General features: G+C 36.3%; 1 protein-coding gene, 6 long non-coding RNA genes and 1 pseudogene across 10 annotated transcripts; 2 read left to right on the forward strand and 6 right to left on the reverse strand.

Annotated features, from left to right (window-relative positions):
• Nucleotides 1–238: 238 nt before the first annotated feature.
• On the reverse strand, nucleotides 239–37,285 carry LOC149919879 (uncharacterized). Its single transcript, XR_016458744.1, has 3 exons — nucleotides 37,132–37,285; nucleotides 36,932–37,022; nucleotides 239–322 (listed from the first exon to the last, which is right to left on the reverse strand). It is a non-coding gene; the product is annotated as an uncharacterized LOC149919879 (long non-coding RNA).
• A 38,727-nt stretch (nucleotides 37,286–76,012) lies between these two features.
• Nucleotides 76,013–82,213, forward strand: LOC149919880 (uncharacterized). The gene is made up of 3 exons (XR_016463731.1): nucleotides 76,013–76,097; nucleotides 76,231–76,294; nucleotides 82,041–82,213. It is a non-coding gene; the product is annotated as an uncharacterized LOC149919880 (long non-coding RNA).
• A 145,791-nt stretch (nucleotides 82,214–228,004) lies between these two features.
• LOC149919881 (uncharacterized) lies at nucleotides 228,005–233,457 on the reverse strand. Its single transcript, XR_016463733.1, has 3 exons — nucleotides 233,419–233,457; nucleotides 232,622–232,775; nucleotides 228,005–228,853 (listed from the first exon to the last, which is right to left on the reverse strand). It is a non-coding gene; the product is annotated as an uncharacterized LOC149919881 (long non-coding RNA).
• A 96,867-nt stretch (nucleotides 233,458–330,324) lies between these two features.
• On the reverse strand, nucleotides 330,325–957,650 carry CADM2 (cell adhesion molecule 2). 4 transcript variants are annotated; one of them, XM_090120985.1, is made up of 11 exons: nucleotides 957,519–957,649; nucleotides 560,005–560,031; nucleotides 510,399–510,548; nucleotides 453,016–453,168; nucleotides 450,420–450,557; nucleotides 444,012–444,182; nucleotides 424,008–424,098; nucleotides 395,507–395,685; nucleotides 376,971–377,090; nucleotides 335,305–335,430; nucleotides 330,327–333,745 (listed from the first exon to the last, which is right to left on the reverse strand). In XM_090120985.1, the coding sequence occupies exons 1-11, from the start codon at nucleotides 957,577–957,579 to the stop codon at nucleotides 333,627–333,629; spliced, it is 1,335 nt and encodes a 444-aa protein (XP_089977111.1). In that variant the 5' UTR covers nucleotides 957,580–957,649; the 3' UTR covers nucleotides 330,327–333,626. The 4 variants fall into 4 exon arrangements, with proteins under 4 accessions (XP_089977117.1, XP_089977120.1, XP_089977111.1 ...); XM_090120991.1 differs by lacking the exon at nucleotides 376,971–377,090 and having other exon boundaries at nucleotides 330,325–333,745; XM_090120994.1 differs by lacking the exon at nucleotides 335,305–335,430 and having other exon boundaries at nucleotides 330,326–333,745.
• On the reverse strand, nucleotides 648,353–679,733 carry LOC149919882 (uncharacterized). The gene is made up of 4 exons (XR_016458746.1): nucleotides 679,419–679,733; nucleotides 671,619–671,676; nucleotides 649,536–649,622; nucleotides 648,353–648,520 (listed from the first exon to the last, which is right to left on the reverse strand). It is a non-coding gene; the product is annotated as an uncharacterized LOC149919882 (long non-coding RNA).
• LOC149919883 (snRNA-activating protein complex subunit 5-like) lies at nucleotides 851,501–851,869 on the reverse strand (annotated as a pseudogene).
• A 51,561-nt stretch (nucleotides 957,651–1,009,211) lies between the features above and the next one.
• LOC149919884 (uncharacterized) lies at nucleotides 1,009,212–1,024,018 on the reverse strand. The gene is made up of 3 exons (XR_016463734.1): nucleotides 1,023,956–1,024,018; nucleotides 1,009,844–1,010,038; nucleotides 1,009,212–1,009,708 (listed from the first exon to the last, which is right to left on the reverse strand). It is a non-coding gene; the product is annotated as an uncharacterized LOC149919884 (long non-coding RNA).
• Nucleotides 1,024,019–1,089,513: 65,495 nt separating this feature from the next.
• Nucleotides 1,089,514–1,098,418, forward strand: LOC149919885 (uncharacterized). The gene is made up of 3 exons (XR_016463735.1): nucleotides 1,089,514–1,089,569; nucleotides 1,090,881–1,091,127; nucleotides 1,098,227–1,098,418. It is a non-coding gene; the product is annotated as an uncharacterized LOC149919885 (long non-coding RNA).
• The last annotated feature ends 55,015 nt before the right edge of the window (nucleotides 1,098,419–1,153,433 follow it).

Consider the following 1,153,433-nt stretch of genomic DNA (forward strand, 5'->3'; position numbering starts at 1 on the left):
TCTGAGAAATATATTCCAAATGGAAACTCCACAAGCTGCAGAACTACTACTTTTCTTCATTCTTTTCTTTTGGGTTTGCTTTTGTGGAGAAGTTAATTCCTTCTCTCTGACAGACAGATTCCTGCTCTACATAAGTAAGGTGGTGTGCAGCAGTAGCATCCCTCTTGTGCTTCTTTTCTTCTTGGCTTTTTCATCAAGGGAGTATGTGGGAATCAGTCTTGTGCTCTTTCCCATGGCTCTTTTCCATTTTCAGATTGTGTAGTGCCTACAGAAGGGTGACTGGGGAAGGTGGGCTGCTCCATTCCCTGTCTGGCTGGATGAGCTGGAAGAGAAAGGAGGTATTACAGTCTAAAACCAGAAATGTTATGCCCATATGCTTCCTCCCTTGATTAGTTGTTCTTTCCCAAACTGATCTTGACAATGAGTATGGACATGGATGTGATTCTACCTTTTTTAAGCTGGAACTTTTCACTCAAGTTCGTGACGCACTGGAGCAGGTTTTTCAGAGGGGTTGTGGATGCCCCATCCCTGAAGGCATTCAAGGTCAGGTTGTATGTGGCTCTGGGCAGCCAGGTCTAGTGGTTGGCAACCCTCCCCACTGCAGGGGGGTTGAAATTAGATGCAAGCCATTCTGTGAATTTGTCTTTAGGAGGCTACCCACCCTGTCTGAGCTTGAGCAGTTTTTGTTTGTTTGTTTTTTGACTGCTCCGCACCATCTGAAGAAGGATACTCAGTTTTTCCTTCAAAGATTTTATTTCCATTCCAACCTACCCCCACCACCCACCTGCAGGCAACTGGCATGAGAAAAACATCCCGTTCTCTAATATACCAGCTGTCCTTGCTTTAGAAACATTGCCTCATTCATCTTCAGACTGGTCTTTGCTGTGGAGTGAACACTTTAGGAGTATAGAGTTAGGTCTTCCTTCTTTGGAAATGTGAGATTTGCTGTTGTTGACTTCAGTAGAAGCGGGCTTTTACTCCTTGTGCATCTTAAAATCAATTCAGGAAAGTTTCATGCAGTGAATATATTTGCACTGGATCTGCCAGCCTTATTACTGATGGAGTTTTAGATAAACATAGGGATGTTTGAAAATATTTTGTGTATGTAAATATGTAAAATATGCAAAACAAAGCTAACAGCTGTGGGGTGTATTCATTGCTCACGTGAGAAGGATTTATGTAATGTTATTTTTCCATCATCCCCTCTTTATTTAAGCATCTGCATCTGTTCCAAGATAATCACTTCTCTGTGATTCCCATTGGGCAAGTTGGGAGGAGGCTGGCTGCGTCTGTGTGATACCATAAGGACTGCCTGAACTTCTGCAAATAACCTCATACTTCATTGTGAAGACTCCTTTCTACAAAGCAAGGAAGCATATGTACTGAAGGCAGCATGCAGCAGTTACTGCAATAGAGGTGGGACAAATGATGGGCCTGAATGAACTTGGCCACTCAAGAGTGGTAATGTAAGGCATAGGCACAGCACAGGACGTTTGCAGCCATCCTTGAGTACTTCATAATGAGCATGACAAAAGCATTAGTCACCACTGTATGAGTCTTAATTTCCTGAACTGAATCTGTTGCTTAGGAAAGGGTGACAATTCTGCAGCCTCAAGATCTTTATTTAGCCAGAGGGAGCTGAGACCTACGTATGCATGAGATCCTGCAGAAGGCTTCGAGAGCACTGCAGTAGGAAGTCACCCAGAACAAGCTCAGTCCATAGCATTAGTAGACCCTTCACATTTATGCATTTTTATTACACAGTGTGTTTCTTTTTAGACATCCTTTCAGAGAGGGTAATTCATCCTCCATGCACAGTGAGACTCTGCTTCGCTCCTGAGTACATCAAAACAGCATGCTCTGTGTGGCTTAGCCACCTATTGTTTTAATGATATTTTTCCAACCTCATCCTTGCTCTTGTTTTCTATTTCCACTTCTTCAAGAGCAGGCTTTTAAACTCCTGGCTGCTTGGTGATGGGAGTATCCTGGCTCTGTATCACACAATTAGTATCTGAGTGCACAGTGAATTCAACCTGTCTGCAAGCTTGGACTCATGTATTTTGGAGGATGCAAAACAAATGCATGCTCCATGTTTTTGCTTGGTGGTCCCAATCACAGCAAATGGAAGCGCTTGGCATGAGCTGCAGACCTGAGTAATGGGCAAAGTGAAAGTGGAACACCATTCAGCAGGAGTCCAGAAGACATCCTGGCTCTCAGAAAAAGCTGCATTTACTCTAGCAAAGGAAACAGTGTAGTGCATTCTCCAGAGATTAATTACTTTTCTTCTTCCATGCTGCCAGTTAACCTAGGTTTCCCAATTGCATGATCAAGGAGAATCTAAGCATGGTTCTGTTTACTCCAGGTCCTTTTGCCTTGCTGACGAAGACATTTTTGTGTGGGTAGGCTTGAAGAGATTTTCTTACTTCCAGAACTTTCTCATGCCAGATACAGCATTCCCCTTCTAACCTTTACATAATTTACAGACTTTCTAAAGACTCAGTCATCCTGTAAAGGGCATTTTACTTCCTAGGAAAAATCACAGTGATAAATTTAATGATCTGCTTACTTTGAATGGAACTAACCTTTATACATGCATTTTTTTATATAGGATTTATTATGTGACTGGCATCTCCTTAGACTTACCAGAACAAAACCATTTATTCATGATCCTACCGCCATCAGTTATCTTCATTAGATAGATAGATAGACATACAGATAGATAGATAGATAGACAGATGGATTTATGAGATCATAGAAACACAGAATGATAGAATGGCTTATGTCAGAAGGGACCTTAAAGACCATCAAACTCTGACACCCTGCCGTGAGCAGGGTGCCACCCACCAGATCAAGCTGCCCAGAGTGCTATCCAAACCAGCGCTGAACACCTCCAGGGATGGGACATCCACAGCTTATCTGGGCAGAGAGATTAGGAACCTCATCTCAGTCTTACTTCTGTACTCATGCAAAACAACAACAACAACAACAACAACAAAAACCCAACTTAATGAGGATAAGACTCTAGCAATCTATAGCATTTTATGATATCTTTGTGCTATATTTTCCTAGTTTAAAAAGTGACAGGTTCATTAGCTCTTGCTTCTTCAACTCTTGTCTCACATGACATCTCCTAGAGATTCTACCACCCATTTTTCCTATCAATAAGTGGAAATCGCTGCCAGCCTGGATGGTACAGCAAAGTCTTTGAGGCAACTGTTAAAGCTCATTACTTAAAAAGGAAGAGACAGTATTCTGTGGCTCATAAGCTCTGTAGTTATTTTTTTCTTCTTGTTTCATGTGATGGAGAAGTTGTTTCTTTTTCTTTAAAACTAGATGCAAAATGACAAGAACAATACATGGGCTGAACCAGACCCTGAACTTCTTACTGTCCTCACCACTGCAATGCCTATTTGTTGTCTTAAAAGGATGGCATTTCATTCCTCACTCCAAACATAATAAATGAAAAGTAGTTTCTTTCAGTTGTTTTTTGTTCATGATGTGCACTTGTCATCAAATCTGGACAATTACTGAAACCATTTGAGTGTATGCTTAGCTGCAGTAGCTGCTGTTCTTCATGAACAAACTCAGCATTCAAAGTGTGTGCTTACAAAGCAGTGTTTGCAGTGTGAAAGTTTGGTAATAAAAAGGGAATTATGTTGATCTTATTATTTTGATTTGAAATATAATGAAGCATAGAGGAACACTGCAACTGAGTAACAAGATGTAAACTTCAAGCTGCAAATTTGGCCATTCAGTAATGATTCCCCTCTAGTATTTCAGATTGTATTTCAATGCTTCTTAAAAAAAGTTCTCCTTTGTAGATAAAAAAGTAAATGTTATCCATGACATACATTGCTGATTACTTTTCACATGGCTTTTTGCTGGTTTGAGAGGAAGTAAAGAGAACCCAGATCAACCAGTATCAGAATCTCCAGTTATCCCCTATACAGCTTCACTGCGAGGTCTCTTCTGCAAATCTCAGACCTGTTATTTTCTCAATAAGCAATCACTATAATTTCATCTCAGCTGGAACACTATTTCTCCTTCCCCCCCCCCCCCTTTGATGGGTCAGATTTAAGCCATCTGCAGGCAGATGGAAAGGAAAAGTGGAATTATTGTTTTCACCAAAAATTTTTGCAGCTGTCAGGGTGTGTTTGACACAAGCCTCATGGCTGAAAACAAAGACAGGACACTTTGTCCCGGCTGGATATCAGAGAGGATAAGAACTCTTCATGGCTAGCTCTTGGAGAACTAGGGGCTAAATGAGGTAAACAAGAACATTACTTAGCCATACACTAAGGCTTTCCAGAAGGAATTATTCACTGACTTATGTACTGCTTTTGCTGAGCTCCAGTGAGACCCTATCGGTTTTGGCATGAGGTGGTAACTCTAAATTAAAGTCACAATATATCATAGAAACCACCGTTTTGAGAAAGGCATACCACATGGCAGAGGCTGAAACCATCAATTCCAGTACCTGTCATTACATATTGCTTTTATAATTCAAATAATTCATGGCCCTATCATTAGTAACTGCAGACAATGAGAAAGGGATTAGAGGAGCTTTCTAGGAGGGACACCATGAGGTATGACTCAAACCCTCCCAGTGTGGACTAGAAGATTACTTCACCTCTGTGTCCAAACACTGCTGGCTCCTAGGTCATACCAGCTTCTTGTGAAATCAGGCCTTTCTGAAGGAGCATGAAAGTCTACATGAAAACCAGATCCATTACTGGAGCTCGTCTTCAAGAAGTGTAGACAAGTTTCCAACTGTGCTACAGAGCTGATCTTGCACACTTGTAGGTGTTTTTGAATGTAGGATTGAGACACTTCATTGGCAATGTGATATTTCTCACCACAAGGCCCATCTGATATAATTTCTTTACCACTTGATGGAAGAACTTGCTTTCATTTTGTGTCTGTGTTTTAACTACTTGAATATTGTATTATTAACATGATCTAAGATAGTTAACATCAAAATGTTGTCGTTTTCATCATGAGTCTTGAGAGTGATAATCCTGTGAATTCATCATGAGATCTACTTTTTTTGTTCTGAAGTGACAAATGTGTATAATCTCAGTCTCCCAGAGCTGACACTGTCTTGTTGGTATATATTCATGTTGTATTTTTCCTCCAAATACTCTACCTTTATATATCTGCAGGCAAAATGTGCTTAAACTAAACTAGAACTGAGAGAATAAGAGATTCAGGAACTCTGAGCTATTATCTGTCATTAAGTCATGAACTCTTGCGGTGCACAAATTTTGAGTCGCACTTTTGATATTCTGTGGTTACTGACTATGCTGTAAAATAGCTCAGATTGAAAGAATTTTGGAAACGGTTCATTATCTGGTTCAGAAGATGTTGCTTCACACTGATCTTGGATCAAGGTAAGACAGGTTCATGCTGCTACAGTTTAATTTGGCTAGCTTGAAGGTAAGGAAAACCCTGAAGATGTTCCAATTCCTTTTCTTCACTCATTTTTGGAGATCAGAATTTTAAATTCAACAAGAAAACAAAGAAATCAGAAAGCTATTGGAAACATCTCCATAGAGATCCCTAAAAAGGAAGGTCACAAAGAATAGATACACATCCTATTCATGCCACTCATTAATCCAGCAAGTGTGCTGTTGGAAATAGTTGCAAAGTTCTAGTGCATCAAAACTGACTTTCACAAAGAGAATTTCTACTATTTCTGCACTTGATATACAGTGCTTGGACATGTACGATGAAAGCCTTAGCAAGAGGATGTAATAGGCCGTGTTCCCAACCAGGTATTTTGCAGCCATTTACACCTGCACAAAATGGGTGTGAAGTGTTCCCATTCAGAACTGATGATGGTCATTCGCATCCACTTAGCAGGGCTGTAAAAGACCGTGGAAGTATCCAGAAAAGGGAAAACCAGGCCCAGCATCCTGGTGGAGCTGGAAGCCAGATCAGAGGACAAGTCAGGAGTGCCACTGCACTGTGCCTGATTTCTGAAGTGAGCAGTTCTCTGAAGAAAAAAAGCAGCAAATGATGTATGCTTATTCATTTCTACTTATAGCTGTCTTTGCATATGGGAAAGAGATGATACTAAATATCATCAAAGGTCTAAAGCTGCCCTACTCTCCCAGTGCCATCCATATTCATGCAGCTTGCTGCTGTATGCCAGATCTAAGTGCAGGTCACTCACTCACTTGGGTCTCTGAGGTGCTGTATCTGAAGTAATCCCTGTATCTCCTTTTGGAAAAGGACCCTAACGGGCTTAAATAAGAAGAGAACCTTATTTGGAACTAAGAAAGGTAATGGTACTGGAGATGATAAATGCATTACAGAGCTCTGACTGAATCCATCCAAAAGCAGTTAGTATGTGGGATACAAATGCAACCTATAGTTACTGCAAACAGCTCTTAGTCTCTTGTCTCTTGGGAAAAATACACAGATTTATGTGACTCCTGCAAATGGTCAGGTGTAGAAGTGTGAAGTTCTATCACTGGTGTGGATCTACTCCTTAACCATATTTATTTAGCTCCATACTGCTGCCCCAGCTGTACTTTCTAAAATTTGAATGAGAATGATAAAACAGATTATAGCTCTTCCCAATTTCTGCAGGCTGCTTTAGTAGGGGAAGCACTGACACATTTTCAAAAGATATTTAGCAAAAAGATCATCCAATCTATTCTTTCTTTGCAACTAAAGAAGTATTCTAATACCAACACATTATCCAAAAGCAGCACCACCATTGACTGGCTGGTTTTTGTGCGTCAGAGACCTGCAGCAGTTGTTCTTTCTTAGTACACAATTGAATGTGACACTGCTATGCAAACAGTAGTGATATAAGGACTTGAGGGAAACACTGATTGAAAATCACAGTATAATGGGTGTCTCTCCATTTCTGTTGTTGTTCATGATTGGATGAATGTATTATTTTGTGTACTCCAGTGCAAACTAAAATAGCTTAGCTAACTGATTAAAGGTCCAGATAATAGTTTAGAAATTTCAGCTAGGCAGAATATGTCATAAAATCATGTCATAGAATGGCCTGGGTTGAAAAGGATCCCGAAGATCATCTAGTTTGAACCCTCCTGCCATGGGCAGGGTGGCCAACCTCTAGAGCCACATCCAGCCTGGGATATCATTGGCCAAGTAGAAGAAGTGTTAAGGTACTTTACCACGTTTCATCACCTCCCTGCTGACAAAAATAAAAACTCAGGTAGGTCATCCCTATTTAACCACTAAAACTTTGCATAGTTTGTATGGGTTGCTCTAGAGCACTGAAATCAGTGAAGCAAATGCCATTGATCTGAGTGGATGTTGTGTTTTCATTACATCTGTTCCTAGAACTGAGGAAGTGTTTTGAGGTATGGTCACTAGTTACATATATGGCTTTAGTTTCCTTACTGAGGGAATCATGCAGTATTTGTGCGTTGCTTTTTTTCCCTCAACTCCTCTGTGAATTTTCTAGTGAAGTCTGCACTTGAACTGAACTCTTCAATAGGTGCACTCTTTTTACCAGGTTGGATGCACAATAACAGGTGCACTTCAGAGAGTGGATCTGGGAGCACCAAGTCTCCTTGAGTAAAATTGTTTTGCTATTTATTTCACTAAGGTCCTAGGCTATTGTTTGTTTGTTTGTTTTCTATATTTGTTCTTGTGAACTGTGCAAATCATATTGTGAACAATGCGTGCATTCAGTTCTTTATGTTGGTACAAACTGCCTTCTGCATGCAATCATAGCTGCAAGGAGCTGGGAGGACAGGGAGGTCCCCCTGCTGTCAGCAGGCAGGTGACTGCAGACTGCACACAGAGTTGCTGTGCCCCTGTGAAACAGATATCTCCCTGGAAAACGTTGTAATGGGAAAGGCAACGACTGATAACATTAATTATGGAGATAGGAGTTTTAAACCAAACAAGCAAATTGAAATCCTGAGACAGATTGTTCAGAATTTACCTATGTCGATTTCTGTGTAGATGGCTGTAATTGTAACCACTGGGCACATCCTGGGCAACAGCTTGGCTGTTACATTTGGAGGCAATTATTAAACAGTTTTGTTAATTACAAGCTAATTTCCCCTAAAGCAGCTTATGCTTGAAGCTTCTGTGATTCAAATGTGAGATGACCCCATAATTATTTTATTCAATTGATATTGGTTGAAACTAATTATCATACAAAAGTCAAATTAGTTTTAATTAGAGAACCATTACCAGAACAATTCTAATTAGTATTAAGGGTGCAAGAGTTTTCAGCGATACCGAACAGTTAAGTGAGAAGTAACTGTATGAACCACTTTGAAGGCAAATAACTTTGGATAGAATATACCTGCAGAGGTTTGGTCTTATTTTTTTCCAAGTGCCAGAAGCTTTAATTGTAAACCTACCCTTAAAGACAATACAATAGATCTGATAAACTACTTTGAAGATTCCTGTGCCTTTCTTTTGCTTTCATGGTGCACTAGTAAAGAAGTCTGCTTTTCTCTCTCATAACAGAGAAGCTAAAATTTAGCTAATTTTTCTCAGTTATACAGGCAAGGTCTCATTCACAGCAGGGTAATTTTCTGCAGCTGTTTATGGACTGGCCATGAACAGCTGATCTCATCTGAAAAAGTCAAGCTGGGAAACGAGGGAAAAATGTTGAGCAGGAGGTGGAATGAGTAATAGTGTAACTTACTGTGAAACTGGTCATTCAAGAAAGCTGTGTGTTTTACCCACGTCTTCTTTGCAAGTGCTGTTTGGTTTGCTATTCACTTTTTGTTTTAACATGATAGTTTTAGCAATGTGGAATTAATACATCAGTGCTATTATGACCATCTTGTGATCTCAGATGTGACCCTTAAAAGAATCACAGAATGGTTGGGGTTGGAAGGGACCTCAAAGCCCACCCACCCCCAACCCCCAGCCATGGCAGGGCTGCCCCCCACCAGCTCAGGCTGCCCAGGGCCCATCCAACCTGGCCTTGAATGCATCCTGGGATGGGACATCAGCAGCTTCTCTGGACAGCTGTGCCACCGCCTCACTGCCCTCTGAATGAAGAATTTCCTCCTAACTTCTAACCTAAATCTCCCCTCTTTTAGTTTAAAGCCATTCTCCCTTGTCCTGTCACTATCAGGCCATGTAAAAAGTTGATGCCGCTATGGCTTTTCAACTAGAATACTCCTTGACAAGTTTTAAGATTTCAGAAAAGATTTCTAAATTCCTATTATAAAATCAGAAATATTCATTAGAGCAATTTCAAGGATACATCCTCCAGTATTGTTACTAGGTTGTTAAAAATATGTTCCTAACTGTAAAGAATTTAATATCATGTGGCTGTTTCATATTTCTGTGACTCCAGACAGTGAATGTCATTCACCACCACAGTTGCAGAAATAAATATATATGGATTTTGGTGACAAAGGAAATACAATGAGGATAAATTGAGCAACTGAATGCCTATTCAATACTAAAAACCAGTGGCCAAATGAATCAGTTGTATCACCAATTAGACTGTCTCAACTTCTACAGACATATTGTGAATTGTAGCAAGTACATAGAATGTTCCCCTCATCTTTCTTGTATTAAAACTACTGACAACAGCTTTATATGCCTTGAAAAGGACATTGTTATCAATTCTCATTACAAGACATTCAAGGATGCATTCTTGTGTTTAAACAAAATGGAGAAAGAAATCCAGTGGAACGCAAAATCACTGACACGCTAGCAGGCAGAAAATGTTAGCAGAAAAATTTTATCAAACAGATCAATGCAGTTAGTTCTAGAAGGGAAAGGACCTGAATGTAAATGGTAATACACTTGTAGTGTATTCATATTTTTTTTTCCATGCTCAGTTCATCATCTAAACTTAGGGGAATTGTACAGCTAATATGTTGTTTTAAATGCAATAAATACACAGCTAAATGACTGCATTTATGCACAGGCCTTTGGCTGAATTTCAGACTTTTAACGAAGGTAGAGGTAAACTGCAAAGCAAATAAGCAGCCACCCAGCCAATAAAAGGAACATCCCCTATCAGCATGTATGTTTATAAATCCTAAATTAAAAGGAGTCATTTGGATACAGAGCCAAAACAACTCTTGTGCTGTGTGTGAACACAGAAGTGGTTCTGCTTGAACCACCTCCCTTTGATGTTACAGACATGCAACATCAGAAACGACCCTTCCTCTGGCTGTGCAGCTGTCACTGAGCATTGCTTCTGGATGCAGGGATATGGAAATAAAAAAATGCCTGTGCAAAGCTAGCATTCTTCAACTCTTAACTAAATCTGTAGATGTTGTCTGTGGAAAAGCATTGTCTGTGCAATCTCAAAACAGGGTAATGAATTGCCAGATTTTGTGGGGTGAATTCAGACCAGCAACGAACCTGAAAACATTAGAAAACCTTATCTGTTCTCACCTGACTGAGATTTAACATCACATGGTATATTTATACAAAGGAAATGCGGTTCTATTTGAAATGTGAACAAAATGATGATGAAAAAAAGCAAGGCAGAGATGCTATAGTAGCAGATGATATGCAGCAGAGCCGAAAAAAATGCCTAATTTATTTTACTACAGGAAAAAAAAAAAAAAAGGCCAAATGCAGTTGCATGGAAGTGAGAGAAAGAACCCCATTAACCTCTGTACAGCTGGATGAAACCTTCAATTAGTGTCACTAATTTTCTTGGTGGATCATGTTCTAGATCTCTTCCTGTACATCGTTAAGCTTTTTCAGCTGCATACTGCTTTATGTAACAATGATGGTGCTCAGCGTTTTGTCTCATTATTTCTTTTTTATTTTTATTTGATTGTATTTTAAGTATGGGAGATGTCACTGAATCCAAGAATAAAGTAATGTAATAAGAGTGGATGAGCTTGGATCCGTGCCTTGAAAACCTGTTCTCTGAATGCTGTGGGAATTAGTCAGATCCTTTCGTGCAAATGTAGATAGAGCTACTGGCTCTGGATTGAGTTCGAACTTCTGGAAATCAGAATATTTTCATTTGTTATCAGGAACTCATGCTAAGATTTGTTACAGGTTTTTATGTGTATAAAAAACCAAAGGGTATAATTGGAAAAAAAAAAAAAACAAAAAAAAAAAACAGAAAGGAAATGCTGTCTGACAAATGGATCTCTAATTTTTGTTTATATACTATGAATACAGTTTAAAAAATGTTGCTCTGTCTAAAGGGGTCTATATTCCTCATAGAAAAAAAAAAGGTAATTAATGACAAAAATAGGTTTATGTAACATTACTGATCTGCCATTAGCTTTTATAAGTTACTTCCTTTTTTCAGGGTCCAATTGGTGGCCTGTTGGGAGCCCTGAACACTGAGCTGTCAAAGCAATCCCCCTTTATTTGTTTTATTATTCATTTTTCCCCTATTTTTTACTTTCTCGTCACATTCCTATATAATTAGACAGATGATTACAGTAACACAGTACCATCTGTTTGAAGCTTAATACTATTTAAGTGTTACCATCCCTTTATTTAAAGGTACTGGGACATATGGGAATCATAAGCCATTTCTCTCTCTCCTTGCTCTGCTAAACTAGATGTTTGTATTCAGATGCCAAGCCCATGTTTGAAGAAAGATGGAAAAGAAATAATATTTCTAAAATAACCTGTAATAGCTCCAGCTCATCTGTCCCATTCATGCAAGTCCAGTTCCCTTCTTTCTCCAGTTCTTTGCTGACATTATTTCTCCAGGCACAGAAAAGTGACAACAATGCAGAAAGAGATTGGTGCAGGTTTCTCAGCCTTAAGCCTCAGTTAATGGCAATAAAAAGAATAATAACAGTAATAAAGATTTTCTTGGACTGCTGTTTTTCTTGAGAAACTCCTCGAAGCAGCAGATGTATCCCTTCTAGCCGGGGCTGCACCACTGCCCAGGCAGCTACTGGAACTAATTTCTCTCCCAGGATTCAGATTTTCTGCAGAAAAATTTGCTGTCTATTTTCAGACATGTATTTTCTCACTTCTCCTGTATTGTTTTAAAAGGAAAGTTTATATAAAAGACCAAAAACACAAGAAAGCAAAATACAGCGGTAAGTAATTTAAAGATATCAAAACATTATTGCCAAACTGACACTGTGCAATATTACTCAGAAATGTGCAGAGTTATTCCAGGGATTAAACTGACCACAGAGCCTGCATTCCTCGTTGTTCAGAGCTAGCTTTCTGCCAAAGCACTTTAAGACTTTGGCATCTTTTGCTTTCATGTAACCAGGATTTGGGTCCTATAGTTTTATCCCCTCCACTCAGAGCTCTGTTCAGTGAAATCCCTGGGCTTTGCTTTCAGTGTTTATGACGGATGGGAGGAATGTGCAGAGGAAAGCGTGAAGGAAGAAGGAAGCCAAGGACAATGGTGTATTTGCTATTGCAGTGTAACAGGGTTCCTCCTGGCACTGGTCTATAGCAATGTCTACCAGCAGATCAACAAGGGATGTGCTTAGTGCCTGTCAGACACCAATGCTCCTACTGTTTCACCAGCCAGCAGAATGTCTCTGTGCTTGGAACTGAACAACCTGGGTGCTTGTTGGGTGACCCTGAGGAAACCACCCCAGCCCGGCAGCATCGCAGCATGCTCAGCTCAGTGCTGAGGGCAGGCAGCAGGTGCAGTGGCTCTGTGTCAGCCGGGCATCTTGCCTGGTCTCCAAAATGACTTTTGCTTCAACTGGAGATTAAAAAATCTCCTTGAGTGAGCTCTGTGTTTTGGTTTCTTTTTTTAGGATTGTGAAGCTGTGGCCAGTCTCCTTTTAAATATGGAATGAAAATCAGCATAATGACTGATGCTCCCCTTGCTGTACTTTGCAGAAAGTTCAACATTGTGCCTGTTCTCAGAGGTACTTGAGTCCATGCTATACAACTGGAATTAGTTCATTTAAATTCTAGTGAAGAATTATTGTATCAACAATTGTTCTGTAAATGTTAGTAACAAAGCTCTGAGGAAAAGAAAGGAGAAATACAACATGGCAGAAAAATCCTGGTTAATTTAGAAAAATCTTGTATCATGTTTTATCAAGAGCATTTTCAACAGAACATTATGAATGGATACTCAGCTTCGTAAAAGATGAAGTGCTTTTTCCTTTCTTTTTCCCCCATTCCTTTTTATTTTTTCTCTTCTCACTCCCCTACTACATTCAGTTTTGGAAATGAATCCATTCCAACAGGCTGATCCTTTTTTGATGTTGAGTCAGTGAACAACTGAGCTATTTCACACTTGGGAAGCCAAATTTTGTCTCCTATTGCACATGCTCAAGCCTAAATTTGGGCCTCAGATGTTTCAGCAGAGACAAGATTACTGCAGGCACAGGGTGTAGAAATTTACACTGAAGCTCATGTAGATATGCTAGCAAGATAATGATTTCCAGGATGGGAAATCATTTCACCTTTAATGAAAAATGTTGGAGAAAGAAACACGCTTAAAAAAATGAAACAAATGAAACAAAACCACTGAAACAAAAGATATGGTTTTAATCCTTAAGGAGGCTAAAGGGAACGTTAAAGTTAAGCTCTTCCTTTTGCAAGGCCAACCAAGTCTCTGGCATAAATCAGAGAAGCATATGGAATGCTCTACTTACTGTTTTTGGTCACCAGTGACACTCCTTTGCTCTGCTTTGTCCTGATGCTCTGTGGTCCTCCAAAGAGGGTGACACAGTGATCTTACTGCTGTTTAAGATGAAAGTCTCCTGCTCTGACTCCACTGTGACAGAGGTAGGGAAATTCACTGTGATCAGAGCCAGATCAGTACTTACTCTCCCAAAACAATATACACAAGAGCTCTGAGATTAAGGTAACTCTTAAAATACGTATTATACTTTTATGCGCTATTGGATTTTAGCTGTAAACTGAATACCTTAAAGCTATATTTTTTACTGGTGCAGTCTCTTTAATACTGGCATTAAAATGAGACTGTAGAGACAAACAAAGCTGCTGTTTTATGCTTAACAGTTGCTCGTCCGTGGCCTTAAGCAGAGGAAAATACTCTCATGATGTGCTGGGTAAGATGCTGAGATGAGTCCTATTCTCCATCTGCATGAAGTGACTCCTACAAGGTAGTGTTCAGTGATGGGTGAGTAGCTGGACTTCAGTGTTAAAAAACAATAAAAAATAAAAATTTACCTTTGGCAGCTCTGAATTTCTCCTACATACATTTTTTTTTTTAACCGCAGCTTCCCTGCTAGCAATAAGATGGTGACATGCTGATATAATTAAAACCAGTTGGCTGACTATGAAGTGAATATATTAACTAGTATAGTGCAAGACAAGAGATGTTCTGAGGAAGCTTTTCTCATTTAATTGTTGCACTAATTATAAAGCAACCTACCAAAAAAAGCTAGAAGTATTTTTCGGTATTGAAGTTTCACCTTACTTCAGCATCAGACTGAGAGCTGTGGAGATTTAGTTTGGGTTCTTTTAATTGTGCTAAAAGATACATATTGTGTATGGAAATTGTTGCTATTAAGGATTAAAAATCTAAAGAACAAACTGTAGGTTGCGAAGAGCGTTGCTGTGTTCTTGTTTTTTGTTGGTTGGTTTTGGTTTTCTTTTTTTTACAGGGACTAGAAGGATGATGGTGCCAGAGAAATGCAAGAGCTGCTATTTAAGACTCTGTCCACTTCCTTTTTAAAACATAAAAATCCTTATTTTGAGAATATGTAAATTCAGTACCACACAAGTTCGTGAAGGACAGTGCTTGGAGTGTTAATATCAGCTTATTAAAAATAAGCAGACTGCATGCTCTCCCTAATGCTGCCTTCTAGAATTGCATTCTGGCACCTTTTAGTGTGAAGTGGAGTGAAAACTATAACCAGCTATTCAACACTATGAATGCAAGGAGGTGAGATGCCAAAACAGAAGCGAAAGGCCGTATGATTTGTGAAGCTATTTTGATTAAGATATCCAATGACTCCTTGTGAGTAAGTTTACAAAACAAGGGCCCATATGTATGGCACTGATAAAGTGGCTTAAGGCATGCCCAGTCTTCATAGTGAATAAATTTCTTCCAGCTTGGTGTATGATACAGAAGTTACTCATACTTGTTGAGCACTTCTCTGCATATAGATGGAAAATAACCATGAGATAATAACACTCTGTGGCATCCTGCTCATTTTCATGACAGAAGTTGCTATTTACCAGTATAAATTGCTTCATACTTCTCTTGAAAAAAGGTATTTCTTTTTCTAGAAAACAAATGGGATACACTGAGTTTAACTCATTAGATGCATGTAAGGTGTGAAAATGACCATAACAAAGCCAGGGCTCTGCAGGATTTGACATGCAGACCAGCATTACTGGTGTCAGGTGGAAAATACAGGTGGACTTTGGCCTGCACTGAGCTCTCAGTGCTTTAGCTATTTGTACTTGAAACTACCTGGCTAAATTTGATACCAACATAACCTGTGGGTGCACCTGTTTATTGGTGGGCAGCGGTTGGCTAGTGAGCGAAAACGGAACTTTCAATTTTACTTGGATTGTGCTCTGGTCATAATTCAGAAATGTTTTCTTGTATGCCTTACTCTGAATGCTGTGGAAATGTTATATTCTTGATGATAAAATCTAGCATGAGGCTCTTATCAGACTTCTGAAGAGACAGAAATGCAGCTCTTCCATTTCAAAGGTATTTGGAATTTTCCATGGATTAGCTTTGGTCTCACAACTGTCTATTTAAAAGATCAGTATGTTTTCTTCTCTGTACTTCTTAGCATGAGACAGGCTCATAACACAATATATTTTAACCATGAGACGAAAGAAAAAGACCACTTCTGCTAAGCCACAAGCATTTTGTACAGAGAGATGTTTTGATTCATCTTCCTTCATCCATCCCAGACTATAATTTTCTTTACTGCAAGATCCATAGGACTGTGCACAACATGTGTGTATTTCTGGCTCATTATTTCAAAACACTCTTTATAGCTTATAGAAGGCAATTTTGAATTTTAGCAGAGGAGGGAGAAGAGACAAGTACTTGGAAATAATCACAGTACACATCCAGTAAATGTTCCTGCTCAAAATATCAGAGATGGCTAGCTTTAGCCAAAAAGACCCACAGAGTCTTGGATGAGGACATGGAGCATAGTTACTTCAGTTTTTCACATCGTTTTTGGCTTGTAAATTATTTCATGAGGCATCAGCAAAATAAATAAATAAATAGATAAATAAATAAATAAATAGATAGATAGATAAATAATAATAAAAAATACCTATACCTGGATTACTTTTACTTACATCTTTTGTATGTATGATAAGAATGAAGCAATCATATACCTGCAGCCTAAGACTGCAGGGAGGGAGAGTCCAATGCCTTGAACCGTTTACCTTGTTCCTGAGGCTGCTGCATAGACTTAGGGCTAAAAGTGACTTCAACGAGCAAGGCTGTACTGGCAATTCTGCCTACCCATCTGTCTGTCTTTCCTACTTCCGAAAGACAGTGCTATCATTTCCCTGAATGGATATGATTATCCACCTTGCCTAATCTTTGTATATACCCAATGGTTATAATTCATTTGCAAAATTCTTTCCTTATTTTGAGAACAAACTGTGTAAGTTGTGTGATGGAAGAGGAACAGTATACATGTTTGATTGTACTGGCATATAGAGAGCAGAATGTGATGAGTGTCTCTCATCCTTAGACTCATCACATCTGTCTCTAACTATAGAGATGTGGGGTGGGGTGACAGAAGTGATTTGTTCTCTAGTTTCACAAGTGTGAATAGTTAAATGGAGGGCCTAATCCTTCTTAAAATATGTCCACTGTCACAAAGCAAGTGGACAGTTTGTAAGGGTGGTTAACTTCATTTATAACTGTCCTAAATCTTTTTATGCAACTGAAGAGTATTACGCTCTTAATGTCAGAATGGGACTGGAAGTGGAAGACAGCTGGAAATCAAGTCAATTGTAGGTGGCACAGCGTACATCCAGAAGGCAGAGGTAGCATCGGCAGTTCAAGGTTATGTGAAATATTTTGGATACTTGCCAATTATTTCTCGTGTAGTTAATAGCTTTCTTAATATTCTGGCTTTCTGGATTAGCAGAGAGAGCTTGCAAATGGAAGCCTAAGAGCTCTGTGTGCATGCTCACGGGTGATAGGCACAAATTAGAAGGGCTGTGGGAAAGGACCTCCTTCACGTACAGCTGTTGTGCCATGTGCATGGCTGTGTTGGGAGGGGGAAGGCAGGTGGTTTTCTGATCAATACTGTTATACTTGTCCAAGCAACCTTGTGGATGCAGTTATGAATTACACCCCCTTCACATAATATGAATTTATGCCTCTATCCCCTCAGGAGAATTGGACTGCAGTGAATTATACTTGCATAGCTACAGTATGGTTCAAATTATGTGAGCAGACAAGACTTATTTCCAGTTCTTAATGAAACAACAAGGACAGATCCAAAGACTGTCAAAATTAATGGCAGGATTCCTGTGGGCTGCATTAATTCAAGAACCACCTAAGAGGCCACTCTATCGCATAGAAAAAAATAATAATACAATTTTCTATGACTCTTGGTCATAGAATTTATATTTTCTCCCAGACTAGTGGTGAGGACCCCTATTATTACTTCAGGATGTGGCTCAGGTTCTGGTATTGGATATGAGTTCTTTGAAAATGTAATTAGGAAATGTATCACTTCAGCATTATCACTGTAAACATATGTCACTGTAATATAGCATTGTTATGAAATAAATATCTGATATTCTGGAAATATGGAAAATACAATTTGTTTTCAGAATGGAAGAAAGGCTACATTGCCTCCAGATCACAAAAATACTGCTGCTGAAAGCATGCTTTCACTGAATTCTAGAGTCAGAGGGACCTTGGCCATCTATACAGTGGTATGAGTGTACTTGACTGTTGGATATACGATGTATGAAAATGGCGACAACTATGTGACTGCCTAACAAAGGGCAGAATTTCTGGCTCTCCTTGAGAAATAACGTTGTCCTTCTCCCTGCCAGTCCTGCAGTTTTTTGAAAAACATCTGTGGAGCTTGCCTTTATGCAGTATTTTGTGTTACTTGTGTGCACTTTTGGGAACATCCTTTCTTGTTGTGTCCCAGTGGAAAAAAATATATAACACTGCTATTAGTGCAAAACATTCCATATAGTTTTCCTCAGAATTTATATTTTCTGTTTCAAACTCTTCCAGAGGAAAAGAGGGCATTGATTCTGTCAGAAGTCAATGATCTTTCCATGGGCTTAGAGACTTATGTGAATCTCAATACTTCTTAGGTTTAGAAGTTGAAAATATGCTTGTTAGTTGCTTGATCCAAGACACAGTCTGCTCAAACCCATGTGTTGATAGCCGCTTTACTTGACCTAGAGTTTCTTTCTGCTATGTGCCACCCTAGATTTCCTGCTCTCTGCCTGTTTTTGTGCTAGACCCTGATGTAGCTATTGTTTTGTTTCCCAGGGACATGGTTCTGCCTCATCTCTGCCCTGCTGACAGCTGATCTTCCTCTGGAAAATGCTAATTTGTTCAAACAAAAGCAGGTAGAGGAGATGAGCTTGAGACTTTTGTTGTTGTTTTCATAGCACTTTAACTGAAATGTTTTTTGTTTGCCCCAAATATACTTTCATCATTTCTTCAGTTCTACATTTTATAAATTTGTTTTTATTTGAAAAAGTAGAATTCAGGCAAAATTGTATCTTCTTTTGTCTGAACTGGTGTTTGAGGCCAGAAGAAGTATTTTCAGAATTCCCCTTTATATGAAATCAGTTTCCTTTCAGTCTAAATCCACAGAAATGTCCAGTGTCAAAGTGCAATTAATGCACATCAACTTCTAGACACTTTTCTCTGAAAGTCATTTGTCTGGTGCCATGGTGATCTAACTTTAACTGAGGTAACAGCCTAGATGAGATTATGCAGAGACCAGTGTTTGAGGTAAATAGTACACTCCACAATGCAGGTGTTGCCATGACGATTGTTGGCTCCCGCAGCTTAGACAAGGTTCACTGAAATGACGTGCTCCTGTCCAACCTAGAGCTCAGGTGAACACTGAGGATAGATATGGTCTGTAGAAGGTCTGAGGCAACTGCTGTACTGCCTTCTGATCTCCTGCACTTTGTTGTTGAGTCTGTGCTGCAAAACTTCAGTACCAATGCAGTGTAAATCCCAGCTACTAAAGCAATATAGTGTCCTCCGGTAAAGCTGCAACTAGGGTGCAGCATCCTGCTGAGAGATAGAAGATTAAAGCACCAAAAATTGAATCTGTTCTATACTGGGCAGCACTTCAACTGACTGTGGTCCTGGATCCTTTGTGATGCCTGAGAACCAGCTTTTCTAGATGTGAGATCTTGCCAGTGCCTTGAATCCAGGCCTGCTTCCCCTACTTACTTTACCTTGCACCATTCTGACTGAGGAGTAAGAGGCCCAAAAATGAAGGATGATGGCAACTTTATCCCTGCTTCAATCTGACACCAGACACAACATTCTGGGGAAGGGCAGATGTGATGACAGCATTCTTTAGCCTGGAAAAGACTTTAAATGCAACCATGTCTTTTCTCATGCATCTTACACTTACATTTGAAGTGCCAGTTATCACTCACTGTATAAACAGCTTGCTGGCTCCCATTATGCCCTCTGAACTAGAACTGTGCAGCCCATCTCCAATTCCTGCCCTCCTTGAAGTACAAGCATAATAAGGTTCTCAGTTCTGCACACAGCAATTAGATGTCCAAAATGTTTCTTCCTCTGTTCAGGTAGGTTTCTTAAAATGTAGGCTTGGAGCTCGTTACTTGTAGTAGTTGTCTTTTCCTTAGCAATAGTATTTAATATAGCCTTGGGGATAGGATATTCATCGTTCAAATTTACAAGCAAAAACTCATAAGAAAACTCTTCTCTGTAAGCAGATGGAGTATGTGGATAACCTGTATTTTCGTACTGCAGCCTATGCCTAAGGGTGGGAGGAGAAACTATTTTAAAGCTAGATATTATTTCCCTATATTACACACATTAAAAAAGTACATATGCATCTAACTGAATACAACATTCACCACCTTGTCTAGCAAGTTTGGCTTTCCTTAACTGTTCCTCTGTTCTTTTTGCTATTTCAAAGCAAGTATGCATGAGGTTAAATCATAGAATCATAAACTGGTTTGGATTGGAAGGAACCTCAAGTATCAAGTTCCAACATCCTTGCCAGCCACTAGATCAAGCACTTGACCGTATTGCCCAGAGCCCCATCCAACCTGGCCTTAAACATCTCCAGTGGTGGGGCATCTGCATTTTCTCTGAGCAACTTGTTCCAGCATCTCACCTCTCTCTCAGTAAAACAACTGTCCACCCTACATCTAATCTAAATCTGTCTTCCTTTGTTTAAAACTATTCCCCCTGTCCTATCACTATCTCCCTGTGAAAAAAGTTGATTTCTCTCATGTTTATAAACTCCCTTTAAATATGGAAGGCCACAATGAGAACTCCCCACAGTCTTCTCTTCTCCAGGCTGAGAAAATATGAGAGTTCTAGGTAGATATTCCTTCCTTCCACTTGTTATGGTCTTTAACTTCTTCAGAACAACATTACAGTGTTAACAAGAACTGTAATTCAACCAGACAGCCAGTCACCTAAAAATTCTGTTCAGCATCTTGTCTTTACTATGATGGCATCTGAGAGCTCTCTATAACTAAAAAAGGTTCAGAAGACTTTTGTTAGTCAAGATAAAGTTAATACAGTCAATAAAGTTTAATTGTTATTTCTTTCCAGAGGGAAGTTACAGAGATAGTTGTTTACCTGACTACTTAGTTTTAAGACCCACGTATATGTGTCTGTACAGAATAGGGAAAATTGAATGCCTTAGATTGCTGTCATTTGGGGTTCAGCTAATACTGAATTATATGGGTTTTAGCCTGAACCTGAGAAAAATGAAGTACTTATATTCAAGAGATACGAGTGCCTAATAGAGCTGCTGGTAGAAAATGAAAATGCAGTGTAAGACTTAAATGTACAGATAAACATGAGCCTAATCTTAAAGGCTGTTACTGAAGGAGCAGAACTAAGCCTCAGCTTTCCTTTGCAGAACCTGAGATTCTGGCAGTTCTTGTAGGTTGCTTACTTCTAATTCAGATTAATTCCAGATCCCTAATCTTGCAAAGAAAGGACAAAAAATGGTGTAATTGGAGTCAGATCATCAGCAGTGAGGAGATGATGGACTCTGAAGTGCAATATCTGTTACAGGCAATGCAGCATATGAATCAATATGGAATGCAAGTCTTGAACTTGTGTCCTCTCCTTGAGAATCTCTTAATGCATGCCTTTAACCATTGGAGACAGTTCTGTAGCAACTGCATCCCAGAAATGACACTGTCTTTTGCTTGCAAGCATAACTCTTCTTGCGTGGGTTTAATTCCGGCCAACAGTTTGCAGTGTGATGAGCTCAACCTGGCAGCCATGGGTAATAGCAACTAAACTCTGACCCAAGTTACTGAAGAATTCCAGTAATATCCTTGAATCACCATTCAAACTCTTCTCCATTTTCCCCAGTGACCACAGTAAAGAAGCTTATGAAAGAAAGAATAAATTGGGGTTTCATTCCATGGCTCTGTGTGAAGCCATACTAGAGTAAGGTGGGCATACAAATGACTATTTCCTCCTCCTGCCAAGGAAATAACATTGTTCTTGTAATACTCAGCTACTACACCTCAGTAGTGTAAGAGTGGTTCATCGTGAAAATAGAAGAATAGCCTAAAACTGCCGTTTGGTTCATATGTTTTTGTAGCAGTCACTATCATCACACTTGGCATTCTGTTCCAGAGATTAATTACTTTGTTGGCTGCCCAGATTCTAGTCTAAATTTAGACAGCAACCTTGCTGCTGCAGAAATGACTCCAATCCTAGAAGCAAGTCTTTGCCACCTTCATTCCTGTTGACTCATACTTTGTAATACCTAGGAATGACTCTGAATGAAGAAATTCATTGAAATAGACTTGTCAGTACATTTGAAGTGCTGTTGGCATTCTCTGCCCCAGAAAAGTGAAGGAAATAGTAGCTTTCATTAAAATGGGAAGCTCATTTATCAATTACTGCAGCTTAAAGCAAGTCATTAATTCTCCTAGCATCACTAGGAGGAGGACCAGCAGCTTTTCCTTGTTTGGTTTGATAGGGATTATGGTAATCATACCCATACAGAAGGAAGCAAAAAACAAGAGGTGACTCTGCCTTTACTGGGATAGATCTTGATGATGATTTTATTCTTATATTCTTGGATGACATTGCTTCCCTTATTCAGGGAGATAACACTAACATGCAGTAAAGTAGTCTTATTTCATTGATAATGACTCCCCAGTATATTATGAGATTTGCAGGCTGATCTCCTCTCCCCTACCCCAGCACAATTCACAAATCCTTTTTAATATATATAAAAAACAACAACAACAACAACAACAACAAAACTCACTTTACTAGCAGGCAATTCTTAGTAGGTTCATCAAAGAATAACTTATTTTTTTCTTCTCTGACTCACTGTAACCACACAGACAGAAAGATGGTTTGAGGTTCTGATTGTGCCATCTTGAACAAATTATGGATCTTTCCCTACTTCATAAGAAAAGACCACAGTGATTTTAGTGACATACCACATGGACCTAAAACTTCTTTAACTTGATCTAGAGTTTGATATATTTTGGCAAACCAGGCATCTGTATGAATGAACTGCAGAATTCATCTTTATATTGATTCCACTGGTAGGTGGAAAAGAGGTTTCCAATGCTATTTCACTTTTGAGTTATTTAAAATAAGTAAGATAAATACTCTTCAGGGGAAAATTAGTATTGGAAAGTGTCTGAAAGTCTTCAGGAGATGATATACATTTGCACTATCTTTGATAACAGGTATTCCCTTGGTCGCATACAAATTGTACTGATGTGTTTTTTTTTTTTTTCTTTTTCGATGATTGAATTTTGTGGATAGATGACCTCATTATACAGTTCAACAAAACAAAGGACTTACCTGGAAACTTTGTATTATTCCAGACCTCAATTCTACCAGATTAATATGGGACTTAGAATGTCATGTGAAATTTTTATTACCTCAGATAAAAGAATCTTTACAGAATGATAAAGAATTTACTTTCACTTTAACACTTTGTTAACATGATATCAAGACTCGCAGGAGACTAAAGGTCAAAGGTGACTTCTGTTTATAATATTCTTGCAGTTATGTATCAAGATAATGGAGAAACTGATGATTGGAGTTTAGCCAGTGAGTGCATGTTTAAGTTTAATGCAAAGTGTATATTTGTGTATATGAAATTTGACTTATTATGGAGAATGAAAACATTAACATGATTATTCTATGGAAAAGCATTTTTCAATCATATTGATAAGTTAACATGGATTTTCTGACTTCAGAATTAGTTTTGATTGCATCATTGATGAGTTGTAGAAACCAAAAGTTGTGGATCAAAAACTGATAAAGACATGTAAAGCATCAAAAAAAGTTCTTTTTTATTATTGCTTTTCTTGCAGCTGCATGATTTTCATGAGGAGAAAGCCCTTTCCAACTCAAACCATTCTATGATTCTGTGAGATGTTTGTAGTTCTATAATGTCACTAAATCACATGTAAAGGGAATTAAAACAACTGTGTAGTATCATTATGTAGTATGTAGTATCATTATATGTCAGGACCTTCTCACAAGATTGTGATTCACCATAATTTCATCTATTATTTCTTGAAAAATAGGAATTCTGTATTTCTAATTCATCTAAGCTTGATATAAGGTATTCTTAAATTGTCTTATTTTCAATAAAATTAATCTTTAGAATAATTAAAGATGAATTTCAAGGTTCATTTATCTGTTCAATCTACTCTCTCATTGGAGGAACTGTTAAAATAGCACATATATGTACTTAACCAGAGCACCTCAAGAAATCTGTATTTAGCATCCCCACAGTGTTCAATAGGCTTTTCCTTTTTTTTCCAGTTGACTAGCCTACATCATGCAATGATTTTGCTCTTTGACAGTCTTCAGGACTTACAAGATTTTCCCCGAATATGAGAGTTTCTTATTAACAGCTCTTATCTTCTTGCCAGATCTGGACACCAGCAGTGAAACCTCCCAATAATCCAGTGCAGCAAATAAGAACAGCTGTCAGAGTAAAAATAACTGATTTTTTTTTTTTTCTTTTTTCATATATATTAGAGTGTTCTCACATATTCTTGCAATTATCTCTCATACATTATTTCCAATAATTTAGTATTCATTTCTCCTTTATACTTATTACCTCTTCAGTCATTTAATTTAAATGCAACATGTTCAGTGACAGATTTGGTTAAAGTCATTCATTCCAAAAGACAAATTGGAAAACAAGAACTTAGTACTTATGAGGATTTGGGATTAGAAGATATGGACGCTTGTGAGACTCAGAAGAGGCCATTTCATGTTACCAGATGTGTTAAAATAACAATCTCAAAGATGTTTATTTAAGAATCAAAGTTAGTTCATTATTTTGGGTTTGCTTTAGTAAGTAGTACTTAGAGCAAACCAGTCTGCTTATTTTGACTGAAGTATTCAACTTTTCTCTCTCCTTGTGAGAGAACAGAAGGTAATCATGCTGCAATAATGCCAAGCAAGGTCAACCAAAATGCTTTCAGAGGGACTTTGCTATGTAGAATATTTTGGAATGTGAGTGTAGCCAATATTTACTTTCAACTTGAAAAGTGCCCGTCCTCAACCAAATACTTACACAGATAATTATAAATACAGCAAAAATATAAATAATGACAAATCCTTTCAGACTAAGCCAGATTCCAAAACCTAAGAAACCAACAAGAAGACAGAAGTCTTCCAGCAGTTGTATGACTTGCTTTGTTTTTATGCAGTTTTTTTCCTGCCTGAAAGTAACCACAGGTAAAGATGTTTTCCAGGATTTCTTGAAAGTTAAAAGGATTTTGTGTAAGCCTGAGATGGCTAGGGAGAGCATAAGTTGTGGGTTACACAGAATGGATCACCACTGCCTAATAATTCTTTCTCTGCAGTTTGGAAGCTGATAACGTGAGTAGTCCTGCTTGATTGAACTGCAACAATAACTCAAAGGTAGTTTTACAGGCTGCTAAGGCTTAGACCACATTGGTCACAGAAAGCAAAACTGGCCACTCAAATATTTAAGGTATGCTTTTTTCCCTTGGACTAACTGCCTACGTCAACCTAACCTTCCTGAGAGTTTAGGACAGGAAAGGGTCCTCCAAATGTAACTTGACGAAGATTACCTCTCACTGCCACACTGGAGTGGAGAGAGTCTACGCTCAAATGACAAAATTTGAAGATCCAGCAAACAGTCTTTGGAACAAAGCACCAACCCTGGTGTAAACTATTTAATTCAAGACATATGAAATACATCCTTCAGCATTGATATTTTCTCCCAGTTTCCGTGGAGATGGGTGATCTAGCTTCTGATTTTTAACAACAAATCTTCTGGAGAGAGAGTAGCATAAATGAAAATGCACAATAACTTATCTCTTTTATTGAGTAAAAATATATTAAACATTCCCTGTTCTTGAGATGAATTCAAGAGACCACACTGATGATAAACCAATTCTGACAATGTCTGTTTCTGCAATTTTGAAGTTGCAGCAAATGACTAACTTTCTTTCATGAAAGGAAGATGCAAAAAATTACATATTATGTTTGTCTCTGCTGAAGTCATTGATGTTGCTCTTAGTGAACTCAACAAACTTCACAGCCATCAGAGCAGACCTTTTTTACCCAGACTGTGACCAAGGGGATCCCATGCAATATATCAGAGGATGAACATAATGCTGTTTTAGCGTGTCTTAGCTCTCAAACAAACAATAGCAATGCCTATTTGAGTTAAGATGGAGGGTCCATGTCCGGATTGCGAAAGTTCCCTTTAGTTGTGGAAACATTGAAATCATGAAATCACTCTGACATTGTCACTTGTTGACTTCCTACATACTTTTGGTATTCAGCAATAATACATAACAAAAATATGTTTCATGATTGTAAGTTGAAACAAATGTGCATTATAGGTAGACTTTTCAATCTCGATTTCTTGTTCTTTCTTAGTAAATGTCCAACTGTCCTTAACCTTTCTCAACCAGACAAGCCACAAATTGTTTTTTACCACTGCATTTGGGGTGATAATTATTGGTGAGTGCAAAGTGTAAATCACTTCATGTCATTTCCAGTAACTCAATCTTTTGTGTCTACTGTGACAATCAAAGTGGTTATAGAGCTTGGAGTGGCTTGGCGTTGTTTTTTTGTTTGTTTGTTTCTTTGTTTCTTTGTTTTATTTATTTACTTGTTTTTCTAAAATCAATTATTACAAGTCTACTTGAGTTTGCAGGAATAGAGGCAAGCATGCTCATGGGTTTTCTCCCGGACTCTGATACTGTTGAGAATCTTCATTAGAGATGGTGGGTATCTGATGCATGAACCTGGGCTTGAAATACAGGAATTAATTGTGCAGAAAAGTCATTATCAGGATTAAGTCCGGTGAAAAAGTAAGTCTAAAATGAGATTTTATTTATTTTATAAGCTAAGGCATAACTATAACAAGCTTGCGGTTCATAAAGTTTCTCTGTATGACCAAGCAGTGAGTTCGGCCTGGGAAGCCTGGAAGAAAGCCAGGGCTCTGCAGTCTGTTGTATACTTCAACATCAACTACAGCATTGTGGCATGTTTTTGCCTGCAGAAAGTCACCAAGGACAAATTGTCTATTTTCATATTTAGTCTTAATCATCCTCATGTAACATTTTTTTATTGATTCATTCTGTGCATGAAGCAAGGGACTGCTTCTTGACATGAAAGACAGAAATCAAAACAGTGGAATGACAAGAACTTGTTTACCTGCATCAGAAAGATGAGACGGTGGTTGTGGGGAAACAGCTCTCGCTCTCCTAAGAAAGTGATAGAAAGATTTTCTTTTTCAGCCAGTGAGATCATTCTTCTATTGTGAGTCTATGTCTACTTGGAGACATGAACCTTCCTCTAGTTCCATAAGGTGCAGAAAAAAAGAAAAACATAACTGCGTACTCCAGTTCTCACTATTCCTGAGCTGTGTTGTGTGAAATCAAAATTTTCCAACCAAGGAGAAACATGAGTTCAGCATTCAGAAGGAAGTACCTGCCAAATTTGAAGCTTTAAAAAAGAGAGAAGGGGAGGGAAGGGGAGCTGATTTATTCCAGCTCAAAGAATTTGACTGCATATAACAGCTGGACAATCTATTATTTTTTACACGTGGACAGCCTCAGAAGTGTTCAGAAATAATCATGCAGCTTGAGCATGCAATGAGTATCAGAAAATTTACCCAAAACAGTAAAGGAGGAAGGGAAGATACAAGTCTTTTTAATGCAGTCTAGCCCGAAAATAGTGTCACAAATAGTTACCACATGGCAGCAGTGGTAAACTAATGCTTGGGGACAGCAATTACAAACATCACAGTAACCTCTGACAGGTGCCAAATGAAATCTCTAAGTCAACATCTGCCCTGAGAGGCTGTATATACCCAAAAGGAATATTCCCTCTTGTGCTCTTATCTCTCATTCCATTCTCTTCTACCTGCCAACAGCTGTGAAGGCTGGCAAGCTGCCTAGAAGGCTCTGCAAATTTTAAAATAAAGAGGCGTGTTAATTTGGGAAGATTTCTTCAAATCTGTAGTAGGTGAATGGCATGCCATAATTCTGCCTAAGTCATCGTCTTCTTGTGAAGAGCTCCTCTTTCAAAACATATGCATACTGGAACACATCTATTGTGCCAAGGCTGTTTTTTTCTCTTTCCCAGGTTAACTCTCTGGGGTATCCTCTGATCAGATGCTGGCAGTGTACCTTGATTGTACCTATAAACTGATTTAATGTTGTTTAATGTTAATTTTCAGGCACATGAACCTTTTGACCATATTGGTATGCAGTAGTTTTACAAAGGCAGGAGTAACTACTCTCATTTTGAAGAATACTTCTGGAGTCAGAGAAGATGCAGTTAGTGTAGGAATGACAGTCTTAGCAAGCAAGAAGTCCTCTGGGCACAATTTAGACAGACTTGACATTATTCTAACCTATAGTATAGGAAGATAAAATGTCTTCCAGCTGCCTGCTGGATCTGGAAGTAAGAAACATCAGCAGTCTTCCCCTGTGAGGCCCTGCAGAAACTATATGCAGTAGCAGAAAGAACTGCTTAATTTTAAAGGAACAAAGTCTCGGCATTTTTAGAAAAGTTTTAGAAATTAATTGCTTTGGTTTTGATGTTCAGAAGAGAGAGAGTCATGGAAGCCCTTTGAAAAAAGGAAAAGGGTTCGTGTGGGCCTCAGTTTAGTTTTCCAAAATTTCATCATCTGCCAGGGAGGTCTATGCAAGATTGCAGACCCAAGGGAACAACAAACCTAGTTAGCTTAAACTGTTTTTTCTGCCAGCTCACTAAGACAAGTGGGAAGTCCAAGGTTTGTAATCTCTATTTTTTTTTTTTCTAGAATTAAGTTGCTTAGTGTTTGTTTGCTAGTTCAGTCCCCCCCTTCATGCCTCACAATCATTTAATAGGAAAACCAAGGATAAAATGTTGCCTTTCCTCTCTTCTTAAAATACCCCCAAACAAGTACAGAACAGAGCAGAGCGAAATAACCCCAGTGACCACTAGCCAAAACTCGCAAGTAGTATGTGCATATCTGAAATAGTTGGTGCACTCGCATAGGAAATCGCTGGATATTTTACACCTCTTGCAGCGGTTTAGTAACTGGCTGTGGAAGCTCATTCCCCACTTGAGAAAGTCATGAATTATACAGTTTTTACATCTGTTGAGCATGTTGTGCTTCTCAATCATCCAACTATACTGAGCCCTAAGTTTTCAGCCTTCACAATGAGATCACTGTTTTCAAGCACGTTCTAGTGGCATTTTGTCAAGCCATGTGTGTTTTCAAGATGGGGGCAGGGAGGGAGGAACAAAAGTATGCTGCCGTTTCTCAGGATTACAATCTACTTTTCAGCCTACATAGAACTGTAACTGACCCATCAACAAAAAATATTCTTTGTTTACTACTTCTTCTCCCCCTTGAAATGGTATTCCTGTTGTGGAGAAGAGGGCATAAAGGAGGAATGAGTCCTTCACTTTGGATTTAAATTTCCGTTTGTCTAAAAACAAACAAAAAAAGCAGAACACCAAGAACCAAAAAAATAAAACACAAAAAAGTCAGTCATTCTTAATCTCATCCTTAATCCCCCTTTTAAAATGTATATCACTCTGTGAAAACTCATTTTTGCTCCAGCTGTGTAGTGTTTTGAGTAAATCTCAGCTATTAAAAAAAGGCTGATGATGAGAACACTATCGTGAACTTTAAGAGAGATTTAATATTTTAATTTTGCTTAGGTGTAGGGATGAAAAAACTGCATATAAAAATTAGCAAATTTTGAATCAAAGTACTGAAAATTTGTGATAGCACTAGACAGATTCCATGGAGCTCAGCATGCACAGCTTGGGAAGGGGTAAAGACAGAAAACCTCTGTAAGGATCATCCATTGTTTATCTACTGCAGTAAAGGGAAACGTAGAAATTAATTTATCTTGAGTCACCCAAGACTCCTTGAGATCCCTACAGCTGTACAATTCACAGACAGATACTAATTCTTTGCACTAAATGGAAGTGACGTAGTATTTTTTGTTACTTTTCCAGGGATGATCACTCATTCCTTAAAGAGTGATTGGCTGTAGTAACATTATTTGTCAATATTCAGATGTAAAGAATGCAATTGTAATATATGTGATGAACATTAACTACTGAACTGCAGAGATGCAGCTTGATCTTTTACACATCTCTTGTACTTGGTTTTTGTATTTGAACAAATCTTGTATAACTTACACTGTTGGAAGAGAAGGAATAGGCATTCCCATACAAATTGATAACAAGCATGGCACTGTGGAAAGGCACTGAATGTTACAGCCTCCTGTAAGATAAGCCAAGCTAGCAGTTTGATCAAAAATATTTCTTGCTGAGAAACTCAGCATGTGAAGAAAACCCCTTTAAAAGCAAAGCTCGTCTAAAACACTTAGTCCAGCAGTGCTTAATTCAGGTAGTCTATGTGCCTGTAATTCACAAGAGTTCCCCATCCAGTGGGTACATGGGACCAGCTGGGCCCAGCTGGGCTGTGGGTGTGTGAAGAGGGAAAGGCAACACTGAGACCTCCTGCCTCTTGGGCAGATGTGGCACCCAGCCGCCCTGTCAGCTTTCCTTGCTACACAGAGGTGAGGGAAGAAAGGACAAACCATGGCTGAGGACACCTCTAACCTGCTGGACAGTGCCGCCATTTTCCCTAAGGCCTCAATAGCATATTCTAGCTGAGGTCAGCAATACTTCAATGAAATTTTTGAGATGTTCCATCACGAGTTGTCTGTACCTTGCTTGTGATCGCAGCACAGTGGTAATCAATGCTGCAAAGGTATGCCAGATTTTGTCACTGTCACATAGGGGCTGCCTGTCTCCAACATGGTGTGGGGTTGGCTCCCACAGGATGCCATGATGTCAGTAGGATGCTTATAACCATGCTGCTGATCTGTGGTACCTCAAACTATCTTTGCCTGCAGAGCAAGAAAGCCCACAGTAGCAGTCTCCTCAGATGTACTAGGGAGCAGCGACTTTTTACTCATCATTTATGTAATCGTGTAAGAAAGCGATAGACTAAGGTGCTGGCAAAACTCTTCAGGGATAGTATGGTTGTGGTTACAGTCAGTAAAAATAGTTGTCTATCTGTAGCTATGTGCAAGCTGAAAGTTGCTTATATCTAAGTTAAATAAGCAAAGAATACCTTACCACAAAGGAGACAATGCTGATGTCTCCACTGGTTCCAGCTGCTGCAGCTAAATCCTCTCAGTATTATTTGTGCTTTCTCTCTCCTCTCCTCTCCTCTCCTCTCCTCTCCTCTCCTCTCCTCTCCTCTCCTCTCCTCTCCTCTCCTCTCCTCTCCTCTCCTCTCCTCTCCTCTCCTCTCCTCTCCTCTCCTCTCCTCTCCTCTCCTCTCCTCTCCTCTCCTCTCCTCTCCTCTCCTCTCCTCTCCTCTCCTCTCCTCTCCTCTCCTCTCCACAAAATGCACACCTTGGATTTTGAATACAGTTACTTGCATATAAATTTTGGGTATGTAAGCTCACCATTTCATTTTGGTCAAACTTTAATACCTGTGGATGCCTCTGCTCTTTCTGTTTAGATAATAAAATTTGGTGTTCCTGATACACCTATAGGCTATACCCTGATTTTGGTATGATTTCTTTATTCTGCTGCAAAATATCTTATGTGACTAGCTTTGCCAGGAGCCAGAAATGCTATGAAAAAAATATTTTAAAAGTACTATGTGATAGCTTTACTACCTAGCATATAAAAACTAAATGTAATCTGAAGTGTAAAAATCAAAGTTGGCTGAAAAAAAATCTGAAAGAGGGTGAAAAGCGTCAAATATGTTGTTCACTGCACATAGCCCAGCCACTTTTTGATTTTATAGTATTTACACTGAGCTCAGTCATGACAAGAGTTAAGAAAAAGGATGAACACTCAAGAGGGGGGGAGCCTGTGGGCTAATATTAGCTGCACTGTTTAGTTTCAGGACACTGTCACAAAGAGGATGAGAAGCCGAAATATCTTTGGTATTACCACTTGCATGTTAAATGGGATTCCCCCCTTGAAGATATTTTTGCATTGTCAGAGGAAGGAAATGGCAGCTGCGAAGTTGCGCTCCACTCGTGCAGACCGCAGAGCCCACCCCGCCCCCCTGGAAATTCATGCCAGATGCAGGAAAGAATGAGCAAGGGTTTCAAAGTGGACACTCAGCATATGGAAAGGAATAGTTTAGCAGCTAGAAAGTCTTGGATAATTTCAACAGGTCTCAACACTGAAGCAGTTTTTCAGAAAATCTGCTCTGAGGCTCTCAGTAGTACAAAATAAAGACCTATAAGTCTCCTAGTGTTCATGGAAACCGAGTTTAAAACTGGCTTGCTGAAAGGTCTTTTAAAATATGCTGTCTGCATGCTTGCTGTGAAGCAAAAGTAGTATATGTTAGATTTTGAGGATCAGTGAACTGTAGTAACAAAGTACCCATAAGAAAGCGAGGTTTGTGAGCAGGCCAAGTGAGACAACCAAGTCATTTCTAGCTCTGGTCCGGAAGGTACCTAGACTCCTCGGCTCAAAGCCATAGCTGTTGTAACCAGAGTTGATTAGAAAATGGTAAGCATTTTCCATAAGACAGACAAAATCAAGAAATGTTTTGTTTAAAAATATTAACAGAAAGAATCAACTAAAACAGCTGAGAACCCAGAATTCCAGTTATATTTTCCAATTTTTTTGAAATGTTTTGATAAAATCTTGGCTTTCAGAAACATGCATGAAATATTTTGGACTCACTTAGCCATAGACAAAAATGGATAATTTGAACAAAACACAATGTCTCCAGAAGTATCCATTTCAGAAAGAGAGGCCTTTTCCTTCTTTTGCTGAAAAATGTTTTGATTGAAAAAATGTGACCTTCTATGTTTATTGGGCTAAGTATAGAAGTGAACACAGGACATCTTGGCTCTTCCATGAGCACTTCTAATGAATTGGTTTGCTCTGTCCCCTGCTCAAGAGCTTAACCACCAAGTGAATGGTGTGCTGCACAGCCAGAAGTAGATCTTATTTAAGCCGAAGATAAAGAAATGAGTCAGGTGTGTAAGGAGCTGAAGAAAGAACAAGGTTAGATCTGGCGAGAAAGAAGATTTTTCTTCAGTTCAGAAGTAAATTACATGAAGAAACGAGAGAAATAAAACAAGGTCGCATGCCTGTAAGAAGACATGTACTTGCTGGTCCCTGAGCCTCAGTAATAAATTTGTGTTCTTTGGTCCTCCACCACAGCCATCTTTTATTGCCCTAATTTCTTGACTTAGTAACAGATAAACAATTTTAATGACATGGTACTAGGGATATTTTTTGAAGAGCTTTTCATATTTTATGCCTTCCAGTGTTGTAGTAAATTGCAGTTATTTTGGCACAGCTGCTGCCTTCTCCAAGTATGCTTGTGGTGTCAAGGTAGGCTGCATGTTCAAATCTGAAGGTTGGGTCACAGAGCTCCTGCCATCGGTAGTACAGTTGTTTTTTTCTTGTACAATGTGCTATACGTCAGAACTGCATGTAAGTAGAAATATACTATCCAATTGTAAATAGGGACATTTATTCTTGTATTTGGTGTTGCCTGTGTATCATGGCTATACTTTATATCTGTTCCGCACACAATATAGAAAACTATATTAGGAGTACCTCCCTTCTTGGGTTTCCCAGCTGGAAGCAATAAATCTTTTTTCTGTAAACTATACCCAGGCATTCCTGGGCACTTAAAATCAGGAGAGTGCTGCAGCTCTCTGTTCTCACAATGGGCCTTGGTAGAAAATACACTTCTGTTTTTCTTATTTGGTAAAGACAAGGACTGCCTTTTTGAAAGCCACATACAAATATTTTGGTGCTGTAGCTTGTTGGGGATTACACTTTCAAGTTATTTCACATAAACATAAAGAAAGATATTCTTTTAGTCCAATATCAAGGCTCCTAAGCTATTATCTTAATGATAGAAAATGATACACAGCCTGGGAAAATCATTATTGCCTGTCCTGGTCAGAATACATATTTAAATACATTAGTAGGCACTGAACTTTCAAACTAGGCTGCTAAATCATGTTCTTCTGCCAGTTGTTAATTTGTGTTGTACTTGGTAAAAAAATTTTCAGCACCTCCTGGGAGGTGGGTCATTCCTTTTTTGCAGTTATGCAATTTGCATATTGCAATAACTGCAATTTTCATTTGAGGAAGTTCAGTTCTGTGATGTCAAGTTGTGGAAATAAGTAATACAAGTGATATACTGCTTTGCAACAAGTATACTTCCTAGAGGCAGAACTTTAAGGGCATGAGATGCACAGTTCTCTTTTTAGCAGTGTCTGCTTTCAGTTGAGCCCATTCCTTTCAAGTCTTGTTTCTTCCACATCTTTTCAAATTCCCACCTTTTTTCCTTAGAGTCATAAATGTGATGGAATACAGAATTAAGGGATACAAAGAAACATGTTTGTTTTTTTTTTTCTTTTCTTCTGAACGATTTTCACTCTACAAGGTCTTGACACTAGAGGTAGGCCTACCAAATCTTTTCCAGATAGTGGAGCAGCAATGTCTTACAATTATATTTCATTAGATCTTGCTTACTTGACCCTCAGATTCAGAGGACAAGGCACCAATGGCATTGAAATTTAGTATAGGTGAGGTCTAGATATCAAGAGTGTATTTTACCAGTGGCATCTAAATTTAAATTGTTCCATTAAAAAAAACAAAAAACAAAAAACAAAAAACAAAAAACAAAAAGACACAACACAACAACAAAAACATTAAAAAAATCCCAAACTTGTTACTCTTTTTAGTTTTTCACTTTTTTTTTCTCTCTTTTTTTCTTAGTATTTTTAAGTTCAAAAACTTAATACCTTTTGCAGAAAAAACAATAAATCCCACATTATTACAATAGCAAAAACACCATGTCTTTTATAATGGAACACCTATTCAGGATATCAGTGGGTTTGATGAGCCGTTCGTAAAAGCATAAACAGAAAAAAGAGAACTGTGCTTATCATTTATAGGAACACCTCTCAGATAAATTACAAATAAGGGTAGTGCTGATGCTGCATTCCATTTCAGTCACTCCTACCAAGCATATAGGAAAGGATGTTCAGCATGTTCATGATCTGGATTAAATCAGGAAGGTCATTCAAAGACAGATTTAGATCTAAGGAGAACTATGACTTAGTAAATTCACTTTATTCTGGCCTGTGATACAGTAACTGCTTTATAAAAAGTGTCACTGGAAGGACTTCTGAATGCTGCTGCTCAGAAAATGAAGTTCTTTGGGGTTTCCTGCTGAAAGGAGTGCCCACCTATTTTTGTCAAATTGCTTTAAAGAAAAATTATTGCAAACTGAAGTCTTGTAGACCATTTATATTAAAAGCATGAATTCTTAAAAAGATTATCTTTTCTATACTCTTTCTCCTGACTTCAAAATAAGGAGAAAATCCCAGTCATACAGCACAACAAATTCTCTAGGAAGGAAAAAGTTTCTGTAGAAAATGTGGTCTTATTTACTTTTAATTGCTTGAAATAATGGAAGTGGTGGAGGAGAGACATTGTTTTCAACAGGCTTTAGCATTACATTGGCTTATAGAGATACTTACCATTTAATGGAAGGTCTGTTCTGAAAGGTATTCTATGTGATACTACAAAACCAATAAAAACACATTTCCCATAAAACCAAATGAAAACAAAAGCCTGACCTCCAAAAAAAGCCAAAAGGTTTATTTTAGTCATTAATGGGAAGAAAGCCGAGTGCCATAATCTGTTTTGGGATTTTACCTAATTTACCTGTAATTTCTCCCCTCCGTACATCCCCCAAGATTCTGTTTCCAGGATGCTTGAAAAATATGACAAATGAGGCCAGGCACAGGGCAGACTACTTCTTCATACTCTGCCTACAGAGTTACCACTCTGTGTTACTGCACTGTGCATTACAAAATCAAATCTCAGGTAGTTAGCTGAGCTATCACTATAATCCCCCATGGCACAGGTATTATCCAGATGGAGCATTGTAAAGGCCAAGATCTTGGTACAAACTTGTTCCTCTTACTTCAGAATGTTTCTAAGCATTCCTGTTTCTACATCTGTATTAATGTCCCATGTATAATTTCTGTGTGAGGTCTGGTACTCAAGTCTTTCACTTCATATGACCCAAACAGGAGCTAGAGAACTACTATGAATAACAGGGCCCTTTTCCACAGTAAGGACATTCCATTAACATTCAGAACAGGCTTTCTAACTTTCTAACCTCTGTAATTATTCTCTAAGCACAAGTAGATTGCCATAAAAAATTGCCGAAGTCATGGATATTTTGAGTTTTTGTCATATACTGTGCTGTTAAATCTGCCATAGAAGGAAAACTAAAATTCTGCATCCAGAACTGTAGGAAGTTTGGGGTGAAAGATGGATTAAGCTTGCTTAGTTTGATAAGAGCTTTCTTTTCTTTTTATCCTTTTGGATACACACATGTTCTCACATATGCCCTATGAGTACTGAAAGCAGAGCCAAAAAATAAAGTGGTAGTAGTTATTCTGCCTTTTTTTTTTTTTTCCTGACAAAATTAAAACTGTTCAGTCATGCACATGCTTACACAAGATGTTACTGTTTTATTTTAGCTCCTCATTGTAGAATTACCTTATCTCTGATAGACAGTCCATAGGTATTGAATTTCAAGCTTGCTTATGGAGATGATATCAGTCACCAATATTAGAGGATTGATCTAGGAATTAGGTGATGCAAACCTATATCAAAGCAGGTGGCAACTTGCTGATATTTGTCATTTCTGACTTACGAAGCAAAGAATCTATGAACAGTAGTAACATTAAATGTCTGGCTTCAATTCTAAATTTGGCTGCAAGAAAACTCATTTACACTTAGGTTTTAGATATGTCAATCTTTGCCTTTTCTCTGTCTACAAGCTGTAGACATCTGCGTAACTAAAAGTTAACATTGTATTGTTAGAAATTAAATATCTTCATCAGTTTACTGGCTTACTCTGCTGTCACATTGATTTGTAAACATCCTGATCTTCTAAAGAAGACCCCTCCAGAGGAAACAAGGGGACGTCAGTCCCTCACCCTCATGAGAGTATGCTCATGTCTTCTGTATTAAGTCCTAACTGATATTCACCCAAGAATATCAGACTACCTCAGAGTTTCTATAGGATTCATCAGGCTTAGTTCATACCTAAACAGACTTTGGTCTTAAAAAGGTTAGTTTTAAGAACTATACTGTATCACCTAGACATTCTTCAACCAGCTTTTGCAATATCTTTGTCAGTTGAGTACTGGTGAGCAACAAGAAGCACATTACAGCTGTCAACTTCTTGGGCCAATATAGCAAGACATAGTGAGACATTTTTCTGAAGTACACTGAAAATATAACTTTCTTATCATATCTGTTGACTGAACTGTAACTTACATGTTTTAATTAAGCATCAGATAGTTTGCTGTTTGCTCCTAGTATATACATCTGTCAACAATATCTCCACATCAGCATGTGTATATATATCCTTTGGGGAAAAAAAAAAAAAAGATATTTAAAAAAACTATTAAAAAAAACAGACATAAGCAAACAAACAAATACCAAAACAAAATAACAAGAAAAAATTACAGTCCTACCTTTGCTGAGACTGAATTTACTGAGGAGTGAAACTCAATAATCAATAGCAACAGAAAACACTGAGTGGGGGAAAGTCATTATGTATATCCTAAGAGGAATAATGAAATATGCCCAGCTTATATAGTTAATCTTCTCTGTAGGCTGCTCTGCAAATTTAAGGAAGATTAAATTTCAGATACGCTGTTTCTTGTTTTTTCTGGCAACAATGAACTTCAACTGGGGAGGAGAGGGGGGGGGGGGGAAGGGAAAGGCTGAGGGAATGAGAGGCTGAGAAGGGAGAAAGAGCCACAGTAAAGTGTCTGCTGTCCATGTAGTTTTGCCAGACTGCTGTCTCAATTGAGAGCTGTGATCGAGATTTATTGGGCTTAAAATATGAAACAGACCTTTCATGTTGGAATTCCAAATATCTTCTTAAGCAGTTGTGAGTACCACCAAATGCTTAAAGGCAACACACCAAAGTTTAAACCCACACAATAGTTTCTTCTCTCTTGTGAACCAGCAGATTGTAGAAATCTTTTTCCATCTTCTAAGTTTTGGACTTGGGAAAGAGTATGTTGGATGTTATCATCATCATCTGAAAATCACTTTGTTTTTTATATTAGATTTTGGCTCAGATGGTCAAGATTGCTAATATTTGAACATGTGCATTGAATGGGCAAGTTTATCACTTAAGTTAATAAAGAAAATACTTGAATGTGTGCAAGATGTTTGCATCTTAGTAGCACATTTTATTAAGCTTTTAGCAGGAAGAGCTTGAAAAAGATCTAGACTACTTGTTTCATGCCATTTTGCCAGCCTCCTGTTCCTATGTTATGCCAACAGCTACACTGTACAGAAAAAATAGAGCTGTGTGCCTGAAGAACAAAATCAGAGCTAACATTTTCTCTGTGGGTCTTGGAAGATAAAGAGCAAAATGCAAAGCTTGCCTCTTCTTACTGCTTTTCTATCATCATGTTTTGTAAAAATATGCATGAGTACTCCTTCGGATTTTTTTAAGAGTTGCAGAAATGAGAATATATTGGACTGTCCATGTGCATGACAACATTGGTGCTGAGTTCTGGTCAGGATGCCAATCTGTTAGCAATTACATTGAATTTTTGGTATCAAATCAATGGGTTTGCTTATGTCAGATTATAATTATTGAGTGGAATTCAAACAGGCAATTGGAGCTTGGGTGGTTGTTTTTTTTTTTTTTAATTGCTTACCTGAAGTGTTTCTTCAGTAGCAATTCTATCAATATGTAGACCAAATGATTTATTGTCAATTTCACATGCACTCAAGGGCTTTGTTTTCACTAGCTGTCCCAGTGGCACTAGGTATATGAGAGAGTATGAGGGTGCGTGTGTTTTCTCCATATTTTTCTTTCCTTCACAAAGATTGAAAGGGATTGTAATGAGTAGGAAAGTATTTACCTCTGCTGACTGCTATGATACTTAAGATTCATCACCTGAGTAGAATTCCTTTTTTTAATAGTGCTATACTTCAGCTGTGCTCATGTGGCTTTCATACCCCTTTTAATTGCCAGCTTTTCAGATCTTTTTTTCCAGACTTTTCAGATCTGCAGTCTAGGAAATTAGGTTGTGTTCCGTTTGCTTCTGTAAACTAATATGGATGCAGAATCTCACAGCTTTTTCACATGTAATTCTGTTGTTAATTCCTGAAGTAAACAACATTGACACATTTTCTTGGTTTAAAAAGATATCTGGAAGATCACTGATATATTATTCAGAACATTCCTAGCTTGAGCTCAGAGGACTTCACATGCAAGACAAGGATAATTCAGAAGTGCCCTGTTTCTCTTATGCATTAGAATCACGTGCCAAGAATGTGGAACACTGTTGTCCAGTAGATTGCTTTGCCTTTATGGAAAAGTGATGAGCTGAATTTAGGTTTGCTTAAAAGGGCATGAGATGTGTTTAGCTGAAGGATGATGCTACTTGTGTTGCTGACTAAATTCTGTGAATGATCCTTCACTTCGAAGTTCACTTGCCACCAACTGCTCCAGAGCCTGGATTTGTTAACATTCCAGGCATGCTGAAGAGCTCATAATTTACACAGTCTTTTGACTTGGAATGGGTTGAAGAGTGATGAAGATTGAATGGGGTCATTATAATTATTGTTTATTTTATGAAGTCGTACATTTCTTGTAGTTTAGATAGTCTTCATCAGGCAGGTAATTTTTGGTTTCACATTGTGAACTTTATTCTTTTTCTTTAGTTGCAGTTGTCGGGCCAGACTTAGTGCTAAAAGCACTGTCCTTAATAATTAGACAAAACATTTCCATTGTAATACGTACATTTTGTCTTGTTGATTGTAATTTGTATTTAAGTCATATTATTAATTTATCTGTTCTTTTCCAAAACAAGTGCATGGTTTTTATATAATCCACTTTGCATGCTGTTTCTTTCAGGCTACAGAAAAACAACTGCTTAATAGTCAACAGATTTGATGAGAATAGAGAAATCATGAAAATCCCAACCCCTAATGATTGTTCTATGGATGTTACGGGAATGGAGAAATGTGAGTTCTCCATTCATAACAAGTTCTGTAAATGTGCTGTATTCTTTATGCACCATCAGTGGACTTAATATAAATGTTCGCATAAGAAAACTACAAGGAAAATAAATAAATGTGGAAAAACCCTGGTGTTTTTGATTCACTCTTGAATTTTGTATGTGCAACAGAATAGACAATGGTCTAATTATTGGTCCAAACTCTTAGGTCTGGAATATTGAACATACTTTGGAAACATTGCATTCCCCTATGCAGTGACCCCAATCCACTTTTCATTTCTTGTATAATGTATGCTGCATTGCACTATAGCTCTGCAGTGGTCTGACATTTGCATTGGCAGCAGTAGGATTCCTGGATATAGGAGGAATGACAATAGCCAGTGTGGAAAGGAATGGCTGACAGTCAAGACACTAAACAGATGTAAAATATCTTGTCATTCTTCTTAACAGCTGTCAGTCACAGGCTCTTACTAAACAAGACACCCCTGAGGGTGAGAGCTAGCTACTCTTGTCTTGCTGTCTTCATAGAAGATTCCCAACAGGATGCATGGTGAGACAGCTTACCTGGGAAATCCAAGCTTATGTAATCTATATATTTTAAATGAGTCTAAAAACAAAGAAGCATGGAAAGCTGGTGCTCCTTTTCCCGAGAAGGCTAGTTGGCACTGACAGCCTCACTGGAGAACAGGGTACAAGAGAATTAGCATTCAATTTGTATCAGTTCCCATTGGGGTCAGACCAACCCATGCTATCCCATAAGCTTGCAGCAGTTAGAGTAACACAGATGTGTCTGTTCTGAAGGCCAAAACAAAGACTTGTTATGCTTTTTTTTTGCTTTTTTTTTTTTTCCCCTTTTCCCTCCAATGGGTTTACAATGGTCTCTGTTGTCTGGTTTTGTCTCAGTACTCCTTGATTGACAGTACCCTGGGAGATGTCACTGTCCTTGCTCCATGCATTGTAATGGCCTAGTGTACCAGTGTTCTTCAGGACCTTCATTCCCCTCTTTTTTTCAGGTGTTACAAATGTCTGTCAGTGCACCACAATGACGACCTCTTGTTGAGCTTACGTGTCTGATGCTCTATCAGTCAGTGTCTGAGGGAGATGCAGGAGAGCAAACTTTAGGTAGTGACATGAATAGAGGGCAAAGAAATAGGGCAACTTTATTATGGACTGTCATCAGAAAGTAGCATGTGTGGAATGTCAATTTAATAATAGAATTGACAGCTTTTTTCTTGTTTCTGTAATGCCACAAGTGTTTCTTTGACAGCTTAAAAAATAGGTCCTTTGTAACAGTAAGTGAGTGGCACAACATACATTTGCGAATGCCCTGCATAATTGAGATTCCCCCAAATGCCACTGCCATAAGACTGGTCCCAAGAATCCTTCAGTATTGACTAGGGGTAGTGATGTATGGAGATCTGGTGAACATGAGCAATGTTACCTCTCTGTCAGTAAGGAGATTCTGAATCAAAGAAAACCTATGTATCATGATAAAAGTTGCTAAAGAACTGGTTTTAGGTTTTTGAATTTCTAATGTTTTTCCTTTTTCTGTCAAAAATTATTAAGACAAAAGCTTCTACTCACTCATCATAGAAAAACATTAACATGTAGGGAAAAACTAGAATGTCCATAATGATTTCATTTTTCAATCAAAAAGTGAAAGAAAAAAAAAGAAATTTACATGATCTTTCTCTTGATTTCTCATGTCTGGAAAGAAATTTCAACTAGCATCTCTGTTTTTGTGATCATGAGTACAGCTGTTTTAAAAAGCAAGGCATATTGTCTAGGGAATAATATCACTCCTCTACAAGCTGCAAACAGAAGAATAAATTAGAAATGTCTCTTTTTAATGTGTTCTTTTCAGTGTAGAATTTGACATGAATTATCTTAACAGAGAGCAAGGCATATTTCATAAATTGTTTGCAATTGTATGATGATAAAGTTCAAGATATTTTTTATTACATCTTTAAAATGACAAATAAACACGACAAATGTATTCAAATGTCAACAAAGCAAATTTTCTTCTTCTTATAAGGAATGGTTTCATTCTAATAGACATAAGATAACTGAACAGAGTACAAAATGGAACAAAATGAAAACTGTGAAATCTGTATGTTGGAAAGGGATATTTACTCCTTTTCCAAATGAATATACTAGATCATACAAGATCGTTCATCTTGACTTAGAATTTTTTACCAAGGTTAAAATTAATCTAGCCACTGAAGATTTCCAAAAGGAAACAGAAAACATCACAACTATTAAAAATATGAGAGATACAGAAAACGTGATTCACCAGATTATGGCAAGAAACCAGTAGTTATTCTACTAGAGCAGACAATCTACTCTAAAGAGCATATACATGATGATGATGGTGATGATGGTGACTTATGACAGACACGTACATAGATGATGCCTCTTGACTTAATTTACCTCTTTAATTCATTAAGTTTGAACGGCTTATTTTCTTGGAAATTTGAGGAGAGCCATCCATGTAGTTTTAACTTATTAACCATAGAATCATAGAATGGCTTGTTTTGAAAAGGACATCAAAGATCATCTAGCTTCAACCCCCCTGCCATGGGCAGAGTTGCCAACCACTAGACCAGGCTGCCCAGAGCCACATTCAGCCTGGGTTTGAATGCATCCAGGGTTGGGGCATCCACAAACTCTCTGGGTAACCTGTTCCAGTGCATTACACCTCTGAGTGATTTACCTATAATCATTTTCTAAAATACACTGACAAATATATGGTAAAAATATAACTAGTCAAGGAAGAAAATCATGTTTTTTGGCAGTTGTCACATTAGTAAAATTGGTTCTATTTCATAGATGGAATAGGTTGAAATTAAAAGAAATAAATTTGAGGTGAGCACATTGAGATCGAGGTCCTTTATATCTCCACATAACAAAGCTAAGGAAGAAATCCTTTTATTGCTTGTGATGAGTTCAGAAAAAAATGTAATACATTATTATGAAAACATTTGTAGTTTGAATGAAAATTCACTTGGCAGGAACAGCAAAATATCTGTGAGTTTTCCTCCTGTGGATATTTTTTGAGGAAAACAACAACTTGTCTCTGTTATGACGTGGTCCCATTTCTCAAATGCCAGACACACATACTCTAGATCAGAATGTTTTGTAAATTTTTGATTTTGAATTAAGTAGTGCTTGGGCTTAAGACAGAAAAATAAGAAAGGAATCTTTCAAGGTCTCCGTTGTGCAACAAGTTAATAATAGGTGTCTTTTCGTTCTTGTGTCAAGGTTTCATGCATTACGAAAAAGAAGTCATCCATTATCTAGTTCCCAGAGGCTAACATGAATACTCTTATTTTTCTGATTCTTTCATTTCTTATAATTTAAGATTAGAACATCAGTGCACTTGCTAAATGTAAACCTCATTTTTCCCCTTTTAAACATTCAGTAACTTTTAAGTGAAAGCTTAAGTCAGACAAGCTTATTTCAGAAAAAAAGGCATAGCATTACAGTGCTGTCACTACTAGGATCTGAACCACGGCCAGTTTAGGCAATATTATATCATTGGAATTAAATTGGTTTCCTGTCCCCTTCAGAGAAAGCCTTTTAAAAAGAGAGAGAAAGAAAAAGGAGGAGAAGAAAACAGTATTCTTCTTGTTTGACTTTTCAAATGTGTGGCCCGTCACTCTCATTACGCAAAGCATGTTTCTTTATTTGGGCTTATAGAGCTTCTAATTGAATGTTGTTTCTTGCATAGTCTTTATGGGTGACAATGTAAACCCAAACCCAATGAGAATCTTATGTAGCACTTAATGAGAAACCCATCTCAACTGTAGCTGCAGTAGAAGGGGAAAAATATTCTCAGAAAAGTTTTTGTTCTTCAAAGACTGTAGCCAGAGTAGATGAGCAAAGTATTAGACCCCTCAGAGCTGTGCCCAAGAAACCAAAAAAAAAAAACCAAAAACAAACCACCCCACCAGGAAATGACAGTCTCTTCAGAGGCTTTTTCCTGGGCCGTAAAAGTTGGTATAGAGTGTTTTTATAAGACTAATCTGCATATACTGCAATCTTCTCTTGCCAGACTGTTAATATCAAAATGTCCTGTGCTATGTGGATGGGTATAAATGTTTGCCAAATCCTTTTTTTTTTTCTTTTTTTTTTTAATTAAAAATTAAATTTAAGAAAATTAATTAAAAAAAAAAAAAAGAAAAAAAAAGGAAAAAAGAAAACAGAATGTAAAAAGACTGGGAAAAGAAAGAAAAGGAGCATGAATTAAGTTTTGGATGTGATCACACTAGGGGGCCTGTAACACAGATAGTCCAGCCTTTACATAAGCCTATATGTGTTCACAAAAAAATGGGTCAATGAGAAACTAAGAGCACATTTTTAAGACTTTTAGCCTGGTTCCTGTGTGCAAACAGGAAAAAAATTAGACTTTATTAAAAAAAAAAGTCTCACAAAGTAATTTTGTCCGTATCTAGCCTTGAGACAAGATTTCAGCCAGCTTGACCTCACAGTCAAATTAGACTGGTGGTCTCAATGTGACACCTAATTAGTTTTCCTCACCTTGCCATTATACCGTCTGCAGTTTGGCATGATCTCCTACTTCTCCTCAGGAGACCCCATGTTGTGCAACACAGAGGCTAATATGAGCTGGGAGAGGAACCTCAGCTGGACTGCTAGGGAAAGTTTATAGAGACTGTTGACACTCAGCCACCGTCATCAGTCTCATATTTTCACCATTAAACTGAAGAATAACTAATGAAAACTAAACTGTAGTTTAGCTTCACTGAAATGGAGCACACTGTGCAACATTTGCGGTGCCTTGTGGAAGTTGAACTCCAAACGAACTACAGAAAGCTTCCAGGATATGGCTGTTCCCCAGGCATCCGTTTGCTCTGTGACTAGCTGGTTGCTGGACTCCTAACAACTGCTAATTGGTAATGATACTACAACAAGCACAGCAGAGAGGATGTTTGTAAAGCTCTTCGAAAATGCTGTTAAAGACACTACAGACTGAAGTACAGAGCATCCCAATTCACAGATTGTTTTTGCACATTTTACCTTTGGGGAGAAAGCAAGTTTTTTCAGACTAAAAATAGCTTTCATATTCCTATTTCTTGAGATTTATTTTATTTTAACATTATCACTATGTTTTAAATTCTCGAGAGTACAATCAGAGCTTTTGCTGAAAAATTCTTTTAAAATATTTGAAAGTCATACGTGGCCAAAATGTTAACAGTTGTCACTTCAATGACATAAATTCCATATACTGAATTAAAGGAAAAATTTTGAATCCTTTTCAAGTAGAGAGAGGTTTCTGTAAGCTAACATTTAGGAGAAATATAATACAGACTTCAGGCACAGGATGAGGTGATGATGATTGAAAGTGGTTGGAAAATAGGAGAAAAATTCACCTGAACCAGCACAGTAAGCAAAACAGCCCAAGAAAGACTGACAAATGTAGCCAACAACTAGTAAAGAAGGTACTATTCCTTATCCATCCAGTCCTTCCTTCCCAATAACAAGACCTGGGAGTCACTCCTGTTGATTGCAGACATCAATTTATCTTGAGAGGAAAAATACTTTTGGTCTTTTCTTTTGCCCTTAAGGAGATCTTTACTGAGTTCTGCAGAAAAAACCTATGCCTCGAAGAAAGTCATGCTCAATTTCCCCTTAATCTTCTAGGCAAACCTGAATTCAGCTCTGCCTAACCTTACAAAATATATCTCCTTTGTGCAGTTTCTGCTATTACACCCGTCATATCCTTTTTTTCTCCCATATATTTCATTTCATTTTCTCTTGCTGATATCTCCATTCAGGTCCAACCATTTCTACTAAATGTGAGAAACAGCTGATTAAAGGTTGTATGCCAAGTTGCTAAACCCTGTTGGCATGACTTCTTATCCCAGTTGTATGAGAAAAGAGCAGTCTGATGTCACACATCACTGTCTTCACACAAGTAAAAAGCTTGGGTAAGATAGATCAGCCCTTTCAAAAATACTTCTCAAATTCATAAACTCACCAAGCCCACACTCCACCTCAAGAAATCCCTTCATGCCTTTCAAATCCCTCAGATTAGGGTATTTGAATATGTTCAGTTACAGGACCCTGTTTGGCAGCCAGTAATCACTATGTGCAAGGCTCCTACTGTCATCAAAATCATTGCTCACAGTCTGGCGCTAACACTGGGACTAACACTGGCAAGTATTGAGTTATTTGTGCTTGGTTTGCCAGAGTGTTTGCAGAACTCTCCTCTATTTTTCCCCTCCTCGTTTAATACCCTAGGCCCTATAGTGCACTGGGGGTAATTCCAGCTGCACTGGAGTGGGAAATTGTACTTAACATGAAGAGGGCCAAGCCGCCTTTGCCACTGACATGCTGGGGAGCACTGTGCCTCTTCCCTAGTACCCTCCTGCTTCAGAAGCAGCTGGTGAGCAGATCACGGATGAGAGCAATCAGTGTAACATATGAAGTTACAGAGCAGGAGAGTGTCTGCTTTGCTGCACTGCAAGTGCTAAATGCCAGGATGACTTTCGGGAGGAGGAGGGAGGATATACTTAAGGTGGTACTAGCCAAGGAAGTCTCCTGCACAACGCCTATGATTTGATACAGATTTTTCTTGCATCAGATTCTGTAGTGATAGATGCTCATCATCTCTGACCAGCACTACTACTGCAGACCTCTACCTTATTGTGAATGCTAACACTTCTGTGGAATTGCATGGAGGTATAAAACCAACTATGTGTGAGTAAAGGGTTTTACAAAAGCAATGACTTTTTAATTTTAAGACACTGATGTAAAACTTCTCTCTCTGTGAAGTATGACTTTTTATTACTGTAGTGAAAGAATTTTCCCATCATTTTTAAAGTATTTGTAAGGAGCTTGCTTATGTCCCTGTGAACTAATGAATGCAGCAGCAACAGACTAATGTTGACAAGGGGTGACGTGAGGGTTAAAGAGTAAAACTGAGGTTCCAAATTTAGATATCTGGTACCTTGTTGCTGCCAAAAGACTGTCTCCTTGTTTCCTTTCAGCTGGTGCTGGTGCTCATCTCACTCCCTGATGAGTGCTGTGGTTCTTTGCTTTAAACCAAGAGAAACTTATTTTTCCTGAGTACTGTTTTATTTTCTCACAGTGTGAAGTGTTCAAGAAATAGCCAGGATGAATTTGAGAGAAGAGATGGCATCCTGAAAAGAAAATCATGCAGGATGTGGGTGATATCAATCGCAGAAAGAAGTTGCTTAATAGAAAATCATTTTCTGAAGTAGATTTTTTCTTAGTGACACTCTCACTTGTTGAAAAGCAAAAATAAAGTAGCCACATTTGCAACTTCACCTTAAGTGCCTTAACTTAGGTTACAGAAGGGCACCAGTGATTGAATAGAATGGATTTCAGGCTGGATTCAAGTTCTTAAGAGTGACTGCAGGCCACGCCTAAAGAATCATTCTTCCTCCCTGTCCTAAGGTCTCACTCTGTTTCGTTAGCCTGAATGCCATAAAAGGAGACAACAGGAAGAGAGAATTTTCTCAACACTATTATAGTGCCATTAAATACACACGCTAACAAACATGCTCAGTTTCTTCTACAGTATTGACTCACCAAGTATTACAGTAGAAAATAGTCATGTATCACATGGGCTGCTATGAAAAGCAGGAAAGAATGTGATTGTGCAATTGAAGTGTATGTACTAAAGAACTTTGTGTGGAGAGCTAAGTTAGAATTACGTATAAAACAATTATTTATCCATTCCTGACTTCAATTCCTTGGTTGTCTAAGCAAACATTTTCACTGATAGAAGCTGGTGGGGTTTTTGACTGTTTATTTGTTTATTAGTTTATTTCTCATGTAAAATGCCAAGTTGCAGGTTGTTTGTGATAATTTACTGTATTCTTTGCAAAATATATGGATGCCCCATCCTTGGAGGCATTCAAGACCAGGTTGGATGGGATCCTGGGCAACATGATCTAAAGGGTGGCAAACCTGCCCATGGCAGGGGGTTGGGACCAGGTGGACTTTAAGGTTTCTTCCATTCTAAGCTATGATTCTGTGATATCATTTCATTCATCAACCTAATTCTTGACTTTCATTATAGCTCTTTACATAGAAAAAGTAAATTTTATGCATAGTAAAAGTTATAGTCAATTTTAAAACTTCTTATCCAAAAGGTTCATTTTGGGTGAATTTTTTTTGTATTTTGGAAGGAAGGAACCTGCTCTGAGTCCATCTGTTTGGAAATAAACACCCTCTTTAGTAACTAATAATCAGCAGATTCTACTATAACAGAGTTATTTCTCACTTAAAACAAAAAACGATGTCTGAAGTACAATTTTTCTTAGCAATATTGTCATTTGCTAATAGGCAAAAAGAAAACATTTAAGTGATTTTAGATGAATCTCATGTTCACCTAACAAAAACTTGAGCTCAGCCATCTGCAGGAAAAGGCCATTATAATTCAAGTTTCTATAAACATGCTGTGATGACAGGAGTTTTAATACTGCACCTGAAGGAAAAAGATAGTGTACAAATGTAATGCACCTGCTGGCTTGGGTGTTTATATGATCAGCTAAGCAGGAGCTCTTAATACTTCCCCGCAGATCTCTGCCAGTGGGCCTGCTATAAATCCCTCCACAGCCAGACAAGTTGGCCTTTATTTTTTCATATTGCTCTGGGCATCTCACATGACATTCCCAAAAAAGGAATTGTACTACAAGCCTGCTCTGATTGCTAGTAATGACTTAACTGCAGAGGAATTATAACAGTATGAATAACAGTGGTTTGCACTGTGAATGCCTAAGCTACTCCAAAAATGCCAGAGCAACCAATATAATGAGCTTCTTACTCGTAACTTTGAAATGGAAGAGAAATCAGGGCACTTTACAACTGCTGCTAATCTGTAAATACTGATTGTTCATTCAAGAGCAGGAAGCAAAAACAAATGGAAAGCAAATAATAGTATTAGTTGTAACGGAGTACAATGGAAACAAAATTATGCAAACCATTAAATTAAATATAGAGGAAAGAAGATAAAATTTCCCCCTTGTTTATAACAGGTAATCTGAGTGAGTGCTTTATCAGTGAAAAGTTTCTCTGTGTGCACATATCTTACTAAACTGAATTAGATTTCTCACTCTTAGCTAGAAATAAGCCAACACAGTTTGTATATGAATTAGTTTGTGAGCTGCCTAGGTACAGAATAATCTTAATAGTTTTGCCTTGCATCTTGTTCAAACTGGTCTTTATGTATGGCTGTACTCATGAACTGTTGGTAGAGAATAGATGCAGAGCATCTATCTAACAGATTTCTAATAAAACATACCAATAAAATAATATAGGTCTGAAATATTTCAAAAAGCAACAAACAAAAGAAATCAATTTAACACATAGGTTAGCAAAGCTCTAGGATTACATATTAAATAAGAGGGTACTTAAAAATAGGCACCAACTCTCAGTGTTTGTTAATAGAAAAAGCTGCGAATTGATAACGTATCTACACGGGACGTGTGAGGAGGGCAACCCAAACAGAAAATCAAGAGTAGGGAGGGAAACCTCATCTTAAGCTCAGTAATTCACAACCAATTTCTACCACATCCTCGGCATGATTTAAACAAGTTCTTTGGGAGGCCTTCATTTTGCAATTGCTACTGTGCTGCTAATGAGTAAAGCATGGTTTTCCTAGGTATGGCTGATGCTGCCTGCCAGTGCTGGGGAAATATGGAGCTGGTGCCTAGACAGACTGGTTAACATTATGGAATGCAGAGAGTGCATTTGTTGGAAAGACTCTGCATGGGGATCTGAAGAAATTCAGAGTTTGTTGTAGTAGTACATTTTCTTAGTCTTGAAGGAGGAAGTTATGTTGGGTGAAAATAGTGATGGACATTGCTTGTGTCTGCCTCAAATGGTGAACTTGACCTTTTTGGCAGAGGATCCTGTGCCAAAATTAGCAGGTGTTTCAGATGTTTCTCTGTAGCATGGCAGAGGGGTGCCTCATCCAAATGAACAAGCTAATGTGGGTAGCATGGGTCCTGAGATACAGCAAGTTAGCCAGTGCAATCTACCCACAGGAAAGCTTAATTGCTGCTTCTTTTGTGGGTAACTTCTGATGATGTAGCACTTTGTGTAGTCCTGGTGGCACAGTGCCTATCATGCTATTGTGGAGCACTTTTCAGCGCAGACCTTTGCCACAAACAGCTTTGGTATTTGGAGCTACAGTGAGAGACCAAAAGAATTCCTTCTTTCGTGCTATAAAAACCTTCATTCCTTCCTTTGGGCAAAGCAGGCTGGATTTCTCGTCTGAATTCTCTGACTTAGTTCTGCAATTTGCCAAAAAGTCTGCCTCCCTGGAAAAGAGCAGTTACCACTAATTGTTTTGCCTGAGAATTTGTCTTTTGAGTTGTCAACCAAAGCTGCCTTCTGGCAGCTGAAATGGTTGCCATAGTTCTAGACAAAATGAAAATGTTATTCAGTGAGGCATCTGCATCAAAGGGAGAAGCAATGGAAATATCAGTCAGCAAAACTTGTGATGTTCTGCCTGGGAGGAGCAGCTTCTCAGTACTTTGCACCATTGCAAGAATAATGCTTGCAAAGAAGATGAGACTCTGAGAGTTGGCAATGGATTCACAATTCCATATAAGGAAGTATTCCATTTTTCAGTTTTCATTTTACTCAAAATAAAGCATGCCTTAGGCTAGAATCACTGTTTTCTCATCTACTTGGCTACCTGAGCAGTAACATAAAGAAAGATCAATAACTCCTAATTTAGGCATTAACCTGTGAAAGATTCTCTCTTTTGAGATCTGATCAAATCATCTAAAAAGAGGTTTATGAGGGAAAAAGAAAGCATGCAAATCTAGGTGATTGTGTGCTGCTGTACATAGTACTCATTTGGACAAAAGTAAAAGCAGGAAAATGTCCTCAGAATGTGATGGTCTGAATTATACTCTAGTCTTGAATAGGGAGACTCCTTTACCATGCTGGGCAGTTTGGTTTAACAAAAAAGCACAACTGATCTCTTTGGCTGAAATTGAGATGGCCCTTTTCTGATATCCTTGTGTTTGAAGCAATGGCGAGGCATCGTTCACCAAACAGAGGTGAAAGTTGAATGACACAATTATTAAAAATAAAAGGTTATGATTAAAATTACACATTTGCACAGAAATAAAGCTCTTCTGGCATTGGTTATAAGTACTCAGAAGGGCTCAGGAGAAACAGAGGTGATAATGTAAATCCTTGTGTAACCTACAGATCTGCATAGCAAAAAAAGGTGGAGCTCACTGATGAATAATTAGTATCTCTTATGTGTGAAAAGAGGTCATTTTTTTATGTAAGTGTGCATTTTTAATACATATATTTACAATCATAAACATGAACATATACATAACATATTCGTGAAAGTAAATCTTGATTTTACTGTAGGCCCCCCTCTAAAGTAACTTCAGCCCTTTTGGGTATATTGAGCCCCAGCTAATTGAAAATTGGTATGGCAGATATATTAGAAGACAATTTGGAAATCTCTCTTCTTTGTGGTACAACGTGTTCTTTATTAAATAAGAGACTTTGGTGTAAGCAAACAGCAGGACAAGGGGAAATGGTTTTAAGCTGAGGGAAGGGAGATATAGGTTGGATGTCAGGGGGAAATTCTTTACGGAGAGAGTGGTGAGGTACTGGAACAGGCTGCCCAGGGAGGTTGTGGATGCCCCGTCCCTGGAGGTGTTCAAAGCCAGATTGGATGGGGCCCTGGGCAGTCTGGTCTAGCATTAGGTGGAATGGTGGTGGCCCTGCATGTGGCAGGGGGGTTGGAGATTCATGATCCTTGAGGTCCCTTCCAACCCTGGCAATTCTGTGATTCTGTGATTCTGTAAGAACTTAGTATGAGATTTCTCTGATGTACAGATACTGCTGATGTATCAGCTTGGGCCTTGATTTCAGAAATTGCTGTTGTTTGGGGAGCTGTCTTTTAAAAAAATCCCAATTGACTGCTGAGAATTTTGAAAACAGTTGCCATATTATATACAGTAATTCAATCATTTTTTCTATAAGTAATGGAGACATTACTGAAATGGAAAAGCTTAAGAAATGGTAATGTTATCAACATTAAAAAGTAATTCAGAGATGAGAAACAGAAGCTGAATTTGCATTGGTATTATTATTATTATTATTTTAGACACAAAGGAAGACTAACTGAAGCACTTACTTTGTTTTCTGGTGATCTGATTCCTAATGGCTCACACAAAAAGCATGTTTCCAAGTATTTTACTCTTAGAAAAAATACTGAGTAGTGTAGTGTAAATTGATTCTTGATATAACTGGTCTTAAGAGAATATTACAATACTGTGGTTTTTTTTTTTGTAATGTACAGATATAATCAGGGGTATAATTGATGCAGTGAGCATACCTCAGGAGCTCCACCTTCTTTATATTATTCAGAAATCACTGAGGTGTGTGAAATGAGAAGTCAATATTCTTATACCAGCACTTCTTAGGCAAGCTCAAACCTGAGCTCTTTGGCTGATCGGTCAAAAAGTTTGGACTTGGATCCCAAAGCTGGCACAGAAATTTTGCTGGGGCAAGTTTAGGTTGCTCTTCCCTCAAGTGCCTCAGAGGACCAGTTGCACATGAGCCAGGTGAAGTCTTGTGAAGCAGTGGTGTGAATCGTGCTGGCATGGGAAAGAGAAGTAAAAGTTCCTACCAAAGTCTGGGAAAGTAGTCCTTGCACTTATTGAGAGAGATGTCTATGTCTTACAGTGTGCATTCCTGGCAAGCCCCATGACAAACTCAAATGGTAGCACTCAGTGAGCCTAGTAAAACTTGGTTATGGCTCCAGGAATCCTGTTGAGTTGGCTGAGTCTAGCTTCAAGGTGAACTCAAGTTGCTCCTGGTCCTGTACAGGGTTGTGAAAACCTTTAGTGCTGAAAATTCCTCCATATCTTTGGGCAACTTGCTCTGGTGCTGAATAACCCTTCTTGACTTCAGTAATTGTCCAGGTTTGTATTTGCAGAACATGAACTTAGTTATGCCACTTCCAAAATATGAAGTAATTAACAGTGTTGCTGACCTGGTGCCTCGTGAATATTTCACTAAGTCTTCAGCCCTGGGCTGCACTCTCTATCTTGCTGTGACATATCATTTGAAGCACATGGAGATACGTCAGAATTTTTGACTAGAGGGCAGACTGCTTAGTAAATATGATGATGTGCATTCGCACGAATAAGCAAGCCTTCTACCATGCAGTTTCTACGGTCAAGGAAATATCCATTGTAATTTTTCAGTGTATGTAGATAACGTGATATAAATATTTTTTACTACAACCAGTTATATAAAACTGAATTAAACAAGGAAAAATAAGTTTGTGGTATTTTGTTCATTCCTTTTTCGTGCATCACTAATGTGATAAGTGTTTCTATCTCAGGAATTTTTCTGATTGTTTTCTTTTAACAATAGGAATTGTGTGGAGTGCAGTCACAGATAATTTGCATTTGAGTTTTTCAATTTACATTCTTTAGAGTCCCTGGGCAATAGTGAGATGCAAAGTCTTGTTATACTGTTGGCTTTATTATCCAGCCCATGATTCACAGGAAAATGTTGCAATGACCTCTTGCACCAGCAACTAATTCTTCTAAAAGATGAAAGTTATTTCTTCTCCTGGCACAGATATCAGAATCTGCCTTCAAAGAATGATATGGCATTAATACTACAAGCTGCCCAACACTTCTAAAGGAGTAAAAGCGGCAAGACCATTTTTTCAAGTGTATACACAAGCCAGCTGTATTTTTTTTTTTATCCTGTGCTTCAGAGGCAGAACAGTTTCCTCCTGCTACTCAGACACAGCACATGTTAGCAATAAGTGAATCATATTTAAGATGGAGAAGAGAAGAAAAACAACTCTGACCAGAAGATCGACCCAACTCCCACATCAAAATTAACCTACAAAAAACTTGGATTCATTCAGAAAACCTTTCACAACTATGCTGGCTGCTCTTAACACAGAAGTGCGCAAGTACTTATTCCGTTCTGTATTGTGGACCTTAAATGACCAGTTGGATAGAGAAGTGCTATTTCTGCTGCCATGAACATTACTGTCCTCTAATTCTCTTCTGAACTACACTGCTGAGATTACTTCTCCTGGATGTTTTTCTTAAGTACCTGCTCCAGAATGTCACTTTTTGTTTCTGTGAATTTCTGGACAAAATTAATTAATCTACTAAGTCCATTAGGTAATATTTTTTAGCTTACATTAATATTCCACTTCTTTGGTATTTTTACTTCATCAGCAACAATTTCATCTTAGTGGGAATTGTGAATCACTCTGTTATAACAGTGATCTGAATGGTTTACACCTATGCATAGTTTTGCACAAATTTCCTTGTGGTTCAGTTATCCTGTATATGCATTGAAGAACTTGCCAATATTTTATACTTTTCTATTTCTGATTTTTCACAATTGTCCTTTCACAGTAATACATCAGTGGTGCGTTCACCATATTTAAGGACAAATGATATTCCTTCTTTATCTATTTTGATTATTGAACATGGGTTTGTAAGAAATGTTCTTGTCACCTGCTACGTCAGTGATCTTTGATTTCATATTTTACTTCACTTTAGTTATGAGTCCAGTCCTCAGGGTCATTCAGACATTTTTGTATGATATTTCAATGACTTACTCTTTGCAAATCGACAGCATTTTTGGGCATATTGCAGAATTTTTATTCTACAATCATCTTTCATTAAATAATTTACGTCTATTTTTATGGAGTTTCACCCATAACTTTCTTCCCTGCTAGTAGTTTCCTAGTCCGTAAATACCATTGTCATTTTTCATTTAGTAAGGTTCGTAGACTCTTTTGCAGTTTTTCTGCTTGTTACCATTTTAATGAATGTACACATATTGACAAATATTGCACCTGTTTAGTCAAATAAAATGTGCTAAACAAATGCTGAAATTAAACAACTCCTTTGTTGGGAAAACTGAAATTTTAAGAAAAAAGAATTTGTTTATCCAAGACATCTTCAGTGAATGGATGCTGCATTTTCTCCCTTTTTCTTATTCATGTCTGTTTCTACTTATGTCCTCCAAAACTTGTTCATAGCCCCTGGATATTACTGAACACAGATTAATGGGTCTCTTCTCTTTTCTTTTTATTTACAGGTAATTTAGATCCTTATTATTCTTCAGCTACCTTATTTTGATATCTTTTAGAGCCAATGCATCTTCAAATGTTACAGGTCTTATAGGACCCGTAATTTTGAGTATAAAGGCTTTCAGTATTCTGAGAAAGAAATTACCCACTTCTTCTAATTTGAATGTACTGGGTAAATATTTTTGGAAATGCATTCCTGTACTACAAGTAATGACTTCACATTTTATTAGCTGGTGATCTTCCATTCTCATTCAAAGTTACTTGATTGAAAATGTCCTGAGGCAAATGTTTGTCTAACCTGAAAATTAGACATAATGAGGAAATTTATCTTCTTTTTACATACCATTTTTTCCATCTACAGTCTTTATAACTATTTCTGTCATCTTCTCTCTCTCTTTTTTTTTTTTCTTCTTTTTTTTTTTTTTTTCTTTTTTCTTTTTGGGAATATGTTTGGTCCTGCATTCTCTTCATACAAGGATGTGGCAAAGCCACTGATCTACCCTCTCTCATCTAATTAAGTTATTATATCTTTCCTTGGGATCATTTTTATAAGCATTTTTTTCTTAGAGGTCTATGCTGCCTTTGAAAATTGTGACTGAAGTAGTATTATCTCAACCTAAAACATTGTTGCCTTAGTGGATGTCCAAAGATATCTGTCTATTACACCAAAGCATTTCTGGGCATTCTATGACTTACATTTGCTCTTCGCAATACATAGAGAAAGCAAATGTATTTTCATTGCAGAATTTTAACAATTGTCTCTACCCTCTCTAATTTTGTGGGTAGTTTGAAAAGTCATTTATTTTTAGAATAGTTTCATATATTTAAAGCATTTCTGACCTAGTGTAGGGAATCCTTACTTCTATAGTTCCTTATTCTCAGAGGGTCTCAGTGTGGCAAAATAGTAATGCTTAAAGGTTTCTGCATCTAAAGATTTAATTAACTGCTCATAAGGGGAGAGGTAAGAAAAAGTGACAAGACTTTCTTCATAAATCATGTGTTCTGTACCAGTAATAATTTTTGGACCTATTCTTTATGATGCTTCAATTACTTCTTGTAATGTGATGCTGAAAACTATGAATTCCAACACAGAATAAAATGGTAGGATAGCAGCACAATTCTGTTTACATATCCCAGCTTTCTTTTTGTTTTGTTTTGTTTTGTTTTGTTTGCTTTCATCAGGTTATCTGCTCTTATCCCAGGTCAACTTCAGCAAAGTTTCTTTCTGATCATTTTCTCATCCTGTCTTGTGCACTTGCTCATCCTTGCCCTAATACAGAACTCTGTGATTTACCTTTGAAGGAATTCTTGTACTGTATCCTGAAGAGTTTTTTTTCTTAGACTGCTTTCTGCAGTTTGCGTGATCCTTTTGAGTACTACTTGTATCTCTTTGCATTTGAAGTCCTTGCCAGTGTGGTCCCGTTTCCAAACTGACTAAAACCACTGTCTCTCCTCATTCAGGATTCTACAGAAGACTTGCAGCAGTATCAAATCCAAAACATTTCCTGGCACAACCTTTCTCCCTTTCCTTCCATTTAGAAAATAAATCACTGATAACGCCTGTAACTAACTTTAGAGTAAGGGAGCTGATCCAAAAGTAATGGCTCCTGTTTTATTATGTTGGCCCATGACATCAGAGGCGGATGTTGGTGGTATGGTAGTAGAGGCTGAACCTTCCCACCAGGATCCCATTACATATTGTTTCCATGTGACAGATGGCAGCAGAGGGGCAGTCTGACAGAATAGTGTCTGTCATGGAAGCGTGTATGGAACAAAGTTGTGTCATAGAATTCCTCTATGAGGAAAAAGTTGCACTTACTGACATTCACTGATGCTTGCTGAATATTTATAAAGACCAAACAGTGGACAGTAGCACAGTGAAGGCTGGACTGCACAGGCAATATTTTTCCAGTAATGACACCATAAGAGCAGCTGTGAAACAGTGGGTCATCTCCACTGGTGCAGATTTTTATGAGTGTGGCATGTAAGTTCATGTTCATCACTGGCAAATGCTAATGATAGCAACTGTGTTGAAAAAAAAAAAAAACACACAAAAAACCAGTATTTTGTAGCTGAGAATTTGCTCTATCAATGCTCTATCAAATATTGTTATTGTGCTCTTTGTAACCATTGTAGTTTCCATGGAAATAAATAGAGACATTACTTCTGAAGCAACCTACATATATGTACAATTTTGAACCTGCCACACAGCCCTACTTCCTGATAAGGATCATCATCCAGGACATTGTTATGTCTTACTAAAATCAAGATATGATGTTCACCTGCAGTGAGGTAGCTAATGAATGTGGGTGCCAGGAGACCTTCAGATGAGGACATTACTCTTTCAGATGAGGACACTACTTCTTGGCTGAACACAGGCCAATTTAGATCTCCCTGCTGCAGTGGAGCACTAAAATTACATGCTTTTTAAGTTAATGATAAAGAAAACTGTTCACCCTTCCACACTCACTTCTGCTGCAGGTGGAAAAAGTCTTTAAAAGACATCATTTTCGTCCTGTTTTTGAAAAATAAGTTAATATTTCATGACCTTCTTTCTCTTTGGAGCTGCATTTAGCCTACTAGTTCCCTTAGGGAGACCAAAGCAATACAGAGTGAAGCTGAGATCTTGCCTCACAGAGGTTCCTCAGTAAAGTCGTTAAGGGGAAAAACTCAAGATCCTTAGATCTACAAAAGCAAAGGGTTTGTTTTCAGTTAGATTCAAAGGCTCACACTGTAAGCAATCAGTAAATGGCAAACACAACTTTGTGCACTGCTCTGTAACTGCAAATCTGGCACTTCCTGCTCCTCATAGCAGCACTCATCAAAGTAGTGCTAATGAGAGAATTAATCTCATGTGATTAGGAGCAAAGTATGAATGATGTAATGAAAGTACTGGTGAGCATCTGATTGTCTGGAGATGGGAGGAGAACTAGGGAAGGAAATTGTCACATCTTGTCAGACTTGCCACTATCTTTGGCTTCCCTTGTCTCTGCTTGTTTTGCTCTCACATAAGCTGAGTTTCTGGCTGTGAAACATTGACAAAGCTGAAGAACAAGGAAGGTGTCAGATCGCTCTGCTTTGAGTAGAGCTGTGCCTCCTGCCCTCACGTCCTTGTCAGACCCAAAGTCTCTGCCTATGTATGGGTATATGATGATGGCCCTGACCAGCAGGTGTTTTCTTATGTTCCCAACATGAAGTGTCAACATTGAATGAGACAAAGTCTGATCTAAGGGCCACTGTGCTCACTACTGCCTTGGTGTTGTTAAAGCTGAATTTTGCTCATTGGCTTTCTGTTGCTTCATGGAGAAAATTGAACTTCCGCAGCCACATTTATTGGTATGGCCTCTAAAACTGCATGACATCTTATAGCCAAACAACTAACAGGCTAGTGGAGGCAAACTTGAGAAACAGTACCAGAGAGAACCCAAATCAGCCAGGAAAGTCCTGAGGTCTTCTTCACAAAATCTTATGTTTTTGAAGAAAATCCCTTTCCCCCCACCCCCCTTTCTTTTTCCTTTAGTCAATCTTTAAAAGTGAGAGAAAGGTATGAAAAATCATAGCCCAGGCTAATTTTGCATTGCACTTAGCACAGTCTTTTAACTTGGGTGAAAATTCAAAAAAAGAATTCCTCTATCTCCAAGCTCTCCCATCAGCAGAGCACTCACAATACCACAGCAGAGCCCTGTCATAGGCTGTCTGTGGGCTGGCTTGATCTGTGATTACAGAAGTCTGATTCCTGCAAAGATTTTTTGGCTTCATACATCACTTACTGCATGTTGGGGGTAGATATTTTCTGTGCTGTAACAAAAGAGAGCTTGTTTACTTTGTGCCTTTTCTCCTATATAACTTGAAAATTGTGCTAATCGTGCTCCTAGAAACAAAAAGTTATCACTTAAATATTTAAATAAGTAGTGGTATCAAGCAGTCTGGCTCCACGCTCTCCATCTAATGAATTACTGACTTATTGAAGATTTTTTCTGGATATTTTTTCTCAAATCTTGCTTGAAAAATGTATCTAAATTTATTTTTGTGTTCTGTTGAGGCAAAATAAATTGAATACCATTTTATTATTATTTTTTTTGTAACCAGATAAGTTCTATTAATGTTGATTAACATCTGATGCCTGATGAAGGTGTAATTCCTGGGAGAGTAATCCTTTTTGCTGTGAACAGCAGTTGTGAAAGAAAGGAAAATGTACCGACTGACAAAGGGATTGAAATAATTAAAAGAGGACGAATAAATCACCAATTCTAGGAAACACGGGCAGAGGATTATGTTTGTTCATTACTCGTTCTTTTTTATTTTTAACTCAAATTAGGGAACAACTTTTTTTCTGTACAACATTTAGTGCTGTGGCCTGGGCTTTCTTATTGAAATATGCATAAATACCAGAGCTCTAATGAGACTTCTCAATAAGAATCTGTGGTATTCCAGTGTTCCAGTTAAAAAATGTGAACATCAATGACACATACTTTTCAACTGGGTCACTGTTCAGTTTTTATGTTTAATTTTATTTATTTATTTATTTGTTTTTTTTTTTTTTTTTTTTTTTTTTTTTCTTTTGCCATCAATTCTTTTAAATTGTTGCCTTTTGGACAATTTGAGCTTTGTGAAACTACTTTGTGTAAAGTGAAACTGAAATCAAGCTGGAAAAAAAAAAAAATGAGATTAGACACTAGATGTTAATTACAGTGCTGGAATGCTGTTGCAGATTGGGTTTCCTTGAACACAGAGCATGTTTGTCACCACACACATTGCACATTCACAAACAACAGATGCAAAAAGCAACTATTCCAAGAGATAAGTTTCTATTTTTCAGTAATTAGACTTTGTCACCTTTGCTTACAATAACTCTTGTACCCCTCAGCACATAATCACACCATCAATGTGCAGCTTTAGTTAACGTGTCCTGCCACCTCGTGGACAAATAGTAATAGGTTCTTTTTTCCATTCGAGTCATAATACCAAATGAAGTGCAGCATCCGCACATATCCATCATTTTGATGTGAAACGATTAGCAACTTGTAAGCATACACTAGTTAGCAGGATTCCGTAAATTAAATTTTTTTTCGCCTCAAATCTTCTTTCAAAACCCAGAGTTAAACAGCAAACAGTAATACTAAATGTTTTTTACCCATGTGAAAGTAGAATCTCTCAACACAAGCTTTTTGAGTCCTAAATCACAATTCTCAAGCCAAAATAGTTCTACCTTTTGCTGATATAAAAATAAGAGAGCAGTGACATAGATCTTGTGCAGCCTTTGTAATAAAAATCTTGAACATGTGAATACTTAGATTTTGAAGCGCGTCATTGGCTATCCTTGCCCTAACATTAGGCACTGCTTTTTTAAATGGGTAAATGTTGTGGTTAACTGCTGTAAAGTAAATAGAAAGTGCTGCGGAGGGGTAAAAGGCTATGTAGATTTAATGACTGCTACTGCAGACTTAGTTTTGCAGTTTGTGATGTTCATGTACACTTAGAACTTTGTGATGTTCAACAAAGCCAAGTGCATGGCTTTGCACCTGGGTAGTGGCAACCTCCATTACCAATACAAGCTGGATGATGGAGGGACAGAGCACAAGGACCTGGGAGTACTGGTAGATGGCAAGCTGGACATGAACCAATAATTTGCTCTTGCTGCCCAGAAAGCCAACTGTATCCACAGACTGCATCAAAAGATGTGTGGCCAGCAGGGTGAAGGAGGTGATCCTGCTGCGCTAATCTGAGCTGGTAAGACCTTACTTGGAGTGCTGAAACCAGATGTGAAATCCTCAGTACAGGAGAAATGTAGACGTGTTGGAGCACATCCAGAGAAGGGCCACAAAAATGACCCCAGGGATGGAACCCCTCCCCTACAAGGACAGGCTGAGAGAGCTGGGGCTGTTCAGCTCCAAGAAGGGAAGGCTCCCAGGAGGCCTGAGAGCAGACTTTCAGTATCTACAGGAGGCCTGAGAGTGGCGTTTCAGTTTCTACAGGACTGTAAGAAGGAGTGGACAGACTCTTTAGCAGGGTCTGTGGTGATAGAATAAGGGGAAATGGTTTCAAAGTTAAAGTGGGGAGAATTGGACTGCATAAAAGGAAGAAGTCTATTATAATAAGGGCAGTGAGACACTGTAACAGGTTGCCCAGAGCGGTGGTGGATGCCCCATCCCTGGGGATATCCAAGTTCAGGCTTGATGAGGCTCAGAACAACATATTCTAGTTGTAGTTGTTTCTGTTCATTGCAGGGGAGTTGGACTAGATGACCTTTAAATATCCCTTCCCACTCAAACAGTTCTTTGGCTCTCTAATTGTAGATGCAGGGATGCTTTCCACCTTCAAATTAACCACCATGTTTGAATGCTGGTTCTTTAAGTAGCATGCAAAATGGGCGTTCATAGATCTCTGCAAGCTCTAAAAAGCAACTTAGTTTCCTTCCTAAGAAACCCGAGAAGCTATTAACACCTCCTTTAACTCAATTTGCAACTAAAGTAATCAGTGATCCACTGTGTTCTGAAGTAACCACAGAAAATAAATAACCTCTATTCCATGTGCCTCTGCACCTTCACACCTTTCATTTTGAATCTACCTTAATGAATTTATTTTCCCGGATTACTACATGCATTTTGTTTTTAAATTTTAAATTTCTTAGCATAGTGTCTTAAGTTGAATTAAGATTTTCAGTCTGTGTCTTTAATGCTATTATACTTCAGAAAGGCAGTGTATTGTTTTGGTTCATATCTGCCAAAAGGCTTTCACATTCACCAGTATGTTTCCATGTAGTTTAGAAATCATACTTGCCAGTATTTGCCTACCACTATCTAATGAATTGATAAAAGTACTTTTCTTCATAGAACCATAGAATCATAGAATTGCTCAGGTTGGAAAAGACCTTAAGGATCATCAGGTTCAACCACAACCTAACCATACTTCCCTAACTCTAACAAGACTCTGATAAATCATGTCCCTGAGCAAAACAAAACAACAACAACAACCACCACCACCACATTTGGATGTGATACTCAGGAATGTGGTGTTCATAATCTTCTGTAACATTTTATTGGTACATGTATTCTTCATTTTCATTGGCCATGGCTTTGCCTCTTGTGAATGATTCAGTTAAATTGGAAATGGAAATATTCAAAGGAACCAATATAACAACTGTGTTTTTTAACTCAAGACATAATGTTATCTTAAAATTCCTTCATCAAGCCTTTAATTTATATTTGAACTAAACTCTTCCTCAGAGTAAAATAGCCAGTGCATAGCTTTCTTTAGCCCTGTGCCCCAGTAATTGACGAGCTTTGCTTTGAAGCTACAGCTACAGCAGTTAGTATCTATTACTGAGGTGGGAATTAAATGGTAGAAACCAGGATACATGGAAACAGTAGATTTACCTCCTAAAATTGTTTTTCTTGGAGGAATTAAGTACTGTGTCAACTCAGGTTACATGTGAGCAACAAGTCACTAAAAAAGAAAAGGTAGAAGTTATTCTTACAAGACATTGCCAAAGTGAACTGTTATGACAAAACTGGGTCTGGTTTTGAGCTAACCTGAAGTTTTAATTTCTTTTTCAATAAGCAGAGAAAGAAAATAACTTATTTTTGTTATATTCATCATTAGGAAAGTGACTCCACATTTTTCCAGTTTCTATAGCATGTAACAGTTGTGTATGTGGAACAACAGCTGCCTACCAATACGATCAGCCAGCTTGGAGGTGTGCTACAGTTTCAGAAATACTGCTTTAGAGAACTTTTCAGTTCTTAAGTCTCAATAGATTTGTTGGCAAGCTTTGGTGTCAAGGACTCTATTAGAACAGAGAGAGTTTAACCCAAAGATTTATGATTCAGGCAATTAAAACATATGAGTAAAATGCATGAGCAAAGATACTAAACAGAAAGTATAGCCTTTATAAAGCATTTCTAAAAGAAAACCAACTTGGAAACACAAAATGGAAATACTGGGTCTGTTCTTTTCTGACCAAGAGACAGAGATAGCTGCTGTGGTGGGAAAAAAAAGCACAGAAAAAATACTAGTTGGCACAAAATCAGAAAGGATTCTGACTAAGTTGAAAACTGATCTCAGATTTTGATTTTTATACTGATGTTTCCATATCAGGAACCTCCCAACCTGCCACAAGGAAGCTCAAACACTTTACAACTCCTGCCTTGGCATAACATTCTTTAAAGAGCTTTTCTTCTTCCTAAGATTAGCATCTGAGTGAAGCAGTCCCCAACACAGACAAGAGGAAAAGGTCCTATTCTAGATTTCATGGGGATTTTAGCTGGGAATCACAGAATCACAGAATCGTAGGGGTTGGAAGGGACCTCCAGAGATCATCAAGTCCAACCCCCCTGCCAAAGCAGGATCCCTACACCAGGTCGCACAGGTCGGCGTCCAGGCGGGTCTTGAATATCTCCAGAGAAGGAGACTCCACAACCTCCCTGGGCAGCCTGTTCCAGTGCTCCGTCACCCTCACCGTAAAGAAGTTCTTGCGCACATTGGTGCAGAACTTCCTATGCTCCAGCTTCTGGCTGTTCCCCCTTGTTCTGTCTCCACACACTGCTGAAAACAGTCTGGCCTCACCACTCTGCCCCCCACCCCCACACCTTAGATATTTATAGACCTGGAAGTACTGTACTGAGAATGATTCAGTTCTATAATTCAAAATCAGAATTGTAGATTCAAAACCTACAATTCTCTCTACATGAGTATTAAGAATTATCACATTACTGTAAGTTGTTAACACAAAATGAATTGAGGATTTAACAGCACAGAGTAATCGGAGCTTTTGTGGAGTTGAAGGGACAAAATGACCCCTGAGGGGCTAAGAAGTACCTTGAAATATTTGCATTTCTTTTTAAAAATGCATTTTTTTCTTCACTGCAATATAAAATAATTTTTTAATATATTAAAAAAAAAAAAAAAAAAAAAAAAAAAAAAGTTGTTCTCTTTAGGTTAAGCCTTTTATATGCCAATGCAGAAATAAATAGATGAGATATTTGAAATATGCTGGATTACTTGACATTTTATTATTATTATTATTTTAGACGGCGAAGAAAAGTTGAGACAAGGAGGAAATAGAAGAGTTCTCAAATTGAGGGGCACTCAATTTTTTTTTTTATCAACTGGAAGTCACTTTTCTCTCTGGAAAAAGAACTTCTGTGCTCATTCCCTGCCAATCTGCAGAGATGTGATGTGAAAATAGCGTGCACCACCACTGTGCCTCTCTCTCTCCCTTTGAGTCTGTGTTCCAAACATCTACAGACATTGTGCTGAAAATTTATATTGTTGAGCTGTAGCTGTACTGAAGAGACCAGGACTTGAAAATTGGTTCCAGTTTCCATGGAGGCTAATATACTTATGCACCTCCATCTTTCAGAATTTAAGTTCTCTCACCTCAGATAAAATGTATTGGTTTGGTGAACTGCATTCCAAAAGCTTGCAGGTGCAGAACTGAAGTGTAATGAGAGAGCATGTGCACTTTTCTAACATGCATAAGGGCTTGTTATTTGTAGCATTATCTATCACTATGTAAAGTTTGTGTTAACCAGTGAAGAGGAAAATAGGGAAAATATTATGTGCAGTTGAGTATTTGTAATATTTTATTGGGACTTATGTCCTGGAAAGAGCTGCTTGACATCACTGTTACAATATGTGAGATTTGGCATTCTTTATTCGTATTGAAAGCATAGAAACCAAGACAGATTTCCTTAAAAAAAAAACTCTGATTTGCGAATCAATAAAAATGCTCAAATGAAGAAGCTGTTCAGATTAGGATTTACTTTCTGAATAGGAAGTTACTATCTGCAGTTGCTTCAAGCATTCTTTTTAATATACTGCAGATTCACATTTAAATATTTATTGACTGGTATTGTCTACATCTGCCTCCTTCTTCTGTTTTGCAAATATATTTGTGGTGTTCAGTGTGCAACTAAGAAAGAAAAATCATTCCATACTTTTGCAAATAGAATATTTGCACATTTCCTGTAGAGATTAATGCCAAAGTTATATGTTGCATTGGTTATCAAAATGTATAGCTTTGTTTAGAAGAATTTCAAAGGTGTTCAACTCTGGACTGGAGACGTTCCACATTAATATATGTACAGATACTGTCAGTTGCTTATAGGTTTTTGATATTTTTTAGTGTATGTGTCAATTAAGAACTTCAGTGAAACCAGAACAACAACATGATAGTGTCTGTATCGCTTCAGTTAAGTGTAGTTAAAATAGTATACATTTTAGCTGGAGATAACTAGGATGTCTTGGCTGTCAAAGCCCACTGAACTGTAAATGAAATACACAAATCTCTTATGTTCCTTTGCATTCTTTCACCTAATGAGAATTAAAAAAATAGCTACAGTGAAACTAGATGTTTTGTTGCAAAGAAGATCAGTGAAAAAGCAAAAGCATCTCAGTTGAAGGAAAAGAAGAATACAAATGCAAAATGCACTACACGTTTCCTCCCTTTGTAAATGTACAAGCACCCACTGAGGGCACTGCTTTGAAATGAGTATAGGAGGCCAGTGCTTCTCTGTGCATGTGTGGGTGCACAGGAACTCCCCATTCAGAAGACTCTGGAATGTGTAGAAGGACAAAACTCATAACAGCCAGAAATTGTAAGTTTGTTTCTACCATGCTCTACATATCAGCTATAATTTATTACTGTTTTTCTATTAGTTATCCAGAGTGGGCGTTATCAAACATAATTTCTCTGGATACCACCAAAGTGTTCAGTAACAAGCTGCAGCCCAGCTATTGGGCTTTTTACTTTTACATTTTGCGGTACAGAGTTAAATTTGACTTTGAAATGCTGATCTCACACAGTGTGTGCTGAAATGCTGCAAACCAGGCAACTGCTCTTGCCGTGAAGAAATGTTTCATTTGGAGAGTACTGTAGCTATGTGGGGGCTGCTGAGCCACCTATGCTGCAGATGTAGCAATCCAGATGAAGAAGGAAAGACACCAAAGATTGTTTATTCATATATGGCTAGTGTTCGAGGGATCACCAGGCTAAGCTTTCCAGTGTAAGGGGTGTGTGAAGCTATCCCAAGCCCCAGTTTCAAAATAAAAACATGAGAAGGATGAGATGGGTCCAGGTGAGTACTGTGAGAACTGGATAAATGAGTAAGAAGAGGAATGTGGCTTATGAGATGTTAGATGTGCAAGATGTAATTCACTGTGTGCCCAGCAGCTTTTAGGTGGTGGCTGCTCTGGGAGTAACTTAAAGAAGGGCAGTATGGTTCCTTTCTCTGTGCTTCCATGCAGCACCATGAAATCTGAGGCACATTAACAGAGTGGGAGGAGATGACAAGCAGAGGTTAAATTACTGTTAAGGTGGGTCGCGGGGCCTCGGCAGCCTGTCTGGCCTGTCTCATCACATCTGTCTTGGGAATTGCCTCCCAGCACAGGACAGCCCTGGCCCAGGTCCTGTGGCCACATCTGGTGAGGGCTGGACTGTGGCTGACTCTACTCACTGTCTGCTATCCATCCTAGCTCACCTTGCTGGGTCTGTGAGATGGATCTTTTCATGGGAAGAGGAACTGTACCCACACTGCAGCCCTCCACTACAATACCCTCACTGCTCTTTGTTGGGCATTTGGTCAATTTTTTCTATGTCATAACTTATATTTTAATAAGAATGTTCTATTTCCAGAATCTAAGGAAAAAAAAAAAAAAAGACCAAGGATTGGTTTGTCATAGATGAGATAGATGAGAACAGAATGCTTTTTTGTTTATCATTTTCCAATATTTGTTTAAATGTTCATTTTTTTCCTAGTCTACTCGCTTTGAAGAGTGATATGCCTCCAACTTTTTCTATTTTTTATTTTATTTTTGCTTCTTCCATTTAGGCTCAAAAGAGTTTCTCTTTATTGTACCTAACAATGAGATCTATAATAGAAATTATCAAGTTGTTGTGCACACAGCCTTCAGCCTCGTTCATTCTTTCATCCCCACCTGAGCCTGAGCAATACAAGTATCCTGCCTTTTCAGTACAATTTAATGAAAAATAATCTCGGTGTACTATGGATAGACCTAAGATCTGCAGGAGCAGAAGAGAGATGAAAGGACAGATAAATAACAAGAAGCAAAAAGAAGAGAAGAGCCAGAGGGTAAGAGCCACATCCACCTGACTCACATTTCTCCTTCTTGATTGCAAGAGAGAAGGTGCAGCTGGCAGGGGCAGAGTGACAGTGATGTGTTGCTGCCCCCTTAGTAGCTACAGTTTGAATACCTTTTCACCATCTAGGGCATGACCATCCAGGGCTGGAGAGCTGCAGGCCATGCTTGGGCAACCCATTTTCCTTGCCCGGACAGAGTGTGCCTTCAATGGCCTCAGTCTGAGCTTTGAACTTCAGCCTGTGCATGGCTGATAGGAAGGAGGTGATTATTTTTCCCTTTCATGCTCCTCATCTGCAGCAGCTGTAATCATCACTTCTCTCATCCTCTTTTGTGCAGCAGCATCTGGTTGACTTTATGCCTACATTTTCTCTTAAAGTTCATTCTTCTCTTCTTTGAGGGTGGTCTCTGTGACCAGCAGAAAAAGAAGATGGATTCCTTTGTCCTTTTGAGCATGTGCTTGGTTAGGAATCCCCAATGTGAATGGGTTGTAGCACAAACACTTTGATTGCCAGCCTAAGCAATCTTGGAAACATCTTTTCTCTTTAATGAAGTTGTAAGTCAGTACATGCAGCAGGTATCCTCATTTTATTCATCATTATGCTCCATACAATCAAACTGAGAGAGACAGATTTTCTAATTAAAAGAGAGACTATATATTTATCTGTTGCCAGGCTGTTAGATAAACGTGCTCTGGATGCAGTTAGTCTCATCTATCAGCAGAATTTGATGAATCCCTCTTTCCATTAGCTATCTTGAGTGTGAATGGATTATTGCACTTTTCTAGCAAGCAGCTTAATTTTATTGTTGTATTACATTCCCTACTTAGCATAAAAAGTGAGTAACTGAACAACATTAAAAAAAGCTGAGAACTCTCATCAGTAGCTGTGGGGGAGTATTTTCGTTCCTTACATGTAAAGGATGCCATGTATATGAAATCATGTGTAAATGTTCAGATTTTTTTTTTTTCCATAAAGCAAACTCTTCTAAGCACTAGCTTCAACTGCCACTATACTTCATTGATGAAGAAAAGTCCTAGAAGCAAAGTAATTTCAGAAATAGACAATGAATGCCTTCTCTCCTAATATAATAAGCCATTTACTAAAAGCAAATCACCAACAGCTTGCTATTTTGCAGCAAACGGAGGCGTAACATAACCTTTGTGGTACTGATTTGTTCTTCTGGGTGCAGCCTAGAAGGGAAAATAGTTCCTGAGAAATCTGTTAGAACTATCTATCTTTGTCTTTAAAAGTTGATCTAAGATTATAGATCCCAAAGTTTTCTAGCTTGTAGCTAAATATTAAACAAATAATTGGTTTTGTGTGACGTGTAGTAATTAGCTAAAGATCATCTGTGAAGAATTTCATATGTCAAAATATGTTTTTGATGTGATCAAATAACTTAGGATGAGTAACAACTAATTTTGGCTTTTATTTTTCTGCTTATGGAATGCAAATGGCCAGATCACAGCTTAATTTAATTTTGTTGTTAGCGGCATCTGATAAATTTCATAGATTATTATAACTGCCCTTAGTTTGTTGATTTTCAAAGACAATCCAGTGAAAGGATTATTCTGTACATTATCCCTAGATATCTACTATTTGTTGCTGTTAGAGGTTGCATGTTGAATGGGGAACTCTTTGGTCTGGCCTGGTATGACTGTTCTTCTATTCTTGGATGGCTATGAACGCTGTACATTGTGCAGTGGCTAGATAGATGTGCCAGTATTTCTGATTCAAATAGTCATGCATAATATTTTACAGTTTGGTCTGCATGGGACATTGAAAGTTGCATTTTGTGAATAATTCTTGTTGTAAAATTAAATAGGCACATTTTTTTCTTTCTTTAAATTTCCTTTACTTTAATAGCTGTCTCTATAGATCCAACACACCTGGCAGAAGAGCTACAATTTTTAGGGAGGCTTTTACTCTAGGGTTCCCCAACCCAATTTCTGTTTTTAAATATTTTTCTCCCCCCACTTCTCTTCCTCTCCTTCCCTTCCCCCCCCCTCCCCCGAACCCCCCCCCCCAAAAAAAAAAAGCGAGGATGGATGTGACAATTTAAGCATTACTCAGAATGGTAATTCTGGTGCCAAGTGAACTGGATATATGGATTTTCCCACTCAGAACAGATCCTTTTTCATATGAGATAAATTTTCTCACTCTTCTTTACAGGGAGTGTTTGTGTACCTATTAAATGAGGTGTCCAATAGTAACTTGTCACCAGGGAGAAAAGATGAATAAAAAATACATTTGCTTGTAAAATATTTCAGTTCTTGGAAGAGAGAATATGGAGATTCCACTTTTTAATGAGCAGTCCCTTATACCTATGCTGATTTTACTGGCATTAATAAAGTTCTGTTTGGCATAAGAATATCTGTTTGCACAAATCCCTTTCCAAGGATTCTGTTTTGAGAGCTGGTTATTTCTGTAGAAAAGGAAGAAGGAAGGAAAAGGAGTTAGTGGCTTTTGGACCAGATCAGCTGTTCAGATAGTATCAAATTCACAAAGTCTAATTTGAACAGATGTTGTCTGGCTAAGAGTGAGAAAAAATGCTGTAAAGTACTCATTTTTTCCTTGATTCTCTCATTCTTCCTCTCTCTTTTTCTTTGCCCACCCCCCTCCTTTTTTTTTCTTTTTTCTTTTTTCTTTTTTTTTTTTTTTCTTTTTTTTTTTGGTCAGACACGTCCTTCAAGGGCCATACATTAACACATTGCCCTAATTACTCTCATAGTCCCATTACTGAAACATATGGAGTAAGTCACTCTGCCATATGCATGATTACAGATGAACATGTTATGGAATTCCTAGACTGTAATTACGACTGAGGAAGGTTAGAAGAATATTGGCTGCAAGTGTCCTTGGAGGCTATATATTGCAAGCACTGAGTCAAGAATAGCTATCATCACATCTGTATACTCTTCTGCCAGCACAGGCAATTTCTTACTGACTCAAATTAGTACACAATTGAATGATGTCTTAGTGGCAATAAGCAACAAGAAAGAAGAATAGTCTGAAGGAGCTAACTTAAAAGTCCCATTTTTGGGTGCCGCAGAAAAAGCTGACAGCACACATCCATAATACTAACCATGTTCTGTCATTTGTGTGTCTGCGAATGTGATTCAGATGGTCAAAACATGCTAAAGAAATACCTGAATTCCACTCCTAGTTTTGGCACTAGCCCCAGATGTCACAATTTGGTCCAGATCCACTGGTGAATGTAGTAGTAGTTGTGCTGTGCATTGCTACAGTTAATTTTCAGACAGTCATTTCCAGGAGAGGAATTCACAAGCCCTATTTGAGTGCTGAAGCTGTCTATGCAGTTTACTGGGAAAGGTACTTGCCACTAAGACTCCTTATGGTAGCCAGGCCTCTGACTAGACAACATGCTTCAGAGAGCTGGTGGTAAGTGCAGGAGAGGCTGACTGTGTAGCTTGTGGTTGAAAGAAAGATGGTCTGCATGTAATATCTGCTTATTGAAGATATCTGTGTATTGAAGATACATTTCCAAAATATCTCAAATAGGTGGCCTGTGGCTGCTGATGTTGGAGTGTGGTTTCTGTGATTCTGTGATTCTGTGATTCTAATGCTAAGGTGACTATGTCTCCTGTTCTGTGACTGTGTGAAAATTTACCTCCAGTCAGAGCAGAAGTACGGGAAGTGCTGGTGCCACTATACTACTGCAAGATATTTCTGTCTGGTTGCTTGGTGAATATTTCAGCTCCACAGAGAACCAGTGCTTCAGGAGGCCTTGTTAATAAACCTTTCTCTAGGGCAGCAGCCAATGGTGAACTTACCCTGGGCTAGGGATGGTGGAGAATTCAAGATTACAAGAAGTGAGACCTCCAATTTATTTTTAAACTTATTTTTAAGTTGCCCATAGTTGCTGTGAGCTTGTTTCAGTGGCTGTTAGGAAGTTGTAGTCCAAGCAGAGCAGGCTTGAAGAGCAAAACAGTTGGTGCTGAGGAGTCAGTAGTCACACTGACTACTGTGTTGTTGTTTTGGGGATTTCACTTCTGACTAGCACCGATCTGGCCCTGTGTTGTTAGCTTGTTAGCAGCTGGAGATCATCAGTTGTATACCTGATCTTCATCTTTTGAGCCAGGTTCATTTAAAAGTGATCCGGTACGTGCGTGTATTTATGCTATGACCAGCCCATGATGAAGTAGGAATGAAGTACTTTAAGTGGGGATCATTTAAAAAAGTCATTCCTCCTCTGGACTAAAAAGTTTTTTTACTCACAGCAAAGTATGGCCATCAGACACTTTCCTAGGTGTGAGGTAAGACTCCTGCATGACTCTATTAATGCAAATAGATTCTTACAGTACCATAGCTTCTTCAGCATTTAAACTACACCTGGATTTCACACCAGAATCGCTTGAAATAAGTGACATTTTCAGTACATCATTGCTTCTCTGGGATGTGGTTCTTACAAACTCCATGCTTTGCTTTACTTGTCTAGAGAGAACACATAGAATCATAGAATGTTTTTTGTTGGAGGGTACCTCAAAGCCCACCCACTCCCAGCCCACTGCCATAGGCAGGTCTGCTTCCAACCAGATCAGGCTCCCCAGAGTCCCATCAGTTTTTCCTTGAACACCCCCACAGCTTCACTGGGCAGCCTGTACCAGTGCCTCACCACCTTCTAAGTGAAAAATTTCTTCCTAACATCTAAGTACATATGATGCCATTCTTTTATCCTCCTCTCCATCTCTTGCGAGCTTTTTTTTTTTTTTTTCTGGGGTGGGAATATCAACACTGTACAGAGGAACAGACCCTCTCCCTACCATCCATTGTAAAAATACTATGGTTCAAAGCTGCAGTACTTTTCTTAAGGTTCAACATAGGAGATGAATATCCTTCCAGCAAGAAAATCTGAATGACTGGTGTTACTAAACTGCTTTCAGTCACCAGTTTCTGTTGTGGCAGATTGCCAGTAGGTGATGATACAATGTTTATGCATGCTGAGATTCAAGGAATTTCTTTGCTGAGAACTAAACAGTTAGGGGGATATATCCTGTTCCACTCCATCAGTTTAAAAAGAATGAAGAAACAATGGCAATATTTTTTTCCATGATAGATCCACTCTCCTGCACTGTAAACCAAAAGTTTAAAATCTAATTCCTGCACTGCTAAAAAAAAATTAACAGCATTTCAGGAAATTAGGAGAACATTAAACCAGTTTTCTTGTTGCTTCAGAAGGCACTGAAGGCAGCGGCTCATCCATATTGCCTGCACATGTAGGTAGACACAATTTTCCATCACCTTGTTTCTAGCTATGCTGCAGCACATCTCACTCATGCTTGCTGGCTGGTCTGCCCATCAAACTCTGCAACATCATTGTGCCCAAATTTACCTCCACAGTTCAACTGTTTCTCTGCTTGGATACCTACTAAAGCTCTATCATTTGCCTCCCCACAAAGTAGGATTTCTCTCTTGCCTTCCTTTTCACTTGCAGTATTTCTTTCTTACAGCTCTATGCTTCCTTGCTCCAAATCCAATATCTGGATCAGGAATTGTGAGGCAACGTTGTCTGTGTTCCTCTAGCATGCTGTTTACTGGAAAAACCTAGGGAATTAAGAATTCAGCTATACAGAAAGAAAAGTAATAGTAATTCTTTTGAAGATGCTGACCCTATGGCTCAAGGCTTCCCAAAGGTAGCTATCTACAAACAATTTTGGTGGAAGCATGCAGCTGACCTATAAGAGCTTAAATACCTCCTATAGTAGCAAAAGCTATTGTTTCAGTAAGTTTTGAGTCAGATAAGGATCTGCTGTTGTTACTACTTATCACTCTGAAATCATGCATGTACCATTCTGTTCATCACACATTAAATAAACAGAGATAAGGCAGAGTTACAGGAAACATCTACAGCAGTGAACTGAAATGATTACTTGTGTTGATGAACACACACACACACACACACAAAAGAACCCAAACAATTTCATAAGTTTCTAAAAGTTTGACTTTTGTCTTTTTCTTCTTTTTCCCCACTAATGTAGACCCAATCCTCCTTTATAATTTAAGTACTTGTGTAATTTAAATACTTTAATTTGGCACTTCTTAATCCCATCAGCTTCCCTAGCTCAAAATCCAGGAAGTAATTGCATTTCATATGAGGAAGATGCTACCACAGATACTTTATCCCAGGAACACAAGTGCAGTTACCTCCTCCCCTCATGTTCGTTTTGGCGCTGAGTTGATAAAAATCTTGGCACAAGGGCTGGTTCTTTTGATGGGGTAGATGTCAATATCTTTCTCAGAAGCTGACATGTGCAATGCTCTGAGGATTATAGCTCATGAGCTGCTGCAAAACTCAGCTGGTCTGTACTTTGAGCAAATAATTCCTTTTATTTGGCAGGCTTTAAAAAATAGAAAGAGAGAGAAGGGGAAATAGAGGCCATCAGACTGTTCCCAAACAAGAACATTCAGAATGGTAACAAAAAAATGTTGCTGCTGTGTTACATAACCATTAGAATCACTTACCATCAAAGGTCAAAAGCATTAACCACATGTTGGCAACATTTATAAATAGACTCTCTATGGAGCTTTACCTAAAGTGGAATGGATGAAACATTTTGACTCAGGAAGAACAATTAGAACCAGTAGGATCTTTTAATGTCATAGCTGCATTAGGCAAGATGCATGAATGTTGGTACTCACAGTCATAGAAAAATAGGCGGTTTTACTACCTATAGAGTCTGAAATAGAATACAATTTCAGCTTGACTCCTGGAAGGCCACGGGATGGCTGGCCCCATTGTGGCTGTGTAAGTGTAGGAAAGCGTAAAGAGATTTTTTTTTATCCTCAGCAAGACCATTCAAGAAGTACTGCAGCTCTTGCCATCACTAATGGGTGGAGAGGTACACAATGTATCCTCATTGATGAAGTGACCCAAGAGTGACTGGGAGCCTCTGCACAAATGGTGATCATCAGTGGAATCAAGACTGTATTCTCCCAGAACTTACGGTACATGCATTTTGAACATACCCTTTATAATATTTATCATCACGTGCTGGGTTAAAAATGTTTGCCAAACATTCAGAAATGAGAAAATCATAAAATTAGGATTGCTTTGGGCACATTCATTTGTTCCATTTCATACTCAATTCCTATTTGGCCAGTATTAATTATATGAGTACAGATGTGGTTTTTTGTTTTTTTTTTTTTATTATTTTTTTCCCACAGAGGTAGAATGGTCTGGGCTGTTGTTTGGGGGGAAAAGATAAGACCATTTACAGTTTCTGAAGTATCTGGGTTCCAAAGCAGTTTGTCCTAGTGACCAGACAAAAACTGGTCAGTAGAACAAACCGCTTATGAATCCAGGTACTGCAAGCCTCTCTTGACTGTCTAGATTGATTTGTTGATAATGGGAGTAGAGCTGATATCTCTGTCAAGGTCAATGGCTCTATTACATGCTAGAAAAAATGACCACTTTTGGCTTACCTGGGCAAAAGATGGAAGGCAAACTCAGCTCTGTCTCTACAAAAAAAAAAAAAAAAAAGACAATTTGGATTGCAGTTTCTTCATTTTGGACAGGAAAAGTAATATGACAGTTCTCCTAAACATTCCCCTTCTCAGTTATTCTTCGTAATATTTTTGGTGATAAATCCTTTGAGGAGGGAACACAGTCATTCCTGGCTCTGCATTTGCCTGTCACAATTAAATAGTGAGAGGACAGAAGGAAACTCCTTAGAGAGTCATTCTTGGAGGTACTGAAGGTTTTTTACAGTGAGGAGGACAAGAAATAAGCCATAAATACAAATGTAAACTTGTAACTATCTGAATACTTTAAGTAAGTCAGATAATTTTAAAGAAAAGATATCAGTATAACAAAAACAACAAAAGCAAGTGTAGAGTCTTGCACCTAGGGAGGAATAATTGCATGCACCGGTACAGGTTGGGGGATGACCTGCTGGAGAGGAGCTCTGCAGAGAGGGACCTGGGTGTCCTGGTGGACGACAGGTTGGCCATGAGCCAGCAGTGTGCACTTGTGGCCAAAAAGGCCAATGGCATTCTGGGGTGCATTAAAAGCAGCGTGGCCAGCAGGTCGAGGGAGGTGATCCTCCCCCTCTACTCTGCCCTGGTAAGGCCTCATCTGGAGTACTGTGTCCAGTTCTGGGCTCCTCAGTACAAAAAAGACAGGGATCTCTTGGAAAGAGTCCAGCGGAGAGCCACAAAGATGGTGAAGGGCCTGGAGCATCTCCCCTATGAGGAAAGGCTAAGTGATCTGGGTCTGTTTAGCCTTGAGAAGAGAAGACTGAGAGGGGACCTGATCCAGGTCTATAAATATTTGAGGTGTGGGGGGCAAAGTGGCGAGGCCAGACTGTTTTCAGCAGTGTGCGGAGACAGGACAAGGGGAGATGGCCAGAAGCTGGAGCATAGGAAGTTCCGCACCAATGTGCACAAGAACTTCTTTACGGTGAGGGTGACGGAGCACTGGAACAGGCTGCCCAGGGAGGTTGTGGAGTCTCCTTCTCTGGAGATATTCAAGACCCGCCTGGACGCCTACTTGTGCGACCTGGTGTAGGGATCCTGCTTTGGCAGGGGGGTTGGACTTGATGATCTCTGGAGGTCCCTTCCAACCCCTACGATTCTGTGATTCTGTGATTCTGTGATTCAGTATGGAAATCATTGTTCTTCTACTTTTTCAGGTTTGGAGGAGGCTACAAGTTTCTATTTTCTGTACTTCTGCTGGTAAAAAGGCAAATTCCTGATCAAGGCATGGTTGAGACCTTGTGAATTCATGTGTGAAAAATGACCTGGTACTGGAAATGTAGAAATTTTCAGTTTATTCCTTTACCTGCTTCCTTTAATTCCAGTAATATGGATCAATAAACAAGATCAGAAAGTAGGAGATGGTAGGGGAGTGCACACACTTACTTTATGCCAGCACTTGATTTGCCTTAATTTGCTTAAGCGTTCCTCCTGAAGACAAGAAATTGCAAATTGAATTTAAAAATAATCGTAATCACTCTGGGAGCATAGTGATTACCTTTTGATTACCAGAGAGGAAGCACAGTGGGTTATCAGGTGAAACAGTTCTCAAGCTTATTCATGAAGCAGGTGCTTTCTAGACTATTTGCATAAATGCCAGCAGCTCCCCTTAGAGACTGTGATTTACTTATAGCCACCAGGTGTCTCCTGGATGTCTGTTTTATTTTATTTTGTTTTATTTTATTTTATTTTATTTTATTTGTCTCTCTCCTTTCTATCTTCCTTTGTGTCCCTCCACCACCATAAAGGTAGGACATTTGACCCCCTTAGGCAGTACTCTGTAGACTGCCAGTTGTGTTTCCCAGCTTCTAAGATCTGTGAGGAACTGGAAGCTGCCTCAAGTCTACTTGGTGATAGTGCACCCTCTCTGTGTTCCCCTAGCACCAGATATCCTCACCAATGAAACAAAGGCAAGAGTAAATGTTTGGACGAATGAGAGTTGCAGGTAAGTAAATACAGACTATGTTAAGCACAGGTTTGATCTCTTCATCATTCTAATGAAATCTCAAGTACAGTATGGTCTTTTAAGTGTTAAGTGGTTTTGATAGCTGATGATTAGTTTGCAGAAATGTACCTGAAACTTCAAAATCTTCTCAGTTCTGGATAGCTTTATAATACTTCTTGTTGTTGTACTTCAGCATCATACTTGAATTCATCTGTCATTTTTGCTATTTTTTGCAATTCAGAGTATTTCCAGGCTTTTACTATTCTAAGTTTCTAGTCACGTTTACTTTGTACTTTCATTTAAATTCTCTCAGCAACTTCCTGCTTACGTAGTCTAATCCATTTTTTAGTGTTATTAAAACTACTTCAGATTTATATTTGAAGGGTGAGTCCCACTTCTCTTGCTTTTCCTTTCCCTTTTGAAGGTTCTGGAGTCACTGGAATGATGTAGCCTTGTAGCTAATGCATTTTTAACACACACAGATTCATCTGTTTCGATGCAATTATAAAATTAAAATAGACAGGACGCAACTGACAGTCTTTATTTATTTTTTCAGCTATAGGTTACAGACAGACTTTAAATGTAAGGAGTGGAATACAGCCTAGAACAGGTGCTTTTATGTGTGAAAACCATTTTAAGGAGGTTAATGTCTTCTGAGAATTCCTTACTTTTCATTACTTTTGAGGCAATGCTTTCAAAAGAGCTAATTAGTTTGCTTGCCAAACTTGAGAAACTTAAGAGGATTCTGCTTTTTCAGAAAGTATGGAGAATCTGTATTCTGAAAATGAGTCATTGAAAATGGGTTTTATGAAATCTTTCAAAAAATGGAGTTTGCATTTGGATCACTGATCCCTTGTAAAAATATGATTTTTCTATATCTGTGAATACCGACATTCATGCATCTTGCCTTCTGCAGTTGTCTTTGTTCAGATTTCAGAAGTATTTCACTAAGGGTTTCCTGATTACTTACATTGTTAAGGCAAGTGATGAACTATTCAACCTGTATCGATAAGCTCAAACTTATCTACTACCAGGAGAATTACTTAGAGTAACATAGTCTTCTGAATCATGCATCCATTATGATGTTACAACACAACGAGACAGAACGAGCTTGAAAATTTCATAAAAGCTATTAATTTCAATTTGTTTTGAATTGAAAAAAACATGCAAAACAAACATACTCAATTTAACTCGTATAAGCAATGTTAGCATTTAATTAGAATATGAGGATAAATTGATGGGCTGTTATTTTCCAGATTTCCATCAAATCTTACTAATCTAGGAGCAAGAACTCATAGCAGCCACTGAATAAAATAAGGTACTAAATTTAAAATATGACCCCATGTGTATTAGTATAATTAAAGCATCAAACTTTAAAATGCAATTATCAAGTAATAGGAATGCCATGCATCTATAATGCTAGAATTTCCTTAAAGCACATTAAGGACATGCAACGCTCAGCAGATTCCTAACTACTATTTAATTACCCTTACATTTATTGCTGCAGTGTATGGAAAACATACACATTTGCCTAAGCACAGGGAACATTAAGAGATTTCCTTTTGTAGTTTTATTACAGATAGAATTAAAAATCCTCTGTATAACTTGCTCAGCGATAAACTAATGAAAACACTTGCAAATATACACTTTAAAACTGTCATTTGAATACTTTATTAACACCCTCATGCATGCGTCTGTGTTGCTCTTATAAAAGTTCACTGGTGTTTTTGTAGTCACCCACCTGTTGTCTTTTCAAAGAAAACTGTAACTTGAATATATTTGTCCTCTTGACAGGATCTCCATTCTAATTAGTTTTGCAGTTTTTAAATAGGTGATTTGAATTTTCAGAGCACTCTATTCCCTTTCATGTGAATACTGTGGGGCTTTGAGTTTATTAAGGGTCTGACTTTTCTGCAAATATATCTAAAGCTTTAAAAGGAGTTTTATGTTGGAGACTTAGGATTTTTTTAATTGCATTTTTTTTTTTTCCTCAGCTGTCTCTCTAATAGTCTCTAACTATGTGGAAAATAAATGGAAATTCAGTGCTTCACGTGCATAGCCTTTAAAACAAGCAATGGGTACTTTTCAGCAAACGTAATTTAAGATGTCTCTCTAGTGTGAGATTCTTTTCTTTGTCAAATATTTGTATCCCACAGACCAGCTGTTCCATACTGTTCTGAAAGCAGAAAAGAAAATACAAGGTCTGTTCTGAAAGTAATGCCTCCTTTTTTATTCTGCTGGCCCTCAACATCAGAGGTGGATGTTGGAGGCATGGCAGTAGAGGTTGAACCTTCCTGCCGGTATCTCATTACATGTCGTTGCCATGTGACAGATTGCAGCAGTGGGGCAGTCTGACACAATGGCATCTGACATTCAAGTATGTATGAAGCAAAGGTGTGTCATGGAATTCTTTCATGCAAAAAAAAAAAAAAAAATAGAGCCCATCGACGTCCATGAGCATTTGCCGAATCTTTATAGGGACCAAACAGTGAATGTGAGCACAGTGAGGTGTTGGGTGATGTGTTTCAGCAGTGGTAACCATGGGTCACCTCTGCTGATGCAGATTTTCATGAGTATGGTATGCAGGTTCTCACCTCTGATGAAAATCATAGCTTATGGTGGTGAATATTGAGAAATACTGTTTTGTAGCAGAGAATTTTCTCTGTCAAATAGTGCTATTGTGTTTTATATATCTATTGTAGTTTCCATGAAAATAAATAGGAGACATTACTTTTGGAGCAATCTACATAAAATAATGTTTCCAGAACAACTGCATCTGCAAGCATCCCATGTGGTTCCTTTCTCTTTAGTCCCCTTTGGTGCATTTAAGACAACCTATGGATGGCTTGCTTGAGTGTGACTGGTACTGGGTCAGGAGAGGTGGGATGTGTGTGTCTCATGCTGCATAAGGAGCATCCTGTTTGAACGTAGGTGTAACGTTTCAGGGTCCCCTCGTGCTGATGTTTGCATCTTGTCTAAAGGGAAGCCTTTTGGCAATTGCTAAAAGCATTTTAATTTCTCATATTCTCAATCTGGATGTGTCTGTAACAGTATTGTTTACAATGGAAAGGTGGCCAATCTTGATATGTTTAGGAAAGAGTTGTAAAAGTCCTTACTGCAGGAAGATCAAAGAAAATTAAAGGATTAGCAGAAAAAGAAGAAACAGAAAAACAGAGAAAAATCCAAACAACAAAACAATAACAACAAAAAGAACTAGAAAGAAACAACTAATAAAGCAATAGAGGGACATGAATATTGCTAAGGGGGTTTTATTTATTTATATTATTATTATTATAATAGAAAAGAATAACTGTATCTGGGGAAAGGAATTTGCAGCCATAAACCATAATTCCCTTGAACTTCTTCTTAAATCAGCTCTCTCTGCTCTATACTCTCTCCACTTGAAACAGAGACGGGAGAAAGTAGGAGGCTGAGCTATTTCCTTCAGCGCAAGACCAGAGATTCTCTGAGTTGTTGGCCTTAGCCTTTGGAGCCCTCTCTGTGCTCTCTGGGACAGCATAAGACATTATTTTCAAGAGACAAGAGGCTCATGTCTTTCTGTAGAGCTTTTTCTTTTATCCCTGATCCTGTGGAGAAGATGTGTTCAAAAGCTTATGCTGGTCCAAGAGTAGTGACAAAATTAATGGCAGAGAGCCTGCAACAAGCGTGCTGTTTGAGTGCAGACATTGTGAACTGGCACAGTAAATGAGAATGGAAGAAAAATTTCTCCAAAGAGCAGTCAGTCAGGAGTTCATTTTATTTTTGTCTACATTCAATAGGCTGATGAGCACAATTAACAGCTGCTTCACTGGAAACTTTCATTCTGTTATTTCCTTCATCTCAGACATGGAATCATTTGATAATTATTTTTATATGCTAACTTTCACATCATCAACCATTATTCCCATGCTTACACAGGAATGACTAAGAAATAATAGTAAGCACAAGTCATTGTTTTTAACTCTTTCCTTGCCATGCACTTTTTATATTATTGTAGTGATTTTACTCCACCAGGCTGAGATGTGTATTCTAACTTCCCTAGTACAAAAGAGTGTGTATCTGATTTAATACATCAGCCAGAAAAGATAGGTGATGCATTTACTGCTGTTCAGAAAATAGATTCTGCATGGAATTAACAGCTAGAAAAACAGGTCTCAGTTATTTCCAAGAGCACTAAGATTGCCCTCAGCTTGGCATGAGATAACTAAAGCACAGAAATCTATCAGACTGCTGTCTGACCTTGGACAACTTGGATTGTTTCTTCTGCTTCTTGACTGTTTGCCTACTGCTGCACCACATTAACTCTGTGTGAAAACATTTCTGCACTTGTTTGTACAACTTCTGTTTTGCTTAGGGTCTTCAGTTAACATAGATATGCCTCATTTAAAAACAAAACTGCGGAGCATTCCACCTGTTTCCTTCCAAATTGTACAGGACTAAATAGCTTTGCTTGATAGAAAGTATAGTCCTGTGGTTTGGATTAAAATTATTTTCAGTTTCAGTAGTCATAACAGGTGGCATCAGGAGATATTTCCTTGGGAACTGCTTCTTCAGCCTTCTATTGCAAAAGTTGCGTTAGGTCATCTTATAATCTGAAAGCCAATAGAAGTGAATCTGAATTAATCCAATCATAATGGGCTTGTCAATTGTGATTATATCTGATTTTAATGATAGCTTGCACATGGATAGAAATTAATGAGTAATATTTGTGTGTTAGGAATTCACTTAGATTAGTAATCTATATTCTTCATGTCCAAAAAGCAACAGTACTTCTAGTGAGTGCAAGAGGACAGTAAGCTCTTGGCAGAATCACAGAATGGTTGAGTTTGAAAGGGGACTTAGGAGGTCATCTGGCCCAACCTCTGCTCAAGCAGAAACACTTACAGTAGGTTGCTCATGCCTATGTCCAAGCAACTTTGGAATATGTCCAAGGAGGAAACCTCACAACATCTCTGGGCAATGTGTGCCAGTGCTCTGTCACACTCACAACAAGCTGCTTCCAGATATTTAGACAATACCTTTTGTGTTTCAGATTTTGTCCTTTACCTCTTGTCCTGGCACTGGGTAACGCTGAAAAGAGTCTGGCTGCATCTTTTTTGCCCTCTCTCTGTAGGTATTGATACACATAATAAATAAGATCCTCTTAAGCTGCTTCTTCGTCAGGCTGAGCAGTTCCAACATGCAAATAGTCTTACATCAGAAATATGCCACCACTGGGAATAGACTTCTCTTCTTGAACCATGTCCTCATAGCATCAGACAATTGGAAAGGACTTCTGTCATCAACACCTCCATTGTCTCCAACAAAATCCTAATGAGTGCCAAGTGCTGAGACATGAAGTCCTGCTATCACTTTCTCCTGATTTTCTCCCTCTCTCTCTCTCTCTTTTTTTTTTTTTTTTTTTTTTTTCATATTTCTTTATGCATTGTGTATTTCTTCTCTTCATTTTGCTGTCCTTGAAGCTTGGATTATAGGCAGACTTTATTGCTTTCCTTGTTTTCCTTGTAGCCAGGATTGTTTTGCAGTGCATTAGAAAATCTGCCATTACATAGGCTGCTCATGGAATGCTATAATAGTCTGACTTGTTAAGGTTTGTCAAATCTCAGTTTGACAGGTAAGAACTTGTGCTGGGAACCTGCCACTCTGATAGTTAGTGAGAGAGTGTCAGGAACAGAAGCTGCTATATTTTTTTTTAATTTTTGTTTTTTCAATCTCAATAACTCTTTTGTTTTCCACCCTTTTGCAGCTTGCTTTGTCTTTGGGAAAGGAAGATCAAGCTATCACAGAAACAACAGTAGGAACAACAATTCCAGCTCAAGTCAACATCTGTTTTTCTTTACCATCAAAAGGCCTGTTATTTCCCTTGTTAGCACCCTCTGATAGATTTGCTGAACAGCATTTTTGTGTGTTAAAACTCTGGTGGCCAAAGAGAAAAGGAATAACAGAAACTTACATAATTAAATAGAGTTTTTATTTCTTAAACTTTCACCTGTCTTTCCTTCTGTTCTTATTTTTTTTAATGTTGTTGCAGCTATCATTTATGAAGATTATTATTCTATGGGTGTTTGCCCTACAATTAAGAAGGACCTCCAGAGTCCCCTTTCAAACTCAACCATTCTGTGATTCTGCCAATAGCTTACTGTCCTCTTGCATTCTTGAAATTTCAGATCAATGAAAGAGTTTAATATTGTCCAATAGCAAGATAACATTAACATTTTTTACTCTCTTGGTCCATTTTTTGAGCATTACAAAGCGGAGGTTAGATCCAGATTTCCTTTAAAACAAACAAACAAAAATGTCTCCAACCCAGCATAAGACAAATGGTAGAAAATAAACACTGAAAATCCCATTATATATAAAGGTCTTTTTTTTTTTTTTGCTACAAAGCCTGCTGCCCCCACCAGGATTGACATTAAAAATAATGTAAATATAAAAAATATAGCTCTGTTGGGCTTTTGAAAGATGTTTTGGGAAAGAATGTGATTTTGGGAAAGTTTGGGTAGTTTTGGGTCCTGTTACAATAATGCAGAGCATTTCATAATTTTTAGACTCTATCTCATTGCATGTGTCCAGATAAATTTGGGCCTCTAAATGAGTTTAAAATCATGATGTCAATAGAAATCTATTGAGATTAAAATGTCTTCTGTTTCTTTAAGCCTGTGGAGAAGACATAAAAGGGAGACTGTAGGTTTTACAGCCACTGCAAGTTTTATAATGAAAAATTCTCAGCTGAAATTGACTCAGCTCAGCTTTACTAGTAAGTAAAACAGCATTAGCTCACATTTGCTAAAAGGCCACGTGAGTTGGCCCCAAAGTGTCATTCATTGTATGTTTGAAAAGTCCTGGCACAGGGAAGCCCATCCGGCCATGGCCTTTAGACACAACCTCTGTCTTCAGCTACGGCAACTTTGCCTTCCTTTGAGGTACATCTTCTCAGGGAATGGGAGAGTATCTTGAGAATACCTTACCATAACCAGGCTCTTTTCAAAGGTGAGATGAAGCTTTTCTGCAGAACCTGGAAGGGATTATTTCTTATGAACCTTTCACTTCATTCTGCAGTGACAGTGACTCACCATTTCACAAAGACACTTCATGCAAATCATACAGCAGGTTTAATTTCCTAGTAAGAAGTAATTTGCACATAGCAAGAGTAGCACATAAGTATTTTCAGTATTCTTTTTCTGAAGTGAGTTGGGCAGAATCCGATACGTGTCATTTTAGAACATGTTTGAAAATGTCACTGTTGCTGGTGATTAGGGAAAGGGATGATAAAGTTCTGTGGCTTCCTCAGAGATAGACGATTTCTTTGGGGCTGAGAGGAATAAGTGAACTATAAATATATACTAAACACATGATTTCATGAGGGGCTCTAGTTACATGAGGGAAAATACAAATCTAGTGGAAGGTGAGACAGCAAGATATCCCTGAATCACTTAGGAACCAAGAATAACAAGCCAGAGGGAATATAGAAAAGGACAATAAAATCATTTGAAGGATGGAGAAAAAAATTAGTTTTAGTTTCCTAAGAAAAGCCAACTGGATAGTGATACGGTACCTGAAAGCCACATGAGAACAAATGCCTGGAAGTGGAAGCTAGGGAACTCTCTTAGAAGCACACCACTGCAAGCAGTGTAACAGAAACTTCATCCATCCTAGTGAACTTTTGAGGGGATGTGAATTCAAAGCAGCTCTGAATGACAAAATCCCAGACGGCATGATCACTTAAGCTAGAAAACTTCTCTGAAGACTGTTGTCATTAGACATTGAGCAGTTCAGAATGTTTAACAGTGTGTTCACAGTCCAGAAGTACAATTACTCATTAACATCAAGTCTGTCAGTATACAAATGCGATTTTAAAAAATTATAAAAAATTAAAGAAGTATGTAAACTCCAGATGGCAGCAAGGCCTTCTAAATATATTCAACATACAAGCATAAAGTTGTATTTTTTGAAGTGATGATGACAACCTTTCAGACATTGTGTCTGAGCCTTGAACAGTGACTAGCAGAATATTTGAAAGAGTGTAATTTTGAATCTGAATTAAACAACACAAATCAGCATATAGTTAGCTGTCCTTTTTACGGCGTGCAGGGGTAACATTATGACTACGGAGTGACATCTAGTGGATACGACGCTAAATACCAGCATCTCAAAGGCATTGAATGCCTCTTGAAATACGTCAAGAGTTGAAGTGATGGCAAAGTGACCATAGAATAGAAATATTTTACGTTGTAGCAATATGTAGATAACAAGGAAAGGAGAGAGAACCCAGCTCTTCAAGAAAACAGAAACTTTAGCAACTCTTAAATGTGTCAGATTTAGGATATAACACAAAATCAAGGGTGGATTTATTAACCTTTTTTGGACTCCTTATTCCAATGTAAAATAAACATATTACTTGCTGCATGTTTTGGTTTACCTACTGTACTTTCATATAATCATTTTAATCCGTGTACGTATTCCCTTTGCTAGCCTCCTTAATAGAAATCACAGACTGTCACATAGCATCTCCTATACTGAGGAGGGATTTCTGATGTGTTTTGGAGGGATATTTTTCTCTTTCAGTGTAACTTCTTAATTATACGCTTAGGAAAACTCAGTATAAACTTATCCTTGAGGCTTACTGGCTACAGTAAGTCTGGAGTTGACATTTTAGCTTGCTTTACAGTCAGTTGATGACAATATAGATTTTCTTGGAGTTTGTTGAAGAAGAATATTTTAAATGCTTGCTTGACTAAGCTCCCTCTTTGGAAACATACTTTACTGAGAAGACTACATTTCAAAAATTGAGATAGGAAGACTTCCTTTTTTGAAACTAAAAGAGCAAAAAATGTCAAGTGAAAGTCCTTCTTTTCTAAGGCTGTGATTTGTCAGATACCATTTTCTTGACTTTACTGCATATTAAGCATGTAATCACATACTCCATGAGACTTTCACATTGTCCACAAACTCCTGCCAGGTTTCCACAGTACCCTCCAAACACCTTTGAAACTTCCAGATTTTAATATTTTTTTACCAAAATTTTTAAATATAAACTCAATATTCTGCACATCTACTGTACACAGTTTAGATAAGTCTGGATATGACAAAAGTGACATTCCATTCATAAGCTAAATTCAGAAGTTGCTGACATGGGTTGTCAGGGCAAGTGGAGAGTAATGTGTTTTCATTATTCTTGAGTCCTTACACAAAAAATATGTATAGTTAGAATCTTAAGATAAAATATTTTCATCTATTTAAAATGTTAAATAGATACTGTCTATAAATAATAGACTAAATTTAGAGGATAAAGTGCAGAGCAGTCAGTGGTTATATACTGAGTTTTGTAGTTGACTGTTTTCTGTAATAAATTAGATTATAGAGATGGATGCTGCTTTCAATTTTGAGGTTTGGCATAAATGTAACTTCATCTGTACCCGCTAGCCAATCTTATCTTTATCCTTTCCTCTCACACCTTAGCCCCCTAAAAGTCCAGTAAGACTTTTGTTGCAGAGACTGAAGTTGTTCCAAGATGTGTCCCTACCGGAGATGCTGCTCAACATCTTGCGCACTCCCACCTCTATCTAAAATCTCATGACTTCTTGGCACAGTCAGAAGGGGAAGTTGGAGCTGGAGCAGTCACTGCTCCTGCTCAAACCAGAGCCAAAATGGTTCAGTCTTGTGGCAGGTGGCTTGCAAAAATGCAGCCATCTGGTAGCAAATTTTCAAATAAATGTTCACAAGCCACTGCACATTCCTACCAATGAGCATGTCACACTGCAGCAGTGCTTCATCCATAATGATCTATTAATACTGGGAAATCTATACCATATATCCATAAAAGGATGAGGAGCAGGTTGTAGGAAAGGATTAATTAGCTTTTATATTAAAACTCTTCACCCTTCCACAAGCTGGAAAACAGTGATGGCCTATTTCCAAAAAGGTTATTATTTCATTTTCTCCTTTCTTTCCATATGTCTGCACTGTATTTGCACATGGATAGACCTCTTCATAATAATTGCTGGTCTTTCAGTGGCATCTTGTATGTGTGTGTAGGCTGGGGCTAAGCTCCTATTTTAAAATAAACTAAGTTTTTAAGACTCAAGAATGCTTTCTCTGTCATCACACATTATGTTCAGGTTTACTAAAAAAATGAACTGGATAACCTAATCTATTTTTTTTTTTTGTTATTTTTTTTACTAATAAACTAATTCCACCAGGACTAAATTTACTTTTCTCGTTCAGTCACAAAATTTAAAATAAAATATTCCTGATTCAGTGATTCTGTATTATAGGCAACTTTTCTTTTCACGGACATTTGCGTTGTCAAGTTGTGAGGAGGGCTTATGACCCAATGTTGAGCTGCTTCCCCACTGTGGGATGAATTAGTGTCATATTCTATTTTATTCAAATGATGTACAAAAATCACATGCTTGTGCTGCCAATTCTTGAAATTTTATCATCTGTTTTTTTTTTTTTTTTTTAAATGGCTCTTGTTTACATTCAACCCACTTCTTGTAGAGATGATATTTTTAATTTTTAGGGTGTAAATTTGTGATCATTTCAGAGGAAAAGCTTGAAAACTGTTTGAGTTTCCTGATATTCCTAAGTGAGGAAGACAATAGGCAGAGCCTTTTCTTCTGATTCAGCCTGGGGAGAGGCAGGCAGACAGCAAATGTGGCTAATGTGTTTTGAGGGGCTTTACCTGACTTCACTAGAAACTTGCTGAGACCCAAGGCTACAGCAGAAGCTGCATAAAACATTTTGTGCTATTGCACTGCTAGCACTGAGCAGCAGAGGGCTTTGTGGGAGAGGATTTTCAAGGAGCTGAGCTCTCACACAACGCTTGCTGCTGTTGTAGCTGAAACTGTCTTGCAGTTTTAGTGACAGGTTAAGCATGGGAGAATGAATTTACCCTTTTAATTCAGTTATACATCTATCTCTCAACTTAACTTCACACACTATGCTCTCTTTCTCCTTTTTTTTCATTCCAGCCCTCAACTCCAGTCTAAAAACCGGCACACGTCTTGCGACATTTTTGCTGAAGCAGATACTTCTGGGGGGGAAACAAGGCATGCTGTGCCTCACAGAGGTAGGCAGCACTTCTGAGGGTGGCCCAGCTGTGACCAGCAGCCCCTGTCAGCTCGCAGGTTTCAAATTGGTATTGCTGCATCAGCTGCAAGCAGAGCTGTTGCATGCAGACAGGCCTCCACATGAACAGTAGGAACTTCCCAAGGAGTAATAAAAAACACCAATAAAAATGCTGTTGCTACAAGCCAGGGTGGCTGAGTGCTAACGGCTTCATTTGAGCCTCATATACTGAGAACATGGAACTTGATATAAGATTAAAAAGTGCAGCCAGAAGGCAAGGTGTGCTTAGGGCTTGGAGCCATGTTTGTACAGAGCTGGCTCGGAGCTGGCTCAAATCTGAATCTGTTTAAAGCTGTCCTTATTCTGAAGAACTCTTTTTGTGGTCCTGACCAAGTGTATGCTAACACACTAACAACATTTAGTTCCCAGAAACAGCCCAAGGAAAAACAGTGAGTCTGAATGAGCCTTGTTGGAAGGTTAGGATTTTGTGCCGCTGCTGCTGTTTTCATGACCAGTCTGAAAACTGGCTGTGATTTTTAAACATCTCCGTTTAGCAGATTGGGCAGGTGTGGACACAAGGTTTCTCACTCCTGGAATTGTGCACTTTTCCTGCTGCCACATGCTAATACAAGCATGCTGTCATCCTCGGAATGGAAAGGTGAGAGAAGTCCTGTTTCACGGCAATTTTATAGGAAGGGATTTTTTTTTATAACAGTTTTCTGAAATAGAGGTTGTTAACTTTGCAAGTACTCGAAGTCTAAAAGGTTTGGGCATCTTTATTTATTTGTTTATTTTAAGGATCAATATCTCATCTACTTCAGATGCTATTAGGCTCATACTAGCAAAAAATTTTCCACTCCAAATCTGTTCTTTTTTTTTTTTTTTCTCTGTGCAGTACAGAGAAATACAGTAGTTTTAATACAGTAGCTCTACTTTCAGCTATTTAGCTGAAATTAGCTATTGATAGTTCAGGGTTAAATAAAAAAAAAAAGGATTTTTTTTTTAAACTGGTTCTGGATCTACCGTACCTATGGTATTAAGTGCTGTCTCAGACCGCACTTGAAAAATTAGTTGGCTACTCAGTCAGAGAGCACAAATTTGTGAAGGCAAAAGCTTCTAAAAGGCCTTTAGAAGTGGAAAAAACAATGTCTTTTTTTTTTTTTTTTTTTTTTTAGGTAGAGTTTGGGAAGCACCAGGTGATCTACAAAATCATTTCCACAATCTACTAAATTCACTGTACTAAGTTCACATTCTGTATCTTTGTGAACAAGTGTGAGGAAACTCCCATCCTTCAAAATAACCCTTGCAGGGGAAGTCCTTTGCTGTGTCATATCATACTACCTATAAATAAAATGGTCATTAAGATGTTCGGTTATTCAGTGCTGATTTTAACTAATCTACCTTTTGTTCAAAATGTCCCATTAACAGCAACTTTACTCAGAAATAGCATTGCATTTCATGGTATTTAAATGCTTTCTTTTGTAGATATCCTGACACACACATGAACAAGACGTGTTAAGAAAAATGCTCCACAGCACAAATGTCGGAGTGATAGATAATGCAGTGTTGAGGTTGTGTCATGGTGGCACTTCCTTTATTATCAGAATCTTGACCTACATCTGTGATTGCGACAAATCATCTGTTGCTTGTCTGAGAAGAAGGGGTCACTCTTGAAAAACAGAAAACACGATTAATCCAAAATTCATGGGGGCACAGAAGTTTAAATTCCTCCTCTATTTCAACCTCATTATCTCTAGGCAAGTCTGCTCTTTCACAGAATGGAAGGTTCTTGTGGAACTTTAGTTCCAAAAGTCAAGTGAAAGCCACCCCATTCAACAGCACATGTGAATATTAAAAAGCATAAATATAATCCTCCCTGAGAAGGTCAGAAATGTTTTTCTTAGTTATTATTAAATAGTACTTTCTAGGGCTTATATATACGTTTTATGGTACATTTTATCTTTCATCTGCAGAGTGAAATTTTTCCCTTTTAGCTATGTTTTACAGCATTATAATGATCATTTTAATTTAGTGAAAGTAATAGTGAAACAAGATAGTTCTATGAAACCTGAAAATGAGACACAGATAAAAGTTAACAATGCTTATTTTATTTTATGCAAAGAATTTTGTAGCAAAGTTCTTTCATTTTGGTATATTTCATACTGGCAACATTCAAATAATGAAAAAAAACAAAACAAAAACAAAAACAATTGACAAACTGAACGAAAAAAAACAGAGCTATTTTTTGTTTGTTCAGTGTAAAGAGCTACGAACCAAACAGGCTTATATTCTCAGCATTCATGGTTATTACAATAAACAGTTTGGAAGTCTTTAAACATGCATGTCATAAGGACAGGAAGACTAAGAGGATTTCAAGCTGAGCTAAATCCAAGTGTTGTGGTCCATAGAAGAATTGAGTTGTGCATGTGAGTTATCTCAGTGACTTCACCAGGGTTTATTCACATGCACAAAGCTGCTAACAGAAAAAGAACATTTGCACATCTGGAGCCACACTTACTTCTTCCCTACAGGGGGAGTTAGAAAAAAGTTCATAACCTTAACTGTGGCTGTACAATGTGCCAAAAGGAAAAATGTGTTATTTGCAGACTGATCAATGATAATAAATCATAACAAGAAAATCAATTGTTTCTCTGAATCAGGATTAAGAACAAGAATTACTTGCAAAAAAAAAAAAAAAAAAAAAAAAGCCACAAGCAAGGAAGAAGTGCAAACAGCATAAGCAGATGAACAAATTAACATCAAGCATTATAACGTCCTTCCCAGTTTCCAACAGGCAGCAAATAGAGATACAGAAATAACATAGGAACAAGTTTTTCTGTCTCAAGTCTCTCCAATATTTAAATTAGACTCATAAATTAAATTAGACATGTTTTTCTATACTAGCTGGTGTTAAAATCGAATACTGTTTACTGGTCATATGAATGTATTACCCAATTCCTTTTGTGGCTTCACTAGTGGTCATTAGTTTGTTTTAGGCATACGCGGTGGGATTTTTACACAAAAGCTATTTAAAACATATACCTTTCCCTATAAAGTTCAACAACTGAAATAGCATTTTGTATGTACAATCTGCCAGAATTTCTTTTAAGATTAATATTCAGAAAATTTACAAGCCTTTGAGGTAAAAATATGGAATTATAATTAACAAAAATGAGACTAGTCATTGTTTTGGGGAAAGAGTATACTTGTACATTTAAATTTTATTAGTAGTGTTCTAGTATCCATTCCTACTCTCTGTGTCTCTACTTTGATCAGCTTATTGATAAATGGTTTGTCATTCTAACTGCTTTCTTCCATTTAAAATGGTAGAGAATAGAAAAAAATTACAAATATTACTTCAGTATAGACTGTTTTGAGAACACTTGACAATATGACTTATGACTATACAATATTCAGTGTATAAACTGTTTAGATTTGAAAAAACTTCATATATGCTTCGCTTCAAATATCCTGTGAATAAGTTCTCATTAGGAAATCACATAAGGGTATGTAGCTATTTAAAAAAATAGAGTCTGCAAGGTCTAGATGGCTGTTAGTTCCCACTGAGAGCTCCAGAATGTTGTGTAAGAATAGATTTCAACAATACAAGATGATCATGTGAAAAATCCCTAGGCAATCTCTGGTTATTAGCATAGCTTCCTCACATCTATGTTGCTGACTTTCTGGATGATTGGGAAAGTTCAAGTATGTGTTTCTAATGAAGATTTTAAAAAATAAACCCAAAGAAGCACCTTACTTGCTTGGTTATGTTTCCTTTCCCTTGCCTTCCCCTTCCCCTCACCCTTTGTTTGTTTGTTTGTTTGTTTGTTTTACTTTAATTTTTACTTTTACCAGAACAAAAGGCAAGTCAAGTTGTGGGGTCTTTTTTACTCTTCTGGTAATGAACATCACGGAGAATCCAGGGAATGTCTGCAGTGAGATCTTACAATGTAATTAGTATGCCAATTTGCCAATATGAGATATTGGCAAAGATACTATTTATCTTCATAATTTATTATTCAGTGAAATTAAACAGGTTTCCGCAATGCCAAGTCAAAGATTTACCTGGTGTTAGAATAAGAACATTGAGTGCAAGAGGGCCCATCTTAGAAAACCCATGCCAAACCACAGGCACACTCTTAGCCCAGAGAAAATGGTTTTAAACATAGAACTTTCTATTTCATTTTTTATCCTGCTTTGTTCAGGTTCATGTAATGATTTCATCAGCATTGTTTCTAGAGTGCAGTAAGTCACTACAAAGCTATCACTGTGATTCTTTTTCTCTCACTTCCCAGTGGAAAAAAAACCCACACACATCAGTATTCATTCAAGTATTTTATTTTTGAAAGTACTTGAGTTTATTTTTATTTGTTCTAAAACGTATGTATGATTGTGTATTTATGTGAGAGAATGCAAGTTCAAAGATAATTCTGGCTTGCATAAACAGCACTAGATGGTGCTGTGAAGAAAACAATCTGAGCTAGGTCTCAGCAGTCTAACCTGACTGCTGAGATGTGTATAGATGCATTTGTAAGCTGCTCTATAAAGTAGATGGACTCTGTTGTTTAGGATTGCTCTAGTTTCTCTCCCTTAGAATTGAAAAGTGGTGAGAACCATCACCTGGTGAGTACCCAGTAAAACAGTGGAAAAATGTAGATGTCATGCATAACATTTACCTCAGTCACAGATAGCCACTGAAGTATGTGCTCAGGATGTAGGACTGGATTTGAAAAACTAGGAAGACTAGAGCAGAGACTGAAACAGAGATCTGTTGTAGCCAGAGATTCAGAGCACTGTTCTGAACTAATTAAGGTGTCAAGTTTTCCCTAGCCCGTGGCACCTACAGTTGTTGCTGAAAGAGAGTTTCACTTTGAGAGGAAAAGTACACTTCCATCCACTGTTTTTCTGCATTCTTGATCTGATCATCTTATCACATGTGACAAAGAACTTGCCAGCCCCCAGGTTTTGTCTCCTTTTGTGATTTTTCCTTTGTTTCAGATCTCAGTGCGGAGCATAACCAGAGGAAAAGTTCTGGAAATGCAACTGCAGGTATTATTGCCATGTAGGCTAATCTGTTTCTGAGGGCTTTGATGTTGAGTGCACACTTTTTGGGCTGGAACAATGCATCTGAATCATGAAAACTGTCCAGTCCAGTGCTTGCTGGTGATATCCATACATCCCATACAACCACTGTTGTATTTCCAACTAGCTGAGTCCTGAATTAAAGTAGTTTTGCCCCAGGACAAATGGTGCATTATCTTATTACCTGAGAAACGAGGCCAGCCTTGCAAAAGATCTGTGCAAAACCCTTCTGCATTGTATTAGACATTTCCTGTGGCATCACTGGCTTCCTCATCACCCCTCTGTCTCAATTTATTCAGAGCAAGATTCTTCTCCCTAGCTGCTTGGGTCTACTGTTGGAGCTTAGATCTATGAAAATGGATTCAAGTCATTTTATTTTATGTTAGTGTTACTCTTAAACTTCAAAAGGCGTAATTTATTTGACCATTTTTATGGTTTTCCCATTTATTTTTAAAACACTTCTAAACACAGAAGATATACAGAAAGGCACTTAAATGTCTGGTGAGTGGTTTTTTTAAGTTAAAATGATAGTATTTTAATACTTCACATGCAATGATCTCTTTGTAAAGTTTTCATAATGTCAGAGAAGTTTATAGAGTAAATTAGTTTGACTTCACTCAGAGTGCTAACATTTATAAATCTACAGTGCTGCCTTTCTGAATATATTTACTGCTGCAGAGAGGAAGGGGGGATCAAAGGGCTCTAACACTTATTTCTGCCATCATTTCTCATCTTCAGCACAGTTTGAGTTTTGTATACATAGCAGTTTCCTGCTCCAGAGATGCCAGAAATTATCTGGATCCTGTTTATATGGCATTAGAATAAGATATGGACAAACCTGCAGAAGTCTAGGTACTGCATATATTAAGTATTCATGGCCCATGTAAGTCACGAATTCAAAATCACTTGCAGATTTATTGTATGCTGTATTTTGCAGTGTGGGAATGGAAATGAAACTAGAATCTGTCTTTTCTGAGTGCATTTTTTCTCCGTGTATTATTCTAACCTTAATAGTAACACAGAAGAGAAATGAATTGTTCAGTGTTAGTGACCAAAAGCATCAAAACACATAGGAAAAACATCTAAATATAAAAGATCAGCAAAGTAATGGCAACAGTAATTTCTGGTTTAGCATGGGCTTGATGTCTTGAAATGCTAAGTTCCCAGATCTCAGAAGATTTGAGTTCTTATTGTATCACAATGATGAAATGCTGAACTCCCCAACAACTTGCCCTTTCTCCCCTCAGCAAGGAGAGAATCTACTTTTGAATTTGCTAGCAGCATTGCCTACTCTGGGGTACAGCAATTTGTAAAGCTCCACCAAACTGAATCATATGATCTCAGGAGAACTTAATGGTTTTGACAAGATTTTGATGTGACTCCTAGAATTTCAACTCATCCCATTCCTCTTCCCCCTAGAAAAGAAAATGACAAATAGAAAAACCCAGTTGTTTCCTCTCAAAATGCTGTATTTCTAAACCATAGCACATTTGTTTCTTGGTGTGGATTTCATAATTTTGAATATTTGGAAGCTGTAGTACAATGAAGATCACATCCTGTCTCAACACTTTGCTATGTACTTGAGTGAACCACCACCACAGTAAGCTGAAAAATCACAAATGCTGTATTTCTGGGTGAGATGGAGGTGGAATGGAGAATTTGCTACCCCATCATGCCTGGCTTCATTGCTACAGATACTGCCGAGTTTCTCCTTGCCTGTGTTGCAGCTCCCAGGCTCCATCAAATTGTCTGATTAGCCACAGATGGAGAAGGACTTCTTAGAAAGTGTGTTCAGAAGCTGGAGACTTTTATGGGAATCACAACTACTAAATTATCTACCATGCAGACTTCGTTGTTCTTCTCAAAGTCAGGGAAACAATGTTCTGAAGTGATTTTAAAGCTCTATCTTCTATTTTGATAGCTTCCAGAGTTAGCTGGAATAGAAATAATGTAATCAGTTACACACATACCAGTTAAAATTGTACTGTTGCAGGTAGCTGTTAAATAAATACTATATGCTTTCTTCTGATCATCTTCTGCCTTTGTAATTTCTAACTGTAATTTTCATGCCTTCAATCAAAAGAAAACTTGTAAAAAAAAAATAAACAAACAGTAAATACTTGTGAAAAACAGTCATGTTTCAGAAAGTCACTGCGCATATGTCTGGGGAAGTGGGAATTTCATTTTCAAACACTGATCCATGGGCAGGTTTCTGTGCAATCTGGCATTATCAGAGAGTAAAGAGAGATTTCAGGTGCCGTGTCACACAACTACATTTCTTTACTTATAGAAGTACACCAAAATTCTCAAAATTATGGCATATATAGGCAGCCTACCACCTTCTGCAGTTCTGTAGATGCCAGTGTAGAAGGCAGAAGTAGACATGTTAATACTCATAAAGTAGGAAACAAATGGCTTTGTAAAAGAAATTTGCAACGTGTAAGGAAATAAACTAATACAATTTAAAAACTATATCAAGGTGGGATTTTGTTCCTTCCTTTTTCTATCTTTTTTATTGTCTAGGTTAAATTTTAACAAGTAATTTAGTAAAGCATTTGTATTTTATTCATTACTGCATTATGATCCTATCACCAGTGTTACATTTATTATTGTTGTTATTACTATTATTATTATTATATTCCTTTATCTTCACGACCACACAGTGCAGCTTCTGGAAAATACTGGAATGCTAGCATTGCACCACCAGCAAAATTTATACATGGAACTGTGACTAATGTCTGAACTATTTCTCTCTGCACCACGTAACTCTTTAGTATCAGTTGCTTTTCTACTTTATGTTACAATTTTATTTCTACCCACTAATAATTTAAAACTGTTTCTACTAACATCATTAAATGCATACTGAATTATGCAGCTGGTGTCTGAGATCACCTGCATTCTCACTTTAATGTTTCACTGGCTCTTCTTACAACATCAACCTATTTCCAAGGAGGAAGTGTAAAATATTTACTTGTAAACTCAAATGGAATGTTCTCTAATGTAGACAATGAAAGAAGGAGGAAAAAATGTTCATACTACATAAGAACATTTATAAGAATGTATCTGGACAGTAATACAGAAGAAAGAATGAAACTGCTAAAATATAAGACTTAATAATACCAGAATTGGAATTTAGTTTTGAAAAAGTGTTTTTCAGTCTCCTGGTATCAGAAAATAGTTACCAAGCAACAACATAGATATTGGTAATGCGTGCAGAGCTACTCAAATAAAAAATATTCAAACCACTGTCATTATCAGGGGAGATATGTTATTGCTGAATTCATAACATTTGGTATCCGGACATTTTCATGCTCTACACTATGAGATAAAATCTGCTTTTCTTGAAGAAGGTGCCTTTATGTTACTTCTATTAGTCAGATTAAGCTTGCAGGTACAAGCCACCATCTGCCATAGTTCCACCTGTATTCTGCCTGTATTAGTAGAGGACACAAACCACTGAAGGGGAGATAGATGGTGAATATATACAGTTTGTGCACCTTGTGTCAGAAAAGGAAGAGGAGTAGGGTTTTTTTTTTTTTTTCCTTTTTTTTTTCTTTTTTTTCTTTTTTTCTTTTTTCCTGAGAATGCTTTCACAATGATTGGCACAGGATTTCAGCAAGAGTCTTTGTGTTGAATTGTCCAGTCACTCTTCAGGAAAATAGCAAATAAGTGGATTAGATACAGAATTACCTCCTTTTACTTAGAGGCAGTCTACATTTTGGAAGAAGCAGAATAGGTAGCAAAATTGCTAAGAGTGTGTGTTGTAACCTGGCTGCAGCTTGGAAGAGTCATGATGCAGAGCCAGGGATTATTGTTCCCTTGCTGTGTGGCTTTGAGCAGATTCACCCAACATGCTGCAGATTGAGTCAAATTATTGGGAAAAATAATAATTCTTAGGTTGGCTGCAGAATATTCCAGAGCTCCTGAAAGCAGAGAGCTGAACTAAATGCCTCCTCCAGCCCTCAGAAAATAACCCTTATCTCTATTTCATACAGATGTCTTCAGTTGGAACCCAGCTAGTCAGAACAATAGACTCTCATTTCAGTACTGTAGTGAGCAACGGTATATAGGGGACACACTATAGGCAGACAGTGATGATAGTTCCAGCACAACACAACCACATCAATTAGTGAGGTCCTGGTAAGTCCAGCCTAAGGAAAATCCATGACAGCTCTTTCAGAAAGGAGATATGATTCTGAAACAAATTTGTTTCCAAATTCCTCATAAAAAGGTAAAAAAGAGAGACTTTGCATGTTCTTATGAAGGAGCACAGTTAAATGCAAGTTATCAAATTCTCTTCCAGGATAAAACAGGACAGTGAGGCCCTGCAAATTTTGCTTGTCTGCTTGGTCCAGATGGGGAAATGGTTCTGAGGTCTGTGATAGAAGGAAGATGAAGTGAGAGGAATTCAGGGAAGAGCTATACTAAATTGATTGCTGTTGGAAGATCTGATTTACAGCAATCATAACCAATCTTCTCAACCTGTGTGCCAAATATGTTGTTCAAAAAATGGGGAGTAGAAGGGTCTGAACAACTCTCTGCACTTCTCTGAGCAGCAAAAGGAGAGCATTAACTTGTGAGTTTTGGAGCACCCTATTTCCAGCTGGTGCCTGACCCTGTAGAAGTTAGTATCTGCTGCAAATGAGAAAAGCTTGAGCTTGGGCTGAATCAGCAAGTTGGGACTAGCTGTCAGTTCTCAGCTTCTGGGGTAGGCAGCCATGAAAGTCAGGCGGAGGAGGGAGTATCTTTATCTGCTGCATGCATTATCTTGATTCAAGCACAGCAAATGAAGCAACCCAGGCTGCTCTATTAATTTATGAAGTACAAAAGAACAGCCAGCAGGAAATGGGTATTTGCTTTCCAACCTCTCTCACCTGTGTGGGTGAAGGAAAATGGCAAAGCCCAGTACCTTTCTGTCCCTCTTTTAAATTCGGGCTGAAAGAGATGCTTTGAGAACTTCTTTTCAGAGGATAGCAACGCCTCTCATTCTTAATGCAAATGCCTGTGAGGGCCACAGTTTAGATCTTCAAGGGCCCCGTGCTGTTAGCAATTAAAAGGTTCTGATAAACATGAAGGTGATCGCTTATCACAGCCATCTCTCTTCACAGGCTGCGGTAAGTGTATCCCTCTTAGAGGATGATAAACACGCTAAGCTGCCGATTACAATTTTTAAAGGCAAACCCAGTGACAGAAAAAGCCACACTGCCGATCTTATCTTGTATAGAAGCTACATGCTGTATGTGCCTATCTGCTTATAGCGTAGATAGAAAATTATTTGTTGCAGTATTTGTATCCAATTTAATTTAAGATGAAAAATCGGTGAGGGGGTGAGGGAGGCAGGACCCGCTCCATTTACAGCTCTTAAAAATAGCATGTGAAGCCAGAAACTCATATAAAACGGAGTTAGCCATCATCCACACGCAATGCATTTCCAAACAGAGGATATTTACAGTACTTCCCAATTATGTTCAGTTCACTGCAGCAGGTGACCCCAATTTCTTTGAAAAATCTTTATAACAGTTCTTTTCAGAAAACCTGCATGGGGTGCTGAGAATAAAAGTCAAGGCCATGGAGTTACGGTTACTTGGGCTTCCTTTAAATAAAAGTGTGTGTATGACATGACCAGGGAGGGAGCTGGAGGACAAAGACGTGACACCAGCGTGTCAGCATTAAAAGCTTATGGCAAAGCAAGTTGAAGATTACCAAAATGAAATTTTGAGATGTCTGTTGCATTATCCACACAGAAAGCCTACACCTTGTCTTTATTTCTTTCTATGATTGCTCCCATACCTCTGTGGCTGCAGTGGGTTGGCACAGCCGCATGGGATGATGATGCCCTGGAGGCCCCAGCATCGGACAGGTTGAACCTAGTGGCTCAAAAGACCTCACACACAGCATGGAGGCCCATGATTGTCCCAATGGCAGTGACCAGGCCTCGTGGCTCTTATCATGGATGTTTTGGTTCCTGCCTGGCAAGTCTATATTTGCCAGGTGTACTAGGTACTGTGTAACCTAGTACATACGTGCCTCCAAGTAGGTTTTGTGGTATGGTCCTTGACATGGTTTGAGCTGTAGCAGCATGGGTTTTGTGCTGCCTGTGTCGACTGGGTATTTTTTAGCTGCATATCTAAGACTGGGCTCGCGTGTACACTTTCATGGGCTTTTTCAGCACAATGCAATTTACAACATGACTGGTTTTAGTTAATATTTATTTTAGTGGTATTGGCTTTCAAAGTAACACAAATGACACAAAGTAACACAGAGGATGCAGATGAAAGTTGCTGATGACACTGTGAGGAGATATCAGAGAAAAGAGCATCAGGCTGTCATGGGGGGAACACTTCATGACCTCAGGGGAAAGACTAATAGAAGTAGAATTAAATTTTATAGCCCTTATTATAAATGATCTTGGGCTTGGGGACTATTACCACTTTTTTTGTGTTTTACTGGGACTTTGTTAGCTAGGGATGACTGACACTGAGAAGGATTTGGGTGTATTGGTCATGGGACAACTGAGAGCCAGTGGTGCTGTGAAAAGGCAATGGCAAGCCAAAAATGTCTATGACAGGGTATTTTCAGTAGAGATGAGGGAGACCTCATGCCACTTTACAAGGTACTGTTGAGATCTCGTCTGCAATACTATCTCCAATTTTAATCATCCATATCTAAGAAAGATTAATTAAAATGGGAACAGTTTGCAGGGGAAGGCTAGGAGGTGTCTGAAAATTGAGAAAAAAGAGTTGAAAATCACCATGCTGGAGGAAAAAATCAAGCTGAATTGGAGTATGTCTTATTCATTACTGTAGCTCTCTCTCTCTCTCTCTCTTTTTTTTTTTTTTTTATCTTGCTGTAGCACTGGACTTATAAATGCTAGATAAACAAAATACAATTTGTTTTACAACAGAGAATGTATCCTCTATCAATTTGCAATAAAAAAAAAATTGTGAGTAGCTTTGAGCTGAAATGACCTATTTAAATTGGATTCTGAAGTTATAGTTTAGCCATCAGCTTGAAGTTTGTTGTAATGTGGGCCTGAGAACCTGAAATTATTTCCAGTGGTCCATAAATCCCTTTAAGGAATTTGGAAGAGTGCACAGGAATGGCTCCCAAGCCAGTAGAATTTAATGAAAATGGAAGAAAAAAAAAAGGCAGAAAAAAAGAAGAATTTATGTATTTTCATAGCGTCCTTAATTCATTGTTACATCTACTAGAACATATATTATACTCATACAACCATGAGTGTATTTCATCATCCTTGCTACACCACCACATGCTTTCTGGCTAATTTATCCTGTTTTTACTGCTCTCCACATGAATGCCACCTGCACGGTATGGCAGGCTCATGCTATGTGACCTGAAGCTGGAACAAAGCATCTTGGTCATAAACTGAAAACAAGCAGAAGCCAAAATTTCACAGCTGTTTTCTCTTTCACCCTTTGTCCTGGGTCTCTATGGGGACCTGGAGCTGAGGGATGGCATAAAAGCGGGCAATCAGTGGTGTGCCCAAATCACATCCCAGCTGCCCTGTTGTCAGTGCAGGACCTGGACCACTCATGACAATGCCATCCATCCTTGTCCTGATGTCATTCAACTCCTTCAGAGATGATCTGGAGACATGTCAGTGGGTGATCACATCTTTCATTCTGTTACAACCAGCAAGCTGGAGGGAATTGAATAGTTGCAGCTGACTCAGTGTTATTTCTGATCATTTTCCATGAATGGGATGAGAAGGGACAGCCTCTAAGGATGGTTGCATTTGTTTTCTTCTTTGCAGCTGTTCACAGGAAAAGTGATTTTTTACTTTTTGCTTAGAGATTTTATGCTCAATTCTAAAAACTGCTACACTTCCTCTTTTTTTTTTTTTTTTGTATTAGTCTGTTTACAATAAGATAAGCAAAGGATGTTAAGTTCAAGAAAATTGTTACATTTTCTTTGAAGTTGTTTGATTCCCTCAGGTTTATGTCTTCCCTTTCAAGCCAGAAGCACTGAACATTAGTGATCTTGTGAGATGCATTACTGTTGCCTGTTCTTTTCACATATTGCCATATACTCTGATTTAGGCAAAGAAATACTGCTTAATGGAAATTATTAGATGAATTAAAGTTCTGAAGTACTGTTTTATTTAATAAGTAATATGGAACAAACACATTCCTAAAGGCATCTCAGGGCAGGAAGCATGCTATAGACTTTGAGTTAGTACTTTGTATGCTGCTTTCCTCTGCCCTTTTTCCCAAAAGACCCTCAGAGTCTCTCCTTGTTTACAAAACCTGAAGTGCATCAGCCACTTGACTAAAATTTGATTATTCTGATTGTGGGACAGGTGTAGACGTGATCATGTACAAGAAGAATCTGTATACAAAATAGGATATAACACAGGAATTATTTTCTATCTTGTCATCCTCCCAAATTCTTACCCAGCATTACTGGATGTTGTGGAGGTGTAAGATTACCTGTGTTTTTACCAGTTAACAGATGTTTTAGGGGAGAGTCAGGTTGGATATTAGAAAAAAATTCTACTCATGAAGAGAGGTGAGGCATTGGCACAGGATGCCTAGGGAAGTAGTGGAGTCACTGTCCCTGGGGGTGATCAAGAGCTGTGTGGATGTGGCACTGAGGGTTGTGGAGAGTGGACATGGAGGGGATGGACTGGTGGTTAGGCTGGGTGATCTTAGTGGTCTTTTCTGACCTTAATGATTATATGTTTCTATTCTATGATATCCTGTTCTACAATGAAGAATGGAGGATGGTCAAACAATCCGCCCCTATCTCCATGTGGGACACAAGTCATATCTTAGGTTACACTTCACCTGCCGAAGCCAACATCACTGTTCGAGACAAAAAAAAGTTTCCACACATTAGCTAGGTGATGCAAATAAATATTTGCACTGAGCATCAGTGTGCATAAGTCTAGGAACCACCTGCTGCAACCTTTTGTAAAATATGTTTTGAGACTAAAACACCAAATGGTATACAGATGCTAATCAGCTAAAACCATCAATATCTGTTTTCTGAGCTCAGATACAGCGCAGTATTTTGGATACAGCACAAACTGACAGACAATATTATTGTCAAACCAAGAAACTATCAGGTCATGCTTTAATTCTTCTCAGTTGTCCAGGGAGTTTATTTAATCTCCACTGCAAAGGGAGAATTCACAGATATATCTAGCTGAGGCAGAAGGGATGTTGTAAAGGCGTATTTAATGGCATGTTGTTAAGATTTTATCCTGCCTGCATGTGAGCTTGGAATTATGGAAGGTGCAGCCATTCTTTTGCCACAGCAAAGAAGATTTTTTTTTAACATAGTTTGCGATCTGTAATACATAATCTTTACTGCAGATAGCATCCCGAAGATTACAGGTTTTATGTATTTCTTGGTCAATTTGAACTCCTATTTTACAGCCTGTGAAAATACCTATGTGCACTTTTGTATGTCAGCCAAGGGTGTTTGTACTTGCAGGAGTAACTACTTTTTGTCCCATTGCTTTGGGAGCACTGGGAGACTTTATGTAGTGTTCAAATCTGAAGCTTTCCTGTATGAACCATCCTCAGATTCTCTACTAAAACATGGTTTCCCTCTTCAGAAGTACCAAGAGCTGATTAGAATTGAGAATGGGTTTGTTGTCTCTGCCAGCTTTGTGCAGTTCAGACACTATCCTGGAATTGAGCTGTGAGATTTTGAAAGATTCAGCCTCAAATTGAAAAACTTGGCTATTGATATTAAGAAAAGTGCATGTTCTTTTGGGAGTTAGCACCGACTACACTAAAAGCAGGTAGTTTTTACTAGCTAGTTTTGTAGAAGGTCCCTGCAGGAATGCTACTTGTTCCTTTGCAGAAAAAAATTGCTCTGAGTATTGAAAATGGAACCCTTTTTTGTGCAGATTTGTCATCCAGCGTACAAATAGGATGGTCTGGTGCAATTTAAAACTTCTTAGAGGAAGTACTTCTTTGCTGTTTTTGTTCTTTGTTATGCTGGTCTGTGACATAAGCTCATGGGCATTTCTGTCCTAAAATGAAATTAATATCAAATGTTAAAACATACTTGAAAATCTCTTTCTGCAGTGCTATATTCTGGCTCAATTGTTTCCGCTTCCTCAAATATCCTTCTCTTCTGCCACAATGCTATGTAGGAGCTGTTTGTTCTCAGCTACAAGTTATTTCAAATTCTTCTGTTACATCAAGTGTAGAGTTTTACCATCTCCTTGAAACTGAAAATAGTGATAATTTGGTAGGACAAAAATGATGGATCAGTCATGCAAGTTGCCAGTAACTTGATTCCGCTATGAGCTGTGAGTGAAACCTGATGTTCAAACACTTGTTATTGATCTGCTGTGGTTTCTCTTCTGATTAAATGCCAGTCATATCCTACTAAAGCTGGACAAATCCAGTGTGTCTTTGTTGTACTGCCTATTGCTCTTCATATAATATGTTGTCATTACTGCTAAGATTGAGGCACTCATGGTTGCACACATCCATTCCACTGACCCACATCTGTCGTGCAAAAAAACCTTCTGCTAACAACTAAGTTTAAACCCATATAAGTATTGCAATTAAACCCATATAGGTATTGCATATTGTTTTCCTTTTGGATAAGCTAAGCAACATAATTATACTCTGACCTCTGAATGACTTTGATGTCTTGATGTCATTCTTCTTTCTAGAACCCTTCTTTCTGAGAAACTTCCTGCAAACAAAGAAACAATTTTCAGTCTGAGGGTGCAGCTTATGTTTACAGGACTGAGGCAACTGTGAACAAAGTAAAAACAGCACTGCATTGAAAAATTAATATTGAATATGTCTCAAAGTGACATTTCATGCAATATGAAACAGTAGAAGAATCAGAATAGTTACTCAGATACACTTCACATATACATGAAGTGATATCATCAACACTCCAGCTAACATTGTGATCATTACACTTTTCACAATGAAGAAGGTTTCCATCTGGCTTTAAAAGACAAATGGTGTTTTCAGGGTTTTTAAAGAGAATTTGATGGAAAAACAAATACAGGGTTAATATTATTGCTTGATTAATTACTTCAGTTGCTACTAAATTATGTATTTTGAGTAAATTTTTATTTTCTTGGGTATTTTTCCTCAAATTTGGACACTCACACTGATGTAGGGGAGTTAGACTAGATAACTTTTAAAAGTCCCTTCCAACTCAAATGAGTCAATGATTTTATGATTGTATGTCAATCTGGTTTTGGCTTCTCCCTCCACCACCATACAAATTGTGGCAGGGGTAGCAAAAATCACCATTTCTTGAAGGTTGTGAGTTAGCATTTTTATTGTCTAGATTTGCATATTTTTTAAGCCTCTAATAAAACATCAAAAGTAGGATGGGCAAGCTGTTGTCGCTACTTCTCAGCCACAGGACAAAGCCACTGCTTACATTTCCCGACTATATTAATGTCTGTTTCAAAGTAGCTATGCCATCGAGCCAAATTAACCAAGTCTCACTAACCCAGTAGCACAGTTACCACTGTAACTTAATTCTGCAGATGGCTAGCAAAAATTTCAACTACTAAATCTAGATGTACAAAACAGATAACTTAGCAGATCTCATCCCCTGTTGCTCAAAAAATCACAGTTTCTTATTGTTTAAAATTAAAGAGAAAAAAATCAGCTCATATTCACAATGTCTTTATGTAAGTCATGTCATCATCTCAGGCACAAATTAGTTTGCTTACATCTCTGAAAAGCCTCCAATCTCAAGGATTAGTATGCAAACCAGGTGAAAATTCAGCACTTGCAGACAGCACTCTCCTGGGGTAGTCAAGCCCAACAAAAGCCAAGTGCATTTGAGGAGTACTTTCAGACTACCAGAAAGAGCAGCATTAGAGCTGGCTGAGACAAAGTCAACTCCGATACTGCATTTGTTAAGCTCTCTACTGTGTAAGCAAAAATAGACTACAACTGATGACAGGGCTCTCATACTGGCTTGTTTCTCAAATCCTTGTGCTAGAGGGAAAAGAAAAGAACAAGGCAGAGAATACTGTTGACAGTTTTGATACATAATACTGCAAAAGCTGTCCCTAGCTTTTGCGTAATCACTTTTGCCTTTAAATGTATGATTTAGCTATGAGTGATCACCCTAGCCACTAACATTGCCTTCATAAACTCACTGAAAAGCAAATTAACCTTTTCTCTTCAGAACGATCTTTCCTATTAATATGAAAATCAATTCAATCCTGTTTGCTTTGGTTATTCCGGCCTGACTACACTTCCTGGGCTCAATAGCAAGTAGTTACTCCCTTAAATGAAATTGATTTTAAGAACTAATTAAAAAATCTCTATCATATAGCAAGTGATGATCTGGAAAGCCTTTATTACTTCATCTGTGGTTTCTAATTGCAAAACATAATATTTAGTTATTGCCCTGATTCTCTCTTCCTGACCTTGGGCTAAATCCACAGGTGGAGGTCACCAGTGCAGTTTAATAGGAACTCGAGCTCCTATGCACCTCCTAACTGGTTGCATACCTAGCCCTTAATGTTTTCAGGGATATTTTTAAGGTCATTTTCCCAATTCATGCTTTTATCAGGACCAAACTTCTCATTTCAGGTCATAAATATTATTTAGCACCTGTTCACAAGTGGCATGCATGAAATCAGACTCTCACAGGCCTTTTATCACTCAGGGAAAAAAATCACCCAAAGAAGAAAAGTCCACAAAGATCAAAGGAACAAAATTAGTGTTCATTTGAAAAATAGAGGTAATAGAATATGAGTGTTATACGGGTATGGACATGCAAGGTAATACGAAAGGTTACATAGGATTTTTCTTTGTTCTTACTTTCCTGTTTGCATAGCAGATGCAAAAGAGTATTTTTCTTCTGCTTGTCACGTCTTGTGTCCCTATACAAAGAATTTCATCACCCTACTTTATGCTATTGCATCATCTCTCTCACAAAAAGGCAAATACGGTTAGCGGAAAACCATTTCTTCTTTCTATGATCTCATTTTTTTTTCTAGACTAAGTGATATAGTTTTGGTTCTCCTCCCCACACTGCAATCAATGCAAAATCCTCTTTAGTGAGAAAACTGCAGAGCAAAAGGCAGCTACATGTGGTTTCACTAAGGAACGGGCCTTACAAAATTAAAATGCACACAGACTTCTGATAGCAGCAAAATAATTAAATCTGCTGTAAAACACTGACTCATGTGGTACCTTAGCAAAATGTCAAATTTCATGGTGGCATAGAATCAATTCTGTCCCCAGGCTCTCGGGAGTGTTGTTTTAGGCTCTTTGAAGGAGATTGAAGTATATGTTTTTTAGGACACTTTCAGATACATATAAAAGAGGAAAAGAAGAAAGCTGAGAGCCTGTGGCAAAGGCTGAAGGTTCCTGCAATAGGAAACAGTAAGGAGAGCTCTGCTGCAGAACTCCTGCCTACCTGCAGGTTCAGGGACAGGGTCCAAAACCACATCCAAAACCACAGCCGCAACTCTGGGACACCCTGACTGATTAGTGTCCTAATTTTGGAGTTGCCAGTACACTGTGTGCAACCTTTTCACATCCCCATAGGTATATGAAAGGCCGATCTGTTCCTTAATGGATCACAGCAAAGCTCACATCATCTAGGACACAGAGAAAAAAAGCTTTCTTCAAACGGCGCACGCAAGATCTGTAGGGTTTTTGTAGGGTACATAGAGGACAGAGAGGTAACAGCTATTTTCTTTTAAAGCATGGCCAAAGGAGGAGGAGGACCCACTTCTTACACAACAGCCTTGCTGTGTGGGCAGACACCTCATGGAAAGGAAAATGAGTGCAACTCCCAGCACCATTTCAGTGCTTTATATGCTTTACAGCAAAAGAAATTAGATAAACAACCTTAAAAGTGAAGGACCTTGTCTTTGCTTCTGGCCCAGTATATCTTCTGCAGCACTTTCTCCATTACCCTTCATATATTCAACTCTTTCTTACAAAGGGAAACATGAGGTCTCTTCTCATTCCCTGAGAAGAATTCCTACATTACAAAGCCTGAAAAATATAGTATGCTGCAGAAGGGTAATTGTCAGAGCTCCCTTCCCAGTTCCCAGGGAGGAATTCTCCACTACAGCGTACAAGTGTGCTTCCATAGGCTGCAAGCACTAAATTCTGCTGCCAAGGACATGTGGAAATTGTGAGGAGAGACAAGTACATGTGCACATCTGGATCTATTAACCAGAGCTGCTGCAAAGGTAGTGCGACCTGTCTTATTAGGAGGTAGGCCCATGACATCAGAGGCAGATGTTGGTAGTACGGCAGTAGAGATGGAATCTTCTCACCAGTATTCCATTACATGTTGCTGCTGTGTGACAAATGGCAGCAGAGGGGCAGCCTGATGAAGTGCTATCTGTCATGGAAGTGCATCTGAAGAAAAGATGTGTCATTGAGATCATACATGTGGAGAACATTGCACCCACTGACATTCATTGAAGCTTGCTGAATGTCTGTGGAGACCAAACAGTGGATGTAAGTACAGTGAGGCAGTATATGGTGTGTTTCAATAGTGGTTACAGTGATAATGGGTCATCGCTGCTGGTGCAGATGTTTATGAGTGAGGCGTGCAGGCTCTTGTTCATCACTGTGAAAACACAGAGCTAATGGTGGTATTGAAAAACAGTGCTTTGTAGCAGAGAATTTTCTCTAACCAATATTGTTACTGTTCTCTGTGTATCTGTTGTAATTTCCATGAAAATAAATAGGATACATTGCTTTCAGAGGGAGCTACATAGCTGTCACCTGAAAAAAAAGACCATCAATTTACTGCTTTAAAAGAAATTATTACTTTTTTTTTTTTTTTTTTTTTTTTTCCCAGTGTGTATATTTATGAAAGGAACACACAATTCTTTCCAGAAGTATAATTTTAGTATCCATGACCATATTGCTGACCTCTTATCTTCTTGTTCTACCACTCGTGGTGTGCTGTAGGTTAATGTCACTCTAACAGCCATATAGAGCAGTACAAGCTTAGCACAAGATTTGAGGTATTTTTATGTTCTTTATGCTCCCTAAATATGTACTCTGTTTTTCTGAGGTTGTTTCCCAAGATAAAGCAGTTAATATGAGTCAGTATGAGTCTTTCAGGGATGAGCCAAACTTGACTCATTGACTCATCATCCTCACATCCTACAGTATTAAGACGTGGTATTCATCTCCTCACTGAAATTCTGTAGCATTTTGAGGTTCCTTTCAGGGTTTTTTCAGACATCTATGATAGCCTTGCTAAAATCAGCTCACTATGAACCTCCTTTTAAAAACACACTCGGCTTCATTTCTAATTACTTTACTCCAATTCAGTCCTATGTTATTAAGAATGCCTGCACATCACCTTTGCCCTCTTAAATTGAAAGACCTCATTCAAGCTTTCAAAGTACTTAGCATCCCCCGTGTAGAGTGGTAAAGAGGGTGAAATGGAATATATTATGAAATGTCACACAAAGTGCAAATTGGATGAACAATTGGTGAACTAATAATAAGGTTGCAGCACTATTTCTTCAGAAACCTTTAATTTTGACATCAATAGGCATCATATGTATCTCAGTGTGAAATAATGTTATAGCTTTGGTTAGTCTTATGATAGCAAAGCTTAGAAAACAAAATAAAGACGTCTAAGGCACTATTAATGGAACAATTACAGCTGCAGACAAAAATGCACTGAAGTTAGGATAAGAAATGTTACATTAGCTAATATATTTTATGCTTTTATATTGTATTCTATGGGAGACTTGAAATCTGGATCGAGTTACAAAAGTACTGAATGACTACAAGCAATACAGTAGGTGCATTTATCTCCCTCTGCCTCTGTAGTCAATGAAGAGGCAGAAGCCCCATTTTGCTGCTCCGGATAGCCCACTTTCACAAGGCAAAAGTTAGCCTGTGTGGATTAATCCTTCTAGCTCCCCACACATTAATTTTCTGGATAGTTTAATGCCATTACAACTAATCTTCACTATTTCAATTCCTGATATTTTCACGTGAACAGCAAAAAGCCTTATTTTGCACTAACATGAGCTCTTGCTCATATCTTCCTGCACTGTTGTTGGTGGTTTGTTTTGTTTATGGCTTTTTGTTTTATTTTACTTTGTTTTGGTTTTGAGAGAAAAAGAATGGGGATATTGTCTGAATTTAATAGCACTTCAGCTTTGTAGGCCTTAGAACAGCATCCATCAATAAAATTAAGCATGTACTTAATTGATTTTTGGAATATGGATGGATTTAAGCACATGCTTAAATGCCTTGCTCATTTGAGGCCCTAATGGTCCGTGCAAACTTAAAAGTTCACATCTCATTGAGACAGATGGAATGCATAATCGTAAATTCATCAGGACAGAAGCTGCTGCTCACAGTTTATAGACAGCACCTTTCACTATTGTTCTCCCTCTCTGGCTGGGTTGTCTAGATCTTGCCATAGTAAAACAGCAGCTGCAGAATAATAACTGGTATTTCTCACTCTGATCAGTTCAAGTTTCAATTTTACTTCACTATTATTATTTGCACTTCTATAACTCCTTCTTTCCAAAGTATTTGATAGCATGATGTTTGTGTGTTTGCCACAGAGTAATATTTTTCAATGAAAACTTGTAATTTACAAAATTAGCAGAAATCATATGGAAGTGAAAAAAAAAAAGTAAACAGAAGTATTACTTAGAACCATTGAATCCACCAACTATACCATGTCTGTAGACTGTCTTTCTTAGGCATGAATTTAAGACAACTTTTGTAATGTTCTAAGGCAATAAGTTCTGTCTCTCACAAGACTTGCTTGTACGAAGGGACTTGGCAAAAATACCATATTCTTGGTAATGTCAGCAAAGCCCTAAAGATATTCCTACTGTAAACTGTGTTCTGATAGCGTGATCATTTTCAGCACTATTCCTTTGTGATCTGAACTGATGGTTAAGTGATATCAATCTCCATTGCCATTCCCATTCATGGTTTTACTGTTTGCAACTTTCTCCATGCTTATGCTATGTATTAATGGTAGCAAGAAATGAGAAATTTAGAGGAAGCTCCCATATGAATACCAAAGTGGTCATTGTATTGATTTGGGAGGTTGGGGAGCACTACTTTGTTTCTTCCTTTCCATCTTTCCTGTTATATTTTCTGTGTGACACAGCGACAGGAGCAGATTTGCAGCACAGAGCTGCTAATGCAGAAGGGTCCGTTCCGGATGTTCTGCTCCCATCTGTTATACAGTACAGTTGCTCTTCTGCATATCCTGGGATGATGCATGAGGAGTCATAAAAATTGTGGTTCTTAGGCTGGGAATGCTCTGACAAGAAGTTTGAAGGTAGGAACTTATAAGTGTCTTAAAAACTCTTTGTTTTATTCTTATTTATTCTCATTCATTTAGCCAATTTATATTGTTTTTTGCTTGGACAAAATTGTTGCAATGGCTAGTGCTGAATACCATGCAGCAAGCTGCTAACTAACCACTGAAACAAACCTATCCATGGGCAGAAGCCCAGCAAAGACCACCAAGATACAGACTTGAGTCTTGGTTGTCTATGTGTTTTTCCGGCATCTGATGACTGAGGTTATGATTCAGTACAAAATCGGTATATTCTATGATGTCTTATTCCTGTGTCGACCAGAAAAAAAATGTGGGAAACGATCAAAAAGCTTTTTTCAGAAGGAAAGGGGAATGGGCAAAAGTGCAGTGTTTGAATAAAAACCACAAACCCATATGCCATTCCTTAGGAAATAAGCTACAACATTTCATTAAATCTAATGGTGGTGAATGCATGCTGGATACTCCAGCAACAAGGTTTGAACATGTGATATTTTTTAAAGTAGAGCACACATAGCAGAGCATACATAAAGTAGAGCATAACAGTCCCAATAGTGGTTGTCTTTGATTACACAGGCTTTGCACTTACTAACTTTTTCTTCTCTGAGTATATCAGAGATTCTAGGTTTGTTTTGAAGCATGTGAGATGATGGAATTAAAATTGCTAGAGGCATGAAGCATTGTCTAGAGAAGTGAGAGCCAGAAAATATAATTTCTTGTCCTTTCTGACAAATTCCACTAACCTATACAACTGATGTTATATAACTATTTTGTTATAACTACAATACAAAATTTTGCAGTAGATGACAAAAGAAAACAAGGTACTTAAGTACAAAAATTCTTACAGTGCTGAAATTCATGTTTACAATAAAAGCCTAAAGAAGATAAGTCTGTTTCATATCTTTAAGAAAGGTGAAAATATATGCAGGAAATTTCTGTGATCATGTTGATCTGTAATGCAGTGTTGCAAATGCTGGTAACAGACCATAAGCTTTGCAGCAAGCTTGCAGGATGTCAGGACTTGCTCCATCTGAACTTCCCTTGACCTCATGCAGCCTTGTGTTAGTTGGGTTAGTTGTGCCAGCAATTTCTCAAACTGATTAGATCTTCATGTCCAGCTTGCATTGCTTTTGTTTCTCTCTGTATGGTACTGCCCCTGTTTCATCACTCTAGCAGAGAGATATAGCACAGACAAACAACAGACTGGCAAGGTAATGGTGGCCTGGAGAAGGGTGCAGGGTGAAGGAGAACAGGCATTGGGTGATAAGATGTGAGACACAGGCTTGGCATCAGAGACCCTTTGGCTATAAAAAACTCACCTGTGATGAGTTAAGGAAATGCAGACCTAGAAACAGACAAAAGGTTTTTAGGATTGCAAAGCAAACAGAAACTAGTGTTTAATGTGTGCAGATCGAATTTATACAGTAAATTTAGATATAAAGTGGAGTTGCAGAACTGTGAAATAAAGCTAGGTGTAAGTGTGTGTTAGGAAACTTGAAAGTGAACCTCAGTAAAGACGTGAGCGTAATATTTTGGCAACAGACTCTAAATGCCAGTAACTCACTAGTAACACCAACACTGAGTTGAAATCCCTGTCATCAGCACTAGGATAAGCAGCAAAAAGATGAGCTTAACGTTAGGAAAAGGGGTTGAAATTAAGTGTGTGTGTAAAAATAGAGCTGTATTACTTTTATTATTACTGAAACATTTTCTGCATAGATGTATTCTTTCTATAAAAATTATATCTTGGCTAATAATGATCCTTGGACTAGACTGTTAGGGTTTCAACTATAGTAATCATAAAACTTTGGCCTTATGTTTAAGCCACACTTCCTCCTTACCCGTAAGCAAGATTTTGAAGTACCTCAGGAAGGAATTTTAAAAGCATGCAGTTCTTTCACTCTAGCAGAAAACAGAATAGTAAGATCCTGTGGTCAGAAATTAATGTGAATGAAACAATTAAATCGTATTTCTTATATGCTGCCAGCAATAATAAACAAATATAAAAATAAAAAGCAAACTGCAAAAAGGAAAATGGTCTTAATAGAGGAAATAGTAATGAGGAATTCAGGATTTCACTGTAGGAGTTTGTTTTGGCAGTGTCTTTTTGCCAATGGCAAGCTTCAGGCAAGAGGGAAATAATGTTCTATAGCTCACGGAAATAGTCTGCCCTCCCTTACTTCTACATTTGCCAGGGTGTTGTTGCTACATGGCTGGTAGCACTGTCAGGCTCCCTGTTTATGCTCCCACAAGCTCTTCAAAAGAAGCAGCACTTGTTTGGGCTCATGGAGGTTTTCCATTAGGAGAGCGGAGGGGGAGATCATCTACATTCTTCTTCACTCTCACTTGAGCTCAGAAAAAACAGCTCTGTGCAATGTTCACTGAAAGACCTTGGCTTTTCAGGGGCTGTGAAAGCTGTACATAAAATGAATTTTTACTACCAAAATGGATCTTGTTATTTGGAGTGTTTTAGGCTACAAAACAGCAAGTAACTGTTCTTTGAAGAGGCTTTTTAAGAACATGGGATAGAAGCAAAAAGGTTGCTTTAATTTATGCTTTCATAATATCAAGAATGTAAGGAAATATATTTTAAATAAGAATTGACATAGCAGACCTCTATGATAACAGCTTATATTGAAGGAAATCATTCTTATTCAATATATTTCTCAAGGCTCATAAAAGATAGCAATAACAAACAACGTTATGCAGTATGTGGGAAATTCTATTTACTTAAAATGCTTTCTGCTTTTATTATTATCCAGGCTCATTCCTTCAGTGAAAGTTCTGATTGCAGCTTGAGCAATGTGTATGATCTCATTACAACACAGCTGTATTAGAAAATCTGATACTGATAGTTCCAACAATGGCACCTTTCTCTTATTATCTGTCACTTGGCTGCAACAAGAACTGTGCAAATTTCCTGCCATCAAATTCTGGCAGGTGGCTGGAAACCAATCTAATATGCTGTACTTATCCCACATACACTCTATTGCATGGAAAAAAAACCCACCACGTTCAATATCCTGACATTGGCCAGTTTGGAGCACAGGCTGAAGTATGGGCAATGTTTGGTAATGAACAGGTTTATGTGATACTGGGGAGTATGTGTCTCATCATGTAAGCCATAATGAGGACACGCATCAACATGAATCTTTTGACAATTACACTCTCAGGTAGTTCGCCAAAAGCTTTCATCTTTGTTGATTTTTAACAATCACTTCACTTAAAAATCACTTCTTATCTCTTCATCACTTTTCTACCGTACTTTCACATCCAAGGCCATCTAGATTTTGCCTTTGGAGGGTGACACAGTGCACTTAGCTCTGCGGGATCACAAATAGCCAAGCTATATACTCCTAGGTTTTGGTGTTGTGAAAGAGAGCAAAGAAGGAAAGGCTTTCTCTTCTTTGTTCTTGTGCAGCTGTCCTCTGATGTTTCAACTCAATTCCTTAGCTATCCTCTACTTTTGTAGGATTTGACCATACTGACAACTATAACAGGTGATGCTGGGATTACTGCTCACAGTCCCTGCACCAAAACAGCCAAGCAATAGAAAGTGAATCCTTCCTGTCAACTCCGGGCTAATGGTTTTGTGGCCTCCTAAAGTAAGATTTATTACAGAAAATATCCCAAAATCTCGCACACAATAAAACAAGATAACAGTCTGAGTAGGGAATCTCTGAACCTAGAAGGTGAGCAATAAAAACACATTAAAAGCTGGAAAACCAATATACTTCTTGGGAAGAACATGTCCTTTTCTTCATGCTTTCTTTCATACTTACCAACTTTCAATATTTATGTGCTTGAAAGTGTCTTGTCCCCTTTCTTTTTGCTGTCTTTAAGGTGGTCATTTTCTTTCTGTTATTTCTGAAACTTGCCATTGACCTACCCTCTCTTGCAGGCAGCCTCTTTTCTTTTCAGGAGTCCTCCAAACCCAAATCTTCAGGTTAATCCTTGCCTCCCCCCCTCCCACAACTTGTCCTGCCTTTTAGATAGATCAGGATTCTGGCTTGCATGGGTGTTCTAAGAGTAGGCATTATTTTCCCTGCTCCTTTTTAGAATGTTTCCAAACTTTCAAATCTTCTATCCTATTTCACTCAATTCCTATAATGATATAGTATCACATAAATACAATATACCATTTTATAAGTGCCTTCTTAGGAGCTACAGTCACGTTAAGCAGCCTGGACTGCTCTACCAATCTGTGGCAAAGGCAGGCCAAACCCTGCCTGAAAGGAGCACTCCATGAAGTCCCCATATCCTATATTTTTCTGATTCCATAACATACTTTTTGCTTGTTTGTCTATGAGTTGATGATAAATCTTGGTAGAAGCACTATGTGGGAAACACTGGGTAGTATTTATTGCCAACTCAGTTTACAGACCTGATGAAATAGATAATTTCCATTTTGAGAATGTTAACATTTTTTCTGAAAGATCAAAGGTATTACAACAATGTTGTTAAAGATGAATGCTTTATTTTTGTTTATGAATGCACATCCTGATGAATTCCTGTCAGTAGCTAAATACTTTAATTACACTATGAATTAATAAAATAATGAATTTTGTATGTTTTCTGGAAGGTCTTTCTTGTTGCTGATTGCCAGCCTTCTCTGTGGAATGAATCCTTCTGCCTGAGGTTGTTACAGTCTTCACAGCTGACATCTCAAAGTAGCCTATTTATTTGGGAAGTAAAACAGATTTAATGAGCCGTGGGAAACACATGATTTTTCAGAAGTGACCATAATGATAATGGTTCATAGATAATAACAGGCTATTTACCTGTGCCTGAATTGCTTTAAATTTATTTCCTTCAGACAATTTCCTAACCTAAGCTAGAGTAACAATATGATAGAGCCATAGGTCCACAAGCAATTTGTTAATTAAAGTTAATGTTGCGTATTGAGCAGTCACATTAAGATCATAGGTCTTTTCAAAGAAAGCCCAGTCAGCTATCCAAACCATTCTCTGGGTTTAACTAACTTAAGAGATTAAGTTCTTTTTTCTTCAGTTGCCTACAATCCTCTCAGTGGATGTACAGATTCATAATTGGCATATATTGAGGATTATCCATTCTCCTCTGTAAGATGCAAATCTTGTCTCTGTTGACATCTAAATTATTGGACTGATGTACTTACCTAAGGGAGTAAGAAATTCCTTTAGTTCTCATATAAGCTAATTTAGGTTTGCATATGACCTGCTCAAGTAGGATGGATCAGATCAATGGATGATTACCAGCGACAGAGTCTACAATGAAGATTTCCCTGCAGGCCAAAAAATTCCTGTCCAGAAATTACCGAATTGCAGGAGCAAAGAGAAAATGGACAGTAGCTTGATCTCACTTAGGTAAAAATTTAAGCTGATATACAATATGACAGTAATTGCAGAGTTAACGTGTATACATGCATGTTCTTCAGTACATCAGTATGTAATGAAGAAAAAATCTGGAATAGGGAATTAATTCAGTCAAGGCAGTTAGATATACAAGGTATTTTCTGTGAAGTCTGGATACTTAAATCCAAGAACACAACTTAAAAAAACCTTATTTAACTTTCCTGACATCTGAAAGGCTAAGGTCCCTGATGCACCCAATCAAGCTCTGAAGTGACAACAGCAACATCTCTGTCCTGCCATCTGTTTATGTACAAGAATGGGCCAAGGCTGCTTTCTCTTGATTCCAGAACAGTACTGTAATTTCCTTTAATATCCATAACTTCAAGACACTTTTCTCACTGCTCTACAAAACTGAATTCTGTCTTCTGTCACTCCACATCTGCCCCCAAATCATATGGCTTTGTAAGACACTAATTAGCAATTGCTCCTCCTCAGAGGGTAGATTTGGGTGTCCAAGCCTGTGAGACCAAATCTAAGTTAGAGAAGCCCAGTGTCACTGGCTTTCTTTGAGCAGGCAGAATCTAAGCCTGGGAGATCATTCAAGTGCTTTAATAAACAGTACTTAAAGTCTTGATTTAATTATGCTGTTGAGCTTGGATATTATTTATTTTAACATGTTTATCTGCTATAAATATAAAAATACATTATATCATTTTTAGAAAAAAAAAAAACAAAAAACAACAAACCCAAAACACTTGCATTTCAAAATAAACAAAAGAACCTACATGGCAGAATACGTATGTAAAATGTTGTTAAAAGAGATTTTTGGCATTTGTGTAATTAAAATAGAGATAGAGAAGAGAGCTGCAGTGATAATTTCCAATGAACCAAGTAATTCACATAACTTTTTCACATGCATCCCATATCTTTGACAGGGTATGTACTGCATCTTCTGTAAGTGGGGAGTTTTGAGATGTGCAACATTTCCAGTGTAACAACATATCAGTTTCAGGTTGTGATGAGAAAAAATTGCTTTCAAATATCATAGGTTCAAAAGTGTAACTGAAATTTTGAAGTATTAGTTTCACATTCTGTCTAAGAAAAACTGGAGAAGGAGAAACAGAATGAAGTCTGAGGACAAAATTCCAATAAAAATAAGCTATCTATCTAACCAGACACATGGTATTATATATATCTGTATAATATTGTGTGCATGACAAATATGGTAGCAGAGCACTAAGGCTGCATGGTTAGACCATTAAAAATTTGGAAACAGTCAAATTAAGGTTGCTCACTGTGTTGCTGTGTTGCTTAAAACAAAATCTTTATAAATACAGAAAATATTTTTTTATACAACCTCAGGAAAATTGAAAAGTTGTTTCTTCCTCTAAGGTTTTGTGGATTTTCATTATTGCAGTGGTTCTGACATGGATACTCAAGCTGGTTTTTAGTCTTTTGTACCATTCAGGTGGCACAGAGATGCCATAAACCAGACATCATCACTACACTTCAGCTTCCCTCTGTATCTCCTTCAGCTGTGTCTGATTATAGATACTTTTCTTATGCCTCCCTCCTTCTGTTATTTCTGCATATTTATGTAAGAAGAAACACAGCATTATAGCTTCAGAAATGGGGAAAAAAAGCAAGCAAGGACCTTCCTCCATCATTGCTCCTATGTGCAATAAGGATGCAACAGCATTTCCTTCAAGTCTTTGTATGATTTGCCCCCATTCGTCTCTAAGGTCAGGGTGAAGAACCACCAAACCCAGGAAAGTGGATCTAAGTCTAACTTTTATTTTATACCAGTCATGGTTCTATTATATCTCCCACTCTCCACCCACAGACACACCATGTCCCCACATCCTCTGTCTTGAAGAACTGCTGAGTGTGCAGAAAACTACCACTTCTCACCTGAATTTTGAGGTGGCCTTCTCGGCTCAACACTGTTAACCAGTGAAACAGCTCCACAGCTACAACACAGCTAGAAGTCTGTCTATCTGCAAACGCAACCACTTGTTAAATAAGTAAGTTTTAACTGTTACACTGGATTTTTAACTGACAAAAACTGTGCTCTCTGAACATGGCACCTTGAATTTTCATATTAGTGACTTGTATTGGGCCCTCAGTTGCCTTTCTCAAAAAAGTACACATTATCACAAATTCTGTACCACAGAAAAGAGGACCAGTCTATTGCACTCTTAAAAAAGATAAAAATGAGGTAAGGTAAATAAGTAAAACTACATCTACTCCAAAACCTTTAACACTCATTCAAGGCTACTATTGCAGATGGACTGACAACAGAGTTGTTCTAATACAGACACTGATGCTACAAACAGCAATCTAACTGTGGGAATCCAAATAATTGCTGGAGCACCTTAAGGAGAGACAAAAACATTTGTGATAAATTGGAAAATATTCAATACCTTCATGTTCCAAATTGTCAGTTAGCCTGGTGGATAAAAGCATAGCTGCATCCCTTTCATTTCCAGTTAGAGAGTGGGCAGACTCCCTGATTTGGATGCAGTTAATAACTTTACTAGCTCCAGAAGATTGTCAGCACCTGGTAGAGAGAACTGCCCTCATACGTTAAACTGCAGAGCAGGACATGGGTGCTCTTTCATTCACTGTATTATTAAATCAGCAGGGTTCTCTTACAGCATCTTCACTCACTGTTTAGGCTAGTTTGGAAGTCTTGACACTGAGGCACATGGGGAGCATCCCTGGTGATGTTCTGCACGCTCATGAACCACAGCAGAGAAGCAGGGACGGACAGAGATGTGTTCAGATACTTGCAAATCAAAGGCATTTGTATGCCTTCGTTGTTTCTGCTGGAAATTTCTTATTCCCATACTAGTTTTTTTCAGAACTGAGGCTTCAGCATTAGCTTGATTCTTACATGTTCTCTGTAATGGGTGTGCAGAGGATTCAAACCACTTTACTGCATGGCTGACTAAGAGACTAAGGCAGAAGGGGCACAGTATAGACTGTTAACATGAGGTGGAAGCAACAGAGAAAAAAAACATTCTCATATCTTTTCAGATTCTATTTCCTTCTGGAGGGTAACATAAAATTCTTATCCAGAGTGATGGTTTTAAAGCTGAAGAAATGCAACAAAAATTCTGTAATGCAGCTCCCTGATCATTTTCCTTTAAAAACCTGAGCTCAGCTTAATAGATTTCTATTATCAAGTTGTGTTATGACAAATAAAAAAACATAGCATGTTAAAACATTAGAGTGAGATCAGAAAACTATCTGAAACAAACAAACAAAAAAAAGGTTTAATCAGAAGAGTCAGCAACTCCAGCAATTTTGTTACAAATAGCTCAATTATGCTGTATAATTCCCATGATTGCCACAGACCTCATTGATTATTCACAATGGAACTGCATTAGGATACTGATAACAAGATGTTTATTTTAATAACTGTTCTTTCTGTAGATGTACTAGTTTGCAAAAGCATTAGGTTAAGAGTGCTTCAGTTAAGTGACTCCTGACTGAATTTAACATAATAAGGAGGACAGATGGGCTTTCAACTCCGTAGCAACAATAAAGAAAACAAGACACTACTGGAGCACAGATCTTTGCACGCTGTTCTTTTTGCAAATGCAATGTACTGTTTTTCAGCACATTAGCTATTTCTGGTTAGGATAGTTATATCACATAAAGAACTAAGAGTTTGAATCAATAAAGGTTAGACACATTTGACACTTACGTTAAGCAGCAGCTTACCCTGGAAAGAACAATTTTCCATGTTTCTTTAACACCTACTGTAATAAAAGGAATTGCACTGAAAACAAGATAATAGGTACCTCCAGCAAGAGTTTGCAGAGCCTGGCCTAAAATTAGTGATGAAAATAATGGGTTTTGATTTTTACTACTGCTTCCATGAGAAATTAAATTCCCCCTACCTGTTCCTATTTCTCATATCCACTTTGCAGGCAAATATCCTTTCCCTTTATTGCCACCATAATATCACTTAGATGAGCACATTTCAATATGTGAGCTATTACCTAGTGTAGAAAGCTCTCCTGAGAATCCAGCTGCAAGTCCACTTCTATGCTCAAAGTCATTATCGCTCTGTCTGGATCCAAAGGCATTTGTAACATCTACAAACCACTTCAGCAGCTGAAATTTAAAAATCCATTTCAAATACAAAGGTACTGTAATCTGTACAAAATGATTAGATTTCACACAACTACTGAACTATTTTGACAATTTAGTCCTTAAAAATCTGTACCAATAACTATATTGCAAATACAGAAGCGTCAGCACAGCACGATGCAAGTCTCTGATCTCAAGTTAATCTTTAAAAATAAAATGACCTAGAAAGAATTTATTTGGCTTCTTATGTAGCTGAAGGTTTTGTATTACATTCTGCAGATGGGAAAGGCCTAGAGAGTATTTTGTATTTCTCATTGTCATTTCTGTTGAGCCATCCATTACTCTCATTAATCTTACAATAGAGTCTGCCCAGCATCCTCCTGTGTAAGCAAAACTGCCCTATTGGGAAGCCTGCATGGGATGTATGGTATAACTTCCAAAATTTGGGCCAATGCATCACACATGATATATATGAAATTTTTTCCAGAGAGCTTTAGAAGCCTTAGCCCCAGGGAGAGTCTCTCAGTGAAGCTTTGGGAGAGCCCTTTGGAAAGCATCCTCAGTTTCCTTTTCCTATCATCCTTGCTGAGTCTCTGTTGGAGGTTGAGGAAATCCATAATTTTCCATGCCCAACCCTTTGAATTCTGTTGGCCTCAATGCTGCTCTACAGACCTGCTCTTTTCTGGATGCAACACAGTGGCGTGTGAGTGACTGTGAAGGGAGCATCTCAAAGGATGAGCCTGGGATTCTCCATCACCATTCATCTGGCTTATTCATTGCATCTGTCCTCTAGACAACACAGGCCCACCCCTACTATTCACAGGTGCTTTCAGTCCAGATGTAATATTACTTCCTGGCAGGAAAATGATCATAGAATCATAGAATGTTTTGGGTTGGAAGGGACATTTAAGACCACCTAGTTCCAACCTCCTGCTATAGGCAGGGTCACCTCCCTCTATACCAGGTTACTCAAAGTCCCAACCAGCCTGGCCTTAATGCTTCCAAGGAGAGGATATCCGAACCTTGCTGGCCAGCCTATTCCAGCGTCTCACCACTTTCACAGTAAAGAATTTCTTCCTAGTATCTGCTCTAAATCTAGCCTCTTCCAGTTGAAAGGCATCTTCTCTCATCTTGTCGCTACTTGACCTTACAAAAAGTCTGTCCTATTGTACAAGTGATTGATACATTTGCAAGGAAAAAGTGGATGGAGCTATAGAAAAGTCTTTTTGAAGTATAATTCATGCATAGGTATATACGTGTATGTATATGGGTATGGATATGGATGTATAATAAAAGAAATTAGAGAAAATGCTGCTTTTATATACTCACATCTGACAAATGAAAGAAATGTGTCACGTTTATGTCTGTTGTGTTAATAGAAAAAGGGTTATAATGAGATTCTTCTGATTATTGCAATATGTCCTGCTTTCACATGAAAGGAATTATGCCAAACATGTAATGAATATATTTGAGTGGGTGCTTAGTGACTTTGAACCAAGTTATCTGTCCTGCTTTGCAAATACAAGCTATGATGAAGGGAAATTTTCTTTTCTTATCTTTTCTTCAGGACAGAAAAAAAGGTTCCCACTAAAGTTTAGAGTAGTTCTTCTTAGACAAAGACCAAGGAATTAAACTGTACAAGGACCAATTCAGGTTCATGATATCTGTTTTAAGAACCATGATGAAAACCTTATTCATTTCTATAGAGATTTTCAGTCACAATTTTTTTTTAATTTTAAATCTTAAACTTCAAGAGATTCCCAAGAGACTCGAAGTTAACATTCATTGTAGAATATAAAACATACATAAAATGTTTATTTTTATTAATTTTAATTTAAAATAATTATCTATATTTTAAATATGTTACTTTCCTATTATAGCAGACAAAAAAAGAACCCTCTATTTTTTGTATAATTCTGTTTAATGTCATCTGCTTTTTTCTTTCTGAAGATTGGAACATTTCCTCCGATTTTCCCACACACAGATTTGTCCTTAACTCTACGCAAAATCTCTTTCTTTTTTTCAAGAAGGTGTAATGATAATTTTCAGGAAAAGGCATAATCTGAAAAACTGTCAGTCTTCCATTAAGTATTAAAGATTAAAGATCATTTAGAAAATAAGTGAGAGGGAGTATTTAAAGAAAAGAAAACTGCACTATTTTGTTAAATATCACTTTTCTGCTCTTGGTGTCTAGTTTTTTCTTCATGTTTCTACACAGACTTAAGCTGGTTGGATACTCCTCCTCTCCTCCACTTCTGTTATTGGAGCAATAAGTCCCTTATCAGGGATATAAGGACAATAATAATACTCTGTTATACCACACAGTCCAAATTTCAATTACTAAGATATGGAAATAGAAATTCTATCTTTACACCCAAAGCAGACCTCATTTTTATAATCTTTAACTGTTTATTTCCTAAAATTTCTCTTTGCCTGAAATTGGCACTTGCTTCCTCAGATACGTTTCTCAGCCCTTCTGTCCTCTGTTCTTTGTTTTATGGCTCTTGCAGACGTTGCTTAAGCAAACACTTTAACAGGAGGAAATTTGCCTTCCGTGCCCCAAATGAATAAAATAAAAAGGTGAAGGAAATCTAGGCTTGCCTCTCCTGTTTTCTTTATACCACAGCCTGATTGCAAGACAGATTTAAGCGTATAAAATCAGGGAATAAAATAGCTCTTGAAGAGCAGGAAAAAGCACAATTTGTTGTTCATAAAATATCAGAACACTAAACACATATTTGTCCTTGAAGAAAGAAAGAGAGAGCAGAAAAAGACTGGATGGAATTCAGGAGGTTGAGTTCAAATTTTCTTTTGATTTTCAAGTTTGCCTGAAATGGAGTTTGACTCTCAGTGCTGCTGACATTGCATAACGTGAAACCATCAGTGAGGTTTAGATGAAACCTAAGTAAACAGCAGAGGATTTCATGCTGTTCTAATACAGACCCATGTGAAAGCACAACTGTTCAGAAAAGTATGTAATATACTTCAAGTATGTAGGCCTACAAAGCTCGAGAGGCATCACTGCAACAGTTCTAGCTGAATGACTTCTAATTTGACACTGAAGAGGCAACCTACCAAGTAATAGCTATGAAAACTGCACAGGGACAATAATTCAATGCAGTAGCTGTGTTTTAAGCACAAGGAGAGCTGCTGTGTATTAGTGCTAACCTTAACACAAAGCTTGCCTTGCTATCAGATGATTATTCAGTTTTTTAACATGTGTGATCCAAACAAAACAGGAATCATAGAACATGTTGTAAAGTAAGCATGGACATCTTTGGTTCACCACAATGCATACAATAAAACAGAAAATAGAAACATCTGCAGTGGGAAAAGTACTGTGAATAATAAAATAATTTTCACACAGATCACCGCCAAACCACACCAGATCACACTGGAGAGGTAAATTCCTGGCCAAGGAATCATTATTAAATCCCTGTCCCATTATAAACATAGATCATTCTTCCCATATAACACTTACCTATTCAAAGAAATGCTTGAGTAATAGTCTATCACCACAATAGCTCAAATATAAAAGCAAGTTTTATGTTTGTTTTCCAGTGATAAAATAGATTTCAGCAGTATCAGCCCAAGACAGAGCAGGAAATAAAAATCTTACCTGGCACAAATTCCTCTAGACCCCATGAATCTAAAGGCAGACATTAAGGAGAACTGTAATTTATTGGTGCTGTTCTGCACTGCTATGCATAAGACGCATAGTTAATTCCCAGCCCTTTGCTCTGCAGAGACCAAGAGCTCTTAAACTAAGATGTCTCATCACTTCAGTAATGACATCTCTGGAGATCTCCAGTGTCGGGTGGATGGGCTACAAAATCTGAGGCAGTGACTGATTCTGCCTTTCTTAGTCCAAATGCAATTTCCTGAAAATAAGAACACAAGAGGCTGCTGCAACATGATGTTACCAAAATTCTTAAACATATGTTTAATAATGAATGTGTGAGATGTATTAATCATCTTTGCCCCTCTGGTTTTGAGAAGTCCTTTGATAAAAACATAGCACAGGGGTAATAAATTAAGAGGCAGAAAAATCTTGCATGCTTTGCGTAAAGAAAGTGAAAGACATAAAGGACAGGAAAACACCACAGAGATACAGAGAAAGCCGTAGATACCTTGCAGTATAATCAGTTTACTAATCCAGTCATCAGTCAGGACTAATAAGAGCTGAGTATTTTTATTCTGCAGTGCTTCAAATCTGGGTCAGTCAAAAAAAAAAACAAAAAACCTCTGCATCTCGTAACCGCCTGATTTCTCCAGTAGAGGGAGGCATTGTCAACGCAGTCAGCTCTCAAAAGCAGGAATGCAGCAACTGGTGGTTAAAGAGACTGAAATCCACCCAGCAGTGTTGCCCACTTTGTTTCTAACAGAATCACTTTAAACACGACGAAATTTCACAAATCCTCAATACTTCTGTAAGCCAAACAAGATCATATTTATGATGGCTTGGCAGTAAAATCTCTGACCTGTCCTGAGTTCTATGATATTTTGCCTATAATATTTTGATGTCCAGAGAAGGTTAAAAAAACTATTTGGAGAAATGGCAAGCTGCTTCCAGGCTGTAATGTTCACACCCTTTTGCAGAAGCTGCACACATGTCTATGGAACCAGGGAACAATGTGAGAACAATCCCCAACATCACTAGCATGGAGAAATTCCCAACAAGCAGGCGCTTATGCATCCACAAGAAACGTACACAGTTGGTGATATTTGTCAGAGAGCCAGAGCCAGTGATGGCCACCAAGCACAGTCCTCTCCCTAAGCAAATGTCCAAGAAGAGGGAGGGAGGAGATGCAGCGGTATCGCTGTCCTGGGAGCATGGACATGGGAGCAGCATGCAATGCATATGCTGCTCCCACGTCCAATTTCCATGTATTTTGTCATTTTTCTTGAAATAGCTCTTTGTCTGAGGAAGTTTTGTTTAGGTCATGTGGAAGACATCAAAGGTTTTCCCAGACCTGACAGATGTTCAGCCACACAAAGTCTCTCCCAAGTGCCCATGCCTTTCAGTTTTGTCATCTCTTGGTTTTGGCTGTGACACAGGTGTTCTCTGAGATACTCGGGGTTTCTATAGCTGTGCTGGGTAGCTGTGCTCAGTCAGCTTGAAGTTTTCAGGATTTGCTTGCCAGATCTACTGAGAATGAACTCCTTGTGTGATACGTTCCTGAAATTTAATCTTCATTGCTCATGCTGACCAAGTACTTGGCAAATGTGTATGTATGTACATGCCTGGGAAAACCTTATAGATGTAGATGCATGTAAAGAAGAGAGTAAGCAGTGATTGGGTTATAGCAGTGAAAAGAATGCTTTAAAGGATATTTGCCCTGGAGGAAAGAAACAAGTGCAATGACTTCCCCATATTTTCCCATACACTGTACTGTGCTTGAAGACATAAACTTGGTCATTAGTGTGCAAGCCACTCTCCCACCTGCATATCTTTGCCATCACATACATTCTATTATAAATAACAGTTACACCTTGCTTTTGTGGCAGAATTGAGACTAAAAACTCATAAAATCAGCCAGCGCTGTGCAAACAGCTTCAGCCCCTGCAATCAATACTTTATGGATAAGTTGATGCGTGCACTCTGAAGAAAATGAAACAAAATGCACCATGTCAGTTTACATAATCCAAGAGCCGATAGCTTTCATTTTCTGAGCCACCAAAACAAAGATATAAAGTAAGGAGATTCAGAGGCTAGAGTTTAGCGGAGGTATATTTTGCATAACTTTTCCCAAAAAATCTCAAACCTTTTTAAAGCAGGGGAGGAAACAACTAAGAGTGTCATACCATTTCATACACAGGCTGAAAAAAATTGTGTAGATTGGGGAAAATACTGCATAAACACCCTTCTTTCAGTATTATTGTGGCTGTGACAGATAAGTCACTGAAAAGCAAAAGCATTCAGTTTCTGTCATCTGAATTTACCTCAGGACTTCAATTTTCAACTTCATTTAAGTTTCTGAAACAAACACACACACACACAAACATATACAAACAAAGAAAACCCCAAACAAAAACTCATCCAAATACATGAATACATAAATACATAAATAAATAAGAGCAATACTCCTAGAACTTCAGATAACCAGTGTAAAGCCCAGATGGTAAGAGTGTGGTCTCACAGTTCCCTGTTCACCTTGCCTTTTTTGTCTTTGTGTTTCATACACATGTGTGAACATAAAAAGTTTCTATGAGAAAAACTCTATGAGAGATCAACAGGATTCTTAGTTTAAGCACCACGACTTTCACTTGCATGATGGCTTCCATGATTCCTGCCACCTTCAGGTGATGGTGATTATTCATCCAAAAATGCACGCTGTCACTCTTCTGTGTATGGCTGGATGTGCAAAAACTTATGGCAAATCTGGAAAATATTGGCTTGTATTATGCAGTGAGTCGTTTCCTATTCATGTTTGTTCCAGCCCTTTGATCATCTTTGTGGCCCTCCAGATCCCTCCAACAACTCCACATCCTCCCTGTACTGAGGGTCCCAGGCTTGGACACAGTACTCTGGATGGGATCGTATGAGGGGGACAATCCCCTCCCTCTCCCTACTGGCCTCCCCTCTTTTGATGCAGCCCATAACACAGTTGGCCTTCTGGACTACAGGTGCACACTCCTGGCTCATGTCCAGCTTTTCATCTATCAGGACTCCCAAGTCCTTGGCATGGCTGCTCTTAAGGAGTTCTTATCCAGTTCTGTAGATTATTGATACTCTTTTTTTTTTTAAACCAGGGAATCGATGTAAACCCCTAAGCTCTTCTGCAATATGTTTTTGGAAAACACTTTTAGCATGGTGAGTGCCCAAGACATTTAATGAGATGGAACTTATCATCTGGGGGATATAGTGAGTGCAGTGACCCTGCCAGGAAAGAGAAGTGAAGAGTCTGCTTGGAAGGTCCATCGTTAAAACCCACTGAACTAAAGGGTTGAGAAAGAAGAAAGTGTCTCACTGTAAAATGGAGATGTCAAAACTGACAAGGAGAAGTCAAAACAGACTGTCACTGCAATCAACACTGTACCAAACATTCAAGAACAGACTGTTGCTGGGACTGGCTAAGAACAAAACACATGTTACATCTTCCCTGTTTTCATCTCCCTCCACGATACTTTGTCACCTCACTTTAGTCTTCCTTGCATTTTTCTTCACAGTGTTTTCCTGAAGCCTTTTCCTCATCCTGGGCTACTAATCTGTGGGATGATATACCCAGGAGAAGAAGATTTTTCCTGCTGAGGCAGTCAGCTGCCTTTTTGTTCTTGCTCTGTCTGTTCTTCCATCCTCACCGAACTTCTCTAAAACATACAGGGCAAAGGATAATAAAGAAGCACTGATAGAGGGAGAAGTATAAGTGAAGTCATTGCCCAATGTAGAAGAAGTCTCAAGATACAGCATCCTTAGATGGGAAAACTATCAGAGTTAGGTTTTAGAAGAAGCGTCTTCCCTGCTGACAGCACCATGAGGGAAACCTTCAGGGCAGAATTGTAAAAACAGAGATTGTCCTGACCTCTGTCCAGCCTTGCATGGTGCTCAGCATGACAGAGCAGGAAAAAAAATATTATACCGAGTCAGACACAAAGACACATCACATTGTAGCAGAGTTGAAATTGCTCCTCCTGATTTTTCTGTGGTTCCAGATAACAAGAACTGGGATACTGCATTGAAAATGACTACAAGAAAAATTTGAAAACAGAGAGAACTCAGAAAAGACCAACAAAATAATTAAGAGGCTGGAGGGATTTACCTATGAGGAAGATTAAAAGAACTAAATAAATATGAAGAGTTTGGCTAAGCGATAACTAAGGAGAGGCATGCTAACCATCTTCAAATATTTGACTGGCATACACACAAGGGAGAGAAAGGAATTACTTAGCATGAAACAAGCAGGTATTTCAGGGAGTAATGGGATGAACTTTAAGAAATGGAAAATTGAGGCAAAATTTAAAGCAAATCCTCTTGACAATGAATTCTAATAGTCTGTGGAAAACATACCAGCACATGTGCAAGAGGGAACAGTGCTGCCTTGATAAGAAAGGGAACTTAAATGACTTGCTGGGCCTTTCTAATGTCAAATATTTATGATTCTATAATTAAATATTGTTAAATTTAATGGCATGTGCCATTTTTTTCCCCAACAAAATCTGACTATTGCTTCAAGTCAGAAGTGCGGAATTATTTCCTTACTAAATGTGTTGTATTTTAACTAATGAGTTCCTCTAGAACAAACTAGGTAGGTCTCTCTCTTTTTTAAATCTAAACTCAATTTATGTTAATACATTTATCTCCTTTTCAAATGATGTCTATCTGCCTCTACTAGAGACACATAAATCCTTCTTTATGCAAGGCAAGTATGCATACTTATAACTCCATGGGTTAGTACTTGAAGCTGGTCAGCCTCATGTTGAATGTCTACTGTGATCAAGGGAACTGATGCTGCAAACCCAGAGGAGCACAGAAGCACTTCTCACTATAAGGAAGAGCTGCATTCTACAGAGAAAAAAGAATATGCTGTACTGGCAGCTCAGAGATGCTTGCAGAGCTTTGAACCTAGAATGTATCCATTTGAAAAGCTTCACATTGTTGCTTAACCCTGTGCCGCTACACAACTTATGAAACATAAACAGGTGTTTATATGCATTCGGTGCCCATGCTTCCAGCTAGCATCACAGCTATTGTATCACAAACTACCTCAGTGTTACATTGGCAACTTCCTCATTTTCATGCACATCTGTTTGTGCCAGCATACACTCCAAAATATCTCTTAAAATGTATACATATTTAGGTTGTGATCAGAACAGTCACTTTGAGGATGCAAGTCAGTTGCTTTCATCTGTCTCACATGGCTTGGGCTGCCTGAGGTAGCTATATAAGACAGTCCTGTCACTTCTATGTTGTCATTTTTGCTGATATTCTACCATTTGATGTGCTACATGCACTGGTCCCCAAGAGTTTAATTCTTCATGAATTATTATATAAATATACATATTTCACTCAGGTAACAGTGCTGTTCACTTCCCAAATTGAAAAGGCATCTGTGACATGTAATGTTTTTGAGATACTTTCTTTTTGTATTACAATTCTAGACAATTTACCTAAGGTGTTTCAACAATTTGTGACACTCATATTCATTTTATTCTTTCTTGCTTACTTAAAGCTCAATTTTATTACATGTTCTGGACTTCAACTCCACTCAAGGCAGCAAATAATAACGAATTAGGATGTGGGGAAAGCAATGCTTACAAAACTTGCTGGTGTAGCACAGCATGCAGGGCTTCACTGCGAGAGATGCAAAGTGTCTCTCTCTATCCCCTCACTTAGTCCCCTCTTCATTACCTGTCACAAAAGTGCTACAGGTTTGTGAGCCTGGTGTACAGACTGTGTATCGGAGTGCTGGGCCACCTCTGAGATTGGACAGTGTGAGAGGTTAGGTATTTATTTCCAGTGTGAGTGAATCCTCTGAGTAAGATCCTGGGTGCTAGCATTACAATGTTCTGAACACTAATTACCAGAAAGCTATTTGCTGAATCTTTGCACTTTTAAGATAACACTGCAGCAATCAAGCTGAAGTAGGATAATTAAACAAACGGCTCTCTTCTCTCCCCTCTCCCCCCCCAGTAACTCTATAGCACTGCCTATCATTTCTCAGCACAGAACTGCTAAGTTGCGGGTGGCTGAAATGAAAGCTCAATTTGCTCAGTGCATTTGACAGCAGGTATGACTTCAGTGAGACTTCCTCACAAGGAATAGCCACAGGGAGCCTGGGCTGCTCGAGCAGATAGTTTGGCACTGGGCTGTCACCAGTCAGAAGTAGGTGAAAATGCTGTAGGGAAAGGAAGGGAAGAAAGGAAGGAAAGATTTGTCCCCTGCCTCCCAAAGCAAGAACAGTCATTGCTTCCATTGTGAAACAAAAGGATTGTGAATCCAGCATTGGCAGCAATGCTAAATATCTTGAAGGATCTACACATTTATGGTGCAAGAACCGGATTGCTCCTTGTCAGAACTTCTGTAGCTTTCTAATAAATTGCCCAAAGCAGTAAGTAATGCAGTGATAGCATGCTACTGACAGCTCTTCGTTAAGCTGCATCAAGCTTTAGCCATCAGTTTCCCACACAGTCCTCTCTTTACAGCTTTTATTAAAACAGCTTCTGAGACCCTTTGTACAAGTGGGATTGCCCTTTCACTTCTTGACACCAAAAGCAAAAGTCCTTCTCCAGGTCTGGATTTGTCAGCAACTGATAGCTTTCCAGCTCTGTAGAGCATATATTGCAGTGAATTTATGTATTACCAAGAAAGAGAGAGAAAAGATCTTGCTTTTTAAGATTAACAAGGATCAAACAAAGCTTGTGAGGTCTGAATACGATTTGTTCAGGGTTCTGTATAGAAACCTTCTTAGTTTTGCATGCAGTTTCACCTTCCATGGTGAGGCTTATTTTCACTTTCTTAACTGACTTCACTGTAATTAAATGGCTCCCAATTGGTAGTCCACATTTTTGTCTTCTTAATTTTAGGCCATAATTCCTTCTTGCACATGCAAAGCCTCTGGGAGAACAAAACCAAACCAAAGCCCATATCTCATCCTCCTTATATTATTCAGTTTCTCACACACAGAAAATCAAGAAAAAATAACTAACAGCTTCCTTCTCATCTTTCCTACAGGCTGTTTACTAAACTTTTTCATCAATGAGATTTCTCCAAACTTTTATGTGGTGACTACTGTTGCTCATCTTTTCAGTTTATTGATTGTTTTCATAGCTTAGACACTGCTCAGAGAATAAATAAATAAATAAATAAATAAATAAAACTGCCATAAAATGAGAAGACTTCTTTCTCAGGCTTCTGGACTGTACATCAGGCAGTCTGCATATCTACCATACAGAGCTACAAGTAATTTTTGTATTTCTTTTCACACTGAATTTCTGTTGAGTGGGAAACAAAATACATGCTTCTGGAGATGCACAAAACAAAATAGCAGACTACTCATGCATAGAGAGCAAATTACTTTTGGATAGAATAAGAATGTTACAGTCCAGAATTGATGTGGTTTTCATGTTATCTTAAAGAATAATGTTAAATCTTTCCTCTCTACATTTTTTAAAATTGAAATAAGAAATAACTTTGCACCACTGAGTTACTCCTGGATTCAGGAACATTTCCACACTCTGTGTCTCCTAGCAGAGCTGCTGGCTTACCTCTGTGAAGGTAATTTCCCTGTGACAGCTGTGAGATAGCATCTATAGATTGTTCTGAAAAATGTAACTTTCCATTAGGAGCTGAGGTGACAATTCTGTAGCAATCAGAACTCTTTGATAAACGTTTAGTTCTGTTTTCTCCACGCAGGTGAGACTCTGCCACAGCGCTGGGAACATTTGCTGGGCTGGAGGTAGCTATATTTCTTGTAGCTACTGGAAATCTATATAGTGACAGTTGCTAACAGGTGTAACAACGATCAGAACAGTAACAGACTTTTAAGTATACTGTTAAGGATATCTCATCTCACAGTGAAGATCTCATCTCCTTACTACCTTACTGCTCAGGCATGGCTGGGGAGGTCTGGTGAAGGACAAAGGGATATGCTGCAGTTGCACTAGAAGAAGTGCTGCAGCAAATTTTTCTGTATATCAGAGCAACTCCTCTTCACTGTGACTCTCTGTGGTTTGGCAGTATGCTGAAATTTTGGCTTACTTTCATGTGTGACCAAAGGTTCCCCTTGGCAAGCAGCTTAGCTTGAGAGGGGGGAAACTCTGGAGCAGATATTAGCAACAAGTTGAAACCCATATGGCACTACTAAGGCAATGCAGAATCAGTGGAAGAGGAAACTACTATTTACTTCTAATGAAATCCTCACTTGATGTGATGGATGTGTTTTTGTCATAACCAACCTAACTCTTCTTTTGTAACAAAGGAGGCATTGCGTTTCACTGAGCCAGCTGTCATTTTGGTATTTCCTTTTTAATCCTTAGGTATACCATGACATCAATACTCTCTTTAAAAAGAGGGATTGCAAATGTTGTAATTTCTATTATTCCTCTGCTGCTGCTTTTTGCAGAGCAGCTGATTTTCATTCCAGGGATGGTGTACAGAACAGCCCACTAGATGACACAAGAGGCAGCTATCTGAAAAGGACTGGGAAAGGATTTGGGCTTTCTGTTCTAATAATTGCAAGTGCCAGTAACAGGACAAGGGGAGAGACTCAAACATAAATAAATTAATTAGCAAGGACATTATTTATATACTGGGAATTCCTAGTTTGCATGGTGTCTGCACTAATAACCCACGGACAAATCACCTCCCCTTGCTGTAACACCTCAGGGAGGGGGCCAGGAGTGAAAGACAACTACAGGCTCCCATCTAAAGGCAAAAGTATAAGAAGCAGCTTGAAAATCTGCAGGGAAAGACCTGCAGGTTCATAAAGGGCAGATCAATCCATGTGGACACCTGCCCCTCACAACATCCTCTCTGGCTCCTGGCTACATTTCTTCCAGTGTGATAATATCATCAGGGCTGTGATACCTTTGTATTTGGGCACTGCAAGGTTACTTTTATTCCAATGCAAAGAAACACAGGTGAATGTGAAACTTCTTTGGGAAAAAGAAAAAAAAGACTGAATTTCTGGAGGTCGAAGAAAACTAAGATTCTCTTCCTTACTTCTGTAACCTTTGTGAGCGCAATCTGGCTGTCATGCACCATGTTAAAATGGATGAAGATAAACCTATAATAAGGACCTTTTCCACTCTGCAATCTAGCATATCTGGACTGGGTTCTTAACTATTAACTGGTAAAACACCAAAATTGCCAGGGGAACCTAAATTCCTATTCCCAGTTCATAAGAACTGATCCTTTTTATCACGGTGCTCAGTTGGATACTTTTTAAACAAAGAAGAATGAGGAAGATATAAGAGCTCTTCAGTGTCTTTGCTTGACATTCAGTTTTTACAATGTGTATCATAAGATCCTGACCTTTAGCCTTTTGTTAAGAAAAATGCAAAAACAGGATACCCATTAAACATTTGACTTTTATGACACTCTTTCCCTATGAGTACTGTGTTCCTCCTGTACTGCTGAGTCATTCCAGAGCTCAGTACTGTACATAAGAGCACACAAGCTTTTCTTGGGAGGTTAGATTCATCTGATATTTTGTAAAGAAATATATTTTCTTCTTTATGCACTTCATTCTCTCTGATTGACCCATGAACATATAGAAGCACACCGTAAATTTTTCGTGTGTGGCTGCAATGGTGATAGCTGAGGATGATACGAAACTATGAAATTAAAACAGAAAGAGGTTTATGGTTCTAAAATTCACAGTACTTTAAAGAACCTGAAGGTTTAAAAAAAGAAAAGGAAAAAACCCACAACTTCCCACAACATGTCTTAAAGACAAACATACAATTTATGATACATGATAATTACTTCTCTGTTTGAGATGTTCAGGTTTTCTTCCCATTTTAATTTCACATACTGGATAATGAGTATTGTCTGCATTGAAACAGGGGTAATGGCTCTGTGGCAGGAGAATGGTTACTTGATTATTGTACAATAACATTTGTGTCACTTCTCTATGCATGACTCAACTACAGGTGTGCAGAGGAGTAAAACTGAAAGGCCAGAATATTAAGTTCAAGAAAAAAAATAGAGAAAAGGAGGAAAGGAGGAAGGGAAGAAGGGAGAGAGACAGAGGGAGAGAGAGAGGAAGGAGGGAAGGAGGGAAGGAGAGAAGGAGGGAAGGAGGGAAGGAGGGAAGGAGGGAAGGAAGGAAGGAGGGAAGGAGAGAAGGAGGGAAGGAGGGAAGGAGGGAAGGAGGGAAGGAGGGAAGGAGGGAAGGAGGGAAGGAGGGAAGGAGGGAAGGAGGGAAGGAAGGAGGGAAAGAGGGAAAGAGGGAAGGAAGGAAGGAAGGAAGGAAGGAAGGAAGGAAGGAAGGAAGGAAGGAAGGAAGGAAGGAAGGAAGGAAGGAAGGAAGGAAGGAAGGAAAGAAGAGACTGGGATTAACTATCTCTTAAAAAACAAAAAGTAAAATAGAGAGGATCCCTAAACATTATTGGTAGGTCAGAAAATAGTACTGCAATCATTTTTCCAAGGGTAAATGCACATCTCCAGTCACAGTAAAGTCACAGCCTAGAACAATAACAACCAATGATCCCAGCCAAACCTGAAAAATAATTTCCTGCATGTTCAGAAGAGGAAATAAAAATCCCCCAAATCATAACAGCCAATAATATCTGTAACACAGTCTCATATGTTGTGGAATCTGAAGAACATTTAAATACAATATTATCATCCTATTATTGGAAAATAGAATTTCTATAATTCATTAGGATATTATGAATTTCAGCGCACTGAAAATTAGTTTGAATTTAAGCTACAAATCAGCTCAGTCATGAACTAATTCACAATGCATAGATAAAAACTAAAGAGGAAAAACAAATTGTACAGAATCCTCCAAGAATGAATATGGGATTTTTCTGAGTTCAAACTCCAATAACACCACTATCAACTGAGTCTTCAATTAACCTCTGACATTCCACCTAAATATTTTAAACATTGAGAAGCATGCAAATACAGACTTCAATTAAACACCAATTTCATTCAGTGGACTATTTGTGCGAATAACATGAAAAATTATGTAGCCAACTCAGTACTTCTATAAACACCAAGAGATGAGGTGGGGAAGACTGACAAAATTGAGGATCAGCATCCTGATTCCTTTCTCAGGTAGAGATTAAGAACTTGTTTACACAGGGGACTGAGGACTTCGTTCACATTCACTCAAAGCTTGGTTTCTGCATGTTCAGGTGACCTGCATTCACACAGCAAAAATCTTATCATGCATTAACTGCTGAGATACAATATATTCTGCGCTCCTTTTGGAACAGTAGTGGATTCAGAGTGCATTAAGTGAAAGCACACTAATACCCACTGGGTGCAGCTGAGCGATGCTGCCTGGAGAACTGCCAAGCACTCCTGCAGGGCTCAGCCCCGTGTGCCCATCCTGCCCCTGTCTGTCCCCGTCAGATGCTGCAGCCTGAGTGAATGTGAGCATGCAGCTGGGGTGAGACCTTGGCTGGTGGTAAATGCAAATTGGAGGTCGCATTGGCGCTGCCTTAATTAATAGAACTGTGCTCTGGCACAAGACCGTTGTTTGCCTCGAGTGGGTGATCCTCTGGAAGCAGAGGGGTGAAGGTTCATGCTGCTTTGTGATGAATATGGCAACAGGGACAGCTTTTCAGAGGGCTCATTTGCCAGCGGGTCAAAGCTGGGGTTGCCTGCCATTCTGAACTGCAGCAGGGTGCCAGCATGAACATTTTTACATCCCTGGAGTAAAACCTTCGTCTTGTTAGCATCAGCAATGTGTGATGTGAGCTTTTGACTTATTTTTTCCTTGATTTTTCTTTTGACTTTTAACTTTTAAATTTCTCCTTTTAGATATGCCCAATAACGAATGTTTTGATATACTGTCAGGACCTGTTTTTTCCTTCTATCTGCTGGAGACTTGGATCCATTTGAATTTTAACCTTTCCTCTTGTGCTGAATGCAGTGACTGTGGCAGAGAAAAAGCTATTCAGGCTCACTGCTGGTTGTGTACATTTAAAATTCCTTGCTCCCAATCTGACTGTCAAACAGGCATTTGTATACATTTGCACAAACTGCTTCTCCTCCATGCTGATAACTCTTTACCCCAAATGTTCAGAAGGACAGATATTTTCCCTGTTCCATCCCAGGTGTACCACTAAAAAGAAACAACTGGTGTGACTATGGTTTGTTGCTGCTCAGCTATCTGTTATATCAGTTACCTGTTCCCCCTTTCTCTTCTGCTCGCTGACACCTTTTTTTTTTCTTTTTTTTTTTCCCCTACTCTTTTTTTTTTCCTCCCACTCCTCTTCTTGGGCTTCTCTTGTCAGAAAAGATCCTCTTTCCACTGTACTCTCAAAATGGTGACTGACAGCTCCTTCCTTTTGATGTAAAAAATACAAAACAAAATGATTAACACTGTCATCCCACTCCCCAGAAGAAAAAAAGCACTGTTAATAGAAGTGCACTTACTGTGCACAGTGAAAACTAAGAATAGTGTTAATTACTATATCCTAATTAATGGGGTACAGCAATGTTCTTATTTTAATCAATGAGTTTTGAAGTTCCAGCTTTCATGATACGTAATGAAGCACATTTTGAAGTACTCAATCATTGAGTGTTATAGCATATTTTATAGGCTTTTCCTTTCTCAATTACAAAGGGCAGAATTTCTGCAGCAGAAACATATCTTTGAGGCTTTATTTTTCTTTATTTTTCCTTTTTTTTTTTTTTTTTTTTTTTTTTTTTTCCCAAGATAAAACTTAGCAGAGAAGCTGTAAATCAGCTCTGCATAAGAAATGCAAAGCTATGGTGAGCAGTGAGGCAGCAGGCTGAGGACACTCTTAACCCTTCCTCTTCTGAGCATTTGCTTCAAAACACTGTATGTACTTTCTGCCTATCCTCAGGAGGTATGAAATGGATTTTGCCATGCAACTACTGCAAGGTGGGGAGTAGCAGGAGAATTTATGGCAACATGTAGCTTAAAGGCTGCAAGCTTTTCCTTCCATGTTTCTGTGAATTAATTGCCTCAAACAGTTGCACCGTACTATTTCTTTCTTACAGTAAACTTGTCTGGTTTCCTTCAGAAATGAGGTTTATACAAGAAAGCTCTCTGTGTATCTGTATGTCTCTGTGTCTTCCAATACCTTTTGAAATAATGGGAGAGTTTCAGCCACATTTGACAAAGTACATCGATTTTCAAGTATATGATGCTTCAGGAAGCTTTGGGAAAATGTGTGACTGAGTAGAAAAGAGAAATGCGCTGAAACAGAAGTAGGGATTGCTCAGCCCACAGCCTCTTTGGCAGCCAAGAGTCACTGACTGACTGGGGATGCACTACATGCATCTGCAAAGTCTTGGTGGCAATACATTTCTTAATAAGAATGCACAGAGGAGAGGGTTCACTGAAGTTGAGGTGCAGATGGGAATTGTAGAATTACAGAGACATAGAATTATTTGAGTTGGAAGGGACCCTTAAAGGCCATCCAGTCCAACTCCCCACAATGATCAGGGACACCCACAGTTCCCCCAGGTGCTCACGGCTCCATCCAGCCTGACCTCGAGGGATGGGACATCCACCACTCTCTGAGCAACCCGTTCCAGTGCCTCACCACCCTTACTGTAACAAATTTCTTCCATATATTAAGTCTAAATCTCCCCACTTTTAATTTGAAACCACTTCCCCTTGTCCGATCACAACAGACCCCGCTAAAGAATCTGTTTTCTTCCTTCTTATAACTTTACTTTAGATACTGACAGGCAGCTATATGGTCTCCCCAGTGCCTTCTCTTCTCCAGGCTGAACAGTCCCAACTCTTATATGGCATATAAGGGATCTAGAGAAGACCCAAAGACATTACTGTGATGTAAAGTGTGTGGGAGAAGTGACTGCAGGAGAGTTACGGGTTTAGTGTAAATGTTGGAAAGGTGAAGGGATGCAGGGCACAGACTTGTAGGAAGCCTGAGTTTCATTTCTACTCATTTATAGAGAACAACATGTTGAGTGTAACGTGCAATTTTGCACAGTTTATTGAAGTAGTATTTAAGTGATTACATCTTCTTACTTGTATTTTGCAAAAATAAAGATTTGTTTTATTCATCTGAGATATTTTTTTTTTACGAGTCTCATAATATGAGCTACATACTTCAGATTTTTCATGGCTCAATAGACTAAGTTTAAAATAAAATGAGATAACAGTGGGAATATAACCACTCTGTGCACACAAGGAAAGCAGCATTTCACCGCTTTTAAAGGTCTTTGTTCGATACCCCTGAGATTTCCATATATCCCTGAAGTTTTCACAGAATAGTCTGATGATTCCTTAAGAAATAATATAGTTGTTTATGGAAGAACAACACAAGAAAATGCTGCATGAAAAAAGGAGGCAACAGCCCCTTTAATTTGATTTAAATGATAATTTGAATGAATTTGAAACAATAACAATGACCACCACTATTTATTCTCCATACAGGATAAAAAAGATGTCCCTGATCCAGAGCAAATGTGACTTTGGAGAGAGAGAGATTTTCTCCATTTGTCTGCTCTCTTTTACATTTTCTTAGCTGTACAAACTGTGGCATGCAATTACAAGAGAAGGACAGGTACTGCCCAGCAGCTGGTAGCCTACTTACAGCACATCTGCCCTCAGCTTCCAAAACCTTCTATCATCCTCCAGTTACTTAGATGATAGTTAAATTGTCCTTCCTCGTTATTTTTATTATTTAGGAAAAGGCAAGAGAAAACAGGTTCTCCCAGGATAAAAACTGTGGCATCTCTATTAATATGATTACAGTGGTGAGAACACTGCTATCTGTTTCACTGAAGAAAATAGGTATGACTTAGCAGCAAGCAGCGCATCTTGTGCTTTTGCTAATAGGGCTGCAGTGATATTGATAAACTTGTCATTGTAATAATGTACAAGGCCTCAAGCGTTACAAAAGCTGGTCTGATTCTAAGCTCTGAATTGCAGAGCAGAAGCCAGCAGACAGCAAGATATCAAATACAATCCCCTCCCTCCCCAGTCCCTAATCTAACACCTACTGGCAAAGACAGCAATGCTGGACACTTATCAGACTCTCCAAAGGGGCAGACCTAGGAATGACTATATGTGATTTTGGTCCTAGAATTGCAGTTGCACAGAGGTAAGGTTCACAGCAGACATTAAAAAAAAAAAAAGACTTCACAATGCTTATCACCTACACACACACAAAATAGAACACTGTGGTAGGAAGGTGGAAGCAAACTCAGTGAGATATACTGCAGCACTGAATATGCAACTGAAGGGGGGAGGGGGGGTTCAGGCTTTTGTGCAAATAAACAGCTCACATAGGCAGGTCTGGGAGAAGCTCTTTCAGCTGATATTCACTGTCAACTGTTGATTTCAGAGCATCATCCCCTTTCTAGTTTTAAACCTATCTGCACTGTGATTTTTCTTCCACTATTCTGTACCTGCATTTGTTCATTGTTGGAGACCATCATCTAATCACTAGAAATAATAATAAACACAAGGATTAAAATAGCATGACTCTGTAACCTGTCAATTTGAATTAGGTTAAAAAGAAGTGTTCAAGATAGGTTAAAAGCTATTAGATGAAAGTCAAACTCTTCCCAAGAGATTGCCCCTACACTCTAGAGAAGAGAGAGCCAACTAACCTATCCAAATGAGGAACTGACTCTTATCTAGTAGCTAATATCACAAAATTTCTTTGTTTCTGCCAGCTTGATAGGGAGATCCCATTACATTCCACAGGGTCCAGATGTAATCAAAGTATTTTTAATTTTTTCTTATAAGTCAGTCCTCTCAGCAATCGCATTATTACATTTCTTTGAATTCCCTTCCAGCTGGTCTGCAAAAGACTGGTAAAAGGCTGTCCAGTCTCACACATGGTCTTCAAAGGGCCAGCTCCCTTTCACAGCAGAGAGGCCTGAAGGCATTCAGTAAGAAACACCGAGCATCTTGCAGGATCAGCCATTTTTCATTTCCCATTTCTCAAAAAAAAAACAAAACAACAACAACAAAAACCAAGGAGACAATGATTGTTGCGCCTTCCCAAATAAAGGTATGTCAGTTCTTCATTTCCAGATGAATAAAAACCTAAAAACTAAAAAGAAAATAAAATTCAAAAGTGATTCTTTTGCTGTGATTTGCTGCACTGCAGATTCACATCTAATTTTCTGCCAATATTACCCACTCAGTCTCTTTCAACATTGCTGTTTTCTAAATTTTTCCTCCCACTGAATCTGTATGTTTGATTAATGTTTTCCCAGATGTCTGAACCTGGGGAAAAAAGCACTTTCAGTCTCATTTTGTTAAGTGCTAGGAATCTCTTTGATGATCCATAACTAATTTTACTGTACTTGTCACAAAGCAGATGTGTGGTGATAGTCCCCTAAGCATGCTGCATTCAATCATTACAAATGTCAGTGTTTTCCTTTCTTTCGTTCTTTCCCCCTTTTTAATGTTTATTTCTCATTAATAATTAACCATCATGGTTTATCATATTCTCTTTCACTAGCTTAGTGAACATATTTGGCACATGCGTTACACAGTTAGTCCTCCCACATTTTATTCCTATCTTTTGTCTTTTCCCCCTTAAGAGATACCAGCTTAAGATGCAGTCAAGTTTCAGGAATGGAACAAGTCTCCATTATGGCTACTACAGAACGAAGTATGTAGCAGTCATATGCATTTATACTCCTATTTCTAATTCACCTGAAAGATTTTTGCATTCAAAGGATGAAGAATCTTTAAACATTAAAAAGAGGAACTATTAAAATGAAAGACTGTGAACAATTCCCTCTTAAACAAGGTATATTCTGTTATCTCTAACTCAGCATCCATAATTGCAATAGCTTTAAAGCTCACTTTTATTTCAACCTACTCTGGTGGAAAGGTAGAAATCACCTCTGAATTGTGCCTCTTATTTCAGATAAGCTTCAGCTATAACAAAAACAGAGAGATGACTGATGTTATTGAATCTGACAAGTGGAGGAATTCATGGAACTATCTAAAAAGAAGCAATCCCTTTGTGACTGTACAGAAACTGCTACCGTTTAGCATCGCAGAGTAGCTGAGGCTGGAAGGCATCTCTGGAGGCTCTCTAGTCCAAACTCTGCTCAAAGTGTGGTTACCTAGAGCAGGTTGCTCAGGGCCATGTCCAGTTGGGCTCCAGTGATGGTGACTTCACATACTCTCTGGGCTACTGGTGCCAATATAGTCACTCACACAGTAAAATAAATGCTTTGCTTTTTTTTTTTTTTTTTTTTTTTTTTTTTTTTTATTCGTTATATTGTATTTCAGTTTTATTGCTTTTAAATATCACACCTCACTACATTGGCAAAACAGGGTGATTTCAGCAGGAAGAATAAATCAGACACAATTATGCATCTGCCTTTCTGCAGAAGTTGTCGAAGTGCAGTTGTAACACAGGCTAGATTATTGTGCTACTGGATGCATCTAAGTCTTTTTGGAACAAAAGTAATATCCTTTTCATTGTTGTGCATATGACAAATAGACAAGCTATATAGAGAAGTAATGGGATTATTTGCCAGTGGAAGTTGCATACAGAAGCCACAGAATAATTTTCATTATAGCAATGTCACTAGGTATTAAAACAGAAATTACAGTATTGTTCTCATTCCATCTTCTAAAACCATGGGAGAACTAGGTTGTTTGTTTTTTATTTTAAGATTTCATTTTAGTCTATATGAGATATTTGCATGTGTGTGTGGGGGAGAGGTACATGCACGTTATCCCTTTGAAGACTACACTAAGTGTAAACATAGATGAAATTTGTGTTTACTTTTCAAAAAATGAACATTGAAGAATCCTTCAGAGATTTATGGTGTAAAGTTCAAGCAGAAGTATTGTTCTGACTACGAAAAATACAGTTAATATATTTTAAGATGGCACTCAGACAATTGCAAAACTGAAATTCCAAGAACTTCAATGCTGTCACAGACACTGCTTCTAGTCCCTTCTTCAGAAAGTCCTTAGTGGCTAGCCAGACATCAGTGTAATTCTTATTCAAACCCATTCATGTAAGGGAAGGTTCTCCTTCATTTAAGGCTGACGATACATGGAACAAGTGACCTTCTAGCTAACAAAGGGAATTGAACCTAAATTTTTGTCAAGGGTCATGGTTCTGAACTTCCACAAGTAGAGTGCTTTGGACAGAACTTTTGTAATAAATGCCCACAGGTCCTACCTGGTCAGAGTAGACTGAGCTGTTTCTCTGTGCAAGGCCTGTATGAGTTAGCAGCTTGCTACCTACTGGGTGATAATAACGCTTACTTTCATCATGTACAAAATCTTATCTTGCCATGGCTTGCAAAGCGATGTATAAACTGGAGAACTGCAGTCTTTCCAGCCCTTGGGTGATTTCTTAATCCCACATTTGGGTCATACAACAATGCTTTCCTAAGAATAACAATTCTTCAAAGGGAGGGAGCTAGGGACTACCAGCTGCAGTCCCTCATCTGTATGATAGGTCAGGAGCTGGACTCCAAAACATACCATAATGTGTACCTGTTACTCAGTCTAGACACGGCAAATAGCTGGAAATGAGTAATTGGTGTAATGGGCGATTTAATTTTGGCAGATAAGGTTGGTGCTCTGACAGGAACACAGGTATCATCTTCAGCCTGGAGGTTTGTCAGGTACAGGATAGAGTTTCTCTTCCAAACAAGAAAGCCAAGTCCACAAAGAGCCAAGTGGCTAGATCAAATGTGCTACTTTGACTTGGCGTTTATAACATTGTTTAAAATCTTTCTCACCTAGTTAAAGCATTTTATCCTTCTGATATAAAATGGGATGACTGCTGATGTCTCAAAAATTATGTGCTGTGATGGGAAAAAAAAAAGATAAATACTCTCTTGTTCATTCCATTTTGCTCTAAGCCTTTTTTTTTTTTTTTTTTTTTTTTTGACACATACACCAAAAAAAAAAAAAAAAAAAAATCTAGAAAGAAAGAAAGAAAGAAAGAAAGAAAGAAAGAAAGAAAGAAAGAAAGAAAGTTAGAAACAGAACGTATTTCCTTTTTTTTAAAAAAAAAACCAACAACCAAAAAAACCCAGCAAACAACAACAAAAGAAAACATTGGATTTGACAGTGGGTGGGAAGTGATGACTTATGCATTGTCACAATGTTGAAGCTCATCAGGCTGGAAGGATGCTGTGCCATGTGCTCCCAGAGAAGTGAGTAGCATGAGGGAGGGATGGGGAGAGAACAAGGTGCTGTTTCTTGGATGAGAGCTTCTGTGAGCTTCCAGAAGAGAGTAAATTCAGATGTTCAGCTGGCAGCAGTTGGTGCTGAGGGAAGAGCCCTGGCTCAGTTCCCTGTTGGGTGCAGGGAACAGTTTCCCTCCATCTGTTAGGAGCCTCTGATTAGACGAGGTAGGTTAAATCTTTTTTCCCTCTTCTCCCCCTTCCACCAGTTGTGAAATCACTTATTTGTGTTGCTGGAAGCAAAGAGAAGAGAAATGAAACCACAAAGCTGTGCAGGGCTTTGTGTGCACTCGGCGGGCTGCAGAGGCTGGGAGGAGATTATTAGAGTGATTGAAGATTGATGGAAGTGATAAGATAGGTGAAAGGGTACTGAAGGAAGCAAAAAATGATACATTTACTTGATGGGATATCTTAAATTTTTCTGCCAGACTGTCTTGTTTGCAATCTGCTTAATATTTGCTCTTACCTTATAAAGAATAATGGTGGCTTATTGTACATTTTCTAAAATAGTTTTCAGAAAGGAAAACTTCATATTTACCAGTGTATGAATTGTACAGGGAAGGAGGGGTTGCTGTGCATTTTCTGTGTGTCAATAAGACCTGTCTCGAGGCCATGCTGAAGTAAAATCAACTGCATCATCTTACAGTGATATTTTCTACCTATAGGCAACTTCCTATCTGACTGCAACAACTATTAAGTTGGGATTGTTTGGGACTGGAAATACAGGCCTGTACTAGCTCTCCAGGCAGCAAATCACTGCCATTGCTCTCATCAAGCTCTGGTAGATTTTAGAGAACAAAACAGACACATGATTACATAAGTTAAAAAAAATAACAATAATAATAAAATAAATAAAATTAAAAAGAAACCCAGGGAAAAGCCATTCAGAAAAACCCCCAAACAGGCCCAAAGACCAAATCTGAAATCGGGGGAAAAAAAAAACAAAAAAAAAAGATTAATTCTGAAGCCAAGGATGAAACTTCCTCTCTCTTCACTCTTCACCTTCTGTGACCAATATCCTTGCATTCCTCACCTCTTCTGCTGTGATATCAATCCCTTTCCTGCGAGGGTGTTAAGCCACATCTTGCACCAGTGCAACAGCTGCTCTATTTGTGTAATAGCCCCATGTAAATTCTCCAATACTAGGGTGGCCAAAAATGTTAAAAAAGATAATTCTAAGCATCTCACATCTCTTCCTTGAGTGGCGCCTCTGCTTTGCCAAAACCTCAGATTGCAGAGTCTGTTTGCTTTATCCAGATATCATCACAAAGGAAAATGACAGCAGTCACATTTTTCAAGAGTGATAATGAATATTGTGATGTGGATTCTGTCTCAATCATTACACCAGCAGCTTTCCCTCTGGGAGACATACAGAAGATTAGACTGTGACTATACAAGGCTCAGATAAAGTGGTTACTTTTTCTAAAGTCAAATTTGCAAGTTTATTACAGGAAGTTGCAAATTTACTTGACCAGAAATCAAAAGGTGCATTTTCTGCCTACGTTAGAATGGGGAAAGAGGCACTACTATAAAGTCAAACACTGTTTTCCTAGTAAGTCACCCCCCTCCTCACAGGATTGGAAAAGCAAGATGGCCATTTTCAAACACTCTCTTTTATAACCCAAACTAGCTAATCTACATCTCATTATACGTATATCCCACAGTACTTTATTCCATTGATTACACATCAGTACATTTACATTTACATCACTTCCACATTAACAGCAGCAGTAAGTCACAGTGACCTTACAAATATCTTGTCAAAGCCTTTTGTGTCAAAACAGCCCAACCTCAGAAGCACACTATCAAAACACCCTCATCACTTGATGTCAAAACAGCTTCATCACAGGGTCTAAGCACATTCAGATCCAAAAAATTAACATATCAAGGCTTTATTGCCTTAATATTCAAGTTACAAACAAAAACCTAATGTCTTCCCTGTGAAAAGAAAATTGTTCCTACTCTCATTTCCCACTGCCAATTAGTAAAGTTCTAATCCACAGGGGTGTCTCAGGAGCAATTTTTTTCTGACTGTACTGTTACAGTGACCGATATTGTTATTTAGTCAGACTTGCAAAAATGGCTGGAAGATGCTTTTAGCATCTTAGCATTTTAGTAATCATGAAGTCAGAAAAATTCCTAGCTAGATACTACCACGTGGTTCTGGACATTTCCCCATTGCTTTTTATTTACCTCATTCAGTTTTCAGGTCAAATATTTCTTAGTGTTCAGTTTCACTGTGACTAAATGACTAGGGAAAGGAAAAGCATACAAAGCATACATTAACTTCTTTTTCTTCTTCTTCTTCTTTTTTTTTTTCTTCTTTTTTTCTTCTTCTTCTTTTTCTTCTTTTTTCAGTTTGAAGGAAATTAAAGAAATCTCCTAAGATTAAATCTACATAGGGAGAATCGCCTCTCTTGACCCGCTTGCCATTCTCTTTTTAATGTACCTCAGGTTAACACTGGCTTTCCTGTCCACAAAAGCACTCTTCTGGTTCATGGCCAACTTGTTGTCCACTGTATCATCAGCAAACTTGCTGCACTCAATCCCTTTGTCCAGGTCACTGATGAAGATGGACCCAGTGTTGACTCCTAGGGATCACTGCTATTTAGAGGCATCCAGCCAGACTCTGCACCACTGATCAAGACACACTGAACATTGCCAGTCAGCCAATTCCAAGTCTGCTTCACTGTTCACTCATCCATTCCACACTTACAGAATCACAGAATCATAGAATCACCAAGGTTAGAAAAGACCTCTAAGGTCATCCAGTGCTTCTGTTCACCTACCACCAATATTTCCCACTATACCATGTCCCTCAATACAACATTCAAACATTTCTTGAATACCTCCAGGGACAATGACACCACCACCTCCCTGGACAGCCCATTCCAGCACCTGACCACTTTCTTGGGAAAGTATTTCCTAACATCCAACCTGAATCTCCCCTGACTCAACTTGAGGCCATTCCCTCTCATCCTATTGATAGTTAAATGGAAGAAGAGGCTGACTCCCACCTCACCACAACCTCCCCCAGGCAGCTGTAGACAGCAATAATGTATCCCCCAATCCTATTGTCCAGACTGAACAATCCCATCTCCCTCAGCCACTCCTCGTAAGGACTGTGTTCCAGACCTCACCAGCTTCGTTGTACTTCTCTGTAAATTCTCCCAGGCCTTGATGTCTTCTTGTCATGAGGTGTCCAAAACCAAACACAGGACTCGAGGTGTGGCTTCAAAAGTGCTGAGTACAGAGGTACAATTACTTCCCTGCTCCTGCTGGCTATACTATTTCTGATGCAAGCCAGCATGCCATTGGCCTTCTTGGCCATCTGGGCACATTGCTGGCTCATCTTCAGCTGAGCACTGACCAATACTTCCAGATCCATTTCCTCTACACAGCCTTCCAAACACTCTGCCCCAAACCTGTAGCATTGCCTGGAGTTGTTATGGCCAAAGTGCAAGACCCAGCAATTGATCATGTTGAACTTCATCCCATTGGCCTTGGCCAAGCTATTCAGGCTTCCAGATCTCTTATAGGGCTGTCCTACCCCCAGGCAGATCAACACTTCCTGCCAGCTTGGTGTCATCTGCAAATTTACTGAGGATGTAGTCAATGCCTGCATCCAGGTCATCAATAAAGATACTGAACATGAGAGGCCTCAGTACTGGCCCCTGGAGAACACCACTGGTGACTGGTTGCCAGATGGATTTAAGTCCATTCACCACAAATTTTCACCACACTTCTAAGTGTATTTGCAAGGATGCTATGGGAGACAATGTCAAAAGCCTTGCTAATCTCAAGGTACACAACATTCACTGCTCTCCCCTCATCTACCCAGTCAGTCACAGCACCATAGAAGGCTACTAAATTGGCCAAGTATGATTTTCTTTTGGTGAATTGGTGTTGACTACTCCTGATGACCTTCTTTTCTTCCATTTGCTTGGAAATAGCATCCAGAATAAGTTGCTCTATCATCTTCCCAGGGGTGTAGATGAGATTCTGTCCTCTAGTTTCCTGGATTCTTTTTTTTTTTTTTTTGAAGTCTGGAGTGACCTTAGATTTCCTTCATTCCTCAGGCACCTCTCTCATTTTTCATGAGCTTTCAAAGATGACAGAGAGAGATTTGACAATCACTTCTGTCAGCTCCCTTAGCACTTGTGGATGCACCACATGGATTTGTGTGTACTGAGTTTGTCTTGATAATCTCTAAATAGATCCTCCTTGATCAAGGTCAAGTTTTCCTTTCTACAGACTCTCTACCATCAGGGTATGGGACTCTTGAAGGCAAGCCTTAGCAATAAAGACTGAAGTAAATAAGGCATTCAGAAACTTTGTGTTTTTAGAGTCCTCTGTTACCACCTCATTCAGAAGTGGGCTCACATTTTCCTTAGACTTTGTTTTGTTATTAATACACTTGAAGAAGCTCTTCTTATTATCCTTTACTTTCTTTGACAGATTTAATTACAGGTAGGCTTTAACCTTTCTTGTGGCATCCCTGTATACCCAGACAATATTCCTTTATTCCTTCCACGTGTCAAGATCTTTTTTCCACATTCTGTAAACTTCCTTCTTCCATTTCAGTTTTTACATGAGTTCCTTGTTCATCCATGCAGGTCTCCTGCCACCTTTGCCTGACACTTAGGGATGCGCTGCTCTTGAACAGTGTCATGTTAGAATAGGAGGTCGTGTTAGAATATTGATCAGTTTTCTTAATCTCCCATACCTGCCATTGCTTTAACTCATGGGATACCTTCAGTTAGGTCCAAAAAGTTGTCACACTTGGCTCTTCTGTAGTCCAATCTTCTCCCACATCTTCCATGCAAGATCCCAAACTCCAGCATATCATGGTCTTTGTAGCCAAGGGTGTCCCCAGTCTTCACATTACCAATTGGTCCTTCTTTGTGCATCCAGCAGCACATCTCTCCTCACTGGCTCCTCAAACTAATGCATAATGATGCAGTGCTAATCCCAACTATAATGACACTCCATTTCTGCTTTGTGAGTTGGGTATTTACAAAGTAGGTTTTTAGGGACAGAGCTAATCTCAGGATATCACTTAAGTATGAATGTACATAACATCAAAATATAAATGCAGTCAGGACAACAATTTTTAGTGTATTCTTGAGTAAAGACATGCATAAACCATTATCTGAAAATGCAATAATAGAGTAAGCTAGTCTGGAATGTCAGCACTGCAAACATTCATGTTCAGGCAACACTCACAATTTCAGTCAATAACTTTCATAATAGGTAAAACTTTCAAATATAGAATATATAAATATAAATCAGCCTGTTCCATTCTGTCCACTTTTATTTTTCAGGATGTTAGCTAACAGACAAAGCAATTAAATTTATAAGCAAAAAGAAGTTCATCAGCAATCTGCTCATGCCTAACCTTGTAGAAAAGACACTGTGTCACACCCATTTATACTATCACAGGAACTCTTACATTTTACTCTGTTTCCAACATGAGTCATTTCTGTGGCAGAACAGATATCGTGAATTCAGATTGATTGTATCAGCAGTGGAACAAATCAGAAACAGCAGTAGCAAATATATAGAAATAGACCTGGTTGGTATATTACCCGGTTGGTTATCCCAAGAAAAAGCAAGCAGGGACATGATACATACCTTGATCTTGTATGCTTTCTTTTTAATTTTTTCAGATTTGATTCCCGCATAAAGTCTTTACTATAATTCCCTCAGTACAATAGATATTACCTCTATCCAAAATGAGAAGACTTTTGCACAATTCATGAAGGTGTAGAAAAACAATTAACTTTCATACAATTTGTGCCTTTGATTTATACTTAACTATGTTTTAAAGGCTTGTTACATTTATTCATACTGTTTCTTTCGTTTTCCAAAAAGTAAAATACTGATTTTCAATCTGTATTCTGGGAACTAATGTCAGTATTTCAGTGATCAGCTTCATAGTAGTGAAAACTCTTAAGATTTATTCTTTTCAATTTCATCTGCTTCTCCAAGTTCTTCACTGAAAACGAGGTGCTCAAAACCAATTTAAAGTCAAGATTTGTCTGGTAGAAACTTCTGCTGCCTGAGAGCTGGAGAGGAAATAGAAGCTGTCTTTGTGGGTTGATGTGACTCCGGGCAATTAGATGAAGTGACACACATATGTAAAACAAGAATATATGGAGAAAGAAAAACATCAAGGGGGTCTACTATTGCAAGAGAGAACAGAAAAATAAGTGAAATGGTAGGGTGAATAGTCAAAAGAAAGATATGTATGAAGGAACAGAAAGAGCTACTGGGGCCCATTTACTCCCACATAACTTTGTTTGACTTCATCTCCATTACCCACAGTAACAGGGACAGAGCAGGGAGACTTGAACAGGCTTGACATAGAGGGTAGGAGTAGAGGCAGCTGCTTCTGTAGGGCTGCATTTGTAGTGAGATCCTCCATCAAGGCAGACAAAACTGTTTGTGTTGGTGAAGGAATACACAGCCCTAGTGCTGTGGGACATCCCAGAGAAGTGCTGTGAGAAAGGCTGCCTCAACTGGACAAAAATTCATTTATTAAGAGATCCAATTTAGTCTGGAAATATTAGGGATAGTAGAGGAAGGAACTTGCTTGAATTTTACTTAATCATCTAAAATTTCAGAAAATTTACTGTAGAAATATCATTATCCTCCCCACCTCAGGGCTGCTACCCTAAACTGAAGATTTCAGCATGGTGACAGTCATCCTATAATAACTCTGAAATGGCTGTAGCAACTCCTGCTTCACAGTGATATACCAGAGTGGAGAAAACCCTTGAGATAAGAGAGATTCACGGCAGGAAGGAGGCTGTGAAAATGAAGAAGTATTTCCTACATTCCTATAATTTGTGGTACAAATGACTTCCACCAAAATGTATTCCAAATAGTTGAGCGACTCTATACACAGGGCACCTGAATGTTGCCCAGTGCATATATCAGTGCTGACACAAACCACCTTAAAACTAATTTTCCAGCTAGAGGTCAGCTGCCTCAAAGGAGCATGATAATCACAGTGGCTGAGGAAGTAGAAAATGACTCTCAAAATAAACGAGCTTTCAAGATCCAGTTCAGATATATCATTGTAAATTACAATTGCTCCTTGATTTGATCATTAAACTGGTAGCATAACCAAGAAACTTAGCACCATCCCTCTGACAGTTCTACTGGTATGCCAAGTATGGAAAGCAACAGTCAAGTACTTTTTGGTGATTAATATTGTAGCAAAGCCTTATCTGCAGCAGAAGATAATTCCAGTACAGTATAGAAGTAGTAAAATTGTAGTAAAATGGCATAAAATAGGGAAATTCTCTTATTTAAAGTTGAGGAGAGCATCACATTTTGCACAGTGTTGTTATGAAAAGAGCTGTTTGCTATTCCCACTAATGAAACTCAGTATGAATCATAGAATCATAGAATCTTAGAATTGCTTAGGTTGAAGAAGACCTTTAAGATCCTCATCCACATTATTTCTTTGTGACAGTCCCGGATAGAGAGAACTGGACCTGTGTGTATCACTTTCTAAGAGCCAGCCATCCTGACACCTCTTTATAGACCCCAGAACCTAGCTGTCCCAAAGTACTGGCAATGGCAGCAGGGTGCAAGAATAAACTGTTTGAACTGAAATAGCATGGGAAAACAAACAAACCAATCACACAAAATCTGAAATACAGAACACGTTTCAGTAACATTTGGCTATCATCTTAGCTTTTGCAGGCAATTTCTCTTCTAGTTCAACATTTTAGCTGAACCTGCTTAAGTCTTCAGAGACTGCACTGACAAGCAGAAAGTCTAATTACCATGTTTAGTTTGCTCTTTTTAGCATGCTCTGCAGGCCTTGTCATCATTTCACTGTGAAAAGAAGGTGATCCTTTTTTCCTTTTAGCAAGTTTTTCACTACCACTCTTGTTAAAGTAATGCTACACCAGAGATTCCTTTGATTGTTTGGCTATGTTAAAATTGCCATTAATGCCATTCTCCTTTGAAACTCCTTCCTGTGGGTTTAGTTTTGTACATCTGTTGGATAACTTTATTTGCTTTTTCATTTGTTTACTATCACACACAGGAAAAGCATACATAAATCAAATGCTTTGTCCCTCAGGCTTCACTTGTCTTGTCTTTCTTTATGCTGTATCCAAAATTTCTATAAAACCTGATAAGTAATAATCCTATAAAGACATGAGAGAGGAATGTGGTACAGTGACAAATCACTGAGAATTGGATGTAAAAATATTTTTGAAAAAGAGGAATTCTCATTATAGTTAATTTCTTCTTTATTTCTTCTGCTAACATGAAGAATTTTCAATAGTTTTTATTTACATAATCACAAACTTCTGAAATAAAATCTCCTGCACTGCAGTAAGGATGGATAAAATTTGCTATAAATATAAAAGCACTAGATGTATCTATCACTTCCATAATAATCTCTTGTCTTTACTAAAGAGGTATCTTGATAAGCACTGGCACTAGCATTAGCAGCAGACAAAGATCATCATGAAGCAAATGCCTTGCTACAAAAAAATGGAGAAAAGTTTTCTAATTGTAGATTATTTCAGGTCACATATGAGTGGGTACTGAACTGCAGTATGCAAAATATTTGAATATTCACAGAAAAAAAATGTATGATGATTAATATTATGGAAAGAGAGAAGACAAAACTACCGAACTTTTAAGAATATGAAGTGAGGAAGATGGAACATAAGAAGCACTGAAATAACGTTCCATTTTCTTCTGTGAAATCAAAAGATCAATGGCCTAAACATGCTGACAGCCATCAGCTAGTCTATGGCAATAGGGAAAAACATGAGATGGGAGCTGGATTTTTTTACAACAGCAAAATGTCTTATAATTATATAGACCCTTTCAGTTCAACCAGCTTACTCCTGGATCTGTATTCTCTAGTGTCTCTACTTTTTTTGTCATGTTTGTAGACATTTTTTTTCCCTACCCCAAGCATTTTTTTCTGAAATGCAACAGATTTTCTTTTCCCTTTTCTTTTTCTGGTGTTTGCATGTTTCCTGGCTGTACAATCCCAGACCAAATCAGCTTCATCTTTCACGGAGCACTGTGATGATGATAGCATATGACCTAAAAATCACAAAGCAGATATGACAGTAGTGACTTTGTTGTCACTTGGGATAACAGTAATAAACCTTGCAGAATCATGGTAGATACGATAGTCTGCTTTCTGTGACATTAAACAAGCACACAATGTTGATCAGCTCATTCCTCTTTGTCGCTGTGGTTTAAGATTAAGGACTCATGCAAAGGCATTAAAGCCTCTACTGGAAGTTATGAGAATAACGGTTTTTCAAGTCAAACATCTTTGATAAAGACATTTATGTTTGAGTCACTGTAAAAGCTTAACTCAAGCTTCCACAACTACTGCTTCACTCCTAAGTCTGTACACCCTGAGAAAAGTACTTGAATATTGAACCAAAAAAGTTGTAGTGTCTGATGATATATTACAAAGCATACATAAACAAATGAATGCAATGAGAAGCTTCTGAGTGCAACAGAAACTCTGAGAAATCAGCATCCTTGGCCAAGCATTCTTGCATATTTTCACTGAAATATTTGCAAATACTTTTCCCTGCTTTATGTATGTTCTTTTACCACTGTTATTTCTGGATTTGCTGATTTGGTATTTGTGCTTGGAGCACTTGATTAGTCATCCAGTGGTCAACAACAGTAGAAATAAAGTGTCAAATACTCAGAAAGACTTGTGTGCATGTGTAGATATCTTTAATAGCTGAAACCTTTTTTGAAAACACTAATCTTCAAAGATTCACTTACTATTCAGTGGCTGCATTCATGTGACTACATTTTTAAGCAAAGGAGTTCATTCTTTATTTTGATGTAGGATCAGTCCTGTTTTTTTATCTAAGCCTTATCACTTGTCATGTAGTAAAGCTGACAGGTTGACAAAGAAGACTTTAGGGCTAAAAAACTTTGTCTGTTCCCCATTCTGACTTCCCCAAAACAGCAAATGTCACTGACATTTGTTTAAAACAGGAAGAGATCAAACACATATAGGATATTTGAAATAACAAGCCATAAGAAAAAAAACAAAAACAAACTATGTAGTACTTACAGAAAAGAATGGCGATTCAGCTGGGATGACGCTGTGTTGTTTGCAAGTACAGTTACCCTGAGAGCTATGGTACCTTTCACAGAAAGGAACAAGGAAGTGTGCATCTGTGAACCATTTCAGACTTTAAGAAATGAAGAAAGAAATGTTAAAGAGACTGATATATAAAAACAACAGAGAGAATGCTTCTCAGATCTTGCCATCTTCTCCCTTCCCCCCCTCTTCCAGGTTGGACTCAGTAGCAGCAGAAGTTGCACAAAGTGCTCTTCCATCATCGTTGCAATGGCTGCAGTATAGGCACTGGCTAGTTCAATCCCACAAGTTCAATCAGAGAGCAGAACTGGAGCTCTCTGAAAAGATCTTTCCTTTGGAAAAGAGACACAAAATCAGGAAGTGGGGAGGCTGTCAGCAAGTAGCAAGGCATGTCTCCTTTGTAAGGCTGTGACTGATCCATGTTCTCAGAAGACAAGCAATCACAGTTTAGCAAAATCTGAGGCTGTTTCAAACTCTCCATATAGACAAATGCAGTGAAAATGGAAAAGGAATGTGCATCACTCAACCTGTGTTTTGTATCTTCTAGATAACTGTGAAACTCAGTGAAATGCAGTGCATGCATCAAAAGCTTTGATGGTAGTCTTTTCTCATATTCAACAATGAGAATGGGGGAAAAAGGCCTGAAAGTGTGACTGCAAGGGAGAAATTTCCCTCCCGGTACAAAGTGCAGTGATGGTGAAATACGTGAAAGGAATTAAATCACTATTTCATTCCATCAATGGAGACCAGTGGTTGTCTTTCTGAAAATTTACCTTATTCTGTTCTGGGATGTTTCTATCTGTGCACACAGAGTACAAAGGTAGGTGGCTTTAATGGAAGGAAAACATAACATCATCTATAATGTCATCCGTGATCTTAAGAGTTGCCTTCAAACAGGAGGGTTGATATAAAGGAGCTAATGGATCCATTCTACTACACATAAAGGGAGTGGAGGACATTACGGCTGCTAGGCTCTCTGTGTTTGCCTGGCAGACTGACTTTCAAGGTCCAATTTTTCTGCACTCTATGTCATTTGAAGGTAGACTATAAATACCAGCTTATCAGAAGTTAACAGAAGTTTTACTATTGACTTTGATGGCACCAAGATTTCATAAATATGGTTGTTGTTTTTTCAGTTGACTGAAGTGTTATTTTTGCTTCAAAATGGTACCTTGAGGTTGGTACCTGCAATCCATAAGATCATATACAGCATATTGCTTTTAATTGCTAGCCAGACACTGCCAGTTCCACATCATGTCAATGACCAGAGAAATAAGTTCTGATACAGCTAGTTATTGTGCACAGATCATAAATGCATTCAATATGGCAGGATATTATAGGAGAGGGAATGTGTTTCATTGGGCAAACTGCTATAGTTGGAAAAGTGTTTGTGTTTTGATCCATACAAGCCCTTCTTCGGCTCTGATGAAAGCAGGTATTTTTCATATTGAAAGAACAATACTACAGCTGTGTACAAGACCATAGCACATGGAAGTGCATTCAGGAATATGTTACCATCAAACAGTAGAATAAATGAATCACTGAAGTTCTGTTGGAAGAATAACCAGTGTAAAATAAGCTTGTTTAATAGCTTCACAATCAGAGAAGCCTCAGACTGAAGTCTGTGAGCTGAAAATGGGTGACCATCTTAAACAGAGACTACATATGAGAAAGATTAACCATTAAATTACTGGCTGCTGGGAGGTGCAGTTTGCAGATCACAGACTTCAAGTTATTGGAACTTTCTTTTACAAACAGGCAGAGGTTGAGACAGAGGTGAGTTGGTTGCTACTAGCCCCAGTTAGCTCCAATCCCCCAAGAAAATTGCCCGGAGTGCCAAGGACTGAGAGGCTCTTGGCAGCAGCAATCAATATGATGCAGTACTTCTTTGATTGCTAGACAAAAGTTCAGTGATTAAACTTCAGAATCTCAGAAGCAAATGTTTTAGAAATTTTGATCGTGTGAAAAAGGATTAACTAGAAAAAACGCATTAAATTTAAATAAGACAAGGACTGGGAAGTGGGCTGGAATGTTTCTAAGCAAACTTACAGGCAACTCATTTATTTGTGTGGGGGAAATGTTTAAAGAGTCACAATTTAATTACTAAGCCACAATTTATGCTAAGCATTCTTTATGCTCATAATGCATGTAGCACTTGAATTCATTTGACATCAACATCAATTTCTGAAAATGCTCATATTCCCAATTGCTTTCAAACTGGAAGTGGAGAATTTATTACATTACTTATGCTATGCTTTAATATTATATTTGTACATCTGTATCTACCATCTTTTCTTCCTTACATTTCAATGGGGTCTCAATTATTTTAAAGTGCTTTCCTAACTTTTACTAAATCAAGGAGAATTATCTACAACCTCTAAACCCAGAACAAAGTAATTTAACCTGGTGGTTTCATCACCCATACCACACATTTCAGATCTACTTATTTCTCATTTGTTTGCCCTGAAACTATCTCATAAGGAGAATGGCAATTTCAAGAAAGCAATAAAATAACAATCATATCAAGAGTAAAAATTAAAATTTCAGTCTGTGCATGGCATAGAAGCATTATAATGCTCGATAGTGTCATTTGATTATATTGTAAAGTAATTATACTTAGATTTTTTCCACTTTCTTACCTTCCTAATATGCTGCTGATATCAATTTTGTGGCAAGAGTATATAATTGTATATACACATAACAACAGAAATGATAACATTTGTAACTGATAAGATGCCAATACAAAATCAAACATGATTTCCTACAAACTCAGGCTGAAAACACTATTTGGATCTATGTGAATAAATCCACTGGAATCCACAGGAAAATTTTAGCCCCACTATAGGAATCTATTTTGTTTTCACTATCAGATCCTAGTGTCAATTCTTGCCAGCACTTTGGGGGTTCCTTTAGGATCTTTTTATTTCATATTCATTGATTTCAGTGCTTCTTGGATTTTATCACTTACTGTAAAATTTCAACTAATTTTTTGGGTGCTTTGAGACCTTTAGATTGAGGATTGGGGATTTTCAGATGAATCGGTTTAGCAGTTTTTAGAGACAGGATAAGAGTTGCCTTCTGTTGGACTGAGAATTTCTAACATTCATTTGTTCTGCAGAAAAAGTTTGGCAAAGTGGCAGTATTAGCAGATGGTGTGGAGTGGGACAAGAGACAGTCACCATCATGTCATGAATCTTTCTATGTTGTTTCCATGAAAAAAGACTCATAGCCAGCTGAGCTGCAATATCCAAAAATCTCAGTTTGTATACATTCAATGAGCAGTTGTGAAGAAGAAAAGAAGCAAAGGTGAGCAAAGAGAAGAAGACAATAAAGGAGACTGGAAGCACAGGAAGCCTTTAGAAGTGACAGATTTTGGGTAACAGTAGAAGACACTGAAGGAATCTAGCATTAGTATGGTACACATAAAAGATCTACATATTGATGATTCTTCTAGTAATTTTCTTAAAGCCTTTTTTATAGGTAATAAGAATGAGGAAACGAGAGGAGTTATGAAAAGATATACTGAGTTAACTACTCTAATGAAGACATTAGTGAGATCTTGTTTTACAGCCAGAATCTTTTTTTTTTCTTACACACAAAGTAATGAGGCTTTCTGCATGGCAAAAATAACAGCCCTAAAAACACAGAATGACTCCTAATAAAAAGTAAGCCATCTTGCTTAAGTTGGAAGGAGATCGCCTCTGCTGTGCCTGAGTATCTGATGATCATCCTCACTCAGCATGTGGGGAATCCCCATGCTATTCAGTGTATCTCATGAAGCATCTTTGCTCTAGATGCAGAGGGACTGGGAGCTCCTGAAAGCAATCTTGGGATCAGTGCAAATGTCTCTTTTTCTGGGCTCTGTACTTCTGTCCAGTAAACTGTCATCAGGAATCCTCACATCTTAACTGCAGTAAACATTGTCAGGAAGGAGATATGACAACCAGCATCAAAAACCTTGGAAATAGACACTGAAAGATTTTCTCAGCTGCTACAACAAATATAAACACTCAGACCTCTGGAAACAGAAATCATGATGCAGGGACCAGCCTTGTCAGCTTGACAGTAGTGAAGAACTAACTGCCTGGGGGAATGGAACAGATCCTCTCAGCAGCCTCTCTCTAAGCTGTTTGTAGAACTGGAAACCAAGCATCTGAAAGATGCAGACAGCATTACACTGCTTTTTCTACTTCATTCCCTACAGTACCCCAGAAGACATCCTATGATGTTCTTACATGCACAAACACCAATCCCCCTAAAAAAACTCATTGAAGACACAAGTGTAGCCACACAGGATTGAAAGGCAAAGATTATCAGAGACAAGATTATTCCATAACACCCATCCTTGAAGTCAAAAAGTCGTGGCATAATAGGAAGAATGCCTAGTGTGCATTCATTATTGTACAAGCCCAAACTGCACAATTCCATCTTGGTATTTTCTGTCAGTTTTGTTGTGAGGTTTTATGATTACATAATCTGCTAAGATCATGCTAAAACTAGATGTTCAACTAAATTAATAAAGTGTTCTTTTGAACCAGAAGTTTTCCATTGCTAATTTCTGCTGCTTCTTTTCTCTTATACAATTTTACCAAAAACTAATTCTTTGTAAATTCCATTAAAACAGTGTTCAGTGAGGTTATTGAAAGTGTTTCAACATTAGCAATATCACAGTTATAGGCTTTACAATTATTCCAATATTATGACTGTGAAACAGATTCAGGTAGACCAGAATAACTGTGAAAGAGACTAAATGGTTGCCAACAGTAGTTTAAAATTTGTTTTAATGGAATTATCTGTGATTTTGTTTGTGGAAGATAACATTAAAAACATACAAGAAAAAGATAAACATTAACATGATTTAATTTCATGGTATTTATGATTGTACGTCTTTGCAATTGTTGATATTAATACCCAGGAGGTCTGAGTTCCCATAGACTGAAATGATCTACAATGATTTATGGCAGCTGTTAACATCATAGCACTAAATTCCTACCTGGATTTCAGTTCAAAACTTGACTCAGTGTCATAACTTTGGTAACTCATATCCATGGCTTAATTCATTTTCTGATATCATGTTAGTGTCTTATTGTCCTTACTTCTCTGTGGCAAAGCAATCATATGTTCAAAAAGAAACTGAAATGGTGTTATCAAGAACAACTATCCTAGAATTTTTTCCAATTTGTATAGAAAGTAATTTTGATACCCTGCTTTGACAGAAGCAATAATGTTTTATTGTACAATTTCACCTACAGATGCTGTCAAAGAACAACATTCCACCATGTGGACTCAAACATTTCTCTTGAAATAAAACCATCTGATTTCAATGGAACTTGATTTTGCATAAGACAAAATTCAACATCTATAAAGGTATCAAAATATGGCCTAGACTCATTACCCACATCTCTTAAACCTCAGTAAAACAATGAGATACCCAGATTCACAGCTAACACCTGAAATGACATTCCTATCTTAACCCATGTTGTCTCTCCGAAAGTTAGTAATAACATGCATGGCATGTCACCAGGCCCTGAAATGCAGTCACAGTAGTTTGAATTTTCAGAAGAAATATCTGTCTTTGCTCTATTTTATTCCCCCCATGGTTCAAAGCCAGTTTCTTAAAATAGTGTTTAATATGTTTTTAGAGATATAATAAAAATATATTGACTAAGAGACCAAGGACAAGTGCTAGTTCTTTCCCTAGCATGTTCTTCTCTTTCTTAAAAGTTTGTATAAGAATGTTTTTTCTTTTCAATCTCACATTTAAATAAATAAATAATCTCAATTATCCTGGAAACCATCAAACAGCCTTTTCTGCTTAATGGGAGTTCCTTCCTTAATTATACCTATCAACAGAGTCTATGAAGTATTTTAGGATGCCTTCTATATTTATGCTGTCATGTACTGTCTTTCACTCAGCTGAATTAATAATAACAGCAACGTCTAACTTAAATATATAAAACATGAAATATGAGTAATGAGGGATAATTTTGTTATTATATAAATTTGAATCCTACAGATACAGGGCATGTAATAAGAACATATTTTACTGATTGCATAAAGTACTCCTACACTATGCAATTCCACTCATAAAGTATTTCTGAATATTTTTATAGAAAAGACATGAAATTAGCCATGATTCCATGGGTACTTCAAAGACTGTCATAATTTTTTTCTACAGCAATTTTCCGTGTTTACACTATTATTTAATACAGCACAAGTAAGTATGTGACACAGCATGATCATGTCTGTAATTCAAAAGCTTGGGCTTCCTATTGCATTGCTGTACTGATTGTGGAAAAACAAAAGACCACCAAGTGCCAAATTTTGTATTAGTTAAGATTATGTCCAAAATTATTTCTGAAGAGAACAGAGACAATGACTTCCACTTAAGAATAAGATTCTTATTAGCTCAGAAATCCTAGAAATCCCTAAAAGAAAAAAACTATTTGAAACTGTTTCTTTGATTCAATGATATAACCTATATAAAAGGGCTTGTAAATCAAAAAGCTCTCATGTACAAGGGCTACTCTGAAAGTTATGCCTCTTATTTTATTATGTCAGCCTATGGCAGATGTTGGTGGTATGGCAATACTGATGCCCAGTTGGTAGGAAAATACTGTATATTTGAACTTGCTAGTGTTGGAGAAGACAAGCCTTTCTTTTTGTAGATGGGAGCCTGTTCGAAAGTTAAAAAATGACATCAGCTCTTCTAGTTGCAGTTTCGATAGAAGTGCTCATCACTGCTGCGATTACGAAGGCAGTGCACTGAATTTGCCCAGCAGAACACACTTTTCAGAGCGTAGAAAATGGTCTCAAGGCATGAAATTGTTGCCATTAGCTCAGGCATGATGGCTGTGCTACTGGGTGTATACATTAGCAGAATTTGAACAACTTTGATGATAAAAGTTTGGACTTTATGGACTTAATGGGGATTTATGGATAGATTGAAGGTTGCAAGTGTTTTACATTGCACTTGGGAGTGTTTATGAGGGTCACTGTCACCAAGCAAAATATATTTTTTCAAAAATTATGAACAGTCTCAGATTAAAAGAAAAAAATGAGCTTATCTTTGAGGAAATCCACATTTTAAAACATTTTGTCATGATATAACTTTAGTGAAGAAGTATAATTCCTCTGAATGTATTAAGATGCTTCCTTCTTTATATTGGTTTAAAATGTGAGAGAACTGTAGTCATGTTCTATAAGGTTATCCCTTTTTAAATGTGTCAAGATATACACAACAAGAAGTCAAACTGTATTTTAATAAGCATTCTTTAATGTATATGTGCATATGTGTACTACAAAATACCTGTACAAAACTTATACATATGTGTGTATCTGTGCTGAAAAACAGAACTGTAAGCAAATACATATATCTAGAAAACAGTTGTGTTGGCAGTAAAATAGCAAATCTCATAGACAAATGCACAATTACAAAATATAAGCAACACCATAAAAAGAAAAGAAGAAATAAAACCAGCTCAATTATTGCTAAGAAATTTTTGAAATGAGATGTAAGTATAATTTGATGAATGTTTTCAACTTTGACAAAAACAATTGAAATCACTTTTCAAATTAACCTCATAGCAAAAAATAACCCACAATCTTAAGATGCAGATTTCAGTGGCATCTAACAAAAAGCCTGAGATATATTGGCCACTCAATACCTTTAATTTGGTGGGAAAGTAAGTCAAGGCAGCCCTCACTTCTGCTGTACTACGTTAGTCACAGCAGTCACAGAAGGGAATATTTTGAGTACCTGTGATCAAGCCTGATCACTAATCCAACTAGCTGGGATCAGTGATTAGTTAGGTTATTTTTCAAAGATTTGGATTCCTTTTGTTTTGGGTCGATTCATTTTTTTTTGTTTGATTGAAGAATTAACAAGATTAAGTAATTAATACACTTGAGATTCAGAATGAACTTTTGATGTAAAGAAAATGATCTGAGGTCTTGTTTTCACAGAATCATAGAATGGCTTGGGTTTTAAAAGTCATTCTTTCACTGCTCCACAAATGGCATTCTGTGAGTGATTGCAGAAGAAAATCATTAAAAGGTTGCACATCATCCAGGACACTTTCTGCCCCTTCTCTTTGATTCAGACGTACACTGGCAAACAATTCAAAGATAACACTTGGGAGGTGCACATTACAGTGATGGATCTCTGGAGAGGCAAAGAGAAAAATGAAGGTTGAAAAAAGGAGATGAGAAACACAAAGAACCAAAAAAATTTCAGGTTGACTCTGCTGTCAGTCAAATGAAAGAGAAGGGGCAATTCGAGCTAGGGCAAGCTCAAAGCCAAAGATGAACAATTAGAAGTTATCTCTGTGACAGAAATAAACACAGACTAATTTTGATTCACCCAATTGTTTGGGTTTTATTGCTTTTTTATAGACAACAGCTTTCTCCCTGTTCTGGTGATATTCTGTTAGCATAAGTAGCATAACTTCTTGATCACACAAAGAGCATGCATTTAATGTATTATATCCAAATTGTGTCCTGAAATTTTTAAATCTGAGAAATAAGAAGCAAATAAGAAAGTTTTCTATTCATTTAGGATCTATTAGACATAATCTCTTAATACCTCAAAAGGCCTATTTAACTTCAGCTACAACTACCACTAATTAGTGTTCTGCAGTACTTGATATGATTTCAGAGAAAAAAAGTTTCCACAAACCAGCTTATTAAAATTGTGATGCTAGCTCACTTCAAACTGCTTCCTGTATGAATGCTGGGAGCACCTGTGGGATGGGAGTGGTAAAGTTGCAGTAAATGGAGTAAAAAAAGTAGATGCATCAAAGAAAACACATTCGTTTTCAAAAGGGTGAGTTCATGGTACAGTTTCCACAACTTCCATGGCTGGAAATGGCACAAGTAGGAAAGATCTCTTGCTTCACCTCCACTAATTAGATGACATTTTCTATGTAGATTTCCTGTGGTGACAGAGCAAACATTATTTCAAGCTGTATTCTTGGGATTACCTGACTTAAATGCATAAAACTATTTTTTATCTGTGACTGCACGTAGCATACCTTGCACAATCTTCACCACAAAATGTTTTATGCTGGATGAAAGAGGCTGAAAGTAACATGTGAAATTCATAAATACATGCTGTTACAATGAAATGTAGGCTGAAAGCTATATTTACTTCAAAGTGTCTAAATAACTTTTATAAGATGCTCAAATAATCTCCCCAAGACAAAAAACAAAAAACAAAAAACAACACAAAAAAAAAACAACAACAAAAACAAAAACATCATATCCTGGCCCTCCAAAATGAAGACTGATGCTAAAAAAAAAAAGATACCTGAAGATAGACTTTGCCCTAGAGGAGCTGTGATACTCTAGCATGATCAGATTGATGGTGGAAGCATCTCAAATTCATTTTATACCTGCTGCACTGGGAAAATCTAAAGTGAAAGATTTCATTAAAACATTAGCATAAAAACTGTTCAATTAATCTGTGAACTTGTATTCGCAATTATCTGAATTTGGAATATTATTTGACATTGCATATGGGTGTCAAATACTTGCAGACTGAACTTCATTGCAAATAACTATCAACCCCAGCTTGCAGCTATGACAAGCTTATACTTGAATAATTTCATAAGTATACATATGGCTTAACTATACCTTTGTGTGTGTAGATCCTGATGCATTTTTAAGAAAGTGCATATAAACTTTAATTCAGATTTTCTTTTTCTGCATTTGATCACATCTTCACAAAAGCACAGCATATGTTTTCAGGCGGAAAGTGAAGTTGTCCATATGTCCAGTGACAGAATATATAAAATGCTTGCATTATATATATGTGTGTAAGAAAGGAACCTGTGGTATTTTTAGGTAGGATTATTGCAGTTGGTCTTACGAAATCCCAGGTGTTTTTTTTTTGTTTAGTAGACAATCCCTAGAAACTCCTTAGTGCAAGATCTCCCTGATTTTAAATGTATGAACCAGACATGAATTTGGATACAGTTCCCTTGACTGAATCAAGACTAGAACTGACTCCACTGTACCACTTGCATAACGGCACTACTTTCAGGATTTGTTTGCTACACTTAATGTCCCTGAAAAATAATAAACACTCAATGAAATATGACTCCAAATAAAACTGTATTGGTGATTTAGATATTGACCAGAAGGCTGGAGCACCTCCCCTAGGAAGACAGGCTGAGGGAGCTGAGCTTGTTCAGCCAGGAGAAGAAAAAGTTGTGGGGAGACCTAACTGAAGCCTTCCAGTATTTGAAAGGGGATTATAAAAAGGAGAGGAATCAACTTTTTACACGGGTAAACAGTGACAGGACAAGGGGGAATGGTTTTAACCTCAAGGAGAGAAGGTTTAGATTGGATGTCAGGGGGAAGTTCTTTACAGAGAGTGGTGAGGTGCTGGAACAGGCTGTCCAGAGAGGTTGTGGATGCTCCATCCCTGGAGGTGTTCAAGGCCAGGTTGGATGGGGCCATGGATAGCCTGGTCTAGCACCAGATCTGGAGGTTGGTGGCCCTGTCTGTGGCAGGGTTTTGGAACCTAATGATCCTTGGGGTCTCTTCCAGCTGAAGATATTCTATAATTCTTTGATTCTATGGTTTCCTTAACCTGGAAATATCACCCTTTGATGTGAGCTCGGAGATGCTTATCATCCCTGTACATGAATCTGCCACTGCAAAACCTAGAAAGTAGGGAAGGTTAAGCCCAAAAGCTTAAGGGACTTTCTACATTGTTGCCTTATTTTTCTTCTTGCTCCCTGAGGAAATCTCTCACCAGCTGTATTCTCTGGCCAATAGTGGGACCTCTGGTGTACATTTTTTTCATGTTAAAAAGTGAAAATGTCAAGAAGAATAGATGAATGTTTTTTGTTTGTTTGCTTGTTTGTTTGTTTTTTTGAAATAAATGTAGCCTTTCCTCCTTACCTTTTCTGGAACAAAAGTATGGATACACTTCCTTTTGATTACCATATTGAAGTAAGTATGGCAAGAGACTGCTGGTAACTTGATGTGGATTTTCAAAGTAGATCCTTTAAACTGCTGGTGGTTGGATTACATTTTTAAGAAGTAGATGGCAAATTCCAGCCTAAGTCTTTCTCCTGCTTCTAAAGCCTTTAAGTGTATATGGACTTGTATCAGAAAAAGTGCAGCCAGCAGGAGCAGAGAGGTGATTGTATCCCAGTTCATTGCTCAGGTGAGATCACATCTTGAATACTCCGTACAGTTTTGGGCCTCTCACTATAAGAAAGACATTGAAGCCCTGGATTCTGTTCAGAGAAAGGCACTGGAGCTGGTAAAGATACTGGAGCACAAGTCTTATGGGGAGAGGCTAAGGGAACTGGAATGGTTCAGTCTGGAGAAGAGGAGGCTTAGGGGAGACCATATTTCTCTCTACAACTGCTGGAAAAGAGATTGTGACAAGGTGGAGGTCAGTCTTTTCTCCCAGATAACAGTTGTAGGATGAGAGGGAATGGCCTGACATTGTGGCAGGGGAGATTCAGGTTGGATATTATAAAAAACTTCTCCAAAAGAGTGGTCAGGCTCGAGGTACCCAGGGAAATGGTTGAGTCACCATACCTGGAGGTGTTCAAGAAATATGTATGTGTTGTACTAAGAAACATAGTTTAGTGCAGAAATATTGGTGGTAAGTGGGTGGTTGGATTAGATGGTCTTGTAGGTCTTTGCAGCCTTAATGATACTCTTATGATTCTATTATTAACATGATATTTGTTGCAACTGTATGTTAGTAATACATCATTTGGGATTAAAGACATACGATCTTATCTCTTAGGATTAATTTTTCTTTGAGTGGTATTTTTTTTAACCTAGTTTGCATAAAATAAAAAGAACAAAAGCTAAAAATAGAGATCCAACAAATATAAAGGATTCCTAAAAAGCAGACAACTATGACTGATTTATTTACCTGACATCCCTTTATGGCTCCACCAATAAAAGAAAGCATATTTTTCTAAAGTTTTTTGCTTTTATTTTAATTATTTTATATCGTCATAAAATGATTCATTTTCAACAGATACTGACATTCTAATATTCCACATCCTATTGATTCTAAATTGTTATTTAAACAGATATAAAGAGGAAGGAAAATTCAACAGAGACATGCAATAAAAACTTCTCTACAGAATCAGGTAAATCATAGTTTGCAAAATCATTTTCTCCTCTAACAGAGTCAAAAATGGCTATTATACTTTAAGGTTGCTGCGTTTTATCTAATTTATTCTTCCATTCCCTAAGCCTAAGCAGTTTTCTCAAATGTTCCACAGTCCATCATATGTTGCATCTATTTTCCGTATGAGAGAAATCGTCTTGATTTCCATAACAAAACAGTAACACTTTGTGCTATTGTGATAACAAGACTGCAACAACCTGAGATATCCACTTGCATTTCCATCTCTGCCTTCGTGCCTAGTAAAGAGATTTCATCAGCACTATCCTAATCCAGTAAGCTAGGACTGAAGTGCTTGACAAACAGTATATTATGAATTAACAATACTATTCACAGGATAATATTTTCTGCATAGAAGGTCCTCTTCTTGCATCAATAACATTTTATATCAGAAAGCTATGACAACTGATCATGAAGAATATGACTACTATTTACCTAGACATGAATCGTCTAAGCAATTTGTTCAGATATAAAATCCAGGAGTTTTCCTTGGTATTACAGAGAGGAAAGGGGTAAGTGGGCTAGCAAAGTGGTTATTTTCTTTGGTATTTCATTGAAGTGCAGGCTTTTTGATGTGAATTGCACTTCTTCCCAAAATGGCCATCTCTATCATATTCCTCAGACCTCTCCTCTTTAGGCTGTCTGCCTACACAGAAATTCCCCCTCTTTTACTTATTTTTTCCACTAAAGTTTCCATCCTCCAAAACATCAGTAACTTCTTAGGAACATCAAGTCACTTGGCAGGCTAATTGCTTTTCTACTAGAAGAAGTTATCTAGTGAATAAACTATTTTCTATAGTAATTACAGAATGACCCTAGGGCAGAATGCATAAAACACTAAAACTCAGTAAGAAGGCAGATCTCTGTTATCGTAAAAGAATAAATCTCCTCCAATGTCAATGAGATCATATCTGTTTTGATGGACAGATAATTTGTCTTGCATTAGTAGGCTGCTCTTGAATGCTTTACGTGTCTTTTTAGGAAGTATTTCTGTATGAACTCTCACTGTAGGAATACAGTTATATCTTTCCAACCTCCAAGGTTATGATGACTAATGCATTCTCAGAACCAATTGTTACAAATTTACTTTAAAGCCATTCAAATCATACTCTCCATCAACATATGAAGCAGTCTTATCTCTTTCATTTTGAGTATATTTCCCATCTCCAGAGGGTAAAGAATTTAACTTTCCTTCCTCAGTCAATAGCAAATATATGCTCACCTTATTGTCTCTATTAAAATCTTCAGGTGCAGTTACATTGAAAAAAAAGTTGTTCTCATTTTCACAAATGCATTTAAAGATGAAATTTCTCTGTGTCCACTGCTACTGGGACAAGGATTTTAAAGTTCCAAGGGATATAACAATCTGTGGCTTGTAGCTTGTATGCTGCTTGCAGCAGTATGAAGTGATAGCCATTACTGGTCATGTGAGGTCATTAAAATGAAAGGATTAAAAAAAAAAAAAAAGTCTTTTACACTAATAAAGTCTATAATTTATGTGCTAGGTAGTGAACAAATAAGTAATATATGCATTTTTTTTTTAAGGATAGCATCCCGATGAGCTTCTAACCTACTTCTTCTGCTTCCTTTCATTTTCCCTTTCATTTTTCCTTTTTTTTTTTTTTTTTTTTTTGGAGGAAGAAGTTAGATGTAAAGGCTTTAAACAATTAGCCATAAGGTCAGTGCAGGACACATACCTGAAGAAAAGACAGGAACATGCTTTTATGTCTCACTCTTTGTTTGGTATGGAGCATGTATTGTTTAACGATATTTGTTTAATCAACTAATTCACAGTTTCTTTTTTTTTTTTACTCCTTGTAGTTATTTTGTCCACGAGAAAAACAATGCTGTATTTTATATAGGCTGCCATTAACTCCAACGGTGCCCTGAGAGAAAACAGCAACTGCAAATAGGGAGCTAAAGTCAGAGTTGTTAAGGTGATTATGGCAAGAGGGCTTAATCCATAAACTTATCTTCACAGCAAGGGGTGAAGGCCGCAGGGATAAAGTTGGTCAGATGTCTCAGTGAGGTGCCCTGGAAGAAACCCTGCACGTTGTCAACAATACCTTTAGCTTTGAAATTACAAGAAGTTCTTCTCTGGACTGTTCTTATTTTAAAAAGTCCTAGGAAAAAAAACATCACCTTGCAAGATAAGCTTTGACAGTGATGGATCTCAAAGTCCATGTCAAACAAATAATGAACTTCTATCTCCAGAAAAAAGTAGGTATGTGAAAATACTATAAGCAGAAACAAAGATATATTTGAGAGTTCCTACTTATAAACAATCAAATCAGCTCTTTGAAGAAATAGTAACCAGAGACTGTTCACTGAGATACATGTACTGACGATGCCATCGCACCTCATTTTTAAAAAGACAGAAGAACTGTCATGGCAGATCCAGCTGTTCACTATTCACCTTGATACACTTTTTAAGTAGTAAAAGCACAAATTATAAACAAGACCCATGGCAGTACACTAAAGTTAAGCCAAGAACTAATTGAATCTTGTATATATATAAATATTAAAAAGAAAATTTAAGCTAATTTGTACACACGTTCAAATCTGTCTCCATCAAATTATGGATTCAAAATTATAACTTGAACATAATAAGTAGAATCTCAGATTTTTCCTAATGTCACAGAAAAGGAAATAGTAGTGCTCCTTGGTGCTGCTTGTTCCAACTGAATCTTGAAAAAATGTAGTAGTTCCTAATTATCGAGATTAATGTAGATCATTGTCAATTCTGAGGTCAGCTTCCTCACTTGCTGCTTCTCTAATAAAAGTCTAAAAATAAGCCTAATTCCTTTACATTCAGCTTCTTTCTACTCCTCAAGCCAGGTGATACTCAATTAGTTTTAACTGCATCATATGTGATTTAATTTGAAAGATGTCTCTAGTATAGACTTTATTTTGATTTTAAATCCGGATTCTGTTTTTATGTGACAAAATTACCATGGATTTTACTGTGTTTTTTCTTGTGTTTCCTAAAGTTTTCATTTACAAGTAGTTTCAGAAGTCACTGTCAACTTCCTGGAAGAAAAGTATCAATCTGCTATGGCTCTAAACTGATCTTTTTGTTTAGTTGTTTATACTTCCCAATTGTTTTCACATAAATCTACAGAAAAATACTACTACAATCACCAGAAACAAAAGGGTGTTCATAACACAGCTAACATTACTAAACATAAAAAGCAAAGCTTTGCTATGACTTGAAAAATACTGAGTGAGAAGAGAGACTTGACAGGTTATCCAGAAAGTCAATTCTGTAAGGAAGAAAAATCAGGGTAGATGGACTTCAGCTCTTCCTGAGAATTAGTGGTTTCTTCTATTGAAAAGGTAAGTACACTTACCTCAAGAGTGTGACTGCCCTTAGCTGTGAAGGTAAAACTCACTGAAAAATTTGGCTGTAAACATTAAGGTCAATGGCAGTAACAAGAAGCCTCAAAAAGTGCTCACCAGAAATTCTGATGAGCCGTTGAAGGAAGCATGTTTCCATTGCTTCATATTACCATATTGTAATGTCAATATCATCTTTATCAAACTCAATCAGCATGCACATAGATTTGTTGTTCATTATCCTAAGATCACCTTTTAATTTCCAAGTGCTTTATGATTCTTATTATTTTGCAATGACAATGTTTTGAAATGTAGGCAGTGGAGAATTTCTTATTTTCATTTGGATTACTAAGAGAATTCAATAACAAATAATAACTTTATGATATAAATATAAATCTATTAAAAATATCTCATTTTGAAACAAAGAAAGATAATAATCTTCCAAGTTTTGAGGTATGATAGGTAGCTTTTTTTTTTTTTTCAGGTATATGAGCCCATAGATCAGCACCCGAATTTCTAAGCAGACTTCTTTTTTTTTCACCCAGGACACTGAAGTTCACTTTAGAAGAGTAACTAATTCTTCAATTTTCATTATCAAAAAAAAAAAAAAAAAAGAAAAAATCAAAGTGGTCAGTGGGTACTTATATTTAACATTCAGTTAAATCTGAATATTAAATGTTAAATCTAAATTTGTGAGTTTAGAAGTAAAATACTTTTGAAATTTTTATTCATATTTTTTTTCCTGTACTTCCATATCTTATTTTGTAGCCTTCCTTCTCTGATATTCTTTCTTTTTTATATTTGCTTTTCCAGTTTTGGGTGGTTAATTTGCAGTAAAAAAAAATAGCAAGATCTCCATAGAATATCAGAGAAAAAGAAGGTGGCCTTTTACAGTTTTTATGTCTATGATGTCAGATGACACCAAAGTGCCAGGACATAAAGTAATTAACATTATGTCGTTGCCAATTAGCCTAACAGCTTCTCAGAGAATGGACTCCTGATTTATCAAAAAGCAAGTAAAGAATTTAACCCGTATTCTAGTTATTTCTCTAGCTGTCTAGAAGTAATTCCTAATTTTTATCCTTCTCTCAAAGAATTTTTAGCCAATAAGTGAAGAGCATTGAGAGACTAAGAGTTACTGCAGTCAATTATGTTAAAAATGTTATGCATGGCAGTGAAAATACATTTTAAATACAGAATGCATGCTTTGAGCAATTGTAGCTGAGATAGCACATGATTTGTGATGTCTCATTAAATTGGCAACTTCTTAGACAAGAGAGAGTAATTTGAATTAATATATTATGAGTTATAATCTGAAGTAATTGGTTATATTGCCATTCAGTTACAGTGATTCTGAATGAACTAAAATTAGAAACATAGGTTATTTGTAGGGACAGCCAAAAGTGAATTTCAAGAGAAATGATTATGCAACAAATCACTTGAACTTATTGAGAAACTGTGTGCATGTGCATAGAAGAAAGAAAATTTGTGTTACCAGTAATTGGGAATCTTTTGGTACACTAGCAATTAACATTTTTATAGTCTTCCAAGTATCCAGTATATACTGTCTTTTTGAAATTTCATTGATTAACTTTTTCTTGTAGAAAAGACCAACTGACTTGTAAGGATGTGGACTGAAGAAATCTATCCCCATAAGCATATGCTCTGAAAATCAGAATTGCAGTGATTTAATATATTCCTTCTGACTAGTCACATGAGAGTTGCATCAATTCTGCACAATGCATTTCTATGCAGACTTATTCTTGCTATTGTTGAACGTGGAACATAGCGTGAACAGCAGAGTATAACAGAAAAGGTTTCCTTATCTGTCTGAAAAGCTATGTTTTTATCTACATCTGTATGCAGAAATGTATTTAAGGACTAACCTGTGTCTGGGGTCAACACAAAGCAAGGTATTCAGGCACATTTTCCAAAACACATTTTCATTTATTTTTTCTTGGTTTCATTATTGCCTGAAATCACAAACTTCAGAAACAGTGTCATAGATATTGTAATTTCTTATGCCCTGTATGTTTGTGCTGTCACTTATTTATTCTAAGAATTTCCAATCTGTAGAAAATTTATGTGCAATGTATTAAATTCCTGAGATACATAGGAAAAATAATTGTTATTTTAACTGAATTGTTAAATGATTTCCTAGGACAAGTGTCTCTCAGAATTAAAGTCACACAACTTTTATTTAGAAAAACATCTGTAGCATTTTATATTGTAAGCTAAAGAAGGAAGCTTATACCCAATGAGGATGGATTCACTGAAGCTGTTGGAGTGCAAGGGAGAAATATGCTTTTGAAAAAAAAAAAAAAAAAAAAAAAGTAAGTAATTTATTTAAAGTAACAACAGCTAATGAGAAATGAAAATTTGAAAAAATGCCTAGAGAGGAGAAGAGGATCACAGAATGGTAATGCTTCCAAAAACCTGTATATAAGTTGTTTTTAAGTCTCAAAAGGCTGAAGCTGAAGCAGACAAGATGAGCCTAAATATAAATGCATACACAGCCTCAGCTGTGCTCACAAACCATTACCTTGCATCCCTACATTCTTGTAATACAGAAATATTTTTAAATGTCTCTGCACAAATCTAATATCTGTTTTAGGGAGAAAAGTTTGTTGACTTTTTTTCTTTTTTCTTTTATTTCTTTCACCAATAGTGTTAATTTTATCAATGCTCCAGTTTGTTTTGCTTTGCAAGAGAGATTCCTCACTAAAACACTGCTTCCTGCACTCTCAACACGAGGAGTTCCCTGGAACTATATGGGAGGTCACGGAATTATATTTTTTTAAATCTTTCCCTCTTTCATAATATTATTTTCTCCATCTGGCCACATGTAAGTTAAATATTTTCTCTCAGGTCTTTCACTGTCTCCTCATTTCTTTCCTTTTCCATTCTTCCACTTCAATTTTCAGTGATATGGCTTCACTCTCTGCATTTCCCTCCATGCTCTCTTTCTTTGCTACTCCATCTTCCCATTTATTAAAAATCAAGACAGGTGCAATGTACCCCCACAAGAATTCATTTCTCACCCATCCTGGATCTCTAATAGCTATTTCCACCAGTGACTTATTTCTGTGCTGAAATCTTCTTCTGTTAATAGTTCCACTGAATGTAGTGCATCCACACACTTGGGTGAAGTTAATGAAAGACATTCTGAAGCATTCACTGGATGAGAACCTGGTGTTTTTTTTTGCAGGAATACTCAGCATATATTCAACTCACTACTTAAATACCAGGGAGGCCTCTCACAACAGGCTTTGTTGGACTGAAGTGATGTGCAGATCTGTCTCTGGCCCTCTTTGTTGACCGAGAAAAATCATAGGAAGAATAGAGCTCTGAACTGTGTCTGACCATGTTGGAGGGACAAGTGATAATGATTAAAAATATCCTTGGACAAAAGCTGTGATGGCTAATTCAGAAAACTGAATGTTTCTTTACTGAAATAATGAAAAGTTCAAAAAATTATAGAAGTATCTAATATTTCTCAGATCTGTGCACTTGTGACACAGTTTTATAGTAGAAATGTAAAAAAGGAGGGATATTTTTTGCCCTTGAGAATAATAGTATGATTATAACAAGACAATTTCAGATCTATTGAATATTTTAAACTATTCACTTTCATGTGTTTCATTAACTTTAGGATGGAAATGAAAAGAAGGCTCCTTCATGTTGTTTTTCATACAGTTCCGCTACATTATTAAGCAATGATGCCAAGCTGTTCACCAGGATTGCTGCTAGCAGGCTTGAACAGCTCCTGCCAAGTGTGATTAATGCAGATCAAACAGAGTTTATTCAGCAGAAGAGATTGGCAGATAACATTTATCATCTCTTGAGAAAGTTGGGATTTCCAGACTGATGTCAGACTTGTGAACTTAAAGGCTGAAGGATGATTGGACACATATAGTTTGCATATCCTTTAGAAGAAAGGTGCATCCATTTTGATTAGCTTGGAAACCTGAAGAGAACTGCATTTACATGTGAAACCTCTTCCAGTGATTAACTTCGTTTTTAAAAGAACAAAGCCTATAGAAGTTCTTATCAGGGATTATAATTCCTCTTTTCATAAGCATCGGAACTGTTAAACTATGTGTTTCTCTCCAGTGGAGTGGCCTGCTACTGGCCAAAACATCATCCTCAGATTATGTGTAGGTGGGAGACTAAGGCAGCCTGGATTTAATTCCTAAATTTGCCTTGTTACCTGCAGCAATCGGGTAATCCTACTATTTTTTGCCCTACTTGATAGAAACTTTTCAGTAGCCCTGGTCACAGAGGAAGGCTGAAATACAAAACAGCAGCTTGATGTCTTAGAAGAACACCTTTTAAAATAACAAGAAGATTTTAATGAGGAAAGTGAAAGGTGTGTAGTCTTTATCTTTGTCAAAAGTCATTATCTTCAGGTCAGTTTTATGGATGCTGGACAATTCAAAAGCTGTGTTGAGAAACTCATTCTCTTTCTAAGATCTATTCATGACCTCGAAACTCTAACATAAACCTGTGCACAAAGATATTCTTAGCATTGTGGTTTTCCACTTCCTCCTCCTTTCACAGCCAATAATAGCAGTCAGCATAAGAATTTCCAACACATAGAAACAACTTACTAACTGTAGTCAGCTAATGTTTGAGAGACCTTGTACTGAATCACCTATTCTGAAGCAGCCAAAAGCTCATTACTACCAGATGAATCATGGCCCAGGGTTAAGCCATCTCATCCTGGGGTAGTTATTGACCTGCTAAGCTGTTTTGGGCACAAAGATCTTTGCTTCCCTCCCATTTCAGCAGCATACTGACTTCACATATTCTGCCAGAATATGTATTTCTCTGCACTAACTCCTTTTTGATATAATCTTGACCTGAAGCCTCTGTTTCTCATCACATAGGCATTCACTTGAAAGTGCTCCCAAGGCTCCAACCTATAAAGTTTTTTTCCTTACAGAAAGGATATTTCAGGAAAACAGCAATAATATCTTAGAACAAGCAGTTTCTCTTCTATATAGGAAAAATAAACAGGCAGAGGTCTATTTGCTTATCTCACTGTATAAGCATTTTCAGCAGTTTTAGGTAGTAGTACTCTCAGCCTGTTTCCTTGGTATGATTGAGGCTGTGCGTTAGATTTTCCACTCCTAAAAGAAAAGCTTTAAAAAGTAACTTTTTTTAACTTTTTTTTTTCCTGAAACATATTTCGAATTTCAATAAATTGAAGAAACACTTTCTTGCTTTTGATAACTCACATTCATATTGATAACACAAGTTTACAAACTCTCTCTCAGATATTAGTCCTAATAACATTCTTCAGATTCTTGTCCTGAGCAGTAGCTTTGGCAAAGAAGCTTTGTTATATCCAAAAGCAAAGAGCAATTTGAAATGAACATAACAATAAAACCCAACAGTCTAACATATATAATCAGACACTGGAATTTGTGCCTCTGCTCATCTGGCAGATGTTCTGAAGTGTGCGCCTGTGACTATCAGAGCTTAGGCTTCTCTTCCATTTGCAAATGATCATTTCTGCATTTGATGTTATTTGTATGCCAGATCCCTCTGGGAAATGGCAATATGTTCCCCTTAGTTTTAGACTTCACTAGCCCAGTATATTTTTAAAGTGAAAGTAATTTTGTGTTTTGACCAGAGAGGTAATGCAGCTGTGCCAAATCTCTCTTTGGGATTGTTTGCAGACAGCTTAGTCTTGAATTACTGCTAGACAATCTCATCTCTAAGATCATTTTATAACCTTCCACAGTGTCATGCCCAGAAATTCGCAGTCCTTGTCCTTTTCTTACACCTGCATGGCAGCAACTGTAGGTTGTTGGTTTGGCAATGCCACAGTTACAGAAGCTGTAGAGTTCATAATTCTGTTTTACTTCTTCAAACACTTTTCAGCACCAGGTGTGATGTTATTTTCCTTCAGGAGCCCAGAAGAGAATAATGCCAGTCCTGTGCAATACAGCAGCTGTTTCTACCTCTTTCTTGCGAGGTTCTTTTAAAGATTCCAGATGATATCTCTCCTTTTCAGCTCCCTGCAATGTCAGAGGAGAAATTCTTCAGCTCACTTCTCCTCTGGCAAATATCCACTGCTCTGCTGTCCCCCTGTAACACAGCTGGCTGCCATGCTGTAGCTGTAGGCTCTTCTGATTTATATTTCAAGATACAACTGGAATCAAGATGCTTTAAGAATTTCCAGAAGCACAGGCAAAATCGCTATTGCCATTTGAACACAGGGTCAAGAGACATGTTCCCGTTCTTGGCAGGAACAACTCAGAAAAAGGAATGGAGCCATGTCTCATCATGCATGCCTTTGTATCAACCACCATCCCCACTTTGCCCCAGCCAACCCTCACCACATCACTTCAGCAGCTATGCGAGAGTCAGGATTCTGCTAGAGGCCCACCAACCACAGAGGAGGCAATGAGACCATACATGATTATTTGGCTCTTTTTTGCTCACTCCCACCCTGGAAACCTGCCTTATTTGTCTGCAACTACCACAAAATCAAGAAACAAGCCCTCCCCCTCCCTTTCATCACTAAGCCTACTGTAGCGAGGACTGGCTGCAGTCCCTTCTGATGATAAACTTGCACTGGAACACAATTCAAACCTTCATAATCTCCCATATCAGATTCTCATACCATTAATGCCACCAGTGCTGTGACCTTTTAGCAAGATATCAGGCACTAGCAGCAGGTTCAGAATTGCAAACTTTAATTAAAACGGTATTTTAAAATAAAACTCAGTTTAGATGCACTGATAAGTGATTTTCACCATGTGAAATTTCAGAGTGCTTTGCTGAGAGAAAAAATCATTGTAAGCTTCCTAGTAATTTCTAGTCTAGCTGGGTTTCAAGGACAATTTTATTAAAAATGAGCAGAGCTATATGGAATAAACCTTTTGCAGTTGTTATGGCCACCTGTGCTACTTCCCATCCCAATCCACCATGGGACACAGTACAGCTAATTTTTCTGCTTCCTAGAAAGGAAATGGAGTTGCTACAGTTTTGGAATATAGGACTAACATACACATTCTTCTGTGCAGAAATGCTGGAGCTGGCAGAGGTTCTACCTGAACATATTTAAGAGTTCTTTCACCATGCAGAACAGTATAAAAGTCCAGATAAAATCATTAAAAGCTCTGAGTGGACATAAAAGTAAGGAACACCAAGAGAAAAATAAAACTGAGTTCCTAGCTGAAGTGCAGAGCACTGACTGTACAGAAAAGGTCTCACAGGAGACAAACTTAATGGATTACTGTTAATAAACATTACAGTTTATTAAACAGTTTATAAAACAAACAACAGGATGGCACTCATCTGAGCTGAAACACAAACAAGGAAATTATGACTCTCGAGGCTTACTCACCACAGATAAATTACTTCCTGCTCTCTCCTCAGCCCTAGGTCTAAGTTTTATGAAAACACTAATTACTCCCAACTCATGTCTTTAACCACAAATGAGTCAGTGAAAAAGAAAAAGAACCATAAAAGCATACACCAGCTTGATTGGGTCCCTGTGGATCAGCTAATTTGGGCTGTGGCCATGTCTTCAATTTCTATGGGATAGACCCTTACTCTTTGCCACAAACAAAACCTACATGGCTGCTTCTTTCTCACACAAGAAGCACAAGACTAGTTAGGGGAGAAACTTGGCAAGCTGAAAAAGCTGAAGGTACAGGAGACAATTATAATTAATGTATACTGGTAATTTTCATGCTGTGTCCTCTCCATGGTGGGAATGTCACAAGCTGTCTAATTAGAGGCTGTTTTTTTCATCTCCTCTTTACATTTCTCAGAAAACAGAACACTTCACAGTCTGCATAGCTAGATTTTGTAGAATCTGGCTGCAGGAGAAGCCTAATAATAATACTAAGATGAAGAAGGCGACCTATTTCAGACATAACATTCTGGAGCAACAACTAGAGGTCACAACTGGTGTGAATCTGCATGAAATTGCATTAGGAATAAATGAATTGTCTTTTTGCCCAGACTCCCCAGACTAATAAATACATTAACACACATGACTGTCACAGTCACATCCTAGTATTAAACCATGCAATGGTCATCTTTACTGGCTGCTGAAAATTCAGATCAAACATTACTGCCCACTGCACTTAAGACAGAGGTTTTAATTTTGATTTCAAATCCTACTTTGACTGTTGCCAGTAGATTTGTGTCTAAAAAGATGCCCTGGCACTGATAGGAGAATGGGTAGAGGTCTTCCTTGTATTTGCTCAGAGCTTGTGCAAAAGATAGTAAGGAACACTTAATTACTAAAAGCTTTGTAGTTCAATTTGTTGCATAAATTTTTACTAAAATCTTTAAATCTTAATTCCTAGTCTGCAAAATCTAATGCTAAAAGTGCAACAGTATCTATTGATTTATTCAAATAAAATACATACTTATCTGGCAACAATTTGTGAGCTTTTAAAGATGAACACCTGGAAGTCTTTGAGGTGTTGTATCTTATACTTGGGGGAGATTCAACAAAAACCTTGACAGCACAGTCATCTTTTATGAAGGGGAAAGACTAGTCATGAGCAGTTCACAGGAATAATACTCCAGTGGGCACCAGTCTCAATTTCATGTGAGTCCCTGTACCTGTGTGTAGGTGTTGCAGCCTATAGCTAGTGAATAAGAAGAATTTAAGTAAGATATTCAGCACAGTAATCCACAGAAAAATGCAGTTAGTTATACAGTATTTAAATTTCAACCTGAGGATTTAGGAACGTGTTGTGAGCAACTACTTTTGACTGAAGTTAAACAGTGTAACTATTAATCAGGTTACTGAGCATTTAATCCTTCTGCACAGCAGCGTATTTTTTAATACTGCTCTAAAGGTACTATATACCTTCTTTCCAACCTATTCACTAGCTGTAATTGGGATTAGAAGTTATGAGATCAGCTTTGCTTTGCCTCATAGATGACTAACAAATTTGCTGAGACATAGGTTCACTGTTCTCACATGGATCACTGCTCCACAGACCACTAGTTTTTGATGACAAACTTTTAATTTTCAACCATTAAACAGAAAAGGAAATTTGGGATGTAACAAATTACCTGGCATCTAAACAATGTTGAAGTAGCCCATTAGGAGTGCCTTTAAAGAGTGAAACAGCACATTAGTTTTAAATTGTAAAGTTCAGTCAATGGAGTGATAAAGTTTAGATCTGAAATATTTTATTGAACTATAGGAAGGACAGCACAATGAAATGTGTTTATAGTGAACAAGACTAGAATGGAAATTCATTTTTAGGCATTGAAGAACCCTCTATGTCCTCTCTTTTCCCTCACTGAAAGCAAACGAAAATACTGAAGCATACTGTAAAGTTTAATTGCAGATATATAATTGATTTGTTCATAAAGTTGACCTAATTAACTGATTTCACTGTGCTTTAAACTATGTGGGCATCCTGAAATAAAACATTTCACCATGATGATATTGCATTACTTTATGAATTGTTATTATTATGAATTATTCTTTCTAGACTTCTGCTCTATGAGTATTTTCCAACTTAAATAAATCTGGGAAGCAATCTTAGGGAGGAAGATTTCAATAAAGAGGAAATGCATCTGCACAGATATTATTTGGGGTAGGAGCTATGTAAAGGTAATCACTTTGCACTTGAAAACCAAGGAAAAACTAAAACAAACATTGTTCTGAAACATTTACTAGCATGTATCAAGGGAGGTTCAGATTGGATATTTGGAACAGGCTGCCCAGGTGGTTGAGTCATCATTTCTGGAGGTGTTCAAGAAACATCTAGATGTTGTGCCAAGGGGCATGGTTTGGTGGAAAAATATTGAACGGTTAGACCTAGGTGAATTGGAGGTCCTTTCCAATTTTGGTGTTTCTATGATTCAGTGTGGTTCATCCTTGCTTGCTGTCCTCCCTGCTTAGAATTTCTCTATTCCACACCTCCACGGCTCTCAACAGAAATCTCTTGTATTCTTCTCCACTTTTAACCTATATTGCAGTTTCTTGGGTAGTCACACAATTTTCCTGTACCAGTGATCCTAAAAGATCCTAAAAGAAGAGGCTTGAATAGAGAAGAATGCGAGTTTTTGTTTAAAAATAAATAACAAGATAAATAAGGAGTTCATATTGCCTGCAGAGACAATGAGAATAAGCTATACCTTTATGTTTTCTAATGCATGGAGGTGGATGGCTGACTATCAGGGGGGTGAGTTTGCAGAAAACCTGAGGGACACCAAGAAGATGAGAGATAAGTGGAGAAGGAAGCAGATAAATTAAAGGATAAAAAATATCAGGAATGATATGGAAAGAATCCCAAGGAACAAATATCAGGAATGATATGGAAAGAATCCCAAGGAACAAGAGGGAGTCAATGGGAAGGGAAAAAGGATTAAGGAAATTCATACATTTTATTATTTCATACCTTTTATTTGGCCACCCCATCTTAGCTCTCTTTAAATAATTCCACTTTGATCACAATGATAGCTAGAGATTCACCAATTTAGCTAGGTAATATTTGGAAAAACAGGGCTCATTACAGATGTATCAGAGACCTCTGTGCATTTTTATTACTCAAGAAAATTGCATCATTCCAAAGACATCGCATTCACTCATATTCTGACAGAATAAACATATGATAGGAAGAAAACTGCCAACTTGGAAGTCCTCGTGAACTCCTCCTACATGATTTTTGTTAAGACTACTACTTCTCAAGAACACAGAAAGTTACTGCCATGTTAAAATGAAGAAGCTTACTTGGCTTTACAACTCTTAAACACAAAGAAAATGAATACTATTACTCATTTTCCTTCTTTTATTGTAGCTGGATAATTTATTTATTGACCTCGTAATCATTCACCAAAAAAAAATTAAAATCTACAATTATTGGAGTAATCAATTCATTTCATTAACAACAAACAGCACTGTTCATTTCAGATACTCAATACATGTGTTTACCTATCCAGAATTTAACTAAAACAACAATAGCAACAACAAACTTAAATGAGCAAAAAGCCACAATTATGTCACCTGTGACTATGACTGAGTAATTAATAATAAGTTCTGATATGTGCCAAAATGTCCCCAGAAACATCAAGAGAATGCAGATACAACTTGTCCTGGGTGGTTGACTTATCATCTTGAGTTATGAAACACTTCACAAGTGAAGGCCATAAAAATGTAATCAAAAGGATATAATTATAAAAAGTAATCTGGTTCCTCACTCTTTCTGTGGGGATTATCCTACTTACTATGTGTAAGAAAGGTGCTGTGGCGGCCAGTGCTGCTGAATTAGTGCAAAGGAATTAAATTCCTTTAATACAAGAAAAATATTATTTAAACATTTCTTTAGGATTGATGATAGAGATAGATTGATAGATTTGATTGCGTTTCAAATCTATGAAGAATAAAACTAATAGTCTAAATTCTGGCCTCCAACTAACAGTTAGATAAAGAGGAGAATGTAAACCTGAAAGATCACAGAGCATCATTGCTATACAAGCAGTCAATACTGTTTTACAACATTTTAGAAATTGAAAGAAGATTAAAACATCAATTTACTAAGATTATTGTGTGCAATCTAAACAAACAAAAAACCCAAAACAAACAAACACAACAACAAAATAACAAAAAACATCTACCTTGAATGAGAAATTAGTCTGTCATAATATTAGGAGAATAATGCCGAGGTACAACAAAACAATACCGACTGAATCAATGATCTCTCCAGTTTCCATTTGAACAAACCAAGCATTTTGAAGGAAGGCATAAAAATTTTCTTCTCTAGAAGCATCAAACCATATGTATTTACATTACTAAATGTAGAAACCAGTACACCATCTAACTGTTTCTTTTTATACTTGCCTCTGTATCAGATTCTCTCCTTATTCATCCAAAGGCAATGAGTGCCAAAGTCAGTTTAGTTCTATGACAAACAAGTGTATAAATGTAGGATGTCTTATTCTTCTATTTTACTAGGTAGGACACTTGTTTGCCCTCCAACTCACTTTTTTTTTTTCACACTCTTTTTTTAGAAGTCATGAAAGCTACAATGTTATTGAGTTGAATGGTCAATATTTTTTTCAGAGCATTAACTTTTTTTTTTTTTTTTTTTCTGTGTTACTAGTACTGCTTTCTTTCCATACAGAACTTACAAGTTCTGTTTCTGCCTTCACAGTCACATCACAATAAGTATAAGCATAGTCTTCTCAAAAAAAGGCATCAGCAAGGAATGGCAAAGTACCCAGTCTCAGCAGGGAAGTATTTCTCCATTTCTCCCTCTCTGCAATCAAAATTTTTAGTAGTACTGTGTGGGAGAAGTGAGATACTGCACTGATATTTTCCCAAATAATATCAGAGATGTAGGAGAATGATGGTAACAGACATGCTGTGGTGATACACTTGCTGTGCTGTTTTCCAGTGAACCTTAGAATGGTTGCATATATTCGAGCAGTTTGACAGTGTGTTATGTTGGGACTGGGTTACTGTGAACTTGGGTACCAGATCAACTTTCTATTAGTATTGTAATATCTAAAACCAGTCTACTGGAAGATACTGCACAAGTGGTAGAGAAATTGCAACTGAGATAGAGAGTTGTAGTTCCAGAACAGATGCAAAAATGAGAGAGGATTAATGCATCAGTAGTCAACTAAAATTTGGGATATAGAAATAGGATATTTCTTGTATTACCCTAGGGGAATCTCATTTTTGGCTAAGGCAAGGATGTCTCATCCCTGTGTGTTTACCCATCCACTTTAGAGTGTTGCCAGCCAGGCTTGGAAAACACAAATGCTAAACTTACCTGTGGTGTGCATGGTATTTGCATTTTAAATAGAAATCTTGGGTCAAATAAGAAATTTTTCTTCATTGTGCTAATTTATGTCCTCAGTGAAAGTATTTTTCAACAAAATATATTTTGATAGCAACTACAGATATTTCAGCAAAATATCAGCGAAAGCACCAAAAAAAATCAGTGAAATGTGGCAAGCCATTGGTTTGTGAGAGTCACAGTACAAGCAACTTATTTAATAACACAAAATTTCCAGAGATCTCCTCCAACCTTTATGATTCTGTGTCTCTGTGACTCTACGGACTGGTCAAAAAAAGCCAAATCTTTCCTTGAGCTTGGAGAAATGCCCCTAATCCAATTTCTTTGTGAGAATTCTCATTTATTGTAATTCTTAATATATTTCATGCAAGCTGCAGTGGGTCTTGTATAGTGTTCTTTTATACCTAACATGAGGCTATATGTCAACTTCTAAGGTAGCCCAGTGGGAAATGCAGCTTACAAGAAATCTTCCCTATAACAAATACATTTCACAAGGATTTAGGGTCAACTGACTAATATAAGGCATTGGAGAATGTAATTTACTGCATAAGTCTTTAGAGGTCGAAACTGACAACATTATTAATTGTACTATCAAAGAACTCAACTATATAAGCAATATAAACATCACCAAGTACTAAGTAAGGAAGAAGAAGGTTTCATCCACTATCTATTCATGTGTCATCTTGACAGGACAGGTAATGCTTCCAGGATAGCCTGCCAGGCCATCATCTGTGTTTATAACACTTTTAATTCCTTCACACACACATTTTAGCATCGTGCATTAAAATTTGGCTGTTCAGCTTTAAAGAAACTCATCTACTACACAGTGGTGTTGTCTCATCTGAGTTAAAACCATATGGTCTTTCCTTACGGATAATAAGTTGTACTGTCAGGAGGACAATCATATGCAGAGTGAAGTTACACATTCTTTTTGTGAAGTCTCTTAAAACTAACTTGGATATCAATTTAAGCCCAGTAGGTTAAAACATCTGTAGGAAATTACAATGGTAATCAATTGTTTTGGATAATGCTGTTGCCAATCCCAATGCTACTGTTAAAAAACTAATTCTTCGCAAAGAGAAGCAGAACACTAAAATGAATTATGTAACAAAACTACTAATGTATAAAAATAGAATCCAGAAAATAATTATTTTTAAATATTTTGAGTAGAAATCCAGTAAGTTAAACCAAGGTAGTACCGGTATACCAGGAAAATATGTACAAAATGAACACTTGACACTCATATCTCATATTCAAAGAGCATGAGTTTTGTCCATTTGAAAAATGTCCATATTCAGGAATATAGAATAGTTTTATTTGTACCCAACATTAATCCAGTCAAAAATGTCAGGAGAAAGTACATTCTGCCTTTCATGCTTTAAACCAGAGACCTGTACTTCCCTACTATGTCAGTTGCAATTTAAAATTCAACCCAAAGAATAATGCATCTCTGAGGTAGATTTCTTTCCAGCCTTTGAATAAGTGTTTGAATAAATAACTCCTTAAGCTGATTAAATTCCTTGTCTAAGAATCATAAATGCAGATACTTTCATGTCAATTGCAATTCAAGTTCATATACTGACGCATTTGCCAACCTTGAAACTTAATAGTGTAAAAATAATGTTAGGAAACATTTAGATGAAATGTCTTGTTTCAACCTGTTATAAAATAAATAATGATGTCTCACAGGCTTGTAAGAAAACTAACCTAGGAATCATATCTTTCTTTGTCTGCTGTAGGAGATGCCTAAGGAATGTGAAACGATACTGGTCTCAGTAACCTCCCTGGCTGTCAAATCTTACACTACACAAGACTAATAGCTCTTCTATAAAGCATCTCTCTTAGCAACACTCTGCAAATCCAAAAGCTCAGGACATCAACTTTTTAATGGAAAAGTGATAAAGTTTCACTAACATTGATAAGCTGTATTTTGATCCAGGAGCAGGACACAGGACTCATCAGCACCCAGATTATAAAGATAATGCATGAGGAGACCTACAGCTTGGTTATAAGGAAAGTATTTAACATAAGTTAAATATTGACTATATTAAATATTTAACTTAAGTATTTAACTTAGTTTTATAGGGTTGTGGAAATTTGCAGCCATGGCCTACAGATTTGCTCCAGTGTTGTTTCTCTGTTGAAAACACAACAGAAGGTACAAAGAGCCATAGAATTTGTGTTAGCTCTCTAAATTTAAGGTGGAGTCATCATTCCACGGTTCGTGTGCCATAAGAGGTGCAATACACTCTCAGCTGTGGCAGATCTCATGTCTTAAACAGAGGAAGAATTATAAACTAGTGTGATACTGCCAGAAGACAAATCTGTACAGCAAAAAAAAAAAAAAAAATCAACCAAATAACCAACATGAAAAATTTCCAGTTGGGATGACACTCAGTGATTAAAATTCTGCACAGAAGCACAAATTTAACAGATGCCCGAAGGCCTGGCATTGCACAGTACAAGGCTTGCCTCATATGTGGCTGATGCAGCTTCAGAAAAATAAAATTTTAAGAGCAAAAAGCCCACAAAGAGAGCAGCCAGGGCCTCACCTGCATCATTTTTTGAAGTATCTTCAAAAGTAACTTGAAATTTTGTTGTAAATTGATTAAATTCTTATCAAGAACAAAAATCTTAGAATTTCAACATACAAAATAAAATCTAATGCATTCTGATGACATGAAATTCCAGTTTACAGGAAGCAGAAATGAAGTAAAAGAATAAACCAGCACTGATGTTCACAGCAATGACCCAGAAAAAGTAAATAGAAATTGATGGGACTCTACCTTTATGTAAAGGATTTGAGAAGGTACTCAGTAATATATCAATTTAGAACACATTTTCAACAGTCACATTTAAAAAAATTTTTGCTTGCAAGTGATGAGATTTTTCTGTAACTGGATACCTGCCCAAAGTAGAATTTTGCTAACTATGATCTACAAATACTGCCAACAATTTGCTGTAAGACTTGAAAAAAAAAAAAACCAAAAACATGAAAGTGTGATTGCTAGTAAAAACAGTGATTAGACAGTGCATGCTCAAATGGAGCACATACTTTGACTGGAAGGAAAAACAGTTGTTCTGTCTCGACTGAGCATGCAAGATGTAAGGTTTGTGTTGTCAATGTCTCCTTTTTTAGCTTCTGTGATACCAATAGTAACATATTAGCTAGAAGCACTACCGAGATCAAAACTTTATATTATTTGTTCACGTATTAAAAATTATGCTCTTCACTCACTCTGTCATCTAAACATAAGCTCATTAAATCACCAGAGCACACATAGTCTCTCCAGTGAAGGGGACAACACTCAAACATAGTGCTCATTGGCTGCTCAAATGTCTTTCAGACATTTGAAAACTAACAGCTTGAAGAATTTGTAAGAGATGTGTGAAGAATTCTCATGAGGACTGCAACCCGTTCAAAGAGAAGACAAGGACTTGTTAAGTGATCCAGCTTTTCTTATAAACTCATATTTCGTTTCAATAGCTTCATGCAATTCAGAGGCTATCACCAACACTCCTATACTTCATTGCTTTGCCTGTACTGTAGAGTCATTAATTGAAGACGTCCTGATAGTTTTTTAATTTCTCTTCCATCTAATCTCATAGCTGATCTTCCATGGTGTTACTGTGTCTTTTCAGAAATCACTGATTACTTTTATCTGTATTGGATTTTTGGAGGAAATTATATTCATAGATTGGTCATTTTTGAGCATTAAGGAAAAGAAAAATGTTCACAACAGTGCAGCTTTCATTCACTAAGGTGAAGGATGCTTGGGCATTACAACACAAAACAAAACCAAAAAAAGTAAGATACTTTCCATTGCAACTCACTGTATGAAACTACTTTAGCAGGGGTGGGACTCAATGTCCAGAGGTTGCTTCCAATCACTACAGTTCTGTGATAATGATAATATTTTTGAAGGATTTCCAGACCTGTGTCATGGGATACTTCTCAGTAATACATAAAATTTAGACTATGTGATTCTGACTTGAAACAAGAAAACCGCTGAAAAATGAGACCGAAACAGATATTCAGTCTCTGAATGACTTTGAATATCTCTTACAGAATGGTTCTATACTAGCATTTAAGCACAGATCAGCAACATGCTTCTGATTTTCCTGTTTGTTCCTGTTTATTTTTGTTTGCATCACAAAATAGTCTCTGAGTGCATAAACTGAATTCATTTCAAATTAAGATAACTTTCAAGATGTACTTCGTGCTCTCACCTGAGATGCTTCAGCCTTTACTGGGTGCTCAGTCCATGGGATCAGTGGAGAGCTAGTCCAAAACAAAACCTAGGAATGCCTACTCTTTGTTTGCGAGATCTTCAGTATCATCTGCTTTTCTACATAGATCTTCTCTATTGTGTAGCACATCTTGTGACAGACAACTTTGGAAAAGCCTGTAATATTCTATAGTGTCTAAATATAACTTCAGAGAAATATGAGCAGCTCACAGTTGTATTTTGAATACAATCCAGCCTATAAATACATATAAATTAGACATCATTGGCCAGAATCATTCAGGATTACCAAGGAAAATATGAAATTATGCATTTAATTCTGAAATAATTGGTGGATTATATAAGGACAGCACAATAGAAATCAGTGGAGTTAAAATTGACTAAGCCATCTGTGAACTTGGCTTACAGACTCATTTTGCTAGAGGATATTGGAAATAAAATTGCAATGCACTGATTACCTGCTTTTAAAGTTCCCTATAAATACACTGACTATGGCAATGATGCTATATGCTTAAGCAATTAGTTAGTCCATATACACTAGTAAAATAAAACATTATCGCTCATCTCTAGCCCATTATAATTGTAAAATAGTGGTTTACCCTGAGAAAAACACTAGGTTAAGAACTCTTGCCAAGTTGCATGTATTTTAACTACTCACATAATTTCTTCATGTGACCTATTTTGGATCACTACCTCTTTCAACAACCTTTTTCAGTAATCCTAAACAAACCTATTCATCATTAAACTTCAGGATCATCAAAATTTATATTAAGTCTTTATTTTGTACATTCTTAAATTTGTAATCTTTTGCAATATTAATTTGTATGTTAATCATTTAAGATATAGAAAAGAGATGCAATTTTTTTTTTTTTTTGCAAAAAATTCTGAGACTGATGTCTTGGTCACCATCAGAATTAAACAGCAAAGTTAAAAATAAGTAATTTTCTGTCTCTTATTGCTAGTAGATAGATAGTGCAGACAGAAACATACTGTGGATTCCATTACATTTGTAATGCCACTGAAAAATAATGAGCGTTATGTTAGCATTCCTGGCACTCCAGGCTCTTGAAACTGCATTAGTTATTTTCATTGAAAGAAATGCAGTGACTAATTTTCTGCAACTGAAGATTCTAATATTATCTTGTGGATCCAGATAGCTCCTTCCTCTCTCCCTTATATTTTGTAAGCCAGAATGTTCTCAGTCTTTTCCATGTTTGGTTTCCAAACCTTCATAGTGCCTGTGATGTTTCAAATGCATAGCTTCCATTCCATAGGGCCAGATTGCCTTGCCAGGCTGAAGGGCCAGAGTAAACACATTTCCAATTTCAAAGCTGCTTGTTTTAGTAATTCTAGACAGAGAGGCTCTGAAATCAGTATACACTCATTTTTCTGTTTACTGAAAGGCTGTTTCAACTCTGAATTATTCCCATAGCATTTAACTTGACAGAGTCCACAGGTGTACCATAATGTCTAACAAGGAACCAGAAAGAGGGACTCCAAATATCTACTGACGAAAAAAATAAAATCAGCACCCAGTATTCAGCATTCCTGAAACAACACAGACTTCATTCCACTTAAGAGAGAGCTCCTGCTACTATCATTACTTTATTGGAGCATAGGGGAACATATCATCTCTAAGGTTATTTTGACAAGAAAATTGAAAGGAAAAGGAGGTTTTAAACTATGTAGAATGTTGTTAACTTTGACTCTAATTAACTTTTATATGAAAAAAGCTTTCAAACTGAAGGATGTTTTAGAACTTTGGTGATTTTTCATTATTGCTGAAAAGTAAATTCAACTTGAAGGTGCCTTGGGTTACATATTTTGGTCACAAATTTTTTGTGCCTTGTCACAAGTACTCTGAGATAAAATCATTACTGTCTTATCTGCATTAGAGTGGCATCTATAAGACTCAGATGAGATCAAATCTCTATCGTGTAGCTAGGTATTTTATAAGCATTCTTCTACCCCATTAATGAAATGCAAATAATGAGAAAAGGAATAAGACGAAGATTTGGTAAACCAGTTCCTTTGAGTCACAAAGGGTGCGCATTTCCTGCCTTGCAATTGGTCTCAGAGTGGATTCATGCGTGTTGTACTACCTATGACCTATGTTCTGGGGGTTCACACAGTCAGGAAGAACATATTGTAAATATGTTAAATACTAAGTAAATACTAAGGCATCTACTACAAGACGATTGAATCCTTGTAGGAGGAGCTGGTGGCAAAGTCATTCAAATACTGCGGATTTCACACTTTAAGTATTTCATTGGCTTTCACTTTAAGGCTCCAGTCTCAAAAACATGCTGGAGGGCATCTTCCTGCTTAATTTATTGTCAGAAGAATCCAGCTTGTGTGCCTTGAGGCTGCTTCATGGTGCAAACCAAAGCCATAATGTAAGTAACCAAGTGAGGATTTGACTGGAAAGCACACTTTTGATTCAGACTGCAACACTAACATATACACATTTGTTGTGTCACTCTAAGAAGAGTTTTCCCTGCTCTACCAGTCAACCTCATGGCATTACATAGTGCCACCTGCATGGCACAAAGCAGTACACTCTGGACATCTGATCAGGGCTTCCCATTTAACAAGCTTTAAGACTCCAGAAAGGCCTGCAGCTTAAAATGGGCTTGTATCCAAGTGACTTGGATTTTAGTGTTTTTTACATTAACCATCTATTTCTGGGAGAACAGCCAGAATGAATAAACCCAGACCCCCTAGTAGCCCAATGACTTACTATCCAAAGTACATTTTCCTTCTTGGTCAATATATACTCCACAGAAATGGTTACAATAGCTCAATAACTTTAGCATTACAAATGGGGTGAATTCACTCCCTTTCCAACATTTTTCAATTATTTTAAGTTCCTGAAAGCAGCTATATTTTAAAGCTACTGATATGAAATCTTCAGTGGGATCACTAGCCTTATAAAACTTATTATGTAATACAAGGTAATTTAATTCTCCAGGTAATTCATGTGTGACTCACAATTTTTATTTTCTCTTTATAATTTCTTCTCTCATCAGGAAAGTAAGTTTTGTGGGTATATCATATATCATTTTTTAAATAACAAATTTTATTGTTTGTTATCTGATACCATGTTCATTATTTTAAATAAGACTAGGGAATCAAAAACTATAGGAAAATAAAAGTGTCATGTACTTCTAATCAATAAAAAGAAAGTTTATTAGGTGCATAAACATTTATAAATAAGTGCTAAATTAGAATTTTGGGAAATGCTGTTTTTTCCATGTGTTTTGTGTGGATTGAAAAAGTCTGATTTCTTACGTGGTAATCAAGGGCAGAGATAGCGCACATATTTGCATGTTCAGGGTACATTTCCCTTTGAGCAGGTCCACACAGGTTTTCTTCAAACAAATTACTTTTTACTTTCAGCTGAACCTGAAGTTTTTGACCATCTGAGTGGGAATTCTGGATGACCCAAAATGCCAAACAAATACCACTATAGAACTGGAATCAATTTAGAGCAAATATGCTCTGAGTCCAGCATATATTGGATACAATGGATGCCACACATTAAATCCAACAGGTTCTGGGATTGCTAGGCTCAGTAGATGCACAGCCTGGTAGGTTTGAACACATTTTGAAGTTTGTAGGTAGAAAAAGAGAGAACGTCACCAAAGAGTATTTCAAACTGTGTTCTTTGTCTTCTGGGAAAGGTGTTTTCGTAGTAAGTGGCAGGTACCAGATTCTCTTGCTTTCAATGCCAGAAACAGTTCAATTTGTCTTGAATAATTTACTAGTAACTGAATCAGGAAAGGGAGGGAGAAAGCCAGAGTGGATATTATTCTTTACCCTAGTGGTAATGGAAAATAAATTGAGGAGAGTATGTCCAACACGGCCTGACATCTTTACTGTAAGAAAGCACTAAGTAGATTTGCACAGACACAATGAATTTGGCCACACAGGTGAGACAGGGGAGGAAATCTTTCTTTGTGGTCACAACACAATTAATGACAGCTGAGTTCTTATCAGGATTAGATATTGAAGTACATTCACAAATCTCATATCTGAGCAGTTTTTCTCATAATAGTACAGTATTCCAATGAGCTCTGCAATGTGTTGTGGATTGTTTTTGTCTTTTTTTTTTTTTCCTGGATGGAAGTTTAAATTGCCCAGGCATCTTGCGCTTATAGAAATAAAAGTGAACAAGGGAAGTAAATACGTTGAGGAGTCCAGCCCCAACTCACCCAAAAGCATAGGAAGTTTCTATACCTGGTACAGAGCACTGAGCTCAAGTGTCCTAAATTTCAAATTGGAGCTTAAACAGCAGAACAGAATGCTGGATAAATCTTAGCTGGATATACAGATAAATAAAAACCCAGCAATAAACAAAAACAATTCAGATGGTGTAAGAAAAATCCAGTGAAACTAAAGAATTTATGTCAGGCACCTGATAGCTTATTAGATTGCATATTAAATAAATTGCATAATTTCCTGCTGTGTGTGGATTTCCTGCTGGCATTCTTGGAGCACTTAAAGGCAAATGGAATGAAATTTAAATTAGGCACATATAATGAAAGCGTGGAAGCACTATTTCAATCTGTATTTATTTTAGCATAAACATAAGCATTTTTCTAACTATTATATTGAACGAATTTGTTTCCCTAAAAATGAGTTGCTGGCTTCCCAGGGACATTTTGAGGTTGACCAAAAGGTCTAACTGTATTGGTTGTGTTTCTCTATTACATCCTTTCAGTTAATCCTACATCTGAAACAAATTAATATTGAAGGAACAGTAAGAATATCAGTGGAAAAAACAACATGCAAACAAACAAACTAGAGAAAAATGTTAGGCCAGTTGTCCTTCCAGTTTTCAGAGTTATGTGAAAATTGAGATGCGTATAAGTGCCCATTGTACTCCATGTATTTATAAAAGCCAGCAACCCGCATGTCCTAAATACAAGGAGGAAACTACAGATCTTTTTAGTTTTTCTTGTGTCACACTGCATCTCTATGAGATGACCACAAAGTTTGGCCACCATCGAAACTGTCTGAGGACTAGGTTCTAGACTGTATTTCAGCCTCTGCTGAAACAAAGCTGCAGTAGTTGATCTGTTGAATGGGGTTTAATGTGTCATGCTTTACTCTGAGTTGTTATCAGAGGTCTTCAAATTTTATTCCACAGCCCGTTTAAGACACTTATGTAAACTCATTCTGAATTTGACTCTTCTCACTACTTTCTTTCATAGATCATAAGGCTCAAAGCTTCTCTGCTACAAGTTCAGGTTTGGTTTTCTTCTAGAAATCCTTCAAGCAAACTGAATTTAATAGCATAGCAAAAACCTTTGAAGGAGTCATTTACTGGCAAGTGAGCATGACGTGGAGACAGGAATTAATGAAAGGTCACAGAAAGTTGGAAAGCAGTACGTGTGTACTAACAGTAGTGTAGTAACATTGTGAGGCTGTGTGGCAAAAAAGGACTTCACACGAATAAGATGGAGCCATAGTGTTACTGGGTAAATGAGATGGATTTCAGTTCTGCAGCAGTTGTGGAGGAAACATAACACAGTGGGAAACAGAGACTTTGTAGAAAGTCCTAGCTTGGGAATTTCACCTTTAACTTTTGTTACTCTGCCTTCCTGTACGTATAGTCACAACAACCTTATCCCAGTCTCTTGCTTACTGCTTCTGTTCAGCTTGAGGCAGGGGCAGCAGTACAAAGCAGAGACTTTGGGCAATTAATACCATGCTATGTTCAGCATGTTGCTTCCACTGGAGAGAACTGTAGAAGTAAATCCATGCTGACCTACATGTCTTCCAACATAAGCAGAGCATCCTTCCTATGCCTCCCAAAACAGAAACCTATGTTTCCTATACCTTTTGCTGGCTTTGCTCCCAGACGTAAGCTCCAACTTCCACAAATAGATTTGCAGCAATCAGTGTGACTACTCATGTGAGTAATGGCTCACAGCTGGATGCAAACAGTCATGAGCTCCCTACATTTTCAGTTTTTGAATTTTAGTATTTTTCTTGCATGTGTTGTTTGGGTTTTTTTTTTCTTTCACAGAGAAATTGGATAAGTAAATTGCTTTTCCTAATCTCCTCTATGTTTAGGATCAAAAATGATCAGCACAGTAAGACAAATAAGGAATTTTATTAAAGTTATCCCAATGCTATTGCAAATCATAGCTTTTTTGTGGTTATTTTATCAAGCTCTTTTGCTTGATACTGTCTTTAGAGGCCTTAACCCCTCTTCTATGATTTCAAAGAACCCCAGTTTCACTAAATTCAATTGAGGTGTTCAGAGTTCATCCATGAATGCTAAGATTTTTTTGTGAGAATACTCTGAATTCATTTTTCACCCAGACATCCCATTGCTGGGAGTTTGTGGGTTGAGATATGCAGTAATAATCCCTAATGACAGTGTACTTATCAGAAGTGACTAGAAGAAATTGATGTTATTTCCTTAGATTGTTTTATCTCAATAAATCCAAACAGAAACAACAACAACAACAAAAAATAAAGACAGGAATCTCAGGAGGGAAAAAAAGAGAATTTTTTTCCTAAGGAGATGATTATTACATGCCTATGCCTACAGTGTGAGACAGGCTTTCATAAAGTGTTCAATGTCCAGACATTACTTCTGCAAAAATGTGGTCTGGATCTTCAGAGAACTTAAACTGCATGACACTGGCTACTGAATTTATGTCTTAAAATCCTTCAGGTTCTCTTGAAAGCTCAACTTAGTAAAGAGGCAATACCATCCTTTGAAAATCCTTGCACTCCCTAGGAAATGTCACAAAACTCACTTCTCAGAAAGATGTTGCAAAGCACTTCTTCTCTGATCCTTAAAACAGTGAATTTTTAAACAAAAAGTCTTTCAACTGAAATCTAGATGAAAATATAAAACAAATATCTGACTTTTTTAGTGCATTTCTTCTGTAGTCCTTTTTACTTACTGCTTTATGATTTATGTCTATATAATCATCTCTCCAACCTCCTTTTCCTGAAGCTACTTCTGTACTATCTGTGGATTGCATAGGTCATTATCCCTACTGCTGTTCCTTCCTTGCAATTACTAAAATACTTTGTCCCAATCTCCCTGCTCATCTCCTCTCTCTGCCTTCAGGCCAAGTTCAGCTTCCTTTCTTGCTGCAGCTATAGCAAGGCAATACTCCTTTTTTTCATGCTCTCCCTCTTCATCTGTATAAAAGACTTCCTCCAACCGTGACTGACCTCTCCTTCTTGATAGTCTCTTCTGTACCTGATATTCAGTGAAGGACAAATATCACCTAAAGAGAGAAGAGTGAAGAAAGCCACAAAGGTTACACAGCACAAAGGCCATACACCTTAATTTTTTTCAATATGAAGAAATATTTTTCCTAGTGTCTCCTATGTCTGTGGCTACTTAATTCTAGGTAAAATCTGCTTCTTTTATTTGTAAATTTTGTAGCATCAAAGCTCAAGTAAATAATTGTATGTGAAGATTTGTTTAAGACAATACAACTACAAAACTTGAAAGGCATAGAGACAACATTTCAACTGTTTTCTCTTGCCACAGATGTTTAAGAAACTGGATTTTGGGGAAATCTAGTATTAAGGTGGTGACTGTTAGGTCAGTACAGCAGAGAGATGACTAACTGGAAGTCTTACAACAATCAGAAGAGGAAACAGCTTTGACGAGAACTGTATCTCACCAGCTAGAGGAAGAGGCATGTCACATATTGTAAACTTGCATTTGCTGCACATAGCAATCTCACAACATAATGAATAGGCAGGAGCAGGCACACTGGCAATATAACATCTCCCTTCATACAAAGGCTGTCTGTAAATATTAAGATTTTGGATGGAGAGATAAGGAAGAACAAACTGCTAAGATCTGTCCACTGCCTCACCGGAAAATGACTTACCACTGCTGGGAGTACCTAAAAGAGTGCACAGAGAATATAAACACACACATGCAAATATCAATTGTATCTGTAAACCTAAGTCATTTTCTCTGGGCTGTTGGTTTTTACCTCATTTTGTTCAGACACAGCAAATAGATGTGTCAGCTTTTTGTTGGTTCAGTAACAGAGAAAAGTCTCTAGAATCCGATTATCCCAATTCTTATAAAGTCTGCAGTTATTTAAAAGCAAGTAGTTGGGAGATTTAGCTTTGCTTCAGAAATCAAGTAATCCTATTGTTCCCCAATAAATATGGCATGAGTCACATCACTACAACAATCCCTCCACATTCCAGTCTTAATTATCACAAAATTAAGAAAAGAGTTAAATACACCTTACTGCGAGAAAATGAATATTTCTGGTTCCTGCTGCTACATAAAATGGCAGAGAATTCCTCCCAATGTAAACCAGATCAGTTTACTAATACAACTGTCCCTTGAAAGTGTTAGTCAATCATTTTTCATTTCACCATTTATTTACAACCTGTTAAATCCACAGACTAATTTTACAATAAAAAAGTGACTGCTACTTCTTTATCAATAGGGATTCCTGTGAGCTTCCAGCCTTTCCTAGCATTTGACAAGAAATTCATTACAATAATGAAGCACTATAGCTACAGCTCTGCTAAAAAAAAAAAAAAAAAGTTTTTGTTTTTTAACAAAGTTATCACAATTGCCTCCCATTTGAACCAATTTTTCATGAGCGTCACAACAATTTTTTACCTGCAATCATTTATTTCACGAATGAAATTACATGACTGTGTATTACCTGAATGCTGAGGGGGTCCCATTACTTTGGAGGACACATCCTGCTGAGACTAATATACAAATGGATGGGCAAGTAGTAGTCACTCCAGAGCATTTGCATGCATATCTACCACATCATCCAGCAGGCACATTCAGGCCTGAAGATGCTGGTACAACTGTGCCAGTTCTGGGAGCTCTGGTCCAGGTCCAGCAGAGCAGAAAGGAGTGACTATTTCAATCAAGTACTGAGGGAGACAGTTTACTGGTTTTCAGAGGAAAGAGTTGGTAGTAGTTAGGTGACTGGCAGGTCTAGCAAGGGCAGTCAATCCATCAGCTGGGACTCCAGTCATAAGAATAGACTTGGATTCATAATGGTATTCACTTGTTCAAGAGGTTGGATGAGGGGAGACCTAAGTCTGCAGGTGAATACTCAATTTCTATTCAGAAGACCCTATTTTTGACAGGTTTTATGGAAAAGACATGTTTGTCTTATTTTAATGAAGTTTCCACCTCAGTAAATCAGCGTAGTTTAGGAAACATCTTATTAAAATCAGGTTCTGTTTCTGAATATATCCAAAGCTCTTCCTAACAACCTTGAGTTGCATGCAGTTCCTTGTTTTCTTAGCTCATTCTGCAATATCTTACCTACAAAACACTTCAGAAAAAAAGTATTTATGTGTAAAACATGCCAGCAAAAATCAATGCATAAGTGATAGAGAAAGAATTCTGACTACTGCCTGCATTAACTACAACACACAAAATTTAACCAGCAGAGCTTGAATTCAATAAAAAAAATACATATTAAAAATTAAAAATAGCAAGTGCAGAAAATTGAATTGAATCAGGGCTGTCCTACCACCAGGGAAAGCATGTGGAAAATGTTTTATTGTAGAGAAGAGTCCAGCCGATATTGACCAATACCCCCCTGACTTACTCTAAAACATTTGTTGCATTAAAAACAACCCCTAGAAGCAGCGATTTATTTCTGAATTCCCCGGGTGAGCAGAAAGACGCAAAGGTCCTAAATCTGCTGACTAAGATAAATTGCAACTTGTTATATATTTAACAAATGATAATGCAAAATGCAGGAAAATATACAGAGAAACAGCAGATAGCAATGGAACTGAGTACATGACCTGCCTGAGAAGTTACTGCACGCAGCCGAAGAGCAGATAGAACTGCAGACAAATTCCCTCAGCTTTCTCTCCCTACAGAAATAATCTACTATTAAGAGACCATATATTTCCCCCTGAAAGTGAATCCTTCAACTGTGCAACAATGTTGACTGGGAAATCGCTACTACAGTATGAGAGAGAAATTATTTTTAAAAGAAGAGTATAGATTAGAAGAAAGAAATGTGCTGAATTTCACTTTTTAAGAACCCAAGAGGGAAAAAAATATATATTAGGAAATAATAATAATAAAAAAAAGCAGAAAATATCAGAAGAATAAGCAAATGATTATTAATATACACACCTCCTCCTGTACAATGGCTGGTTGCTGCAGGGTGCCTTATTTAATACACAGAAGCCAATGTTGGCCAGAATTTAAGATAGGATATAATGGACAAGTGGTGTAGTAGGATACAGCAATTCCTGTGGTCTTATTTTGTAGACAAGTGCAGTTAACCATGGTTTGGGTTTTTGTTGTTGTTGTTGTTTTTTATATCTCTTCATGTGTTTCTTTCTGCACATAATGACTGACAAAGCATCTTATCAAAATGTCACTGCAAGCCTCTGGCAGACCAGGTCCTACCTTGAGCCAGAGCTCAGCAGCCAAGCAGTAAGTGATAAGCTACAAGAGCATCTCATAGAGTAATGTAGATGGGAAAAAAACAGAATCTGCGACTGCCTTGCAATCACTTGTCTTCAATTTGCTCACTTCTCCTGCTTCCACGCTCTCCAAAAAGGAACTCTATGTACCAAGGCCTCCCTCTATCCATTTAAGGAAACAGCTAAGAAAAGAACTTAGAATTAAAAACTTAGATCTCCAACATGGAAACTGGCATAATGAATTGAGAGGACATATTAAAAGGGGAACTTACTGATGGTAGCTAGGAAATAAGACAGTTTAGCTGGAAAAAAAGTCATGATTATGTATTAATTATCCTCTCCTACTGATACTCCTACACACACTTATTGTTGCACTGTTTCTACTGCACTACCATCGTGTGGTGCACAAACACTAGGAATGAAAATCATTCTACAGAGGATTCAATGTGCTGTTTTTAAATACAGAGCTCCACAGTTTCCATTGCAAGGTAAGGATGATATCATTAAAAAAAAAAAACTACCAAGACCACACACACAGACAAAAAAAAAAAAAACAACCTAAAAACAACCAAAATCCAAAGCTAATCAAAGACAAAGGGGAAGGTTTAGGTTAGATATTAGGAGGAAGTTTTTCACACAGAGGGTGGTGACACACTGGAACAGGTTGCCCAAGGAGGTTGTGGATGCCCCATCCCTGAAGGCATTCAAGGCCAGGCTGGATGTGACTCTGGGCAGCCTGGTCTGCTGGTTGGTGACTCTACACATAGCAGGGGGCTTCAAACTAGATGATCATTGTGGTCCTTTCCAACCCAAGCCATTCTATGATTCTATGATGATTCTATGATCTCACAATGACAACTGGCTTCACCACCTGGGATGAAAGGAAAAAATAAAGATCACGACTATTTTCATGAAGAGACAATCTTTTTCCAGGGACAGGTTTCACTCTCTATCACCAGAATACCTCTAATCTTGCATATAACTGAAACTTCTGCCTGTGCGAAAAAGTTCTTACATTTTCCTTCTTCAGAGAGCCAGCCTTTACACTACCTCAAAGCTGTAGACTTGTTTAAAGGAAAAAAGGCCAGCAGAACAATCAAGTGTTAAGATGATGCTGTGTCTTTTCCCTTTTAGAAGTGAGGACACCTGTTTTTCTCCTGAACAAATTTGCACACATTAGGTAGGACTTACATCATTTTTGAGGTTGCTTACTCTGAGTAAGTCTTGGTTTATTGAGGAATAATTTCAGGAACAAGCATAATCAGAACTGAGACACAACACGATCATTTATTCTTTCTAAGGCCTAAAACATGAGGCTTCAAGAAAAAAAAAAAAAAAAAAAAATCTGAAATATAGAATCATGTACTGATTTCTTCATTTTTCTTCAAATTTTTTTTCTAACTCTGCTGGGAAATTGCAGATGGAAAGGGGATTCAGACAGTTCATTTAGGAGAAATAAAGTTAAACAGAACAAAAACCAACAAATGAACAACAAAAAAATCCACTATCTACTCTTAATGGCTAGATAGATATTGGCACTGACTTAGAAGAATGTGTGCTATTAATACTTTTTAAAATTTTTATCTTTTACTAACTGATGTACTATTTTTTAATGCTAAAATAAAGACTACTTTTGTCTAGTTTAAGTTCTGTGATGTCTCCATTTAGGTTAGTATATTGGCAGATGGGAATATTCTCTCCTACTATGATTTGTATTCAATGAGGACAGTGACCCACCCATCAGACAGCTAATGGTGCAGCCAGACGTGAATCACATATCTCAATTTCTTACAAGCTCTGTGCTGTAATGACCTGCTGCTATTCTCCTGAAAGATCTGCAGAAACTCTTCTGGTACTCATTCCAGGACAGATCTACATGACATGTAGGTACAGAAAAACATTAAAGGGCAAGATACCTCCACCTAATGCCTTAGTTTTGGTGCACAGCTGTGTTTCACTGAGCACTGAGGAATGTGAAAGCTCTGTATCACAAGCTTTGTTTTTCAATGACATGACTAACAGCAGTGTCTATCAGCCCTTGGCCGTGTAACGCACAGTAGTGATGCTGTAGCCCACCTACAACCTCCCAACAGATTTGTCAGGATGGCTGGCAAATAGAGCAGACACAAGTTGAGGTGAATATGGGGAAAGAGAAAAAAGTGTGCAAAGAGGCAGTCTCCTCTCAGTCCACAATAAATCCACTTGGAGATACCACTTGATATGTCCTTTCTGGATGTTTAAGAATCCTGTATTTCATACCAGACATCAATTTGGGGAAAGGCAGAGAAAAACTAATTCGCTGTTACTCAGGACAGCTATTACAGTATTGCATGTTTGGAGATAATCTACAGAAAAGCAGCTGACCTGCTAGCAGTGTGATACTTGAAATCAACAGAAAGAAAGGCAACCACAACACTCCAGAAAATTCTGAGCAACAAGAAAAAAATGAGAGTTTTGAAGTAAGATTGATCCCAATTTTTATTTTTATTTTTTTTATTTTTATTTTTATTTTTATTTTTATTTTTATTTTTATTTTTATTTTTATAGCACTGTACAGCCAAACAGATTTCACTGCTACCCATATCTTGTTTATAGATGAGTCATTGTGCTGACAAGTACTTCCTTTCCTATCTGCATCATTTTATTTATCTTTGCCAATATCTGTGATACGTTCTGATCAGTCCCAACAAATTGATCAAATAACAGATTGTGAAAAATAATCTACAGCTAATGAGAGATGATAAAATCTTTTCTTTTTCTTTTTTTTTCATTCTCTTTTCTTTAAACATTTAAAACCAGCACCTACAACAAGATTTCTTGTGCTTTATCCAAAATGCCAGATACTTGCTACCTTTAGCAATATGCTAAGAAAAAATTCATTATTTATAGGATATGACATAGCATTTCTTACATTCCTGTTTCAGTCTTTGATCTCTCCTGACAATTTATTTTAAAGAATTTTGCTATCTTAAAAGGATATAATTGGAACAAGTTTTCCCTTCAAAAAAGATTTAAAAAAAAAAAAAAAAAAAAAGAGGGAGAAAAGAAATGCTGAAATATCATTTATATTCTTTTCAGGTTTTGAAACAAGTTCACATTTAAAAGACAAGATATATTTATATTTGTTTTCTTCCCCTTTAGCAGCAAACCACTAATGAATTTTTTACGGTACCTTTATTACAGCATGTTCCTGTGAACTGCTCCTTTTAGTCTTTTGATGATCCATGATCCAATGAAGAAGCCCAATATGTCACCTTAGTGTCACCTCAAGTCGTGATTGCAGGGCATTTTCTATTTGTCTATACATGCTGGGTGCTCACTGTAAATGTCCTGTGTACTTGTTGCCTGTTGATAAGCACAACCAGTATCTCTATGTGCCTACCTCTTGGGTGATCCAGTGCCCCAGAATGCACAGAAGTGAAGTTACTCTGTATGATAAGATGCACCTGAACATGATACAATTAGCTTTTTTTCTAAACCAAAGGATTTTCTCAATATTCCTAAAATATCCACCTGTTTGAAAACACCCATTCAATAAGTATCCATTCGATAAGTATGTAAAACAGTATTTGAAGACAGCAGAAAGGAGATATGGAGCTAACTGAAGTGAACAAGAAAATAACGTTGGTTGGTGCGGGCATCTGCACAGGGAAAAAAGATACCTCAGGACCTAAGAAACAAACAGCAAGTAATGTCACTATTCTGGCATTACTGGCAATGCCTGCCTAACTTTTGGCCAGGAAAGGTGCAATGTAGACTAGAGTCTGAAGCAGAGAGCAAGTTAAGTTTGGCAGTGGAACAACAGTGTTTTACATCACCAGAAGACTTGTAGTCAAGCTAATGCCAGTCACTGGGGAATCAGTTACAGGTCAGAAAATATACAAAGAAAAGGACTGTAATTCAAGTATGTGCAGCCAATCCTTGTATTTTGCCACAGAACATCAGAAGGAAATAGCTTCCTGAAGAGCAGTGTAGTTAGAGATAGGGCCCATATCCTAATGAGACTTTCTGCTTTGACTACATAAATAGGAGACTTGTTAATTTTCTTCTGCTTTGTAAGAGTCTGTTTCACTCAAAATTGGTGTTAGCTGGTTAAAGACAGCATGTAACAATGTTTACATCACGAGAAACATATACCATTTCCAGAATATACAAGCAGGGATCTTTCTTCTGGATTACATTCTCCACATTTCTCGGACTGCAATAGCTTCCCTCATTTTGGGGTCCATAAAAAAGATATCTAGCTGCTTGAAAAAGAGAGCTAATATTTGAGAGCATGCACAGATAAAATTTAATATACTTTTAGTATCTTGAAAGGATGCGAGAATGTATCACAAGTCAGATTGATGCTAGCAAAGATAATGTTTCTATTTTTATTGCTATGTATGGCATATTGAATCATCTCTCTAAGCTAAGGTGAATATTACCAGCAGAGGTTAAAGGAACACTGGCATTAGAAAATGTGATTGCTAAATTTTCAGTATCCATGTATAAGTGCAGTTATGAAAGCCTACCAAAGATGCTTAGATGAGAGGCCCCACAAAATTTTTAGCAGTATGTCTGACTACAGAATTGCCTGCTTTTTGACCAAGTGATAGCTAGACAATTGCAATTGAGTAACATATAAACTAGTAATATGAACTGTTTTGGAGGGAAGAATGCAGTTTGGACATCTACTGTCTTCTTTTATCAAATAGAAACATCAGAAGAAGAGTTAGCACAAGCTCTTCACAACAAATAGGGAAAGGGCAATACATTTTGTAGCTACTCTTTCATGACATCCCTGGGAAGAACACAGTGCTTGTATAGCCTGATTTAGGGATAAAAGGACGGCCACAGGTCTTCTTGATTTATTACCGGCATACATTTCAAATAGAGAAGGTTTCTAGCCATGTGTGTATGTCAGAGTAATATACAGCCTCCAAAAAGTGTTGAGATAATGGTTTTTGTTGTTTCTAGTCTGAGATAATCTACAGTACCGTGATACGAATTCTTAGAGTGACAGAATGTTTTGGTACCTTGACATCCTTCCCTCTCAAGCCTACAAAACATTTTTTCACAAGCAGCCTGTGGGCATTACAGATCCTCTAACTCTTGGTCAGTCATTCAGGAAGTACAGAGGTTACCCTCTTGCCAGCCAAATCTGCTAGAGAAAACAACTATTACTAATTAATTGGTGGAGGGAAAGATCGATCTCTAGCTTCCTTAACTCTTTTCCAAGAAATTATGCAGACTAGTGAAGGCTTTCTGGTGTTTTAGGGAATGTGCCAACAAAGGAAGCCCTAGGAAGGCCATACTTACAGAGGAAAAAAAAGGCTTCTTAAGGGGTCTCAGGTTGCCAGTGTAGGAACAGAGAGGCAAACATCACTAAATTAGTTACTCCAGACAGTGCTAGTTACAATTAAAGTAAGGAAGGTAGAAGCTACAAGCAGCTGAAGTGCATGTGGGTCTCTCTGTCGTTTAGGTATCTGCATGAATGCCCAAAAGAACAAAGATACTGGATACAGGAAGATCTTTCATCAGGATAGAAAAAATAGAACCATTATTCCTGGAAACCTCAGGAAAATATTTTTCAGCAATTCTTGGAAGAAAGCTGGTTTTTTTATTATTATTATTTTTATCAAGGAGCACAAAAAGGACATCTCTGTACAGATCAACACAACCAACCCACAAGGAAAGATGAGCTGTCCCTTTGCAAGACAAAAGAAATCAGAAGTCATGAATCAAATACACAGCTATTCTATTTGCTCCTTAGCCCTTGTGAAAATACACTATAATTGTAGAACATTTAAACCGGCAAAACTGGGTTTGTAAAGGAAACTACAGCCTTATGCATTTTCTACATATCCTATGAACTAAAGATTTATGAGAATTTATTTTTAAGAGCTGGGATGTCTGACAATCATCACTGCTGTTTGCAATGTGTATTTTTATTCAGTCTTTTTTATTTTGGTTGCATACCTAAATTTGTAGATTTTAATTTGCTGCCAAGATCTGCATTTTCTGATAATGCCACTTTATGACAGTTGAATATTAAGTTGTGGTTGGATTTTTAGAAGTGGTAGATAATGAATAGCTCTTTTTCTATTTCTAGGTTTTTAAATGAAGAACTTGTTTTAAAAATCCATTCTTTTGTCTTATGAACGTTAATTAAACACTTTTTTATTTTTTAAGGAAAAAGGGGTTAAAAATGAAAAGAATTGGAAAACTGTATATGTATTATCTCAGCTCTGACTTCCTACTATATTGGACATGTTCTTCCCCATATTCAATCCTGCTAAATTTCAGAACACTACAAATGTCTAACAGAACCTCAAATAGATCTCATGTATCTCCTCATCCTGGCATCTGTTGAGTTTATCTTTGTGTGGTACATTTTGTGTATTTACAGCTACATCCAAGAGGTGTACTCTTTCTTTTGCATGTGCAAATGTACATATTGTTACACATAACTTACTACATGCACACAAACACCTTGCAGCACTTCTTCCTTTGTCCAAATACTTAGGAGATCAGTGGGAAGTTAGCAGATGCTATCCTGATCTCCCCTGCCTGTTGTCTGGCCCGATTTGACTATTATTTCTGCAACTCTCTTGACTTGAATATCTGTATTTTCATTTTTGCTTTGTGAGGATGCCTGTTTAGCACCTGAAACCAATGCAGGGAGTAGGGTTTCATTCAAGTGTCAGAAAAACAATAGGATTAACCCCCTTTAAATTTGCACATGGGTGCATACAAGCCTGAAAAATATGAACTGATATTGTTTAGTGGAATAGGGTAGGAAATAAGAATTAGTGCTTGGATAATGTTTTCATTACAAGCAACTATAGAGCTCTCTACCAAAGGAAAATGTTTGATTTTGGGAACAAACTGTGTATTCAAAATAGGAAAGGCAGAAGGCCTTCTCTTGATGAGTTTAAGCATTTAGTGACACACTCTTTCTTCTTTTGTGCTCACCCTGATTAGTCTGTCACTCCCTTTATATTCCTATTGTAAGTGAAAGGGCAAAACGTGAGCTGTGCAGTAGCAAGTCAGATGGCAAAACACAGTCTGCAGTAAGCCACAAAAAAATACGATACCCAAAAAGGAAACAAAATTATTGGTATGACAGTGAAGCAAACTGACACTGCATAATCAAATGGTAGGATACAAATATTTAATTAATTAAAAAGAAAAGGAAAAAGAAAAAGAAAAAGAAAAAGAAAAAGAAAAAGAAAAAGAAAAAGAAAAAGAAAAAGAAAAAGAAAAAGAAAAAGAAAAAGAAAAAGAAAAAGAAAAAGAAAAAGAAAAAGAAAAAGAAAAAGAAAAAGAAAAAGAAAAAAGGAAAAAGGAAAAAGGAAAAAGGAAAAAGGAAAAAGGAAAAAGGAAAAAGAAAAAAGAAAAAGAAAAAAGAAAAAAGAAAAAAGAATAGGAAGGGAGATACTGAGGTTATTACACTTATTTCGACTCCATTATTTTGCTGCACCTTCCCAGTATATGATTTATTTGTTGCTTTTTAGAAGCTGTGGTAAAAAGAATGGGTAACTAACCTGAATTTTATCACTGTAAGAAACCTACTTCATATGACATAAAAAGTCCTGACTACCTCTTTCCTAACTCCAGGAGTATAAACAGTTTACAAACCTTCTCCACTCTGAAAAGTGTATTTCCAGTGCTGAATGTCTGTTTTAAGCACACAAAGCAACTGTGCCCTGCTCCTTCACCATAGGGATTTAACATACTTTAGCTTTTATAAAGAAAGAATTCTGCAGAATCACTTAAGCTGAAAAGCCACTTGCCTGAGCACCCTTCCACCTCTCCCCCCAGGATCCATTATGATGTCACTGGATTTAAATTGATGGATGTGACAACACTGTGAATATTCAGATAGTGGGGTGAATTTAAGTAATTTTTAAAGCTCACTCCAAGCAATCCTATTTAAATGTGAGTGTAAAATCAGGTTACACTTACACTAAATAAAGCTGTGGAATACTGCTATATTTTTAAGTGCCATAAGGATGGGATGCCGGCATGGCATCACAGGGAATGGTAAATTCTTAATGTGCTGAATTGGTAACATCATTTCTAAAGGTTGGGAGGAAGTGATATGAAAGACTGAAAAGCTTTAAAGGACACAGCTGCAAAGCCAGCTACTGCATATCCTTGAGATGTTCCTACAAGGACTCTGTGATGTACAATGCCAAAGGAAGAGAGATCTATGGAGTCTGTTGAGACAAGGTACCTCTGTCAACGTTAATAAGAAGCGAGGTTATCTCACTGCTATGTTTGGGTCAGAAAAACACTGAAGTTTCTCAGAAGACACATGACTAAAGAGATAATGAAGTAACTGAAGAGCTACCACTTTCCCCATAATCTTTCCCCAGAATAAGAAGATTAATGATAAAATGATAAATGGCCTCACAGTCTAAAGGAAGTGAAAGATCCTTTTTTTCTTTTTCCCTTCTCTGTTTTTCTTGCTTAGAATTCAGACACTATTTTAAGAGTCTGGAGAACTCTCTTGATCTCACTGAGAATGTCATTTTTATGGATATGTGCAGTGCCCAAGCACTTTAAAGTACACAGTTTTTAAAAATATCAGTAAAGTAAGAGCAAACAAGTCATTCCAAAGCCTACACGTCTATAGGAATGTACTAAAAATTTGCTGAGAACTTAGGACTCTCTGAGTTAGACCTGCACAGCTCAACCCTGAAAAAAGCCTCTCCTAATGGCTTCATGTGCTTTACCTTGATATCTCTACCCAACCTCATCTGGCTTGACAGTGATTTTTTTTTTTCTCTGAGCCACGGGGATGACAGCACAGGGCACAGAAGTAGATAGTCAAACTGGTGCTTGGATTATCAGTAAATGAACAATAAACAGCTATTTTGCTCCCCTTCACAAAACAAACATAGCAGCGAAGGGACTGAAGTCCTGACAGACATGAGCAAGCATATCTGTCACATTAAAACAGCCCTTTTCAACTACCACAACTCAAGTTCCCTTTCTTAATGGCATAGACTTGATAGATTTGATGGACTCAATATACCTACTGTTCCTCTTCCTTCCTGAACCTTCCTGTTCACCTGCTTTCTATCGGGTGAAGAGTCAGAAATGCATTCTTTTGCATCAGCCACATACAGTTTTGTTTTGCTTTCCTTTAGATCAGAAGGATAGATACTTTAAAATCATAGAATCAGGCTGGAAAAGACCTTAAAGATCATCGAGTCCAACCATGACCTAACCATACTACCCTAACTCTAACAACCCACCACTAAAACATGTCCCTGAGCACCACATCCAATTGTTTTTTAAACACATCCGGGAATGGTGACTCAGCCACCTCCCTGGGGAGCCTATTCCAGTGCTTAACAGCCCTTTCTGTAAAGAAGTGTTTCCTGATATCCAACCTATGCCTCCTCTGATGCAACCTGAGGCCATTTCCCTTCATCCTGTCACCTGTCACCAGTGAGAAGAGACCAACCCCGCTCTCACTATAAGCACCTTTCAGAGAGAGCAATAAGGTCTCCCCTCAGCCTCCTTTTCCCAGACTAAACAGTCCCAGTTCCTTCAGTCTCTCCTCGTAGGGCACATTCTCCAAGACCTTCACAAGCCTTGTTGCCCTTCTTTGGACCTGCTTCAGCATCTCAATGTCCTTTCTGTACTGAACTGAACACTGTACTGAACACAGTATTTGAGGTGAGGCCTCACCAGTGCCAAGTACAGGGGCAGGATGACTTCCCTAGTCCTGCTCACCACACCATTCCTGATACAAGCCAGATGCCATTGGCCTTCTTGGCCACTTGGGCACACTGCTGGCTCATATTCAACTGACTGTCCATCAGTATGCCAAGGTCCCTTTCCATCAGGCAGCTTTCTGGCCACTCCTCCTGAAGCCTGCAGGGTTGCCTGAGGTTGTTGTGACCAAAATGCACGACCAGACACTTGGCCCTATTGAAACTCATACGGTTAACCTTGGCCCATTAATCCAATCTATCCAGGTCCCTCTGTAGTGCCTTTCTCCCCTCAGGCAGATCAACACTCCTTTTCAACTTGTGTTGTCTGCAAACTTAGTGAGGTTGCACTCAATCCCCTCATCATGATTGTTAATAAAGATGTTGAATAGAAGCAGCCCCAGTAGTGAGCTCTGGGGTACACTGGTCATGACTGGCTGCCAACTCCATTGACCACAACTCTTTGGTCCTGGCCATCCAGCCAGTGTTTCACCCAGCAGAGTGTACACCCATCCAAACCATGGGCAGCCAGCTTCTCCACGAGAATACTTTCTATGTTGTTCAGATAATATAACCTGAAGTTCTGACTTGGCCTCCTGACTGAAACGGTTCCTTTAACACAATCCAAAAGACAGATTGTTTTTTTTTCAAATAGGATCTAAATCAAATTAACATTTGACTGGTATTCCATTTCTACCCACTGCAACTGAACTCATCCTTCAAAACCCATGAGCACTCTGTAAGATTTCTACATAATAGAACATGTCTACAAAGAAAAACAAAGTTGTAATTACAATAAGAGCCAACATAATTCTCAGTAGTCATATTTGGCTAGTACAGTGACAGTTACATAGCGCTGATTATGTGTATTTCATCATCCAGTGGCAGCCGAAGTAGGTACAGAAGTGTGTTTGCAGGCATATACCACTTCACACTTTAGGTAAAGCCTGTCAGCGTGTCAAAGGCTGATCTAGTACCTCCTGAATGCCTTCTGTGTCTCCTAAAATTTCAGAAGAAGAAATTTAATTCCTCCTCTTTTAAAGCAGAAAGAAATAAAAAGTTTGCCTGAAAACAATTTGATGTATATAAAGTAGAAATACTTATTTCTTCTCCATAAATGATCTGTCCTTTATTATTCTTGTTTTCCAGGTGAGTTTGACCTGGCACGTTGTTCCTTGTCACATTTTTCCTTCCTATCTCACTCTAAATTGTCAGTACCCATTTTCTATATGTCAGCAGAAATTTATCTGGAAATTTTAAACACCTGGGAAAGATAAGATTAAATATTTCACTTTCTTAATTTCCTACCAGAGCTGTTATATCACCTTTTGCATTAAATTCGGAACGATTCCACTTAGCTAAAGTCCTTCTGAACTCTTTCCCATTCCAAAGCCCTCATTCTGTTCCTGCATCTTCCAATAAATTGAATTTACTCTGCCTCAGCTATAGAACACTAGAACCTGTGGGTTCTCCCCATAAAGGTAGAGATGAGATCCATCTTTTTCTTCCATCCACAATTTTTTTTTTTTCTTTAACAAATAACATCACGTGTTTATCTGAATCTCCTTTTTTCATTTTTTAGGCTATGCAATTTCAATTTAGTTCTTGCTCCCGGATAATTGTTGCTAGAGAACTAGTCATACTAGTAAGTTTCCTGTAGGGTACCTCTGGCTAATCCAGATCTTTCTTTAAGAGACAGCCCCAATTTCAATGTAGTTCTTTAGCCCTGAGGCCCTTGAATCTTTATCAAAATGGAGAAGAATGGAAAGATTACCTCAAGTGCTTTGCTGCCTCCCAGTATGATATTTGGATTCACTACAGCAGTATGACATTTTTAACTCATGACTCATATGTATTAGCTCGTGGTTCAGTACAACCCCTGACCCTTTTCTGTACAACAGCTTCCTAGCCAGCTGCTCCTCATTCCTTATTTATGCAGCTGATTCAGCTTGCCTACATGAAGTACCACCTTCTTGCCCCTATTCCATTTCAGCTCATCTTCCCCAGGTTGTCAAGATCATTTTGAATTCTGCTCATGTCTGCCAGTAAATTCAGCCTCCAATCTCTCAGCTTGCTAATGTTTTAAGGATGGTGGTCACTAATGAACAGAGAGCAGTTCAGGGCAGTTTGATACATCTCTCTATTTTGATAGGGAAACAGTGATAATTGTCTTTTGTGTAGAAATTTCAAATAGTTTTGCATGCACCTTGTCACAGATCTTTGCAGACAATGCTTCCTTTACTTTCAAGGACATTAGGAGGGACAGGATCAAAAGACTAGCCTAAGTCAAGACACAGGGGATTCAGCACTTCTCTGACATACAGTAGAAGTTATTTCTGTACAATATTTCCTCCATAAGATCTGTTCTGTCACTGTTTGTCTTCACATTATCTTTCAAGTGCTTAAAATAACAGTTGGAAAACCTTTGGTCTAATCTCTTTCTAAAAATTTTGTTATCTGATACATCAGTATTACACCAGTTCCTTCAATTTTTAATGATAAGCATCTTGGTTGGATGGGGCCATGGGTAGCCTGATCTGGCAGCCCTGCCTACAGCAGAGGTTTGTAAGTGGATGGGCTTAAATGTCCCTTTCCACCATTCTGTCCATTCTGCAATTCTATAATTCTATTTTGGTATCCCTTCTGATGTCTGCCATCATTGAAAACTCCACATGACCTATAGCTGGATTCAGATCTTGGGTACTCAATGTGTATTTGATGAGAGGGAGATTAATGGCAAGTTTGATTTATGTAGGGGAACTAAATAAACAAGTCACCATATTTTGAGTCTAGATTTTCAGTTATAATAGGAAATGAAAAAAAAATCTTTCTGTATTTCTTGATGATTTTTTTTTTTTAATTAAAAAATAACAACAACAACAAAGAAGCAAACAACAAATTTGAAGAGTAAAGCATCACAGCCTACGTTTCTAAATTTGGCCCAAATTAATTTTCTGTTTCCCCCTGGAAACAAAAAGTAGTATTTTTCAGAAAATCTACTCTTAAAAGAAATCAGCAGTAACTTTTTTTTCTGAATTGCACAGTATCAGCACACATAGCTTAATACATCATGGATCCACAGTACATTCCAGGCCAATCAAAGCAACTTTGCTCAAAATGTGATTTTCAGTGTTTGTGAGAGTAGGTTATTGGTTAAACAGATGGGGGAAGAGGGGAACAAAGTGAGCTTTTGAAGTTATGAGATCATAGAAAATTTATTCTGATGGTCGAATCAAGGGACTTGAAAGCTGGTGATAAAAAAAGGATTTTGCAATTTCTTATGTCTAGTTAAATTTGTACCTATTCAGGACATAGCCCTTATATATTGCAGCTGGAAAACCTGTAAGACATCCAAGGTTACTCTGCAGCAAGGCAACTTCCCCATCTTGTAATAAATTTAAACCAAAAGGCCCCCTAAGATATCAAGTCTGAAACTGAAATTGCCTTCTGTCTCACAGGTTAAGGAAAAGCAAATGATCCTTCTAAAACAAGGGAGATTGCAAACCAGGTGCTCAGGAGTCACTCTATGACGATATATAAAAACTGATGTCAAAAGGAATATTCTTATTTTTGTCTCCATTTATAATTTATATTCACTATAAAACATCACATAGAATATAAGAAAAAATATCTTAGAAGTTTTGTGATTCAGAAATTATAGCACCAAAAAGTAACTAAAAGATAGAAGTGACTAAGCAGAGGGTCACAGAGAAATAAATCAGCTTTTTGGGTAGGATCTGTCATGTAGCATACTGGCTTAATGTGGACTATCACAAGTCTTTGCATCTAAAGGCCTTCCTGGTGATCAGCTGTGAGCTCTGTGCCAGCACAGGTGGACTGCTTGGGGAAAGTGTTAGGAACATTGCCCCTTGCCCCCTAGATGCTTTGATTTCAGATCTACCAGTCTAATTTCTTGTCTCGGTTAAAAGCAAAAAGAGCCTGCTTTTGTTAACAGTTTAACATGCTAACGACTGTTGTTGTCTAACCTATCATCCAAAAATAGAGATATTCAAAAAAATATTTCTAATTTCGAAATTGCTGATACATACTAATGAGCATGTATGTCAAAAGTATGGGTAATTAAGGGGCTCCTTTACACTAATAGAATTTCGGCACTGAAATATCACTACAGATTTTTAAATAAATCTGTGGAGATATGTATCTCTCTTTTATCACTTCGACAGTTTTACTGCCAAATATTCCAACCACTTAAAAAGTCAAAGTTACAAAGTTATTTATCCGCACACATCCCCATCAACAGCGTCAGAAACACGTGTACAGTCTGGGCATCTGTCCTTTCCAAAAACCAAAGATAAATTTCCTAATTTGTCAGAAGGAGTTACATTTCTGGCTAGGGAAGGAAATATTTTTAGCCAAGGAATTCTTGCTGCTGACCACAACTTCACCAGACTTACACTAAAGGTAGAACAACAATAATGATAAAACTCAGTAACACATAAAAACTTGTAAAACAGCAACAGTGGTGCTTTTGCCATTTTTACGAGGCACTAATCTAGTTGCTTCATAAGGAAGCAGATTATTGTATCATAAAACAGTACAATGGAACTATGCTATAATGACTCTAGCAGGTACAGCAGCAGTAGCACTGGAGCCACTTTCTTCACAAATTGTATGATAAAGGATGACACACAAATATAAAATCAATCTAAACTTCATTTGATTGTAGTTTCAATCTTATCAGGACAGAAAAAGATCACAAGACAATATGAAGGAGCAAAGACAACCTATAAAAAAAAGACCAAGTGATGCTTTCAGCTGCCTAACTATAAAAATATATCAACAGATGATCAGCACACTAAAGGTATTCACAAAATTCATATAAAGCAACAGTTTTAAAAGCAAATCATCAACTATTCAATAGCAAAGAGTTAAATAGTGGAATGAAATGTCTTTAAACTAAAGGAAGGAGGATTTAGGTTAGATGTTAGGAAGAAATTCTTCACTCAGAAGGCAGTGAGGCACTGACACAGTGCCCAGAGAAGTTGTGAATGCCCCATCCCTGGAGGTGCTCAAGACCAGGTTGGATGGGCCCTGGGAAGCCTGAGCTGGTGGAAGTTTTTCCTGCCCACAGCAGAGAGGCTAGAATTAGGAACGATTAGGTGGAATTGTTCCAACCTGAACGATTATAGTAGTTAAATAAACACAAGTACCCCTTCAGAAACTGTAATTTATATCATAACAGTTTCATTTCTCCGTATGGAAAAATAATAAAAACATGACTTCTAAGTTACTATATTACACATTTTATGCCAGCTTAGTAAAAGAGCCAAAATGAGAATTTTGTTTGATGGTATGTTTTTGCTGCTTTGTGTCATTAATTATAAAGCAGTAATTATACATACATTATCTTATATATTCAAATAACAGGAATACCAACAGAATAAGACTCAGTATTCCCATTATTGGCAGTGCAAAGGTTATTAAACAATCTACAATTGCCACAGGTACATAGCTCACTCTAGAAGTAATACCTCCTATTTATTTGCATAGAACCTACAACAGGTACAAACACTATTTGATAGAGAAAATTCTCAGCTACAAAGCATTATTTTTCAACACCAGTGATGAATAAGAGCCTGCATGCCACACTTATACAAATCTGCACCAGCAGAGATGACTGGTGTCACTGTTGCCACTGCTGAAACACACCACCCATTATCTCACTGTGTTCACATGCATTCTTCAATCTCCATAGACTTTCAGGAAGTGTCAGTGTATGTCAATGGGTGTAATTTTTTTCCCTGTGGAGGTATTCAGTTCCACACCTTTGTTTCCTATGTACTTCCATGTCAGATGTTATTCTGTTAGACTGTCCCTCTGCTGTCATCTGTTAAATGGCAAGAAAATTTAATGGAATATTGCTGGGAAGGTTCATTCTGTACTGCCATTCCACTAGCATCCATCTCTGACATTGCGGGCCAAAATAAAATAGGAGTCATTACATTGAGAGCAGCCCTCATATTTACTGATGGCCTGACCAGTGCTCAAAAGTCCACTGGATGCCTTTCTTTATTAGGTACAAGTATGATCTCATCGTATTGCCTTTATTTTACTGTGATTTTGAGTTTAAAAAGCACGGGCAAAGATCTGCTTTTATTTCACTACTGCAATGGTATGCAGCAATATGTAATCCAGGTCTGCAACTGCAGTGCCTCTGTTCTATACACCACTGCAGTTCTAATAATAATCTGAAACATTTCTTTTAAACATCCCCTATGATATCCATTACAGTGCACAATAACAAGCCATAATTGAGTACATTCACTCTCCATCTCTCCAAAAGTCTAAACTATTATTTGTGTTCTGGAATTAAGATTTCTTTTCTTTTAGGAGAACAAATAACAGTTTTTGTTCTGAAGAGTCTGTGAACAAACTGACATCTATGTTCTGCAGATTTCTATTGTATCTTTTCATAATGCAACCCTACTCTGGAAATGGCTTACTGTGATACACATATTCTATCCACACACCTGCCCCAGGAACTGGGTGTAGCAGAGCCTGGAGTTTCACATGGTATTCAGGATCTCACAGGCATTCCCGACGCTGCCTCTGTTAGTAAGAAAAGCAGGCAAGGCCATCACTAGTTGAAAATGTTTATGTATTTGTCTGTGTTTATGTACATGTATATGTGTATTTAAGTACTTATACACATCTGTATAGATGAATAGATAAACACTTCATTTTGTTTCTCTCTACTGTAACCAGCATGCTCCATGAGCTTATGACTACCATGCTTGCTTTCAGCTAATCCAGTTACATCTGTTCACCACTGTCTCCCCTCCTTATACAGTCTGTTTCCGTCTTTTGTCATAGATTTTTTTTTAATAGTGTCATGAAATTGTTTCAATGAGTGACTTGAAACAGAAATCAAGATAGAATTAGATTACAGATGTTTGCAAGCTTTGCAAGCCACATCAGAACCGTGGCTTGCAGAGAAAATCAAGATCCTGTTCTATGAATGGGCTTTGAATATTAAGTAGATTTGATCAAGGCTTCAATGAACTGATGTTAACAGTAATGCTAAATAGTGATGCCCTGATAAGGTTAGGAAAAGTAAGGCAGCTTAATTTAAAACTTGTCTTGGTAACATGCAGAAGACCTAGTGGAACAGGGCAAAATGTGTGAGGAATGCAAAGGCCAAACATGTTTGGATGTCAAGATGCATACATCCACTAGAACAAGAAATGCACATAAAGAAATTTATGTTAGTGAGTCAAACTACAGTTAAAATTATGCGTGTCATAAATTACTAAAACAGTACCAAAATGTCTTCAGGTTGAATATTGTTCAAGACTCTTTCTTTCTCTCATCCCTTTTTAATGTTCCTTCTGCTTCAGTAATAATAATATATATTCAGTATATAATAATATAAATAATGGAAGTAAGTATCCATGGACAGGGCAGCACAATGGTATTGCACAAATTCGCAGCAACCAGACAGTTGTCTAGCAGCAGGATGAACTGACACAGAAGCAAAGTTATCCTACTTTTATGTAAATTCTATCTTTGAACTGCATGCATCTGGCAGAGCATATTTTATTGTGTTCACTGGGTTTTCATTACACCCCTTGTCATTTGCTGAAAGGTATTTTAACTTCATTTAAATCTCCTTCTGCCTCGGAAATGTCAATAAATGTCATTGTTATCATCAGTTTTGTCCTGGGTCAGCTTTTCTGAGTTTTCTGTCTTTAGATTTGATTAAAATTGGGAAATAAATAGTGAATAACATATTGATTGCAGACTGGAAAAGGCTGCAGATAATTTATTATCTGGTGAGCATGATGTCAAGTTTTTTCCTACTAGAATCTTTAGCTTAACAAAATTCTATCTGATGGGAAAGTAGGTTTTGTAACTATTCTTTAACATTAAGTAGTTTTACAAATCTTTGTTTAGTCATCTATAGACCATAAATCAAGTTAAGATCGATGCTAGATACCCCATACTGTTAGTTCAGCAAAGATCTTAAGAAAGAAGTATTAGAGATCATTAAAGCTGAAGTAAAAATTCCTCACTTATAGGAAAAAAAAAAAAAAAAGAAGAAAGAAAGAAAAATAAAAAAAGAAAAATAGCAAACACTCTGTGAACACTAATCTAAAATATAATTCACTGTATTAGCAGTGATTTCATTATATTGCTTTATCCAACTATACAGGAGTAAGTATTTGGATCTATATATCCTAAATTGACATTTTGTCATTCTCCAATACTGCTTCACTGGCCGAGAGAATGAAAACTTAAAATGCCAACATAAACTTCAGTATTCTTCATCATACCAATGCAACTTCATGAATCTTTCTGCTTTCAAGCCTTTTCATGAGTAGGAATATCTGAGCATAACACCGGTGATGATTTAGAAGCAGCAAAATGAGACAAAAGTATCTATGACATCAGTAAGATTCTTCAGTCTTTCTTGTTTATCTCTTAAAGAGTATCTATTCTAACAGCCATTTAATCTACAGAAGCCTGTGCAAAACCTTAACAGTTTTTGCCTTTAACTGCAACCATGAGAATCCCTCTCCTCATAACAATCATATGCCCCTTATCACTAATGGCAGTGGGAACCATCCTTAGAGAAAATCATGCTCTGATGTCTGCAGGGCCAAAGTTTTCTGAGCACAGTATTTGCCAAAGTGGGCTGCCATCCACTTGAGGAAGCTCAGGTCTATGCTTGATTCGTAAGTGATGGCACTAGGTATTACTGAGAACAAACAGTAATCAGAAAATAATATATATGGTGGGCTGAAGATAATCTGGAGATAATCTTGTCCAACCCACAGTGTTGTTGTTGCAGGACACCTCAGGTTAGCAATTGTTATGCCATAGAGTCAGTAAGAAATGGTTGAAAACTAGCAGACATAAGAAGAGTATTACCAGTAGATGCTGTCAGCGGAAACTGGGCCCTAGTCAAAAACCTTTATTTACCTCCCTCTCCCCAGAATCACAGTAACTGCTTTGTGTCTTACAGAGTGGGTGCCAATGCATGCCTCCTTAATATCAGAGGGGAATTGTATGGCACTGTTCCAGAAATATCTTAGGCACTCAGTGCCTTGCATCATCTCTGAGTGCTTGGCAATCTTTAATCTGCTCATTCTGGAAGGCAAAGAAGAGTCACATTCCACATTTTGAGAAATAACACTTTAGATCATATAAGACCATTAGATGAGTAGGTTAAACAAGGCTTTGTAATTACTACAGCATCAAATTAAAGAGATGTCTGAATAATTCAGTTATCTAGAGTGGATAGACATGGTTCCCTGTACAGCAGATGCAGAAGAGTAGCAATATGTAAACATTCGATTTATCAAGAGGCACAGCTTAGATAAATTATTCCCTACAGAGAAGTTATAGTGTCTGCTACTACTTCTTTGCTAGTTGTACAAGTACTGTGCAATAATAATGTCATTTAAGAAGTATAGATGAACAATACTAAACAACATTGATTTATACAAATAATATCTCTAATAAAAACTGATGTGTGTCTCTAGCTGCTGATCACATTTTGCTTGCACCTCTGAAGTCATAAAAATTGCCACTCTGAAGTGACACCGTCAGTCAAACTACATATTAGTGGATAATTAGTAGTAATGCAATGTAAGCCATTCTAGCCAAATTAGGAGGCCTGGATTCAGTACCTCTGGAGAAGTTAGGATAAAAACTGTGTGGTGAAATATATGTGGTAAAATATTAGGAGATTTAATTATCTTAATGCTGTCTTCTGAGCATTTATAAACAATAAACATGTTTTCATCCACATTATTATTATTTTTTGTGCAGTTGGAGAAATAGGTTATAATTTATTACAAGAAAGAAATCTAATGTAAAAAGGAAACTGGCCAGTCCTCACTGATAAGAAATAGAAACAGACTGTCTACAGACAAGATGACTTCGTATAAAGTATTGAGCAACATTAAATTTGTTCTCTGTTCTATTCATTTGTAATATAAAGGAGTCATGGTGCACTTGCTAAGAACCCAGATGGTTGCACTGCTCTTCAACTATTGCTTTTTTTTTTTTACAAATGTATAAATGGAAACATAAAGCATGTAAGAAAAATAGCCCAGATTTGAGCAGAATGACAAACAGAGCATGGAATGAAAGAACCACCATGCTTTCATTTTAAGCTGAACCATTGCATTACCTTGTGAACCTCAGTTTTCAACCTCCTTCCCTCTGTATCCTTCTTCTCCAGTAAACTGCTAATGGCACTGCTTTTAAAGAAGAAATGGTCTCTTACTTCAGCTGCAGTTCTTTTGGAAAAAATTCTATACAAATAAATAAAAGATAAATATTATAAAAAGAATTCTGTTTCTTGCCCCATACTATTTAGACAGCGTCAATGACTCAAACAACGAAAGAATACTCATTGTCAGTTACAATCAACAGGAAAAAATAAACTCATGAGAGTTATTTAACACAGATACTTGTGACTCTTCTCCCTGCATTTCTAGCCAAGCTAGAAAGGGATTTTAAGAGCATCTAAGAGATTTCAGCAACACAACAAATGTCACTTAATACTAATGGGTTTTTTGTTCTAAGTCACTTTTCACTGTCCTTGTTAAGTCCAAGGCATTCTTTTTACCAGATTTGTACCCAGACTACTAATGTCTGCAGCATTTTCTAAGGTACAATTAGATTTAGTATCTTCCTTCATTGCCCAAATATTAATAGTTTCCAGCTATTAAGTCCACATACACCAATTTCATGCCTGACCACTCACATGTCAACTTCTACGAGAACAAAACCTCATCAGTAGTAGCAATATATTTGTCTAACAAATACAGAGCATGATTACTAGATCTTAATTTTCATGGAATTCACATATATCTTTAACTGCTACAAACCAGCGTAAGATATAATTGAAAAGATAAGGAAAGAAACATCTAGGGATAACAGATTTTTATGTAAGTATTATTGTTATGTATCTTTATCGCAGCTTCTGATTTGCTCCATTGTTGTGCTTCAGGCAACGACAAACCTTTTCACCTTAACAACAGTCAGTGGGCTGTTTGAAATACTATGTGGAAGAGGGGTGGTGTGTACATGTAATTTTTTTTGTGTGATTTCCCACTGCACCTACTTAGTGATGATACCGTGACACCCTATGGAAGGAGCAGCATCCGTATCTTAAACTGTAACTATGTACCCCTTCAGAGCTGGAATAAATTTGTTTCCCACATTCCCAGTCCTCTACTAATGCCTGCTGCTGACACAGAAGCAATGTCCAATCAACTGGCTGAGGAAAGTGTTGACAGACTCCAGAGATGCTTCTCTGGCCCTGCTGCGATGAGAGGGCAAAAGGAGAAGAAACAGAGTCCATTAACAACTTGAGGGGGATGTCAAGGGATTAAATATTGTTCTGAGTTGCAGTATGAAAAGTAGAATGAGTCAGAGCTCCAGCTGATCCACTGGGAGAAGAGGAGCTGTAAAGATGAACAGGAGGAAGAGGCTGCAGAGTTAAGGTGAGCAAATGATATTGCAGAGGAAGAGTGGAATCCTGGGTCAGCCTAAACCTTCATGCACAGCCAATAAAAAAGAAAATGTAGCTGAGCTGTCTCACACATACCCTCTCCTGTGGCACTTGAAGAGTGCAATTTACACTCTTGCACTGTCCACCATGACTAGCAACACAGAAGGACTGATCAGGGATGCACAGTCTCCTTTTCTCTCAGAGCCCATTGCCAGTGGCACAGCACCTTTCCTGTAAGAAAAGGCAGAGCCAGCAGGGGATGAGTGTTGTATGGTTAACTTAGCTGCTTGGCTGAGCAGCAAAGTCACAAGCTAGTTCCTTGTGAGTATTTGAAGCTTGAAGTTCATGTCAGGAGAGGGATCTGGCCAGTCTTTCCTCAGGCAGGCTGGCTTCTGGGCTCTGAGATGTAGCAGTGAGCAAAAGAACTTTCCTTACACACTTCATTATAACTGAACATCTGCTTCCTAACACTTCACCACCTTCCAGTCCCCTCTGTGCTTTCCTTTCATTTTCATTCCAGTCCCCTCATGCTATCATTCACTAAACCACCACCACCTTCTTCAGAGAAGTTGCAATCTAGAAAACACTAATGCATCTCTGAACACTGCAAAGACAGCTCAAAATAATCCACATTAATCAAGCAGAGAAAAATCCACCACATTTGAACTGCCTTAGTGAATATCACAGAGTATAGAACAAAAGAAATGTTTAATTACTCTGTCACTAAGGCTTATGCAGCCCTACCCACATTCTCCTCATCCCACTATGATGGTAATAATCAAGATAATCAGGAAGTTGGTGTTTATAAATCAATTAATACATCAATTAATGTAATGCTTAATGTGCTGCCTAAACCAGCTATTATTGGCAGTACATGTCGGTTAATTGTTTCCTTCGTACACTGCTGGCTCAGTGGGAATGTATTGGCAGAAGGTATCTTTTGTGCTTGCTTTGCTGATATTGAGAATGATGCTGGACTCTTGCACTTCTGGGAATCACCATGTCTTCCTTTTTCACTGTCTGAAGGAAAAAATATTGCTCCGAGACTTTCTACCTTGAGTGAAGGGTGCAGCACATTTCTTTGCAACTCAAGATATCTAATCAAGGACATTGCATTTCAAACTGTGTCATACCTGGCCCCCAGTCTTAAGGTCTGCTGGGGGACTGCATAAGGTATGGTATCAGCATACAGATTGATGCTATAGGCTGCAGGATATATCAGGCTTATCAGTAGGGATCCTGCACATTTCTAATAGTGTTAGATGTATATTTTGTAAAATAGCTGTGAATAATTACTGCCTCTTTTCTTCCTAACACAGAAACACAACACAAATCAGAAATTAACGTTAGAGGGGTGACCAAAAGTAACAGAAAAAAATAACATCACAGTAAGCTAGGGGACTTAATGAACTCCTGCCTACCAGTCTGCTATTTTAGTCATATTGCTTTACACAAATTTTTCCATCAGAACACAAAACATCTACTTACCAGAGCAAACTTATTTGTTTTGAAACTCAACAATATACTTTGTAGAATTCTACCAGTGCTATAAGAACTCATCTTGCCTTTTCTCCACTGATGCAAAGTCAAGCGACCTGAAAAAAACTATTGTAAGGAAAATTTTTCACACGACCACATGCTTGATTCTTTAGTACACATTAAGTACAGGCCTTGCATTAAAATGGCACATGATGACTTACCTGCTCAGGTCAAAGCAAAGAACTTGGGAGGTAAAATATGAGGACTAGAGTTTCAGCTCAGGATTGAACTATGATACTATGAAAAAAATACACTGTTAAAATAAAGATAGTACATTATTCTGCTATGAGAGGATATTATGGAATAGCAATCAAGTTTTATTTCTACTTAGCAACATAATTTTTATAGTTAAATTATATTACTTTAAGCATATGTCATGGGCATTCTATACAATTAGAGTGCAATAAATCAAAGTAATTTACTACTATATTATATGTAGGTGCTTATGTGAGTGCGCATTATCTTCAACATGCTATAACAAGTTTTGTGCTTCTGTACATGCAAAAAATGTATAATTGTACATAGAAATAATTTGCCTGCTTTTAATTTCAAAGTATTTGAGTATTCACACACATCTTAAAAGGGCTTAAGTCTTTATGAACACGTCTTCAATAAGAATAGCAAATCAGAAACAAATAATCAGCGTAAGAGCAATAACAGCATATTAGTGCTGAACAATCTCCACAAACAAGAGAAAAAATTTAAAAAAGAAAATTAAATACAGATAATAAGTAAAACTGATCAAGCCACAAATTCTCCACGTGTGGAAAAAATAACTAGCCACTATCACATAAAGTATTAACACTGAACAACATATCTATTAACATGACACTGAAGAAGACAAATGCATTCTGAAATGTATTAGAAAATACAAATGAGAAAAAAGAAATTCTGGAGCTGTGAAAATAGTGGTGAATATGGAATGGATGATGCTTTCAAAGACACTCAGTGTTGACTGAGCACTTCTTCAAATGAATAGAAAAAAAGCTCTCAGTATCTAAGGGAGCTGAGCCAGTTTGGTGCTCAATACCTTTGAAAATCTCTCTCTGTAGCATACAGACCTAAGCAGTTTTTGAACTTGAAAAATCCTGACTAATTCCATGCATTTCCACTATCCACAGTCATGGATATTCAGTACTGATAGAGCATGTAGCGCACACAGCCATAAATAGTGTAAACTTATCATCAATGGACTTCATGGAAGAAAATTCCCCAGATCTGGAGATTTAGCTGATATTCAAATGCACTAAAGTATTGGAAGAGATACTGGATGTAATTTGCTCAGTGACTGCCACAGTTTACGGCTGTCAACGGTTTATGGACTGGTTCAGCCCGGTTCCATGACTAGAGGGGCAGAGAGATTTTGCAAAATCCATGCCTCCAGAAAAGGGAAACAGGGGACACCAAAATAATTAAAAACAGCAGCAATGATCTGAGGAGAAAACAAACTAATTTACTAAATATAGTATCAGAATGCAAGATAACACATTATAATACAATATAATTAGAATTGAAGTTAATAAATCAATATAATGAGAGAGGGTGTCCGAAAGGTGGATAGACTTCACCATAACACTGAGGTGAGATGTGCAGTCCAGTTGAGCAGCAGAGAAACGAAGATGAGCCGATGAAGAAGAGTGCATCAGGTGACCTTGCCAGGAGTTATATCTCCTCTCTGACCGCAAAGTCCCCTGGGGACTTCTCTTCTCTTCTGGACAGGTACCTGGAACTGGAGCATTAACACCTTAACTCCAAGTGCATTACATGATGTTATGATGTGGACAACCAAAAATCTTAAAACCATGACAGCCACCCAGCCGATACACAGAGGGCATACTTCTGGACAGGAACAAGAGAGAGTGCTAGCAGTGCTACGTTGAAAAAGGATAAATGAAATTTGCCAAATAGTTGAGAAATTAGAAAAAGGCATAGAACTAGAACTATTCCCAACAAATGGAAAAAGTGACAACAGTAACCAGGATTAAAGGGAAAAGAGAATGGAAATAAATCACAGAATTATAGAATCAAGGAATGGTTTAGGTTGGAAGGGACATTTAAAATCATCTAGTTCCAACCCCTCTGTTATAGGCAGAGACACGTCCCACTAGACCAGATTGCTCAAAGCTCCATCCAGCCCAGCCTCAAACACTTTCAGGGAGGGGGCATCAAGAACCTCTCTGGGCAGCCTGCTTCAGTATCTTACCACCTCCACAGAAAAGAATTTCTTTCTAATATCTGCTCTAATTCTACCCCATTCCAGTTTAAAGTCATTTCCCCTTTTCCTGTTACTACATGCCCTTATAAAAAGACCCTCCCCAGCTTTCCTGTAGGCCCCCTTCAAATATTGCAAGAATTGCCATTCTGAGATACTGACAGCGGATATCACTAAGTCAGTCATTAGCAGAAATACAGAATGACAAAGGAACTGGAGCTGTTTAGTCTGGGGAAGAGGTGGCTGAGGGGAGACCTTATTGCTCACTCTGAAAGGCGATTACAGTGAGAATGGGGCTGGTCTCTTCTCACTGGTGACAGGTGACAGGATGAGGGGAAATGGCCTCAAGTTGCACCAGAGGAGGTTTAGGTTGGATATCAGGAAACACTCCTTCATAGAAAGGATTGCTAAGCACTGGAATAGGCTCCCCAGGGAAGTGGTTGAGTCACCATCCCTGGATGGTTAAAAACTGTTTGGATGTGGTGCTCAAGGACACGATTTAGCAGAGGGTGGTTAGATTGTGGTTAGATAATCTTGAAGGTCTTTTCCAATCTGAGCAACTCTGTGATTCTAAGATTCTATGACATCATTCATTTTGCCACTCTGGAACTAAAATCAACACATAAATACAAACATAAAGAATGAGACAATCAGATGTGGTCTTAAAAATATTAAGAAATAGAATGCTGTAATTAGCCAAGTGGTAAGAGATGAGATAAACATTAAAAAATAAAGTGATTTATATGCTCATCTGAGAAAGCCTCTCAATAATGAGGACAAAAAAAGAGAACCATGCTGAAAATAGATGTGTTAGTTATACACATGAGAGATTTTCAGAGTCATGGAACATTACAATGCCTCCTTCTAGAAGAAGATATGCTCCAAATCCATCACGAGGAAATGTGATGTGAAATGGTGAAATAATATTTTTGGTAGAGTCTAGAAGACAGAAAGACAGAAAGATAGAATAGCAGACAACACTTTCCATGAACAAGAGCTATTCAACCTGTCTTCACAATTGACTGCTCAGATATGAGATCTTCAAAAAACAATTCTATTAAAATCGATTGAGATAATTGTATATGGTTAAATGTTGAGGAGATTGCAATTTTTCAGAAAAAAGAAAAAAATCACACCCACTCTGCCTGTAGCATTGCTTGGATTGCTGTGGCCAAAGTGCAGGACCCGGCATTAGGTCTTGTTGAACCACATCCCATTGACTTCAGCCCAGCTATCCAGCCTGTCCAGATCCCATTTACGGAGACCAAACAGTGGACATGAGCACAGTGAGGGAGTGGGTGGTACAGCAGCAACAACAAAGTGAATCACCTCCAGTGGTGCACAACACGTTGTCTCTTGTTAATAGTGGTAAAAATCTATAGCTCATGGTTGTGCCTATGTTGAAAAATAGTGTTTCGTAGCTGAGAATTTGGTCTATCAAATAGTGTTATTCTGCTCCTTGTATCTGTTGCAGTTTCCATGGAAATAAATGGCAGGCATTATTTACAGAGGTACCTATGTACAATCATTGTCACTGAGAGAAACACGTCTTGTTTGTTTTGTTTTCAGTCTCATTATTTGTATGTCTCTGAGTGTTTCTTCATAAGGAAGAAATACAGAAATAAGAACTTTCTCTGTATTTTTTATTATCTGCCATTGTAACAAGTGTTCTGGTCATGTTAATTAAAAGCCTTTTCAATATCTACTTTCCCTCACAAAGAGTGTTAACCTAGCATACACACATCATCATCTTTGCTTCAGAATTGGATAAGCTGTGCTCATACAACTTTTACTCCTTCTCATTTGTTTAACACTACTTTTGTCCCCTAAGTGGTTAAGGCCAATGATCATCATATATCAATCCAGCAAAGTTGAAAAAGAGAAGAAAATGCAAAGGATCCTTGAACAATCTCAAACGTTTTAGCACGATCCTTATTCTTAAGCTTCCTTGCTGATTTCCTATGCAATAGATGTAAGATTTTTATGCTATTCATAGCTTGTTTCCTACAATACTTGAATGACAGCATATCTTAAGTGCTATGTCTGCAAAATGTAAGCCACAAAGTGTTTTTCAAGTAATCATGAAATCTAAAGTCAGTTGCTTACCCTGACTGAATAATGAGTTCTAGAGTGCTTTTGTATATTTAACATTGTGATTTTCTATTTGATCTCAAATGCTACATTTAAAAGTATCCTAATCTTGGAGTCCTATAGCTTGTCTTGAAACTTTATCAAGTGGACCTTCCACAAAACATACACACATATATGGACACACCACATATTCTTCTTTTTTTCCCTTTTGTTGATCATTAGACCCCTTTATGACACTTTCTACCAATTATCACAGCTATGACCTATGCTTTGGATAGTTCATTTTTGTAAATAGTCACGATCTAGATAAAGTTGTGAGATTTTCAGTCTATTTAATCTAACTAGTAAGCAAGAATGAGAAAAGTCTCCTCTGCAATTTTACGCATTCCAGAGTACTTAGCTTAAGGTATATGCCACTATAAAAAACAAAATTGCCTGTGATTCAAAATTAAATCAGCTCTAACAATGACAAATTATTTGCTTTTAAAGAATAAGGAGCATATCAAAAACACTGTAAAATCAGGGTAGCAAAATACATGTTTCAAACTTTTCACTCTGCTTCTTTTTTTAATGATAATGAGTTGATTGACATACTCCCCAGAGGGGCAGACTTCTGATAATATCAACTGCAGCTGAGCAGATTCTTTTGCTAACTACCTGAAATTGCTGAAACATGTCAGGTATTTCTTTGCTGGTGCTGACAGTAATGAATACCTGGTTTTACACAGTTTCAGCCACATGGGGGAATCACATTTTACTGTCTTCAGTTTTCAGCTGGTAATCTCATACATGAGCATATTTAATAACCACTTGACTTGTACCAGAACACCCACTAATATCTTATCAACTGCACATTTTGGAATCTTTCACTTGAGCACTTCACAGGTAGGGGGTAAATTGCAAGGATTTACCTTCTAAAGGTTTATCTGAAGTACTGTTACCCCCTGCTTGCATGTCTCTCTGCCCATGCAATATCATAGACCTAGAATTACAGAATCTATCATAAATCTTAATTTTTCTTGGCTTTCTCATGGGAATAGTAAACATCTCCCTGGAGAAAATGAACGTCTTTTCTTCCTCTTCACCACCATGACACTCCTGCTTCCCCTTTCCACCATCCACTCTCTTCCCCAATAAATAAAACAATAAAAACTCACAGTATTTTTTTGTGGCTAAACCTGGACATCTTGCTGCTGAAGTTTTCACAGTTACTACCAAAGAGCTGCCAAACCAAGCTTGGCAACTTTCAGTGACATATGTACCATTTCATAACATGGATGGATCACTGAAACCGTAGGCATTTCTTCATCACAAAGAACTGTAACAACATTTACAACAGTTTTCATGGGATGTAGGATACTGATGATATTTTCAGCTCTTTTCAAATCACCTTTAAAGAAATTATGATGTCCTGACCCATTTTGACAGTACTGTGGCACTAATAGCTGATTGTTGCTCTATCTAGATAACATGTCACAACATTGTTGGAACATCTGTTATCGATTTACATTGGGAAGCAGCCAACAGGAGCTGCTTTTTTTTTTTTCTGTTTTTTTTTTGTTTGTTTGTTTGTTTTTTTCCCCAGCACAGTACTTATAGTGTAGATGTCTTGGAAAAATAATGCAAACATCGTTCAGCTAGTTCACATTTCATCCCATTTCAGTGACTGAACTGGAAGTGTATGTAAAGCATCTAATATGAGAGGACAGCTCCGCTTCTTTAATCACAGTCAACGTGTTAACTGTGTTATCTATAGTAACAGATGGGTTCTGACAATACTGTTTCCAATCTTACAGACACAAAACACTAGTCAGCACATGAGTAAGGTTCTGATCATTCTGTTATTGGAATGATCTGACTTGTTAAACTCTCTCTTTTGCAACACAAAGTCTTGATCTGATGTTAGATAGCTTTGAAATATTTTGTTATTGTCAGTCAAGATACCATGTCCCTAGAGGTTATAAAAGATACATCAGACATTTCTGATGCGCTTTGGCCTTTGATTTCTCCACAGACTCATAAAAACATTTGCAACTGGCTCCTCCTGGGAATGTAACACTTGGACTGAATGTTATGTATAAGCATCCAAATGCTTTCTTTCAACCACTGAACATAGAAGCAAACACAATAAAGGATTTGTCTTCTTTGTTATCAACTTCATTCCACAGTTCACCCCTAAACCCTGGTATCCTGCTTTTCCAGATGGTATACAAGTCAATTCAGTTCTAGGATCTTTGTTGAAGTCATCAATTTTCAGCAAACCAAAACTGAGTTGTTCCAAATAATTCCCTCCATGGACAGTTGCCCATATGTACTGTAGATTAGACTGCGCTGGTTTGTTTTCTTTCACTTTATGTAGTCTTCTATCACATCAATATTCTTCATATCAATACTATCACAGCATCTTCCGTATACTAAAATCTTTCTATACTTTTGTGTTCCAGATCATGTACTACAGCCCTTAAGCTCTCACAGTAGAAAAAACAACAACAACAACAACAACAACAACAACCAAAAAAAAAAAAACCAAAAACAACTTGCTTGACTGTCTTTTGTACATTTAAATTAGGCAAAAAGCCACTCCCATAAAAATAGCTTTGCTAAAGATATAAAGGTTGGGTCAAGAGAAGGTCTGGATCAAGTTCCATGTGGTGTTGAGATACCTTTAAATTGTGTGGATGCAAGTCATTCTGTACCATTTTGTTTGGAGCCAGCATTACCTCCTATAATTAAAGAACTTAGCAATGCAAATATAATCAAACACAACAGTAGATTCTACAGTGTGGCCACATGATGATTTCAGTTTCTCTTACATCAACATTAGATTGGCTGTCTATGTGGATTTGCACTGTCTTTCTACTTTGGGATTCACCAGCTGTCTACAGTCTGCCTTTCAAAGCGATTTCACATTTTTCCCTTTGGAGACATCATTACTATATTGCTGGCTTTAGAACTCACGTTGCAGTAGCAAGCACTGTGTATTGTCTCATCATAATCTGTGCTTTGAATGTTGCTGCATGCAAAACTAAAATATTTGCATTGTTAAAATTGAAAAGATGCCATGAAATTTTGAATTGTTACCTCAATTAGTTTCACTTAAACCACTTTTTTCATTTGTCCATTGCAGAGGCATATACATACTGAAGGGATGCTCCTCATGATGAGAAACTTAAGGGTCATTTCTAGAAGAGAGAGGCAATGGGATCTGAGGTCTCCCGGAATACTTTTGACAGAGAATATGGAATGAGTTTTGATCACCTATGAGACAGCAGGGCATTTTGGGGATGATGAACTGCTCAGCTGGTAGAGGAAGGAAATAAAAGATAATGATATCCGGTTTAGCATGCGCACAATTCAGCCCTCCTTCTCTCAGCAAGAGCCAGTGCATTCAATAGGTTAAGCACCTAATCAAGTACTTCATTGTGTAATGTAAAGAGTGAATGAGTTCTCTGAAGATAGTAAAGCTATACATGTTTTAGTAATTATAAAAAAGGAAAAGAAGCTTTGTGTTTTAGGATTTCCTAACTTTTCACTCCATAAAACTGTTCTTCCTTTTTAATTACTAGAAAAGCATCACATTACTCCATACAGAGCTTCAAGATCTACCAATTCTTCATAGCAGAAAATATTGAAATGTGTAAACATAAGACGTTTTCATAGGATAATACAGTCATTTATGTTGGAGAAGATCTTCAAGATCACCAAGTCCAACTATTAACCTGACCTACCAAGTCCCACCACATAAACCACATCCCCTAAGTACCACATCCATGCATTTGATAAGTATCTCATTATCAACGTGCTCCTGTCCCTTCTCTCACTTAAATATTACTCATTTTTCAAGACACATAATATGTAGTATGTTATAATACCGCATAACAAGTAGAGTGGTCTCCTTACATGAAGAACAAGTATCTACACCTGTAATTGATTCCTTTTAACAACGGTATATTGAGCAGAAACAAAACTTCTACACAGATTATGTGTTACATTCCAGAAAATACCTTAGAGATGAACACATTATAGGAAGAAACCACCTTTTTCCTGGTGCAGTGTTTTTAAGAGTGTTGTGTCACTGACTTTTGAATTAATTAGAATCAGTAAATTTACCAAGTAAAAACACGAACATGTACACCTCAGCTAATGACTTGAACCATGGTATAATCCATTAGATGACCTTTGTTCTCTTTTGCTTCATTTTCACCTTTTACTATCATGGAATTTTTTTGCATACATTTGAGTGCAAAACCTACTTTTTCATCATCACGTGTGGTTTAGAAAAGATTATGATTGTAAAGAACACTTTATATTTGTATCTAAAATTGTTCAAATGACAATTCTATCTATTTCTGGAAGGAAATTTAATTTATGCAGCTTTCTAAGTGACCCATAAGAAATTGCATGTCTATTAGAATTATCAAATTCTCAAATATTCATTATCAAATAGAATTACAATAATGGCTGCATACAAAGACTTTTCTTTGCCTAGAAATGAATATAGAAACATCTGGAAAAAAATCCTTTGCTTCACATTTGTTAAAACAATTTAACTTCTTGTAGAACTCAAATTTAAGAAGAGCTGTCACTCGCATGAACTTGATTTCTATGCAGACCTCTAGATGGCACTGTGATTCAGTTATCGCACCACTTTCTGTTTCATTCCCTCCCACTCCCATAGATGTTAAAAGCATTGAGTACTCCTTGTCTGGAACAAGAATTTACTGTTTAAAGTCAGTATTACGCTGAATTGTTTATATTCTTATTGTATGCAATTTCCTGCTGATATTTCAATATTGCCTATCATATTACAATTTTAAATAAAGATAATCTTGCAGCAGAAAAAAAATGTCACTCACTTGTTTGGTTTCGTTGTTGTTGTTTTAAATGACTGGTAAGTTTTTCTGTGGTTACTTGACTATCCACAGGAAAATGGCAAAATTGAAAGCTGGTAGTTAACAGGAATCATCAAAGACAGACAAAATAAACCTCTCCTTGGCACTGATAGATTATTTGTTTGCAAAAGAGGAAACGAGGGTATGAGGAGAAAATACAATTTTAATAGCAGGTTACTTGAGTGCACTGCAGCAAGGAATTTGAGTGTAAGGCAAAATTGCATATTGTTTCACTTGGCTTCCACATACTTTCCTGTCATGCTAATGAGGAAAATGTCTTTAAAACATCAACAGAGAAATATGAGTTTGTACCAGAGAATTAGATTTTGGAGGCAAGGTCATAAAATTTAGGTCATACAGTCCATTGCACAGAGCAGTGCTGATAAATTCTGATGGAGGTGGCAATCAGGATGAAAGGAAAATAAGGAATTAAAGAAAACAATAGTTTTCACGTGTCTCTAATGCACTAAGCAGCTTCCATACTCAGGCAAGCAAACAAACAAACACACACATAATTTAAAACAAAATGCAACCTGCAGTGTAATAGCCATTTATCCAAATGCTCTGAAATGAAAGGTAGTGTTCAGATGCTTTCTATTTTGATAAATGTCACATATATGAAACCTAGGAGTATCATCTATGGAACCAGAAAAAACAGGATAATCAGATGAGACTAACATACACTTAAAGATCTTTGAGAAAAACTAATTCATCATATTACAGACTGTAGGATTTGCAGAATTTACAGGTCTTTACTTAACAATATTGTGCCAGAGCCATTATACAAATACCAATTTCTAGAATTTAAATCTGAATTAAGATCCTGTGTAGAATCTAGTCCTGTGTTCTGCAAAAGTATTTTCCTTGTACAAGCTTCTATTTTAGTCTTATAATCTGGGCCCTACAATCTTAAGCATATGTTGAAATAGGAGGAGCGATGCACCTCTAGCTAGAACTGCTGGGAAAAAAAAAAAAAAAAGTAAAAGCATGACATTTTCAGTTATTAAAGGCAATTCTTGTTTAAAAATTCTTAAAATTATTTGCTTCATATTAAGTAGAAAAGAGACACAAAATGCAAGGAATTGCAATATGCTCACTATTGACATGCTGGTAGTGGGAACAAGCAGAACAACATGCCTGTTAAAGCCTGATGGGATCTAAAAACTCAGCATTATGATGGGGTTTAGCATGACAAAAAATGAATGCTATCAACCTGGCCACAGGAGATTACCCAGCTCAGGACTGTGCAATATATAGTCTCAGTCTCCTTCCTTGTCAAAAAACACCAAATTGTCTGAATTGTCTTTTAAAACTTTTTTTCCTTTCTTTTTCCCTTACAAAGATTAATCATTTTTATCTAAGTATCCCATCCTGCATGCATTTTTTTTTTTCTTTTCTTCTTGCAGGATCTGTTTGTTTATGCAAAACAATAGCTTATTCCACAGTCAACCCTACCCAGCATATATTGCTGTTTTCATCAGCCTCCAGTCCTCCTAAGAGTTCAATAGTTCTTGTAGTCTTTCCTAATGCTTCAGAATCCCTTTTGGAATTCTTCTCTAAACTTATGACATGTTCTTCACTCAGAGATAATCTTCTCTGCAGACTTTCACTTATAATTCACTGTGACCCTTTCAAGTTCCACAGAAGGTTGGTATCTTCTGCCTATGAAGATACCTATCCTCAATATTCTACTGAACTAAGATATGACATAAACTCATCTCCTATATGTGGAAAACAGTCTGGTGATATCATGAAACTGTTACTCTTTTCCCAGGCATCTTCATATTCGGGCCTCCCTTTCTTTCATGAAACAACAGCTTGAACAGGCAGACTGATCTTCAACTTCCATTGTTCCTAAAATGTAGAAGGTTTACTGTTGCAGTAAGCACGTGCTAAAAAAAAAATAAATAAATAAAAAAAATCAAGCTGCCAAAACACCACACCACCAAAAATTGTATCACCATCTCCATGTGAAGACAACATAAAATATAATTTATTGCCAGCGCATTTTAAAAGGAAAGCAAAGGCCAAAACCTCAAAGTTGTGTTATAACAGGCCAAAGTCAGAGGCAGACCCATTGACTCTCTCTGCCTTGCTCATTTCTCAGGGAGCAATTTTGACAGAAAGTTCTGACTCACTGTAGAAGGTGTTATTCATCATAACTTTAAGAAGGAAAATGAGGACCCAGTTAGAATCAAGTGTCTGATTTGCATGCCTAATGTGTGATAGTTTATATTTTAAGTTATTAATGAGTATGCTGATCTGAAGAAAGAAATTTGCTAAATATTTAATGTTTAACAAGCTTTGGTTAAACAAACTGGAACAGAGGAAATTTCTGAAGTTGCAACCACAGCAATTTTATGTTATAGTTTTATGTCAGTATTCATATACATGCTGAAGACATTTGGAAAACTAAACCATGTGAAGATCTTACATTTCTATAGTATCTTTAATTCAAAAGAGTGCCAAAGTATTTAACAAACTGCAGTCAAGGATCGTTTCTCCCATCATTAAAATGCAGATATGGATGCAATGAATTTCCCAAGCTCTTTAGAAATACAGAGGATCACTGCACAAGAGTACAGAAAAAGAATAAAGAATGCTGCAAGTTCAGAGACTTGATATCAATGGGAATTTAATCCTTGATGTTTGTGAACTCATACTAGCACGTCTGTAACTCTGGTCCCCACACAATTAAAGAAAATGCGATCTATAATAAACTGAGGAGACTGAAAGCAACTAATCAAAGAGGTAGGATAGTACGGTTAGCCTAAAATCATTTTGAAAAGCAGGATGAGACTGAACTTACATTCCTTTATTGAAATACAGCATCTCAGTAGCAGACAGTCTGTGGTTTTGGGCACGACTAAGATATTGACTCATAAATAGTCCTCCAAAACAACGATAGTTATCAACTCATTAACAAAACTTTGGTTTTCCTGGCTGTCCTCTTATCTACATAAATCAGTCCAAAAGTAACACCTCCTACTTATTTCCACAGAAACTATAACGGATACATAGAACACAATAACACTATTTGATCTAGAAAATTCTCAGCTACAAAACATTGCTTTTTAACAAAGTCACTACCATGAGCTACTTATTTTTCTCAGCTATAAACAAGAGCCTGCATGCTAACTCATAGAAATCTGCACCTGTGGAGATGACCCACTCTTGCAGTCACCACTGCTGAAACATCACCCACCATCTCACTGTGTTCACATCCACTATTTGGTTCCCATAAAAGTTCAGCAAGCATCAGTGAATGTCAGTGGGTGCAGTTTTTCCCACTTCCACTTTTTGGAGGAATTCATTTCCACACTTTTGCTCCATACATACTCCCATGTCAGACGCCATTCTGTCAGACTGCCCCTCTGCTGCCATCTGTCACATAACACGTAACAGAATATTGGTGGGAAGGTTCAACTCCACTGTCAAACCACCAATACCTGCCTCTGACATGGGCCAGCATAACAGGGGAGGCATTACTTTCAGAGTAGCCATCATATGTATTCATCCCCAAAGCCCACTGCTTTAGATTGTGAGATTTGATGGGACTACGTGCCTAAGATTTTGGAGCATGAACACTGCTGCCGTATAGTGGCAACCACAGTCCTAGAATCCTTGAGCATTATCCTTCCAGTCAGCTGGAAAACAAAGAGAAATAGGGCAAAGCAGGGATGAATATTCACAAATCACTATTCAGGAGTTTTCCTGAATTTCTCTTGATTTTGTTAAGTATTTAATTTGGTTTTACCTTTTGCCGTTTGAGGAATTTTTTTATCTTCACTGAACAATGTTGCATTCTGTGATTCCTTTTTTAAAGCCACACAAACAAACCAATAACAAAGATAAAGTAAAAGCACCCACTTCTTCAATCCTTGCCTTGAGAAAGGCTGACAGGGAATCAGGTGGAATGCAGTCCTCCACAATGCACTTCTGATTCCAATTTGATTCACTCTATTTTTAGTCATGTAGAGCTATCCTATCTTCTTAGCACTGCATCCACATCAGCTTACACACTTTGCTACACGATGCTCAAACTGAAAAACTCCTGTGCAACTCCTGGAGCACTGACCACATCCTTGAACACTTCTGAAGAATATTAGTCTTCTGAAGAATATTAGGTCATAACATCAGGTTACATTCTTATCATCTTTTCCTAGCATCTTAAATCTTATTCTCTGTGCTGCACTCTGTGTAAACCCTCCCCCCCACCCCCCTAGTGGGAAAAAACTCCACCCTCCTGTCTCAGCACGGGTAAGCAATAGCATTACTTTTTCAGCTCTCCTAGGAGAGGTGGAAATTCAGCCTCATCAGATAAATCTCCCCTTCAAGTCCTTTAACCACAACACTTCTCCAAAAAGAAGTGGCCCTGGCAGACACCTGTGGATATGCACACAGATGTAGCCCAGTTCTCATATCTCATCAATAAAATGCAGATAACAGGAATGTTCCATTCTATTCAAATTCTGTGAAGATATTCACAGTAGAGAAGAGGAATTGCACAGGTAACTTGTTAAAGGAGGTTAGGGGATCACATAATATGGTAAAGAAAGAAATACAGTGTTCCTTCTTTCTAACTTCCTGTCTTTTTCCAACAGGAAATGCTCAGGCTAGCATCCATGAGAGAAGAGGAGAAAGTAGCTAGCCAACATGAAAAGTACTCCCTCTTAAACATATCTCCATTTAACTCTAAACTGAAGCATCCTTGTACAGTTTATATTACATAGATGTTAGATAAGAATGAATTGACCCTACACTTACTCTTCTTAGAAATAATAAAAATAAGCAAACTTTTGTCTAGCAAAATGTGAAAACAAAAAAATTCTTTTCCCATCTGCAAATATGACTATTTTGTCCTTTGCGCAAGAAAAGAAAGACATACTTGTGTATATAATTCCACTTCTTGTTTCCAGGAAGAAAAACCAAACACAATGTGTACTTTCATGTACAGCTTTCTCAAGTGTGTGGTAGCAAACACAGTTACACACACATTTCCAGTGGTACACCAATGTTCATTATTGAAACCAAAGCTCCCCTGAAGAAGACAAACAGTTCACTTAGACAGCCTCTGCTGAAATTTCTCTGGATGACTTATTTTTCATAAACCAAGGCCTCTGGTACTAATAGATAATGTCTGAGCTTTTTAAATGGAGGATTTTCATCATTCTTAATTAGCTGAATTGTATTAGATCAGTCATCTTTAGTAATTCTGTATACTGTATATTAAAATTGAAAGTAAAACAATCAGAATGGAAAATACCAACATACTTCCAATTGCTACCTTGATAGACTTCTTTTGTTTTTACTTTTTAAATCTACCACCTAACACAACTGACTGATCACAAACAAGTCCTCTTCTCAGAGTTGAAAGTACACAATTTGAACTTCAAAAAGTGCTTACTGATGTTGGAGCTTGATCTTTAAGCAACATTTCTTCAGCATGCCAGTGATATGGTACAATTAGTTCCTCATCAAAAAGAAATACAGCATCTCAGAATTCAAGTTTTATTATTTCAAGGGTCTGATTTAACACCCTGCATACCTAAACACCGCCTGGGAATTGGGATGGAATACACTACATTGGGATCTATCCTTTTTATTAAAAACACATTATACCTTAAGGGAAGTATGTTTTTCTGTAGGGATTGCTTCACAATTTAATTACAGCAGGCTATCCTCTCATTTTACGAGATCCATCCGAGCTCAGGAACCACAGTGTGATTTATGTCAGCATATCCTGCTCTATCAGAGCACAATGGGTAGCTGTGTGCTGTTCAGAAAAAAAAATAGTATGGTTAGCAAAAATTCTTTGGACAGACTGCAGAAATGACAGTACACTCTTGCCTCCACAAGGTAATGTACATCACACCCCTAACAAACTGTTACACACTAGAAACATTTCAGAAACATGTGCTAGCTACAGGAATATAGCACCTCACTATATCTTTTTTTCCTATATAAGCCAAGCAATAGTATTAAATTTCCAGGTTGGCTTTTTTCTTTCCTTTTTCCCAGGACCATATTTAAAAAAGGAGAAGTGATATAGATGCCTCCAGAACAAACCATCCTTTTGACATCTTTAAAAGGAATTTAAAAACTAGAAGTATTTAAGAACTTGTAAAAAGTTGTATAATATAATAATCATATTCTCACACAGATGCACTCAAACAGGGTTTAAATATTGTTGAATAAACTAGCCCAGTCAAGGAAGTTCAAGCCTATTGCTGTACTCCACTAAGAACAGAAAACAGAATTTGATCTCAGAGGGAGAGGGGGCCCTTCAAAAATAGGAACAAAGTTTGGCATTGCACTTCTACTCAGAACAGCAAGTACAGCTGAAAATCCTTTATATCTATGGAACCTATGAAAGGGAGCTGACTATGTAAATATGTAAGTCATAAGATCAAACATACACAGAGGAAAAAAGGGACTGGCTGTGGGTTGGCCGCCGCCGCCACCGACAACAGCAGCAGCAGCAGCAGCAGCAGCAGCAGCAGCAGCAGCAGCAGCAGCAGCAGCAGCAACAACAACAACAACAACAACAACAACAACAACAACAACAACAACAACAACAACAACAACAACAACAACACAGTCTCTACCCAGAGATGCTGCTAACCCTTAAATGAGAGTGTGGAGGGTTGGATCTTGGCTCCACCCCTTTCAGTCACTCAGGTGCACTGCTTCACCTGAGCTCCCTAGGTTAGCCATGCCTTCTCATCTGGTGCTCAATCATTGGTTCAGGCTGTGCTGGGATCATCAAAATGTATGAATATATCAGTTCTTTTGATTTTCCTTTAAACAAATTTCCAGACTAAATGTTTTTGAGGACAAGAATAAAAACTGACCATCATGCAAACACATGAGACAGAGAGAGTAAATGTAAAAACAACATCAAAAATTAATTCTTTTGAGGTATTCTCAAGATTTTTGAATACTTGTGTTATGTAAAACTACTCTTTACTTCCCTAGTTTTCAGTTATTTTTACTACCAGGCCTTCATATGATAGTCTTATGTCCAGAAAGAATCATACTTCATTCTTTGATACACAAGGAGGTACTCTCCTACACTCTCATTTTTCTCAAATAGAGCACCAAGCTTGCAAAATATGATGCCTTAGAACATATTTCTTCTCATTACTGAACATTTCTGACAGTATTTAAGTATGAACTGAGGAAGAAGAGAAAGCTAGCTCCACTGAATCTGGCTTTATAGAACAACTAGGGGCATAGTAGGCTGCTGTATTGCTAGTACTGGTATAACCAGTGAACAAGTACAGAAGAGCAGTAGAGAACAACAAGAAAGCTGAAAGGAAACCTCTTTCATACATTCCCCAGTGCATGAAAGGCACAAAGAGTTCCAGAGTCTTTTGTCATTGGGATGCTATTTAGAGGGAAGAATCCATGTTCTTTATCAAGTACAGAAGTTGTGACTGCGCTTACTTGAACAATATATCAGGTTAATACTCTCTTCATCTGCATATACATCACCTAAAAAACATGCATAACGGCCACAGGCAATCTGGCAAACTTTTAAAGTGATCCTCAAAAACAAGATTAGTTCCTATGACAAGTTCCTATACTTCCATTCTTGCAGCAATAGCATCACTACTCTATATTTGTCTATGGGGGGTATTTGATCTGGAATCTGGTCTCCAAGCAATTAAACTGAAAGAGGGAAAAACTATGGGGAAATTGCACACACAAAAAGGGAAGGATTGTATCTGAGCAGCTGTGTTGGAATCATAGGTGCTGAGTTACAGGCTACTATCAGTGAGGCCTGTGACATGGGATTGCTGTGGGCAAAGACCATGAAATGATTTATAATTTAGTTAAACTTGCATTATTAAAAAGGGCCTCTGTCTCTTTTGAAAGATATTTGTGCCTGTCAGTCATTCTCTTGATTTTACAAGGCACTGGCCTAGTTGGAGACCAAGTTATTAAAAAATAATCTTTTTTGTTGTTGTAGTTATTGAACTGATGCTATCAAAAGGACTCTATGATTTACAGCACCTGTCTCTAGGGAGACTTTAATCCATATTTTTTTCATCTCTCCCCTTGATGCACATTTAAATTTACCACTCAATGAGATTCCTTTTTTCTCCTTCCTTGTTTGAATTCAGATGCTCTACTCTATTCTTCCTATACCAATATAAGATGGAACTTATGCTTTAGTATGTATCTTTATTTCCTCTCTGTTTTTTTTTTTTGTGTGTGTGTGTGTTTTGCACTTTGGCAATGAATTATATGTCAACCTGGAAACACACACACACACACAAAGACTGGTTGCACAGTCTCTTGTGTTTTCTGGAGCTTTGAAAGCAATAATCAAATGCTCAGGGCAGTAATTCTGTCTAGTTTCCTTTTGCCTTGAAATGAAAACTAACCGCGAAAAGGTCACATGCACCATGTAGTGGGTCATGGTGTCCTCATAGCTGTATTTGCAATAAGGAGAGTAAGGTCTGCCACTGGAAAAAGTGCAAATCTAGCAGCATAGTGGAATTAACACAAAAACTAATCCTATGAAGAGGAAAGTTTTATTAGTCAGCCTGCCTATGATGATTGCTTGCTGTTTGGGAGCCCAGCAAATATCTGCACAGTATCATGTCAAATGTTGGCTTCTTAAAGCTAGCTCAGGACATGTAATGCTGATCTGTTGTTCTGCCCAGAGAACCTCAAAATACCTTGAATGTACATACCCCATATGTCTTCAGCCTAAGGGCTAGACATGGAATAGAACAAACCATCTGCAATCAGGTTGCCCCAAGAGCATAGCAGGACACTAATATTCAGATCAGGGAATAGAATTCCCACAGCTTCAAATCTTGGAGACCTCCACTACCACATTTTAAGGAGGAGAAAGATACATGAGAAGCTCAGAGAGAATTGTTGTCTTTCACAAAGACAGTCAGATAAGAGTCAGAGACCTCCTGAGCACAGTGAAGCAGGCTGCCCAGAGAAGTGCTGATTAACAACATTTTATTCTACAAGAGGCAGCCATTCCTGGCTCCTAGTTTCTGATGAGTTTCTTTACCTGGGCAGATAGTGCCTTCCCTAGCAAATTTTGGCCTGTTCTTCTGCTCAAGACTGTGGTTCTCAGTAAGTCAGTAACTATATCCTCTCCCCTTTTCCCTGATTGGCAGCCTTGCTAGCTGGCCACATACTCGCCAATCAAATGGGAAAACAGAAGAAAAGATACTAGACATGATTCACAAAGTTTCTAGCTTTATGCTCAAATTATACTCCTTTCAAGCAGTATTCAAAACACCAATCTTATCCCAGTGTCTTGTAAAGGAAGATGTGTGGAGACCACCAAGTATTAAAAGGAGACATGCTATATGTTTTTAAGAACTAAATAGGGGAATGGGATGATCAGTTACTATTTCATACAGACAAAGAGAGTCAACTTTCAGCTTGTTTTTGTGATATCATTCTACCAGTGTCTTTACACTACCTTAGACTTTAAAATCAGCAATCAATGTGCATGATAGGTAACAGCAGGTGCTGTAGTATTTAGGCATACACCTAATTAATTGGTTCCCAAGCCATGTAAGCAGTTTCACAGTGTTATACATTATAGAAGATTCTTGAAACTAGTCAGTGCAACAGCAGGTATGCAGTTAAGCCTCATGTACTTGTGTACAAACACAGCTACTCAGCAATACCTCAGTACAGCTCTAGATAAAGTTGAGATATTCACATTCAGCATAAAGAAGCATTTATTTCAAGGCAGTGACTCCTCTGATTCAGTTTCTGTCGCTGAGAATGAATCAAATAATTTCTTATAGTGACAATTCTTTCCTTGGATGATAAGTGGGATCTAGAAAACTAGCAGAGATCTATGTATTGTAGATATCTGAAATTAGATGATGTGAAGCTATAATCTTTCCCAGCTTCCTACATACTCAATGGAGAAAGGCACGCATGTTATAAAAAGTCTCCAAGTTAGGCTTGCACGCTGCCAAGCACAAGTAAATATTTCTGAGAGAAAATATTCCAGGCCATATAAACAAAATGAAAGAAGTCTTTTTGGAAGAAAACAAAACAAAACAAAAAAAACATTACGGGAAGAAATACGGTAAAACTAACAAAGCACTGTGCCAAGTCTTAGGAAGTTCCTTAGGAAACATTTTTCACGACAATCTCATACTTTTGCTGTAGTGCCATATCTCTTTAAATGCTGCTGACTTAAAGGCAAGCCTAAAATATTAACATGAAAAGAAATCCCAGCAGTTACTGCCACATCAAAAATTAACCCTGTACATTCCTAGATTTAGACTTTTAAAGTCAATTATATTGAGTAGAAAAAAAAAATGATTCAACTCTAAGATTTGGTTTTTAATCTATTTTACATTGTTGCAAAACATAACAATATCCTGAGAAGCAAAGACAAAAACTTAAATGTCACTTCTTTCATGGGAATGCTTAACCAATAAGCTGTATAGTCATACTCCTGTCATTCTCTTTTTCTCTGTGACCCAAATCTTAAAATCTTTTCAGAAAATTCTGAAAATTGAAAGAGGTTCACTATGAAGAATGCAGCATAGTTTACTTCCAAAGCAGCTCATAATAATCTCCTCAAGGAGATGGGAAATACAGAATAGATTTTGTTCAGGCTGAGAGGGATTGAAATTCTTCTCTATCTAGTGCAAGTTCTAGAAAAGATATTTCCCAGTTTTCTTCACTCATGTATTACTGCAGCAAGAATCATAACCACTGGCAGATCTGCAAAAAGGTTCAAGAGATGACACTTGTACCCTATAATCTCCTACCCACCTTCCTTTTTACACCTCCTGTCAGGATATCTTTCCATGATAACTGAAACCCCAGACTCATGCAAAGTCTTGCAGCTCAACCCAGTGCCACCCTCTGAAGTGGGAGGTCCCCATACCCGTTGGAGAAACTATAGAGTGAGATGCTACTTTAGCACACAGCAGCAGCCCACCAGCAGCCTATCAGCACTTCAGGTTGAACTGCCACTCAGGTATCGCTGCTTCCAACAGCAGCCCTCACTTCATAGGATAGACAAAAAACTGCATGATAAGCCTATGTGAAGGGGCTCTGGGTCATGTGAAAGGGAAGTTTATGCACACAGGAATATACTTCCACACTCATTAACCCAGTGCAAAGGTTCTCAATAATGTCTACAGTTTAGTAAAGAGAAAATGGTAAAAATAACAGGAGAGAGGGAGAAAATGAAAAGTCAACAAAAATTGGGCTTTGGCTTCATTGGTAAGAAGGGAGCCCTATTACCCTCCAAGTAAAATGGAGACATCATCTTTCTTTTGGGGTGAGTGAGTACACAGAGAGTGAGGGGTTGAGGAGGGTGGGAAGGTTAACACTGATGTCTTCCCTGCCACTCTTTCTTCCATCCTATTCATACTTGAGGGAATGCTTCCATTAATACATGTCCATAGAAGCTACCCAAGGAAGCAAGCCAGACTGTTCCCCAGCAGGAACTGCCTTTAACAAAGGAACATCATTTCCTTGCTTCAGGGTTATTTTAATGTGAAGTTGAACAGAATACAGTAGCTGTTTTGGTTAAAAAGCCTAAGTGGACTAAAAGCATGAGAAAAGACCAGAGAAAGATTTCTGTCTCCTCACTTGGCCTAAAAATGTCTGTCTGCTTTTCAGCTTCATTGTCCATTTTAGATACCATTGTCTGTGTCTGAGTTATTAATAGAGATTGGGTTCGAGATGGGAGCAGAATCTATATTTCTTCTCCTTGCATAAGGTAGCCAAGAATTCCTCTTCAATTCCAGTTACTCCATAGCAACAGCTTCAATATGCCGATGTCATCCTATAATTTAAATGTAGAAAATTTCAATTTAGCAGAATCCAGTAGAGTTTAATAAATACTTTTACTGGGAAAATTCAGAAAGCTGTGCAAAGACAACATGGAAGAATAACTACTTAGATCATAAACATTATTTTTGCATACCTAAAAGACATGGTTGATGTTATCTGCCACTGTATGACTTGTATAATGACTCCAAGCCTGATTTGAAATATCCTTCACGTTAGCACTGCTCCAATGACTTCCATAAACTGTATGTGTATGAAAGAAACATCAACTCTTCTCCCAGGTCATTCTTAAGTTTTACTTTACGTAAATGATGACTTCTACTCAGTATTGTGTAAATATATTTACCTTGACATTTGTGACAGCAGACAGAAATCACGTCACTGCCAACTCCAGACCATTATAATTCATTGTTTTGATTGAACAGTGTGATTTGTCTACCTTCCCTCACTGTATGAGCATGGCTGAGTGCCAGCTGAACCACAATGATGCCCAAGACCCAGAGAGATTATGTGGGTAAAGCACACACTGCAGCTGTGATGATATCCAGGAAGGGGCTGGCTCATGCTGAGAGTCACTTCTGCCACACATTAATTCAGCAGAATAAACAAATTTTTCTTTATCTCAAGCGCTCTCAGCCTGGTGTTTTTACAGAGATTTGGAGTTGTTTCTTGTTTGTTTTTTGTTTGTTTGCTTGTTTTGTTTTGTTTTTGTTTTTATGGTGGTGTGAGGTGCCTTTTCAAAAAGAAAAAAAAAAAAAGTTGACTTAAAAGGCCTTACTACATCATCTCTAGAAATGTCATTTGCAACAAAAAAGAAGAAAACCTTGCACTGTCAGACCAAATGTGTAAAGCTGTTTCATACAAACACTGCATCTTTTAAAACTTCTGAAAAGTCTAATTTTCATTTCCCATTCTTTACTATACAACAATGTACTCACACTGTGCTTTGAACATGCTGTTGCTTCCACATTGCTACAGATCATGGCCAGAGTAAACCCTATCAGACACATAAATTACACCATAGATACTAAATAAAATGAAAGCAAAGGGATGCTGAGTACAACAGCTACAGCGTACAAAGGAGGCTGACACACTGCTAATCAGAAACCATGGGAATCTTTCTACTGACTACAAGTGGCTATTGGTGTTTCTGAGCCAGAAGGCAAAAAGGAAACTATATACAGAGTAACACAGTATTAGAAATCTGTGCAAGATAAAACTACTAGCATTTATATTAAAAAAAAAAAAAAAAAAAAAAAAAAAAAAAAAGACTATATCAGGAAAAGAATTTCACTGGAGGACTGTCATATAAATGTTGGACTTCTTTCAGAAATGAATGTTCGCCACACTTGACTGAAATATGATATTCTTTTGAATACAGCTGTGATGTTATAGGACTTCTATTTTGATTAAATATCTAAAGAACAGAAAAGGAATGCATGCAAAATAATAATTGAAAATATAGAAAGACAAAGACTTTGAAATGTAAAATAATAGTTGAAAATTCATCAAGAAGTAATCTCCATATTGGATAAACTATGAAGATCTCAAGTAAAAGCATGCAAGCTTCTGTTTTCACTAAGATAAGAAGAATGACTCATGATCTCTACCAATGTATTGTGCAGAAAGGGCATCTCAGTAGCCATGTACTTGTAAAGCACAAACGTAGGAGAATATTTTAATTAATAATAAGCACAGAGACTCCTTCAAGAGGACAACTCATTTCTCACACCTATGTCTTAAAGTTATGTTACACCACTATCAAGTCTTTAAAGAATTGACATGCTCTAGTGGGACACAAGGTTCCTACATTATAAAATGTACCTCTGGGGACACCCTTTTACAACAATTTTAACAACATCTATTCATGACTTGTACAATGGCATAAAAGTATTCATATCTTTAGGCAGAAAGGTTAGTGGACAGCAAGGGAAATTACGAGATTGTTAAAGAATAAAATTAAGCTCTTGGATAAATAATATTGGCCCATTGGTGTATATTTTAAGACAAACAAAAATTCAGTAATACCTGAATAATTGGATTGCTGGATTTATGTTTGACACTGAAATGCTCAACCTTGAAAACAATGAGTCATGTGAAGATGAGGTCATGGAGCATGAACATACCACTGTTAAAAGACCTATTTAAATCTTTGGAGGTACAAAGAAATGAGTGATCTCAGTGTGGGTAGGACAGTTGTTGAAACTGATATACATAGTTTTAAGAGCATACTCTACAGCAGATGTAAAAGTTTAAAACCTATCAAAAGAAAGATGTGTGGGATGTCTGACTGTCTTTCATATTCATTGACTTTTAGAAAGATTAAGTTCTTTCAACTTTTATGAAAACAATTAAGGATAGGGATCTTGGTGAAGATCCTGCCAAAAGCATGCAATACAGGTTCAAGCTACTGCAGGCTTCCAATAACTCATTCCATGAGAACACTTGTTTCACAAATTGGTGAAATGTTTAAGTTAAGGGATGTGCAGGTAGTTGGACCAGATGCTGGAGAGCTGTCTTGATTTCTAGCTTAGACTCAGAAGGACTGAGTTCTCTTGAAGCAGCATAAATAATTTGGTGTCAGAACCTGTCCACTACAGTCTCCCGAATTTTAAGTGGTGCAAGTTTTCAAAGTTCTTCTTTTTTAAAAAAAAGAATAATTACATCTTTGTAGTTTATTTCCTAACACTCAAAATATTCTAAAGGATTTGGAACAATTTTACATAATTTTGGGGGGGATTTGGATGTATCCAAAACAACAAATAAAAAATTAACTTCTTGGGAAAGTTAAATGGCTTTTTGAAAAATTAAAAATTTCTACACATTCCTCAATCATTGTCTATAGAGTTCACACATGACTGAGGAATCCAACAGAGGCAAAAATGTGTGGGATTTATAAGTTACACTAAAGAGTATTTTAGGGGAAAATAAAATATTTCCTTGTTTTTTATTCACTCAGAAAAATGTTCGGATTTTTAATAATTGCAAAGATCATTTTTTACTCTTCTCTATTATCCATAACAATAGAACATTGTTTGAAGCTTTTTCTTTACCAATGGCTTTCTTGTATTAAATGCACACAGTGGTTTATTACAAGAGAACTGCTCATTAGTTAGTGAATTAGTAAGAACTGCTAAACTGTTGGCAATGATCACAGGAGCATTTGTGCTTTTGTTATAACAGAGTTAAAGATACTGGATACAGGGAAAATGGAATAAATAAGGATCAATATGTTAAATCTTTGAGAAGCTCCTAGGCTGGTGTATGATCTCAGTGTTAGAAAAATATTATAACTGTTTCCGACTGTGTAGACTGGGGCTTATTTATAACAGTTTCAGCTTATGTAGGCCGGGACTCGCTTTAGTGGAGAGAAGGGAATTTTTGGAAGAGAGGAATTCCCACAAAGTTATGGCTGATTCCCATTCAACATTAGGCACATAATTTATCTGACAGCATTTCTTTTTGCCTTACAATATGTATGTACTGTTTTCTGAAATTATACTAGTGTACTTGAGTTACTGTTATAAATATTATCAAAGCTTGTTTCTCCGCTTCATTTTCCAGTCATTTTTCAATTACATGAGAAGCAAGTTGAAGTCAATTTTAAGAACAACTACTAAGCCTGAAATTATTTTTTTAAGAGCTTCAAGTCTGAATTCTATACAAGTCAATCTGAAAGTAACACCTCCTGTTTATTTTCATGGAAACTACAAGAGATGCAGAAAGCACAACAACACTATTTGATAGAAAAAATTCTCAGCTATGAAGCACTGTTTTTCAACATAGTCACCACCATTAGCTGAGTGTTTTTGCCATCAAGGAAAAAAGCCTGCATGCCACGCTCATAATAATCTGCACCATTAGAGGTGATCCACTGTTGCTGTCACCACTGCTGAAAGTCACCACTCACTGCCTCACTGTGCTCACATCCACTGTTTGGTCTCCACAAATGTTGATGAGTGTCAATGGGTGCATTTTTTTCCACGCAGAGGAATTCAATTACACACCGTTTCTTTGTACTTCGATGTCAGATGCCATTGTGTCAGACTGCCCCTCTGCTGTAATCTGTCACACAGCCACAAAATATAAGAGTATTGGTGGGAAAGTTCAATCTCTGCTGTCATACCACCAACATCCACAACTAACATAATGGGCCAACATAATAAAACAGGAGGCATTACTTTCAGAGCAGCCTTCATATTTTCTAGATGTGGAAAAATGTATTATCTTTTTTTCGGTTGAAGTCTAAACACTCCAATCCTCTACCTCTCTCTTTGCAACTGATAAGGAACACAGTGTACTCCAAGCATTCTAATTACAACAGCAATCTTTATCCACACCTTAGTAAAAGGAAACTTAGATTATTACTCAATGATCTCAGGTATAATCTCCAGCTGAGAAAGAAATGGCAATATTTTGGGGACAATCTAGATTTGCCCAATTGTTCATAGAAAAATAATATTTGGAAGGAAGAGAATCTTGCTTGGTTGGCCTTAGATTTCTTAAAATTAGTCTCTAGTATTTTATGGGGAGCCATAGTAATACAGTCAATATACAAAATACATTTAAATTTTTAAGATTATATGCAGGTGAGATTGAGACAAGAGAAGCAGATGTTTCATTTCCTATGAAAGGGAATCTTTTCTAACTCAAATTTAACACTGAAGGTGTATAAATACATACATACATACATACATACATACATACATATATATATATATATATATTTTTTAGAAGTGAGATAAAATACAAATATACCAGGTTTTCATCAGCTCATGCTCCAGGAAAGATTACTGGCAATGAGTGGCCTATCCCAATCATCAGAGTGAGTGAAGGTGACATGTGAAATTCCTCTTCTTCCACCCCTCTTCCTCTGCCATGCCTCCAAAAATTTAGGTCAGTATGAACATTTAATTTGTTTTGTTTTGTTTTGTTTTGTTTTTCCTGGAGTAGTTGGTGAGCAGCTTCCTCTGAAACCTGTTGAGAGTCTGGGCAGGAGATCACATTTGAGCACTGAGTCAGTATCATTAGTGAAGCCTCAGAACTTGATTTTCACAGTTGCAGGTCATCCCCAAACCACCTGGATTCTGCTAGACAAAAGAGCAAGAGACCTGAGGCCATACTTCAGCTGAGCACACCTTCTACACCTATGAAGTGCTGTTTGTCAAGCTGTAGAGCCAATAGAGTCCTTTTTAGATGAACTATAGTACTATCTCTGTTTGCTGTCAGTTCTCTGAATTCCTCATTATCTACACATGAAATCCAATGGGTGCCTAATGCCAGCTTAAACTACAAATCAGCACTTAACCCACACAGAATATGTAGGTGTCCTGAACATACACAAACACAGCATTATAAGCAAGCATCAGTGTATGCTGCTGTGTGCTATTATACTTTACCACTTACCTCAGTTAATTGCAAAGAAAGTTAGGTAGCAGAGAAAACTATTTTTCTGAGTAGAAATTGACAGCCTGTCTGCTGCTGGCCCTGTAAAAGCATCACCAGTTGCACTATTCATCTTCCAGACAGAAGCACCTTTTCCAAGTATTTTAATTAATTCTTGTACTTCATATTCTTTGGGAGCTTTTGGAGTGCTCTGCTAACTGGAATAAATGTGAAATGACCTTATTCTTTAACATAACCTTGTAAGAGGACTTTTCATTGAATAGGGACTCATTCCTACTCCTGTATATAAAGTTCCAATGCACGTTACTCCCCTGGGTCTCTCTCCAAGCTGCATTTCAGCTCTTATCTCTTGAATAGCAGAGGACCGGGGTAGAATTACTCTCTGTGAAATATCTGTATTTCTTCTGATTTTAAATCATTCACAGATGCTCCCATTAATTATATCTTCAAAATATATTCCTAAGGTTAGCCTGCAGAAATGCAGCTTACGCACATACATGAAGCTTCCCTTTACCTATAAAATAAAATAAAACCAATAAAATGCTGTATCTTGTACCATGTTAGCAGTTAACTAATGGACACTTCACTGACTAACTGCCTTGAGAGCGATTCTTCTTCTATCTCTGCTTCTTTTCCTTCCCTCTGTGTTTTACCTCATTTAAATTTTGCTTCTTTCTAAGCAGATTAACTTTAATCCTCTTCTGTTATTTGTGCCAGTGTGTGCATGAAAGAGGCCCATAAATTGTTTTGCTCTGGTACCCCAGTTTTCTCCCTACTTTTCCTTCCTGACAACTCCGGGGTTCTTTATAGTATCATTACAAATGGAAAAACCCAGGAATCTTTGCCACCGATACTTTAGAAAGCAGAAAATGCATGATCTTTGTGACCTTAGCCTACAAACAGCTGTATTTTCTAGACATACCTTAATGCTCATTTCCAGGTAATATTCTAATGCTACTTTGCTTTCCTTGTCAGAACAGAGGTGCCCTGATAAGAATTAACTGACACAGTTAAGGGTAACTAAAGCCTCTGTAGATCCATTTACAAAACTCATAATGCTGGCAGTAACCACCAAGCACATAAGCATAACACAAACCAAAATCAAGTAACATGTCACTTACTTACCTATTCCACATCAGAGAACTGTATAGATAATCTTTAGTCTGTGCACTGAGAATGATATTCATTGACTGTCTCTAGCATGGGACTCATAACTTAAAGAATGTCAAAAAATAAGATAAATATGCCTGTTTTTCAAGATGAAATTTTCTTCTGTGTTTGACAGTATAGACCTGTGAGTACTCATCTACATCCCAAAGCCAGGATTTTGACATACCTGGGTGCACACTAATCAGTGTATCCAAAATGAGTAATTGATGCCACTCTTTAGTCATTAAAAGTTTATGAAATCATATTTCTTTGAGTAAATTCTCTATTCACAGGCTTGCAAAGTATCTTTCCTCATTTTTTTTTTTGTAAGGGAACAAGAAAAGTAAATGAACATACTAGGCAAATCTCAGACTGTGATTGTAGAGGCATTTGTGTCTGGATTGAAGAAAACATCTGGTTTTCAGACTTAGCCATTCAGATCAGGTAAGACTCACTAATTTGATTCATAGTCAAAAGCCTGAATGACTGAGCCTGGCTGATATGTTGTTCTGAAGCATGTCAGCATTAGATAAATGAGTTAGGTGCTGTTGCCATGTCCACTCTCTTCCTTTTCCTCATTAGCAGTGTTGCTTCCAAGATCTTTAGGCTAGCTCTTTGTCCTCAGAAGGGATAGGCCAATCTTCTTTCACATTTCTCCCAGTTTTTTTTCTCTGTCCACTAATACGGGAGCCTTTGTACTTCCACAACCTCACCTCATCTCTGGACTCCATGAATTCTTCTCATCTTCTCCATTCCCCATCTGTAATCAAAATCACAAGACAGAATTTCATTTGCTCTTCTGAGAAATCTTGAACAAGTTCTAAAACAAAAACACAATTCAATATTCCATTTTTAAATATTGCCCAAAACATGAAACAATGGGAAAGCCTGAACAATACAATGACCTCAATACACACTATATATCTTAGAAAAAAAGTATTTTGCAGAGTTGTAAGACGTGCTTAATAATTATTCAGTTACGATAAGAAATGAATTTAACTTGGACAATATTTATCCTGTTTTTATCTCTTTTGTTTTGTTTTGTTTTGTTTGCTTTGTTTGTTTTTCTTGTAGCTTTTTTTTTTTCTTCAGTGTGCAACATGATGGGTAAGCAGCAAAGAGAAAACGGTTCACTTTCACACTACTGAATTTTTACACAGTCTGCAAAATATTCAGATTTCCATACATTAGTTCCTGTGGGGGATCTTGTCTGGAATCCTTCATGTTAATAGAAATCGTAGGTGATTCCGTGAGCCTCATTTGCTGGATAATTTCTATATTCCATTTCATTTAAAGTTTTTTTGTTTTTTTTTTTTACACAGATTTCAATTAATAAGAAATCAGGTGATGAGATTTCTAGGTATCTTTCACTAGCTCTGCTATACATTAAAAACAAACAACAACAACAAAACCAACAAATACCAGCTAAAAGCTATTCTGTATGTTTGATGAAAGAATTAAATTTGTCTTCAGAATCTGTCAACAGATTATTGGAAAAATCATTGTAATTATATTATAACCCACTGGACATCCCAAATATTCATAGTTAATAACAAAGTAAAAGAGTTTTCTGAAAAACATATAAACTCTCTTAAAAAACACCTTAGAAAGAGCAGGGGAAAATAAAATACTTAAACAGTGGGTTTGGGGTTATTATAAGATATTCTTCAAAGAGGCTAAGCCTCTCTAAAAAAAAAATATTCTAAATGACCTGCACAATATAAACATGGAACAAAAACTAATAAGTCATTCCTACAACATATGAGGTACAAGAAGGCAACAAAAATCTTTGTGAGCAATTAATAATAAGGATATAAAAAATACTCTCAGAGAAGGTGAGAGTATATCAGAGATGACTTTTTTTTTTTTTTTTTTTTTTTTTATTTAAATACTATTATAAACAGTTTACTATTATTCACTATATTATTGGAGAGATTCTTGTGCTGGAATTCTTCTGCCTGAGAGACTTGTCAGAGGATCGAGCTGAAATTGAAATAATTATAGAAAATATAATAACACATATGGACAAAATGAAGAGTAGGTGCACACTAGGACCAGATGGTGTCCACCCAGGAGTTCCAAGAGTGCTTGAGGATGAAGAAGATAAATGGTGAATAAGTTCCTGACTAACCTGGTATCTGGAGATAAAAAATATGGTAATAAAAATAAATAAATGAAAATATGATAAAAATAAAATACATCAAGCAACCAAACAAACGGATAATTAAAGACAGAAAATGGATTCTAAAGAGCTAGTCAAAACTAGAGTAAACATAATGTACTGGAAAAAGCCAATGTGGCTGCTTGAAGGTGAAGCATAGCCTTGAAAGCACATTAGAATTCTCAGTGTTGGATTTCAACACTGATGTAGATACAGACTAACGGTTTGGTATAAAATATTTGGCTTTCCAAAAAGTTTTCAACAAATTCTTTCCCTAATAGTTTTTGAAGAACTAGACTGCCATCTGCAAGGGAAAAAAATCCTGGCTAGATAATTGGATAAATGACAGGAAAAAAGAACATAGATATAATATGACCAGGTCTCAAGCAGAGAAAGAAAACCATCAGTGGATTTTCACTGGGACCCCTGTTGTTTTATATAGACATAAATATAACCTCACAAAGGGGGGTGAGTAAGAAGCTGACAAAGTTTGCTGACAATATTGACTTATTAAAGTAGAAAGGACAAGAGTCATGAAAAATTCCACAGGTATCTTATGAGACTAAGACTCTAAGAAACAAAATGTCAGGTGCTGCTCAATATAAGTAAAAGTGCAGTTAGTCAAATGGAAGAAATATAATCTCAACTCTATGTTCAAAGTGATGGTATTACAGCTTCAGAGTATGATTTTTGGATTATGACTGAAAATTCCATGAGAACAGCTGCTCACTACCCAATAGTAGTTGAAAAAGACAAATCATGTTAAAAACTCTTGCAAAATTAATAGAGAATAAAATAAAAATGGAGAATTTTGTTAGGCTGTCATATAAATCCATGATACATCCATATCTTAAATGTTGTGTATTCCTTGCTCTCCAAAAGGATAAAATAGCATAAAGTACACACAAAAAATGACAAGGAAATCAAAAGTCTAGGACAGCTTTTGTACAAGGAGGAACTAAACTGATAAGCTCTGGCGTGGAAATGAAATGACTGAGGAGTACATGAGAAAAATTTACAAAATTATAACTAATATAAAAAGAGTGAATAAGGATCATAGAATAGCTTGAGTTGGAATGGATCTTAAAAATCATCAAGTTCCAATCCCCTGCCATGGGCAGGGATGCCCCCCACCAGGTCCCAGGTCTGCTTTTTTTTTTTTTTTCCTATATCACAATGGTGATTTTGTATGCCAAAAAGAAAGGAAATGGTCAAATAAAATATTTATATTGAATAGATTTCACACTGCAGAGCCTTGGATTTGGCAATAGGCATTACAAATCATGAACAATATAGAGGATACAAAATTTAATTAACATAGCTAAAGATGGAAAAGAAAGCACACTGATATATGTAATATGGCTCTCAGCTTCAATATTCAGCAATAAAATAACAAGCAAATGCCTCTAAACCAATCTGAAATGAGGGAAAAACAGAAGCAACATAGTTGGAAGGTTATATTTCAAAATATAATTAGTGTCAGAATATTTCAGAACCACTAAAAGCAAATAAGTCACCAAGTTCAATACAAAGGGAAGTACAAATGACAAAGCTGTAATTTACTGAAGGAAACATACCTCATTATTTTTATTATTTAAATCTAATCATCATCAGATTAATTTAGATGAAATGAAATGAAGGTAAAGTACTACATCTTCATATTGCATAATAATTGGTGTCAAAGAAATTTTAATTTACTGGAAAAAATCCCTTCCGTGCAATTATAGAGAAAAAAAAACCCAAAAAACTATTATGTATATTAAATAGCTCTTGTTGTAAAATATAGCTCTCAAAAGATTAGCCATGATTTAAATGAGTGGACACAACGTAATTTTCTATGTTCTCCCTTTGTGAAATTAAAGAAGACTGAAAAAGCCCTATGTGAGTAAATACAGTAAGAATATTGAACATACAATAATTTATTTATATCTGCACATTAAGAGAGCTCTTTGCCAATGCTACATTTTGCTGTCTTAAAGACAGAAATGAATTAAAAAAATAAAAATAATAATAAAAAATAATAAAAAAAGCATATTCCAGCTCCACTGCCAGGGGTAATGCTCACTTTCAATCAGAATCCAAATATTTCCACAATGTTCCCATAAAGCTGCAACACTAAGTGTTGCCAATATGTCATTTATATGACTGAGCAAAAAATAAGTACTTCCTCCCTTTGGCTGTGATATACAAAGTGGCAACACTACCAAGCTCATGCAAGCCTCTGAACATGAAGAAGAAATACCAACATTGGCACACATGGCAATTTTCAGCGCTCCCAGGTCAACTTCCTCTTCAGAAACTTCAGAGGCACTTCAAAAAGCCTTTCAGGAATAGTGATGATACTGACAGTTTTCTCTCAAATGCTACAGGTAGAGAGTGGCATATGTGTAAATGTTCTGTGGCTCGTTCAGGAGAAAATGTCTCTTGTCTAGAAACAAGTGTGGTGATAGGAAGAGAGATCAAGAGACTAGGAATGCTAGCCAGAAAATGTGCCATTCCTCCACAGTCTTTCAGCTATTTTGTTGCAACAGAGCTGTACAGAAAAATGTTAACATGTAAGTGCGAAAATAACAACATAAGCTTCATATTGTTTTGCCCCTTCCAAATTCAGGCTCAGCTGGAGCTCTTTGCACAGTCAGACCAGTTGTTGTTTTATCCAAACCAGTTCATCCATCCCTAATCAAGATGCTAGCAACCAGCTGTGTTGATCCTCTTGCATTCAGTGCACAGCATTTCTGTGCTCTGCAGAAAAAACACCTCACTTTAGACTATGCTCAGTCAAGAGTGTTTTTTCCATCAGGAATCCACAGGTGCAAGCTCTCTGGCTTCGGCTTTGCTCCACATGAAAGCTAATTGCAAAGCCCTTGGATGACCATTTAGACCTGAGCCTCTTAACCTCTGCACTGCTGAGAATAAGCACTGTATTCAGCACTACAGTGCAGAGCAGGGGCAAACTCACCTAATTGCCCCTCTACACTTCCTCCTATAATGACATCTCACAATACACTGCTCTCTCCTTGGCTCTCAACCTGCAGTCTTCCTATTGACTACTCTGTCCTACCTCACCAAGATGAAGAAGATAACCAAATGATTTATTGCAAACTCCTGTCTTTCTCTTCCTACATTCCTGGGTTGCTTTCTGTATTGCTTCCTGTCTTGAGTTTTCAGTCATGTTATCTAAAAGGAAAGGCATTAGCAATTGGGAAGAAGGTAGGATACAACTTCACTAGCACTGTATTGTCAGCTATGTGAGTATTATAAGGAGCTCAGTCAAATGGGGATTGGTACCTATAGCAGAAACATAGAACATGCGAGAGTTGGCTGATAGCTGTCAAACACAGTATGTTCCAGAATCATGGTGATTTATCATGTAGGCACAGTGTGCCTACCATTCAGTTCAGATAACTGTATTTATCTACTGCTAATCGGGATGAAAAGATGCACAGGCTTATGATGAATACACCCCTCCCATCCACTCTCATTTAGGCTAAGCGAGGACTCTAGAGTTAATGGACTACCTGGAGCCACATAATAGTAGAATTCTATCATGGAATGTAAATCTCTTCAGTGGCAGTATTGGGTTTTGCCTTGCTCTTGTGGCTATGCAATCCTAGGCAGAAAAGGAAAACGTATACTCCTTTAAGCAACTGCTAAAAGGATCCTTTTCTAGTTGGTGTCAGCAGGTATGACAGTAAAAGGTGACTGTGCCCTCATGACTCTTTCAATTACAAAAGCAGAGGAAAAACATTCACAACAAGGTCTTTGCAAGGACCAACGCCATAGAAGTAAAAAAATTCTGCTTTTCACAGTTACATTGTTGTAAAATTTGCTAAAACAAGCATACTCTTTTTTATCACTTAATAAGAAAAAACAAGATCATAACCAAAAAGAAGTAAATAGGGATCTGGATGTGAGTGTATGTATGACATATATATAATACAGTCAATTTTGTTAAACAACAATGGACTCATTCTCTCTCTTTTTTTTTTTTTTTTTTTTTCAGTATTAACAAAATAAGCCAGGAGATAACCTTGTCCAGGAAACAATCTGATGAAGAGCCTTCTCACAGTACTCACAGTGTTATGAGCTCTGTTAAGAAATCCTGTGGTAGCCCCAGTAAAATGATGCAGTGCATAAATTTAGTGAGGAAGGTTGAAGGAATGAGAAACTAGGCAACCACTAAGCTGTCTTGGGGGCTACAGATCCTCCAAAAGCAACAAGCCTTTCTTTTTTATTACTTTTTTTTTTTTTTTTTTTCCCCCTGAAGCAGAGCCTACATTGACCATACAATTGGGTTTGATTTATCTAAACATCATTCAGATATCTCTAGCAACCAAGCATCCACTGCCCTTGAATGAGGGCTGTGTCACTTGCAGAACTGACAAAATCCATGGGAGTGTCTGAAGCCATTCTCAAAGCCTAGGGTCCTCCAGCAATTACACTGTGATAAGGAATCATATCTTGTAAACGTCAGCCCCAAGTAACTGAACACAGTTCAGTTGTGACAATGTTTGTTTTCTCCACCATAATTTTTCAGACAATGTCATACCCTGTTTACACACATCACAGAAGCTTTGTAAAGACTTAATTTTAATTGATATTTTACTGTTCTAGGATAACTCAACACTTATTCAAATAATGTATGTGCATATGATTTTGTAATAAAATATACAAATTCATCCATTAAAGCATTGACTCTTCCTAAATTCAGTCTCAGATGTATTTAAGAGTAGGTATACCACTAAAGTGTACTTATGGACAGAAAGATGCAGTTCGATCTCCATCCATCTAAAATGGCCATTAATTATTTCTTAGAACCCCCATCCCCTACAATTACTATTTGGTTAAACACTACATGCTTGCACTTTGGAAATAGTTTTATTTCCTTTTTCTTTAGGCTAAAATCTGATTTCACAGTCACTTTAGTGCATTACCAGCAGGTGGAGGAATGGTAAAGCAAATACATGCTCCAGATATTTATTTTTTAAATGGCCATTTTTAATATATTTTGCCAAGATTTGCATAAACCAGTTTGATATGCCAAAAAATCCTATGCATAAACAGAGATTACATACGTTCACACACTTAAAAGCAAACACTAAAGGCCCATATTTAATACCTGAGACAAGAAGCCCTTTTCTATCTTAAGTCTATCATTCTACGTGGTTTTCTCCAATTTCTACATACTGACTAATACATAATTTTCAAATTGTGCTATAAGCCTAAAATCCTACATTTCCATCACTTGAAAATGAACTGATCAATGCCCAAAAGCAGTAAAGACTCTCTGGCAAGCTCTGCTTTGGTATTAAGGTCAGTTGAGATTTGAGAGACAGCTTTGGTTAATAGTGTTGTGACCTTGCCAACCTGCAGTTGTGTAGTATACCCAAAGCCTTCACTGTACTGGATAGGAGCAGAGTTAGCAAGACCTTTTTCCTATGTCAGCATGGAGTGGTAGCTGTTGTGGATGGATTCACTCATGTAAAGAAAAAGTTTATATGAATGCAGCAGTTATTCTTCCTCCTCTGCACTGCACAAAACTCTATTAGCTACTCTCCTGAACTTCAGATAGCACTAGCACCTTCCAAGTCATTCATGTAAGCAACAAAACAGAATCTTAACAAGCACAGAACAGGTCAACATCTCCACAACGTCTTTGTCTCCAATGGCATCAATTTGAAGCTCAAGTTTATGATGCTCTTGTATGTGCTATCAAAATGTAGAAACTTTATAGATATGCTCTGAAAGGAATATCATTTGGACTACAGGCTGCAGTCTTTGTTCAGGCAAAATTCCTATCGAAGTCAGCTGCTTTTCTTTCTTTCTTTCTTTCTTTTATTTTTTTTTTTTTCCCCCCCCTGATATAACACTCAGCCACTCAGTGCAAGCAATCCCCTCAGTCACTATAAGAAGAAAAAATGATCAGTTAGTATTAATAGACTTATTGACTCACTGCATTTAGATAAGGAGGGCTGTGATGCATTTCTGCACAGATATATCGAACTGATGTCTGAAGCATGATGAAGCTGATGCTTTTCTGAAAATCAGTGTTAATTTTGGAAGTAAAAAGGCTGAAACTGAGTTTCACTTGTGTGCAAGACTAAAAAAACATAGTCAGGTTATCACTATCTTTCTTTAGCTATGAGATTTGCAAGAAAAAAAGATAAATGCAGGAGCTTCAGTTTGCTCCTAGTGATCATATTAAATTGCAAATACCAACACAAAGGGAAAAAAAAAAGGGCAAGGTTTCTCCTGTAAAATTAATATGAGCCTAAAGAACTGTAAATATCAGTCTTAGTATATGCGCTAGTGAAGTATAGGTAAGATTATTTCCCCTATCACCATTTGTTCTAAGGAGCTATGTAGAGATTATTAATATTAAAGAAAATCCTTCTCCCCACTAAATCCACAAGTTTAAAAAAACATTTTCTCATATCCATCTGAAAATACCAAATCCGTCTGTACTACCTTCTTGGTGTTCTTCAAGATCATAATGATTTTACTGTGATTTTGTTTGTAAATTACTTCTGATTCATTTGGGATTTTGTCCTTTCTGTGTGCAGTACGTTCAGTAAGAAATATCTATGCTCTTTCCCCTGCCAATACAAACACTGCAGATGATCATCTTCTCTACCTCCCTATTTTTCTCTAGCAGAAAGGGGGAAGCACAGAATAACAGATATTTCAAACTAACCACATATTTACTGTCAGACAAAATATAGTCATATCCCTGAAAACAAACATAACCTCAACTTACAGCAGGGAAAGTGAGTGAGAAAAAAATGAATATAAAATATACCACAATCATTCAATAAAGAGAGCTGTAAGATTAACCAAGTCATGAATTAGCATGATCTCAAGAGATCAAGCTCATAATACTTGACATGTTTTGACACGTATGAAAAGGTTAAATGAGTTTTAAAGCTGAGAAAGAAAGAAATATTTCACAGAGCTGTTGCCTAATTAGGACTGTATTCTTAAGGTTGCTATGCACCCTCTGCAGCTTTTGCAGTCTCATCACCCATCCTTCATTTCAGGAAGAGTCACAGCCAGGGAGCACCTTGCACAAGACACAAGGCAGCCTGCAGCATCAGCCCTGTTTGTTAATCGACTGTGCAGAACATAAGGGTTCCCACAAAAGCCAAGGCAGCACAGGCAAGTGTGAGGCTGCAAGAGTGGGCTATGACAGAAGTGGCTCTGCTGAATGTGGTAAGCATGCCCTTTTCTCAACTCACACAACTCACAGCTCACCCTAGTTCAGACACTCCTTGTGTTCCCCCTTACTAGTTGATATGTTGGCTGTTTATTTGACCTCAAATCAATGCAGTAAAAGGTATGACTGTCTAGTAAGAGATTAAAAAAAAAAAAAAAAAAAAAAAAAACCCCAAAAACTATGTTTTTTTTAGTAGCTGAGTGCATGAGATTAAGTTCACATCCAATCTTTTGAAAAGAAGGAAGGGGTAGGGGGCAAGCTGGTAACTCTTGCACATATTCTTCTTTTGCTTTGCGTCTCACACATCTGGCAGGAAAGGACCTACTACCTAAATTTCAGACTTACCTTTTCCAAAAGAGACAAAAATTGCTTTCTTCTAGAGTCCTGGTTTCTGTCTTAGTCAGGACCAAAACTGATTTCTACAGAGGCTTTTATGTCTTCCTCAGGAGGACTTCAGACTGAACAAGAATTTCACCAATTTTCAAAATGATTGCTTGCCATTATACAAATATTACAGAACAAAACACCAAGACAGAGAGACAATATTCTGGCAAAAATCGTTTCACTTCTCCAATTTTTTAATTAGTCAATGTTATCATATTTCTCCTCTCATCTTTTTTTAAATTTCCTCCATTTTTAAGCTAGCCCAGTTGGGTTATTCACAGATGGTTTGGACAAGGGCATTGAACCTTCACTGCAGTTTTCATTCTAGTCACAAGGAATCCTACCCATGAAAAAATAAATCCTGTAAAGTTCATAGAATATTCTCCACTGATGACAAAAAAAGACAAAGCAGACCAATTTTGCACTCATCCTTAATGTGACTATACAGTTTTCATTTAGGAGTCAGCTTGTCATTCACAATTATCCACAGTTTAGGGTTGGGAGGTCTAACATGAGGGGTTAGCGGATGATCTTCCATATGAAATTGCCCTTTTGATACATTTCCCAAGGTTTCAGAGTATAGAGCCCCTTAGCATAAATCTTCATTGATGCTGCCTAGTAACCTCCCACTGGTGTTAGCCAGGTAGAACTGCATCCTACTTCTCTCCATTTTGTTTTGTATCATTTTACATGTTACTCTCCAAGCTCAGAGCAATGGCAGAGAGTTTGGAAAGCAAAAGCAAAAGGGAAGTGGATCTTAGTCAGACAGATTTGCTATAAGGCAGAAAACAAGGGCAAGTTTGGAAGATCTAGACAGAAAGTGAGACAATAGAAAGTAAAGTGGTGGCAGAGGGGAATGAACAGAAACCAGAGCACTTCTAAGAACTTGAAAACACTGCAGGTGAAATCCAGTATTTAGCTGAAATGTTTTGTTTTCTTAAAAGAACTGCAAAAACAGAGATCTGCATGCGAATATTAGATTCATTGATTAATTCAGATTGGAAATGACTTTGGAATGCCGTCTATTCCAACCTCTTGTTCAAAGCAGGATCAGTGATGAATCTGGACTAGAAAGAAGTATTTGTTCACTCAATTCATCTGTGAACAGTCATGTAATGAATACTGTCTCTTCAATCAAGTGTCCCAGAATGAGAAAATATATATATATATCACCTACTAAAATAGCTCGACATCCAGAAGGTAAAGAATGTATCTAGCAATAACTAACAAAGGTATTCATTACACTATCACTTCAAAGCACAGCTTTCACATGTTAGCAGCAGCCTTGTTACAGTTATGCCTTATCTGCATTAGCACTAAATCTCAAGCAACCTGCAGAAAAATGAACTGCAGTAATGCTTCAGTGGTAGAGGATCAGAGGAAACCTAAAGAAAGATGTGAAGAATATCTTTAGAGTCTTCCTAAATTTTCCATACAGAAGTGCAAAACATGCTACAGTAAGAAATAAGATCCCCACAGAGTTCATGTAGATGTGAGTTCTAAAACTGTGTGCTAGGAACCAGAGGATTTGTTCATTATTAAATTTGTATTGTGTTTACCTGTGTAGTATGAGATTGAGGAACTTAATTGCATTCTATGTCCTTGCCCTCTGACCTTCTTTGTTAATTACATTTAAGAATTAGATGCATCAATTTCTCTTATTTCCTTAGGACTGAGACAGTTATTAATTCCTAGTAAGCTTGCTTTTTCCATCTGCAGAAGGTTATATTTTCTTTTCATTGCATGCACAGTACTCCCAGAAGCTTTTAATTTGCATATATTGAAGATTACTTCACACACTTAACACTTCCAAAATAAACTTGCTTAGAGCCACCATGTGGCAGCACTCTGAGGATTAATCTCACAGTCTGAAATGATAATATCTATAAAAATTACCAAGGTAAGGAACATATTTATAGATAGAGAGAGAGACAGATAGGTAGATGGATGGACGGATTGATAGATGTGCATATGCATGTGTATGTGTATGAGGAGTATGGCCGCCTGGTAGCTTCACTGAAGTTCCTTTCTTAAAGTGTTAAATTGGTCTTGAACATATTTCCCGCTCTCTCTCCTCCAAAGCTGCTCTCATCATGTCTTATGGCTTAGTTTCCAACAAAGATGAGGTTCTTTACTGAATAAGTGGAGATTTTTTTTTTTTTTTTTTTTTTTTTATCTTTGAGAATGGTTCTTTTTATTTCAGATGGGATATTAATTGAAATTACATTCTACTCCCATCCTCACCTAGTAGCTTAATAGTCATCACATTGCACAAATTATTTTTAATACCTTGAAAAATTCATTAAGTGAACAAAAGATCCTGACATAAGTCATAAGATTTTTTTTTCCTCTAAAGTGAAGTTAATAAAAAAGAACTCCAGAATATTAAGGTCTAAATTTTAAGCCACCTTTCTTCCTATTTTAAAGAAGGGTCTTTCTGCTTATTTTCACCAAATTTAAACACTAAGCTCTGACCAAAGATAATCATTAAACCAGAGGGTTTTATCATGCATGAAAAGGAGATTTTTCAAAACCAGCCTATTTCTTTTGTAAGTGACTGAGAACTGAAGAAAGCATTAGCCCTCTTCTCAGATTTCAAGTAGGGCAAGGGTCACAATTTAAGAGAACTTCCATACTCAAAAAAAAAAAAAAAAAAAAAAGACTCTGACGTGTAGGCAAATAAGACTGGATAGAGAGGGATAAAAAAAGGTATTTCCTGAGTGGTGACAGTAGAAGCATCATGCCCTGCTGGAGCACGCGGAAGTGCTGGAAGCTGAAAAACACGTTGATGTTACAAGCACAGTTCATTTTCTCTAGACTGTCAAGCATGAAGAACATTTCCTGTCATCCACAAAGTTCATGACAGATCTCCAGTGCTATGATATACAGTTGGCATTATGTCTGCATGTGCTACATCTCCTCACACCCAATGAGTCAGAATTATCAGGTTGGTCCATAAATAAGAAAATTCCTTCTCACTTTTGTTTCAATTTCTCTGACCATCCCACTCCAAAGAGACATGGAAACTGAAAAAAAAAAAAAAAAAATGACATGATAGCTTATTGTTTTTCTATACAGTTGGAGATTACAGAAACATGGATTTAGGATGATAGATAATTTCTGTTCTGTGATTACCCTTATAAACAGAGTAATGTACAGATCTCTTTATTCTCCTACAGATGTCTTCTTCAAGTCTTTCCCAGCACAGAAAAACACCTTAATTCAGTTTCCAGCTTTCTGGTCTGTAATGCTTCCTGTGCTGATGAAAGCTTGTGTGCAGAAATGGATCATTACACTAAGCATGTTAATTGGGAAGGAATCAGCAAAAACTCAAAAGAATTTTTTTAATTGGAAACAACAAATTGGAGTGTGCTGCAACATAGAATACTGACATTATCTTGGAGAATGATTTCTGAATAAAGTTAAACTGAGAGAAAGATCAGTGACATGCCTCATATGGGTTCCCCCATACACCTGTGGTGTGGTTTTGTTGGGGTTATTTCATTAGGGCCCTTACTCTGAGCTGGCCCAATCAGGCACTAGCCAGACCTGGGACCTCTGGCAGGCCAGTGGACAGCAGGGGTGTGTCTGACTCCAGTCACTGTCCCTACCCTGGCCAAGGGCTTCAGTACAGGGCCAGTCACGGGGAAGGACCCATACTGTCCTGCAGTACCTGTCACACACCCTCAGGCCTCCAATCAGTGCAGCTGGCACAGTCACATTTTGTGCACTGTTCAAACACACTGTAGCTCAAAGCCATCTGTGGAATTACCAACATCTGGAATTTAATCCAAGTCTAGGCTTAGCAGATTTGTAAGCAAAAGAAAAATACTACTGTTTTCAGAAAAAGTTGTCTCCCTTTACAGTTGAATCCAGTTTTACACAAAGTGCATGTATCCAAACGTGAACAAGCTCATCAAGGTATTTATTTTCAATTCACCTGGTATTTCCAAAAGTCATATCAATAGCCAGGAAACAACAGAATATCCCACAGATGGACATAAATAAGACATTATTTATCATACCCATTATATCACTTTCAATACCACTTTTCTTAATTTGCTCTGGTATCATCTAATCTAATGGACTGGTGTGTAAAATTACCCTTTCCAAGAATTCAAGAGCAAATATAACAAAAAACAGCTCATTCTTCTCAAAACAATGTGATCTAAATACATGCTTGACTTAAACACAAGTGGGACTGCACATATGTTTAAGTGGCATTTTATGTTCATTGGCACCCTTGGTAGCTCTCCAAGTTTCATGGGCCTATGCTTGTTTGTCTGTATACAACTGAAGTGGCTGGAAGACTAAACAAATCAAAAAATATCTGAAACTTCTCCTTCTTTGTTGTATTTAATTTCAACAAAAAGCTCAACTTAAAGTTAAGTAAGCCTTTAATCATTATAATTGTTGGCTGATTTTGACATTGTTGTGAAAATTCTTCTACAGCACATCATATTAAAGGATCATCCATATTCAGGCTTTTATCCAACACTGTTAAATGAGCCTATCTTGCCATAAAATGTTAATTAACAAAACCCCAGTTTTTAACGTGGTAACATCTCATATATGGACCAGAGGTAATGAAATACATAATGCATTGTAGGATCTTGCTAATGGCTGTTTCCAACTGGCAGCAAAAATAGCAAGTACTGGCAGTGAATAGTTGATAGATGCATAGGAAGAAATACTGCAAAATGTAGTACTTCCCTAGGGTTTATAAAGAAGTTACTGAGTAAAATAATGCAGTCTAATAAAGAACAACTTTTCTTCACTGACAGCTTCTTTCCAGAAATTTTCAAAGTACATATATTCTTCTGCTTAAATCTATATGTTTACAATAAATAGAAAAATCATTCTACAAAGCTTTTTAAAAGTATGACAAATATAAAAGGACTTTAAACACTGTTTGACTGTTGCACATATATTTCACATTGCAGGAAACACCTAACAACCTCCTCAGTGTGATGAACATTAATTAAATTCTTGGCCCTTCTACATAAATTGCTCTCAAAGTAATGCCTCCTGTTTATTCGCACAGATCAGAATAACACTATCTGATAAAGCAAATTCTCAGCTACAAAACACTTTTTTGCAATATAATCATCATCATCATTAGCTATTCACTTTTGCCAGTGATGAACAGGAGTCTGCATGCCACACTAGTACAAATCTGCAGCAGTGGAGATGACCTACTGCCACTATCACCACTGCTAAAACATATCACCTGACTCTGGCTGATAGCGGTGACACCGTGTCTCATCACCAGTACAGATGTTATCTGGGGAACTGTTCCCACCAGCTTTGTGTTGTTTCAACAGGTCCTGAAACAATTACACACAGTTTTCCTTCTGTTCCTTCTGTTCCTGTGTGAGCATTTGTACGATCCACCTGGCATGAATTTTGTTTCCTGATATTCAGGTCTGGTCATAATCCATCAATTCATGCAGATAAGCTGACTGAAACACTCTTCATTTCATAGTGTGACAGGTATGCATGGGCATCTGGAGCATGGCTTGTCTTTCATGCCACTGTTGTCATTGCTGAAACACATTACCCACCACCTCACTGTGCTCCACTGTTTGGTCTCCAGAAACATTCAGTTAAGTGTCTATGAATGGGATTGAATGCCATTTTTTTCTTCATGAAGGAATTAAATTCCACACCTTTGCTTCATACACATTTTCATGTCAGATGCCAATTTATCAAACTGTTCCTGCTGCCATCTGTTGCATGGTCATAAAATGTAACAGAATGTTCAACCTCTACTGCCACAATGCCAACATCCACACCTGACGTTGTGGGTCATCAAAATACAGTAGGAGGCAATACTTTCAGAGCAACCCTTTTACTATGTCTATCAATTACTGTATAATGCCATGATCATATTTTGGCTGAAGGAATTCACTACTGTTTTAACCTAAAACAAATTTCAGCATGTTGGTGTGCAGACAACAACAACTGCTAAAAGCTCAAATTGAAGAAATTCTCAATAATCTAAAACATTTCATAAAAGAAAATCAGTCTGGAGCTAGTGGTTCAAGTAGAGAAGATAATAAAAACCAATTTGGAAATTGGTACAACAACATATCAATTAACAAATGAATAAACAATTATAGGTCTTTATCACTCGAGACCTCTGGGTTTTTTATTTTGGTTCGGGATTGTTTTTGGAATTCATTTATAGGTGACATCATCAATTTTGTAGTTGGAGGCCTCAACGCTTAGGTTAGGTATTGCATAGTGTAACCAGAATCGTCTTTACCTTTGGCATTTACTGCACTTGGTCTTTAATTCAAACAGGGTTGTTAAAGATTAAAAGGAAAACAAATGGTCTTTTAAAGCCAGATAAGCTAAATTATTACAAATTATACATGTCTCAGTTCAAAATCATTAATAGCTCTCAGAGTAAAAGATTAAAAGACAAAAATAACCTAATTAGAAAGGATTTACAGTAGGGAGTTGAATTGTTTGTGCTCAGAGCAAGGCAACCTTGGATCTGAAGTACAAGACACTTAATGCACAGGCATGATGATGATCAGGAATGTTAAGTAATATAGCTCTTCCATAAACCAGTCACTTCTGTATGAAAAATTGTGGAGAACAACTTAGATATGGTATCTTGTTATCTGAAAATTTATCCTGCATTCCATTCTCTGAACAAAAGGAATGGTTAATTATGAGTTTGCAAATCCTGCTTCCAATATACCTGCACTGTATAAAGCAGCAAATTTCAACAGCAATTGTAAACTAAAACATGTATATTTATAAGCAAACCTTACATTACACATGTGAAAAGAATACTGAATAAAAGGTAGGTATACTACTGGGGTTGGATGATTTCTTAGCCATCAGCAGTGAAGCTGCAAAATAATTTAAACTGAACTGAGCACTCAAGGGTAAACTCAGCTTTCAGTTATCCATGTGTAATGCCAATGATTTGCATTCAAGAAACTGCGGGTAGAATTTGGCCTCGAGGAAGCAGCCTGTGTTAGTGCCATAACCCTTGTTTTACAGGGAGTACAACATTTGGCCCAAGGGAGAAATACACCTCTTGTAAACCAGGTAAGCAAATGGTCACAAACCTGCTCAAGACATTAACTGCATAAATCAGAAATAATTTCATTTCCATTTAAAAGAAAAGTAATACTGTATGAAAGAAATCTGTGTTCATTTGTTCTGATGCTGATCTTAAAGATTTTGGATTGCACTCCTTGGATGAGTGACCCATGTCTGTCTTCTTCACTCAAGTTCATTTACAATTTATGTATTAGATGCTAGTAGTTGTAATCTAAAGAAATTATTGCTAGACATAACTGTAGAGATAAAATTCTCTAGCAATCTTCTTCACACAAGCACAGCTACAAGGATATTTTGCACTTAAAAAGAGCCCATCTTGCACATTAAACCATGATGGTGAACAACTTTTACTCAGTAACAATGGTATTCTCCATATGATCATCATCAGTCTACCAGTAATGTCTTTTAATTTAAAATTATTTAAATGCAACACTGTGAAAAAGGAAAACCTTGGGTAGTAGTTAATAATATCTTCAATGTTGATGCATTAAATTATCAATGCTGTAAAGTATTTAGGATAATTTTTTAAATTTATTGCAAGATTGTCTATACTTTGTTGTTGCCTATGCTTTCACCATTATTATTCAGATTTGCATTTTCATAGGTACAAAGAGTCATTTCCAGCCCAGTTTACTCTAAATGCATAGTGTTAAGAAAATTAAAGCCTTGTGAGGAAGGCTGAAGAATCTCAGTGCACTATTTCCCCTTGCCTACTGCTAAGTGGCAGAACAACCTACTGATCAGAGGACAGCCAAGCCACATTAAATCTATTGTGTTTTTTATTTTTGGTTCTTGCCAGAAGGCACTCTATGAAGATGACATCAGTTGCTTTATCTAAGTGAACTAAGTGCTTCAGGAATGAGTAACAGAAATATCCCCATGGGCATCCTTGCCCTGCTAGCATATTGCCTAAACTTCCAGCTTGAAATTTAACTGGTCTCACTGTATTTATCATGTTAAATACAGGTGAAATGCTTATCTAATTATGCTACTACTTCCTCTTTATTTCCTCTGGTTAAATCAACTGTAAAAATTAGTTAAAATTCATTCCTTAGTTATTTTTTCTAACACTCCTAGCCTGTTCAAGCATATGACTTAACTGTCACAAGAATTTCATACAACTATAAATGCTGTTGTGCATATTTGTCATCTTCTCCAAGACTTCCTTATTTACCACCCAGGCTTTAGGTGCTAACAAAAGGCATGAGTCAGGAATCCATTGTAAACAAAAGCAGGACTGCAAAGAGGTTCTGAAGAGGTGTTAAATCAGCATAAAAACAGTAAAAATGAATCTAAAAATGCTACAATTATTTTTAGAAAATTTTTGGGCAGCAAATAAGTGGATGTTCTATCTGAATAAAGATGAAATATTAAAATAAAATAAAATAAAGTTAAATAAAATAAAATAAAATTTCAGTGGTACCTCTGGGACCACAGCTATATTGCAAAAAATGCAATATACAAAATTGCAAAATAACAATATTGCAAAATACATCAGTTCTATTGTCATGCTAGAGAAATAACAATAGAATGTTTTCAAGTTAAACTGAAAAGGCCTCCAAAATGTTTCCGTTGCAGTAGTTTTAATATTTGTGTCAATACGTTCATGAATGACTGAACTTAGGGTAAACAGATATGAAGACTACATTTCAAATTCAAAAGCGATGCTCAAAAAGAAATAAATTCTGCATAAGATTTCAGTCTTAGAGGCTAAGTAGCTGTATATCCTCCTGCTAAGATCATTTCTCAAGCCAACTGCATATCTTGCTTTCAAACTTAAAGTACAAATAAAATATGTTTTAATTAATTCAAATCATAACCATCCAGTCCCTGAGAACTGAGGAAGCATTAATTTTTCTTGTCTATTCAAAAGTTATAATATTCTCATTTGAAGGAGATGCATCATTTGTGGAGACTATCTATTCCCCATCTTGTTCATCGTTCAAGAGCATGTACATTTTTCCTATTTCACTCATCAAAATGCACAGATTACCATGCATGCCATGTAATGCATTTTTGTGATACAAAAATCTACCATCAAGAGCTCTCTTCTACTAAAATGCTTTAATAAGAAGTTATCTTTGTACTTACAAACACTTTTTAATAGTTTTTTTTGTCATTTGTAACTGATGCAACCCTACATGCTTCACCATATAAACAGTGAAAAACAGCTTGAAATAAGAAGAGGCTCCATCTTGCCAGGAGCCTCATTTAGTGCATGGAACTGATCCCTGTGCAATTAAAAGTAAATTTAGCCATTGACGTTTCTTCAAGGAGGTAAGAGGATTCATCCACTTCTTGCATAGGGCAGTAAGAAAACAATATTCTGTTCTGCATCTGTCCTGAGGGCCTGGTCCAGAGGGGAATTTCTGGTTGGGAGGGAAGCAGGGCGTCTTCTGTCTTTGGTGACACTTCACTTCACCAGCTTCCTTGCTCAGCAACCTAGAGTAGACAGAGCTGAGCTACAGGAGCTCACAGGCAGCGGAGCTGTCCAGCTTACAGCTAGTGGGAGTACCTTGGTCCTGTCGACTGGCTCACTTGGGTGCCTGCAGAGCAGAAGGTTGCTGAAGATTACTGTGTTTTTCAGGTGGGCTGTTATTTTTCTGTTCCAGCCATTGGTACTTAAATTATAATTAAGTATGAGACAAATCACTTCAAGACGAAAAAAGAGAGCTGTATATCACTTTTATTTAATACAATAAATACGATTAAAAGGAACTATTGCTGTCTCTCTTAGTATTCCCTCATATATATCAGCTGTCATTTCTTGAGGTTTAAAGTGCTTGAATAATAAACCTGCACAGAATTGAATTACTTCAGTAGCAAGTTGATTAGTTCCCACATCCAATAAAATGTCTGTGGTATCTCATATATTTGGCATTTAATGTTGTAATTAATAAGTCTTGATCATGTGCCTCTTACAGCCACAGGTCAGTGACAACAGTGACATTCCCTTTCTCAGCAGGAAATTGAGCCTCCAAGACACTTTCCTGAGACACTTTCAATTATGATAAATTGTCAGATTTGCTTCAGTCATTTTGAAAACTACTTCATGTATATCTTCCCAGGTAAAAGCAGCACTAAAATCTAAAGAATCTTTTTTTATATTATTTTTATTTTTTTTCTTAATGCAAATCACATATGAAGGAGTATTTCAGATTTTTTAGGGTCATTATACATTCTCAAATGAAAGACATGTTTTGAAATGAACTGATCTCAATAATGTATCTTTCCAACTTAATGTAACACTTCGAATAGGGGGCCAGGCACTAAATGACTTTAAATCTGTGTAGCTCCATTGATTTCAATGGGTACATGTTCAATTTATTCCACACAGGGATTTGTCTCTTTAAATTAATATGTTTTAAATGGCAATGTTGGAAAAGCGCTTCTACTCCTTTTCTTTTTAATGATGTACAGAAGAGATGTTCAGTTTCTTTCCTTTACACTTTAGTGTAGTAAATACCGGGATCCCATTTTCCCTCTTATGTGAGTTCCAGCCAGAGTTTTGGTATGGAAGTTTTCCATATTCATGTTGATGGTATGAAGGACATATGTGTGTGGGACAGAGAGAGGTAGTTTCATAAGTTTTCAGCTAAAAGCACACGAGATCTGGTCTAGACAAAAGGTTGGGGAAAAAGGAAAACAAAAAAATTAACAATGTTGCAAAAGCAACATTACTATATTTCTTCTTTGATGCTCACATTAAAGGCACAGTGATTTTTGCATTTGCGAGGCTGTCAAAACCACCCTGCATACAGAAATGCAGTTTTTAAATGTTCCATGCATACTGAAAAATTGAAAATACAGAAATAAAAGTAGTGCTGCTGATTTCTCAACTGGAAGCAAGAGTGAAAGATTTAAATAAGAAGGGGGATAAGATGTTGCATTTAACCACCCTGATGCTTATGCTAAGTGACAGGGCAAAGGGAGAAGTGGGAGTGCATGAGGGAAGGGGAGAGGGGTGGAGAAAGCATTCTTAATGTTTGCTTCCCTTACTTAGATGTTTGTTCAGTTACACTCTCTGACCAAGAAATGTTGCCTCTGAGCCGAAGACAAACACTTGACAATTCTCTAATTATCAACCTGGCTGTACATACTCAGTATTTACAGTCCCACATTGCTGTTCATCTATGTAATATTGGCAAGGCTGGCTTTCAGACATCATTGCTTAGACTCCAAGATATTATTCATTTTAAGAAGTAACATAGTTTGGGTCCTTTTCCATTTCTGTCCTAGTTTTATTTTAGTCTTCAGGGAGTGTCTTTATAAAAGTTTTCTTTCTCTACAGTCACAAGGACTAGAATCTTATTTCAGCCAAAGCTGAATTTTTCATACATTCATGTGTCTGGGAGAGCTGGGATGTAAAGAGAAAAAGAAATATGAAATATCATAAGACCTGCTGTTACTGCAGTAAACAGTCAGAATTTATAAGAAGGCATGATACAACATAAAATAGTCATACTTCCCTGAAATAGAAGAATCTCCTAAGCTTCAGAAAGCACATTAGTCTTATAAGTTTTGCAGACTAAAATCTTATGATAAAAAGTTTAGAGTTTTGTCCAAAATCATAGTCAATTTTTTTTTTAAAAAAAAAAAGACTTGGAACTAGAGGTCTTCAGGCTTATCACCTGCTGACCAGGAGTGAAAATGCTGTCTCTACCTCTCAGCTTTTTACTTCAGACATGGAGTCAATATTCCCTGAAGAAATAGTATCTGTTACTTGTTTTAGGAGGCTGCAGCTGGTGCTGGAGACAGCACACACTGAGAAATGGCAAGTGAGGAAATTCAGAGCCTTGTAGCAGAAACTGTTACTAATCCCCTGCACAGTTTTGAGGCACCTTCACACACATCTTCCTTTTTATGTCAACACCATGCAGCAGAGAATGATGTGAAGACTTCTCAGTTAGCACTCAGTGACACCAGTAGCCCTAGATGGCACAAGCTTAGACTGGATATACCACCTCAGGTACAACTGCAATCAATCAATGCTCCAAACACTGTACCTAAGTGGAAAAAAAAAAAAAAAAAAAAAAAAAACAACAACACATAGCTATACCGCTTCTGAGCACCAGGTAAGAGAAATAGTAACCCCCACCTCTTCTGACTTTGGAATTATCTCAAGCAGAGAACAGTTAAGTCTTCAGTCCTGTACCTCACAAGATGCCTCTCGTGCAGAAGCATGTGCATTACAAGTAAGATTTACGTATAAATTCATTTTGGACCAAACGTTGTTACTACTAATTTCTCATGTTTTTAGTATACACACAAATCAAAGGCAATCCTTGCATCTTCTGGTCTCAGAACCTTTTCTACATTAAATATAGTATACAGAGAAATTTGATCTGCCAATGATCTCCAATGAAAAATTTACTTGTTTTGAGAGTGTTTAAGACGTCCTCCCACTGCCTCTGGATTTTATAGAGCGCTTTCCATTGCTGCAGAGATGTAATCATTGTACTTCATAAGTATAAACAGTCATTCATTTAGCAAATTAAGTAAATAAATAAAAAGTAAATTGGTTTCAGCTGCTGAAAGACTTTTGAAAGAATATTTTTATTACATATTAGTAAGATTCAGAACATTTGTAGCAGAGTGAAGCCAAATACCTCCTGAGATGATCACTTATTAAATTAACAAGTTAAGAACACGGACATAAACATTAAGCAATTCTGAAGAAATTAATAACAAAAAACATTTAAAAGGACAATTACTAAAAATAATTTAAAAGGGAATGAGAAAAGCATGACAGACTGGATGCAATATGAACAGAATATAAAGAGATGCAAAAGATGACAAAAACATAGAACAATGGCATAGAAAACATTTACTATAATAATAGAAAAGCAGCAAGACACAGCAGCTGAATCTTCTTTTCCATCAGGATTTTTTAAGGTAAATGACCTGACTGTGATGCCAACATCCCACAATTTTGATTCGAGGCAATTGCACCCAAAGGTTTTTATGGCTTTAAGGAATTCCTATCATTTGGGTTCATAACATGGAATCATAAAATTATTCAGATTGGAAAAAAAAAATCAGATCATCAAGTCCAACCATCAACTAACACTACCACATCCACATGCTGCTTTCTGATCTTTATGATTCTCAAAAAAGTCATATCATAATCTGTGTTGATATCTCTTGTTTCCGTATCTCTTGTTTCTAATACATGGGAAATCATTTTTTCATGTTACAAACTACTAAGTAGAAGTACTAAGTTAGTTACTAAGAAGTAACTAAGAGGCTCTCCATCTTCTAAATCTCTAAATGCATTGGTTACTTGTTCAAGATAGAGAGAGAGAGAGAGAAAGTGAGATAGAAAGAAAGAAAACAAAAAACAAAAAAAGCACCACAAGTGAGATGATTTATTGAAAACAAGGAAAGCAGAGACTACACACAAGTTCCTGTTCCACCTAAATCAGAGACCAAGCTGTTGCATCCAGACTAGTCCACTAACTTAAAAATCACAAGGTTTAAAAGAAATGTGGAAATCAGCTGCTTAAGAAGATGAGCAATCATAATCCTTCCTGATTTTGCATGGGCATCATGCTTTCATACATAAAAAGCCTTGTATCATTCAGGTACACATATTTTTCACAACAAACTTTGCCTACATAAAGTCATTTTACACCCTTTTTGTCCATCAGAGATATCTAGATCACATCAATCTTCACTTACTGTTATTCTATAAAAACCCTGACTCATCTCCTATTCATCTCACTTGTCTGACTCACTATCTAGCAGGGACTGGGAATTTTACTGTGACAAGCATATTCAGTGGAAATCAAAGTGTCTTGCATAACTAGGTTTCTTTATACAGGAAAATATCTACTATGTCAATGTTTTATGTTTTCTTCTTCAGGATATAAGGAGGATTTGTTTGGAAGACATTAATCTCAACCAAAACAGCACTGCCTTTTTAAACCAGATCATGACAGTTCATCTGGGGGAAATATCCACCACTACTTTGTATCCCTCCTTTCATAATTCAACTTTTCCTTGTAGACACTCTTGTTGAACTGCATCTGCATTTATATCCCATGGCCTCCCACCTAGTTAAACTGTTAAACATGCCATTTGAGTCACAAAACTACAGTGCCTGTAGATGAAGTGCGAGGATGTAGCTTGAGCCCAAAATCAAACCAGAGGAGACTAAGAGCTGAATTTCAGTTTTCACAAGGTGCCATGGTCCCACTCAGGTTGGACATTATACTGTGCCAGCCTAAAACCTTTTGAAAGTTCAAGCTTTGGGGTCTTGTTTGTCTTATTTCAAGAAAAAAAAATTATTTTCTCTTTCTCCGAATCAAGGGTGAAATGAAATGTCAAAATAACAGATTTTCAAGCCCTTCCACAGCACTTATTTACTATCCAATTCTCTTGCCTCTCACATTCATGAGGCTCCATAACACATCTGCTCTTTTCTGTCCCTTCTGCCTCCCAGTCCCTCCATTCACTTCTGTCACCCACCTAACTTTCACTTCCCAGCAGGGTGCTGTAGGGGGATGAAGGAGTTGTAGTCAGCAACTGCAGCTGCTCTTCAGCTAGATTTATGGTTCCAACTCTAAGATAGAGTTACAGACCTCAGCCACAGCTTGCTGGGACTGAAGGGAAAGCTGTTCTCCCCCAGAGATCTGAGATTATTACAGCTAAGGAGATGGAGCAAAAGGCAGCACATTAGAGGTACTCACTTGGCAGGGAAGCAGATGTCCTACGGGCCTATCCTCAGCTGGTTGCAGCACCATGAGAAACTAGCACTAAGAAGAAGCAGGAAGGGTGAAGTAATTGCTGATCTTTACAAGCTTTATGTAAAATACCATTCATAATGGTGATGACAATCACTTTCTGCACACAGGCACAAAGGGCTTTTTCTTCTGAGGCACTTTGACAGTTAGGCAGGAAGAGAGGTGGCTAGTGGAAGTAAATTGTCAGCGATCTGTCACCAAAGAGCAGATTGCTTTTCCCCTCCTGAATTTTCCCTCCTGAGTTAAGATTAGTCTCTATTGAAACCTATTGTTCTCTTCATTATCAGCCAGCACCTACAAAGATGATTTTTTTTTTATCAGATCTCTCTAAATGACTGCTTGAAACTCAAATCATTCTGACCTTAGGAAGAGGTGGGACTACTGTTGCCAAACAGTGAAGAACAAAGTGTGCTGTAGAACAAAGTTCCATAACAAAAAATCATTAAAACCATTTTTCTGCATGCAGGCTGCTCTAGTGCAAATTAAACCCAATGCAATCAGAAGAGAATTAAGGCCAATAAAATTATTGTGAATAAAGTACTAGTCTTAAAAATACTTCGATTTGTCTATATTTAGCTTCATGTGCAATAGCAGAAATTAATCTGAGAAGATTCTGTTACACACAAAATACTGCAGAGTACCAGGAGTTTCTGAAAGCAGGGGGAAGTCTCCTCTGTTTTATTTGACTTTATTTTGATAATCGCTCTGCTGTTTACCTAGGTATAATGTCAACTTCTTTGCAGAATACTAAGATCCATGTGGAAAACAGAAATGTCTGCTAATTATTTCCTCCTCAAAGCAAACAAAAGAATGAAATGTCTTGTATAATTGAATTTGAAAAATGCCAGGAAAGTTTGTTCTCTTTACAATCAAAGTTAAGCAAATTATTTTGGAGAAGGCTAAAATGGGGAGGGAGATCTTAAGTTTCCATTTAGTTTCCAGGTGCACACAATTTTTGTCTTTAGTTGTCACAAGGCAGCCTTTCTAAAACAGGTTACAATAAATAGATGAAAAAAGCAAAGCTTCTGTCACAGGAGCTCTGCCTTTTTTCCTGTATTTGTGCAGTGCCCAGAACACTGAAGCTCTGGCTTCTAAGCAGATATAAATAAAGATGGAAGAAAGTGAAAGAATAATATGAGAGAAATCAAATAGATGGGTAACTTGAAAGAAGAAATAAAAACTGAATTTAAGCCGTTTAACCCTTACTTTTCTAGCATTTTATGTCACCTTACAAAGGAAGCTGTTTTTCTAAAAGTCAGCAACATTTACAACAGTTTTCTTTATAGCACTTCAAAGACAGAAGCAATGAAACAGTGTATGTATATATGCTGTATATATATACATACCAGTCACACTCTAATGTAATAGCTCAGTTTTCCTCCATGTACTGTGTCTCACTTTCACACAGTGGTGTCCATGTGAGCCCTGAGTTAATATTAAATGCTGAAGTTCAACATATTGAACTTCTCTAAGCATCGAGAAGGCATCTTGTTGTTTGTTCTCAGTAGGTAGCATCTCAGTCACACATATCAATTTATAAGATTGAGAAACTCAGAATACCTACTTAATCTTTAGTATAGGAATGATAGCAACATGCTGCAGGAGATGTCTGTGCTGGTGGCCACTGAGCAGCTGCTTACTAGCCCCAGCTTGCTGACCTCCACAAACACTCTTAATGAACAGACCCTGTAAAGATGAATCAGACTCTTGTAGCATGGCACAGATGGGTTACACCTTTCAGCAAAAAGTTGATGCTCTTATCCATTTTAACAACAGCAAAATGCTGGCAGTTTTTCTGAATTGGAAAACTCCAATCACAGCAATAGCTTTATCTTGAAAATGATCTGCTAACTATGGAAGCAGGTCTTAACAAGCAAGCCTAGCCAGCTCTTTTGCAGAGGCATTTGCATGGCATATGTGACAAATAAATGCAATTCTTAGGCATGGATCTGCGTAACCAATGAACCAAAAAGTGAAGGAGGGAAAAGGAAATAGTACTAACTTCATTTGCATTCAATAGAGAATATTATGAATTGATACAATACAGGAGAGCAATTACCATCTGGCCAGAGTTGTATTTGTTCCACTTGATATGATCAAAGGATAGACATGTAAAAATTTTGTGTGTATTGGATTAGTACTTTCCAGTTGGAGACAGCAGAGAGAATTAATGGGAAAGATGTGCTCATACTTCTTATTGCAATATGTTAATTGGCATTTTTGGTTTTGTCATCTTTTATCTATTTTGTTAAAATCATAACATGAAAACAAAGACAAGAGAACGAAAAATACTCACCTTTGAGCGATCTACGGATATTTTTGTGAAGGTATGGCAAGAGGACTTTTCCAGGTAACTGTATCAATACTCATAAGAAATGAGAGAACTACAAATAATCTGGCATTGTGGTTTTACAACATCATGGCATCTCATTGAAAAATGCAAATGTACAGGAGGAATGAGAAAAGGAGGCACTAATATCTCTGCACAAGATGACTGGAAATGTACAGAAAGAAAAGTTTGAAGTGTCACAGTGATATTTTTGGGGCTTAGAGTTTTTTGTTTTGTTTTGTTTTTCTGCACAAGAGCCTGGAGAGGTCGGTACAATTGTCCATGTGATCTGGAAAAATTGACATGAGGTTCCAATGGAGCTATTCCAAAATCATCCATGTGCAAAGAAAGCATCTGTGTTCTGTTTTCACTAGACTATGCTAGTAAACTAGGTGCCAGAGAAAGGAAAAGCCGCAGCGTCATATTGCATTGAAGACAACAAGGCTATTCTAGAAGAAAGGAAGCCTGATATTAGTTCGTGTTATAATCAGAACAAATCAAGCATAGCTAATTTGGATCACCTAACCAGGCTTTATACACACAAGAGGAAAATCTGGTGGCAGCAAATGGAAATATTGTGATGTGATGTGCCGAATAGCTACATTTATCATGTATCATTCAGAGTTCCCAAGCTCAAATTCTGCAGTGTCCTATGATTGCTAATTGTTTCTGTAGAAATAGTCAACAACTTAGCTAAACAGATCACAGTCCAAGAGCTTTACAAGCTGCAGCTTTTGTTGGATTTCAGACATTTCAATCATAGGATGGAAATGCCAATCTACTTGCAGCTGCTGCACTTGTTGAACTGCACAGATCAACAAAGATTTGACAGTCACTTGCATCCAGACAGCAGTGACAGAACAGTGAAGATGTCTACCAAGGTGTCATATAAGTTGTTATCCTGAACATACATAGATAAAAATGAAATTTGTTGTAGAAATACAAAACCAGTACACATACACAATCAACACTACATTACAATAGTAGCAATACAACATTCAACATACACAGTCACAAAATCCGCTATAAAAACGTAAGAGAGAAGAAAAAGGTTTCTGCATTGATCCAAGATCAGAACAAAGAGAATATGCCCATTATTCTGGCCCTAGAATTGGCAACAAAATAACCTATACAGAGAAAGAAATGAAGACAGACAAAGAAAAAATTAGAGAAGAAGGTGATAAATGGAAGAAAAAGGAAACCACACAACTTCAAGCTTAGGAAGCTTAACAAATGTCTTTGCATTTTCTATATTTACCAAGCAAAAACCACTGAAAATTTGAGATGAGAAAACTGCTGATTTGAGCATAGGAAGTGTATTAGAGGGCTAAATAGACTGAAAGAAACAGTAGAAGCAGCTAGGAAAAAAAAAAAAATCACTAAAATATACAAGGAGCGCTGCTAAGAACTCCTAAATGGAGTTGGAAGCTTAAGCTGATGGCCACAGCACAAAGGCCTTAATTCACATTTATTGACACAAGTCTTAAATTCTGAGTGGTGGAGGCTCAGATCATGCCTGGCTCTATTGAAATTAGCAGCACCAGCCTTAGAATTCTGACCAGTCGGTGAATGGTGCTTTTCCCACTGAATTACTAAGCCAATGACCCACCATTGTGTCAGGGGCAGGGAGGGGTTGTTGCTGATGGAAGACGTGTGTTTGGATTAAGAAATCCAGTAATTTTTCCTCAAAATGGATATACTGGAGCAAGCACTCTGGCTAAGTGCAAATACTATTGCATTCTATCTACCTCAATTTGCCCTGTGGTTTTAATTGAAAGCTATGATGTTTACAGCCCAACCTAAAATGCTGAGTAAGTCTGTCCTGCACTGCTAGACAGCTGCTGTGTTATGGCCCAGAGGTAAGTGATGAAGTGATCCCTTTCTATCCAGCACTGGCTATTTCACTTGGGTACAGCATGTCTTACTTAATGCTTGTAAAGCACTTGGAGATCCTTAAACGAAAGGCATAAGAGCACAAAATAACATCATCATTAGCTGTAAGGGCCACTGCAGAGCAATGGAAAATATTCCTTTTCCCTGTCCATCTGGGGTTTTGCACACTGCCTAAGCAACACTCCTATTCCCTGCCAGCTCGGAGAGCAAGAGATCAAATCTATGCCTCTGGCATAATAGTGCAGAGTGCTAATTACAGAACTACCATAAAACATCTGCTGTAATGCATAACTATAACTCTTTGGCATGCACAAATACAGCACCTAGATGCTTGGAGCATATTTCTGTATGTAAACCCCATGAACCAGAGTGTAAGCAGTTCCCAAATGAGTTTTGTCGTAGTTGATGGGAGACAGAAGAGAATAGAAAGGCACCAGCCCATCTTGCACTCCATCCATGCAAAGGAATTGCAGACGTGACCTGTACATTTAGAGAAAGGCAGAAGCAAAGCCATTAAAGCTGCCAGTCATCAAAGCTGCCACCTATCCACTCCCAAATCAAGGTGAACTACCTAAAATGGAAGAAGGGCTGTATTTAAAAGCATACTGGTAGGCACTTTCCTCTCATGGTTCAGGGAACTGATAATTAACTATCTGCAAGACACCAGGAAGCTTTCCTTCACGATTAGTGGCATGGGAGATGTTAGGCTTGAAAACTAGTTTTCTCCAAAACATAGTCTCTTCAAGATTTCCCATGATAATAGATGGTTTCCTAGTGCTTCCTCATTGCCAGCGCAGAACTGTGCCTAAATGGGATATCTTTGCTCCATGAAAGCAATGACAGACTCAAAGAGATACTAATAATGAAAATAAAGGCTCTGTTCATCCACATTTGGAAAGGGATAATTCTCATTTGTGCCTTGAATGAGCAGCTGCTGACTGTAAGGAACAAGAATACTCATACACTTAATATTACACTTCATTGTTTTCAAGTTTGGAAAGATATAGATACTATCCTTCAAACATGATTCTTTATCTTATGCAATGTGGGATGGTCTGTCTGAAAACTCATTGCATGTCACAGAATCACAGAATCGTAGGCATTGTAAGGGACCTCTGGAGATCATCTTGTCCAACTCCCTGCTAATGCTGATCCCAAAGAGCAGGTTGCACCAGAAAGTGTAAGCAAACAACCTGCTGTGATAGGAGCACTTGTTATAAAAATCAAGCTTAATGTAAAAATAGCCATCAATTGGTATTTCATCCCAATCATAATAGGCAATAAACTGTTTCTTTAAGTTTCAAACAGTGTAAACAGTTCACAGAGGATGGATTATTGTGGAGACAATAAGCACGTGCAATTATTATTTTACCAAATACATCACCATTGCAAAGGAAAATCACCAAATGATGGAGAGTGACTGAGGCCCAGGCTGGTGCCTGGATACATGCAGCCATGGAATATGAAGCCACTGACCAAGGGGTTGTGGCTTCAGTGAGAAATGACTGATCTTGATGACACTCACATGTAAATTCAGGCACCAGCAGAGACAAACATGGACTCGTGCCTGAACTCTAGTTGAGCAAAGAATACTTGCATTGGTAAATAAATGTAGCTTTCCAGCATGTTTCTACAGCCTGAATCAGTACGGTCTCAAACAAATTAGGTTCTATCTTTGCAACCAAAAAAAAAAAAAAGTTGTAACATTAACAAAGGGAAGCTTGAATAAACATAGACAAAAATGGTAAAATATAAATGTATTTTTCTAGGAGGGTGTTACTGGCAATTCTCGAACGCTTCCCGGTTGATTCTGCTTCCCCCAAAGGTCCTTTCCTTTTGTCTTTTAATACCAGAATTCATGGGATTCAATTGACTATAGTGCTGTCTTGCCTAAATCAACCTAGCATGAAAAAAGCCAAGAGAAAAAAAAATATTTTAAAAGGTGTCACTTCCATAAGAGCCAGAGATAAAGAGATGTATTGTTTCTGTCCCTACCACTGACCCAATTCTCTTGAAGATTGCATATGATGGTGCATGTGTGTACGTGAGTAAAACAAGAAAGGAAAGTGATCTTCCATTGGTAAGTATATATAGAAAATACATTTGGAAATTGTCAATTTGGACTGTATAGATTCGCAGATGTAACTATATGACTTATTATTTTTTAAATTATAAGGTTTGTTCCAGATGAAAGAATACATAAACAATAAAAATAATACCATGTATGATGTCTGAGTTAGAATTGAAAAAAAAAGGGAAATTTTTGTTTAAAGTGCCTTGTAGGATCTCTGCTTAGTTATGTGATGCTAAACTGTGAAGGCCCTGGACCATGCTTTGTCTGAGGTCTTTGGTATTCTCTCAGACAGAAGGAATTTATCAAAGCCTGCAGAAACTACATATGCAGCTTGACACTTAACTCTGTGAGGTGCTGAGTATTAAGAGAGGTCAGTACATTTTCTCAAATGATTTTTCAGATTTTTTTTCCATTACAAGGTATAGAGACAGCAATTAAAATGGTGATTGTTTTAAATACAAATCTTTCCAGGATATTCTGGTAAATAGAAAGCAATTTGAGACAGACGGTAAAAATGTCAGGATTATCTATTCCGAGAAAAGGACGGATCAAAAAGTACAAGGAAATTAAAATACTGAATTTTATGAAGGAGGCTTATATATTCAGAGAACTAGTAGACCATAGCCTCATAGGGAGGAGATGAACATAAAGAAATTCTGAGAGCTACCAGTTCCTTAAATAAATTAAACAAGGCCACAAAAGCAAACTAGCCCAGTGTAAAGGAGGAAGAGAAAATTTAATTAAATCTCTGTTGACTAAATCACAAGCCCTCCATTGACATCCTTTAGAGGAAGACACACTCGATGACTAAGGATGGGAACAACAGAATAGCACTAGTATATATGGGCAACATGAATCATAGCTAACTTAGATATTAGGTTAGATGCTAGGTGGAAATTTTTTAGTCAGAGGGTGGTGAGGCACAGGCACAGGTTGCCCAGAGGGGTTGTGGATGCCCCATCTCTGGAGACATTTAAGGCCCTGGGCAGTTTGATCTGATGGGGGGCAGATAGCTGGGACTGGGTGGTCTTTAAAGACCCATCCAACTCAAACCATTCTGTAATTCTATGACTTTCATTTGCAAAGAATGTGGACGATAACAAGAAAATATCCCAGAAGTATACTAATGTGAATAAGACCTAGACAAAACAAACAACAACAACAAAAACCCACAAAACTTCTTATATAGAGAGGAAAATCTAGTGATTGAGGATGCCTGGAGAGCTGAAGAACTATATACCAGTCTTCTCTGGCTTCAGTCTTTACTATAAAAATGATGAACAATTGAGGTCAGTAGCAAAAGGATAGAGTAGGGAAGATACAGATCAGAAAGACCTAGTGTTTGTTTACAGACTGCATGAGTCTGATAAACTTCATTTGGGGGAACTTAAAATATTTGAAATTTCCTTCACATTAATGGCTGATTTTCAGAATGTCTAGAAAACTGGCCCAACTCCAGAAAACTGGAAATGATATAATATAGCATGTATTTTTGAGACAGGAAAGGGAAGAGGTAGAAATTGTACATCAGCCCATCTTAACCTAGTCCCTAAATACTATCACAGTAATCAAACAACTTTCCAGTACTATCAAGAAAACAAGGACACTAGAAATTCTGAAGAACTAGTTGCATCAAATCTATACAATTTTTTTTGATAGTGAGATAACAGTTCTTCCAACCTTAAGCGTTCTCAGAGGAGATCACTAAACATGCCCTTGTGCTGCTTTTGAGGAAATAAGAGGCACCGGTTTAAGGAAAGCATTCTAGATCAATACAAGCAAAGTTTACTGGACTTCACAGTACTTATCTGTTACTCATACTTCCATTAGTTGTTTGAGTGATGGAACAGGAACAGAACTAGTGTCTGGAAAATTATCTTCTTGCATATTGGGGGGCTATTTTCTCTGTCTCTCTCTCTCCTTTTCTCTCTCTCTCTTTTTTTTTTTTTTTTTCTGGGAGAGGAATGTCATTCCATCTGTTCAGCTACAGTTTGGAAAAATGATGGTTGCACGAATACAGTCTGCAGAACAAACAGCTAGAAAGCTTCTACAGAAAAATATTTGGTATTACAGGGGATCACAGAAAGAGCATGAATCAACAGTGTCATTCTCTGGCAAAAAGTGACCATTGAAACAGGATTATAGATAGCAACATAAACTGTATTGCTTCTGTGTTTCATAGCACTCATCTATTTTGCTGCAGTAATGGGTTCAGCTTTGGGTACTGCCCACCAGAAACCTGTGGGTTGCACACAGAGACTCCCAAGGATCAGAGGTGTAAGATGCACAACATACAAGGAATGGCTGAAGAAATTTAGATTGCTAACTGTGAAAGATCTTGAGAATATTAAAAAATTCTGCAGGGGGAGAAAGAATAATTTATCCTCCATGTCCATGAAGGAGAGAACCAGAAATAATAGGCTAAAACTGCTCTCAAGCCAATCCACTTTCCATCATCAGAAGTTTTTAAGAACAGGCAAGATAAGTATTTTTCAGGAAATGCAGATAAAGTTTGTTTTCTCATTTTCTTCTCTGTCTTCCATTACGGCATCCTGAAATCCATTTTAACCTTATGAAGTAAGTATCTTGTCCATTCAAAACTTTTACTGTATTTCCTTTTGCTATCCTTAAAGAACATGGTGGAAATACTTTTGAGAAGATTATATTTTTTGATTGCTACTCTAATTAGTATGATTGGCAGATATGTCTAAGACAGTATTTGCAGGAACCAAAATTTCATCCATGGCCTTGTAGTGGTAAGAGTTTCCATTTCTAGTGTGATGTCTAGTTTTAAAAAAACAAAACTTTTTTAAAAAAGGAAAAAAGATAGTATACTTCTTGATGCATTGACCTCACCAACCTTAGAATTCATCCTGTTCCTTACAAAGATTAGTCTTTTCACCTCCTGTGAGAAACGATCTGTTTTCTGTGTCTGGGAGTAATATATAACCAACAGCATTAATTGGTTTTCTTGTTATTGTATTTTCTCCTGGGTTCCATCCTATGGCAATCTCCCTACAATTCTGACTATCTCATGTAGTCACAGAAGCATTGTCTAAGCGGGAGCATATTCACTCTTTCCTATCATGTATGTTGAATTAATAATAATATAAAATCACTCATGGAGAAACTGGAAACCAGTCCATTCTACCTACCTGTGACCTGGAAAAAAGAAAACAAAATCAAACTAAATGTACAAGGAATGGGAAAGGAAAAGAAAAAAGAAAAAAAAAAAAAACACAACAAAACACTGATCAGGACAAAAACTCCTCTATCACACCTGCCATAATCTCCAGCCCTCAGTTTACTCCAAAGCCCTAAACAAATGAAAAAAAAAAAAAAAAATAAAAGGCACGCCAAAATTCTGCTCAAGTCTAGAAAGGAATTCCAAACAAACCACACACACAAATGGAGAGTAGACAGGTTAGATGATAGAATATCAAAATCTCAAACATCTGTAATTTTTTTGAATGAGTGAATATTCCTCCTTGACTCAAAAGAAAAGAGGATGCATCATCAAAACAGTAATGCCATTCTAATGAACCCAGTTTCCCAGCCTTGTTCCTACAGAAAAGAAAGAGGAAAGGCAAGCAGTGCCAAAAGAGCTGCCACCGCTGCTGGCTCCCTGGCATCACCTCCTCACAGCTCAGCACAGCCCCCTCTGTCAGCACATTGCAGCCTCTCTTCCCAAGGGCTGTGTGATCTCTGGCAGTCTGGGCACTGCACACAGACTGGGTAGCAGCTGAAAGAGCCCAATAGCTTTGGAACAGCCAATTTGACAAGCAAACAAAACCAAAATCTCTCTTGCTTCTTACAACACGAGCTGCTTACAAGGCTGGAAGCCTTCCTTTGAATTTTGCTTTTAAGTCTTACTCTGAACTTTTTGAAAGAAGGAAACATTGCTTTCCCCTACCATCATATTTGCATTCCTTCAGTATACAGGCAGATTATTATTATTATTATTATTATTAACATTTTAATTACATGTAGTGCTTTTTTTTTTTTTTTTTTTTTTTTTTTTTTTAATTGGTTTTAAATTTTGCACTCACAGTTTCTGAATATCAACACAATTTTATATTACTAACATACTGGTCTGTATAATTTTCCTTTCTCTCTCTCTCCCCTTCCCATCTTCCTCCCCTCCAGGTTGGCTTAATACACGCTGATCAACATCTACATCTCAGGAGATTTTATCTGATCCAAAATATTTCTTAAGTGAAAAGAAAATCTGAAGTCTTCTAAGAAGAACAGGGTTAGCTCTCTGCACAAGAATGAATACCTTTCATATAAGAGACAATACTGTATATATGTGCTTTCAAATTCCTGAATTTAAGCGTTCTGGACAAATTTTTCACATGCAGTGCTTTCACAGAAATTGAAGAGAATATACCATCAGTAACATTAGCATAAAACATCTTCCAGTTCCCATCTGCCCCAAACATTTTGTTTTGACAAAATAAATATTTTACAGTGGATGAATACATGACATTCTAAAATAACAAAAAACCTAAGCACAGCAAATTTGTAAGTGCAAATCTTCCTTTCAGCTACATCATTGTAAAAATCTTCCAAGGCACTTGAACTTCAACAAAAACAACAACAAAAAAAATTGAACTTGTATAAAAATGAACTGTTTGGTGATGAAGTGTGATATGACGAAACTGTCAGCTATTTAAAAGCTTTAGCTTAAAGCTGGAGCATGTGCAAAAGTACTGAAAAAAGATAGCATGTCCAGTTCATCTTTACAGTTACAAATGTAGTAGACGAATTTGAAAATCTGCCAAACCTACAGTGTCAAGCAGCTTTCAGGTATGTACAGTAGCCATTTTAGCCATATAAGATGACTCCAGGATGGTGCTGACTATTAGCAAACTCCTTGTTCTTCCTGTCGTTGAAAGACAGGTATATAGGAAAAGGTCCTGAAAAAGATGCAGTCCTACATTATGAAGAGTTTCTGCTCCAAGTCATTAAATAACAAAACATCTGACCATCTCTTCCAGTAAGGGCAAAGCAATCATCAGTATTCCAGAATCTGTGTCTCCTGCCCCTCAAATCCTATGCTCTACACTGGCTCTACGCTGAGGATGTCTCTGCTGGAAAGAGAACTCTGCTTTTTTGTTTTACTGTACCTCACGGCATCTTACAGCACAAAGAGGCCATTGGAACACAAAGACATTAAGAAAAACAGCAGGACAGCAACGGTACTGACAACAGGACTGGGATGAGATAACATGAAAATCTGCAAAACCAGTGAGATGTGGTGGAACAGCTCTGGCAATTGCTGACAGAAGAATGTATTTGCTGAAAAGATATGCTTGCTGAAACAGTGAGTGACAAGATTGCCAAGGAGAATTAGATGGCTAGGTCACTGGCCAAACATCAGGAAAGTTTAATGGCTATAAGATTACGCATGACTAATGCTGAGATGGGAATGGAAATTGCTCAAGAGGAACAGTGTTAAACTAGCAGGAAATTAGGGAAGACAGCAATGGCATACACCTGTTCAAGTTGGAGATTCAAAAAAAATCAGCTAACCATTTATTACTTTCTATAAAAGATGTATCCGAATGATAACCCAAAGGTACTCAGATTAAAATCAATTTGAGATGAGTTTCTCATCTCACGAAACTCAGTAGACAAGAAGAAAGAGATGAAGATTAATCTGACTGCTTTGAGAGTGTGGAAGTATTAAACAGAAAAGGGAGATCAAGAAAAATCAAACTGCATCTGAAACAGCCTCTATCCATCTTTGGTATAAGCCACTATTAGTTCTGCCAATGTCAGCGTACACTGGCTGTGGTGCTACGTTGGTTCTCACTGCCCTATAAAGAGTCCATCAGTCAGGCTCTTCCAGCAGACACTTGGTGTAAGAAAGAAGCAGAGGTTCTGGTCTAACTGCAAAAATTATGCATATCAGAGACAGCAAATACAGAAAGGACCTGTACTTACCCTGAGAAAGAGTAAGGCTTTGAGCTGAGAACTGTGATTTTTCTAGAGGTGGTTTGCTTTGTTAACCTCCAAGTGACGGAAATAGTGGGAGATAGCAAGAAAAAAAAAATCAGTTGAATCAGCTCAAGGAAATATGACAAGAAATCAGAATTAAGATGAAATGTGACAAGGAAGTTTTCACAGCAAGGGAAAAACTAGGAAAGGAGAAGATGCAAATAGGAACTGACAGCAAGAAACTGCTTGGGATCGTAAATGAGCTCAGTGGAAGGAAGCATGGCACTTGCTAGGCTGGAACCACTAAATTATGGGATTACACACCCAGAACTCAGCACAGCAGCATTTTCTCTCAGCCGCCCAAGCAGCAGATTTATTATATCATACAGCTCTCTGCCTTTCCCAGTCTGTCCTTGTAAAAGCATTGAAGTCAATGCTGAATGGGAAATTAACCAACCTCTCTCTTGTCTCTTCATTTCTCATTAAATTATTGAGAAAATGTAAATGTTATTTTCTCCCTCTCTGTCTCTCTTCACCAGTTGTTGACATGCCAAGAGCTAAAAGGGAGAAGATTTAATTCAGAGCTTTGTGCTTACCCTTCAGAAGCCAGCGGCCTTCACAGGTGCTCACAAGAACTATTGAAACTGCAGCACTTCTGCTTTCAACTAGTGCTGTGACCCATGTCCATAAGACACAAAGGAAGAAATTAAAATGAAAGGCAACAGGGTGCTTATGAAAACATTTATTCCCAGGTTTCAATAGTATTCTATGATAAATTCATATAAGGTCAAACCTTTCCTAGGACAATTTCATAGAACTCCAAAACAGAAACTCTTGGAACAAAGAAATCCACAGGGCTGTAGACAGTTGCTCCGCATGACTCATGCAAAACTTTGGCAAGTTCTTCTGTCTTTGTTGTTTTCATGATGGTAGGAAGAAGGGGGAGGAGGGGATTATCTTACTCAGCCTTCCATAGATTATGTTGTTCCAGACTTTTTAGTTAGTGTGATTCTCAGAATATTGAAATTGTCTAAAGACAGAAAGGAGGACAGCTTTTTTTTTATGGCCAAGATTATGAAAAGATGTAAAGGAGATACTCCTTTCATGAAAGACAATGGCTGCACTCACCTACCCTTTTTCTTATTTCTCTCTGTATTTATTCACAGAAATAAAAAGTTTGGACACCATCTGCATGCTTTTGTTTTATTCAGCCAAGAAGAAAGGTTTCTGACAGGTTTCACTCAGCTGGTTACTTCCATTTTCTTCAAGGTGGGACCATACATGTAGGCATGTAATTTGGGACAAAGCATTCTCATCTATTTATCCCTCTAAGAAATTTATGATGCATTCATTGTCACGACTCTTGGCCTCAAAACTGAATTTTGTGTGATGCCCTGACTTCCCCATGTCTTTTCCTTGGAGGATCACATGCCATTTTTTAGGTAAAAATCTGATCCTTCCCAAAGCAAATTTCAATTCCTAAAAAAAAACCAAAACAAAACAAAAGAGATCTGATTTATTGGAATGGTGTTTAAAACAACCACAGGGCAGATTTCTACAGCAACCTGGCTTTTAGTAGATATGGCACTTGGCTCTGTTCTCTCTTTTCCTGTGCAGAGTGCTTGAAACATTGCCATATATGCTACGGCAAATTACACTTCTTGTTTCACAGTTTTTCAGAGTGAAGTATCCTCACTCCAAATTTAGCAGAAGCAAACCTGCAGGCACAGTAGAACCAGCGCTACTGCCTCTATGGAGATAGAGGGTCCCAGATCCACCAGGGCAAGGCACACTATATCAATTTTAGGGTTTGTGGTCCCAGATGACACGTGACCCTCTACCATTACATCTCTATTCATCACTCTGATAGCAAACCACTGCCAAGGATACCGTGTTTTTTTTTTTAATAAAAACCTCAAAGTCCAGCTTGCCAGCTCTATAGAGATTCTGAAAAATACAGCCTGGCAGAGACTAAATCCTGCTGATCTGGCTCAGCAGAGAAGTTCCCAAGGCGTTGGAGTGGGAACTTCTTTAGTTTGAGGGTTACAGAACACTGAAACAAGCTGTCTAGAGAGTTTGCGGAGCCTCCTTCTCTGGAGATATTCAAAACCCGCTTGGACATTTTTCTGTGCAAGCCACTCCAGGGAACTGTTTTAGTGTAGGATTCAACTAGATCATCTCTAGAGATTGCTTCCAACCCCTATCATTCTGCACAATTCTGTGTAAGGGGCAGCAGAGAACACATAATCAGGTGATACAGATATCTATATTAGCTACCTACTGTATACAGTCTGGCAAAGAGGAAAAGAAAACTTCAATTTTTCTTCTGTTTCTATTCCCTTCAAATTTATTTTATCTTTTGTTTCCTTTCCTATTCTGAAACTCTTAAATAATCATAAATCACTCTTGAAGAGCGAGATCCTTTACCTTTGCACAGAATACGTATAGTGCAGGTTGTTTTCCTATGCAGCTGGAGGCATCCACTTATAAGTGTAAGAGTGGCTCTTTCTCCTCAGATAGGCAGTTCTAAGCCAATAATCTAACAAAGAGAAATATTTTTTTTTGTTTATTTGAGAAGTTATTCCCCATGTTTCATCACATATTCATGATACTCTATAGGAACAACTAATCCTGCCCCAGAGAACCTAATAACGAATTCACAGTTCTCTCTCTTCCCAGGAATTTCACACTAGTTATTATGGAAAAATATATTAAGAGCTAAATAGGGTCAATTTGAGGAAAAACGCTCTTTCTTCTGCCTATGTACCCTTTTCTACTTCATGGGCAAAATATATGTATTCCCATCTCCTGATTTCTGTGAAGAGAAGTAATACAGAAGAGAAATGGAGTCTGTGGGATGAACTAAGCCAGGCTTTTCCCATCTGTGCTGCAGAGGGGCTGCTACACTGAAGAGTGAGGGGCTACAGAAAAAAGTTTACCAGCAAGTATCTGCTTGGTCTCTGCTCCCCCTCCATCTACTTGCACACCAGATGTGAGAACTTCTCCCCACAAACACCCACAGAAAGCCCTTATCCATGTGGAAAGAGGAGCAGCACATCTGCAAGTGGCAAGAGAGGGAATCCTGACAGGAAAGAAGAGACTGAGGGCAGGGAAGGGACTTCCAAGATACAGAAAGAAGGATGGGCAGAATGAAAGTAAAGGGAAAATTGGGTGAGAATAAGGTTCTAAAAAAGAAATGGTGAGATTTGGGAGAAGAAAATAAGACAAGTCATACCTACACCAACAAATCATGAAACTGTTTAGGAAAGTTGAAGGCCTTTCTCCACTCCCAATTCCCACTTAAAAAAAAAATAAAAATAAAAATATCCAGGAGAAAACATCAGTATATGAGGTATAGAATAGGAACAAACTAAAGTAGGGCTAAAACATGTATTTTGTAAAGAGGGTTGCAAAAAATAACATGTATGAGTTGTCCAGTGTTCTTTTACCTACTGATTGCACATAACGCAAGTTACTTAATGTTTAAAAGCATTTCAGCCAACACAGTTTGTGACAGCAAATGTTATCTGCATTAAGGTCAGACAACACTAACAGTAGCTAGCCAGTTGCAATCATGCAATGGATAAGACTTCATGTGTTTGAAACAGTGACTTGAAAATGCTTGAATGTAACGTGGTGGAAACCTTCATACTTTTCCTGTAGGTTAAAGAGCTACATATAGTTGTAGAAGAGAGTATATTTTATAACTGGGGAAAAGAAAATCAACAGAAATAAATGCACTGCACCAATTGACAAGGAAAGAGCCAGTGATCTCATATATCTGGACTTCAGTAAGGCCTTCAACACAGTACCCCACATCATCCTTCTCTCCAAATTGGAAAGATATGGATTTGATGGGTGGACAGTTCAGTGGATGAAGAACTGGCTGCAGGATCAAGTCCAGAGAGTGGTGGTCAACGACTCAATATCTGGATGAAGATTAGTGATGAGTGTTGTCCCCCCAGGGGTCGGTGTTAGGACCGATACTCTTTAATGTCTTCATCAATGACATTGACAGACCGGTAGAGCACACCCTCAGCACGTTTGTTGATGACACGAAGCTGTGGGGTGCAGCCAATACACCAGAGGAACAGGAACAGAGAAGGACCTAGACAGGCTTAAGCAGTGGGCCCAAGTAAACCTAATGAGGTTCAACATATCCAAATGCAAGATCTTGCACCTGTGTCAAGGCAAACCTCACTGCCAATACAAGCTGGGGAATAAAAGGATTGAACATAGCCTGGCCAAAAAAGACCTGAGGATACTGGTGGATGACAGGGTGGACATGAGAAGCAATGGGCCCTCATAGCCCAGAAAGCCAACCATATATACTCAACTACATCAAAAGAAGCATGGACAACAGGTTGAGGGAGGTAATAATCCTGTACCTCTACTGACTGCTGGTGAGGCCTCACCTGAAGTACTGCATCCAGTGGAGTCCTTGGTACAGGAAAGACATGGATCTGTTGGAGAGTATCCAAAGGTGTTCCAAGGGATGGAACACCTCTCCTATAAGAACAGGCTGAGAGAGCTGGGTCTGTTCAGCTTGAAAAGGAGAAGGCTGCAAGGTGACCTGATAGTATTTTTTCGGTATGTAAGGGAGAGCTACAGGGAAGATGTGGACAGAATCTTTGGCAGGTCTGTGGTGACAGGACAAGGAGAAATGGTTTCAAGCTTAAAGAGGGTAGATTTAGCTTGGATGTAAAGGAAAGGTCTTTTACAGTGAGTGTTGTGAGACACTGGAACAGGTGCCTAGAGATGTGGTTGATGCCCTGTCCCAGGAGCAACCAGATTTAGCTGTGGATGTCCCTGTTCATTGCAGGGGAGCTGGACTAGATGACCTTTAAAGGTCCCTTCCAACTTTAAGGATTCTATGATTCTAAATTTTTTTTAGAATCATAATTTAGAATTTTTGTTAATTTCCCAAATATGCTCTTTTTTTTTTTTTTTTTTTTAAATAAAGAGTTAATATGACAATAAATATTTTCTGCTTTTAGTCAGACTTGATTTTGTCTCAGTTGTACAGTCACACACTGGAAATAATTCTGAAGCTACCTAATTAGTATGTTCAAAAAGAGCCTACTTACCAACTGCCCCTTTTGCTTCCCCTCTTCAACTCACTGATGAAAGAAGCTGAGCCAACAAAAGTTGGAAAAAAAGTCTGCAATTTACTATTATGTGATAGCAATAAATTCATTCCCTGTCCAAGCAAGACGGATGAGCAATAATTCACAGAACTGTCTAGTTCACAGTCATTCCTGAACCTTCTTGGTCATACAGTATTTCAAGCTATCCCTAAAATGCAGTTCTTATTCTCGAACATTCAGATAGATGACAAGGATACTTTCTTGAACTGAGATATGTATGTTGATTTCTTGCATCAGGTTACTTAATATGATGCCCTATACATTCTAACTAGCAACAGGTGTGATGTGACTGAGATGTAAGATGTAACTAAAGAGATTATTGAGCGGATATGTATCTTTGCATTATTTTGAAGTTTTAAGCATTATTTTATGCTTATCTGCACAATAAGCAAAATCAAATGTGAAAAAGTAGCAAGATTCATCTCATTGCTATAAAGAACACTTGACTTTTTTTCTTATTTGTTCAGTTTGTGATTCAAAATTCTGTCTCAAATTTATACTTTTTTTCCCAAATGAAAACTGTTGTATTAACTACATACACAGAGGGATGGAGGAGATGGGAGAGAAACTCTAGAAGTTAACACAATTGCAATTAGAAGTGCTAAGAAGAACCAAAGTAATTAGTCCTCACAACTAGTTAATGTGTACAGTAGTAATTTTCTACATAATATTTGGTATGCAGTACAAGAGTTTGCTAATGCTTCACAATAATTTTAAAATATGAAAATTTATACTGAGGTGACAAATAAGAGTGTTCCATGACTTTTGTCCTCAGATTAGAGATACCTTATTTGTTTTCAGTGACATGAGAAATGATAATGGCTCCTGAAAAACTGATATTGTTTATCATGTCTCAAGTCCACCTTTCTCTCTTTTCTGCTACTTTTAATACAAAAGCTAAACATAAAATTGCATCAAATCATGTATTAAAGGCTTAGCTTAAACCTTAAGATCAGTATAGTTGACATAACTCTTGATAAGTCTTTAAATGGGAGCAGAGCAATGCATATTAACCAACAGGCTTGGATCTTGTATTCAGATTATAAATTACTTCAAGGTACAGTCACATATAAAGTGCACTAACATTTGACCTGCAAATAATAAAGGCATGAAGACTTATTGTTCAAAATCAGTTTCAAGAGCAAACATAGCAGTTGTCATCTTGCAAGACAAAAGTAGAAAAACTGGTACATTTAGCGTGCAAAATCTCCTGTGCTGAATCTGTGAAAAATTATGCTTTTCATTCACCTTTCCACGTTTAGAAAGAGTATTCCAAGCATATCAGTGCTGACAGAGAAGATGAGTACAGTAGAGCCATATATGAAAGACCTACATGCTACAGAAATTCTAGGGCCTGGCATTTCCTTTTGGTAGAAATATGGCAAATCCAAACAAAATGCTAGGCAATTTAATTTGCAGCTAAGTGATCTGAATTCACCTAAATAAAAAAACTTTATTGATATACTTGGCAGACTCTGCGAACATCACAGTAACACAAAAGCAAGACCAAAAGTTATCTTAAATTCAGAACATAGCAAACTCAATCTAAATAGTAGTTCATTCCGCTTTTATGTGTTTTGTACCTTTTTTTGCCTGCTCTTTGCTTTTCTAAACACCTATGAGACACAGAGCAAATATGTAGAAATGAAAGCCAGAACTTGATTTGAGGAACTCTCCTTTGGTTACAAGCCTTGAGGATTGCATCCAGCCAGTAGCCCCCAGCACCAAGTATTATGACAGTCTGCACAGATTAAATTTTGGCTAATTTATCTTTTCTCTAAAGTAGCATCTGGGCAGTATTTAATTCATTCTACTAGCCTAACAATGACAATAATTTGTATGTTCTCATCCTGTGTCTGCTCCTGAATGTTTCTACAGTATATATACCTCTAGAAAGAAAGATGTATTCTGCTGTAACACCTTGAAAGAGGATTTGGAAAAAAAAGGGTTAGGAATGAACCTTGCTTACAAATATACAAGTTGCCCAAAGAGGTTGTGGATGCCCCATCCCTGGAGGCATTCAAGGCCAGGCTGGATGTGGCTCTGGGCAGCCTGGTCTGCTGGTTGGCAACCCTGCACATAACAGGGGAGTTGAAAATAGATGAACATTGTGGTCCTTTTCAACCCAGGCCATTCTATAATTCTATGATGATTGTGTGTGCTTTTTTGTTGGTGTTTTTGGTTGTTTTTGGTTGTTGTTGTTTTGTTTTGTTTTTGTTTTTTTCCTCACAAGATAAGAATACAGATCTAGCAGAAAAACCATCTTTCAGCTCCACCAGTGCAAGGTCTTCACTACCACTATCATATACATACAATAAAAGAAAGTCAATCACAAATTTTAATATTTCAGTTTTGTCCCATAATTACAAGATTACTAGAACGCATCGTTCTCCATCAGGTCATTCCATGAATTTATAGAGGCAGGGAAGTAACATTAATTCAAAAAATGTCAACTTTGTCTAGGCAGAACCTTCTCATTACTCTGTACACACACAAAATAAGCAACAGGTAGAATCAGTTTGCCATATTATGAGCACCGAGGCCTGGACTTCAAAAAATAAAAAAAAGCTGTGAATTTCTGTTAGTGAACATCCCTGTGAGGAAAGACACCACTTCCTATTTCTTTATTTTCCGTATTCAGGATAACAAGCAAAGCTGAAAAAAGTGGCCAAGCTAATGGTAACAGGGATTTGTCCATTAAGGTATATAGATGCTAGGGTAAAAGCACAGAGACATTTTTGTTTTTCCAAACAGTCATGGCATATAATCTTTAAAAGCAATCCATATATCACAGTTGCCTGGAGTCAATATGACACCTTTATCACTGGCACTTGCTTGAAGTCAGCAAGACAATGGATACATTGAAAGACCAATCATGACTCTAACTTCTTAGAAAGAGAAAAATATATATACAAAAAAAAGGTAACAACATTTTTCCATAAAGCCCAACATCAAAATTAAATTATTCGGCTATTACCAATAAAAATATCAATTATCAAAATGTCAAAAAGTAGAAAAGAAACAAAAACATGCCACAAAAGTAGCAGTATTACTTACACTTTTCTCTACAGCGCTTGCATAGACAAACATGGAATTCCAGAAACAAAATCACTCACAGGTAACATATACACAGCTGCAATGCAATTAGTTCCCACCACCAACTGATGCCCTGCAACCCCCAAGCATTGCCACCCCCAGCCAATTGCTTGCCTCACAACAGCCTTCTTTGTGGTGCCACATGGCACAGAATGACACCCAGCCTCATCCTGACTCTGTTCTGGCCCTGCCCCACCAGCTGCCCCACTCCACCATGGTAGCGGCTCTGCCCTGCCAAGCAGCCCAGCCCTGCCCCAGGCATGCTTTCATCAGTCAGCAACAGCCAAACATTTGTTCACTCCTTATTCCACACCATTTACATCATGTCCAGGTCCTACACTTTCCCATACATGCCTATTAATTACACAGATATCACCCCTCTATATCGTGCATGGAATTCATTTAGTCTGTCATTTGGGCTTCATCTGTTGCAACAGTCCCTCAGAGCAGGAGAGATTATGCACAGTGCTGGATTGGCGCACGCTGGAGTAAGTTCTGGTTCTATCAGAATATATTCTTTTATCTGAGTGGTCCTTATTGTAGTACCACTGGTAATTGTTTTTTCTCACCCAGCACCAAATCCCCTTGAGGCACACACCAAAATCATCATCCTTCCAAATTACCCACTGAGTGCACACAGGTCTTCGAGTAAAAGCAATCTCACAGATAGGATTGCTTCTGACTGAGGCAAGAATAAGTCAGACTGTCTTGCCCAGCATGTTTTACATGTGCACAACAGCAGCTCCATCTCCTTCTACAGCGTTTAACAGTTTTGACTGGGTAGGACCAGCTTGTTTGCCAGATCCTTGAGTATCAACTAATCAGATGACTTTTTCTAAATGTGTAATCTCTATGTTTGAACATTCCAAAACTCACTGTGGAGGTTTTAACAGTCCATTGTATTGATCAATTTTCCCGAGGTTGGTGTGTTATGGGGGATGTGATATACCCACTCAATGCTGTGCTCTTTGGCCCAGCTGTCTATGAGGTCATTTCAGAAATGAGTCCCATTATCTGACTCACTTCTTTCTCGGGTGTCAAGTCACCACAAGACTTGACAAGATGAAGTCAAGTATAGCTAACATAATACGTGCTGCAGGAAAAATGGCAATGCGGTACATAGTAATAATTGTACATACATGGTAACTCCAGAATCAGAAGTTCCTGAATCCATAATTCTACAAAAAATAACTTTTCAAAATGTTTTTCTGCTACACACTACCTCATTGTGCTTTCTTTTTAAATTATAATTAAAAGTCCTTCGTAGTTTAAAATTTATTATTTATACTTGATAAAGAGACATACTGAAGATCACTAAACTTGTAATTCCAGTTGAGGGTGATAGTTACAGTTTTTTAGAAAAACATCTGTGCAATTGAATTTATTCTTGTGATTTCTTGAGAAGTTACATATCAGGGTTTAATAATATGGAATTAGATTATACAGCTTGAAAAAAAGAAAAAAAAAAATCTTATTTTGAGCGTTTATTTTTGTCATTGCCTAAGTTGTGTAAGAATTACATCAGTTGTAAAAACAATGTTGTGATAGCTATATGAGATTTCATAAACTGAGTGAAAAAAAAAAAAAAAAAAAAGGAGGGGAAAACAGGGTTATGAGCCTCTTCATCAACCTTAGGTATTTTCATTTGCTCTCTTTTCCTTATTGTGAGTTGCTGGGAATTGCCCAAATGTGAATGACCACTGACAAGTCTTTGTAACTGAAAACAGCAAGAGCACAGAGTACCCCAGTCATCTTTCCTACTGAAGATGCTTGTGAATGCTGATAAAAAAACTACTTCAGTCTCTCTTCACCAGTGCAGCACAGAACAATAATCAGTGGAATTATCTCACCCTTAATTCTTACATAGCTAATGCCATTCCACATACTCCCATGATTTTCAGGAGAGATCTAACACCAGCCAAAAAAAAAACAAAAACCACAAAACAAAAACAAACAAACAAAAAAAGAGCGGGCAGATCATGGAATGAACATGTAGCTGGAAGAAAATTAAAATATTACTCATTTACACTTACAGAGATCAGGAGGATACTTCAGAAGAAAAAGCTTGATGTTGGGTTTTACACACATTTCATAGAGGCACAGCTCTCTGCCAAATCAACAAAATCACAGAATGGCCAGGGTTGGAAGGAACCTCAGGAATCATGAATCTCCAACCCCCTGCCATATGCAGGGCCAGCAACCTCCACATTTAGCACTAGACCAGGATGCCCAGGGCCCCATCCAACCTGGCCTTGAACACCTGCAGGGACGGGGTATCCACAACCTCTCTGGGCAGCCTGTTCCAGCACCTCACCACTCTCTGTAAAGAACTTCCCTCTGACATCCTATCTACATCTTCCCTCCTTCAACTTAAAACCATCTCCCCTTGTCCTGCTGTTATCTATCCTTTCAAAGAGTTGACTCCACTCCTGTTTGTAGGCTCCCTGTATGGTGTCACCCCGCAGCCTCCTTTTCTCCAGGCTGAACAAGTCCAGCTCCCTCAGCCAGTCTCTGTAGGGGAGATGCTCTAGTCCCCTGATCATCTTTGTGGCTCTCCTCCAGATCTGGACACAAAATAAAGTCCAGGAATAAGAAAGAATTTTTATGCTCAATTATTACAAGTTTTTGCCAGAAAGGATCTCCACACACTTGTATTCAGAGTCAGCTCACAAGGACTTTTCTGCTATTCTCAAATCTCAGTGATGTCCAGGCTGCTGCACAGACTTCTCCATATCCTAGCTTATTCTCTGCTGCTTGTGTTTTTGGCAGAATTTGAAATTCTGAGAAAATAACCAAACCCTCTTAGAATAGTGAGGGCTCTAGGGGCTGACAAGATGCCCCTGACAAAGCAGAGTAGGAACACCCTGGTTGAACTGGTAAATCATGAGTCTAGACACATACAGGATTGAGAACCGACAAGAGAGAAATCACCAATATACAAGGCTGGATTCAGGACAGACAAAGACAGACTGGAGCTGAAACTTCTGGGAATTGAGCAGAGGAAAAAAGAGGGGGATCTAAAGGTATATCAGTAACAGAATTAAGAGATAGGAAAATGTGAACCTGCTGCCAAATGGAGAAGTGACCCATGTAAGAGAAACGCAGAAAAGGCCAGGATGTTTAATGCCTCCTTTGCATCAGTCTTTACTGAGGTCTGCTCTCAGGTCCCTGTCCGTTTGTCAGCTAACAAATCTTTGGGAGGAACTACCAGAAACAAGGCTAAAAATACGAGATATTGAGTAAGCCATATACATGTTGGTACTGGACAAAGCATACCCAAGCACACTGGCCAGCATCATCATTAGGGCTCTTTAATCATATTCAAAAGGCTGCAGGGACTCACGTGGTCCCCAAAGGGTAGAAGAAAGCAAACATTATCACTGTCATAAAAGCAAGCAAAAAACACACACATACAACCTGTAACCAAACTTTCTCTTCCTCACCCCTCCCCCCCAAAAAACTACCTAGAAAAGCAAGACTAGGATTCAGGGAAACATGAGCTATTCAGGCCAGGGAAAATTATTTGACTTGTTTTCATAAAGACATACCTATGCATGCGAAGGGCAGGAAGGTGACTGGGAACAGCCAGTAAAGATACACAAAATTAGGTATGAGCATAATTATGTCTGAGTGGATTATGTCATCCACTTTTATTTCTAGAGACTTCCATCATTGGACAGATAAATTAAAGTGATTGGGACTGAGCAGAAGATGCACAGCAAGGTGTGAAAAACTAACTAGACTTTTAGGGCTAACAGCTCAAAATCTGAAGGTTAATTTATTTATTTATTGAGAGGAGAGGCAGTATGTGGTGATTGTTTTATGTTTTTGTTTATTTGTTTCATTTCAGTGACTGGTATTTCTTAGGGTTTGATGGTAGAGTGAATGGTGTTAGCCATCTTCACCTGTGAGTTGGTTGATGGGGCAAGTTCCCCACCCTCAAGAAGTTTGTGGATCGCAACAGTCAGCAGTAGGGGAAGAGGGTGACACCAAAGCTGTCCTGTCACCCAGAGAGGCAATGACAAACTGAGAGAAAGGGTCAGAAGAAAAACTTAGGAGTTTTAACAAGAGCAACTAGAAATCTACATCTGAAACAGAATAATACTAAGCAACAGTACAGGCTGGTGGCTGGCTTTCCATCAGAGACAGCTTATATTAGTTACACCATAGTAGCTAATACCTCTTCCATTTACTATCAATAAAAACAGGCCTCCTTCATATACCACTTCCAACTTTTCATTCAGTTCTCCCACCTAAAAATAAGTTGCAGTAATCTGATTAGATGTCAGAAGGAAAACAAATATCAGAAAGAAAATCTGTCGTAAGACAGACTAGAAGTAACTGGAGCAATACATTTCATTGGTTTTCTTCCTCACCTTAATTCTGAGACTGGTCATCTGAACTAGTCAGAACAGAAATGGGGACAAAAAAAATCTCATGACCCATGATGACCAGAAAAACAGTGAACAAGACATGAATGAAACGTTTATCAGAAGTCAAAGAGTAGGTTGATACCCTATTTGAAAATGAGTCCTTTCGTACAATAAACTATTGACACCATTACTTTTATAGCTTGTCATTTGTATTAGACACTGTATGGATGTCCTTTACTTTTCATCTGAAAATGCTTACTCAACTTTGAAATTTAAAGAAGAGAGAATGGGCTGACCAGCTTACCTAAGCTCAAATAGAACATTTCAACTGAAACCCACAAGTTCATACCTACACTGCACTGAATTTTGCACGCGAAACAGATTGAGTTCATGTTCTGTAAGTTTATCATAAAGCAGAGCCAGCATCAAAGTAAGAAGTGCCCAGCTTCCTTTTCACTGTGTAGTGGGTTTCATTTTCAAATACAGTGCATAATCAAATTTAAAAATGGATGGTGTCAGAATTTTTTGTAAAATACAAATTTACTCACAAAATTTCCACTATAGGGAGGAAAAATAATAATAATCACTCATTTTTCTTGCTTTCGAAAAGTCTGTTATAAGACTTCTTAGAATTCAGTTCCATAAAATTTTAATGTTTTTTTTGCTTTTCGCTAGGAAATTTGAATTGGAACTGCTGGGAAGACAAATAATAATAATAATAATAATAATAATAAAATAAAATAAAATAAAAAATCCCAAACAAAACTACTAAATTTTGTAAATGATTCTGCTACTAAAAATATTTTTAAAGTATCCTCCATCTCAAGTAGCTACTGCTTTCTAATTATTTACAGAGTGTTCAAGGTTCAGATCACTATCTACATTTGAATCAGTTCATCCAATCAGATAAACCAACACAGTGCCGAGCCAATAAAGCCAAGAGAGTTTATGGGTGCTGGGGGCTTTTTCTTCCAGTGTATCAATCAGAAAAAATACACTTTTTTCCTAATTACCTCCAGAGGCTTGGCCATGCCTGCACAAGCTGTATGTCAATACCATTCAGTAATGTCAGTTGGTCAAGTAGAGCAAGAAGGGAGGGATGGAACCACACTGAGGCCTGTTGACTGCCCTTCCTCCCCCCCCTCCCAACAGAGATTCCTCATACCCTCACACCCTCACCAGCAGCAGCTGGCAGGGCAGGTGCATGTGCTGCAGTGCATACCCTCCACCATCAGCCATGACCATCACTCCATTACCTCTCATTCCCCTCCATCAGCAGCGGAAACAGACACCTAGTATCTCATGCTATTACATGGTGGTGCAACTATAGGAGTAAGGCAGGAGAGGAAAGGAAGAGCAAACTGCATTTGCCCAGCAGACCCTCTCCTGTTATCCAGGGAGGAGGCAGTCCCTCAAGATGTTACCATTCCCCTTTTCTGCCCCGATGACTTGCACTATGAGTCAGCTACAGCTGTTCTCTCTGTGCTAATGCCCAAGGACCATTGCAAGAAGCATCAGTGATGCTTTGCACAGGGACCTGAACATCCACGTGGTCACCAGGTGCAGTCACATAGACACTGCTCAAGCTCCTAGGATCCTGTAGCTCAAGCTCCTAGGATCCAGGAATCCACCAAATGACAGCAAGCTCATCTTTTCTGGAGTACCAGCCACATTATTTTTTACCCTGAGTAGATTCAGCAGGTTTTCCCCTTCATTATTTGTAGCTTCTCAATCAAGTCCTTGGATTTAACTTAGCAGAAGAAAATCTTGTTTTTCCTTTTAGGAACAAATTTCAGTTGAATTTTTTTTTTTTTTTTTTTTTTTTTTTTTTTTTTGTAATGCACATTAACCAGTATAAAGCATATGCAGGCCTCAGAGACCTTCAGTATGACTCTTGCAGTGAAAAGTTACGTGCTGGTTGAGACAGGCTTTTCTAGTGCAAAACCATACATCCAATTGATGGGCAGCACAACCAGCTCTCCTCAGAAGTCCAATTCCTTTCAGCCTGTTTATATTTAATTTCATATGCGTAGGGCCAAGTCGTATTATTTTAAGCTTCAATTACTCACATCAATTCTCATTCACTTAGTCAAATGGTACTTTTAACAAGAAGAAGGCTTACAGTCCAGGACACGCAGTGAATATGTAAAGAGCAGAATCAGCCTGAGCAAAAACCATGAAAACAATTGAGAAAACACTGCAGCCTCCTTGTTGTGCATTCAGAATAGGAGTTAACAATGGAGCAACTAAAAATGCTCCCATAGTACTGCAGTTACAAGCAAGCACACAAGTTAGGAGAGCTCCAATGCTGCCAGGCCGCTAACACAGAAGCAGCAGTGTGAAACATGCTTTTAAGATTCACAGCAGGTCAAATACTTGCTCGGTGACCACACTGCTTCCTGGCATGACCCAGAAACAACTTCTAAGACCAGAGTCTATGCAGCCAAAGCTATGTTTACTGTATGATATCTTGGCCACTCTTGCTTCAGGTCCTCACCTCTGCTTTCATTTCTCGACCTAAGGAATCAGACTTTGTCAGTAATAGGACTTCTGAGAGCTTGCTTTCAGATGACTGAAAATCCAAAACCAACCTTCCTGATTTGTTTCTTTGGTACAATATTCCCACTTCAACTCCTGACAAAGCTCCCCTCCCACGACACGCAAGGTTTTTATGCATACATTTTTCCAAAGCATCTTACTCCCATACATTAATAAGGCATTACTCCCAGATCTGTAGTTGCTGTAGGTTTTGTTTTTTGCTGTTCACAAGCTAATTGTACACAGATTTCCAGCCAAGCACTACTGTTAGCTTACTTTTCTCCACCTAGGTGGTTTAGAACTGATAGGGGTTGTGCCATGTCTACCACATTATCATGCTCAAAGTGCATTACAATTACTCGGCTAAAACATTAATGTTAGCATATATAGCTAGTAATCCCTCATAATATATTGTAGAATTAACAAACAACACGTAATGTGGGAATGTTTTCTTTTTTTTTTTTTCTTTTCCTGGTTCTTTTCACCCTCAAGGTGTTACAATTAATTACAACAGTGCTTTTTGTTTTGCAGAGTATTATTACAATTAATGATGACTAGGTAGATAATTTTGTTAGGCTCCCATTTTCTTGCTTAGGGGTATCACTTTCACTCTAAAGTGTTGATTGTTCCTTATCTAACTTTGAAAATGAGATTAGATACATTTAAAATGATGTTTCTTGTATTGTCTAACTATGTAGATTTATATGGTAATTTAAGATCTGATAAGCTATGAGTGGCATAAGACTGTAATAAAGTAATCACAGCAGCTGACACATTGGAGAGAATTAAATTGAGTCTTGCTTCAAAAGAAAGAGACAAAAATATGTACCACTACCCGCTGGGGAGCAGAGTGCTGGGGGAAACATTTAGGGCTAGAGAGTCATTACTTAACTTACACGCAGCGCTCTCATTTTCTCTGCATGACTGGACAGGTGCATCCATTATGTGTTATTTCAGGAAGAAGAATAAAGGAAATAAATGGTCAAATACCAGGAGCTGCCTAGAATGAGATTGAATCTGAGGTTTTTTAAGATGAGACTTGGATTACAGGCTTCTCCCAGTGTAGTTCTCTTTACATACTTTTGCACTGGTACAGGTGGGAGAATAATGAGGTAAGAATGACCCCAATCTAGTGGGTGCAGTTTCTTCTAGAAGAAACCCTAATTCCTCTTGCAGGTGTGGCAAAGCAACAGAAAGCAAACAAAAACAAACATTCACTTTTATATTTTGATTTTAAGGCAGTTTCTTAACCAAATATATATAGAAATTTAGTTACACATAAGAATTCTGTTGGTATACATGAAAGGGAACCAAGAAGTGGGTTTCATCAGAAAGGCAATAGGAGAGTGGAAGCTAAAGATACAGCCTAAAGCATGCTACGAGACATATCAGTTAGAACTGTAATCCTTGCACCCTGGAAATACAACCAAGGAGCCTGCAAAGCCTATAGCAGGGACTGCTCTAAATAGGCCTGGACAGTGCAGAATCATCAGGACATCACCTGATGATACTCAATAAGCTTTTTTTTTTTTTTTTCTCTCTCAGTAAAAGATATAGACCCCTCTTCTGCCTATCTCAGGAATTCAGAGAAAACCAGCTCTGATTACAGCCCTTTTTCATGCAGTAGCCTATGCCATAGCCAAAGCATATAATTAGGAGGACAGACTGGGGAAAGTTTTAGTCAAAATGTATAACCTTCCTGGAATGTTTGTTATGGGAGGCTTAGAAAACATATATTAGGATAGCACAGGATAGGATGGACTGTACCTTAAATGAATATAGTTTTTATCACGGGGGAGAAAAAGGAAATGCAGATACACATGTCAAGCCACTGCACATTCAAGAGCAGCTGAGTCTCACCGTGAAAAGCAGAGTTATTTGTGATCTACTTGTTTTAGTTATAAAATCCATATTTTATCACCAAGTTGCGATGAAACACTGTTATGACCACTGTTCCTGCAGATATAACATTCAATGTTAGGCTCTACCATCAGGCAGCTAAACCACAATACAAAACACATCCTTTTTCTGGTTGCACAGCCTGATTAACTATCTGAAATAAGAAGTACAAGACCTGAGTGAAGGTAAATGGAGGTGGTCCTTTGCTCTGGAACAAGGTCATGCCCTGCTAGCAAGCAGAACTCTCATGGGAAAGAAGAGGTACAATACTCCTTTGCTTTTAGAAGATAGTTTTATAGTGCCTTCCACTCTCCTTTTCTCTCCTGAAGTCCTATGCATGCCTGAAATAATTAAGGAAGGAGTTACTGAACTGTGGAGGAGTATGTGCTCTCCATCTGTTGTAACCGAAACAAAAATTTAGCAAGTATCTCAAACACATCAGGAGATTTTTTTTTTATTATTTTATTTATTTATTTTTTTTAAGAAGAAATAAACAAAGTGTCTCGTCTGAGGTTGTTTCCTTAGTTAGCCAGAGTTTTGGGGTATGAACAGCTTCTCTTAAAAAGAGCTAATACTTTTTCCAGAATAAATATTGGCTCTAACAGCTCAGATCTGTCACTGAAAGATTTGTTTGCAAGACATTTTATTCTTGGCTTTCCTATACACTACATCCTCTTAGTCTAAGTTGCTAGCTCAACTGTGCTTCTGCCCCAAGAAGCAATCTCCCTGCCTTATTCTGCTTTTTTTCGTCTGTCCACCTTCTGCTTTGCCCACTGCACACCACATCCTTTCAGACAGCCCTGCTGTTACTTGGGGTGTCCTTCATCTCTTCTTCAACCCCTCCAAAAACTATCCCCGCAATACAGGGCACTGCAGCCAGGCCAGTGACAGCAACAGGTGCCTGCCTCCCACTCCTGTCTCTTCCCAAAATATAAACTGAAGAGTGAGAAAATAAAAGCAATATCCTCCCTCATAGAGCCAAATAGACTGTGAGCAGGCAAAAGATAAAATACTTCGAGCAGAAAACCCTAAATTAAAAAGAAAATGTTACCCAGAAAGGGATAAGCTTCACTTCTTAAATCACTTAATGCCTCCCCTGAAGTCATAGATCTACTACAGGCCAGGGAAGCCAAATCTGGTCTGTTCCCAGAGATGAAGGCAAGGCGGAGCACTGCAGGCAGGACTCAGCTTTCTTTTGTGCCCTTTCATCTCTAGCAATCCTTGTTTCTCATCTGACACATCTCGGCTACAGTGCTTTTAATACCAGAGAATTCATGCAGAAATTTTCAGCATCAGACCCATACTAACAGTTACAATGGTTTTTGTGAAATTCATTTCTTCCCTGCCCAGTCAAACTCTTTAGCAGTATCAGTTAAATAAAACTGCATAAACCAAATACATAAATCAACCGTTTCACTGTAATTCACCTTGGAATACTTAAAGTGTCACTATGATCTCATACTGCTCTAACTCAGCCAAGAAGCAAGTAGAACCTGGTAATAAAATGCCCTTTTTCTAAGGTGCACATAGACCATTTCTGTGTAACTAAGAGCAAAAAATGTTGCATCCCTTCTTTTGGCAAACTATCAGCTAGGCAAGATACTTAAACTAACCAAGCAACGTATACTAACACCACATGCTTGAGAGCATTCATAATCATGCAAATATCTTTGGCCCACTGACTGAGTTTCCGCAAATGAACAATTAGTTTCTCCTCTATAAATTTTAATAAGCATAGGGCAAGCCATCTATGCTGTAGCTGCTAGCTTTCTCCTCATTATTACAGAGAAACCCATTTGGCATTTGTCAGCTTTCCCTGTATACATCTTTAGAAGAAAATTGTTCTTGGTATTCATCAACTTCCTTTTTAATATATTGTCATAAACAAAAACATGTATTCACTGCTCCTCATACTTCTCTGTGGGACTTGAGAAGCTTTGCTTGGCAGTTATCATACTTCAGGATATCTTTCATAAGCAAATCACCTCCCATTCATCAGCTTTATGTGGATCTATTATAAAAAGGAAGCGTTTGCTTCAGTTTTCACTTTTTTGCAGACAGATGAAACCTCATTATAGGTCCAAGGATGAGCAACTCTAAATGCATAAACTCATAACCAATTAGCATTATGGGGAGATCTTCTCTACTTTGAAAACACAATTTGTGCAAGTAGCAAGGGGAAATTTTCCTGCAATTGTTAATTATAGTGGGTAATTAGGACTATTAATCTTACTAACTTTTTCTACTAAATTACTGCAGTTCCTCAGGAACAAATATCTATGGTCTTTTGGGAAAAAAAAAAAAAAAAAAAAAAAAAAGAAAAAGTGTTCCAGTCTTGAATAAAACAGAACAAGTGAAGTATGGAAAGTGCATTCTATACACTCACTACAAGCTATAAGTAATGGAGGGAAACAGAGCCCAATTCAAGCATCTGGATCAGAGAAAGTAATTTAAATAGCATCCATAGCAGGGCACTATGAACCTCTTTACTGCTTTCGCATACACACTTGTCTGCTTAGTTGATGCAGAGACAGACAAAAGCAACAGGTAATGAGGCATAAAAAATTCCTTCTTTTAATCAGGGTGGGGAGGAATCTGTTGCATAAATAGGCTATACAATGCCTTTAGATCTGTTACTGTTGCACTGGCATGAGGTTCCCAGTAATAAAACGATGACTGTCACTGAACCCCACTGCTAGTTTTCAAGCGGCCCACCAATGGATCTTTTCATACATGCAAAGGACTACTGCAGTAGCCAAAAGCAAAACATTTTTGACTTTTTCAATACAAGCCTTGTACCTCAGTAATGCTCAGCACCTTACAGAAGCACACAAACTTTTTCTGTTACAAGCACCTTTTTCCTTCCTACACCTTCCCTAGAAAGCCCTCTACGAGAATTCTATTAGCTGGCTCAGAATGCAATATGCCAGATGCATAGAGAATATGACAGCAGAAACTCACTGATTTACTGAATCAAAAAAGTCTGTTATAACAAAGGGAAGTTTTCGACTGCTAACATACAGTATGTTTCTATGTTAACACACAACATAGTATGGATGGCAGAGACACATAATGTGGCTCCATAGTTAAAGAAGATGACCATGAAACAAGTTTAGGCACTGGCACTGACCACCCAAGACTAGTAGTTTCCTAGCTCTTTTCCCTGACTATATTTTGACTACTTCTTCTATTCCCCTCCATCACAGTACATAAGCGCATCTAGAGATACAGCTCACTCCAGAGATTATATAGATGATATTTCACAGGTTTTGGAATTTACCAACAACCAACATACACATTTGTTTGTTACTAATCCAGAAGGTTCATGACAATGGACAATCTCTGCTGGCTGAAACAAAGTCTTTGACAACATACAAGATATTTCAAACTGAGAAAAGCACAATATATTACAAAATATATTGTATGGGAGATTCAAGGTATTCCCAGGTTCAAGGACCACTTAAGAGTAGATTAGTCCCATCTGCTCCTGCAGTCTGGACTGCTTCATACCACAGCCTGAAGGACTGGTCCACGGGGTGAAGGATATACCACAGGGTGAAGGACTAGTCCATTTAACTCAGCACTGTAGATGTAGCATGTACACTTATATACCATCAGGGTGATGGTGACTATTCACCTCTAGATGTGCCTGGTATTTTACAGATGCATATTAAGCCTGAGTTCAATCTCTAAGGGTTTACACTCTGAAAAGCACTAAAGTTTTCAAACAGAATCCAAATAGTCCTGAGGCTATTTAATTTTCCTTTCAAGCTGTTGTGGATTTATACTTAGGCCCCTTCTTAAAGGACCATTTTTGACCCAATGGCCCATGATGGTTTCTTCAAAATAAGCTTCAGTCTATCAGTCAACTTCTGTTTAGTTCACAGATCATTGATACAATAGGATTTAACAGCTGCTCAGGAGCAATCATAGTCTCTCATGTCAGTCTGGTTGCCAGGGGTATACAACAAATGTCAAAAGTCTTCAAGAATAATTTTAATTGTTATTTACTGACCACACAAAAGGTGTAAGCCTTTATGCCTTTAACTTTTTCTCCAATGGGTAAAGTCAAAATACCCTTCAACCTGAGAATTAGAGCTGCCAGAACAAATTGGTCAACACAGTATACATCAGATATATTCTTAAGCTGTAGGAGCTTAACAGCACATTTACTCAATAAATCCCTGTTCTTTTTACTCCTATAAAATAAAACTAGCCAAACTTCAGCAAGTTGAAAGGGGAATACTTTTTATTAAGACTTCATATATCCTCTTTTACTTTAGGTAAATTTTTACAACTATAAAATGAAAGTTTGAAATTTCAAGAGTAAAAAAAATATTGGGTTATGCTGAATATTTATAGGAAGACAACATAATTTGTGAGGCCAGATGTATCATTCAACACATGAAGTAAAAATAATTACATAATTACTAGAAAGGGGATAACAAGTACAAGTAAAAGAAAATAAAAAGAAATCCTTGAGGATCCCAAATTGTAGCCCTGTAATTCAGCCCTCACAAGGCACTTAAACTTGTAGGTCACTGTATTAATGTAATTAAGATCATGCTTCTAAACTGCCTAAATTTTAATTTTGCATATAACTTAGAATATCAACAAAGCAAGAGCTCAGCTTGAGCAGTTAGTTGAGTTTGACACTTGCCAAGTGGTCAAACAGGATCCTATGCCACAAAGAAAGTATCTACTGTCCCGTATACTCGGACTGCGTCTGCCTCTCTTCCCTCCACAGACAGAAATCTTTACCTCTGCTATCTGACGGCTTTGTACATCCACTTCATTGTCACTTGGGATGTGGATATATCCCCCAGGCTCCTTCTGCTACTGGTGCAAAGAAAATAAGAATTGTACATGCAGAGCCAGATGAAGAAAAACAGGAGTATGGGTCACTGTGGAAGAGGCACAAGAGTGACAAAACTGAGGAAGTGTCCTGACTGACAAAGGGCAGTCTGGATCCAAACAACATACATGATGAGAAGGGCAAAGCTTGCACGTTCTTGCTCAGGTACTGTGGCAGTTAGGAGAGGCACAGAGAAGGGCTGAACATGGAAACAAGGCAACAGCTATCTTCCCCCTGTTGATAGGCAACATTCACTTTTGTCTATGTTGCTAAGAAGCCCTGAAATATTAAAAGCAGATGTAGCCTCCTATTTCTTTACAAAAAAAAGAGAAGAGGCTGAGAGGAAGAGATGCATTAGACTAATGGATAAAACATGAGGAATGCTTGCTTCCTACATGCTTCCTTCCTACATGCTTCCTACATTCAAAAAATAAAGAAATCTGTTGTTAGCCTGAGAAGTGTCCTAAGCACTAGGCTTATAGCTAGGTGTAGGCTGAACTTGTGATATAAGTTGGAATATAAAACTTGGAATCAAGGCAGCAGGGAAATGATTACAAACAAGCAGTACTCTGTCCTGTAATGCCAACTGATGATAATTGTACGTGTACAGCCCACGTGTATTTGGCAGTGTTTGCAGCAGAAAGACTATATTTAGGAAATATTAAAACAAATTGCCTATAATTCACATACCACATTCAGGAAACACTTTCCCACAGTCTGAAATGACTTTTTTTTTCTGTACTATTGGATGATAGAGGAAAAGAAGCTCAAAGGAAGGATAACGATTAGAGCTGCATTCATGTAGAGGATAAGCAACAGTGTTCATTTTCTCAGACAAAGTTGACAATTAATACTACAAGATGGTAAGGGAGTGATATCATCCTCTCCTTCCACATCATCATCTGGTAGATGTCTTTTAGAGTAAGAGAACTCTTATCTGAGGGCTGTAAACTAACTGTTTGCATAAGACTTGGTTTGCATAAGAATTATCACTCTTGCTTCCTCAGGTGTGCATAGAGCACAGAAAGCTGGGATATAAGGCTTGCCATGTCATCTAAGGTTTTCATTTGCTAGTAAAAGGCAGCTGCTTGTCCAACATGTCAGTTTCAAGAGGCTCCAAAATACAAAGTTGGATGCGTACATCCTACTGAAAAGTAGGCAATCCTGCCCTTTTATCTACACAGGCACCCACCACAGGACTCTAAGTATAGATCTGAGGAGAGGAGAAAATGCTTCATTTTCAGACATATTAGTTAGGTAATTATTTTAACTCTCAGTTCATTCATTTCTGAAGGAAAATATTTTGGAAATTCAGATCATTGCTGGGAGATAGTACCCCTTGAAGAGAAAGTGAAGATTAATCAGGCAGCTAGGCCAATTTATTAAGTAGAAACTGCAAGCTCAGTCAACTTTGTCTCAGAAGAATAATATGAATTGGAGGCCAAGAAAGAGAAAGTAGACTGGGAAATTTTACAGGAAGGCAAAATATGGAACACATCTTGAAAAGTCTACTGTTAAACTCATGATACAAAAGAGTTAACTAACAAATCTGAACAAAAAAATCTTAAAGCCAGTATTTCCCCTGTTGAAAGGACTGAGAAGTCTAGCCCTCACTCTCAAAGGAAAGAAAGTCAAGACAGTGTCTGAGCAGTCATTGAGAACTGGGAAAGAGCTTCAACCTGCTTCAAAACATGTAACCTAAAAAGAAGATATTGGATATTAAAAAAATTGTGTGAGGTTCTAGCAAGTTTCTCAAATGTTTGTTCATGTAGTTAGACTGCCACAGATGTATTACAGAGGGTAAGCTATATTAATGGACCTGTTTTCTTCTCCAAAGTCAGAAAACCTGGGAAGATACATATGTATATGCCTCTATGAAATGTAGGTCTTCAAAATAAACTGGTCTCCCACTCATTTTTCAGCTAGATGTTTTATCAGAAATGTACTTATGTATCCCTGCAAAATTAACAGGATGCTCTCATCATCCTATGTTTACAACTCTATTTCTCCAGAGAATTCCTAAGGAGAGGTGCCTGACTCTCACACCAGTCCTTTATTCTGCACTAGTCACTGAACTCAGCAGGCAGAAAACAGCTCTGATTAAGCTATTTGTATTCCTTAGAGGTTTCCTACTGCCTGGGCTCACTTTGCAGTCCTCTAACACCCAACAAGAATGGCTGAACAACTGAAAATAGTCCTGGCTGTTATATGTCATTATGATATAATGATTGTCTTATGAGCACAGAACAGCAGCGTGCATTTAACTTGAGCTGCAAAGACTTGGCCTCGCTCTTTGTTATGCTAGTCTACCAGAAACAGTCGAGTAGGTTTAAAGAGCTGACATACAGACAGAAATCCCCAGCAGGATATCAAGTCCTCAGCTCTCCCAGTTTACGTGTATCTGTTTCCTCCTTTAAACTCACCCTCAGCTTTCAGAGATTCCTAGCAATTGAAGACATTTCATTAGGCTTTACAGCACAAAACAGTTCCTAAATGTGTAACACTTGAGCTGGAGGAGACAAGGAAGCAGAAAGAATAAGTTTCTCTCTGAACAGAGATGGATCTAGGCATTGTATACAATGGTAATAAAGACAAATAAAGACATGAAGCATCTAAACAGCCAAATGACATGCTTGGAACTTACTTTTCAGAATGTCACAGTTCCCTCATAAGTATTTTTCATCAAATTTAGAAGTATTTCTAGCTCATTTACATACACAGTTATCTTCAACCCTGTTACCCATGACAATGAGAAAAACAGAAATAACACAAGTAAATGCAGTCAAGAGGCTTCTAAAGTAAACCAGCAAGTAAAGAATTGCTTAGTGTTCTGGTATAAGGATATGGTAAAAATGTAATTTTCTATCTTCTTATTTAATTTACAGGCCCATCATGAGAGAATTTAATCAGTAAAACAAGCAAATATGGTAATTCCTTTAAGTGGATGAGGAAGAGCATGTCACTTCATAAAGTGCTCTGTTTAACTAGTTTGAAAATACAAATTTGAATTTCTAAGATGTATTTTCTTCATTCCTTCCTTTTTTTTTTTTTTTTTAAAAAAAAAGAACAAATATTACTTAAACTCCAAATATATTTAGGGCAATAGCTAGTTCTGCAATCAATTAAAGCAAACTTTGGGTCAGAGTGCAGGATATAGAGACCTACAGCCATGACAAACACATCGTTAGGTTTTCCTGCAATACTTTTCAAAGGAGTTTTCACATGCGTCTTTAGAGTCATTATTTCTTAAACACTACAGACACTAGCATCAGCTTAAAGCCTGCTGTTCATACATCTTCCTTTTTTTCTGTCTGTTCTTTCTCTTAACGTGCTATCTTCTTCAAAGAAAGTTCTCACACTTCAAAATCCTCTCATCAGCAAAGCACTCTCATGCTCCTCCTTCAAATTTTTCCATATAACCTACATTTCACTAAGACTGACAGTGCTCTAAACGCTGTCAGCATCACACCCTATCTTACAGTCTTGCTCTTATCTTTTGTTTCATATTCATCTAAAAATCAGCTTCTTGATTGCTTTGGATTTCAAGTTGCCTCGCTGTCCTCCTTCATCTTGAATCATTCACAAGTCCAAGCACTTCCCATCCTTATTGGTTAATCTGAAGAAGCTATGGGGCTACCTTAAGATGGCCAGAAGAACAGCTGAAGTTACTTTACCAGTGAAGGAGGAATCAGCTGAGCACGTAACATTCCAGCTCCAAGTTTTCCACTCCAGTGGGCTGCATGCCTGCCATAAGACTGGTTACATGTCATTTGGAAGTAGTTCAAGGTTAGCCTGTGTTCTTCCACTTTCAGAATGCTATCTTGACAGAGTTGTGAATCTGCTTTAATTTACTTATATTTTCAAAAGCTAACAACTTTTAGTAAGTTACTTACATGATGAATACTCACAAGTATATTGTCCTTAAAATTAGACACTCTGAACAGTAATAAATATAACCATTAAGTCTCAGCAAGAAAAGATCCAAGCATGGCACATGAATGGAGACTGCAGAAAACAAGATGGTCTGTGATATATGTGAGGAACATTTTTAAATCTATAACATGAGAATAGAGCCAAGAATAGATATTCAAAACTAAATATAAAATAGAGTTCAGACAAAAAAAAAAAAAAAAAAAAAAAAAAGAAAGATAAAAGTCATTTTTGATGCAGTAATATGTTAAGCTTTTTAATAAATAAAAAACTCTTTGGTGCTAATTATATGAAGTTAATGGAACTTCACTGTCAAAATATTAAAATTAACTCACAGCAGGAGTGTCAACTATCTGAAATATACACCTCTCTACTGCTTTTGAAGTATCAGTATATACCAGTACGCTTTCTAATTGACAATTTTTTTAAAATATAGAAATCTTCATAAACATAAAATGAACCAATTTAAAGCCTTGAAGGTCTTTGCACTAAAGTGCTGTTGAGATAAAAAGCATATCTGAAATACTGAGAGTACAGGTTTTTAGAGAGGGCACCTCTAAGAAACTATTTAAATAATTTTTGCTTAGTGATTTTCCACTGAAGGAAGAAAAAGCCATATTACACTGGGCCATGCATGCAGATGAGGCACTGGAACAAGCAACAGCTGCCTTTAATCACACTGCAATTTTCTCATGGTTACAACATGGAGAGGTTCTGACATGAAGTGGCAACAGCCATGTTACTCCCAGTGTATCTTGCTGGAAGAATTGCAGAGCTGTGGTGCTGGAATGAGGCCTCCCTACCTTAACTGCTCCTAACCAGATGCTTCCTACACAGACCTGCAGAAGTAGCAACTGAAGCCCTCACATTAGCACTGTTGGAATATTTCATCCCGAGGGGGACCTCCAGGCCAGAGGGCTGTGAGCATTTCATGACATTGAGGTGATATGGGCAAATGAAAGCAAAAAATCTGTGTTTCCATCATTCATAAATTGGGATTCATAAGGAAGAAGCCACTGCATGGCATCAAAGGAAAAATATATTTCTAAATACATATTAGAAACTAAAGAACACCATTTCTTTTTTATTAAAAGGCACAACAAAGGCAATAAAAAAAAAGGAGAGAGATAAATGGAACATGCTGTTTGGAGAGCAACTGGAACGTTTTTGCATAGCAGTGAGGATTACCTCTTCAAAGAAACTGGGCAGTGAAAAGCATCAGCAGCCCCCTGCCAGAACACAGACACCCTGGTTTCCTGCTTGATGTTCAGCTCACACAGTGTCTCACGAGATAAAATTTAAAGCCTCAGCCCTCAAGAACTGCAATCTCTGAATCCTGAATCTATCCACAGCTGTGCTTTAACAAAGATCATCTGCCCTGCTGTGGATGAGCATTCTCCAGTATGCCTCAAGCACAAAGTGTTGGGACATCTTGGAAGCTGATCCAAAAATACAAGCTTGTCATCATTTTCCTAGAGAACACAACACTAACAAGGGATGCTTTAAGAAGATTCTAACAATTGCATCTGTATTTGAAGCTTTATGTCCCCGTATTTATCCCACTTTCCTGTACCTGTTTCCCCTCTTTAATCACCTACCCTAAGCAAAGGCCTGTTTCTACAGCTCAGAGACTTCAGCTTCTCACTGTTTTGAGGAGTTATGAATCTGCAAATCGATTTTAATATAAATACTGTAGCACGGCACAGAGGTAAGAACAGCTAATCAAGGCACTACATTTGAAATTAGAAGTTACTGATCCTAAAAGATAAAGTCAAGAAAGTTATGGTTTAACATTCTCTTTGATCTGTATATGACTTTGTTTTTTAATTTGCCTAAGCTTGAAAAAGTTGGACAAGGAAGAGAAGGTTTTATGAGAAAATTATTTCACATTGATCTAATTTAATTTGAGAGTTCTGAAAAGCATTACCTTCTATAGTATAGATCTGTCTCTTTTAGAATTCTGTACACAGGGTTTAACACAAAGTAAGAAAAAATATTACTTTTTATATTCATGTTGTCCTTGGATCATGATGTTATACATTAGATGTGTCTCACTAAAAGTGACAATGCTTTGAACAAGATCAGTAATTAAAACCTTGCAGCTGCAAAATTTACACCTAAAATTAACTCTGTAGTTAAGAGTTCTGAAAGGAATAAATGAGAGATGGACTGCTGTGGAACAGCAGTAACACAACTCCTTGAGACATGTTACAGACATTACATAAGAGATCTAGATAGTACATAACACTCTCCTGAGTATTTTCAATGCCATATCAAGCAAAGAACAGACAGTAGCTTTGCAAATAGCCCTCAGGTCAGAAGGATTCTGACATCTATCTGTGCAGGCAACGGTGCAACTCTATTCTATTCCTTGTATCCAAGCCCATGTCACAGAGCCTCAGGACCAACAGAGGGATTTGATGTTGAGACAAAGGACCCTCCAGCAGACTGCATTCTAGCTCACAGACCCTGGCAACAGCATCCCTTTCTCACTGCTTCACCACTAGCCCTGAGCACCGGTCAGCACAATAAGCTGGGTTGGCTTCCCGTCCAAGGGACATTGAGAATTCTTGTCATGTTTCCTATCTCCCAGACACAGAATATTTCTGTTTTCTTTTGACCAGTTTCCTTCAGCTGGGCTGATTCATTCCTCAAGGGAGTTAGGATAAAATAGCTGAAATAATGGAATAAAGTAACAGGAAGTGGCCAACGAGTCATTATGGGGTGCTGACTCAGCATCCCATATCAGTTGCCCCCAGGTTACTGTAGAAGCTGTAACTCCACAGCTGGGTGCTTCATGCTTTTTTATTTTGTACCTTTACAGAGGACATAACTAACCTGGTATTTTTAATTATTCTTTCATTCTTTTTACGGACTAATGCGAGCACAAACATTAAGGTGAACATTAAGAAGGTACAATCTGATAGCAATGACCCTTGATCTCTTTTCCTCTTTCAGCCTTCCAAATAAAGAGCACATTATAATGTGTATTGTGTGCAGTTGTTGTGTTGTTTGCTTCTGGTTTTTTTTTTTTTTTTTTTTTTTTTTTTAAGAGCCAGTAAAAGTCCCACAGCCACATTAAAGGTCCCACGGTGCCTCTTGTTGGAAGAGAACACAGGCTTTTTGTGCTTCCTTCAGCCAGGAACTCCTCCCCCAGGACAAGGTACTAAGTACCTGCCAGCTGTCTTCCATCTACCAGAGGGAACTCAATGTTTTTTTCTAACGAAGGCCATCACATACATCTGAGCTGTTAATTCAAACAGGCACTTCTTTGATGAAATGACGCAACTCTGTGAGGTAGAAATGGGCTAATAAATGTGAAAATGAATCTTCCAATAATAATATGCCAGTGTCAAGTGACAAAACAGCTGAAGCGCAGTTCTGACCCCTCCTTAGTACTCGTGATATTCTCTTAAAATCTGAGCAGAGGAAAAAATATTTGAAGTCTGGCCCTACCATTTCTATTTTTAGAAGGCTACACAACAATATTCTGACGCCCCCTGAGGTACCTAATGGTTCAACAGCCCTGGACAGCAAGGTTCTGCCTCCTTTCTAAGGCGCACAAATCCATAAACCTTCATTGACCTGTAGTGTTAGTATATTCCTGCCTGCAGCCCTTTTTTTCTGCTGCGTTAGAAAGCCTGATGAGACTGCTTATTGAATTTCTTCCTTTCAACATCAAAGATACTGGCCATGCTCTCCAATTATTTAATAGATTCTGCTACAGTGGAGAACACTGATTCATTTTCACTAGAGATAGCCAGTCATTGTAAAGAGCAATTATATATAATAACAGCATAGTGGTTCTCAAATGTTCTTTTATCAAACACACAGTCCAGTGATTACTGAGACGGGCAGTGATCTGATATTGATAATAAAACTTTATGTCTTTGGTGTTAGTTTTACCAAAATAGCACTGATTTTGCTTTGCAGACCTCAGGGCTCAGAAAGCAGTGGGACTGTTTGGGCTGCATTTTGTTTTGACTGTTACATTTATTCCATGGTCATCCCTTAAAAGCCTCACTAAAAGGTCTCCAATTCATGTTTTCCTGCTCAGCAGTGCAATCCAGAGGAATGACACAAGGGAAAGGGAGATGCTGAGTTCTGAAGCCAGTTCTGTCAATGGGCAGCCTCAAGCAAGGCGCTTTGTCTCAGTGTTTCCATCCGTAAAATGCAGAGTGTAAAACTTTCCTACTTAACTGCACACAAATGCTGAAGATCAATTTGTTAATGGCTAAGCATTCACACTGTGCACAGTCCTTTACAGATATAATATGTCCTAAAAATACTAAACCTTTTTGCCTTAATCCACAGATGACTTTCCAGGTCTACAGATTAAAGCATTTTCTTAAATTTTCCCTGAAATAAAAATTCAGAAAGAGCCATTTACTAAACCATGTCTCTCAATGACTCTGATCTGTCAAGTCCTCTACTTGACTATTGTGCTATAATTGAAAGCCAAAATATAGTCATGAGTTTTATAAGGCCTGCTTGACTTTGAATCACCAGTTGTGAAGAGTAAAATGAGAGTACCCACCTTCCCCACGTTGTTTTTGAACCCATTCAAATTGACAAAGGCTTCAGTGATGATCATGCATTTTTTGGGAAGGTTTTATACCCCAGCTGTCAGTAAGCACAGCATCTATGGTTCCTGCTTAAGAGAGCTATTATGTCTCGCAGGCAGTTTTCATTCACTTCACATAATCACTTACTTGGACAACACAGCTAACACACCATTTTTTATGTCCTGTCCATTCTCATCTGTAGTGCTAAAACAGACACAAGTTTCCCCTGACATGGTCCTTCCCTGTTCTGTGATTACATCCCAGCAGGATGTGGCTGTTTGCTTGCTGTGTAGGTTACTAGCACAGTTCCTGATGGACCAGGAACCACAGCTATCACAGATTTTAACAGGGAATAACAAGCCAGAGCTTTTCTGGAAAGAACATAAGGATGGACAGGCATCCTCATTCAGTCACATTATTTCAGAACTCACACTCAGGTTGGAGCCTGGAGCACCACATGGTCTACATGCTGAGTATTGTCTGACCTTCAGGCTGAAATTGATCAAATCACTCATGAATCCAGACAGTTTGGACAGTGCAGGGAAAGGACCCAACATACACTTTTATCCTTCCTGTAATGGCAGCAAGGTTATAGGGGGGAGATTCAGTCTGAATCTGCAATCTCTGCACAAAATCCAGCCCCTCGCACCACGGAAGTTCTAGGCATAACCAAAAGATGCCAGTACCCATGGTGGAACACTGCATGAGCTCAGGGTCTCAGGGAGTACAGGGATGCTGCAGTGCTGTCAGTTGCAGTTTTCTCCAACTGTCATTTCAGCTCTACATCATCCTCAGTTTGGGCAAAGTAACCAGCATAGCTTACCTGTTACTATGAACTGCTCCAGCCCTACCTTTTAATCAGAATTCATACTCTGCAAAAGCTAGAGCCTGCAGCTAACAGATATAGCAAATTACATATCATTAAACAGAATATTCTGTGTGGGTTTTCACGGTACCTGTTTTCCACTGCTCCCCAGTCACACACCATTCCTCTTCATGGGCACTGTGGAGCACATATGGAGCACCCACAGCAGCTGTAAGGGCAGCTGGGGAGTGTATGTGTGAAGGGGGGTTCAGGGGGAAAGGAGCTGTGCTTAGCCACATGGTCTCCTTACTTCATATTTAACTCCACAGCCATTTTCTTCCATGCCAGGCAGCTGTGAGGCTTTGTTAATACACTGCCTGAAATCTATTTTCATCTAGCATTCAAAACATGACTGTAAGTGGTTTATTGTTGTCATGCTTTTAGATTACTTTAACTTTAGGAGCACTGCCTTTCTCCTCTTCATTTTTCCTGGCAATACACACTGCTTCTCTTCCGTGTAGGGTGAAAGATGTATAGACTGCTAGTTGTCAGTGCTTGCAAGTAGCCATTTAAAAGCAGATATTTTTTGTCAGCGTTTTTATTTGTGAAGCCTCTATGACAGATTTGGAAATTGAAGCCCTTGATTTATCTCCAGGCTGCAAACTAGGCAGAAGCAAGGACACCGGGAGCCTTAGGAACAAAATTACAAACATGTCATTACCTCCTTTAATCTGCTCTTGTTTCTGTGAAATTGCTCCAGACAACCCCAAAAATCCATGAGCTTTTACAACAGGAGGAAAAAAAAAACTCTTTTCAAGCTATTTTCCACTCATATTATTTGAGGCTACTTGCTGTTAACTTGTGTAAAAGCAAAGGTTAGTAAATATACTTTTGCGTAATATTTGTAGGAAACTAAGCCAACAAAACTGATCAATATACAAAGCATTCATGTCTAGGTATGCTTTTTTATTATTTCTGAAATTTTGTTTGACCCAAGGATGAAACCAGTAGCAAGTCACACTTGCATTCAGTTCAGGCCATACTTGGCATAACACAATGCAACATCTGGCACATTGAAGCCATGACTGACAGACTCCAATCAAGATCTGCATGATGGAAGTAGCAGGGGTTATTGTAAAGCGGAAGCAAGAGGCATCAGAGGAGCAGTAGTGAGGAATGTGGCAAAAAGCCTAATTCCCCCTTGCCTGTGCAACCCTTTTCTGTCATCTCTTCCTTTTCTACTGCACTGTAAATCTATACAGAATTTAGAACAATGAATAAATACCTGTGTTTGTATTGTTATCCACAGGACAACATCCATGGATGACTGGAAGTGCAGAGCAGAGGAGCTGAGGGATGGCCTGATGGGATCTGCAGCCCTTCATGGGGGGAGCAGAGGGGCTTTCTGTGACAGCGACAGGGCCCAAGGGAACGGCATGGAGCTTTTTGTCAGGGGAGGGGCAGCTGGGGGTTAGGGACAGGTTCTGCATCAGAGGGTGGTCAGGCCTTGAAAAGGGCTGTCCAGGGCAGTGGGCAAGGTCCTAAGCTGCCAGAGTTCAAAAAATGTCGGGACAACAGCCTCAGCAACAAGTGACCTGTTTTTTGAGTAGGTCCTGCGTGGAGCCAGGGGTTGGACTCAGTGATCTTTACAGGTTCCTTCCAACTTGGGATATTCTATGAATCTGTGAGATCTCATTTCAGATCAGATCTGGAAGAAAGCCATTCTGCCTAGGCCTACTCAGAGCCCATATCATCCAGCACCTGTGCGACTAGTGCATAGCTAAAACAAAAGCAGTGCTTGGGAAGAGGAGGAGTGTTATTTCCCCTCCTTTTTCAGGTGATTTGACTTTGCAGAAGAAATGACAGGTCGCTAGCTGTTAACCTGAAATATTCTCATCATCACTGACCCAATAAAGCTGTAATCTTATTCCTCCTAGAGCTGGTAGTGGTGACAAACATGCCCTGAAGCAAATGTGAGTGCCTGCAGAGCCATACCACTTTACAGGAGAGCACTTGCTCCAGAACTGAGAATGCTGACACTGGGGACCATGCAACCCCATTACCCTTCCTGGTAAATCTGCTGCTTGACCTGCTTTCTGGAGGAGGTTCAGGTAGAAGGCTCCAGTACTGGGCCCAAATGAATTGTTGATTTATTATAGGCTCAGTTGATTTGGCAAAGCTCCAGAGAGGAGTGGAAGTTCAGACAAATTTTTGTTTGTAAGCATTTCCTACCTAAAGTAAAATATCTAACTTTACTCGTTGATTTTTTTTTTTCTTTTTTCTTTTCTCTAAAACACGCCTGTTGTCAATGGGCTGAAGATCATGTTTCAGGCAGTTAGATCCACCCACACAGAGCTAAGACAGAGCTCCAGTTTCTTCTCCAGGAAGCAGGCACTAAAGGTCACATCAAAGCACATAACTTTAATCCTTACACACCTTTACCAGTCCATTCCTTTCTGTTCAGACTTATTTCTGCTACATGAAACCACTACCTAACTATTGTCACAAGCCTCTTTTGAAAATAAAAGCAGTAATCTGTCAGAAAATTTGGATGCCATATCAAATGCAGTTTAGCTGTACTCACTGCCATGTTACCGTTGTCATTTTTCAGAGGTGTGATCATAGAAGTGCTGGAAGTGAGGATAGAGCCTATTAGATAAGAAGGCAGAGGCCGAAACTGAAGACAAACAACTACCAGAAAGCACCTAAATATACACTATTGATGTAAAAGCAAAAAAGACACAGGGCTGAGTTAAGTTTAAAGAAAGAAAGCTCTGAAAGCTATCATGAGTAGAACTTTAAAGAGGAAGCTACTTATAGAAGTGCAAAATAAAGTACAATGTACTTCCTCCCCTCCTGCTCTCCCATGCCTCCTGATTAGAGAGGTGAGTAGAGCAGTAGCTGAGGTCAATGACAGATCACTCTATGGTAAAGGTAAGGCCATGTGTCCCCATCCCAGAAGTCTATCAGCTTAAATAAGAGTGATGGGCAAAGTCTGTGAGGAGGCAAGGCAAGGCAAGGGGAGGACTAAATCTTTACTAGAGAAAAGTTGCTCACACTGTGACTTCCTCTCTTAAAAAACAAAACAAAACAAGTTGCTGTTATCAGAAGGCTAAACTTCTTTTGGAAATTTAAATCAGTAACAGAATCAACCCAAGAAAGAAAGAAGTTAATCATTGAGGATTAACAGAAGTCTGATTATTAGCCAATTGGGCTATCCTAATGATGTTTGCTATTACTAGGTACTTAGGTTGGAAGCTGTCTTCCCACATGAAATTGGTCTTTGTGATGAGTGAATCAATTTGCTTCATAACTTGACCATAACAATGTAGAATTCTAACTGAAAATTACTGTTTTAATGTTTTGACTTATGGCATAAATACTCCTTATTGCACAATATTCAGTCTTGCATAATAACTGTGTGTGGAATTTCACTACGGGTGCATAATTTCATCATTTATATGCCATTCTGTATTATTAGGAACAGGTAAATTTAAAATGTATTATTACATAGCCTCCACTTTAGTGGAGATCATTTTAGATAAATACCACAGACAGTAATTGCAGTGCCTGTTGTTAAAATGAAGTGTTCATCTGTTGAAATATATGGATTATGGATGCAGTGGAAATGTTCTCCTGTAAGTGAGATCAGAATCATGTCCACAGTATGGAAAGATCACTGAATCTGACTTTTTTTATTCTAGAACTTGTGATTGACAGACTACCTTATTACACTACTTTTTTTATTTTATTTTTTTTTTTTCATCCTTAACTTTAAGAATATCTAATGAAATTAATCATAGCCTGGAGGAGACAGTTTGAAACCTGAGAAGAATTAGATTTGTCAGTGCAAGCTTTACAACTCACTTGGACTAATTTGCTACTGGCAAATATATCACTGTCATATACTTCTGTAAACTTCGCGTTTGCAGTCTTTTGAACTAACCATACAAGCTAAAGCATTGAAGTCTAAGAGAGTGATAGAAGTGTTGATGCAAGGTTTCTAACTCTGCAGTAGTTCCAGTAGAGATGTATTGTTATACTCCCACGTCTTCTAATAATACTCATTGTTTCACTCATATCAGAAATGCAGAAGGAATAGGAAAAAAAAAAGTTTGACTGTTTCTAAACAAAGCAAAGAGCAGCTAAAGTGAAAAAATAGAGAAAGTGAATTGTACAGGAACATATATAGTGCGTAACTGGGTTGTATATTAGCATGATGAAAAATCTTTGCATCATAAAGATTATTATTAATTGGTTTACACATTACTTCATGTCTCTTGAATGGACAAAAAGGGCTGTATTACAGTATACCCAGACTATACAAGCATTTTATAAGAGAAAAACAAAAGTTAGGAGAAAATCTCCAGCAGTTTCTGCCATTTCAGAACTTGCCACTACTGTCAGTTCCCTGTAAGTTATTGATTTCTATTTGAAACAAATAGCAGGAACAATATCTATGCTATTAAAACTCCTGCACTAAAGCAAAACCTTAATTATGACTTCATATTCTCTTGAGTCAAGATATCGACACATCTGACTGTCACACAGCCTATCTGAAACCAAAGTTGTTTTGCTTTTACGTTGCTGAAGGTGCAGTATAAAGACACTAATATTGCTTGATTTTTCTGTTTCAAGATTCAGAGATACCTGCTCATTTCCAGACTGGGTACTGTAGTTCCAACTATATCAGATATTTGAACTGAGATTATTGGTAAATGTAGTAGATCCTGCTGAATTCAATTAATTTCTACATCAGTGGCTGTTGCAGTTGTTTGCTTTCCTGATATTGTATTAACACAAAGTCAGTTCTAAAAGGATTTGTAAGATGTGCTAAACTAACAGAGTGGTAACAGGTAAGGGCTAATTTTTAAAAAGAAAGTCTCAAAGTGCTTTGAAAAGTTGCCTTAAATATTAACTTTATTTTCTAGATGGGAAACTGAGACATGGAAAGGGTATGATACTAGCTGAAAAAAACAAAACCCAGTAAAACCTAGGAGTCCTGAGACTGCTTTTGCTTATGTCAATTAAAGAGCTTTAGGGAGGAACTCTCCTAAAAAATAACTTCTCCCCTCAAAAAAAAACAGACTGACCCCAAAAGTCTGTGTATCTAGAGAGGGATGGGAAGATTTTTTAGAGAAGCCTAGGCACTTGAATAAGTATATTTAGAGACATCAGTACATATATCTCAAACAAATTTTGAGGTCAAATTGGATGTCAATCTGTATTCTAGAGAAAAGATGCTATGGGATTTTTGATTAACAAGAGGTATGGGCACTTGAGTAAGTGAGGTAACCTTCGGCATTACCCATCACAGAACAGTCCCCTCTGAGATGCCGTTTTGCATTATGTATTTCATCTGGATTCATTACAGTAGGAAATTATAAGAAATCTAAGTATTTACAGATTGTACTTGCAATTTTTTTAATTATTTATTTTTTATTTTTAAGCAAAACTTTTCAGTCCATTATAATCCTTTGTTTCTTACCATTTTTCTTGATTTTTGAGTATCGGGTATTTCCTGAAGTGTTACATGGTACATACCAATTTACACTACAATAAGGGCATATTACAAGGCTAAGAGATGTCCTCAAGAATTTGGTACGTTTTTATTTTCAGAGTATGGCAAAAGAGAGATTATGATCAAAGGGACCTTTTACATGTCTTACAGAGACACTTTTGCATTCAGTTTAAAGTCTTTCTCAAAAGAACTGCTGCTGTAATTCACATCAGCCTTCCAGATGAAGCTGTTAGAGTAGTCCCATAACACAAGACTTGGCTGGATCCTGGTGGCAGCTCTTTGTCAGCCAAGGAGTTGGTTTTTCACAGCAAACTGTGCAGTTGAGTGGTTGTGTTGCCAGCAAAAAATAGGGGAATGTGAGGGACGTGGGTTATTCACACTGTGCTGGGCACTGTGTTCTTTAGAAATCAGTCATACGCTCCATATTCTTGGAGCTTAGCAGAGTTACTGAGAGCAGCTTTGCTTTTATATGGACATTTAATTTCCAGACCTTTTCCTGTGTTCCTACAACTCTCTCATGTAACTAGTTCTCAGCAGTATCTGCTCATGATTTTCCTCTGTCACATTAGCCAAATCCTCCTGTAGTCTATCATGAAGCATCCCATGAATCCCAGTCAAGATATAGGACTTTAGAGGGAAAAAAAAAAAAACAAAAAAAACCCCCACACTCAGTCCCCCTACTATTTTTCCTTCCCAGTTTTAATTGAATATTTTCTAACTCAAAACAGGGACACTTCACTAGCAATATGACTGTGCCAGACACTCATCCTTCCCAGTATTATCCCTCTTCCAATTTCTGAGCATCTGCTTATACACAAGCTGTATGGCTGTCTCTGCATCTTGAAAGAAGTCAGTGCATTTAAATGCCACTAATTTTTTTTCTAGGGTAGAAAAGACATGGGATAGTCAGAAGGACTGAAATGTTTCTTGCAGTTTCTTTCAGATGGCTCTGATGCTCCCTAACAAGAACTTTGACTTAAGAAGTTATTCAAAAGTGTGTGTGTGTGTGTGTGTGGAGGAAGGGGGTGGGGGAGGGATGGAAGGGGGGCAGGGAAGTAGAAAGGGAAGCAAAAAAAGAAAAAGCCTGTATGAAAGCTTTCCTTTCCCAGAACAACACTACATCCATCCCTTTGCAAAAGCAATAATTGGGTTCTATATTTATGTCCATCTGTATCAGGAGTAATTTGGCGGAAGTGCAAGGAGTTAGCCTGCTTTTAAAATGAGCTAGCTTTAATAGAAGTCATATTTATTTCTGTGACTCTCTTCACTTTGTTTCATACATATGTGATGTTTATCAAATCATTGCTGGTTCTTTATTAGAAAAAATAAATCAGACCATAAATAAGCTCACTTGTTAGTGACATGGGGCAGCAAGGGTTGTCCTTTATCTTCATATACAATGATCGCAGTTTCTACAGAATAGTTCATTTCCATTTGCAAGAGATTTTTACGACTTTCACAATGAACTTGTGGCTCATGAAATTCTGACATCGATCCCCTCTCCTTTCTTTCAGTTAAATGTAACAAATTTCATTGCCTTGTTGTAAAGGAGATTATTTCTGGGAAGGCAATTCCTACCCTAGATACATAAGAAGGTGAAAGATTTCCAAGTTTTGTCTCTTGAGCATATTAATAATGCACTGAGGTTTAGCTTCTTTCAGTATGAATTTAATGGAAGGGTATTAGAGTTTTTCTTAGCTAATAAAGAAGTGAGGATGACTGAGAGTCACTGTCTCTCATTCTTTTTGGCAAGCACCAGATTAAGTGGGTGGCAGCTGATGACAAAGGCTGTGACTGCACTTGCCATTTTCTTGTGAGAGCTGAAGCAGAGCCCTGGCCTGAGGTAATTGCTGCTGAGTTCCAGCATGGTTAGGGAGGAGAATTGTGCAGATGTAAATATTTATATCAAATATGATAGTTCTAATTGGAGCTACACCCCAGAAGAATAGGAAGGGCTTAGACAGTGCCATCATTTTCCATTACTTAAGGGAGGTGGTGGTGTCTCTTGTGGCTGTAGGAACCTTAAGCAATTGACTTCTGCTTTATGGTCTGCTACATATTTTATGCTGAAGGCACTGCTTGTAGGCAGCTACTCTCTCCTGGACTCCTTACTTCAGTGCATGTTTTTAGTGGTACCTTTTGATCAGTTTGAATGCCACCTGTGAGTGACAGTGAAAATGCCTCCTGCCAGGAACCTGATGTGGTCCTCAGTCCCAGCTCTGGGAACTTTAAGGCATATCAGCAACACTTGAATGTCAGTCTGCCCTCATCTTCTCTTTCAGTGGTCTTTCTCTGTCTCCACCTTTGTTTTTAAATTTCTGTTTAATTTCTTTCCTATATCTTTTAGTCATCTTAACTGAATCTTCGCCCCCATTCCCCTTTATGATGCTCATAGTGCCAGGTGAGGCAGTCTTCCTGACACTACTTTCCCTCATTCTTCTCATATTTCTTGTTCTTCCCCATCACACTCAGCAGATATAGTTCTCTCCCTGCTGTTCCCAGTTCCACACAGGAACAGTTACTTGTTAGTTTTGTGTGTTAAAGGGAGGTACTGTACTGTCTGTTTTTGCACTACAAAAAGGCAGAATGGTCATGATTCATTTCCCGAATGAAAACTCAGACTCAAGGCCCCAGTGGAATTGAAACTAGCCACACTGTATTTCCCTCCTACTGAAAAGAAATAAAAAATAATGCTGGCAGAGAGAGTGATTTGGTGGTTGAATCACACACTGATCTGGTGCTCCTGCTGACACTGGCACTCTGTCAAGCTGCAGAGCAGCGAAGGAGCAGTGGCACAACCAACAGCTGCCTTCTCACCCTGGGGGCAGCAAATCAGGGACTGATGGTAAAGCTCTTTGCCACTTGAATGACTATGGCCTAGTTGTACTGAGAATAGCAGGCAAACTCAAAATGTTTTCCTGTAAAATTCACTGTATATATTCGTGCCTCCTTTAGGCTGAATATATCTTTTGGTGAAAAACGTTCAACAAAAATTGTTAATCAATGAGTAAACCTAGACTTAGTTTACTTGTGCTACACAAAATATCAGCACCAGATGTACAGATTTAAAATAAACATTAAAAACAGAAAGCTGTGTCCTGAGAGAATACAGTAGATATAAAATCATGAGCTTGGAACAGCAGAACAAGCTGGAGCTACCTACTTGGTAAGAATCAGGCATAGAAGAATACATGAAATAAGTATTGTGTTTGTGTATGTATGTCTATACAACTGTGCCCCTCTCCTGTATATTTGTAAGCTTGTGTGAGCTAAAAAAATGAAACCTCCAAATTGCAACAGTACTAATTTCATACAGAACCACAATGCTGCGTTCACGTTTCACTAACCTGTGTTATGAAATGTGAACAGACTTCTTACGCTCTCTTAACCGCTTGTCAGAGGAGAAGCTTATGATGTGTAAATGAATCTCTGTAATGACCTACTGACCTTCTTCCCTTCTACTCAGTGAAATGATGTAGTGCTCAAAGAGGATTTCAACTGCTGCAGGAGGGTTGTAGTAAATGAGGAAGGTGCATGAGGCACCCAGAGAATGGGTGTGGGAAATCTTACCTCAGCCTTGCAACAGTCCAGTGCCACAGGATTACTTCTCACCTGCAGCAGCTTCAGTATCCACGTGCAGACAGCCAGATGTGCAGCATTCATCTGCTAGCTGAAAGAAGAGGGCACCAGTCTTAATTGGAAAACAATATTAATGGGTTGCGAAGTCGGTGTGGAAGGCCCACAACACACCCAAACTGATGCAGTTATGTTTCTAACCTCCAAACAGAAGCACTGCTGCCCTCCTCTACTGCGGCAGACATGACCTTTGTTTACCAGCTTGAGGCAACAGAGACATCTGAAGGTGGTGACAATTCTTCGTCTGTGGCACTTCTCACGGAGCCTACAGTAGAACAATGAAGAAAACTACTGCTGGCCATGAAAAATACCTTGAAGCACCCTCATAGGGGTGGCAAATTTGGCTGCATTTTCTTAGCAAGCTCAGCCTGCTCCCCCGTGGTTGGCTTCCTACATTTATAGAATTTAGTCTGAGGTCCTGATCTTCATTTTGAAGGCCCTCACAGGCCAGATTTGGGAGCAGCTGAGAGACTCCCTAGAGCTCTTAAGTGTAAATTACCATCAGTAATTTAATTCCTCCAGTACAATGAGGATTTTACAAGAACATCCTAAAATCAGAACATAGAATCCCACAGGAAGAAAGGACCATCACAAAGGGCACTATTTCTTCTCCAAGTGCTTTTTATAATCTACACTTCTTATGTAAACATAGGGGAGAATGAAAATAAATGAATAAATAAGACACAATGCTTCATTGCACATGTAGTCCTCCATGGGGAGCAGATGAGAAAATAAATATGACAGCTCTTAGTCATGTTGCTTGCTGCTGTTCTGTAGGGTAATCTCACTCTACGTTAGTGAGTGCAATATAATGATGTGCTTTAACTGAATCGTATCATGGCAAGTGCACTTCTTTCTCCCAGAAAGAGTAAAAATGCAGTGGAGCAATTACAGAATTATAAGAAATATTTTCTTTTACCTGAGCCAAAGCTGGCTACTGTTCTGACACAAAACCAAAAGCCTTTGCACAATGTGTACTTTCTAATTCTCTGTACTTTCTGTTCAATTTCATTTGTCCAGGCCCAAATCCTGATTTTCTTATTCCTTCTTCTCTTTGTATCTTACATATTCCTGCATGTCTAGAAGCTCAATCAGCCTAAAGCCCCTTGCAATTGCAAGCACTGCCTGTTTGCCGTACATTGGCATCAGTGTTTGGAAAATGTTTCTCACTGTACGGTAGTTCTGTGATTCTTCTGCTGGTTGAACCAGATTCTTCTAGCACTTTATGCAGCTGAAGCTCTAGAATTGAATACAGACTGAAAAGAAGAGACTCAGCATGACAGGTTCCCCTTTGGTCCTAAACCTGGAGAGGGTCAAACCTGTTTCCCAAGCTATTGGCATGTGCACAGCTTTGCCTCCTCTCCCTGTGTACTCCCTTTCCCCAGCCAGCTGCACGACTTGGAGGACGTGCTCCCTCACAATACACTGAGCAGGGACACTTGCTATTCTCACCAGCTGACATTAGTGCTAATTTCCTGTAAGATGCTACAGAATAAAGAAGAGGGTTCTTTCTAAAAATCTTTCCGGCTTGCTTAAAAACACTCTCTGTCTTCTTTTTTTTTTTTTTTTCTTTTTTTTTTTTTCCTCCATGCAGCTTGCAGAATCAATAAAGCCCTTGCCTCTTAGTCTTGAGCAGCAGAGGAGCTATTGCGACCAACTCAGCAGGAGCAATAGCTCGGGTAAGTAAGTAGCCCAGAGCTAATCAAAAGTGCCCTCCTGTGGCTTGAGATGCTGCCAAGTGCTTGAAGGAGAACCAGAAGGCAATGTAGCATGACTCTTTTGTCAAGCAAGGAACCATCTTCATTATCTTCCCTTGATTATCTCTAAATTTCGCTAATTGTACTTACCTTTACCTTGCACTTACCAACATAGCTTGACAGAGTGTTGCTCTGTAACATTACTTCTGAAGGTTGTGTATCTTTATATAGATGCTTGATAACTATGAAAAGAGGGAAGTAAACTTTTTTTTTTTGCATCCATGTGTAATGTGATGGTCTAGCACAGAGAGACTGTGTATACAATTAAATTGTTCTCAGTATTCCATGAAATTTCAAGCAATCTTTACAGGTTTGCTTTATTTTTTAATCATGTTTGTTTCCATTTATATTATTCTGAGTGAAAAACAAAGCAAAACAAAACAACAGACAAAAAATAAAGCTGTATTTTCATCTCTATACTGTGAGGTATATAGAAGGCAGGTAATTTATTGCCTTTAATAAAAATATTTTTATGTATATGAAATGTCTGGAGACATCCAAGATGTCCTGTTCACTGCAGGGGAATTGGACCAGATGGCCTTTAAAAGGTCCCTTCCAACTCAAGCAATTCTATGGCCCTATGATTCTAGGAAACAAATGTAAAGATCTTGTTTTTTTTTAAAGAGAATCATTCAAGGGACATAGTAGATTAAAATAATCACAGTAAGTATCCTACTGAGGCAGGAAAAGACAGAGTAAAATGCAGTTACTTTTCTTGGAATGTTTAGTTGATGAATGTGAAAAGGACAGTGCTAAAAGGATAACAGCTTGAACACATAAATGTATAAACATGGTGGTAGATTGTGTCATTTTGTAGATGATGTCTTTTTCTTTGGGTACAATGCAGAATTTCAGCACGCTTTGTTTCAATTAATGGTGAAATGACCCTGACGATCATCTTGTATTCTCCACAGTTGTTGTATTTAAAAAAACATGCTATTGCACATTTATAAATTCCTTAAGGAAACATATTTTGATTTAGAAAAAAAAAGAAACTAAGAACAAATCTGCTGAATGCAACAAGTCTGTACATTTCTTAAATGAATGCCTAGTTTAGGTCATAGAAAAGATACGCCATCAAAGATGCACAACAGCACCAGGATAGAGAAACTGTATAGAGAAACCAGCTTCCCACTTTGTATCTGGAACTTGTTTCTTTTAACAAGGACTCGTCAGAATTTCCTCTTCCCAATTATATTTGCTTATCTTCCTTTGACCCCAGTGGTCTTTTGCTCTTTAAATAAATTAAAATCAATTAAAGGTGGTAAGTGGTATAGAAAACCTTGGATGAATTTTCTAGCTCCTTCAAGATTGCTGAGCCACCATTTAAGTCCCACAGCCTTAAATGCTTTTTCAGTACTTGACCTCTTCAGAAGCATGAGTTTCTTCTATAGTGAAGACAGCATTCAAAAGTTACGTATCAGTCAAAAGGAACATATAGCGATATATAGTAAATAGTTTCTAAACATTAAATAAAACAATTGAATTTGTAATTATCTGTAAAATACCAATGTCTCCTAGATTACTTTCTTAGACAATTTACGTAATCTCAGAATTAATAGTTAAAGAAGTATGTAACAGTTCTATTAGAAACAGCAAAATTGGCTCAGTGAACAGTCCTTGTGTAAAGCCACTGGTCTAAATCAACTCCACTGCCAATCTGGCAAGCACAAAGAAATACACTAAATGAATATTAAATGAATAGACAATTCAGAAATGTCCAACAGATAACTAAAATTGAAATTTTATTTTTTTTCAATAATATTCATCAGACATTTTTCTGACAAGACTTTTCTGAAAGATGAAGTGCAAATGGGAACCCTGTAAGAATGTTTAGAGGAATTGTACATGACATTTTTTAAGCGCCACTAAGTACACATTGAATACTTTGTAAGTATATAGGCATAGCAACATGCAAGTGTCATGTACCTAACATTACAATATGCATTTTGTCTGCTTGAGGTTATTAATGAAGAAATTAAATGAAGTAAATGTGACTCCACCATCAGTGCAATATGTTTAATTCCCAGGGGTTTGTTTTCAAGGTTATGGTTTTATTTTTGAACCATTCAAATGTATTCTTTCACAGGCATAAGCTGCCAGCATAAGAGCAGTGGACACTGGACTTCCCTGGAGAATACACTTAGGCTGACTGAATAGATAAAGTTGTCCCAGTCCTTTACAAATTGTATCTTACTATTTATTCTAGGAAAATTCCTACTGAACTGAACTTTTTTTTTTTTTTTTTTTTTTTTTTTTTTTTGTAGCTATAAAGTATCTATACTCAGAGTAAAGGATGCACAAGGAATGCTTTGTCATTCTATTGTAAAGGAACTAAAGAGCAACTCAAATGTGCATTAACAACTCAAGCCTTATTCTTTTGAGATCAATAGGCGTACTGTATCTGACTTTTATGGAAGCAGAACATATAAGAACCCAGTAATCCACGAGTTCGCTCTCTTGGCTTACTGCTGAAGATGAAGCAGATGACTGTAGGTTATATTTGCATATTTCTATGGATGCTGTACAGGGGTGTAAGGAAATCTGCTTTCACTGAAAAAAGACAGCATGAGCAACTGTGCATTTACTAGCTTTAAACAATATGCATAGAAAGGAGGGAAAGAGGAAGTACTAAAGAATTCAGTTCAGCAGTTAAAGACTTTTCCACTCTTAGCAAACAATGGTAACAGTTAATGATTATCATTATTATTATTATTTTTTAATTTATAAAAACCCTCCTTTTGAATGTATTATGAAGACCCTTCAATAGTTTTGCTGTAGAAGAAGACTAAGAAAAGAGTATGTTTAGAAGCAAATAGTATATGTTTTCCTCAGCATTATGCATAAGGGCAGCATAAGGCTTCATGTATTTGTGCTGAAATGTGCAATCAGAGCTCACACAGGAAACACTTCTGGTTTAACCCTGAACACACAGATAATACTGAAGTGCTGACCCCAAAAGGCTTGGTTTTGCAACTGAACTCTTAAAAAAGATGAAAATAAAAATCTTTGAACATTTTTGCAATGGTAACACAGACTGCTCCTAAAAAGAGCCTCTAAAAGAGGAGAGACTTTGTTTTCTACCTCCTTTCCAATCAGACTGCTGCTTCTAGCCCAACAGAGAATAAATTACTCAAGACATGGAACACGGAGAGCAGATCTATCATAAACACAGACATCATTAAGAATGTTTTGCCATCTACTGAGAGGCATCCTGCTACAGGAAATCCCTAGAAATGCAGTCAGTGTGTTGGCTCTACACCATCTTCTGTCTGTACGTAAATACATTAAACAGTGCTGAAGAAAATGGACACAGCTTGGAAACAAGGTGATTCCTAGACATGGGAATAATTCTCTAAAGGGTTGCTGGAAGCACACAAAGCTTAAAGCATCCGAGAACGTGGAGTGATACAGAAGTGTGCTGTTAAACCATGTTTATACCTTTATTTCCTCCTGAGTTAAAGCAAGTGCAGAGTGCTGGGTTAGATTCACCGACAGCAGGAAGGAACTGTGCTAGCCCTCTGTCAGTGCTAATAGACAATGCTCACTTGTGTTGGAATTACTAGGTCAGACCCATTCTGAAAAACCATGTAGGGCACCGTTAGGAATTTCCACTTCTGATGAGTTTCTACTCTGCTCTGTTGACATCAAATGTAGCTCTGCCTATTTCATTTTCTCTTATTGTTTGCAATAGTCCTTCCCTGTCCAACATGCATTGAGTGTTTTTAATGTAAACATGCTCTTAAAATATGTTGAAATAAGTAAGAGACATGCCGGAATATCTCAACAATAGTGGTATTGCATATTTAATTCAAAAGCTTGCATGTGCTTTAAAAAGTTTCTCTTCAAAACTGCATGCCTTTTACTGGAAAGGAATTGTATAGAAGTTGGATTGCATGCCATTGTCTAGTACTGACTAAATATTGATATGGTATAGCAGTTCATTTTTAAGCTGTTTGGGATGAACCCCCAGCCAGTGTAAATTGGCCCACATTTAAGGCAATAGAGTGAAGCTGATTTATACCAGCTGAGGCTGTGTCCTTGTGCCCTATTATAATCCCAAAGAATCCCAAAGTTGGCAAAGAATAGGGCAAGTATTACCAACCTAGGCATTATTTCTTTCTATTTTTAGCAGAAAAACAAAATTACAATCATCTTATTTCAAAACTACATCAAAGACTCAGTAGTAATTTAAAATGTATACAAATATCTCATAGCTAGTATTCAGACTAAGAGGTAGATGTCATATTCAAGGAATAGTATAACGTGGAAAAATGCTAATGGCAGTTGCTAAATACATCTATTTGCCTATTACATATGACACAAAGGAGAATTATAACAAATGGCAGCTAAAAATAACAAAAAAAGGCTTACAATACCCTTTTCTTCTTTTGCTATACTATGTTATCTGTCTTTCAGTGCATTCCCTCTGGTGGGGTCTGATAGAAAAGTGGCAAGAATTAGAAGGATCACTAATACAAAACTGCATGTTTACAAAACATCAACTTTATCACTAAAGGCATCCTCCATGCTTTGATGGAAGCATTTGGTACTTACAATTTAAGACTGCCTGGCATTACTGAGCAAGTGGTGGAAATTCCAGGTGAGGTGATTCAGCAAACTAGGGGTCAGGAGAATGCAGTTCTCTCTTTCTCTTTTGTTCCTGCTAAAAATACCAGGGCATATGGCAGCATATTTCAAAATCTTAACATACTAGGCTCCCTCGAGGACAGAAAAAAAGAAAAAACTTGTGCTGTTGAGCCTGAAATAGATTACTGAACAGTGTTGCCAGACACAAAGAATGCTGGCAGCAAAGCCGTCAGCACAGTCAGTGTCTACCTTTGCCTAAAGGTGTTTCAGTTATACTTAATGGGCCTTAAAGAGATAGAAATTAAAGCTAGTAAGAATAATGAGGAGTATAAGCATTTTTATAAATTATTTGTCATTGAAGGTAGAGGAATTACACATATTGCATTAAGATATCTGCTGCTTGTATATGTACCTTCCTGGTTTTCCTTGTGACTGTTAGGGGTTGTCCCCCTGCTTGAAATAATCAAAATGCATATTATAATTACACGGTTTTCCAAAATCCATACACAGCAAGTACAAGATACTTACATGTAAATACACTATATTTACCTATATTTTTGCATAGTTTTTAGTGTGTACTTTGTGCCACTTAATAAAAGCATTACTCGCATATTTTTGTTTTGTTTTTCTCTATTCTACAGCTTATTCAATTAAAGTAGAAGTAGCTGGATTTTGGTATGTTCATCACAGATTACCAGTTCCTTGGAGTGTAGAGATCAGACACTTGGAGGAGTCTGGATAAGCGGTGGGGAAAGCTGCAGTGTGAGCATGACGTTTTAAATCACCTCCTTAATTAAGAAATATTGTATCAGATTAACAGTGCTAATTTAATAAACTTACCTTTAATTTGAATGGAATTATAAAGGTAAGAACTCTGTTTTCCTTTTGGTAACACTTTACAATAAGTGGCACTAAATTACACTATAACGGCTATGTTACAGGGAAGTACATGTATCTACGCTGTAACTGTTGAAAGAGCTACTGTACATGTGCGTACATGGTAACTTCAGTGCTGTTACAATCATGAATTACATAATTACAGATGATTCTGTCCTTTCTTTTCATTGAAATAGTTATATATATATATAGAGAGTATACTGTCATGAAAATACACAAGATGTTAACTTTCATGTCTTATTTAGAAAAGTTGGTTTTCTCCACAAATTCCTTTATAGAGGGAGTCTCAGTGCAAGATGAACCACTCCTAAGAAATGTGAAAGCTTTTTAACGTGTTCTAGCTTAAAATTCTGAGCCTCAAAATTCAACATCAGGTTCCCTAAACTGTTTCTTGATTTGTCTGATGATGCTAAAAGAGTGTGAGGATGCACCCCTTGTCTTCTGATGCACAGCTTTCTTGTCCAAATCATGAGAATGTTCTTCAAACATTAGAAAAAAAAAAAAATATTAAAAAAAAAAAAATACATTTAAAAGTGTAGAAATAATCAGCAACCAACATTGTAAACAGTACACTGGCAGAAACTAGCTACCTGGTTTTGAGAAAACTACTCTGCATGGGCGTGAGGGAGAGGATGTCACACATATTTTGGCTAATGTCTTCCCATTCAGAGCCTCCATTTTATGCATTTGCTGGGTACCTTGCAACGTCTTCAAAGTGATCTTTCAGAATGGGATCTTGACTAAAGGAAACAGAAAACTGGTTTAAAAACCAGCCTACTGAATATCATTAGCTTTGAGCCATGGTTTTGCTTACAAAAGAGAATGATGCCTCTTCACACTTGGTACAGTAATTTCAACCTGTGAGGACTAGATAGGCTTGTAAAGTGCTACCCAGTCAGAATTTGCCATTTATGGCTGCTTGTTTTGGTTTTTACACCTGCTTTGCACAGAAGTAAGTGACATCACAAGGTACAAGATAATGGAAGATCAACTGCATTAAAAATCAGCACATATGAGAAGTTTTAATTGGAAACCAATGAAATAATGCATTTCAACAGTCCAATTCATATCTTTTTTTTTTTTTTTCTTTTTTTGCAAAGTTCAAATGCTGTTTTTATGCTGCTGGAGAAAATGATTCAAAACAGCTTCCCCAAAAACAATCCTGCTTTTGAAGGTCCTGCCTGACCTTGGTTGGGCAACGGTTCAAGTAACAACTCTACTATTCAAACAAGGTGGAGTGAGGAAGAATAAAAAAGGCATAAATATCATGCTTGTGGGGAATTCCACTTGAGCAAATAAGGCCCTTGTCCAGGGAAGCACTTCTTTTTATGCGTAAGAATAGTGCCTTACAGTTCAATGGAACTTTTCCCATGCCTGTCACTGAGTGCGTGCTTAGATGCTTAGTTCAGTTGGGCCCCAGGTACTGAAATGAAACCTTGCAGTGTGTGACACTGTATTGTGGCTGATGGGAGTTACAGTTGTGGCAAGAATCCATATTTTTGGTACTAAACTGAATGACTTCCTTTGCCAGCCTTTTGTGTATGTTTTGAAAGACATGAATATCTTGTAAACCTATACTAGTTTTCAATGTGTCTAGTAGCACCTACCTGGTTCTCTCAAACTACCATATTATATTAACATATTATTGCATTTTTCCACAGATGGGTATGGAGTGAACTGTAAAAACAAGCATGCAATCACATCAATGCAGACTAATTTCTTTAAAATGTCATACTGTATATGATTTATTATGTTAACACTCAACCACATCATATTATTTATGTCTGTATATTTTGAAAAAAAGTGCTGCTTGATTGACGTCACCCTTTTTTCTTGAAATTAACAAGATAAATGCTTCAACAAAAACAATTAAAATACTCTAGTATTGTCCTTAAAAGGTTTATACTCTTTTGATAAATAATCTGACACAGCACCTTTATCTTCCATTTTTCCATACCACATGATGTCATATTCCAAACTCTCCCTTTCCCACACAAAAATAAAATCCCAGGAGAAAGTCCTTTACAGTAGACCATCATGCTTTTAGGCTTCACAAACAAGTACAGCAACCAGAGAGAAATATTCTTTTGTCAAAGGTGCAAAACTCAGGAGTACAACAAACTCCATCTAGACTAACTTGCATTCTCCAGTGTAGAATCATTACTAAGAGCTGTTATGGCAACCTTGTTACTTCATTGGAAGAGGAAATAAGCCAATGGGCTTACAGTGTTTTGTTGTCGCAGTTAAGAGCATGTGTTTTTCAGCTGTCAATTACACAAAAAAATTCAGAAATAATCCAAACAGAGACTTTCACTGTGGAGCTAAAAGCATGGCAGGAATTCTCTATCATTCACGGTGACATAAGTTTGTACCTCACAAAATGCATAGACAGGAATTTAATATAAAGAATTAGTCCATTTACTGTATACACAAAACATATATCTTTTGTTTTAACATTTCTATTTTTTTTTTTAACTTTTCTCTTTTTTTCTTTTTTTTTTTTTCTTTTTTTTTTCTTTTTTGGCAAACCAACATAGAGAAGCAGCTCTGGAACTGCCAAATTAAAAACTGAGAATTTTTGCAACTCAATAGTATTTTTAAGGATTGTAATCAAATGTGGTTGTAATTTAAAACCTGAGGCTGTGCACTGGTTGTTAGCATAAAACTACCTTTCCATATAACATTGTGCTTCCATTGTATAACAAAGAAAAAACTAACAAGAACTAGAAAAGTTTGCTGCTGAACAGTGCTAGGACATACAGACAAAAAAAATACTTATACATGTTACCTACTCAGAATATTTATTTGAGTTATATCTAAAGGGATATAATGGACATTAGAAAATGCCTACTTATGACTGACTTAGCTACTGCCAAAAAAGTTAAATATGTATCAAACAATGTTTAATTGAATTTATTATATGCACTATATACATATACTAAAATGTCTTGCAGTCATGCCCCATGAACGCTTCAAATTTGAGTAGGCAGGTGAGTCCATGTAAAGCAAATAAATTACAAAAACAGAAATTACTCACACACAAAAAAATCTCTAATCTTTGTAATCCCAAAAAAGCAGTAGAGTGGAAGGACAAATTTGTTTCAAATGAAGCACTATTATCTAAATTTGCAGAATCAGTTTAGCTGTTCAGCATGATTTTACCACTGAAACATGGCACTGCTGTCAAGGTACCACTTAAAACATAATAAAGCAAAGCAAAACAAAAAATTTAGTGGATTGATAGTTGTTTTTTTTTTCCACCAAATCCAAGCACACAAAAAACTATTCTACAAAGACTTCTGTTTGTATTTCCTAGGGCATATGTCTCAAAAACAAGTTGCTTTTTTTAATTATAGACATGTATAAAACATTCTTTGTAAACCTCTAGTCTTAGACTTAACATTTTATGTAAGTAAATTAGGTCCTTACCTAATAGTATTTGTTATGAATATTGTTCTATGACATACTAGTAGGGGTCATGGTAAAAGAAACTGAAAAAGAAGAAAGCTGTATAACATTTAAAAATGTAGAAAACTTGAATTAAGATGATGATTAACATTGTTAAGGCTGTATATTCAAGCACTGTATGTTAAAAGAGCAGTGGATATGAATTTTAGGCAATAAGAAATGTCCTGCTTTATACATGATGCTGTAATTATAGAATGGGGATGTCAAGAGCTGATTGTTGGTATAAACTGGCTACTTAGAGAAGGTATACAAGTTAATAAAGATAGCAGAAGATGGCAGAAATGAAGTCTGAAAAATGATAGCCAGTTTTCTCCAGCATTCAGCCTGATAAGTAGAACTCCAAGATTCTAGTTCTGTATCTAAATGAAATACTCTTTTTTCTCCTCTGCATTGACTTGGCTGCCTTCTGCATTGATAATGGCTGTGTCGGCATCAGGTGCATCTTCAGCTCCTTTTGCTTCGTTTGTTAAATATGTTCCTATAGGAATCAGTACAACAGAAAAAAAAAAAAAAAAAAAAAAAAAAGAGAGAGAGAAAGAAAAAAGATTAGTTTTTTTTTTTAGCTTTACATTGTATTATAGGAAGTACATTTCTAACAGTACTCCAATTGCTTCATGAATGGACAGATACGTTTACAGTTTTAGTATGAATGATACTGGAAGGTTCAGCTTTCTACTTTGTCTATGAAATATCTGTAGTATTAACACTGGTAATCCACATGCAAAAATTCACATCCACTCATAGTGAATTAAGGAAATACCTTAAGAAACGACCACTTTTTATGTAACTGCAGTAGCACACAATATATTTTGTAATTATAGAATAAATGATAAAATCTTGGTTATTTCATGGAACAACTATTCACAAAAATCAAATCAACTTTGAAGACTTAAATATTCATAAATGCTTAAAAAAAAAAAAAAAAAAAAAAACACTTATTTTTTGTACTTCTTTTCCACATGATCTTACCTACACTTTAATTTTACTGAATTGTATTACAGTCGTTTCTAGGAATTACAAAACTGAGGTAGTTTCACTAACTAAATCCATTCATATTATAGTAGCACACATTTTTATGATCAGGAAATGAATAAAAAGGATTGACCTCAACAACCACCTGTCCCTTTGTGAAAAGTGTAATTTATGTTGGCATAAGATTCATATGCTTTTGTTCAGAAATGAAAAACAAAAGAGACACATTTCCACTGGTTTATTTTTCCCCTATATGGTCCAATCAAATTAAAATGTTATTTGCATCAGCTGATATCTGCTAGCCATATGATTATCCTACTTAAATGATTTAACGAGTTAACACCAATGCTAATCCTTTTTTCTAGTCTTTTTTTTTTTGGTGAGGAAAAGCAAATCAACTGGGTTTTAACAACTGGTCTGCAAGCTATTCAGAGGTTAAATCTCACAAAATGATTTTGGAATTAACTAGGTCAAAATGGGATCACAGAGAGGCTTAGTCAGAAGTCAGTGTCACTCCATCCCTCTTATCTCTGTTGGTGGTGGGTATTCAAAATGAAAGGAATAGAATTCTTAAGGTGAAACCTCTGCATAAAGTAAAGCTTGACCCAGGAATGAAACTCTTATTCTGGTGGGACTGTTAGCAAAAGAGCTATTGATCTGAAATTTCACAATCAGTATTTAAAATTATCTTTTTAGTGCACGTAAGAAGTATCAGCACAAGAAAAATCTTGTGTATGTATATAAACATTCATTTGTTGACTTGACATACTACTAGTTAATACTACAAGATTATGTAATCAAGTGTCTAGAGCTAAAGGCTAAAATCAAGGGTCACTCTAAATCAATGATTTGTGACACGAACACATAACTAGACATCCTTTGCCTTAGTTGGTCCACTGAAAAACTGGACAAAAATCCAAGGACTTCACTCATGATTAGGATGTGAATGGAGATTTCTTGTCCAAATCATTCATCAGATGGGGGAAGGTGAAAGGGAAAAGCATTCCCAAGTGAAACCATGCCTTGCTTCCAAAAGGGACAGAAGTTCCACTAAATCTATCCTACCTTTATGTCTTGCCAGGTATCGACCAAGGAGAATTATAGAACATAGCGTTACAAAGACAACTACAGCCACTATTCCTCCTATTAGAGCGTGGTCAGGTCCGGTCTGTCCAGCCAAAGCATTTGGATCTACAGGGAGAAACAAAAACCAAAAGTGGTCCTACACAGAAAAAAGTGACAGGAAAAAATCACAACACCAAGTTTTACACTGATCATCCTGAAAATAGGGCATTTCCCTCTTTAATATTTAGCATGGTTATTCCCACTTTTACTACCCATATCTTATCAACAACACAGCGCCGCTTGTATTCCCAGACTGTCAAAGCCCTGAGGACATCACAGTTATGAAAAATATTACCTTCTTCTTCTTTGGCAGAGGTTATTAAATGGGAAAGGTTTCTGGTTTTGTCCTCGTCATTTTACAACTGAAAACCTGGCCACAGCTATTTATAGAAGGAAAAACAAGGAACTGAGAATTGGGGATCAGATAGCATCAGCAGAATAGTGTCTGCATAATACATAATTTATAGACCTGATTCTCAGTGGGGAACCCTTATATATTCTCTTCCTCTCATTCCTATCCTATTGCACCAGAAATAAAAAGGCAGATAAAGTGCAGCCTTGCGAAGTCCCTCTGCACATGGCTGAGTCTGCATGAATTTGGTCAGATAAAGGTATCGGGCAACCTGAAAGATCATCATTCATTTTCAAGCCTTGGTTTGAGAATTTACTGTGAATACTCAATTAGCACCCAAATGGAACAAGCTATAATATATTCAACAGTGTATTCTCAGGTCCATTTTACTAACTCTGGACCAGGTGCTACGATGAATGCTGTCAGATTTGAGCTGGTCACCTGTCTGGTGCTTTGTGAATGTTGCAAAGAACACTGAGAAATGACACTATTTAGGAGTGGGTAATTCTCTGGAACTTTTGAACAATGAATGAGCAATCTCTGTCTGCAGAATACGCAAAAGGAAGAAAATATTCCATTGAAGAGTCATGTTAAGATTTCTATTTTGATGAAAGCGCTTCAGCTACATGGTAATAGTAATTCTCTCAAGATGCTATTAGCATGTTCTCTATGTTGCTGTCAGTCTACACACACTGTTTCAAGGGCATTTCCCTTGTAGCAGCCATTTATATTCTACAAATAGTTTGCAAACAATTTCTTTTTGCAAAACAGAAAGGCAGGAAAAATATTTACAGATAAAAGAAGGCTACCCTGCAAAGATGATTAAAGTGCCTCTGATAATGCTTAGGAAGTGTGATTGTGTGACACCACAATTACATTCTGCTGACCAAGATCACTGTTTAATGGTGAGATGCATTTATATATCTAGATACACATGTACGTATAAACATAGCATTATTTAGATGAAATGAAAGATGCATGCTTTCTCCTCTCTTTGCAAAACGTCAGCCACATGGAAACCCAAAGTTTGCTGGAGCACACAGCAGTACAGGTCATGGTGATAGATACCATTTTGCTCTTTACAGTCACTGAACCTTGAAGCACAGCTTCCTCCCCTGCTGCTGCCTTCAGAATTCCCAGCTGTTTGTCTTCTGGCTACTAAGAGGACTTAGGGAATAATGGCCACAGCACTTCTGCAGACATCACAGCAAACTAGTTAGGGGGCCTAGAAACACATTATAAAGTCCACTGTCCCTGCCCCTTCTCCATCCTTATGAAAATTCTGGTTCGCTATGTTGAGGAGGGGGGATCAGTTCAAAAGGCCATCGGTTCTATTTTGGTGATCAAGGACCCTCATCTTTGTGTGCCAGCAGCCTTGCGGGGAAAGGCAGGAGGGCTGAAATCTCATCCTGCCAGAGCCACAGCTTGGGGCCCACAGCCATCCTTCCCCAGGCCTTGCAGAGGCTCTGCTTTCAACAGCACTTAGAAGGTAGTGATTACTCACTTGAGAAAATGGAAGGTGACAGCTTGCTGCAGGACTTTCAGTCTGCTTGAGCCATCTAGCAAATTTCTCCTTCTGTGGTGCCTGTGGCAAAGTTGCTGTAAACCTGCTTCCAGCAGCAGAAAGCAGCACCAACTTTGGTACTCAGGAGGAGCAATGTCCCTAACTGCTGTACGTAATCTGCAGATGATGCTCTTCCCCAAAACCTGGGCAGGAGCAGGATGAATTTGTTTTGCCACTGATATACTCATATACTTGCGAATATAGTAGCATGAAAATTAACAAGTGAAAGGCAATATTTTGAGGGATAATATCCTTCCTGATGCAGAGTATAATCCAGAGAAGGACTAGCATGGCACTTCATCCAGAGGTATTTTTTGAAAAGCTGATTGCAGCATACAAGCTCAATACCCAGATTTACACATCACTCTTAGGTGAGCTTTAATAAGCACTACAGACAGAAATTGTCACATAATGGTAATCACAATACATTGAGGTGAATATGCCTGTGTTTTCGTCCTCAAGTGCTTTCCAGTATGTAGGTCCTTCCTTTAGCATACCTAATACAGTGGATTGCTTATGAAGATTAATGAGATTCTATTGTTCCTAAAGGTTGACATTTTTAACCTTAAATTTAATTTTAGTTTTTCATTAGAATGCAAAAAATAGTATTGTATTGCCGTTAAGAAAGAACTTTATGTTTCTCAATCTTGGTAAGAATATATTGATAAATATTGTCACAAAAATCTATTCACAAAGAAAATGTGTATGAACTACTTTCATTATCAAGATGCCTACAAAAGAAGATCCAGGGAACTACAGGCCAGTCAGTCTCACCTCTGTGTCTGGCAAGACTGAAGCAGATTCTCCTGAAGGCCCTACTAAGGCACATGGAAAATAAATACGAGGTGATTTGTGGTGACCAACATGGTTTCACCAAGGTCAAGACATGTCTGACAAACATGGTGATCTTTTATGATGGAAGTATGGTGGATAAAGGAAGGGCAACTAACATCATCTATCTGGATTTGGGCAAAGTGTTTGACACTGTCTTGCACAACATTCTGGTCACCAAATCGGAGAAAAATGGATTGGATGAATGGACTACTTGCTGAATAAGGAAGGAATTGGCTGGATGGCTGCACTCAGAGTGAGTGATCAGGAAATGGCTTGGTGTCCAATTGGAAACTGGTTATGAGTGGTGTTCCTCAGGGATCAGTACTGGGACTGATGCTATTTAATGACTTTGTAGGCTGCATGGACAATGGGATTGAGTGCACCATAGCAATTTGCAGATGGAACCAAGCTGAGTGATGCAGTTGACATGCCAGAGAGAAGGGATGCTATCCAGAGGGACCTGGACAGGCTTATGCCAACCTCATGAAGTTTGACACAGGAAACTACAAAATCCTGCAACTCAGCTGGGGCAATCCCAAGTACAGACAGAGTCTGGGTGGAGAAAGGCTTGAGAGCAGCCCCGAGGAGAAGGATTTGGGGGTCTTAGTTGATGAAAGACTCAACATGATTTGGCAATGTGCACTTGCAGTCCAAAAGGCCAATTGTATCCTGGGTTGCATCAAGAGAAGTGTGCCAGCAGGTTGAGCGATGACCCAACCCCTCTACTCTGCTCTCATGAGTACTGTGTCCAGTTCTGGAGCCCCTAAGACAAGAAAGATATGACCCAGTTGGAGCAGGTCCAGAGGAGGGGCATGAAGATGATAAGAGGGCAGTAGCATCTCTCCTATGAGGACAGGCTGAGAGTTTGTGCTCTTCAGTCTGGAGAAGAGAAGGCTCCAAGAGGACCTCTTAGCAGCCTTCCTGCAGTACCTGCAGGGGGCCTACAGGAAAACTGGGGAGAGACTTTTTATAAGGGCGCATAATGACAGAAGGAGAGAAAATGTTCTTTTTAGTGCAAGTGGGTAGATTTAGACTAGCTGTTAGGAAGAAAATCCTTACTGTGAAGGTGGTGAGATACTGGAACAGGATGCCAAGTGAGGTTGTGAATGCCCCTTCCCAGGAGGTATTCAGGGTCAAGCTAGAGGGGGCTTTGAGCAAACTGGTCTAGTGGGAAGTGTTCCTGCCTATAGCAGGGGGGTTGGAGCTAGATAATCTTAAAGGCCCCTTTCAACCCAAACCATTCTATGATTCAGTGATTATTACCAACTGAAAAAATAACCATTTTAAAAGAAAAAAATGAAAGGAAGGAATGGATGGAAGGGAAAGAACTGGAGAAAGATCCATAAGCATCCTTTCATAGCAAAATGAAAACCTGCACAATATAAACAATGCTATGAGCAGGAAGAGCTTCTCATAGAAATTTTCTCCTCATTGAAAAATAATGTTAACATTAAATATAAATATGCTCTACATTATGCATGCTGTGTAATGCACTATACATTTGCCATTCATTAACTGACCTAAGCCCCATGACTGAATTATAGATCTGGAACTATCTACCATCTCATAAATAATTACTGTGTCAAAATGTTCTTGAACAGTAGCCGAAAGACAGAAAAACAGGGGTTTGGAAAATATGCCATTTGTATTTTAGATATTTATACAGTGACCATATACAATCTTCCAAGCTCTCTAGGCATTTTTATTACCATCTCCCTTCAGGGAGGATGCCCTTTATTATCTTCAATGAGTTTTACCTGGTCTTAGCCTGCCACACTCATAAGTCCAGTAAATAATGTCTTAATTATGCAATTGTGCAATAAATACTTATAATCAAGGGAAGAAATAAAAAAGGGATTAATTTGTTAGACTGTTTTCTACTGCAAAAGCACAATAAACTAAAATAGTAATTGCCTGAGACACAGAAATTCAAAGATCTTAATTAGTCTAGATCTTCAAAGATCCGTTCTTTTACCGTTTATTTTACTCTTTGACTCTTGGACTAAAGAAATCTCATAGCAAGACAATGCCAGTAAAGCCGAGGAGTCTTTTTTGTTTGTTTCTGTCCTAAATTTAGGAAGTACTTTCAAAATACTGATTGCTGATACAGTGACATTTTCAGCTTCTGGGATTTACTCATTACTGTTTGTTCACAGAGTTACAGAAATAACATACTTAAAATGAGTAAGAGGAAAGTAATAGATCATTCATTAAGAAGTGAAACACACTGGATAAGCCTTTACACCTATTAAATAAAGAAATAAGTGCATTTTCTAACTGAATGACTAAGTTCCAGTGTAGAATATTTTTATGTGATTTCACACATTAGCTAAGCAGAGAAATGCTGAAACAGTTTTTCATGCTTTTGCATAAAGTATATGGTAATTATTCATCTAATTTCATTTTCTTCCTGCATAAGTTTCCTTTTTATTTATGCACAGTTGACTTGACTGAGCAGGCTGCAGGAAGGGGTCACATAACCCTTTTCCAAGCAATGGGAGAAAAAGAGCTGTGTATGCTAAAATGGTAGCATATTTTGGGGAATATGCTCAAGTAGTCCTCTTTATTGTAAAGCTTAATTTTTGGCTCTGGTGATGAACTAAAAAAGTTACACAAAAATCACTTTTACTGTGACATGCTCAGCTTTTAGGGATCTAAAGTAATCATTTGTTTTGACCATTTATACTAAAAGAAAAATTGGAAATAAAGGCCATAATTTGCTCCAGAGCTTAAAATGCCTTCTCAAAATGAAGACAAATTAATCAGACATTATTTGAAAATAACTGTTCCTTAAGGCTGGGAAAAGAAAGGGATGTCCCACTTCTTACAAGTGCTGAAACCCCCAGCCTACAGTCACTTTTACTGATTTCATGAATAATCCATTACTTAGGCAAAATAGAACTGTTCCAGCAAGAAATCCTGGGGTGTAGCACCAAGTCACAATTTATGTGGCATCAAAATCTCTTCAAGTAATTCCTTCTTCTTTCCTCAATTTCAAGGGCCTGTTATCATTCCCAGTACAATTTGCAAAGCATTCATACTTTGGACAAAGACACTGTTTAAAGGGCCTGGCACAAAATCAGATCAATAAAGCAATGTGCATTTGGGGGTGAGAAGACCCAAAAAGCACAAAAGGGAACCCCACTTTGTCCTATTTGAAGAGTTTTGAATTTCTGCAAATGAAGAAAGGTAGGGTGAGAATGTGTGGTGGAAAGCAGTGAAAGCTTCTGGAGAAAATCTAGCAAGGAACCACATCTAAATGTATGAATACTTTTAAGTGCCTTTGTGAAATAAAATGCAAAAATTACAGGAAGCAAGTAATGGACAGGACTCTTTACTTCTTCCTTTTGAATTTTGAGAAGTTCAGCAGTGAATATAAGCTAAATTAGAAATATTCCCCTTCACTAAGCTATATTTCAGCTGAGCTTCCTAAAGAAAGAGAGCTTTTGTGATCATGCTCTTTCATTCTCTTCAAATTGCTTACTTAGGAACCATGGATCAATTACAACCAATTTTAAGAGACAGTATAGATCTCAAGATCATTGTTTTCCTGTAACTATCCTGAAAGAACAGGCTGCCGCAGGAGCTCAGACCTCATTAGGTATCAGAGAACCTGCAGGAAGGATGCCTTTAGAAAAACCCTAATAGAGACAAAAAGCTTCATACAAAATCTGTGCCCTGAGATCAATTTTTCAATAAAGGTTTCTCCCCATTGTGATTTCTTTGGCATATAATAAAGCACAAGTCCCTTTTGAAGCTTTTCACACCGTTAGGAGACATTTGTAACACCTCAACTCTTCCCCCAGTGCCTTCTTGTCTCATAATCGGTCAGCTCATGCTGCAGCATTTAGATAATTCAGTTTAAAAGTCAGTCAACAAAAAAAAAAAAAAAAAAAAAAAAAAAAAAAAAAAAAACCTAAGGAATTTACTCACAAATATGGATAGTAGTAGATAGGACTGGGTTGACAGCTGACAAGGTGTTTGATTTAGGAATAGTAGCTGTGGTGCTGTCTGTGATAAGTGCTCGTGAGGAAATTTTACCCATTTTAGCATCTTCATTTGGGCACCCCACAGCTCAATTTTCCCTTCCTGGCCTGGAGTGCTGAAACAGGTACTTTTAATCTCATTTTGTAATACGCCACTAACTACTAAAATACATGTACTTGAAACTTGTGAAAGTATTGTTAAGGAGGAAAAGAAAGTTTCTAAACCCTCATTTAAATTGCAAAGAGTAGCTGCCCAAAGGGGTTGGTAGTGAAATTTCTTGAAAATGTGTTTTGTTATTAACCAGTTCTGAACTTAAAATATGTGACAGCCTTCCTTTTACTTCAGTGCCTGAAGCAAAGAAGAACAAAACAGAGTGCTAATATGCAGCATATATAAACTGCTGTTTTAATAGGAGAACATCATCAACCATAGAGAAGACAGACAGAAAAAAAGCTTACTTGTAAACCTTCAAAAGAATTGATAGCCTTTTCTTCTGGTATTACTGCAGTAGCACATTTGTCACATTTTGCCTCTAAGTGTTTTTTCTTTCTTTCTTTTTTTTTTTTTCCCCACAGCATTGAATTATATATACATTCCTATTAAGAAGAGCCCACATCCCAGAAGGATAAAAGCCCCACTAATGTGTCAACAGATGAATCTACAGTTCCCTTTGAGAGCTCATGTTGTTCTCATGAATCTAAGATTTCTTTCAGTGAAGGTAAAAAATCACATATTCTGATGTGCATTTGTGAGTAAGGGACCCTTGTCCAAGGTAAATAAAAATATTACCCATATCTATTACTATTTTTTTTTCTTTCGATGCTAATAAGAGAGCTGTATGTCTACACTGGATACGAAATGAAAAGTTTAATATTTTCTAGGGTCCTTAGAGCCTCGTTCCAGATTTTCTGCCTTGTCTTTTGTTTCATTGACACAGTTATTCAAAGCTTTTTTTTTCTTTTCTTTTTTCTTTTTTCTTTTTCTTTTTTCTTTCTTTTTTAATGGTTCTTTAAAAGCTCCAGCTTTCTGAAGGGAACACTTCCTCTAATTAGAGCACACAACAGACTTCTCTTATTGAGATTATATTTTTGTCCTTCAATAAACTCATTAATTGTTTTGGACCTTGCCTTAGAAAAACAAACAAAAAAACTAATATCTGCAAATTTTTCATCTTACTTTTTGTAGAGAATAATGAAGAGCAGAAATACTTGCAGACTATAACTTTTGGCTACCGAGGAAGGAGGATGTAAGGAAACAGAAAACTGGCATAAATGACTGTAAAACTTCTGTTAAGCCTCTCTTCCTGAGTGAGTTATATGTAGGCTGCAGCACAACAGCCAGGTGATGGATTAACTCTGCTTCCAGCGTTTCAATTTTCATCTTCTTCTGATGTTCCCGAATGCTCAGTGTCTCCCTCCATTGCACAAACAAAGCAAAGCAGACTGAAGTTTGGAAACTACAGCCTATTAGACATGAAAAAAAAAAAAAAAAAAAAAAAAAAAAGGCAAGCCAACCCTACATAGAAAGTCAAGATGCGTGACTTCCTATTTTCTGAGAAAAACTGCATTTTGTGTCATCTTTCCTCTAATGACTTTCCATCAATAAGCATAGGAGGATCTCTGCTCTTTTTTGTTTTCTTCATCAACAATAAAGGACAGACACCAGCTGGAGTAGGTGTGCATATGTATGCACAACTCCTTTTCTTGACACCAGAAGTTAATTATCTATATAAATAATGAATAATTTCCTAATTAACACAGAGACTGGAGATGCCAGTGAACTCTCCTGCTCCCGTTCTTGTAGTACCTTATAGCTGTGGCTTTTGGTCACTTCCTACAGATTTCAGCTTGCCAAGTAGAACATGCAGATAAATGTCTATGTGGGAAGGGGAGTGTGTGTGTATGCTCAGCAGGTTCTGAGCTCAGGTACCTCTTGCTGCCATATGGTCTCTTCCAGTCTTATCATTTGCAGACAATGAGAAAGCCATGCCTTGTCACTACAACTACACATCACAAACTGTGATGAGTTTGTTTAAAGATGATCCTTCAAAGCATTTAAGAAAGTAATTCTGCTAGCCAGTAGCTTCTGGAAAGCAGTATAATCTTTTCCACAGTGACTTTTTTTTGCCACTTTGTTTTTATGTTTATGTACAGACTCCCTCACAAATTGCTTTTCAGGATTAATCAGTACCACTGTATAGCTCAAATAAAACCCTCTACCTCAGTTAAACAGGGCAAGGAAGATGAACTTTCAGCTAAGGAATGATATTTAACAAATGGAGAACTTCAGTAAAGCGTCGGTAGAGAGGAAGCTGTTCCCAATGGCAGAAGCTAGAGGGGAGAAGACTTCCTCACCAGTAAGCAGAGAAGCAGAATTAAAGCTAGCAGAAAGCATCCATGGTTGTATAAGGAACAGAGAAGCACGAGTGGGTCCACAGTTGCACAAGGTATGGTGGATTTAATCCATTCAGGAAAGTTTTCAAAACAAGAAAGGCAGTTTTAATTTAATTGAAGAACAGTTCTAATTAAAACTTACTCCATACTGGAAGAATACCTATTGTTCAAATTAATTCTTTATGCTGGTCATACTAAGTTTTATTTACCAAATCAGATTAGAATAATTATAAACCTATAACAACATCAAAACACCTCAGTAAACCAGCCACTTACAGCCAGAATCTGTCACCTTAGTCATGCTGAAGAGCAATTTAATCTGCCATGAGACTACTCAGTATGAATAATTGCAACAGAATTTCCTCTTCGGCAGTTAATAGCATATTTTATCTGTCAATATATCTCTAGAAGATTAGCCAGGCATACTTGTGGTTATGGTAACTGATTCAAGGAAGGCTGTTGACTGGCCCAGCTCATCTCAGATATAGAGAGGTGAGAAACATTAGTGGAGACAGCCTGTTGCAATTCTAAGTAACAGAAGAGTAAATTATTGAGAGGAAGGTGAGTACTCCTGTTAACATTTAAGGCATCTTTTATGGCCATTTTAATTAGGGCATAAAATCCTATGTAAATTCTTTGGAATAATGACAACCTCCATTTGTGGAGTTTCTGTCCAAGCAATAAAACTATCTTCAATTTGTTGGAATTTTTGCCAGTGGTTCAATTGAATGCCATCCATTCTTTATGCCAACTCTTTACTAATGGAAAGAACAATATTTTCTTCATTTAATAATGACATGGTTGGTGGAATTCAATATCTTAACCAAATTTTCCCCTGGGAACATTAAGACTTTGTTGTTTTCAGAAGCCTTAAAGTTAAATACCATCCAGCTATTAGTAAGAGATTGTTTGCTTCTACTGCCATTGATTGGTAGTGGATTTGTTATGAATAAGGTCAATCTTTGCTTTCCTAGAGTACTTTTGTATTCATAAAAAAATTATGCTGTGCTAGTTTTGGTTTATGGGGCTATTTTTTTGAACTCAGCAGCATGTATTCATTTCTAGCAGCACACACAGTCTCTGTTGTCAGCACTGCTAGCTGCAATACATGCGGATTCTACCATGGGGGTCATATCCACACTAGTATGCAACTGACAGATTCATTTCCTACCATCTCTGGAGACAGCCACAAGGACTGAAAAATTCAGAGGTCCAGTGTAATTACTATGTATATTTCAGATTAAATAAATGCGATAAAAGCCTCCATCTGGCTGTTGATCAAACGTGCAAAGGCAGGCTGATTTTCAGTGACATATTACAATATGTCTCTTGTAACAGTCCCAAATGCCATCCTGTAAATTACTTACATTTGGGATTACTTCACTATGGCAGACAGAAATATTACTCACTGCTTAAGTGCTGCCTATTGGGAGTATGGGAGACATGGGCTAATCTTAAAGTTGTTAAGCAAGGCATTAAGAAATAATGGGGCCATGTTTATTTTACTAAATGGTGATTATGCTCACACTATTTGAAGATGGCAAACCCAATTTAATAGCAGCCTGAGCTGGACTCTTGATGTTGAAAAGCCATAAAAAGTCTGAAACCTGGGAAATAAATGTAAGCGGTGTGCAGGAACAGTTCCTGAGGAGAACTTTTTAAAAGCAGAACAAAACACATCAACAACTTCAAATTATGTGCCATCTGTTGACAAAATGGAGGCCTCTTTCTAGACAGAAACTCTGAGATTCAATGACTGTTGATAAGGAAAATCTCGAGCAGCTACCCAACAAAGAAATAGAACTTTCAAGAGAAAAATTGAAAGTGATACTTCCATTTCTCCTGGAGGTTGTAGTTGGAGCATGGAGAACCATCACCATGTTACTGAAAGTTTTTTAGAGAGATTATGGTAAGAAAGAAAAGCTGGAAAAAAGCAGGATTTTTTATTTATTTATTTAAGTATTAAATTAAATTAAATTAAGATTATTTATTTAAGTAATCGTGGTACGAAGGTCTGTTCATTTTTATGACTTACAGCTCCTTGAGGTTTACATCTCTCAGAACAACAAAAAAATTAATTCAGAATTGAAAATGTCATTGCTCAACTTAAAAGAAAAATCCTCTCCCCTAGTCAAACTATAGGTATTTCTTGTTGGCAGGATTATGCTTGTCCTCACTGAACATCCATTCTGTTCATTAAGTGTACCAGGACACTGAATAACAATGGCTGTTTACCAAGGACAGCTTTGGCCCTCCAAATTCCTGTTGGAAAGCCCAGAATAACAACACCTTCACAATACAGTGGTAAAAACTGATTTTCCTCCAGCCACTTATCTGGAAAAAAAATACTTGGAAGCATTCACAAACCTAATAAGCACTTTCTAGTATTTTTGACTCTAGAAACATTCTCCTTATCTCCTATTTGATGACTCCAAGAAGTAACTTCCTTCCTTTTCCAGTTTGGTTCTCATTCTATTTTAACTGCATGAGAGTTTCCTTTTACTCTGAATTGTCTCATCAGCCCACATCACTCAGCATCCAATTCTACTTAACTGAAGTAGTTCATTAAATGCCATTGCCTCTCAAAAGGTCTCTAAGAACTTAGTCCTCCCTTTATGAAAGCACAAACACGGAACGTGAATGAAAACAAGAAGGTTCCACACAAAGCTGTGTCTATTACTACTCTCCCAAGTGTCATTGGCTGGCAGCTTTTCATTGTCTCTTTCCTTCTTCCCTTCCTTCCTTTTTTCCTCGTCTTTTCCCTTTACATTACATCCATGCCAGGGATGCAATATTCCTCTCTGAAGCATTCTTTGAGCTTAAACTGATGAAAAATAAAGACGCACTCCTAAAAAAGAGATTCTGATCATTATGACATATTCGATGCAGTCAGCAAAATGTTCGTTACGACCATCTCAGTAATACCTGTAACAATCTCAATCTTGATACAAAACTAGCAGATATTACATGGAGATGAAAATTAGAGATTCATTCTGAAAGGTCAAGCAGGTATAAACCCTTTACACTTACTTAAGAATAAAACTTTATAAGAATTTTAAAACTTTAGCGAGCTGCTCCTCCTTCAGCAGAGGTGAGATTCATGAATTCGTGACAGCTTCTCTGCCACCAGGACAGCTGGTTCTGGCTCAGCTGTGGCCTCCAACCTGCGGTGCTGGGCAACCCGTAATCAGAGAGCCCCTTGCTGGCAGCAGCCTCTCATCAAAGCCCTGCTCATGCCACCTGGGCCAAGCAGGCAGCATGTGGCCTGTTCCTGCAAAATCTCTTTCCTTACTTAAGGTGGAAAGTTGGTATTTGTTTCCTTTCTTAAATGTATGCAGTTCAGAAACTCATGACATGTTAGGCTTCATCAGCCTGATGATTGTGCAGCCTGCTCAGAATTGTGAGCTGTCCATCCAGAACACCTACTGGTGGTGCACTTCAAGAGGAAGACTTATTTTTCCAGTGATAGGCATGAAAAATGCAGATTTAAATCCTTACCGTGCAACAAATTTGCACAAACTTTGACAAGGTGTTTTCTTTAGCTGTACCTCTGTTTCCCTAAAATAACATGAGACTCAAAGAATAAAGAATGATTTTGACTCATAGAATGATTCACAGAACAAAGAATGATCTTGAGGTACTGCAGTAGTAGCAATGAGGCAGGCACTTGACTTGTCCTTAGAAGCAATATCCTATATTTTGAAACATTTGAAATGTATTTCTGTGGCTTTAGTTTTTACTAAGCTTCTGTTGGATATATTTTTATCTTGAGATAAAAGGAAATCAAGCATCTATTATGACATATTGCAATAATGAAGAAGTTAATGGCTGGATCTCTTTATTTCAAACAGATGAGACTGAATAAGATTACCTTAGACAGATACATTTCTAGATGTGATTCACATCAGGTAATTGATGGAAAAAAAAAAAAAAAAACATAAATATGGAAATAAGCCGGAAATAGTATGAAACAACTTCCAGATTATGGGAACAAACACAGAAATATTAGAGATGTTGTTAAACACTCTTAAACAGACATGAATGAACCCTTGGTTTCATAAATAATATTGAATTTAATAGGAAAAGTTGTTCCATTTTAGCTCTAGAATCACTGAAGTTGCAAGTCAGCTAATACAAGAGTTTAGTGGAGAATTAATGTTTAGAAAAATGAACAGCTACAGCCTCCTGTCTTCAGTTTTGCTTTTTCATCCAAATAATATCCAATATTTCATCAGTACCAATATTTTTTTGCAATATAATCAAACTTAGAAAATCATGATTAGAACTTTGTTATATTTATTTATGCCAAATTCTTAAATTCTTAAGGAACGTTTAAAGGTTAGTTCCTTTACCATTATGTCAATCAAATTCAGCAATGCATTTTGTACATTAAAATTTAATGAAGTGAGCATCTAGCATCTAGCTGTCAAGGTTTCAGTGAATGGTATTACAAGCTAATTCTACCATTTCCGTGATAACTGAGCAACAAAAAGCTATCAAAACAATCACAATGAAATGTCATACAATGTCATTGTTTTAAAATTGTGCATTTACAGCAACAACAATTTTTCTTAATAACTGCAGTAATTGTTCAAGCATACCAACATTAGATATTTCAAAGGATGTTTGTGTCTTTCATTGCTGCCATAGGGTTTATGTAGTTAAATATTCATACTCCTATAAACTAGTATTATTTCAAATACTATAAAGGCTCCGCAAATACAGAAGTTGCTATAATACATTTCACACATGTTAAGCATAAAAATCCTGGTACACAAAAATAAAAATGATCACCAAACTCAGCCTCTGCAGAGGTAAACTAGTTAGTGGATGTCTGCAGTTAAGAAAGTAAGGGTCACCATGGTCACTGGGATCTGGAGCACACAGTGCATGATCTTTGTTCAGCTTTACAAAGGGAAAGGTAGAGGAGGAAACATTATCAGCTGCTATCCAGAAGGAGAAAAGAAGATCAAGCCAAATTCCAACTAGATATTAATAAACCTTTTCAAAACAAGGAGGTTCACAAACTGGGGTTGTGTGGTCTCCAAACTGGATGTACATAAAACTGACATGAAGGAGGCCCTGAACAACCTAATATACATCTAGGCTTGGCTTGGATCAAACAATCTCAAGAAGACTCCCCTACTGTATTTAATTCTAAGATTCTAAGAAATGGGTGACAGGCTACTAAAACTCAAATACATGGAAAAAAAAAATTGATAAAGAGCTTTTCTGTATTTCTGCATCTTAATAGGAACATAGAGTTAACTAGCAACTTGCAGATGGATGCTAAATTTTTATTATTGCTTTAAGATGTTCCATTCTGTCTGTGTTGTTTTACATTGTTGCCATCACTTTTATATCCATACTGTCAAAAATTCAAGAGGCTCTCCAATTACTTTTCTCCTGCCTCCTAGTAATTGACACACTTGAATAAAGGAGCAAGTATTCACATAAACTCTTAGAAACGATAACACAGAAAGTAGCTCTGTTTTGGCAGAGGAAAACCCTATATGATAGGGTTATATGAAAGGGCCTTGTCTTCCCCTTATAATTTATTTTTCTTGGAACAATAAAAAACAGGGTCATAAAAGCCTTCCTGAAAAAAAAAAGAATATTCCATACTAGAATATTTCAGATAATATTTTATGAAGCATTATACATAATAACAATGTCAAAGATCACCACATTGTTCCAATGGGCTTTCCATTAAATTATGTTTACAATTACAGAGAGGTGAGATTTGCAAAGAAATGAACTGACATTTCAGCTTTCTGTGGCAACTACTGTATTTTCAGTTTGAGGATTTCAATTTTTTGGCCAACTTGGCAAAACTAGCGTGACCCTGCTTTTCCAGGTATAACTAGGCTTATTTATAGCAAGGTCAGTTCATTTGAAATCTCTCATACCTCTTTACTCTCTAGAGAAATTGTTATGCAAGTAAAGCTCTGGATGGTGTTGTTTCTCTGTAGTAGCAGGGGGTAAGAACCAGCAACCACAGAAATTGCTTTTCAGACTGTCAGACTTGATATTCAATGCACAAAACATTTCATAGATAAAAATATACTGCTGCTTATCTCCATGTAATAACACTGAGCATGCATCTTTCAAAGAATTCCGTAGGCCCCAAACAGCAGGGATTCAGAGACGGGGCTACCACACTGAAGCTCTCATCTAGCAACATGACAACTAAATACATGGTCTCAAATCTTCTCCAGAAACCTGGGAGATGAAATCCTACTGCAACAATTCTCTCACACCCCAAATGCCCCCAAATTCAGTGGAAAAACATTGTGGAGCGCATCCAGCATCTCTTCTCTTCCTGCTTACTGCAGTCCCTTCCTCTTCGATAATTTGACTCCAGGAGAGGAAAATTTCTCAGAAAATCTGCCAGCGTCAGAATATTTAGCTGTATTTCCAAGAGTTTTCTGCCCTACACAGCTCTACCACTGTCCTTTAACAGCATTACATTTTCATGAAAGAAGCTCATACACACCTTCATCAAGGTGTAATTTAAAAGTGCAACTAGCTGAGTATAAATCCTGCTGCTGCCTTGCTACTATGTTATCGTTATTTCCTGTTACTGCTTTGGAAGTAAAGCACAAGTTCTCCTTATCCCAGCAGTAACTTCCATGAGACTGCTTGCATTTTTTCATTTTAATGTTATTGTGTACTCAGGATGAGATCCAGATGCATATTTAAATATCTTTAATGCATCTTAGGACAACTTCAAGCAACAAAGTCTTGAAATAATGATCACAAAGGTATAGCTTAAACCACTTAAAGGAGAAGAGAGAAAAACGTGTCCCTGACAAACACATCCTTGGATAACTAACGTGCTGTACTGTCAATGCCTAGAGGCACCACTGTTTTGGCTGAACTGATCATCTGGGTACCTGCTTCCGTCATAAAGTTGTTTTAAATTCACAAAGAAGGTGTCTCTAGCCTAAGTTGCCTCAGGGCTCAAATGATTTGTTTTACTTCAAGAATGTTAAATACACACTTGAAAACACTGAATTCAAATCAAATTGCACTAAGAACAGACAATTTTATTCAAGATGCAACATGAAGAGGAGAAGAATCATCATGTTTCACTGAGGCTATTGAGGTTAGCAGGGAATAATAGGGGAGTTTTAGCTTAGATGTTAGATGAAAATTCTTTACTCAGAGAGTGGTGAGGCACTGGCACAGGCTGTCCAGAGAAGCTGTGGTGCCCCATCCCTGGCGGTGCTCAAAGCCAGGTTGGATGGGGCCCTGGGCAGCCTGAGCTGGGGACAGCTGCCCATGGCAGGGAGTTGGGGTTGGATGGGCTTTAAAGCTCCTTCCAATCCAAACCATCCTGTGATTCTATGAATATTAAAATAAATACAATTCTGGCATGCATGAAAGAGGTTGAAATCAACCTCATACTACGAGAACTACCTTCACAGTATCAGACACAAATGAAGTCAAATCCCTAGAAGATGACAGGCATGTTATCTGAGAGGTATGGTTTGTGACCTTTATTTCAGAAAATACCAGTTTTGATCAGAACTGGCTTGGAGCATAGGTACACTGAATACATGAGTTATTGCACCAAAAGAACAGCTTGAAATGCTCATGTCAGTACTGACTTCTTCTGTACCCGGCTACCCAATAGCAAGCTCTGAATGTCAGAGTGCCTCTTCTTGGCCTGGTTATCTGTTGACTTGGTATCTCTAGAACAACAAGTTGCTCCTGTGCAAAAAACCCATGAGATAGATGCAATGGTACCTCCCTTGTCTCCTCTTTCTTTCATCCATGAGCAAGTGTATGCTGACCAGCAAACTGTATGGACTGGCCTTAGGTATGGTCAAAATGTTCAAGCACCTCTAATGAGATACCAACTACTTTCAATTGCATAGTTCTTCAACAATACCTCTTCTGTGAATGAACTAGGATGTCATATTTGAATACATCATATACGAAGGACATGATAAAATATTCTGCAGCTTTCTGTAATGATCAGTTTGACTTCTGACTATACATTAAATTAAATGAAAAGGCTCAATAAAAATATATATAAATATATAACACATATATTTTTATATAAATATGTACGCAAACACATCTTCTGTCTCTTCAGAGATGGAGAATGTTGGCACTCTGACTGATTAGAACAAAGTGCTTTTATGCACATTTGAATTTAGTTGATAGGGTATATTAGTCATGTTCATGATTATTTAGTTTAAACAACTAATTTTTAGCATCATATGATAGTAACTTATAGTTTATTGATTAATTTTATACACTATTTAAATTTTTATGGGAATATATGAAAGAAGAACTGTGCATGTGAAATCTTGTAAAGTTTTCTTGTAAACACTGATATTTTGCTGATGTTAATTTCTTGTTATTAAAAGAATATCTAGATGCACTATGAAGACAGTTAAATGTGTATTGCATTGTCTGACGTTGCTTAAATCTGTCCTAGCTAACACATTTGTTCTTTCAGACTCCATTTACCTGCACAGTGATAATCAGACAAATTACTGTAGGATTTTTTAGCCAGATTCCTGTCATTTCACAGATCAGATTCAGAGAAAAGAAATTGAGTTATTCACCTTTTCCTGAAAACAACAACAACAACAAAACCTGCCCAGAGAAAACAGTGGTTTTAATTTTCCATTATGTCCATTAAGAACCATGCCAGCCAACCCTTTAAATAAATGCTGTTATGATTGAGTCTCTCATCAGAGACTTAACCATGAACAGTCAGATTTGGGTATGCTTCATGCTTGTTTTACTCAAGGATCTGAGGGTGCAGCCCTCAATTTGAAATGTGCATAGTGCCTAATGGGATCTGAGGGTGCAGCCTCAGATCCCATTAGACACTATGCACATTTCAAATTTTAAAATATTTTAAACAACTTAAAGCTACTACTAATTGTTGTTGGCAGACAGATGTTTCTTGGGCAATACAGACTACTTCTGGGACTTTCTTTGTGTGCAGGCTGGCCAAAGACAGAATCCAGTCTAAAAAAGTACTGAACAAGTATTTATCTCATACACATACTTATTTCCTGATATGAGTATAGTTAAGTATATCACCAAGAAGATTTCTTGAGTCAAGTCCGTAATCTTTAATGGAAGTTGGTCACCTCATCACAGAGCAGAAAACAAACTCAAGGAAGTAGATGTAGTCTGGCTGGGAATAACAGCCGTTGTGCTGGTACAAATGTAGTGGCCATGCTCAAGCAGTAGAATTTCAGGAATTGTAATATTTGGAATTTCAAATTGCATATTTTGGTACAAGATGTGCTTTACTTTTTATAGGTGGGATTTTTTAGAGATCAGTCAAGCTTTATAATCAGCTGTTACAGAAAACCTATTTTAACATGTTGACATGTAAAATGTAGTATTAAAAACTTGATCTGGTTAATCCATAGACTCATACATAGACAAGAATACAAAAAAGAATCAGAGTTCAAATTACGCCAGCAGTAATATGGATAGGGTTCCTTAAGTGAAATAGCACCCAGTATGGGAACTTCACAGTACTGTCCCTCAAAGAAGCAACAATGTGTAAGGGATCCATGCCACATCAAAAATTCAGACTCAGAGGCTGTTAAAAGAGAACAAAATGAATGTTGTGAAATGATCCAATACAGCACTTTGACATGTCTCATCTTCTGAGGAAGCATGAAAAATGGTGTCTGCGTAGCTGACAACAGCATTTCGATATCAGATCTCCTTTTTTTTTGTGGTAGAACCTGTGTGAAACAAGCAGCTGTGGATCAAAACCAAAACAGTCTTCCAAAGAGCTACAAGAAAGACCTAAGACATAAAAGGACTGATAATTATAACAGAACATAATGAGCTGAGTGTAATTGATGGTGAGTCGAACTGTTCCTTTAAATCAAAAAATCAGATGTCATTTTGAACATTTTTAGGGAGAGATATTTCAGTACTAATATTTTAATATTGTTTTTACACTTAAATTATACAGGAACTCTTTATTCCTAGAACACCCTGAAAACTAGATGACTCATTTCAATAGGTTACACCTCGTGAAACATTTTAAACAAACTTGAAAATCAATTGTACGGAAAGACATGTTAAGCAGAATGTGGAAATTTTAGAAAAAAAAACAAATGTATGTTATTCTTTACATCTCTGTGTGCATGTATACAAATACATGGATGATATATTTTAAGAAATTTCAAAGAACAGAACAGATTGAAAAGTATGGAAAAAGGAACAAAGAATCTGCACTATGAACATAAGCCCTTTCTTTCAATTTTTCCCATTCATTCACTTGGTTATTAAACAGTGTTCACCAATAGAAATACATCCACACTCTTTGATTTGTGGAACCTTCTATATATCTGAACGCTTTAAAATTCAATGGAAAGGGTTTTTCTGTCTTTGGATGAAATTACTGGTACCATGAAGAAGTACTGGATATATATGTTCTGGGCATGTAGTAGGGATGGGGAAAGGCATATTTTCAGAGATTCCTTAAAAGAATAATGAATTAAAATTAATCTGCTGTTTTCTTAGTGATTGCTTTTACTTCTAGTAGCAGGAGTTGGAGTATCAGATATATATTTCATTTACATCTGTTTCCATCATTCAAGGAAGTTAGAATTAGTGTTATAATCTCATCTTATGCGTGCTTTCTCCAAGTCCTGTCATTTTACATGTAATTTAAAAGAAATTATAAGAATTTATTGAAATAATGCTAGGAATTAAGATACATCTTTGGATTTCACTTTCATCCTTTTCTATTCTTACGGCATTATCTGCTTGTATATCTCTTGTGTTTGTTTGGTTTTCAACATGCACGCTACCAAGGGAGAGACCGGGCTTTAGGAATGTTCCTGATTCCTTAGCATGCAAAATGCTGCGTCTCTTGCCCACACTGCAAATGTTGTCTCCTCTGAGTAGGGAACCAGAGCTAAGTTTTTCCCTCTTCATCAGCAAAAACAGTGAAAATAGCTGGGGCACAACTGAGCTTCATATTCTGCTTCATATTTGGCATGTTTTCCCAATTGTTCAAGCCAGAATAACAGCGAATGCTCTAGTAGTATGATTAACAAAAACCAGATCACAAACAATACATAATTTTGGATTTTTTTTTTTTCCTTTTCTTTCCCCCCTGTTAGTTACTGCTTTCTTGTTGCTGAATTCCTTTTGTTTTCAAAGAACCTCATTTTCTGTCCATTGAAGCAAAACTGAAGAAAAGAAGTGAGAAAATGCTGGGGCAGCTAGGCAGGTAAAATCCTTGTAAATCCTACTCTGAACAGTTTAATATTCTGAATCCCTGCTTCAGGGAGATGAAAACCCTGTCAGCATGCTCTGAGTTGCACTGATGTCTGAGTAGGAAGAGTTTACTGTAGATTTGGAAGCTTGACTTTCAAAAAGGGAAAGAAAGGGAATAAAATTAAGATTCTTCTGCTATGCTGAAGCTTTCTACAACACAAGCCTCACTGATAAACAAAAATATAAACACACAAAATTTAGAAGCATTAGAAGTGGTCACAAGCTGCTGAAGGTCTTCATTTAATTAGTATTCAAACTACTAGTGAACCATCTAGCTCATTTTGATTCATTATGAAGCATTACTGGAGAAACAGAAAAATAACATAATTCCTAATGATTAAGACTGCCATTATGCATATTTGTATAGGCATCAAATTCTTTTCAAGTTGCTGGTACCAAGCCAGGATTCCAATCTCTGCTTCAAGCAGGCAAGAGACTCTGCTGAAATTAAACTTTAACATTCCCACTGCAAACAAAAAAAATGCCTTCAGAGTGCATACTTGGTTCAATCGGTTGAATATCTATATGGAGTAGAGACTTCTCTGGACTTAACTAGTGGAATAGAAGTGTGGTAATATGCCACTATGTACCTCTTAACATACTTAATGTACCTTAAGTATTATTCCAATTGTAGCACTATATTAATCTGTGACATCACATTTCTTTTTCTTTAGCAAAAGAAGACATAATTAGGACACACATAATGCATAGGTCAGGAAGCAGCTCAATACCTTCCTTGCCCATCCATCTCAGCTTTTCAGAACAAACCAATCCTGAATATTTCCCCACCTACTCAATATATCATGCGCAGTATTTCATACATGGAATTACTAGGTTACACTCACAGGACTAGGGCACTGTAAGCTACTGCTATTTGACAGCCTTCAGTGATGTGTAGAAGCAAGGAACCTGATCAGGATTTGTAGAAACAGGTCATTCTGTTGAAAATGTCTACATTAATTATTCACTTCTACCTGATGATGACGCTCTAGTTCTTTCCAGTGATTCTTCACTCATTCATGAACAGGAGAGCATTGACTACGGAGACTAAAATGCAGCTGCTCTACAATTTTCAGGGCTAAAAGCTGCTGCTTCTGATTCATGACTGCATGTGAATTAACTGTACGTGCTCCTGGGAGTAGGGTGGACTGAACAGGATATGTGTCTTCTTAGCAAATAGAGTCTAATATCCAGCACTTCAGTAAAACTAGAAACAGAAAAATAGCATGCTAATAAGTCAACTGCAACAAATACATTGCTGCTCTGTATTAGGGAGTACAGCTTGAGACCAGGAGAGGAACATGCCTCTTCTTGGTCTTTGTGGAAAGTACCAGAATACTGCTTGACCAGGTTACTATTTTCAAGTACTCATTCATTAGAGGCAATAAGATATAAGAGCTTTGTGGATGCATCCCAGGTCTGAAAAACATCACCTTTTCTGTGTGATTTCTGTAACTTTCAATGAGCAGCAGAACTGTAATAAAATAGTTTTATTATATGGTCTTCCCAGAAGCACTCCTGGACATGAAGTCTGAATTTTACTCACATCACCAGAAGGAAAAGAGACAGAGAAGAGTCTCTAACTACATAGTTCATTCTCCCATTCAAACCAAAAAGACAAACTAGAAAAAAAGTAAAAAAAAACAAATGAATTAGTAGCTTTTGTTCACTATATAAGATTGCAATATTTATGGCTTGACTTGTGGATTTTATAACTTCTGAATATAGAAACATGGGGATTTTTGGTGGAAAAAAAACTGCATATGTATGAATACCCATAATGTACTCCTTGTTCACACAAATATATAAATCTGTACTGTACTTCAACTTGTAACCCTCTCCATATGCTTTATTTCTGTATTCTACCATGTTACAACATAGGGCTTTCTGGCTTTTCTTGCTTTTTGGTTAACTGTGGGACAACTACTGCTATTACAACCTTGAACCTCCATAACACACCTCTTTACCAATACATGGTATTGAAGACATACAGATCTCAAATGGAAAACCATTATAATTTCCTTCAGAGCAGTAAGAGTCAAAACCGATGAGCACACGCAGTGTAACACTATGATTTTTTCTTACCAATGAAAATTATAAAGCGTGTAAATGCCCTTTTCATCTGTAATGTATATTTGTGTTACTAGGAAGGAGGAAAACTTTTAACTTGTTTTTTACGATTTTATAATTCCCTTGAAACTGTACGACTTAGCAAAAAAGAGTCTGAATTTGTAATTCATTTTGTTAAAACATGTTACATTACAATTATTCACAGAAATAATGGTGGAATTGAGCTGCACTCTCAAGCATTTCTGTTTCTCTCATGATGATTAGACTTTCACTGGGCTTGCAAATAAAATCTCAGATTTAGGGGTAAAACATGCAAATTCTGTAAAAAAATACTGACTTTATTCAAAGACATCCTCCAGGAAAGCATAAAGCACTTTACTGTTATACAAGTGCACGCATAATAAGTTGCCCATTCACTTTTACATTTTCAGCATTGAAGCCTAATTAAAATCCACTGTGGAGCCATAAAAAAAAAAAAAAAAAAAAAAAAAAAACCAAAAAACAAAAAACCCAGCATTTTCAGTGGCAAAGAGTTCCAGGATTTTGCTTTCAAAAAGCCTTCAGAGTTTACCCTGTCCTAGCCTTTAAATTCAGCAGGGTGGATAAATGTAACCATGTAACAATAATTCTTTGAAACTGTAGAGTATATTAAATAATTTGCCCGTACTCATTAATTGCCAGACAAACTCTAACTGAAACTATAACTGCTTTTTCTTTCTCAGACCATAAGAAAGCAATGGTTTTGGTTTTGAGTTCCTTACAAATAATGCCCTGAAATCACGTGCACATTTTCCAGGTACAGCTAGATCCACAGAAAGCAGGAAAACCAAAATGTTCTCATATGGCATGAAGATGTTTTAAAATGAATATATTCCAGCTTACTTTTCTTCACACTGCATCAAAAAATAGTCATGTCATCAAATATCTTAGTGAATAATCTATTCGTCATAAAGGCACTGTATAGTTTAACAGCTGTTTTTAAAAATAATTAAAACTAAGGTTTGTAATTGGCATGTTTTTCTTCATCCAAATGATGATCAATGCGAAGTTAGTATTTTTTTTTTTCCTGTGCAGAAAGATCTTATAACATAGGAATAGCTGTAGTAGATCAGAAAACAACATTGTCTAGAGAAGTTTCCTTTATATTCAGATGAAAAATACAATACATAAAGTTCCCTTGTTCACCCAGCCATTTTCTGAGTCCATGGTCTAGAAACTTTCTGCATTGGTGACTGTATTCACATCATTCACTTTTTTCATGTCATTTCTAATTTATGAACCTCTACCATCTCCCCTTCCAGCTATCTCATTTCCAAGCTGAAGACTGCTAGTCTGTTTAATCTTTCCTAACACAGAAACCATTTTCAAACAGCAGTCATCCTTCTCACTTTCTCTTTTTCATTCCATTCAGATCTTTTTGATGGCAGATAACCAAAACTTCACACAGTATGTCAGATGCGGAGACACAACATTAACCATGTAAGGCACACTGTAAGATGCACCCCTTAAGATTTGATGCAACATCAGCAACGACTGCTATTTGTCTTTCTGCTCCTTGTGTGCCCACATTCTACTTGCCTTGTGGTGTGGTCACTGAATCCTAATGTGTTTTCAAAGTACTGGCTAATGCCTCCAACACCTCCTTAAGGAGTACCATCACCAGTTAACTTCGACCTTACATTCACTTTACAGGTTTGTACAGCTAAGTTGATTTTCTAGAAGAGCTTGCATTTATTTACTGCATTATTGTCATTAGATATTTCTGCAACTGCACATTATGACTACGCAAAATCTCTAAATTACTTGGAAGTCCCATGCTGATAACTGTCAGCCTTTTGGTTCAGAATCTCTGCGTGCACAGCCTCAACCCGTCTTTCCTCCTCCTCCCTCTTAGCAATCATCCTTTCTCTCCCAGGAAAAGTGGAAGACAGCGCACAGCAAAGAGCACAACACGTTGAATGACAACACTGACAGCACTGGAGGGAACTATGACTTTTGGTACTCCAGTAGAATCACTGAAGAATCACAGAATCATAAAATATCCCAAGATGAAAGTTCCCACAAGGATCACTGACTCCCAGTGCCACGCAGGATCACCCAAAATCCAAACTCTATGTCCGAGAGTGGTGTCCTAATGCTTCTTGAACTCTGGCACTTGAGGCCATGCCCACTGCCCTGGGCAGTCCGTTCCATGCCCACCACTCTCTGGTGCAGCACCTGTCCCAACCCCCAGCTGCCCCTCCCCTGACACAGCTCCATGCTGTTTCTTCAGGCCCTGTCGCTGTCACACAGAGCAGACCTCAGTGCTGCCCCTCCGCTCCCTGTGAGGGGCTGCAGCCACCATGAGGCCTCCCTTCAGCTGCTCTGCTCTGGGATGAACACACCAGAGGACTTCAGCTGTTCCTCATACACCTTGCCCTCCACACCCTGCCCCACCTTTATAGCCCTCCTTTGGATGCTCTGTAATAGTTTTATCTCATTTTTGTACAATGTTACCCAAAAATGCACACAATACTCAAGGTGAGGCCACACCAGTGCAGTGTAGAGTGGGACAATCAGAACCACTTAATGTAATAAATGGAAGACTTTTGTGCTATTCACAGTCCTAAAATTTCTCAAGCTGTTTTGCAAGTCGCATGAAAAAAAAAAAAAAAAAAAAACAACTGTGCAGGAGTGGAAGAGGTGATTTTCTCCTCTATATGTGAAGGAAAAAAATATGGGTAACGTCTGGTAGATTCCTATAAATACTTTTGCATTGAAAATGATGAAACTATCAGTATGGAATAGTGATTTCAAAGGCTATGTGAATTGATAGGTAATCACGTATTTTTGTGATGTACTTTTGCTACATAAATGATCTATGAAATGGGAATGGGGACCGTTCAGCATACGAGTTCGTATTTCTAATTTATTTTAAATTTCTAACATAAAAATGAAGTCATACTACCCGTGCCTAGTATCAGGAATATTTAACATTATCTACAGAATTACTACAGATGTTCAGATATACATTCTGAAAACAAGCACAAATTTGAAGACCTGTTACATTTTCTTACTTTCAAGCATGTTTTACAGACACTTCAGACAGAAATTGGGTCTTATCTTAAAATTCACACCTTATCAAAGTTGTGAAGTGTTACATAAAATAAGCAAACAGAGTAACTGCTTGATAAGTGCATAACAATATAAAAGCTGTAAACTTATTGTGAAAATTATTTATCTGTAATAGCACAGACTGAGTGCTAAGAAAACAAGCAAATATACCAAAAAGCATATTTTTAGTTCTACTTGCTTCAGAATGTAAGGAATGAGTTAGAAAAATGAATAAATATCAAGTGAATTGAATGTTCAATTATGAATATTTTGCAGTGCCTGCTCCACAATTGGCCAAGTAAATTTTCTTAAATATAGTTGAAAGAATGAGCTTATCCCTAGTGTAAAACACGGTCCTGATCTCCCAAAGACTTCAGACAGCTTCACTGATTTCAGCAGAATTGTTCATAAAGTGCACTAAGTATGTGTGCAAGCCTTTGCAGGATTAGGCTCGCATCTGCAGCCAGAGTAATGACGTTTGTTCAGAAGACATAAATGGCAGCTCACAGGAAGACATCTATGCTAATAACACACTCTCTGATGATTTAGTCAAAAACTAATTTCATTAAAATGAAATTGTAATATACGTTTAATGCCATGTAAAATTGATGAAAACTTCCAAGATTTCAGAACAGGCCTGAAAAAAGTGTACCATCTACAAAGTTTAGACTGAATAACACACTGCTACTTCTGCAAGCCCCATTCTTTCCAATGCTTTTCACCTACTAAGTATGTAAGTAATGCTTCCAATGCAGCACTGCTCTGCTGCTGATATATTCTTTTGTTTCTGATTGCTGAAAAGCTAGCTGCAGAATACAAACAGGATGAGTTCACTTTCCTGAAATAGCTGGTGGTCAATATGGCACTTTACGGCAATTGTTACAATCTAAAAAAAACACTTTTTTTTTTTCCTTTTTTTTTTTTTTCTGGCACTACATATTCTTATTTCTGTATTTCCCCTGCATTTTTACATTCATCCAAACCTAAATGCACACATTTCAGTAAGATATAGACAATTCGAAGACAGCAGTTAATGCTGGTGTAATATCAGAGGATAAAACTGATATCTTCAAAAATGATGAAATAATCATTTTATTGAAAATGGTCAAATAATTAAAAATTAAATAAAGAACTGGAACTTTTGACAGAAAATAAAGAACATTAATTTTCCTGATAATTATCTCTGATTCCAAGTGATTTACGAGGTTCGCTACAAAAATAAATAATTTGCATTAGTTTAGACCAAGATCTGAAGTTTTGGTTCATCTTCAGACTTGATAAGGCTGATTTCAGTAGTGCTTTGAACTGACAGTGATTAACTATGAGGACATCTGACTGTTGTTTGTATTTCTTCCTTTGCTAGAAAGCTAAGAGTTAGCATCCTGTTAATACTGCAATTTGAATAAAACAACTTCACCTTTTTTAAGAGTTGTCATTTGAACACGGTATAAACGATCAGTCTTCAGCCCTTAAAAAGAGAATTCATAGCTTGGTTGGAAGCATGAAAGCATTAAATAGCCATACATATGTATATATGTAAGATTTATATAAAAATAACAAATCTAGCAACGGATGGGGAACATGATTTTAACACTTAAATATTTTGGGGCGTTTTGTTGTTTTTGTTGTTGTTTGTTGTATTTTTTTTTGTTTGGTTTTTAATATCATATTAACTTATAACTTATTTGGAGCTGAAAATAACCTAGATTTTCACAGATGATACTAAACATAAAATGTTGATCTCTTTCTGTGAGTTCTAGTTGAACAGCAGGTATTTAAATATCAACAACAATCTGCTGTGTCTTCTATGATATAAATCTTAAGGATGAGTTAATGCCAATTCTAAGACTTTCAGCAAAAAGAGCAATTCAGTTCTAGGCATATCTAAAATACTTTCCCAAGTAAATTACTTCCGTTCCAAAATCAGGTATTCAATAATAAAAGCAACATTAATAAATGTATAATAAAAATACTCAAAGTCTGGTAGCTAAAGGTATGGCTGAATTGACATCTGTAAATAATCAATATTCAATTTGGAAAGGTTATTATACACAGAAAATTTTCACAAATATGAAGCCACTTCTTTCTTCTCAGTTCTCCAGCTTTGTTTGTCCCATTGCCTTCCACAACCATCTGTTTGACCACAGACATACATGTTCCGTTCTAGACATAAGGGATTTTAAACACTCATCAAAGGTTTCCTTCATTTCTCCACTGAAATCTGTGAAAGCATGAAGGATTAGCAGTACCATTCTGCAGCCATCAAGTCAAAAGAGATGAAGAGTTTAAGATACGTACAATACTGCACAGCCCTAACCAGATGATCCCCAAAGAAATAAATGCAATATTATATCACAGAATCAAAGAATCCAAGAATAATAGAATGGCTTGGAAGGAATGGAATATGTTGGAAGGGACCTCAAAGATCATCTAGTTCCAACCCTCTATTGTGGACTACCAACCACTAAATCAGGCATTAGATCAGAATCCCAAGTCCCACCTAACCTGATGTTTAAAGCTCATACTAATTCATGCATTGAGCTGAAAAGGAATGATTTAGGCTTGTGCTTGAATATAGTATTAAGCACAAATGCTGCCATGAATCCACCATAAATTCAGAGAATATTTCACAAAATGCTTTAATATGTTAGGGTTTTATAAGTTGTTCAGGTAGACTAGAAACTGAGACACAAATGAACAGGTTTAATATATTTTAACTCAAGTGTATTTTAAACAGTAAAAATAAATACATAAAAAATCATTATAGTATTTGAGCAGGAATAACATCCAAAACTTTAGAATCTACTCATCATGTTCTGCCTTCAGAACAGATGGATTTCATCTTTTTTTATTTTTTATCACAAGACAAACTTGAAAATGACTTTTACATTGACCCATGCATTGCCTGTATTACAATTTTTTTTTTTTTTTCTGTTAGCATGCAGAAGTGGTATTTTCTATAAAAGGCTTTGTACTCTAATTTTCATGATGTTCTTAATTTCTCCATTACACTGAAAATTTTCCCAAGAGCAAGATGCTTTGCACTGCATATAACTGATATATTTTATTAGAGTGCTGAAAGCAACCACATTCTTTAGTGAATTTCTTTTGAGTATGAATTATTTTCCTGATTGTTTTATTGGTTGATAAGGATTCAGAATTATGTGAAAACCCTACATTTCACTCACATTTCATAATAAACATAGAGAAGAACTTCCTGCATTGAAAATACAAACTAAATTCCCTGAGTGCCATAACAACTATTTGAAACAAATTTTGCCACATAAATAATTTGGTTAGAACTAGCAGACACTACTCAAATGTAGTACAAAGCAAAAAAAAAAAGTGTACATTTCAATCACACAAAAAACAATTAGCACATTTCCCCACAGTCATACTATAATACGATAAGAATAACAAAAAAGTCTCACAGGGATTGGCAATCCCCTCACAAATTACTTGGCACAAGGTCATGCAGTGCAGAGAGCCAAACAGATTGAAATTAAAGACTAATTTCTTCCTAGCATTACTAAGTCTGGAAATATTGGAAACTGATGCTTCAGAGATGAACTGGAAGGATAGGACTCTGGAATTAAGCAACATGTAGAAGCTCAAATGACCCAGAGTTCCTAGTGCTTTGTAAAGCACTCAGGTGTTCTAAAAAAAATAGAAGATCATCTGACACTTTGGTGTCCATATGCAAAAGCATCTCAGCATGGACACTACCAAAATTGCACTGTAGTGGATAAACAAGATCAGGATTAATGGCAGGAATTGTGCCAAAGAGTCTGAAAATATTCCCAAGAATGCAATTCTGCCCAGGAACACAGTCAGTTCCCACACTGGGCACAGTAATTGAGTAAAACTCAAACGTAAACATTAGAAATATTTCTTTTCAGTCGCTACTGAAACTACACCCAAATAAAATTAAAAAAAAAGAAAAAAAAAAAAAGAAAAGAAAAAGAAAAAAGTGATGTCTTCCCATTAGAATCTTCTACAATCACTTTCTCTAACAAACTGATATAGTTGTAAAAACTGGCTACAATCAACTTATATTCAGGGACGTAGTCAAAAGTCAAGTTAAAGACTGATAGGGCCCTTGGAATCCATTAAAATTAACGTAGTCTCTTCTCTGTAGGATGCTGAAAGCAGTTCATGACCTTTTGTGTATACTGTAGAGACTTGTTAGCCATAAGAAAAGAAGTACACACAATAAATAGAATGGCTTCCTTAAATTGCCAATCTTGGGGATGTTTCCTTTTTTTTTTCTTTTTTTTTCTTCTTCTGTCCTATCATAACACATTCCCACAAAGATTTATATCCTGGCCTTTGTTGCCCTGGTTCCTTGCCTCTTAGCCTTTATGCTGGAAAAGGAAATTGTACATTAACGTAAATTGCTACTCCTGATAGTTTTTTTTTTTCCTTGACTGATGGTTTTCTATTACAGACTTGCAAGAATTCAGCCTGGAAAGAAATCCAAGCATCTTGATTGAAAGGATTTGATACATTCTTTTCAAATTCATACTATCTAAATCACAGCAGGATGACTTGTAATCAAAGTTTTTCAAAAAGAGCATAAATTTAGGGAAAAGGAAAAGGGCATTCAACCCATTGCAAGTCATCTTGGTTAACACAGTTCCTCCAGAATAGTATCTCCCTTCTTCTTTAACGACCCCAGTGCCTCCAATTCCAAACTTGGCTCAGTATGCTATTGAAAAATTGTATTTCTCTTTGAGTGAAAAGTACTTCCTCATGTTGGTTCTGAATTTCATTTTTTCAGTCACTTCCATTTGTGCTTTCCCATTCAGTCTTTTATACTCAGCCAAACAGTGAGTCAAGTGTTATTGAATAAGGTTTTCTACCTTGTATTTATCAGAGTAGATGAATTTGTAATTCTCTCTTTCTCAATTTTCTAAGGAAAAAAAAGAACTGTGAAATGAAATAAGCTGTGATTAGACCATTTATGATACTCTCTACTTCAAACCAGACTTCCCTTCTGCTTCTCTGCTTCTTTCCTAAATAAGTGTTTTAAGATAATCTTTTAAATCATCAGTCTTCAATTAAAACAAAAACAAAAACAAAAAACAAAACCACTTTTTTTTTGTTTTAATTCTGTTGACTCTGCTTTTCTGCAGCCAGTGTGACAGATGCACTGCAGGAAAATACCAGCCTCTAAAGATTTTTGTCTTAAAGTAGTAGTACTATAGCAATATACTTTATGTACTTCTAATTTCTCTTTCTCTCTCAATTGTAACAAGAAATATATTCTTAAACTATTGTCTGAAGCACAGTGTAGCTAAAAGTCATGCACCACTTCTAGCTCCAGCAGCCTTGCAGCAAGCCTTGCCCTTCAGTTTTTTCACAAGGTGCCTGGAAATATGCAATACACTTAGCATTCTGCCCTGAAAACATTTCTCTGGTGTGCTACTCAGCCATTTTGATATTGTATGTGCTTGTAGACATCATACACACAACTCAGCCTCAATGATGGCCACTGTACTCAGTTTTGACCATGGTGTGGTTTCCAAAGGTGACACATAACTAACATCCAAAATCTCTAATGACACAAAAAAGAGTGTGGTTAGACATTTGACTTTGATGCTCTGAAAAGTGTTGAAGTATTATCTTTAAGATTCCCTTTTTTTATCTTCATTGTCTGAATAATCTCACTTTGTATATGCTTTTATGTTGATAGTTTAGAAATCAGGTAAAACATAAAATTTATTATGGGCACATAAATTCATTTTTAAATTTAAGAAAACAGAGGAACACATTCTGACGTAACTTTATCGGCAAAAATTAATAGGTCAGATTAAATCATCTCCAAAGTCACTTTGTGTGGATTTCACTTTTATTTTATTGTTCTGGGGAATGCTGTAGCTTCCACTCTTACCAAGGTCATTTTTCATCCAACAAACTTAATATAATTAGTATCAATTCTGTATTTTGTGAAGCTCGCACTGGAAGTTATTAACTGTGTTTCAAGTGGTGTGTCAGAGAAAGCAAGGGCAGAGAGTAATCTTTTCAGCTTCAAAGGCACAGTTGATGACTTTAGTTCACTGGTTAGTGAAAAAGACGTGCATTTTTTATTAAAGGTGTTGGCAATAAATCTGAAACTAGAAGCATTTTTCTCTCTTTTCCTTTCCTTTCTTCATTTTTACACCTTGTCAGCACTGTTTCAGTCTTTTTTAACATCCCACATGACCCTGGAACAGTTGCTTTAGTTGCCCTTCCTGTTAACTGCAATGATGCCCAGTTGTATAATTCTGCTTTTACCCATTAAGCATTTCATCAGGTATCCTCACAGCACAGAACTCACCAAAATCTGCCTTACTCAGTAACTTCAGAAAAAAGACCTCCATGTCTGCTGTCATTATCTTTACACACCATGGAAATCTCTCCTTAAGAAAAAATAAATCTGAAATTATGTTAGACTTGTGCTTTGACATAAATACAGCAAAAACAAAACATATTCAACAGAAACTATTTGCTAATCTTTCTCCCTGCTAAAATGAATGTACTACATTTCCCTTAAAAGGTACACTTGACTATGCAGATGCCTTTACAGCAAACTAAATTAACCAGAAGTCTTAATAAGCTTGTAAAGATCAGAGTTGATCCTTTTGAATAAAATTTGAAGTACATTTGCAGAGTTTTCTTTACACTTACATTCACTTCTGAGAAATCTTTTTTTTTTTTTTTTTTCTCCTGAAGAAAGGTTTAACAAGAACCAACGCACGGCTGTTAACATCAGAGAAATTTAAGTGAGAAACAACAATCCATTTTGTAACAATGAGGATAGCTAACTGCTGAAGAGAAACATCAAGGGAAAATGTGGATTCCATTTTTTTTTTAGGTCTTAAATTAAGTCTAGATATGTTCTGGTGAACATTCTTTAACAAAATAAAGGTTTCTGATCCCCATTATAAAACCTATATGAGTGGAAACTACACAAGGTTTTAGGTTGACTGACCTAGTGGCTCCCTCTGGACTTAGCAGATCACAGATCTTAATCTATGAATAACTTATTAAGCTGCATACAGTCTGACTGAATATTAATGAGATTCCGTGTATGTAAGGTACTGCTGTGGTTTAATCTATCAGGTAGCTAAGCACTACACAGTCATTTGCTTTCTCATCCCTCTCCCAGTGGGATGGGGAGAGAATTAGGAATAAAACAAAGTAGAACATGTGGGTTGAGATAAAAAAATAAAGAGGAAAAAAAAAAAAAAAAAAAAGGATAATAGTTATAATAATAATACATATATACACAAAATAAGTGATGCACAAAGCAATTGCACACCACCCACCAGACAGTCTCTGAGCAGTGGCTGCCTGCCCAGCCAACTCTTGCCATTTTCAAGTCACACAGTATGGTATATCCTTTTGGCCAGTTTCAGTCAACTGTCCAAGTTCTGTTCCCCCACCAACTCCTTATGCCCATCCCACTAGCCCCCTCACTGTCAGGACATAGAAGCTGAGAAACTAAAATGTCCTTGGCTTTGCACTGCACTGTTCAGCAACAACTAAAACATCAGTGTGTTATCGACAAAGTTTTTCTCCTATAGCCAAAACATAGCATCATACCAGTGACTGTGAACAAAATCAGCCCAGTCACAGCTGAAACCAGGATAGGTGCTACAAACAAGAAAGGCTCCTGTTGAAGAAATTATTCACAGATTTGCTCCAAACCTCACAACCACCTGTCAACTAGGCAGGATAAACTCACTTAATCAATTTGCAAGCCGAACTGTTTGTAGAGCTGTAAATACTTGATGCCAAAATTCTCTTGTAATCAATGGAATTCTTGCTCTTAAAGTAGCAGGTATGAGGCAAAAATATCTACAAATAAACTATTTTGGAAGTAACAAGGTTACTGGAGTATGGAAACTTACAAGCATTGCTGGAGTATGATGTTTGTATGAATAATGTAGCTTTTGTGCCTCATTTACATCTGACTGCTGAAAATAACTACACATTCATAAAATGTAGGAAATGTTATGACTGCGATCAATTCTCATTTAGAGCTCAAATGAAAATAGCCAATAAGGCTGCAATCCTCAGTATGTATGGTCTTTGATGTTACACTTTATGCTGAGGTTTAATACTGATGCCTTCAGTCTTTTACAGGCAGCTTTTCGAGAGGCCTGTGCCTCCTTGCTACACATGGAGCGCCAACACCCTGCAGTTGGTAGCACCTAAGGTGAAAGCTCGGGATGAATTCTGAGCCGAGGATTTTCTTTGCAGAAAGCAAGCATCCTTCCAACAGAAGGGACTCTTAATTTGGAAAATCTCTAGAACTGTTAGCTTACAATAGAGACTGTCAGATTGCATAATTCATATGCAGTAGGGAAAAAAAAGCAGCGTGATCAGAGCTCAGGTTGGGAATGTTTGAATTTCTGACGCATTGCTGAAGCCTCTTAGGAGCTCAGCTATATAATGGAATCTTTATCAGACCATCAACCAATTGTGATACTTATCTGAACGCTGTTGCATTTTGGGTTAAGTGATAATCCATCAAGGCTGGAAATCACTATGTACTTTTTAAGTTGCATACTTCATTACTGCAAGCTGACAGCTGGATAGATTTGTTAGCACTAGAAATATTTGTTCCAGACACAAAGAACAGGTTCCTAATATATAATATTATGATATTTCCTTTCTCTCACATCTCCACTGTGCCCATTTTGTAATTTATGTCTCATGTTTATGATGTTCATTTACATGGCAAACTGTCAACAGTATGAAATCTTTCTATTTGTGCTAGAATGCAACAGTCTCACTTCGGGAATAATATGACCAAATAACAATGACATAAATCTTCATCTTTATCATGCTAACTGTTAAGCAGAGAAAATAGCAACTTTCTACATTCCAGACGTTTTTGTTTTAGTTTGTCTAAAAACTGAAACTAAAGCAAAAACCCATAAACCCATATATTTCATGGCAAACAAGGAAACTAGCATAATGTGGATTCATGTTGGCAGAATTTTCGTTTGTGGCCAGGTTCCTTTAGTGCAGTGTGCACTGAACAGAGGATTAGTCTTAGATTGATATCACAACTATAAAGCCTATTTTAACATTGTTTGAGAAATGGGACTTCCACACAGAAAGTTTTGTTTTGATTTTGGTCTGCTCACAATATAATCATCAGAATATTTCCATTTTTTAGCATGAAGTAATAGTGGGGGTTCACATTTAAATTCACACTGCACAAAAGGGTACCACCATTCATAGCTGCAGTCTAAGGCTAATTATTGCCCCATTTTCCTATCTGCTGTAAGCCACAAAAAATATCTATCTTCTTCGGATGCAACAGCATCCAAAATTTCTAGTCTTTTTCTAAAGAAAAAGATACAGCCTCTGGCTTGAAGCTATCATGTATTTGGTCAAAGATTATCACACGTGAGCAAGTATACATGAAGGTTATGTACACCACGTCCAGGGTGGTGTAGGAGGACTGGGGTAGCTGCTGCCTGTGGGGACTTGTGCCAGAGCAGTCTGCTCCTGAAGGATGGACGCTGCTGTATGGAGCCATGCTGGAGCAGAGCTTGAAGAACTCCATCTTGTGGGAAACTCACATGGGATCAGTTCAGGAAGGAGGGAATCCACACCATCACTACAGAGAATGACCGTGAAGGAGCAACAGAAATGAAACTTTATATGGATTGACCACAGCCCTTGCTCCCTATTCCCCTGTGCCAGGTGAGGAGAAGAGGTAGAAAAGGACGGATGGGGAATGGTGTTTTTTGTTTCCTTTTAGTTCTCACTGCTCAAGCCTGTTACTAGCAACAGACAATAAATTACATTGATCTCCCTGTGCTAAGTCTAAATTGCTCACAACAGCAAGTGGTAAGAGATCTCCCTGTCCTTATCTCAACCCATGAGCCTTTTTTTCAGCATATTTTCTCCATTTGCTCTTATGAGAATGAGAAAACAGTGTGGTGGATTTTAGCTAGCCATCAGTGTGAACTACCCAAATCAACTTATTTCAGATTTTGCCCTCTTGCTCTCTTGGTACAATGCTTTGGGTTTCTCCAGGTTTTCTCCTCCCTGTTGCACAGAAGCCCAGAATTCAGCCAAAGAGCCAAATGTTTGCTGATGAGTTGAGGCTGTACACAAACACAGCTGTGGAGTTTTCCTTCCAGTACCAGAACACTCAGAAGCAGAGGGAAAGAAAAGGAAAAGGAAGAGGAAAAGCAGGCAAACAGTGTTAAGTCACTGTGTCTCCCATCCACACTTGCTGGCTAGTAGTGAACCTTGGGAGACAAGGCACAATTTCTCCCCAGTCTACTCCACTGTCTTTGACCATAGAAATACCAAGGAATGGAGAGACACTTTCTATTTATGGTCCCTCCATCATTTGGTTGGAGATACTTGTTAGGGAAGGTTTCCCAGCTACTGATCTGTAGCCTGTTGACGTTTCTTCTGGGTAAGAAATACTAGTTCTTATCAGAGAGCGCTCTGAATGTCTCAAGACTTAGGTAAACAGGCTTATAAAATAAGTTTGGGCTTTCATCGTGGTCTAAATGAAGACATCCTAAATAGTGGGGTAACAAGCAGAATGAAAAATTGATCCAATGAAAGAAGTCATTATAATATCAAGATATAGCAGTTCTTGCAAAAGAAGAGGTAAAGGCTGGAACGTCTGATGGGGAGAAAGATAGTCTAAACTATCCAGAGTCTTGCTTTGAACGCCAAATTGTTTGATCGACTGGGGAGTCCAGAAGTTGCATAAATCAGTAAAAGATTATTATAAGAGAAAGGAAAACAAAAAAGAAGAAATAAAAACCTGGAAAGTTGTAATTTTGTTATCTGGTTTGAGTAAGAACAGGCACATATTAGCTTTTATGATGCTCCTACAGCTATAAAGTATAAAGCAACAAGCTTTTAGCATGCTGTCATACAAAACTGCTTTTAACATTAGACTTTGGTTTTATTTACTATCAGAGTTGAATGCAAGTAATTGTAAACACCTATACCTAAGATATAACTATTCTTGTCTTCCTTACCTGCTACATATCTTTGGTCCCTTCTGTATGTTTTTCTTGCTTTGCTGTTTCTTTCTCTGTTCATATTGCAAAGCACCAAGCTATGAGGGTTGCTCCAAAAGTAATGCCTCCTATTTAAGAATGTTGGCCCAGGACATCAGAGGCAGATATTGATGGTATAGACAGTAGAGGTTGAACTCTTTGACCAATATTCAGCTACATTATGTTGCTGTGCAATAGATGGCACCAAAGGAGCACTCTGATAAAGGGGCTTCTAATGTGGAAGTGTATATGAAGCAAAGGTGTTTCACTGAATTCCTCCATATGGAAAGAATGGCACCCACTAACATTCATCGACACTTCCTGAATGTTTATGGAGACCAATGAGGAGTGGCACAGTGAGGGGTGGGTGGTGCATTTCAGCAGTGGCAACAGAGACATGAAATATAATCCACTTTTCAGAATGCCATGCACAGCTGTCACACTATGAAATGAAGAGCATCTCAGTCAGCTCACCTTCAGAAGCCTGCTAAAGGTGGTGACTATATTGAGAAATAGTGTACTACAGCTGAGAATTCACTCCATCCAATAGCATTATTGTGCTCTTAGTAATGCTTCTGTTTCCATTGAAATATACAGAGGTCACAGGTCACTACTTTAGGAGTAACCTACGTATCTTAATCAGATTATGTGAAAGAAAAATTGTCACAAGAAAAAACTGGCAATGCTCAAAATTCTCTTGATATGAAAAGAACTAGAGAATATAAATACTGTCCAAGTAATTCATGCATTTTAACTGCCTACAATGAAACAACTAATTGGGTCTTTTTCCTTCTTTTCTCTCATGAAGACTACAGAAATGGGACAAAAAGAAGGTTATTTTCTTGCTGGGATTGTTGTCATCTACACTATTAAATGGAAAAATTCACATTTTCAATTTATTGTAGTATATCAAAATAATCGCAGTCTCAAATCTTTTATTAATCCACCATTAACTATTCTTCTAAATTTAGTTCTCCATATATCCTTTAAGAAAGCTTTCTTACCAAAATGGTAAAAGCAAAGATTAAAATAAAACAGTGATTTAACAATGATTATTTATTTATTTTTAAGTTTATACATGAATATGTATGTTAATTGACTTTGTGAACAACCTGACTATTAAATCAACTTTTTGACTTTGTAGAGCAGCTGTCTGGGAGCAACCTCATATCTCTGTTATGAGCAATGTTTTTGGAGATGTTTTTAGAGACTGCTATATAAAGCTGTGAACATTCTGGCACAGTCATTACAGAAATGAGTCAGTTGAGACTGACTCACTCAGATAAATGGAACAGAACTGAGTGGATCTATCTTTCGAGTTTGGAATGCTCTTGCAATGTGACTTTTACACCTATTAGTGTGTGTAGCGGGGGACAGTGGAGAATGTCAAAAATAAGTCAAAATTGAGTTTTATAACCTCTGATTATTATTATATATATATATTTTTCTTGTCAGGAAAGAGATTTAAATAAACAAAAATCTTGGGGAAGATCTTGGGGAAGAGGGGAATGATTAACATAATGGCAAGCCTATGTGAGGGTCTTGTGTACAATCGTGTGTTTAAAGACAGTGCACAAGCTTTTATGCTTTTATCTTCTGTGAACCCATAAACATGAAGAGTTGTTATGAGTGGAGGTGGCTTCTATACTGTTAACTATACTCTCTCTTCACCTATAGGACTTCAAAGGGTGGACACAGAATCATCTATAACTTTATATTAACAAAGGATTTCCACAGTAGAGGGATCCCTCTTTCCACAACTAGGTGAAAAAACCTCAATTTTCTTTGCCTCTTCCCATTAATAAAAACAGAATAGTAATATGCATCCACACAGAGCTTTAATGTTACATAAAAGCCTGATGAGAAGGAGACTACCTATACTATGCTTCTTTAGACCCCTGAATTGTTTCTACTAATACATTTTATTCTGATTTTGTTGTGCATTCCTCAGCATGGTTTTTAGGCTTTAAGATACCCTTGACAAATACATAAAAAACAATAGTCTTCTCTGACATCAAATTTTGTTTAGACTTTTGAGTTAGTAGGTAATGTACCATTAAAAGAATAATTAATTCCTGAAGGACTGAACATAAAAGCAAGCATACGTTTGTCTGAGAAAGTGAAAAGTTTGACTAAAGAAAATGTTTATGAATTATCATACTATTATCCAACTGGATCAGTAACTTTTTCTGCTGTTTACTAAACTCCATGCAAATTGAGAAAGGGATGGGTCACACAGTTCCAGAAATAACTGATGATGGTTTGGTTTTTTTTTTCCAATTAATTCAGGCTTTTGGTAATGAGAAGGCACAATCATCATAATGTAAAATGCCATAGATTTAAAGGCTCGCTGAGATCCTTATATCCTGCAGTATATTTCTGTAATGGCATTTCCTGTGACTAGATGTAACATTCCTCAAGGTGGACTGTGTAAGAGTCTTGCAGAACATAGGAATGTCCTGTAAAATTTACCTAAGGTGATTCATAAGTATCTCATAATAATTTTAGAATAGTAGTAATGAAATCTACTCAGCAAGAATATTATATCAGCTACTGGAAGTCCAGTTGAAAGATATCTCAGATATTAGAAATCCATTTTAAAGACTTTATTAATCTATATGTTGCAACCGTATGATGTAAACTTCTGTTTCTTTAAAGTATGATCAAATAAGAAATAAGAAACTAAGGTATAGAGAAATGCTACTTCTAACCTACCTGGAAGCAAAGTAATATATATATATATATATATATATATATATATGTATATATATATATATATATAAGTTCTGTAGGTTGAAAGTATATTTAGCTTCCCAACTTCATGACTTTATGAAGTCCTTCAAGTCAGAACTCTTACTGGAATATGAAGCAGAAGCAACACAGGAAAATATGATTACATGGTATTTTTTTTTTCAGTCAGAAAGAGATAAAACTGAAAACTTGACCCTCGCATCATTTGTTGCAGGTTTGTGAACATTATTTATGAGTCCAAGAGTGGGGGGGGGGTGACAAGACCTAAGGAGAGTATCTTGTCCATTTCCCTCTGTCATTAGCATAAAGCACTTTTAAAGAAATCAAGTTTGATGAAAGTAAATCTAGAAGTTAGACATCTACACTGCGCCACTGCCTCCTCTACACTTAAAAGTTTCCCCACTAAATGTCTTTGCCACTAATTCAGAGGACTCATTTGCCTGATTGAATCTGGAACATAACTCTTCCAAAACTTTCAAACTTCCTTTCAAATACAAGTTGTTCAAGAAACAGCTTTCCTAAAACCCTTTGTCCCTCAGATTGTTTCAAACTCAAGGAACTGATAGATAAGATCTCTTGGTCAGACAATCTCATCTTCTCAGTCATTTTGCTGCATTCCATTTCTAAGAGAATTGCTGATTTTTTAGTGATTGATCACATTCTTCTGATTTCCTTCTTCTTTCACTTTCTCTTAAATAGTATCCCTTTGTCACTGTAGCACTAAATTGCACGCTTTACAATATGTAGTAGAACAGAAGCCTGGAAGAGTGTCTTCCAGCTATTCTTTTTATTGCAGGGCATGCATATGGTGAAAATGAACACTTGAGAGTAGTGGAAAATGAAGTCCTAACTGAAAATTGTGAAGGAACAGAATAACTGAATCACATTGGTACACTAAATGTGCAAGCATATCAGAGACACAGGTTAGTTATGATCACATGACATTTTCACAGAACAAAACAATCAAGGACAGCAAACACCAACATGGAACACCAAGCACTTTGTCCTTGCAGAATACAAGCTCCCAGAAAGCTGGGAAGCTTCTGCTGCATGACTCAAAACACTCTCTTTAAAGATACGATCATCTTAGTCATTCAGTTCCTTATCCAGAACCATTCCTCTTACTATTACTTAGCCCTTGGAGCACATTACTATTTTCCATGGTCTCTCCACCTTTTATTTTTATTTTTCTATTATATCATTCTTTTCCTTTTTGCTTTTCACTACACCCTAATTAATATTAAAGCTTAAAAACAATGTCAGGCTTGACATCAGTTTATCACATGAAGACCACACTATTAACATATAAATAATCTATGGAGGTGGGAACTGGATAATCTGATACTGTCACAGCCTTTATACAATGCTATTTAGTTCAGCTTATTCTTACAAGTTAGGTTGGTCACTGCAACTGCCTCATAACGATGCTCGCAGAAAGAAAAAATTTTAACAGTCTTCACTTCCTTGGGATAGTTGTAGCATCATGTGAATATGGCACTGCAAAAACTGAATATGATTTCCTCTCTCCTTGCACGATGAAAGCCATCTACTGATCACACAGGAACCGTCTGCCATTTCACATATGTAAGAGATAATATTAACTATTCCTTAACCCTAAGATGATAACCTGTGAAACCTTGCAGACACAACTTCACTGTTGAACAGTTCCTGTTCAACACTGAATATAACCATAAAATTAAGCTTTCACTCATAACAAAGCAAAGCAATACTAGAATCATTAAAAAAACCCACACAGAACAACAACTTACATTAGGAACACCTTTAATTCCAAAAGAGTGACAAAAATTATGAAATATGATGCCTCTTTGTTGCCAAGCAGGATTGCATCAACAGTAATTCCAATGCAAAGACACTTATCTTGTTTTAAACACTAGCACCCAAAATAACCAGTCTTAAAAGGTCATGTTTATTTAAAAATAGCTTGCTTGCATTTTACATTCAAGTTAATTTACTAACCTCAAAAAAATTAAATGCAAATGTATACAAATAATTTAAGCATCCTGTCAAAGTTCACATACATACTGCTAACGCAATTAAGTACTCAAGGTCAAAAGTAATTTTTCTTAACCATGAGCCATCACCACATGGATAATTCTATTAAATTTATTTTGAACTAAAATGTTTGAAGTCTCTCTTTAGCAATTTCTATTCTTTTTTAAAAACCAAACCTATAATTTCCTATTTATAATGTGTTTTTCAGGCCATAACAAAGAAGCATACCGTACCTCTGGTGCTGATGGCTGTTGCCGATGTGGTTGTGCTGGCTGTTAAGGCTACAGTGGTTGTGACTGTTGCAGTGGTAAGGGAGGGGATGACAGTAGTGGGAAGCAAAGTGTTGAAAACATCTGGTGAGTGGAAAAAAAATATAAAATAAAATCATATCATGCATACAAAGGAGAACCATAATAGTGGTTTAATTTGTAAATACAAGTATGTCAAAAATGATTAAATTAAAACATGATAAACACAAATTATTACAGGTACAACAGTGGTACCTTTAAATTCTTGACATTATATCACTCTCAATTTTTTATAGTCAGTGTGCTAGCAAACAGAATTTAAAATACTGTTAAAACAACCACGTTTCCATAGATCTGGAGAGTGAATGCTTAAGTGACAAGAATCCATTTCTTCACTGAGCCATTTTAAATGTCTCATACAGTAGAAACCATATACAGATGAAACATGCTGTGTCAGAGTGGGAGATGAAACAACAACACCATCATGCTAAAATAAACACACACATGTTAACAAGAAATGGCTGTATGTTAAAACACCCACTTTCAGACAGACTCAATGGACGGAAAAAGGGGAGAAAATGCTACTAACTATAAGAGCTGCTTTTTCCGGATTGCTTTTCTTCTTCCCACACACTTGTTTAAGACACAGTTGTCTGCTAAGATCTAGAGCAGAGTATATTTCAAAATCTTTACCCTAATTAGTAGGCAGTCATCTTGCAATCATCCTTAATACATACATGTTATCATTAATATATAGCTTAGAACTGAAAAATCAGAAAAGTCAATTATATTACTGTTAAAAGGTAAGTATACAAGTCAGAGAAGATGCAAGGCCCGGATGACAGCATCCTACAAAACCCTTCAGCTTCTGATCAAATACAGGTATGCCAAGCACAGGCAGCTGCCACTTCATTCCAGAGGAACCAGCAAACTGTTGCAAAATGCTCCTGTACAGAGCAGAACATAACCAGATGTACAGATAGAAAATACTTTGATTACACTGCCAAAAGCAATCAAGACCAGTATCACTTTGCTTATAAGGTGATTGCAGGTTTTAAAGAACAAACAAAAGGAAGCCCTGAAGAGAAATACAGAAAAACACTTCTGTGAGGAAGTAAAAAGCATCTGACAATTTTCAGATTATTTATACCACAGCTTTAAAAGGAAAGGACTAGTTTCTTATCAATTGATGGTAAGCAAGCCATTCCACACTGATTTCGGGAAAAAAAAAAAAAACACAACCATTTCTGAAGGGTGCTATTCAATGCAATGCAATAAAGGAGAACAAACCTGACCCATGATCTATCTTCCCTTGCTGTGGAAGGAAATGCAATTTCCTTCTGAGTACCATCAGTTCTGACTAAAATTAATGGAAGCTAAAGCAGCTCAGCCCTTTACAGTACTGGGCCCAACAGAAGACATTTCAGAGACAGGGTTCGTGTGTTCAGCACAGCATAATTATTCCCTTAAGACTTCAAATTATAATGTTTGCCTTATTTTCATGATGGATGACAGATTACTTTGCCACTTTAAAAGTTTCCTTGTCAGTTAATATCTATGAGTCACCTGTATTATAACTCTGTATTATTCTGGTTTCGATGAACACCAGCATTATCCCCTCCAGAACCTATACCTGTGGGATTTCCCTCCTGGAAACCTTCAGAAAATGGCATGAGATCTGTCTTTTGTCTGCCGTACACTGATATTTACATCTGTTCTGCAGTATGAAATATTAGAAACCAGAAAAATTAAAACGGGTTTTTCAAAAAAGGCAGTGTAGCCACATTAATCATCAGGAAGAACTGCCATGCTACCTGGAATGTGAGTACCACGATAATTAAACAGAACGGAATTAAACAATCATTAGAAATAAATTAACATTTAAAAAAAAGATATGTCATATGTACTGATCTATGCAACTTCTTTTCATAAAGGGAAACTCCTTAGATAAATATCTGTTAAAAATGAAGCCAACATGGCAACAAAAATGCCTTCTTCATAAGGATAGTACATCCTTATTTAGTAGAAAAGCTTTACTAATCAGCCTTGTACATAACAGCTAATTAATGTGACATATTTCCCATAATTATATTTCTTAAATATGTTACTTAATATTTTGCAACGGTGATTCAGTTGCAACCGACAAATTATGGTTTTATGATACAATTTTTTGTTCTACACACACACTGTCTACCTAGTTTGCCACACACCAGATTACATGAGTCCCTGGTGAATTTAGCAGCTCACTGTTTTCCAGTTTCTATTCTAATTGAAATATTTCCAACAAGATTTATTACATTAAAAGAAAGCCTATGTAGGAAACTGAGACTGGTTAACAAGAAATAGAAGATACAAGTATTTTAACACAGATATAGTAGGTTTATCTTTTCTGATCACACCAAGAGCAGCAAAAATTTATGCTGATTGAAGTCACTAACTCTGATGCAAAGCATCAATGTGGCAGCTTGTCAGAAATCTCAAAGAAAAACATGTTTCCTCAGAAGAAACATAAATGCAAAGAATAGGACTGGCTTTGCTTCTTTCTTACCAGAGAAAGGAGAAATTCACTATGCAAATGACTGCAGCTGATTTGCTTTGTTCATAGCATTACAGCTACTTGCTCTCAATAACCACAGAACAAGACAGGAACCAAAATCAGCCAGGTGAGCCCAAAGAAATCTAAGTTTAATGGTATCTATCCTTTAATGATGAGTGTGTCATGGGAAAGTACACATAAAGTGACAAAATAGCTAACTGCCTTACCATCAACAGATTTTGGAACTCTTGCATCACTTTCTATCCTTAAAATCTATTTGGGGCAGCCTAAGCCTCAATGAAAATTAGTATTCTAAATAGCCCTTGAGTACCACATTCATGTAATGTCCTTATTTGGGTCTACCAGTCCTATTGAGTCTCTGTCACAGAAAGAATCTTTTTCAGTTTTTCTAGGAAGATTTATGGGTTCCTGAGAAAACCTTAATGTTTTTGCCTTGAAAATGTGTGTTTTTTTTTTTTTTTTTTTTGCTTGTTTGTTTCTTGCATGAGAGAATGCAGAACATGGGCCTCAAAAGAAAGAATAATAATCTGCAACCTTCATTTTCTCCTTATTTACTGAAGATGTGGGAAGTAAGTGAGTTTGGTAGCTCCAAAAATCAGACTGCAAAAATAAACTGTAAAAGAGTTATATATAAACAAAAGTTATATATAAAATACAAACAGAGCACAGGCTTCTGTTTATGGCATATGAATCTGTCAGTATTTTAAGTATCCATATAAATGTCAGAAAAAGGTATTACTATTTGACTATTTCTGGTTCTATACTTTCTTTTTTTGGCAGTATTTTCACTTTGGGGCACACTTACCATGCTTCCAGTGAAGCAGATCCCTGCATTACCCACATCTTTCTCTTTAGCAGTTACTGAGAAACATACTATTAAAAGGGCTACATAGCTTTGATCTCACCTTGATCTCTCTGTCAAGAAGTATCTCAATAACATGGATTTGAGAACTTCTGTCCAGCAAATGTGTGTAGCAGAGATATTTAATTCTATTTTCTGGCCTTGCAGTTTCTGAATCTGGTTGCACAGAATGTTCAGCCAAAAACAAATTTTTGTTTATGACTTTCATGCCCCTAAATACTGAGGATTGCTATGACCATGGGACCACGTAGAGTGGAACTTTTTAATTCAGGTAGCCATACCCAAACCAATGCACCAGATCGTTGTTTCCATAATACTTAAGTATTAATCCTCATCTTCCTGTGAAGCAGAAAATAGCCATAGTTTGCAGGTGGGGAACCAAAGAGGACAGAAAAGCCATGTTAGATATATAAATCAAACAATACTTGCCACTGTTAGTTTAGAAATCTCTCTACTATAAGGAATGTTTAGTGTAACATATTCTATTGAAAATTCACTAATGGTAATATAATAAACATGGTGCTCATCACCTTACTATCCCTGAAATACAAACAATTCACAGAGAACTAATTGTTTCCATTAAAGTTTCTGAAAACAGAAAAAGGATTAGATATCATGCAGGAGACAATAAGAGACTCTATACTCAATACTTTTTCATGAATGTTCCCTCAGGTTACACGAGACAACTGGATTTTCAATGAAAGATGGTTCAGTGGATGCAGAGAGAAGCACGGAGAGTGTTTTAAGGATGTTCTTCATGGAATGCTATAATATGTTAGCATGATTTTAGGCCACACTAACAGTGGCAAGGTGAAGGCAGACAGCAGGTAATCTGACAGCTGATTGTGAATGGAGAGTAAAGAAAGGAGGAGAATGTACTGCTTGGCTTGTTTAGGAGGCTGCTCTTTAGGAGAAGCACAAATACAATCACAAATACAATCTGCTTATGAGTGGGGCACAATAGTGCTGTACAAGGCTAGTTCACAACACTGTCCAGACCTGCCCAGTCATAATTTTGTTCTTGCCTCTCCTTTTCTCTTGAATTGATGCTGCACTCATTTTAATCTAACAGAAGACATTCACCCATTTAACTGCAAGGAGCCTGGACACTTTACTCTCACTGCAGATTTGGACCTAAACACTTTTACTCTCCATTTCCAAATAAATGAGAAATGGTTCTCTTTGGTTCAGTAGGCTTACATGAAACACAGATCTGACCTATTGAGAATATTTGACTCGTTTTGGAAAAAAAAAAAACACCAAACCGATAAACTGAAATGACTGAGCACAATTCAGACAACAATGGCTGCAGTTCATAAAAATGTAAAGGTTTTTGTTTCAAGCTTGACAAAGTCTGACATAAAAATTAAAGGCCAGACTGATAATGATGAATGGCCTGTGCTGTATTTTTACTAAGAGTGAAAGAAATTTTAAGTGCTAAACTGAACTGAGTGATGACCTACCTGGGAAACAACCTCACTACTCTGCACAAAATTTAATCAGTCTGTGGTATGTAGTACTAAATAATTTAGCAACGTTTTAAATTCAAAGGGAGCTGCATTTAGAGTTGCTCCCAGAAAATGGGATTGAACAAAGGGATAATTCAGCTTGAATATCATGTGCCAATATCTTCTTAGCACTTTAGACTAAATGATCATGAAGCCTTGCAGACATGAGGTCAAGGGGTTCTCTTTACTAATTGATTCAGATTTATGAAACTCTGAAATGGCAATTATGTGCTTGACATTTTTGCTAGCAAATCAGATGTCATTAAAAAATATCCAAAACCTTTTAATAAAAGCCTCATGTAGATCTAGATCCCTAGCTAAAACAATTAGAGACTAGTGGTGGATGAGTTCATAATGCAAGATACACAGCTGGGCTAAAATGGCCAAGCAGCTTTGGAAGGATAGAAAGTAAATTCACATAGCACCATTATTCTGAGGTGTTTAATGGGCCGGTAGATCATATTAAATGTTGGAGCTCATTAAAGGTTTGATTTAACATATTTTGGTCACCTAGTAAGAGAAGAAAAACAAGTGTTAAGAAGAAAAACAAGTGTTAAAAGATACCAGAGTTTCATTACCAGTTCTCTACCTTCTTATAGAACCTGTAACAGCTTTTTTCCAATTTTGAAAGCAACAGATTTCAGTAGCAAATGAGGGACAACAATGTATTTAAAAGACGACAATGACTTCTTCCTTTTCAAGAGTCAAGTAAGTAAATGCTATTTGCATAAATTTTATCCTCAGGAAATTAGAAATAGAAGAATAGAAGACAAAGAACCAAATCCACTTCAATGTTAATACTCAGTAATGGCAGCATGGTATCACCCAAAATTGCTTAAAAGTTTGTCCTTTAATGTGATGACCTTATACTACACAATGGCAGAAGAGCTTAGGACAAAACTAAAAGCATGATAAATATCAGAAAATGAGGATTAGTAGGAAGCTGACATTGAACTACAAAGTGAAAGTTAACTGTCCTTGTTTGTCATAACTGTCAGAAAACAAAGGAGTTAGAACTCTCAAGCAAGTGACAAGAAAGAAGCAAAGGGAAGAAAGTGCCTTAATACAGTAGGTAGGACATGGGATGAGACAAGTTCTCATGCCCGAGGGCAGTGGTCAGCTCTATGACTTCCCTCTGCCCCCAGGTGCAGATGTCAAGCTCAGGTCTGCTCTCACCACATGCAGTGTCCTCATAAGCTGCTGGCCTGGTTCTTGTTCCCTGCCCACACTGCCCCTGAATTGAAGCTTGAGGAGCATATTCCAAAGTTCTACCAACATCCCAAACTGTAAACAAAAGCCATTGCTTCACAGACACACAGTGCTATGGAGTATTAAGTCTCTCTGACAATCCTGATAGGCCTGTGGGCACTCTCCACAGGCAGCCAGTGCCACCATTGGCAGGTAACAACCTGGAGAGCCTGGCCAGAACAGCAGCTTTCTTCCACTGCTCCTTCTGAGGGGCATAGGACAGCTCTGAGTAGCATTTCATATTTTTTAAAAAAAGTTTTATCTGGCTAGCAAAACATGACCTTTATGCACAGCACAGATGTTGCTACAAACATGGCTTTGTCACCTGGAAAGCAAAGTACAGTATGTTACACTGACAGTTGCATACAAGTACCACAGGAATAATGAACCACAGGAAAACATCTAACCTGAATATTTAAGTGTTGTGCTAGTGACTGATAACTTATAAAATGAAGCCCTTAGTTCTTACTGTAGAGATCATTCTGCTTCCCATATAACTCCAAAGAATTTGCTATCAACAGAAACTCTCTAGCTGCAGCTCCCTTAGAAAGGTTTGCAATAGAAGGTCTGCAGTGCTGGACTCTTAATGGTCCATCACTGTCACTGTTTGCCACCATTCTAGTCATCTGAAGAGCTCATTGTTCTTGCTCTTTCTGACATAAAAGAATGAAAGGTGACACAATGTAGTATCTCACAATATATCTAGCTATTGCTGTTCACTTTTGGTGGGGCAGCTTATATGAATTATATCTTTTGTACCAGAGAAAGCAAATAGGTTGTAATGCTGTACTTCTTAATTCCTACTTGTGCTAAATCCAGCTGATATACAGAGAACATAAAAGGATACATTTGACAAGATAACTACTTGTTCTGATGAGTAGATATTGAAGATTACCTTAACAAGGAAAATCTAAACTCTCAAGTGGGTGAACTCTTCAATACTGAAGAATTTGTTTTCAAGTGCTCTACTTTACTAGTTTTACTTTATTAATGGTTATTAGCATAAAATGTACCTCTGAGGACATATCAAGACAAGTATTCCACAGAAAAATTAATCTCCCATGTTCTGGAGTCACACAAATACAATATTTTAGACTACTATAAATGTATACTCTGAAAGAACTACTCTTTCCCAAATTACATTTTGCCACTTGTGAAAAAAAATCCTTTCAATTTTATAGTGGTAACATTAATATAAGCAGATTATTTTATTTAAAGGAGCTATTTTATCTTGAATAAAATCTCATCTTTCTAATTGAAATAGTTGCAAATAATGCACTGAGCACAATAGTGAAGCTTGTGCAGTTTACCTGAAAGAATGTAAGTAAAATCAGCAGAACAAGGAGTAGGCCACGGAAAAGAGTTTTGTAATTTGATATTCTAAACAAAAACAACAGTTTTAAAGAACTGTTCAAGTCTGCAGACTCAAAAGTAGTAGCTTATAAAAGTGCATATAGATGCATCTTGATTTTGTTCATAACTCTTCATAAACAAATATATATACACTAAAGAATGGAACTCTGCCTTGAGTTTCTGTAAGATCCTTACTTAGATGTAACAGAAAAAAAATTAGGGAAAAGAAGGTAGCATCATTCTCATTCCACAGCTAGGGAAATGAACACAATTAAGTAGAATATCTTATATCTCACAGTTCTCTGGTCATGATTAGGGAGTTCAGAATGGATCTCCTCAGTCCCACCGCAATTTTCTACTGAAACAAACTCATTCAAAAGGAGAAAAGAAAATAAAACCTCTTAAAATTGCAACTGTCCTTACACCTGAATCACCAATTTCACTGCATTCAAGACAAAATGTTAATACAAAAGTCACCAACCACCAGTTTGATTTGTCCCAGTAGCACGGCATTCTATCATTATTGGTATGATATTCCAGGCCCATTGCCACTGCAATGTTAAAATGTAAAAATACATTTTTATTCTTTTAAGGTAAATAGAAAGCCATATTTCCTTGTTTCCCCAAGCTGAGAAATAGAAGTATTCAAAATTAAATGAAATAAAGTACCAGCATCTGGCCCTTGAAAATCTATAAAGAAAAACTAATATACAACAAATTCAGACACCAGCAGCCTTTAACAAAGATGACAGTTCTGTCAGAATGACATCTGACTCTGTACAAAATAAAATAAAAAATAAAAAAAACTCAGGCAAAATAGCACTAGGAAGAAAAAAAGAGGTCAAGGAGAATTCTCTAAAATTTCCCTCACAGGGAGTCAAGTGTTGAGACTAAATGGAGGTAAATAGATTGCTGATCTCTTTTATTATGGTAGCTGCTTTCACTTCTCGGAGAAATTCCAGACAAATCACTGAAATTGCTTAAACAACACAAAACTCACTGCAATAATTTTAAGGTTAGTAAAAAGGCATCAGATAGAATGCTATTTATTTTAAATTACTTTATTTCAAAAATCAGAGGGGTCCAACATTAATCTGAAATGCTTTGTCACAGTATGATAGCTATATCCCATTGAAAATCAGCTTGGGGAAGTTAATGGCATCTTTGGAACAAAATATAGTTTACTGCAGTTCTTTGCACTCTTTTTGATTAATAAACTTTTTTCTCACATTCTTATTACCATAATGAACTACCTGCAAGAAAAAGGTCCTATCTTTTTAGTTGTCAATCTTTATGCTCTTCTCTCTTTTTTTTTTTTTTTTCCTGAAAGAGTACTGCTCATGTAGTTGAATTCTCCCATGATGCTAGCTTCACTATAATGAAAGCTGGGACACATGCAATACAGTCAAGACTTGTTCTTATTGTAATTATACAGCTTTCATTGATGTAGGCAGGTTATTTGATACCTTCACTAGCAAGCCATCAAATAAGACAGTTCTATAGTTCCATTCCAGTGAAATACTGCAGTATTTGTTATAAAGAAAACCTGGTCATATCCCCTTATTTATTGAAAAAAAAAACAACCAAACAACAACAAAAAAAACTTACAAATCAATGTAAAGAGATTTCTGTTCCTGCCTGTGAATGATGAAAGCCATCCAGAGCTCTCCTCATTCAAGCAGTAAATGAACATTGTTAGCCTCATTTCTCCTTGCTTCCTACCTATCGAGGATTAAGAAATGTGGAGAAAACAAAAAAACAAAACAAACCAGAAACCATGGAGGGAGAAACCAATCCACTACTGCTATGACCCATAGAAATATCTAAAGAAAAGAAAGAGTTTACCCTGCCAAGTTCTTTTCCTGTCCTTCCTCCTCTCCTTTGGTTTGGTTTCCTCTTCACTTGCTGTGAGAATGTGGGTAGTTTCAACTGAAAGACATACCCTCTTCAGGCATGAAGTTACCAAGCAAAAGTAAGGTTTTTCTTCAAGGGTGTATTTGGGGACTAATTAAGTTTTGTGGATACAGGTGAAGGAAAGGTAAAGGAAATGCAGGCTAGAATATAAAGTAGATAAAGAAAAAAAGAAATAAAATCGTTAATTCTTCTACCTCCAAGCCTTCTATTAGAAGAAAAATGACCTAGACTGAAAATTTTTGGACCAATTCTTTCTACAAATGACAGCTTATCTAACATCATAACATGAATTCCATCAGAAGTATCAGATACTTAGAGATCTATTCACAGATACTTGCCTGTACATTTCACCAAAAGGTATTTAAAGCTTTCTTTATTCTTGTAAGGTAACAACAGCCTCTTACAAGAAGTCATGTTACTGTGAAATCCTCAGACAGCATTGGATGTTCCAACCAACATTATCAGTTTTAGTAGATACGCATTCATACTTGCAAGCAATATTCATTTTTCTATTGCCTGAGAATGGTTTTGAGATATACCCTTACTGCTTTCCTGTCTACTGCTTGTGTCTCTTCCACTTTCTGTGTGAGTCATATAGAAAGATAAATGTAACACACTTTCTTGAAAGCCGTGAAAAATGTGGTGAATCCTTAGGAAAAAGGTCAAAGCAATTCACAGTAACCCATAACAAGACTGAAGTTTCAATGAAGAAAGTCTGTGTCATGATTTAGCAATAAATTAGTATGAACTTAATTACAAAGGAAAGAAAAAAAATGCTGTGTTAGATCAAGAATTCAAAAACGAAGAGCTAGAAAAAATAGTTTATGATTTCAGGTTAGAAGTTTCCTTTTTAAGGGACGAAGTAAAGCTATTTCTCTCCCACCACAAATTAAAACTGAAGTTAAGCTGTGAAGAAAGACATTTTAGGGAATCTGAAATTTTATCCAGGAAAATTTCACTTCCTTGCCAGTTTGATCAGTCTTTTAGCTGGAAGAATACTGAAAAGAAAGGGAAAAATAACCACCTTATTTATTCAGAGAAAAATAGTAATAGAATGCTGAAAGAAATATGAATTGAATATTTTTTTCTTCATACAGATTTTTTTTTATGATTTTTATTTATATAGGAATGTGAGGTAAACTACAGAAAAATATTTTTTAATTATTAAAATTATGAATAACAAAAATACAATAATCAGAAGAAATGATTAATAATAGAAAACTAAATGTATTAGAAATATTAATGGTTTGAGATAAGCAAGTTCAAGACTGTTTACTTCTCTGAGCTTGTCTTTCATATCTGATCAAAGACCTGAGATACTGAAATTCTCATCGCTCTCTAGCAAAAATGCAACATTTTAACAAAAGTTTTTCTGAACTTCCTTCACCAGTAAGGTGCATGCACAGGGTGCTATAAGCAGTTTCCCTGAAGCAGTTATATCTGTCCTCCTTTGCTCAGAGCCAATGTTCTGTGCTACTTCCCCAAAATTTGTAATCTGTTAGAACACAAGGTACTGATGTATCACCAGGCTATAATCATCAATTGGTATTAAAGTATTATCACTATGTACCATTTCATTTCTCAAATTAAGTGAAATGATGAGCAATTTATTCTCAAAAGAAAGGTAAATTATAGAACCACCATATCAGAATGAGAGACAAAAGACCATTATCTGCATTCCACATGGCACACAGTGGTACAAGAAGGATTATCATTTGAAAATTGCAGTTACTTCAATAATTTCATTTTGTGGGTTTGATTTTTTTTTCTTTTGCTGTTGTCATAGGTGGTTTGGTTTTTCTGTGCATAATAAATGATCTTGCTGGAAACAGAAAATCATTAACAACTGTTTAATTTCATTTGAGTCTGATGAAGTCATTCTGTTAACAGTCTTATTTTCTTCATGAAGCCAGTATATGACATTCACAGATATGGTAATCTATGCAGTCTAATTTCTCACCCAAAAAATTTTGACTTAAGTGAAGTTCAAGAACACTAGAGGCAGGCAATAGCAAAGCTTGAAATCCAGAAAAAAATGAGAGCAATCTGTGATAAAAACAAAATTGACAATAGTATTTGAGAAGTACGCTCCAATAAAGATTATTTAAGAGTTCTGTTTGAAAAAGAGTACCATATCTAGCATGTGTAGTTAAACAAGTACTTCAGTGTAGATGCTCTACCCATATACAAGCAACCAAATAATTAATTCTGTGGATATCGTGTGTGGAGAGGAACCTTCATTACCATTCAGAACTTGTATGCAATATTTTCCTTTTCAGAAACCACAGAGGGAGTCCAAATCAAGAACTATCACATTAGCCAATTATACATGTACATAGAAAATTACATTTCTTCAGGTACTGTGTATTAAAGACATGATCCAAACCTACAGTTTATTAAATAAGCACATTGATAACTTCTATTCAAATAGGAGCTATATGTGTTTTAATTTAGTCAGTGCTGAAGAAAGCTACCTCCATAAGGGAAAAAAAAAAGCAGGACAAATTCGCTTTACGTAAAGTGAAATACTTTGGATTCAGCAATTTCTGTAAGTTTTCCATTTTAAAAAGAAATCAAATTATCTAACAAAAAATTACTATTTTAAAACTTTTATTTAATCAAAACCAGTATTTTAATGTAAAACCGTAGAAGTGTTAAACACATTCTCCAAATGCATTACTGTGGTTTGGAATGTTATTTTATTGACCTTTACAAAATAATTTTGAGCTTATCTGAAAGAAAAGAAAAATTGTATCTTATTTTTCTGAAGTCACTATAAATGAAGAAATATCAGTTCACACAGCTCAACTATAGACCCTACTGTGCAAGAATTTATCAACAAAAAGCAATTTCAAAGTAGCTGCCTTGTGAGTGTTCAGGGATAATAGCTGGCCAATTCATCCATAAAATTAAGCCAACATTTCCACCATGAGTTTCTTGACACACTTTTCATACCTAAAAACATCAAATAAACATTATGCTTCTTAAGTCCAATAATAAAACCTACATTACACAAAGATTTCTTAATTCATCTGATTGTGCAGCATTCAAACAAACCATTCTTATAGATCCAAGCCACTCGTTTCAGCACTGCTCAGTGCTGAAAGAAGTTTGGAGAAGTTAATTTTAACATTGCAATGCTGACTCAATATGACGCTTTCACTTTAGAATGTTGATGTACATGCAAAAATCAAAGTAGTTTAACATAATTTGAAGGGCTACACTTTGCAGAATATCACATGAATAAAATTACCTCAGTGCTGCTACCTTTAGCAGAGGATTCTTATCAAGTTAGTTTCTCAGAATTGCCAGAATGCAGTCTAATTTCTCTAGCCTCAGCTTTTTCCACAAAAACTGAGAAAAACTAAAGACAGTTTGGGGGAAAAGGAAGGCTAATGTGGGACTATCAACGCTTATTTTCGAGATGGAAGAAGTCTTCAAGAGCATCCCTTTGTTTATTTTTCCTATGAAAGCTCAAATTCCTCTGCCAGTGAGTTGTCTTTATTTTTACTTTTTAAAAGATGAAAATAGGAAAGACTGTTCTTTTCACCTCTGTTTTAAGGACTCAGAACTGAGACACCCACTTTCTTTTCATTCAAACACATAAAAAAATCTCAAAACTAAAAAGTATAGATATTCGCATGCACAGAATTTCAAATGAAGTCTTAAGTGGTCTTTCGAGACTCATTTTCTTGATATGCCTTGATTGCTGTGGGAGTAAAGTTAGTTTTTAGTAAAAACACTCTCTATTGTAGCTTTACAGGCTATTATTGCTCCATTACATCACAAGTCTGCTCAATTCTCTTTTCAGAAGCACAAGCTTTGTTCAGTCAAAGGGTAGGATTTTCCCACAGGCAAGGAAAGTCTCTTCACTGAAATGTTTCTGTAAGTGAGATGTTTCATCTCAGGAGCCATAAAGAAAGCAACTTTAGAAAGTGTCCAGCCACCTCAGTATCTATAATCTTGACACCAAAATGGAGAACAACTAATTTAATTTTGAGCCTGCTGCTCCATATGGATGTCTCCCATTCATTTCTGTCCTGCCCACCTCTCTCTACTATGCACTGAATTTAATTTTTTAATTTTTTGAAACATGTTTATGAGAAAAAGGTGTCCAAAAACAGTCTACAAGATTTATCAGAGGCTTGTAGTGAAAATATTTGCAAACCAGGAGATCTATGGCCTGACATCTTCAGTTTTCAAAGAAAAGGAAAAAAAGTCATACCTTCTCAGACATATTCCAAATTACTTCAGACTCAGTGTTTACTTCCAGAGTGAGAGGTGTGCACAACTGAGTTATGTAAATAAAGGGAGGGGCTTCTATGAGAACTTCAAAACAGAAATAAATTTTAATAAATATGATAGTGGGCAAAATATAAAGGAGTTTAGAGCAGATAGATGTATTGGAGTTTGATTTCAGATGTGTTTTGGATTCCACAGTTTTTACTAATCTGAAAAGAAACTTGCATAGGAAAAGAAGTTCAAAGTGCTGTAATTATTGGTGGCCTCATACTTTATAACTGGAAGTGTACTGGATTTGAAGGAAGGAAAGGAGGTGATGGTAAGAGAGATGAGAAAACACCATCAGAATGCAAACATGATCAGCCATAACAGTAACATTTCCAATACTTACAGCACAAACAGCAAAAGATGCCAAGTAGATTGGAAAGTTAAGAAATGAAGAGCTCAGCCAACAGGTTTAAACAAACAAAAGAGAGCACTTCCCTCAAAAGCCATAATTCAATTCAGAAACTTGTTGCCATAGGTTACTGTAAAAAGCTAAGATAAATGTTTTGAAATGGGACTGGACATGCACATGGAGGATAAATAATCACAGTCCAGAAGAGAGGTAGAGGGGAATTTTTAGTTCAGCATATTGTAGGAGATTTTATGTTTGAAATTATGTTTCAAAATATTAACAAGGATATAACTCAGTCGCCTTTATTTGCAGAAAAATATTTTGTCCACAAAAAAATAAATAAAATTTAGAGTCTGAAGTCAAGGGAATATGCTAAGCCACTTCTCATTCAGCAGAAATATTGAGTTCCTGGCTCAATCTTTTTCTACTTTATAACTGACAATCCACAGCAGCTTATTCTTGTCAGTTACTATATTTCGTTGGTAGACCACTGATGTATGCCACAATATTGCTCTTAGTATTTATCTTAATGGACTACATGGCTTTAAATTAGTAAATCAGGACATTTCACCCTGGTAGCTCATTTCAAACATCTCTCAGCTTGAAAGGTCTCAGTTCTCAAAAGCTGCCCCTCCCATTGAGAATATCTCTCAGTGATGTGGACTTCTGTCACCTACTCACTACGGTGCTGAACTAGGCTTTCAATAGTGACATCCAGAGGTCACGAGTTACATACACAGCAGCTGTTTCTTTAGTTTGAGTGTGAGGGACCACATCCTCTCTCAACTCTATCTATATCACTGCACATATTACCTAAGCTTTGCCAGTAGAATCTATGTTTTTGAGCTGAGCACCATGAGTTTCAGAGCTAGCTCTGTTTACTGATGATTAATGATTAGTATTTGGACAAAGGTAAAAAAAATCTTAATAAATTAGAAAAGAGTGAAAATTGCCAGCAGCCTATTACCAAGGGAAGGATGTAATATATCTAACCAGAACGCACACTTCTAAAGCACTAAGCTTACCAATTAGAATACAAAAATGACAACAGCTACAGGCATTAAAGCATGTGACTTTGCTACTGCAAGAGAGAAATGTTTTAACATACTACATCTTGCCTTTGCACTGCTGCCTATAAACTCTGAATTTGTGTCCACCTTCCCCCTTCAAGAAATGTTTTCTTGACACTATTAATAACTGAAGAAAAATGAAAGTAGCAGCTGTGTTGATTCAGCAAGGCAGCATGAGTGTGCTCAATAGTCAATGCCTTTTACCTGATTTAAATACATTTGTTTTCTTTGATTTCTTTAATTACAATACAAATCTAAAAAAGATTCTTATGTTATCAGATGGTATTTATATTATACATTGCCATTTATCTGCTTATAGGAATATGGATTTCCACTGCCATCATTTAACATCAAAATACTATTACATCATTGTCATTTACAGTGGAAATAATACTTTTCTCTACAATATTTTGACTAGGTTGGCAAAGGCATGAAACACTTTTCTTTATATATATAAATTTTCCTTACTCTTTATCTCTAATTATGATAAATGACATCTTTCATTTTTAGGTAAGCTTCTATCCACACTAGAGCTGTCTAAATCTGTTCTGAGTTAGGAAGATAACTTCAGGAATTGCGGGAATTAGTAGACAGAGTCTCACTGAGAGGATATAAATTGGGGAAAAAAGAAATAGAAGCCATATGAAACTTTTGAACCCCTAATGAACAGAAGAAAGAAAAGCTGGAGAAGTGGAAAAAATGTAGATGGAATCACAATTTGAATGGTAAAAAAGTTATTAATCAGATTACACTCCTCTGATCCTGTAGAGTCATTGATGTCCCTTGCCTTCTCACACCAGCTTGCCTGGAAAAAGTGAAACAGCGACAGTACCTCCCTAAACTTGGGCAAGTGATTATCATTCTCTCTCTCCATCACTGTACCTTCTCTGTGCTGAAGATTATACTAGAAAATCTGTTAGCTGTTTAACACTGTGGCATTGGACTTCCAGAGGTTTCATGAAGGGCAGTGGGCTAGGTCTCTTTTTCCTAGACCTTACTTCCTTGACTTGCAACATGAAAGAAGAGAGATTTTCTCCACATACAGATTTCTTCCCCCTCCTTTCCCACATTTTTACAAATATCCCTCCCCTTATGTCTGGCATGTACCTGTATTAGATACCAAAGACTCAAGGTAGGAAGGCATGTTCATATGATACATCAGCTGTATCAGAAGGAGCAGATCCGATAAGTTATAAGTCAGGCACAGGGGAAGTGATGGCAAATCAAAGGATGCTCCAGGATATATTTTGGAAGATACAGAGAAAATACATCCTCTATTAAAAAAAAAAAGCATCTCAGAGAATGCTAAAAAAACAGTTTTGCTGGCAGAAAAAAGAGAGAAGGAGAGACAGCAAGAATGATAATAATGAATTGCTTTGAGAGGATTAGGTTCCACTAGGGACATTCAGAAATCCAATGAACTAAAGAAAGGATAAGACAGTCTAAATTGATCTATACAACCAATTGTGGTACAATTCATAAAATAATTATGTCAGTCTCTTCTGTGTTTAAAACGAACATAAAAACTCAGAAATGCAGTAAGTTGTTAAGCACTAAACACCAATACATACTCTGTCACGCTACTTTCATTGTTACAGTAATCTAGGAAGCACCTGACATTTATCTTCTGCAGTTTTAACACCAGAATTGAAGAAATGCAATTAGGAAAACGACAGTACTCATAACAGAAAAGGTCAGCAGTGTTCAAGCTAAACCTGATGACATGCCTAATGTGTTGCCATACAACAGAATGCCTTCCTCATAATGAATAACTTTACAGATTGCCATGAAATTGTTGCAAGATAATGAGATCAACAGGGGGCATACCACTACATGAAAGAAACATAGGGGATTGTGAAATAGTCCTTGATTAGCGTATATTGCAAAGTCAGCACTTATGAAAAATTTACTATTGCCAAACACTATGTTTTCAAAAATTATCATATAAATAGAGTACAAAACACAAATGATAGAAATTTCTGTTATTTGGTAAGCAAGGAAGACATTACTTTATTCAAGGCAGCGCACTTTGTGAATGCAGCCAAAAACCAATATATCACAACATCTGGAATGCAAAAGAATTTTTTTTTTCCAGTACTCAGTGAAAGTAGAGATTAGGGGGGTTTAGTTTTTCTGTTTGTCTTTAATAGAGAAATACTCACACAGCAGTACGGGCTCTGTGCTCCTCATGTAAAGACCTCCTCCTTACTTCTGTCATTAATGTTACATAAACTAATACTGAACTTAAGAGAAATGAAAAGTAATCTAAGGAGTTCTTTTGACAAATAACATTTCATCAACAGCCATAAGGAAGTAGCTCATTACTGAAAGCTGAAAGTAGCATTTATTATAACTTTTATGCCAAATACCAGTAGTTAGATTAAGTCTGCAGTAAAAAAAATATTTTTGAGAGCTTGCAAACTCTAAGAAACATATATTTCTTACACCCAAGGTCATTATGAGCTGAATAAAGCTTACATAGTTTCCATTCCTATTTTCAGACTACAATCTGCGTTAGATTGTTTTGCTTCATTTTTCTCATAGTTATAAAAAAGTTGTTTTCATGTAAGAAATAGGGGAAAACAGTACCGTGGTAAAGTATAGTGGAGCTTTCACCTCTTTATTCATTTAAGTTAAAATTCAAACATTTTCTAGGAATTAGTACGTATATATCCGTGATAAGACAAACTTTATACTTTGAGACTGCTAGATTTGCACTGTAAAGCCATACTAAACTTAAATACTAACATTTTATTATAGTTTCTCCTATATCTGAGTTATATCAAACAATTTCATGATTAATATAAAAGCCTGCTGGTTTTTAACATGACACATACCATTGCCTAATTAAACAATGAAAATAAATAAATTACAATTTAATGGGAGCCTTCTGATTTAAGAGTTTCATTGGACGACAGATTGTGAATTTAGTACAGAACATATTTTTGAGGATTGATTATAAAAATAAGTCAGATGCTGATGATCAGCTAACATGGATAAGCAGTAGCAAGCTGTAACTTGTGCATTTTGCCTTGTATTTCCAATTTTCCCTTCATATGTACTTCTGTAACCACCTTAGCTATACATTATGCGTGAGGCAAGTTTTTATATAACAGTACCCAACATACTGCAAAATATTTTTACAGATGCTTACACTGATGAATATATTTTGTTTAAACTTTACAAAGAGAGGCATCCGGTGGAAGGAAATAGACACACACACTACAACTAGAGGATAACATCAATAAAAATGCAATTACACTTTTAGCTTTTTCCTGCTATTCTTGCGTTAATGATCATAAGCAACCAATTTTCCTCAAATGCTACAAATGTCTAACATGCACCAAAGAACTAAAGAGAATGCACTTACCATGTACTATCAGAACATATTCTGTGCTGTTTCGGCCAATTGGGTTTTTTGCTTCACATCGATATGTGCCATTGTCTGTTTTGTTTAGGAAACTGATGCTGAGGACTCTGCCGTTGACAACCATTCGCTCTGGATCTGGTAGTTCTCCACCATCCTTTGTCCACAATACTGGTTCTGGCCTGTTGGATCCAAGGTGAGACTTTCATTCAGATACATGAAGTGTGTATATATACAACACATATTGGAAACATGACTAATGGCTAATACCCTGCTACTAAAGAAATTACAATTTGAGTTACTGGATATAATGAGAACTTATTACAACCCACCCACTAGATGGAAACTACTAAACAAAGGGAAGGAACAGGCAGGAAAGGAAGAGGAACAAAAAGGGAAACAGAACAGTATTGGAAAATTCCCTCAATAAATAAAAAAATAGCAATTTTTTAAAAAAGAACTTGTGAGGTTTCAGGGCACACAGTTCAGCAAGACATTTGATCAGCAACGTTTCTGTGTGATGAGCAGTGTGGTCCTGTGCAGCTGACAGGCATCAGAAATCCTGTGAGCAGGCTGAGGTAGATATAAGTGGTTTGCAAATGGATTCTTAAATTATTTAGGCTATTCACATTACGAGTGTACTTGAATGTACTGGGTGTTTTTCCTGAAGCAGGCATATCAGTCACAAAGTAGCACATCTTACATACAATCTAAATTTGTTTCTGTTGCTGTACTTGGACAAATCCCGTCCCTTTCTTCACCCATCCTGCATCCTTCCATTGCATAATTGCTTGTTACAAGCATTATCACAAGCAATGTAAGATTTGAATTAAAATCCTGCATTTCCTTTCAGTGAAAACTTTCCTCTTGTAACTGGTCACCCCAAATCAGACCAGAGGCAAAGCACTGATAACCCCCAGCCAAGTTAAGGACACAATAGAGAAGAGAACCGATCATACTTATAGATTCCCCTAGATCTTCCAAGCAGTTGCAGTCAACTGCAGTTCTAGACTTGCAATATATATGGTAGCAGAATCTAACACAATATTTGCCTTATGAAAGTATTCAATTTTATGACTAAATAATAAAATAAAATATAAAAGTCTTTCATAAAGTCAGCAAATGCCTAGTTAGCTGCTAGTATTACCGAAGAAATACTTAATTTGCTTATTTATTTATTAAATATGAGTGTTAAAAACTTAAATATCTAAGCAGAGATATTTTCTTAAAATGTGGCCTTACACACAGAACAATAGTTCTAATGACACCAGTTAAAATAAGTATATTTTAAATAATACAACGTATAAACAAAGTGATGTTTTCTGAAGGTAATTTGCTGCTATCTATCTTATTTTTTATTTTCTTTACTTTCTATTTGGTAGGAATACTCTACCTTCTATGTCTCTTGAAAAGGAATGGTCTCACCAGTGAGAAGTACAGAGGGACAAACACTTCCCTAGCCAGGGAATATCACAACATTCATAGAATTTTAAACTGAAGATTAAGAAACTTGCTGTAAAGTGCCTTATCTATCCCTAACTGTAAATTTGTCATAGTACTCTTCCTAATGTTCTTTCAAGCACTGTGTCTAAATACACATACACTCAAAATACATGCCTCCTTTGTGCTTAACACTAGCAAGGAATCTAGATGTCCACAATGTTGCAGAATTGTCCCACATAATTACAATGTGATTTGCTTTGATTTATTAAGGTGGATGTGTTCAATTTTTTGAAGAAAACTCCTCACTGTTCCCCATGTACCACTCTACTGTGAATCTGTAATCCCAAGAGTGGAAATTCTGGAATTTTTCTGCTATAATGCAAGCCATCACCTCCATAAGTGGCATGTTAAAGCAACTTCTGTGCAGTGGAAATATAAGAAACTTAGAATTTAAATTGAACTTGGATTGCATGTCCTAGGGTAAAACCCATAGGATAACAAATAATAGGAAAAGGAGCCTTAGATCTAAATTATTCAGAGAGCTTTGTTACATCTTAACGTACCAATTGCAGTCCTACACAGAGTAGTTAGAGCAGCAGATGTACATACACTGGCAGTGGTGGGGAAGCTGTTAATTAACAGAACCAGCCCCTTTGGCTCAGCAGCAGAGCCATCCCTGGGCAGCCAGCCCATGGTCAGCACATCACGGTGGCTGGGCACAGCCCTCACTCCATCTCACCACTCTCCAGGAGGATGGTGCCTAAAGCAGAAATGCTGTCACAGCCATGAAATTAAATCTTGCCTTTGCTGCTGGGAAGCTTTGAGACACTCTGGTCTAAACAATTCATTAGTCAGGCAGAAGTGAGTTAAGAAGATGAGACATGCTCAAGCACCCAGGCCAGTGTGCTGCTACTGACAGCAACAACTGGAGTGGCTGCCTAGGGAAAGCAAGGGAGTGTGGTGACTGCCAGTAGCCCATTCCCTCTGTGCTCCTCTGGCATCAGCAATCACCCCATCAGGGGTGCTGGATGGTGCATCTCTTGCACTCTTTAGTATCTATGCAGTATTTAGACTGTTGCCGATGAATTTGTTTAACTTCTTGCTGAATCTGCTTATGCTGTCTGTCAACCCAGCCTTCCGTGGCAATAAATTCAAAAAAAAAATCCCTACCTGCTGTACAAAAATATATCTACTTTTCTGTCTTATACTGATCTCTAAGCAGCTGCAATGACCATTGCAGTATATGGTAACAGTTCTGCACATTATAACCTTGTTATGAGTTATGATAGACCTTATTTAGTAGGCATTCCTTGTTCTCCTTCTATCCTTCTGTATTTGTTTGAATTTGATAATGTCTGAGATTATGGACAGAAAAAAAAAAAATCACAAGAAAACAAGGCAGACTGTAAATTAGGAGCATACTGGCCATTCCCTGGTAAGTGCTTTAGCACCTTAATTGTTAAAAGCCCAAATGCAGGTGAAACATTGATGGGGAAGCTACCCTTCCCTATCACAAAGCATGCTGAAATGAAAGTTTTTCACAGGTAATCCTATTTAAATATGCTCCTGGCTGTACATTCAGAGGTTCATTCTTCACTCAACATTCTGGCTCAGTTAGGGGATATTTAGGTCGAAAGGTCTAAAACATCAGGCAAACACATATACTCCTAATACTGCACATTCCTCTCTCCCGAATACATCTCTATTAAAGAATTTCCATTTTTCTTCATTCACTAAAGCACTGTCATGATGAGGATCGGAACAAACAGGGTAGCTCTATGTCTTACATTTGTGATTACTTCAAGTCGAATAACACAAATTTATCCCCCACTTTTCCTGACTTCATTGAAGAAAATATTTTAAAGACAGCTCAAATGTGACAGGCCATACTAGTTCTTTGACTAGCATGTATGGTTTTTACTAATTTGGCTTTGCATGTAGATTCCCACAGTGACACAATCAGAACTGCAATACTCTCAAAGAAGCCATAGATACTAAATATGAGCATACTAAAAATACCTTAATTGTGATCAACGACTACTTTGCCTGCCATCTTAAATGAATTTGAAATCTACAGTTTATCTGAAAAACTTCAAAGCAAGCTTAGATTTTGATGTAATTTATATTTAAGATGATGATCATGAAGATGATCAGAGGACTGGAGGACCTCTCCTACAAAGACAAACTGAGAGAATTGGCTTGTTTAACTTGGGCAAGAGAAGACTGGAGAGATTTCATTGAAGCCTTCCAGTACATAAAGGGAGCTTACAGGTGGAAGGAGAGTGACATTTTACATGCTCTGATAGTGATAGAACAAGGGAAAATGGCTTTAAACTAACAGAAGGGAGATCTAGGTTAGTTCTTAGGAAGAAATTATTCACTCAGAGGGCAGTGAGGCCCTGGCACAGGCTGCCAAGAGAAGCTGTGGACACCTATGAACCTCCCTTCTAACAATATCTTAATATATAAAAATTATATTTAACTTAGTCTTCATTTAGGAATGATACATTGATTTTATGCATCACCTCTTCTTTCTGAATACAGGAAACTTAATCAACACAATCCATTTTTCTTTTTTTCTTTTTTTTTAAACATAGAAAGGTCAAAATGTTCTTCACTAAGACCTTGATCTCAAACTTAGATAACTTGCCAGCCTGTAATACTACTAGAGATAACCTTTTGATATCTTTAAGATATGAAAAGCATCAAACAAAAAAAACCAAAACAAAACAAAAAATGCCAGCTGTTCACATACTTGATCTCACTGAGCATATTAACATCCATCTGGGTATCTAAGCATTTTGTCAAGACTTTGTAGCCAATGTGGATAAAAATAGGAAAGACAGAAGGATTTGAATAACACTAATGAGACAAGTGAATTCACTGTTTTGAGTATGGCTCTCTTGAATACCATCTTTTAATTCTCCAAGCAGGGGTATGCTTCTTTTTCTCTGCAGTTCCTAAAAAACAAGTACTAGTGAAAATGTTTAAATGAATAATGGAAAAGGCATCACTGCTTTCACCAATGCATTTTTGTCAAAATGCTAGTGTAATGTTCCAAGTCACCTAAGGAAACAGTTGCTTCATTAACTTGACTGTATGGAGTCAATCTCAATTGAGAATCTGGATTTTTAGATTTATCAGTTAATCATCCAGTTGAAAGTTTAAATCTTGAGGGAACTTTTTGTTTGTATAAAGCCTCACTCTTGATGAGTCATATTAGGATGAGCTGGTTTGGGAACATTTCATCTATCAGAAACATCAATACCCACTCTCTAGCCTTTCATAAGAGGCTTGGATAAATGGTTTTTATTTTATCAGATAAAAACTTTTTATTATTTTGTAGTTTTGCAGAGCTTGACTAACCCTCGGAGAGCATTTTTCTCCTCAAAAGAATTAGTCAAAAATGTCCTAAGTATCTTTTAAAAGGTTCTCTTTTTATTAGGAAGGCAACTTTAAAATATGAATTAGCTATTATATTGGTCTATACCTTTCCCTTTCAAGCATCTTAGAAGACGCAGCTTAGCTTAAAAACATTTATGATGCCCTATATCAGTTATACCAGTGTTTTTAAAGTGACTAAGAAGTAAATTACCAACATATGTTAAAAATGAAGTGGATATTTCTACTTTTTACTATAAAGATTCGTGAGGAATTTACAGCTATAAATACAACAGGAACAACAAGAAATGTTGAAGATACTTGCAGTATATTATGCTTTTGAAAAAGCTGCTTAAATTTAAAGAGGCTAGGAGTTTCAAAAGGCATTAGTTTACAATTAAAAAAAAAGAAAAAATACATAGTAGAAAAGAGAAGAAAAAACAAATCAAAACAAAGAAAACCACCCCTCACCTCTTATCTTCTGTTCTGGTTATAGATAAAGCCTGTCTTTTACCCATCGAAAATGCATTGAAGTGACAGAACTCACCACCTATAAGTTTCCTTGAATAAAACAGTTCTCTCACTTTCAGACTGGATCTTCAGGTTACAGTTGCTAACCACATTGATAGGATGGGCTAAATTTACAGCTGAAAATGCTTACCCTAAACAAGCCTATGGCAGTAACTGATTACAGTGACTCAGGAAGAATCTTTCCAAAGCATAGGTGTTTTTTCCTGTTACTGAGACAGGAAGCATAGATTGCTCTGAGGGAAATGATTTTTTAATATTTTTCAATACCTATTTTTTAACCTTTCCTTACAACTATTTTTTAAGGTTCAATTCAGGACAGTAAATACGTACCTTCAGCTGTAAGAATATGAATGTTCTCCTTCTGCAACAACTATCTTTTTGGATATGTCTCCCAGTCATCAGGCTGATTCTCCTTCATCCTTTAGTATCCTCATAGTGCAGGACTCCCTTTTACATTTGGGAGATTGTCTTTCTCACAGTGGTGAGACAGATTGACAAGAGAAATTATGTGAAATCAGAAGATACCTTATCAGTGAATTGCAACAGAAATATCCCTTGTATTCTCTTACTGTAAGCTGCAGGGAGGCAAGAGATGTACAAAAAGATTGCCTCAAAAACAGCCTCTATGAGGAAGATGACACAGGAATGTAGTCCAGAATTTCATTTCAAAGAACTCAATAGCCACGTAGCAATAGCTACGTGAAGGCAAACGTAGAGGAGTCCCTTAAGCTTGTTCCTGAAATACCATCCTCCATAAGATAAGCTAAATTTTAAATGTGTGCTGAAGGAGAGGGCATCAAATTGGTGTGCTCTCTGCTATGAGTGATCCACTATCCTTCCAAGATTCATACTGAAGTGAAAAAACAGTTCAGAGACATATAATTAATAATCAGTAGCCACAAGGTACGTGCTGAAGAAGCAACATTTGTCAGGGTTAGATTGGTAATGTTAGCTTGTTCAGCTTTGGAGAAAATGCAAAATCAAAGAGCTCACAAATGTGTAATATGGCCAAAGGGGCAATGTTAGAAAAAGTTTCATCATGATACTGTGCTATACATCAAAACTGAGGTCAAATAAGCAAATTTTCTCAGTAGTGGAATACACAGGAACTCACTACCAAGGTATCTGATAACTATTTATTTAATTGATTTCTTATGCCCCCAGTACTACAGCATGCAAACAGGCAACTTGGAATAAATGCATTAAATCAAACTGTGCACAGTTAGTTGCTATCTCCATTCTTTGCCCCAAGTACTTCTAACTGTACTCACAGTTAGGCAAACACTTAACTAAAAATGAATCATCTTAAAAACAGTTCTTGTTACAAAGATTCTAAGAAAATACTGTAATCATTCAGGTTATATGTTTTGTCTTGCCCATTTCTACAGTGCTTTTCCTAATGCCAGTAATTTCTTCTAAGGCTTTTATCTGCTCTCGTTTATTCAACAGAATGAATCTACTTTTTGTCTTAGAGATATTAAACTCACCTTGCAGTAAAATTATCACTGCATGACATAAAAATAACATGCTAACCTCCTACAAACATCACTAGTCTTTAAAGAATGCAGACAGTGTGCTGCTTCTTTTTTTTAGAGGGATCTCTATGGAAAGCTTTGTGTGCTCATAATAAACTGGAGAAAAAAAAATCATTTTAAGCAAGGTTGTCCTCTTGTTTTAGGAAGAAAAGACTATTGATTTTGTGCTTTTTAACTTGACTTATTATTTCATTCTGCATTGCTTTCCTTCCTCTTCTATTAGAAGCAACACAATATGAGGTTAGGCTTGATTGTCAAATGTGCAAGAGAAGCCAGTTCTGGCTGCAGATCTACTTCCCTCACAGCCCACTCTTTCTTAGGCCAGCATAAGTACCTGCAGATACAATACTGATCTACCTTTTCTTTTTACTGCAAAGACTCTCAGAAAGTCATCTTGGCTAATTTAAATTAATAAACTGATATATGGATTTGAAGTTATTTGCTAAAATGTACTCTTTAAAAGAAAAGGCTTTTTTTCTACCCCTGTTAACATAAGAAATAGAAATCTTTTTTGCAAAGTCCATAGTTTTTATAAATCACATGGCTCTCCTGTAGAGCGAACAAACTCAAAATGTATGTCTTATGGAGCCTAATTACACCTAAATAGAAATTAACTATAAACTCCTGAACTATTGACAAAAGGTCTTAGCTGCGTGCCAGGGTATAAAGATAGATCAGGATTGACAAGCACCTGCTATTGCTTAAGTTTTAGAGTTCATGCTGCTTATTTAAATTATTCATCCTGTGTTTTCTCATAATCAGGTGACTTCTTACATTTTCTATTACCTGAGATTCTTCAGTGATGATCCTGTCTGCAAAAAGTTTTTGAATACACTGTACTGAGAAACATTTCCATAAGGTACTGTACCACAGTATTCCTTATTTCCTGATTCTAGAACTTCCACGACACACAAGCACCAGTTCAGACTGCACCAGTTAACTCCATGATACCAGTAAACTATGTAAAAGAATTAAGTTCCTAGACATCAAACGTAATGTGAAAGCTGAAGTGGATGGAGCTCTTTATGACTGATATGAATAGCATTATTTTATTCATCGATCAGTGAACAACTGTTCATGTTTGAACCAAAAACAAACCCAGTACTACCATAATGACTCAACAATTCCAAAATGAATAAACACTGAGTGTGACAATGCAAAAATCTGAGAAAAGGGAATGTTAAGTTTTCACTCACCTCACCTTCTGTTACTGTTTATCAACAAACCACACACACACACAAAAAAATCTGTTTCCTGGTAAAGTGTTAAACACAGAATTATATTTAAACTTACTTTGAGGATCAACATCATTAAGAACAATAGTTCTCCAGTTTCTATGATTGTTGCCTATTTCAGCTAACATTTTTTGTAGTAACACACAATCTTAATATTCTATATCACATATTTACAGCAAGTTCTAGAGAAGACAAATCTTTCAAGTACTCCACATATCTGATCTTCTCAACCTAGTGTAGGTTCAGACATCTGTGTTTCAGGATAAGCTGCAGAAAAATATTTTTAACTCTCATGGAAGCGTAAAGTGTATTTTAGCTTTTTGTAGCTGTTTTAAGTATGCTTAATTGCTTACTGATTGCCAGTCTTATTTTGGTACAAAGAAATCTCTGAATCATTTCAGATTTCATTTTGAAGTTTGTGCATTAAAGGAAGAAATAAATCCAAATAATATTCATATAACATACTTTAATTTTACCACTTGTATGAATATAATACTAAAAGAAAAATATCTGTTTATTCTTTTGAGTAACTATACTCTCCAGTTTGAGTCTCATCATTAAGCCTCAGAAATCTTTCATCTCTTCATTGTTTTAAGATGTACTTTGTGACACTGAGTATTCCCTCAAGTATACCTGCAGCAGTTTTCCAAACCTGATGCTTTCTCTACAGCTTTTTTTTTCATCCAAAATGCTTTTCAAGTTTTGCTTTGCTTTTAAATCTTAAGGCACTTCAGACGCTTTGCAAGGTTTCCTACAGTCCTGAATTGTTTATTGGTGCTATTGTTAATGGTATCCAACCAACTTGATAATGCCTTTAAGGGAAGAACTTCTTCATCAGATTAAGTACTACATCTTGCAGCTAATTTTCTTCAAGGAATTCAAAGCTGTGGTGGTTTAACCCAGGTAGACAGCTCAGTGCCTCACAGTTAGCTGCTCACCTGCTATCCATCGCAACACTCCTTCAGTGGGATAGGGAAAAAGAAAGGAGTAAAAGCAAGAAAACATATGGATTAAGGTATTTCTTTTCCCTAGTAACTGAAGAACTAGGAGAGGGTTAAAAAAAACAAACCACCAAGCAGTGTCAATCACTACCTCCCATGGCCAGATTGATACCCAACTGCCTTCCCTAAACCCTCTATTTCCCTTTTTATTTAATGCTGAGAATATTATGTGGCATGGTGTTATCTCTTTGGTTGGTTTGAGTCATCTGCTTGGCTGTGTTCCACATCCTATCCCAAGCTCTCACACATCCCCTAATTACTCACTGGGGGAGAGTTACAAAGAGAGGCACTGCACAGCCTATGTTCAGCCACAGCTAACACACAAATGCACTCCTGTGCTACCAACATTGTTTTGATCCCAGATCTAAACCCTACAGGGTGCTTTGGTGAGAATTGCTCCATCCCAGCCAGATCCAATACAACATCTCACTGCCATTGCTACAAGGTTTTCTTGCCTTTCCTTTTTTCTCTTTGATATTTACAACCAACCACAATTTCTTAAGCCTATTAGGCACTGCCAGTGTTCTGGTGTGACTGTACTTACAGCTGGAGCTCTTAAAACTGTATTCTTTATGGACGTTCAGGCTGGTTTCATAGAAACAGTTGCACTACTTCAGATTTGTGTATGAGGCACGTACCTCACATGTACATCATGTTTAGCTGCCTACAGCAGCTTTTGTTCACACACTGTTCGGATATTGTCAGCAGGCTCTTGGAGCAAAAAGGTTTCACACTGGAGCTGTATGCTCAATTTTGTACAACTACAAACATTTAAAGTGAGAAAAGAAGAAAAATGCTTGTACTTACATTCACCACCTTTCCAACACATTTGAAGATTAAAAACATTGCACACTTTCTAAGGGACTGATCTTCTCCAGATTTTACTTTGGCATTCACCTCCGCTAATTTTCCAGTCGGAATGTTGGAGCTATCCTACAAGCACTGTAGATGTGTTAATGCTATTTCATAGAGGAGAACAGTAATTGCCTCCAGCAACCTGGGCCATACACTGCCCATTACATCACCTCATCTTTTGCTTCTCCACTTTTTTCATCTGTCCCCCATATTTGCAAAATATTTCATCTACTTGTAAACTTTGGGTGTCTCATTCCACCCCCACTCCACTTTTTTGCTTCCTCCAAATCTGACCTACTTCCCAAAAACGAGGCTGTACATTTCTATTAATTTATACTTTCCTATGTCTTGAAACTTTTCTATATCCTGTTGGTAACCAATCCTATTAAAGGCAATTTTTTTTTTTTTTCCTGAATGACTTTATTTCTACCTCTAAGCAGTTAAGTAAACACAAAAGAGAGAAGGAAGCTGCCAAATTTTCAAACTTTCTGCAACAAAATATCACTTGGGAGCAAACGGGCCTGAAGAATAGAGGCACAGTGATGTAGTCCATAAACAAAAAGGTAAATCTTTTTCCAAATGCACCATGCAAAGGTCAGGGAATAAGCACCAGCTTCATTCAGTTCTATTCTGAAAGAAATGTGGATATTTTAATGCATTTTTAGTACTTCAAATCAAAATAAACAGTATTTTAGACTACATTTTTAGTAGTCAATTCTAAACCACACTGTTTTATACGGATATTAAAGTCTTATGCTTAAAACATCTCAAGTTCAGAGAAAGAACTATACGCTTTACAGCTTACAAACAGCTTTCATTAAAAGTGCATTTTAAAACCTTCTGCCTATAGAAAACAATGTCTCTGGTACATATGGTTATACTGTTCATTTTGTGTTGTCAGTTTTATAAATAATTTATATTTCCTTTAAATTTTAACCAGTCCTCTCCAGAATTCTAACATCTCTTTCAGAAAGTTTCCTGAGGCTAAAATGGCAAAGAGAGGTGTAAGTCAGTACAGCAGTGGGAAAGAAAAGAAAATACATTAAGAGTCTCATGTTATAAATCCTGCCTTACTTTCAGGGGAACGGAGACATTGCAGAAGTGGGTTGGGACTACTGCCACTGTCAGCTCACTGGCACTAGCTCAAGGACAAATACCAGGAAATACTTTGCAGAGAATATCCGTGGGCTGGCTTGGACTCGAACAGAGATCAGATAAGGTGCTTTCCAATTTTTTATAAGATAGCATAGATGCTGCTTTTGTATCAAAAGTAAAGGCCTGCTATGGGCAGATTGCACAAGAACAAGCTGTTCAGGTGCAAGCAATATATTATAGCAGCTCTCACAAGTAATGGATAAGATATCCCTAATAACATATCAATAATTAGAGTCTGGTGACAGCCTTGCTTCCAAGAGATTGTCTGAGTGAAGGGGGAGAAATTGTTTCCATCAGGTGCATCGCCCTTACTGCTGCAGGCAGCTGGGGGAAGGCAGCCTCATGAAACTGCAGCCTGGTAGCTTCACACAGTGAGAAAGCAAGGTCCACTGAATGGTAACATTACTCCAACTGGGGAATGGGTACATGATGAAGTAGAGAAAAAGCTTTTGTCAAAAAAAACAGAGCTAGAACTACTCTGTCTCAGTGCTGAGCACATCTCTGATGTAGTCCCCTTCCCCAGTTGTGCCTGGGATTGGTGCCATTTATTGATGTGTGAATTAGAAAGTCAAATCCCTTTCCTTTCAGATTTATTATCTAAGATCTACACTCAGATAAGGGGGAAAAAGAAAGGAGAAACTATACAGAGATAAGTGAATATAAAGAATAATTCTCACACCTTGTTTAAATGTTTTACTGCTGTTCTGAGAGGCTTTTTCTTTTCCATCAGAGTATAGCTGAGATGATAAATGGCACATAAGAATATCATTCACATGAAAAAGCATTGATTAAACACAGAAATCTTAATGACCTGATTTCACTATAATTCTAGTTCTATAGGTTTCTAATTATGCATTCAAACTGCTAAATCTTTGTGCTTTTTATACTGCTGTTTACACCTTGTTGATTCCTTCTTAACCTTTAAGAGCTATTGAGAAATTAGTAGATTATTCTTTTTCATCAGCTATAAGTAAAGCATAATGATGAGAACAAAGGATGATAGAAACTGCAGTGGATTAAATGGACAATAACAAAAAAAAATATTTCAAAGACATGTAAATGTCAGTAGTATTAAGATAATATAGTGCTCAAGTGGATGCATCAGAATGGCAGCTGAAAATTACTAGGATTAACCAAGAACTATGCTCTTAATGCTAATGAAGTACTGCTGGGGATAGGAAAGCAGCAGCACAGCATAATGGCAGGATGTGCACACCTTAGTTACTATGCATTTCACAGAACACAGGAAAATAACACCCTCTTATCTGGTATGTCTTCAGATCATTTTCTAACATTGTGTTTTTCATAAAAGTTTCTAAGTATACTGCATACATGCAACAAGAGCTGCGGAAAATTCCAATTATTCAGAAGTAACAAAGAGACTCACCATGACTAATTTTAAATGCTTTCTACATTTTCATACTGTATAACTAAATAAGAGTACATTTTGTAAAATCAGCTTGGCTTACAGACAAAGAATAGGATAGCTCAACCCAAAGTGCCAGATTTTATGCTATTTGATAGGTAACGTTGTAGACTGCAAGGAAGAAATGGGAGGTAGCTTCTTTTACGCCATGTTTTCAAGTTCCTTTTTTTCTTTTTCTTTAATCAGTGTTACATCTGTTAGTGATATTTCCACAGCCAGTTGATGCCAGAAGAATATATAAAAATATTGATGAGCAAGGATTATGAGCTTTTTTTTTTTTCCTTTGATGATTCAGGATTTTAGACTGCTTTGATATTTCAGGCTGAGATACTTAGAGCTATTCAAATGCCTAACTTGCAATGTTTTCAGTAAGAGCTGTGTACCGATACTTGTAAGAAACGATGTCTCTGCAAGACAAGTAAGCTGAGAAATCTCATCTAAGAAACACCACCTGCATTTTTGGGCTAGGGTCAAATACTTGCTGGCACAAGAATCAAAGGGGAAAATGAAGAGTGGCTGATTCACTTCCACCTTTTTCATTATGTAAACAGATGAAAATCTGATTCAGAATTCCTTGCTCAACCAAATATGACTTCTTTAAAATCTTGTGGCTATTGATGTGAGACAGAGTCAAGGAGAAGCCTCATTAAACTAAAAATTCCTTCATGCATTTGAAATGCAGCAACAACACAGAGAGCTGATAAAAGTACTAGCGCTGCAACTTGAATGACAAGCAAGTACTATGAAAAGTCTTCAGTACCAACCCTCGTTAACCAAAGCTACGCAATTCTTGACTTTCAGTGCACGTCAAAACATTGCTCACCATGAAGTTTGGGAGATGTAGCAGAAGATTCCCTTTTCATCAGGTAAAAAACCTTTAATAATGTCTTAGTTTCAGTTGGGATGGAATTGTTTCCTTCAGAGTGTCTGGTATGATGCTAGATTTTAGTTCTAGGAGAAAAACAGTGTTGATAACACACTGACATTTATAGTTGCTGCTAAGCAGTGTTGTACAGAACCAAAGCCATTCTCAGCAAAAGGTCCAGAGCACTGGAAGGGAACCAAACAAGGACAGCTAACTTAAACTGGCTAAAGGGATATTCATACCATATGACATCATGTGAAAGGAGAGTTTTGAAAGGAGTGTGGGAGTTCACCTCTCTTCCACTGCCCAGGGGGCTAGCTGGGCATCATTTTGTGTAGTGATGAGCAATTTCTTGTGCATTACTTGCAATATATGTTCACACATATGTATATGAAGTCATAACTATTACCTTTTTCCTTCTTTATCCTAGTAAATATATATATATATTTATCTCAACCCATAAGTTCTACTTTATTCTTTTCCAATTCTCTCCCCCATCCCTCTGGGAAAGAGGGGGGAATGAGTGAACCACTTTGTGGTGCTCAGCCATCTGCTGACTCAATCCACAAGAAATATCTAGCAGTACCTATGATGTTTCTATGATCTTTTTTGAAACTGGATTCTTCTCAACAAAAAAAATGTTTTGGTAGAACAGTTACAGTAACACCAAAAGGAAGGACTATACATGGTAAGATTTTTGTACCCGAGTTATACTTTTTTCCTGAGTGTCAAAAAACTCTAGAAGAAAGCTTATATTGAAATACACTGTATTGTAGGGAGGCCCTTCAGAAGGATCTAGATAAGCTGGATAGCAGGGCTGACGTGAATAGTATGAGGTTCAACAAGATCTCATGCCAGGTCCTGCACTTTGGCCACAATAACCCCCATGCAGCGCTATAGGCTTGGAGATGAGTGGCTGGATGACTGTGAAGAGGAAAGGGACCTGGGGGTGTTGATTGATGCTCAGCTGAACATGAGCCGACAGTGTGCCAAGAGGGCCAGCAGCATCCTAGCCTGCATTAGAAATAGTGTGGCCAGCAGGAGCAGAGAGGTAATAATCCCCCTGTACTCAGCAGTGGTGAGGCTGCACCTCAAGTATTGTGTTCAGTTTTGGACCCCTCAATACAAAAAAAGACATTGAGGCCCTGGAACATGTCCAGAGAAGGGCAACAAAACTAGTGAGGGGTCTGGAGCACAAGTCTTATGAAGAGCATCTGATGGAGCTGGGATTGGTTAGTCTGGAGAAGAGGCTCAGGGGAGACCTCATCACACTCTACAACTTCCTGAAGGAGGTTGTGATGAGGAGGGGTTTGGCCTCTTCTCCCAGCCAACAGACAGGACCTGAGGAAAAGGCCACAAGTTATACCAGAGGAGGTTTAGGTTAGACATAAGGAAGAACTTTTTCTCTCAGAGAGTGGCCAGGCACTGGAATGGCCTGCCCAGGGAGGTGGTGGAGTCACCATCCCCAGCAGTATTCAAGAGGCATCCGGATGAGGAGCTATGAGATATGGTTTAGTGCTTGTGGTAGCAATGGTAGTGGGAGGAACGGTTGGACTAGGTGATCTTGCAGGTCATTTCCAACCTTGCAATTCTATGATTCTATGATAAATAATGAAATACTTCATGCCTTCAAGAGAATATAATGAAATCTTAATACTAATACAATAATACATTAGGAACTTACGATTACTTATATTTCAGAGCTGAGTCCTATACTGTGGCCTGTGTCAATTTCTTTCATGTCTAAAAATGACTTACAAAACAGCAATACAATAAAAAATGGTATTTACTTACAGTAGTTTTTCTTTTCCCAAACATATCATCTCCATACAGAAGGAAGTGCTTGAGTTCACGCAAACTTCTCTCACACTAAAAATCATCCATTAGCACCTCCACAGTAATAATTTTAGCACTGTAAAGAAGATATCCTCAAGTTCTCAGTGGGATCCAGCTCTATTAGCATCTAGTCCTAGCTACCCACAGTAAACACAAAGCTTAACAGCACAGAAACAGCTGTACTGGATCAGGCAGCCCAGTGCCTTATCTCCAGCACCAGGGACAAGCAGTTGTCTAGGGAGCAGATCAAGCACAGGTGTTGCCTCTGCCAGCAAACTTCCAACATACGGCTATCTCAGGCACTTCTGACACCAACCACAGAGTAAACCATGATGATTTTCCATTCTGTGAATTTATCCATTTTACTGTTGAATTACCATATTTTACCACTTCTTGTATCCATTGACTACAAATTCTGGAATTCTACCTGTCACTGTGTGAAGAATGACTACCATGCTTTGCTATAAAACTGGTTGTTACTAGCTTAATTTAGCCCTCAGTGTTTCTATTTGAAGAGAGAATGAACCAACAATATCGTTCAACTATTTCTATATAAAACTTACATTTTTGTAAACCTCTAATATTTTTTTCAAGTGACCACCACCTTGTACATTTTTTGTGCCATTCATAGAATGGCACATACCCAGAATGTTAAGAATGGATTTCCCTTACAAAAAAAATTGTGGTTTTTCTCTTTTTTTTTTTTTTTTAGGTTATCTACTAATTCCAGCTTTTCTTAAATACTTAAAATTTCTTAAATTTTCTTACTATTATCAAGTCCAGATGCCATTTCTACAGACTTGCACATTCTAGGACCTCTCCTGAATCCATTTTGTCCCACATTAGCACAGTGACTTTAATCATGAAGCTTCTTGTCACTAATGGTAATTCATCTATTTCATCCCGAAGTCCTTTGAACACCCAAGTGAAACCATCCGGCCCCACTGATTTCCTGTTTCTGTTCACTTCATCCATTTCTTCCACATTCTCCTATACAGTGCATTTAAGAACTTTCTAATGAGCACCTCAGAATAAAAGGGAGATAGTCTGTAATATACCCATTTTCTTTCACAGTAAATATTGATACAGTGAATTCATGAATTCGAGTTCCTCTTGTATCTTAATTCTTCACTGATCATACAAATGAACACTCTCTCTCCTTGATACATTTCAAGGAAGAATAGCTAATACTTTTAATTATCTTTGCTAGGTGCTCCTCACAATTTTTCTTTTTTCCTTTTTTTCTCTTCTGTTGAGATCTCCACCAGCTAAAACCCAGTACATTCACCACTGTTTCTTAGCTAGATCATTCCTTGATGTGTAGAGCTCTGGAGTCATTGCTCAGCCTCTCAGCTACCTGTAGCAGATTCTTACATGAGGGACAAACCATGAACGCAGCTACAGTACTTTATTATCAGTTTCCTCCTACCTATGGTTCAGCACCCTTCCTGCATACCACTTTTACTCTCCTGTGAAAGACTGTATCCCAGATGCGATCATTCTTGCAGTCTTTTAATATAATTTTGGAAACAGTTTACAGTGGTACGTTAAATACCAAGCCTCATATCTGGAGATTTGGGTTTTCACTAGGCAAGCCGAAGTCTGAAAAATATCGGACAATTTCCTCGCAAGGAAAAGACAGAGTAAGAAGGAAAAGAAAAATATTTAAATTTCCACTGTTAATGAAAGGTACTAAAATACTCGTTCTCTTACCCATTTCTTTCCAGCCATATCGGTTACGACCATAATCTCATTTACCTTATCATCTCAATTTGTTCCAGGACTATGTTCATACACTAAAAGTTGTACATTTTGACACCTAAAAAAGTTATTGGGATACTTTTCTATCCTTTCTTTTGCAGCCTTCAGCAACTGCACTAATTAGCTGGGTGTATAATCAATGAATGTACAGATGTTAGTTACAGTTATGAAACATACCAGAGAGTTTAGCTATAGAGTTACTATACCAAAACAGAATAGATAGAATGTTTACCCATATCCTGGGCTCACCATGAAACTCCAGAGAAGGGGATCTCTAAAAGAGAAGCTTTCCCCTTGGTAGTCAACTCTTAAATGGGTTTAGGAGAGGTGGAGCCAGGCTCCACCCCTTCTGGCAGCACAGATGAATTGCCTTCACCTGTGCTCCCATGGCTGACTCATTGCTCACCTCAGGTGATCAATCAGAGGTTCAGGATGTGATTCAGCAGTTCCCATATACTGGGCTAATGCCAAAAAAAGTTCTGCGTGGGAAGATACATACACTTCCTCTATCCATACAAATACAATTCCAAACTGAGATGAATTTATGAATGAAAGGTTTCCAAATACAAAGAAGAAATGAAAAAGATATAGATTAAAAGAAAATCTGAATTTGATATTGAATTGTCCTTTTCATGTTCTTGATGTGACCATTTCCATTCCTGTGGAAGTATGGTGTTTTATTTGACTAGCTTACAGCACACACTCTTTCTCAGGGAGCTGTGCTGCTCTAAATATGAGGGGGGAACGCATGATCTGATGTTCTCCATGATGCTGCGTGTTTCAGATCGCATCTGCTATAGGGAGAATAAGCTCTGTTTCTGCAGTTATGTAAGAGAGCAAAATACTCTGACTATGATTTGCACCAATGGAAATTAACTAACATTTTTTCTTGTGTTCTGTGTCTGATGGATGTTCATTTGTAACTGTAGCTAATCTCTTATTTACTGAAATTATCATAGCATCTCCCAAAATATTTTCTCTCATTTTAACTTCCAGTCTAGCACTGAATTACAATTACACATGCTGTATTTCAACTTTACTGTCTTCTATGGACCTCTTTTATTTTAGGATGTGTTCATATTGTACACAACTCCATCAGCTGCTCTTTGCTAGGCATTCAACTAAAAGAGAAAAGAAAAATTATTTCAAAAGGCATTTGCATGCAAAATGGATTTAATGAGCACTAAAAATGCTGCATTTTATTGTTTTTCACAATGTACTATCTATCTGCAACATTTTTTTGTGTAAACACTGCAGAAACAGGATGTTTAATAAAGAGAAAAAGCAATGATTGAATTGAGCCTATTATGTAATGTGATTATTTTACAGAATGCTAAAGGGGAAGTTCTTTTGCACTGTAAGAGGTTTTATTTTAAAGTGTAATTTTTAGTCAGGCACTAATTCTCCCACCTGTTTCTTTTTGTGTCACACTTTTTGTTACACCAGTAGGAGGTCCCAGTTGTGAAGTGAAGATACAGCTTCTCAGACTATCAGGATATTTAACATAAAGTGAAATTTAATCTATTATGTATACATGCTGTAACTCAGCAAAAATGTTACCTACTTCTTACTATGTTATCTACTACACCACAGCACAATTACATGGAGGAATATTGGTGTATAAGGTTTCAAGCTGAATGTTTACATAATCCTTTAAAATAATTGGCTTTTTGTTGCAAAGACAAACTACCTATCTGGAAAGCTTCAGTATGCAGATTTTTCTTTACAGTTTATATCATAATCTTCATCAGATTTTAGAATATTTTCTGGAAATCGAATACTCAGTCAACACAGCATATAAAAGATGTTTACTAAATCAAGGCAGGAGATACCATTATGATGAACTGCTTTATAAAGACAATTATTTAAAAATTGGCCAACTATCCAAAGAAAGCAATTACATTAGTGATAGTAAAATCCTGGCCAATGATGTCAATTTTGGCTTTAACAGATATTTGGACTGGCATCAGTGACTATTAACTGGAATTATTTAAAAAATGGAGTGGGCATTGAACTTGGATACTGAAAAAATTCACCATTAATAACAGTTATGCATATTATGATTTACAAAACCGACCTATGTCACGTTATGTCATTATCTAATGTTGCAAATAAAATGTATTTTCTCCATACATTTCCCACTTAAAAAGCTCTGAAATGTATTGTTTAATTTTGATAAGTTTTCTTAAATGTATCCACTGCTGCCTGTGCGGGTAGAGAAAAATTATGCTTAACTCATCTGTAATGTTTCAGTGCAGTTTTTGAAAGAATCTTACAAGTTTGGTTCATAAGAAATTTCTGTGTGGTTGACAATGACCATGGGATACAGAATGATTAACATTAGCTGACACAGTTTATATGGCATCAGATCAAATTAAAAGTAGACCGTTTATGAGTTAATAATCACCTACTAAAATATAATCAGTTCCTCTTGCAGAAATACCATTTCACACTTTTCCAAACAACAACGAAAAAAGAATATATGAAGAGCCTAAATACAAAGATGTAATACAATGTGCTGTTAGAACAGTGTAAAGAAAATTTTCAAGAAACAAGAACAATGCATGAAAGACAGAGATGGGATAAAGAAACTTGTATTTGTTGGAGACAGACTTTATCAAATTGCTGAATAAGCTAAGTCTGAAGAAGATAACTTAAGCAGAAAGGAGAGATGAATTTCAGCAGAAAATCCATAAGCAGAAAGACAAGAATAGTAGAGCATGTGCCATCTTGAGAGTTGTTCCACAAAGGGCTGAGAACTGTGAGCAGGGGTTATTATCTTTATCCAAGCCTACAACAACAGACGATATTTTATCACATATGAAAGTGCATATTTAAAAATATATTTACAGAATTGCACTCAAAGCTGTGTGTGATATGTGTCACCGGAAACTTAGCTGTAAACTTCCAGCATGTGGAAGGCATAATCTTGAGAAAAAAAGTATACCTCAGTTGCTGAGAGGTATTAGAGATCCATGCTAGTTATGGGATCAAGGTAAAGGAGGCTAGGTAGAGTTCCTCTTTGTTAAAAACTTACTGATTATGACAAAATTCTCAACCATCCACTTTTCTGCCTAAGGCAGAGGCTGCCAAATCTGAACATAAAACAATGAAAGTCCAGTATCCAACTTTATTTTTTATCCTGACATACTTTATTTCAGTTGTAATGACCCTTTCCAAAGAAGCATGGAAACAGAACTTCAGAATTTGATATTCTTATGTACAAATTTCTTAAATTTAAAGGAGAAATACTTCAATACCATATCCATATTTTATTAGAATAATATTTCATTTTGGATATGGACAAATTCATCCAATTTTCCAAATCATTAATACAGACTAAGCATGCAGCTTGGGATGTAGATTCATTTTGCAAGGCAATTTATAAATACAGAAACATGCATGCTTTTCCAGATTCATTACGGTTAGGTCATACAGGAACAGTTGCTACCAGCATTTCCTTCTAGGCTGCTAGGTATTCATACCCCAGATAGTACTCTGCAATAAATAAAATTTATGCAGAAAATGAAATAATTTCTTTCAGTACCTCCATCTCATCTTAAGCTGTGAAAAGTCTATCATGTCAAAGTAGGAAAGAAAGAATTGTGCACAGGTGAAAATCTGGCCATTATATTACTGAATTAGCATCTAACCCTGTTATGAAAATGTACTTGCAAATCAATATTGTCAAACTGTTTACACCAAAATGTTAACACGTGAATGGCAAAAGGTTTCTGCTATTTTCTGCATGTCTGATTTCAGACTCTTGGGCATAGATTTGTAGATGTGCTCAGAACATAGTGTTACGATTCTAACCAATGATGAGCTACCTTCTATGTTACATCAAATGCTCTTGGGAAAATGGAGACTGTGTTCAGCATTAGACATTAAAAATATGTAATCTTTTTCATTGGTTTTGATCATAGGATTTTTTCTGCTTCAGTTCCCAGCTGTAAATTGGAGGCAATTGAATGTACACAGGTCTGATAAAAATAAACATTTAATTATTTGCTAAGTTCTCAGATACTATGGAGAAGAAACAAATGAACTCCTATGAAGAAGACATTTTAATTCTGCAATCTGAGGACATGTATCAAATAAAACCTGAATCATACGGATTATTCATAACTACTAGATTGCAGAAGTCAGGAATTCTCTTCAAAGGCTCATATATCCTGCACATAATGTCAAAAGTTTCAGGAAACCAAATATGATGACATTTCTTATACTGTAAGGAAAGTCAGGAAATTTAAATGTTTCACTTCAAGCAGTTTTAAAAATTTCTTCCTTAGATTTAGAGGCGTTTCTGTTTTGTGTTAGTTTGAACTAAGGCAACTATTCTGAGGAAGGAAGACATTTTCTACTCTTCCTACTCTCCTTGAGACCACAACAAATGATCTATGAATATCTTGGTAATTTTCTAGCTAGCAAACACCGAAAACTCTGAAAAAATGACTACATCTGTAAGCAATCTTGATGTTAGTAAGTTTTTGGTTATGGTCTGCAATAGTATCCTTGTAGCCAATGGCCATGGCCAATACAAGTCAACTATATGCATGTACTACTTGAAAGGTGATAAACCATTTGGACCATTGGGCTGTAGGGTGGCTGGTTACAAGTAGTCTTCTTTAGGAGTTTTTCCTAGGTGTTATGTTTAATTGTTTAATATTGGAGATCTGGCTAAGGAGTTGGAAAGTGCTCCAATTAAGATTGTCATTGACACCTAACAGGAATTGTATTCAGTATACTTGAGGGGAGGAGTCAGCATTTAATGGACCTCTGCAGCCTACAGGAACAAGCCAACAGCTTCCTCAAGACAGGAAGGGACATTCAGCAAGGACAGATGCAGATTCTAGAACCTGAGATGAAAAAGCCATGAGGGGTCCTAGGCTATGAGCCAGCATGAATCCAAGCTCTGCTGGTTTTGGTTTCTTTCTTAACTATTCACTATGTTTTCTCTTCACCTAGATCTCTACCAGATCACTCTCAAGTGAAACAGCCTTTCTCTGGGGTCACTGAAAGAATGGAGTCGTGTATTTCTCTGTTATTCTAAGTAGGTCTTTGCATCAGACTTTGCAAAATGTTTCTCTCATTCACTGGAATCTTTTTAAAATGGATGTTAGAAAAGACAGAACTCTCATTTCCTTTTCTGTGGCGATATCATACATACAAGCATTAGAGTGTTTCAAATTCAATTATTTGGTGTGTCCTCATTATGAAAAGTGATGAATTTTTCTGATAGTACAAAGTTTATTTGACTGCATTTTAGATTACAGGGTATATGAAATATTGGTGTTTATTCCTGATTGCGATTTTCTCTGTAGCTTTTTCATGACCTTACAAATAATATTATTCTAATGATGGATACAAATGTGAGTCTTTCCCTGAAATACAAATCTTATTTATTTCAGCAAGGCCAGATATTCTCTTTACATTAATCAGCCAATATATAATGATTCTCTTGACATGCATGGAATGGGAAGACCTATTCCTTCTGCACACAGGAGACAGATAACTGCCATGACCTGATTATTCTATTATACTTAGAAGTCATTTCTAAAACGGCACTAGGGGAAAAAGAAAAGAAAAGAAAAAAAAAAGAAAAAAAAAAAAAAAAAGCCCTCAATTCATGCATGCTTTGGAGAAAGCAATGACTAAGAATACTAATAGAATACTAATATTGAACCTTTCTACCACTTGGGGCACTTTTGAGTTAACTTCTGGAGTCAGTAGACCATACTGTTCAGATGTAATGTTGTGTAGAAGCTACAACTTGTGACAAGAAAAAAAACACTGCCCTTTAAAACCTTTTTAAGCACAGACAACAGTGTGAATGATCATTTCATTCTTCAGTTTTTTTTTTTTTTTTTACAGCTATTTTTATTTGAATATATTCAAAATATTGTCAGACAATAGGACTACAGAAAATTCTAAACATTGCATATGAGTTCATCAGAACGATATTTGTGATTTCTAGAGCTTAATTAAATATTCTTCTTTGGAAAATAAACATAACCTAGATAAAACTATATTATGCTTAAAAAAAGAAAGAAAGAAAAAAAGGGATGCTGATATTTTACAGATGTATCAAGCAAGATTTTTTACCAAAATATTATAGCTTGACAACTTTTTGGGGATTCATTTAAAAATTTTGAACTAGATAAAACAGCTGTAAGGACTGAGAAATATTAACTTTCATTTGCTCTGAAACTATACAGTAGTACCTCTCTTACAGAGAGAAATGCTCTTGAATAGTAGTGTCAACTATAAGGTGACATCTGCAGTTTTGACCTAAGTTACACAGAGAAATTTCTAAATACTTTCATCTGTAATTGCCAAAAATGTTATTATTATTAAAATTGTCAATCAGCTGAACAAACCAATAACTAAGTCTTGCATTTCTACAGTGAGTTTTGTTTATAAACTCTGCTTAAAAACAATCTGTGGTAAACTGATGAGTATGTTTCTTTTTTCTTTCCACCATCAGAAAATTTTAATTGAGAATGTCAACTCTTTATACATATAATATTCTAAACACTAGACTTCCACGGCTGCCCATAACTGATGCCACAAGTACTATATTAGCTAGACCAGAACATCATCAAATCTAGAGGTCTGCAACCGCAGTTGCAACTTAAACTTTTCAGAAAACACTCAAGTTTTGATACTGGGTCCTGCAAGCAGTGAACTTAGCCAGAGTTGCAAGCAGAAATAAGAGAGATCTTTTCAGAGGCACTGTGTGAGGAAGTCTCACTATCTCACCATTCCCATTCTGACACTGTGAGCAGTAATTTCATCCACACCATGTGAGATTGGTGTAATGAAACATGTCACATCAGAACCCCCAGGGGCAAACTCAAGGAGTGATGGAACTTGCAGGAACCCCCTCAGCACCTCTGAGGCATCTGACCTCTGCTTGAAACTGCCTCATCCACAACACATATTCCAGAGGGAACTGTCGCAGAACATATAACAATCTGTGTGACACTTCAGTAATCCCTCTCACAGTCTGCCTCTGCAAAACCACTGCAGAACAGGCAAGAAAACTAGCCCACTTTTTTTATAAACTCTACTATAATATCATAATCATGTAATAACTATAGAATACATATAACAGTAATACACAGTAATACAATGTTTACCCAGAATTCTGTCTCCAAAGTAATTCTCTAATATTAATAAGCACTGGACCCTGATCAGAAGCAAGGTTGACTTCATCCTCACAGTAATGAACAGACATGAGAAGTCAGCAGTTACTGAAATTGCACCTCTCCTCTTTGGTGATCACATGTTGCTTTACTGGATCATTCAGAATGGCTCTCCTGTCTTTCATCTTCCTCTACACCCTCTCACACACAGACTCCTACTCTTCTCCCCATTACATCACTCTCAGAAGTCCTGTTCCAACAATGCTGTATCTGCTTAAAGACCAAAAATGCCAGATGACACAAATCTATTCTTAAACAACCAGCAAACTTGGAGTTTGGGATAATTCCACACGTTCAAGTGTCTGAGGCTTCCAAAACTGTGGCCATCCGCTGGTCAGGACAAATTTTCATAATGTCTTAGGAGGACTTTCCTTCTCCAATTCTCACAACTTGTTGTTCCCCACCTCTCTGATAAATATCTGGAGGATGTTCTGGAAGGGCAATTGATTTCTCAGAGATGTCACTTTAAACAATAAACAATAAGTGAGGTAGGGCTTTTCCTCAGGACTGTGTAGCTTTGAATAAGAGGATAGGTATCTGATGCACATAATTTGAGGGATAGAATCAGTGCAAAGAAAGGTACGGGGACAGGTAGGATGTGGCACCCTCCAGCTTTCGCTTCATTCTGCCATTCTCTTTTAGGAAAGGAGTACTCTGCAGCAGCCATCAGTATCGTGAATGTCACCACAGCCACAAGCCACAACCCTGCTTTATTCTTTTGCCATTTTCATCTCTAACATCATTCTTATGAAAACTGAATAATGAGAAGTAACAGTAGTAAGCATTAATTTACTGGTATGAGTCACTGCCACCTACAAGAAACAGAAGAGCTGTCAGAAGGCAGTTGATAGAAGTTCACTCATGATGTATAAATGTCTATGATGGACTGAAGCCGGCTTTGAGCTCTCCATGAAGTCCACTGTTCATCACTAATCTTCTGAGAGACATAGTTGGACTCTATGGACCTCTCCAATTTCTTGCCAGAAGGTAAGAAGGAAGGCTGGGAGTATGACATTACTGTTTCTCATGCTAAGCAACTGGAAACTGCTCTCATGAGAATGCTTATTTATTACTGCTCTGTGCAGTGAAAGACTGACCTAATGAAGCAGTACAGAATTGCTGATGTTGGCAGTTCTTGTGGTACGAACAATTTGAACTGCATTTATGAGAACAAAATATTTGTGCCCCAAAGGCTACCACACAGAGGTGCCCTGGCTTGATAGTTCTATGGTGTAATTTTTATTTGGCTCACCTCTCAAAAGCACAGATAGCATTTTCAGTTGATTCACTTATGGTTACAACTAAGTTTTCTTTTAAATGAAAATTAAAAATAAAATAAAATAAAATATCTGTAGGCATCTCAATAGAATCTCCATTCTAATTATTGTTTCTTTTACTAGTATCTCCAAATGGTAACATATAAGAAATATCTATAATATTGACGTATTAATAAAAAATCCTGTATGTCAGGCTAAAACATAAAAGTTTCCTAGGCTTTTTACTTCCTACAGAAATTACTAAGAAAAACTGGTGTCTTGACGAAAACCAAGTAACCAAACTTGTTTGTTTTTTTTTTAACAGTCTAGTATTTTTAGCATGTGAAAGCAATTTCAATGAAGACTAGGAAAAAAGTGGTTTTAAGTAATAGATAAAGAGTAGTATGCATCTAAAAAAAATAAACAAAGATATACAGTTTTGTATATATAGGTATCTACACTTAGACTCCTAGCTTTGGCATCTCAAAATACAGAGATATGTAGGTTGATCTGAAAGTAATGCCTCCTATTTATTTCTATGCAAACTAGAACAGATACAAGGAACGCAATAACACTATTGGATATAGAACATTTTCAGCTACAGTATGCTATTTTTCATCACAGTCATCACCAGTAGCTATGTGCTTTTGCCAGAGATGAACAAGAGCCTGCACAATGTGCTCTTAACAATCTGCACTGTTGAAGGTGTCACACTGTCACTGTTACCACTTTTGAAATGCACCACCCGCTGCCTCACTGTGCTCACATCCAGTATTTGGTCTCCAGAAACATTCAGCAAGTGTCAATGAATTCAATGATCATTTCTTCCTCATGGAGGAATTCAATGATACACCTTCGCTCCATATGCATTTCCATGTCAGATGCCATTTTGTCAGACTGCCCCTCTGCTGCCATCTGTCACATGGCAACAACATGGAATGAAATTTTGATAGGAAGGTTCAACCACTACTGCCATGCCACCAACATCTGCCTCTGATGTTGTGAGACAACATAATAAAATAGGAGGCATTACTTTCAGAGCAGCCCTCATAGTCATCTGAGTCAGATGTCTAAATTCTATGCAATCACTGGAGAGATAAGAGCAGTTCAGATGTAGATATCTAATAATACAAATTTTTAATGACAGTTGAGATCATTTCTATACTCTAAAATTCTGAGATGTCTCTTCTAATATTCATAAGTGTGTGAAACTGCAGGAGCAGAACACTTAGTTGTTACTATTTCCAACAGCCCTCACCAACTCCATCCACCCGTCCAACTATCCAGATATCTATCTCACAAAACTAGAAAGTTCAAAAAGAAGAAGTATAGCCTCCAAGCTTTCTTAGGGTGTTAAGACGCCAGATATGAAGGGCCAAACTGGCTGTCCCCCGAAACAAACAACAGTTAATTAAAATTTTGTAATGACTGCCTTATTTCTAAGTTTTTAACCTTATGGTGAATGTTAAATGAATAGTGAAAATCAAGCACCTGGAGCTAGAAACCCCAAAGTCAATGTGTTAAATGGAGATCTCTGCATGTAGCTGTCACCGGTTATGTTATGTAGTAAATACAGAGATGAGGAAAATCCTAAAAACTAGCCAGTTTAGCCAGTTGTGTATTCAAAGCAATCAGTGCTGATCTTTTTCCTAAAATTAAACACTTGTACATCTTTTGCTGAAATTGAAAGCAACAGGGGCAGGGACTCTGCACCCTGTGATACCTAAGGGAATGCTCGAGGGTAAATTTATTCTCCTTCAAATATATTCTAATTGCAAGATGCAGTTGCACCTGAATTTTGTGAGATACATACAAAGGTATCTCAAAAGCATATAGTAATTCAGAAGGTATAATTCAGGTACACTGATGACCAGTTGCATCGAGCACCATTTAAGATTCATATGAAGTAACACTATCACCCTCGTCTAAAGTAGGGTAGAAGCATGATCTAGTTGCAGTGCTAATCAGCTCAGGAGGAGTTACTTAAAAACAATACAGGCTTGTAATACATAAAAATACTTAGATAATTTAGATGATGCCTAACTAAATTAAGAGGTTATCAAAAGAAAAATGAGCATAAATGCTTAACGTCATCTGAAGATGACTTTGGGTTACTATGTCAAACAATTCTATTAAATCATTAAAATTGCAAAAAGGAGAAATTCTGCCTTTTGCTACATGGATTTCAATACGTAATTTTCACCTTTTTTTTTATTATTGCACTACTAGTTTAAAGGCCATTCTAAAATTCTAAAATTGCTTGTTACCCTTTCATGTAACACTACATATTGATTTTTTAAGCAGTAGGTTCGTATTCAAGAAACTTGATTCATATTAATTTAATTCTAACCAACTTGATTATTTATGTTTCTTCATGGGTAAGTATACAGCAGTTTACTGGATACAATTAAAAAAAAAAAAAAAAAAAGAGGTTTAAAAGAGATTTAAATAGTAGCTTTTGTGCAAGAGTCAATCTCTGCAGATATGTCCTTAAAAATATTGGTAGCAAAGATGCTTGTTTCCAAGTAAACAATTCATATTCTCAGACCGGGCTACATCTTTTAAAATTCCAGCAGAAATCAGTAGCCAATTTGCACATATCATTACACTTCAAATTTCCTTGTAAATGGCAGTGAAAGTGTCCAGAAAGTTAAATATATTTTCTCTTAGGCTAGTTGATGTGGGATGATTTTCATGAGACATTTTCTCTCTTATCATCAGTTCAATGATGTAAACAGTGGCTGATTAAAGCTTGACTCCTTTCTGGTTGATATACCTGACTGAAAAAAAATATATATCTCACAGCTGGAATTCTTCCTGAAAACTAAAATAAATGACAAAGTAAAAGACTGATGTTCTATAGATACTTAATGAAGACAGGCTTCAAGGGTTTTCTATGGCAGACATTACAGTACACCCCAGGACGAGACAAAAAGAGCATATTTCTGAAGCTGAAGATTGCAATCACAGCAGAATAAAGAAAATAAGAAAACACATTACTTGTTAAATCACTTACACTGGTTTTCCTTTGGATTCACAAGTCAAAATTATAGATTGTCCTTCTTCAGGCCACGAATTAGAAGAAATGATTTTCACTAAAGGTGTATCTAGAAAGAAAACAGACATCTTGTTGATATACATGTTGATATACATAGATTTATTATCTACTAGTACATTATTCTCCATTATTCTCTGCTTACAAGACTACACGCTAGATTTAATTTAGACTTGTATATGCTTTTATTTGAACACTTGCATAATTTTAATTGTCCTCAAGAAGGCAACAAAATTGACCAATGGAACTAAAACTATAAATTTTTATATTCCAAGGAAACACAGATAAAAAGCTTGTGTTTACTCCAAGGAAATAACTTTTTTTTTCTTTCTATGTTCAGTTCAAATGCTCCCTAGGAGTGTTCTGAAGTATAATATCTAACGGTGAAATAAAAAATATTGACAATGAATAGCAAATACTCTGGGCAATTGTTTCTTTGTCTATTTATAGGTAGATACGATGGAATGCTGCTATTAAGGGTATGGTACAATAATATACATTTTAATAAGAACAGTTTTATGTTTGCAAAAGCTTGAAACCATAATAAGAAAGCTACAATAGGCTTCCAGATAAAATACTTTGTTATGGGCATTTTACAGGATATTATTTCTAAAATGCAATAATGTTGTCCCTGAAACAGAACTACTTTTTTTTTTTTTTTTGCATTTGACTTTTTTTTTTTTTTTTCAAAAAGAATGTTCAAATACCAATGAAAAGCTCCATAGAAAAATTTGCAATCTGTCCAAAAATCTTATAAGTATTATAATCCATTACTCCCATGAAATGTAATTAATTTATAATTGTGACTTCAAAACAATATAAAATAAAAAACTGTGAATTAAGCCTGAATAAAATATTTGTAGTAAATCTTTAACTTGGTTTGCAAGGATACACCCTCACAAAGAAAATATTTTATATTAACTAAAGGGGACCTATTTTAAGGAGAAACAAGGCCATATAGAAAGAAACATTTACATACATAGTATTTTTTCCTTAAGAAAAGGAAAAAAAAAGATCAAAGTCATAGTAAGGAAATCTTTCATACTCAACAGGAAAATACAACCGTTTGTTTCCTGTATGGTTTCCTAACATAACACTTCATCTATGCTACAAAAGCATTTACCCTGAAAATCTAGGTTTATCCTTTATTTATTTTAACCTTTATTTCATCCAATTTGCAATTCCTATTGTTTTAGTAGTAGGGTAGCAGGGAGAACACAGATACCCTGTTATCAAGAAAATATGAAAGGCAAGACAGCATGACACTACAAAATCAAACAAAATGTGATATGCTGTTACGGTATTATTTCTTATTGCGATGTTAACAGTTCTATTAAATACTAAATGTTATAAACAACTTAAAATGGCAAAAACTTTTTTCTATCTTTGGTTTTCATTTTTGACGTATCACAATGTATCAATATGGTACAAGACAAGAAAAGGGGCTTAGTCTACACTTGTCATAATTCCACTGAAAGCACTGTCAGCATCATTTAGATTTCAGCTGCTCTAACCTTACACCAGAAGCAAATCTTTTTCAAAAGTTTGGCTTTGTTATGAACCCTGGAAACCATTTTGCAGGTGACTAATCCCACGCAGGTAACGCAGGCGTTTGCTTCACTTTTAGAACATGCTTATGGCACTGATCTCAAGTGCCTATAAAAATCAGGACATCAAGTACTTCTGCAATATTAGTGGTGTTGTAGGAGATGAATATATTGCCCTCTTGCCTATGCACTGGACCAGAGGAACAAATTAGTATCAAACAGCAATATGTAAAGACTTTAACTGAAGTATTGAGACAACTAATGCAATGAGACCAAGACATTTCCAGAAAAACCTGAAAGGGAACTAAACTTTTATGTAAGTAATCATGATTGCTGCAAGTGAAGAAAGGAATTAAAGGCTCAACTAGTTAGCATTACTGGTTTATATTGAAAAGATGATCAGCATTTCACACATTACTGTAAATGACCCAAACAGAGAGGGGATTTCAAACAATTAAACTTGTATTTGCATGGATCAGTGTTGTGCTGTTTTCCCTTACTCAAAGTTCCCATTCCTGATTTATTCAGTGCTCCAGATAATGCCCTGTTCTTCATGCGCCTGTAAAGAGAGCTTACTAACAGGACAAGAAAGGTCTTATGTTTCTAAAACACTGTAAGATAATATGAGAAATAATATTCTTTTGTGCTTTCCCTGCTTATTTACTTGTATGTTAACTGTTTGTTCCTTTAAAACAGAAAACACAGAAATTAATCCAACGCATAGCTTTTAGGAAAGCTTACAATTCAGAACTTCTGTATTTTATTATCAATCCTCTAAAAAAAAAATAGTTGATAGTCTATTTTCATAGAATCATAGAATCATTGAAGGCCTAGGTTGAAAAGGATCTCAAAGATCATCTAATTTCAACCCCCCTCCTATGTTCAGGGTCGCCCAGGCTGCCCAGAGCCACATCCAGTCTTCTGAGTGTTTCATTCTGAGTGTTAGTCTTTCCACTTGTATTTTTATGCTTTCCTTGATTTCTCTCCAGAATTAAAGCATGTACTTACTTCCTCAAAACTAACCTAAAAATGCTATTTTAACAAATATAAAGATTGCCTGCTGACTTGAGGTATTTCCAGAACATAAAATGCTCTGTTATAAAATATTTCCTCCTGTTAGGACCACTTGTTTTTGAACCATTTGATGTCTGAATGTACTTTATCAGTACACCAGGCTTTAAACTGTCACACCCATAATTATTAATCATAGCAATATGAATATTACCTCACCTTCAGAAAACACTTCTACCACCAGGAAACAAAATCCAAAATAAATAAATAAAAACAGTAAGAAAGAGAAACTGTAGTATAATACAAGATGAAGGCTTATTTTCAGATATGTTTGTCAGGTTTTTATTTGTAGGTATGTTAAAAAAAAAAAAAAAGAAAAAAAAAAAAAAGAAATCTCCTTTTGTACTTAAATTAAACAATTGAAGGAGTTCAAGAGTTATACTGTGGGTCAGATCTTCCACTGCTTCTTCACTACGTCAGTAGAAGCAGCATCCCAATTTACTTCATTCAAACCTTAGAGAAATTTAATAATTTGCATCTTCTTTTCAGGATTTGGTCCAGTAAGTTAGTATAATTAAAATACTGTAGACTGGTATTTAAAGCAGAATTCTAGGAATTATGACTAAAACTTCTTCCCAATACTCGTAAATATGGATTTATTCTGAGCTCTAAGGACATTATGGAGTAGAAAAATATTTCAAAAAGACTAGATATTGGGAAACCATGCTCTAAGAGAAAATGCATTTTATGTGAGTGTAGATCACAAAGCCAGCCTTCAGAGTAAAACAACTTGTTTCAATTCTCAGTGACTCGTTTATTCATGTGTAACTCCGACAGTGTGAAAGCTGTTTGGCCCTCTAGTCTTGATTTTGAATAATGAGGTACTTATGAGCTGCAATTGATAGCACCAGTGTGAACTGAGACTCAAACATATCTTTAGACATATGGCAAGATATCTTCTACCTCGTATGTGCCAAGAATCTGCCCTTTTGCTAGAAATAAGAGTATAACACTGATTATCGATAAAACTAAGAGATGTAATTTTTAGATACAGCCTTTCTTCTTTCAGACCAAAGGCAAAAGTTTCACTGAGTGATTCTTTTTCTTTTTTTTTTTTTTTTTTTTTTCCAGGATCCGAGCACATCTCTTTGCACAAAACCATAGAAGCCATTTCAAAGCTTTGAGAATACTTGTCTATTTTTTAATCAAGCAATATAACCTTTACTCACTCACATACAAAATCAGTGGATGCATGTGAAAAACTGATTTCAGTTATTCAGGTAATTAATGTTATCTGATATATAAAGAAATTAAATGCTTTAAGCACAAAATTTTTGTTTTCCTCTTAGCAGCAATTAATGGCAAGTTTAATATCTTACAGAACTGTTTTAATGATTGATTTCATCTCATTGAAAGTTTTTCAAAATAAAGGTGGTTCTTATCACTCACCAGACCTTTACAGTTAATCAGATCTCCAATGTTTAAATGTTTTGTTTGTGTTTTTTAATTCAAAATGCACTTGATATTTTTGCATTGCTTGAAGTAAGAAAAGAAAAATTAATTTGCTAAAGCTGTTATAAAGTTGCAAGCAGGTTTAAATATTTTCATATAAATTATTTCATATAAAGTTTTTCATATATGATCACATAGAATCCACCTGAATATTTCTGTCTAATAAAGCATCTGTGTAAGTCCTTGACAATCACAGGGTAAATGCAGAAACTGAATGCATAAAAGAAAGTAAATTTGTTTAAGATCATAAAGCAGGTCAACAAGTGAATGGGAGAATGAATCCTTAATAGCTCCTTTTTGCTCCCAAGATAATTAGAAATAATTTCGCCAGGTTTTGCTATGTAACTTCAGAAGTCCTTGGTTCCTCTGTCCTTAACAAGCTGGACTATCAGAGCTTCTGTGGATACTTTTTTCATGAAACTTCCAGCTACTGGGTGAGTAACTGCAATGATGCATGATCTCTATTCATCCTTAGGCATTAATCAGCAAAAGGTGTGTGGGAATGACCAGATTTCAGAAGAAAAATCATTTTGTAAAAGGGCAACATGATACTAATATGGTAACTATGCTATGACATCAAATAGTCTCTCCCTACTGCAACAATCTTTAGTTAATGAAATTACAATCTTAGAAAAGAACACTTCTTTTCTTGCCTAATGTTACAATCTGAGGAATACATTTATAGTGATGCTTTGAGGCTTTTAAGAAATGACTACTGAAAGGTAAATTCAGGAGTAGAAAATTTAGTGATCTCCTGGTCATCAGAATTAGAATAATTCTAGAAATACATCAACTCAAGATGCATGCATCACAGTTCTTTACTAGAGAACATTGGGATATATATGTTTTATCGTAATATAAGGAATACTTGCCACTACAGTTCAGTACACATTTTGTTAAGAGGCAAATCACACTGCTTAAAGCTTAGCTTTCCCTGTGCTTTCAGTGAGAGGAGGATTATCAGAAAAAGTCTTAGTGGTTCTTCTCCGCAGAAACTGTATTATACAAAAGTACTGTGTAGATCCAAGTCAAGACTCCTGATTCTCTGCTAAATCACAAAATAAATTTCATTTATTTATTTATTTTTAATAAGTGCAATAACTTAAGAATAAATTTAAGCCTGATTCCCCCTAAAATCTTTCAATGTGTCTAACATTTCACAGAATCACACAGAATCACATTTCAGGAAGTAGAACAGAAAAATTGTATTTCCTTCTTCTTACTTAGAGAGACAGTATTACTATTCCCTGAAGCATAGCCCAGCAGAATACTTATTTGACACTAATTCAGTGATTAGAACGTTCATCCCTTCAGAGTTTGGATAGAGTTTGCTCTGAGTCAAAGTACACACTGACTTCTGCATTGATTTCCCATGCAATAGCAGGTGTCCACCAGGTATTGAAAGGTTTCTCTTCCACTCTGGTTTTGAACTAAGATTTCTCTTAGAATATGAAAATGTTTTCTTTTTTTCTCACCTAAACCAAACTTGCTTGGACAAATCATGAATTTCTGACACATTATGAAGGAAAATTCTTAACTCATTCCTATTCACAAGTTACAATTCCACAAGTAACTCAGTGCAGTGCCATTGCCCCTATTTATAATCAGTGCCAATATAACAATAACTATGCCATTCATTTAACATACATTACAAATAAAAAGTTTCTGAAGTTAGATTAGGATGCTCCTAAAAAGAAAAATCCATACAACTTTAACATTCCCTATATAATTCCTAGGATACTTAACTGAAAGTTTTGTCAGTGCTTAGCATCAAGGGTCTCTGGTAAATCCATTCTCAGGCTTTAAGTAACATTTTACTGAAATGTATTCAAAAGCCTTTCAGCCAGAGCCATGGAATGTGCTTTTAACTTATCAAAGATGGCAAAATCTTCAACATTTAAACAATTCTAAACAGTAATAAATAAATAAATAAAATAAATAAAATAAATAAGAAAATGTTAAATGCAACCAGGATGCCAGAAGCCCAAAATTAAGAATACCTTTTCCAAACTGGTGATATAGATATATTAAGCTAGGCCATTTATATTTGCGTGTTATCGTTTCCTGTAGAGTATAGTGCATTTTCAAATACTTGGGTGTTTGTACGTGTCTATTGCAAGAAATATAGATTTTTTTATTACACCATTCTCTTTTACAAAAGAAAATGGTGTAATAGAAAATTCTGGATGATCAAAACGTTAATGACAATCTCCTGTAATATTGTCCATTAATGGTTCTGCAAGTTATATAACAATTTTGTATAATGTCTGGGCCTTCTCTTTCTAACTGCCTTCCATTTTTCTGTTGGGATGATAGCAATCCAATAATAAGTAAAGGCTACTTGTTGCTCAAGTAACAATCAATACCTGAAAGTCGGTTCATTTTGCTCTATAGAAAAGGGTGAGAATATCAAGAAAAAATCACATTTCTCCTGTTTTCCACTGTTGTTGCTTAATAAGAGAATGTATTTTTTTTCTGGCCTTTAGGAAATTGAAAGACTTGGCACAGAAAAATTGCCACATTTGGTGACAGTAACATATAAGTTTCAATACATATAAAGTGCAGAGAAAAGATTAATAATCTGAATTATTTTAGTTTACGGTTCTTTGGGGGTTCTAAAAGAAAACTCCATCTGTGAGATTCCTTCCTCTATGTATACTATACATCAGTGTGATATATACTGCCTACATTTTTCTTAGAAAATACAGGGGATTTTGTGTTTATTTTTCACACTGTTTGAACTTGGAAGAGTGGCCAGTACCAAAGGAGCCAGACATAATTAGAATAGTAGAAAGAACGGGGAAAAGCAGGCACAGTATTTCAAACACTATTTGCCAATAAAAATGCACACCTCCACACAATATAATACTAAAACAAACATTAATAAGCCTCCAAAGTGATTCTCTCCTATCTGATTACTTTCCATGCAAGCAAATTATCAGGCGCCTATTTCAAAAACAGAGCAAATGCAATCCTTTTCCTCTTCATGTTCTAAATAATTGAAAACAGCCCATTAACATCATTTGACCTTAGGCTTCCACTGGAATACTTTGATTCTGATACGTGTTTTCTTTGAAGGTAATTCTCTCTCTGTAGTTCATGCTGTTATGAACGTCTCTTCATCTGCACTAAGTATCTGAGTTTATTGTAAAGAAATCTGTGATCCTTGTTAGACTTACTGTTTGTGTGCAAATTCTGTTAGGAGTAATAGGAAAGACACCAGTACAGAGAGGGAAGAATAAATCAAGTGGGTTTGTCAGAGAAAGTGAGGTGCCCATAATACATCAGGATGTGCTACACATGCTATTCAAATCCTTCCTTCCAAAATATTAATACTGACTTCTTATTTAAGCTCTTACAATGCTTTGCTGTTTTTAATTGCCATTTTTTTTTTTTTTTTACAAGAAGCTATTTTATCCAATACACAGAGATTTAAAAAGCCTTAAAACTGCTACTAACAAAAAAAGCTTTGTTTAACAATGTAATTCTGCAGTTGATCCATTAATATGAAATATGCTGTTGTATCCATATGAGAAGACAGCTACGCTTTTGTAACAGAGCTGTGCTTCCCACTGTGATCAGCGAGGTTACCATGAATGCCAGATTTTACTTTCATGGACCCTAAGCAACACAAGGAATCTGTCTTATTAACTTCTCTCCAGTTCAGAGGATATTCTCTTAAACTCTAGGCAGTCCATAGTAAAAAGCACAGTGTGACAGGGCCCTAGCTATGGCATAACGTCCATGTCATGGATGGCAGATCATTTGATAGAGGCACTGGAAGGATTTTTTCATCTCCTCTAGAGAAATTTTGTTGCAATTTCTAAGAGTAACAGGAGGATTCTCACCTGCTGAACAAATGGGTGGTGCTTTTTTGCCATATATGAAATTCTGCTTTGGTTGGCAAGTCTTGCTGCAGTTTTCTCGTCTTTCCCTAACCTGCTGCAATATTTTTAACAAGAGTCTCAAAGAGCAACACATCCCACCCAGCTGCATAGGCTGGTTTCTCACTGAGGGCTACTGTATAAAGCTGTCTGCATAGCCAGCAATTGCTACTTTCCAAGAAAACTCACATACTTCCCTCGTTATCAAAAGGGATCAAAATGTATTAGCCCCTCCACCTTCCTGCTCTTGCCCACAGGCTGTTCCCAGACCATTCCAACAATCATGTAACTGTGTGAATTGGTATCTTCTGCATGGGTGTGTAATACTAAGCTTTACTCACCCTTCTTTATTTGTTTATTTACCCTGCTGTTCACTTTCTTTTTTCTTTTTTTTTTTTTTTTCTTTTTTTTTTTTTCCCACATTGAATAAAGGGCTAATTTTTTATATTGTTAAAATTGTAAAAGTAGTTGAGCATGAGCAATGGGAAAGATGTGGGGTACCTCAATTGCAACCCAAGGAGCCTGCTGGTTGGTCCAAGGAACCACATCCTAGAAACCATCCTAGAAACTGAATCAGGATGACATACAGTCTTCGTGCCCACGACCACTGGGACAACCACCAGAAGGCACCATGCATGTGTAGAAGCATTAATTAGGGGTGGAATTCAGGACATAGAATGGGCATGGTATATTGTAATGAATTCCCAGAAGTAATTGTAATAACCACTTCTTGTCTTAGAAATACTATGAATATGCATGTATTCCTTCTATAAATAAAGATGTTTACCTGCTTTTGACATGCAGGCTAGGAAGGGGCTACCCCCACCTGCACCCGGCATGCTCACAGTACTGAATACAAATATACCTTTTTTATAACTGCTTTGTGGTTATAGAGTGTGATTCCGCAAGTCAACACTAACCACCATTTCCTCTGTGCCAGAGTCCAAATTAATATGATGGATTCATTACAAGACACTTTTCTTCCTATAGGTTTAACTAAATTATGAGCTACCAACAGCATGTCTTTACATTAGTGATATTTAATGAAATTGAAAACTTCAATTTCTCTGATATTTTATTGTGTCAGTGAAAAACAACACTTCTGTGGTGCTATCATTTTTTAAAATGTTATAAAAATCTAACAGTACGATAATAAAAGATTATTGCTACCTGGTAATAAATGATTGCCAGATGATAAGATTTTCAAAGATTTCCATGAGAGACTAATTCATTTCCGTTATACCTCATTTGTCTTTCTCTTTTTTCCATACAGCATGCTTGTGAAAAAACACAGCCTTCTTCATTTTTTCCGTAGTGCTTTCTCTATAATTTCCTTGGATCCTTTCTATAATTCCCAGATGCAAAAATAAAATAAGCACGCACCTCTGAAGATGATGATGATTCTTTGATTTACTAATTTATTAGCACTGGAGTAAGCTTAAGGTATCCTTTTTTAAGAAAATGTGAGATAATCATTTTCATATACAGATGGCAATTACAAAACTTTTTAAAAATTTTGCATTTCTACACAATTTTTATTCCCATTTCTAAAAACCCTAAGCAATTAGGCTTAGAAAGAGAGAAGTTTAAAGTAATTTTCAAGGACAAACCACTCTAGTATGTACAAAAATAAACATCAAATTGGCTATCCCAAATGAGATCTGAAGGAAGGGAGAGGAGTATTCTAATCAGCTCTGTGAAAGCGTTCACCATTTTTAATAGCTTTTACACTTACCAGCTGCTTGCATCCTACAGCTGTGATTTCAGCAGTCCTTCAAATTGGGCTTCTCGTGTAAATGACAAGCATGGCTTCTGCTTGTGCCCTGTTGCTTTGTAATAGGTACTCATAAGGCAAGAGTGAATTGATAAACTTTGGTAAATTACACTGGGAGGTACACTAACTTCAATGTTCTGCTTCATAATATGATAAATGACTTATTACTTAAAGAGATGAGAGAAAAAGTATTTTATGGCTGACATTATTTTATTAGTAGTATCTGTGGGGGATGCAATCTAGATCAAATAACTATGTCACGGCATTTCAATAAATGTGCTCAAGAACACTGTAAAATTAAGCTTTATGACATTTTTTGAAGTACTTTAAAAGCTACAGTCAAGCAGAACCAGAACCACCATATGGTCTCTTTGTTAGCTGAGATTGTTTGATGACTACTATATCATCCGTTCTCTCGTCTCTTTCAATTTAGTTTAAATGATGCTTGTTGAAGAAAAAAGGAGTAACAGTTTGCATCAGGAGACTATAAAAGCACTCTCTTGGATGCAGAACAACAGGCCAAATGCCAGCGTGGGGGAAAAAAAAGCTTGATCAGTGAAATATTGCTTCCTGACACTTGTAATTCATGAGTGCCTAAACTCAAGCACCAACCTGGCAGGAAACCCTTTAAGCTACTAATTCTGTGAACACTGATTATCTGGTACTTTGTTTAAAATATTCATAGTACCTGTTTCAACATCTCAGCTGTCAATCAGGTACACCACCAAAACTCTACAGTTCCTATCTGTTTCATTTAAAACTTTTTACTTCCTCTTGTAATTCAGTGTGTTCACTGTCATTCTTATACGCTTTGTGGTTGGCTTTGAATAGAGAGAAAAATGTGACTATAACATTGGCTATAATGGGAGATGCTGCTGAATTAAGTGGTAGAAAGAGTGGCACTGTCACTGTGTTCCAGATGCATGCCAGTATTGAAGATAATTAACACTACCTGTGTATCTCTCCAGAATAGGAAAACAGGGTCACTGTTTTTACAATAATCTTTTAAATCCCATACAAATGTGAACGATATGGTAGAAATAAGAGTCTTTGGCAAATCCGTTCCGTTTTGTTCAGTGAACTCCAATGATGAAGCTTAGTTAAACAGCATTTATCTTTTTAAATTATTTCTGTCACACCACTTCCTAAGATCAAACAATCTCCATTTTGCTTACCTCTTCGGATGTGTACATCTGTTCCTCTTAACATCCTCACTGCCTTTCTTTGTGCCCCTTCCAATTTAATCATATTTAATTTTTTTCTTTCTCATTTTTGCCGTGTCACTTAAACATAGAAAAGGAAAAAGCCAGAGGAAAAAACACCCTTCTGCCTATATCATGCGTGTCTGACTCATTGCACAACCTTTCAATGTAACTTTGTCTTCTGCATCTTCAGTTTCTTTTGCTTAAGGCCTTCAGCCTTCTGTTGTGTCTAACTTATCTTGAATATTGCTGGAGAACTGCAGCACATGCAAAGTTACTGAAGAAGTAAGTAAGAGCTTTGGATGCTCAGCATAATTCAAGCTTCTGTGATCCATACCAGACAGCAGGCACTATGAAAGTTTAATCTATAGAAAAATCACCAGGGCATGACAATATGACTTGTTTCTTGTAAATACATATCTTGCTTTTCAGAAGAGTGAGCTTCTCTCCTTTAGGAGGTCCGACTAACTATTTCTATACATATTTTCCTTCAAACTGTTTCACCTGATTGCTAGTCAGTAATTTTGGAAATAAACAGCCCTTTAAACTGTTCTATCGGGAAGGACTCCTTTGTCCTTCAGTAACTAGGTTCATGGCTTACAGTGACAAGAGTTGTAAGGTGGAGTTTGATCTATAGAGATCCTGTAATTTTTAGTCTCCTCCTAAGCTGAATCCATGAAAGACTACCAAGACTAGGCCAGAGAAAAAAATGAAGATGATATTTTAAACATGCTTTTGGGGCAGCATGGGGCTTAGCTGATCTTAGTCAAGTAATTAAAAAATTCTTTCAGAACCTGGGATCTCATTTGGAGCTTCTCAGAAACTGAACTGTAGTCATTCAGTCACTCAATCATTATTATCTTGTTAGGGCTACACTATATAAAGTAGTTGTAAAAAATATATTTAAGAACTCACTTTCTAGCAGATAAATAATTTAGTTTTTAACTGCTTCACAATAATTTGGATTAGAAGCTTCAAAAATCTGTCAATTGGTTTTGGAGTACTGCTACTGGGCTGTAGGTTAATATGTCAAGAAACTACCTCCTTAAGGATTATTCTTCTGAAAAGCAATTATATTTAAAATTCATATCCTACTTTTAACATTATTAACATTTCCTTCCAAAATTCCTTTGTAGTCTCCTTCAGTCCTCCTTTAAACATGCATCCAAAGAGTAACCTGCCCACAACATATTATGTTTCCATGCAGAACATACAAGTGACTCATTGAATTTTCCTATTATAGATTTTAGAGAGAAATAAATTCTATTGGATTATATTCCACTTGTAAACATAAACTTCCAGATGGGAAAGGTCAGGATAGTACATTAACCCTTTGAACTAGATACCCCCTTTGAAAGATTAAAGTTTGGCAGTAAATGGACCCACAAGTTTTTGAATTACTTTGCATTTAAATAATGGATTTCTTATTTTCATCCATCATTAACCTAATTGATCTCATTTAAAAATGCAAATTGTGGCACTGAACTTTCATGTTCACTGGTATTATTCTTTACTGTTTACTGTAACTATCCCTTATGTTTCATTTGTTTCAAGCACTCATTAATACAAAAAGCTCAAACAAGATAATTTTGCTTATTAACACAGTGTTGACATAATTATTGAGCTAAATAATTAAATAGAATAACTTATTATTTACTTTTCATTCAATATGAAGAGGTATACATGTAGTGACAGCTATATCTTTTAATTTGCATTATTATGATTACTATTTTTAAAACTGCCTCTTACACTGGGAAATACCAAAATTTCAGTCCTTTAAGGGAGAAAGAATGAAAGCTGGTCACTGCTGTATAGAAATAACATTGAGCTATACTGTCCATACTAACATCTAAATTGTCATTTAGGGGGAAAAATAACACAGTTTGGGGAAAGCATCAGAAGAGCATCTCAATACAAGTGAGTCTTGTACAAAGACTAAATTTGTCTCAGAAGAACAGGGAGTCAACTGTAAAATCTCAAAATTCAGGAATCTATAAGAATATCTTGACTGAAACAGAAAAACAAGAACATCACTTGAATAGCTGGCCTCTAAAGAACTGGAGTGCCTTTTGCGAGAGACCATCCCTTTCTGTCAGAAAGATGGATCAGACTCAGGTAGCCATGCAAGAAAAGCCATGCTTTTTCTCTTTGTGCTTCTAAAGGATTTAAAAAAAAAGAACACATAACCTAAACTTGTTTTGTTCCTAGAGTTTAAGAATCTTGAAGAAAAAAAGTGCTGCACCCAAGAAAAAAGCAATTCTGTTTCTTCAATTGGAAATTTTCTCAGCTTTGTGCTCTGTCCCTTTGTCATTTGTTACGAGTGCAATAGTCATACTCGAGAACATCCTGCTGCATCTGTATAATCACGTAATTCTTGACAGGCTTAAGCTTGAGATATTGGCTACCTTCTACAAGTTCCACTGATCTCTGAAGTATCACAGTTTCCAAACATTCTAACTGCTCTAAGACAAAATGGTTCTAGTAAGAAAGCAAATCATGCTAAATTATAACAGCAAACTGCAAAACCCTGAACGTGCAAATCTCAAGGCAGTTCTTTCTTCTATAGTTCTGGAGAATCACGCCCTTAGAAAATCCAGGTCTTTTTGCTGCCTGAGAAGTTACAGAAGAACTGTGTGCTTTAAATCATTAACTAAAGATATAGCGAGATAAACATTTGTTCTGATGGCAAAGTCAAAACAATTTCCAGCACTCCAGCTGTCTTCACTCCTGTCTCAACATCTATTTGTACTTCCTTGAGCTGGCTTAATATTTTGGGGGCCTGTTACTACAAAAATACAGCAAGCCCGTGGTTGAGGAAGTTACCCTGAAAGGTCACCCAAGATATTTAAAGATGTAACTAGCTTATTAGAATTAAATACTAAGCTTTAAGGAAGCCATATATTTTTACTATATATGACACTATTCTCATGTGGAACAGTATTTTCAGCATTCTCTGTAGACAGATGGTCTGACAATCTATGTATGACCATTTTGTTATGTTTTAAAAAATAACACTATATTTTGTATGGTACTAAATAGGTTGCTCTGAAATTAATGCCTCCTATTCATTTCCATGCAAACTACATTGGAGACAGGATGCTCTTGTGAAAATCTGCACCAGCAGAGGTGACCTGCTGTCACCACTACTGAAACACATCACCTGCAGCCTCACTGTGCTCACATCCAGTGTATGTTCTCCAGAAACATTCAGCAAGCATCGACGAATGCCAGTGGGATCTGTTTTTCCCATGTGGAGGAATTCAATGACACAGCTTTGCTCCATACGCACTTCCATGTCAGACGCCATTTTGTGAGACTGTTCCTCTGCTGCTATCTTTCACATGGCAACAACATGTAATGGAATATTGGTGGGAAGGTTCAGCCTCTACCACTCCACCACCATCTGCCTCTGATGTGATGGGCCAGTATAATAACATAGGCTGCTTTCAGAGCAGCCCTTGTATATTATTGTCTATTAAAATATATAATTCATATCTTATATTTGCACATAACACCTTTCTTTCTGAACATGAAACTATAGAAATGGCGTGTTCAAAAAAAAAAAAAAAAAAAATCGAAATCAGTGAAGTAAAAATAATGGTCTGAACTCTCTTTGTGGCACCAGGTAACCTAGGTCTGATAAAAGCATTCTGCCTTACACCTGGCAGAAATTCTAACACCATCCTGTTGTCAGAGAAACCTCCATTTGTAGATACACCGCAAATCACAGTAATACACTGTTGTTGAACACACACACACCATTTTCTACACGGCTGCACAAGTGAAATGCTAATTTGCTTATCTGTAGTCTCCTGCATTTGAAGTGCTTTGTTTATTTAATAAAAAATCGATAAGCGTATTTCCCAGACAATAGTCAACAATTGCTTGGAATTGTTGCCAAATTTTCAAGTCAAGTTCAGATGCTCATTGCAAAAGAATCTAATAAAAACCCACCAAATAAACAGCTTATCACAAAAACATTGTTGGAATAGCCAGTAGAAGCAAGCTAGCTGATGGCTATAGACTTGTCAGATTGACAATTCACTGCACATCTGTGTCTGCCAATATAGAATTTACTCAAAATTGCCTCTCTAGACACTTCTTTACATAACACATATTTAGCTTATTAGTGCTGTCATTTGGGAGTGTGGTCAGCTTTTGAACAGAATTTCCCTCTGTCCGTTAGCACAGATCACATCACAGCTGCCATTTTAGAATCACGATGATTAGGTTTGAAGTTCAAATGATTTGATTTCACTTTAAAGCTTCAGAAGCAGCCTCTGGGGCAGGCTTACACAATTAATTTTTTCTGAGGTCTGCTGGGTAATTTACTGTAGACAGAGAATTTTTATGAAGGTAAGGTAATTACCACTGGGTAATTTTATGGCACTCTGTTCAGTATGAAGCAACATGTTGGCTGCCTTCTGCTTGGATAAAACCTGGAGGAAAATGAAGATGCTGCCTCTGATAATCATTGCTTGTCTGACACATAGAAGAAAGATGAACAGAGTTCACTCACTTCCCAGTTCTGTATCAGAAGTTGTATTTGCCCTCAAAGTGTCTTTTCAGGGTGTGCGTGAGGACTTTGGGTATACAATCCTGTAAATATTATCATGAGAATCTTTCAAAACTGAAGTACTGCACATGTGTTTCCTTAATGCAGGAGTGAAGAACGCATTCTTATTTTAGTTAAAATGCAGAAGTAAACAGTGAAGCAAAACATTCCTCTGAGATTTGTATTTATCACTTACAAGAAGCAGCTCCTAATAATCAGTGGCAGCTAGGCTGACAAGCAAACTTCAGAGCAAAGCCGCGGGGGATACAAGTCTATTTTGGGTTTACTATTGACAGTAAGGGTCAGAGGAAAAATAAACTCAGCAAGCAGTGTCATGCTACCACAAACCTCTGCTGGCCAAGCAGAAACTAAATTATGGCTGAACCTTTCAGCACAAAAGAAACAATTGGGCTATTGAGCTGCCCTGCAGTGCACAGAGCATGACACAGAGATGAGCAGGATTAAGCACAAGTGAGACATAAATTACTGATAAAAAAAAAGCTTAAATGGTTGGAGGAGGTAATTATTTCAGTCTGGAGTGGGGTACAACATGCTTACCCAAATAGCATGGATATTATATTAAGATCTAATGTCTGACAAATTGATTTGGAAAGCCCTGAGAAAACAAGAATTGATCACAGTCTATGTTAAGATATCCTTATTTTGCTCAATGTATAAGTAATATACTTATCTCCAGTTTCGGACTTCACCACTAAAAAAAAAAATAAAAAAAATTCAGAAATTTGTTTTATTACATACATATACACATATATGGTGCATAATGTGATATGTATGTATGTGTGTATTAAAAAGCAACAATGCTTTTTTCTTAAAATTTTAGTTCTGGGTCTTATTTCATGTACTTATTTCATAATACTACTGGTGAAAGTTGAAACTGTACTGATATCACTTGATGGTATTACTGGCTTTAGTATTAACTTTACTTCCTATTAAAGCTGATGATAAAAGCAGCTGTGTGGATTCATAATCATCTCTATCTACATCTCTGTGGACTCATTACAAAGATCTGTTTCATACAGACTCATTGCCCAGGATAGATGTAATACTATTCTGTCATTCACTAGTTATAAATAAAAAGCTGTCATTTCAAGCATTTTGTTGCTTTCTTATTTCTTACCTATTGTTCACTGGATGCAAACACAGTCCTGAAATTACTGATATCCTTTTGTTTTTCTTTGCTTTGCTTTTAGTATTTTGATGAAGCGATGTGTGTTTTGTCCATTGTCAGCAGATTTTATCTATCTGTTTTTTACTCTCAGGTATAATCATTGAGGACAGAAAACAACAAAATTAGCCAGACAATTTATTATTGCTCTTTTTTTTTAACTGGGATGATACCCTGATAAGGAGTACCAATGTAACAGACACAATTCTTCAGATTTTAGGAAAATGTTTAAAAAACAAACAAGTGCAGTTCAATTGGATGTATTCTTTCCCTGCCAAACTGATGTCTAGCTGTGCCATTCTGTTTCACTTGTTTAAGGTACTACTCCAACTCTCTTTGCTCATTTGAAATACCCCTGGGACATTTGGAACAAGTGCCCTTTGGAGCAATGCCACACTACTTGTTTCTGATTTTAGGTGAGATGATTTTCAGAACTACAGGATGTTGAATTAACAGATTCTCGTGACTTTTCTCTTGGGGTCCTGTAATTCATCTGTTTTGTCAGTGCTATTTTTGAACTGTTGTCAGCTGGCATTGAGGATGTATTGGACCAGCCCCATAATGAGTGTTCTGTGAGCATCACTCTCATTAATACAAATACAATGTCTCTTCTAAGTTCGTAGTCCTATGAATTGATGGATAAAAGTCAGCAGCTTTCAGTGACTGTAGTAATAACAGATATGATTGTGAGCAATATCAGACAGATAAGCAGGAGAATAAAATTAAGGAGCCTGATTTCAGTGCTGTGTATTCCTTTCAGAGTCTTTGTGATTGCTGTAGTAAATCATCCTCCTGCACTTTTTTCCTTCAAGGTTCTCTGCTGAGCAACATCATTAATTCCCTGGAACTCATTCTCTTTTCCAAAAATTTTCTTAAAAACTTTATCTCAAGTAAGACTGTTGGATACGTTGACTGTGAAGTTGTATGTGGTAAGGAAAAGGACAATAGACTGTCCCCTGTTTGCAATAAGAAAATATTGCTTTTAAGATTGCACATGGTCTTTCCACAATCTCTTATGAACCTAAGCATATTTTGGCATATTTCTCACTTATGTTTTGACATATAATGACACTTTCTACAAGTGCTGGAGAGTATAAAATTGGTTGGTGGAAAATTAATGAAGCAAAGAGAAAGGATCAAGAATAATTACTTGTATCTTGTAGCTTCTGGTAAATTGGTGGTCCGAGGGGGAAAAACAGTAAATAAAGCACATCAGTGACAGTAAATACTCTGTCCAGTTTGTCCTTGTTGGAGAACTTCAGTGAATGTGCAGAAAAGGAAGAAGGGTCTTGTTCAGAAAATGAAACAATACGTAAATTGTTGTTGTTTAGCAAGGTAGTGTCTTGTTGCCTGGGGAGCAAAGGGATAAGTGACATATCCAGACTTTTTGTGTCTGAGAGGCAACAGAAAGTCTTTGCCTTGTTGTTGCTTTTACATCAATCACATTACATGGTGATGCAGTTTAAACCTCTTATAGCAGCCTGTTTTTTTATATCATAGTATGGCTTGGATTAGAAAGGACATTAAAGCCCACCCAACCCCCTGCCTGCAGGGCTGCCCCCCATCACCTCAGACTGTTCAGGGCCCATCCAAACTGACCTTGAGTGCCTCCAGGGATGGGGGCAGCTTTTCTGGGCAGCTGAGCCAATGCCTCATCACCCTCTGAGAAAAGAATTTGCCCCTAACATCTGACCTAAATCTCCCTCCTTTTAGTTTAAAATCAGTCCCCCTTGCCTACTGTTTAAAAAAATCTCCCACTTTCTTATAGGCCCCATTTAAATACCCCACAGCCTTCTCCAGGCTGAAAAAGCCCCATTTCCTCAGCCTTTCTTCAGCACAGGAGAGGTGCTTCAGACCTCTGGTCATCGTTGTGGCCTTGTAGTACCAACATTTTGAACAGGACATTGAAGGAAGAGAAAGCAATTTGGAAGTGAAGGCGTGGGTCATACCAGAGGATGATGGTGATGGGATTTAGAATTCAGAGAAATAGATGTTAAGGATTCATCTCTCTAGTACAGATGCCATCTGAACATTTTAGGGGAGGCAGGTGTTTAATAGTCATTGGTAAAGAAAGGCTTTGATCTCCATCAGGAAAATGATGCATAGGATGCATCAGAAAACAGTTATTTTCAGTACACATTACTTACGGGTACTAATCCACATCTGCTTCATTTCAGATGTTAAGCAGATGGCATTTTTAGCAATGCTGTCAGCTTCTATGTATGGAGTGCCTTCTCAACTACCACATTTTACATGTTTTAGATACTTACAGAACTATTTCCCTGTTCAGAAACAAGTTATACAAGCCAGCAAACCTTGACATTGTGTCTTGGGAACTAGCTGCTGTTACTGACAACTTGTCTGCTTCATGGATAAATGTTTATAATACATTCCTTTGCTTACATTTACACAAGAAACAGACCTGTGAAACCTTTCACTTGATCTGGTAATATTTTGCAGATGGCAAACAAACACTGGTGTTCTGCAAAACAGTACACATAACAGTAGACAGAAGAATGGTGATTACAGTTCAAGTGAATATGTAAATGTCACTTGGTGGTGAAAAGGTGTTCTCCTGAGTTCCTCATAGTTTATAAAAGTGAAGAAAGTGAATCAAAGGACATGACTTCAGACTACAGTACACAGACACATAGGTAGGCTTATTCAACTTTGAATATGCCCAAATTTTGAGCTTAAGGCTGGCATAGCAATAGGTATCAGTATATTAATTTAAGGACCAATATATTAGTTTAGCAAAAGGAATCAGTGAGTGCTAGTTCTAAAACTTTCCAGTTTAGCTTTGTTTGGTGTGTGAGCAGCCTTGTTTTTCTCAGTGATCCTGCTTCATCTTTGCATCCACCAGGTACCAGGACTTCTTTCTTGGATTTTACATATATTGTTTTGAGTTGTAGTGCATCAAGACAGAAAGTTGCTCATTATGGCACAACAAGCAATGGAAATTTGCCAAATTGGGGAAAAACAGTAAAGGTTGGCCAAAAGGCACTGTGATAAACTGCCATGATCTTGATATTAAAACTTACTTTGACATTACTACAGTGATAAATGAAGAAGACAAATGCACTTCCTCTTTACTATTTGTAAAGAAAACCAGGAACTTAACTCAGTAATCTTTTCAGTTATTTCTGAAATAAAATTTTTAAAAAAAGAGGTTGGCTAAAAGAAAAGTATTATCAATACCTACTGTTCTCAGAAAATTTTAAAGATTTCCTACAGTAGAAACTCTGAAACAAAACAAAACTGTAAAAGCAAGCAAGTATAATGTATATTACTTACAGTGTATTTCTAGAACCTGCATTGCTATTTGAGGTGTAGCATTTAGGGACTCATGATCTACTCTGCAGCTTACAACTGCACCATCATCATTGCGATCCGCAAGGAAATCCAGTGTGCTGCTGACTGTGAATGTTTTACGATTTGCATCTTCTTCTTTTAAATATTTAACATCTGAAAGAAAAAATAAACATTTTTGTTCCCAATATTTTCAGAAAGAAATAGTCCAACATTAAACTGCAACATTTATCGATCAAACTTATTAAAAAAAAATAAATACATTTCATGTACTTATTGGCCTCTTTAAAACATAAGTAATTAAATTGTAGCTATTCTACTCTTTTCTTCCATTGTCAGAGCAGAAGATGTACACTGAAGATGAAAATTCAAGATCAGTCACTTGGTACTGCACTCAGAGGGCAATTGCTTTCACCATTCTCTCATGTTTAGGTCCAAATCTGATACAAACCGCAGTTCATTAGAAAAGTGTAGTCTACTCCCACCCTCACTTCCCTAATATATTCACAGTGTCGCTAAATGTTAAATATTCTACATCTATCTTTGATAGTAATGCAATACATGCATATCACTGAATCCATGCAAACAAAGGGTTGCATACATCAAACTCATGCTTACTTTATTCATTGTTTATTCTGTTTTTTGGCTAGAATCATACTAATTTATTAATTAAACTAAACCAAAGTATATATATATCAAAGTTGATGAACAAATAGAGATAGTATTACTAAATTATAATATTATAGTACCTTACAGTATTTAGTGGGATGTACAGATGCATCCCAAGAACACTGGAAATAAAATTACTTCAAAGATACCTTCCACTCAGTGCTTTTTATCATTGCTCATTGGCTTACTCTTTCAGAACAGAGCCCATTGAAAATCTGTGCCAGTTTTTCAATCCAGATACTACTGTGTTGGGATCCTACAACCATGATTAAGAAGAATTCAATTCAGCCCAAAGTTAAGGTTTAGACACAGTAAGTTTCACCGTAGGACATACAAGTTACATTAGAACTGGAGAACCAAAAGACTAAATTTATTTTATAAAGTTATTTTTATTATTAATAATAACTTTTCTTACATACATATTAGAACTGGTTTACTCGGTCCCCAATTATTTATAGTAGTTATTGGTATGTTTATTTCAGCAAAATCATAAGCTTGCTATACTGATTTATTACAAGGAAGGATTTAAAAGATATATGTACAAATACATAAACATATACACGAAATTACACTGAGATTGCATACATCCTCTGTGTCCTACAGAAATGAAAACACGAGAGGTTTCAGCTTTATAAAATATGTTAAATCCCATTAGAGAAGAATATGACCTAAATAAAATTTGCATTAAATATCCATATTAGAAAGCAAATATTAAATGGCTTAAGCTACCTGTTTTTAGATAAAAATATATCTGATATCAGAAAGATGTTCTTTTTCATCGTCTCTGGCTAAATGAAGACACCACATTTCTACTTTTTTCCTAAGACAAAATCATTTATTGCATACAAACATTTTTCTGCCTCTTGGTTGCTAAACTTTAAGAGATTTCAAATTTCTGACAAGGTGACCATCAGTATTTAGGGATAAGAAGATAAGAGAAATACTGGTCAGGGCTAAAGCAAAGTTATTATAATCAAACAACACATTTCTTCATTAGGTTTTGAGGCATATAATTGAGATTTTGTTCAAAGAGGTAAGTATGAAATTCAATAACAAGCACCTACACAGATTGCTTTATGTTTCTAAGTAATGTATACATTAAATTTCTTATTGACTTTACGAGGACAGAAAGCTCCTGAGAGTTCAACAACTTTCATTTCAGTGAGAAGCTGTGGACATTTAATCCTTCACAAAAACAAAACCAGTTGATTTCCTAGGCAGGTGTTTAGAAGTCTTTCCTTAGACACCTCTTATTTAGAGGGTAAAACACTTAATTCTCTCTAGTAAAAAAGATGGTGCTAATACTGTTGCAGTTTACATCGTTATCAACAGAAATACTTAGCTTTCCCACTTGATCAGCTGTATCTTCTTGGATGTTTCTTCATAGCAAAAGAAAGGTATGATTGTAATACATGTTAACAACGTAAGCCCTTCTGAAAAGAAACAGCAGTGGAGATCAGGTAGTGGGCATGTAATCCCACACTAGCTTTCAAAATATTTACCCAGGCTTTTCACAGAATTCGTAAATATGTCCTATGCAGGCTGCCTTTTAACTTACTTTTCTTACTACTCCTGTCAGCTTAAAAAAGGCTTAAAAATGTCCATTAACAAAGGAACTTTGTCTGGAAATCACTATAATCAAAGGATTTGGGGGATACCTAAACAGAAAGTAGTTTTACGGAAATGGAACTGGAGGTATTGAGTACCAGTTGAACATTAGTCAACAGTGTGCCTTTACAGAGTTGAGAGTTAAAAAAGGATTGCCCTGTAGTAACAGTAATACAGCAAGCAAGAAGAAATTATTATTCTCCTTTATTTAGTATGTTTGCAGCTGCATCTAGAATAATCAGACAAAATTTGGACTTTCCAGTATAGAAAAGATGTGAATTAACTGGATTACAATGAGAAGTTGGAGACAATTGGGTTTGTTCAACCTGATGAATAGAAGACAAACTACTGTCTTGAATTTCTTAAGAAAAATCCAGAGCCTTCTCGGAGCTGTACAACAACAACTGAGGGGCAATGAAAACAAATTACGACAAGACAAATTATGATCATGTTTCATGAAATTATGAAAACTCTTCCTAGTAAGGTATTTCAATTACTTGAAACTTCTATCCCAGACTAACTGTGGAAACTGTCCTTGGAGATTTTTCAAAATCAAATCAGATAAGACATTAAGGAATCTGATATAACCTTCAAAAAGAGGTTGGGCCACACCAACTATGGGGACCATCTATGACTATCAGACAGGCATACAAACAGATACCCTCATATTAACTATTAATTCTAGTTTATAGCTCACAAGTACAGATGTTTGATGGTGAAAATAATAAACAGAAGTAAAATGGTATCTATCATTCATTGTTTATTGTCATTTATAAGAGTGCGTACATAAAACATTCCTATAGAAGCACCAATCTTATAAAAAGATCATTTTGCTTTTTTAAAAAGGCAAATATAGTTCTTATTTACATTTGACATCAAGTTCTACCGTGAAACAGCTTTTCTATCTAAAAAAAAAAAAAATCATCCTTCACTTAGAGGTTAATTAAGACAAAATACTGGATGTCTTTCAGAATACTTACTGTATGTTAAAATGTATAAACTTATTCAAAATATCTTAATTTGTTTCAACAAAATCAATTGACATTATCTTATATATTTTTAAGCCTCAATTTCCTAGGAAAAAAAATCCTTTAAAAATATTCCTGGAATATGAAAGATATATTTCATATAATATTGTTGAAATTAGCTGTAACAAGTTTTGTTGGAAAAAAAATAAAAATAAAAATTGCATATTTATCTTCTCGTACATTTCTGCTTTTAATAATCTCCTAAAATGTCACCAGAATGCTAGAACTCAGATTGCTTTGTTAATTTGGTTCACATGAGACAGAACACTAAAATAAAAGACACAGTACTCAATGCTTTGCACTCAGTCTTATTACTAGCACTTAATGCATGAAACAGTATTCTTTTACCACATGATGATTCCTTTTTTTGAGTAATAGCAATGGAGGTACAATTTTAGAATGGCTTTTTCCCCTTTGGTGCAACTCTGAACTCAATGCATCATTTATATTCTTTTGCACCATGTATAATACACTGTAACACGATTGGATTTACTGGTGCTAGACAGACGAACTCCTAACCTTTAATGTCATCTGCATTAGCATATAATTTCGTATCTATTTTCTCAGATTTATCATTTCACCTTTTACAGTGCACAAAGCTAATGTAAGTTCTGCTGATGCCACTGCAAACTGGTTAGGTTATTTTATTTCTAACCTTTGCAAAATGGCAATGTGATCTTCAGAAGATCTGAAAAGCTAAACTGAAATGAATGTGCTTTCCTCTCATTTCTGTTTTTTTTTTTTTACTTTTACCATTCTTCTTCACATAACCTTTGTCCCTCCTCTACCCTCTCTTAAGATTAAAAAAAAAAAGGCCCTTTAGAAACTGTTGAGAAGAGCAAATTAGCTATAAAGACAAATGACTGAACTGATGTTTGGCTTCAATTACATGTCAGCTGAAAGAAAGGCAAAGTTCTTATACCAGATTTGAAAATATAGCAATTTCTTCAAATTTGCCAGTAAGAAAGGTATTCTGTGTTTCCTCATTTTCTTTCCCTGTTAAGAGTATTCAAATATATTTCAAATAATTTCAGCCTAAGCTTCCTGTCTCCAATAAAACTTTGATTTTCATCAGAAACCTAAAGACACTTCTCAAAAGGACTGCATTCCTCAGACAACGGATTACCACCACCTTTTAAATCAGCTTTGGTTGTGGTAAACAATAATAAAGGCAGATTAACTAATTCTTTAATTAATGCTGCAACTTTGTTTGAGGCAATAATTTCAGCTAACAAAATTCACAATGTCAGACAAATATGAGACAAAGCTGATCACAGAATCACAGATTTGCATGGGTTGGAACGGACTTCAAGAAATCATTGAATCCAATCCTCCTGCTAAAGCAGGTTCCCTACAATAGATCACACAGGTAGGGTCCAAGAGGGTCTTGAATATCTCCATAAAAGTAGACTCCACAGCTTCTCTGGAAAACCTGTTCCAGTGCTCCATTACCCTTACAGAACAGAAGTTCTTCCTCATGCTAGTATGGAATTGCCTATGTTCAAGTTTTAGGCTATTACTCCTTGTCTTATTGCTACATACCACTGAGAAGATCCTGGCCTCGTTCATTTTTCTCTCACCTCCCTTTAGATATTTATAAATATTTATCAGATTCCCCCCTCAGTCTTCATTTTCCAAGGCTTACCAGAATGAGGTTACTCAGTCTTTCCTCTCATGGGAGATGCTCCAGCACTTCATCATCTTTATGGCCCTCTGCTGGACCTCTTCTAGGAGATCCCTGAGTTTTTTGAACTGTGGAGGCCAGAATAGGATACAGTATTCTAAATGTGGCCTCACCAGGGCAGAGTAGAAGAGAAGGATCATCTCCCTTGACTTGCTGACCACACTCTTTAATGCATCCCAGGATACTGTTGGCATTCTTGGCAACAAGAGCACACTGCTAGCTTACTGCCAACCTGTTCTCCACCAGGACACCCAGGTGCTTCTCTGCAGAGCTCCTCTCCAGCAAATCATCACCTGACCTGTACTGATGCATGCATTTATTCCTCTCCAGGAGCAAGACTATACTAAAATGTGGTATTTTGTGTGTGTTTTTGTTTTCATAAATGGCTATGCAGAAATATTACATTTCATATCATATACTGATTTGGTCTTGTAATAGAATAAATAGACATGACTTGAATAAAAGGCAAGACCTTATAATTTTTATTGAAATACTCTATAACAGGCAGCCTTCTTTTATAGAAAGCTTTCTCCACCCATTCACCAGAAAGGATTTTAAAACTGTCTTGTGTTTTACAAAAATATGGAAGGGAAAGCAACTTTTGAATAATGAACAAAAAAGGGAAAGAGAAGACAGAAAAGAAATACGTAGCTTTCATAAGTGACTATTTCCTATTTTACTGGACACTCAAAGAACAATAGTTGCTTTGGTTTTAGTCACCTAAAGACTTTTCAGTTACAGTTCACTTTTTCCAACCCTCCAGTCCCTGTGAAATCTGCCTCATACCCTTCTAAGTATTCCTCCCTCTCTTCAGTCCTGCAGACATTCAGCATTCTTGTCACAGCTGCAGATTTCCAGTTTTGTAACTGGGGCTTTCTCAGTGGCTAAAACTTGACCCTTCCTCGCCTGAGCAGGCTCTGTATCTCCCCTATGGGAAATACAATATCTCGTCTGCTCCAGACAGCTCTTTCTCAGCCAGTCATTTTACTTAAAGAAGCATAACATGAAACTAATAATTGATCAGATATGACATATGTCATATCACAAAAGCAAAAAAGAAAGGAAAAGATAAAATATCTGGAGTGAGTGTCATGGCTGTGACAATATTAATTCCACAAGACATTTCTCTATAAAACATCTACTTCAAGTTAAATACGCTAAACAGATTTCAGAGCAATTACAAACATCAGTTTTTACTATTGGAAAAGAAAAATAAAATAGTGGTTATGTGGCCACTAGTGTCACTTAGAATCAATTCCTTAACTACATCACTACTTAACTATCACTAATTCATTTGACTGTTGAGTATTAAACACTTTTTTACAAGCATGAATTAAAAACATAACTGTAAATTATGCATAGTTTCCCAAAGTGTACCAAATTTCACAAAAGTCCGTTAAATACCTTTAACTTCTTTGTCATTCTTGAACCATCTGATATCAGCTGCTGGCTTGCTACCAGATGTCTTGCAAGTTAGCTGCATTCTCTCGCCTTCCATAACTGGTGAAGTAAAACCAGTAATTTGTGGCTTCTCAGGAACACCTAACAAGCAAACGAACAAAATGTATCTGATATGTTCAACTGTTACCATAAATATATGATCACCTTAGAGTTCACTTCTTCATGTACTCTAAATTCTGTAAATGGAATTAGTAGTTTATTGTCTTTTATGAAAATTGAATGCTAGTGTTTTCTATTGTAAATAAACTATTAATAAAAACACAGAACTTACCCAGTTTTTTAAGGAAAATGGATAATTTGTATCTTAGAACCTATTCTATCTATAAATATTCTGCAAGCACTTTATAAGATTTAAACTTCTCTGCACAATAAAGAAAATGTTGAAGTACACTGGAAGCACATTGGAACTAAAACTCTGAAAATAAAAAAATACCTGGCAAAAACCAGAGAACTGATTTAAGTTGAGAACAGACGTTTAAGCATGAATTATGAAACTTTAGTACAAAATTCAGGGAAAAAGGAGGATGACAACAAACATATAAGTTATGTTATTTTCAGAGAACCAATAATAAGAAAAAAAAAAGTACAATTACAAATCCATTGGTTATTGAGAATTCTTTAGCTGAATCCAAGGTCTTTGGAAGAGGTCTTAGGATCATGAAATAGCATACACATCATAATAAATTTTGAAATAGTTATTTTTCAATGAACCATGAAAGATTATAAATAAATTTATGAGTAGCATTTACAAAAATGTCATTGCTATATGTATAAATCCATTTGACTTTGGAAAATACAAGAATAATTTCCTTTAAAATGATACTGAAGATTGTAATTTTAAGATGTCTGAAAATGTCACTGTTAAAACTCACATCCGAAGCACTTTGATGCATTCATACTAATGGCAAGGTAAATGGATTAGTCACAGCACCTGATCTTGTAACCTGCATTTCACAATTTGGTTCATTTTCATCACTTTTCTAAAATGACAGATTATGTACATAAAAACCAAGCAGCAGTACATATCACAAAATACATCTCTGTAATAAATCTACTCCTCTCTTTAGAACACAAAATGGTGTCTACCATAATACCTTGACACTTAAATCTTTTAATCCATATCAGAGCAGTCAACAAAGAGTTTATTAGTACATAAAAAGATGGTTTATCTGATTAAAAAGATGAAATATTTTCCTATGGAAAAAAGTCCCATTCTCAGATGGAAAGAGTTTCAAGAGCTTAAAATATTGCTTTGAAACAGAAAATTACAATTCTAGAATATAAATAAATAAATAAATAAATAAATAAATAAATAAATACCAGAAAACAGGCATCTTAGACATTTTATCTTTCCTTCTTGAAACTAAAGTAGCTGATGGCAGGAAAATTTCATTAACCCCTTCTCACCCTCCTCAAATTGAAGATAAAACTAAATGAACTGTGAAAAATCAAGTTAACTCTGGTTAATAAAAAATGATGAGATGTTTTTTCTGTCTTTGTAACACCTTTCTATGTTTTTCTGTCATTTACAAGTTTGAACTGGTCCACTCATCTGTTCTTTAGATCATGCGATGCCTCTCTATTGAAAAGCAGATTAACCTCACGCAGATGTTACTCCAGCATATTCTGTTTTGAGAGGATATTTTTCATCCTCAATGGCAAATTTCTAAAGATTTTTGTAAAATGGTCTCATGTGGACTGAAATGGAGACATATTTCAGATCATATACACAAAAGCAATTCCCTGTCTAGATTAATGTGAATATTACTGGTGCAGAGAACATCTTACATCAGTCCTATTAAATTCAACTGTTTGCCTGTCTACATATAAAAATAAAACAACAAGAAAGAAAGAGTATAGTTGAGGGATATAAAAGGGAGAAAAGCATTAAAATCAGTCTCTATAATCATATCTCTTAGGTACTGATTTTGGTTTCAATAAACTCTAGCCATTTCAGCTGATTGAGCTACTGAAATTTGTCGAATTATGTAAAGCTTCAAATAGAAACTTTATTTCCTGGGCACCTCTAGAAATCCATCGCTTTTCTATGTATATCTATAACCTATGGGGAAAACAGTAGAGCATTTAGAAGATAAAGCATAAAAGAATAGCAAACTGAGTGAAAATATGCACTTTATAGACAAAAAGCAGAAACCAGAATGAGCCAAGCAAAGGCAATGCGAAGGAAAAACTATAAAGCTCTAAAGCCCGTTTTGATTTCAGGCTGATTTCTTCCCTTTTGATTTCTAAAGTACATTGTTAGGAGATGAACGTACACACTTTCTTCACATTTCTGGTGCTTGGGATGTAGAAGTTATGAAGCACTCCTATTGTGCCATTTGTGTACTTCCTAATTCATTATCCTGTCCCAAATAGTAAGAGGCACTTTTTTTTTCAGCGTAGCCATATTAAAAAATTAACTTCAGGGACTCGAGATATTTACATGGCTCTTCTGTAAAACTTCAGACGAGTTCATTCGTATCATTATTTGCCAATGCTTGCTTCTTTAACATGAGCACACTCAGTTATTTATACTTACCAAGAACGGTAAGAAAAGCCTTGGAGGTTTTGACAGGCATAGTAAATAAAGAGCAGGTGTACTGCCCTTCATCTGACAGAGACACATCGCTGACACTGATACTCAGTTCATGCCATGAAGCTCGAACCAGCTCAATTCTGTTGTCCCGTAGAGCTGAAAAAAATATATATATATAAGGTAAAAAAAAAAAACAGCCCATTAATAAAGCTTGGCTTGTTATATAGGAGACTTTTTTTTATCCTAGGGAAGTTACACCCAAGAATACAGTGGTACAAACAGTTGTCTTAACACATAGTTGTTTTCTCTGTGGAAAAAAGCACAAGGATTTAGCAAGTTTCTGAATACTGAACCTATTTACTCCTAATGTATGTAAACCTAAAAACCTAAGGGACTTAACAGTTACATTTGGTCAAACTCTGAAAAACCAATGTTATGACTCATTTCTGCCATCTAATAGCTTAGTGCAGTGCTTAGATAACTCCTCTCCAAAAGCATTTTTTTTTTTTTTCCCAAGAATTTACATGCTTGAGTGAATCTTGAGAATTCTGTTTCATCTAGTAACAAACTACATTTTCAAATAAGAGATCTAGTGCTGCTTAGGTTGCCTACAGATTTCTCTCTTGTCTTATTACTACTGAGTTTGAATTAATAAGTGAGTTTTCCTGAAGACTGTTAGAGCATTTCTGTTTATGAATATATTCAAAATTCTACATGCATTTGAAACACATCTTATGGTTTGAGGTAGTTGAATATAGTGGTCTTACTTTTTTATGACAGCTAAAAATCTGACCTATCAGAAAATCATTCATAACAAAATTCTATTTGCATGAAGCCATCAAAGGAAGAGTAAGAGGTAGATCAATTCAAAATGACACTTTAGCTAACACTTTAAAATCTTACATATTTTAAAACATGTATTTAGATTAACCCACATTTTCTATTTATGAGCAACCAAAACATCCAACTATTTAATTTCTTTAGAATAATGCTATTTCAGGAATCCACATATATTAATTTTTGTTGTTGTTGTTTTTTTCTTCAGTACAGGAACTACTATCAGAGTTAAGTAAGCACTGTAATTCTCCTATGTGAACAAAGCCTCTGTAACTTGGAAAGCACTGTTAGGTTCAAATCTTTGGATTGACATGTTTCACTCTTCAGTGAGTCTATTTTTATAGTAAGCCTCTGAAAGTTCAAGTAAAAGTGAACTATTGTAATTACCAGGAGAGCTTTGCTTTGATTTGTGAGAACCACCAAGATGCTCAGTTCCTAATTCTGTTCTCACTCTACTCTTTCAAAAGTCCCAAAGGCTTTGAATTTGTTTCAGCTACCATTTATATCTGTCCAGTGAGAAAAACGAAGCTTTACTGTGGTTTGTTTGCTACTAAATCTGGATGTTTCTGACCCATCACAAGACTCCCTAAGTACTGTCAACACAGGAAGATTTACACCAAAATAAGCAGCTACAGAGAAGATTCAGCAAAAATGTCACTTAAATTGATCATCTTCTAAGGCTACTCTTCAGGTTTCTTTACAATGACTTCAAGACAAATTTATTGGTTATTTCAGGGTAGGTCAGCTAAAGCTTGACTTTCTTCAGGGTCTGATGACCGAAAGGCAACAGCTTAAGTAGACCTGACATACAAGCATGCCATGTGTTTCTCTAAGGCACATCAAAGAGACTGAGATTGTGTGCAATGGACACATTCTAAACATATCTGAGATATATTCTGTCCCTCCATAGAAAAAGCAAATAATTATTTAATATGTAATAGTAAATGCATATAATAATGAAAATTAGGTGCAACATCAAACAAACAAACAAACAAGCAAAAAAAAAAAAAAAAAAGTCCCAATATGAAAAGCTATATCAGCTTTTAAATCAGCATGTTAGCAATATTAACAGGGAAACATGCTCAAGAAAGTACACGGAAGCAAGCTCCTACCAATGCAGAACAGCAGGCAAAGTCGATGACTGTGGCTTTACTAGCCAAACATCCTCACAACAGTAAAGTTCTTGCTGTCTTTGAAGAAATAGGAAGAGACTCAGAATTCGTCTGATATTATTACAATTCTTGTCAGATGAAAACTGAGCTGTCATAAGAATGGTCGTTTATTTCATATTAGTGATCTTTCAGAAAAAAATATTTTCAAAATGCCTCAGTGCTTCCAAATATTTTGATTCCCACACCCATCATTTGGAAAACAAAATAGAAAACTAAAGAAAACAACAAAACCTCAGAACAAAACAAGTACCTCAGTATGCCATAACTTCAAAGTTGTGACTTCTGTCTCCCAAGAAAAAAACCGTGCAAAAATAATGCAGTATATAATCTTACACTGTACTGCATTTTGACAACTGCCATTGTCTCTGATAAAGATTCATTGTTGAAATATTTTGCTACAGATGGGGCAATGTGAAGAATCTCATGCACTAAAAAGAATTATAATTAACCACAGCGTAAGATAATGCCAGAAGGAAACTACTTTATCCTACTGATATAGACAAAAAGCAACAACTGAAATACAAACTAACTGCATGAAGTATACTCCTGCAGCTACCCTCATTTCCTCCCCTCCACAGCTTTTTAACCTTTGTGCAACTTGAAATCATCAGCTCAATCAATTTTCTGGAAAACCAGTAAAAACAACCACTGATGGAGAGCTGAGATCAGAAATACTCTGCTTCATCCCAGAATGAAATTTATTGAAGGCATGGGGGGAAAGAAGAGTTTTCTAATGGAAATAGATTGTAGAGCAAGCCAATGAAAAAAAAACTTTTCCACTTTCACTTAGACAAGGCTAGCACTTACATGGCGATTTTTTACATTCTTATTTTCAAACTTTATTATTTATACCTTTATCAACAGCTATATATTCCTTTATATCTGTGCAAAAAGCCACAGATTTGTCCTGTGAAATTGAAAGCTGTGGTAGATACCAGAATTGGTTTCTTTCCATTTTCTCTCCAGTACTTTTTGCTGACAGAGTAAAGACACTGACTGGAGAAAAGGAGACAGCAAAACTGTAGTCCTGACTCTGGTGCTCTGGGTCAGAAGGAATCTTCTGGGAAAGGGTGACTGCTCCCTAGTAGAGCAGGTGATTGAGCACTGAAGCACTGGAGAAGCCTGCAGCACTGCTAGCTGCCAGCCAGCACATAATGAGTGGTGCAATGAGTGGTGCCTCTTGTGAGGCAGAGAGTAAATCCTTGCCAAGTCTGGCTGATGGAGCAAAGAAGCCTGTGGAGTTTGAATAGAAGCAATCTACTTGGAAGAATCAACTGGAAAGCAAAAGCTTGATGGAAGAAACACACTCTTCAAGGAGCTACTGGAAATGAAGAAGATTTGTTTACTATTCTCTATTCAAAAAATTTCCGCAGATCTGACCCCTAAGTTTTTTATAAGCTTTTTAATTCCTCTTTCTTTGAAGTCAGAATTGCCCTGAACTGGGCAATTTCACCAGTTTCAAGCTAACTCAAGGATATGCCATAGAGGAAATACAGTATTAAAAAGTAAAATACGAAATGCTCTCCTTTATTCAGTCAGCTGCTGAAAACAAAAAGTAGAACTTCATGAATCTGTAATTTGATTCATACTAACACAGATTCATGCTTCCTGAAATGTTCAAGCATTGTTCAGTACATATGACAATAAATAATTCCTAGCTTCTCCAAAGAAATTACCAGTAAACAACAGGCTTATGTTTAAGCATCTCATGCAGCTACCATGCTGTTCTGAAGCAACACGGTTTATACCTCAACTTTTTATGAAGGTTATACTAATAGCCACAGTTTTATTCCACGGTAGTTTCAGAGTACTATTGATTAGACATATGGCAGTAGTGACAAGAGAGCCTAGGTTTGGATAGAAAAGAGTTTCGTCCCTAACGACCCTACATACTCTCTGCTCACTTGATTTGCATCCTCCTTTCCAACCTCACTGCTACCTCTGCCTGCTCTTTCAGAACCTTTCCTGGAAGCACTTCCTTTTTAATCTATTTCACTCTGTAAGAAGCCCAGCAGACCTTGTAGGTCTTTTCTTGGGGATCTCCATCCGTATTCTAGAATTGTCATCTTCTTGACTATTCTTATCTCTCTTTGCATGATTCAGGGATGCTAGAATAGTAAATAAAAAGAATATGTATTTGATTTCTGTTATGACACGCTTGCTCAAAACAGTAATAAAGAATACCACCGCTGGCATCTCCTGCCTGCTCTCTTATGTTGCAAGAGCTCACAAAAATGCAGCAACAAATGTAATTGCGTAAGTTCCAATATGCCCTAAGTCCATTATTTCATTTTTCTGTAATTTTCAGGCAAATATGATGTAATTAATTTGAAAGGTATGAAGTAATTATGCATAAAATACTTGTTCATAAGCAGACACACTTCATTTACTTTACCTGTCATTCTCTCTTTCTCTGCAAAAGATTTCCTTTCAGAATGTTTTCTGACTCAGAAACAAGCAACCCTGATAATTTGCATAGTTTAGCTTATTTTGAGTAAAATATACAGTTGCATATTTCAGCTGCATTAATTAGCAATTGTTGAGGCTGGTGACCATTGGAGAAAACTGATCTCCTAGTTCAGTCACAGAAAACTGTATTTTATTTTTTGGCACAAAGTAATAAAGTGATCATATGTAACAATGCAGTGAAAACTTGTGGTAGGAATTAAATAAAAGAGATAAAAGAATTTTAGAAATTTACACTATCATGGAAGAAATACCCACATATCCCACACTAAGGAAAAGGACAGTTGGATATGTTACAATTGCTGGAGTGCGGTATCTCTAATCTTATTTCTCTAATGCAACTACATCTTATTAGTGTTTAGAGTCAAATATTTGAAGAATGGGAAAAAAATAAACAACAAAATCCCTGAATCCTCCAGAGTAATTTGCAGATGTTTTGACAATTCTAACTTGACATCTGCTGCCATCCTGGGATTCACTCAACAACATTTTCTTCCTTATGTTAGAGCTGATCTGTCTGTCATGGGAATAATGTAGCTGCTAGTTGGGACCAGAAGGATTCCTCATACTCTGCAGGTCATGCCAGAAATTTAATACTTATGAAACTGAAGTAATTCCTCTGATTTTTAAAATCCAACTTGCTGAATGCAAGAACATCAGCAGTGCTGAAAGAGATTTCAAGGGATATATAATCCATTTAATTTGCTTCTGGATATAATTGAAAAGGCCTTTTGCTTTGTTCCTAATGAAAGCAATATACCAAAATGCAATAGAGAGGATCTACAGCACTTGCCAATAGCTGTACATTAAAATATGTCAGGTCACAGACAACCACCAACACTATCATGAAAACAAAGAAATAAATAAAAGAGGAGAAGGGAAGTAAATGAAAACAAAACCACAACTACAATTGTTAAATGAGTCACTAATCTGAATCAAGTTTTCTCAGCTCTTCTGAAAAACCTACCTTCTACCTTCTAATCTGAATCAAGTTTTCTTGAGCTCTTCTCAAACCACTTTCCTTGTATTTCTTTAAAAAGATTAATGTACTCATTAGTCAGTTGCTGTATTAACAGCTTGTCCATTTCTTAACTGGTATACAGTTTTTCTATTGATGACTAATTTATCTAGTCATTACTTGCACGGTATCTGATTTGATATTTAAAATATTCTCAATTATTCGCATGTGGAAAGAAAACACTGTTGCTTCCTCTTTCATTTCCAGTGAGGCAGTCTGATTACTTTCATACAAGGAGAAACAGAAGTAGCAGTGCGGATAGTTAGAAATCGCACACTTTCTACTTCCATTTCTTCTTGCAGTAAGGTCATTTTTACTTACCACTGGAAATGAGCACTGAAGTTTCACTTTTGTGAAACTACCACTTTTGCTCTTATTACTAGTTGGTCACAGTTCCGACAGAGTCCACAGGTCAGAAAGAAATGTGATTTTCTCTTAATTAGTCTGCAGACCTGATAGATTTCAGCACCAGGATAGAAACATTGAAATTGCATCTATTTTCACAGATAATGCTGTAGCAGAGAAAAGAATATGGTAACACATTGGAAGTTTTTATATAACCTATTAAATTTGTTTATATATGTACTAGTTGGAAACCATTAAAGTCAACATCATTTTTAAGTTAAATAATAAGAAATAAAATCTGAGAGTCACAATAGTTGGGTGTATCTTTGACTAATTGGCTGTGGATCACTATTCTGGTCAATTTGCAGATATATGTTGATTTTTTTTCTCTCATCATTACAGTGATTAGTAACAATGCTCAGTTCAAAAAGGCATTCCAAGCAGCATCTTCCACATCCATGTTACATATATATGCTGTGGATAATTCAACTTCACTGAATTTTCCAACCCATTTGTGTACTCACTGAACAAATTCAGAGTTTCATTGAATTTTACAGCAGGTGCTTGGTAGGTTTTTCAAATGGAAGAATAACTTAATCCTTGGAAATTAGTTTTACTTTCATACCCTGCATTCATATTTATCTTTGAACCTTGCTGAAGACCTTGGTAGCCAAAAAGAAGAAAGAATGGGGTCAGTAGAAACATTCTTCTTTTACCATTACCTCATATGGTCATCTTCCAGAATTCAGCTGCTATGACTGTTTCATGCTCTGTTTTTGCAATCTAATACGAAATGTCCAGATTATTTTCAGCTGAGAAGTGCTTCTAAATTAGTTGACTAGCTTATTTAGAGACCACTGCTTAACAGAATGCTTTTGACATTTTATATTTTTCAGATTTTTTGTACATTGTGTAATGCATATCTCAATAAGTAGAGAAAACCTCCTTCATTATTAGAGCTGTTGACAGTTTCACTAACAGAGGCATCTTATCCGTACTTGCTTACTTCCCTGAAAAAGCCAAAGAATTGGCGACCCAGAACTGACTTTTTATAGTCACCTCTGGTGACACTTGTGCACTATCTTCTCATTATCCATTATTTACGTCAGTTTGCTGCATTTAAAGAAAAAGCTTATATCCTTATGAGGAAAATCCAAACAGCAATGTAATTTCTTCAGTGAAATAATAACAATTCTCAGCTTCCTGCATAAAACTGAGTTTGCTGAAGATGAAAATGGTTTAAGGTGACTTACAAGGACTTATAATCTTGAGAACATCTGCTACTCTTGGTTTCGCCAACTGTAACCAACTGAAAATAGAAGGCCTGGACAATTATATGCCCTTCATGTGTGGAATAAATCCTTGTTTGCCAGATCTTCTGCACTGAGTTACATTTTCTTTCACAGTTCATTTTATATATTCTGTTCAGTTTCTCTTTCTCAGAACATTCAAGTAACATGGCAATATACTGAGAGATCAGAACTTTCCTTCTATGGTGTTTACAATGCCCATTTCTGGTATCAAAGAGACAATGTACTTACGTTCTGCTTGTCTTTCCAGAAACACAAGGATAATATTTACTCTTTTATGTGCTCTGAGGATTGCTTCACTTTCAAATACAAAATTTAAGTATCAAATTATTCCAAAATGTACAGGCTTTGAACTATGAAGGTGTTTTATCATATTGGAAAAATGTTCAAGTGTACCTCCAAAAAATAAAACCAAAATTACATTAGTCAGAATGAAATGCTTTCTTACAAGGTCTCCTTATCTGGTTTCTTCTGAAATGGAGAATAACAAAACCTTCTATTATAATAATGGAACTGGATATGTGCCACAGAATGATAGCCGAGAAAATCTTTAAAAATTATACTTCTCAAATATGCAGCTGCAAAAATTAGAACTGCAAAATCATGGGGCAAGGTTAAAGGTGGTCACAGTTAAAATAAATGAGATTCAACAGATATAAGTAATTGATGGAAATGATAATCTTATAAACCAAGTTGGAGACTGATAATTTAAAATCAGTAATGCAGGAAAGAGGTTTTAAGGATTACAAAGAAAATTATTTAACTATATGTTCAAATGCAGAACCACTCTAAAAAGATGAATCCTATTCTGGATTGTACTGATAATGTCAATTATGATAAAAATACAAAATAATGCTACGATAGTCCAAAACTACATATACCATATCATGTCATATATTTTAAATTACAGATAGGTACAGGCTCTCAGCGGGGGAGGTAATTTCTGAAGGTCTACCAATGGAATAGTGCTTAAGTAATATAATTAAAGTGAAAATAATATAATGGAGAACTGTAATAATAGTCTACACCTATTCAATAAAACATGAATAGGAGTCGGAAAACTAATTTATTTTTCTATAATTTTAGAGTAATTCTGAAAACACAAAACAGTGTATTTCAGACAAATGATGCTATTAAAGTACAAAGAGTAAAGACTAATATTCTTGCAAACTACAACAAAGATACACAGATATCCAAACTTTTTCTTTTGTGAAAAACAGACCAGGGGATTTTTTCTCATGCTACTAAAGTTGATATTAGTTATTTTGTCAACAGTACTTAAATGATTGCTGATGAAAAAAGTGTTAAGCTTGACCAGGTATTGAAAACTGTCTAGCTAAATAACATAGAGCTTTACCAAGACAGTCTACATGTTTTAAAGAATATCAGTTACAGCATACTCACTTTTTTTCCTTCAAGAGACTGACTTTTTATAGTCACCTCTGGTGACCCTTGTGCACTGTCTTCTCTCAGCTTTAGATACAAAATATCTTATAAGTCAGGGAACTCAGAAAAACTTGGCTAAATTTTACATACTCAGCCTGAAATCCAATCTCTGAAAATTTGTCCATGTGCAACATGTGGTCCATGAGTGTCAGTAGTTGGTCATGTCTAAAGAGAGTTGTAGAACTGAATAAAACCAACAGCTTTGCTGACTCACCATCTAAGTTAATGATTACAATTTTTTTTTTTTTAATTTATTTTTATTTATTGAATGAGCAATATCTGTGGTAAAGTCAAATTTATAGTACTGCTTCATATTTATTGGAAAGTCACAGTCTTTTAATTTCTAAAGGGTGTGGCTGTGTGCAAACATATTTGGCAGAATTTAGAAAGACTTTCTCACTTACTAATGATGGAAATATGAGAACAGCTATAAGATAATCTTGTTATATTTCTGCACTTCCAGATCATTCACGTAGGTAAATAAATTAACATCATCTTTCCTGAAGCAGATGGCTATATTGGCTAGAAATGCAGTAGAAATAGTTACTCTTCCTAACTATTTTAAGAACTACTTAAACTCCTGCTGCAATCAGTGGAGCAAGATAGTTTCTCCAGAGGCCAATTAAGAACAGGTCACTGCCTTGAAAATATTACAGAGTCTGAGCAAAACAACAAAGAAATCATCAATGACGGATGATTGTATCTGCAATCAATCTAGCAATTGATTTCAGTACTACTGCAGAGTCAAATCCTAATACCTATGTCAACACTGAAGATTAGTGGTGATTCACAGATCTCACTATTGAGGGAACTGAAATATGGAACAAACTACCAGGAAATATCTGGGATGAGACTGGTGCAATTCCAACAAGGACTATCAGAAAGCTCTTTGGTGGTTTTAACAGCTTTTAGATAGAGCTCTTTGAAGTTTGATGATGTCTTTCAAATAGAGAGAATCTGCCTCTGAACCTGACTACACAGATGCTTCCTCTTTTGTGGGATTTGTGTACAGATGCAGGTTTGCTAAGTAGATCATTCATGAGGAATACTGTTGGAAACACTGATGGAAACACTGATAATTAAGGGATTGGAACATCTCCATTATATGGATAAGCTGAGAGAGATGGAACTACTTAGCATGAAGAAGAGGCAAATCATGAGCTTATTCCAAATTAATAAATAATAATAATAATAAAAAGTATCTGTCAGAACAACTTTCTAGATCCCTAATTTTCTGAGTGATGTTCTGTAATTGGACATAGAGAACAAGGTTAGACTAAGAGAAATTCACAGTTCCCTTCGAACATGAAAGATTCTGGTTTTTTTGTGATTTTTTTTTTTTTTTTTTGTAATGAATCTGCATATCAGAAAATTTAAGAATGTGACAAATCCAGAAACACCAACAACAAATCTCTCGTAGATATTCACAAACATTGCTCTTCTTTAGCTTTTCCTAAGTAATTTTTCTTTCAGGGAGGCTTCTGATTGGCATTCCTCAGAATAAACAATAAATAATAACTTAAAGTTATGTAGCTAGAAAATTCCACTTAATCTTCATACTTGCAAGTGGTAAATAGCAATACCGGTTCCCATGTTGCACTTTTCTTAACTGGTATATTTAGAAGACTCACTAAGAAATCTCCATAACTAACCTGTCTCCAATTCATGACTGTCATATAAAAGAAAGCATTGAGTACTAACAAAGAAATTGCAAGCTGTTTAATGTTGACTGCTTTTTGTGTCTACCTTTAACAGACAGAAAATAACCCAAATATTGGAGATGCAATCTTAAAAACAATTTATTTATTTACCATGTGATATTTAATTGTATGTAAAGGATCAAGAATGACTTCCAAATCTGCCTCTTTAGTTGCCTTTAGACATGGCAGAGGAGGTATTTGGCCTTCAGAGAAGTGAATGTAACTAAACTATTTCTTAGGCTTATCAACAAAGTAATTGCACATTTAGATTATAATGTTTGCAGCATCAAATGTAATACATAGTGCTGCAGTAACAATTCACAACAGGGGATACATGAATATGTTCAGTATGTAGGCTATAATAGCACATTTTTAATAAGACTGTCTCCTTGATTCTTTTTTTTTTTATTTTGGGATGCAGATGACTGGGATGGGGCAAGAAAACACGAGGCAGCAAGTTGACTGGGCTTATCACCAGAGCTTTAAACTAGATTTGATGGGGAAAGGAGATGTACTGCTGAATGACAGAAAAGGGACAGAGAACTACCCCTTTAGGAAGCAGTGGGGGAAGATCTCAGATTCTTCCAGAGGAATTTGGGAGGACTCCTCCAAGAAAGTAATATTGCCAACAGACCAGGGGAAATGCACCAATGCACATAGCTTGGGCAATAAGAAGGAAGAAATCAAAACCATGGTGCAATTAGAAAACAATGACCTAATTGCTATTATGGAAACATGGGGAACAAATTGCACAGCTGGAATACTATGACTGAGAGCTGTAATCTTTTCAGCAGGGATGGGGAGGGCAAGAGGAGTGGGGCAGGTGTCCTTTATGTTAAGAAGCAGATAGATTGGGAAGTGTTACCTCTGAGCCATCACCAGGTTGAGACCTTGTGTTTAAACATTAAGGAACAGATCAATAAGGGACATCTGGCGGTGTCACAGAGTTAAAACCCCTTCCTTCTATAAGAGCAGAGCAAGTCAGAGACCACCTCATGAGGTTGACTGTGTACAAGTCCATGGGGCCACATAACAAACACCCCAGGGTCCTGAAGAAACTGTCTGATGTGATTGCCAAGCCACTCTCCATCATATTTGAATAGTCATGGCTGCCAGGCAAAGTCCCTGGTGACTGGGAAATGGGAAAAATCACTCTTCCATTTTCAAGAAAGGGACAAAGATAGATCTGGGGAACTACAGACCAGAGAACAGTGGTAAGGCACAGGCCCAGGCTGCCCAGAGAAGCTGTAGGTACCACATCCCTGGAGGTGCTCAAGGCTTGATTGGATGGGGCCTTGGGCAACCTGATCTGGTGGAGGGCAGCTCTACCCATAGAAGGGGCTAGAAGAAGATGCTCTTTAAGGTATCTTCCAACCCCAGCCATTTTATGATTATGTGATTCTCTCTCATCTCTCTTAACTTCAGAGCCGATTTGCTTAACTCCTTTTTATCTAGCATTCAAGTACTTTGTCATGTTATCCAACTCAATTTTAAGGAGTATTTGTCCCTACACCTCAATTTCTTTTCCCATCTTTTTCAACTCCTGGAAGACTCAATAGTTCTGAAAATTTTCCAGCAATTAAATCCACTTCCTCTGGTACAAGATAATAGCACAATCATTTTCAATAAAAATAAGTTTTTTTCTTCTGTTTTTCATTTTTGCTTGCAAATTGTGTTGGCCAAATTTGATGCATTTGTAAGATCTTACCCTTCAGTAATCAGTCTGTTGTTTCATTCTTCAACAAAAACCTAGCAAAATAAATTCAATATTTTCTTTTCCCAGTATCAGCATTTAGTATACTCTGCAAATCAAAAGTACTGAAAGTATTTTTCCTGACTCATTAATCCTTTCCTTTCCTTGTTCTTTATTCCTTCTACTCTTCACTTCTTTCTTTTCCTTTGAAATCTTTCCTGACTACATACTTAAGTGGGTGCTGCCTATTTTTGTAATAAGCTTTCACTCCATTTGTTTCTCCATTTACTCTCTTCCTCCTTTCACCACCGATTTTTCATTCATAGAAACACCTACTGGCATCCCTCTTAGAAACACTTTTCCCATTTTCTACAGAAAAGAGTTCTGTTTCCTCTGTGTAATATATAACATCCCTATGAGCTTGAGGTCACTGAAAGAAAATAGAAAATAAGAATGGGCTAAATGAATTGAGTATTAAATGTACACCAGGACTACTGACTTGTAACTCTTTAAAAGAAAAGAGTATGCAAAAGGAATTTATTTATTTGCTGATGCATTAGAGACATTGAAATAAGGTTGATCGTAGATGATTTTAGAGGTCTTTTCCAATCTTAAAGTTTCTGTGATTCTATGAAAAGTAATTTATATGTTTGCATTTCCTAATATAAACTTCAAAGCACACTTCATTTCTCTTTAGCAGAAATGTAAAAATGAACAACTGCAAATTTAAATTACGTTACACTTATTAGCATCATGGGCTTTTTTTAGGTAGAGTATCACCAACAGGTGGAGAGTGGTGACATTTCCTCCCTACTCAGCCCTGGTACTAAAGTACTATGTCCAGTTTTGTCTAGAGGAGTTGTAGAGTCTGTGTTCTTTGAGGTATTCAAAACCCAACAGGACATGCTCTGACATAACCTGTTCTGGCTATCCCTGCTTTAGCAAGATGATACCTCGTAATAAATTCAGAGCAATTAATTCAAACTCATTAGCAAACTAATATTCTGTGCAGGAAAGGTCATTTTTCCTAGGTAAGCAGGACATCTGGAGCCTAAAAGTGGAGTCTCAACAATCCACAAGTACACCACCTTGAGGAGGTGTACTGTACCCTGTTAGGATTGATAATATAGGCACCATAGCAAGGACAAATGCTGATTAGAAACTTAGTCAACATCCATGTTTTTGGAAATAAGTTCTTGATCAAATATGGGACCTGGCCTACATAACATATGACCTTTCTCCTAGATAACACCTCCCAGTGGAACTTCACGACTACCAAAGACCACCCTCGCAAGAATCCTACATTAACACATCATGTATTATTAGATTTTAATATGCATAAAAATTCTAGGAACAAGCAGGCACTTCATGGAAATTGTATGAATATGCTCACATTAAAATGTATGAAGTCTGTATGCTTTAGGTCCTGGCTGTGCATTCTAGGAGGAGCGATCTCCCATATACCCACTGCTGCAATAAAGTAATGTCAGCTTTCAAATCTGTCATTCACGCTAGTGAGTTTGATTCTTAGATTTTGGTGACAAGGGGAGCTGGACTAGATGATCTCCAGAGATTCCTTCCAACCTCAGAAATTTGGTGAATCTCTGATTAATACTGATTTTACCTATATTGTAATACTGCATGAAAAAAATCCTCCAAGCATTCCTCTTCTCTTTGGATTTGATAAGTTCTTATTATTAGCAACTAATGTCCAGAACAGTGATGTGCTGAACTGTATCAAATACAACTGTTCTATGTCTATTAGCCCATAGAGATAATTCTGATATTGTTAAAATCTTGACAGATTAACATGATCCCCTTTAGAAATGAGCACTGCTATGAGTAAGTCCTCTCATAAATATGCATTTTCTAAGGACATCAAAGAATTTTAAAATCTTTGATTGGTTACATCAGTGTAAATGTTTCTATTTAGAACAAGAGAAAGGGAGGAGCGGGAGAGAAAGGAGCCTTCCATTTGTTCTTGTACACAAGTAATTGCATGCTCCTGAGTCATGTTTTGTGTGGCTGTGATCTGTTCTCAGCTGTTTTGCCAATAGGATACCACAAGCTTGTGCCACCCCACTCCCAACCGCTCTCCATACTCCTCCTCCTCCTCCCCCCCAAAAAACCAAACCAAACCAAACCAAACCAAACCAAAACAAAACAAAAAAAAACCTTTTCCATAAACTCTGAATTAGAGTATAATGACCAGAAATTAATGACAGATTTGTTTGGAATCACTGGCAACTTAGTTCTTCGGTGTTATGAAACAGCCCAACAAATTACTGCTATACCTAGGGTTAATTTCCTCACTGAGAAAGGATGTACTATCAGACAAAAATTTAAAATGTTTTCTCTTCTGACCAAGATCCCTATGGTGTTATCAGGATTGAGCTGGAGGCATTAAATTCTATTTAAGAAAACCTCACATGGATAATCATTAGTTCTATTATATAGTTATTAAAGGCATAGTCAAGGAGTATCTGCATATGCTAACTTACTCAGTATGCTTTTGAGCTCTCTATGCTTGACATACAAGAACCATACTGGATTACTTCATTTACAAGTCCACTCTGAGTGCAGAAAAGAAAATATTAAATCATACAGTACTTATAAAACCTTCACTTAAAAATATGAATTTTGAAATAATGCTAATTTGCTGAAAAAAACGCTTAGAGCCAGTATTCACTGCAGATTTATTTTCTTAAGCTGAATCCTGGAAAGGATCACCAGAAAGTCACAGGTTAAAAAAAAAAAGAGAGGGGAAACAAAAGAAATCCCCTACCACTTCCATTATCAAAATTAATTAATTAATTGTAAGAATCATCAACAGAGCACTCAAACAGAAAAGTACAACCCTTTCAATAGAAATATACTGACAAATTTCACTTTACAGTCAGGCAGAGGAGGGTAATCTGAGCTATATGGTTGAATAACTCAAAGGTACAGTAAAGTCCTGTAAGAGACCACAGGGAAACTCCTACTGTAAAATCTAGATTATGAGCTTTACACCAGTAATTAGCAGAGTTTGCAACCAGGTTGAGCTCCAGGGAAAGAAGACAAAATGAAATCCTCATAAGCAAATCTGTCTTTCTAAATCTACCACCAGTCACAAAACATTAAGTGCATTAAAGCCAAGAAGAGGCGAAAAAAAACAGCCTTTGTCTCCTGACTAGCACTTCGGAGGATGAAGTTCCTTGGAGACTGCTTATATTCAGAGAAAGTAGAAGGGGGTGTGAAGACTGTGTACCTTACTGTGGCTGTCTAGATCCCAGACAGACAGCTACAAATGAGCCTAGATGAAACATAACTGACTGAGACAGACAAAGGAGGACAGGAATGATGATTACAATACTCTGCAATGTGAATTGCTATAGCCAAAGTGATGTCCTAAATTATTCTATGAATGTAGTCGCTGATCATCCATTTTAAAATTAAAGATATATTGTTCCTTGTGAAAATGAAATCAAGGACTCTACTCCGAGCTCTCCCATTACGGAACAAATCAGATAACGTAAATCAAGTGTCATCTTGTACAGTGATCTCCGCAGGAATAAATTTGGCAGCTGAGTCAGACATGTCAAAAAGCACCAAAACCATACCAGGAAGCTCACTGGCACTCTGAACTGTTATTTCGTCTTTGATATTTCTGTCAATTTATTAAGGAACAATACCTAGCTGTTTCTGTGGACAAACTTACCACATAAATCTATAGCAAACATCAGAAACATGAATCCTTATGCCTAAGGAAAACCTCTGGGCTCTGCTGAATCCTTCAATTACGCAATGACAGATACCTGGAAGAGTTGTTCAGCTTAAGTCTTTCAGGACCTACAAATACCTATGGGCAACTGCCTGAATTCTACTGTGTCATTTAACTGCCTGGATGCCAAAACTATGTGTCTACATCAGTGCAATTCACAAACAAGGTGGTCCTCCATCTATCTCACCAACCCACTAGGTGTTGCTTCTTTCACAAGAGGTGCAGGCAATTGTGGTTCCCCAAAACCTGCATATGCACTGTCATCTCAAAACTCTGATTAGAGAGCCCTGCTTAGAAGCAGGAGACTCCATAATTTCCAATTCATTCGACTACCTATATAACCTGGTTACTGGTTGTTTGGGCATATGCCTCTTTTGAAAGCATCCTACTTTGTATGAATATGCCCTATATACATATAAATATATATTAATCAAAGTAAATACTTGAACAATATTATTTCCTTCCTAGTAGATCATTAAGTAAATATCTTTTTTTTTCTTCTGCTATGTATTGTGAATATTTGAAGTGGAATAACTTCATTAAGTAAATGCATCAGCAAAGCCCATTAAGAAATCACAGTGGCCAGATGATTAGGGAGTTCTCTGAGAAGTCTGACCAAACCAGACATGAACAAAGGTTCATATTAGAGTCTGAGGTAGTTAAAAACCTTGTCTCTCCCTGATCCATTCCATTAAATGGTGACTGCTCAAACTACCTGGTTACTTGCTATACCAAGTAGCCTTCCCTCCTATTCTTCCATTTCTGTCTGTTTTGCTGTGAGGAAGATCTGACTTTGTTCAAATGGCATCTCTTAGAGAGAAGTGGAGAAACACAAGAAATAATAAATGCCACTTGAAGCTTTTCTTCCAGGCTCTACTACTTCTCATCAAGATTTCTTAATAGCTTACATATCTTTCTCTTCAGCTTGCTGTCTTTGGAGGGCCTCACTCTAATTTGTCTTGCTCTTTCCAGACATTTCTAAAGCAGCTTAAAAGGGTAATTCAAGGCAGACATTTCCAATAGGTACTCATGTCTTTTGGTGGAGCCAATGTCTTTTTGTTGTTGCTTCCCTAGTGGGGAAAGCCTGCAGTTTCCATTAAACAATAATATGCCACTACAAAAAAGCCAAGTTTTGACACTTCAACTTCCCATCATGCCTACTGGACTCTTTTCAGAAACCAAACACTAAGTAGAATTTATCATATAATAAATAATACAATCAAAGCTAGATACCGGACACTAGCTATCAATGCATAGTAATGCATAGTGTCAAAATCTATACAGCTTTAGAAGAGAGAAGTACATAATAAATCTACTTAAATGAAGTGTTTTTAAAATCTTTCAAAGTTCTCATTCCTTGCAACATTGATGCATAGGATGTTGCAATGTAAGAAGTATGAGAAGTTCTACATAGCCCAGAACTGGTCAACTGAAGAAGACGCTTCAGTATATTTTGCTGTACAGGCAAAAAGGATCACATTTCCATGGTTGAAGTTAAAGACATCTCTCAGTCTGAAAAATAGATTCTAGTAACTTCAACAATATACAACCAATACTGGGTATGTGTATCAACTCAGAAGAAAAAATGAGGAAAACAATCATTAAGACAAACAGCAGACTAAACTAAACCTGACAGGCTTGAGTGATGACATAATACCCTCTTACTCTTGATGGTGACATAAAAATGCCAAAGGACACGAAGCTGTCAGTCCTGTTGTTTATCTTCTATCTTAGACTAATAAAAGGAGGTTGGTGATTGACAGAGCAGACATGGGCGCGATCCTAGGCATACAGTTTGCACTCTGTTTGAAATACATATTGATGGTTTTAAAGGTGGCTTATTTGTTATTGACTTTTTTCTGTATTACCTTTGTGGTCTTTCTCAAACTTTAGAAACAACTTTTTTAAAGCTAACATTTCTGTTTTAAATTCACAATCAGTAATTTTAATTGCTGATACTGCAATGCCCTAGTAATTTATTAAAAGAATCAGCTTCTGGACAAGTGTCAAACTTAGTTAAAAACAAAACTAAGTTTTGCATAACCCCTTAGGTACTATCACAGTGAATAATGAAATATTATTAAACTTTTTTATTTTTAGCTCTCTCAGAAAACAAAGTCTGAATGCATCTTGCTATATCAGCTCCTATCTACTAAAAATGGAAAATGACAGAGGTCTCCATAGACCATACTACTGAGCAGCATCCTTTAATTCTAGTATATTAACCTTACAAGGCAGTCAGAACTCCAAAGGAAGAGAACAATGAACAGTTTATATGGTGAAGCATTGTTGAAAACAAGCATCTTATTCAGTTATTGTCCAAGTTACCCTATAGGAAATAGCTGATAGAAAAGGCTGTGAAATGAACCAAATATCTTTGAGAATTCTGTCGAGTAATTCAATGGATAAGTCTGTGTTATTAAAAACACGGGAGACAATGTTTTCAAAAACTTTCCCTAAAGAAATATATGTGTGCAAGGTGAATGAGTAAAATCTCAAATAATTCTTCTTTATTACTGAAGAACCTCATACAATAGAAGAGGCTAACCTATAGAGCCAGACTGTGTTGCAGTTCATTTCTTTCTCTGGAGCAGTTGCACAGGCTTGTGCTAGCAAGGTATATCTTTAAGACTTCCAAGAGATATCTTCTCTTCTAATATACATGATAATAAGAGCATTCAGTCCCTGATTCACTCTTCCTCTCACACAGAAACTACAACTGAAGAGCAGTATGTGCACTTCCTACTGAGAATGGTCTGCTCCCCTGCAAAGCACTGAATGTACTGCTGAGAAATACATGACCTTCTTCTGCTTTGGAATCTGATTTGTTGTTTGACCTTGTCTGCAGGCACTTCAGTTCCCTGAGCCCAAGATTTCTAACCCTACACAGTGGCAATGACTTTTCCTTCAGTCTAACACTTGTTGTAAAGCGTTATTATGGGAAAGGCAAAGTGCCCAAGAAAGATCAGAATGGATTGGAAAACATTCGCTTATGAATATAGACACAGAAATACAAATAAGCTGAGTTTTAACAGATCAATTAATCTCTCAGTTGCAGTGCTTTGGGGCAGTGGCAACAGGGAGATAGGAAGAAAGTGTTTGGCTAGAACAGCTGAAGTGAGCAGACTTTAACTACTCTGTTACTCCCATCACTGCATGTCCGTGTATTTACTACCATGGAGCTTAAGATGGAAGTCTCTGTTCTGAACTCCTCACTGACTGCAGAGCAGTGCAGTGCCCCTTCCCTCTCACAGGGATTTGGACAGATGAAAAATATATTTATCAAGTTTCAGCAAAACAATTTGCTTTATGGTTGAGCTTTGACAGTAACACTGGCCATTGCAACACAGCAATTCATGACATGAGAGATAATCAGAAAACTCCCCTCTCATTCCTGTCACACAACTGCGTTATAATGAAGTTATGTATATTATAGTAAGATGTTCTGGTGTGCACCACTGTGTTACTGGCATGGTACTCCTGCTGTTAAAGTCATTTTTCTTCGACATCATGTCCTAGTACCTGAATCCCTCCAAAGCTCAGAAATGCACGCTCTATCATGTCTTACTACTCAACCAATGTAGAAAAGCTGTCAGTCAGTGAACTCAGCAGCAACACAGTGCAGAAGAAACAGTCTAGGAGGTTTCTGGAGTATAACTGGAGGATAACTTCCTGATGCAGCTGGTGAGAGAGCCCATGAGACGAGCTGCCCTTTTAGACCTGCTGTTCACAGAGAAGGTCTGGTGGGAGAAGTGGAGGTTGGGGGCTGTTTTGGACAGAGTGGCCATTAAATGGTAGCATTCTCAATTCTGGTGGAGCCAGGAGGGGAAACAGAAAAACTGCTACCCTGGATTTCTGGAGGGCGGACTTTGAATTGTTCAGAAGACTAGTAGGGGGAACACCCTGGGATTCAGTCTTAGAGAATAAAGGGGTCCAAGATGGCTGGTCGTTCTTCAAGAAGGAAGTCTTAAAGGCGCAAGAGCTGGCTGTCCCCCCAAGCTGCAAAATGAGCCGGCAGGGAAGAAGACTGGCATGGATGAATAGGGAGCTATTCTTTGAATAGGGAGGCTCCAGGAGAAAAAGAGGACCTACGTCCTGTGGAAGAAGGGATGGGCAACTCAGAAAGAATACAAAGAAGTTGTTAAGATATGCAGAGAGAAAATCAGAAAAGCAAAAGCCCAGCTTGAACTCAACCTGTCCGCTGGGGTAAAAAGGAACAAGAAACTCTTTTACAAATATATCAACGGTAAGAGGAGGACCAAGGAGAAACTTCATTCTTTGCTGGATGAGGATGGGAATGTGATCATCGAGGATAAGGAAAAGGCAGAGGTTCTGAATGCCTTCTTTACATCTGTCTTTAAAAGTCACACCAGTTATCCTCTCTGACCTGGTAGTCTCGACTGGTTAGCAGACAAAAACTCCCATGATTCAGGAGGACATGGTCAGAGACCTCCTACTCCAACTGGACTGCCACAAGTCCATAGGGCCAGATGAGATTTACCTGAGAGTGCTGAGGGAACTGGCGGAGGTGATAGCTGAGCTGCTTGCCATTATCTATCAGTGCTCCTTATTGACTGGTGAGGTCCCAGAAAACTGAAGGCTTGCCAGTGTGACTCCCATCTACAAGCAGGGTTGTAAGGAGGATCTGGAGAGCTACTGGCCTGTTAGCCTGATCTCGGTGCCAGGGAAGGTTATGGGGCAGATTGTCTTGAGGGAGGTCAGAGTATGTGCGGGACAACCAGGAGATCAGGCCTAGCCAGCAGGGGTTCATGAAGGGCAGGTCCTGCTTGACTGACTTGATTTCCTTCTATGATCTAGTGACCCATCTGGTGGATGAGGGAAAGGCTGTTGATGTAGTCTACCTAGACTTCAGCAAAGCCTTTGACACTGTCTCCCACAGTATTCTCCTGCAGAAGTTGGCAGTCCGTTGCTTGGACAGGTACGCTCTTGGCTGGATAAAAAACTGGCTAGAGGGCTGGGCCCAGAAAGTGGTAGTGAATGGAACTAAATCCAGCTGGCAACAGGTCACAAGTAGTGTTCTCCAGGGGTCAGTGCTGGGGTCTGTCCTCTTCAATATTTTTATTGATGACCTGGATGAGAGCATTGAGTGCACCCTCAGTAAGTTTGCAGATGACACCAAATTGGCTGGAAGTGTCAATCAGCTGGGGGTAGCGAGGCCCTACAGAGGGATCTGGACAGGCTGGTTAGCTGGCCTGAAGCCAATGGGATGCGGTTCAACAAGACCTAATGCCGGGTCCTGCACTTTGGCCACAACAACCTCAGCCAGTGTTTCAGCCATCGTATCCCCAGGGCAGGATATGAGTAAAATATGTAAATGAAATACATGAGTGAAATAAAAGTGTTGGTTTTTTTGTTTGTTTGTTTGTTTTCTGTTTTGTTTTTTTATTGTTATTTACTGAAGTTTGCATTAGCTGAACAGCTGCTCCCTGCTGCAGCACTGCTGTTGGCCTTCTTAAAGAGATCAGTACCTTTTACCAGTACATCCCTAGAGATTTTATATAGAATTCATTGCATGTTCATATGAAAGTATACCCTTATTTTGTTTTAATATTTTGTTCAGAAAATATGGACTTCTTTCTAGTGTTAATGGTGTTAATCCTCTGATAACATTGTAATATTTCAGCCTGATATATTTAAAGCAGCAATATGACATATTTACTGTCACTTCAGCATATAGCCAAAATATCACGTTGTTATTCCTCTATCCATGACACAGTACATATTGAAAATCAGCAACAATAAAAATGAAGGTATTTAAACAAATTTATGGTTTCAAGGACAGCCTAAAAATACTGTAAGACGGCCTTAAGTACTGTGTTTTTAACACCCCAATGTCAGCCTCCTGTCAAAGCAGCTCTATTCTGACTATGAAAAAAATGATCTTGACTGAACTCAGTCAGAACTCCTCAGATGTAATTCCAGCTCTAAAATGGTCATAGCTGAAAACACATTCTCAGATGACATGTAATTAGTTTAATTTCTACATTAAAACTATAAGTGCTTTGCCAAAGTAATACCCTTACAACATTATGATAGTAAATGTAAATTATATTCAGTCATAAGCAACACCATGAAAAAAACCAAACTGATTCTGAGAAGGAAATAGTTCTTAATTGAACTAAAGGACTTAGAGAGAAAAAAAAAAAAAAAAAAAAAAAAAAAGATAGAAATAAGAGGTCTAGTAGGGAGGAATCAGCAATGCATACCTCATAATGGATACAAAGTTGTTTTGTTTTTTTTCTTGGTAAAGTTTTCACCTTCTATTCCTACTTCAGAAATGCAGATGATGGTTACCAGAAGAACAGAGATACTGAGTTCATGAACAGGTAACAGAATCATTAACAATATCCTACAATTTAAATCAAATAAATTAACAATACCAAACTCTAATTGGAAAAGCAATGCAACCATTTTCACTCATTTTTTCTCATCTATATCTTGTTTTTTAACAGGTCAAAATAGAAAGACAGAAGACAAAATAAAATTAAGCATACCTAACAGGCTAGCAAAGTTATATTTTTTCTAATAATAGCTTGTTGCAGTTTCCACACGCTCCAGACTGTGGTACACCAGGGCATATCTAGATATTTTTCAGTGGTCTGTGCTACAGATTAGCATAGTGCTGTCAAAACTGACCAACCCTGCCATACTTGGTGAAACAGCCATCCCCTGCTTCCCACTCATAGCAGTAACACCTCATATACTCGCAGTCCCAGAGAACAGTTTGTTTGAACAGTTTGGACAGGCTTAGCATGTGAAATCTCTAAAATTATGAGAAGGTATTACTGACTTTGAAGGAACATCACCTGAAAAGCAATTTAGCACCACAGAGACATTGTTGTCTATCCAAAACAGGAACTAACTCCTCAACCATCTCTCTGGATGCCCCAGAGACATCCAAGGTCAGACTGAATGGGGCTCTGAATACTTGATGAAACTGTAGGTATCCCCATTCATTGCAGGGGAGTTGGACTGGATGGCCTTTAATGGTCCCTTCCAACTCAAATGATTCTGTGATTCTAAGATCCCCTATGGAAACAGAAGGCAGATACCCTTTGCAAGTGCAGGATCTCACTGAACACAGGCTGAGTGCCACTAGGGGAGGCTGAACTAAAAAGAAAGCTAGGATTTCTTCTGTATTCAGAAGTTAAGCAGAAACAGAATATAAAACACAAAGAAAATGCAAATATAATTCTTGGTAGTCAGCTCTTGAACTGATGACCTTACCGTCAAAGCAAAGCACCACAAAGTGTGCATTATATTAAAGAATAGCGTAATAGTTATCCTACAGGTGATTCTGCAGTGGACAAGTTGGTACCATCAGACCTAGCATGCACTTAAAGGCAAAGTGCAGGGGTATCTGAAACATGTACATCTGCATTAGCTGGGCTCAGCAGCAGGAATGTTAGAAAAGTGATGCAGCTATACCACTCCAGGGACCCATGCTGGTATTTCTGCACGGTAGTTCGCTTCCTGCATCTCTTGTCAGTATCTCTGCATATTGATTGAGGTATAGATATTCTGCAAGACATCTTGCTAGGTTTTTGTTAGTGTTCAGTGATCTAAAAGTAGCTTGTTTACCTAACACAACTGTGCTGAAATTGACTGTGAGAAATTTCCAGGTTTTTTCCTATCTACTGAGCTGAATCTGATTTTACTGGTGCATTGATTATGTCTGATCTCTCCCTCCCCTTCCCTCCCCCCCCCCAAAAAAAGGGACAAAAGTGATAATTCTTGTAATTAATAAAGTATACCTTTCACATTAATGAAAAGGACAATGATAGGCCATTTGATCAGTCTGTACTGTTCACCTAATAAAATACTCTATGTTTAAGCAGTTAAGCAGTTAAGCAGTTATCCTGTGCTCATTATTGCTGTGCATCATACTGGGAGCTGTAGTTCCTAGAATAAATTCTCTTTACTGCAGAGAATTAAAAGTGGGTCTTCAATCCTATTTTATCTTTCCACTTATAAAGTTATTTTCTATTTTCATTGCAAGATGATGTTATTATTGTTAATCGGAATACCAGAGTCAATCCACCATAAAATACTGTTTGGCACAGAGATCATATATAATGTATAAAGTTAATTACTTTTCAAAAGGGAAATAAAAAAAAAAATCTGTGAAATAATAGATCTCGTACTGACCTGACATGAGCTGATTACTGCTATGCTGGAGCTCAGACATGGTTGTGCTTTACAAAACTTCTAACAGACATACTCAGGTTACCTACTGTAACCATTCTAGAATTAGTGCTGTTACAACAGGTGTCTTTTAACCTTCAAGCATTAGATCTGAGGAAGAGTAGGACTAGTGAGAGCCCTTTAAAACTGACATTAGCGATTTACAGTGAAACACTTTCCCAGTTAAGACAGCATCTGTCACTATTATTCACACTGAGAAGTGTCTTAATCGGCAGGAAGCCCCACTGCAATCAATTACCAGGCAATTCCAGACTGTGATAGCCTTCAGTCCAAGAGAGCCACAATTTGACTCAGAGGGATGCCTTCATTCACCTCCTGCTCTAAACAGAAGAACATGGTACTTCAGAAAACTATTTTAAAGGACTCACAGACAATCCCTTTTTCCATCAGAACCATGGCAGGTGTCTTTGTGTATAATTTTGCCCTTCTTATCCTAAGTTAGTCTAGCTCATAGAGAAGCTGAGATGGGTCACGTAGCCATTTACTTATAAAATGATGGTAAGAGAAGCCTATGTAGCTCTTCATGCAGCCAAGATTATGTTCTCCTTTTTTGAGACAAAAGAAAATGGAAAACATACTAAGAGGACTGCATTATTTTTCCTAAGGGCATCATAAGGGCATCATAATTATGAGTTGTAGTTAGGCTAACTGATGAACAATGAGAATTTGCAAGATCTACATAGTTTGTACCTAAAACAGAGACTTGTGCAATGCAAATCTGCAGGGCTGCTGTAGCAGACAGTACAGATTTAGAAGCAAAAATCGATGGTAAACGTATCACATCATGTTGTGTCCAACTACAAGGCACAGTAGACATGGTATCTCTCAGATGGGTTTGTAAATGCATTTAAAACTCTTCAAGTATTAGGAGGTGTACCAAACAACTTGGTTTTTTTGAAATTACTTTCATGACTTCCACAGTTCAAATTAATTATGCAGAGGTAGATTAAACTACAATATTTTCACTGAATTGGAAGTTAGTGACATAAATCCTTCATCAATAATCTTAGGGTAGTCCTGTTCTGTTCCAATCAAATTTATGCTGCTCAAAACTTTTGAGCTACTTACTCCATGAATAATGCTATTATTTCTCCCTTTCTGTGACTTGTATACCATTTCAGATTTGATAAATCAAGTCCTAAAAATTTTATGATTATTTCTGTTGTTGCAAGATTCCTTTCCACATGCTGTTTTCCTGCCTTATGTTTTCATTTATTTTTCCTTTCTTACATTGCTATACTTCATAAATACACTTTGTCTACAGAGTTGTACTAGTCTGGTTTTTATGCTGTCCCTTTTGGTATTCAAGTTCTTTTATTCCTTTTGTTTTCCACTTTGTCTTTCTTCACATCTCTGTATTGTTATAGTGTGCTGAAGTATGCAGTAGGAGTGAAGCTACTATGCATTATAAAGAGGATATCTGGATGTAAGGGGGAAGGAATAGCCACTAATCTTGGTTCAGATTTGTTTTCTTAGAGTAACAGATATTTACTCAATCGTGATTCTAATATGTAATTATAACTAGAGATGAGTATTGTTTCATTTGCCTTCTTTTTCTACTAATCATTGCAAGATTTGTAAACTCCTTCCTGCACAATGATGTCCACGACTTACACACTCTTCTAAATAAACTGCAGACTGCTATTTGAGCACCACAGTGACAGACACATTACGAGATAAGATAGCATAAAGGGAACTAAACAGTAAATTACTTCACATGATTTTTGAGACACATGCATTAAACATTAAATATATTTGAAGAACACATAATTTGTCATCTCTCAGCTCCCCTGTCTCTTTCTCCTCATATTTTCATGTGCTTTTTTATTTCAATACTTTGAAAATAGGAATTAATTAAAATATGCTTTAATAGACACTCAATCAGCCAGAATTTAAGCTGCACACTTTCAGATATTAATCAGCTTTTCCTTTCATGTCATAAGAGTGTTATGGAGCAATGGATTCTTGCCACGTTGCCGACATGAGATGCAAACAGCGATGACATGGTAAGCGAAGACTGTCAATTCCCTGCTCCACTTGGAAATATGTAACTGGTAGGTCCACATTAATGTTTATACTCCTCTTTAAAGATCTAGCTGTTACTTTAATTGTTTCCTAAAACCACTTAATTTTCAGAATTTATAAAACCAATAATTATCTATTTGGCAACTAGAATGGGGGTGAATCACTGTGAGGCAGATCTTTTACTGAACATTTTCTACCTCCTGGTTTTCTCCTGCCCCTCCCTTTTGACCCCAAACATACTTCAGTTCTAGGCTGTCCATTAAATAATTTGTGTACATGGAACAGGTAGAAAAGAAATGAAGACTGAATGACAAGTAATTCAGTTATATTTAGCTGTGATTTCATAATTACAAATAAAGTTTTTGTTAAAGCTTTTGTTCTATTTTTTAATAATACTACATCAGAGGTATAATTCCACAATCCATACTTAAGCAAGTAATAGTTATCCTACAATTAAAAAAAAATGTTTCTTAATCAGCTTCCATTTATTTTTCAATTATTAGTTTTTATATTTCAACAACAAGCTCTCAAATATTATTCTTCTGATGATCATTAATTTGTTAGTTATGAATCTATCATTCCATCAGCATGCAAAATAACTCACAGACAAATCCCAGTTCTCTTCTGTAGTTACACATTTAATTCATGAGAACTGCACATTCTTTTGAATTGTTCTTGTTTCCTTGTGAAGTTTTAGTATATTAAACACAAGACAAAAAGCATTACCTGTAACAAAGTCATAAGTAAATAATAAGCTCCTGCATCCTTTCTTTACATTTATAAAACTCTTATTAACAAATGAGACCTTTAATTTACTGAGATGTATCAAACATGAAAATTACATCTTGCATCATAACACAGTATCTTTGAAATATTCTTGGCCAATCATATCAGATTGTTCTCACTGACTCAATCAGGAATAATTTAATCAGAAATAAATTAAGACTTCCTCTATTAGAGTAAAAATAAACATTTTATTCATTTTCATTCCCTTAAAACATTTTCTTGTCTTCACAATCACATAAAAATTGATGGGCTCAGCAGGTCTTCTGGTAAAGTGATGCATTTTCAGCTGATCCTTTAGTCTGTTTTCCTATGTTCACAGCATACAATACATTATGTATGATAATGGATGCCTTTTTGGTTGATGGTATTGAGATTGTACAAAATGACCAACTAATAATGTCTCTCTCACTGTAACTATGTATATGTATACACATATATGTATACACAGTAGTTCTTTGTTCCAGCTAACATAACTAAAATGAGAACTATTTTCTTGGAAGAACTTTACATTTAGCCTAAGCAAGAATAAAAGTTTTCCTAAAAGCAAAGTGAGTTTGACAACAGAACAGTCTCTCAGAGCAGTGCAAAAAAGAATCACACACACTTTTGTTGATAATTTTCAAAATTAAACTGAATAAAATACTATACCCAAAAAGAAAAATTTTGAACCAGAAAGAAGGTGATCTTCAAAGAATTGAGAGGCTTTTTATCTTTTACCTGAGTATCAAAATGTTAAATTTGCATGGGCAAAGTCTTTAGTCCAACCAAACCTCATAAGGCTGCCTTGCAATGGCATTAAAAGAAAAAAAAACAACAACAACTTGGTTACACCTTTGTCTAGCTTCAGCTTAGGCTGCAGTTGGCCTAATATCATCAAAAAAAGTTAATCAATACAATATGCTTTTTCTTGGGCTTAAGGTTCTTTAAAATAAGACACTGCAAAAAAATGGTATAATTTATACAAAAAAGGTGCAGCTAAGAATCAATAGTCATTCTCACAGATGAAATGTATAGCTGCCTCAGGTCATACAAAATATGGTTACAGCAATCTGCATCAGACTCCTGGATGGTCTATTACAAACATCTATTACATAAACGCAAGAATGAGGAGCAGCCTTGGATGTGATTAAAGAAAACACTGGAACCACAGAACACTGAATGATCTGCTGTCCTCTAAAATCCTTTTGTGAAGAAACAGTCTTGATTCACTGTGTCAGCAAAAACTGTCAAATGAATGACACACTTGGGCATCAAGCATTCATGCTTCACGTTGCCAAATGAAAAAAGAAGATGAAAAAGTCCATCTCAATACATTCAACTCTTTCCCTAATGGTTTCTATAATGATAAGTATTATGCATCAAGCAGATGGGAGAAGTGAAATAGAGGTGACATTTGAAGCATATGTTAGCATCTCCTCATTCTCTTGTATGAAGCGCTCTACAAAGTAGGAGAAACAATGAATTCTTTTCATATTCCCTAAATCTATTTTTTATGTGAGAAATTGCTTTTCATACAATTACTCTAAGTGAGCAGCTTAATTGCTTGCAAAGACCATGACAGTTGGGATGAAGAAGTTCCTAGTCCTTTCCTAGCTTCAATATAATCCCTTTAGCAAGCAAGCTGGATGTTTGGCCCATGTCTCAAAACATTTCCCGAGGAATAAGGAGTTCAAGGTCCAGAAATGTGTAACATTTCACTGGTGCAAAATCTTCAGAGAACTTCTTAGTCTTGTTTCATTCAAGTTCTACATCTTCACCATTTTAATGCACTGAGTGGTACCAAGTATGGATGTGTGACTGATCTATCTATTTATGAATCCCTTTGATAATGTTTTTGCTAATAACAACTGTGACAACAAAAATCTGAGTAAATTCACTCATGACAGTGGCATTTTACATGCACAGCATTCAGTAAAACCTCCACATTCCTCGTAGTCTTCATATTTCCTCACTGATACCAGCTACTCCAAAAAATTAATTCAAAGATGTGATAGATGCATTTTAAAAGGAGGTTAAAGAGAGCATCTGCACTTGGTTTATTTGGAAAATGCTAATTCAGATTACTACCACAAATACTATACTAGAATTATATGCCAAAAGAAGAGTATATTGTTAAAACTGTACTTAACTGTTGAGGGATCTCCTTGGATATTTGCTAATCTCTAAATAGGCTAATCTTCAGATGAGAAACAGGACGTTCTTTTGAGCCACACAATTCTCACATTGATAGGATGTAGACATCTGAGAGTATATTTCCAACTTGAGGTTGGGATATGCAGAGATGCTTCATGTGCAAACTGCTCAGTATAGAAAAAACAAAAATGAAAGGGACATTTTTTTCCATGACCAGCTTTTAATACTGCAGCATCCTTGCCTTGGACCAAAACAGAACTTTCAGAAAGCACTATAAGAGTTCATATATGCTTAGGAAGAGGTGCCATATAAGCTGGTGCCATCATTTTGGCAATGTTAGTTGACTTACTTTTCATGCTCCTGTTAAGTTTCACTTTGGTGGCTTTTTAAGAATTAATCAAGTGGATTAAGATATTTTCTGAGTTACCTTCAAAAAGGAAAATCTTATTGCAATTCAAATTACTATTGGGCTGTTTGTGTATTTATTAAGGGGACAGAATAGTTGAATATATATTTTACTACCAGAGCTCTTTTTTTTTTGGTAAAACTGTAATTGTGGCTAAGCTTTACAAACCCAGATGTTAGGAGCTCACTTAAATTCAATACAGAGGATAAATGAGGGTGCCAAGTGCTAGAATAAGAGAGATAAATAAAATATTCCTATTTTATCTGTATTTAGAAGTAGATATTTCTGTTGATATAATGGCTGCTTTTGTCATAAAGCCATAATGAATCACACAGATTTTACTGATCCATTACACAAAAGTTGTTAAAATCATACAAAAAATTGAAGTCATTGTTTCTGAGTGTATCCAGGGCTAACATTTTCAACTGATGTACATTAGTACAATTCATGCAATGAAAAAGCTTTGGAAGAACCTGTTAAATAGTCTTCATTCTTAATCTGAGTCAACTGGGAAGCAGGCATTTTGACAGTTATTTCATAGCAGAGGCTAAGTCCCAGCCAGCTATGTCATTCTTTCTAGGTGCATCATACAAACATTTACTCATGTGAATGATACCTCATTATCATTGTAAGAACATGAAAATATGAGTATAAACTTGAAATATTAAAGTTCTAAAAAAATCCTATTTTCTCTCCAAAGATGATAACTAAGTCACAAAATCCTTTACAATCCCAGGGAAATAGTCTTTTGTCATTGCTAGCATAGATTTGTCTCCTTTTAGCACTCCAAATCCTGAAAGTGACAACAGCCATCACAGATATGACAGAAGGATGTAATAAAAGAGGAACAAATTATAAACAACACTCAGTAAAGCTGAGCAATAGTAGAATTATAGCAACAAATTCAAATTTAAGAAATAAACCTCTCAAATATCTTTTGTAAGTTGTGTTACATTCTTGTTTAGACTTTAGTAAGTTTTAGTGACAAATCACATGGAAATATGTATTGCATCAAAATAAAGTGATCAATTTAATTATGAAGCTCTTATTTGTTTAAAATACAAGAATGCTAACACATTGTTCTGCTTATATAGAATCATAAACTGGCTTGGGTTGGAAGGAACCTCAAAGCCCACCCAACCCCAACCTCTGCTGTGGGCAGGCTGATCCCCACCAGCTCAGGCTGCCCAGACCATCCATCCCAGCCTTGAGTGCCTCCAGGGATGGGACATCCATAGCTTCTCTGGGTGGCCTGTGCCATGGCCTCCCGGCCCTCAGTAACAAAATTCCCTGACATCTATCTAAATCTCCCCTCCTTGAGTTTGAAACCATTCCCTGTTGCCCTGTCACTATCTAATCATGTAAAGTGGTGATAAAATGAAAAACAGTAATAAGAATTTCAATCCTTAACATTGCTACTGTGCATCAGAGTGGACTGCAAATGCAAGAATAATTTACGTATTTAGGTAGTCCAAGGCATAAATCATCATGAAGATGTTTTTATCACATACTGAAAGGTAATCAAATGTCACTGTCTATCAGTATAAGAATATTGTAAGATGAGTTGAAAGGACAGGCAAGCATCTCCAAACCATTTAGAAAACTGAACAAACAAAAAAAAAAACCTTGCAGTGATTTACACTTGCAGAGATAGAAACTCCTGTTAGTTGCAGCTTTTATTCATAGAATTTAACACGGTCACAATCTATGTATGGCAGTGCCTAGTGGGACATTTATCTTTTTAACAATTTCTGTTCTAATTATCAGTATTATCAGAGATGGTGTTTTTTATCACGACAGCATGTAACATAAAATGAAACAAAAAAAGCAAGTATTAATAAGGCTTCACAGAATAAAGTGGGGAGGTTTAACAGAAGTTTAATAAACTTCTTTTTGGGAGTAGAAAATATTGGGTATAGTGCATTTCAGCCCTGCCAGTAAGTGCATGCTATTCTCACGTGGCTTCCACAACTGGAATGTAGGAATTGAAGGGTATAAACTCTTCAGGAAAAGACAGGCAGGGGGAAAGGGAAGGGGGTGTTGCCTTCTACATCAATGACCAGCTGGAGTCCATGGTGCTCCACCATGGGGATAGATGAGGAGCTGACAGAGAGCTCATGGGTTAGGGTTAAAGGGAAGGCAGGGGAAGGAAACATCATTGTGGAGATCTGCTACGGGCCACCTGATCAGGAAGACTGAGTGAATGAAGCTCCGTATAAACAGATAGGAGTAGCTTCACGTTTACAAAACATGGTCCTCATGGGGGACTTCAACCACCCCGTTATCTGTTGGAGGAACAACAGAGCAGGGCACCAGAAACTGAAGAAGTTCCTGGAATGTGTTGATGATAACTTTCAAGTGGTACTGGAATCCATGAGAAAAGATGCTATGCTGGAGCATGTCCTCTCCAACAAGGAGGGGCTGGGAAGTAATGTGAAGCTCAAAGGCAGCCTTGGCTCCAGTAACCACAAAATGGTGGTGTTCAAGATCCTTAGCATGCTCTGGATTTTAGGGCAGCAGACTTCAAACTCTTCAGGGAACTGGTTGGCAAGGTGATATGGGAGAAAGCCCTGGAAGGAAGTCCCAAAAAACCTGATCAGAATTTAAGTGCCATCTCCTCCAAGCCCAGAAGCAGTGCATCCTGTGAGAAAGGAAGGCAGGCAAGAATGCCAGGAGGCCTCTGTGTATCAACAAGGAGCTCCTAGACTTACTTTAGCACAAAAAGAAAGTATATAGGAGATGAAAGCAGGAATGGGTTACCTGAGAGGACTACAGAGAAGTTGTCCAAGCATCCAGGGATTGGGTCAGGAAAGCTAAAACCCAGTCAGAATTAAATCTAGACAGGGACATAAAGGGGAACAAGAGGAAATTCTACATGTATATCAGTGATAAATCTGAAATCACAGAACTACAAGGTTTGGAAGGGATTTTAAGAAATCATTGAGTCAAATCTTCCTGCTAAAGCAGGCACCCTACAAAAGATTGCAAAGGTAGCTGTCCAGATAGATCTTGAATATTTCCATAGAAGGAGACTCCACAACCTCTCTAGGCAACCTTTTTTAATTCTCCATCATTCTTACCATAAAGAAATTCTTCCACATGTTAGTATGGAACTTCCTATGTTCAAGTTTTAGGCTATTACTCCTCATCCTATCTCTATACACCACCAAGAAATGCCTTTTCCCCAGGCTGAACAGATCCAGATTACTCAGCCTTTCCTCATATGAGAGATGCTCCAGGCCCTTTATTATCTTTGTGGCCTTCCTTTTAGGACATCCCTGTCTTCTTTGAACTGGGTAGGCCAGAACTGAACATGGTATTCTAAACGTGGCCTTATCAGGGCAGAGTAGAGGGGGAGGATCAACTCTCTCAACCTGCTGGCCATCTTTTTGTTAATGCATCCCAGGATACCATTGGCCTTCTTGGCCACAGGGGCACACTGCTGGCTCATGACCAACCTGTTGTCCAGCAGGACACCCACGTCCTTCTCTACAGAGCTTCTCTCCAGCAGGTCAGCCCTTAACCTGTACTGATGCATGCAGTTATTCCTCCCAGAGTGCAAGACTCTACACTGGACCTTGTTCAACATCATATGGTTCCTCCATGCCCAACTCTCCAGTCTGTCCAAGTCTTTTTGAATAGCAGCACAGCCCTCAGGTGTGTCAGCCACTCCTCTCAACTAAACAAGACTGGACCCTTGGGGAGCACCACTAGTTACAGGCTTCCAAAAAGACTGCACTGATGGCGTCAAACTTCTGAGCTCTACCAGTTATCCTGTTCTCAATCCACCTCACCGTCAACTCATCTATTTCATACTTTCTAAGTTTCATAGCAAGGATGATGTGGGAGACAGAGTCAAATACCTTGTTGAAGTCAAGCATACAACATCCACTGCTCTTCCCCCATGTACCCAGGCAGTGATCACATTATAGAATGCTACCAGATTGGTCAAGCATGATTTCCCTTTTCTGAGTCCATGTTGATTACTACTAATAATTTTCTCTTCTAATTGCTTGGAGATGGCCTCAAGATCAAGTTGTTCCATCACCTTTCAAGGGATGGAGTTGGGGCGGTCTGGCCTACCATTTCCCAGATCCTCCTTGCACAGAAATAACATTGACTATCCTCCAGTCTTGAGTCACATCTACAATTCACAAAGACCTTTCAAAGATGATGGAGACTGGTAGTAACAGTAGTAAAATCAATTATTTTAAGTCTTGCTGACACTTTCTAGGAGGAACAAATATTGAAACTATTTAAGAAGAGAACTTTCAAAAAAAAGCCTGATCTATCTCATTAATATCTCACTTTTAATAATGATAATAAACATAATATCTATCTCATTTTTAAATGACAGCATATTTCTCAATGAAAAATATTGCTATTGTCATTCCTGCTGATGCGACAAATTTAACTAACTCTGTTTCCTCTATATTCTGCATCCCCGAGTACAAAGATATCATGTGCTGATTTAGGGATATCACCAGAATTTTTTCAAATCAAGTTTTTTTTTCTTTTCCTTTAACAAGAAGCAGCACCAAAGCATTAATGTTAAGTGAAAGTTTAAAACTACTCATACAAGTAACCACAGATTGCAGCACTAAGAATCTAAACTGTGAGAACTGGCCTGAGGCTGGCAATTGCTGCTACCACAGTTTTGGCTGAATAAGCTATCATTTGACCCTAAGGCACCTGTCCAGCTAAAACATATCAAGGAATGGATGACAACAGCTATTTCAGCAGTATTTGCAGGGACAAGAACACATCAATAGTCAACAATGAAAGTAATAAAAAAGGTTAAACTTTCCATTACAAATAAAAACCAAGAAAATCTCTCTGATCCCTTTTGTAGAAGAAATGTGTGTAATGCCAATGCTTAGAGGTAGAGGGAGAAAAATAAACTCCACACATTATGATCAGTCAAGGTAAAAAGGATGCCACTATTATCCTCAGGAACAGTCTTCAGTAAAATAAGTACATCTCAGTTGTTGTCTTTTTTTTTTTTTTTTTTTCCCAAATATTTTTGCCACTGTATTTACAGTTGATTTGAGTTATTCTTATCTCATGTTATTACCCATCTAAAGCATGCAGGATAAACTTCCATGGCAGTCCATATTTATTTAACCTTCAACATAACTGTCCCTGTGCACAAACTTTGGAATGAAACCTGGAAAATATTCTACACAGACATATGGCTGTAACAGGGTAGGTAGGCAAGCTGTGATCTTAGATCTTATGACAGTTCTACTTCTTAACTAAAGGACATGCTAATGCAGACACTAACAGAAGACAGGGTAGATGCACCATAATCTGGACATATGTTAGCAGTGGGTAATTAATAAATGGAACATACTGGATTTGGCTTGCTGTTTTGTCTGTGCTCCATGAAGCTGATTTTACATAAGTTGAAAATCAACATAACTACTTCTACTCTCAAACCAACTGTTATTAAAACCATAAGTATACTTGTCCAAAGTAGAACACTTGATCAAAGATTTTTTTTTTTTTTTTTTTTGGTGTGTATACTTTTCGAGTAGTATAAACAAGAACAGCCTGTAGTCTCTCTTTCTTTCCATTTGTTACCCTGTTTTAGGAGAATAAAAGAAAACTAATAATCTCCAAATACAAAGCATGTGCCTTGAACATCTAAATATTATTACTAAATATTACTACTTAATTATTACTAAATATTACTTAATTTGTTACTACCAAACATGGCTTTAACCATTCACCTGGTTTGTTTGCATGTCTCCTGTAAATTTCTTTTCCCCTTGGGAAAGTAAATAAATAAATAAATACATAAATTCAACAAACTATAGTCAAATGCACAGTACAACTGAGAATGATAACATTGGTTCTAAACGCATATAAAGAAAAACATCTCTGTTATGATAAGTAACTATAACATTTAACATACAGTGCAAACTCATATGAAGAGATGCAATTAATAAATTTATCATACTTCAAATTAATATTGCTACAAATTATGTTCTCAATTTCATTATCAAAGGAGAATTTGTGTGATGTGTAGGCAAACCATCCTCTGTGTAAAAGACAGCATGCTGTGTCTGGTCATGCGGCTAGTGATGCCATTTAGCAAGGAATTGAAAAAAGTAAAAAATAAGTTAAAAGATGCAGTGACCAAGTCTGGAAATCTTACTGATGAAAAGTGACTAGATTTCAAAAAGGCTGCAGTTCAGAAACCATCATTCAGCACTGGCACCAGCATATATAAAGAGCTAGGAATCTGGAGTTAGAATGTGTAAAAATGAATTTCAGACACATTCTTAGGTGTCTTTTGGCTTCTGCTCTTTTTTTGCGTGTTTTGTTTTTGTTGTTGTTTGTTTTTTGTATTTTGTTTTAGTTTCACTTTGTTATTTACAGATTTGCTGCCTTTTTTTTTTTTTTTTTCTAAGCAAGTTGTTAGCTAACTCTAGAAGAACATACACTGCTATCAAGCACCATGGAAGTCACTCCCACACATCTGATTACCTCCACACTTGATTCATAGGAGTGTTGCTAGACATGCACTGTAAGCTACTGTGAAAAATCCATTCATTTCTAAGACAGGTGTTTACTACAAACTACTCTTGAAATATGGAAGCTAAAGAAGCTCACTAAATTTTATGGTAATAGTATAACTTCCAGAATAACACTTTAAATATTGGAAATTAGAAAAGGGTAGGTATTGTACAAAAGAAGTCAACTACTTAAAATACTGGCAATAACTTTATATGTGGTATTGCTAAGGAAAAGACTATGATCGAAACTCATAAACAAAAGAGACATTACTTATAAATTCTCATATGTGGAATAAAGAATATATCCTTTCCAACTCATCTACAGAAATTCTGAAAACACTTTTTTAGGGAAGCAAAATGGTATTTTTACACTGGCTACAGGTTATCCAAATATATACACTTTCCAGTTGAATAAAGCAAAATGATCTCAAAGACAATTTCTAGGAAAATAACAATTACAATTTGCTTTGGTTGTTACACAAATACCTAAAACTATGTCTTTAACCTAGGATCATTGTACACTTAAAAAGAGGAGAAGATCATGCCCTCAAACGTGCAATAGGTACATAAGGAGAAGCAGAGGTAGGAGATAGGAAAACTTAGGGCCTCTAAGCTTCTTCGAGCAGAACCTGAGAAAGATTAATGTCCCTATTTCCACAAGTGGTTGTCAAAATGATATTCACAAGTGAACAGTGTCTCCCTAGACATCTTGAGAGGTAAGTATTTCTAAATGTCTCTCTAATCCCCACCCTGATGCTGAAAAAACATTAAGATTCCTTGGGGTCCCTTCCAAACCAAGCCATTCTACGGCTATATGATTATGAGCATTCACTCTCTCTGGATCATAATTTTATGAGGGACAAGCACAAGACTACTTGTTACTGAAACAAACAATATACATTTTCTTAAAGAAGTGAAGCTCTAACTGGCTTGTACCTGATGGATAATTATAAACATGGATTTTGATTATTTTAGGAAGATGACATTGTATACTAAAGTAGGATTATTTTTTATTTTTTATTTTTTTTTACCACTGACAGTGTTTGAACAAGTAAAATGTTACAGAAGTATAGATGAGCACTACCATTACTTTTATTAAAACTAAAAATAGAGACACAAAATATGTATACTTCTTGCAAAATTCTTGCTCTTGTATTAGAGTTTGGTTAGTCAGAAAATTTTAACTTAACTTGATACTGGATAGACTTAGCTGCTCTAACTAATTCAGAGATTCAGGACATGAACTGAAGTTGGGGTCAGGAGTTGGACATGATCATCCTTGTGGGTTCCTTCTAATTCAAGATATTCTGTGACTCCATGAAGTAGAAATGTATTCATTTTGTAAGTTTCTAGCAGAAATTCTAGATATCTAAAATTCACTTAAATGCTCTTCTATGGGCCTGTTTACGTCTTAAACAATCAGCTGCTTGGGTATATCTCCTCTCTCAGTAACCAGGTATTTCTGGGAATTATACTCCACCTTGTTTACCAAAAGAAGCCCATGACAGAGAGAGGATTTTTATAAATTCTAACCCAGTACATTGAGCATATTATTCTATTTCTGTCAGTTTCCCCCTCCAAGCTAGTTTCTACCCCCACAGTATCTTACTGACAAATCATTCCTTGAGGCATTCTTTCCTCATTCCTCAGTTCTTTCCCCAGATATGGCTTCTCTCTCCTCTGTCTTTTTGAACTCTCCATCTTCTTTTTACAGAAAGAAGCAGTGCACTGAGATCTCAGCCCCTGATGTTCTCTGAGGAGCTTTCTGAACTTATTATTCAAAATCTTGAGTCCTATAAAAATCTTCAGTGAAAACAAACAATATTGAAGAGTATGACAAGGAGTACAGAGACTTCCCAGTGATGGCAAATGTGAGATAAAGATAACATGTTTCCATCAGACAATGAGTTAAATGGAGTCTGGAAACTGCAACATTTTACTTAAAAATAATGAATAAGGAAAACCAAAGACCTACTTGCAAGTCTTCACACTCAAGAAAATAGACTTTTGCCTTAATAACACACAGTCTGTGTTCCAAGTAGCTTAGAAGCAATGTTGAATTTAAGGTTCATAACATGTTATTGTTTAGATCAGAACTGAAGAATTCAGATCCTAATGTACTGTAAAAAAGCACCGTAAGTTATGCCATTATGCAAAGCCCATTGCTGACCTTTCTATCACATACCACATTTGCTATTGCACCATGGTGAGATAGGTTCAATGATCAGAGATTCTAATATCTCTTTGAATCATCAACATCAGAATCTCTGATTCAGAAGTATATTCTGAGAAAGGAGGTGTGGGGGAGTTCCTTTAAGAAGAACAAGCAAAATAAAGTGAGCAAAGCACAAAACTAATTAAACTTGATGCAACAACAACAACAACAAAAAAGCATTTTTATGCAATTTATTAAAGAGAAAAAGCTGTGAAATTAACAGCAATCAAAAACTAATTAAAGTTGATGCAATAGGAGCAGCCAAAGAATGCCTGATAACATTTATTGAACCAAAGAAACATGGCCGTCAAGTTAAAAGAAATCAACTAAACTCTGTTTTTGAATAGTAACGCAAAGATAATTATTCTCTGGGTGACACTTACAGAATAAGTTTCAAGTCATTACCTCAACAGACAAAAGGACTGACATGCTGTGTTAAACTGCCTGTGAAAAAAAGGGTCTTAATACAGAAACTTTGTAAATAATTCCTCAGTCTTGCATATAAACAAAAATGACTCATCAGTAACACAATGCACTATTCTTGTTGTATCAGTTACTTCTATAAACTAGTATTTGACATTCAGGAGAATACCTTGTCTAACAGGGCACTTATAAGCCAGAGACTCTGGGTGTTTTCATCCTTACTCAGAAACTCGTTGCCTCGGTACCTCCAGGCAAGTAATTAACATTTAAGAGTGCATTTGTTTTACGATTATGATGCAAAACTCAATTCCTGATGTCAAGCATCATTTAAGTTGGCCAGTTGCCAGAAATTCTTTTCTTTTAGGTTTTGGGGTAAATAATGAAGTGAGCTGTCCATAGTTGAGCATTCGTACCATGGTCTCTGCTTTAGAAAAATAATTTAAATAAAAATAGTTGTTAGCAAAGTGTATAATAACAATAAACAGTTAAATGCTTTTGTTTTTGTTTTTGTTTTCCAAAAGATCACTTTAAAAGTTCAATGTTTAATGAAAAATCCAAGTCTTTTGTGAGTAAAAGTAACTATTTCTTACATAAAACTGTTCACAATTTTCAGTTCTAACTTCCAGTGGGTCAGGCTAAGTAGCAAAGACTGTCATAGCCAAATGAAAATTGAAATATTGAGGAAGCATTATCTTTGACAAAGAAGCAAATTTCCCTGTCAGAATTTCTCTAAAGCATTTTGTGGCTCCTGTAGGAACTGGGTCAAATTCCAGTCTGCTGAGTTTCATTTACAGCACAACACCTTTATTTTGGAATCACAGTTAAAAAACAGTTCAAAGAATTCATAGAATCATAGAATCATAGAATGGCCTGGGTTTAAAGTGACCACAATGATCATCTAGTTTTAACCCCCCTGCTATGTGCAGGGTCACTAACCACTTGACCAGGCTGCCCAGAGCCACATCCAGCCTGGCCTTGAATGCATCCAAGATTGAGCATCCACAACCTCCGTGTGTAACTTGTTCCAGTGTATCACAGACAATCTCCAACATGACCATCTTACTACTAAATCACAAACATAAAGCTTCTATTCACAAATAAATTTCTATTTATCTTAATAAAAACATGTTATCATAGACAAAAATACCACAGTTTCCAAGAAAACTGCTAGATTTATTTTATTTAATCTCGCAATTAGACTCTCTTCAGATGAAACATAAAGTTTTCTAGAACTCATTTTAATACTTTTAAATTCCACTTCCTGTTCCAGGAAAAGAAAAACCTACTCTATATAAAAAATGATCACTGAAGTCCACCATCACATTCTAAAGAGATGCACCTTGGTATTACTGATAAGCCTAGGGAAGACTTCCATGTTACACTACTCCACTTCTTCGTAAACATAGGGTTTTTTCTAAACATTAAAAAGTTAGTCTGCTTAATGTTGTTGAATTTCTTTCATAGTACATTTTTACTTCCAGATTAGTTTTAGCAATGAGAGAGACCCTCATTACATGTATGACCTTTCCGAACTACTTTTTACAAAAATGCTCATGCCCTTACATGATCAGAATACCCATTTATTAGTCTGATCAGAATTTGCTTACTGCTACCAAATGATATTTTTCTTCTTCATTTTGTCTTCCTTATATCAAATGAAGATTGAAATTCCTCTTTTTTTTTTGGGGGGGGGAATAAATGATAGCTTGCAGTGCACACTTGCTTATATTTACTTCAACAGATGGTCAATAACACTCCATCTGAGCTGCAGTAAAGAGAATGCTTTCTTTCTTGTATATTACGGACTTCTGTAGGCTGGTGTAGAACTTCATTGCTCCTAAAATCAGGGGGCGAGACTAACTTTTTAAGTAAGTATATCCTAGAGAAATGAAAAGTGTTTTATCTGTTTAAACCAAGTCACATCTTGTCCCGTAGTGGACAAAAAATGTCTACAAATGTTTGGTTTTTTTTTTGTTTTTTTTTTTTAAGTTCTAGCCATTCCTTACTTTTTATGTCAGTCTTTCAGCAAAAAGTTAATCAAACCTGAACTCTCACAAAGTTATACTGTTTGCACCACAGTAATTAATTTGTTCCTTTTATAAATACTCTCAGCTTTCTTCTCAGTCCTTTTCTACTGGGTAGTGAAAAAATGTTAACTTCCTCCTGGCATTAAGCTGCACGTGCGCTGACTAGCTGCCTTATTTTCCCATCTCAACTGCTCAGTTGTTCTCTGCCTCTCTGACTGGATAACTGAATTCTACCTGACTACTTTTCTTTTTTTTTTGCAGTAGCTGTATAAATTTAAGTCCTTTTCCTACTCCAAATACCCCTGAATTTATTTATATTTGGGACTCACACTTCCTGTAAAATAGGTAGAGACTGGAAAACAGATTCAAATATCAGTGAGGGAGCATTTGGAAGAAAGAGAGTTAACCAGTGCTGCAATCATATAAGCTACTACTCATTAGGAATATTGGCTAAAACTGATTCAGCTTTCAGATTAAATGCATACATGCTCAGAAAATTATGGAAAAACCCTGAAAACAACACACCGACAGTCTGCAGCTTGTAGGAACATAATTTGAAATTCTGAAGTTTCCTAGATCGTACTATTGTCAGTATCACATAAATTATAGCAATTCAATTTCTAACAGCCTCTATTCTGGGCCTATTAAATTTTTACAAATAGGTCTCCTTCATGTCATGCACATACAGTGAGATGCAAGGCCCCTTTTATCACACAGTTAAGCAGCGGTAATGGGGAGATGGCTGGGTGACATACTGCTCTCAGGCATGGAGAGTAATTTCCACATTTTAGAGTAAGAAATTAATCCTTATCGCCTCTATTACATTTTGAAGGACGATTCTGATCTGCTGCGCCTTAATCAGTTTGACATTAAAAATATCTGTTTATTGTTGGTAGTTAAAAGATATAAAAAGAAATAGGAACTCTCTACAGTATATGAGTGACTGAATATCTTTCTTGAAAATTGTTATAAAGTGGATAAAATGAGTAAGTACATTTTCATTTCATTGCCATCTGCTCTTTTCTTTTGCTACTCTGTCTCATGGCTGAGAATATAAGCATAGATGTAGGCTATTTGACTGTCTAGAGGAAAGAAGATTCTGTCACAACCCGAAAGAGATAATCTATACTAATAGGAGTGTGATTTGTTTTCCATCAAAATGAGTTTATTACTGACCAGTGTGAAAAGCATTTTTTTGGGAAGCTGCAATACACTGATAGATTGTATAGGGACCCTTTAACTAACTTCATTACAAATTGACAGCATCATTGCCAGAGTATTTTGTTAAACACAGATGAACTGCCTCTTAAATTCTTCAGCAGTAAGGCTGACATTTTTTGGACAGTAAATCCTCTCATTTTTGAAAAAGAAATGATATACGCTGTAGAACACATCGATCTGGAGGATGAGTCCAAGCTCATCCAGGCTTAAAAAACTGGGAAATAGCACAAGATGACCTGACTTGCATTAGCTTTTCTGAATTCTTCTACAGGCTCTCAGAAGAACTGGCTCAAACAGAATATGATAGGAAAGAGTTTATGGCTGTCATCAGGAGCTTCAGCATTGTGTGCTGATGTGGCATTGCATCATTTTGTGGCGATGAACTCCAGTTTGATTAGCAGAGACAGAACAGAAAGCATTATGCTCAGAATGGACACTTCTTACATGCCTTTAAATGGAATACAGTTAGATGTAAAATAATCTGAGTAATGGAGGAGGCAGTTTGCAAGTTTAGGTAAAGTATGTTTTTCTGTTTACCACGCTTTCACCCAGGTGAAAGAATGCACCTCCCTATTATGCTCAAAACTGAAACTAATCTTGATTTTGAAAAAAAAAATATTATTTAAAAAGAGAGTGATTTTGCAGAAATCTGCAATATGCTTATTATCTAGTAGTGATTTCCTCAAAGGTTAGGAGTAAAAGAGTTCAGCAAAAGAAAAAGGTATTAAAACAAAGATATACCTTGTCTCCTTCCCTCCTATTTTAGAGCAGAGATGTGACCAAGGCCCTAGTTTTTCATGAGCTAAGAAATAGATAGTTAAAGGATTTTTAAGCTGCATCATTTCTTGCTCCTCTGTTGGTGCTACTTTCGTTCTGGAAATAAGCAAAAAGAAAGCTACATATGTCCCAGTGAAGAAGCAGCAGCTATCTTTTCTTCTGCTTCTAGGAAATTAATAGCACCAGAAAATGACACAGGAGTCTGAAATGATGTGGCTATAGTACTTTCAGATTTTTTTCACAGCACTAAGTAATGCTATATAGCATCACGGTGCCTTATATCCCTTCACTATCTACAGGCACACATTCATAGATGTGTCCCAGCCCTCAATGAATGTGATGGAATAGGAAACTGAGCTCATAGCTCTCAAGCCCATGAGTTTAAGCTTCCTCCTGCAAGAGGTAGCTGTTGCTCTGATAGTAAGTAAACGCTTGCCAGAGGGTTAGGATTTTGTGTGGCATCATTCTGCTAAGAGCTGTGCTACAAAACAAATTGCTCTGTTGGCATTTTGCTCTGTGGTGCCACAGTTCACACCCCACTACTACTTCTCAGGTGATTTAAATTCACAGTTGCAACCAACTACAGATAAACTTAGACACACAAACATGATTCTTGAAACAGAATTTTTCACTATTCCAACACACTACACCAAGCATGGGTATGTTCTCTCCATATAAGGAGATAAACCCAAAATCTATACTAATTTTTGTTTGCCATTTGAAACTAGGCAATACAGACAAAAATGCAAATGATGTTTTGTAAGTAATGTGGGCAGGTGAGCTGATGTCTTCTATGTTGATAAAAACATGTTTATTGAAACATACACTAACTCATTTCCATTTTCTTTGTTTATTTTAAGAACAAATCTAATTATGCTGAGAGGATGGTTATGGAATGTATTAATTTTAAAATACATTTCCATGTCACATACAAAAAGCTAAACTGAAAATAAATGCTTTAAAGAAACACTTTTTTTTTTTTTTTTTTTTTTTTTTTTTTTTTTTAATTATGCTAGGCTACTTATCTCCAAAAAATTCTTAAAAAAAAAAAAAAAATAATCAGGTTCGATAGTTGATGCTGGATTTGCAAAAGGAAATTTTCAAAACAGTGATATTTCCTTCTCAGCAAGTCCAGATCTCACTCCATTTAGATTTGGAAGCAGGTTAGCTTTAAAAAGAAATGAAGAATTCATTATTAGCACCCATCAACTTCAATAAATGTTTGCAGACTATGAAGGCATATTTATGTTTGAAAGATGAACAATGGCAAAATGCCTTGATGACTAAGGATACCTTTTACAGAAGGTGAGGCTACAGAAAGCTGGTGCTTTCCTTCAGATTCTCTCGATCCTCATTGTGTAAGATGGTGCCTTTTCACAAACTTTTACAGGTGTAATTTCAGATGTAATTCCTCCATTGGCTGACAGATCAGGCAAGCATCATTAACCTGAAGCATGAAGCCCTGATATTTGTTTAAAATATGATTTGTACAATGACCAGTAAAGAACAAAACACACAGGGAGGATCTTTGACAGAATGAGGAAGTCTCAAATGCTTTACAAAGGAACTACTACAGAGAGGCTGACAAAGGTAGCCTAATAAGAGCACCACAGACTGTGCATAACAGTATGCTGAGAGATTTCAAAGCTCCTATTTGCCTCAGCACTAAGGTGGTTCTTCCAGTTGAAGGCAAGAACAATTTCAGTATGATACAGTACACTGACAAACAGAAAGAATAAATATATCCTCCCTCCCAGCCCTATCCTAACAGAAGCTGAAATCAGCTTCTGCAGAAAGACAGCAATATGAAATGCAAAAAACTGACCAGGCAGCATGAAAGCACCATGCATTGCAAGAAAGAAAATGCTAAGCAATTTTTGAAGTGTTAATAAGGAGAAGCTGAAGACTTCAACGGGCCTGAAAAAAATACTCATTCACAATCCTGGCTTATCTTCACAGGGAGAAAATTCCATATGTGAGTCAGTTGCTAAGAAAGCTCTGAGTAATGCACATACAAGTCTGACTTTTTAAGTTGACATTTCTACTTTTCCAGGGGATAAGAGCTGTCAGAAGAGTTCCCTAGGTAGACCAGAGGATTGCAGAGAAGTATTATTCTGTAGGAGTCAAAGCATTGTGGCATAAGTACTTTGATGGAATTAGCAGTGGTGAATTAGGAAATAGCCTCATACTCTGTTCCTAGCACTAAAAATTACTGTTCCCATGGCAGAACCAGAACAAAGGAAAGAATCAGAAGGAAACCAGCTGCAGATTTTCTGATAGAGCAAAAGAGTACATTTCCTTCTGCTGATGATTTCACATTGCCATTAAATAACATCTGGCAGTGGGGCAGAACATATAACTACAGACAATATAATTGTAAACATTGCTATTAGATTTGTCAAGAGCTCAGTTGTTAGAGTCCTTAAGCTATCTTCATTCCTTGCCTGATTTTATCACAAGATGTGCCTATAATAAACATTTATTATGCAAAACTTAAAAATGATCAATAATTTCTGATAATAATAATGCTTGATAAATCTTATCAAGTACATCAGAAGAATTTGCTGTGCATCTGTATGAAATCAAAATAGGGACTACATAAAATTTTTCTATACACTTGGAAAAAAAAGGTCTTTAAAGATAGCGTTTGGCATGGGTTAATCACCTCTTTCATTAGAGAAAGGAATACATACTGAGAACATCTTTCTGCCATCTGACTAAGCAATGAGCCAATACAATTGTAAATCTTCCATAAATTCCCCATGGTTCACCTCTACAGAGGCAATTCTTTACTTCTCAGATCCTATCCATTTTCAGATGATCATTGCACTAACTGTATACAAAAACTTTATATCATGCTGTTAAAAGAAATGGAATGTGACAGTTCTGTGATTCTCCTTAGAAACACTTACCAATTAAGAGACTGAATTATTCTTATATATTTTTAATTTTTAATATAATAACAATAACAACTGAAACTTTTATTCTAGTACATACAGTGCAGTGGTTCATCTTCTAATGTTCTAGTGTCTGATATAATGTATTTTATCTGTAACTGAGGTAAACATGATTTTAGAGTACTACTCTATCCCAAAATCTAAAACTATGAATATAAATTCCAACTCATTGGAATGTTTCTTAATTTGAATAAAACAGATTTTAAGTCTTGTCTGCACTTTTTCATACTATTTCCAAGCATTAGAAGTACTAGTTCTGTGTAATACTTACCCATATTACAGAGAGCTTTATGCAAGTTCGATCAAGTTTGACATATTCATTTAACACAGTTCAATTCAGGCAAGTTTTTCCTCTGTGTTAGTAGTAAGCAGAACAACCATGATATTAAAATAGAAATGATGGGATTTGCACTGAGACAACATAATGATTTCATTCAAGTTGGGAAAAATAGAGATGACAGCCACTTTACTTTCAGGCTGCAAAATAGACCAAAAAGGTCTGAAAGATATCAGAAGGGAGAACATGCCTTCTATGAAATCAAATAAAGAAATACAGAAGTGCTAAGACTGTACCTCGTGATGCACATTTTATAAACCAAACTTTTGTTCACTGATGTAAACCGAATCACCACCGGATAATCTGTATGCGAAGAATGATCTAGTAAGGTGGCATTGTATTTTTTCCTATAAATGTTATTTCAGATAACAAGAAATTCTATTTAAGTTGGTTTTTCTTCTATTTAACACACATTTGAGCTGTCAGTGTAGTTACATAGTATTATTCTCTTAGGCTGCCACTGGGTAATAATGCTAAAGATAGAAATAAAATAATAACAGCCTGTGACAGGTTACATTTAAAATGGTTGATCAGACTGATCAATGGGACATTGCTTTTAAAGCTAAATTCAGGTGCAAAGAAGGAAAAGATAACTGTTGAGCTCCACAGTTTGCTCATATCTCACTGAACTGGAAGGCATTTGGGATGCAGCCTCAGTCTTAATGCAGCTGCCACATACAGAAAAATCCTCCTTTTCTTCTCATATTCCATAACATAAATGCACATCTGCCTTTCTCTTCCAAAAATAATTCTCTTAGCATCTACACCCTTTTAGAATCTATGTTAGTCTAAACTCATAGCTGGTTTTCATGTTAAATTTCAAAAGCTTTTTTATTTTTTCGTGTGACTATTCTGTATTTTTAAACAGCATTCTGAACACTCTGTAATATTTTACAATTAATATATAGACAAGCATTATCAGTTGCCACAGATTAGTTGTTACAAGTGATTTTTATATTTTTATAACACCTGTTAACATGCCTTGAACTCTCTTGCACCACTGGTTTTCTGTTGTTTGTTTTGTTTTCTTCTCCATTTACACAATTGCCTATTGGTTTTGTGTTTCCTCAAGCTCCTTTTATCCAGAGTACAAACCTCTGAAAGTAATCTCATTCTAGTTGATTCAGTTCTCGTTTCTGTTCAATTTAAAGTTATTTTCTCTGGCTCACAGCAGAACATCACACGGTCTCTCTCACGGAGTTATTGAGGATTTTCACCCCGTATCAGCAGCTCATCAGCAATTACTTTTCTGCACACACATCCTTAAAGATCTGGGACATGATGATTTGTTACACTTTCTGTGCCGAAACAATCATGAAGGAAGTTCCTTAAACAAGTTTCTACCAAGAAGGGAACAGAGAGATGAGCATTTTTTATATTAAGCAGTACTTGATAGACTTTCATTTTCATCCCAGAAACTGACAATAACACTTTTATGTTCATACACAATGAAAGCATACATTTACTGCTCCTATTTCAATGTAGTTGGATATATTCAAATAATTAGATTGCTGGACGTGAGCAGTCTTTAACATAGGTATAGAATATATAGAATCATAGAGTGGTTTGGCTTGAAAGGGATGGTAAAGAGCATCATGGCCTTGAATCATCTGCCTTTTTGATAGGCTTCATAACATCTAATGTTTGATGTGTTAAACTGTAGTTTGATTCTCACTTTCAATGGAAATTTAAAGGCTTACTATTTTTGATGATAGAACGGGTTTTGTGCAAAATTAATCTTCTGCGTTCATTTTCTTTATTTCTACAAAGAACACTTTATCCTAAACAAAATTGGGGTTTTCTTCCTTCATATCACCCGGTAACTCTTGACAAGGGCATATTTTTATTGTGATTTAACATAATAGTTTTCTATTTTACTTAAGCATTCTATTTTATTTTACTTTAAACACTAAATACTCCAGACTTTTAACATTATGTTTTTCTAGCATGGCTTAAGGTGAATCTGTAGTAATATCTTCTCCAGATTTAGGTTAAAGAGAAGCAAACCCATGCTACCAGAGGAAAAAAAGACCGAAGCTGTCTTACCCTTTACTAAGCCTGAAAATAGAAATAAGGAAACAACAGAAATAAGGAAAACACACTGCAGAGACATCCATACTCACTTTGTGGCAATTAGGCCTAACTCAGAAAGAATTTAACTGCCTTAGTTTATAAACTGTTAAATCCTTCTAATATTGAATGGACTTGCCAGCATGGATCACAGGCAGCTTGGGGACTTGCCCCATCACTTCTGACTGAGTAATTTGGATTGTCCATTCAATCTGGCAAGCCAAGAGCCTTCATCATTTCAGAGAACCTGTTATTTCAGGATTCAGTGGATTCAGGCCCACAGGTACAATCATGTTATCAAATCAGCTTCTGGGATGGGTTTGGAATCCAAGTGAGTCACGTATGGCTAATCCAGACTGATAGACAATGTTTTTCCTATTCTTTTATTTTTTTTCCTACACAGCAGTCACTGTCTTTCAGTCATATACTTTGGCAGTTTCCTCTCCCCCCCCCTAGTCACTCGGGTAATTCACTAAAAATATGTTGTTGAATCACTCTTCTGGACTACATTTCTCTTGAACTACTGTTTTTATTCCCTCAGCAGTTGCTGACTGATAGTTAACCTCTACCTTAAGCCTTCAAAATGCAGTTGAAATGGCACTCACTGTACCACTTGCTAATAGTCTATGGTTGCTGTGATAACATTACATTCATTTCGTGTTTCTGTCTCAAAGCCTTTGGATTTATTGTTTCCAGTATCAATAGTCAATGTGTTGTGGAATCAGATTTTATACATGTTAAGCTATATGCATATTTATAAGACACAAGTCAGTAGCTAAAATATTTTTTTCAGCTGACCTAATTTTCTTTGAGGAACCTTGTAGAATCTGGACAGACCTGCCAGCAACAAACATCTTAGCTAGCACAACTGCTACCCAGATGTTTGTTCATGGCTGTACACTTCACACACTGTGCGTTGCAGACACCGTCATGTTTTCAGAGGGTTCTATTTCATCCTTAAAGGAGTTTTTTTTTATCCAGATGCAAAGCCAAGAATGCACTTGTGTTTGGATATTTTTATATTTTTATATGGAACATATCACTTCTTCCTGTGCTGCACATACCTGAATGTTCTATGATTGCCTCTCCACTCTAATATTTTTAAAATATTTTTCTACTTTTCTCCTAAAGCATTGTCTGCTTCTTTATAATCTGATACAGCATTTCTAAGTACTCAAACTTCTTCAACTTTTTCCACTGCTGCTGTTTTCATTTGAGAAGCACCACTTTTACCAGCTCTGCAAATATCAGCTGTTCTTTGCAATGTCAGTTCCTTCCCCCCCCCCCCCCCCCCCTACAAAGTTAAGTTTTCTTGGATCTAGCAATCATTTACACAACAAAACATTCACGTTCTGGTCTGTTTGGTAGTTCTCTCATCGCTATTGTACCGAAGATGTGATATAACAATCAGTACTCTTGCTTGTCACATAGTTTCTTTTTGAAAAAAAAACACACATCAAATAAACAAACAACAACAACAACATCAAAAACCACCAAGAAACTAACTAAAAACACCTTTGCTTTCCCTAAGGAACAATGTTCACTGTGATTAAAAACAAAATGCCTTTTACTGCCTACCATCATGTTCTTTATGATATACAATGTTGAGCTCTGCTGCTCCTGGATCTACTGCCCTTCACTGAGAACCTATTCTCCCTCTTGTCCTTCTCTGCACTCCAATTGTTCCTCAGTATCATTTCCTCTAAGAATTGTCTGAAAGAAAACAATGGGTTCAGAATTTATTGTAATATACCATTAGCGCAGAGAGGTCAGCTATAAGAAATTTCTCTTTACATTCTTTATTTTGACTCCCTTCTATATACTTCCTGAAAAATAAAAATTAAATATATATATACATATATATATATATATATATATATAATGCTTTATATATTTAAATAATGCTTTAAGAGATTCTTTTCCATTTAAAACAAAAATAGCCACCAGCCTGAGTATTACAAAGCTTCCTGACAGGGTAAGCTTAGCAGTGTCATCACAACTATCGCCTCACTTCAGCATATTCCAATGTATTGCATCAGCTTCATTCTCCATTTAGCCTGAGTGCTAGCAAACTTAATTTCTGCACATACTCACATTTCAGCACAATATAATGCAAACTCCCACACTTTCTAACTATCTCTACAATATGCTCATTTACGCTCTTAATACTGCTAAGAAAATGAAAAAATAAATGCTGTAAGTGGGAGTAGTTTCACTAATTTATTACAATGAAATAATATTCTAATGCATTGTAATACATTTTTAAGTGAAATTTTCATACTCATAAAGACAATAACTGTCAAGATATTTTAACAGACTCCTGCTCCCTTTTATCAAGCTATCTTTTTTAAAATGCATGAACAAAAGCATTTGGGTTTTCAGAAGTGGCTGGTTTGATACCTCGTTTTTTGAGGATCAAGTGAGACATCTCTTGTTCTCAGAAGCTCTAAAGAGAACTCTTTTATTTTCTTCTTCTTCCTCCCCCTCCCTCCTCCCCCCCCTCTCCCCCCATATAGTAAGCGACTATTATTGAAGATCATTTAAACCTTTTTCTTAACCACAGTTCAGAGGTAAAGCATACTGGTTTTTACCAGAATGGAGTCAGTTTTCTCCATAGCAATCCATATGATGCACTGGTTCAGACGTGAGCCTGCAGTAATGTTGATAACACACCGGTGTTTTGGCTGTTTCTGAGCAGTGTCTGTATAGTGCCTTCTCTGTTTCTTACTCTGGCCTCTCCCAGGGAGGTGGCCAGTAGGCTGTGATGGGACACAGCCAGGACAGCTGAGCAGAACTGACCCAAAATATACTCCATGGCCTGCAAAATATAACTGTGGATCTGACAGATCTGACTAATATATAACATTAACCTCAGTCACAAATCTTGGAAGAACTATTCTAAAAGATTATCATGGAAAGCTCCCTATGAAAAGATCTTCCTCCTCTAAACCGGATTTCTATCTGCTATAATTTTGGCTTTGAATACTAGAAACTTGTCAAATGTTATAAATATTTAAAGCTATTGCTACTCAGATCAGGAAAAAAAAGAAAAAAAAAAGAAAGAAAATCCATTCCCTCTGCATCTCTTACGTACAATTATTAAGTCATAGTTTGACAACTGTCTAAATAGTTTTCTTGGTTGTTTCTTTGTTTGTTTGCCTTTTTACAGTGCTTTTCAGTCTTTATCACAGGTTTACTAGAAGGTATTACTTCACTAAGTGAGTCTATTAAATTTTAAGTAGCCATGAATCTTTAATTTCTATGTGTATCCTAGAATGGAGTTCAGCTGGGTCATCAACTACTATCTGATCCCCTTTCTACTCTATTATGCAACAGGTAACAGAGCATGTGAAGGTAGAGACAGAAGTTCATTCATCATTGCTGCCTGATCTCACATTACTTAATTGCTAATACTCAGTTCTCCAAATAACAGCCTGATAGCCTCCCTGTTTGTCTAACTAATCTAGAACATATATTTCCTACTTTTCTCTCTATTACTAAAAAAAAACCCACTATTTTCTTTGGTTCTTTGTTTTGTCTGAGCTGACTCCTCTCTGAGGATTGTTTGTTTACATGTATACCTACATGTGAAATTCAACTGCTTACAAAAATTGTAAAATTCCATTCTGGAAGTTCAGCATTTCTCCCCTTTCCCCCCCATTCCCCCCTTTCAATAAGCATTCTCAAATGATTCTTCTTTTTTGTATAGATCAGTATCCAAGGCTGACTCATCCCACAGTGGCATAAAATGGGGTTATACTTAAATTCAATATCTGGAATCTGGCTTCCACAAAACAAGTCAATGTAAACTAGAAAGAATAGCATGACTACAACATGAGGGAGACAGGATTTTAACCCCAGGAAATGCCACAGTACTTATATCATTTCTATTATTATTCAGTTTTGATAGTGCCATAGTAAGAATTAAAGATCTCTGCAGTGATGACTCCCTCTAAGCTGACTTATGTGGTCTGTAGTTAAAATTCCATGCCTTGTGCACTGTGAGTTTCTGAGTCTCTCTAGAAATGTCTTTATATTGGGGGGGGAAGAAAAAAAAGAAGAAGAAGAAAAAAAAAAGGGCCAGGAGTTGCTTTCTGGAGCCAAAAGACATGATGCTTTTATCAGACACATGTCCTACCTCTAAAGTGCCCCTTCAGTTCTAACATAACACTGCCAGCCCTGAGAGGGCACAACTGCAGAACCTTTCAAGCAGGTACTATACCCAAATGCATCCCTGCAAGTTCATCTGTGGCATTGTGCCTATCAGTGAAGCTCAGGGGAGATCCGCAAGTACAGTGCCCTCTCATAACCCTTCTCTAGCACACAAGTGTCTTTGAAAGCTTTCAAGGCGATGGGGAGTTAAACAAATGCCAAGCACTCTTACATGTAACATAATCAAAGGTCATCTGAAGAAACATATTCTGCTGCTGAAGGATGAATAATCCTGAGGTTGGAATATGCTTTCTAATGTTTTTTTAGTAAAACATGAAAATGCTACTACTTGATGAAAGCATAAGGGAAATGTGCTGATCTTTGATTAGCATCAGGCATATGTCTCATCAAAATACGGTGTGTCAGTCTGAGGCAAGCTTATCATGATCAATGTCAACACAGGTAATTTCACTATGGACAGACTTCCAAATTCCCTGCTAAGGTAAAGAGCAGGTACACTTTCATTTGTCTGACTAAACAAAATTTTTAGGTATACACAGTGTTCTGTTTCTCTTCCTTCTCTTTAGTCTGATTGCTCATTTTTATACTGATAAGTTTAAACAACTTTGGCACCAACAGCCATTGTTTAGCTGTACACGTCTGCTTTGCAACTCAATAACCCACTCCATATGTATCTATAATCCCTACTGAAAGGGAAGGTGAAGACTGTTCCAGCAAGCTAACTGAAAATTCTTTTAAGTCTTCTCTTTACCTGCCATCTATGCCTCCATGTTACCACCTTTTTGTTACACATATTTATTTATATTTGTCTCTTTGCATTTATTGCTCACTCCTTATGAAATACCACAAGTGAATCTAAAATAAAATGACCTATATTCATTTAAAATCAAATCCTCCAGTTCTACATTGTTGCTCATTGTTCTTCTTCCAAAGGCAGGTATATAATTATAGCTACTTTGGTGCATGAAATGGTACAGAGATTTCTATGGTAATTACTCATTTTAATTGAAAATTGTGTAGGGAAAAACATATTTCATGTGAAGCACGAAATTTGCATTTGTTTCTCAATAATCTAAACTTGTTCAGAGTGAACTCATATCTTTAAAATTCGGTCCAAGGGGTATGGTGGGAAACTGAGAACAGTTGCAGGAATTTGCTGAGCTCATTAAAAAATAAGATTTTTTACAATGGATATGCAACATCCTTGAAGCTACAAGTTAGAGAAAGCAGAAAAAAATAAGTACAAGAAAGAACAACAAAGAGACAGCATGCTGAATAAGAGGGGCCATCATTGACACCAAATCCACAAGATCAAACATTTGTATTTCCAAGTACTTTAGCTAGCATAAATTAAAATAATACATTTAATACATTTTAGAGTGCAAAAATCAGACTTGGAGAGAAGCTACTGTCTTATCTTGCTTTGCTTAAAAAATAAAGTTATAAACTCTTTCCCAATAGCAGGCATGATACACGTGTTCTTTTTCAGGATATCCACACCAATTTTTGTGAGGAGGAATACATTTAAATTCTAATTAAGAGAAAACCTGTGAAACTCAAGGAGTTTGCACAGTTCTTTCTCCTGCTGGACATCTGTTTTCTTATATTCCAGTATCATGTTCTTCTGAACAAAAGAGGTCAGACAGTTTTTATTTTTATTTTTTTTTGCAAAGGCAATCTGCAATAACATAATAATTAATATGAGAAGTAAACTAGGACTTGAGGAAAAAAAGGCCTTTTATTTGTTGCTCTGGCCTAATGTCACTTTTCCTAAGACGTGTCCTAGAAATGCAACAAAAGTAGAAGAAAAAGAAAATATTGCATTTCTCCTCCCTACAGGCTACTCCATCCCCATCACCACAATGAGTCAAGCACATTTTAAGCTTGAACTTAGAACAAATCACATATTTCAGGTGGTGAGGACCAGTAAATAACCACTGAATCAGTTTCATATGCACAATATTTTCTGAAAGAAGACTCCACTCGTCATTTACTATTATTATTTCAAGATTGCATAGGCTAAGGGAGAAAATGTCTCAAAGTTATATATAGTCTCTGACTCTTTCATAAATATTAAATAAGTATTAAATTGCTGAAAAGGTAGGGAGGGAGGTGTTTCTTTCCAACAAAATATCTTTCTAACCAAGCAAAATCTGTGCTTTAAAACATGCCTGCATGGCAGTACAAGAGGCAAAAGAATAAATTAGGAAGTAGCTTTTGGTTTTAGTGTAGTTGGCACTTCCATGTGTAGAACATGTAAAACAGGAAAAGGAAGAATATGACTTCTAACTTTGAAGTCAATGATTGCATCACAGTTCAGAACACAAAATTGCACAGTGATGACTTTTACAGTATATGTAATCTGTTTTTAATAAAGTGGAGACTAACAATAAATCCCTTGTCAAAAGGCACGGGGACTTGGAAGCAGACTTTCCCTCTCTCTGAACAGAGGACTCTGCTGGCAGTTAGCTTTATTTTCGTCAGAAAATGTTTTGCAAGATAGGGAAAGCAATTTATACGACAAAGAAGTATGAATGTCCCATCAAGAACAATCTAGCAGAGGAGAGCTTTTCACTGTACAATTTCCTCTATTTTTGGAACCTATTTTGCCATATCCTGACAGCGGTTACCTCCCTCTTCTACTGCTGTAGTTAGGACTTTCTTTTGATGTTTACTTGACTTCCTTCATTTACTACAAGATTCATAATTGTTAAAGTACAGAGCAATCAAAGTAACTTTAATCTGATTTATTTTATGCTTTCTTGTAAGAAAATAACACTTTCTTAAAAGAAAATAACTCATTAGAAGATTGTAAAATTAAAGGCATGTGATTCTGATTTTGTTCAGACTACAGTAATATCTCTAATGGATATAAATGGAGCTGCTCTAATGTTCTTCTTAGGTTTTCTATACAGAATTTAACCCAGAATCCTCAGGCTCCTACTCAAAAGTTTTCATGAATTTTCAGCTTGAGAAACACAAGTATTAACTAGCAGTTCTCTCAGTGCTGAAGGGAGAAGTAAGACCTTAAGTTTAGTTTTGGTTAACCCTAGGAGACAGGTTTGAAAAGACCCTAGCTGAGGCACTGCTTTCAATAAATTAAATGTAATGACTAGATCTAGCAGAAAGCTGCTTTTTATAGCCAAATTGTATGCCTGACTGAGACAAGTAGATAAAGCAAAAAAGAATGAGAAAGTTTTTACAGTTGCATTTGCCATCATTTACTGACAAAATCAAGATTTCAGAGTTGTAAATATTTCTCATCATTTTGTATCAATAAAGCAAGTATCACTATGTAAGGGAAATATCTTTCTTATTCACAAAAAACATATAAATCCGCACACAATAAAAACACCAATGAGAAGTTCAAATCCCATTTTCAGAAATGACAGAATGTTTTCTTTATGAGACTTGGATGTACTTCTCAGTGCCCTATGTATATCCAAGTTTGGAGAAGTCACACCAAGATTTCAATTTTTTTCCTATGTATGAAGGATTAAACAACTGCTATTGAAGGACCTAGACTTGATCATGTTAGATCTTCTCCAGTCTCATATCCAGCCTCCAGTCTCCAGTTCAGCAGACCCCCTACAAAAAATGATTTGAATCCTAGCATATTCCTCAATGTCTTGAGACAAGTTCATTATACAGTACAGTCTTTTAGATTTACACACTTCAGCTCCTCGCATTTCCAATGGGCTGCACAGATAGTGACTATATACTTAATATTACTGCTTGCCATTCAAATTCTGCTGCTTTAATTCTTTGTATTAAAAAGTAACACAAGCTTAAATTATTCTTTGTAAAATTAGAGATCTAGCTAAAGTATACAGAAAATTAAATTTGCATCAAAATGCCTACACAGTTAGAACTAAACTATTTGCATTTCTCTCCCATCTTTCTCCACATCCTTTAAAATGCCACTTAATTATAAAAGGTATAAATTTTACAAGTATCGGTGTGCTCTACCAATAAACAAGTTCTCTCAGTTCTTAGTTTTGCAGACATTATTAACCGATTCCGAATCACTAACTATTGAAGAAAAAATAAAGTTCTCAATTTAAGTAAAGGTTATAGGATTAGACTTATGGCACTTAAGTTTGCACCTTATACGCCTTTCACCTTCAAGTCTACATTCAAAAGGTACTTATGATTTCAAATAAATTGCAAATCAAATGATTACACGCTACAGGAAATTAGATAAAAAGAGAAAGAAACCACTTCAACACTGTAAAGAGATTCTATTCAGCTATTATATTAATAGCAAAAATCCATATTTTGATTGCAGCTTCTGCAGGTATAAAATGACAGGTTTTAGACTCTGCTTTCATTCAAGCACATAGATTCACACAGCATTTTAAGTCCTGCAGTGTGTTGTAAAGTGTTGCAATTATTTAGCAAGGCATTTGGACAGCATTTCTTTCATTTTAAACAGATAGACAACTGCACTTCTCATGGCATGTTCAAGAATACATAGCATCTTTCAGAACAAACACAAGGAGTAGAATAAAGTATAAAAAACTGTTCTACTGTTAAACGTCCATATCACTAAGATTTACACCAAAATTTTTTGCATTTTTGAAGTGATGCTTCTATTACGTGCAACTTTTGTTTAAATATCTTCATCTAATGTTATCTTTAGGTGTTTTACGTAAAATATAATGCTTCACATTTTCAGATAATGACAAACGTCTTGGAAATATACTGTATTACAGTGATAAACCCTTCTTTTTCTAAGGTATGAGCACTTTCTGGTACTTTTTCCTAAGTTAACTAAGATTAAAATATTGTGCATGGCATATTTGGAAAAGAGTACACGGAATAAAAATAAATTTTGATAATCTTTTACAGTAAGAATGTGTATCACAGCAACTGCATACTACACTAACAAAAAAATGAAGCTTCATTACACCTGAAGCAGGTGATTTTATGTATACATAAGTATACACACATATATATACATGAAGACAAAATAATAAAATCAAGTTAAAGGTTTATGAACTAATCCTTGTCAGTCTTATCATTCATAAATACTCTTTAAAGATATTTTGTAACAAAGTTTTCCAAATCAGCTTGCACTAAGAATTTCATATATTATCTTCCCTTAATAACAACATAACATTTTATACAAAAGGAAGAAATACAATGAAACATGTTTACCCATGAGAAAAACAGATATTATTTCATAATTACAGTTGAAAACACATATTCCTAGCATATATTCCTATTCTTTCAACATTACATATTCCTGCTCTTACAACATTACATTACAATTACAATTCTGTCTTAAAAAAAAAACAAAAACTGCTGCAGAACCATGAGTTCTGGAAATAATTTACCTTTCTTGTCGTCGAAGTACAATGTCTGTTGAGCTGGATTTGACCACTGGAGGGAGGTGTTATCGTTTTGATCGACCCTGCAGGTCAAATTTGCTGTTCCCCCTTCAACAACTGTGACATTCTGTGTAAGTGGAAACTGCCCTTGGCTACCTGAGGAGGGATGGGAGGGAAGCAGAAGGGAAGAAAAAGAGGAAAAAACAAAAGATTTCAGTTGTAGAACTGAATTTATTGCAACAACTTCACACAGGTGACAGTGTAAACTATATTCTTCAAGAAGTATAATACAAAAAACTGGAGAAAAAAATAAATAAGCAATATATTCTCTGCAGAAATGAAACAGAAAAATGAATTTAAGAAATAGTGATATTATTTTTCTATTTTTTCCCCTGTATGTGATATGATTTAGCTTCAGAGAAGTAGCCTACAATCTTCATTTTCTCAGACACACATACAAATCCAGATGTCCACGATATGAATCCACATAGGGCTCACATGGTGCAGACGCATACAGATCTCTCAGTAGAGATAATACTGTTAAAATGCTCTTGAAAACACCACTGAAAACATAATGTAAAAATCAACATAGCTTTTTTTAAACAGACAGGGTAGCCTAGAATCCCTGTTTCATTTTATGCTTTTTGAAGAACTCATGGGATGATGTTTTTTCTGTCAAGTTTGGAATGCTGTTGGAGAAAAACATAGTGTGAATCTAATACCAGATATATCCTCTGTTGAGAGAATATAACCTGAACATATATGAAAATGGAAGCAATGATGTAGTAGCTCTCTTTCACATCTGTGAGTCTATCCCAAAGCATTATGAATCACATTAAGTGTTTGCTGAGAAGTCACCGGGAAAATTTCCAAATACCTCTATACAATATACAGTATACAATATACAGTATCAGCCAGGTTCTTGAATCACAAGCATTTTCAATGGCATAGTTAGTTTGAAGTGCTGCTTTGCGTATTGCGAAAATATCACCCCTAGCCAAACAGTACATTCTGACAAGAATAGCACAAGGGAGCACAGTAAAAATGTGAGACGTCTTCTTTTTTTCTTTTTCATAGGGATGGGGAAAGAAAAGGTCCTCAATAATAAGCAAGAAAAATAATTATCTGAGAGAGATGCTTAATCTGTGCAAGGATACAATGCAAAAATAGTGCAATAGACTAAATCAAACACATACTTCTTTCTTTTATACAGGACCTATTAATACAAGACATGCTCAAGGTTAGCTAAGTATGCTAGAATAAGAAATATTACAAGATTGGCACTCAAGTGGAATGCGTCAGAAGTGAAAAATCCCCCCTACAGTCCTAGAGGAGTGAATATAAACATAAGCATGTTGAAAAAACTATTGTACATGTTGTACAATAGGTACAATAACACATAAAACTATTGTCTAGTATACAGATTTTCAGATGACCACAGTAAGGAATTACTAAATAAGATTAACTACACTTCTATTTGATCTGCTACTGTAGCAAAAATAAATAAATAAATAAAAATACAGTTCTAGTAAGGTTTTGATAACTGTTCATTTTCCTATGCAAAATGATTTTGTTGGCCTTAGACCTCGTGTATGAGTACCAACAAAAGCTCTTAGTATTCTGATAATCCAACAACCTTCATAAGTAGTTTCTTTGAAAAAAAAACAACCAACCAACAAAACAAAAAAAACAACTCTTCTACTGCTGAAGTGCATATAATCTAAAAAAAAAAAAAAAAAAGAAATGGAGGATTTCAAGATCCTTAGACCAGCGAGTATGACATACAGCAAGTTCACTACCCTAGACTTCAGGAGAGCTGACTTCAGCCTCTTCAGGGATCTGCTTGATAGTGTTAAATAAGATAAAGTCCTGGAGGGAAAAATGGTCCAAGAAGGCTGAGTAATATTCATGAGTCACCTCCTCGAAGCTCAAGAGCAATGCATCCCAACAAAGAGGAAGTTATGCGTAAACACTGTAAGACCTGTATCAATGAACAAGGAGCTTCTAAACAAACCGAAATACAAAAAGAAAGCCTACAGAGAGTGGAAGCAAGGACAGGTAGCCTGGGAGGAATACAGAGATATAGTCTGAGCAGCCTGTGATCAGGTTAGAAAAGCTAAAGCCCTGATTGATAGAATAAAATCTGGTCAGAGACATCAAGGACAACAAAAACAGGCTTCTGTAAGTACATCAATGATAGAAGAAAAGCGTGGGACCTCTCCGTGAGACCTGGTTAGTTGGGATATGAAGAAAGCTGAGATTCTGAAGGATTTTTTCCTGTCTTCACCACTAAGTGTCCTAGCCACACCACCCAAGTTGCAGATGTCAAAAGCTGGGACTGGGACAGTGAAAAACTGTCCACTGCAGAAGATCAGGTTCAAGACCACCTATGGACCCTGAAGGTGCATATGTACGTGGGACTTGATGAAATGAATCCATGGGTCCTAGGGGAATGGATGAAGTTGCTAAGTCAATGTTCATCATATTTAAGAAGCCGTGACAACACAGTGAAGTTTCCAGTGAGTGGAAACAGGAACCCTCAAATTTTAAAAAAGATAAAGATCAAAGACCTGGGGAGTACAGGTCAATCAGTCTCATCTCAGTTCCCAGCAAGATCATGGAGTAGATCCTCCTGGAAATGATGCTAGGAGAATACTGGTGAAAGCCAATACAGTTTCACTAAAGGCAAATTGTTTCTGACAAGTTTGGTGATGTTCTATGATGAGCTTACCCAATTACTCTTCCCTTATTCAGCATTGCTGAATAAGGGAAGAGTAATTGATATCATCTACTTGGCCTTGTAGAAAGCATTTCACACTGTCCCATAAGACATCCTTATTAGTAAACTGGAGAAACATGGACTTGATGGATGGACTACTTGATGGATAGCCAATTAGCTGGATGGTCACACATAAAGCACTAAGCTCAACAGCTTGATGTCCAGGTGGAGACCAGTAACAGAGAGTATTGGAACAAATGCTATTTTATATCTTTGTTGACGACATGGATGACTGGACTAAATGCACCCTCATCAAATTTCCTCACTAAGCTCTGTGGTGTGATCAACATGCTGGAAGTAATGGATGCCATTCAGAGGAACCTAGACAGGCTTGAGAGGTGGGTCTTCGTGAACCTCATGAAGTTCAACAAGATCAAGTGTAAGGTCCTGCACTGGAGTTGGGGCAATCCCAGGCACAAATATAGGCTGGGTAATGAGTGATTGAGAGCAGCCCTGAGAAGGACTTGTGAGTGCTGGTTGTTGAAAAGCTCACCATGAACCAGTAATCTGCACATGCAGCCCAGAAAGCCATCTGTATCCCAAACTGCTTTAAAAGAAGCATATCTAGCTGGTCACTGGAATTGATTGTCCACCTCTACTATGCTCTCATGAGACCCCACCTACAGTACTGAGGTTAGGTCTGGGACCTCCAATGTAAGAAGGACATGGATCTGTTGAGGAATGTCTTAGAGCAGGGACATGAGGATGATCAGAGGCCTAAGGTACCTCCGCTACAAAGTCAGGCTGAGAGAGATGGGATTATTCAAGCTGGAGAAGAGAAGGCTTTGGGTAGACTTTATAGCAACCTTCCAGTATCCATAGGGAGAGTATCCAAGGGAGAGGAACTTTTTACAAGGGCATGTAGTGGTAGAACAGGACATTATGGCTTTAAACTTTAGATTTAGATTAAATATAAGAAAATATAAGAAAAAAATATAAGAAAATATAAGAAAAAAATTCTACACTATGAGCGTAGTAAGACATTGGAACAGGTTGCTAGTACAAGTTATGGATGTCTCAACCATGGAAGTGTTCAAGTTCAGGTTGGATGGAGTTTCGAACAATTTGGTGTAGTGGCAGGTGTCCCTGCCCATGGTGGGAGAGTTGAAATCATATGATTGTTAAGATTCCTTCCAACCCAAATTATTCTATCATTCTGTGATCCCAACTAATAAATTTATAAATATAATTTATTTTTGTAATTTTAAAGAAAAACACTTCCATGTCTTAGAAAGGTTTTCCATCAAAATGCCAAACCTGAATATCATGTATAAGAAAATACAAATTGAATTTTAATATAAATACCATCTTCCTGTAGATGTCTAAGTGCAAAATTTACTGTTTACTTATGTTCTTCGTAAGAGGGTATTTACTATTAACAAGACAACAAATACAGTAAATAAAAAATATGAAGTATTGCAAATACCTTGTCTATATTAAATGCTGCAAAAAATAAATGCCAAAATTCTCTTAACATCTTCTGCGTCTGACACTTCATTAATCAAATGCTGCTTCTTGAAAACCACACATTGAGAAATGCTTGATGAGTTAAAAAATCATAAACAAGAGTGGAAAAAAACAAAAAAACAAAACAAAACAAAACAGAAGAGATTTGTCATTTTCTTTCATTTCTTCTCTTTCAACTCCAGTGTGTCAAGGAATCTCAAGATATTGCATAAATTGCTTATTGCTTAAATTAGAATTTTAAAAATCCAGAAAAAATGCACACAGCCTGTTATTACTTCCACTAAATTATAAGATCTTACCAAAGAAATAACCTTCTAAAGTATGAGCTGCATATAAGAGGCTATGGAGGCTAAAATAGGTTTTGCATATAAAAAGCATTAAACAGAGCCTAGCACCAATGAAATCTGAATCAGTGACTGTGATTTACATTTAACTATCTTCCGTTCGTATTTTTTAATAAAGAACCAATGTAATGATTCAGAAACCTATTAATATGATTTGGGAAATCGTCCTAGGATTATCCTACATCCTCTTTTTGATATTATAGTTCCTACAGTGAACATCTCAACGTATATGCGATCTCTTATTTACTAATTATGGTCATGTCATAGCCTTATTGACCAGAACTGTACTTAGAGTGTAAATTATGCTGCTTGGCCACTTAAGTGGCCCTGGATCTGAAAGAGGTCTGGAAATTTTTTTTTCCTCTTACTACTGTATTGAGTGCTGATGTTTTAGAAATTAATCAAATAAAATTAATAGAGCATGCAAAAGTCAAAGCAAAGAATTCCCCCTATCCCTTATCAATACAGAAAGTACATGGATCTGTAGAAGATGCATATAGTTTGATTGGAAGCCTGCAGTGGAATAAGAGATATAAAGAAAATGAGCCAATAATTGTGGAAATTAGCTTAAGAGGAAGAAAGGAAGACTGTGTGCAAGATAGAAAAATAGAAAAAGCAAGACCAAAAGAATGAGTACTTCACATCTCTTAAACAAGACCGAAACTTCTAGTAAATTATGGGAAAACTAAGACAAAAAACATTTAGGAGATTTACTTTTTTGCTTATACCAGCATCTCGCTTGGGTTACTGAGAGACCTCTGGGACAAGAGAAAAGGTTTATAAAAGCCCATAAGCAGGTAAATAAATGTTACAGAAAGCATGAGGCCATTTAAAATAGTATTAAATGTGGCTTTTAACCACTGAGCTCTGGTCCTGGAATGACTCAATAGCTTATAGGAGAAGTTTGATTTCTATTAAGCAGGTAGTATATGCCCAGGAAGCACAGAAGAGAAGCTGTCAGCCCTTGCAGGTTACTCAGCATGATGAAAAACCCTTTACCATCATTGAAGCATACAAGGTTTTCCCAGCTATCTCTAAGTACCACCATCCAGCAATGGGGGCAGCAGCTTCTGCAGCAGCACATTAACCCATGGCTGGTGGCCATCAACTGGAATCAGAACATCATTTCCAATGGGACTTGCTTTGGAAAACATCATCATACCTAGGATACCCTGTTACCATTGCAAAAAAAAAAAAAACAAACCACTCATATCCTGTAGAACTGAGCATGATAGTTCTGACCCATACAAATAGTCCCATTAAATCAAGAGTGCTTAGTGGTGAGCTTTCAGGAGGAAGGCAGGTATGACTGAGGGCAGATTATTCAGATTCAACAAAGCTGATATGTTGAAAGAAACACAAATTTCATCATTTCAAGATATGGAAATTACCTCTGTGGTTCTCTAGTATGGAAATTTTATAATATTTAATAATGAATTTTAAACTTTGCCTTAACTTCTTCCTTAAAACTGCAGCAGACATTGAATGAGAAAACAACCTTTAAGAAAAACATTCCACCTTTAAGAAGTCTAGCAAGGGAAATCCCAGTGGCACCTTTGGTAACTTATTTTAGTGAGTAACAGTCATCACTGTTTAAATGGAAAAAAAAAAAAAAAAAAAAAAAACCCACGTTTTTCTGGTAGTCTGAATTAGTCTTACTGCAGCACTGAGCATCCATGGGCTCTTGTTACATCATCTTCCCTGCTCTGAAGAGCCCTCTATTATCAAATTTCTCTTTCTTTCGCTGGTACTTACAGATTATGATCATATCACCCATTAACCTTATCTTTGATAAGCTAAATAAATTGAGCTCCTAAGTCTTGCTGTAGAAATCACATTTTTCTAATCCTTTAATTAGTCTGTGCTTCTCTGTGTCCTCTTCTATTTTTCATCTTTTTTTTTTTTTTTCTGAAATGTGGCTCCCAGACCTGGAGACCCCAGTGTAGTGGTCACAGAAGCAACAGATACAAAGGTCTTACTTCTTCTTTACCAGCCCTTCACAGTTTTGTTTATATACCTATGAGAAGCCCTTTGGCCCTGGGTGACTGCCTGTCTACCACGATGCTAGTACTATTCCTCAGATACTGCTCCCCATTCTGCTTCTGCTACCTCCTCTCGTAGTTCCTACATGCATGTCCTTATGCTTCACACCACACTGAAACATGCATCTCTGAGCTAAGTGCTCTTCGTTATTTCATACATCCACAGTTGCTGTGGCACTGGCAATTTTACTGGCAACAATTTTGTTTCCCAGGGTGTTTCTAAAAACCAACTCTGAAAAACATAAGAATAGTACAGTACCACCTGCTTTTTTTCCCTGTGAAGTAAAGCACTGAGACTTCTTACTTATCATTACATGTTTGTTTGCTGTTTTTTTTTTTCCAAGCAGTTCTTATCTGCTTAATGCTCTTAATGCTTATAAGATTGGTTTTGAATAAGTTTTGTTTATTAATATGTCGTGTTATTTATTGCTGTCTTTAAAAACAAAAATGTTGAGGAGAGCTGGTTATTCTTCAAGGATGCCTTCCTGAGAGCGCAAGAACTCTCCGTCCCTCTGAACAAGAAAGTGGGCAAAGGAGGAAGGAAGCCAACGTGGCTCGGTAAGGACCTGCTAGGTGTGCTGAGGGCAAAGAAAGATGCGTACAAGCTCTGGAAACAAGGGTGTGTCACCTGGGAAGAATACAGGGATGCCGTCCAAACTTGCAGATGTGGGATCAGGAAAGCCAAGGCGCAGGCGGAACTGAACTTGGTGAGGGACATGAAAAACAATAGGAAGACTTTCTACAGGTACATTAGCCAGAAGAGACAGGCCAAAGCGAGTGTACCTCCTTTGGTAAATGTAAAAGGAGAACTGGCTTCAACAGATGAAGAAAAGGCTGAGGTACTGAACGAGCTCTTTGCCTCAGTCTTCACTGGCGGCCAGGATTCCAGTACTTCTCACGTCCCTGAGCCCTGCATCCCTAAACCTCTGGGTGGGGACCGGGGGGGTAAATCCCCCCCTGCTGTGAGGACAGAGCAGGTTTGAGATCGCCTCATGAGACTGAATGTGTACAAGTCTATGGGGCCAGATGGTGTGCATCCCAGGGTTCTGAAGGAGCTGGCTGAGGTGGTTGCTGAGCCGCTCTCCATCATATTTGAAAAGTCGTGGCTGTCAGGTGAGGTCCCGGATGACTGGAGGAAGGGTCACGTCACTCCCATTTACAAGAAAGGGAGCAAGGAGGACCCTGGGAACTACAGACCAGTGAGTCTCACCTCTGTGCCTGGGAAGATCATGGAACAGATCGTCCTGGACAACATGCTTGATCACATGAGGAAAGGGCATGTGATCCGTGACAGCCAGCATGGCTTCACCAGAGGAAGGTCATGCTTGACCAATCTGGTGGCCTTTTATGATGGAGTGACAGCATCAGTGGACAAGGGAAAGGCGACCGATGCCATTTACCTGGACTTGAACAAGGCCTTTGACATGGTCCCCCACCACATCCTTATCTCCAAATTGGAGGCATGTGGATTTGATTGGTGGACTACTCAATGGATAAGAAACTGGTTGAAAGGCTGCAGGCAGAGGGTGGTCATCAATGGCTCTATGTCCAGGTGGAGGCCAGTAACGAGCGGCGTCCCCCAGGGGTCTGTCTTGGGACCGGTGCTCTTTAACATCTTTATCAATGACATTGACTGCACCCTCGAGTGCACCCTCAGCAAGTTTGCTGATGACACCAAGCTGAGTGGTGTGGTTGACACAGTGGAAGGAAGGGATGCCATTCAAAGGAACCTCAAGAGGCTGGAAAGGTGGGCCCGGGTGAACCTGATGAGGTTCAACACGGCAAAGTGCAGAGTTTTGCACTTGGGCCGGAGGAATCCCAGGCATCCATACAGACTGGAAGGAGCGGTCCTTGAGAGCAGCCCTGTGGAGAAGGACCTGGGCATCTTGATAGATGAAAAACTTAATATGAGCCAGCAGTGTGTCCTTGCGGCTCAGAAGGCAAATGCTATCCTGGGCTCCATGGCTCCATCAGAGGAGGGGTGGCCAGCAGGGACAGGGAGGTGATTGTTCCCCTCCACTCTGCTCTTGTGAGGCCCCATCTGGAATACTGCATCCAAGTGTGGAGTCCTCAGTACAAAAAAGACAGAGAGCTGTTGGAGAGGGTCGAGAGGAGGGCCATGAAGATGATCAGGGGACTGGAGCACCTCCCCTATGAAGACAGGCTGAGGGAGCTGGGCTTGTTCAGCCTGGAGAAAAGAAGGCTGTGGGGTGACCTCATTGCATTTCAATACCTAAAGGAAGCCTACAGAGGGGAGGGGAATCAAATCTTTGGAAGGGTAGATAACACAGGACGAGGGGAAATAGTTTTAAGTTGAGGGAGGGGAGATTTAGGTTGGACGTCAGGGGGAAATTCTTTCCAGAGAGTGGTGAGGTGCTGGAACAGGCTGCCCAGAGAGGTTGTGGATGCCCCGTCCCTGGAAGTGTTCAAGGCCAGATTGGATGGGGCCCTAGGCAGCCTGGTCTAGCATTAAATAAGGAGGTTGGTGGCCCTACATGTGGCAGGGGGGCTGGAGCTTCATGATCCTTGAGGTCCCTTCCAACCCTGGCCATTCTGTGATTTCTGTGATTCTGTTATTTCAAGTCAAATGCCTTACAGAAGTCAAAACATTTTAAAGATTACGGTTACATGTTTCCAGGCATAACTATAACTTGCAAAATCATCTAAGTATTGAATTAGTCCAATATTAATTGAAAAATGTTTACAAAAACAAGTTGAAAATAAATTCATTCTTAAAGAAGCTTTTTTTTTTTTTTAATAGCAGATAATGATAAAAGTTTCTCTAAAGGCAGCAAATCTAGCCTTCATATTTCCTTTAATGCTGGTGATTACACTAAGACATAATCCCATAAAACTAACAGAAATCTCAGACTTCAAAACCTGATTTATATTCCTAAATCTACTACTGACCTGACTCAGGACCTCGGGTAATTCATTTAACCTGTGTCTTGCTACTCACTCTACACAAAATAAATATTGATGCTTGTTCAACTTGTAAAATATTTCAATTAAAAAATGATACTTTTTTTTTTTTTTAATGTTTTCACTTTTTCTTATCTGACTACATATCATACTGCTGCAGTACAGAGAAATCTACTTATATAAGGAACAGGAGCTTTTTATAGAAATAAACTTCATTATTTTATTTCAACTTAAAGGATGAAAACTTGTAGTACTTCACCGCTTATATTTTTTAAATCACATGTAACTTCTCATTTGTGCTTACATACTGTTAATTAGCACTTCTATATTCATTCTTGTTCTACAAATGATTGAGGGTCTCCCCACCAAAACATAACTCCTCTACAGGGAGAAGTTCCTATTATATGAAAGGTAATTTCAAAAAAGCCCAAATGCCTATATTTGCAGATTCATTTATTTATTTTAAATATTCAATGTGCCAATTTGGAACATAGTCAAGAAGTAACATCAGAAAGATTACGTGGATTCCCAAGAATTTTAATAAGAATTCCAAACCCGAAGTATGAATCCAAGTCTGTCTAAATTTCTTTAACTTCTAGGTTGGACTGAGCAATGACACAAACATAAATTCTTGCATTATACTTACTTTATCTTGTTGAAAAAACAAAACTGATAATGACAGTAACAAAACCACAGTTGTATTAATAGGAAGCCATATTGAACAGGAACATTCTTTACTCCAGCACAATTTCTACATGCTCAACAAATGAAAAGAAAGAAATAAAGAACTTGGCATATGACTTAATAATAGTTAATTATAAGGTAAATTTCAACCTCCAGTAGAAAATTTCTAAGCACTTCCCACGCTACTCATCAGTGCAGTCAGCACTTCCCAAATATATCACCTTTCAGATTGTATTGTGCTATCTGAACAAACTGAGAGTTTTTATTTGCCTCTCACCAGATGGCCCCCGCCATGAAGCAACTCAGCAACTCTATTCTTTGAACACAAGCAGTTAGGATGCTATACTCCACTGCAGGAGTCTCAGCATCATATTACACAACAGAAATTCCTTATTTCAGGTTAAAGTTATGGAAAGGATGTTGGAATTTGGTATTTGTTCTATAGATAGGTACTGAGACTTGCTATACAACTGTCATATGGGATTACATGATGATAAAAATACCCAGGCTGGCAAAGGCCAGGGTTCTCTTGAAAGAAGGCATCCACAAGTACTCTAGAGTTTTGCTGCCTGTCAGGTTTTAAAAAATGTAGAAAAAAGCATGGAGCTGAGCAGTGTCAGGAAAACAGGAATTATCCCTTGTTAGCTGGGAGAAATTTAAGGTGAAAGTGGGTTGTAAACTCAGAATGAAAAGGTAAGATGGGTCAGGGGAGACAGTATGAATGTTAAGTCTTTCACATAAAATTTATTTTGGACTAATCAGAAATCCCTCCTCAAATGCTACATACTAAGTGTTTAATGGACATTTTATTTTTATAAACATTGAGAAAATACAGAAATGTAAAATTATATGTATTCTTCTGAACAAAGCTTTTTAGATAAATTCAGTGCAATTTAATTTTTACTTTATCATTAACTAAGTTGAATGAAGTAATGGAATCACTTCAAAAAGAGAGTGTCATCTAGATATCATTGTCATCATGCTGTATGTCTCTTCACATTTTAGGAAGCTTTGTTAGTAAAACTGTTGTGCCTAGATGGAGCTATAGTTAAGTATATTCCACTACAGGTTGCTGCATGGAAGACCAGCATTGTGTTCTTGTTGAATAGACAGGTTCATATCTCATTAGCCACAAGCTGTTTCTAGTCAAGAAAGGCTTTTTTCACCCCCAAATCATGGCTCAATTGCTTTTACAGATTTTTAAAACTGATTTTATCTCAGTATGTGACAAGACCATGGGTGGCAAAATAATAAACAAGTTTGGAAATATTTGCCTTGTGAGTTCATCTCATGTTTATCTGTTTATATTTTGGGGTGGGTTTTTTGTACTTTTTGCAATTAAAATGAAAGCTATTTAATGAGTTTAACACTTCAGTTTGATGGTTAGGTTATATCTCTAATCCATTTACCAGGCTAATTATAAATGTCATTTGGTGGCTATAAACACCAAGAAAACAGATTTTTCTCTTTATTTTTGTGTGTGCAGAGGTCTGTTTTTGCAGGAAACAATTATAAATTAAGAGCTTTGCAGTATCAGTACAGCATGCTTTGCCTATTCATTTCGCTATTTTTTCAGACAGCCATAAAAAGAAACGTGTGCAGAATGAGAGGAGGGAGCAAACAAGAGGTGACAACAGTGAGTTAGTAACCTTCTGGCACACTGACTCTACCTCCTCCTACAAACCTGGCTGCCCAACATCCCAGTGAGGCAAATGAAGTTTATCAGCATATGTGACAGGAAGAATAAAGCTTACAGTTTTATTTAATCGCACACAGAAAAAAGAGATGAAATAAGAAAAACATGAATCTCTTCTATTCTATATACTATTTTCCCAAGCATAATTTGCTACACAGACTTTGACTAGGTAGCCTTTAGAAATTTTCTTCTTAATAGCAGTAACTTAGTCCTATATCTGGATTGCACGTGTATTTTTGAATTCATCCCCAGAAAGAATGCCCTGAAACATTGTTTAAGAAAGAAACAGAGAGGGGGAAAAAAAAAAGAAAAAAAAAAAAAAAAAAAAGTGTGCTCTGGTAACTATTACATGCTCCAGTAACAAAACCTCTTGCAGAGAAAATTAGAGCTAATGAGAGCACCGCAGAAACTTACTACAGAATGAGAGGTTTAGGAGAAAGGGAAAAGAAACAAGTCAGAAAATAACTGTTCCTTCAAAACTTTGTGTTTGAGGTCATTATGGTTTTTTTTTTTTTTGGATTTTTCAGCAATTACTAAAACAATCCAAAGGACAAGAGCACACTGGGATAGCCACTGATTTCAGGCTATAGAACTTACATTACATAGCAGAAATACACAAAGAGTAGCCCTTTGTTACTTCCCTCACTTCTTAAGTCTCAGGTATATTTTTCTCCAATAGCAGCTAACTCAGAATACAATTGATTTGGTTTATATTACAATGAAATAGTTTGCAGATTAAAAAAAAATAATTAGAAAACTACATATTTAAGTACTATCGTTCCATAAACAGAAAAATGGGTGTGTGTGAGAGAGAGAAGGAAATAGAAAACATGCACTTCAGTGTTTTTTCCTAGCAGCTGTGCAGAAATGTCTATTATTTTTAACTCTCCTCATGACTATTGCCATTGTATTATTTGCTTATGGAGAAGAATATTTATTGATTTGTTATTTTTTGAAAAGGGGAAAAGGCATTTCCCTTCACCACTTTAAATTACTGATGGGAGTTGCAAGCCTAAAAATAATTAAAGTGAACTTCATCTTCCCACGGCTGTGATAGCACAATGCTGAACATTATGCTTCTCATAAGTGCAAATATGGCTTAGAGCTTAGTGCTGCACTTTGCTTTGAAGTGCTATGCATAACTTTTTTGTGTTTCTGCAAACTGTAAAGCTCTTTTTTCTCTAAAAGCAGGTAGGTATCCAACCCCAAGTGAAAGAATGAGGAAAAGGCATTTTATTTCTTTGAGGATCTGGGCCACATTTCAGTTCTGTCTCCACATTTCAGTTCTGAATGTGTAAAATGAGAATAACAGCATTTTCTTACTTCCCATCAATGTTCCATGGAGAAAATGCGCCAAAAAAATTATTCAGAACCCAGATGATAGGGTAATGGAAGAAAAAACAGGTAGATATAATGGTGACAAATACACCTATGCATTCAACCCTATCAAATCTACAATTTGCTACATATTAAGAACATACTATGTGCTTTCTTCTCCTCCCCCCAAGCCTAAGCAATTCATCACTAAGCAATTTATCAGTACTTTCTACAGATAACACAACAAAAAAGTACAGAAGATCACTTCTCATTAAAGTCTGCCCAGAACATCTGTTGGTCTAGGTCAATGTCAAATGTTGTCAACTTCATATCATTGACACACTTGGTCATTTATGCTCCCAAAGTACCCTTTCATGAATACATTTTAGTACTTAAAGACAGGCTGAGCACAAAGGTACAACTTATATTGACAGAACTGAGGTCATGACTTAGAGGCCTCATCTGGAGTACTGTGTCCAATTCGGGCTCCCCAGTACAAAAAAGACAGGGATCTCTTGGAAAGAGTCCAGTGGAGGGCCACAAAGATGGTGAAGGGCCTGGAGCATCTCCCCTATGAAGAAAGGCTATGTGAACTGGGTCTGTTTAGCCTTGAGAAAGGACTGAGAGGGGACCTGATCCAGGTCTATAAATATCTAAGGTGTGGGGGCATAGTGGCGAGGCCAGACTGTTTTCAGTAGTATGTGGAGACACGACAAGGGGAAATGGCAAGAAACTGCAACATAGAAAGTTCTGTACAAATGTGCACAAGAACTTCTTTACGGTGAGGTGACAGAGCACTGGAACAGGCTGCCCAGGGAGGTTGTGGAGTCTCCTTCTCTGGAGATATTCAAGACCCACCTGGATGCCTACTTGTATGACCTGGTGTAGGGAACCTGCTTTGGCAGGGGGGTTGGACTCGATGATCTCTGGAGGTCCCTTCCAACCCCTACGATTCTGTGATTCAGTGATTCTGTGTTTTCAGAAACAGCAGAATACATAAGGGGCTTTAAGGACAAAGTTAAATCCATAGTTTTTAATATAAAGAATGCTAACAGGGTAAGATCATAACTATGCAATTTCTACAATGAGCAGTGGAACTAACATATATTAGAAATTTAATATACATGGAAATATACATGAAGTTCAAGCAATATTAGCCCAACTTAAAGAGTGGCTTTTGCAGAGAATGGAGGAAACCTTCTATCTCACTCAGCTTAGTCTTTCCTCCTGAAAAACATCATACAGTTAAAATAATGGTCAAGCAGCCTGTGCAGCTCATTTTTGCAGTGCCACAGCTTCATATTTCAGTTCAGCATCAAAAGTGGTTAATACAAGCATTTCTAAAGCTGGCTTGATACCATTATTTGGGGTCCTGTGTTAAAAATCGACTACGTTACTGGAACATAGCATCTTGAGATAGCCCCCTGCCTAAGCACTGCTTTCTGTCTTCTGATGAACTGCTTACATACAACAAACAATTGAAAGTATGAAATACTCCAGCTTTAAATACCCTTACATCTTGAAAAGCCTCCATAGAAGAAAAGGTGGGCAAAAGTACTAAGTGACAATTTAAAGCAAAAGGTCACATTCAGGTATGTGGATATTTTTTATTACATGAAGTGGTAAGGATTTTTATACTAGTTTATTATTTAAAATGTTTCTGTCACAATATGTTTCAAGGACAAGATCTTGAGAAGCAATATATCCCGTTTTAGAATGAGTGGTTACATTTTATCTGGCCAGCAATGCTGCATATGTAGTGATATCATTAATAGATTTGCATAAACTGAGAATGTTCATGTATGTATTTTCATGAAAAACAATATTCAGGTAACATTGGTCTTTAGGATATTACCTTACCAGAATGATGGAGTACTTTATTTCACACTATGTCAGTGACCTGATTAATAGCCAAGTGGCAGAACTGCTGTGATTAGCCTCCGTTTCAGGTAAACCATAGCCTCATGCAACCATACAGAGCCTTAAACAGGCTCCCCATGCTAGAGTAACTGACAGTGGTCCACTGGCAGCAGTGGTGGGATGGGTTTTGTGCAAAAGATCTCCAAGTAGGTTATTTTTGAGAAAAGCTGCATGTGGGAGGACAATGAATCTGAATAGTTAACACAAAGGAGTTACAAAAGAAATAACTTAATGTTGTTGATTTTTCTAAGGCTATTTTAACAATACTGGGACTGCCCACATCCAGCATCCCATCAGTGAGCCAGCAATTCTGAAGTGCGTGCATCAAAAAGATTTCTGACACCAACCTTATTCTGACACACAATGGAACAATATGACAACCAAGTTTAAACGTCATGGGAACACATATATGCATACTGTCAGACAAAAAGTAAAGCACACAGCTACACATACTATCTAACTTTACATTGGGAGTTCTTCATACATCACATCATTATGCAGATGTTTAGCAATGATAAAATTCTGTAATTTAAAATATTCTGCCTGTGTGATTTGAACAAAATGTGTTAATAGATGACCCATTAGCAAGTACTTATAGCAGTCCTAAAAGTAACTGTAAGTAAATGCAATCTGAAGTGCACCACATTACACATCTTCCATCCTCTCTCCATGCGATAACTCATTGCAAGCAACAGGTGTCTGGCACTGTGATGGAATGACACAGCAGCTGACCCTCTTGAAGTCCACTGAAATTCCAGAAGTGCAAAACAAACAGAAAACAAATCAAAATGAACACAGCTGTGTTAGTGCATTCCAACCTGGCACAGCAAGGTTCCAGCTCTGGGAGATGGACACAAGGCCTAAATGAGCATCTTGTGTGACAACTTTCCTTTCTAGTTCTCCACATTCAAAATACCCAGAAAATGCAGATAAGCACTGAAAGACTTTTATGGTTACCCGAATATATTGCAAATCTCATCTGTTCTTTAAAATGTGCAATTAACACATAAAAGTTCTTTTTATTTAAAAAAGAGTAATAAAAAAAAGAAACCAAGACTTACTTATAATGAGATATGTGGGTCTGAAAATATATTTTCATATTCTAATAATAAATCTCTCCATATCTAGAAATTGAGGAGTACCGTAAGGCAATGCACAAAGTTTACAACAATATCAACCATTCCTCTTTTTTAGGAATGTGCCATCCAGAAGCAGCTTCACAGGTGATGAAAAATATCAAACTATCAACCACATTTCTCCAAAATCATAAATGAGGGTATTGAATCTTCTTCAGAGAAGAAATTGCCAGAAAGATTAAAAAGACGTGCAACTTCAAGAATGCCCAGAAAATTAATTATAGCCTCAAAAAAGCCCTTTATCTTTCTGGAATGCTCTCTGAAAGGTTGATCATCAGACCAACAGATTTCTATCTCTCTCCTTGCAACAAAAATACTTGAAAGGCCAGTAATCTAAGAAGTGAGAAAACTACAGTCATTCAGAGATGTTCACAAGAAGACAAAATCACTCACTTAATCCTAGATTGAGATATCAGCGTAAATCAAGTGGAAAATATCACACAGCTATTTGGACTCTTCAGGATTAGTATGAAGATTCAGCCTACTTAGGATAATGCAGGCTTTGGTCGTGATGTCAATTTTTTTTCTTTTTTTTTTCTTTTTTTTTTCCCCCTCTTTCTATGCACTCCTTCAATTTCATTTGTTTTTACCAAGAGGAGATGCAGCTTCATTGCAGCATCATTTTGTATGTGCTATTCTTTCAAAGCATACTAGTATGGGTACATTGAAAACTACAAATACCGACCTACGGAGCACACGACAAAAACAGCTAATGCATTTAAGCTGTAAATGAATCCACAGGTTAGCTCTTCAAACCAGTGTTTCATCTTTTCCATGAATTAAAAATCTTATGTGGGCTATTAAGTATTAATAACTGCAATGCCTGGTCAAACTGTCCACTGGACATTATCAGCCATTATTGGATTTTACATACTGTGCTCGTGTTACTTAAGCTTCCTTACACCTGAGCAGTGCTTAGTTCTGTCTCAGGTAAGTGTCCATCCACAGGCAGCACGTATTACCCTTTCATTCAAGTCAGAAGCTGATCTGCTTGCAGAACCTGTGCTGACAGATACTTCAGCAGAGTAATCACAGCTTTTTGCCCTTCCTATTAAAACCTTGGCTGAAATACTCTGGGCACATATTAAAGTTTCTAACCTTAATATTGGTGAAGATATTTTTGTTGGAAAAAATAATGCCTTGCAAAGACTGAAACTACCAAGAATTCAGAAGTAATTTAGAACATTGTTCTGGCTAAGGGAAAAGTAGAAGTAGATTAAAAATAGTAAAAATATTATTTTTTCCCAAAGCATCAAGAGCAAACTTTTGGTTGATAAAAGATAAAATAATTTAGAAAAAAATAAAAATAAATCATTTCAGTGAAAGAGAATTACACAACAAAGAAAGAATGGCATGAAATCTGATTATTTTCTCCATTTTGTCACAACCATTTCCTTGCTTCCATCTCTGAGACATTTCAAACTGATTGAAAAAAAAAAAAAAAAAAAAAAGCTCTCCAATTACTAACTCAGCAAAACAAAACAAAAAGGATCTCTCCAGTAGTTGTTGTTCTCTCTCTATCCTTAAAATAGATAATGGAGTTTGAAGTCCCATGTTCAGGTGCACCATCTGGCAGGACATTATTTTTGTTCAGCTATCTGCCTTCTCTTTTCAACCAAACTTTCCACCTGAGCAGAACATAATCAAGGTTTAAAATCATGCCGCTTTTAGCTTTGTCTCACTGAAATTTCATCTGAGAGAGCTAAAAAGCAATAGAAGATGCAGCTATACAAGTCAGCTCCAAGCAGTTCTGTACTTCACACAAATTTTAACCTCAAAGAGTATTCAGGAAACTGATGTGGATTCCCCAAAACCATAACAAAACTGAACTGCTTTGCCTTATTTATACATACTGTTGCAAGAACTCACTTAGCACTTTAAACCTCTTGTGTTGAAACAGCAGCTGAAATGTCTCACTGTAAAATGCAGTCAGGAGAATGTGAAAATGAAGAGTTCTATGTTTGTATTATTACGTGCATACATAAAAGCTTTTATTCTTGTTAAAATATAATATTCCTGTTCGCAAATAAGTACGCAAAGAAACAGGAGGTGGTAACAAAGAACAGTGATACAGACATCAATAAAAATATATTTTTTTCCTGTGGATTTACCTTCTTTCTACTTCAGACTGTGTATTTGAATTACAATGGAACAGAATACTTAAACACTGATCTTACTGCCTCCTCTTTTGGAAACCAATCTGAACAAAAGTCACCTATCACTGCATTTGTACATTAAATAAATCTTTGCCATACGCACTCAACTTCACAAATCTGTTCAGCTTCCTTCAGATTATAAGTAATCCTCAAATACAAAAAAAAAAAAGAAAAAGCAAAGGTAGAAAAAACTGATTTTGGTCAGAGACGCTAAATGCAATGTTATGTTTAGCTGTGTTGATAACCAGATTACAGGATTTTTTTTTTTCCTTGAAATACTCCGTATTTGTAAATATTAAAGTATTCTAGAAGTAAACAGTGATCAATACAAAGAATTCAGATACTTAAGTTCCACCAATTTAATATGGCCAAATTAAACTTTCAAATTAAATTCCCTTAACAACAAGCCTATTTACTGCATAATTTATTATGAAAAAGAGGGAGGATAAGAGGCAGTACTGTCTTAAAGGTGGGAAATATAGTCCCTTCATGTGGTTTTGACATTAACAACTTTCTGTTGATCACTACATAGGAGCATCCCAGCCAAGTTGGAACTTTTAATGGAAAAAACAGTTCCAATTTTCACAGAAGAAAAAAAAAAAAGTCTGGATAATCAGTATAGCCTGAATAATCAAGAGTTTTCCTATTTTCCTATTATAATCATTTGTGTATTCATGGAGTTTTCCTCAGAGATGTTTTTACCCATCATGTCAATATTTACATTCTCTGCTCTTTCACTCTACTTGCAGTTGGGACTAGACCTCTGAAATACAGCTCAGACAATGAAACAACAGTTTCAAAACTTAGTACTTTTTTTTTTTTTCCTTTCTCAGTTTAGACATTAAGTTAACACCAGAAATTCCATCCTGAGAGTTACTTTTGAGTTTGTGTAGCACAAAAAAAACCCTACAAAATTAATTATGACACACTTCATTTGAAGGTACCAGAACACTGGCTAGATGACTAGAATTACAGAGATGAAAGGCAAATTGCACAAGGCAAGGATGTACATACTCCTTTGTCCTTCATCACTGCTGTTTCAATATTTAGCCTTTTTCTCTCTTGTGTATTCTGATGGTGAATGGCTGATTCCCTTCCAACACTATGATTTGTATTTCATAAAGATGGAATTAGGCTTCTTGCGGCGCAAGATTTTGAGTGAAGAGAAACTTTTCTCAAGTGACTGATTTCCGTTAAATTTCATCTGGGAACCATGTGATTTACTTCTATTAGAAGACATTAGAAGATTAGGATTACATCTTGTTACTCTTTCAAGTACCTGCTCCATAATGAGTCTTGTACGCTGATCAGTTGTAGATATGACTCCAATTTTGTGCAATTTAGGTATCATTTTATATAAAACTACACAAGACTTTGGTGTTCTTTGAAATAAATCACTCTACTGACTTTTTCTTTTCTTCCCTATGGTCTATGAAATATCTATTGATATGGCAGCACTGATCTGCAGCAAATCTCCCTGCTGGTTTGGGCCAGCAAGCTGCTCATGAATCTAGCAGATGTTTCAGTTGTCTAGGCCAATGGAAACCTTATGGACCCTTTTTTCTTCATCTCCTCCCAAGAGCAAATATTAGTATGGCAGATAGCTGGATGTGTGCCATGTAGCAAAAAAGACAGGAAAAGGACTTTGCTATGCATGGTGCTGTATACTGATTGTAATATTTTTCTGGTTCCCTCTAAGGGATTTATTTACAAATGCCACACTCCTCATATACAGTCAGACAATAACTTGTTTTCTTGTTTATTTGTTATTGTTTGTTTTTAAAGATACCCCTTGACTACCAGAAAAATACATTCAAATATTGTGCACTGTTTTTGCCAATACAAATTTACAAGTGGCTCAATGTCAGGGCAATCTGCATTCAGCATTACCACTTATAGACTGCAAAGAATATCTCAAGAAAAACTATTAAGGCAATTTAGGCACATAAAGAACGCCAATTTTTCATTAAGTTTCATTAAGTGGAAATGATGTCTGAATTCTCTAGCTGCCTTCAAAAATAGCTACACAGAACATCTTATTTATTTTTTTATCACCTGACCTCCCTTTCACTCTAGATGCAAGGAATAGTCTTTTTGTCTCTGAAGTGTGTATTCTAGGATCTATTTCTTATTCTGTTGTGACCTTTGGATCCTTTTCATTTTTGAGAACTCAACATAGGGTCTGTGATTTCCAGTGGTCTTTGAATAAAAAGCCTCAACCTCATTGCAGCCTTTAAGTATTTAAAAGGGGATTATAAAAAGGAGGAGAATCAACTTTTTCCAAGGATAGACAGTGGTAGGACAAAGGGGAATAGTTTTAAGCTCAAAGAGAGAATATTTAGATTGGATGTTGGAGAAGTTCTTTACACAGAGAGCACTGAAGTGCTGCCCAGAGAGATTGTGGATGCTCTGTCCCTGGAGGTGTTTAAAGCCAGGTTGTATGAGGCCCTGGGCAGCCTAGTCTAGTATTAAATGTGGAGGCTGGTGGCCCTGCCTGTAGCAGTGGGGTTGGAACTTGATGATCCTTGGGGTCCCTTCCAACCCAAGCCATTCTATGATTCTATGATTCCTGCATTTTACATAATAGATTTAAACTAAAATGATTTTTGTCAGGATTAGATCACAACATTTTTTTTCTCATGACCAAAGAGAAAGAGTGCCAATGTACACACATATTTAAAAAGGAAGCAAGGAAAGTGGCTGTTGAGTAAACACAAGCCAGGATAAGAGTACAGTTCAGCTGGAGGTTTGCTTGCTGAATGACAAACATCTCTGGAATAAACTTTAATCTAGATAGTATGGGTGTTAGTACCTAAAATGACATGTCCACACAGTTATTACATGAACTAGAGCCATATATACACGTCTAAATGAAAACAAGACTCCAAGTTGATCATGCAATACTGCAATGAGAGTCTGGAAGGAGAAAAATGACTTAGCAAGTGAAAATAAGGAATCCTCCCTTTGAGGGCGCAAGCAGCAGCAACAGCCATAAAAGGAGCAACCCAAAGGTGTGCTATTTCCTTAATCACCCTAAAGGATGAAACAATAGAAAAACTAAAAAAAAAAAAATGTTAATATGTAATTAGGAAAAGCAAAGAAAAGTAGAATTCCTAAATTCCATCTATTATTGCAGAACTGTCAGTTTAGCAGCCTGGAAATTTGTGAGCTGCATAATCGTATGCAACATTTATGCGACTCTTCTTGCAGTTGATTCTACTGAATGTTTGTTAATTATATTAGTACTGAGTGTTTATGGGTTTTCGCTGTAAGAAGAAAAGGAAAACAGAACAAGTATGAATGGAAATGCTTTAAAATATACTAAAATTTAATTTTTGAAAATTATTTATATATGGACTTGCCCATACTCCAGAGAAAGGGGAAAAAAAAGAGAAAATCTTCATTTTAGTGCAGGAGTTCATTGCATGCAAGAGGAAAATAATTCATAAAATTGAAGAAATTAACAGCTTCAGCCTAGATTTTATTTTATTTTTTAAAGCTCATCAGTTGCCACAACTAGCCTAAACAGATACATACTCTTATTAAAGAAATACAAATGTCAAAGACCATATTTGCGTATTTGCAGAGCAGGAGGGGAGGAGGAAACAACAAAAAAAACATCTGCTGCACTGATTGAAACAACCTTTTTTTTTTCTGGATAGTATAATGCTTCTCAGAGTTGAAGAAATGAAAAAGCAATACATAATATTGTATATATTATATGTATACATAATATGAATGTAAATGCATTTGTTTCAAGGTGGAGTAATACATAGTAAGCATTATATTTAAAATAAGTTTTTAAAACACATCCAATTGACTCTCAGGATTAGGTCTCCAGTGAGAGAGACCTAAAGAGAATCATGTATTCTATATCTGAGTAAAGTAAGTCAATTCTTTCTAGCTGGTCTTTGGTTTTGTTGTTTTTAGTTCATTTTTTTAACCTAAAACAGCTGAAAATAAAACATGCATATTTCTAGATCTTGTTGCCTGTTTATATCCAACTCTTCCTCCTTCTTTTTGCTCAAAGCATCTCTTTCTTGGCTTTCAACTACGTGGCACCTAGAATGTCTGCCTGAAAGACTCTGAATGACAGGAATCTCAGAGGCAAATTCTTCTTTGCAGAGTTCCTTTGTACTAGATATCAAGACCACTGTATTCTCAGGACTATGCATGTATTTGTTCATGCTGCCAAAGCAAATAAGCAAGCACACAGTACACTACATGTTTTATTAACATAGTTACTGCACATTTTATACCCACATATCTATGTGTGTGCTGCACAGACAGGCCCCTTGACTGCAGCCATTATGGAGTAGCTGGTTTTGATCCTAAGCAGTTAGGCTAGGCACGTAAAGACTTGGAAGTTGTTTCATTTGGGAGGGGAAGCTGATGACAGAGTGGGGATTTTCTGTGATGAAATCCTACCAATCTGAAAAGAGAGCACAAAGTTCTATTTCCCAGGGCACAGAACACATGAAACAACAGAAAAGGTGACTTTGCCAAGATTCAAAACTTTTCTCAGTCAATACTCTGTCTCAAAGCCTCTGTCACACTTAGATTTTTTTTTTCAGCCTATACAAAACTGCTTGCTCAGTGCATTCCCTTCAGAACAGACTGCTGGCAGCAGCTAATTGCTACTCTACCAAGCCCTACAAAAACTCATTTATGCTGTTTCTCCATTTTTGACTAAGAGAAGGCATAACCACCTCCACGCTATACTGTCATCTGCAGTATATTTTTTGGCTTTACTGATATTCCTGATCTTTCACAGAACAACATACACAAAATCATCTCAACTAAATGCCATGAGTAAACTGAATTCCATCACCACTATATACCATGTCTTTCCCCTGGGCCAGGTAGCTGTCGGGTAGAGACAACCATCGTATTAGACACTGATCTAATGCTTTTTCTAAACTATCTCAAGTTCAACAGTTATGTATCCGCATTTCAAGAAGATACAGAAAGAAGATATACCTTTAAAAAACTAGCTTTTCTATAGGATTGTATCTTTTGATGTTACAAGTGCAGTTTTACTCACTTTGGGATGTTGTTCCTTCTGCACAACTCTAATAATCAGAAGTAAGAATGATAGAGAAAGAAACAAAGAAATCTTTAGCATTATGCACTCTATAATAAGGCTCAGTGAGTTCTCCTGTGCAACACAGAATTAGTCCTTTACATGTTTATATAAATCTTTCCTACTGCATTCATTGGACTTTCCATTCTTCAGTTCTCTGAGAACATCTGCTGAAAACGGACTTATTAGCCAACTAGAGTCAATATAAGTCAGACAAAAGGCAGGAGAAATCTAGCATGCTAAATAATTAAATCCTAAGAAAAATAAAAATAAAAATCAAGAAAATAATAAAAAAAAGATTTGGTCTATTCAATTAATTTGATCCATAATTAAATCAACTCACCTAATTTAGATATTCTTCCATTTATAATTTCTGCCATTAAAAAAAAGCAGCTGCCTTGAAGTCTTTTACCAAACATCTTTATGTGACAGATCATCAGGCTACTAGTTTACCTTACTATTTCATGGATAGCAGTTTCTGGAAGATCTCTGCTTCTTTTCCCTAGATGCTCGTATTCCTTTCCAAGCTCTGGTTACTATGCCCTGTGTGATGCTTCAATAGTTAGGCTGATCTGACCTTGGACTAGATCTATGAAATGATCCAATTTAAACTGTCTTAAGCTGGCTGGCAACCCTTCAGCAGAATCAGTAGGTGGTGGACAGACAAAATGTGAGAAGAACTCTTACATCGACCTATAGGAGAGAAAACCTGCACCAAATCACATTCTCACATGCAAGAGAAACCTATATGTAAACAACATACAGCAAATATGCAGTGAAGATGCTATTGTAAAAGATGACTGAATACTGAGCCTGAGAGTTCTCTTACTTAATATTACACTAAACTCAGAGAAGCAACGTAACAATAACAGTTCACAAAGGAAGTTTACATCTTTAATAGAGCAAGAATAACCAGCTGACTCACTAAAACAAAATTCTGCCTCGTGTTTTGAACAAAACTAGAACTGTTATGATGTCCAAACAACCCACTGATACAGCATTTATTCCGCTAAAAGACTCTGACTCCTTTAAACTGCTTCTTGGCAATTATTTTGAAAGATTAAATTTGCTGTAGCTGCACATCTCATTCCCCATGCGTAGAAACTTTCCTTTTTGGGACTATAAACAGGTCCTCAGATGTCTTCTGTAACAACAGCTTTTAATGGCTTTGCTTTGTAGCTACAAGGGGAAAAAAAATGTATAAGTAAGAACTGGACAAATCCTTATGTATAGCTAATACAGACCTCCACAGGCAAATAAGGACAAGTTTCTTTTTCTTTGCCTACATTTTACAGAAGAAAAAACAGCTCCATCCAAATATTATATCAGTAAAATGTTTAAAATAAAGGAATCTGCTCTAATAAAACACAAAAAGAACAGAAAAAATAATAAAAAAATCAGTTGTCTGATTTTGGATTTGCATAAATATTTCCAATTATTCATACAGTGACATATGGAAAAATCATCCAGTAATTCCAAGAGCTATAGCTTCAATAGAAAGGAAAACACAGCCAAAAAAAATAGACTCATCACAGGATAACACACGGTAGTAACCCTGCTTACTTCTTCACACAGGGGTGAAAACTTGAAAGAAAATGGTGTTTCACTACTGCTGCATTCTGACTTATTTGTTTGAAAAGCCACACCAAATCCTTTAAGCTGCTGCTATGATAGCAGGAGAAGCATGAAAGCTCTGTTCCCATCCATATTTGAGAACTGATACAGTGATAGACAAAACTCATTCACTGCTACAGCTACTGCTGCTACAGACACAGTTGCTTCAGGCCTCATATACAGAAGGACAACATCTCAGTGAAGAACGAAGAAAATCAACAAAACCAGCAACCTCCCTCTGCCTCAAAGCAGTATCACATTTGTTTGTAGATGGGAAGTTCTGTTCCAGAAGACTGGAACAAACTGTACAGCAAAGCTGGCACTTGCAGAAAGTCCCATGTGCCTGTGCCATCAGCTGCTCTGTTCACGCAGAGCAGAAGCAAGGCTTCTGAAAAAGCTTGGTACACTGCCTGTGAACATGTCATGCACACACACAGATACTGCCTGGGCTGCATGGGGAGGGCAGATCTGTTTGGGGCTATTACAGTCAGAACCAGGGCTCCCAGCCACGTCCTGGCTCTGAGGTGAGATGCATGGCCTGGACTATAATGAAGGCCAAGCTGCTGAGCCGCCCTGAGCTGAGTGAAGCTTAATGGGGGCATGTGGGAACATCAGTGCCTAGAGCACCACAGGAGAATTTGCACACCTCAAACAAATGCTGATACACTTACTATTGAAAAAAAAAAAAAAAAAAAAAAAGATAGGCCCGATAAAACTTTTGCTATAGAAATTATAGACATCTAATGAAAGAGATGACTATGTTGAAAGAGGTACACTGGAAAGCTAAGGATCTTCACAGTGTTCCAAGCAACATCTGCTAGCTCTGACTGTGCAGAAGGACGGAAGTTAGCCGTGAAAATAAAATTTGTTCTGTTGTAGTTCCTCCTAAATAAGCTTGCAGGTGATAAACAGTACTAGAAGTATTAAAATATAAAATGGAGGTAAAAACTAGAAAGTGATTTTTCTAGCACTCATACAGCTGCCCAGTGTGGTTGTGCTAGTAATAATGAGATACAAAAGCTACATCTATCCTCTAAACAACGACTTACACAACAAGCCAAAAAAGGCTTTGCTGGTATATGATCACCTACAGATCACAGGTCAAACAGATGGCAAAACAGCCATTTTTATCCCATTTTGCAATTATGGTATATATGTAGGCTTTGACATCCAAGACTATAGATTCTATAGATTTGTCATAAGCATGAAGACACAATCTCTGAAGCAAAAAAAAAAAAAAAAAAAGTACATTACATAAATAAAAATAAAATTAAAAACAACATGCAAATGATGAGTTAGGCTAACATTCAGAACATTCAGACAAAACAGCAGAAATGCAGGAAAGACCAGCATTACTCAATACTGAATAAATTGGTGCAGTGAGAGTCAGAAAGCTGATATAGCGGGCAAAAAAGGTGGAGCAGCTGAGTTGGACTGCAGACAGACTATTTAAATCTCTGCTTTGTGCAGAATTATGTGTAGATAAGTAAAACACAACGAAGACAGAGACAAGACTATGACAAAATGCATGAGTAACATAGAACAATTTTAATGGGTCTTTAATATGCCTAACTTGACACATACATGAGACCTATTTCCAAAGGGCAGACCTTAGTATTCACTGAAACACCAAAAATTACTAGTCAGTTCTAAAATTTCTTGCTGAAACAGCTTGGGTATGAATAAAGCTTTAAAAACAAAACAAAACAAAACAAAACAAAAAAAGCAACAACAAATGGCAATAGGCTGACGTATAGTGACAATCAGAAATGGAATAACAAAATAAAACATTTAACAGAAAAATGGATGAACAGGGAGAAGGGTGAAAGAACAAACTATCACAAACTACTAATATGTCACTACTGAAACATTTCAGAGAAGTGCCTCGAGTCTGGCAACATTCTGTTTAGAAAAAAAAAAAAAATTAAGGTATTTGAAACACTAGAAAGGAATTGAATTTTAATTTAGAGATGCAGTTTTGCTTTTAAAATACTGCTTTTTATATTTGAAGTTTAAATTCACATGTTGCACAAGTTATGTCAAACAAACTAAAGACAAGGTATTAAAGAAATCACTAAAGTTTCAGCAAACTGAAACCTTTTAGACTGATTTTCTTATTTTGATATCTTACTGAATTTTAAAGATGCAACTGATTTTGTCTAACTTGGATTATTTTAAAGGGAAACTATCCCACAAAACAAAACCTACACTTTTCCATGAGTTCTCATATATCCATCTATGATATACATGATGTCTAATTGCATCTCAGCATTAAAAGAGGGATACAAAGTCTACCCACATTTTCCTCCTGCAGGTCAGGAAACAAACAAACAAAAAACCCAACACATAAATTCTTTAAGTAGAAATATAAAATAGACTACACTAAGGTTTCTAAGGTTTCGAAACCAATTTTCACTCTACTTCAAGTTGGGTGTGGAGGGAATTGGCTGATAAAAAGTCTTACACACAAAATCCATTATAGGAAGGCTAATTTCCCCAAAAGTGGGTCAGAATCAATTTCAACCTCGTTAACGGGATGTGAAAATGAAGACTGTTGAAATAAGCAATGCAAGAAAGATTTTAAAGTCTTTGTTTTGTACCCAACTTCCAAGATTTACAAACAAATTTTAAGGGATCAAAGCTAGCCTATTATGAAGCATAAAACTACCTCTGTTGAAAACCATAAATTATGTATGGAGCAGGCATATTTACTAGAGCTGCTAGTAATGCAGAACATCTTTGAATGAGAACTGACTGCTGAATGCCTCATGTTCTTTTATGATGAATTATGCAGAAAGCTCCAATACCACAGCTATGCTAAGGTGCTAGGGTTCTTGTGCACAAGTGTTGGGAGCCAGTCAATAAGGAGAAAAAAATATTATCTTCTCCCTTTTGTTCGTAGGTTGAATGTTTTGTGAAGAACTGATACCAACATAAAAATGGTTATATTGAAAAGTGTCAGACAAAATTATTGTCTTCCTCACCTCCCTTTTTTCCCTCCTTTTTTTTCTTTTTCTTTTTTAAACATCCTCCTTTTTCAGTGACGCAGCTGGATAAAAATATTGAGTGATGCACTAAATTCCACAAACAGAAAGAGCACTTGAAAATATAACCAACATATCAATTTTGAGAATTTCCTCCCTCACAAGCAGTTAATTTTCAGAAAAGCTTTTCCTTCTCCCCAAACAAGGACATTTCAGAACAAGTTCATTTTTATTCAAGACTTGGGAGAATTTAAAGTACTAGTAAAGTGTGGAGAATGCCTATGTGGTCCAATGAGGCTCAATTCATCACCTTTCCCTCCAGATCCATGCTGAAGTACTGATATCCAGAAGTCACCAGTTACATTTCTATCAAAATGCCCAGATAATTTTGAAACACAGCTATGCTGTGGCTATGCTACTTCTGATTCCAAACCTAAGTCAGTATTTCTTTTGAACTCCACAAGTTGATATATGCAGGAATTTTTAAAAGGCAGAACTGAAACCAAAGCAGAACAAAAACTGCAGGTTTTCCTTCTCAAATCTGGAGCACACACGATGACAACAGTCTGCTGTGGAGATAGGATGACAAGATGACAACAGAAGACTGTGGAGAAACAGGCAAAGGAAAAAGCAGCTGCCATTGAGCTTGTTCCAAAAGAGTGGGATCAAATGATTAACTAAACTCCCCTACCTATTCAGTCACAGAATCACAGAATTACCAAGGTTGGAAAAGACCCACAAGATCACCCAGTCCAACCATCCACCTATCACCAATAGTTTTCACTAAACCATATCCTCCCTCAACACAAAATACAAATGTTCCTTGAACACCTCTGGGTCGGTGACTCCACCACTTCCCCAGGCAGCCCATTCCACTGCCTGACCACTCTTCCAGAAAAATAGTATTTCCAAACGTCCAGCCTAAATATCCCCTGGTGCAGCTGGAAACCATTCCCTCTAGTCCTATCACCAGTTACAGAAGAGAAGAGGCTGACTCACTACAGCCTCCCTTCAGGTAGAGAAAAATAAGGTCTCCCCTGAGCCTCCTCTTCTCCAGACTGAACAATCCCAGCTCCTTCAGCCGCTCCTCATATGGCCTGTGCTCCAGACCCCGCACCAGCTTTGCTGCCTTTCTTTGAACCCACTCCAGGGCCTCAATGTCTTTCTTGCAGTGAGGAGCCCAAAATTGGACACAGTACTTGAGGTTCAGCCTCACCTGAGCTTAGTACGAGGGACATTCGCTTCCCTGTTCCTACTGGCAACACCATTCCTGTTGCAAGCCAGGATGCCATTGGCCTTCTTGGGCACACCCAGGCACATTGCTGGACATGAACATGAGTTCAGCTGAGCATCAATCAATACCTCCAGGTCCATTTCCTCTACACAGTCTTTCAGTCCCAAGCCTGTAGCGTTGCTTGAGGTTGTTGTGGCCAAAGTGCAGAACCCAGCATTTGGTCTTGTTGAACTTCATCCCATTGACTTCAGGCCAGCTATCCAGCCTGTCCAGATCCCTCTGCAGGGCCCCGCTACCCCCAGGCAGATCAACACTTCCAGCCAACTTGGTGTCATCTGCAAACTTACTGAGGGAGAACTCAATGCCCTCATCCAGGTCATCAATAAAGATATTGAAGAACCTGCTTATTTACCTGATACATAAGTGGATAGGACACACGTGACTATGAGCAGTTTACCATTTTCCTAAACAGAATGATAAAAATCTGTAGGCAAGCTATGAGATTTAAATAAAAATATAGTGAAACATACTTCACAGGCAGCAAGTTGTCTTAAAATAGTATGACAAGGACATATGAAGTGCTACTAAAGAGTGCAGTCTTCCCCCAAAATACCTAACCTGGTTTTTACTCCAACTAAAATATAAAAATATTTTTTAGCACATATGCTATTTGCAGAATCCAAAGTCTTTTTTATTTATTTAGATCTACACTGAGGTAAAAATACATAATTTTCTTCATCTCTCTCTTTTTGCAGCACACTGCATTTTTTTCAAACTTCTCATTTAAAGCAGGTGGTTAAATTTTCAAATCTTCAGGGAAAACTATCCATCTTGGGCTGCAACTTTATCTGTCTCATTTCAGCAGGGAGGATTCTTTTTTTCCCCGTTAAGAAAGTTATAAACCTCATCTTGAAGTCTTTGAAGATGAAATGAATTTTCCCTATGCTCCTAACTTAAGCAATGGCCTAGAGATTCACCAGGAAACTAGGTCATTAAAGTCCCTGATACATTCTTTGACATAGCTAAATGACATATCTTCTGGAATCTGTATGCCATTTTTGTTCTTTATTCTTAAAAAAAATAGATGTTAAACCCCACTAGAAAACACCGTGATCATTACTGTTTGACAGAAAATTGAAATCAATGGGAAATAAAATACGTTTGTAGTGCTACTTCTCTACAGTTTCTGGTTCAGCTCAATTTTCCAGACTTCCTGAGGTTGTCCAACCTCTCTCAAGAGGGCAGCTGCTTCTTTTAACTGAGAATGAATGTAGAGGTGTAGAAGGCAATATCTGTGTATTTTCAAGGCCAGCCTACAGAATTCTGTATTAGAAGAAAAATAATCAGCTAATCAGCTTCCTTTCACAGTACTTTAGAGAAAAAGCAAACCTAGCACTTTAGCAAACTTGAACGCTACAATCTGACTTCACATTGCAATGCATTCAACAGCAATGCAAAGAATAATGAATACATTACCATACTGCAGATAAGTGAATAGCAATGGGTGAAACACAAAGCTCAGTGGGTTTTAAGACTAAATGGCTTATTCCAATCATAAGTTACACTGGCTGTAAAAGCCTTGTCTTTCTACTCATTGGCATCCTTTTGACACCAGCTAAGATCTCTCACTTCTACTTCACAGTGTTCCTCTTCTAAGAAACCCACCTCCTCCCTGAGTCCCCATCTGCCATTTTAAGCACGTCTTTGTATTTTACAGATTGACTGGCATTCTGTGTTTTTCTATTATGTTTCCCCAGGATACACAGTTTGTTCCTAATAGAAGCTAACATCACACACTCAAGGGAACAAAGCAGAGAGAAATAGGGAAGCAATGTGTAGCAAGATAATTTGCCTTGAACAGCCCAGCAAGTACTATTACAGAGACCTTTATAGCCACAAGGCCTTAGTACTTGAATGACAGAAGTGACAGAACAACACTGAAAAGGAAAATGTTAGGACCTGTTGGGCAGATGGGGGAAGGCCTACCAGGTGGAAGTCTGAAATTCAAATCAGTACAGAAGTTAGAAACGCTTCCAGGAAAACCTGAGTGATAGAAATCTGGTTCAGTTTAATAGGTATGTAAAATCTGTGTAACCACATTTAATTCAAAATCCTCTGCTGTTTATGTTGGGGTTCTTCCCTTCTCCCTCCCCCGAACCCTCCCCATCTCACTCCACTCGCAAAGAAGGTATACCAAACTTTCTTGCTGTATTGCTTTGTTTTCTGTAACAGCTTTCAACTGTCAAATCCAATACAGAGAAGTAGAACAGCGGCACCAGGCTTTGACCAGATTACAGAGAAGGGATTGAAAAACATCCTCTTTTTTTCCAGTAGTAATGAACTGATTACCTAGAATAAGCTTGTCTTCTGTATTATTAGGATCCTACAAATGAAAATGCATTAAAGTCTTTAAAATGCCTTCCAAATTCTCTCTTAATTTGATTTATTTTATGCTGCAGTGCTGAACTACTAGTCTTCCTGGACATCCATACCTTCACACCACCCCTGGTAGCTAAAGGAATGAAGCCAGCAGCCTCTCAAACATGCTTTGACATCAGCCCAGCAGATGCAAAGACCACACTGGAATTTCAATTACCCCTGTCAAGCATGGTACTGAGGAAGTGTTCAAGAGCTCTGCTTTGATAAAACAAAACCTCTTGCCAGCTTTGATTGCAGCAAGCTCAGCTCTTTTCTCACCTTCCAAAGACCTGTGAAATAAGATTCAAGAAAGAAGCGCTCCAAAGCAGCATGAAGTTTTTTGGTCAATGAGATGTGGGGCTTTGGCCAAGCAGTTACAGGGTTTCAGGTGGCTCAGCTTGTAAGCAACCTCCTATTGTCAGACTTTTGGGGTTTCAAAAACTAGAACTTTAGTGGGGTAAAAAACTTGTGAAGTCCTTGAATTTAGGGCTTTCTCTTATTTTTTTCTTTTCAGTCTAGAGTTGATACATTGAGCTGACACCCAAGAATAATGGGGTTCATGCTAACAATGTGTAGGATAACTTTTAGTATTTTCTTACCTGATATAATTTTATTAATACAGGGAAAGATTCTGCATTTTACATTCAACTCTGATTGCAATATGATAACAATCAGATATAAAAAGAAGAGAGGTATTTGGAGCCTTGACTCTAGCATCCATTAGACCTAACCACCTGTGCGCTCTGTTCCATGGTGCACTTCACTTTATTTTATCTCACTACCTTTCTAAACATCTTTAAATAAAAATGTAAATACTTCTAAAATAGTCTTTCTTTAGATCTAGTGACTGACTGGACAGTTATCATAATGTACTAACTTAAAAACAGACTAAAAACAGCATGCTGGGCATTTATTATTTTTTCAAAAGCTCCAAGATATCTGTTTCTCATTCATCCTTATTATTAATACTTTCCACATTACATTAATGCTCACACATTAAAATAAAGTCAATACTTACACATATTAAACAAATAGTAATCTGGTTGCTGCTATAATAATTGTTATAATGACTTTTTAATTACTTGTATTATCCTATTTTTTTCCCCCTTGGTATCTATTCTTTTGGACAACGAAAGCAAAAGCTAACAATGAGACTCCAGCACATAAAAATATCTCAACAGAGAACAAACATTTTAAAATGTTTAAGGATTTACAAATTTGTACATGCGGTACAAATTTTACTCTTCTCAAGACAGAAAGTAAATTTAAAAAAATGACGTAGGGGGAGAGAGACAGAGCAGCAAGAGAAGAGGGAGAGAGAAAAAATATGTAACAATTCTACATGCTCCATAGAAAACAGGAAGACACAACATTTTTTTTTTTTTTTCCTGAAGACTGAATGTGAGAAATGAAAAAAAGGAAGATCAAACTAGAGAAATCATAAGACATACAAAAAACATCAGTTAAATGGCTAGCTATTAAACTGAACAAGAAGCCCCCAACTGTGACAAAAAGTACTGGGATAAAACCAGGAGGAAAAAAAAAAAAAAAAGCAAAAAACACCTGAGAGACATTTTAATAAATTTATTTAGCACAAGGGAGACCAACTAAGAACAGAAAGTGACAAAAAAAGAGCAGATTTAGAATAATGTTTTGAGTACTTAATTCAAGTGCCAATTTCTCAGGAAGGGCGATATCTTCCTACCAGGCTACAACACTGCCTGCTACATGACAGTGATTAGAATCATTAAACAACACCAATTCTGACAAGAAACTTCAATAAAACAATTTTATGAGGCACAAGTGTTTGTTGCAATAAATAGATGTTGCAACCTTGGGCTAACAAGGGAAAACATTTGAGGTCACTAAAGGGAGGAAAGAACCAATGATTTCTGCTATTGCTGTCTGATCAGGTACTGTAATATACACAAATGCATGATCTGATTCTCTTTAGTAAGCTAAGGAGGGGGGAAGTGTGGGGGAAAAAAAAACAAACAAAAAACAACATCTTCACAATAAACTTTTTCATTGCATGGTTATTTGGAAAGCACATTTTCTGATCACAAGGCTTCTTTATACCAAATAACTCTTTATCAAATAACTTCAGATAATCTTGCATGAATTCTGATGAATTCAGACCACTTTTTGAAGCTCAGTTCATAATCTAATGCTAAGGCACTAAGATATTACAAGGCGTTTCAAATCATTCTGTATTGTCTAATTATTTGTCTGGTTTTATTAAAAAAAAAAAAAAAAAAAAGACACTGGCAGATGTACCAGCACAAAAGTCAACCCAACATCAAGGGAGCCATTTATTTATTATAAACATGGTATAATAATTAAGATATTTCAGACACTTACATTGAATTTACTCTCAAGTTTAAACATATGGGCTGACTCACTGACTTCAGGAGAATTATCGGCTTAATTTTAAGCACGTAAATGTCAATTTTAAGCATAGGCAAATGTTTACAGGACCTGGTTCTTTACTTCTCCACAGGAGACAGCTGTGCACCTTCTTCAAATTAAGTTCTTGCACAGATTGGACAAAAACTGCACTGCATTACAGAAGGAATTAGTGGTTTCCTCTTGCTGAAAAAGTTTAGAGCTGAGAATGGAAAAGCACAAATACTGTTGTCATAAACACTGATGAACATATTAAATGCAGCCCGTCATAGCTAAAACCTCTTTTCACATGGAACTTGATTTAAGTTGCTGTAGTAATAACATTTTTACCAGAGATAAACAACTTTTCCAATTTATAGTACTTTCCATTCTGAAATAATAAAGCATTTGAAAATTTGTTAAATTTCCCTCTATAGAACTGAAAAATGAAGAAAAAGATACAGCTTTTCTAAATTCACCAAATATATTCTAACATGTAACAGTCAACAGTCCCCATTACAAAAAAAAAAAAAAAAAAAAGCTTTTCAAAAATTAATTGTAGCTAATAGTCATACCTCTCTGCACTCCTTCCTATGAAACCTCAGTTCTCCTAAAAAAATCAAACCTTAAATCTCTGCCACCTTTGTCAGTGTTATAACAAATCTCTCACAGGAATACTGCCTTCATCTCAACCACCCTACCCCAATCCACTCAAGATACAATTTATCCAATCTGCTATGTCATATAAGGATCGATACCTATTTTTTAACTCTGCCTTATTCTTGCATTACTGTTAAGTAAACAGGACCTTACTCAGCAGCCTAGATTTTCATTGAAATCGCAGACTTTGCAACTAGAACACGTTATACGTTCTCAACGCATAGTTCATGCAAGTTGCTGTAATAACAAAGATCTTTATAGGGATATTATTGTCCACATGCCACATAGGTGTACTCTGCTGATTGAACTGTCTGACTTTAGGACTTTGGGACACAAGAAGAGCTGACCAGAAGATGTTTGCCCATTACTACTGTGCTCACTTCCTCTTCACTGAGTACACTGTTCAGTTACCTGGCATTACTTCTCACTGGCACTGGATAAAATGAGAGAAGGCAAAAGGCTGCACCAATCACTGCATGCCACCCAGGATGTAAAAAGTCCTGTTTGGACACTCATTCAACCGCAAAGCTTTTTTTCCCTTCAGGAATCTGAAGGAAATATGGAACTACTCTATACAACTCTACTAATAAATAAATTAATAAATGAAATCACATTGGTAATATTCTAACATGACTAATATAAAAATGATTGGCAATAGCATGATCCCTTTCAGACAGATTAATCTTTGGTTTAATTCCTCTATCACCTGAGAGATGAAATCTTATTTGCAAGGAAAGGTAATTGGTGAATACATATTCTCACAGAGAAGTAAGCCAAAATACTGACCTATACATTTTTGTCAATAAAATAGCTTTCAAAATCTGGACAATTTTCTCAGAAACATGTGAACTTCATGCTTTTGTTTGTAACACAATAGCATTTTTTCATTACTTCATAAGAAATTAGTAATGTGTCCTATATAATCCACAGACTGTTTTCTTACTCTATGTTTAGTCAAGCACTTTGATGTTTACACGTTGTTAGCAGAAATTAGCACACTGTTAAATACAACAACAAAGTATGATGAGAAATAAATAAATAAGCCCAGCAATGATTGAGAAATCTGGGTCATAATTCTTCCTGTTTTTCATAAAGGAAGTAAAGAAGAAAAGAAGGGAATATAACAAAGACAACCAACTGCAGTAAATTGCTTGAGGAAAAGAACTTAAAAAAAAATATAAAATTGGAATGCTTTCACTAGAAACACAACTCCTTCTCAAAGGAGAGATTGCCTCAAAGCAGTTTTCTATTATTTAGGCTGAACTGCTCAACAGGATTCTTTTCAAACTAAGAAATGAAGAAAGATGATTGTGAGTATTTGTGTAATCTCCAAATGTTGGTTTAGCACTTAGAAAGAAGGCACTAAGTACACAAGGGCACCACAGTAAATTCAGATTTATCACCGTAGCAGTCTAAACAGGTGAGAAAAACAATTCTAAAGCTAGATATGAAGGACACTTGTCTATACAAAACATCCTAGTGAAAAGATGCACCCAATCCAAATAGGGAGCCAATAAGAAGCAAGCAAAATATTTGCACATTGATGCAAGGGACAGCAAAGTACAGGAGCTTTAGACAACTGACTTTTTACAGGAGGAAGAGAGGCAAGATGGAATAGCAATAATGACTGGAAAAGCATAGTTTTTAATGAAAACTAATACAGTTAGCTGGGTTCTACTAGCAACTATATAGAAAAAAAGGGAAGGCAGAAAAGATTTCTGTTTGGGTCAAAATGATTTTGAAGAAGCTGGCAGCTAGAATTATTCCAGTTTCTTAGAACTAGATCTGGTTGTGCAGTAGACAGATTTCTTTGACAATGCTAAAAGTCAGAGTGATTACAAATTTTGCTGATATATGTCTCTGTGAGATACCTCTCAGAAAGGACGTGGTGCTAACAATAGCAAGATCTCTTACTAACAGGACACTAAAGAGATGCCCTAGCAGCAATGTTTATCAGGATGTTCTCAAAGCAAGGCTCTTTATTCCCAGTTTCAACTTGTGGGTGTTGTATTTAACACAAAAGGAAAGAGAGAAAGAAAGAAGGAGAGAAAAGAAAAAGAGAGAGAGAGAGAAGGAGGGAAGGAGGGAGGAAGGGAGGGAGGGAGGAAGGAAGGGAGGAAGGAAGGAAGGAAGGAAGGAAGGAAGGAAGGAAGGAAGGAGCACAGATGAATCTGTGAAGAAACTTCATTTAACATCTCTTACGATGTGAAATAAAAGTTTCATCATTTTTTTAAGTGAAGGCTGAAGTGCAAAGATCAACAGACTTCCAGAGATGGGAAGAAGGATATTCCCAGTCACCTCAGCAATGCTAATTACCATTCCAGCAGCAAATCATAGGAAATAATTTTTATCAGAAACAAAAACCAAAAATGCAAGAAACTCAAGAGTTTGGCATTCTAGCTTGAAATCACACAGCTTTTGCTCCTACCTTTTTCTTTTTTTTTTCTTTCTTTTTTTTTTTTTTCCTGCCCCAAGCATAGGAAAGGTCCTTTAAAGACAATATAGGCAGGAATAAACCCTGTGTTAAGGCCAGGGTCTAAGCAGTCAATATACACGTGTGTACAATATTATGCATCTGTGAAGGACACCTGAAATCATCCATCAGGAAATCATTATATATGAAGTATATTTATAATTTACAGTAGTTTAGACACAATTTGCATTTTTTTCAATGTCACTGTTGCTGTTTTACCACCACCACCACTTGATTTTTTAAAAATCACCACTATACAACAGTACACTTACTAAATAACAATTGTCCTGACTAGAAAACCCTACCTAATAAATCCACCATCAAGTCATCTTGTATAGATTGGCCAGGATGAGCCAATTTGCTCCCTGGAAATGGCTTGGAAGAGGTGAAAGAAATGATCAGAAAAACTGGTATAGTCAACCAAGGTCAGCAAATTAATATGAAGTTAACAAACACAATCAGTCAAGGTCAATCTGATTACTGGCAGATAATAAATGCTTAGTAGCTTTATCTTTATTTAAGTGTATTAGAATGAGATCTCACACACTCAGCATGTAAATTAGGCAGAAGATAGATACCAGCATGGGAAACGTAAAGAAACATGAAATGCTTATGAAAGGAAGAAGAATCTTGGAGGAAGTCATTAATTAGTCTTCACTATTTCATTTTTATACCACTTGTGCTAGTATTAACAGACATGACAGCATCAGTAAGACAATGTCAAAATCTTCAAAGTTATCATTCACATAGAAGAACACTGATACTTCTCACAGAAAGTAATGGATAATCTTTAGGACCGATGTAATAGAAATGAGGAGAAAAAAAGTAATGTGCTCAAGGATTAATTCAATTAATAATCAAAACTTCAGCTATACTCCAGAATCTCATCAGCTGAGAACAACCGAGCAGGAAGAAGGCAAATCTATCCATTTATCACTAGATATGAACTACTAGCACAATTATTGACAACCAATATAAAGAAGCTTCAAAGAAAGAAAACACAAGACAAAACAATCAAAGTATTTCTAATAGTTGTAGGAATGTTTAATAAAAAGCCAGGCTGAACACTATACACCATTCTGCTCATCTCATTCAAGCACTGTCAATTCACACTGCAACACACTGGAAAAGGCCATCCCAGAAAAAAAAAGAAAAAAAGAAAAAGAAAAAAAGAAAAAAAAAAAAAGAGAGACTAAAAATATCTGAATACCAAAAATGAAAAAAGAGAAAGCATTTAGTTAACTCCATAGTACTAAAGAAGGTAAAAAAAAAAAAAAAAAAAAAAAAAAAAAAAAAAAGGAATATGATGTTCAATGTAAAATACAGGATAACCTTGCCATATGAAAATGTGAAGAAGATGCTTCTAGAAATTAGAAAAATGTGCCTGACATGGGGAGGGTTCAGTTTCCCTAATCCTAAAATTAGATTAAAAAAAATAATAATAAAAAAATCAGAAACATGCACATAATGGATGAGGTAATATAATGGCTGTAACAAAGAATTAGACTTTAATGACTGTAACAAGGAATTAGGCTTGATCACAAACATCTCATATAGCTATCTACACTCCTGAATACTTTGCACAGTTTGCTTTCAAAAAGCAGACGAAGGGCAAGAGTATTATACTTCAAAAAAGTCAATCATATATTCATGTATTTTGGAAAACATGTAACGTGCTTCATTTAAGATTGACAGGTTTACAGAAAAAAATCTCTGATATGACATCTGATTTTAAGAAATTGTCATGGGAAATAATATATTGCTCTTCACAGAAGCACTAGAATCTATTTTTAAAGAGGTAAAGTTATTAAAACAGTTGACAACTAACGCAAATGACTGACACAAATCAAAATGGTAGCTGAATATTGCAAAAGTAACAATAGCAGAAGATTACTAAACTGCACTCTATGGTATTAGGAAAAAACAATGAATCATACCATAAGGTAGGGGGAAAAAAACAGCAGGAATGACGAACTAGAAGAACATGCTGGCAGGTAGGTGGATCCCAGAATAACAGAATCGCAGGGATTGGAAGGGACCTCAAGAGATCACCAGGCCAACCCCCATGCTAAAAGAGGTACTCTACAGTAAGCCATACAACCTACAACAGATAGGCATCCAACTAGGTCTTAAATATGTCCATAGAAGGAGACTCCAAAACCTCCCTGGGCAACCTGTTCCAGTGCTCCATCATCCCTACCATAACACAGCTCTTCCACATGCCAGTATGAAATTTTCTAAATTTAAGTTTTAGGCTATTGCTCCTTGTTCTGCCACAACATACCACAAAGAAGAGCCTGGCCTCATCCATTTGCCTCCCATCTCCCTTTAGATATTTTTAAACATTTATCAGATCCACTCTAAGTCTTCTTTTCCCCAGGATGGACCAACCCAGATTACTCAGCCTTTCCTCATATGAGAGACACTCCAGGCCTTTTATCATCTATGTAGCTGTTTGCTGGACTCCTTCTGGAGATCCCTGTCTTTCTTGAACTGGAGAGGCCAGAACTTGACACGGTATTCTAAATGTAACCTCACCAAGGCAGAGTAGAGGGGGAGGATCACTTTCTTCAACCTGTTGGCCACGTTTTTGTTAATGGGCCTCAGGATACCATTGGCCTTCTTGGCCACAAGGGCACTCTGCTGGCTCATGGCCAACCTGTCGTCCACCAGGACACCCAGGTCCTTCTCTGCAGAGCTCCTCTCCAGCAGATCAGTCCCTAAGCTGTACTGATGCAGGCAGTTATTCCTCCCCGGGTGCAAGACTCTACACTGGACCTTGTTCAACTTCATATGGTTCCTCCTTGCCCAACTCTCCAGTCTGTCCGGTCTGTTGAATAGCAGCACAGCCCTCAAGTTTGTCAGCCATGCCTCTCAACTTTGTATCATCAGCAAACTTGCTGAGGTTGGACTCTGTCCCTTCATCCAGGTTGTTGTTGTAGATATTGAATAAGATGGGATGCAGGACCAACACCTGAGGAACTGTTAGTTAATACCTCTGCAGAGCACATTGCCTTGCAAATACTGATATTAGCAAGAGTGGAAGTTGCCTGAATGTAAATGAAAATGTTAGCAGAGTGCATTTCTATGACTTCAGAACTTGCTTCTTAGAACTGGTATACTAGAAGCCAGAACATGTAACCTCTCAGCAGTGCTACAATGCTCACTTTTTCTCCTGGGCTTCTGGAGAGAGAATAAGCCAAAGATCAGAGGAATTTTCTTATGTCTGCTCAGGAAAAGCATTTATTTTATTAGTTTGCCTCATGGGGAACATTTATTGTTGGAATGGGATGGACAGTCCATTATGGTAATCGTTACAAAAATTAAATTCTGTAAGAGAAGTCTAAGCATGGGAAGAAAGCCTATTCATTTCTTTACATAACATTATCTGAAAAGAATGATGAATTTTTAACTCATTAGTTTTATACACTTGTAGATTCCTAAAATGTAAGTGGACATCAACACAGAGATTGATATTGATATTCTATCTACATTATAGCTGCTATTTGGAAAGCATTAGCTGGCATACTTTACATTTTCAGAAATCAGTGACAAATAAATACAATAATTACTATTCCTCAAAACAAATGAAAACAAATAGTTTTGAATGAAAATTAAGTACAGACACAAACTGATTGCAGATGACAGACATCTGGAAGCTGGGGGTTGGTCAGCAAAGCACCAATGGAGGAAAAAGACAAGATTTCATTTGTTTTATTCAGTTTTTATTTATGGCAGCTACTAAGTATGATATGAAAAAGTAAAAATTAGAAGCTTGAGAAACGAATGATTTTGCAAAATTATTTCTAAATCCAACTACAATAAACATTTGAAATAATTCTCCTGAAGCACCACACACATTTTATATCCAGTACAGAAATAATTAGTAGGAAAAGCATGAGGAGAAGAACTGCCCCTTTCATGAAAGGGAGTTGCAGTACTGTCAGCAAAAGTTAACAAACAAAAAACAAGACTGGGAGATGGACTGGAGATATTGTATCATACACAGGCAATGACATCAGTCAGGAGCTTATAGTCTTACCTTTGTTTACACTGCCTAACAAAGCAGTTACAGTTACAGAAAACAGAATTTGCCAAACTGACAGTTACTTCTCTTAGCAGCAGTAAGGCACATCAAGGCCTGCAAAATCTAGGTAGATCCTCTATTGGAGGCTGCTGCCAAGGTCCACTGGATATGCAGCTGTCACACAATATTCCTTTTTATTGTTCTCATTCCAATTTTCGCAGCCTTCTAACAGCTTTGTATAGTTTCAAATTTATTTTGTAAACCTAAATTCTCGTGATCAATTCCTTTTGAAGGACTTTTTTCATGTTACAGCATTTTAATGATTTTAATCTATTTTACAAAACCACATAATAAGCCTAGGAGGTTGTTATGATTGGAATGATGACTTCTAGTTTGTTATTAGCTCTTCAGGAAGCCTATGAATAGCATATTGATATAACAGATGAGAGATCCAACATTTAAAATGCTGCTTTCTTATTACTAAATTTTCTATTCAGAGTTATTGCCATTATAACTCTTTGCCATGTTTTTTCTTTTTTTTTCTTCTTTTTTTTTTTTTTTCCATTTATTTACTATTTACAATATTTAGCTTCCAGACCTGAATTCATACAGTCAGGTGCCCAAAAAGGAAATTCCAATTTTCCACTACTTTCTCCTTTTATGCAGCCTATATGGAGAAGATTTTGATGTTTTCAGACCTTGAAAGAATGCCAAAGCAATGCACGGAATAACGCTTCTTCAGAAAAAAAACCGAGATCTTCTATAAAATAATGATGACACACACTGAAATTTTAACTTCCTTTCTTCTGTTCCTATTCCTGAACCACCTTACCAAGCTAGTATTAGTATACATCACCAAATGACATCAACAGTAGTGAACCTCAGCCATTTTAACACCCATGTTTCAATGACCACAAAAGTAAAACAAATTCATTGAAAATTTGATCTCATACTGAGATTTAAGAAGGAGATTTTGAGAACGGAGCTAGTAAATCCTAATGTTTTTAAGAAGAGCATTTGAGGAGAAAAGAAAAAAACAAACAAACCATGTTTAAAACAAACAAACCCATGTTTAAAAGCACTCTCACAACTTCCTTTGGTTAAAGAAGTATCCTGGAATAAAGGCAAGCCTGAAAGAAAACTTTGTGTTTTACAAAGCATCTATAACAGTCAGGCTTGCTCTAACTCACATATATGCATAATTTCTCTAGCATTTAGGTATATTATCAAATTTTCTTTCAATAGAAGTTGAAGATTTTAGATATTTGAGATAAAAAGCAGCTCACAGCCTGCTTCAAAGCAGCAGCAACACTGAAATGTCAGACATTAGGAAACTGCAGCCACCAACTCCAAAGCATGTAAAAATATGGTGAAGAGGCCTTGGGCACTCACTATTTCCACTCCTTTCATTGAACTTAAGTAGAAATTCAAGACACAAAGTAATGTGTTTTCTCAGGCTGGAATCTGAATACCGACTTCACTGAACCAGCACACAACAATAAGTGTCTGTGTCTCAAATGTTCACAATACTTGCAAATGAAATACAGCGCACTGCCCATGAAAATTCTTTGCAGATAGCCATAAAGACTCAATGCTTGATATCATTTGACAACAGTAGATTTATTTAGATAACAAATAAGGTATATAAATTCTCAGCAGAGTTCTATTCGAGTATGGTAAGCTCTCCTAATAATGTTCTTCTGACAGTCCATCCCAAATACTTAACAAAACAAGGGCATTCAAATAATAATAATAAAAAAAAAGCTATTGGAATTTGTTTTAACACTAGTGGAGGGAAGAATCCCCTACTTGAAGGCTGAGGAGTTATGACAAAATGCTTTAGTCCATGATAACCAAGACCACAAGAAGAGGAAACATCCTCCCTACAGCCACTCTCCCATAACTGTGTTGCCTTTCACAAGGACAGAAACAGATTTTATCCTACTCCATTGCAAATTCTTCTAAACTGTTTATTAAACTATTTAACCAAGTAATGACTGACATGGCTCAGGGTAGGTGTCTCCAGAATGAATAGGGCATGTCAACAGCATTAGCTTGCCCTTACAGATCTCTTTTCAGAGAGGCTTTGTACTTTCCTCTGCTATTTCAGTTTTGCCAGAACTGCTTTATTCCATGGTGACCTACAATTTTAATGAGCACGTTACACTACCAAAACAGCTGCTTTGTTTATATCTATTTTGGAAAAATACTGAAATAAAATGTTTTAAAAGCAGAAAAGGGGACACGCAGGACTGTATAACTGCTATTTCCTGTGCCGCTAACATTTCTCAGTCTGAGAAAGGAAAAATTGATTCATATTTTGGCTGTTTTCTTAGTATGTAGGGACCTTGAATGATAAAAGGATTCTGGCTGTAATTACAATGATGAGCATTTGGACTGTGTATATACAATATTATGTGAAAATCTCAGCTGTCTCAATATTGGTAAGATCTTACAGATGCGGGGGCCAAGTATTTCACAAGTATAAATGGAAAGGGTAAAGAGCAGCCAGCAACTTTGTTAAGAACTATTACTGTCATTATTATTTCAGCTCTCTTCTTTTGAGACTCACTTCGAATTTGTAAGAAAAAAGAAACAACACAACATATTTTGTGAATCTTGAAAAACAATCAAGAAAAAACAACTCAGTGCACAGATACCTATTTTTTTCTCTTCCTTATCTCTTTTGACAAATACCATAAATAATGTACTGAAATAGATACTTATCATTTTTTGAGATCCTAACGTTATTAATTTTGATATTATCTGCTGGACTAGTGAAACTGAAATAACCTATTACCTTGATCTAAAATTAATTTTTGCATTTAAGTGAATAAAAATAAATATATTCAGAGGCTAATAATAGCATTGAAAATGTCATATGCTTTTCACCAAAACAGAACAAGAACAAGAGAAATGCAGTAACATTAAGCAAACAAAACCAACTGCCTACCTAAATTCATTTCAGATATCTGCTCTTCTGTTACTATTGACAGCAGAATTGAGAAAAGAAGAACGTGTTTCATGCAGACCTACAAAGCACTTCTACTGTCTTACTAAGGGCATTTCAAATCTACCTTTTTTCCAATGCACTCTCTTCACCAACAAGCTTCAGATTATATTCTTCATCACCACTTCCCTTCCCATCAGAACTGTTGCATATGGGAAAAAAATCTGGCCTTAAGTGCCAAGAGAAATCAAAGTAGAATACTGTGGCAGACCTAAAAATGAAATTCAGACCTTTGAAACTCACAGGGTTAGCCATTGGACATGACTTAATCAGCAAAGAAAAGCACTGGACCTCAGAGGTTATATACTAGAAGCAGTGACTAAACTACAGGGGAGGAAATATGAAAGAGTCAATAAAGAAATAGTTATTAAGGCTTCATTAGTTTCCTCGTTCTCCCTCTAAAATTGCAATCACTTATCATTTGCAAAGGAGCTTTCAATATCTTAAATGTAACATAAGAAAATTCTATCATTAGAAAGTTTAACGCTTTTGAATAAAACCACTGGGGAAAACTCTTATTTCAATAGCACTGGAATATCCAAAAAATTTCAGTTGGCTTCAGATCATACTACGCTGCTACCACAGCCTTGATAAGCTTTTTGTAATAACCTTGTATTAAAGGTGAAATTTGACAGGTTTTCATTTCTACACATCTCTAAAGAGAAAGCTTGTAACCATAAATAAATGTTCTTTCAAACTACCATGAGTTATGGAGTTTCCCTAGGCTCCACATTTGATTCACACTTTCAACATCCATATACTTCCACTAGATTGTATATTCATTTTTTTTCCATAATGTTGCAATGTGTCATTTTTATGCAGATGATATCCAGATTTATCTATCCCTCAATAAAAAATTCTGTAGCAACAGAAGTGTTGACTGACTGATGTCAGTAACTAAATAGAATTTTGTGAAAATAATGCAAATAAGACAAATAGCAGGATTAGGGTCTCCATTATGTACATTTATCTCATCCTATTTCTCCCATGAACAGATGTTTCATTACTAGCTTAATTTCAGGATAGTTTTACCTCAAATAATAAATATGTCTGACTAATTATTTGTTCTTAAGAAAAGACTTAAACTGTATGCCTTCCATGCAGGGAATAATATTCAACACAGTTTACCTGTTTTGTCTGGTTTTAAGTAAAAACCTATTATTTACCAAGAAAACAAATATGCATGTAGGGCAATGCAATAAATCTTACCATATACTATAAGAAAATCAAAGAGATGGTTGGTTAGAATGTGACCATTTAAAAGGTCTGGTAAAGCCTCAAAAAATAAATTGATTCCTAAATAAAAGATAATATAAGTAATTACACAACTATCTAGGCAATACTAGAGTATATTTGCACAATATTCTTCACACATCCCTTCTGATTTAAACTTAAAAAAAAAAAAAAAAGCCAATACCAATTTCATCGATATAATGAGGACAAACAATATAAATCAAGTGAATAAAGTCTAGAGTGATCTTTGCCTCTTGGAAAAGGTGCATTTAGACAGAATCAACTGCTGTGATGATTTTTGTTAGAAACTGAGATGTATGCTTTAAGTAGCACTGTTAAAGTTAAATTTAGTCTTACATTTCTGATTTGTCTTCTCTTTTAAAAGTAAAACAGATACAACATACCCCTACATTTATAGAAGAGCTGACAAAGTGAATAAGTGCTCTTCTGTGGAACTAAAAAAATAAGGACAATTTCTTTGGAAGACAGATGCAATACAAGTGAAAAACGTAACTCAAAAATCCCAACAGGCTACAAAGAATAGTAGTGTTAATATCAAACTGGTGAGGAAAGTGAAATGGAGTGATAGGCATTTAAAGTACTTGCAAGTGTAGTTTTAAGTTAGAAAAGACTTTGAGCTACCAATACGACATCTCCTAGAATCCATTACCAATACATATATACTTGTGTAGTTAGTGTAGTTGTACAAATCACTGGGACTATGATATGAATGTAATTTCTCCCTGAGAAAAGTAATGATATAACTTAATACATAGCAAACATGGGGGGAAATGACAGAAATAGCTTCTAATCATCATAGTTTTATATAGAATGGATAGTATGAATCTTGCAATGTGAAGGCAGTTGCATCTCCCCTTTTGCAAAACAGTGTCCTCTTTCAATATAGCACAATTCTTGGGAATTTACTATTTCTAATTTAAGGGTCTGGATTTTTAGAAACAAGAAGGAGTACACAGAGACAACAGAGGGATGACTTTCGTCTCCTTCTGCAACAGTAGCTGACTTCCAAAATTTACTTTTTTAATATAATACTGCTACACACATTAATGCCGTTCCCAATGCCAAAGCAACTGTCACAAGCACCTATCTAAATTTTGAAGGGTTATAATGTCAAATGTCTAGCTACATAAGGTTAGTGGGGCAGCTCTGGAAATAACTTTATAATAGCAGATGACACTGAGTGTATCAGAGAAGTGGAAAAGTGAAGCACAGAACTCCCTTCCTCAACTAATTACATTTGAATGAAGACAATTGGCCTCCCTCTCTCACCTGCTGCGTGAGAACTGATGTGTCATTAGCAGCTCTGATAAAACCAGGGACCTGAAAACCTGCGTTAACTGCTGCCAGAAGATACTGACAGAAATACCACAACCAAGATGTCACAACACCACTTCTTAAGAGTTCAAGAAGTCTCCATACTGGTGCTTTGATAGAGGAAATGCTCATTTACATACCTCATGTTCAACAAATCTGGTCTGGCACACTAAGGAACAGTATTTACACACTGAAACAACCTTAGTCAGATAGCCTGAGATATTCAGGGAGATATATGCCAAAAGAGAAGCTCTTTCCACAAAAAAAAAAAAAAAAAAAAAAGCATTCCCTCAGCTGTGAATTGCTGTTTCCAATGCCATATTTGGTTTGGTAATTGCCTACAAGTAAAATGTTCTACCTCGAAGGGAGAAGGAACAGATCCCTCTTTGCAGCTTAGACAAAGCAATATGAAAAGCACTAAGTCAGCTATTTTGTCTTCCGCCACAGGAAATTAAAAGATGGGTTCTATGTTTCTGAGGTAAAAGATATGACATACAGGACTGAATTCTTGGTGGATATTGGGCACCTTTGCCACGAAGTTATTGAGGACCAAAGGAAAAGCTGACTCCCCAAAGGCACAGTGCATCTGATTAAGAGGACTCTTTAAGGCATGCATAGCTACTGGTTACAAGATTTTTACTTATTACAGCATCAAACCCAGTTTATCATATATAGATTCAGCCTTTTATTCAATATGCAAGTGCATTTCTGAAATAAGGATGTGCTAATGTTCATAGATGAGTGGGGCCTATGAGTACTTCTGACTCATTTTGTAATTCCTATGCCTGCAGGGCAGTTTTTGTTTGAATGGCAATATATGGGTACATGGAAAAATTGCTGAATACTTACAAGATTATGCTTATTTGTTCTGAAAGTTTACTACCATTGATGTATTTTGTTTTTCTGTTTTTAACATTGATTATGAAGGTCTTAAGCTCCTGACCACTGTTAAACAGTATCGCAGCAGAATATAAGACAATATGGGAAAGATTAAAGCTAGTTTCATAGCATGCACAAACACATGAATTGTATTTTATCCTTTTCCCTTGCTCATGACATCCAAAGCATGCAAAGAAAAAAAGCCACGATTTTACAGAAAGCCATGCAAAGGTATATAAAAAACCTGAGCTAGAGTTTAATTATTGATTTAATCACTGTAGTACATAAACACTACCAGTCAGATTTCATTTTCATTCATTATTATTGCTGTATATCTCCAAGCCTGACAACTTATGAGGGCTGCTCCAAAAGTGATGCTTCCTATTTTATTATACTTGACCATGATGACAGAGGTGGATGTTGGTGGTACGGCAGCAGAGGTCAAACTGTTCCACCAGTATTCTGTTTCATTTTGTTGCAGTGCAACAGATGCCGTCAGAGGGACAGTCTGACATGCAAATGTGTATGAAGCAAAGGTGTGTCAATGAATTCCCCCATGAAGAAAAATGGCACCCACTGACATTCACTGATGCTTGCTGAACATTTATTACCAATCAGTGATTGTGAGCACAGTGAAGTGGTGGGTGGCATGTTTCAGCAATGGTGACAGTGGGTGACCTCCACTGATGCAGATTTTTATGAGTATGGCATGCAGGTTCTTGTTCATTGTTGGCAAAAACGCCTGGCTAACTGTAGTGGCTGTGTTGAAAAATAGCATTTTGTAGCTGGGCATTTGCTCTATCAAATAGGTATTGAGCTTTTTGTATCTGTTGTAGTTTCCTTCAAAATAAATAGAAGGCATTAGTTTCAGAGCAACCTATGTATATAATTAACAAACACCATGAATGTGAGAGTTCTTAACTCCTGAACTTCATTTATCCAAGCATAAATATTTCTTTTTAAATCTGCCATTTGATTATGAAGCAACTCAACTTTATCTACCAGAAATTTCACGTAGATTTTAGTAAATATGCCTTTTCAGGATTTTCTACAAAAATATTTGTTCACAGATACATATGTATGTATATATAGATACACATGTATGCAAACATTTATAATGTATATGCACTTAAAAATATACTCTTCAGATTATATTTACCATGCCATGGCTTTGTTGAAATTCAGGAAATGGTTCTGGCACAGTTGACCTTAAATGTTTAATTCTGAAAAGTTTCTTTCATTGTCACACTGATTTGTGACTATCACCTTGCTGGCCTGAAACAGTAAATCTTTGTAGAAATCTTAGTACTTTTATATATTGGCACATCATCAAAAATAGCAATGATCATATTATAATAGTGTGAAAAGATGGGAGCTGCTTAGGAGACACTTATGTTCATTTATGTTGTCTGTTCAGATATTTATGACTACTTCTAGAGATAAAAATTATAAATTACATTTACATATTTATGAGCAATTTTATGTAATATTCAAATTCCTATTAAAATGCCATTAATATCCCTATCTTACTATAATGAGAGTTGGAAACCAAACTAATATGTACTTGGTTTTCTTTTTCTCCTAAAAATCCCCTACATTTAAACATCCAGCAAAATTAATACAGTGGTAACTAATAAACAATGAAAATAATCTGAACTTTGGGAAATTAGAAAATTGGACAGAAAAAAAAAAAAAAAATTTACCATAAGATCTAAAAATATCTTTGTCAGTTTGAACAGCAGAAAAAAAAAAAAAAGAATATGCAGGCTGCATAACCATGCTTTGTACACTGAAGAGCACAAGCAGGAACTCACCTCTAGCTTTGTTCTTTGTAGCAGCCACTGGAAGCAAGGAAAAGATTGCACAAGAACAAGAGAACAAAGATAGATTAGATAGAAGTTTGAGTAAGAAAGAATACAGAGAAACTTTATCACTATTGATTCAAAGCTAACAAACACTGTTTCTAGGATTATTTGACCTATTTGAGACAGTACAGTTCTACAAGAAAGTTCAGATCTATGATTCTGTCAGAAGACCTGTGCTGTTACACTTAGAAAAATATCACAAGACACTCTGAAGAAGCATGGTAGTGACCACTGAAAAATCATGTACATTAATCACATATAGGTGAGAGCATACCAACACGGATTTCTGAATTCTAAATTGAAAGCACAATTTGCCTTCCTAAAAGCTAATTCTGAAGAATCTACACATCATATGTCAGCCTTTTGTTCCTGCTTCTTGATATGTAAATGTCCTGTAAAGCTATTTAGAGTAAACATCAGTTAAACTGCAGTTACTTCAATTATTCACAGTCTATGTTATACAATCATTGGCTTTTCTTCATTGAAGCATGTATCTTCAGATTGTTCTTGCACCCTGAATGTGCATCCACTCATGTTAATGAATATGCAAAGCAAACGGAGCAGACAATATTTTAGCAGTGACCAACATTCCAAATCACAGAAAAAGAAGACAGAACAGCCTTTCTTATGTCCCCCAAAGCAACACTGCTTCATACTAGCATTATTTGCAAAGGCACAACACAGTCATAATAGCAAAGACAGGAACATAAAATATTCAACTTCCATCTTCCCTGCCTCCAAAACTGGCAAAATAATTATCTTCTATTTTCTGAGGCTCGTGGCTAATGTTACACGATGTTAATCAGAAACTGAAGAGTAAATATAGACACTCTGTTAGCTGTAAATTACATAAAATATACTATCCATAAGTCTTTAAACTCTCACATGCATTGTGAAAATGCATTCATGGAACAGGTACCTCCAGAAAAAGAAATCGTAATTCCTCTTCTCAAAATCCTCTTCATAATTTAATTCTTTCTTGTAAAATGGAACTATACTACAGTTCAAAGGTAGCTATACTTGTGATCAGAATACATAGAAAAAGGAGAAAGACTAAATTCTCTCTGTTTTCTCTTTGCTGATCTCCTCCACACATGTTGGTTTTCAGTCTTTTTTCTCTCCCTTCCTTTTTTCACCAGTGTAGTGTCTCACCAATCAGTCCTTATTAAGATAAGTAAGGAGAGCATGGTGCTGATGTCCAAGTTGCATATATGTAGAAATTTTAGGGAAAAAATAAAAATGAATTGATTTTTAATTTTATGAATGTCATTTCTCTAGATTTTGTTCAACTTCACAGATCCCACTTCTACTTTCAGAGGCACTATTCTACATTGTCACTGTTATTCAGGAAAACAAAACTAATAAAGCAGTTCCGTGATATATGAAATCAACATTACTCCACAGAATGACACTGATGTGGGGAGGTACAACAAATGCATACACTTCCACAGTGCTACAGTCTTACAATTAATTTTCCATAGGGCTATTTAACAAGACATAGCTGCAAAAAAATCCAGTAAATCTTGCACACACTAAATATCACTTCAGCAGTAAGCAAAATTAATGGTGCCATTCTAATTTTATAGTTTCTCCTTCATGCAAATATAAGTTGATAATGAATCCATTGAGTTCAAACTGTTCATTTTCTTATTCTTCACTTTCTTTCTCAGTCTTGAGAATAATACACATGTGAAGACATTATCAATTCAGGCCAGAATGATGATTTAAACTTAACAAAGATCTGGAGAAAATCTCCCCAGGTAATTTAAAAGCAACAAGAGAATTTGTATTTATTCATTCAGAATGCAAAGATATATAAAATACGTACATGAAAATTATATAGGTACTGTAATTGTTCAGAAAAAACATGTATACACATACATAATGGTGATACAAAAAATTAAATATATGCATGTATATATGTAGATATTAAAATAATCCAACAATTTTATGGTTAGATGGCTTTATTTTGAAGCTCGAGCACTAGGTAAAGAATTATTACCTACCATCTATTAGTAAATAAAGAAAAGACAGAAATGAGGTTGTGCATAAGTGGAAGTAGGACAGGTTACTAAGCTTGTTAGACCAATTATAACACTCTGCATATTCACTGATAGAGAACTAGATGACAGTAACCTTCTTAAAAATGTCATGTTCAATACTTGTAAGTTTTTCCATTGACAGCAAGGTCCAATTACAAGTCAATTCGTAAAGTTCAAACTGCACAACAGCCAAATTAGCTACAAAATGTCTTTCAAAATATAATTCTGCTTACTGCAGGGAACTAGCGGGAGCCGTTTCCATCAGTGACCCATTTTTTTGATACCTAGCATGAAGAAAATTTCCTTTTTCTTATTGTCATTGATGTCGGTATTTCTTCTTCCAAAGGTGAAATATTTTTTCTCTCTTCCTTATTTTCCTTCTTGATGTATGCAAAGAGAATGTTATTTTTAAACTACATGTTTGAAAATTTTTATCCATCTCTTCATCCTATTATTACATGGAAGGTCATAGAAGGAAACAAACAGACACGTTTCAATTGAGCATCACTAACACTGAAAATGAGCAGAGGGAAGCTGATCTCTTGCTTAGAACACCTGACACAGGATAGCTCAGCTTTTCAAGCCATTGGAGTCAGTTACAAATGACCAGTAGGTTTCGTGAAATAACATTACTTTTGCAATATCTACATGTACTTCATACTGTCTTCAGTAAGTCAATTATTTCTCTGCACTTCACATAACCACTTGTAAAATGGAGATAAAATATTCCATTTGTCTCCACCGTGACTTCCCTCCTGCACAACTAAAGATAAAAACTCTCCAAGGCAGTGAGCCTCCTTCTTCTCAAAGTAGTATACTATCAGGATACTGATTAAATTTGAAACTTCTTTAATACAACTAAATTGAATTAGAATAATCAGTAATTATTTATTGGTACAATGTAAGCTGAAAACTGGAATTTAGGTTATTTGGTTGGTATATACTTTATCTGGACAACCTAACAAGTCAGTCAGAAACTGGACAAACAGGAAAGGCAATGACTTAAAATATTTCACCAAGTTCAGGCATTTGTTTAAAAATCTGAACACATTTCTGAAGGCGCTATTCTTTGAGCTGTTTGGCCCTATTTTTCTTAAGAAATTGATTGTGAATAGAGAGGCACACTACAGAAAAATTTGAGCACTGACTTTTGTTGGAATTTAAGGAAGTTTTTAAAGACATGAGAAGATGGAATGAGAGAGAAGAAAGACCACAGTCTCTTAAGTGCGGCTGAAAGGCATGAAAGACTCTACTAGATTTTTAGGTAAGATTGAGGAAAATAAAAATAAAAATAAAAAAATCTTAAGCCCTGGTTCTGTCAAGATTAAACAATATTTTATTTTCTGAAGTCTCTTCCAGTACACACAAAACAAAAGGGTTGGATGTTAGGGGAAGGTCTAAGAGTGAGAGAATCATAGAGCATCAAGAGTTCAAGGTTAGAAATATCATGAGATTCCACTCGGAGAGATCAGAAAAGGGGATGAAAGTTGAACTGAGTTCTGAATCACGTCAGTTAATTTTCATAGAACTAGGATATTTTTATAGCATCTTAAAATCAGAAAAACATTTTTGTTCTAGCTCTACTACTGAGACAATGCGTTTAAAAATCATTGCTTGTACACAGAACGCTGGGTTTGATTCTCAAAAATCGTAATACATCCCTACTCTCAAATATCAATAACATATTGCTTTATTTTTCTGTGATATATCTTTCCGACTCATAGTTTTTTTGTATGCCAACAATTGTTAAATTACATTCTTTGATAAATGGTGGTTACAAATTGTTCAATACTTTTTCCACTCTCAGCTGTCTCTATGCTTTTCAATTTTGTGGCCATTTTCAGACAGATTCGATATAGCATTTATTTTATTTTTCTCTTATATGTGATTTATTATTTGATTTGGGATTTTGGCTTTAGGAAAAAACAGAAATCACGTGCTTCCAATATTATTTCAATAGAAATAAAAACAGGGAGAAGATATTTCCCCCAGATGTCCAGCCTGCCTGACTTTTTATTTCAGAAAATAAAAAGAAAGAAGTGAAAGATATGACATCAGTGTTCTGTTCTCATTTCATCTAATATATGTATTAAGTACACAAATAGAGGAAAACTAGTGCATTATCTAAACACTGTAATGATTGAATACCTTTCTGCAAAAAAGAAACAAGATGATAAAATAAAAAAATAATAATCAAAAGACTATAAAAAAACATCAAAGCACATTCCAAATTTTCAAAAGAGAAGGTCTAATTTTTGCTACTTAATTTAGAATTTTCCTTTTAAATTTATGATAATAATGTTACCTTTTCCCTTTGGATAAGCTGATGGATTACCACTGGTCATTTAGGTCACCTAAATGTCATCTCCGCTTGACTGACTGGAAAATCTCCTCTGTGTGACAGAAGGCTTAGTAGGATCATTTTCTCAAGAGAATAACGCAAATTATTATGTGCTCACCAACTGGGTAAGAGACCCACTGAAAACAAAGATACAGGTATATGCTGTCATGTAGTATGCTTTGTAGAATACATTTTAATAATAGCATTTTTTCAAAAGCCACTGAAGGAGAAAACCATCATAATCACCAAAAAACCTGAGTGGGATCTTGGGTATCCTGCATTCTGGAAGATATTGCTGCCATCTCCACGATGAGCTCATGACAGAATTATGGGACCTTGGGAGTTCTTTGAGAATATGATTGAATGTACGCACACACACACACACACACAAATAAAATAAAATAAAATAAGGTATCCATCCCAGCTAATGTCCCTCCTAAACAGTAGGTTTTAATCTACAGGCAAGACAGATTTTAAAAACTTTATAAGTCAATGTGCAGATCATAAAGATAAAACAGTATCACAAATCCCGGCATCTAGCAAACCTAGAAGCTAGAAACTGAGTTCACATTCCTGGCAATAATACTCAACTCTTCTGTAATTAAATGACTAACAGAAAATCAAAACAGCAGCTGTCAAGTGTGTATTCACTATGCTCTGTGATTAACAGACACATTTGAGAAGTTGCTTTTAAAGTATGCTTTTCTGTATACAGTGCAGCAGCTCTAGAAACTCTATACAATTATATTTTACTTGATGAAACTTTGAACAGCAATGTGAAAAATAAGCACAGGTTCCAGCATTTTGGTTTTCCACCCACCAAACCACTCCAGAATTCAATGCTAGGAAATGAAAAAGTATTTTCTTGTGTTCAGAATATTTCACTTGCAGGCCAACAGAAAACAGATTTGTAAAATAGTAATTACTGAACACAGATAATGAGAAGAAATTTGTATACTGAAATGAAAGAGCTAAAAGGACTATAAGCATCTTTCAAACTACCTAATATAATGTTATATTCTTTAAATATTTAAAAACTGAGACTTGATTATCACATGCAGTGACTTTTATTTTATTATACTAATCAAAGAATACTCAAGAAAACACAATTACATTTTCTTTCTTAAAAGTAGACAGTAAATATAGTAATTTTGTTCTTGATAGATATCATAACTGGCACAGTGGAGATCAGCAGAAGCATCTTATAATACAGACATCTTTAGAGTTCAGGATTTCAGCTGTAGCTGATTCACATTAGCAGCCGAAGACACATAACACAGTACATTACTGTATAGTGAAACTTGAAGATGGTAATCATGCCCTAAAGGCTTCTCTTAAAGGCATCTAGATAACATGATTTGCCTGCCCTCAGTGCTAACTTTATGCATATGATAATGCAACTGGACATACAATTTCTATTAACAATGCAAGTTGCAACAAAGCAATTTCAGCATAAGTTTCCATAAAATATCACATGAACTTCACTTGCAAATAAATTACATAGATTGTAAACAAGAGTAAATACATTTTAAAAATGTCATTTCATCAAAGTAGGAAAATCTTTTAACATGGAAATACAAAAACAAAAATAACCTCAAAGCAGTAAAATGAAGCCCTCCATAAAGTTATGTGTGGTTCTGTCATGCCAACACAGATGCACTCAATTCTGCCCTCAGATCTTTTTACAGGCATTTCAAAACTTAAACTATAATTTTTGATTTAAAAGTTTTGATTCAGCAGGTGAACTATCACAATTATTTATCACACAGAATGCTCAGCTTCAGTGCTTTCTATACTGAAAGAGTCTTCAGACTTTTTCAGGTCTCCAGAAAGAGCAGAAAGGAAATGGTCCTGCTTGGGTAATCTTTGCAAACTGCCCTGGAACAAACTAGCTGACATCAAGCAGCTGGAACTTTTTCGGCTTAGGTTTCTTCTCACATCTGCAGATCAGTGCATACAAAAACCTCAGACTGCCATCTCCATTTTGTTTAAACTAAGAGTAATTGTGACATTCACAATTGGTTTAAATTTTTATGTAGTAAAACAATAATGTATAAGCTATGCTGTATGGCCCATAGATCCGATAACTCACACACCTTTAGGAGTTACTGTTATTGAAAATAAGTAACTAGTATGAACATGACTAGTATGAACAGAAACTCACAGACAAGGGCAAGAAACCAGCCAGCCAGCCAGCCAAAGGTTGCCCTTATGTTACCTGGATGTACAATTCATTCACCTACTGTAAACCCTAAGAAGGTCTTGGGAAGGAAAATGTCTTTCATTGTAGTTACTTTCCTTTTTTTGCTTTGTGCTTATTTTAGTAACACAGCCCATGGGATCACTGCATTAAAAGCATTACATCGCATCCATAATACATCACCTGTATGAAGTGCTTTCTTAATAAGGTTAAGATATGTACTAAAGGACATCAGGACATCAAGTGAAGCTTGTAGAAACAAGTACATATCTTAAATGATACAGAATTAAGCCCTTACATGGAAAATAAAGATTTTTTTCAATTCCCCACATATTATTAACTTTGTCTTTTGCAGACATTAGAGGACAAACTTAAGACAGGATAATTAACAAGAAACACACACACACAAACATAATAAATTAAGTGTAGAGCTCTGCTGATAGAATTTTCATAAATATAGACAAATACCAATCACTATGTTTTGCACCTAAGCTCTTCCTCAATTGGAGAATGGGAATTCTAGAAGTGACTTCTGAATGATGATCACATTCAACCTTCAAAAAGTCTACATGGAATTTTTGTCATTATCTCCTGCAGTTGCTAGGTCAAGAAATACACTTGGAAGTTTTACTCATTGTCATGACCTAAAACCTTGCAGGCATTCCACTGAGGACCTTCTAGAGAGAGAGAAGGTTTCAATATTATGGAAGATAACTGTTTTGGAACTAGTGAGTCTTACAAGATAATTTAGAAATATTAAAATAAGTGTACAATTGAGGAAAGATATATAATATTTCTGAAAATAGATAACTGTGTGATGATAAAATTTAAGATCTGTTTCCATTCCTGTTACATACATTAAGTTAGAATGAATCATATACATTAAAATTATACATTCTTTTCTTAAGACTGATGAAACAACTTTTCATATGAAGTTTACATTTATCAAACAATCTTAAAAATCTTTAAGTTTACCTACAAAGTAATCAAAACATTAAAATATAATTACATTTTTAATATGGATTTCTGAATGGCGAAGATGTAATAGCAAGTCATGTTTTGATGGAATTCCTAAATAATAAAGTTATTGCTATGGACACTGATGCATAGGATCTTTAAAACTAAGTCAAGGATTGGTAGGAAGTTTTACATATAAAGATGAATTAAAATTGACAGATGGCAAAAAGAAAAGTTTATCCAAGTCAACAAGAAAAAATAATAGATGGGGAAGTACAAAAGATGAAATCAGAGAAAAAGTGATTATAAAAAGAAAAAGCAAGTTTTAAGGACAGGAAGGGAAAAGACTGAGATAAAGATCTAGACCAGCAAGTGCAGAGAACCAAATGCATACAAATCTCAAAATATGAAACTCACAGTCACCTGTATGTTCAGCATTCAGTATTGAAGAAGTATTTCTATAGGTGATAAGAGAGAGAGTATATAAAGTGATAGACTATTTAAGATTCCACCATAAGTAAAAATGAATAGTTGGCATTACAGCATGATGAGTTCTTCTCCTACCAACAATTACTTTGTTACTGTCATTAAGATTAATCTTTTCTGTGCTCCTTGCTTCTAACACTGTTACAAGTTTGTTATGTTACTTATATTAGGAAAAAGAAAATGCTTTGCATATTGTACTGTATATGTTTATTGCACTTACTCGTCACTCTTGCTTCTCATGTTTTTTTTTTTTTACTTTCTTTTTAGTGAAGACACAAAATTTAAAAACATATGAATATATACCTAGGTATATTAAATTATATGTATGCGAACCATCTGTTCTATATACAGATATCAGATATTGTATACACATTATTTTAAAATATTCTTATGTAAGATAATCAGATTATATTATATAAATATGCATTAAATACACACAGCTTCAAATTATAAATATATACATTATGTTCCATAAAGTAGTATATGTGATATACGATATAATATATATGTGTGTACTAAATGTAAAGTCGAATGCATAATGGTATGTTCGAAGAACAGTTAATAAAATCAGTGTAAAGTAATGCAAACAATCAACTTAAAACTGATAAATGAAAATACTTTCATGGCATAATTTGCAGAAACTCCTGAAAATAATTTGAATTATAAGAAATTCAAACAAACAAACAAAGAAAAAACCCAAACAATTAGATGTAGTCAAAGTGACTATTTACAGGAAATGATGCAATTCTTACATTAACTTTCTTAATTATGACTTCTGAAGTATTCTTACTACTCTTATTTTGTGATAAAAAATAGTTACAGAAAACAAGCGATGTGCAAACTGTAAAAACAAACAAACAAATAATATTATTTTGAGTGTTTAAAGTATTTTGATTTATAACATGAGTTTTAAAATGTCCTGAAAAAACACAGTAGCTAAATAATTACCAAAGGTATTCCTCAGTAATGTGAACCGAAACCTTGGAAAACACAACAAACACACTCTAAACTAGCTGACAAGGCAGACAAACTACTACATAGTTCTCCCTTGTTCCTTGACATCTCTGCCACAACATGCATCTTCTAGCCAGAATTATTGTGCAAATACAATGAGCTGAGCCCTTTGTACCAGCGTAAAACTTATATATATAGTTTAGCTTCAGTCATTGCTGGAAATTGAAAAGCATTCATAGCAAAACTGATGGATTTTGAGAGAAAGAATGCAAAAGGAGGCTGGTGTCACTATGTCGGTTTTGCTCTCGGAGCACAGCCAAAGGAGATTTGTAGCTCAGTGAATGAGAAGCAGGAAAGCCTCCAGCTGTGAACATGTGCTCTGAGATACTCACCCAGGTCCCTAGCAGCTAGCTGGGTAGTTCTCCAAATTACTGTAACATGCTCAGGCCTTGCCCACTTCTTGGAGCAGGCCAGCAAGACAGTAAAGACACAGACAGCACCATTCTTTTTTCTAGGAAAACCCATGAAACCTTTCAAAGGATAAGTCAATTTCTGAGACATTCATACATGCACATCGTTTCATAACCAGTACAGCTCTTGCAGTTTAGAAGACGTTTTCACATGCAGTCAGTTACAGCATAAATGCAAACTGGCAATACAACTATGACTACTCCTCCTTAACAACCTCATAAACCTTCTCTTCAAAGAGATTTATGAATAATATGAACTAAATAATTCATGGCACTGCAGATGCCAGTCCAAATCGCCTCTTGCTTTTTAAGGTTTCAGTTTGTAGATGTGTGATCAAAAACCTTCATCAGTCATGATAGTGGCATTTGTACTCACTCCAAACAAACCACATTTGCATCTGAATGTTTTTCATTGAAATGAGAGATATAATATGCAAGCCAAGTTTCAACTAAAAGGCATTTTAAGCTATTTAAATTCAGTCAAATTAAAGGTTGAATGCAACCTAAAACATCTACTCTCAGAACAGTAATTTGACACATCATAAGTAAGAACCAGTTTCTGTTAGAGTACCTCAACGCTTGCCTAAAAATTTTACACAGCATCTTAGCAGTGCTGCCTCTTGAGGAATAGTAAAGTCCTTATATAATGCACTGAAGTTAAGAGAAACTTAATACTCCAGTTCAAAGGCTTCACTTGTACATATGTAAGAAAAAAACCAAGAAGTTAAAAATGTTTCTGCGTGAAGTCAACATTAACCTTTAAGAACATAACAGTTAAAAACTTCCTACAATAGTTTTGAGCAAATAGATCTCGCCTAATATTTTAGATACTCACCCTGTTTTATGAATCACACCTACTAGGAAGGTGAGGGTAATTCTTTGCCACATCCATTGCATAACTTTACTCCTGATATTGAAAAGTACTGCAAATGGGCCCCCAAAAATATCAAACTAAAGAAATCAGAGCATAAATATTTCAATCATTCCACGTGGAAGAAGTCACAGGAATTTCACCTTGTATTTCAGGACATGTTAGCAAGAGAAAAAGCAGAACTAGATTAGATTTTTTTTCTTGCCACGGGAAATAAATGAAGAAATAAATACAACTCTTATAAATTGATGATAATACTCATTTTTTAAAAGCCTACTAAAAGCATAAGATGACCTTTTATTATGAATTTTAATAGGTATAAATGAGATAATTCTTTTTAATTGTCGGGAATTTTACTGTAAAGTCTCTACAAAAAAACAACAAAAAATACCACCACTACCACAAACAGAACCACACAAAGTCTTTTAACTGCATTTAGCAATTAAACAGTGAAAGTAGGCAATTATGTGTATGATCCCATATTAGATCACAGTTCATGTCTGTGTTTGGCTTTTTTTTTCTTTTTTTTTTCTTTTTTTAATCAGACCATGTCAGTTTACTTTGCAGAAAACCCCCCAAGCTAGTTATCCAAAATATATTGTATAAATTGTTTTTGTTTCATGCCCCTTAAATTTAACTAAGTAATTAATATTTGCACCATACATAAGATACACTACCATAATCCCAATCATGCAATCTTATTATCTCTCATATTCAATCTATATGAACATTGAAAGAATGCTTGATTTTAAGAGTTGACTAATTTTTATGTGGAAATGTGTTTACATAAACAAAAATTAATCATTATTATTATTTTTTAATGTACGTACTCTGGAAATCAAGGCCATTCCAAAGCGCAAAGGTACAGACTTCACAGGAAAACAACAGGGAATGACTTGTGGCAGACTATCACAACATAGCACCGGCAATACGAATGCTAATGAATAAAGCTAAGGAATTATGCTGGAGCATCATATATTGGAAGATGACACTGATGAGGGCAGATGTAGAAAAATGATTATCAACTTCAGACCCCTAGAGCAGCATGAATGAAATCAGATCCTTGTGTTCTGGGAAATAAAGCAGGCAACTTAGATAGAAATAAAGACAGCCCTTAATTATCTAAAAGTAAATTGGGAGCAGCCCATGATAATTCAGAAGTGGCATTATTATAGAACACAATGCAGAGTTAATTCAGAAATCAGTTCGTTCAAAAACATCAACAGCTGGGTTTAATAATAGATACGATGAATCAGAAATGAAGAAAAGCTTGAGACAGAAGATGATTAAGTAATTCCAATCATACTATTAGATTTACAACTAAACAATGGCAAAGAAACTATATGCTAAAATTATTTAAATAAAAGAAAACAATAATTTAGTTATGCTAAAATTATTTAAATAAAGGAAAACAGTAATTTGGATTGATGAGCTGCAAGAGTGTAAAAAAAAAATTAAACAGCTACACTATTATTTTGTCTGGTTGTGGTTTAGATGTATCTGGTTATGCTATTAGCAGGGCAAGAGGTATCCCGTCATTATTTTTAAAATAGAAATTGGCTTGACACAAGATCAACATATCCACTTGAATGAATAAAATGCTTTCATGTTTTGTTTTTTTGTTCTTTTTTTTTTTTTTTTTTTTTTAAGTTTATACTTCGCTACATTCTGGTACCTCTGCTCATATTCAGTAAGATCACCTGAAAATTCTTTCAGAGGTTTTATAATTCCCTTGATGTAAGATGCTTAAATTCCATTTCCTATGGGAAAGCTTGGTAAGAGCACAATCAGACTATGGGATAAATAAAGGTACTACCACTGGCAAAGCAAAAACAGTGGCTGCAAATTTAGTTACAATGGCTAGATATTTTATTAGTAGTATTATGAAGTTAAACTTTGTGCAATGTATGTTCTAATTTAAATATAAAAAGCAATTCATTATGAAGGCTGATCTGTTCTGTGCCAGCTGCAGAGCTCTATAGCAGCAAACACGAGTTTCAAAGCATCCATATTTGGTTCTGCAGTCAGCACAGTATAAGGAAATTGCAAAACTTCCATTTAAGTACTATGTAAATGTTTGTTTAAACTGTCAACCAGTAGCTTAACAGTAAAATGTTCTCTCATATATGCTGTTCTTTTAATACTGATTTCCAGTAAGAAGAAAAAAAGTAGCTCTACGATGAAAGGAATACCTTTGAAAAGATGGTGTTTCACAGTACAGTTTTTGAAACTGCTGCATATTTTTTCCACCTTTCTTCTTCTCCTTTCTTTCACTCATAAGGGAGGCATACATGCAGAAAGAGGGATTAGCATGGCATTTTCTGTTGTTAACCGTTATTGTGGTAAGTTAAATTTTCTATTTTTCTTCTTGAAACTATGGATAGAATAGCTTCTAAGGTCAGCAATTTGTCTACCAAAAAATAGGAAATACCAACTACTGTATGCTGTATATAAAAGTAACTTTTCAAGTTATATTCTCTTCAGCAAAAGAACAATAATGCTGACAAAAAAATTGCCACTCAAGGTAAAATTCAGCTGTCAGATATGTATGAAGCTGTCAAGAAGAAAGTAACCAGAGTGTAAATGTTTGGGCTCTGAAGCAGCTTACTGCAAACATACATGTTTTCTGGAAGTGTTAACAGCATATTTGATTCTTGCTATTTTTGTATTCTGCATTTTTTAAGACAGGAACTGGGAACGGAAGTAAAGTTTGCAGAGAGTCAATACTGCATATTTCATCATGTGAATGATAGTTCAGAAACTATTTGCACTACCACGCATACATCTACAAAACTTAGAGCACATAATACACATATACATCTCAGAGACAGTTCAACAGAAGATGCTTTGGAGATGATGAATGAATCCCTCTACAAGGACATATATGACATTTATGCATTGAAACCTAATGTTTTTGTTCAATATATTCCTTTTGTGATTCTGACGTTTCCTTTAATGACAGGAATTTTTTTCATTCTATTATGTTTTGCTTTCAAAGTTGAACAAAGACCTGTTGACTTTCAGGGCTTTGAATCAGAACTGTAACCAAACAGACGAAAAGAAAGAGGTGAGGGAAAGGAAGAAAGGAAAGTGTTTTGGTCTGTGCAACGTAAAATTTATTTAATTTGTAATTGAAAAGAATATTTTAAGCTAAAGATTTATATTCAAGAAATAATTCAGGCTGACCAAGGGAAGAAATCTAATATCCACTGAATATGACAAAGATATTTCTATTCTTTTAAGAAGATTGAGTCCAGAAACAATTATATCCTATTACATGATTGAAAGAAAATATTAGTGACTTGGGAAAAATAAATGGAAACAGAAAACAGTTCTGGAATTATCTGTATAATCTGTTAGCAGCTTTGGTTATAAGAAATTGCATTTCTTCAGCATCCAATAATGTACCAATTATGAGTAGGCTCATGTATATATTATTATATTCTTATCAATTAAGATAGATGTTATTAGGCATTGCAAATTACTAATTCATTCATCAATAGCATTATCAGAGATGGTATACCCAACAAATAAGAACAAGTTCTTTAAAGACTTGTTATTCATGAGTGATGACATGCAATAAGATTCAGGCATCAATATGCAATGACTTTTGTCACAGCAAACAGCTACCTCATGAAGCTAACTCAATAAGATCTATTTTAAGAATCAGTTCAAACAGCAGTGAAATGCTCTGGCTCTCAGGTATTGTACATGGTTGATAGGGTGATCACATGATTAGGTTGAAAGGCAGTTCAACTTAAATGGAACTTCTCATCCTCCAAGAATCAGGTATCCGTATCCAGGAAGATGTCTGTAAATGCCATGATTTTACTCCCTGAAATTTCAAATGCCATTTCACACTTTCACCCTAAAATTCAGATGTATGGAGAAGGAGCATACAGCTTTAACAAGGAATGGTGTTTCTAAAAGTTACACAGTTCTATCAAGTAAAGGAAACTATTACTCCAGATTTCTGCAACTGAGGCATATGAGGTCATTATATGTATGATAAACATATATCATTATATGTAACATAAATACATGTAGTTCTTACAGCTTAAAACCTGTCTGAGTGCACAGACATCAGATGTCCATGGAAAAAAAATGTATTAAAAATAAGGCCAAGTAATTAAAAAAGTATGAAATTCAGAGAACTGGAGAAGACATTAAGGGCATAGTATCATAGTAATGAAGACAAATACCAGAAAATAAACATCTTGACATGATGCACTTTTCCATACCAAGCCCTTTTTATACTTGAAATATAAAATTTTTGAAAGTCATATAGATTTATTCAGCCTATAATGACAACTTGAATTAAGTAGCCCCAAATCTATATGGCATGCCACTGTCCTCTGTCCATCCCCCAGACACATATTCTCTTACCAGCATTAGTGCAAGAGCAGAGCCATGTGAAGGAACTGATGCAGCTGAAACCAATTCTAGATGCAGTTAGTTCTCAGGATGTACTTCTACTCTGCATTTCTTCACTGTATATACCAGTTTTATACTTCACTCTCATAAAAAGACACACTGCCTTCTCCCTTCATTTTAATCTGAAACTATTGCATGACATGCATTACTACTCTTATCAGAAACATGTAACTGTCAGATATAATCTGTTGTGTATCATAAACAGAAAGGAATGCTAACTTAACTGGAATAAAATAAAAATAGCACACAACTAGTATCTTTCAACAAAATAGGAGATATTTAAGATAAATTACCCAATTGAAATTACTGAATTAGATTGAAGTTAACTTCAAAGTTTTAAGTTCAGATGGGCTATATATATCCTATCATTCATACAGCTACTTTAGATCGTCCATAATGATACTAACATTTATAGGCTTATTACACAGTTCTTTTTTGATGGCAGTAGTCCAAAAGTCGGCAAGGGGCTGAGGGAGGAGAAGGCACATATATACAACCAACCAATTAATTTATTAACTGAGAAAAAAGGCAAGAAAATAGTGAGGGACACAGTGAAAACTATCAAATTTATTTTGAACTTTATTCCCTGAGAGTGAACAGTCTGTCTCTACGAAATGCTACTAAACTCTCAACTGCAAAAAGAAGCTATTTTTCCAAGGCAGTGTTTAATTAATTTGCAGAATAACTGCTGTGAAAGTTCATTGAGACAAATATTGAAGTTGCCTTTTTAAAGGGTTGGATAATTTTGTGATGATAAACAACGCTGGCAGTTTTGTAAGCAAAGACAACAATGTAGGAGTAATTAAATCTCATGCATCAGAATATAAGCAGAATCCTTCTGCCCCAAGTACAGCATGGACTATTACTAATAACATTTTATTCATATTATAAATCTAAACTCCTAGGTGAATTACGATGCCTGACACTTCTCTTAACTTATCTGCCGCTGACAAGGGCAGCATATTGGACTGGAGAAATCTCTTCTTTTATTTCATCTGACAGGGCCTCTGTTTCCAGGTGAAGTCCTACAGTGCCATAAAAGTAAATGCAAGTGTCCCACAGACTACCTTCACCTCATCGAACTCCTCTGGACCATGCCATCATCACTGTTATCCATATAAAGGAAGTAAATCATTTGTGATAAATAAAAATGGGGATGACAAATTAACCAATACAAGAAAATGCCTTGCCCTATCCCAAACACTTCAAGGAGATAAAGCTTTAGAAAATGTAAGCAAATACCACTAATCCAGCAAAATAAGTAAAGGGAAGAAAAGTGAAAGAAAGTACACACATATATGGAAAAAAAAAAAAAAAACATTTTAAAAATAACATCAAATCAGACTGCCCTTTCATTATCCAGAAATTTAACAAAAAAACTATGTCTCTACATAGCACATTTCAGAATACTTTGCAGATGCATACAAGATGAGTAGGTGAAGATGAGAAAAACCCTCCAAAATTAAGTTTATCAATACTTAGTTATAAACAGTTCACGAAGAATATCAGCCCCTTATATAAATGAGAAACAGAATTACATCCTGACCACTTTTTGATATCTATGGTCAAATATAAGATGCAAAATACTAAAAATTATCAATACTTTTTTAGTTGAAACAGTATTTTAATTAAAACCGTTGGAAACCATTGGGGCCTATAAATATGCCTTCCCAACAATAGCAAACACCACACAGCTAAACAAAATAAAATTTGTTGGCAAATAAAAGCCAACAAAGTAGTTACAGTGTAAATGTGTTTCAAGTTGCATGCAATGTTTTCATGTCCTCAAACTTTCAGGAGTTGCCATCTGCAAATACAGAAGGACAATACACCTTTCTGAGTTGGTCCATGCTTTCTGTCCTCAATTAATTTAACGTATATTTACATTCAGAGTTAACATAGTAAAAATAAGCAGCTTCTTCTTGTGGCAATTTTCTACTCAGCCACATAAACAAGACAAAAAGTAGAAACCCAAGCCATTAAGTAGAGAGTTTTCCTGAAAGAATTCTCTGCATTTTTTTATTCTGTGAAATAAAAGAGATTATCTGCAATGCAGGAGGAAACAAACAAACAAACAAAACAAACAAACAGGAAAAACAAACAAACAAAAAAACCAAAAGAGAACAAAAGAAGAAAAATAAGTCTTTTGTTAACAGCTTTGTTAGGCTTGGTTAAAATAGATTAATGTGATTAATGATAGCCTTGGTTAAAACAGGCTAACAAGATCCTATCATCCATTTAAGTTTAAGAAAGCTCTTCAGAATTACTAATGGGGACATGATAGAGAAGGTTTCTAAAAGATACTGGATACAAAGCTTCCTTCCCTTCATTTAACATTTCTGTTCAAATAGTATAAATTGCATCTTTTACAGGGATCCTAAGTAACCAAATGTGATAAAACATGCTTTGATCAGAGGTTCATGCCAGATGAGCTCTCAAACTGTTCTATGGCATTGATAAAGCTTCTGTTATGATCCATGACAAGTGATAGGCAGAGGTAAAATCTTTTAATAGATCGGCTGGCATACATGGAAAAAGTGAATTTAACATAAAACAAAGAATAGAAAACAACACAGATTAGCAACGTGGGTACCTCAGAGTTTTCACTCTTGCTGTTCCAAAGTCTCAGAGGGCTGAGAAATAAATTACTAGTGTGCAGTCAGTACAGCAGGGTGGCATTACCAGTCTGCTGTAGCTCATCAGAAAACACTGGCATCCATCCATCTTCACCTGAGCTTTATAACTCTTGTTAAAATCTGAGCATTATTTCTCTCTTGCACTCATCGTGACGGCAGAAGTGCTAGCCTCAATCCTGCCACCATAACACGCAGTGGTAGGAATCTGCTCACCAGGTAGAGCATTAGTGCCATCATTGTTAGCAGCTGTAGCCTAGTTTCCTTCAATAACTTTTACATAAATGCTAACATGAAATCTTTGGAAGAGTCAGTCATTTCAGGCAATCACCATTTCAGAGGTGTCATTATGATTGTCTGACCTTGCAGCAGTCAGCTGGAAAACTTCTGTTTGCATGAGTGTAGTCAAAGACTGGAACAAGCAGCCAGAAAGGTTGAGGAAAAAAACGCTTTTGGAGATGCTCAAAATTTGTTCAGGCCACAGCAACCTGATCTTATTCACAACTGCAATAGCTTTGTTCACGGGGTTGATCACATGACTTCCACAGTCCTTTCCAGCCTAAGTAACTCTATAATTAGGCCCAGAAACAATAATTCATGTTCCTTGCAGTAATCTCATATTCAAATGTATGCCCCTGAACTTCAGCTCTATCTTGGGTATAAGAATGATGTGTTTGGTGCACAAAAAGATTAAATGGACTCCAGACTCAGCAGAAAACCATTATTTTATTTCACATAAAATAACAGTTTTCCTAATTCTTACTGATTGCCTTGAAAAACATAAAGAAAGAAGTTACCACTACCACTGAATTAAGTCAGGATTAATGGTATTCTTGAGGGTGTTAAGAATTGAATTGGCATGACAGGTTTTAAACATCTCCGGAGAAGGAGACTCCACAATCTGTCGGGGCAGCCTGTTCCAGGGCTCTATCATCTTCACAGTAAAGTCCTTTCTCATGTTGATATGGAACTTCCTACATTCCTGTTTGTGACCACTGCCTCTTGTTCTGTTGCTGGGCACCCCAAGATGAGCCTGAATCCATCTACTTGACACCCATCCTTTAACTATTTTAAGCATTGGTAAGATTGTCCCTCAGTCTTCCCTTCTGCAGACTGAACAGTCCCAGATCTCTCAGACTTTCCTCACAAGGAAGATGCTCCAGACCCCTGTAGCTCTAAAATAAATAATGAAACAAATCAGTTTACCTACTTCTTCCCGCTTTAACAGTAAAAATATCATAGCGTTGCCATACTTGCCCACAGTTTCAAATACTCACATGATCCAGCCATATTATCTCAAATACACACTGAGATTAGCCTCCTCTTTTCAAATAAGAAATAGTAAAATCTGTAACACAACTTTGTTTAAAATTCATAGAATCGCAGAATGTTTTGAGTTGCAAGCAACTTCAAAGATTGCCTTGTTCCAAATCCCCTGCCATGAGCAGAGACATTTTCTTCTACTAGACCAGATTTCCCAAAGCCCCATCCAAGCCAACTTTAAACACTTCCAATGACGGGGCTTTCACAAGCCTTCTGGGCAACCTGTTCCAGTGTCTCACCATCCTCAATTAGCTTTTTATTAGCAATTTTGCAGGATTTGATTCTACTTGTAGTCAAATGTTTCTACAATAAATATAATACAGGCCACTCAATTACTTCAGCATTGTTATCAATACATTTGCCTTCATTCAGCAGTGCATTTGACTTCCACAGGTATATATCTGATTTCCTTACACTTGCAAGGTGCATGGTACCCAAAATCTCATGAATTTTGTCTTCTTTCCTTCACTTCTGTCAAAAAATACGCCCTTCCTTCCTAGTGTTAATTCATGTTCTCTGTAATATTTAACACTCTAGTTCCTGACCTTCAGGGCTCCAAGCTGTATATTACTTCATGTTGTGTGTAAGCTTACAGATGCTGAAACTGTGTTTTTCTTTTTGTGTGATTGCAACAGAAAAAAAAGGTTAGTTTTCAAGGAATTCATGAGAACAAGTACAACAGGATCAATATCTTGTATTTGAGGTTATTAAATTTGAACAAAAAATCCTATTAATCAAAAAGATCTACACATGTATTCTTCCAACTTTTAATCTCTTAAGACATGCACGACATTATATGAGTAAGTCAGAAAAATCAAAGAAAAACATCCCTGAGAATGGTTAAGGGTATGAGTTTAACACTGGTATTGATCAAGTACCTCTAATATATTGGAACTTGACAGAAAAGTCCCCCGCCCCTAGAAATCAATGTAAGATGAATAGGCTTGGACTTTTCTTCACAGACTGGGGAACTGCACTGTTGAGTATAAAGACAGCAGATCAGGCTCACAGCTCTCCCATGGCAAGGGAGCACATTTCAGAGTCTGGCTGACAGGTACTGAGAGCAATCTGATGCATCTTCACAGTTCTGCTTCATACTTCTTGAGCCTCTTATGCAACCCCGCATAGCACAATTTTCACTCGTGTGGAGAAAGGTATGTGCTTCTGCCATTTCAGAACAGCAGAGAGGAGAAAAGGTGAAGAACACCATGCAATTATAAAACTCAACCTTAGTCACCATGCTGTCTCATTAAAAAAAAAAAAAAAAAAAAAAAAAGTGTCTTAACTAATTGTTGGAAAAATAGATTATTTTTAGCCCACACCCTTTAAGTTGGGTTTTGTTTCTGACTTTTCTTTGGAGAAGCCTGACTCTTTATTCATTTATAATGGAATCTCTTAAAATTGATGTTTCTGGGTAAGTCATATGGATATTTTCTGGCACATTGTTTTGTTGTTGAATTGAATTTTTTATTTTTTTATTTTTATTTTTTTATTTACTTTTTTGCATACTATAAATAGCACTTGATAATTTACTTGATAATTTATAGGAAAGAAGAGCAAGAAAACTCAGAGAAAGAAAAGTTGCTTGCTAATCAGTACTATTCCTGAAAATTAAATCATTAAAAGATGCACATACATGAAGCCTAAGTGGTTAGTTAAAATAGGCTGCAACTTCTTAATTACTTTTAGAGCAGAAGCAAATGGATAAAACATACATTTGAATTTGGGTCATCATTTACCTAAGTGGAAAAACAAATGTTAAGTCTCATTGGTAAGACTTTACTGCAAGGACCACTATACAGACACGGGAATACACACTTCTTGTCTTGAGAAGAATTGACCTTAGGATGTGTAATATGACTTTGAAAAAAAAGGAGCAGGATTCATGGCTGGGATAATGAGAAAGATATTTCTGAAAGAAGGAAGAATGAATAACAGAAGGAAAGATAACAAGCAAAGCAGAAAAAAAGCAAAGGCAGAGGGATGTAGAACGGAAGGGCCTAAAACATAAACAGGATAAATTAGAGTCAGGCTAGTCTGGTAGAAGGATAAGAATGACCGGTTATATTGAAATAAATGAAAGGAAAAAAGAAAAAGAAAAAAGCTTCAGGAAATCCTTGAGTCTGGTTACACCAAACGATGACTGGAAATTCCCTTCATGTCAATGCAGCTAACCCCACGTACCTATTATTATGATAAGCGTGTGACTGGCTGAGAGAATTGAAGTCTTTGCATAATTATTCACAAGAGTACAAGGGTGAGGGAGAATGGAAAAATGCACATCAGAATTACGTAAAATAAATCTCTACATCATTTTCAATCAACTTCCTGACTTCCTTCAACTCTCATCAGAGGAAGTCATGGCAATAACACAGCATGTAAACAATAATCTCTACAAACAGGACCTTTCCTGTCTGATACTGTGAGAGTAGGATCACAGTCACAGAACAGTAGAGATTAGGGATCTCCAGAGATCATTGAGTCCAGGCCCGCTGCAGAGCAGGTCCCCTACAGCAGGCTGCACAGGTAAAGGTATCAATTAAGTTACAGAACACAGGTCATGATATGCATGAAAATTTTCAGAAATTCTGTAAAAATAACAAACATAAGTGATGTTGCTATTTTCTAAATCACTTTTCACCCAGCCAATGTGTTATAAGAGGTGATATGTTAGCATGGTCACCTGACTGTTGTGTTACATGTAACACACAGCTCACATGTCACCTGTTTGGGAGTGGAAAAAGAGGTAAAAAAAACAAATGCAGCAAAATCTCTGAGGAGTGTCCATCAGAAGATAAAGTCAGGAATAATATATTTTTTTTTTCTGCTAATTTAGAAATACTCTACTTAAGAATAGCATAAGCGATTTGTTCCAACCAGTTGCGTTTATATTTCAAATTTTTTATTTAATATGGAACTTCCATATAATAGATTATTTTTTTAAGTCCATCATTTTTCTAACAAATAAGACCTTTCAGAAACTAAAAAAATATACACTTTTTTTTTTTTTTAAATAGGAATTCTTTGCATCCTATGAAAACTTTTTTTTTTTTTTTTTTTTTTAATGCTATTTTTGGTTTATAAGTAGAATGTGTTTTCAGAATCATTTAAAAGCAAGAGGAAGCAGGAAGGGCATTGTTCCAGTTCAACTAGAGCTAACGGCATTCTTCTGAGATAAATCTTCACAGTTATTCTGCTGTACTAAAATCATTCACATCACTCAGAAGTTCTAAGGAATATCCATACAGTGACTAGAAATCATAGAACACACTGATATATTAAGAAGTCAAAATTAGCACTATTGATAAGGGTCGCATACAGATGGCACTGCTTACTTGTACTTGCAGCAGCACTAACAAAGCCTCCTGCCAGTCAGGAGTTGGCCTTACTTTTTTTACTGGAAAGCAAGCTCAGATAAATATATACATGTTAACATCTTTTTCAGGTATTAGATGATGTAACAGGAAAAAAAATGAACACTTATTCTACAAATGCACAGCTTTCTACTTGGATTTTTAATTTAAACATTCTACTTTTCTACCTCCTCATAAATAAGACAGCAGAGCCCAGGTTTATCAAACAGCAATCCTTCTCCTTCAAGTGCATTGTCATTTAGAATTTGTTATGATATGCTCACTCCTCTTTAGATCTCTACTTTTGTTATTTAATTTTTATGCTGGTCTGCAGATAACAAATTTGCTACCAACGTGACGATGTCCATCAGATATGTACTGGGAATTAAGCAATAAGAACAGGAGACAAAAGACAATCCCTTTACTTTTGACAGATAAAAATCAGATTCACTAGAATCAGCAATCAGCTATATCACTTACGCTAGTAGGCTGGAGAATATTTTCTCCTTGTAAAAATCTGCACCAGCGAAGGTGACCCACTATCACTGTTACCATTACTGAAATGCACCATCCACTACCTCACTGTGCTCACATCCACTGTTTGGTCTCCATAAACATTGAAGTGTTGATAAATGTCACTGGGTGCCATTTTTTCATATGGAGGAATTCAGTGACACACCTTTGCTTCATACGCATTTCTTTGTCAAACACCATTCTGTCAGACAGTCCCTCTGCTGCTGCCATCCTTCACATGGCAACAATATGTAACAGAATATTGGTGGGAAGGTTCAGCCTCTGCTGCCATACCACCATCATCAGACTCTGACATCATGGGCCAGTATAATTAAATAGGAGGCATTACTTTCAGAAGAGCCCTCATATAAATGCATAGGAAAAAAAAAAAAAAAAAGAAAAAAAAAAGCCTACAATATGTAACAGGAAAAAAAAAAAATCATCTTGAATGGTCTGTATTTAGTCAAAGAGCATCCCCTGGTCCCTCCCCACGGCATGGCAGGACAGCAGACTAGGTAATATTTAAGGTTCCTTCCAACCCCAGGAATTCTATGCTTCTGTAACTGCTTTGTAATACAAGCAGGATAGAAACATCTGAAATCACTTCTTTATAAGCTGAGATTACCACACTTAGTGAAATCCACTGAACCTCCAAATGAATAAAATTCCAACGTATTCATTAAATAGCACTGTAACTCTACAGATGGAAGCTTCTCTTGCTTCACCTGTAGCACTTAGTTGGCAAGATTAAATCAAAAGCTCACCTAAGTATGCTTCAAAGACATTCAGCTTTGTGTTCTTCTATTAGTGCCCTTCCAGGTTAAGTAGCATTTGTAATGCATATTCTAACACTTGCAGGAACACAAAGTATTAAAATAACACTGACCTTGATTAATATTTATTCCTGTGTAATTCCTTTTAATGCAAATTATTTATTAATGATATTGTTTTACAAAAAAAAACAAACAAACAAAAAAAACACATAATTTTACGTATGAACAGCTCCAAGTTATTTCCACACTTCATAGTAATAATTATGATATTATTTAGTATCTGCACTTATCTAACTCGTTTTTATAAGATAATTAATGCAAGACACAAAAGAGAACATGCTGATTCTATTAATTATTTGTCAACTGCTTTGTTAACTAAAAAACTCCAAAAGATGGGAAAAAAAAAAAAAAAAAAGCAGAGGAACATAATATGTATTCACATACACTTATTGACAACACTCACAAACTACAAAATATTGACAATACAAAACTACAGAAAGGTACAAGCAAATTGTATAAATTAAGAGCCACTTACAAAGGTGCTAGCATGTCAGCTATCCAGAGAAAGGAATGCATCATGAAACTGCAAATTCCAAACTTTTGGAGTAAGAATGTGAAAAGTAATTCCTAATTCTTTGAAGCTTTATGATCTAGAATACATCTTCACCATTCTTAAGGGAGTCTGTGTGAAGAAATGCCTGGCACAAGCATTGGCTCAGAAAGGAGAAGCTGCTGTAAGCGGCCTTTGCCTGAGGTATTCAGACTCAAGAGCTTCACTAAGAAACAGCTAGCAGCAATTTCTTGAGGGAGAACTGTTCGCTGCTATCACCTTTGAGGCATGGGACCCAGTTGTCCCACTATGCAACAAAAACAAACCCACTGGGAACAAGGAGTCGCAAATATGTCAAGGTCAGTGGGAATGTTAGACATCTTAAGTTCTCTTCACTTACGTATTTGGACATCACGTAGAAGGGCATGAGGTACAAAGTACTTGGGGCTCAGTTCATAACACAGGAAGTCCTTGAGAGGAAATGTTAAAGGCTTATACTCCACAGAACACAATGAATCAATCAAGGAAAATTTTCTTTGCTTGAAACTGTCATAACATATCATGTCATACAGATGATCTGACAGTTCACATTTATAAAAAAAAAGATGTAAACTGTTTAGCTCCTTTGTTAGAGCATTTCAAATACAAGTCTAAGGTTGATTTTTTTCCTCTCTTTCTTGATAATGGTATTACCAGTCTTCAGTGAAAAAAAAATAGTGTTGTTAGTCAGAAATTCCAGAGGCGTTTCTTGGGAGGAATGGTCTAAGAGTTTGATTAGAAACACACACTAGATATTACAGATGTCACATTAAGTCTTGCCAGTGTGCTCACAAATGCTAAAATATAGCACTGATGACTAAGTACCATGATCACATTAATAAACTTTCTGCCTAAATCTTCAGTCTAGTTCAAATCTGATGAGATGGGTACTCCAGTATACTGGGCTCCTCCACCACCAGGGAGCCTGTGGGTATGCGATAATGATTCTACCATGATATAGGGGGAGCTTACATTGATCAGATTTAAGCAGCTGTCTGGATTCTTACATGAAAATTTTCCGTATTTTAATATTACCTAAAACAGGATAAACCAATTCTCTAAACATTTCTTTCCTTTACCCGCAATGATTTTCACTGTATTAAATATGACAAATAGTTGCTTTGTACCAGTGAAAATTGAACACTAGGAATTTAGACAGAAAACTTTATGGGTCTTCTAAAAGGCAGGCTATTAATCAATATAATGATGACATTTATTCAACCAAATGACCAAAACACAAGGCAAATATATCAGCTACTCTAACAAGATAAAAGAAACCACCGAATAACCAAATAAATGTTTTGTTCTTAAATATGATTGCAGGTGCAAGTGTTACCAAAGTAGAGGACTTTCTGGATTCTGATATTATGAAAAGCTTTTGAACACACACACTAAGTAAAAAGGCCTCTAATCAATGGAAAGAAAGACAATAACAGTTTGCTCCCTGAAGACTGTTGGCTCAGAATATGAATTTTGCTGTTCAATTTGCAGTCAGTGGCACAAAGAAATCCAACCTTTGTCAGTGGGAATGCCTACACTGTATTTGCAACACCTACTACAGAAACTTCTCTGTCTCTTAAGGACAATGCTTCCACCTAAGTGTACAACATTAGTTCTATTGTTAATAAATACTAATATTTATCTCATAATTAGCCTTAATCTCATCGTTACACCACTATTCCTGATGTCTTTTGCCTAACAGATTTCACCATGTTCCTCTACAAAAATATCTCTTTGTGATACATAAATATTTCTAACACCAAGCATGCAGCTAAAATCCTCTTAGATTCCTCATTAAAATATGGTCTGTAAGACCTACTTCTTCAGTAAGAATCTTTCTTTTTCATAGTGCATTAGTTCATGCTATAAGAGACTTTTGCTAACAGCTATGAGAACTACAGATCCCAAAGCATCAGATGGACTTTTTAATGGCTCCTTTCAGCATCTGACACCCTTTCATCTTCACGGTCACCAAAAATTTTCATTGGTTTTGATTCTTCTTCTAGTACCGCGTTAGACAAAAAGGACAACTTTCCTCCACTCTTATTTCTGATAAACAAATAGCAGCACTAAGCTAGGATTTGCAACTGCCTGCGTAGAATTTCACTGTGCATATAATATATTACTGGTTTACAGTTAAGCAAAGAGTGATATTAAATGGCTTCTGGCATAGTCCTCCTTATACAGTGTAATTGATTTTTATTTTTATTTTTTTCCTGAAGGAGACCCTAGATTCAACGAAGAACTTAATAATACTAAAAGTTATTTGGCAACTATTTGTGTAGGATAAAAGCAGGATTTAACTAAAATTGTAACTTTATACTATGCTGTGAATTGTCTGAATCTTTCCTCAGTAAACTGACTAAGAACATAACAGCTCAAAACACTCAACAGTCCCAGCTGCAACACGTTCCTGAGAATACCACCATAATGACCTAAATCAGTTTGCAATTAACAAGTAATTTCTTAGGATTTCTACAGGGTGAATGTTATAAAAAGATTTTGATAAGAAAGTATAGCTAACCACTGATATTCTCAGAATCACAGTCGAGGAAATTCAAGCTCTAATTTGCACTGGCTGTGTCATCTGTGTTAGACACCAGGAAACCCAATTACATTTCAAGAGATAAAAATCCCTCTCCACCAAAGACAATTTGATGGATCTTTCTTTTTCATAGTGCATTAGTTCATGCTATAAGAGACTTTTGCTAACAGCTATGAGAACTACAGATCCCAAAGCATCAGATGGACTTGTTAAAGCAAATATAGAAAAGTTAAAACCAAGATTAACAGTCAACAGATTTTCCTTAGCCTGACATTCCTACTCATGTTTCCAAAACAAACTTTTCAATTAAAATAGATAAATAAATAAGTACTCCAACTGAGGATCTCCTTGGGAAAAAAATAATTATGAGTGTCAGGAAGTTAACTGCAGAAATTATATGCTGCTATCCCTCGTCTATATATAAACACTTCAGAGGATAGCAAAAACCTAAAAAAAAACAAGACAGAGTATTCATTTCCTGTTCTCTCCTGTTCTCTCCTGTTCATCTCCTCATGGCAAGCAGTATATATGTTTTTCTGTTTGCCTTATAATAGCCAGCATATGCTATATGCTGTTTTGGCTAGGCATAAGCTGAGGGACACACACTCTGTCATTACTTGCTACATGCCCCTTAAAGTTTGCATTTTGCATTCTTCATTGGCCTTTGTTGTTGTCATATCCAACAAACACACCTCAGAAGGAATGCTTTCATTGTAGTTTCTTTAAAATTCCTATGCAGAAATGAAGAAGGACTTTCAAAATAGACATTTGAATAATCTGAAAGTTTTTGTAGCAAATCTGAATTTTCACTAACTGAAATAGAAACATTTAGCTGAGATCCTTCTGGAGTAAAATACATTTTACAGAATCTCTGGAGGCATGCACCATAGTTCTTCTCTTTGCTTATTTCTCTAAGATGGAAAAAAATCTCTGTTGGAGAAAGTTGATTTTGCCCAGTGACAAAACATAGTGCAATTACATACAAAGGAATTGGGCAAATATTCAGCCTCCACCTTCAATGCAGTGAAAGAGCAAATCACTGCAGTTATAGACACTGCTCCAGTCTCTATCCCCTATCAGTGGAACAGCACTGCTATGTTCATTGCTGCCACATTTAGAAGCACTGCCAATCAAGAATGATCTGTATATGACTGCTCTCCCTGTGTTAAGTCAATGAAGCTGGAAAGTTGTTTCAATTTATTTTATGATATATATAATCCTGCAGTGCTTATTAAGAAAAACTAAGATCTTCATTGGTGGAAGGACAAACCTGCTACTTTCAGCTCCAGTAAGAGGCAACTGGATATCACCATAAAATTATGACCTGCCCTGAGACAGCAACAGGTTATGCAATAATTTCCACGCTCACAGATTATGCTTAATTTGCAAACAGATAAACAAATTGGAAACCAACTAGAAGTTAGGCACCTTGGTGGCCAACAATATGATAATGATTACACCAAATTGCTGAAGAGTTAGAAAGCAAAACACTTGAGAACAGGCAAAGTTTTTAGCAGGGATAATATCTGAAACATGGGTTTTGTCTGTTTTATAGAGACAACTCAAATCTTTACCATCTCTGTGTTAAAACACACAATTACTGTCACATCAGCAAATCTGCCCCAGAAACCAGGGTGCAAAGTTGTTTGTTTTCAAAATTCCTTGTAAACAAACCTAGATACTGTTATGTTGCATTAAAAAAAAATATTCTCACTTCTAAAAGCCAGAGTTTAGGACGAACTGTATTTATATAATGTCAGTTGTATAGGAGGTGAAGGAGAATGCAGAAGACAATTATACCTGTTGCTTCTTCTGGAAAGTGTTTTCAACACATTAACACACTACTGGAGTGAATGCATATGAAAAATGCAATCACTTTCATACCTAAAAGTACTTTGTGCTGACAGATAAGAACATACATTTTACATTTATATCTTATTTCAGCTTTGTCTTAAATTATCACTTTTTAATAACAGAGATTTCTTGGTCAGAATGCTGAAATTTTAACTTTTGAGAAAATTACAAGTTTGGTATTTTTCTATATAATCTCTGTCATTTTTATGTGATAGCTGTTTCACACATCCAGCATACAATATACATATGGTACCCTAATGCAAAGACTAGCTGCTGCTAGGTTATAAAAACTTCCACGATAGTGAATAGTAAATTAATTTGTTTGAGAACATAGCTATACCCTCTGTGAATAGTGTGTAAAACTGTTTTTGTTTGAAAGTATTACACAGACATGAGTAAAGCAAAGGTTTCTGAAATTCAATTAAAAATATATATATATATAATTTAAAGCACTGAAGCACTGTAACAGGAAAATAAGTGAATTCCCTATTAATCTATTAATAGCAGTTATCCAGGAATATCTTTTTATTATATAAGTGAGAATCTTTACAGAAATTAGAAGTGCTGTGTATAAAACATGCAGCTAATGAAAATAATTAGGGAAACAGAAATGTTGAATTCAGAGTAATCTTTTTGCTCCTTGAATTAAAAAAAAAAAAAAAAAAAAAAAAAAGAGGAAAACAAAGAGAAAAAGTGGGGGGATCTTCATCAGGGCTAAAATCTGCACTACATATTTAAAAAACATGTTTTACTTCAAACATGTGAAAATTCCTCCTCATTACTCAGAAGATTTAATTATTTTCCTGACAGGGCTTTGCACATTGTACCTACTTTGACAAATGTAGGAGACCACTGAAGTGCTCTACTGTCTCTTTCTGGAATAGGGCATTTGCACCTGTAATCTTCACAGCAAAAACACTTTGGTAACTGCTCTCTCTCATTCTCTATCCCCTTCAGCTCACTTCTCTTAGCAAGTTTCCTTCTGTTCTCTCAATCTTTTTAAAGAACATTCAAAACATTCTTAATTGCACTTACTTACCAACTATTACCCTTTCTCATTTTGTTTAAATTCCAGCTGTGCCTTTCTGGTTTTTAAAGTTCAAGTAATCCAACTTCCAGCTATATTTCCCCCCCAGCAGCCTTGTTGTGCCTCCTCTGCCTAGCTTCATTACTTCCTATGTTCTAATTTCTCTTTCAGTGACCTTCAGCAAAGGCTCCTCATTTCATCTCAGCTGTCTGAAAGATCACGAGACCATCTTTATTGATGTAGGTCTCATAATGGCATAATTCCATCCACAAACTCAAATAACATATATTCATACATGTTATATACACATATATTTCTAAGCTCCTGCCATACCAATTCTACTTCTGTTTTACTGTGTCCAAATTCACGTGTCATCAGGTTCTTCCTCTGGCTTTTTCTTACAGATGCCTAACACGCGTCTCACATGTACAACAGTTCAAATGAAGCTCTTCATTTTGCACCTTCTTTTTTTTCTTCCTCATCTCCACTTTTAATCTAATTCATTAATTTTATAGTAATAACTATCTGCAGCTCAGCTTTCTAAGTTTTACTTAGAACGGCACACTGATCCCTCTGCTTCACCCTTTACTTCGCAAGTCTGAGATGCCCTCTGTGCAGCATCTTTAAAATACTGCTTTTCTCATCTTTCATAAAGAAAAATCTCACCCTTGTGCCCATGTTGCAGTATTTCTTGCTTCAGCCAATGGAAGTATAGTTTTGTCCTACTCATATCCATTCTTAATGTGGCAACTAAAGAAAGGGTTTATCAATGCAGAAAAACATGTGGCAGTGCCCTGTTAGCAGTGGCTGTCATAGCACACATCTTCTGGACCGTCTCAGGGAAGAAACATCTTGGCATACAACTTAGAAATGAGTACATCTCTTTCATTCTGAATCACACAGCTACGCATAGTACCAAGAAAGATCACTTGTACACCATCAACGATTTTTTAAAACCATTTGAATCATTTTCTTTATAAAAATAAGCTCTCTTGATTTCTGTTTTCTTCTTGGCAACCCATACTAGAAGCCTCAAAGGTCCATTTAATGAAGGAAGCAATTCTATAAGCTGGAGATCATGTATTATTCCTCTTGATATCTCACCTTAAAACTCACAATTTTCATAGTGCCAGAATCACAAAAAAGGCCCTTGCAACATTGCATTACTGCCCCTTGTTCTAACTTGTAGCACCATCTTGCTGCTCACCAGTTCTCTGTTTGATTCTGTTTTTGTGCTTTAAAAATAGCAAATTCTTAAAAGACACGGATCTTCTTCTACCTCTGTGTTCATAGAGCAAGTAATATACTTCCTGAAGGAAGTAATGATATACACTACTGAACATGAATTCTCATTAAAATCCTTACTGTGACTATATCTTTTAAAAAAAATTAAAAAACTCAGTATAAGACATGACTAATGTGGGAAACAGCTAGAGCATGACTTTTATTGTAAGACCACATTTTAAGGTAGAAAAGATTTTATCATATTCTTAAGATACTTCTATCTTAAGGAAGAGCTAGGTTAGAGGGGAAGAGATGTGGGAAGCTATTTAGAAGTTAAAGATTTTTAAATTCAACCTTATTCTATAGAAAAAATATTCTTAAATAACTTCATTTAAAAGCTATGTGTAGCTGTAAATGTACTCATCAAGTAATATTTGTGCACATATGAGAACTTTCTACTCCAAGAAAAATAATCTCTTCAAAACATATTTTTATATTCCAGTTTCCTGATTAGACTCTCATCTATAAATAAGTAGCTTATCCATGGATCAGCTACTTGATTCCAAACGTAATGGTCTCCTGAGAAACTGTCTTCACAAAAATAATAATAAAAACAAATAAAAACAAGTTCATTAGTACATTTCTGCTTGGCTTAAAACAAGGCAGACAACTTGTGCTAGAACATAAAAGTCTACTAAAGCATCTGATTCTGAAATTGCGTGGATAACAACATTATATAGTTTTGATAACTCTGCTGCTCCATGAGGTATTGCTCATTGTGATACCTGTATCTCTTAACAGTGACAAAGTCACATTTTTGAAAGGTGACAACTAAAATAAAACAATGTAGAAGTTTAAAACAGTTAGCAACAACAAATAGTTTCATAGCATTGTCAGAGCACTCTTTCAAAGTAAACTGAGCCGTAGCTTTCAATCGGCAATGCTAACTTTTTATATAGTTAACTATATATAGATATTTATGAAAACACATCTGTCTTTAGTCAAACTACTCTTCAGAACACAGTCATTTAAAACAGCAAATATGCAAAGACCTTGCAGGAAGATCACTCTTTCAGCTTGTCCTAACTCTGCAGACTGGTGTAGGACACGGCTTTGCTTTCAAAAAGTACCTTTTACTCATTCTTTTCACTTCTCAGTGGATTTGCTACTAGAATTTATAACTAGCACATCAAGTCTTTTTTGCCCCTTGTATGCACTGCTTTAACTTCTTTATGATGTCAGATAATTGTTTTGGCCTTAGGCAGGGAATGTGCTTTCTGCTCAGAAAGATGGCTGCACAGCATCTTTACAAAGAAGCAAAATGAGGAAAAAATGAGATAGTTGTAGAATATGACATTTCTTTATCTTATCAATGATTGAAGGAAAACTTTTTTATTTCATATGAAAAGAATATTAAGAGGTCAAAATATAACACTAAGTTCTCGGTATAACAGTAATATGAATCATGATTATAAAAAGCAAAATAAACTCATTATTTAATGAATAAAATAGCAGGACTGATTGAACATTTCAGAAGAAAACAAGGATTGTCATTAGAAATGAATTCAAGTTGTTGAAAACTCTGGGAAGTCCAGATTCTGTTGAGTCTAGATCTATTTCCTTACCAAAACATAAAAAGATTTTGTTTCTTCTATAACGAGTATAATCTGAGATGTTTATAATACATACAAAGTGTTTACACTTCAATAGTATTATTCCTTAAAAGGGACAATAACCTAATTGATTGTTCAAATGAAATAGCTACTCAAATTTTTTCAATAAAGGCAAAGTCACATCAGTTCATTTCCCATTTACACGTAATTAAGAGAAGAAGCGGTGCTTAAAACCTGAGGAGACATTTCTGGAAAGCTGAAGGGGGTTTCTATCAAAGCTGTATTATCTATAGAGTTATTAAGAGATAAGAATTCTTGCAGGATATCAATAAAGTAATGTAAATAAGAAAAAAAAAAAAACACAAAACTTTCAATGTCTCTTAACAGTAAATTTAACTATTAAATGAACTATTAACTATTTAATGAACAAAGACTAATGTGTATGTTTTCTAGTCATGTGCTGAATACACTAATGCCTAAGAGCTATCTTTATTAAAAAAAACACACTTGGGATTATATACTTTTCTACTTTCCTTCCTGCTTCTGTTTAGCATGGTATCAGTAGTTATCAGGTAATCCATATTTGCTGTTACCTTGTGTTATGAATGAGGAAAAAACCTAAAACCCTATATTCTTTTTACTTACTGGGCCTTAAAATAGCTTAGGAAAAAACAAACAAACAAACAAAAAAAAACAGGTGAAGCAAATATGTAACTACTCTAGAGTTTTTGTCTTTTTGCATTTGACTGTGGTTTTCCGTTGCATAGAATAAAAATTCTGAAGTCTTCTTAAGGAAATTGAGAGTGGAAACTGTACATTCTGGTTAGTGATACTTGAGGAGAAATTTATTCAACCAAATCCATCAATAATATTATTTTAAAACCCTGACAATGGAGTAAGTTGACTGACATTACACAGGCCCTACAGCGCTTTTACTTCCTCCTAGTTTGTCCTTTATAAACCATAGGGATCTACCTATCCCATGCTGATACACTCCTGAGTATATAAACACAAATCAAGCCAGACAGTAGAAAATCAAAGTATTATAGTCTGATTTCTGCACTGACTGTTTAACATATGTGAACTGAAGGAGAACAAGAGATTTCAAATAAAGACTGAAAATATTACCATATAACACTCCTCTTAGCAGATTGGAATCTCTTCGTATTGAGCAATAAAAGCCAAAGTGTTAAGAAACTTGAATGTATTTCATCTGGACAATGGTCTTTATTTCTGTTCCATACTGTCTTTTAACTAACTAAAGTCTTTAAACCTAAAAAAACCCAAACTTTAAATTATTCAACATAATTCTAGACTTCCATTTAGACTGCAAAATAGGTGAAATAAGTAGCAGTTCAGAACAATATTTTTTTCTCAGTCAGAGGTCTTCTTAAATTCTAGTAGCATTGCAAACAGTTATTAATCTTTGATTTAAGAGCAGAGTAAAAAATTTTATAATGTTGCTATAATTTTTTCACTGCCATAAGCTTGAGAGATCGCACCTAGAAGACATGAAGACTATTGCAAACCTTGTTGTAAAAGGAGCAAGAATTAACTCAGTAAAGATGTGAAGTAGCTTGGAAAAAAAGTCAGAACTAACACAGAAGCATGACCAGCAGGTTGAGGGAGATGACTCTGCCCCTCTACTCTGCTTTCATGAGACTCCATCTGGACTACTGCGTCCCATTCTGGAGGCTCCAACACAAGGAGGACATGGAGCTGTTGGAGCAGGTCTAGAGGAGGGCCACAAAGATGATCAGAGGGCTGCAGCACTTTTCCTACCTGGACCAGTTGAAAGAACTGAGCATTTTTAGCCAGTAGAGAAGGCTCCAGGGAGACCTTATAGTAGTCTTCCAGTACCAGGAGGGGCCCTAAAAGAAAGCTGGGGAGGGACTTTTTCTAAGGGCATGTAGCAACAGGATGAGGAGAAATGACTTTTTACTTGAAGAGGGTAGATTTAGACTAGATATCAGAAAGAAATTTCTGTGAGGGTGGTGAGGCACTGGAACAAGTTGTGCAGATATATTGAGGACGCCTCGAAGAAGCATTCAAGGCCAGGTTGGATGAGGCTTTGAGCAACCTGGTCTAGTGGGAGGTATCCCTGCGTATAGCAGGGGGTTGGAACTAGATGACCTTACAGGTCCCTTCCAACCCAAACCATTCTATGATTCTATGAAAACATAAATGTGGTTTAGCTCACTATGAAATATATGCACATTTTTCACATCTTGAAATCAGAATATGAAAATAATTATCATAAAACCAGCAGGTAACAATAGAAAATCCCTACAAATTCCTCCCATTCCTCCTCTTCCCCCCCCACTCCTCCCCCCCAGAAAAGAAACAGAAGCAAAGAAACACCTTTTCACATAAACCCGCTCTATTGTCGTAGCTACAGTTCCAATTTCTAGTAAAACTCTGCACCTCTTGTTGACAGCAAATATTACAGGAATACTTGGGAGTGTACCTGATCCTAATGTTGTCATTCTGCAGGTGGAAACACCATACCCTAAATTTCACAATGGTATGTTAGAACACATATAGCCTATAAATTTACTCTATTTTTATTGTTTTGCTGTTCCTTTTATATCTCCATTCATTCAATATTTTGAGACTTAAGCTACTAAATTGAGGGAAAAAAAAGCTCAGTTTGAACTCATGCATAATCAAAGCACTACCACATATTTTCAAAATTTATTTCTCAATTTGTTAAGTACATATAAATAGCAATACTCATGAAAATGTCAGTTAAAAATTCATAGTTTTGTGAGAAGTTTTAAATTGATGAGGCTACTCTTAAATCTCTCTCAAGTGCTTAAAAGTCATCCCTTTTCACTGGCATGTTTTCTTTGTTTTTAAAGCAGATGGTTTTAAAGTGAGAAGATGGAGGCTTGATTTTAGTTTGCACAAAAAACAATTCAAAATGGTTATTGTTAACGTCAACACTCCCTTCCAGCATCCTTGATGAACCTCTTCCTGTAATAGTAAACTCAGAAATAACACACTGGTAGCAGCTGAGGAAGAAAACATGAGCTATCCTTTGGAGATTTCTGCTGGCAGCCAACTGCTTGATCTATTTCTCACCATCATTAAGAGCATTATATGGCAGCAACAAAACAAAACAAAATCTTAAATGAGGCTTCATTTTATTCTCTATATTCACTTTGAAAATCAGGATTATTTTTTTCCATGGAAAATTGGTTAACAAAATTCAGACTGATACTTAAATAAGTATATCTGTTTCAGCTCTTGAGAAAGATGCACAGAAATCATACAGTTCAAAATTCAGACATCTTCTCAATCACAAACATCAGAATTATTGTACACCTAGAATATTTCAATTAGTAAGAATTTAAATGGTTGTCATTAATTCCTGAATGACTATATGGTTGCTCTAGCATTTCATAAATGTATGCAATGAAATCCAAGTGGCTGACATATAAATCTCCAGAGACAGTGCTCACCTGAGGCTGCCTAGCATCTTCTTCACTGCTTTGGTTGAATGACCTTTTCATTGACCTACAAGCATGAGGATCACTAAAGAATATCAATGAGAAGTGCAAATAGCTAAGTTCTACTACACAGGTTTCCTGGACAATGGCTAGTATAGAAGATAATGTTAAAAAACAAATTCAGTCTTTTCGAATATCTGCACTTGTTCTTCCTAAAAATTGTCAGATTTACCCCCTTCTATTCAATTTCCCCCCCACCCCAGGCCTTCTCTTTTGAAATTAGGCTCTTCAAAAACTGCCATATGGAGAAACAAAACATTGACATGGCTGTCTACTGCAGAATTATTCCATGGAATTAGTTTTTAAATTAACATGCAACATCATTTTTTGCTTTAACATTTTGTGGTTCAGTCACTAGACCTTCCAGTTTATTGCATCTGTGAACTGCATTTGCTTCTGTGAGAAAATAACCTTCTATTTAAGGCACTTGAGGTTGGGAAAAAAAATTATCCTCAAACAGATTTCATTAATTCAGGCAAGAGAAAGTTAATATCCCATGACGCAACTGATTTGTTTGTAAGGGTGTTAAATGCATCATTTCCCTAATAAACTAAACTCACTAGAGGAATGTGTAGAAGTTGGTCCTTTCCTCAACTCATGCAAAAGCAGAAGTGTCTGCCAGGTGAACTCTGAGGAAAAGTAATGAGAAGATCACACTCTGATAAGCATTCCTAATATATGTAAATGAATTTACATATTTATCTCAATAATAGAAATATTCTGTTTGAACTTCTGTATCATTTACGTGGTCAATTTTTCAGGATCCAGAAGCATCCCAAATATTCACTAATTTACTACAATGTAATACATCATGTTCTCAAGTGAAGTCTATTATTTTACCATTGTTTTATGGTTTGAGCATCCCGACATAACTCTGTGTCCCTGCATTCACATGTTTATAAGTATTTCTTGAGAAATAACTGCCTTCTTCATTTTTTAATCTTTATGAAGTTAAAGCTTACCACTTAATAAAAACAAAATTAAAACTACAACAAAACAAAACAGCCTTCTGGATAGCAACAGAATACAGAGAAGATAGTACACACGTACCCCCAATAATGCAACAAGAGACATGCTCTTCAACCTTCAAATAACCCACATTGAAACAGATTAGGTACTTATTCCACAGAGCTTTCAATTTAAGAAATACATCTTCAACCTACATGGCACATGTCAACTTACTTCTGAGCCATTCTGTCTAAGATGGGATTTGATACCCTGCACATGTTTCAAAGTTGCACAAACTCTTTCTATCTATATCTTATATTGTGGGACCTCACTGTGGAGGGGTGGCTTGAAGAGCGAGGCCACCTCGGGAATGTTAAGGACATGGTGACCTTGTGAGGATTCAAGATAAACAAGTGGTTATTGAGTTGTGTCTAATGAGGAGGTTGGCAGGAAAAATTAGGCGGTTCTGGGGAATTCTGCATTGTCACGGTGACAGGTTATGCCCGGTGATAGGTTACACATGGTGATAGGTTACGCACGGACTCATATAACCAATTGTACACGGCCAAGTGTACTTGCTGGCATATATGTTGCTGCATTAAACCATTAAATCTGAACTTAGCTGTTAACTCGTATCAAGTCATCACTGTGTTCCACAATCCTGCTCCCGCAAATGGCACACAAACAGGGACCCAACTACGTGCAGTAGTACACAAACACCGCACCTCGGGAAGTTGTCCACGGGGGAAAGGACATCATCCGGGAAGCGCACCAAAGCCAAGGAGAGAATCAGCCAGGGAGCGCACCAAAGCTGAGGGGAGAAGATGACATGGAGCAGGAGGTAGCCCAGTTGCTATTATCTAGCTTCTTAGAGAATAGGGGAATAAAGCTCCCTGCCAAAGCCCTGTCGACTTTGATAGCAACGAGCTGCGCAAAAGGGCACTTTAATGACTTGTCTACTGCCCTCTTTGAAGTCAAAGAATGGCGGAATTACGGCGATACAATCTGGGATGTAGTAATAGATGGGCAAAAACCGGCTAAGAAATTACAGGGTCCATGGCGGGAAGTGATTAATTGTTTAAAGTATCATATAGAATGCTCAACCACCCAAAATGTGTTTCAAGCATTGGAGCTGGAGGAGCCTCCTAAGACCACGGAAGCCCTATTTGGGGTGGGTCCCAGGTCATTGTTCGATCTTTCACTGCTGCTCACAATTCCGGAGGTCCCAGTCTCACATGGTGATAGGTTACGCATGGACTCGTATAACCAATTGTACACGGCCAAGTGTACTTGTTGGCATATATATTGCTGCGTTAACCCATTAAATTTGAACTTAGCTATTAACTCGTATCGAGTCATCGCTGAGTTCCACAATTCCATTCCCGTATCACACTGTTAGCCTTCTGAAATGGAAGGCTAAACATGTTTGTTGGAAACAAAGAAAAATACCCAACAAAATCCCAGACTACATACTTCTTGCTGCTTTCCAAATTGACTTTCAATGTGAATAGCACATTCTGATGGTGGGAAGATCACAGTCCTTCAGAAAGCTAAATAAACAAAAGAGAAAAGCTAAATATTTTTGACACATCAAGATATGTTTGAAACATATCATTAAGCAAGACAATCGCCCAATAGATCATCATAAATTGTAACACTGTCACTCAGAAGAATCTCTTCATAGATATGAACATAGGAATTATCAAGCTTTCGGTTTTCATCTCCCCTTTCTAGGAAATATAGATATGAAGTTTGGATATAAAAGCTGTAGGAAAGTATGAACGTTAAGGCTCTTATCCTACACTTTTCTGCAGCCTCTCTTGCTCCTTAGTGAGCAAAGAACCAAACAAGACCCCTAGATGATACTAAATAGATGAAATAGAAATCAAGTTGGCTAGCCTAGTAACACATTCTTAAAAAATATTTAGGCTGTAGATGCTGAAATGGGCATACTAAATCAAAGTCAAATATCAGACAGGTAAAATTCCCTTAAGTTTCATGTGTTGTTTCAGGCTTGTGCCAGTTGTTATGGGGCTGGACTAAAAATGGTTACAAGAGCAACAACCAAAAGCCAGATACATAAAAGACCAATAATGAGGATCAGAAACATTCACATTGATTTCAGTTTGTGCTTCATAGATGCTTCACGGGGCATTTTTTGCTTTATGAGATAGTAGTCAGCAATTTACTTCCAGCAACATCACCAGATACAGCAGCAACAAAATACATGCCCAACCTTAGCTTAAAACAGGAAGTTTTCCTCAAGCACATATTTGACAGATCCCATTCCAGTTTCCAGAAGCACAGGAATTCTGTGATTACTCAGGTGCTGCCTAATGTGTATTTTAATGCTTTATCATTTCACTGGGATGTTGAGTATATCTTCCTATCTAACTGGTATTTCAGATAAAACACGTAACACATTGAGCAGCTGCTTCAACTACAGTACATAGTCCAGGCAGCGAAATAACAGCAACTTGGCTGCTCTACAACTTATCTTTGGACCATTTAAAACACTCCTATTACAATGCCCAAAAAATTTCCTCTCAGAATGCTCTCACCTTATCTCAAGCTGTACTTTCTGTTACAATCTTAAGCCCTACAGCGATATGCCAGGAGTCCAGCTCAAACCACTTGTGAGAACTCAGACTGTCAGCACAAAGCCACCTTACCTCACATTCTGAGGGTCCTTAAGGATCACAGTGAGCAGCGCCTTGTGAAATAAAGAACGATGATGTTTGGAACAACAGTCTAGTTGCCACTGCTGTATTTCCTAATGATGCTATCTGATAAGGAGACGTATGCCAAGCTCATTTATGGAAGGGTAAACATCACAGTAGAGAGGAGAAACAATGCAAATGAAAGAAGCACAGTGTGCAAGGAAACTAAATCCAGGCTCATAAGGTGTAATATAAGAGAGGTATTATTGTAATGGAGGAAATAGACGTGTTACTGATTCAGTCTTCAAGGTTGGCAGACCATGGATTTTCATGACAATGTACAAGCGTCATCATATTCACGAGAAAGAATAATTTTTACTTGTCATCCTGCATGGTAGTTAACTGAATCAAGTCATTTTGGCTTCTCATGTTTGCAGGGACAGGACAGTTGAACAAAGCATTTTGTTTTTAAAATACGTATTTATATATATATTACAAACACTGACTGTGATTTTGCATCTACTCTTATATTAGCTGTTTTCTTTTAACCTAGAGGACAATCAAAAGAATAAATGCATCAGAAGTATTGTGACCCAGTACACATTTTGAATGGAGTAAATTATTTAGCTTAGGGAGTCATAACACTGTTGCCCATGAATAGCATTGATAGAACCATATGATCCCCAGGGCAGCAATCCAACTTTTAGTACTGCTTTGTTACCAAAGTCATAAATATTTTTCTGACAGTGCCAGATTTAACATTCAGCATCAGTGTAATTTCAGTCCTAATCCATGAACAGTTTAAAGGATTTGTAGTCTCTTAATAGTATTTCATCTCCTGAAATTACGGTTGTTTTAATGTGTTGTATGTGTTTCTGTATCAGAGACCTTGTTCTCCAGAAAAACAAATAAAAAAAATCTGCACTGCTATCAAAAATCACTAATGTACTTTAAAGTGCAAATTAAAACTGCCATATGTATAGAAGAAGCAAAGTAGTAATTACCTATTCAAGTGCTCAAACACAAGAAGACAAGCAAAATTTCCAAAAAGTAGACCAGCTTCATGATTATTTCAATAACCACTATTTATCCTACTCCTGCAACTTGCACACTGTGTAAAAGTAATGGAGAGACATTATTAAACAGGAAGAAACGTGTCAGAGCAACAAGCTTAATTGAAAGTGAGGAGATGGAAAATTCTAATTAACTTTGTAAACTAGTTTTTCCGTTGTCAATTACGTTAATTGTACTAGTGGAGTATAGGTTACGATCTTCACTAAAATTTGAATCACAAGAATGCGTCTGAAATTATTGAAAGAAAAAACTTCTGAACACTTCCTTATTATAAAATGTGAGATGAAGCAGCATCGCATCTGCTTGAGATACAATATTTCTTAGGTTAAAACCTTTAGATCTTGGTGCAAATATTGGAAAACTGGGATGTCATTAATCATCAGTATTTGTTTTAACGTAATATTTGAAAGTAAGAGTTTGGTATTCCCCAAATCTTGGGTTGTTTATCTCTCAGTAACCTTATTTCACTAAGAATTCTCACAGAGGCAATGGAACAGACAGGAAAAAGGTGCAAAGGATCTGCCTTGGCACTCCAGTAATAGCAGCTGCCTGCATAGGGGTCGCAAGATCAGTTCAGACTGCATGGCCATGGCCAGTAAAAATTTCAAGGAAAATCATGCTAAGTGTAGTCACGACCATTAAAAAAAAAAAAAAAAGCAATCTGTACCAGAGTAATCCCCCAAAATCAAACCTAAAGATTTTCTGGTGATACCAACAGCGCACATGAAGCAGCTAAGCTACCTATGAGATAAAAATGTTTTTTAGAGTTATAAAAGGTATTATGAGATACATCACTTTTCTGAAATTAATTGCAAGAAGTTTTGAAAAACTTTCTATCAAAAAGATTGAGTGCAAGCACATAAAGAATATAAATTCAGAGTACAGTCTGTAAGCAGACTTATGTCATAGTTTTATGATTTTCGGTTATTGGTGTTCCACATCATAACATCATGTAGTGCACCGAAAGTTAAAGAGTTACTGTTCCAGTCCTGGGCACCTGGCTGGAAGAGAACTACTACATACCCCAGCACACTTAGTATTCTGAGAGGAGGTAAAGTCCCTGGCAAGGTCATGAGACCAGGTTCTCCTCCCTGCTGCTCAACCCAAATGCATGTCTCGCCTCAGCATTAGTGTCAGGTGCTCAGTTTTTGGACACTCTCATTATATTTGATTTATTAGCTTCAATTCTAATTACATTGTATTATATTATATTATAGTGTGTTATCTTGCATTCCAATATCTTATTTAGTAAATTAGTTTGCTTCTCCTCAGATTATTGCCACTATTATTTTTGGGACTCATCTCTCTTTCCCTTTACTTTCCCTTTTTCTGGAGGAGTGGATCCATGGGTCCCTCTGCCCCCCTAGTCACGGAACAAGGCCAAATCAGGCATCAAACCATGGACAGACTTATCATCACTAAAACAATTCTTTTGACAAATGCATATTTTTCTGAAAAGTTACTTGCTCCACTGCAGTTCTTCACAACTAAAACCAAACTCCACATCCCATAAGTGAAAATTTGTTTCTCTCTGCAATTTAAATTAGTCTTGAAACTGAAATAGTTAAAACAGACCATTACAGATTGCCTTTATGTAGAAAATATAATTTCATCCTACTTTTCCTGTAGGAGTCTCAGCTAAAAATTATGAAGTCTAATTTCTCTCCCAAGTATACAAATTTTATCAGCTTAAAGTAGTAGCTACCAGATACCTGAATTAAGTACTGGATAGCACATCAGGGAGATCAAATGAAGTCCTCCCATATCTCAAAACACTACATCATACAATCTCATTCATAACACTATCAGCCATCACCTTTACTTGACAAGGGTTCCTGCCAAGATCTATTGCCTTTAACACATTTCATTCTAAAGTAAATAGAACTTCTTTCAGAAAAAATGTACTTCATTGTGTGACAAAAATGCAGTAAATGAGGTATCCTGAGATACAACAGCTTTTGCAAACTGATGGTGGAACCACACAACTGGCCCATAATAGGATGCCTTCCTAATCAGAAGATGTAAGAAAAGGAGATAGGTATACAACAGTAGCCCAGATTTTCAGGAGGAAAGGAGTCAGGGAAGATAAGCATAGCACAATTCCCAAGAACTTAAAACAAAAAGGTAAAAAACCAAAAACAAAAAAACAACAGTTCATTTAATAGTTTATACAAGTTTGAAAGCCCAAGAGTAATGTTTAAGGCTACTGACATTCCCTAGAGAAAGGAAAAAAAATTATGGATTAAATACTTTATCCAAAGAGAAATAGATCAGCTGCCATACCACAACCTCGCAGCCTGAGGCAGAAGAACTCGATATATTGGATTGCTATATAAACAACCCATAGCTGAGAATAAAGTGCTCTTTTAGTAAAAATTGAAGGGAAAAAAAAAAAAAAAAATCAGAGAAAGCTGAATGCTGTTTTCAACTGAACGTTGCTGGAACATACTCAGAAATGTAGGCTATGTGAGAAATCCATTTGGCTTTCAGATACATAAGCACAGTGACAATTCAATTTTCTTTAATTAGTGTTTCATACTTAACATTAAAGAGCAAAACCAGGCTCCCTAAATATCAGCATTTCTGCAGTACTTTATACTGTAACATTATGGGACTTATCTCTCGTCTTCTGTTTAATTAAACTGTGCTTTTTATTTTTAAGATATTGTCACAGTACTACTACTAATAATAATAAAAAAACCCACAAAACTTAAGCATCTTGCACACTCTGTTCTGAATTTGTCTCAAACCTCTTGTTTTTCTAATAAAGCTGCCTCCAAAAAGCGAAGACTTTAAGGTACTTCAACAGGATTACAGCTGGCCTGCTAATTCTGCCATTAAATTAATTCAGAGAAGCTCTCCACTGCAGTTTACTTCTGCTACAAATAAGTCTCAAGTATAAAAGATGCATTAAAATGTGTCTGAATCACAATGTAAATGCAGAGAGCATTACAAACATCTAATCTCATTGAGAAGAAGGAAAAGGAAGTCTGTAGCAAATTGCATACTGGAGAAATATATTTATTTTTGGCCTCATACAGAAAAAAAAAAAATGTTTATTTTGATATGTGTAGCTAGAGGGGCATCTATTAGAGCTTTTAGACTCAAAGCTACCTTTATTCTTTGCTCAGGAACTCAAAAGTTCAAGGCAATGAAAAGGAAAAATAAATGATGCTTGTTCTACAGAAAAGAAAAATAGTGTTACAGAAGTTAAGCAAAGGCAAATGTCCCAGTAGATGGCAGAGATGGAAACAGAATTCCATCACTTTCAAGATCACTCTCTTTTTTCAGCTGTCCACACTGTTACTGCACCTCAATCAATTAAATAACTTCCTTTATTGCAGAATCATAAGTGTAACCTTCACATATTAATAATTCTGAAACTTGACTGAAATACTTAATGAAGAGTTCTGATAATGAAAAGTCAAATTGTCTGGGTCATGCAGATCCCAAACAAGTCTCACAACTGCTACTCTCAATGCATCTCCTTCAACGATAAAAAGGAATGAAGTCTCTGCTTATCCAGCATCACTTTCCATGAAGTAACAGTGCAATGATATCGAAGTAGATAAGTACTGTAAGCAACAATTCTCTTCCCTTTACCCCCTAACTGAGAACACCAGACTATATCTAGAGAAGAGAGACATTTCCCCTCCCCCATCATTTAAACTGCATAAACTATAATTTTAGTAAATCAAGCAAAGAGCTAATCAAGTTTTGATTTCCTAATTACTTCTCAATTTGATTAGAGCTGGCAGCTAATCATCTCTGGAAATGTAAAGTCAATCTTTCACTCATATTTGCAAATCAGGATGTTAGCGTAAAGGAACTGGGACATTGTTCACTATATTCTCACTCCCATCCCCCTTCCCACCCCATCCCCCCCCACCCCCACACACATGCAATTCAGCAAATTTAACTGCAATTCTAATTTTTTTATTATTGCGGCAGTGCTATATATAATAAAAAATTGGTAGAATTCTAGGCAGCCCTGAAAGTAAATATTTATAGGGTGCCATGGTATTACTAGTATTAAAACTCAGAGGGTGAGCATGCAACATTAAACAAATGCAATGCAATTTAAAGGTATAGAAAAGGAGAAACAGACCAATACAGCTTCAAAATTCAACAGTATTATAATAAACTTGTGATGGTACACTATACCATATGCAAAACAAATATAATTTACCTTACAGAATGTCAAAAAGTTCAGCTGAAATTGTGAAATTAAAGTAGGATCTGATGCAACACTGGAGTGGTAAAATAAAAAAAAAATAAATAAATAAAATAAAAAAAAAAAAAAGGAGTTCCACCTTATTTCCTTTTTAAGTTTCTTTCAACATTTTTTATACCTGTTTTTTTCCTAATTTGATTAGATATTCTTCTAAAATCACTAATTCTCTGCTACTCTTCATTGTGTGGCTGATGGAGTTGTCTTACATTAGTTGTAGTAAGGGACAGATGGAAATTTAATGCTTTGAAAAATGTGTTACAGATATTGTGGTTACTGGCCACACTATAGCCTAAGTTCACTTTGAGTGGCAGGCAAGGCTCAGATCATGCACATCCTTCTGGCTATTCTTTTTCTATTGAAGAAAGCAAGGACAAGGTCAAGACAGGGTGAACCTGCGTCTTGATCATCTTCCACACCATCTTCAGCTTCATTATCACTATGTGTGGAGTCCTCTTCTTCATCTAACCAAGCCTACTTAGACTGTACCACCACTGCCTTCCCCAGTATGAAAGGCAAGAATGGGAGTCACAGACACGTTCTCTCCAGCCACAATGAAAATCTGACATCACCCCAATCCAGTCAGTGTCTAGCTTTCCTTCCTGGAAACCATACACTCTGGTGTCACATTTCCTCACCACTTTCCTATTTTCACATCACATCTTCCCCACGAATAAGTTCTTATCCATAATGCAGTCCTTGCTTCCTCACTTACATTTCTTTTTATTTATATCTGATGCTTAAATGGAGTACTGCAGCCACCAGACTGACATTATTCAAATCATCCATTGTCTGCAAGGATTATCATTCTAGATACCCATCTCCTCTGGCCATACAATATTTACAATTCCTTGTGCTACCCAGATTCCTTTCAAATCCAACATTACTCTAAAACCTTAGGAGGACATGAGCAGGTAAGAAGTGGAATAATCAGCAGTAAACAACTCCTGAAGATTGTTTCACAACAGTTGGTAAGCATTGTAGAGAACAGTATGAACATGCCTAGCAAAGAGAAATTCTGAGCACGGCTTGCCCCATTCTTTCTGGCTTCATATTTCACAACCTGAAGATCTGTACCACTAGAGAGACGCGCTGAAGCATAACCATAGCTGGGGTGAAACTAGAAAAAGACAAAATGGTGTGAAATGACACTCCAAATTAACAGGGAAGGGGGACATGTTAGTACTTCATACTACGGTTTTCATGTAATTCATTTATATCTAATTAACTAAATAATGCTATTGTAAAACCTACTTAAACTACTGAAAACATGGGGACAGAAAAAGAGACAGTCTTCAACTAATGATCAGTATGATTAAAAAAGAAGAAAGTACAGCATAGGTTCAAATAATTAAAAAAAAAGTCACAAATTGGGTCAACACATTTCAAAGAAATAAGAATCTGTAAAAAAAATTCTACTTTGAGTTTGTCCTACAAAACGCTTGGATTGTTTTCTTTTGAAATTACTCCTTTAACATTTTAAATGTCTTGTTCCATTTATATAATAGACTTCCTACAGGTAACATTAAAATAAAATATTTACTGTCATTCAAAAGAAATTTTAAGTATTTCATTTAATAAGGAAATTCAAGCAGTGAGGCTTTGTTACAAACTTGAATGATTTTCTAGATCCTGCATGAAATAAATTATTTATACAGCTCTATCTAGCAACCAAAAATAGCCAGTATTAAAAAAGGACTTAAATTGAGTGCACTGTCTATAACTTCTTTGTCTATAACAATTTCTCAAAGTTGTTTATTTCACTGGATTACTAAATCCCGTTCCCCAGAAAAGGCCAACATCTACCTGTTCTGCTCTCTAGCCTAACACGAATGCTCAAGTCAGTGCTTTCACAAAGGAGAGTGGATACAAATAGCACCGTTAAATCATGTCATCAATTCTTTGTTTTGCCAGACTTAAAAATTCATACTTGGAGTAGCATCATTGATTAAGAGTCCCTCATTACAAAAATGACAGATTGCTCATAACTGATATTGCTGTAGAACATTCTAAAATTAATCATCAGTACATTCATTTCTGAACAAATTAAAATGCAACTTTACAATTCTGGCTTATGCAATTGTAGTATTTATTGCATTTTAATAATGATAAAATGTTAAGGCTAAGGAACTCTTCATTCTCTCTTCACTAATTGATTTGAAATCATAGGAAGCATGTTCTCCAAATTTCCCCTGTAAAATAATTATGCATAAGCTATATCCTTAATTACTCTGAAATTGAATTTGGGACAATAAACTAATAAAGATAATTATAAAAATCTTCTAAAAAAAAAAAAAAAAAGATGACTTTTTGATGTTTTATATATCCTAGTATACTATGTAGTGATACACCAACTATTTCTCTTCTGTACAGTGCTACCATTCCTGAAACAAGTTTCAAATATAAGTGAAACAGAAAACATTTTCCTTCTGGTATAGCGTATTAGGTGTTGCCCATTGAAGTGTCATATTTAATTTCAGTAGTTCATTATCCTAGCACTTCTTTATCTTCAATTCAGAATGCCAAAAACAGATACTTTCCTAAACATCCTCTAATACAAAATATAAAAGGTCTTTTGAAAAAATACGGTAACTCCACAGAACTCTTGAGTTTTGCTGTAAATACAAGCAAAATCTAAACTTCAGCATTTGTGATTTTCATAGAAGTTTCAAAATATTTAAATCACAGTAAGAAAATTACTTATTTGTTTTAATGGAAAGCACATAAAAGAATATTGGTTCTTTTGCTAGCAAAAGTCTTAAAAAATGTTCTGCATATGAACTTATTTGTTGTGATTCCCTTGATGAATTCATTTCTTTATTGAGGAAAATAGCTGTCTCCACTTCCTGCTACAGCCACTACATTTGTTTTTGCTTCAACCAATCACAACAATAATTTATATATATATATATATATATTTTTTTTTTTAATCAATAACTTAAATGAACAAAGGGACCAGGCTGTTGACAATCTTACTTTGTAAAGAACAAAGAAATTATAGTAAGGCAAGATATGAACCTTACTATCCTTTACCATGAATCTTACATCAGATTTCATAGGAAAGACAGAAATTATGAAGCTTCCTATCATTCCATTACATTCAAATGAATATTCCATTCATTAAAAATTTAATTTTAAATCCCCAGAGATATAATTTTTATCTATCTACAGTCATAAAAATCACAGTGGAATAGCTTTTAATCCTTTTACGCACTTCTGATTTAAGTGTTAGAAATGAGTATGCTTTTTTTCCTAATATGCTAATACTGGATGTCTGTTTCTAGTGGTTCTAAAAGTTCAGCTGTATTTAAAAAGAAAAAAAATAAGTTATTTACTGCATCCTGTATGTTTTCACATCACTCTCCAACTGAGCCATCCTTTGATACAAAGTAACTTTTTCTAGAGAAGAACCAAAATCATCATTTTGCAAATTGCATATCCTTCTTCACAATGAAAATTTATCAAATCCACAGCTAGTTGAAATGCAATTCATATCCTTAGCCAAAAGAGAAAGACTTCTAGCTCAAACTACATATTTTCAACGTGAGCAACAGTCAGCGGATGTACAGAACACACAAGAAGTTGAAACAAAAAATGTTATATTTAACCTGTAATATTTCCTTTGGAGCATTTAGCAGAAAAGCCATGGCAGAGTTACAAAGTCTTAGAAAGACTGCGTATCAGATTAGAATGAAATTTAGATAGAGGTAAATTAAGACTTGCTTTTGCTAGGATGTTTTTTTACACACATGACAAAATTCTAACAAGAAATCACATGCTCGCTGCAGCAAGAAATTAGGAAATGAAGTTTAAATTCTTTTACTTCAACTGAAGCAGTTCTCTTCCAGCATGATTTCATCCTGTTCTTGTTTACTTATGGTGTGGCAGAATATAATGTTGTAATACTGAAAGAAACCCAAGGATTTTTTCCTTAAACAGATCTTGACCACCTTTACAAATCCATTTTTCACTACACTTGTTAATGTAGTAAGCATTTTAATTCTTAGTAACTTTACAAATTGTTTGTTCACATTCACATTAATCTTTCAAGTATATAATAAGATGGTAGTGTGGAAACTACTACTATTATAATAACACATCTTTTACCTTAAAAAATGTTATGTCTTCATTTTCCATTTAACCAACACAAAATGCACATAACCTTGGTACGTTAACATAAGTGTCCTAATTAATTGGTAATGTGATATTGAAGCCTGTTGCAACTATTCCACTATATACAAAACATACAGAAAGCCTTTGAAGACAATGAAAAGGATTATTTACTCCGTAGTTAGTTGACAATGAACAAGAAGTGCCAATTTCTGCTTTGCTGATTTATAATATAAAAATGTAAAATTTTAAAGAAAACATGGATGGGTCACTCAGATTCATCATACTATAGAACACAATGGCTAAGAGAGCAGATATTCAGAATACTGAATCATTTTAAGATAATGAAGCTTGAAATCTTTTGAAATTATACTGCCTATTTGAGAAAATGTATCTTTCAATTCTCATCAAAGCCCTCCCAGCTTTATCTCTTTCAAAACATTTTGCCATCTTTAAGGTACAAGACACAAATATCTACTTAGCGCTTATTTCAAAATTAAGAGCTACACTACCTATCATTCATTTTGAACGTGCCTAAGCTGTCCCTCCCATTTCTTCTTCCCTCAGTCTATCAAAATACAGAAATGAAAAACAGAAATCTAGCTCCATATTATGTCTCAGTAAAGAATGTATGAAAAAAGTATGACAAATTCAGATAGTTTTAAAAATACAAGAAACTATGCATTTTTGTTTTGTAGTCAAAACCAAATGTGACACTGCAAGACAATAACCTCAGCGTTCTTCAGAACTCTTTAGGTTAAACCCTGTACTCTTCCACTCCTTATCATGCTTTTCCTTTCTCTTACTTATCAGAAGGTACTGAATGAACATATAATACAGGGCAAAAAATATTTGAGTTGAAAAGAAAAACTGTAATTAATAGGGTATGTATACACACACACACACGTTGCCTAGAAGTTAAGTTGGTGTTTTGGTCAGCATCACTGATGACCTTCCTTTCTGGCTTGCACTGAGAGAATGACTACACAGAGTTGGAAGACTACGTATCAAAAAATCAAATTTATGTGCATATAATGCTTGCAAACTGTAAAGCACAGCATTTCTGGCAATGTTTCATGGTAAGAGAGAACTATAGGGATGAGTAAATGGAGATTTTTCAGGCCTGCCTAGAATCAACAAAGCACACAACAAATAACATGGCAGAACAGTGGAGATTTCTGCAGAAAATAAAAATTAAAAAGTCAATATGTATTATTTTTATATTGACTGATACACAGATGATGTCTCAACAGTAACTACATAATTTTGGAATAATCAATACATACATGTGCCCCAGAGATAGACTATTTAATTATAAATATTTTTGCAGTTTGCATATCATTCTCAGTTAAGAATTACTTTCCTTTCATTACAATTCAATATAATTTGAGTAAATGAGACAAAGTGTATCCTGGCAGAAGACTGAAAATGAATCTTGTTGATTCCAAGTAGCACTTCTTCCTAGACTCAGGAGAACTGAGGTGTTTGCAAAAAATGGCTTGCAAGTAGGTTATAAATGGTCATAAAACAAAAATAACTGCACAAATATAGATGTAAACTGCTAGCTTTCTTGAATATCCAACATCAGTAAAAAAATTCTATCACAATGGATAATATGTACTGGAAATCCCATAGCATTCTACACTATTCTATACTTCTACATATGAAGGAATTGAAGTACCTTCATAAAATTTACCATTATGAGGGACATAACTCAATAGATTGCTGTAGCATTGGGGGAAAAAAAAAAAAAAAAAAAGCAAAACATTTTGACTCTTTACATTTGAAATTACCAACTCAAAGCAAACAGTTATGTTCAATTAATAATTTAAAATGAAAATAATTTACACTAGATAATGATGCAAATACAAAGTTTGAAAATCCAACTATGTACAATGACATAAAAGTTACTTCATAAAATTCAAATGCAAAATGCAAACACTGATAAACTACACAGTCATCCTCTATTTTCCCTTCTCTAAATATAAGCTACTACATTATTATTTTCTTCTCACTTTTTTTTTTTTTTTCTGGTGCCTCATCATCCCCTCCAAATTAAAAAACAAATACCTCTTAGAACAGTTTATGGAGCAAGAGGTGACAATTTGTCACTCAAATGCTAACAACTGTCATACCAGGAATACTGTATGTGATCTCAGGAGAATGAACCTTGCTTATTAGGAATGTTTGGTAGAACAGACAAAAAGTTATTTATTTTTAATTGAACTAAGCAACCACAACTTTACTGTCTTTTGTTTTTAGCTAATACCAATTATATTATATATAACTACGCTAGTGGCTTGATAGTGCAGGACGCTATAAACAATAATATAGCAGCATAAAGTTGCCTTTCTTCTCCAAAGAAACTCAGAAAACAATACATGTCTAAGGAGAAAATAGATTACCACGATTCCTCTGCTTCAGCAAGGTTTCACATATGGCAATGCTGTTCATGTATTTTGGGTAAATTAACAGAAAGAGCTGTTTCTAGCTTTAAGACTTTATGAGAAAATTATACTGTTTCAAATTATTATGCTCATCTCCAAGTAGCCAGGACATAATGAAAGTGCTATGAACTGGCTATGAAAAAAGCATCAGAAAAGCAATTAAAGCTGCTTGCACAGCATTTACTAAAAGAGAAGAAAACTGCAAAATAATATTGATCAAAGTTAAGTTTCTCTTCTATTTATCTACAAATTCCAGAGAGAAATAAACCTGTAAGATTTTTTGGATGATGGGAGAAAAGCTTCTTGCAGGAAAGTGGCCACCACAGGTTGTTTAAAGTTGTTAACAAGTGAAGGTTTGATAAAATGTTGGAGTCACTTGCTTAGCAACAAAAAGATTAATGGAGTTACAAGAAAAATCTGCAATACTTTTTATTTATTTACATCTCAGTTGCCCTTTAGGCAGCAGTAAGTCCTCATATCATGAAAGGTCATAATAAGAAGATGCTGAACAATAATATCAGAGAGAAAGAAAAAAAAAAAAGTGCTATTAAGCGTAAATATAAATTGTTCTTGTTGTTAGATAAATAGATTTACTGAGGAAAAAATCCACATATATTATCTAAGAGTCTGGTTTATTTAAGCTTAATATTTGTCCAGAATAAAAATAAACAAACAAAAAACATTAAAAAGAACAGTAGCTAGTTTATTATAGCAACAGAATTTTCTTTCATGTATTTTTAACTGTTCTTATCAGTTCTCCTTACCTATTTTAAACATGTTTAAAAGTATTGAAATATTTTATTCTATCGTATGTAGAATTATCATCTGTTATTTAACAAACATAACAATTGTTCCATCTTGGATTTCTTTCTTGAGAAAATGAAAGATAATTACCCGTCATGGGTGACATATTTGATTTATTCCACAGATTCATTTCATTTCATTGTAAATTATACTGTTTAATTCAATATTTTGAGTACTCACTATTGGAAGGGACATCTGGGAAGAACTAACAAGGCATTTGCCAAAGCAGGTAGTTAGAACTTGCAATGAATTATATTCATTAAATACTGTTTACAATATTTTTAGAGGGTAAGTTGTCACTTTGATATCACCTGATCCCTTCTGTTTTTGACCTCTTCTTCCTAACAACAGGCAAGTTTTGGGCATACAGTTTCTGAGGCAATATTTTTTTCAATCATCTTTCTTTGCTGAGATTTTGAATCTTTGTTTTTGTTATAGAAGTCCAAGGTCAAAATTATCAAAGTAAATATATGGAAATTGAGTCTTTAAAAAGTTTGCTATCACTTCCTTCACCTCCATTCATGGAGAAAGAAAAATGAATACATTCAGTATTACAATTCACTGTCTCATGCAACAAAACTGTATTATAAATTACACATGACAGCAAAACATTCCAAAGAATCTTGCTGGATGCATGACGACTGAGTTACACATTAGCCAAATATGATAGAATTAAATGTCACTTTATATTACTTTCAATAAAACTGATGAATAAATTAAATTAAGAAAAATGCAAGATCTCTGTGAAGTTTGCATTTAAATTGAACACAGGAAGAAAATGCTATGCTGAGGAGTTTAGTTCAGTCATTATTCAAATAGCTGCTTCTAAATATTGCAGACTATTTAAAACTATATAGCAGACTTTAAACAGTGAGGTATTTTGCAAGGAATATAAGCATTTTGATTCTATGGAACATCTTGTGCAGGACACTGTAAAACAGATGTTTTTAGATAAATTGCCTGAAGGCAGCAGTGCCATGGAGGCAATGAATTGAACTTCCTTAAATACCACCATCATCCACAGCAAGGAATCACAGAATCTACAATCTTCTTGCACAAATTCTCTCTTTCATGTCAACATTTGTAAAGTTTCTTGCAACCGACTATAGCAGAGCATGTTCTTGTCACAAAAAGAGTGCAGAAATAGGACTTCAATAGTTAGATAAAGTATTTCATTCCACAGAAGAATGAAAGTCCATTTTGAGTCCACTACCACCAAGGCCAACAGACATAACAATGAGAATACTTAAAGGTGGTAAAACTTGATTTATAACTTGGAGGTTAGAAAAATTGGCAAGATACTTGTGGATGTGTGTCCACGCTACACATAGAGTGTGCTTTTTAATCAAGTAGTTAAAGCCTGGAATTGAGCATACTGAAAAGAAGTTTCAATAAGCTGACATTTGCACCACTCAAGATGTAAAGCAGAATTACCTAAGTGAACACAATTCTCAAAGCAGGAGAGCAGGGATTAGATCAGTTTTGACTGTTCCTTACACAGGGATTGCTGATGATCTACTAATGTATGCAGCATAGTAAACAAAATCTTTCAATACTGACAGATTTGATCAATGCAGAGAAGGAATTTATTTTTTTCTCTATGAACTGCATGGTGTTTCCTTGACGAAGAGAGGAACGCTATCTAAACATAACCACAAATCCACAAAGGAAAAAAGCTTTCAGAAGTTCACATAGGACAAAATATTACATGATCTAAAGATAAAATATATTTTAATAAAATAATAAAAGGAAACATTTTTCACTAAAATAAAATGTAAAAAGCTTATCAAATGTCTGTTTTCAGTATACAGATTGATATAAGAGGATCCCAATATACAAAGATTGTGAGAACCATTGTCACTTTTCCCTGTTCCATGTGGGAAGATGCAAAAATAGGAACTTAGTTTTTAGGGAAATATTTGCACTGACTACCAGAAAGGCAGGAAGAGGAGAAATCTATCTATAAAAATTAAAGCCATAGAAAATATGACTTTGATTCTCTCTTCAATCTCTTGAAATATTAGGGAAAAATCAGCATCTTCTGCCTCTATTCGGGGGCATAAAGATATAAATACTTAAGTCCCATCCAACCCTTTATTTTTGTGATTTAGAAAGAGGTTCTGTTTTTTGAAAGAAATCAAGTAATATCAACTGACTTGTATCTAAATACCAGTAGCCCTCACTGTAAAGAAAATGAACTCAAATTAGGCTGCTACCTAACTTGGGCGGTAGACTAACTTTGTTGTTACTGTGAAAAATGCACCTAGAGAAGCCACAAACATTACTTTATTGGTTTTACTTACCTATTTTGTAGCTGTATGGCTTTGGCTTTTGTTTTCCCCCAAACTGATGAAGTTATGCCCACTGGAAATACTTTAGGATTTCTTTTATGTTTCAACTGCTCCTTAGCGTCCTTATTTTTCACTTGGTTGTTTACAGCTTATGAAAAAGGTGAGGCAGGTGTTGCACATAAGGCTGACATTCTGTCAACCATAAGCTGCTCTCCGGTCAGCATCTGTTTTTATATATGCATGAGGTAAAAGTATTACTGTTAGAAGAGGTTTTCAAAGAGATTCAGAAGTAAATTAAAGAAGCTACCCAGCTGGTGATTTTAATGAATAGGTAAAATATAATGAATAAGAATAATCAGACACAGTACATGATTTTACTAGAAGTATCTGCTGATTTTCTTAAGCAAATAAAGTACATAACTTTAAGGTTAAAGAACAAACTCATGTCCAGTACAGACTTAAAATTAATTTACTGCTTCTGTGATCTAAAACTGAACATATATAAAAACCCGTAAAATCCATACTGAGCTCACGGTAGGGAAAACTAAAGAAACACCAGTTTCTCTACTATGATAAATCTGGCTGATGCATTTAGAATACCAAGGATGTTCTACCAACAAATTGATGGGATTAAATTTATCAGAAATCTAATTAAAACAAGTCAAATGTGCGAAATTAAAAAGCAAGAGGAAATCTGTCCAAGTTCTTCTTCACAAAATTAAACAGTGGGGGAGGGGGGAGAAACAGAACAACAAAAAAACCTGAGTAGCATTTGTTATTGCTTCCTGCGTTTCCAGCCCATAAGCAGCAGAAGTCATTTCTTCATTTTGAGAAAATTTATTACAGTTAAATTGCGTCCTAACATTCAGCACTGCATTTATAAAGCAGATCTGGGACCCTACTGGACAAGTGCAATATGAGCCAGCAGTATGGTCATGCAGTACAGGAAGGCAGCCAACACATGGGCTGTAATAGTAAGAGTGCAGGCCTTCACTGCTGCAGAATTGCATTTTCTTGCCATCGTGATGCTACACACGGAACATTGTTTGGAGTTTCCCAATGAAAGGACAACAGTGATGTGCTAGAGTGATGCATTGGCAGGGCCCTGAGTCAGTCAATGAACATGACACACAAGGAGGGGCTGCGGTGGCACAGCCTGTCCAAGCCAGGAAAAGTGACCATACAAAAATGGAACTTTTCACAGGGGCACATGGTAATAAACAAGATAGCAAAAAATAAACTGAAATGTGAAAAACTCCAACTGTATATTAGAAAAAAAGAACAAGATGGTTATGTGTTTTTTTTTCGTTTTGTTTTTAAACCATGAAGGTGATTTAAATACTGAAACAGGATGCACAGAGAGGATGTAGGATTTCTGTCCTTTGAGGTGTCCAAGATTTAACTGGACATGAGCCTGAGCTACCTGACCTAATTAGAAATATTTGGAGCAGGGAGCAATATGAGATGACCTCTTAAGGTCTCTACTGACTTAAATCACGACCCTACTATTCTATTAGGGAAACATCCAAATACAATTTGCCAGAATGTTCCAATTCACTAAGGATTTAAACAAGTTTTCTTTGGACAGTAAAACTAATGAAGTTTGTCTGCCTATAGATTTGTCTTTCTTGCTCAGTAAATCTCTTCCCTCCAGCATAAAAATTCCCATAATCCTCCCATGAAACACCCACAGGACAAGAGATACAACACACGCCACTGTCAGTAGGGAGCCGATTTTCTAGCTAGTGTATCTGTGCTGATCAGCGAGCTAGCTGATTCCAAACAGAATACAAATCACCTTTCCTTTCACAACAGACAGCACGATTCTCTTGCCCATGCTGCTTTCATGGAATTTTGGACACTGAACATGTTGAAGACCTGTAACCTTCTGACAAATATTTTTGAAGCTATTGGTTCCGAAATTCCCCGAGATAGTCAGAAGACAGGTAGAGTGCATAGCCTCTGCATCTTTGGAAACCAGGTTCAGAATGAGTGCAGGCTAATACACACTGCAAGCAGTCTGAACTTACTTCATCCACTTTCTAACATCCAGAAATGCCTCTGATTTAAGCATGTCAGAAGTAGGCTCTGTATTTCCCTAAAAGAAAGAACAAAATGTGCAAGAGTAAGGTATTTCTTTATTCTTCTTTATTCTTTCGTTTGCCTATTCAAAGGTCAGAAGCAAACTGTCAGACAATATTCAACTTTCAAAATCAAGTTAAATCAGGAATCACAAAGACAGTATTACCACAATTGCTTCAAAAACCGTCATTCAAACCAAATATTTTTAAAGTATATTTTAAAACAATTTTCTTCCTAAATAATTTCATAGTAGGCTTTTTTTGGTAGGCAGTGAAAGTCTTCAGGATAACCACAGAATTGAGCAAGCGTACATGAATCTTAGCATAGAGTCATAAAATCACTCAGGTTGAAAAAGACCTTAAAGATCATCAAGTCCAACCACGATCTAACCATAACCACCGCTAAATCATGGCCCTGAGCACCACATCCAAATGGTTTTTAAACACATCCAGGGATGGTGACTCAACCACCTCCCTGGGGAGCCTATTCCAGTGCTTAACAACCCTTCCTGTAAAGAAGTTTTTCCTGATATCCAACCTAAACCTCCTCTGGCACAACTTGAGGCCATTTCCCCTTGACCTGTCACCAGTGAGAAGGGACCAACCCTGCTCTGGCTGTAAGCATCTTTCAGGTATTTGAAGAGAGCAATAAGGTCTCCCTCAGCCTCCTCTCCCCCAGACTAAACAGCCTCAGTTCCTTCAGTCTCTCCTCATAGGGCATATTCTCCAAGCCTTCTTGACCTTCTTTGGACCTGATCCAGCACCTCAGTGTCTTCTCTGAATTGAGGTGCCCAAAACTGAATGCAGTACTCGAAGCGAAACCTCACCAATGCCAAGTACAGGGGGGGCAGGAAAACTTCCCTAGTCCTGCTCACCACACCATTCCTGATGCAAGCCAGGATGCCATTGGCCTTCTTGGCCAATTGGGCATACTCCTGGCTCATATTCAGCTAACTGTCCATCAGTACACAAAGTCTCTATCTGTCAGGTAGCTTTCCAGCCATTCCTCCCCAAGCTTATATTGTTCCCTGGGGTTGCTGTGACGAAAATGCAGGACCAGACACTTGGCATTGTTGAAACTTATACCTTGGCCCATCAATCCAGTCTATCCAGGTCCCTCTGTCGTGCCTTTTTCCCTTCTAGCAGATCAACACTCCTTCCCAACTTGGTGTCATCTGCAAACTTACTGCGGTTGCACCCAATCCCCCCATCAAGATCATCAATAAAGATGTTGAAAAGGAGTGGCCCCAGTACCGAACCCTGGGGGATACCACTCATCACTGGTCACCAACTGGATTTAACTCCACTGACCACAAGTCTTTGGGCCTGGTCAATCAGCCAGTGTTTCACACAGCAGAGAGTATGCCCATCCAAACCATGGACAGCCAGCTTCTCCATGAGGATGTTGTGGGGAACAGTGTCAAAGCACTGGAATAGGCACCCCAGGGTGGTGGCTGAGTCTCTATTCCCGAATGTGTTTAAAAACCATCTATATGTGTTGCTCACGGACATGATTTAGAAGAGGATTGTTAGGATATTATGGTTGTGTTTGGACTTCATGATCTTTAAGGTCTTCTCCAACCTCACTAATTCTATGATTCTATGAAAGGCTTTACTTAAGTCCAGTTAGACCACATCAACAGCCTCACCTTACCATGAAATTAAGTCAGGTTTGTCAAAAACAATCTACCATTCATGAACCCATGCTGACTCATCTGCTGACCAGATCCTCTGGTTGACCGTATTGCAGATCAAAATGCACAGGCATTTGGGAAATTCAGCGTGTTCATTCTATTTCATGTTAATTGACTTATTTATATCTACGTCATGTAAAAGTGGTACTATTACATGACAGTAGCTGGATAAGTCCCTTATTTCTTCAGCACTTTGAAAATGCATACAAGCATTTACTCATTTTTCATCAAAGTTGATGTCTATCATGTAAAGCGGATACTCTCAGAGAAAGACATTATCCTCATTACTTTTGAGCTTTGTCTTGCATTCCTAGTGCTTTGTGTACTTTGGAACATTTATCTTACTAGATAAAACATATGTAAAACAAACAAAAACCATACGCTTTGCAAGATTCTTACTTTAAACTTGAGACAGTCATTTCAAGTACAAAAACTATTCACCAAATTGCAATAGAGAAATTAAATCTGTTCAGCCTTCTCCACTGGCCAAACAGCTTTGCTTTGCTTTCCCCAGAAGAAGCAAAGAAACACAGATAATTGATCTGGCAGCTGGTCTCCCTCTTGGCAGTATGCTGTACTGATATTCTATCATCACGCTAAATAAATATATTTAACTTCCAAATTATAAATAAAATTGCCACTTCAGGAATAATCATTGACTAATATTACTTAACAAAAATATTCACATAGCAAAAACTAACCACAGAAGAAAAAATAGTACAAAAGCATCAAAACTATGTACATCAATTTTGAAGAAAATTGGGCATACACTTTTAGCAAGTCTTGATTTCCCTGAGACAATATTTGAAGTACAAAGGTTACGATTCCAGAAGTAATCTTTTCAGTGCCCACATTTCTTTTCTAACTCTGTATTTTCTCCTGCCCACAAGTTCGTTGCACCACAATTCTTTTCAATCTGCAGCTGAATAATAATAAGCTTTCTGAATATCCATCAAGGAATTCTCTTAAATTTGAACAATCATCCAAAAAAGTAAGATGAAAGAAACCAGAGACAAAGGACTAGAGCATGCATTTTCTTAGTGATACTATAAAGCTTTGGCAGCATACGGAGATTTGTTTCTTTCTTTTCATTCTTTCCTTCCATGTTTTTGGAATTTGTGGAGAAAAAATGACTGGTCATTCATATTTGCTACATATTTGATATACTGGTAAGTTGTCAGAATTTATCATGTCTCTAATAATAGTTCTTAACTGCAAGAAGGTCTGATTTTGAGGAAGTTGTGAATCCAACAATAAACCAATTCTAAACTTCATATTCATATGAAGACAGCAGTATTATAGCAGAATAAAGACTAAGTCAATCCTAAAATTCAAAATTTAATTCTGGACTTAAAATCTGATCTATATCTTGAGATTAATGACATATATAATTATACAAGTATCTGCTGAGTATATGTTGGATTTTTTATTTAATTTCATTCCAAAAGAAATTCTTAAATGCTGTAAAAGCAAAGTAATTACTGAAAGAAAATAAACAATACTTACTAGACAATGGAAAAACTTTGATGTGTGTAAATTAAAAGCTTTTAAATTTGCTACACTTGAGCTTTGATATAAACTCTCATATTAATATTACTTTACCTTAATTATACCCTCAGTATGTGCTATTCTGATGACAAGATAACTTCACTGAACTTGTTGAAGAGCAACTATACCATGGGCTGTAGTATATATATATGGATCTATTTGCAGCAAGAGTACTTCCAGAGCAAGAATTTGTATAAAACATTTTATTTCATCCATTGTATTGTTTCTCAGGATCGAATGTCCTTTCAGTACTGGCTTTATGCTTCTCAAGCTTCCCAAAAGCCTGGACACTTGCCAGTAACTTGTAACATGTCCTAATTTTTTTTTGTTTGTTTCAACAGCAAAATAATTCCACAGACAAATATTCCTCCATTAATAGAGATATCACAATGAAAAAAAAAAAAAAAATCAGAGATTGCACAGAACATTTAACTCCATTCCTACGTAGATATCAGCGATTTGTACCCTTTCATTTTATTGCCTTCTCAGACACTGTCAGCTAACTGAATAAATAACTGAATAAGAAAAGTGGAGCTGCCTTAGGAAGGCGATTCAAGGTAGAATCAGAGATGAGTTAAAGTGAAACGATTCTCTTGAGTGCCTACATCATGCATCACAAAGTACAAATCCATCTACTGGCACAATTGCCTAAATTATTGTTATTTCGTAGTTAATGGAATGTTAAAATCCACCATTCGGTATTAAGCACTTTCAAATGCAGTGAGACTTGACTAAATGTTTGTTTTTAGTTCTAATTGCTAGCAATTTCTGTTGATTTTTTTTAACCATTTGAAACACTCTTTACATGTTCCCTTTTATTGTCATTATATTTGTATGCAAAACACTATATATTATTATATAATAATGTATAAATGCATGTAACATACATACATAAAAAATATACTTTTCTATTCAAGACTACAGCTTTCTATTCAGCACATCCTAGCCAATCTTTCCTATTCCTAGCTGTAGGTTAGGAAAAATCTTAACTTTTTTTTTTTTCTAATTAACTATGATCTTTATACAGAAGCCAGGTCACATTTCAAAAAATTATCTTAAATAGTGCTTAAAAAAACAAAGAAACAAACCAGGTTATTTTTGTTTAACAATTACTTATGAAATACACTGAAGAGTAATTAGCTATTCATACAAGATCTCTCCATTCCTAGTTATTACACTTCTACTATATAGAAACAAACCATATAGAATATGTTTTTTATAAAAGCAGTGGTCACATCAGAACATAAATTAAAACAGCATCAAGGGCAACTTTAATCTAAAATTGAAGACAATTTCTCACTCTCGTAATTTAACTTTGCCCAAGTATTTTTTCCAGATCTAGAACCAAGATATTAAAGTACAGATTTACACCATTTGAAAACAGCACACGACTTCTCATTTGCTTCTTCTGTATAATTGGAGGATTTCTAGGCTGCGATCACTCTATAAGCGATAATCTGCATGTATGACATGGTTTACCTACGCTTAGCTTTACCTTAATGCATTACATATTATGGAATCCACTTGCAGATTTCTGAAACCAAACTTAAAAAGTTGATGAAGGTTAAGAATCAAAGAAAATCTGAACTGAGAATTTTTAGTTTTATATATATCCTGTTGTCCTGAACAAAATCCCTGATTTAATAATTAAAAAAAAAAAAAAAAAAAAAAAAGTGGAGTAAGAGGAAATTAATGCCTCCTTAAAACAAACAAAAGCTCTAATATGACATCATTGAAAACAAGAAATAGACAGAGTTTTATGGTTTAGTAATAACACTTTAATAAAACTTATCAGATTCATCAGTAAGGCACTGCATCATCTGCAAACCTGAACCCCCCAAGACATGTTTTTTTGTTTGTTTGTTTTTTGTTTTTTCCTGTCATTATGACTAAATGAATTTCATTCTCCTGTAAATCTTTCAGGTTTCCATGACTGCAGCTTACTACCTTTTTACCATTTTCATGTAGAAAGTGAAGGAGTATGGGTAAGAGGCAAAGCTGAGATGGAAAGGGAATCTTACTGAGCTTGTGGAATTCAGAACAAGTCTTTTACCACTGATATGTGGTTAATTATACTTCACAGCATTTTCTCTCTCTCTCTTTTTTTTTTTTTTTTTTTTTTTTGTCATTCGGCTATTATGATCATCCTTCTCATATATTTTTTCACAAAAGATTGAAAGATTGTATTCTCACATGGATGAGCACTGTCCCTCACACCCCCTAGTTGTTGACTCTTATAAAAGACAAAAGAATCTGCTAGCCCTGATAATCTCTCCATAGAGATAACACAGGGAAGAACTTGTGGATTTTGTTTGTTTGTTTGCTTTCTATATTATTGTTTTTTCCCCTTCCAAGTAGATTATAATTTGAAATTTCTAAAGTACATTTGTGTAGAGTTGCACACAGACAGAAAACATGTATACATTGCTCATATATCTAAAGAGCAAAAATTACTACTGAAGAAAACTGAAGTTATGTTTCCTCTGATCTTCAAAGAATTGAAGTGCTCAGTATGGATGCTGAGCAGTAGCATGACAATGCATTTTTTGTCTCAAGTACTCAAAGGATGGAGTAGGCATAAAGTAAATGACATGAACATTTTATAAGTAGTTATTCTTTTAAATATAAATATTCATCAAGAATTTTCCACATTCACTACTACCAACAGGACAAACCAGTAAGAAGCAATTGAGAATCAAGCTACTGATGAGCTGCTGCTAAGAAGATGCCTGATGTATGATGTTTCTCCCATACACTGCTGAATTATCTTATAATATGGATTCTCACCTACTGAAATTTGATGTATGGAGTAAAAATACAATTTATTCCTCCAGATACACTGAAGATTATACAAAACTATATCTCTTTTCTGTTTCAGTTCTCCTATTTTCTCCCTCACGAACAGCCCAACACCTAGCAACTCATTCCATCCTCCTGTCCTGGCAGCTCAGAAAAGTTATCTAATTCAGAAGTGCCAGGAGAAATCTACACAGTGGGTTTTGGACCAAAATAATAATAATTAAAAAAATATATTTATATCTAGGACTGCGCGTCACACAAAATCATGTTTTACATGATGTTTTCCCCATAACTTCCATCATTTGAAAAAGAAAATCTCACCAAAGATACATTGCCAAAATAACATTTGGTACTTACAGATTTCCTGTGTGACCAACAGAAAAAAAGACAGAAAGATAATCAAACAATTAAATACCAGCTCATTGAGTAATGTATCCTGTGAATTGGTTTTCAATTCCTCCTTCATTTCACAGAAAGTACACTCAGTTAAGTGAAGCAAAAATACTAAATATAACTTCTGTCATTTTAATTCTCACCTAAATTTTTTCCCCTCCTCTCTGAAGTCTTCTGTTACATTTTGTACAGCTCTAGTTACACTGTGACTATTGGCACTTCCTCCATAATCATACTGTTGCAGTGGCAATAGACACCCAAATGTCAGAGGGCTTGAAATGATGGTCAAGACCTGCCAAAGTTCATCAGAAATTCTGACGGTGGAAATCCTGCAGAAATAATACTGCTTATTTGAAATCATACCTAGGTAGTTTCCAGTATACTTTTAGAAACTTGGTTTAAAAATCTGATGCTAATATTTACAATATCTTTTTAATTATACAATACTGACAAGTCAGGCTAACCACAGTCAGTTAGTGACTCACCTAATTATCCTAATAATACAGTAGTGCTGCTGAAAGAGATTATATATTTTTAAGCATCAGCAAAATAAATTAGCCCCTTGCTTTCTCGGAAACAATTTACTATATTTAGCTTTAAAACAAGAATTACATGAATCACTATTAAAACAACAACAACAAAACACTTTCAATGAGACAAAATTGATATATACACAAATCCATTTTCCAGGACACACAAATTTCACCTCCTTTAATTACTGAGGTTTCTATTTATGTCTTTAGAACTAACACACATGAAAGGCACAGATGTCTTTGGCTGATAAGTGATCTCTTCAGAATATTAGTTACAATGGCACATAATTGAATGCTCATTCTAACAAGTCATCCCTTCTCTTACATTTCATCTGTTATACCAACTTTACTTCAGACAAGCTAAAAGTGTGTGCACTTAAGAGATGTGAATTTATTTAGCATTCAAGCTTTCCACTGATATTTTCATCTAAACTACCTTCAGCATGAGTAGAAATGATTCATGCATTTTTCTAGAACTACTCTGTCTAGCTTTATTGTAGATCTCAAAAAAAAAAAGAAAAAAAAAACAACAAAAAAAAACAATAGCAAAAAACAAAACAGTTGAGCCAAGCAGTTACAGATTAACAATGTGATAACAAAATTAAAGGTTTCCCAATGAAGAAAAAAATAAAATAAAATACTGACTTCGCTGAATCTACACTGAAGAGTATAAACACCAACAAAAATCTGTTCTTTCTCTTAACACATTAAGATGTACACTTACACAGTGATTAAAGGAAAAAAAAACAGCGAATAATGTTCATACTATTGCTCCCAGATAACTAATCAGGAACATCTGCAGCTCTTGAAAGTTACTCATGCAACAACATCAGACAGGTGGCAGACTACCCTCTAAGACTACAAGAGAAACTGTGAGAACACCTGAGATCATCTTATCTTGATAGAGATACTTCCTGACTGAGGGTAAGCCAGATCTCTTTGGCAGTCTCCATATAGTACATTATCTAGAATAAAAGCCTATTCCTTGCCAGCAGGCACTGTGCTACACTTCTAGCAGCTGCTTTATCTATTTCAGATTATAAGAAGCCTTTTCATGTAGCAATTTGGAAGCTTTCTCAAAAGCTTGAACCCACAAAATATGACTTAATGTTTAAAAAAAGACATGTCTGAGCAACTCAAAGCCTCTGGAAGCAGCTTTCCTGTCTTTTGTCTGAAAGAGACAGTGGCTTTTAGGTGACAGGCTGCAAAAAAGTCATCAGCTGATTTCATAGTCTGGAAGTCTGAAATTGTTATGAAAATGATTTGGGGTAAATGACACAAGCCTCAAACATATACCAGCTACACAAACCCCAAATATTTATTGTCACTGAAGAAGAGTTTAATTTATTGTCACCTCAATTACACACTCTGAAGAAGTAGAAAAACAGAAGTTCATCCTAAAACTTGCACTCAAAGGCACACTCTGAAGACCACCTTTGGTCATTTAACTTGGAAAAAATGTTTTGTACTAGCATACTGTCTACAACAAAAATAGTAAAGTGGGGGTAGGGCCAAGCCTGCAACTTCTTGAGCAAGTTATCACAGGGTACTGGCATGAGCTCTTTGATAAAAAAGCTAAGCCACCCTTTCCTAAGTTTGAATCAACCTTACTATACAACAAATATCTGGAACTGTAAATTGGCATGGATAAATAATTGATCATCTTAATACCATTAAGGTACAGGGGTGAAGATCCTTTACTTGCAGATCACACAAAATACTGGCAGTAGCTGCATAATCAATATATCTACTTCCACATAAAGTTCCTGAGATAATTTCTAGATATTTAATTCTTTGTTCTTGTCTCAGACCATGCTAAATAACAATAGCAAGTTATCCTATCCTAGACTGCTGTAACTCAAATGCCGAAAGCAGTCTCCCCTAAGCAACACAGAATTTAGCAATGAATTAATTTACCTAATTCTTAACAGTGCAAGTCAGCCTGGACTGAATATTTTCTGCTATAGGTAGGCGAATACTTGTTCTCAAATATTTAATGAAGTCTACTCACCTTCTAGTCATTGCTATGGAAATCTATCTATTAGGAAATTGTAACAATAAGTAACAGTATTTTAATTTCCAGTAATAGATATATTAGATAGATAATAGATTTTAGATAACAGTAACTGGCTGTTGCCAGTTAAGGATGCAGAAGCTACATTAGGTACAGTATTAGATAATTCACAGAAAACACAGAATCACCAAGGTTGGAAAAGAGCCACAAGATCATCCAGTCCAGCCATCCACCTATCAACAATAGTTCTCACTAAACCATATCCCTCAGTACAACGTTCAAATGTACCTTGAACACCTCCAGGGTCGGTGACTCCACCACCTCCCTGGGCAGCTCATTCCACTGCCTGACCACTCTTTCAGAGAAGTAGTATTTCCTAATGTCCAGCCTAAATCTCCCCGGCACAGCTTGAAGCCATTCCCTCTAGTCCTATCACCAGTTACACAAGAGAAGAGGCCAACTCCCAGCGCACTACAACCTCCCTTCAGGTAGCTTGGAGAGCAATAAGGTCTCCCCTGAGCCTCCTCTTCTCCAGACTGAACAATCCCAGCTCATTCAGCTGCTCCTCATAAGGCCTGTGCTCCAGACCCCTCGCCAGCTTTGTCACCCTTCTATGAACGTGCTCCAGGCCCTCAATGTCTTTCTTGTGCAGTGAGGTATCCAAAACTGGACACAGTACTCAAGGTGCAGCATCACCAGAGCTGAGTACAGGGGGACAATCACTTCCCTGTTCCTTCTGGCAACACTGTTTCTGATACAAACCAGGATACTATTGGCCATCTTGGCCACCTGGGTGCACTGCTGGCTCATATTCAGCCAGCATCAATAAATACCCCCAGGTCCATTTCCTCTACACAGTCTTCCAGTCACTCTGCCCCAAGCCTGTAGTGTTGCCTGGGGTTGTTGTGGCCAAAGTGAAAGAATTCTTAAGTCATTCACTGAATTTTGGTGGTATTCTTCCATGGAGTAACAAGTTGAACGGTTATATTAAATCAACAGCTTTAACTTTTTCCATCTGAAAGTTAGACTAAAGCCTCTATCCTTATTAACATTTATTTTTATATATATTGCACAGGAGACCAAAGATAAATAATACAGATGAAGCAACTACCATCTTTTGGATGTCTTATGGGCACCATTAAATTTGGTGCCCATTTACGTTTCTAAGTTCAGCTTTCAATGAATGGATCAGCATAAGACTGAAGTTGAAAACTTAAACTAAAAACAACAGCAAAAAAACAAAACAAAACAAAAACCACAAAACATTAAGTATTAATACACTTGTTACATGGCTCAGCTAACTAAACCTTAAAACAGACTGAGGCTGATGTTTGCAAATGTAATCAGTAAGGCTTACAAAATATTTTGAGTACACTATCTGAACGGACAACCAACCTTCCACTGCTGTAATTTTTCTTTCTAATGAAAGTTTGCAAGTGGTTAGAAAGCATTTCCACTTTCATATGAACACCTACTTAGTCATGTTTAAGAATCTGTGAAGTCTTCCAATAGTTTAAAAAACAAATGTACTAGAGAAATCAGTTACTTATATCATACAACCTAAGAGTTAATTATCAGCTTCAGCATCTCCAAATATACCATAATGTAGACTGACACATTGCTGTCAATACTGAGTCTAGATTAAATGGCTAATTGAATTCGGTTTCTTGGGTTCTGAAGCTTTAGCCAGACACAGTTTTGTGTTGTTGTTTTAATTTATTTTTATTAAAGCTTCTTAATGCTTTAGAATGCATCAACAGCTTTTTGAAGTGAATCAGTTAGCATAACTTAAAGTCAAAGAAAGAAATAAAGCAACAATGCTCCCACAACCACCCAGTTGTGAAACTCAGAGTGGGAGTGCATTGTTTTTGAAGCAAGGAATTCTTTGGTCCCATCATGGCTCTGACCTTAGCTTTCTATAGCATGCTTCACTCACCATACATGTCCAATGCACTTTAATTTCATCCTTGGGTTGTATATGCATATCCCTGGTATTTTTAGTAGCACTTTAGATGTATAAAATCTATTCCCTATGCCCTCATCAATTTGAAATTACCATTTTAAGGCTGATTAAATAAGGATTAGTGCCAATGTTCCACTTATTAGTCTGTGTCTTCAACTGGAACTGATGATGTAGTATTTGTCTATAACCAGTTCACAGCTTTAAAATCCACAAAATGAAATCTCTGAAAAACAGTCCATCTGTCAGAAAATTCTGTAGCAGACTCCATGTAGAAGAAAACTATTTATTACAGGATGATACAAGCTTTAAGTGGCATATATCACAGCTGTTTGATTACTACCAGGAAGATGACTTGTACCCCCCTTGCAGCCCTGCACTGGAATCCAGCATTGATGGATTGAATTTCTCTTGCTTTAGCATGATGATAGATTTCCTCCACAGTATGAGTAAGAATGGTAAATCCTGGTTTAAAATTAATTAGCATGATGCTGGACTAAGTAGTGACTTCAAGTAAATATGAACAGCTAGCAAAATATTTTAAAAACCTTTCCTAAATCTAAGTTATGTGATTATAATCTGGGAATTCCTCACAGATGTCTAGACCCTTACTTCATAACCACTAGGAAGAAACAAATAAGGCAGGAAGTTCACAAATACAATGAGTTTCTTCAGGAGATTCGAATTCAATCATGCCCTCATTTCCAGAAACATACCAGCCCATTTAAATCATGTAATTTTGGAATTCTTTGGAATTGTATCTACATATCTTGTTGCAATCCATAGAAGTTTGACTACACTCTATTTTTCACACAGCACTTGTACATCATTCAGTACAACTAGTTAATTTAAAACCTCTGAATTATACTGCAACATATTTTATACTACTTTTTATAGCAGTTATCAAGTTAATTACATTTTGAGGTAAGGTTCAAAGATCTAAGAACATAGCAACCTAAATTAAATGAGTTTTAAACATCCAGATTTTATTTAAATCTCCACCTGCACTCAGTTAAGCAAATTTATTTTTCAATCTACAGTAGAAATATGTCTATATTATAATGCAAGAAGAAAAATATTTTAATTGTAATTGCTTTTATTTTTTAATTCTGCGTTTATACAGAGCAGCTGAAAAGTTAAAGGTAGAAATTGGTACTACCAGCAGTTGCACCTGCAGCAAGGAGACAGTTCCATGTCTTAAAGACAACACATTGCTGATAAACTACAGGCCAGGCCACTCTATTCTAGAAAACAGAAACTCAAAAATAAATAAATTTTAAAAAGCATCATAATCCTCCCACTATGCACTTGTACAGCAAAAGAAAGAGAGCACAATCAATTACACCTAGATGTCTTCATAAACAATTTAAAGACTTCCTTTAAAGTCCAAGAAAAATTAAGTATATCCACTGCATTTTGGCTTCATACACCCAAGTTACTTCAGGCACCTATTCAATACTGAGATGACTTGTCATGAAACAGGAACTTCTACTGTTCATTAAATATTAAAAGACAGAGAGCCTACCCAACAGTATTGGATGGCACATGTATAGCCTACAGGAGACAAAAAAAAGGAACAGTACTAAAAAGTGCTTTGCTTTTCCACTGTTTTGAAAGCTTACTGGTGACAGTATCTAAATAGGTAGTGCTTGAGGAACTTCACTTTGTGATTTTTTTTGGTTCAACACTAAATTTCATTTGAAGGACAAAGCACAAATAAGATGGGCATATTTCTTTGGGAAAAAAAAAAAAAACAAAAAAACACCAACAACAACAAACAAACAAAAAAACAAACAACAAGATTACAGGAGTTTCACTGGAGGTTTATAAAAAGGCATATAAAACAAACATTGACTGTATCTTCTGCAGCATCACTCAATCTTATCACTCAGGCTGCAAACTGCCGCTGTCCTTTTGTCACTGAAAAAAACAAATCGTTTAGCAGCTAGAACAGAGAAATAACAACTTAAATACATGATAAAATCTATTCTGATCCAGATGTCTCTACAAAAGAATGAATGCTACCACCTTCCCTCAATTCTGGTGGGAGTAAAAATGCATTTATTAACTGACAGTTATTTACACCAACTTCTTTTTTATTTCATCTCAAATTCATAAGAAGTACCAAGTAAAAGTGGCAGACAGCTATAACCGGTATGCAGTTCAGCATTTTACAGAAGTCTGAATGAGTCAGTACTTACGAATTATTACTATTTTGCTTACTGCTAAAAAGGTCATGATAGTCCTGAGCTACTTAAGTCTTATGAAATGGACACAAGTACGGAAACTTGTTCTTGAAAATCTTTATGAAGTAGAATGATAGAATCACCATAAAATCTATTGATTTGAAAGAGACCCTTAAAAGCCATCCAATCCAACTCCCCCACAATGAAGAGGGACACCCACAGTTCCATCAGGTGCTCAGAGCCCCATTCAGCCTGACCTTTGGTGTCTCCAGGAACAGGGCATCCATAACCTCTCTGGGCAACCTGTTCCAGTGCTTCACTACCTCCTGTAAAAAACTTCTTCCTTAAATCCAATCTAAATCTCCCCTTTTTCAGTTTGAAACCATTTCCTCTGGTCTTATCACAACAGATTCCACTAAGAATCTGTTCCCTTCTTTCTTACAGCTCCCTTTTAGACAATGAAAGTCCATTAGACAAACTGTGTTCCACTAAGGAGGAGACAGGAACGTAGTAAGTCCAAAACTAATGGTTATTTGCACTATTCTTTCTAATACTCTGAATACATCTTTCTGATACAGAAAGAAAAAGGTAATAAGGAGAGTACTACTGGAAAATGACATATCTGAGGTTAAGGTGGTGCTTTCTAATCCATCAGGATTTTTAAACACACAACTTAAATTCAGTATTGATAACAAATAATTTTGTAAATAGCAAAACTAATGAAGCTCACTTTTCTATGTATTATGCTCTATCGCTCTCAATTACCAGGTAGTCAATGTTTTAATTTCATCTCAGGCCAGACAATTTCTACTGCTCATTTTCTTCTATAATGCCAGAGATAACACCTTCACAAACAATAGAAAAGCAAATTTCAAAAAGTTAGTTATTGTGCCCTTTCACTCTTTCCCCCCTCTCTTTTACTGAAGTGTTAAAAATCTTGAGAACACCAACTCTGAGCACCAAGTCCATCTCCAGCCAGATGGCAGGCCAGCCATCACTACACAGAGTTTCTAGGACTATATTTGAGTTCTGCTGACCATAGCAGTTTGGTGGAAAGAGAAAAGACCAACAGATCAGGGACAGCAGCAAGGACCAAACAAAGCTGACTCGGCAGGCTGCTCTTTCTGTCCTTCCCTCTCATTTCCTTTGCTTGATCTGCCAGCTGAGCAAGAGAAACCAGATCTGCCAGGCAACAAAGAGCTATCTTTGGTAGAATATAAGGTAGTTTATTTCCCATTGCACCTCCACAATCAGGGACCAGCTGTTTTAAGTTACAGTGGATGTGAGCGGGATAAGAAGCATATGGCCATGAAAATACTATCTAGCATCTAATATACCATAACTTTTATTTCAGTGTTTCCTTAGTTATGATTCTTGCACGAGGCAAGAAGGCTACCCCTCATAAACCTGCACACGCATTTCCTGTCACCAACAGCAAAGATAAATATTCAATATTAAAATATGCAAGATATATTCTCTAGAGAAAATTCAGAATTGGAAGGATTCATCTTCCAGTGATGTTTTATATGTGAAAATGACTGACTACACTGGTTGTGAACTTACTGCTGAAATCAAGAGGGCATGCTTCATGAGGCAACCCCAGTGTCTTACCCACTGACAATACACTTAAGTGTATTGTGGTTACATTCACATCACAGGTAATTATAACAGTGCAAAAGATGACAAAAGCTCCCCCTAAAATAGGAAGAAGCTACAAGTATTAAGCACTGCAATATGATTTTTCTACATGCACAGCCAACAAATGCTACAGTTATTGAAGCATAGTGAATGTGTAAGCTTGGAGTATGCCTGAGTAGGCACATGATGCACAAGGTACAAAACTTGCTTTCATCACTTAAGGCTGTTTTTCAGAAAGAAAAATAGTTTTTTTTTTTTCTTTTCTTTTCTTTTTTTTTTTTTTTTTTCACCCCCTTACCCCCCTCCTCAAAGTGCATTTCCCATACATTTATTAAGAACTTAAACTTCCAGGAAAGGAAAAAGCTTAGCACTCTACTTTATCTATGCTTTTCTTTCCTCCATAACTTCCTATCCACAGAAACAGATGCTTTTATCCATAGATGCCTTTAGAATCCATCAATGCATCAAACTTCAATAAGCTTTCCAGTAATTTCTTTATATATTTATTACTCTACAGGTGAAAATGCTTCACTTGAGATATTTTTTCAGCCTTCCTTAATCCTTTTTCATTTTCTCCCTTTTTCTCCCTGCAAAAAGTTAGTTATTCTTTATGCAAGAATAAAGAGTTCATTGAATGTAAGCCGTCATCTCCCTAAATACAGAAGTTTTGCTGAAAATCGCCATGAAATATATTTTGTTTTTCAATCAAAATACATCTGTTAATCTTTCTTCATAAGTTAAGTGTTTGAAGCCTGGTATTATTTTTGTTTCTTTCCTTTGACTACAGAAGATAGATTATCTAAAAATCAGTACTGAAAACTAGCCTGGCCTTTGCTCTAAACAACGCTTTCAATAAGTTAATTATTCTTTTAAATATTCTTAACGCTCAACAGATTTCGTTTTTTCCTAGTCACCAGAATTTTTTTTTGTTTTTTTTTTTTTTTTTGTTTGTTTGTTTTAATATATATCTTTATATTGATTTTGCATTTTACCAGGCAAAGGAGAAAAAAAATATATGAATCAGAAAAAAACACCACTATTTCCTTCATAACTGCTGAAGCCTTTTATCAGTAACTATCTCCTAGAAAAATACATTTTAAAACAAGACATTCTGCATAATTTTTCCCCACAATGCCCTGCCAAAAAAAAAAAAAAAAAAAAAAAAAATTCATTCATATGGGGAACCTTTATTTTTAACACTCCTTAGAGCTTTTTCTTCAAGGAAGTCTCTGCCATTCAAACCCCTTTAAAAGAATGCAAAGATCACTATCTAAAGTCATAACATGGCTTTGTTATTCTAGAAGCAGCTAAAAGTTTGCAGATTTCCTTTGGAGCTGTAATTTGATGATACTGTAACAGAAGTTAACAGCAAAGTGACTGTGTTTATTTGCATATAGATACAACAGGACATTGACTATGATCATGACTACGGAGTTGGAAATACAGCACACAGATACTGAAGTGCATTAGGAAAAATCATATAAAGAGATGGGTACCTTTGGTAAGCATGGAGATGGCAGAATTAAGGAAGCCTGTTAAATCCAACTCTTGTATATCACAATACTGTTTCTAATTAAACAGTAAAATACTATTATGCCTTATCAGGACTCTTGCCTATTGTAACAAATGCAGAGATCACTGTAAATTTTTGTCCTTATACACATCCCCATACATTAAAACACAGATACCTTGCATAGAAAATAATTATTTTCCTTGTGAGCATTTCTAATGTATTCCCACTGATGTATTTAAGGACTTCACAAATACCAAGAATTTATCTCATGGAATTACATATTTTTCTTGAATCTCTGATACAGCTGTGTTCAAGGTCTCAATACCCAGCAGCCAGGTATAGCAAGCTACAGGGGAAATTCATCTTAATACAACACTCCCAAGTTTTGAGCTGTTTAGTCTGAAAGTCTCCTTCCCAAGCCAGGGCCATCAAAACTAGGAACCCTCCATACTGATTTGTAGTAAGACACTTGCTGGATTGTTAACAGCTTTTATACATTGATTATCTCATTTTGCCTTCATTCATTCTCTAACTCATTATTTAATTGCAATGTCATGCATGATTAAGCTTTGTTTTAAACTGAATACCAGAAAACAATTTTTAAAAATAGGCTATTCTAAAAGAAATTTTACTATGCAGGTGTTTTGAACTTCCACTATGGACAGTAAAAAGCACTCTAACAGTCATAATACAAAATAACACATTCCTACAAATTCAAAGTACTCCTTTTCCAATGATTTTAAAGTTTTTAAAACTTTACTGAGAACTACTGTTCAAGACAGATCTATAGATACGGTATACTGCTCTTCTAACCAAAGAACTGAAGAAAGAAACAAATGCATGCCATTAATTTCCTCTACACCCCACCACTGTAATTGAGAATACTTGTAGCACTTCAGTTTGCTTCAGTCATACTTTTCACTGGCTAACTAAAAGGCATCAATATTAAGCAAAAAGGCAGTACCAACAACTACCCATATTTCAGTTTCTGTTTACTGATTTTTCTAACTTTTATTAAGCATTTTTAAAGATACGCCTAGCACGTGAAACCAATGTTAAATGAACAATGGACCAAAATGGATTTTTGAGGTGTTGCATTTGGGAGAGGTTCTTCGGGAGAAGAATGGCACAGGCAATCAGAGATGTTCATGGAGACACACAGAGTGAAAGACCTGAGTGAGAAGACATTTAGAGATAAGAGTTTCTTAGAGTACATGAGAGAGAAAAAAAAAGGGGCTCAGGAAGAGAGAAAGTGATGGGAAATGACCAAGGTCTCTATATCCCTGCTTTCATTATGACAGCAGAAATATTTTTTCCAACTCATCTGACTTCTCTGCCAGACCACCTCTTCTGAAGGAAATAGAAATCATTTAACTTGCAAAACTGAGCGTACATTTGTGACTGAAGTATTTTGGCATCTGAGTTCATTTAGTGTCCCCATTGTCAGCATGGTCTTAAACAACAGTATCTACTTCAAAATAATTTTAAGTTCATATTTGATTATTGTACGCAATATTTCCATGGGACACAGTTTACACTGTCATCCTCATCAGAAAGTAGAATGTAACCTTCCTCATTTTAAACAGTTACTCTTCCTTGCAAAATGTGTCTCCCTGTATCGTAAACACATGCTTTATGTTTTACATACTGAAGAGGCCTCTGCTCTGACAGAGTGATCGTTCTGCTGTCTTATGGATCTGGGATGTATTTCAGATGCTAACATCTGGCAAATACCAGTTGACTCATGACAGAGATCCTGCTGGTCACGCAGTTAACATGGGTGTATTCCTTCTAGATTTCAAGTTATCTCTGGAAATCACTATGCTCGTATTTAGTTTTTAATATTACTACCCAGTGAGATGGACTTCTAGCAGGTCCCTTCAGGCTGTGGAATCAAGATCTGAGTGTATTGCCTATGTGAAATATACTCGAGCTGAAGACCGTCTGAACTGTCTGCATACTGCCAGAGTAAGTATGGGCAGGTTTTACACATTTCTCACAGAAAATGCTCAAATCTGAAGAGTAATTGGAACTCCGTTCTTTCTTAATAGCTAGGGGTTGCACAGTAGTGAAGACTGATTTTAAATCTTTCACAGGACCACCTCTTCTCAGAGAGGAGATTGGTCCAAATCTGCTGATACATCACACATCAGTGACAAAGTCCTACATTCCAAAGAGGCAGTTTCCTATCACATTGAAGACAGTATTGAAGAGGCCCTGAGGAATACCCCCTACATGAGTTGATCAGTATGCTACTTGGAACAATCCTACCTGAGCCCAGTTTCTCTATCTGGGATAGGGAAATCAAAAACATACTCCTCTGTTCTCAAACATTCTCTACTTCTTATGGCCCACAAGTCTTGCTATAGCTCAAAGTAGATGTGGAACATTGGAAGCAGCAAAACAGCCCAAAGCCACTCCTATTCAACCTCTATTCCTGCAGTATGGAGTCCAGCAAAGAATGCAGAGAAACTGCGTTGCCTTTATCCAGCTACCCAGGCTTTGAGACTTGTTACTTATACTGTGAAAAGAAACAAAAAGGCACAATCTTCACACAGCAAAAACATTAGAACATTGATTAAGTTCAGAGGAAGTGGAAAGAGTAGGGAAAGGGATAGCCAGAACTGAAAACAAAACAAAAAAAAAAAACTGTAGGAAAAAAAAAAAGGAATGCATTATGTGATTACATTAAAAGCTAAGAAATGCAAGGAGAAGAATAAATCTTAGCTCTTAACTGACAGGAGGAATGTTTCTTTAATTCCATCAGGGCTGCAAATGTAAAGCTCTCAGAACTTTTCAAATAAGACCAACCAAAGAGCAAGACTGTTTTCTAGCAGCTCAGTCAGCAGCAGATAGGAAAAGGGCAACTTCTTTCAAAACTCAGGATGAGTCTCTCAAGTCAACAAGAGTTCAAAGCTGACTTGGGCTAAGCCAGGCTTACAACTTTCTTTGAGTATTCTCAACTAACTGCTTACTAAAAGCACAAAAGAGTGAGAGTGTAATTCTAAGAGAAGAGGTACATTTATCTAGATCAACTGAGAAATATCCTAGCCAGCAAGTTTCTCTCTTCAACTCAGCCTAATTGCTATCTAGGACAAAGGAAAAGCTGTGAGAAGGCTATACAACTAAATTGCATCAAAACATACAAACACAAAACAAATTATTTAAATCCCCCTGGGATGATGTTTTAGGAATATTCTGGCAGCACATCCAATTTCATCTGACTGTTTTTAACTATTTGTGGACAAACAAATATTTGTTATGCATTCAAAGCAAAAAGAATTGCATGTGTGTACCTGATTATAACATAGTAAGTTGCCATTTCCCATAGATTTAGTAGCATCAAGAAAGCCCTTACAGTAATCTACCTCTTTCTCTCTCAGATGAGTCAGAATGGTGAGGACATTGAGTTGCTCATAACAGAAGAGAATTGTGCTACACTTATTGTATTAACAAATTACTGATCAGAATAAAACATTAGTAAACAAAACAAAACAAAAAATCAGATGATTTAGAACAACTGAAAGAGGAAAAAACAGGCAAACAATTAAATTATTTAAACGAATTCAACAAATAAATGGCCATTATTCAGAGTGTGTGCAGAAGCAATGTGGTGCTTTTTTGTTTATTGAAAGAAAAGCTATTGGTCAATCCAGAAGAAAGGTTCAGAATTTTCAGATAAGTAAAATCTATTAAAAATGCTTGGACTGAATTCCAAATTGAACAAATTCAATTTGACTTATCAAAAGATTAGGCACTTTTGTGTTGTTTTAATGTGCTTTTTTTTGTTTGTTAAATAAAGATTATAGTAAGACTCAGTAGTACCAGCAGCCCAGCTAGAGCCTAAGAAAAATTTCCTTTTCTCCAAGATGTATTACAAACAACTGCTGCTGGGTATCAGCAGTTCTTCCACCTCCTGAGCTAATTAATACAGGAAAAAAAGATATGTTCCAGCTTTTACTGTTTGGACTCCACAGCAGCTTTTCTGTGCTTCAGAAAGACATGAGCCAAATCATGCACATTGCTATGCTAAAACCTTTACGCTGGAATTAAGAACTTTCTGAACCAGATACACATTCAACACATAATTAGTAAGTTAACACAGGTCAACCTACTTGACCTATGCAGCAGCATAAATGTTCACAGAATTTTTTCAAGAACACTAATAAAAGAAAGTGAATAATCGTTCAAGGCAGAAAACATGACAAAAAATTACATTGTTGATTGTTACTTATGAGTATGATGAAGATGAATCTCTTCATGCTTTCTATCCTGTCACTGTTACGTTTCCATGTGTATTTTCTTCAGATAAGCTAGCTTTTACATTGAAGATTTCTGATACTTTCACTTGCAACATTTAAAAAAATATCCCCTTGGCATTATTTCATAACTTGTTTTAAATATTTGAGGATAAACCAGGAATTAAATAAAACATTCTAAGAAAGCTCTAGCAAGAAAGTTCAACAGAGTCACTATCATAACCTTATCTCCTATCTCACCCAGCATAAGCTTCAGATTAAAGGTGCATTTTATAGCAGTCTGAAGTCAAAACAAATTTGCAATTACAAGAGCAAATACAAAAGAAATGTGGCAGAGCTAACATCATGTCTTCATTAAAAACATACATTTTGTTTTTTCATACTCAACATGAAGAGACAGTTACTTCCAGCTTGTCTGAACTTTGTTACTATGGTATCAGGCAAAGAAATAAAATACCTCAGACAGCAACAAAACATCACAAGTTTCACAGGTATCAGGCAATACCTTGAAATCACAGCCAGAAATTACAAGCATTGCCTTTCAGTCATGGAGCTCATCTAATGTCTTTTGAAAGCACTGCTAAGTAAAGGAACAGTCGTTTTCTTTCTTCTCATATTTACCACAGAAAGACAAAAAGATGCTGAGCAGGCTTAGATCATTCTTTCAAAGACTCTTTCATACGCAAAAAATAATAAGAAAGTCACAGTAGTCATGTCTATGCTTGTTCAGCACCATATGAGCTAGGTCATAATCACACCACTATACCATTCCACTTCACTTCTCTTAGATTTGCTTTCCTGTTATCAATATCTAATTCCTTACACATAGAAACACCCTCTACTACCTGCTTCAAATTACAAACTGGCCTTTCAGAATATCTGTAACACCAAAAGCCCAGAAGCATGCAGCAAGATGGTAACCGTGAGGTGTACAGGTATACACGTCATTTGGCCATTGCATTTGAGAATAAAGAAGGCAAACACCTGAAAAAATTCACAGAAATTTCTAGCAGCAATACCATATATAAGTCCTGTAGGGAAAAACATTACATACCTACTAATTGTTATTAATTTCCAATTGCTTGAAAGAAGAAATAGCTCTCCATCCAGGTTGTCTGTCCTGATTGAGCAGAAAAATCTCTAGATAAGTTCCAATTCCATCAAGGTTTCTGAACAGCCTAAGCTACATATTTTCATTAATCAACAGAGAAACAACTCCACAAGATGACAACATATAATTTGTATACAGTCTGCAGTAAAGGCCATATTACTAAGCACTTTTTTTTTTCATTGTATTGCATATCTCCACTGGACAGCTGAACATCATGATAGATGAACAGCTGCAGGTATCTGTACAGTTGTGTTATTTACCTCAGACTGCCCCCAGGTGTACACGTACTTTGAGAGTCTATGCTCTCTGGAAAAAGGGACAGTTTACTTGGGTAGACTACAACAAAATTGCTAAAGTATTGAGGGAGAAAGTCAGGAAGGCAAAAGTCCAACTTGAACTCAGATTGGCCAATGCAGTAAAAAACAACAAGAAAATCTTTTACAAATGTATCAATGGTAAGAGAAAAACCAAGAAGAGCTTCCATACTTTATTTGATGCAGCAAAGAATGTGACCTCTGAGGATAAGGAGAAGGCTGAGGTCCTCAATGCTGTCTTTACATCTGCCTTTAACAGGCAGATCAGTTATGCCCAGGGCACTTTATTTCCTGATCTGGAAGACTGGGATGCTACACAGAATACACCCGGTGATCCAGGTGGAGACAGAGAGCTGCTCCTCCATCTGGACTATCATAAGTCCATGGGAGTGGATGGCTCCACCCAAGGGCGCTAAGGGAGCAGGCAGGGGTGATTGCTGAGCCACTCTCTGCCATCTACCAGCACTCCTGGTTATCTGAAGAGGTCCCAGAGGATTGGAGGCTTGCTGATGTGACTCCCATCTACAAGAAGGGCCGTAAAGAGGTTCAACAAGGCCAAGGGCCAGGTCCTGCACTTTGACCACAATAATCCTATGCAGTGCTATAGGCCTGGGGCTAAGTGGCTGAGTGAAGAGGAAAAGGGTTCCAGGAGTGTTTGTTGATGCTCAGCTGAACATGAGTCAGCAGTATGCCCACTGTCTGTCTCCAACAGAGAGCTGCTGGAGAGGGTCGAGAGGAGGGCCACAAAGATGAGAGTGGTGAGGAGCTGGAACAGGCTGCCCAGAGAGGTTGTGGATGCCCCATCACTGAAGGCGTTCAAGGCCAGGTTGGAAGGGGCCCTGGGCAGCCTAGTCTAGTATTAAATGTGCAGGTTGGTGGTCCTCCCTGTGGTGAGGGGGTTGGAAAATCATGATCCTTGAGATCCCTTCCAACCCGGGTCATTCTGTGATTCAGACGGCCAAGAGAGTCAACATCATCCTAGCCTGCATTAGAAGTAGCGTGGCCAGCGGAGCAGGGAGGTAATCATCCCCCTGTACTCAGCAGTGGTGAAGCTGCACCTCCAAGTACCATGCTCAGTTTTGGGCATTTCACCACAGGAAAGACACTGAGGCCCTGGAACGTGTCCAGAGAAGGGCAAAGAAACCAGTGAGGGAGCTGAAGCACAAGTCTTATGAGGAGCAGCTGAGGAAGCTGGGATTGTTTAGTCTGGAGGAAGCTCAGGGGAGACCTCATTGTACTCTATGACTTCCTGAAGGAGGTTGTGATGAGGAGGGGTTTGGCCTCTTCTCCCAGGCAACAAACAGGACCCGAGGAAATGGCCGCAAGTTGTATCAGAGGAGGTTTAGATTAGACATAAGGAAGTCTCTGCTTCAGCAGGGAGGTTGGTCCAGATGAATTCCAGACATCCCTGCTAAACTGAAACAGGCCATGTATCTATGTATTCTTTAGATCAGTAGAGGCCTACTTGGAAATGCACACAGATCTCTCTCTACACCTGCACTGCCTCTTCATTTTTTTAGCTGAAACAGGAAAGCTGGTGATGAATCACGTTTCATATTTCTCTCCACATTCTCTCCCAAGAGTGTGGTTCTTTCATCTCTTAAGCAAAAGAGAGCTAGTGTGCACCAAAGATCAGTACTTGTTTATGGTTCTCAGGGGGGGATTTTTGTTGGGATAAATTAATTGTTACTCCAAGAACACTGGTAAAAGGAAATAGCAATAGGTCCTAGCCCCACTTTGTACTAGGGTGTCAGGTACAAATCCCAAAACTACTGTGCACTAAGACTGCCTGCAAAGGAACGAGACAGAAAAGGCACCATTAGCCTTTAATGCAACACACAGAAAACTCACTTCACATTACTAGTATCACAATGTTTTGGCATCCACTGGTACAAATTCAACTGCTATAACCCATCTCAAACACACACATCAAAAGGCATTTTGTACTGATTTATTCTGTAGGCATGGTAGACATGGTGTCTGAAGCTGTTTTGACATCTCTTTCTATTAAGTGCTCATTCCAGTAACATTTGACAATTCTTCCTTGAAAACAAATTTGTAATACAAGCTAAAAGTAAGACTAATGCAAAACCGTCCAAGCAGTAGATACACTGTACACAATGCATAAGAATGCATATTGCAGAAATCCTTTGGGTGCCAACTATGCTGATTAAATGAGGAAAAAAAAAAAACACCAGCCATTATGCTAAACTTTAGTATTACAGTTATAAGGGAAAAAAAAAACAAAAACAAAAAGAACCTACTCCATAATAGAACTTTAATATGCAAAACTAACAACAGTACCAACAGCAGACATCTATGCCAAGGTTCTGGGTCGCTTCAGAACAGCATTAAGCAAAGAAACAAATGGAGACATGAGTTTCACTACAGCTCATCCTTAGGTTTTCTGCATTTTGTGGCATAGGTAATTTTTTTTTAATATTAATTATTATTTGTCTAGGAAGAGAAAGAGACCAAGTAAACATGAAGTTTTTCAAGTTATGCTATCCAAAATGAACACATTAGTTAGTGCAACTGAAGAGTTCCTAACCAGATTATTGCTAGTCTACAAGTTCCTGAAAAATTTAACTCATCGTCTTTAAGAGTTGAAAGTAAAATAGCTCTATAACGTAGAAAGTTGAATAGATTTAGTTATTGCTGCTCAGTTGGTTCAGGTGAAGAGTTTTGTGGGGGTTTTTTAATCTGAATATCTATGTTTCTGCAGCATGCATAAAATCACAGTGGGAGAAATGCATCCTCCAGCAAAGCAATTTTCCAGTATTGCAGTGCTATGATTACACACAAACATCCAGATAGAGTTGGAGTACTCACTTACTCTTCTGATCCTATAATTTCTTTTAGTATAAAGGAGCTAATTCTTTTCATAGTCATTTGTGTAACAATCTAAGTTGATTTAGCAAACTCCGATTAATCGAAAATTAAATTATTGAGAAGGGAAAAAGAATATACAGTGTGCAGGGTCTGTTCCTATATCAGCAGCAATTGCATCTCTAAATAAGTCAGGGAACACCATTTCAGAAACAGAAGGTAGGTACTAAATCATTCACTGAGAATACTCTGATTATTATAGATGTATTCAATATTAACGAAGTGTTTGACAGCACTTTCTTTCCTTAACCAATGAGACTGTCCGAAAAAGAAAATGTAATAAATAAGACACTGGTAGAGTTTGTGCCACAAATTCAAAAGTTTCTTTAAAAAACAAACAAACAAGGAAACAAAAACTACTTCACATTCATTTGGCGCTACTGCCTTATGTTGCTGGCTTGGATAATTCAGACCTTACAGCTTTCCAAACACCATGCATGGAGAAGCTTTTTTTTTTCGTCCTGGAGAGAGCATGCAGATGATGCATTTGGAAGTTGTAAGAATCAGAAAGTGACACATTTTTAATCCCTCTTCTGATGTTTCCCAACTGCTGATCCTTCCTTGGCAAATATTATCTTTTTTGACTTTTTATCTCTGATCTAAAAAACATAAAAAAAAAATACACTCCAAAATTAACTGGCGCAGCAAGTCCTCAGTGATATTCCTGGACTTTTAGATAATATGGCTTTACACCCTTTGTAGATGTGAACACTAAATATTATGGATAAGGTTCAATCTCTTTAAAATATCTCGGCGTCTTTGTCACTTTGACAGATCAGTGACAGATCAGAATAAAGCTCAAAACTTTTATCCTATGTGTTACAGAGCTTTAGCTACTAAATACTTATTATTAGATAGGTTGCCTGTTCCTCCTAATGCATCCTACATTTCCTCATTTAATTGAGGAGAAGTCAAATGTATAAGGCCTTGTTTATCCCAGAGGAGCTAAGGATAGCCTTAAGATATTGGATGTTCAAGCTATTAGTATTTATTACCATATCATCACTGAATAATAGAAGAGAAAGAAGGGAAAATCTAGTCTGCTAAATCACACATGCACAAAAACCTCAATATAGTAATAAGCTCTAAGTAACTAGACCTCACTTCCCCTGTGGTTCATTTTCTACTGCGGGGAAATATTTGTCTATCTATTTGGAATTATTTAAAAGTTTTGGGCCAAAGTATTCCACAGCCAAACTTCTTCAAGCTTTTATATAACATGCACAAGTAGCAATTGTCTCTTCGGCCTTTACAAACAAGTCTGGCTAGAAAATGAAGAAAAATGATTTGAATGAAAAATGAAGAAAATTAGTTCCTGGCAAAGATTTTATACACATGAGATCTAGTTTATTTTGATAAAATTAAATTTTAAAGATCACCTCTTTCCAAAAACGACTTGGTTTCCTACAGAGGTAGCAGACCTATAGGTATGTGAAATGTCCTTGAAAGGACAAGACACATGGATAGGAGTAGAGATGCCATCTGTACACTACATGAGACATAGTAAGTGTCTTCCAGTTTTATTATGTATTTTAGTAAAGGCACAATAAATAAAGGTATGCAGAATATTAAGCCTACCTTATTATTCTGTATGATAATACTATCAAATATTAAGCCAAATTACTGAAACAGGAACAATTCTATTTTCTCCAATCATGTTTTCTATATTTTGTTTAGCTTCTTCTGAAAGTGCTCCTTCTAACCATTCTCCTACAAAAGCTAACGAAGTCTGATGACATTATGTATAAAGATGCTTGATGAAGCCAGACTTCCAGTTTTATCTTTCCACAGTGCTTGGGCAGCAGTTGCACGAACACAGAAATAAAGAATAGTGAATTACAGGACAATACCACACTGTTTGGAGAACCATCTAGAAGCAACCTGTTTCGCTCTTCCCTCTTCTCCACAAAATTTTGTTGTCTCTAAGCCCAGAACTACTGCATACTTTCTAAGGCTTTCTAAGGGCCTGAACTCAGTGTCTAGAGATTCACAACGTTTGTGCATCCTATTCATCTTCTGAACAGTCTGCAAAGTGAAGACACCTTCAACAGAAAAACCTCAACAGGCTTTGCTCTCTCTACCAGTTGTGACAATTGTCAGTTTCTATTCAAATAGTGATATAGCCAGTTAGCCCAGCTGTTAACTCAGTGTAAAACAAATCTAGACTTTGGAAAAGCAACAGAAATGCAGGTTCTCAGGACTGATTTCACAGTTTAAGCAGCAACCTTATCTTGTCTTTCCACCCCTCTGACCCAGTGACCCCTGAATTTAGACAAAATGCTTAAGCGGTCCTCCAACAGTACTACCTGTAATACCAAGGGACCACTGCATATTGACAAACCAGCGCAGAGAAGAGGATATCCAATGACTCAAAATCACATCCCTAGAGAACAGTTTTATACAGATATTTCCTTTTAGCACGTCAGGGATTACAGGCTGTGGGACATTCACGGACCTAATTTTTCTTTATCTGAACTATACTGCATTTATCTTTAAAACAAACAAACAAACAAACAACAAAAAAAAACACACATTAGAATACAGTGTTCATAACTGTGTGCTGTGAAGTGCACAGAGCAATTGTGGGACAGAGGACAGATTTCTCTCCTATAACTTGTTGCATCACACTCTTGTTGCTTTACAGCTAGGACATTGAAAAGGTACTATAAATTTGACAAGTAATCTGTGGTGCAGCACATGGACATAAAAAGTAAATAATAGTCTGAAACCCAAAAACCTCTCTACTGCCATTTGTCCCCTCCAACGATTCATATGACTCATACAGTCAGCAGCATATTATAAAAGTAAGCTAACAGTATCACCAAATAGCCCATGAGTATTTCTTATATAGTGACAAAGCACATTTATGAATAAACACTTGTTTCATTGGATTAAGCATGACCTTAAAGTAGGTCAAAAACCTATTCACACTGACAGAAAAGCAATTTTCAAAAGATGAAAATGTCATTGCATATCTGGATTTGGGTATGTCCAGGCAAAGCTCTGCATAAACAGGTACCAAGAGCTCTCAGCAATCAGGTAGCAGCAGTGATATATTTCAGGAGAAGGATGAAAAAAGTTAAGCTAATACGTTTCAGTTGCACATATTTGATATTTTCACTTGCATTTAAGTGACAGCATGATATATTTTCATCAGTTCTGGTCTTCACTATTTGAGGGAAAGGACATCTATTATTTGTTTATACTTATAAACATATGAGCAAACATATGTAAGTAAACACATACAAACAAGAAGCAAAAAGAGACGTTTTACCACTGTACTCCTGCTTATAGGCTATGAGTTTAAACTCCCAGATTCCTCCCTATTATTTTTAGTACCCCTTACTGCTTTCCTCTAAACTGTATTTTGCAATTCTTCCCTCTATTGTTTCATTCTTCTACCGCCTATTCTTCGTTTTCTTACAATATATTTGGGTTCTAAGAATAGCAACAATCACTTATATTATAGAAAATATTTATAGAAATTATGTCAAACAGGAGCAAGCAATGAATCCGTTTAGACATTTTTCAAAACAAACAGATGCAAGCAGGAATAGTCAGCATATGCTTCCAGTATAACATGAACAATACAATGAGAAAGTGCCTAATTCCACCTTATGCACAATTCACCTGCAAAAAGACATACTGGGCAGGACAAGGAGAAGCAACTGCAAAACATTTAAGTCATTCATTAACCACCATTTTATAAGCACGTGTACCAGCTGGAGTATTTCAGGAAAAGTTCAGAAAAATTGAGAAGAGTGCAAGCTAAAGTTTTCCAAATCAGTTACTTCACACTGCCTATAACAACTCAATATTGCAACCAAGCAAAGAAAATGAAATCTACCAATTTTTGTTTTCCTATTTCTTTTAGGAGAAGGATAATGTATGCATTCTTCTGCAGATCCCTAGTTCTAGGTTAGGCTAATTACACATTCATTAGCTAAGAATTTTCATACAAAACAAAAACTTCAAGAATGGTAAATACCATAGCAGTTAGGTGTATTCCAGTATATTCAAGTAGTAATTGCACACAGAAATTATATGCATTAGATGACTTAATTGGACATACTTGAAAGATAATATGATTGTTGTAACTAACTTTTTTTCCTGCTTCAATGAAAGCCAATTTGGCACTAAGAGAGCTTATTGATTTTAATAGTTGCACATTTTGATAATTTGAAATCAAGAACTTTTTAAGACCATTTATCAAAGGTTTTAATAAAATATGAAGGCTTATATCAGGATGATTTATGTACAGTGTAAATTACATTCTAGTTATATCTACAACACAAGGTAGACTTCTTTATTCAATAACAAGTACATTCTGGAGAACTGCACTACCCACTTACCACAGCCTTAGCTCAGAACAAGTTATTTAAATAAGTAATAAAAAACAAATCAGTCTGTTTCTTTCTCTAACAATACAGGAGGAAAAGTAATCAATTAACTGAAATAATAATAATAGACAAAAAACAAGAAAATACACAAAAGTATTGTACTTAGCATCTGTAAAATATAGATGATGTCTATGTACTTTATATTGATTTTACTAGAAAGTTCTGTCAGCAGAATTCACCATACCTTCCTTACAAGTCATTCAAGAAATACACAAAAAGAGAGGGAAATACTATGTATACTGCATTGTTCAGATCCAATACTTACCTAGTTTTTATAAGATAATGAGGAATAATGTAGTAATGACAAGATGTAACACCTAATGTAACAGCTAAATCCTTCATCTGAATTCTAGCCACCAAACTCAAAAAGAGCAAACTCAAAAGAACATACATGAGCATTTAAGCCATGGGTGTCTAAACTTTTGATTTGCCTGTGCTGCACTGAGCGAAGAGGAATTGTCATGGGTTTCATATGAAATACGTAACATAGTTAATGTAAATAACTATCAATTTATTTATTTTTTAATATTTGCAGTTTAAAAAGAAGGCAACAAAAAATAAAAAAAGTGTGATATTTTACCCTGTTTTTTGCAAAACTTATGCATCAACATCTGGCTTGATAGAAGTGGCTGCAACTTATCATGACTTCTTAAGGCAGTAGTCAAATTTTTTTATCTAATTTTACTCTTCCTGTGCTTCATCCTTTAAAACAGTTCTTTTCAAATGTATGCACTGCCAAAAAGCGATGACATGAATAAGGAATGATTATGAAGTGAGGTATATTTTTCTCTGTTAAGAGAGGTCATACAAAAGTCTACTAAAGAGACACGATCAAATTTTTATTTGAGTTGAATGCTTGATTGCAACTCTATACATTCTATTTGAAAACTCACAGCTTTTATTTATGTTGACTGAAAATGGCGTTGCAAATATAAAAAAAAAAAACATTTGTTTTATGTGTCTTGAAATGTATTCTCAAATTTCTTTGTCAAAATGAAAAGCAAAGTGGCATATTTTTCACTGCTCACAGGACTGTGTTTAGCCAATGCATCCAAATGCATATAATTATTTGCCATAACTTGAGCTTGCCACAATTTATGTATCTTTTTGAACAGTTATTGTTTGAAACACAGTAGAAATAAGCAGATTTTCACCTTGAAAGTGCATGTGCAACTCATTTAAGTAAGTGCTCAATCCACCAGAAAAAAAGATCTTGCACATTTAATACTTCTTGTCAGCTTTTTGAAACATTGAAAATTACAAAACTTGTCAGCACTGCACAAGTAGTCTGGATATTTTTTCTGCAGTGAATACATTAACTCATTAAATTATTTTATGGAATAACACATGCCCAAGTTTAATAACTAAGTAAGAAAACTTATATGTCTGCTTCTTAACAAAAAACATGTAGCTTCACAGGCATATGCATGTCTTCATAGTAATATTAAAAGCTCCTTGGGGCCTCATTACTAGATGTCCAGAGCTGCACGCAACCCATAGGTTGGACACAGTTAAGTACTCACAAGTCCTGCTGCTTAGAATTCGACAGGTCTACTGTCTTAAGTGTAGCTGTCTTAAATGTAACACTTCTACTTGCTAACTTTACTTGTCAGTCTAACAGAGACTTATTTTATGCTGTGCTTCCACAAAGTTAGAGTTGGAAAAATGTATTCCACTCTCATATTACTTAAAACTATAAAAAAAGTCAGTTGAAAGAAAAATTAGTTTGTTTACGAGTTAGTTGTTCAGCAGCTGAATAGCCTTGCAGGTGAAGTGATAGCTGTCAATTTGCTTTTCTACATTGTTGGACATAATATCAGTTTCTTTAAACTGATGAAACTCATTGCAACCAATTTTCAGCTCTTATCAGTAATATCTGGAAACATACTAGTATGCTGCTGGGTGCTGGAGTGTAACGAATACCTTGACATAGTTCAGTAAATATTTTCACTCTCCAGCAAGTGAAAAACTGGTCAAGCTATCAGTACAAGTTCAATGAGACTAGGACTTTGGATTTGATTAAAAAATATTTTGTAAAACAAACTGATTTTATTAGCACATAACATGCTTTTAAATTCTGTTTCCAAATGCCTGCCAATTCTTTTGCAGAGTAAGTAGGATAAATGTTTTAGAGTTTCTGCCCCCCCCCCCTTTTTTTTTTTTTCATCTCTTGCCCAAGCAAGAGGTCTGGTTTATTCATTATTTTGTGATGATCTATTTTTGATTAAAATACATCAGCTACTAATACACATCAGCAGCCCCTCCTGGATAAGTTGCAAATATCAACTTAAGTTTCCCTTATGACTGTTGCAAAAACAAGTAGGAAGTAGAGAGAAGACAAAGGAAGGAATTTGCGAAGATTCTGCTGAAGTGTTCACAGGTGAATCTCTTCAATAGCAAAAAGAAAGCCTAGCATGCAGAGAGAGAAGTGATATGGTCAGAAGAAAATGCTATGAAAAATGTTGTCAGCAGTACCACACTTCTGATTAGGTCAGGCCTCAGAACACTGGATGCAGAGGCTGCAAAAATGAGGCAAAAGAACAGGATTAGAATCTTAAATGCTAAGCAAAGAAGAGAAAGTTCTTAGGAACCAGAAGGAGAAAATGAGAATGTTCAAGGATCAGAACATCTATCAAATTTTATTATTTTGCCAGATTTCAGAAAAATCTATGGCGCTTACCAAGAACCCTGTAGGCTTTGTAGTGGATCTCCCTGAAGATTTTTGGAGGCAGCACAAGCCAGTGGGTGGCAGACAACCCAGTTCTGCCAGCCCAGCATTGACGCATGTATATGCACCTCAGTTTAGGGATATCATGGGCCTTACATGTAAGATTACTCAAAGCTATCTCTGTCACTAAACACGTTCAAAAAAAAAAAAAAGGCATGAATTAACAACATATGAAATGCAACTAGAAATTACACTCAACTACGAAGATACTCAGTAGGTCCAAGATTCCATCTAGCTAGTGACTTTGCTAACGAGCCCACCTCCCAGTAGCTCTATATTGTGAGAAGCACTTAGAGCTGAATTTAAAAAAAGGGAGCACAGAAACAGATATCCTTCTACTCGAAACACTTGCTTCTAATACTCTGCCCCATTTCTACACAAGGAGAAACCCACAGCTGTCTGCAATGAGGCACAAAAATAATGCAGATTTCTGCTTAGCTTCAACTCCACATTGAAATTTATGAGATTGGTAATTACATCTTTTTTTTTTTTTAAAAAAAAAAGCAAAAAAAAACAGGTGCCTTTCTTGTTTTCAGATAACTTAAATCAGTTTTAATTGCTATTATATGATTTAACAGATACCAAACAGTAGGTACATTTATAAGGTTGATGTTACCTTACAAATGTTGAAAAGTTTTAACCACTGACAACCCTCAGATCCCTTCATGGTTTGCACAAAGGTGAAAAACTTAAGGATCACTAACTGCCCCCACTCTATCAGCACTGGCATCCATGCCTATATAGTATGCTGTGAGTGACAGCTAACAGGGAAGGAAAAGAAGCTTATTGTCTAGAAATTAGGTCTTTTATTTGATGGATTAGTATTTTCATTTATAGGTGATAATTTGGTAGCTTACACACATTTATAGAGGGAGGTTAATTAGAGAAGCTTCATGCCCAAGGAGAGCACACAAAAATCTCTGCATACTTCTCTAAATATACACTAATTTAAATTTTCAACAAAGTTCTTAACTTAGTATCTATTGTTCCACCTTGCTCTATTTTTGGTATAGTTAATAGGCTTAAGTAATATGCTGTACATGCAACTGACAAGTTAAATCCTAAAGCATATAATTTTTTTCTCTAATAAGAACTGTAAACCATAACTGCCAGCACTAAAATATACAGTAAAGATACTCACAGTTACCTAATCCCTGTACTGGAGGATTTTTTTTTCCTGCTCTCCTGGTGGTAGTGAAATCCTTGTCCAGAACATTTAAAACACTGTCTATTAATAAAAACTAGTTAATGCTTTTGATTTTACAGTTGTTTAATATAGTACAAATATCAATATTGTGCAGCTACAACAAACACACAAGTAGCTCAAAGTACATTAGAAACACAGATGTGTATAATTATTTCTTTAACAAGCTTATTGATTGCAGCAGATAGATTCAGCTAATTGCCACAAGGAAGCCCATGGCAGAGCAGAAAATAAAATACATGCCTCAAAATTCCTCTGCTTTTAATGCAGGTGCATAGAAATTCAACAGTACAAACTGTTTCAGATTAATGCGTCTCCATCCACTTAAGAAAAACATATTTCTACCTGAGACTTGTCCTTAGCAGTCATTCTAAAAATGAAATGGAAACCCACCTCAGCGTTCTCACAACAGGTGCAAAGGGCTGAACCCCAACTACTGCAGATCTCAGCCCCTGTGAAAACACTAAGAGCCTACAAGAAAGAATCCCTACAGCTCACCTACTTCACCAAGGTTCTGTAGAGATTTCCTCCTACTAAGGACCCCAAACTGCTTATTTTAAAATTGACAGTGGATAAATTTAAGTAGGTTATTTGCAATAACCAGATCTCATTTACACAGCTAGGAATTATATGTGTGTCTTGATATCGGCACACTAGAAAGGAAGGGGGCTTTTAGAACCTCATGTCATGAATTCAAGGCTAGAAACACTCTATGGTGAACGTAGCTTACATGGAGAGGGAATATGGGCTAAAAAGTAACAAAGACATCATGGAAGACAGTGTGAAATAAGGTAAAAAAAAAAAAAAAAAAAAGCAGAGTGTCTTAAAATTTAGAATTTCCTCTTCTTTTTGTGGGCAGATATTTGGGACTCTCTCTGAATAGCTGTCAGTCTCATTTTTTCCCTTTGTCTGAATGAGGAACTCTTAGCCAACACTTTGACTAGGTAGCAAGTGGAAACTAAGTACTGCAACAGCACACCTTCCAGTAGTTACCACGTAGTCTAAGGACTGTTCAAAACTGGGCTTTTGTGTGTATTCAGAAATCCTTGACAGATCTCATTTCTGCTCTCTGTTTTACACATTTTTTGATGCATCCATATTTTGACAGTCTACAATACACAATAGTAACAACATGTAACAGCTTAATTTTAAATAATCTGAAGCACTACCTTTCGTTTATCTTAAGTTACCAAACTACCAGCACAACCTGTGTATTTTGTAAAATTTGACTCTAACACTTGTTTTTCTTCATAACTCATTTTAATACTGTTCTTTTTTTATAAAGAAAGTTCTTCTATGTTAAATTCCTTCTTCAGTCAATGTTCTTTTCCAGCCTACTCCACAGAAAAATGTTTTCCAAGTACTTTTTTCCATTCAACAGCTCTCTTACCCATAAGCACATAATCCATCTAAATCTATAATTTCACTTACCAAGCATTAAGCCTTGAGAACACACAGATTAATTGTAAGAAATCCCTTAAGATGACAACTGGCTCAGCCCTTGGCCCAACATTCACAAAGCAGCTGTGAAATGAGGCTAATGAACCTCTCTTAAGGGGGCATTCAGCTTTTTATATTGATCATACAGAAGAAGCTTAGCCTGAGGGTGCAGCCCTCCCAGGTGCTTTATATCACATTGTGCTTGGTCAAACTTTTCTAATTCCCCTACCAGGCTGTATAGGAATACATCGCACAGAAGTGTATGAATAACTTACAGGTACTTTCAATTAACTTCAAGAGGCACAGAATTACACTTGTAAAGACTTACTGCCTTGCGTTTTTATTCCCTTCCCATTCTTTTCAACCTCCATTTTGACTTTGATTGAACTACACAACCTGAAAAGGTGCATGCTATCACTGGGTAACTTAAGCTCTCTGCTAGTGAAAGCAGGTTTTAGGATATATTTACCAAGCTTATCAGAGAATTTCCACAAGGGGAGTTGTTTTTTGTTTTTTTTTTTTGGTTTCTGAAGAGGAAGGAAGGCCCATAGCCCAGCTGAGAGTAATCTTGGAGAAAACTGAAACCACTACCAGTAAAGACTAGCTTGAACATTCCATTCTTTGTTTCAGGCTATACAAAGTGACTGCCTTTCCAAGGTGTCACTGCTGTCATTTAGCTAGCAAACGATTAATCTGTGGTTTAACGATTAATCTTTGGTTTTAAAACAAAACCAAAGCTCTGCTTCTAAAACATCTAAAACACAGCAGACATCTTAATGTTTCTATCCTATTCAGAATCCTAAAACAAGCTGGAATTCAAAGTGTAGGAGGAAAAAAAAATGCAAACAAAGAGAAGGAGAAAATCTAATAATGTTTAAATTATGATTAAATCATATAAACAGTTATACTGAAAGGCAACACTGGCTTCCAATCACTAAGTTACTGTGTAGCTCTGTAACCCAATAAAGTTCTTGTCACCACTAATAACAGACCACAGACTTTGTATCAGCTCTGCAAGGCCTCAGGACAGGGCTCGTCAGCTTTCATACATGCGCCTTTTAGACTTCCCTGGAGCTCGATTTTTAGCATAATGAACCACAACAATGGTTTAATTACCAAATAATTGTTAACCTGGCCAGATTTGATTTAGCTGTGCACAGTGGTGTGGTATAAACTCCACTGTTCCTAAAATTTTGAAGTATTTTTACAACTAATGGATAGTAGTAGTGAGTTACTATTCTGCATATAGCAATCTGTGAAGCATGAATGAAAACACAGCACACAAGTTCAAGCACAGGATAATGGCAGACACACTCAAAATACAAAGACCTACAATTGCAGAAAAATATTCAGTGGTCAGTTACTGATCACTAAAGGATTCAACCATAGATAGTGGACCATAATAAAAAAAACGTGCAAAACAAACACTCAACATCTGTAAAACAACCCATTGATGAAGTATGAAGTAATGTGGGACAGTAAACCAATGAAGAAAATAAAAGGTGTAGAGAATGTTAAAATAATATATTGAATCAGCCTCAAGGGAATTCCAGAGCAAGGGGGGAAAGCTCATTTACAACATTTACAACAAGTTCACAAGTAAAGGACTGGGGATGTCAGTAATTCCTTGCCACCCACTCTTACCTCCATTCCTCCTTTAGCATCACTGAAGCTGTTAAAGCCCAGAGATACTGGAAGGGGAAGGACCAGATACTAGATCATTTTAACTCTCATATTAGTGAGACTTTCTCTGTAATACTGTTATTCTACTTTTATTTTGTATGTAATAATTAGAGTTTAAATAACAATGATTCTCTGACCACACTGTGCACATCTTGGTTTGACAATAAATTCCTTGCTTTGTGCATCACATGAGGTATTTCAATGGAACACATAAAGAGCTAAAACTGCAATGCAAAAATCGTAAGCAACAAATTGGTGGAGATAACCTTGACTTAGATGCAAAAACTACTAGCAACTCTAACAATATCTCAGTGTTTCCAAAAGCAAGGTAAGTTTCTTACTCCTCTACCTTTTTAACAATTCTAATATCACACAGATGAGAAGTGCAGGAGTTCTACTGCCCACCCACACACTAAATGATCAATTGATCTCTATAAAGCCTTCTGCTACGTATTTTCCTTCAGCATTAGCCTCTTTGGCTTGCATTTGCCCTAAAGCAGAGCCATAGGCTAAAACAACTTCATATTTTCTAGATACTTCAGACCAAATCAAGGATGTGTAGGGTGAGAACAATGAATGGTTCAGTCCCAATGAAGTGCCCTGAGAAAAAAAAAATATATATATATATATATATTTTTAATTACACACAAGGGATACATTCAGGTGTCAGGATAGCTGTCAGCAACCACAAATCCAGGCCATCTATGATCAATATCAGCATTACACAGATATTCAGAGAAACACTGCCCTTATCTAAGTATAGTGGAACAAATTTAAAATTGAACATAAAATTTTCATATTTGTTTTAAACTTTGTTTATACAGATTCTTGTACCATTATTCCAAATCTAGTCACATCTTGAATAAGTGTAGTGAATTAGTGAGTACAACGTACAGTGTAACTCATTTCTGCTCATTGGGTACTCACTGTAGGGATAAACTGAAGCCATCTGTTTATTACTATTCTTACCATCCTGAGACCACATACATGCCTTATTGTTTTCTATGTGCAAAAGCACAAGATTACCTGACTAAACGCATCACCAGGTTCTGCTCAGTAGAAGATCGGGCAAACAGGCACTGAAATTCTGTTACAAAAGGGCATGCCTAGGATCAGCATTGGAACAACATGAGCATGGCCGCACAGTCTGCGCCCTACCTGGCACATGCAATAAAAAGACCCCTCATTTTTCACCATTGTCTTAATCTTCACAAGCATAATTACAGCATGCCTCAGTAATGGTAAATACAAATTACACACTGTTCTGCAAGACAAAGATAAGCTGGTTTTTAAGTTTTAACAAAAAAAAAAAAAAAAAAAAGAGAGAGATTGGAATAAGAAGGTATTTATCACAGCCTAAATATTAGCATTATATAATGTTGTTTAAAAGTACCAAAGAAATTTTATGTTCTGCAGCTTGGCATCCTAAAAAACATCTTACGAAACTACATTGGAGACAAAGGAAACATACATTTTCTCTTTGTTACAATATTCTCTTAGCACTGTGGCTGATCAGCCTTAAATGGATACAGAAATTCATTTAAATAACACCTGTCTGATAGAATTTCTCATTATACAAATAATAACTTAATTATTTCAGTAGAGTATTTTACATTTTCTTGCTTAATTACCAACTTCTATGCTGTAAAATTGAAATTATATATTAAAGAAAAAACGTCAAGCTGTCTGAAATTGCCATGTTAAAAATAGGAGACCTTTTGTACTCAAGTTTTGCACAAGCAGCCTGTTGCTTAACAGTTTTTTTTTTTTTTTTTTTTTTTTTTGGACATAGCACAAGTTTGCTATCGTAGACCAGCTAGCAAGTAAGAAACTTCTGAATTTGAAACTTAAGAGCGTCACGCTTCCTTCCAGAAATATTTAAATGGAGATTTGCCACAGTTTACAGTCTATAAACTAAATCCCAAGTAGTCCTACCTAATCCTTCCCCTTCCCCCCCCCCCCATAGCAAGCAAAGCAAGTTTCAGTCTTGGTAATATGGTTTCAATCTATTTGTATATATTGTTTATCACAACAAATAGAATTTATAACAATGCACAGAGCAAGAAAGATACATTTTACACTAGTTTTATACATTTATTCTCATTGAGACAGGAAGTCATTTATTCTGCCTTATAGAAAATTTAATCCTTTTTACTATTCTGATCCAACAGGATTTAAGGATGTGCAACCTCTCACAGGGAAGGTTCTAAATGCATTCCAAGGAAAAGCCCATCTTAAACAGCTTCACAACCCCAACAGGGTTCCACTTCTGGAAATGATTTTATCTGCTATTTTTAGAATTGGTAATAACTCATTATCACATACTCATTCCCAAAAATTGGCAAAGAAAATTGCATAACAAGTTCTGCTAAAAATTTCTTCCCATTATCTTCTACTCATGTGAAAAAGTGAGACTGTTTAGCAGGGAGGGCATAATTTCTTTTTAAATCATCCATTTGAACTTTCAAAATGATGAGAGCTGCTCTGAAGATAATGCCTCCTATTTTAACACATTGGCAGATATGGTGCCATGGCATTCCCACCAATATTCCCTTACATTTTTTTTTTTTTGCTGTACAATAGATGGCACTCTGACAGAATGATGTCTGACCTGGAAGCATGTATGAAGGAAAGGTGTGTTGATGAATTCCTCCATGTGAAAAAATGGCACCCACTGACATTCATTGACACTTGCTGAATGTTTCTGGAGATGAAACAGTGGGTGTGAGCATAGCAAGGCAGTGGGTGGTGCGTTTCAGCAGCAGTGACAGCAATGTGAAAGAGAAGACATATTCTAGACAGTCATGCACAGCTGTGACACCACAAAATGAAGAACTTTTCAATCAAGCTCATCTCTGCAATGTTGTTGACTGTGTTGAAAAATGGTGTTTTATAGCTGAGAATTTATTGTATGAAATAGTTTTACTGAGCTCTTTGTATCTGCTTTTGAGGCAAAAAAAAATAGGAAGCATTACCTTTGGAGCAAGCTACATACATGCACTTCTTTTGGTCACGGTATACTAACTCCTCCTTTCTCTATATACTGAGTACTTTTCACGTTTCATAGAAAGTAGAGAAATTGGCAAGGAAAATCATGCTTCCAAACATACACACATCCTTCACTACCACCTGCAATCTGTGGTGCTGGCTGTAGTTCAAGTACACCATCCACTCTGTAACTCCTGTTTCAAAGCTGTAAAGGCATTAGTTAATTTACTCTTGCATGTAGGTTTAGACAATAGTCTATTTGAATTTGGTATTTGGCTTTGTATTCAGTTTTCTTCATCCTCACACTTAATTTTTCTTCACGTCCATCTCACTAAGGAACAGGTGTTTATTAGCCATAAGCCACCTCACAGAGAGGGGGACGGAGAACAGTCCAACTGGTTCTAGGTGCTTCTTTGAACTGAGCGTCAGAAGAAAAGAGGACTAAGATGAAAATATGAGAAAAATCACAGTAAATTTCCTAGTGTAACTTCAATAAATCGGCAGGTGCTTAATTGCTTAAAAAGAATTATAAAGTGACAGACAGCAGGTTTATACTAGACTTCCCCAGCATGGCATGGAATTCTGAAGAACACCTTGATCAAATGTCTTGTGTCAAGAAGGCCAGCATTAAAAGGGAAAGCCATTAACATGGCTGAGCAGATGAAACAGGAATACAAAATCCCTACTCTTTCAAAATGCATTTTGTTGTGGCAGATAGATGCTGTTGTACCTGCATTCCATAAAGGTGTTTGCAGCACAGCCTGAGGCCTGGACCTTGAACCCTATTTGCTATTGAGGAGGCAGCTGTGAGAAGAAAGAATGAGGAAGGAGGGCAGAAGAAGAAAACCCTGTCAACATGCAACAGGCTCATGTTCAGTTGCTTGATTTGGAAACCATGCTGTGTTTGCACTAATCTATAAAAGGTTAGGAACTGAAATCTAGAAGTGACACATTTCCAGCCATTCATTCATCAACTACTAAACAGCTCATATGAAAGGGACTCAAAACATACTGTTTGCATTGCACCATACTTAAATTCTTTCAGAATTTGAGATAAGTTTGCTTCTTTTGATAGAAATCTGCTTGGCTAAGTAGACTTATCATTCCCACCTTGCTGCTTTATTTGCTTATCAAATGAAAAGTACTACTTTTTACACTGAAAGCCAAAAAACAAAGCATAAAATATATTTACATAATATTTTATATAACAAGCTCCTTTTGAGAAATGAGAATATTAAAATTTCAAAAGTACAGTCACAGCAAGTGGTAGGCAAGCAACGAAGATAAATCAAATCCTATTTCTTGCCATGCTGTGAAAAGACGGCTGGCTTTTAATCATCCTGATGTGCCATATGTAAATTCCATCAAAGAAGAAGTTTGGTAAATGTTATATTTCATAACCACAGGGAAGGAAGCTATATATAAACATCAATTAAATTATATAATACAGTCTAAATCCATTAATAAGAAAGCTATTAATCTAGGTAGACACTACTCTCACATTGGATAGGTTTTCTTTTATTGATTTTTTTTTTTCCAATGCATATCTAACAAAGAAAACATAACCTGTTTTTAACACAAGGTCACTCTGACCTGCCTCGTGTACTTTCTATGGTAGCAGAAATTTAATTGTTCTAGGAAAAAAATACCCCACAAAGCACTCAAATCTATTATCAGTCAGCATCTATGATTTTCATGTGGTCAGAAATCTTTAAAAGAGAAAAGAGCAAAGCATGTATTGTAGATACACAATATATAGCCATTTGTGTGCATATGATGATTAAATGCTAATTCAAGGTGTGCTTTGCTCTTCCTGGGAAATATTTGGAGATGAAATTGTCACCAACAGAACAGTGAAGCTTAATAGCATAAGAAATGTATTTGCAAACCTACAAAGTAATAAAGAACCAATAATAATAGTAATACTACTATACTGTAATTGTACATCACTTGCATTAGAAGTTAAAACATTTGAAAAAAACTAAAAATTGTTATGCTTCACAATATTTCTAGGAAGTTTGTAGTCATCTAAGTAAAGTAAGTACAGTTTACCATCTCAAATAACTACAGCAAATAAGAATAGATCTTTAAGCCCTAAATACTAGGCTAGCACTTAAACTTCCTTCTTAAACAGAAAAGAAGCTAAACACAGTAGATTTCAAGTGGAGGCTTTATAGCCAAGAAAAAGGGATGGCTAACAATAGCTAGGAGAAGCCTTCTTGCAGTAATAGAACTGACAGGTTACCCAACGGATGCTAGAGGGAATAGAGAAGTACAGCATGATTCTATATAAGGAAGGCATGAAGGAATTTATTTTTTCCTCAATAGACATCAGGTTTTAGAAAAACAGTTATTAAAAGCCCATAGGAAAGCAAACCCTATCAAAACAAGAAATAAACGCACCCCAAAAAAGCCACAAAGAAAAAACACTTTCAAGGTATTCTGTACTATACTTCTCTTTTGTTTCTATTCTGATTTGACTATGAAGTCAAATCTAGATCACAATCTGAGGGAAAAAAAAGTAAATTTTCAGCAGTTTGCTTTCTGTGACATAGGAATGAATGCTTTCAGCTACATATTCCAATCCAAAGATTTTATTCTAATGAGCTTTGTGAAAGGAGAAAAAATAGCTCCATATTTTCAACACACTCAGCAATGTCTGTGCACATGAACTGAGACCTGTCAAATCTGCTTTGTGATTAGCAGAAATTTAATGCCCCACCTCTTCGTAATTTGTTGTTTTGTTATAACTGGCATGTAGATTGAGTGGCAGGTGACATTTCATAAGATTTAAATAAGGTAAGAAATTAGAAAAGGAATATGTTAGTTTGATTAAAGTATAATGAGTCATTTGCATATTGAATACAATAATCTGTAAACACCAAATGAACTCCAAATAACAAAGGACATCGTGAACTGCATTTCTTACATTTTATAACATAACACACAGGAAGATTACTTTTAGAAAACTGAAATCCTGGCTAATTTATATAGCAGCTTGCATTCGGGAAGTGATATGCTTACCCTACTATGCCTCACAGTATGCAAGATATCACACTACAAGGTTGTATAGGAAACCTACACAGCTACTTCTGTGAAGAAGGAAATCTACTTATAATCCCTAAACGAACTCCAAGAGTAAGCTCCAGCTTTGACTCCATAGAAAGAGTTATGCACACATGAAATGCCATGGAGATCAATGGAAACCTGAAGGAGGGGACAAGATCTTCTGGCCTCTTTGCAGAATTAGTACCTCACTGAAAATGTAATGCTATCATGATGCAGAGCTCCATACAGAAAACTCAAAGGGACAGTAAATGAACAAATCTACCAGGACTGATAGTAATAAAGAATAATACACTGCTCAAACTGTATTAAAAAATACAGAAAGTAGCACTTAGAGTCTCAACGCAAGAGACTAATTCCTATGTAACTCCGTTGTCAGCATATGCAACAATAGAGTGAAACAAAATAAGCTGATGTGGTTAGTCAACATTTGCAAAACCATTTGCCTAAAATTTACTCGAAGTGTAATGTCATTCGGTTACTGTTAACTGATGTTCCTGTTTACAAAAGAAAGGATAGTCTTATTTGTGAAGGGAGCTGTAACTTAGAAATGAAGCAAATAAAGGTGGAGAACAGGAATACTATCATATTATGAATCTGTACAAATAAAGCAATTTCAGCCAGTTAGACTGAGTTGTAGCATTAGCTGCAGAAGTTTGGTTTTGCGCCAATCACCTGTATTCTAGTCCACAAAGGTGTAAAAATATTAAAGAGTCCAAATGTTATCTTTGAAAGAAATATAAAAGTTGGTTCAAGACCTAACAAATGGCACAGAAAGATATACAAATAATAATTAAAAAAAAAAAAAAAAAAAAAGTAACACTAGTAACTTTTAGGCAGAATAGAAAGCCCACAACTGCAGGCTACCTGCAGAAATACTGGACCACCAACATCACTTGAATATCTGTAAACAAACTGCCTATTTTCTTCATTTTTTCTGCTAGCAATCATGTGCACTACTCATTCTGCATACATACACTATGCTAACAGGCTGCTTAGAATGCAGAGGTGAGGCAATATTACATGTTGCCTCACTAATCTTCTATTTAGAAAAGGAGCAGCCCTTGCTTCCCTGCTGGTGGCAGAAAAGGACTTTTGCCTGCAGCTCCTATTTTTCAGTACACCAGGGACACCACTGTGTTAGCAGTATGAGACTTATCAAACTTAGAGCATTAAGATATTGACCTTAAAGATATGTATTTGAGATTCTGTGTTAAACAGCAAGGCAGAAGACTCTACAACACCGACTAACTCCTGAATCCATCATATAATCGACCTGGTTGCATTCCACCATTGCACATGCACACAAAGTCCAGAGGAGGAGCAAATGAGTTAGAACCTTCTATGCCACCTTGCCACTTGTAGCTGTCCAGAACATACATACATACATATATATATATATGGATTCCATGCTTGTCTCTCAACGCAATCATTATGGCAAACAGAAACATATCTTCTCTCATTAATGCTCACAAGAATGGGACCAAGATTACAAGTTTAACATACAACAGCTTTTTTATACTTCATGGGTGTGTATATGTACACATATGGGGTTATTAAATAGTTAAAATTAATCTTGAAAATACTAACTACTAAGATGAGGCTCCTATATCAAGAAACATGTATATCCATTTGAGTCGGACAGACAGTTACTACTTGGGGTCTGAAAGTTTCTGTTTGGAGTGGAAACAAAGAACAGACTCTGTTTCTTTCATTCGGCAATTATTGTTTCTTAAAAGGCATGTGACAATTGTTTTTCTGACTTCAGTAGGAAACTTGGATTCCACCTTGAGAAAGCATGAACCTACCAGAAAATACTAAGTTCAATTTAACTTGCTTACAGCAAAGCTACAAATGCTTCTGTGACACTGTAAGACTTTCTTACTAGATCTCTGCAACTTCTTTTATAGAAATTACATGCTCCTGTCAACATCTGCTTCTTCAGTTTTCATACAATCTCACTATTACTTCCAAGCCGGATTTTATGTAGCGTCTGTTATTTCAGCTTTTGCTTTTTAAGTGAAGCTCAATTTCTTTTCAGTTTTCTTTCTTGTGAGAGATGAAGTTGCAGCTTCAAGGAGTTAGAGGAAACATTTATTCTTTGTTTATGTCTACCTCTATATTACTCCTATAAGTAATCAACTTTGTACAGTGCTTGCTCTTCCAGAGCTGTCCCTGAAGTCTCCAAATTATTCTTTCATTTTTAAGCATCACTATTCCACACACTCCTTTATGAAAGCAAAAAATATTTCTTATTATGTTTTTAACTCCTATAAGAGATATGCAGCAACTCAAGTGTATCACTATTAATTCTAAGGAGAAATATATTTGGTAAAATGAGGTGAACATACAGTAAGGACAGAGAGAAAAACAGTTACATGTCAGCACAGCAGGGACAGAAGGTACAACTCTATTAAACACTTAATAGAGGTATTTAAATTAAAATACCCCTCTGAGTGAAATTCTGCAGTGATGTACATTACCTTATACCTCTTCAGCCTCTTTTCTCTCATCCAACCAATGTACACTGGAAAACATTTTAACCTCTCACAGTGTAGTCAGCAATCCATTCCATAACTGATTGATCCATATCCAAAGTGAAGCAGACCCTGGAGGTCAGCAACACACAGCAAGGGGAACGATGAAGCACCGAATCTGCTCTTGATAGGCAGACAGGAGAAAGAACTACAAGCAGTATACTGTGGATGACAGGCTCTGCCACTGACACCTCTTCTTCCTTGTAAGGATTCTCAAATCAAAATATTGTTAGAGATCTTTTCCACTAATTAAATAGCAACTGAGGAGATATAACCTGTCAAGGTCTGAACAGTTCAACCTCCAAAGCTTTCCTCAATGGAAAAGACTCAGTGAGAAAGAGAACTAGATGATCTCCCAATCCCTTCAAAACTCCTGCCACATGATGACATATGGTACAGAATATCCTTCGGTCAGTTTAAGCCAGCTGTTCTGATTCTGTCCCCTCCCAATTCTCAAAGAAAACAGATCTGTCCCAGCTGAAGCTAAGACAGTAACAGACCTGGACTCTGCACACAGAGTGCTTCTGAATACCACTTATTCTGTACACTTCAGTAAGTAGCTTTGAGTGACAATGAAAAACAAAGTACCCTCATGAACAAACAACATTCATTTCCATCAGAGGACTTTTCACTACAGGAGTCACTCAGACAACCTAGAATTACTATTACAAAGTCTTTTTTTTTTTTTTTTTTTTTTTTTGAGTATAAACTTGCTGTGTAAGCTATATATCTATGTTGCTTTGACTGCTCACTTTCAGTTTGCTTGTTTCATTAGCACCTGGTGGCAGCCTTAACAAAGAAATAAATGACTTCACATAATCACAGAATGGCCAGGGTTGGAAGGGACGTCAAGGATCATGAAGCTCCAACCTAGGCTCCCCCCTTTCCCCCCCCTGCCACATGCAGGGCCACCAACCTCCCCATTTAATGCTAGACCAGGCTGCCCAGGGCCCCATCCAATCTAGCCTTGAACACTTCAAGGGACAGGGCACCCACAACCTCTCTGGGTAGCCTGTTAACTTAACAGGCTACTTCTCAGATGAGAGCAGAAAGTTATATAACCACCAAAACATTCCAAAGCACCACAAAAGGAGTTGCTGAATTTGCATGTACGCCTCAAAGCAGAACTGAGGGTTCAGCTTCCTGTACAAAGTCAATTTTTCAGGTTTAGGTCAGTATTTGTAAAAGAAGTAAACTCGGTCTGACACTGACAAATACAAATGAGCAACTGCCCAAGTACTTCTGTGCACACACACAGGTATGCATGCATACATATGCATACAACTGAGAAGAAAAAAACTGGTAATAAAAGATGTAATGTACACAACTTTTTGTCATTGTAAACCACAGAAGTTCTACTGCCAAAGCTGACATGCAATGCATTAAACACCGTTTTTGAAAACAGTTGATTTCTTCCATATTTCCAGAATTTGAAATGTGTTTCCTAGCTCACATATGTAGAAGCCAATATCAGCAATGAATAAGACAGGGAAGGAGCACAACAGTCAGCTCACCTTTGTAAAAGACAAGCCAAGCTATTTAGTCAAAACTGCCACTACCACCAAAAATTATTGCCCATCTCCTTCAATCTTCACCAAGTCTAACCCTTTTTGAATAATGAAAAAAATAACTTCAGTGAAACCTCTGCCTGAAGCAAAGTGATATTCATATAAATGCAAGATATTGCTACTATTGTATTCAGAATGCATCATATTATATATTAATTTAAATCAAGCTTTACATTTGGAGAAAAAAATACTTGGGCAAAGGCTCTTTGCCACCAGGTACTCAGTGGCAAGTAAGTTAAGACTTACTTATTCTGAATTACTTACCAACTTAAGACCTTTAAATGTCTCTGGATTATTGCTCAGCTTTTATTTTGATATATGCTTATCTTGTAGTAGTCCATTGTTGTAATAAATCACAGTTTACAGGTAATCATCTCAGCTAAGAAACAGTGCAAGATTCATAGATAGTTTCTCAGCAAAACACTGCAGATTTATAGATTCATATCACGTAACCATCTCTTGTCTTTTTTATGGAATAAAATACAATAAGGAGAAAAAAACCACGTATACTTCATTTTCAGACAAATAAGTTAAGCAGCTGCATTTGTGTACTGAACCTGAAGTTTATACTATCCAACTTAATTCTAGATGAAAAGTTTTAAACAATAGCAATACTGTGCTACGCACACAGTAAAACAAGTTCTACATCCATTCGTTATGAAGACTGTTGAAAACAAGCTGCTTTGCTAGAACTGTGCATCTATACCTGGTGCTGCCATTCGTTCTTTAGCTTCACTTAAACTGTTCCAATTAACATTAAAGTGAATATTGGCCTTTTGCACAGTTTGTGGTATGCACTTGAGGCAGGAACAATAACATTCCAAAACCTGCCAGAAATTTTTGTGAAAATTTACAAGTGTAGTAATTGTATAATGAATGGGGTTTGTGATTTTATATTGAATTAAGAATCCTTGCAATGGTAACAAATTGTCACTTGATTCAATATACTAATTAAACTAGGATTCCCCCCCCCACTGAAACTTTTAAGTGAAAAGGCTTATTAACATTTTATGCAGCACCCTAAGGGACAACAGCTAGGCAGACTAATGTAAGTATGCACGACAGTAAATTATCATATTGTCATGTGGATAACCGCATCTTGAATAAACTATAGCTCTTGAAAAAGAATATTCTTCTTTGGATGGACTGGTATGCTCTGGTCCCTCACTGTTCCCAGAGGCTTACTCCCTCCTCTTAGAAGCTGCAGTTTGGCGCATCCTCCAGGTCATGGATAAGGTTCATTTTCAATTCCAAGGAAGAGAAGCATGAGGGAAACAGGGGAAGAGAAGAAATTGGCACTTGGGAGTCTGAGCAAAAACAATTGATACCACAGGGAGTGGGACAAACTTGGGAGACTGGATGTCAGAGAAACTACTTCACAGAATTGTCAGGCAAACACTGCTGCAGAGCTCTTCCTAGGTGACCCTGGATCTGGCAACAGCCTGAAATTCTAAAAGGAAGTAACAAGGTTGTTGAGGATGGATGTGCAAGGTACAGTGTGATGTGTGAAAAAGAGTGGGCTAGGGGAAAGATTCCTAAGTGGACTTCCCTGAGCACTACTGAATTAAGCAGGAGGAGCAAAAGATGACACATAAATAGACAGTATTAGTAATATTGATGATTAATAAACTGTTTCTCAGCATTCGACATTTCAAATAAAATCAGATGTTATACTGAAATGTCCTTATACATTCAGCACGCACAAAAGACAACTTTGCTTTCTCACAGTTGTTATTTTTCATCACTTATTCTTATAGTTAAATCTTAAAGTCATAGCACCTTGTGAAAGTGCTTCTTATACTTAAGTCTACTTAGATGCATATAGTGTCTAAACAGAACACCTAAAGTATTTTGGTGCATTTACTTTACATAGATTATTGTTATTAGAATTTTGTATACATCTGTGAATGTACTTAATATTAAGCCAATGGAAAGACATGGGGCAAAAAAAAAAAGCTTTACAAATGGGGACAAACAAAGATCTAATTGACCATTCAAGAAAAAAATATATATATTTTGTCTACACTCATCTATAAAATGGTTAAAAAAATAAATTCCAAAATTCTATTAAATATCCTGATTGCAGGATATACTTGTCCTCGCCCAGATTTTTCTGAATGTCTCAGGAATTTCAATTACATTTATTGTGAGTTGCTTTCAGCATCTGACAGTCAGCACCACTGTCAAAACTTAACTGAATTAAACAAATAGAAAAAAGACATAGGAAGATGGATTAAAGAATGCACCAGGAGGCAAACACATGCTGGAGGAATGCAAGAATAGTGTGAGCCACAGAAGCAAAAAGAAAAATCATATAAGTTATGTCTGAAACAGAATATACTAATTAAGGCTGTAGAATTATATACGTATATATATAAAAATTGAACATCAATAAGGTGTCTATATACATATTATCCAATGACTGTTATGTGAAAGTTTACTACGCGGCCATAAAAACAAAAATGTTGACAACCTTGGAAGAGATAATACAGCCTCTCTAAAAACATTACCTCATCATCTGTAGTGATTCCAGAAGCCAGCTCTGAAAATCTAATTTTAAATTATTGGTAGCTGAATTTCAAATGTGGCAGCTCAACACCAGACAGCCAGATTTACAAGAGACAACCTCTGAGGATAAGGGGAGATGAAGACACCTTATATTGACCCGCTAAGGTTCATAAGGCAAAAGTTTCAAATACATATCATCCTCTATTAGATCCCAATTCAGGAAAGCTATTTTAGTACATTCCTCAGTTCATTCTGTGAGCATCAAACGTTGAACCAAAGCACAGACTCAAGTATTCCATGACTTCAAAGGCTTACTCTAATAGGATTATATATCTCAGTATATGTTAAAATGAATTGTTGCATCAGAGCTCACATGAAGAATGTAAAACACAACAGGAGAAACCTGAATATTTCTTAGTTATTCCTCTCTAGCTTGATATTGTCAGTGCAATGGAATTAAAGGTAATTAGACTGATTAATTGAAAATTATTGAAGACCTTTCATTCACTCCACTGTCAGTGCTGCCTGCTGCATGGTAGTAGTATCATCCAGATTTGCCAATACCAATGAAATATGTATAATGAAGAAAGGGAAATAAGGGATGAAACTGTACTACCTTCTCTCCTTCTCCCACCACAGAAATCCCTTTTACTTCTACATACAGTAATACAACAATTATTACATTTGTTCTAGTAGTACAAAAAGCACTAGAAGGGTTTTCAGAACCTGACACTCCTTCTGGTCTAGGAGTGTCTGGTATACTTGGTCAGTAAGTAAAATATTTGCCTAATTATTTAAAAAAAAAAGGCTCAAGTATGTGTACTCAAATACTGAAATATAAGAAAAAATATCATGGGCTGAGTCTCCTACAATATTGATTTCATTTGCTTGCAATTCCCTCTGTGCTCCAACTCATCTTCCACATGAACAGCAATAATTGTCATGAAAAATGCTGTTAGAAAATATTGCTAAAATTCTTACATTTCCTAAATTCATTGTGTCAACCTAGCAGCAAAAATCTCGAACAGAAACTTTGCAAAACTTGGCATTCCCTATGTATCTACGATAAATGCTTTCTGCTTCTGAGAGTAAGTACTTAAGGTCTCATGAAGACATAAATAAGAATATTTTCAAGGAACTGGTCTTAGCCTTGTATTTGTATTCAGGCAAGAATCTAAGCTCTGTTCATTATGAGGAGATGTGCTCATAGTTAAAAACCAAATCCATTCATTAAGTCCTACTGTTCTGGAAGTTGCAGGTGGAGGAAATCAAAAGCTTCAGCAGCAATATGAAGTAGCCTAAGATGATGATGAATTAATTGATTACAGAAATAGAAAAATGAAAATATGAAACATTCTTTAAATTGTAGCATTCTTCTCACCTACAGATACAAAGAACACTTATTACTGGATTCCTAACAAAATTCTAGCTTCTGTACTTCTATGCAGTGTTAAGTATTTGTCAGTGACTGGGTAATAGGTCAAAAGGATAAAAAAACATCAGTGCCTACATTAGCCTTTTGAGTTTCTAATATATTTGAATGTGGACAGGAAAAGCTTTTTTCATCCACAACTTCAAAAATGATTTTATAGAATAAAATAAGGCACTCCATAGAAATAATTTATTATTTCCAAGGTATAGATAATTCAAGTACCATGATTTTTAAAACTGAATAAGTATGAATAGAAATAAGTGCATTATTTTAGACAGAGTCAACATGGTTGATCTTAAGGCAAATCTCCTCAGCTAAATAAATGAGGTATTAATTAGATGATACCTACTCAAATTAGCTTTAATCAGTAACAAAAGCAGACTTTCAGGTGTGCTAGCAACCACCATCACATGTAACCACACTACCTATTTGGCTTGCACAGATGAATCTGAAATTCAAGTTCTCATTAGCAGTATCACAAACAGAACAGTTTTAACAACAGGGAGCAAAGGCAAATCTGCTGTTTAACACAGCAAGAGTGTTAGATGATGCCATATTACTGTTGTTGTCTATACTGAACTTCATCAAATGAGACACGAGAAAAAAAAACTGTATTTTTTAATGACTGGGCAACAGCAATGGAATTTTTGAATAATCAAATCAAGGGGAACAAAAAGAATACTGACGAAAAGCTGAATGACTCAGATGATCACAAGTTACTTGACTATGTTCCACTAGAATTTGCTTTTCAGTCTGAAACTCTGGAAAGTAACATTTGCATTTACTTTCTAATGCATTAATAACAACTTAATAGCTATTAATAGCAACAATCTTGAAGGTTTCTTATTCAATAACCCATTGAAAAATAATTATTTGATTGATATGAAAATGGTTTGGATATAGTTTTCTAGGTTTGTTTCTACTGAAATTGTATATTTTGCAAAGTAATATATTTTTCTTTAGTTACCACAACAGTGGAAGAGTTTTGCTGATTTTTCTATTGAATAACTTGATTTCAATAGAAAAGAGCATTGCTTCAGCTTGCTATTGATACATGTGTAAATGCATTGAGATTTTATGGTCTGTCCTTATAAGTTAAGATATGATAGCAATGTGTCCCCTGTCAAGGTCAAAACTGAAGATTGCGTAAGAAAAGGAGTGATTATTCATTAAATCCACAATATTACAAAGCATTTTTGAAGGCTTTTTTTTTTTTTTTCCCATTCTATGTGATACCATAGAAAAACTGCAAATTTTATCTTCCCTTTTTAATTGCTATCAGGCACATCTTAAGTTTGGAGATCTTTTTTTTAAGAAATATGCAGACAGAGTACACCACACGTTAAATTCTGAAAAACATAGCACAAAAACAAGAAAGACTGTCAAAAATAAGTTTCTCATATAATATTTCATTTGATTTCATGTGCATATTTAATACAAAAATCATGCTTTAATACCTTGATTTTATGTTAGTGTTTACGCACAACTCCCTCCTGGTACATAACATTAGACATTACCCAGTGAAAATGAAATCAGTATGGTTTTAACCTGAAAAATCTACTTATAGTCCTGAATTTCATTTAATCCCTGTGCTGGCAAGAAAGTTCATACACTGAAAGCATTTTATTCTACTGGTACGGTCAAGACTTCTGTTCAATTACTTTTTCTAATACTCAGGATTCTTGAGGAAAAGGAGGAATTATCCTTCATCCTTACTCATTTTTAATCACAAAAAGACCATACCTCCATTCAAAATAAATACAGAGACAAAAAATCCAATTTGCCATTACATAAGCCCACATATAAACAGTTTGCGTATGATGTTGTATGTCTGTCTGAAAACATTATGAAACATCAAAAATCTCTGCAATTCATTTAATATTTAGAGCATACACCACTGTCACAACTTAAAATGAAAATTGCCTAAGAAATTACAGTTAATGGATCGTAATGGCCTTTGTCACACACACACAAAAAAAGAAAGCTTAACCAAGACTTCTAGGTCTAATATCTTTATTATTAGCTATATTTCATATATTTCAAGTTAAATCTTGTTACTTACAATGCATGGATACTAGACAGAGAAACAGAATGGATCACAGAAACCCCTACATGAAGCCTGGACTGAGCTCTCTCAAACAAACCCATAGAAAAAACAAAACAAAACAAAAAAAAAAACAAACCAATCTCAAAACAAGCATCAAAACCATGATGATTTGAGGCCTCAGAGTGAAGATGGAAACTGGGAAAGGAATTACTACCCATTGCCTTATATAGTTTCCTGTGTTTTCTTTATATACAACACACACATTGAGTTATTAATGCTAAACCAGAGTTCATTTGGTTCTGTTGAGCAACTTCAGTTTCTTTGCTGTATTTTTTTTTTTTTTTTAATAACTTCAGATTGTATGCTGACTGTTTAGCTACCAATATGCACACAAACATCAACAGCCATCCAAGCTTTTTTTCCTCTGTGTGTATGAAGAATTTTAACTACATTCAGCAGATGTGGTCATTATGGCAAAATTCTCTTCACTGCTGTAGCTTTTTAACAGGAGCCAGGACTTGCAAACTAAGAAACTGGATGTCATTTCTTGAAAGCAGTATTCACAGGTCGTCTTATTAGTAAGAAGCAATATGGAATGCCTGGCGTGTGAACATATTGAAGTGATTGTATTGTACAATATTCTGGTTTTAATATTCTGTTTTAATATGTTAAAGAAAGCAGCATTTTTACCCAAAACTTCTGTTTGACTACAGAAATACTTAATGTTATCATCAATGTATTCATCTCAAATACAATCGTGCATTTATACAAAGGATGAAAAGAGTCTTATCTTTACCGTGACAATTTACCAGCATGTTATACATACAACATTACAACTCTTCATATGGATTGACAGGTAAAAACACAATGACCAACCTGGGGACCAGTCTTCTAGTTTTGATAATAACTGTCCATTCAGTTTCATTAATTATCAGGAACAGAAACAAACAAACAACACTACAAATTACCTTACAGCCAGCAGATGCCTGCAGGCCAGCTTCAGGAATAATTCAGAAAGTATTCCAAAAGTCATCGTTACTATAGTTAACATTCTGTATTCTGCACAATTTGCAGATATCAATCTGACTAGATGTACACAATTCATAGTTCGGAAGCGTTCACTGCAACTGTACTACCATTCATCTGCTACAGATAACATGATTCAAAGTTGAAACAAATACCATACTCCATTTAAAGTAAGAGCATCTGCTGGAAGTACATCACAGAACAACAGATGTTGCTGTATTAAATAACTATCAATCTTATGCTGATCTAATGACACTGACAAGAAAATAAAAATGCAGCTGGTCAAGGAAAGAAAATCATCCAAATTTTATTCATGAAAGAACTCTGGATGATTTCTACTTTAGCTATGTAACCTTGGGATCGCTGGACATCTCACCAAAACATACCTTAACTAACCATAAACTATTTATATTCTTTACAACATTCTGTCGAGCAGTAAAGGATTTATACTGCTTATTTGACTTTGTTTCCTGGTAGTTTAGATACTAGGAACAAATACAGAATTTCAATTCATGAAATATGAATGCAACATTATCAAGGATTCACCAGCAATACCACTCTTGAAGTTGCATTTTCAACATCTGATGCAAGAAAGACTAGGAATGAATATTCTGTTTTCAAGATGCTACACATTGCTCTTACTGGAAAACGACAACACCAAAGACTGCAAAACTACATTCTACAACTGAATCTGGGCTGAAACTACTGTTGAGTGCCTACCTGCAAAGAACTCATTGAAGGCTACATCAATAATCAGGTTAGTAAAAAATGTTAAAACTATAAATGTTACATTTTGAACAGACAAGAGTAATATCCATGCATCTTGAATAACAGCAATGATGCAAAAGGAAAATACGTGTTTTTAAAAGGTTTACCTTATTCAATATCAATCCATAATGAAAGGAAAAAAAGCTAAATGAACTGTTTTATCACAAAAACATTACACTCCGCCTGATTAACAAAGTTATCACAGAAAGTATTAGCTATCCAAGAAAGCAAGATTCATGAGCTTTAGGTGATTTTCTTTTTCTCTTTTTGAAACTTAGTAGATCACGATAAGTGATAGTGCTACAGGTATTTTGGATGCTTGAGTGCATTAGCTTATACAGCAGTGTTCTTTCTTTACCTATTCTTGCTTCAAAGTGTTATATAACTCAGCATGGGATTTTTTTTTTTTTTTTTAATTACATAACTATACTGAAGAATGAAAAATGTTTGAGGTTTGGGAAAGCACTTTTGCTTGGGCACAGAAGTATTTTACACTGAGTCCAAGATATTCTCTAAATTTTCTCCTAATATCAGCATCCATGTACTTGTTAAAAAAGTAGTAGATGTTGCTTTTATTCTAATAGATTAACAGTAATTTTAAATTTTGAATTCACTATAACCGATAGGAAGTTTTTATTAAAAAAATCAGTTAATCTTCTGAAAAGATTACAAAGTCACCATGTTGTTGTCTAAATTTACATCACAAATACACAAACATAGAACACATCCTGTATCATAACTGGAATTGAGCAGCTTTAACATATGAAGTAGAACATGCTGAAGAGACTGCAACACAGAACATAATTCTAAGCAATGTTTAACATCTGATATAGGTACAGAGAGAAAATTTTCCTTTGGTAATCAAAACTAATACTGATTCAGACATTTCTCATATACAAGAGACTCTTATGTCCACATACATTCTCACACACAATTACAATCATAGGCTTTATGTACCTGAAATCTGTTACCTTGATGAAGTCTGATTATAATGAGAAATCTGGTATTTTCTTACCTACAACATAAAAAGAAATTCTTATATTAATTTGTAGCATAATTTAAATTGTACATTTTGCAAAATGAATATGGAAAAAAAATAATGCAACCAACAAGTCATGTAAACTATTCCGTTATAAAATGCTCTTTATATTAATACAAAGAGATGCCTCTTTTTGACAGCATTTTCTATCATAATCTTGTCATTTCCTGTCCTTGGATGACTGTAAACAGAAGCTTTTCAGTCAAACATACTCAAAAGCCAAAGTCTGCAACAAACATCTAAAATCCATGTTTGTTTATGTTTTGGTATGAATCACATTGTTTTATTTCAGACTTTGTACAGTGCGTGTATAACTCTTTACAAATTGATACAAATAGACTATTTTTCTTAGAAATTAAAAACTCAGACAATTTTTATACTCCTCACTTTAAGTTGTTATTTTTCTTTTTAATGATTTTACATGATTGTTTTCATGCCATTTTTGTCTTCCAATTTCTCTTCTAGAAGATAGCCAACAAGGACAAATACACCACAAGGACAAATACACCACATGATTTTGTCAACATTATAACACACCTTGAAGCTTAAAGAATGTCTATAGAACTAGTGGCACATTCTGTTTATGAGTATTTCCTACTTTATATACATCTGTTTGCAAAAAATCATTTAAATATTATACATTCTTTTAAGCAAGAGCAACCACAAGTTCAAGAGCATCTGTCAGAGTGTCCAATGTATATGGCCTACTCTCTGCAAAGATCTCCTGCCACCAGTCTTCCTTCAGGTCTGAGCAGGTGTGCCATGTGCTGCCTGACTGGCTGAAGTATGGGCAAGCAATGGGCTGTTCACACCAGCTTCTATATCAGGAGGGACTGGCAGAAAGCAGCTCAATGCCTCCTCACACACAGATTATTTCTGCAGCTCCCTGCAACCCATTATCTTTACCATCCAACACATTGCACCCCTCACCACTCTGAAACATAGGTGTAAGAACTTTTGGAACATATATCCCTCATAAGCTTTTATTTCAATATCACCATAATCTTTATGTAGATTTTTTTAAACTCTAGTTTGTCTCTGGGGCAGATGATCACAATTAATAACATATAATGTGTATATACACAATAAAATATCCCTTAGACCTGTGAACCACATCAGCATAATTAACACCACACTCCAGATTTTTGGATACACACAGATAATTCTAGTGAAGCCTTCTCACATATTTTTCCATGTCTGTTCCACACAGCACCCTTAGCCACCTAGTACCATTTTTTTTCCAGTTAGCCCTGTACACCTAGCATGTACAGACTCTCCCAACTGCTGTCTCCCACACTGCAACAATCCACTTTTTCTTCCCCGAAGGACTCCCTCCCCAGGCCACAGCACCCTGACTGCCTTGTCCCGCTCCCTACACCATGCACCTCAGACTGGGAGGGGGAGGGGTAGGGGGATATGTGCAGCCTTGCAGTGGGAAAAAGTTCCCACCAACCATCCTGTGAGGAGGAAGACCAGAGGTGACTGCCCCATGTAGTTTTTCAGTTTGTGTTTCTCTTCCTCCAGTTCATATACTTTTCTATCAAGTCCTGGTATGAACAGGCTGTACCCCACAAAAAGATTTTCATCTGATGACTAAGCCATCCTGCCCATTCCCATGATTTCTGTTCCCAAACATTTTATTAAGTTTCATCCCCATAATAACATTCCAGGCTTTCTGGCTTACAAAGGCTTTGTGGCTTACCCGAGCCCTAGAAGAAGCTCAGCAGCCCCCTGGCATGCTGACCACTAATGGCCACACCAACAGCCCAGGGCAATGGCTGCTGCACATAAAGCCTTACACATGAAGCCAGTAGTGCAGTCCTGCCACAACCCTTACACCATGGTCCAATGGTCACCCACCCACACAGTGCCACAGAGCACCAGCCTACTCTTCCCACCCTGGCAAATGCAGGGAAAAATCTTGTCTGCCAGTAATACCTTCTCCATCAGTAACAGCACCAACTTCAGACAGGTCAAGCCATTGTTCAGGGCTGCTGTGAAGCAATGAAAAATTTCATTTAGAAAGCCACTTATTCAACAAAGAGCTGAGAGAAGGATTGCAGTTCTCATCATTGCTGGATTTAAACACCAGCTTTAGGTTCTGAAATGAAGGGCTTAGCTAGAGCAGTAATACTGGCTTTAGTTCAGAAGGGAAGCAAGACAAAGGGCATTCAGGGCCTGGTACAGCCACAGAAATACAAAGCAATGGAAGATATAGAATTATGGCAGTTGGGGTCATGCTTTCACTCTATAGTTTCTCTGGGGGCAAATCCATCAAGAGCTCTTGCAATGCCAGTAGTAGTGTAAATGCTTCTTTCTCCCAACAAAAATAAAAGCTTCTTCAAGCTCTGTTTATGCAACCACACAGTGACCTAAAGCTGCTAAGTGACATTTCACAATCAGAGTTTTAATCAATTAAAAACTGTTTTCTAATAACTTTCTAAACTAGATCATTTAGACAGAGCTGAGTTAGTACTTGGTAATAGCAATGCTTGAAACAGCCCAACAGAGTACAGTAACTCTCAGCAGGAAGAGGAAGCCAGCATTATTGGCAGAGGAATCATCACCGGAACCGGAACGTTTACTTTAACCTAATTTTGTTTATCCATTAAGTAATGTAACTGATTTTCTCAATTAACAGTTGTGGGACAAGAAAGCTAAACCCTTCTCTCCTGCTGTTGAAACCTGTGGAAAAGAGATTATATAAAACCAATTATTTTCCTGTTGCTTCTGTCAAGTTCATAATTTTTAGTAACCGTTGAAGGACTAAGTATTCTTGCTAATCATGATCAAGTGGATCAAAGCAAACAATCTTTGTGAGGAGGAAGAAAAAGAAGCTTTTCCAATGATCACTGATTTCTAGTGTTGGTTTCTGTCATTTAGTTATAGAAGAAATTTTCTTTCAAACACAAAACTTCCAATGAGGACTTCACTGCACTGGGAGAACTCTAGACTATTCTAACAAGAACAGCAACTGTTAGTTACATCATGTTCATTAAAACAAGTTGAATGAGATGCTCTTTATGTTTTATAAACAGAAAAATTAGTTTTCAAGATATCAATGTGTTTTACTTAAAAGTTGCTAAATACCTAGAAGAGGAAAACAAAGTTTAATACATTTCTTCTTCTTTCATGATTGAATTTGGCAAAATTAGAATTACTGTGCAAATGGTCATTCCTTGACTACACACGTATAATCTTCTGTCATCATATTCAACCACCCTGCACTAAAAATTCTTTAAGTTTTTTTACCTTGTAAGTCCACTTCTGCTATTATCAAGAAAACATTTCTGTGCTAATTTCAAACAAACTTTCCTGAGTTTGTAAAAACTCCTGACACTATAAAGCCAAATAGACAGAAAATATTTATTACCTGCTAATCAACAAAAGAAATAAAATTGCAATAAGTATCCTATGTAGTCCTTCTAAAATATACTTTGCAGAAACATCCGTACTCCACCAAGCTTTCCAACACACCAGCATGCTTCTGAAAAACCTCAATGGTGTAATCTAGCACACTAATACTAGATTATCATCTTCCTGAGCAGTAGCTGCCCATGGTCATGAGAGGATGCTACTACAAGTCACCCTTCCTTACTGGGAATAATAACAAACAATGGTAATAACATTTGTTGAAGAAGTAGAACATAGCAGCAGAATATAGCAGCTCCACAAAAATACTATTTTTCATCCTCCCTTTTATGCTTTCCTCATCAATGCAGAAAAGCATATTTGCCTTACAGCCTATGTATATTACTATGGTTTTATTAATGAGCATCACAGAGAAAAAAAGATCACTGTAGATTTCAAGAAATGGTTGAGTTAGTTTCCATACTATTTAAAGATATCAGAGCTTTACAGATTCATTGACACAGATACATATTTACAGATATTTACAGATAAATTGACACCTTATACCTAACTGCATGATGCAATTCCAGTGTTTGAGGTGACCTCATTTACTTGAGAATTTGGGTGAGTTACTATTTTCTTCATTATTATTATTTTTTTTTTTTAACCCAATCACAGTTCTGAGAATTCACAATGTTTAGAGAGAGAGGTTGTCTTTCATTTTTTTTCTTTTAAATTTTTTAAGGGAGACAGTGAGCTGTACAATGGGCAAGAAAGGCTGAAAACAAACTAAGTTCCAGGACAAACAACCACTTAGCAAAACTCTCTCTTCCCTGCTCCGAAAGATCTTGTAATTCAGAAAGTGTCTGTGCAAGAAAAAGAAGAACAATATTTTTTCCTTAACTTTGCCTGTTTTACAATAGAAATAATAATTAAAACAAGCAAACAAACAACAACAAAAAAACAGGTTAGAAGTTTTATGATCTGCTATTCAGGAATTGGATAAGTTCAATAAATATCAATCAACAGAAGTGCTTGTGACAAAGCACATTATAGATTAGTCACCTTGAATAAACAGATAAATTCCTAAAAAGAACAAACAAGAAGTGGAAAAAAAATCATTACAGAATTCTCAATGGCCAGGAAACAAAGTAGCACTTCAGTTGTGATTACTATTAATGAATCAAACTATAATAAATTGCAAACTACTGTAAATGACTTCCCCTTCAGAGAGATGCCTTATTTAAGATCTTAAAATCAATCAATTTTATGCATTCAATGTTAGCAATCTTCTTCTTAACTTCTTAATATAGATCAACCTTTTGAGCTCAAACCCAGAAGACAAAAAGTAAATCTTTGTCACCTCAGTTGTGCAGGCTGCATAGATCAGATGTGCTAACAGTTCCTGGGCTAGTCAGGCCTGCTTTTATCACATGAATCCTCCCTGTGCTCGACTTTGGGTTGACTTTGAAGTTTATGAGCTGAAAAGCAGCTAAATTAAGCATAACAAAACAAGCAAATGACTGCTAAGGAAGCATTAGACTCGTGTCTATCCATTCAATTAATCTGCAGTTTTACCCACTCTTCTGTTTAACTGTTCTGTCAAAATTTCAACAGAAGTACCATATGACTGAATCTACACTATGCACAATAACAAGACAAATACCTGAAATAAAGACAAAATAGATACTTAAGCACAAGACAATAATAATAATAATAATAATAAAATCCCACTCAAATTCTCACTGTTTTAGTTAGCTTTTCAATATATGCATTTGTTATTCACTAACAATTTTTAATGTTCTAGAGACAAATGAAATTAAGACTCATAAAAAAAAGCAGTACTGAAGAACTGAACTAAGGAGTGAATGAATAAATTAAAAGAGCCTTTAAGAGAGGGTGGTATAACACACTGGCAGGAAACAGACAATTATGCTGCCTTACTATAGTATCTAATAAAATTAATCAATTCAAATAGCATACAACCAAATTAAGATATGAAATCAGTTCCAAACAATGTTGTTCCAGACAAGTCCAACAGCTTCACCTCCAATTACGTTTAACAGCCTGTTAGTTTTCTCAACATTTGAACCAGGTTTCCCACTTTAAAAATCATTTGAAATGTACATTGATTAAATAATAGCACCAGTCAAAGACTGGTAGAAAGAATACAAAACGCTTTTATTTTCAGGCAGACTTTTAACAGTGATTATGAGCATTCAAGTTATTAGTAAAATGACACCTGCTGTAACAAAAGGACATGAGAAACCACTCCCCAGTTAACTACAGTAAGAACAAAAGCAGTAAGATTGAACATATTGGGTAAGCTTACAGAAAATGATCAATAAGCATTTAGAAGCAAGTTTATATACAAGAACATAAATCAGTTTTGAGTCCCATACCAATAAATAAACTTTATGGGTTTCCCCCCTCCCAGACAGATAGAACATAATGTCTGCATATTATGTCATAAATTTACATAGGTCAGCTCTACTTCTGCAGCTATATTGCCATCAGATAGTTACTTTACTCCTTGCTTGCACATATTGAAGACAAAAAGAACCAACAAAAAAACCAAACAAGTGGTTTGTGTCTTCCACACGCATCTACTTCAGTAAATACATTCTACTTCATTCCCGAAGTTCAGGATAGATTCTTCCAGTAATAAGTTCATTAAAATATATATATATATATATATATATATATAGGCAATAGACTTTGTAAAAGAAAAAAGAAAAAAAACAACTTAAAATGTCTGAATTGTTATCTCTAGTACAGACTAGGTACCTACTAAGCTGATGCAACTGCACACGCGCACTTTGAACACGGGACAATAAAATAAGCATTCTGACCCATATACAGTCCCATCCCTAGTCTGTGAATCATAGAAACACTAGAATGATTAAAGAAAGCAATGAAGGAAATTGCGTTATATTAGCAATATTACTCACAAAGTAGCTGACTATACATTAGTCAACAGCATTTATTTTAATAGGCTCAAGATAATTAAAGTACGCTGAGCACTTCATGAACGTAGCATTACAAAGCGCATGCAATGACAAAATCTTATTTTCCGCAATCTAAATTTAAGCATTGATAAAAGTGATTCTTCTTTTAGAAAATTATTTTCTGACAGGCTTTGAAAGCTCTGATACAGATGTACTTATCTGTCCTCTAAAGTCAAGAAAAACAACAGCACAAGCTTTTTTGCATGCGTGGCTGATTTTCAAATCATGCCCTGAAACAAAATAATAATTATATGCAATACAGAAAAACATGCCTTATTCACACCACTGACTAGAAAACTATTGCCAATGACTAAATAAGAAGAATAGCAAAAGTACATTAAAAAAAAAAAACAACAAAAACAACACATCTTCAATAAATACATTAAAAAAAAAAAAAAAAAGGCTGTACCTACAGCTTGACTTCAGTTTAATTTCCATTGCTTAAAACAACACATAATGAGTATGCCAGACAGCTTCATATACCAGCATTGTCTAAATACTAATAGAAGTCAGGAATATATATATTTTACTTAACTATTAAACTAAAAAGAGAGCTTATTAAGAACACAGCACATATAAGAAACAGTGCTAGTGAAACCAAAGCACCAATTTGTCCAGAACTATTTAAACTTTCCTCCATCTAGATATCACTTCTGTTTACTTACACAGACTTGTGTCCTAGCAGACCTTATTCTCTCAAAGCCTGGAACTCAGAATCTCAATTGCAGTTCGGGGTAACAACATATTCTACCTATTTTCAAATAATAGTAATCAAAATCTTACTCATTATTTCTGAAATCAGAAACCAAATCTCCATTATATTCATGGGCAAGTCAGGGAATTACAGGTTATAGTAATCCCAACACACATGCTAAATAATCAGATTACATCCTACACCCACAGTTTCTTTTCCAATAGTGTGCAAATTATAATAGCAATTTCGTCTAATTTCTAGTATTTTAGAATACTGAAAGCAAGTTGCTTTGAATAAATGACGAAGGTGTACAGAAAATGGGCTGCAGGATTGAATCTAGAGAGTGGTGATCAATCGCTCAGTGTCTGGATGGAGATCAGTGATGAGCAGTGTGCCACAGGGTTCAGTACTAGGACCAATACTCTTTAATACCTTCATCAATTACATTGATAGTGGGGTCGAGTGCACCCTCAACAAGTTTGCTGATGACACCAAGCTCTAGGTTGCAGTTAACACACAAAAGGAACGTGAAGCCATCCAGAAGGATCTACGCAGGCTTGAGCAGTAAGCAATCATTGAATATACAGATGTTATAATTAAGAAATACACAGGAAAGTTAGGCTAAACAGGTTATCACACCAAAGAAGAATGGATAGAAAGCTTACCCTTGCCTTGGGCTCACTGAAAAAAAAACTACAAGAAGAGCAATCTCCAAGAGATCCTTTCCTATTGGTAGTCAGCTCTTAAATGAGGTCGAGGAGAGGTAGGAGCCAGACTCCACTGCTTCTAGTAGCACAGGAGAATTGTCTTCACCTGTGCTCCCAGGGCTGACTCATTGCTCGCTTCAGGTGGTCAATCAGAGGTTCAGGCTGTGATTCAGCAGTTCTCATACAAGCACTGAGCTCAGAAGAACCTCGTGAAGTTCAGCAAATCCATATGCAAGGTCGAGACACTCTTCATTACCAGTACAAGCTAGGGAATAAAATGATCGAGCATAGTCCTGCCAAAAAAGACGTGGGGGTGAACATGAGCCAGCAATGTGCTCATGTAGCCCAGAAAGCCAACCTTATCCTAGGCTGCATCAAAAGAAGCATGGCCAGCAGGTCAAGGGAGTTGATCCTTCCCCTCTACTCTGCGCTGATGGGGCCCCAGCCATAGAACTGCATCCAGATGTGGAGTCCTCAGTACAGGAGAGACACAGACCTCTTAGAGCACGTCCAGAGGAGGGCCACAAAAATGATCCAAGGGATGAAACACCTCTCCTGTGAGGACAGACTGAGAGAGCTGAGGCTGTTCGGCCCCAAGAGAAAAGGCTGTGAGGTGACCTGATAGTGATCTTTCAGTATCTAAAGGAGATCTTAAGGAAAGAAGGGAACAGACTCTTTAGCAGGGTCCGTGGTGATAGGACAAGGGGAATTGGCTTCAAGCTTAAAGAGATTTAGGTTGGATATAAGGGAAAAGTCTCTTACAGTGAGGGTGGTGAGGGACTAGAACAGGCTGCCCAGAGGGGTGGTGGATGCCTCATCCCTGAAGATGTTCGAGGCCAGGCCAGACAAGGCTCTAAGCAACCTGATTTAGCTGTAGATCTCCCCTTCATTGCAGAGAAATTGGACTAGAGGGACTAAAGTCCCTTCCAACTCTGAGGATTATATGATTCTATAAGTTGTAGCTGAAAAAAACCTGAATATTATTTTGTATTATATACTATGTTTTAAGTATGGTATCTCCCCAGGCTGCAAGGGAACCTCTGCTCCCACATCTGAAACACTTTCTCCCCTATTCTTCTTCTTTAAACCTGGTGCTCATAAAGCTTATCTCACTCTTTTTTTCCCTCACTACTAAGGTAGTGCTTTGCCCTGTGTTAAATTTTCCCATAGGGTCCACCAGCTTGGTTAATGGGCTCAATTTTGCCCTGAGTTGGGTTCATTGGAAACAGCTGTGTGTAGCACAAGGCAGTTCCTGTTCTTTTCTTCAGAACCCACCTACTTACAAAACAACGTCTTCTACACCAAGCACAAAAATCCAAACTGGCTTGACAACAAGGATTGTCTAGGACATGCTGGGTAACAAAGTCAGCAGTTATTTAATAATGGATAGATGTGGTGAGCAGAGACTGACAGAGAAATTGCAGTGCAAGTGCTCTAAGCTAGTTCTGCAACTGGTCCCTCGGCATGAAAAATGCTAAATCTTGCTATTTTTAAAACATTTTGCTTTAAGTTGATCTCTTAATTTTGACCATCTCAATTATAAAAGTATGTGTATGTGAAATTTATATCAATGACATTAAAGAGATAAAGGAAGAAGTCATACTATGAGGGATGTGAGAAGTGTTTTAGTATTGACATAAGCAATAATTGATTAGGTTTCTCAGTCTCTGCTTCCAGAAATTCTGATGTATTCCACTTAGGATTACTAGTTAGCTTTCATTTCCTTTCAAATTTTGCCTCTGGATAAGCTCAACTATTCCCAAGAAGAAACACTGATAAAGTACATTTGTCATGCGAACAACCATAATAAGGTAATTCATCATAGTCTGTCAGAGTTTTATTCCAGGAAGACTGCTGCATTTTTATCCTTACTTAAAAATCTGCTGTCACTCCTGCTGAAAATTTTGGTAGACACTTTGGACATGTTTAAAAGCCCTTCCAAACTGATAGTGGCAGGTAATTAAGTTATCAGCTATCAAAGTCTTTTTTCACTCTGCAATGTTTATGACACCATGAACCTTTCTGGCTGGTTTAATCTGACCTGCTCAGAGTGTGCAATCCCTTGTTCTCTCCCTTTTCCTTTCTTAATAGTAGCCAATAACCAAAGTAATTCACTACGACAAATGAAGCTCTTCTGGAGAGTCTAATTGACCAATTTTGTTTTCTTTTCAAGTCTTGAAATCAACCACATCCTGAAATCCATTCTTCAGTACTACAATAACAAGAGTTACTACTTCAAAGCAAGGCAAGTTAGATTTTAGGTTTCTGAACAGAAGAATAAACAAACAGACTCAAAGTTGTGTGTGGGTGAAGATGGGAGTTGCAATTTAGGCTGTTAGTAATACTTAACTTCTTTCTTATATTTTCCAGGCAAAGTCAAATTTTGTTTTTCTGTGCAAGTTTGGCACTTTGCTAGCAGGTTGGGTAAAAATTACATATATACTTCCTGTATTTTCTCTTATATATTAATTTGTGGATATATTAATTTGTGGATATAAATACTCAATAATTTCTGCTTTCTGGCTCCAACATAGGCCCAAAATAGGGCATGCAATTTAACACTAGCGAATGCTTCTACAAATGGAAACGTACTGAAGGAAAATTTTCATTTCCTGAACACTATAAAAGAAAGAAAGGAGAAAATGGACTTAGTCTTTCAAATTTCTTGCCTTGTATGCAAACACAAACAGGAATCTTAATCCTTGAAGTTTGTCCAATAAAATTTTTTATCTGGATATTCAATAAAGCAATGAAAGCCTGAAGACGAGGTGATCTTAGAAAACTTGAATCAATTTCCACTTCAGTCACAGCTGACAAAAAATTAGGGAGAGAAGTAAGATCTAATAAGTAAAATTAAAAGTAGTACCAAGTAAACCAACCCACTAATACACAAAGTAGACTGCTAACCATGCCATGCAGTCTCTGTATAAAATGTTTCATTAACAGCATTTCATTTATGAAAACATGAAGCCAAATATCACAAGATTTATCCTGAAGCAAGGCTTCATTGTGCCATGAAATATGAGAATTCAGCATTAGATAATAAACGAGTGCTCCTATTAATACTGTGAATATGGGAGGAAGCCCTGAGAGCTGTAGTTGGGTGAAAAAAACATTTTTAATATTTACTTGACTTTTATTAATATGTCTTCTGTAGGTCCTAAATGAAAATGGTGTATCTTAAAACTAAGAATCCTGAGGGTGCAAGAAGCCAAGTGAGTAATATTTCAGTCTAAAAAATGCCCTAGCTTCCAAGCACCATTTGTATTTTTTCTTACATGGAATAGTACAAATAAAGACAGAATTAGTCATATATTCAAAGATTCTCAAATGTTTGGAATTAAGAACATTTGTTGCCATTTTAGTGGATTTATAGATTTCCTGAAAGTTTAGATACTTAGAAGTAAAAGACAATTAAGAGGCTATAGCAAGCATTATTTTCAAAACCAGTCTTTAAGTATTTTCATGCTTAGTCCTTGTTTCTACATTAATTGCACATAATTTTACATTAATTGCACATAGAATCACGAGCCATTCACTCTGTGGTTCCAGGTTCAAAATGAACAGGCCTACCAAATAAGTAGATGTTCTAAAAGCATGAAAAGTAAGTTGTACACCCTCTGATTTCACATCTTCCACCTTGTGACTAAAGGTACTTCCATACTTCCTTTGCCAGGGCAATTCACCAGGCAAAGAAGTTTAGAGGTGTAAAGGGAAGCAGCCCCTGGCAAAGTGTAAAAGGACATAAACCAGCACATTCATTTAAAAATGACATAGCCTCTGATTTTTGATTGAGAAGTGTTTGTTTGTTTATTTGTTTGGCTGTTTAATAACCTAGTTGCTCTTAAGAGTCACAACTAGCCTGTGATATAGACATAATTAAGAAACAGAATCAGTAATTTTCAAAAGGTTCAAACAAGAGCTGAGCGTTCATATTCCACTTGATGTCAATATCTTATTCTAATTTATTCATATTCTGAGTAGAAAGACTAGTGTGTGCTCTGCTGTAACTATTTAGCATTAGGAAAAGCTGTATTACTCATATGGCTGTTATGAAAATTTGCCAAGATTGTAATGAAGGCAAAACTGTTGGAGTACATACAATGACTCAGAATTGCAAAGAATCCTAATTTATGTTTTCAAATAATATTAATTTTTAGTGTAAAAGCCTTATCAACGATATGGCAGAGCCAAGCTTAGCTCTTATTGAAAAAGGGAGCTGGAGACCACAACAACAAATTTCACGACACTGGATTTTAAACTGCAGACTATTATCCCCCAAAAAGTCATTCTACCCAGGGGGTTATAAAGACTTTATAAACAATGTGAAGCCACAAAGTGTTTGACTTGTTGTTTCCCACAAGCCACTAAATTAGGGTGCCAAAGCACACTATTATCAGAGTGATGAAACTACAAGGTTGATGAGAAGGAATACAAATACAGGTAGGAAACATTTCATATCAGATTTCCAAGGGGAATTCTTGATACCAGGTAGACTGATTCTTTACTCAACATTTCTCTATATGTGGCCCATCATTAGTTTTAATTATTTCTGACACTCTGTCTATCATACTGGACCCTCAGAGAAAAGAAATGAGCCTCTTCATTTGAAAGGTGAAAAGAACAAAGATCATATTAAGATGCCAGAAATAATTAAACCACATGATCTTCTTCACTATAAACCCCATGAAGGATCCCATTAAATACTTGCAACTACTGGTGTGACTACAAAAATCTCCTCATTAGCTATGAAAGACAACTAGCAGCATCTTAATTTTGGCATTTCAATTTCACTAGTTCATTGTATATGCTTGTTCCAGACTTAACATCAGCAATTGTCGATTGTCTGATAATTATGAGTGTGTCAGAAATAGATAATTAATGAGGGCTACTTACCCGAGTAGCTGAGTCCAGCCATTCCCTAACTATTTCTCTTTGAGTGGTTGGGAAAGTTGTTTGTTAAAGGTACATTTAACCTTTTTCTGAAGGTCATGTTTGTACTGTAACAAAACTTACTCAGCTTTTCTTCTGAAAGCTTATACCAATCAGTTCAAATCAAAAGCTTTGGAAAGTACAAATTACATTCTCTTTCTTTCCAGATTACTGGGAGAAACACTAGTCTCAAGAAAAATTAAGCAGGGAAGTCTAACAGTCTGTATTTTCTTATCTTAATAGAATTTTACAACAGCAATGAATGCTTCAGAAACACTACTAAGGAGAAAAGTTAATTGGCAGAAGATTATAAATTGTTTTGTATATTCAGCAAAATAAGTACAAGATAATTTATTTTTATATTCCAAACTATAACTCAGTGGGAAGAGGCAAAGACTGCAAAAACAATTTAAAATACTTTTCCTACAAGAAATATTATTTTGTGAAATATTAACTTATCAATACACTTTCATAACAAGCAGTGATACATTAAAATAGTGCTTTTTCTCTCTATTTCTACACAGAATGCACTTACCAAGTAAGTTTTTGGCTATACACAATTGCCTATGTATATAGAAGTAGAATAATATTAAGCTAACATGTTCTCAATTTTATTAACTAAGTGCTTTATTTTTCCCATGTGATCTCATTGGCAATGTCCAGACAGTATCTCTTTCCTGAAGTATTAATAAATGTCATGAAGACATGATAAAATGCAACCATTTTAGCATTTCCACTGACTTTGGTAAATCAAGCTGTATCTACTATTTTCAGCCAATAAGACTGATCACTTCAAAATGTGCCAGAGTAAATATTATAATATTTCTAGCATCCTCAGGACTCAAAGAGAGCTGAGTTCATTCTCTCTGTGTTCTTTCACCATTCAATAGTTTCCAAAGCAATACTCCAGTGGATCTTTGTGTCAGAAGAATATAGTAAGTAAATTAAATTATTGTATTTCTACTGGGACCAGCACATATGTCATATATTATATGGAGTGATTATGTTGTGATTTTGTTATTGCCAGACTTTACACTGAAATTATGTTATTTGACACGTTCTCATATGTTAAAAGTAATTAAAATAAAAGATAGTGGCAGAATGGTGACTTCATGTGCTAATTGTAACTTCAGTTCTCCGTTTGGTACCTAGCACTGCCACACGTGTCTGTGTGCGTATGAGACATTAAAGGCAAAATTTGTGGTCCAACTTGAACAAGAATGTGATATGGACCGTGAAATAAATCTCCAAGATATTTTGTCTTCCAATCTATTATTCTACTCCCTTGAGTCATGTGCAGACACTTGACTTAAATACCTAAATGTGGCATAATCAGTTCAGCAATACTGAAGCAGTTCATACAAAAATATAGGGGGTTTGTAATTACGGAGGGGGGGTGAAGGAAGAAAAAATGAATTCAGAGAACTTATTCTGCAAATTTTCAGCTAGAATGCCAGCAAAGTACAGCGGAGTCATTTTTACTACCAATCTAGATATGCACAAAAGGCAATGTTCTGTGTAAATACTTCTGCTTTAGCAGAAGAGCTGAATTCAGTAATAAGGTATTGGCATAGGTACAAAATCTTAAGTTTATACAGAAATGCATCTGCTTCACTCCACTAGCCTTAGGAAATGACTTAAATGCAACTTATCAAGAGATCTGCAAACAAGAATGGAACAAGCTATTGAGAACACCTTATATTTAAATATCATATCTAGTAATTGTTACAGCATCCATCAGATTTTTGCAGCATTCAGAACTGTTAAAATGCATTTTCTAAAACATAATTTGAAATAAAAAAAAGAAAGAAAATAGACATCTTAAGCATTCATATATCAGTAGGTATGTTTGAATGCAAGAAAAGCATCTTTCTGTCTCTGACAGAATAATAAAAGGTAAAATCTTCAAACTGTAGCAAGAGGGGAAAAAAAAAAAAAGAGAAAGAGAGCAAGCCCAACTTATTACACTGTATATCACTTGAAAATGTTTAAAAGACACCCTGAAATAGTTTATTTAGTATGAGTGATCATACTAAGAGGTTCAATTAGAAAATTTCCATTCACAAGACTTTCCTCTTATAGAATAGTCTTTCAGAAACAGTATTCTCACTGAACTACATTTCAAGATCAGAAGGATCTTTATTCTCCTAATTGCAATTTGAGATAAAGAAATGACCCACTTTGCCAAAAATTACCCACTCGTCTTTAAAGATACTGTACTCCAGAAGTTCTTTCATCCAGTGGCAATCACTATTTTGATCTATTGTCACAACACAGAAAATAGTGGTTTACTTTACATAAATGGAAGAGAAATAGTGGCTCTTGAAAACAAATATTATCCTTCATTTTACTGAGATTGTAGAATTGGCCAGTCGAGATGTAAATCAACCATTTAGTAGAAAAAAACATATAGCTGTTGCTGTGGTAATTAATGGAAACGGACTGTTTCTGTTTTCCAGAGCTTGATTTATCCTTCTGAATGCAATGAATTCCACAAGGGTCTCACTTTGCTTACTAAACTGAGAAGTGATGTCCTTTCATAGCACAGAAAATAAGATCACCATCTGTTTCTTTGCAAAGACTTTATCTGAAGAGATTGCAGTTAAAGCAAAATAAGTTCTGAGAAAAAAAAAAAATAGGAAAAATGTAATTTGAAGTTGTCACTATATATAAAAAAAAAAAAAAAAAAAAAAAAAAAAAAAAAAAAAAAAAAAAAAAAAGATGGATAATGGTGGGTGGTCTGACAGCTTGTCTGAAAACATATGGCTTGGTCCAAGACCCAGTGAAGTTAGGAGAAGTTTCTGTTTTCCTAAAGATATTTCAGTTACAGGCAAGGACTTATATAATTCATTAAGGCTGCAGAAATAGAGCCATCTTGTTAGCAGTACTTACGAGATTTTTTGTTTTGTTTTGTCATTTGTAGACATGGAAGTTTGTTATTTAAATATTGTGACATTTCCAAATACATTGTATGTTACCATAAACTCCAATTTATAGCAAAAACAAACTGCTTCAAGCTTTGCTGGATGTGGCAAGAGGAAACTGAAGGTGTCTAAGGAGTAAATGGATGCCAGCTTGTTAGCTGTGGGAAGAGGCTGAGGCAATGAATGTTGTGAACCTGTATAATGAGGAGCTGGGTTCCAGGGAGGGATGAGAGATTCAGAAGGCAGATGAGAAAAAGGAGCAGAAGCAAAGATAATTTGTGTTTTGAGAGAGTCTGGGCATATTACAGTACAACAGGAACTTATGGTAAGCAGGGCATTGCAGGAAGATAACTAGAGGTGCTGAGTAATTAGGCAGCAGTCAGACACCTGGGAAAGATGTGGAGTTGTCCTGGCCGTCAGAAAATAAGAACTCATGAATAACTCCACCAGGACCAGACTGCCAGACCCCAGAACAAGAAAAGTTTCAGTCCTTTTAAGAGGAATCAAAAAAAGCTAACTACAGACACTTTACTATACTTGCAACTTTTTTTAGCGTGATTGCTGAAATGCTGGAGTAATGTCTTCTCAATTAACTCCGCAGGAGTTACAGCTTCTGTTTCTTCTTGCCCCCATAACACCACTTACTTTGTATCAGCATAAGCACTTGTGTGTCTGTACACAGAATACTAGGGAATTAATTCAGCTGATAAATAACATTTGTTACTGAATTCACAGCCTCATCATGTAAATACTCATTCTCACTCAAGGCAAACCATTATGCAGGGGTATATGTGCCTGAGGCAGCAACTACTTTCCGGAGGGCATGCACACATGGAAGTGAACAAGTATGTGTGCGAGGACTTGAAAAAGAACCAGAAGAATCTGAAAGCGCTAGGTCTCCTTTTCTGTTCAATAAACATAGCAAAGACTGTGCCTGCCTTCTTCAGGATTAAAATGCAAGTGACCACGAAGGCTCAGGGACTGCCATTTCTGTTCAGCATTACTTGCAACATGTGCTTGCGGAAATAGATTAACTAGAAAATCACCATCGTTAGTGTGTTTCTGCTTTTGTCTTGACTTGATGATTCAAAACAAGACCCAACCTACCAACCAAAAGAAAAATAAAACACCTAATTTTGGTTTAAGAACTTACTTCCAATAATTTCCAGAGCAGCCTCTCCAATTTTTGTTCTGTACCTGTATGTATATAATTTGCAGATCAAAATCACAGAATCACAGGCTAAATCACAGAATGGCCAGGGTTGGAAGGGACATCAAGGATCATGAATCTCCAACCCCCCTGCCACATGCACGGCCACCAACTTCCACATTTAATACTAGACCAGGCTGCCCAGAACCCCATCCATTCTGGCCTTGAACACTTCCAGGGATGAGGCTTCCACAACCTCTCTGGGCAGCCTGTTCCAGCACCTCACCACTCTCTCTGTAAAGAATTTCCCCCTGACGACCAACCTAAATCTCCCCTCACTCAACTTAAAATCATTTTCCCTCATCCTCCTGTTATCAACCCTTTCAAAGAGATGATTCTCCTCCTGTTTGTAGGCTCCCTTTAGGTACTGAAAGGCTGCAATGAGGTCACCCCGCAGCCTTCTTTTCTCCAGGCTGAACAAGCCCAGCTCCCTCAGCCTGTCCTCATAGGGGAGGTGCTCCAGTCCCTTGATCATCTCCATGGCCCTCCTCTGGACCCTTTCCAACAGCTCCCTGTCTTTCTTGTACTGGGGGCTCCAGACCTGGACACAGTACTCCAGAGAGTAGGTTCTTATTTATCTACAGGTTTAGTAAGGTAAATTACATTTTCCCCTTAAAACAACTATCCTTCTAAATACACTACACTCATAATTCTTTGGTTTGAATTTTTGTGATCATGCAAGTCAAATGTTCTCTAGTATAAAAGGTATGTGCAATTTATAGATACACGATCTTCTTTCACCACTTTATTATTAACATTATACAATGTACACGGTTCTACTAAGAAGACTTTTAAACCTGGCATTTCAAACAGCAGAAGAAACAAATGTAAAACAAGCCAAAAATTCTTTCTTTGGCTGTTGCTCAGTTGTCAAAGAAACAGAGAAGCTTACAGGCCAAGTTTATGAGATTTTCACCACTGACCGAAATATTCTATCTTTCCTCTTGCTTTACTTCTTAGTTGTGGACACTATCATAAACAAAGTATCCAAACCATATTGATAATAGGGGATAAAATCTCCCAAATTCAACTCTTCAATTCATGTGGAAAGATTTCACTAGTGTTAAAATATTACAGGGAGTCTTAGGCAACTATGAGAAAAAGGAAAAATATGTTAATTAGCTTAGAAAATAAATTAGGCCTTAGTTCATATACACGTTTTCTCCTCCCACTTTAACTAAAAATGTACTTGAGGTCTAAGCTGGTGTTTTCTTTAAGTGAAATGAGTGTTATCTTTACCTTGTGTCCATTAACTACTCAGACAGCTATGACTGGAACTCTCTTGAACTCCAGCTGCACATGGTGTCAACTGTAACAGAAGTTCACATAATAAAGTGCCCTCTTGTTCTACAAGAGCAGATACTGCTCAGAAGGTATATATATACTTAGACACTTTGCTGTCCTTGCTACTTGTCACTGTCACTGAAAAGCATTACTGCATTTGGCATCAATAGTCTGGTGAATTACATCATCATGATCACATTCATAATTGACAAGAAAGAGAGAAAGGAAGAGAGAAAGAAAAAAAAAAAAAAAAAAAAAAAACTGTAGGGCTTACAGCTAGATTCCTGAACCCCTGTTTTGTCAAGTACCCCATCAGCAGACTGAATACCTATAGCTCTACTTCGTTAAAATGCATTCTGATTAACACCTCAGACTCCCCAGCCCAAACCAACCCTAAGCCATTTAAAATTATCAAGTCTGCAGCTACAGTGACTAATTTCAACTACTTAAATTTTGAAGCACTCACCAAAGCATTTTTAACATCATGAAGAGTTAGTGTGCATTATTAAATTAGTAACATGACACAGGCCTCCTCAGGATGAAGGATGCAGAAGAATTAGAGACTACATAATTAGAGCAGAGAAGAAAGATCAAGAGAGAGGTCCCAGCATAGCGAGTCTGCACAGTGCTGAGAGAAATTTGTTCTGTTCTGGAAGCAGTCTGGCCACATTAACATGCTGCACTGCTATGCCAATAAACCTCTTCAGGCAAGGCTGCCCTGAGTGTAACTGGGTAATAAGTGGCTCAACTGAGGTCGTGAATCGACAAGCCCCAGATCTTGCATTCCTGAACATTCTGTTCCAGAACTACCTAACATTAGGTCTTGTGAAGCTTTTCTTTGATCAAATCTCATTGCGCTGCTATGCTTATCTCTCAGACAGGATCTATTTACTGCTAAGCTTCCTCAGCGTGAAAAGAGATCAGATGCAGCCTCTGACTTTAGGACTTCTAGAAGAGTGTTTAAGAAGAAATTCTTTTTGTAAAGTATTCCACAGAGATTTAAGATCTTACTTTCTTGCTGCAACTCAAGAAAAAAAGAAAAAAAAGGAAAAAAAAGAAAAAAAAAAAAGAAAAAAAAAAAAGGAAAACAAGGGAAAAAAAAGAAAAGGAATAGATTTTCTTGACTGTGTATTTGCTTACAAGCACCAGTTACTGAATGCCATAAATTAGTTTTTAGGTTAACTTTTCTAAGCCACTGATGACTCAAAAGAAATTTTCCAGCATTTCTCAATTGTACTCAGCATAGCCCTATATATGCAGACTATCGTAACACACCCCTCAGTACTTTCTTGGCTGGTTCATTTCCTCTTGCCATATGTAGCCAAATTCATAAGTGTGCTCCCTACACCTTTTGCACAGATACAGGCTTTTCTTCTGAGAGAGGAGTCTCTCTTATCGCCTTTCACCCGTATCCATCATTCTTCTTTCCTTTTCCAAATTGTGAGTCTGAAGCCACTGTCAAACAACCTGGCCATCAATTCTGTCAAAATGTCTTTTGTCAAAATGCTAGATGATCCCTCAGATGGTCACCACCTCACTTGGCAAAGCTGCTGTTCACCCTGGGCCAACTTCTTTAATGCAGCCACTCTCCTACCCAAGTGGACCTATTCAAATGCCAATGAGCTTTTTAGTAATCTTTTCACTGGCCCTAGCCATTGATTGCCAGTCATAAACGAAGTCCATGGAAATGGAGAATGCCAGTGATAAGCGGCTAATCCTTGGAGACCAGGTGAGAAGCAAGACACACATGCATAAAATAATCAGGTGAACCATGCCATGATATTTCATAAAACTTATGTGGAAACCTCTTCAGTTTTTTAAGTCTTAGTTATACATAAAGATGACAAAAATCCAGAACTCTTTTTCTGTTAAAAGAAACCCGGAAGGCTTTGTGCCTTGGAATAAAGAAAGACATAAAATTTCTACATAAACTCCTGGATGCTATAAAAAAGCAAGTTTTCAATTTCTGATCCTGCACACACTCAGGAAGTATGCCCCACTTGTTCAGCCTATAAATTTTCAAGGTTATCTGGAAAGTAAAGAATAAAATGACTGCTTCTTCTAAGAAAAACAAAACAAAACAAAACAAAAAAACATAACAGCAAGGAAGAATTTTTTTTTTTTTTTTTTTTTAAACTCCTCCAGGTATTCTTATGCATGCAACTTAAAAAGTTAAACAGGTTCAGACATTATACTCTACCATATTTTTTAAATAAATTTAAAATTCAGTTTGATTAAAGTCCAGCGCACAATATTTTGGGATATAACCATAACATTTCTCACGGTTTTGAAAGATGTTGCTAGATATGAGCTATGGAACCAATTAGAGCACCAGTTCAGTCTGAAGAAAAATGAGCCTCCATAAATAGAGTACTTGTATCATATAAAAGAAAAAGCAGTCATACCCATAATGCCAAACTACAACATCAACACAGAATTGAAACAGGATTTTCAAGGAAATATGACAGTGCCAAATGAAATACCTGCAAACATGCTGTGCCGAAGATTTTACACTGATCTCTATATTTCAGCTATCCAACACAGGCATCCCAATAAGTAGTTCACAGATGAGGCTCTGCACAAAATATAACTGAACTGTCTAGTACCAGTAAAAAAAATGAATTAAATCTATCTCATTTTCTTTTTATTTCTTTCTCCTTCCTTAGAGGCTCAAAACCATTCAAATAATTTAGCTATGCCATCTCTCCCCTTTCTTATATACTACCCCTTTCAATCAAAAAAAAAGAACAACAGAGAAGAAAGGCAACAAGACTGAATGCACATATGTTCTAGTTGTTTCTGAAATACAACAACGTGATGGCACTACACTGAACATAGGAAAAAAAGATAAAAAATAGTGATTTAAGACCATTCAGAATGACTTTTGTTCAACTGTCTGCTTCAGTTCATCTACCAGTTACATCACTTCTTTTAAAGTTACAAAATGTTATGCTGCAGCTTTTTCTTCATCAGGAATAGCACTTCAGCTATTTTTTTTTTTAATTATTAATTTATTATTATTATTATTTTTTAGCATTTTCAATCCTTTCCAGCTTATTTTGAGGGACAACTTTCTTCCAGCTCACAAAGAATGTTAATGACATCAAGAGTTTGCTCATGAGGGCTCCTGTAATGAAATCTTTGCACAGTGCTTTTAAAATAATTCAATATTTTTCAGGAGGCAAACTAAACAAGATTCACCCCTCCTCCTGATACAGCTGATCTCCCTCCTTCCCCTTACCATGCACCTTTTTATTGTGATTTTCAGAAACATTACAAAGCAAAATCTCTTGCTTGTCTTGTGTTCATCAGTGAGAATGGAAATGGCTCATACCAAGTTGGAAACACGTCAAAATGCCCTTTCTGTCTTGTTAATGAAATCCTTCTGATGTACAAAAAGCATTTATTCACCATCTTAATAGTCACATTGCACGTAGATTTTATCTGGCTAGAGACTCATTTATTTCAATGAGAAACTAATCTCTTTTGTGGGATTCACAGAAAGGATTTGAATTTAAAAATAAATAAAATGAACTGTTTACCTGCACACAGATAATAATACCTTTGGAAATGCCATCTATGGATACGACTACTGAAACATGAAGCATTAGTCTAGCACATTTAAGAGTCCACGATATAAAAATATAATGAGTTTATGCTCTAGACTAGCACATAACAAATAAAAACAAAGTTAAAATTAGATTCCAGATACACCCAGAAAAAAATAATAGAAAAACGTAGAAAGTGTTCTTAGAGAAAGGTTTTGAAAATGTATGGAAAAAGCTCCTGCTTGAAGCTTAACAAATTTCATTTGACGGGACTGACCTGACATAAGGTTGGCAGTGGATGCAACTGTAGCCTTAATTGAATGAGCTTGGACATCTGTCTCAGCTGTCAATCCTTCTAATGCTAAGATTGATAGATGCAAGCTAATCGCCAATTAGAGGCAGCTCTTTCAGATACAGGCAGTGATTTGGGAAGCTGCACAAACTCACACAGAGGTGGCTGGAGTGAGTGCGCAGAAGGGAGAGGAAGGTTTATCTTTGTTTGTTTCCAGACAGTGACCAAAGATCTTTTCAGACTCAATTATTTCAGCAAAGTGTCACAGAATTGGAGAAGCACAGGCACTGAAAGGCACCTCTGGAGATCATAGAGTTCAACCCCACTGCTAAAGCAGTTCCCTACAGTACCTTGTGAAGAAAGTCTCCAGATGGATCTTGAATATCTTCAAAGAACACTATACTACCTCTCTGGGCAGCCTGTTCCAGTGCTCCATCACTCTGGCAGTAGAGAAGTTATTCCCAATTTTCAGATGGAACTTTCCATGTTCCATTTTGTGCCCATTGCCTCTTGTCCTGTTGCTGGGCACCAGTGAAAAGAGCCTGGTCTCATTCACTTGACGTTCACCCTTTAGCTATTAATAAGCATTTTTAAGATGTCCCTCCAGTCTTCTCCAGTCCTTACAGTCCCAGGTCTCTCTGCTTTTCCTCATAAGGGAGATGCTCAAGGCCCCTCAACATCCAGAGGATGATGGACTCTCTCTAGAAGTTTCCTGTCTTTCTTGAAAACAGGAGCCCAGAACTGTATACAGGATTTCAGATACGGCCTCACCAGGGCAGAATAAAGGTGGAAAATCACCTCCCTCACCCTGCTGGCCACACTTTTTTTTTCAACTCCAGATCTGTACTGATTCATGGAGTTATTCCTCCCCAGGACTCTACATATGCTCTTGATGAACTTCAAAATGTTCCTCTCCAGCCTGTCCAAGCCTCAATGAATCACAGCACAGCCTTCTGGTGTGTCAGCCACTCCTCCCAGCTCTATATCTTCAGTAAATTAGGGTGCATTCTATACTTTCATCCAGGGCAGTGATGAAGATGTTGAACAAGAGCAGACCCAGGATCAACCTATGGGGAACACTGATAGCTACACGTATCCAACTAGACTCTGCACCGCTGATCACAACCATCTGAGCTCTGACAATCAGCCAGTTCTCAAACCACCTCACCATCCACTCATCTAACCCACACACCCTAAACTTACCTATGAGAATTCAAAAGCCTTGCTAAAGTCAACGTGCATAGCAACCACTGCTCTCCCCCCATCTACCCAGACAGTTATGACATCACAGAAGGCTTCCAAGTTGATCCACATGGTGAATCCATGTTGACTACTCCTTGAATGGGAACTGTTGAATCACGGCCTGAACATCTGATTGATCACCTGAGGTGAGCAATGAGTCAGCCATGGTGGAAGGGGTGGAGCCTGGCCCAACCTCTTCTAGACCCATTTAAGAGTTGACTACCGGGGGAGGATTTCTTCTGGAGATCCTCTCCTCTGGTATTTCATAGCAAGCACAGGATATGGGTAAGCATTCTATCTATTCTGTTTTGGTATAATAACTGCTTAGCCAAACTCTCTGGTATATTTCATAATTATAACATCTGTACATTCATTAATTATACAACTCCTGATAACCTTCTTCTCTTCCACTTGCTTGAAAATGGCATCCCGAATAATCGGCTCCCACACCTTACTAGAGACAGATGTGAGGCTGACCAGCCTGTAGTTTCCTGGCTCTTCTTCCTTACCCTTTTTGAAGACAGGAGTGACAGTGTATTTCTTCCAGTCCTCAGGCATATCTCCTATTCTCTATGACCTTACAAAGATGATAGAGAGTGGTTCAACAAACACTTCTACCACCTCCCTCAGCACTTGTGGGTACATTCCATCAGGGCTCATGGATTTGTGTACTTTGGGTTTGCCTAGATGGTCTCTGACCAGATCCTTCTTGACCACAGGGAAGTCTTATTTTCCCCAGACTCTCACTCTTATCTCTAGGGTCTGGGATTCTTGAATGCCATTCTGTGTCAAAAGCACAATAATGAAGGCAAAAGAAAAACACTAGCTCTACAGCTGCATGACTAAGGGCTACCTCATCATAAGATAGTTTCAGGCTAACACCCAGTGCGGTTTTACTTACACAGCAATTAGCATCCTGTTGCTTTTGGAATACAAAATATTTCAGCATCACATAATGTGAATGCATTCATTGTCTGCATTTCTTTCTCCCTCCAAATAAAAATCTATTTTCCAGTACTTGTGTCTTTTTCACATCCTGCTCAACAGACTACTATTTATAATAAAAATCATTATGATCCCTTTTGTTTCTAATACATTTAAGCTCTTTCTGCACTGTCTTTGCTTTCTGCCAGTTAAATATTACGTTCTCATTTCCTCTATAAATATTCTGTTATTTTGTTACAATGCCCTTATGAACAACTTCCTTTTTCTTCCCAGTTTAGCAAATGATTTTTCATTTTCACTGGTCAGGACTTCCAAGCAGCTTGTCTCTTCTCTGCTTTTCCCCATTTATGGACTGTGAAATTACATTTCTGTGAACAGAGAACATGGCTTTTAAAATTTAGAGATATTAATATATATTTTCTGATTAAACAATATATTACTAATCTTTTGGTTCTCACACACGATACCATCATGGTAGAGTCCTTCAGGTATGCATGCTTATTTTGGAGATGCAACAGCAGCAGAATTAACTCATTCTCTCTTCCCTCCAGTATTAAAAATTTGTTTTTCTCGAGGCACCTGCTAGTTTCTTTAAATTGTGTTTAATAACTGTATCTGCAAATCACAACTGTTTTCATTTGTCTTTTTGTGCTTATAGAGCAGCATCGATAACAAATGTGGTAGCCAGCAGTGGTACATACTTGTTTCTAGTCCTGTGATTGGCTTTGGTTTCCCTCCTATCTATCCTATACCTCATGTTGATGGGAAACTACTGGTGAAGGCAATAGATGAGGTTATAGCAACAACTCCCATGTTTCAGGAACAATAACAGATAGCACAGAAACTTCAGTGAGTCATAGATGGAATAATAATGGTCCTAATAACTCAGAGTTATTTTACCCAGGATTTTACTCTAATTTTCACAGCTTTCTAGTGACCTACTGAAAATAGTCCCCCAATTATCTTTCAGCTTTCTCAGCCATGCATTTTTCTCAGTATTGTTCTGTTGATCCAGAAACAATCTATGCTGTCAAAGCTCAGGCTTTCAAAATATGCTTATATTCAAAGTTCAGGAATAATCAGAGTTAAAACCTGAAATGTGGAGCATAATTTGCTTTTTATATAAATATCTGTTAACACTGCTACCAAAAGTGTCCTTCAACATTCTCCAAAAGCTGCTAAGTTATTCAATGCATCCTGCAGCATTAGAAACTCTGCATGCCCAATGAATGACTACTGTGTGGATGTTTTTATCCAGAAGAGCAATGTAGCCATGAAAGCAGTGATGGGCACAACATATTTAAAATACAAAATATATATTTTATTTTTACTTAATTATTTCTCCTATTATGGGCTGAGAGAATTGGTAGAATTGGTAGAGAGGGTACATTTAGAATAGATATTAGGAAGAAAGTCTTTACTGTGAGGGTGGTGAGACACAGCAGCAGGTTGCCCAGAGAGGTTGTGAATGCTTCCCTCTCTGGAAGCATTCAAGATCAGTCTGGATGGGGCTTTGAGCAATCTGGTCTAGAGGGAGGTGTCCCTGCTTACAGCAGAGGGTTGGAACTAGATGATCGTAAAGGTCCCTTCCAATCCAAACCATTCTGCAATTCTATTTCTGAAGAAAAATGATTTATTTATTTTTTTTTTTCCCTAATAGGTTTACTTTGCCAGGACATGCAGGGATGAAAGACTTATATTACTTAACTGTTTGAAACCAAGTAAAAATAAGAATGACAACTAATAACATTTGGAAACAAAACTTTCAAAGAAGCAAATTCAAAGCTGAGTTCTGCAACAAATAGAAAAGAAAGAACAGAAAACTACATGACAGGTGTGGTGTTCATAACCCAAAATCAGAATAAATGCACACCTAATGGACATTCCTTTAGGCAAAAAGTCTTAACGAGTTACAAATCCATTTTCCAATGCTACATGCTAGAGGCCATAGAGCCCAAGAGCATTAATCCATAGATAGTTCAGACAAATGACTGTTTTCACAAACCCTTTTATAATTTGGCAGCGCAGCTGAGAATGTTATAATTAAATACATTTTAATAGCATAAGTGAAGTTATTTATCTGTCACAGGGAGAATTTCAACTGTGCCAAGGTCTAATTATTTACGATATATATATATATCTTTTTACTGTTTCATATAGTGTATTTAAAAAGATGCTTGAATTTTAAACAAAATACTGCTGTGGATGCAAACAACATTGCTGAAATCTTTCCCATGAAAGATTTAGTATTACACACAATGTGATCTCAATGTAAATGAAGCATTTAATTTTACCACGTTGAATGAGTTGCAAGAAATGGTTTTATTAAGCTGGATTAGGACTGTTATCAGCTTTGGACTAGTGTCATTGAGCTGCACTGTAAGTCTTAAAAGCAGTGCAAGGAAGATGAGTTCAAACTCTCTGACCCTCATTCACTGAAGTAAAAGGCGTGTGTGAGAGACTTCATTTGGAACAGTGCTGAAGGGAAAAGTGGAAAAAACACAGCCCTGGAATACTTCGACTGTTATGTGAGTATGAATGTTGTGTCCTTTACTCTAATTTATGTCCAAATGGTATAAAAGTACACCTGCTTTTTCTTTTTGATCTAGGATACAAGGTGAAATTAATGCAACAGACACTCCCAATGCCATGAATCATTCTTTCATTTGTCTTCTAATGTTCCTCTAAATCAGGTCCAGACACAGATATTCCCAGGTTATCCAAGTAATGCATAATACCAGTGGAAATAATTCTGAGCATTGTCATAAAGAGTATGCAGATTTAAGCCTGCCCCATTTGCCAAAAACTGCCTACAGCAGATTACATACATGCAATCAAGCTTTGGGAAAGTATGGCACTGATTGTCTTCTTTTCAAAAAGACATTTACCATCTGAGAACATAAGCATATGGAATCAATTTGTAGCTAAGCCATTACATTTCAACTATGTACATACATTGATTTTTCAGGTGTTCATCATTCCTGTTTAAGAGGTCATTACTTTTTAAGTATATTCAGAACAGAAGTCAAAAGAACTGCTATGAGCTCAGCCTGACCACTCAGATTTTTATTCTTCTTTTGTTAAAGGTCAGCAAAATACACACTACATTAAGTTATAGCCATTAATACAAAAAAATAAAAATTTAAGAGAGGATATAGTTTGCTACTTTATAATAGCTATAACTCAGAAGCCTAAACAAAAATGCTTAACTCACAACTCTTTGGATCTATGTATTTTTATATCTTTTACAAGCAGTGTTTTGTAAAACAAACAAACAGACCCAAAAACAAAACAAACAAAAAAAAACCCACAAAATAACAAACATGTTCTTTGGAGAACTGAAGTAATGAGTACTTCCTGTAAAAAACTTGCCTACTGTAACTTTATTACTTTGGGGGTAAATAATTAGAAGAATATAAAGCAGCAAGAAATAAAGGTATGTTATCATTTAAAAAAAAAAAAAAAAAAAAAAAAGGTACTACTTCTGTTCCAGATACTCTAACCTAGCCAGTAGTACATAAGAGTTAAAAAGCCATGTAAAGAGCAACTCCACCAGCTCACAATGCTGGTCTCTCTTTCCTGAGAAGAACATAGCCATCCAGGACCACATTCTAGTCACATGATCTGTCCTACCACATCTCTGTAATTGCCACCAGGTCATAATCTCCTGCCTGAGCACAGATTTCTAACTCCTCTTGCTTATTCCCTATGCTGCATGCATTGGTGTACAGGCACTTTAGGGAATGAGCTGCACACACTGATTTCACCCTAGAGGGGTGAGAGGCCTCCCAGTCCTCATCAATACTAGCGTGCTGTTCCACCAGTGCAAGTCTATTTACAACCCCATCCTCCTTTGAATCTAATTTAAAGCTCTCCAAATGAGCCCTGCTAATTCCTGCCCCAGAACCCTTTTGACACTGCAAAATAAATCTTTTCCATGTATTATAACCAGGTCTGGTGTCTTATAAAATCAGCCATTATCAAAGAATCCAAAGCACCAGCCTCGTAGCCAGGCATTTATGGACTGGATCCTTTTATTCCATCCCATGTCATCACTTGAAAATGGAGGGAAGGAGGAGAAAAGAACTTGTGCCTCACGCTTTTTTACCAAGTGTCTTCATTCCCCTCAGAGTACGGGATGTAGCTTCCCCCCCATTGGTATGAAAGATCAGCAGGGGATAGTAGCCCGTTGAGTGCACCAGGCTGAGGAGTGTCCTAATCTGGGCTCCAGGAGCTCCTAATCCAGGTAGACTGCAGCCTTCTCCATGTGGGTTAACTATGCATATTAGGCCCTCTGTTCCCTTCAGGAGTGAATCACCAACAGCTAGAACCCTTTCTTCTTCCTTGTGGAAGAGGTTGTCATATTCCTGGAGGGTCTATCTGACTGAGGTAAGACCTCTGGAGCGTGTTGCCTCTCCTCCTCTTTGAGAGCCTGTTATTCTTGCAGGACCCCCATCTGTTCTGCATGAGTAACTGGAGAAGTGGGGGAGGCCAGAAGTGGATTTGCCTGCTTCATCGAGCAGAGACCTATCTCCATTCCCCCAAATCTCTGAGGTTCCCCACTACTACCTGGTGACAAGAGGGAGGGGATGGTCCTATTTATCTTGGACCTCAACAAAAGTCGTGCAGATTAGCATCTCTGTTGCTGAGCAAGAAGGGAAAAGGGTCACAGGGTCTGGATCTTGCTTGTGAACGCTGTTACTCAGAAGCACCTTAATACAAAATGCATAAACATTTATTTAAGCAGGCTGGAAATCTGGATTCTTGTCACTTCCAGAGGAACTTAACTCGCAGCAGGTCACACAGGTAGGCTCTGCCTTGCTCTCTGTTCTCTCTCTTATCCCATAAAATGTGTTATCCCTGCTGAAGAGTCACGCACATTCAGCAGCGAAGAGTAGAAAGGCCCAACCCCAGCCTAGCTTGGCTATCTAGTTTGCAACTTGAGGTCAGGTATCTCTTAATCTGCACTCGCTTGCAAATACTCATGTTCTGAAATACTTAATGCAAAACATCCAATCATTTTCTGAAGTGAGAAGTGGGATTTGAAGGAAAGGAGGCTGAGGAGGACTAGTACTGCAACTTGCTACTAAGTAGCATACATAAGAAGAGGCTATAAGTGATTCTGTAGCAGCAGCAATTCAATACAGTGACTTCTTCGACTCCTTGCTAGCTCTTATTTCACCTTCTTGTCCCTCCTTCCTAGAGCAGCTCCCTCTTACTCTCTGCATTGTTACTCCTGTTCTGAGCTTAAGCCACTGATTCTACAAATGCTGACTCCAGCAGTAATGGCATATGAACCTCAAGCTACACGCTTGAAAAGCTCTGAGTCCAGGAGCTATGTTTGGATCCCTCCAAACAAGCTTAACTGTGCCCCAGCCCCACTCAAAAAAGGTTACCAACACTTCTGCCTTGTAAGAAAGGTCCAGTCCTTCTACCTGAGTGCATTACCAAGATAGCTGGGCCAATAACAGCATTTGATGCTGAACTTCTTCAAGCTGAAATTTAAGACAGGAAAGATGCAAACCATCAGAACCTTCATCATCTTTTTTTCCTCTTCCCTTCACCTCATGGCCTTCTCTTCTGCACACAGGAATTTAAGGGCTCTCCATGATGGAAAGTAGTACTTTGCTGCTCAGCATTTTGTTTGCTTCCTTAAATTTGACTTTATTGTCTAACTCCCATTTAATGTATAAAGAACTTGGAGCATATTTATTAGACAAAGTCCAGATGTATTTAATTCAAGAATTTTCAAGTATTTTAGACTAGAAATCTGCTATTTTCTGATTTAAAATGTCAGTGTAGAATAAGAGTAAGAAAAAAGTGAGACTAGTCATTGAAAACAATCTAATGCTAGCCTGAAACCTTTCTCAAAGAACAGTACAGCATAAATAAGATTGAAAAGTTAGATCTGTGGCTACTGTGGAGAAGATATTTCTAAAAGATTACAATTTTTCACATTCTAAATCTGTCCTAATGACATATACTACATTTTTCAAAATATTGAAAGAATAGTTATAAGCAGCAGTACTTTCTGCACACACAGTAATTGGTAATACACTTATCAATTCCTATTACTTTGAGGGAACTGGGATTGTTTAGTCAGGAGAAGAGAAGGCTTGGATGAGACCTTATCTCCACAACTGCCTGAAAGGAAGTTATCATCTTCTGAGAAAGAGTGGTGAGTCACTGGCACAGGCTGCTCAGGGAGGTGGTGTAGTCACTGTCCCTGGAGGTGTTCAAAAACCATGTAGAAGTGGCACTGAAGGACATAGTTAGTGGGCAGTATAGGTGGTAAATGGACTGCTGGAGTAGATGATCTTTTCCAACTTTAATGATTCTATGATTCTACTTTTAAACTATATAATCCTCAGTTCATAGCACTGTATCAGGAGAGAGCAGATAAAAAAGAAGGAAAAAAAAACCAAAAAACACCACAGGCATAGATCACATATGCAGCCAGACTGATGGAAAAATATACCCTTTAAATATGAGTACTAATACTGTGTACACTCTGAGCACTGATTCTAGGGCATACTTCCCAGATTCACTGAAATAAACCTACAGTTAAATGTTCACAGATCTGAACACTTCACCCAAGTGTGATTCTGAACATCTCATTTATTAAAGAAAAAGCTAGAATTATTGGGGAAAAACATTACTGTCACAAAAAGCATGCAGGCACAACAGACTGTCTTTGTTCAGAATGTTGTTTTTCCATTTCCATTTTCAACTCTACTCAAAACTTTATTTCAAGATTTTTTATTAAAATAAATAAATAAATAAATAAAGCTTACTTTGAAAAGCAGACATTTCTGACAGTTCCTGAAGCAAGGAACATCAGAGAAGGTATACAAAGTAAATAAACTTAGGAGATTCTTTGAAAAAATGGTGCCTTCCTGCTTTTCTCTACATACTATACAAGAATACCAACCTCTCCCCTCAACAGATGATCTCCCTCAACTTCTGTATCTACATAGCACGGTTACAAAGAGTTTCTTCCTCACATGATTATTAAGCACATTCCAGCCATTAGGAGCAGGAAGCTAATGAGCCCTATACTTACAACTAAGCCAGTCTCTCTAGTCTCAGACATCCTTGTCTCTCTGTTTACAGTTTGATCTGTATGTAGGTACCATATGTAATAACAGAGCATGTTACAAAGCAGTCTTGATTTTGCCTCTCTTCCAGCCAGTAGACAAAATAATTTACAGACTGCATTAACAGTATTCAAGAGCTACTGCTGAATGTAACTTCTCTCAAGAAATAATGAGCATAAAGCTCAAGGAAAAATATAATTCCTTTTTTTTTTTTCTTTGAAAGCACTATTTTCATGTTTTACGGTGTTTCTTTGTATGTGTATATGCGCATCTTTAAATGCAAGTGATTGAGTTTGGGGAATTAAAATGTTCATATAAAAAGCAGTGCCACTAAAAACAAACCTGGATTTTACTTAAGTGTAAGTAGCTGAAGTTATAAATACATTTGGATTGAATGCCAAATAATTTATCTGGGAATCAAAAATATTCATCAGCCTGAGGCTGTTGATCATTTCTGTAGGCAATCAGCACAATTTCTGCTTAGCAGGTAACAACGGGGAACAACTGCTAGCTACTTAGTTGTAGACTAATTTTTATTTTGCACAGTATTCTTACACTAAATGTAACAATTTTCTACATCAGCTGAGCAAAAGCTAGTTTTCATGCCCTTCTGAGTCCTACACACATTTCCTTCCCACAGTAGATGGAGGAATTTCCAAAGCTGAAAGCTATTTTGAGCAGCTTCCAGAGCCTCTCTTTGTAACACCTTCTTAACTGTGATTTCCTAATCACTATGCAGAAGATTTCACTGCCTAATTAAAGGACTGGTGCAGTGATGAAGATAAAGAATACAGAGCAGGGCTGCAAGCTAATCTACAAGCAAAACACAGGAGCTACTTGTCAAGTGTAAGGGCATATTTTATCGACAGCTGTGTCCAATAAGGATGAGTTATGTAGTGAAGGTTTAATGTTAATACATTTCAGTTTTTCCTATTTCTTACTCATTATACATACCGAGGGCATTTCCAATTCTCCCACTCTTCCATCTCATTGTAATGTAATTAACATTTTAACCCCTCTCAAAATGCTTGTTTTTTTTACATCATCATGGACTTTTTCAGGCAGCTTTCTACAGAGCTCTATATCTCAGCAGTGAAGTTTTCGGCCTGAAAAATGCAGGTGAGGTGTGTTAGTTTTGGCGCTGAATGAATCTGCATTAGACATCCATTATTTGTACCTTTGAAACTTTTTTTTTTTCCCCTACATATGTCTCTATATATCTATATTACACTAAGTATATACGTCTACTTATATTAAAGTTACCCAAAGATATAGAAATATTGAAAAAGATACAGATCAATAATATTATACACCAAATACTTTACTTAGTGTTATGCAATTATTATTATTGCTATTGCTATTCTTATTATTTTAGAAGATTAGGTTGCCATTTCAAACATAAGCCTTAAATTCATTTGTACAAACAACATTAAGCTCACCTGTGAGCTGGACAGTCTCCATTCATACCACCCATTCCCTCTGTGAGATGCCAGTCCATTTAACAGAAGAACTGACACCTGAGAAGGTCTATCCCTGTATAATCCATGTCACAGTTGATAGAAAATTCAGAGCTGTCTAGTCAGGAAAAAAAAAGAGGCAATAAAAGTAGAAAAACATTCTTTGGACTGAAATTGGCAAAGTCTATTCTATCCTTACACTGCAATCTTTAAATGTAAAATCACATTCCTCCTCAGAGGATTTTGCATATTTCTGCACTTAATCAGTGACATCTGGGACACTATCAGAGAACACTGAACATTCAAAGTGCAACTCAAACGGGGAATTCTGCTAGGAGCGCATAAATGGCCACAAAACTATGCCATAGGTATCAAGTGAAGACTCAGATGATGCTTTTAAGTTGTTTGACCTCAGTGATGTGCCATACATAACATTAACAAATGTTATATGTAATGAAGCTTAATTCATTAGTGCCTTATAAATCATTAGGGCTTAGATAGATAAACAGACATTTTTCAACAGCATTTTGCATTTAGCAACAGGAAAGCTCAAGCCTTCTTTTATAGGAGATTAGAGGTGCTTATACTCTCTTCTCTTCCTCTCTTTTGACACTTTAAAGTCTTTTGATGGGAACAAAGCAGCCTGGCAGATCCTGGAGCACATTCTGCCTCCTGCAGCTTTGGCTATCTGGGCTCAGAGCCAGCTCAGAGCACAGCTGGTGACCCTGAAGGAAGCCACTATGAAGAAAGTAAGAAGCCATTGCCAGGGCTGTCGCTCCTACCCTTGGGTGCTGATTTTTATCTTTGCATGTGCTCTGTTGTGCATCCTGCTGAGATGGACCACAGCTCAACTTAGCTGCCTTCCCAATTCAGTCTTGGTCTTGCTCACTTCCTGCAGCCATCATGGTTAGTCAGGGCTCTTGCTTCACTTGCCACATCAGGATGGACAACCCACTTTCTGGGGATCTTGAAGCTGCACAGGCGAAGGACCCAGCAGACACCCCATTCTGAGCACCATAATGCCTACTCCAAGTCTCACTTAGAGCTTACTCCTAGCCCATGAGCCTGGTGTTTCTTACTGCCCCATTGCTTACCCCCATGCTGTGACAAACCCACAGCAATGGTGAACCCCAGGCCATCCCAGGTGTGAAATATCACCAAAGAAAGGTGATAATTAAATCTAAGTATCCTGTAGTCTGAGTAACTAGCTAAAGTTAGCCAGCTAATAGGTAACATGCAGAAAGAAGACAGTGATTCTAGCATCCCAACAGGAAAGATGACACAATCACCATACCTTATAGAAGAAAAAATCAACAAAATAAATAAATAAAAATATATTTAAAAAACAACACCTGAGGTAACTAAATTAATGACTTTTAAACAAGAATTGTGCCAGTGAACTAGGAATGGCAGAAGGTGCTTGCATTCAGTTTCAATACACATTAGTGTCAACCTGTGCAGTTGTGGATTGCTCTATCAAGCAACAGCAGCGGCGTAAAGATGGCAGAGTAAATTGGAGTTATGCTGACAAACCTCAACTACTGCAAGTATTCATGTAATCTAAACCATGCACAGGATTCCCTACTCTGTACAAAAGTCTACAGCAGCAATACCCTGAGGCGCCTGTGCATTGATAAGGGAACTGAATCTAGGGCTGTGCAATCAAAGCACAGAGCCAGACAGGGACAAATTAGGCATTAGGATTCTTAACAGCAAAATACCTTACCCCCCTTGTGGATCTAATCCTAAGATACAACAATTGAAATGACTGGAAAAAGCACATGAGAAAATTTATAATTCTGTCTGTATTCTGGACTCCATGCAGTAGATAATATATGAGTCACAAGCTGATGTGAATGGTGAATTTAAAAAGAAATATTGAATTAGCAGCTCATTCAGTATTCTGCAGGAGTGAAATATCCATTGTGAGGAAATACTAGGATGTGAACAGGTAATTAAAGGTTGTGTTAGTGTGCCTGCCTGAAGGGGACAAGTCAGTGTTGCACAAGCCATCTTCATCACAGCTTGTCCTAAATTGTCAGTGCCTTGCAGCCTTAAAGGAGCCTTGCCATGTGTTAATTTCCATTCTTTTGAATGTCATATTTTTATATAAGCAGTTTCTATATAAAGGTTGACTTAAGATATTTGTATATAAAAGAGGGAAATATTCTCTTTATCTTTCTTGAAAAATACATTATTTTACCTCCCCTGAACAAAGGACACATTCTAATTAAAGACTGAATTTTCTCAGGATTTTAAATGAATCTGTCACTTAGCTTAAAAATTAAAAATAATTAAAGATAAGGTCTCAGAAGAATTGTATTTCTGTGCCTCCTCACTTTCATCTGATTCTTTTCACTAACAAATTGCTAGTTTCCCATTGTTTGTACTTTCTATATAATTAGGACTTTGACTGGGTTGTAGTTGATGGGAAGCTTGTGGCCAGCCACTAGTGGGGCTCCATGTTAGAGTCAGCTCTCTTCAAAGCTTTCATCAATTACTTAGATACACAACTCAAAGACATCCTAAGTATGCAGTCAACACTAAATTCAGAAGAGCTGTTGACTCTATCAAGGATACAGAGGTCTTGTAGAGAGCTCTTACAAACTGAAGTGCTGCACAATCACCAACTGTGTGTAGTTCAAGAAGAGCAAGTGTCAGATTCTGCATCTGGGAAGGGGCAACCCTGGATCTACATACGTGGGGGATGAGAGATTGGAGAGTAGCCCCACAGAAATTAATCTGAGGACTCAGTGATCCTTGTGGGTCCCTTCCAACTCCAGATATTCTATGACTTTATTTCATAGAGTTCATTGTGTTGTGAGTAAAAACTATTTTGTTTTTCTTATAAATAACAACTATTCCAGACATGGTAGACAAGTCAGGGTCTAGCTAGTCCTTACCAGAAGATGATCTCCTCTTCACTTCTACTAATAAGTCAGACAACACAGGTAACTGCCATTTCATTGAAAAATAGTGTGGAATGCATGCTGTCCATGAGTAGGAATAGCCAATGTTCCTGCCTCTTGGGAGGAGATGGGTCTGTAATATGCTTGCCACTTTGAGATCATAGAATCATAGAGAGGGAGTTCTATTAGAGAGTTCAGTTGTGAAATGTTCATTTCATTTCACAAAATAAATGAAATATGGAACTTCTGAGTTTTACTATGTACTGTAAATAATATAAAATAGATATCTGCTGTAGATGCTATCTTACTCTGTGAATTAAATTCATTGTTTCTTCTTGCACTGCAGAGAAATCCAAGCACATTAAATCTAGATAATCTGCCATCCCAGACACCTGCTACTGCCAGGTAGCAAAAGCCCTTATTTTTCCAAGGCGGATATTCTGGTCCACATCACAAACCTCAGTTCCTTTTAACTGCTACTATTTTATTTTCTCATCAAACCTCAACTATTCCAAATAACTCATGGACAATTTTTTTCACCAACTAATAGAAAAAAAAAAAAAAAAAAGACAAGAACAACAAGAAATGAAATAAGGTTGGAATAAATACTATATCAAAATATAGGAAATAATAATTTGTTAACAAAGTCATACATTTGCAATAAGATAAAACTCATATCCTTACAGGGAATATAATCTTTGTTTAAAAAACAGGTGGAAAAAAAAGGGGGAGCACACCAATCACCAATTATTAATTGGAACACTTTTAACCTAAATATACAGTGTCAATGTGAATGTTTTATCAGTGTCTCTAAGGCTGAAATTCAGCTGTGTGCTGTTCTGGAGGAAGTATTAATATATATATATGTGGCAGAACAACAGAAACACAGCCTTCACTGTTTAAGAGATACTTCAAAATTATTCATTTATAAAAAGTATTAAAAGATCCATAATAACTTGTTGTTCCTTGTTTCCCCAGTTGACAGCAGAAATAAAATATAAAACATAAAGCTTTCTTCATTTTAAAGACCATCGCATATGCCTGCTGCCATACAAAGTACCCAATTAGAAAAATCTGAAGCTCTGAGCAACTGAAAAAAAAAAAAAAGCCACATATTCAGAAGTGGAAATTATTTTTCTGTCAAGTACTGCTGTAGTCTAGAAATGCAATTGATCAAAAGTCACACTCTCTTTATCTCAGTTCTTATCTCTCTCATAAGATGCACTAATAATGTTTTTTTTACGGGAACTCCACTAACTCTTCCCTTCACTCTGCAATGCAGTGAAAAAAAAAATTGCTTTCCTTAAAGATTATTTCTATTGCTTGATTTCTTTTTACTTAACTGTATGAAAAATTTCCATATTTTTTGCATATGCTTATGCATTTCCCTCCTTTTTCCAACATAATTACATCCTGTTTCCATATAATTACTATTCAAAAACAAGAAGAAATGTTCCTGAGGCAAGTTTATGAAAGTTTAATTCTTTCTTTTTCCCGTTCTTCATGAAACTGATAGGAATTTAATTACCTTGGAGACTCTACCTCCTGTCAAGTTTGATTGAAATCAACCAATGGCTTCAGTTATTGTAAGGGGAAGAGAGTCACACAAAGTCATAAATATTACTTAAAAACACAACTTTTACAAAACAAAACAAAACAAAAACAAAAAAAACATAACAATGAAAAAAAAAAACCACCACCAAGAAAACAACCACACTAAGTAAGCCCCAATCAACCAGTGTTTCCTTAACAACAACAACAACAACAACAAAACAGGTGGAAAGGGAAAGGGTCTCATCTCTGAGCTACATTTCAAGGGTATGAATTTCAAAAATTCTCTGAATCCTTCTTACTCCAGTAGAGACAAAGATTATTCAAATTCAGTCACTTTTAATAAGCAGTGCAAAAAGGCTATGAACAAGTTTCATTTTCATAAACCAGTCTGAACTTCCAATATTTCCTCATGAATTTATGTTGCTTTTTACATCTGTAATGCTGTTTTAATACATGTTCTTAAATAATAATTATAAAAAAGTAAATCACCCTTCTGCTTGATTTTAAATCCCAACTTCACATAAGTAATATTCTTCTTCTTCTTTTTTTTTTTTTTTCCATTTAAAATTTTTATTTTCAAAGTTAAAATAATTTGGATGAAACTCCTTCCAATATTAACCTTTGTTCAAATCACAGCCTCCATAAACCACAAAAACATCAAAAACTTGTGAAGATAAATCTCATCTTTGAAATTACTGAAAGCCTTCATTAAGCCTTAATATATGCTGTCAGTTTTAAACTAAATAATAGATGAGATTTTAACATAATCAGAAGAAAACTGCTGGTACCTGCCTCGATTACTGTCACAGTTAAATTGACAAGGTAATTTTTAAAATAACGCCTTCTCTAAGTCAGTGAAAGACTGACAAGCACTCACTATTTAGAAAACTTTTCTTCATACAGAAAGAACCATCTTATTATGAATTCACTGGTACAAATGATGAAGTATCTTTTAATGCTGGTCCACTGTGTGGGTAAAACCTGCGTGCCCAAATTAAATAAACAAATCTAAAAAGATAATGCAGAACATCTTCCTCTTGGAAAAAAAAATATATATACTTTTACTGTTATTCCTGTCTCAGGTGGAAAAAATCTATCAAAATTTGTATTAAACACACATTATAGTATTGGACTATACACTATGCTTAAAAAAACTACATTTAGTATTCCACATACTATGATGATAAGGACCGTATAATGCAGACAGCTGAACAGCTAAAATCTCAGCTCATGCTCATCTGGTATACTAAAGGCCATATGCAGCTTACAAATGAAAGCAAAAGCCCCTCTATTCTGTAGCTATTTCAGGAGCCCTAGCATACACTCTGATAACACAGGGTATGCTTCTCCCCTTCTCTCCACACCCACATGCAACGAAGAACAAAAAAACAAGGACAAAAGACAAACACTTTACTGTCCATCATAACAGGAACCCAGTCTCTTTTGACTTCTCTGCTTTGGGCTAGCTCAGCACTGCCACTCACAGCACAGCACCGTATCCAAATCCTTGTGAGTTAATCCTCTTTCATGGAGTTTTCACCTTCTCCATAAGCTGAGAAGCTGATACCCCACTTATCCCTTATGCACCTGGACTTTTCTTCCTTCCTCTCCTCTGACACCTATGTCAGATGATGCTGGCATTGTGTAACGTACAAAATGAATGGCTTCCAGCTTCTTATTTGGACTACACTGGAACAGTGTTGGCCCAAAGTCCTCCTAAGCTTGACAACTAGAGCTTCTATCCAAAGTAGCTTTGAAAAGGCCTTCCTGCTTGCGAAACCATTTTTTTTTCCATGAACTTAATGATGGTGAAATGACAAAGGAGGCATTTCACCAATAAAGGTTTGATTTAGAAAGTACTGTATTTCTCATTTAGAAGGTCACCAGAGACTTTGTGAACAAAGTAATGGCTTCACAATCTTGTTTAAGATAGTCATGTTTTGTGTCTATCAGCTGTCTCTTCTACAGACACATCTCACTATTTTAGCTGGAAAAGGAAAAAAGGATTAAAATGGGATTTCATCATTTCTAGTACTTCAGAGGTAGCTCCAAGTTTTAGTTGCTGGATTGTCTGATAAGACTAGAGAAAATATCTCAATGTTCAATGAGAGCCACAGCACTATAGATAATATAATGCCATGACATGTAGCCCTTTATCATGGTTTGGATTTTCTTTCTCTTTTTGTTTTACATAACAAAATTACAAGTGAAACCACTCACTAACATTTAATCCCCTCCAAATTAAGCCGAGCACTCTGGGCAAGATCTGGGGAACTCGACCAGATCTTAAAGCCTGGAAATTAATTCATGTCATGCAAATGCATGAAACATCTAGGAATGAAGCTATATAAAAGTACTTTAAATAAAAACAAACTCCACTGTCTACCTATGAAATTAAATTTATGACTCCATCCTCCTTTGGATTTATGTGTGATGACAAAACATAGCACAGTCTCATTTCTCTTTCCAGCTTCCAAGGAAAATAAACAGACCTGAGTAGCTGAAGAGACAACAAGGAGAGTTGTAATTCAAGCAGAGGGAATAAAGAGTGGATATTCTTCTATATGCAACATGAGTTTTTAAAGCTAAACTCACTGTTACCAACATCCCTCCATGATTATAGGACCGTCTCTTCTCTTTATATCAGAAAAGAAATACTATATGCCGAATTCTTCCTTGAATGGACTGATAGGGCGGAAAAAGATAGTGCCAGTGCATATGTATATCTCTGTATGTCTGTAATTGTGTGTCTGTGTGCAAGCAGAGAAACCTTACATATTTTATTTGTAATAAATTTCTTTTCTGATTTCTTACGTAAAGTGAAATGGAGGCTATTTTTCTCCTGTTCTGGCCTCAGTATACTGAAATCTTGACTGTTATTGTTACTTCAAGTCACATCTATCCATATGGCATACAGTGCATATATCCAGCATGAATGTTTCATGAATATTTTGGGGAAGCAATTGCAATGTAAGACACAATGTGTATTTCAGATGACATATGATTGATGTGTTTGGAGATCTGGATTTATTATGTACTAGCAACATTCATCTACCACCAGAAAACCAGTCTTTCCCCATACCACACTGACTAAAGTCAAAGGAGGAGAACAAATGTGCATTTTGAATGTATCTGATCTTTTACTGAAACAATGAATTAATTTACTGTCATGTTTGTTTTCAGCTGTCTCTCTCTAAAGACAGAGAACAGAGACAGAAACAACATACAAACACTTTTGTATTTGCCACCAAAGTTTCTTCACGCACCACATCACCACTAGTTTTGGAATAAATTTTAACACCATGTGTTTTTGTAAGTAGAACTTGTATTACAGAAATCATTCTACTCTTTAATTTGATATCTCCTGTTCTCTAAAGAGTATCTCTATTATTTTGTTCATTTTTTCCCAAAATTAGAATGTTCCCAATGTTAGAAAGGTCAAAAATTACAGAATGACCCACGCTAGTCAGCAAGTAGGTGTTAAGACAGGAACCTGGATGATATACGCTGCCATTTCATCTAAGCTTTAAGAAAGCCAAACTTATGAAAGGTGATTTCTTCTAATTTCTTTTTCTTTCTCCATAATAAAACAAAACAAAAACAGTAACAATATTCCCCAAAAATATACACACTATTTTCAAAAATCTTCTAATGAAGAACAAATAACTTTTTGGAATCAAGAAAATTCATGGTGAAGAGCTTCCCTCCATTGTATTAATAGACTGTCTTCAAAAAACATTTAATGTAGCACCTTTGTTATACACAAGATATTTGCTTATTTCCTACAAATACTGCATAAAACTAAGAATCTATTATGTCTGTGTATTGTTCGCATCAAGACAGCCCTAACAGTCACTTTTAAGTAGCTCTGAAAACCAAAGAGAAAGAAAGTTTCAAGGGAAAGGAGAAATGACTGAGACAGAAGTGGTCTTCAAAAGCTTGAGAAAACCCAGGTGTCTACAATCTCATCAAGTTTCTGTCTTAATGACTCTTTAATTTCAGAGCCTGCCTGTGTATTTTCATTGCATGAGAAGATGTCCTCGGTGCTTCTCATGGCAACCCCATGTGAACTTAGAAAGGAACAGGAAGCCTGGGAAAGCACAGTCACTCACACACACTGGTCCACTAAGATTTAAAATGCTTATTTTTAATGGCTTTTTTTTTTTTTTTTTTTTTTTTAATAGTCATTGAAATCTATTCCTCTATTACCTCATTTGAGGTAAGCCTCACTGCATGGGCCTCCAGAAAAACAAAGGAAAGGTGGGGGATTTGCACCATGTATTGCACAAGAACTCCTCATCCACTAGTAGCATTAGCTCAAATATCCCACCAAACTCAGCTCAGTTATGGAGCCTGCCACTCCTCTTAGTGGAATGCACAAGAAACTCCAGGAATATCTCAGAGTTAATCTAAGAAGTTGATGAAAAATATGAAGTCAGACTCCATTTCAAACTACATGTTGCTTACAAGTAACAACTCAAGCAAGTAATGAAGTTGTTCTGAATCTCCTCCTGTTTTCCTACTGGAAAGAGAAAAGTTTACCACCTGGAGAGATTCTTACTTGGTAGAAAAATCTCTGGACCTTGACAAATGACTGCTAAGTGAAAACCAAAAAAAAACATATTGCTAGGTCATTTGGTATAACTGTGGAACTCCCTCATTACAGTTTCTCAAGATCACCTGCTTCCCATTGAGTATCATTATTGTGGACATTCCATACTTGCATTTTCAACCCTTGTACAAATTTATAAATTGTACACTTTGCAGGATAGAAAACATTACTTTCCTCTCTTTCCTCTTTTTTTTTTCTTTTTTTTTTTTTTCATAGATGTCGCTGTGAGAAAAATACAAAGCATATAGCCTGCTTATGTTTCATTATACTCATTGCATTTTAAGAGTAGTAACCCTCTGAGATGAAATAATTCTCTCACAGGGGGTAATGTTTATGGTCAGAGAAAAGAACGGCACCAAACAAGCTAACAACATGGGTACATCTCAATTCATTTAAGGCATAGATGCTGCTGAAAAACCCATGTACTCCCTTCAGAAAAGAAAGTTTCTTACTCCTTTTCCAAAAGCAGATCTTGTGAGTGAATAGTATGCACTGATAAATAAAAATACATTTCAGAAAAAAATACGATGATAAAACTCTCTGCCACTAATTGTGGGGAAAAAAAAAAAAAAAAAGTAAATAGATATCTCTTGGAATCAGTAAGCACCCCTCAACAAAGCAGCTAATTGTAATTTTAAATGAGGCCACAGGTGTTAGTTACCTAAATGTCTTCCTATGTGGCAGCTGCTTGTTGATTGGTTTTGGTGGACAGTTCTTCACATCAAGGAGCTCATCACAATTATTGCCTTTGTTGGCAGTTTCAGCATAAGCCAAGAACTGAATGGCCATCTATGCTCTCTCTGATGTGTAGCATGTCAATGAGGTTTGCTCATGCTGTACTTAGCTGTTCAGTGGTTAGACAGTTGATTTTAATTTCACCACTTTACTATCCAGCATATTGAATGAAGTAAATCTTCATACTCTCGAAAACAAATCTATTCTATCTTCAGATAGAATTCTATCCTTGAAACTGAAAGTAGGAGATCAACATCCACAAATCTAAATTCTTACCTTGGATGTCAGAATATTTTTAGAAAATATAATGTGGAAAGGCCAAAAGAGCTAAATAAAACATGTGAAGATATTCTTTAAAAAATGATGACAATAGATCATCCATGAATAAATGTGTCATGACAACACCTGACCACACAGTATTTTCCTAAACAGAGATCCTATAACATACAATGTTAACAGAGATAAGGGAGGGAGAAGAGAAAATTAAGTAAGATTAAGCCTTCCTATTTTCTTAATTCAGGAACAGAACTCAAAGAATACTGTAGTCCACAATAGAGACACTAAGCTCTATAAAGGCTGACTGATCTCTCTTCCACATTAGTATTCGTATGACTTTAACATCTATTCATTTGCCTTCCTAAGAGAAAACATTTAATCAGTTTAATATACACAGCAATAAAATATTGCAAACATACATACGGTCATATATACTATGTAGTAGTATATGAAGAATCGGATTACTGCAGTGCTGACCTATATTTACTACTTCTGCTACCTTAAATTGAAATTCTTCCTTATCTTTTGTATCATTCTACTCTGAACATAAACTTCAACTGGAATTCAATTTGTGTGTAAATAAAAGAATGCCAGGTCACTGCATTCTGATCCATAGGTGATTACCATCTAATGTTCCCATAATCAGAATATCTCACATAGTCTATCATTATTAAAATAAAATAGATGAAAAATATAAACGTATATTCCGCTGTGATAGCTCTCAAACTTCTCTTTCAAAAACAAAGAAAGATCCTCAGAATACAAAGCGAAGAACACCAAAAAGAGAAGGAATCACAGGTAGCTGTGTGCATGTATTAAAGAAAAAGAGTGGCTGAGTCTTCATAGCTAGTTGTAAAAATGTAGATACCCTCTCTCAGCTCTCATGCTTCTCAAATAGGTACATCACCATCCATACACTCAGAAACAATGTAGTGGAAAAAGCTCAGCTGCCATATTTGAATGCTTGAAATATGTGAAGTGTAATATAAGTAGTTAGTGTTATTCTGCTGAGTACCATACAGGCAGCTCTGGGGTATACTTTCTAGTTAATGATACATTTTAATTTAATACAATGGTTTTGGCTGTTGCCTTGTGAGTTATTTTATGATGTTTAAAGATTTCCCATGATAAGAATACTTCAACATATTTATAGTATTTTGATTTTATACATGTTAATTTGGTCAGTTACCACTTCTGGTTTTTGATCATCTTTGATGGTCAGAATTCTAAGCAAGTGCCCTTAATAACACCGCATTGCAAGACAGAAAGAAAGAAAGACATTAATTAGGAAAAAAATGAGGCTATAACTACTGTACATCAATAGCAGTCCAATCACCACCAACAAAGGGGAATAAAAAGGAAAAATTTAGCCATGTTCAAGTACAAATAAATTGAGTTTAAAATATCATCTTGGGGAAGGGATAAAAAGGTCTATGAATCACAGTTTTTTTTAAAAAAAAAAAAAGGAAAAAAGGACTCATGGAATAGAAAATTATTGGAATGATGAATTTCTGTATTCAGGGTGTGGAATCCTGATTTTTTGGCAGTAGTGCTCTGGAAACCATTTTTAAAGGGCAAATAAGTATTTCTTAAGAGAATATAAGCAGTCCAGAGGCATGACTCTGATTTGCTGCTTGTCTACAGCTAGTCTTTCCTTTATGTTCATAATAAGGAGGCTCAGAGGAGACCTTATTGCTCTCTATAACTACCTGAAGGGAGGTTGTAGGGAGCTGGGAGTTGGCCTCTTCTCTCGTATAACTAGTGATAGAACTAGAGGGAATGGCTTCAAGCTGCACCAGGGGAGATTTAGGCTGGACGTTAGTAAATACTACTTTTCTGAAAGAGTGGTCAGGCAGTGGAATGGGCTGCCCAGGGACATGGTGGAGTCACCGACTCTGGAGGTGTTCAAGAAATGTTTGTATTTTGTGTTGAGGGACATGGTTTAGTGAGAACTATTGGTGATGGGTGGATGGTTGGACTGGATGAATCTTGAAGGTCTTTTTCAACCTTGGTGATTCTCTGATTCTATGATTCAATACTTGCTATTAACTTCCTATTTTTTTTTCTACCACAACTAATCCTTTTCCTCTTCCTTGTTTTCAGCTGTTCACTTAATGCCTTTTGCCTTTTTTATTTCTTTGTCAATCATAATCCCAGATCAAAAAGCAAACTGAAATTGTTATTTAATTGATGGAATTCTGTTATACCCAATCTGCTTACAGGTAGCTAAGAGTATTTAAATGAGGTCTTGACTTTCCTGACTGGCTCCATGGTACTGCCACAAACATAGAAAGATGAAAGACAAGTGGAAAACTGTACTCATGACCTGCTGGATTTCATCTTTACTTTATGTTTTCCCCTTTCTTTCCAGATTCTATCAGGAATGAATTAGCGGGGTTTAATTTGCTTGTCTTGTAGGTTTTTTTTGTTCATTTTGTTTGAAATCCCAAATGAATTTATATATATATATATATAAATTCATTTGGGATTGAAATATATATATATAAATATATAAATTCATTTGGGATTTCAAACAAAATGAACAAAAAAAAACCTACAAGACAAGCAAATATATATATATTTATATATATATATATAAAATGGTGCTGAATAACCCTGTGGTATTCCAATCATGACACAGAACAAAGATGCCCAGAACTTTCTATGTTGCACAACTTCCTCCAACACTTATGGCCAGAAAGTGGTATCTCTTGCCTTAATTCCCCCCAGCTTTGAATCATAATCTTAAGTGTATGAAGTTGCTTAATTTCTCTACATTTTCTAGGAAATCTGGTCAGCCGTCACATTATTATTACAGGATCAAATTGCAGGGCAAGCAATAGAAATAGCAAACTAAATCTCATTTGTAAAAACTCTGTATTCCTTCAGTCATGAAGAATCAACTTTGTCAGTCATTAATTTTGTAACCTAAGCTACTGCACCTATGGGCTTTCAAACGGAATCAACAGAGTTAGTTTTGACCTTTAAAGTAATCAAAAAAGGTTATTTGACAGACAATTTCTCTGATGTATGATTTTAATGCTGAGAAATTTATGCTAGCTCTGTCAATTTAGTAAAGTGGGACCTCCTAGGAAGGCATTCTTAGTCTAAGACCCTCAACTCTGAAAGTGGATGCCTCTTCAGCTTCACAGAGTTTGGATTTATCGACTCCCTTATTGGCTTGCTTTCTTAATCAAAACACTGAAAGAGGCCTTTAAATATTAGAAAAGAGGTTGATATTTTGATGTCTTGATGGCTATCATTTTGTGATTCTTACAGACATTTGACTCAATTTGAGGTAATTTCTGCAATACTAAAATAAAACATAGTGACATTTAACGTTATTGTTTCAGACACTACGAGTAGAAAATATTTATACATAATTAGAATATAATTTAGGTAAAGAAATGAGTTTCTCTGATTGGGAACAGGAGATGACAGAAAAAGAAGTGCAAAGCTTATACATTAACAGAATTCAAATAAGATCTGTGGCAAGTTTGGATTTGGAGACTAAGAAGAGTCGTTAGGGAAACAGCAGCAAAAGGTCCTGTTGATGAGGTAGTCTATCAACTGATGTGTGAATTAGCAAACTACTTTCTAGATGCTGAGAAATGTATTAGAATCTATCCTCCAGGCCCCTGAAAAGTAAATGCCAGAACAAAATTGCTTAAAAAGCCAATTGTATGTCACTCATTACTTGTGAAGAAATTCTGTATCTTCTCAACACAGAGACTCAGGCAGCAGCTAAAGGTGTACGCAGAAAGATTGCAGATTTACTCAGCTCAGATGTACAGAGATGTGCCTGTCCTTCTAGACACACTACTGGGGCTATGCTGAACTTGTTTCCCAGAAAGTCAGTGTTAGTTTCTTTCTTCCTTCTTAAAACAAGAGACCTAATTTGTCAGCCAGTCTGACAAACTCTCTCATTTTCGGATGAGACACTACGTGATTCCTATGGGTTAGTTTCAAATTAACTGCCTGAAAATACAAAATGTAATTTGGGTTGAAGGAGGCTCCTCAAATATTTGCCATTTTAAGCTTTAATTCTTCTTTTATGACAGTCTGTCCTTGTATATCTACATTGATGTTCCCAGAGTTATTTGAGGTACAGGCTTTAATTTCTCAGCTGAATCATTTTCCACTTATCAGCTTACAGTCTCTCTCGGAAGGGGAATAATGATGCTTTATTGAAGGCCATGATTGAGTGAATGTAATGATGTCAGTGTTCACTATCACATGACAGTATCCAAACTATATTTTGTCATTTTATAAAATATGAAATCCAAATGATATTTTAAATATTTTTAAAAAGCCAAACAAGGACATATCTCTAAGCAAGTTCTACTCATTAAATCCCTTTCTTATATGACTGATACGTTCATACATTCCAGGTTCCCTTCTAAGATCTAAGAAACCATTATATCATTTTATATAACTGCATACAGCTGCAAACGTATGCAACTTCACTGTTACTTAATATTAAAATTTCATATCTGCTTTAAGAAACCAACAAAACTAAAAATACAAAAGAAATTATAATCATGTTAGTTAAAGCTGTAGCCCCCAAACTGTTACACTAAAATGTATGCAGAAATGTCTGTCTTAAATTACTGGAAGTACTTTAAAGCTCTTTCAGCAGTTCAATATTCAATACAAGTTCACTGTCAGAAGAAAGGTCTACTATGAAATGTAATAAGCCTTAATGGATTATTCTTAAAAATAAAATAAAGGAACTGAAAAATTATGGCCAATTCCTTAAAAAAAGAAAAAAAAACCTGAGAAATCTTTCTTTCTCTTGTAGTGTTTTCATTATACATACACTTAGGGAAGGAGGCACAATCTTTCAATTCCTTTTGTTTCTTTTACTTTGATAAGACCACAGATACCACAGATAGAGTGCAACTAAAAAATGCATTGCCCTTTTTATCCACTGTCACTGAAATTTACTCTAAAACTGCAATGATAATGGTTATATTGTTTACAGCTGAATATTCTTTTGAAATACAGCTAGTGCTTGGCTGAAATTCAGTCGTTTCCTTCTTTACTTATGAATTATTATTACAAAAACAAGCCTACAAGTTGTTCAGTAACATTTTACTATACCATAATATATTGTTTCCCTGGTGACTCCTAATCAGCCTCAGGGAAAGTAATGACAAATTTTACCAGGAACATTTAAATCTTGAACTAAAAGTAACTTTGAAGCCACTTTTAAACTATAGCTTCAAGAAGTTCTCTCCTTAACATTGTTTTATCTGCATCTGAACCTAAAATTTCAATTAAAACTTTTGACCACATGAAATGAAGTTTTAAAAGTTTCATTTCTTTTCTTATCATCCTAACTCCCCTTTCAAAATAACAGGTTTGGCCCTTCCTAATATATTTCAGTTGATATGAAATTAAACATGAAAATTTAAAGCATAGGAAATGAGGGTCTAAATTCAGGAAACTGGAGAAAAATGATTTAGTCTATCTCCAGGGCTGTACTAGAGAAACTAAAATCAGACAGTATTTGAGCTTGTACTTAAAATATCTGCAAATACCACCATCTTTTTTTCCTTTCTTCTTTCTTTAGAAGAAATATTACTTTTGCTCATCTTAACATGCATCTTGCAGTTCTCATTCCTTCTCAGAATGAGAAATATCTGGTTTTACTCCTCACTCTAGATCACATTCCTCACTCTGAAAGTGGACACCACGAGCACAACTGTGAGAAAAGTTTTGTGGTTGCCTGTTTACAAAGGTTGAAGTTGGCTTAGTGACAAACCATCTTTACTTTTCCCTAATATAAGAAGGAATAAAAGATAACCACAGCCTTCAGACTTTCCAGTCAGTTTTACCTTGTTTTATGAATAATTTTCAGCAATCTATGGGTTCCTCTGTATTGAAGTTGCTTGTTAATGTCCCTGAAGGTACACATAAAAGATGTACAGAAGTGGCACTGAGCACTGAATCACACCTTATCATCCTTACTGCTTGCTGCTTTGATACCAGACTCTTCTTCAAAGTGAACTAACCAGCTCTTTACAAAGTAAAGCCTCTGTCCATTTTTGGAGATAATTTACTCCCCAGTCTACTCTCAAGATGACATACTACAGATGACATTATACACAGCTGGCTCATATGACCCCACACATTCTCTCAACCCTATCTCAGCATACTTTGCCTCCTCAGCCATTCCCCAGTTACGCCACAGAGCAACACATACTTTCATGTTCATATTACACAACATGAAGTTGTTTGGCTCAAAGGAACACTAAATCCAAACTGTTTGAAATATCAAAGAAGAACTAAGATGTTTTATTACTGCTGAGACACCATAAGGGACAAAGGATATCCAGAGCAAAGTGATATCTAGTGTGGACATGGACAGTGTATCCTAGAGATAGCTAGACCAAAACACTTGCAACATAACCCTGTTTGTACAGAATAACAGGAGAAGTGCTCCCTGCCCTTCTATGCAGGTGTGCAGACCTTTGGAGGCCTATCCAAGAGAAAAAAGCTGTTGAAATACTCTACCTACAAAACCCAAAATTACAGGCTTACCCCAGTATTAATGCTGAAACTTTTTGCCAGTTACGCTGATCATTTACCAGGAGAGGGTTCATTTTCCAAGGTGAATGATTAGCTGGGGGGGGATCAAGCCATTATGTTATCTACCTCAATAACCTGACTGGAGGGTTTTTCTTTTTTTTTTTTCCTCTCTTTTTTTTTTTTTTTTTTTTTTTCCCCGGGAAAACTAAGGCAATAGAGAATCAGGTGCATACTGCCAGTGGAAGTCAAGGAAGGTGAAGAGCTCTTCCAGATTTCAGAGATTAAACAAATCTAATATTGTTTATTAATTTAGCCTCCACAGAGAAGGTACAGATACACGAGAACACCTCATTACTATGAATCCAGTCCTAGATTTTTTTTGCAGATCAAATGCACGAAAAAGGCACTCACTTTTGCACCAAGAAATCAGCCTTCCAGCACTGACTACAGCAATATACAATGTTCTCTGGTTTCCAGTTGAAGAAGATCATCTTATCTTCCATGGAGAGATTTGTGATATTTCTGGAAATACTTACAGGTATCCATTCTTCACTTTAAAATTAAATTTATTCTCTGCTAGCAATATATGAACTGCTCTAATGATTTTTAGGTAACTAAAACCATGATATTTTTATTAAGTTTTTATCTACTAAATTATATGCCACCTTGGAATACAGCTGAAAAATCTTTTTTGGGATCTATTCATTATATCATCAATTTTACATGATGCCAGCAATTTGTGACTCATTATTAGTCCTCACAGTAAGTAACTAAATCTAATATTGGAAATCCATTGATAGCCCCATGCCCATAAATTCTTCAATGACATATTACCATAGCACTAACTTTTAGTGCAGACGTAAGAAAGGATAAACTTCAATAGATTTAATGTTAAACAGTTCTTCTCAAGACTGCAGAAATGACAGAGATTTTTGAAGGAAAAAAAGTGTGGAAAATGAAATAAACCTGTCCTTAAAGACCAAAAGCTCACAGAATTTTGAGAAGAGTTCAGCAGTTGTCAATGCCAATACAATTTAATGGAGTAGATACAAAGCAAAAGACAAAATCAATATATAGGTGTTTGTGCTTCATTTCTTTGTAGTTGTCAAGCCTTTGAAGTTGTTAAATAAGGACTTACAGAGTAAGAATGGATGTCTACTTTGACATTTCCTTAATGTCATGTCAAGAACCCAACAACTCACATGCAAAGAAAAGCTTGTATGATAGGGAAAAGAAACTCAGTCTTAGAACCATGAGTTGAAAATTGCCTGCATAAATCCTCAGAGTGTTTTCATGCAAAACTCCAATGAGTAAACAAAACTTTCTCTAAGGAGAAATATCTTTGAGACAACGGCACTTAAGCACGTATACACATTAGAAAAGATAATTCCTTTCTAGGCTTAAATATTTTTAGGACAGATCATTCTTTAAGTATTCTTCATCAAAGCACCTTTCTGAGGTACCTCCTTCTGTAACCTGTGACCATAAAACAGTTCTTCTGTCAGTTAACAATGTAGTCATCTTTCATAAAACTCATACAAATCCACAGTTCCTCCATGAGAATCCAAATCACTCAGAACTACTGGACAGAGGCATTATCTCCTCTCACTGAAGTTGCTATGAGCTGCATCCCTATCTCTAATGGGACTGGGACTTGGCATAGGGAAAAGGCTAACGAGGTTTGCTCCCTTAGGAAGCTACCTCCTCATTATCCAGCCACTCTACAGTGGAGCTGGGGAAAGTCAATCTGACTGTATAACAACAGCTGGGAGAGTTTTGTAGAAGGGGAAGTTAGGGCAGGTAAACTGGAATGTAAATTCAAGTCCCTCTGCTGACTTGCAATTGAGCACTTCAAGGGCTCTGATTGATGATCATCGATTAAGCTGCAGCAGCACGAGGTAACCATTATCATTCCCCCCCCACACGCACTCTCTCTCCCCCCTAAATTTGGTAGTTAAAATAAACGAACAGTTTGAGGAACTTAATTTCTTCAACTGCTGCAGCTAAATCCTGCTGGGATCGTGAATCAGATCTCCCAGGTACTGCAGCTCAATGTCTGGCCTATTAAAATAAATTGAAATGTCCTTTGGTTTGTGTTAACCCTACAGTGACCCTGGAATAGAAATGCCACTGTTTCGCCATCCCCACTCTAGAGGCAGAAGCTTGCAGCAGAAGGAAGGAGAATGGAAGGACAGATACAGATCCTCCTTAGCTGCCCAGTAAGAACTGGCATGAACTCATGAATCAGAGCTCTTACTCTGACCCAGATGTACCTTATCTTGTTTAGGATAATCTACTTCATAATTGTAATGTAGGTGTTGCACTTAAAATTTGCATCCTAACTTGTTCTGTATCCATCCCATCCTGCAGAGATACATAAGAAAATAATTAATAGATTCAAACTTACATTGAAATAAAAAACCCTAATATTTACATCTAGCAAATACAACTATTTCTATTAGCAATTCATGAAAAATTCTTTCATAAAGATACTGCACAACACCATCAGTAGAGAGGAACTGAATGATCGATAAGATTCAAACCAGAACCATTCTGCAGAATGGAAAAAGTTTAAAACTTTCATTCCTACAAAAAGAGAAATGAGTAACAGCAAAGCAGCAATGCCTTATTCCTTTTAATTCTTTTGACACAAACTTATAACTCTGACAGCCTTTTTATTCCTTCACATATTTCTGGAAGTCTGAGGACAGGTTAGGCACATTCATTTTCCTTCAAGGTCACTCCTTGACTGCTCTGCCGATAAAGGACAAGTCCAGATTTACACAGTATCCTTATCTTCTGTTGATTTGGATATGTAATGTATTTCATAGAATCACAGAATCATGAAATGGCCTGGGATGAAAAGGACCACAATAATCATCTAGTTTCAACCCCCCACCCCCCTGCTATGTGTGGGGTCACCAACCACTAGACCAGGCTGCCCAGAGCCACATCCAACCTGGCCTTATGAATACCTCCAGCGATGGGGCATCTTCAAGCTCTTTGGGCAACCTGCTCCAGTATGTCACCACCCTCTGTGTGAAAAACTTCCTCCTAATATCTAACCTAAACCTCCCCTGTCTCAGTTTAAAACCATTCTGTCTTGTCCTATCTCTATCTACCCTCGTAAACAGTCATTCTCCCTCCTGTTTATATGCCTCTTTCAAATACTGGACAGCCACAAAGAGATCTCCCTGGAGCCTTCTCTTCTCCAAGCTAAACAAGCCCAGTTTCCTCAACTTGTCTGCATAAGAGAGGTGCTCCAGCCCTCTGACAATCTTAGTGGCCTTTTCTGAAACCACTCCAAGAGCTCCACATCCTTCCTGTACTGGGGGCCCCAGGTCTGGACACAAAGCTCCAGATGGGGCCCCACAAGAGCTGAGTAGAAGGGGACAATCACCTCCTTCTCCCTGCTGGCCACCCTTTTTTTTTTTTTTTTTTTTTTTTTTTAATGCAGCCCAGAACACAGTTGACCTTCCAGGTTGCAAGCACATACTGCTGGTTCACGTCCAGCTTCTCATCCACCAGGACCCCCAAGTCCTTCTCTGCAGGGCTGCTCTCAAGGAGTTCTACTAGTTTGTATAAATACCTGGGATTGCCCCGGCCCAAGTTCAGCACCTTTCACTTGGTCTTGTTGAACCTCATTTAATAAGTTGTAATTCAGAAAAAGTAGGAACAATTCTGGAGATTGAAAATCATGTTGGGAAATCAATTTCCTAATACTGGAACTGGTGAATGTAGTCTGTGGTCTGTACGTTTGACACCAGACCTCAGTGACCACCAGCTGGACCAGGCAGGACTTCTCTCCTGGCAGTCACAGTTAAGGGTTTGTCAGAGTGCCACAATGTTTTTGTCAGTCATGACTGCTCTCTGCAGCCTGCATAATACTCTAATGCAGGCTTCTGACAGAGATATTGAAAATAGAATTGGCATAATTTAAATTCAATGTGGGGCTGATTTGTATTTCGGATGTCTGAATTTCATTAGGACTATTCATTTTTCCATGACAACATATAATTAAAGCAAACATTACTAGACACTTCTGCATTTAGGGTTTTTGGCTTTTTTTTTCCTGCTACTGAGGTCTCATTTTTCAATTTAGGAAAATTTCTAGAAATGCAAACTGATGGGAAGAAGACTCCAGAGAATATGTTGTCCTCCAGGAACATGTATGGATGAGATGACTTGCTGAGCAACACATTGTTAACAACTTTCGGGTTTTGAACAAAAGTAGGAGGGGGGTTAGTTTGCATGCTGTTTGCTTTAAGAAGGTAGTGCATAATCTAAACGAGATCTCCCACAAGACAGATTCTTTAGCAGCAAAGGAAGGAAGGAAGGCATTACCCCAGACATTTGATATGAAGGGTATGACAAGAGAAAGAACAAAGGAACAATTTGATACCACTTATTTTTGCTGTAACTGTAGAAAGTGCTACAAGGAATAGCAGGCATATCAGAAACCACTGCTGCTGCCACATCTACTTAAGGACAGAGACAGCTAGCACAGGAGATGACAGTCAATCGCAAGGCACTTCCTCATCCAATGCCTCCCACTGTTAGATGAAGGTCAGAATAATCCCAGTTTCTCCAATGGTAAGGGAAAGTCCTTATTCTGCCTCAGAGTAAACAAACCTAATTTTTGCTGGTATTAAACCTCTGATCATTGAAGCACTTTGGAAGCACACAAGCACACAATACAAACAGTAGCGTATATGCAATGATCTACCTCACCCAACTCAGGGTTGTGAATAGATAATTACATTTCAATACTTCCTTTTCTTTCTTGATTTAACATCAGGACCTTGTTTGCCACTACCAACGTTTAGTCCCAGATAAATGGACTATCCAGAGTTACATGTTGATTCATTTGACCATTCAACTACTACCGGCAGTCAGAACTCAGCACAGTGTTAGCTCTTGAGGAATTACACGTTCAGTGATTCAAGGAATACAATTACATCAAAATTCTTAGGTGCAAGACTTGAAAAGATCTACATGTGTGCAGAGGGTGGAAAGAAGTTCCAGAAGAACTGTTACCACCTAGTTTCACAGGAAGTTTCACAGGAAGGAAATAATCTTATGAATCCCTTGCTCAGGCATCAAAAGCAATGGGAGAATTTCAAGCCCTGAACTGATCCACATAATGCTTTTTCATTAGTTATTAAAATAAAACTGAAACATAGTAAACTATCTGATCACTTGCTTTCATCATTGGCTAGTTGCCAGTAAAGAAATTGAATTAATTCCACTTTAAATTACTTTTGCTGAATTTATGAACAATTTGCATTTGGTGCAAATACGCAAGTTTTCTAGAAGCAGAAGCAACTATGCTTTATCTTACACCATCTGCACAGTAAGTAACCACATAACATAGTGTGACAATATTACATGGCAAACATATAATAGCAACAAAAGCAACTGTGGCTTGAAGCCAGGAACCAGACCTAATCTGTGAAAAAGCTATGTTTTAATGCATACATTAAAAGTTATCCTTTTCTAATTCCAGAAATGAAATTGCTCCCATGGCAATATAAAAAGACATGTATCTTTGATGATAGGTAATTTGCCATCGGGAAGAAAATCACTAGATCACATAGAGCCTGAGCATTACCTCAGTGATTCTGCCTGGGTGTAACCACAAGCACTGATTTAAAAACATTCTCAAAACAACTCCCCTCAGAAATTTTTCTACATACTCCCAAGAGGAGAACATTTATGAGATACTCAAAATCCCAGCAGACTCTGAAGGAAGAAATGAGTTAGGTTTCAAGAGTCATCTAAACAATATTGAAGAAGCATGTCATCTGCTCCATCGGGCAAGACAAATGATCCTTTCTGTGGACTTTTTTTTGGTAAACATATACAAACACTCAACATGACATAATTCAGGTCCACAAATAAGTGCCGTATTTTGATACTGGAATGCTAGAATATTTCATTAATTAGTACACTTTTTTTTTTTTTTTTAAACAAAATGATGTAATTGTAGTATTTCGGAAGCTGCAGTGACAACAACTCCCTTTCCAACTGTTCTTCTTGCAGCAGCTTTTAATGGGGCAAGGATTTCACCATCACTGGTCCACGCTTTCATGTTCTGAACCAGGAACCTCTGCTCACACACACGTGCAGGCTCTGCAGGAGCACTGCTCAGTAGCCCCTCCATCTTTCTCACCCACCTGCTTGCCTCTTTTCCTTTCCTATGCTTCCCCAATCTCCATTTCCCTGTGATGGATTTGACTGCTACCTTCAGACAAATCATTCCCAAATGCACTTCACCAACATTACACAATCTGATAACTTTGGCTGTCAAGCAGAAAATGCGCATTTGATGATGGCTTAAAGTGTAACATTATTCTGTCTCTAAAGTGAGATAGGGAATGCTAACAGCCTTTCTATTTTATTTTAATGTTGTGCCTGTGTTCAAAAGTCTCATTAAGCAGTGCTGCATTTTTCCCTTCAAGAAGGATGCCTGCCTAATACTTTTTCCTAAGGGTGCAACAAAAATATACATGAATCACCTTTATTTGCTAGATTATCTGCTGAAAGTTCTCTGCTCTCTCCAAGTTTAGAAAATAATTTATTTCATTTTGGCAGATCTATATTTCACTTGACAAAAAGAGTCACAAAAAATGCATTGTTTGTCTAATATTATTTACTTTTTTGTCACCTCCATACATTATACATTTTACCCTAAGTTCCACTTAGGGTAAAAGTTTTGGTGATGCATGGAGTGAAGACATCCCTAACTATTAAAACAGTGCTCGCCATGAGGACAAGTTTGAAGAGTGGAACAGAAGCTCTTTGGTAAGGTAAGATGAATTGCTGACAGCTCTCAGGAGACAGAGCTTATATTGCTCTGTGAAAGTATACAGCCACTAGCACATCAAAACAAAGTTACTTGGAAGAAATAGAGGTATTAGTTATAAAAATGTCATGGTTTAAAAAAAAAAAAAAAGATTCATTTACCTTATTTACCTTATTCTTCTAACAGTATTAGTACTATAAATATTACTACTTTTATTAACTAGTATTAACTGGAGGAATCACATGCTCAATAGTATTTGAGAAGATTTGAAAGAAATTCATTTGCATTCAAAGTTTCAAAGTGACAGAAATCACTTGTTTGCCAGTCCTATGTAAACTAGCCTCTCAAATAGGGTTCCAAAATTTTACATTCTGCTACACACCAAGTGCCAGCACATTCACTCACAAGCATTATTTTTTTTCCTTTTTCCCTCAGTACACTAAATAAAATAACATTCCTAGAGTCGATGTTTAATTTTAGATGAAACTTATCTTTTATCTTTCTTTATTACCTTTACGCCCCACATCTGTTCTTGAAGGACACCTCTGGCCTTAGACTACTTATCTGTATTTGAGAAGTTTCCTGACAACACAATTTCTGCACAAAAGTAATATAGTACCATTATTTCTAAGTCATTGAACCTATTTCAAAATGACAAGCAAGTAGATCAGCAAAAACACTTTGTCAAACTGATTTTTTTCATAAAATTGAAACATTTTTTCCCAAATTCTATAAAACAATGTTACACATTATTTTGTCTGCAACAGAAATCATAGAGAAGCTGTTTTAAAACCCCATCAGTATTTCTTCTGAAATACATACATATTTTTTAATTAAGCAAACAGCTTACTTGCAAATCTATAATTGCTTGAAAGAGTGTTTGGCTCTGTCTCAGTGAGCTCTTAATTCAAAAAACATTAAAGACAGAGAATAACTTCTTTTGTGTCTCTAACAACTACTTAATCATTGCATCAACAATAACAACAACAAAAAATATTTTATGGGCTAAGCAATTCTTTCATTTCCCTATTTAAATCTCAGCCCTATTTAGAAAATAGAAAAGTCAAGCAGATCATACTGGAGAAAAGACAGTCCAAGAACTAAATGATGACCGCAGTAACATATGCTCCAATTAAAATATTTTCTAATCAAAATTATTATGAGTTCAAAATGCAGAATGATCTAGAAATTCTATGGGATCATTACAAATTCAACACTGATACGATACTTGTGACAAAACCAGTACGTATTCAGAATGTACTACATTAAGTATTTTTATTACTAGCAAACATTGGTGAAGAACACAAGTACTGTGAATGAAACTAAACTCACCAGTATTTAGACTTTCAGAAAACAAGAACACCTGAACGCATGAAGAAAGTATTGTTTGCAGCGAATGTATAGCAGTATGCTGAAAAAGTTCTCAGTCTTCATTTTGCAAAGCTTATCTCCTTCTATGCCACACAAATGACAAGTAGCATCATTGACATTTAGATGGTCAAATAAAGGATGTAAAATCTTTAGTACCTTCATTTCTTCAAATAAATTACTCAGAATATAATTTATTTCCAAAATGGAAAAATATGTTCATGGAAACTGGGAAAATTTAAATGCCTTTTTTATCTGGCAGTTTAATGAAACTGTTTAATATCCATGGTCACCCGAAAAACATAGCTTTAACATCATGATAGCAATAATTTACATTTGCATTACTGAAAAGTACACTAAAATATAGGTGACAAAAACTGCAGTTGAAATTTATTACTTTTTTCTCCGTTCATTCTATTACAAAAAAATAAATACAATTGGAAAAAAACAGATCCGCTCTTTTTTTTTTTTTTTTCCTTCCTGTTTTCTTAAGTGTAAAAGGCAAAACCCAGAATGGCCTTCTTAACTGAATTTCCCTGGTACTCCAGAGGTTTCTCTACCTCCCAAATACACAAAAGCCACTACAGCCAATTCCAATTGACAATATTCTTCTTGTAAACTCATCCTTTAAGTAAAGAGCCACAGTGCATTATAAATACCCATCCTAATGGGAAAGTAAGGCAGAAAGAGTTTGAAGGAAAGAATAAAAAAGAAGGACTGAAAAACAAAGAGAAATGCAGGGACATAGAGAGATGAGGTCAGATGGGGGTAGAGTGTGAGAATTAACAAGAGAAAGGAGGATTGCAAGAGACTACAAAGAGAAGTGGAGAATGGCTCACACCTCCACCAGAATCCCATGACTGCAGTTGAGCACATGGAAGCCTGCCAAGACTGGCACAAAATTAGTAGCGCTATCTTCTTCCCAATAGTGGTAGCCACCACAAGTAAGAGGTGAAGAGAGCTGGAAGGTTTCCCAGAGTTTAATTTTCTCAGGAAAGCACTCAGCAGATAATTCTATTAAATTCTGAGACGTTGGATAAGAAAAACATAATCCCAAGTTTAAATTGCATGCCTATATAAAGTGAGAAAGGTGATATTTTTTCTTTTTTTTTTTCTTTTTTTTTTTTTAATAAGCAACATAGGAAAAAGAAAAATGGCTTAAACATCTGAGAACAGTCATTAACAGTCTCTAGAGACAGAGAGGAAAATCTAGTAAATTTGAGTCCAACATTTGCTTTTGAACCTCACATTGCTTTTCCTTTTTAGAGTTGAATGTGTTTAAGTATGCATGGTGAGGGTAACAAATGGCAAAAGGATACAGTTCTTAATAGAAATACATCAAGCAGTTTATTAATAAATGCAGTACAATAGGAAATTCCTTAATATGTATATTTAAAGGAAATCAATTACATTTGCCAGTCATAAAAAACCATGTAGTCCTATTGCAAGATATAATGCTCTGGAAGGATTCTGCTGAATTTATTTAACCACTTGGTTTTAATTTTAACAGGTAAAAACCATTTGAAGAGAATTCACTGTTAACTAACTGTAATACCTTATTCATCTTTATATATTTGTACCTCTAAGGTGCATGAGTAGTAATTCAGTAACACCAAATCTGAATACAAATTGTAATATCCTTTCATTGGTAACAAAAAGGTATTCTATCAGGGGGAACAGTGATATGGGCTACTTGAATTCTTGCATTTATAATCTATTTTTCATTCCATATTTTTGTGTGAAAAACAGTTTAAAAGATGAAAATTGTAACAATTTTTTCTTGCTGAGTTTCAAGACTATTTCTCAAAGAACAGTCAAATGCCTTTGTTTATGTTGAAGGAGAAGTGGAAAGCAGAATTCATTTTTCTACCTTACACTGCAGGAAAATCTCAACTAACTGCCCCAAGAAACTCAAACAACACAAAGAATAAGAATTATATAATACGAATTTAAAAACAAAACAAAACCCTAAAGCAAAACTAAAACCTTCTGCCTTGATGATACTGAAGAAAGTATATGAAAATAAAATATGCAGACTTAAACTAGAAGACAGTGCTTTCTTTTTTAATTCAAAAGATCTATTACCTTTAAAGTAATAGCAGAAATTGACTCACTTGCAGGTAAACCTCCTATCATTCACTCACAAAACATTTTTGATTAATTCATTGGTCTATTTATGAAATATATTTATATATTATATCTCCTATAGAAAACATAAAGGAGTTAAGTATTTTCCACAAAGAAATAACAAAGAAAAAGGTTTTTAATATTCCAAGTCATTTGTTTTAGATTTTGCCAGTTCTCATCTCTATGCATATCAAAACCTTTCATAAACAATAATGAATTAAAACAATTCTGTGTAATTACTTATGTAAGCACTTTTAATTTAGAGTTTAGGAAATTTGAGTTTCATCAATACCCCTGAACTATAAAATAACCACTTAGAGAGAGAGAATACAAAGCAGGGGGAGTAGACAACTACAAAAAAAGATATTTTTTTGTGTTTCAAAACAACAGGAAAGAAAAAAAGAAAAATCAAAAGTGGATTATATATTTGGTATCATACGTACATACATGAGTGATAGTTTATGATGAGAAATTAGCTTTGTTTCTATAATCAGACAAATTTGAACCGAACTGATGCCACAAAAGAATGCTACCATTTGCCCACAAGGAATATTTCCCTGAATGCAAAACATCATCTAACTTAAAAACATCAGATTAGAAAGCAGGATGTTTAAATATCTATAGTATGTTAAAATGCAATCTAAAGAAGAAATAGAAAATAAATGGTTCTAACATGTAAAATGTAATATGATATTTACATATTTATTCTAATATATAAAAAAAATGTAGATGTTGCAGAGTATATTTTGTCAAGAAAGAAAAGCCAATAAAATATGAGTAAAAAGGCAAATACATATTTTCCATATCAATATAGGGCAAAATGTGCAGTCATTATATTACATATTATAACTACAATATCAGAGTTGTGCACTACGAGTTTTTTTTTAATAGCAACATATTGATAAATACACAAGCAAGAGTGGGCTTTGTGATTTTTTAGAGACAGCTCTATTCCAAGCAGCGCTAAAAGAGATGCTGACATATCAATATCTTATTTTCTAAATAATGCATAAATAATTTTGCACAGTGTTGTGTGCAGCTCCCAGACTATAGAAAGGTTTCGTTGATCAAGCTGTGTTAAAAACATCTAAAATGTGTTTTTCTTTTGATCATAACATGAAGCAGACGTATAAATAAACATTTTAATTTCAGATCTGGTCAATTTTATAGAATAACTGATTGGTTAAAGTGCCTTTAACTCTAATAATTAATAGATATAACTTCTAAAAAAATTAAAATTGATTTACAATAATATGCCAAGATAAGCATCCCCCTTTAATCCGTAGTAAGTCATTAGGCAATTCTGTCAAAAGAAGTATACAATTAGGAACAGATAACATCTTTTTTGAACATGATGAGAACATGTCTCTCTTAAATGCTATTTAAAGTTTTGATTTTAGGCCTCATAAATGGAAACTATAATTGGTAAAGTCACTAGTGAAACAGCTACTTTGGGAATTGTTCTGAACAAAATGTTAAAATGTTATTATTCTAAAATAATAAAGCGACTACTATTAATGTATATCCTGGAATGCATGAAGTGGAATACTGAACATTTCAAGTTCCCATGGTTACAGAAAGGATTAATTTGATAGCAAAAGTACTTATAGTCATATGTTCTGGAAATTTTAGGATTTACTCTTTAAACATGAATTGTTCTGTACTTTCTGCATTTTATACTTTGCTGTCACATAGTGTGTATTCACGAGGGGTTTTGTACACACTAAATCTTTAATGTAGGCACAAGAACTACTGAATTGCTTCTAGAATTGGAAAAAAATTGAAATTTAGGACATTTCATATAAAAATTATTTGTTCTGTTCAGTATATGCTGAAAGTAGATTATAATATAAGGTAAAAAAAAAATAGTTCTCTCCATGACCGAAAGAATGGAAAGATGGCAAATAAGTGAAAAATAGTACTACCTTCCTAAAAAATGCAGAAATCAGAATATTGGAATTTCTAAAGATGAAATTAGCACAGACATACTGTCTATAGAATTAGAAAGGTTCCACTGAAATTAATTCAAAAGTTCTTAATAATCTTGCCTTGCATATGCAAGAATGGAAGACTTTGGCACAGTTACTGTAAAACTCGTTGTTTTAAACAAAAACTAGACAAACAAAAAAGTGCTATTTGCTGATCAAGAAATTTCCTAAAGTATTTCTAAGAAGATCATTAGGTGGATCTGGGGCACTGGAAACTTAGTAAACACTGATATCAAGTGCTGTCATGTATATTTTCTCTGTACAGAAAAGAAGCAGCATACTAATGAGAATGCCAATGGTTCTGTTTTGTTGTATCTACTGCCAATATTGATTTCTCAAAACACTCTACAGAGCAGTTAAAAAATTTAGCATTCCTTGCATCTCTAAATCTATTGCTTAAAACCTGAAGAGCTAGAACAAAGTTTATAGCATATGTAAAATAAATACCTGGAAAATCACAAAATGTATTTTAAGAAACATCTCCCTACCTTAATAAAAAGAAAGTACTTTAGGATCAAATAAAACCCGCTGTGTGCGTGGAACTTCTGGATTATCATCTGAGGAAGGGGATCAGATAAATCACCCTCAAGCAATATAAGTTGGTTTTAAAGCTGACTTCTGCTGGGCAGGGGAAAGTTTTCAATTTAATTCTTTCTAATCGCTTGCCTTAGTTAATACTGCTGCCTGACCCTTCACCATCAAAAATTGGAAAAAACAAGTAATCTTGCTGCCAGTGAGTAAAACACACTGTGCACAGCAGAATACCAATTCAGCCAGCAAAGCTGGTTTCATTCCCATTTGTTGTCTTTTTCTGGTGAAGTACATCATTAATGAAAGACTACAAAAAAGCACAGTAATTTGTTTTTCATGTTAACCTCTTCAGCTCACAACTAAACACAGCACGACAGACTGCAGCACTACTGGAAAATGTCCTATTTCCTTCGGGTTTGCTCACTTTAAGAAAAATGGCTATGCAGAAAAGTGACAAAGATCATTTTGTCCAAGAATTTGATAATTTAATCTACTCTCATCACATTTTATTCGTAGTCCATATGGAAACTGAGTTTTAAGAAAATGCTTCTCACTGCTGAGAATCTCTGCTTAGCACTGAAGCAATCTGAAGCGTAGAGTCAGGCTACAAAGATTGATTAATATGCTTAGTTGAAGACAATTTCAAACTCACCACATTCAGTTACTCATTTATATTCACTTTCCCTTAATGCTTAAAAACAATGTGTATTTATAAACTTACTGTACGCAGTGCCTCAATCTTGAAGGAGCCTTCCCCATTCAAAACACAGAATTATGTTTATTCACAAATTTATTTAACAAATCCATTCTCCAGACTCCTTAAGAAACAGCCTAATTTCAAATTGCTTTCCAAAGCAAAAGCTTGAGAAGTGTTATAATTCCTTGATTTTTTAAATCTCTGAGAGTGCTCTGTACAGTTACTACCATTCTTTCTTGGGTTGAAGTCATTCTGACTGATTTATTCTCAAGCTGAATCCTTTTATACTCTTCCCTCAAGTGGTCACTGTTTCTGGAGAATTCCAGAGCCTGACTTGCACCAAAAGCAAGTCTAAGAGCCATCAAACTACCGAGTTCTGCATTTTCACAGGTGAAACAGTTGTAGAACCAAGTTTCATTCCTGGCATTATCACAGTCTTTCTGCAGGCCAAGGAAACAGAAGGGCTCTATCACCCTCACAGTTTGAAATGGTCCTTTTCAAAAAAATGAATGTCTTCAGTGACAGAATTTCCAGGATTTGAGAGGGTCAGGAGGATGATGGGAAAGGCAGAAAGACTGGTAGGGTGAAGGGAAAATATCATCTCTAGCTGAGATTCTAGTGTTAAGTATTAACAAGCAACAACAACCTGACATAGTTTTTGTTCTCTAAGCTTTATAAGGCACATAATTCCATCCTTTGCCAGACAAGCAGAACAGATGGGAGAGAAGCCTCTGCCCCTCATGCCCAGGTGACTTTTCTCCTTGTGTTGATTCCATCAGCTAAGAACACAATCTATTTTGTAAACAACAATAAAATTTGGAAAGATATTATGTGGGTGTAAATCCTATAAAATTATCTCTCTCTGGATGCAGCTCTATGGGGTTTTCCAAGCCAGTGTCCAGCCCACAATTGTAACTCCACACTGCAGAGACTTGAACTGCTGATTCAAACTGAAGACAGAAGTAATCCACTAAAAACATTCCTACTTCTAAGGCCAAAATAAAAGGAGGAGTATTAATATGTATGTTGATGATGATATCTTTTAAATAACATCAGAATCAAGAGTAAAGTAGAAGTTAATAAAAATATGTTATAAGGTTAAGAAATGGCCCTGCTGATCAATCAAAAAACTCATAAGATCAGAACAGAGCCACTCTAAGTTTCTCTAATATTTCTCTAAAAAGACAGTCAATTCATTTTCATTAGGGCCATGATATTAAAATGGAAATACAAAGAAATGTTCCATGTAGAATATATAATCCAAATACTTTGTAAGAAGTTGAGGAGTGGGGGTGGAGAACCTTTAATAGGTGCATATGAGAAAGTCTGAAAACAATTTTATCCGGAAGCATTTAATTTGAAGTTAAAATAGAAAAAAAAAAAATTGCTTATTTGATGAAAGATAAATGATGCAAAGCAGTAATTAAAGCAGGAAAAAACACTTATTTTTTACCCTGTTGATTGTTATAATTACTCTCTATAGCTAGCTGGTTAATTAACTTCACTTGTTATTTAACTGGACATGATGAACGAAGAATCAACAAAACTGTCAGAGGATATCAGGACAAAGATAACACCCAGAACGGCACACATATACCCAGTCTCACACATACATACCTACATTCACATGTAGACATACAAACAGACAAATACACCTTCCTTCCACGCTACCAAAGCGAGAAGAAGAAATCATTTAGTATTGACTTATTTTTAAGCAGATTAAAAAAATCATAATGCATGTGTTGAGTAGTGTTGCTTCAAACTAGACTCTAGCCCTATTCCTTTCTTCTGACAATAATAAAATACAAGGGAAAAAAACAGTAAGTTCTTCTTGAACAAGAAAAACTAAAATTATTTTAAAATGAAATATCAGCCCTGCTGCAAGTATAATTTCATCAGTATGTTAAGAAAATACGAAGATAAAAATTGAAGAATATTTTAATCTCACGTGAGAAACAAATGATAATTGTAAGAAGGAGTAGAACACAGAAGAAAATGTTTTAGCGGCAAAAAAAAGCCCAAACCTTCAAAAGAATATCCTTTTTGGAACAGAAGAACAGATTTAGGGCAATAAGTAATGTATGTTTAAACTGTAAAGCCAGATATTAAAAAGAATAGCTAGACTGAAAAGCAGAATGTCTCTAATAGGAGAGACACAATACCTAAAATATGACCACCACCTTCAGCATATTTCTCCAAATCCAATACAGGTCAACAAAGCTACAACTTATGTACTTCCCTTTGCAACAGTCCTATTTTCAGATGTTGAAAACCTGCTGTGGCAGGGAGCTATCAACATTTTGTTTATTGTTCTCGCTCCACTCTGACTAATTCAGACAATGTGTCACTTCTCATGTGACTATATACATTTCATGTGTCTTACCTGCCAGGTATGTTTATAATGCTTTCTAAGACATCTAAAGTACTAGATAATTTGAAAATATTCACCATCTCTCTCTCGTAGAAAGAAGGAAATTAAAAAAAAAAAAAAGATAACAGTTTGGTTTCTATGCTCTGTAAGTTAATGAATGAACATCATACTTAGGGAAATTTATAAATTACCAGCAAAACTCAAATTTGTGAACTAGTTCATGCCAGTTTGAAGAGCAGTGTCTTCACTGAGATATATCTGAACTGTTGTCTGATAGTAGAAGAACACATCTTCAGACTGATCCTACTTTTACAAATGAAGAACTCATTTTCATCTTACAATTTTAAGACTATGGATACCACTGCTGATTAAAAATTTAAGACTGATAAATACTGTGATTATCATCTGCTTGTTCAGATTTAGTATGCAGTTTGGTATGTCATTCTGTCCTGACAGTACTGTTTTCTCCAGGGTGTCCTTTATCAAAGTAACTCAGTCTGTAAACTTTTCTCAGAAATCTGAAGGCATTAAAAGCTTTTAAAATTAACTCCGGAAAGACAGAGAAGTGAATGGTAGAATGACATGTTAAAAGCAGTACTCATGAAAAACGACTAAAACATTACTTAAAATTCTGAGCATTAAACTGCAGAGAATTCAGTAGAGGCTCTCCCCTCATTTGATGCCTTCCAACTTTAAGAAGTTGATAACGAAAGCAGACAGAGAACGAGAACAAAGCTGTTGAGTTATTCTGTATGTGGTTTGGGTGTCCCATGCTGAACAAGAGACACAGGATCTCTTGCCTGCTGCCCAGATTTCCTCCCCTGGTCCACCTTTATGTCTCACATCATACCTCAACCCTGCACAGATCTCTTGGCTACAATGTTGTATCCTCAGCATCATTAGATACCAAAGTGTAGACAACTGAATGAAGTTTATAGAAATGCTGAAGAATAAAGTCCTGTAATCATATGCTGTCTCTGTTTCCTAGAAATTTATTGTGAACTCACCCTAAAAAGCAGATTATATTGTATTTAAACACACACTCTATAATTTTATCTCCTCAGCAACAAAGATTACTTTGTTGTTCAGTTTTGAACAGCATTCTTAATTGTCAATATATTAATATATTATGCAGTGTGGAAAATCTCTTACAATATTCTTTCCATTAGGAATAATTTATCACTAAAGGAACCTTTCTGCTTGAACCCATTCTTTGTGCATTACATTCTATTTCCTAAATTGGAAAGCAGTCTAACACCAGACAACAATGTCTGGAAAATATTCATCTTAGGTTAAATTTAATCTAGAATCTAGTAATGTGTGCACAAACTCAATATAAAGAAACAAACAAACAAAGGGAATAGAGGTGAAATGAAGCCTTGTTTGCCATAGAGAAAAAGAGAACCCTTATTAAATCTAATAAATTTTTCAAAATATCAGATATTACCCAAATCAGGAGAGGATTGTAAGGGAACCATCTGCCTCTTTAGTGAGGTCTTATTTCTCACTTGACTTGGTCAGTATACACATTGGGAAGAGAATAAGACTCTGAACTGATGAACATCCTTACAGCTCCACCAAAGTCAAAAGAATAAACAGATTTCACATCATATGAGGATTAGCCATCAAATCTTAACAGACTCTTATCCCTGGGGGGAAAAAAAAAAAAAAGGAAAAAAAAACCCAAACTTCAGTACCTTTAAAATCTGCTCTGCTAAAGTTCCTGTTCACAAGATATCTATGAATGTAGTATCATGTTAAGCTATGATTCAAAAGAAACTTATTTCTCGCAGACAGCTGTTTTGTCCCCTGGTACTGGAATGGTTACACTGAGATATAACAATTAATGAGATATTTTTTTTCTTTTGATGTGATCCCCCCTCCAGTCATTTTTCTGCCTTTAGTAGCTTTACAGCTAATTCAGAAGACCTGCAAGTTTTCCAATAAGATGCATGGAAATGTATTTTAACTTCTTGTGAATGTTTAGACAGGCTAAGCTATCAAATAAAGTGCTGCTTGTGTTTGTCAGAAATAACTTATACCACATAAAATAATCCTTTTTTTTTTTTTTTTTTTCCACGTAGAACCTTGCAAGGAGTATGAGGTTTAACATCTGTATCATGTATTCCCACTTAAGACACAAGTTGAACAATTATGGCATATATAGCACATACACCTCTTCTCATTTTAAATGAAAAATATTCATGATACAAGACATGACTGACCATTCATTGTACTTCAAATATCATTCTCCAAGTTGGTTATTTTTTACAGTAGCTTTCTATTTGGTGTAATTCATAACTCCCAAGGAAGTATACTTAACTTTCAGCTGAATTGCATAAATTGAGACCAACCTCAGCAATTCTGTGGAAGATGTAGAGACAAGTTGCACTCAAGAAAGCCAAAGAAAAATTAAAAAGCACAGCAAAATATGAATTTCTTTTGCAGATTTTTTTTTTCCTTTCCCACACGATCATGAGCATCATGACTCAATGAGGGTCTTGTTTACTCCTGATCCAAATGCAGAGATAATTTAGTTAAGTGAACAGCTCACAAAGATGTTTATCTTTGAACTCAATAAAAACCCAGGTTAGAAGATTGCTGGTCCAGAGATGAATGTGCTGGGGGGTGGGGGGAGGGGGAAGAGAACAGCCTATATATGCCTTTAAGAGACTTCATCCTTTCAGTGTTAAATAAGAAATAATATAAATATTAATGCTCCCTAGCAATAAAGGTAATTTAACTATGAGGCTTACAGAGAAAGGATCCATTTTACATGTCAGCTATCTATCAGAGCTTCTTGTGTCATGACAGCATACAAAAACCACAGGAAGTCCAACTCTGGAAGAAGGTCTCTAAGTCATGATTGGAGATACTTCCAGATCCTAAGCAATATCCTATTCCATACATGCACATCAAGTAGCTAGACAGAGATACATTCCACAGTCCAGGCCTCTGGTGAACGGATGGTATCTTCTTTTGAAGAGACCAATGCTTTGTAGATAAAAACATGCATTGAAATGAGATAAACCAACTATGATGGAAGGTGTGGAAGTATAAAAAAATACAGAAAGAAGTGTTAGTCACTCAAACTGCCACCTTACTTACGCAAGCAACAGCAGACACTGGCTACAATGCCTGTTCTGGGGAGTGTTATAATCTGCCTTCAGGGCAAAGCTCCACAGAGTCACTGGTTTAATAGCAGATAGACACGGATCTCAGTGCAGTTGTGCTGGCCACTGACGGTACTGTCTCAGTATTTCTTTCAAAAGATAGTGGTGTGTTGTTTTTTGTTTTTTTTTCAACTCAGTGTCTGTCTTATAATTTGAGGCATGGGCCCCCACTTTGGCTGTGTTGTACTAAGTAAATGTAGAAACAGGAAAGGTGAGATTAGACTGATATGTATGTACTTCTCTTATTAATTACATTATAACATAATTTATTCTCCTTGAAGACAACCAAGGCCTTCATCAGACATCAGTTCCTGATATTGTTATATAGGTTAGTCCCAAAGAGCATTTGTGAAATTCATGTTCTCCGGGTGTAAAACCCATTTGATTAACAAAATGTATGTAGGTAACTCCAAAAGTAATACCTTGTTATTTCTACAAAAACTAGAACAGATACAAGGAGCACAATAGCACTCTTCAACAGAGCAAATTCTCAGCAGCATAACACACCACCGTTTTTCAACGTAGTCACCACATCAGCTATGCATTTTTCCCAACAGTGAAAAAGAGCATGCATGCTGCGCTCATAGAAATCTGCACCAGATGAAGGTTCAGCCTCTGCTGCCATACCAGTATCTGCCCCTGTTTTGTGGGCCAGCACTGTGACATAGGAGGCAACACTTTCAGAGTAGCTCTTGCAGTTTAAGGTGATTTTTGAGAACAATAAATATAAAAACAACTCTTTGTTCTTCCTTTTATCATGTCTTCATGTATGCATGCTGTACAGTTTGCAATACCATTGAAGGTTTCAAGTCAGGTGTCTAAAAATTCTGCCAACAAAAATATTTTTAAAAAATCAACTATCTGTCTAAGACTAAGAATTTAAAAATATCTTTTTTCCACTTCGTGGTGTTCTTAGCATTTCTTCCCTGTTCCTCTAGCAGGAGTGATGTTACGATCACTCTACAAACTCAACTTCATTTCATCAAGACAAAGCATTTGATGCAATTCCTTTGAAGAACAATGCAAAAACATGCCTGGATGTATGGGACTAGCTGTGCCATTTTTTGACAACGTTGATTCCTTTCTTCTAAGTAGTTTATGTGAATGACATAAAACTACAGACAGAGTCACTCTCTTATCCGCAGCATCATTTGTAGTCATTTCACAAATTGTACAGTAGGGATTTCCACAGGCTATAGTAGATACTTTATTCTATTCTGTTAAAATGTAGACAACACAACTCTTATCAAATGAATTACATCACTCTCAATGTGGTGCTTCTTCTGGTCTCAGTAATTGGATATAAATTTACTTAGGGCTGACAATATACTCCACTCCGATTTACAAGCAACTATCCTGTCTACTAAGGGAAAAAAAAAAAACTGTCTTCTATCCACATGTGTTGTCAGAGAATAACAAAACACGCTGGTGGGATATCGAGTATCCAGGTATTCATTTATGGGCAAGAGAACCTTATCACACCAATATATTTAAACTGCTATTAGAGAACAAGCAGAGCTGATAATGTTTACTATTTTCTGACAAATTAAGACCAGCCAGAAAGAATAGAATCCAGGTAATCAAGCTTGTTTTAATAGGATAAGAAAATAAAAAATAAAACCAAAACAAGAACAATGAAAAATACAAAACAAAATCAACCACCCTCCCAGAAATGAGGATAAACATTTGATGTTCTGAATAAGAACCTCCAGGTGTGTAAAGTTATACTCCATACTTACTACTGTAATTACATAAAAGACAGGTAAAAATTTGCCGGTAAGACAATGAAAGGAGACCGCATTGAAAGTCTTTGGCTAACATATAAGATCAAATTAAATTACTTTTAATTTACTTTCCAGATTCCTTAGAATAGAAAAGGGGAAAAAGGATCTCAAAATATTAACTAAGCAAATATCTATTTTACAAATCTAAATCCAGCTGCAAGATGGTTTCACAGAGTTACTGGATTTCTATTTAAGAAAATGTTTTTTTTTCTTAACAGCTTAGCTGGTTAAACACTACATGATGAATATAACTGATTCACTAAGAACTAATAATTTATCCATAGAACTAAGAAGTAGTAAGAATGATTTACATTGCCTATATTTTATTTTTAAAATGGATTTTTTTCTTTTCTTTTTCCAATTAAGAGGAAAATTCAGTGTAAGATGAAAACAACTACATAAATAGACAGAAGTTCTCTGCAAGTGTCAAATTCCAGGATGATGATTCCCTGTAATCCTCAGATGATCAACAGTTAACACAGCAAGAACAACATAGTTCACATACTGTTTACATGAATGTATATACAGAAGTGGCCACTGATACGATAGCTTAGGTTAATTGCTTGCCTTTCATTTCAGTTTTTACATAATTTTTTTTTACTTGTCTTTTTGGGAGAATGGTTTTTTGTTTATTTTATTTTAAGAGGTTGACACAGAGCACAGAAAAGAGGACCAGAGGATATATTGATTTTGAGGGCAAAGGAGAACTTCAGTTTATTTCCAAAGTAGCATATGTAAAAATATGGCATTAATAATGTATGCTTTCTAAAGGCTACAGATGCTACCCACACAATAAAACAATGAAGATGAATCCTAACATTATAGTGGGACATGCTTGTCGAATCACAGAATTAATTAGCAGCAAAAATTCTGAAGACAGTAAACAATATAATGTTAGCAGAGAGGTCTGAGTGCATTATAACTTCTGTGACAGCATAGCAGTCAGATGGTATCAAAACAAGAGGATTTTAAAGGTTCAAAGAAATCAAGAGGCTAAAGAAGTTAATACAAGTCAAAAATATTCTTGTGCTAACAAATTAAAAAGACACAGTTTATTTAAAATGAGATTTGTTCAGCTATTAATTGTGCTACAATTTTCAAGTTAGTAGGACAATGAAGTTGTATTTCCTTCCTCAGCAACATTCCTACATTACTTTCATACATAGAATCACAAGGTTGAAAAGGACATACAAGATCATCTAGTCCAACTGTCCTCCCATCACCATTGCTATCACAAGCACTAAAGCATCTCTAGTAGCTCCTCATCCAAACACCTCTTGAACTGTGCCAGAGACCGCGACTCCACCACCTCTCTGGGCAGGTCATTCCAGTGTCTCTCTGAGAGAAAAAGTTTTTCCTTATGTCTAATCTAAACTTCCTCTGGTATAACTTGTGGCCACTTCCTCAGGTCCTGTTTGTTGCCTGGGAGAAGAGGCCAAACCCCTCCTCACCACAACCTCCCTTCAGGAAGTTGTAGACTGCAATGAGGTCTCCCTGAGCCTCCTCTTCACCAGAGGAAACAATCCCAGCTCCCTCAGCTGCTCCTCATACAGTTCGTACTCCAGACCCCTCACCATAATAAGCATCTGTAGCATTCTGAATTATTTTCAGATGAAATGAACTATATACATTACGAACTGAAGAAGAAAGAAGTTGAAAAATATTTGACAGCTATGTATTAAGTACAGCAGAATAATAACCACTTTAGTGGAACTGTGCTTTCGCCGGTGATTCCTCTTAAAAATCAGTAATGCATTAAAGCAACACTGTGAAGCAAGAAAAGGAGGTAGACTAAAAAGGGTATGAATAAAATTATTAAATCAATGAAGTACCAGGTAAGTCTAGTAAGAAAAAGGGCAATCTACTAAGTGCAGAGAACCACTATGCCAGAAATCTTTATCTTAAAAACATACAGACTTCATCTGAAGCATTCACAAAACAGAAATTTGTGCCTCCTAAAGGTCTTCATGTTACTCAGTGCATCTTTCAGCATGGATACATCTTACTTGCTGAACTCTGTTCTAGCCAGAATATCCATTTGAAGCTGATTTACTACTCTCTTTACTGCTGTTGAAAAAATTTGTTTTCCTTGAAATCTGCATCTCAAGGAATTGCGATTGATCATTTCACATAATATATGGTAACAAAAAGATACACGGTTTTTAGTCAGAGCTACTAGTATAGGCACAGGTACTGTGTGGTAATACTTCCAAGACCAGATGCATTTGAAGATGAGCTGGGCCCTCCTTACCAGGACCTCTGGTGGGCTAGCAGGCTTGAAGTACAAAGTCACAATTTGTTCTGACATTTTTTCATTGCTGGATTCTGTCCCTTTATTTCATATATTTAATAAAGAGCTGATAGATATTTTGAACCAGCTAGTGCAGCATTTTGAGAGATAAATATTCTCCTGGAGCCAAATAAGTATGAAATATGGAGCACTATACCTTATACAGCTTATAATCACAAACACAAAGACAAAAACCCCAAACTATGGCTGTTGTTTTTTGTTCGTGTTTTTTTTTTTTTTTTTTTCCCCCTGTTTTCTCCTCAAAATGAAGGAGAAAAGAAAAAGGGGTCAAATTATGACATTTTATACTTAAAAAAATCTACCCATTCATTTTATAAAGAGGAAATATAAAGAAATAAGTTCGAAAGCTACAGGATTAGCTCAGAATCCAGAAACTTCTAAGTCAGCGAAAAAAAATGTACCTTTCCTTTGATGAGACTGCCAATGGAACACATATGTCTTTTTTTGGAGAGTTCAGATGGAATTCAAGCAACTCAATCAAATACATGTTCCCTCCTCGCTTATTAAACAACAAACAAACATTCTTTTTTCCTTATCTCCATTCTCACTGGCTGAAGAGGTAACTCCTCTTCCCCATCAATCCTAGGCCAACATTTAATCTTTCACTTATACTTCAGAGACTACTAATTAGTTAAGAGCATAAGAACTTGTGTGTCTATGCCAGGCAGATGTGTACAGAGTTATAATATCAATACCTTAAAAACTGTCACATGCTTCAGCAGTTTCTGCTTACATATAATTAACTAAATACATAATAAATGAAGCTTTTAATTCTTCACAAGTTTTCAAATGAAGTTACTTGAAATTCTTTAGAAAGACAGTGAAAAATGGACAAAGTTAAAATTGTTTAAAGACTTTCAAAGTAGGATTTATTCCAAATGTATTAATTATACATCATCTTTCTAGACCACATATAGAACTAAATCACAGTAACGTCAAAGATTTTCAAAACAACTAATTTAAAATTCTTTGTTAAAAAAAATACTTGATAGAACTCCAAAAATTTATTTCAAATAATAGGTTAGAAAAATTAAACTTTCTTTGGATGGATGTAGTTTCTGCATACTGAAATTATTTTACTCCTGAGTATCACCACTGTATGCTGAATACCTGCATTACTTTGAGTACACTTTTCAAATGCTCATAGCCTGCTTCTTTCCATAAGGGAATTCTTTCAGGATTGAGTACTACTTATGCACTGTGTTCTCTTGTATGCCTGTTTATGAAAACCACCTTTGTCTTACTTTTAATTTATTTAAAATTCCCATATTCTTGCATTTTATGTATTATATGTTTTTTTCCTGTCAGATACCCACATGCCGTTTAAAGAAGCATGCATTTTCCACATATAGCAGCAGTCTCAGCAACTGCCAGAAAGACAGCTCAGAACCAGTGAGATTGTCATGCCTTTTAAAATGTTTTAGCTTTTTTTATAATTAGGTGATGATTATACTGCATTTTGAACATGGCTTTTAAAATAACCTTTTCCATAACTTTAATTTGTTTTCTGCATTGATAGTCATAATCAATAATTCATCAATTTGTGAATTCTTAAATGTGTCCCTTATAACACGTTTTATTTTTTTCTACTATGACAAAATGAATTTGTGTTGTAGAACTAACTAGTACTCATGAATGTTTTCCTGCTTCCAATTTCAAAACATCACCTTCTTCATATTAGGGTCTCTTCAAATGAGTAGACTTCCAGGAAAGACCAGAAGACAGTACCAGCAATAGGCAGAATATTCAACCTATTTCCTTAAAACTGCCATTTTGGTCAGTTAAGTTCTGAACAGAATCATGACAGGTACTTTGTAGAAATAATCAAACTCCAAAAAATGAAGCATTACCTTTCTTTGAATTCTTCCTGGTTCAGTACATCATGAAGAACAATCAGATCAAAATATCCTCAGCTGAACCATCACAGAAGTAAAGAAAGCAAAGTCCATAAAGAATGCAATTGTTGGACAGACTTGCCTTGAAACAAAAAAAACTCTGAAATGAATTGCTTCCAAGAAGACTAGGCATGGTACATGCGAGTGAGCCAATGCCAGCAGCATGGCAGAAATGCCACAAGCACAGCATGCAGAGTGCTGCATAGCAGCTCAGGCTCTCAGCTGCCTTCCAGCACTGCGGTCACTGATAGGAAAGAAGCTTACAGGATTAAAAATTTGCCATGCTAGAGCTTCCAGGCTGTACCAAAGCCCACACACAGAGTGGAAGAAGCCTTGTGCTGCAGTGGACAAAGCAGAATGATGCATTCCTCACAGAAGACAGAGCTGAAGTTGTCATGACAGGGGAGTAGCATACTTCATTCACCACATGACATTGAGAAAGCTAATAATCTGTCCCAAGCTCAAAATTCCCTCTTGTAACAGAGCAACCCTTCATCCCCATTAACTGAGGCTCAAAATATATTATGGCATCATGCAAACCAATCATGTTTTCTTCTGATACAAAGGAGGACATTTTCTTTCACATCCTGAATGGAAGATAGACTGTTTTTATAGTGAAAGTAATGGGACTCCAGATAAGAACTGAATGTACCTGTACAATCTTCTATGAGATCTAGCTCTACACACTTATAAAAACCTTGATTTAAAATTTCATTTAAGCTTCCTTGTGTCATGAAATGTCACACTGATGGGGAATTTAAAGGCCAGAAAATGGAAATAACATCTAACTGTACATTGTATACATGTATTATCTGAATTTATTTTAATTCACATTATTGCAAACAGTTTAGAATATTGAGGTATGTAATTATCCTCTATTACTATTATAAATTTGTTTCTAAATTCTTTCACAATTGGAAATACCTTGAGCATTTTTTGTCTTATTCCTACTGTTTAGCTCCATGGCACATTCCTTAACAAATCAAGTTCAGAATCTCAGTCTCAAATCTTCTGAAAAATTTAAAGAATAGCTTTGTGGAGAAGGACTTGGGGGGTCCTGATGGACAAGTCAGCCATGAGCCAGCAGTGAGCCCTTGTGGCCAAGAAGGCCAATGATATCCTAAGGTGCATTAAAAAGAGTGTGGCCAGCAGGTGCCTGGATGCAATCCTTCCTCTCTTCTCTGCCTTGGTGAGACCACATTCAGACTACCATGTCCAATTATGAGCTCACCAGTTCAAAAAAAAAAAAAAAAAAAAAGCAGGTATCTCCTAAAAGGAGGTTTTCTATGAAAACAAGCAATAAGCACAAATGTGAAAGACAATAGCATTTTTCTGGGCTAGAAGATAAACTATTACCTGTTTTATTAGATTGAGAACAGAAGGATCAAAAAAGCTTCAAATCCTTGTGAAGGAAGGGAAATCATTTTAACAAAGTTATGCTTGTGACTCTTGAGAAAGGAAACAAAAGCTGACCTAGTTTAGCGCTAATGCCTGTTAAGACTTCATGAGATGTATTAAATCTATATATTATAGGTATCTAACTACCTTTGTAGTCCTGGATTTCAATCTCTGCAGTCTTTACGGATAAAAAGGTAGACATCTAAGGTGTTGGTGTCTATGCAGATCACCTTGAGTTTCCTTGTTTTTTAGGGATTGCTGTCTCAAAAAATGTTTATTCTTCCTTATAGATGACAACATTTTTCAATAATTTCACAGTTAATACCTTCCTTCAGAGAGAAATCTCAAACTAAAAATCAGATCTGCTGAACATTTTTCATTTTGTACATAGGGAACTATACTCCAGGCATAGCTGGTCAGGCCTAAGCAAGGTATGTGATTTTATTGTGAGAGACTGCTAGTAAGAACAGATTAAAACCAGGAAGACTGCAGATGGAGAGACAAAGGTTATGAATTAAAGGCAACTGAGTTAATATTGCTTCAGAAGTTACCATCAGTTACCTGAAGCTCTGTAACTGTCAGGGTATCAACTTCTACTTTGTCTCAGATATATTTAACTCAATAATTGAAGCACAATCACTACCAGTGGACATTTATTAATTTGCAGAAGTGTGGAAATTTTTACTTGCCTAGTCCTGCTGAAGCAGCACTTCTCCCAAGAACACTGAGAGATGATACCACACTTAAATATAAGTAAGATTTTTATATTAAACTTTGATCAGTTGGACTTAATCATTCCTTTTTGCTGAGATCACTCCCATCTCAAAACAATGCATAAAAGATATCTAAATTATTTCTTCAAAAGTAATCAAACATACTTTTATGTGATAATAGCCTTTTCATTTCAAGACTCAATATGCTCAATGCATATCATCTTTATTACTGAATAACAAGTAAATAAGTGATTTGGTATTCTTCACAATACAAAACTAGAATCCATTACACGATATCACTAAAGAACAAAGGAAGGAATTTTGTTCTTCTGCACAATGCATAGGCAACTTGCGCAGGTCATTGCCATACACAGCTATGGATGAAAAAAAATAGATAAAAGCTATGACAGAAAAGCTTAAATTCATGGCAGAAAAAACCCTCCAAGACCATGGACCAGAAAAACACAACTTTTAGCCCAAAAAGCTCTAAAATTCACTATTTCAGGAATCTCAGAATATACAGAGATGAGAATTTTGTAGTGCTTTCCATTTACTCTTTTTCCCTAGTATCTTTCACATTTAGCTAGACACTTCTCACTTTGGAATGCTTTAATGGAGCTATAGTATATTTAGAATCAGCACACTTATGAAAATAAAACAAAATAAAATCATTAAAAAAGAGAAGATTTTTTTTTTTCTAAAATATAAAATAAAAATATTATAAATACATATATATTAGCCAAGATCAAATAATCTAAATCAAATTGAAAAAAAAGTGCACAGAAATAAAATAAGGACAAGTAATGATCGTTAGGAAAAATAGGAGTATTTTTGCTTAAAGGAAATGAAGTGACTTACAGAATTATAGTTCTTGGTTACAAACAAATATAAGTCATGACCCTTTGTTAGAGACAAAAGAAATTGCAATATCCTTTCCTTATTTCAACCTATATTCCCCCCACAATAATGGAAAGAAATGAATTCTGTTTCATATATTACATCACACCCAAAGAAATATTGACAAGTAATAAAATATGATAAAAATTGGCACCAAGAACTAGAAAAAAACTTTCCTATATCTAAGTTGATCATGATAAACTATTCTCTTATCACTTAGAAACAAAAGAACAGTTTCATGGATGTTTGAGACACTTTTTGATACTTTTGATCTCTCTTCCTGTTTTTGTTTGTTTGTTTTTGTTTTCTATTATCTTCCTTTTTACTTCCATGAAGAATACTCAGACATACTCTGAACTGCCTAATGTTTTTAAAAATAATTGCTTCTACTATGCAACATTATTTCTCATACATACCGAGATTCTCAACCATGGCAGTGACCAACGTCAAAGAAATCTAAAGACTATTAAACCTTTAAGCTTTGACAACTTAACATATATCGAAAAACATTCACTAGTGGTTTAAGTTCATTTTTGTGCCAGGGAATAACTTGTATGATTCATTCCAAGGTGACATTACGATAAGCAGATGGAAATCTCTATTAATATATTTTAACTTTTCTATTAAATCTTGCCAATTTATAGAAGTGACATAGCACAGCATTGTCGTCGCACATAAACACTGAATTGGTAAAAATAAATAAATAATTTATATGTCCTCCAAAACTGTTTCTGCATTCCTCACTTCTATGTTAATCAAAACCACGTTTAGTCAGAGACCATAAAAACCTAATTAAATAAAAATTCATCATAAACTGAAAAATTTCCAATTGGGTGTAAGGAGGAAATGATTCCTCATAAATATAGTCAAAACAGTGCAGCAGGTAGCCCAAGAAGGTTGTACAATCCCCCAGGTTGTAGCTGGGAGATTTTCCAGTCCCAGATGGGGAAAACCTGAAACCTCTCGTCCTCTCGAGGTCCCTTCCAAGCTGAATTCTCCTATGGCCCTGTTCCAAGTCCATTCCATGTATTAAGCACAAAAACTTTTCTTTTTTTAAGTAAAGAAGGCAAAAACAGAATTATCAGTCTACTTACTTTAATCACTGCTATTAGTTTTCTTTAGATTGTAAGATGATTAATTAAAAAGTAAGCATTTTATTCTTAAGCAAATTTTTTCAGAAACAAAAATCAGCATCTACAAGTGATTAGTTATCAACATCTACCATTCAAATAGCAGGCAGGAATAAAACCCGCATAACAGCTGTACATTTTAATCAGAATAATAACACTGTTGACAAGTTCAACATACGATTTGTACAAAGTACCCTGCCCAATTGATAGCATCCTTTTGCATTTTATATAAGAAATTATTTATATAAATACTAGCTTACTAAGATGAAAAAACTTCCCTTTCTATTCCACAGAGAGTAACAATGACTTGGCCAAACAAAGAAGGAAAGCAAGCACAAGTTGCTCCAGATTAGATGGTGGCAGGCCTCAATAGAGGCTTCCTTAATAAAGCAATATAAGAGCAGGTTGCAGTGTAGGACATCTCATACAGCATGAAATGTACTAAAACCATCATATTTATTGTAAAAACAGTAAGGTCTCAACCAGGCCCTAAGTTCTACTTTGAAAAAGTTGAAAATGACAAGTGCATTCACAAAACAGACAAATCAGTAAGAAAAAAAAAAGATACACACTCTACAATTTATTGCCATTTACTGCCAAAGCCTTCACCAGATGAAGATGTGAGAACCTATTCAAGCAAAGCCAAAACACTTAGATCTTGTTTTTTTTTGTTTGTTTGGTTTTTTTTATTATTATTAATTTTTAAAGAAGAATGAAAACAAATTATTTGAAGTTTCCCATAAACTTCATAGTCACATCAGTGAGCAAAGTTTAGATGTCATCTTCTGTGTTTTATCAGCAGCAATTCATGAGGTTTCTTATGCCTGCACAGTTAAAGAAACAATGAAAGATCTATCTACAATACAGATTATATAAATACTTGATTAAGTAATCAGCCATATTAAAATAGTTCATTGCTACTGTCAGGTTCAAGTGTTTCCAAGTTAAAAAAGGGAATATTTTACAGAGTTAGGAATAGGGCTCCTTTTGATTTGTCTGTGCTCTGCATGGCGGAATACCTTGAATCTCTGGTGAATACGTGTAGTGTGACAAATGGGTTCAAGCCTTTCACGTTATGCTTCATGGAAAAGATTTAAGAGACCCTACAATAAGACAACGGTGATTTTTCTTGAAGAAGGCTATTCTGTAAGTTCTCCTGAATACCACCTCTCCTCCCATTGTAGGATCTCAGATTGCTCATTCTTGCAAAAGACAGCCCAGAACTTCTGAAAAGCTTTTCATTAAACCCCATGTGAACTGAAAAATCTGTTTAAACTCCAACAGCTTTATTTCTGGAACACATATATAATGGCCATTATATTCTTGATGAATATGATAGCCTCACCTTGTTTGTAATACTTATTAGGTAAAACTGATATGTTATTTGATCATCAGGGTATTTTTTTATTCCTGGAGTTAGCAAACAGATACATTAGCTATGCAGCAGACTTATCACACTTTTTTCTCCTCAGACACATCAACCATTTTCTAAACAAAATCCAAATAATTCATAGCCTAGTGTATAATCAAAGAATATTAAGATAATATAACTATGAAACAAGAGAGTTAGACAAAGCAGATTATAATAACACAAAGAGATTAGATAGGACACTTACCTGTATCCTGGGCTCACTTATAAAACTCCAGCAGAGTGAATCTCCACAAAAGACCCTTCCCCACTGGTAGTCAGCTCTTAAATGGGTCTAGGAGAAGTGGAGCCAGGCTCCACCCCTTCCGGCAGCACAGGTGAATTGCTTTCACCTGTGCTCCTGTGGCTGACTCATTGTTCGCCTCAGGTGATCAGTCAAAGGTTCAGGCTGTGAATCAGCAGTTCCCATACACCTAGTCATCACAGAATAATAAATACACAGAATAGCCTTTTAATTTTTAGTTATCAGAAATTCTTATTCCTTTTCGTGACAACAAAGAACAAAATATCATAAGTTATACTTTTTATGCAAATTGAACTTAGTGGCCTGGATGACCAAAGAAGGTATTCTATCACTTAGAAGGCTGTGATATGATGACACCAAGCTGAGTGGTACAGTGGACATAAAAGCTGGAAGGGACACCATTCAGAGAGACTAACACAAACTTGAAAAGTGAGCACACAAGAATCAAATGAGATTCAACAAGGCCAAGTGCAACGTGCTACACCTGGATTGGAGAAATTCCAGATACGAGTACAGAATGAGAGCAGCCCTGACAAGAAGGACTTGGGAGTCCTGACGGACGAAAAGCTGGACATGAGCTAGCAGTGTGAGCTTGCAGCCCAGAAGGCCAAGAGTATCCTGGGCTGCGTCAAGGATGGCCAGTAAGGGAAGGGAGGTGATCGTACCCCTCTACTCTGCCCTTGTGAGGTTCCATCTGGAGTACTGTGTCCAAGCCTGAGACCCCCAGCACAAGAAAGACATAAAGTGGTTAGAGTGGGTCCAGAGAAAAGCCATGAAGATTATCAGAGGACAGAAGCAGCCTTCCTATGAATTAAGGTTTGAGGGAATTGGGCTTGTTCAGCTTGGAGAAGAGAAGGCTCCAGGGTGACCTTACTGCACCTTTCAGTACTGCCACAGGCTGCCCAGAGAAGCTGTGGATGCCTCACCCCTGGAGATATTCAAAGCCAGCTTGAATGGGGCAGCCTGAGCTGGTGGGGGGCAGCCATGTCCAACACAGGTGGCTGGAGCTGAAGGACCTTCAGAGGTCCCCTCCAACCTAAGGCATTCTATGAATCTATGAATACTACTGATATAAATATTAGGTCCATGTCAGTAAATGTTCACACGTGGGGATACTCAACAGAATTACTTCTACTTCCTGACACTTCAGTCTAGAATGTAATTCAGTGTGAAGAACTTTATTGTAGAGGGACATCTGTTCATACACAGTTTATTAGACTGTATAATGTAAAACTCATGAGAATGAGATAAAACCTAGAGGACAACTTTGCAAAGAAAAAAAAAAAAATTGAAAAACATCTTAGGAATGAAAATAATCAAAATGAAGACTGAATTGCAGCTTTCTATAGCAAAGTTAACTGAGCTAAACTGATTATAAATAATTCATAGAAAAAGCTCCAATTAGTAATATTTGGTTGCCTTGTATCTAAAAAAAATACATTTTTATTTGTGACAATAAGGATAAGCTTTCCTTTGACATTCAGTTCCTCTTGCACCAAATGTAGTTCCCATCTGCAAATACTTTGAGATATTCTTTACAACTTAGTCCATCATCTCAGATGTGCGTAGTGTTCTCTCCTAACAGAGATAATAACCTGATGACTACCTTTCAGGTAACATCATAAGATTAGAGTATAAAGTTTGCCTTCCTTCTAACTACATTTGTAGATTGCATAGTACTACTGTGAATGCACTAGATGTTCTGAATAAATCATTGGAGAATCTTCCATCTAACTAACTATATGAGTGAAGGAAGTGGCATTCTTGGAGGACATTAGGTTCTGCAAATACTTTATTGCTTACAGTAAAATTTAGTTTTACAAACAACTTAAGGCCTGAAAGAATGTGTACATTCAAAGGTGCTTGACGACAGAAGAAGGAAATTAGAGAATATTTTTCCATTCAAAGATTACGAATTATATTTCTTAAGATCATACTACGCTTTACAGATTCAAGCAGAAAAGCTTACATTTCCCTTTGGTTTGCATTTGGTGTAAGCAAATATCTAAGTAACGAAAAAAAAACTCTCAGCTTTATTTTTATAATATGAAAATCATCCTAAAATAAGCTATTAAAGTGATAACCTTTTACACTGATACAGTATTCTTGCATTCATAAGAACAAGTGACCATAAAAATAAATCTGTACTAATATATCATTAAGCAAGCATATTTGTGTATATATGTTATCCATTACCTCTCTTGTAATACTGTTTTATGCTGCTTTCAAGTTTGCTCTCCAACCTAATTCAGATACAAACAAATAAATAAATAAATAATCAGAGAATATTTAATACAACTAATCTAAAAATATGGGCTTACAAAATTAAAGAAAGTTAAGATACAAATCTTAAACTTTTTAATTTTAAAAAACAAATTCAAGTCTTTATTTGGTCCACCACTGTAGGAGATACTGTAATAAACTGGAAAGAAATGTTAACCATTTACCTTTATTGTTCCAAAGCTGTCACTTCAATACGTGAGAAATTCTTTCAGTCATGAATTTGTTCTATTCCTTTTCCCCTTGATTATTAAAGTAGCCAGAGGTAACTGGAGATCAAAATTTTACAGATAACTGTGCCTTAATTCAAAGGTGAAATAACACATCTGCAACCACTTTAAAGAAGAGTATTATATCAAATTATTATAATCACCAAACCATAAATGCTTGTAAATCACCGAGACTTAAAATAAAATAAAATAAAATAAAATAAAATAAAATAAAATAAAATAAAATAAAATAAAATAAAATAAAATAAAAATAAAAATAAATCAATGAAACAATGAGATGACTATTGTCAGAAAAATATAATTTGTATAAAGCAGATCCCATACCTGGGCAATTTATCTCATACCTGGGCACTGACAAAACTTGCTCACATATTTAGTACCCATACCAGCGTTTAAATTCTGATGTCACAGGCCTATTCCCTCTGCTTAAGATTCAGTTCAGAAAGGTTTTTTGGCTCTAGCTCTTAGCTTTTGATAATGAGTTCGATTTGGAACATTTCCTGTGGTTTCAGATATATCATTTTTCCCCTTTTCATATTGCTGCAGTGGTAGAATCCAATAAGATCTCCTTTTCTCCCAGTCTAACAACAGTAGGCAAGTTAGCAGTTAGACTTCTTTTGTATTGTAGTCCTGATTAACTATTTCATTTGGACTTCACTATGAAGTGTTTCTTTAAAATGTCTACTTTAATATATATGCATATGTGTTATTCTTTTTATTCTCAGTGACATTTTTTTCTTTTCTTTTTTTTTTTTTCCTTTTTGTGAAATGCAGATACACATCTTGCGTTATGTGGAAATGGAGTTCCAGAAGTAAAATACAGGGCTCAAAAAATTCTAGACTTTTCTCTAAGTATAATTGCACAGTGTGCCTTTGGCAGTACAGTATTTATGATTAGTCTTCCAGATACGGTCATGTAAGCAGTTAAATACCGGGCAAGGTGAATATTGAATCTTTTTTTTATGGAACTGAAATAGATGCAAGATACACAAACATGTAGATGTAAAAGAAGCACAGAATATGAAGCTGCATAAGGCATACAATTCTATGAGATATTTTGAGAATTTTCTGAAGAATAATCCATTGCAACAAGTAGTTAAAATTCTTTTCTTTTTTTTTTTAATGTACTTGTGAGATGTAGAGTTCAAAATTCTAAACTCAATATTTCCTAAACAAACCCTAAAGTAAAGTATAATTACAATTAAAAAAAAAAAAAAAAAAACATAGAAAAACAGCTATAAAATACTAATGTAGCCTTGTTGAACACATTCTGAAAATGCTCGTTTAAGCACAGAGAAAAATAAATAAAATGTTGGTAGCTGTTTTTTCCAAGTATATTCATTCATAGGCTGTCCAGTTCTACAGTAATATGGTTTTAATTAACCTCAATCAACAAGATTCGTTTACCTGTGCACTTGTCTATGTGAAATGAATACAAATATTACAATAGCACCTACGCATTTAAATCACAGAGCTCATCAACTTCTGTTGGCAAGGTGAAAGATAAAAGCCACGGAAGGTCCTTCCCAGCCTCTGTCACTAATGATAAACAGCATTAACTGCTTCTGCAGACACTAATGCTGCTATCTTGGGAACACAGGCAGCCACCATGAGAACTTTACAGCTTCACTAATCATACTCTTGTTTGTCACAGAACACCAAATAAAATCTCAACAAGAAAAGGCAATAAATATTAACAGCAATGAACAAAGGAAGGTCACATTAATATGTAGATCTTTAAATACAGGATGCTTTCTTCATTAACTAAATAACTTGTTCATTATTACAGCGTGTCAAGGGGGCGTAAGGGAGAAAGTACATTAAAAAAAAAAATCTCTGACTGAAAGCTTTAATATATTATCTACTCAACACCTAATATTTACAGAATACGGATTTTTGCTCCTTCTACTTTTAGTTCAAGGTTGCAATATGTGTATGTCGTCTATTCTATAACTTATTTATCTTGTGAAGCTTTTATTTCATACACACACACACACACACAAAAAAAAAAAAAAATCTGATGGGTGGAGTTTGTGTTGAGTCTGCATTTTACTGTTTTTTTTCCTTTCTCAAAGTTTTAACATTTATTTTTTTCTAATGGGAAGACTAGGATGGGCATATATATACTTGATCACATAGCCACAATGATAGTTTCCACTTTTTCCCTTGAGAATCATATAAAACTTTCCATATTATACATTGTCCATTCTTTCTTCTGAAAAACAGTATCAGGAAGATGTGTCTCAATATGTATAGTGAGATATGTTTAGCCTTTGCAACTCATCTACATCAACAGCACTTTTATAATGCAAAATCTTGTTGAGGGATTAAGAGGAACAAAAGGAAGTGAGAATGCCTGAGTTCTACTCTCCCTTGTACAATGCTATACATAGCCAAACATACTGTTTACACGTGTCTAGCCCACAGGCTTAATACCTGCATTTTTTTTTTTTCCTTCCTTGAACCGCCTACCTGTAAATTGGCAAGTTGTTGCAGCATTCCTTTCTCTCAGTAGCAATCAATAGGCATCCTGTATTCCAAATAGTGAGCCACAACTTACTTCAATGTCACGCATTTTCTCGAGAAGTCAGTAAAACCACGTTAATATCAAAGTGACCAGACACTCTGCCATTACTACCAGAGAAAGACTGCACAGACTGGATCCAAAGCATACTAGTGAGGATGTGTGCAGTCTTTGGGGAGGGCAGGAATCTGAGGGCCTCACATCATGGTGTCCCCTGTGCAAGGGTTGTCCCCTCTCTTCTGCTGCAGTACCAGCCTGGGCCGAAATATTCAGACACAATGACTAAAGGATCACCACATTTATGTGATATTTCTTGTACACAAGTGCTGAAGATAAAATGAAATTATCAGGAGGTAGTGGCCTGTGAAGGGCAAAACAGTCTTTCTGTCACGGCTCAACAATACTCTTAGAAATATAAGCCTAGACTCAAGTGCATGGAAGAAATTTGAGCATTAACAGCATTCAAGACGTGGTAAAAATGAAAAATGGTATTTTAATAATTACTTTAATATCATACTAAAAAGTCAGAATTCTTAAAATGCAAATATATTTGGTGATATATTTAAATTGATCTTTGGTTGGATGACTCTTTAATATGTATTACTTCACTCAGAATAAATTAAATCAAATTCTATTTTTACATATTATACTGTAAACAAGTGATCTTTTCATATATAAAGGCTTAAAATATTTTAAAAGAATACACATCTGGATTATATGTTAATAAATTGTTTTTGTTTCTGGCAAACAGGGAGTACAAGTCAACTTTGGTAGTGCTAAGAATTGGTCACGTCTAAAAATAATCACTGAAAATAAAGCATGCCCAGTCCCACAAACATTACAAATTGCTACTGAGATGCAAAATTTCAGGTATATGCACCAGAAAACACATAAAATATTGTATGTGTGAATGAGAAATTAAAACTGCAACAGAAAGTCTACAGAAGTGTAAGAGAAGAAATAGTTAGAACTTATTATTATGAGACCAGGCTCACAGAATCACAGAATCACAGAATTGTAGGGGTTGGAAGGGACCTCCAGAGATCATCGAGTCCAACCCCCCCTGCCAAAGCAGACTCCCTACACCAGGTCGCACAAGGCAGGTCTTGAATATCTCCAGAGAAGGAGACTCCACAACCTTCCTGGGCAGCCTGTTCCAGTCCTCCGTCACCCTCACATAAAGAAGTTCTTGCGCACATTTGTGCGGAACTTCCTATGCTGCAGTTTTTGGCCATTTCCCCTTGTCCTGTCTCCACACACTGCTGAAAGCAGTCTGGCCTCACCACTCTGCCCTTCACACCTTAGGTATTTATAGACCTGGACAGGTCCCCTCTCAGTCTTCTTTTCTCAAGGCTAAACAGACCCAGTTCACTTAGCCTTTCTTCATAGGAGAGATGCTTCAGGCCCTTCACCATCTTTGTGGCCCTCTGCTGGACTCTTTCCAAGAGATCCCTGTCTTTTTTGTACTGGGAAGCCCAGAACTGGACACAGTACTTCAGATGAGGCCTTACCAGGGCAGAGTAGAGGGGGAGGATCACCTCCCTTGACCTTCTGGCCACGCTCTTTTTAATGCACACTAGAATGCCATTGGCCCTCTTGGCCACAAGGGCACACTGCTGGCTCATGGCCAACCTGTCGTCCACCAGGACACCCAGGTCCCTCTCTGCAGAGCTCCTCTCCAGCAGGTCATCCCCCAACCTGTTCCGGTGCATGCAATTATTCCTCCCAGATGCAAGACTCTACACTTGCTTTTGTTAAACCTCATCTGCTTTCTTGCTGCCCAGCTCTCCAGCCTGTCCAGGTCTTGCTGAATGGCAGCACAGCCTTCAGATGTGTCAGCCAATCCTCCCAACTTTTTGTCATCAGCAAACTTACTGAGGATGGCCACTATCCCATCATCAAGGTCATTGATGAAAATGTTGAACAAGACCGGACCCAGCACTGACCCCTGAGGAACACCGCTAGTTACAGGTCTCCAACCAGACTCTGCACTGCCAACGATGACTCTCTGTGCTCTGCCAGTCAGCCAATTCTCAACCCACTTCACTGTACACTCATCTATCCCACACTTCCTCAGCTTTGTTACAAGGATGTCGTGGGAGACAATATCAAACACCTTGTTGAGATCAAGGTAGACTACATCCACTGCTCTCCCCCCACCCACCCAGCCAGTGACAACATCATAGAAGACTACCAGGTTGGTCAAGCATGACCTCCCCCTGGTGAACCCATGCTAACTACTCCTGATAATCTCCTTCTCTTCCAGTCATCTGGAGATGGCATCCAGCACAAACTGTTCTATCACCTTTCCAGGGACAGAGATGAGGCTGACTGGCCTATAATTGCCTGGATCTTCCTTCTTGCCTTTTTTGAAGACTGGAGTGACATTGGCTATCCTCCAGTCTTCAGGCACCTCCCCCATTCTCCAAGACCTCTCGAAGATGACAGAGAGCGATTCAGCAATCACCTCTGCCAGCTCCCTCAGCACACATGGATGCATCCCATTGGGTCCCATGGATTTAGGAACATTAGTGTTGCCTAGGTGCTCTTAGACTGCCTCCTCCCTGACTAAAGGGAAGTCTTCCATTTCCCAGACCCTCTCACTAACCTCCGGGATTCCCAAGGGAGAGCTTTTTCACTGATGATAGAAGCAAAGAAGGCATTCAGTATCTCCACCTTCTCAGCATCCCCCGTTAGCAGAACACCCCCCTCACTTAGTAGGGAAGCCACGTTCTCCCCAGTCTTCCTTTTACTGTTAACATACTTAAAAAACTTAACATACTTAACATACTGTTAACATACTGTTAACATACTTTTTTTTATTATCTTTTATCACCTTTGCCAGATTCAATTCCAGGCGGGCTTTAGCCTTCCTTATCGCATCCCTGCAGGCTCTGACAGTATTTCTATATTCTTCTCAAATGGTCAGACCCTTTTTCCACATTTCATGGACCTTCTTCTTTCCTTTGAGTTTGTGCACAAGCTCCCTGCTCATCCACACAGGCCTCCTGCCACCCTTTCCTGATTTCTTGCTCACAGGGAGGCACTGATCCTGAGCTTGGAAGAAGAGCTGTTTAAATGCTGACCAACTCTCACAGGTCTCCTTACCTTCTAACACTCTAGCCCATGGGATAGCACCAAGTAGGTCCCAGAAGAGATCAAAATTGGCTCTCCTAAAGTCCAGGGTAGCAATCCTACTTTTTGCTTTGCTTCTTCCACTCAAGATCTTGAACTCCACCATCTCATGGTCACTACAACCCAAGCTGAGCCCGACCTTTACTTCCTTGACAAGCCCTTAGTTATTAGTGAGAATAAGGTCCAGCAACACCCCTCCCCTAATCAGTTCCCCCACTACCTGCATCAGAAAGTTGTCTACAACACATTGCAGGAACCGTCTGGACTGCACATGCCTGGCCATGTTGCTTATCCAGCAAATATCTGGATAATTGAAGTCCCCCATAAACACCAGCGCCTGGGATTGTGACGCTACTTCTAGTTGCTTATGGAAGGCCTCATCAACCTCTTCCTCCTGATCAGGGGGCCTGTAGTACACCCCCACAACAGTGTCAGCCATACCAGCCCTCCCCTTGATTCTCACCCACAAGCTCTCCATTGCTACACCACTGTCCCCCAGGTGGAGTTATTCTAGCTGCTTTCTCACATAAAGGGCAACTCCAACACCCCGCCTCGCCAGCCGATCTTTCCTAAAAAGCACACAGCCCTCCATGACAACATTCCAGTCATGTGAGCTGTCTCACCACGTCTCTGTGATTGCAATGAGATCATAGCCATGTGACCGCACACAGACCTCCAACTCTTCCTGTTTATTTCCCATGCTGCACGCATTAGTGTACAGACGCTTTAGGGAGGCAGCATCCCCCTGCCACTCTCCATCCCTTTGAACTCCACCCTCATCACCCACCAAGCTCTGTTTTGAGCCTCAAACTACCCGCTCAACCCCAGTGGCCCTCATTTTGTCCCCTTCCCCCTTCTTACCTAGTTTAAAGACCTTTCAATGAGGCCTGCCAGTTCCTGGGCTAGGATCCTTTTACCCCTTGCAGACAGGTGTGTTCCATCTGCAGCCATCATGCCAGGAAATGAGTAAATTGCCCCATGGTCAAGAAAACCAAAATTCTTGTGCCTACACCAACTTCTAAGCCATTTATTCATGAGGAGGGTTTTTTTGATCCTCTCAATGTCCTTCCCTGCCACTGAAGGGATAGAAGAGAGAACCACCTGCATGCCCGCTTCATCAAGAACTCCTCCAGGCTGGTGTACAAAATATACTGAAAACAAATTAAATGTATCAGTTTCACATTTGTTTCACCTGTCCTTATTCTAATTGCTTTCAGACCACAAGTCGAAGTAAGAGCTTTAAAAACAAACAAAACATTTTCTTTTCTGGAAACTGTTTTAGCTAACTTTTTAAGAAGTATCCACAGAATAATATAGTAGCTAAGGTATAGTGCAGTGTAATGCATGACTTAGTAACATTAATTCAGTAGGCCAATTTCAATCAATTCTCAAGATTTTTGTACTTATGTAAAAATGTTGAGAGTAGATTAATTAAGTCAACACAAAAAAGTGACCATGATCTTTTTAAAATAGTTATATATATATCCTACAGAAGCCAAAAGTCACTGGTATTATCTACTGAAGTCAGTAACGTAATTTCTGCTAAGAACATAAAACAATTAGCTCAAGTTAAATAGCCAGCTATCATTAGTAAATAGAAGATGTTGAAGAGGAAGGAGCACAGGATCAGGACAAGCAAGTATTAATACTTCTCAGAATTTTCTAGTATCCTGAATAAAAATATTATTCAATGACTCCCTGTGCTAGAGTTGGTATTTTCCTGATTGCCCTAAATGATTTTCTTCATGTCTAACACAGCTGTTGCTTTTGTTTTTTTTTTTTTGTTTTTTTTTTTTTTTTGTTTTTGAATATATATACTTTTTGTCATCTACAAAAACCAGTAACAAGGAGTTCCATAACCCAACAGTGTGCCAATTTAAAGATTATTCTGGAGAAATGAATCTCTCTGTTCCACTTCTATAACCAATACACAAAGAGCCCCATCTGGAAAATAAAATATTCTTGAGGAGGAGCCTAAATCAGAAATTCCAGATTATTCTATGGCCATTCTCCCTTTCTCTTTGCTGCTCATAGAGCCTAAGGAGCTTGTACTTCCTAGAACACATGTATACTTTCTAACACGCCCTTCCCAGACTATATGTATACTTCATAAGCATGCAGTTGTCTTAATTTTTTTCTGAGGTGACAGATATTAATACAGAAAGGTTCAGAAAAAGATGTTTAAGCCAGCCAGCTGTTCACACAGATATCCAATTCTTCTGTGGGATCACTTAAAGTCAAACTGCAACAGAACAGCAGGATCACCAAAGGATATTTCAGACAAGACACTTTCAAACAAGCCTGCTGTTTGACTTTCAAGGATCCTTTTAGAATTCATTCATCAGCAAATAAACAAACATAAAGACGACTTATCATAGGGGTACAGTAGATATAACACAAGGAAAACAAACCAAACACAAAATGGGAGACACATGCAGATGCAAAGAAGTGAACAGGGAACCAGACTAAAGTTGCTATCTCCAGAACTTGTTTCAATTTAGCATCATTCATTAGAGATAGAATGTCTTTCTTGTATTAAGAAGAAATTGCACAAAGAAACAGACATAACAAATCGCATGCTTCTGTAATAACTGATTTACCTACCCTATTGTGCTGTTAGGTCATTGCTTCACTGAAAGTACTTACACTCTAACGTAATTCTCACATTACTAGTCTAACTATGTACGAAGGAAGAGTATGTTTCATTATTGCAGGAAAAATGACTAAAGATTTTGCATGTGAAGATTTAATAAATATGAGCAAATTCAAATTACTATGAGTAAGTTCAGATCGATTTGGTAGTGTATTATAGGTTTAGAAAGTACCTGTCTCTCAAGGAAAGAAGATATTAAAAGCCACAATAATGGACGAGATTTAAGGAGGCCACTGACTGAAATTAAACGTGGTCATGTTTCTATATGAGACAAGAGGCTAACCATTAACAACGGCTAATGTGTCCTGGACTCTCCTAGCTCCTAGTGAAGGAGGATTGGTTCTTCCAGGATTTGAGTTAGATAAATTAAACACTTTCTACAAATATTTCTCCAGAATAATGTGTTTCACTCTCCTGAGGAATCACAGAAGCTAGAAAAATTCAAAAGTCCAGAAAATAAATTAGGAAAAACAAAGTCCAAGAAGTTAAGCATTTGATGAGGATAAAACTTCTTAGAAATATGATTTTCTTATTGTTTTATTTAAAAACAAAACAAAAGAAAAACAAGCAAGCAAACAAACAAACAAACAAACAAACCCAGAGTGTTACTAGACAATAATCATGATATAAAGAAATAATTACTCAATACAGTAAGTGAGTCCACACATCTGCCTTTCAGGTTCAACCTACATTGCTTTTTTTATCTAATTTTATGAGTTTGGACATCACAGGAATGCTCACAGTAAAAAATCTCAGACATAAAGTGTAAGTTACTTCCAGTGAAAAAAAAATCTGTTAAATGTCATAAGTAATACTATGGCTCCATATGAATGATTTGTCTGAGTTTTTGAAGAGTGATGGATCCTACTTTATTACTCTTACAGATCCACTGGGCATTATGATAGATATGGGGACTTATTTCACCACCTTTCAAAGGGACCATATCCTTCTCAGTCATCTCAAATGCAAGAAATCATTTATATACATTGCAAAGCAGTATTCAGGACACAGTGTGGAAATGACCTTTGTGACAAACAGGAGTGAATTTTAATAATTACAAAACTCTTTTTATCAGCCTTGCAGTTCACATCATTCTTCAACAGGCAACAGAATTATATAAGCTTTTGCACTTGTGACTGGGAAAACTATCTTAAGAAAAAATTAATATTAAGACAGTCATCCAACCTGACATTATCTTTCAAGAGCACATTTTGGGTAATTTCCTTCTAATTCACTCCCAAAGAGATGATATGTACTCTTTCCTCAAAACTTATATACCTCTTCTAATTGTTTTAACATTTCCAACTGAAAATAATTTTAGAAAACATTTTTTTTATTTCTGAAAACCTGATTAGAGCTACCATTTGTATAAACAACTGAAGTGATCATCAAAATAAATAAGCCAGAGACAAATTCAAAGCAGGAGCTACAAGGACCTTTGAAACGGTGTCACGGTCCTTTGTTTCTATTGCAAATGGCTTGGTTCAGTGACTTCCCCACCCAGGTAGCAGGATGATGGCAAAAGTCATCAGAGGGATTCAAACCAAACTCAATAGAGCTAGGTGATGAAAGAAACTGTCACAGAAGGAGGGAACAGCAAACAGAGAACATAGGGGCAATTTCTCTGTGATCAACAGTTCCACTACCACTATGTTGGTAGCAGTGAAACTTTATTGTGGGAACAAAGGAAGAATATTTGAAATCTGCAGTAAACAGGCAAAAGCAACAACAGAGGAAGAAGCAAATTAGAAATTTAATCTTGCAAAGATTCACTTAAGTGTTTAATTTATATACTTTATATATTTAATAAATTGTAGTTCCATTGGGATAAACTAATACTATTATGTTTTACATTAGTCATCTGTGTAAACATGTGCAAGTTAAATTCTGCTAGAATGGCTCATGGTTTATCTGTAACATCAATTAAGCCTGTTCCAGAGGAACCTATCATCCTCAGAGATGTGATGTAGTAACCTAGGAATTCAGATGATAAGAACTGTGTATGCATATACAGCAACAGAGTAGAACTGATTGTATTGTTATATAACAGTACTGTCACTCCTGTTTCTCTAAAAAGATGTGACTAATGCCATAATGATGTGTATAATTCATATCAGATAAAATATACATACCAAGTAGATATCTGCAGAAAAAAATAGTGTATTTTAATTTTATTAATTTAAAATACATATCTCTAGATGCACTTCACTTTTTCTTGCTTTATCTTTCAAACAGCAAACAAATACAGGACCATTATCTCCCAGTGAAAGATCACTTGGAGGTCCCAGATATTTTTCCCCTCCAGTACTATCTTAAGTGATAAATTACAACAAATTGCAAGCCTAACAAAACAACACTTTAAACTGTATTGTCAAATTTATTATAAAATTCTTGGTTCATTGCATTTTGGCATTTTATACAACTGGTTCTGACAGTGATTAACATGGTTTGGGCTTCTGCTGTTTCACCCAAGAGAAATAAAACACCAAAATCTCTGCAGGTGTGTAATGGGCCAGGGATTCACAATCTGTTCTGCAAAGTCAGACTTCAAAGACTTCAAAAACAAAAATCCTAAAGCTGGCATTGCCTCTGTAATCATTTAAAGCTTTTTGCATATTTCAAGGAATTCTACTTTCAGTGTTTTAATCAGCACTGTTATTCAACTTTCTCTTTTTTTTTCCTCTGAGAATTTAACCAATTGTGTGACAAATTCACCATTAGCTTTGAGTGTCACAAACCAAACAGCGTTACAACAAATAGTTTTGAGACTAACATAAATGACTAGTTTGTATTGCAACTTCAAAGGAGGTTTCATTTACTTGAAGCACACAGTGTAACCTATCAGAAGCATACGGGTGGTTAGAAATATACAGTAATTACAAAACAGCAATCAGATGGTTGCACCTGCTGTAAAGAAGCCTCAGGACAACATCTCTAATTGCTTCTGTGATTACCTGTCTAAAACTAACATGAAACTTATTGAAGATGTGTTGAAGTTCAAACTATAATTTCTTTACAATTGAAAAAAGAATTAAAGACAGTCCACAAAGTAATACATATTTCCAAAACTGGTAACAGAAAAATTGTCTTACATAATATAAAAATTTAATTATGTAATTACCTATTTTTTTATTAAACCTCTCTATCAAAAAGCACAGAAGAGAGTCACTTGATCTGTTTCTTTTTTTTTTTTTTTTTTTTTTTTTTGCACATTTCCTTGTATTCAATATGCTTGCTTTTACAAGCACTCTAAGAAATTCTTCCTCCCTTCTCAAGTTGTAATTTCCTTCTCATTTGGAATTGGTTTGAAATTTCAGTCTTTTTTCTTCTTCAAAAGCCAAGTCTCTAACCATGAAACTAAAGATTTCAGTCTGAAAAGACATCTCTGGACAGCAAATAAAATACTTTCCCTCCCATTAGCTCTTAATTAGAAATTAGAATCCTAGGTGGACAAAGTACCTCAAAAGGGTATTATTCAAATCTAAATAGGAGAAATAAACTAATAGTATTCATTTGAATATTCAAGCATTACATATTCAAATATCAGAGAATGCAAATCACAATAAAAATGATGGTAATTTCCCCCCTGCTAAATAACAAAAATGTATTATTAGCATCATTATCAGTTAAGCATGTGTTTAGTAAAATATTAATTTCCTACTCTGTTACATAGAAAAATATGACAGATGTAGGAGCTCATAAGGTATAAACATCAGCCATTCACAGAAGCTGTGTTTTTTTCATCACAAGGCATTGACCAGAGATGATAACATTAGGTTTCCTTCCACTACTCATATTCCACAATTAGAAAAGGAAAGATAACCTTTGCAGGTTGACTGTGTGTAATGTTTTTTTTTTAAGAGTTGCACTCTCCTGCTTCTAGGTTTCTAATGGCATCAGCTTCTCTCTGATTTGTCTTAAGTATTGCATGGGGTAAGGATATTAAATGTGCACATTAATTCAAAAGTTGTATTACTGCTTCTCCTTGATATGAAAGTTCAGTGATATTATTTCCATGATTATTAATTCCTTGTCATACACCCAGAAGTATTTTTACTGTCTATAAATTAATAAATTATGCAGCTAGTGGTTAGTTTAAGTCACTCTTTCTAATTTCTGTTAATTAATAATGCGTTTGTCATGTTAAACCAAAGGACATGTACAGAAACCTTCAAATCCTTTCAGCAAAAAATCACGCTGAATTATCAACTATCAAATTTTAGCAACACTAATCAATATTACTAGTCTGAAGATACTTTCAGCCTTACCTGGAATCAGTTTTCTCAAATAATGATTTTGTTTTATCTCAAAGACTTCCTTTGCAATGCTTTATTTTTACTGAAAATCAAAAGGGGAAAAAAATGGAAAAAAAAGGGAAAAAAAAATTTAAGAGATGCTTGATTGATATGAAACTGTATTTCACAATGTTGGGTAGAGCAGAATTGATACTGCAAATCCAAGGATGTAAAACCTCGTGATTGATAATGAGCTATGTCCTTGAAAGTTTCATTTTGATAGATATCTATGGGATTTTCCATTGATGCAAGTCCACTGACTATTAAAAAAAAAAAAAAAAAGTAATTCAGTAGTGAAATTATTTTGTAGTATATGGAAATTTTAATCACTAGTCCGAATGTTCTTTTAATTGTATGGATTTCATTGTATCAGGATTTGTGGGGCTACTATTTATGCCTTTTCCCTAAGGCTTAAAATTCTCTTACTGTGCAAGCAGATTCAAGGCTTCTAAGACATGTTTTCAAGTGAAACAAACAAACAATTAAAAAAAAAAAAAGAAAATAGAATGGCTCAAGTACTGAGTTTGATTTAATGAGGACAGTAACAAAGAACTTTATCTTCCTTTGACGTAATTGCACTCTCTGGATAATTCTACAAAAAGTTTTTATTTTTTTCCTGAATAAAACTGAGACTTCACTTTAAAAATAACCCTTGTAAAACTTGAATGTCTTCATGATACACAGACAGAAAACAGCATTTCAGGTAAATTCTCTTCCACAGTTCTCCTGGTGTAAATAGATATATTATTCTCTATCCTTGCATTAAAGAGCTATCTCCTCTTGCAGTTTCTATAGCAATGACTTTAGCATCCCTACACAAAAATGCTTCCACAACATCTGGAATCCTGCCTTTCCAGATAATGATGACTACTGATGTGGTAATCACAGGAAAAAAAAAAAAAAAAACAAACACGGTATTTCATTTCCTTTGATAATTTTGAATGTTTAAAATATCCTAAACGTAAGACAGATACTTGTAACTGACACAGATAATTAGTTAGTTAACTTTGATTACACAAGGATGCAGAATTTTCCTAGATAAAACAGCAGAACGTACAGGTTGGAGTCTTTCCATATGGAAGCTTGAGCAAACCTCTGTTTGCCTTGTAGGCCCTGTATCTAACACGCCTTATATCTAACACCTTCTTTCCAACACTCTCTAAAAGCAGCCCAGAGACTTCATGAGTAGAGGCTAGAAACTGAGGGGTTAGCTGAAATGTACGTGTTCAGACGAAAAACAGCAGTGGTGGCACCTGCACAACCACACTGAGATTCTGTCCATGACACTTTGTCAACACAGTAGGTTTATTGAGAGTATCTTGTAAACTCTGAATATTTATTTTATGCATCTCACTGGGAGGCGTTGACCTGGTGCTGCTGTAGCCCTTCCGAAACAATCTGTAATCTGACTCAGCAAGCATTCAGCCTTTTCTTAAGGATGTTTTTACAGGAAGTCAACATCAGACACTCTAATGTAGCTTGACCTGTAGGGTATGAAAAAAGAATAATAGAAAGAAAGGAAGAAAGGAAGAAAAGAAGAAAGGAAGAAAGAAAGAAAGGAAGAGAGAAAGAAAGGAAGAGAGAAAGAGAGAAAGAAAGGAAGAAAGGAAGAAAGGAAGAAAGGAAGAAAGGAAGAGAGAAAGAGAGAAAGAGAGAAAGAGAGAAAGAGAGAAAGAGAGAAAGAGAGAAAGAAAACATACTACAAAAGACTGGTTAAAAAATAAATAAATAAATAATATTATAAAAGGTGTGTTTAGTTTGGCCTTAAAAAATTCTGTACCATTTTTGAATAAGTAGACTCAAGAGGAAGAGTGGAGTTCAAACATGTTTCATCAGAAGCTGGGAGAAAATTGCAAAGCTACTTCTGTGTTAAACAAACTAGCACCAATGCTTTAGTTTTAGCAAAAGCCTCAATTGTTCCTTATTCGTCTTTGGGAGACTAGAAGGCAGCTGTAAGCCAAAAATCATTATTGTGAATTTCTTCGCAGTACCTCCACAAAGATATAGACAGAAAATGTTGCAATGGAACCCGTGTAGGATTTAAATTTCTTCATAAATTGTAGAACCATTTGAGTTGGAAGGGACCTTTGAAAACCATCTCATACAATTCCCCTGCAATGAACAGGGACACCTAAAGCTTGATCAAAGTGCTCAGAGCCCTGTCCAGCTCTCTACAATCCTCTTACAATTTGTTCATATTTTCCTAAGACCTTTTTTATTTTCTACCTCAGCAAAATCATTATTAGCAGTATACATTAGCCACAAAGAGAATAAGAAATCATATAAGGCATGGTGGTGTTACAAAGAAAAAAAAATCAGATGCTGATTCTGTCAAATTCTGCCTATTGGTGTTCAAAGATGTATTAGAGAACTGAAGACATGTAATGATGGAAAAAAAATAATAAAAAGGACTTAAAAGTGTTCCTATGCTCCAGGCCAGATATCTGTCATTTCTACCTGTTAGCTTAAGTCTACAGTTGTTTCTCAAACTACTTTAACATATTTACATATTGATTTATTTTTATATTTATTGAACAGTATAAAAATAAATGATAACAGCTAAGAAGTAATAACATACCAAAGCTGGGAAGCTGATTATATTATATTAATAATGCAGCAAAAGAATCCTCTTACTTAGAGAACTCTCAAATCAACTGGATTCTAAACTTTTATGAAATATTCTATTTTTTCTTCATTTCTTTAACTAATTTTCATGTTGTAAACATTTATTTTAGCTATTTGTGTAAGATCACCACACAGCCATGAAAGTCCAGAAGCTGGAATTCTCTAGGAAAGAACAACTGAGTACTTCTGCCTTGAACAAATTCCAATTCTTTGTAAAAATATAATTCTCCCCAGTAATATTTTCTTTTTCAGAAGAAATGCAAAAACATACAGTTCTAATAAATTCCACGATTGCCACAGGGTGCATCAAATTTATATTTTTAGAAGTTATCCCAGCCACATAACAAAAGATAAAAGAGCTCGTGATTTTAATTTTGTTCAAACTGATTGAAGCTTGAAATTTGCCAATTAAGACTAATCTAATGTTGTATGGTCTTTTTTACTTCCTGATAGCAAACAATGTAGTGGCTTCATGTATTTGCTAACAGGGATAAAAACAGTGTGCAGATCTGTTATAAAAATCTTAACAGCAGATCATTCATAGCCAATTCTTATTAAAAAGGTAAAAAATTGCTCATTCCTTGTGCTTTTAGAAGTGTTACATGTATTTTTTGAAAGCACTCTGGAGGAGAAGTATCTAAAAAAAGCTTTTTAGAAGAGCTTGAAACATGCTTGCATACTGCACAAAAGCACTTAAAAAATGCAAAATCTTAAGAATATAAGTTCTTACTGAAAAACAAAGTTGCTGTTTTAAACACAGTTGTAGTAAATATAAATAAAGTAGTTGTAATGAAAGATTTTACCACTTAATTTCAAGTCTTCTCACAGGGGATTTAATTATAAACTTCAGTAGTGGTAGAAGAACTTGCTATTTCATAAAAATCTCTCAGCCACCCTATCTTCAAAAACATCTTCTGCCCTCTTCATCTCCCGAAGGCCTTCCCATCTGCAGGAGGAAAACTCAGGAGGCAGGAACTGCTGGCATGCAAGAACACCTTGACTAGCTTCCTGCACCACAGAACACACAAAGGCATTTCAGCATTTTATACTTGGCTCAAAAATCTGCTACTCGGTGATCACCACTGAACTAAATTAAAAATTCTAATGTATAACTGCTAGTCTCCTGAAAAGATCCACAGTATAACATTAGTATGCCGAAAGAGCATATTTAATACTTAGAACATATTAATTATAATTTTATAATTCAACATTTTATGCACTGCGCACAGTGAAAAGAACATGCCATGGCACTTATGAGCTATTGTGTTTGAAATTATGCATTTTTCTGCATTCAGTATTCTTAAAGTGACTTCTAACTAGTTATAATTGACATCTTTTAGACATGACTATATATAAAGTTAAATCATTTCATACTAGCTAATATGAAAAAATAGCCCTTCTAATTCTATATGTATATCACACTTTAAAAAGTAAAATAACTTCCCTCCCATTCACTCAAAAAAATTATTTCAAATCTAAGACTGAAACTCTTTCTGCAAGAAATTAACTCATATTTTTCAATAATATTCTCAATACAAAGTTTCTATTTCTTTCAAAGAAGGATTTCAGAAGTATTATTGAAATAATTCTCAAACTGCAGTGATTCCATATTTTAAAGGATGTCATTAATCTAAGAAATTCCAGTGTCTCCAATTCCTTTATTTTCTAAGTACAAAAATTGCTTTCTTAGCTCAGGCTTTTGAAAAGTTGTATACTTTTCAACCTAATTTCACATATTCTTCTCATAACTATATAATACTTATTGCATAAAAATGTCATCCTACCACAATGATATAAATGTTATAGGTTTCATTTTTCATTTGAATCATTGGCAATACATCACGTACTGGACATCCTTTCTTGAAAGTTTAGCCCTTGTTCTATATATACTATTGATGTCACAATCTAATTGCTCTGATACCACAGTTCACAGAGATTACATATTTATGGAATGAATTATCTCTTTGTCACAATCTCTTCCCTGCAGCACAACAGTTTTGAGTATGGTTTAGCCGCATGCATATTGCGGAACTGTGAAAGGAATATGGTGAAGAACTAGAGGAGACTATAAATAAATAGGAGAGCATGAACACCTGAAAAATTATATAAGCAGAAATTCAGTCATAATTAGTCACAGTATGTCTCACAAGAAAAGAAAATGATTTGGAAGAGTTTGACATCAAAATCTTGAATGAACACTGTCTAAAACCCATGTTGTAAGATATGGTAAGAGTAACCTAAAATCTTTTTTTCTTTAGAATTATGTAACAATTTCTGATTTAATGATTTCACTTGTACAAGATTTTTCATGTAGAAAAGCTTATGTACAGATTAGCAGAAAATCAATTTATCAACTAGACTTCTGAATTACTGTGTATATGCATACAGTCATGCCTGTGTTTCAAAGCTAATCTGTTGGTGTTGAGTCACCCTAACTTCCCTTATGTCAAAGGAAAGCCTAGCCGTTTCTCATCTTCTTATAATGGATAGAACATTTGGTTACTATCATAAGATAGAACAATTTCTTATTATCAAAAGTTAATGGTGTCTGAGTAGTATCTCAAGCTTAATTTACTATAATGAAGGATATACAGATAAATCTAGCAATCTCTTTCACTTTCTCAAGCAAGAGCCAAACAGAAATCAGGTACTAAAATAGTAAAACAGGAAATTTACTAAGTACATTGTTGATCATTAGAAAGTAATTAAACTTATTTATTTAATAAGTGAATGTTGGTTACAATGGTGAGATACCTTTAAATGATTGAGCAACACTGTCAACCAAATTGCAGCTACCCAAAAAAGCTTTTAACTGAATAAAAACAGTCCGAATTATACAGGAACTACAGTCAGCATTACTTTTAAACAAAAATAAACTATCCACTGTGGAGATCCAGTAGTACAGAACATAACTTAGAAAGACATGAATCTAGTTTGTATCTAACTTTACGCATTAGTAAGTAAATAACCGAAAAGAAATGAAATCAATCCTGTTCATTCCAGTGTGCGTAAGTATAACATAATGACAGCAATCCCATTGTGTGTGCGCATATCCAAAAAAGCGTGGTGAGCAAATAATTGTGTGGTGCTGAGCTACCTGCCGCATTAAACTACAACATCCACAAAACCAGAACAGTCAATGCTGAAATTCTTAACTTTTATTAGAATATTCAAAAGTAGAATATTTAATATTATGACATATTAACATCTTGTCTTATGCATTTATGAGCTAAAGGCAGAATAACAAGAAAGCTGTCATGAGTCCACATATAAGATGTTCCTTAACGTGTTTTTGTTATATTCTATATATGATAGGATGGTGAATGAATAATGTTTCTTTTCTTGCCTTATACTTGTGTTTGTCTTTCTCTTTCATAAAAGCTACCACCAAAGAACTGAATCAAATAAATGTGTTGTTTCTAGCAAGAAAGTCTCTCACTCCTGCCTTCAATTCTATTATGGCTGCATTAGTTCTTTGATCCATTCCTTTTTAGCTCTGTACAGTACATACATCCCTGAAGTTTAAGAAAACTTCTCATTTTCATGAGCTCTCACACATACCGACCTGACAGCAAAGCCTGTGATAGCTGCTCAGGAGTGGAAATAAAGCATGCCGTGCCTAAAGCTATTACAGAGAAATGACTGTCTGGGGTTGCATCATCAGCATTACTGCTGTAGCATGAAGGAGAAAAACAAAACAAATATTAATGGAAGAGATGGAAGGACAGCAGTGAACAAATAAAGACATGTTAAATCATTGTTGCAGATTGTCCATTGCCTCCCTGTTAAAGAAAGTTATGCAAATAGACGAAAGCATTGACATGCAGGTGTTTCATCTCATATGTACTATCAAATTACCTATGAGATTTTAGGGGTTTGTCATACATGAGTGAGCCACATAATTAAACTATTTGTTGCAATTAAATACTATGAATACGTAGAATCTATTCCTTCTTTTAATTTTACAACAGGAATTTAAAACTATATAAGAAGAATGCGATTATTTGCCCTGCCAATTGGAAAAAAAATCACTGTTTTTTATTTTAAAAAGCTCAACCAGGTACAGGAAAATATACCTGACATGAGGAGGGTAAAACACTCTCATTCTTGTGCATTATATGCAACTGAGTTTTTAACAATACCTTTCCTGGATTTATAGCTTCATTATGTACATTAGATGTGGAAGTTACATGGCAGTACTGGCTTTCTCTTTTTCCTTTGTTCAGATTCAATTAGTAATTTTGCCACAAAATCCACCAAGGAAAAATACATCCTGGGGAAAAAAAGTGTTCAAAGAAGTGGTTTCAGTGAACTCCTAAGATTCCCCCCTTCTTTTTTCATTAAGTTTAACATTTTTGACACTATATTATATTACAGACTGTTAGCCTAAAGCAATGATTGGGTAGATCAAATTTTCTCTGAAATGCATGGTGAAAATTGGGTGGGAAGGAAAAGAAATTACAAGTCTCTATTAGCAGGTTCTTTTCAAAGGGTAGCTCCATCTTTGTTGCACAAAGACGTATAATAATTTAGACCCTGCAGCTTACATTGGTGTAAATCAAACGCCTTTTTTTTTTTTTTTTTCCCCAATGAGTCTTTATAATTAAGACCTCTAGAAAAGAAAAGAGCTCTATTTAAGCAAATGCCCACAAAACATAGATTTTTCTATTATTGGTTCTCCCCATGATTTTTGATACTGCTTTCATTTCTTGGTCTTTTTTCTTACTTGTTTTGACTCTGAAGCACTCCGGGTGCTGGCAAACTAACATAAAGGAAAACTGGGTACTGTGCTGGCAAACCTGCATGTACAAATCTCACAGTAACATCTATCTTCAGAAAGGAAAAATGACAGAAGGAAAATATGGTGTTGGACACAGAGCAGGCTGTACAAGGTCTTCCTCTCTAACTTCCTTCTCAATTACCACCAAGTTTACCAAGAATTCTTATTATGTTTAGTTGTACTAAATTCAGTTAATACTGATCATGGGCCTAAAGAGCTAAAATGAAGTATTCAGCAGCTTTTATCCTTTTACACTAACTTTTTTTTTTTTTTTTTTTTTTTTACTTTTCTGTTTTTCCTATTACATAAGATCTGCATAGTTATGCTGTGTGCTTCCCTGGGAAACTTTGAAATCTCTATACAGTTATTTCATGATTTCATGTGATTGCAGTTGGCTATACTGTTCATGTTACTAATTAGCCTCAGATGTTTTGTAGACACTGCATTTATCACTGGCAATCCAAAAGAATCTGCAATCTGTTGCTTTAATAAACTGCACTATTCACTAATCCACTAATCTAGATCTAAGTGTTCTTGCCGGGTGCAGACAAACTCCTCAAGAGTAGCTGTGAGAGCCCATCCAAACACAAATAGATTAACTGGGCAGTGTGCTATTTGTGAATCTGTAGTCATGACAGTTTATATTTTGAACAGTGTTGAATTGGGCATCACTCAGAAACTAAGCCCAGCCACTCCCACGCCCTCTGGGAGCTTGAACAAAAGAGGGTGTATTTTCTGCCAAACTTCTCTGCCCTTTTCACATGACACATACTTATTCCTTTAATTTTGCAACATTAAATAATCAACAAATGAACACTCTTCTTTACTTATAATTGAAAGTAAAACAGTGTATGAATTCAAGCAATCAGAAAATTACAGCTATCATATTTCATTAGTTCTAGTCAGACCAAACTTGAAACCAATCTCATCTTTACTGAGGACAAGCATTGCTTTCAAAATGATTCAAAAACACATTATATGAGTGTTAACTATACGAGTAGTTAACTAACTTTGAGTAGTGAAATTTCCTATGCACTGAACAACAACAATCTCCACTATTTCTAGAGGTAGATGAAGAAAGTCAATTTCACTCCTTGCTTTCTATTACAAAGGAAAAACAGCTGTGCCAGACTTGGGCCTATACTGGGGTCAGCTCAGCCAGAGTGAAGACTCCATCATGCTGGGTAGGAGAGACAGTAGGTGGAAGTTACAAAGTGCAAGATAGCACATCTCATATTTGCAAGCAGAGGAATTTGGACTTAATCTTCAATTTACAATACTCTCTACGGGATACATTCAATAAAAACAAATACATAGGTCACTCTGAAAATACTGCCTCCAATTTATTTTCATGGAAACTATAAGAGACAAAGAACATAATAACTCTACTGGATAGAGAAAATTCTCAGCTACAAAATACTCTTTTGCAATATAGATACCACCATTGGCTATGCATTTGCACCTGTTTTTCACATAGCTGTTTCCACTTCTGAAAGGCACCACCTACCCCTCACATCCACAGTTTGGTTTCCATAAATATTAAGCAAGTGCCAATGAATGTGAATGGGTGCCATATTTTCCACGTGGAAAATTCAATTCCACCCCTTTGTTTCTTCAGTACTTCCATGTCAGACTCCATTTTGTCAGACTGCCCCTCTGCTGCCCTCTGTCACAAGGCACCAAAATGTAACAGAATATTGATGGGAAGGTTCTCTACCTCGACTGCCAAACCACCAACATCCACCTCTGATGTTGTGGGTGGGAATAATTAAATAGGAGGAATCGCTTTCAGAGCAACCCTTGTATATTTAATGAAATGAAAAATATCTAAATTCATGAAAACAACATAAATCCTACTATATCAATAGATATAACACGGAAATAAGAGGTGTCTGGAACTAGTGACAACTAAAAATATTTACCAATTAAAAAATATAACGCACTGCGATATGCATGCACGTGACCAAGGATGATATAGCTGAATCACATCTTCAGTGACATCTAAAAATTACTATTATTATTATTATTATTTTGAAGATTATTTCAATCAAAATTCCAAAAAAGCATACTACTGAGTTTCTGGTCTCCACAAATTTTGATTTGAGCATATAATCCGTGGTCTCTTTTCTGATTAGAATCTGATGGGCTAAGAAAAGTCTGCCTTCGTGCTGTGAGATAACACTGTGCAGACTTTCTACAGGATACAGAAATGAAGCTCTCAGGAAGAAATGAATATCTAAACCAAAATATTAAAATACCTAACAGCTAAAATAAAAAAACAAAATTTGAAAGAATCTGGAGAGTAAAGATTTTGAACAAAAGTTGCACTGCATATGACTATAATTAGTTATTTAGCAAGAAAGCTTCCTTTCTATACTCAATGTTAGCAGCTGTTATTTGTTTTTCATTTAAAAAGTCTATTCTCTTCACAATTTTTAATTCTAACCTTCACCTGAGTTAGTTAGAAGGTTTTCATAAAATTCGTGTTACCGCTTCAAACAATGTCAAAATGGAATGAGAAAGATTGCAAATTCAGTAGGTTCTACACCTTTTTTTAACTTGCAGTAGTATTTTTTTCATATTTTAACCAAATAATTGTACATGCAGTTAATCAAAGGCAAACACTCCACAAATTTTCTTTGCAAAAGAAAATTCACCTTCAATACAATGAACAGCATTTATGTCAGATTAGATCTCTGATCCAACAAGTTATCCCACCTGGACACCCACTTGTGCAACCTGGTGTAGGGAACCTGCTTCGGCAGGGAGGTTGGACTCGATGGTCTCTGGAGGTCCCTTCCAACCCCTACGATTCTGTGATCTCAACAGCAGCTAAAGCCATGTAGTCTGTTCTGTTTCCAATCCATAAATATGACTCTTCTATTTCCACCATCAAGACCTTTCTTCATTATAAATTCATCACCTTCTCCCTTCCCTCCTGTATTTGCACTCTTCACTTTCATCTGTAACTGCTCTGCTGACTCATTCTTTGCTTTCCTGTATCGCTTGGCTGAAGCACTTACATTCCCTGTATCTTTCCTTGGGATCAGATTATAACATGTAGAGAGCACTGCTCCTCCTTTCCTTACAACAACAGATTGAGTCCTGAACTATTCTCACTCGGATTCTCTTCACTGGTCTCATACTCGCTATTTATTTCTCTTTTCATATATTTCCACTGTTGTCAATACGCAAATGTCTCCCTTTGGATATGTGCCATCTGGAACAGCCTTTTTGCATTGCTTTGCCTCATCAGCTCCAGCTTCTATTAAAATCTCCTTAAAATTGGAATTTTAAAATATAAATATATTTAATATGAACATTACACTGTAATTAAAGCAATAAACTCTCTTTGCTTCCTTGACCAAAAATTATGCACTATTAATTTTGAAACCATTGCCAGCTTTAAAGTGTTATGCCTAATGTTTCTGAGTTAGTAAAATCCACCAACAATAAAAGCTAAAAGCAGAACACAACTTGTAAATGTTAAGTCTTAAGCCACCTGCATGCACATACGTACATGTATTTATAGATATGAGACAAAGAGAAAAACTTTATCTTGTTTCTTAGAAGAAAAGGAAAACAGACAAACACAACTAAAACAGCTTTGTTCCTTTTAAATATTTCATTAGCTTTTGACCTGTGAGCAATGATATCCTAATAAATGCCCATAGCCTGCTTTTCCAACAGGCAACCTCTTGGTTCTAAGTAAGCAACTGGAACAATGCTTTATCTCCCAAGGGGTGACAGAAAATGGCATTTAGAGCAGGAAAGTCAGTGACTACTTTAAGAATATCTTGACGAAGATTTACAGAATGAAGTCTCATCAAAACAACTGAAAAAACTTGGAGCAATAGAAGGAGTTATATAAAGGGGACAGGATATTAAATGTTTCACATGTCAAAAGTGAACTGTAGCCTCTAAGACGGTGGGTTTAATATCTTTTAGTTTCAAATTTAAATGAATTTATGTTGTGCAGAGGGAACTACGTAGATAACATCACAGTATTGCTGCCCTGATATGCATACTTCTCATTCTGAATGCTTTGTACTGAATTTCAGTCCAAGTTTCATCAGCTGTTCCTAAATATTAAATGCATTACTATTCAGCCACGAGCAACACCTTCAGCTCTTATACATATCTAAAGAAATACATTCAAAGCAGAGTGTGGATATTTGTTTGCTTTGTTAGAGCAGAAACAAAGACGCAGTTTGTTGTGGTTTTCTTTTTCCCACAAATGTTTCAATCCTTGTATAGCATCCTTGGCAACATTTGATATAGATATTGCATCTTTACAAAGTGTTCTGTCATTTCAGCTGCTGCAAATTTCAAATGAGGAGGTTCAGAGAGTAATGACTATCAGAAAAGACATTCATAATTTTTCTCGTGTTACACATTAACCAAAATTGCATTTTAATACACCCAGTATTTTCTTTATAAATTAATGACATGGAAGATGCCTAACAAGACTTGTCTGACTAATATTGTAATTAAAAAAAAATATTGATGTACTCAAATTATACTCAAATTCATTTTACAATATAGCACATTGAAAATAAATAAATAATCATTAAAAAGCCTAATATACAGAAAGATTCATAAGTCGTACATATATACAGTCGGTAGAAAACTGTTATTGCTATGTAACCTATAGGAGATAATCTTTTTCAACTCTCAGCAGAACAGGACGAGGACTAGAGTGGCTCAGCATCACAGAACAGTTCAATTCACTTTATCCTTGATAACAAACAGAAAAGATCACTCTGAAACAAAGCTCCTGTTCCAGCATCTCCATCTTTGTGAGCAAACAGACTTCCAAATCACACAAAAAGGCCTTGCAAAGTTGTGAAGAAAACTTAAATCTCAGAAGTCAGGAATCTCACTTGTGGTCATGCAGAACTTTTTTTTATTACTACAGGAAACTAGATGTCAAAGTTGCATGAGTATTGTATGCTGCAGTATGCACTGCTCATTTAACTTCTGCAACCAAATTTTTGAGTTTAGATGGAAAAGATACGTATGTTTATGGATTGGCCTAAACACAAAGCACATCTCACTCTCATTGGAAATCAGATAAATTGTTACTGTAGTGTGCTGCTAGAAAGAAAAGTGTGCCTACAAAGCAAGATCATCCTACAAGCTCTCCTTTTTAAAATCAGATATTTCAATCAAAGACAATATGACATGATAGCCTAAATAATTTGTCTCCTTTTTCTCAAATTCCAGACTTTTCTATCCCAAGCAAATTATGTACTATTATGAAGTTCATACAGTTCAGTTACATTTCTGAAAGACTTCTATGATGAAAATTACATCTATTTAACACGATAAATAAAATATTGTGTTTATACCTGTTTACATGTTCCCAATAAGGCATTTACAACAATATTGACATCTATAACAAGGCACTATACTTCAACCTTCTGTCCTAGCAGCTCAAGCACTAACAAGATTCAATCTCTACTGCCCTATCACAAACATCCACCCTGACACTGTGGGCAACATTAAAAAAAAAAATAGGAGGCATTACCTTCAGAGGCCCTCATATTTGTCTTAACTGACAATATGCACTTCTCAAGTAGCTAAATCTTCATCAACTCTGTTGATTATCCCTTTGTTAACATTTTACCATAAATCCAGAATTTACACATTAGTGGGATATGAAGACAAAGAGTGCTGTACCACAAAATAAAAATCTTAACTCTCCAAGGCACTCAAAAGCAAGTTATAGTATATCTTTATTTAGATGCTATGGATTTTGTTATCAATTACTTCTTTCTTCATCTTTAATTCACAGTTTCCATTACATTAGATAACTCTACCTTGATATGCTTATAGCAAATATACACCTATAAAAATGAAAGCAGATTATAAAAGGTGATAGAGACAATGAATGCCTGTAATGAGGTCTATATCAAAAAGAAAAATACTCAGCCTTCTATCCAACATACAAACAGAAAAAAAATGCTCAACTCATCTCAATCCGGCCTGATAGAACCAGTAATTGGCCATACAGAAGGGTATAGGAATTCTAAAGAACTCACAGCTAAAAGTTTCACTATTAAGTGAATGCAAGGATTTTCAAAAGGGTGTCATTTAGGGAATGCTTCTTTTACTGCCTTTGGAACACTCCTCTAATCCCACTGCCTTTTCAGGATTAAGGGCTCTCAAGTGCCTCTCTCCTCATTAGGAGGGAACTCAAGAAACAAACTGCTGATTCACCACAGGAAAAGCTATTTAGAAATACAAATTTAGAAATAAAGAGATAAACCCTGGCTGTTGATACAGCTTATTGAAAGACTGAGATTACAGACAACTCTATTCAGAGATCTTTGCATGTTAAAGCACAAATGTTTTTAAACCTTAGACACTGACAGTATTTCTTTACAGTATGCAGTGACAGTGGGTAAAAGTACATTTATTTAAAATATCTGCAGTATGTGAGATCTTATGTATAGTAATGTACATGTGCGTTTTTGTCTGAACCGCTTTTCTATAACAAGAAGGTATTAAAATCTAACTTACTGGTTTATATATCATGGTACTGTCTTTACTACAGGATTTTTTGTCTATTTATGACAAGTATGGAAAAAAATAATATGACCAATGCCTTATGATCAAAAAAAAACTTGAGTCTGTTCTCTCATCTGTATATTACATACAGTAGAAAAGGCCAGCTTTCTTGGCCTTAATTGTTACACATTTTTAGCAATTAAATCTTTCTGATATTTTTATTACCAATTGCCTAATATTATCCCACCTAGTTAGCTTTGCAATGCAGTATCATCTACAGCCTTTGTGCCCTGGGGAAAGATTTTTCATTTCATAATATATGTTCAGATTTTAATGAGATTTTTAAAGGAGGAATCCCTTGGATTGTAGCAGAATCCCGTTACAGATCAGTTACTGGTAGAAAGCATTTTGAGAACTAATTTTAAAGAGAAATCTATATTCACAGAAGTAGACTGCATGACAAAACACAGAAAAGAAAAAAAAAAAAAAAAACTGGAAAAATGCACCAAAAAACCCCTATTAAGATAGCAGCCATGTTTTAAAATAAAAATGTTTTTTCTTTCCTTCTAAAAACATGAATAATGACAGTTAGAAGTTTCAAGATTGACAGAAAAGAGATGGACAAATGGTGTTAAAGTCTGCTAGTGCGAATCACACTGGAATAAATGGTAAAAAAAAAAAAAAAAGTAATTAAAAACAAAACAAAACAAATTTCATGTTTCTTTTGCCATCTTTCTGAAATAGGTTATTTCTCTGGTAAGAAGAGAAGAGGTAACATAACCACATGACAATGTCTGGAAAGAGCAAATAGTTAAATATTTTATACAGGATCAAATCTACATCACATTGGCAAGGTAAAATAATGGCTTGGTTCCCCTCAGTATTTTTTAATCTGTGATTCTATGGAATACATTGCCCAGAGAAGCAGTGGATGCTCCATTCCTGAAAGAGTTCAAGTTATGTACAAGTAGGTGAAGGGTGAGAATACATTTGGCTCTACTTATTAACTAATGAATTCCAGCCAATTTTCACAGTAGCTTAAATAGGAAGCCTCTCCTTTTTCATTCTTTTCCAAGATATTTTACCTATTTTCAGTAATTACTGTTACTATTTTAACCTGAGGCAGAAAAAGATTTTGTTTGTTTGTCTTTGTTTTCTTTGCTTATTTTACATTTTCTAAGGTTGTTTGCTGAGGAAAAGCAAAGACACTCAGTTTCTTCATTATTAAAGAACATAATATAACATTCTTACATTCTTTTATTTGCTCTTCTCTTCATCAACATAACTTTTAGTGTGTTTCTTTTAATTTATTGAACATTCTTTTACTTTTTTAAACTTGACAGTTTAGCGAGCAATTTACCAAGAAAAAAAAAAAAAATAGATTATTAACAAAGATGAGGAAAATTTCCAAAATATATTTATTGAACAAAATTATGAAAATGTATCACAAAGAGACATTAAATCTTTCTATCATACCTACCATATATTTAGCAAATACTACATGAATACACTTTTATTTTATTGATTTCCAAACTTTTGGAGCAGACAGGCCAGCTGATAGCTCATGGCAATACCTAGCTCAGACTGAATTCCAGACAACGTGCAGCACGCTTTAAACATAGCTAAGCAACATGCAGCACGTAGCTCAGAGAAATAATGAGCACAGTGTCTAACTAGCCTGATAATCTGCACATGCTTGCTCTCAGCTCAGCCTTCACTGCCCATTCAGCAAACCAAGCAAGCTGCAAATAGGGAAAGGCACAAAACTCAATGATCATTCAGTTGCATAGCCATTCTTTAGATATAGATTCAGCTCTAAAACAGTACGATTTCTGTGGGTTGTAGATGAAGTGCGTCACAGATGCTGAGACACTAGACCAGACAGTTTGCAGAAGTACCTCTGGCCTACCAGGATGCTTTAGTGAAACTGTGTCGTGCTCTCAGCCAGGTCAATGGTAAAGCTGCCTGTGGCAATACTTCCATGGACTCTTGGGAGCTCTGGGCTCTCATTAGCCTCCATTTAATCCCTGGCAAAACCTGGACCTACAAAGCAATGCTCATGAGATAATAAGCCCCTTGTGTCAAGAGGAGCTGCCTGGGTCATGCCGATGTGGAACTGAGCCAGTGCTAATAAGCTGGGTCAACATGAGTGCTTTTCTGCTGGGCTGTACTGCACGTCCCAATGGTATGGGCATTTTCAAGGTTTTTCCCATTAGCCACAGTTTTCTTGTCTGCTGTCTGGAGTGCCACCACATTAGCCTGGCCCAAAAAGAACAGGAGGGAAGAGAAAAAATGGAAAAGCCTTCTGTACATATAATTCAGCTGCTCTCAGCATTAAAAAAAAATAATGTTTTCTATGTTTAGACATAAAATAAAATAAAATAAAATAAAATAAAATAAAATAAAATAAAATAAAATAATTCCTTTCTTTCTTAGATAATTGTGCCTTTCAGAAGTTTAAAATAATAATTCTGCCAGTAGCACATGCTTAATACCATTTTACAAATTGAATGTATAATACTTGCCTGTTTGAAAACTATGAATGACATTCCCATTATATGTTATGCTTGAAGTAATTCCTAAAATAAATGAATTTATATGAAGTATGCTCAGGTGAATTGGAACATTTGCTGCAGGTATAGATCTGCAAAGAAAGATATATTTTGTATAAAGTGTATCACAATCCTCTTACTACTCCATTATACAGCACTGCTAAAAAAGCTATCATGAATTCAGTGCTATTTTTCTCAAGGAAAAAGAAGTGTGTTTTTTCTTCACTAGAGTATAAATGTTGAGTAAGATATGCCAACTCATCTTTTAAATCTCATAAAATTTTAAGTTATATTTGAGCTATAAACTTATTTTTGTTGTGAATTCAGTTTGATTTAACTAATATCTGGAAATTTGGTTATTTTTCAAATTTGTCTTAGAACTAACATACTGCTTTCTAAATATGTGCCACAGAGCCCAGTTCTACACTTTTTCCCAATATGGAATTAATGTACTGCATGCTCCACCGATCAGTACTCATATTTTTATCATGGGGTGGTGCTTTGGTAATGAAGAGTAGTTATATTTGACAAGGGAGAGCAGCAATCTAATAGCTAATTCCCTGTAGGGAAGAGGAGCGTACAGATTTAAATGGAGTATTTTAAGATATATGCAATATTCATATTGACGGAAGACCTTTTGAAAGGTACAAACATGAATCATCTAAACATACAATGACACAGAAGTTGTAAGGGTTTAAAAAAAATTGTATGTCCTTTCTCTTCAGTATTACATTGAAATTAACAAATAATAAATAAATAATAAATTAATTAATAGTATCAACCTACACATTGGTGAAGAAAATATGACTGTTAATGTGCAAAAGATGAAATATTTTGATATTATGGATGAACAAGATAACTCTACAGAAGACAATGCAAGTAGATCAGCAATGACAGCATAAACGTTGCAGACTTCAGGCCTCTGATAGGCTTCCAATACTCATTATTGTGGAGATTTTAAATGTTGTCATAAATATATCAGGTATATGGTCTCCTTCTGCACTCTATTACATGACTGCTTCATATTTTAATGGTCTTTTTTTTTTTTTTTTTACAATCTTTTTTTCAAATATTCAAACTTTTATAAACTTGCTAGTCTCAATCAATCTACTAATTATCAGAGAAACATAAAATGGCCATATTTGTCCTGAAAAAGAGAAAGTTTGCCTTTACTGATTGTTGCATTATATATACCAACGTCTTTACTGTCGGTATACTAGTTTATTTTTTACACAGTTTATACTGAATAGTTGGAACACTGCCTTATTCATTGTCTCCAAAGCAGAAATCATAATCCTGTTTTTTACTCCAAAGTAGTCTTACTGACAAAACACAATGACTAACATCAATGTTCAGTTTTCAACATGAAATTTCCATTCAGGGACAAAGCTCACACCAAAAGTCAAGAGACTTTTCTGGTTGCTTATATCCCTGCTTTCCCTTTTTTACATAAAGAAAAACCTCAGAAAATCTCAGAGCCAGAGGAGACAACTGCAGTCCTCATGGACAGCAGCACAGAATGTATAGCAAAATTATATACAGACATTGTTCTGTCCACCAACTTGATAAAACTTTGCGTACTGAGTTCTTTAGCTTGAACAGTTGGGTTAATTTCCAGTCCTGAAAAGTCCTGAAAGTCCTGTAATTCCTTCTGCTATCTTTCCCCTTAGTTAACTTTTTCTTTTTTTTTTTTTCTTTTCTTTCATTTATTTCTTTTTTTTTTTTTTTTTTTTTTTTTTTTTTTTTAAGACAAGATACCAAAAGCAGAAAAGCAGACATAATTAGGTACAATGATTGTTTTATTTAAGTTAACTACAAAGTTAATATCACCTTCTTCTTCCCCTCTGCTACCTTCAAACTATACCTCAAATAATTACACTCTGCCTTTCAGCTGTGTTAGAAAGCTGCACTGAGTTATCCAGCAGAAAGTTAGCAACCTGTCTTGTGAATGAAACTCTTAGTTGAACTCTCAGCTGATGAGTAGCCCATAAAGGAAGGAAAAAACCTCTCAGGACGTGAGAATTTTCTTTACAGTTATCTATGCCTTTGACTGACTAGTCACCAGGGGATGCTAGATCTAGTCTCCTGTTCTCTGAAATTGTTGTACTAAAATGACAGTCAAGCTCAAAATATTAAATTCTGCTTTGATCTTCTCTTTTATCCCAATTCTTTCAGCTGTTTAGCATTAGATTTGTGCCCAAATGACAGTCGTGTCTACATCACCTCTCCTAACTCAGTTATTCTGAAAAAAGTATTTTAATCAGAATATTATATTCAGCTGGAAGGGACCATCAGAAGTCACCAAGTCCAATTGCCTGACCTCATCAGGGCTAGTCACAAGTGAAAGCATATAGATATTGAGACATTATCCAAATTCCTTTTGAACACTGACAGGTACATGCCACCAATCACCTCACTAGGAAGACTGTTTGACTACTATCATGGTAAAGAAATGTTTCCTAACACCTTACCATTCCATCTGTGGCAACTCTATGCCATTCACATCCTGTCATCAGTTCACAGGAGCAGAACCCAGCACCTACATCTGCCTCCCTCCTTGGGGAGCTGCAGGGAGCAGTGAAATACCTGTCGGCATCTTCCAGACTGGATAGACCAGGTACCCTCAGCCTCTCCTCACAGAATATACCTTCATGCCTTCCAGCCCTGTTACCAGCCATGTTGCTCTCCTCTGGACACTAAAATTTAGCCAGCTGGAGCTAAATTGAAAAGCCATCCATAAAGGACACCTCAGAGTTTACCTAGAGTTGAGTAGCATCTCCTATTTAATGTTCCTGCAGACAGTTTCAATATGTACTCACCACACGAGAAACTTCTTCTCCAAACCTGAGCACTAGCAGATGACTGTAGCCTGTAAGAGATTGTGTCCCAGTACTTTAGTCCCAGATTTTCACCCTCAGAGGAGTGTATAAAACACTCTGTTCAGATTCACTTCCTCCTTTGAAGCTGATCATGTTACCCTGAATAATCTTCTCTTACAATATCAAGCAGTCACTATTATAAAAAAAAACAAGTTACCTATTCAGAAAGATGACTGAATTTAAAGTACAAGAATGTTCACATGAGAAACAGACAGAAATGGAACTTGATTAAAAAGTTAGCAACTTGTTCCCTTTTTAGTTACTTAAGATTTTATCTGGTCTAGAAATACTAAACATATCCCTGTTCAGGAAGGCCAGCTCACTGCATTCAAAACATCAGTCAGTGTTCTGAACACCGTTCTCAGTCCTGAGCTAATCTTATCATTCCATATTTATCCCTCTCTGCCTTCATCTGGTACAGTCTGGGACCAAAGATCGTCTCAATAACCCCATCCAGAATTTCGACCAGGACCTCAACTAATAATCCTTCACACAGTCATCCTTACCTTTCATATAACATCGGGAAGACATTCGAGCTAAAACAGTAAGTAACACAGCTCTTACTAATTAAAATAATGCTTTGTTCATTACAATTTTCAGCTAACAGGCGCTAATAGCTTAACCAGTTAAGAACAGCTTGGGCTCTCACTGATCCTCAGTTGGAAGAAAGGGAGGCCAAATCTTTTATTAGACTGTAATCCCTCTTTGATGCTTTGTCTTCTCTTTGTGTATGTGAAAATCAGAGGATTCAAATATTTAATGGACTCCAAAATTTACTTTGAGTTTTGTGTTGAATACTGAGAATACTGGAAGAATCATACTGTAAAAAATCATATTTGCATACATAACATGCTAACTGAACATTACACCAATATAGTAATTAATTCCCATGTGTGTGTCTATTAATCTGCATGTTCTGACTAATTTCAGCTTATTAGAACATCCTTTTTTTCACACGTGTGTGCTGCTTAGCCAACAACAGAACTTTTGGTGAGTTTAAGCAACAAAAAACATCAGTTATGGAAATTATTGATTACAAACCTGTGCTACATGGCCTATCAGTGATTTGACTTTCAGTAAATGCTAGCAAAGTTGCAATAGAATTGGGTCTAGACAGAAAAATACAAGACATTAATCCCTGTGATGACCACAAATAGCTTCAGTGCCTAGATTTCTAACTACAACAGTCTTTTCTTACATTTTGTTTCAATTTTCATTGGGTTTACTCAGGTTTGTAATACCTCCTATAATCCATGAATATATGTAATTCAGGCTAATAGGGTAATAAAGTTTTTAGATCAGGTGCTCTTCAAAAAAAAAATTTCTACCACAATTATGTGAACAATAAGAGTCTTTGACTCATTGGCCACCAAAACTTATCCATGTGGACAGTCTACTCTCTTTCTCTCAGGAGTCAGCTTTTCTTCTTATGTCTCTGATTATGTTGATGTCATGTCTCTGATTATACTAGAATCTCAATAAACTGCAGAAAACAACCTCCTAGTATGAAAGCCAGTGATTAAAAAGTAACAAAATATATTTGGCCTTCAAGAAGAGAAAAAGATTTCTAAAAAAGTCAAACTTCGTGATTTTCTAAAAATCACAAGGCATGAACAGAATTTACATGACATATAAAACAATGTTATTGTATAATTAGGAGAAAAACTGACTGAGGTTGCCTTTCAATTATGGCATATTTTAAGTGGGAGAGCACTAACAATGTAAATCCCTGCAGGGATGGATTTTTAAGAAATTCACATTACAGCCCATTGTGTACTGCTGTTCATGCAGAGAGAGATTTCACAGAGTTGACATAAAACTACATTTACCTTTGGCTGCTACTGGGGAAAGTGCTAATTCAACATAAGTGATTGTTTAGTTTGTCAGAAAGGTACATGCATATTACTTACACTGTGAAATATAGGAATTATGCTTCACTGGTATACACAACTAAAGGTCATAGTTATACTAAATAAAAGCAAACAGAAAACACAAGCATAGGGGAAAGAACATGCAATTGAGATATTGACGCATTTTGTTAACTGTATCTGTCCATTTACAGTACTTACTACAATCACTGATTACAAATTGTCCAAACAATCTCAAAGTTGAAGAGTAACTGGCAAACGGTTCCACCAGCTCAGTACATTTACATAAAATCAGACTTCCACACAAAGGAAGCATGGGTAAATGGAACAGAATCACTGGCTGCTGAATGTGAAATACTAGGGTCTGAAGGAAAAGGTTTGCTGTTTATGAACAACACTAACAAAGCATTTAGATACACACCATACTTAAAAGTAGGCCTTGCTGATGTTTACAGAGAGAGGTACCACAACAAGGCTGGAACTGACTGTTTTGCACAGAAGCCAAGATTCTTCCTCAGATTATAATTTCATTCATTTTGTTTATTTTTGTTATTCATATGGCAAAATACTAACATCAAAGGCAGTAAGAGTCTAAGACAAATGAAAAAGCAAGATGGAGTGCTGAAGCTTTAGATTCTTGGATTTCTTTTTCTTTTCATTTATTTTTCCTGGCATTCTGATGTTCTTAGAGCATAAAGTTTCTGTAATGCGGAAAAACTGTAAGTCTTACTAATCTATCATTATCTGGACCATTTAATCTTTGCCATCCAATCAAGCAAATGATAAGCTAACAATGAAAAACTGTTTCAGTAACAAATCTGCTTTTCTTACAGTCCCACTGAATATAATTTGATGTAAAATAAATACAATGTCTAGAATGTGACACTTTCTTTTAGCTAATTAAATTGATAGTTTAGGTTACATATTATTATCAAATATTCTAGCTCTTTCCTCAAGCTTTTGAAGGACTTCAGCCTGAAAAACTTGGGTTTCATACTGGAATGCTGTCTTCTTCAAATTCCTTTTCCATTATAATAATAATAAAAAAGATATACTCTTGAATCTAAAAAACTAAAGCAACCTCGTCAGAACATATAAAGCAATGAATTATAATGACTCAAGAATCTGGCATCTGAACATTTACCCCTAAGTAAAAGAGCTATAAGAGAATCCATTATAGATTTCATTATTATTATAATCAATTTAACATGAAAGGCACCCAGACGCAATGATAAATGAGCAACAGTATACTACCTCTGAATATAATCTTGCAGTTATAATATGCTATTGTGTTTCAAAAAATAATTGAAAATACCCACTTCCAAACCCAATGCTGTCAAATTATTTTTATCTATAAATATATACTTATCTAATTATTGCTTACTGACTTTATGACTCTGTAATCCAGATAATGAGAGCACTTAGGGCAATATAGGTAGAAAATACAAGGTTGTGATTTCACAGTGCTTTTTGGAACTGTCTTTCCCTGAATAACACTTTGGGATGCCACGGTGACTACAGATAGTAGATCGGGGAAGACTGCAAAGCAGCTGGTTTTCACAATGGCTCTCATGCCATTTTGCAATGCCTATGCATGCTGGCTGCTTTATTATAGGATAGGGTGCTCAGTACTGCCATGGTCCCTGTTCATTCCAAATCCACCAAGATACATCCAAGCAAGATCCAAGACTGAAAAACAGTGAATGTAAAATCTTGCAGGAGGAAAATACAGTTTGTAATGGGGAGCTGTAAGATAACTTAATTATGGCATGAGTATAGAATCATAAATGATGTGATACAGGTATCACAAACACACACACAGACTGCAGACTATCTTTTCTGAACAACAGAGCAATATGGTAAAGAAGTCAAGAAAGTAACAGCTGGCTTCCTAAACGGAGCAAAAATTGTGGTTTCCTGGTTAAAGTGCAGAAGAACTCATTTTTCGTTTGTTTGCTTGCTTTTTCATTTCAGTAAAATAATTTATAAAGGAACCCTGAGAAACTTAGGGTGGCCTTGCCAATGCAATCAATCTTCTGCTCAGTACTAAACAACAGAAGGAGGATTTTGTTATTTGCAGGGAGGAGATGGGATGGAGAAGAAAAAACACGAGACATCCTTTTTGGGAGTAGAGTTTTCAAGGATACAGTCGGGATTTTGAAGACTCAAAGTGAAGCAGAGACAATCTTGTTACCTGAGGAACTGTGCCATTCTTCCCTACAGGGAGCCATGTACATTCATGCAGTGCCCAAGGGTGTGATTGGCTGAGGATCCTCAGCAACAGATATCCTCTCAGAAGAGGCAAGGTTCCTTATTCTTCTCTAGCACATTTCAAAGCGCAGAATGATGCAGTATTGGTCTGACAGCATTCTCCTCTGTGTTATCAGGCACATCTCAAACAATAATCAGATACCTTCAACACTTACAGATACAGTACATATTCTATCATTACCATCATCCCACTTGGAGATATTAGATGAAAATGTATCACAGCAATAGCCCTGTCCCAGCTGGGCACTATGCTTCTTTTGAATCTGCCAACAACGTCTAAGACATTAAGGACAACAGCAAGTCAGTGGCAGAACAAATGGTGCATGGCCTCCTGACAGGAGCTGCCTGCAGAAACCCTAAGAGCTTGCAATAAAGACATAAATTACAGTTTTAGTACACACTGTGAAGAGGAAGCTTCAGAGCCAGCTCAGAGAACAGTGCAGACCTGGCCACTGATTTCTGTTCTGAGCGTTGCTATTAATATGATAATGCAGTAACAAAAAAGAACTTTTGATACATCAAACAAGGATGAGAGCATAATGCTGAAATGAAATGTTGAATTCACCATTGCCTGGTCATGTATTTTCTTTTTGCTCGTCAAAGAACACTTGAATATGACCTAAGTACAAAAAAAAAAAAAAAAAAAAAAAGCAACAAAATGTTTTCATATTTTGTGTTTGCATTAGTTCAGCACCTGGAAAATAAGATACTTTGATGATTTGAATATTGATATTCAGGTGACAGAGGAAAGGGTGAGATGAGAATCTTTGCAGAATGTAACAACAGAGCTAGAACATAAAATAGATTTTAGCAGAATAGAGAAAATGACCCATCAAGGTAGCAAAGACTCCTCTGCAAGCCAACCTGCCAGTGAAATAGCTGAGAAAGCTCGGAGTAAGTTTATGCTCTGTCCAAGTAGGAAATTAACACACTGACCTTCCTTTACATATCTTTGACACAAAATTACTATGCCACCAAGGTCAGTGATTACAAACATGTACAGCAGCTGCACTATCATCCTTAGTATTTGTTTCCTGGCACAGAAAATAATAAAGTGTTTAGCAATGTAAGAGAGCTGTAGAACTGAGAGAGGTTAATTTACAAAAATGAACGGTGCTGTTATAGTCTAAAATGATCAAAGGATTATTGCATCTTGAGTATGCAATAATAAACTGATGATTTACATTATTCCACTTATATTTTAAATAAGTTTCATATTAAAAATAATGAATATAAATGCAACAGCAATTACTTTTCTGCCTTCCACATTTGCCATAATAGTTTATGATGAAACTGAACAGTGAAAAGTAATAAATATAATCGCATTTCATTCTGCTGATCAACAGCAATCAGGTAATGTGCTATCACATGAGATACAATCAATGTAACAGGAAATTTATATAGATATGTTTACTGCTACTTACTGGATACTCATATCGATATTTTAAATGTATAATTACAATAATGATTCATTTGTCTTTCATCATAAAAACAGAAAACTTCAATCTCTGAGCTTAGATTTCCTGATGGAAAAGCTAAGTTGTGTTACAATAGAACTTCTAGGAAGAACAATTTCCCCACTCTCTTTTAATAAAAAAGGACTTGAAATGACTCCAAAATACTACCTTTCAGTGGACTTTAGCCTAGCATTGTATTGCTGCTGGAAAGATTTGATTAATAATTTTTTTTACACCATTTTTCATACCATGGACATACCATGGACTCCCATATCATGAGTATGGAAGGATATTTATGCATATTTCTAATCTCACTGATGAGCTCATTGTATTTCAAGATACGCTTTGTTTCTTACTACATTTTGTTTCTTCTCTCATGATTTCTTTAAAATTGTACTTTACAGATAAAATACAAAAATTCCAGCATACGCAGTCTAATTAGATGTCCCATCTGTGACACTGACAGTATAAGGTCTTTCGGAAGAAATAAGAAAGCCTCAAGGGGAAATTTCTTCTTTGCTCCAGGCAGTTAGCAGATGTCACTCTTCCACTTCAAAATAAATCATGGGCAAATTTTCCTATCTAATGTGTTGTTAGTTGTATTCTTCTTCTCTTCAAAACCATCTTTTTGACTATTTCTACAAACCTGATCAAGTTCCATTAGTTCTAACTTCAGCATTTAAAATGAAAATAATAACAATTAAAAAAAAAAAATCAAAAGAAACTGTGAGACTGAAGACTGTGAAAAACATAGACATTTTTATGTTTCTTTTGGGACAGAGAGTTCTTGGCCTTTGTAGAGAGTATAAAATGTTATAAATAAAAAGGGAAAAAGCTGTAGAAATCATGTCATCTACTGGATGGGCAGTGAGTATGTAGCAATTAGCAGATAGCATCCAACTTGGCACTACTGAAAATAAAAACCACATACACTGAAATCTGAACATGTGGATCTTGTTTATAAAGAACAACAGAAGAGCTAATACTATAACAAAGCTTAGAGATGCACTCCAAACTTTCCATCATCTGTTGTCATCAGAAAAACAGCAATTTTTGCACCCTTTCTCTCCATAAAAATAGGGGTCTGAAATTCAAAATTTCTACCAACAGATCAGAGGTAAACATCAAAATCCTTTCAATATCATACATTTTTAATCAACTTTTGTATTTAACAGTTTAAATTTTAGAGCTGAATCATCATTCACTGGAGGAGCCTTCACCAAAAATGTCTATCAGCCCATCACATACTGTGAAAACACATTCCCTGTTTATTATTATGTGCATTTATGTAAACTTTTATGCTGATTCTCAATTGACTTTCTGTACCAGTTCCAGTCTTGCTAGATTTCTGTGAGGTATATGGACACAAAAAAATTAGATGAGCCCTGGTGGTGACAAGAAGCACACAGCACTAGAGAGTCATAGCAAACTGAGCCATGGCACATAAAACATCTGCCTATAGAAAGTGCAAGCTTTCCCCAGCCTCACCTGAAAGCCTTTGTAAAGAATTTGAGCAAAGGCAAGCAAGAGAAGTTATTTGCTCTCACTTGACCTACTTCATCTTCTAATTAGCATTTGATAATTGGCTGGAAAAAGTCCAATTTGTTGCCCAGAAGATGCTCTTTAGGTATGCTGAATGCTTGGGGTTAACACCTGGGGAATATGGCATTCTGTACTAAGTGATTTAGGAATACAAATCTCACTGTAATTAAATGGAATCCAAGTATCTAACAGCCAGGGGGTTTTGATAATCCCAAATGTTACAACATATTGCACAGGATGACATGAAAAAGCTGCCAGTGCAACTCCCAGTTTACTAATAAGTAAACAAAGAAGAGAAATCTCACTAGCCCTTTCTTCATTTCGAGAGTCAGAGATCATCAGATTTGAAAGATACAGTAAACATTTTGAGAAGGGAAGAAAGAAGAACAACTGAGGAAAAATAAATACATTTAAAATCAATTGTAAACTAATTATTTTTAAGAATCAATTTCAATTTTGGGTACTGCAGTCAATAATAAATATTGTGAAAAATATCCAAGAAAGGTTAAGTGAAAGGGAAAATCTAGGCAATACTGTAATAAACTGGCAACTCGTACAAGATATACATCTGCTTTTCTCTAAGGAAGAATATATAAGTAACAACAATTTGCCCAAGTGTTAAATGAACTTCATGTGTCCACTCTGCAAATCTCAATCTGAATCAGTATCCTGAGGCATGCTATTGCATACGAAAAAGCTCTAGTTGAATGAAGTCTCATCTGACCTCTGAGAATCAGTTTGGCTGAGAAAAAACAATACAAAACACGTGAGAAGAGCTATTTTGATGCATTTATCAGAAGTCAGTTGATTTATTGTGTTGATCTTTTTTCACTGAAAATGTCCCAGTGCTTATTCAGTATAAACACCTTAAGACACCACAAGAAAGTTTAAAGAAATATGTATTTCTATAAAATAAACTAATGACTAACAGCAGTGTGGATGCTACCTTCTGTTAGCTGAATATGTAAGCTGGTGTTAAATGGTAAACAAACAGTTATATTGTTATACTGAGAAAAAGTAGGAACCCTGAAAGCTCAAATCGCAAAGCAACTATAATTTAGATGGCATGAGTCATGGAGTCTAAATTTCAGTGAAGAAGCTTCAGTTGATACAGAAAGTCAACCGTATGATTCCAGATTCACTAAAGTATGCAAAGAAAGCTTTTTCTGGAAATAGTGAAATGTTTTCTACTGAATCTTATCCACTACAAAGTTCTGATTAAGGCAGAGGATTTGAGGTCAATCCTCCAGTTTCATAAAGTTAATCGAGTGATTAAACTTTGACTGGAAATATCAGGGATGAAGTTCTTCCAACTGAGCTTAGCGTTAGCATGTGCAATGGAATTAAAATTTACTAAATCTTCACTTCCCTGAAGTCTTGTGTTCGAAACAAAAATTGATGAAGTGTTGTTACCATTCTAACCTTACACCATACATGATTAACACAATGATAGGTTAATCATACTCAATTGCTTCTCCTCTTATCAGTTGCTTTTGTATGATATTTGAGAAAATAGAAGTTAATTTGTACTCTATTCTTGCAACTGCAAATGTAAATACTCAGCTCTGCTCTGTTTTGCTCTGTAGAGATTAATACATCTGTATTGATCTAGACAAATAAAACCACTTGAAACCAAGACCCCTAATTAGATCCTAATTGTGCCAACAAATTTGAGTTTCAATTATGCATTCTGCCACAAATATGTGGTACACTTTGAAACCCTTTCCTGAGAGATACTGAAGAAGCACAAGAGATATTATTGGGTTGCATTTCATATCAGCTAAACAAAAATTCTGAAAAAGAAGAAATGAAATATTATGATTTTTCTTTTAAAAGTTTAGTAGAATCTTCCACAAAAACTTTCTTTTAAGTTCTTCCTCTATTTTTTTTTTCTGTTTTGCCTCATAAAAATATTCTATTACACTCACAGCATTATTATTTCAGCTCCTATCATGCTAAATGAAATTAACAATGTTAAGGTTTTCAGATGGTGACTCATAATTAGTACTTTTATGACAGTTCAAAGCAGAGAGAGGGAAGAAATGGTTCTGCCCCACAGTTCAGGGTACGAGTCTTGTTAAAAATGAGCCATCCCTCACACCAAATCATATGCACAGTAAATAATTTGATGCTGAAGAAGATTTAAAAACCCACTTCTAGATTTCACAGATATTGGAGTACATCAAAATCTTTTGAGAAACAAAATCAAGTAGTAAACATGTCCCCTGGCTGCAAATAAAAAGCTTGCAGAGCTTGTTGAAAACACAGTTCAAATTGCATCCATGTTTACCTTAGCCTGCATAAGCTAGAAGAACGTTATTGAGAAAATCAGAAAAGGTGTCTTATTTTCACATAAACCACCATCCTAAAACAAAGGTGGTCATGACAAATTAGCGAGCAAAGCTTTTTAATGCTTTTTTCCTCAGGAAATAATTCACAAATAAAGTTGATGCAATGGGACAGCAAGTATTCTTGCTGTTCAGAATGATACTCTCAAACAACTTTCACATGGCCAAACTTAAAATTGTAAGAATGAAAGATGGCTTATACACTATATGACGGAACTCAGACAGTCAATCTGTCCAGTCCATATAAAATTGTACTGCAATATTCAAGGGCTTAAACTTTTGAAAATGTTTATTGTACAACACTCTTAATGCTTCCTAACATTAAAAAATAATAATAATAATAAATAATAAAAAAAAAAATCTGTAGTGTGTAAAGAACTGCATATGCCTATCTATTGCTTCCAACCAAGTTTGTTCTGTTCTGTAAAAGTTTAGCCACAGATGTACATGCATGCCTATTCAAAGGCATTTTCTAGCCTGAAAAAATAAAGAATTGTTGACAGATTATATCTTTGAGTATCTGTATAAATTACCTGCTCAAGCCTTATCAGTATTACCCTTCCTTAATTCCTGTTTTAGATCTCTTCCCTGTATCATACATATCTCACTGTTCATTCTTATTGAGGTGCTTCTGGTAATCATTCTCTTACAAATATTTCCTCAGCTGCTCAGCTACTGAGTAATATAAATCTTTTGCATTTAAGCACTGAAGAAAGAGATGGGTCTTAATAGCTCACTCAGAATCATGAATAAAGCCAATATTACAGGTTTTGATTAACATCTGTACAAGTTCCAGGTATCGTGTTATTCTGTCACTATGTTATGTGACTCCAGAAGGAAAGCAGTGCCCAGTGTGGGGGAGGAAAAAAAAAAAAATGAGAAGAGGTAAGCTAAGGCTAAGTCTAGACATGGGCAGAATGATCAGTCAACTCCATTATTGTCACCATCTTGCCAAACACACACACAATTTTTATCAGCTATACATGGAAAAGCTACCAAAGTTTAATGAATGTAATAAAAATAAATATTACATAAGATGAAATTAAAAAAAAAAAAAATCTCCATTACTATTTTCAAATAATGTAATAAATCATGGCTATATATACCAATAGTACGCTCATTTGTATTCATTTTTGAGTAATATTGACAGCTATGTAGGAAAATGAATCAATACCTACGATATTTTCTTTTCCTCTAAATGACAAAGCCCAGTACAATGTGTTTCACTATTTTAGAAAGGAGAGATTATTAGATTAAAAAAGGAATGGTTCTGTGCAGATTTGATCTTTTAACTTCTTTGTCATTTTAAACTAAAGCTTATACTCATTACAGTAATATAAGTAATGTTTTTGCAAGAGGCTGAAATTTAAGTCAATCTCATTTCATCCTGAAATGAGAAATGCCTTCAGTGAAATGCCAATGATAATGAAACAGAGCAAAGTATTACATATTTTTACCAAAAATATTCCATAATATGTACATAAAATGTGCAATATTTTATCTAAACACTGCACAGAATAAAATAAGGTTGTAAAAACTTGAGACACGTATCCCTTGTTTTGAGATAGAATGCCAGTAGAATTTTCTATTTACTTGCTTGAAATTTTTGTGCTAAGAATGAAATATTTATAATAAAGTAGAACGTAATGAATGAAAATAGCTAAAATGCTAGTATAATAATAGCTAGTAAAAAATTAGATATGAAAAATGCGTTATAAGAAAATCAAAAACTAATGAAACAAGGTGCAGTAGATTACATTAAACAAACAAGGCCTGGAGGAGGTCAGAATGCAGTTCATGGAACTTTGCATAGCATCTGTGTGCCACTCAAACAGGGGAGTATCTCTGTTGAGGGATTTTAGTGTCATCTCATTTTATCTAAGCAATATGCCTACAGAGGTACTGAAGGCCTAGGTCCAGTCAACCACGACAAAAGAAATAAAAAGAAAAAAAAACAAATTAAAAACAAATTTAAAAAAAAAAAAAAAAAAAAAAAAAGAGTTTTGATCTGGAGCACCCAGAGAAAAATGCAAGGCTTAGATTTTGCTGGTGTGTGGTTCAAGCTCATGAGAATTATACAAAATGTAAAATACCACTGACCTGCAAACAATATCTCACAGAACTCTGAATGTTAGGAAAATGATAGAGAGCGTGAGTTTCTAAACCATAGGATATGCACTACTGTTGATAAACAAGCATATTTTTTAAAGTGATTCACTCTCCGGCACAAATGTTGCCAATGCTTGTGGTCATACTTGGAGAGGGAGAGTGCGTGGCAGTGGGAGTTGCAAGGCTCTTGTTCTATACTTATTACTGCTGAGGAATAATTTACATCACAGTATACAAATCTTAGCATTAATGAATAAAATTTAGATGAATAGAATATAGGTGATATGACTGACTCCAGTATAAGGACCATCAAATGAAAGAAAGAAAAAATGTTAACAACTGGCCATAGAAAAAACAAGGAATGCAAAATTAACATTCTGAAGAATAGAGTATATGTGGTTCCTCATCAACCACTGAAAACTGAAAACTGCAATAATGCCCAAACTACCCCGTAAGCATGAGCAAATATTCCTAAATCGTTCATTCGTTTTTTTTATCATTGCATCTTTAAGACTCATCTCTGTTCCACTGTGACAATTTGCTGGAGTAGCGAGCCACAGGAAAGAAAAAGAAAGTAAAAGTTAAAAAATACCAAATATAGAATGAATGTCTGTTTATTCTATTCTTATGCTATGTAAACAAGTATAACTCCGGATATTTTTCAAAAAGATCAACAAAATATAAAGGTAATATATATTACTGCCAAAAGAAAAGAAAGCATGCTTATAGTAGTGAAGTAGGAAAAGATTTTTTCTCTGTATTCTAAGATTTAAGTACTTTTACAGTTCAACCTTCTACTTAAAACTGTAAAAATAAATATGTTGGTGTGAAACCAGACAAATCACTAATTCAGAATATGAGATTTCTTTTAATTTGTAAAATTATTACTGTCTTTGGAGTTTACAAAGTTTAAGTATTTTAAATTTTATTCAGAACTTCTGATCCTGACAGCAGGCTGCCTTAGGCCTCATTTCCAATTAATTCAGAAAAACAACATTTCTTTTTAATGTACTGTCTGATCAAAGGCACATGTTTAACACAAAAACACATTTTTAAAAGTACATTTTGAGTAGATTTCCTACAGCTAAATGAGAAACTGAGCCCAACTCATGGAAAATGTATCACTATTTTCACAATTTGTACTCAAAGTTGCCTTGCCACATTTACAGAATAACAATCCGAAGGAAAAAAAAAGAAAAAAGGTACAGGGGTATAGTATTGATAAGCTATGACATCAAAGCAGGCTGAACAGACAAATAAAATGAGGTGAGGCTTCATGTTATTGACATGATTCATATGTTGATTAAAACTCTCTTGGCATAAAAGATTCCATGCATCCGCTGCCTAATTTAACTTTGATGGATCTTTGGGCCCAGCAATCACAGGAATGTGCAAGTGAAATGCCAATTACCTTGCCTTAAGTATTATGGGTGGATCACTTGTATTTAGACAAGTCTGCACGTACCATCAGTCACTGCTTGCCAATATCCATAACTAAGTTCTACTTCAATCACCTGAAGAAAACAAGGTCAAGCCAATCACAGTCTATTTCTAGTGTGTTTTAAATAGCTGATATACCTCATATAGTCACTAACAAAACAAATGGGTAGACAGTACACTTATATAAATTAATATCTTTCTAATTAAAATATTTTGTTGGAAATTTTGTGTGACCTTGTGAAAGGTCTACCTCGCCTTTCTCAAAAGAATTCTGCAATCAAGATGCATCAGCTCCCAGCAGCACTGATGATGTACATTACATCAGAACGCAATTTCAGTGTTGCACGGGTAAACATCAAAACAAATCCTGGCTGGGGTTTTTATTAGTTTTTCTCTACTAAAACTAATAAACAGTCAAAGACATGACCTTATGAAAGTGAATAGGTTATTTTAGGGACCTGTGTACTGATGATGTTTCTGAACTGTAATTAATGTCACGGAGCTCAAGAGAAGCAGCTTATGGTGTTTTGCTGCCAGCTTCCTTCACTTGTGCTTCAATTTTGTCATGCTTGATAAACTGATTGTGACCAGAAACACTTCCCTTATTTCACTTTAGCTACTGCAGTGGAGAAGAAAAATAGTGTTAAATGCAGTATTAAACTAGTTTTCTTTGCCTTATTTCTTATTTCTGTGTAATTTCTATTTGGCTTAAAAGACGGGAAAAATGAAAACTTTATGAAGTTTCCAGTTCTTATGAGTAACATGAATATAATTTAAAAGACAATTCTTGCAATCATCAATATGTTAGATTTTATTGATGATAAATAATTTTCTCAGTTTTAAAATGACTCCAAGTTTTTGCTTAGTAAATATTTGGCAGATATAGTTTGCTGTCCATTCAGGAACAAACACCATTTCCTGAGATGTAAATGTAAAATCTCATTTAAAGCAATCATTTTCAAATAAAGGATTTTACTTTGCTATTTTCACTTATTTAATCAAAGTCAAAGAGATGCTACAACTTAATTCTCTACATCCTTAAAGTGAGAAACCTGAAGGAGAATTGAATGGGGAAAGGATAGCCATTTGGTTCTCAGAGCCAACCTTCTGAGCTTTCCAAAACAGATTTGTCTGACAGTAGGAGCGGGAACTGTATGTCCTGTTCCTTGGTCTCAAGAAAGAATCCTTAAATCCAGATCCATTTCATCCCTCAAATAGTTTGCACATTCATTGATTCCTTGACAGCCTTTCTGACTGGTTCTGACTGAGATTCCTTTTCCAATATTCAATATATGTCACATTTTAAATTCTGTAAGTTCAGAAACTGCATTTTGGTGTCACGCATTATTAAGTGTCCCTTTCACTGTGTCCTCAAAGCTATATATATATAAAAAAAAAATCTAATATCAACAAAGCTGGATTTTTTTTCTCTGAAAAAGAAGATTCTGAAAATCCCATTATATGGTGCTACTATGAAGGAAAAAAAAAGAGGTTTTCTGGACAGTCAAGATGGAATTATCTCCATTGTTTGAAATAAATACATCTACAGAACTAGTCTCCAGATCAGCATTTGTGACACTGCTTCTAGACAAGCCTTTTCCCTCAGGCTTCATTCCTGGCTTGTAATTCTCATGACCCTGGGGCTGCTTCAAACCTTCTTGCTGCTTCACAGCCAACCTGAGCCAACGTGGCAGCGGTGCTGCATACACACAGCATGAAGTACCACAACCACCCCACAACCAGCATCAAACAACTTGAGCAAGATGTGCTCACTTCTTAAGGCATGCTTCACAACACCAATTGTTTCTCTTCTATATACTGTACATCTTATCAGGTAGATATTTGCTTTAATTGTAATAACCCATGCTTGTGCTCTTTCGGGTATTTCCTCTAGTCTTAAATTAAGTTTTTTAAATGTATTTCTCTTTCCTATGCTTTAATATTCTGTTGTTTTTGCATGCTTATTGAAAAAAGAATTAACTTTCTGGCTTGCTTCCTCAGTGAGGCAAATAGAATTCATCACCTCCACCACAAATTAATACGATAGAGCTATAAAATATATATATATACTTGGAAAACTTTTAACACACTTCAAGGTACTAGGTGGCACATGAATAATTCACAGATTCAATTACTTGGCAACAGAGTTACCATACAAAATGAATAATAATAATAATTATTAAATTTTAAATTATTAAAAAAAAAAAAAAAAAAAAAACAGCTATTTTTAAGTGCAAGGAAAGATACCCTCCCATACTGAAGACTCAAAATAGCATAGCCATTAGGAGGAGGAACTGAAGATTTTAGGAGAACAGGCAAGAGGACTGTTGTCCCTCAGGGTTCTGAGTTCCTGGTATTAAAACTGAACAAAAAAGTTTAAGCATTAGATTAGCATGTCAATTTTACCTGCATAGCAGCAATTTGCTGGCAACAGGTCTTAAGTGGTGTACCCCAGGGGTTGGTACTGGAGCCTGTCTTGTTCAGTATCTTTACTGATGACCTTGATGAGGATGTTAAGTGCACCATCAGAAATTTTGCAAATTACATCAAGTTTGGAGGCAGTGTCAATCTGGCTGGGGAAAGAAAGGCCCTACAGAGGGATCTGGAAAGGCTGGACAGCTGGGCCGAGGCCAATGGGATGAGGTTCAACAAGACCAAGTACTGGGTCCTGCACTTTGGCCATAACAACACCAGGCAACGCTACAGGCTTAGGGATGAGTGGCTGGAAGACTGTGTAAAGGAAACGGACCTGGGGGTATTGGTTAACACTTGGCTGAACATGAGTCAGCAGTGTGCCCAGGTGGCCAAGAAGGCCAGTGGCATCCTGGCTTTTATCAGAAATAGTGCTGCCAGAAGGAGTATGGAAGTGATCATCCCTCTGTACTCAACCCTGGTGACACCACACCTCAAGTACTGTGTTCAGGTTTGGGCCCTAACTAAAGGAAAGACATTGAGGCCCTGCAGTGTGTTCAAAGAAGGACAAATGAAACTGGTGAGGGGTCTGGAGGAGACTTATGAGGAGTGACTGAGAGAGCTGGGATTGTTCAGTGTTCATGAAAGTTAGACGTACTGAGGGACACGGTTTAGTGTGAAATATTGGTAACAGGTGGAAGGTTGGATAACGGTTGGATGATCTTAAAGGTCTTTTAGAACCTTGGTGATTCTATGATGTGATTGTCACCTGCAGGGCAGATAATTCTTTAAAGATAGGAAATTTCATAAAATAACTATGACCAAGTAAACAAATTAAATTTTGCAAATGGGCCCATAGTTGCTAAGAGAGGTGTCTACACAAAGCTCCTACAACTCTTGGCAGTAGGTCAAGAAAGCACAGCAGATCTCAAGCAGATATTACTCTCATTAAAACTCTGCTGCTGGGGGAAGAAAAAACAGCAAAAAACAGCTATTGTCTTAGCAACTACTTAGTCTTAGAAAATGTGGAAAGCAAATTTTCCATTTCCCCTTTAGAAGGGAAAAAGTTGAGACATCAGTGATTGGAAAATACGCAGTCAGTTTGGAGCAGGGTTGACAAATCCATTAAGTATATTATGAATGGGCTCTAAGTCTTATGAATTTGGAAGCTGATTTTCAGTTGCATAAGAGCCAATATTTAAACATTAGATACTAAGGTGCAGAGAAGAAAGGTTAACTTCTTTCAGGCCCAAAAAGTAACTTGGGTGATGTCTCATTTAAGTGTGAGATATGACTTAGAACAGGTACAAGGAAAAGATAACACATTGACACATTTACATCTAAGTAATGATTAGCTTATGTGCTGTCCAACTGCAGATAAGGTAATTATTTGTTACCATGAAGCACAGAGCAATTACTCAAGAAAACTTGCATTATCTCAAGGCAATCATTCATCTATTTGGAAAGAGTTGTGTTTTTATTTCATTTTTTAAATCAAACAAATATACATAGCTTTTGCTGAATTCTGATGAAGTCTTGCTTCTTTCTAACCACTCTGTCATGGGAAAAAGGAAAGGTCATTGTAACTGCAGCAACAGAAAGCATTTTAGTTAACTAGTTGAAATTCCTAGCAGAACAAAAAATAGTGCTGACTTGTACCTGTGAAAACACCCATTTTCTGCTCCTCACAGCAGAAATGCTTTCTGCATGCTGACCCCCCTGTTAGTTCTGCTCACACAGTTTGCCATGGGAAATACACTGATCGCATTTGCTTTGAAGATTATAATTATACTCCACAAGACAAAACTACCTGTATATTTTAGTTTAAATTACAGATGATTATTTAGCATATTTTACTTTTTCAGTGGTGAGTTTTTCAGAGAAAATTCAATATTGGTGTGTTAGAAAAATTCCTTTCACATTTAAATTCAAATCTTTCTAAAGGTTATTAGTGTTAAGACTAGCACAAAAGTTTTAAATCAAATATTCAATTATTAGAAATGAAAAAGCATTTTTTCAATAGTGAAATATCAATTGAAACAAAAGTAGGAAATTCACATTTTGGAAAGAAATATATGATGCAACTGTTTAATATGAATCTTCTAAAATGTGTATAAAAGTCACTGTGGATTTTTTAAAGGTAGAAATATGAAGCCATAGATATCCACAGAATCTTAAAGGAGTTTTGCTTTTAAAGTATTGCCAGTAAACAGCTTTAGAATATAGTAAAAGTATATTCATCTGTTTTAAGAAATGAGGATTGTGAATTTGTAAGTGATTGTCTGAACCAATGGTAAAAAGAAAAAAAAAAAAAAAAAAGAAATATTTGCAAATGAAAATAAAAATATTTTTTTTGAATCAAATTAAAAAAAAAAAAAAAAAAAAGGAAGAAATAAATGTGGCAACAAAATCTAGTGCAAATAAAACCACAGCCTGCACCACTGCCAAGAGTATTCAAAGTTGTCCTGACTTTGTTTCCTGATAGTGGGGATAAATTCTACTGAAATATGATGTATGCAGATGAGAATTAAATGAACTGAATACCTGCAAATTGGAATACATCTTATTTTTTATTACCTTGCATGCTAAAATGCAATGTCCATATATGGACACTACAATTTATTACTGCAGCACAATCATGACCCGAAGCAATTATGAAGCTGCAAAAATGCCTGCATAATTTCCTTTCTAGTTAAGGATGCTCTTCCCTAATGCTCTTCCTCCATATCCTTAGCTCCAGCAGCCCCTAGCTCTCTAGCCCATATGCCAGAAGCAATAACCTTCAAAGGAGGCATTGAGATTTACAGTGATACTTATGAAGGGCTGCAGACAGGCTTTCACAGATGTGCAGAGGTGTGAACCGATCCTATTTGTCAAAACAGGTGTTAATGAAAAAAAAAAATTAAAGTTAGCATTAATTGTTTCACTGATTAACACTGTAGGGGGGGGAAAATAGCACTAGTGAATCTATTGTTATGAAATACAGCAGCACGGAGTGACTGGGCAGAGAGGGGAAAAGGATACTTTTCTCATGGGCTTCTGGAGGTGGGAATAAATTATGAAAAGCTTCTCATGTGAAAATTAGAGTCCTATGTCTTCATCCATGACTGATGGGAGAGGAACAAACATAGTGTTATGGAACTGCATTTTAACTGCATCGTGATAAGACAAAATGAAACAATGAAACAAAGTCCTGGGAGAAAAAATGACCTCTTAATTCTTATTTGCCATATGCTGCATAGAAAATTATACCTGTGTTAATACCAGAGGGTTAGAGCCCAGTCATCATTCAAAAAGGGTGCAAACAAAGCAAAAACCCGCTTGGCACCCCCTATTTGTCCACTAAGTTGAATCCTGTTGAATTTTGTTATTTCAGGTCTAGGATAATTTAATGCCTCTTGCTTCCAGTGTGCTTTTCTTGTGCTGCTTGCTCACGTTTGGGAGCACTGATAAAGCACAGCTCTCTGTTCTGGAGGAAGGGCTGGGCAGGGCTTGTGCCCCTGGACACTCTGGGTCAGCATCCAGCACTGCAATACCACAGGAGATAGCAACACTAACTGCATTGAGTCATTAAGGCTGGAAAAGGCCACTAAGATCACCTAATCTGATCACCAACCTACTCCCCTAACACCATACCCACTCTGTCCCTCAGTGATACCGCTCTCGAACACCTCCAGGGACAGTGACTCCACCACCTCCCTGGGTGGCCTATGCCACTGCCTCACTGCTCTTTTGGAGACTTAATTCTTCCTAATATCCAACCTGAACCTCCTCTTGTGCAACTTGAGGCCATTCCCTCTCTTTCTACCTCTCTGCTGGAGCTCATGACTGAAAATTCCTAATTCTCTCCTATACTGCTTTTGCAGTCTATGGAAACAGTAAACTTAATTTTTTTAACTTAATTTCCTTTTAAAAAGTATTCATCCCAGTTGGTCAGCATGTTAATTGTTATTCTGAAGTACTTCTAGTATATTTTAAGTTCTCAACTATTGTATAACTGAATCCACCACTGTGTATTATTAACAGGAAAACTCCACTCCTTTAAGGCTTTGTTTTCTTCCTTATACAATAAGAACATTGCATAATCATATAAACTTTGTCTTAGATATTACTGGTTACTTTTTTTTGTTGTTGTTGTTTGAGAAAGCAATTTGTGCAGTAATTTCATCCTAACAGCAATAATATTCTTAGATAAAATTACTCAGTTCCTTTAAAACAATGTGTGGTAAATTGCTAATTGCAGTCAATTAAACCATACAATATGAACTGGTTTTATGCTACTCAGTTTTATCAACCATAATAAATGAGTAGTAAATGCTCTGAAACAGACAAATATATACAGACTTTTAAGAACAACATACCTTCTGCACAATCATAAAGACTCTGTAAAAATAAAAACCCATTCTCACACCTGTTAACTGTTGTACAAGTCTTTACAGTGATGATGACAGCAGTACCAATTTCAGCTATATCAGTTAATATTTTTTCCATTCCCTTTTAGAGAGTTAATTTTATTTTATGTTAAAAAGAAGAAATACGTAAGATTTACACATCTATAAAACACGACCCACAACTCCAATGTCCCTGCCTCTTTGTAGAACAAGGAGAAAACAGATGGTGCCTTTTCCAGCAATAAGCCAGGTAATCCGTATTCCCTTCAAGAGATGCTAGCCTTGTGCTTTCAGTGTTTCCTTTTATCTAGCAAGTTAGCTGCAATATCATCCATTTTTAACACCAATTCTCCAGACAATTAACCACTAATATTTGGCTTAGTTCTTTGTGAATTAGATGCAAATTTAGATGGTTTAACAAGTCTTGTGCAACTCAGCACTACACCACTGCTGGGAGTTTTCTAAAGAACATCTGAGCACTGTATCTGATTCATCTTTGCCTTGCACACAGAAGTGTAAGCTTTAAAGAAAGACTTTGAAAGATTTTACCATTTTGTAGAAGAAAACAGAAGACAGTGGACTAATCAACTAAGATCAGTATTTAGCTGGTAGAACCAATAAAGAGCAACAGTAACGAATCACTCACACATCTATGTCAGCTGATTGTACTGAGAGCCTTTTCATTAATACCATGACTTCTACAGTGTGTCAATAAATGAATGCTATATACAGGTTTCCATGAAGAGTAATAAGTGCTTCTAACAAGCAGCTCTGTAATGGTCATTTGCTTTATAAACTGCCCGATTTGTGAAATGGGAGCAATACCAATTCATTTAGCTGGCCGGAATGTGCATTCTCAAGAGAAGACAGGAAGTTGGGCACACTTGAGCAAGCCTTGCACCTGATGGTGCATGGAGACCACAGGGCAAGAAAAATCTGTGGTGCTCTTTGAGGAAGCTGCATTGTCACTGCCACCCATGAGGTTTCCTCAGTGAGACCAAGGCATTCAAAAGCAAGAGAAAGGGAAGACTGCAAATGGCCTCATCCTGCCTTTGAGCCAGGACATCTCTCAAGCACACTGGAAGTCCACAGTCAGACAGGTGTTTCTGGGTGTCTGTGCACAGCCTAGTTCAGGGGTTGAGTGGTGCTACTGCACTCACTGCTTCTCACTCAGAGCTTTGGAAAGGATTAGATTATTAATATGTTAAAACCTTTAAAAGAGCAAAAAGTTTAAAAATACTTGCAAGGTGACCTTGCATGTTTTAATTATTTACAAACCTTATTTAATTGACTCAATTTGTTTATATTTATAAATGTGACAAAGATATACTTCGTCTGTGAAAATTACGATGCACACTGTATTTGTCCCATCAAATATTGTAAATCTATAATACCATTATGCACATAAAGAATATTTAAACAGAACTTCATTTTCTGATCAAAATCTAACTTCAAGCCCAGCTTTTTATTTGGCTATGTCAGTGCAATAATGGAATAAATATTTCCATAGAACAAGTAGCCCTACAGTTCAGAGGCAGATGGAAAAAAATACATGTAGATTTGCATTTGTTTAACCATCAATAAAAGCCAATGGTTTTGTGGGTTTTTTTTGTTTTGTTTTGTTTTTCAGTCTGGAACCGTACAGTGTTACCTTAATCATCAACAGAAAGGAAAAATCTATTAAACAAACGCTTCAAAAAAGCACTCAAAATGTAGATTTCAAAGTGCTGACTAAAGCTAATGCAAACCGCTATGCAAATAAAACAACTGAACCTTTGTTATTGATAGAGAGCACTCAGACAGACCTATGTTTCAGTAGCATACTAAACAGATTACTGCGACAGCAACCAACAAAATTCACAACTGGCGTTCATTTAATTTTCAATTTTTTTTATAGAAGATGTGAAATTTCTATTACTTTTCAAAGAAGTATAGCTTACCAGTTACCACAAAGGCATTTTCCCTGGCACTTTTTTCTTAGGTTCTGTTAGCTATTTTGCACAAATGCATATTTAACAAAGTCTTTATGATTACACTCTTGCACTCTAAAAATGCCATGGATGCTTCCTGTATAGACCACATAAGAGGCGATGAAAAATCTTTCAGTGTTTCCTCCTACTTAAGCAGGAGAGCCACATTAAGGGATGTTTTCTTTTGAGGATGTTCCACACATAGCAGAGCTACATAAACTTCGTAGTTTAAAGATAAAATAATGGTTACTGTTCAGCCAGATCAATTTTCCAATATAATTCACCTTTGGTTTCACAAACAATTAATGCAGAAAATGTTGCTCAGGCTATCACTGCCTCATCAAAAAATGCATACTGAATGCACAGCTTCAAAATCAATGTAAACGTTCTTCCAAGAAAATGAGCTGTTCAGCTACACCCAGAACAAGTAGTGTGAGCCAACTGAAGCAGATCTGTAAGAGTAAACAGCTGGTCAAGGAAGACCTGCTCTCCTTATTTTGTACATTAAAAAACATATACCTCACCACTCTTCAGCTGATAGAGCTGCAAAACCACATTGGAGCACTACTACAGAACTGATGACCTCATTTCCAGATTTTTTGTTGTGAAGCCAAGAAAATCAACAAAGTAACATGACACACCAATGAGTTATGTCAAGCAGGTATTCCCTTTATTACAGCGCTGGGTGCATGGGGGATCACTCTACCAACATGCACACCGAGAGAAGCGGCAACTACATATTGAAAGGTATAGTGTATACATGTTCATTACATTCCAAGGACATGAGCAGACATTCCCCAAAATAACTAACATCTCTAGTGGTCTTGGGATAAAGGCTAATACTCATTCTTGCTGTACATTTCCAACCTTTTAAGGGGGGTAGACCAAACTGGTTTTCACAGATGTTAGGTTGAGCTGAGGCACCTGTTTTGCCATGTTATCTGCAATAACAGGACATCTATTCTACTTTTGTATCTTCACTTGACAGTAAGTTTTATGGCTCCACATTTTGTTCTTGAGCTTACATTAATGCAAGCCTCCTGTCTTTCAGCTTGTAACCACTCAAGTTCCATGAAGGGCTGCTCTCACAATATGAAAAAGCTGTTCTCATGATTCAGTTGTAACAATCCTGGTTAAACTGCAACTGAACCAAAAGATACTTTTGAAAAGACAGAAAAAAAAAATGAATAGCTTCCTTAATGGATTGATTTATGCTAGTCGAAAAAAAAAAGGTTACAAAGAAGGACGACAAGGTATTCAAGTGGGAACAGGCTGTCCAGAGAAATGGGACAATTCCCATTCCTGAAGATATTTAAGAGAAAAGATGGACATAACACAAAAGGACATGGTTTAGTAGGACAATGTTCACAGTTGGACTTCATGATCTTGAAGATCTTTTCCAATCTAAATGACTCTATGATACTAGGATTCAGTATTCTCAGACTAACTGATGCGTTTGTGAAGTTTTGTGAAATAACATAGTCAATCTGAAAAACAGCTTTAGAAAATACTAAAAGAACAGTGAGAAGCTCCACTTTTATCAAATAAATCATGTTGTCACCATTCATGTGCAAACAAGGTTGGAAAAATACACTCAGAAGACAGAAAATTAATGTTATGATCATGTCATCAGGATAACAGATTATATTTTTGTGTCTCTCACTATATATAAACCCTCATACATTCACAAGAAGAATGAAATAGTGCAACTTCAGTCAATTAGGTTAGTCATATGATTGAACTGTCTGCTAAAAAAAAAAAAAAAAAAAAAAAAAAAAAAGATAGAGAAAACCACATACCTTGATGAAAACTTCATGTATCTTCATGTTCTAGATGTAACTTAACCTTCTTAATAAAGGAGGGCATTGGACTTTTTTAAAGTTAGTATACCTGTTTACATCTACTTTTCAGGTAAACAGCTGGCACTGACATCTGGCTATACAAGATGGGGAAAAAAATAAAAAGACATTAAAATAAAAATTAAAGTCTCAAATAAAAGTAAGTATTAGCTGAACTGTTAATGGAGTCATCACAGTTTATGCTCTTTTATGATGCTTAAACCTCTAATATATTATGTTATTTTTCCAAAGTTTGAATATAAATTTCCAATGTATTAAGCAGACAGGAAGAAAGTTGCCTCTTCAAACTCATGTGGAGGGAGACATTGGTTTAAGGACAATTCAAAAGATTTGCAGGATTTTTACACTGCTAACTGATATTTGAAAAAGTATTTAACGAGACTTTGAAGTGATCAGAATGAAGTTTTAAGAAATTCAATCTTTATATATAAGAATTAAGTAGTAGCTCTATCAAGTAACCATGACTCACTCAGTGTTTGTTATTGAGATACAGAAAGTGTTGAGATTTCATTCACAGAAGTATTGAATTTTTGAGATCTGAAGATGTTTATTTGCTGCTGTATGCACATTAAATTAGTTTATTTCCCAGAGGTACTCGATACTTACTGTATTTTCCATTATTTATTACTGTTTGTTTCATTATTTAAGATTCTGGAAGATATTTGCTGTTGATATTTTAGGAATAATAATTCAGTAGCATGCCCCTATTCTCTATTTGCTTAAACAATCATTTTTAACAGCTGCAACATTTGAGCACTGTGATATTTAGAATATCACGTTAGAGGCAGAGAAATGAAGAGGAAGGAAGAAATGCTATAATCAACTCATCTGTCTGTTAGAACTGTCTACTACTTCAGTGTTGCCCAAATGCCTGTTCTACCACCTATAAAAAGCCATCTTGCCTTCTGAGAGCCTCATCCACAGCCCTCCAAGCTTACAAGCTGCTCCACTTATAACAAAACTCCATGCATCACTGGCTGTTGATTACCATCCCTACACCATGCTTTTTCTAAATAACTGCTTCCAAGTTTCTTCAAGTATATCATCCATTTTCCAAATTCTCCTCAAAAGATCTAATTGGGCTGCATTTTCTTGAAGTTGAATCTCACCATGGTATCTTTGCTCATTTTTCTAATCTCCCTGCATGCCTAGTGTCAGTTCTCTTAATTTTCAAACATTTATATCCCCACAGAATATAGTATCACATGCCAGTTTTATTAGCATGTTGTTAACACCCTCTCCCCGACCATTAATAAAGACATTAAAAATGACTGGTTCTAGCAGTGATCCTTGTGGTACATGACACTCTTTGTCTGCAGACTTTCAGACAGATTTTAATCCACATTACAGTGTTCTTATTCAAGCCAATTTGAATTCATTTTGCAAGTAAGGTTTTGCAAGGCAGTGGAGAACTTGTTACAAAATAAATAAATAAAAATTACTACACTAATCCCTTCTCTCAGGTTTTCACATTTTATTTTTGAATCTATTAAAACTGTCCTTTATTGGCCACATTCACAGATAACTATATCCTATATATTTGTATCTTTTAGATACAATATAAAAATTAATTTTATATGTATATGGAAAAATAAATACATATTAGGAAAATATAGAAAAATGGAAGCTAATGCTACACCTGTTCAAGCTAGAATCAATCCTTTATCAGTGATAAGAGGAAAAAAAAAAAAAAAAAAAAAAAAAGAATTTGATCAGATCAAAAGGAATAATGCTCAATTTTCCAGAAATAGAAATGGCAGAACAACAAAAGTTTTCTCTATGTTGCAGTATATAGCTGCTGGAGAAAGTGAGTCTCTTGCCAGAAGTCCTATGGTATAGGGTAGCTAACTGAGTCTATGTGGTTAAGTCCACACTGTATCTCCTGAGAAGATAAGCAGTATTGTTCCTACACAGCACTTGGGTTCTCATGATGCTGGGATTCAGGGATTTTGTGTTGTAGTATCTTTTTCTCCCTCCAGCCCATGCTGTGTTTAAGGTAATACAATGGCTTCAGCAGAGAAGCTTGGCACCCAAGGGATATGTACCCCTGAAGGCAACTCAGCACAGGTATTGCCAGTTGAAACTTTACTTACACTGTTTTTGGCACCACCCGGTTGCTGTAACTCCAGAAGAAATTTTAGAGATGAACTATCATTCATGTGAAATGAAAAATAGGGGCCCACAAGCAAATATTGGATAACTGAAGAACTAGTTTATTTGAGTTCTGATAATACCTAGAGTAAATCACACCTTCTGTGAAACAGAATCACAGAAACAACATGTAGAACATACAAGAGGGATAAGTACAGAGGCTAGTAAAAGACAGAGATACCAGCTGATCATGCAACTCCACTTCGTCATACTTGGAACCGTTTGGTGTTTCTGGGTAAAGTGGATGAAGATTTGCAATTATATGTATTTTTTTTATTGCTGCAATTTATAATTTTACTTAGTGCTTCTATACTATCAGTTGTATCCATTCACATTTGTATATACATTTCCGTTATATATTCCTACTGAGAATATTTTTTATTTCAGTGTTCTTTGGGAATACTGTTTTTTCTTCATTCCTGGCTCCTTCTACTCCCTCTCCATCCTAAGATGTTCTCTGACAGTCTACTCCAATCTTATGTTGCTGGATAGTGCCACATGCTATTCAGACCTTGTGATCCTGCCTTGTCTGTTTAGACAGACAGGCAAAACCTTAAAGGAACAGATAAAATCAGCAGTGGCATGGTGCTAGGACTGTCCACAGTCCCCAAAGCCTTGTTCTCTACTAATTCGTTGGGCCTGATCTTTGAGTCACACCTGAAATAAGGTGCTTTTGTGGGCTGAGAGGTGAGAAGAACAGGATATTCTGGATCTTGAAGATTGTTACTCTCCATGACCACAGCCACGCGTGCCTTTCCCACTCTCCAAAATGAAAGAAATAAGTAGCCACTCTTTTTTTGTTATTGTTGCACTTTGGCACTAAGTTACAGGGAATCAAATTCATACACAGTGCTATGTCTTCCTCTAACAAAATAAAGTTGTTTAGAAACTTTATTTTTAATATTTCCTTTTATTCTTCATTTCTCAGGTTACTCTGCATCAGAAGTATATTGTTGTACATTCTTTAAGAACAAATATAACATGATAGAACTAACGATCTGTAGCTCACACTCAATAAACATTATTATTATTATTTTTTTTTTTTAACATAGGTCTCACATTCAAATTTCAGGGATTTTTGTCTAGTAACTTATGTAGGTACAAGCTCCTTTGGGGACATCTGTCTTCCCAATTTCATCATTTCAAGTGAATATGATACTACCATCCCCAGGTAAAAGTCATGATGCAATTTTATCAGACAGTTGCTGTACTTCGTGCAGCGTGGGTGTGAGAGCTAATTTTGTCCTTAGATTCAGAGGCTTCATTAACAGTCTTAACACATTCACTGCAGCTTCCTAAATCCTTTCAGGCTTTAACACTTAAGCTACTGCAGGGGAAAAAAAGTTCATGTACAGAAAAGGCTATTTCTCAAGCTCAAATGAAACAGATACTTTAGATAATGCTAAGTGCCATATTACAGCTATGACATACCAGTGAAATGAAATTTATGCTAAATTAATCATAGATATCAAAGGCTGTAAAATACATTTTGGATGTTATAAAATAAGTAAAACCCTAAACTGAAATGCACAGAGTGGAAATTACGTTTCAATTTTATGCAGGCATATGGAATTTGTGGAAATGCATATTGTGACACTTTGCTGTTATGTTATAAATTATATTCAAAGAATCTCCTCACATGACAACATACTGCTCATGACAGTTGATAACTAAAATATATGAAAAAAAGAAAAACAAAAACCCTTTGCCTTTCATCAAAGATGGGCTTTTTGTTCCAGCTTTAAGATGCTTTATATAGTAAGGTAAATTTTAGTTAGTTTCTAAAAAAAATAAATCTGAAACTCTTACTAATACTCCTTTTCTGTATCTCAGTTACGGGACATGAATCTTACAAAGCTTTTGTACATGAGAATATTTTCATCAATTGATAGTGTGTAGGAAAACTTGTATGTTATTTGTCTTTTTTCTTAAAAAATATCTGTGACAAAATTGATAATACAGAAGACTAAATTCCTACCTGCTACTGTAAGTCATGTAAATTAAAATTCTGCATTTAAATTACACAGAATCCAGATCCATTTCATATTAATGTGAGTAGTTATGGCTACCATTGCAACTTCTGCAATAAGGGACGAATTACACTTACACGGATTTTATGATATTGCTTGCTTATTTCTATTCCTTTTCATGCTCAGAGATCCTAAGCCTGTTTTTGATTTTGACTTTGTGATTGAAATAATTTAAGAAATTTTCAATTGTGAAGTTAATTCCAAGTACAATTGCTCCACAACATTGCCTCCAACATCTGCAAAATACTTTGAACTCTAACGTTCTTTTCAGCGGTAGTGAGGTATGGTTGGAATAAGAATAAATTCTGTACTCCCCAATCAAGCATTATTCTGGCCTTCCTGAACAGTTACTCCTGCTGCTTTCAGGCTGCTACAGAAGCTCTTTATAGAACAAAGGGACTCAAACTGACTGAAGAACCGAGGTCATTAACTAGATTACTTTGCACATGAAAAACTAGAATAATTTCCATTATATATTTAAAATTCTCTAGAAGCTCTAACATTATTTGTTGGATGTTGCAACATTTAAAAGCAATTCAACATTAAACCTAACCTGTATCAAAAACTAAAGATTCTTACAGTAGAATCACAAATATGTCGATGCCACGTTGATGTTGGAGAGTGTCCAGAGGAGAGCCACAAAGATGATCAGAGGGCTGGAGCACCTCCCCTATGAAGACAGACTGAGGGAGCTGGGCTTGTTCAGCCTGGAGAAAAGAAGGATGCGGGGTGACCTCATTGCAGTACCTAAAGAGAGCCTACTAACAGGAGGGGAATCAATTCTTTGAAAAGGTTGATAACAGCAGGACAAGGGGAAATGGTTTTAAGTTGAAGGAGGGAAGATTTAGGTTGGATGTCAGGGGGAAGTTCTTTACAGAGAGAGTGGTGAGGTGCTAGAATAGGCTGCCCAGACAGGTCATGGATACCCCATCCCTAGAGGTGTTCAAGGCCAGATTGGATGGGGTCCTGGGCAACCTGGTCTAGTATTAAATGGGGAGGTTGGTGGCCCTCCCTGTGGCAGGGGGGTTGGAGATTCATGATCTTTGAGATCCCTTCCAACCCAGGCCATTCTGTGATTCTGTGATGCCAAATTTACCATTTCACTTAGTAAGGGCAAATTTGTCCTCTTGTGGAAACTGTGCTGAAATAATATTTAGAAGACAACCTAAGGAACAGAATAAAGGACAACAAATAGCACATTCACATTCTCTTTTTCATTAAATAAATAGAAATATGCTGACAGAAACGAGAGAAGGGAGACAAGAGAAACAGATTCATTTCTCACGACCTTTAAAAGCAAGTCTGCTTGGAGTGAAATCTGCACTGGAGAAAAGAAGACATTTAAGTTTCCTGCTAACCGTAAGGATTTATGAATCATTATACTTTCATCATTTGTTGACCTCTACGTTGAAGGAAGATCTGTGATGACTGCTTGTCCTGGAAGGTTGGAGAAATACTGCCCTCCTTCCTAAGAACCAGATACCTGGAAGGATTATCTATTGTATATAACCCAACAGTTCTAATAACTGTAGCTCATCTGTAGGGTTTTTATTTCACTGACAGCAGATTTCAACTCAGGAAACAGGTTTTCACATAGTCTCAATCAACTAAAATGTTCTAAATGTTGTTGCTTTTTTTCTGCATTCCAGGTTTACTTTTATGTTACTTTCTAATCTTCCTCATTAGACAATTGATATAGAAGGAGGTAGTTTAAAACCTGAGTTCACTGTGGATGAAGGCTGACCAACTGTACTAACATGAACTTAATTTGTGAAGATAATCTTTGTTTAAATAGATTCACATTCCAAATGTATGTGATATGAAAATATTGCTTGAATTGATCATATAAACCCTTCCCCACATTCACTGACCTTCTTTTTTGAGATAGCTTTCTCTCTAGCCAGGAATAAAATATGAATGTGATTGTAATAATGTGTTTTGAGATTATGTTCTGACTTTAATTCACAGAGAAGAAAAATTTAAGAAATGTGTATCCATCAGATATACTACCTCTGCTGGAAAAACAGCTTGTAAGAAATCCAGCCCGCTCCTTTTTATTACTGGATGGCAAGACCTTCTTTAAGGCCTCTTTTTTCAAATTTTGAAAGGAGTTTCTAATGCTTCTTCCTCATTTACAAGCATTTTAAATCATTTGCCATCTCATATGGTCTCTGAAAAACAGAAGGTTTAGATAACAGTAGGAGGAAAAGCTAGATATAACTCCTCTGAGAGACTTCTCTTACTCAAGAATACTACAGACCAAAGAATCACAAAGCAATAAACTATGATGTTTGTAGGTAACTTCCTGAGGTAACTTTTATGAAGAGCTAAGCAAAGCGTGACAAGTGAGTAGCCAAGTAACCAGTTTGCAGTGAGAGCTTCTGATTCCTCACAAATCAGTGAAGGATAGTGGTCTATCAATAGATGTAATGCATTAATGGGTAAACTAATCTGGTTTACTCTTGGCTTTCAGTGAAAGACTAGAAAAAAATATATTCACAATACAGGGTTGAGTCTCGCTGCATGATACCAACAGACTTCAGTTACTGAAAAGACATTAATTTGAAGCCACAATGATTCTGCAAGCACAAACACTAAGTACGTGGATTCAGGGCTTTCTTTCTCCATAAAGGAGAGCTTTAGACAGATATGGTAGATCAAAAAGTCAGAGCTCAGTAATGCAGAAATCCACAGATGCTGGTATGAACTTCATTTATAGACTCTGTGACCCATGCCACTGGGAAACTGCAAGTCTAACTCAGCAATTATGTTGCTATCTTAATGTCTACACACGCAAACAGTTATCTAGGCTCACGCTGATTTATCAAAATCCAGCACAATAAGGAGGAAATACACTGGTATAGTCACACTTCTGACTGAAATAAAAAGGATGAAATCTATGAAAGACAAAATTGAAGATGAGACAGATGCAGATGGGAAAATAGAGCCTTGGGGGAATATCGGGCTTTTGGAGAATCACGGGACTAAAGAGCAGGAAGTAGTAATTGTTGGATAAAGGATGCAGCAATCTGTATTTTGAAAACACTTGCAGAGCTGAAGATGAAAAATAAATTTCAGGAAGTGATTAACATTAGCTGATATACTAGGGATGGGGATGGAGAATTTAAGAAAGGAAGAAATGAAAAAAATAATCTTAATATAATATTCTGAAGAAAAATAATGATTTGGTGGAATGGTCCCACTGTGACTCAGGTTCAGATTTCTTATCTCAATTTTAGTAATATAGCCTCTGTTTACCAGCAGGTTTATCAGGAAAAATCTGCTGTCCCTTAAGAATTGCATGTTTGATTCCACAAAATACACACTGATCTGGCATGGGTAAAGGTGAGTCCGTTTTGTTCTCTTTGCATGGACTTTCCCTACCTGCCAGCTGGTGCAAGACTTCCCTGTCTTTTTAATGTGTACATCCCTTATAAGCAGCTTTGGTCAAGTTAGATGACTTTCTACCATTTCTCTTCTTTTCTGGCAGAAGATAAAGAATGTTTGTCAGCTCTTCTCAGAAGTTCAGCAATATTGAGGACAAAAGCAATATTTCTTTCTCTTAGTTGCAGAGAAAAGCCTTCAGTTTAAAGCTTTGTAGCAAAAGGGCAATGAGACTGGTTCCACTCTCACTGAACTCTCCAGATAAAAAGTGCAAAACACTTTGAAATGAAAAGTGCTAAGGAATCATAAAACATTATGGAATGAGATTCCCCTTCAGAGGAGCATTACATATGAAGGCAGATGTTTTACTGGCTCATCTTTCAGAAAACGTATTTAGTTCACTCAGTGTTTGCAATAACTAGTGTCAAGCACTTCCATGACTAAAAACGAGTCAACATCTGCAGGAACAAAACTGAACAATCAATAGAAATTTATCTTCTAGGGATGCTGGAACATCAAAAGAAGAAGAAAAGAACAGCAAATACCTTATGAAAGAATCATGATATCCAGGATAATTAAATTTAATATAAGATTAAATAATGTTAAAATAATGAAGGTCCAACCAACACAGTAGAGATTTTTAAAAAGATAATAAATCTATACTAACTGTAAAGAAAAATGTCAGGCAAACTAAGGAATATTTTTCAAGGGAAAGATTTTAGAGAAAATTGAAAGCAAGCAAATAGTAAGGCTATGATACAGCCACAGGTTTATCCATATATCATGAAAAGAGAAGCTCAATGTCATGAAGTGACCTCATACTGAAAATCGGATCTGAAATGCTTGCATGAAACAAAAAGTGTGGCCTGACCACTGGAACACACAGCTATCTTTTAAACATGAGAAGATGCAGAACTGGACACAGGATTAATAGACTGAAAAACACAGTTCTCTTGACCAGATCCAGAGATTATAAAAGCACACCCTACTTTATCAGCATACATGGCAAAGAGTGGCACTCCACAGCTGTAAGTTAAAGCGTCGTCCCTATACTAGACCTGATGCAACACAGCAGACCGTTCCTATCCTTGACATTGAGTTTGTGTACCCCAAAAGCAATAAACATTACAATTAAACTATATCAAAGCAGAGATGAGTGTATATTTAGAGGTTGGATAAAATTAATCATTTTGGTGCAACTGTGCTAATAATTATTTAGGGGAGGATGAACAGCTGAAAGAACAAAATTGAACCTGACAAGAAAATGAAAATAAATAAACCTCAAGAAATATGAAGAGGGATTACTGTAATTAGCTAACTAAAAATCCTCAGTTTTCTATTAAAATTTGAGAAATAAGAAGAGGCAATTCAATTTGATCAGTACAGCTCTATTCAGAAAGGGAGAGCTCCTTAAGAGGAGCCCTACAGAGAAGGACTTTGAGGTTCCAGCAGATGAAAAGCTGGATATGAGCCAGCAGTGTGCAACTGTAGCCTGGAATGCCAACTGTATCCTGGGCTTCATCAAAAAGGGAGGGGTTGGGAGGGGGCAGCTGGGAGGTGACATTATCCCCCTATTCTGCCCATGTGAGGCCCCATCTGCAGTATTGTTTCTAGGCATGCGGTCTCCTGTACACTGTGGTCTTCCGATACTTGAAGGGTAGCTTACCAGCAGGAGGGTTACCAAAATTTTACATGGTCTAATAGTGATAGCACAAGGAGGAATGGCTTTAAACTAAAAGAAAGGAGACTGAGATTACGTGATAGAAGAAATTCTTTACTCAGTAGAAGGTAAGGCACAGGCATTGGCTGCCCAAACAAGCTGCAGATGCCCCATCCCTGGAGGAACTCAGGCAGCCTGATCTAGTGGGGGGGCAGCCTGTCTATGGCAGGGGGTTGGGACTGGGTGGGCTTCGAGATCTCATCCCATTCTATGATCTCATTATATTTATTTTTAACCATTGTGAATTTATTAGACTATGAAAGCAATCCTTTTACATTCCCAAACTGACATAAGTGAGCTTGAATTTGAATTTATACGCACTTTCTACATACTTTGGGGGAAAAAAAAAAATAATAATAATAATAATAATAATAATAATAATAATAATAATAATAATAATAATCAGTGATAATACTTCTTATGCTGGTTTCTCTGAGAAAAATACCATACTCCATCCAGTAATGTGAAGATTACTCCTAACATATCCCCAATTAATGGATACATTAATTCTGTGTATTACCAGTATTTGTAAAATTGCATAATCCCCCTCCATCAAATAATTTGATCTGTTACAACAAATATTTTTAAAACCTCTAGAAACCTGCTTAATGTTAGTAGATATGCTACAGTATTTCAGTGAGAAATCCAATGAGCTAGTCATGCGCCAGAACAAAGCATTCAGAAATCATAATGCTATTATTAGTCCAGTTCCCAGTGTTTCACTAATCAAAACACTGTACGCATAAAATTTATCATTTCAAACAACAACAATCCTGAAAATAGGGAAATATGAAGGCTGATGCAACAAACTTGGTTCCAGGTATGTATCTCAGAAAAGTAGCACTAGAAAGAAATGGACAGCAATACAAATAGAAAAATATACAGTCTCTGATCTTGTAATGTTGAGGTCGTGACCATTCATTCACTATTGCTGACTGGCTATGTATTATGAACACCACTACTGTCACAAACTATTTCACAGTAGAAAGGTCTTAACTGTGTGATCACTTTTTACCACTTAAAAAACTAAGTTTTCGTCAATCCTTTGATTGCATGGTAGCAAAGATTTTCTTTAAAGATAGCTCTAGAAGAGCTTAAAAAAGAACTCCTTAGCCAAGGAGTCTTTTATAAACAAAGCTGAGTAATTTATGCTATCAGAAGAGTGAACAGGTACGGTTTACATCTTAGCTTCAGTCTGAATTTTCTCGGTACCTTGGCTTGACCTGATTATTCATAATTTTTTGAGCAGTGAAAAAAGACTTTTCAAAATGTTGTATGTGATAAAACTACCTGTAACTAAACAGCTGTTCCAAAAGAGATCTGCTTGTGACAGTTTTTAGACAAGCCTCAAATCAAGCTACCATTTCATGATCATGTTAAGAAAGTTCCTCACATCTCTTTTTGCCTCTTCCCAGTCCTCACCACAAAAACAAGAAAATCAGAAAGCCCTTCACAGGATGGGCCCAATCATCATATCAACAATATTTTCTGCGAACATACAGTGGAAAATTAGCAGGCATACATATTTTTCTTAGTACAATCTTGCAGTCAATGTATATCTTTGCTAGTCATTAATTATATAGATCATTCCACACATTACATACTCATAACAAGCCATTTTTAGATGTTTAAAGGTTAAAAGTATTTTTTTGTGTATACAAAAACAAAAAATAAAAAACACCTTGAACTTGAAAGCCTATGAAAATCAATAATTGCTAGAAATGTATGATCAGTGTAGGAGCACTAAATGCATAAAGGCACTAAAAAGAAATACATACAGTCAACTTCAAAACTGCTAAAGCAGCCTACTGCACAAAGAATACAATAAAAGTACTGTAAATTTACTGCAGTAACTTTCTGATGCTAATGCCTTTTTACATTAATCCTAACTGTAAGTCTACTAAATGCATTAATTAGAGTAACACTGTTGGTTATATGTAAGGATATTCTTATCAATGTAATCTCATTTGGAAATGTAAGTGAATGCAGTACGGACAAATAGTCCTTCAATGAAGAAGCAAATCATCTGGAGCACCTCCCTCTGGTTTTCTTTGATATGCACATTTTCAGGCAAGGTTTGCCTCAGTTATAACTTTATAACTAAATCTCCTGAAAATACAATTAAAATAAATTATCATGCTCTCAGCTGCTATAAACATGGAGAGATGAATCTTGCTCAGCTTGATATGTTATTACAGTGTACTTAGAGTATATTATCTACTCAGGGACAACAGAAATCTTGCCAATTATTTAAAAATATATATTCAACCACTTAAGTTGGTTTGTTTAAACTTTTTTTGGAATTGTAATAATCCCAGATTTCAGTATTTTCAGATTTAGAAAGTTTAAACACATGTTCTACATTTAGAACACCTTGGTATATAACTGCAGCTCTTAATAAATCCAACTTGCTTAAAAAGTAAAATTCATCATCCATAGTGTGTCATTAACTTCTTACCAGACAGGATGGTATTCGCTTCTGCGTAGCATCTTTCTCTCAAAACATGGCCTTTTCAAATGCTGAACATCTTCACTGTGTTTCTATGGAGCCATTTTGCAATAGTCCTATTTCTGAACAAAACACTCTATCGCAGGGTAGCTGACACTGGTGAGAGTTAGATGACCTTGGTGCTGCTGCTACATTTATAATTCTTCAGCACAATCAATTACCTTATGATAATGTTTTTTTTTGTCAGAGAATACTATAACACAATGAGAACTAGTTGTTTTTGTTGTTGTTGTTTTTTTTTGTTTTTCTCCTGTGAAAGAGGAGATATGCTTTGACTGGTATACAGAAACATTCATACACAGGTCACTGAATAACAAGGGAATTGACAATTACTCAGTAATAAAAAAAAAACATACAGTAGATATTTATATAGCCCTGTATTTGACACATAATGACCTCTAGGCTGATTATAGTAAGTAATATTTGTCAAAAGGATATTTTAGTGACCACCAACTCTTCCAATATGTTACATTTTAAAATAGCACACAAAAATCATTAATTTCAAATCATACACTAGTTAAGAAGTGGCCTAGCATAATACAGCAGCAATTGTAATTGCTCTGTGTATACAGAAAGGAAAAAAAAAAAAAAAAAAAAAAAAAAAAAAAATTGAAGTTTCGAAGCAGAAAATCTATATTGCAGGTTTCACAAATTATTAGTAGAGAGGAAAAAGTTCCATGTTTACATATACACACATATATATAATACAGTATTATATGTAGTATAGATATATTGTACTACATAACTATGATATATATTATATATAATCTCATGAGGCTTTTCTTCACAGTCACAAACACAACCATCACCATGACAATAAACAACAAGCATCAGAACAAATATCACAGCAATGAAACCATCCCTCTCAGAATTTGGAGTCTCCTACAAGATACATCAGAGAACGTAATTCTAAATGCTAGACATCTAAAGAAGGCTGCAGCTAGTAGAATTAATATATTGTCTCATTTTTATAATTTAAAATATCTTATCCCATAGAATTTGGAAACAATTTAAAAGTAAGTGAGCTCTAACATGGACTAGATGAAGCATTCCTGTGACTGTGAGCAATTTGCCCAGCTTTTACTGATAGAATTGCCGACAGGCTTAAATTCCCTAAGAATTCTGGCAATCATCTAATCACTGAAAAGTTTAGGATCTACAAGTAATTGAAGTTGAAAGTTCAGAAGTCAACTGGTCCAAGCTTGTGCTCACAGTAGGGACCACAGTAGTTACACTGGGAAATCAGAGCATCATAGTTTGGGAGAAGTCAAAGTGCAATGTTTGCTCTTACGAACAGACAATTATAGTCATCAGAGCATCCACTACAGACGTTAAAAATGTAAACGAAAGAAATATTTCACAATAAGATAATATCTGAAAATAACATTTAACATAAAAATCTTCAGAATAGTAAAACATACCTCACGAGCATGGCAAGACACCAATCAACACTAAGGCATCCAAGTAAACATGACATAGACTTTACTGCATACTGCATTAATCATGAAAAATGATTAATGACTATACTTACAAACTAGAATTGGAGACAACACCAGTTCCTGTATCATCTTAGGCTTGCAGTAGTGTCAAGATTTAATGTCACACTACTATTTTTCAAAAATCTATTTTCAATTTGTATTTTCAAAGTGCTCAAAAAAAAAAAAAAAATCTGAACAGTAATCAATATGTATATTAAGTCCATTAGTTAGTGTTGACTTTTTATCTGCATTAAAAACACAGTAAAATTGTGCATAAAAATTAATCAATATAATTATTTCTGACCCTATTTCAAGGAATAACTGCTAAATTACTTATCAAGAGCCAACTTCTTCTTACAGAAAGGTTAACTGCTGAATTTAAAGTGCGGAAATTGTAAAGCACAGATATTTGGACATGTGCTTTGAAATTTAGGATCTTAAACAACATCTGAAACAATAGAGGATTTTGTCTTCCCAAAAATAAGTGGGAAAAAAAAAAAAAAAGAAAAAAAAAAAAAAGAAAACATATATACAACCCCAAAGTCTGTTTTGAAATCTTATCATTCAGAAATCAAGAAAACACTGCATGACCTTGAGTAATATGAACTGTCTTAAGAAGAAAGAGGATTTTTCAGAATACGGAGTGGTGCTAATTGTTTAAAAAGACAGTAAGATCTAAGAATAATAATTATTAGCAAACTATGTATCCTCAGGATATTTCATGTTTAAGTGGCACTGCTTTTAGATTCTGAACCTTCAGCATTTCCTGACTTTTCTGCAAAGAACGCTGCCTAACAGCACAGACACCATATACCTCCTGAAATCCAATACAATGGCAGAAACTCAGTAAGAAAAAATAAGAAACATATGAAGTAAGAAACTTGGTATTCTCTTACATATCTCCATCTCTATGCCATTAAGAGCTTGGTAATCAAGCTATTTGTATAAAACAAAACAGAGTAGTGGCCAGTTCCTAAAACATAGAAACAATAAAGCAGATGGCTACCAAAAATCAGAGACACCTTAAAATAATACTGGGGTGTTCAGTAGGGTTGTTCTTCTATTCTTCCACAGCCTTCCCTCATTCTTCTAGAACAAGAAGCAGTGTGTGACTGAAAACCTACAATACTTCAATCGAATCAGCAAAATGTTTATTTACATCCATAACATAGCAGGCAGATTTAAGAAGAAATTAATCTAGTTGTTTGGCTGAATGTGATGCTGAGAATTACACCTTCTAAATCATATGTTTCTTAGCCTTGGCCTCAAGTTTCATTATTTCCACAATAATCACTTTTCTCCAGAATCATTAATACAAATGTGAATAAAAAAAAGGGGGGGAGGGAGGGCTTGGAGCCCCCAATAGAACAACAGAGTTTATTACATTAAGAACTCACACGACTAAACCTATTTTTCCTCATTACACAATGAAACAAAAAGCATTTAACTAAACTATTGACATCGTCATACATTCAGAAAAAGTAGAATCCACTCTTTTTAAAGTTCCAGTTGAGGAAAGTAATATGAAGTTCTTTAAACTCTCAAAACATACTAAATTTCAACACTACCTAAGGTTCGCTTCATGACTGCAAATAGAGCAAAAATCTTTTCACTTCATCTGCCGTAAGCATTTGCTCTCACCGTGCAGTCTACCACTCCTTTCTTCCCAATTCTCTACACTGATCAGCATCTGAATGCTTATTTTTTATTCCTTGGTATTACTAAGTTTATTTTAAAGCACTTAATTTCTAGTTTCTCAAACCCTTACAAAAATTTTTTTTCCCTACGATTTAAAACAAAATAAATTTTCTGCATAGGAAGGATAACCACAAAGATTTGCACTAGATATTGTCTGTGTATTAACAATTTCACACATATGCAAGTCTCCTATTACTAGAACACCTCACAACTCCTGTGCTTACAGTTTTGAATGATTTTATTTTCCTAACAAAAGGAAAAAAATAATTCAAAAAACAAACAAGTTTTAGAAATAAAAACCAAGCTATTTTATTTTGTAGTCCTTGACACCTTACATTCAAGATTTTAATTAGTGCTTAACTAGCTTATACGAACATGGAATTACGTCATAATCAAGACCAAACTTAAGCCAAAAATGCAGATAAGGAGGACTGTTCTCAGCAGAAATGAAGCCAGCCTTTATCCTCCTACCAGCTATCTAGTATATAACACCCAACTTATAATCTGGACATTCACTCTCGGGCTTTTATAGAAGGGGAAGAAATTCCTTATTTCTCTTTCCAGTATCTTTCTCTCCAGAGAAGAAAAAAAGAGGGGATTATAGCAGAATGATAAATTAGACACTTGATGTTTCTTTCTTTATCCTCATAAAAACTCTAAGGTACCTAAAATTAAATATCACTTTGAAACTGGTGAAATTCTGCTATTACCTCTGCAATCATCACTGGGTAAGATAATGGATATAAGGGAAAAAGAATAAACTGTTCTCTAATCAAAACAGAGCCAATAATTCTTCTTTCAGAACTAAACTCCAATGAATGTGTCATCATATTAAAATAAATAAATAAATAAAAAATTACCACTTCATTTCCACAAAGTAAAAAAAAAAGAGAGGTACACGGTGGATCCTAGAAACTCTTCTCATAGTTGACTCAGGTAAGTAGAAAAGGAAATGACTGCATAAGTAAATAGAACATAAGGACCTATTAAGGATTTATTGCCTTTAAATTGTTATTAACCATGCCAAGTTATGTCATAACAAATCACTAGCTATACACAATATATTGCACTTAGTAGGTTCCCATAAAACCCCATTTCTGTTTATGCACAGATACATAAACATACGCATAAAATCACTATTTCTCCTTTTTCTCAAAACTGAAAACAAAAATACCACTATCACAAGGATTTCTAATTTTAGTTAAAAATATAGAAAATATTCATTCAATAGTATATTTGGATTAAGAAATTAAGAATTTCATAACTAGATGAAACTGCTTATTTTCTTTTGATAGTCCTGTTGAATGCTATGAAACCGACATTCCTGGAAAGCATCGTCAGGACAGTTAAAGTTTGGAAAATGGCAAGAGTTCCTTCAAACTACTCCAAAATTCCTCAGCAATGTCCAAGAATGTTGGATTGTCCTTGACCTCCTGCAGAGGCTGCTGAAACCAGTGCCAATTACTGTCAATTGTGTTAGCTTATTCTGCAGCGTAGACACCTGCAGACCATGAAATGGAACAAGATCACAATTGCTTTCACACAGGTCACCGTGCAGCCACCAGTTGGTAACAACTGTCACTCATTACCTACTGAAAACATAATCAGATTGACAGTACAGCGATGAAAGTCACTCCTTTACCGTCATCATTAATCTGCTGGATCTATTTCTTCCACAGGAAAAAGTCAATCCTTCCTCTTCCTCAGATATTCATATTTTTACCAAAATGCAAAATAAATAGCTTATAGGATACATGCCCATAATATATTAAACAATTAGAAAGACAAAGCAATTTGTCCCTGAAAATGAATTTTCTTAATTCACTTCTTCCCCCATAATCAGTTGAAAGAGTATGCACATACACTGGGCAGGAGAGAAGGAGGGAATGAGAAGGAAGCTTAACTGATCTCGATGCTGGTAGAATAATGACTGGAAAAAGTTCTAAGTCAGATGCCCCCAACAGCTGCATCATGCCATCAGCCTCTTTCTAGATGTATTAAGAGAGTTGTAAGTAAGTCATCTCTGCTGATACTAGGTCCATAAACATGTAAACAGAGCAGCAATCTTTCTTTTTTAGGTGTCTAGTCCTTAGCCAAACTGAGGGAAAAAAATATATATATGCTAAAGTCCTATGTGTATTCTGATTGGACTCATCTACAAATAAAAAATGCAGCAAATACAATAATAATGTGACATTCTCCCAGGAAGAGAAGTTCTAAACAACCCATGTTGTGTGAAATCTGCCAACACACTGCTGAACTTTAGAGAACCGAACTTCAACGATTTCCTCTTACAGTCTCCTTATGTCAGAAAATTATAGTATGTATATTTTCTCAGAGTCCGTGACTATATATATTTAACTATATAACTATATATATATGTATATAACTGTATCTATATATAAAAATATAACTATCAACATAGATATATCTATATATATATATATCTATATATAACTATATATATCTATATAGCTATATCTATACATAATCTACCTATCTGTCTATATATATATATATAGACAGTTACAGACTCTTCTGGAATCACATAGTTGTTAAAGAGCAAAACAACCCAAATGATCACAAAGTAAAAAAGTCATACTGGTTGGTGAAAGTCATCTGCTAAGGCAACAAATGTACTTTTCATCCAATTCCCACCTTACACACAAATTTTAAAAGTTCACGAATCAAGAGGACTGAGAGGATTGTCAGACGAATCTTCCCTCAAACAAAAGAGAGCAGATATTTTAGTAGTGAGAAAATGTTAGTATCAAGGTGTTAATTTTCTAACAATAGATTTTAATAACACACTCTGAAACTGCTAATTGTACTTTCTCTCCCTCTAATAAAAACTAAAAAAGAACCTCAATCGAAATTGGCCTTTCGCCCCTCCTTCAGACAAAATGGAGCACAACACTTTTTTCTTTCTTTTCTGTACTTCAAAACTTTTTTTTTTTTTTTTTTTTTCCCTCCTTTTTATCAAGACAAATGTTATTTCATTTAATTTCCAAATTCAGGCTTACTTTAAGATTATCAGACTCAAGGGCCTTGTAAATAACAGATACATTATATTCAAACTTTACGCTTTGTATCACAATATGTTATATCTGTCAATGAAATCCATTAAAATGATGAGAAAGATAATACTGCTAAAAAAAATGTGATTTTTTTTTAAAAAAAACAATCAGGCAAATAAGTGATTCAAAGTAATTTCATTTAAATAAATCAAGAAGGGACAAATATCAAAACTCTGCGAAAAGAGATTTAATATTTGTTATTTGTTCACATTTGAATATTCGGAAGTCATGAATTTTTATGATGGTGCATAACCTTTGTCATTTTACTTCTTCACAATACAAAACTAATTTCATTATCTGGATATCTTATCTAAACAGTACTATGGAGTTGCAGTTTTGTGACAGTCCCTGAAAATAAGAAATTGTTATTGAACAAATCTTGCATCACAATACTGCATAATGGATTAATGTACTGTTTTAATTTAACTTGTGTTCAGTTATTTAATAAGAGCTTTTAGTTCCAATACTCCCCAGATTTATCTAGAGTTTAAAACTGACAAAAGAAAATATAGATAAGAAGTGAGAAATAAATACCTTTTTTTGTTTGTTTGTTTTTTTACAATGATCAGGTTTTTACAATTATATGAAGTATTTCTTGAAAATATATTAATATATATAATAGATAGATTTAACATATATTAAAAATGGAATTTTGCCTTAGTAGTTGCCTGCACTTTGAAATTGATTCTTAATCCTCTGCAATTAAGTTGATCAAAACTAGGGCAAGTATCTCATCCAACATTATTTTTTAACAATGTTTTACTCTTTGATATGTCTTTGTATCTTTACTAGACATTATTTGTTTTAATGAGCAATATGTGCTTTCATAGTAATCAGGTTCATGTAAAGATGAGCTGTATAAATTTCCTGCAGAATACCCTGTATTGTAGAAATGATTTCTTATGTCACAACAGTGAAAACCAAAAATGTAAGAAAATAATTAAAAATATAGAGAGATATTGTGAATACTACTGGATAGTACACTAGTTATAATGTATTATATTCAAGTTAATATATTACCTTAATATTAATAAATTTTATTAATTTATATTATATTATTACAATTTATATAGATATTTGTTACAATAATGTGATATTAATTCTATACAATATATTCAATGTATTATATAATATATAATATTCAGAGGGGATCTGATCAATGTCTATAAATACCTCAGGTGAGGGAGGCAAAGGGACGAGGCCAGACTCTTCTCAGCAGTGAGTGGTGACAGGACAAGGGGAAATGGCCGCAAACTGAAGCACAGGAACATCCGCACAAATGTGCATAAGGACTTCTTCACAGTAAGCAGTAGAACAGGCTGCACAGAGAGGTTATGGAGTCTCCTTCTCTGGAGAAGTTCAAGACTTGTCTGGATGCCTATTCTGTACAATCTGGTCTAGGGAGCCTGTTTTGTCAGGGGGGCTGGACTAGATGTTCTCTAGAGTCTCTTCCAGCCCCTACAATTCTGTGATTCTGTGATAATACCAACTGCTTAGCTTTAGTACCATATATTCAGCAAATATTTTTTGTCTCACAACCATTATTCACTGCAATTCTAAAAATGTTTTGGCTTCCAAGTGCTTTTTCTACACTTCCAATAATTTCTTTTCAAGTAGGAGTCAAGATATGGTGATTAGCTATATTTAAGCTAGTAATTTCTTTAACGACAAACACTGATAAGCATGTATTTATAGATAGACTAGAATACCACAAAATACTAACTGAACTATATAGCAAACACACATTTTTATACATAATGCTTAAATCTCTGCAATGGTTTAAGGGTTCTGAAAACTTTAAACATATGCGTATACACATGCACAAACTCTGCTCACATAAAAGAAACATAGTATTTAGTTGTTTAGTCTTGCCAACGTGAATCATAGTCAGTCACTGTGACATGAAGCATATAAATATCTTGAACTAAACACCTACTTAGCTTCTGAAAACATATCACCTTAACTATCACTGTAACAAGTCTATTTTTTTTTTTTTTTCTGAGACCCAAAAAACATAGAAAGAAATAACTGTTTTTAAAAATTCTGGTTCTATTAGTGTTTGAGAACATAACATAAGATCTGAAATATTAAAAATTATATTAATAAATCACTTCTTACCATAATATAGTAAATCCAGTTCTGCAAAAATGAAAGATTTCAACAGATAATTCTTTCTTTCTGACATTTGCATTTAGAGGCTATTTTGCAAATACTTCTTCCTTGCTTTACCCTAAATCTTAACAGAAACTTCATGATTTTCAAGGAAAATTAAGGGAAAGAAGCCCATAAGATAAAATATGAAAATAAATGTTGTAAAGCTAAGAAATAAATATTGACTGTCATATAGAAACAATCACTAAATGAGATAAAGCCCAAATCATTTTGATTTAAAGACAGGATTAAGAACAAAACAATAAAAAACATTATACATAAAATTAGGCAAAGGTACACTAGCAATTTCAATTTTAGCAAAGGCAATAACAGTTTGAAGCATATTGTCAAAACTAGACTGACCCAAACAGTGTGTGGTTTCTCATTAAGTATCTGGCTAAAGCAGGAAAAATAATAATAATAATAATAATAATAATAATAATAATAATAATAATAATAATAAAGCAATTAAACTCTCCTGAACAGCCACTTCTCTAGTTCATGGCATGACTTTCACAGAATCACAGAATTGCCAGGGTTGGAAGGGACCTCAAGGATCATGAATCTCCAACCCCCCTGCCACACGCAAGGCCACCAACCATCCCACCTAATGCTAGGCTGCCCAGGGCCCCATCCAATCTGGCCTTGAACACCTCCAGGGATGGGGCATCCACAACCTCTCTGGGCAGCCTGTTCCAGTACCTCACCACTCTCTCATAACTCATAACGGTTATCTTCCAATACTTTTTAAAACCTTTTCATCTCTATGAGTAGGCCACTAAGAGGAAAGTACTGACAACAGAAAACAGCTGAAGTGTTTCTACTAAAGCAATACACAGGAAATATGATTAATCTCAATAGAGACTTCATTCTTGTAGTAACATCACTAACAAAATGTTTTCATAAGTGGAATTTTCCACTTCTGGTTAACAGCCATTGTTTAAATCTTTTGCTTGTTTGTTTTTTGGTGTAAAAATCTATCTTTTTACAATGTGCAGTCTTCTATTTTAATTTTGCTTCTTCCCACCATTCCACAGTATTTTCTAAAAAGTGTGGATTTTTTTCATAATACAAGGTACTTTCTGTTCTATTTGATACACCAACTGACAACTTAATTCTTCCATAACAGAAGATGTTCAAATGCGATGAATACCATTTTTGAAACCAGTGACTCAACAGAAAAATTCTACTTTATACTCAACTACAATTGCCACCAGTGCTTTTACAATAATGAAAGTTCTTGACCCCTGGCTAATAAAATTACTATCAATTAATAACAACTCCATATTTCAGAAATACTGCAAGCAGACAGAAAAATGCTAAACATTAATATTACTTTTACTGCCGTTTTTGATGTGAGAATAGCAAATTCTTGAATATGTTACAATGACATCTGTTCCAGTCGCCTTCCTGTATCCAATTTAGTTTCAATTTTTGCAACGCTTACGCCTTGTTTCAATGTCTTGCAAAGTCTAGTCTTCTGTATAAGTCCAAGCTATAAATGATGAGCGCCCAAGCATCATAAAAATTGAATATAAAATTCCCAGCAGGAAACTGTAATGACTGCACTGTAAAACTGCAGTATGTTAAAACTTCAGAAGGTTGCATAATAAAAATCCTAAATGATCAATTTAATGTACTAATTGTTGCAACTATTATTGCAGAGGCAAGGTACTAACTGTTATGGAATACATAATAGCATTCTGACTGGTGTAGAGCCAGGTGTGAAGAAAATTTAAGAGAATCCCATGTTTTCCCAAAGAATGAACCTTATGAAATATTTCAACTAAAATGCAGGTCCATTTTATTGCCATTGTTTCCTCACAATAAGGTCAAATGAGAAATGTGGAATTGTTTGTATTGTAAGGGACCATTTATCCCAGTACACAATAAACATTTTACTTTTCATCAGAAGTATTGCCTGCAGTTCTTTCTTTTGTATATCAGCACTGTAGTTATCACCTATGGTTAATTTTCATGTTAAATATTTTAGTGATTTCTCTGCTTCATTTAACTGCCTTTTCCAAAGAGCATCCCCATATTTGTTCAACTCTCTTAATAACATCGAAGTTCTGATCTAAGCCTAGAGCACTAAGGCAATCAATGCTGATGAATGACTAGAAACAGTTTCTTTATTCCACTTCTCACTGAATAGAAAGTTTCCATTATCTTCCTCAACATCTTCACTCTATCAATTTGACAGGGGCATGCAGTTCTACACTCCACTGCCTTCACTCTAGAACTGTATACAGCCTTTCTATCTTTTTCTAATATAAAAGAAAAATGATAAATGATAAAGTCTAGTGAAAACTTCTTGTCTTCAGAGTGTCATGTTTTTCCTTTTTAATTGTTCTATAGTTTATTAAAATGCTATTAGGATAAATACCCAGTGTCACTCAAAATACACATGCATAGAATAGAAAAGCTTATTTGGACAAGCAGGAAAAGAGCACAGTAAATGTTAATCTAATTAAGACAGGAGTTAAGGTACTTATGAGAAAATTTATAGTATAATATTCTAGTTTTTATGGACTAATCATTGTACAAGAAAAATATCTTTCATACAGAGAAACATGCTTTAACATGCATTGCTCAAAGATAATTGTAAGTCAATTATGACAATACTGACAACAATATTAAAAAGTCTTCTCTCACTTAGGTAATTTTTGCAAAACTGGTCTTCCTCTGCAGTGTGGTGTTTGCTTCTTCCAACAATGATCTCTGATTTCCAACTGTTGCTGCAGGGACCCAAGATACCAATTGTGTTCTTTTACAACTATTTTCTCCTTACTGGTCCATTACATTTCAGACTTACAGTCTTTAATAGAAATATAATGCTCACTGCAGAGTGATGATGACCCTTCTGATTTCCTGTCAACCCTTTTAAACTTTCTGCCTTTCATGCATTTACTCATTATTATGAGGCCTCTGAGGACTTAGGTTTCCAAAATGAAGCCTTGTATAAATTGAAAAAGTATACTTTTCAAACATTTTGTATTTGTGGTAGCCCACTTATTTGAACAACATTTTTTGATACTAAGAAACCTTCTGGAGAAGGGAGCTGGGGGAACACAGAATATGGATCCTCTTCAGGACTCACTGGGCAGCAGAGATGAAAGAGTGAAGGTGAGGGCTTCATCAAACACTATACTGAAAAGTAGAGCTGGGAATCTTTCTCATCACTTACTTCTTTACTGCCACCTCCTTCACATTACTCCTTCCCACTTTGCGAATGACCAGTCCCAGAAACACATGACAAGTTTTGTGGGATGTGGCACAACGGCAAAGATAGTGTGACTTCAGACACAGCAATGAGTATCATACGTCCATCCTCTACTCTTTGACCTTTTCTACCCTTATTTTTGCAATTGAGAAACTGTTGCTAGTAATTATTCCAGGATGGGCAGCAGAAAAAGGAGGAAGGCATGCTGCTTGGACACTGTCAGAAAGTGGAGATTTAGGTCCACAAGTAGCACTGCTGTTCTCAAATCTGCAGTGATGATCAAAATTAAAAGGTAAAAATAAAATGTGCTTTCAAAATTATAATTCTACAGTGTTACTGCTGTGTAATCCACTGCTTTCTTAGATGGTCAATAAAAGAGATATCTTTACATTAATATTATCCCTCTAAACGTGGACTAAATTTGCATAAACTTCCATAAAAGTTAAAAAAAAAAAAAAAAAAAAAAAAAAAGGAAAGCATCACAAGCCTCTTCCTCTTGTTTTAGGCTCTATCAAGTCATTCTAAAAAAAAAAAAAAAAAAAAAAAAAAAAAAAAAAAAAGTACTGTTTTTCAGATAAGAAACTGAGTTTCTACAGACATTTTCCACAGAAATCCAAACGAAAGCTTACCTGGCATGTTCAGGAACTCAAATCATAAACATTCCTAAGTGTAAAAAATTATTCTGAAACTTCAATTATAAATACTGAAATACTTAATTTGCAAAACAATTAAGTCTCATAGCCTCACAATTAGTATTTTGTTCATCTTTAATATGGACTCATATACATGGTATCTTCACAAAAACACTGCTTTGTGGCTTAATTTAATCTGTGCAGCATGCTCATCTTATCTACATTATACATTCCCTTTAAAGGTATGTCGTCTTTTTTTAAAGCCAGTTTAATATCCAAACTATTCCACTCAAACTGGTTTCCTAAAGCATCCACTCAAACAAGAAAAACTGAGAAAATACAAGAAAATAAGACACGTACTCAGGTCTATCATGCTATCAAAAAAGGTATTTCTAATAATTTTACAAAGAAAGTTATTTACATTTGTTACCAAGCACTGGACTTACTAGGGATAGTTACTTCCTTAGATACTAACAGAAACAAAATTGATTTTAGTTAGGAAATGTAACAGCTTCTAAATACAGGTTAGAATCAGAAAATAAACAAAAGTAAATTTCTTATTTGTATAACAAAACATAGCCAAGATTTACAATTAATCTTTTTACCTTCATCTCCATAGGAAATTATTAAATGGTGATCCAAAGGTTTAATTATTCTTTTCTTCTTTTTCTTGTGCTTTATATCTGAATAACATCATCCAATACATTTTGATGAAAAGTTGTTTTTGTGCCCCAGTGTGCAGATCACATCTTTTTCTGAGCTCTCTGCCCTTTTCCTCCCCATTCTTCCTCACTCCCATCTTGAAATAAGAAGTAAAGCTTGATTTTTTTTTCTTGATCTTTCTGTAAAAAGTAATCTATAATATTGACCTGTAAAAGGCTGCTAGCGATTAGATTTCCCAAGAGGCTACAGGATTGAAACCAATCTTAGGTGATTCACAAATTGTAATGATTCCAGGGGCTTTTCTGAATAAACTTTCTTCAGAGGTTGCAGGAACGCATTGGCAAAGCAGGAGTCAGCAGTGCTGGTCTCCAGCTTAGCTTCTTCTACAACTCAGGCAACTGCTCTGTCATGAAAGCTGCCAAGTTATTACGAACGAGGCCTTAATTCTTTCAGACACTATCCCTTCAGCCAAAATGTCTACTGCTCATAAAAGCTTAATATATCAAATGCAAGCCATCTCCTACAGACACATGGTGATCAGAAGTTATCCTTTGTTATAGTGAGGAAAACATCCAATAGGTTTCCTAGCTGTGAACTGCTAAAAAGGACTATCCATACACAGGTCTGAAAGGAACAGTTAGTAGAAAAAGAACAGTGAAAAGGTATGCATACTTTCCGTGCAAAGAGATCATCCTCATTATTCAACAGAAGCACTAATTATGCTTTAGAAATAATGTTCTCAGCCAGTTTATTAAGTTTTACTGGAAATACTTACATTTATATAACTTCTTTGTGAAGAATTATTTATTATGTAGAGTACCTTAACAGCTTAAAAATATAATTTAGCAACTAGCACATTTAAACAATTCTTGAGAAAGTTCTTGTGTGAATATTAGTTCCCCTACATACCTATGCTTTGCTATTATTTAATAAATTACTCTACAAAAATATTACTCAACTGATTTCTTTTTAAACCCTGGCAGAGTGAACAACAGTCCTGGGGCCAGACCATCAACTTTCAGATGAATCCTTTTGTTTTGTGCCTGACATTTTATGAGGCATTTTACCAGCAATTTTATCTCTCAAATATTCTTACAAAATCTATTCAAGAAACAGACTCAGCATACCTTAGGCTGTTCCACTTGTTCCAGTACTCCCTTTTTTTTGATAGACTGAACCACAGACCATTCACAGATCATGACCTTGACACTAAAGGAATCCCCAGCCATCTAGAATATATAAGTGTTTTTAAAATATCTTTCTTTAATCATAATTAGGGTAAAGTATTTTCAACCACTGGCATTGAAGTCCTTTTGTGGACACTGTAAATAATGTAACATCTCGTAGAATAAAATGATACAAATTCATTTTTAAAACTATATTAGTTCTGAAATCACTAAGAAATCTCTGCCATATCTTCATAAATAAAATTTATATTAAAGATGGGTCTGTTAGACTGCATTTGTACGTGCCTGCATGCTGAAAAAAGAGATTTGCAAAAAAATGAGTAAAGAAAACTGCTTGCTACACAACCTCCCTCTGTATACCATGTGGATATGACATACAGCAAGAAGCCCGCTGGGAATTGTGTTATCAGCTTTTTAAGAAACTTAAAAGTCCATTCATACAGTGGACAGCAATTCCTTAATATGATGGAGTATAAATACATCAGCTGAATTTTGCAATTTCCTAGTTAGAATGTTGGAGCTTTTCTGTTTTGTTAAATCTCTTTAATTGGCATTTGCAAAACCATCCTACTTCCCTTTCCTTCTCCTTTATTTAAAAGGAAAAAGTAACTGAAAAGCTGTTTTGGTAGCTGCTAGTGAGAATTCAGAACAAGTTAGGAGTGAAAGAGGGAATAAAAAGTGCCTTTCATAGACTATACTTCATGGAATTCTTGATATGTATTGTTAACAGTTCACAGGCTTGTTCAGCCCAGTTCTGTGACAAGCAGGGTGGGGGAACCCACGGACCCATGCCCCAGGAAAGGGAAAAGGGTAGAGAGATATGGCTAAAAACAAAACAGCAGCAACGATCTGCGGAGAAATGAACTAATTTACTAAATAAGATATTGGAATACAAGGTAACACGCTATAATGCGTGTCAAATGGGTAAAAGGCAGGTCTTGTGATCTGCAAACAGTTTTTATCTTTCCATCGGAATGTAAAATGGAAACGTAAATAATGCAAAGTCCTCTGGGGTATGTCGTATGTAGTTCTTCTTCTCTTCCATGAACCAGGTGCCCAGAAGTAACCCAGTGCACTACATGATGTTATGATGTGGAATACTGATAATAAAAAACATAAAACCATGACATGCATCCATGTACATGTATATATGCTCAAAAGTTTTTTTTAAAAAAATAAAGAAAAAAAACTCTACAGGAAAAAAGAAAACTTACACCAGAAGGTCTTTGTGTCAGTGAAGGACAACCTAAATTTGACAGTTACGTGAATCAAGAGCATGGCTTTTGCTGATATTTCCAAAGCCAGTGAAGGGTACAAGACAGTTATTTATGATCTTCCAGTGAAAGTTACCAACAACACGTTCAGAAAAGAATATAGGAACATGGAGACATAAAAGAAACATTCTTATGAAGTTTAAGAATGAATCACATCTATACTATAGAAAGCATATTCAGAACTTATTGCCAGTTCACTATCATCGTAAGAATAAAAAGAAACCAACTACTTTATGCTGCTTGATGGAAAACATTTGGTGCTTGCATTACGCTGGTTACAGCGCATCTAGTTAAAAACAGAATACACCAGTCTAAGAGAACTATCCGCTGAAAGAGTTCACTATGGCACAAAAAGCATCAGCCTCGTTTGACATTTTTATTCAGAGAATAAATCTTCATTTAAAACAAAATGAAGTCGAGAAAAAGGCAACATTTCTATCTGAGATGTCAATAAAACAAATGCACAGCATGATCTTGTGTTGTCAATGTCGTTAGAACCCATCACTTCACAGAACGAGAAATGTGGCACTGCTACTGCTAGCCTACATTATTGAGTGTAGCATTACTCAAAATTCTCCTTAACAATCAGTAAAGAAAAGACACACCAAATTACTCCACTGAAATAATAGATTTCAAGATGATAAAATAGCAATGGTAACGAAAACAACATACTAGTGAGAACATGAGGGCAGAGTAGTGTCTCTTAGAACATGTGGTCTAAGTAGTGAATCAAGGGATAAATGACTAGACTATTCTGCACACCATTTCACTTTTTAACATACATGTAAACAGGAAAAACAGTATTTATAGATGCCCACTGGCATCTATAAAAATGGGATAGGAAGAAATACCATCCTTTTTTCCATTCTCTCAGCTTTTGGAATTTGAGAAACAAGAAAGTGAACAAAAAAGAGAGAAACACAGAAATTTTCAAAGCACTTAAAGCTTCTATTGATTTTTGCTTTTTTTTTCCTAAAAACTATCTGGAGTATGACACCAACATTTTTGCCCTTTCTTAGATTCTCCTTGATTTATTTCTTTTCTTCTCTCTTTTTCTTGAATAGTTTCTGAAAAGGATTTTGATTTAGACAGTCAAGACTTTCTTTTTGCAACACTGTTGTTTCTCAATGAGCAAAAAGCCAGCTAAAATCAATGACTAAGGGCATAGAAAGATGAATTCCAGCACAGCTAGCTGGAATGATTGAAAACTTTCTGCACCAGATGCTCATTACTGACTCTGTTCGGTAATTTCAACATAAGTTATTTGGATTTGCTAGAAGTCTTACTGTGATTTGATGAACAGCATTTAGACAATCCATTAATTCAGCTGCAAAGGCAGCAATCACTGGTAAGGTGGCAACCATTTTAAACAGCTACATTTACTGTGAGAGAAATCGTTAGTCCGTAGGCTAGAACTGTTTAGTATTGGAAAATGTGTGCTTTGGCTTTTAGTGGGTAGTAAAATCCATGTGGTAAACTTTTGCTACTACAGCACAATGGCTGCAAATAATTCAGCGCATAAATACAAGGCACACTTTCTATTTTTTACTCCCCTTTCCCTACTTGTTAGGGATTTGTCTTATTTTATCTTCAAGGAGACAAAAATATTCCAGAAGCATTAGTAATAAAAGTTTTTAACTCTTTCTGAGCAACTTTTTTCTATCTGGAAAACCTTCAACCAAGACTCCTATTAAATTACCAATCAAAAATGTAAATGATCAACTCTAAATTCAAAGGTAATGGGAGACCTGTTCAAGTCAAACCCTTACTTGAAAAGCATCCTTTTTGTCGTGAGCATTTTATTTGAAATACTAAAATTAACTAAAATATAAATTGTTGCCATTGGAATAAATAAATTAAGATGACTTTCAGATCCTTAATGCTAATTTGTCTTTGACACCTTGGTACGACTTAGTCCATGAAAGAAGTGTATCATTTTCCAGATTTATTCTTTATTATGTTATTTCTGTCCTTGAAGAATAAGAGAATTGCTTAACATGGGGGTAAAAAAAAAAAGGTTAAATTAACTTTTTTCCCACTGTCCAATTAAGACACAAAAGTCAAGAAAATAAAGCAAACATATAGGAAAGGAAAAATGAAAATTAATGTGTGCAGTGAGAGCTACATGGAATAAATATTAGAAGGAGAATTGTAACAAAGCTTGAAGGTGATGAAGTGGAAAGAAGCAAACCAGAAAGCTAGAAAAAAAACATGTCAGAATTTCTGAAGAAAAAAGGCAGCAGAAGCAGAAAATATCTTCAGACAAATACACTTGGAGATTACGGGTTCTGGATTAAGAAGTTACAGCATACAGAAAACAAAGTATATTTGCATTATATAAGTTCATATTGCTGCATCAAATGCAGTCATTTCATTTTGAAGGCAAAAAAGAAAATGTCTAAGGAAAAGCAATGAAGCAGTTTAAAATGAATACAGTCTACATTTGGAAAGGTAACTGCTCATGTGGAAGAGTGAAGAGTAAAAGATGTTTCGCAGAAACAAAGGGTAGAAGATAGTTTACAGAAGCAAATGTGCAGAGGCTGCTAAAAGAATGAGGATTGTAACAAGCTGGGATTAGAACGATTTTGGGTTGGAGAACAAAGATAAAAGTTTTGAGAACAGCTCGAGGACATTTGGTAAGTAAGTGATAAGATGTATACAAGGCAAGTTAGAACTAGATGGGGGGCTGCCCCTCCCGTAGGGTCAAGAGTTTACAGCGAGGAAGACTACAAGCCTTCGCAAGGAAGACGATGATTCTTCATCTCACTACCACGAGGAGGAGACCCCCACGACTCACCACCCATGCGCAAGGGAGAGGGACTGCATGCTAATGGATTCTCAGAAATCTAATGAATACGTATCCAAATTCCAGGAAATGATTATGTATTAGTTTGGGCTATATCTGTACCATACTTTTGCTTCACAGTGTGCAAGTTAGGTGGATCTATCCCCCTTGCACCCAGCATATGGGCACCATTGAAATCAACATACCTACTCTATATCCTTAATCTGGCTATAGAGTTTGATTTCCTTATGTCAAGAGCACACATACGAAAACAGCAGTAAGATTTATATGTATGTAAAGAATAAATATACAACACAACAACAACTACATCTCCACAAGATCACTTATTTATCTTTATGCCAGCATTTCCCCTAAAAGCTCAGATCTTCCTTATGCTGAATCTTGCTCATTAAATGTGTCCAAATGATTGCGTGATTTTATTCAGTCAGTCTGTAACATTTTACTAATAAACGATACACAGTGATGTCAAAAAGAGCAGTGGCTTTCCTTTTGTTTAATGGGCTATTATAAAGACCACAGTGATGTCTGAAACCTTTTTATTACTTTTCTAAAATAGACATTAACAAAAAAAAAAAGATCTCATTCATCCTAGCTGTTTAGTAGACAGACCACCTGGCACAATAAAAAACTGAAAAAAGTAAGCACGGCTGTATCAGAGGAAGAGTCTGAACCTTAACTAGGCTTATGACAAATAAACAGTGTTTCTCATTTTTCTTGATACTTGATAGTCATTTCCATTTTCCTTCTTTCCTGGAATCTATGCTGTCCTAAATAGTACTAAACACAAATATGGTATTCATTGGATGATGAATTAAAGCTTATTTCAATGATTACAGTCTTATAGACATGCTTACTAGAAGGCTTTAACTAGGTACTTCAGAAGACTATCTAACTGCCTGATACCTGATAGAGGAAATTATGAATAAGAAATCAGGAACCTTGAAATAACTGACTCAACAAAACTAATGGCCACAAGTTGTACCAGAGGAGGTTTAGGTTAGACTTAAGGAAGAACTTTTTCTCTCAAATAGTGGTCAGGCACTGGAATGGCCTGCCAAGGGTGGTGGTGGAGTTGCCATCCCTGGCAGTGTTCAAGAGGCATCTGGATGAGGAGTTGCAAGATATGGTTTAGTAGCTTGTGGTAGCAGTAGTAGTGTGAAGATGGTTGGACTAGATGATCTTATAGGTCGTTTCCAACCTTGTGATTCTATGATTCTAAACTGCTTAGAGTTTTCTAATTACAGCCTCTACATAATTGAAAATATGCAAAGTCTGAAACATTTTTTTAAAGTATTTAAGAAATATTCTAATGTTAAAAAGCTAAGAAAAACAATACTGGATTCTGGTATAGTAGGGTCTGAAGGAAGATAAAGTCTATGCACAGTTTAACAGTGCTCGTTGAAACATGAGACTACAATCAATGATGAACTTCTCAGGACTATATCTGGAAGAAAAAAAATACCATTCATCAACTACATTAATAATTTTTTGCTATTGTTAATATTATTTTGAAAAGCAAAATAGCTTGGAAAATATTTCTCTAATCCACAGTACCTGGCCAAAAGCACCGAAAACAAACACCACAACTGCATTAGCAGCACATCCTAATTATCTTTATTCTGCATTTGGAAAATCCATGTGTTAGCTCCTTGCTGACATAGTAGCTGAATCTCACTTTTCCATACACTGCCAGCTTCTACTGACAACTGTCCAGCAAGCCTCTTTGTTTTTCTGTTGAAGCACTTAGCATTTTCTAAAACAATTATTTGCCACCAAATTTCCAAGTGCAATGGAAACAAAGGAAACTACTATTTTGTTTATCTAATCCATCTTTCTCAGTGGCCTCACACGTTTTTAACTATTTAAACAAAGAAGAGACCAACACTGACATTCCTAGACAGAAATAACCAGAATAAGCCTTTTCTAATTTCTTGATGAAGTGATGAATTTGTGTTTTCTTCCTTTTCAGGAAACAAACAAACAAAAACTAAATAATCCATATAAAGTAAGAAGTGGGACACATTTAAGAGGAATGGACTTCTCTAGACAGAAGATGTAACACAGGAGAAAACAGCAAGCCTGCAGTGAAGAACATGGAGAAAAACAACAGGTCACTATCACAAAAGCCACTATCACTGTAAGTAGTTTTGTAAATCATTCAATTTTGTTTTGTGCTTCTCTGCATAGAAAAAATGTATGAGCATCATAGAAAAAAGAGCATCCAGGTAGTCAGAGATGCTGCCCCAGGTTACAACTTCATAAAGTAGCTTATAACCCATTCCAATTACTGCATAGTAGGACAAGTTGGGCTAGAGTTTACCTGCAAGAAATATGGCAGATACTGTGGCATCTGTAACACAGAAAAGTTACCTTGCCTCCTCTTGAATGTCCACATCTTATGAATTAAATAAATAAATAAATTGTAGTTATTTAATCAGCATTAAAACAGAAGTCTTTGTTTCAACACACCGCTTTACTCCGAGTACCACCACAGTGAGCTTATGTTCCCTCTCTCTCTTTCTTCTCCCTGTTGTCATCTTACTCCTACAAAACACAGGATCTTGCAAGCTGAACGAAGGATAATATGTTTTATTTAGATTGTAAGTCACACAGCATATTTTCTCTGCTTTAGGTAATAAAACAAAAACATAACAAGATGTTCAATTAAATTGCAGATCACAAAGTACACTGTGCCCCTGCAACAGCTTCCATTCACTGCACAGAAATATGCTGTAGACATGACAAATTTTTGCAAAGATTCTATTCATAATTACTTTGCTTCATGCAGGCTGTCATTACATACTAGCTTTGATATGGAAAAATATTTAGCGTCATACACCTTGTGCAAAGCTGCTAGCAGTAAACACAAGTGCCTTAAGCAGCACTCTTAACCCCACCTCATACATCTTCTGTTTGAACTGGAGCCCTGTGTACTGCCTGCCCCACCTTGCCCACCGTGCTGACACTCACCACATGCTGCCAGCCAGAACCGCCTTCTCAGGGCAGCAGAGGCCAAATATCACTTCTCAATAGGCCAGGTCATCTTCCCTTCCTGCCAGGTACATGAAGCTGCCTTACTCCTGTTTGATGAAGGACAGTTTCCCTGTCTCTTCTCACTCATAGCCGCTGTCCTGCCCCAATGCTTGCTTCTGACTTGCCTGCTCAGCCTCCTCCAACCCCACTTGTTCCCATTTCTAATGCTACCAGAAAGAACTGCCCAGCTGTCCAGAACCACTGTCAAAACTTGTCCTTTATGAAAATTTATGATCAGACTACCTTCATATTGGTATTAGCTTCCTGAGACTTGCAAGGATTATAAAATAAGTGATTTACAGTGGGACATAAAGTTGATCAGAGGGCAGGAGCACCTCTCCTATGAAGTAAGGTTGAAGGAGTTGGGCTTGTTTAGCCTGAAGAAGAGAAGGCTCTGGGAAGACCTTATTCCATCTCTCCAGCTTATAAACAGGAAGGAGACAAACTTTTTACACAGTCTGATGTGACAGGACAAAGGGCAACAGCTAAAATAAGAGAAAATTAGGTTAGATATTAGAAAACAATTCTTCACTCAGAGAGTGGTGAGGCACTGGCACAGGCTGCCCAGAGAAGCTGTGGTGCTCCATCCCTGGAGGGGCATAAGGCCGGGTTGGATGGCACCCTGGGCAGCCTGAGCTGGTGGGGGCAGCCCTGCCCACAGCAGGGTGTTGGGTCTGTGTAAGCTTCGAGGTCCCTTTCAACTCAAATCATTCTAGGATTCTATGATTGAAATTCTAATTGCTAAAAAAAAGGCTCCTTAAGCAGTCTATTTCTATGTACAAGAAACTTAATTCCACTGGATCTAAAGTATTAAACTTTTTATTTCATTTTTACCATTCTATGTCTATTGTATTATCACTTTACAATGGAGAACTTATAAAGGATTTATTTCTCCTTGGAATAAAAAGTATGTGTAAGAGATAATTCTTTTACATCATTGTCTCAAAGCTTGCTGGGGGCACAGATGGACAAGTCCAAGCAAGTCCTGGGCAAGGGTTGAGAAATCCTTTGTCTGGAGAATACTGATGGACAAGTCCTGCGCAAGGGTTGTGAAATCCTTTGTCTGAGGGACACAGATGGACAAGGCCAGGGGCAACAAGAGAGAGAAATAAACTGCAGATTAATGGCCAGGAAGCAGTCTTTTGTGTGGGCTTATCTCAAGGAAAATGGCTATCTCAGGAGGTGCTGCACATGAGTCTTACCCAAGTAACCAGGAATGCCACAATGGCAGAAGAAGGATAAAAAGGGGACTACAACCATGAGGTTAGGTTTTCTGGCAACAGATTCCTCATGAAGAAGAAGGTTTCTGGCCTCACAACTTGCCTCTCTCCCTCCTGGACTTGCTCTGTGCTCTACGAGCATGCTGAACAAGAACAAAGGTTCTGACATCAGATTCCTAACTACAGAATTCCTGCATGCTGACAGAGTCTCCTGGGCCTGCTACTTGCATCCTGCTGCTTCCTCCCGGACTGGCTCTGCAACTTCTTCCTGCTACCTGCTACTCTGTTGCTGCTTTCCCCCTGCTGTGATTTTCCTTAAACCTTCGAAACAGCATGCAACGGGACACTGCTAGATCCTGGTGCTGACTATCCTCATGCTTTACGCAATTCTTGCTTCTTTCCTATCTTTTCTATTGCCCTCCTTCCCCTCCCCATCATCCTAATTCATAATAGGAGCTGTCCTTCCCTTCCCTGTCTCCCTGATTAGAATTTATAATAAAGTGGTCAGACCAACATTTGAACCGTTGTTTCTTAATCTCACGCCGGGTATGTTATATTAAAAGAACCTCCTCTCTCTCCTATGAATTGAAGAGAGACAGTATGTTAAGGGTAAGAGTCTTTGCTTTATATGAGGAATGCATGTTCATCTGAACAAAACAAACAAACTAACTAAAAATAACATCAACAGGAGACAAAAAAAAAAAAAAAAAAAAAAAAGACTAAAAAGGAAAAAAATAAACAATAGGTCTCAAAAGACGATTCCTTTAGTTTATTCCATTTTCATTCAGAATTAACCAAGGAACAGGCATAGTGTCCCAAAGCCTACTAAATTCAAATTTCATCTTCAGCTGGGGCAACCAGTTAAAGTTACACACAGAAAGGGGAAAACCCTTTACACGGCTATAGTCTAAATATATCTTTTTCATCAGACGTTGTCCTGACTGTTCAAATTGTTGTACTACTTCAGAATATGTGGTTTGGTTGTACCTTAATTCCTCAACTGCAAGGGAGACAGCCTGAAAGCCGTGTCTCAGGTTGCTGATAGGAAGTGCAATGCCTACTTTTGTATCAGCTGAACTTTAAACACATTTATGAAAAAACTGCAAAAAATACACATTGTTGCAAAATCTATTTTTATATTCAGGCAGTTTATAGTTTAATTAACACTGCAAGACAATCTCATGCAGCTGTGGGAGAAAGAATGGGAAAAGAATTGTGATGGAGGCATGGCTGCTCTCTAATGTGTTCTGACAAAACTGAAGCTACCATCAATTGTAATATAAAATAATGAAAACGTCATGTCAAGTTTTATGTAAACAAAGAAGAATTGTCAAACTGACTACAAAAGTAGAAGTCTGGATTTTTTCTTAAACAGTGCAATAGAATTTCTCTGGTATACATGAGAGCAAGTGGTTTGGTTACTGCACTAGCTAGAAACACAAACCTACACATACACACACACAAAAAGCACCATGAGGAATAATTCTAGTATGCAAACAGAGCAGCAGTAATTAGTCAAGATGTCAGAGGATTATACTCCTGTAGAAATCTTAAGGCATTTATAACTTTTAAATATACATTGGTTGCTCCAAAAGTAATGCCTATTTATTTCCATTAAAACTGTAATAGATACAAAGAGTACAGTAACACTATTTGACAGAGTAAATTCTCAGCTACAAAATACTATTTTGCAACAATCACCACCAATATCTACGCATTTTCACCAGTAATGAACAAGAGCCTGTTTGCTGCATTCATAAAAATCTGCATCAGTGGAGTTAACTCACTGTTGCTTTTGTCACTGCTGAAAGACATCACCCACCATGTCAGTGGGTTCAATTTTTTTCCACATGGAAGAATTCAGTAACACACCTTTGCTTCATCCACTCTTCCAAGTCAGATGTCCTACTGCTACCATCTGTCACACAGCAACAAAACGTAACAAATACTGATGGGAAGGTTTTGACCTCTACTGCCATACCATCAATGTCCATCTCCGACACCATGGGTCAACATAAATCAGGAAGCATTACTTTTAGAGTGGCCCTCATAGTTTGTTATATGTGTTTAGTAATGTCATTTAACCACATATCAATGCAAATAGCACTGGTGTTTTATAATCGATTTGTGACACTACTAAGGTACGTAAATTAAATTTTCACTTCCTTTTGCTTTGCCTTTGAGCTTTATCAAATGCAACTCAGAGTATATCTACAGAACACAATATAAGAATTCTAAGAACACAATCCCTTCTAGGTTCAGAAGAAACTGCATTAGAGATTGTTGAAAAATCTCTAGAGTTTGGAAAGATTGCATGAGAAAATATTGATAGAAGAAGGAATTGTTTTTGTATGGCATTTTAATTTTCATTTTATTGTAATAACTTTTTCAAATCTAAGTATGCAAGCAGAATCAACCTAATACTTAAATGCATGACCTTGGGATTTCCTCTTTTGAATCAGCTTGAAGATAATCTATAAGAACAAATAGAGTGCAACAGTGAATAGCATCCAACAACAGAATCAACACAAGAGAACAGAAAATAAGCCAAGTTTCAGTTAGTATGTTTGGCAGATATACATATCTAGGTAGTTGGCACTCTCCTTCAGTGAGGCTTATCACTTTATTCTCTGTATTTCCATTTAAACAAATAGTATGAAATAAGAGAAAATACTACTTCTTGTAGCAAGAACTTCAAGGGTTCTTTTTCCATTCTTGCAAAATTTGTTACATAAGAAGACTAGGGAAACCTGAATACATAGAATACCTATCTAGCCTTCTCTTCATCTTCTGTAGAGGCTACTTGTTATATTATAGAAATATAATAGACTAATAACCAGAATAAAGAACCCATTAAAAAATGGCTGCTGGGCATCCTAAATCAGTTTTCACTGTGTTTTAATCTATACGTCTTCTGCTATGAGTCTCTGAAGACATGATAATTAAGTAACTCTGTACACACGTATTCTTCTTTGCACATACTGTACATCATGGAATTACTTAGTATCCTTTACATGAACTTTTTTACCTTTATGTTTTCCAGGATTAAAAAAAAATCTAAAAATTCTCATTTCCTAGAAATATACTATGTCCATATCATACAAATATTACTGCACGAGAAATATGGATATATTAATACTGAACAAAACCATGTTTTTAGTTTTAATGTGTACAACAGAAAAGAGTTAACAATACTGCATGCATCAGGGTTCCAAGAGAATCTAGAAAAACAATGTCTAATGTATATTTTAAAAACTTGCTGCCTTCTAAAAATATTTAAGCCAGTCAAGCATTTGACTAGATAAGCATCCCTGTTCATACCCCAATGTTATTTTCAGAAGAGTCACTAAGTTATCACCACCAGCTTTTAACATTAATCTCACCAACAACTTTGATTATCATTTAAATAAATTACTATTTACATGAAGTTGTAACTGAGATTTTTACAGGTTTAAAGTGTTTTAAAATATTTATGTACAGCTGTGTTTCTGTTAATTTTAATTTCTGATTGATATGAAAGAAATTTCTAATCGATGAAACTCTGGACACCTGAGTTTCTGGTAATAGTGCACAAATTACTGCAGCAGGGTCAAGATTACAAAAAAATCCCTGACATCAGATTCTTCTGATCACATATACAGTGGTTGATTAACAGTATAACTCAGTGATGTTGCTCCAAGTCTTTCAGAAAAACAGATACGTATTTCTGGTTATAATGATCATGAGGAAGATGTAAATAACTTAGGAGAATGCTACTGCTATACTAGAAACAAAACTATTCTTAAAAACTTCTACAGAATCAATGCAATTTCAAAATTTGACCAGTAACAGAAGTAGAAATATTGTAATTTATAAATATATTAGAGATGAACAACGTTTCTCACAACATAAGGTTATAGTCTACTATCAAATTCTGTTTTTTGATCATAAATGGCAACACATCCACAAAGAACCTCAAAGCTGGAAATTGTACCTTAAGTCAAAAGAATAGAACAGCAAGAAAATTCTATGAAAACTAAGTAGTGCATATCATCCAAGCATCTCCATATTAACCTTTCCAAACATTTTATATATTAATACAGCAACCAATTACAACACTGAATACCACTGCATTTTTGCTTATGCACTCATTAAAAAATAATAATAATAATAAATCCTACTTACCCATAGTGTACTACAGAAAAGAATTAATGATAATTGACAATCAGGAATTCTGTCAACCTTCAGTTACTCACCTAGGAAAAAGAAAAAAAACACATAAGCACTCTTTGCATGTGAAGGAAGAATACAACATTATTTTTTAACATACATTTAGAATCTCTCTCAAATTTATCTTTTAACCCAACTTACACAACAGGAGAGGAAAATATTTTAAATAGCAAGGTGGACACAAAGGAACAGTAAGGTTGAAATTGTATGTGCGTAACATCCGACCACTTTATTCATCTGAAGCACTGATACAATACTTTCCTGCTACCAGAAGAGGAGTCCAAAAAACAAACTGGTTAAAGATCCTTTGTTCAGAATACACTGCCTAAAGCAACATTTTAACAAAACAGTTAAAAAACTAATCACCTTTTTTTACTACAAAACAGTAGTTTTCAAGTTTTCCCTGATAGGAAAGATCCTGATAGGAGATCCAACACTTTGCCCAACAAAATTAGATAATTACCTTGAACTTGAATATTTATATATTTCATCTCATTCTCTGTTCAGTAGAACAGCGAGTATAGTATGTTTTAAGTAACGTTGAACATATCATCAGTGATTTGTTCTTCTACATGTTTAATGAATTTGCCATAGAGTAGAGTGAAAGGAAATCAATCATGAATGTCAGAAGAAAGTACTTCTTCATCAATGTACAAAAGTTTCAAATAAATGTAAAGAAATATTAAAAACAATGAAATTGCAGTGTTACTAAAAGAAGATACGTTTTCCTATCTTAAATAAGAATTGCAATAACTTTAGAAATTTTAAGCTCTTCAAAATTTGTGAGATCTTATTGATGAGTTGATGTACAAGTAATATAATATAATGGAAGTCACCATAAAATGAATGTAAATTAAAAAATAATAATTGGTGCATTCTACATTAGTAATGAAAATTTACAAGCAGCACTGTTTTACTTCAGTTGCTTTAAAACGGTAAAGATATTCAAATAATTTCACTGACACGACATTCACTTTGCTCTTAAGGCTTGTATAGAAAGTACTTGGAATTGCTCAGGCTCATGAATGCTGCTCATACTCTACCTCTATGAAGATTCCTGTGCTGGCCAGCCTAAGTATGGATTCATAAACAAAAGCACAGTAGCACCATAGCTACAGTCTCAAGTGTGACACTAGCAACATAGTTCTACATCTCAGTGCATTGATGGATGGCCTTGCACTTTAGTACCCCAATGGCTATACCTGGGCTGCTTAACTGCAGTGTCTGAATTCAAGGACTCAGATGTGTGAATGATCTAAATCCCTTACTGTAGGTTCTAACATCCCTTATACAAATTGCCATGTGCCCAATTGTAACTTTCTATCCTGCCCTTCATGTCAACAGAATACTTAAGAAGTCTCCTTCACATCAAGGCACTAATTGCCTGCACAAGAGCTCATCCAATCAGAGCCACAAGTTGCTTTTATTCACGTGCTTCTTCTCCAGTCAGGGTGGTCACCACACTGAGTTTCTGCACCCCACTTGACTTCTGCTCTTGTCTCCTGGAGACAGCCTTTATTCTCAGTGTCCTTTTCCACACCCTGTCAAACTTGTTTTTCAGCCTCTGTTCTGAACGTAGTCTTGAACCCCCAAATCTGCCTCTTTGTTTATTAACAAACTTTTAGTACATTACAAAAAAAAAAAAAAAAAACAATGCATTAACAATATACTCATGCCTTGTACAAGGCAACCTGCCTGCCTGTTTCAGAGCCTTCCTCTTCATTTTGCGTAACACTTTGTAACAACATAGCAGCATACATTTGTGTCATCATAGCTTGATCAACACTTAGATTGACAACGCGCTGAACAGAAGAAAAGCAACCATAGCTTAATGGCTAGAAATGCTATTAAACCCATTAAGAACGAACATGTTTAGCCCACAGCCCAAGTTCCTGCAGACAGGATAAGAATCCCAGAGAGTCCCATTCCATGTGTACCTGTAATTGACTAGAGAGAATCTTCAGCTTTTGTATACTTTGATTTACCTATTCTGAATGATCACTGAGATTCATACAACACATGCCTTCAAAATTCTCACAACCATGTCCTCGGGCTAATAGTAGAAATTAAATGGCTGCACAATTATGTTGAATTGCGTGCCAAACAAAGTCCACATCAGTAAGCACCCTCTTAAGATTATCACAGTATCATACTGCTTTCTCACACACACAAACACAGGCCAAAAGATACAACCTAAGATGTGGGAGCAACAGAAGGCACTGGCATCTCATCAGTACTTCGGAGCCTTAAGCCAGCAACTGTGGGGCCTACCTTGGTGAGTGTGGCTAAAGCTTAAGTGGTGCTGTTTCAGGGTATGTTTTGAAATTACTGACCCCTGAAAGACCACAGACTGCCTGAAAGAAGAGAGAAGGAATGTGCCAGCGGTGGATGCAGTAGGTAGTGTCAACAGGGTGTCCCTTGCTTCAAGGTGCACTTTTCCTCTCTTCCCCACAGCCTTTCTCCTGCTTTTATTCTCCCCATGGTCTGCAGAGTTTTTCCCATTTGCACACTGTACCCACACAGCCAGTGCACAATACAGGGCCCGATCCAGAGCCCAAGTGGAACACCTGCTTGCAAAATAAGTCTTTGCAAAAATAGGATATTTTTCAGTAATGGCACCCATTAACTATTTACAAGGCAAAAAAATTTGCAAAACAATACCGACAAGTAAGAAACACATAATCCCCGTAATTATGAGGGATGAATGCTATTTTCTGCCTTGAGATGAGGTCTTATCTGTATGATCATGATTCAAAAAATTTAACACAAATCCTTACAAAATCTTCCTTGTAGTGTCTCCATACTCGTCCTTTTTTATTATTGAGTACATTTCAATGTTTTCTGAGCATGTTCAATGAGGAATGCCTGCATGTATGCCCATCTGTTTTTATAGTATGTGGGGTAACTTCCCTAAGCACCAGGAGTCTTGTACATCATACAGCCTACACATATGACAATGTAAAAATATGTTGGCAAGAACAAAGAAGAAATACCTGAGTCTGTATCAAGAAACTACCTTTGATTCTTTTTTTTTTTTTTTTTTTTTTCTCTCAAGAAACTGATTCCTACTTCTCTTCCACCTCCTCTTCATAGTCTTGAAGACTTATCTGTAATTTGGATTGGTTGACACCAGCCTCGTCGTCCATCTGCCTGAGCGTCCTCTGCAGCCACGTCCCACTAGCAGGACTGAACATGGACTGCAGTGCCAGCTCCTCTACCTTGAGGCAGGTGAGCTGCTTGTGCAGCGTGGTTTTCACCCACAGCAGCATCTCCTCCTCACACAGCACCTGCAGGCAGCTCAGCATTCTTTCCACCACCTTGGTCCAGTCACAGCCCGGCCTGGCTGCACAGTCCCTCTTTTCCGCTTCTCCATGCCTATCTGATTTAAGTTAGTCAAATAATCCATAATCTATGCAGTTGCCTGATCTCGGTACTCAGTCATACACACACAGTATATTGCATAAGAGACAGAATTATTCACAACAAAATTTTGAGTCATGATGAGTGCTAAATATCACTGACTGCAACCAAAAGATTATACATAAAGGCAGACTGAATTCCATAAGCTTTCAACGACTTCCTTAGCTTCTTTACTGCCTCATAAGGCAGGGATTCCCACCAATTTTGTTCCAATCAAGTCCTTATCCAAACAAGAAAAGTGACTAACACTTCAATAGATACAGGTCTGTTTGGAGATCTTAACATTTTCTGTATTACTTCGAGATTTACTTGTTGCTCCTTCGTTAGTGAATTCCCCATGGTCCCTAAATGCTAACCTTCTGTCCTGCAGATTGGTGATGAGTGCACAGAGTGATCCACCAGTGGTTCAGTCAGGCGGCACTGTCAGTCTGGACTAATTCAACCTCAGCTTCTTTTTGCTCAGTCAGGGTCATCATCACACGGAGATGCCACGCCCCACTTCTGCTCTTGTCTCCTGGAGACAGCCTTTGTTCTCAGTGTCCTCTTCCACGCGCTGTAAAACTTGTTTTTAGCCTCTGTTCTGAATGTTGTCTTGAACCCCCACACTTCACTGTGAATTTGGTGCAAAGACAAAGCAGGATGCCTACACACTTTGCATAATCAACAAGAACTGTGGACAGTTCTAATAGCATGCAGTGAACTACAAAAAATCACTTCTGTTACTCCCATGTCATTCTTTATTGTATAAATATAAAAACTAAGCCCTGTTTTTTACTGAGGTCCTTCAGCAAAAATTTTAGGATATTATAATATCTAAAATGTCAGATTGCTGTGGATAAAGTTATTTTATATTACAGCATCTTTTAGGTGCCATTAGGCTCTTGTACGTATTAGAGAAGGCTTTGTTTTTCTAAATAAGTATTTAACAGCTTCATAACAATCTGAGATGTATGTAACATCTATCGTACTAAAGTTTGAAATGCTCCTGAAGCTTAAAAGTTAATAGCCAATCTTGATACTACCAACGTTTCATCTGATACATCTTTTGTCCTTGGACCTAGACATAATCATAGAACCATTTAGGTTGTGAAAGACCCATCAAAGTACAACCACAATACCCAACTGAAAGTCTGGACAAAGGCCTATCCTTCCTTGTCTCATCACTTACAAAGGGCTACAGAAGAATGCATGGCTACAGGTTAAAAAACTATAGTCATTAAGCAAACAAAATCATTACAAGAATTACCATGGACACAGGTAAGCATAAACTTGGCTCAATATATAACAAAGGAAGATTAATTGCTTGCCTTTGCTGCTGGCTGTGGAACTTCCTCCATCTATTCCATTACCAAGCTTTTACATATAAATCATCTCATTTTTGAAACTTCGTTTAGTACTTCATGCAAAAAGTGCTTTAAAAGCTTTCAGTACCAGGACACTTGTCATCTCCACAATTTACATTTCCAACTACAAATACCTTGAAACCAAGCTAACAAGTATGAACTTTCTGACATGAGAAATGATCAAACTCAAGGTAAAAGTAATAAGTGAGGAAAAGTTCTTTGAAAGAAAGAAAATGAAAATCCACATTGACAACATTTATATGTTCATTTCCCATTATCATGTCATTAAATGAAATAAGTCTGACTCCTATCACCTCAAATCATAAAGTACATCTCTCTATACTTAGTTTCCATAAACATGAAAAACAAAATAACGCATCAGGAAAAAGTAAGAGCTCTGGTTTCACCTGAAACAGCATTAATAGCACAGTGGTATTGTTTCTGAGGGACAGGAGCACAGCAGGGAAGAGTCACTCATGTTCCAGAGCAGAGCAGAGACTGGACAGGTACCTAAATTATGCCTACTAAGAAATACACATTTAAGTGCAACTACTTTACAGCAAGATCTTCAGGTTACATTAGCATCACAATGAAAAAATGTCTAAGCAATTGCATTTTCCCAATATTAGAGTTTTGAGGTTCCCAAATGTGAGGCTATTAACGTACTAGTAAATTGTAGTCATTAGTCAAAAATAGTGAATAAAATGGTTTACATTCCTAAAGTGACCTTGAGACTGGCTTGTAAAATATTGATATCTTAAATGAATGTTGCTTCATGATTGCTCTTGACTAAATGAAATCATAACTCAGTCAAAAAACTGAACTATGTTGAAAAAATAAATATATTCCTTGACTAATTTCTAATTCTACATTGTGTTTTTACTTTAAAAAGTACTTGAGACTGCATAGGAAATTTGAATATAAGTAAATGTAGTCAATTTGAAATATTGCTTAAATTTTAAGACTATCAAGCATATTTACAATGCCACTGACACAGCACAGTAATTGCATTGGTACAGTATTAAATAACTATGCAGTAAAACACTGGAGAAATATATAAAAAAACACTTGTCACATTTTTGTCATCATTTCTGATAACACAGAAACATATCAGTATTACTTTTAAGAGAATTAAGTTTCATGACTAAGTACTGTGAAAAATATCCAAAAGTGACCTGAGAAGACTACTTATTCTAATCTTCCTTTTTCCCTGCCCATGCTCTTTCTACATCATTTTTTTCCCCAGACTTTCCCATTTTTCCTTATCTATTAATCTTACTATACATGCACCTTGCCTTTCTTCTTTTTAAAAAACACCCTACTTTGAGTTATTCTCAGAGTGACACACTTCTGATACTTTCAACTCCTCTTGATGACAATGAATTTTTAATTGCCTTTTGTTTTTTTCTACCCAGTACTTCTATGTGTTATGAGTAAATTATTACATAGATACTACAAGTAGCTTGTCTATAATTTCAAAGAAGTACGATACAAACATACTGTGTAGAATGCTCTGTCTGAGAATACGTCTACAAAGTAAATAGCTTATTACCAGTTACAATAGCTTTCAACTGCACTTCTGCAGTTTATCTTACTCTCATTATGATAAATTCGACTTCAAAGATATGTAATTTATTTTTAAATAAAGCTACACGTTAATTACCTTATGTAAAACATACATATTTTCTTAAAAGAAAGTAAAAATAATTTTACAAAACTATTAATGATAATTGAGCATTTAAAAGGAACAGTGAAGATGTTCAATTTTAATTCTAATGACACACGGTTCCTTTGAGTTTTACATGACTATTTTTATCTATAAGTTAAATATATGCACGATGCCCTAGACTAACATTTCAGAATTCTATTTTTGTTTATTGCTATTGAAAAAGAGCCTCAGTGATAAAGATTAGGGCTTTCAGGTTTTGCTTCTAATCATCTTCTGGCTACAGTATCTCACAATACCAGTCAATATCCAAGCCAGACAGAATACAAAGTTCTGCTCTTAGTAAAATTACACCAGAAAGCTATAAGCAGCAAAACAATACATAAATACGTAGCTCTCCCTCCCTGCTGTAACTTAGGCCCAAACTAGACCAGCTTCTTACAGATGACAACCTGCAAACTTAAACTTTGCACTAAGCAGAGTGGCAGTTAAAGTGATTATGAAAGTGCTGGGGTATTTTCTGTAAATATCTGCCCAGTATAAGACAGAAAAATTACCTACTCCGATGAGGCAATTTATGTTAAAGTTTAAAGAGAAAATATTCAGTGTGTTATGCTGGCTTCATAGAAAATCTAGAATTATAGTCGAGTTATGCATGCAAAGCCAGAATTCATCTTTCTGAATATGAAAAATCCCATGACATTTTAAAAGCAAAGGTTATTTTCTGAAAACTTTCTAGTACACTAAGTATTTAAGAAATCATTTAACTAACTGAGGTCAGTTCTTTATAAAACCACACAAAAAAACCTATTAGGTTTACCTCTCTTCTAATTGCCTTTGTACAGACTCTTCAAATTTCCAATGCAATTAATCTTAATGAAAACTTAAGTAATGGTTTAAAAGTGAATGCCACTGTGGTTATCCTAGATAAGATACATCCTTGGCAAGAAGACAAGCAGTCAAAATCTTCACAGATCTTTCCACAATAGCTCTCCTCCAAACAGGATGAGGTAACAGATGTCATTCAGTGTTCAACTATTCATTTTATGCATAAGTAACCCAAACTTTTGTAATAACAAGCAGCAAGAATGCAATCTTTTCACTAAGTGTCAAAACATATATTTTTTAAAACGTTAAACTTTTCTCTAAGTAACGGTCACTGTCATTACAGATTTATTAAACTTTCATCCACAGAAGGAGTCAGGTACAAAATCAGTAAAGGTATGGTATATAAGAATTACATGTCATATTTCATATGATATTCAAAATACATTAAATATAACATCAATAACAATGATGAAACAGGAAACTGGCATCTACTCTTGCGTAGCCAGGGCTGAGATACGCATGATTGACTTCCAAAAATAAGAGACTGCTGCAGGCCATTACAAACTGGCTACTTCTTGATGTGACCTTCTCAGGAATTAAGAAGCTAGTAACTGAGTAATGACAGACTGATAAATCTAATCTCATCACTCAGTTAAGACATTCTCTGGACAATGCAACTCACTGTTAGAAGGTCATAGGACAAATCAACACAGATATAAAATAGACACTCTAGAATTTCTCTCCAGTTGAAAGCAACCCACTCATACAATAATATTTTGAAAGTTTCACATTTGTGCTATAAGTAATTTACTTTCTAAACAGAAAAAAAATCCTTCCAACAATTACTTGAAAGCTATCTGATATTATTTAGAAATACGATTTTGTTAATAATTAGCTGCTTATAGTTTGCATAATCATCTTCAGAGATACAAAACGTTTTTTGTGCTGTTATTCTTTCCAAAACACAATATGCCTCTTTCATCTATACAAAGTATGGATATGAGTATACTAGAAAGTAACTGCAATTATCAAAAGATCAAATATATAATAAGAAACTTAGTGGATCAAAGCTTTCACATTCTTGTAAAATACATTTGGAAATCTACTGTATGATTTAAGGGAACAAACCAGCTCATGTATATTCAGATATAGACAGATGAACATACACAATAATACAACAGAGGTGCTCTTCAAAACATACTAAATGTGATACTTGAAAGTTTAAATTGGTATTTTACAATCTTTATATCACTGAAAGTTTCTCAGTGTAGTGGCAATCAAAGTAACATGAGGATCACACAAGATGTACACACATTTATGTTTCTGGCTTTTTGAAAGTTGAAAGCATTTGAATTCACAAAGCTTAAAAGGAAACTCAGATTTTCTTCCCAATTTTAGCAATTACCTTAGAATTTCAAATCAAGGCACGAAAATAAAACATGCTAACGCTTGCAAGTGTTTGGTATGGCATTTATTTTTGATAGGTCTGTAACTAAAACAATATACTCTTCTAGCAAACCATCAGATAACTGTAAGCCTGATGTGTATGACAACTAAATGGGCTTAACTGAGCTGAACTTTGTATAGCTATTGCTAAAAATCACAACCAATAAATAGCTTGGAAGTGGTATATTACACCTTTATCTTTACTGCCAAACTGAACTGAGGCTGGAATTTTAAGACAAGATACTGAATTACCATCATACTGTGGTATTGACCCACATTTACTTTGAAGCTTACAGGTATTTTTAAGACAGTCTTCACTAATTTTTATATAAACCTAAGAATGTCTCTTTATCTTTTCAACACTAAGTGCATAAGAAAATATCACTTTAATAATACTTGTGAAGGAGGACACTTCCTACAATCAGAATAAAAAAAATCTCTAGCAATTGAGGAATAAGAATTTTTTAGTTACTATCATCTCCTGAAAGAGAAGAGAAGAGAAGAGAAGAGAAGAGAAGAGAAGAGAAGAGAAGAGAAGAGAAGAGAAGAGAAGAGAAGAGAAGAGAAGAGAAGAGAAGAGGAAGAGAAGAGGAAGAGAAGAGGAAGAGAAGAGGAAGAGAAGAGGAAGAGAAGAGGAAGAGAAGAGGAAGAGAAGAGGAAGAGAAGAGGAAGAGAAGAGGAAGAGAAGAGAAGAGAAGAGAAGAGAAGAGAAGAGAAGAGAAGAGAAGAGAAGAGAAGAGAAGAGAAGAGAAGAGAAGAGAAGAGAAGAGAAGAGAAGAGAAGAGAAGAGAAGAGAAGAGAAGAGAAAAAGGAAGATAAAGATATTTGGAAGATTGCCTATCATCTAACAATAATGTCCTCCTTGTATGCTGGCTTCACATTGGCCCCAAAAAAGTCTGGCATGCCCTGTGGACCGCTCTGTAGTGGGCCTGCATTACATTGCATAGAATGAGGAATGGATTTATTTAAATCTACTACCACCTCTCTGATGCCAGTGTTTCCCGGCTCAGGAGAGCATGGACACTGCACATGCACAGAGGCTTAACTTCTTAACTTGCCTGTTGAATGATGACCCATTTATCCCACTGGTATATAGGTCACAAGGGGAAAACAAACTGCTTCAGAGAAAAGTACTCTATGCATTTTTAATGTAGACAAACTTCTGTTAAAAAAAAAAAAAAAAAAGTCAAAGGGCTATTTCTTTATTTAGCTTCAGATGAAACCTAAAAGAAGAAACACTCACAGTATATAGAGAAGTTACCTAATTCTTCCATATATTAATTTCAAAATAGCAACATTTTCAAGTCTTTGCCAATGATTCTAAGTTATAGTTTTAGAACTCTTCTTAAAAGATAGGGGGAAAGAAAAATTAGCCTTTAAACAGCTAAACAGCTTTCCTTCAGCAGAATGATACCCATCAACATCTAGGAATGTTATTTTTAAATAACACATGATATGCTTGTTGTTACAATTGCTCCAAGCACCTCATGTAACTTACAGCTGAGAAGCCCTAGCAATTTAAAAATAATTGAATCACAGCTTATTTTTAATTTCAAATAATATAATAACCTGCTTAGTATTACACATATTTAGACAAGCTACCTGTCTCTGTCCCCATTAAATTCTTCCCTGTCACCTCAAACTTGACATTTTTCAATTCCAAGTATACAGATTTCTTTCTCCTTGGAAGACTTATCATTAAAACTGTCACAAACTGTAACTATTTAGTATTTAGTATTTAGTATTTATCTAGCAAAATCTCCACAGGCATCACACTGTTACTGTTTGCTCATGTCATTCTGCTGCCAGCCCTGGTTTTCATTGCTGTTGGTCTGATGCTTTTTCGTGCATAGCAGGCTTGTTTCCCTTGTTGACTGTTTCCATAGCATTGCAGGCCCAGACATGCCAGCTGCTTTTCTAAGTTGCACTCGTTTCCCAAATAGTTTATAAGGGTTGCATCTAGTAAAACATTTTAATTCAAAGCAACTATAATTACAGAATATAGATTATAAAAATGGCTTATATAAATAAGTAGTCTGACAGATTGAAGTTTTGAATTTTACCCATTAATGGGGAAATCATCCATAACTCCAATTTCTAAGTCCCAGCTTTTAAATGGTTTTACATATGCACACATCAGCTACTTACAAACTTTGGCAAACACATGCCTAAATAGGTCCAGTCAAACTCTTGCTTAGGCTTATTTTTATATTTTGACAAGCAAACTGGTGTACATTCCAGTCACACGACCCATCCCACTATGTCTCCATGGTCACAATGAGATCGTGGCCTTGTGACAGCACACGTATCCCTAATTCTTCCTGTTGATTCCCCGTGCTGTGTGCACTGATATACAAGCACTTCAGAGAAGAAAAAGGAGCAGAGGATGCAGGATATACCCCATACAATATTTATTCCCCAGCCTGTTGCTAAATTTTTGTAAAATTATTTAATTCATTCCAAACGGATGAAATATAAAACAAACTAAGACATTATTAAGTAGCACCAGAGATTGTACATGATGGTCCTCAGCAGTAACTTATTTTAAAAATTCACAGAATTACGTTTCTAACAATATATAAATAGCTCACATAGAGACAGATGCAAACATATCAGGACAGCAGAAATACTTGCAAATTAAATATTTGAGTCCAAAGAAATGAATATTCCACTAAAAAGCATGACAAGATGAAAGAAAATTCATCCAAAAATGAAAAAAACACTGTCCGAAAACAAACCAAAACAAACTAAAAAATAATAAAAAAATAAGATTGTCAAGAAAAACTAAAGCTTCTAGAGAAAACTGGAAAGCAGTCTCTGTCACTCCATTGCATGTTATAGCTGGAAATTTCATCTACATTACATAAAACCTTTTTAGTACCTTCCTTTCCTTTCCCTACAAATTTAAGTGATGCCCAAAACTTCATATTTTCTTAAGCAAACTTCACTGTTTCAACCTTGACACTACCATCAAAATTACTTACTCTCTTATCCCTTTTCATAGTTTATAAAATAGAATCATAGAATTTTTAGAATTGGAGAGAAAGATGTTGTTGGGTATTGTGTCAAAGGCCTTACTGAAGTCCAGATAGATGACATCAGTGGCTCTTCCTTTGTCCACTGATGAAATGATACCATCCTAAAAAGCCACTACATTGGGGAAATGATTTGGGAGCATGATTTGCCCTTGGTGAGGACATTTGATTCTCCCATATCACATCCCTATATTCCATGTACCTTAGCATAGCTTCCAGGAGGATCAGCTCCATGATCTTCCCTGGCACAGAGGTGAGACTGACAGGTCAGTAGTTCACAGGATGATTCTTTCTACCCTTCTTAAAAATAGGTGTGATGTTGCCTTTTTTCCAGTCACCAGGGACTTCACCTGATTGCTATTACTTTACAAATATCATTGAGAATGGCTTGAAAACTAATTTCCTCTGGATTCTAGGACACATCTCATCAGGACTCAGACTTGTGGATGTTCAGATTCCTCAGGTGGTCACAAAACTCATCTTCACTTACAATGGGAGGGGATGTTGCTTCCCCAATCTCCACCTACCAAACCAAATTTTTGAGGGCTGCGTGGTACCTCAACCTTCTCTTTATCTGTCATTACCAGCTGCCTATGTACGATAAGATCCCACAGATGGGCCTTCCAGATCCAGGGCAGGCAAGTAGCACCTTCCAGCACAGACTTGCCACCATCCACTCGTTTCCTTTGTCCTCTTGCCTGCAGCCTCAATTTTCCCTCAATCTGATGTGATATGGGCTGCCCTGAGTTTTGTATTTTTTCCTTTGAAATAACTTGTCTATGCATGGATAAATTTTGGCTTCCCCACCCCTTCTGCTTGTCCCCCACAACACTTTTTAATCCATATATTTCATCCTGTAGCCTGGCCACAAGGAAGAGCAGATCACCTGCCTACTCACACCTCACACAACTGTTCTGACTACTGTTCCCATGAAGCCCATGAGAGGCTTGTGCACACTACACAACCCCACAGCGTCTCACAGGAGGCTGGACAGCTACAGCGTTGCTTTTGAATTCAGTCAGGGTTGCAATATCTTTCCTGACAGGGGCAGACACCCTTACTCTCCTTAGGATGGTTACCATGAGTAAGTCTCTGTCCTTGGAGGATAATAATCCTGCACTTCAGAGCGTGAGGACTCTGGCACTTTAAGGGCGATAATCACCTACTGAATTTCTCTCTCTAGTAAGAAGGGTACTCACCCTCCCTGCTCAAGCTACCCATGCAAACTGCCATGCCATGTCCTTCTGAGGCCAGGGAGAGAAGCTGGGGATACCCTATCCCTGTAGGTGTTGGAAGCCAGCTTGGATGGAGCTTTGGGCAGATACAGTTGAAGGTGTCTAAGTCCACAGCAAGGGAGTTGGAACTGGATGATTTTTAAAGACCCTTCCTACCCAAACCATTCTATGAGCACTTCCTCTTTCAAAAAGTGAACAATTTCCTCGAACTGGGTTCATGCAGCAGTGCCTTTTCCAGACTTTTTTAATGAAGTCTTGAAAGTTCCAATTGTAGGAAAACAAAAAAGAAATAATTATCAGCAAAGTTTCAAGAGCTATATGGGACCTCCACACAGTGACTGCATTAGTAAAGACTTAGATGAAAGCCATGAAGAGCGTGACCCTGCTACTTCTGGCTCACGCTTCTTTTCCAAGTCCCCATAGTTTGTTTATTCTGCCAACAACTTCCTTTCAGTGGGAGAAAGTGTGCTGGAGGGCACTTATATTCTACAGTTTTAAATGAATGTGTTTCTTTTTATTCTTTTCTTTTTAGTAGAGCACATACCATACGATGGAGGAAAAAAAGACAAAGTTTTATCCTCATGAGAAGTCAGTGATGAAGGCTTTTCAAAAACTGTACTGCAAGAACTATGTGTCCAGCTAGAATGTGTTCTTGTACTAAATCTAATCAGAGAAAACCTGTAAAAGCTTATGTATTACAGATCTGTCTTAACAGAACATTCAGGTTGCTGTCATGAAAAAAACTAGAAAAGGGCTGAAGTCAGTTCTGCAGAACAGTTTTAGAATTGAAAAAAAATAATTGTAAAACATATATACATATATAAAAAGAACAAAACAGTAAGCAGATTTTCCAAGCCTAAGAATAGGATCCTGAGGCACTTTCACATCAAACTGTTTAAGGATTACTTAAAATAAATAAAATAAAATACCCATATGGAAAGTCTACAGAATAGCTTCCTCACTGTATCGTGAAATGCATTCAACAAAATTTAAGAGGAACAACTGCTCTGGACATAATATTCTGGCTTGAAGTCTATTCAGCCAGCATCTGAATTCACAACAGTCAAGGTACATGACTGCAAGCTAAGATCAACACAAGCTGATCTCATATTCTGAAGCTGTTGATAGCTATGCAGATCTTTAAATTGTGGGCTGATGCACTGCTTAGTAAATCATTAGGTTTCTCATTAGAGTAAATTTTTATCAGCTTTTCTTTCTATTTTCATGTTCTGTACAAGATACAACATACAATCATGATATGCAATAAATTGCATCCTTATAACAGTTAAGAAAAAAAAATTAGTTATCAAATAACTTTCGTGCTGCTTTCCTATTACATTACTCAAACACTGCTATCTTAAAAAAAAAAAAAAAAAAAAAAGAAACCTTTAATAATCCCACACTGAGATCAAAAAAGGCCATTCAAACAAGAGCTTGTCTTTTGTATTTGAATTACATATTCATTACTTAAACTTTTTGTGAAAGTAGTAATTAGGTGACATAAAAGCCACTTCATAAACAAATGCAAACTATATTTCATCCAACGGGTAACAAGGTCTTAACTGCAGTTGATGCAAGTCTGAATTCAAATATTCTTTTAAAACTTTTATCTAAAAGTTCAAAAAAAAAGTACCTTAAATTTTCACAATAGACATATTTGTTAACATTTCAAAACAGAACACTGAAATCATGTCACATGTTCAATCTCTAAAAAGACTGAGTAGGGTTTGCTTGCCTTTGTGCCATTTACCTAAAGTATCTGCACTTCTATATGACAGCATAACGAGAAAACATGTAAATCTGTGTCAGAACAAAAGCTGAAAACTTCTTGTAAATTATATATTTGTATCAAGAACCATCATTAAAATATCACCAATTTCAACATTGTTCCAACCGCATTAACATAATTTGTAAATAACAGTGACTGAGAAGTCAAGACTCTCTCAGTGACATAAAATTTATTGATTTCTGAAGGTAGCTTTATAGGAAAGTCTTCTTGATATATATACATATATATTAGGGCTGTTGTTTCTTCTTTTCTTTTTCTTCTTAAATTTGTGCCAATGTATTTGGCATAAATATATTGGATATATGCTTCATTTGATGATAGGACATGTGTTCATTTTAGAGAAGCAGAATACATTCTTAGACCAGGCAGCATTATGCTCAAGGTCAAGAACACTTAAGGTCAACCACAGCTTCATGGTTAGTGGATCATATAGCACATAAAAATTAATTTCCATCACATTCAAATTTCTTCTGCATGTGTTGATAACAATTTATTTTATAACATTGTAAAAGGCATGCTCTCTCTATCTCCCTATATATATATTTTTCCAGACAGACCACCACTTTGCATTTGTAGCTGTGCCTGAATCAAAGATATTTCAAGTTCTGTACTTCCTGTACTTGGATCTATAAGATCTTGTATCTGAATTTTATTTATTTATTAAACTCTTGCCTTCTCAATAGAACAGTAATTATACTTGATTGTTTGCTTTTGGCTTTTTACATTTAAGGCTCTAAAGTGCTTCATCAGGTTTCCAAAGAACAGTTTTATTGCATTCTTCGTTATGTTTAAGCGATACCCTAGAAATCCAACACATAATAACACCATCAAGATGACAGTTTGTAAGCACTGAACTACAATGGACAGTTTCATATTATGGCTTTAATAATTTATTTTTGTTGTTATGTTAATATAATGTTATTAATAGCAATAAAGCAAACCCCAATGGCTTTCATCCAGTATTTACTCTGAGTCAACTTCCTTACTCTTTCTTAAGGAGAACAGTGAAACAATAAGTAAAAGAGTTATACGCCAAGACAAGAATTTCTGTTAGAAAAACATTGTACTAGTCTGAGTACAATTCTACAGGGAGCAAGTCTACAGAAGAGTCTTATAAATACCAAAATAAGAGTTTGAGTTAGAACTAACAGACTTCAAGAAACATCTACTTTTTCTCTCCTCCACACTCCCAGTGTCACTAACTCAACTTTTTACTTCTTAGTCATTAATCCCTTCAACATTTCACAAATTCTCCTTCTATACAACTGTCTATACCTAGAAGCGCTTCTCAATTGTTGTCCCTAGGAGTTCATACTTCCAAATCCATTTCTATACGTCTCTCCAACTTCCCAAGCAATCCCCTCCCTCCTATGACTTCTGAATTCAACAGAAACCCACTCCTCTCTTTAAGGAAAAAGGAGACTCTCAAGAGCACCCAAACTTCCCATTTCCACTTTGTTCAGCAATTAAGCAGTATTTTGAGACAGCACTCGATGACCTGAAGCACCACGTGAAATTGTGGCTGATAGGAATAGAAATACCTGTGAGAAAGACAGGTCAACAGCAGAGGTAATAAAAGCTAAGCTTGGTAGCTCAGAAATCTTCACTACAAAATACATATTCTAAGGCAAATGAGTCATGAAGAATTGTCTCCAGAACAGCCCTGGAATGCTTTGTTTCATGATCAGTGAAACCAAGCACCAATGAAAGACAAAGAACCACTTTCTTAACCAGTATTTCTTTTTTATTCCTTTCCTTATATCTAACACCCACAGGGTAGAGGATGAACAGTTTTACCAAACTAGCTTATTCAGGTCCACTAAATCATTTACAACCTTAGAGGTGTAAAACACGGCAGAACAAAATATTAATGGAGAACTTATTTTCGTCATTTGTTTTTAAAGAAGTTAGTATTACCTGAATTTTCTTAATTACCCCTGTCAAATTCAAGGATATGGTCTTTAATTATTAGCTTATTTACTGTCAAAAGAAATACACACTGTTCTATTGACATTTGTAGATATCCACTAATCTTAGAAATATAAACAAAGCAATTACAAATTTCAATCTCTACTAAGCATATATTTAATATTAATTTACTTTAGCATTTTGTATTTTATTTTCTTGAAAATTGTACACAACTTTGAATGTATGAATTTGTCTCCCATGAATGTCCCATCCCTGGAGGTGTTCACGGCCAGGTTGGATGCAGCCCTGGATTGCCTGGTCTAGGATTAAATGTACAAGAAAGACAGAGAGCTGTTGGAAAGGGTCCAGAGGAGAGCCACAAAGATGATCAGAGGGCTGGAGCACCTCCCCTATGAAGACAGACTGAGAGAGCTGGGCTTGTGCAGCCTGGAGAAAAGGCAGTTGCCAAATGACCTAATGACAATCTTTCAATACCTAAAGGGAGCCTACAAACAGGAGGGGAGCCAATTCTTTGAAAAGGTAGATAACAGCAGGACAAGGGGAAATGTTTTTAAGTTGAAGGAGGGAAGATTTAGGTTGAATGTCAGGGGGAAGTTCTTTACAGAGAGAGTGGTGAGGTGCTGGAACAGGCTGCCCAGAGAGGTTGTGGATGCCCCATCCCTGGAGGTGTTCAAGGTTGCATGGGACCCTGGGCAACCTGATCTAGTATTAAATGGGGAGGTTGGTGACCCTGCCTGTGGCAGGTGGGTTAGAGATTCATGATCCTTGACATCCCTTCCAACCCGGGCCATTCTGTGATTCTGTGAATCTGTAATGAAAGCCACCTAAATTAACATCCTTTTTCTGATGAATTGGGTAGAACACATCTGGAGTATTGCTACTTCTGGAATATCATGCAGTAGTTGGTTGAATTATGAAAAAACCTGACATATTGAAAATTTTACTGTACAGCATGTGAGTAGCATGGCTATTTATGTGCATTGTTCATTTTAGTGAGTGATTCAATCAAGGAAAAAAAAAAAATGTTCATGGCTCATCAAATGAGCCTGATGATTCACTAGACTTGACCAACTTTAACCTCTAATTTTTTTTATTTCTCTGCTGTTATCAGTGTGACTTCTGCTAAGCTAGATATTTAAATTTGAAGGAGTAATTTTAGTTTACATTACCTTAAAAAAAGATTTATAAATTTATTTTGGCAAATTGCATCACATTAAAATTGGATACAACATACCTGAAGGTCAGGTATTCAAATTACTATCTTATAAAATTCAACTGAGTTAATTTTTGCATTTTTATACTTGAATGCATGATGCATTCTAATTAGTTGCTAAAAATTTTTTTAAAAAAATGAATCTCTCTTCAGGAATGCAAAAACACTGAAGAATACCTATACGGTCTTATCAGTAATATGTGGGAGTTTGCACACACACCAAAAATGCATGAATATAAAAGTATTCCCTTCGTGCTAGTAAATCTTTGAATTTTACCCCTACATTCCAATTTTCAATTTAACAGGAATATAAAAATATCAGTGCTATAGTCTACCACATCACATCTGTTTTTTGTTAATAAGTATGCAGCCAATATTCTCTGTATTACTTCGGATTTTTAAAAAAATATTCTAAATACTGCTTGATTTGCCCTATTCGGATGTAAGTACTACCATGAAGCCAACTCAAACTGGGGAGAAACTTGAAAATCAATTAAATATTCACATTTAATTTAGTTCTTCCTCCGTTCTAAAAAGAACATAGCCATAAGGTATTTTTTACTTTTGTAATTTCTACTAAATTGAACAAGTTTTCTCATACAATAAGCTCATTTTAAACATTTATAGGGAAAAAGGTCAGGCATTTGATTTTCTCTTCAGAGAAAAAAAACTTTGGATCTTTTATAGATGTAAGAACGCAGAAAATCATCTTTTACTTTATTTTCCTTCTGTTACAACAACACAAAGCAAAATCATAGATGTTCCCCCCCAAAAAATACACCTCCTTCTTTCTGACACTAGCTAAGTCACCACAGGTTCCTTGTATTTTATTAAGCTCTTTCATAATTTGATATAGAAAATGCTACTCATGCTTATAATCCTACTTTAGGCTTCATAAACATGTTGAGATCAAGAATATAAACAATAACAAAGACTATATACATTTTTAAACAAAAAGTTTTTTTTTAAGAATTTAACAGTTAAAGATAAAAAAAGATAAAAGGATAAAAAAAAATGATTAAAGATATTTAAATTCTTTAAATACACAAAATCCTTATTTAAGAATGGGGTTTCTTTCTGCTGTGAGCTGTGTACCAGCACAGCAAAAACAATGTTAAGTCTCCACTGAAGGGCTCTGTTTTTTTCTAGCTCTTGTAGCAGCTAACTCAGTGCTGAGATAACTAGCTTACTTTCCAATTGAAAAAAAAAAATTTGAAGAGCCAGTTTAATGAACAGGAAGATGCTGAGACAATTATGAAAAAGTAAGACTCATGGTGCAGTTAATCTTACTCTGCTTATTACGTGTTCAGTTGTAAACCTTAAGCCAAACATTAATCACATAAATGGGTACAGAAACCAAACACTTCTCTCTTAAGAGACCTAGCACAGTTGCTTCCTCTGTTTATAAAAATCACTACTTTTTTTCTTAACTGAAGCACATGACTGTTGAGATCTATGCAGTACAAAAACAACAACAAACAAAAACACACACTCAAAAATAAACACTACACACCCTGCTTTCAAGGCTAATTAAATAATAATGCAAAGACTGTCTGACCTGTGCAGACAGTAAATTATGCTCTTTATAATCAACTTCATAAAAAACTATTTTTACCTTAGATGTTTTAAAATACATACAATCCTATACATAAAGCTATCTATTGCAACCATCTTTGTTTTAGTACTGACCAACTGATTTTTTTTTTTTTGACAGAAATCTTAATTTAGAGGAAAAAATTACTAACTTCAACTTAAGTATCTGTATTTTTCACTCTTAAATTAAAAAGTATAACCTTCTTCATCCTGACAATTCTAACCTGCTATCATTTCAGATTTTCTAAGATTTTTTTATTATTATTTTACAAAAGCACAGAGGATTTAATTTATTTTAGAATACTTTTTATTACAGTTTAACATAACCAATTTGAATACATCAACTAAAGCTTGTCTAATTAAAACCTGAATACTTTCTAACATGAATAATACAATTTAAATCTGAGGCATTCTGGTATTTCTCATTTTGCCATAATTTATGGAATTTATACCAAACCTGGATTAGGAAAAAGATATACCAACAACCATTTATTCTGCATACAAATGATCAGCTTTCAAACATAAGAGACCTTTTGCCAAACAGAGATGATTTAAAAAAAAAAAAAAGTGTATCTTTTCATTATCTTCATTTCATTTCCTAGTACTGTAGAATGACAAACACCACTAAAATATCAGCAACAAGTGATTTCATGCAAGAGATTTCATGAAGTGTAAGGAAAAGTTACACAGTTAATTACATGCATTTACAGATATACAGTTAATTAAAATTAATAAATATTCTATCTATGCAGTTGAAACTTCATTTAATGACTTCTCATTTAAGATAACACCCAACACAGGAAGTGTCATCATTTACATGAACGCTCTAAACACAAATGTACTAAACAGAGGAAAGAATGAACAAGTTTTCATGACAATATTCTTTTTCTTCTTTCTTCTTCCCAACACCCAACATCCCTTTACAAAGCTGCTCAAAGCTATTTTTTCCTGCCTCTTTCATTATTTTTAACATTTGGACTTGTTTTCAGTAAAAACATACATCAAGAAGTCTTTTTTGATACCTGAAGAGAGGCCATTCTCTCAGCTATTAAATCATTTAAAACAAAAAACAACAATAAAAAAATCTGTTTAAGTAGGAAAAGAATGGAGAAAGTTACAATACAAAATGAACAGCTATGCTTAGAGAAAAGTCTGAAGACTGAGCTTTTGACTTGACAGCTTTACAAGTTCCCTCTCTTTCTTGAGTTTCTCAACAGAAAATTTGAAGTGCCACTGCTATACAAATACTGCAAAAACATAATAACGGACAGATTTGCTCTTGAATAGCTTCCAATCTATACAAAGCAGCTGAATATGGGTGAAGTGGGAATTTAGAGAAACCAGTTATTCTTCTTAAGTAGCTCATTCTCATCTAGAAGCAACATATGAGTAACTGAAATCCTTTCTCCACATACTTCATTGGACCAAAGAATAGAATTAAAATACAGCTCCATTACAACAAGAAGTTCTGCACTGTCCTCACTTCAGTCAACACACAGTTTATGTACTTTTTGAGTTACACATGTATAATTGGTATTAATGGTCCTTTGGAAGATGTGTTAACTTCTGTAATAGCTTTCTCCTTGCACATTCAGCAACTATAGCATTTTGCAGCCAGGCATTTAACAGCAATATTCCATTGGTTTTATATTCAGTCTGTAGTTATTTCCTTTTTATTCTGAGGCAGCTTCACAAGTTTTTTGTTTCCAATAGCCAGGTTACTGCTTTATGAGCAATATTTCTGTTCCTCTTTTTCATGTTCTTATTTGTATACTGCTGTGCTACACTGCTGTTAGTTGCCTCTCTTCCTGGTCACAGTGTGCTATAGTATGCTTAACCTAATCCCAAACAGCAACTTTTCCAAAATGATTTTCATCACCTTGTTGTATAACTTCTGTATTTTTTATTTATAAACCTTCAGCATAAGTCACACAACTTATAATTATTCTCACTCTCACATTTTAAATTCATTTTACTTCTGAAACTCAGTATTATAACTACACACAAAGATGATATTTTTTTCAGAGGACAATCCATAATATCTCCAAGATAGCTTTTTCTAAGTGGTAATAACCAACCTAGAGACAGTCATTACTGCAGTATTAAATCAAGCTTGTTTTTATATCAATATTACCTTTTGAACTTAAATCTCAGCAACCTCCCAAGTAAAGATCATAATTATTCAACTAGATGGTACTAGATGAAAGCACCTCTCAACTTAAAACTCCTTCCTCTCTAAGACCTATTTAGTAGCTACTGTAAGTTTCTGTAAAGCAAACAAATTCCTAGCTGTCCACATCAAGAGGAAATAAAGTACCATGCACTGCCATGGCAGTCATTGTTAGTCCTTCCTGTAGCAATACCTAGGGCAAAAACAGCATGAAGATTCAGCCACATTTTCATATATGGCTCAAATATGGTTCTGTACACTACCTGTACAGAATTTCTTGACTAAGTGCATCTTTGCACTGAGCAAAGTTCTGCTTATGTTCACTTGCGCTCATGGTCAGCTGGAGAATTAACAACTGAGTGGAATAAAATTAGGTTCAAGGGCTGCAGGCTCTGAGAAACAAGTGTCTATGGAGCTTGTGAACACTGTTTCTGTATTAATAATAAAAATCTGAAGACTGCACCAGTCTGATAATTTTGTAGCTTTCACAGGACTTCAACTTCATTTCAAATTCAAAAAAGATAAAACATCGAACAATGTTTTCATTTTTGTAAATTCTGTGTCACGTCCATTTTTTTTCCGCACTGCAGCCTCAAGTTTTACTGTATACCCAAGGTCTCAGCACTAGCAGTGTTTACTTTACCTTGAAATGATACAGCTTTCCCTTAGGCTTCAAAACTGTAGCATTCAGAGAACAACTAACTCTCTACTTACAGATCAGAGCATTTCTGACTGTAATTGACCACTTGCCTTGAATTTCCTTGTGAATTACAATTCACACACACTTAAAGAAATGCCCTAGGATTTCATATGGTAAGAGATAGAAAATCCCATTTACACTCTTTCTGTATCTCAGAACTGAAAAAAGAATACTATTCAGGGATCTTTGACATGTACTGGTTGCTGCCATCCATGCTGCCTAAATTCTACCACTCCAACATAGTCAAGCAAGTGCCTTGGTCATTTAACTGGGTTAACAATCTGGGTATCTGCAGTGGAAAAACAGATATAAGGAACCTTACTTTTCTGTATAACTGTTTTCGATGTAAATAGGCCTGAAAGCCAAAGAAACTCAGGCTTAAACAAATTGCTTTGTATTTATAAGTTGCCTTCACACTTAAGGGTCCCTACAGTAAATCTCAAGAAAGCAAATTAGAAGCACTTTTAAATGCTTCTTTTACAAAATCAGTTCCTAGGAAATTAAGTTTACCTTATTTTTGGTTTTCTTAATCTGAAACACATAAAGAAAACATTAATTATGAATTGGGAAGGAAAAGTCATTCAAAATCAATTCAAGATGGATTTAGTAAAAAACAAAGTCAATGTTCACATTAGTGCTATAATGATACCCTTCTAGGATGCTTTAATTTAATTTGGAAAAAAAAAATCTAGTCCTCAAAATGAATTGTTCTTAAGCATGCAAAGCGTTGGGTCAATTTACAAGTGATTTTGACTCAGCTGGACACAGAATACCAAAAAGAATTGCATCATGCATTTAAAATAAAAAAAATGCACCAATGGAATAACAACAACAAAAGAAGCTCAATATTGAAAGATGTTATGATGCTTGCCACAACTCTACTGATTTGAGTTCTTCTCCCCACTGGCTCATGGCTCTGACAGAACAAATGAGACCAAATTTAACATTCCAATCGCTATCACTCCTGTTACCTGAGCACAGAAGTATATTTATCTATAAAGATTTTTAAGTAGACGCAGCCAAAGTAATTTCTAGCACAACAGAGCTATAAGTAGTGACATATAATTTGCAGCAGTAAGAGATGAATTGGCCTCCTGTGTTTGAAGTTCAGACTTGAACATGTCTTCAAATCTAACCTGAAAGTGATCTGATTTAATCACTCAGCACAGTTTTAGTATTGTGACTGCTGTTCTGGAAATACAGGAAAAAAAAGTAATTTTCTTGGAACATTGGAAAAAACAATTATTACACTTTATATACTCTTGAAAGAATAATACAATAAACTAAGTTATGAAAACTGGAACACTAAAAACTGCTATTGAAGAGACTGACAAAAAAGATTATGTACAGTAGTGTATTGTTATGTTCCCATTATATTTGCAATACTACAAGTAGTAACAAGTATATGTACTACTACAAGTAACTATTATATGTATATAGTATACGTACTACTATATGTAACTACTGTGTTTAGTAGTTGCCTAGTGAGTATTTGTATGTGTTCGTATCGTACACGTGAAAAGGTTTTAAAAAGATACTAAAAGGAAATTAGGTCAAATAAAGTGTACTCTATTCTGTGAACAAAATAGCTACTCAACAATAGCTTCAAACAACGTCTATTTGTTTCAAGAATCCTTTCATATTTAGTAGGACACTGTTAATAAATTCAAATCACTTATCTGCAAAATGGTTCAAATCTGTCATTGTCTTGTACACCACATGCAGATGGACAGGATAGTAGCTATGCAATTTAACTTAAATAAAATACCACATGGAAACAGCAATTAATAAACATCGTACTGCTAATTCATTTCAGCGAGAATTCTATCCTTTTCTGTAACACTTTTGTTCCTCTTTAAGGAAATGCACTACCAGCAAGTGAACGCTAATCCATCCCAAAATAGAACCAATTCCAAAGTCTTCCAAAATTTAACATTAACAGGAATGTAAAAAGGAGTTGCTGTCCTCATATAATCCCTAAGGGGTATAAGATTCAGTAGAAACAGATTACTCAAGCTGTAAGAGAATGTGAATTATCATTTTATTTTAAGCAGATTCCAGTTCTGGGTTAAGGGCAATCCTCCTTATTGGTTAGTTTACTGCACTCATACTTCATTTGTAACTGCAGTTCACAGGACTCCAAGGTTTCTCAAAAGGATGCTCGCATATCACAACCTAATACTCTAAGAAGGAGAGGATAGAAGAGGATAACTTCACCTCTGAACTCATGACTGCTAAATCAGAAAGTTCTGATGTTACACAATCTTACTATGCAAGATAGTTGAGAGGGATTTTGACTGTTTTCAACTGAATGAATAGCAGAAGTGGGTTTGGTTTTCCTTGCATGCTTTTTGTTTTTTTTCTTCAATAAAAGTTGCTATTCCAAACACTATTCAATATTTTTCCTTAAAACCCTTGATATGCTTTAATATTCTAAATGAAAGAGCTTTTAACTTAATTTAAAAAAAAAAATCCTCATACATGTCTTAATAGACATAGGAACTGGCTGTTCGCAACATTTTATTGTAAATTCACAATTATGTAGGAAACCTTCTAAAGAATCAATCTACAGGTGTGCCTAATCCAGTTCTATAATCAGAACGTGCCACTGTTCAGTGAAAGCATAGCAGCTTAAACAGATTTACTAGATTTATTCCCACAAGCAACATCCTGTGGCAAGAACTTTCAGAAGCTCACTACCCACTGTGTAAAGAAGTACTTTTCTTTCATCTGTTTTATACAGTTCTCATTTTATCAGAAGCCCCTAGTACTTACACTGAGACGTCTGTCAATCAGTTCCACATTCACATGCCCATCAACATGAATTTGTATCTTCCAGTCACAGCCCTCACTTTCTCCTCCTCAGAGTGAAGTTCTGAGACTCCTATGATCTCTCTCCATTGGCAGCTTCTCCACACCTCTGATGTTATTAACAACTTCCTTTTCCATCCTCTCTATTTTCACCAAATCTTTCTTGAAGAAATCAGACTGTGCACTGTACTTGAGAGGGTGCTGCAGGAAGTTTTTAATACAACTACACAAAATATCCTGCATATTCTTCTATATGGCCTTCCTGTTGAGACCTAATAGCACCTTTGGTCTGTCTGTACCTGGAGGTGATGACTTCAGAGAATATTCAAAGAAAATTTTAAGATTCTCCTCCTACATTCCAAATGCTAGCTCAATTTAAGCATGCATATTCATTTTTTTCCTGTGATATATCATTGAATGTATACCACATTTCTACCCACTCAGCTTTGTGAGGTCTTCCTGGAGATCCTTTTTTATCAGTATAGCATTTGACCACTGAAAAGAGATTAGCATCACCAGATAACTTGGATCTCCTCCACTTACCTCCTCCTCCTCCTCCCAAAAACAGGTGAACCTCATCACATCATGGTGAATTTTTAACTTAACTATTCCATCTAATGTTTTCTCTCCATATTAACACATTAAGAAAATCTCCCTGAAGATTTTAGTAGTAAAGACCAATACTTGGCCTTATTATCTGAGTATTTCTTTTAAACTGGACAGAAGGTGGAAATTCTTCAAGGACAGAGGATTGTAGTTTAGAGTGCAAGCAGTGTTGCCCATTATAGTTCACTAAAACATGCTTTTGAATGACAGATCTATCTAGTACATCGACAACTTAAGGTACATATCTCTACAATGCAGATCATATGATTAGCAAGTAGATGCTCTGAATTAACTGCCTTTTACTTGCACAGAAGATTCACAAATACTCTTACGAACATAAGTGCTAAAAATTATGCACAAAGAAAGAATTATGTGAAAGTCAGAGCTTAGGTGAACGACTTGCCACCATTATCATGAAATTGATAAATGTTTCTAATTTACTTCCTCTGATTATGTCCATCATACTGTAATAACTCAGCAGTGTTAGTCTATGTTAGTTGTAGTAACCGATAGTTAGAAAGGATCAAACTTACTGGTTAGTTAGCTTATTACAATTTTTGGATTTTAATATGAAGCATCAACATACTTGCACTTGGCTTATTTCTTGCTTAAGTCTAAAAATGAAAAAAAAACCCACACATTTGGAGTCTCATCAGCTATTCTTCACTTCCAGAACTACTTTCCTGACTATTCAGAAAACAGTGAATATTTTTCACAGAACTGTGAAGCAAAAATCTTTTTCCATATCTAAGTTGATAGCTGGTGATTAACAAAAAAAAAAAAAGATTTCAGTGAAGTAATCTAATTAGTCTGTTGTTGTCACTGATAGTCAATGATAATTGGGAATAAAAGAATTAGAACATAACTATCATATGAGCCATATGATAGAAGATTACTTCAGCTAGAAGGCTTTCTTGCTTCCAAATTCTAAAGTGCTCCAAGGTTTCTGAGAAGGGAAAGTATTGTTCTTACTAAAACAAAAGTAGTAAGATTTTTTTTCTTCCTGAAAAAGCAAAAATAGAAGTTTAACATCACTTCTCTGGAGAATTTTATCTTGAGAAGAAAATCTTATTTTTCTAAGTTATTTCCATTCTACCAATAAGGCTGAAGCCAAGATGTCATAAGCATTTTGTTAAAATTACAGAACACCTCGTATTTAGGTATAAAAGCCTAACATTTAGCCCATTTAGAATTTGTTACTTTGTGACAGACAATGATGATACAGTTTTGTAATCACTAACATCTGCTTTCCATTTTCCCTAAGATTTGATAAGATAAATGCATTTTATGAAATACATAGAGATTGAAGGTACCTAACAGTACCTTATAAATGAATATATGGAAAAGTTCTATAGCAAATAGCTTTCTAAGCTTGCTATATGTCCTAGACAAATAATGAAGTGGATTGTATATGGATTCAACCAACATTACAGATCCATAATACATATAAAGCAGATAGTAATTACTCTGGTTGTATGCCAATACCATCTCTGCTTATTAGATAGGCACATACAGTAAGTTATCAGTTGGTTGATTGGTCTGTATTACTTTATTCTCATTATGTTTTTGTTTCCTGCACCCCAATCACAGTGTGGTACACAAGAAATCTTAAGGCTCACAGAACTTCACAACTGCACAGATGATTACTGAGAAGAGTGAAACAGCAAGCAAAACATCCAATTAGCTAATAAAAAAAACCTATTTAACAAAGGTTTTCTGTTGCCTAAAAAAAAATATGGTTACAATGTTATTAATAAGTTATTAAAATAAGTAACGAAGAAATAATCTTTAATTACTGTTTTTGATGAACCTAAAGTTTATCTGAAACTATTTGCTTATAATGGTAGGTGTTACTGTACATCGAGTTTGCGTAAGTGAATACTGTAATCCTAATTAAATGCAATTACTGCTGCAAAATTAGACATCTATGTTGATTCTATTCATATAGCTAATACAAAAAGTTTTATTTCTAAAGTGTTTGGAACTAAAAAATTGTGTTCGATTCCTGTTTCACTGTCATTCTCAAATTTTCCATGAAGAATTCAATCTAGTCCTTCACCAGGTTTTAACTTCTACCTTAATTTGAAGCACCACCATTCAACATCATCAACGGCAGAAAATATCTTAAGATAAAAGATCTTTATCTTTATTTACTTGCTTCAATTCCCATTTGAACTCTGAACTAATACTGGAAATGCAGATAGTTTTTTTTGTTGTTGTTGTTTTGTTTGTTTTTTAAACAACACAACTTTGTTTATAAAGGACAATTTTAGTCACAATACTTTGGAATATACAGGGAATACCAGTGTCCATAGAATCCCGGTATTCTGACTACATTTCAAGTATTACTGGTACAAGACAATAGTCACCCTTTGACAATAAGAAACTGATAGAGATCAGGTTGCTTGTTCCAGTCAGGCTGAGAAAGCTATTTTCTTAAAACATGAAATCAGAGTTCCTTTACTAGATTCAAGAAAATCTAGTTAACATGTATGACTTTACAAGAATTTAAAGTGTTTTTGTTAAAGAATTAAAGAAATGAATTGACTTAAAGAGAGACTTGGTGAAAACTTCATATATAGACAAAATATTAAGAACATAGAATCCAGATAAGTACTTTGGGCCTTTCACTTCAAGAATTTCAAGACTATTTTCAGAATACCACACTAAACTAGTTTATACTATCACTGACATTGAGAAATACAGAAACTTCAGCATTTAGCGAAAATTTACAGCTACTACTTATTAAAGCAAAAAAATAATAAAGGATCGATTGCCTTAGGAAAACTTCCATTTCAGAAACGTAGAACTCAATTCCCAGCAAGAACTTGCATATAATTCAACACTAGAGCAGATTCTCAAATACAGTTTATAAGATTATGACTAAGAGGTAGCTGAATTGATTTTCAATTCAAGTGAGAAATCAAGTTAACCTCTACCTCCCGGCAGACAAGTGCATTCTAGCAGAGCATGAGAAAACACCTAGAGGTTTTTGTCATTAACACAATGCCCTGTTGCTATTGCAACAAAACAATAAACCATAAAAGTTCAATCTTCCCCCCAAAGAATCTCCAAATATCACAGAGTCCAGGATGAGAGATGGCTTCCTTTCCCACCTGATAAGCATGTGGACACAACAGATTTGTCACTTTAAAACTCTAGTTATATAATTTAGAGGAAGCAGCAACAATGTAAACGTCTCTTTCTCACTGTTCAGTCACTACTGTCCTTGATGCGTTATCTCAAAAGAATTCTAACTCAGTATTCAGAGTCAGCATAAACTCTTCATTATCATCGTAAGACCATGAACTTGGCAAGCCTAAACTACAGATTAATTCCCCTGCCATAGGATTGAACAACAACAAAAGCTAAAAGACAAAAGGTAATTAAAACATTCAAAATACTGAGCAACAAGCAAGAAACACATTAGAGCATTAAAGGTAAAAAATAAAAATAAAAAATGTTGTGGATCAAACAATATGTCTCTAACAAACAAGAAATCAATTTCTTCAAAAATATAGTAAAGAAACGTTGTCCTTTTGATTTAGAATAAAATGTCTTTTCTTACATCTACTTATCGCTTAGTAAGAGCAGCACTGACAGAAAAGAAACTTAAATTACATGTCCATGTAAGTGAGTATATCACACTGAAAAATAGTATATTTTGTGTAGAATGATAGAATCAAAATAAGTTTCCTTCGGTGCCATGATAGAGTAAGGAAACACCTTGAAGGCCAGCCTATTCAGAGTACTAAGGCTCAGAATATCCAGAGTATTAGTCAACTTTTCAGTGTACGTATTACTATTATTCCTGCTATTTACCTGCAGGTTTTACTTCTTTTGAGAAAATAAAGTCAGGCTGTGGCTGATCCATTTAGGATTTCTCATGCTAAAAGTTTAACCCTCTGCTCAGTAACCAGCTTTCTGCGCTGATGAAAAAAGTTCAACTAGGAGGAAGACTCAGACTATGAGTCAAATATCTCAACAGGATCATCTGAATGTTCCAGAAAATTAATCTTGCAAAATAGAAAAGTAATTTAAAAAAAAAAAGTGAGATTGATGAGCTCTCTTATTCAGTGAAGCTAAAACCATGGACACTGACTAAAATACTTGCTGGCTATTAAAAACTTGCTAGTTCACCCCATGTCATCTAAGTAAATGGAGGAACAAATATTGTCCTTTTTGCCTCATAAATCAAACAACTGATCAAAAATGGTTTTTTTGTTATTTTGATAACAGTTAAGCTCAAAGAGTGACCATGAAGTAAGAAAAGCTATACACTCAAGGTTGAATTTATCTGTAAAGATTTCAAAGTAGTGTTATGGGAAGGATTTAATGACTACTGACCATGCAGCGTGATGAAATTGGTGAAAAAACAAAATGAAGCACATGCACACATTTAAATGTGCATTCTCTCCTACAAAAGCATGATTTCTATTAAAACGAAAGACAGTTTTTAGGGTGAGAACATCCTCATTGAGCAGTCTATAGATTTTTTTCTTAATATACAAGAATACTTATTTCCAAAATCTTTTTTTTTTTTTTAAACTTGAATTAGACATGTTTGAAGACTCTATAAATACTGCATTACTATATTCTAGATTGTTTTCAGTAAACTACATATTTTAATGGATGTAAAGGAGTGAAGGACCAAATTGAATGAATTTGAGTGAATGAAATTTGAGAGAAGATTGTAAATTGTACTGTTTTCTCCTAGAAAACCAGAAACCATGGAAATCCAGCCAGAATTTGAAACATAGTAACCCATATAAACCTACAACCTAATGACCAAGCAATACATTACAGAGAAATCTTGTACAGAATTGAAGGATATTGAAATATGTCATAAAATAATATTTATATGTCTGAGATAAATTTAGACTCTACTGAGGAGATGAATTACCTCATAAGGGTAGGGAAGTTACCCAGAATAACTGACACGCACTCAGAAATTGGAGGAGAAAAAAAAACCATCTTAACCTAGTTTTTCCTCTTGGGGTAAGAGTAGGTGACACAACACTAAAACAGGATTTATTTGACATTCTCTGAAGATAGCTCATGAATAGCCAGAGTAACATTCACCCAGAGTAAGTTGAAAGGGAAGCAGCACCTGTGGGCTATTTTTATTTTCATGCATTTGTTTTGATTCTGTTACACAGGCTGAAATCATTGTACACCTTATCGACTATATATAACCAGATCTTTTATACTTAAATTACAATTTATAATTGCTGAACTTACCACCTGAAATTTAAGCATAGAAACAGCAATAAAACTTCATGACATAGCACACTTGACACTGTGCAGTATTCATTGTGTCATCTGATGGTTTATTTCACCTCAACACATCCATCAATAATATTGGCAAACATAGCAACAGAAAGATGTGTTTAGATTATTCTAAAATTCTACTTGTAAACTCAAATTTCACTTTTTGTATAAAGAAAAAGAAATCCTAGAACATTTTCTTCACTGTAGCCTCTTCTATAAACTTCTTTTTGGCTCTGCTTGGGTTTTCTAAGGATCTACAGTGAGTACTCCAAAATTGCTCCTCCTATTTGCATATACATGTATTTCATTAAGCATATAACCAGCACTGTATGATTTCTGTTTATTACTCAGGAATTATACAAATTTGAAAAACCTGTTTTCATTGACAGTAGAATTCAATGAAAAAGCATGTATGCAAATGTACAACTGATCATGTCTGTGTAGTGTAATTTCCCAGGTTGGCTTTACAGATCTCATTATGTCAATTCCTCAGGAGATGCTTAGGGGATAAAAAACACACACCTTCAGTGTTTTTAGAAAATATAACTACAAACTATTACTTAGTGGATATGTATATGAGCAATTTTGTTACTGTCCATTGATTCTCTTGCTGCAATAAGAACAATCAGGTGAAATATTGTTACTCACCTCCTTAAAAATGTGAAGCTGATTTCTATTGTGAGCTGTACAAGAACTCCTGCACCTTTGAAGTATTATACTGCTCAGCAGCAATACAGGAATATAACGGAAACAGAATACTGTCTAGACAACCACTCTTACTTTCAAGCTACCTTGTCTGACCATACTATTTCAAACAACCTCATTTTCATCTCTGTGTGATAGTCTGCTGGATTCTAAAAGGATTGAAAAAAACTTAAAAGTATTTTTCCATCAAAAATATGTTTTTCTCTGGAAGATTTTGAAAATGTTTTCTAAAGTTCTAAAAACATAATTATAAGTTTTCCATTTCACTTAAACTTTTATATATATATATATATATATATATATATATATATATATATATCTTTCAAAGTATAAGATTTTGACATCTCAAGATAGGAACAACCCAACATCAAAAATGCAAAAGCAATGAAATTTTGGGATTGTTTCTACAATAAACTGAGTTTTCATCCTGAATCAGCACGAAAGTTACATAATTAAACTTGCTAAAGAACAAATTATTTCTGAACTCATTCTGCTAGAATCTGGAGAACTAGTCATGCTTCTCTGCTCTCCAGCAACTGCTTCCCAGTCATTCATTCATTTAATCTGCAAACTATCTTGGACTGTATTCTAGAAGACTAGATTCTATAAACTTCCCAGGAGAACTCATATTCTATAATTTCTTTTTTAATTTGTGGCAACCTTTCTTGAGATTTTTGAAGCTAAATGATCCTCCGTTTCCCCATTCTTACTCAAGTACTTTTTTTTTTTTTTCCTGTATGACAAGCTACATGAATTGACCTTGGCTGTAGCTGAAAAATTTCATGCTGAAGGAGTCAAGAGAGTGAAATATTAACTGTTTCTTAACTAAAAAAAAAAAAAAAAAAAAAAAGTATCAGATTACAGAGTATGATATAAAAGCTATCAAATGTTATCTAAATTACAGTTATAATTAGAGAAACAAGCAGCTGTCCCATTCAGAGAGCAAAAAAAAAGGACTGTATTGAAGGATGCTAAATGAGAATATACAAGCAGAATAAAAACAAAATCTAGAGAGAATTTTCAGGGAATTTGTCAGGGTTCCTGAAACAAGTTGTGATTGATTTGTTACAGGCAGATACATCAGCAGCTCTACTCAATATACGTAAAGGAATGAATGTGGGCTCAGGAGTACTTCTAAACAAATTTTGTAGCACAGATACAGTAGCAGCCCTACACATTGATATGCACTGTAGCTGCTGAAGGGCAATACAGAGACAGACACTGTTAACATGAAGTACAGACACTACAAAAAAGCTGTGCAGTAAAGTTGAAACTCTGCTTCTCTCACACTTCTACCTGAAATGACTTTGTGCAGTCTGTCAGTCAGCCTACGTCAATGATACATCCCAAGGCAGGAAACCTTGGTTTAGAGTTAAGGGCTATTAAGAGCAGCCTGTAGAAGATCTGTGATACTGCGGATAACCTCTACATGTAAAGTTCACTTAATTTTCCAGTAGGATACAGTGCACGCTTGAGAATGAGTTCAGTCTCCCAGAAAGCATATTCATATTTGAACATTTTTATACCTTAGTGATAATTATTCTAAGAATGCTTGGATTAATAACTGCATTTTGTCTTGAAGATGTCAACAGCGAATTCACAATAGATGTTTTTTTTTCACACTACCCAGACAAAGCATTCACATTAAGAATTCTCATAGAATTAGCAGCATGCTCACCTTCAATCATACTTACACCCTATATCTCTTAATTTACTTTATATACTACATTTGACACCATACGTCTTTATAATTAGAAATCCAGGAAGAATGACCAGATCTCTCAATTCCTGCAGATCGCAAGTGGCCAGAGTTTCACGTAAAGAGTACTTAAGTCTAAAATGACAAAATGAACAAAAATTAAAACTAAACCAAAAAAAAAAGAAAAAAGAAAAAAGAAAAAAAAAATCAGTACTTGGAAATTATAAGCTTCATCACAGGCAGAAACAAAATAAAGCATGGCATGACGACTGCCTCCTCAATCTGAGATACCATGGCAGCCCTTCCAGCTCCCCCTTTATGCCTTCCTCTTTATTCTCTTTTCCCAACCTCATCCTCAGATCAGACTCTCTCTGGCCACCAGTAATGCTCTTGCCAATGCTGTGTAACCTGCTACCTGCCAAGTTACTGGTGCAAGTCATTTCTGTTTTCTCCCCATGAAATGGACAGAAAACTTGATACTTAACTAGTTAGCACTTCTCATCTTCACTGTAAAATTTCAGGACAAAAAAAGGCTTTCCTAAGCCTGAACTATTTACAGACTGGTACAGGCTGCTCTTGAAACAACATGCTGTGTTTGTAAACTACTACTGAGTTTTACTCTCTCTCTTCTCATGTGAAAACCTGATAAAATGCAAGTCTTGCTACCTGTGACCATCAGAACCACTAGTGGCCAGAAGGGAGTGAGGATGCTAGTAGACTCAGCTCCCAGCGCACAGGCTCAGACATCTCGTGCAAAATTATTTCCTAAGCAGGAAGGGAATCAGTCAACTTCATACCTACAGTCATAGTATTGGCTGATACATGTAGCCATTTTTTTTGTTATTTTGCCAGCTCTTTCTTTCGACAACATAAAACTTATTAATTTAACATCTGACACTTAGGCTCTGAGCTCCACTGGGGCTAAAGAGATTTCACCACTAATTGCACACGTAATCTCCAAACTGCATCCTCTGCTTCTTGCCAGAGCGCAGATTCTGCTGCCCACACTTGTCTAGGAACTGGGAGTGCTGGCAGCAAGCTGTCAATGCACTTGGAGAGGATCCTCCTTGGGCTGAGTCCTACTGGGCACTTGTGTTTGGACAACCTGACTTTTTTGGGGATGGCAGTTGAAAGATGTGGCTCTATGCTTTACTGCATCTTAAAGATCAGAGGCCTGAAAAGCAAGCCTACTACTGACACTTGACGATATAGAAAATACAAGAGAGAAAGCTGTCACCCTCTTTCTATCTTTCTAAATAGGCAGTTTTTAATTCACCTAAACAAGAGTTTAACCAATACTACTCGTTATGTGATCTGCCTATTGCAGTATATATAATTTGTCTTTCCTTCATTTCCTTATTTTCCCCCACCACTGACAGACAGCAGATAAACATACACATTTATTCTATTTTCTTTCCAGTTTCTTTAGCTTACCATTAATGATATCAAGAATATACATCAATTTCATAGCCTTACAACAAGAAAGGGCATACAATCAGTAAAATAAGAGCCTGCTTCTAATAGTTACTTAGCTTGACACAGTGGCCGAGTTCTTTTATCTCTCCCTTGCCTCAAATTCCTCACCTCAAAAATATTACTCACAGCAGGAAATGTTCTGACAATTTGAGACTCTCAGCTTGCTCAAAGAAAAATTAAACATAGCATTATTAAAAAAATACTGAAAGATGAACATCACATCAAATTATAACAGATCTAACATGAAAGCATAATAATGCTTGACTAATCTTAAATTTTCTGGACTGAAATAAACAACAAAATAAATGCATAAAAACATCAGCTGTAACATTCCTTGTACATGCATTTCTGGTATTTCCTTGGTACAATACTGGAGTGCAAGGGGGCAATATTTCAGAGCACTGTCTTCAAGACAGAAATAAAGGAATGAAGTTAATGAGAAATTAAGGGAATTTACTTAGCACCAGTGTTTGTTGTTCAGAATCCACAAACTTATCACTACAAGCTCACCCAAAGCAAGGCACAGTAACTTGTTTTGAACATTCTGGTATCAAAGTTGGGCCTACACACTGACTAAAGCTCAAGGCAGACTTCTTAACACTGGTTCTAATAAACTGAATGCTTCATAGTGGTTCAAAGTCTGCCTAGGTATCAGACAAATTACAACCTAACTATGTTACTACTATGCTTAAGGATACTTCATTTTTATTTAAAATCCATTTAAGAAACCTTCAACAATGGAAGATGTAACTTGTGTTCCCACAGAACTCAGAAAAGATTATGAGACAGGACAAAAAAAACCAATGCAACCTTCTCAAACATAATCAGATCACCATAAAATTCTATTCTGCTGTTTTACTACTGCATATATTGCAAAGCAAAATTATATCCTCTCCACAAGCCACACCTTGTAGAACCCTTCTTTTATTCCCCCTTTAAGTGTTAGGCATGTCCTATGTTTTAAAACATAGAAAACATAAAACGTGTACTGACTTGGAAATGGCCTTTGAGGATTATTGAGTAAAAACCCTGGCACCAAATACCACCAACCAAAAATCAAACCATACATCTAAGTGCTGCCCAACAGCTTCCTTAATGCCAGAAGACTGGTAACAAGACTACTGCCCTGGGGTGCCTGTTCTGATACCTAACCACACTCTCAGAGAGAGCCCCTTAATTTTCAACCTGACTCTCCCCTGAAACAGCTCCATGCCAGTCTCAGTTCTTCAGTCTGTGAAATCCAGCACCTTGGAGCCATGGCCACTTTCTCAACAGATTCTACAACACACCACCCAGCTTCAGGTGGAAGGTGTACCTAGTGGAAACATGGGCAGGTATAAAGAAAGTCATTCATCAGCTTCTCTGCCAGTTAGCACTGGTCAGCCATATACAGTGCTAAACCTGGGAAAAACTGGAAGACTGCTTTAAAGCAGCAAGCAAAAAATACAGCAACCATATCTCTGTAAGAAGTTTTGTATGACTGCAAAGAACATTAGCACCTATTCCAAAACTTTCTCTTTATGCCATTTCAAATGCCTAAGGGAGAACTGAAGAAACCAACTACACACAAAGATATGTACCGAAGGGGAGAAAAAGGGAAACCTTTGCCTCACTTTTACAGCAAGTCAAAAATAGGAAGCTTATAGACACACTGACACAAACAGGATTGAGAAACAAAGGCAGGACTTCACTATCTGCTTCTTGAGAGTTGTAAAGCAGGTGAATCTATCAATTCTTCCATCAAACATATCAGTCAAAACACTGATTTAAGGTTATACAAAGATAATCCTTTTCCAGGTACCCCTCTAATTGGCTCTTGTGGAACTCCATCTGGAGTACTGCATCCAGGCCTGGGGTTCTCAGCACAGGAAGGATGTGAAGCTCTTGGAGTGAGTCCAGAGGAGGGGCACTAAGATGATCAGGGAGCACCTCTCTTATGAGGAAAGGTTGAGGGAACTGGGCTTATTTAGCTTGGAAAAGAGAAAGCTCCGGGAGACCTCATTCTGACCTTCCAGTACTTGATGGAGCATATAAACAGGAGAGGGAACAACTGTTTACAAGAGTGGATAGCAATAGGACAAGGGGGAATAGTTTTAAACTGAGACAGGGGAGGTTTAGGTTAGATATTAGGAGGAAGTTTTTCACACAGAGGGTGGTGACGCACTGGTTGCCCAAGGAGACTGTAGATGCCCCATCTTTGGAGGTATTCAAGGCCAGGCTGGATGTGGCTCTGAGCGGCCTCATCCAGTGGTTGGCAACCCTGCACATAGAAAGGGGGTTGAAACTAGATGATCATTGCAGTCCTTTTCAATGCAGACCATTCTACAATTCAGAGGTAACTTTTGCTGCACTGCAAGATTTAAAAAGAATTCTGAAGTAAAAAATTTGAAACAGAGCAGTTACTTTCTCCTTCTGTTCTCATGAGTTATATTTCTCAGCTTGCCTTCCCCATGCAGGCCAACACAAAATTACTTTTAAAACTTTGTTTGACAACTACATGCTCTCATGAGCAATATAGCAATACATTAGACTTCCATTTTATTTTCAATGAGTGCATAACAGAACATAATGCTTCTCAGATAAATATGAGGTTTATGGAAGTTATAGTGAAATTAGAATATGCTCAGAAATGAAAACTATGATAACATTTCAAATAATATGAGTTCAAAGAGATCTTTGAAGGTCATCTGCACCAACTCCCCTGCACTGAGCAGAGATATCTAAAACTAGATCACATTGCTCAGAGCCCAGTTCAGTCTGACCTTGAACTGATTCCACCACCTCTGTGGGCAACCTGTTCCAGTGCCTCATTATCCTTACTGCGAAAGACTTCTTCCTGATGTCCAACCTAACTTCCCCCTCTCTTAGTTTGAAAAGATTTCCCCAAGTTCAATCACAACAGATCCTGTGAAAGAGTCTATCCCCTTCTTTCTTACAAACCCTCCACCTCAGATACTGAAAGGCTGCTATCAAGTCTCACAAAGCCTTCATGGATGCAGGTCCCCTTGATGATCGGAGCTTGAAGCTGTGGCTGGAGCATCCTCTTCAGGTACAAAATTCATACACCAGCTCCTCCATTAGCTGGCACTCATCAACCACATATGGTGCAGGCCACTGGATTCTGTCAGCCTTAACTCTGCCCACATCACATGCTTAATCTGAGTTACTGCCTTCTTCCACCTCCTCCTGCCTTAGGTGCTGAAGACTACCCAAGATGTGGCCGCTAGCCATGTTACTTTTAAAGTAGGATCCCAACTATATGTGCTAGGTTGAAACCATCTTTTATGAATTTGTATGTATTTTTAACTTTCAAAAAAAAAAAAAGCTCTTAGTTCAGGAAAGAATTTCCATTATCTATAAACAACTGTAGATTAGATATTAAATAACATCAGAAGAATACAACACAACATGATTGTATTAGTAGTGTCAGCTCCCTATGAGTGACAGATAGTTAAACTGAGCACTATCTCTATAAACTGAACTAGATTAACATTCAATTGTTTCTCGCTTTCTGGTGTCCTCTGCCCTTTTGACCATCCAAAGTAGAGAGTCCATTACGCTTTTGTCTCGTCAGGAAATAATGCAGAGGAAAGAAGAAGCAGCAATCCAAAAAGTCTAACTTATTTCCTTAAAAGTAAGTTTTAAAGAAGTTTGCTAAATGCCTCTTGAAAGTACAGGTCTTAGTCTGTCATCTATGCATTTAATGGCACAAACACAGAAAACAACTGTAGCTATTTATACTACTTAAACGTGCATTCTTAGTTTGGCATGTCTGGCATTAAGTATCAGATTGAGTTGTCATTTTTACAGCATACTTGTCAGTTTCTTTTCTTTAGAATTCCTGATCAGCATTACCATAACATCATCCAAATGTACCTTTTCACTGTTAACAGTTATTTCTAATATCCGGTAGCAAAGCACAGTATAGTTCTTGTCCAATATATGGTGTTGGGAATCTGTTTTATAATAGGTTAGAAAGCTCTCTGCTTCTGTAGATATTCCATATTAAACATTTCTCTTTTAATCTTGTGCACAGTTGTAGTGGAGGTTGCCTTGACTCAGGTACAAGGTGTTGCTCTTGGCTTTGTTGAGCCTCATTGGATTGACCTAGCCCACTGCTTGAGCCTGTCCAGATCTCTCTGGATGACATCCCATCACTCTGGTGTGTGTTGACTGCACAATACAGCTTGGCATTACCTGCAAGCTTGCTGAAGGTGCACTCAATCAATCCCACTGTCAATCAAAATGATGAAGATGTGGAAGAGCACCAGTCCCAGTACTGATTCCTGAGGGATGCCACTCATCACTGATCTTCATCCAGACATCAAGTCATCAACTACCATACTGTGGGTACAATCATGCAACCAGATCCTCATCTACTGAATGGCCCATCCATCAAATTCATACCTTTCCAGATTAGACAGAGGGTTGTGGGATACCATGTCAACTCATATTTACACTTCTTTCCCCCTGTATCTCTTCTGAAAAATGACAAGTTAAAATGAAATTACTGCATGCTTAAGAACACTAACACACAGTTAGGTATGCAGAAGCATGCACAGTTCAGGCTCATTCTGCATGCGTGTCTTAGAAGGACAAACTGCTTGAGAAATCAACTAATTTTTTCCTAATGAGATATAGATTGTTGTAGAATCAGGAAAAGATAATTTTGAGAACTCCTTCTTCACCTCCACACCCAAAAAAAGTTTTGCTTTCTTGTAGCTTTGCTTCAAGCAGAGTCCTTTTGAAAATCATTATCTTACATAAAAGACATGTAATGTTTTGTAATTTTTTTTCTTGAGTAACCTGAATAATTTTCCTAGTCTTTTATCCTTATAAAAAATTACTATACAGATGTTACAATTAAGAAATACACAGGAAAGTTAGGCTAAACAGGTAATCACACCAAAGAAGAGCGGATAGAAAGCTTATCCTTTCCCTGGGCTTGCTGAGAAGACTCCAAGAGGAACAGTCTCCAAAAAAGACCCTTCCTCAGCGGTACTCAGCTCTTAAATGGGGTCTAAGAGAGTTGGAGACAAGCTCCACCCCTTCTGATAGCACAGATGAATTGCCTTCACCTGTGCTCCCAGGGCTGACTCATTGCTCACCTCAGGCGGTCAATCAGAGGTTCAGGCCATGATTCAGCAGTTCCCATACAACACGAGATATGCTCTAATTCAACAGAGCCTGATAACAAGAAGCAAGCAGGAAGGCAGCAGAACATTTTCTTGGCTGTTTCTGGCACACTACTCTGAGATATTTAAAAAAAAAAAAAAAAAAAAAAAAAGCTGATAGCAATTTCATTTTCCTATTGAGCTTACTTCTGCTATTCTAGGAAAATCTTGTCAAATGCACTGAGGTTAGTGTATCAGATTTTTTTTTTTTTCCCCAACTACTTAATTTTACTTTCACTTTAAAAGACATTTCTTTCAGAAGAGCTGCATGCTGAAACATCATCCTCTACAACGAGCACAAGAGTAGTTAATAAATCTACCAAAACGTAGCTTGTGCGGTTGGAATTTACTTTGCCTTTTGTTAGTGGAAATGCAGCCTTTGAAGTGTTCCTACAGACATGTTTCCAACAGAACTGAATGGGTGAAATGGCAATAAAAACCACAGGCTTCACTTCAAAAGCGCTAAGGAAGAAAATATATTCATTTACTGATCTTCTCCATGTGAAGCAATATATATTACAAGTTAATTATTGTTTTTAAAAAGGGTCAAGGGGCAGAAACTAATAAGAACTAAGAGTCTCTGAATAAGACAAGAGTATTTGAAAAGAGGATAAGAAGATAAAGTTATTTTACTGCTAAAAAGGATCAATTCAATGCAATTCTTGTCATTTTTGAGCAGTGTTCTGTATAATATTTTAACTCGGTTGTAAAACTAATCTAAAATTCAGAATGAAGTACAGAAGCTACAGCAAACATTTATAGTGAAGGAAATAAGACACCTCAGCTCAGTCTCCTTTATGAATAACTCATAACACATATACCACATAAAAATATATCACCAGCATTCCCAAAGGTAAAAAAAAAAAAAATGTCTAAGTTGGTTCTTACCCTAAGAATTTTCTCTCTTACAGACATACTTACAGGTGCATTCTGTGCCTGATTATCATCCAAGCCCATCCAGACATACAAGACAATCCAAATCTGGAAACCATATTGCAGGAACACCGTGCACCAGGTAATCACCTGTCTTTCAGCAGCAATAAACATAATTCAGTGTTACACTGATGTGACCCAAACTGCTTCTGCATTAGACTTAAGCAGTATGTGAATGACTTGTAGTCTACAGTCTTCATCTACCTATGTTAATTTAAATAATCAGGTCTGTATAAAACTCAGCTGTACAGTTTGAAAAATAAATCTGGAACAGTACTTTCACAAAGATAACAATTCTCAGAGTTTATGTGTTCTAACTGCTTTTAAAGCATAATCATGAGATAGATCAGAAGGAAAAAAAAGGTTGTGGCACTTTTGCAAAGTCAACTGTTTTGCAGATGAATATGCTTTGTTACATAATAGCACAAACTTCACCTAAAACTTCAAGAAGAATTGCTATCTATGAGAAATCCTTGAGTTTCAAGATAACATCAGAGAAATCCAGAGTCTGCAACAGCATATGCAAAAGGCTAACAAAGGTCGTATCACATTGTTAACTAGGAAAAAAAAATGTATGTATTTGCAAAAAGAATCTGGAAGAATTATATAGTAATTTGCTTATATAAGAGATTCTCAGGGAAATTAAATAGAAGAAACCAAATACATGTCATTTGTTCCGAAAGTAATGCCTCCTATTTATTTCTATGGAATCTACAACAGATACAATGAGAACAATAACACTATTTGACGCAGCAAATTCATCTTTTATTTTTTTAAACAGTCACCACCGTTAGCTGTGCATTTTCACCAACAGTGAACAAGAGCCTGCACACCATACTTATACAAATCTGCACCAGCAGAAGTGACCCACTGCTTCTCAGTGGTTATGAGTATCAAGTGTTTGGTGTGCATTAATCGCATAAGCAATTCTAAAAAAAAGAATGTACAAAATATGTACTTGGTTTTACAGGCTTTGGTCACTCACGAAAGAGATAATAAAGAAGAGGAGCAAGGTGTAAGCTTACAGTTAAATCCAGTCAAATAATGAAGCTAAAGAGATGAAGTCACAAATGTGTATGTGGGCACCACGACTAACAGCAATCAGCAATCAGGTTGATTAAAGTTTTCTCGACAAGTACTTAAATGGTACAGATAGAAAAATGATCTATTACATCTTAGATTACTAGCTGTACAAAAAATCAACCCAGAAGAATATACAGGCTGTGTAACTAACACCATAGATGTAAGTATTAAAAACAGATCCTTACTCAGATGTGCAAGGAAGAAAAGTGAGATGTCATGCCCCCCTTCCCCCCCACACAGCAATAAAGTTTGAAAATATCCGTATTTCATTTTATGTACCCTCTTATTTCTCTTATTTATCCACAAACTCTGCTAGGATTTCTGCTAGATGATCGTGTTTTGTAAAAATATTTTGTGGTTGACTAACACTAGCTGTTTTTGTCATAGCAATCAAAGAAAACTGAACTAGAACAGTCAGCACCTTAGCATAGTCTAGAGCTCAATTAATTGCATAACTGTTTACTGAAGTACACAGTTAGGGTGCATTAGTGTTACACCCGTCTTACCTAAATCAGTCTAAAGATCTACTTAGTATCATTTAATAAACTTAAAACATTTTATACAGAGAGAAAGATTCATCACAATCAATGGTACCTACAAGGGAAAGGTGGGGAACTTGCAATACTGTTTTAACAAACTTGAGAGAAACACTACAAAAGCAAGCTTTGCTAGACTCATTGCTTCTTTCTTATTTTCCTCTGATTACACAGCACCCCAAATCACACTTTTATTGTGTCTCTCAAAAAGTTATAATTTCAAGACGTGAAATATAAACTACTGATAGACTGCATACTGTTTTCAATAAAGGCCTTTAGAAAAGAGACTTTCACACTATTTTCTTTCTCAAAAATAATATCCTAGATGTAATATTTCTTTACTTCTCATACATAGATGAAAATGAACATTTTGAAAATGAAACAAGGCTGATGATAATGTAATTGGGTCCACATTATTAAAAGCGATTTCCTGAACAGCAACCACTCTAAAAAGTAAATCAGCAGCATATAGTGAAGCAGAATATATTACCAAAATAAGAAATATTTCACTTGCAGATGTAGTGGGACTAAATGCTTGCACAAGGTAATAGTGACCTTAATTATAGGAATTTAACTTCTATACTTCAACCCTTAAATTTGTTTTGTATGAGTGATTTGTAAAGTTTTTTAGATGTCTTCTATTACCCAGAAAGTCTGCAATTCAGGATTTTTTTTGTCTTAGAATCTTAAAATAAGACAGCTTGAAAAATAAGTGACCGTAACTTATAGTAATACTCTATAAGCAGTTTTGAGTGAAAAACAATTCATTAAGAACATATTGTTTGTCATTTTCAATCAATTAGAATGACATATTACCATCTGATAAATATTTGTAGATGAGGTAACAAAGGAAAATAACCAAGCCGGAGGCTTTTTGAGGCATTACAACATGTTCCATGCAGCCCCTTCTGTTTTTAACAGTAATCTATAATTGATGGCTCATGACATTGCCATTCTCAAGCTATTAGTTAGACAATAACAGCGTTAATTAACTTCTAATTAAAACTGCCACATTCATACTTCAAGCTTGGAATACCTTAGCTTCTTGCAACATAGAGAAGATAGTTACCTTAATGTCTATTTGTGTAATTATGTCTACAAATGAGTAGAAGAATATCAACTGCAGATGATGATGATTAAAATAGTTGAGTGGCAAAATAATCAGATACATAGAATTTTCTCACTCCTCATCCCCAGTGAAAACATAAAAAGATTAAGGACAAATTTAGCAAGGAAATGATCTAAAAGACAAAACCAAACTTTTGTCTTTTGAATGTTATATGTATAACATTCATATTATGTGTGCATTTATATTCTTATGCTTCTAAAAACTTTGAAATATTTTCTGTTTAACTTCACCTCCTTGGCATCTACATGGAACTGCTGAATCACGGCCTGAACCTCTGATTGACCACTTGAGGCAAGCAATGAGTCAGCCCCAGGAGCACAGGTGAAGGTAATTCACCTGTGCTACCAGAAGGAGTGGAGCCTGGCTCCACCTCTACTAGATCCCATTTGAGTGCTGACCACCAGTGAGGAGGGATCTCCAGGAAGAGATCCCTCCTTGTGGAGAACATTGTGAGCCTACAACGTTTATTAGTCTCCTGTTGCAGTAATCTTACTTAGCTTATTTTTTCTGGATATTTCTTAATTATACTATCTGTATATTCACTGATTATACAGCATCTCACAAGGTTGTATTTAAAAAAAATCCACTACTATCAGGAAGTGCTGCACTTCAGCCCCATTCTCACAGACAATCATTTGTTAAGTCAAATATCGTAGTTCATGTACGATGAACAAGAAGTCCTCTGAGCTTACTATTCTGAGGCAAGAATGATCAGCTCTAGGTTTGGATTAACGTAAACTAGTTTCTAACAGAAAGTGTGGAAAGGTGACGTGAAGAACTTCAAGCCCTAAACAGTAAATGTAATAAGCGTGGGGAGCTGAGAAATCTAAACTTTCCATTGGCTGTTTCAGACCAGATGAAACCAAATAGGTCTAAAATACAGAGATGACCTGAAATAGTAAGGTTTTTTCATTTACATGTTACTGTTCTCCCTACTGACTGGATTTCCACAGCAAGGAATGAGCTACACTCTGTTCTGATGCTGAAAGAGATATCTGGACCTGCAAAGGACCTATTCTCTTTTTTCCTGTCCTCCTGGGACTGGGTCAAAGCAACGCCACCTGGATATATCAGCACAGGGCTTTAGGACTAAAGGCAGTACTCAGGAATGGGGACTGGCTGAGGATTCACAGAGTGCCCTCACTGTCAGTTTAGATGTCAATACTAAAATATGTCAACATCATAAAAAATAGACTTTTTAATAGAGTAACTTTCTGGAAAAAAAAATTAACCACAAGTAAAAAGGCATTGTCTGTCACTTTACAACAGTAGGTAGATACTTACTACTCTGTTTTTTTTCTTGCCCAATTGTACAGCCTTCCATTAATCTTTTTTTCTTCTACAATTACCTTCTGTTGGATATAGATGTTTATGCCATGGGAACTGGAACTGATATTTCCATTTGAAGTTGTAAATTTGAAACTGCTGCCTAAAGTTTTTACAAAGAGCTCACAAAGCATTTCTGTTGCTATAGATTCTATATGTATACATGCACATATATATAAAACACATATATCTAGATCATATATGAAGTTATATTACTGTCCAGTTCCTGTGTTAATTCTCTAATAATAAAGTCTGAAATTCAACAGAAAATTTTTCCCCTACCACAGTTAGAATGCTCATATTATTGTTTATCTCTTTACATATATTGTCTGACATCACACATGAGATGCACAATTTGGGTTTTGCTCCATCTAGGTTGCCATGATGTGAAATCATGCTTAAGTCAATCTTTAAGTAAGGACATGGGCTGAGCATCCCTCTACTTGTATCTTTGAGGCTTCTATTCCTGTATCAAATTTAGTTATAATATGAGCAATTTACAAAGGACAAAACTAAGTAATCTTGCAAAAAAAAAAAAAAAAAAACAATCATATGAAAACAAAGGGTGATGGCCTGTTACATACACAGCATATGATAGTCTTAAGACAGAACAATTCAGTATTTGAAATATTAATTTTTCAGGAATTTCTGTATTAGCAATCTACTACTTAATGGTGCTAGTCATTAGGAACAGAAGTAAAGCCTTTCAACAACTCAACAGTTTCATGGAATTAATTTTTTTCCTACTACTTTCAGCTTTGTTTTATCAACATATTTTGGTGTATGGGAAACTGTGAATCATGGCCTGAACCTCTGACTGATCACCTGAGGTGAGCAATGAGTCAGCCATGGGAGCACAAGTGAAGGCAATTCATCTGTGTTGCTGGAAGGAGTAGAGCTTGACTCCACCTTGCCTAGACCCCATTTAAGAGCTTGTCATGGTTTTGTGATTTTTGGTTTTCGGTATTCCACATCATAACATCATGTGGGGCAGTGGGAGTTTAACTGTTAATGCTCAAGCTCTGGGTACCTGCCTGGGAGAGAAGAAGAACTACATTGCCCAGGGGACTTTGCGGTCACAGAGAGTCTCGAGATACAACTCCTGGCAAGGTCACCTGATGCACTCTTCTTAGCCTGCTCTTCGTCGGCTCTCCTCCCTTTTCTCCCTGCTGCTCAACTGGACTGCGCATCTCACCTCAGCTCTCCGCATTGTGGTATGGCCTACCCACCTTTCGGACATTCTCTCTCATTATATTTGATTTATTAGCTTCAAATTTAATTATATTGTATTATAGTGTGTTATCTTGCATTCCGATAATATATTTAGTAAATTAGTTTGCTTCTCCTCAGATCATTGCCGCTGTTTTTAATTATTTTGGGGTCCCCTGTTCCCTTTTTCCGGAGGCGCGGATCTGCGCATCCCTCCGCCCCGCTAGTCACGGAACTGGGCTGAACCAGCCCGTAAACCATTGACAGAGCTGACTACCAGTGGGGAAGGATCTCTTTCTGGAAGTCCCTCCTTTGGAGTTTTCCAGTGAGTCCATGACAAGGGTAAGCCTTCTACCTATTTTTTTGTTGTTGTTGTAATAACCTGCTTAGCCAAACTCTCCTGTATATTTCTTAATTATAACACCTGTATATTCACTGATTATACAGATTGCTTAAGGATACTGGCTCTTAACATATGAGACAGCTACTGCTAAATGCCACCATGTGATTGTCTTCCCTGGAACAGTCACTGTGACATGGCTACTGTTGCTTATCTGTAGAGATATACAAAAATAAGTTACAGAGTTGCAAACTTTATCTAAGGCAAAAAGACAAGGCTGAGAATTATTGATTTGTGCTTTGAAAAAAAATCAGTCAATTTTTCTTTAACTGTATTGGCTCACTTTACTCACAGCAAAAGAGAAACTCAAATATTTCAACTTCTCTATAACAAAAGTCTTCATGGAGACCAGCTCAGACTTGCTTCATTTACCCAGACGCTGTTCCTTACACTTCTTTTGCCTCCATCCTTTTCCAGTCCAGAAAAAAGAAATCATATTAAAAGACAGGTTTAAAAATAATATTATTGATTCTATGCTATCCTATTTCTTTATTTGCCTTCAATATATGTAATTCTGACATCTGCAGAAATTCCTGACACTACTTCAAAAACCCTCAAAGAAGGTCTTTTTACATTTTTATTCTTTTTTTTTTTTTCCTCTCAGAGCAACCCTGGACACTGCTTATTTTCTTTAATTCTCCAATTCTTATATTATTTCTCTATACTTTTATACTTGAGACCTTCATCAACCTATTAATTTGGTATGAAAAGCTGTCAATCCTAATAACTAAGAGTATAAATTGTCAGAAACCCTTTCTCCTCCCCCCCCCCAAAAAAACCTATTCTTTAATCACACTTGACACCAACTCTTTAATGTGCTTTTAAGTTTTCCTTGATCCTGTGTAGCAGAATTATTCTGATTTCATTTATCATTTTAAATCTATCTTCAAATATAATATTCCTTTTGTCTTTCATTCTAAAAAGGGGAAAAAAAAAAAAACAAACACACAAATCCACACCAAAAGCTTCACCTCTCCTGTGATTTACATTAACGCTTGAAGATTTCACAATTTTTGCCAATGCCTTGCCAATGATACTCAAACAAAAACTCATTAGGCTTTTAACATTAATATATAGCTTCTTTTGTATAGGAAAACTAGAATTAATTTCCAAATAGAAAAAGCAAATATCACTAACTAGAAATTCAGCATTAAGACATTTTATTCAGTAGATTAAATGAACAGTTCAATAATGGAAATAGAAATAGCAAAATAAACACACACATCAAACAAAAAAAGCCAGCACCTAGTCTCATCATTGTAAGATGAACTGAATCACTTTTAGCTTTGGAAAAATTAACTAGCAATTATGTTTTTCAAATAAGGATGATGATATATCCATTAGCCTTATGGGTCCCAATGAGACACATTCCAGAGTCTTGAGGGAATTGGCTCATTTAGTTGCCAAGCTGCTTGTGATGATATTTGAAAAGTCATGGTGGGTCAGGGGAAGTCCCGCATGACTGGAAAAAAGGCAAAATAGAACCCATTTTTAAGAAGCATAGAAAGGGAGACCTGGGGAACTATTGATCTATCAGACTCACCTCAGTGCCTGGGAAGATCATGAGGAAGATTCTCCTGGAAGACTTGATAAAGCACACGGAAGAGCGAGAGGTGATATGGGATAATCAGCATAGCCTCTCCAAGGCAGGTTCTGCCTGATCAACCTTCTGGTTTTCAGATGGTGTAACTGCATCAGTGGAAAAGGGTAGTGACACTTATGTCATCTATCTTGACTTCAGTGAGACCTTTGACATGATCTCCATAACTTTCTTCTCTCCAAATTGGAAAGATATAGACAAGATGGATGGACAGTTTGATAGATGAGGAACAGATGCTGAGACTGAGTGGTGGTCAACAGCTCCATGTTCGGATGGAGGTCAGTGATGAGTAGTGTTTGTTAGGGGTCAGCACTAGAACTGGTGCTCTTTAACATCTTAATAATTTATACCAACAGTGGGATTGAGTGCACCTTCATCAAGTTTGCAGGTGATGCCAAGCTGTGGCGTGAGGTCCACACACTAGAGTGATAGGATGACATGCATAGGGACCTAGACAGGCTCAAACAGTAGACTCCAGTAAACCTAACAAGGTTCAACAAATCCAAGTGTGAGGTCTTGCACCTGGGTCTTGATAAACCCCGCTATCAGTCCAAGCTGGGGGATGAAAGGATTGAGCATTGAGCACAGCCCTACCAAAAAGGACTTGAGAGTGCTGTTGATGGCAAACTGGATGTGAGCCAGCAATGAGCCCTTGCAGTCCAGAAAGTCAAACATATCTTGGGCTGCATCAAAAGCAGTGTGTCCAGCAGGTCGAAGGAAGTGATTCTCCCCCTCTACTCTACCCTGGTGAGGCTTCACCTGGAGTGCTGCATCCAGATGTGGAATCTTCAGTTCAGGAATGACGTAGATCTGTTGGAGTGTGTTCAGAGGAGGGCCACAAAAATGATCCCAGGGATGGAACAACTCCTGTACAAGGACAGGCTGAGAGAGCTGAGGCTGTTCTATGGGGAGAAGAGACGGCTCTGAGGTGACCTGATAGCAGACTTTCAGCATCCAAAGGGGACTTACATGAAAGTATGGGACAGACTCTTCAGCAGAGTCTGTGGTGATAGAACAACAGGAAATGGATTGAAACTAAAAGTGGGAAGGTTTAGATCAGATACAAAGAAGACTCTCTTTTTTTTTTTAACAATAGAGTAGTGAGGCAGTGGATCAAGAGATGGTGGATGCCCCATCCTCAGAGACTTTGAAGGTGAGCCTGGATCAGGCCCCAGGCTACTTAATTTAGCGGTGGATGTGCCCATAAACGTGTGATGACTTGTAAAGCTCCCTCCTAGAGATTATATGATTCTCTGATTTCATGCTATGGTTGAAAAAAGCACGTCAGATCACTTTCAAGAAAATATTAATGAACAACATTTTAAGTTCTAAACAGAAAATCTACTTTTCAGACAATTGCAGTGAGTTTTGGATATATTCAAATGGTTTTAAAAGGGAAAAGCATTAAACTTTCCACAAGTGTACTGCAGGAATCTGGCAATAGTTGAAGCATAACTGCATAAAAGCACACAAGAAATATTACATGTTATAGTTGTTAGCAGAGTGAAGAAGAAATCTCACACAAGTTATGCTATCAAGTTTGCAATTATTCAGATGAATAACAAAGTATTTAAAAAAAACAAGAACACAACCATCCGAACACAAATTCAAGTGATCTTTCATATTTCATGACTCCTGACACAATATTAACCACTGTGTTTTTCTTCAAGTTCTTAAGTGCCAAAGCATTTTTTCACACTTTTTAGTAAGCTTCAAAGCAGTATGCTGTGCCATTAAGTTTTGATTTACATAAATACATCTATTTAGATTGTCATTTGATACAGTATGGGCATTAGGAAAGATTATTATTGACATAAACGTAAACTTTTTGATGGGTAGGAAGAGCATAAGACCCATAAGCAACTTACCTTGAGATGAAAACTACAGAAAGAAAGGGTTATTATGATTTGCTCAAGTCTTACAAGGATTGGACCATTTCCTAGAAAACTTACCCTTTGCAGTCAGTGTTCTACAAAAATGATCTCAAACAACAAAATTCAGGTATAGGATAATATGATTTTCATAAAGAAAAAAAATTAAGATGTTGTCAAGATCACAGAGAAGGAAAATTTTCTAATCTGAAATGCAAAAGCTTAATGCCATGCATTAATTAAAAAAAAAAAAAAAAAAAAACATTATTTCCTTTCATATCATTACCTATATATTCCCATAGCTTGGACAAATAACTTGCTGCTCAATTATAGCATTAATCTACATCAACACAGCTAAAAAGTTGCAGAATATTTTCATTCACCCTTAGTTACTTAAAATGAATATTTTATTAAACATCCGAGGATTATCTGCTGTTGCATGCAGTCTTACTCTCTGCAGTCAGGGCTGAGTCATTGCTCTTTGCATTTAGATTCTCGCAGGACTATGAAGAACTAGAGAAGTATTCATTCAGCAGCTAGTTAAATCACCTTAATCACCACGTTAATGCCTTTATAGCATTTTCATGGAGATCCTTCCTTTAGAAGGATCCTACCATGTCAATGCTAGAAAGGCATTAATGGCATTATGCTCCATAATGCTCAAAAGATCCTGTCTTCATTCTAAAAATCCATATATGGGTTTGGGAGGACACCATGGAACTAGAGAAGATCAATCTATCTTTTTGGGTTTTTTTGCAAAATTTCTTTGCATTAAGGATACTAGCATTTTGAATCATATTGAATCAGTAAACAGAAAAGATATAAGTATAGAAGCCAAAAATGAGAAAAAAAATCTACTGTCTTCACTATTAATTAGCAAATCCTAGTTACATCCTTTAAAAATGAGTTTATAAGGAATGATTATGGCTAGAAAGTCATAATCTTTCAGTTGGACAGAGAATAAAACAGTAGGGTTAAGGAAAAAAGATAAAAAGCAAAACATCAACAAATATTTGCATCTGATAACAAATGCAAACTGATTGACAGGCTTTATATCACTGCAAAACTACTATAGGCTGTTCTGCTTGTCACATAAAATAAGAGGAGGGAAAAAATGATATAACAGATCAAAGTGTGCTTCAAAATGTATATTCATATTTATATGCATTACAGATGCATGAATGCCCTACTGCTTGAGATCAGGTAATTTAACTTCTTCCATCAAACTCATAGCTTTCCATTTCATTTTAATTAGCATTCACAAATTTAGGTCTAATTTCCTACCATGGTAAAAAGCGAACTCAGAACCGAAGTGAGAAAATAAAAGTTATTTTGATGGCTTACATCTTCACATATCTTGTCAGCCTAAGAAGGTCTCCCTGCAGTTAAGTTTCCTGGTGTCTCATAAGTTAAAATAAAAAATTAGTAATAGCTCCAAATTCCCTCATCCTGCCCTAATTCCATTTGGATTAAGTTCATCAGAGCTAACAGAATTTAGCAACCTACTTCCCTAGTAGTTTGAGTTTTAGATACTGCTTTACTGTTATTGATATCAATCACAGTGGTGAGCACTGCTGACCCCATTATTAAGAAAGCCTTTCCCTATGATTTCATAGATTAAGAGGGTTGATCACATATGAAAAATGCAGTATGGGATACAGAAAACAATACAAGCAGAAAATGAAAGCATCACTCAATTACTCCACTAAAAACTTCGCACATGTGCTTCCTCTCAGTCTCATGACAGTATGCAAAGCTAGTAACCAATATAGACTTGTTATTGATGCACATCTGATCCATATTTTGATGACTGGTGGGAATAGTCAAAAAAAAAAAAGCATCCAATTTCTGACACACAGCTGAAGGCTCTTAAGTAACAGACCAATATGGATGTGAAAAAAGAATACATAAACCATAAACACGGTTAAAAGTGTTTGCATATTAAGAATCTAAATTCTGAATGTGTTTTGTAGTCTTCTACAATAGCTGTATAAACACCTGATAACTCATATTTACATTTGTATGTGATTGCTACAATTGCTGTATAACAAGAAATGAGTCATTCACAAGTGTTTTGAATATGCATTTCCAAAGTAATTCATCTGCATAAGCTATAATTGTTCTATATTTCATATTTTAGGAGAAAAAACACACATTCAGTATCTCCATTTTACTCTGCACATATATACAATAAAAATAAATTACAAATACAAAATATTTTCTACATCCTGATGAAGAAAACACAGAACTTAAAATGATGAACTTATGACGCAGATACTCTTTTTAGTAACAGCAATACTACATCTTATTTTTTTCCAACTTAATATTACTCAGTGTGTGCTCATCTGATGGAAACCTATCAAGTACTAGAAAGTGCTCCACTGACATAAAAATTAACTCGGACATTTCTCTAACTGGTAAAAGATAATGCCAATCTAACAGATCTTTGTTAATATGGTATGAGGTAGAACTGTAGAACAGTAATATAGTAGGCTATCTTTTGAGTTCGTTGTTTCAATACCCACTCCTAAGCTAGAAAGGAAAAATAGCTGAGTATGTATTCATTTTCAATGAACACAAAGTTATCTGATAATAAATGACCCATTAGTTTGCTTATAATTTTGTCAGAGTTATTACAGTCTTTAGATTCTGAATGACTGTAATTTACTATAATTGGTTTGCAGGACAAGAGATAAATTCAACTTGCTCAATTGCAGATTCACAAAAATAATTTTGAACATTAGAATATTTTTGAACATAAAGGTCACGACAAAACCTGACAAAACAAAGAATTGTAATTGAAGAAATGTTAGTTTGATTATTATTATTTTTTTTTTTAACAGATTGATTATGGAAAATTACCACCCTTAAGGTTACGTAAATTTTGTCTTGTACATAAATCTTCCCAGAATCCATCTTTTTGTTGATGTTGATGTGGAAGAGGTAGATAAAGAAAAAAACATGCCTCAGATAGTTCTATGCATACTGCATGAATATGAGACTTTGCTGAACATTCAATCTTCCTTTCAGACAGGAATATATCACAACTTAAGCTGACACATGAAAACATTAAAACAGGAAGTTCAGAATCTTAAAGTTAGTGTGTGAACTACTTAAAATTTCTGTCTAGTTAGGCTGCAACATTTATATAAGTTTGTAACAATTCAGAATTCTCCTAAACCTTGAAATTGGAATTGATTTGTTTTTGTTTTGTTTATTATTGATCCTAATGCAAACTATGAAACTGAAAGCAATATGATGACTCTGGTAGAGACTAGATGTTTTAGAAATATTTCCCTTAAAGTCCGTCTTACCACTAAAAAAAAAAAAAAAACAACAACAACAAATAACTATAATGATCTTTTAAATTAGAAGACGCAATAAAATCACTGCTGCCTTGACCTTCTGTTTACTTCCTATTCAAAGAGAAACAGTGTATTCTCAAAAAGTTTATCTGTTTTCAGAATCACAAAACATTTTAGTTTCAATTTTTTGTGCTTTAATTGCTATTAAGAAAAGGCAAAACAAACTGATAGATATCATGTATTTAAGTATAGTAGCGTTTTTCTTCAATAGAATACCAATAATTCTGGACTTGACAGTTTATTAGATGTTTCTTTTCCTTTGCAGTGCTCTCAGTAGTGTATCCAAGTATCCCAAATATTTGACAAAGGAAGGTAAACATATTGGCTGGAAAGCTCAGTCTTTTATAGCTCATACAGAAAGAATGTTGAAATTAAGTTTCAGGTAAAAATTCAGAGTCTTCTTGGACTCCACAAATAGCTGCAATCAGAAAATATAATGATCAAGAAAATGACAATTCTGAAACAGTCTACTTGCTCTTTATCAAGGAACAGCTGACTATTTTATTTAAGACAAATAATTGAAACAAAAATTTGCAACAAAACCCCATATATATTTGTCCCATAAAGAGAGGAAAAAAAGGGTTTGAGCTGCTTTTGCTTACATGAACATTTATGTTTTGATGTCATATGTAATAGCAGTATTATAATGCAAGATATTAGAGGTTCATATCATCAAAGTGAAGCAACAATAATTCTGAATTCTCATCCTTAAATATCTGCAATTATGAATTATTTATGGAAGAATACCTAAACCTCTCTCTGAACTGAGTTCTTGTATTTTTCTACCTTCTTCAGCAATGTAGTATCACAGCAATCTAAAAACAAATCCATTAGTAAGTGAATATGTTATTTTTATTATTTTTTTTTCTTTTTTTTTTAAAGGAGGGGGGGACATAAAACACCACAGCTAAAATTGAAGGATATTTTTTCTGCAGCCAATCAAGACTTAACATCTCCCACCTCTACCCCATAAACCTTAGGGAGCTTACTGCTTTCTTTATTCATATAAAAGTTTTGTGGTTTATTTTTTTCTTAATTGTAATTTCTCAAACATGTTGTGTTTGGGAGCAAATTTATTTGCATTTCTAATCATGTTTGGTATTAAAAAAAAAAAATATCACTTTGAACAGTTTAAACACCAAAAAACTTTTTTTTTTTTTTTTTAAAGTGAGAATTATTGTCCATTCTTATTTTTCATTCCTTTTCATACTAAGCTATCAGTGAAGTCACACCTACATTCAATTCAGACAGAACTGGATGTGCATTACAAGGACAGACATTTTGTTTTAACTCAGCATGGGCATTACTTTATGCTAGGACTACCACTACTTTTTATGCTCTGGAAAGTCCTGGTGCCAGATCCATATAATAGAACCTGAGTTCCAAGTCTTCAATGTTTTCACAGAATCACAGAATGGCTCAGGTTGGAAGGGACATCAAGGATCATGAATCTCAACTCCCCCATTCAGAGGCAGGGCCACAAACCTCCCCATTTAATACTAGATCAGGCTGCCCAGCTGTCCTTGAACACCTCCTGGGACAGAACATCCACAACCTCTCTGGGCAGCCTGTTCCAGCACCTTATCACAAGGCAGAACCAAGAGATGATGCTAGCTAGCCTTTTATGTTTTCTAAACCCAACATTTTGCCAGGAAAGCACAAATTACAAAATGCTGAAAGGGTTTTTAGGTAACTACTTATATCATACAAACACTGAGCAGTTTTTAACTAAGCCTTAACACTGACAAAATTCTACCATCCATATTGCCTTCAAGGCCCCTCTGTTAGATGTGCTTATTTCACATGAAGTATCACATGCACATGAGAAAACCACTATTTTTAAGTAGGGCAATAGCGAATAAACAGTGACGATGACATTCACCAGATGACAATAAGAGTCTTAATATTTGCTTTACATTTTCTTCCAAGGGATTTGTACAAGAAACGAGCTCAAAGAGTGAGACAGACCAACCAAGACCAACATGCAGTACAGTATTATACCAGGAAATGAAGAAAAACAGTATTTCCTTTGAATTATTGATGAAAAAGGTGCTAGTATATTTACTTTCGCTTACTGAAAGCTCTTAAACCTTCAACCGTTTTGAAAAAAGATATCACTCTTTAAGTGATTTGTGGCAACAGCACAGTACAGCACAGTGTGTACTGATGAGTTCTCTATTCTTGTTTCCAACAAGCTATTTACGTCACTTTCTCTCTTTTATTGTGTTGGCATCTGACAATCTATTCTGAGATGCCTACCATGGATGTGATTAAAAGTCACTTTTACAAAGCATGGGGAGATGTATGAAAAGCTGGATTAAAAAACTTCTGAATTAGAAACAGTAATCTTCATTTCTCTAGAACAGCCTCGGCTGGAATATCATCATTCCTCTTCCTTTTCATTTATCTGTTTCATTCACTACATGACTTTCAGTTTCTGCTGAAAGTTAAAAAAGAAACCCTAGAGACAACAGTTTCATTAACTGTACAACTTATTCATTCTCTAAATACCATCCATTCTATGCATTAAATTGAATAAGAATTCAGCAAAAATGCGTGAACGTGTAATTAGAGAAAATTATAATGCATACTCATAGGGAGAATGGGAAACAAAAATTTTGAGTAGCAGCACAGATTCTGGCATTCTCAACTAATACGAGATCATAACCTACAACAGCTGTGTGAACTAGCAATAGAGAAATTGAGCAGTTTTTCTGTAGGCAGATTTAATGACTATTTCCTGGCATCAAATATAGTCTAAGACTCAGGAATTTTGGATTCCATTCTGGATTCTTCAAGCAGCTTTTAGGACCTTTTTTGCACCTGCCTCTGCCAATAAAGCTCATCACTCCCAATATTTTTGGTTTAATTCCTAACGGCTTACTTTCTTCTGCACTGTATTCCTTATTTCTCACTCCAGCTGGGAATCACAGCTTCTTCCTTCACCCACATCTGGCCAATTCACTGTGCTAAGCTAACCTACTACCATCTAACTCTATTTCAAATACAAGCATATGTTATACAATTTCAGTCAAATTGATGTTTAACACAGAGCTCAAAAATGGTTGCTTTTCATTACAGAAAACCAACATTGTATCATTCAGGAATTCTAATTCTGGTTAAACACTCAGATCAAGTAAAAAGCCCAATCCCATAAACAAGGATGGGGGAAAATAGAACAACCCTTCCCTATCTTCACCCCCCAGTATTTACCTTTCAGCATTCATGTCTTAATTAAAAACAAATAGAAAACTGAAGAGATTTTTTCCATTTCTTTCTTTGGACTGTATCTGTAAATCTTATGACAATAGACAAACAACAATAATCTTAGTCCCCTGACTACACTAAGTACCCTTATCAAAAAAGCATGAATATGGAACAAGTCTTGCACTACATATAAAGGTAGCTGCTCCTTTCTGAATAAGAGAAATGAATACAGAGAAAGAAATAGTGTTGTTAGGCAGAGATCTGAACATAATTTCACAGCAACTGAATGAAGACGTAATGACCTGAAACAACTCAAGGATGATGTTCCAGGAGTCACGGCCTAGTAGTATTCATCTGCAGTACTGTGAAAACTGTTTGCTTATTTTAGTGGAGAGATTCTCAAGCATCTGAAGAACAGTATAGGAGAAAGCTTAGCATTGCTAACAAGCAGGTTAGTGAAATTTTGATTCAGAGTAGAGCAGCAATGGAAAGAATTTTCAGGGATTTTCAAGAGTGAAAACAGAAATATTTGATAGCAAAGCCAGAAAAATTTGTAAACCACTATCTCAAATATTCTAGTTCCAGTTTTTCAGTTCAATCACAAGCTAAAGAAATTTATATACAGCAGTATACCTAAATATCAAGAAATGACCTAGAAAAAAAAAAAAAAAAAGAAATGAACAATAAGTTAATACGCTTTTACTAATGATAATCAGTTATTTTGAAAAACAGATGCAGTGAGCAAATCTGAAGAATTACAGATGTTCTTACTGAGAATTTCTGATCTGCAATGAAATGATGTATGAAATTTAGTAATGTGATTACATCAAAAAATCTAGCTTCCTTTTTACACTTCTAGATCCTAAATTGAAGATCAAATTTAAAGAGTAAGACTCTATTGCAATGCTAGATAATGCTACTGAAAAACTTTGCTTTTATCTTCCTCTGGACTTGCTCCAACAATTGGCATCTTTCTTGTGCTGGGGGCCCCAAGTCTGGACACAGTACTCCAGATCGGGCCTCAATAGGACAGACCAGAGGGAGATAATCCTCCACACTTCTGGCTCATGTCTGGCTCAAGTTTTTTCATTCAGCAGAACCTCCAAGTTCATCTCCACAAGGCAGCCCACAAAGAGCTCTTCTCTCCATGTATTGACATAACTGGGACTGCCTCAATCCAAGCGCAACACCTTGCACTTGGCTTTGTTTAACCTCATTCAGTTCACATGTACCCACTTCTCAAGCTTGTCCATGTCCCTCTTGATGGCATCACTTATTTCTATTGTGGCAACTGCACCACTCAGATACATGCCATCAGCAAACATGATGAAGGTACACTCATTCCTATTATCCAGTTTACTGATCAAGATGCTGAAGAACATCCCGAGACAGACCCCTAGCAGACACCTCTTGTCACTGGCCTCCACCTGGACATCAAGCCTCTAGCCACAACCCTCTGGCTTCAAACATTTCTTTATCCACCAACAAGTCCAGCTTTCAAATCCATCTCTCTCACATTTAGAGATAAGGATGTGATGTAGGACCATGTCAAAAGCCATGCACAATTCCAGGTAGACAACATCATTTGCACTTCCTTTGTCCACCAATGCCAGCACTCCATCAAAGAAGTCCACTAGATTGGTCAGGAACAATTTGCCTTTGTTGAAGTTATGCTGCCTATCTTGGATCACTTTCTTGTCTTATGTTCCTTAACATAGCTTTCAGGAGGATCTTTCCCGTGACTTTTTCAGGCACAGAGGTGAGAGATTACTGGACTGAAGCTCTCCAGGTTTTCCTTTCTTTCTTAAAAATGAGAGTGATGCTTCCATTTCTCCAGTTCCAGTGGACACTTTACTGTGCCATGACTTTTCATATATGATGGAGAGTGGCTTGGCAACCACAACAGCCAGCTCCTTCGGGACTCCACGATGCATGTCGTTCAAGCCCCATAGACTTCTACACATTCAGTCTCATCAGGAAGTCTTAAACTTGCTCTTTGTTTACAGTGGAGAGATTTCACTTCCCCAACCTCTGCCTATAGGTTCAGGTATGCAAGAGATCTGGGAAGTCTGACTTCCAGTGAAGACAAAGGCAAAGACCTTAATGAATAATGTAGCCTTCTGTGCCAGTTGTTAACAGTTCCACCAATCTTCTGGATTGCCTGCAGTTATCAGAGGGGATACTCTCCTTGGCCTTTCTCTTCTGACCAACAAACCTTTGTTATTTTTCACATCCCTCAGTAAATTCAGTTCCATCAATGCCTTAGCTTTCCTGATCTGCACTGGTAAGATAAGAAGATAGCCTAAGATAAGAAGACATCCCAATATTCTTCCCTGCTTCCACTATCTGTACATCTCCTTATCCCTCAGTTTAACCAGCAGGTCCTTGTTGGTTTCCTGCCTTCTCAGCTTCATTTCTTGTGCTGGGGGATGGAGAGCTTTTGTGCTCTCAGAAAGGTGTTCTTAAAGAGTTGTCAACTCTGTTCTGTTCTTTTGTCCTTAAGAACGCTCTAGGGGATCTCATTCAATCACTTTTTTTTTTTTTTTTTTTTTTTTTTTTAACAGCCAGAAGTTCACTCTCCTGAAGTTCAGCATTCTGACTCCGCTCTTTGTCAGGTCTGTATTCCTCTAGATCACAAACACAACCAGGGCATGGTTGTTAAAGTGTAGAAGGTTTCCACATTTCCACCTCTATAATGATCCCCCATGCACTGGAGAGTACTACATCCAATAATGTTTCACTCTAGTTGATTTGTCTGATTCCTGGACCAGGAAATTATCCTCAATGCACTCCAGGAGTCTCCTGGATTGCCTGCAGCCTACTGTGTTGCTTTCCCAGCAGATATTCAGGATTGAAATCCCCCATCAGGATGAGAGTCTGTGAGGGTGGTCATCAACAGGTTCTCTTTGACCAGGCGGCCTATAGTAGAACCCAACCAGCAGGTGTCATTTGTTGGTCTGGTTCCTAATTTTAACCCACAAGCCCTAAATCCTGTGGACCAGGAATCCAATAAGAGCAGCTAAACTGTATAACCACAATGGTTGGACTTGACGTTAAGGGTCTCTTCCAACTTAAATGATTCTATGATTCCATATAAGAAAATGCCAAAAGTTCCTGAAATTGAGATACACAGAGAAACTAGGCATACGGTTATAAATACACTTACTCTGTTTACTACTGGACAAAAAAGACTTATGATATATGGTCACTATAATGATTATGTTCTTACGGCCTACAGAAGTCTAATATAGTTTTGTTGTTAGGAGTCCAAAGAAGGATCTAAAGTCTAAGCTGTATATCAGCATCAACTCCTGTCTGTAGTGATGTGTTGACTGAATTGCCACGTCAAACCCAAACTCCTCCACAGTAACTAGAATTAAAGAAATTAACAATTTTCACCTTTCATACTTAGACAGTTTTCTACAGAACATCAAAGACTAGAATGCCGTGCACCAATGGCAACGTTATGAAAGTCACAGTTGACCAACAGCTCAGTGTGTCCTAATCTGAAAAATATGGAGCTTTCATGTGAAAATGTTTTGTCTAACATATCCAAAAGAGGAAATATAATTTGATTTGAATGATAACAAAATTGACTTTGTCACACTGCTTTTTCTATTTGAAGTCCTCTTTGGGATAAAGAACTTCTCCAATACATGTTATTTTTTAAAATGAAAGCCCAACAAACCCTAATGTCATGACTAGTTGTTCTTCCATTTGGTTATATTTATCTGTATATCCAATGCCAAATTATCACAGAGGGGGAAAAAAAGAATGTTAATCACTACCACTCCATTATTATTTATTGTATTACTTAGACAATGGACAAAGAACAAAAGTTGAAACATTTTCCTTATGTAATAGTATATATATAAAGTCTTAAGTCACCCTGACTACTTCAGAACTCTTGTATAGACTCTCTGGAAAAACAGAAAGTATAAAACGGTTATGAAATAATAAGGTCTTTTAAATAAAGACTTTACTGAACCATTTCTACTTCCTGATCAAAAGATCTTCATAAAATTAAATTTACTTCCTGATAAAGGTAGCCTATATTGCAATCACAAGGAAAAACAAAATCAAATATACTGCTTTAGAAGAAGGTTGTATTGCACAATCTACACCAGACACAAATAAACATCTTTGTCATTATATTTCATATACAGAAGGTATTTTATGTACTTCCTTGTCAAGCAGTGGTCTCTTGATGGGAAGATGTTTTCTAAACTGTTGAAGTTACCATGAAGAATAGAATTCACTGGAAGACTCACAATGGTAGATAGAGAATGTGGTCAATTAAAAAGATAAATAAATAAATAGAAAGATCAAAGCTTCCTACAGCCACTGCATTTATTTTTCACTTTTCCTATATGCACACATCTGTTCTAACTGACAGAAATTGGCTGCAAACATGGACATTTGCAAGATCATTAGATCCTTTGTTAGCTACATACAGAAGGACTTACAGAGGTTTACCACAGTTCTGCAGGAACATGAGTTGCTGAAGGCAGACCACAGGATTAACTGCATCTCTACTCTTTAGCTCCAGTTGTGCTGTCAGATTAAATAAAAAGGTAGGATAAAAATAAAATATCCTCTGATAAAAGCTATTGCTAGTAGATCAGTACAAGATAGGAAGCAATTCATGGACACTTGAAAAGCAAGTGGGAAAGGCCAGTCGTCATTACTCAGGCAACTCTGTTTCAGAATACTTCCATAATTTAGCAACCATTCTTTGGCTGGCATTATAATCACAAAAATTCAGGAAATAAAGGGGATACATAAGAACTTTGCTCGTTTTAAAGGTAAGTAGTGTTGTCAGTAGTTAATACTTCACTGTACCCAAACTAGTACATCTTGCAGTGGATGAGCAAATAAAAGAAAAATCGCTTGAAATCATACTCGAATATTTGAAAAATGAGAAACTAGAAAATGAAACTAGAAATGGACTGCAATGGTCCATTTCACTCAGAAAACCTTATAGTATGTTTCTCCTATTTTAACTCTGTTATTTGTCTCAATTGCTACACTTTGTAGCGGGTTTTGTTTCATATTCAGCAGAAATAGCATCTAATACAAAGTCAATTTCTTTCATAGTAAAAATTCCACAATCTTGAAAATTGGTCCAGCTATTTTGTGTAGGCATAACTAAGAGTACACTAACATCTTCAGTAAGTAATTTGTTAATATTTCTTTCTTTCGGAAAATAAAAAGTTTTTCATTCTTTCTGTGTAGACTTTATTAATTTATTTCATTATCCAACATCAAATAATATGGTGAATCATGAAAGGATTTCCCCACCCCAGTAGCTCATTTATGATCTCTGGAATATTAACTCATTGCAGATAAATTTTCTTCAAGGTGAAAGTGTGACTTTTTTTCCTTCCCTCTTTTCAAATGAGTTTATTACCGATTTTGGCTTTAAGCCTTGGAAGAGTCAACACACTGTTGGTGCACAATAGTTGTCAGAGAACACTGCACTGGGTTTCTTACACACTAAGCACTGTAGAATATTTGCTGACTAGACTTATAGAAAATATTAGATTCCTACTCAATCTGTCTCAGAAGGGAGGTATTTGAAGCCTCATTCACTGAATTATTCCAGAAGCCCCACTCTCAAATATTAGGAACAATTCTGATCAGAAAGAAAATAGCCAAATTGAAAATATTCTCTCTTTACTGAGCATTCTCTGACAAATAAGTCTGTGACTACTATCTAAACAGTATAAACAGTGTAAAGTTAACTAGAATTAAGTATTTGCTGTCAAATTGAACTTTATGGAATTGGACAAATCCATTTTTTTTCCATCATTTTTAGTTCACTAAAGCAATGCTACTTGTTACTGTGAAACTGATCACCGATAAGTTATATTCCATTAACAGAGAACTTATTCTTTAAAGCAACATGCTCATCATTTCTCTCAGCAATAATTCACTTAAATCCCTTAAATGAAGAAACAAGCTACTTCTTGGCTGCTTCAAAGAATCAATTCTATCACTATTCACTGTATACTTGTTTGTCATACTAGCACCAGTACAACTGATCTAATTTTCACTGCAGCACAAATGTAAACATTGCACAGAGGATGTTATTTGTACAATTGATGATGAATCAAAGTTTCACTGTGTTTTTTCTATTATTCTGAGTATTTCAGTTGCTTTCAGACTACTGCTGCAAGGCAATGACTCCCACTCTCCCAAAAAGGTTAACATCCCTAAGTTTAAAGAAGTACAGCCAGTAACAACAGCTGCAATTCTGTTAGTCAGTCTTCATAATTTCAGTATCCACACTGAGTGCCATGTAGTGATCTGTCTTGACAGATACTGTTCATTACACATTCTTTCACAAGTCCAGATCTCAGCAAGTATTTTCTGTCCCACTGCTTCACAGAAGTCATTTCTCATTCAGCATAATACTATCTTTAACAATATTCTTTTTACAGGAAAGTTCAAGCCAAAGTCATATTTTGAAAACTCTTTACAGTTCAAAACTCCTACTATTTCCTCTACTGATTGCTGTTATTTTTGTTTGCATCATATGTTTTTTTGCATGTAATAACTTATTTCCCACAACTAAAATAACAAGTTGGGCATCTGAACATTACTCTTGTGAAACGGCCAACATAACAGCGTATCTCATCCTCCCTTTATTGTCTTTCCCTAATCACACTACCATGCCTATCTTCTCTTTCACACTGCTTCATTCTAGTTACAACATTTTTTGGATAAAGGAAGGAAATCTGCCGCTTTCTTTCTTATTTCCCTGTTTTTTTTTTTTTCCTACTCCCCTTAATAGTTACACTTAGTCTAACACTAGTATTGAAAATATATTTGGTTTTGTTTAATCGCTAATCAAAACCAAGCAACCATATTCTACATACCAGTAACATATATATGACTAGTAACCTTTTTTGAGGAGTGGTCATAATATAAAATGCAAGTATGGAAATAATAAATGAAATTAAAATGAGATAAATAGTGGGGGTAGAGAAACATATATATTATTGTAACCCATTTAAGAAATAGTGAGATCTACTATTCTTCTGAAATTTTTTTCTATGTAAAGATGAGTTTGAGAGGCTTGAGAGAAATTCAACTCCACTTAGATAGTGACTGACAATGAGCATGTGAACAAATGCCTTTGAATCATCTGCCACAGTACAGGTATCTCATTCACTTAAATCTGGAATTATAAGATTCAGATTCACATTTATGCTATTTTAATTCCTTCTTAGAATGACTGTCAAGAATTCAGGATGCTATGAAAAAAAAAAAAAATCAGGTATTAAGTCTTCCCACACATAAATTAATATTGTTACTAGTCAATATAGAGGATTCTTTAAAAATCTGGGAGAGATGCAATAACTGGAAAAGCCTAATTGAAGCCCTATTTTTTTCTCTAAAGACTTTAATTTCTTTCTTTTTTTTTTTTCTTTTTTTTTTTTGAATAAATTCATTTTGGATTTATTCATTCTCTCCCCCTATTCTTATTTCTACAAAGTACATTTTTGCAATATCTGCTGTAAGATAAACTATCTGAAAGTATACATACTTTGCAATTATTCAGCAAGCAGTTGCAAATACATCAGTAATCCAGCTGTCTCTGAATAACAGTGTAAACAGTGTATAACAACAGTGCACAGATAAACTCAAGAGGCCAAGGGAACACAGAAAGGACATACCCATCCCTAAGAAGAGTAGTAACAAATAAAATTTTATAACATATAAAGTAAAACAATTGGAGCAACTGAGTCAGCCAGAATACAAGCAAAAGTTTTGTATAAAACCCTTCCCCCTTGACCACTATCCCTCTGAAGGTAGACTCTGGCTGCATGAACTAAAACTGGTTCAAGGAACAAGCAGAACGCATCCACTGTTAAAGTTTTAAACTATATGTTTAGGAGACTTGAAGACAGAACACTTCTTACATCAACATGTTTGTACAACTTCCAGAACAAAAATTCTCCATCAGACACCAAAAATTTGGGGAAGCTTCACAGTTAATCAGGATAAATTCACCTTCAGAAGTGTATACAAATCTATTTCAGAGTATAAATTTCTCCATGGTTAAATTTGCTCATGAGCTTCCTCAGCTAGTTAAACTGAAAAACTCAGGTTAAAATTGATGTAAGAGCACCCAACATAAAAGTGTGCTCCTATGAAGTAACATCTCCTTGAAAATTACACAATGAAATTAAACTGAATTTTTGTGAGTGAAGACTGACTGAACCTCACTAATTATCCAGTTCTTGTCTATTTCTTCCATCATTCTTTTACTCCACATCAAATATGGATGGTTTCTGCACTGAGCTCCAGTTCTGAAGCTGCTGTTATATGCAATACACAAGTTATCCTTTATAATGTTCATAAATTTGCAATAGAACCTAGAATCATTCAATTCCCTTTGCCCCAGCCCACAAACGCAGGGATTTCAAGAAAAAAATCTCACTGAAAGAGCTGAAAGTTGAAGATGGTCATTCATTTACTACATTAAAAAAAATAATAATTAATTCAATACTGTTTTTCTAATGCATGTAGGGCTACTGGTAAAAGAAATATTGGCAAAAACTTCAAAGTTATTTTTGTTTATGTTTTTCTGAATTAATTATGTCTGGACTATTTTGCTGTAAAAAAAAAGTTAACTGGAATCATAGTAAATACTTGGCCCTGAATGCACACAATGGTTTCCTTTAGCCTACAAGACCAAATGCAAGAGAAGCAGGAAAATAATTCCCTTGCAATTTCAATGTGACATCAGTAGTTTTTAAAGCTTCATTTGGGATTCAAGTTTCAGGAGAAAACAGTAGGTGTACATGTACGCATGTTTGTGTACATGGAGATCAGATGTTTGGGATATCTGATGTTCATTGCAAAGCTCTGAATAGGATAATCATGGAAAGGTTCTCGCTTCAGTCTCACTTTGAAGACAAGGGTTAGAAATGCACTTAAGTACTTAAAGCAACCTCTATCCTATGAAAACAGACATACCTTCACACTGTCAGTCTTCCACATGAAGTTTAGATAGAAGGTAACATTTTATAGGTTTATAAAATGTATCACATTGTGAATCATGCATTCTAAACTAGAAAGCTGCAATCACATAACTGCTGGTTGTGGGGTTCTGTATACATTTTAGTGGGGCTAAACTTCTAAGTCCACTTGGGGATTCAAATAACTGTTTAAATAATATCCTTTTGACTAAGCATTAGGGTGGGAACTGAAGAAATTAAAACCCAACTAGATTCTCAGATAACTCAGGACCTAAATTAGATCTGCATCCTAACAACACAACTATTTTTTAATCAATTCAGGCAAAGGCGGGATAAAGGAATACAAAGTAAAAAAAAAAAAAAAAAAAAAAAAAAAAAGAACCACCATTTCAGGCTAATGTCTTTTAAACCTCTTTTAAAACTACTAAAAACTACAATTCCTTTCTGCTGAAAAACAGCATAACCTAAGAGACAGAAAAAAAAAAAAAAAATCTTATCTCTTAAATTTTACCATATTTCAGATTGTACAATAAAATGCATTTGCTACTAAAAATTTGTCTTTTTCTGAAGTCAGCAGATGATTCAAAATCTACTGGAGGATAAATGAGGCTAACATCATCTTCAAGGCAAGCCAAATATTTAAACCTGTAATTGATAGGAAAGAACTTAGTGTTCTGCACCATCTCAGTGTTTCACTCACTGGTAATTCCAAGAATACCTCAGCAATAACCTAGCTTTGATAAGAAAAGAAAGTTCTAAATGTGCTAGAAAGATCTGTTCCATATTTATACTTCAGGAATGGTATAAATTCCATTTATATATGCAAAACTGCACATTAACAACACAATGGTTAACAGTGGGTATTAACAAAGGACAATATTTCACAGCTGTAATAAGAATCACCAAAGTCATCAAGAAAATCTATTATTTAATTTTTCTATAAACATCTAACTAAGCATCATGAGTCACAGAAGTCTGTAACCTGAATACATTTTTATAGCAGTTGATGCTCCAGACTAACATAAAACATTAGATACATTTGGGAATATTTCCCAAACAGCATGGCTCCTTCTCAAATAGCAGCTTACCTGCTTTCATGGAGTTCAGAATTAATGAAGTCTCTGTTAATTCAGAAAGGGCTGCAGACAACTCAGCAGAACTTCATCCCCACGTGCATTTATCTGCTTGATCTCAAATTCAGAAAAACTTGGGAAATTCCAACTAGTGTATCTCCTCTGTGGTGCAAGCTAGTACAAGCACATGCACTCCATACTTTAGTACAAAGATCTGTCTATCAAGACAGATACCTCAGCCATTACCCAGGACAGACCTAGAGAGTATTCACGTTTTGCAACTACCTGAGAGAGTTAAACAAGTGTTGGTTTATATTAACTATGTCAACAAAGTTGTATAAATTATGTGACTAAAATAGCAACATATCAAGTATCTTGAAATATATTAGCTCTAGCATTTCAACACTCTAGTCAAATTTATTTTTGAACACCTTGAAAATTAAAAAAAAATAGGTAATTTTATACTTAACATTCCCTAATGACTTAGTAAGCCTCAATAAGTCAGTGTGTATGTCAACTCTCCAGAACTATTCACAAACAAGAGAGACCTTTCACACCAAGGAGCTTGTTTCAAATCCCAGCACTGACAATCTGCCAGAATTGAAAACAGCAGGACAAGTAATAATTGGGTATCTGTTTGCATATTAATGACCAATATTCTATCTGCAAAAATGAAGCCATGTTATTTCAATCCCAATGGTAGATGAAGATGTACTATGTTTAAAGACTGAATTTCAGCAGCTGCAAAACAACATAAATATTACTGATGCTTTAGAGCATGCCAAAATAATATTCTAACCAGCACTTGGAAGCTGATATATGTTATTCACAATTTTTTTTTTTTTGTCTTCCTGCAAGTTCTAACTGCTGATTCTCACTGATAAGTAGCTTCAGCAGTACCTAACATAACCATAGGAAATCTCTTCTTTTACTAGTTAGGAGTAAACAACTAAGAACAAGAAAAAACACACTAATATTCACTTTCCAAAAGCTTGGCCTTCAGGATTTACATTTCTTCAAAAACAGTGTCCTATATGGTTTCTACCAGCACTTCAATAACAATATTCTATGGAGTATACGTTCTTTTTGCAAGAAACTGCATCAATAAGGAATAAAAGCAAACTAATTAATTTGAAAAACATCTAAATTTAATCTATAAATCCATACTCCTTCATTAAAACTAGATCTACTAACAGCAATAGACCTAGTTAGATGGCATGGATTATTTTGTTACGAATTAGTAATAATGGAGGAGAAAAAAAAAAACTATCGCCTTTATGGTCAACTTCACTGATTTTACTGGAGATTAGAGAGAGATGTCTATTAATGAATTATCCTTTAATTTTGGAGTAAACCCTGAAGTATATCAACCACTGAGAAAGGTGTAACTGCTATCTCTCTGACCACAAGTTATCTGGCAGGAAAAAAAGACACTGAAGTTACCACACCTTCACATATTACTCAAAGTAACCATATTCCTAAATTTCCCTTCTATGGCACCGACAATATAAGTATCACTAATTAAAACTAATAAATGGCGCTTTGCCTTTCAATTATTTTGGGTATTATGACTGTGTTCAGATGTATATAACTAAACGTATTTCAGCAGGGTTCCTCAGTAACTTAAGTAAATTACTGTTTTATGAATTTTAATATGACCGCCACCCACAATCAAGACAGAAAATAGAGCAAAGGTCACCCTTTCACACTGTAGAAAGTATCATTTTCATTAGATGTTTTTTCCCCACTTACTTAGAGGGAGGTTTAAACAGCCATTTCATGTTTTCAGTGGGAAATGACTATGTCTTGCTTCTATCATAGATGTATCTTGTCATGTGATTTCAGTTCAGAAAAAGCCTACATATCATGGGACATCATACAAATTAATCTGTCAACAAGAAAAGAGGTGAAGAGTACAGCAACTGAAGTCTTATTCCTTCAGTCATGCTAAAAAGAGCACTATGCATTGCCAATGCATACACAATTGTTTAGCCACATATAATTCACAGAATATTAAGACAGTGAAAATCAAAGTTCAAATTATGTAGATTGTAAGATAAGACCTATTTCAAGTAAAAACTTTCAATAAAATAAGTAGACCTGGATATGATAAAGTGGAATCTAATTATTCTCCTTTCCCTTGCAAGATCTTCCATTACTACATGATATACTATGAAAAAACTGTGGTCATTTATAAGAATAGCAAAATCACAAAAGGACTGATTGAGAAGAATAATAAGGTCTACTGAAGCATTTCTCAGTGTTTATTAGCATTCCAGCCAAGAATGCATAGGAATCCTCAGTGTGATCTGTTTTGTTTACATAATCCTGTAAAAGGCAGCAGTCACCACTTCCAAATCCTCTCAAATGCTTGATTTATAAACAAATATGTCAAATATCATAACAAATCTCTCAGCCCTGCTTTAAAAATTCTTCTCAACTCTGTATACCAAAATAGGCCAAACAAGAAATATTTAAGGGTGCATAGGGGCTTTCTACCTCCCCCCTTTTTTCATGACAGTAATAAATGCAATTCCCTTTTTTCCTCTCTTCAAATTAAGCTCATGATCTAAAAAGCTAAAATAAATAAATAAATAAATAAATAAATAAAAATAAAAAAAAGACTCAAAAGATTTTTTTTTTTTTAAATCAGAACTCCTTATGAACATCAGCTTAGAAGTAAAGGTCCTATTTGCTTGCCATTATTCAAGTTTTCAGGAGAAAACATTGACATTTGGTTTGCAAAGTAAATGGTATAAAGGGTTCATTACCATAATTTAGAGGATATTGGAAAGACAGAAAGGTAAATTTAAAACTACAAAAATTGATCTGAAAGAATTTGGAAGGTTTAATTACAGTGGAGGCAGAGAACAGTAAAAGTAACTGCAACAGTCTAACTTCAGGAGCAGAATCAGACTTGCGTAACTGAAGTAAAATGCCTCCTTCAGTATAAGCCAGGAAATCAGTGTAGTTCCTCACAATTTGGATATTTTTAATTAATTAATATTTCCACTCATGTTATATCAAGAGAAAAACAAATCAAATTCACACTGCAATAAATACATATCTACAATCTATAGGAGCTTTAGAGAAAGGACTACTAATGAAAATCTTTCCTATCCAAAAGACAACCTGATGAGACATAAAAATGGGTATTAATTATGATATCTACAATATGATGGAGGTGCTACTCTCTTCAGTAACTGGATTTAGACCACCAACTCATGTCATGTAGGCCACTGGACAGATGGTCAAAACTTTCAATCATGTCCAGCCTCACGGCAGTTCAAACTCACAACAAAGAAGTAAAAAGCTTTGTATCCTGTTAATAATCCTCATGCCATCTGTTATCTGTAAGTGGAGACACTTTAGGACAATTCAAAGCATATTTTTAATGATATTTATTTCAAATCTTTCCAGGAGCTTACTATTTATCTCTCAAAGATCTCATTTGGCAAACATTCATTTTCCTCACTTGAATTAACTGAGAAACCACAGCAGAGTCACCTATGCCCCATGCACTAGTTAACATCCAGATGTCTGATGACACCTTCTCAATTTAGACTTAGTGGGTTTTTTTCTATGATTTAAAACTCATCTCAAAAAACATGAAATAACAGTAAAAGTACAATCATAGTTATTTCTCAACTTTTTCTTTTTTTATGTCTCTGTCCAAGTCCCTGTAGTAGTTAACTAGAAGCTTGTTCCATTATGAGGAATAAAATCTTGTGACAATGCCACCTCTGAATTTGAAACACGATGAAGGAAGCACGAGATGCAAAACATTGCTCTATTTATAGGAAAGCAGTGCAACCTACCTCCATCCCTTCCAAGAGGCAGGACTCCTGTGCAGCAGCAAGCAAGCCGCCTGTCAACTCCAATTCTCTAAATGACTCAAGAATGTAAGCAGGCAAAGAGACTGGAGTGTGGCTCTAATGTGCCCTGGCTCTTGTTTGAATTAAATATTTGAATAACTGAGGTTTTAACTCCATGTAGCCTTTTTCCTTCTCCTGCTGGCAATGATATGAAATACTGATAAAGCAGGCTGACAGATCCAAGTGCCATACTTCATGGATGCTGCCAGTAAATGCAGAAAAATAGGCTTTTAAGAGCACACAGCAGAACATCACTCTTAGATCCAGAACAGCATTCGATTGAGGGCAGGATTCTTGCTCCATGGTTGCCTTTTGCTCTTTTCATTCCTTGTCATTCCTTAGAAATACTTTTTTTTCTTTTTTTTTTTTTTAACAGACAGAAATCACTGAGAAAAAGCAAGGCACTTTAAGAACAATTAAAAATTAAAAATAAAAATAAAAATCCAAAACAATTCACCACGTTGCATGTTGCACAATGCAGTACAAAAACAGTAAAAAAAAAACTGCTAGGAAGCAGTTGAGGGAAAGGGAGAAAGTTTTTGTTGCACTTAAACAAGAAAGGAAAATTACCTATGATGAAAAACAACTGTCAAATAGTAACAGTTGACTTAGAGGACTGAAATATGCTTTGTCCCCATGTTCTCCGATAACACTCAATTAAAAAGGCAAGGAAAGTAAAAAGTCCTAAATTTCAATTCATGCACTTGTTCTCCAACTAACCTTGCCTTACAGGCAAGTTACAGAGATTGCTTTCACTGAAACAGCATGCACGGAGCAATGACAGCCAATGCAATCTTATTTACGTGGATGAGGAGGCAGAATGGGGAAATCAGTACTGCTGGAAACACAGAAGCCATAGAATAGGACAAACTTATTTTGCTCCTGATGAGGAGAACCAGTTACCAGTTTTCACTGAGTTTCTCAATACTAAATTAGGATTTTAATAATAGTGAAAGCAGTAACGAAACAATATGAAATACAACAGTATCACTCATCTTCTCACAGCGTAGGTTAGAGTTCTGCTTTTCAGAAAACTTAAGATGCAAGACATATAAAAATCAGCAATTCACATGTAAATTCCCGACACATTGACCTGTAATGATTTCTACTGCTTTTTTTGGAGTGGGCAATACAGCTTCTTACAAAAAGTTATATTTAAATCACTTTTCACAAAGTTTTAGGAACTGCAGATGTTTTCCAAAATAGAGAAAAATGCAGTATTTTCTTTTTTAAAGCAGTTCATCACTTCTGATTCAGATTTGGTGAATACTAAATCTCATTTTATTGCAACACAAATTAATCTTAACTTTATTCCCACTGCCATATTTTCCTCTAGAAACATCTATTCCTCCCTCACTCTCTAATCACAAACTGTGGGAACAGAGAAATGATATTTCATCTCAGAGAGGCAGGATGGATCCTGGCTAGATGAGGAGACTGACACAGACATTGCCCTCATGTTTAGCAAACTAGGTAATTGCAACTACCAAATTACCATGGTTTTTTGTTACTTAGAGACAAGATTGCAGAAAACCTGTGTAGTCACATGGCAAGGCTGCAGGAAATGGGACAGATGGTCATAATGTCAATTCAATATCTTTTGCACTAACATTAGCAGAAAAACTACTATGTATAAAATCAAACTTTCCAATAGAATTACTAGTAAAATTTAGATCCAATAAATTTTCTTGAATTTTATTATTATTTATTTTATTATATGTAATCTCAGGTTTTAATTACTATATTAATGACTCTAATGATTGGAATTATGTCTTTATTTCCACTGAAATTCATCTACACTTAAATCTGACCTGCTTGATGGGGAAACAATTCCCAAGTATTCAGAGGAACCATATACCAGATCCATTGTACTATCAAGAGAAAAACTTTCACAACTCATATGGTGCCATGAACTAGAAAAAATTCTTCTCAGAAGGAGTGGTCATGCATTGGAACAGGCTGCCCAGGGAGCTGGTACAGTCACTGTCCCTGGAGGTGTTGAAGAATCGTGTAGACATGGCACCGAGGGACACGGTTAGTGAGTATTGTGGTAATGGGTTGATGGGTTGATGGTTGGACTATACAATCTTTGTGCGCTTTTGCAATAGTTGCCAGCCAAGGAAACAGCCTGCTATGGCAGCACAGATGGACAGTAGCATTCTCAGCTGGATCAAAGCTCAAAGGAAGTGATTATTCCCCTTTACAGTCACTATATGAAAAAAAAAAAAAAAAAAAAAAAAAAAAAAAAAGGCGTTCTTGTACGGAGAGAGCAAAAACTACAAGATATACAGCAGAGAAAGTTCAACAGGCAAGCAATAAAGGTGGGCTGGGGAACCACCAACCACCAGTGTGTGCTCAGTCTTGAGCAAGTTCTTCAGTGGTGCACATTGAGAGCATAAGAGACAATGGGTGCTAACTGAATGATGAAAGGTTCAGAGTAGATTTCAGAAACTTCATCCCTATGAGGATATGCGGGCAATGGTACAGACTGCCCGAGACACTGTGTTTTCAAGACCCAGATGGATCAACAGCTGAGCAATCTGATCTTCCCTTGTAGCTTGCTTTGAGCAGGAATTTAGATTAAAAATCTGCCAAGTTGCTTTCTGAATGGATTCAGCCTATCCGTACCTTATCCTGGAACTTTAGAAATTTAGAAATGGCATTTTAAAAAAAATTCTCAATTAAATACCATCCTCCCATTGCCTTACCGTTTAGTCTATTTTGATATCTATGAAGTAAGGCATTTCAAGTACATAGATTTCTTATGCTGGAGTAATAAATAAACTGATTACTAACTGAAAATAGCATTCTCTCCAAGACAGCCTCACTGAAGCAGTGGGAAAAACACTGTTTGTTCGAAAGAGATCATGAACAAAAAAATTTCACATCTCCTCCATTATGTATTTCCCAAATTCAGAAGTTTTATCAAAATATTGGCAAATACATATAACCAGACCAGCTTAAACTTCATTTTTTCCAAACCTTAAAATCAATTAAAGCATTTTTTGTAATTAAACAGATTACAGTAGAAACATCTGCTTCTGTTGGACTTTTTCCAGAGCATTTACAATTCAAATTTGTCTGCATTGTTTAAGAAAAGTAGAATTAAAACAAAAACAAACAAACAAACCAGTAATCAAAGGAGAACATGACCAAGTCTTTACCAAGCCTGAACAGGTGAAAAAATAATAATTTAAATGCAAAAAGATATTAACTATTGAAATAACATCTTAAGCTGATGTGCTGATGTTCAAAAATGACAGTTGCCCTTTCCAGAGAAAAATTAAGTATTTCATCAAAAAATCTAAAAGCAGAAAGATTTTGATTAAGGTAAGCCATTATTCTATTTCAAAAGCATTTAAATGGCAGATAATCCCCTTTCATATGGATCTCTCTCTCCCCATTACTTTGTGATTTCACACGATCTTTAAACTAGAAGAATTTGAAGGATGTAGACCCCGTGTCTCCCTGTATTCCCATACTGCTGATTTCTGAGGCTATCTACACTCTTACTATTGATTTCTGGATTGGGAATGAGATCCAAACAAAAACTAACCCAGAATAAAGCCAGTCACTACAATTTCCAAACCCTGTACCACCACAAAAACACTTTCTCTGCCTTCATAGAGCAGTACCCAGAAATTTTTCAAAAACAAACAAACAAAAAAAAGCATTCTGATTAAATAAAGAGATTACATTTTTTGAGCATACTAAAAATAAGAGTAGCTTTATCAAGAATATTTTGTAAGATTTCATTTTACATTTGAACTCAGTGTATATCCGAGTAGCATTTGGTCTTCCAATAAATGTAAGAAAACAAGAAACTCATTACAAATTTAGGACATATCATATATACAAAATAGCCAATTTTCCCATTCAACATTTGATACTGACAAATATTTCAGACAACATGTTTATATAGTGTAACAGAACTAAAGAAACTACTACAATAAATAGCAATTGTAGGTTTAAAGGTATGCAGAGAAATATTCAAGCCAAAGGGAAGAACAGTACAGTTCTTAACCTGCAGTTAAACTCAATACAGATGTACATACAATCTTCAAAGAATAAGTCATGCTGCAACACTAGATTGACAACAAGAAATAAAAGCTAATACATATGAAACAAGTTCACATCATAAAAGACATTTCCTTCACAGCAAAGGCTGTCAGATTCTAAACTTAAATACAAAAAATTACCCTGAGACCAGTACCAAAGATAAACATATTCAAATGAGGATCATGAGCAACAAGTAGTAATTACGTAGTTACAGCTGTAATACATTTGAAGTTTTGACATAAATATGATCTTTGTTGTTACAGAAATGAAAATAATCTGTATTACTGCATTCCCGCAAGCTTTATTCTGAATCATACAAGATTTTACTGCACATGTACTGAAATACCCACCATTAAGGAGGGCATTATATTAAATTTGGAGAAACACAAGAAAATCATGTGAAATAATATTTTTACTGTAGCTGTATCATTAAAAAAATACAGCTTCACTGAACACTGACTGCATAAAGATTTAACTCATTAGGTGGAATAATTATTACCATTGTTTTAAATCTAAAGATTTTGCAGAAGGATACCACTTGGTAATACAACAGAATGTTTTTGAAACTCCTTTTTCATTACTGAGGGGAAAAAAAATGCAAAAAAAAAAAAAAAGTAACTCAATTTTCATTTTCTGCTGAAGATTTCTGAAACTTCCATTGGCCTTTTCTCAGAATGCCAAAATTGAGTTTAGTGACTGACTGACAGCAACATTAGTTTAACTTCACTTCCTGATGGCAAGAGAGTACTAAATAATTGGTACAGATTAACTTCAAGCAGCAAGGACAGTAAGACAAAGAGGTGTGATGACTGCACATGGAAGACAAATAAATGAAGAGAAATATGTCTGCTATTCTAAGTAGTCCTTTCTTTCAACTAGATAGGCATTCTTTCAGAGGAAGAAAACAGAACAAATAAATTGAAGTTGGACAAAGGCCTCGTGAGAAGGAGATGTAAACTGCACTAAGTAAAGTAGCATCCAAAAATAAAACTGGCTCTCCTTAATTATATGAGATTTAATGCTATATTATACGCTTTAAGTCAATGTTTTTCAGAGAATTTGTACTTATTAACAGTTTATGATTTATCCAGTTTGCCTTATTCAAGGCAGAAAAAGATTTTCAAAAGCAATTCTACTGACTGCTCACTCTTCAGTGAGCTTCTCCAAATGTAACTGAGGAGGCACACTAGAGATGCTCATTCAGCTGGTAACATATGTAGAAAGATATGTAGAAAGCTGTTCACAGAGATGTAGCTCTTGGTAAGCAGTACCAAGATTCCTTCTGAAATGAAGCATCTTTAGCTAAGCCATACCAAGCTAAACACAAATACAGGAAGAGATTTGAAAAAAAAAAAAAAAGGAATGTCTTCTTTCAAATTATCTATTTCCATCGCTTTTATATATTGGATTCAATATTATCTCAGTGACATGCTTGTGCAAATTGACCAAAGCAGCACACTTACATGTTGGTATTTCTGTCTTCTGCATTTGTTTTTAGAAATAGTAAAATTTTCTTTGCATCCCTATGCTCTCCAGCCATTTCTGAGCATATTCTGACTACTATATAAAACCCCAACTTTTTTTTTTTACATTACTCAAAAATGCAGAAAAATATTCTCTCTTGCTAACTATACACTCTCTACTTTTAAAATTAATTTGTATTTTTGTAGGCAGATAAGAGCAATTTACTCTGACAGCATGAGCTCTTCCCACTGAACACATGGACAACACTGAACACAGGGCTGCAATTCTTGCTAAAGACTGGATGTGTTAACTTAAACACACATTGTTTACAGCTGACTACAAGAATAGAGAGCATGTCTCATCCTGTCCATGAAACGTTATGTAACGATATTATATAATGCAGTGGCATGCACAAAAACAAATAATTCATGTACTGTTGCTTAAAGAAAAAAATAGTATCTGTTATGTAAACATAATATCCATTAAAATAGCAGTTGGTTATAAGTCACTGAAACCTTTGTTAATGCCTTTATGAAGAAGAAAACAATCCTAGTAGAACTACTTATTTCCTATTTATCACAGAGATAAATCTTTTGGTGCATTAATGTTTTAAATTTCACTGTCAGAGTGAAGGTAAAGCCAAAAGTATTTCACAGGCCATATCAGTGCCTCCTCACAATAAGGATCTACAGATTCTGTTATTCTTTCTACTTAGTGGAATACCAAGTATCGCACATTCTCAGATGTGGTTTTCCTCATCAGGTGGGCACACTTCACTGATGCCTACAATACCTGCTGTAACTACAAATCTATTCAGTTGTCACACAAAAGTTAAGATGAATCAAAAGGAAAAAGAAGTAAAACATTAACGTCTTGGACAAAATTGTTCCCTTTCATCAAGTGACCCTAAAAGACTTTTTGACATCTCTTGTGTATCTAGAAATCAGAAAGGAAAACATCTAAACCACTTACTCAGCAAACCTCTGAAGCTCCACTTAAGCACAGTCGTTTTCCCAAGAATCCAGACAAATTCATGTACAAACTAGCGTACTGCTGTCTGATAGTCAATTTTCCCATGTCACTCTTCTCAAAGTAGTTTTATTTTGTTTCCATGTAAATTAATTATTTTTTACACAATAGTGGCCTTTTCTAGTATTTAGCACAGTTCCTACTTTCAAAGCTAAATAGAGTTATTCTAGGTTGTGCCAAGAAGCCACAGTATGCTATTCAGTAAAATTCGAACAAACAGAAAAACTTGTCATCACATAAAATGCAGCACTAATCCATTTTTCATGACTGAAAAAATGTAATTATAAAGCATTTCTAATATAAAAGATGCAGTTGCATACACTTAAAACACATTCTGAAAGTTCAAACTAATTAAAAATATTTAAAAAGTGAATGGTTTTACAATGTTACACAAATTAAGGAAGTGAGAAAAGGGACAAAACATTTATATTTATTTTTAATCAACCAACTGGGATACAAATTTATGATTTACAAGGTTTTTTGAATATATCAACATCAAATGGAATTACATAAAATAAATGACAAAATAAAATTGCCATGTGTGTAAATTACCAATATGAACATCTGACACTTCAAATTCAATTAAATTACCTGAATTGAAACAAATTTTCACTTCTAATTAAAATGCTGTTCTCTAACAGCAGGCCCAGGTAAACCTCATGACATTAAACAAAGCCACGTGCAAGATCTTGCACCTGGATTGTGGCAACTCCTTCTATCAGTACAGCCTCGGAGACGAAAGGATTGAGCACAACCCTGCAGAAAAGGACCTGGGGGTACAGGTGGTTGGAAGCTGGACATGGCCCAGAAAGCCAACCATATCCTGGGGGGCATCAAAAGAAGCATGGCTTGCAGGTTGAGGGAGGTGATCCTGCCTCTTAATTCTGTGCTGGTGAGATCTCACCTGGAGTACTGCATCCAGATGCAGAGTCCTCAGTCTAGGAGAGACATGAACCTGTTTGGGTGTGTCCACAGAAAGGCCTCAAAAATGATCCTTGGAATGAAATACTTCCTGTACAGGGGCAGACTGGGAGAGCAGAGGCTGTTCAGTCAGGAGGAGAAGGCTCCAAGGTGACCTCAGCAGCATTACAGTATCTAAAGGGGAGCTAAAGGAAAGAAGGGGACAGACTCTTCAGCAGGGTATGTGGTGATAGAACAACGGGAAATGGTTTCTAACTAAAAGAGGGGAGATTTAGATTGGACTTAAGGAAGAAGTTTATTAAACTAAGGTTGTTGAGGCACTAGAACTGCCCAGAGAGGTGGTGGTGGATGCTCTGCCCCTGGAGACATCCAGTGTCAGGCTGAATGGGGCTCTGAGCAACTTGATCTAGTTTTAAGTGTCCCTGTTCATTACTGGGGATTTGGACTGGATGGCCTTTAAAGGTTCCTTCCAACTCAAATGATTCTATGAAAGCCATGTAAAACTGAACAATCATCAAAATATCCTTCAATTAGCCATCTGGGTTTAGTTCTGCTTCTCTTACCTAAGTGAATTGGCTAGAGAAGAGGTTGTTGGGTTTTCTTTGTAATCACTCTAGAAAACTCAATATGGGTATAGGAAGAACAGAAAATCCCCAAAATAGGAGTTTCTTCATCAGATAAGTTAATATGAGCTCTTCTTTCTCCCTCAATGAGCAATTTCATCTCAGCAGCTTTCTGGTGTGACCAAACTAGAGTACATAACAGTTAACCTGTACAAAATACAGGTGTGAAATTGTGAAGAATTTGACAGGATAGAAATCCCATTTAAAACTGGCTTGTTTTTTTTAAGCAGCTCGTATCTATTGAAAAGTACTTGTACAAGCAAATTTTTCAAAACTAGTACATTCAAATGAGTTGAAAACTAATATATTCAAATGAGTTAATTGTGCAGCAATATCAACCTAGAACATTCATTGTGGTGATCAGAAGAGAAATACTGTACTCACTGGGAAAGTTACATGAGAATTAATTTGTTTTCCAGAACACTTTCCAACTGTGTTCTAAATTTTCAAATGCCATTCAAACATTATCATTACCATTTTCTCTTATTTTTTCCATTGTACTAATATTACACAAGGCTTTCACAGAACTGAGACAATTCTTTACTCATCTCTTTTAAAATAATCATACCACATTACTTGGCAGGTATTCGCTTTCACAGAAACAAAATAAAACAAATCTGGAAGCTACGTAATTTTGAGAAAAATGTGAAGATAGGACAAAAAAAAAATCAGAAATTATAAAAACTGTTTCAATGTTAAGAAAAAGTTAAATAATGCAAAAGCTATCCTTACGCAATGGAATAAGATAAACAATGGTATTTCAGCATTTACATTTGCATTATTTACCTGAATGGAATCCAAGTCAACAGTGAATCCAGTTTGCATAACAGAAAGAGCATTTAAAAATAGAGGATACAATTTAAGCAGAATGAGTAGAGAAATTCACAAGCTGGACAACAGTGAACACGTCATCTCCAAGCATTTTCATTCCACATCTCTGAAGATTCAGCATTTAACTTACGAGGCAACACGATCAGATCAACAAGTCTGAAACTTGTATGCCTAGAACTGAACGGTAAAATGAGGACATTTGTTTTCCACAAGAACACTAGGGAAAGCAAAAGGGAACAGAGTATCGATGATCCACAGTAGTATATAAGTAGGATGTATAGCATTTTGAAAGCACAATAATTTTTTTGAGTAATGACTCAAAAAAAAAAAAAAAAAAAAAGGAAGAAAGAAAGAAAAAGAAAAAACACAGACTCGCTATTCAGCTCCAAGAGGTTTACCCTAGCCCATCCTACCAAACAGAATATTCACTTGCTAACAAATCTTAATAAGTTAATTTACTTCATGTTCTTCCTATCAGAATTGTAATATTGCATATAAAACAGTTTATAACCAGATAGGCTAGAGAGAGAGAGAATTCATGAAGCTGTATTCTCCAAGGCCTCTGGTATGAATGCTTATCTGAGACAGGTGATGACTTAGTCACCTGACTGCTTAGGTGTGAGTCTGTTCTCTGACATAGTCTAAAAGAGATGCCAAGTTATTCAAGTGGTGGTTCTTTTTCATGTATGTGAGAGAACTCCTGGAAGCATACTTAGAAGCCACTTTATTTCATAAACTGTCAAACCAAACTATAAGAGAGCTGTTCAGTTGGGTTTCCTTCCCTTTGCTTTTTTCTCTTAAAAACCTCCTTAGTTCTTTTAGCTTCTAAAATACAAATCCTTAAGAAACCTTAACAGTCAACGACAAGAAGTTTTGGATTTATTTTAAATAACAGAGTTCAGGAATAAAGATTATATGAATGCTAATACCTAAAAATTCTGCTCTTATCACTCATAAGAACAGGAAATAACTTCATGATCCACTGAAAAACATTGCCTTTTGTAGCTACAGCATATAATAATTTCCTTCTGACAATAAGATAGAAAATGTTACATAAATGATATGTTACATTTTCAGTATTGACTTATTAATTGAAGCTAGTTATTTTCTTAAGGAATTCTGGAAAATATTAAATACTGTCAAAATGACTCAGAATTGATTAACCTTTTATGAGAACAAAAATTTCAGGGCACACTACCTGTCTGCAGTTTCATAGCCCAACAGCAATGGGCAGGGAACAGCCTTTCCACATCTCCTTTCTACAGAACAGGGAGCCTGAATGCTCTCAGAAGTGCAGACTGAAGAGAAATTTGATAGTGCCTCTACCCTCTGTGAAGATGTACTTCCAGCTCCTAGCTGAAGAAAAAGGAGCTTCCTAGAGTCTATACAACTACAAGCAAATTGCTGTAAAGCTCTATAAACTCTTCAGCATATCACTCTAATATCATATGCTGCAAATTTGCTGTTCATTAAAACATTGGCTGCTATTAGTAATGTGAAACAGGCAACAGTGTGAAATTCAGATAGTAATTTCTGACCTAGAGATTAAAGAATTGAGATGTTTGAGATATTAAGTATATTCCTTAATTACCAATTCATTCATTTATTTATTTTAATCCTAAAAGGAAAACAAGAAAATTGTTTTATTCCAAATTGGAAATTAACAAAACAAGAAAATTAAATCAGCTATTCCTTGTGCATTAGAACCAAATATATCAATCTGAAACCAATACCCGGCTAGTGAGACACAGTTGGGTAGTATGATAGCAGTAAGTTTTGCTTAGAAGGAAAAGCCTGAAATCCTTGACTTTTCCCCCATTCCTGAGACGGAGAACAGGAAACTTTTTTTCAGCCTTTCTCTGACCATGCACATTCTATTGTAATACCTTGGCATCTTTTTGGACTCAAGCGATTCTGGCCTGAGAAGAAACGTGGACAGCATAGTAGCCATGTAGGCTGTATACATCCTAAATGACACTCCTCCATGCAAAAAAAAAAAAAAAAAAAAAGATGAATGAGATAGATTTCCTTTCTGTCTGCTGCTCCACATGTTTGCGTTCCACGCTGAAATTATGAAGAGCTTCAGGGCATATTTAATAAAAATTGATGAAAATAAACCAGATCTCTATTTTTCTTCATTTGTGCCTAGAAAATATGTTGAAACATTACATTAAATTTCACTGGTAAAAGGAACAATTTAGTACATACTAAATATCTAAATAATCCAACTAATATCATTTTTCCTTTGAATTTCTTACATTCGTAATCTAAAATAAAATCAACTTTTTTCTTCTAGGAATTCTCATAATAACATTTCATAAATACATACTTTCATAATATTCTTTGGACAATCTTGTACATATTTTAATAAGTTTTCTGGTTTATTTTGAAATGAGACTCACCACAAGATTTAGGTGGCCTCTTTTTTTTCCATTCATAAAAAAATCTACTGGTGAAATAGAGAAAAGGCTACTAGAAGGTACCTGCATACACATTCTGCTCTCTGAACTCACTGGTATTACCTCTCCTTCCCTCAGAATCCAGAAATTGTTTTGTGAAGTTTTGTTAAAGCTGTAAACTATTTCTGTTTTCAAGCTTTATATGAGTATGTAATATACTGCCTAGTGTAATACTTTTTTCAGTTTGAATAGTATTAATAATTATTTTGGATCAAAGTTTTTTTATGTTCAAAATCATAGAAGATGGTATATATACATGTATACCATATTAAAAAAACATACATAGCTATATTCATAAAATAATAAGCAACAGATCTCTTCAAATCTTTGGGAAAAAAAAAAGATAAGTCAGTGTTTTCAGCATCCAAAAAAATTTATCTCTACACACACACACACACACCACACCTGTGAATCTTTTCAAAGAAGTGGTTATCTTCACTCTGGACTCCATCAGCATTGTTCTGGAGCACAACTCTAAATCCCTGTCAGCAACTCCTGTATTCAAACTCACCCAGAGATTCCCACTGCTAAAGAAGGTATATCACAACAGAAGTCTTTAGGAACAAAAACAAAAAACAACAGAACTGTTCAGAAAACAGTAAACATAGCAAGGTATCCGAACATTTTGCAAAGCATAACATCCCTAACCAATCTCTTGAAGTAAAATTTCCCCACCTACTCAGTCAACAGAAAATTTAAGTCCGCCAACAGTGGAAATGGCCTAAGCATCCAGCCTATCAACTGAAAAGATAAAGGAAATACTACACACACACACACACCCCAAGAATTTTGGGAAGGTGAAGAGGGAGTGAAGGGAAAATACAGCCATATTCCTAAATTTGCAGAGCACAGAATTCCAGAATTCAGAGCAGAGAATTCCAGAAATCAATCTGAAAAGATGGCTTATTTTTTCAACAGCCCATTTCTGAGATTAGATTTAAATCTGCTTTACAACTATCACCAAGGACTCCAAATACTCAGTAGTACCAGAAGGTGTAGCTGGGATTCTTTGCACAATTCACATTGACTACAGTTACTCTAAACTCCAGTTTACTTTAGTGTTGAGACTTCTTAGCACCTAAGAGACATACACAGGAAGAATACGTATTTAAAATGTAAGGGAATTCTCTTTCTAGAAAGACTTTCCCCCAGAGACTTCTAATTTATTGAAGATTATCAATCACCACAAGCATTTTGTCTATCCCAACTTTGTCATTGCCAAAAAGGTTCCCTACAGCTTAAGGTCAAAGCCAAATAAATACAGCTATGATCTGAAACTGATCCCCATGCTAGTGAGTACCTGAAAAGCCATGTATTATACATGAGTTTGTCTAATATTATTTACACCAACATTTAAGGTTTTAGTAACAAGAGATTTTGATACACACATACTGCACTTCTTGTTTTTATAAGCATCTCACATTTAACATACTACATTAGTTTTCGGGGAAAAAATACTTTTAATTCCCCGCCCTGGCATACCTTCAAATAATTCCAGCTGCAGAGCACTCCAATTCTATTTTCTCCAAGCTCAATGCTAATCTTAAAAGCTAACACTATACCTAGACTTGCTTCAGGGTCCCAAACTGTAAACAAATTTCTTTCACAGATTTAGTCTGACCAAGGAATTGGCCAGGAGAAAATTACGATTTCTACTGCCTCACTTTAACAGTAGGCATTTTCAATGATTAAAACCATTCAATATCAAAACAAAAACCAACCAAAGAGTCAAACGGGCTTATTTAAAAATCAAATAAACAAAAGCTCTTTGCTATACCATCAGACACACAGAAATAGCAGCACAATGTCCATTTAATTTCCAAACTGAACAGCCTCTCCTCCCAAGGAACAAAGATGCCTTTTAAGATAAAAACACTCTTTCAGGCTCATCTCCCCAGTCTGAATGTCAATTTTGCATAACATAACTCTACATTCAGTAACGATTATAAAACAGTTTTTCAGGGTCAAGAAAGTTTTCAGGGCAAAAGCTACATTTACTGCATCTGAATAAACGATAAGGAATATAAATCCATTAACACAGCAAGATGATCCACATCACATCTGTTTTCAGTAGACTTGACTAATCTAGACTCCATTTCTACAACTGGAGAGCCTCCACATTATTGAAAAATAAATGGCAGATTAGATAGAAGCACGTTGAGATTTCCATTGCAAGAGACAAAGAAAAGGGGAAAAAAAAAAGAAAAAACTACTGAAGGGTTAAGTTCTTAGGCTACTGACCATTAATGAGAAATCTGACAGAGCAGTTAAGTATACTTTCAGGAGGTAGGAACAAAACCACTTATTAGTCTGCCCTGAGTAATTAAACTGAATACTGAAAACGGAATTAAGTAAAATAAAGCAGTTTGAAGTATTATATAGCCAATTAGATATCAGAAGCTTGAAAGGTCGTATGATAGATGCAGCACTACGAAGATATTAATTTGGCAGGAGCAAGTACAAAGCAGAGCCTAAATTTTCACTAATACCATCAACATGACCTTCTCTTATGGAATGTTACAGTTTAAAACCTCTCTCCACATTACAGAGGTGATAGCCTACAAAGATTGAATAAAGTTATCCATACAAGAAGTCAAAGTTTGGTGAGACTTCAGTCAAAGTTATTATTTTTACATATTCTGTTCTATGCTTTTTCAGATATGAACAGTTTGTCTTTTTACCTTGCTAAGCATTTCATAGAATCAAAGAATGGCCTGGGTTGAAAAGGACCACAATGATCATCTAGTCTCAACCCCCCTGCTTTGTGCAGGGTCACCAACCACCAGACCAGGCTGCCCAGAGCCACATCCAGCCTGGCCTTGAATGCCTTCAGGGATGGGGCATCCACAGCCTCCTTGGGCAACCTGTTCCAGTGCGTCACCACCCTCTGTGTGAAAAACTTCTTCCAAATATCTAACCTAAATCTCCCATCTTTGTTTAAAACCACTCCCCCTTGTCCTGTCAGCATCCTCCCTCATAAACAGTTATGCCCACTTCCTGTTTATACGCTTCATGATATATATATATCATACTTCTATAAAATAGACACAATCAGAAGACTCACTTGAATCCTTCCTGAAAAAGGAACAGGGGTGTTGTTTCTTTTGTATTGTTTTTTGGTTTTGCTTTTGTTTTATAAAGCAAAACAATAACAATAAATCTCATTTTTAAAACTTGTTAGGAGGAGGAGACAGAGAGATAGAAGCAGGTGACAGCAGGAGCCTGCATGCTTCACCCAGACCCTTTTGTTGGAACCTCTCCCTGACAGCTTAATGAAATTAAGGGCTCCTGAGCAGCAGTGAGCAAGCACAGTGCACACATCTCAGCTCCTTCCAGCTCACTGGCAGAGAGGACAAGGCTGATTCTCACACATTATTTCCTCATTACCCAATATCCACAGTATTACAAAAGCATCTACAATGCTGTAGAAGTCCACTCCTCACATGCAACATCCTCCCAACCTAATCAGTCTGCTTTGAACTGACGTTAAATCAGATAACAGTTCCTATAACCTATATAGAATATGCTATAGCCTGTTTATACCCAAGAGATGAGCCATAAAAATTAGAGGCAGCTAGAAGACATGAAACAGCTAAAACATTTTGGATAAGCCAGAAGTGAGCTGCATCACAATAGGATCCAGTAAGCTACTTCTCCAATTTTCTTGTAATGTATACTCATTAAGTATAAATGACAAAGTGCTTGTAAATTATGGAAAAGCCAACTACCGCTTCATTAAGTATGTCTATTTTAAAAGGAGAAATATTTTACAACTGGAAAAGCAAGGAGTCTCTGGGGAAGGAGCACAGGAAATTCTGTTACCAAGATCAATACATGGTTGCTTACCAAAGTTAAAAAAAAAAAAAAAAAAAAAAAAAAAAGGTGTTTCAGTTTTATTTTACCTTCCCCTATGTCTCAAGTACCAAAAAAAAAAAAAAAAAAAAAAAAAAAAGGTGTTTCAGTTTTATTTTACCTTCCCCTATGTCTCAAGTACCAAAAAAAAAAAAAAAAAAAAAAGGACTATCTAATCCATTTTTGCTCCAAATAAACAGTTAAAACATCTTGTAGCTACCTACAGTTTTATAAATATTTACATATTATAGCCAGCACAGAACCAACTAGAAAAAAAAAAAAAAAAAGATAACCCTCCTTCCTTCCCAAGTACTCAACACTTTAAACAGTTAACAGATGATGAAACAGAATTAAAACCGGAAAACTTCTAGAAAGTCTAGAAATGCTTAAGTGGATAAATTGCTATTTATACTCAGTTCCTTTTTCTGTTAAGTGCTAATTTAGTTGGCAGCATACACTTAACCCAAGAAGTTTTAAACACTATTCAAGAAAAAAAAAAAGAAAAAAAAAAGAAAAAAAAGAAAAAGAAAACACTTAAATCAAATATTACTAACGGAATTAAATATTGTAAGCAAACTAACTATGCTAGCATAAACAAAAGGTAGTGTTGTGAACCCTGCTTATCTTATAGCCACGTCAGAATACATGTACAATAATAGAAAAGTCAGCATAAAGGTCATGGTTTTCATTTTAGTCACTAAATTTGACAAAGTATCCTGGATTACAGAGTTTTAAATTGAGCTATTTCTTCATGTTGTTAATGGAATATACCTTTTAGATTATTAACTCAAACAATTGCTGTGACAGGATTTTTTTGAATGCTTATAGGTAAATAAATTTTAAATAAAAATGGAAACAAGATTGGGAAAATCTGAGCTTTTTTCCCCCCTTATTCCATACCCTACAATTAGGGTTAAAAGGCCAGAAAAACATGTTTATTTTAGAAATAAATTACTTAATTAGTAGCAGTATAATTAAACCAAGAACAAAGTGTTAGAATTCTTATTTTGTGTTTTTAGCAAAAGACAGAAGGACAATAACCACCAATAGCTAGGTGAAATGTATGTCTGACTTTACTCTAGCAAGAAGGCTATGAATTAAATCAATTATTCCTGATCTCTGTTGGATGTCTTACAAAATAAAGGTTTATGGATGACTTCAGAACAACAAAGGTCTCAAAATCTTTCATATATATATTAATATATTAAAAGAAAACAGTAGCATAAGTCTTTCAAAATAATTTGACATCTTAACTGAAAGAAGAGTGGGTTTCTTTTTTATTCAAATTTATTTGGCATGTTGCCTGAATTAGTTAAAATACTTGTCACCAAACTTTTTATTGACAAAACAGAGACAAAGCAGAGTACTAACACATCAGAAAAACTAAATTCAGTAGAACATCCAGTTCACTTTTTTTTTTTTAATATGTTACATCAAAGCAACAAATGTAGAAATAATGGAGAAGCAGCATGCTTTAATGTAATTATTGTTTAAATAATACTCAGTCATACATATCTACCTGCATATTCAACTACTATGGAATTTTTTTTTTTGCAACAATATATTTTTAAAAGTGCTTGCAAACAAAACAAATTGTACGACATCCTCAAGCTTGCAAGTGTTTGTGCTGTAAATTGTTCTAGGTAAAAGAGCCAAGGTGGCTTAACATGGATGTTTTTCACAGAAACACCAAGATTATTTTGCTTCCAAGGTCAATACACAGATCAATATAATTCCAATTGTGCTGAAATCTAAGCTCGTGGACTGAACTTTCAGCAGTGCTGGGGTTATCTACTTATGTTATTACATCAAAAAAATGACAAACTCTACATTGTTTTATTTGATTATTGTGCATAAATTCTAGGACAAGTAGCTCTAAGAACACCATTTAATTGGCACATTCCGCCTTCTTTAAAGAGGCCATGGCTACTGCTTTGTCCTCCTGCTTGCCCAAATTTCACAGACTCTTGTATCCTTATCACACACTGCTGCAGCCTCCTTCCTGGCTTACTTGTGTCCAGTGTTGCTGCCATATCCTCTGCCTCTAAGTTTCTTTTTTTCTGTCCTGCAGTTCCTGTACCACAGCAGTTCCTCATGAGAGTGGCTCCTCTCACTTCATTCCAAAGGTGGTTGTGCCACCACCTTCCTACATCCTGCTGCAGCTCCATCTGTATGGGCAAGGGAAGAACCAAAGGTACTTCCTGACTGAGCTACCCAGATGCCTCTAAAGACATGTCATGTTTCTCAGGGCTTCTAGGCACAACAAAAAAACCAACAATGAAAACCCTTGTTGAGGCACGTGGCCAAATGCAAAAGCTGAGCGACACTGCATGCTCTATCGCTCCTGAAAAGCCTACTGGAAGAAAGCCTTTGAAGATGCTAACTAGAACTGCCATCCAACTGATCTATTGTTTTCAGACCATTTAGAGCATATCTAACAGCTTTAAATTGCAGAAAAATAACCAGACTGGCAAAATCAAGTCACAAAAAATCCAGTCCCTTTCCCAACCAAAAATGTTTAGAAAAGCAGTAGGAGTATGGTGATTTCTCTGCCAAAAGGCAGTGTTAAAATAAACAATGATTCAAAGATTTTAATTTTTTAGCCTCTGTCTAATACTTAGATATTTAAAAAGTCATTTAATGTATGATTTTAACAGATACCTCTTCTGGCAAGCACAGCAAGTAACTACTCTTTTTATTTTAATATCATGGAATAGAATCATATAGGTTGGAAAAGACCACTAAGATCATCTAGTCCAACCACCAAGTCATCTCCACCATGCTCACTATCCATCTCTCTCAGTGCTACATGGACAGTTTCTTGAACACCTCCAGAGACAGTGATTCCACTACCTGCCACAGGGCAGCCTGTACTAATGCATTATCACTCAGTCTGTCTGAGAAGGGGTTTTTTCCTAATATGCAATCTGAACCTCCCCTGGCACAACTTAGGGCCATTATCTATTATTATTATTATTATTATTACTGTCTAGCATGCTTCAACATTCAAGTGATTCTTTGAAAATGATCAGGTAGAAATGGATCAGCTACCAGATACTATTCTTCCCTCTGTAAGGAAAGAAAAGATGGAAGGAAAGCTTCTCTAGCCATTGTCTTGGTGCTTACTGAATGAACAAAATTTTAAATTGACTTGTAAGATAAGAATCTGTCTGAACATAATATAACAAAATGGTTGTCTAACTTGCATTAAGAGAAAAGTTTCTGATGAAATTCTTCAAAAGATCTGCTCTCATACACTCTGCAAAAAGAGTGAACTTCTAAAAATCTTTTTAGAAGTTCAACTAAACAAGGAAGAACCTAAATGTTCAGGAACACCTATACACAGAAAAGAAGCATAAGATTAAGTGTTCAATAATATGCTTATAAGAGAGTGTACATAAATATGCACACAATAACAGCACACAATGCTCAAATCTCTACTTATACATCTATATGTTATATAAGAAATGTACAAAGTTATTTAAGTCCACTACCTGCTTTCTAAACAATACTTTTAAAGAGCATTACATTTCCCCACTGTAAGATTTTTAGGGGGAAAGGTATAAATCTAAAAAAGTTCAGCTTCAGTAATGTTATATGAAACTTTAACAAGTAAAAAAGGTATTATGTTGAGATAAATTTTCCTTCTTACTATAAAAAAAAATAAAGAGCAAGCATAATTTAATACAGACCAGACATTTCTAAGTCATTTTTAATACAATTAGTTATAATATACACATAATCACAAATATTAATCCAATTTCAGTTATGAGAAACATTTACAATCATGGCCAAGAATTCATTTCAAAACTATATGCTTCGATAATCAATACAATTTCTTCAAATGGATTTAATGCCAATATGAAAAACAGTTCCCAGATAAAAATTGGCTTTAGTTTGAGTATTTACATTAACCAGTAATTTCTTAATGCCACTGACAAGTAACTTTATATGCTATTCCAAAGTCATAAAGTTTCCTTCAAGTGTACAAAAACCATATTTGTCGATGTTAATCAAAGACAGAAAAAAAATGCTTACAAACAGTTGAACACCAAAAATAAAATGCCATCTGTTTTATCTGCTCTGTGGTTTTAGCCCACAGAAGAATTTTGGAAGACCTTTAGGAAAGCATTCTTTTTAAATTCAGTCTCCACTGACAACCAGTTTTGGTCTGAAGATGAACCCTGCTAGAAGTAAATTCAAGAACACATGGTATCAATATTAGAAACAATCAAGACTGAAATAATTTAGTGACCTTTTTTTTGCCACAAATAATCAATTATATGTAATTATCTTAGATGTTATTTTATTGAGTACCTAAAATAGAACACTTCTTGAGATGAAGAATCATAAAACATTTCATATTAAACAAGAGGATATACAAAAACAAGCCTAAAATAAAGCATTTTCATTTCAAAAAGATGTGAGAAATTAAAGCATCTGCAGCAAGACCACTGAAATGTGAAAGTGATCAATCTGAGTGACTTTTATGTTTGTGTGGAAAGAGAACCTTAATCCAAGTGAAGAAACCCAGAAACCTGTTTGAGAAGCTTCTTACTTTACTGAATTGATACTTCAAAAGAGTGTTCTGATTAATTTTCCCCTAATTCTGTTGAAAACAGAGGCACTTAAAACAGATATTGTTTTAAAAAAGGCAAGAGTGAATTTATGTTTATTAAAAAAATAAAAATAAAAAGAACATGAAGTAAAATCTTGCAAATATTTAAAGACAAATGAATTTAAAAAAGAACTTTTGTTTAAAAACTAAAGGAAAATTCACATTTTGCTTCAGAAGCTATGGCGTATTTTAAGTATGATACTGAATAAAATTAAAAAATACATATCTTAGCCTTCGTACCATAAATACAAGATAGGAATCAAATACTCTCATATTGTCCCAAGACAGAAAGTATTACCTACATCATAGAGAAAATAAATTTTACTAGCTTCTACTCATTCACAAGGAGGCCCAGATTGGTCTTCGGACAAATTTCGTTTAGCAGCCTCATACACAATGGTTCCATTTAGTTAAGAAAGAACTGATGGCTAAGAGAAGGTACTCTACAAAAAAGGAAAAATACAATTTAATGCACAGAAAAAAAATCACGACAAAGTACAGGAGTAATAAATTAGAAATTCAAGCTTGTCACCCTTTTTACATGTCATTTTAAGCTGACTGTTTTAGAGTTAAAAACAAAGAATGCACACAAAAAAGCCCACGACCAAGAAAAACATTCAAAATCACAAGTGTGAGCTTCAAAGGTAACAATGACTGTAAAAGAAATGGAGTAATTCAGCAGTAGAGGCTGACATTGAAATGAGAAAGGATTAGTAACAAAAATTCCTAATCTTATTTAGAAATACATTCTTAGTTCATAGAAGGGACTATATTATGTAACAGCTTAAAATAGCAGATTAGTGTTGATGTATTAATATACTATACATACAGTATATGTACTGGCTCTGGCTGGGATGCAGTTAAGTTTCCCCACAACAGCCCATACAGCGTTGTGCTTTGCACTTGAAGCTAGAACAGCACTGATATCACACCAGCGTTTTGGCAATTGCTGAGCAGTGCTGGCACAGCACCAAGGCTGTTTCTCCAACCCTCCCAAACCCTCAGAAGCCAGTAGGCAGGGGGTGGGTAAGGGGTGGAGAGGGGACAGGACACAGCCAGGTCAGCTGACCCAAACTAAGCAAAGAAATGTCCCACGCCGTATGTTGTTGTACTCAGCAACAAAAACTAGGGCTGGAAAGGGGTTGGAGGGGAGAAGGAGAAACGAAATAATGAGAACTGCTCTCATTACAGATGCATCTGTCTTCTGAGCAACTGCTACACACACTGAGTTCTCTGCTTCCCAGGAAGCTGCTGAACATTGCTTACTGATGGAAAGTACAAAATTTTCTCATTTTGCTTCCATGCAACCTTTGCTTCTCACTCCCTGCTCCCTCCCTCTGTGCTTTTGAGATCACAGAACCACAGAACTGCAGGGGCTGGAAGAGACATCCAGAGACAATCAAGTCCAGCCCCCCTGCAAAGCAGGCCCCCTACAGCAGACTGCACCGGTAGATGTCCAGGCAGCTCTTGAATATCTCCAGAGAAGTGAATCCAACCTCACTGGGCAGCCTGTTCCAGAGCTCCAACACCCTTACTGCAAAGAACTACCTTCGCATATAGGTGTGGAACTTCCTATGCTTCAGTTTATGGCCATTTCCCCTTGTCCTGTCCCACAGACTGCTGAAAAGAGGTTGGCCATGTCTCTGACTCCCACAATTAAGATACTTAAATACATTAAAAAGATCACCTCTGAGTATTTTTTTCCCAAGACTGAACAGACCCGGTTTGCCCAGCCCACCCTCAAAGGGAGACGCTCCAATCCCTTTATCATCTCTATGGCCCTTTGCTGGACTATCTCCAGGAGATCACTATCTTTTTTGTACTAGGGAACCTGGAACTGAATACAGTACTCCAGATGAGGCATGACCAGGGCAGAGTAGAGAGAGAGGATCACCTCCCTTGACCTGCTGACCATGTTGCTTTTAATGCACCCCAGACTCCCACTGGCCTTCTTAGCCACCAGGGCACACTGCTGGCTCACCACCAACCTGCCATCCACCTGGACCCCCAGGTCCTTCTCTGCAGAGCTCCTCTCCAGGAGGCCATGTTCCAACCTGTACTGATGATGAGATAAAAACCGCTGAATTACGTACTTCTAGGCAATGATGAAGTTTATTGAAAATGAAGATTCTAATTTTCCTAGGACATCATTATACAATTCAGAAGTTGGAATTTATTAGAAACAGTGTGTTTACAGGATCAAATAGAGACCAAGCAATGAAAAAATCAAAGATTGACCTAAGATGTTTTTCTCTGCCTCTATGAATTTTGATATTCTGTATTAAACTGCTTTTTCTACTTCTCTTTTACATTACTACAGTTTGCTTATTTCTAGACTTTTCCAGTTAACTATCAGCAATGAAGTATGTTCATGGACAGATGTTTTCTGAAGGACTACTTGTCATTTCTTTGCCACTTCTAGTGTTCCCCTAATTTTTTGAATCTTGTTTGAAAAGATCTGATGGATTAGTTTCCAGGGATCAATCATGGTGAGTCAACACTTAATGAGGGCATTCTTAGCTTCATTTTAAGGAGAAAAAAGCACCTTCATCTCACAATGATAAGAGTAGCAGTGTTACAAAGGGATAGTCATGTCAAGCTTGACTAATCATATTCTGCTGCTTGTTACTGACTCTCTAGGACAGGAAGAAAAGGATCAGAGTTGGAATTTAATTTGAAGGCTCTTCCACATGACTACCAGTGTCATCAAGCCTTGCAAATCTTACCCTTCTCCTCAGATATATACTATATGCATACATGCATAGTCTGGTCTGTAGATCAGAAAGATTATTTTTTTATCTTTTTTTTTTTTTTTTTTATCTAGCAGGGTGCATTCAAAATATCTGGTTTGGGAATTGTCCCTATTTAATTTTAAGGAAGTTGATATTATATATGTTTTGCCCCTGAAAATTGAGATTATTTATTCAAATACATAATTATTCCTACTATTAAATTTTATTATTACCTTTTAATCCTGATAATATATGCTAGTAAAGAGCCTAGTGATTTTTTTTCTTCTTCTTTTTTTTTTTTTTTTTTTTTTTACAGAAGAATTAGTGCTTAACAAAAGAAATCTCAATTCTCAATGAAAAAAAAAATTACTAAGGCTTGTAATTCTCAAATTCAATACAAAACTAGAGACACCTCAAGTGACCTAATATTGTAAATTTTAGGCTTGTTAGTGTGAAAAGAGGTGATATCAACAGATATGTTTGAAATGATTTTAAACTTTTGGTGTGGGGTTAATAATCTCACATTCTTGTCAAACCAGAAAAAAGTTTGAAAGTGCACTAGACATTTTTGGTTCATTTGCTGAGCTAGTCCTGGAATTTAAGAAATTCACAGTTTTAACATAATTAACATTAATACCTAGAGCTACAAAAAAAAAAAAAAAAAAGAGAGAGAGAGAGAGAGAGAGAAATAAACAAATGACTCCCTGTAAAGTTGCATATTAAAAAGAAAAGCAAGTGGACATCCACCCATTTCGTATAAATTAATTATGACTCCCCAAAGAGCATCTGTTTCACAACAGTAGGACAAATGCTGCAACTCAATACAGCCTTTCACTTCCAACATTAAGCAGATGACCCACAATGACCTGTAACAGCATCACTCCAATGCTATCTAGTAACAAGTCTTTCATAAATTGTTTTGACATCAAGACTTAAAAGAATAGTACATGTTTTGAAGAGACATTTATTCACAGAAAGAAAATAAATGTTTTCTTGAAGAGTTTTGTTTTTCACTTCCTGACCATGTTGCACTTCAGTTCTCTTTAGCTTTGCCTATTCTTTCTCAGAAGATAACTCATGCACAGATACTTTGTTCATTAACTTTGAATGCACTGCAAATCAAATGATGAAAAATACTGTTTCTGTTAACATGTATGTACTCATTAAATGCAGGCTATGGATATAATATAAATACATAATGTTTGTAGTAGAGGAAAACAAGCCAGTTCTCTTCAAACTTCTGCATGTGAACAGTGGGTATAGCACCTGTATCTCACCCTGACACTCAAGCTGACCTGTATCTCACCCTAAATTCTGAATTTCAGTACTCTTCTTTAGCATTTTGTTACACCATATTATGATACAACGTGTTATAAATAGAAATTAAGACTGATGCCTGAATCTGGTTTAGTACAATCATATCACTATTTTTGATACTAACAGTTCTTACTGAGAATAAAGAGACATGCACTAAAAGAGCTGAATATTTGTGCTCATAACAAGATTTAGGAGTGCAGAGAAAAGGATAATTAGCTAAGACATATCTCATGCTGTTTCCATTTCCTGCATTTGTTTGGAGATCTCTCAGCCTCATAAACTAGATATAATATAATCTGATTAACTATTCTTAAAATTACTTAATGTAGAATAAGACAGGCTTAACAAAGAGCTAGAGCAGAATCAAGAACTTTCCTTTACTTCAAAGTTTGTTTAATGGTAGCTTGCATACACAAACCTCTAACAACAACAACAACAAAAAGGTAAAGATGTTTGCCAGCAGATCCAGCAACAAGATAAAGCATGTAAAGGGTCCAAGCTAGTTAACAGCTTGGTATATTAAATTGCTTTACTGAACACGTTTTAGTACTTGCACTGTCTCAACACACAGTTGTTTTTTCAATTTGTTTGAATTTTCTTGAGGTCATCAGAAAAAGTAATCAGGAACCAGGCACAAGTGCAAACTACAAAACAGTAGTATTAGTAAATAAACACTCCATCCATTCATTCTTGGATGAAGTTGATTATAACCATGTACAGAGAAAATCATCCTGTTATATGTATGAGGTTTCTACACAGGAACTATTTAAAACAAGACAATTGATGTGCTTGATGAATAAATGCCAACGCTGATCTCTTTTGTGACTGACTTTTCATTCATTGTGACTGCACCTTGGAATTTTCAGATTTACAGCACACACACATACTAAATCTACAACCCAAACTGTAATTGCAAATTGTAAATGTAGACAGCAGAATCAATTCCATTGCAGTAACCAAATCTTGATTCTGAGTATTGCTATCAATGCTTCCACATTCCTCAATAAAAATTAGAAGAATTGGAAATAATAGAAACTCCCCAGATAAAGAATTATCACCTCTGATTCAGTTCAGACAGCAGATAAGTTGAACTTACGTATGTTTTGGCATGGCTTTTGTTATTGTTTTGTTTGTTTTTAATTTCATGAGCAAACTTTTAATACACATTTACATTGATAGGTGAGAAGACACACATGAAACAAAAATTTGTTTCCTGAATGTTTACAACATTCATATAGTGAACTAAACAAAAGAATTAAGTTCAACAAATAACATACAATAATTGCCACATCTTCTTGGTAGTTTATTTTCAGTTTTGATGTAGGCCAGTGTACACAAATACAATTTTATGTCTACAATTTCCATTTAATTCCCCTATGTTTGTGATGTTATGCACTGATAGACACTTTCAAAAGGAATTAATCATGACAAACACTATAAAAAAACTCTCAAAAAACATTTGTGTTCATTATCATAAGCCTGTGTAGCCTTAGAGCTCAATTTAATTAGAATTGATGAACCATGGTTAAAAAAGCTAAATCCAAAAGTGTAGAGATCCCATTATCAGGAAAAAAAGAAGGGAAAAATACTCACTTTACCCTAAATATTGAATATTTCCTTTAAATTACAAATTGTGAAGAAAAAAAATTGTGATTTTTCTCTCAAGTTTAACCGCATATTTAACCTTCCCATAAATGTATGTTAGATTTAAATCTGAATTCTGAAGAATAATTGTCTAGATTTGTACTAAAGAATTAAGCCAGTCTTATTCTACTGAAGTTATACTGAAGAGCTTTGCCTCAGCGATATTTGACTGTAAGCAGTTATTTTAACTATGGCTACTTCAAAAGCTATGCAATATGAAAACAAAGTGAAATTCCTCCCAAATATCAAAAGAAATTACCTAAGAACTTAAAGTGGTGAAGGAACAGCAATGATGGTAAGACTATTACTGTACCCTTCTCCTGTTCATCCATAGCTAGATTGAAACTTCAATGTCCTTGGTGAAGTAATTTTGTAAAAATTAGACATTAATGTTCAGTGTTACAAGTGTTCTTTACTCAAATCCACAAAAGCAGAGGGGGAAAAAAAAATAATTAATTAATTACAAATAAAAGTTACCTAAATTTCACTAAATATTTCAGTTGTCTCTCCATACTAAGAATACTCAGAATGGAAAAGGAAGGGGAAAAAAAAAAAACAAAAACCACCCACACTTGCTGTATTTTAATGTACTCAGAAAGCAATTACAAGCTTTACCAATGTAACCATGTGATTCCCAAAACATACATAGAGATAATTATAAAATTTAGTTTTACCTTTTATGTCCTTTGTTTTGAAATAATACTCATCTTCCTTTCTTCCTGAGATCTGAGACTCAGCTAACATCCATTTTCCATAAATTATTTTGGGACGTTTTAGAAATCACAAGATATTTTTAGTGCAACAAAATTAAATCAGATTTTTAAATACCATCTGTAACTTACAGGAATCTCTCAGTAACACACAAGCAGCACTGACCCTGACACCTCACTTCTTCACATGATCATAATTAACTGTCTAGAAAGGAATGGGCTGTCACAGAAAGACTCAGAAGTAGTCCTTCTTTGCTTATTCACAGCATAGACCTAGAAGGTAGTATTTAAAATGATCATTTGTTTTGAATTATAAGAATTGAAAAGCAGTAACCATCATAAATTCTCTCCTTCCAGCCAAATGCTTCCTTAGGAAGACAGCTGCATATAGGAGGACTTGATTCAGAAATCCAAGACTTTTCCGAGAAAGAGGAAAATGATGACAAAAATGCAGTACTTCAGTTGTTCATAAACATTTGCTAATCCACGAGCTGAATGGCAGGCTTCAACTAAGAATGCATGTTCAGAAATATTCTACACCCTTGTTGCAGTTAGCAACACAATTTATTAAAGCATCCCTTTTAAACATAGTCCGCTAACCCATGCAAACTGACCCACTGTTGTACGACTCTTACACAACTCTCAAAGAGACAAACACAAAGCAACAATTTTATGACAGCAGTGAGTTTTCATTAATAGCTTTTAAATGCTACACACTAAAACGTTTGTACAAAGTCTATTAATACATACAGTACAGTACTCAAATGTGGCTTCTGTTTGAATGCCAAGAATATATATACTATGAATAATCAGGCAAACTTTATTTACTTTTGCAAATGATAGTTGTTTTGAATTCCTTTCCAGTTTCCAGAAATAAATAAAAAGTGCCTTTTGGCACCATCCAAACAGCAGAACAATAACTACATTGTGACAGTGAAGTCTTAAAAAAAAAAAAAAAAGCCACACATAAAAGGGATTGTTGCTTATAACCTTACTATGTATTTATCTTTAATAATATGATTATTACTTATATATTACTGTATCTTTCATTTGAGAGAATGCATTTCATGTTTATTCCAGAATAATCAGAAACTACAAACCAAACTTTCTGCTTCTAATTCTTTTTTCACCAGGAACAGGGGAGACGAACTGTAAGAAAGTGTTTTCACACTCCCCCATTTGTGACTATTAACAGCTACAGCTTATTTTTTGATTAAGCAATTACCTACTTAGAGCAAACACTTTTCTAAGTTTGACCTAACTAGAATGCTTTTTCATCACTTTCAGTACAGAGGCTCATTTTCCTCTTATTTCTTTCTTCTCTCTGATCTTGCAAGATTCCTGCCCAAAGTGTGGTCAGTGTAAGCACTCTACTGAAGTATTACATACTGAAGTCTGATTCCAATTATAGATTTAAAATTCTGCTGCAAAAATGATACACCAAATCTATCCTAGATTACAAGCAGTTCACTATAGTCTTAGCCCCACTATTTGCTAATACAGCAGTAATGGCAATAAGACAATACAGTGATTAAAAATTTATACAGTTTTGTAAATTGAAGAAAGTTTAATAAATCGTTTTTTCTGCTTAATTTACTGTTTAATATACTGCTGCTACAAGGTTACAGGAAATTTATTCCAGCTATTATTGATAATCTTACTGCACTGTTAGCAAATTAGTCCCAGAAACATTTAGAAACTAACAACAAAAGAAGGTGCAAAAGCTCAGTGCTAGAAATAAAAAGTTAGGTTACATTTCAGTAATCATGCATCTAAACATGCTAAACTGGTCTTATCAAACCAAGATCAAATATATGGCTACGTCATGAGTCAAAAAATTATTGAATTCATTGTATCATTAAACTAATGAACAAAATAAAAGTATATCAACATGCAGAATTAAAAGTTATTCTACATACACTAGACAGCACTGTATTATTAACTCTCACAGTAGCATTCTCAATGAGATCAGAAATACTGACTTATTTAGCTACTTAAGAGCTAAATTTATTCTTAGAAAAGTAGTAGCCTGATGTTCTGAGTCTGTACTTAAGAACGCAGCTAAGCCACAAAGATGAAAGAACAGCACCACCTAGTTCTCTATTTAAAAGTTTACAAATATTAACATCCATTGATTTCTTTTTGTAATCTATATTCGCACACGTGTGACATGTAATGAAATCTGTCTCATTTCCATACTGAACAGTAGTAACAAGTTTGTCAGGAGTTATTAAACTATTTGATGAAGATCCTCCATACTTTATAAGTATGTACTTTAAAAAAAAAAAAAAAAAAAAAAAACTTATTTATGCAAGAATACTGGAGACCTGTAATAAAACAAATATTGTGCAGAAGCACCATAAATACAAAACGGATTGTTCATCCTTCCCCAATATTCTTTGTGAGATGATTTCTCCAACTTGACTAAAATACTGTATGTGTACTGACTCCGCCATACAGTTGCATGATATTTTACAGTATGTACATGTGTGTCCCAGATGTAAAAGCATGTTTATGATACAGACATCACAGGAGCCTTAGTAGCATTTACAAAATAATTATAACTAATACAAGTTGTTTTATATTTAGTTTTCTATTCTGCAACTTAAGCACCTGGACTGAAATTTGCCATGTGACAAACCTCCCTGATAGAGAATTAAAGATCACAGAATCACAGAAACACCAAGGTTGGAAAAGACCTACAAGATCATCCAGTACAACCATCAACCATCAGCAATAGTTCTAAACCATGTCCCTCAACACAACATCCAAAGGGATGTGTTTTTGAACAACCTGAAAGTGTAACATTACACAACAGCAACACCTAAGGAGCTGCTTACTAACATCATTCAGTAATCTTAGCCAATGCTTGTTAATGTATCTGCATTAATCTCCATTTGATGAATGTACAACTATACAAGCAGAATAGCTTTCCTAAACATGCAGTACTAGCTAATATCTCACTTCAGCAGGACATAAAAGCACTTGCATTTCTGAAAACTTTCTCTTTTGACACTAACAAATCTGATTTCTTATACATTGCACCAGATATTTTCGCTAATATCTAATTGAAACAAAGCACAAGTGACACTGATATTCTTAGTATCCTGGATAGTAATACATTTTATATTGTGATGGCATGTCTTGTAACGTTACAAAGAAAATGGATTTAAGTGAACCTACAAAAAAAGTTTCAGTTGCATTTTGAAACAAAATGTTCAAATAATTGATCTATTTAACTTAAATCAATGAAAATGAAAGGAAGCCAAGTTGAAATGACCTTATGCAATACTTCAGCATAATGATAAGAATGTGCATCTAAATTTCTGTTTTTCATAGGATGACTTAAAAATATTTTCACTTCTCAAGTTTGACATTTCCTAATGAATGTTTGGAGGACATCTCACATTTTATAGCTTGGTTGCAAGCTTGACACATTAATTTAAACAGATTATACAGGATCCAAATTTGAAGCCTTTATTCTCAAAAAACTTAGATGGGAAATATCTTCACACATACAGACTCAGATTATTGTTGTTTCTGCATTTCAAGTCTCACAGTGGCAAATGGAAGAAGCAAATTTCAATTCTGTTGACAAGCATCCTAGGCAGACAAGACCTTGGAGAAATTCTTCTGTATTTACTTGTGACCATTGATCTATAACCAGCAAGCCACCTACTTTGAAATTTCTTTCTAAAAGAAACTGTTGTACAGGTTGTTCAAGAGTTTTTTAAAAAGCAATTGTGCAATATTAACTATCCAATAAACAGCAAATTTGAATTTCCTTACTTCCAGTGATATGGTCTAGTAGATACTGTTTCTCTCATGCAATTTACAGGGTATTTCAGTTTGCAAATGGCATAACCTAGCTGCCATTAAATGCACCCACTCTTCCCAACAGTGCAATACAGATGTGTTAAAAAAGATTACCCTGTATAAAAAGAGTTGAATTGTCTTCTTTACCCAGTTTTCTTGTAATTCCATTTTGCTTCAGTTTAAGAAAAAGCTGACTTTGTAGATGACAAAGCGTCACTTGCTCTTCAAGCAGACATAAGCAAATGTATGTAAAATCTAATGTTATTCTTTTTCTTACAATCCAAAGTTTGGGAAATTTTGCAAATATATTGCTTTAAGTGAATAGGTTCTTACATATTTTATCTAAGCAATGCTTGTGGGTGGTCACTTAAAAATGATCTTATATTCCAAGCTACATTGAAGTTATGTTATTCTTCCATACTCTGTGAAACACTGAGAATTTTATCTAGTATAAATAAAAATTAAAAAAAAAAACCCACAAGGTTCCACATATTTCTATTGATTACGTGCCTTACTTTCACAACCAAAATTCACTATTTGGAATTCAGCAAAATAGTAGAGACTTAAAATTTGCAAAGCAGAGATGACCTAGGAAGCAGAAAACTTTGTATTTTCCTGGTTGATTTAGTTCTAAAAACTCAGACATTTGATGAGGAAAATGCTGAAATGATGAAAGATGAGGTCAATTTTAAGGGACTGAATGGGGCTTATTCACACTAAGAATGTCATACATTTTGTATTTCACATGCTAAAACGCAGCATTAACCAGTAGTTTATAAAAAACAGACTTCACACTTTGAGGAGAAATATGCCAAAAACCTGGCCAAAAAAAAAATAATCCTGAAAGGCCAAGGCAAATGTTCTGAAGAAGCTGGGCAAATAGTTGAGGTGTTGGCCCATGCTTAACTTAATAGTAGCAAAGACACTGCTTGTATTCAAATACAAATCACCTTGATTACGTTTAACAGCAGTGCTCGTGGTACATCATTAGGCAGCAACACGTTAAGATTTCAGACTTGGACTTTGCCTTTAAGGAAAGCACAGCCTTTAAAACTAATTCACTAGTCATCTGATTTTGTAGCAGAAGATGAGACACGCTCACTGACTTTCAATATGCAACGTCCAAGTGGTTTTCAAGCTGGATGTTTAAATTCTGATAAAACACCTCTCTGTCAGGTGGGTTCCTAATATAGATATATATTAGATATATATACATATATTTATATATATATACATATATATATATATATATAGCGCTATTTTTTATGATCTGCCTTGGATTTGAGATACTCAGCGTTAGTTCTTGAGATTAGTAAGCAGTTTAGCAAGTAATCTCTAGCCACTGCATTTTTCAGTTTGTAACTAGCTACTGTTCTGCATTTCTCTATATTTAAAAGTGTAAAAAAATTATGATGACCTGGAGTGAGACTAAGTGTTTTCTCACATACCAAACAAAATTTTACTTTTCATGTATAAAACATGCAATCCAATGGAGAATTCTTTGCTGTTCTTGAATTTATATCCATTAATACATATCAATGAAGCACCAACTAGCGTGTCAAAATTTAAACTTCATATATAACAAGAGTACTAACAAGGGAAAAAAAAACCTTTATATGCAATAAATTAAAACGGGCTTGGCAGAGAAATCCATTTGGTAGTCTTCCAATTAAAACAAGCTTTTAATATTAAATTCTTATTCAATTTTGTCAGTATCATCTCACTGTTTTTTGCTTGATAATTTATTGCAGAAAAATAACATACATTGTTTTACAAAAATGGAAAGCAACGAATTACTTCAGTAGCAAATTCAATGATCTTAAACCCTAAATAAGACTAAAAAATATTGCTTCTGCATTAACTAGTATGGCTTTCCCCCTTGTTTGGGACTAACCAGAGCAGCTTTCCTCCCATACAGCATAGCGGGAATAAAAGCAGGTCAAGTTACACTGATAATCCAGCAGATGTAGGTCAGTTTGGGATAAATATCTGAGTAAACGGAAAATACCAAAATGCCTACTACAACTGCTGCTGTGAAGTAGTTTTGTCTTATTCTCTTCAGAGCTGTCAGTCACAGTTGTGGAGTTTCCAGTATTGAACTTTGAAAAGCCAGAGTTTGTAAGACTTAGACAGATGGATCAGTATAGCTGTGTTGGCCTATCCAGCTTCTGCTAGGAGAAGTGGAAATAATGCAGTGTCATATATATTGATGATATGCAGTAAGGCATAAATGTGCTCCTATATGTGGCCATAAATCCTTTTTGGGTGTAATAGCATATCCAGGTTACCTTAGTTAAGATTTGGCAATGAAATTACTATGACAATTAAAATCATCGCTCTATTAGTATTGTGACACGAAAGAAATTTAAATATAATCAGTACATTTTCACCTCTAGCACAAGAAAAACAGTCTCTCTTGCATCCTTCCTACTCAAATACAAGTAGTCAACAAATTGTTTACAGAAGGATGACAATAAAGAGAACATTAAAGCTAAGCAGACAACGACTATATGGCATATAATGATATGCACTGCTTCAGAAACAAGCCTAACTCCATTCACATCACAGATAAAGAATAAGCTGGTGAGGAATTCGGTAACATATACATATATTTAAAGCTTTGTTCTCATAGATATTTATAGGTACACACACACACTTAAACCTTTTGCTCTGAAATTCAAATTGAGAAGACAGACTATACGTACGAATTATTTTTCTAAAATTGAAGAGCAGCTGTCTATGGACACTTAATGTTCCTTAATAGCTATGTAAGAAGAATAGAGAATGCTAAAGTGAATATTATGAAGTAGAAAAAAAGTTAAAGTAATTTATGAATTCATAATAAAATAGAATTGTATTAACATTGATGTGTTGCTACTTAAAACTTGAAAGTTAAAAGCATTCACATTATCTGAGATCCATTTGATTAGACTGAAAAGCAGCATATACAATTCAACTCCTATTTAGGAAGAAATGGTCCTTACTCAAAAATCTTCCATTTGTCAGACACTAAAAATATTCCCAAACAAAGCTTATGTAGAACCTAAGATCTCTGTTTTACATATAATAGGATGGAAAAGGATGCAAGTATGATTTTATTTTACACAGTTACAGATGACAGAGAAAGGAGGACAGGTAGACATGGTTAAATGAACAAACAGGGAGTCTTCCACTTCATCTGCTATAAAAATAACCACCTACACCCTTTACTAAATATTTTTTACCTGTTTCAAATTCTCCATGTTAGAAAGTCCTACACTCTAAATTTTTATTAGTAAAAAAGAGCACTGGAAGACATAATATGCAACCTCCAGTGTTAGAATTCTGTTCTGTTATTAAAATAAATGCTCTCTGCCTCTTTCTCTACCACCTTAAAATGCTGTGAGGACAGTCTGCTCAGTACGGCTGTATAAACCATCCATTCTGAACTTATTGTGCATTAAAATAGGAGAAATTGTATGCATTTGGACCTTTTTATTTTGATTTATAAAAATGAAAGGAAAAAATCCTGAAACAGTTTCAGAGAAAAAAAAAAAAAAAGCTTTAAGAACTCTCACAAAAACACCCACATACATTTTTCAAAAAAACTATTTTCAAAATATTTTCAATGTTTTCATTATGTAAAAACATAAGTTGTTCAAGGGCAGATTGCTGAGAAAAAACCAAGCTATTCCTTGCCACTTTTTCTTTTTTCCTTTCAAACATACCTCAAGAATTCCTTGGAAAGAAGGGATATGCTCATTAAGCTCATACTTAATATTGACACAATCCCAGAGGAGACACATACTAAACTTCTAAACTATGTCTAATAGTTTTACCGTTCCACGTTTGTTTTGGAACACGTATTTTATAAAGCATGTCAGCAGCATCCTCTCTAGAGAGGACTCTCCATTCTTTTGAAAGTCTCTAACGGAATTAGCCTGTTGTCAGGTTTCTCTTTTAAAACAAAATGGAAGCATTTCTTCTATCTCTTTGAGAAGGAATTAAGAGGACCATTAGAGCACCTTCTCTTTATACTTTATAAATGTTAGTTTGAAAGGGAATCATTCTTCTAACAGTCAACTACATTCTGGTTACACTTACATTCTCTAGGCAACTACCTGATGTCCATCAGTGTTTACCACATAGACAGTGGTTATAGTTTCTTCACCAACATTCGTGATGCATAAGTGGAAAAAAAACTCAGAAAACAACTTTGACTTTCCATAGCAATATTGGAAGACTAATCATTTAGTAGAAAGATTAAATGCAACCACATTCATGACTTGCTTTGCAACATAAAGCTAAAATATAAGAACTAAGGCTTCTATAAACTGTGGCTTAAAAACATTTACAGTACATAGGAATTAAAACTGACAAGTAAGTTTAAAAGCAGAGGGACACTAATGTCTTACATTTTTTTCTAATTAAAAAAAAAGAACTAACAATAAAATTGACATGAAAAAAGTATTTGTTACAAAGAAGTGTTTCTCCTTATCAGCATTTTTGTGGAACTAGTGCTTACTGGTGAATAGAAACTTGATAAATACGATGAGTACGAGGAATCTCTATTCATGTGTTCATTTGGGAAGCTTCATGAGGTCATCAGTGGGAATTTTGAGTGATCAGTTACTTGATGTTCTAAAACTGTTCAGCAATATATGATGACTAGTAATAAAGCATACGAAGAAGAAGAAGTAATTAATAAGATGAATTAATCTGGGAACTAGACAACTAATAAGCCTGTCAAGCTTTGTTTAGACTGACCCAAGTCATATAAAGATGGCCACAATCAAGTCAAGACTTACATTTTATGCTTCAACTTATGAGTAAAATTCCGTGATTCTATGATTCCAACTACAGATTGTATCAACCTCCTCCAAAGTCACTGTCTTCTATTCTCCAACTGTCTTCTTCTTCACAGAATTTACTAACTACAACACACTTCTCACTTGCTATTACCATATTAGCATTATAACATTAATTTGTCAACACAACACCTTTACTTACAAGATCCAGCATTACTGCCAAGATTTTGCTAACAGAAATCCTAGTGAAAATTCAAAACAGATACTAACTGAGCAAGCTATGGAGTGATGTATCACAGCCTTCAATCAGCTCATATGATCAGAGAAGTAGCCATTTGCATATTCACTTTTTTTTTCATACTTGTAATGGATCTAGGCTTATGAGCAAAGTCTCATCCATGAGCAATTATGTCCTTACCGATTTCTTGCATCAGTGATCACAGTTTCAGACAAATTAAAGTGTCCCTACATTATTTTCATTAGTAAACAAGTTGCAAGTATTTAAAGTGCCTGAAGAAACCGTATTGGAAAGACTTGTCTGGTGATGGCTGAGAACTGAAAGTATATCATTTGTTACCATACATGACACTATCCAGCATCCTTCGAGAAGCAGAACACATGAAGGCATTAGATGCCATTTGCATTATCTCACAGCAGGGGGCTATAGCAGCTACAATTCCAGGATAATTTTAACCCATATCTGTACACCAGGAATTCTACAAAACTATCTTTAATATTACAGTTTCTCATATGGTAACTCTTCAAAATAGATAGCTTAGCATAAGTTGCTTAAGATGATGCACAGAAGTTATTCAGAATACATGTCATCCTTCTACTGTTAAATTTCGTATACAGCAGGCTAAATTCATGAAATGGGGGGGGGGGGGGGGGGGAACGAAACAAAAAATGCTGCTAACATACATAACAGTTAAACCTCTTAGGACACAGTTTAGGTACTTCGGAATCATTAACATCACACAAGGTAAGGACAACAGCAGCCAGAGATCCTACTATTTTCACAGTAAATACTGGATAGAGCAAAGCAGACTAATATCATACCCGAACTCAGCTGACAAGCCACTTCTCAGCTCAACATGTTATTACTCCCCCTTCCACCTCACTACTCCCCTCTCACAGCAAGCAGTTGACACTGGGCTCTTTTACTTCTTGCTTGCCTCCGTTCTGAAGGGACTGCTTGCTGTTAATGCTATTCCATGCACAAGCTGAGAGGCATTATTCTATGTCCTCTTCCTTCAGCTGATGCTTCATCAACACTCGGGGCAGATTCCTTAAGCCAGGCTCTTAGCAGACAGAAGAAAAGGCACACTTCCATACAGGACATGTTAGCTCGACTCTATTTACTGTCTCTAAACTAAATTAGTGAACTGAAGCTAACAGGAGCCATCCTCAGTCACAATCCTGAAGCGTTCCGAATCCTCAGAACAACAATCTCATTCATGTACAGAGATGACGGAAAACCTGTGTATCCCACAGACCACAGACAGAAACGGAGGAATCTAACAAATCCGCTGAGCCACTTCACAAGACAGTCTGGGGAAACACAGCAAGCCAGCAGGAAAAACTACTTTTAAATGCAGGTATAAAAATGCCAGCAAGAAATGTGTCCAGTACAAAAACCATGGCTGGCTGTGCCAAAACAAATGACACTGTTTATGAAGTAGCACTACAAGGTGGACCAAAGGAATTCGATATTTGGTGAGACATAGCAGCTATTCAGGGCAAATTTCCCTTAGAAAACATTTGTGTGTTTTCTTCTCCTTCAAAGGAGGATGGAGGAAAGGATGGCAGAAATTATCTCCTCTCACTTCACTCTGAGGGTGACAGGTTTCTTTAATTCCTTTTCTACTTAGTGCCCAGTAAAACGGCACACAAAAAGTGCTCTGCTCAAATGTGGTATAGGGACTGCTCGAGTACTCCTGAAGGCAGTTTTAATCAGGAGCTGAAAAAATACTTGTGTGACAAACTGAGAAGGAGCAGGCATTTTGTACAAGGCAAAGAGCAAGTCGATCAGCACGTGAGGCACGGCCTGCCCCTGTCTGCAAGGACGGGCCCAGCCTGGTGATTTCCACAGGGCCAGATCTGCATTGTATCCTTTTTCTTGCAACGTTTTATTACCTGATGCGGTTCACAGAGTAGCATTCCGCCTGGCACGCGCCCTAACCCGCCGTCAAAGGCGGCACTGTTTTAATCACTGGTTCACTCTTAAGAACGCGATGCGCCGAAGGCGGCTGACTGCATCTTCACAGAGATCAAACCCTCCTCCTTCAACGGCAGCCTCGGTTCTATTGGTGACACGAAGCCCCCCTCCCCGGCGGGGCCATGAATCGACAATTCACGGGGAGATGCGAGAGGCAGAGAGCAGAGAGTCCAGGTGCAGCCCCGGCACATGCCCCAATAAATCACCCGGTACGGCACCGGCACAGAAGCTCCGTGTGCGGTGACGCACGCCGGCGAGGCGCACCGAAGCCCTGCCCCGTGAAGCCGCGCTGACAGCCGCCCGGCGCGCTGCCCCGTCCCCTCCTAGCTCCCGCACTGCCAACTTCCCCGTGAGGCGACGCTGCCTCCCGGGTCCGCTGCGGACGCCGCGCTCTTCAACCCTCCGGAGCTCGCCCGACACATGACGCAGCCGAGGGAAACGTAAAATTTATTGAACTTGACACGGCGCGGCGTGACGGAGACGAGGGGAGAGAAAATCCCCGCAAGGTCACTTCGCTCCCGCGCTCCCCCCCGGAGCCCCCGCGGGGAGTCAGGTCGCCCCCGTCCCCCTCCCGCCCGCCGGTCTCCGCGCGGCGGCTCGCTGACCCCGCGCACACCCGCCAGAGGCCGCCGGGCTGCGGCGCCGCGGCCGCTGCCACCTCCCCCGACCCCCGCGCTCCCGACCGCTACCGCCCCCCGCCCGCGCGCCTCCCCGCCCCCCGGGGTGTGGGGGAGAGAGGGCTGCCCGCCTTCCCCCGCAGCCGGGAAGCGGCGGTACTCGGCGGGTCCCCCTCCGCCGACGTTGTTCCGTGTCACTTAGAAGGAGGGTATTCACTAAGAGAAGCGGCGCGGCGGGGAAGAGGAGGGGACGCGGAATATACCGAGTCGGGGAACTCGCCGTTGGCAGCGGGGCGTCGGGGAGATGCTGCCTCACTTCAGCAGCGCCTCACGTATGGGCTCCATACGTCCATCTCGACGCGCGGCGCGGCGCCCCTTCCCCCGCGCCGGCAGTGCCCGCGGCCCGTACCTCCCCGGGATACCGCCCGCCGCCGCCGCGCTCGCACTTCAGGGGCACGCGGGGAGCGGGGCCGAAGCGGCGGGGCGGGAAGGGTTAATAGCGGGGCTGGAGAGAGCGGCGGAGGCCGGGGGACGAGCGTCGGGGCGGGGGAACGCGAGGGGAGCGGGGTCAGGAGCGGGGCGGGTGGGCAGTGGGGCCGCGGCGATGCCCCCCCCCCGAACCCCCCCCGCGTGGGTCCCTCCCGCGGAGGAGGGGGAGACGGTACCTTGTATGAGGATCCCGCAGAGGCTGTAGAAGCGCAGGAGCGCGCCGGGCTTCAGCCGCATGCTGGGGGCTCCCCTCGGGCTGGGTGGGCGCCAGGCACGCAGATCCGCAGCCTCCCGCCGCTCCGCTCTCCGGGCGCTTCCTTCCCCCCGCAGGAGCCGCCGCCGCCTCCGCCGCAGTGTCTCCCTCGCTGTATCCAGTGGGGTGAGGAGGAGGAGGAGGAGGAGGAGGAGGAGGACCAGGGTCGCGGGGGTGGATTGGGGAGGGAGGAGGGGGGGGAGCGGCTCTCTCCGCCGCTGCCGAGCAGGTTCCCCCCGCGGAGCGGTGCCGGCTGCCCCCGGTGGCTCCGCTCGCCCCCAGCGCCGCGCCTGCCCTCCGCTCCGCTCGCCTGTCCCGTCCCGTGTCGTCCCGCTGCTGGCGGGTGCTGCGGCGAGGCTGCTCCGCTCCCAGCCGCTTCCCGGCTCGAGACACAAGGGCAATCTCCGCTTGCGAGGCTCCCCTGGCCTCGCTCCGCCCCCGCCTCTAGCCCCGCCCCCTTTCGGCGGGAGGCCACGCCCCCTCGCGCCACACCCCGGCCCACTCCGTGCCTCGGGCCCGCCTCCGCTACCGCCTTGGCCGCGCCCCTGCCTGCACGGCACGCCCCTCGGCCTGCGGACCGCCCCCTCAGGTGGGCACGTGAGTGGCAGCGGCGGCCTTCCAATGAGAAGTCGACCGCTTTGCCCGGACCGCCAATGAGGCGATGCCAGGGGAAGCGCGAGACGCCGGGTTACAAAACAAACGAGCGCTTCTCGGAGGCTCCAGCCGCGAGCCGGGCGCCGGCACCTCCCTCCCTGCCCCGCTGAGTGGCGGACGGCTCGGGCCAACCGCGGGCGGCCCCGGCTCCGCGGCGGCTCTGCAGCCAATGGGCGATGAGCGGCGGCGGGAAGGCGGGGTGGGGCGGCGGGGCGCTGTCCAGACCTGGTCCTGAAGCGGCGGCCCGCGGCGAACGCGGCACCGCCTCGGGGCCGGGCGGGCCCGGCTGCAGCGCCTTCGGAGCGGTGAGGCGGCCGTGCTGCCGCGCTGTGGGAAGAAGCGGGAACCGGAGCCCGACGAGGCTGGATGGCAGCGCGAGCCGGGCTGCGGTGCCGGGGAAGCGGCGTTCCGCCGGCTGTCCGGGCGGTGGGTAGCTTCCGCGGGGCCGAGAGGAGGTGCGGTGGTCTCATCTCCAGAGCCGGTGCTATGCGCGCCCCTCTCCGACCCAGGCCAGGACTGGAGAGCTCCTCTTGTCGCTGGCGGGGAAAAACGTAGCAACACCCGCGATTCGCTGCCAGAGCCATGCTCCGTGGAAGGGACTCAGCCATGCTGCTTGCTCTCCCTCCAAGGGAGGCACAGGGCGCCTTCTCCTCCCTCTGCATTTCCACCTGTCTCCTGGCAAGCAGCAGAAGAAAAGCTGGCCGAGTCCCATGTACCTCCAGAATTAAGTACGAGCCTCTGTAAAGAGAGTGTGTATGTGTACCGTCCACGCAGTAATAGTAAGATCTCTTACAAGGCACCCAGACAACAGAAATAAGAACCTTTCTGGACTCTCATCTGTGTTCCCCCAACTCTGAATGGCTTGGAGAAAGGTGTATATTTGAAGGCTTTCTTTGGAAGCATTTTCAGCATTCAGTCAGGAGTCCAAAACTGCTCACAGCCTGAAAGATGAGATACTGAATGTAGGAAACCCAAGATGGCAGGCTGCTTCTTCGTATTCATTTAGTTAGCATTTAACACTGTATCATTCACCCTTTGCCAAAACCACTAATGAAATCGGAATACTTTATTGTACTGAAGTTGCTGAACTTGCCTGTGAATGTCTATTCAGGGAATCACGTTGCCTCTTCTCAGAGAAAGCAGGATTCCCCTGCACCTAAATGCTTGCAGTAGTCAAGTGTTTCTCTACTTCTGCTTCTATCCTTTTTTTTATTGCAATTTGCTCAACATCACAATGCTGTATGTTTTGCATTGTACCTTTCAGTCTTCATTTCCCATTCTTTGTCACCAAAGGGCTCTACTGAGATAAACAAGTGATGAAATATTCTTAAATACCTATGGGAGTGGAAGCTCTTTAAAAACTCATTTCTCCAAAGAGTGTATGGTCTCAGATCATTAAGAAAGTGCTAACAGTTGACAAATTTATCCTGCAGAGCTTGCTTTAGCCTGGGATCTGGGCATTTAAATATTCTGTAGTCATATCTTCCATTTGGTTCTTCATCAAGTAATGATTACACCTTGCAACAGTTGTGACTGCATCAGGATTTACATTGAGGTCCCCCTTCTCCAAAAGATGTCCAAGCACAGTACATTATCAAGCGAAAAATCGACATTCTGAAGACAGAATTGCTATAGTTGATGTTATTTTGTCTGAAATCCACATTACATCCATCTTTATGCTCTTAGTATGTTACTTGAACAGTGTTGAAGATGCTGCACTGAAACATTCCCTAGGCAGGAACATTTGCAGAGAAGTATTTGCAGTAACCATCTCTGAGGATGGTTAGGTACTTGTTTTATTTGTTGTCTTGTTATTACTGAAAAGAAAAAAAAAAAAAAAAAAAAAAAAGGAAAAGAAAAAAGGAAAAAGAGAAGGAGAAAAAGAAAAAGAAAAAGAAAAAGAAAAAGAAAAAGAAAAAGAAAAAGAAAAAGAAAAAGAAAAAGAAAAAGAAAAAGAAAAAGAAAAAGAAAAAAAAAAGAAAAAGAAAAAGAAAAAGAAAAGAAAAAAGAAAAGAAAAGAAAAGAAAAAAAAGAAAAGAAAAGAAAAGAAAAGAAAAGAAAAGAAAAGAAAAGAAAAGAAAAGAAAAGAAAAGAAAAGAAAAGAAAAGAAAAGAAAAGAAAAGAAAGGAAAAGAAAGGAAAGGAAAAGAAAAGGAAAAAGAAAAGAAAAGAAAAGAAAAAGAAAGGAAAAAGGAAAAAGAGACACAATAAGCAAATTTGCAGTTTTATCACTGTTATGATTCAGTGCATGTAAAGTAATGAGAGGGCAATGATTCTCAAAATATTTTAAATGTCATGCAAACAGTGACAACCTGTTTTTAAAGCTGCATTACAAGTCTTGACAAAGGTTCAATTTCTATATTGTTTTTCGGGAGAAAAGTAAAAATAAATGACAAAGTAAGTAATTTAAATTCTTCACTAAAGCAGGATTGTAATGCAATCAGAAGTGCCTTTGCATTAGCTATTATAATTGACATCTCTGTACTTTTGAAAACATAAATTTGATTGCAGTCTTTTTCCAGGAAGCAATACAGGAAAGATACAAGTGTCTTCCAAGTTGGAGATTAGAAACTAAGAAAAGAGGCTCCCCGGCAGATGCAGGGATTAAACACCTGTCTGTACATCACAAGGGTTCCAGGTCTTTGCCCCATGAGCACATCTGGAAAAGCTGGTCTATATATTTAGAAATATCAGCTGACATTTTCCTCCCAAAAGACAGTAACACTGACAGAAGCATGCCCAAAAATGCTGATTTTCACCTTTCTCTTCTGAACTGGTTCTGAAACAAGCTAGCAACAAGAAGGTGGCATTACTCCTCTACATTATGTAGCATATATCTTTATTAAACATTAGAAAAGCAAGCCCAGGGTTCAAGCACCATTAGTAAACCACTGCAGTGAAGAAGAGTGAAAAGTCTTTATACTGTGTGAGTTTTCTGTCCATTTTCCTGAAAGAGAAAAAAATTCCAATGAAAATCCCATGGTTTATTTGATCAACTGTATATCTGAAACATTTATTTATTAAAATCGTTTGAATTGCTGGATGAGATGTCACCTTTTTCTTTGTATATGTAGCATCATATCATTCACTGGCAGCTCCTATATAAAACTAACACCTACCTGACAGAACCTTGTAATTGGTCTGTGAAACTGAAGCTTATGCATGAAATGGCTAGAGGCTTCATTACTTCCAGACCAAAAGGGCAACAGGGACTATTAAGGAAGTACACTGCAGAACAGAGTAAAAAATAATACCTTAAAATAACAACAGGAGGTCAGCACTGAAAACCAGTTGCACAAGGTAAACATTTTATAAGAGCCAGAAAAAAAATCTGCTTTATCTTGGTATCCATCAAGGTGGTACATACAAATGCTTCCAGTACCAAGCAAAATAATTCAATCTCCAAGCAAGTTTCAGAAAGAATCAGCTATCCTTCTCGCTGAATTGCTAAATAGCAAGCTGTCCATCTTCCTCCACTTTCAACATAGACTTTATGTTCTTGTACCCAAAAATCTGTATTCATTCAAAAGCCTAAAGCAGATCTGTCAGCATTCTAACTTGCTTCCTGTCAATAAAGTCATATTCTTCCCTTTTTAGATGGAATATTTTTCACAGGTGTTGGTGAACAGTTAATGAAACTGCAAAGAGCCCAGTAGACAGGTCAGTTCACTAACTGCTTCATATCTTGGTCCACAACATGCTCTCTTATGCTTGTACACTTTTCTCAACTGATTAACAAGACTTCCAGCTCCTCTCTAAAAAGCTACCCTCCACCTCCTCTAGAAGGAGCCATCTGTGTTGTAGTGGATCAGTCTGCCTCTAGAGTTTGCCTTGAAAGAAGTATGTTCTGAAGGGATAACCAGGATTTTAATTATGTCAATCCTTGATTGCATCACTTGGTCTTCAGATAGTAGAGAGGAAACAATAGCCAAACAGAGTGGAAGATGAAGGGAGGATTTAAAGGGAGAGAAATTCCTACTATTACAAGCTGTGAAACATTCCTATAGAAATGCTTGTTCTATATAATCTTCTACTGTATACTTTTTAAGTAAATTTTGAACACTCAAGAGGGTAGTGAAGCAGTAGTCAAAATATGATTTTGATATGATACTAAAACAAAAAAGGCCTACTGTATTGTATGGAAGAGACAAGCTAGCTGTTTTATAAGACAGAGACATATACTGTCCTGACTCACAGTACTGCTAAACACTCACAATCACATTTAAAATTGTAATTTGGACTGTATTTATATGGCTTAGTATAAAAATGCTGTGACAGAAACACCATGCAGCTGCAACATAGCATCTGGTTAGACAACAGCCATTTCTTGCAGTGGCAAGTTCTCTGTTCTTGTATTTGCCCCCTCCTACCTGAAAGTGGCAGAATGATCCTTCTCCAAAAGGCAACATGTGTAGTCATTCTAAGTACACTTCTCTGCCCAGTGTACCATTATGAGTTTATGTGGAAATCAGAGAATTTTGACTGAAGTCTGTGTATTCGTGGCTTATATTACCCTTGTAACATATTTCAGCAGATGAAACAGAAGAATTGGGGTTTTGTTTGTTTGGGGTAAGAAATTTTTTATGGCGGAAAGGAGTTGCTGTTGTTTTAAATGATGTGAATTTGGTTGAAGCCAATCCCTAAAAAAAAATAAAAATTGGATAACATTTACTTACCAGATGCCAGTGATCTGCATTGGTTTGAACAAATACTGTAACTACTAATTTAGTTAAATCTATCCAACTGTGAAAATATATTGGTGTGAATAAAAATATATAGACGTGAATCGCATTGCATTTTCTGTTTGAAAAAAATTGGCTTCAGTAAAGAGCAATTGAAGTTTGAAAATATGCTCCTGAGAAGAAATGTGTTCATTTCCATAAAACATATTGGTGTGTAAATATACAGTACGTATCAGTTCCAGAGCAATATTACAAATTCAGTGAAATTTTGTTCTGTTAGCTAGTAAGATGAACCAAGCAAAAGGAACTGTATGCTGCAATTACTCCATATAAAATATGTGTGGGATGAAGTCACATTTATAAAGCAATTATAAAATATTTCACTGGCTTTTGGAGGAGAAAAAAATCGATAAAACAACACTGTCAGTGTAATGCCAACGCAAAGTGAACCAAGGTCAGTGTAAACTGATATCGTTCATATTGAAAAGTACTTAATGCACACCTTTAGTTGGTAAAATAATTGCAGAAGAGAAGCAGAGAGTAGAAGTGAAATATCTTACTCATAGATTGACCTCTTGCTCATATAATTTGAGAAATGAAAATACAGAAAAAAATGATTCTGGTAACATGGTTCTCCATGCATTCTAGTTAACTCCTCCTCCTCCTAAGTGTTTGATAATTAGCAAAAATGTGTGCTTTGTTGTGTCTTCTGACCCTGACCTCCGGAACAACTAATCTAAGAAATTTTAAAGTTATTTACCACAAGCCATGAAATTATAGACCTATGTATCATGAATGCCTCTACTTTTAATTATTTATGGTTTAAATACATATAATGCACACATCTCTACATTAGTTTGCTATAAAAGTATATTTCTGCATGGAATTAACTACAGACTGTTTAGATCTACTTCAACAAATATTTAGGATATTTCCTAGCTAGCAACTTTAAATATATATTTCTATTGAATTATTGTTATTACTAATGTGTTGTAATTCATACTTGCTTTGCGTTTTATTTCTTATGCAGAGATCATGCAAAGTGTTGGAAGCAAACTCTCTTGTACCCAGCTAAGGTGGCACAAAAATACAAAAACAGAATAAGAAGACACGAGTTCATTCTGTAGAAACGTCAGAATGTCGTTCTGACATTGTAGAATGTCAGTTATTTTACTTCCTTAAGAGCAACTTTGATTACTGACAGAAGCAGTTTTACAATTGTTTTATTGTGTGTTCTGTTTATTTAAGAGGCTCTAAACGTTAAAACTCAACATTTGGTTTTGCAGGCTAAGTTTTTCCTGTCAAGGAGTCCTTAGCTGAATATGTTTTCATTTCAATAGGAGTCAAAATATTTTAACTGATGCAGAGTAAGATTCAAAGAATTGAATGATGACACTGGTTTGCCCCTACTAAAGACTCTTACGAAATTTGTTCTAGCATAACTGTGCTCTAACAAACAGGTTTTGAGTCTTGATAGGGCCTTTCTGTCAAGAATATTCCTTCTGTTGTACCTGTGAAAATCTTCCCAAGTCATAATACTCATGACTTTTAAAAGATTACAGGCTTTACAATTTCTAAACATTCTTTCTTCACTGAACATGCTTCTAAAGAATGAGTTGATCTGTCAGTGAGATACAGCAATGCAGTCAGATGGGATTACTAGTGCTCTTTCTAGCAGTGAAAATAAGATTGCAATTTCATTCAAATGTAATAATTATGTGCTATGGACGCTATGATTAGAAGCAGAAAGAGTCCACCCTGTCTTCTTAGCTGGTGTCTAAAACTGTAGGGTAGCTCTGGTCCCATGACTGCCTGTACTGAAGGCTTGCTTTATGGTTTTATGGCATGCATAGCAAGCTTCTTTTCTGCAATAGGTCAGGGAGTATGAGAAACTTTGTACTCCAAGTTTTCCCCTGACATTCAGCTATATTGCTGAGGGCATTAATGGTTCTGATAACGGCTTAATGATTCTGATAAGCCTCACTTTAGGTCTCTAACAACACCCATTACGTCCAAAACTTCTATTTGAGCTTAGTCAAGAGGCTTCATTTTCTACATGAGCTGTGCTGTAAAAATGCAGATTTCCAGCTCAACCATGTTTCTGTCTTCAGAATTCTTCAATCCAGACTTCAACTCATTGACTGACTTCCTGACTAAATCTTAGACTTTTCTTATATTCATGGATCTGTACCTCAGACACTCCTGCTAACCCATATCTGAAGATTAATTTCACAGCATCATCTCTGACCTGCTGTATTGCTGTGATATTGTCTTATGATGTAGGCTTATAGTTGGGCCTTGCCATCTTCTCCGGATTTATTCTGCCTGTGTTACCTATTTACTTGGAAGACTGGACTGTGGCTGAAGAGGCCCTCTTAATGTGTGCGGGATCACTGTGTTCTTGGTTCACCTGTTCTCAGTGAGCAGCCATGCTCTTGTTACTCCTTGACAAAAGCCTGAAAGAACACTGTACCCAAAAGTAGGAAATATATCCTTCATTTCAGAGAATTGAAATTTACATCTTGCATTGACTTTCCACCTATTGACACCAGGCAGAATCAAAATGATGTCACCTGGTCCAAAATAAATGGAGGAAAAAAAAAAAAAAAAAGGAAGAATAGAAAAAAATCTGTTCAGACAAATGCTTTGGGGAGACCACCTATAAAATATATATATATATTTATATATATATAAGTAAGTTGGAATGTCAAAATAAAAATGGGCCTAGATGCTGAACAGATGAAAAAGGCTGTGTTAACAATGGACCTCAAACCCAGAAGAAGATAAAGAGACAGAAAGGAAAAGCAAAACAAGGGAAATCTGTTTTGGGGACCACAGAAGGAGAGGACCCTGTGATTATCCAGGTAAGAAGTCTGGTGCTAGCAGAATGTGATTTGTGAAATAAGAGCCATAACATAAATCTGAAAGCAGGATAGAGCTCCAAAGAGGAACTGAGAGTGGTTGAGCAGAATAAATAGACCAAAGAGCCAGAGATGGGAGAAATCAAGACAAAATTAGAAAATAAATAGAAAGGGAAACTTTGCAGTGATGAAGAACCAGGCAAGAAGGACTAGCAATAAAACAAGAAAAAAAGAAAAAAAGAAAAAAAAAAAAAAGAAAAAAAAAAAGGAATAAAAGACAAAACAGGGAAAAGAAAAAGGAAGTAAGAACTTAAGTAAGATGTTTGAGATGGCATGAGCTGAGAAGCTAGAGAAATGGAATGGGGAACAACAAAAATAACTAAAATAACTATTAGTTAAAGAGAAACAGGATTAGAAGAGTAAAAACCTTTAAAGAGTAAAAAAAAAAAACTTTAAGACAAAAAGAAGAAATGCCTGTACACTTATTGCTTTACATAATACGAAAGTCAGTGCACTTCACTCTCAAAATGCATCTGCTTTTGGCAAACATCTAAGATTCGTGACTGCAAAGTCACTTTTTTCTCTAGTAAATAGGAACTTAAAATACTACTCACTAATCTGTGAGCTCAGATGTAATGCTATTATGTGGATTTAAAGACTAAGTGTTCTGATGATCTATATGGGTATTAATGTGATAACATACCTTTTCCCTCATTTACCTCTTAAATTTTAAGAAAACATATGCATGCATTGTTTATGAGGATCCTAAAGTTATGAAATGCTCATGATTAAATTAGTGATTCTGGTTTATACAACCTTAATGCAGCTTTCTATTTTTCTGTAGGGATTTCTAACTATGGGATTACTCTTCCCTCTCTACTCTTCTGCTCACCCCCCACCCCTAACACAGAGTTCTGTTCTCACTCAGCCAAAGGAATTGCTGCAGTAGTGATTCAAGGTTTTAGGGAGAAGAAAAACATCAATAGATAGAATCTGAATTTAATTAGCTGGGGAAAAAAAAAAAAAAGAAAAAAAAAAAAAGAAAATATGTAATTAGTATGGCAGATGACTGAAAAAAAAAAAAAAGAGAGAAAAAGGCAGTCTTGGAAGAAAAGAATGATTCCTTTAAGAATTGGATTATGTGCCTTTAAGCCCCAGAGTTCCTCTGTGATGTTAAGTAAGTCGCTTAAGCCAAACGTTTTTGGAGAGGTAGTAAATTGATATTAATGCTCATTTTCTCAGATTCCAACTTTGTACTTAGGAGTCATATCTATAGAAATGTGAAGTACTGCAGGCATCCTAATGCCAGTGTGAACTGGACTATGAATATACAGAGCAGTGTAATGAAAATTGGCCACTTGGAATTAGTGCTTACCTTTGACATTAATCTTAATTAAATACTTCATTACAAAGTATCTGAAGAATGAGGACAAATTAAGGTTGCATAGGCAATTCTGAATTCTGGCATTTCTTAAGTCTTTGATTTTTTCAGTTTCAGTGATGTTAATATAGCTTTGTGTATATATTTGGTCTTATATTAGAATTCAGTTATTTGCTTTTCTTTCTTTTTGTGTTAGCTTCTTAGCATTGATTTAGTTCGTCTTCTGAAATATTTAGCCATTTTTTATGTCTCAGGAGTATAATCATCACAAATGAAAAGAATCACTGAAAATTTCAGGATTTTTTTTTTCCATGATGAATGTGAATCTCTTTTCCTAAGCCAACAAATCAAACACACACATACATTATGATTACTAAAGATAAACAGTGACATACATTGTTTTGTTGCTTTTCTTTTACGTAAGAATTCAGTAAAGTATTTCATTATATCACTTGCTTTTGTGAAATGGGACAGAAACTGACATGTCAGGGAGTTCAGACAATTCACTGCTTCGTAGAAAATAGAATTAAGAAGAAAAAATGCATATGTTGAAAGATCTGCATCCCTTAGATCTGTGTTATTAGTTTTGCCATAGCAAAATTATACTGCGAGAGATTCAGTGAGTTAGCAAGTGTGGTAAGATACAAAAGTTATGAAGGAAAATGTTTCTTATAGAGAAGTAACAGAAACTATAAACAGATTTTTGAAGTGCTTGTACTTGTTAAAGCAAATCTAAATTATCTGATGATCACAAAAGTGGCTTGTGGCAAGTGCATTTGGCTGCAATTACTATTTTAAATGTTAGCTTATAGTGCTAACAGCACTTAAAATAGTGATATAAAAAGCAAGATGTTTGCTTTTTGTGGATCTATGTTATTTTCCTGTATTTTCTGTTAGTATCAGGACTACATTGTAGACTATTGTCAGTAAATTTTTAAGTGTTAGAGGATAAGAGAGAAATGAGTGAGAATGAAAATCACCTGTTACAGTACATGGAAATAGTATTAAATAAGGGGTAGTAATTTTAAAAACTATTTTTCCATGTTGCAGTTGTCCAGAATGTTTCAATTACAACAGAGAATTTTCATTCTCCTCTTGCTGAATTAATTGGACTATGTCTCATTTTTTAATATCAGAATAATTTTTAGTACCATATTATGGAAAATAAATAAATTTAGCTATATTATGCTTGCCCTTATTTTTTTTCTTGTTAATGTACAAATACTGAAATTAACAAACAATATCTGAACAGTAGCTTTCCACTGGAGGAGGGTTTCTTGCCTACAGCAGAAGCCAGTTTGATTTGCTTCTGTATTTATAGCTTTTGCATTTTACAGAGGGTAATACAGGTTAATTAAATAATTACAGTGTTTCATTTTAAAAGTATATAATAATTTATTATATAAAAGGTACGTTGAAAAGAAAAAATAAGAAAAAATTGTTATGTTCAGTTCATGCATTCTGTTTGTGTACCCGCTACCTGTAGAACATGGAAGGTAATAATCATATATTTTACATAGAGAAATGTTTCAGCATATCAAAGCTAATTATCATTATAACATTCTCAAATACAACCTGCCTATATTTCTCAAAACTATGTTTATTCCTGATTTATTTATTTTAGGTATTTAATGAAAACTAAACCTATGAAATAGGGTTTCTTTGTTTTTCATAATTCTTATAGATACGACCTTTCCAAAAGTGATGGGAGATTGTAAATGGGCCACATAAGTTTACTAAACAATTCAATATAATCAAAAATGAGATTTGTTCCTTTTGTGCCTCCTATATACAAATACGCTCAGAGGTTATTAACAGTGTATGTGTATGAGGCAGTTTGAAGCTTGCAGTAGTTAGAGTATGTGATGCTCCTGTGTTATCATCTATATCAAAAACTGTGTAACTATGTCTGGTGCAGTTGAATCTATGCCAGCATTACTGAAGAGATTTTATAGCTTTTTCAAAGAATCACGGAATTGCAAGGGTGGGAAGGGACTTCTAGAACTCATTGAGTTCAACCCCCCTGCCAAAGCAGGCTACACTGGTAGATGTCCAGGCAGGTCTTGAATATCTCCAGAAAAGGAGAATCCACATCACCACTGGGCAGCCTGTTCCAGTGCCTTGTCATCCTCACTGTGAAGAAGTTCTTATGCATATGGGAGTGGAACTTCCTTTGCTCCAGTTTACGGCCATTTCCCCTTTTCCAGTCCCCACAGACCACTGAAAAGAGGTTGGTCATGTTCCTTTGTTTTTGAAAGTCCCAAGTATCGTTCTTAGATAACTGGTTTGAATCTCTGCACCTTGAAGTAGATTTCTAATGCAATCCTCTCTTAAGAATGAGCCTAATCTGACTGTGTTGCAATTTGCAGGCATACATTTTCAGGAGGTTTTACCAGTGAAAATTATTCGCATAAGCAGAAAATGTTGAGGGATTTCTTTACTGAAAATTCTCATGCAGCTAGTTTGAATAAGAAGTTAATTGTGCAGTTGACAATCTCCAAATATTCCATGCTGTTCCATGTATGACAGTTACAGTACTTGGCAGTGTGAAGAGATTCTTTCTCCCATACCCAACAAGGATAAGTGTAGCAGTTGTCTTTACTATCCTTTATAGCAGGGTGCTGTATATCCACATAATATAGTACAGTAAGTGATTGAGACATAAATCTCAGTTGTTTCAACTTCTCGAAGTTACTGTGAGTGAAAGCACTAGAGTAGGCATGCCCAGCCTGCGTCCCATAGGCCACATGCAGCCCAGCAAAGATGGCACTGTGCCCTGCGCCCCTTGTTGCTGTTTCTACTATTAATCCCATCTCGGCTGAAATCAGGCCATGAGGAGGGCACAGTGCAGTGCTAACTCAAGTTCTGGCAGAGAAGTTTATGGAGTTTGATACATTGGCTAAACACAGTCCTATAAACAATGAAAAATATGCAGCCGTGCTTTCTGTTCTGATAAGGGAATTTTAGGACAGGTTTCCAGACTGCAAAAAGAATCATCAATTATTTGGTTTGTTTGAGATGTCATTTTTAGTCAACATAAATACATTACTTGTGAATTTTCAAATGGAGTGAAGAGAATTGCAGTCAAAAATTGGATCACTCCTCTTTACCAGACTTTTATAAGTTTTCTCTTACTAGAAAGATATATCCATGTCTTTACAATCACACCTTATTCATGGCATCGCTTTTTGTCAGTATGTACATTTGTGAACAATTATTTTCAACGATGAAGTGTGGGAGGAGTAAAATTTCATAAAAAATCTCTAACAAACAACTTGAGAACTCACTAAGAATTGCAGCCACCTCCATCAAACCAAAATGACACATTAGTTCCACAAAAACAAGGTCATGTATCCCACTAATTTTATTTTTTTGTTGCTCTTTTTTGTGTTCTAATAAAAAGCATTAAAATTAAAATAAGTTTTGTTACTTATATACATTAATGATACATATATATCTCATGAGGGCTGCTCTGAAACTAATGCCTCATATTTTATTATGTTGGCCCACACCATCAAGCGGATATTAGTGGTATGGAAGTAGAGCTTGAACCTTCCCACCAATATTTCATTGCATGTTGTTGCTGTGTAACAGATGGCAGTGGAGGGAGGAAACAAAGAGAGAGACAATGGGAGAGGAGTCTGACAAAATACACCTGAAATGGAAGTGTATATGAATCGAAGTTGTGTCATTGAACTCCTCCTTGCAGAAAAAAAAAAAAAAAATGACACCTAGTGACATTCAGCAATGCTAGCTGAACATTTAAGGAGACCAAGCAGTGCATATGACCACAGTGAGGTGGTGGGTGGTCAATTTTAGCAGTGGTGACAGTGAAAGTAAATCACTTCCACTGGTGCAGATTGTTACAAGAGCAGCATATAGGTTCTTGTTCATCACTGGTGACAGTGCATAGCTAATGGTGGTGACTGTATTGAAAAAGAGTGGTTTCTGGCTCAGAATTTGTTCTATTAAGTAGTGTTATTGTGCTCTTTGTCTGTTTTATTTTCCAAGGAAATAATTAGGATGCATTACTTTGTAGATGCAATCCTAGACAATTTCTCTTCACTCAGGGCGGTCCAGACAAGCCAAAAGATTTGACTTCCATGCCCCAGAACAATCTGGAACAACAGATAAGGAATAAATTAGCCTGTAGCTGCTAAATCAAGTTTTCTTTCCAAGCTGAAGCATGTTCATGATCTTTCTGGCCCTAACTGCAGTATTTTTGCCAAAGTCTTACTTTTGATCTCAAGCTATTTAGAGAACTTTGGAGGAAGTTTGAAGGTTATTACATACAGCAGTTTTAAATGGTTAAATAGTACACCGTTAATTCATTTATTACACTAAGAACAGTACCAAAATTAGAAAGGCAAAGGAGTTTTCAGGATTTCAAACTTGACCTTTTCAGAGCTCTCCAAAATGTTTTGGCATTGTTTTGACCTGGTTTTACCCAGGCATTTTATGTAAACATTTTCTATGTGTGCTTTTGCAGTTTGTACTAGTTCTAAGAAATTTCTTTAACCTCTCTAACCAGTGGCTTTTGAAATCCATTGCTCATTTGGAGGCTAATTAGACGCAAATATGTGAGATCTTCATTTTGACGGTATGTTGATATTGTCCCAAATCTACACATTGCCAGTATATTTATCTGTAATTTATCTATAAACTAACATATAAAGTCAGCTCAGTGAAAATTCTGTTTATTAGCATCAGTTATTTGCTGTTGGATATAGTCCTAAGTAAGGCTGACGACATAAAAATTTTGTGTCATATAATACAGAAATCAAGTATGTGACATTTTCAGATGTGTCAGTGTGTTTTGTTTGTTGCTATAGATTATAAGTTGCACTTCCAAATAAAACCATGAAAATAGCTATTTCTCACTCTACCTTTTCATCTTGTAGTGTGTGCATAATCTCATGGCTATATAGATCAGTGATATTGTATAGTAGATTTGGAGAAGTGTCTTCAGTGCTTATGGGCACCACAGAAATGATACTATTTTGAGAAATGATACTATTTTAAGCTAAGTCTTTCTCTGATTACACTCCCTGAGGTCTGTACTAACCTATACTAGTTTAAGAATGATGACAAAAATGAAAAGTTAAAAAAGTCATTCACAGGTTGCTTGAAAACCAAATGTACTGATAACTATACTTTTAAAAGTTCTTTGTATGTCATACATGAGTAAGATAAACCTTCTACAATATTTGTAGCAACAGAAAATATAAGTGACCCTCAAAACATCATTATGATTATTTTTCAGCTTCTTAGTCCTTCTAATATTTGATTACCAAGCTAATGGCATTAAATACATATTCATACTTTTTGGAGAATATGAGGAAGAGGTTTTCACATTCCTGTTTATGAAGACATGTCATTGAAAGTACTTATATATTCTATGGGAAATGCAGCTAAATTGATGAACAAACATGCTATAAATATTGAGAAGGTGCAGGATGGTTTTTGAGGGTCACAACATAGTAAGGTTGCAAATCTACATGGATTTGCACTGTAAAAGAACATTTTCATAGAAAGATGCCAGGCTGTATTTTAACAAGGCATAAGGTAACAAGTTATATAAACTTACCCACATTCATGAATTTAGGAGTCTTTCTGCCAAAACCATTCAAATCATTCTTAAATGGTGCTAAAAAAATATGCAGATGCCTAGCTACTGAATAGCTTCTGAATATATGGAAACTTTAGGGTATGCTTATGTTGATATTTAGTTTTTGATAATGTATGCTAACAGTTGGTCTCCAGATCATCTGTACTTACTGTGCTTTGAATAGCATCATCAAGGTATCTTGGAAGTGATCAAACTGGATTTCTTTTGAATAAAACAAAACCAGAACACATGCTAGAATATAGTTTATGGATTTCATCAGCTAATATGTATTTTATACACAAATTCAGATTATTGTCAGTCCAATGAACCCTTGTCTTCTCCATGTTTGCTTGTAATATTAACACCAGATTTTCAGAATAACAGTTTTGTTGTGCATTTTTACTGTGACTCAGTAGCATATATATCCTTACCTATCAGGAATTTTTCAAATGAATTGTATAAATTTCATTATTGAAAACAAAATAGAGTTTTGTTACCTCTTGGAAATGTGGAGGTGGAGGAGGATGTTACACTAGCAAAAGCTTTTGTGGACCTCAAATGAAAATTTCCTCCCTCACAGACAACTGGAATTTCTTTCAGAAAGTTAGTTTTGATAAATGAAATTGCTTTCAAAATCATGTGTTTTATAATCTTTAATTTTTTCAAAATGTGCAACTTTGGCAATGAGTTAAATTAATCCTTATTTTCAACACAGGAAAATCAATAACTCTTCAGTCCTGGCTTTTCCAAGTCGCATTTCAAAATCATATCAATTGCAGTAGGAAAATAAGCATTTGGGGACTTCTCTCAATGAGCATAGCCTGAGCTGTTCACCTTTTCTTACTCTGCTGTGTGAGTCATCCCTTCCTGGAAAGACCACTCTTGTTGATTCCACCACATCTTGTGATGAAATTCCACTTGGGATCCTGCTCAGAAATAAGCACTTCACCAGACACACAGCAGTTTGGAAAGCTGATTACAGTTCTTGCAAACTGACAACAAGCGTTATGACTAGTATGTAGGAATAGTAAGGACAACATTAGATAATTACAATAAATATAATTTATAGCAAACAAATATTAGAAGTAATAAATGTAACTTTAAATTCTCCTCCCATTAAACTGTTAACAGATAAGTATTAAATATTTATAAGAAAACCACAGATTCTTTGCTATGTCTTTCTCTTTACCTTCTATCAGAAAAGAGTGGTACAATCCTGGATGAAAACTGTGAAATGGTAGCTTTGATACTATGTCACCGAAGAGTTTAAACAAATCAATTTTTCTTTGGATTAACTTTGAATGGAGAAAAGCCCTCTTTCAGTTAATGGGAATTTTGACTTCCATCACTTCATTTATTCCCTGAAAATAATGTCAGATTGGATCTGTAGCTCTAGTGGTAATTTGTTCTTCCTCTCATATTTTTGTATGTCTCTTTCACTGCTGCAATCCTCACAGAAGAGTTTGACTGGCACTCCACTTATCCAGGAATTTGGCAAAAGCTCATTAGTATACCTATTCCCACTTTCAACTTCAGTCCTGTTTCTCATATATGCAGGCTGTCCCCACCCCCTTATCTTGTAGTAGGATACCAAGACTATAAGTTATTCATTTTGTGAAGAAACCTCTATGATAATCTGAACAAGAAGAAATGCATTTGAATTTATAATAAGCCAACTTATTAGAAGATAACTGAGACAGTTTCACTTAGTGTTCTATTTGTAGTACAGTCCTTACTTGCCTGAAACTTCACTCACAAAACTAGACAGACTCAGTGGTAGTCAAGATTATATTAGAATGTATATATATATATATATATATATATATTCTAATTATTCTATTACATATACATATTATATTACATATACATACTATATTACATATATATATATATTCTATATTATTCTATATATATTCTTTTCCCCTAGTATAATTGTTCTGTCAAATACAAACAAACTTCATTGAATTAACAGTACAACAAAGTTGTACAAATATTCAGATTGCAATCTTTAGAACAAATATTGTAAATCAATACTGTTTCTTTTTACTGCAAAAAGTACAGATTTTCTTTAAAAAGTTCTAGCTTTTAATTGTACATATAGCTATCTTTGTTTCTTTATACTTCAGAAATTACCAGAATTATAAATGATGTTATAAAAATGCAGTAGTATGAAGTAAATTCTAATCATTTAGATACATTAATCTGAGAATACTACGTAATTTCTAGTGATATCAGTTAAAAATGACAAACTTTTGTTAAATTAAAGGAACAGCATTACCCTTGAGATAATTAATTTTTAAATTCAGTATCAGACTTTCTTACTGAATATTTAATGAATTGGAAACAATAAATAAGGTACTGAGCAATTGAGCTATCCTGTATTTCACTGCAGTTACTCCTACTTTACATCAGCTTATGCTTATACACTGATACATGAAGAATGTACGTACGTGATGGTTTTTGTATACAAAAATGATGTTTCCTTTTTAAAAAATTAATTATTTACCATTTGCATTTCTAGATCCATATAGTGTCTATTGCTATTCATTATTTCAGTGCTGGACTGATCAATTTCGTCATTTAACTATAATATTGACAGAGTAGATACTTCACTATATTGTTTTTAGAAGAATTTCCTTTTCTACATGATGTTTATGTGACCTTTAGTTATGGAGGCGTGTTATTAAAGCATGTCCTGAATACATCAGTTGTTAAATTCAGCTGTAAAATACAAACGAGACTGATACTCTATGTTGGTACTGACATATAGTCAGTCTATTGACAGACAATATCTGTCCTGCTCAAAAAAGTCTTAGTGATTCATAGTCGGTGATGTGCAGGTTCATCATCCACTGTCCACTTGATTTCACTGAAGTTCATGCTTAAACAATCAGAAATTTCTCTGAAATTGCTGAGCTCTTCTTTTGGTATGAACTTGTCCATGATTGAGCTGTCAGTTAGATTTACTAACTTCTCTCCCATCTGGTGATAGTTTTGACCTTTTTTTTTTTTTTTTTTTTTCTCTGATATTGCTCTTTTATATTTGCTGATAAGTTCTCTGCTTTCTGTTTGAGGAGCTCAGCATAGGGAGAAAATGTGTTATGTTCAAATTCTGGTACTGCAAATGATGCATAGGCAGACCTCTAGAAGTCTAAATATTCTGTGTCAAGAAGTCAAGAATCTCTATAGCATTTAATGATAAGAGTTTCTCTTGATTTTAGTATAGATTTTATGTTCCCAAAATTAGAAAAATTAACTGTGACATATTATGCATTTCTAAAACAAATGTGTAGTGTTTTCAACTTTTAAGGAGTCTTGTGATTATAAAACAGACTCCTCTAATAGTGAATTTTGTCTAAAAACCAGAGCCAGTGTCATCCTGTGACAGGTCAGAAAGAAGGAATATTAATAATAATAATAATAATAATAAAGAATATACACACACATATATATGTTCTACTATCCTAGCTAGTATTTGAGATTCAGAGAAAGTTTTCAGGAATGCACCTAAAACATATGCAACCTAAAATAAAAAGAAAGAATAGCTTCTTTCTTTCCAAAATAGGCTGACCTAAAGATGTGATATGCCAGTCTAGAGACCATGTGTTTCATGCTTTGGGAAAAAAAAAAAGTTTTTGCTAATCTGAAATTAGTGGGAATAGTTCTAGTCTGATAGTAGCTGTGGACACAAGAGGAAGAAGAGTTGCTAGCAGGCATAGGATTTATTGCTATTCAAAATGACCCTTAAAACATCAAGTTACAATTACTTAAGTATATCCAAATAAGGAAAAGAAAAAAAAAAAAAAGAGATGGTAGAATGGTTTGTGAAAACTCTATTCAAGCAACCAGAGTTTTGTATGAAGGTTATGTAGTCAGGAACATTTTTGTGCAGCTGTGCGAATGTCTTGGTATTTGTAGGCAAATGTTAAGGAAGACCAGAAAATCCATGAGTATCCAGTATCTCTTCATACAACTAGCTCAAATAATTTTAATGTCTCTCTTCTAGTTTTTTGTTTTTTTCTAAGTAATGACTAAGTACTCTTAACAACTTAAATGGAGAATATTTTGGACAATTTGCGTTATGATGGTTTCCTTCTCTATTTCTTAGTTCAAGTGAAACTGACAAATACCATGCAATGTATCCAAATACAATTTTGCTATCCCAGTCCAAAAATGCTGCAGAGGAATTTCTACTTCCTTACTTGTGATACATACATTTAGGTAGTCCATAATCCCATATGGCTTTTTCCATTATGCTGAATAGGATTTGGAAAGTTTTAAGATTTTATATGCCTCTTTCTGAGGATTTTTGCTTCTTTGATGTTTTGAAACATTACTGTATAGAATCATAGAATTGCTCAGGTTGAAAAATACCTGAAAGATCATCAAGTCCAACTGCAACCTAACCATAGTACTCTAATTCTAACAACCCTCCACTAAATCATATCCCTGAGCACCACATCCAAACGGTTTTTAAACACATTCAGGGATGGTGACCCAACCACCTCCTGGGGAGCCTATTCCAGTGCTTAACAACCCTTCATATGGTATGCAACAGCTTGTCCTTTTCTTCCTTTCTTTTATCTCTAAGCGTGTTTTCTTACATTTCTCTACATTGAATTACATAAGCCATTACTACTAGTTCCTCCAGCACCTCCTCAATTATACTGTCTTTTTTGTTTGTTTATTTGTTTACTGACCCGCCTTTACTCTGTTTTGTAATCAGCACAGTTTAGCAACTTACCTCTCACTCTTGCAACAACTGACAAAACTAGCTGTAATGCTCTTGTAGCAGTCCTCTAGTCACCTCTTCCCAACTCAAACTGTTTTCCCAACATAAATTCATTTAGCTGCTATATATCATTAACTATCTGACCTCTTGAAGCAAAGTAAATCAATAGATAAATAAATAAATAAAAACATATTGGGGAAAAAATGTAGCCAAATTGAAACGTTGCTGAAATCTTTCCCTTTCTGTCCATATTCACCTATATGACAGCTAGTACCTAAACTCAACATAGTAACGATAAAGCTATCATCACAGCTGTTTTCTTCCCAATGTTTCAAAGACTTGGAGAAATCCCGATAATGTCTTACTCATGTCTTTGCTATAGTCTACTGTGATGTTGTTCTTTTTTTCATTTCCTCTGTGCTATGATACAATTCCTGGCTGGTACAGCTTTAAAAAGGTAGTAAATGAGCAAGAAATATAGTATATATTCAAATGTAAATGTTTTAATAGTCCCATTAACTCCTTTGGCCTTTATGCAAATCGTTCCACTGGGGTGGAGTGACGCCCCTTCTCTGTTACTTGTCAGGGAATGTTCTGGTACACGTGGGATATGATGGATTAGGAGCTATGTAAGTATATTATTTAGCTAGGCCTTGCTGAATTATCTTGTTATATTATTCAGCCTTTGAATAACAGAAAACAAAATACGAGAGAATAATATTTCTTGTTCAGAATACAGAAACAATAGATTTATGTTTCTCATCTATTTGTATTGAATCTTGCTCTCTATTCACAGACAAGGAAAATGCTACAGGTGTGTACTGACTGCAGACTGCTTTCTATATCGATGTGCTAAATTCTTTACAGCAAGCAATCCAATATGCAGACTGTTTTAGTTTGAAAGGAGACTCTAGCCGGACACAGGGCGTGCTATCAGTTGTTGTGGAAATGCTGTCACATAAAGACTTATAATGTCTCTCAGTCTACCAGCAATTCTCATTTAGAAAAAATAAGTTGTTGCAACAGTAAGGTGATACTCCTTACTCCTTCAAACAGTGAAAGTTCTGTCAAGTGATAGTAGAGAGAGAAAAAAAAAAAAAGACAAAAATAATAAACTCTGGATTAGTTCTTTTGTTGTTTAGCCAAGCAGTAATATTGAATAGGCAAATGAAATGGAAAAAAAAGTTACATTTAAAACCACTTCAAACTGCAAAAATAAGATCACCTCGTCACTCAATCACCTTTGAGGATATAAATTCAAATGGAAAGATTAGATGCATCCAGTTTTTGCAAATTAAATTTTTCACTAGTTGTACAGCTGCTGTTTAATTTCATACTACTTACTACTTTCATATGGGTAGTCTCAAACAGTATTTTTCATTCTGTGGAAAGAAAAAGCAGAAAAAGCTCGTGAAAAGTGGATTCACCCAGTGTGAAAGATTTGAATTTATTTTCTTTTCCACAGAAGTAAAGATGATTTGTAGCTCCAAGTTCCAAATTATGATCAATTACACAATTTATGATCATTTTCATTACATGACAAAAGATCACACGAAGGGGGAAAGCAAATAATTCCCGTGTCCAGATGTCCAGAGAGAAGCAAAACAAATGTAGCCTAGGTTTTGTTTTTGTTTTAAAAGCTGCACAGACTTGACACAAAATCATTTCTGAGCTTTACTGATTATAGGATATGACTACTAATTTGTTCCATTTTAGAAAAGATAAGTGTGTTATCTACTGTTTTCAACTTTATTATACAAAACCTAAATAATAGACATGTTACTTTCATTTGATTTGCTTTTCTTTCTTGATATTTTTGTTTGTTTTTTGGCTAACACATTCATTTGCTAACATACACTTTAACTACTAATACATTAACAATTTTAGTCTGTCAAAATGCAAGCTTTGAAAACTGCATAGGAGGATTGTAAGAAACACTGAGGTTCCTGAATAGCGTCTAACACATTTGGTGAGATATATGAATTTCTCTTGAATAATAATCGAAACACTCTTCAGATAGTCTGAGAATCAAGTAGGCAATAGGTTTACAATATGTAGCAGATTTTGATAGTCACCCATATGGATATACAGCATTATTTAGAGAATAATATGCCATTCTTACTTTGCTTGGTAGTGAAATCCATCCAGAAATGTTTTAGGCATCTACAGCTACGAACTGGGATTTTTCCAATAGAGTCTATCAGAAGTTTCATTTAATTGTTGACAATTAGTTGTACACTTAATTTATGACTAGATGTAGTCAACACCTGTTAGTTCAGCAACTTCATAACTGTACAGTGTTGGAAGATATAAATTGTTCATAAATATAAAGTAAATAAATTAAAAAATCAGGCTTGAATAAAAAAAGATTATGTAAGAACACTGTCTGATTTTTTTTTTTTTTTAACCTCAAATAGAGGAATTACCAAATTATGTCATCTCAGCGTTCCATCCATGTGTCTCCTGGCCTCAGCAGTGACCGGTGGTAAATGCCTGCTCAGTGGGTATTGGGTAAGGCTGACAATATGATGATCTTTCTCTAGATATGTTCCCTCAGCTCTTCAAAATTAGCAATGTAGGAATTTCCTGAGATGGATATTATATTAAAACCATTATGTTAACATGGTCTCAATGGATATCTTTTTCTGTATCTGTCTATTCTTCAGCAAAAACACCCATGGTTTTGATTGTGTTATAAGTATTATTCTTTTGTTTGTATTAAGCCACTTTTTTTTTTTTTTTTTAAGCCTATCACCTGCTGAATTCAATGAGTAACGCTTAACTCAGCTTCATCAGCCCTTCAAAGTTTCTTATATCTTGGACAAACATTCCTTCCCTCTTCTCCTCCGGGCTAAAAAGCTCCATTCTTTTTTGCCTGGTTTTAATAAGAAAGAATGTTGCATGTACAGTCTTCTTATGACACACACTATGTCCTTTCCAATTCTATATAGTTTTTTGAGGAGTGGCTAGATAGATAGCATTTGAGACAGTATGGGCAGCTATACATTCATACAGTAGCATATTGTGGTTTTGTATTGTCCTCATATCCTTTCTCAGTACTTTTTCTAAGCTTGCTTTTTTGCTACTTGACAGTCACCATCAGTGCATCAACAGAAAAACAGGCAATGACTACGTGATGCTTTTTTCTGAATGGAAATTGCTCACATCAGTGTATTTTTGTACATATTTTGGGGATAGGAGAAGAAAAGGGACAGATTGTCTCATTTTGTTTTGTTTCTCCACACATATTTCTTCTGCATTTACTGATACTGAATTCCAGTTACTATTTTACTACCAGTTATTTTGTCTGATATTGTTCTCTAAGTGTTAGTAATCAGTTTTACCTTTGACTACTCTGACTAATTTTGCATCACCAAAGTCTTTGTCATATCTTTGTTTACACATCCATTTCCTTGTGAGCATATAATAAGCTTTTTTTTGTTTCCATTCAGTCCCAGAGTAGACTACCTTCTGAGGCTGCTTTTCTTTCTACTACTTGGTACTTTTTTTTTTTTCCTGGGAATTATTTCTATCTTCCTCTATCTATCTGTTTTTTTTTGTTGTTGTTGTTTTGTTTTGTTTTGTTTTTTAATATATATTTTATTTAATATACACAATATTTTACAAGTTTAACGATTCATTTTTTTTCCAGGCCATATACTTGATGCTATTCTTAACACTGTGATAGGACTTACAAGAAATTGCAGTTTGTATCTGTTAAATGACATTCTTTTATCTCATGACACTTAACTTGCAATTATTTCACTGAATTATTTTATGTAAGGCAACAAGAAGGTTTAGTTTGTATTTCAAATTTCAGCAATGCTATTCAGAAATTATTATAATTATTTATAATTACCACTATGTTAAAGAGAGACCTGTGTGATTAACAGTCAACAATTTTACATAAACAAGATGCTCCTTCATACCAAGATTTATTAAAACACCGTGGTTTTATAACTTGTTTTCTATAAATGCTTTCTCATCGTGTTCCAGAAAGGTAGGAAAATCATGATCTAAGATTTTTTGTTTCTCTAATACTTTTAAGCACATTTTGTTTTATGTAAGATTTATATAATTCTACAGCAGAAAAAAAAGAAAACACTCTGTGTTTTAAAAGCATTCTTTTAGGTTTTATCTTCTTATGCTTCCATTTACATTAAGATTTTGCAAATCACCTTATTGTGTCAAGAATAAATTTGTTGCTAGAACCTCTTTCCACTTTTACTTATTTTGCTCTTCAGCTATTTTGCATATTTATTAGCTTCTTATCAGAGATACTTTGAATATAATTTCAAAAAGGAAAATATTTATTTTCCTACTTTTTTATCATGATAGATGTAAAGAAACACATTTTCTGCATGGTGTACAGGGAGTTAGGCATGCAATTTCCATTAATAATGAATCATGCAGAAAATTTACCCTTGAGAGGTACATGTATAGGCATCACAAACATTAATCATTAGTTGTCCAGTATCCCTGAATTACTTTCTTATCCAGAAATTATAAGATACAAGAATTTCATTTCACATTTAAATGGCTGGAACTTATACAATTCATCGTATATAAAGAAATTATGTACAAGATCAGGAATGCTATCTCCTCTATGATATTTGCAATAGAGTTTAGTGGACAAACAGATCCTGCCACTCCTGTTATATATTCACGATTAAGGCAATTGTTTTTAGCTGAATAAAAGTCTTGTTGTTTATCAGGGAGCCTGTAAAATTGAGATCTGCCACTTCTTAGATAAACTAGTTCTCTCAGAAATTTGCTAGAATGACACCACTCAGTACACCTGAGCACAGGGATGAATGTTTTCTTTTTATCTACCAATCTTCTATGCAATTAGCCAACATCTGTAAATACCTGCCTATGTATTTTCCAGCATAAGAATAATTTATTTCTTCAATAGAATGCATAGCAATGATATTGAGACTACATGATAAAATTTGAAGGATTAGGGCCCTTGGTTTTCAGTAGACTGCCAAAGTTTGTGTGAAAAACCTGTGACCTTTGCAAGTAATAAGCTTGCTGGAAAATGTTCTTTTTGTTTAGTAACCCACATTTGTAGATGTCCCTTTACCGGGCTCAGGTTAAAAGAAAATGTAAGAATCTTTTTTCTAAGTGAAACATTCTCAAAACAGTTTGAAGACCTAATTCCATCGATAGTATGTATTATTACTAATTTTTAAAGTCTGCAGGCTACTTGAAGCAAAGCTAGTGTTTGCAGTGTCTTATGAAAAGGTATCTAGAACAATCTGAAATTAGTTTATAATGCCATGCTTGTTCTCTTTTTAGTCTTCTTCTCTTTCCATATGTTAAACAGAGATGAATGTGAATAACCATTTATTTCAACTGTATTACAAACTGAGCTTTCATTGCATTTTGAGTAGACTTGCATTAAACTTCTGTTCTAGCAATCATGAAACCTGAGGATTTTTGAAAAAGCTTACAACTAGTATTGATATAGCTTGCTTTAATTACAAAATAAGTATGAAGTTTCAGTTTTATAACTTTCCTTTGTGGCACAACATGTATTATTATCCTACTCATGAACTCTAGATTCTGCATTACACCTCAAGACTTAATTGACTGATCCTTTTTTTGTTTGTTTGTTTGTTTGACAAAACTGGCAGAAGACTTTGAAAAGAAAAATAGATGTTTGCAACTCTGATTTGTTTGGTGAAAAAGGAAAAAAAAGCTTTAAACATTCCCAAGTGGGAAGGACCCAACATTTTCCATGTGTCCTTGATTATTAGGGATATCACTCCTTAAAAGCTACCACCATTCACATTATCTTTTATTTTCTGGAATTTAGATTTAAGGATAGAAAACAAAAAGTTATAGACAATACTCAGTATTTTTGAGTGCATTTCATTCTTAAAATGTTTTAGCTTTCTGTCTGACTGATTTTGTTGAGATTGCTTTAATGAGCTAGCATAACTGTACACAGTTGTTTACAGAAAACTTACTTTCTGGCTAACTACTTTCCTCAGACCACAAGAGCAAGCATATATTTGGGGTTAGTAATGCAACATAAGCTACTAAATTCTGAATTGGCTGTCAAGGATAACCACGTAGCATCATTCTCAATTGCTCTGAAATTTATTTTGCTAAAATAGCACAATAATAATCTTTCTGTGATAACAGGCTAGTTTCAATACTGTGCTTCCCATTTCAGTGAGTTACAGAATACTACTACACATGTTCCAGTAGTGAATAGACAGAAAAACTGAACAAGACAGGCAAATAACATTTTGCAGTTTAACTGCATAAAGTCCTATCACATTTTTAACAGATGGTTTTCATTGTGTTACTGTGCATTGCTAAAAAGCTGGTGTATACCCTCAGCACAGCTAAATTCAGTATTGCATGAAATACAATGGTGTATTCACTATGTGGGTGTTGATATATATAAACACATTACCTGCTTGGAAGATGCGACATATGAAAAATCAGCATCAACAATTCTTCTTATAACATCATAAGTCATTATATTAAAAGTCATGGTGTTAAATACTAGCTCATCTTGTTGACATGCTAGCAAGACTCCCAGCATCCCAGCATAGCCTTAACAGCAGATAGTGAATAACAGGGGCAGCTATGCTTGTTTTAGTTCTCTCACAGAGGTTACAGGTATTTAAAGCTTCCCATAGGCAGGAGCTTTAACTTCTGTTATGATTTCAAGAAAGGAAATAGGCAAATAGACCAAAAGGCCTCTTCTATCTTCCTGTAAAAACAAAGAAAATATCTCGTTCTGTAATACTGTACATTAGGCTGGGCAGACAAGACCAAAAAACATTATGGGAAACGTGGAAAACATGAAAAAAACAAATTTATGGATATGGAATTTAGAAAATCACATTAAATTCTTACTACATATTTTTTAGCTTGTAATAAATGTGTTTTTATACATTATTTTTAAATATGTGTTTGAATCAGACAATGTAATTAGCTATTCATACTTGTCAGTGTGTTTCTATATGGGGAACCTTAGGAAATGTGTAAGGGACTTACAGTGTCTAACCATTGGATTTAAGAGAAGGATTCAAACTTCTAAAATCACAGCAGCCTGAAGCCCTCTATGAGAACTTGTAGCAGAAACATTCCAAAATCTTCATTCATCCAAAATGCGGGAGTCTGCCTGTAAATATTTCCTGAGCATGCAGTTTCAACCTCCCATGTTCATTGCTGCCTACCCCTAGGGATAATAGGAAGAAGGCGGTAATTCCTTTTTTTCCTAACAAACATGACCATGAGTAAAGTAGAGAATAATATTTTTAAAACAGCCTTTCCAACAAACCAAAAGGTTTTACATGATTCCTGGTTGAATGTTACTTTATTCTTTTATTCACTTTCCTTTCTCTACTTACTACAAAGCCAATAGTCTAAAACTTACTCTGAACACAGACTTTTGACTTCTAGGTTCTTCCTCTCTCAAGCTTTACAGCAGGTTAGTCCTGACAACATTTTCTACAAAGCTGGCTTCTCTGTTGAGAAGCAGCGTAAAAGGAAGTTACATCGTCTGTAAACAGCTATACACATTTTTCAGTGAAACCAAAAACACGTTGTTGTCATGCAGAGAAATCACTTCTCTACTTTCTTTTAAAGGTATAACTGAGGTTAAGTCTTGGGAAAACAGTAATGATTTTCCATTGTTTCCTTTAAAACTGAAATTAGATTTCCTGTATTATATACTGTTTCAAAAATTGGTTAGTGAACTGAGGAGGTAAACAAAATAATGTCATGGTCAGGGAGAGCTGGCAGAAAAATAAAGTCAAAGAGGGATTATGTGGGAGTTCAAATGCACTGTAGAAACATCAGGAGAAAAACTGAAGAAGGAGATCATAAGTAGTGTTCTTGCTGCTCACATTGCCTTCATCTGTTTTCCTATTGTATTTTCGTTGCAGAATTTCCTGCCTGGTTTCTAAAACACAGGTAATCATGACCCCTTTCTTAAACATTCTATTAATTTCAGTCCACTGATTTCAATTGATAGTAGTGTCTGCAGAGTTACAGAAAAAGTCCAGTCCCAAACTTACTGTTAATACTACCGGGGCTTTGTATATGTAGAGAATTGAGACTAAAATCATTGGAAAGACTGACTTGAATTTGGAAACTGAGTCCAAAGTGACCTAATTTGTATAAACAATGCTTGTAAAATTATACTCAGACAGGGAATAAATGTAACTGCAGGACAAGGTAGTTTTCAGATTACTGGGCCACTTAAATAAAAGATACCATATTTGTGAGAGAATTTGAAGTCCAGTGAAGTCAACAATAGAAGAAAGACTAGAAGAATCAACCTTCCACAGTTACATATGTTTAACATATGTTAAAATCCTACAATATTAAACTCACATTAGGCAGAAAACTAAATTTGGAACAGTTCGTTGTTTTCTTGTTATTTTTTTTAATTTTAAATATTTCTGTAACACAGAAATATTTTCTGCACAGCTAACTAAGAAGGACTAGCATATTATACTCTATTACAGCTTCTTAAGCACACAAAAAAGATGCTGTCACTGTGTGAGAAGAGCTCGTATGGATTCATATGAGGGGATAAGGCAGGAACAGTGAGAAATAATATATTCATCTATAGTTGAAAATCATGTTTGATTTTATTTTTTTTTTTAAATAATTCAATTGTCCTAAATGTGATTTCTCACCTTTTGCCAACTCAATTTTCCTGAGAGAGTAAATAAGAAGCATAGCTCCAAATAGAGAATAATGAGAAGAAAGAATTCATCATTCTAAACTGTCTGGGAAACAGCAAAAATAAATCAGGCAAACCAAACACTGTGATAACTGTTTTATGGTGTTATGTTTCTTAGCAGCTATTATTAATTGAATGACAATTCCTATTTACAGTAGGATACCTAGGCAATTTGAATTCAAAATGAGAGATGTTTATGATGGAAGACTTCAAGATATACTGCTGAGAAGTAGCTTTTAATTTAAGGAATAACTTATTGCAGAAATGTAGGGTTTTTGTGCTTTTATTTCTTCTTTATTTATTTTCCTGGAAGATTTTTTCCCCCTCAGTTTAGAGTTATTAAAAACTACTGAATGGATCTTATCTTCAGCTTGGGATTTTAGATGCCAGGGTAGCTGAAATCCCAAGACACGCTGACATCCTGAGCAGAGCTGAAGTGCCTCCATGGGGGTCTTTGCTCAAAGGTTTGCAATTACTGGTGCATATTCGGGTGAACAAATATACCTGTGGTGACATTTATAAGCAGAATCTCTATGACATAAAAAATATCCAACTAAGTTAATAGTACAACTGCCAGAACTTGAGTAGTAGTTTCAATCATATGTATCTTTGATTTCATTAGGCTTAAATCTTGAAGGATTTGCCATTCTGTAACATTGTTTGAAGTATAATTTTAGGCATTATATACTGGCTGCACATGCTTTAGGCATGCTATACAGTCTACTGGTAGGGTTCATATGCATTCACAGACCATTATCTTCAACTTTCAGCATAATATACAGATAAAATAATCCTTCTTTTGCTGCATGATTGTCATATTCCAGAGAACTGTCTATAGAGGAAAAGAATAAAACATTAAGTATGATTTGTACTAAGCCTAATATTAATCCACTTATTTTCTTTCACAGTCTTGAAAAATATCTATGCCTCTGCAATCACTTTTACTTCTTAGAGAGCTTTGTTTCTTCTGGATTTAGACTGTCATTCATTTTGCTGTTCAGCCTCAGTAACAGGGGTTCTTGCTGAATTGGTTGTTTTGGTGTTATATTTCTCTGCACAAGGAGTTTTTTGCTACCTGATTTCAGGGCCCATTCATGGTACTCCAAGAAGTTCTCATTTTCTGGGTAGATTCTCCAATCTAGACTTTTCAAACAAGTGAGATTGCTCTGTCTCTCCTAGTTTTATGCAAAAAAATAAAATGGAGGAGATTATACATTTTCTTTAATAAGGTCATTTTTAATCACAATTCACTGCTAAGCACTGGCATGTCAACAGAAAAGACCATCAACTTTGTACTTTGTACAAAGTTTGTACAACTTGTATAAATTTGTATCAGTAAAATAAATTCAAATTTTGAGCCAGTGACTAGAATATTGAAACTCAAGCAGTTGATGATGACTGGATGTACTCAGGATACAGAGCACCATGCAGTTTAACAAAGGTGGAGCAGTAGATTAAGATTTAACTGACAATGAAATTGGCTTTACTCTTTGTTACAGCAGACAAGTGATAACTTACAACTGTCAAAAGCTGAAATTATAACTGAGATGTGTGTTAATGATTTAAGAAGAGCATGTTTAAGAAGCCATAAACACTTATTAGAAGCTGAAAGGTCATAAGAAATGTATAAATTTACAAATTTTGTTAAAGAAAATTCAGGAAGGAACATCACAAACTCTAAATGAGATTTACTTGCTTTGATTTGATCATTAAAAAAGTCTGAAAACATTTTTAATCCAAATATTATTTCCACTTTATTATATAGCTAAATGTGTGAGAAATTCAACAGAAGGAGAGACAACTGCCTAAATATATTTAAAAGAAAATGTTAATTTTTAAATAGAAAATAAATAAATAAATAAATCCCTGTCTATCACAGGAATATAGGACTCAAAATGACTTCAAGATATTATCTCAGTCTACTAGGTTAAAAAAATTAACTGTATTAAACCCTTAACTATGTTTTCTCTCCAAGTTATGAGTTAGTTCCAGTATTTCAACATTTATAGTTGGAAAATATTCCTCCCAAGTCCAACATCTTTTCAGCATCTGAAAATGATTTCTTCTTTATCTTACCCAGTTTTCTGGGATATGATTGATTACAATCCTGGGAATAGTAGCATTTCTATATTTGAAATCAAATCCTCCTCTAAACAAACATTGTTTTTTTTCAGTCTTTATTCATAGGCATATATCTGTAAACCTGCCACCAGGTATGGATATACACAGAATTGAAAGCATATGCTATAATCACAGCATTGTAGGGATCGGAAGGGACCTCAGGAGATCATCTAAGTCCATCTACGTGGCAATAACCCCTATACCTTCTGAAATTGTTTTAAATCTAAAATTGATTAAAACTAAAATTGATTTTTATAGCTGTGGGATAAAGAAGGTCGTTGTATTGGCTAATGAGTGGTAAAGCTCAACAATAACTTGAGCCGATCGTACCCGCAAGGCGCCTAGCCCTTACTTGTAACCAGTCTTGGTTGCATGGGAAAACTATTGTATTGTGTGGGTGTAAAAGGCTCTGAGCACCTACAATAAAAGTCCTTTGTTCTGCACCAGCTCTTTCATGCATCCGCAAGGGAGCTTGATGCCCTCTTGCAACATGTAGTTACTGTGATAAACATTGGAAATGAATGTTTAACTGAAGAGATTTTTCAAATTAAAATATCTTTAAGAATCACAGTAATTTATTTTTATTTTTTTTTTAATTTAGGAAATGCTAGGGTTAAATGTGAAATATGCTTGAGATGAAAACTCTGAAAAATTGATTATATAACTTATACTAATACTTTTGACTAATCACTCTATAAATAACATAACATTTGAATTCCAAAGGCTGCTAATTTTCTGTACTTCACAATATTTTGAGCTTCTAGGAATTCTGGAAAACACGAGTGGAACAATCTTTTGTACAGGAGGATCCTACTAAAACTAACCTGCATTGAAGCTATTGCTATAAACGTGAATAATTGAAATTATTGATTCTGCATTCAGTGCTTGTATTTCATGGTAGATACAAGGTAATGGTAACAAAAAGGGGGGAGGACATAGTTGGAGAGAGAATGCGTTTTACCAAACCACAGGATAAATGAACCACTTAAGTTCTAGTTATTTTTCATTAATTTAATATTGATGCTGTGGCATGGCAAGTCTTCTGGTACAAATTCATGTCACTGGGCATTCTGACTCTCTCCTAGAATACTTGACAATTGTGGGTTTACTGGAAAATCTGTTGATTACTTTTTCTTTGATCTGAACTCGTACCTGCTACTACTTTCCTAAAATGTTTCTGAAGTATGTGATTATCTCTTGATTTTTTATGAGTGCAGATGCAGCTGTACATTGCAAATACAACATGTTTCAGGTCGTGCTGTGTTTTTTTCCTTTTTTTTTTTTTTTTATTGCTGATGTGAATTTACACTTTGAGATTTTGTCAGTTATGACATCCACTCTGTGCAGTCCTTCTAGTACCTCATGTCCTTTCTTCTGGAAAACTAAAAAAATTCCCCTTCTTCTGGAGATAAGATGCTAAGAATATTTACAACAAACAGCTCTCACCAACTGACATGTGCCAAGTTGTTGTCTTGCTTCTCTAACCTAGTTTCCTTTGACAGCACACCACTTGGTCAGCGTCTACTGTGAATATAGTAACCTTAATGTCCTATCATCCAGCCTTTAGTGGCTGGAGAATTCCTACAGTATTATCTTAGTAAGATATTTGAACATATAGCTGTTTATTTGCTTTCCTTTATTTTGCTTCATACATCTATCAGAGAGATGACTGACTTGGAGCTTCTGAATAGTAATGTGCATATGAAACTCTTCTTTGGTCCTTCTGATTAGGAGGAGGTGGCTGCTGTTTGTTTCACAGTGATCTGTAGGGCATTCTATGTGCTCGTAACATCTGCACATCTGTTTGGTAGAGCTCATGATTGCATCCCTTCACCAGAAGAACGACAATTAGTCTGCTTCTGGAACTTTTTGATGCTTGGGTCCAAAGTGGGATTTGCAAGTGATACACAGACAACCAGGTTTCTTATATCTGCAGTGATAGAATGTGTAAGACATATTTCTTCACCACAATCTGTGGCTTCTGTGCATTAAATGGCCAGCCTTGCTGACCCATGGACTAGCCAAAGCTCTTCCCAAGCTTCATCTGTATTCCCTTAAAGGAAAACTATTGAATTGTACATTTGTGTCTATTTAGAATATCTGAAACAGTTTTATGGTGAATTTTATGTCATACACTGAATCTTTGTTGTTGTTGTTGTTGTTTGTTTGATTGATTGATTGTTTCTCTTGTATTTTCAATAGAAATAATTCTATAAATGGCTTATTTTGCACCTTTTTCCAGAAATAGGTCATACTCACATTGCTGCATCATTGAGTACACTGTCTGCAGTTGTTTGCATGGTGTAGCTTGAATTTTAGATTTTACATGCACTGAGATCCAGCTGATGAGAACTTCACTGTATGATGGATCATGCCTGCTCCTTGGGGCAATAATGTGTGTTCTCAGTGCTGCCTATCCTTTTGGCTGTGCCTCTACCATGGCCTTTCTACTTAACAGCTGCCTAGAAGAATGTCTTCAGAGTCAGTCTCCATAGTTGTCTGTCTGCCGGGAATAGATTATACTTCTTGCCAAATTTTGTTTCCCAGTATTCATTTTTTTCCTACTATGTTTGCTTATTCATTATTTTTTCCTCTACCTTTTTATTTCCAAGTAAGAACATGTTTTTCTTCAATTCTATAGATACTCATTATTTAATCACTTGCTAATTATCTCTCATTAATCAATGATAATTGAGCAGGTCATAACATGCCTTTAAATATTAATCATTAATATCCTTGAGTATTTATTCTTTTAATGTATCTATTAATTAATTATCTACAGCCTTTACTATGAACCAATATAACTTGTACACTGTTTTACCTGCATTTTTTTAACTGAGTACTGTTAATTTCTTTTGGGGTGAAACACTGATACATTTGCAGTGAAAATGCTTTCTTTTTTCTTTTATTTTTTTTTATCCTTCCTTCTCTGTGCTGCTTAACAGATTAGAACTGTGCTGATTACCCACAGCCCTGTCTGTACAGTTTTCAAAGGCACCCCTGTTTTCAAAATCTGTGGAAGATGAGCTAAGAAGCAGATGCTTGACTTTTGACACAATGCGTTGTTAGCAGTTAGTCTGTGAACCTCTTTCAAAACAAATGCATTTTCATTCTTTTTTTTTTTTTTTTTTTTTTTTTTTTTTTTACTTTAGAAAGTAATTCTGCCATCAGTACTTCTGCCATGATAGCAGTTTGTCTGTTTTAACTTGGTGTCTCCTAAGTAATTCATATTTATCCTTAAAATTAATAATTACATAGTGTCATTATTTTCTCTTTTCTCTCCTATTGTTGCCTTTTAAGACCTCTCTTACCTATAGCTGTGTATGTTATAATGTTTCTTTTAAATTGTATGACCTTCATGTTACAGTATCAGGCCTCAATGAGTCAGGATCACTTCTTATATTTAAAACAATAGGCTTGATACTGCTGTACACCTTCTTGGAACTGTTGAAGCTCTTGGCACACAGCTAGGCCTAGTGAGGATGCACTGACATGTCTGCTTTAGGGAAAACATTCATTCTTCGAACACTTTGTCAAGTTCTCTAGCTATCATGCTAGAGATAGAACAATTTAATTTTTTCCTGTGGCTTTTTTGTCTCTTGCTGCTCCTTGAAGATTGTATCCCTGTTGACAGAACTTCTGCAGCACCTTGTTTTCCTTCCTGTAACTTTCTCCTCTTCTTTATATCCTTACTGATTGACACTAGGAGAAATTGGTGCATAGGTTTTACACTGAATTCCCCTATATTTTTTTTATCTGTTCAGCTTGGGTGATTTATGTCTGATACTGTTCTCTTTCTACTCCTTCTGTCATCATCTGCCTTAATAGCATGGTTTTGACGATGGATGCTATTATTAATCTCATATGCTTGCATAGTATGGAACCATTATCATCTCTGTGGAAGAAAAGAAACAGAGTGAGTCAAGCATATGGGTTTCAGAGGGAGAGGTCTGTGAGTCACAGTTCTTTATTCTTTTGTCTTTAACTTCTCTGCCCCCCCCCCGACACAATGTAAACTATATTATGAAATTTCTCTGCTGCTTTTCCAATTGATTTCTGCAATATGAAACTATTATTTGAATAGTTCAAGCAGTTGCTTCCAAGATCCTTTTTGTTAAAAATCAAACTCTAATTCTTAATCCATGTTATTTACTATTATTTAGAGATAATAGCCCTAAATAATTTATCAGTTGTCCTGTGGCCAGCTTCTCATGTGGCTTCTCATTTTGACAGCTAAATTCCTTCAGAATGGGTTTCCTCAGTTGGATTACATATATTATTTCTGAAGCTATGTCAAAATACTATATATTTACATTAAATCTGGGGGAAAAATGAGTGCTGTTCCTGGATAAAAACAAAAACATAGCTTTGTACTACAATTAGCATAATTCCTATGATATAAGTAGATTTTCTCTTATGCTTATTTCCTTCTAGTTGTGTATTACTAGGATCCTATATACAAATACTGTAAGTGACCATGTCCATTAAAGAACATATTAACAGGAATTTCTTTACCAGTTATGAAGTTTTCTCAGATCCAATGCAAATGAAAATATGTCTCTATTTTCAATGTTAACCCTACTATAATAAGCATAAACAAAATATAACCAACTGGGAAAAAAAAAAAAAAAAAAAAAATCCCTAGCTGTTTGGAAGTTATTTGAGAAAAAAAGGTAGTATTTCTAGCTGATATAGAAAAAGATATTTGAGATCTGAAGCATTTCTAAGATACAATATATTTCCACTGGAAAAAAACCTAACATTCATCTTAGTTAATTTGAAGATTTGAATATTTTGGTGCAAATTCTTTGGAAGACAGTCATAGGTGTGAGAATAGTTCTCTGATGAGAAATCACATCTCATCTGTGAGGTATACAAGTGTAACTGTGTGACAATATGGCCAAAGTGCTGGGATGCTAGGGCAGGCCAAGCAGCAGGGAGAGCACACTTGTTCACAGCAACAGTGCAGAAAGAATAGATAGGTGGAAAAAACAAAGCTACAAACAAAAGGTTGAGAAATACTGTTGGACGATAACAGCTCTGCATTTTTAGGTAAAATGGTAGAACTAGCACTTCTAACTATGGAATAATATGTTGCAAAGCCAACGTTTCTCATTTCTTAGTCCTACACCTGGGGAGGAATAACTGCATGGATCAGTACAGGTTAGAGGCTGACCTGCTGGAGAGGAGCTCTGCAGAGAAGGACCTGGATGTTCTGGTGGACGACAGGTTGTCCATGAGTCAGCAGCGTGCCCTTGTGACCAAGAAGACCAATGGTATCCTGGGATGCATTAACAAGAATGCGGCCAGCAGGTTGAAGGAGGTGATCCTCCCCCTCTACTCTGCCCTGGTGAGGCCATGTCTAGACTACTGTGTCCAGATCTGAGCTCCACAGTTCAAGAAGGACAGGGTACTTCTAGAGAGAGACTAGTGGAGGGCAGCAAAGATGATGAGGGGTCTGGAGCATCTCCCTTAAAAGGAAAGGCTGAGCAAACTGGAACTGTTCAGCCTGGAGAAGAGAAGGCTGAGGTTGATAAATATCTAAAATGTAAGAATCAATTGGGTAGGGCCAGGCTCTTTGTAGCAGTGCCCAGTACAGAAAGAGAGGCAACGGTATAAACTAGTAAGTAGGAAGTTCCATCTGAACACAAGGAAATACTTCTTTACTGTGAGGATAACAGAACCCTGGAATGGGCTGTCCAAAGAAGTTGCAGAGATATTCTAAACCTGCCAAACTTTTGTGTGTAATCTACTGCAGGGGTCTGCTTTTGTGGAGGGCTGGAGAAAATGATCTCCAGAGATCCCTTCCAACCCAAGCCATTTTATGATTATATGATCCTAGATCCATCTAGACATGGTAGACAGGACAAAATAGGAATTAGAGGGGCGAGGAGGAGGTTATCCGGCAGGCAAACTACCTCCAAGGTGGTAGTCAGTCTGAAAAAAAGTCTAGAGAGGAGGATACTTATGATGCAGTTCATCTTATGTTCAGGCCTTGAGCTCTAGCATGAAATGCAGCTCCTGGAGGAGTCGGGTGGATAATAATGCATGGTTAAGTTTGTCAGGACTAGTAACAATTATTAGTGAAGGCTCAGAAATGGTCCTATATTTTCACTGTTAATCATTTAACTATGACTGTAGATGTAAAAGATCTTGTTGCTCTAAATGTCCCCTAGCAATTTGCAGCTATGAATATCGGATTTCCCAACACCACCATTTGTATTTTGTCCCTATTTCTGGTTCCTGTACAGTGCCTTTTTCACTGGAGCTCTATCTTGAGTTGTGTGTTTAGTCATATTGCATCATATATCTGCTTGTTTCCTGAGTATTGGGATTGATTTGCTTTCCTACTTGGAGGATGTTGTCTTTAAAATTTTCTGAGCTCCTCTGCCCTTCACAACTATCTCGCATAGGATCCCACTCCAGCAATTTTCTTAATAAAATAGCAGCTACAACTAATTGTCTGATTTCCCTGTTTTGCAGTTTGGCTTGTGTGTAATTTTTCATTTGTTTACCGTTTATCACTTTTTTGAGTTTTTGGATTTGGAGTAAAAAATACAGGAATATTTTACCACAAAACAACACATGACTCTTACTTGCTGAGTGGGAAGCAACAGGTATTCTCACCAGCAACCAGAATTGTCTAAGGCATTTTATTATCTTATTTTTAATCCTCTTGAAGAGAGTTTTGTTAATATGAGGTTCCATGGTGTTATAGATATATATTTATCTTATTTCCCTCTCAGTGGTTTCATTTTGCAGTGGAAGCAACTATTTTCTCAAGGAATAGCACACATGCCTCCATTGAGCTTGTCTGTACACAATTTCTAGCATCAGAAACCTGAAGCTTAGCATTTCTGTGATAATAAAGCTATAGAACAGAAACCAGAGAATAAAAACCATTCATAGTCCAACACCATTGTTGTTTTTTTTGTTTTACTGAAATCAACTTTGCCACTGTAACTAATAACTTGGCAAAATAAGGGAATTCCATGAGCCTGCACTTCATTGTTATGCATTGAACATAGTGACTCAGTTTGCTGTGGTTTATTTCTAGATGCGTTGACTAAAAAGATATATATATATTTTAAACTGTGTAGCTGAACCTCAGTAACAACAGATCGTTCCTGGGCCTGATGAATACCCATCGGAATGAAACAGGTGAAAAGGAATGTTACCAACTGTGTACACGACATCACTTCAGGCTCTTCTTTTCTCTTGTTACCCTTTGATGTTATAGTCAGTTTGATATATAGGGAAGAGCTTTCTATAATACCAGGGTATGACGGAATAAGTACATCACCATAAGAATACTGGGATTCTTGTAGAAATTAGGAAAACTAGTGTATTGTCCCACAAGAAAACATCATTCCATACCACCTCCAGTGCAGGTCAGTACTACAATCTGGCCCTTCTTCTAATACTGAAGAAGTTACTTTCTATTCCTTCTGAGACTTATGCCTTGCATACATGTATTCTGTGCACTGCTGGACTCAGATTTAGACTATGTGGGTGATCTTCTGCCACCACAGGTCATTATATATTTTGTAAAACACAGTAGAACTGATAAAAGGGAAAGGGCAACCAGGTGAATTGCCAGAAGCAACCCTCAGGTTTCATGAGCTTCCTGAAAACAAGATAGGGATGAGAAAATATCTTTCCCCTTTGATGGTAATATCATGATGTAAGTATACAAAACTCCTAAAATTCTATATTTTCAACATTTGTATCTTTTGTTTAAAGGTAGCTTTCAATTAGGTGAATATTATGGCGAGTCTATTAAATAAAGGATATCATCCTTGCTAAAATCCTCAGTTACCTTCCTCACCTATACAGCAAGTTGTTTACACAGAAGACTTTCATGTGGAGTAAGACACTGTGTTAAGCAAACATCTAAATATTCAAATAAACTTAAAAATGTATACAAATGTTTGTTCCAACTATGCTCCTGAATAGATTTTTAGGGCAAGGAAACCAGTTGAAATCATAGGTATAAAATCAGATGCACAGAGGAGGAAAGTTTAGGTTTTGAACTTAACTCTATAATTAAATTGGATAAATAAATGAACTGCAATTAAAAAATCAGACAGTACAATATATACACCAGGAAAGGAGATCTCCTTAACCTGAAATAAAAATATTTCAAATGTTCATTATTCAAGAGGAATCTTGCATTACTTTTTAATATACTGACATATCAAATTTTGTTATAATTTTGCTTATCTCATCAAAAGATTATTTGTCACTTTTCCATTTTACTCTGAAGTAGTACTTTAGTGGGATGACTCCAATTTTATTTTTCAAGTTGTTACACAAATGGGAAATATTTGCTCAGGTAAGCAATGCTTTTTGATTTAAATGAAAATAGCTTCCTTGGATAAATGACTGCATGGTTAGGCCAATTGTTCCTCCATTTTCTTAGTCTTTTATTCTGTCAGCAAATTGTCAAACGTGTGTCAGTTCTCTTGAAGATAACTACAAAAGGAAAAAAAAAACATTCTTCAAGCCTGCTGACATAGCTTTTATCTGGTAAGCCGTTCACTGGTTCAGTGGAATTTCAAGATACATGAAAATTCTGTATCAAATGAAATGTTTTGGGTTGAGGCCTTTATTGAAAGGAACTGAAAAATCTTCTCACTTTTTAGTGAAGACCTAATCAGTGTGCGAATCGCTTTCTTTTTTTCTTTCTTTTTTTTTTTTAATCTGATCTGTGCATCTTGAATTTAAAATATTTTCAGGCCTCTCTTCTCCCTATTTTCTCAGAATTTCTAGATCATTTAAAGTCTGAAATTTATCACAAAGATAATGCTTTCTGGCCTAGAGATGTTATATGGTAAGCTAAAACTTTTGTGAAGCAGGTTTTCTGTAAATGTAATGTAAGACTTGTGCAAGGTCCAAAAGGAAGCTTGGTGTCTGAATCATCAATTCTCTATTGTACCTTGGAAAATTATGCAATTTGTTAAGATTTTTTTATGGGATAAACAACAACAATTTCAACCAAACAACTTCTCAAGATGTAAATTTTTAGGAGCACCTTAAAAAAAATTCTGCTAGGTTGCAGAAAAGTAGTCGATATTCTAAGAGCTTTTATCCTGCTATTATTTAGTGTCTTGGGAGTGTTTTTCTACTTCCACACATTATCTATCCCAGTATAGTCTCTGATTTGGATTTACAAAATTGAAATGGAAAGTATTTGCAAACATGATTTCATATCAGATAAAAGGCTAAAGAGAAGATTTTATGGTATCACATTGAGATAGTCTAGCAAACTGGAAGAATGACTATGCAAGAAGCATTTTCCATATCTCTCATTCTTTTATTTTGAAATATTCCTTTTCTGTTAATGTCAGTGTACTAGATGAAACAGCAAAACTTTAAATGCCACCTCATACCTAAAAAATCGGTTATTAATTAAAAGAGAAAAAATGTCATATTTATTTTATTCTTTTTTTGTTGTTGTTATTTGTTTGTTTGTTTGTTTTTGCACGCCACTCTATCACTGAGTGTCAGCTCTGGTCTGTAATACTCATCTATATCTCAAGTCCTGTGGTTTATCTATGTAAAACTGTAAAGTTTTAATCAATTTGCTGTAGGAGAAATGTTGGATCACAGCCAGAACTTCTGATAGATCACCTGAGGAGAACACTAAGTCAGCCACGGGAGCACAGGTGAAGACAATTCAACTGTGTGATTGGAAAGGGTGGACCCTAGCTCCAGCTCTCTCAGTCCTCATTGAAGGGCTGACTGCCACTGAGGAATGATCTCTTTCTCTGGAGATCACTCCTTGTGGAGTTTCTTGCAAGCCTACAACACCGGTGAGTGCTTTCCATTTATCTTTGATTATCTTTTCCAGCGTGATAACCTTACTAGCCTGACTTCTCTGTATACTTTTTGATCATCCAATACTTTACAACATCTGTATACTTATTGATCTTGCATGCTCAGTAGTAAAACCAAAGTAATGAATGTCTCTGACATAAACTGCCCTGCAGCCTTTGGCTTCAGTGAAGAGAGAATTTGGTTGTATGTTTTCCTAGTATGGAAATTCATTTACAAAGACCAAGATTTAACATAAGTCACAAAACAGGCATTAGAAGGCTGATAGGATTAGAGCTGTTTTCATATAAGTTTGAGTTAGCTTATTTGAAACGTCACCATAGCATAGAATCAATAAGATTCTAAATCCTATTGATAAATATATATTTATATCAATGGGGTTTAGATATATATATAAATACCTTCCCACAAGGAAAGATGAATTAACCTCCAGAAACTATTTCATCTGTTCCAGGTGGTTTGGATGCAGTGTAGTTATTGATGCATGTTTATTACAGGCATACATTTTGATGTTTATCCTTACCATTTCATTAACTAAATTCTTCCTCATTTTGAATGTAATGTGCATAGTCATCTTTCTATTTCCATGAATATGGATTCTATCTTAATTTGATTCACCCAGCTTTTACAAATAAATCTTAAATTTCAAATTAAGAAAGGAGTAGTTTAACATTGCTTGTTTATATGCAGGCAGAAATACCTTATCTGTGATTTTTTTCTTAATGTTGTTTGTAAGCTCTGAACATACCAATGCTAGTTTCATCTTTGTTTTACTCCTGGATAATCTGTTCTGTGGCTTTGTGCATTACAAACATATAATGTTCAGAGGGTTTTTTCCTTAGTGAGAGCTGTTGTTTAGTGTTTCTATCACTAAAGCTTGTTATCATTTATCCTGTTCATTCAGCTGCAAGGTTCAATCCCTGTCCATCATGTTTTCTAATGCTCCAAGTCTTCACTTGCCTGAAACTATTATAACATAACTTCTTATTTTTATTTAGTAGCATAAGCTGTTTTTAGCTTAGGAAGCTGATAGCTGATGATGTGCTTATGAGCATTTGTAGCTTACCTTGCATTATGTTGTAGTGTTTAATATCTAGATGACTGAAAAATAGAAGAAGTATAAGGGGAAAGGAAAAACAAAATGACTATTACAGAAGAAAAACAAAGATATTTCAAGCCACCTTTTCTAAGAGCTTTCTCTTTCTAGAAAGTGAAGTAAAATTGAGCTTGCTTATGATTTATCTTGATCATCTCTACAATGGGATGGAGAAGAATAAGAAGTTCCTTGCCTGACTGTGCATCGGCTACCTTCACTTAAGGTCCTACCATGCAGGAAGAAGCACATATCATTTATTGTCGTTCTTTGTCCCATCTATAAGAAGACAGACAAGTCAACTCCCTTTATCTCCTGAAATGTATTGATGAGAACATCTGAGTTGACACGGAAGAGAGAGATTAATAAGCATTAATGTTTAAAATGGTGTGGACTAGAAAACAATCTTTTAAGCCACTGTGGAAGCCTGTGTGAAGTCTTTCCAAAGCCTCCTTTGAATCCTCTGTGCCACAGGTCACTGATAGATGGTTCAAAAAATAATAGTCAATTCCACAATCAGAATAAGGAGTTAGTGCATGGTACCAATTACTCAAATGAGCAAAACATGTAATTGCACCCATGAAGTAGTCTCATTTGCTAAGAAAGGTATCAAGTCAGCAAGAAAAGCAGTTGCATCATCACTGTAACTGTTCAATATACACTGGTCTATGAAAACTATTTCTAGAATAAGATACTGCATAGCAGAAATAAAAAAGCTGCACAGTTTACACTGCTGATTTTTCATAACCAGCAGGCTGATTAGGTGATGCAGACATGCACGCAACTGCACCTGCATATGCAAATATGGTATTTATCTATGAAATCTTTCCGTATGTACACACAGTTTATGTAAGGCACAAGTCAATTTTGAAGTCCTGAGGTGTTTTCCAATTTTTTTTCAAGCTAAGCATTTAGTTATCATTCTTTGCTTTAAAAAAGTGTGGCGAGAGCATCACTGCTATTAGATTCTGACTTCCAAAATAAGAGTAGAAAGCCACAGGTTAAGAAGATGAGCTTTGTAAACTCAAAGCATAAATAAGAAAAATAATTTACACTTGCGTTTCTGAAATGGAAATTGAGTGATTCGTTTTGCTGTATGTAGTCCTAACGTAATCAATAGTATGCCTTGATATGTAACAATATTTCTGATATCTTTGCTGTCATGACGTTTCATATTAGACAGATTATTTTCTGCCGTATTTCAAATTTAATTTCAGTGGGAGTGACAGATGACTCTACTTCCTTTCCTTTTCATAAGAATATATTTTTAAAATACTGAGGGTATTATGCTTGGCTAAATGGGTAGGAGTTTTGTTGTGCTATTATCACGATGATCCAAATGGCAAGAAATGGTTACCACTAGGGATTGAAAGTCTGTCCTCATCTATTTCTTGGAGTTCCTAGGTTGAATTTAACAGAAGATTTAAAATAGATTTTAGGTAAGAGCTCTTCATTGTTAGCATCTTAATATTTGTCTAAGGGATTAGACTGTGGCTTTTGACCTCACTGTTAACCTACGTAAAGACTTCTATGCCCTTTTGCCTCTGCCATTTTTCCTATCTGGAAAGTCCAGTGATGAAAACCAGAGGAAGGTAATATTGCTATTTGAATCTTTATCTTATGGCAAAGGCTTTCCTTATCAGTTTATGGCATTTTTATGTCATGATATTGATGAGAAATAAGTAGATGATAAGATTTTTGGAAAAAAAAAAAAACATACAAATTCCAATTATTACACCTTCTGCCTATTCAAAATTTCTGTTCTAGTTATAACCAAGCTCATCTAGTTAATTCAAAAATCATGTAAATCTAACACTCAGAATACTCTTTGTTGCTTATTGTATGTTATCAGGAGAAATATTTTTTTATCCTGATAGCTCTAGTGCATGGTCAGTCCGTTACATGCAAGAGAACTGCTGTGTAAATGTGATTTCTCATCTAACTGTGGAACTCAAACATGATCAGCTACCATAGAAAATGCACCATATATAAGCAGAATAGTTTTTCTGCACATGATATGTGGGAAAGTGTCCTTTATATGACAAGCCCAATTTAATTTCAACAAGCTTTTTGAAAAAACATACTGCTGTTAAAAGTCACTGTTTTGTCCTATTGACAATGTTTCTCTTTTTCCAAATGTAGTAAATGTTTTCTTTCATATGTACTGTACTGGCTGTGTTCCTGTTAATGCAGCCTATGGTGCTGTAGGCCTATTTGGTGTCAGAGCATGTTAGCAGCAATGATCATGTTGAGCTTGTTGCCCTCCATGACCCTAAAGTCTTTTCTTAATTATCTTCTTTATTATCTTTAGAGGTGCCTAGACTTGGGGTAAATTCTGTCCACAAGAGTTAAAAACAAAACCAAACCAATGATCAACTGAAAAAGGAGGAAAAAAAAAAAAAAAGCACAAAGCTGTACTATGAGGAGCAACTTGTTCAAAAGAAATAGAGATCACTATTTGTTCCTGTACATCCAATGAGCTTTATTTCTGATACTAATTTTTTTTTCTGGAGATATTTCATTATTTGACACAGAAGACAAAAGACAGTTATTATCCTCAGAGAATGATGATTTTTCTATCTGTTTGAAGGAACAGTTGGACCACATTCATGTAATTTCTTTGAATTTTGTATTCATTAGGAAATCTTATTTGTGCTATATTCTTGGATAAGAGATGAACAGGTCATTTAAGTGCAAAATCTTAAGTAAATCTGTATTGGTAGAAAGGAGATATAAGCAGAATAGAAAATCTCTGAGTCTGCTCTGTTCTTATATGGCTGTTTATGGATACAAAGTTTTTTTTTTAAAAAAAAAAGAATAAATGAAATAAATGAATAATAAATGAAAAATGTACTGTGAAAAGTTAAATTAAAAGAGGAACAAGCAGCTAACCAAAAAATTACCTGCCTGTAATAAATAAAACAAGCAAGCAATCCTTAACACCGTAGGTTTATTTTCTGGAAAACCGACTGTTCCTTGTGGAAAGAGTAACTAATTTCTAGCATTTTTGAAGGGCAATATTCAAATTACAGGATATCTTGTACTTCAATTTTTTAAAATTTATTTTCATGTTAAAATGACTTTCATGTTAATATGTAATAAATGCCCAAGTTTGGAAATCAGTTCCTTCCTTTCCTCAAATCTCTCAGAGACATGACAGCACATAGCTATTCCACATCACAGTGCTGAAAAAAAATGACAACCATCATCCTTCCCATAAGAGACAAATTGTAAATAGAACTGGAGCTTACTCTGAAACTGCTTGGAAGAGCAAAACTCGCAGAGAAGTGAGTATGAATTTGCAGGACTTTGACCTTGAGGCAGCACTCCAGAGGAACATAAAGAGTGAAATGTAGGTGGCCAGAAAAAAAAGTCATTAGAGGAACTGGAGCGGCCTTGAAGAAAATATGACATTTGATTTTATTTTTTTCTATGAAATATTTGAAACGCTTTCTTTAATAACACATGAAAAAAGGAAGTCTAAATAATACCCATGTAGGCTTTCTATTGAATAATGCCAGATTTTTCTGTATTCTTTCATTTTATATTTCAGTCCTAGTTCATTTTCCTGCTTGTTTATTCTTAATATTATGATAAACATTTTATGTTGCTTTCATTAACTATTTAACAGTTGTCTTGAAAAGCACTTTATAGTTTCCACACAAAGAACCAAAATCTGTAAGAACTGGCTTATCATCATCCTGGTAGGTAATTCAGCAAGAAAAAAGTAGTGCCACATATGCCTTTTCTTTTTTCACAGTTTCAAAACATTAAGATACACAAAACAATTTAAGACAGTACCCATACAAAAATACTTGTCTTGAAATGACTGCCATTCTTCATAAATCAGAATTAGTAGCTTAACTCTATGGTTCTTCATTTGTTTACTTTCCTCTAAAGTAGAGGCCATCTGCTGATCAATTACATAGTGGATACCAAGACCAGAGATAAGTACAATTTGGAAGAATATACATGAAGGACCAAAAGAAAAGACATCTGTCTTTCTGTCCATCCATCCATACTTTCTTCCCCTTCTGCCCCTCTCCCAAAGTGCTCAATCTTTTTTTTTTTTTTAAGTTCTGTACTCTGTCTGAAAGGCATCATGAAATTTTAACACCTTCTGCAAATCAGATGGCAGCTTCTCAGTTGTAGTGCATGAAAAATATTGTTGCAGATTGATTGTTAGCTTTTTTCCTAGTGGACTGTTATATTACACAGTAGGATCTTCTTCCCCTTTCACAAACTTGATGTTAAAAATAAACTCTTTTTTGCACAGTTACTGTATTTTCTCTTAGTATGTGTCCAATAGTTGGACTAAAGATCCATTTCACATCACCTTGATTTTTTTTTTCCAGAATTTCATTTTTGCTACTGAATGTTTCTGAAGAATATATATACATATAGTGTTTCTCTTCTACACTACTCTTGTCTTTCAATATATTTTTACCACTTGTTTTGGACATAACAGGAAAACGTTACGTACATGTACACTGATCTTTATTTTGCTGTCCTCATTTATGAGAAGATGAAAGTTGATTTAATTGCCGGTTGTTTTTCTGGTTATTTGTTTAATGTAGCCTTGGTCTATTCAACAATTTACTTCTCTAGCTAAAGGCAGATTGTGGCTTTTTCAACTGTCAGGCAGTAATCACTGTTAGGTCATTCTGTGCTATATGCTACTGATGGTCAACGTGTTGAATTTATTTCTTCATGGAAAAACTCAAATGTTACTGGCCCTTTAGTCTATAAAAAGGGCAAATACAAACAAATCAGTAGCAGCAAGGGCAATGTATTCTGTCTGAGTATGTTATTTATTGCAATATTTCTTGTAGCTATGATTTGGTCAAAGAGAAGTTTTGAAATACAGCATATGAACGACTCAATAACTGGAACTTTACGATTGGTAATTCACTATGAGTTTTAAAAGAGAAAAAAAGAAGAAAAATATTACTTTTATTATTAATATTAGGCTGGCTAATAAAATGTTATTTTAAATAATTATTTATATTTTATTTTGAAGTACTGATTTTTAAAGGATAAGTTTTTCACTTTTTCTCATTATTTTCACCTTAAACCCAAATACAATAGTCAAGATTTTTATAAAATATTTTGAAATAGCATTCACTTTTCTGTGAAAAAGCAGATGTTTCAAGTAAAAACTCCAGATCCAAGTAGTCCAGAGAGAATTTTGTCATTTAGAAGTGTAAAACAGCATTAATCAGTTTTTAGTACTAAACTAATAATGAAAGGAACTGAATTTCAGAAGTTAATTAAGAATTTATTTAATATAGATAAGAAAAAGTCATCTTTATTAAAATTTTTATTGTTTTCTTCATATTATTTGGAACATAGTGTGAAAAGAAGATGCTTTGTTTTGAAGGAAATGTTTTCAAGATACTTTAATTTGCTATACTCAGGGGCTGTAAGAGGAAAGGTCTAAGAGTATGTGAACAAAAAGCAGAATAACAGTGATCTACTGTACTGTAGCTAGGCTACTTAGAATCATAGAATTATAGAATGGTTTGGATTGGAAGGGACCTTTAAGATCATCTAGTTCCAAACCCCCTGCCATAGCCAGGGACACCTCTGTCTAGACCAGATTGTTCAAAGCCCCATCCAGCCTGGCCTTGTATGTTTCCAAGGAGAGGGCATTCACAACCTTGCTGGGCAACCTGTTCAAGTGCATCACCACCCTTACAGTAAATAATTTCTTCCTTATATCTAGTCTAAATCTATCCTTTTCCAGTTTAAAACTGTTTCCTCTTGTCCTGTTACTATACACCCTTATAAAATGTCCCTCCCCAGCTTTCCTGTAGGCCCCCTTCAAGTACTACTGGAAGGCTGCTATAAGGTCCTCCTGGAGCTTTCTCTTTGCCAGGCTGAAAAGTCCCAGCTCTCATTCAGTCCTTGAAGGAGAGCTGCTCCAGCCTTCTAATCTTCATGGCCCTCCTCTGGACCTGCTCCAACAACTCCATGTCTTCCTTGTATTGGGGACCCCAGAACTGGGTGCAAGTACTCCAGATGGGGACTAATGAGAGCAGAGTAGAATCGCCTCCTGCTCATAATTCTCTTGATGCAACCCAGGACCATCTGGACAGCAAGGACACATTGACGGCTCATGCTGAATCTTTCATCAATCAACACTTTCGAAATCCTTATCAGGGCTGTTTTCAAGCCATTCTCTGTCCAGTCTGTATCTGTGCTTGGGATTGCCCTGACACAGGTGCAGGACCTTGCACATTTTAATATAATGGTATCGGAATGGCACATTATTATCTGTGCAGATCTTTTCACTCTACTATCTTCTATTGTGTAGACATATGATATTTTCAGATGTTTTGGGCAATACATTCCTTACTTTCAGAGAATGTATACAGTTGACTGTGATACAGAAGATTGCTATGTTCATTGCACAGTCATGGCATGTACAATCTTTATTTTTCTATAGTGTCAGTTCTGTGATACAGATCGAAACATAGCATGACATCAGATATTTTGAAAATATCAGCTGTTTGCTTTGCAGAAAACAACTAATCTCTTTGTGGACAGTTAATATTTCTGCCATTATTAGTGAACTGTTTTCTTGGATATTTTATCATTATTTTCATAGATTGCTCTGTTTAAAAACCCAACACTAAGGAGAGATCCATTCAAGGAGGTATTAATAAAAACCACAGTCCAGAAACCATCAGAGTCAGCCAGGCATTAAGACATAGTGACTTTTTGTTCTGAAACAACACTCTTGTCTTAATGAGTACTGTAATTGTGCCTCTTATTACAAACATTCATTTCAATGGTACTAGGACAGTGTGTAAAACTGAAATTGGACTTTGTACTAAAAAAAAGAAATATATAAGCAAAACAGACATGAAGACTGTCTTGTACTCTTGTTGGGATCTGATTGGGTATGTAAATACATATACCTATTCATATATAAACAAAAATTTCATCTAACAATGAGACCAGAAAGCTAAAGCTTTTTTCTTAACTTCTTCTGAGTCTGCACTGGGCTTAAATTCTGTAGATATATAATATCAATATAGTAAGAAACCTTATTGTAATATAAGCTTGATAAACAAAAGACATCATGCTCTTTCTCTGTATGCTAACATCATTTTTAGTGACAGCTACAACAAAATCTTTTTGAGTTTCCTTGCAATCTCTTGTTTACATTCCCTTAGACAGTGTTTCATCCTGCAATTTGCACCATTCTGGTCAGTGTTGTGCAGAACAGTGAAAGTCATTCTGGTGAGAAGAGATGTGTATTGCAGATGTTCAAAAGGTAGTGAACTGTGAAAGCAGCATTCTAACTTCATTTGGAGCTTCTTGCACAGTTCCTCTAAATTCCTCAGAAATTCCTGGACTTTCTGATTGCATTCCATGTATCTGTCTTGAACGTGGCCCTTCAGGATACAAAGTCAAAGTCTCAGAAATGGTTTTTATTTCCACAAGAAACACAATAATATGCTTTACAAAGAATATTAAAATTCCAGTTATGATATATCAAGTAAAAATAACTTTGAAAGATCTCTTTAGAAGATAGAAAAAAAAAAATTAGAAAAAAAGTCTTAATTTCTTTTCTCCCAAGGAAAATTTGAGTTTAGATAAAAATACTCTTTTATGAGATAACTTTGTTTTATAATTTTATTTTAAAAAATGACAGTAGTTTCCCTAATTTCAGAATCTTTTACAATGACCCATCTACTAATGTAAATTAACAAACTTACCATTGTCTTCTCTTCAAAATCATTCCATTCTGTGGCTTCTAAATACGTGTAATGCAGAGAAAATATACAAGCATATCTCATGAAAATATTCAAATTAGAGTGAAGATGAAGCTTAATCACCAACTAGGAAAAAAAAAAAAAACAACAAAAACAATTTCTTTTTTAAATTCTAAACATAGAATGAATGTTCTTATCTGAGATCTGGAAATTGCAGTAGTGGTCAGAGTAGTGAGAGCTAATCTAAATAATTAATTTAATAATGCTGCCAATTCTGCTGGCATAAAATTGAAATTAATTACATCATAACACCCTTTGTATGCAATCTTATCTTTTGTTATAGTCAAGGTCAGTCTTCAGTTATTACTAGTTCTAAGAGTCAACAATCTTTCTAGAAAGTTTTTTTTAATTATTTTTTTCCCCAGAGATTTGTTTTATTGTACGTGGATTCAGAGATTTTACATTTCTTCAACAGAGTAAGACTTTCAGGATGATGAGAAACAGTGCAAGACTTGTGGCTGTCATCTAAAAGTCTTCACTGAGCATGCCAGTTCCTTTTGACAAGGATGGATGGCTAGAAAGACACCTGTACCAAAATGCAATGGCTTGCTGTACCTTCAGATTTTTTTCTGTGTGCACTGCCTACAGATTCTTATCTATGTCCTTAGGTTCAGTTATTATGACAAAGCTTTGATATTAAACTTTTTTTTTTTGTCTGCCAGAAACATCCCCTGTGGAATTTTCAAAGTCTGTTACTTCTTGAAGAATTATGTTTTGAGATGTAATGGGAGATCTGCAGGAATTGTCTTCTTCCCAGTAGGAAAAAGACATAGTGCTATTTCATTGTTTCTTAGATCTTTCTTACATTCTGTAGCACTGTCTTTTATAAGCTTTATTTTTATGACAATTTCTCTTTGTGATCTTCTGTGACTTGTATGTGAAACGTACGATGTTAGTTCTTAATTACTATAGTCATTTTACTTTACATCAGGAAGAGACTGTCTTCACATTTTATTTTCTAATTAAAGGTAACATACCAAATTTAGTCCTGCTGTGAGTAAGTACTGTATGTTGATTGGACTGGACACATTAGGCCTGATGATGTATCAGAGTTCTTTGAATTTTTGCTTCTGTCAAATTCAAAACTGTATTGTTGCTGCTGGTAAAACTGCTCACTGTCAAATATAGAAATGCTTTCATCTGTTTTCTGATATTCTGAAGAATAAAGAAGCCTGAATTATTATTATATGTATTGTTTTAATTTGAGAACTTAAATACTTTTTGTAAAAACAATTGGAAATAATTATTAGTGCAACAGATAAATCTGTTTCTGATCAGGCTTCTTAAGCACTGCATTCTTTCTCTCTAGTGGCCCAGTTCCATCCCCACGTAGTAATCCTTTCTTTATAAAAAGAGGTATCAAACCCCTTCCAGCTGTTCTCTGTTGAGAAAAACCTGCAGTCAGCCTTCTGCATCCCATAGATGATCTAAGATTTCAAATTCTAATTTCTGAAGGCTTTTGGAATCAATGAATTACTTGGATTATTTTGTACCTTTTGGATTGTTCTTTCCTCTGGCTATATATTTTATTTTTTTTCCTGGACACATTATTTCCTGGTGATTTGTGAGTATCTTCTATCATCTCATTAAAACTGATCTCAAAATTTTTTTGTATTCCTTCCATAAAATGCCATTACCAGCTATAGAAAATGATTTTGACATAGGAGCTTTAGATTCTCAAACTTTCATCTATTCGAAAGCTTATATATTACACACATACTATGCTCTGAAAATGCTTTACAAATAATTTAGAACAAAGCCCTTTCTGTCCTTATGATCACACTGATTTTAAATAAAAGTATTGGAAAACTGAACTGCTATTTGATGGCAGGCAGACAAACATCAATCACACAATGAAGCTCAAGAAGAATAAACATCGCTTTTCAAGAAAATTGTATTTTGACTACTAACTCCAGTACTCAGAAAAGAGAGTTCAGACTTTTGGCATAAATAACTAATAGTAAAGTTAAGTTTATGGCCAGGTCCTTTATTCACCTGTGATAAAGAAGAGAAAAATGATCACAAAGATACACAGATGTGACGCATACAAGGCAGGTTTGAAGCGAAAAACATTTTCTGTACTTGCTATGATGCTTTAAAATAATAATAATAAAAAAAAAAACAACTAACAAATGTTCCCAGTAATTAAGGTACAATTATATATATACTTTTTGAATCACTGCATCCCTTCTTAAGATTATGTGGAAGATTTTCTAGCCTCAACAGAAAGTACATATTTAGATAAAACTAAAATCAATAAACCCATAAATCAGAGCAAAGGACAACATTCTCTTTTTCCTTCTCTTACCTACTTTATAAGTCCAATAATATAAACAAAAATTGGAAGGTGGGTTACTATTTTCTGAATAGTTAGAAAATATACAAATTTTGTCTCTTTTTATATCAATGAATTATTACAACTGCAGCAACTAAAATCATTCAGAGTACTTAAGTCTTTCTTACTTGTACCACGCATAAAAGAAATTTGATTCTTATGCTGATGTTTCTTGTAATTATTCTGGTGTTAACAGCTCACTGAAATGCCTTCACACATTTCAAGGTTTTTCACTTTTCAAGGAAAAATGAAGCTACATTTGATCACTCTGTCTTGTGGTGGATACCTGCTAGGTGCTGAACACTTCCTGGAAAATTAAAGAAATGAATAAGGATGTTGCAGTAGAATTAGACAAGAACTGACATGTATGGGGGAGTCAGCGATAATTTATGCAGAAAAAAGTAACATTTTCAACTATTAACTGTAATACTAAGGCACTCACAGAATCAAAAGACTCCTAATAAACTGAGGTGTTCTGGTCATCATTTATCATTGGTAGGGACCTCAATCTTCAGTACCTTTTCTATGGATGGCAGTGAACACCAGGCTTTTGTAGTTGATTTCGTATATCTGTTCCATCTTCACCTTCTTTGAAGTCAGAATTATCTAATTCCTCTGTTAATTAAAATGCCAGCTTCTGTATTTGTAAAAAAAAAAGAATTGAATATTCAGTGCTTCAGCTTAGTGTTTATCTTTTTGACTCACTGATTTTATACACAGTTTTCCCTTCAATTTTCCTTTTTTTCCTTTAGATGCCTGCTGTGTATTTTTCCCCAAAATGCCAAAATAGTATCTGAGAAAGCTTTAAGATATACACTTTATTATAACAGTGAAATGTCTCTTTGACGTGCATGTAATTTTGAATTGACTTGTCTTAGTAGGATAATGCTGCATGAGGAATGGAGGTCAGATCAGATATATCACATCAAACTTGCAGGTTCCATAGAGAATGCTATAGCTCTGTCTGGCTTTCAGATGAAATTGTTCGTTAAGTGAATGCAAAACTAGAATGCCAAATGAAAAATGCTTCTTCAAGGATCTGCAGATTATGATCCTAATTTTTTGCATTAAAGATGAAGTATGAAGAGAAATTTCACTACATAAACTCCCAAGCTGCACTTCCTAATTCTTTAAAACTGTTGTTGTTTAGGTGTTTATCTAAGGTATTCTTTGATTCAGAAATCACTGATGAATCATTAACTTCACAAAGGTCTTTTTCATGCCTTCCAAAACATTAGAGTACTTAATCCCTAAAAAATTGCATGACCCTTGTTTTCACAGTTTTCAGAAATAACTACTGAACCTACTCCAGTGAATCGGAGTACTAATAAGAAAATCGAACAGAAGAATCAGTGTTACTGAATCAGGTTGAAAATGTTTTATCCATCACTCAAAAAGCTGTACCTCTCCGTCATTTCAGGTACTGGTACAGTATGCCAAGAATAACTCGCTGAGTCTTGTGATTCAGTGGAGGGTAAGCTCAGAGGTGTGTGGGGGTCCTACATGAGCTCAGGAAGAATACCCCGTCAAATTCTTTCAGGTTTAAAGGAGAAACTTTAAAGGCAAAAATTTAAAGATGCTTACATATTCCAAATGATTTGACATAGAGTAAATGAAAAAAGGACGACTAATTCAAAGTAAATATCATGCAAAAGTGTATAAATATAGCACCATAGAGTCTAATTTTGTAGCTGATCAGAAAAAAACAACTTCAGTACTTCAGTGTTTTAAATCATAAGAAACAATAGCAGATCAGCAGCTGATACTGGATAAAGATAATAGTCATAGGCTAACACTTAAGAGACTGCAATTGTATTTTGGCTCAGTCCAACTATGAATGAATGTTGTACGAGTGTTACAAAGAATTTATCTCTTGATATTTGTCTTACACATTCATTTAAATTAGCAACATCACTAAAGACTTTTGCATTAAAAACTAACAAGTTAGTGATACATAGCTAATGATCTGAGAGTGGGTCAGTGGTTTGATATTAGCATGTTATTAAGGTGGATGGAAAAACTCAAGTGTCTTAGAGCTTCTAAGAAAATCTGACAACTCAGAAGGGGGTGATCTAGGCAGGCATCAGTTCAGCAATGTACTGTTGCTTATGAAGTGATATAGCTACCAATCAGTCTAGTGGCAGAAAATGTGCTAAAAATCTTATGACTACATTTATTTCATTATATTCTAAATATTATATATATATATATATATAATGTTTATTATATTATACATATTATTATTATTATGAGATTTACTCAAATCTTCCAAATAAGTATAGAAGAATAGATTTAGAAAACGTTTATCATATAGTGTTAATTATACTTCAGTAGATCAATCAGTAAACTACATAGTTATACTATAATGTACATCATTAATTTTAAATGCTTATTATTATTATTATTTGCATTTGCACCTAAGATAATCTATCAAACCCAGGAGATGGCAAGGCTTTCTTTGTGAGGAGTTTGTATGCTATAGCATTGAGGAGCAGCAATGTAAACTTTAACTTAAACGTTAACAGGATTAGGAAAAAAACATAAGTAAATGCTGCCTGCGTGATCTTCCACACTCAATATCATGGTGAGAATTGACCAGTACATGGAGATGATTTCTCTGAATGTTTAAATATACGCTTTATGAAAGATGAAATGGATGAAAGTGATGTTATATCTTTTTAACAGATGTAACCAGCCACCAAGTATAGCTTCAGCCAAGAGTCCTTCAGAAAAGAGGCCTTGATCTAAAACAATTTTAAAATTAATAATGAAATATACTGAAGTGTCTTTTTTGATGAGAAGCAAAGCGATACTTTGCCATAAAAAACCTACAACATATTCACAACGTTTCTAGGACAATGACTCCCGCTGCTGAGTTTTCCATATGTGGAGAACATTTGTATATTTTCAGACTAAGAGAGTGTAAGAAGACAGCTTTATAAAAAGAATATAATGCTTCTCAGTAGGATGGTGCCACTTTGAGTGCAAACTGTAAGAACTCTGACCTCTAACATAATCTGCAAATTTCAATGTCATTGTCACTTAAACAGGGGATAAACATATAGAGGGCTTTTTAGATGGAAAGTCTCTTTGTGTTTAATCGGCTTGGAGGAAGACACTTTTCCCAGAAAAGCTTATCTAACACCTGTTGAGCTCCACTGAAAAATTACTATTGATCTGAATGAGAATGAGATTAGCCCCATACTGGGAAAAATGACATGTACATTTATATAGTAGTTAATGCAGCACAGCAATTAGTTCCTTATTTGATAAATTGATATACATTTTCAGCAATTAATCACTACCAATTAACTAGATAACTTTTTTTTTTTGTTTCTGAAGAGTTCTGTTTATCTAACATTTAAAAGAGATATTTTATCTATACGTATCACACACTGTCAGTCTTTCCTTAGTGAAATAATTCTACAGAGTGTTAATTTCCTTTATGTACCTTAAGGATTTAAATAATCATATTAAAAATTAAAAAAAAAGAAAAAAAAGAAAAGAAAAAGGAATTATAAGTCTCATTTAGAAAAGAAAGGATAAATTGGAGTATAAGGAGGTAAGGTTTTATACACATAATGAGGTCATCTCAAACAAATATCAGACATTGCAAAGGTGAGTAGAGGAAGTTGTTCTAATCACTTGAAGTATCTGAGTAGTAATGAATAGTTCAAAGTTAGCTGTATCTCCATACCTCCCTGTCAGACAGTTTACTTTGAATGCAATAAATATTACTGTACTATTTGAAAATTAACATGCTGAAGAGCATGCAATTGTTGCAGAGGTGTGTCTAACCTTCAGTAAGGATTGAAGTTAAATATTAGATGTAAAAGTAAACTCAAAAACTGTAGAAGGAAATAAGTCATCACTGAATCACTATGACCTGACCTTTTATTTTACTTTTTAAATTGTAGCATAATTTCAGCACTACATTAGGGCTTGTAGAGGAAGGCAGAAAAGACTGCCTGGATGTCTTCAAATCTGCTAAGTTTCTTATTATGGTAGACTTCAGTGGACATATGGGAACGGGGCCTACAGTCCTCTCTATGCACTGAACAGATACAGAGCAGATTGTGCTGATAGTAGTGATACCTACTTCATAATCTCACATACAAGCTGTGACCTGTCAATCAACAGTATGATGTTCCAACAATCAAACATAAAAATGCAGATTGGAAAAGCCCATATTAACTGCATTTTTATCACCTACTTGAGTGATGCAGTTCCTAATGATTGCTACAAAAAAATCGCTTGGTTTGCTCAAAACTCTTGACAACAGTCATATAACAGCTGGAATTTGAATGTCAGTAAGCAATCCAAAATATAAATCAAGAAAAATAAAGAATAAAAAATAAAGAATAAAAAATAAAGAATAAAAAATAAAGAATAAAAAATAAAGAATAAAAAATAAAGAATAAAAAATAAAGAATAAAAAATAAAGAATAAAAAATAAAGAATAAAAAATAAAGAATAAAAAATAAAGAATAAAAAATATAAAGAATAAAAAATATAAAGAATAAAAAATAAAGAATTGTGCACTCAAATCTGTTCCATGTTTTGTCTAAAGCTGAAACTGTCTTTCATGACATCAGTAATGAGGAAAATGGGTTCTGGTGCTGTCATTTGCTTCTTTCTTGAGTAAATTTTGGACTTCTGTCAAAAGGACAACAAAACTGAGTTGATAATAATGATAATGCCATACAACTTAAATCGAAAGAGAAGAGTTCTTTGCAGGAATTAACTCTTCATTGGCTAGACTCTGTTGCCAGCAAGCTGTTTTACATAAGCTTTGACATACAGTCTAATCAGATTGCCTAGGAGCAAAGATTAGTCATGAAATACTGATGCTGACAAATTGCATGTATGTGCTGAGGAAAGCCATGTGTGCTGCTCTTTGCTGAGCTTGTTGCTCAATATGGCACATGACAATGGCCATCAAGAACAGAGAAAAAACTTGCAAATCATTGGTTGTGAAATATGAAAAGGTATTGTACCTTTCACCATCGCCTGATTGTCAACACATCCCTTTCCAGAGGCATGTGAGATCTCGAGGTGTCTATTTTCACCTTAGATAAGCTGCCAAGTGTATACGAAATGAACAATGCAGTAGTGTCCATCAGGATAGCAAAGCACACAGATTAAAAGGCATCTTGTCTTTAACAGAACAAAGGACAAGAACTCCAGTGGGTGGTTCCCCCATCTTTTTCCTCACTATCCAGCATTTTCTTCTGGTTATATGTAGAATTAAATCAAATGAATAGATTATGTAGGATTTCTGATGAAAATGAACTTTAGCGAATACTTGGAAAAATACTTTCCTTAATTGCTAGGGTGCACTGCTTGTGAAATCTGCTATGTACATTGCCTCAACATGGCTGTACATCTTTCAACAAATCACTACAGGAAGCCATGTCTGTACCAGTAAAACACAACTATTACCTGTCTTTAAGGGCATGCAGTGAGATGCAGACTGCAGCTTGGTAGCTCAATTCTCTTCTAAAATAGGGTTGTCTCTTGTATACTGTCTATTCAGACCCTAAACATGGCTCCTCTCCAGGGTTTATCTGTGTATGCTCAAGATTAGCGCTGGAATGCAGCTGTACAACTTTGTTTCACAGTACTGCAAGAGCAAGCTGTGCCACCCACCCACACTTCTCTCTTCTCCTGGGGCTGTACTGAAGTTCAGGTGCTCAACCTTGGGCTCTTCCAGAGCTACAAAGCATCCTGACATCTCACCTTGACCTGAAATCTGCCTTGTTAATGTAGCCTTGCTCAGCAATTAGAGAGCTGTTGTCTGATTCTGGCTACTGGTACCAAACTTGCTCTTCTCCTCATAACTGGGCAATCACAACATTGCCGATCCCTGTCTTGTGCCTGCATTGCTATCATGTTAGCCTGCTGGCTAGCCTTCCTCTTTGGAGCAGCCTAGGAATGGCAGGTACAGTTAAATTACAGCCCTTACTTGTGTGGTTTTTCTGAGTTCTATGAGGACTGCCCTGAAAGTAATGCCTCCTATTTTATTAGGTTGGCCCATGAAGTCACAGGAAGGTGTTGGTGGTATGACAATAGAAGCTGAACCTTCCCAACCAAGATTCCATTACATTTTGTTGGTGTGTGACAGACAAGAGCTAAAGGGCGATCTGACAAAATGGTATCTGACATGGAAGTGCATATGGAGCAAAGGGCTGTCACTGAATTCCTCCATGAGGGAAAAAATGGCATCCACTGACATTCCCTGATGCTTGCTAAGCATTTCTGGAAATCAAACAGTGGATGTGAGCACATTGAGGCAGTGAGCAGTGTGTTTCAGCAGTAGTAGCAGTGACAGATGGCCATGGAAATTTTTACAAGCACAGCTTGCAGCCTCTTGTGCATTATTAGTGAATATACAAAGGTAATACTGATGTCTATATTGAAAAATGTTTTGTAGCTGAGTTTGCTACTGTCAAGTAGTGTTATTGTGCTCTTTGTATCTGTCATAATATCCATAGAAATATATATATAAGGCATTACTTTTGGAGTGACCTACATACGTTGCAGTTTAAAAAAATATCAAAATATCAAAATATTTCCCGCAATAAATATCATGCCAACAGGTAATTTTCTTAGCAATATGCTATAAAATAATAATCAGATTTCAGCATAGATTTTCTAGCTGAATGTTATCTGAAAAATGTCCTCTCTTTATTTTGCATATAGAAATCAGAATGAATAAAAAATTGACAGTTCTCTTTCCCAACTATGTAAAATATAACCCATATTTTTTTCTAGCTGATATTAACACTGTTGCTTTAAGATGTGAAAGGTGAAGATAGGGAGGTTTTATACATAATTTAAAAACTTTTCTGTCTTCAGTGAATAGTTTCTCTCACCAGAAGATAAACAGTCCTTTCCAGTACATTTGTGTATCCAGAAGAGCTCAGTTTTGTAATATTTTTATCAATTTATACACCATGTCACTATGTTTCTACTGAAGACCTGGAGGCATTTGTTCATTGCTTTACACTGTTTAATATATTTCTTAACCTAATTTAAAGAAAATATCATTATTGATAAAATCTGTGGGTGACAAAGATAAGAGAAATATTACACACTACAAAGTTTTTTTTTTTTTTTTTTTAAACAACAGTAAAATGGTTGCGAATGAGCAATATACTTTTCAGATTGACTGAATGTGAAATCATACCATTAAGAAAAAATGTAGGCATACTGGAAGGATAAAAATTTTGCAAAAGATTTGGATAATTAGTTAAACACAAATTTCCAGTGCAACTCTAGGTGTTCCCAGTTCTTTATATGTATTCTGAAAGAGAGGCCAAATTGCATAAAGGCCATCTTGATTTTTTTTTTTTTTTTTTTTTTAGTACTAAAGTAATAGCTACAGGCATGCTATGTTAATTTCTCATTTATTTCAATTAAAAAAAAAAAAAACAACTATGTGAGAAGCCTAACAAAGAGCTAAGAATGATTTAGGAAAAGGAAGTTATATCTTAAAATGAAAGATTAAAAAACGACAATTTATATATTTTATGAAATAGAAGGTAAAAATCAATTTTGTTAAATAATTTATTAATTGAAAATAAAAGGTTTTTAAGATTCATAGGACACCCTGGGAATGTGTTCCACTGAAAATGAGATATCTGCTTTAATTACTCAAACTTGGTCATATCTTATGTGCTTTCTTTGTTCTTTCCTAAGCTTTCAGAAACACTGCTGCTACAAGCAGACTACCTATGCAAGCAAACTAAAAAGTGCCAGAGAACCTTACTGAACAATGGTATCTCAGCTAACTGAGGTATTTGTAACGTGCTCCTAGCACGGTTTTTGTCCAGTTCATCCAGAACGTTTCTGAATGATCTCAAGACAGAGTTCCTGAATCAACCTGGATCAAGAAATGTTCTCATAAGACACTTTTGGGTGTAGCCAGAATGTTCTGGAGGATGAGAGTTTTTTTTAAAGTGCAGCTGGCTCTATCCCATCCTCATTGGCTTTAATGCCAGAGAACGGTGTCAAAGATATTTAAATTACTAATTAATAAATGTAGATGTATTGTCCGTGTCTCAGGCCTGAAATCTTTGACCTGTTACTTTACCAGCGTAGAAGAATTAAAGAAGGGTAATATTTTTAATGTCCTCTTCAGCTCAACTTCTCAGGTTTGACACACTTCCATTGTAAATATACCATTAATGCAACTGGGCATTAATTGAAAACTGACATCAGCCAGTACATTTTTTAAGTACTAGACTTAGTAACTAGAATTATTCATAGAATCAAGGAGTACTGCATCCAGACCTGGGGCTCCCAGCACAAGAAAGATGCAGAGCTCTTGGAACATGGAACTGGTCCAGAGGAGGGCCACTAAGATGATCAGAGGGCTGGAGCACCTGTCCTATGAAGAACCATGGAGTGAACTGAGGTAGTTTAGCATGGAGAGCAGAAGAGTACAGGGAAACTTCACTGTGGTCAGTACTTGAAGGGAGGATATAAGCAGGAGGGGGAAATGACTGTTTACATTGGTTGATAGGGATAGAACAAGGAAGTTTTAAACTAAGATGGGTGGTTTAGTTTAGATATTAGAAGGAACTTTTTCACTCTAAGAGATTGTGGATGTTCCATCCCTGGAAGTATTCAAGGCAAGGCTGGATGTGGCTCTGGACAGCCTGATCTAGTGGTTTACCCCCCCACAGCAGGGGGGGGAAACTAGATGATCTTTAAGGTACTTTTCAACCCAGGCCATTCTGATTCTATGATTCTACAATGATTCTATGAATCACAGAATGGCTTAGGTTGGAAGAGATCTTAAAGATTATTCAGCTCTAGCTCCAGACCATGGGCAAGGCTGCCACCCATTAGATCAGACTGCTCACTGGCTGTCATGGTTTTGTGATTTTTGGTTTTCGGTATTCCACATCATACCATCATGTGGGGCACTGGGAGTTTAACTGTTAATGCTCAAGTTCTGGGTACCTGCCCAGAAGAGAAGAACTACTACATCCCCCAGGGGACTTTGCAGTCACACAGAGAGTCTTGAGATATAACTCCTGGCAAGGTCACCTGATGAGCTCTTCTTCACCTGCTTTTCATTGGCTCTCCTCCCTTTTCTCCCAGCTGCTCAATCGGACTGCGCATCTCACCTCAGCGTTGTGGTGAGGCCTATCCACCTTTCAGACATTCTCTCTCTCATTATATTCAATTTATTAGCTTCAATTTTAATTATATTGTATTATAGTGTGTTATCTTGCATTCCAATAATATGTTTAGTAAATTAGTTTGTTTCTCCTCAGATCATTGCCGCTGTTTCTAATTATTCTGGGGTCCCCTGTTCCCTTTTTCCGGAGGCGCAGATCTGCAGATCCCTCTGCCCCACTAGTCACGGAACTGGGCTGAACCAGCCTGTAAACTGTTTACACTGGCCTTGAACATCTACAGCAATGGGACATTCACAACTTCTCTGGGCATCCTGTTCCACTGTCTCACTGCTCTCTGAATAAAGAATTTTTTCCTAACATCTAATGTAATTTTTCTCCCTTTTAATTTAAAGACATTTCCCCTTGATAGCTATCGCTATCAGGCCATGTGAAAAGCTGGTCCCCCTCCTTCTTGTAAGCTTCCTTCAAGTACTGGAAGGCCATAATGAAGTCTCCCCAGAGCCTTCTCTTCTTCAAGCTAAACAAGACCAGTTCCCTCAACATTTCTTCATAGGAGAGGTGCTCCAGCTCTCTAATCATCTTAGTGGCGCTAATTATTATTCATTTACATCATAAATATTTAACACAGTGTCTTAAAACTGTGGGTGAGTCAATTCATACTCCAGGCATTTTAGAGATACAAGCAATTTAGAATTCCAGAATATGTTTGATTTATTTTACCAGACTTGGGACTAGATTAAAAAACTTTTAGGAGTAGCTCTTTTGACAGTAATGCAGAGATGCATATAATGCAGAGAACCAACAATCCCAGAATACAAATGTGACCTGTTTTTTTCAGTTTTGAAAAATTCAACATATTAAATCCAATCTTATTTTAGGAGTCATTCAGATCTTTAATATAGAGCAGGATATATATTCCAAGTTCTTGGTCCAGTAAAATAAAGTTCTGAGTCTGACATCACTGCTCTCTGTACTGCTCTGCCAGGTCACAGCCTGAACCAGTGGGTGAGCACATGTGTACCTGGAGTGGGGAGCCTGAATCTGCCCTTCATCTCCCCCCCCTCTCAGTATGCATACCAAGCATGCATGGTTTGCCACCGCCACCCCCCTCCCCCAATGCCCCCTTCCAGGGCACCAGAGTTCAAACCAAAGAAGGCTGAGTTCCTCAGCTCACTTTTCTCTGAGCTGTTGCTCAGAGAATGTTGAATTTTTCAAAGAACTGAAAAGACAGGTCACATTCATATTCCGTGATTGTTGGTTCTCTGCATTATATGCATCTCTGCATCCTCTTTCTTTGGTATCTTGTTCTATAGCACCTGTATCTCAAAGGCTTCGTCACCACCTTTGTTTGCTTTACCTGCTCCCATAACATGAATCTGATACTGTTAATACCCTGCTGTTAATTTTGGGAAATTTAGACAGACTTGTATTTTTCCTGAATAGACAAATAGAGTAAACTGTGTATTCTTAACTCATCTGTGAGGCATATTGCTCAACATCAAACACAATGTTTTAGCTTAGGTCCTAATTAACTGAGCACCTGATTTTAGACGTCCTTTCCTTAATGGGACAGAACTGCAGCCACCAGAAGAATGCCATAAGAAAAAGTCATTCAGTACTTTCTGCTAGAAGTACTATATTGTCTTTGTATAATATGTATTTTCATTTATCACAGCAATGAAAACAACAGTGTTTTAGATAGAAACTCTTCCATAATTTAATGAAATTATCTGGGGTATTTGTCTCAAGCAGTCACAAATTGAGGGACAAGAATGATAAGGTAACAATCATTTAATTGTGCTACAATAAATTCTTCAGCTACAAAATGTAAAAAAAGGTGATACTTAAACTGAAATACTGGAACTTGTGTAAAAGCTATGGAATGTAGTAAAAGCATAGAACTACATAAACCACTCTTGAGTGGTTCTCTGTGTGCTAAGCAGATCAGGCTGACACCATTATGTATTCTTTTTGAACAGAAAAACTCATGGTTTCTGTTCATTACTTTACCATACTTGATTAATCTGGGCTTTCATCTCCCATGGGATTATTATGATGACTAATATTAATATATAATAAATTATGTATGCTTACACCACACAAGTGGATTTGATAATCAAAATACATGTTGATATTTCATCAACACTTGTACAGATCATTCTTCTGAAATTTGTGAGATCGAAATAAAATATTTCAGTACTCCTTCAAATGTCAAAATTTGCTGTTTTCCCAAAAGATCCTGTTTGGTTTTAATAAACATTTAATAGCAGCTTGTATTCCTAGTAGAAAGCTTTATATTAAAAAGAAAATACTTAATTAAAATACTTAGATTAGCTTCTTCAGTTGTAGTTTGGTAGTTATTCATTCAGCTTTTCTTTGATGTTATTGGGCACATTTGACTGAAGATATTGTATTCAAGCTGAAAGAGTAAAATGCATGTCATAACATGTTTGCTTTATCATTGTTAGTAGTGCAAAAAAATCTATTTTCCTCTCAGTGAAAGTAGTAGTGGGGGTTAAAAAAAAGAAAAGTGACTTTGCATTAGGGGGTGAATCATGGCTGTGATGTTGTGATAATATAGGCCCTACTCATTCTGCTACAAGAAACAACCCTTGTTTCTTCACACATTTTGGGAGCAAGCAGATTTGATACTATGCTGCTGCCTGATGAAACAGGCTGTGTATTAGGAAGATCTGCCCAGCTATTATCCAGAGAAGTTAAGCATTGGTACCCTAGAGCTCTCCTTGTGAGACAGCAAGTACAATTGATCAGGAGAAGCTGCTGCTATCAGGACAACATCATGCAGGTGGATGCCCTGCCCTTCCTGCCTGACCAGCTTGTACTTAGTTAGCCCTTGTGAGGCAAGCCAGGCCCTTTTCATTGTCCCCAAATGAGGGCCATGAAAATGGGGCAGGGTCTGCAGGGTAAGGTGCATGAGGAGCAGCTGAGATCCCCTGAGTGGCTCAGCCCAGAACAGAGGAGCTGAGGGGGGGCCTTATGGCAGCTACAGCCCCTCATGAGGAGAGTGGAGGGGCAGTGCTGAACTCTGCTTCTGTGACAGCAACAGGAGCTGAGGGAAAGGCATGGAACTTGTCAGGGAAGGGGTCAGCTGGGTGTTAGGGACAGCTGGGTGGGCCCTGGAGCAGGCTGCTCAGGACAATGATCATGGCTCCCAAGTTGCCAAAGTTCAAGGAGTACTTGGGAACTGCTCTCAAACACTGGGTTTGAATTTTGAGTGGTCCTATGTGGAACTAGGAGATGGACTTGATAATTCTTGTGGTTCCAGAGAAGCATGTGCCTCAGCCATGCCAGCACCACCACATCCATGTCTTTAGACAATCATAGAATCAAGGAATCATTAAGGTTGGGAAAAGCCTCCAAGGTCATCCAGTTCAACCATCCACCTACCACGAATATTTCCCCACTATACCATCTCCCTTAGTACAACATCTAAATGTTCCTTGAACACCTGCAGGTGACTCCACCTGCCCAGGCAGCCTGTACCATTTCCTGATCACTCTTTCAAAAAAAAAAAAAAAGTTTTTCCTAAACCAACCTGAGCCTACTCTGGTGCAACTTGAGGCCATCCCCTCTAGTCCTATCCCTAGTTACATGGGAGAAGAGGCCAACTCCCACCTCACCACAATCTCTTTTCAGGCAGGTGTAGAGAGTGCTGAGGTCTCCCCTGAACCACCTCTTCTCCAGAAATAATACCAGTTCCCTTAGCCACTCCTTATAAGACTTGTGTTTTAGTTCTCTCAGTTGCTTTGTTATCCTTCTCTGAACACACTCCAGGGTCTCAATGTCTTTCTTGTAGTGAGAGGCCCAAAACTGAACACGATAATCAAGATGTAGTGGTCTCACCAGAGCTGAGCACAGGGGGATGATCAGCTCCCTGCTTGTGCTGGCTACACTATTTCTGATACAAGTGAGGATACCATTGGCCTTCCTGGCTAACAGGGCACACTGCTGGTTCATGTTCAGCTGAGTGTCAAACAACACTTGCAGGTTCTTTTCCTCTGCGCAATCTTCCAATCACTCTACCCCAAGCCTGTAGCATTGCCTGGGGCTATTGTGGCTAAAGTGCAAGACCCAGCACTTGATCTTGTTGAACTTCATCCCACTAGCCTCAGCTCAACTATTGACTCTATTCAGATCCCTTTATGGAGCCTTCTGACCCCCAGGCAGGATCAGCACTTCCTCCCAGCTTGGTCTCATGTGCAAACTTACTGAGGGTACACTTAATCCCCTCATCCAGATCATTCATAATGGACCCCAACATCAAACCTTAGGGAATGCAACTCATGACCAGTTACTAACTGAAATTAACTCCGTTCACCACCACTGTCTGGACCCCATCCTGCAGCTAGCTCTTTATCCAGCAAAGAATGTATCTGTCCAAGCCACGGGCTGCCAGCTTCTCTAGGAGAATACTGTGAGAGACAGTGTCAAAGGCTTAAGTCTGGGTAGACTATAACAACAGCCTTTCCTACATTCACTATGCTGGTCAATAGGTTATAGAAGGAGATCAGATTGGTGAAGCAGGACCTGGTTTTTGTGAACCCATGCCGGCTGGGCCTAATATCCTGGCTGTGTCACACAGCATACGATCTCCTTCAAGACTATCTGATCCATAACTTTATCTGAGAATCAAAATCAGGCTGACAGATCTACCTGACAATGCTTCTTGTGAACAGGAATCACACTGGCAAGCATCAAGTCCTGTGGAATCTTTACGGTTGACCAGAAACACTGACTGGTGGTGGAAAGAGGCCTGACAATCACATCTAGCAGCTCCCTCAGCAACATGGAGTAGATCCTATCTGGCTCCATGGACTTGTGACAACCTAGATGGAGTCTCTAACAGTCTCTAACTGTTTCAACTTGAATCATGAGGAAGTTTATTCTGGACACTGGTAGGGTTAATCCCTTGGGAGCCTCTGCTGAAGAGTAAAGAAGTCCAGGAAGACTGGACACTCCTCAAGAAAGAAGCCTGTCTCTGAGTGCTGTAAGATAAGCCAGAGGAGAAGAAGACCAGTGTAAATGAACAGGGAACTTCTCCTGAGGTTCCAAGAAAAGAGTGTCTACCACCTGTAGAAAAAGAGATGGGCAACTCAGGGAGAGCATAAGGAAGTTGTTACAATATGCATGGAGAAAGTTAGAAAGGCAAAAATCCAACTTGAACTCAAGCTGGTCACTGTAGTGAAAAACAATAACAATATATTTGCAAATGTATTGCCAGTAAGAGGAGAATGTATAATAAAAGAATATTAAGATAGTGTATGATCAAGGAATATAGTATAATCAAATAATTAAGATGTTATAATAATGAAATAAACAAGAGAGTTAGTAAACAAGAAAGTTAGGCAAAGCAAGACAAAGAAAACAGATAGGACACTTACCTGTATTGTGGGCTTGCTCAGGAAACTCTAGTGGAGTAGATCTTCAGAAGAGAGATCCTTCCCCCCTGTAGTCAGCTCTTAAATGGGTCTAGGAGAGGTGGAGCCAGGCTCCACCCCTTCCTGCAGCACAGGTGAATTGCTTTCATCTGTGCTCCAAGGGCTGACTCATTGCTCACCTCAGGTGATTATCAGGAGGTTATCAGGAGTAGTCAGCATGGGTTCACCAGGGGGAGGTTGTGCTTGATCAACCTGGTAGCCTTCTATGGTGTTGTCACTGGCTGGGTGGATGGGGGGAGAGCAGTGGATGTAGTCTACCTTGATTTCAGCAAGGCATTTGACACTGTCTCCCACGACATCCTTATAATGAAGCTGAGGAAGTGCGGGATAGATGAGTGGACAGTGAGGTGGGTTGAGAACTGGCTGACTGGCAGAGCACAGAGGGTTGTCATTGGCAGTGCAGAGTCTGGTTGGAGACCTGTAACCAGCGGTGTTCCTCAGGGGTCGGTGCTGGGTCCAGTCCTGTTCAACATCTTCATCAGTGACCTTGATGAGGGGATAGTGGCCACCCTCAGCAAGTTTGCTGATGATACGAAGTTGGGAGGATTGGCTGACACACCCGAAGGCTGTGCTGCCATTCAGCGAGGCCTGGACAGGCTGGAGAGCTGGGCAGTAAGAAACCAGATGATGTTTAACAAAAGCAAGTGTAGAGTCTTGCACCTAGGGAGGAATAATAGCATGCACCGGTACAGGTTGGGGGATGACCTGCTGGAGAGGAGCTCTGCGGAGAGGGACCTGGGTGTCCTGGTGGACGACAGGTTGGCCATGAGCCAGCAGTGTGCACTTGTGGCCAAAAAGGCCAATGGCATTCTGGGGTGCATTAAAAAGAGCGTGGCCAGCAGGTCGAGGGAGGTGATCCTCCCCCTCTACTCTGCCCTGGTAAGGCCTCATCTGGAGTACTGTGTCCAGTTCTGGGCTCCTCAGTACAAAAAAGACAGGGATCTCTTGGAAAGAGTCCAGCGGAGAGCCACAAAGATGGTGAGGGGCCTGGAGCATCTCCCCTATGAAGAAAGGCTGAGTGATCTGGGTCTGTTTAGCCTTGAGAAGAGAAGACTGAGAGGGGACCTGATCCAGGTCTATAAGTATCTAAGGTGTGGGGGGCAAAGTGGCGAGGCCAGACTCTTTTCAGCAGTGTGTGGAGACAGGACAAGGGGAAATGGCCAGAAGCTGGAGCATAGGAAGTTCCGCACCAATGTGCGCAAGAACTTCTTTACGGTGAGGTGACAGAGCACTGGAACAGGCTGCCCAGGGAGGTTGTGGAGTCTCCTTCTCTGGAGATATTCAAGACCCGCCTGGACGCCTACCTGTGTGACCTGGTGTAGGGATCCTGCTTTGGCAGGGGGGTTGGACTCGATGATCTCTGGAGGTCCCTTCCAACCCCTACGATTCTGTGATTCTGTGATTAATCAGGAGTTCAGGCCGTGACTCAGCAGTTCCCATACAGAGGGTTAAGGAGAATCTTCATCCTTTAATGGGCAAACAGGGAATGTGACCACTGAGAATAAGAAAAAGGCTGAGATTATAAATGCCTTCTTTACATCTGTCTTTAAATATCAGACCAATTATCTTCAGGATTCTCTATTTCCACACTTGAAAGTCTGGAATGGGGAGCAAAATAAACCCTGGGCCATGATGCACACTCCTTAAGCAGAGGTAAGTCCTTCTCGTTTTCCACCTTTGCTATTGGGGCGGTGAGAGAGAAGGTACAGTGCCTGAAATGTACAGGTACACGCAGGTACAGACCCTGAGTGAAGGTATCAGGTACCCATAACCTCTCTCCTCATTCTCTTTAGAAACTCATCTGTGCTCATGTGCATGTCTTAGATACTGCAAACAGCTTAACACAGAAGAGAAGGGAAGTACAAGACTGTACACATTAAACAAGCTCTGAGATAAATGCACAGATTTGTATTTTGCTTGCTTTGTTCACATTATTTGGACCATCAGCCTGTGAATTGCATCAATTTAGACTCACTCTCATTTATACGAAGGGCACTTCACATCACTCTGGTAATAGAAAGAGGCATTAAAATGGCAGTAATTTATATTTACATTATTTTTATGGCCCTGTTGCTATTAAAATGGTGTAAAGTGGCATTAGAAGGAGCCAAGATCAGGCTCCTGAGGGTCTTTACTCCCAGACTGCTTGAGATTACAATTAAGAGCCTAAATGACTGAGGGAGTGTAGGTAAAAACATTTAAGAAAGGCATCTGGGACAGAAACTGTTTATTAGAAGGCAAGGAAATTGTATTGGTTTAAATTTGCTAAACTCACTTATAAACACCTGGGAAAGAATATCTGCTGGAATAATGCCATTAATTTTTCTGGAAGCTGTTAATCTCTTTCACAGGTCCAATACTGCAAAAAAATATTGCTGGCATCATAAGGCTGTTTACTAGCCTACATAAAGTAAGTAAATTTGGAATATAGATATTTCCTTAGTGGAAACACATTTATTTTATCAGAAATCTCAGAAGAGTTGTCAAAGATTTAATTAATGAACTTAGGGACAGAACACTCTTCCTGCTGACCTGAAATAGAACAGTATTGGGAAAGATTCTCCTGTAGGATGGTCACAAAGACCCATAGGCCTGGGTAACTTTTAAATTTACTGTGTCTTCATGTGTGTCTTCTGTCTCTTAGTATAAGCAGGATGCACAAAAGGGCTCAGTATTCAGAGTCTGACTGACTAAATATCACAAAATCAACATAAGGAAAACCTGTTTGGTATCCTAAAAATAACTCGACTGTGATATAACTACTTGAAAAGTTACTCTGCTAATAAATCTCACTCTTTATCAAAATATTGTTATCTTATGACAATATTGGTCCATGGAGCATACCTATAATTCATGAACATTAGTTAAATCACAAAAACAAGCCAACAAGAAACAACAAAACCCAGAAAATTTTCTGTATGCTATAATTAGAACTCAGTGCAGTCCTAAGATGGCAGGGTTTGGTTTTGTTTTTTTTTCTTTTTTCTTTTATTAATATCTTTATTATAATTAATCTTTCAATTATCAGTTGTATAGTCACATTTCAAAGGCGTCAGAGATACACCTATGCATGTATGTAACAACAAGATATTTTATTTTATTTATTTATTTTTTTCTGAATAATTCTTATGACATATGTATACTTTTTGAAGCGAGACAGCCTCAGGTATTCCTATCTACCTTCAAGAAAGAGGCCTGAGTGGTTTTTCTGTTAAGGTATCTTGCAGCATAGATTATGTTCTGCAGCCTGAGGAGTACTGACTTCTGTCTGTGGGAATACTGTTAGCAGCCCACCTGTGCAAGCAAAAGAGAACTATGCTTTCCTCAGAAAGAAGATAAGGATACAGCAGTCCTAAATACGATTAGGATTTGGACATCTCTACTGCCTCTGAAAGGAGCAGACTCCCTTGAGACTTGGGCAGTGGGCTAAACCTCCAGTCCTTGACCCTTTAGCAGCTAGGATTGTGAGCAATGAGTAGGTGTAAAATATGTTCCTGTGCTTCAAGATGGAACAAAATTATAATGAATTCTGTCATTTTAAACTACTGCAGGAAGTGTTGTCCAACTCCTGAAAACATTTATCACTTTTCTACCAGCTGAAAACTCTTGCTGTAAGAAATTAGTTACAACAAAAACTGCTTCAGCTCTGCTGAACAATTAATAAACTTGCTGTATTTTTTATTACTGTGGTTGTTTTCAATCACTGTACTCCATGGGATTCTTGGACTATTCCACTATTCTCAGATTAAAAATTTAGGACAATAAAGAGCTACAAATAAAGCTTATGTGTCTCTTGAGAGCGAGTAGCCAGAGATTGTTGTGTCCATCAAATCTCTGCTCACATCAATAGAGAGCTGAATGACATTAAAGTAGCAGAAATCGCATTAGCTTTGTTCATATGAGTGATTCTTGCATCTTCGTGGTCCAAAACCAACAGATCACTTAACCATCTATCATTCGCAGTGGCTCTTACAGTATCTAATCTCAACTTCAGAACAAAGGGAAATTTTTCATGTGATACTGCAGGGACCAGTAAATTCAGAACAGAACAATGCTACTATTGATTCAAGCTAATAAACACTTGATTGTGTGGGTCCAATCCCAGGCCCGATATTTTTGTCAAATTCAAATTCTTTATGTTCACTTCTACAAAAGAAAAGATATTTTGGAATTGAATACTACTGAAGGAAACGGGCCTGCCACACATTTATCAGTCCATGAAAGTTTAGTGGTAGGAATGTGAGAAATATAAAACTTTTTAAATAATCACAATCATAGAATGACTTAGGTTGGAAGACACCTCAAAAATCATCTAGTTCCATCCCTTTGCCATTGGCAGGGTTGCTAACCACTAGGAGTTGTTATTTACAGAAATGCGTAACTTATGTGTTTTAGGTAAATACAAAACTACTTTCTAGCAAAATATAGAAATAACTACTCATTTCATGCTTTCCTAAATGCTTTTAGAAAAACTAGTTTTATATAGAATTTCAAGTTTTTGATATAAACATACGTGTCTATGCAATGAATCCATACAATTTAATTAGATCAGAAAATCTGCTCAGAAAGTTAACTGCAGACTCAGCAGCTTCCTGCTCTGGTGGTGTATTTTACATATATTATTCATCTGTTTGTCATTGTGGCTGTCTGTACCTAGCAACTAGGTGATGAAATGCTCTAGTGATTATTTTTCAAAGTAGCATTTTACCACAATATTTGTATTATAAGATTAAGACTTAACACACGTTTTACCAGAAGGAGGACTGCTCCAAAAATAATGTCTCCTATTTTATTATATTGGCCCATGACATCAGAGGTCAATGTTGGTGATATGGTAATAGAAGTTGAGCCCTCTCCCCTGTATTCTGTTACATTTTGTTGCTGTGTGAGAGATGGCAGTAGAAAGCCTCTCTTACAAAATGATGTCTGACATGGAAGTGACATATGAAGCAAAAGTGCATTATTTAATTCCCCCATGTGGAAAAAAATGGCACCCATTGACATTCACTGACACTTTCTGAATGTTTAACAGAGATTAAACAGTGGATGTGATAACAGTGAAGTGATGGGCGGTGTGTTTCAGCTGTGGCAATGGCAACAGTGGGTGACTTCTGCTGCTGCATGTTTTTCCAAGTATGGCACACAGGCTCTTATTCATAGTTAGCAAAAATGTAAAGCTAATGGTGGTGACTGTGTTTCAAAATACTGTTTTTAACTGATAATTTGCTCTATTGGACAGTGTTATTGTGTTATTTGTATCTATTGTGTTTGCCATCAAAATAAAAAGGAGGCATTACTTTCAGACCAATGTACATAATTCACTCTTGCCCAAAGTAGAAGCTAATTTTCTCTGTTTTTTTTTTCCTGGTACTGTTCTGGCACCACTTGGCTCTTTCCTGTCACTGATTTGACTTACTAAATGATTAGGAAAATGTTTATTCTCCCCTTTTTCTTGCTTTATGCCATTTTAGTGACTTGTGTAGCAGTCTGACTAACTCCAAAGCCAGCATAAGGCAAACAGTGAGAATGCATGTGCTTGAAAACAGAGAATGGATGTCAGCATTTCATCCACTTTGAGACACTGTGGTTTTTTGCATCTGATGAAATCAGGTACCAAGGTTCTGACCCTTGGTACAGGTAACGGAAGTAGATTGTGAGATAGGTTGATAATTTGAGTAGCTGAGAAAACTCATAGTTGGGACTGGAATCAAACATTTTATTTTTATTTTAAAAAATTGTTTTTGATTGAAATGATTATTCCTTTATCTGGGTATCAAGTACTTTATATATATATATATGTTTAATATTCTGTGTAGCATTCTGGCATTTGTAAGACAGGATCTTTTATCTCAATTTTTGGAGAGGTGATGAGGTAACATATATCCATGATTGTGCAAATTTCATCTTGGCAGCACTGAACAGCCAAAAGGTGCTCAATACAGAGAGGAATATAAATTTCCTATGCTTCTCTATTAATGTTAACTGAGTTGAGGAGCTCTGTATTTCATTTGCTTTTCTCTGAAAATAGAACAACGGCATTAAAAAACAAGAAACAAACAAATAAAGGGATAAAAGAAATAGGGCTAAGCTTTCTAGCACTTTCTTTTCCAATGAAAAGCATTTTTAAAAATGAAATAGCTCTGTTTAAAATTAGATCTAGTTCTCTACATAAATTTAATCTCTTCTAAAGAGTTTTTCAGTCAGAGATTTTCTGAGCTTGTGACCACAAGTATTTATTATGAGCTTTGTGTTTTGGATAATAGGCCTTCTTTACAGTCATTCAGAAAGCTGGTTCACTTTTCACTCCAGACTATGATTTACCCTTCTGTCCTCTGCAAATTTATTCTCCTTGTAACATTTAAATTAGCTTCAATGTCTTACTCTTGGGAATGGGTCCTCACATAGTAAGAAGAAGCCTTGCTTGTGCATTGCTAGCAGATAATTCAATTTTCACCAAAATGAATCTGCTTGAAAATGTTTTATTTCCATTCTCATACTTAACTCATGTTCCTAGAGAAATGGAGGCTGTGTTTTGTATGCTGCTTATTCATTTGAAGCCAAGTCAATATGTTTTGGTATCTTGACTAATTTGTTTAATTTTGACAGTATGACCCTCATTTAATGTCTACTAATATATTAGACTGCTTTATGACAATGTTGCTGCAGATAGATACTATGACCCTAAGCACGTTATATTGTCATTGTCTGGGACTGGATTTAGAAGTGGTTAGCAAAAAATTTTGAGGAGGAAAAACTCATTCAGAAGATGAAAAGAAAGGGGAGAGGTGAAAAACAGGAGTATAAGTTACTGGTAGTGTTGAAGACAAATAATGTAATGTATTCTGAAGGATGGAGAGTCAAAAAGGAAAGTTACCACTGATTCACATTCAGTTTCAAATATTCCAGACTATTAAGTAACTACTTTAACCAAAATTATTACAAAAATTACCTTTTTTTCTCTGAGAGTGACTACAAAAGAAAGGTCTCAAGAAGACGACCAAGAATAGGAGAATGCTCATTCCTCTTTATAGATTGCTCTTGCAGACAGTGTGCTACAGGGATATGTAATCAGGTACTATATGTAGAATGAAGCAATATTCCCTGCATTCCCTGTTCTAGTAACTTGATGGCATATCAGTGACTTCAACATCATTTTTAGGATGTGTCTTTTCAATATTAATTTATTTTAAAATTAATTTTGCAAGGAAATGCTCCTGAACTGTTCTAAAGAATTATGAATTTTTAAAAATTATTTGTTGTGATTTGAAAGTTTTTAGTTGAGCACTTTGGCTTATTTTCATGTTTATTCTTCCCATTCACATTTAAAAAAAAAAAAAAAAAAAAAAAAAAAAAAGCCAAGATGTTTTTAAGACAATGAACAGGTTATAAATTAGTATGAAAACAAACAGCACTATGTCAGTGAAAACCATCAAATTCTGTTCTTTCTTGAATCTGACATATTCTTCTCAAAGGTGTTTATAATTCCTTATAAGAAAAGAGGGAAAATTATTGAAAGAAGAAAAAGTTCCTGCTGTCTCTACAGAACAACTTCTACTTCCTGTGAAAAAAAATATCTACAAGGTCGACAGTGAGCGTATGGTAAATGGCTGATTCTTTTCCTCTTTTCCTCACACAAATTTGTCTGAAGCAACGTCCACTTGAGGCAGAAAGTACTGTTATCACACTGTGCAACAATACGCCTTACTATATAATTGAGATTAACTTTCAATCACTACAATTTGTGAATCTATAATTTTAAGAGTCTTACCAATTTTTCTACGTAGAAGAAATCTACCCCCTGCTTTTCTCTGGAAACATGGAAGACAACATAGTGATTCTTTGAAGAGTTTAAACTATTAAGGCTGAACGTATCAGACTGAATATACTTATTGTATATGCATTTATGTTTGAGATGAGTGTGATCCTCATTCTTTAGGCTTCCTTTGTAATGTCTTTCTTTGGACTTCAGAACATAAATTAAAATATGTGTTTAAATAACTTTTTAACCAAGATAAAAAGATGCTGATAGTAATGTGGGACTTTCTGATAATATAAGACTGGAGATGAGGCTGACTGGCTTGTAGTTTTCTAGCTCTTACTTCTTGGCATTTTTGAAGACTGGAGTGACATTGGCTCTCCTTCAGTCCTCAGGCATCCCTCCCACTCTTCTTGACCTTTTGAAGATGATAGAGAAAGGCTTGGCAATCATTTCTGCCAGACCCCTCCGCACTTGCAGGTGCATCCAATCAGTGCCCATGGATTTGTGTGCATTGAGTTTGCCTAGATGATATCTAGCCAGATCCTCTTTGGCCAAGGGGAATACTTCTTTTCCCCAGACACTTTCTTGTCTCCGAGGTGTGGGATTCTTGAGCAGCAGTCTTAGCAGTGAAGACTGAAGCAAAGAAGACATTCAGTAACTCTGCCTTCTCAGTATCCTCTGTTACCAGTGCACCCACCTTATTCAGCAGTGAATTCACATTATCTCTAGCCTTCCTTTTGCTTTTGACATATTTAAAGAAGCCTTTTTTGTTGTCCTTGGCCTCCCTTACTAGATTTAATTCCAAGTGGACTTAGCTTTCCTTGTGACAACTCTGCATGCCTGGACAGCATTCCTATTCCTCACATGTGGCCAGTCTCTTCAGTGACAATATGAGATAGTTAAATTCGTTTCTGGAAATGTTTGTCTGACTGTGTAAGAACCCTCACCTAGTGCATATGCGCAGAATAAATATTACATGTGAGACCCCATTTCTACTAAAAGACGTAGTGGGGAAAAAAAAATGTACTCAGCCTCAAAAATTTCCCTTTCAGGGCAATGGTGTAATTATTAATTTAGTTTGTGTATGCATGGGGAGGGGAATCAGGACACTTGTAACTCCCACCTGCTCAGTTGGTTTGATTAACAGAATAACAGTAAAGATTTACTAGATCAAAGACATGGAATAAAAAGTTTTTATGACCCTATATCTTTGTTGGTGGTGAAGAGTGAATGCATGGGCTCAATTTTAGTCTTTTACACTGTGTTCTATAATATGAATGTATTCCAAATATTTGAGTATAAAATGAGTAGGGAGTGCTACCACTTCCTTCTCCCTCATACTCCTGCAAGAAAAAGATGTAAATCATTATTTTTTTAAATAATTTCTCCTAGTTTTATCAATATTTCATATCAAGACATAATGTGGCAAGCTGTTAGTACTGGAAGACAATACTGGGAAACTGCACTTCCTGGCAGTCTTGGCTGTTCTCGCATTGGTTCTGGCGCTCCAAGAGGAAGATGTACTGAGAAGAGACAGCCTACAGTTCTCAGAAGTCTCCAGTACTCCCCATGTGATTTCCAATTCTGGGTAAAAGGGGTGGAATAATGTAGTACTGGGAGAGAATGCTCTTCTGATTTCTGGACAGCACACAAGCATCACAGTTCGAAATCCTTCCACTCCCATTTGTTTGATTTATTACCCATAACTCCCTTTCATATCATATTATCTTACGTTCTTTCACCATTTGTAATAAATCAGTTATTTCTTCCTATCTCAGTCAGGTCATCTCCACTTCTTTTTCCTGAAAAGGCAAAGGGAAGGAAACAAGAAGCCCCTATTGTTCCTCATAACATCAACTAAACCACAACATTCTTATAAACTTATATTGCAATAATTGAATTATAGACCTAAAGTGAAGGCATACTTCTCTCTTCAGGCTGCAATTAAATGCTTGAATCTTGTATGGGGTTGATGTGGGGAGGAGGTGATAATATTAAATCTCATTTTTATTTTACCTTTTGCGTATTCTGGGGCATACTCCATCAGCATTCAGGTTATTGATAATCTCATTCTGAATCATCTAACCCTCTCCACTTATTCTTAAAAAGGTTTGATGCCTGGTAGAGAGAAATGTGTTCACTTTCTTTTCAGGCCCATGCAAAAGCTAGCAACATTGAAATGGTCAGGTCCTAACCTTTAGGCAAATATGTGGAGGAGCATAGTGCAAGGCTTTTCAAGCTTGCTGGCAGAGCTCCTGAAAGCCATATGGACAAAAGGCAAGTTGACATTTAATTTGTCAGAGGCTCATCAGCCCTAGAAATGCTGCAAGCCTTCCTTGCTCTGGAAGAGAATTTCGAAACCTAACTTTGTGCTGTCCAAAAATTTGAGACTACATCTAGTTGTCTAAAGAGATGTAACTTTCAATCTGAATTTAGGAAAACTAAACAAAAAAAATCTTTTGAAGAGAATCTTTTTTAAAATTTATTTCTCCCTTAAATCAAATATAATATTTTCCTAATAACTGTCCTAATATGAACAAAGACATGAAAAATTCAAGTGAAGAGGCTTACATAAGCTTCACCTAAGTACTGCTAGAGTACTTAAAAAGACTGTAGACAAACAAGAAAGGTTAACCTGTCACATAAAATAATTGAAAGATAATTTATGCATTCTGTAAACAAAATAGTGATCACTAGACTATAATTCCTGTTAGCTAGAATGATTTGATGTTTTCTACTGAGATTAAAGATTCAACAATAAAAGTAAATATATTGATCTAGAATACTTAACTTTCTCTAGACATTTGCTTTTGCTAGATGCTATATGACACTATGATTCAAATACTTGTATATATGTATACATATATATAATTGATTAGATGGATTATTGAACAGCACATTAATGAATCTTATGATGTGGCTATTGAGAAGGGTATATAGGATTTTATCTAGTTGCTTTCATAGAGCTTAGAGCTTGTTTGCTATATATTTGTATCAGTGATTCAGAAGAGGCTAAACAACACTGCTGGTAAAGCTTAGAGATAACATAAAAATACCTGAGATAAGATGTTGTACAAAACCAGGAAAATCTGAAGGTTAGAGGATTAAAAACAACAAGACTCTCTTTAAATCAGCCAATGGAAGGTAATGTGCCTGGGAAAGTTACTCTAACAGGATGAGAGAGTCTGTCTTCTGTCAATTTGACTATCTATCTCACAAACCCCAGTAGTTCATTGATGAATAGGTGGGTAATTCCAGATAATTGTCTCAATATGAGCTCCCAGCAATTATTGGTACCATACTTTCGATCACTTGAATGGCTTCACTGTGGAAGACAGTGACCCACAATTGCTTATGTCTACAGAATGAAAACAGGTATTTTTTGAAGAGCTCTGATTTGATTTATTTTTTAGAAGAAGTTTCCCACGCATTAATAGCTGTTGAAATTTATTCCCCTATTTTTTGGAGGGAAAGATTAGGGTGTGCTTAACATGATAACATGATTCATAGAACCGAAGATTTGAATGGATCCCAGTCACAAGTTTGAAATTTTAATGTGTATGTTAAACTGGACAAGATTCACAGCCAAACTAAAAAATTGTTACAACAAAATAAAAGAGAAAAATCATGTTATTCTTGATCTGATCATTACAAAGACAGGCTATTTTCATCCTGGAGAAAAAAAAGCTGCACAGATCTAATTGCAGCCTTCCAGTACCTAAAGGGAGCCTATAAATATGAGTGGAGTCAACTTCTTGAAAGGGTAGATAATGGTTTTAAAGTGAAGGAGGGAAGATTTAGGTTGGATGTTAGGGGGAAGTTCTTTACTATGAGACTGGTTAGGTGCTGGAACAGGCTGCCCAGAGAGGTTATGGATGCCCTGTCCCTGGAGGTGTTCAAGACCAGGTTGGATGGGGCCCTGAGCAACCTGGTCTAGTATTAAATGTGGAAGTTGGTGGCTTGCAGCAGAGGGACTGAAGATTTGTGATCCTTGAGGTCCCTTCCAACCCAGACCATTCTGTGATTCTGTGATCAAAACAATGTGTAAACAAAATTATGATTATGATCCAAGAGTGAGTGTTAACATTTTAAGCAGGATGTAGAGTACACTATGTTATATAATAATTATACCATAATTATTGTTGTTCAAGGAGAGAAAATCTGTGATGGTGCAGGGAGATGAGGAAGTGATGGAGAATGGCTCTAAAGAGCTTGTCAGTCTGCACCATGGCAAGGACCAGAAAGATGTCTGAGAAGAGGAAGGGATAGACAGAGTCAGGCTCCCATAGTAGCCAAAAGAAAAGCAAGAGTGGAGAGGGAAGAGTTTGTTGCTACCCATAAACATTAACATTCTGAGCTTAGACAAATAGATTATATATATATATATATATTTCACTAATAAGCCTGGATTTTAGTCTTTCAAGGATCTTGGACTCCTATCTGATTCACACCCTTAGCTACTCATCTTGTTTCTGTGTCCAAAACTAAATTATAGAAGAATAGTGAACAGAAAGCCATATATTAAAAACTTTGACAATTTCCAAAGACATTGCCAGCACTCATTTTTTCAAGTGTACTCCTCCTTGTACGTGCACTTAAGCTGCTGAAATTTTTAAATTTTAGAATTTGACAAAATTTGGACTGATCTTCATGGGGATAGCAAACTTCAGCTCTCTGACTCCTATTTTTCTAGTGCATATTAGCAAGAACTTCCTGAATTTAGGGTCTTTGGGAGGAGACAGAGGAGAAGGATGAGGAAGGTTATTATTCTGCAAATTATCAAACACATGACCAATTATATTAATAGTAAAAGTTTTAGAATTCTGCACAATTAAACCTTTAAGTGCAAAACACAAATCAGTTTAGAGCTTTGGTGTCCTACAGTTCTCTAAAAGGTTACAGCTATATTGATGTAACTGTATTAAACAGACAATCACAATAGATGCAATCAAGGCATATATTCAGTGATATTTTAATTACGAATTCATGACAAAAGGGAATCTTCTGCATTATCAAGTGCAAGTCTCTGGATTTTTTAATACAATGCTCAAATTGTTTCAGACACCTTAGTAAAAAAAATACAACTAAATCTGTATATTTGTCAGAAAAAAACACATATTGCAAATAAACAAATGATCTTTCATTGTAAGATTCATTTAGTGGTGAACTGTGTTTTATCTGTATAGCTGCAGAATGTTTACACTAGGGTTTCTAGTTCATAAATCCTTAGTTCTGTGCAAGCTTAATGACAGCCAGTCTTGACAAAGCTTGCATTTGTAATCCACTTTGAAAAATTGTTCATGACAACTGCTAGTTTGTTCTGAGATACCAAGTTACCCTTCCTTCATTGTCTATTCTCCTGATTGTAGAAATGGTATGCTTTTATACAGAATAAAGATTTAATAATTTAATGTTGATTAATTAAGGGTTGTTTTTGACACCTTGTGCCTAACAGGTCCTATGATTTCATGGTGTTACTCTCCAAATGAAGTGTTAATAAGATAATGGACATTGTACTTAAATAATTAACGGTGCTAAGTAGGGAAAATAATTGTATGGTGCCTCTGGTACTTTTTTTTCTTTTTTTTTTTTGTCTTAACAGAATGATAAAGAAACAGATGGGATGCAGATCTTGACCAACTTTCTAAAATTCCTTTCTCTAGGTTTTCTAGTTATCATTTCCTGAAGTTCAGTGCACTTCATTGATTTAAGATGCTGGTTTATTCTTATTTGTACCTTTCTATCTACTCTGTCCTTCTGATATTGTTCATATTTCCTGTAACGATGTGCACATTCTGCAGAATATTTTTCATATCTGTAAACACGCCCACCAATTTTTTCCCCTTCATTATTTTTAAAGATAAGTCTGTTTTTTATTCCTCTCTGATCTCATGATCTCAGTGATTACTTACTGCTAAAATGAGAAAATTCCCATTAAAATATTGGCTCACTGGAATGTATAAAGTTAGTCCAGTAGATACACATTTTCCTTTTCAGTTAATGTTACTTGACCTATGCCTTATGAGCAGATAAGTGTTTTAGAGTGTCACTTGTTGAATAAGTTGTAAAATTGAATTTCTGGTTATTTCTTGACTCAACAATGAGATTCTTCAACAAATGAAATATTCAATGTTTTATAAAGCAAGGTTTTAATAATAACTATATCCATTGATCTGTTTTTCTTAATTTCATTTGTCTGACTGAATGCTCTAACTTTTCTCCTTGAACGTACAGTAGAATACACTGTACTACATTCTATTCTGTGTAGATTTTATTGTCATGTATCCACAGTTTCATTTTCCAGCTTAACAGTAATAATTAGCAGTGATTTTGTATATCTGAATGCTAGGTTGTATGCAGTTCCATATAAGCTATTCACGTGATCACTGAAATAATGAACACGTGTATTCAACTGTAACTTTCACGTCTTTCACACATTCCTTGATGAAAAGAACATGTAACTCTTTCCCACTAAACAAGGAAATTACACGGGGGAGATTTCTTCCTTTGTTAGCTCTTCAAGGAACCACATGGGGCTGGGAAGCTTCTCAGAACTGTCCTTCAAGAGGTGTGGATGAGGCTGGCCTGCGGCAATATCAATGACTAACTCAATGTCTTTTGACATAACCCTTCTCAAAACTTGTACTATTTCTGTATGTATTGGATTTTAATTGTGTCTTTGACCCTCGAATATCACCAGGCTGTCAGAGAGAGGGGAGTAGTGCCTTAGATAAAGCAGAGGATGGTTCATAATATTTAACTGTTACACTGTCAAGAAAAGAGTTATGAATGCTTCAGGAATAAGAGGAGCATTAGAAATAGATAAAAATACATACATAAAGGCTTTGCAGGAGACAGTGTGCTAAAGATTGCTCTCAATAAGTAAGCGTTTAGATATGTTTCCTCAGGAAGGAAGAGAAATAAAAGAACATATCTCTCTGATGTTCACTATGGCAAGATGAACATTGTGATGCTATGCCTATAGCTCATAGATATGAACTATCTCACAAGAAAAAATATGTTACAGAAGGGAGACTGAAAGGACAGTTCTACCCATTTCAGTGGATGGAAATTAGTCATCCTTTGTACAGGATGATTCAGTATTAGGACTTTACATCTCTGTTCAGCAGAGCAGAAACACTTGCACAGTCTCATCTGGTATCAACAATTCCATGGTTATTTGGAAATTAGGGATTAAATTGTGTTTAAATGAGATGGTCATTACATACATGTAACTTCTGCTTTAGTGATCCTCCAATTTTTGCGCATGTTTAATTCATAGAATCACAGAATGGCTTGGGTTGTAGGGGACCCCAGATCATCAGGTTCGCACCCCTCTGCCAAAGGCAGGGCCACTAACCTCAGATCTGGTACTAGACCAGGTTGTTCAGGGCCCCATCCAACCTGCTCTCCAACACCTCCAGAGATGGACCATCCATATTTCTGTGGGCAGCCTATTCCAGCACCTCACCACTCTCCGTAAAGAACTTCCCCCTGACATCCAACCTAAATCTCCTTGAGCTTAAAACCATTCTTCCTTGTCCTATCACTGTCTACATGAGTAAAAAGTTGATTCCCCTCCTATTTATAATCCTTTTTTAAATACTGGGAGGCTGGAACGAGGTCTTCTTACAGCCTTCTCATCTCCAGGATGAACAAGTTTCCTTTCTTGGACAGCGCTTCTACTCTCTGAAAGACATCTTTAAAGAGCAGTGAGCTTTCTTCTACTCCTTCCTCTCTAAGAAAAGCTTCCCAGGTGATTTAATCCAACAATTCCTCAAACAACCTAAAGTTCGCCCTCCTAAAGTTCAGGGTCCTGATCCCATTCTTTGCCAGTCCCATGTTCCTTGAGATCACAAACTCAGAGCATGGTTGCTGCCTTCAGTCTTAACACTTTAATGATCTCCTCTACAATGATGAGCACCAGATTCAGCAGTGCTTCACCTCTGGTCAGTCTATCCAATACTTGAACCAGAAAGTTATCATCCACACACTCCAGGAGATTCTTGGATCTCTTGCTTCTCAGCCTGTGGTTTTCCCAGCAGATATCCAGGTGGTTGAAATTCCCCATCAGGATGGGTGCCTGTGAGCATACTGCCTCCTGCAGCTAAAGGAAGAAGGCTTCATCAGTAGGCTTCCCTTGTTCTGGTGGCCTGTAGCAGACCCTTATCACCAGGTGCCCTTTATTAGTCCTATCTCTAATTCTAATCCACAGGCTCTTAACCTGCTCTTCACAGTCTATCCACTGTTTAACATAAAAGGGCAACTCCCCCACCTTTCCTTCCCAGACTATCTCTTCTACAAAGGTGATAATCCTCTACAGTGGTATTCTAGCTATGGGAGTCATCCCACCATGTTTCTGTGATAGCAACCAGATGTAATTTTTCAAGCACATAACAGTTTCCAGCTCCTCCTGCTTATTTCCCATGTTGCATGTATTGGTGTAAAGGAACTTCAGCTGGGCTTTCTGACACACCTCCTCCCTCAAACCTCCAGAAGAAATCTGAAGTTTTCCCCTGCTGCTTCTTAGAGGAACGCAAGAAGGTTTTGGATGGGGGGTCAGCAAAATTACCTCCTCTGAGGAGTCCCTGCAGGATCCTACAGAATGGTTCAGAGGTTTTTCCCCACATTTTCCTAGTTTGACAGTAGCCCCTAACCCCTGTCTGTCCTATTGCACTTGACATTCTTTCCCCATCGGATCTAGTAGAAAGCCCTAGACTCCTCTGTCTACTCTAGTGAGCCTCACTGCATCACCTTCCCCCTTCCTACTTAGTTGAAAGCCCTCTCAATGAGCTTTGTGAGCTCTTGGGCTAGGATCTGTTTCCCTCTTAGAGAGAGGTGAGACCCGTCTGCAGCCATCAGCGCAGGTGCTGAGTAAATTGCCCTGTGGTTGAAAAACCCGAAGTTCCTGTGGTGGCACCAGCCCCTCAGCCAGTTATTCATTACCAGGGTTTTTCTAACCTGATCCATATCCCTTGTCACCCCAGAAGGAATAGAAGAAAATATCGCTTATTTTGAAGTAATTGCATCTCTTGGGTTAATTCTGCTAACTTCTTTATTTTCCTAGCTTTCATTACTCATTGTTCTTGCTAGGCTTTTCAATATAATGTTCTTCAAATGTCTACACTGAATCTGTTCATCTAACTACAGTCAATCTATCTGCCATTAGTCATTTACCAGACTAAGGATCCTTGAGGTTATAGGCCAACAAATAAATCCCCTTTTCTTCTGAGCATACAACATTTGAAGGAAACAAAACAGTAATGGTAATAACGTTAATTCCTACTGATTTCTAAGACGTCTAATTCCCGTTAATTTGTTTGGGACAAATGATTACTCCTCCATGTTTCTTAAGAGGACTGTTCTATCAGATAGTATTGACTAGGTGTCAGTCACCTTACTGCATTGTTTACAGAAAGTGCTCTTTAGCACAATTTTTTCTGAAAACCAAATTTAGATTAGGATTATGTATGTGTGTTCAGTGTTTTATATGTCTATTTTGAAAGATTAGCATGGTCTGTAGGGTTTTCCGGAGAGATCAACTCGCTGAGATATCCTTGACTGGAAGAAAAAATATCTTATTATTTTCAGCATAGAGTGGATTTAGTATAATTTATGCACTTTTAGCAATGATAATTTGTAGGAGTTGTAACTCAAATGTCTTTAGATATCCTGACTATATTTCATAAAGCTCATATTTAGGGTAAAAACTACTCTTGCAATCAAGAGAACACTCTGGTGCTGCAAAAACATATAGGAATTTTGAATTTAAATTAGAGAAAATGAAAGTAGAATTTCCAATACTGAAAGGAAATACTGTTGTCTCACTAATTGATTTAGTGCCAGTTGTGTCCATCAGCAAATTTTGAAGAGATGTTTTGAGCAACTGGTGGCTATTCCTTTATGAAATTATGAGCATGCCTGTTTTGGTAGAATAAGCATTCGCTTGATACACCCCCCCAAACTTTGGTCTATCCTCAGCTCAAAAGGTTTCTGGATTTCTGATTTCTGGATAGCAAATGTCTTCAAAATACGTATTTTCTGATGAGACATTGAAACAGAATCTTGGGCTAGAGTTAGGGTCATTTGACCTAACTCTAGCTCTCATTAGAGTTAGGTTATCATTTGCATTGATAGGATAGGATTGTGGATAGGATATGGATAGGATTTTTTCATATATCCTCACAGAAATTATAGTTCAGAAAATTGTATTCCATAGTGTTAAGCAATCCAGAATTCCCACGTCCACATTTAAAGAAACACTAGGTGGTGCTCATTGTGGTGCTCAGGTCTTTCTTCTGCTCCTTCCAAAAAGCACAGCTCTGCCAGGATAGTTTTTGCCATAGAGGCCTGTCTCACATAATGCAACAAATCTGGGTTTCTCAAAAATAAATTTGTTTTAAAACTTATAATTCCTGAGAAATCAGAGTCTAAGTAAGACCACCTGGAAAAGTAAGATCATCACTGTTGTCATAGTTGATGGTGACTGCTTTAGTAAAAAAATCTGCCGCAGGAGTTCTGAGAAGTAATTGAAGAAGAGGCCTGGAAAGAATGGAGTTGAAAATACTATGAAAATTTAAGGGAAAGAAAGAGAAGATAGAGGCTGTTGCTGTAATATAAAATAGTGATATAGCAGCTCTGTGAAGTTATATAAAGAAGGTAGAAATTATCTGAGAAGGTAGGCTTATTCTCATGTGAATATCCTTCCCGGACTAGAAAACCAAAACATAATTCAGACATTATATGAAGGAAAGCTGGGGAAAATCTTGAATAATTCAGACAGAAAGGAAAACAAACCAAAACAGACTGACTTGAAGTAATTTCCCATTCTCTGAGAAAGAATGGAAAAGGGCAAAAGACTGGTTCCTTTACCTGACTTTCTAGCTCAGCTGCTATACCAAGAAGGAACAGTGGGATACCCCTAGAAACTAAAGGTCAAGGTTTTCTTTTCAACAAAATCTGAAAATGAGATTCATAAAGAAATAGTAAACATTGCAGAAAGGTAAAGATACTCATTTTAGGTATTACTTTAAGCTAAGAATTAAGAAAAGGAAATTAAAACATGCAAGTTGCTGACAACAGAATAAAAAGTACTGACCATGGAGAAACTAAAGGAGCAAATTTTTCTTTCTGGTTGGTCTTAAACCTCAAAAATCTCTTAAGCCACCAACTATTATGCTAATGCAAGAACACATGCCTGTATTTTGAACAGTTTTGCATTTGCTCGAGAACAGATCTTCCTTTGGAGCTATTTCTGAAGTGCTGTAGTTCATGTCTTTACAGTTAAAAATTCATAACACTGTAGGAACTAATACTACTACTAATAAAATATTTTGTTATACTTCCTCTCTTCCCTCACAATCAAGGATCCATCTACACATGTCTATGTCAAGTTACTAAAGAATAGTTATTGATATTTATCATATCTCTATTTCACTGATTCAGACAAGTCAGTATATTTTTAGCTGTCAGCTTGCCATCATAAGTCAGTGCTACAGTGACAACAAGATGTTAAAAAATCATTTGGCTTTCACATTCTACAATTTAAAGCTGTAGATGAATAGAGTAAATCATGTGTATCTCCTTTAAGATACTCATAGTAATCTGTTCTTAAAGTCAAACCCAAATACTTTTACTCTAACAGAGGGGTGTATGCACAACTAGTAGCTTGCCTGCAACAGCGAATTCAGATATGCACTCTGTAACTTTTGTTCTCTAAATGAGGATTTATCTATACATTCAAAATAGAGGAAAAATTGGAAAAAATTGTAATAGTTTCAGTTGACATTTTATCCTTGTATTATAGCATCTTTTTATTCCATACTAAACATTATCAAAGTTTTGCATCAAACTTTATTTTTGTTGCTCTATTTTGCCCAACTGTGGCAAAACTTTTGCTTTCCTTTTATAAATATTTTGTTATTATTATTTACTTTTTCAGAAGTCAGCTCTTTGGTTGTTTGGACACACTGCAGTTTTTTCTCATTATTTTCAGAAGTTTCTGAGGAAGATTCTTTTCCATGGCATTGAAAAAGCATTGGTTATACATAATTTGTTTACAGAGAATGTCAGGTAGCATAGCTGCCAGATTTTAGAAGATAATCCAACAGAGTAACATTTCTGTATTTGGAGATTTTATCCATTTACATGGTTGATGCTTCCAAGATATGGTAGGAAATTGTGAAAAAATGAATTGCTCATACTGTCAAGTGTATGGTAACCATGACACTAATTTGGTCCAAATAGAAATCATAAGAAATGAAGTAAAGTAAGCTGCTGGGGAGTCAACTCTTTGAAAAGGTAGATAACAGCAGGACAAGGGAAAATTGTTTTAAATTGAGGGAGGGAAAATTTAGATTGAATGTCAGGGGGAAGTTCTTTATTATGAGAGTGGTGAGGTGTTGGAACAGGCTGCCCAGAGAGGTTATGGATGCCCTGTCCCTGGAGGTGCTCAAGGCCAGGTTGAATGGGGCCCTGGGCAACCTGGTCTAATATTAAATGTGGAGGTTGGTGGCACTGCCTGTAGCAGGGAGTTTGGAGATTCATGATCCTTGAGGTCCCTTCCAACCCAGGCCATTCTCTGATTCTGTGATTCAGTTATCAAATTAACAATTAAATAAGTAAAGAATGAGTGTAAATAAGTCAAGTACACAGTCTTTGTTTCTGAACTCTTCTTATCCTTCACTGTTTTGCACACTGTGTGAATCTGAGACTTACGAAAAGAGGGGTGTGGGGCTGTAAGATAAAAAAGTTTAAAGAGGAGCAGAAGAGAAAAATTTTTGTCATATGATTCATCTTTTCTAACAGTCAAAAACACTGGAGTCAAGAATGATGATACTACAATTTTGTTCTTCTGTGAAGTCAGTGACAATTGCTGTACAGAATAATCAATAATATTGTTCTATGTGAACTCTCTTAATAATTTAAAGGATGGATTTTTTGCAAAATTTTTATCATGCTTGATCCATTCTGCTGGGAGATCATTAAGACAGGTATTGTGCATTGGTAAAGGCTAAAATATGATTCTAATGAACTTGTCCTGTAGCAGAGTAGAAATGGACAGGATCTAACCCCATCAAATTAATGGAGATTGAAAGTCAAGACTATTTATGACCAGGAGGTGTCAGACAATAGATAAAAGTCTCCAAAGTGCTACTGAATTAATTCTATTTAGTGTCATGAAGATATCAGATTTTATCTTGGCTCCCAGATTAAAAAGGACTCTGAGCTGCTCTGGTGTCCTTTGACAACACGCAATGAGGAATTGAGCTTGATGAAGTTCACTGTGCAATTGCATACAACTTAACTCCTCTCTGTAGCTTAGAGGGGATTTTACATTGTAAGCCTGTTGAGCTTCACTAGCACCAAAGTTCACTTTAAAATATGCTATAAATTGGCAGAAATCCAGTCAGCTATAATTTAAAAAGGCCTGTAGTAACACATGATAAGGTGGTAATGAAAGATTGGTTGTTGAATCAGGGTCATCAGGGCTCCTAATTTTCTTAGAAATTTTCCCCCACCTGATTTCTCCCTCCAATTTTATGATGTCTTCATTTAGTTACCTCCAGTTCCTCAGAGATATTAGACGTCACTGTAATGTAGGTTTTGTATTATACAAAACTACCAATATCAGAATTCTCCAGGACACTAGAATGCAAACCATTCCTTTTCTGACAGCCAAGACAATCTACTCTGTTTCTTGAAACTGTAATCTTTCCTCCCTGCCTCCCTTATTTATCCTCACACCCCTTCTGTTCTATAGTACTTCTGTCTTCCCATATTTTGTCTTTTTCAAAATGTCTTGTTAAAAAGCATATGCAGTCAGTAGTTTAATGTGGAGGATTATTTTACTGAACCCTTTCATACTAGCCTTTACCTCATATTCCTTGATTTGTCCTCACCCCATCTTCTTTTATATGCAAGAAATGACAGATTTTATGAATCTTTGAGAACACATAGCTCCTTTTCATATAGCTTGCATTTCAGTTAATAACTTTGTTATGCTATTACTTTAGGCCAATGAATTGCATGCACACACACACACACACAAAGCAGAAAAAAGAAGCATTCTATATAATATAAAATTGAATCAGATGAATTTTTTGAGGTTCAGAATGCAATTCCATAAAATGCTGGTGTTGATGAATGTGAAGCTTTGGGATGACAGTACAGATAGACAAACTTCACACATTTTATCCTGTTTGTGAAACCAAAGATTACTGTATATGCAAGAAAAAACACCCTCAAGCAAGAATATTCAGTGCATATTTTATTTCTACTCCTTTAAAGTTCCTCTGTTTTGTACAGTTTTTTTCATTTATGCCATCATTCAGCTCCTCAGTTACAATATCAGTGTTAATTATATGGATATTTCACTTACCAGACTTAAAAGGAAAATAAGTGTAAACCTGTGTGCATATTTTGAGAATACCATATGAAAAAACTGTTGCATTTTATATGAGAGCATAACTAAGGTGAACTGTCCTAGAAATATTTTAAAAAAGAAGAGGTATTTAAAAAAATAAATTGAAAGAGGTTGGATATCCATTGAACTCTTGAAATATGTCATATCTGAAGATCAAATACCTCTGCTCAGCTACTCTTAAATGCAAAATTAATTGAAAAGCCTGCAAAGCATGTTCTGGTCATCATTAGGTATTTTTCTGACTCTTGCACTGTTAAGATATTAAAAAGAAATTCATTCTTGTACCATAGTTCTTTAATGCACACATATTTGATAACTATTAATACAACAATCTTTGTATTGTTTCTTAAGTGGATTTGGATTAATTCTTTCATTATACTAATTTGTGAAAAACCTAGGCGTATGAAAGTAGATACTGAATCTCTGGAAATAAGGAACAAGGCTTCAGAGTCTCTATCAGTTCTTTAACACATGGTAGAGCAGCTTGTTGCAGCAGTTAAAAATCAGAGCCATATGGCTCTGATCCACTGCAACAGCTACAATAGAAAGAAAACTTTGAAAAACAGGAAAAAAAAAAAAAAAAGAAGATGAATGAATGAGTGAAGTAGTCAGTTACTTTCAAGAATGTGACAAGGGCTGCTCTGAAAGATGAAGTAGACTCAATCTGTAGAGTTTGACAAGCATCTATTCTGAAAAAAAAAAAAGAAAAAAGAAAAAAAAAAAGCAACAAACAATCTCCCAGTGCCAGAAAGACATTAGGCAGATGGACTCTTTTGCCTGTGTGACTTCTCACCAAATCTGATGGATATAAAAACATAAAGGTTCACCCAGCCTGATACTTCAGCCTGCTGTAGGGAATTACCTAGCAACCTAGCATGGAAAGCGTGGAGGAAGGCATGATCATATTCTATCCTTGACACAGGCAATGATGAATAGGAAAAGCCAAATGGTCACTTTGTACTTGCTCACTGAATTCAGGGGAAATCGAATGCTGGTTACATCAAATAATGGCTTACACTAAATTCAGACTCTTGTTTGAATTTCATAGGTTGATAAAGTTTAGCACCTTCTCTTTTTTCTTCCCACTTGCTTGAAGATGTCTACTGTTCATGGACTCCAAATACATAAAGATACATGTACAATTTAGGAATGGTCTGACAGAAGCTTTGTTATCTCAACCATGGTGCAAGAACATTTGGACAGTGTCTCCCCCTCTACTCCCAGTTCTCTGCCAAATGATTGCAGAATCTGAACAAATACACTGTTTGAGATAAATAGAAAGGTAAGAAAAAACAATCATTAATATGTTAACAAGACTAGGTGGCGGTGGCCAGACCTGGAAGGGATGGACTCATCAATTAGATTGCTTACTGCCTTACTACAGGAGGAATTTGTCAGTAAATTATGCATGGAGGGATGGAGGAGCCTGTACACAGCCGTTATTGTAAACGGAAGTGGGGGGCTGGAAACTGCTAGCTTGTAGTTGAAAGGAGTGCTATTCTAGGCTGGGCAAACCTCTTAGCCAGACATCTCAAATCTTAAATATTAATTACCTCACTACTTAATGATTTAACAGAAGAGTGTCTCTGTGTCATCTTGCACCATTTGTTAAAAGTTTTTTGAAAATGTTATGAAATAGCTTAAGAAAATATTTTCTTCTCAGATTTACATTTTGAAGGCTGTAATTTCAGTGGAAACACTACATTAAGGAAATAGTAACATTTGTCACAGAACTTGTCTCATGAGATGGCAAATTTGCCACTGTTTTGATCATAACAATACTGTCTCAGTTCCCAAGACAAACTGGATGTTCTTAGAATAAAGTAGGATGCCTGTCCTTTAAACCTCCAAACAGATGATTGGAGTAAAATGGGCTCATATTCACTGCTCCTCCTACCCACTGTGTCTGCATGCAGGTCCTGGCCTTGGATTTAATCCTTCAGAGATGTTGCTTTCTGTATTGCAACAAACTCTTCCCAACCATCCAGAGCCTTCCTGAAGATCTGTCCCTGCTGGGGCTGGCTGCTGGCACTGTGCTCCTTGTGATGGACTCATGTCTGTGTGACTTGTGGCTTTTTCCTCTGAATGCCTTCAGTCCTGCACACCGAAACCTCCTACATTTTCTCTTGGAGCAGGCTCAGTAGCTTTCCAAGGATCCTATATGAGACTTCATCCAAATCTGCTACTTCTAAAGATGTAATAGTCAAATAAGAACACGCTGAGAAGCCAACTGTAATCCTTACCCACAGTATCTGCTACATGGCAGAATTTGAAACTGCATTTGTTTTCAAGGATTCAAATCTGCTAAATGTCTGAGATATTTCTTTTCATATTTCTTCTCATAAAAACTTTATTTCTGGCTTTATGAATTTCACTCTAGAGAGATTTACCTACACTCCCAATTTAAGATGAGGAATGTTATGTGATTGACTCCAAACTCCTGGTATTAGAAACCTCTGTCTCACTGAAACTATCACGTCAAAAATGAAAAGAATATAGATTTTCAGGTTAAGTAATAGTTAGAACAAACAAACAAGTTACTCTTGTTGTTTTGTAGGTCATGTTGAAGATTCTCTGTTTTTAAAATTATGAGCTATGGAAATTAATGTATTTATACATTGTGTAAAAAAAAGATTAGTAAATGTTATATCTATACACTGTGCTGGGATTAATTTTTTTTTGAGGGGGAGCAGCTTTAAATTGGTATACCTTTATGTTCAGAGTTAAGATTCATTACTTACAATAAATGTGAGAAACTTCTCAGAAGCAAGTTGATTTTTTCAAACTCTGTGACTCATGACCCTCCTTCCACAATTAGTGATCCAAATACTGTAAAGTATGAGTCTGAGAAAGACTTTCAAGTTCTTAAAATAGAAATTACTACTAAAATTTTCTTCTGCAATTGGTTAATCATCTTTTCAGATCAACTAGTTAATGTATCAATATTGTATTATTTGTGTTAAATGCTAGAGATTTCAGACAAACTGAGGTGGTAAGCATGCATGTATTTCTAACTCTGCTGCACTTGTCTAGTGTCCTTAGATTACAAATCCACTAAGAGAAGAGAGAAAGGGAAAGAATGTTTGAGACAATTTAATATTTAGAGCAGTAAAGCACTTTTGTTTGAAATGTTCAGTATGATTATATGTTTATATACGTTTAGCAATGACTGTAGTTGCAATGAAATTGCAGACGTCCAGTGAGGATGCATCTTAGGTAGGTTTGATTCAGTTTTGTACAGTCCAGCCTACTTTTTTACTGCATTTTTTTTAACAAACCTCACTTTCAGATTAGGAAAATATCTGCACATGCTTTCTCTGATAGAGGTTGAATCCAGATGAAACTGGGATTATTTTCACATTGTCCTTGAGAACCTAATGTAACAAAAGCCTGTATTTTGTTTTTACAGTTTCTTTCTTACTCTCATTTACTTTCTTACCTCTTTTTGACAAAACAAAACAAAACAAAACAAAAACAAAAACTCTCAAGTTTTCCCAGTCAAAGAAGGATTTGAAAAGTTGGTTACTGAAACTGAATTAGTGTTTGAATTTTAGGTTGTAACTTTAAAGTTTTCATTGGTTTCCATTCATTTAGCTTTCCTTTTCTCCCATCTCTTCTCTGACTCAGCTGATACACCAAAGATATTTGGCAGTTGGCATTCTCTTAAGTGAACATAGAATGCTTTAAACTATTTGTATGAGAGAGAGTTCAGACTATTTACCTTTCCACACAGAATTTTATTTCAAGCAGTGAAATGTAATTCTGCATCCTAAAATTAATGAAAGTCTAGAGTAAAGTAGAGTAGAGTAGAATAGAATAGAAGTAGTTCATTTGGAAGAGACCTTCTAAGATCATCAAATACAACTGCCTGACCTCTCCAAATTAGTAAAGCACATTATTACTGAGGCATTATCCAAATGCCTCTTGAACACTGACAGGCATGAGATAACAATTACCTCTCTAATATGTCTGTTCCAGTGTTTGATCGCACTCACGCTAAAGAAGTGTTTCCTAATGTTCATGCTGAACATTCTTGGCATAACTTTGTGCTTTTCCTGTGTGTCCTGTCATCCAGTTCCCAGGAGCAGAGCCTGGCATCGTGCTCTGCTTCGCCTCTTCAGTGAACTGCATAGACCAATGAGGTCACCTCTCAGCCTCCTTCAAACTGCACAGCCCAAGTGCCCTCAGCCTCTCCTCACAGGACATGCCTTCCAATCCTATCACCAGCTTGGTTACCCTCTTCTGGATGCTTGCAAGAACCTTAACATCCTTTTTACATTGTGGCGCCCAGAACTGTAAACAAGATTCAAGGTGAGGCCACACCAACATTAAACAGAGAAGGAATCTCTTTTGACTGGGTGGCACTGCTACATTCAGTGCATCCAAAAATGAGGTTTGCCCTCTTTGCTGCCAAGGCACACTGCTTGAGACTGCTGTCACCAGCACCCCCAGGTCCCTTTCTGCTGAGCTGCCAGCCAGCCACTCATCTTCCAGCTTGTACCACTTTCAAATATCTCTTAGGTAATGAAAAGAAATGACAACAGAGAGAAAATGTACATACTTAAGATACCAAAAGGACCCATCTTAGTCTGGATCTGCAGCTGCAATTAAGGAGCTAGACAATTCATCTTTACAAGTGTTTTTACCACCAGCAGAGCAGTCAAAAGCAGTATAATGTTTTTTTTTTAATTATTATTATTATTATTATTTTGATTTCTTTCTCAAGAAATGATCAAACATGAAGCTACAGAATGTCAGTCTTCCTATAAAAGATTTGCTAACCTTGAATATAAAAAATCATCCTACAGGTTCTTTATTTTTATGACTTTTCTCATGCCTCATTTAACCCTGCTATCCAATGCCTTTGTTGAAATCAGGAATACTTGATAGAGATACTATTGCCTGGCAAACATGATTTGGTTATCTTTAAGTTATGATCAAATTTTCTTCTAAAATGACATGCTTCAAAATAGATTTGAGGATTATGTAGTATTGACTCTGAAAGTTTGTTATTTTCCAAAACTATTAAAAGCGAGAAGCTTATGGCTACATTTAGAGCAACCAGCATATATTTTAAAAGAAAAAATTCAAAACTGTTGTATCACAAATTCATAGAAAGAGGGATTTTGTGTTTTGTAGACATATATGACATATATTTTGCTGAGATCTAACAAAACTATCTGACTTTCAAAATTCCTAGGGAAAAAAAACCCTCAGACATTGAACTATTCTGGGTTATACCATAATTTGATTCATGCCAAATTGATATTTTTATGTCCAAGAAGAACAGCAACTCTTGAAGACTTATCCTTCTTCATATGAAAAAATATTTCCAAGTATAGTTTAAAATGAAATATTTAACATGCAGACAAGTTCCAATATTCTTACATCTTATTTTTCTTTTGCTGTGCTTCATAAGTGGTGGATTTTTAAAGTTTTAATTGAAAATTTCAAATATGGGTAATGAAAAAAGTTTGGAATTAAATCAAAGTATGATTTTTCTAAGGTTGTCTTATTGCTAATATTATCTCTTTAATGTTGTATTCATTTGGCAATCGTAGCTCTTTAATTTGTGTCTTATGTCTTATCGGTTCAAAATTTGTTTTTCATTAAGTAGCCTAAGATCTCAGCAATTTTAATTAGACAAAATTTGAATCAAATCTCTTTTGTGCAAATATAAAAATGCTGATTCAATAGCTTTCTTACTGTTGGTTTGGTATTTGCATAATGCAACGCAAGAAAAAAGCATTTTTTCTCCATTGGAAAAGCATCTCATTCAAAATTTACAACAATGCATCATGTAGCTATTGGGAGAACATGAGAACATTTTTATTTTTCAGTATAAAGGTGTCAGAAAGGAAATGTGATAGCATGCTGATAATATAATCACTATATTGATGCTACTGAACATCTCAGACGTGTGTAGTTTTGTTCAGATAATAACTAAAAATAGAAAGGCCTTTTCTTGAGAGAAGGGATAGTAACTGGAAGGTGTTTGCTGAATCAGGTTCTTTAGATTTCAGACATTGGAGATATCTAAGACTCTGATCTTGCTAGTGCTTATACAGTGACTGAACATGGATTGAAAAATTTGCAGTGAACACTCTGCGTGCAAATTAAAGAAGGTGCCCAAACAGATAAAAAGATTGCTTATTTATTTATTTATTTATTTATTTATTTATTTATTTATTTATTTATTTTACATATATTGCTTTCTATAAATTCTAGGCTGTAGGCATGTTTGACATTAGCATATAATAATGCTAATGGTATGCTTATATTTTCTGTTACATGTGCTGAAAATATTCCTGTCTTCTTACAAGAGTCAAGCATCTGTTTCTCCACAAAAAGATTAAAGGAAGGAGTATACCTTGAAACAGCATTGAAGTGCTTTACTTTAGTAATATTTATGCTGATATTACAGTTATGCAATGCTTAATGCTTTCAGTGCACTGCAACCTTTCAATAGGTGCAAGAAAGGGAAGTGGGATGTGTTACTCTGTTGCTATTTTTAGAGAAAAATCATTCTCTTCTACTGATAAAAATGAAGTTTGTTGGGATAAATGACTTAAGCTTAATATTTTAGTATTCAGCATATGAAAAACTAATATGAAGGACACTATCATGTCATCAGTGTGTTGTCCAAAATGCAAATTAGGAAGTAAGTTAATTCATTCAAGGCTATGGTAAAAATATTCAGTGGAATACAAGAGAAGGAATATTTGCTTCTCTCTAAAATTTATAAAAGTCTTTTCTCTCTCTTGTGAGGTCAGTTCACTAACTAAATAAATGTACTTTTATAAAGCAAGGTGGCAGCAAGAATCTTCTGACAGAAAAAAATAGTCTGTGCTCATTTTTCATACAGCAAAAAGATAAGATGCAAGTCATGACTGCATTCTGTCTCAATTCCCTCCTTCTACAGTTTGTACCCACAGTTACCCTGTAGTATTTAATGACTTTGTATACAAATTATCTTTTTTTTTTTTTTTTTTTTTTTTTTTTTTTTTTCCTGTATGTGTGTGTGTGTGTGAAACATATCCATTGTTGTACTTAAGAATTTTAGCTCAGGTGCTGAAGAGAATATAATGGTTAATACATCTTTCAATAACTTTTTCATCATGTGTAAATTTTTAATCATATGTGCCTAGGGATGTATTTGTAAAGGGTAGATTGGATCAACTTTTCTGTCCATCTGATGTTTTTGAGGGCATATTCTTTCGTAAATAAAACATTTTTCTAAATCTCTTTTGGTCATGCTGGAAACTGAGATCTCTGATGGAGTGAATTATTTTAGAAAGGATGTAGATCTTTTAACTGTGGATACCAGCCTATAGGAATTACATTCCTTGATATATATTTATATATATATATTTCTGTTTTAAAAGCAGTGCTGAAGTCAAAAGCATCTAGGAAACATCCTGAGAATAAGACTTTTCTACTTGTGACTGCTGGAGGGGAACTAGGCAATCTTTAACATTTTAAAAATAAAAATCAATCAAAAATCTTTCAGGCAGTGAGAGCTTACTTACAGTGAAAAATATGTCTTTCAAAATTTCTTGAATCCTAAATTGCTTTATACAGGTGACTTTTTCATTTAATCTTCTTAGGAAATTAAGAATGTTTGGTTTTCATAGATTGTTGTCTTCAGTGAAGGTACAAGTTTTTACACACATCATGAAATTTCTGCAAATCTGATTTTCTAACTATATTTGAAATAATCCAAATTGTTCTTTTTTCTCCCTGTATTTTTAAATGTCTCACACGAATCTAATAGTTTGTCACCTCACCTGTTCCCAAATGACCTCTTCAAACTTTTCCATTGTGTTTCACTCTCACCCTATACTCATGGATCTGTGATTCTACCTTGCGACATAGAGAGCTAATAGCTCTCAGATGATTTTGAAAATATCCCTTTAAATTGTAAGACCTACCTTGTCTAGACTAGGATTTGTTGTTATTAATGTGTTAGCTTGCTAATTCTTATGCATCCTTTCATATCAGTTTAGATGAAGGATGCATGTGTTTGGTAAAGTTTTCCTACGACATTTGATTTTGATTCTCCTTTTGTTATTGTGCAGCTGTTTATATGAAGAGCAATGACATTTATATTCACTCATTTGTAGCACGTTTTATAGAAATAAGCAAGATAGCAGCAAGGAGGTGGGTAATGAAATCATTTTTCTGTGTGTATGTTTGTGTATGTGTAGAATGTAATTAACTGATGTCTTAAGTGAGTAGAGTAGATATTTTGAGGGAAATTGGGAACACAACTCTTTTTTAGTAGAAAAAAATATTATAAGAGATACAGTTTTTAGAAATGTTATACAAGTAGAAATAAGATTACCAGAATTATTTTGGTGCAGCATACTATGAAATTAAATACAAGTACTATTATTTTTAACAATGAAAATATATAGTTCAAGGATACACAAGCAATTTTAATACTGTGACAAGAAAATGCCATGTGTTCAAAAATCTGATGGGAGTTTTGGATTGTTATACACCTATCAACTCTAATTCAAATTGGAAAAATAATAATAATAATAATAATAATAAAAAGACAAGGAAACAAAGGAATAGAAAAATGGGAAAATCGATGAGTTTCAAGACAGAAGTTTTTGTTCTGTGACATATACATAAAAAATTAGGCATCACTGTAAAAGCATTTTGTAATTTACTTGTTAAAACAAGCCTCAACAATGTTTGAATCCTCTTTTTGTTTGTTTATCTTGTCCTGGAATATATGAACAGTAGTAAAATATGCGACATTAGGGAATGAGAGGAGGGAAGCTGGATGGGAAGGGCTTATACTGCTGAATGAAATGAGTGCTCTTTGTGTCTCCTATACAAGGCAGGGAAGTCTTGGAGCTTTGTTACAAAGCAACTTCTTGGCTGGGAAGGGCTGTAACAGCTTGATTTTTGCTGTATTTTTGTATAAGTTATAGTTACTAATGGTGAGGTTATCAGGATGCTTCTATCTTCAATAGACACTGTTAGTAATGTAACAGTGTTGACTCAACAGAACAGGGCTGTATGCTATCCTGGTTATTTTGCCCCCAAATGCACAGTTCAAGGCAACGGGACACCAGCTGGCATGCCAAATCCTGCCAGTTTTGTGCCTCTTGAGAAAATATCAAGCAAGTAGTACAAAAGATTTGGCACAAGGCAGGGGAAGTCTCTCCAGAATCCATTCATTCTTACCTGTGATTTTAACAAAACAGCTTTCCTACAGATCTTGCAAAATTGACTGGATACTCTATTTTGTTTATTCTGCTAAAAAGTACACTTACCAATGATATGCATGGGTGGAAGAGAGACTAATACCACCAGAAATAAAAATTAATTTCAAAGTGAATTTGAAAACAAAAAACAGAAAGGCTCTCACTGCACTTTCTTTTATTTATTTATGTTGTAGTCAAATAGAGGTTGCCAGGGAATGCATTCTGCCAAAACCCTACATGAATCCATTCTAACTTCTTACAGGAACAAACTCAAAACCTTACTCTAAAAGACTTTGCTACTGCAAGCGCTCTCACCCATTTCAACTTGCAAATTTCAAGTCTCTTTCTCCACCAAATAAACCAAATTTTAAGCATTTCAAACCATACCCTGCTTGAAGTTATGTTCTTATGCTTAATTGGGAAAAACTAAACTGTGGAATCCAGCACATTTAAGCTCTTCTTTCTACATGAAAATAATTGTCACTGCTGGGGTAGTGAACTTTCGTAGAAGTTGGTGCTCTTTTTATGCCATTCTTATCTACTGACTAGATATGTATAGGCAAAAAGTATTAGAATATGAATTCTAAAATAAGCCACTGTAGTTACAAATTTTCAAAGGTTTGATATAAAAGTCTGATATCTGTGCTTTCCTCTGATATAATCATAATTAATTTGTGTAAGTGCTGGGTGATAACATAATGAAGATTTTGACAGTGGGGATAATACTCCAGTGGCCAAATTACTTTCAAAATTTGGTCTTGTATAAACTGCTTGAATTCTACTCTTTGGAGGTAGGATGTTCCTAGGAAGAGAAAGATTATCTTTTTGCATGTGTTTAGCACTACTAACTCCACAGCAGTGTCATAACCACCTTTCAGTGCTCTATAAGCAGGCAGAGTTGACAAAGAAAGGATTCAATAGATGGGCTAATTTAGGACTGCTTTTTATCAGTTTATTTTGATAGAGATCCTTTAAAAAAATGTGAATTCCTCTCCTTTGTGTGTCTCTCACACAAAAAAAAAAAGTAAAATAAATAAAAATAAAAAAGGAACTTATTGGTTATTGTAAAGTAAATCCTACAAGCTGAATTATTTCTGTCTTTTGATACAGAAATACTCCTATAGCTCTTCATAAACTGGTATAATAACAATAATAATGCAAAATACTCAAAATATATAACATTTTATTTATTTTAATTTAATGAAGAATTATGGTTTCAGATGAATTATTCTGCCATCAGGAACACCTTGGTGTGTGGCAAGATCAACCCAAGAAGCAGTGACAAGTACTATGCAACTGTCATTCCCTGCTACAGAACATACTCATCATCAGCTACATGTACCCAAGGCCAAAAACAATGGGAAAAGCTCCATGCACTGTCCACTAACTGCCTTCAGTAGATATTGGGTCAGTTGAATTCAGTAAGACAGGGTCATTCCCATGTAGATTTTACTATATCCACTCTGAGAGCAGCTTCACCAAAATGTAGTAGTAATGTTCTCTTCTTTGAAGGATACTGTCTCTTCAAGAGCAATGTGGAGCTGCAACCTGACCTAAATTATTTTGATCAAGAAAGCTCTTTACCTTATCTGTAGATGAACCCTTCAATAAGGAAGAAAAAGCTAAGAAGTGGAGATAATGCTACATATATGAGACAAATCTGCATGAGTTGGATACACACTGTTTCCTCTACCTTCTTTGCTCACTCTCTTCCAACGCTATCACAGCTAAATATCTTTCCGAAAGATACTGATATGCAGCACAGACAGGTTGCAAACTGGAAACAGTTTTACGGTTTACCAAATCTGTAGCCTGGATTGTTTATGTAGTTGTTTATGTAGAAAACTATATGAACTTCAAGATTGTGTTTTGATAGAACTCTCAGCATACATTTTGGTCCTTTTCAGCTATCCTTTCCTGACTGTTTAATGTATCTGAAAATACTATAAAGAAGCAAAAAATCTTGATGAAAAAGGGCAAGTGTTGTAGCAAAGACCATAAACAGATGTTTGGCTTCCTTCTTAGTTTGTTTAAATACACTGTACTCTCACTGATGCTACTCTTCACTTTCCTTTACATTTCTTTAAATAGTCATTCCTTTTTCGTGTAGATTTATTTTTCTTTTTATTTTCAAACTTTCTTACTATCTGCATAGCTTGAAATTCCTTTCTTTGACAATGTAGCTGAAAATTGGAGCTTTGCTTCCTTTTTATAACTAATTGAAAATAAATACATAAAGCTGCCAGTTCTGCTATGTCTTTTGCCTGATGAAAGGTCATTCACAATCTTTTTTTCTGTAGTTAATGAAACGCACCATTGCGATTACACTGAAATCTGAATGCCTTCAGAAAGTTTGAAAACTAAACAATTGTATGTGAGATAACATAGAAAAATAATTTCCTTTGGAGAATGACCTTTCAAAAGTGACTAGTCCACATCTTTTTAGTGATGCCAACATGTCAGCTTCACATTGTGTACAAACCCTCCTGTCTTTGCCATATGCAAATATCCTCAATAAAATGGTAAAATAATGCTACACATTGTAATTTTTTTTTTCATAAATGTTCATCAGATAATAGCTTTTAAAGGTCTTTGAATACAGAATACTCTATGTGCTGTCTGCTTAGCCAGTTATTTTGTTTACAAAATGTCAGCATTTCCTTCTTTTTCTGAAAAAGATAAACAATAGTGTCTTCTGAAGAAAGAAACCTAAGGACAACTCTCAGCTTACACCATCAACAGTGACCTCTATTGTCTTATTCACTATAGCACTAATAACAAAATAAGATTGTCACATTCATGTGAAAAGAAAAAAAGGTAAAAGAAGTCCAGACAAATGAGATAATTTTATACTAGATCTATTACCATTTTCTAATAAAAGATTGTGCTATATTTATCAGTACAATTTTTTTCAGAGATTCTAAAATTCAATTATGATTAAATTATATGCAGAATAAAACTGGAGATATGCAACCTTAAGGCTTTTCCTTTATATGACTGATTTGTGGTCACTAAAGTTTAGATTTAGCAAGCATCAAATATGAAGGGAAAGTACTTAAGAAAATATTCATAAATCCCTTTAAGAACTAACCAGCACAGATTCTTCCCTGCTGTTCTATAAATCATTTTTACAACATAACAAATAAATATTATTTTTAGAAAGTAGCTCACCTCTTGAAAGTTTTGACATATAACACAAACAGGATAGGGAAAAAAAAATCCACACAGATTCAGAGAAGAATTTATCTGCCAGTTAAAAACATATGCTGATAACACCTTTTATATAGGATTTATGTGATTGGAATATATGGTCAAATTGATGGTTGTGGAATTACATGGCTAGGTCCAATAAAATTATGTCATATTCTAGTTGCCTTTATATTCTTCTAGCTTTAATTTGCTTTTTTACCTTAGGGAGACTTTTTATTATTTTTATTATTACTATTATTATTTTTTCCTATTATAGACTCAAGGGTAGTATTCTGTGCGTTTTGGAATTGTGCATCCTTAAAATGTCATCTAGATAGTGGTAATGGTATGTAGCCACAAAGGAAGAAAAATATTGAGCTTTTGAAACACAAACACTGACAAGCTCTATGTACTAAAATTACCACATAAATTAGAAGTGACGTAAAATTGCATATTATATCAAAATAACAACATCCTGCAAATGCTTTGTATACTACCTTCAGCAGTATGCCAGGCATTAGGTGATTAAGATGCTGCATAGAATTTATCTGGACTGCAAGTGCCTTCTTGAACTGTATTGTTTTCTGGTTCCACATACTTCAGCTTTTTATGCAGAGAAACCACTTTATATTAGCTAATAATTCAATAAATTTTTAAGTTCCAGGTGACCTGCAGGACTGATCTTAATTTTGGCATATAACGATTTAGAACTTTTTACATGGATGCATTGACATAATCTAGAACACAGGCTTTCTCTTCAGCCTTTTAAATGCTATCAAATATTTTGAAATGCAAGGAAAATATCCTATATCATACTGAGCATCTCTATTACGGTAAATTACAAAGTTATATTCTGATATGAGAATCCAGATGTACACTTTCTTTTTTGAGAAGATTATCTACTTATTTGGATCCTTTTTTTTTAATTTCAATTTTTATATGAACTGTTCTTTCTACCAACAGCATTTCTTCTGTTCCTTTGTTAGTAATGTCAAAGTATGATACATATTTTAGGAACTACTGTATTATTTTAATGTATTTAATTATATCACATCTGCATCTATGCATTCATATTTTATTTCAACAACTTTCAAGCTTCTTAACCAAGCCCCAAAGAATAGTTGTCATAATAATTGATTTCCTGTGATTCTGATCTCAATACCTACCTGGACCAAGGTACATTCCAATAATATATTATAATTGGTCCCTTTGCTCAATTAATAAGTCATGTCTTATCAACCAGAGACACTTTCCGTTCATGCTGCAGATGCTATGCAGAGAAAAAACTTTACTGAGAGAGAAACTCTAAAGCTAAGTAAGAAGGATCACTTTTAATTTGAATGTTGGGAAAGATCCCATTCACAAAACTGTTTAAACAGAATAGATAACTGATTATGTAAGCCATCAGCTGCTGTACAAAAGAAACTATAAGGGTACTTTTAGGTCACATTTTTGCCTGTGTTGTCCAGCTGCTTTGCATGGTAAATAGTCATCAAAGTTAGCAATTCACATAATTACAGGATTGCCTGGGTTGGAAGGGACCTCAAGGATCATGAATCTCCACCCTCCCTGCCACAGGAAGGGCCACCAACCTCCACATTTAATATTAGACCAAGTTGCCCAGGGCCCCATCCAACCTGCCCTTGAGCACCTCTAGGGACAGGGCATCCACAACCTCTCTGGGCAGCTTGTTCCAGCACCTCACCACTCCCACAGTAAAGAACTTCCCCCTGACATCCAATCTAAATCTTCTTTCCTTCAACTTAAAGCCATTTTCCCTTGTCCTGCTGTTATCTACCCTTTCAAAGAGTTGATTTCTCTCCTGTTTATAGGCTTCCTTTAAGTACTGAAAGGCTGCAATTAGGTCAATTGTGAATACTTTGTAGAACCTCTCACCACATACATATCTGGGATGACTGCTTTCAAACTGCTTTGGTACAGTACTGCTATATGATCACAGTGACTCCAGATTTTTTTTTTTTATAAAATAGCTTCTGAAGAAGGCCACTGCAATCAGATATATAGCCATACTTAGGCACTTTAGACGACCCAAGTGTAAGTTAAGTAACAGGTGTCTGAAGGAGATCCTTATTATTTCCCATACCACCTGCAATGATTCTTCTCTTCCAGCCCACTCACAGGATAACTCACTCAAGAGCCAGATAACCATCTCATTTGTTCTCTGTTGCTGAACAGCTGGCTGTCAGATACAGAAAATTACCTTTCTCAGATACTCCCTGAGAAACTTCCCTGTAAAAGTAATAACTAAGTCAAGTGAGTTTTGGAACAACTGTATAAATTAGGTGAGCAGAGACTTCCAGAATGATTGAAGAAATTGTAGCAGTGCAAATGGCTCTTTTATTTCTGATGCATTTCATAAGGTTGTTAGTGCTGAAGATTTTTCACTCTTAAATAGATGTTCTTTTATGGCTTTCAGCAAACAGTACTGTATTATTGCATATCAAAGGGTTAAATAGTTGAAATAGTTGAGAACAGCTTTTGGGGAGATGAGAACACAAGCAAAACAAAAAGAATCATGCCAAAGGCAAGAAATTACAAATCCAAATTTTCTGTTACGTTTTCTGTCATTTCTATTACCAAGGACATTAAACAGGACAGGCACTAAATAAGAATTCTTATCCTGCGGTTTTGTTTTGAAATTCACGATCTTTCTTTGGAGTAATTATCACAGCAACTATTTGTTCATATGTCAGGCCAGTAAATGAATGAAATATTGTATTTAGTTGACCCAACTTAGTGAAAAAGTAAGCAGGTCTTCCAAATGCATAGAATTAAATTAAAAAAAAAAAAAAAGCAATGGGTACTTCTGTAGAAGTGATTTACAGACCTGCTAAGTTACTGGTCACTAGTTATGGAAGAGAGGTAATCATAGGAGTGTTCAATGAAGTATGATTTATTAACAAATACCACCCTTAGATCACAAATTTTATTAACAGTAATAATAATAATCATTCTTACTTCTGGGATGCTATTGTAACACCTCAGTATGGGATCCATCTTGGAATTAACCATAATGAATAACGTTTCCTTCCTGATGGGATTGCACAAGCAACCTGAAAGCAAATGAAAGCATCCTAGCTGACACAGAATTGGGCAGAATTTGAACCTGCCAAATCCCAGTCTGATATTTTAGAAATTTACACATGCGCATTTAACACTTATTCTCAAGCTTTAGAGCAACTGTTGTCTAAACATTTGGAAAAAATATGTGCTTCAAATTTAGATTACTGACAGAAGGAAGCTACTGAATATCAGCAACATTTTTTTCTTTTACTTTGTTTTTCAAGGGACAAACAAAGCAACGTGATTTTAATTCTATAATATACACTGTAGCATTAAGTAGGACTGATCACTCAGTTAAGAATGATGCAGACTTTTCTAGCACATTAGAAAGTTAATTTGATCACAAAAATAGATTAGCTACATACAGGAGCTAATAATGCTTTTGCTAAAATATTTATGGAGTTAAATTATTCCATAAATTGGAGTGTACGTCTTCAAGATTGTTTCATTTTAATATTCATATGGACAAACTATGTCAGAGATGCTAAAAATGTTGAACTTCAAACATGTTTCTTGATCATTCAGATTTATTTAAGTGTTTTTTGGTTTAGAGCATGTTCAGTGAAAGATAAAAGGAAAAGCATTATTTATTTTAGGATGATAGGTGAACAAAGCAAAGACCTGTAGAAATAGGTCATAAACTACCACTTATATATAATAAATATTTTAATTTAGATTGCTATAAAATATCTTTTGCAGTAATATTGCAGAAAAGTGGTTCAATACAAAAATAGTTCTAAAAGAGGAAAACTAAAAATGATGTTTTTTGCAGTTTTCTTTAACGTATCCATTTATCCCTTTAAATCAAAATGAATTCATTTTGTACAAATCATATAGTAGATGTAAAATCACTCTAACATGATCATCCCACACACACTTTAGTTTATCATTCTTCTCTTTCTTTTTGCAGGTGTTGTCAAAAGAAAACAACAACAACAACAACAAAAAACCCCTTCACTTACCAAGATGCATATGTGCTTAGCTATTTACAGCTTGAAATGAGAAAATAAACCTTCTTAGAATTCTGAAAGTGGTGAATTTGTTTTTCCCAGCTGGAGAGTAGGGTTTGCATCATTTTATTAATATGTCTATGGCAGAATGTTCCTCAGCATTATGCCAAGAATTTGTGCTGCATGCTGTGGAGTTCAATGAAAGGAAAGGGGATTGACTCTGCATTTGGAAACTGCTGCGTCCACTTGATGATTGAAATAGACCTGGTGATTTTATACATGATTTTTCCTGTGAAATGAAAAGAAGAATGGATAATTAAGCAGTGAATCCTGAGATTTCTCCATGCCTCTTATTTGTGTATCCCCAGCAGTTGCATACAAATGTAACATTCCCTGTTAAATTTTTCTGCTTCATACCCCTACAGTTGCTATTTTGGATGCATGTAGTTCAGGTGAAAAACCATCATGCACAGAGAAAATGGCGATTTGTTCCATAAGTCAAATACTGAAGTTCTGGTTTTCTGTTTAGATTGTATTTTTTCCCCAGTAAAAACAAAATCTAGAAAGCCAGGACATATTAAAGAAACTGAATATATTTCATTGAGTCTAACTTTACTCTTATTGCTTTCCTTTAAGTAGGCAAACATGCTAATAAGAAGTCATCATGAACACTAAAACATACATAGCTACAGTGACTTTTCCCATTCTCACTTGCTATCTTTCTTTATCCCACTCAATGGCCAAAAATATTTCCATTACTTTATTTGGCATTTTTGACAAATACTATTTCACATCAGTCCTCTTGTCTATGAGATAGTCATATGAGATAGTCTTTATTGTTGAGATACGTGTGATCTGAAATAATCTAAAGAGGTATAGAATCAAAATATGAAAAGGTAAGAATTTTTGCTGATATGAGAGAAAAAAAATTGATATAGGAAGCTGTAATTTAATATCTTTGGTTAAAGGCATTTTAGTACAATCTTCAGTATCTGCTTGTTGCAGATTTCCCATACTACAAGAATATTTTAAATTTCTGAAGCTAAAATACTGTGAAATACTCCATGCATCTTTTAAGTAGCTTTTAAAGAATGACATACAAATTTAATGGGCTCACCTTTCTTGTAGTGGTAGAATTTTAATAACAACATTGTGGTTTTTTAATAAAAAACAAAATAAGCCAGATCTAGGCATAATGACATACACAGCTAGTAGCTCCTGTCATATATTATTTTTCCTTCTGCTAAAACGTTTTTCTGTCATTTCTCCAGTGATTCCATTTCCCCCCAGTCTCTGTATATAAGAATGGAGACAACAGTGTTCAAACATTGTGGTGTTCCAAAAAAGAAGTTTGACATACTATTTGGACACCCAATGTCCACACAATGTAGGAGGCTCTTGCCATTGGAGAGCTGCAGATGGAGCATGTAGCATATTTTCTGCTATGCTCATAGTAATTAACTTTTTGTACTTCTGAGATAATAGACATGACATGACTTATCAGCAGTGCTGTATTTCTTCTAACCAACAGAATTTCAGTTCAACAAAATTTCAGGTTTTCCTGAAAGTGGGGCCTCATGAGGGCAGAGCAGAGGAAGACAATCACCTTCCTCAACCTGCTGGCCTCAGCTCTTGATGCAGTCAATGATAAAGTTGGCTTTTTGGTCTGCAAGTTTTCCTGAAATTTTGAAAACCAAATGTTACTTTTTATGGTCTTTGTCTACATTATGACCAACTTGTAACATCTACACATATTTACTCATCACAGTTATCATTTATCTATTTAAGCTTTTTTCAAGCTTGTTAAATCCTAAGCAGTAAAGCTGTCAAATTTATTATCATAGAATCATATAATGGTTTGGATTGGGAAGGACCTTAAAGATCATCTAATTCCAATGGCTCTGCGGTGGGCAGGGTTGCCAACCACTAAATCAGGCTGTGCTGGGCTCCATCCAGTCTGGCCTTGAAGGCCTTCAGGGATGGGGCATCCACAACTTCTCTGGGCAACATGTTCGAGTCCCTCATTACCTTCTGAGTAAAGGATTTCTTCCTATCATCTAAGCTAAAACTCATATCTTTTTGTATGAAACCATTTTTCCTTGTCCTATCACTATCAGACCATGCAAAAAGTCTGTCTCTCCCATTATAAACTTCTTTTAAGTACTAAAAGGCAACAGTGAATTCACTGAAGGCCTTCTCTTCTCCCAGTTGAACAACCTGGTTGCTCCAGCCCTTTGTGGCCTTCCTCTGGACCAGCTTCAGCAGGTCTACATCTTTTTTATGCTGGGGTCCCCAAGCCTGGACACAGTACTCCAAGTGGGGCATCATGAGGGAAGAGCAGAGGAAGACAATCACCTTCCTCAACCTGCTGGCCTCGTCTCTTGATGCAGTCAATGATACAGTTGGCTTTTTGGTCTGCAAGTTCACACTGCTGGCCAATGTCCAGCTTTTTTTCCACCAGAAAACTCAAATCCTTCCTGAGTGAGAGCAGCACAGCTGCTCTCAAAGAGTTCTTCTCCTAGCCTGTACACAGTCAGTGGGGGCTTCACCTTACAGCCATGACTTTTCAAATATGATGGAGAGTGGCTTGGCAACCACATCAGCCAGTTTGTTCAGGACCCTGTGATGCATGTTGTCCAGCCCCTTGTACTTGTACACATTCAGTCGCATCTGGTGATCTCAAACTTAATCTTCTCTTATGGGAAGGATATTACTCCCTCAAACACTGCCTAGAGTTTCAGAGATGTGAGAGATGTGGACACCCTGACCGCCAGTGAAAACTGAAGCAGATAACTTGTTGAGTACCTCAGCTTTCTCCATGTCCGTTGTTGCCAGTTCTTCCTTTTCATTTATCTCCTTGGCCTTTCTCTTCTGACCAATGTACCTACAGAATCCTTTCTTGATACTTCTGATATCCCTCACCAATTTTCATCTGTGTCTTGATTCTCCTGATTCCATGTCTTGTCCGAAAGACATCCCCATAGTCTTGCCAAGCTACAGATCCCTACTTCCACTGACTGTACATTTCCTTCTTATCCCTAGGTTTAACCAGCAGGTCCTTGCTTAGCCGTGCTAGTTTCCAGCCTCCCCTGCTTGGTTTCTTATGCTGGGGTATGGAGAGCTTTTGTGTTCCCAGAAAGGCGTCCTTAAATAACTACCAGCTTTGCTCTCTTCCTTTGTCCCTAAGGACGCCTTCCCAGGGGAACTTATCCAATCATTATTTTAACAGACAGAAGTTTTTTGTTTTTTTCTGAAGTTCAGCATCCTGAGTCCACTCTTTTTCAGGCCTGTAATCCTTGAAATTACAAACTCAGATAGGGTATGATTGTTACAGAGGAGAATGTTTCCAATTTTAACTTCTTCTGATCAGCCTTTCACTGGTGATTACCACTTCCAGTAATGCTTCACCTCTGGTTGGTTTGTCTAATATCTGGGCCAGGAAGTTATCCTCAGTGTACTCCAGAAGTCTCCTGGATTGCTTGCAGCCCACTGTGTTTCTTTCCCAGTAGACATCTGGATAGACATCTGGGTAGACAGTAGACATCCCCCATCAGGATGAGAGACTGAGAAGGTGATGCTTCTTGTAGCTGAAGCAAGAAGGCCTCATCAATAGGCTCCCCCTGATCAAGCAGCTTGTACTAAACCCTGACCACAGGATGACCCGTATTTTTCTGGTCCTTAATATTTACCCACAAGATCTCAATCTCATCATGGCAGTTTCTCAGAGGCAGCTCTTCACCATGTATCCACTTGTTAAGAAAGAGGGCAACACTCCCCTCTCTTCCTTCCCTGCCCATCCCTTCTTATAACCTTGTATCCCTCTATCATATTGTTCCAGTTGTGAGATTTGTCCCACCACATTTTTGTGATAGCATTTAGGTCACACTTTCCTAATTACATCATCACTTAATCGCTTAATGCCTCCTTTTTGTTTGTTTGTTTGTTTGTTTCTCTATCGCTTGTTCTCTCTGGGTGGAATTATGTCAAAGACTGAGTCAGTTCCATATTAGACTCCGATAGATGTGGGGAGGTTTCCTCCTATGCAGCAGCTGCAACAACAGCAGCTCCTTCCTCCACGCCATGGTGTGATTCTGTACCTTTTTAGGCTTTACTCGAGATCATCACCAAAAAGATTGATTGCACTAACCCAGCAGAAAACTATCTAAAATTTCTCTTGGAGAGATCTGATGTATGTTACAGCTAATGCAAAGTAAATAGAGACAGTATGAAGCAGGGAGCAGTGACAAGAAGTTAGATTGGCTCAAGCTGTCTTGTGTAATTTTGTTTTTGAAAGTGAAGTGACACAACATTTGCAGCTCAAATATTGCTGTGTTAGTTCTCTGTTGTTGCTGTTTGTTTGTTCTTTTTGTTTATTTATTTGTTTTTTAAAAACTGTGTTAGTGCTAGTACTTCTCATCCATTCAGGAAACATTCATTAGGTTTAAAATGACTCATAGATCCTGCAATTTAGTTGCAAATAACCACTAAAATGTTAATGAGGTGTTGTTTTTCAAGTGGTTTTACTAACATTATAACTTAATCTAATTTGGCCAAAGCTTTGGTATAGATGTATATATTTCTGTCCATACTTCACTATAAAATGAATTACAATTAAAAAAAAAAAAGTATTAGAAAGTTAAGTAGACTATTTGACTATTTTACCTTTTTCAGAAAATAAACCTATCTATTAGGGAAGATAAGACTGGATTAATAGTGGATATATATATGTTTTTCCTTGTTTCCGGGAAATCAATTATTTTTCAAGCTTCAGCAAACCATTCCCAGTTCCCTTTGATTCCTAAACTCTTCATGTCCCCTTCAGGCCCTTAATGCTGCAAAGATCCTGATGTGATCTTGCTTTGCCATTTAGTCTGAAAACTTCTTTGTGGACATCTCTCTCACAGAATCACAAGGGTTGGTGGGGACCTCAAGAGGTCATTGTGTGCAACCCCCCTGCTAAAGGTAGGTACAGGTAGGCATCCAGACAGCTCTTGAATATGTCCATAGAAGGAAACTCCACAACCTCTCTTGGCAGCCCATTTCAGTGTTCCATCACTCTTACCATAAAGAACTTCTTCCACAAGTCAGTACAAAACTTCCTACGTTCAAGTTTTATGCCATTACTCCTTGTCCTATTGCTACACACCACCGAGAAGAGCGTGGCCTCATCCGCTTGCCTCCCACCTCTCATTAAATGTTTATAAACATTTATCAGATCCCCTCTCAGCCTTCTTTTCCCCAGGCTGAACAGACACAGTTTACTCAGCCTTTCCTTGTATAGGAGATGCTCCAAGCCCTTCATCATTTTTGTGGCCCTCCCTCTCCGGGTTTTCTTGTCAACAGTTTGGAAATACAGAAGAAAAGATGAAATGTAACTGCAAAAATTAAAAACGAGCTCCCAAACACTATTCATCATATGCATATTGAAATAGTTTGAGATGTATGTGTAACTGTCACTTGCTTGTGATGTCATTACATGAATGAACCCACCACCCTCTAACTTCAAAATAAAACCTTTCATAGGAAGATATTTCCTTTTTCTTCCTTTTTCATTCCTTTAACCCCAAAATAACTTTTTTTCTATAGCTTTGGAACTTACAATTGATGATTCTTTAAACTCTTTTTGAAGAAATAAATGAAAATACAATTAGAAATTAATACAAAGTTTTAGTAAAGAATATGGCAAACACATTCATGAAAATAAATATATATATCTAGACTTGTACTAAATATTGATTTATTTACATTTGTAATATAAGACCATATACGTTAACAAAAAGTAAACTCCAGACACACACGTGGAAATTACAGCAAGTAGCTTTTTACTACAGAGTCAAAAGTCACTGTAAAACTACTAAAAAAAAAAAGAAAGAAAGAAAGAAAATGTCCATCAAGCAAACAAATCTATAACTAAACAAAGTCTACTTTTAAAATCAAAACTACAGAAAAATTCTATGGCTCTATGATTCCATGAAAAATAAAATACTGAATTTAAAATATGGACAAAAGGTAAATACCTACTTTTTTACAGTCATGATGAAAGGATGTTTTTGATTCTTTGATCCTAAAAAGATTTATTTTATGACCAGGAAAAAAAAAAGCCAACACAATAAAACCAGCACAAAGAAGTAGTCTACATTCTCCTTTATTTTATCTATTGTGGGAGTTGTTACTTGGTCTTTTAGAAGAAAAGATCTCTACAAGGATTATTGCTAAGAAGTTAAGGCTTTGTTATCTTAATTTTATCTAAGATCATTGACTTTAATCAAGTTAGTTTCAGGAAAGTGTGCATAATTGCTTTGCTTCCCCCTAGTCTGCTGAACCTTTATCATCTTTATTTTATGTTAAAAGTCAGCTGGAATCCCATTTTATGGCCATACTACTTGATGCTGGGGAAGATTCTGAGGAAGTAGGGTAATGTTATTCACATAGAATCTTTGAACTATGTTTTGTAGGGAACAGACTACTGATTGTGTCAGCATCCCTCAAACTACATGTAAAGATTTGGTGTGAAACAGTTCATTCTGCAATGAAACACAAGATATGATTGCCCTGAGTAGATCTCATTAGCTTAAAAAACATTACAGTGCTTTCTTCAACTGATTTGACATAAGATTCACCTTAATTGATTTATAACAGAAATACATGTTGCTGCCATTTTATTTTACCCTGTTGCAGACACAGGTCTCATTTATTATATTGAGCTTTGCAACCGAATACCTACATGAAAGGTTAATTGAGAGAAAAACAATATGCCTATGTTATGTTTCACAATCCCACTCTACCAGATCTTATAGAGCATGTTCTTTTTAAATTGTATGTATTTTTAAATTGCTTATGTATATGAAAGACCTCCTGTATGAAGTTATCTTAAAGTGGCATATGAGATTTGTCAACTTCTTCCCTTGTATTAAATTGCAAAGCTTTAAAGCTAAGTGTTTAAGCTTTAAAAGATGATCTTGTGGATGCCTGCTGTTTTTTGTTTGATTCATTAATTGATTTCTTTAATATTTAATATTCTTTAATATTCTTTAATGAGTGGTTGCATTAAATTGATAGTAAACAAACACAGTATAAAGGCTACTGGTATTTCTTGTCATATAAGGATTATTATCTGTTAAAATTTTAGATCAATTTCTGCTTTCAGCAAAATAGTAGTAAGATCATAACAGATCATTACTTTCTCGGGATGTATAAAAAATGTGTTTGAGCAAATGCATGTTTTCCTTCTTTGAGTGAGGTCCTAAATCTTAAAGCCAAACTCAACCCTTAGGCAAACTATATGTCTTCTAGTTTACATCACAATAAATTCATCTGTTTTATCCTACTGTGGAAGACCATCCTTGGGAACTCTTTCATAATATACTAGCTAGTATAACTATATTTATTGACATTTCTATTAGGTCCTACATACTAGATATGCCTAACTCTGCTGTGATTCTGTAGAAAATGTACTGAAGTCAATGGAGATACGAGTCCAAATGGTTGTACAAGATAAAAATGAATCCTGTGAGTTAGATTAGACAAAGATGAATCCATGGTTCTCATTTAAATTGCAGCTAAAACTTAAGCCATTCCCTGAAGTTTCCGGAGGTAGAAGAATGGTACACTAACTCACTATCATCCTGTCAAGTATTTCTGTGAGGGTTTTATTAGATCTGCAATTTAGGTCCAGTATAAAAAGGGTCAGTATCCTGATTTATCACATTTTTATGACAGTGGTGTTCTGTCTATGCTGAAGAAAGTGGAAAAATGGTTTCCTGGGAGTTCAGCTGCTGAATGAGCCAGATATGTATCTATGGGGATTTCAGGGACAAATCTTATAGTACATTACGCCTTTCCCCATGCTAAGGAATAAATCTGAAATCTTTGCAAGATTCCTCTTTTCAACTTGCACAATGCCATTTTGGTGCAGTTTCAGACTAATGATTAATAGGAGATCAGCATAATGACCCATGATGTGATTGCATGTGTCTTGAAAAAGCACAGAGAGAAAGAAAGATTTTATTTGGCATACATAATCCCAAATACATAAGTGTTTGTACATAATAAAAAGGACAAGTCACAGGCTCCATCAAGGCAGTTCTGCAAAGATGTACCGATGTGAATCAGAAAACTAGAAAATGGCAGAAGAAATGTATAGCATGTGAGAGTGAAATGAATGTCTGACAGTTCTGCTGCAGTGATTACCTATTGCTTCAGAGACTCCAACAAGGAAGAGAGTTTGATCCTTTGTGTCAAAGCTCAAAGCGCATCCTAGGCAAAGATCTGGGACATAGGACCACCAGGGCAGTGTGATTCTTCCCTCCATGATGAGCCCTGTCTTGCAAACACAGCAAGGTGAACTGAACTGGAGATGGTCACAAGGGTCAGCCACAACCTGGCCACCCCCAGGTGTCACCTTAGGCCCTAGAACCAGCTGGGAATGCATCCCATGGAACAGGATAGGGTCAATAGGGAGAGAGACAGACACAGTATAGTGCTCATTCTGCAAGTCTGCAGTTATGATGTCAGCAGCACAGCTCAGATCAACAGGGGCATGGAGCACAGCAAGTCTGCTACAGAGCTGCAGTGTAGCTCAGCTGGAGTCAGATTCACTAGCCTCAGCTTAAAAGCACTCCCCAGAGAAGGGAGCTGGTCCTTGCTGAGGTTGTCAGCAAGGCCTGTTTTTCTGTGTTCTGCATGACACCTATAAGGCTGTTATTTCTGCCAGTAGTTCCTTCAGAACTGACTGCAAGTTTCAAGTCTGAGCTTCTCAGAATGACCACACAACTTTGGCAGTTGCTTACCTCCTTGGAAATGAGACTGACTTCACATCACTAATCCCTACTTGAGGATCTTACTTTTATTAGAAAGCAGACTATATGGACTGTTAATTTACTTAAGATGGGCCTGGTGATGATGGCTTTCGCTTAAATTACTCTCTGACTAGTTTAACATTATTCTCTGTAAAAGAGAGTTTTGTGCCATATTCTGATGATCTTGTGTTCTCCAGTAACTTCATCCAGCAATAACCTTAGATCTTATTCCCCTTTTTATTAAATAAATAAATAAATAAATGCCCTTCTGTGGGTGATTTAACACTGCAGAAATATTTTGGATCCATCTGACAACCCAAGGATATGTATTATAAAAATCCAATATTCTCTTCTACTTTAGCTGTGCTCCATGTGCTTTTATCTTTCTTTCATCACCCAATTCAACCCTCTGTCTCAATACCACTACATACTACTTGGCAAAAGAGCTCAGTTTATCACTGAGAACTTCATTTTATGTGATGAGTACGCAGACTTAAGCCTAATATGATAGTAATCATTTACATATGAAGATTATGCAAATATAAGTCTAGTTGTGCTGCCCTTCTCTGCTCAAGGCACTAACAAAGCAGATTATGAGAATTAAGCCTAAACCTGAGTGCTGTACTTTGTGAAACACAAGTTTTGCACATTAGCATCTACTCTCACTTGTAGAAACCTGGGACATGGCGATCCACAGGTCATCTATTCTCGATACAGTCAAAAAATGTAATAGGTGTGTAAAGTCTATTGACTCATCTGCACAAGTATTCATAATCCAGAACATTCCTAGTTGAGAACACAGGAATGCAGTATACCTGCTTCTCCTTTATAGAAAAAAATTGGAGGTGAATAGGAAAGTCTGTGGGACTGTGATCATCAGACAAATGATGCAATGAGCCAGGTAATTTATTAAGACTTCTTAATGAATTATCAAATGCTAAAATCCAGATTTTAATCTCTGTTGAAGTACAAGCATAGCATGTGCTTGAAATCTGGAAGGTAAATATTAAGGTAAAACAAGCATTAGCAGGTAAGCATTCCTGTTTTACAAAGAAAGAACTGCTCTCCTTTTCCCCGTGGGTCAATAAAACAAATCAGCTGAAAAAAACATAGCAAGAAAATATTTGTATAAGCCATTGGTGTAATCAAACTGTCTGCAGTGTTTCAGGCTTTGTATCCTTTCCTGTCATGATGATCAAATGAGTTGTCATAGCTGAACAAGTTTGAGTGAGAACATTTATAGTAAAAGAAATGCCCTTGATTAGCAATATCCATGTTCTGTTAGCTACTGTTGAAGATTTGTGCTTTAATCCAGCAGCAAAGCTTACAGCCTATCCTCACAGCTTATTTTCTTGATATTTTCTTTAAGTCATAATCCTATGTGTGGCATTTCAGTCATGAAAATTATGTCACAAATCCAGTTTAATGTTTTTGCTGTAGGACGAAGCAGTAAAAGGAAAGGGGCTGAGAGACAGATAAATATGGTTGGTTATAGAAATCTTTGATAAATAAAAAGTTGTGGCTTTGTTTTCTTTGATTTATGAAATCTTCAGTATACAATATACAGAGTCTGGGAATACTACTGAGAAAAAGTCAGAGAGGAAAACAGTAGCAGATTAAAGCCTAAGTTGCACATCTTTTTGTTTGGGAAGAGAACATTTTTGAAAGTAACAACTTCATGCTGCACTCAGTTGCCTGTAACCAATAAAAAAAAATTATGTCATATAACAGAGTTAGAATGGCCACTAGCGGGCCTTGCAGAACTTCACCTTGCAATTAAAACAAACAAACAAAAAATAACATAACTAACAAAAAAAGCCCACAAACCCAGAAATCTAACTTTAATTTACAGTTTAAACTTTCAAGGAATGATTCTTATCATCTGATGATTTAGATGCAGTGTGGAACTAGAAGGATGAAATTTTTTCATAAAATATGCCCTCTCTTCTCCTTTGGCAATTTGGATTATCACTAGCTGTAATATATAAAGTGATTTCCAAATGGAGTGCGTCTATGTACTGTGTTTTTATGTAGTGTGAGAATTATCTTTTATGATATTCAGTTTTGACTTCAACTGCATATTATCATAATTTGAGACAGGCACATGTATTTCTGTTGCAACTAAATTGAAAATCCAAAATCTCCTAGTAAGCAAATTTTACTTCCAACATATTTATATATTTCTCCTTCAAAATGCTGCCCTCTAGACCTTGTATACTTAGAGGTTTATACAGAGGCAGAAGCAGTTTATTTTTTATTTTTAATAAACAGCCCTTAAGGTATTTTAGACAGTTACAGTAAAATTAGTAGCTTGATCACATCTAAAGGGTTCCCTTTGAGAAGCAATAAGACAACCTTGTTACTTCATTATGAAATAGTATCTAAGCTTCATGCACGTCTTATTAGGCTACAGTGAAAAATATTTAATAATTTCATGAGGTCGATATTTGTTAATGTAGTGTGACCTCTCTTATTTTCAGATTGGCTCTGAAGTACTCCCTTGATGCAGCCATAGTAAAACTGTCCAAGGAACTTACTTTTGTAATGGAAAAAATATATATATAGATACCTAAATATACTTTTATGAGAAAAATTCTGTAGTGTGTGTATGCTTATTTGTACATTTCTTTTTTGATAGAATCATAGAATCATAGAATCACAAGGTTGGAAAAGACCTGCAAGATAATCTAGTCCAACCACCTTCCCATTCCTTTTAGTACCACAAGCTACTAAACCGTATCTCGTAGCTCCTCATCCAGGCACCTCTTGAATACTGCCAGGGACGGCAACTCCACCACCTCCCTGGGCAGGCCATTCCAGTGCCTGACCACCCTCTGAGAGAAAAAGTTTCTCCTAATGTCCAACCTAAACCTCCTCTGGTACAACTTCTGGCCATTTCCTCGGGTCCTACTATTTGCCTGGGAGAAGAGGCCAGACCCTTTTTCATCACAACCTCCCTTCAGGAAGTTATAAAGTGAAATGAGGTCTCCCCTGAGCCTCCTCTTCTCCAGACTAAACAATCCCAGCTCCCTCAGCTGTTCCTCATAAGACCTGTGCTCCAGACCCCTCACCAGTTTCGTTGCCCTTCTCTGGACTCATTCCAGGGCCTCAATGTGTTTCTTGTAGTGAGGGGCCCAAAACTGAACACAATGCTCAAGGTGTGGCCTCACCAGTGCTGAGTACAGGGAGACAATTACCTCCCTGCTCCTGCTGGCCACACTATTTCTAATGCAGGCCAGGATGCCGTTGGCCCTCTTGGCCAACTGGCACACTGTCGGCTCATGTTCAGCCAAGCATCAACCAACACCCGCAGGTCCCTTTCCTCTTCACAGTCATCCAACCACTCATCCCCAAGCATGTAGCGCTGCATGGGGTTATTGTAGCCAAAGTGCAGGACCCGACACAGCCTTGATAAACTTCATCCCATTCACCTCAGCCCAGTGATCCAGCTTATCTAGATCCCTCTGCAGGGCCTCCCTACCCTCAGGCAGACCGACACCACCTCCCAACTAGGTGTCATCTGCAAACTTACTCAGGGTACACTCAATCCCTTCATCTAAATCATCAACAAAGATATTAAACAGGATGGGCCCCACACCAATCCCTGAGGGACACCACTTGAAACGGGTAGCCAGCTGGATTTAACTCCATTGACCATCACCCGTTGAGCATGGCCCTCCAGCCAGTTCCTTATCCAACAGAGGGTAAAACTGTTCAAGCCACAGGCAGCCAGTTTCCGCAGAAGGATATTGTGAGAGACCATGTCAAAGGCTTTGCTGAAGTCTAGGTAGACTACATCAACAGCCTTTCCCTCATCTACCAGTCTGGTCACCCAGTTGTAGAAGGAGATAAGGTTGGTCAAGCACGACCTGCCTTTCATGAACCCATGCTGGCTGGGCCTGATCCCATGGATGCCACACACAAGCTGTGTGATCTCTCCCAGGAGGATTTGTTCCATGACCTTCCCTGGCACTGATGTCAGGCTGACAAGCCTGTAGTTCCCCAGATCCTTCTTACAGCCCTTCTTGTAGATGGGAGTCATATCAGCAAGCCTCCAATCCTCTGAAACCTCTCCAGTCATCCAGGAGCGCTGGTAGATAGCTGAGAGCAGCTTAACAATCACTCCGCCAACTCCCTCAGCATCATAGGATGAAGCCCATCCAGTCCCATGGACTTGTGACAATCCAGATGGAGGAGGAGCTCCCTAACCACCTCCACCTGAATCTCCGGGGAGATATTCTGCGTATCAACCCAGATTTCCAGATCAGGGCACAAAGTGCCCTGAGGATAACTGGTCTGACTATTAAAGGCAGATGTAAAGAAGGTGTTGAGGACCTCAGCCTTCTCCTTGTCTTCCATGGTCACATTCCCTGCTGAATCAATTAAAGGATAGAGATTATCCTTGGTTCTTCTCTTGCCATTGATATATTTGTAAAAGGATTTCTTATTCTCCTTTACTGCAGTGGTTAATCTGAGTTCAGGATGGGCTTTTGCCTTCTCGACTTCCTCCCTGCATACCTTAGCAACTTCCTTGTAATCTCCCCTGTCCAGAGGAGATAGACAGAGGACATAGACTCTCTTTTTCTTCCTGAGTCTCAACAGTAGTTCCCGGCTCATCCACACCGCTCCTCTTCCCCTATGGCTTTCCTCAAGGTATTCAGGGACAGTCTGTTTTTGAGCCTTTAAGATTTCCATCTTGAGGACCGTCCAGGCTTCCTGGACCCCTTTACCCTTAAGGAGTGACTCCCAAGGGACCCGTGCTACAAGCACCCTGAACAGGTCAAAGTCCGCCCTCTTGAAGTTCAAGATAGCAGTTTTGCTAGTCACCCTTCTGACATCTCCAAGAATAGAGAATTCTACAATTTCATGGTCACTCTGCCCTAGACAGTCCCCAACTTTCACATCACCTACCAGTCCTTCTCTGTTAGCAAAGAGCAGGTCTAGCAGGGCACCAACCCTGGTAGGCTCTTGTACCAGCTGTGTAAGGAAACTATCTTCCACACACTCTAGAAACCTCTTGGACTGCTTCCTTTGAGCCATATTATATTTCCAACATATATCAGGGAAGTTGAAATCCCCCACGAGAATGAGTGCTGGCGATCGTGCGACTTCCGCAAGCTGCTTGTAGGACGCCTTGTCCATCTCCTCATCCTGATTTGGCGGTCTATAACAGGCCCCAACCAAGATGTCTCCACTACAGGCTTTCCCACTGATCCTCACCCATAGACACTCCACTTTATCATTTGCAACCCCAAGCTCTTCAACATCAAAACAGTTTTTAATGTAAAGGGCCACACCACCACCCTTCCCTCCTTGTCTATCCCTTCTGACGAGCTCGTAGCCATCCATCACAGCACTCCACTCATGGGAGCAGTCCCACCATGTTTCAGAAATAGCAGCTAGATCATAGTTAGCCTGATGCACAATCGCTTCCAGTTCCTCCTGCTTGTTGCTCATGCTGCATGCTGCATGCATGCCCCTTCCCCCGTCATAATTAGTTTAAAGCTCTATCGATGAGCCCTGCTAGCTCCTGAGCTAGGATTCATTGCTCACTTTGAGATAAGTGGGTTCCATGGTTGGACAGCAAGCCAGGGGCCGAGTAAACTACCCCATGGTCAAAGAACCCAAAGTTTCTGGCCTGGCACCAGCCTCTGAGCCAGTTATTCATTGCTTGCACCTTCCATGCCCACTCTGAGTCCCACACTGCCCCTGACAGTACAGAACAAAAGATTACTTGCGCTCCCCCACCTTGAATTAAGCGCCCTAAACCCCTAAAATCCCTTTTCATTGTCCGTAGACTTGACTGAGCAATTTCCTCACTGCCCACCTGAACTATGAGCAATGGAAAGTAATCAGTGAGCCTCACCAGCTTTGGTATTTTACTGGTTATGTCCCTGACTCGGGCCCCAGGAAGGCAGCACACTTCTCGGTGGCTTGGGTCTGGTCTGCATAGAGGGGCCCTCCGTTCCTCTGAGAAGGGAGTCACCTACCACGACCACCCTTCTTTCTTTCCTGACAGAAGCAGTCTGGAGGCATGGAGGATCTGCCTCGCCTTAGGCTCCCTCCTCGGCAGATCCTCCATCACCTCATCACTCACCTCACCTTCAATTTCCAGCATGTGAAACCTGTTGCTAAGGGGGATCTGGGGAAGTGGGGTAGGCAGGCAGGGGGGGTTCCCATGACATCGAGTTGGGACTCTCATCCAACCCTCCTCATCAGTCTACTACTCTGACGGGGCTGGGGGTCCACCACTTTTGTGAGGGTGTCTCCCTGGCAAACCTCAGAGATCCATCAGAATTTAGTTTTTTATGTCTGAAACTGTGTGGTTGTTTCTGTCAAGGCATCAGTATAGGCTGTTTTTCATTGTTCTTCACATACTAATAACAATTTTGACTTGCCAATAATATGTAACTGGTAAAACTTTTCCTCTTTCTGCGCCTAAAATGTCTGTAAACAGATAAAGAAGCCTTCCACTCCTTTAGCCGATGTTAGAAGTTTTGTTATTGTTTTTCCCACTGCAGTATGGAAGCCTGTAATAACAAGTCCTCAGATCTAAAGCATTATTTGTGAAATCTTCAAATATTTCTGTCACTGTACTGTGCATCCAGTAACTTTCAGTGTTTTGAAAGCATTCAGAAAATCCTTTTGGGTGGCTACTGTATTGCTTGCACTGAATGCTGGATTCAGTTCTAGGAAATCTGGAGAAGAAGCAGACCAAAGGCAATTTTTCTTCTCATTAACAGAATTTACAGGATTGCCTCCTAGAATAATCTTACTTTTGTCATTTGCAAAGACCTAGTAATCCCTATAGGATCCTGCTTTTTTTTGACCGTAAGTTACAATTTAGATATGAGTAGAAAAGCAAGGGGAGAAGAAAGATGATTAACTCTGTATAGAAATGTTGTACAAGGGACAATTTGAGCTACTATCTTTGTACAAGGGCTGCTCTGAAAGTAATGCCTCCTAATTTATTATGTTGTCCCATGCCGTCAGAAGCTGGTGTTGGTGGAATGGAAGTAGAGGCTGAATCTTCCTGCCAATATTCCAGGTACAGTTTTTTGCTGTGTGACAGAAAGCAGCAGAAGGGCAGTCTTACGGAGTGGCATCTGACATGGAAATGTATATGAAGCAAAGGTGTGAACTGAACTCCTCCATGTAGGAAAAAATGGTACCCATTGATATTCATTGATGCTTGCTGAACACTTATGGAGACATCCAAACAGTGGATGTGAGCACACTGAGGTGGTGATGCATTTCAGCAGTGGTGACAGTGACGTGAAAGACAAGCCACAATCTGGACGGCCATGAAGATTTTTACAAGTATGATATGCAGGCTTTTTTTCATCGTTGGCAAATGCACAGCTAATGGTAGTGACTATGCTGAAAAACAGTTTTGTAGCTGAGAATTTGCTCTATCAAATAGTGCTATTGCACTCTGTTGTAGTTCCTACGGAAATAAATATAAGGTGCTACTTTCAGAAAGACCTACACATATCAGAAATGCAGGCTGACATAGAAAGGGAACTTGCAAAAGCAATAAAAAAATACCTCTAATGTCACTTCGTTATTGTTCATAGGAAGGCCAGATTAAAGGAAAACTGTCTACAGTTTTCTTATCAAGATATACAATTACCTAAATTATAAATATTGTAAAGAAGTACTAATGAAAGTTCCAACATCACTAGCTTGTACCATTGAGGCTGCCAAAATATAATTAAGTTTAATGTCCAGAGGGATAAAGTGTTTGTGCGTATATGAAACTAACCTAACAATGTGACACTGGTTGATCAAGATGAAAAATGAGAAAACATTTCTAACCTTAAAAACCTTCAAAAAAACCTTAATAAGCAGATTTTTAAAAGTGTAAAATTAGGAACCCTAAGATATGGGAAGGTTATGCCTAGCATATCTTTCAGAGAAAGTATATTTGAATAAAACAGAAGAAAGAATAAAAATATATATAATGTATTTTAGTAGCAAGTTGCAAAAGATATGCTAATTCAGGGGCATTTTATAAGTATTACCTATTAAAGTGTTGAGAAAAATCTGTACTTCCATTATGAAAATACTTGAGTAGAAAATACCGGGATATAGAATAAACTTTAGAGAGAGAGAGAGAGAGAATAAACTTTTGCATGCTCTGACACACTGGATTAAAAAAAAAAATAAAAAATCAAGATAATTACCAAGATAGAGTAGAAAAAGACTAAATGAATTTATTAAGAATGGTAAACTTAACTGACGTGTAAGAATCAGTATTCCCAACTAAATAAGATAAGAAAGAGATAATTCTCAGGTGGTAAGATAAGACAGGAGCATGAGAAATGGCAGAAACAGGAAATTACATCTATAACAAAAGGGGGCAGTAGCTTGACAGAATTGCTAACTATGTTATAAATTATTGAGACAACCTTCTTGCAAATACGAAGTGAGTAGAATCAGCCAAAGAGAAAGGAAAGCGGAAAGTGTGAGTTTATTTGAAGGGATGAGAGTTGCAAAAAGGTAGAGCTGGGAAGAAGAAAAGCGAATATAAGTGGCAGCAAATCATGTGGTAAAGAATAAGTTCAGGTGTGTCTGACAAGCAGCCTGCTCACTGCAGTGCAACAAAGGAGGGATCCTGCTGTTCTGACCATGCACATGTCTGACCTATTTCTGCAAGGGGATTTGTGGTGTTTTTCCAGTATTGGATGTAGAATACTTGTAGGAAATGGGCTGAATGCCTATCTTCCTTACATATTTTTGTCATCCTGAAAGATGTTTACTTCAGTTTCTCATTCAAATTTTCAGACAACGAATACTTTCATTTTGAATTGGCTCAGCATCTTCTGATATAAGGCTCTTTCATTTGAATGCTAGTGACAGCAAGAGTCTTTGGAAAAGTCTATACTAGTCATAATTCACTAAAAGGATGATTTCAACTGCCTTCCTTGCCTCAGAAGGTGATTGAATACATTGATGATTAAACAGCTAGGTCTGTGCGTGAATATTCACATCACAACTGACTTGGATGGAATTATATTGTACCTTAACTTGAAATTTTCTTACTTGTCTAAAAGCATCTTTTACAGTTGTTAATCAAGCTAAGTAATCAGCACAAGTTGTATCTTTCTGCTTGGTTGAAAGTAATAGCAGCCATTCTGAGATTATGTTTTTGTGATGCCCAACATAAGAGACTGGGTGGCAGGCGCAGAAGGTGCAGATGTTCCTCCAGAAGGTATCTACAAACCAGCATTATTTTACATCTGCAAAGCAGTCACAAATTCATAGTTCAAGAATAGCTGTTGATAATGGGAACATGGTGATGGGAGTATGTTCTGGAGCTGATGACTGTTCTTTGAATGCCAACAGTAATTTGATGTCTTCAGCTTCAAATCTGGAATTCCTTTTAATCAAGTATATCCTTTACATTACAATTAAGGAAAAATGCAAACTTCTTTCAAACTTCTCTGCTATTAGTATTTGTTTACAAAGAACGATGTCAATTAATCAATTGTGTTTGTGAGCACAGCCTGGTAAATATGTCATTTTTAAATAAGTGATACCTGGCTGTAAGCTTTGTAATGACCTGGCAGCACAGGACCTCAGGCCTTGCCCAGGATTGCTGTGATCACTGCTGTTTTTAGAAAGTTTTAGCAACTGTTAGTGGCTAAGGAATTGTCCAGACTACCTGAGGTTGTGTCTGTGAGTGCCATCATGAGGAAGACCTGACAATCTCAGGCAGTTCCTGTATGACAGATATCTGCCCATGTAGTCAAAGAAGACTATAAGAGAAATCTTAACTCCGTGTGTATGGTATTGTTCCTTTTTTTTTTTTTTTTCCCAGAAGCCAATTTTAAGAGAAACAGGAGAGGCCTATGAAACTCCTTCATGTTCAGTGTAATTCTGAGGTCATAACCTCTTTTGATGAAGATATGGACATGGTAGAATAGTATAGAATAATATAGATCCATGCTTTATATATTTTCCTTTACACTAGGGATACAGTAGCTAAAGCTATCTTGCTTATTGCTGGTCAGGCATATTTTAATTCAATATGAGTAAGTAGAATGCAATGTTAGTTTGTAGATTCAAGAGTCGAGAGTTTCTTGAAACTGGGTAGTTTCTATGATTTTGGTTCATCTTAAAAAAAAAAAAAAAAAAAAAAGTTGGTGATCAAACTTGCATGCCTCCTCTCCTAAACAAAGAATTACTATATGAGCTTGAGATCTAAAGTATCCAGAGTTGAATGTTTGTATGTACTATATGTATGTGTATATATAGTCACATGCACATGAATAGGCAGTCACTCTGAAGAAGAAATAAAAGCACCTTTTTAAAAAGCATAACAAATATAGCATGTATTTTTGTTTTAGTAATAAATACACTCTTTGGAACTATATTCATATATAATCATGTGTTTGTCATAATATACTTGATTTTTCTAACTGCTTCAAACTTCAATCTTTACAAGAGACCATTCAGGGAAGATTGTCAAACTGTGAAAAGTAGATTAGAAGTAATGACAAAAAATTAGTAAAAGCCAGAGAATGTGAGTCTAAATCAAATCTTTCATTTGCCCATAGTTTAACAGTTGTTGCTGTGGTATTATCCATGTCAGATTTTCTACAAATAATTTTATATGGCATGTAAAAAGAAAAGACTTAAAAGAAAATAAATTTATAATTAACACTAAATTATTGAGGCTAGTCAGGTAAAATGAAGCCTGAAAACATTCTGAAATAATTAACAATGTGTAGATGAATAGGCAATGGGATGGGTAATATATGTCATTCCTAACAGAGGTAAGGAAATACCAACTGGAATGTGTGATCAGAATTGTTCATACCTGTGGCATTAAAAAAAATAATTGTTAGTACTAAGGAAATAAATACTACTGGCACTGAAGTTTAAACAAGAGGCTGAAGACAAAGCTGCACTTACCAGATAACTGTAGACTCAAACATGTGGTTTCAGCCATGGTAAGAGATGTATTCTTTATTTTGACAGATCAAGATAGAAATGTTTATTGAAGACCTTAAGCTTTTCTCTAAGTCTCCATCATTTTCCAAGAATTTAGAAGAGATAGAAAATCTTCATTTTGTAATTTCAATGAATTTCAGACACTTAGAATATCTTTGTCTTTATGGATCTAATCACCTTAAACTACTCTGATAGTTGATTAGGAGAAATATGTACTCTTGGTGTATGATTTATTTTAGATTTGATGAGCTGTGCCTTAGTCATTGGCTAACATGATCAATTTCTATTGACTATAAAGAGAACCCAGGAACACCAGATCAAATGTAAATGTCCATTTTAAATTAAATGATTCCAGCTTTAGTGACAAAATTAACGTATCTCACTTGACTGTCTCACTTGGCAGAAATGGATATTCAGTGTTAGCTCATTTTGTATTGATAGTAATAGAAATTTGGAAATACAAATAGGGACCAAAATGGCTCTTATGCTTAATATTTCAGAAAAATAACCCAAAAGAATGTATTAAATAGCTCAAACTTATATCTCAGGTGAACTGTCAGCTATTTTCTAATCTCAGTTTTGCTAAGGTTAGTATATAAATTAAGAAAATAGGAACATTACAACTTAAAATAACTGTAAACTGTTAACAAGTTTCTACTGTCTACTAAAGGTGAACATCATCAGTTTTAACTCTCATTCAGAGATCATGTGGACAGATATCTCAATATATCCTCTGGTCAAACATATGCAAGGAATATCAAAGTAAATGTCTGGTTAAGACCATGATGTTAAACTCCTATTCATACCTATGTGAGCACATGATAGTGAAAGTCATTCCCATAATTCTGCTGGCAACATGTGCACGCAACTTTTTCCACCAGTGTTCAACAGTTTGTGGTCTGGTCCAGTGTGTTGATCTGTCCATGTAAAACAACCTGATATATGTACTGTCTATCATAATTTCCTTTTGATATCGTCTCAATTTTTCCTTAAGATTTTTTCCTTGTTGATTTCCTCTTGCCCAAAGAAAACATTCAGTGGTGATTATAAATGCAGATTATATATATGTTTCTATTTCTCTTGTGTTTTTTCTTTTCTTTTCTTTTCTTTTCTTTTCTTTTTTTTTTTTTTTTTTTTTTGTAATTGAGAAAAACAATTAGCGTATCCCACTTAGCATTTTAACAATTTGTCATCACGTCTGAAGATAATTATTAAGCCAATGTTAAACATTTAACGATGTTTTCTTTGTGCTAAATTTTGCTTGCTGTATATCTAGATGACAAGTGAAGCCTGATAAATGAAAGTAAATGCAATCTTAATGATTTTGAGAAATTGTAATGATTAATTTATTCAGTTTTGTTGTCAAAATTTTCCAGTCATAAGCGAGAATATATTTTAAGTGGGGTTAAAATGTGTTGCTATGATAGTGTTATGGTGGCTGATGAAAGTAATTTGCAAACAACAATAAGTGCCAAAGACTGAAATCAAGTGCTCTGGCTATCAACACAACAAAACGCTAACCTAGCAAGAGTCTGTTTTAGCATTATTCCAGATGGCTAGAATTTTCCACATCTTTTGCAATCACTGTTGCAAACATATGCATTTTATTTTCTCTAATAACATTATAGCTTAAATTATTCCTGTATATTTTGCAGATCTAAGCTTTGATCTTAAATATTCCTAACCAGAATGATATCTCTTTGGGCATGTATTTAGCCAGAAATTAAAATGTGATATAAAAGGAATTGCAGTACATCGTGATTTATCACCTCATTTATCATGAATTATAGAAAGAAATTTGATCCTATAGTGTATTTTTCAATCATTTTGTGAAAGTGGCTAATTTGCTAATATGCTAATTTTCTAATGTGCTATCTTGGTATGGGATACTCTGCATAAAAGTGAAACCCAAATTTTTGAACAATAAGGATTTTGTTTCAACGCTTCTGAAATAAAATGAAAAAGTTATTGAAGCAATCACAGTGTTTTCAGTGCTCTCTGAAACATGCTGTAACTCATGCTTACAGTAAATGAATTTGAACATCTTTTTGTGTTGGAAAGCACAAGTATATCAGCATTTTTGAGTACTAAATTTCAGAGATTAGTATTTTTTAGTTATTAATTGAGTAAATGCAAAAAACATAAGTTGGGAAATCCATCCAATGAGAGTTAGTATTCAATGAGACTGTATATTTTGTCTTCATTTCAGTGAATGTTTACCATTTCAATGTACCTTTTTAATAAATGAATTGTATTAGTTTGATATTTAGTTTGAATTGTATCAAAACATTTGTTAAATTATTTGTTTTGACAGTTTCTATTGCAGTTGCAATTGTTATTCCATGGTGTGTGACACTGTATTATATGTTGTCTGTAATTTAATGATTTTCATTTTTTTTTTTTTTCAGCTATAGCCTCAACATTCAAAAATGACAAAAATGGTCCATGAGAACTTTCTGATTAACATGCAAGAACAATTGGCAAGGTAAGCCTGTGCAAAGAGCACTGCACTCTGTGATTTGTTGTTTAAAAACATGATACCAACTTGAATATATCTGACACCATCACATATGGAACAGCCATAACTCTAGCATATGTATCCAATCCACTAGTTTTATTTATGTTGCCCTCTTGTTTTTACATTTTAATAAAAATTAAAAAAAAAAAAAAAAAAAGAAGTTTTGTTACTTTTGTACATTAACTATATTATATATTTTTTATGTGGCCCAAGACAATTCCTCTTCACTCAATGCATCTCAGGCAAGCCAAAATGTTGGACACACATGCTGTATAGGGGAGAAATGGAAGCTTAATGTCAAACAAAAAAAGTATGTGGAAGTTATCAATTTTAAAATTTTAAAAGCTGATGAAAGAATAAATATGTTGAAAAAATTAATCAAAATAAAATAAATACACTCTCAATATTATCACTTGCTTTATATTAACTGGATATATAAGGTGGGCCAGCATGGCAAAAACGTAGAACATTTTTATGCTCTTAGATGGATTGATTTAACTGAAATAATTCAGGCTTTAGATATATGCTATTTTTAGACATCTTGATCTTTGTGCCAGTTTTCTTCATTCTGATCAGCCAAATTCAGACATCTGTCCTTCAGCATTGCTAGCCAGGGAATTGCACTGAACTGCCATGTCTGTTTATGCTCAGTTCAGCCACATGTTGATTTTTCTCCTGTTTTCATGCTGTCATTCTTCCTGGCTCTTCCCAGTACCAAAGCCATTTTAAGGCAACCCAGTCACACAAAATAAGAAAAAATCCTTTTTTTTTTTTTTTTTTTTTCCTCCCCAAGCCTAGATAAGGAAGCTAAAGGGTTATTGTTTGTATCCTTATGACATTGCCCTTTGCCATAAGGATTCCTAGTGATCAATAACGATAACAATGAAGTCATGGATAGTGAGAGAGAGTTTGAGAACTGTATGTTTCCCAAGATTTGATGACAGATAGGAATGAAATTTTGATGCCAACAAAGTCATTTGGTCATCCAAAATTTCACCATGTCAACAATTTTTTTGGCCTAGGGAAAATAATCACTTTTGTAATACAGCATTCTTCCCACTGAGCTGACCCCAAATGCTGTGTTGTTTAATGAACAGCACTGATAAATAGTACTTTTGAGAGGAATGAGCCAGTTGCATATGCTAAATAAAAATAGTTGACAGAATCTGTAACCTGTTGCAGAGATTTCAATAGATATCAGGTAGGGATTATAAATTGCTTCTGATGACAGTTCACTTTAATCATCTTGAGGTCCAAATTTCCTTCTGAAAAGTACCTTCTGAAAAGTGCAATAGGTCTTGAGTATCAAAAACATCCTCATCTTCAGCAACAAAATTTCAGTCAAGGTATATTTTTTTCTATGATCTAGATATTCTTCAAGAAAAGGAAATTACAATCTTATTATTATTTTTCTTTCAGCAAATATTTTCTGTGTGAACATGTGTATTTATCCCCAAATACTTTTTAATGCAATTTATTATTATTTATAATTGAGCTCACAAATCAGTTACGTATATGTCATGGCTGATCTGTATCAAGATATTTGAGTAGAGTAGGGGTGAGTTACTGAAATACTCACAAAATGAATGTTCTGGATTAAATGTCCATAGTCATGAAATGTCAAAGAAGTAGAATCCTAAGACTGATTTTTATTCTCACATCTGGACCTTGTACTAAGTTGTACAAGAGAGAGGCATGCAGCCTGGCAGTCACCTACCATGATTCTGCATGGAACTAATTCTGGGAAGAATGAAGGCATACTAAGGAATGATTGTCTCAGAAAATTGGCTAGTACAGAAATGAGACTAAATCAAGATATGCTTTCAGAAGTTTGGAAGCAGTAAGAGAGCAGGGTTTTGTTTTATTTTTGCAAAAACTTATTTTTGAAGTATAGTACAAAGTATATGAGCAAACAGGACCGGAAAAGGCAATGTATAATCCTGGGAAATATTTTCTGTCTTTTCCTAAAGCCTGACTATTTTCCTTTGGCAGTAAGACAATATCAGCTTTATCCCTGCATTTCCTGCAGCATTTTCCTTAAGGCTGCCCTTGACAACAATGTATGGAAGCCAGATAAAGCCAAGATCTCAGCTGTGCAGGTCCTTTCCAAGTAGGAAAACCAAAACTCAGAGAAAGAGAGCTCTCTGATACACACCATTCCAAGCAGGTTCTCTTCCTGCAACAGGCATCATGCCATACAGTATGGGAACTGCTGAATCATGGCCTGAACCTCTGATTGATCACCTGAGGTGAGCAATGAGTCAGCCATGAGAGCACAGGTGAAGACAATTCACCTGTGTGACCAGAAGGGGTGGAGCCTGGCTCCACCTCTCCTAGACCCGTTTCAGAGCTGACTACCAGTGGGGAAGGATCTCTTCTGGAGATCCCTTCTCTGGAGTTTTGCAGCAAGCCCAGGACACGGGTAAGCTTTCTATCCTCTTTTTGTTACTGTAGTTTGCTCTGCCGAACTCTCTTGTTCATTTCATAATTATAACATCTTTATATTCATATACACATACAAATAGTATTAAATCTGTTCAAAATCAATTGATACTGAAACACTGTGTTCAAATCACTCCTGTACTGCATAGCTTAACTCCTTTACCTTTACAGTCAGCATAAATCTGGTGACAACCTACAGGAAATTGGAAATAGCTGGGACCTCAGAAATTGCAATTGTGAAGTTGCACCTATATAATGAAGAAAATTATTTGCATTCCCAAACATCGGGACAAGATGTGCAGTGGCCAAACCATGTCTGGACTAGGCTGCTCTGAGGCAGATGCTTGTGTACATCCACCTACACCTGATTAATTCCCATCTGAAGCTTCATGACGATGCCCATCAACACCAGTGTGGTTAATGTCACCCAAGCCATGGACAGTAAGTAGCAGGTGCATGCTGCACTCACTGAAGGACTAGGCTGCAGCACCGTGGTGCTGCCTGTCTTATAGCCTCCTGCCACCGTCCCTGTTGTGACTCATTCTGCTGCTGTTACAGCCACAGCCACATCATTACACTCTTCTTTTTCTTCTTTTCTTTTTCCTCTTCAATCAGTCAGTGTCAAAGCTAAACAAACTATACACAAAATATAAACAAAAGATTTTAAGTTAGTTTCTAATTAGGATCCCAGTGATATGTACTAGGTCATTAATAGAAAGCTTCTTTCTTGAATTTGTGTGTATTATTAACAAGGTTTCCCTCTCTGATTATTATCCCTTACTGATAGTTCAGGTTGGTAGCAATAAAGATGTAGAGAGAAGCCTGAGGGCTATCAAAAGAGGCTTTGTGGCATTACAGTGCTTAGTTGATGTAAAACGAGTAAAGATGGTGTTTTCCTCTGTCCCTTCATGGTAGCAAGGAATACTGAGAAGACCAGGAAAATCCATCTGATAAATATGTGGCTGGTGTAATTGAAGTTGTTTTTTTTTTTTTTTTTTAATTATTATCATGAAGAAGTTTTCTTAATGCCTGGCCTGATGGCTGCAGATGAGTCTCACCTCTCTGAAAGGGGGAAATGAATCCTAGCTCAGGAACTGGCAGGGCTTGTTGAAATGGCTTTAAACTAGGTATGAAGGGGTTAAAATGAGGCTTGTCAGAGAGAAGACATGGTGAATGATGATAGGGTTGGAGATAAGGCAGATGGCTCAGCTGAATTGCATCTACACTACTGCACACAGCATGGGCATCAAGCAGGAGGATCTGGAAGCCATTGTGTGACAGGCAAATTTTTACTGAATGTGGTTGAATTGCTCCCATAACTAGAGTGCTGCAATGAGTGGCTATAAGGTCCTCAGAAGGGAGAGACAAGGAAGGAGTAGTGGTATTGTTCTCTATGTTTAAAGAGTGTTTCAACATTGAGCTGAGAGTGGTAAGGTTGAGTCTCTGTGGGTAAGTATCAGAAGGAGGGCTGACAATGCAAACATCCTGGTGTGAGTTTGTTATAGACCACTGCATAATTAATGAATATACAGATGTTATAGTTAAGAAATATACAGGAAAGTTAGGCTAAATAGGTTATCACACCAAAGAAGAATGGATGGAAAACTTACCCTTGTCTTGGGCTCATTGAGAAGACTCTAAGAGGAGTGATCTTCAAAAAAGAGATCTTTCCCTACTGGTAGACAGCTTTTAAATGGGGTCTAGGAGAGGTGGAGCCAGGCTCCACCCCTTCTGATAGCACAGAAGAATTGTCTTTACCTGTGCTCCCAGGGCTGACTCATTGCTTGTCTCATGTGGTCAATCAGAGGTTCAGGCCATGATTCAGCAGTTCCCTTACAACCACTTAACAGGATGAAGAGATGAACAAGGTGTTTTACAGACAGATGTAAGAAGTTGTGTGGTTACCAGCCCTTCTTCTCATAAGGGACTATAACTTCCCTGACATATACTGAAAATATAATACAGTGCAGAAGGAGTCAAGGAGGTTTCTAGAATGAGTGGAAGATAACTTGCTCATGCAGCTGGTAAGGTATTCTATTGGAAGAGGTGTCCTGCTAGACTGACTGTTCACAAAAGGAAAGACTGGTAGGAGATGTGGAGGCTGGGAGCTGTTTGTGACCACAAAATGGTAGAGTTCTCTATTCTTCGTGAAGTCATGAGGGGGACCAACTTGGACTATTGGGGGGTGCACTTTGAACACTGCAGGACACTGGTAAGGAGAATCCCTTGAAACTTAGTCCTGAAGGGTTAAGAAGTCCAGAAATGCTGGATACTCCTCAAAAAAAAGACAACTTAGAGGTGCAGAAGCAGCTCATCCCCTGTGCCATAGGATGAGCTGTTGGGGAAGAAGACAGATGTGAACAGATGAACAGGGAACTTTTTCTGAGGTTCCAGGAGAAAAAGAGAGTCAACCTCCTGTGGAGGAAGGGACAGGCAACTTGGGGAGATTACAAATAAGTTGTTAGGAGATGCTTAAGTTGTTAGAGAGAAAATTAGAAAGGCAAAAGCCTAGCTTGAATTCAACCTGGCCACAGCAATAGAAGGGAACTGTAGTGAACATTCTAAGTCATGGACTGACACAGTGATTGAGTACCTGGTGGGAAGGCAGACCAACCCAGGGGAGCTAAGATGCAAGCAATGCAGCTGAGTGACCGGAAGGGCTGGAGCCAGAATTCACCTCTTCCCAGATCTCATTTAAGGATTGGCAGTGGAGGTGAAGGTAACTTATGCCTATTTGTGATTTTCCAGAGGTTAGCAATTTTTTTTCTTTTGTTTTTGTGTCCATGACTGCTGCCTTTTCTCTTGTTCTCATTTGCTGTAGCTTAGGATTGTGCTACTCTGTTATTATTGCTGTACTTTCCATCATATTTATAGCATTACAAGAATAATAACTTATTTACAAATATATTGCCTGTAATATAAGGGCTAAGGAGAAACTCCATCCTTGACTGGATGCAGTAAGGAATGTGTGACCACTGAAAATAAAGACTCTCTCAGTGGGAGAGGTCCCAATGGACTTATGGCTTACCAATGTGATTTCCATCCCCAAGAAGGACTGTAAGGAGGATCAGGGTAGTTACAGATCTGTTGGCCTTTTAGTGCTGGGAAGGTTATGAAACAGATGATCTTGAGAGAAATCATGTGGCGTTTACCTAACAACTAGAGGATCTCTGGTAAGGTTTCACCTTGTACTGTGTCAGTTTTGAGCCCCTCACTACAAAAAAGACACTGAAGTGCTGCAGCATGCAGCAACTATGGAGTACCTGGGATGGGCAAGTTCTCTACCCTGCCATTTTTAAACACAATGAGATCCATGAGTGCCTTTTCTTGCTGCTATGTCCCTGGGCATAAACAGCTGTGAGAGTGATGTCTGGGGCACTGTGAAGTGGCAACCTTGACCTTGGCAGGTCCATGTGAGGAGAAGGCAGGGTGAAAATCTTGCCTCTTTTGCAGCAGACTGTTGCACAGAACTTTGCTTTTCCTTGTTGCCTACCTCATACTTCTCACTTTTTCTTTCTGGTAGCATGTCATCACCTGCCTTGAGTTGTGAGTCCTAAAAATGCAGCTCTGTGTAAGAATGTCTATTTCAGTGGAGGAAGAGCCTTCTTGTGAGATGATTTTGCAGCTCCTCAAAATCAAATGGGTGACGAGCTTCTGACAAGGATGCCAACAAATGCAGAGAGCTGCCACTGCTACAAAGCAGTCAAGAGCCAGGCTTCTCTAACTAGCTTGTTCTCTTCTGCTTCATCTCATGACACTGCCAGTAATTGGTAATTAATCTTCCACAATTACCTTGACCAAAAACTTTTTTTGTCTATTCTACGAACACTGTCTCCTTTGAGATTCTCATAGTAAAAACGGTAAGAGATGGGTTGACAGTGAGGTGATTTGAAAAGTCTTAATGGCCATGCCCAGAGTGTAGTGATTGGTAGCGTGAATTCTCACTGGATGCCAGTGACTGGCTGTGTGCTAGAGGTCAATATTCATCCAGTACTTTTCAAGGTCTTAATAATTTGGATGATGGAATAGTGTGTGTCTGCAGGGGATACATACCTGGGAGGAGTATCTGGACAGGGGGGTTGGACTGAATGGTCAGTTACAACTTCAGTCTCTGTGATTTGATTGAATACTCTACGTGTGCTGTAGCCATCTGACTGACATAACAGCAAATTTGCATTCAGCCCAGCGGAATGGGTAAGCTCAAATTCATGTTACTCTGTCAAGGTTTCTGTGTTTTTAAGTGCCACAGTCTCTTCATTAAAGATGTTGTCATATGATATTTACTGTTTTCCTGGAGCTATTTACAATGTTATGTACTTATCTGATTTGTAACCTGTAAATAAGAAAATATCTAAATATCTAAAAAAAAAGTACCTAAAATATCTACAAATTATCCAAATACTGCCAAAAACTGTGCTTTAACATTTGTGTGGATTTCCATATTGCTGTAAGCTATGCACATTTATTTTTTTTTATCCGAAAGAAATCAGAGGAGGAAAAAAGCTCCTATAAACTGAGCTTTCTTGCTTTGTTGTTGTCGTTCACACAGAATAATCTACTGGTTTGGAAGTCTGGGTTACTGAGAAAGGGCTAAGTAGTAAAAGAAAATCGAGCTGAAAACAAACAGTTTTAACTTTGTTTGAGACACTTAAGTAGAATTGATCAGTGAGATACTGCGGTGATGAGGAGAAAGAGATTTTTTTTTTTTTTTTTTTTTTTTTTTTTAGTAGCAGCACTTTTTCAGTGATAGTGGAATGGGGGGCAGAGATCTGAATATGTCCTTCAGAACATCTGAAAACTTCTTACCTTATGCTGTGACAAGCTTCTAAGTAAGGTGTGTACTTTGAGAATGATATTGATATTTCATGAATCACTGCCTTAATTTCATGAAGAACTTCATGAAATTGTCTTTGCTCACATCTGATATTGCTTCAGATTTGTTTCATTTGTTGCATTGGACCTGGAGTACTCTCAGGGAAGAATTTGAATGGGTTAATGTATTCAAAGAAGATTTGTAGTCAAAATATGCCTTGGCTTTGCATTTCACATCAGAATGTAAACCACAGGTATCCTAGACAGAATTCTAGTCTTGAAGTTTAAGAAGTACAGGAACTTAATTTCTTCTGGTAGAGGCCCAGAAGTATTGTAGTGAAGAATGGAAAAAGCAAAGAAAAATAATGGCTCAAGCTTGGCTAGCAGCACAATTTACTCTAAGCAGGTGAAGAAACATCCTTAGATAGACAGTATCAGTTTGGCAAAATTAAAACGGAAGACTTTATGTACCTTTATAAATGATCATTATTCATGTCCATCTAGATATGGACAGAAGTAAGTAGATTAGGTTGAAATAAATTTGTGTTATTTAAACTGAATATAAAAATAGTAGCCCCTGTCTCATATTTCTCACTTCAAAGCCATTCCTACTAAGTTTTCTCTGATTTTTGGACTTTTCACAAACTGTAGAATTTCCTAGTTGGCCTAACAGTGAGAAACTTTAGTGATGTCTAAGTTCTGTGATTTCTAAATGTCTCTCTTTTCTGTGAAGCTCTGAACAGTTTAAACTTTATAATAATTTATTTCTCTCTGGTGTTTTTTATAGCAGATAGCTATCTACCAGGCCAGTGTTGTGTTGCTCTAAGTTCAAAGATAAAAAGCTTAATTTTCCTTGAAATCCTAGAAAGCAGGATGCCGTTCCATTCACTATTCTACCACCTATTTACATACCCAGCCAGGCAATTAATGTATTTTATACCATTTCTACAGTGACTGCCTTCCCCTCATTTACAATGAGTAAAATCATAGAAATGATCTGTTTAATCAGCCTGAAAATATAGTGATCAAAACAAGGGTATATTTTTAGAATCCACTGAATTAGGAACAATGTCTTTAGCCCAACCTGTGAAGATCATGTAGGATCAAATGTGTTATATTTTATACAACTGTAGATTCTGACCTACCTACCCTTCAAGTAATCCTCTTGAAACCATTGGTGTACTCTGCCAGAAATAGAAGTGTGTGTAGCAGCTGTTGAATTGACAGAGTTGGAGTGTCTGCTGGGAGAAGCATGGAACAGTTAAAGACAAAAATCAGAACAGATGAGCAACTGCAACAGTCTAAGAGTCCCATGGTGTATGAAGAGGCCAAATTGCTGGATATGTTACAAAGGATAGAGTATGAAGCACCAATGAAGTGAAGTCTATCCTGTTGAAATTATTAGGACCAATTGCAAAGTAAAGAGCTGTTTAACATGCAACAGCTGCTACTGCTTCCGCTATAGCATGGTGTCACACATTCTTGGTTCATCAGGTTTCCTTTCTATCACATATTCCTGTCAATATCTCTGTTCTTCTGAACTGCTGTGAGATTTCTCTTGATATGTCCTTTGGCTCTTTATTCTTTTCAGAAGTCATCTTTTCAGTCATTATAAACTATGTGGGTGAATTAGAGTGTGTAACTAATGTTCAAAAAAAGCCTAACCATATTTATTTTATAATACATTTTAATAAATCACTTAAATCAGTTACAGTTTAGAGGCCTTACATGTAGAGAAAATTGCAGTGGATTCAACATCAGAAAACCAGATGGCAAAGAAAAAACTGGAAATACAACAGATGGACAATGAATGATATGTAAATTAAATAAGGTTTGAAGAATCTTGGGATCTAATTGTCATTTTAAAGGTTGCTTATCAAGTTATTTTTATATTTTTTCATAATGTAGTATCATTTTTTTTCTTATTTCATATTTTCTCTTTTAAAGAAGTTTCAAGTAACACAGCTTCTTTTTCCTTATATATTTATGTCAGAAAAGCACCAGTTATATCAGTTACCTAATTAGTTCCTTAAAAACACAAAAAACAAGTAGGTAATCACAGTCTAAAGGTATTAACTGTTTGTTGGATAGCTTACCTATACAACTTCTATAGATTATGATCCATAAAATACATGATTGGAAGCTAACTTGCAAGTCATAGCTATAAATATTTGCTTGCCTTGAATCCATTTAGTGCTTTTATTTTTTAAGGGAAGTTGAAAATTAATATATACAATATTTATTTATATAACCACATCCTTATTAGGAAAGGGGGGAAGAAAAATATTCTGCTTTGTTCTGAGGTGGTGGAAAATTCTCTATTTAAGTTGGTCATTCTAAGCAATGTTAGAAGACCATTCTGTTCACAGTATCTATATTAGTTACTATCTATATTATTATATTACTATCAGACTTAATAGACTAGGTTTTCTAAATAACTGCCCAATTTTTGTGCTATTTTGTGCCTGGTATTTTCTGAAAAACTGCTTGTTTCTGAGATTAAGAAAGCATCTAATCTTTTATTAATCAGTATCTTTATCAGTAAAAGTCTGAGTGATTTAAGAGGAAAATATCTTTCTGATAGTGCCATGAATGCAGGTTCAACATATTTTGCCTAAATATTACTCAAACATTAGGTTACACAGATGTAGAATGATTGGAAGGGCTTTTGAGAAATATTTTTGCCCTTTGGCAAATGGTAAGCTAGCACAGATCTACTCTCAAGTTAGGAAAGACCTGTTTTTGTTTTTTTTTTTTTTAATTATGTGAATTGGCTAAAATGTTGTTAATCTTGCATAACAGAAGAATTTAAATAGTATTTTTTGCTGAATAGACACAAATCTATTGGTCGTGTAACTTGCCTTATAGTCTGGACTGTTTTCAAAACTTTAGTTAATAAAAGAGCATCACAAAATATGTCTTTCATTATGATGTAGATTTATGGAAAACAGGCTAGAAATATAGATTCTTCTAATGAAAAAAATGATCTGTTAATTTCCTTTTAGTCCTGTGCATCTAGGGGGTGTGAGAGAATGAAACAATTCTGATATACCAGAAAAGGAAGCATCTGATGTAATACCTAAAATGTTGAGATGTCACCTGAAAGATCCATGATTTACAGTATAGTATTCTGACAATCAACTGTCAAACTAAATTACAATAGATTAAAATTTAATTTAGGTTTCCCTTGAAGTGTAATTAAACTCAGCTTTCCCAAAATGTTGTTGAAGACAGCTGTTGTCTTCAAAGTTCAATTTTATGCCCATCTATTCCTTTATAATAAAGATTATAACAGGTTCCGATTCATTTGCTATTAATTTTGAAGTTCCTTTCAGCTATGCCTGTTGAAGAAAATATGTGACCGGTATGTTTGAATTGATATGGATTGACCTATTTTTATAACTTTTAATACATAAGTTGATGTAGAGGACTTATGGTAAAAATAATCTGACAAAACTTGGACTTTAAATTTAAGGATTTACCAATGTTCTGCTGAAATAAAAATATCAGGCATTACTTTGTTTTGACATTCATTGGTGAATATAATGCATTAGGAATTAATGTCTCTCTTAGAAATTTGTTTATTTTAATGCATGTACCTGTAATGTCTGTGAAGAAAATTAACTATCTCACATTTCTCACATACCTTACACTTACGGTATATTAATCTAAATAATGTATTATGGCAGATGGTAAAATTGTCATGGATTTTGTTTACATTATACTTAAAGGTGTTTAACTGAAAAATCAGTTTAAGAAACAGTGAAGTTGGTTTCTTTGCATTATTCAGTTAGCTTTTCTTTTTCTATCAGTGGGGCCTGTATCATGGCAAAGATATTAGCTTCTATTTCAGGAGAGAGAAATGGATTAGCGAGCAAATGAAAATGGACAGTTTTGAATTCTTGAAATAACAAACCGAAACAAAACAAGAACAACAAAGAAAACTGTTGAATCTGAACTTTATGACTTCTCTCCAATAAACTTAATCATAGAAAGAGAAATACATTTTGGATTGTTTTTAAAGCAAAACTAAAAATATTATTAATATAGTTAATATCATTATCATATTAATAATACTAATTGAGATGAACTGGCAAATCAGGAGTATCTGCTACAGAAACAATAGGAGGAACTGTAATGGTTCATATGATCTGAGATATGTTAATACCTCAAATGCAGAGGGAGTTGGAGTTGTTCAGTCAGTAGAATAGAAGGCTCTGAGAAGGCCTCATAGTGGATTTTCAGTACCTAAAGAGAGTCTACCAGAAAGCAAGAGAGGGCCACTTTGTCAGAAAGTCTTTGTGGTGATAGGAGAAGAGATAGTAGCTCTAAACTAGAAGAGGAGAGATTCAGATTAGACATTAAGATTTTTTTATTTTTTTATTTTTTTATTTTTTATTTTTTTTACTGAGAGGGTTATGAGGCACTGGAACAGGTTGCCTGGAGATGTTGTGGATGCTTCATCTCTGTAAGTGTTCAAGACCAGGCTGGATGGGGCTTTGAGTAACATAGTCTAGTGGAAGTTGTCACAGTGGGCAGTGGGGGTGGAACTAGATCTTTAATGTCTCTTCCAAACCAAATTGTTCTTTTTTTTTTTCTATGGTAGTGAAAGCCAATAAAACACATTTTAAAATAATTTGGAGAGCTTTGTTGGTAATGTATCTGTTATTTTTATTGATGCAGTTGAGGGGAAAAAGTATCAGGTAACCTTTAACCATAGCTACTTTTAGGTGCAGTGCATACATAGCATTTCCTGTAATATAACTGTGGTAGATCCTCCCACATTACTTATACTGCCTATTACTGTTGTTCATTTACTAGCCCAGTAACAAAGACAGTGTTGTGCAATAGAGGACAAGTATTTTTGTAGCCTTGTTACAAAATAGATGGAATCTTTTTTTGAAATACCATAATTTATGATTTCTAGAAAAAAAAATGTGAGTTATGAAATACAAGATATTATAATATACTAACCAATTGGAAAAAAAATTGTTTAATAACAGTACCAAATACCATTAGAGAATTAGATCTTAGAGAAGAAAGACTATAAGGAAAACAGTGGTTTATGGGGATTGAGGCTGTATGGATTTGTAGAAGAGAGATTTCCCTTGTTTTAGTGATAAATATGAAGCAATAGTCATGCTGCTCAGGACAAACAAATCATGTGACGTGTCAACCACACTTCCAATGCAGCTTACTAGAATATAAGGATAACTGGTGGTTCCACACTGAGTAGATGAACTCCACTGTGCAGCCCCCTTACTTGCCCCCCTCAGGACAGGAGGACAAAATATACCTGATTGCTGGCTGTACAGTCAGGTGAGCTGGTGATGGGAGACTGCTGGCTACAGAAAATGTGGTTCTCCTGTGTAGGCTGTGCCCTGCTTATTCTAGCTTGCTGTCATTACTTGTCTGCCCTCAAGACACGGCCTTTATTCTGTGCCCTCCCTTTCTTGCTCTGTGTCCTCAGTCAGACATAAGGAAAGCTGAGCATTTGCCACAACTGGCTTCCTTGTGATAGTCCCAAAGGTCCTGCTCTGGTTGTGTGTGCCAAGCTGTGTAAGATCTATAGCTGGCAATCATCATTAACAACTTGGTCTGCAGGGAGATTTAATGTTTGACTTGGCAAAAATGGCAATGTGTTCCTACCCTGTAGAATCAGGCAGGCTGGGCAAAGCTGGTATGATAGTCTTGCCAAGAGGAAGGCTCCAGGAACCTCAACCCACACAAATGGTCTCTGGTATTCAGAACATTTCTGGCTTCAGTGGTCCCTTCTGTGGTGATTTTTTTTCTTTCTCCCTTCATCAGTGATCCAAATTGCCTGAAATAATGAGTGGTGGTTTCAGTAGTATTATGGTTTTTGTAGAACTGTATGAAGAAAGCAAAGTAAGTGCTCCAGGGAGGGGTATGAGTGTCTTTGAAAGCACTGAATTGTAGTGCTGCTTTTAAAGGACTGTCCCAATTTGTAGGATTCATTCCTAGTGATGGTCCTATACATATGACTGTGTTGAGAAAACATATAAATTTGGTTTTGGTATTTATTTTTTTTTTTTTCAGGAAGAGTTAAAGACAACCCAGCTGCAAGCTGTCATGCATGCAGTGCAAAATATCAGATGTGGGACCAAGGGCAGTAGTCAAATTGATGGTGTATGCATGGATGTCACTTTGAGAATTTGAAAAGTAAATTAATAATTTGCATCTTCTAGCAACAGCACTCATAGTTGCAATCTTGTGCCTTCTCACACTGCATCCCATAACAATAATACAGATGATTATGATAATTACAATAAAAATTAATAATACTTGCCCTTTTTTCAGTGAATTTTAAAGTGCTTTTCAACATTGACTAATTATATGTAACAATATGCTGTGAGGTGGGTAGCAGGTGTTTGTTCATCTATCTGGATCATGTCACCCACTGTAGTAATACAGCTGCTTGTACTTAAGTCTCATTGACTTCTAAATTATCATTATGGTTTTCAGCAGATCACTTTCTTGCTTTTTCTGTGGAGTGTGTAGAGAAGTGGGAGACTCTTCTTACATGACTGCTGTTTTGAGAGCACTGAAAATTTACATGAGAAGAATGTGACTACACCCAGTCACAGCTGTGTCCATCATGGAGAGAATGCAGGGCTGTGCAGCCAAGTGAACCCAGTGCTTGCTGCACAAAGAGGTGCAAAGTATTTTAGCAAGGAGGCATGAAGAGTCCTTAGAATATCCAAGTCTGTCTCTGAGACTAATCTTCTGGTTGATGGGTAATCAAGTAACCGAGTGTTTCCAGGCACATTCCCTAGAAGAAAGTATTACTGTTGATCAAAGTATTAATGTTGACAGAGAGCTGTTGGAGAGGGTCCAGACGAGGGCCACGAAGATGATCAGGGGACTGGAGCACCTCCCCTATGAGGACAGGCTGAGGGAGCTGGGCTTGTTCAGCCTGGAGAAAAGAAGGCTGCGGGGTGACCTCATTGCAGCCTTTCAGTACCTAAAGGGAGCCTACAAACAGGAGGGAAATCAACTCTTTGAAAGGGTGAGTGACAGCAGGACAAGGGGAAATGGTTTTAAGCTGAGGGATGGGAGATTTAGGTTGGACGTCAGGGGGAAATTCTTTACGTAGAGAGTGGTGAGGTACTGGAACAGGCTGCCCAGGGAGGTTGTGGATGCCCCGTCCCTGGAGGTGTTCAAGGCCAGATTGGATGGGGCCCTGGGCAGTCTGGTCTAGCATTAGGTGGAATGGTTGGTGGCCCTGCGTGTGGCAGGGGGGTTGGAGATTCATGATCCTTGAGGTCCCTTCCAACCCTGGCAATTCTGTGATTCTGTGATCTCAACTGTGTTCATATATACACATGAATAAAAGTGTAGGGAATCACAGGAAAATGCCTTCATTTTTATTTTCCTTCACATTTTTAATTCGACCCTCTTAAACACGTACGTGCAAATACAGTGCATTTACTTTATTTTCAAATGTTAACTGAGAGATTGTTTACACTGAGGTAAACTAATCTGAGATGCAACCTGTTTCTCCTAATTATCAGAACATAATATGGACTCTTTGCAGCAAAATAAAGGATTTTGAGAAGGATATGAAATGACAGATGCATGATTAAATTTTTAAAGGGTAGAATGGAGGTTGTAGAGTAAATTTTCTGAACAGTGTACAGAAATTCAACACAAATTCTATTATTAGTTTACAACATGTGGGTGTTAAGTAATAACAGGGTTCCTACACAGATGTTTTTAATATACTGCTGTACAAATTTACATCCATACGTTCACTGAGTTTAGACTCTGAAAAGTGGTATCAGTCTTACATTTCACATATGCTATCAAAATATTCTTAATATTCTTCATTTTCTTAACTAGCATAGCATCATTTAAAAAATGGCACTACCTAAAAAGTCTGGTTCTAAGTCTGGCTACAGGAGATTAGTGATAACAGGTAGCACATCATGAACTTTGAAAATAGAAGGCATATCTGGCCCTTTTTACACTTGATCAACCCAGAAGAGCTCAAGTCAAAAACTAATGAAATCAGATAATACAAATTATTACTGTCTGGAACAAGAATGTGATCACTTTTGTTGGATTTCCTCTGAACTGAATATACAGACTATACTTGAATACAGTCATACAGGATATTTTTTTCTCGTAAGTACTGCAAGTTGTGGGAAGAGTTGAGCACTAATTTCCCTATGTAACCTATCAAAAGGACAGATGTGATGTTAGGACATCTGAGTGCTTAATATTGAATGACCATGTTTCCAGACATTATAGAATTCTAGAGAGACTGCAAGCATCTGTAATAGAGACAAAGTATTCCATGAAACTAAAATAAAGTTATAAGGGAATATCAATTAATTAAGAGGTGAAAAACATGCATCTCTGCCTCATATTAATACATTTGTAAGGTATTTGATTAGGGATTAATAAATGTGGCATAGATGAACTCCACACCTTTCTAACGTTTCAAATATATTGCACCTTGATATTCTGAAGAGGCTGACTACAATTAATCTAGATAATTATTTAAAAATACAGTCTGCACCTACCTTGTTTCTAATACATTTATTGTAATTTAGCCAACTTATAGCAATATTTAAAATATTTCTACAATTATGTATTCTCTTTCTTTATGTGCTATACTGTCAAAGCACAGCTCATAATAAGTGACATACTACAGCTGAAGTTCATCTCATTTTAGTAGTTTTTTAATGTTTATTTGAAAAATAAAAAAGGATAAGCCTATTTCTGTTGATTGCAGAACAAATTAATGTACCTACAGATTCACAAGCATAATACTCTATATTTTAATTTTAAGAGCATGTCTATTCTTTTTTTTTTTACTTGTCTGCACTAACTAGCTTTTGAAAACTGACTTCTTTTCTTCAGTGTGGCACTTGTGGATGACTTTGACAGTATACTCTAGGGAACTGCAAGCTTTGATAACTAGTATTTTAATAAATAAATGGTATAATTGAAGTTCTAATTTGTGTTCAGTGGATGAGAATTTTTCCCCTTAGTCTTAATGAATTTCACCTTGACTTTTGGCAGAATGGAAGGGATAAGAGAGATGGGCCATGATGATGGATTTTGCATGTCCTCAAACTGGAAAAGTCCAATTATAACTCAAGATATAGAAATCAACTATATATATATATATATTTCTTTACATATATGCAAATAAATAATTTGATAGCATATATTTTTTTTTATTATAGCAGCAAACAGTAACTGATCTGGAAATTTTTAGATGTTAAATGTTCCTCATCTTCAGTTTGTTGGTTACAGAGCATAGGGAGGCGGCTTGCCAGAGTAAAAATGATATAACTAAGGTTTCTTCTTGTATATACAATCCTTTCCTTTTCAATTAATGGCCTACTCGCTAATATCTGAAAGGATCCCAGTTCTGAACAGCTCTAGAAAATATTTGGTTAATGTTCTGCACTGTGGTGTATTCAAGCACATACTTGCAAGCTTTCAGTGCTCAGGCTCAGAACCTGGCATAATACCAGAAAGAATAAAACTGTATCATTAACATTTGTCTCTTTATTCCTATAACAAAAGACATTCTTAAAAAATTAATTTCAGTTGTGATGACTGGCAAAAATATAGGATTAGAAGTAAGGAAGTTTAATGCTAGAAACTCAATGTAATTCTGTGAAGCCATGCAAGATTTACAATCTTGGTGATATCAGATGAGATTTCAACAGTCATACTTCCAATAGAGGACCAATGTATACTTTTTTCTATTAGCTGTTATGCCCTCTCTATTAGAAGTAACATGATCAGACCCTGGGTAGTTGAAGAAGGGCAGAGAAAAGAAATATTGATGTAGAAGGTTGTTCCTTTAGAGTTTGAAAATACATAGCCTACCTGAAACAAATATATAGAGCTGTTTTTTGTTTGTTTTCCTGAATTAACTTCAGAAGGAAATTAATTTCTTCTTTATACTTTATTTTGTAATTATGTGCGTAGTGTACTACTTAACATTTTAAACATTCCTTTCTTCCTTATTCTGTTTCTTTTTGTTCTGTTAGCTATATATTTGTGAAATAACAACTTGTCTATCTTTGCTCTAATAGGGAAGCTCTCTTCATCTCAGTCACATTTTCTACTTTTCCTCAAATACTTTTCCATCAAGTTTATCTTGATGCTGTTATTGTTACTGATAACTTGCATTTCAGAACATGGTATCCCACATGACAAATATTTACATTTGAAAAAGTATATATAGAAAATAATATTGTTTCTTAAATGGGCACATTGTGCTAACTACTATGCAGTAGAAAAAAACAATTGCTGCTAGGCACAGTGTATCTGCCGTACTATCTGTAAGATTTTTAGGAATTCATGGATGTCCCTTCACACATTTTTCAGATGAATATTACAGAAAACTGTTTTCCCTAACAGTTATTATAAGAAGATAACTTGAGGATTAACTCCATCTCCAGTTCTTCTCTGGAGTTAGATTGATTCTGCTCTCAGATGTGTCTATCTTTAGATAATGTTTTTTAAGTGGAAATGCATCTTGCATTTTGTAGTAATATTAGGCTTTGGTCGAGTCACTTTGATCAAGTATTACCATTTACTACGTGCAATTTCTGAGCAATTGCATGTGGAGAAAAAACTATATACCCAATAAGAATTGGGGCATCTGGTCTGGAATCAACCACAGATGGATATGTATGAACCCCAAGTGTTTTTCTGTATAATGCTGGAGGATAAGAGTGTCATATGCAGCTTTCCCAGACTTATATTTCAGCTTTGTTATGACAGATAACAGCTCAACTACTAGAGAGGCAAGTCTCTTTTGAGAAATATTCTATATTGTATGCTACAGGGAACATGAAAATCAACAAACTTTGTGCCAGTGTTTGAAAATGAAATGGAAAAAAGCACAGAGTCTCTTGGAGACCTTCTGAAAACAGGGCTAGCTAAGTGTGTCCTTAAAGTAAATTTGTCAGACGCTAGAGCTGTGTTGCAGATCCAAGTGGCATCTCTTTGGTTTAAATGAGTTTAGACTGACTGAGAGGAACTAGTGGTTATATTCGTGCAAATGGGTACATAACAGAAAGAGCAGTTCCACATGAAAAATGGTGGCAGAAAAAGACTCTTTACAGAATTTACTAGTAGTTCTCTGTCATAGAGTTAACTGGAACAATCTATGTCTGTCACAGGGAGGCAGTAGGTCCCTGCCCCCCCCCCCCCCTCCCAGACCCACAAAATGAGAAGGAAAAAGGGTAGGGAGATGGGAGCTGGGCTAAAGGAAGAAAAAAAAAAAAAAAAAAAAAAAAAAAACAGTGGCATGATCTATGGAGGAAAACTTATTTTACTAACTATGATATTGGAATATAAGATAACACAATTTATAATACAATCTAATTGAAATTGAGTCTAATAAATTAAATGAAACAGAAGAGAGTTCCTGAGACTCAGTCAAATCTGAAAAGCTTGGTATGGCTAGGAAAGCACCCTGCCAGGCAGTAAGAGACTGCCCAATGAGGAAGGGCCAGATCCCATGACTTCCGTGTTGTACAGGGACAGGTACTCAAAATTGGAGCATTAACACTTTAACTCCCAGTGCACTACATGATGTTATGATGTGGAATACCGAAAACCAAAAATCACAAAACCATGAGATTCTCACATATCAGTATCAAACATCTCCTATTGCCTTAAATGCAGAAGTCTGTTTAACAAGAGATAACAATTCATGTGTGTATTTCCAGTCATTTCTGTGCTTTTTGTTTCTAAGAGAACCATCATCATATCCATCTTTTTGTATGATGGTAACTGCATCCCATAGTGCAATGCTTGTGCTTGTATTGAACTGAGAAATAAGACCTACATTTAAGAAAAGGAGACTGTGAAGTGAGCACAGTATGGAATTAAGGCTTTTTATTACAGACCAATCCTTTTTTTAATTCACTTTAGATGCAAATTGCAATTAGAGCTAACAATGTATTATCTATTCCACAAATTTCACATCTTAATTTGCAAATTAAAATCAATAAAAATCATCTGTGCTCGTTTTATATTTTGTGAATGTATTTGTAATTGACAATGTTGTGCTGCATAATAAAAGTGAATAATATTTGCAGTATTGTTATTTTAAAATTACTCATTTTTTTTTTAACTCAGCCCTTCAGCTACATTGAGTATTTTGCTTGCAACTGAATGCACATAGCTTTCGGAATAAATTAGGAGATATTTCTTTAATATATTCTGCATTATTTCCTTATTTTCTGTTGTATTGTGTATTTTTTCTATCTTATTTTATGTAGTTACCCCAATAGAAATAGTAAGCAAGAATATAGCAAACTGTATTCAAATAAATTCTTTGGAAAAAAATATATTAGAATGTCATAAGCTCAACATTCTGTCCTAATTGAATTGAGGTCATCAAAATCTAAGGTCCTTTAGGTATAAATATGTGTAAATATGAGACTGGACTCACATATATAAGCCCAAATATATTAGGACCTGAAGTCATTTGCCAGCTCAGTGAATTAAGAAAAACTCAGATTCAGGGGAAACTATATAATCATTTCATCAGAAAACATTACTAGAAAATGGAAATTAGTGTCATTTTTCAAAGATTTTAATACTTGTGACGCATATATTTAGCTATGCTTTGTTATAACTTTATTTGTCAACTCTTTATTTCATTTCTATGAAATTGAATATATCTATTGGAGAAAATAGTCAAAATGCTGCAATCAAAATCAACATATAAGAGCATTATGTTAATGAAACATTTATTGGACTTGCTGGTTATTTTAGTAAGAAAGCAACATACTATTTTCATTTTAATGTAACATCAAAACAATGGGTATGATTAGTTCAAAGCTTTAAATCTAAACAATCCATATCATCTGTAACAATTACAGTGATGAACTTCTGAAGCAATAGTTGATATAAAGAGTCATATGCTAGCAGAAGTCAAGACTTCTTATATATTGCAGTAATTACTTAAGAATTGCTTGCATTTTTTTAAAAAAGAGCTTTCTTTAATAAAGCTTTTCATATAAGTGGAAAAAATATTATCAGCACATTTAAGAGTATGATTGAAGTTCTGTGAGGATGAGCTACAGGGATGAACGCATGTGATGTTCTGTTCATATATTTATGACTGAATTTAAATCTCTACTTTCTTGCATCATGTGTAGATGTTTATTCCAGTTCACAGTGAGTGTAACAGTTAAAGTACAATTAAATTTGGTAGCATTTAGCACCTGTTTTACATAAAATAAAAGGTTTTCCAGATGGAAGCAATAGGAAATCAATCTGAAAGGCAAAATGATTCATTATTGGAGTTAATTTATTGTGCTGTTTGATGTCACAGATAAGCTAGTGGCTAGCAACTGACAGAAGGAGTTTTGTTCCTCACTACTCACCTCTGGCCAGATAATTCTACCCCTCCCTGTGCTCCAACAGCACCAGGCTTCAAAGCCAGCTATCAGAACAATAACATAGGAACAAAAAATCACATGTTCTTTTCAAATTATCTTCCTGTAGATTTTTGATTTAAATATTTTCTTTCATTAGCAGCTGGCTGCTAAATTTGTTGTCAAACTATGTCCTTGGTCTGGATCAGTGCTTGTCTATTTGACCATATAAAAGTGAATAAGGTGTGTTTGGAACAGGTGGAACATCTGAAAAAAACAAAACAAAAAATGCTTGCTCTTTTGTAAGCATAAATACAATCTGTAAAGTTCTTATTCAGTAGTATAAGAACTCCTTCTTTGTACTACTTTGTATCCAAATGTTTATGCTACTAATACCACGCATCATATAGTCATGCAGCTGTGTCTTGTCTGTTCAAAAAGATGAGTCTTCTAGCCAGGCTTTGAAAACCTTTATAAGAAAGTAAAATAATGTATTATATATTCTAAAAAAAAAGATTTTTTTTTTTTTTTTTGCTATATAATGAATATTTCCAACTAATTGTTGTGCTTGGCACATGGAGAACAGCAAGCTATTTATCCCTAAACAAGATATAGAATTACTTACAGTAAAAGAAAACTGGCTGAAACAGTTTTGCAGGAATGATTCATGTTTAAAAGAAAAAGAGTCCCCTAACATACTAAAATTTTGTGATTATATCAACGGAGAATTTAATTGGAATATTCAATTATTATTAATAGTAATTCACATGGTTAAAAACCTCCCCTGTAAATTCCTTCAATGTAGATTCTTATCCTTCAAAGGTTATTTGAAACGTTCTGTATTGTGAGTATTTCACTTTAACATCAATAGGCATTAAATTACTTAGATGGAAGATCAAACCTGTAATTTTTTAATAACAGACTATTTAAAAGCTTAGGTTTTTAATATAGAAAAAGGATAATAGAAGTTACCCCAATATTCTAAAAAGGTGTCATTAGGTATATTTTACTAGATCTGGAAAACGAATAGAAAAAGTGACAACGTTTTAGATAAATGAAATTGGAAGAGATTTTGAGTAGCATCATGGAGAAGTCCCTGGCAAAACTAAATGAAAGGTTAACTGAAAAACAGTCGATTCATTTTTCATAAATGCATGAAAACACCCAACAGCAGGAATAATTTGGTCTATTCATGCAAGTTTTTGTATTACCAAAATAGCTTAGAGATACTGAGGAAAACAAGCAAACAAATAAAAAAGCAGGTAAGAGAATTATTGTACTGAGTTCAGTAAAAACAAAATCTCCCTTTGAATGTGTAGTGATGATACATTTAATTTGATTTATCTTATAAGTGAACACAAGAATGCTTAAAAATTGTATAGAAAATAGCCATTAATGTCATAACTCTATGATGCAGTCTTGGCATATAAATAAACTGTAGTATTTATTTTCAGTTTTTCTATTGCAAAAATAAAGGTCGTTTAGGGACTGATTATTAAAAACCTAATGACACTTCTTTGTAAATAGAAAAGTTTATTTCAAAGGGACAATTAAGACAGTTGGGATATAAATGAGTGCAAAAAGATGTTTGCTTTTTCTAGATTGTGTTATTGTTTCAATGGTATATTAAAAAATGTTTTGATGTCTGAAGTTTTTGTTGAACTTCGATTAATTTTTTTGTTGTTGTTGCTTTAAGACCACATAAATATTTCAAGCAGCAATAAACTTCATTTCAATGTTAGAAGAGTAAAATATAGTTTTTAAAATTATTTGAGCTTTCACACAAAGTTAATTTTTCATGTTTCTGATGAATTAAAATACAGTAGGATCAAATTTTAAAGTATTAGTTATCACCACTAGTTGTCACATATTTTTGAGTTGTCCTACTACACTTAGAACAAGTGGTGTTTTTCTCTTCTATTTTGTTCATAATTCATGAAAAATATTGCTAAATGGCATTTAAAGAGAAGGTTTAAAAATATTCAAGACAGTTTAAAAAATATGAAAAAGCAGTTCTGATATGTACTTATCAAGAACTACTCTAAACATAATTATTAAGGAAAAATCTTGATTTGAAAATTGTATTTTATTTAATTTGGCTTATCAGTAATCTGTAAAAACTAAAATTGCTCACAATTACAACAAACACAAGAGGCAAATAATACCAGGGGATTTGAATTTTGAAGTTAGGGATTCTTGTTTTTTTTCGCCCTCATAGACAAGATTGTTCATAATCTTAAATTTCAAAGACAGGAAATTAAATGTTTTTTCTAATAGCATTATAGTATCAATATCAATGTTTGCTAGATATTTTTTAAGGAATAGAGAAACAAGCATGAGAAAATGTTATACATATCTGAAGATTGAACAGAAATTAAAAGCTGGGAGCACTTCTGGGCTTTCTGGAACAAGCACTTTGTGATTTGTTGTGAGCTTTGGGTCACAACTCTGTACCTCCACCTTTGAAAGTGAATAAATGAAACAAATTGAATGTTCCAACTATGCACTATACTGAGGTACTGAAAGTAAACTGAACTCAGAAATATTAATTAAATTAACCACCACAGTATATAGTTCATTCAGCACAAGAGTTTTTATGTATCCTTATCAGCCAAAAGTTAACGATTGTATGGTGATAAGCTTCTACTACAAAAAATCACCACCCTTATAAGAAAAAAAAATATTGCCTTCTACAGGTCTATGTGAGCAGTGGCAGCAGAACACAACATTATCCACTTTCTTAGGATGTAGTTTTGACTCTTCTGTTATCTAGAACAGTTCTTAAAACTCTACATGCTGTCTGCAGCAGCTGTTAACACATTGGCTCTCTCCATTAGCAGTATACCTTGAAAGCCATATGAATTTCACTGAATCTTTTTGAAGGATTCCTCTTTGAAATATGAACAAAATACCAGTGTATTAATCTTTTGTGTTGCTGCATAAGAAAATAAAGACACTGAACAGTAAGTTGTGAAGAGCAATGAATATACTGTCAAAGCCATTACAGGCTGGCTATTTTTAAAGGATTTGCTTCGACATTACTGACTGACAGCATCCTAAAAATCAGAAAATAGGCAGGGCAAATCATAACAATCATGTCCTTTAGTCACACAAAGGATCGTTCTCAGTATTTTATTCACATTGGGTTAATGTTCTCTGTCTTAGGTAACAATATAATTGAAAAAAAGCAAAATAGCAATAATGACAAATAGAATAAAAAATGAAAGCAATAGAGAATACAAGCAACAATCACTGGTTTCTTCACCTAACTGTATGTTTTTAATTTACTTGAATATATCATCTTTAAACTCAATAATGCACTGAATAAAGTACCTTTACTTTGTAAGTAGATTAGATTAAAAGAATATTGTTCTCTGAAATCAATGTCTTGTCTTTTGAGCAGTAGACAATTTAGCAGAAATTATTTGCGGGCAAAAGGGCTTTGTTTAATTCTAGGAGAATTCTGTTCAGTTTATAATGAGTAACTTAGACAGTGTAGTGGTGGACTAGCGAGCAATCTTATCTAGTCTGCAGTAACCAAGTATTTAGACCAGTCATAAAAAGCATTAAATGTTTATTCTCACAATAAACAGTTATTTAAAATGTATTTAAAATGTAATTAAGTTCAACTATCTCCCTCTGTTTACCAAAATTAATTTATGCCTTCTCACCAGGATAATGAAACTCAAAGATTTGTAATTTGATACTACATTTGGAGGCACAGTTATAGCCTTAAATTTCAAAATGTTCCAATGTTTGTTATAAGAAAAAATAAAATCCCATTATTTTACTTATCATTTCTTTTGTTTCACCCGTGGATGCTGTAGAACAGGTGATGTTTTTTACCACTGGAAAGTAAAATCCAAACTTCAGTTTTTCTATATTAACGAAGTTGCATCAAAAAACTATAATACTGAACAGATGAGGCATTTTAATTTTGAAAATATTGACCTCCTAATTAATTATGCAACTTACATACTTTTCTGCAGTATTTATAATTTGCTGTTGTTGTATAACTCTGGTATGATTCTCAGTAAAAATCTTATCAGGTTTTGGATAGATTTGGGAGTTACTAAGCCCTTTAGAATCTCTTAGTGTGTATAGTGTTAGGATTAATTGATGGGAAGTATGATGTTTTTGCATAAAATTGCAGTGTCTGGAAAACTGCCTATGCACCTCTTTACACACCATATTCAACAAAGCAAACAACAAAAAGATGAATAGATGAAAATATAAAGATCTGTTTAATGCATACTTCCTGAGGGCCACTGAGAAATTGGCTCAGTTTTAAAGAGCAAATTATGACAAAAATTATAGGGAATGGAAAATAATAGAAAGTGAAAGCTTAGGATAAGATCTAGAAGGTACCTAAACACTTTTTTTTTTTTTTTTACTTCCTCAAAAGAACTGATAATGTTTTAAATTGTTCTAGTATCTGAAAAAACCTTTGTCTGTCTGTAAAATGTTGTAAACAGTCAGTGCTCCTGAATCACAAGCACATGAATCTGCTCCAGCCCACTTGCTCATTCACGCCCTCAAATAGAAGACAGCATAGAGCAAAACTGAATGAATACTGATGGTATTGTACTGAGATTTAGATGGGAGCCTGAGTTGAAAGGAAGGGAGTGAACGTGTTCCAGCTCCTTTAGTCTTCTCCTGATCTGTCAATTTTAAATTTATTTATTTTTGTTATAATCTTAGGCTCAAGTAAGAGCAACTGTAATGCTTTCATTGGCTTAGTGTTTCTGTGATATAGTAATCCAAACATACTTATTTTGTGAATAAGCAAGCTATTAATATGCCTGTTCCTTTTGGAGATGGAGTATTTTTAATATTTACAGTTCAATGTATTACCTTGTTAAGCACACTGACACTTCAGAATCAAGAAAACAAATTATATATTTAAAAAGTAAAGGCAAGTTTAGCGATCTGAAAATAGTCTTTTTAAACTTAATTTTGAAACAAATGATAAACTGTACATAGTTATTAAGGAAGCCCCTTTATTATTATTATTTACTTCAGCACTGAACTACTTAACACTTATAGGTACCTAATTAACTCCATAATTAAGATAATTTTTTTATATTCAAATTGATGTTTGTTTTTAACTCATAACCAGCTGTAATGTAGTTGCTGTCCTACATATTGGCATTTCTAATATTTTATTTTTTTCCTCAACATGGAAATTACAATACTATTAGACAAGCTACCTACATTTACAAACAAAATATTTTTAGGTGTAGTACTTGAGATGTTTATGCCATCTTTCAGTATTTAAGTATTTGTAATTTTTTCACCACTAAGAGAAAACATGATGTCGCAATAACCAAAATATCTTCCTAGTATCCCTTAATGTTAAATAAATGCTCTATGAATCCACTAGAATAAGTTATTTTCTGTAATATAACAGTTTGTATGGGTCTTTTAAAACTGTCTTTTTTTTTTCTTTTTCTTTTTTTCTTTTTTCTTTTTTTTTACAGGAGTTATAGGGGGAAAAAAGTGTTTTACCAAACAGTTTGTGGCTTTTGGTAATATATTTCTAAATTTTTTTTTTTTCTGTGAAAAGAGTAAAGTCTGTTAGAGTCTTTCTGAGTAAAGTCTGCTACAGTTTTCACCGACACTTTAGAACTACCAAACAGATAAAATATTAAATAATAATAATAATAATAAAAATAAGAGCTTTTTTTTGTAATTCTGAAAAATATAATCTTGGTTGTCTTCCTCCCTCTCAATTAAAAGGCTGTTAGAATTAGGTGATATGACACCATATACCATTTTTCCTTTAAAGATTTCTTATCAAATGTTCATAAAAAAATCATATGATCAGTTCTTGTATATGTTTTTCAAAATAAATCATAAAATATGTTACATGATGTTATAGTGCAAGAGAAGCTAGTAAGAGTATTTTCTTTCCTTTATAACCCATTCACATGAAGCAAATACAGTTTAATGCCCAAAGGTAATCTGTTTCCATTTAAGATGATGGAAAGCTTCCAGGCTGAAAAAAAGTTAGTCCCAGAAGTTACTGTAATTAGCTCCATGGTTCTAGTTAATGAAATATTCCACCTCCCAAACTAAAAAATAAGATTGTATGTTTTCCTCAGTAGCCATCTTAGTTGGGAAATTAATTACAATCACTTTGTAATGCTCAGTGAAAGTACAAACAAATTTGAAAAATGTGATGCTAAAATACTGATTAAGGTTTATGCATGATGGTTATTAAACAGTTTCTGGATCAACTTTGTACTGCGTAGTAGGAGAAATTAATATTTTAGGCAATGATGATCGATATATTGATCATAAACCTGGGAAAGTAAGGTTTCTTTTAATTTAAAATGCTTTACCTGATTGGTCATCTGTATATAATATGAATTAGTACATCTCCTGTACAAGAACAAGGTACCAAAGTTGTTACAGTTCTTATATTACTTGTCCTATACAGGAAATTTACATAATTCTCTCACCCCAGGAACTGAATTTGTTTAATTAGGTATAAATTAAATTTGTGCTACACAGTTTCCCCAATTAAGAGTGATATGTACCATTACAGGTAGTTATTACATCAGCTTTGTTTATATTCAAGTGGTAGCTGTCTCTTACGTAGTGTATCAGGCATGAGGTCTTCAAAGCCAAGGTAAAAAAGCATATGATGTTACTTAACTGCATTTTCTCCTTTTGGAGAGACACCGATTCACTCGACATTGGAGCAAACTCTGTGTAGAGCAGAGCACTGCTTGAGTCAAGATGTGCAGTTCCATATTGTCAAACATCAAAAGAACATCTAGGACACTTACAGTAAAATAAAAATACACAGGCATTTAGCAAACCAATTTTGAAAATAGTGCCCCAAATCCTTGTTAATATATATATGTTTTGAAAACACTGTTCTTACACCCACTAAATAAGTTTTAATTATCATATTAAAATAATATGTTAATTTTCAGTTTGTAGTAGTTCACTGAAGTAATATACATTTTTCTTAATGGACAAGGTCTACCTGATGAGCAGACCAAAAGAACTTAGATTATCAATAGAGTAATTTCTTAATGTTGGAAATGTGGCTGGAACTTGAAAAAAAAAAAAAAAAAATTATATCATTGTACATATACATATCTATTGTAAAACATGCACCTTACCCATGACATGGGCTGTAGCCCTATGAGCCTTCAGTAAGATGTGAAATATTTCACCCTGCCCATACAAGACTGTCCTGTGATGATAGTTTTCATTCTAGTTGTTGCCTGTGAAGTGCTACTGCATTTCTTGTCACATCATTTTAGAAGGCATTCTACTCCCAGCCCCCCAGTCTGAGGGCTGGGAACTTCTCAGCTGTGAGATATATAGAGATTGAAGGGAAGGGAAAAAGAAAGAAGGAATATTTTTCCTCTCTTGTTTTAATTGCAAGTGTGGATAGAACAATTTGAGACTACTCTCATTCTTTTCAGTGAAGCTAACCTCTGAACTCATAAGCACAGGGCAATAAAGGACCCCAGAAGAACAACTAGCCCACTCCAGCTCTTAGAGAGGACTGAGTATAGCACTCTTAATGCAACTTTTTCTTAGAGACATTTGTGTTGATGAATCCCGGACACTGCTGGGTTGTGGATGCCTCATCTCTGGCAGTTTTCAAGGCCAGGCTGCATGGGGCTCTGGGCAATCTGATCTAGTACTCAATCTAGTAGTTGGCAAACCTTCCTGTGTCGGGGATTGGAACCTTCCAATCCAAGCCATTCTATGATTCTATGAAACATATATCTATTAAATAAAATCTATAATTGATACAGATTCAATAGTATGTAGTCTATTATTAATTTATAAAATAAAATATGTATTATGCATTATATGTTATGTTATACAATATACACACCTATATAATTTTCAGATACACCAGAAGAATTTATCAAAGCAGGATTTAAGCAGTAAATACGCTATAAAATTGTTTTGAACACACAGATGGTGATGCATGATTTTATTGTTGCATTTATTGATTTTATTGTGGTACAGTACAAATCTGCCAGCAATAAAATAGAATACGATGATACCAAAATGCACGAAGAGATAATTCACTTCATGCATAATGAACAAAGTTGTTGAACCAATATGTTAGAAATGTGCTATTTACAGAAAAATAATGACTTGTTATTTCTTACTTATTTGGCCCATGCGGCTTAAGTTTAAGAAAAAATGAATCAAGCATTTCAAGTATTACAATTCAGGGCAGCTTTAGTGGTAAGCATTACAATTCTTTTGTGAAATGCTGCTTGTTAATGATGAATTGAGAACCTTGAGATTTTATTTCCTACATTTTAAGTATTTCAATTCAAATGATAAGGAAAGGAAAAGTATGATCACTGGAACGCTTAAAGATGAGATTGCATCACACATGTTTTGTAATATCTGTGCCTCGGACAGCTCATTCAGCCAGTACACAATGCACCCCAAAAGAATTTTCCCTTTTCTCCTGTATCACATCTTTTACATTCATTTTTGCTGAAATGTTCCATACAGATTATTTTGATATTTTTTGATGTGACATAAAAAAATCATTAAGCTTCTCTAGGAGAGTTATCCTGTTTAGCAGTACTTGTGCTTTGTATTGCCTGTACGGAAGAATGAACTTCCTTTACTGTGAGAAAGATTCATGCTGGTGATCAGGGAATCCACACTGAGCTGCTTACCCAGCTGACCAGGGAGAAGATAGAATGTCATACAGGTACATGATTTCTATTCAGTGAGAGGTGCAATGTATGATCATTTATGACAGTGACCAAGTTAGGAAATGTCTGGATTTTACTTTTTAGAAAACTCTGCAATGAACTTGTCATTATCATGGGTATAGTTTTTTGCTTTTTGATGTCATTCTAATATCACAAAAAGGCTTGATGGTAGAAACAAAATTTCTGAAGTTTCATAACATGTCCTAGTAAACTGTTGGTATAGCTGGCCCTTGCAATGAGAAAAAGTTTTACCTATAAATTGTTCTCTCCCAGAATCTCTAGTTTTGTATTCTAATAATCAAACTTAAATTCCTACCTCCTTATGTGGATGGCCAAGCTGAGAGAAATTGCTGACAATTTTTGCTGAGACATTTATACTTCAATAGAGAAGGTGAATAAATAAAATGTGATGGTTTCTATTTACATGGCAGGTGTAGGTTGAAAAGAAAAAAGATTGTAAATAATTTTCTGCATGTTTTATCATTTAAACATGGGCCACTGAGATCCACAGTGCTTCAAAAAAGACTTGGAGATATATTTCTCTTCCAGGAAATGTTATTGCATGATGATAGCCATGATAGAAGCATGACACTGTACAAGTATTTTGCCATAAAAGTGATAGAAAATAGAGATGAGAAATTTTTAAGTCTCTTTTGAACCCTTTCCCATTGCTCCCTTGCCCCTCCGGGGGTACATGTGCAGCTTCCTGTGCCCTCCTACTGTCCAGGCCACCCTGGGGAAGCCCACAGTCCTTTCACTTGCCTCTGTCCCTCCTCAGCTTCTTCCTTATTTCCCTAGAGGAGTCAGCATGAAGTGCTGCCTTGAACAAGTAACTGCTATGTAGCTCTGCAGATCTTAATGTCTTCCAACCAGTATGTCATCTACCTTCTGTCAAGCAGTCATTAGTTGTATTAAGTTTACATTCTTATTTTCTGCACTTAACTTATCAAGGCACTTTTGTGTAGCTGGACTGATAGATTCCAGAGTGAAAGTTATGTTTCATGCTTCATCCTTCAAGGCAGACTATTTGCACAAGATACTGAGATAGTATCATAGAATACCAGAGCCTACAGAATCAAATACCCATCTGAGGCAGAGAACTGTCATTCACATAAGCATCATGAGAACCAGTAAGGTGTATTTCCTGTACCAGGTCCCCTGGAGGATTGAATTCTGTTAGTGTACTGAACATACAGAACACGCTATCACAAGGGCACAGCTCTCATAAAAGATCATGGCAACTGTCATGTTTGTTCACAAACATGGCTAGAAGTGTATGCAGTGTTTGCTTCTGACCCTTCATCCTTAATACCAGTAGGATGGATGCATGGATGCTTTTCTGTTATTTTCCTTCTTAGATCTCTTACCGTGTAGTAGGCAGTGCTAATCACCAGGTTACTGACAGGCTTGTCATGCAGGAGTATGCTTCCACAGCTTTTCCTTCAAACTGCTTCACTTTCCAAAAAATAATTTAAAGATTCAAAGATAAAATATCAGAGAAAAGGAGAGAAAGGATAATGGATAAGGAGCACTGGGCTGGGGAGGGAGATAAGAGTTATTCCCAGAGCATCCTGGACTGAATTTTTGGACAGGCTATGAGAATAACTGCTGGCTTAACCTTTGTGGGTGAGGAAAGCAGGAAATCAGCCATCCTTCTGAAGCTCTCCAGGGCAGTATGGATTCAAAAGAATGTTTTTGGTATTTTTTTTAGTACTCAGGCAATTATAAAATTAAAACCATGAGGATCATTGGACATAATGTGTCTTTAGATGCAGGCAGGAGTTAGTAATCTTTATAGCTGATATGGAGATAGAGGATGAAAATTGTAATTATATGTATTAATCCTCTCAAGTCTTATAACAGTTCTAAACACTACAGACTAAGCAATTTCATTGTGCATAGACATGCAAAATTTACAATGAAGGACATTATAGGAAGACATAGCAGTTAGATTTTGTTTCACAGTGCACACATTAACTCAATTTCCAGTGATTCCTCTGTACAAAATATGAAATTTACCACTATGCACCAAAAGTACAGAAGAATGAGTACTATGAACTTTATGCAAACCGGAAGCACACAAGTAACTATTGTTTCAAAATTCAGATCTGCCTTACAGTCAAACTTTCTGCTTTATCAGTCATAAGTACTCAAAAACCCAATGACTTTTTTTCACAGTATTATTTTCATATAATTGAAAAATGACATTTAATAAATGCAAAGCTTATTTTGTGGAAGAATATTGGAACTGATGAAAAGGTAGTTGTGCAAGTTTCTCACATGCAATATGAAATTTCTTCTTAAAACAGTAGAAGATTAGAGACAGATGTATTGTAGTACTGAGCAAGTGCTTAGGATAGTGACTTAGTCCTTGAAAGTTCAAGTGAACATTTTACTGCCTAGCCTAAGAAAGACTGTACATCAGAATCACATGATTTTTTTTTTTTTTTCCCTATGGCCTGTATGACTTTGCAGTAAGTACTGATTGATTTGAATTAATTCTGAAACCTAACTAGCATGTGCTTTTCAAAATGAAATAAAATACAAGTTCTTAAATCTGATCTAAACTGGAATTCTATGCAGCTCAGGTAAGTTCCCTACCATGAACAAGGTTTCTGAAAGCACTTTTTTTTCCCCCTGTCTTAATTCAACATTTTAGCTTGCAGTATTTGACCAAAGATCTTTTTGTAGTTTTGGGGCTAGCATTTTTATGAAATTTCAGCACTGACTTGGCTCCCAGTGATTTAGAAAAAGGGATAAAGAGAGGTCTTCCACTGAACCAGAATATTTTTTACTTCTTGGCTATGGAACTCTCTGTCCCCTCAAAAATACTTTTGTTACAGAAAAAAAAAAAAAATGGTTTTGAATACATTAATAGACTGGAAGATCTACTGCCTTTCTGTCTCTCTGCATCTATTTTTTTTCCTCTCTATATAAACACATTTATTTACGACATCTGCTTTGTGATGCATTCTGATTCTAGAGATTCTTATTATACTTCAGTTAGGAAATGACAACTAGTGAGTTAACCTGTTTAGCTCAGCATATGTGGGTTTGTACAAGCTCATGCATAAACATAAACCAAACTACCCTTGTGGAAAGAGGCTAATACTATTTTAGAACATAAGTGAAAAATAGCAACCAATGAAAACTGAAAACTGCATGATCCTAATTGCTGAGAGAATGACTTATTTGTCCAAGCCAGCCAAGAAGACAGAAAGCTGAGGAGTGGGTAGACATGTGAGTAAAAAGATAACTTTACAGTACATCAGCTCTGAGAGTTTAATGCACTTGCATTAAAGCAAGAGTGTGTGGAGGCGTATGCAGTGACAGGCAAAGAGAGCCGTGTCTGTTATGCAAGTGGAATGAAGCCAAGCACAGAAGCTGGGGATTTTTTTTCTCCATTGACTTCAAACTCTCAGTTTACTTGCACTATTACAGAAGTAAATTTTCAATTCAGCTAACAGCCACTGCTTACACAGCAACAGAAACAAACTAAGCCAATGTAAAAGAGCTTAGTATTTAGTAATCATGTTATTTTTGACCTTGAGAAGCGTGCTCTTGGCTCATTCAAATTTGTTCTGAATTCGCCAGCAGTGGTTGCTTTCCTGATTTGTCGTTTTGATTAAATTAATTGTGAGAACATTTACATTTCTCCACTAGCTCCTCCTTTTAAATATGTCAGATCAGATATTGTGTTTTGATTTTACTTTCAAGACTCTAGGGTTCTTTAAGACTCCTTCTCTTCTGATAAACTTATTTCTTAGTTGTGAAAAATCGATTTTTGTTTCAATTAGTAGGTGATACTATATGCCATTGTTTCTCCGCAAAGCCTCCAAACATACTTTCCTAACATTTCTCATAATGCCCCTGAACTGGGGCAGGCTATCTTCATAAATTTCAGCAAACTCATTTCTCCTTCACCATACCACTTTCAAAATTTTGATATATACATGGTGCAGTTATTGTGAGTAGCCACATATATGTATGATCTACTTGACTTTATTTTACTGATGAAAGGATTTTCTGATGATCTGTGTTGTTGATGGCTTTGATTTCGGATCACTTGCATTCTCTGGTCTTTTTCTCTGTAACTCTAACAAATTTTTACTTTTCTTTGCTTAGGTTGTGTGAGAAGACTGTCTTCCCATTTTTGTTGTTTATTAGAAAAAGAATTGAAGCCAACAATAAAATATCAACTTATTGTATCCATCTTTCCAACATGCAAAGGTCTGTTTTTTGTCAGAGAAATGAAAACTATTCTGTACTCCAAGGTCCAATGTTGCAAGAGAAATGTTGAAGATATTTGTAAAGGCTTGAAGGAGCAGCAATTCATTAAGATTGCCAACGAATAAATTACAAAACAGAGTATGCCTGTCTAACTACTAAGTGGAAGAACTAGGCCATCTAGAATCTGATGCATTGCAAACATAGAAAAAATGACAAAAATGTTAGGCAATATATCATGTTGATTATAACAGGATAAAAGCAGTTAGACATTAAAGAGCTGGAATATAATTACAAGCAAGGTATACAGAGGAAAGTAATAGTACCCAAAACTGTAAAAAACTATGGCAGCAACTATTTCTCATTCCCTTTCCACTCAATCCCATTAGTCAGCTGGAACTTGCCATCATCCAGTGAAGAACTTACGTCACTTGCAATCATATGTGTTTGTGATACCAATGCTCAAACTGACAAATCATCTTAAAGAGTGCATAATATTTATAGTTTCTTCTTGTGCAGTTACAACAGTCAGCTTCAGGTGTCCTGATTTTTGTTGGGATAGAGTTGATTTTCTTCACAGTGGCTGGTATGATGCTATGTTTTGGCTTTAAGAGAATAATAACGTTGATAACACACCAATGTTTTAGTTGTTGCTGAACAGTGCTGTACAGAGCCAAGGATGTTTCAGTTTTTAACTTTTAACTTCAGTTTTTAACTAATATTGTCCTGCCAGTGGGTGTCTGGGAAGACACAAGGAAGTGGGAGGGGACAGAACCAGCAAACCTAAACTGACTAAAGGGATATTCCATACCATATGATATTAATTGAAAAAAATGTAAAACTGAGGGGAGTTGGCTGGAGTGGCTGTCACTGCTTTTGGACTAGTGGGTCAGATTAGCAGTTGTGTTTTGCTTTACTTGTTTTGTAAATATATATATGTTATTATATGTTATATGTTATTATTATTATTATCATTACTATTATTTCTCTCTTCTGTCTCTGTAAATTTTTTTTTTTTATCTCAACACACTCCAATTCTCTCCCCCATCCTATTACGATTTGGGTAGTGAGAAAAGTCTGTGTGGAAATTAGCTGCTAATTAGGTCAAATCACAACATCATGTTATCTGAAAGTATTTCAGTTTTAAGACTAGTTAAAAAAAAATATCTATGATGTAACCATACAAGAAGCATTTATTAAAACTAAAAAAAAAAAAAAAAAAAGGAAAGAAAGAAACTAAAAATAGTAGTAGTAAATTTTACATAACTTTGTTTTCAAGTACGCATAATTAGAGACCAATTTATGCTCTGAAGAAATGATATTACGTCAATTTTATTTTATTTTGTACCTGGTCCCACAATAAAATATAAAGGACCAGTTAATAGCTTGTGTCCTATGAAGACTTTGTGAAGAGTTAGAAACCAGAACATGATTCACAGGTTCAGTTTACAGTAGTAGAGAAAGCCAGTCAATGAGATGACCTTTGGAAAACACTGGAAAAAAAAGACATCTCTTAAATTTCTCCCACTTCAAGGACTCTTTTTCTCAGAGTTTGTGTACCCAATGTTCCTGAAGGCAAGCGCTACATCCTTTCATTTAAAAATGAGCTGGATTTGTACCTTTAAGAAGAGGAAAAATGGTTCATTCTCTGTAACCGAAAGCCTCAATTCATAGATGGAAGAGAAAGTATTTGGGAGCTCAGTAGAGGATGTGTCTTCCAGTCTTTCTAGCAGAGCTTTTCAATCCTTCATTGGAAATCGAGCAAACAAGAAAAACCCTACAGGATTCAAGTGGCTGCACAGATAGCACAAGGAGAAGGAAGTACTTCCATGTTAAAGAGGGTTGAATGCAGAAAAGATCTACTCCTGTGGCTTTATCAATACCTGATTCATTATTTTACCCAGTACCTCTGAAGTATATCCCAAATAGAAGAAAGTCTAATTAGAGATCAATAACAGGATAAGCACTGACCCATTGACAAATCTCTACAAAACTTTAGGTCTCTAAGTAACTAAATGAAATTGAGGTGCCTAGCTGAATATGCTAGCCTCACAAATTAAATAACAACTAGGTAGATGTATTCTGCAGTTTTTAGCTTAGATATCTAAATTCTGCCAGAAATTATTACTTTCCATGCTAACTTTTACTACTTATGTGTAGTGAATTTTGGGTTCTGATAAAGGAGTTTAATTCTGTTCATAATGAATAATCATGGCATTTTAATCAACCAAAGTAGGTCATAAAAACATTACTCTTTTAAAATAGCAACTTGTTTATTATTATATGGCTTTTGTTGGTACTCTATAAATAGCTGTTAAAATGCCATTTTAGAGGTAAGAAAAGCCTACTTCACCTGAACCCACTAAGTTCATTCTCCTTCAAATTTATTTTGATTATTCATTGAAAACCACTTTTGTGCTAAGGCATCTAATTCTACAAAAATCATAATCTCCTTATTGAATCCATGACACATTTTAGCAATTGCAACTCTTACTAATTGTGTTGGGATACTAAAGATGACAATTTCTGTTTCATTTCCTACAGGTGAGAAAAATCTTTGTTGAGCAGCATAGAGAATAATTAATGCTTGTGTTTTGTTCATATTTAGAATATCATGAGTTTTTATCATATTTTTTTTATCATAGAAGTCTTTGAACTTTCTTTTTCCACAGAAAAAATAAATGATATATTTATGTATATCATATATGTGATGTATAAACATGCATGTATTTTGTGTATTACATAATAGATCTAATACATAATTTATACAAGTCTATGCATATGTATTTCAAAACATGAAACATGTATAGTATATTGTAATCATGTGACACAGATCTATTATGAAATATTATAAATAATATCTTTATAATATGTCATAATTAATCATATATACAACAATGTAAAGTAAGAAAATGTTTGTCCTACTTTTTCTTTTTTTTTTTTTTTAAGTTAGTGCCCAATACTAAAATATAGGGCAGAGAAAAAGCTGAAATGACTTTATCTTGAAAAACATGAGGTTCCTTTTGTCCTGAGGTTAAATGTTCACACCTGGGTGCAATTCATTCAGGTTAATCTAGAGCATGTGATGCTTCAATTTGTAATAACCTCAGAGATGACAACTTGCAGCTGTTCTTTAAGATACGAAGTAGCACAAAATGAAATGTGAAGAAGTTAAATTTTTCTTTATTTTGAATAGTAGGGGTTTATAGCTGTTTCCTAATCTTTAGTTTAGATAATTATGTCTTACAATTTTATGAGCATGATGAAAAAGTTTATCTTTTCTTCTTAATCAGAGGTAGAGTGCTTTATCTGTACTGTTTAAGTAAATTTGTTTCAGAGATTGTTTATTTAATTGTTTCCAGGTTAATGGAATTAAAAAATATATTTTGCTTTTTCTTTTTCTTTCCAGTTTAGGTAATAAAATATTCTTTCACTTTTTTTTTTTTTTTTTTTTCCTCTAATGAATTCTACTTTTTAGTGAAGCTTTCATGAAGGAATCAGATTTTTTTTTTTTTTTTTTTAAATATCTTCATTTTTCAAAGTTTTTCAATATTTCAAAATTTCTAAAGCTTAAGTGTCGTAAAACAGCTCTTGTTGTTGTTTTTGTTAATCATCTTTCTTATTTTGGGGCGGTAAAACTTAGTTTGTATTCATAATGAATAAATGTGTTAAGAGTCCTGTCATCTTTTTTGACAGATGTGAAAATCTGACTGATTGTTGGCATGGGTTTGTTTTCCTCCACAGAGGAATATTAATTTGCCTATGTTGCTAACCTCCTCACAACCCTGCCCAGTCAGCAACACCACATCAGCGCCCCTATGGTCTGCGCCCCAGTCCAGCACAGGGACACGAGACACTCACTCTTAGAATGTAGCTCAAGTGCCAATTTATTGATGCTCAACAGCTGCTTATATACCATGACACACGATCACTCCGTGAACTCATGACCCATTAAGCACCACCCAGAACCACCCCTATAACTACCACCCACTGTAGCCTGAGTACCACCCACACCGAGTACCACCCACATCTCCCCTCTCTCTATGCCACATCTCCCCCCTCTCTATGCCGTGCTACTGTGTCCCTCATTTTCTACTACTATTTCCCTTAGCCATTGTGACAAGAATAGTGTGTTGAGGTGCAGATATGCTGGATCTGTTAAAAAAAATTGGTCCTTGTCTATGGGTGTCATTGTGCAGAACTGTTCCCAACATCTGCCACTGGGGAATTGCCTAGGGGCAAGATCTCCCTTGTTCTTGGATTATCAGCCCAACAAGAAGGCTAGATTCCTGGTTTGCACCTTCCTTAGCATCAGGAGCGACGCCTCTACAAGTGGCACTGTGCTTGCTATTATCAAGGAACCGTTAACTGGGACCAGCCTTGAGATATTCATTCTTTTTCTAGAGGTGTCCTTGGTTCTCATGCTGTCTATCTTGCTCCACAGCTTCTGCTCTGAACAGTTTTTCTTGTATTCCCACAATTCCCCCTTTTTTTGTTTATTCGCAAATTACTACCATACTATAAAATAATAACACTAATTATATTAATAACATAATCATTATAACTAAATCAAGGCCTCAATTGACAATACTCTACACATAGCATAATGACATGAAATACTGTTGACCTACTAAAAAGAACAAATACATGGTATTGGTGAATGCGATAGGCAGTGTGAGCAGGGTGTCCCCTGCTTCAAGGTGCACTTCTCCTCTCTCACCCATCACAGATTCTCTCTTGTTTTATTCTTCTCAAGGTCTGAAGGGTATTTTCCATTTGTACACTGCACCCACATGGCCAGAGCGTGATACAGAGCCCAAGTGGAACACTTGCTTGCAAAACATACTAAACTATCAAGGATAGCTCTCTTTGTGTGCGCCTTTGCCTCAGGTGCTGCGTGGTCATATTTTAAAAATCCTGATTAGTGGGATGAAAGAGAGTTAATCATTCTGTAATACAGAGTTATCCCTTTGCCTGTGATTCCTTTCTAGGTTTTGTCTTTGCAAATCAAGAAAAGCTAATTGATAGGCTGATAGCATCATAACTGAGTGTTACTAATACATTAGAAAAGCTATTCCCGTAGATTACAGCACTGGTAACATTAAATCCTGTTCAATTCACATTCAATCTACTACTAAAATAAAAGAAGCACACAACAACCTAGATAACGCCTAATAACTTTAATTCTTGAGACTATATTGATAACACAGGAAAATCACCCACTATATCATACCACTACTACTGCTGCTTTTTGCAATATAACAAGTTACAAAGCAATAGCAATAAATAAGAAGCACACAATCCCAATCATTATAAAGGATGGATGCTATTTTCTGCCTTGAGATGAGGATGAACGTATCATGCTGGAACCCACGTAGGGCCAGTCCATAATCTTTCTTGTGCTGTGTCTTCCCGTATTCCCCTTCTTGTTTATTAAGAATAGATTTCAATGTTAGATGAGTATGATCAATGATAGCTTGTTCAGTGGGAGAATGAGGAATTCCTGTAATATGCCTAACCCCCCCATTCTTGGAAGAAATTTCGTGTGGCCTTAGAAGTATATGCAGGTCCATTATTGTCTTTAACCAAGTTACACACAGGCTGCAGAGACACAGCAGCAGGCAACGTGGATGGGGCAGAGGAAGGTAGCGTCATGGTGAACAACATGGGCGGGGTGGAGGGCAGGGGTGGCACGGCGAATGTTGGGGATGGAGCAGAGGACGAGAGCATGGTGAGCGTTATGGGCGGAGCCAAAGGCAGGAGTGGAATGAGCGCTAGGAGTGGAGCCGGGGGCAGCAGCGACGGGAGGGGTTGTGATTTCTCTTCTCTGTGGTCAGGGGTGGGGTTGGAACCACAGTTCAAATCCGGACCAGGCTGCTTTCTGCACCGAGGGGCAGCAGCGGGGATGGGAGGGAGGGCGATGGGGAATAGTAGGAAGAAATTCTTCCTTGACAAATTTGTCTACCTCCTGTCCTGCAGAACACTGCGGGCGTGCGCCAAACAATCTCCTGTAGTTCAGTCAGGTGGCGCTGCTGGACCGGGCTGGCTCAGTCTCGGCTTTATTTGCCTGACACAATGGGTGCCATTTGCAGCGTCTGATAAGCCACTTCCTCCCAGTTTCCATTTCCTGCATCTTGTGCAACAGCCGCTGCGCTGCGGTCTCTGCTACAACCACCTCTTCTGCACTCAGTTCCTTCTCTGCCTGTCCAGCCCCTCCTCCTCGAATCACTGGCTCTGGTTGCTCTTGCCCCTCCCCTTTCCACTGCAACTGCAAGCCGACTGCTTCCACCCCCACGGCACCCTCCCCAGCATACGGGGAAGGGGCCATAGGTGCCATTACTGAAACAGCAGTGGGCATCTGTACCATTCTGGGGACATACGAGAACGCTGGTTTAGCCCCAGTGACCCTCCAATTAGACGCTATGAGAGGCCATATAGACACCGCCCAAGGCACATCATCCTTGGCCTCCAGCGTGACTACCCCAGCCCCACTACTCCTTCCAGGTGTATCCGCCCCCAACTCCTCCTCCTGTTGCCCAGACTTTGATTCTGCCCTACTCCCCTGTTCAACTTCCGCTGCATCCTCCTCACTCCCCTTTGCAGGATCCTTCTCTAACTCCTCACCTTCTTCCCCAAGCTGACTTAACACCAATTTCCGAGGCATCCACCAGCACTGCTCCTCTGTTCCCACTGCCTTTAGAGCCCGCTCTAAGCTTCCCAAGGTGGCAGCGTTATCCACTGCACCCTTTGTTCTGGCCCTCACTTCCTCCCACAAATCCTCCGCCGCCTTTTCTAAATTCCCACGGGACAAACACTCTGTGGAAGTGCTCCCGCTACCATGACGCTGCCTCCATTGGAGCAATGCCATCAGGAGTTTTGACAATAGCGAAACCTTTGCCTGCTTCCCCAGCATCTTCAGCATACTCACCACCTGCTGCATAGTAGCCATATTGTGAGCTGCCATCCCCTAACCATGTGCGCACACCTTGTCACGTCAGGGTCACCAGTTGTTGCTAACCTACTCGCAACCCTGCCCAGTCAGCAACACCACATCAGCGCCCCTACGGTCTGTGCCCCAATCCAGCACAAGGACACGAGAGACTCACTCTTAGAATGTAGCTCAAGTGCCAATTTATTGATGCTCAACAGCTGCTTATATACCATGACACATGACCACTCCGTGAACTCGTGACCCATTAAGCACCACCCAGAACCACCCCTGTAACTACCACCCACTGTAGCCCAAGTACCACCCACACCAAGTACCACCCACACCTCCCCTCTCTCTATGCCACAGACTATATCGTTTTTCCTTTCTTAAAGAGTGAGTTGATGTGAGAGGGAGAAAGGAAAAGACCTACGATGAATAAAAAAAAAAAAAGAGTGAATAAGTGCTATCTTTCAATTGTATATTAAAAGAATAATGTAAATAAAATATTTTCTGACTCTGGCTACGTGAGTGAAGCACTTAGAATCTCATTGGTTTCTGTCATGGTGCAAAAGTAGGGTAAAAAAAAAAAAAAAAGGACTTCTCAGGACAGATAGTAGGGATAAAAGCTTCACTTGATCTCACTGCAGTCTCTAGTAGGAAATGTTTAATGTTGTAAAGACCTTCGCAACTGGGCAAATTAAAAAGCAGTATTATTAAGTATCTGGTAATATTTTAAACCCATTCTAAAGCAAGGTATAATAGTGGATCTAGAAACTCTAAGTATCAGAGAAATAGACTGTTTTACAACAAAGAGCAATTAGCTAGAAAGGCTTGAGAGAAGTCAACAGGGGGCTTTTGGTGGACAAGCATGGTCTATTTAAAAATGTGACTTCTTGACATTTTTGTGGAACGTTACAAGCCAGAATATATTTTTTTTACCTAGTCACGTCACGTTTTGCTTTTGTGATTGACTCTGGATACGGCCTTTCAGTAGTAACCTCCTAGGATCCTTTTTATCACACAAAGTCGTTAATTCAGTTAGTGAGCTGGTTGGGTAACTTTAATTTTTACCTTTTAATTCTCATAGTTCAGCCTATCGTGCTTATGCAGCAGACATCATGCAAATGCTGTTTTGGCAAAAAATGATGTGTTTAAATGAAAAGAAGACTTAAAAATTTGGGCAACTATAGTTTTTTTGTTATTGAACACTTGACTGTGTTTTGACATTCTGAAAGGATCCTGCAGGATTTCAAACAAAGAGTGGTATCTCACTTCATGCTGTGTTAGGCTGTAATAAATAGCACACAGAATTTTCAATTGGGATGTTTCTTGCCTGTCTTCTGAGTGCCACTGCCACATACACCTTGATTACTGTGTTCAGTTTTGGGCCCTTCAATACAAGAGAGACACTGAGGCCCTGGAGCATGTCCAGAGAAAGGCAATGAAGCTGGTGAAGGATCTGGAATATAAGACTTATGAGGAATGGCTGATGGAACTGGGATTGTTTAGTCTGCAGAAGGGGAGGCTCAGGGGAGACCTTAGCACTCTCTACAACTGCCTGAAAGAAGGCTGTGGTGAGGTGAGGATCAGCCTCTTCTCCCACATATCTAGTGATAGAATGAAAGGTAATGGCCTTAAGTTGCACCAAGGGAAGTTCAGGTTGGATATTATGAAGAACTTATTCTCAAAAACAGTGCTAATACAGTGGAACAGTTTGCCCAGAGAGGCAGTAGTGTCACCATATCTAGAGGTATTTAAGGAAAAGGTAGATATATAACAAAGGGACTTGGTTTAGTGGGCAGTATTGTTGGTAGGTGGGCGGTTGGACTGGATGATGTTAGCGATCTTTTCCAACCTTATTGATTCTGATTTTATTATGGAGTTTCTGGCTTGATAAAGTGGTAAGGAAAAATACCACAATATCTTCCTACTCATTTTCTCTATAGTCTTGTAGTAGACAGCTCTTGCTTTCTTCAGTCTCTCCTCAGCCAGTCTATATCAAAAAAAAACAAGGAAAAAAATACAAAGTCAACTCTTGATGGCTACCAGCATAACTGGCGGTAGCACATGCTGGTGATGATAGATACATTAGGTAGTTGGACCTAATGACTATTCTGTTCAAAAGTTGGGAGTTTTACTTCAGAATTGCTGGTTTTACTGAATTACTATTGTCTTTTGGAGAATATTTGCTGTATTTCTGGAGCATGTCTTCAGGTTTGTTTTCATCTGATAGCAATCCAGTTTGTCTCTTACTATACTTTGTAATGTGGCACAAGGCACTATATGTGGGTGTGACTGGGAGATCTGCTTTAGAAAGTATGTACCCAGTGAAACTCAGTCATCCTTTCTATTCCAATCTGAGTGGTTCATCTCTTGGTTTGGAAAAGCTTGAACTTCCCACTGAAATTATGGAGAAAATCAGTAGATAGTGAATTATTTCACATGAGTGAAAGGACTTGTTTTCTTTTCTGAGAAACTGCCAAATTGCTTTTAATTATATTTTCTAAAAATCCACGGTCTGAAGCTGACACCTGCATGTGAAATTTCAGTCCATATGGTTGAGTTTGGTGAAATTAGTGACAGATGAATTGGTGTAATAATGGATGCTGAGCTATCTTAAAAATACTTGTCAGTGTCTCTGCTGGTTAAAATATTAGAGGAAGGTGATATTAAAACTGCTGTTTCAAAAGGGAAACTTGATAAAAAATTATGTCAACTTTTTACGGGCTGGTTTGGCCCAGTTCTGTGACTAGCGGGGTGGAGGGATTTCACAAAATCTGCACCTCCAGAAAAGGGAAACAGGGGACCCCAAAATAATTAAAAACAGCATCAACAATCTGAGGAAAAACAAATTAATTTACTAAATATAGTATTGGAATGCAAGATAGCACACTATCATACAATATAATTAGAATTGAAGCTAATACATCAAATATACTGAGAGAGAGTGTCCGAAAGGTGGAAAGGCCTCACCACAATGCTGAGATGAGATATGCAGTCCAGTTGAGCAGCAGGGAGGAGAACAGATGTAGAAGAGCACATCAGGTGACCTTGCCAGGGTTTGTATCTCCTCTTTGACCGGAAAGCCCCCTGGGGTATGTAGTTGTTCTTCTCTTTCGGACAGGTGCCCTGAACTAGAGCATTAATAGTTTCAGTCCCAGTGCACTACATAATGTTATGATGTGGAATACTGATAACCAAAAATCATAAAACCATGACATTATGTTAAAATAACAACTTCCAGTTTTGTTCATTATATGTCAGGTCTCCTGGCATTTGCTGTATAATTTCATTTTGTGATCTTTGGCATACTTACCTGATGCACGTAAATAGTCTTTCTATGTATGACTACACAGAGGCTCCACAGAAGTGCCTATATCCATAAGAAATTATGCGCCATCCCAGCATTCATGTTTTGGTGTAGGTTTGGTTTCTGCTAGCTCGGTGATGTCTTCAATGAACTTGTTTCATGTTCATTGTGGCCTCCCAGTACTTGAAAGGAGCATATAAACAGGAGGGGGAACGGCTGTTTACATGGGTGGATAGTGATAGGACAAGGGGGAATGGTTTTAAACTGAAAAAAGAGAGGTTTAGGTTAGATATTAGGAGGAAGTTTTTCGCACAGAGGGTGGTGATGCATTGGAGGTTGTCCAAGGAGGTTGTGGATGCTCCATCCCTGGAGGCATTCAAGGCCAGGCTGGATGTGGCTCTGGGCAGCCTGGTCTAGTGGTTGGCAACCGTGCACATAGCAGTGACTTGAAACTAGATGATCATTGAGGTCCTTTTCAACCCAGGCTATTCTGTAATTCATATTGTTAGAATATATGTTTTCATCTCACTTATCTTTGTGGAAAGCATCAGTTTCAGTGACAGGTGGTCTTTCGCCAGTGTGCATAAGCACAGTCTGTGCAATGTGGTCAGTTACTGATGTTGTCTTTGATATGATGTAGTGACTTACAATGATTTGCCTGTTGGCAGTGTGAATTTCTTTAGACTGTAGTACAATAGCAAATTGATTGGCTGTCTGCCAAGAACCTGAGACATTTAGCACTTCCCCTGAAATATCCAGAGGTTGCATATATATGGGAGCAAGAACTTAAAAGTATTTGCTAATTCAGGCTGTGTCCATTTTGGAAAACTGATCAGTACAATTAGTCTGCATCAGTGTTCGGAGGCTGTGGAGAATTGTTTTGAATTTTATTGTTGGAAGCACTAACAGTATAAAATTAAATGTTCCAAAGGCCATATAGAATACATATTTGTGGAAAGTTAAAATGCTTTAATGAAAAGCAAAATGTATTTTCTTTGAAATATATATATCTATTTGTTATTTATATGATTACTTAAATGCAGATACATCTACTCACTGGCATTTAAGGAGTATATTCCATATGGGAATTCCAATGCTTCACCATACTTTTACAATGTGTACATAAGCAACAGTGTATTATTTATTTGCATGTCTGAACAACATCAATGATACCTTGCCATAAATGAAGACATATTCCCTTTCTACCAGGGGAATGAAACTGGTTCAGTTTTGTCAGCCATAACTCAGTTTGCCTATGTTTTTCTAAACACTTCATCTAACTCTGTATGAGTGTAACAGCAGTTAACAATACTTTACATATAAACTATCAGAAAAGAAAGCAGGAGTCTTGTGCTGGAAAAGGAATAACTTTTCTCTCCTTGATCACAACTGATCACAAATCTCTTCTTCTAATAAATAAAATGTAAGGAACCTAAGTGAAAGATCACTTTTGTCTTTGGTAGTTAACATTATTCAAAATAATTTAAGAAAATTCTACTAATCTTTAACATCAAAGACAGCTTTTTTTTTTTTTAGTTTTCATCTTCTGTATATCCTGTCAATATTATTCCAGAAATGCTAAAGTGAGACTGTTCTGAAAGGAAAGGAAAGACTTTTTATGCAAAATGACAATCTCTTCATCTGAACTTCTTTTGACAATCTTTCCAATTTTTCTTTTTTCTATAAAAGAACACTTTTTGTTAGCATGATTGGACTAGAAGAAATGCAAATATATTCTGGTTTTGTTTATGTTGTGAGGAATATGCAACACATGCACGAAGACCATCTCAGACACTTAAGTTTTATGTTCAAGGTTATAATTTGTCCAGTGTGACTCTGAAGATAAGTAGAACTAACAACATAATTGAGACAATTAACTCAGAACTTACCCTTCATCAAAATATTTTAGCATATACGACATTTAATTTTTGTACCAAGTACCCTGCAAATATGCTTTACTGTATCTCTGACAACATATGATTTTTTGCTATAGTGGATATTTCTTTCATAATTAGAGTTTTCAGAGACTATTGTTGTTCTTTGTTTTTTTTGTATTAAGAAAGAGAACATCTATTTTAATGATGGTACACATCCTTAGTATGTCTGCAATTTTACAGAACAGGGAGGACACTTTAATTTTGAACATTATTCAGTGTAAAATGCTTAATTACTGTAATTTAACGAGAGTTTCAACACCACATCACTCATGCTTTAGTAGACAGTTGTAGGCCTTCCTTGGCAATCTGGCTGATTTTGCTTTATGTTCTGTTGCAAAATTTTGAATTCTGCTATAATTGTTTGTCTATTCTTTTTACACTTGTGGCTACATGAACAACTTGGTAAATGTCAGTTTCAAAACTGACAGGGATGGTCACAGGCTTATCACTTTTTTAATCTGACTTTTTTAACTAAACCAGAACTGAGAAACTGGATGTCTTTCCTGAGGCCCACTAGTCCCACCAGTCTCTTAATCCCTTACCTTTACCTAAAATCATCCATAATCTAGTGCAATGAAAAAGTCAAGCAGTTTTGAGTAAAGAGTGAATTCTGGATTGCATCTTTAAAAATACTAAAAAAATAAAAAATGCATGGCAAGACTTGTTAGATTGTCAGAACTTTTTCTTTGCCCACATCTTCATTGGTTTAACACTCAAATCGAGGAAGTGCTAGCCCACGCCATGTGGCCTATAGTTATATAAAAGAGTTTAGTCTGATCAGTCAAATTTCTTCTACACATCAATACTGTGCACAGCCTCAGAGGAATTAGTGTACTGTGGCCCATTTTCCCATACACTTATAATCATGTGGATTCTCTGTATCACCTATTAGAACTGTTATAAGGAAGACTAATAGATAGGTTTAGATAGGTTTACTGTGGGTCTTAAACATGACATATCTAATGACTTCAAGCAAGCTGAGAATTTTTACGGCCAAAGAATGTGTGCTGGTAGTAGAAAATATCGAGCTGTTAGCTAACACCTAAATCAGTCCAGCAGATGTGGAGAAGCATGTGATGGGTTCTGTATAGAATCGATCTTCTGCAACTGATTTATGGCTTTTAAACATTAGAGCTTCAGTGGATTTCACTTTCTTTCTTCTCTCTTCCCTTTACTTTGTCAAGTATTTAATGTATCAGCATCATTCACAAATACAGTATGAAGAATGAAGGTGATTTTTTTTCATGAAATTTGTTCTCATGGAAGTTAGGTTTTTGCTTTTTCCATATTTTACTCATATCTACCAAAGTATTTGGAAAATGGGTAAACTTCTGGAAAACTCTGAAAGAATTTCAGTTTAGAAGATAATGTACACTAAAATAAGAATACTGTACTGCTAAAAACTGCCTAGTGCCCCTTATCCTTAACTGTGATATTTCAGAACATAGAATTTGATTCAGTCTGAAACAATTGGTTTTCAAAGAATGAAAAATACTTTGTTTTATCCACACAATCAGACTTTTTGGCCAACAGGAAAAATTATTCAGAAATCAGAATGAAAAATCAATTTAAGATAAATTTCAAGACAGTTATTGTATTAGCAGGTTTATAAATGTGGTGATTTCAGTTTCACAGTTCCTATGTTTATGAAATCTTGGGATACATATCACAGATTAAATTTTAAAGAAGAGGCAAGTTTGTCAGATTTCTTTGAGTACATGTTTCTATCCTTCCAGATGTTCTTTGGAAATATTCTATAATACAGTCTTTTACTTTACAATTTGAGGACTTCTATACAATTAATGAAAGATACAAACAGCTTTCACTTAAGTGAAAGTGTTTTTAAGTGTAATTTGTGTATGGATTTATATTGCTTGTTCATTTATTTATATTGTTTTCTATTTCTAGAAAGGCTTTTGTGTGTTCGAGAACAAAAGCTGAGTTAATACACTGCACATTACAAATGTTCACAATCTGGCTCAAGGTAGAATGATAAAAGCATTGTTGAAGTTATAACATAACTTAAACATATCTTAGACATAAGGAAGAACTTTTTCTCTCAGAGAGTGGTCAGGCACTAGAATTGCCTGCCCAGGGAGGTGATGGAGTCACCGTCCCTGTCAGTGTTCAAGAGGCATCTGGATGAGGAGCTGCGAGATATGGTTTAATGCTATGGTAGCAGTGGTGATGGGAGGACGGTTGGAGTAGATGATCTTGCAGGTCGTTTCCAACCTTACGATTCTATGATAAAAGTAGGCTTTGAAATGTTATATATTCTAGTGTTCAATAAATAAAAAAATATATTCACTAACCATTTCATTTACTGTAAAGTACTGAATAAGTTCTAAGATATTTATTTGTTTGAGAGGACACTAGCAATATGTACATCAAAGCTTGCATTGAAAAATTGAAGAATGTGTTTTGATTATAGAAGATTTTGGCATGATCTTTCATGCTCATTTATCATTTTTTAACCTAACTTACAAGATTTATTAAGAAATTAATTATGAACTTTGATAAAGAAATATCTGGTTTAGAGATGGAATACTTGTTAGTACCTGACACCATTAAATATGAAGAACAATTACAACAATTACAACCAATATTGAAAGGTATATGACAAAAATCATTATATGTATTTCATAAAATCAAGTTATGAATCACAATTTTTATTTTTCTCTTCAAGGAAAATATTAGCATTACTTGGCCACAAAAACCTGTTTATGGTAATACAGAATTTCAGCATGTGTAACTTTTTGTCATTTCAATATGTTATTGAAAAATGTGTGGATAACTTCAGATAAATAAATGCTCTCAACAAGAACAAAATTTTATTTTCTAGTTAAAGCTTCAATACAGGGATTTAATATGCTAAAGCCATTCATTTTAGTTTAGCACATTTAATGAACTTAACCCAACTTTCATGAATAGAGATAGACTCCCTGATTACAGATATATAGCAAATAAGTACTCACTGATATGAACACCTGTCATGGTTTTGTGATTTTTGGTTTTCGGTATTCACATCATAACATCATGTAGGGCAGCAGGAGTTTAACTGTTAATGCTCAAGTTCTGGGTACCTGCCTGGAAGAGAAGAAGAACTACATTCCCCAGGGGACTTTGCGGTCACAGAGGGTCTCGAGATACAACTCCTGGTAAGGTCACCTGATGCGCTCTTCTTCACCTGCTTTTCGTCGGCTCTCCTCCCGTCTCCCTGCTGCTCAACTGGACTGCGCATCTCAATTCAGCATTGTGGTGAGGCCTATCCACCTTTCAGACATTCTCTCTCTCATTATATTTGATTTATTAGCTTCAATTTAATTATATTGTATTATAGTGTGTTATCTTGCATTCTGATACTATATTTAGTAAATTCGTTTGTTTCTCCTCAGATCGTTGCTGCTGTTTTTAATTATTTTGGGGTCCCCTGTTCCCTATTCCGGAGGTGCGGATTTTGCAAAATCCCTCCGCCCCGCTAGTCATGGAACTGGGCTGAACCAGCCCGTAAACCGCTGACTGTAAACCGTTGTCTTGAGGGAGATCATGCTGCAGGTACGGGATGACCGGGGGATCAGGCCTAGCCAGCAGGGGTTCATGAAGGGCAGGTCCTGTTTGACCAACCTGATCTCCTTCTATGATCTGGTGACACATCTGGTGGATGAGGGAAAGGCTGTTGATGTGGTCTACTTAGACTTCAGCAAAGCCTTTGACACTGTCTCCCACAGTATTCTCCTGCAGAAGCTGGCAGCCTGAGGCTTGGATGGGTACACTCTTGGCTGGGTAAGGAGCTGGCTGGAGGGCCGGGCTCAGAGAGTGGTGGTGAATGGAGTTAAATCCAGCTGGTGACCGGTCATGAGTGGTGTTCCCCAGGGGTCGGTGCTGGGGCCTGTCCTCTGCAGTATTATTTATTATTTATTATTATTTATTGATGACCTGGATGAGGGCATCGAGTGCACCCTCAGTAAATTCACAGATGACACCAAATTGGCTGGAAGTGTGGATCTGCCTGGGGGTAGCAAGGCCATACAGAGGGATCTGGACAGGCTGGAGAGCTTGGCTGAAGCCAATGGGATGAGGTTCAACAAGACCAAATGTCGGGTCCTGCACTTCGGCTACAACAACCCCAGGTGATGCTACAGGCTTGGGGCGGAGTGGCTGGAGGACTGTGTAGAGGAAATGGACCTGGGGGTATTGATTGATGCTCGGCTGAACATGAGCCGACAGTGTGCCCAGGTGGCCAAGAAGGCCAATGGCATCCTGGCTTGCATCAGAAACAGTGTTGCCAGCAAGAGCAGAGAGGTGATGGTTCCCCTGTACTCAGCACTAGTGAAGCTGCACCTTGAGTACTGTGTCCAGTTTTGGGCCCCTCACTGCAAGAAAGACATTGAGGCCCTGGAACGTGTTCAGAGGAGGGCAACAAAGCTGGTGAGGGATCTGTAACACAGGCCATATGAGGAAAAGCTGAAGGAGCTGGGAATGTTCAACCTGGAGAAGAGGAGGCTCAGGGGAGACCTCATTGCTCTCTATAACTTCCTGAAGGGAGGTTGTAGTGAGCTGGGGGTCGGCCTCTTCTCTCATGCCATTAGTGATAGAACCAGAGGGAATGGTTTTAGGCTACGGCAGGGGAGATTCAAGCTGGACATTAGGAAGTATTACTTTTCAGAAAGGGTGGTCAGGCACTTATTTACTTTTTATAAACATTATTATAAACTTATAAAATACATAAGACTTTTTAGAAAGTGCCTACATCACTCAAACTCCATTCTGAGCTTCCTGGAACATGTCCTAATGGAAAAAGTCTGCTCCAGAAGTAATGCCTCCTATTTTATTATGTTGGCCCATGATGTCAGAGGTTGAACCCTCTTACCAATATTCTGTTACATGTTGTTGCCATGTGACAGAGGGAATGAGAGGGGCAGTCTGACAAAATGACACCTGAAATGGAAGTGTATATGAAGCATAGGTGTGTCACTAGATTCACAATAGTGCGCACTGATGCTCAGTGAATATTGTTGAATGTTTCCAGAGACCAAACAATGGATGTGAGCCCAATGAAGTGGTGGGGGTGCATTTCAGTAGGGGTGACTGCAACAGTGAGTAGCCTTCACTGGTGCAGATGTTTACAAGCATGGCATGGATGCTCTTGTTCATTGTTGGTGAAAATGCACAGCTCATGATGGTGACTGTGTTGAAAACCAGTCTTTTGTAGCTGAGAATTTGTTCTATTAAATAGGGTTATTTTACTCTTAGTATCTGTTGTAGTTTCCATGGAAGTAAACAGGAGGCATTACTTTCAGAGTGTCTTATATGTATGAGTTATACATTTACAGTAAATGCATAAGGAGAGGTTTTCTTGGATTCAGAAGGAATTTAATAAATATTTATGTATCAGCTTTGCTGAATCATGGCTGCAAAAACATAATGAGAAGAAATTTTGTTTATTTGAAATGATTTTTTATTATCTCTCAACCAGAATAAAGCCTAAACATATTTTGCATATACTCCCTTCACGTCAATTATGAATTATCATTGTATTAGAATATTATCTTCCTTTAATTCTATGTTTTGAAATTGCGGGGTAAAAATATACAACACAAATTGTAAATTTCTCAAGAAATTATAGGGGAGAAGAACAAGTTACTTCTTTCTTTGCACAACTTTTACTTTTCTGGTCTACCCATTCCCAATATTCTACTGTCTTCCCATTTCCTCACCCAGGACTTTCATTTTCTCTTTATCCTCTGCTTATATCTTGTTTACTCACTGTGGGTAAGATGTCTTTAATTTTCTTTCAAAAAAATAAGCATGTTCTACTCACTTCTGTCTTTTGTACAGCACAGTTCTGTATTCTCAACTTTGTTCCTCCCTATTTCCTTTTCTGTTTTTCTCACAATTTAGTGCTCAATAATATAGCTCTTAACTCAAAACTTGCTGTTTTTTTTTTTTTTTTTTTAAATGTTTTAGTTTGAATTCATTTCTGCTACCATGTCATCTTATGGGATAGCAGTGTACCATGCATATTCTCAAGAGGACTCCAGTACCACAGAATTATAGATGGAATTTTCTGCAAACTTTTTAAGATATTACCTAAACAGCAGTAAAGGGTTCTCTTACTTCATATGAAAGAGACACACACATGAACAAGTGAACACAGGATTCCTGCTTTTCTAAGGGAGTTGTTGGAATTAATGATTTCTGTGTTAAACATTCTCAAATGAATACTGTGTTTCACAAGTAAATGACAGCCTTGAGGTAACAATAGAATGAACAATTTCTGTTAAATCAATGTTCAGTAAATTTTTTACTTCAGGCCTTTTACTTCCTACTCAAAACTTTTTGTATCTCACAGCAGAAGTCCAACTGATAGCTTTTCTTTATTGAAAAAAACCTTGACCCTCTGAAGGCAGCTGTTTTGCTTCATTCTCTGTTCACAACTCTGACCTTTTCTAAGATTTTTTCATTTATTTCATACCCTTATCACAAATAAGGATGAAAATCGTCTGTTTCCATTAGCAGGATGAATAGAATTGTTCTTCAGTTATACACAAGAACTTTTTTATTAGATCAAATTGCTTTGTTGGTCAGCCAGTATCATTCCTTTTTCCCCTCCTCCTCTAGCATAAGAATTACTGATAGCTTGAACTGCCACAAGTTCTACTGAAACTGCTATTTCTTTCTGAATTCATACCGAATTGATACCTAAATTAATAATATATATATATTTTATGGTGAAATTGTGGCTTCAGAGTTTAAGAATGCCTGCATAAATTTAGATGGGAATTCACTACAGGAGTTGTCTTTCAGCAGTTTAATTGCAGTATAACTTCACAAAATGGGAAGACTTATTATTTTTGTATGCTAGCTTTTTAAAAAAGAGAGGCCTCACAAATACCCTTATAAATAACACTAAGATTTTATGATTACTTAAAAAAGGTGGAGCACTCACAGGACTGGAATGACTTTGTCCAATCCAAATTTATAGCAAGATTACTGTACAAGTAATAGCATGTAGAAGATTCCAGTTCAGTGGTTTTGAGTGTTTCTTTCACATAATTTCCAAGGTCACAGTAATTGCTACAATAGCAGCTTTTAAGAAGGGAACTTTGCTCATTTGAAGTGCATGCCAAGATATAGAAAGGATTCTAGTACTTCAGTATTTTGAGCAATTTCATGTCAACACCCTAACAAAAATAATCTAGCAGTGTGACTAATGTAGTTTGCAATGGAAAGAAGAGGGAAAAGGGTGCTATGAAACTGTTGAGATTTGAGGTATGGATCTCATGGAGAGCTTATACTCAGTCCGTTCCTATATAGCCAGTTCTTTGAAGTAGCTAAAATGAGTATTAAGACCAGTCATGATTTTTGTTCATCTCAAAAGATCTTATAAACCCACTTTAAGAGTAATGAATTTAAATCCAAGACTCTTGTACTCATATTAATAATTTAAAAAAATGTTCCTACTTCTGTGATTTTTTTTTTTTTCATTTCACTTTCTGTTGTGTGGGGTGTTTTCTGTTTTGTTTGTTTGTTTGTTTTCTTCCTGTCTGCATAGATATTCCCCAGAACTTAGTTTTTACTTTGTCGCAATTTATATGTTTATGTAGTAAAGGAGTTGGAATAATTTTGTACAGACTTGTACTTACATAGTATTAGCAGCACTTTCCCCATGGCAGGTATTAAAAAAAGTTATATTTCAAAGTTTTCCATATCCAAAGTTTTTAATACTGGAAGAATAATATTATTTTGATAATCTTTGAATACTATGTGGTTTCTCTCTTTTTGGTAAATATTTCTGAAGGTGATATTTTTCTGGTAATTTGGGGGAAAAAGATCATAACTTTTGAGCCTCACTGTTTTATAATTTGAGTTCTATAATCACTGAGTTTCTGCGGTTGGAAGGGACCTTAAAAGCCTACCCAGGTCCGTGGGCAGGGTTGCCACCCACCAGCTCAGGCTGCCCAGGTCCCCATTCAGCCTGGTCTGGAGCACCTCCAGGGATGGGGTATGCACATTCTCTGGGTAGCCTTTGCCAGTGCCTCACCGCCCTTCAAGTGAATAATTGTTTCCTAACATCTAACCTAAATCTCTCTCCCTTCTTTTAGTTTAAAGCCATTTTCCCTAGTCATATCATTACCAGACCATGTAAAAAGTCAGTTCCCTCCTGACAGTAAGTTCCCTGCAAGTACTGGAAGACCACAATGAGATCTTCCTGCAGCTTTCTCTTCTCCAGGCTGAACAAGCCCAGCTCCCTCAGACAGTCTTTGTAGGAGAAATGCTCCAGCCCTCTTAATGTCTTTGTCCTTCTCTGGACAAAAAAAAAACAAAACAAAAAACAAACAACAACAACAACAACAACAACGAACAAAAAAAAAAACCACTTAAGTGCAGATGAGGAAACAATAATCAGCTCAAGAATGAATTTTCAAATTAATAAGTGATGCATAGGTACCAGAAAGCAAATAGTCTAGTTGTTGGAAGAATTGTTTAGGTTGCACAGTTTCATACCTATCTTCTGCCTTAGTCAATTAAGTAAGCTTACTCTTAAGTCCACTGTACCTACCCAATCATCCTTTGTTAATCAAGGGAGGGAAAAGTAGTTCTCCAGATCTGAAGCCTGGGAAGAATTTTGCAAACAGTGTCTTTCTGCTGACAACTAGAAGTCTAGTCAAGTAGTTTGGATTACATATGACATTTGGGCTGTTGAAATTATAGCAGGTGACTAATGTCTTGATTTATCTATGCTTTTAGTGCATAATCTAAACTTAAAGCTAACTCTGGATGTGATCCTCCACAAATTTTCTTTGTGAAAGTTTCTTGATTTTTATCTCAGCAAGGAATAAAGTTTTATTTTCAACTGTGAAAATATTTGAAGAATAAATGTAATAGTTTTGGCCCAATTTATCCTAAATTTTAGCATTGTATAAATGTTTTCTGTATCTACAATGTGCAGATGTACAGTCTGTGCACCATTTCTCTATAAAATTATATGTATTTTATTAGGCATTCTTTTATCTGCCATAGCAGACTGCATGTCATTTATTTTCTATCATACTGTCAATTTAGAATGATTTCACTTTCTTGCATTTTGAGTTGTAGAGTCACTGTTTGTTCACAACAGTTGTAGCTAGTTGTCCTTACTCTAAGTAGCCCTTCTGGAGACTCTGCCATTTGAACAATTGCTGATAGTACTGCAAAAATAAATTGTATAAAATGAAACTCACTTTGTTCTTATTAATTTTGTTATGCTGCCACTTTGCCATGTGACAGTCAAGCTACACTTTGTTACAGTGATGCTCTGTTGAAAGTAACATACACATCAGGACTCTAAAAGTGCAGTTGGCAGTTCCTGTGGCAGTTCCTGTGTCAGTTCCTGAGGTCTCACAGCTACTACATACCTAGCAGAAGAACTGCTGCTGATTTTGCAAACCTCAATTCTGGTTCTTATTTGAGTGCAGTTTTGTTTCAGTATAGGATATATTCAGAAGCTGGGCCTTACCTCATTAATACATAAACTATTTATGCCTGTTCTGTCTTTAATACTAATACAGTATGAACAAAATTGCCTAACTGAAAAAAATTGAAAGTATTTTACATCTGTGAAGCAACGTAGCTCAATCAGGTTGAAATCATAAGGGCTAAGCAAATTTAGATAATAGCAATCTTGAATTACAGAATTGCTTAGAGTATTTTTGACACACCTGGGGATTTATGTTTTTATTCTGTAATTCCTTATGATCTTCATCAAGAGAGCTTGAGAAGAGTTTACTATACACACATTGTTTAGCAATATGAACAGAGAAAGTATTTATATGTCTTTATATATAATCAGCATCTTGATTCTTCATGCTAAGTTTCTGTTACTTAATATTTGCAGATTTTGCAAGTAATCTAAAAAATTCCTTTTAAATTAAACATGCCCATTGGTGGTTACTTAACAAATTAATAGGCAATGAACCATACTTGAATTTATTTCTTTTTCTGCTTTTCTTCTTCCTTAACACTGTCTCATCTCATCTGTCTCCTGTGCTAAAGTGAACTGGTGAAAATGTTGAAATACAAAGTAATAGGGAGACTATGCATGCACGACTAATATTCAGGTTCCAAGATTTATTTAAACTATTTCTGAAGCTTTAACCAACAAACCAAATAGTTCATATATATATTTTTTTATAAAGTGCTCTTACTGCATAGATGAAATAAAATGTACTGCCAGAATACACTTAGATATTGTAACTCAAAACATAGTGAATAAACAATGAACTAAGAAAAAAGAATGAATATTTTTTGTTAGACATAGAAATAAGCAATATTAATTTGTTAATGAGGGAAGATAGTGGCTGTTAATTTTGTTTACAGCTACAAGGAAGGAGAAGTTCACATCCTTTTAGTGTTTAAGTTGTAAAAGCTTTTCTTTTTCTTTTTTTTTTAATTATAGAAGGGGAATATACAACATTATGATACACATATGTCATTTAAGAATTTTAATAATATATTTGTTTTGATAGCGATGCTTAAATGCCAAAATATGTGTTATGACTTACTTCATCAAGTTTTATTAATTACAAAAGACTTAACCCTTAGTAATTGCTAAAGATACAGGTTACCTTTTAGATCTGTAAAAAACAATAAAAAATACAATAAATAACAATTTTAAAAAAACAACAAAAACAAAATCTCAAAATTGTATTTTAGCTACTTTCACTACATTATAATCTCTTTAAAAAATAGGGAGTTTGAACCATGATCACACACATTAGTAAGATTTCTTCGGTTTCCATGAAAAAATGTATGAAAAGGAAAATAATACTCACTAGATGATGCAGTATATACTAAAATGTAAAATTCTGGACAAATAGTCATAGTGATATTAAGTTGTTTCTCCTCTCAATCTATGGATTATGTTCAACAAATCCTTCCTACTCTGTTCCCCAGTCTTCCACAGTCTCTTTATGTCTACAAAGCTGATTATACGGATATATATAATATCTTATTTTGAAATCAGTGGGTGAAAAATGGTACAGATTAGTTGGAATCTTCAGAATAACTTTAAGATATCCATATACGTTTATACATATAAATGCATATAGGATATTCATATATAGAGAGAGAGATTGAGACAGAGAACTATCTGCTAGCTTGAAAGTTAATTGTTCGACATCCTGATTATGCATGTCAAAAGTTCAGATCAATTCAGAGTTGGTGAAAAAGGCAACATTTGTTTCTAAAATTGTTATTAGTTCTTGTCTTAAATATAAGGACTCTCTACAGGAAATCTGACTTATTCCAAAGTTTTTTTATTCCAAAGATTTATTTCATTTGTTCTTATTATAGCTAAAATTTCTGTTAGGAAGAACAACCTTTCCATTTTTCCTGTGATTTGTCTCAATTCTTCAGTTTCCTAGAATGCCTCTTATGAGGGGATGACTTCTGATGCCTAAAAATATGGAAATGGAGTAAATCAGTGTATTGTAAACTGAAATGGTGTGGTGCAGAAAGTGAAGTCAGAATGTTTGGAGCCTTGATTGAGAATCAATATTGTTTCAGAGGATTTTTATATAAAATTTAAGTTGCTTAACTTTGTGTTTCAGAGCAGATTGTATAGGAAGGATTTTTTTTTTCCTTTTGCAAAATATGAAATGAGTGTATATTTTTATTGTGGCCTAATCTTGATCATAATATTAATGAGATCAGATTATTTAATTTTGTGCATATGCCTTAATGAGAAATTAATCTAATTAGTGTTTGATACATCTGATCTGTATGAATGTCTGCCAAGTTATGGAGGACTCTAAGTTAGGAGCATACAACTTAACTCCTTTTTTCTTGAACTTCATATTTAATTTTTGCATATCAAGCTCTGTTGGTAAGAAACTTGAGAGATTAAAGGAAGATTAAAATATGCAAATGTTAGCACTAAACACGGCACCGTCTTTGAGATTTGGACAATAATCATGGTCAAAGGGAATTTTTATTTGCCACAGAGCTTAAGCTACAATTTTCTCACCAGCTTCTCCAGTTTTCTAGCCCTGTACCTTTGTGATATTTTCAAGGAGGTGCCATGATCTGGCAAAATTTAAATTTCCATAGAGTAATTATGTTGCTTCTTTGAGATATTCTGGCTACGGATGAGTGAAGAGTTCTAGATGTCCTTCTCATCTTCATGATTTTTCATTTTCTGTTTCCTATTCCGGCGCATCCCCATTCCAGTATACTTTCTAAGTCACTTTTTTTCTTGGATCTGGCTCATTGCCACAAGAAGTCTGAAGAGATTTTAGATGTAGAGTAGACCTGCTTGCCCCCAGTGCTATGAAACAAGCTGTGCCGTAGGCCTGTAATACAAGCTCTCCTACCTCTGTGTACATACTTTTCTCTGTCTCTTCCCGTCTGTTGCTAATTACTAACCTTCATTTGGTCATGTTTGAAAGGTCTAAAATTTAAAAAGAAACTATGTCCACCAACAATTTAATGTCTATAATATTCTTTCTTCCATTTCAAAATTTCTCTGCATCATAAACATTAGTCAAATCTGGCAGTATACTTAGTAACTCTTTATAACCTTTTCCCACGGTTCCCACGGTTAGGTAAAAAAAATTAAAAAGATTCAGTTTAATTGTCATAAGGAAAAGCTACTCCCTCTTTTTGTTGCATATTCAGATAATGTAAATTAAATCATAATGTTGAGTATTGGCTGATTTTCTTGTTGGATGCTGCTGTGGCTGATATTATTTATCTCCATATATGATATTAAATCTGAATGGGTATGTGTACGTACACAGAAGAAATGGTAAACACACTACTTGTGCAAATAAATTAGAGCTGAAAAGAAGTGGCAGATATGTGATGACTGAGAGTAAATGCTACACCTTGGCAACCTTTTATCAGCAGTTCCCTTAAAAACAAAAAGTCAATAGGTCTACAGTTTTATGAGATCTACTGATAAAACTTTAAGTTTGCAGAACAAGTTTACAACAAATATGAATGACTCTAGGGATTTTTTTGTGCATGGATAGTCATCAGAAACAGTCACTGAATATTTGAATGAAAAGTAAGGTACACAGAGAACAGTGAAACTAAATATTTGAGAGAATGCTAACAGCAAAAGGAAGTATGAACATTCACTGTTCTAAGAGGAATAATGTTGCTTCTCCATTTCCTCTATGTCTATAAACAAAACCTTAAATTCACCTGAAGGAAACATTTTCCTTCTATTTTGCTGATTTCATTTAAAAGGTTGACTTACTCTGATACCTGAACCTCTAGAAGCAAACGTGCAGCTTTTTAAAGGAGATATTCTCCTTTACTTTACCTTAATATTACTGTTCTCTGGCTACTGTTTGTTCTGCACAAGTCACATCCTGAGGCAAAGTAGATTATGGCTGAGTTGCAACCACTCCATCATTCTTTAATTCCCAACTGTTAAAATCCTCTGCAAACCTTAGGCAATTTTTTTTATGGAATTAATGCCTTGTCAGATTCGTGTTTTAACAGCTCTGTTTGTTGTTGTTGTTGTTGTTGTTCTTATATATTCTCTATCTCCATGTTTTGCAGTAGACAGACTATTCACTAAATAGATTAAAAAACAAGACAGAGAAAATGAAGCCAAACCTCTAGTCTTTGCAACAACGTGGTTTTTTGTTTGTTTATTTGTTTGTTTATTTGTTTTTTCTAAAAGCTAAGGCTAGGTGCTTACATGGATTCAAAAAGAAACTGAAGTAATCTGGAGAAGAAAAAACAAAATGAAAGTATAAAAGGATGATCTCAACATTAGGAATCCTCTGTAGAGTTGCAGGCTTTGAGAGAACCATGGAAAATTACTCACTCAATTTTTTGCCTTGCGTTATATTCTTCTGGAGGAATCCACATGTGGCCAGTGCTGCAGAAATAATTCTGGGCAAGATGATCTGATTTTTTAACCATTCCTGTGATATCTCAGGATTCTACATACTCTCACACAAATTAAAACATGACTGAACACAGAAAGAAAACTTCTGTTGTCTTTTATAACGTGTAAGAAAATAGAATGTCAAGTCTCCAATTTCACCCCACATTCACTTCAGTAGCTGTGTGACAGAACACAAGAATTTAGTTAGTTTGATGTTATAAGAATTTCAAAGATTTGTATAATTCAGTGTTACCATCGTTTTTTTAAAAAAAATAGTTAATGTTTTTGGAAATGCTAACAAGTTTTAGAAACATTCAGAGGTGGGGAAAGCTTTATTACCAATCAAAACATCAGCTATTTGGTGGCTGAAGACAAAGTGCATTCCTCAAAATATTCCAAAGCATCACTGTGGGGAACTTTGTTATAGCTAATAAATATTCACTGTTGGATATTTTTCTTTACAAAGGTGACTTCACAGAAATGTTCCGTTGGAAGCATGTAGTAAATAATAACTTTGATATTTGGAGACTCTCTAATGTTTGTATGACTTGAAGAATAGATTTTATGTCTTCCAAAAAATATGCTGGACAATCTTCTAAAGGAAATGAAGTCTCTAAAAAGAAACTTTTTACACTGTATGGTGCAAGGTGGCATTTATTTGTGAAGTCATGTTATGTTTTGTATATAATCTCTTCTGTAGCAAACATCTGCAAATAATCCTTTGTGTTATTCTTGTTTTACCTGTACAGCATAGAGAAGTAGTTTTATGTTGCAAAACATGTTGTACAACTATATCAAAATTACCAACTTGTTACACATTTATCTGGGCAGTTTTCTTTAAAAATTTTTGGTCTAGAAATCCAATCTGTTCTTCATTGTACCCCACACTCAGCCATTATGCCATCAAATCATAGGAAAGGAGTACTGAACATTGTTGAAGAAAAAAACATGCGTTTTTCAGTACAAGGTTGCTCAGCACAGGTGTCTGTGTAATTATAATATATTAGGAAAATTCTTTGTTCAGTGGCCTTCAAGCTGCTTGGAGAGTAAATTCCAGATCAAGCAGAATGTTTAACAGAGATGAATACATATAAGCAAAATTACAGCAATCACTTTTTACAGAGAATACGGACATCTTACTTTCACAGGTCAAGGCACTACTCACTTGAAAGTGGTTTTTGCATGCAAAGTGATAGACACAGTGGCATCTTTCTCCACCTGCTTCATTAGCAGGCAAGTTGGAAAAGTGCACTCAAGACAGACTCTTCTTAGCATTTGAACAAGCGCTTCAAAATGAGGCAGTGGAAAAAACTACTTTGCTTTAGTAGCCAAAAGTGTCTTTGAAGCTGTGTGATCAGGATCTGTTAAATCTCTGCTGAGGATAAAGAAAAGGGAGTCCAAAAAAATTTCAGTTAAATTCTCCTGGGAACAGTAGCTATTTATTTATTTTAAAACTCAGTTGCACTGGGATTTTATAGATTTCTGTGTTTACAGCCAGAGGCTTTCCCAAAGAGAATATTAACAGCAATCTCCTCAATAAACACAAATAATGAAACGTGGAATGAACATGCCTATACAATTTCTACCTGAATGGGAACTATTAGGTCACAGCATGAACCAGTGATTGAGCATCTGGTGAAGGGATGCAGCCAGCTCTGGGAGCACAGTTGGAAGCAATTCACCTGTGTGACCAGAAGGGACAAACCTTGGCTCCATCCCTCCCTAACCCCATTTAAGGGCTGGCAGCTGCAAGGGAAAGCATCTCTACTTGGAGATCATTTTGTTTGGAGTGTTTGGTGAGTCCTGAGCCTTGAAAAGGGGTAAGTGATTCATTCTTTATTACTGGGTTGTGATCTTTACTTTTCTTGAGTGATCTGAAGCTGGTTTAAAGCAGTCATAACTGCTATTACCTATCCTTATACCACCCAATGTCATTTCTCCTTAAAAGTCACTATAACTAAATGATACTGTTTCCTCATTATTTAGAAATTACTTAATCCTAAGGAAATATCAGAATATTTTTGTAATCAAAATAGATGTGGCAACCTGTGTAACCTTATGCATCTTTAAGAATTTTACAGAAAAGCTAAAATCATAGTATGTTTCCCAAGTAAGTAAGTATGTATCTTTAGCCTCGTTTTGCAGATAAGAAGCGGAGGTTCAGCAACTAGAAATAAACTATTGAAGTTCATCCAAAGGCTTTGACTGAAACTTTCACCTGGCTAATCTTTCTGATACATGAGAAAGGACAGAGTGGTACTTCTGTTTTCACCCAGTGTCTGAGCAAGAGACTGTAATTAAGTCATTACAAGAGTTGTTCATCACAGTGTTTTTTTTTTTTTTTTGTTTGTTTGTTTTTTTCTATCATGTAGACTAGTGCGATTTCAAACCACTTTGCATTCATAACATTGTATGGCAGTGAACCTTCAGAGCATGAACTCAGTAAGATATTCATTGTATTGAAATGTATGCTTTTGTTTTAAACTTCATTTCTACTAATGTTATGCTGCTTAATCCTGTCATGAAAACTTTAATAATCACTATTTTCCATTCATGATTTCACATATATCAGAATAAACTTTGTCAAACAGATATGTCAAGATCAGTTTAATACTAAAACCACTCCACACCTTTGATTACCACAGTTTTCAGCAGTCTACTCTTGTAGTAAAGGAGGCTGGAATGAGTAGTAATTCAGAGTGTGACAATCAATGTTATATAATGCTGTGACTATGTTCTCTTTTGCGCTCTCTTCCTTAGCAAATATTTCTCTGACTGATCCACTTAAATTTTGAATGTTACTGTATTTTGGGTTAGTAATGTTTTCCTGAGTTTAGAGGCAATGACAGCTAAACATCTTCTGAGTGGTAACAGCTTGTTTAGTTATCAGCTCACTCTGTTTTCACAAGGAAGACTTTTTTTTTCCTGAGTACATTACATTGTACTGACTGTAATGTTCATTTGCTCCTTGTCCCATAGGTGGTTGGTTGGTACCCTGAAATCCTCTGCAAGTCTGTGCAGTTTTCATGATTATTACTGTGAATAATTCTGTATCATCAGAACACTTAGTCACCTCATTATTCACTTCCTCTTCTAGATCATTTATGTTGAGTAGTAGATATTCCAGCAGAACTCCCTGTGGGACTCCACTGCTAAACCTCTACTTTTGTTAAAGCTGATCACTTAATCCTACTATTTAAGCTATTTATTAATTCATGAGAAGACCTTCATTCTTATCCCATGACAGGCAAATTTCCCATGAGCCAAAACTTTATCCTAGGCCATTTTGGTTTTTAATTTTCTACAACAGCTATAGCAAAGCACATTAATTCAAGAATGTACCTAATAACAATAGCCTAGGTCTATATTTGTAATATTCACACAGAAAAAAAAAAGATTCTGATTATTTAATCACAGCTGCCAATAACAGTCACATTTATATTCTAAGTCTATTGTCTATTCTAAGACAATAAGATAAAAAATGGAGTAAACTATATTACCTAATCTAGGCTCTATTACTTTGCTATTTTTCACTTAAAAATGAGAAATTTCACTGTGAATTAGTGATGCCATAATGTAAAAAAGGTAGTCATCAGGATCACAATTAATGGTAGATTGTTTCAGTTGAACTGTGGAATTCATTTATTGAGAATCCAATTTACTGTTCTTTAAAAGTTGGATTGTGTTAAGATAACTAATGTAATGCTGTAATACTGCTTAGCTCTAGCTGAGAAAGAGACCATAATATTAAAGTATTTTTGAGTGACAACATTGCCATTTATCTTCCTAGCAGAAGTCAGGTGAGTGTAATAAAACAAGGGAAGCCCTCTGTGCCTTGTCCATGTCAGCTGTCATCACACATAAAACAAATGCTGTGAATGCCAGAATAAAACTGTGTTCTCCCAGACTTCTGGATTTGAATGCCCATGGTGCAGTTTCAATACACTGATAGGATCTGCAAAGTTCCCTAGGTCTGACTCTGTGGACTGGAGGGAGGCGGGGGGGGAGGGAGAAGAAGGAAAAGCTTAGACATCCCAGGTGTCATCAATTCAATCAACAAAATTAGATGGCTGTTATGTAAATTATGCAAATATGTGACTCAGACTTCTCATTCATATTTGAGAAATGAAATATGTAATGATGTTGACATTTTTAATTATCATTGGGCCTCTGTGTTGACTCCTGAGTAGGATCAACGTTATTACAAAATTTCTGACTCTGGTGGACATCTTCGTATTGTATCAGGCTCAACTGTAGCCATACGTGCTGGATGTACTTGCAAAGCTGATCTCTCCAGTTTGATAAAGAGGTGCAGGGAAAATTGATCTGTTCTTTGATACTGGTCAGGATTTGACCATCTGAAGATGGTTGAATTTTTTCTTTTTTCCCCTATTCTCCCATATCTTGTTATAAAGGAAAATTAATTATGATATAGACTTCAAATAAAATAATGCTCCTCAACTGCACTAGCATGATGGTAAATCTTATGAGGACAGAAATCTCACAACTGAGAACTTTTAAATTTAAATACATTTGGCTATATGGAATGGCCTGGATTGAAAAGTACCTCAAGGATCATCTAGTTTCACCCCTGCTTTGGGCACCACTACACCAGTCTTCCCAGAGCCCCATTTAGCCTTGTCTTGAATGTCTCCAGGGATGGGGCATCCGCAGTCTCTCTAGGCAGCCTGTTCCAGTGCATCATCACCATCTGGGTTAGGAACTTTCTCCTAATATTTAATCTAAATCTTTTCGGTCATAGTTTAAAACTATTCTCCCTTGTCCTATCATTATCAACCCCCAGTAAACATTCATTCCCCCTCCTGTTTGTACGCTCCCTTCAAATACTGGAAGGCCACAATGAGGTCTTCCCAGTGCCTTCTCTACTAAACAAGCCCAGTTCTCTCAACCTTTCTTCATAGGAGAGGTGCTCCAGCCCTCTGATCATCTTAATGGTCCTCCTCTGGACCCACTCCAAGAGTTCTGCATTTTTTGTGTGCTGGGGCCCCCAGGCTTGTGGAGGTCCCCCCACTTCTGTGCATGGGGCCTCATAAGAACTGAGTAGAGGGAGATAATCAGTTCCCTCTCCCTGTTGGTCCCCCTCCTTTTCTAATGAAGCCCAGGATATAGTTGGCCTTCTGTGCTGCAAGTGCATGCTGCTGGCTCATGTCCACCTTCTTGTCCACTGGGACTTCCAGGTCCTTCTCTGCAGGGCTGCTGTCAAGGTGTTCTTCACCCAGTCTATGGAAATACCTGGGATTGCCCAAACCCAAGTGCAACACCTTGCACTTGGCCTTATTGAACCTCATTAGGTTCATATGTGCCCACTTCTCCAGCCTGTCCAGGTCCCTCTGGATCGCTTCCCTTTCCTCCAGCATATTGACTGCACTGCTAAGCTTGTTGTCTTCTGCAAACTTGTTGAGAGTGCACTCGATTTCATCATCTGTGTCACGGATAAAGATGTTGAAGAGCACTGGTCTCAAGACCAACCCCTGAGTGACACCACTTGTGACCGGCCTCCACCCAGAGGTAGAACCATTGATTACAACACTTTGGCTTCAACCAGCCAACCAATGCTCAGGTAAACCTTGGGTTTACCTGTCTGATTCTGTATATCAATAATTGTGACTGCTTATACTTGAAATTGAAGTTCAAAACTGGAACCTGCAACACAGCTTTTATATTTTGCTTTATTTCTTTTCCTTTCACTTGTGCACTGAAGCTGAATTATGCCACTGAAAAAATCATTCTGTTCAGAAAGAATAGTATTGAGTTGATATATCTGCATTCTTAAAATGTTCATTGCTTATAAACTACTGGCCCTGTGATTACTAACTCCTTGAATAACCACATTCATGTCTGAGGCATTGGAAGAAACATGAATCATATCTACAGCACTTCAGTGAATCAGTGAAAGACTGACTGGTTTATGCCCCAAAGCCCATGGATTCAATAGATGTCTTTCATTTAAATGAGTTTTAGGTCAGATCTACTGTTGCTAAACAAACACAGGAAAATCAACAACATTCTTTAACTAGAGTGAGTACCCTGCTTAAGATGATGAAGTATTATATGCTCTGTAGCTAAATCTGTAAGAAATGCCTAGTTTTTGTTGCTTGCTTAAATAAAATCAGAGATAAGTTTAAAGAAATTGAGTGGGCAGAAAGCTATCTGAGACTACTTGAATATGTTAACAGCAAAACTGAAGGCATCAGTGCAGCTTTTATAATTGAAGTAGAAATTATGGTTTTTAGGAAGACATTCTTAATACTGCATCAAAACATCAAGATATAGATCTTATTGAGAGACTTCAGCTTGGTCATGGGTATATTTCTGAAAGAGTCATATTCTGTTAGAACACTGTATTTGGCTACTTTTAAAGAAAAACACAAGGTGGATACAGAGAGGAAATCTGGTTCTTGAAATAAAAAAAAAGAAATTCTGGGTTACCATGTGAAAGCAGGATGCATTTATGTGATGCAAATCTAATCAGAGTTTGTTTTCTTTTTTTAAAATCCGACTATTTCATTAGTTTCACCTTGATTTCACAATTTTAAGTGAATCTAGTGTTATTCTCTTAATCTCACAGCATGAGATTGCAGCAATGATCTATAGATTAGAAGAGCTGTCAGAGTATATGTGGTCTTGATTAGGACTCCACACATCCCACCCAGTGTCTACATGCAGGACAAATGTCCCACAAACCTGTATAACTCATGTCAGTATAATCAATCCATGTTAGGAAGGCATTTAGCCAGTCCTGAAAAATAGAGGTTCCAGTAATTAAAACCCATCACTGCCAGAGTAAAGAGTGTTAGATGAGGAGAAAGTACATAATGCAAACCTGCACAGAAAGATGCATGATTCCATGCAATTCCCATGACTTCCAATATAGGGATCTAGATATCCTTGTTCAAAATAATCACTTTCTCGATATATAGACATCAGGTTCTATATTGTTAATTAGTATCTTAAGTATCTTCTGTAATACAGAAATCTTGGTAAATTATTAACAATGTTGCTGCATCATGGAATCTATTAAGGTAACCTTCTGTGTTTGTGATAATAGCTTCAATTTTTAAGTAAGAATCTGTAATCTTTCTTCTGAGAACTATTTAATGTACAGAATGGAAGACTTTGAACAATGGTAAAGTTGTTCAAACCTGGAGTGTGACCTATTAAGTGGTAAACCTTAGGGAATCCTTTTTGCAGGGCAGCTGCACTATCTTGTTATCTTTATATACCAAAGTTACAAAAAAAAAAAAAAAAAAAAGCTATAAACTTACTAAACATGGGTATCACACTAAATAACTTTGAAACCTCTACAAAAATTACTTGTTTAAAGCTATCTTTGCTGGTGCTATTTCAGAGAAAAAAAAAAGTTATGAATTGAAAATGCCTCTAAAAGAATACAGAATTACAGTAATAAAATGAGACGTAAACAATTTTGCATGACTTTTGAAAGACATGCCTTCCTGAAAGCCCTAAATTCCTGATTTATTTGCAGGCAATCACTACTTTGAGTGTCCTTCCCAACAATTCCTTTTCCCTTGTTCCTTATCTCTGTCTTTATTGAGTTATCATCTGGGGATCTATGCCTTTGTCTTTGGCCTAAGTGCCTTCATTGTTCATATTGCTCACTCTTCTAGAATTTTGGGGGGCTGGCAAATCCTAGAAGAAAGGATATAACTTTGTCTTTGGGGAAAGCTCTGAGAGCTGAGCCTACAATGAAAATATCAAAGTCAGAGAGAGAGAGCAAAAGTGTAAAGATGGAACTGTCTGACTTTGATGGTGTAGCATGAAAAAGAGAAGTTGAATCAAACAAAAAACACTTGGCTAAAAGTTTTGAAAAACTAAAACCTTGGCTTCTTGGAATATACCTTAAGTAATCTTTCAAATTTCTTTATAGTTTTATAAAACTTTAAAACTTTCCAACATTTCCAGTGTGGCTGGTTATTTTGGAGAATGTTCTAGCCTAGCACAGCGTCTTGTGTGGTGTACCACTGTCCAGTAGGAAGCCAAATGGATTTTAAGAGTGTTGATATTCTATATCACACCTGAATTTTTTAGGTCTATAAAAATGTGGAAGAAAATCTGGAGACTGTTCCAGAAAGACAGTGTCAAAGATAGCCTATTAGCTGCTTCATGAGACTTTTGCAGCAATTCCTGTGGAAAGCCTGTTTCTGCAAGGCAGGAAAGCTGGGATGAATGTACTCAGAATAAAAGCAAGGATTGAAGAATAATCTCGCAGGAAGAGAAACCTGATTTCTAACTGAGTTACCATCCTCCTCCAGCTCCATTGAGAAACGGCAGGCCTGCATCTGTCTCCTCAGACAACCAACAGTGAGGTACCAGTTCAGTTTGTAAAGGCAGAAATGAAAGTGTATAATGGTCCAATCATTAAAGAAACAAACTCCACAGCATAGAAGTCAGACAATGAGGCTGGTTCTTTCACAGAAGTGGATTCCAGCATACAAAGACTGAATAACAACCTCAGATCTCAACACGACTCAGGGAAACTGGGGCTGGAACAAGCTCACTGCCAAAGCAAAGCACTTAGCAGCAAAAGTGAAGGATCAAGAAGAAAGATGTTCAGATCAAATGCATGCTGGAGCAAAGGAAGCCAGAGCTGATCAATGATGCCTGATTGATGAAGAAAAGAACCACTGCCAAGCCCTGTGGAGATAGAAAAGGTGATGGTAAAGCCCCAGAGCCACCAGCCCTGCTGGACATGTTTCTAACTAATGTGTTGAGCTAAAGCAGTGAATAAGAGAATGGGAAACTGTAAACACTACACAATTCAGTGTTTATAGCTGTGATATGAGTAGTGGGAATGCTTCTCAAGTCTGACTCCATCCCCTTTCACAAATAT

Source organism: Phasianus colchicus, chromosome 1 (genome assembly GCF_987193195.1).
Source record: "Phasianus colchicus chromosome 1, bPhaCol1.hap1.1, whole genome shotgun sequence".
NCBI lineage: Eukaryota > Metazoa > Chordata > Aves > Galliformes > Phasianidae > Phasianus > Phasianus colchicus.

Coding starts and splice junctions, on each gene's coding strand:
- CADM2 (XM_090120985.1), bottom strand. CDS start 957,579: ATGCGGCTGAAGCCCGGCGCGCTCCTGCGCTTCTACAGCCTCTGCGGG. Junction 453,169..510,398: donor GTACTTCGACGACAAGAAAG/GTAAATTATTTC, acceptor TATTTTTTTCAG/CTCTACGGGACAACAGAATT. Junction 424,099..444,011: donor GCAGGTTCTAGAAATACACT/GTAAGTAATATA, acceptor TTTTCTTTCTAG/ATACACCTTTAGTGAAAATC.